This window comes from Acanthopagrus latus, chromosome 10 (genome assembly GCF_904848185.1).
Source record: "Acanthopagrus latus isolate v.2019 chromosome 10, fAcaLat1.1, whole genome shotgun sequence".
Taxonomy (NCBI): domain Eukaryota; kingdom Metazoa; phylum Chordata; class Actinopteri; order Spariformes; family Sparidae; genus Acanthopagrus; species Acanthopagrus latus.
The window spans coordinates 20298777-21166089 of record NC_051048.1 but is presented as its reverse complement, the minus strand read 5'-3'; the positions used below and the strand labels follow the sequence as shown (position 1 = coordinate 21166089).

At 43.5% G+C, this 867313-nt stretch overlaps 21 protein-coding genes, 5 long non-coding RNA genes and 1 other non-coding gene across 67 annotated transcripts in view; 18 read left to right on the top strand and 9 right to left on the bottom strand.

Annotated features, from left to right (window-relative positions):
• Positions 1-1872, bottom strand: part of plin2 (perilipin 2) — a 3320-nt gene extending 1448 nt beyond the window's left edge. The window contains exons 1-5 of the mRNA XM_037111346.1: positions 1761-1872; positions 1493-1539; positions 994-1189; positions 615-697; positions 199-484 (exon numbers count right to left, since the gene is read on the bottom strand). Coding sequence (XP_036967241.1) covers positions 199-484; positions 615-697; positions 994-1189; positions 1493-1522 — 595 coding nt within the window. The 5' untranslated portion in view covers positions 1523-1539; positions 1761-1872. The remainder of the gene's footprint in view (positions 1-198; positions 485-614; positions 698-993; positions 1190-1492; positions 1540-1760) is intronic.
• An 11295-nt stretch (positions 1873-13167) lies between these two features.
• adamtsl3 (ADAMTS-like 3) lies at positions 13168-99110 on the top strand. 5 transcript variants are annotated; one of them, XM_037112876.1, is made up of 26 exons: positions 13176-13887; positions 44814-44930; positions 72624-72751; positions 77373-77418; positions 77746-77982; positions 78239-78365; positions 79029-79103; positions 79873-80030; positions 81783-81894; positions 82078-82216; positions 82325-82375; positions 82464-82668; positions 84108-84255; positions 84339-84423; positions 87685-87998; positions 89630-89759; positions 92257-92467; positions 92559-92738; positions 92847-93000; positions 93123-94128; positions 94258-94385; positions 95435-95543; positions 95703-95907; positions 96223-96332; positions 96418-96638; positions 96827-99110. In XM_037112876.1, exons 1-26 carry the CDS (start codon positions 13831-13833, stop codon positions 96931-96933), a joined length of 4560 nt encoding a protein of 1519 aa, XP_036968771.1. In that variant the 5' UTR covers positions 13176-13830; the 3' UTR covers positions 96934-99110. The 5 variants fall into 5 exon arrangements, 4 of the variants coding, with proteins under 4 accessions (XP_036968773.1, XP_036968771.1, XP_036968770.1 ...); XM_037112875.1 differs by having other exon boundaries at positions 13177-13887; positions 96824-99110; XM_037112877.1 differs by lacking the exons at positions 13176-13887; positions 44814-44930 and adding an exon at positions 69253-69358 and having other exon boundaries at positions 96824-99110.
• A 333-nt stretch (positions 99111-99443) lies between these two features.
• LOC119027416 (protein NLRC3-like) lies at positions 99444-104124 on the top strand. The gene is made up of 6 exons (XM_037112590.1): positions 99444-99855; positions 99978-101703; positions 101926-102009; positions 102146-102229; positions 102601-102678; positions 102765-104124. The coding sequence occupies exons 1-6, from the start codon at positions 99549-99551 to the stop codon at positions 103075-103077; spliced, it is 2592 nt and encodes an 863-aa protein (XP_036968485.1). The 5' UTR covers positions 99444-99548; the 3' UTR covers positions 103078-104124.
• Positions 103618-103691, bottom strand: trnai-aau. The gene has a single exon. It is a non-coding gene; the product is annotated as a tRNA-Ile (tRNA).
• A 107-nt stretch (positions 104125-104231) lies between the features above and the next one.
• On the top strand, positions 104232-109163 carry larp7 (La ribonucleoprotein 7, transcriptional regulator). 2 transcript variants are annotated; one of them, XM_037111873.1, is made up of 13 exons: positions 104232-104370; positions 104805-105019; positions 105128-105228; positions 105312-105395; positions 105580-105744; positions 105845-105947; positions 106037-106339; positions 106478-106631; positions 106750-106892; positions 107455-107564; positions 107756-107915; positions 108176-108267; positions 108657-109163. In XM_037111873.1, exons 2-13 carry the CDS (start codon positions 104815-104817, stop codon positions 108732-108734), a joined length of 1698 nt encoding a protein of 565 aa, XP_036967768.1. In that variant the 5' UTR covers positions 104232-104370; positions 104805-104814; the 3' UTR covers positions 108735-109163. The 2 variants fall into 2 exon arrangements, with proteins under 2 accessions (XP_036967768.1, XP_036967767.1); XM_037111872.1 differs by having other exon boundaries at positions 107452-107564.
• LOC119027063 lies at positions 108940-111012 on the bottom strand. Its single transcript, XR_005077295.1, has 2 exons — positions 110838-111012; positions 108940-110284 (listed from the first exon to the last, which is right to left on the bottom strand). It is a non-coding gene; the product is annotated as an uncharacterized LOC119027063 (long non-coding RNA).
• Positions 111013-111138: 126 nt separating this feature from the next.
• On the bottom strand, positions 111139-113711 carry LOC119027062. The gene is made up of 3 exons (XR_005077294.1): positions 113581-113711; positions 112433-112558; positions 111139-112261 (listed from the first exon to the last, which is right to left on the bottom strand). It is a non-coding gene; the product is annotated as an uncharacterized LOC119027062 (long non-coding RNA).
• An 82-nt stretch (positions 113712-113793) lies between these two features.
• LOC119027058 (collagen alpha-1(XXV) chain) lies at positions 113794-263738 on the top strand. Of its 9 annotated transcripts, none has more exons than XM_037111863.1 (38): positions 113801-114518; positions 114656-114725; positions 195313-195357; positions 199516-199523; positions 212288-212314; positions 214154-214180; positions 219916-219987; positions 220547-220663; positions 221774-221809; positions 228253-228279; positions 229829-229873; positions 231972-232016; positions 232569-232595; positions 235076-235120; positions 240216-240248; positions 241001-241036; positions 242900-242944; positions 244700-244762; positions 246036-246104; positions 246944-246988; positions 247509-247553; positions 248417-248494; positions 248837-248860; positions 250273-250317; positions 250398-250442; positions 250858-250938; positions 251041-251103; positions 251221-251271; positions 251713-251739; positions 252744-252824; positions 253172-253207; positions 253761-253814; positions 253910-253963; positions 254249-254275; positions 255084-255137; positions 257420-257497; positions 258957-258995; positions 259782-263738. In XM_037111863.1, the coding sequence occupies exons 1-38, from the start codon at positions 114222-114224 to the stop codon at positions 259782-259784; spliced, it is 2064 nt and encodes a 687-aa protein (XP_036967758.1). In that variant the 5' UTR covers positions 113801-114221; the 3' UTR covers positions 259785-263738. The 9 variants fall into 9 exon arrangements, with proteins under 9 accessions (XP_036967764.1, XP_036967761.1, XP_036967758.1 ...); XM_037111862.1 differs by lacking the exon at positions 257420-257497 and adding an exon at positions 256989-257075 and having other exon boundaries at positions 113803-114518; XM_037111864.1 differs by lacking the exons at positions 219916-219987; positions 257420-257497 and adding exons at positions 218883-218942; positions 256989-257075 and having other exon boundaries at positions 113807-114518.
• Positions 263739-264543: 805 nt separating this feature from the next.
• etnppl (ethanolamine-phosphate phospho-lyase) lies at positions 264544-273541 on the top strand. 2 transcript variants are annotated; one of them, XM_037111874.1, is made up of 13 exons: positions 264544-264926; positions 265523-265641; positions 265996-266155; positions 267840-267914; positions 268052-268145; positions 268964-269080; positions 269811-269893; positions 270217-270442; positions 271041-271195; positions 271573-271662; positions 272456-272586; positions 272743-272813; positions 272983-273541. In XM_037111874.1, exons 1-13 carry the CDS (start codon positions 264868-264870, stop codon positions 273082-273084), a joined length of 1482 nt encoding a protein of 493 aa, XP_036967769.1. In that variant the 5' UTR covers positions 264544-264867; the 3' UTR covers positions 273085-273541. The 2 variants fall into 2 exon arrangements, with proteins under 2 accessions (XP_036967769.1, XP_036967770.1); XM_037111875.1 differs by lacking the exon at positions 264544-264926 and adding an exon at positions 264970-265012.
• Positions 273542-275193: 1652 nt separating this feature from the next.
• LOC119027763 lies at positions 275194-277224 on the top strand. The gene is made up of 4 exons (XM_037113198.1): positions 275194-275205; positions 275642-275696; positions 275796-276629; positions 276916-277224. Exons 1-3 carry the CDS (start codon positions 275194-275196, stop codon positions 276626-276628), a joined length of 900 nt encoding a protein of 299 aa, XP_036969093.1. The 3' UTR covers position 276629; positions 276916-277224.
• Positions 277225-279713: 2489 nt separating this feature from the next.
• Positions 279714-281535, bottom strand: ostc (oligosaccharyltransferase complex subunit). Its single transcript, XM_037112868.1, has 4 exons — positions 281309-281535; positions 280783-280876; positions 280438-280635; positions 279714-280309 (listed from the first exon to the last, which is right to left on the bottom strand). The coding sequence occupies exons 1-4, from the start codon at positions 281445-281447 to the stop codon at positions 280291-280293; spliced, it is 450 nt and encodes a 149-aa protein (XP_036968763.1). The 5' UTR covers positions 281448-281535; the 3' UTR covers positions 279714-280290.
• Positions 281536-282387: 852 nt separating this feature from the next.
• Positions 282388-285490, bottom strand: rpl34 (ribosomal protein L34). Its single transcript, XM_037112869.1, has 5 exons — positions 285402-285490; positions 284871-284942; positions 284656-284755; positions 282741-282844; positions 282388-282517 (listed from the first exon to the last, which is right to left on the bottom strand). Exons 2-5 carry the CDS (start codon positions 284933-284935, stop codon positions 282433-282435), a joined length of 354 nt encoding a protein of 117 aa, XP_036968764.1. The 5' UTR covers positions 284936-284942; positions 285402-285490; the 3' UTR covers positions 282388-282432.
• LOC119027550 lies at positions 284664-286338 on the top strand. The gene is made up of 2 exons (XR_005077410.1): positions 284664-284792; positions 285345-286338. It is a non-coding gene; the product is annotated as an uncharacterized LOC119027550 (long non-coding RNA).
• Positions 286339-295183: 8845 nt separating this feature from the next.
• Positions 295184-334776, top strand: LOC119027344 (sodium/potassium/calcium exchanger 2-like). Of its 11 annotated transcripts, none has more exons than XM_037112467.1 (12): positions 295184-295433; positions 296577-297653; positions 313380-313427; positions 314365-314473; positions 317287-317301; positions 321858-321908; positions 325431-325529; positions 327189-327271; positions 332090-332224; positions 332350-332439; positions 332845-333011; positions 333394-334776. In XM_037112467.1, the coding sequence occupies exons 2-12, from the start codon at positions 296751-296753 to the stop codon at positions 333641-333643; spliced, it is 1950 nt and encodes a 649-aa protein (XP_036968362.1). In that variant the 5' UTR covers positions 295184-295433; positions 296577-296750; the 3' UTR covers positions 333644-334776. The 11 variants fall into 11 exon arrangements, with proteins under 11 accessions (XP_036968362.1, XP_036968361.1, XP_036968359.1 ...); XM_037112466.1 differs by having other exon boundaries at positions 296574-297653; XM_037112464.1 differs by lacking the exon at positions 295184-295433 and adding an exon at positions 295440-295638.
• Positions 334777-347102: 12326 nt separating this feature from the next.
• sepsecs (Sep (O-phosphoserine) tRNA:Sec (selenocysteine) tRNA synthase) lies at positions 347103-355482 on the top strand. Its single transcript, XM_037112474.1, has 12 exons — positions 347103-347241; positions 348203-348318; positions 348402-348556; positions 348829-348947; positions 349165-349323; positions 349506-349659; positions 349762-349864; positions 350062-350191; positions 350919-351010; positions 352785-352878; positions 353058-353148; positions 354895-355482. Exons 2-12 carry the CDS (start codon positions 348205-348207, stop codon positions 355139-355141), a joined length of 1458 nt encoding a protein of 485 aa, XP_036968369.1. The 5' UTR covers positions 347103-347241; positions 348203-348204; the 3' UTR covers positions 355142-355482.
• A 4001-nt stretch (positions 355483-359483) lies between these two features.
• On the top strand, positions 359484-366014 carry lgi2a (leucine-rich repeat LGI family, member 2a). Its single transcript, XM_037112533.1, has 8 exons — positions 359484-359913; positions 360170-360241; positions 361121-361192; positions 362203-362274; positions 362808-362879; positions 363067-363236; positions 363389-363553; positions 363647-366014. The coding sequence occupies exons 1-8, from the start codon at positions 359735-359737 to the stop codon at positions 364462-364464; spliced, it is 1620 nt and encodes a 539-aa protein (XP_036968428.1). The 5' UTR covers positions 359484-359734; the 3' UTR covers positions 364465-366014.
• An 826-nt stretch (positions 366015-366840) lies between these two features.
• On the bottom strand, positions 366841-372673 carry LOC119026809. The gene is made up of 2 exons (XR_005077246.1): positions 372535-372673; positions 366841-367897 (listed from the first exon to the last, which is right to left on the bottom strand). It is a non-coding gene; the product is annotated as an uncharacterized LOC119026809 (long non-coding RNA).
• LOC119026806 lies at positions 369426-391778 on the top strand. 3 transcript variants are annotated; one of them, XM_037111351.1, is made up of 12 exons: positions 369426-369569; positions 370518-372441; positions 372557-372690; positions 372781-373004; positions 373341-373470; positions 373546-373640; positions 373974-374629; positions 374736-374899; positions 388842-389065; positions 390278-390407; positions 390483-390577; positions 390911-391778. In XM_037111351.1, the coding sequence occupies exons 2-12, from the start codon at positions 370533-370535 to the stop codon at positions 391128-391130; spliced, it is 3981 nt and encodes a 1326-aa protein (XP_036967246.1). In that variant the 5' UTR covers positions 369426-369569; positions 370518-370532; the 3' UTR covers positions 391131-391778. The 3 variants fall into 3 exon arrangements, with proteins under 3 accessions (XP_036967246.1, XP_036967244.1, XP_036967245.1); XM_037111349.1 differs by lacking the exons at positions 388842-389065; positions 390278-390407; positions 390483-390577; positions 390911-391778 and adding exons at positions 374984-375207; positions 375659-375788; positions 375864-375958; positions 376291-377511 and having other exon boundaries at positions 369427-369569; XM_037111350.1 differs by lacking the exons at positions 388842-389065; positions 390278-390407; positions 390483-390577; positions 390911-391778 and adding exons at positions 374984-375207; positions 375659-375788; positions 375864-375958; positions 376291-377511 and having other exon boundaries at positions 369467-369569; positions 370522-372441.
• On the top strand, positions 378137-383910 carry LOC119026807 (probable serine/threonine-protein kinase ireA). The gene is made up of 7 exons (XM_037111352.1): positions 378137-378273; positions 379435-381361; positions 381495-381658; positions 381736-381959; positions 382419-382548; positions 382624-382718; positions 383052-383910. Exons 2-7 carry the CDS (start codon positions 379453-379455, stop codon positions 383269-383271), a joined length of 2742 nt encoding a protein of 913 aa, XP_036967247.1. The 5' UTR covers positions 378137-378273; positions 379435-379452; the 3' UTR covers positions 383272-383910.
• LOC119026808 (serine/threonine-protein kinase/endoribonuclease IRE1-like) lies at positions 384674-409879 on the top strand. 4 transcript variants are annotated; one of them, XM_037111354.1, is made up of 9 exons: positions 384674-384772; positions 385675-386026; positions 392495-392564; positions 394435-396277; positions 396371-396534; positions 396619-396842; positions 397676-397805; positions 397904-398004; positions 398292-398767. In XM_037111354.1, exons 4-9 carry the CDS (start codon positions 394453-394455, stop codon positions 398410-398412), a joined length of 2565 nt encoding a protein of 854 aa, XP_036967249.1. In that variant the 5' UTR covers positions 384674-384772; positions 385675-386026; positions 392495-392564; positions 394435-394452; the 3' UTR covers positions 398413-398767. The 4 variants fall into 4 exon arrangements, with proteins under 4 accessions (XP_036967249.1, XP_036967250.1, XP_036967248.1 ...); XM_037111355.1 differs by lacking the exons at positions 384674-384772; positions 385675-386026; positions 392495-392564; positions 397904-398004; positions 398292-398767 and adding exons at positions 392755-392846; positions 393754-393823; positions 409196-409296; positions 409584-409879; XM_037111353.1 differs by lacking the exons at positions 384674-384772; positions 385675-386026; positions 392495-392564 and adding exons at positions 392755-392846; positions 393754-393823.
• A 7586-nt stretch (positions 409880-417465) lies between these two features.
• On the top strand, positions 417466-423009 carry LOC119027851 (serine/threonine-protein kinase/endoribonuclease IRE1a-like). 2 transcript variants are annotated; one of them, XM_037113339.1, is made up of 6 exons: positions 417466-417754; positions 419425-420133; positions 420234-420328; positions 420406-420626; positions 421319-421439; positions 421508-423009. In XM_037113339.1, exons 2-6 carry the CDS (start codon positions 419443-419445, stop codon positions 421613-421615), a joined length of 1236 nt encoding a protein of 411 aa, XP_036969234.1. In that variant the 5' UTR covers positions 417466-417754; positions 419425-419442; the 3' UTR covers positions 421616-423009. The 2 variants fall into 2 exon arrangements, with proteins under 2 accessions (XP_036969234.1, XP_036969235.1); XM_037113340.1 differs by having other exon boundaries at positions 417470-417754; positions 421511-423009.
• A 1437-nt stretch (positions 423010-424446) lies between these two features.
• ccdc149a (coiled-coil domain containing 149a) lies at positions 424447-439043 on the top strand. Of its 3 annotated transcripts, XM_037112926.1 has the most exons (14): positions 424502-424641; positions 424797-424908; positions 425824-425985; positions 426137-426175; positions 427223-427330; positions 427437-427553; positions 428497-428669; positions 429936-430008; positions 430180-430264; positions 430939-431083; positions 432072-432148; positions 432966-432998; positions 436389-436493; positions 437824-439043. In XM_037112926.1, exons 3-14 carry the CDS (start codon positions 425926-425928, stop codon positions 438348-438350), a joined length of 1542 nt encoding a protein of 513 aa, XP_036968821.1. In that variant the 5' UTR covers positions 424502-424641; positions 424797-424908; positions 425824-425925; the 3' UTR covers positions 438351-439043. The 3 variants fall into 3 exon arrangements, with proteins under 3 accessions (XP_036968819.1, XP_036968820.1, XP_036968821.1); XM_037112924.1 differs by lacking the exon at positions 424797-424908 and having other exon boundaries at positions 424447-424641; XM_037112925.1 differs by lacking the exons at positions 424797-424908; positions 432966-432998 and having other exon boundaries at positions 424447-424641.
• LOC119027578 lies at positions 429171-429984 on the bottom strand. Its single transcript, XR_005077417.1, has 2 exons — positions 429911-429984; positions 429171-429714 (listed from the first exon to the last, which is right to left on the bottom strand). It is a non-coding gene; the product is annotated as an uncharacterized LOC119027578 (long non-coding RNA).
• A 5725-nt stretch (positions 439044-444768) lies between the features above and the next one.
• LOC119027552 (pre-mRNA-splicing factor ATP-dependent RNA helicase DHX15-like) lies at positions 444769-470207 on the top strand. 2 transcript variants are annotated; one of them, XM_037112873.1, is made up of 14 exons: positions 444769-444945; positions 446353-446689; positions 448724-448917; positions 449554-449713; positions 451046-451264; positions 454647-454814; positions 460848-460934; positions 461482-461631; positions 462104-462212; positions 465513-465704; positions 466708-466830; positions 466912-467102; positions 467920-468089; positions 469558-470207. In XM_037112873.1, the coding sequence occupies exons 1-14, from the start codon at positions 444938-444940 to the stop codon at positions 469673-469675; spliced, it is 2226 nt and encodes a 741-aa protein (XP_036968768.1). In that variant the 5' UTR covers positions 444769-444937; the 3' UTR covers positions 469676-470207. The 2 variants fall into 2 exon arrangements, with proteins under 2 accessions (XP_036968768.1, XP_036968767.1); XM_037112872.1 differs by lacking the exon at positions 444769-444945 and adding an exon at positions 444973-445123.
• A 5021-nt stretch (positions 470208-475228) lies between these two features.
• On the top strand, positions 475229-728942 carry ppargc1a (peroxisome proliferator-activated receptor gamma, coactivator 1 alpha). Of its 3 annotated transcripts, none has more exons than XM_037112327.1 (13): positions 475229-478121; positions 694602-694781; positions 709073-709267; positions 710242-710367; positions 711515-712871; positions 713771-713816; positions 714030-714103; positions 717902-719126; positions 721321-721413; positions 722394-722514; positions 724406-724527; positions 724825-724976; positions 727870-728942. In XM_037112327.1, exons 1-13 carry the CDS (start codon positions 478041-478043, stop codon positions 727971-727973), a joined length of 3876 nt encoding a protein of 1291 aa, XP_036968222.1. In that variant the 5' UTR covers positions 475229-478040; the 3' UTR covers positions 727974-728942. The 3 variants fall into 3 exon arrangements, with proteins under 3 accessions (XP_036968222.1, XP_036968224.1, XP_036968223.1); XM_037112329.1 differs by lacking the exon at positions 475229-478121 and adding an exon at positions 691686-691921 and having other exon boundaries at positions 711515-711896; XM_037112328.1 differs by lacking the exon at positions 475229-478121 and adding an exon at positions 691867-691921 and having other exon boundaries at positions 709076-709267; positions 711515-711896.
• Positions 728943-738710: 9768 nt separating this feature from the next.
• On the top strand, positions 738711-867071 carry adgra3 (adhesion G protein-coupled receptor A3). Of its 6 annotated transcripts, XM_037111935.1 has the most exons (28): positions 738711-738864; positions 739502-739590; positions 740351-740454; positions 757499-757575; positions 772634-772727; positions 772992-773132; positions 780606-780685; positions 780810-780919; positions 792105-792615; positions 801158-801298; positions 846589-846660; positions 851739-851810; positions 857614-857685; positions 857788-857859; positions 858065-858225; positions 858806-859019; positions 859179-859343; positions 859887-860088; positions 860241-860387; positions 860942-861100; positions 861629-861796; positions 861959-862160; positions 862313-862521; positions 862678-862802; positions 862924-863047; positions 863555-863700; positions 864471-864566; positions 865295-866741. In XM_037111935.1, exons 12-28 carry the CDS (start codon positions 851755-851757, stop codon positions 866739-866741), a joined length of 3765 nt encoding a protein of 1254 aa, XP_036967830.1. In that variant the 5' UTR covers positions 738711-738864; positions 739502-739590; positions 740351-740454; positions 757499-757575; positions 772634-772727; positions 772992-773132; positions 780606-780685; positions 780810-780919; positions 792105-792615; positions 801158-801298; positions 846589-846660; positions 851739-851754. The 6 variants fall into 6 exon arrangements, with proteins under 6 accessions (XP_036967830.1, XP_036967833.1, XP_036967832.1 ...); XM_037111938.1 differs by lacking the exon at positions 757499-757575; XM_037111937.1 differs by lacking the exon at positions 772992-773132.
• gba3 (glucosidase, beta, acid 3) lies at positions 830625-835843 on the bottom strand. Its single transcript, XM_037111940.1, has 5 exons — positions 835618-835843; positions 833943-834170; positions 833026-833828; positions 832401-832524; positions 830625-831387 (listed from the first exon to the last, which is right to left on the bottom strand). The coding sequence occupies exons 1-5, from the start codon at positions 835670-835672 to the stop codon at positions 831185-831187; spliced, it is 1413 nt and encodes a 470-aa protein (XP_036967835.1). The 5' UTR covers positions 835673-835843; the 3' UTR covers positions 830625-831184.
• Positions 867072-867313: the final 242 nt, after the last annotated feature.

Sequence of the window (867313 nt, the reverse complement as noted above, 5' to 3'; positions counted from 1 at the left end):
CTTATGTAAACTTTGATTCTCAGAGGAGAATAATCCGATAAGTTCTGTTAACAAACTCCAGCTGACTGTTAATCACTGATACAGCCTGTTACAGAACAAGATAATCTCCCTCGCCTTATTTCTTCTTTGTTTTTTATTTATTTAAACATGATTCATGAAACGTCACTCCACTACAGCGATGTTGGTGGTCCCACTCACCCAGCTCGTCCTCCGTCAGCGGCAGGTACTGGTCCACCAGACTCTCAGAGGTGCTGAGGGCCGAGTCCACTCCGCTGCTGACCAGCCGGGCCACTCTGCTCTCCAGCACCGTGCTGACACTCCCGCTCACAACAGCCCTGGTCCTCTCCACCCCGCCTTGCACCGCTCCCCTCGTCTTCTCCACGGCGCTGGTCAGAGTGTCTGAGACCGTGTCCTTGGCGCCGGACACCGTGCCCGTCATGACGTCTTTAGCGCTGGTTACCACATCCTTGGCACTGGAAACAATCTGGGCAGGGACAAACATCAGCCAAATGTTGGTGAGGAAACAGTGGTTGGGAAACACAGGACGGAGACACAGATCAGCCCACGCTGACGTTGTGTAATCTGTCTTGATGACCTCTGACCTGTGAACGTACCTGCTCAGACGGCTGGTGAAGAATGGGCAAGGTTCTCTCAATCTTGTCCAAACCCTTACAGGCCAGGTCATTGGCGAGGGCAACTGCAGGAAACAACGATGTCAAAGAATCAGTCAGAGATTTCTAAAGAATTGCATCAGGTATTTATAACTGGTACCTGGGTGATATCGAGTGAACAGAGAAACTGGGTGAAAGATCACGATGAGTAAGCGTCCTGACTTGCACTTCCTGTTTCACTGCAATCTGTGTGACTCAGTGGGTCAGCACAGAATCATCCTCACAGTTTCACTATGTTTGTGATGACCTTAAAACATTTACGCCACGTCTCCTTCATCAGGTAATCTATAACAACAATAATCAGACTGGAGAGGTTTCGTACTCTGAGGCTCCAGCTTGCCGATGATGGGCGACGCAGTGGTGAACACCGCAGACGTGATGTTTCGCACGCCAACCTCGGCGGCCTCACACACGGTCCTGATGTAAGGGTGGGTGTCCTTGGTGCTGGAGTACACGGTGGACACCAGGTCACAGGTGGAGCTGACCAGAGGGAGGCTGGTCACCCTCTCCACCACATTCTGTACGGAAACACAACCAGGACACAAAGCTTACAGAGACGCATATTCACAAACTGTACTGTACTGGAAACTGTCTGCTCACTCAAATAATAACTTTATATCAGTTCTCCAGTAAGTCCAGAGGAAACTGGACACTGATCCTTAGTTTTTAAGATTAATTGTATGGATTTTATGTTTTACATCTCTTACATCTAAACATGTAGAAGCACTTTTCTAGTGTTTGTTCTCCAGCTCATATTCACTTCCGGTTTCCACACATATTAACAAAATAAGATAAAAGTTTATTTGTTTTTTCACACTTACTTGATTTGGGATAACTGCAGCTGCTGCCATGTCGCCTGAAACAAAACCTGCGGGGAGAGGACACGAACATGAGACGCTTTCATTCTCAAAAGTACAAGGAAAGGAAACATTTCAGCTAGAAAACAAACAAAAAACATCGACATTAACGCAATAAAACCACACAGTCAGTGTGATACTTCCGTATCCTGTTAGCTACATGATAATAAGCAGCATAATGAAGGTTTAAATCAGCTGTCAGGTCGTTATAAGAGACTTTAAAGTTACTTACCGTCAGTCTCGAGTGTGTCCAGACTGTCACTGAGCTCACTGATACTACGTGAGGAGCGTCAGCAGCTGTATTTATATTCTATCATTATCGCGAGATGTAGCGCGGCGAGGTGACGTCAGCCTCTGTAATGAGATGTAGGGCAAAGGTGAGAGAGGTAGCAGAGTCAGTGAGGGGGAATTCCTCCGCGTGCAGCCGTCACGTGGACGAGCTGTCACAACATTTCACAGCAAGAGTCTCATTTGATTTTATTCTCCTCCTCGAAATATCTTGATGAGGATGATTCTCAGTCATCTACAAGAGAAGCTGAGGGCAACAGTGGACTGTCAACTATAACCTGAGTAAAAGTCTGAAAACTGGAGTTTTATTCTAATACTTTGGCCCCTGTACAAAAAGATAATCGTCTGCTTTATTAGTTCAGTTTGGAGCACACGGGACTTTTGGGCTCAGACAGGGATCATCATGAATCAGCAGTTTCATTAAAGACAAAAAAACCTCATGATTGACATAGTTGAGAGGAGAGATGATGAGGAGGAGGAGGAGGAGGAAGAGGAGGAGGAAGAGGATGAAGAGGAGGAGGAGGAAGAGGAGGAGGAGGAGGAAGAGGAGGAGGAAGAGGAGGAGGAGGAGGAGGAGGAGTAGGAGGAGGAAGAGGAGGAGGAGGAGGAAGAGGAGAGATGATGAGGAGGAGGAGGAGGAGGAAGAGGAGGAGGAGGAGGAGGAGGAGTAGGAGGAGGAAGAGGACTTCCCTGCTGGTCTAAATTAAAGGATAACTTAACTTTAACTCAACAAAGACGAGAGACTTCATTAATATTGGATGACGTAGATCTCCTTCTAATGAATCGGTATAAAAGACAAATTATATGAGATTGTTTCCATATTTTTCTGCAGGATGCAAATAAATAAATCCAGGAAATACACTCCCCCGACCATCTGTGTGTTATGGAGATGAGTCTGGTACAAAGACGAGCTGTTTTGGATCTTCATATTTGGATATTTCACCGGCGCTGGTGTTGAACACGAAGCTTTTTGACCACTTCATTTGGATTCATCGTTAAAATATTTCCTCGCCGTTCCTACAGTTGCTCTCATGATATTTATGAGAACCACTAGATTGATATTTTTGAAATGAAAGCACGAAATCTGACCAACCTAACCTAACACCCCGACTTAATACGTTTCTGATGACTTAATTTAAGGGCCTGAAGAGTGCGTCAGCGGCTCGGCCTCAGCCAGTAGCTCATCGGAGCCACATGTGTGACTCTGGTCCCAGTTTCAGAGCACTTACATATTTCTATGAGGAATCTTTGTGTGCGTGTTATTAAAAATGTAAATGAAGTGTTTATGCGGTTTCTTTGATGGTGCACATTTGGAGGCCATATGAGGAGACCCGGGCTCGGCGCAGGTTTCTCCAGTGGAGCCAGCTCACTGGGGTCCTGGGTTCTGTAGATAAACCCCCTCGGGCCCCATTTATCAGCCCTTGTATAACTCAAATAGACACCATATGAAAATGTTGGCTGCAGCAAACCACAGACTGTAATTCTCAACAAGATTCTGTTCAAAGGAAGTCAGAAGATTTTCAGGTTAATTCTGATTTATTTCAAAAGCGGCTGAAATAAATCAGTGTCCAGGCACCACGTTGTGCTGGACGTTGATCCGCTCGTATGATATCATCCACGTCATATCGTCTTTGAATTGGCCGTGTGTGATTTGGTGGCAGGCAAAGTCCAACCGGCTGATCAAGAATTATGAGTCATCAGGACGACATGCTGAAATCTGTAATAAAAATGAATCATGAGCTTAAAGGATTGTGGCGCGCTCAGCGTCTTTTCAACGTGGAAATGGGAACATGTTGTGTTTTATGGTCCAGTTAGAGCGAAGCCGCGATGCTGCGTGCATGAAAAACATCAGCTCCAGTGAAGACGTGCTAAATGTGTTCAGTGTTAGCGATGGTGATAGTGATGTCACTGGCTGCACCGACCATTCAGAGTCATTTTATGTGACTTCTAGAGGCAAAACTGGACGACTGAGGGCCCAGACACACCTGTCTGCAGACAGGTGAGGGTCCCACAGGTGACTTGTAGACTTGTAGACTTGTAGAAATAATTAATGAGGGAAATTAGCTTGATTAAAGGTTTATATCTAGTTTATAAGCATGATCTGATTCATCACCAATAAAATGTTTGTATCATCCCTTATGAACAAGCACACACTGCCAGTACATTATTAAACATCACTGTCACAACACTGTCTCACTATGACTGTGTTGTATCTACAGGTATGTAAAACTGATTGTCCTTCCTCCGGGGACGCACTCTTTGAGCTCAGTGGAATCAAACCACAGCAGTTTAGTGGAGCTGGACGTCCACATGCGTGGCTGAGCAGCACTCAGCTAACCACCGAGCGAAAACACAATTCCAAGTGACATCGGGGTCAGTTTAGTTCAGCGTCCTAACGTGACTCCTGTGAACCTCGTCTGATAATCTCGCAGCCTATCAGATGAACACACACCGTCCAAACGGCCTCGGGGCCGCAGTCAGCTTCACTTCTCCGTCTGACTTTGTTTCTGTTCTCTGGAAAACATCATTTCACAACACAAGAACTAAATGTTGGAATTCATTCTTTTGTTTTTGTGTCTGTGTGTGTGTTTTTTTTATGCAATCACAGACTGTTTCAGATGCCAAGTAACTGAGTGATGTGACACTGGAGACGAAAATACTGCGACTCCTTTTGTAAATGAGAACATAATGTGAAAGTTATAATTATTGACGGCATTCTAGTCTCTGTGGATAAGAAGATTTGGAACATTTAGTTTAAATTCAGGCACCAGGTTAATTGTTCATTAATACAACCTTAAAGTCTGCTGATATAATTCTAATGGATAATTCAAACAAACAGCATATTGTCCTCGCTGGTACCTGATGACCTGACCAGTCATCTGTGCCTGTTCATGATATTTACTTATGAGCACTGAACACCAGTATTTACAGATTTAGGCCACTAGATGACACCAAAGTAGACAAAGTTACTCATCACAGGCGTCACAACCTGTCGTCCTGGATGTTTGTGTTCAGGTGGGAAGTTATGGCCCCCACCTGGGTCACATGGGGCCCAAAATAATAACTGGAGCAAGACATTTGTTTTGGGTTTTTTTTATATTTAAAACAAATGCACGTCAAGAATGATTGTTGCACGGAACGCCTTGGTTTAAGTGAAGTGGCGTGCATCCAAAGGTCTGAAGGATCTGAAATGAGGTTTTAGGAGACAGGAAACAGGAAACAGAATAAATATGCAATTAGATTGGGGGATGTAGAGGGTGAGGCCCGATCCTAACACACCCTCGTCCTGCTGAAAGTCATATTCTGTGATGGTTTCACGAGCTGCAGTGATACTACGGGCACAGAGGTGGTGATGATCTGAGCCGGGTCTCTTCGTACAGACAGTCAAGATGAAAAGGCGGATCAGCCGTGAAGCCTCTGGCCTCCTGCTTCCCTCGGGGCTCTGCTGGTGTGCAGGTGTCAGCAGGGGTCACACAGTCTGGCAGGGCTGAAGAGGAGATCCTCGCACGGCATCCCTCTTTTGTGCCCTCCTGAGACAGGTAGGGCGGTGGGCAGCGTGCCAAGGCTCCTGGCTGGGTAACGGATACCTGTGGGCTACTGGGAAAGTGTCACACCTCCGGATCACACACAGTCGGAGGCGCTGCGTGAAGAAAGAGCAGCAGACAGAAGGGGAGAGTGGCTGTCCTTTCATGCTCTTTAGATCACGGGGGAGAGAGGCAGCGATGTGGCTTTGGAGAGGAGAGAGACAGTGACATGTCTTTGGTGCAGCGGTATGCTTTGGTTAACTTGACCCTCCAACGCTGCCGCTGCATTAATACATGTGCTGTCACACATCGTAGCCTGAGCGACGACCGCTCGACTGCTGGACTGTCCATCAAACCTGCTCTGGGGATTCAATTATGATGTGGGATCATGAGGAACAGTGATACTCAACAGAGAGATATTAAAGGGGCTGCACGACAGTTTGTAGTTATTTAAATGTATTTGTCACTATTATTGGCCATATGTGAGCAGATTTCAACGTGACCACCTTCTTCATCTCTCTCAGTTGGTCATGCAAGCCTGTGGAGGATTTGGTGAAGTTGTCTGAGGCTGCTGGAGTCGAGGACTTGGGCCGGACTTTCTGCAACAGTCCAAAGGAAATAACAAATATGAACAACTACATGCAAATTACGGTGGGACTGCAGCGAATCATGCTAACTCGCCATATGTCCGTTGTAGAGCTTTGAGAAACTAGCAAAATCCAGCCGCTTGGATTAGCTAACGCAGCTAACAGCAAGTAGCTGGCTAACCAAGCGAGTTGCCTCTTCAGCTGCAGTCGTATATAATAAAATAATGGAACAGTTTTATTTCAGCGCAGGTCAGTAATCTATGGGAGGCCTGTGCTTCCTGATAGGCTGACCTATAACATTTATTTGCAGTTAAATTTATCAGAAACCTGTGATAATGGATTATTTGGCCACTTGGGGGCAGAAACAACCTATCAACACCACACAGACTGTACATCTGCTCAGTCACAGTTACACGTCAAGCAGACGTGGAGCGAAGTTAGCACAGAGTTGTATTTGTGTTTCTGAGGACATGATGCATTGAAGTACATTTTATGAACTAATAATTAGCATAAAACAATGACACGATGATGAAATTCGAGGTTAGAAAAGCAAAGTGAGCTAGCTAAAAGTCACAGGAACTCCTGTTGTGTAGTTTCTATGTTTAATTTTATGGAGGCGATCCAAGATTAAACATGTCAGGTCAAGTCGTGCTAAGTTAATACTTCCTGTTTTGCAAATGTCTTTTAATTGCTGTTCCTGATGTTGTTGCAGACATCATAGTCGTCATCGCAGCTGTTGGCCACAAGGCACTCATTACCTTTCGTTGAGTCATGTTCGAGAAAACCTTTTTGGCCCTGTTTAGAATTAAAACCGTTTATTACATTTGCTTAATAACAAATAAAACGCTGGAAAAACATGATACGGTATAATTATTGCAGATATTAGCAGACCGACGTGGAAAAAAGGGACGTGAAATGAGCGGTGCTGCCGTCATGGAGAAATGTCTGGCTGTCACTTTGATGGAGTAGGGCTGGACTCGGCGTCGGCTGTTCTCGTCGTCAGACGGAATTTACACCAGAATTTCAACATCTGGGAACAAAAATAGCCACAAAAAGTTTTGTGGCCCCGCTGCTAAATTTGGCAGTATTATTCTTCCCAGCGTCACCTCGACCCCGGAGCCGGAGAGCTCGTGCACACGGGGAAATGAATTAGATTTTAACAAGACGCATGCCCTCTAGAAATAACCATTACTTCAGCCTTTAATAAACAGCAGACAATGTGTGTGCAGCAGGGCAGCAACCGCAGATTTACAGCGACACTATAGGCAAACGGACGAGAACAGGATCTTGTTAAGCGAGGCTCTGTGCACCTGTCCCATGTAATCCTCAAATAATGACTCCGGCTCATTAGCTAAGACATCCAAGTTAACCGTCCACGTGTCCCGCTGAGAGGATCAAGACAGAAAATGAGTCAACAACTTTAGAAGTTTAGAAGTGTGAGCAAATGTCCGACTCTCGCTCCAGCAGGACCACACCCCGGCCCCACTTCTACCTTGATGGTGCTTTTTTTAATTTTTGGGGTAATGATTTTCACAGGGAGGACGTGAAAACTCTCACATGACAGCGCTGGAAAAGCACCGCTGTGATCGCTGACCTCCGAGGCTCGGATATAATTGCTAAGCCAGTCAATGAGCGCATACTTTGAATGGGTCAGATGGGAGGTGAGAAAATGACCACAGAAGGCTCTTCCCCCTCGTGTTGGTCGGACACCATCCCACATGACCCCGCCATGTTTTGTTTTCACAGAGCCGTGCTGGGATTAGCAGGCCGGCTGTTTGTGCTGGCAAAGGGGCAGCGATTCACGGCTATATTTTCTGGGTGCTGTTGCTGACAACCAGACGGAGTCCTAGTAATTATGATATAATTGAGAATGATCTAAAACCGAGTGTCCGAGCCAGTGTTTACAGAAAACAGCTGCTTAAATAGGCACTTAGAAGGAATTAGAATAACATTTTTTATGTCCCAGCGTGAGTGTGTCTCTGTCTGTGTGCAAGTGTGCATATATGCGTGGGCTGGCTATTTGGGCACCTACACAGACAAACTCTTTGTTTTGGAAGTGTTCGCTTAAGTCTTCGGGGGCAGACAGGAGCCAAGAACAACGTGGGAAATGGGCCCTCGCTTCATTTCTGCTTTCTCTCCGGGCTTTTCCTTCGCAGCCTCTCTGTCAGATGGACGTTCAGCTGGCCTCCAGAACGGTACCTGAGGCGTGCAGGAGTTTGGAGAAACCGAGGGAACGACGCTCGGACACGAGAGGAGTCGTAATGGGAACCGAGTGGCAGCTGACAGCCGGGCCGAGCCGTCTGTCGTTCCCTTCTCCCTCTCTGTCTTCCTTTTCTTTCACACACGTGTTGTCAGCGGAGGACATGCACCCAAGCAGACCTCGACCCAGGTGGTCTCAGTGGGCAGCCAGTAGTACAAGATGTTGAAATCTGAAGAAACCGCACTGGCAGGAGCAGAATCCGCTGTGAGGTCCGGGCCCGCGATGTTACGTGACCTACACAGCTTGTCATCTCCACTCAGCAATTAGTTAATGCCATATTCCAGGAAATAAAGGAGATGAGTCATAAAAATGGTGATGTGCTGACACAATATCAAGCACACATGTTTATCGGCGTCCCTGAAAAGCCTCACGGAAACAACAAAACTAATTACAAAGTAATACCTCGCTGATGAGATTCAAATGGAACCCAAACTAGAGGAGAATGTAATAACTACGTATTTGGTCGAAATAAAACATTCGATTTTCAGATTTTCTAGATAACAAGTTTGCTGGTGAGATCACAGACGTTACATTACGATCTGGATGCAGCTGTGGAGGCGGCGGCACGATCGTTCCATCGAAAAGCTGCTCAGTGGCACATGAAGACAAAAAAGGCTATAAAATGACCCAGATCGTCTGCGCTGAGCGGCCCAGAGATGTGCCCGCTGACACTTCCACCGACCGAGCCGGCTAACTTCAGCTCAACACCAAAAAACTTCGACTGTAGTAGAATTCCTGCAATCGAGTGTCGCTCAGCTTCCTTTAATTAACATAGTTAAATATCAGATGGACACAAAGACACATAGCGAAACAGAGATTCATTTAATTGGAGTCAAAAGTTCACTGCTTCTGTTTCAGATTAGCCACAGCTCTGCGTCTGTAGCTCATGAAATAAACACCGAACAGGAACACAGAAGGTAAAAAACACAAGCTTGGACACTAACTTGTCTAAACTGATCCTGAGGGATGTTCAGTCGTCTTTGGCCTAAATAACACTGCTCAACTCTTCTGCCAGCGACCAGCCTGCAGGAGATTTTCTTTTCTCTGCTTCTTGATTATTTTCTTCTGATTTGAGCTGAGCTGCGGTAAGCGTGGAAAATCTGATGAGGCTACCTGAGAAACTGATTCCCAGGTTAACTTTGTCATTAGATGACAGGAAATCCTGGATTTGTGAAGGATGATGCCTTAATCTCCTTATGTGGAACTGAGTGCCAGTTATTCATAAGTGAATAGTTTAGAGAAATATATTAATATTCAACCAGCAGTGCTTTATTATTTGCAGTAAGCTTGGATTTGTATGTAATGAGATAGTTCCCTAAAGAAGGAAAGCAAAACGACGCCCTCGGGGCGCTCAGACGAGCTGACTGATCACCGCCAACACTGTGAAGAGTGTTGTGCCCACTGTCTACATTTCTGACTGGTGGTTTGTGGCATGATGCCCTCAGACAGCACGCACTGGACACGACATGCCTGATGGAACGCGATGCCTGCAGCCGAAACAGATCCGCGCTGACAGACAGGCAGGTTACCGAACCCTTAGCAGGCCTGGCATTCCCCCGGGACACTGTGGCCCGGCGGTGGCAAGAGCTTTCGTTTCCTCCGGAGTCTCCGGCATGAGCACACACACACACACACACACACAGATAGTGTGCCAAATTCCACAGAGCCGTAAAGGCAATCAGGGACAGATGAGAAAGGCAACCAAGTAGCGGTGAACCACATGCCGGGGGACTGGAAGCAATAACAAGGTGCCACAATAACACTCGGAGGAGTTTGTGTGCTTTGTGTAATTTGCTTATTTGCTGTCTTGCCCGGATCGTTTCCATTCTTACATGTGAACTCTAAAAATCAAGGTAAAGTACAGTCAGGATGTTGTTAGCTTAGCTTAGCATAAATACTGGAAACGGGAGTAGAAACAAACAGCACCTCGACACAGCACTGTGGGGGATTTCTGTAGGCTGTCCTGGATGTTAGATCCAACATGGCTCCCTCTGCAAAACAGCCTCTGGGTTTTGTTTAATTGAATATCGGATTATTGATGTTTTCTTTACATTTATGAACACCACCTCTGTGATTTTTGGAGCGCAAATGAAATCACTAGACGTAAAAAGCTAACTTTAGGCTATAAATAAACTACATTTATCACCAACACTGAACATCTAACCACGTTATAAGGCTCTTTACTATAAATTGATCAATTTACAAGTTAGAGTAAGAAAGATTTGCAAATAACTGAGCCTGTAAAGACGAACTAGTCAGTAAACGAGTCTCCGTGTTCGGCATGATGACAGTTAATGTTCAGTTTTATTTTATCCTTTGGAACCAAACGTGAAAAACTCCCAACCATCACCTGGCTGTGACTTCATATTTCACAGTATCTTGCTGAGAGAAAATGTTTTCCCTCCCTAAACCTTTTTCTCTAATCACGAAAGTCTCAGTTGCAAAACTGCTCTGAGGAATCAGTGAGCTGCCTCTTTCATGCAAAAACAAGCTAGCTGGTGTCCCATGAAGGGCATTTTCTCTCGCTGGTATCTGGCAAATTCCTGCCCTCTCTTTGAACACATGTGACAAGCAGCGCTTTGACTCTCAGGCCAAATATCACTGATCAAACAGCCATGTTTGGTGTCAGCCAGAGGGAGACAACTAGGTTACTCATATGGGGGGCACTGACCCGCCCCAGGTATGTTTAGCCAGGAAACCAACACATGTACTGTACATACTGCGGCCCTATTTTGCACTTGTGGAGTCATGCTTCTGTGCCTGTGTGTTCGAACATACAAACATGCAGTATAACGATGGCAGCCGCCTCCAGAAAATGTCTGAGTGCATGAAACGGACTCACTGAGCATCCAGCCCGTCGTTGCATTCAAACAAAAGATCTCAGCGAAAAGACTGTCATTAGCTCCTGCCTCAACCTCTTATTTGTCTTCACTTCGCAGAAACTTCCCCTAAGATCTGTTGAGCAAACAACTGACAGATGCTATTTAAGCTTTTAGAGTCCCTAAAAATACATTCGCGCTCAGGGCAGTGATTTTGCAACTCGGTGATCCCGCTGAACACGTCCATCAATAAGAGCAAGCAGCGTTTGTAACATGAGGACGTGGCTCAGCCAAGCACGGCCAGTCACACTGAATGTAAACTGTTCATGTCTTGAAGCATTATCTACTGCCTGCTCCGGCTTTGTGGGGTGTCTGCGGCGCTCTGAGGGTGTCGGAGGCGGTCAGAGTTCAACAAGAGGCTCCCGAGAGTCTTTCAGAGACTCTGGACTGTTCACAGGTACGCTGTTAGGAAAGATTTAACCTCCGAGGTGGAAAGGAGGCGATTTCAACCCCCACCTCGACCTTCAGGTAAAGATTTTTCTCCCTCTCCTGGGGAAATAAACATTTACATTCCTGCGCTCAGTGTGTTAATAGAGATTAAGCTGAATTCAAGCCTGCGTGTCAGGCAGCAATTCAGGTGGCTCATACCATACATACCTATACTATTGTGTGGCTCTCAAAGGGCATCCTCCTCAGGCCTCTGAGCTCGGCTGAGGACAGATGACGATTTGGAGGAACATTGTTATTAAGGTGGCCCTGGACTGCTTCAAAAGCCACAAGCAAGTCCTAAAGCCCGGCCACCGAGAGCGCAGCTTCAAAGAACTCAATGTCTCGGACTGTAATGAAGGTACGGGATCAAAAGGAAGAGGAGTCGCCGACCTCAGCTATCAATTATACTGTAATGCAGGATTCCTCTCTCACTGAGGTGGAAAATGTTGTGGTTCTGATTACAGTTTATTTCTAAATATGATTTAATCACCACAGAAAGGTTTCCAACCCTCAAAAGTGAAACACATCAGGTCAGGCCGGCGTCTGACCTTCTGCTGGACCCACATTAAGGAGGCATTCGTTTCTAGATACAGTGCAGAGCTCTGCTTAAGTTGCATGAAAAATACAATTCTCACAAACGCAGAGGGAACTGTAATTGTTATTGGAGCCGGAAAGGAATGACATGGGTCCCATCGAGGTAAATCAGAAACAACAGCAGATTTATCACATGCCAGCCGAGGCCCAGAGTGCGACCGCTTCATTCCATCCAGTTGATCTCAGTTCACAAGCAGCCGGCGCTCGATTCAGATAAAACTCCTCCTGACCTTAAATGGCACACGGCTGGCAGCGCTGGGCGTCTAACTCCAAAGACTAATGCATTTCATACTTGTGACTGAATCTAAAGCTGTGAAAAAAGTGGGCGAAATCCTCGACTGGTGTGCAGCCGACAACACATGGCCCACGTTCCAGCCGAGGCTGGAGGAGCTGCGGTCCACATGGTGCAGGGAGACGGGCCGTCCTGTGTTGTGGTGCAGCAGAACTCAGCTCTGTGACTGCGAGTAATCAACGAAGCAACGATGATTAAATCAGCGAGACAGGAAACCACAGCCAGCGATAGCTCCAGAGGATGAAATCTACTCTGACATGTTATTGGATATTCAGAGCGGTTATGACAAAGAGAGAAATTAATATGTTCTGTTGTTGTTCTTTCTAGCTGAGAGTTGGTCGAGAGGATTGTTGCCACGCTCGTGTCTGCACGACAAATCTGTAGCTGGACTGTTAGCGTAGCATGCAGCCTGAAAGCAGGTGAAAACAGCTAGCGTGGCGCTAAGATGTTTCTTTAATTCAGTTTATTTCGGAGGTGCTGGCTCGGCATGTTCATCTCGTTACCTTTGGAAAGAGCCAAGCTAAGCTAACTGGTTTCTGGCTGTAGCTGTGTCTTCACTGTAGGCTACATGCTAGCAACCTTTATTTAAGACACGTAAACGCTTTATTTACTGACGTATTTTACATCATAGACCAAAACATGAAAACATCCTCAGCTTGTGTTGAGCGCAGAGCTTAATATTAAACCCACTGACGAGCGGCGGGTCGTCAGTCGTATCATCTAACAGGTGTATTTTCCAAAAATGTCAAAATAATTCTTTATAGTTTCAACTGTGTGTTCAGTTCTGTAGATAAATGTGGTGTAAAATGGGATCAAACTTCACAAAACCATGTTTTTTTTAAAATATATTTGTGGACTTGAGTTGAGAATGATATGATATTGATGATATTGATGATATCGACACTCATATGAGCCCTTGTATGAAGTTTATTTTTACGATAATAACACTACAAGTGTTGCTGCAGACACACACTGGCTGTAGCATCATCACACACACACTCACACACACACCGAGCATCACTTGAGCTCCTCGTGTCTGTGCACCGGCTCAGCCAATCAGCGCGCAGCGGCTCGGGGCCGTGTGTCTTTAAGAGTGTAAGGTGGGTGAGTCCTGCTGCTCCTGACGCGCGCGCTGGTATGCAAACATAAATTTAGCAGCAACGTGTTTGCGGGGGAACAAAATATCTGGAAGCGGCCGTGAAGTGTCATGTCGTCTCCGGCGGTTCTTGGCTGACTTTAACCTTTTTCTCCCCCCCACCTCCTCCTCCTCCTCCTCCTCCTCCTCCTCCCCTCCTCCTCCTCTTCCTCCCCTCCACCCGTGTGAAGTGGAGCCGGAGAGCAGAGCCGAGCAGCGGAGAGGAGAGTGACTGGACGGACCGGGACCGACGGACCGGGAGCGCAGGGCACACAGCTGTCTGTCCACACTTTGAGAGTTTCCCAGCGCCGGAGATGACAGGAGGCTGCCGGTGGTGGACCGGGCTGCTGCTCGCCGCCGTCTGTGTGGAGGTAAGCTGCCGGTGCTGCCGGTGCTGGTGCTGCTGCGGGCTGGGTTCACTCTGACCCGGTCCATTCAGGACTCTGACAGAGCGAGAGAGGGAGAGGATGGCGCGTCACTGGGGTGGTGGAGCTGACGGACCCGCTGTCAGTTCACCAGAATAAACTCAGTCGCAGCTTGTTTTTATTTAATGTATGTAGAAAAACAAACGAGGCACCTCGTGCTTTTAATTTGAAATGTCGTGTGATGGGCTGAGTCCAGGTGTTCGGGTGGAAGTGACTTTTTATTGTTTTATTTCTGTTTTTTAAATTCAGGACTGACGTAATCCCACATGACTGGACACATTGTTAGTAAATATGTGTGTATAAAATACAAATTTTATCAGGAAACTGCCTGAAACAAACAAAACATTATATCATTTATATATATTAGTGATTATTTGGTGGCATTGATTGGACTTCCTCTTCCTGTGATGCTGCACAGCAACATGACAAAAATATCTTTATTATATAAGTGTGAATATACTCAAAATGTGCTGAGTAATCAAAGTGTGTTATGTAATTAAAGGTGCAGTATGTAGTCTTCACTGACAGATTTATTTGGGCCTAAGTTTGTTTTCGTGACCTGACAGGACGACACAATTTAATGCTGTTTGACTTTGTTTATACGTGGCGGACCCTGCCACCTTTTAGCTCCAGACAGGGTTCTGTGGACCTTATGTTCCTCAGAGAACAGCTTGTTTATTCAGTTTTGTATCTTGACCTTACCTGCTACTTACCTCACCTGCGTAGTGCCCCTTTAATATACGACAGCCTTGGAAAGCAGAGTCACAGCTTTGCCTTTTACCTCGCGATGTCAAACCTAAAACTTTAACAGAGACAGCACCGGTTGTCCTCTGAAAGGTCAAAGCTTATCTGTCCTGCGTTGGACAGAATTTCTAAAATCAGCAGAGTCAGCTGACAGAAATCACTACAGCAGCAGCCTGACATGTTATCTCCTCAGGGCCGCCGTGCTCATGCATCGTGCCTGCAGACGGAGCTGCACCAGAGCTGACACATGCCGCTTCAACAGAACAGCAGAAAAGCCGAGTTTTAAGTGGAGCCCAAAGCAGTTGTTTGGCCTGCAGACAGGTTTTAAGGTCTCAAACAGAGGGGCGGGATGCCACTGTCGGCATGTGTAAATGACCACGACAGGTGCTAATAGCACTTCAAGGTGATTTAGGCTTCAGACACCCTGGCTGCCATGTAGCCCAGCTGAGCACGTCCGCGCTGTAATCAGTAAATGTCTGTGACAGAGGAGCGCTTCAGGCTTTCCAGCTCTTTCCAGGCCACTGTCCAGTGCTGGCCGGGTTGTGTTACAGTTTAAATATTGGGGGGGAAAATCACGAAATGGCACAATAATGGTCTTACAATGTGTACGAGCGTCAGAGTGGAGCTGCTCAGATCTTTGATTATGTTTTCAGGATGATCTGACGAGTGTGAGTGATCGTCTGCTGTTTGGAACATCTTCGACTCTCCCACATTAACAGAAACCTCGTCTGCGGTCAAAGTGCGCTGTAATTGATCGCACTTAACTCTGTGAGCTGCTCAGCTCAGCGTCCAGAATGTGATACGCCTTAACATTAACATTGATTTCGGTGTTGCAACAACTGGCGGAGGTCTGATTGTTTTGTGTCTGTCGTGCAGCGAGACTGAGTAATGACTCTGTAAGTGGTCGTGAGAAGCTCTACCATCTGTGCAGGGAGTGACGGCGCAGCATGAGTCAGCGCTGGACATTTATCTGTCCACACTCTCCACCGCGACCCGGCGCTCTGCGTCAGAGACCCCGGGATCAACAAGTGCTGCCTCCCGGGGTCTCTGCTGTGCAGCGGCCTTCTCTTTTCATCCCCGCTCTCAGGTCAAAGTCTCTGCGTTTCCATTTAGCTGAAGAATGAGACTCTATATTTGTGCGTATGGCAAGTTGTGTGATTTGTGTGTGTGGGCCAAACGGCCTGTGGCTCCAACCCTAAATGGAATAGACCTTCCTTTGTGGGTGACATAATGACATACCTCGAGTGATTCTTGGAGGGTCTTGTTGCCCTCGCTCTATTCCCTTGATTTGTGCAGCAAAGTGGAACCTTCTAGAAGCTTTTCTTCTCCTTTTTGCTGGATGGGGATTTGAAGGTGGTGGCGTGACCTTAAAAGACACTCAAGCATCTCTCTGAGCACCGAGGTTAGTGCCTGTAAACACTGATTTGGCTCCAGCCAAGGCGACGGAGCAAAGCAAATCCTTTGTGTAAGCCCCAATTTTTGTTCTTTTCGGCGTTTGCCTGCCTGTGTCTCTCTTGATTTGCCTCCGGTGCTATTTTTTATGTGAAAGCTGAATGTTACTGCAGGCATTTATAAATGTATAATCTGTTTGAGATATGTGTAAGCTAACGTGAGGGAACGTGAGTGTCCTGCGTGAAACCAAAAGTCGCAGCCTACATCAAAACAACAGCAGCGTTATTCTTCTGACCATGACACAGAGAGTTTGAAAGACAGATATAAAACAAGTGTCTGCTCCCGTTTTCTTTGCCCAGCGCAGGTTAATCTGTCAGTCTTAATATCATTCCTGCAAACAAACCACAGCAAACAAACAGACCGTGACAATAATATCTCTGCTGGAAGTTCCTGGTAGACGACAGGGTTCATGTTTTCTGACACATGATGGATTCAAGTCAGCTGCCAGACTTCATCACAGTGCTCAGCTGCCACGCTCGCCTCCCTACATGCCTTCCTTTGTAATTACTCAGCTGGAATTCAAAAGGAAATCAGCCACAAAAGCAACAGATTTTGATGTTTATTAAAGGAAATGGTCCCTCTCAGATTGTGAATGCAGCGGGCAGAGCGTATTGAAGTGCTCAGGATGGGGAAGCTTCGGGGTCTAATGGCAGGATTAAGTGGGGTCACGGCGTGCAAACGGTCCCGAGCGATCGTCCGTCAACAACAACTTGTCTTCTCCGAAACATGCTCCTTGGCTTGATTGCCTCATCATAAAGACCACAAACTATCCAATTAGCTTTCACGAGTGCCTTTGTTGTGGAACGCAAGTGGAATGGGAAGTGAATTAATTCTGAGAGGGACCGGTCCCACTCGAGGAGTAAAGGAAAGGGCTCCGCAGAACATCTGGCCAGTGATGGATGGATGGAGCAAGTTTTTGGAGCGCATTAACAAAACCGAGTGTTTTCAGTTACGCTGCAAAGCCTTCATACTCATCTCATTGTTCCCATCTGGGCTTAATCTGCAGAGCGAGACTTCGGGTTGCTCGGTGTGGAAGTGCTGAAGTGTATGTGTGCAATATTATTCTCAATCCAAGGCCAAAATTCACTGGTACTCGTGTCTGCGCAAATTGCCAAGATGCCCGCAAACTGCTTTTTTTTTTTTCTTTGCTTTTCATGCAGAGCTCTTAGTGTTCCTGGCAGCAGCAGCAATGTTTCCTGCGTGTCCTACTCAGGTGTAGCGGGGATGCTGCTCTTCCAGCACTGGAAGTCAAGAGCGCAGGCAGTCGTCCTCAGAGCGCCGGGCCAAAAGGAAGTAGCTTCAAACCGTCCTCAGTGGGCCAATGAAGGAAAAGTCCTCGGAACAGAACAAGACATGGCAGCTTCTACTGGATGTCGAGTCCCAGAGATGGTTCAGTTTCAGCAGTATTTGTAATAAACCTAAAGCTACGCTGAGGTCTGGTGCTCGTCTCCCCAGAGATCTCACAAACGAGGCGTGGCTGAAGAAGGATATGTAAGATTAGACCTGGATAGCACTTATTTTTAGTTAAATTAATATTGAGACTTTTGTGAAATATGCTTATTTGTATTCTAAATGTGAAGCTAGAGGATGATCAGCTTAGCTTAGCATTAAGATATCAAGGAGAAATGGGCGTGGATTCAACAAACGTGTGAAAATGTGTTAATTAGGAAGGTTTAGAGAGGGTTGCTAGGCAGATTATTTACCTTTGGACAGAGCCAGACTAGCTGTTTCCCTGTGCTTCTAGCTTGTAGCTATGCTAAGCTAAATGTCTCCTGGCTCTTGCTGTATATTAAGACATACAGATATTGATGTTGAAATAGGGTGTTCCCTAAAATATTTCCCAAGAGGAGTTGGATGAGAAAATTGATACCACTCGAATGTTTGTATTCTAGCTAAATCTGAAGGTAGGAGATGTTAGCCTAGCTTAGCATTTAGATTTTGAGCGGAAACGGTTGTGGAATAAGCAAACGCGATACTATGCTAACTGTGTCCCGGCTCTGGGGTTCATAGTTAGCATGAAGACACGGATGAGGGTGGCATCCGTCCTCTCACGGGCAAGAGAGCACAAAAGGGTATTTCCAAATTGTCAAAGTTTCATCAACATCAGGAGCTGATTAACGAACCACGCCATGTGAAAATTGAAAAGCTGTGGAACGGGGGAATGTGGATTTTGCCGTTTCCCCTTCAGAATCTGGTGGAACTTGATAGTGTTGTTTTCCTTTCAATCATTTGATGCCAAGTTCTAATAACATGCTGTGACTGACTGCCTGAAGCGGCCTGTGCCAGCAAATGGCATAACTCTGCGGAGTCATGTTGCAGTGTTATGCCGGAGTGTATGCAAGAGTGCATGTTGTTCAGACTGCTAAGAATATCAAAAGGCATAATGAGCTTTTGTGGTTTCATGTTGCCCTGATGAAAGCGTGTATGTCCGATTGTGCCACACGCACTGTAATCTCTCTGGGTTTATATCAGGCTGCTGTCACGCATTGATAAAGATCTGCCAGCAGATGGCAACATTACAGCAGAAGGACTTTTAGTGTCCAGTTCAGCAGTGGTGGCCTCTGCAGCTCCCACGCCCATCACAGATACTCAGCTCCATTGTGATTGTGCAGGTGGCTGCCCTCCGTCCCCTCTCTGCTTCCTCTGGAGCCCCTTGTGAATGAACTTGTTCCTTCTCCGTGAGGTTTATTTGTCATTGGCGAGCATGAAAGCCGAGCCTCTGGCATCCTGTTCCTCTGATGAAAAATCTTGGGCTCCACTTGCAGCGAGCCCACGTCCCCTCCGTCAGCGTGATGGAGTTGTTTTATCCTGTTGTGTGTTCCTGGACGTCGGCTCCGACTTCATTTGCAGCAGCAGCAGCAGACGCGGCGCCCTGTGCATCATCTGGCCTGCACATTTTTCACACACACAGCCAATCTCGAAAAGCCCCAGAACCTTTGCAGTCGAGCTGCTCCAGCACATGCGCCTCAGTTCTGTCTGTTCTGTTCTGCCCCGGCCGTGACCTGAGATCCGTCCCAGGGTGGGATTGCAGCGGGAGTGCCGAGGAGTGGTGCTAACGAGAGGGGAGAGGGAGCACTCAGGGCCCCTCTTCTGATGCCTAATTAGAGGGAAGGGCAGGTAGGAGTTGTGTGTGTGTGTTGAAACAGTGCAAGGGAGGATCGTCAGGAGAGAGGAGGAAGCCAGATCGGGCACTACAGAGGGAAGGAAAGAGGAAAGCAAGAGGGAAGGAAGAGGGGAGGATGATGGATGCAGAAAGGTCAAGAATGGTTGAGAAAGACTCGACAGTGGTTATTCTTTAGCGCTTTAGTAATGGAGTCAAGTTAGAGGACTAGAGCAAAGCAGAAATACATCTTTTTTCAGTGACCCAGGTTGAATAAAATGCAGTAAAAATATGTCATAGACTTGGAGAGGCTTGCAGAGATGGAAGGTGAGCGACATGTGAGAGGATACAAAGGAAAAGTGGATTATTAATGGAGTGATATTGATGTGGATTTAAGAGCGAGCAGGCAAACGGGACACACACAGACACAAGGCTGTCTGTAGACATGGAAACAAAAAAAAAGGAGCAATATTGATGGAGTGAGAGTGGAGGAGTTGCATGAAGCATGCACGGAGAGCAAAAGGCTAAACAGAGGTAACGCAGAAACAAAAGCCACCGGTGAAAAAATCGGAAAGTAAAACCTAAATATTCAACCGCTCGTGGAGAAAAATGGAAATGCAGTAACTCCAGAGCTGCCGACTGGATGACAGGCATTAAAAAACAAATACAGGACCAGCTATCTCCCACACTCGCTCCTGTGGAAACGGGAAAACGGAGATTGCGTACGAGTGTGAGAGAGGTTATGTGTGAGGATGGAAACAGGGCCGACTGAGAGGCTGCTGTGCTGCTGCGCTGGATGTTTGCGAGGCTAATGATGCTCTCTGGTGTTCTCACATCTGTTTCCCCCCGCAGCCACATGTGCTTTGAGTAAACGCTGGGCTGCCACGACTAAACACCGGAGACACCGTTACAAATGATGTGCTGTTAGGGATTACCATGCGTACGGCCACAGGAGCAGACTGACGGTAGAGTAGGTGAGGTGTGTCCAGCGTGTGGATCCTCACGTGAATGTGCTTCAGTGTCGTTCAGTGGTATCAGATCCTGCTCCAGGCCCAGCAGTCCATCTGCACTCACACAAAATCACTTCGAACTGTCGATAAAGCAGTTTGTTTGGCTTTTCTCTGTCACACCGTCTCTAGTATAGCCAAGCTCAGCGCGGACTGGAGCTCTCGTTCCTGTCTTGTAAACATACAACCAGCCAGTTAGCTTAGCATAGCATAAAGACTGGGAAAAAGGGGGATACAGCGAGCCTGGTTCTGTCCAAAGATGAAAAACTGCCGACCAGCACCTCTGAGGCTGACGGATTAATGGGGCTTAAAGCAGTTTCCGACCAGCGCTATGCAAAAAATGTCAGAGAAATGTCATGTTGTTGTGTTTTGCTGGCAGAGTTGTGAGTGTGTGTGTGTGTGTGTGTGTGTGTGTGAGAGACGATTTCCTGGCCAGCAGCAGCGACTTCCTGCCGTCTTCGCTGGCGGCCTCAGTGTGACAGCAAGAAAGTGAATGTTGAACTGTTCCTTTTAAAGAATCACGACTCGAAGGATCCACAGGAAACGTCCTCCGTACGCAGGACCGATCCTCTCTGAGACGTCAGTGTTGTTGCTCTCCACCACAGGTGTGTGTGTGTAAATGTGTGTTTGTGGTCTTGTGACTGCTCTGTGTGCGGTGTGACCATTGGACCATTACTAGGCTGCTCACAGGGATTAGCTGGACCACGATGCCCTCTGTGAAATGCACTTGCACACACACTGACACACACACACTGACACACACACACACACTGACACACACACACACACTGACACACACAGTGACACAGCACAGATGCAGACTTACTGGCCTCCTGTGAAGAGGTTTGGGACCCCCCCATTTTGAAGAAGTCCCTCAAATCTGTGTGGTCTAGGAGTGTGTGTGTGTGTTTGTGTGTGTGTGTAAGTGTTATTCTAAGTGTGTTTATGTATTGTTTCTGAGTGTGTGTGTGTGTGTGTGTGTGTGTCAGGTAGGAGTTCAGCGAGCAGCATCTTGACTCTAGATGTCTGAACTGAGTGTGAACTTGAGCGTGAACTTCAAGCGACCTTTATTTAAACTTGTATGCGTTCAGACGGTCTGTGTGCAGCCTTGTTGTTTCGCGTGTTGTGCGATGATTGATGCCTGACCTCTGCGATAACTACCCGTCTGAGAAAAAAAACACCCCCGCGGGGTCGCTGTTGTTTTCGATCTCTCGGCCGGCTGATGGCCTTTGTCTCGCCGTGGTGTTGCATTTGAAGCGCCACTGTGGAATTCCGTGCGATGACATCACCCACGCCGGTGTCTCGCTGACCTCCGTAACGCGCCCTGCGTGTTTGAAACCGTGTAGTCCGAATCCTCTAAGCACCCTCCCCTCCCCTCCTCCTGCCTCCCCGATGACAGGTATGCAGCTTGAAAAGTATTTGGCAACCGTGACCTGGAAAAGTGCTCGTTTGACATTGAGCATGTCACTCATCCTTCATTCTCCCCCACACACACTCATCGTCCTTCTCATCAGCGGGACATAATGCGCTTTTAAATAAGGCCTTTTGTGTTATCAGTACAGCTTCTTCTCTCATCTCGGCGTGATTCGCTCCATAGCTGGAATAGTTGGGATTGTGGTGACCAGGTGGCCTGTGAAGCCACCTCGATGATATGACAGATACTGGGTACTCAGCTCGGTATGAAAGGTCCTGAAGCGTGTGTTTCAGATCATTTAAGCTCGACGCTGAGAGACAGGTGGACTGACAGACGGAGAGAGACGATGCAGGGCAGGTGAAGCCAGCCGGCGTTACTGCATGATGTCCTGCTCCGTGTTATTGACAAAGTCTCTCAACACAACCTGCAGCAGCCTGATCGATGACATCTGTCAGACTGTGATGCACTAAAGGGCTTCCTGAAATTAGTTACAGTTGTAAGTTACTTAAAGAATTAAGATTTAAGATATAGAAGTCATCTGTTTGAAGAATATTATACAATTCTTTGATTAAACCACAGAACAGCTAACTTAACTCCACCTCGGTCTGTTGGAACAGAACTTATTTATATTGATGAAATTAATTTAATTTAATGGGGGAAATTGTTGGAGTTGCCCTTTAATTTCCCACGTGTAGTTTATCCGTGCTAATTCAAAGTGGTTTCCAAGAGAAGATTGTTCCATCATGTTGTTTTGGTCAAAATAAGAAGTGAAAGCGGTGATTCTTACCCCCTGACCTGGAGAAATAAATCATTTGATAAACCTGCTGACATTTCACTTCTCTGCAGGGAAACATCTGTCTGTTCATCTGTCACACTCAATATTTCATACAGTGTTTCCTCCAGGTGCACGCTACATCATTTTAACATCACGCTACCCAAGTGGATTTTGATAAAACCTCAGGAAAATCATGTTGATAAAACGTGAAACACGGTGACATAATGCCTGCGGTGAACCCGGAGACGTCGAGCAGGATGGAATGAGGGAGCGGCTCGCTTGAATTATGACTGACACTGAGAAAAAAAGCAGAACTGTTTTGACTGACAAACAATGGCGGGCTGTGTGCGAGCGCAGAAAAAAGTGAGCAGGGGCCGTTTGTGTGTGTTTGTATGTGGGTGAAAGATGTGTGTGTGTGTGTGTGTGTCAGCGCGAGACAAGTGTGTTGGCTGACGCTGACTGGCAGGAGGGCGCAGCAGGAATGTGGCTGGCTGCAGCGCTCTGCGGGACAGGTACAAACTGCTCTATCATCGCATGAGAGAGTAATCGTTACGGGCAAATCATTACATGATCAGAGGGAACCAGAGCTCAGGCCAAATATGCACAACCCTTAAGATTTTTTCTGTCTTTTTTTTTTGGAGGGGAATGATTGAAAGAGAGATGGATCATGATGGGAGAGGAAGAATGTTTGATAGTCACAGGATGAGGGTTGTTTGACAGGAGGCGAGAGTGATGTGCCACTCATTACTGAGTAATGTGCTGTGAGGAAGTGACATCTGAGGGAAGCTTGTTTTGCAGGCGGAGGATAGTTAAAGGTCCGGTCTGTAGGATTTGGAGGGTGGTTAACTGCAAAGTCCTCCTTAGAGCCAGCGTTTGGTTTGTGGGTTGTGGGCTTCTGTAGAAGCATGGCGGACTCACTGGAAAAGGACCTGGAGCTCCCAGTCTGACATGATACCTGCATGGCTAACTGAGCTAGCTAGCTAAAGGCAGCTCCAGACACTGTGGTGATATGCTTTGACGGTGTGCCAGTATTCTTCCATATTGCACTTTTGAAGCGATAACATCATCCTTTCACATACCACCAACGTCAGAGATGCATTTTAAATATGATTTATTACACAACAAGTGTAATAGAGACATAAATGTCGAGTGCACATCCTTATTCAGTGGTTAAACGTCTACCCACAGGATATGATGACTAATGTTCTGATCTTATCGGAGCTGTGATGTTCTCAGGCTCGGTGAGAGGGAAGGAAAGGAAAGGTGTCACGATCTGGCCGATGAAACGAGAAGAGTTTGTTTATTTAGTGTGTTTGGGGATGAAAAAGAAGATCTTTCTCTTGTGATTAAAATGTCTTTAAAGTTGATAATGATCAAACAAACAAATCCAGGCAGTTTGTGCTGCACGTACTGCACGTTGTGTGATGACTGATCCTGAAAACAATCATATAATAAGTTAATAAATAATAACTGCTGGATTACTTGTGTGTTTTCGTCCTGCAGCGTTTCACTCAAACATCCACAAAAGGCTCCACAGACTGCAGAGGGAACACAAATGGGCCCATGTGTCCAGAAGAGGTGACAGAAAGCCTTCGTGATACAAACTGGATAATGTAACTGGAATAAATCCGTAAAAACTGGCTCCTTCATTTTCCCAGAGCGCACAACATGTTAATCAGCAGCCAAATTCGCGACAGTTGGTCGATCAATCAGTTAGCGTTTCGCCTGAGCACATTATAGTTCCACCTAAATGTGACTGGCAGCGAGCCTTTTAGTTTTTGCGTAACAGTTTTGGAATTTATTGCGTTCACCCAGAGCTAACAAAGTGCCAGCCTCTCACCTCATACTGAGTGATTCTCACTCCCCCGGTGTTAATATTACAATATGTGGCTGTAATTGCAGCGGCTTAATCTATGCTGACAACAAATATTTTTGCGGGGGAATATTTTCCTTCGAACCAGACTGAGCTTGCAGACCGCTAATTTCTGCAACAGATGTGGAATTGGGCAATGCTAACAAAACATTTAGGTTTACAAGACGGCTGCCCAAGTGTTGCAATAGACGTGGGAGGAGATTTACTTAACAGCATTAGCGACTTATAAAGTAAAAGCGGTGATTAAAAGACGCACAGCAGAGGTATTAAGTTATTGTTTGCGTGTACGCCAGCTGTTAAGTAACCTGATCTGCGGCCGTGTGCAGGTGTGCAGGCAGACACACCGCCTTGAGGATGTAGGTTCATGTTTAACAATGTGTGCCAAAACTGTCTCGCTTGTCTGTTTTAAAAAACTTTTATCAGTGCATCCATGTGTATCTGTAATGCAGCCTCAGGTGGTTCCTGCTCTGACATGCCACCATCCTTTGCTTCGCTCTGAAAGTAAATATGCACGTGTGAGCTTACATGTCTATCTTCTCAGTGTATTGTCTGTGTTTTTATCTACTCGACACGTTTGATTTATCTCTCTGCTTGCGCTTATTAAGAAAAGCCCGGTAAGCAGTGTTCAGATAGATTTACATCATAAATCCCTGTTTCATTTCCTCCCGTTAGTCTTTGTGCACTCGTAGCAGTTTCGGCTTCGCTGCAGAGTGTCGGCCTCGCATGCCCACTGGCTGACTCACTGAGCTCCTGCTGAGCCCTGCTCCTGGGGTCTGGGTTCATCCACAGCCTCTCCCTTTTCCTGACTCTAACCTACTTCAGTTTCAGGCTTCCTGCTCCTCTCAGGTCAAACTTAGACAGTGTGTAAGCAAAAAAAAAAAAAAAAAAAGGAGGCAGACTGATGACCAATGCATGCATGTGCACTGGGCATAGGTGTGTGTGTGTGTGTGTGTGTGTGTGTGTGTGTGTGTGTGTGTGTGTGCACGCCCTGCAGGGACCCCACCCTCTGGTCTAGGATGTGTCTTCCTCTGCAGAGTGAATGTGTGAAAGGGCAAACACATCATCAGAAAAGAGAACCACATTTTTACCACTTGATACCAACGACGTACTATTTGCTGGAATCATTTTGGGCCTGACAAACATTTGAAATTATTGATCCACAATCATAATAATGTTTTTAGGGTTAACTTTATTCTGTTCCTTCCTATAAGGTCTGTTAAAATGTTATGAATATGACCTTTAATTGATTTAATTATACAAGAATCTGATTGGAGCTGTGCCCTCTGAGTCCTTCGAGCTGGTTCTAAACAAAGTTTTCCAACTGTTGCGATAAATTTAGACGGACATTTCCCTGATTTATGTGATGATCCAGGGCATAGCATGGATTGCTTTTCTTTCCGCCGTACTAATCCAGGTGGTTGCACAGGCTTGGCCCCATTAGTTCCCAGATTTACCAGTGCAAATGAACCCGCTAATCACATAGACACATGCACAGGACAGAGGAACTCCCATCTGGGTTTGAGTTTGCGACTGCCAATCAATGTCCGATATGTCAGTCAGACTGTTAACGTCAAGAGGTTTTCACTCTGGATGAAAAGCTCCTGATCCGCACCGAACTTTCACAGTCTAGATATCTGCATGACGCAAGTGAATCAGGGCAGATCCACCACTTGTGTCTCATTAATGAAGTCACACCCAGCTGTTGTCATGATGCTGCTGTGTCCACGTCAACTTGCTGGCAGTAATTAACTTTCCGTCCCTCTCAGAGTAACAACTCTGGAACCTTCAGGCCACAAAAACTCAACAGAAGCAATGTTAAACATGCAGTAAACTTGCGATGTGTATATATGTCGCTGCACTCATAGAAGTGCAGTCCTGAAATAATAACAGGTTTTCCAGAGTAATGAGTTAGAAAAAAAGATTCAGAAACCAGAACCAGAAAATATCACATCTCACAGTGCCAGACTCAATCCACACTTTATTAATGTCTTTTTTCGTCATCAGATGGAAAACATTTTATTACTCGCAAATTTATTGAGCTCTTGATCCAAGAGAATGTGACCGCTGAATATGAGTTTTTAAATGAGTTTTCACGCCGTCAGTGGTTTATTACCATTTCTGTTGTTGATAGAAATGGACAAGAGTGGAGAGAGATGTCAAAGTTTAAAAGTACCCTGAAAAATCATTAGAAGAATGTACCTAAAGCCAGAATCGTTTTTTGGGTGACTTGAATGTTTTAGTCCCACAGAAGCAAAGGGTAAAAAAAAACCTAGCACAGATGCTAAAGACTTCTGTCATACAAGATAACATCAGTTTTGTACTAGTAGACTATTTTCTAGAGAGCTGTGGTGTAACGGATGTTAGCTAGGTAGCAGGTAGCTTATAGTTTTAGTCTAATTTAAGTAATTTTGATATTGTAAGTAAGTTCAAGCAAGTGAAATATAAAGATAAGAAGGTGAGACTCAACAATGAAAGACTGCGTCTATGGATAGCCTGCAGGAATGTAATGCTATCATTACTGACCCCTTGATAATATTAGGCTAACGTTAGCTTAGCTTTTCATGAATAGCGGCGCACTGACAAGGATTTTCTTCTTTTTCGCTTTTCAGTTGGAAACATTGGTAAATGTAGTCTGTAAATCTTATGTTAGCTTGCTAGCTAGTTTACATTTCATTTTAATACATTTTGCTGTTGTTCTAATGCTCCTAAAGTTGCTTTTATGTAGTTTTAGTTATGTTTTAGTCATGACAAAATGGTCGTCAGCGACTGCAGCTGCTGTCGATTAGTTGTCAGCTAATATTTTAATCGGCACCTGGTTTTATAACCATTATTTGGCTTCTTAAATATCATTATTTCCTGGTTCCTTCAGGCTGTGTGGACATTGAACAACGTCATCTTGTGCTTTGGGAAATACTGATCAGACTGATTTAGACCAAACAATGGGGAAATAATTGACGATGAATGAATGAAATCAATGATAAAAGTTGTTTGCTGCAGCTCTACGTAGAGGAAAGTATTCATTGCCCGGCATGTCTTCACTTCTCTGTCCTTTCCTTGACCCATAATTCCCTTCTTCCTGCCCACCTAACTCTTAAAGATTAACAGAGTGCTCACTACCTGTCCACCTGCTAGAGGCATCACATTTACGGGCACCAAGGGTAATCTCAGGGGTCCAGTTGGTTTTCTAATCCTTGGAAACAGAAATAGAGAAGCCGGGCCAAGGGCAGGCGGTTCAGTTCAGCGAGGATCTGTTATTGGAACTGCCATTGTTCAGCTTGGGAGGCCTCCTGTATCAATATCAGAATTTACTTTGCCAAATCAACTTATTTGGACTTTGGGATTTCTTGGCATTACTGAGACGTCCTTTCAAAAAAAAAAAAATCTAGGTACAGTCAGACAAAGAAACTTGTGGCAGTGAAGGTTTTACTCGAGGTCGTGCCCTCGTTCCAGAGCACACAGGGGTGTTTGGTAGCGGCACCAGATTGCTATAAAGCCGCACTCGAAGCTTTCATTGGTTTCACCTGACTTGAGATATACCCCCAGCATCTCTCCGTGTCACCTGGATATCTGTAGCCAATGTGAACCCCGCCGAATGTGAAGCCATCTCTGTTACACACGCCAACAACAATGGAAAGGGCTGCTTGGACCACATTTTGAAGGTTTTGGTTGCAGAAGCAATTTTGGGAGCTATCAGATTGAAACTCAAGATGCCAGAGCAAGTCAATTCTGTCAGGAATTTCTAAGAGGGGTGTGCGCCTTTTTGAAAGCAACTTTCTTAATGTAGGGGGAACAAAAAAAAAGACACCCTTTCATGGCCCGGGAATCTCTATCACAATGGAGCCGAGGATGCCACTGTTGGGGTTTCAGCGTCTCAGATGTCTCCAGTATTTATGTCTTTAAGTCTGAGGTTGTCTGTAACAAAGCTTTTCAGGTATTTAGGTGGCCTGAATGACTTCGATAAGAGGTTTCGTATTATATTTCCATTAGTAGATGAGTCATTATGTTGGGGTGTAATACTACTCCATTCATTTTAGAGGTACTGTTATCTCCTCTGTCATTGTGTGCAGTCCAAAACTTAATGGACCCTCTGATTTTCAGTTTTTAGGGTCTGGTAGCTACATCTTCCCGGTGCACATTCATACCGTACTATGTTAACTTGGCTGCCTGTGAGTAACAGAGGCTAAGCTAAATGATTTATGTGATATCCTCCCGTCTTTGTGTGTGCGAGCACTGTAAGTCGAGCATGATGTATCTCTCCAAATGTTCATATTCCTGCAGGATCGACAGATGCACCGCGCACTCATGTCATACCTGTTCCTCCCCGACGCTAAACCTCGGTTCAGTTCCTCTCAGCTTGTTTGGATTTTAGCGCTGCTGAGAGACAGCTTCCAACCACTTGGATGCTCTTAGGTTTCATGCCACAAGGGGTTTGCTCTTCACTCTGAAAGAATTACATTTCTTACACAAACTGAAGCCACAGCCAGGAAGTTTTAAGAGACGGATGCTTTAGCCAGCTAGCCTGGCAAGTATGGAGGTATAGTCAGTCTTTGGGGAGGACATACGTTCATATTACCCACGCAGTTTCTGTCTGCAGTGATAGTTCAGAAGAAAGGCATCAGTACTGTGAAACCAGTGCTTTTAAACTTCTGTCGTTCCCAAGTTTGACGACGTGGGAACGAGAGGTCGTGTCAGCTGCACCGAAGAACGAGCTGCTCATCAAGTTAACTTCTGAGATGCTGGACGAGGGGACAGTGGTTGGTGTCTCCCCTCCCGTCATGCTCTGTCATTACACTCATGATTACAGTATTAGCATTAGCACGGCATGTCGTTCCCTCTTTCTCACCCTGTTTCTTGTCACAAAGCTTTGAATATCTGTGGGCGATTCTCGACTACGCTCCTGGTGTGGTGCTTTGACGGGAATGATAAATGATATCCCGTCTTCATCTCAGTAACCTGCACGCTCATGCTCTGTCCCGTCAAAAGAGTAGTTAATTGCTGCCAAGCGGGTGATGCTCAGTAACATGATATGATATGGATACAACCAAAAAACGTCTTTTGATGATGCCAGAACAGCACAAGAGCCAGGTCAGTCTGCCCCAGGGTTGATAAGAACGGCTTCCCAAATCATGTTTTGTCAGTTTTTGACTCCCTTGGTTCTGAAAAGGGAAGGACGGGGAGAGAAAGTCCTCCAGTGACTTGTACTAAAGATGTGCCGGGCAGTGCCAAACCCGGCTCCCTGCTGAGATGACCCTGGGCACACGCTCCAGCTGAGCAAACACAGCCGCATTGCTGAGCACACACTCACGTTCAGGCTCAGCCAAATCCAATTATTTGCCTTGCCTTGAGTTTTTTCTTTTTCCCGTTTCATTTCAGTAGCGCGTATTCAGCCACCTTCCCTCAGTACATATGAGCTGCGCTGCCAGGCTGGACCAGGCTGACAAGCGCACCACTGTGGCTTCCCTCTCTTCTATATTTCCCTCGTGTGAACATTCCCCTGCTTGTCAGCTTTATTTCTCAGCCCCTTGCTTGTTTTTTTCTTCCCCAGAACTTATGGCGTGACAGTCGGTATCCATTTTGTTGAATAGGGGAACCACCAAAGTCAACATGGAGGGGTTGTGTGCCGCTCGATCACGGGCCGGTCGACACAGAGAGCGGACAAAGAACATTTTTGTCAGAACAGTTCAGCCCATGTGAACATGAGCGGATGCATTTTGACTTTCTGGCACAACTTTGACCTTCAGTTGTTGCCGTAGTTGAAGGAGTATTACCAGTAAGTGATGTGAGACAGGGTGAGCTGGGACGCCATCCCCCTTTTTTCCCCAAGATGACCTAAATGTGAATCCCTTTGTAACCTGACGTCACTTTTGGTTTATCTCCAAATAAAGTTGCAGCCATTGACATGGTGTCACCTGGTTGATAAGTTGATATGGTTTATTTTAGCAAGTGTTTGCTTATTTAGACATCAGCAATCAATTTGAGTTGGGATTTCTCACGAAGCTGACTAGCTAGCTGCAAATCTGTGGGTTCAAACACTTTATCGTTGTGACTTTTTACAGGTTGGTGTTGGAGAAGTTCAAATAATCTTCACCAGAAATAAAGATAAAGATCAAGTTTGTTGACACCTGTCCAGAGTAAACCCTCTCAACAATATATAACCTTCCCTGTATCGTGAGTATGTTTCTGGGTAAAACGGCCACCTGCTGCTCGATGCCATGCACATGAAACCGTGGCGTCGTCAGTGCGTCCTGTACGAGTGTCGGGTGCAACACTTATTTCAAGAATGCAGAGTAATTCTCCCCACATATTTGGAGGCCGTCGCTCTGACTGCACCACGGTTGGAACAAGTGAAGTGTTATCTTAGCTAACAGTAGTTTGTTTGGGAAAGAATGTCTTCAATAGTTTTTGGGTGAGAACAGTACAGTCACACCCTGACAGCTGAGTCTTTCCATTTCCGATGAACCGCCGTGCCCTGACTATATATTTAAACTGACCGTGGTAGACAGCAGGAGAAGCTACTTTTGGCTCGGCTGTTGCTTTGGAGCTAAATGATTTTCCTGAGATAACAGAGCGCTTGTCGGCCGGGCCCGCGGGGAACCCTGATGCAAAAACAAACATTTGATATGCTGTCTCTCACTGTCGCTGGGCCTGCATGGGAATGACCCGCCATGCTTGGAATACAATAAACAGACAGACGTTCCTGGAATTTGCACACACACGTGTACATGTCGGCAGAACATCTGAGGCAAATGTGCCAAAATCGAAAGAATGCAACACAGATATGACGGCATATCCTTACAGGAATATAACTACAGAGGCAGGACACACTGTCAGACAAACAGGGACCCCTGCAGTGGACTCACACATGGTGTCAGATAAATCTCCCATGGCGTGTTTAAGAGTTCAAATGGCGCCTCCGATCTGTCTCTTTAATACAAAGGGAATGTGGAGGACGAAATGTGCCAGCTCACCCGCCCTGCGCTCCCTCCTCTTCCCCCCTCAACCCTTCAAACGCCACTTTGGCTGCATCCCAGATGTCAGGGACGTCATTCATCAAACTGTTCCCTCGCGCCGGCAATTACACAGGCACGGCAGGGATGTTTGTCTTATTTTTCTTGACGTGCCGTCGTTGTCGCAGGTCTCGGCAATCATCCTCCAGTACCGGCGTCGAGTACTGAGGCTGGAGACGTTTGTTTTCTGCTTGAAATGCATTTCTTTTTTTGTCTTACATTATTATGGTATGACCTTCGCTGAGATATCTCTTGCTGAGCATCTCTCAGGGTTGTTTTCTGTCGGTCTCGGTGGATAATTGCGCCCTCTGGAATCTCTGCATATTGACAAGACAATGGACGGACGGCATTAAGCTGTCACATTATGTTTGACTGTGTCATCGTAGACCGGTTTGGAAGACATTGTTGTGTGCGTCTCAGATACGCTTCCCAAGAGTGATTGTCATATTTAGAGGACCCTAGACAAATCACTGGGTTTCCCCAGCTCGTCTGTCAGAGCGACGAGGATGTTGTGGTTCATTTGGCTGCAGGAGAATGTCAAGTCAAGTAGGGGATGTCTGGAAGCGCCTGCCAGACGGATACTTGCGCCCTTTTAAAAGTGAATCATGTTATTGTCAGCTTTTATTCTGGTACTAGAGGACAATCTGACTGTACATGCCCTGAATTCCTTCTCTAAATACGGATAACTTCCGAGACTGTCCATTAACAATCAACCGATCCTAAGTTACCTGCTGTTGCCAGGTTGGCGAGCTTGGCAATAATAAACACGGCGATGTCAGTCCCAGGATGTGTTCCCGTTACAGAACAGAAGAGATGAACCAACAAAGAGTGAGGGAACCACACAGGGTTGAAAACAAACTAACCCAACAAGGCGGATGTGAGACAGGTGTAGGAGAACAATCAGACTGAAAGGAGGGAAACAGAAAACTGGGGATGAGGAGAGATGGAAGTAGAAAGAGGATATAACTACAAGGTAAACAGGAAAAGCTGCAACCATCAGCATGAAATCAATATGAAACCATCCGCGGGAATGACAGAAGCCAACACTTAATATAATAAACTTAATTATAGGTTTACCGTCCTAAATGCAGCGTTCTTGTATCATTCTCAGACTACAGAGGATGTTGGCTTTTTAAAAACTCGATCACCAAACAGATTTCTCACAGACGATCCCTCCAGACCATAATTCTGATTGGCACGCTATAATTTATACACATTGCTCTTCGAGTTAAGTCTGCAACATTCATTTGGATCATCAGTTAAGGAGCACACACGTCTACTTGCTCCTGACTGCTGAGGGATGCCGCCACAGTCATGCTCTCGCTGTGAAGAGAAAAGCAAATGAATGTAAGTTTAGGTCGAAGTAACAGGCGGAAAACTTACTGGTCAACATCCAAGATTCTTTCCACTTTGTGCCCAGTGTGCAGCTGGCTTCTGGTCGAGCAAAAACAATTGAAGAATGGAGTGTGGATCGTGGAGCGGAGGGCCGGGTAGTTATAGATGCCACGCTACAGGCAGGGCAGCGTTTCATTATTTGCCTCGCTGCCAGCCAGATGAGATCAGGACTCGAGAATGCCACAGAATATGGAAATTAAGATTGTTCGATGGTCAGGCAGCTCCGCAAATTAGGGGCTTAATTTGGGAGCAGGAATGCAACAGCGTTTTCGGCGGCGACCGCAGACGACGCTCTGGAGAGGACCGGGGCTTTCGTGGCGCATGTTGATGTCCGCGAAAACAATTTAGGAAACTCAGCGAAACAAATCTGTTGGCCCTCGCTGTGGCATGAGAACGGGGTCCTCTCTCCATCTGAACTCCAGGAGTTGTGTGCAGTACCTTGCTGAACACCACCAGTGTTGAGTCTGTTTGGCCCTCGCTGATGTGTGGTCATGATTTAGGCCAGCAGCTTCCCAGTCTTGTTCTTTGTCTATTTCAAAGAAAACATTGATTACTGTGTTGGTCTTCTGGGAGGTCTGGCATGGTCGGCTCTGCACGCATTTCACGGAGGGATCCGAGTTTGACAGACTGCCACTGTCAATTCTGCAGGGCTTTCAACGGGATGTTATATTGAATGAATGGATAAAATTTGAGAAATGACCAGAGCGCAGAGTGCTTCTTGATTTTTGGCTCCCATAAAACAACCAAAATCAGCCAGACTCACCAAAATCCAGCATGTGCTGCACCACAGGTAAACACTCGGAGGAAATATTGAACAGACACACTTTCCTGACATGTTGGCAGTTTAATCCAAATGGCTGAAAGTCTTTTATTATATGGTTTTGATATTTTAGACCAGCGGTGCCTAAACTTTTCCCTTCGGAGGGCCGAAACTGAAACTTAATGGTGGCTGCAAACACGTGGCAGCACATTTCAACCAGTGACGGACAAGAAGTTGAAAAAAATAGTTATTAATTTGATGTATGAATAGTATTTGTATCTCAGTTTTGGCTTTTTTTTTCATATAATTGTGACTTTTTATTGGAATATTTTGCATTAACACAATATTTTTTTTAATTTTCATCTTTTATTTTCTTAAAGTGGCAGAAATGAACTTCCATACAAAAACCTATTGTATTTGTCAAGATGCAAAATGGTTCTAGGATCCTTAGTTGACTGACTTGATTATGAACATAATTATTAATTATTAGGTATTCTTCATATTTAAACAATATTCTCATTCAATTCAATGTTCTTTTATTCACTCGAAAACTGAACCTTGTTATCATTTTAGATTAACATTTGTGTTTATTTTCTGAAGCCTGACAGATTAAAATGCTCCGGGGTCAGTACGAACTTTAACGCCTACTCTTTCTGGAAGAGATGTTTATCCCTAAAAAGTCCAGTTTTGGTGCACAGAAACGATTCTGATCCTGTTTCACTGGACTTTTTATTTGATATCTTATTAAACTATTACACGACCGCAGAAGAAACGATTGAGCCAATTCAAATCTGTTTTAACGAGTTAACTGTTGTAACGAGTGAAATAACTTAACTCCTGAGTGGAAAGTGTAAAGGAGAAGCTCAGCGGCACTGCTGTAAAACCCCGTATAAACTTTTCTCATCCATCATCCAGTGACAGTCACCTTTATGTGTGAAATCACCCCGGTGTTTTGAATCAGTCGTGCAGCAGCCCACATGAGCTGCACGGTGAACCCGTTGGCCCGCTACGAGTGGAACATTGTGTTGTAATTGTGCCACCCAGCTGTCAGTTTTAATCCTTCTGCGAAGTGATATGATGAAGCAGGACAGATGTTTGTATTTGTCTCTGTGTGTCTGTGTGTGTGTGTGTGTGAGACTCTGAATTGAAATCCTCGTCTTAGTTGTGGCTCTCTGGGACGCACCGTGACACCATCCATCTTTGTAGCTGCTGCTGTCGGGGCGAGCGGCCTTGTGTTCACACACTCGCCGTCACACACAGACTTAATTGCTGATAGAAGACGGGCAGCCACGGTTACTTAACACCGCTGGAGGAGAGGCTGCAGACGGGCCAATCAATCGATCAGACTAATGAAAAGCTGTGAGGGAGAGCTGTCACACAGCTGCTGCAGACTCCGCTCCGTCCATGTCTGATGGTTGGACTGCGGCCAGCGTCGTGTTAATGTGATAGTATGCAGCGTTCACTCTCACTATGCAGCAGGAACGGTTCTCAGAGATGCTATCAGGGTTAGCTGCAGTGTGTGTGAGTGTGTGTATGGGCCGGATATTGGATTGAATGGAGATATTTCACACTGTGTCCACACTTATTTACACAAATAGTTTTTATACTCATAGATAATTAAGCTTCTATAAAGGAGCAGATGTAGGATGTGACCAGAATGTGTGTTTACTGAGTGTGAAGATACAACAGTGTCCAGAACAGGGATATTATATACATGTACACCTATTTTCTTTACTAAAAAAGGCAAACACAACCTGTCCCCTGTTGAGATATTTCACTCAAAACCCTCAAATGTGAACCTCATGGTGGCACAAACGGGCAAAGTCAGGGAAGCATCAGCATACATCATCACAAAAACATGAACATCTGTACAGAATTTTGTCTCAGTTCAACTGATTTGTTCAGATATTTCACTGGAGAAGAGACAGTTTCCACTTGCTAGTGGCTGCTGATGAAAAACGACGGTATTACCAAACCGTTTGGATTCATCCTTTGGGGACTTTTTAAGAAAATGTCATGACGATCCGTGTGATTGTTGTTGCCATCTCTGCAGCTTTGAGTGGAGCTGCATAACTCTCCTTAGTTGAATTTCATGTGCACAACAACTTGACTGATAAGGCGTTCCCTGAATACATGGATGAGGCTCAAAACTCTTTGTATGTATTGCAAGAGCGCTGCCCCCATGCAGAGTCAGTGTATTTAATCTGATCCTGATGGGTTTATTTTGCTCTAATTTCCACAGAAAACGTTGCCGTGCTTCTCTACGTCTCTAAAACTGGAGTACCAGCCAACATGGTGTCATGAGGCCACTTTTATCTGCCTCCTCGTTGTAATAGATTACATTTGTGAGCTCCTCTTGGTGGGAAACTACATGATGAATTTGGTCAATCTGCCTTTGAGCCCATAAGGTCAGTGAGACAGAGGAGGAGAAGATGGATGATTTCGGGAGAACTCGCTCTCTCTCATCCTGTAAAAACATGATCTGGTCATGATTGTCCACCCTCGCTCGCTTGAGTTTCACACTCTTACATAACCCTCCTGGCTGCGCCACATGTTGGATTCAGCTTTACCAAAGGGCCAAGGCCATCCATCTTGAGCAGAGGCAGTAGTCAGAGACACAAGTGGCTTTTTCTTGCCTTTAAGTGGGTGTGATGGAAGTTGAAAACTGGGTGGATGTCTAAAAGCAGAGTTATGTCAGTGCTGACTCCAGTTGAAGTCTCTAAGCTGCTTCTTTTTCTTACACTCATTGGATGAGAGCGAGCTTGGCCCGATGATGCCGGACCACAGGGGAATAATAAAAGAATTTGATGATTCAGGACCAAAATCCATCAGTGCCTCTCAGTTCTTTTGTATAATCACAGTGAACTACTGCATGTTCTCCATCTTCACTGCTGACTTTAAAATTGTTTTCTGGCTTCCTACTTAGAAGCAATGTGTCTTCTGGGCCGGAGTTCTTTCCTGATGAGCTTTTAGTCCAACGTTCAGTCCTGTGTTGGCACTTTGTCTCTCCATGATGCAGAAACTTGTCGCAGGAAGAAGTGTGTCAGGAAAGGACACGTGATGTGTCTGGATCTGGTCGGGCCTCCCAGCATCTGTGGGGACCCATGTGGGTCAGTGGTGTCGGTTCCTTCTGTCTCTTCTTATTGTGTAACACACGCAGTAGTTAGGTTATTTTTTACGTACTGCACCTTTACCTACTGCATGTGATAAAACCTTGAAATCGTAATCCCCAAAATAGGGGGCAGCATATCACTTGAATAACTGTCATCTGCTAATTGCAGACACTGTTAGCTGGCTAGCTCAGTTAGCTGCACAGCTAGTGGTTCAAACTGGGAGGCTGGTTATTGCAAGAGAGGACAGGCCGGGGCTAGCTGGTTAGCATATCCTAGCTCAACACGGCGTCAAAACGCTTTATTCTTCACAGTCTGTTGACAATTTTATAACATCGCCAGAGTAACCACTAACTGCTGCTAACTGTAGCTGCCATTAGCTAGTTAGCTCAGTTAGCTGTACAGCTAGTGGTCAGGGCTGGGAGATCAGTGTGGTATTACAGGAAAGGGCTACGTGGTTAGCATGCTAACTTAACATGGTGTCAGAACTCTGATGTTTTTTTCTCTTTAATTACTTTTTGAATGTTTGGAACTAAAATTCTTGCATATGTAACTTTTAAAGCTGTGTTAATTGGCATGTTTAGTCCACTCACACATTGCACACACATTATTGCCTTGTGATGTTGATACTGCTGAAGTGTTAGCCAGCAGCTGCCAGGTTTGTATGCAACCAGCAGACAGGACGCAACATCAGCGTTCATAGTGAGTCATGTCTCAGGTGACCAGATGAATGGAAGCTCAATCAAGATAAGACAGGAAATGATAAACTCTTACAGAATGCGGGCTGAAGTCCAGCCACAGTGACGCGTGGTGTGTGCAACCATTTACAACATACGTCACCCTCGCTTACGTCTGAGGCACGACTCGTGCGTCTTGAAGAACCTTTTACTGAGCCGACACTGATAACGGTGTCATGGTGGACCCCTCCAACACACCCTGCATCATCAACACTGCTTCTACTTGTTTTTTAAAAGCTTAAAAGACTACAGACAACATGCCACACAAATAAAAGCATAAAGCACAAGTAGGGGGAACATGGAAAAAGTTAGACTGGGTTCATTATGAAACAACACTCTGCTGTCCAGGAGGCCCGCGACCACTAAACCAGAACTACCTTTTCTGCACAGTCTGTTTTCTTTCACGAGTCCAAAAGGAGCCAAACAGGATCTTTTGTGTCTTCTGTATCGGATCACACCTTCACTGTGGAGCTCCTGCTGTACAGAATGATCCCATTCACTTTCCAATCAAGCATTTGAGTGATACTGCAGAGGGAGAGCCATGCAGACTCATCAGCACAGTGGCTGTGGTTTACAGTATTATGTGAAGAAAAAACAGTTTTGATTTTGCGGTCTTGCAGAGTGCTCTGGTGTTGGCGTTGTCGCAGCCTTTCATGCTGCTCTCTGAGCTGTCAGAAGTCTTTTGAGGCCCTCATTAAAAACCTCGACATTAAATATAATAGCAGTCGTTACCTGAGCGGGCAAACCGCACCGCGTCTGGTGCAGCGATTAATGTTAGCGGTGAAGCTATTTTTGCATTGAGATGTCTTCCTGCTGGCTAACTGGATACAAAAATGCTTCAGCGCTGGATTTCAGAGCGCCATCTGTTTCTATTGTAAGTCAGGAGAAGTCTGCGTCGGGGCGTCCCGCTGCATAATTAGCTCACCACGAAAGCAGAAACTCCACGATGAGCCCTTGTTGGCCCCACACATGGTCGGCAGGTGGACTAACCTGTCGACTTAGCAGGAAATATGCTACTAGCTAATGTTGCACACTTGGACCGGTCAAGCGCTCAAGTTGCAGTCAGCTTGTGGTCAGCTCCGGAGTAAAGGATGGTGATTTATTGTGAGGGCACAGCCGGTGTGAGCATTACAGTATTTGGTCTCTGTTTGTGTTGCAGGCTGATATTCTGCGGTCAGGAAGGGATTCTCACAAAAAACGCCAGTGTATAGTTGAAGAAAAATAGCTGGTGACAACTGTGGTATTAAATGATCGATGATGACCTCTTTGGATTTAGTTAATCTAATGCTTTATACAGAAAAACCACGAGATGCAGTCAGCGGATTCAACCCCGAAAGTCACTCACTTATAATCAGGGGGCCGTTTCTGGAACCATCTACTTTATTAGACCGTGCACAAACATGATGCATAAATCTGTGCTGGTCAATTAAATCTTAAATCTGGAAAATAAAATCAAGCTGCACTTATTCACTGTCTTGTCAAGGGTTCAGTAAGCAAGCTAGGAGGTGGTTAGCTTAACTTAAAAACTAAAAATAGTCAGTTTTTCACCTGCTGAAAGAGAAAGAGAGACAACTAGCTGTTTCCCCTTGTTTCAAGTGTTAATGTTACTTCATGCTGTCACTCTCATGGTGTGCAAGCTAGGAGAGAGTTAGCGTAGCATAAGAAGTCGAAAATGGTCGATTTTGATGTTTTAGGATAAAAAAAGAATTTAAGCTGCACTTGATCCTGCTTTTCATGCCGTTGAAAGATTACGTTAATAATCACACCATCACCTTACATCATGTATAAAGTATTTTTTTAATAAATATGGAGTAGAAAAAGTATCATACATATTTACAAAGTCTTAAATAGTCTGCATCATGTTACAGCTTTACATTTCACATTTACATTGTCGCTGATGTCGAGCGACCAACAGTCACACTGGCAGCATCGATGACAGCCGAGTCTGGGAGGTGCTGATGTCACGCCGACAACTTCCTGTCAGATGACGACCAAAACACCTGAAACAGAGAACAGTGAAAAACATAAGTTGTTAGAACGTATTCATCCAGTCGTTCTGTGGGATTCTGCTGGTGTTTATCGGTGGTGCTGAAGTCCAGACGGATTTACAATACAGACTTAAAGTTCATGACATGCGTCGCTCAGACTCACTTGCTTACGTCTGATGTGTAACTAATGTGAATATTGAAGAGCCGACGCTGACACTAACCTCTGAGACACACCCTGCACCATCAACACATCCTCAACTGTGCACAATTTGTCTCGTTTTTGCACAAAATTTGATGTAAATTTCCAAAACGTTCTTTATGCTACACATGTTACTTTGTAGAAATCTGAATTGTGGAGCATGAAAACCAAGAAACAACAAGTTGCAGCTCTCACCTCTTCGATCTCAGCTGCTAACTTGAAGACACGTGTGTTCTCCGAGTCGCCTCCTCTCTCGTGGCAGGTGTCAAGAACATCTCCATGTCCAGTCCTTCGTCCTTTTTTGTCCATCATCACCCTCCTCATCTGCAGCCTGCTCCTCACAAACGCCATCTCCGGAGGGTACCAGTCTTTGGAGCTCCTCTTCCTCACACTTTGATATGTTTGGCCTTCATCTCTGTGTCTGTGCCGACGCTGGACAGACGGGAGACTGCAGTGTTCAGGTGAAATGATCGATTCCACTGCCATGACTCTTAACAAACAGAAGTAAACCCGTCACATCGGCTCCTGCTGGTGTCTGTTGTGTAGACGGTGTCGCGCCGCCTGTCATGCAGTGCAGTGAGGAAACCGTGCTGGTGCAAGCTAAGCTCTCCACGGTCAAAGTCTTGGGTTTATTGAGGATAATGAGGCTATCAGCGCTCTTATCCTCTCCGTCTCAAGTTCACAACACCTGCGGAGGAGCCAGCAGCCAATCGAATTGTTTTGTACCACATTATCTTTCTGACGTCCGTATGATCGGTCGGTCATAACCGTATTTGGGTGTGATGACGCACGAAACGCGTCAATCTATTATTGTGCAATTATCTTGTCCTCATTAAAATTAAAGCATAAGAAATCCATAAAAGGACTTTTAGTGTTAAAAGTGTCCTCTGCAGAATACAGAGTCCCAGTGAGTGACTGGAAACGAGGATTTAGGTTTGTTGTTCGAAGCAAATTGTGTTAAAGGTTATTTGTTAATTTGAGCGTTGGACAGACTTTTGACAGAGCGTCCGTCCTCGATCAATCTAACCTTCTGTCTCTTCCGTTCACTTGACCCTTTTAACCGATCTGTATCTGTATGATGTTCCTGCGCCTGAATCATGTTTCAACAGAAAATACATCAAATTAAACAAGTAACGTGATCTTTTTCTCGAGGCCGCGTCAAAGAAGTGCTCATGCATCATTAGGAAGGTACCACGCATCGTTATGAGACATTAAACCGCGGGAGTAACAGAGCGTGAGCGCAAAGGGAAGTGATGACAGCGCCAGGAAAATCTTTCATATATCAAAGGTAGATTCTTCAGACTCCCCCCCCGAGGCTTCATTCCTTGTGCCGCTGAAGATGAGATGAGAAGCGGTGGGAGTTGAAGAGGGCGGCGAAACGGAGACGAGTCGAGCTCTTTGCCACTCAGGACACACTGCACATGGGAGACAGATATCAGGACATGTAAATCAATTTTGAGGGAACTCTGGCAGAGACGTTGAGGAGAAATCTTCAAAGGCGGTCCGAGGAAGAACATTAAGATAACTAAACAATCCATCAGGAACCAGAGACTGTGATGAAAGTGCTGCTGCAGTTGTGCTGAGTTTCCCAGAGGAAGTTAGTCATGAGCCGCTGCATGGCAGGTATCCCGTGCGAACGCCTGAGGTGAAGATTGTAACCATCAGTGTTTTCTTCCTCTTTTAAACCGACGGGTGTCTCGTTGCTCGAGGCGCGCCAAGACTCTGTCATGACCTTCGTGACTCGGCCGTTATCGGTCCTGAAAATCACGAAGTTGCAGTCGGGTCGGTCCGCTGCGAGCAAACATGGTATACCTTCAGAGCAGAAGTCGATGTGTGGGGGCCGACACGGTGGAAGCCCTCAGATGTGAAGAGGGGCACCCTTTTTTCTGACTTTATGAAAGACGAGCGGGGAAGGAGAGGAAAAGGCGGCCGCAATGTTTCCTCCTCCAAAATGTGTTAAGTGAAAGCTCACATAAATCCCCTTGAAAGTGGATTAGCAAAAATATCTTTCCCTCTAAGGTTTCATTCAGACAGGAGCCAGTCTCCAGAAAAAGGGGTGTCCTAATCTAAACATTGGACGGAATCATATTAATCAAAGGCAGCGGTGCGTGAAACACAAGTCCAGGTTCTGGCCCCGTGCAGCACGGCAGAAGTCACTCGCTTTTCACAGTTTCCACCCAAACAGTGGAAGCTGGCACCGCGTTATAGGAAAGCTCAATTATAATATCAGGTTGGTGTTATTACTGTTGATTATGTGCTTTTGAAGACCCGACTTGCCCCCGAGTTCACTTCCTCTCCTCTCCCCTGGCCGAGACGCGCTCTTTGAAATCTAACTCGCCTCGGAGGTTAATGAATCGGCGGTCTGGTTCCCTGTTTGACTTTCACCCCTGCCCTTTGTCACATCGACACACTCACACACACACGTCGGATCTGAGCCTCACATGTGTTGTTCTGGAGATCGTGGTGCCCTGCAAAAAAAAACAGAAGTGTGTGTTTTCTTGACCTCTGTCATGTTCATTTCAAATAAACTCAAACACTGCCTGAGTTAGTGCAGCACAGGGAATCTAACACACTCATTAGATCCCGCTGAGCAAAGAGACTCGATGGGGGGCGTAAACGTGGCTCAGAGGTCAAATAACAACCATGTCTCCTGAAAATGATGACAGTGATGGTCCAACATGAATTATTTCACTGTATGAGCCACAGTTAATGCTCTGCCATGTTATGAAGCTAGTTGCTAACTGCTAGTTGCTGCATTATTTTTAGTTTTTTAAATTTTTTGTTTGCAGGAAACAGGAAGTCCTCGAATCTCTCATATTTTGGGTGTAAAAGCCAAAATAATCCTCCTTGTTTTCGAGGTCTCAACGTTTGCATGTATTCACGGTCGTAGTTAAATACTGAAACAGTGAACGATGACTTGGAGCATGACACATTTCTATTTTCCTGTACTGTGTTCCTACAGTTTCTCTGCTGTCACTTCCTGTATTGAGGAGAAAAGTGATATATAATCATAATGATAATAATAATTGCAATTCATGAGGGGTTTTGTCGATAACATCAGCCTCCTTTCTACACGACAGCATACCCCAGGATTTAGACTGTCCTCGGAAATATTCAGTCCCGTGCCAGATCCTGATGGTTCAGTCCAGTGGGGGTGTGCAGGATGCTTGACATTGGCACTGGCCGGTCAGCTTGTTTGCTTTGGGAAACGAGTTTGAAAGATCCCCCTTTTTAAGACTCCAGCGAGGGAGAGTTTAACTGTCATGCACCATTAGCCTGTGGCTTACTCTGGTTTCAGCGTATCGCACGTCTGCTAAGGAAGATCGATGCAGACTTCAAAATGACAAGGAAATGGTTTGTCAGATTCGTCCAGTGCTAAGACATTAAAAGTGTGTGAGAAAATAACTTCTGTGGACGGGGGGGGAGATCTCTTGAGCCGATTCTCCGTTCAGCCCTGAGCACCGACATCTGCTCACTTAAGTGGTTTTCAGTACATCAGCAAAGCTTCTCTCAGTGTTCATACCCTCGACTTCTGTTTGTTTAGTTGTGCAATATTTAAATTTTCAGCATCACCAGCAGAGAGGACACGCTCGAGTGCAACATTAGTCATGTAAGCCGAGATCTCGTGTTGCAGTCGGGCTTCCTGTGATTCAGGTTCTTCATATCAGTTCTGTGGTTTCTGGTGCTGAATGCATTAAGTCTCTGTGGTATAAAGGTTAGAGGACGATCTCACGACCGCACGTTGTGTCGAATGTCCAGCAAAGTATTTTACAGTGATGGAATGTAACTAAGTACATCTACTTCTTCTTTGAGGTACTTGTACATTACTTGAGTATTTAAATGTTCTATTAGTTTATAATTCCACTCCACTACATATGATGGCAAACATTGTTCTTTATCACTAGTTACTTTGCAGACTGCATACTGCACGAAAGGCCAAAGTAGAGCATCTTTACATTTTATCGGATTAAAAAAAAGTGAATTTCATATCAGATGCTTTGAGACTCCAGGACTATTCTTGTGGGTGACGTTAACAGGATATCTTCATCATCTGTCAGTACTTTTTACAACACTGGTGTTTTACCAGGTATAAGATGATTTTTCACTCCACTCATCTAATTTGTGATTTATGGATATAATTGACTGATTTGCAAACATAAATTTGATCTTTTATTCATCTTTAATAAGATGAACCGGAGGTGGAACCACATGTGCAGAACCTCACCCAACAAAAATGTGCATGTACGTAATGATTGTGAGGCGTTCGCCCACATCTCACTGCAGGGACTTCTGTTGTTGCTGCAGTTGCTTCGCAGCACTTTTTCTTTTTTTTTCTTTTTTTTTTTTGCTCCACGACTAAGAATCTGCCCCCCTCCCAACAACGTGAAGAACCTCAAGTGCCCCCAGCCCACATCCCCTGCTCTGCTGCGCTCTGACTTGGCACAGGCCTGGGAGGCAGGCGGTTGACCCGGGTCATTACGGGGTGTTTATGACCTACGGAGAGCAGCTGAGGGCCCCTGCGCTGTGAATTTGTGCATCTTTGAGAATGCGGGCCCTGCTGTGCTGCTAATGGGCCCTATCCAAGATGCCCCTCGCCTCCCCGCCTGCCTCCCTGAAGCGCTGGGTTACTGCTGCTCTGGTATCAGATCTCTTCTGCCGCACATTCCTCCGGAGATTCCCCTCCTGCTCATGAGGGATGAGGCTGAGAGCACAAACCGAAAAGAAAAAAAACATGCGATGTTTGGAAAGTGATTGCAGTCTGACTACAGCTTACCTACATTTCCCACCATCGCCATTGCTCCAGAGTACAGTGGTGTAATACTATGGTCTGTTGGAAACACTATGGTACGATTAACAAAGAGCCTGTTGCATCATTTGGCTTGAGTAAAGTGTATCTTGTTCCTCTGGTTCCTTCCTTTCATTGTAATTCCCAGGTCCTCTTTTTAAATAGAAATCTGATGTCTAGCAGAGTAGAAACAAATCAAACCAGTGATTTCAAACATGGCTCCATACAATCAAATGCTTTGCAAAAATGTCCTTGTGATTGAAAATCTGTATAAATGTAATGAGTCAGCTCCACCCTGAGTTTACATCCGCATGTTTTTAAGCAGATGTGTCGCATTACAACAGCAGAGATGAATAAAGGGATATTTCAAAAGAAGTTTTTACCATCACTTTGGTGGTTTTAGTCTCCTTTGAACAACTGACATATACGGTCAACTTCTGGTAAAAACTTTAAAAAAGCTTTACACAGTCTTGTTTGCATCGACCTGCAGGACACCTCTGATGGGATCTTTCATTTGTTTTCCAGGTGGCTGTACGGGCAAACGATGGGGACGCCGTGTTCATCAGGGAATTCACTCTGATTCGACGCGACCACCTTCCAGAGGAGCCTCTCCATGATGTCAGCCAAAAACCAGAAGACCCTGTGAGTGCCCGACCAGAAAAACACTGCACGCGTTGGTTTTAATTTCAAACACGACCTTTAAAACCCCCCCGTTTTTTTTTCTACTTCACAGCTGAGATAAGAAATAAATTGAAATGTCAGATAAAACTAAATCACCCAATAAATCTGCCGCAGCACGTTGATGTAACACGCCACACTAGAGGAGTGAAGAGTCGGCCATGTTGCACCTGAGTAATGAATACGCATGAGTGATGATCGCGGGACACGAGGAGTGGAGGGCGGGCCGACCCGGCGTGATGTGAAACAGGGCAGCGCCTGCAAACACACACACCTAACGCTGCGTTCACACATGTGTCGGAGGGTGGAGCGGCTACATCACATTACTCCCATCTGTCGTCACCTTTGATGAGGCCGAAGCCGTTTCTCTTAATCCGATCTCTCACCCAGATGTTTTTTCTAATTGGCTGGGAAGGGAGGGAGGGCCGAGCTGCCGTTGCTCCATCTCGCCCATCTCATCATTCCTGCGTGATGCGACTGGTCCTGCTGCAATCTGAGAGGAATCTGGGGAAAATTGATCGCAGAGTTTTTGAGCGGTATCACGTCATCACGGACAGGAGCGCTGTCTCGAGGTGAATTCTTCCGTTTGTCTGTGAGGACGTTATGTAACGACCCGACTGCGCTCTGACCTCCTCCGTCAGGTGGAGCGCACCTCTCACAAGCCGCCACGCTTGATTAAATGACCCCTCGACCTCAGCATATTGAATATTCAGCTTCTCCCTTTGAACGCTGATCAAATGCGGTGACGTTTCCTTTGAAACGGATGATCTGCTTGAACTCGCCATCGCACTTTAAAGCAGGATCATGAGGGCTTATTTGAACATTCACATGTGCAGGAGAGCCTCATGGGTCAGCGGCGGGCAGAGAAACTCTTTTTTTTTATTATGAAGTGTAATATTCATGTTAACTGCTCTACCCAGTGTCTTAAAGTGATGTATATTTGACAGAGTTTTGATTTTTACATGCTCTTTAATATCCCAACGGGTGACTTAATGGAAAACCCATTTTAAAAGACTGAAGAATGTAAACGCAGTGGTACACGCTCACTGTGCTGTAGTTAGAAACCGCAAACAGCCATCTTTACAGCATTTGGATTTCATAATGTGACCAAGCAGCCGTGTGATTTATGATGCACTGACCTCAAGCAAATTTTTTGAATTTGCATCAGCAAATGATTTTCAGACCAAACATCACACAGACTATATTTATATTTCCACTCCCACATGCTGTGTTCATGCCAGCCGAGCCTCAGTCGCTCTTTATAGGTTTCATTAGACGGGATTTTGGTCGCAGTGTGTTTTCTGTCAACATCACAGGTGCAAATAAGGTGCCGTGGAAGTGAGAGACAACCTCCGTCCTGTTTACTGTAAATTAAAGCTGCTGTAAGCGGTACCTCCTTATTAAAACTAGGTGTGAAACTGCTCTGTGTTCCAGCTGAGTGTCCTTCACTCAGTCTCCATGCTCCTGTATAACTGGACTTCCTCACCAGACACCAGACGGTTACGGACTGGCAGTCGGACCTCCGCTACGTTAGTGCCTGTAGCCTTGTTAGCCTTGTAACTCAGTGTCTCTCCTCCCCCTTCACGTAGTAAAAGAGGGAAGACATTTTATAGTGTCCTGGTCACCTTTATCCAATCAGGACAGAGAACACCATGAAGATCTGGTTCTGCAATGACTGAAAAGAGAAAACTACCAATTGTAGTGCTGCTGGTGACGAGACGTCGTGCAAGTGTGTTGACGTAGAGAGGAGAGGAGGAAGTTAGCTTAAGCAACCGCTGAATCAACCTCCCTTAAGTGGCTGCCAGTCTGTTGTAAATAACGCTAGCTAATGTCGCTACTGCTAGCTAGCTAACGTTAAGGCGATGCCGTATGCTGGGCACAAACTGTAGAAATCAGCCATTTCTACATTTGTTTTCCCACAAACTGGCAACTAGCCGCCTCTTAATGTGGACGAAAAAACAAGAAAACAAAACAAACATTTTAGAACCATAATAATGTTTATAAGGAAAATAAATGCTTTTATTCTGCAAGCTCTGTAGATGTTTTCATTTAAAAATGATTATCAGTATGGCCCTTAGATGGAACGGGCATCATTAGCTACACACATGATGCTAACATGTCGTCCGATGGGGAGCCTGCAGACTCCCAGGAGCCGCTCTTCTGATTCCTTTCAGCACTCAGTCGATCTCGGCCTCTGTGCGCCCGTAGCGCTGTTCTATGTTGGATCTTGGTTCAATATTAAGCTTGATTCCGAGCCAAGACAAACGCAGCTTAATTAGCAAGCGACCCAGGAGGCAGATCTCAGACTCCAAAGTGTATTCCCTTTCTCTTGTTTAACTTTCATGAGTATGTGCCAGGGTCGGTTGGTGGGCAATAGGACTGACCTCCCCAGCACCCTTCACCCTATCCCTCACGAGGGCCACAGATGAATTGTTCTCTCTGAGAGACAGTGTTTTTCCTGGCAGCCCCAGCAGGAGCTACTTCGATGGAATAGAGCTGTCTTAGACGGCTAAGGCCTGACATACCTCCGTAAATTAACCCATATTTATTATGTGATGGCAAGCGTGTACTGCAGAGCTTCAACAATGTCAGCGCTCATAAACAAATATAAAGGAGGTTTATTGGGTTGAGAAGTTCCTGAATCAAAGTGCGCGGGGGGTCTGATGGCTCAAGTGTTGGCTGCTGAGAACATTTCTCTCTCTCTCTCTCTTTCCTCTGTAGTAAGACTGAATGAGAAGATAAACAGAAAAGGTGGCCATAAATCTCCCTCCGACTGTGCTCACTCACTGTTCGCCCATGAATGAATTCTTCCAGCATTCGAGAGCAACAACTAACTCAAAACCTGCAAAATGTTCTGACAAACCCTTTCCGAAGTTGTGTTAAACTGTCATCTGTAAGCGATTATCTCTGTAGAACTGAAACTTTGAACGTTTCTTGAAATCCAATCTGTTGAGAAGTTTCTGTTTCTGGAGGCGATGCACAGGTGGCAGCTACCGCTCAACCTCGGGGTGACGGACGGAGAACGGGGGGAATAAAAGGAGAACAGAGAGCGAGTGTTGTAAACTTCTAGTAATTGTCAGAACGTGAAATTGAGAGTAAGCCACTGGAAGGGAAAAAAAAGAGAAGAGGATGATGTTTCCTGCTCAGCTGGCGGCAGTCTAGACAGCAAAAATGATCATCCTGTCAACAGACAACTTTAAACTGGGTTACTGAAAGGTGATCCTTCATTTACCAGATGAGTGTGTGTGTGTGTGTGTGTGTGTGTGTTTCAGTTCAGTTTCTACTTGTATTCTGTGATGGTGAAGTTTCCCCACCAGCAGCACAGCTCCAGCCCCAGTAACTGCATTTACACAACCGTTTATTGTTACAGACGATACATTTTTAGAAAGTCAATCATTCAAACAGGTTTGTAGTGTTAGATTCAGTTTAAAGCTGCATTAGTTTCATTGTTTGGCTACAAGGGGGCAGCAGAACAAGCTGAACGCACAACATCTGACATGTTAGCAGTGAATGGAGAACAGGTGACACGATGAATCTAAGATTAATATTTAGTCTCTTTTGAGCTCTTAGCTTGATGAAAGCGGACTTTGTGAACCAAAAAGAATGAAAAACAATCGATTAGTTAAGCTAAAGGTGCAATATGTAAGAATTTTACTTGAAAACATTGAAAACTGAAACTGAACAGTTTTGACTTCAGGACTTCTACGTACTGTGCTGCAGGGATATCTACTGAAGTTAGCATGCTAACCAGCTAGCAATGCCCCGCCCTGGTGCCCTTTAGCTTCCTGTCCTGACTGCTAACTGCACAGCTAACTGTGCTATGTGACAGTTAGCGGTTACTCTGGTGATATATTCCTACATATTGCACCTTTAATGTAGGAACAGAGACTTTGTAAGTTTGCTTTGCTTCTTTAACCACCTCACACTGAGGATTTGGGAACACTGCTGCTGCTGCTGCTCACATGTTGTGTTATCCTCACCAGTAACAGCCTGGATATGGTGGGTTGCACCAGTGTCCTGTAATGACGGTCATTAGAGCCCCACTCTGCAGCAAAGACAGGAGGACACTTCCACTCTGCCTGTCGCCACATGTTTTGTGGAACAGCGTTAATGTCCTTCAGCCCTGTTGTTTTATTTTCACACCTCTTCTCCCTCTCACGTCTCATCTCTCCGTGGGACGCTGGATGTTTTGTTAGACGTGTCTTCCTCTCTGCCCTCTGCCTCGCTCTCCTCACCACATGCCAGGCAGTTCGGGCCTTAATGTTTTTACATGCTCAATTGCACCTCAGGCACTAACAGGCATTTCTCTTTTTTTTTTCTCTCCAAACAAAAACCTTCAGGGTGAATAAGTGCCGAGACGTTCCGCCCTCTGGCAGGGTGTCAGGGTTCGGGGTAACTGAGGTTGGGCGATTGGGGCCAAGGGCCAGCCGGGGTGACAGGCGGGGGGGCGCTCAGAGGCCGAGGCTGCAGCTCGGAGGGCGAGAGGCCCATCGCTCAGCTGCACGCTGCCTTGGCAGCTGTGTTTCCCATGCAGCGCCAGGTGGAAAGGGCAACAGTCTCGCACAATTAAACACTTCATTTGTCTTCATTAAAAGGATGGGCATGTTAGTTTTGGCAGGTAGAGAGGATGTTTAGGTTCAAGTTTTTTTCCCCATACGTGCTGTGCCCCCTGGGGTTAACACTACTTAAAGTTAAAGCTTCAGTGACTTACTTACTTCTAGGTGCTTAAAGGTGCTCTGAGGAGCTCCTGACCACTAGAAGAGCTGTCGAGCAGAGTTTTGGTCTTACAGAAGAACAGAGACGTACAAGCACAACTTAAAAGGTGCAATATTGAAATTTGTTGGTTGAAATCAGGGAAGACTTCACTAAGATTATAAACAGAACATGTCAGAACAACAATTTTGATGTTATGAAATCACACATGCTCAGATGGAAAGTGATGAAAAGTCTTGACAAGTGAAAACATTGCAGAATTATTGAGCTCTTGCAGTCGACCTACATTTCATCAGTAGATACTTTAGATTACTTAGATTACTTGCAGGAAGAGTAGAAACGCCACATTAGTTCTGTTAATGAAATCACAGGGTGTCTAACATTGTTTTAGCTCACATTTATTCACCGTCAGACTTCCCTGGACCGGTCCATGCTGTTGACTCGGTTGTTTGTTAGAAACACGGCCTCCATGTGAAGCTGCTCATGCTGTAGTTGGATAGAAAACAGCGAGTTAATAACCGTTTTCGTGCCGCCAGTTAGCCATGAATGCCAGTGTTTGTTCTTGTGTAGCCAGCTATCTGACTCTGCTGAGATCAGTTTGCGAGAGAGGCCAGGACAACACTTTTCTGGCACTGGAGACGATGTCCAAAATAAGAAAAGAAAAAGGCCTGAATGGGCGAGCGGTGAATTCGGAGACATTTGCCTTCCTGACTTGTGCGCTTTGGCTGGCTGACCGGTGTTTGGCACATGCGAGCGCTGTTTGGAGGCTCGCTCCAGGCGCTCTTGAAGAAAGTGCTGAGTGCTGGTGAATGTGGTGTGAAGCCACGTGGCTTTGGACGGGGGATCTTTCTCTCACCCCCGTGTTTGTTCCATCAACATATGTGTTCAGTAAAGCCTTGGCCCCTGCAGTGCCACATCGAATATCTCCCCCCCTCGGCTTGATGTGGTCTCACACCAGTGTGGCGCTGCTGGTACTGGAGCTGTGCTGCTGAGGTTATTCCACCAGGGACAAGACCTCACCACAACACCCACATAACAAACGTGGGTGTGTGTGAATCCACGCTGCCAGCAGTGTGTCTGTTGCTGGCTACCACTGCACACACACTCCCTTACCCTCGTGTAATCCCATGGTTTGTGTTTGCGTGCTGACATGTGCATGTGCAGTGCAGGAATCCATGTGTGTGTGATTTCTGCGACTTTAGCATTCAGCACTATCAGATGTCGCCTTACACATGCACAGCATCCAGTACTGTGTCTTTGATTAATGGATCTCCTCCCCCGTCCTCCCCTCACTGCTCTCTCCTCACCTATCTGCTCCGACCCGGCGTGTGAAGGCACGCATGCATTTTCTGGGCGAGTGATTGATTTGTAATTGTTTACATTTCAGGTCGCACTCCGCCGCAGCAGATGTTTGCCGGCGTGCATGTATGTGGGCATGCACAGGCATGCAGGAGCGTGTTGATGCCAAAAAAGTTTCATCCAGGAATTTTTCGATCGTCTTGGCTCTGAGTTTTGGCACTGCGTGTGCTAATTGCCTCCAAGTGGGGGCGATTTTTACCATTAAACCTTTTTTTTCTGCTTGTGTGTGTGTTTGGGCACGTGGGCAAGATCATTCAAGGCCTTTGCCATGAATGTGTTTTGATTCTAGTTGAATAAGAAGGTAATAAAATGAATTACATGTTGCAGCCAAACAATAACATCTCAATCTAACAAGTTCGTCTTCTGGATCTTTCCCCACCCACACTCTTTGACTTTGGAGCTGTTTGTAAAAAGAAAACAGAGACGTTGCTTTGAAATACAGATATTTTTTTGTAAGGGAAATTCTCCCTGTTGAAGTTTGATGAGTTTCATGTTGTCTTGACTTATAGACTTACATGTCAGGTAACAACAGGACAACAGGTGTTAGTCACGCCTTCTCACAGGGGACTGACTGTCTCCTCCTCACACCTTAGAGAGAAAGAAACTGTTTGCATTTTGCACATTCACTAGAACATTACCTCACCGAACAAAATTGCCCCTCATGTGACTTCCTGACAACAGTTTAGGCAAACGGCATCGACCATCATCTGAATTCCTGACATTTTCTAATCCAGACAGTGATTCCTAGATCTTAAAAATGTTTGAATTCCCACATTTTGTAGAAAAGTTAGTGTTTCCTCTCGTCCCCTTGACGACTAACTGCAGAGTGGCGATGTAAGCGTCTGTAGGAGGTGTTGGCTCAGGTAGCCTGCAGTATGTAGCCAGTATCCAGTGTAAGCAATCCAGAGTTACAGCAGTAATAAGCTGCTGATGAAGGATCCCTGCCACCCGTGCGGAGCAGAGTTTAGGTTAAGTCGTGGGCAAGGTGCAACCCGAAACGGTTCCCTTGTCTTTAATGTGGGCTGTAGTGGCTCGGTGTGGTGGTGGTCAGCATGTAGGGTGCAGTAACAGAACAAACATTTAACACGTCGCCCAGGTTTCCTACCCAGAAGAGTGTGTCCTGGTTTGCTCCAGCTAGTCTTGGCTGTCTGTGTCCTGTACAGCTGGGAGGTTTGTTGGAAGTAATTTAAATGTTAGACGGTAACCTCGCATGTTACAGCTCAGGTCCAGTTGTACGTCATATCTGAAGAAATGAACAATGGCTTGACAGAAAGAAAGACGTAAAACCAAAGATGGCACATTTCTTTGTTGCACAGATGATTTTTATAATAACTACAGAATGGATTTTGTGGTCCCATCCTCCTTTTTGATTGATATTTCTGTTTCAACCCAGCCCTGACCTGTAACTGTCAAACAGTAGAATCTGTGTTTTCAACATTCGTCCAACAAGCTGCATTTTTTTTTTAAGCTCATGCTGCCTCGTAATCAACAACAGTGTCCTTCACCTCGGGACGACTGCAACAAGTTTGTTTCCAAAAATGGAATTTAACTCATAAAACTGTTGTTAGTTTTGCGTGTCGCTTCACGGGCTGGCGCCGAACTCGACATCTCTGTTTGCTCGTCACGTTAAAAGATGGTTTTGATCTGCACAGTGACGACGTGGTGGTCTCCGTCTGCCGCATCACTGCAAAACTCCTGCAAGCACTCTGAGCGCAAACATGAGAAAATCAAGACCATGAACGTGTGTGTGTGTGTGTGTGTGTGTGTGTGTGCGCAGACCTACAGCACACACACACACACACACACACACACACACACACGTATGCATGATCACACCCTCGTGCATACACCCACACAGATAGTTTTCGCTTTAAGGGAGCCCTGGGAGAGAAAGTAATCTGTTCACAAACCACAAAATTGAATAATGACTCTGACACTCTTCCAAGCTGAAGAGTGAGCAGTGCATGCAACACAAGGAGGCGTACTTACAGCAAATCTTCAGACAGCACGGAGGTAAGCTTCGAATTAGCATAATTTAGACATCCCTCCGTGTTGTACACACACACAGACACACACACACAGACACACACAGATGGGGAACATGAACTCTAAAGCTTGTTACAACTCTGTAAAGTTTAGAAAGCTCCATTGATGTAGATATTCTTAAAGGGTAAGTCCACCAAATGTACACATTGAAGTGTGTTTACAGGCCCAGTACTGGTGAGATTGTTATGTGTTACAGCTGCGTATCATCAGCACAGCGACAGAAAGACGTGTCACAGGCAGAGTGAAGCAGATTGACCAGAAGCAGCAGAATAAAAGATCAGATAGGATCCAGAATTCACCTTTGAGGGACTGAAGGCTGAACAGTTGATATGCTAATGATTTTATTTCAAAGTGTACTCATTATTAAATCAAATTATCTTGGGGGCACTGCTGGTATTGTCATCTGCAGCATTCAAGCACCGCAAGAAAACACAATGTGGCTGTTTTATTTTGATTATTAACATGAAATTAACAAAAAATGCAAACAGCAGTTTGTATATATTTCTGTATGATTTGTTTGGAACAGTTAGATCAAATTGTTTCCCTGCTCTTAAATAACTTACTGAAACTTTACACTTCTGCTCATATTTAACAGAGGTTTACATCTGTATGGACATTCCTTACAAATGAATGATTGAAACCTCGCAGTAGGCTTGCCACCGTACCTGGAGACACATTTAACTTTTGGGGTGAAGAGAGTTTGGAGAGCTGAATGACAACAGACAGCTAGAAGCATCCCAAAATACACAAGGTGTCCTTTGAATACATTAAAACATGTAAATACAGCTTTTAAACTAGTTTCACTATTTTAACTAAGCAGAAAAAACACACTTTGTAAATAAACTGTTTCGTACTGGAGAAATGTTGCGTGGCAGTTTTTATGTTGCATTTTGTATCTTCCTCTTTATCTCATGACTGTTTGATGACCTCTCTTCTTTTTGTGAATCTGGTTTTGTGGATGAAGGCCTATTTGAAAGATTTTGAGAAAAATATATGATTTACTGCCAATTAGCTTGAGTTTGTGATTGCAGAACTAAAGCTGTGGCAACAAATCCAAAGTACATACTGACGTCTGCCAAACAAAGCATCCGCAGGAACGTTTTGGGGCAAACGGTTTAATGACGACCTGCACGGTAGCGCGGATGAGTCACGCATATGATGTGTTTGAGGGATATTCAGTGTCTCCTCGTCAGCAGTATGCCGTCGTTATGAACATTTTTGGCTCAAAGGAGGGAGACGGCTTGATTTCGATGACATGGCACTGCGGTCGTCCACGGATCATGCATGTTACCCTCTCTATTGTGCATCAGCTCCGATGTGGTCGTGGCTTAACTGGTCTTGCCCCTGAGTGCTGATGCAGGAGGTTTACGATTGCTCCTGGGCTGATTGTGAGCGCGAACCGTTCTCTGATTCGCATTTGAAACCACGGAGGCTTCCAGAAACGAGGCTTTTACTTTTCATCCGGCAACGTGGTATTAATTCTGATGATGCTTCCCAGATGCATGCACTGGACACTGACTCTGGAGAAGCTGATATGTTAAGTGCAGCGAAAGCAGTCGAGGCCCACGTGTGATGCCAAAGTGATTTTATAAGGATAAGGATTTAAGCATTGGTGTGTTTTATCTTAGTTTTAAAAACATTTTTTCATTCCCTGACTGGATTTATGAAAACTTTGGGCTCCATGCTTTTGCTTTCACCCATTTTCTTTTTCAAAATACTTTAATTAAAGGTGCACTGTGTTGTTTTGGGGAAGAAAGATCTTCATTGACTGATTTCTTCTTTTATGCCAAACAAACTAAATATATAACACTTTTTTGGTTTCATGACTGAATAAACAAACTGAACTGAACTGGACGACACAGTTTCATACTGTTTTCTGTGTTCTGTGGACCTTATTTTCCTCTGAGAACAGTTTGTTCATTCAGTTACGGAAAAGATTAATTTTGAAAAGATTGGATTGCCTCATAAATATTGTAAATATTAAAAGTAGTATTATAGAAAGTGTTTTCTTCCATTATAAAGCAGGTCTAGGTGTTACAGAATTACTGTGATACAGGTATCAAAATGCTCAGTGTCGGATTTTTGAAACTGTGCCTTTAAACAAACCATCAGGGCTTCTGTAAGCTTGTGATGTCACAACTATACAGCCACGCCCCCTCAGTGAGAAGTGCCTGCTCAGGCCTGTTAAAGCTGACCAATCAGAGCAGAGTCGGCCCAAAAAAGATGAGTCATTTGGACAGAGTGTGAATAGAGGTGCTGCAGCAATGGAGTGTATTGGATAAACCTGCACAGTAAACAAAAAAACCCTGAATGTGACTGCTATATGGGGCATTTGAAACTAAAAATCTAAAGTAGAAATAGATAAACGAACTGCAAAATACAGGAATGTGTCTATAAGTCCTGTGTCATGCAGCATCTGGTGCTTTAGGGGGATGTGCATCCCACCACAGCGTGCGTGCAAACTTTGTTTTTCCCTCATCACTTTCAGAATCCTGACCCAAATCACAATGAAAGGTGACCCAGTGGAGCATCGAAGCTTCCAGATTTATGGGCCCGGAGCGCACGATGAAGGTCCCGCGATGAAAACGTTGTCTGGAGGCCTCCGGCCGGGAGCCAGGGTGTTAGCTGACTAAAGACAACTATTCGGGTTACATCGTCCCTCAATGAAACGTCTGCATTGTGTTGTTCTACGGTGTGTCTGTAAAGATAGTCTGTCTGTGATTTATGGTATTAATCTTCGCATCGCAGCGGAGCCAAATGTGAATATCTGTGGTAACAATATAAAGCAATCAATCATCTGATCACTGAAGGAATCATTAATATTGCACAGAGAGCCTTCAGAGCTCATCTCCAGTTAGAAATGAAAAATATCACAACAGAAATAGAAGGAAAAAAAAAGGGGGGAAACATCTTTCACAGCTCATTCCCACTGACCCCTGTGATATTAAGCACAGTTTTATTTCCTCAACGTTAAGAATGTGCTGCACACTGTTAGCTTATGATTTGTGGCGCCTTGAGTGTTACAGGTTGAACCACAAGCAGCATTTCTCACAATCAGTTTTTTGTGAATGACCTCACTGGGATAATGATAGGGGATGAAGCGGAGCAGAGGAGCTTCTCCGCTGCTCCATCTTTCACTGGGCTGCCGTGGATGATGGAGTGATGGGTGGGAGGTGGAGGTGGGCTGAGGGAGAGGTTTTTAAGGGCTGGCGCTGTTTCGCCCTCAATTGCACGGCGGCAGGCTGCAATAGACGACAATTAGAGGGCGCAGAGTGAAGCTCTTCTAGATGAGCTCAGCCTGCGGCTCCTGTCTGGCAAATGCACCGGCGCTCTAACTGGGGGCCCCACTGGCTGCTTTTCTGGTTTCAGCTCTTGTTTGTGTGAGTCCTCACATCTCTGTTTGCAAGAATCTGATGACGATGGCACAGAAAAGTATCTGCTAATGATTGAAAGTGTGTGTGTGCAGTATGTGTGATGTACGGGTGTGTCAGAGCGGTCTACAGGGCGGGAGGGAGGATTTATTTTAACACTGGCTTATTTTGTGTCTGATGCCAGAACTTCCTCTGCCACACTTGAGAAGGCCGAGACCACCACAGGTCCTCCAGATGAGTCTCATCACTGTCTCTCTCTCCATATACGTGTGTCCGTATCATCGAGACAGCTCAGAGAGTGGTGCTCTTTTCTCTCCAGTGTTCATAGTAACCCTGCTCCTTCACTGCATTATTAATCAATATCTTTTTGGTCTCCCCTGCTCGGAAATCTCTCTTCTGCTCTCCTCCGACTCCAACCTCTCTGTAAAGGTCAAAGGTCTTAGTCAGCAGCAGATCTGGTTGTTTTCTCGCTCACAGACACTCTGGATCATGCACGTCAGAGAGGATACCTCTTGGAAACATGACAGGAAAGAGGACAGTAAGACGGCAGATGTGAGTAGAAGGGAGATGACATGAAGAAGAACAAATGAACTGAACAACAAAAGATGAATGGTGTAGACTTGAGAACAGCTTGTTTATTCAATCATGGGACTGATAAATCTGAGTGTGTATCATTACTCATTAATACTGATACTGAGCCTCAACAGGAGTTGTAGTTTTGTCTGTCGGACACAAGATGCTGCTCTTGAGCCGTGAAGGCTCCTCCGTCAAGTCATTCAGGTGTTGAGAGGTCGGCGGCGGCTTCGTCTTTCTCCCGATGACGAGGCTGTCACTCAGAATTGATTTGCATCGGCAGCAGCGGAGCATTTTCCTTGCATCATCCGCTGGGCATGCTTCTGTCTGCTGCTCTCCTGCTGTTCACTTTTACAGCCGCTGCCTGTGTAACACCTCTCCGGTAGGGAGTTCACTACAGTAGCATATTTAGACAGCTGTGAGCCCGAAAGCTCCTGAGAAAACAGGGTAGAGGGTTTTATGTGGGAGCGGTATGGGATGGGGGGGTGCACTGATCCATTGCAGCCCTCTTTCCTGTGCGGTTACTCCTCAGTCATGCATCTGAATGTTTCCTCTCCCTCTCTATCTCCGTCACCTGGCCGTCGCTTTGACTCCACGTACCGCAAACCTTCGAGGAGGACACACGAGGTTCTGTTTTCACCAGCGTGCACTCGGTGGTTATGTTTTGTAAACCATGAAAGAGGAACTTGATGTGATTTCCATGTTTCAGCAGAATTATAAAGGAGTAGCTCGAGGCGTGAGTTTTGCAATATAAGCGGACGTTCGTGTATTTAAAGGTATGATGTATTACTTGGCACCGTCGAGATATTACACATTTCTTGTTCTTTGTCTTTCTAACACACACAAACACATTACCCACAATACCATCAGATGGAGGTTTCCATGGCGGCAGCAGCCTATCATCATTGCAAGATTCCTGTAACTTGATCTCATTTCCTCGTGCAATCCCGACTTACAGACTTCAAGACGCGGAAAAAGACTTTTATATGCTGTCAACGCAGGCTGCATCTGAAAACTGCTCAGTGAGAATCAGTTTTTACACCTGCAGGAACTGATCTGTGGGCAGCAGAACAGCCAGAAAGTCTAAAAGATGCCAAAACTTCAAAAGTTTTTTTGACGCATGAAAATAAAGTGAAAGTGATCACAGAAGATTCTGGCAGCTGTGCCAGGCTCTCAGGTACAACGTTTGGTTTCCTATGAGTTTCATACAGAGCGGTGATGTCAGCTCTTTTCTTTTTTGACATCATATTGTGGTTGTGCCTCTTGGATTTATTGCTTTGGTTCACCATCACTGCTCCCATTAGCATCATTTTCTATAGCAGCAGGCAGCTTTTTCCAAAAGGATGCAGGATCCTCTGCACATTACATCCTCAATAGGACACCAGTTAGCAACAAGCTAGTAAAAGAAAGTCTTGGATTCTTGAACAAGACAAACATAATATGTGTCCCGTGGGTGATATTTCCTTGTTGAGCTACTAGTGATGATTCTGTATTTGATATTGACAGGTCTGGGGAACAGCAGGGTGGTGGCGGCCGTGTGTGAGTGCTGCTTTTCCATAGAGATCTGGGATCTGCTCGATGGGCTTCGACAGGCCGAGCTGAAACGCCATCCAGTAAATTTTCTGCTTGAGGGATGGAAAGAGAAAAGAAGACTTGATGGAGTGACAGTCTGAAAATGAGAGGGGTTTAAAGAGAGAAATTGTAGATGAAATGGAAGTGTGTTCGGCTCGAATGAGTCACGACGCTCTGCACTCGATCTTTTTCCACTCCGTCTTCGCTGCTCTTGTTTGGGACGTCTCTCAGTATCTGTCTCTCAGTCACTCCCATGTCTTTGCTGCTCACACTGTGTTAACAAAGACTACTAAAGACAGCCAAATTAAAACACGATTAGTTTTTGATATATCCCTTGAACTCCACACGCTCTGATGGATAAGTGTCGTCTTTGGCTTGCATCTTCTCAGCTGATTACAGAAGCACATGTGTGAGGAATGCTTGATTGTGGAGCCGCGCCGCGACAGGCTGACGGATCGTTTCCTCTCTCTAAATGTGGGCGCTGCACGACAAAGCCCGGTCGATGTGCTGAAGTGTGGCTGCTTGAAAGAGCTGTCAGCGCTCCCAGCACCGTGGCAAGTAATGGACAGAGGGGTGTAATGAATGAGAACGTACACTTATGTCGCCGATATGGAATCAAATAAGGGTCAGTAAGATTTGGTGCTTGTGAAACGAAGTTTGGAATTCATTTCAGAGCCTGCGGTCGGATATCAAGCTTCTAAAACCATCTTCACTGACTGTTTAGTTTTTTGTGTGTGTGCCTAAACAAACTAAACAATCTTTGTTTTGTGTTTGGCGGACCCTGCCACCTTTTCTAGCTTCAAACAGTGTTCATTATTGTGTTGGGCTCTGATCGAGACGATTGGCTGTGTTGGAGTAGAAAAAATAAGGTCCGAGCCAGTTTTCTCAGACGATGAACCGGTGAGTTTGATGTGAGAACAATAATAATCCTAAAAGCCAACATGTTTCAGCCTTCATCAGGAAATGAATGATTGCACGAGAAGTGTTTTGCTGAAAACTTAATTCCACAAGTGTAAAAGACTCAGTGAATTTCTGCGTTTCTCAGAGGGAATTGGAACAATGTGCTCGGAGGTGTCATCCATTTTCCTTTAATCGTTTCCATATTTGTAGGTCATGCGCAGGTCATAACAAGGAACTGCAGCACACGCGGCCCTTTGCTCTGCTCGCTATTGCATCATTATTTAACCAAGTGAAAAATGTCAGATTTCAGAGGACGCTCCACGGGTTAATGCCTCCTCTGACCACCTTTATCATATTACTATCACTTTCTCTGATCGTCTCCGAGCCAAAGACAACACACGATACATTTTCTGCAATGGAAAACACATGTTACTGATGTGACTCAATTTGGGGGTTAAAAACCGAAACCTTAGCCGTGCGTAGCGCACGCTGTACGGGAGATCAGACACGTCTGTTTGTGGCTTGAAAAGCTTCGACTCGCTCGGAGTGCAAATACTCCGCACTCGCACATCATGAATTATAAGCTGCTGAGACAAACCAGGTGCCGTTTTATTTGGAGTTGCTGCGTTTGTGTCTGAGGTCCAGAGGATTGCTTCTGAACTGTTGTGTCTCGTTTTGCAATTATGGAAGAGGTTAACAAGAGAGCCTGTTTCATGTCTGCAGCTCACAAACCTGTGTTCCAGCTTTGAACCTCACTCCTCTCGACTCTTATGTCATGGATGTTGTAATTAGTCAGGATGTTGGTTCTGTGTCTCTCGGCGTTGTGATATTAACCGTTTGCTTCAAGCAGATAATTGACAGATTTTCCATGTTTCTGAATATTGATCTGAGCTTTCCATTTGGTGCACATGCTAATATCCTTTCCTTCTTCTCCCTTCTGCTATCCTGACATGACCTTGGATCCTAATGGAGCCCTTTGACGCCAAGAATCTTTGGTTTCACAGGGTTTGATTATACCGCAAGTGGCTGCTATAAATTTTCATCTTAACACATGATTTCCAAGCTGCTCGGGGGCTCGTACTCATCAACAGTCAAAGAAAAGTTCTAACTACTGTGGAGCCAAGCAAACTTGGACCTCTTCTTAGGCTTCTCAAAGATTTTTAAGCTTAAATTATCATTTTTTTTTAACAAAGAAAGACGTAAGTTAACGTTCAGATTAAGGAGCCAGAGAGCTGCTTTATGATGCATGTGTCAAAAAATCTTTTCTGGCCCCGAATAAAGCTGCATGTACATGATGGCATTTAATGGCTATGTTGCATTGTGGGTAATGTAGGCACCAGGTTTTAAAAATGAAGAAGATTGCAGGGAATGAAGAAGGTGATTTCTCTGGCTCTGATGTATTAATTTTGTTTTTAAATTAGTCCATAAGTGTTGAAGAGGTCCAATTCTCGACCAAGACTGCTTTTCAAAAGCTGCCGCATACATCACCCACAATGCAACATAGCCACTGAGTGACATCACTGTAGGCAATCAATGAAATTGCATGCAGTTTCCTCTGGAGCCACAAAAGGCTTTAAACTACACTTAAAATTGGTGGATTTACCCTTTAAGAGACCGAAGCTGGCTGAACTATTCAATCGTGACCCCGCCTCTTGAAGTTTTAGTCGCTGTGAAAATCAGCAGACGCCCGATTCCTCAATGTCTTGTACTGCGAGTACGTTAGTACAACATCCTGAGTGTGAAATGATCCCCAGATGTATTTGTTTGATCTGGAAACGCGCCTAACAATAAATGAAGCGCTCTTAAGACGAGCACCCTCTTCTCTCTAGTGTCAGATGAAACAGAGCATGTTATTAATTACTGTGGATTACTGATACAGTAATTACAGTTCACAGGTTTTAACTGCCGCTGTCGCTGACTTGCAGCATTATGTCACCTGATAGAAGCGCCTTTATGAGGGAGCGGTTCTCCATCTAACATCAAACATTACCTCTCATCCCCCAAAGCAGTCCGTGAGCGTGCATGTTACTTTCCAGTAATGTATTTTGAAATGCAACGAGGAAACCAAAACAAATGAGTCACTCAGACAGGAAAGAGATGTGACAAGGCCAGGATGTGTGATGAATGTGAGCCTCTCCAGACGGAGCGCTGATCTGTCCTCTGGTCAGCTTCACAGGACGAGCAGAGAGAGGATGTACAGACGTGTTGTTCACCCGGGGAAGTTATGTTCTTACTTTTAGACTGTACACTTCATATTTCTTTGCTGTTCTGGTTGAGGGCAACAGTGGCACACGGGGACGTTGGTCGGGAGTTTGTTCCACCACTGAGGCACCAGAACAGAGAAAATTTGTGACTTCACTGTGCGAGTTTTGTTTGCTCTCAGCGATGGCAGAACCAGTCGGCCAGCTGATGTAGCCGAGCGAAGTGTTCGTGCTGTAGCGTGTGGTCTGACCAGTGTCTGGAGGTAGACGGGTTCAGTTCTGTTGACGGCCCTGAAGGCCAGAAACATCATCTTGAATCAGATGCGGGCCGCAACAAGAAGCCAGTGAAGGTCAGGGAGGAATTTGGATAGATAGAAAATGAAGCGTGCTGCAGCGTTCTTTATACACTGCAATGGGAGAAAAGAGAGGAACAGTTGGGTGTCATCTGCATATACCAACAAAATATATGTCCTCATTAGCTGCTGCCTGACTTTCTTTTACTAGCTTGTTGCTAACTGGTGTCCTATTGAGGATGTAATGTGCAGAGGATCCTGCATCCTTTTGGAAAAAGCTGCCTGCTGCTATAGAAAATGATGCTAATGGGAGCAGTGATGGTGAACCAAAGCAATAAAGCTGTAGCGCAAAAAAGTTTAAAGACATTAAAATTCTGCACATGGCAGAGAAAACTGAGCGGTCTGGTGATCATTCTTCGTGGGTTCATCATGGAGTTGGTCATGTCCTCCATCATTAATACATTAATAGAAGTTTTATTGATTTATTTTTTCATAAAATAAAGTGCAGTGTCAGAAAATGTGTGTAAACTTTTCTGAAAAGCTATTATATCCAGATGATATGGCACCACGGTCTCTATGTTGGAACACAGGGGATCAGTTAAGCTTGATGCTGGTCAGGAGTCCATAAAATAAACCGTGGTGCTTAGTGTCTGCCCAGATCTGGATGCAGGTCCCACGCTCCCCGTTTCCTTCCAGCCCACCTTGGCGGGCCAGTTTAGCCGACTCCAGCGGCTTTACACTGCTAATTTATATCCATCCCCTCCTGTCATACCCTCTTTAAAACGCCACAGTGGCAGTGGTTGGGTTAAGGAGAGAGGCATTCTGGGGGAAGGGGGAGTGTTGGTGTAGTGGGACCCTGGTGGAGTTAGCCTGTGCTATCACCAGAGAGCTGCTGAAACACATGAGCTCTCCTGGATGTGCTAATGGGAAAAAGCTTGGTGCGCAGAACGTATGAACGCAGTCTCAGGAAGCAGTAAATGTCAGTGCTGATTCTTAATTACGTGCCCGGTTCCTCCTCGGCACCGTGGGCCACCTGTGGAGTTTTAGAGGCTCGCTCAGAAGGGATCAGATTGTGGTTACTGGCTTATTCAAATGTCACTATAAAGAGTACACTTAATTATTATAAAATACTGTGTCTTGAGTACATTTTTAAACCTCCAGATGTGTCCTTGCTCATATTAATCTCTTCCTTATCATAAGTCATTTTTATATTGGTTTGCCAGGAGAATATCTCAACAACAGCTCAGCATGTGGCCATGAAGTTTTGTTCCCACGTTCATTAACGTTAGTCAGGATGAACTGTTGTAACCTTAACAATCCTCTGACCTCTTGTGTAGAAGTGTCATCAGGTCAACCATTCAGTTTGTCTGATGATTTTGGTATTAATTGCATTCCCATCAGCATCAGGTGTGGTTTGTGTTCAGTGCTAATTAGCAAGTGTTAGCATGCTAACATGCTAAACTACAATAAGATGGTGAACGACTCGTGTGTCACTGTGATCCTGTTATTATGCTGATGTTAGCATTTAGCACCACTCTGCTGAAAAGTGCAATATACAAGACAGATATAAATATCTGCTGACGTTAGCATGCTAACCAGCTAGCCCCTGCACATCCTGTCTTCTAATACTTTTAGCTAATTGCCTGAGGAGGTGATAGTCTCATATTATAGTTTGCTGTGTTTCACAAGCTGCAGAAACGTTACTTGTGTTGTAAACACCAACAAGCTCCAAACACTCAGTCCAGGCTGGCTGACTCGGCCAATATGGCCACTAACTGGGCGGCTAATCAAGCTACTTAGCTACGGCAGCTAGTAACTACAGCAATAGAAAGCTACAGAGTATGAGCAGCAGTTAGTGGTTACCTTGGTGATATGCTGCCCCCTGTTTGTTTGGTGGGACCTTCGACCTATGGTTAAGTCCTACATATTGCAGCTTTAAGTACCGTGTAGACTCAAAGAGCCGGCAGCGCGGCTGTGGAGTCTTGATAAGTCAGCAGATAGGTCTTAGTTCAAACAAACCTCCTCTTCAAATGGTAATCTGATTATAGTTTCATTTAATTGATTTACAATACGCTGACTCCATTCTTAACCTTTGTCCTTTTCATGAAGCAGATGTAAAAACAATTCACCATTTTAAATGTTGAATCTACCGTTGTGCAGCCATCCATCACAACCTCACCTGTTGTTCCGGGCCCATGCAAGCTGACAAGGCCTTATTATGCAGCTGCTGCTCTGAGAAACAAATCATTTTATTTTCATTCATGCTGTAAAAAGTACTGGGACCAATATCCAGGCAGAACAAATGTCTTCCTCTGCAGAGCTGCAGGGAGTTCCAGTCAGAAGGTCTGCTGGACCGTGTGCCAGCAGAGATGGGTCCGTTCGAGGCCAAATTGGCGTTCGTCTTTCCCCTGTGCACATTTTTTATCCCTAAAATGGCCTTGCATGCAGCACTGCTCTTCCTCCTACCTCAGCCATCATACAATATCCCCAGAAGGTGTGTTTATGGCTGCGTAAATCTGTCGTCTTCAGATTACCACCAAATACTGAAACCAAATATTGCTTGTATCACATGTAGACCCCAACAGTTCAATTGACCTTCTGTTATATCAAGTATTAGATTATAATAAATAATTGTGATCAGGTAGTTCATAAAAGGTAAAAGGAAGAAAATTATGACGCTGAAATCAAAGACGAGGAGGAAGAAAAGAAAATGTTAGGGAGGATTTTGAAGCTGCTGAATTTGAGCGACTGTTCTACAGTTTTGCCTCCCATCTGGCCTGAGTTGGATTTAGCTGATTCTCTGGGAATTACAGCTTTATTTTAATCCTACAGGTTTTTTTGTTTTTTTGTTTTTTTGATTGGGGGGGTGGGCGGGGGGGGACAGGGAAGTGTGGTTAATTTTCAGCTGCAGGTCGTAAAACCCCTGTCCTGGTAAAACATTTTACACTGCGGCCCAGAAAGCTTTTTAAACAATGACTTTGGTGTAAATCATGACTGGAGCACATACGTCGTCTGCGGGGGTGGTGGGAGGCGACCATTTATCCCGCCTGAGCCATTTAAGTCTCCTCGTGGGAGTTGAGGTCTCCGGCTCTCGAGTGTTACTTAACGTCAGTCCCCAGTAACTTAAACTTCATTTGTCTCTTTTTCTGGGAACTCGGTGGGCCTGTTAACTCGGGTCGTCACCTCCAGATATGGCAATCTTTTGATTTGACCCTCGAACATGTCAAGGTTGGGATGTTTTCTTTCAGTTTTTCAGCTCACAATGATATCAATATGTCAACAAGTTAAATACAGTCATTTCTGCTTACGAATGGACGAGTGCTGTAAATATAACATATGAAAATACCAGTTATTTTGTTTCACTAGAATTTATTATTTGTATGAAATAGCCTGACGAAAGAAAGATCTGTCAACAAGGCCGTCTTAATTTAGAGCTGCGGTACAACTTCCCACATCATGGTCTTTACTTGGAGGGTTATCTCTCCGTATTTTCCATTTGGACTGAGGAAATCATTAATGTGAGGTATGTCTGCGGGCAAGGCTGTTGAATACACGCTCTCTACATGTTGGACAGCAAAGTGAGTCGTCTCAACAGGAGACTTGGGAACAGTGTTTGAGGAGTCTTGATTTATGTAGCTTATGGTCAGCACAAGAATATAATGTGGTCCGTATAATCAGTTTCCCACTCTATTACTGTGATCTTGGGAAAATGTCAACATCACTGAAGTCTGATTGATCAAGAAACATAGCTGTGATCGATGCACCATATTCTTTTCTTCAGACATCATGCTCAGGGTGGCGAGCTCGAATAATGTTATACTGCTGTAACAAATGTAGAAATCTGACTAATCATCATCAGTTCAGTGTGATTGTGACCTTTTCGGCCGGCCTGTGAACACCTTGGGATCCTCCCGGAGGAGCTAGGAAGTGTCCAGGGAGAGGGCAGCCTGGGCGTTCCTGCTCAGACGGCTGCCCTCGTGACCCGGCCCCGGATAAGTGGAAGAAAATGGATGGATGGATGGATGAATGTGACCTTTTTAATAATAAAACCTATAAAAGACATTTGGGAAAACCCACAGCCGGAAGCAGTCAACTAGCAGTAATCATGCTAGCAGCGGTGCTATCTTGCTGTCTTATTTTGTGTGCACTTATTTTCACCTCCAGAGAAAGTGGTTTAAAATGATCTGGCTAAACTGTAAGCAGTGTTTTCAACCTGCCGGATCGTCTGAATGCTCCTTGCTCTTGCCCTGTTGGTCTCTGGCGAAGTGATTTCTCCGTGTTCACAGGTTCCAGAAATGACTTTGGGGAGTACGATGTTATCATAACCGATTGAAGCGCTGATGAGCGTCAGCCTGCAGACAATCAGTTCCCCTAATCTTGCATGCTTCCCTCATGCAACCTAATACCCGAGCCCGGACCTTGTGTGAAATAACAATGCAGTATAACATTTTTCCCTCAACTCATCGTCTTCGTGGATTATTGTTTGAACTGTGAGGAGACACCTCCAGCGGTGTTGTGGTAGAGATCTGGCTCCAAGTGAGTGTCAGTCAAACACATTAATTTCCTCCTCGGGTGTTTGGTTTTAAACTCTGGGCACATCATCGATGCCACAGTTTATTTTCTGTAGTCGTACATTTGCAAATATGAGAAGGATTTCTTCTGAAAGCAAATATCAGAAGGTTATGGATTAAGGGTGCGAGGGGGTATAATTTCTGTGTAAGCCTGTGAACAGGCACACGTCCACCTCCATCCCTGCTGGCACCGCAGAACACACCGGTCTGAAGTGAATAGTTGAGTTTGTGTGCTTGTGGATGTGCGTTTCAGATAATAACCCAATTCGCAGAATGTACAGACGTTCCCCAGTACCAAATTAAACAAGCCGAGCCTCATACTGTCGGCCGCAAGTTTAAAGGAACAGTTCCCCCAAAAATGAAAATCTCAGTCATTATCTGCTTGCCTGCCGTGTGGATGGAGAGTTTTGTAGAAGTCCACAAAACATTTCTGGAGCTTCACAGCAGATATGTGTTGCAGCATTGTCCTAAACAACCTAAATAAAGAGGGTTTGTTTTAAAAATGTAAAAAAAAAATAAAAATCAGAAGATAACGCACAAGATGGCTGTTAACTGCTTGATTCCAGAAGCCTCATGATTGAAAAGACAATATTGAAACCCTTGATGGGCGGTCAAACCTGTGCACCCACTTCAGACGGGTGCGAGCTAATGCTTTCATGCTACAGTAAAGATTTGGACTAAAGATTTGGGGCTATTCTAATCTGAGGAAGCAGTGTGGATGGATGCCTTTTTTTTCTTTTTTTTTTTTTTTTGCTTCTGAATCTCCAGAAATGTTTCCTGGACTGCGACGAGATAATGACTGACTTTTTTTATTTTTGGGAGAACTGTTCCTTTAAGACCTCAGGATGGATTTGCTGCGAATAAGCCAAGTGTGTGTGTTAGTGTGTGTGTGTGTGTGTGTGTGTGTGTGTGTGTGTGTGTGTGTGTGTGTGTGTGTGTGTGTGTGTGTGTGTGTGTGTGAGTGTCGAGACATCCGCTCCGATGTTGTGATTAGGGTTGCTGCCTATTTGCTCTGGAGTGCAAGGCATTCCTCGCAGCCTTAATTGATAGCAATTATGTGGTTTTTGATTTGGTGTTTGATTGGGAGGCGGATTTGAAGTCTTGATTTGAAGGGCACAGAGTTTTTATTGTCTTTGGAGCGTCTGGGCCGAAGTGCCTGAATGATAGCCTGCTACCTTGTAAGTCACATCGAGGGGCACCAGTGGGTTGGCACTCGCTTTGACTGCTCTATTTCTTTTCTATTTCGGTTTTTGTTTTCGTGTCTTGCAAACGTTGGAACTGGAAAGTTACTCAGTGTTTAGTATATCCCCCTCTGTGCCAAGAGCTGTCCATCTTACTGCTTGTTTTCCTCTATAACCAGAGGAATTGTCCCTCCAGGGGACACCTGGCTTGTTCCCCACCTCCACAGTGCAAATGTTCCCCGGCTTAAACTGCCAGATGTTATGAAAGGCTCCATTGAAGTAGACCTTTAGCTCATAAAGAAATAGAAAAAAAGTCACTTCTCATGGCTGAGAAGTCTATCCTGATAGCTTCAGTGACCAGACTATGTCATCTGATTTCCATGGGGCTCTCACATCAACTGCTTGTAAAGCAAAGAGCAGTCTGGAGCCGGACATGAAGTCATGTGCTACGTGTCTCAGTGCTGTTAAAGGGGCAATGTGCAGAACCTTACCTGAAACTTATCACCAGAACGAAAACACGAAGCAGTCCTGACATTGTGGTGTCTGTGGATTGTGTTGTAGAGACGGCTGATGACATCAGCATGGTAACGAGCTAGCCCCGGCCCGGCCTGGTCAAAAGCTTCTGTTCCAGCAATGTAAACACCGACACTGCCCTGATCTCCGAGCTCCCAGTCTGAGCTGCTAGCCGCCTCTGAATAGCTCAGTGCAGCCACAGTTAGAAGCAGTTAGCGGTAACTCTGGCGACACGCTGCCCCCCTAATTGTTCTGAGTATGAATTTGACAGGTGGCTTATTCTTCCATGTTGCACCTTGGAGATGTATGTTTGTATATCTGTGACACTGTCAAACTCACATCCAGAGCTGCTCAGCCAGCGATAAACATGCTCGCAGATTAGCTTGCTCTGTTTGACAGAGGTTTTTTGACATTTCCAAAACAGAGCACTGGCAGCAGCCGGAGCGAAGCCGTCCAGAGCTGAGGAGAAATGAGAAACAGTGGCGTGTGCGAAGTAAAACGAGAGCGAGGCGAGCGGGGAGGAAAAAAAGGAGGAACATACAGTAAGAGAGAGAAATATGAGATATCGGGCGAAGAAATGGAAAGAATCAAACGGGGAAGAAAATTGGTTTATTGTCTGTCTGCCATTATTCCTTCTCACACACACACGCGCACACACACACACACACACACACACACACTCTCACAGAGACGTGTGAAGCTGTGAAGCTGCAGCTGGCCCGGCTCCTTGTTTGAACTAGCACGTTTGATTGAGGCCCATTTATTGATTGGCCGGTGTGCCAGACCTGAAGGACTCGTGGGGCTCGGATCACCACCCGATTACTCCCCCCTCACACATCTCACACAAAAACACACACACTCCAAGTCCTCCCTCCCTCCCTCCCTCCTTCCCTCCCTCCCTCCTACCCTTCCCTCCCCTCCCCTTCCCCAAGTTACTCCTGGAGGAGGAACGGGAGCGAGTCAGAAGCGAGGAGACGGCAGGCAGACGGGACGCACCGAGTCACCCAGCTCGGAGGGCATCACACACACACAAACACACAGTCAGAGCCGGAGTGGTTGAAAAGGCATGGAGCTTCTGCTGACAGCTCTCCTCATCCTGGTACTGTAACCTTTATTTCCCTCCAGTTTTCTTGCTGGAACTTTGTTTAGTGATAATTTTGTATTTTAATCTTTAAGCTCATCATCACACAGAGTAATGTGTTCAGAAAGACTGTGTTCTGGTGGATGGATTTATGGGTGAAAGTGTGAGTGCATGTGCAGTTTGTTTGTTATGATGGAGTGAGTTTCCTCAGTAGGAATCTGCTCTTCAGATCCTTCAACAGAAGCTCTAACAAGTCACCTCACCTCCTCTGTGTTTCCGATCAAAGTCACAGAAGTAGACTCGTCATGCACGTCCCTGTCACTCCCTGTTACATCACCGTGACCGCCTCGCTCGCGGCACCACGGCGAGTACAGTGCCGTGCAGCGCCGAGCAGACGACAAGGGATTCAGCAGATGTGCAAATATCGTATGTCTTGGCGACTGAAAAGGCCATCGTATGTATATTGACATAGTCTGCAAAAAAAAAGGCACCAGAGTCGGGTTTCTTTCCCCTGTCGAGGAGTTTTCCATCTTGGAGGAAAATGTCCTTAGTCTCAGCTGCTGACAGGTGACTTAAATAGAATCTGTCCATCAGAATAACATATTAGATGGAGATCTCTGCTCTTTTATCATGTGCTCATTTCCTCTCTTGCACTTGATGCGAAAACACGAGATGGGTGACAGGCGAAGGGCCTCCGTGGTCACATGTTCGCTCTGTTTTTCTCATATTTAAAAGGGACAGGGAACAAAAATGTCTGAATGTGCAAGCTGTGTTGTGTAGATGGTAGAGCTGCAGCGATTCAGTGATTAGTTGTGTGATTAATCAGCAGCTGTTTTGATAATCAGTTTGAGTAATAAGTTCATAAGTTCAATAACCTCTTTAAACTTCACTATGAACACACTCAAAGTGAACAGGGCGCAGCATATCTCCAGAGTAACCGCTCGCTGCTGTTGGCTAGTTAGCTCAGTTAGCTATGCAGCTAGCGGTCCAGACTGGGAGCTCGGGACCAGGGGAGTGTATAGGAGGATTTTTTTGGATTGGGACTAACCAGTGCTAGCTGGTTAGCGTGCTAACTTCAGTAGACATCTCTGCAAAACAATACAGATATATCATGATTTCAGAATTGCTATCTCTGAATATTTTACTGATCATTTTAGTTCATTTTTGATTGAAATTTCAACAAAAAGTCTGAAAGGGGGAACTAAGCGTATGATGACAATATTTTTCACCATTTTATTGTGTTATATAGGACAAACAACTTCAGTCGACAGCTGAATTGATGATCAAAACGATGGTGAGCTGCAGCCCTCGTTAATGTTGCTGTTAAGGTGCAGATAAAACCCTGGAGGGATCAGAGCAGCGGAGGTGGGAGGTGGAGTGATGGAGTGGATATCCGAGCCTTTTGATTGTCCGATCCAAATCCCAGCAGGGCGGCAGTCCGTCTAGCGGAGCCTTGTATTCCTGAGCCTCCACTGAGAACAATAGCAGCACAGTGAGCCAATCAGCCTCCTCATCATGTCCGTCCCTTCATCCGCTTCCCCTCCTCTCTCCTCACCAGCCTCGTTATGCCTCTGGCTGCTTTGGCTTTGCAGCACACGGCTCCCACTCGTAATTGAGTGCAAAATTCACTGATTGCTTTTCAAAGGAGAATCAAGGTGGTGTGCTAACCGGCCCAGAGCGCAGCCCGTGTTTATTTACTGTGGATCCAAACATTGGAATAGTTGGCCCGTGCAGAAAGTAGCGCCGTTGCCGATGCGTTTGGCTGCGTGCGCCGTTGGCTGCGTGTTTAGGTCTCGCCGTTCCCCTCTGCTGTTCCTCAGGCGTCATCAGCACCGACAGCCATTTATATCAGTCCCCACGCACTTTTAATAATGCGAACCCAGCATACAACATGGCTGTTTTTGCTACTGTGACCCAAAGAAAATAATCATGGCTGTATTATTACCATGTATCTGCTTCCCTCTGCAGGGCCCATTCATCTTTTTAAGAAGGAAGCACAATGCCATGCTGTTAAGAAAAAGGGGCCAAAGAGGTCAAAACAACTTGGCATAGCCTGAGTTTTTCCTCGGCTGTGCATCTCAAATACAACGCTTGGACGTTCACTGTAAACTATTTGTCAGCTCAGCGGGCATAAATCTTTTTAAGAGCAGGTGCTGCACATAAAGTTCTCATAGTCCCTCCTTTATTCAGTGTGTGCAGGCTAAGTGGGGCTCGTTGTTGTGCCTCACATTTCATTCCTAATCTGCAGGATTTGGGGATTTTTAAGTCCCTGTCAAAAACTCAGCTGGATGTGCAAGCAAGTGTAAAGATCCCGTAGTGGGAGGCTGTCTGAAGCGCACAAAAGCGGCATTTCTGCCATCTTAAAAACACTCTTTCAAGGATCTCCAGCACCAGAGAAGCGGCCTAAGTGCTCAGGTTATTGTAGAAAATGATAATTTTCTCTGATATCCATCTGTTCCTATCCACAGCTTTAAAACCTCTGTTGAATGGCAGATTATTTTATTGAATGTGTTTGCACCTCAAGCCTTTTAAACCACATTCCTGATGCCAAAGGAGGTGAATGATTTGTCCCAGCATTTTTTTCATTAACCATTCATCCTCATTCATCCATTCTACAGGTAGAGAAGCAGTTTTATCTTTATGCCTCAGAGCAAAATCAAATCTGTACATCTCACATCATTCACTCAGTTCTGTAAAGGGCATGGAGAAGAGCTCAGCTGCACAAAAGTCTTTGAGAGGCAAAGAGGAGTTAAAAAAGTCAAAGATCTTTCGTTTTCTTGGCTGTCACACTACATCTGAGATGCACATTGTCCTTGCAGTCGCAAAATTCATCGTCTCATAATATTGATGTTGGATCCAGGGGTAATATCCCTGCCTCTGCCGCCAAATACAGCATGATGCAATTAACAGAGAGCGAGTCCTGAAGTTTAAGAGAGGACTTAACGTTTCATAATCTAAAGGATGACTCAGACGTCGGAAATATGCAAAGGGGCAAAAGTCGGGAGCTTTTGATTACTTCCCCTCGCCAGGCGCTCTCATCCTGTCACATGCACTTCTGTTTTGTTTTCAGCAGCTACTGGAATTTAGTTCAGCCTCTCAGCTCGCAGTTCTGGAGAGAGAATCTGCTCAAACGGAGAGAGCTGCGACTCACACGGCTGAGGAGTTTGCACACAGATTCCACTGCAAAAGGCAGATTAGAACATAACTCAGTTCTATCGTGGTAACGCTTCTAACAGTTACACATGTGTATAAACTCTTCACTTCCTTTTTTGTTGTTGTGTAGAGCTCACGGACGGCCCGATCGGAAGAGGACAGAGACACTCTGTGGGACGCCTGGGGCTCCTGGAGTGAATGCTCCCGGACGTGTGGAGGAGGCGCGTCGTACTCCCTCAGACGATGCCTCAGCTCCAAGTAAGGACGCTCTCAAACCAGTGTTTAATCAGATTTGTATTGTCAATGTAATTAAGTTTGAGCTCTGCAATTAATCCATCATTGACGATTATTGGGAAAGAAATCAAACCGTACCTGCTGAACACTGAAAATTTATCTCTAGTTCTCTTTTACCAGCTTAACTTATGATAAATACCAATATTTCTGTAATATGAACCAGAGACGTAAGAACACTGACATTACACACTGAAAGATGCTGCGTGAGAGATGCTTACATCACAGGAGGATTTACAGTTAATTGGATGTATGATTTCAAGTGAGAACCTCATCAAATGAACCTCAGATGAATGGAAACATCACATGGACACTTTGTTCAAACACTATCTATCAAAGTCCTGACTGGGGCTGGACTGGTTTCCATTAAAGTGCCACATCATTGCTGTAAGATTCAACAGAGAGGAGGAGGAGGAGGAGGAGGAGGAGGAGGAGGAGGAAGGAGGGTCTTTTTCTGTTGCTCACAGCCGTCCTGCCAAATAAATCCAGACAGCGTCCCTAATAGTGTGAGTAAATCTCACCAATCGCTTCATTCCCATGGGCCGTAATGGGAGCGCTCAAAATACACATGTGACTGTTAAATATCCCTGAGGGGTCCACTGAGATCACTCGCCCGTCCGCCTCCTAAAACTGTCTAGACGGCCACATGAGCCCAAATCTTGAATCCATCAGTGACAGTAGGGATCTGATCTTCAGTAATGGCCCGGATGTGTTTCTTCACAAATCAGAGCATAACAATGATTGTCCCTCGCCAAAGTACATGTCACCTTTAATAACTATCTGTGGGCTCTTCAAGCGGTGAACCCACATTGGTTGGATTCCCACTGCTCATCATCTCGGCTTAACTCTCAGGACGAACTGGGACTTGCACTTTGGACCTCTCGGTCCTTTCATCCTTGTGCCAAAGTCACCCGGTTGGTTAGGCTTCAAGCTAACCCAGTGGGCTTCAAGATAAAAGCTGGAGGCCAAGTGTACTGGGCAAAGTGGTCAATTACAAATGGATTTGAGGAACAAGAGGAAAAAAAGGAGACAGGAGTGAGAGGGTATGTTTTCCATAGAAATGTCACATTTATAGACTGGGAAATAGCTGCAGGGTGACTTCACTGCATTCCTCGATTTTACAGTTCCCCCAAATGTATTGCTCTCTCACCGAAGGTAGCCCGCGAGCTCCGCTGCCAAAGTCACCTCTGTTTCACTGTCGGGGAGCTCCAGCAGTGACAGAAGCAGCCAGTGAGATCATAAAACAAGGCAGCTGTCCGCGGACACACTGGGAAAACAGAGCAGATCATACCTGAGGTCGTGACCCAGATGTACTATATGGTGCTTCCAGGGTGCCATAACCGTGAATCTGTCTGCACTGGTACTGGAAAGCCCGGCGAAGACGCATAAGGCTGTCAAAACCTCACAGTGAAAGAACCAGACCCCCCGTGCGGTGCATTGTAAACACTGAGGTCAGCGGCTTTGTGGGGAGTTCATTTCATGATATCAGCAGCCGCCATTTCTCTCTGCCTGCCCAGACTTTTCTGGTCAGGCAGACCTCAGAATGCTACTGGCAGTAAAAGCAACTGACGTGTTAAGAGGTGTTTGGGGTTTCGAGCACCATGTGGGATGTTGGCAGTGTGTCTATATGTAGAGAGGTATACGCTCCTGGAATTCCAGGCGGGTGTGTTTACAAACTGGTGTGTCATTTGGCTGGAGCAGTAATGTATGAGGTTCTTGAGCAAATGGCAGCACCGTCTATCCCACCTCGGCCCACCTCGGCCCACCTCACCCTGCTGCTGCGTGGGAATGAGGGGAGCAGTAGCCTGGAACCGGGTGGCAGATCAAACAAGCGTCATTAAAAAGCACAGCACAAGGCCCCTTGTGTGTGTGTGTGTGTGTGTGTGTGTAAAAGGTCAGAGAGTTGGAGTGGTCTTGAGGGTGTTACAGGCCCATTTCCAGCCTGTCTTTCCAAAGACACACACACACACAACCTCCCGAAACGGCGCATGCAGCGTACAGACTAAACACAGATTGCCTGGCCCTCATTAGTCCCACCCGCGCACTTCACTTGATCACAATCTCCGTTATTAACAACAGCAAGTGTGGATGTATGGATTGGGTGTTATGGCAAGAGAAAGCACTGCTCTATCATTTATGAGGCTTGTGGTTGGCAGGCGCTTCAGATTTGAGTCTTTTTGGTCATTTCTTTTCATAAAAAGAGGCCACTGTCGCATTTAAAGGGTCACTGTCCGCCATCAGGAAGCACAGATGAGCAGTTGAGGACAACGGTGTAAGAGCTGCATAAAACGTCGCTCTTAAGGATGTTTTCACGTTTCAGCACGTCACTGATTTGTGGCGTTGGCAGGCGGTGACTTTAAATGACTGTGGCCTTTTGGAATCTCACCGATGGCGTGCCACAGTCGTGTTTAAAGTCTATATTTAAGTGGTGGTTAAAAGTGAAGGTTCTCCAAGACTACGACTAATTAAGTTGCTCTAATAAACTTTTGCCTGGCACCTTGATTATGTCTTCTACCTCACAGAACAGGAGACCACCCTCTGCGTGGCCTCTCTTCTTTATAATAATAATAATGTCTGCATAAAACCAGTCGTGAGAACGAACAACACAGTGATTTTATTTTGAAAGTCTTACCCCTGAAAGATCCAGCCATGCCTGTTTCCACACGAGTGCCTGCAGCCTTCTTAGGAAGCAGGAGTCGGCCATGGGGTCATTACAGGGTTGGACTGACAGACTACTAAACAAAGGGAAGAGGAAGAGTCTTTTCCTGCTGTTGCCTCTCAGACTGCTCTGAATTTTTAAACTGATCGCTCACAGCAAGAGAGCATTCTCATGTGCCCACTCGCCTCAAGTGTATCAATATTATGGCAAAGGTTATGGAGCCCTGGTTGCAATTACTTTCAATCAAGCGAGAGGAGTTGATGACATATATATGGACTCCATGAGCCAGACAAATTTTACTGCATATCCAATATTAAGAGAAGTTATTACAATGAATCTTTCATGGTTGCAGTGGATTTTCGTCCGTTTCTTCAGGATGCAGTTCCTGGCATGAGAGATGGTAGTTTGACTCTGTGTGCAGGCTTGTGTGTAGTTAATTGGTGAGTAAACTCTGTGTAGTTGTGTGTTTTGTGGATATCTGACAGAAGGCCGCGGGGTCGTACTCTGTGAGTTATGGCTTTTGCGCTCCAGGAATTCTGATATTCCAGCCCAGTCGTTTTTCCCCAACCTGTGATGACGCCATGATGAATCCTTCGTCCCGGCCCGACTTCTGCTTAGCCTCCATGCTGTAGCTTCCAAAGTCGAGAGGAAATGAAAAGGGAAATTCATTTTATTCCCTTCGCCTCTTTTTTTAGATTTAAAAAAAAAAAAAAAATTATGTCTAGTTTATATATTATTCGCCCCACTGATCCAGATCTGTGCTACCTGTCTCTCAACTCTCAGCCTTTGAAAGCCACTTGTTTGGGTTCAGGCCCCATGACCTGCTGTTTGGCTTGGCAGAGCGGACTGTCTGGATTCGTCACGGAGTCTAATGTTCTTGCCATGCCACACACTTCACATCCACTCCCTCCGCTCCCTGGAATATTATTCTAAAAATCCTAAAGCCCTCGTATATCCGTGAGTCTAAACTATGCGATGTTGCCTCCAATCATGATTCCAGATTAGCTAAGGGCTGATGACACTGGAATTCCTCCCGAGTTCCCAAACTCAAAGGGAATATCCTTTGATTAGTTTCCACTGGAGTCTCGGGTAATTGGTCTATCAAAGTCGCCATCGATGGTTTATCATCACTTGGCATCACAGTACAAAAGAATCCTAATTTTCAGTAAGTGGTTAGCACCATAATGTGTGCAGAGACGCTGCAGACTGTCACGCAGAGAGTCGTGATTCCGACTTCTCCGATCGGTTCAGCAGACGCAGACGAGAGCCTCAAACACTGTCTGCTTTACTGCTGTGTGTGCAGTGCTGTGGCTTCATAAGGCTTTTTAAAGACTGAGCAAGACAAATGAGCATTTGTATATTATTACAGCATTTTTGGTACCTATAGCCTTTTTCCTTTTTTTTTGATTCACATTCCTTTTGCAAGTAGGCGATGCTGGTTTGAAATGAAAATATCCACACAGAGGCAGAACTTCCACTGGGAACACTGGACATGTCCCGTCGCTCCTCAAGATCCCAGCAGACGTTTGTGCTCAGCAATAATTAGAAAATGTTGTGAATGAAAATGATGAACACCACTGGTTAGCCATTGTCATTGTGAGCGGGTTAGCACGGTCACATTGGTCTTTTAAGGACAGTAAATGCTAACTTCAATAGACAATACATTCAAATGTCAAAACTGTTATTTCTTCACATTCTGTTGATTTTTTTAATTCTTAAGCTTTAGAATACATTTTTTACATATTGTACCTTTTAAAGGACGACGGCACATTTACTTGATCGTGTCCACCACTTCTGAAACCAAACATTTAGGTCACATTGTGTGAATCAGGCTGAGAGTCAGTGGATGAAGATGATTGTTCTGCATCGTGGTTTGTTTGATCTCCCACCCCCCAAAGTTCACCCACATGTTAATTTTGTCTTCTGCAGGACCTGCGAGGGGCAGAATATCAAATATCGCACATGCAGTAATGTGGTAAGTTCAGCACACTCATCTATATGTAATGGATGTCAGAGGAGCTTTCAAGTGGTTTGTGTTGAAGTAAACCGAGAGAGAAAAGTGTGATTGAGAATTCGGTGTGGTGGAACCGTGAAAATATTACCAAGGTTTATGTTTAAGGAGTGTAATTCAGTGATCTAGAGCGCAGGAGTTTGAGAGAAAGTGAGAAGTTCATTTTGATTTTGACGTTCGGCATTCAGTCTCAACAATCTGTCCACCGAGAGTTGTGGGAACACTCGTCTTTCCACGACAGAGTGATTCTGTATGCTTGGCACCGACTCTGAATATTGTTGTTACCCTCAGGATTGCCCTCCAGATGCCGGGGATTTTCGTGCCCAGCAGTGTTCAGCTCATGCAGACGTGCGCTACCAGGGTCAGTACCACGAGTGGCTGCCTGTGTACAACGACCCGGACAACCCCTGCGCTCTCAAGTGCAAAGCCAAGGGCTCGGGCCTCGTGGTGGAGCTGGCCCCCAAGGTGCTGGATGGGACTCGCTGTTACACCGAGTCCTTGGACATGTGCATCAGTGGAGTCTGCCAGGTAACAGAAACAATCGCAAGAATTTTTATGTTTGGACACTTACACCATTGTGGAGTCCCGAGACAGTAAAGCGAGAAAATCAAAAAATGTGATTTTGATCCTTTTTTATTAAGAGAAATCTGAAAAATGTATCAGAGTGCAGTCTCATAAGGGTGCGTTGTGTTGGATTAAGTCGAACCAGAGGTTTTGTGTTACCAACAGAAATTGCGAAACAACGTTTTTATGTTGTTTGTCTCTCTCTGTGTCTCTTCTACAGATTGTGGGTTGCGATCATGAGCTGGGGAGCACAGCAAAGGAGGACAACTGTGGTGTCTGCAGTGGAGATGGCTCCTCCTGCAGACTGGTGCGGGGACACTACAAATCCCAGCATGCTTCAGGAAAAAGTAAAGAATATTTCCTGGGGCGGTTTTTGCTTTATTTCAGGACGCTGGGAGCTAATTATTCTGACACAACATGAATAGAATATGATGATCGACGTTGTGGAGGTGCATTATGGGAAATGTAGGACTCAGCTACCCATAGTTTACTGGTTCGAAGCCAGGATATCTCCATTTTTTTGTTTTAATTTGTCTCCCACAAGTCCTCGATGGAAGTGCAATACTGAAATCACTGGCGTGCCTCTTAACAAAAGCTTTTTGTGTTTTATTTGTCCAAATTGAATAATAACAGTCAGAATTACCACACGATGTTTTAATGACTGGATATGTTCTGAGCATGTTAAAAGACAAGAGGCTCACCTTCTCGTAAAGGAATCTCCATATGTTTGGTCTCACAAGTCCATAGTCATAAATTTGTTGTGTACACCTGTACACCTGTACACCTGTACCTGTACACATCTCTGCTCACCCAGGAGGGGAAGTAACACCGAGGTTCTGCTCCGGGTCACGGGCTTCTGTGTGTGCAGAGGTTCCTCTTCCCCTCCTCACAACGTATCTCGGTCACAGCTGAACGGCTGTATTGATCAGATGAACTTTGACTGCTATTTTCTGATCAGATACTTCATGCTGCTGTTTTCTCCGTCTGTCTGTCTGTTTGTCTCACTCAAGCCGAGGACACGGTTGTCGTCATCCCCTACAAGAGTCGCCATGTGCGTCTGGTCCTGAAAGGCCCGGATCACTTGTGTAAGTCCTGGTAGGTCCAGGGTGCCCTTCCATCCAAAACAGCTGAACATGATATTTGTAGTTGGCGGTGGTTTTTATCGCCAAACTAGTGCACATTAAACGCTGAGTATCCTGTTTTACAGCAGGTCATTTGATGATGTGTGATGCAAAAAGAATATTACTTTTTGTTAAATGTGTTAGTCGTGCTTGACCTATCTAATACACATCTTAACTAAATGATTAACCTTTTATTTCCTCCTCCGTAATTTATTACATTTTGAGCTCTCTCGTCAAGACCGTTTTTAAAAGGAGCTCTGAGAAGAATAACCAGCCGAGGTATTTATCTCTGCTCTTTGCTCTGGCTCTGAGAAGACTGACGGCTTCCAGCAAATATCGCTAATGTCAAAGTACTGGCATCGAACTCCCCACTGGATCAAATCAATAACAAATGTTCCATCTCTTTACCTTTCCTTTGCTCCGCGGTTAGTTTACAGATTGCTTCCTGAGTCCGGCCAAGAGCACGTCTTTTTCTAAATGGACAGATTTTTTCATTGAATATTTCCCGTGTCCTTTTTGGCTGAGGGCACTTAAATTGTAACCATCTGTCTGCAGACGATGACTGCAGGAGGCTACATACCCCTCCTGGTAGTGCTAAAATGAGTCTTGGTGACAAATGACTGTCATTCTTGAGGATCTTGACCAAGAGGAACTGAAGTCTCACTGTTTGAATCTGTTGTCTTGTCTGATTTGTCCATTTTGCTTGAGCTTTTCTGCTCTGTTTTTTCTTTAGACGTGGAGAGTAAGACTCTACAAGGGATAAAAGGTGAGCTGGACTTGGATAGATCAGGGCAGCACCACCTGGAGAACACCACCTTGGACTTCCAGAAACTTTCAGATAAGGAGGTCCTGAGAATCACTGGTCCACTTGGAGCTGACTTCACAGTCAAAGTAAGAGAAGAAGATACATCAGTTCGAGTGACCTGAATCTGCACATATCAAAACTGTTCTGTTAAAGGTGTAATATGGAAGAATTTCAGCTGTAAACATCCAAATATTAACAAAAACTGTGAAAAAATAAGAGTTTGATGTTGAGACATTTATGTTTGTGTTTGAAATACTAACTAAATGTAGCATGCTAACCAGCGAGCCACGGCCCGTCCTAGTCTGAAGCTTCTGTGCTAGCAGTGTTAACACCAACCGTGCTTCAACCTCCCAGTCCAGACCGCTAACTGCATGGCTGACTGGGCTAACTAGCCAACAACAGCTACAGTTAGAAGCAGTTAGTGGTCACTCTAGTGAAATGCTGCCCCCTGTTGACACAGGTTTAAATTTGACATGTTTTCAAAGTGACAAACCCGCAGAGAAGTCACAAAATCTTTGGTTTCCTTTGGCTCTTTGCAGCTCTCTAAGTTAGCTTCTATCAGCCTGCAACTAGCTGGTGAACAAAGTGGAGTACTCAGCTGCTGAAGAGCCAGATATTTACCTCAGGAGCTGGTAGAAACCAAAAGCAGAGCAAGAAGTAGAGTGAGATGATTTTCGTGAAGAAAAGTTACAGTACCTCTTTATCTTCGATCGTCTGAACAGCTGATGTCATTGGAGGATTTTTGCCATCTTTTCTGCAGCTCAACTCAAAACATAGTTTTGACAATGCAGAGCTCTGTCAATACTGCAACCAGCCAATCGAAGCTCAGATAAGGATTTTATTTACACAAACTCCTGGTGAACCTCCCGTGTCACCGAGGGTTCAAAGCAGATTTGATTTCGTACGCTTAGATTTCAAGATATCGGAGTGTGTAAATATAAAATGTGAATGACTTTTCTGTCCATTCGTTCTCTCTGAGGGGCGACATGTTGTTGAACCAGCGTGTCGTGGAGAGATAACAATAGTAGAGCTTACATTTGTCGTGCCAAATGCATTGATTGGTTTTATCAGTGATTTGTTTGGCTGCCGGACTTAAAGGCCCCCATATTGTAAGAAATGAGATTTCCATGTTCTCTCTGATTTTATCTTGGTGCCATATAAAAGTATCAAAAAACTCAATCCATGGAGAAAAGCACACAGCCCATATTAAACGACCCTAAACGAGCAGTTCTGCAATGCCATGACACAACTGCTACAACATCTTGTTCTGATTTTTTACATCGACAAACACACACACACACACACACACACACACACACACACACACACACACACACACACACTCAGAAATAGGGCCAGTGAGTGGACATTAAAAGTTCTGCAGGCCACGGACCGGGACACGCCTGTGAAAACTTCCCCCCTCGTAAACACAAGTTTAAGGATCTGACAATAAATAGAAATTTCGGGAGACAGAAATCTGAGAAGCTATAAATGCATAATTTTCTAATCTGTTACGAGGCAGACGGCCAATTCATATCGCAGCGCTGGAAAAGGGTTTGGACACATGGAAAATCATATTAAAAAGTTGCCAGACAGTCTTTCCACTGTAAACACATGAACGTGAATGAGTGGCAGTGGAGTTTGATTCATACGTGTTGTAGGCATAATCTGGCTTCTCTTAAATAGGCCTGAGGTGTGAGGTTAGGAGAAGAACGTTATGCTGTTATTAATTCTATATATAAGTTCTGCTAGAAGCTGAAATTTCTGGTCACTCGTATTCAAATTCCTCCAATGTCAAAGTCTACTATGATGTCAGTTGCACCGTTCTGTCTCTGTAGGTGCAGTTAGCCGGTGGAGCGGACAGTGTGGTCCAGTACATCTACTACCAGCCCATCATCCACCGCTGGAGGGAGACCGACTTCTTCCCTTGCTCCGTCACATGTGGTGGAGGTTAGCATGCCACTACGTACTCAACAGTAGTCAGAAGTATTACCAGCCATGTGATGGAAAGCTGTGATATTAACAACTTAAAATAAAATATTGCTAAAATGTGATAAATGCTTAATATTGCTTTAAGCTTTATTAAATGTGTTTCTGTATTTAATTGAAGTGTTTTTGCGTGTGTGTCTGTAGGGTACCAGCTAACCTCCGCGGAGTGCTTTGACCTCCGGAGCAGCCGTGTGGTCGTGGATCAGTATTGCCATTATTACCCAGAGAACATCAAACCTAAACCAAAACTCCAGGAGTGCAACATGGAGCCCTGTCTGGCCAGGTTAGACACCCGACCTCCACCGCACCATAACACAAGTATAACCACAGACATCCATGTTCGTGATCTTCCTATAGCAGTCTCTGTAATCCTACCGATTCTGTCTCTCAGTGACGGCTACAAGCAAATCATGCCGTACGACCTCTACCACCCCCTGCCTCGGTATGTACCCCCCACTGTGACAAGAAGCACAGCACATGTCCTCAAATCTCCGTCCGTGACTTAACGACGATCCTTTTTATGACGTCAGATGGGAGAGCAGTCCCTGGACCGCCTGCTCCACCTCCTGCGGCGGAGGCATCCAGAGTCGCTCAGTATCCTGTGTGGAGGAGGACATGCAGGGCGTCATCACTCCCACCGAGGAGTGGAAGTGTCTCTACTCCCCCAAGACGGCCATCCTGCAGCCCTGCAACACCTTCGACTGCCCCGTCTGGCTGGCACAGGAGTGGTCGCCCGTAGGTGACCTTTTTATTCTGCTTCTCAACATTTCTGTAATCATTCTGACTTGTTTATTGTTCCTACACAGTATAAAGACAGGATAAGGCCCAGGAAATTAAGTTTAAATACCACACTGAGCCTTAATTGATTAAAGTTTTTCTTTCGTGAGACGCTGTAAAGCATCATAAAATTAGAAAAGTTGAGAAAGTTCAGCTGAAAATGCCTGGCAGCCAAATATAAAAATAGTTTTCTCTTGGTGTTCTGTGGCTGTTTCAACCTGGGAAGTCAAATATTAACAAATGGTTCATTTGTCTTTTCAGTCTGAATAACCACAGTGGGTTTTAATTAGCCAATGGCACGAAAGTAAGCATGATTAATTGTCTCAGGGAGAAACAAAAATGTACTCGGCAGACAGTCTGAGCTGGGATTTCATCTCTTCAGGCATTTTCAACATGTCGGGAATAGTTGCAACCACTTAAAGGGTAACTCCACCAATTTTTCACGCAAGAGTATCTTTTCACACATCACTTACATTACCCACAATGCAATTTAGCCACTTTGTGACATCACTGGAGTGTTTTTTCACATATATGCAGTTCCCCAAGAGCTAAAAAACACGCTATAATGAGTCAAATTGGTGGAGTTACCCTTTAAGCTGAAATTCCTAAAGAGATGATAAAATCCCCTCCTGTGTTATTCAGAGTGGCACTGCTGCGCTCAGTTTGAGTTCTCTCCACCGCCCGTGCCCTCGAACCCACCGTCCAGAACCCACAGGGCTGCAACTAAGACTCAGCACCGCTCATATGGACTTCTTTAAAGGAGCACTACGTGGCTTTAAAGAAGACGTTATAATCAGAAGGGAAAGCTCTTCTTGTATTGCCTAAAGGAACTAAATAAACAAGCTGACCTCAAACACAGTTGCTGTTTTACTTTGATTAAATGTGGCGGACCCTGCCACCTTTCTAGCTTCAAGCAGTGTTCTGTGGACCTTATTTGTCTACAGAGTGCCCCTTTAGATGCTATCTTTTCACCTTTTAATCCAGATTATAAACATGGTGCGTCTGGATCAAACACTCCACTTATTTGCCACAGTTGCTGTAACATTAACCAGAAAGGGCCCCTACAACTTCCTTCTGGGGATTTTATTTTACCTCCCCAGTTATACAGGCACAAGCGGAGGCACAGGGAGTCAAATTTGTGGCCCCCTGAAAACCTGGGATCCTGTTTACCTAGCACATTCTTCCTTGTGAACTTGCCTTTAAATGCTTGTTTTGGCAGAAGAGACACAAAGTTCTCCCCTGCGCAGAGAGCTGCAGGGATTTTTGGAAGGTCTCTTTCTTTACTTCCCTGGCGTCCAGGGCTTTCTGAGGCTTTCTGTCAGACACAAGCAGAGATTCAGCGTGTTTGCCTGTCATTTTATCAGTAATGTATAGACTGTGTCTCCTGTCCCCACCAGTGCACTGTGACCTGTGGGCAGGGCCTGCGCTACAGGGTGGTGTTGTGCATCGATCACAGAGGACTCCACGCTGGAGGCTGCAACCCCACCACCAAACCCCACATCAAGGAGGAGTGCCTGGTGACTGTGCCCTGCTACAAGTCCATAGGTAGGTTACATGTCATGTTTTTACCACCAAAGTTGTTCTCATTTCAAGAATAAACTATAATTTCTCGTATGACTTTTGCCTAGATACGCTCCCAGTTGAGGCAAAACCTGTGTGGCATAAGCAGGCCATAGAGCTGGAGGAGGAGATCATCGTCACTGAGGAACCAACGTAAGCACCAGCCAACCCACACAAAGCATATCAGCAGGATCACAGTGATTTTAAAACATCTGTATTTGCTTCTTCCCTCTATTGAAAGCAGCAGGAGCTGCAATTCAACCTCTGAAATATATGATTCTGCTTATTAACTGCCGCTCTGCACTTACAACCACATACCCGCGATTTACTGCCAGAGGTGAACGTTCTGTTGAAACCATCACAGGTGTCGAGGTCACACACCACAAATGAGTTAGGTGGATGCAACGGCTGAGGCCATAAATGACGCTCAAGCTTCATGACCCAGGAAGAATCAGGGGAAATCTAATTCTTTAAATCCCCGTGCAGGGCGAAGGCAGCTGAAGTCAGATCCCAGATACACAGTTTCAACAAGAGTTTCCCCGTCCCAGAGCTTTGGATTTACCCGGAGGGGGAAATGAAGTAGACGGAGCTCGGTGCCTCCATGAAACCAACATAGTCTCGTGCTGTTGTTCGGGTCAGCAGCTGTTTGCAGCGTGCACGTCTCTTTGCACACCTGGCCACATATCTGTCAGACGTGGTGGCAGGACAGTTGTGTAAAGAAAAGGAAAGAAGCAATCAACCTTCCCGAAAGTTGGATGTTCAGTGTTGTTGCTTCAGTGAAGGCGTGTGTTGTCAGATCCAAGAAATGGATATGCTGTATGGGGTTATTCAAGGTAAAAGGGTGGCTAGCTAAAGGTGAAAAAGTAAAAACATCTTTTTGGAAACCAGAAGATAGTTCGGTCACTGGCCACCAGCATTACCTCAGCAAGCTTCAGATGTTCCAGATGTTCATGTCCCACATATCAATTGACTAATAAAGGCTGTCCTCTGAAGATGGACAATGTTTGGACTCGACCCAGCGTCTTGCATGACTTGCATTAGCGACCATGTTAGCCAGTTCAAAACATCTGTTACTTTGACTTATCTTTGGAACGGGAGAGAGGGAGAGAAACACCAAAACATGTGATTTCGCTCTATTGCAAAAGAAAAAAAAAACCCATGTATTTCCTCCAAAAGCACATAAATATCTGTGTATAATATGCAGTCGTTCACATGCCAACAACAATATCTGCCTACCATATGGGGCCAGGTTACGGATGTGAGAGGAGAGAGAGGGACATTCCTGCGTTAGACTTATTGCACCTCCACTGCCAGGCCTTATGCCTGCCCCGAGCCACCGCTGCGCAAATGCTTGAGAAATTAAACCCATATATGTTCCACAGCTTCGCCAAAGGTGCCTTTTTTTTCCATCTAGCCACCACCATGAGTCAATAAGATGGAAATTTAATTGATATGATTAACATGGGGGTTTAACGGATATCACAAAAAATGTGTTGTTTCCGTTCCACGAATGAAATCAAGATTGTTTTTGAGCCGACAGATGTGCGTTAACTGCGCATGAAGATAAACATTTCTGTGGGCTCATGTGTTGACTTTGTTGCCGGTGCTCCGAGGTCTAACTGCCGGTGATTCATTTGTTTGTCCAGCACACGATGAGTCCCCGAGCACTCGTAAAGAGCCAACTTTACCGTAATTATGAGCTCTTTATTGAGGCATCTTATAAAACTGCAGGGCGCCCTTGTGTTGTGGTCAAGCTGCTCCAACGAGGAAGAACGCGGCAGATTGGTGCAGGCGGCCATGTCGATGGATAGATACCTCTGCTCATCAGAGATGATGCATGCTGCAGGAAACTGAGAGGGCAACAAACTGGGGTATAGAAACAACATCTTTACCGATCATTTTTCACTGTTTATTTTAAACACCACATAAAGAGTGACCACTGAATGATCATAATGACAGTGTGAGCTGCAAAGCCACATTACAAGTGAATCTGACAGATTGTTTTTTTTTATGTTTTCTGATTGATCCAGCCACATTTTAAGGAAAAACAGGGATTTTATTTTGAAATGCGGCCCGATATCCCTCCAGAATATCTTCATCCAACATCTTTTCAGCTGCTGGTCAATCAGGAAGCGGTGAAATGATAATGATTTGAACAACTTGCAACATAGAACACAGTAGTATGAGATAATCCCAGCATCGAGCGTTCTACCCCGAGCATGGAAACAGTCGCCAGATGAATATTGTTTATGATGTTGTTTTCTGATGATAAATGATCTTGTTATTTTATGAAAAGGGCCTTTTGTTTGTTTGAGATAACGAGATAAATTAACCCGTTGTCACAAGAAACGGAGCTTTGTTGTCTCTCAAAACAATTTTAAAAAATGAATAAATAAATTGCTAACATGGCCGTTCTTGGCACTTGTTTATGATTCTGTTTTACATGCAAAACTAAATCTAAACGAGTACGTTTTATGACCACCTGTCACCTGACTAATCCCTTTTAAGTGCATCCGCTGGATGAAACGGCGGTGAGCTCAGCTGTGGACTGGACAGCTGCTGAACGGTGTAAACATCTGGGCGACCTCCGAGCGCTTTGTCGTCATGATCAGGTGCATCAGTGTGTGATGAGAACAGCGAGGCAGCACTGTGCCAGGAGAAGAAGGTTGCAGAGATCTGAGGAACTGCCTGTGAAGGTGCACTGTGAAGTTTTGGGGCCAAAACTTTAAACCAGAAGAGAAAAATCTTCACTAAACAAACTAAATAAATAAGCTGTCTTTGTTGTCATGACTGATGACGTGTCGCTGCGTAAACTTGCTTGTAGTAGAGAGAAATATGTCAGAACTGAGAGGACTGAGGGCCGCTTGAAGTTTTAAAGATTTAAGCTTTTCATCTCATCCAACAATTTCCATTCACATTCCCCAAAAAGATGAATTCTCAGTGACCACATCGATTAAATCTAAAGATCCAGGTCCAAACCTTTTTCTGACTCACACTTTCCAGTTCTGTTGTTTCCTCTGCACTCTCCCAAAGCCATTGGGGGGGTGACAGCTGAGTCTCTGGGCCTGAACTGTCACCGCACCTCGACAGGCTGTCAAGCATTCATAAACGTGATCTGAAAGCATTTCCTTCTCTGATCCATCCTTTAAGATGAGGAAGGATGTGCATGAAAACTGTTTATCCAAGAGTGGCCGATCTTAATGCTTCACAGCTGTTATATGAAATCAGTTAGACTGGATTTCATCAATACTCGAAGAGTAAATGACTAAAATCTGGATACAAGGATGTTGCACAAAAACCTTTGATTTGCTATCAAAATATTTTGCATAGGTATGTAAATTGTGCTAAATGGACAGCATATTTGTTTATATTTTTATGTGTGTGATTCATCATCATGCTGGCTCTCGCCTCCAGCTTCATCCCGGGTCGCTGGCAGACCTGCAGCAGGACATGTGGCGCCGGGATCCAGCAACGAACCGTCAAGTGCCAGGTGTTGCTGTCCTTCTCCCAGACTGTCGCTGACCTGCCCGATGACGAGTGCGAGGGGGTCAAACCCGCAACAAGTCAGCCCTGCTACCGCACTCCCTGCTCTGGTGTTTCAGGCAAAGAGAAGGAAAGTGAGAAGGAGGAGGAGGAGGAGGAGGAGGAGGAGACGACACCCGAGAGAGAGGAACTGCACGACTGGGAGTATGAGGGCTTCACAGAGTGTTCAGAGAGCTGTGGTGGAGGTACGGATCCTCAATTAACTCTTTAATTCTGAAGCTGTCATTTCCTAATGTAGGAGTCCACAGCTAAATGCTAACATGTGAACAGTGAGAACACTCTTATTCTGATGTTTAGCAGGTATTTTAACATCTTCACCTTCTTATTTTTGCACGTTAGCATGCTAACATTTGTTAATTTCACTAAAACCAACGTACGGCTGAGGCTGATGGGAACATTTTGACCTCACGATGGCAGAAGACAGATATTTATGTGTTGACAGTGACATGGCTGACTAGCTAGGCTTGGTAAACATCCCATCAAATGATATTTACTGCGTTGCAACCATACACAATGTTATTGACACGAGTCTTACAAACATTATGTTAGCTTTCTGGCTAATTCACTGGAGCCCCATGGGAGAGTCTTGTTCCATGTGTTGCCAGAGAGTTATTGCTCGTGAAAAACTTTATATTTTGATCGCAAAAAAGCATGAAAATATAAATTAATGCTCTTTAGTTTTTCTTTAGCAAGCGACCACAGTATAAGTGGGTTAATGCCCTGTGGAGGCGTCCATAATCAGGAATGAAAGGACTCCACAGAGGCAGATAATGGACATCTCATCATCTCTAAACTGCAATATTCATAGAGATAAATTAGTCTGGATGACAGTGGTGGACCACAATTGCCATTCACATACCCATTAATCTAAAGATATTAAAATTAAATTGATATTCCTTAGTTTGAATGCTGTGTAAACCCTGAAGGCTAACCCCAGTCCGCCAGCATCACTGGGTTTGTCCGTGAAAATGAGACATCCCAGCAGTAACCGCTGACCTTATGTCAGCGGATGACTAAAGCCATGCCAGTGTGGGCCTTGAAGTAGAAAGTAGTAAGTTATATGATATTACGCGATAATGGATGAATGTTTAACCCTTAAGGTCACACGCCGCTGACGCTCGGCAGCAGTGAATGCCGTGCCAGACGGAGACAGCTTTCCTAAACATCCTGCCAACATTCGTCAAGCCCCACTTTAATCTTCCCACCTCCACATCCAAGCCGGCATGCCTCGATTGTGAGTCTGTGCGTTAATGTGTAATTTAATTTCTGCACATGGGCGTAGGCTTTTGTCAAAGTCTGTGCGTGCGTCCACCCAAACCCAACAAACTCCCACTCTGGGATGATTACAGACCGGTATCAGATGTCACATACGCACCCTGAGGGCTGCGCTCCTGTGGACCATCACACCGCCGCGGCGTTTGAAGTGCCTGCCTCACTGTTATTGTCCCCAACATTGGAAGCAGGATCTGAGATTTATGTTACGTTGCTTTTAACATGACCTGACATCACACCCTCTGAGTTTATCCACAGTTCAGGCCCGAACTTAAACAGGGAGCTGCTCCGTTTTGATGTTCATTGTGCCTCATTAGATAGAACCACTGCCTGTTTTCATTGAGGGGCTGAATATCTCAGTTGCTTCATCGCTATATCTGCGTGATAGTCTAGCTCCATATGTATGTGAGGCTGAGAGATGCTTACATACAGTGTGTTTTGCATTTTTGCCTTCACTCTTAGAGGATATGGGACACAGAGTTTAATTGAACCCTGCACGAATACCTCACGGTTTTTGGGCGTCAATTGTGCTTTATAATCCCAGGTGTGCAGGAGGCCGTAGTCATCTGCCTCAACAAGCAGACCAGGGAGGCAGCGGACCAGAGCCTGTGTGTGAGCTCCCGACGGCCCCCGCAACTCCTCCAGGACTGCAAAACTCAGCCCTGCCCACCAAGGTACGGCACATCACACAAATCAGACCCTACATAACTATCATTTACTCATTGTTTAAGATAGTTTGTGCATAGGATTGATTAATAGATGCTGTAAAAAAAATGCAGAGAGAATGTGTTTTGGAATGGAAAAAGGGTTTGGCTGTTAATTACAAACAGGACTGAAATCTGGCTGCGGTCATTATTAGTTTGCCAAGACTGTAACAAAGCAAAATGTGCAATATATATATATATATATATATAGAGCCGGTTTCCCAGAGCCATGATGCATCTTTGTGTTCTACACCTGGAGCTGCTTAACTTTCAGACCATCAATAAAACCCACATGACACCAGTGGAATCATTAATCTCTTCTAATCACTGGTTGTGTACAAAAGAGATTCAAATCCCTCTAATCCACTACGTTATCCTTCTCAGTTTAAACCGCTTGGGCCAATTAAATCACCATTTATGCCATTTGAGTCCAAGTGATACTGAAGCAGGATGACAGAGACGGATGTTGTATCACTGAAAGCAGGAAATGAAGCCAGTGGGACATCATGTGGAACCTGGTCAGCATCAGACACAATGGGGATCAGATGTCAGTGGTAGCTATACCTGCGAGGCTCGGATGTGAAATTGTCCTCGGAAGATCTTTTAAAGATTAGTTTTCAGTGGTTCTGTCAGCACTGAAATGGAGAAGGCCTCCGCTGCTGCAGTTTGGGCTTCACTATCACTGGCTGGCTACTGATCATGAGACCCAGGAAAGATACGACTCAGGATGCAGTAAACTCACTATCAGCACTTTTCCTGATGATGATGAACTGTCAACAACAGATTAGCATTGAAATCAGCAGGAGGGGAGATGGTTAGCATGTAGCTGTTAGCAGCAGGAGAGTCCCACGCTTTGTCTGGCTTACGCAGCTAAGAGCTAACAGCTAATAAAGCTAAACACACAGCAGGACTGAGCAGGACTGCAGATGATAGTAACAAAGTAAAGAAACAACATTCTGATTTTAGAACGGTTTATATTCACATGGTTCAAATTGTTTTTCAGGACAGATTCCGGTGAGCCCTGTTTCTCTCAACGATCATACAGACAAATTTGCCACGACGTTGCCTGACTTTGTGATAACTCAAAAGGAAAACTTTACCCTATGGAGAGAGAAACAGACAGGATTTATCTCGTGGAACCAATGAAATATCAGGGATATTGGGTCCATTTGGAGTTAGCCAGAAGGGCCAAGAGATGACTAAATTGTTGTAACCGTCCACTGGGATGAAATATATCCCTGCTAAACAAAAATGTCAGGTTGAAATTACTGAAATGAGATCAGTGTTATTACAAGTAGGTTGTCACAGCATTTGGATTTAAGAATAATTGTAGATGAAGCCTATTGAAGGTTTAACTTTTCTAGTTTTTCCAGCAATCATCCGTTTGGGCTTCAGTCTTGAATGAAGTGGATGAACATCATCGGTATTTGCAGTTTCACATTTGAAATTCTAACTGTTCTCTGAGGACAGGGCAGACAAAATTCATCAAACTGAAATACCTGAATATTTAAACAGCGTAACGACATGTTGTTTCATATAACTGAGCCATGGCTAAACGGTGAGTGGATTTTGCGGTGGGCCACACGTTTCAAGTTAACACCGTGCACAGTGTCGGTGTTCCACCACTCACACTCTTGTCAGAAAACCCAGAGGCCTGCAGCCTGCCCTTGCCTGTTTTTCCAGGCCTTGAGTCTTGTTTTCAGGCACAACAAACGCTGTATTGGACTTGTTTCCTTTGGCCCTTTGCTCCCTCCCTGAGGCCTCCTCACCCTCCCGTATTAAGCTACACTCTTTGGATACAGTTCCCTCTGAAGGGAAACAGCCATAGGATTTGGCTTGTGAGCACAGTACCGATCCGAAACAAGCTTCATTCCCAATTCTCCTCAGTCCCTCGACCCTTGAGTAAATATGAATAGTTTTGAAATATCACCTAATCTGTCAAGCAAGAAATAAAGTTGCTGCCATCGTGGTCAAAGCCAAAGCTGTTAGATGTGTTTAAAGGCATAGCTTCTACACACACACACACACACACACACACACACATACAGCGTCACTTTCAAGATTGGATTAGAAATACTAAGCAAACTTGGATGCCGGATTAATCACTCTCTATGAAATTTTGTTGGATAACAAAATTAATATTGGTCCACGGAGGTCATTGGGAAAATTTGAGTGAAGAACTAGTGCCACAGGGATTTCTCAGATATCAGTAAATTCAGTGGGAGATCTGATGTTTCTCTGCCAGGATCCGGCCCCATGAATCACTCTTTTCGTTTTCGCTTGTATTCACTTTCATGAATTTACACATTCATAAGACTGCAACAGTGTCCTCTCATGGGATCAAGTGAAAACATCAAGCTCTGTGGCTGAACTGCAGACTGCACTGCTTTATAGATTGGATAATGGGATATGTATATATGTATACAAAAGACAAATCTTATTCTGATGATCAACATTGTGTTCACAGGTGGGAGGCTGGAGAGTGGAGTTCATGCTCTGCTACCTGTGGGGTTGGTCTGATGACCCGGACTGTGGCGTGTACCCACCGACCCTCTCGGGACAGCAACCACACTGAGGTTTTGAGGGATGAAGACTGTCAGAACCCCAAACCCAGTCCTGTCCAAGCCTGCAACCGCTTTGACTGCCCTCCTATGTGGGACACACATGACTGGGGGCAGGTAAAGGATCTCTCTTTGGAAGTTCAGTACCTGGCAAAGCAATTACGACTGACGACTGAAGCAAAGTACCTCTGTATGTTTGTTGCTGCAGTGCTCCCAGAGCTGTGGTGGAGGATTTCAAAGGAGGCAGGTCTTGTGCAAACAGCGGCTGGCGGATGGCAGCATCCTGGAGCTGCCTGACACCTTTTGCTCTTCCAAGAGTCCTTCCAACCAGCAGCCCTGTGCCAAGAAAGAGTGCCCACCTCAGTGGGCCACAACGGAGTGGTCACAGGTACAGGAAGCTTTCCTCAAGGCATCGATTGAGCTTTTTAAAGTCAAAGTATACAGGGTCTGCTCATTTCAATATCTATAATGTCTATAAATGTTGTTGTTTGTCCAGTGTTCAGTTACCTGTGGAAGTGGCATTCAGAGACTACAGGCGGTCTGCAGAAAACAAGGGGAAGATGGGACACACTGGAACGTAGACCCTGAGAACTGTTCCCTGATGGAACGGCCCACCAGGATCCGGCCATGCTCCCTCCGGATCTGTGAGAGTAAGGGACCCTCTGTTTAGCTCTGTTCTATCAGTCTGTGAGAGAGGAACTTATGTTGTGTCAGTTTACTTTGCTTGACAGAATAATCATGCCTTTCATCGATCCTGTCAATGTGATCACAGAGTCTGTCAAGGCGGATCCTACCATACTGGCCCAGAGGAAGGTGTATATCCAGTGGAGGAAGGGCAAGAAGTTACACTTGGTGGTGGGAGGTTACGCCTACCTTCTCCCCTGGACAACTGTGGTCCTTCGCTGCCCAACCCGCCACTTCCGCAAGGGCCACATCCGATGGTTGAAGGACGGAAAGCCCTTGGTCAGCCTTCCACACCTCTCCATAACGTCACTCGGATATGTGAAGATGCAGCAGGTTCGTGCGTCAGATGCAGGGATATACACATGCGTCGCAGGTCTGGCACAAGAACATTTTGTCCTGCAAATTATTGGGAGCAAGCAGAAGCTCTCGGTCCCAGAGTCATGGCGTCATGGTGCAGACGGACAACAAAAGGTTCGGCAGTCTGATCTGGCCTCATCAGGAGAAAGATTCCAGGAGCTTCCCATCTCCCTCAACCAATACGACAACATAGTTGAGCATTTGCTTGAACTCAAAGGTTCGCTCCAAGATGGAAAAGACATTTCTGATAAGCAACACTCCAGTGAAAAGAACAGATCAACCCTTGAAGATGACAGCTCAGAGCTTTCAAGCCTGCTCGTTCTCACCGCCGATGCCCACAGGCTGGATGAGATCACGCACAACCTCTCTGAAGGCCTCGGAGGACCATGGGGGGAACAGCTCATCGCTCAGCTGCTCAGCGAGCTCACCACGACTCAAGGTGAAACCAATGAGTCGACTCTTCATCCCCCGGGAAGTGCAGAGTCCTCCACGCAGGTTCCTCTCCTTTACAAACCGAACATCAAGGCTCACACATCCAGGCCAAGAAACCCGGTGATCATCCAGCGGTCCAGGAAGGTCGGAGCAGTGCCGTCAGCTGACATGATAGTTTATGTGGGAGTCCCGGTCCTGGTGCAGAAACCCACTTCTAGTCTGGAGCTGAGGTGTGAAGCACTGGGGAACCCTGAACCGTCCCGAACATGGACGAAGAATGGAAAAGAGTTGCACTACAACAGCAGGTAAGAACCACCCTCACATCTGATTATGTTTTGTGCAAAAAGAAAACAAAACTTCAGATTTTGTTGTTTAAAAGTAACTTGGAAATAATTGTTATAGAGTCAGTGGTTATGTGGTCTTTGTGTTGGCAGAGTAGGCCTGTTGCCCACCGGCTCACTGAGGATCCAGTCTCCAAGCAGAGTAGATGAGGGTCTGTACACCTGCACTGCAAGGAACCGTCATGGTTCTGCAGCTCTTTCGTCCTGGCTGCAGATTTCAGGTGAGCTCAACAAAGACAGAGTGTTGCTGCAACCATGTTTGAATGAATGGTGATCAGATATTGGAGCAGAAAGTCAGTTGTGTTGCTATACAGTTATTATTGCTTTAACATGTGCAATATTTAAAGGTTCCCTGCAAAGCGTTTGACCACTAGTGGCTCTGTGGAGCAGTACGTTTACCAGAAGGACCATCTGTATTCAAAATGAATGTACGAGCCTTAAAAATGGGATAGTTAAGTTCTGCACTGATCAAATACTGTAAACTGCGAGCGAGTGAGTCAGTATTAACTGAACGTCAAGTTGAGTTTGTCCTAATATACTGTCATGTAGTCCAGTTTAATGTATTATGTGTTGTTCTTTTGTGGTTCGGGCTCAGACATTCTGGGAAAGCATTCTTTTCAGCTGAGAAACACACACAGGCACAACCACAGGCACAGATATACAGTAAGCTTCTACATACCCAAGTGGCTCATCTGGCTGAGTCAGTGATGGGGAATGTCCGGAGCGTGCCGCAGCTCGGGTCGTCTCCGAGCTGCGCTGTCCTTCGTCTCCTCTGAGCTTGATCAGTCTCAACCTAGCTGCATTTTCATCAAAGCGTTTTTTTTTTTCCTGATGCTCCGGTGCTTTTCCCTCCCCATACGACAACAATTAGAGGTTCCAGGCAACGTTTCAAAGGAGATTAAGCGCGTGCACCCCATTCAGCTAATCTAAACAGACGGGGTAAAAGTGCTGAGAAACGTCCAATCTGCATTTCTTTATATTTTTCATTCAAACTCAGTTTAGGGTCACACCTAATGGATGCACTTCAGCAATCTTAAGAATTCAGCTCTAAGTGCTGTGAAGGACTTTTGTTGTGAAAGTGAACCAGGATTTTGGAATGTGCAGTTTCATTTCCAGTTGAGGTTCGTGAACGTTAAGATCACTGCGGTAAGTTTGCTTTAGCACATCAATAGACACTGAAACTTTAATCAATATTATATGATAGAGATTAAAAAGTCTTCTGACTTCTGCACTAAGATATCCTTTTTTTAAAAAAAAACTGTATTCGCAGGTGGCAAAGGAAGAAGCTGTGTCCAAGGTAACGGTATGGGAACAAATGGACCAGTTTGTAACAGCAGTCAGTCAGCTGAGCCGTGCCACGGACAAGCCTGCCCCCTCAGGTAGGCTGCTGTTACTACATGCCTGTCCAGTTAAAGTACCCAACAGCTTGGGGATCTGGGCTCTAACACCTTGGCCCCCCTCCCGAACACATACTCCCCCAAAACACCCTAAACTATATAGGTTATAGTCCAATTTTCCACACTCTGTGGTTGGATTAGGTGGCGAGTGGATCCTTGGTCATCGTGCTCAGCCAGTTGTGGGGGTGGATCCCAGTCCAGGAGTGTCCGCTGCATGAAGGGTCCTGAGGGCAGATGGAGAGAGGTGGGGAGCCAGCACTGCCTCGGCACAGGGAGGAGACCCTCGCAGACCAGGCAGTGCAACCAGCTGCCCTGTGCCAGGTGGGCTGTCAGCCACTGGGGACCGGTGAGTCTACTCAGGTGTACCTTTCCCTCTGTTTCTCAACTGCTGGATAAATGTCAGGTTTGTTTGTCTGTATTTTAGGGTTATTTCAGGGGGAAGCACCGAGCTGATGCTTCCTTATTTTTATTACAAGAGAAATTACTCATACAGTTAGGGAAGTCCTGCAGCATCTTTGTGGAATGTATCATGAGAATTTCCCCTTTTGGAAAATGATATTGTCTTTATAATGAATGCATAAAGTAGCCTCCGCTTTAAAATATAAACTAAATCCCTTATGATGAGGCAATAATAATAATAAAAGTTGATGAACTCTTTCAGTGCCACGGTCAGTGTGTGGGTCCCAGTGTGGCCACGCAGCACCGCCATGTTTACTGCCAGGACACAAATGCCACCAAAGTCTCTCATAAGATGTGCAGTGGACTCCAGAGGTAAATATGGAAATCATCATAGTATATTGTATGTCAACAATTGTTATACACTGCCAGTACCTTATTGTATAATATTGTAATGTAGGCCCAGCTCCGTGAAGAACTGCTCCACAGAGGCCTGCGCCCTTCACTGGCATGTAGGGCCGTGGACGCAGTGCACCGCCACCTGCGGACGCCACGGTTTCCAGTCGCGCCACGTGACCTGCGCGCACCGTCGAACCGGAAAGGCCGCACGGGAGCATCACTGCATGTGGAGGCCTCGCCCTCCCAGCTGGCAGCGATGCAACATCTTGTCCTGTGGCAGAGGTGAGACAAAGCGTCAGGTAATGGAGACGAGTGATGTCGTAGCTGTGGGTCTGGAAAGTGTTGCGTGGTGACACAACATGATGGTTAATTACTAAGGATAGTTTAACTGCACTCTGTATGTTGATGAAGCTGATGATTAGACTTACAGTGAGTATGTGTGGTAAACTATAAACTCTGTGTTGCAGCAGGAGAGTGTCAGGACAGCACGAGGTACTGTGAGAAGGTTCGACAGCTGGAGCTCTGTCCGCTGCCCCAGTTCAAGAGCCGCTGCTGTCACTCCTGCAGAAACACCTGAGGCCGGGACGCGAGTCGAGGGCCATCAACAAGCTGGACAGGTCAGGGAAGATCCTCCGACAGCCAGCAGAGACTTGAAAGCTCTACGCCCCATCCTTACACTCACACCTGTCTCCAGTGGTCAGTCTTGGATGGGGGTACCTGAGTGTGGAGGAACGTTTGTGGCTGTGATCAACTTAAAGATATCACGTGTGGGTTTGGGTTTGAAAGTTTTGAGAGGAGTTTCATGTCTGTAAATGAAGGCTTCAGTTTTACTTCTTTTTTTTTCTAAATCTGGAGTTCACTTCGACAACTCTCCTAAATTATGCAAAAAGCAGGATACGAGTAAGACTTGTTACTGTTGTGAGCAATAGAAACTTGTGGTGACCGACTGGTTTCATGAGGGGGAACTCGTACAGAAATGTGGCACTGTGTCCACATAGATTGTTTCTGGTGTGGTTTCAGGGGTTTCCTTAGAATAGTAATGGAACAACAGTGCTGCAACACCATTTTCTATTTCAGCACCATGATGCCATGTCCAAAACAGGATGCGTATTATCATGCAGCTTATTTTACAATACACAATAATGTAATTAATGCGCTTGTTTTTAAATGATTGACTTCGTACCCAGGGATTCTGGGTAGACCCCCGGCCTTTAATAACCACTGGAAAGTTGTGTGTTTGCATTTATTGCAATGGTCTCCAAAACAATGCTGTTAAATAGTGTTGATGCTAAATAAGCTTTTATTAATGAGGTATGAATAAACTGAAATACAGCGTCATGCTGTTCATAAATGGGTAACATGACAAAAGGCCTAATATTTTGATAAATGATATTCGGTATCAGCCACCAGGGAAATAAATCATAATCTGTGCTGTCATTTAGCACATGTTGACCGCAGCGATCGGTCAAGTCACTTCAAGAGAAGATGAATTAGGATCACAGGCGTTTAAAGGGGCACTACGTAGTTTTTGGAGAGGGAAGTCAAACTATTTAATATTTACACTATTAATGAGATTATTGATGAACTGAATGAACAAGCTGTTCTCAGAGGAAAGTCCCCAGAAGTGTTTGAAGCTAGAAAGGTGGCAGAATGAAACAGCATGATGTGTGTCAACAGGGTTTGATTTAGTCGTAAAATGAAGATCTTTGTTTGTCTTCCTCAAAACTACGTCTTGCTCCTTTAAAGTGGATTTTCTGGCTGAAGATGAAGATTAATCTTGCATGGGTTGCACTATGTAGGTGTATGACTGAAGCAAGTCAATTATTGAAATGAGACACTTATTTTGCACTCAACTCATCCAAGTCTGTGTTGAGAACATGGCTTGTAGAGTTTTTTTGTAAAGTTACATTGTTTTATGTTTTGTTATCTTGGTATTTCTTGTTGAAATGTCCCTTTAACCACTTTGTGACGCGACAGCACGTTTAAACGTGAGGTGAGCACGATAGTTCCTCGCTGAGCTGATGAAGCTCAGTTTATCCTGTCCGCCAAAAAATGTTTTTCTTTTAATGTGACATTTTCAGATAACAACAGACTTTCATTTGACAGTTCTTCTCTTCTTTGCAGTGTTCAGCCCGGTTCAGGTCGCTGGAGTTCTTCCCAAATTATAGGAAAATGTGTTCTGTACTGACGTTCAGTCCAGATTATCTGGTACTTATAAGGGATTCACAGATATAATTAGTATTAAACCTCCTGTAGTGTGAGCCGGGCTTCAGCTGAACTTAAAATATCTAAATATGACCTCTGTGTTATATTTACAAATTGGTTTCAATCATCTTAACTGTACGATATTCACATTTCTGTGCAAGATAGACGGTGTTTGGACTTTTTGACAGGTTTCACAATTCTTCATCACCAAGTGCAACACACAGTAAACGGACCTGAAGCAGGAGACTACTTGGCTTTACATTAAGTTGTGATGATTTGATTTCAGGAGAGGAAAAAAAATTAACATATTACTTACGCTCTTAAGTTATGTAGATATTTGTTTTGTCCTTATAATTATTTATTTTCGTGTGTGTTCTTGTGCATAGTTCTGTAAATAAATACAGTGGCGGGTTTTAAGTATTCATTTCCCTACAGGTTTCTCTGGTTATTTGATGTGCATGCAATGGGGACCCTCTGCTGGTGACTTGATGTGTTGCTCTCTGCTCGTTCCTGGTTAATCATTAAATAAAATCAAATACATTCCTTTTATAATCTGCTTGTTGTGCTTTTCTCTTTTGCTCTGAATAAAAAATATATATATAAAATTGGAAGAAAAAAAAAGTGGTTAAACTTGGAACAGTTTCTGCACAAACCATCACGCTGATCACACAGATTCATTTCATCCTGGACACTTTGCAATAAACGATCCTGCAGTGATGAATACTGTCACTGAAAACTGTTCTGCTATGAAACAGAAGATGATATTCAAGACTGTTGTGTCATGGCGACAACTGTGACTCAGCTAATTTTATTAAAGGGAAAGGCACTTCCTCTTTCTCTATTCACAACCTACAGTTTCACATTGCAGCTCAGCAGCAAACACAGGATCAAAATATGAGAGATGATTCACTTCACCACATTGTGACTCTAGCTGACAGCTGTTCGTAACCGGACTTCATCTTACGTGAGGACTGCTTCAGACCAGTTATGGTGGAAAAGGACTGTTGTAATTCTTGTTTGACAGCAATCAGGGTGCTGCGAGCTTCCCTCGTGGACGAACTAGAAGGAAGGATCGACTCTCTGCTGGAAATCCTAGTGAGTCGGGAGGTGTTCACTCGGGATGACCGCGAGGAGGTGTTGTGTCAGCTGGGGCCCCGGGCAAGAGTGAGACAGGTGTTGGACATTCTGGAGTGTAAAGGCGAGGAAGCAGCTCAGACATTTCTTTCTGTTAGCAGTCAACAAGAAACACAAACGCATTCGGAAAGAGGCGGTGAAGATCAGTCTCAGTTCAAAGGTATGCAGTCCAAACCACAAAGAAGTCGTTATGCCTTTCAAGATATTTGGAATGTTGTGAGTCAAACACTTGAAATGACATGAAGCTAACTGAAATAACTGAACTAATCTAATCTTTTGCAGAGTATGACAAACTCAAACAAAAGCACAGGGATGTCCTCCGGCGCCGAAGTGAAAGCATGCTCTTCTACAACACGCGACACGGAGAGAAAATCCTTTTTTCCGAACATTATGTCAACCTGTTGTTGGTGGACGGACACCAGGCCCTGGAGGTGAAGAGACACGAGATTCTGACATTTGGACAAAACCGACTGTCTTTTCAGCAGAAGTCGGTGGTGCACAGGAAAATTGCACCAGCTGAACTCTTTTCATGCAAAAATGGAAGCCGTCCAGTTAAGAAAGTTCTGGTGACAGGAGTGGCCGGTATCGGCAAAACCATCCTGGTGCAGAAGATGCTGTTTGATTTCGGGGGAAACCGGGACAATCTTGGATTTGACTTCATCATCCACATGACCTTCAGGGACTTGAATCTGATCGACAAGCCTACAAACCTCCGGGAGCTGGTCTTGCGTAAAAACAGGCACCTGGCGAAGGAGCTGGATAATATTTTAGCCAATGACGACAAACTGCTGATCATCTTGGACGGCTTCGACGAGTTCAGACACTACAGGAGCTGTGACGTAGACGTGTTCGTGTCCGAGCCAGATGAAGATGCAGAGGTGGTGGAGGTCTTTGGGAGTCTGATGCAGGGTGAACTGCTGCCCAATGCTTCTGTCATGCTCACAAGTCGACCTGCAGCTATCAACCACATCCCTGTTGGCTGCATCGACCGCTTCGTGCTCATTGCTGGCTTCTCCTTGACTGAAGTTCAAGACTTCTTCTTACGTTACTTCCAAGACAGAGCCGTCGCTGGCCGCATGTTCGCTGTTGTATCAGAGAATGAATTAATGCTGACACTCTGCTACATACCTGCATTCTGCTACATTGTGTGCTGCATCCTGAAGGAGAGCGAAGACCTCTGTGGAGAGAGCCCCAAGACCATGACTGACATTTACGTGCAGTATCTGGTGGCCTTGCTTCGCTCTCACACTCAGGCAAGAGCCGAAACACTTCTTCAACAGCAAAAAGCACCGGCTGTCCAGCAGCTGTCCGACGTCGTCCTGAGGCTGGGCCGACTCGCCTTCCAGAAGCTGATGGAGCATCAGACGCTGTTCTACAGCAGCGACCCTGATGTGGCGGCGTTAGAGGGATGCAGCCTCGTGAGCACCTTCCTCGACAAGACGGTGGCACAAGAGCCCGGCTGTGTTGAGGAGGTTTACTCGTTTGCACACCTCACTGTTCAAGAGTTCTTTGCTGCAGTTTATTGTGCAGTGACGGATCACCCTTTCCCTGATGCGCTTCAGCACAGCGACACAAGTCCAGGGGAGGGGTCCAACTACGGACATCTGGACCTTTTCAACCGTTTCCTCTCTGGAATCCTTTCTGAGCGCAATGCTCATCTTCTGTCGAGGCAGGTAGGGCTGCATTGCCATGAAGAAAAAGTAGACTCCTATCGCCAGAAGATCATCAGACAACTGACAATGCTCTGTGAAAATGGGGCTCATATCTTAAACCACTTACACTGTCTGTTTGAGCAACAGGACTCCTCTTTGGCACTTGCTGTACAACCGAAGACACTGCGAGTTAATGTTAGCGATGAAGCACTCTCCCAAATGGATTACAACACCATCAAATACTTCCTAAACCTCACCAGGGGCAAAATATCCGAGCTGGATCTGACAGGGACAGGAGTCAGCTACGAGGCACTTAGAGATATGCAGCCCCTGCTGCTCAGATGTGAGAGTCTCTGGTGAGTTTTAGGTCAAATTAGACATAAAAGTATCTATCACTTAATTTTCTTTGTTCTATCTTTGGTTTGTATGGTTATTTATCCTAACCTCTGCACTTCGACGTGAATATTAAGGCATATCGCTGTGCATGTAGTGTCACATATGAAGTCACAGCACCATCAGGTTGAGGATGTGAGTAAATAATGTGAGTCATGCTAAAACTCCACTATTTCATCTTGAAGGCTTGGAGAGAACAACCTCTCTATGGACGCAGTTCAGGTCATTGCTGATGTGCTGCAAGAGTCGGAGAGTATAACCTACCTCGGGTAAGATGACCGTCTCACAGGCAAGGTGTTATTTTTGTACGTATCAAAAAAGATCCCCTTTACTAAGAAGATGCCAAAAGTTTAATCATCAGTCATTTGAGAGGGTTCATTTCACGCTTTCTGTTCCTCATTTTAGACTTGGATGGACAGACATTGGCGACAATGAACTGCTGGCTCTTGCTAATGCCATACGGATGAAACCAAAGCTTCAGCAGTTGTGGTGAGAAACTTGTGATTGGAGTATTTCACCAATCACAAGTCACCTCGTACATTATGAGGAAATAAGGGCCTTTTCATGCACAGGATCATGCACAGAATGTGAAGAAACCACAGTGTTTACGTCACGTCAGACATCTCTTAAACACCAACACTCCTCTAGCTAACCGAGCTAACAGTAGCTACAGTCATGGCTGTATAACAAGAAGAGTTAGCAGCAGTTAGCAGCTATTTGGATTATATGCCCACCCTATTTTATGGTTGTATGAATTCTAGGTGGCCAGTTCTTACATATTGGATGAAATGAAATGAAATGAAAATACTATTCTACTATTATAACTGATCAGGATGACACAGTGCTGTGTGCTCTCACAGGATGGAGGGGAACCGAGTGACCCAGAGAGGTCTGCTGTCCCTCATGGACTTGACCCCAGATCCTCTGAATAAAGTTGTGTGAGTAAAATTCTCTTTTCAACAAGTACTTTTAATCCATATTTTAGCAATTTAATTTTACTTCTGTTGACTTTCTGTCCACACAGCGCTATTTGGAATGACCTGACTGACACAGAGTCCCAGTGCACCAAAGAAAGCATAACTGTGAACTTCACAGACGACAACACGTGGGAAGGGTGGGGGGCATGGGTCTTCAGAAGGTGTGAGGTCAGCAGCAATGAGAAGTTAGTGATGGTGCTCCACAAAGTGTGCAACATATCTGTTCACTGCTTAGAGGCCCAGTGGGCAAAGACCTTCTACAGGAAGCTGGCACAGCTCATCACCAGCAGGATCGAGTGCTGCACTGAGGACGACATGCGCAAGAAGCTCAAAAGGTTTGAGAGCGTTTTGAACCTCTGACAGAGAGAAATCTACACCAGCCTCAGGTTATAAGCTATGAAAGATGGGTCAAATGTCTGCTGGATGCTTTGTGTGAGACAAAGTGAACATAAAAGAGCTTTCATCCTTCACTGCAACATTATATGGGGGAATGACATACTGCCTCCATCATACTGTTAGTATGTCATAGTTTTGATACTGTTATTTTAGGTGCTGTTAACAATTATTATTGCTATTAACTGAACATATTTTTCTTGATGGATGTTGGACGCTGTTTGTATTAGGATTATTTATGTTTTTGTGTGGGGGAAAAGGTACATTTCAATAGACATTTTCTGAAAAGAAGCAAAACCAAACAAACAAAATCAACGATAACATTTCTTCTTGCCTGTGTACATCAAGACCTACAGCTTATAAAACATAAATACAGCTGATGAAAGCATCTGTGGGGCAAGTGTCAGTCCATGGTTTTAATCACTGGACAAAGTGGTGGCTGTAAATTATAACATGGGAGTAAAAGTGCACCAAAGGGAAAAAAGACACAACACAAAAGGTGCTTACTGGCCCGTACGGGGATCGAACCCGCGACCTTGGCGTTATTAGCACCACGCTCTAACCAACTGAGCTAACCGGCCAGATGGCACCCCAATATGGGGCAAATGCCTTCAAATACGTCAGTGTACACGACTTTATCTTGCGTTATTATGGGGTACAGTTCCCTCTCCGCTACTTACCGAAACACACAGATAACAAGAGAAAAAATAAAGGTCTCAGGATATACTAAACGTTGGCGAAATGCTGATGAAACTGCAAATGGCTGACAGGACTACTTGAACAGGTTGCGTACAGCCCGGATGTGGTGTTTTACTCCTCCAGATATAACCACAAACCGTTTCATATGAATGTTTACAATCAGTTTACAATTAAATATTTTAAACTTGTATCTACTGAGCTACTTTGTTATGTTGTCGTGATTTCTATTTCACATATCAATTGTATATTCTCTTCGTGTCGAGCATTGTATTCCGCTCTTATATATTTGACTTTTACAAAATACGACCTACTGTATGGTAAATTCTACACAATTGTCAATAAAATGTTGAAACGTGTATGAACTCGACGCATTTGTGAGCTTTATTTTGGAGTAATTTACCGGAAGTTGCTTGCATCGATTCTGGTGTGACGACATTAATCTGCGACATCTTCCTCAACGACCTGAAGCCGTTCGTATGAAGTTAGCAAGCAAGCTACTGTTTTCTGTTGTTATTGTGCATGTTGATCGGCAAACTGGACCGTTCTCTCGTCTCAAATCAGGTGAGTTTTTAATTAAAATGATTGTTGCAGTTCAATATTAAGTAAAAGGCCGGCGGGCTTTGAAAAACAGCAGGGACGACTGCTGAAATTTAAAAATGTTACTACCCGCGAATTCACCACTAACTTCAACAACTGTTTGCTAGCATTAATGCTTGCTAATCTTAGCATGCACTGATAACTTATTTAATTTGTGGTAAATGTGAAGTTTATTTGGTCACACTATTAAAGGGGCGTGTTCACCACTGACTATGATTATGTGTTATGTGATATGTCTTTAATTGAGCTAATAACTGAATTTGACTTAGTGTAAATTATAACCCTGTAACGCACTACACATAGTGTCAACTAACATGGCCTTTATGTGAGAATAAACGTGCGTGGAAGCAGTTATGAAGCTTATTTGTAAGTGTGCATGTTACTGACGTGTGTTGCAGTCTCAGCCACATGATGATTGACACGGAGAGGGGGGCCAGTGATGCTGGTACAGCAGAGGCCAGCAGTAAGATCAAGGAGATGGAAAAAAAGAAGAGGTCTCGAGTCAAACAGCTGCTGTGTGACGTGAAGAAGCAAGTGGAGTTCTGGTTCGGAGATGTCAACCTCCACAAGGACCGCTTTCTGAGAAAACTCATCGATGACTCTGAAGATGGATGTAAGGGGCTACCAATGACAGCAGTACACTACTACTTTCATACAGGTTTTGTCACCAAGATGTTGGATTTTGTCATGAAGATTTCTCTAACAGTGTTCTCTGTCTTAGATGTTGATATATCTGTGCTGGCGGACTTCAATCGAATGAAGAAGCTGACAACTGACACCAAGCTGATTGCGAGAGCACTGAGAAATTCATCTTTAGTTGAGGTACTGTGAGAGAGATTGTACATCGCCTCAACCTAATGTCAAATGAATTCAGTGGTCACAAATGTCTTCTTATGTTGTTTCAGGTTAACCTAGAGGGAAATAAATTAAGGCGTCAGCATCCAATTGGAGATGTGCCAGATAACGTCGACAGCCGCACAGTCTATGTGGTAAGAAGAGTTTTATCTTCTTACTTTCATTTGATTTTTCCTCAGAATTTGCAGTAAACACTGATTCATTATACCTCCCGTTGGGGTGACTCGCATACTAATTTTCTGGTTATTTTGACACTGTTTTTGCCAGATTTAAGAAATTAAAACCACAAAATAATCCATCTCTTTCTTGTTCTACAAGGAACTTTTGCCCAAGGATGTGACGCACAGCTGGATAGAGAGAGTGTTCTCAAAATGCGGGAATGTGGTTTATGTCAGCATCCCCAGATACAAGTCTACTAATGACTCCAAGGGTTTTGCCTTCGTAGAGTTTGAGAAAATAAAGGAAGCACAGAAAGCCATAGAGGTGATAACTTTTGAATATTTCTTTAGTGCTTTAAATGTATCGGATTATTTGGTCATGTTGAGTGAAGTAAACTTATTGAAAATATTAATATTTGAGACAGATGCTGAACAACCCCCCTGAAGATGCTCCCAGGAAGCCGGGGATTTTCCCCAAGACAAAAAGCAGAAAACCCATTCCTCTGCCAAGCGATAATCCACCATCAGGTACAAAATGCATTTATTTCAAATTGTTGCTACTCTATATCACCTATAAACATGATAATCCCTGACTAATGGCGAATCTGATACTGCAGGTGAAGAAGAGGAAAAGAAAAAACGAAAGAAGAAGAAAAAGAAGGAAGGCGCAACTGTGCAGGCTCCTGCTGAAGAAGCCAGTGAGCAGGTGATAGAAGCAGAACCGTCGGAGCAGAAGAGGAAGCGCTCAGCAGCGGTGGAGTTTGACCCGGAGGTCGACACCACTGAGAAGACACCTGGCAAAGTGTCAGAGAAAAAAAGGCGTCGGTCACATACGGCAGAGGGGTCCGAAAGTGATGTGCCATCTAAAATAAGGAAAACTAGTGAGAGTGGGCGAAAGGGAGAGGATGAAACAGAGACGAGTAAGTGCTCACAGTATCTGACTCTTCATAATCCACAAATAAGATAAATGAAAGCTCTTCTTTGTTTCAGTGAAACAATGAGCTAGCTACTTTTGTGTTAATTTTGTTCTAACTCCCCCCCCCCCTTTTTTTTTTTAGATCCACCTGCTCAAAGCGACACAGAGAGAGGTGTTGAGGATGGTAAAGAAAATGGAGATGATTCAACCATTAAAGCAAAGAGGAAGAGAAAAAAGAAACACAAGGAGAAACTGAAAATAGGGGAAGAGGTCATCCCACTGCGAGTTCTTTCAAAGTATGATCCTTTTTTCAACACACCACAACAGGAATGAATTAGTATCTGGAAAAAACATGTCTGAACTAAAATTAGTTTAACCCAATGACTGATGTCTCTCTTCCTCTTTCACATTAAGGATGGAGTGGCTTCAGTTGAAGGAGGAGTATATGACCTTGCAGAAGCGGAGTATGACGTCCCTGAAGAAGTGCATTAATAAGATTGATCACAGGGAGCACAAGATTAAAATGGAGACGGAAAATTATCCTCAAGAAGAAATCAGTGAGTTTTGTCTCCGCCAGTCCCAGAAATTTGAGTTCAGGGGGCCTTGCGACAGACTGTCCAGATTTAGAGAAGGAAAAGAATGGCTCATTGTACTCTTACTGACCGTCATGTCGCAAGTGAGGCTGTTCTGACATTCCCCAGTCCAGGAAACAAAACCGTATCATATGAATCCGAGTGTGGGTGCTGACATCTTCTGGTTTCCAAGTATAATGAAAGTCTTGTGTCCTGGAATTTTAGCAAAAATTCAGGTTCTCTTGGGGAAAAAAGTTAAATTTTTTAAAAAGTATTTCAGAAATTTACCATGACTGTAACATTTCAGTGCTGAGCTGTTGCATTTTAAATGCAGTTAAACCAGTTAAGATAACACTATGACTCCTAAAAGGTCAAATCAAACTTGATGATAGCACGTTGCTGTAATAATTGACATGTTTTGAGAAGCTAGAGGGGCTCACAGCTGTTGGTTAGAAAAGATAAGAAAGATTGTTTGGTTTCTGTGTTGTTGAATGAAGGAATATTTTTAATGTGTTTTGAATGTCTTTTGTTTTTACCCCTCTAGTAGAAATGAAGGAGAAAAGTGAGAAACCAGCCAACACAGGCCCTCAGTTCACCAGTGGTGTCATCATGAAGATTACAGACAACAAGCCGCTTCCAGCGAGGAAGTTCATCAAAGTACAGTAGAACTCTATTCTCATTATTCTGTGTATTAGATAGAAACCAAAAAAGCAGCACATGCTAGTAAGCCATGAAAGTAACACTAAGTTCCCTCTGTTCCATCTGTCACTGTTAAAAATCTGGCTCAGGTCAGGTGGTCATGATGATTTTTATGCGTGCTTGTTTTTTGAAACAAACTATTTGTGTAGGAGGCTCTGTGCAAAAAATCACCGGTGGCGTACATCGACATCTTGGATGGAGATGCTGAGGGTTACATCCGCTTTCACACCCCAGAGGACGCGAAAGTCGTCAGTGACGCTCGAGCAGAGCTACAGAAGGAGCACAGCTGGAAGCTTGAGATTCTCTCAGGTATGAATTCTTGTTTATTTCGATGCAGAAGTATCCGCTTTGCTTGTGTGCTGCTCTAAATCTCTCCAGCTGAGGAGAGGATGTGAACGACTGAGGTGGCACTTTCATTATTGATGATACTGGAAATAATTTATCGGTACAGGAACCATTAGTTTGTGTGATTTTCAGAAGGTTTCATAGTTACAATGTGGCCAGTGTAAAGGCTTAGTAATTGTTAAATGTAATTTGAGAAACTGATTTTTATTTAATGCCTTTCAAAGGTGATCACGAGCAAAGGTACTGGCAGAAAATCCTCGTAGACCGCCAAGTCAAGCTGAATCGTCCAAGGGAGAAGAAGCGGGGCACAGAGAAGGTGAGCTCACCCTTTAAATTTTTAATTAGAAAAATACAACTACATACATTTTTCTGTGCACAACAATCTATTATTGATCAGTTATTCTGTTCTGAATATGTAAACAAGAGGCTGTTATTTGGAGAAATCCTAGCAATGAGGCATGTGGAGTGTTTAATGTTCAGCAACTGTAATGTAGACTTCACATCCACACTGTGTAACATGGCATGAAAAGATCACATTTATTGGATGCATCATTTGTAAGCAGCCTTAACTGAGTCCAGTCCACTATTATATGTGACCATAGAATAATGTTGCATAAAAGAGTGCACACAGTGTACGTGCCACCACTAACATTAAAGCAGTTATTTACCATCACATCTAATGTCCCGTCTCTTGTCACACTTCAGCTCATATCCAAAGCCGAAAAGATCATCATCGCCCGGGCCAAGGAGGCCCATAAACACATCCGCTTCCAAGACGACTGACAGCGACGGAGAACTTATGTTCAACTGTGTGGACTCTGACTGAAGGGGGACCGTCTGTGTTCATTTGTACTCAGCTGGAAGAGAACTGAAAAGAAACATGTAAAGTGTAAAATAATTAGGAATGTCCCTTCGTTTTTCTTTTGCACTGGAGTCCCCGAGATAATCTGGAACGCTGCTATGCATTTAGACATTTTGGCGACAGTTTTTTTTTTTTTTTTTTTTTTTTAAATCGACAACCTTTTTAGTTTTTTAAAAAATGATTCTCTTTATGATGTAAATAAGATTGATTTCAAAGTTCTCCCAGTCAAGATGTGGACAAGTCATGGAATTTACCATTTGAGGGTATTTCCCTTTTTGTTGTTGTTGTTGTTGTTGTTGTTTTTTGTTTTTTTTGTTTTTTTTTTTTAAATAAAATGTCATTATTTGATAGTTGCTGGATTTATTGTGAAAATATCTTCTCACAGTAATAATGAGCAAAAACCTTCAATACTCACTCAAATTCAGTCATTGTCTACTCACCCTCATGCTGATGAAAAGTCAGGTAATATCGGAGTATCTTTCAAAATAATTGCAATATGATTTATTGATTTATTTATTTTTTGAATGTCAGTCAGCCTTGGTTGCAAACACACCATTCATACATTTAAGGATGCACAATATGTTTGGACAGGTCACATTTCACTGTCTGACCCAAACTGGATATAAATGGGGTTTTTTTTTTTAAATATAGTGGATTACATAACATTCAGAATTAGTTGTGCTCTGTATAGTATAAAAATAGCTGCCATTACATAAACTCCATTTATGGCTATTATTAGTGTGAATGTAGAAACTACCTGAGGTCACATGTGGCAGTAACAGCTGTCCTTGAGGAGTCATTTTGTGTCTGCTAGAAACCATGAGGCTGAGATGAAAGATGGCTCATCACATGGAGGAACCTGAGAGGTTGTTAGTACTGAGTGTTTTCTTATTGTTCTGATGCTGCTGCAGATATTATGGCGTAATGCAGTAAAAGGGGTTAGAGGAGCTTCATGATATGTGACATCACTGGGATCTGTGGCCTCGTCTGATCAAGAAGTTTTATTTCTAAATGACTGAAGCAGGCTGGTAGCAGTGTTACATAAGTGGAGGAGACATTTTTTGAAGGTACAAAGTCCTTAATGTGGCTCCTTATAAAAAAATCACGGAGCAGCAAGTGAGATTATGATTTTTTCACTGTGGTTTTTAATATGCGACAGCTGCATCATGCATTCTGCAACAGGACCCCATCTGTCACTAGCAGACATGTCCAAATAAGAAAAAACTTAACTCCCCTTCATGGAACTATTCTTGGTATCTTTGCTAAAACTATCATGATCTGACAGTAGAATCCGATACAGGTCAGCTGTCTGTGGCTCCACCCAGTGGCTGTAATGTGATTTGCCAGAATCCACCACTCTGGAGCAACACAGCCAATCAGAGCCGAGGGGGCGTGTCCGACAAATGTCAATCACTCTCGAGTATACCTTCTGGCAGCCCCTCCCTCCACTTGGCAGGTTCAAGCTCAAAGTCTGTAAACAGCGGTGGAGAACAACAACAACAACAGAGCAGAATCATGTCCCACCATCGTCCAGGTCCAAGAGAAGAAATAAGAAGCCTGAAGAAGAAAAGCAGAGTGAAAACAAAGAAGTGGACCGAGCCAGAGAGGAAACCAGGATAAATATCAGAGCATCATTTCAGAGGTGGAGGAGCTGCGGGTCTGTCAGGACTTTTCTGCTGGACAGGTAAGAACCTGCTGGATATATGTTTCACTCTGTGTGTTAACCACAAGGCTAAGATGGCGGTCACAGTAACACTGCAGTAACACATATCACCGTGAGATGTTGCAGTGGAGCTACGTAGCTTGTTGCTAAATCTAGCCTGTTAGCTTGTATGCTAACTCCGGTGTTTAGCTTTGTGTTTATGGCTGCTGGTTAGCTAAAGTGTCTTTAAGTGAGCGGGCAGTTATAATAACGTTAGTTTGTGTTCAGTAGCTCTGAAGTGGTTGAACTGGTTCAGAGAAATAAAGTTATTCATGCTTCAGAAAGGCAGCATGGTGGAAATGTCGCACCTGCTGATGATTACCTGGTAGCTCCGCCCACCGCCATGTGAGGAAGACTGTGTGTTACTCTGGATATCTGCAGTGATCTGCATGAGCCGCTCAACACTGTGATTTAGTTGTATTGATCAGAAACAGAACAACCAGGGCTTATTTTCTTGTTGTTGTTGTTGTTGTTATTTTGAATGCGCCATCTTGGTTATCTTCTAACTAACAGCTTCGTCTGTTACCATGGTTACAAGCCTGCTCGTGCACGGATTAGTGGATATACACTAAATCAAATACATGTCTGTGTTTGTCCACTAGATGGCGTCCAAAGCTTTAAAAACTGCCTACAGAGGGCCCACCAGGGCCACATCAGATTATTACAGTTTTTCTTTGGATTTAGTTGAAGCAGAACAGTTTTTTCAGTGTGGCGTGACATGACAGAGTCCAAACGTCACAACCATGATATGATGATGTGAATGAATGTTTATGACCAGGAAAGTGCATTCATTCAGCTATGTCCTTATCAATGGGATTGATATGAGGTGGCCAATTCTTACATATTGCACCTTTTAACAACAACAGAAATAAAACACATGTCTTGATTGGTCAAAAAGCCACAGGCCTTTATAATGGACCTCCCCTCCTCTCAAGAAAGTGTATTTCATATAGTATATTAGAATATAAGGAAAAGGAACAAAAAGAATAAAATAAACAGAAAATACAGCACCAATCAGCAGATGGTGACAGAAAAGGGAGAAAACGACATGTAGAAGACAAGAAAAAGGCCAGAATTGATTAAGTGTCAATTTTTAAAACACAGAAAACTATTGTTGATCTGTACTTTGGCAGTCAGTATTTGTAGACCAGCATATCAAAATGCTGTTTCATACAGAACCAGCAAAAAGCAGGTGAAGATGTTCAACCTGTATGGTTACTGACATGTGAAGAGATCACAGTAGTTTGCACTGGTCAGGTGATCTGATCTCACGGTGGTGGACTCAGGATGTCTGAGGGGGCTGGAAGAAAAGGGAAAATGCACCAGCTGTAGGCAGCCGGACACCAGCGCACAAACGGGCACTAGAGCACAGTAGAGGGTACTTTATCGTGTATCTACCCTAGAGGCATCCAAGAGGGCACTCTCGCAGCGTCTGGTGGAGATATCAGTCAAGCTGTGTTTTACCCGACGAGGCCTCATCATGTTTGTGAGCCTTCACCATCTCCAAATCTCTCCAATTCCTCCCTCATTATTCGAGGCATTATGAGTTTAGGTTAAGCGCTCCGAGCCTCCAGATTATGCACCAAAACAAAAACTTCAGAGCCTTGCTGTCACTGCCAAGTACTGAATTTATGTAAATGTGCCTCTGTGCAAAAATAGCATTTACATACCGCGAGCAGTACATTCCTGAGTACCTTTGTGGACATATTCTTCCACTGGATGTGACATTTGACAACATCCCTCCTCCTGAAAAATACATTTCCATTAGTGTATGTAGTTCAAACTGCTCCAAATTGCATGCCAGAGAAAATATAATGTCTGATTAGCATAATGGACTCAACCCACATGAGAGGCCAGACATGAACTTTAAGTTAAGGAATGTAGAACAGTTATAAATCACATTATTGAGAGAAATACCTGGTTACTGGGAAAAAATTGGTAAAAATGTGAGTGGAATCCACGTTGAGACCTCCCGTGTCAGTCATTCTGAGTGATTGGGATTGAAGATGTATTTTCACAGAGGGGCATTAAAATGCAAAAAGGCTGGAAAAGAGGAACCCAGGACTTAGAAGTCTGAGGAGCTTTATGGATATTTGAAGACCTTCCCCATTAAAATATTCTGACTGCATATGAGAGATGACTTCTCCATTCAGTGTCATCGGAATCACTCAGAAACACATTTTGGCATTTCGAGGAGCGGTGCGGAGGGATAGAGGCTGATATTGCTTTTCATTAAAGCTAGCTCCGGTTCAGGACAACAGTGTGCACATTAAATTCACATCGCAGCCTTCAGGCTTGATTCATTAACAGACAGAACACTTGTTGTATTGATTCTTATGAAAGACAGATGCCGGTGCCAAAGCCGGGGAAATACATTGGGTTATTATTATGCATTTCAGGCATGCTGCTCAGTACTGCTTGATGCAAAGAGTGAAAATATTGAGAGTAAACAACTTTCTGTTTTCATTTCCCCCCAGCCAGTATAATACAATGTGAATCACTGGTGGTTTGTGTGCCACTGTGCTGAGCAAATCCAAGAAACACACCAACATCTGATCAGAATTCAAGACATCAGACAGTAAAGAGAGGACACAGACAGTCTGTGCTGCTGGACTCTCTGGCTCCTCTCACCACTGGATGTCTATTGAGCACAATCAGTCAATCAGACGCGCTCTTTTCTCACATTTGGGCAGTTTAGTGAGTGCCAAACCACAAGCGGAGCGATTTTTTTCGTGCGTTTTTACGCAGCGCCCAGGCCAAAAACGATATATAAACGTTACCACGCATGGGCTGCATGAGATGTAAATCTTCAATCTCAAACGCCATAATAATCCCATGAATGATTAATCATCTTGAACGTGTCTTGTGCTCTCACAGTCAGCCACATTTTTCAGAAAATTCAACTAAAAAAATGCGTCTTTACGCAGCGTTTTCCTGGTGTTCTATATCTGGAAAACTGTCACGACTACAACACAACTGCAGCATAACTACAACAGCCTTCACATTGAAACAACACATTAATCCAGTGAATGATTCATCATCTTAAACGGGTCTTGTACACTCACAGTCAGCCACATTTTCATTAAATGAAACTAAAAAAATGCGTCTTTACGCAGCGCTCCGTTGTTCTATATCTGGAAAAACCGACCGTACAACAATAGAACTGCGCTTCGTGTCAGCTTATGGCAATTCTACTCGACTCCAAGAACTTAAAAGGAGCGGGGCAATAAATTATGTTAATCAGTCAAGACAGATTGGAGGCGTGTTGTTGGCGTAATGAGGGGGAGCATGCCTGCACCGTGGAAACGCTCCTGCCTCCGCTTCGTGCGCGCTGCCTGCCGTCTCCCCAGTCTCTCTTTCTACTTTATTGTGCGTAAGAGCAATTTCCTCCGCAGCCACACTTCTGTGCGAGGTTCGGTGCAACAAGTTTCGCAGGGAGCCGCAACACGCCGTCTGACAGGCTGACTTGTTTAGATTTTTTTTTTTTTTTTTCCGCGCTCCACTCATCTTTCTCTGGCGCTGTCACCACTAAATCACTGGACGTGAACGCCGCGTCGCAGGCACACACACGCTCTCTCTCACACATACACGCTCACTCACTAACTCACACACACACACACACAGAGGGAGAACATCACTGTGCCATAAATTCGTGACTGGGCGCCAGATGCAGTTTGCTCCCCATAGCGCGTGTAGTTGTAGTTAAATGGAGATCGCGGCGGCAAGAGGAGCGTCGGAGTGCGTGGAGAAAATGGAGAAAGAAGCGGCGCCTCAGAAGCGACAGTGTCACCGCACCACCGCGGTGAACGTTATCTCGTCTTTATGTTCGCTGGCGTCCGTCGCCTTCTGCATCCTGCTGAGCATCAACGCGGCTGATATCAAGAACCGGGTTGTGGATTTGGAGAGTGGGGACGGCGAGCACGGCTTCATCCGCGCTCCCGGCTACTCCATGGATGATTTTAATTCCCTGATCGAGCAGAGAGTGGACGAGCTGCTCTCTCAGGTGAGGCTGCACTCGCTCGCTTGAAGTTACTGTTGTGCGTTGCACACAGAACTGTCAGAGATCACCTCACACACTTTGGTTCCACTGACAGCAGCTTGTGCATATGAATGAAAAATGCATTTTATTTCACATTTCAGCGCTCCTATGAGAGTTTTGTCAAGATCCGGACTGCCAGACAAACGTCACCTGAATGCAACTGCCCCCCAGGTAAACCCGCGTCACCCCTGTGCACTGTGGACACGTGTCTGTCTGCCTGTTTGTGCTCAGATCAGAGCTGGTGTAAGAATGAATGGAAGCGGTCTGAACAGGTCCTTATTTTATTTCTTGGACACAGGTGAACTCGTGACAGTTTGCCTGGATGGTGTTGGTAGTTTGTGGAGAGGTCTGCCTGCTGTGAGGGATGCAGACAGCTGACTGGCCATCACACTTAACAGAAAGAAGGGCATTTAACAGCAGTCTATACATAGAGGTGCTGAGAGGTGGTTTGACTCGTGATGCTGCCGCCTGCTCACTCGTCCCCTCAGAAGGGAAACAAAAAGCCTCTTGAAATTCACTTTTCCCACCAGTAGATGGAAACATCGATTCCTCTCAGCGTGGGTCAGCGTTCTGAGCGTTCTGGGATGGAGTCAAGGTTGAGTTAGACGAGCATCAGTGTGGGAGAAGGTGCTCCAGGATGCTGCATGATTGGAGCTGTAACGTCTCGGTTGTTTCTTGTTTGACCAGTTAGTGCATGAATGGGAGAAAATCCTCGAAATGTGATCAGAAAAAGAACTCTGCAGGTGTTTTCTGACTATATGGAAACAACCAGTAGATCAGACAGCATCCACTTCTAATGTGAAGTTCAGATTAATCCTTGAGAATGTTTTATGACAACAGATGAAGGTTGTTAATCTTCGTTTATTGAATCTTGTAGCGTGATCTTCTGAATTCAGGTGCAGGTGAAAGGAAAAGCATATTGTGTCTGTAGAATGAAAACCACACGTCTCTGAATTGACCATTTAAATTAGACATAACCTGGAGGATTAAGTCTTAACTTTATCCTACCTGTGATGCTAAATGCACAGAGATTTTTACTTTTGCATTTTTGTTGACATTCAAATAGATGTTTTTTTTCTGGACAGTGAGGATATAATATATGATATATCTTTAGGATTCTAGCAGACTGTAGCTGAAACTAGTGATTATTTGCATCATAAATTAATCTGTCAATTAAAACCCCCCAAAAACTGTCTGAAACTCAAAGACTCTTCATTTACTCATGAATCATAGCTCACAGTAGACAAAGAGAAGCAGCCAAGTCTTACATTTAACCAGCTGGAACAGCACGATAACAAGTTATTTCACAGTTTTGCATTAAAAATGACTAAAACGATAAATCGATAATTGGAACAGTTGACAGGAAACGTCTTCTGATCGACTTATCGTTGCAGCTCTGGACCGAACGTATATCTGAAGCATTTGCTTGTAACGTTTTGTGCTTCTTTGTGCAATATTCTTCTAATGCCCTCAAAGATGTCTACAGGGCAGTGGTGGACTCAGGATGTTTGAGGGGCAGGGGCAAAAAACCAAAAGGGACCATTGTATGTATGTGGGGGGGCACCAGCATGCAGGGAGTCGTGGTGAGAGGGCACTTCACTGCGTTGTGTCCAGTGGAAGGGCACCTTGAAGGGCACTTCATCAACCATAGGGGCATCTTTCTATACCAGTGCTACAACTTCACTGGCAATCTTCATTGTCACGTTAGTAACTTTACTAAGTGCTCCGACTGTCACCACACTTGTTTCTGTCAGACGGCTGAACTGCTACAGTAGTTCGACTGCATGCTGCAGGGAAAACTGACACGTTTTCAGGACTTTTTCAAAGTTTGAGGAAGTCCACATCCCCAGTGAGGCCCAGCTGGGAATGTGATACAGCATGTGTGAACATACTGGAGGCGACCTCTCTGGTAGAGTCACAGTTGTGACACTGTGCAGGGTAGGCTTGTGGTTGGATCTCTGGATGGACAATCCAGGTGTCTGAAAGCATCTGTGCTGCAGGACGGAAGCGTCCTTGGGAAAGATGCTGAGTCCTTCTTAAAGCCAGGACTGTTCCGTCGTTCTCCCTGACCTCTGACCTCTCTGTCATACAGAAAGATTCCCCATACAGCTACAGTATAAATGATTATTACATCTGTCACAGTCAGATGTAGGTGGAAGAAGAAACAAGACTGGTGACAGTAATAATCCTCAATGAAGTGGTTTATCAAAAGCAAGTGACTCATCTGCTGAGTGGAAATGCTTGAATTACCGAGCCAGAAGTACTGGGAAGTATTAACCATAATGAGACTCTCACAATCACGATGCTCTCTGTTCTCAATCCCTATCATATGTCTGCCATTTATTTCTCCCACCACATTTCTGTAAAGGGCAGAAATAAAACAATGAAAACATTTCACATCAAATGAAGCGCAACGGCACTAAAACCAAGGCGGCACCGAGCTTCATCTTGGAAACTGGCACTCTTGGATTTAATTTTTTCTGCGGCGAGCGCTCACTCCATCGTTTTTTTTAACTATAGCTACTTAGAAAACACACATATCATCAGTGTGCTTTAAAGAATCTGTAGTGTTTCTAATAATATATGTTCCTGCAGTGGGAGTGTATTACATATGCATCTTTGTTAATGCTTTGGAGTGAGTGAAGTGTTTTCAGGCCAGATATCTTTGTAGCGTATGGATGCTGAATGGGTTCACTCAGTATTTATCCTCGCCTCTGTCGAGGAGACAGCCCCTGGCTCTGATGTGGCTCTTTTTCTTTGAGGGGAGGACTGTAATGTGCTTTTCACAGTCTTCACTTTATTGCTGTCAAAGAAGATGGAGTGGTTGCAAAGACAGAGCAATGGTCCGTAGCTTCAGGATGTTTTATAGGTTGCTTCTGAATCACAGGAAGTTTGTGCCATCTTTATCAGAGAAAGTCTGTCGTGAACTTGGAGTATATTTTATATATGCTGATGTAATTCTTGGTTAATGAAGGTGAAGTTATTTTTATGGGGCCATTTGTCATCCAAACAGTGTCTGGTATCGCTGTCATTTAGCACTCAGTTATTGGCTTCTGAGCGACTAAAAGCATTTTCACACTTTGGCTGTGATTGGATCGGAACCCGAGATTGCTTTAGCCACGATGGCGGCGTGGCTCAGGGGACGGCAGTGTTGGTCAGGTGGTCAGCCGCTCCGGTCCAGACTGGAATACCTCAACAGCTATTTGATTGATGGCCATGAGATTCTGTACAGACACTCACAGTCCTCGAAGAATTAATGCGTCTGACTTTAGCGATCCCCTGACTCTTCCTCTGGCACCACCACCAGGCTGACATTAATGTTGTTCATGTCAACTTTTGTTCCAAACACCATGAAATTCATTACACATATTCATGGTGCCCAGAGGATTAATCACTCTGACTTGAGTGATTGTCTGACATGACATGAGGTGGATATTTTTGGTTTATAGTAATACAGCTTGATATCTGCTGGATGGATTCATGGTCCTCAGAGGATTAATTCAACTTACTTTGTTCATCAGGTGGTCAGTAACACATGTCACTCCTTTTGCATAAAAGAGAAAAGACATTTTCTGGTATCCCTGCCCACTTCACCCAATCACAACAGAGAGCTCCAGAGAGAGGCGTTCACGAGGTGGCGCAGAGAGGAGGGAGGGGTTTGTTAACTTGCAAAATGGACATGAAGTAAGCTAAAGTGATGACAACACTTGAAGCAAATTTAAACCTGACATGTTTGACTGTTTGAATTAAAGGCGAATTAAACTCTTGGGTGTGGAATTAGAAAGAAATAGGCTGACAAAACCTCTGCAGCCCGATCCTCGTCTCTGCTTACAGCTCGCAGCTTGAGGCAACAGGAGCTGCTACTAGCAGTGGAAGTGCAATTTTAAATAGTGGAGTAGTCTTTTCACTCGGGACCCTGCGCCACATTTTCACATTGAAGCCTCGTCTAGACGGCACCCTGAGTTTAAAAAAGCTGCCTTTCCACCATACATTGGGTGTAAATAGTCTGGGGGTTTAGGGGGGAGAAAAGCAAACCATACCAAGCTGTTTTGAAGTCTGGGAAGTCACACCCGCACACTGTGCCACACTGTGAGGCGAGTCTCCGAATAATTGTTTCAGCATTGGTGGGCAGTCTTCATTTTCAATTTTTTTATGCACCCTCTCCTCCCCTGGGATCTGCATTCCAAGCAGGGCCTGTTGTTTAATGGGACTGTAATAAAATGTGCAGTCAGCAAGCGCTTTCCCTGTTACTCACCCATACGCCTGAAGCCCCCCTCTCCCCTACATCCCCCTTTTCCCCACTCCACAGCATTTCTTGACGCTTCAAAAAGCCCGGCAGCTGAACAGCGGCCAAAGTGCTCTTGAGAAAACAGAAATGGACAACTTGTAACACACTTTGTTTTTCCCCACCAAACACCCGCCGCTGGTTGTCGAGGGCAAAGGGGCAGCAGGGGGTCATCTCAGCTGGCTGTTGTGGCTGAAGATTTTCAAAATAAAACCAGAAGCAGCTGCAGCAATGTCTGTGTGGCTTGCTTTGTCAAGTCCAGATTTGGATCGCTTAAGAAAAATCAGAGCTACACAAACACCACAGCCCACAATCATCTCAAACTAATCACTCCTTTTCAACTCCTCGTGGCCAGGCTGGGTTCTCTCCCCCTTCAGGCCTCACAAAGTGTGTAATCCCAGTGGCCTGATACAATTACAGTTGTGCCAATCCCCTCAGATGTCCTCAACTCACTGGGCAACTGGTAATTAATCACTGACAGCTTTTGAATTTGGCCCTCTGTGTGGTTTGGTGCTGGGAGGTGGCCTAATGGCCATGTAATCACTGAGTGCTAGGTGAAGCTGAGCAGACTTCCAGGTAGCCGCCGTGACCAGCTGCTTTTGGTTAGGTGAGTCAGGTTAGGCTTCCTTTGTGAGCGAGTCGGGCTGGAGAGGAAGATGGAGCCTGAAGGCATCGGTGAATGGGCAATTATGATTTTGATTGCTGCTAAATTGCTTAACAGGCGATCTACATGTAAATCATGAGCTTAATGTACTCCACTCAGTGAATTACATCTTGCAGGAGTCGCTTTTTGCATGAAAAGCTCGACTCATTCAGCTCCGATTTTTACATCAGTCCCAATAAATTGCAACGTGACGTGATTTATCATGATGAATCATCAGAAGTGGCGCATTTGCCCTAATTTTCAGTTCTCACACATGGTTTATTATAAAGGGCAGGATGCTGGAAATAGCACAGATGGTCTCTTTATACCTTTGACACAGCAGTTTTTATGGGAGACGGCGCAGCATGCCAGCTGAAAGCACCAGTAATGACTGTGGCGTTTGAAAGGGTGGCACACTTCGCCTCCTTCTTTTTTTTCAGTAGAGATTAACCTGAGGGGACACTCACTGAATGGAGTGGAGATGACATGATTTTTATGTGAGCGATGTCACAACAGCACTCGGCCGGAGACTGAAGTACCTCAGGCTGGGAGGATAAAGACAGGCCTGAAAGAACGGAGGGGAATCGAAATGCTCGTGGCTAATGGTTCGTCTCACGTGTCCTTGAACATTTCCTGGCGCTGATCCTCAGTCGTCGTTTTGTGTGGAATAAAGTAGGAAGCTTGGAGATCCTGTCTTGGCTGCTGTCACGGTTACTGCTTGGAGTTGAATGAAGGGGTTTCCACAGCGGCACACCCCACAATTGAATAAAGTAATTGTCTCCCTCTTTTTTATTTGACATGAATTTGCTCCAAAAATAGACTTTATTTGTAATAAAATTGGTGTTTTCCGTTTCAGATTGGTTGCAGTTTCTGCGTCATCAATGCTTAAAGTTGGACAAATGAAATCCAAATTGTTGTAGCATGGTTTTATATCCTGATGTACTTTGTTCGCCAGCCGCCTTTTGTCAGTGGATGTTCACAGAAGCAGTTGAAGGGTTTTTCCTGTTGGATGTGCTGCTTGGTAGAGGGATTTTACCCGGCCACTTTTCCAGCTTCAAACATATTTCTGACCATATGCAGGAAAATAATTAAGAAGCATTAAGTTATCAGGTTTGGCGTCTGCACCTTCAAGGCGTCCTGTGGTCATGGCGGTGGTGCCACCTCCCCCGTCCTTCCACTGCCCTGTAACCTCCCGTGCAGGAGGGGGAATCACCACCACTGGTTCCCTTTTGATGCTCCCTCTCCCAGGATCCAGAGCTCCTCTGTCAGAGCTGGGTGGTAAATCCTCCATAAAAGGCGGCTCACAAACTCAGCGCCTCATCCTCTGGTTGCCCTCTGACACGGGATTGAAAGTTCCAGTCATCCTCCTACTGAAGTCTCCTTTGTGACGGCTTAAGTTCACCCTTTCCTTCCCAAGCCCACATACTCATCCCCGACCCACTGATATTCAAAGAGACTTTAACAGACAAGGGGGGCCTTTTCTAATGTGACACCCATGTGGAACAGCTGGTCTACTGTTCAATATGGTGATTTTTCCGTCACAGCCACTGCAGAGTAGGAGGATTTTTCTTCTGTGTACCGCTCGTAGCGCTATGGAGCTGTTCTTCTATGAGTGGGTCCCCTTTGGTTTATCCTGTGTAAGGACATTAGGATGCACATGCGGTTGGGTTCCACTTAACAATGGAGGTTGGAGGTAACACGCTGTAATATGCTGCTTTGTACCGACAAAAGCAGCAAAGAAGAAGCTGCTAGCTGCTAAACATGGATGTAAACAATGCAGAATTTAAAGGAGACCTATTATGATTTTTGGGTCATTGCCTCCTGCAGTGTTTCCTATAGGTTATTGTGCTTGTGAAAGATATTCCAAGTTAAACAGGTCTTTCCCACAGAAAACACTGCTCCTCAAACGCCTCGTCAGTATTCTCATATTTAATTCTGTGACTTTGTGATACGCTACGTATAATGCATGATGGATTCCTAGTGGCTGGTTTGGTTTGAGTTAGCACAGCTGCTCTGTTGTTCCTAGCGATGCTGGGTCAGGCCTGTGTGAGCTGACCAATCAGAGGAGACTGAGTATGCAGGAGGGGGGGCTTAAAGAGACAGGAGCTAAAACAATGAGACAATGAGAAAACTGATACATTTGTTAGCATTGAAGCATGTAAGCGTATTTTAATAATAACCCAAAATACAGTTATGAACGTGAAAATGAGCATTGTGTCAGCTGTGAGGGTGGCTGCATCTTAATTAACAGAAAGTGAAAGTTTTGATGTTATGACATCTATTGACTGTGTTGCAAGTACTGAAGTTAGCATGCTAACCAGCTAGCCCTGGTCTCATCCTGGTCTAAACCTCCTGTGCCAGTGGTGTACACTCCAACACTCCCCTGGTCCCTCTGCTAGCTGCACAGCTAACTGATGTGTTAGCAGTGACAGGCGGCACATTCTTACACAATGCTCTTTAAACATACTTAGTAAAAAAATGTGTGTAAATGAGGAAGAAAATGCATTTGTTAGACTTTGAGACTACACACAATGAGCTTTGGTGAGTAACAGTGATTGCAAACATAACTTTTGTTTGTTTGTCAGAAAACTCTGCAGAGTACCTTCTAACATATAGTATTTCTATTCACGTGCCCGTCTCACCGAGGGTCTCCAGAGGAAACTTTTGATTTATCGTCACTTGCTTCCTGTTGGTGAATCATTATTGGCGTGATGCTCGCGAAATGTCAAACACAAACTGCATTATACATGGGCTCGGATTTAGAATGCAGCTCGGCTCCCGCTGCCTGTCTCCGTGAAACGATTCTTATTTAATTTGTTTTGAATGTAAGAATGATTTTCCAGTGTCTGTCGTCAATTTGAAATCAGCAGTAAAGCACGGCGATGCCAGTGTTCGCCCGTGTCATGGAAATTCTGGGCTCCAGACAGGCAAAGAGAACTAGGAACCCCTGAGGAGCTCCCCACATGCTGTCCTGCCCCCCTCCCTCCCCACTGCCTGTGGCTTTGTGCCCCAGGCCTCCCGGCCCTAGCAGGCATGGAGGATGGGGGGTGAGGGGCACAGATGCTGCTACTCTGTGCTCCATCAGCCTAATAAGAACAGGCACTACAAATAAAACTAGCTGGTGTGCAAAAAACAGCATCGGGACGTGCCACGGCAGGAGGCTGTAATTTTGCCAGCGTGCGCCTGCATGCGAACGATGATGGTTAATACGGTCATGGGCATCCCTAAAAATATGTCTGTAATTTAATAAACAATGCACGGATGGCATTCGCTTACCCTGTTTATTTTATGTGTGCATGCATCATTTACTGTGAGTCCACAGACTTGAGGGCAGCGTTCACTGAGCGCTGTTCCATGTTATGTTCAGTTCTTGAGTCCAAAAACAGCTAACCTTGACACCGAGTCATTTGTCATTTTGGTCCTAAACCTACGAGGGACTGTATGAAAATTACTGGTGTGGGGTTTCAGAAATTCAAGGCAGTCGATCTCAGCAGTGATACTCCAGTATGAAATGGTGAAATTTAATGATTATTAACTTAAAGACAAAGAAAATGTAGATGATGTATCTCGATTTAAACAGTTATGATAGTCAGAGAACATTTTCACTATAGAAGTGAAAAAACACTCTGTTCTTTGCTCAACAGAATGCTCAGGTATATCTAACAATATAGCTTTTTTTGCAGAAACAGAAACATTGGTATCAGCATATATGTTGTCTGATATATGTAGATATGTAAATATTTATCCTTAAACTCCTTTTTTCCTCACATAGAAGGTTGAAATCGATGTAAGCAGTGAGCAAAAACAAAAGTGACACAATCCTTCCCTTTCCTTGATATCGCAAATAATGTTTGTACAGTCCTCAACTGTAAGTCTGTCACTAGATCAATTCTCTGTGACATTTCTGAATTCAAATAGCATTTGTTTTATTGTCTTTTCTTCAATTTCCATGGTTTAATGCAAGATATATCAATCGGCACCTAACGCTGCACTGGCAGCATTTATGTACGGTGGTTGCAAAGCGTTTATTAAAGCAAACATTTTGGAGTGCCCACTTTTCAATTTTCAAACCCTTTAGTCTCAGCAAAAACGAGCAAGCAATCCCTCAAGCTATCCAAAGTCAGCAGGGATTCAGATGATTTCTCAAGGCGGAAAAAGTTATGGAGGAAAGCAGGGTTTGCCCAGCGGCTGGCCAGATGTTGCAGGCTCCCAGACTCCCCTGGGGCGCCACCGAGAGGTTGGACTTAGAGAAAACGGTTGCCAAACACCATGAGACGTCCAGCATGTTTGTCAGTTAAGGGGACCCTCCTGTTATTTCCCCTCCTTTCACGCTCCATGTTTAGTTAAAGATACAAGAATGTGCTGCTTGAGATCTTGTCGGCTCGTCCGATGCCCCCCCACACTGCCACCACTCACCGGGGGACCTGAGCTCTGCCAGCCGGCTCCTCCTTGTCCTAAATGTGACATGAAATATGAGTCACGCTGCAGATCTGAGAAGGTAATAAACACACCGAGCAAACATTTAATCCCATGTGCACTAACAAACAGGCTGTCACACACCCGAGGATGCAACTGTGTCACAAAATATGCTCACTTGTCCGTTATTCCACTCACACATATTTTGGAGACACCAGGGCCGTGGAGGCATGCAGCCGTGTGTGACACTCTGCAGGCCCTCGCTGTAGATTCGTAACTTGATCTATTACCAGAGCAAAGGTTTTTGATGATGTCGTGGTTTGGTTAATTTAATTTTCTAAATCAGGACAGGAGAGGGCATGAAATAAAAAGGATTGAAGCTGCTCATTCTCAATTTTCTCAAAGAGCTGTGATGTTAAAAATGGTGTAGAATGCGGGTTTTTAATTACGGCTTACGCAACAGTATTTTTCCTCAATATCTGTAAGTACCTTCTTTTTTTCTTTTCCCTTTGGCACACAATTAATCTGGAACATGGAATTAAATAATATGGCTCTAATAAATACTACATTGCCTGAGGTAGTGGCAATTACACATACCTGTAAATGCATCTCATGCGTCCGTGTCAGCAGAGATGGATTGATACGCAGGGAGTTGCCTCATGGTCTGGTCGCAGCACAGACAGGGGCCCCTCCCCTTGTATCTGATGAAGAGGAGGGCAGAAACAGCTGTGTAAGCCACAGTTAAGGCCTGGAAAGCCAAGCGGTGAGACGGACAACCCTATGCACTTTAATTTAATTGAGCGGTCATTTGATATGGTACAAGCAGGCCAGACGGCTGGTTAAATTGTAATTTTCGACAGCTTGATAAATGGCGCTGATGCTCCGTATGACTGCCTGAAAATAGGTTTGTCTAATTTCTAGTCGTAGACGGTTCTAGTTTGGGACACAGTGGCGTGATGATGTGAATCGTCCTTGTCTGCATTCTTCATAGCATCTTCTTCTGTGGACCACTGTAGTGACAGTTACATTATGGTTTTTTGAGATTAAACGTGTTATTGTGGGATGGTACAAATTCTGGAAATAATTGCAAGCAAAACCCTTTCTTCAAACGGTGATCGTAGTACAATCATAGCTATGTAGGCACAGCAGACGTCTCTAGCTTTGTGATATTTGGTATCAGAAGGTTTGAGAGTGTTATGTCTTGTTTTAGTCTTTTAACCTTTTCAAATGTTAAAAAACAAACAAGAAAACAGTTTGTTTTAGCTGCATAATGTTTGCATTTGCATCTTTGAGTTAAAGTTCCCATGAAACGGCTGGTGCAGTGCTATCTGCTTTGACAAAGTTACTTGGTTACTGGCATCGCCAGGCTGAGTCACCAAATAGGACCCTTTACCCAGCTAACCAGCTAATGGCAGCTAATATTACATTAAGCAGAAGTTAGCGCTTGCTTTAGCAAAGCTACCAGTATCTGTAAAGCAGTAAACTCCATAACTCAGCTCAGTATTGTAACTGGTCTGTTGTCGTACTTGGAGGCCACATAGTCATGGTGGTCTGGTCTATACACGCCCCTGAGTGTAGGATGTCATCAACATTTTTAATTATTTTCCAATGTTACAAACTCTGAAATACCATAAAAAACACCCACAAAACTTCCTTGTTGGCTCAGTGAACACTCAGTCGATCCAGTGAAAGCTTATTATGCCAAATTCAAATAAGTGCGGTTGCCTTCAGTGTATGAAAAAACATAGTCACAAGAATTTTGACGAACGATTTAAAGGCAAGCGTGCTTTTCTCCCCCCCGTGCCAGCGCTCACCGCTGAAGACAGATTATCTCAGCTGATAATGCCATTCATCTGCATGCCTGCTGCTCACTCTGAGCTTGATGAGTTGTTTTTGTGCATCCGTCCGCGGGTGTCTGTTAGGTTTGAATGAATCCGGCACACTGAGCGGAAATGTTCAGAGATTGTTAATCAGAATACCTCATGCATATTTTATACATTTTCCTCGCAAACCTAAAAGGATAATGATCATTTATGCCGAGTGTGACATCCAAGTGATGCACAGACACAGAAGTTGCCTGGAAAGTGTTCTACTTTCCAGGACTTATATAAATGTGTTGATTTATATTCATATATTTTTTTGTGAAATAACCCAAATACCCTGTTGTGGTATTGTACAGATTGTTTTTCTCTGAGCTTATATGTGATAATGAATGTGCTCTAGTGCCTTCATTGAGATGTTTGAGAGGTTTGTGCATCTCTAGCACCACAGTGTCTATCTTATAATCAGCCTATAGCTCAGAGCTGAAAGTGGCTCATCATCCTTTCCCAGACCTCAGTGTGACAGCTTCAGTTAGCCTCTTTTGTCGAACAAAGACCCAAAGTCTCTTTTTTTTGCTGGAAAGTGCAATATATAACAGTTTCAGCTCAAAACTTAGTGGCAGTTATTAAACATGAAAACCTAGCTCCCTAACACGAACACCTTTTGAAAAATGACTGAAGTGATTGATTGTTGGCCTCCTTATTTTTATCACTCTAACAATCATTTAATCAGTGTAATTTTGCAGCTCTAGCGACTGTGAGGCTGTTTTATATTGCTGTACTTCTGGTGGTGGAGCAGGCCGTCCGTTTGTCACAGGGTTGATAGCTCCATTTGTTCATGTCGAAGTGTCCTTAAGCAAGACACGATACCCTGTGTTCCCTCTGTCTTTGTTTTTCATAATGTGTCTGTCAAATTGATGTAATGTAATCATGTAAACGCTCTGAGACAAATATATCACAATCAGTTGCCCTACATCTCACTGACTCTCCGCCAATCAACATGACGACCTGTGAGACTCCGTCTGGATCCAGGTTAATGAGCCACGTCCCACGAGCCATGCTGCTGTCTCATGAGATTCTCACAATGTACTTTGTTACTATAAAACAAGGCTGGCGTCTTAACGAGAGGGAAGTGCCGTTCATTTCTCACGGGGCGCCGCACTCACCACCTGCTGTGACAGCTGAAGGGCGCTCCAGGTATATAAATTCAACACATGCTGGGATTTGTTCGCATATACCTGACTGGAGGTGTTGAAACATCTCACGGTGTCCAAGTATATTTGGATGCTCTATTGTAGGCAGTATGCTGCCTATGTGAACGCACATAACTGACTTGGCTGCGGTTCATATTGTGATCTCGAGGGACTTCTGTGGCACCTGCTGATGGACAAAGATAAACTGAGTCGAGTGCCAAATCTGAGTGAACCAGCTGCTTAATTGGAGCCATCCCTGCTCCTTAAATCCTTAGCGCACTGTAAATGTTTATTGTCTCATAAGTACGCCCAGGTTTCCCAGGGTGCAACTGGACAGCAGTATTTATGTTCCTAGTTTGAAGCTGCAGCAGATTAAGACGGTCAAACCCACTCAGACTCGAGTCGGTGGGAAAAACTGACTGACGGTCTTTGCAAAAAGACACCACGCTGCTGGCTGACTTAATCTAGAGCAGTCAAGGTTATCGCCATCGCCAGAAACGGGTGATCTTTCCTTGTTAGCAGATACACTGGGGTGTCAGCGTGACTGATCTGAGGTGCGTCAGGTGGAGGGATTATCTCTCTTTAGGTGCTAAACAGCCAAAGATGAGTGGGGATCCATCACTGCGCCCTTGACCTTCAAAACAAATTAACTCCCCTGCGTTCTCCCTGTACTGCCTGCTGCTGTTGAGCATTAGAGTTTTTTTTAATAGCCATCGGAAAAAATTATGGAGAAGAGACATGACTTTACATGACGCACATTTCAGCTGATTGAATATGACACGAGCTGCCAGTAGTATGTACTTGCCACAGTAGTTTTGGTGCCCAGGGTGAGATGGGGACCAGATTAGTCTGTCTTTCCCTGAGTGCCAAATGCATGTGTAATATCAAATGAAGGAAAACAGGACATTTTGTAAATAGACTGACACCCAAATTGACGTGAATCGGATTTCAGCCTCAGCGGGCATTTGCTCTGCCTGCTTTTTTCCTTTCATTTAATATAATAAATGAGAAGGAAACTGTTGCACGCGTGTGGGTCTGCAGTCAAATCCCTGGTGTAATGCAGGCTCGATCGTTGACTTGTTATTCTTAACGCAGTCATGCATGCACGATTGGCTATCCCACCTCTGAACTTGGAGTGGCTTTGTGAGGTGGAGGTCAGTTGGCAGGAGCCGGCGAGAGCGTCTGCGTTACTGCAAATGTCAGGTCCCAATAACGTGAGGGTGTAAGTTTCGTCTGAGCGAGAACAGGGAATAACATGACATAACTCAATGTTTCTTTGGTTTAAATCAGTGGCACTGAGTCCCATAGGAGGTTAGGCACTCTTGCTTGTGAATGTCATAGCCATAAATCTACATCTCGCTGGCCCGAGATCCAGTTGCAGTTTAGGAGAATATGGCTGCATTGAATGAAGTTAATGAAACTACAGTTGACACAGAGTGGATATTAAAGGGATAGTTCACCCCAGATTAAAAAATGCATGTATTTTCTCTCACCTGTCAAGCCATATTTAGATCTAGGTTGTTTGGGTGGGAGTTGCAGACATCAGGAGATCTTAGCTGCAGAGTTGTCTGCCAGAAACGATGGGCTGGACCTAGTAGGTGACATAACATCAAAACTATTATTTCATCACATTTTCTTGATAAAGTTGCTTAAATATTGCACCTTTAATGAAAATAGAGTATTGCAAAAGCCTTTTTTTCATATGAATACTCTAAGATGAGCTCATCACCATCCTGCAAATTCTCTGGTACCACAAAGTGTTGGGTTCATGGTGACGTTGTGGCCTCGCGGTCGTGTTTGTTCTGGTGGTGGCAAGGCAGGACAAAATCAGTGGGCCGGATATGAAGCCACCTCTGAGAGGTGGCGCCTGAGGCAGGGCTCAGTGCTGACAGAGGTCAGGGCTGCACAGTTTTAGGTTGCACTGGTGCTCTGCAGCATCGGGCATCATGTTTGTATTAGCAGGCTTAGCTGAGTAGTTTTGCAGAAGGCTGCATACGCAGTCAGTCAGTATACACAGTGAGGTAGATGGAGATTAGTGATTGAATATTTTATAGTTATTTGTGGGAACATGCTGCCTTGTAAGAATAGCACGGTGAGAGTGGCACAGAGCCTGAGCAGCTAAGATGTGTCGCGAGTACAAAGGGGGAAACATTCGAGAGACTGTAAGAGAAGAGGAATGGATCCGTACCACATTTCTCTCTTTATACTTTGCAGACACGCTGCTCCAGGTACACTGCTCCCCTCTGGCCTGTTCTCAGATTAGCGTGTGCTCGCCAAAGTCAACATGAGAGGAAGTGGAGAAACGACTTCCCTCATTCGCACCAGGACTGCTAATGCCTCGCTAGATCTGGTGTCAGACCAGTCAGTTTGTATCATTTGTGTCTGACGTAAAACAAATTTCAATCTGACTCATCTGAGGAAAGAATGTATGCATTCTTTTATTTTATTCTATACTTCTGTGGGTTTTTTAGCCTTATGATTTCAAAATGTGCGTTTATGTAAGGCGGCTTTTAGGGAGAAAACCAGGACAGGACAGAATGATCAAATTGTATGATCGCTTAAATGTTTCCTGGGTTTGCCCTTTAATCTTAGCGTATTGGCAAGAGACTGCTGAGGAGATAATGAAAATATATAGAGTAGAAGTTAACTGTACATTATGGAATGGACTAAATCCAAGACACATTTATGGCACAGGATGCATATGTCTTTAAAATAGTTTTGGCTGCTTGTAAGAAAGCTATCTCCAGGAAGCAAACCATTGAGCCAAGGACAACTGGCCTGCACATGTTTAATGACATAAATTGCTCGTATCTGACCTTTAACTGAAAGGAAAGGTTTAACATTTTGGGAACAGATTGAGACATGGTCTGGCATTGATTTGTTGCTTTAACAACTGGTTGTTGTTTGGATTAAAGGTGTGTTATGTAGGAATTTTAGTTCAAAACATTCCAAAAATCATGAAAATTATCAACAGAATGTGAAGAAATAAACATTTCAACATTAAATCAAAGGCATCTTTGTACTGTGTTGAAGAGATATCTACAGGAGTTAGCATGCTAACCAGGTAGCCCTGGGTCCAGCTAACTGCCTGGCTAACTGAGCTAAAAGCTTAGTTGGGGATATGAACTCAGGGTGGACAATTCTGCAATTTCACATTGCACCTATGCTAGCTCATGGATGAATAAGGAGACTTGGGTTCGGCATCAGAGTCACGGCCCTGTTGACTTCTTTGAGAGTTGCTCAGTGCCAACAGAAGCCAGAAAAGTTAATCATCCACATGTGAAAATATCCAGATATTCCAGATAGCTACCACCCTCTGGGGCCCAGTGTGCATTTGCACAAGAGATTTCCACCAGCCAAGCGGTACACTTCCAGTTTAGACCTCTGCTAAGTTGAATGGGGCCAAAATGACTTTAAAAAGTATCAGGGGTTTATGTGAAACTGTTCAGAAAACTTGTCTGAGCTTTCAGAGTTTTACATCCATATTACCGAGGCCAAAACGGAAGGGTAATAAGTCTGAAAACGAGGCAAATTGCTTGTAAAACAGGTTACGCAAAAGTCACCAAAACATCATCGAGGCACCGCTTGCCACCTCTTGATGTCAAAATTGGGTCATGTTCTTGGCCCTTCCCAACCCACCCGTGTTTTAATTGCCATGTGCTAAAGAATTTCCCATGTGCGCACAAACCAGTCAAGTCTGGTGCGGCCTAATAATTGTTCACTCAAATCGCCTCTTTGTGCTGCTCTCTGCACCCAGACTGCCAGGATTTTTTCCCCCTTTCTGCACTCTCCAAATGAGATCTCCCCACGCTGGTGATGATGGCTCCGAACGAGCCACTGGAAAGTGTCTCTAATTGACAGGGGTTATCTGCTCAGAAATCCTTTCGCTCTCCCTTTGCTACCGTCAGCCACTGAATAAAAAGACATGCCATGGCTGTTTGATTCCAACCAGGAGCAAAGCTGTCGTCTAAAAAGCAATCCCTCCCCACCAGCGTGGCCCCTCCTCCGCTCCGTCCAGCCGCCTCTCCCGCCTGTTCAAAGGCTCTCTCCGGTTTCAGTGAGAGGCAGGGGGAAGCAAGCTGTTCGGGCTCTGCTACTATTGACTGGATATGTTGACTGGGCGAGAAGAAAAAGTGACCAAAATAAGCAGAAATGACAAACGCAGAAACAGAAACAGACCGGCGTGCAAAAAAAGAAAAACCCACTTTGTTGCAAGCGGAGCAGCCTGTGTGTGCACTGCTGATATGGATCCCCCATGAGAAGGTTCAGGTCACTGAATCCCTCCTCAAACAGCCCTCAGAAAGAGATTTATTTGGAGTTTTTTCTTCAAAGTTGGAGGGGAAAAAAAACAGGAAACAAACAGGGTTTTTGGCATGCTTTCTGCAAAAGGGGTTTCTGTGACGCTCCAGAATGATAGATTATATAAATGTCTTTGGAGGCCACATTAAATGGTTCATGAAAATAGCAAGCCTTCTGAGAGCTGACTGTGCCATCTCTGTGCAGCAGGCTTTGATGATGGGTTAAATGGTACGCTGTTCTATCTGCTTTGACAAAATATCTAAGTACTGAGGAGGCTTCATCCTGAGTAATTTTCCCTGTGTCAGTGTGTTCTCTCTGCAGCGAGCGCGGCGCTGTGCCGGCATGACTTTCAGTGATTGGTGTTGACTCCGATGACACGGTATTGCCTGACTGGGACTTTACCTGCACCCGCCGCATCCATTAGCAGCCTCTGAGACTCTAAACTGCTGCAGAGATGAAGCAGGCTGGGTTTTTACCCATTACTGATGCCTTAAAATATTGAATATGCCAGTTAGGTCTGCTAGCTTGTTTTGTTGTTGTGCGTGTGTGTGTGTGTGTGTGTGTGTGCATAGAAATTCAAGCTCAGGTTAGACAGGCCGCTGGCACAGCTCCTAGCTCTCACCAAGAAAGCAGCCCCCTGTCAGACTCCCAAAAACCCTGGGCTGGAGATGAAACAGAGAAGAGTGTGTGTGTGTGTGTGTGTGTGTGCGTGTGTGTGTGTGTGTGTGTGTGTGTGTGTGTGTGTGTGCGCCTTCGAGCCCTGTGCATCTCTGGCTTTCCTGCGCCTCATACTGACATTTCCAACCGGTGCTGGAGTAAATAAGGCGGCCGACCGCAGCAGGTGTGGGGAGCAGGACTGGGAGCAGGGGAGGTCTGCGTCCCTTCAACCCCCAGGCCGCAGTGAAGCCATCCTGGAGAAGTCAATATTTGCATTCTGTTTCAAAGACGGCCCTGTTTTTGTATCCCAAACCAGGCTGTACAGAAGCAAGCTTGTCCATTAGTCCCGGACATGTCAGGGATGTAACAGTGGCACTGGTGTCATATTCTGTGGAATTAGCACCAACATAAAAATCATAAAATCAGGACATGAAATCATGTGTTGTCCCTTCATTGTATTGCGGCTTAAACTCATTTTTGTCTCATGAAAAGATAAAGATAAAGCCAACTTTATTACTATAGAAATGATGGCCAAACTTTCAAATCGATTAAGAGTCTCTTTCTCAGTCTGTGAAGTCTGAACTGGACGCAGCGCTGTATGCACGCTCACTGAAGCCTCATGAGCTGTACCTCCAGTCCTGTCTAGTCGTCTGTCTTAAACAAATGTCAGCCCCCGGTTCTTAAAAAAAACACTCATTTTTTATATATTTTGATATCAAGACATTCACAGGAGACCAGACTGCTCTGGTGCCGGGGTCCATCCCTCCCTGTCTATTGGAAGTGTGTGGAAAAACACTTAGATAGCTTTGCTTTGATTTGCAGTGTGTACAGAGGGGTTTCCATCACAGCCTCTCTCATGTGGCCTGCTGCTCGTGCTCCTGTCTGCTTATTGAAACCATCCTCTCACAGGGAGACAAGACAGCATCCTGACTCTATCACAGACCAGCGCAGTGGATCTTTTACACACAGTTCACTCGGCTGCAGAGACAGGGGGGAGTTTTCTGTGAATTTACCAAAGGGGGCACGGATCAGCCTCGAGCAAAGAGACACCAGTAAGAAAGGATTACACGTCAGGGGTAAAAGATTACAGTATGTTGGAAAATGTTGCAGCACACGGATTCCCAAAGTAAACAGGCTCTCGAAAGCCATTACTCAATTATACAATTGTGAGCAGACCACATGAATCACAGGCAGACAAGCTTCGGTTAACACTTGGTGAGACACTGCGTGGTCCAGTGTAAAATGTGTACCACATTTTCACACACCTCCTCGCATGCGAAGCAAATCAGCCACACTCGAGCTTTAAGGTTCCACATTAGCGGGGAGCTCGCGGTAAACAAGCCGAGCAGCAGACTCTCCTGCGTTGCAGTCTTTTTTAGTGTCCTTTTATAGCCTCCTTCCTTCCTCCTCACACTCCGCAGTCTTCTGAGAGGCCGTGCCGGCACGCTGGGGAGTAAAGGAAGTCGGTATGCTTCATTAAGTGAATGCGGCACACCACGCATGTCACTGGAAACAACAGAGGCTCTGTTCAGGAGAGAAATGACACTTAGAAATAATAGTGAGTCAGAAGCTGCCCTGAAGGAATGGCTGATGGTTACGTGGCCTCCAGCTGTGGCTCGCAGATTTTTATTTTATATTAGCGAGCTGGAAATGTTGAAAAAAGCTCAGCGGCTTGAACATGAAGGAAATGAATTACTGCGCAGCATTTGCAGTTGTTGCTATGTTGTACCTGAGTTAACTTCATACAGTATGAGCTGTGTTTACTCTGCACTCAAATTTAAACACTTAAGCCCTTAAACCATTACATCTTTTCCTAATACTGTTAAAATATGGTTTGTCAGACACTCAGATTATATCAAGCAAATATTATTTTATAGGCATGCAGTTAATTTAAGTATCACATTAAAATTTTGGTCTACTGGGTCGCGTGTCAGCAAATATTTCAAGAGGAATACTAGATCTCCCTGAAGAACAGTTACGAACGTTAGCAATCATTAAAGTGCGGATTAGCGTGGCACATGTCCAATGTATCTATGAGGCTGCCAAGATGCAGGATTAACACCTTTTCCCTTTAAATTAGGTGGCGGCAGGGATTGATGTCCACTAAGCTGACACAAGCCCACGACTCACACTTGGAATGTAGTCCAGTTTTTAAAAAAGTGTCTTTTAAAACTCCAGGCAAATACTGGATGCTATAATTATCAGTGCTTGTGAAAGTGCACTGACTCTTGAATTTGTGCTTGAGGACTTTGTTCCTATTAAGTTTATCAGAGTGGTGCTGAAGTGTTTTAATTGATTGACATAATATTAATCTACCGCATTTTTTTATAGCATTTTAATTGTATAATGATCCCTGTGGAGTCTGCAGAGTGAAGCCAGTGCAGAAGTGCCTTAAACCTGCGTTCTCTCTAATGACCAGCAGGGGGGCGACTTGCTGTCGAACACCTTCCTGACAAATATTAAAACTTACATTGTTTACATCCACGTTTACTGGCTTGCATGAGTTTCTTCTTCACTGCCTTGTTGATGCAGTTTTTACACTTCTTGGCGTGTTGTTGTTGAGTGGAATATTGTTAAACCCATTGCAAGATCAGGTCAATCGTCATCTGCTGCCTTGCACACATGCAAACAAAGAAAACAGGATTTCACTTTCAGAAACATTTCTGCTTGTCATGAGTAGTAGTCAACAATCCCACAGGGTAACATGGGGCATGTATCAGGGAAAAAAAATAAAACATTTCTGCAGTGTATTATTGTAAATTGAATATTCTGAGGCTTTGGAAATTTGGTTTGTCAAAATAATCTATGCAAATGCAAAAACAGTTGCATTGCTAATTCACTGAACGCTTTCAGGAATATTACATTTTAAAACTGAACAGAAATAATGTCCAACTGTTCTGTCTGAACAGGACAGCTCTCCCTCCACACAGACTGAATGATAGGGTTAGCATGTGGACCAGACTGAATGAATCCCCACAGACAGGTGCATGTCTGCGGCACCTCCAGGGTGGCTGTGCCGGGGGGGGATTAGAGAAGGTGAGAGTGCTGGAGCTCTGCTGCGAGGCATGTCCTGACTGCTGCTGTTTAGCCAAGACAGCGCCAGAGAAACAGAAAACAGATGACGGAGAGAGGGGGGAGCCGAAGGGCTGGCTTGTGTGTTCCTTCTGTTCTGTTTCTGTGTTTACCCTCGAGGGTGTCCATAGGATATGGCTACCATATTGTGCATGATGTTACACATGTTGCAGCGTGGTGTGATCCCTCCATTTGTCCCGCTTTTCTGCTTATTGCATCATGACTCAGACTGGACACATGCTGTAAAATCCAATAAAGACTCATCACCATTTTTTTTTTGTCAGGACAACATACACAGAACAACCCCAGCTCGTGCTGCACTTATTTCTGTCCCTGTGAAACTAGAAATTGAAGTCTGTAAACCACCTTGAAGAATTTAGTCCTCAGTCTGTCCCGCGTTGATATTCTAGTCCATCTTCTACTTAAACAATCATACTTGTGCTCGCTCTGGAAACTTTGACAGTCCGCCCGCCTTGCAGCTGTGCAGTAGTCCATATCAAAGTGGCTTTGGCAAAGCCTGACAGCCTCAATTAGGACTTCTGTGCCACCTCAGCTTCTGCACTGGCTAACCTGGTTCCTGCTGTAATCTTGAAGGATCATGTTATGTTTTCTTGAAGGATTTTTCGAATGACTTTATGTCATGGTAATTTTTTTTTTGGCTGCTCCAAAGTAAAAGACCTTAATCTCCATATCCTTGGGGGTTCCACTCCGCTGGCTACAGGATACTGTCTGAGTGTTTTTTCTTTCACCATTATGAAACTGCACGGCGTGATAAATATCCAGGTTTGTGCTAACAGTGGCTTGTGAGTTTTGGCAAGTTGTGAAGATTTGGGCACAAAAGAGAGAAACTGGCTGGCAAAAAAGATCAGTCAGTCAGTCAGAAGTCAGATTCAGACACAAGTCTTACCATCAGTGTGTAAAACAACGACACAGAGAAGCTTGGTAGTACAGAATGTAAGGTAAAAGTAGCAATAAGATGGAATAGAATAACATAATTACCAAAGAATGAAGTCGTAACTAGTGAATAACATATAGAATAAAATATGCACACAAAAGGGAAAGTCAACATTTATTTCTTTAGAGAGACAGTAAGTAAGAGTAACATCAGAAGATGGAGGACTGCCTGCGATTCTGCAGATTTCCCCTAAAATGCTGTTCCCTTTCTTTGTGAACGTGCTGAAAATATTACGAGAGTAGCACTTCTTGTATGAACTGTTGGACTTAGACACTAATGAATGCAGGCCCAGCTTCCACCAACCTGAGGTCAACACACACTTGTGTACAGCACCGTGCCATCACATCAGCCACTCAGTCCTGACAAGATTTGCCAAAGCCTGGATATGCAAGCGCGTGTGTGTGTGTGTGTGCGTGTGTGTGTGCGTGTGTGTGTGTGTGTGTGTGTGTGTGTGTGTGTGTGTGTGTGCGCGGGCAGACAGGCAGACTCTGCTGTCTGGCATAGCCACGGGTCGGAGAGACAGACGGCTGAGCCATGTTTGATGACTCCCCGAGCTCATCTATCAATCGCCACCTTTCCAAGTCCTCAAGGCTCTTTGGAGATGCCACGGATACCGCGCACTGACGTCAGCGCTGACAAACAGAAGGGGAAGTTGGGAAATGGCTACTCACTTGTTTATGGTCCGGTGCGCTCAAAGTGGACAAGGCCTTTGACCTTAGAGAGCTCTCGTCAGAATTGTGAGGCAGGCGGCAGAACAACACTTGAGACTAAAATAGTAACGGGAGGGGAAACATGAGATTTCTGCCCATCTGTTGCGATGCCTCGGTCCCAGAGAGATGGTGCTGAGAGAAATCTTAACAATACTATTTACAGCATCTCCATTGTGATGCACTGTAAAGAGGATCCATTGTCGGTTAAATCTGGATCCTTTTAATCAGAAATGATAATGACATGGTAGCTACAATTCCTGTGATTTGCAAAAGAGATGGTTGACATATGAATGGGTCAAAGTAACTGGAAGGAGGCCACATGCTTTAGTGACCGCTCCAAAAAGGTTTGAAGAATGAGACACATGCCCAAGAATCTAACCTTTACATTTCTTGGAGCGTTGGTGAGGTGGCAGAGAGGTACGACATTAGTCTCCAGCTGGCTTTAAATCCCTAAAAACAACCCCGGTCAACCCTGCACACCGGGTAATTTCACTAAACACCAATGTCAAATTTGTACCTTTACGACTGCGTAGAATAAACCGACTCTCCGTACGTACATTTTGAATTGTTCTGGCCGGTGCACGCAATATATAGTTTCTCCAAATGGTCTTAGACAAGCAAACTTGTAAGAGATGCCAAGTGTTTCTGTCTCCGTCAAGAAATGCCAAGAGACATAAGTGTCATTGGTTATGTAGAAGATGAAGTGCTATTTAGTTTTTTTTGCCCGAAACCAAAATAGAGCGTTTGCCTCCTTTGAGCATATTTTCTTTTGTGTGTGCGGTACAAACCTTGGCCTCCAACACACTTTGTAAATCTTGTGGAAGCAGTTCATGTGCTGTGCCTTATAGCTGCAGGGACATGGACTCTCATCCTCCTCAGCAGGACTACACTTCCCCCCTCTTGCTCTTAAGTTACCAGCACCGTCGGGCCAAAACACACTCTTGTACCGTGGGATTGATGGGTGCCAATAGTTGCCCCTTCTTCTGGGAAACATTTCCTCGAATGAAGGCTTGTGGTGAAATGTTTACAATGTGGGAACTATTAGCAACCGTCAGGGAGGAACAACCCTGCGCAGTGTAATCAATACTTCTTTTGTTTGTTGAACCCGCACACTGAAACCCCATCGTCTTCAGCTTCCCCGGGTATATGGCCCATCATCATTTTTTGCAGTGAGGCAGCTGCTGATGCAGTGAAGTGTAATACTAGAGTTTTAAGAAGATGTAAATCAGCTTACTGATGGTGTCTCACTTTGCGCTGAGAACACGACTGTAACGCTGGAATGTACTAATCAGTTTCTTGTTACTAGCACCAGGCTAACCGGAAAGACTAACCGGAAGGACGGCTTCTTGGTCTTTAATTGCTAAGTAAGATCCCCAAAGGCCGACTTTGTGCAAATCCACCCTATGCAAGAGATGCCAGCAGGGAATATCGGTGATAATGAGAGAGATCAATGAGAAAACCTGCTGTGCAGAATGTGTTCGCATCTGCACCCTAAGTTGAGCGTTGGTATTTCTGTAGCCGTGCCCCTTTGCAACAGCTGTACATGTGTATAACATGTTCATTTCCGCGTGGGGACACATGCATGTCAGTCATGTGGTAAAGACCCACAAAACCCTGGATATGACGAAGTGAAGTGGGTCATTCAGCAACACCTGCTATTGGAATGTGAGGATCAACACTCAGGCCAGCAGCTGATTCCCCCTTTTCGCTCAAATCCCAAATGTATCGAGATGATTGATGAGTTGAACACATGCTGAGTAACTGTTTATCTCAGGCATCGTCTCACACCTCCTTGAAATTAGCCTCTCATGTACCTTTTGTTGTATTTTGCTCCAAGCTTCCTCTCAACTGCACGCAGTCCAGTCCAGTCCAGTCCAGTAGGCACCCGCAGTGAAAAAAGTGTCATGCACCTGTTCCCACTTTGGCTCCCTCCAAAGTCCACAACAACCGGGCTCGATGCCGAAACCATTGGGGCTGAGCTGAGATCAGTTTGCCAGTGACTCCCCTGTAGTTTTCTCTTCTCCCTACCAGATATCCCTCAGTGATGTGGGTATTTTCATCTTCCTTTCAGAACCGAGCTTGTTGAATTCCTCACATTCAATTTCACACTTTTAATTGCAATGGGGTCTTTTTTTTGCTAGGAATAACCTCAAAGGTGTGAAGGAAGCAATTTCATGGAAAGATAGACAGCGAGAGCGCACCTGCTGTAAGGTTTTCAGATGACTTCAAAGCAGGTAGATGGGTTACGTTTAATGAGGTAGTCATTGATTTATTCTTAGCAGGAAGGTTACCTGTGTAGTTGGAGCAGCACAATTACCCAAAATATGATTTCATCCAATAATTCACTTTCAGTAAAGTCATTGCGGCAAGGCCAAAAATCATGTCTGTGTGTAATTGGACTTTGTGGGTGTAAAATGCCACATGGCACATTGGGTTTCAACATTTGTTATCCAAGATTCATAAACGTACAAGACGTTTGTCTCATAGCCTTTTTATACACCTTGAAATTTAACAAGGATGACTTTCTTTCCAAGTCTTGTTGTATCAGCCCTCTTTGGATGGCCGAAAGACGGCCGGAGAGAAGCTGTTATTAAGTTTTCAGGAGGGGAGGGTGTAGTAATGTCTGCCAACTAGGCGTGGACAGCTGTGAACATGAGAGCCATAACAGTAGCTGTGTCCTCTTCCTTTTTTAGCAAACCTACTTTTTGATACTACAGTCATGCGGGTGTGTGTGGAGTGTGAGTTACAGCCAATATTTCGTAACATTTCACATGATCACCCGGGTCATCCAAGTTAAGCTGTGCTCTGATTGTGTTGGCTGTTAATGTGATAATTGTGTCGAAGGTGAGCTGCTCGGTGTGTTTTTATATAGAAAGCAATAAGTACATGACGCATTTTAAAGCTTTGTAGAAATATTTACTGCAGTGTGAGACTTATATTGATTAAGTGACACATTTGCTTCTTGAAGTTTTTTATAATATTTGTGGTTAAAATCACGTGTTGCAGAGTTTCACCACACATTGTACGTAACAAATATACATACACGCACATACCCACACAGGCCCCTGTGTGTCCACAGTATGGTCACTGACGGCGCCACAATTTCTATCTGTTGTATTTTATGATGTAAGATGTAAAAAATCTTTGCATTTTTTGTTTGTCTGCACTGATTTTGCACATCAGTGTGCTTGCAGATCTCCAGCAGTCCTACTGAAAACAGTTGTGTTACTTTTTTAGTGTCATAGTTTCACCAAGGTTACACGGGTCGTCAAATAACGACTCTTTGCGTAAATGGATCCGACCCGAGACCCAACCCAGTGCGCTGGTTAGTTGGCGACCTGGGGATGAGACTCGATCAACTCTCTTTCTCTAGAACTGCTGACTGTGCCTTTTAAAACCTGTAAAAGTCTGACCTGTAATAGAAAAAGAAGATGAGTTGAAGGGTTATTGACTGACATTGTTTTATTTATATAATTCAGCACACTTCACAGCTTCACCCTTCATAGCAGCAGTAATACCCTCTGAGTTACTTAACACTGTGCACTAATAATTGAAAACTGGTTGTGTGTCTGAACTGTGCGCTGGTGCCAAATCAATCTCCCAGCTGTTTACAACCCCTCGCAGCTGTCGACAGTTGGTTGGCAGGTATATGACCAGTGTTTTAAAGGGACAAAGCACATGTACCCCAAACACAAATAGATAAGTGCTTGTTTACCACTTGGCTCTAGACGCAACAAATGTATACCGACACAAGAGAATGCTGTCAACATGGGTCCTTATCCTGATCCAGCTCCCAAATCCTCCCATGAAATCCCCATGTTAAGCACACCACGCTCTGCAAATATTGATATTTCAGGAGAGGGGTTTTAATTTTTTCCTCTGGGAGCTCTAAGCACATTGTAAACAAAGTCAGATCAATCTGGCCGGTATGTTATAAACAAAGTCTCAGCCTTTCGTCATCATGACATAAGATAGACGCCGATGGCATTAGTCAGTCCTGTCTGTAAACACTGGCGCTCCAAGATTGGACAAAGCTACGCTCTGACTCTTGAACCGGCTTGGTGTTGTGCTTGGATTCAAGGTTGTATACCAAAGGCAACTGGAGAGAAAGTGCCCGCTGTCTATGACTGCACTGCACCCTTGAATACCTCCACCCTGTCTCAGAACACTACCTCATACTGTACACTGCTGCCAGCAAGCCCTGATCCTATACAGTGCATACGGCCTGAGGCTCTGCACATCTGACAAAATGCATCAGCAGAAACGCCTTCCTGTGAAACCACGTGTGTTGTTATTATGCTTTTAGACACTTAATTTATTTGCTAATTCCCAGTTACAGTTATAGTTGGACAGAACCAAGCTAACTGTATCCAGTGTTGATGCTAAGACAAGCTAACAAGCTGGTGGTTGTAGATATTCATATGTAATGACCAAATATGTGAGTTGTAATAATATTCTCATTGATCTTCATAAAAAGCAAACAAACACGCAAACAGCAATGGATGAGCATTTTCCCCAAAATGCACTATTAGGTTGCTAGGTCTCTATTAGCATTTAGCAGCTATATCATGATTGATTGACAGATATTTTTTTTGCATAGTAGTTATTGTTGGATACAAGTTATTTTATCTTTTATGAAAACGTACAAATCGAGTCTTAAAGATGCCTAAAAATGTCAAATAGCTCACCCTCCAACTTCTTTCAAGTCTTGGCCAAGAAAGTAAATCTAACATAGGTAGACAGTTATTCATAATTCAAGATCAATGGTGGGAATAACCTGTCCATCTTGATAAAATATCTTGAGGGCATTTTCGAGCCAATTAAAAAGAGATAAAGTTGATGCTGCTGCTAAACGTGCAGGTCACACTTACCTCGACACCATACTGATTATCTGCAATTGCGCACATAGTGGATTTCTTCAAGCACAAATGTTTAAGTAATTTTTTTTCTCCCATATTCCACTTGATCACATCTTAATAAACTTGTTTCATCTGGAAACATCAATGCAACTCTAGACGTCCCCTCCAGTGCTGGTCTTATTAATTTCAAGAGAAACACATTCTAGTATCACATTATCACGACATACTCAATGTGGTCTTTGTGTGGCATTTTAAAGCAGAGACAGTCGCGGTAAGGTCGGGCACCAGGCTGTAAGGTTAGAAATAGTGCCCCAGGGACAGCACTGAGTTAGAACTTGGCGTTGATCAGATGGAGCTCAGGTTACTACCAGCTGCCCACCCAGATTTGCTGGCAGGTTAAAGTGTCCAAAACCAAATCCCTGCCAACAGTGAGCTCAAGCCCTGAGGAGAGTATTGTGTCTCTGGCACAAGCCGATGTTCAGCTGCAGCAAAAGTCTTGACGGAGGGGAGCTGAGCTGAGCTGAGCTGAGCGATCGTACTTTGCCTAAGGTTAGGAAAGCCACAAATCAAAGGTACTCCGCCCATGGAAAGAGATGCCCCATAAAAATGCTGGAAAATGTGTGTATGTAAAATCAAATATAAACCATGATGGAGAGTGTTTTCAATAGATTACATCTTTAAAGACACACAAGGGATCTTGGAAATTTTGAAAACCATGTATTCGTTTCTGCATTGTATAATAATTTGTACAGTATGTGCTGTTTCATTGGTTCTCTTGTGTGCGTGCTTGTTGTGTTGGGTCTTTACCAAACACTTCAGTAGCTGCTGCTTTCACAAAAGATGTGTGGAAAGCTTTATTGAACATGGAGCGTAGTGGAGTTGTCGGGCAAACGCAGAGTCTGCCTGTACACTGGCATATTGACCCTGTGTGTGTGAAAACTAATAACTTCTGTGGGGAATAAACTTGGTAGACCAGGCAGCAAAACCTTTTGTGATTTTAGAATTCCAGGTCAAGGCTTGCATTCCCTTTGTAGTTAATAGAGCTTGAAATTAAACAGCAAACTGCAAGTGAACTGTTTTCTTGTTTCATGATCTTTTCCGCTCTCTTATGCATCTCCACTTCAGTTGCCTTCGCCTCCACTTGCAGCATGTCCTCCATAACCCCTGCGCCTCCTCTGTCCTTCATCACATCCGTTTAAGTCAGAGTCCATTAAGCACATTTCGATTTGATTTTGATTTTGGTCAATGGCCTCGTGATGGCCCTCTTGTTGGGCATTGCTCAGTTTGTAGTTTTAGCACCATGACAACGAGTTGGGGACCAGCGGGGATCGTGGGGTGGACTTTTGAAGCATCCATGCTCACTCGATGAAAGGCCAACATTGTCAGCATCCCAGAGATCCCTTTGTGTGTGGATGTGTTTGATGGGGGGGCCTTGTCATCCTCATGAGACAGCATGTTTGTTGACTCACGACGGGAGGCCTTTGTGAGGGCCTGTCACTACAAAAGGCAGTTTGCTCCGCTGCCAGCACTTTTGTCTTTTACAGTAGTTCAGTGCAGTTACCTCAAATGATGAGCCGTTGGAACTGTGATGTTTTTATTCATGCTAATGGCACGGCTCCATGGACAGCAATGTCAGCTGGTGGATTGGCGTACGCTTTTTGTTGAGACATTCACGGCCCTTGGTAACTAGGTGATCTTTTTCAGTTCTTTTGGTTCAAACAGCTGATAAACTAATGCCATCCCCATCAGTTCTGTATCTTTTAGTGCCAATTAGCAAGTAGTATGCTATCGTGCTAATCTAAGATAGTTAACAAAATACCTGTTTAGCATGTTGTCACTGTCTTGATGAGCAAATTAGCATGCTGATCCAAGTACACGACCTGACATCCCTGTGCTGGTGGTGTTCCCACAACATCAGAATTAATGAAAGAAGTTTCTGACACATTGTTAAGAAGGGTTCTATTTTAATCCAAATCCACCCCATCCTTTACCTAACCCTTACCAGGTGCTTCCGTTGTATAATTCTCACCAAATATTATTTTTGTTGCCTAAACCTGCCCAAACTGCATCAGAGGACTGACAATAAACAAACACTATAAGATCCACACAGACTCAAAGTCTTGTGCTCGCCACAGATTTCCTCTTTGAATCTTCACCTTCAACTCCACTTTCTCTTGTTTTTGTCCAGTCAAAGAAAAGCTGGTCCTGAGAAAAATACAGTTAAAAATAGACATTAAATTGCTATTGAGGCATATTGTCAGGCTGAAAGAGGACCCAACACTTTAAAGAGGTGTGACAACCGTTGTGAGCCCGTCTGTCTCAAATCCTGTCATCTGGAGATGCTGCTGAGAGTGAACAAGTGGCCACTGTGGAGTTGGGGTGGGGGGCTCTGCTGGAATCACTCGAAACTTTGGTGGAGTTATTTGTGTCTGCCCTGATCCACCGCATTTGCAGCCTGCAGTATCAAGTGTTGTGAGAGTGTGTATGTGTGTGTAAGGGGTGGATTTGATAGGGAAGTTGAGATTTGGTGTATGTCTTTGCAGGGGGAGTTGGTCCCCGTTGAGGTACGAGAGCAGCTGGTAACTCCACTCTCTGTTTGAAATGTCTGGCGCTGAACCCAGAGTCAGGAGTCCAGCCATTCATTCCCAGCGAGAGCAAACACAGCCAGGTCAATATCTGCCATCGTGGCCACTACAGTCTGTTGGCCCGCGGTTCTCAGAGGAGGGAGTTTTTGACTGTCTCGTTTGGCAGTACAGTATTTTGTGTTGAGACTACCCAAAGAGGGGCCTGTGGGCCAAATTTGGCTCTCAACAGAAGTTTTTGTTGGCGTTCTAACAAGCTGGGAAAAACTGATATGGTTTTCTTAGCAATTCTCAGTAATATCTGAGGTGTGTTTTGATTACCTCGGGCACATTAACAAGCATCCCGGAGACCAAGGAAAATATTCTGATTTTAGACCAATGGTCATATTCTAATTTGTGCATTTAGTCCTGCCTGTCAAAGTTGGTCATCCTGTTTTTTTTGTTTGTTTTTTTTTATGGAAACCTTGTTGCAAAGGTGTTATCTGAACAATTGTTGTTTGATTCAGCATTCAGCAAGAAAATGAGAGCTCAGGAAGTGGACCGTACTTTGTACCGGCTGCATCCGCTACACTGGCAGTCACATTAATCTCCATGATCAGTAAGAGTCTTCCCATCTGTCAGTGCGAGGCCTGCTGTGATTAATGATGAGGAAATTAGCCCCTGTTTGACTGAGTACACTGAAACTGCATGATTGACTCAGGGCAGGTCAGAAGGCCTTTAACTAGTTTGTCTTGTGTCACACGGTAAATGAGGCAATTAATGGAAGAGCCACATTACTTGTGCAGTTTAAATCTACCTGAATGAGACTCCTCTTTCAGGACATTTCTTAAGACTTGTGTGTCTCTGAATGTCAGGACAGTAAGGCAAAATGTTAACATATGTCATGTTTAATTTGGGCTACTGCAAGTGTGAGTATGAGTCCCAAGATCTTGGAGTTTGCGAGATGCTAACATTTCCTCGGCCCTCAGTTGACCTTAAAACAGGCAAAGAAATCCTGTCTTTCATGGTTCACTGAAAACATTCAAAGAAAAGGTCGTTTTGAAAGGAAAGTAAAGCAACAAGCCACCACCACTTCCCGCCATCACCCCTCAGGCCAAGTGTGGGGATTGACTGACAAGGTTTTCAGTTTCAGGCCCCTCAAAGCTGTCAACATAAGGCCTCAACTGCCAGTTGCTTACCACATGGTAAGCACAGACACATTTCTTCTTTGGACCGCAAACATTACCTTGCTGTTGTGACCCCCCTTTTGTTTCCCAAACCGCTGCTCTTATGGGACTCATCCCTGAATGTTTTAAATCTGACACGGGAGCAGTTGTCTCAGAGGATCCTTTCTCTTGGATAGTTCTGCGCCTACCACACAAGAGATGCCATCAAACAGCCATAAAATCTCCCCAGTGCTTCATCTTGCACTAACCACCCTGCTGCGGATCCGTAGCAGTTACCCAAACTCGCAGGACGAGGCCATTACTCACAACTGTCACGACTGAGCCCAGGTCACAAACATGTGTCAACTGAGCACGACACTCTGCCTGGCATCAGGATACCAGAGCTCCTGATCTTTTTCATCACTGCCCCCGCTGACACTTACGGCTACGGGTACCTCAGGAGAACGGCCCCGCTTGATTTATGGCGAGGTGATTCTGTTACATAGACTATGTTTGCAGCATGTATTTACTCTTCAAGTGCTGTTGCTGGATCCACATCAGAGGGTACAGTATTGGAATAGATCGGGGAGGATGCTTCAGCAGCTGAGTCAGCCAGTATTTACACCTGTTATTTAGTGCCATATTAAAATCTTAATCCTCCGCACCATCATTACACAACATACCAAAATAAATCTGTGCATAGTTTGTTGATCCTCTCGCCCGAAGGACAAATGCCAATACAGATGGAGAGATTTGTACATTACACACATAAATTAAGCCACTCAAATATCTCCTTGACTTAAGCGCAATCATTTCTGCTTTTAGACGTATGTTCCTTTCTTCCACAATAGCGCTTTTATTACCGCCATCTTCTATTGGTGACATGTACTGGACAGATGGTGAGAGCGAAGGTTCCCATGTGCCAACCCAGATGTGGTTATGCCAGCGACGGACAAGTGGGATGTGCTATATTTCATGGTTTAGGTGCCATGTCTGAACTGACAGCTGACCCAGCCGTCTTGTTTAGTGTGTGTTGTGACCACACGTCTGGAGCACAGGCAGCTCCAACCATATATTCTGTGACTGACAGGCGGTTGTTATCACCAGCACAAAGATGGTCATTCACTCAGTTTCACCTGTGATGTATGGTCTCTGTGTGCCCCTTCATTTATCTATAGCTAGCAGTACACTTTGTATAGCATAGTTGCACCATGAAAGGACACTTACTTAGCACCTTCTCATATTTATAACATTTTATAAAACCATTTTGAAAGACGCAGAATAAAAGTAACTCTTTTCCTTAAAAAAATATCATGATTGGAAACCAATGATTTTAAAGTGTGCAACTGGTTGGTTGTTATCACGGTGCATTAATGCAGCAACCCCATTGAATGGACTCCCAGTACTGTAGAGCAGTTAATTGATTTACAGTTCACAAGGTAAATGACTGATCAGTTAATTGGGAAAACAGATTAATCAATAATGATAATAATTAATAATTGATTAATTATAACTATTTTCCTGCGGCTTTATGGTTTACAATATGATTATCCAACTCTGTTTCGACCAGATTTGTTATTTATTATTTCATTAGGCTTTCCCACATCCTCAGTAGTGAACTTTCTCATACAAGCTTGCTCTGATTCTGGCAACATGTTTTCCATCTAAAGTAAGAAACCCACAATGTTGTGATATGTTGTAATTTGGGCTGGTCAAAATGTCAACTTTGATAACAGACTGAGATGTAGAGCGCAGACATGAGAAAAACTTGGCCAAACTCTCCCTGCAGCTTTATCCCTGTGTTTCATTGACACCAGTTAACTAAGCCAACTGCAATGAAACAGGAAACATTGGCAAGTAGACCTTATCAACCTCCCACCCTGTATGACTAATACCTGGAAATAAACGTCTTTAAATTCCCAAATTGCGTCTGCTCAACTTGACTTTTGAGTTAACTGTTTGCATTATGACATATTGAGGTGTCCTCTGAGACTGAGCTTGAATAAGTGCTGCCTTGTGCGCCAGAAAAACTGATAAATCAAAAAGGGAAATCGTTTGCAATCCCTCCACAAACACGCACACCATCCAATTTCCTCAGCCGGCGTACTAACAGAGAGCGCAGTATTTCCTCTCTATTTTTCTCAATATTTATTGAAAATCTCAGCATGACTGGATTTCATTTTGTTTAGGAACCCTAATGCATACAGCTGCAGCCTCCGAGAAGATAGATGGATTGTGCTGGGTGACAAGATGCAGAGTTTCTGTGCATCGCTGCGTGGAAATGATTCGTTCCAGGGTCGTGACTCCTTCTTTTGAATTTCACTTGCCACCATAATTCATGCTACTTATTAGCGGCCACCATGTCTGCAGCAGCTATTGCCATTAAGGAATTGTATAATGAAGCTAGGTTTATTTCACCGGCTTCACCAGGATGTTTCACCATCGTTTTGGGATACAATATGTCTAATTTTCTATGTAGAGGAAAGCGGAACACAGTATCAGCCAAGTGTGTCATCGAATGCTCTGTGCTAATGGAACAGCTTTCCACAGAGTTGGTTGCAGTGTGTCTCAGTATGATTAACTTTGATAATTATGACATTACAGCACAAAACCCAATATCTGCCACCCAAATGAAATACAGCAGAATCATTTATTCTGTTTGCCCTCAGTGATTATTAAGCTAGTTAAATTATACTGTGTCATATATAAATGTCAATGATTTAAAGGTAGCTTAACATTTGAATTACATGCTTGTTGGCTTGTTCTTTCACTCGGAGTTGGATGAGAAGCAATTTCTATTGTGTCTGTTCAGGAGACGGCCTAGCTAGCTGCCCAGCTTCTCTGTAATAGCTTCAAAGTGGCCTCATTTAGCAACACAACACTTTTTAGGGACACAAATGGACACAGTTTGGCTCAGTGGTGCATAAAGCCCAAAAAGCGTGACTTCCTGGGTATGAAAAAATGCAGGTCTTCCGTGTTGACGTCCTTTTTATTATTTGGTCTACATCTACACCGCTGAGGCTAAATAATCCACTATGTTCCCCAGCTGGTAGTCGCTAACATAGGTGGGGGTTGATGAGTTAGTAGTTTTAGGTCTAGACACCCAAAGAAATGAGCTGAAAGAGGCCAGAAAGTGCTGCAGAACTGACCAGAACAATAATTCTTCCTGGTTTCATCACCTCTGACACATTACACATCGTAGTAATATAAGTCGTTTGTCCCACTGTTAATACCAGATTACTGATCTACAGCTGTTTTTGATATAATAAGAGAACATTTATAAGCAATTTGTCTACTGCTTGAAATAAATTCTTAAGTGATGAATCTGTTCCTGATCAGAAAGATGGTCTGTACTAATATAACGCACCACAAAAACAGATCCACTCGTCCACCGGGAGCTAATTTGCAAGAAATAAGAGACAGACTTGGAATGCTGGCTGTAAACTTTGCTTTCTTATAAAACTAAAAAGAGTCAACATTCTGTCGTGCTCTTGATTTACAAGATGAAGCGAGCCACTTGCCAAGGTTCCCATGAAGACATTTGTTTATTTTGACAAAACCAGAAGGCACCAACAGGAGAGCTGCATGAGTGGATGCTTGACACGTGCGATAGAAAGATAATAAACAGTCATCACTGGGTTTCGTGAAAAAGCATTCCCCTTGCAGAGGCAGTCGGCCATCCAGTCGTTTCAAGTGTTTCTCAGAACATAGCAGGGAAACTGTTTTATCTGTGGTAGAAATGTTGTCTGAAGATGTATCTGGTATTAATATTTTGAAAAAGTTGATGCATTTGGTATAATTCATCATGTAAACGTGCACTGGAGGTACAGCACTTCCCTTTACTTGAAGCAGTCTCCGGATGGAAATATCTGTGCCGCTGTGCCTCAGTTCAATAGAAAGGACAAACTTAAAAGACTCATCCTCACCAACCAAGACATCAGCCAACATCTGGTGGCCTCACTCCCCCCTCCATTGATGAGTAAAGGACTTTTAGCCATGTGTTGTGGGAAACCAGCGTCTTGCAGCATCTTATTGTGACTAAAATACATGAAATCCAGCTGGATGAAAATAAAGCTTGAAATTGGAGTTATGTAAAAACACCATGTGATCTTTTTAGGTCAAATTACAAAGGAATATTGGAAAACTATTCATCGTTTAGACCCAAAAATGTGAAAACGTTGTAATTAAAGAAACACAATATGGGGTTAAAAGGCCACACCAGTCACTTCTTGTGGTTCCAAAACCATTGTAAAGATGTCAAACCTCAAGTAGAAACATATCAGTTACTTGACACACGTTGTTTATAATACATAGTGCGACCATGCAGCTACAATACAAATGTGAAAAGTAATCATACTGCACAGCTCATAAAAGTTGTAGAAGTACCCTTCGGCATTTAACAGAGACAATGGATGGTGTGCTCTCTCATCCAGAACACTGACAATGGTGGAGTGGGTAACCTGATCTGCACTGTTGGGGCTCCTGTATAAAACAACAACAGAATGGCTAAAAAAAAAAAAATGCAACATGATCTTTGCTTCCAGAGCTTATTCTTCAGTTTACTGTGCAGTGACTTTGTTTGATGGTGAAACGTGACGTGTGGATGAAGAGTGGAGGCGTCATCGAGGATGCTTAGAGCCACTCTGTGTTAATGGTGGAAGCATCTCCATCAAGCAAGTCTAACTGTGAGTCCTGTTTATATTACTGAATTAGGAATGTGCTAATCCAACACTAATTAATTTAGTAACTGCTGACACAGTGACTATAACTCTCCCAGAGACTGCTTAGCCGTCCTCAGGTTTCTTCTGTCCAGCATCGACGTTTGTGGAAACCACTTCTCTCCCCCGTGTACACGCAGTTTCACTTCCTGGAACATGTTTATGCTTTCTCCCTCCCCGCTCATTACTTCTCCTGCACGCGCTTCCTGAGGTTTCTGCCTCATCCGAGATGCATGGGGCCTTTGTCTGCGCTGCGCAGATGAAAGGTCCGCGGTGAAGCGGCAAAACCGCGCGGAAACAAAAGGATTCTTTCTCTTGTGCTCACACATTGGAGCAATCTCAAAGACAGCTGTTCCCCTCCCGGGTGTCCCAAACTCTCTGGCTTGATCCCTCCCTCTTTATCCCATCTACCCCAGCTTCTTGCTGATTTATGAAAATATCAAAAGGGAAAGGAAAGGGCCCACCAAAGTGGTACACAGAAGAGGAGAGCCTCTCCTCCTGTTTACCCCGTCCTTGGCCGTCCAGATGCCCCCTCCGGGTCAGATAACTGGGATTCTGGGCCAGAGGATGCACTCCTGTCACAAGTTCCCCGACTGATCAGGGCAGATGACTTTTCAGCGCCTGCAGATTTAACCCCATGGTGGGCGGATCTGTGCGTAATGAAGGGATGTAAATCACCGTAGTGTACTGCCACTGCGGCTGCAGCATGTGGGTTTGTGCTTAAAGGCAGAGGGCACTCCAATTACTGGCTCTGTCACCAAAGCATGATGAAAGTCCTCTTAGCGTGGAGAGCTTGTTGCTCAAACATGCGACTCAGACACTCTAAACCCGCGTGATAAGACTCGGCCCAAGGAAGGGCTGTGAATTTATTTGAAAGGCGGAATGGATTTTCATTCATCAGTTTTTATTATATGTTATCACTTCTTCAGCCGCTGCAGATGGGAAGGAGGCTGACAGCCACGATCAAATCCAATCGTGGTGCTGAAAAGTGTCATAATTAACTCCAGAGAGACGAGTGTGTCTGTGCTAAACGGGGTCACTAAACTGCATCCCAGTGAATTGTGTAGGAATGGATTTTCATATTTAAAGCAGGTTGATGTCCGATGGGATCGCTGCACATTCAGGAATTCCCATTGCACTCAATTGAATTAGACTGAAGGACAAATTCAAGCGTGTTGTAAGTTATGTCATGAATTTGCACGGGTCTGTTTTTGAACTGAGCGTTCAGAGACCAAAGACTCTTCAAAATATGAAATATTACAACCTTGGCAAGCTCCAGACAGCACTAACAAGCTTATGTAGTACGATGACGGTGCTTAAAATCCAGCTCTGTCTACCTTTGTGCATGTGTTTTCTGCATCAGTTGGATTCCTGGATCCCACGCCTCGCATGAGTGAGACAAAGAAGCCGGAAAAATTCAGGTCAAAGTCGGGCTTTGACCTCGCAGTCCACCACCAGAGCTCCGATCTAAATGGAGACAGAGTGCAGGGCCACTTGCACCCTGGAGCTTGGAAAAACAGCCTCTTTAGCAAACCCAGAGCGTGGCAGGTTTACTAGTCATAAACACAAGAAAATATTAGGAATCCAAACATGGGATTTACGGTACTTCTTAAAGGCATCTGGCACAGTTGAACTTTATGTGCAATGTGTAAACACTTATGTAAAGCATAAGTACCTCTGCAGTTAGTTGCTCAGTGCTAAATTGAAAGGTGCATGTTTTTTCATTCACGGTATCTGCCCGTCGACAGCATAACTCATCTGAACCCCAACCATAGATCCAGACACAGGGCTGGAAAGGCCTGACATCTGATCTCTTTCTATAGAAAGTAGATTAAACACCCGTATATCTTTCTTGACTGTATTAAACCTTTAAAGTCATGAATGAGTGCTCAGAGCCTTGCACAAACGACTGTTTAATGTTAAACACGGTTCACTGAAAGCCACTGACGAGACTTTTACAATTTATTGGTAGAAGGGAGCTGCACGTTCAGGGAACATGAGGCCCAATACATGAAGACACTGAGAGGAACTTTTAGTACGAACTCTGAAACCAAGCTGTTGCTATGTGGACGACTTCCTGTTCATTATATGAACTCAAGCACTGATGATTGACATTGAATATGGGAGTCTGACAAAATGAATTCAAATCATCATCTCTGTCGTAGGAGATTCACAGATGCTAGGAAAGCTGACACATCTCTACTACTTTAAGCACTCGCAGACTGTTTTGTAAACATCAGTTTTGATACCACTTGCCAAAATCACAATGCCAATCTCTAACATCTAACTGGCATACCCAAGTCTTTACGTCTCCATTCTTGTGCACAGAATAGCATTTCTACAGTGGTGTGCATAGATCAGAGTGCAGACAGCTGGCTTCTGCACACAGCTATAGATTCATGAAAGCACAGCAGTGTGCGGATCGATCAGCTTGCTCAGCCCGGCGGAAAAAAAACTGCAGTCATCTGAGGAAATACTCGAGCTGATCATGAATCGCGAGCATGCTTGTTGGAACAAAACGTGCAGACAAAATAATCAGTGTTAAATAAGGCAGAATAAGTTGTAAATTGGGCAGAAATGCACAACATGAGCAAATGTTCAAGGAGTGTAAAATTTGAACAGTCAGAAAGCGGATGTAAGCGAGGACGTGCACGGCGCTCTCGCATTCACACTGGGAGTCAGGTAATGAGCAGAAAGAGTCAAGTCGATCAGCCCGGCAGCAGAATATGTAGCAGCAGGGATGAGCTGAGAGGAAACTGGTGCTCTGAGCTGAAAAGAGAATATTTTACTCCTGAAAACACTGTCTGCCCTCCAACAGGAACGTCTGCCCCTCATCAGATGGGACTGTGGGATCGTATGTGTTTAGTCAATATCCCGTGTATTTATGCATGCTGTCAACAGCGGAGCAACAAGGTCTCACCAGCAGGTCAAAAAAAAAGTGTCAACAAATCCATCTGGGTAGTGTTTTCAGTCAGGGCCCCCCCTTCACTTACCCACTGGTTCCCAAGTGTTTGCATATGCATACTGTAGCAACGAGCGGAGCAGATATTTAACTTGGACCGTTCGTAGTCCTTATCTGTTATGACAGCGTGCAGAAAATGTCATAAATTGAAGGAAAAGAAGAAAAACAAGCAGTGGACAATGGCCAACAGATGAAGTCATGTTTTTTCCATTAGCTTTGGTGAATCCTCTCTGTCTCTCTCTGGAAATGGATCTGAGAGGATATAGTTTTGACTCTGGAGTGTTTTTAGACCGGTCGCTTCAAATATCATCTGGTAGGACGCCGGTGTGTTCCGGACAGCTGAAGAATGCCGCGTATATGTTTAACTGACAGTTTGTTGCGCTCTCGCCGGGGCCCGATATCAAGAAGTCGACTTTCAAGTGATGTCAAAGTTGCTTTGCTGTGAAACAAAAAAGTTTACTCGGGAAAACACACTAACTCTCTCTCTCCCTGTGTCTCTCTCTCTTTGTCTCTTTTGGCTGGAAAACCGACCGCTCGTCTTGGATTGCCTTGAATGACTTCAGGTATGTCAGATCACTTAATACCACCGCTACAGTATCTGATGAGATTACCTCCTTTACCCACACTCCCGTCTTTCATATGGTAGTTCAGTAAAGTCTTACAGTATGTCTCTGCAGTGATTGGACGTTGCTAAGTAACGTGATTACCACCAAAGTAGCACGTCTTTAAAATAAGTTTTGAATCATTGCCAAAGTTTAGTTTATTTATTTCATCTGCAAAAAACAAACAAGCAAAACTTATGATACTTAAGTACCTTTAACATTTTAACACAATATCTGTTAAATCTGATGTAAGTGTGTTCACTTGTATCGTTTGTGTGGTGTCAAGCCTTTCGTGGCTCCAAGGGAAGCTGCATGTAATCTGAAAAATTACCTCCAGTGATGTCACTCGATGGCTTAGTTGCATCCTGGGTAATGTAGGCATGTAATGAAGACTGTTCAGCTGTATCTCTTTTGATCATCTGTTTATAAACTGTCAATAATGAGTCCAACAGTGTTACAGGAGCTCAGTGCAGACCAACTTTAAAAACCTACATTACCCACAATTCAAATTAGCCACTCAGTGACATCACTGGTGGGAGTTTATCAGATTACATGCAGCTTCTGGAGCCACAAAAGATGTTATATTACTTTTTCCACACATGCAGTCATACACTCTGTTTTACATTGTGTAAAATTGGTGGACTTACCTTTTAAGAACAGGAAAATTATCTTTGACACATCAGAATATTTGCAGTAATATCTCAAGTGATTTTCTCACCACTGGCTTTTACTTCAATATGATATTTTAACATGAAATCTTTACATTTGATCAGTAATGACTTTTCAATCACATACATAAATTGACTTTGTGCAGACGTTGTGGTGTAAATTTGAAAATGTCACAGTCATTAGTGAATGTTAACAAAAGGCTTAGCTAGTATCTTTCATGTAGATTCATATGTAATGCAAATAAACGCATCCATTCACATCAAAGGCCACGAAGTTCCTCATGAGGACACTAAGTACAGTGAGGCTTTGAAGTGGTCAGAATACCACAGACCTTCATGTTATTTCTCCTGTCAGTGTTAAATACCCAGACCCTCTCAGTCCCTGTGTTTTCACTGCAGCGATGAAGAGACTTAGTCCCCCTTTAAGCTCTCCACATTGCATAACTGGCAATTTGCACCCCGCTTTTTAAACAGAGAACAAACTAGACGAGGCATGGTGTGCAACCAAACTCTCAGTTTGCATCCCCCCACAGTGCAGGAATGTTTTCTTAAATAAAAGAGCCGATTTATGCAATAACACAGACATGGCAAGCAGAAGGAGAGTTTCAGTTATATTGGATTCCCCTCAAACTTTGCACATATTTCACTTTGCAATGCAATAAGGACCTGTATTTCTAATTTAGCTCTACAGGGAAGGGAGAAGGGGGAAATAAGAAATCTTGGCTGCAAAGTCAAGTTGAGAAACACCAGAATGGATAATGACAACATTTGAGGGAGGGTTTGCTTTAATGCTGACGGGAGAGACTAAAGGATCAATTCAAAAGACGTGTAATCCTGCCTGACTTTATTGCTGAGTTCTGGCAGCCGTCTGAGGCAACAAACAGCACCAACCAGCACCAGTCAAAACATAATCTCATCAATCTGCTTGATATAGTCATTACAGTGTGGAGTACAGTACAGCATCTGATCTCTGCTTAGGGTGTGTTTTTTTCTGTGATATGCCCTTTTTTACTGTGAACTATCCTGAATATCATGCTGAATGTCTGCTCAGGAGAAGCTTGTTTATGGGTCCTTTCCATACATATAAAATATTCTAAGTGGAACTACAAGTTTGTGTGCTGCACATGTCCAAACAATGCTATATTAGTGTTTGGTTGGAGAAGTCAGCGGGCGGACGGAGGTATGTGCAGAGACAAAGTGCTGCACAGAGCAGTTAAAGACTGGTGTTCTTACCAAATCCCCATCCTCTCCATCCTTCTTTCCACTCACTCGCCATCTTGCCTCTTCCCTCATGTAACCTCTCTTCACCTCGTGTTGCCGGCTCCTCAGACCTCCCTTCCTCACGCCGCGCCACATCATCTGTCCTACAATGTCTCCTCTGTCTCTCTTCCTGTATCCCTGCCTGACCTTTGCGTCCAGAATTTCCCCCTCTTGATTACTTGTACACCTTACTTCTCCCGGTTTCTTCCAAGACCTCTCCCTGCCTCATTCCTGGCCCCCTTCCTTATCTCGCTCACTATAAATAATGCCACCTGTTGGGCATCGGCACTCATTGCAGTCACGTAACCGCAAATGAGGGTGCCCTGTATCGGGCTAGGCAAGTCATACCACTGGCACAGAGAGCTATGCCTGGCACTCACTGACTAATGCATTTGCTGCTGAGGCCACAGGGAGAATAGCTGGAGCAACGAGGCCAAGGTTAAAACAACCTCTGATTCTCTGCACAGAGGGGATTTCAGATAGAAACTTAAGAGGGTTTACAGTGATGATGATTGCCTCTATATTTTGAACTGACGTGATCTCAGAGGGTTTAAAATGCAGGTATGTACAGTATGTTGTAAGTATGATAGAGCTGCAATCCAATATTCTTCGAGGAGTCCAGAGTAGTGGCGATGCTCGGTTGTGGAATTGGGTAATCGATACTTGTTTCGCACTTTAAAGCCGAGGCCACGGCACAAGGTCAAGAGGGTTGAGCACTTGAAAGCACGCTCAGTGGGACGTGATCAGGGGCGTGGGCGACGAGTTCGGAGGTCGACTCTCTCAAATAGCCTCGGTGACTACAACAAGCCATCGGCTCCTTTGGCTTTGAAATGGGAGGCGGCGCTGGCTGCTCTCCCACGCCGGGCCAGCTTTCAGCATGCCACCGCCCCGCCATCAAACACAGTTGTTGTGTCAGGTGTCTTCCTGGGAGCGGTTATTTTTAAGATGATGAAGGAGGGATCCATTTGATGATCATGTTTGACGATCATACGTTGTATTTGATGTGCAATCAGTAAATCGGCAGGACAGTGACGGGCATGAATACCGATGTTGTGATTCCATCCAACATTCAACTATGTGCACATGATGTTTTCTTGATGGGTAACTTTATAGATTTGGGACTGATCCCCTGGTCCACATGCAGACATGGGGAATCAAACCAGCAGCCTTCTGATAACAAGACGCTGGCTCTACCCCTTAGCCACAGCCGTCTTGGATGTCTGCATTAAATTGTCTAAAAACGCCTAGAAAGAGGAAGGAACTGGCCGAATGAGACAACAAATACAAGAGTATTATTCGCAGTAGTGGTTGTTTAACAATGAAGACAAGGACTCGCATGATAATACACAACTTAAGTCTGATTTGAATCATTTCTGACGGCACAGATTTAATCGGAAGAGAAAGATCTTCATTTCTTTATACCTAAACAAACTCTATGACAAACTCTTTGTTTTCATGACTGAATAAACAAACTGATCTTAAAGGACAACACGGTTTCATTCTGTTCTACTTTGAAGCTAGAAAGGTGGCAGGGTCTGCCACATGTCAACAAACAGCGTCCTGGGACCTTATTTCCCCCTGAGAACAGCTTGTTTATTCCGTTATGGAAAAATAAATAGTTTGCATTTCTACCTTATTAATATTGTCAACAATCTAAATTCTGAGTTTGAATTTCTTCTCCAGAACTACACTACTTTGTGCACACTACTTTAAATTTAATGCATTTTGTATGTCATGTAACCACATAATACCATCAACAATATTGATAATAATCAATTAAAAGTGCTCCAGTATCAGAATCAGCAGATATCCTAATTATCAGAGTATCAGAGTTGGAGTGGAAGTGAAAAACGTGGATCTCTAATCATTTCTACAAACTAGGTGACAGTAACTGTGACAGATGGGACTGTGGTGGCTGGTAAATCATTAGCGGTACTAGCTAGGAGGAAGCTCTCTGCCTGGTTAATTAGCTCCTGCTGCCTGTCCATGAAGTGCAGAATGCCATCCAACTCCAAAGGACAGAAAATCACCATTTTCTCATGACATCTGTCTTGAGGGCACTTTTGTTCATCTGCTAATTACTGTGTGCTGCGTCTGCAAAGGAACAAAACTGCTTCCCTCTCTCCTTCAAAGGGACACACCATGTCAGCCCGTCCTGTATGCCAAATCAATTAGTCATCAAAAGTCCCTTGGAGAGGAACAGTTAACCTTTATGTCCATCAATGTTTCATTAGATCCCCCGCTCGCCACCGCTGCGTTCTCTCCCTCGCTAGAATAAAAACGGGCCTTGTGGCAGTTAATGTAAATAAAAACATAAATGCGGTCGTTAGTATTCTCTCTGTCCTCACGCGGATGTGTTGCACTGGAAGCAGTTCAGAGGGAAAAAGACGGCTTGATGAGCGTCTCTGAGCTACTTGCTCTCATGGATTATTCAGAGAAAAAGAGGTCGCGCTGCGGCTGATTGTTTACATGCCACCGGATCACGTACAGTAACCAGCCCTCCCACCACACTGCTGCTCTGCCTCGCTCCTGATAAGTCAGGCGAGATGTTATCCTGCACTGACATGAATTCACATTAATGATTTTGTAAAGGCCAAACACATCGGTGCTGTAACAGAGGAGAGAGAAGCTACATGTCAGCAGGACTCACATCCCAGTGCTTCATTTATTTACTTTTTCCAACTCATCACTTTGCTGTTATACACATTTTAGAAGTTCTCATGAGAGTGAAGATTTCATGTAAACTAGCTGAGGAATAAAAGGAAAAAAGGAGCTTTCTTTATTTTAAAGATTAAAGGATAAAGATTACTTACATTTTTTAAACACAGGAGAGTAAACATTTCAGATCAGCCTCCCGGAGCCTCCGTAGAGTTCCATCCTGCATCTGAACAGTGCACCACAACACGTGCTTCCTCTCGGCCTGCGGTCCACCATCACAATTAAGTTTGGGCCCTCCTGCTCAGAGGCACGACGTCATTGTTTTTAAGTCTTTCTATTAGTCTTCGGTTAATTGATTGATTGTTCAGTGTCTAGAATGTAAAAGTTCCGTCCATGATACCATCGCATTTAAATTCACACTGAGAAAGATGATCGATCCTCGTGTTTGTAGAAACTGAGTGTGCTTGGTAAATTAACTGATTTAATTGATCAATTGTCGTCATTTAAATCGGGTAATTGGTTAATAAGTTGAGTCACTAATCGCTTTATTTACTGTTTTGAACACAGTCCAGATTCTGTTTAAAATGTTACAGCCTTTGTAAGATGCTTACTTAATGATACATACACAATTAGAAAAGACATCGAAGCTGGCAGTCTACAGCTGTGTAAAGCTACTTAATGACTCCAAACATTAAGCTGGAGCACATTAACAAAGCTGTCACCTCCCGTTGCCAAGATGCCTCTTTTTCCTCCTGATCTCTTAATTGGATCCTGAGTAGAGTGACGGCTAGGTGGGAACTCCTGCTGCTCGCATTTCCTCCCGTCTCACATCACCCAAACTGCAGTGTCTGCCTGGCTGCTGTGGCCCTGTCCCACTCCATTAGGAGAGCACTGACAGCAGGCACAAGTGACCGCTCCAAAGAGGAGGAACGGGAGGACTGTCTTCTTCTTCGTCTTCTGTCTCGCTGAGACTTGTCGGGGTAGATGGCAGGCAGTCAGACTGCAGCTGGCCGTGCCTCGGCTCATCTAATCACAACCCTGCTCTCTCAGCTTCGGCGCAGCCATGTCCTTATTTCCTATAGGGGTTTTCTCCATGCCTGAAACCACTTATAGTTGACATATGACGGGGTAATATGGGTGAAGTTGGAGTCATTAATTCTGGCATTGTCAGCACCCACATAACAAGCTAAGCCGATTGAAACCAGCGGAGAAACGGCGGCTGCCAGGTCTTGCACATCGCTGAAGAGAAGCTGTTGAGCGTTTGAGTTCCTCCTGTGAGAGCTTTTAGTCTCGTACGAGTCGTGTTGTTTCTACGTGAAGTGCACTCACAGCAACGTCTCTCAGCATTAATAGAGGACGAACAGGTTGCTGTGTGCATTAGTTGTGACAATTGAAACATATAATTAATTCACAGTTTCATGTTAGTACCACCTCAGCTCGCCCAGTAGCTGCTTCGCTGTAGTTATCTCCTTTTTGTAGAATAAATTAGCGTTACAAATAGTGTTAAGTAGTACGAAGTATGCACAGTGAATGTACGGAAGCACAGCCTCTACAAGAATACGACTTATTTACTTATTATTTTTGTTGTGTTGCTGCAATTCAAACAGCAGATCATTAGTGTTCACAAGCACACTAATAGTGCAGACATGACAGTACTCAGAACTGGATACAGAGCAGATTCCATGTCATTCATTGGACTGGCAGTTTGGAACACAAAGACACAAAGATGAGTGCAGTATACATTTTAATAGTGTCCTCGTAAACCACAGCAGTGATACTGAGGAGAGCAAAACCGTCAGTGTGTCGTGTTTGTAGTCAGAGAGTTGGAGCGATGATAATTGTAGATTTGGAAAGTTGGACAGTTTTTTTTAGGTGTGAGGAGTTTGTGGTTGATGTGTTTGGCTTGTGAAGCCAGTCCAGTGGAGCCATTTTGTGCCAACAGGTCAAGACTTTGACTTTGTTATGATGTCAAGGACTGATTATGACATTCAGCATTTGAAAATGGAAGTTTGGTATGTGAACAGTATTTATCCACTGACGTGTAGCTGAGGTCGGCCTGCATCATGATCAGGACTCACAGTGAGGATGTGTAACGATTCTGTGTGAACAGTCACTGATTTTATTTGCAGGCTTTCATAAATCATACACATCTGATGATCCAGATGAGCTGACTGGAGAAGGCAGTTGTTTTTTTTCCCATGTCCCTTTTGGCGCTCCATAACTTAAAGATCATCGGGGAAAACAACCCAGCGATGTTTGCTGAGTTTTCTTGACACATGTCGACTGTTGTGCCTATCAGAGTCTTCCTCCACGATGCCCTGCTGAACTCGACTGATCATTTTTTGGTCTTAAAGGAGAAAAAGCTGGAGTAAAAATGCTCGGCGGGCTCTTTCCCTTCCTCTTTATCTTGGTTTTGGGCCTGCTCTGACTCATTAGCAGCAACACAGTTTGCCAGGCAGGGGCAGTCATGCAGACAGGAGAAGGTTCAAACTGATGGGCTTTGTCACCTCGCATTAATCCTGCCGAAGATGATTAGAAAGAATCGGCCGCCCAAATTCCTGATGATTGGAAGGCTTGTCTTGATCAGAGAAGCCACTGTGGATGCTTTCCCTTTCATTTTATGTTGCTACTGAAGCGTCTTCCCAACAAAACAAATGTATAGCAAAAGATGAAATATCCTTGGCAACAACACAAGAGGCAGGAAAACAACAGTGGTCCAGAGCGAGACAAGATTAATGAATAGGACCTTTCAATGAAGCGCCAGTGTCACAGAGTAATGATAGCGCTTTGACAACGATCCAAAGACAAGCTTTGATATATTTCACTGTTACGTAAGTGTACGATAGGAAGCCAGTGCTCTTGAACCAAAACCCCACCGGGAAATCTAGTAAATGAATTGTCTTCAAATAAAGTCAAACCTGGAATAATTCTGCTGGTTTGTAAATGGTAAAACATTTTCCGTGACAGATCCACCGCTCCACGTCAAGCTCGCTGTTCAGTTTGCACAAGGGCACGGTTCTGTTCCTGTCACCAGCAGAACACACGGCGTTCCCTTCCACCGCTCGGTCCCTGCACTTCAAACCTACAAAATAAATTCACCTACACAAAATTGGACCCACACATGACGGAGTTCATTTTTCACTGTCAGCAAATCGGCCCCCACCAGAGCAAAGCCCCATCAATTTTTAAAGTCAGATTTTTATGCGGCCTGCTCACGAAAAACAAGGTTTGTCGAAGGATAATTGTTTGCTACCAGTGCCGGCCCGTCAGCAGGTTTTGACAGTTTGTTCTTTTTTTTTTTTTTTTCCAAACCAGTCCTCAGTAGTTTGAGGGACGTTGCATCCGGCGGGGGGGTCCACGCTCGATGGATGTGCTCCGACTGATATTTGAGTAAATACTGATGTTTTGTCATCAGAGTCAAAGCCGTCTTCACCTCTTGTGGTCAATTAATGGAATTTTAAGTAAACTGCTCATTAGGAGGAGCTGTCACGGTTCTGCTAGCAGCGAGACGCTCTGACATTAATTGTCTCCTCAGAATAGTGTTTTGGTGGAACGTCCCCTTCTGGGTGACTTGTAAATTATTCTCACAGTGTAATGAAGCTCAACACAGATTCACATCTTGTGAAGCCCTTACCCAGACTCTAACTCCTGCATGCTGCATTTCATAGCTTGCAGGTTTGCTGTTCCTGTAAACTTTCGAGGTTTTTTGTCGCGTAAAATGAGGAGTAATCTTTTTGTTTCCTTGTTCAGAGGAGCAGATATGTAAATCAGTGAGAGTGTGAACTGCAGCAGTGTTTACACAGAGAGCTCAGAGAAGATAAAGGGACAAATACAGGGTGCTCAAAACAGTGACTGAAAAATCGTGAATCATCAGCAGCCTCTCATTTGGGGTTCATGAACGCGGTATGGTGTATGATCAGTGGTGGGGAGCCGGTTCAGTGTGGTGCCATCAAGGACCCGTCTGCTCTTATTTGAAGCCACCCCAAGTGATTCATTAAATGATATTGGTGACCCAGGAAGGTTTCGGGAAGGAACCCAAAAACCACAGGCATTCCCACCACCCATTCCCACCATCCGTTCCCGCTTGGAGATGAGAAAGCAGGCACTTTTTGCTGGAGACATGCTTGAGTGGCTTTCCCAACTTCATTTTCTCCCCGTGTGCTAAAATCCTGCTGTAATTCAGTGTGAAAGTTACAGCTTCCCACAGACATATATCCAAAGAAATCAAAAGCCAAAGATCCGTCTAATGACTCTAATAAGATGGTGAAAATGATGATTTGTCTTCTATCCAGGGATCAGTTTGTCCTTTTCATGTACCTTTAGAAGTAAATGCTGCATCAGACCATGAGAAGCACCACCAGCAAAGTGGCAAAGCTGCTACCAGACCCAGACTCTAATCTCGCTGTAACCCAATCCCTGCACGGGGTTTTTTGTGTACAAACGAGCCCTCTCACTCACTTCAGCCCCGGAGCTTGTGGTCTGCATTCCGCCTGTCGTAGACACAAGCTGTCTAAATAAATGCTTGCCGTTGCCTCTTTATTCTGGTGGCAGCTTGTGTTCGGGGGGCCCGCGGCGCTTTCATGCCAACATCCATGCAGCACACATGCTCGTGAACATCCGCAGACCAAAACAGTGGCGTGCTACGAGGCTAACGCACGCAGCACACAGCACACAGCAGACACCAGCTGGGGACCTGTTAACAGCCAAATAGCATTGGTCTGTCAGTGAACAGCTTGGCGCTGGTGCTGCCTGTTCGTTCTTGTTTCGAGCTGCATCGCCCGCAGCCGTCCGGGGCTTTCAGTTGGCACTCAAGGCTGGTATCACATGTGCTAAGTGTCAGTGCCAGACACTATAGCCTTGTGCATTCTGCTCTGGCTATACAATTAGCCTTGAGGCCCAGTCCTCCAAGCCTGCAGACAGCATCTGCTGGGCTCCACAGGGGTTAAAATGGTCCCCACTGTCTGCTGATGAAGAATTCCCTTTTAGTTTGTTGAACAGGATTTATTTTAAGGTTAGTCAAGTGTGTGAACCTGTTTGGTCTTTTAAATTGAGGCTCAGATGCCGCTGGGTCAAAGAGCGAGGCTTTATTTCAAAACTGCACTTTTGTTTCTGAGCCCACTTGTTGATATTTTGCGTCGTACTTGTAATAACCTCCTCCTTCACACTTTCTTGTGTGGTCTCCTCTCCTAACATCCCAGATACTCCACCCCGCCTCCAAATGCCAAAACTTGTCAAAGAAGCAAAAGACTTGTGACAGCAAAGCATTTAATTTCATCAGCAGTGATTATACTGTATTCAAGAAGAGAAGAGGCCGTTCATCCCTCTCATAATGAAATAATGACGCAAACTGAGCCATCCGAGAGACACTGGATATGATTTTCAACAGATGTTCCGCTTTAAAAGTAAAGCTGATGATAATTTTCGTCAAACGTATCTGTAAGGATTCAGGAAACTGGCTCGCAATTATTGATTAATGAAGCCACTCACTGCAATTGCAGGATGCAAAATCATATTCCTGATAAGGTCAGAGGAAAGTCTGCCCCGACACGTGACAAGTGAAAAATGACAAAAGCATGTGCAGCCTCAGGACAGATTGTTTAGTCCCAGCCATGGATGCATGAAATCTAAGGGTTTATCGTTTAATAAAATGCTCCTAAAGCAGCCTTAAGTCTCTGTGAGAGTGACAACAGGATTTAACATGTTCTTTGTGAGGGATATCATGGTTTCTCTATAAACCTTTACTGACTTGTATCCCTCAATACTGCAGTTAGCTCTCCAGCGGCCCATGAAATCTTTGAAATCTCCTCTTGAAAATGACAGAAAAATTAAGGAACCTCTTGTGTTTGGCTGCGACTCTTACTGACTGACTTAGCGTTTGTAATGATCTAATCATGTGGATGGATCTGAGACAGTTTGGACTTACTCTGCTTGAATGATCAATGTCTTTTACATTCTTGGTTGGCAGAGAGTCGTCACACGGAGGATAGGACTTTCTGTGTGTGTAATTCTTTTTAGAAAAGGCTGCAAAAAGAGCTCCACAAAGTTTCTTAACTTGGAATCTTCCCCATTCCCCCTCCTGTGTCGAACTACGAGAAGAGCCAAAGTTTTGGTGAATCAAAAGCACAAATTGTCCCAGTTCCATCTCTTGTCATCGAGTCTCATTAAAGGTTTGGTTTTTTGAGACCACAAGCATCTGGATTTAAAAATAGGACCCTTAATTGCCTTGTTGTATCCCCATTTGGTTTGTTTGTTTATTTCATGTAGGCTGTGCATCATGCAAAGCATTTTCTCAAGCGGCTTTTGTTCATTACGCTTGTTTGCACATTGTTGCACTTCGATGCAAATACCTTGATGAATCAAGCCCAGATGTCGGCGCCGGAATGCCAGAGGTAGTCCTTGGCGAGCGGGGCTCTGGCCACCCCTCAGCTCAAATAAATACAGTCAACTCTGAGCATGTCAATTATTTCTGCCTCTGCAGCCAGAGTCAACAGCCAAGCAGCGCACACTGTCCAGCAATTACACACCTCAAAATTAATTTTATTATAAATCTTGACAGGGAAAATAAAATGGTAATGGTGCTGAGTTTTAAATGTGGCTTCTAATGACTTGTACCAGCAGCCGCTTCAGAATGTGTCCCACCCCCAGACAGCAACGTTTCAGCAAGCAGCTTCAGAAGGCGCCAATTAAAATTCAGCAAATATCTTTTATGGCAATCATGGCTGTGAAGTCACCACACGGTCCAGCTAGCTGCAGTGATACTGTCAAGAAGGAGACGGAAACTTGGATCTGTCTTTTCTCGCCCTCTCACACGCACATAAACGTCTAATATCTTTGGCGTCGGTCGCAGAACCCAACGGGTGACAATGTGGGAGCGCTGGGTAATGACATCGAGCACAAATTTGAGAGTTTTTTTCAGATATGAGTCGTGACTTGTTTCACTTTGTAGTAAAAAGGGTGATTTGTTTTACCCAGCGTTTTGCTGTGTGGGAAATGTTGATAATGGAAAAGAACCAAAGCAGAATTGAGTTTGACGCACAAACTCAATTGATTTTCAGTAATTCCTTGGAGATGTGATTCCAAATGTGTTGGCTGCCGTGCTTTTCCTCTGGTTCCTCAGGCCAAAAGGTTCACATGTATATGTGACTAAATACGCTGAAGTTACCTTTTGTTCGTCAGCTTCTTTCCCTGATTGTGCGTTCAGACACTAGAAAAGTGGAGTCATACAATTCAGAAAGCCGCAAACTGTGACTGTTTGTCCTCCATCTTGGAAAGAAGTTTCCAGCCAGTGCTTGGTGGAAATCCCAAAGCTGATCAGCTCTTGCTTGACTGCATCACTGAAATGTTTTACTCAAGTTGAAACATTTTGAACTCCATTGAATGCTTCATCCGTGGTTATTTGCTGGAGCAGAGCTCTTTTTCGCATCTTCCAACGATTTTGTATGCACTTCTTAGTCTTTAGATCTGTGATTTGGATGTTGTCGCCCAGAGAAGAGCCTGCTTTGCAAACCATATTGGAGGAGGGATTTTGGCTGCCTGCTGCTGCCGCCTCCCCGTGCATATCTTTTTTATGCATCAGCAGTCTGATTTAAAAAGGGTCAAAGATTGCTTGCCTCTTATGTCAAACACATTTCCCCAATCCTGCTTGCCTGTCTGATCTCAGCTGCTTTTTGTTCAGGTCAGCATTTCTTCTTGAAGAAATCTGTATGAAAATGCTCCTGACTGTTTCCACAAATACAGACTCCTGTCGAATATGAATGCAGGAGGAGTACTGACCTTACAGCAGCATCCAGCACGTGGATGTATTGTGGTTACATGCATCAAACATGTGAATATAACAAGTCCATTTTTCTACGGCCTTTTTAAATCCCCTTCTGTTTTAACACTTCTCCCTTTTTCTGAGTTGAATGGCACATGAGCCTCGTTGACTAAATGTGATAGTAATTACTGCAGTCTGTCCAGGAGTCGCTCAGGTCACCACAGAGTGATTTGAGGGTTACATACCCAGCCTGGCTCCTTGCTGCTGATGTCAATCAGGTTAACAATAGCCCACTTATTTAGTAATTGTAGAAAGTGTAACCTGAAAACAAAGCCAGGTCAGCCTCCACCGAGTGAGAATTACCAGATACTCAAAGGAAGAAAATGTGACAAAGAGGCATGCATGCTGTTTGACAAAGTACAAGGTAGAAAGCTATTTTTTCCTCCATTATACAACACAGGGCTGCAGAACAAAATGGAAGTTCAAGACCTCCTTCATGCTACACAAAGAACATATATGCAGTTATAAATGTACAGAAATGCATCAGGTTGTATGTAAACAAGATGGTGATGATAATGCGATGAGTGCACCAGCCCCATCTGAGATGTTGTGGTGGAGACAGGTCTCTGTGGGCACAACGGTATCTGATTTCATCAGTCACATCTTGTCCATTTCCTTTTCCTGCGACTAGACATTAGCCAGCTGGCTTAGCGCGGCTCTTATACCAGCTCTCTTCCTCTCTCGGGTGTCAGGTTGGTCAGGTTGGATGGTCCAAGCACGCCGTGGGCCGTGATGGTCTCAATGGCCCTGTAGCGTTCGCTGTAAACTCATAGACTTTCCTTACATTTGAAGGACAGTGTCGATGTCATTTCATTCCTCTGTCTGCATGAGATTTTCTGAATTAACTGCTTCGTAATTAATTTGTAATATGATTAAACTTCTAACTATATGCCCCTTTAAGGTGAGGACATTATGGTCAAGTGATCAGCTAACTAAGATGGATGGATAAACCGACACTGGTATGATGTGCATGTCTGTCATCTAGTCTTTGGTTCTGTGTTCTTGTGTAGGTTATTGAGAGTAAAGAAAAGCCAACTGCAGTGTTGAGTATGAATGATACAGTGGGACATTATTGAAACAACAGTAAAACAAGACAAAAGCACAAGAAAACTACATTGTACCATATTAAGTCGTCGGTACAGCTTGAATTTACAAGAGTGAACAACATTAGTTATTATAACCTTGTTACAATTTAATGTTCTGCTTGAAACACTTGGGTCCTGGCATGCATGAGGATGCCACTTTGGCATGCACCCACCCAAACACTGTTGCAGACCAAGAATAGACCCTCAACCCCCCAATCCACAGGACTCAAAGGGACTGCCATGATAACCTAGCGCCCGACACTGCTGACACCACCGTTGTAGGCCAAGTACATCCCCCATCGGCAGTGACTCTACCTGATGGCAGCTCAAGGTGTCAACCTGGCCGCCAGCTTCACCGAATCCCATACGATCAGGCATTCGTGGGACTAACTGTGGACTGGTGGTGTCCTGTGTTGTCTGGCAACAGGCTCTTTGGGTGCTTTGTGAGGTGGGGGCCTCTGTGTCCCGGGTCTCCAGTGGTATTCACGTAAATGCTAAGGCCCAAGGTTTTCCAGCAGAACATTGCATTGTAAGAAGATTATCAACGTTATTCACTTCACCTGTCAGTGGTTTTAATGTTGTATCTGAACTAATATCTTATATCTTAGACCATCTTCCACTTTGGAATTTATGTCGAATTCAGTCTTCTTATGCCATGTGGTTTGATGATTCCTGTATTAAGTGTAGAATGGAACCTTTCTCAAACAAATTTGGTCCCAGTTTGTGGACTGATATATACTTGTTTCCTCCTACTTGTGTCCATGCGATGCATGGTTTCTCAAGATGATTACCTTAACAATCTGAGAACTACCCTGAACTTGAAGCTGACACTCGTGCAGCGACTGGGCTGGGGACTGAGTGCTAAAGGCCAATCTGCACTCCTGCAGACCTGCCTGTCGATAATTTCCCATTCCCCCTCTCACTTTCCAAAGCAAACACATGTCTGCTCTCCAATTATCTGCTACAGTTCCTTGAGTGTTATTGGTGCCTACAATTATTCAGTGCACTACAGAATCCGCTACACAGCCTCACAGCACAATAACATTTATCTTTACTGCAATTATCACGTTGGAGCAGTGAGCAAATTAAGTTCTTTTGCACTGTTGGCCAATTAACCTTGTTTGGGTTGAGCTGTCAGGTTCCAAATGTGTTTGCAGAACCTTTAATAGATGCTTTGAAGGAATGAATTAGCTCGCGCATGCAGAAACCTCTGCTTTTGTTCAAAACATTTCATGTTAAATTCAAAAGACGTTCGGTCTGGTCTTATTACTGCGCTGCTCTTGTGGTATTAAAGTGATAAACTGCTCCATAACAAGCTACACAGTGTGTACCAAAATGAGATGGTTGGACAGAAAGTGTCTTTGAAAAACTGCTCTTTGATGCTGATTGGAAGAACAACATTGTGGGGCTTTTTGCTAGATTGTAAAAACGTGCCAACACAGTCAGTGGTATGTGGGAGTCGGGTACTTATTCAACTTGTTTGCCTCTTAGCGGCGGTTTGCTAAGGATGAAGCTGAGTTAGTACTCTGCTGCTCCCAGTTCAGTAAAAGCAAAGTGGATGGTGGACATTAAAGCGCATTCCTCTATTTGTGAGGGTGATTTGGATTATATGTATGTTCAGTGGATCTGATAAATGCATTTTATTTGTGGTGACATTTCTGTTGATCTGATATGTTTGGCTTTTTCTTTTAAAGGTCTTCATATTAAATTACATATTTTGTCTTCCAGTGTTTTACATTACTAATTTTAATGGATGTCGTGTCATTTGCCTTCAATAACTGACTGCATTTCAAAGTAATCTGATCCGACTCTGAAGGTTTGAGGGGCAGGTGAAGGGAAATCAGTGGTGTAGCTTTTCAGGAAAAAGGAAAAGTAGGAGGCAACAGGAGGTTGTAATTAGCAAATTAGTTTGCTTTTCATGGGGAACTGGTCATTAATGTGGTGCTTTATCAGAGCTGTTTCCTCCGTCTGCTGTCTGTTCTGTGCTCGGTCCAGATTTATAGCCTTGCTGCTCTTTTTCTCTTCGCTTCACTTTCTTGCCCTCGTTTTAGTCAGACCCAGACACAAAGACAAAGTCGGCCACATTATTGTGGTGTTGGCGACATCACCATGGCACGCTTTGGTTAATCATCCAGTTTGGTGGTTTCAGACCAATTACAGTTAAAAGAACAGGGGGTGGGGAGGCCTGTAATTAAAGGTTATTTTATTATTGAGTCATCTGCTGATTATTATTTCTGATTAAAATGCTCATTGCCTTCAGTGTCTTTGAGCAAGTTGCTGAGCCTCAAATTGCTCCTGATGAGCAGTTGGCACCTTGCATGGCAGCCTCTGCCGTCAGTGTAAGACTGTAAAAGAATTTGTTGATAAATGCTGTAAATGTAAATGTTCTTTTGTCCAAATCCCAAAGATTCTTCATTTACTGTCTTAAAGGACAAAGACAAGCAGAGAAATCTCTACATTTAAGAAGCTGCGAACATCAAACGGTGAACATTTTTGTTTAAGAAAATCAGCCTTTCCTCTCTCTCTCCTTCCTCCCCTCTGCTCACCCATCCTTTGCGTCAGCATGCGGCGTCTTCCTCGCAGCAGAAGGTCCTACTCATCCTCTCTGGCTAATCATCATCCCCTCTGACCCCCTTGTTTACCCGTCCTCTTCTATTCCTGGGGGCTGACACGGATCGGTAATGATTTTTCCCCTCTTGAGGCCGCTCCTCTCAAATCCCCTCATCTCCTGTTTGTTGTGGGCGGCGGGTCTCGGGGAGCGCTCAAGCTGTTCTATCACATATGGTAAACAAACAAACAATTACTGCCCCGATGACCATTTACATAACACTGATAACACTTTCAATATGTTGCCTCTTCCTCATTTGAAGTATCTGGTGCACGGAGGCCTCAGCTGAAAAGGGCTCCTCTGGATGCCGGACTAGAGTTTTATTTTATGTAAAAAGGGAACGCAATAATTTGAAACATACGAATGAACAAAGACAACTATGTTCTCTTCGAGTGCACTTCCCAATCACCACCGCTGAAGACGTTGCCTCATTTCCTCTTATTTTTCCGTATTAGTAAGCTCGATGAAAGGCAGGGCTGCTACTCCAAATGTGAGAGAACGTCTTTGGTGGTTTTCCCTCGCTGTAATCGATACACGTGGACACATGCCCGGATTTAATCAAGCCTGCAATATCAGTGTTAATGCAACAACACTAATTAGCTTCCTGTGCAGTAGACGGAACAGGTTTAATCTTCGCTGGCGATCAACATTCGCCAGACATTATTCAAGCACTAAGCTAATGTGCAGTTACATGAGAGAGTAACTGACAACGGTGTCTGTCTGGTTTCTGTTTGAGTTTTTAATCTTTATTTAAAACATGTGAAGTGGGCGCTGCTGTGCTGCTAACAGACGGATGCAGGTTTCTTCATGGTGTTTGCTGCTGATTTGCTTCGTCATATTTACTTCACCAAACTGTCCTCGCCTTGCTTATGCTCATGCTTGATAAATGTCAATACTGGCGGAGGCTGTCAGCACTGCCGGCTCTTCTTGCCAGTCGTTTTTCAGCTTCTCGGCGGTAGCAAGGGTCAGAAATTATTAATATGCTTGAAATGACGGTCTTATTGATGTCTGGCATGTAAGGCTCCGGTCTGCGGTGTGTGGTCATTGATAAATGGACATCAATGTTACAGTTTTATCCAAAGTGCTTCATAATGTGCCTCTCATTCACCCATTCACACTCTGATGGCAGGAAATGTCTTCGAGGTGGCCGTCAGGAACTCCTCAGCCTTTCGATGAGTGCTAACCCTGTGACGAGCTCACGTCCGGCTTCACCTCCTGTGTCGGAGTCTGCTGGCTGCCAGAAGTTGTTTGTGCATCATACTGAATTTTCTTCTGCATGTTTTCCCATTTTGGTGACGTCTTTTCAGACTGCTGCACTGTAATCAAGTCTCTCGTCGATGGTAATGTTTAACTTCGGCTTTATGGAAGTAAACATAAATGTTCTTCTTCCTAACTGACTGATTTTAGCAATCACAGGTAAATCATAATCTGCTGCTACAACAGGTGGATTGCTGTGTTCAGATCTGCTCAGCTCAGTTTATAAGATCTCGTAATTGGAGTTTGCATGCAGGTGACATGACAGTCCTTCAGATTAAGGTTTGCAGATAACAGATACCTCCTGATGCCCTCTGAGATAGTTGGATGTGTTGAAAAACAACAAGTCAGTACACAGTGATAGTTTATTATTGCCACCAGGAGCACGTAGATCAGCTGCCTTCACCTCAACTGATGTGGCTTGTTCAAGGCCAATACGGATTATTAATAATCAAGGAAACCGATAACTGATAATTGTAACTGATTTACAGGCAAACTAAAAATCTTAGTGTAAAGTTGAGAATAACCTGTGATGGCATTTAACTAACTGCCCTTGTGTACTTGAGGTACTCTACTTGAGTACTTTGATAACTTAGTTACCTTCAGGCTATTAAATGCTAATTGGCTGTTACTTACAACATCAGACATTGGTTGAGTTGGTGATCAATAACAGAGAGGACACTGCATCACAGCCAAAGTACTGCATGTTTATGTGTATTTATTTTATTGGCAGTAAGACACAAAAAACTTGACAAACCGAGAGCTGTAAAAATCTGAATATTGCCCCCGATAATTGGATTAGTGTATCACCTGCATCTCAAAAAGAGACGGGTTGCCACAGAACAGCAGTCAACACTAGTCATTATACTGGGCAGAGGAGGAGAATGAAAAACCTTCATCTTGATTGTGCTCCAGAGAGGACATTCATAGCTGCTCCACTGCTGTCAGAGCTATAATGTATAACCTTGGTCTAATGTCATCTTAAGTTTTGGTCTCCTTTGTTGGATTGGAGAGGATGGATGATTTGGCGTGTTATTACCTCGGCCGGGAAAGATCACGCCTTATCTCTCCACAGGCTAAGACGAAATACAGCAATTACCCTGGAGAATTGAAATGTCAAGGCAGGTTTAGCATTTCAGGCAATAGAAATTGGATTTCAGACATACTTGCAAACTTTGATAAAGTAAGATGTTGAAGTCTGAGTTATCCAGTGAAAACGCGGCGCGTAGCTGTCGTAGCATGTTTGTAATTCTCTGTGGTTGTCGCAAACTAGCTCAGTTTCCTGTAGGTTGATTCAACTTAAATAACCTAATCTATAACTTTCTTTTAATTAGTAATCAAACCTTTGGTTATTATTGGTGAAAGGACTCAGAGAATGGGGGATTAATTAATTTCTGAGGGCTTTGGTTTTAATAGAACACTTTTACTTGCTATTTTATTAGGTCAGCTGTAATTACCTTAGTAGCTGTAGCAAGTAATTCCATTAAATTTTTGCCACGGTTCAGGGGCTGTGTTTGAGAAAAAAAGATACCCTCAGAAGTCAGACAAGAGCAAACTTATCTTTTTCATTTAGGCAGTGTCGTGTCCTGAGAGGTGGGGAGCTCGTCGTCGGTGAGGCCCGAGAAAATGAACACGACCACCACGTGAGCTCCTGGCCCGTCTGAAGGTTTGCACTCTCTCCCCTCTGCGTCCGAGAGACTTTGAATACAAGTGGAAAAGCCCGTTTGCTTACATGCAGCTGTCACCACCTGCCAAAGAACTCAGAAAAGCAGAGCTGCGAAGTCAAAACAGCTCGTGACCTTGTCTGAAGCGTCTAACCTCTCTTCAGGTCTCTGGTGTTCTGCGTTTTGCGCCATGGGAAGCACCTGTCTCCCCGGGTTCCCATAAATACCCTCAGGACGTCACCCACTGCTGTTCAATTACCCTTAAAGGAGCTTTTAAAAGTTGTCCAGAAGCAGGAAGCCGGGAGCGGTTTCTGTCATATTTGGCATATGCTGAACCATTAGTGGACAAGACGGGAACAAAGCAGTTTCAAGGAGGAGAATGTAGAGGGTAGAAGGAAATGTGTCTGCTATGGTAAATGTCAGCCGTCTGACATCTGCTTTCATGAATGCTTTATCAGGCGGCTCGACGACCGAAAACAAAGGACGTTCAGGAAAATGACGAGTTAAATTAAGTCGTATGTAAAAGTTATCCCCAATGAAATCATTCTCTACTTTGTGTCAGATTCCTAAATGTTACAATTCATACTTTGTCCGATGAATTGGCCTTCAAAGAACAAGAAGAGCCTTCCCGAGAGGCAGCCACTGTGCAGTGATAAAAGACAGATCCGCTTACATCCTCCCCTGTCTCTCCGCGCCGACTCCACCACCACCACCGTCTGACGTTGAGTGAAGACAGGTTGCAAAGGTTGGAGACTCGTGTAGAGACTCTAGAATTCCCACACCCTTCTTCTGCCCGCGCTTCTTTTTCCTTTGCATCATACGCTTGGCACCAGTGCAACCCAAAAGCAAAGGCCCATGATCTAACTCCAGCTACCCACTCCACAAATCACACAACAACAACGGGGTGAAGGGGCTTTTCATTCCGGGGGTGTACTCTTAACCCTCTGCGGTAAAGTTTCACATGCGTAATGTCTTCTGGCAACGTCACGCTCATGTCCTGCGTCTTGTTCTGTGACAGGATAACAACTGAGCTGTTTATTGATTGTACAACAACACTGAACAATTGCACTATTGTGTGCTTTTGAAATCGCTTTACAGTTCCTCCGCTGCAAAGGGAGCGATGGGCAAACATTGGAGGAGTTTCGGGTGAATTCATCCACATGTCAGAGAAATCATGGGGCTGAGTTTCCATTAAACATCTCAACGTCTGTCTGACATTTTGGACAATACTCTTTACTTGCCGGGTTGCCAACAGTTAGATGAGAAGACTGATACAACTCTCATGAAAACACAAGAGTGAGATTCTCGTCAAACTCTCTGCAGTTAAGCAAAATATCACTTTTGACAGTTTTGCTTCAAGGTGAAACACGACATGGAATTATTTTTTTGTCCGTCACGAAACATAAAATGCAACATTCAAAGCCACAGTAATGTGACAAACGTTTGGCAGTGGTGGCTGCTTCTGTCAACGTTTGTGCATTTCAGTCTCACACAGAACAGTGAAGTAAACCTTGGCAAACCCCACCGACGGCCACTTATTAGCCTGGTCCGAGCCCGGTCCTGCCCATAAAGGCCCATTCAATCAAAAGTTATGTGGAAACCATTGTTGCAGGATTATTGTAGTGTGGCTGTAAATTGTGTGTAAGGCTCATTATCAAAGGGGCCTCCCTGGCAGAGCTTTGGCACAGGGGAGCCCGACGAGCCGGGGTCTCACCATCTGTAACTGCGGTATGGGGGAAAAAATACTTGTGCTTCCACTGTGGACATGCATTAGAGAACTTTTCTCTTGGGCTGAGGCCAAAGCTCAGCAAAGTTTCCCAAGCTTTATTGGAAATGGTAAAACCTTTTGAATATGGTGGATCAAGCTGCAGGGAGGAGTGAAACTACCAGTTATGGAGCAGAACGAGGCATATGGTGGATCAGCAGTAGTGAGAATTCAAGACTAGTTTCCCCACAAGCTCAGAAAAGTGTGATGTGTAGTGTGTATCTGATGCATGAGTCTGCTGCACTGATACTGTACTGTGTAACAACACACACACACACACAGTTTAAGTTATAAAGTGTGCAATATGTCAGAATTATAAATAACAGTTGTGTGAATGTTTCGGGCCGGACTTTCTGTGACAGTCAGGATGCATGGCTAACTGAGCCAACATGCAAACTGCTGCTACAGTCGTGGATGTGTGGAGTACTGTTAGCAGTTGATATGCTGACCCCTACTTGATGGAGTATGAATTCACGAAGTGGCCAGTTCTTACATATTGCACCTTTAATTCAGTCGTTTCAGCAGTGGCGGTAAGAGACGTGAGATGCGATGATGTAATCGTCTCCTCCGTGTCATCGTCACATCTTGTGTTTTGAAAAGGAACAAAACAAATGACAGTTTATCGAAATGGTTTTCACAGAGCGGGCCTTTTTTATTAATAGTTCAGTGTTGCTATATTTATATGTGCTGTAGCAGCAGTAATGGATTCCGGGCACAGCGGCAGCATGGGAGACCATGGAGCTACCTCTCATGTTTGCTAATGCTGGCTGCAGGTGAAAAGGCCAATCACAGACTGTCTGCTCGAGTGCTGCTATCTGAATATTTCACCAGAAGTTTTCAAACTGCATCAGAGGACCCTGGAGCCTACACGTTTTCCAACCCATCTGTTGTGATAATTAGTTGATGAGAACAATGAGCATATAAGACTTTGAATCACGGAGACGTTTATGTGAGTTTAAGGTAAGGGCCATGAAACCTGACAAGAGCGTTCAAAGAGCTGACAAGACTGCAGAGACGAGTTTACGGACTTGAAAGCAGTGTGTTGACTACCTGCAGTGAATGGCACGATTAGGCAGCGAGACAAAAATAAGATGTGGCTGTCACATTAGGACGGCTCCAAGCCGTGTGGTTATTCAAGCTGCCCGAATCAATGCGGCTGTATTTTAGGCTCCAAGCCAATCGCCTCGGTTTAATCCGGTGAATTGTTGCACTCAGAGTAATCACGCTGAGGATATTAAGGTGTCTGTCTTCCCTTCAGGTTGTAAAAATAAAGCATGCTAATCCAACTATTTTCTCATCAAATTACCACAGCAGGATTGCAAAACAGAGCTAATACAGCATAAAGAAACAGATAAATTAATGTGACAGATGTGTTTCCAAGATTATTTCTCCACATTGCAAATTTACTTTTATAGGAATAATCTGACATTTTGGGGAAATACGCTTATGAGCTTTAGGCTCGGAGAGACGACTGAAAAATGTTCTCTATGGCTCTGACCAGCAGTTTAGCTGGTTAGCTTAGCATAAACAGGTGGAACAGCTAGCATAGCTCTGTCAGTGGGTAATGAAATTCAGCTACAAGCATGTTATGTACAGTATTTTATCTTCTTTACTACCTTTAATGACATAATTCTGTATGCCAAACATCTTCAAGTTCAGCTAGATTAAAATCTTCATCACCTGTTACTAATTATGCCTGTCTGTAAATGTTCAGTGTTTGTGTAATACATGACAAGCATAGCACGCACAAAATGATCCGCCGAAATGACTGTTGAGTGTTCGGGCGCTCCTCCAGTGATGATTGATACATTAGAGCTTGTGGAAAGTTCGGCCTGCCATGGTAGGTGTTGTATGTAAAACATCACAGGCAGTTAACCAAGCAGCACATGACAGCACCGCTCATGCACAAGCCGTCGCTGTGCATGACTGTGGGAACCGGGCGTGTTTGGATGGAAGATAGATGCAGCATTTTGTCCTCTCGGAGGCCGATAGATCTCAGAGGGAATCGTCAGGGATGGCTTGGTGCTGAATGCGGACCAGAACATCTTCACATGCAGGCTTCTAAGAATTGAACCTCTCTTTTAGGAGTACAGTAACACATTGCCTCGCCTTTCATCGGCTTCCCACAAGTGCAAAACAGCGACAAGTTCTCATGGAACATACGCAGCAATAAACAGCATAACATGGCGGTTGTAATGCGAACAGCATGCTGCCACTCGGACGAGTAATTGACTTCAGCAGACCTACAATCAGTGCCCTGTTTGCAGAAATAAAACCCACTCCTTTCCCGAAAGACAGTCCAAAATGAGGAAGAAGTTTGGCTCTTCTGTATTTGTGCTTAAATCAACTTAAAGGTATGATACATAAGAACTGGGCACCTTTTGAGTTCATAGTTAGAAATGAATAGGATAGCAGCATCTCACCAAGAATAATTGCCGCTAACTGTATTCTGCATATACGTCCTTGAATGTAGCTACTGTTAGCCTGTTGGCTCAGTTAGCCATGCAGCTAGCCTGACTACCAGGGGAGTGTTGGCGTTTACACTAGCTAGCAGAGAAGATTTGGACCGGTTTACAGGTCTGAAGCAATAAATAGAGGCAGCATATCACAGGAGTAACAGCTAACTGCTGCTAGCTGTATTCTGTTTCATGACCGGAGCTACAGTTAGCTTGTTAGCTCAGTAAGATGTGTAGCTAGTTGGAGAGTGTTTGTTGTTTGTCAAAGAGGATTTCAGGCCTGGGGCTAGCTGGTTAGCCTGCTCACATCAGTAGATCTCCTCCACCAAATACATGGACATCTTTGACACCATGTAAACACTGTTATTTGTTCCCAATCTGTTTTACTCAGTGTTCCATGTTTTAGACTAACATTCATACATACTGCACCTTTTAAAGGTTGGATGAGTCCAACAACACTAGTTTTTGTCTGTTCTTTTTTAAATGTTTAAACAGAAGTCAGAACAAACCGTAGGCTGAGGGATTCCCTCGCTGCACAGAGAGGCATCGTAAAGGATAGTCTGTGTATCACAGCATCTCAGAAGATGTCACGCTTCGTTAAGATGCTCAAAGCAGACGGCTGTTCAGTTTGTTCGTATGGAAAGAGCGTGCATGTCACGTGTGTGGTCTGGCTGATGTTCCAGTGGTCCTCTACTGTAAATAAGCGACCGTACGCATATACGCTGCTGTCCAATCCTGTTTTCGTTAGCGTCTCCAAATTGGAACTGCAGGCGACTCAAAGGACATGCCAGTTATGGTACTTGTCACTTTATTTGGTCAGAAAACCAAATCTGATCTCCACCCAAAAAAAAAAAGTTTCTTTCTCAAAGGCCAGAAGTTTCCTCAATGTCATCATCTCTGGCCCGGTTCTGCCTTTTAATGAAGCAACCAGAAGGCTTTGTAGTTTGATTAAACAGAGACTTGGTGAACGGTGACAGCAACATACATGTTCACATGCTCTGCAGACATGAGAGGCTTATTTGGATGAGAAATAACGATCCAGAGCATTAAAACTGCAGCATTTGAGCAGATTGAGTAGAAAAACGGCTTGCTGTCGTGTGTGTCTCCTCGTTCTGTTTGTGGCGGCTCGTAATGCCATGAAGGTAATCCATAACAGAATGACTTCTTGGATCCTTGTGAAGCTCCAAATAAGAATAGATTTTATCACCGCCCCATCCAGGAACTCAATAGCCGCATTGTATGCTGGAGGATTTCTACTTTGGCTGGGACTGGAACAAATGGGTGGCCTGAAAATAGCATCCAGGTTGTGCTCATAAGCCATTTAACCAAAAGATCCTCCGCCGCACTGCTGGTTCTGTTCACTGTTTATCTAATAACGATCTCGAGTCCTTTCTTGTCGGCCATGGTTATTAGTTTGTTTGCCATTTACTGGTACAGCCCACCTCCTCAAGTCCCTTTTGTAAATACCTCTCATACTGAGCTAGGGGTATTTGGTCTGGTGTGTAATTTCCGTGCTGCCAAGGTTAAGCGAGCAGGGCTAATTGAATCTTGCATGTCTTCTTATGATTTATGGTGGAACAGAATAGATTCAGAGGCTTCATCTCCTATAATCTCTCTCATTACAGGAGATGTAAGAGGAGATGATTGTCCAGCTTAATTTGAAACGTCTGCAGATCTCTCATAACCTCTTTGATTCAGCGCTGGCTTTCATTTGCAAGCGGCCTATCGTGCATTATGGCTGCCAGCTGGACCGCGTGCCAAATAAGGTGCGCCCTCTCCTAAACTTTAACTCTGTTTAATTCACAAGCTCATTAAAAACGCTGCAGTTTACCAGAGTGGCTGCAGTTGTTTCAGGGTGAAACGCAACCGTGAAGGAAAACCGCAAGGGTGGAGATCAAATAATGTGAAAATGGGCTTTTCTCATAGTAGCCGACTTTCCATGTCCTGATGTACACCTACAGTAGTTCATAACACACACTGACTCCTTCCCTTCATCCGGCTGCGTCCTGCACTCTGACGCTTTTTGTCCTCTCTGTACTGAAGTCTCATTTGTGGATGCGAGTTCGCCTCTTAATTACCGCGCAGACTCCCTTCCAGGACTCGTGAGTCACTTTCCATGTTTACCGAGGTTCACCTTGCTCATGTTATGTGCCGTCCAAACATCCTGTTTTACTGGAAATGTGTTAATATGGAAGTTCAACATTTGGAAGTGGTGTTTCATGTGATCATTAACTGTTCGTCTAACAACAGTGTAACTGTGGCTTGTCCCTTATTCATGCAAAAATGTCCTTGAAGGATTAACTTGACATTTTGGGAAATTGGCTTATTTGCTTTAGTGCCGAGTTAGATGAGAAGGTTGATACAACTCTCATATTAGTCAGGTAAATTTACAGCTACAGCCAGCAGCCAGGTTGCTCATAACCCTTTCACACTGGACAAAAACCCCACTGACACCCACCAAAATGTAGCTTTTCTCTCCAGTGGGATCAAACACTCCCAAGTTAAATGACTCTGCAGTAGTCACAGATGTTCAGCAGCGTCAGCACCGACACGCTTGTTGACGCCGTCTCTGTCCAAGCAGCACTTGAAAGATAACATGACAGAGGAGATTAAAAACAGCATATACACACTTATTTTGGTATCAAGATGTTTGTGCATCGCAGTTTGACTTTAGCTGCCATCTTATTTGTAAGACTTTTCTATTAGTGCCTTATTCTGCAGGATCATATTCTACAACTACTAACCAGTTAAAGTTAGTTTTCCTTTAATAACCTGCAAATTATCGCTTGTTGATAGTGAGTAAAGGGAGTTGTTGTACATGAATTGAACATGTTTTGCTCAGTATGGGTCTTAAACACTGTAGAGAACAGTGATTTGAAGAAATACTGTTCCAATAAATCTAAATTGAGTCTTAATGATAAGCTAAGCTGCTCATGCTACAGCACTCAAACATGAAAGTAGCACTGACCTTCTCACGTAACAAATTCCTGTATCTCCTACAATGCTGGCCTCTTGCTGTAATGTGGAGGGAGGCGAATATCACCGACACAAAGACTCAGTTGTGTAGAAATACATTATTCAGGTAGAAGTCGGCCGAGTGCTCGCTCTTTGTCAGCAGCAGCGCGCTTTGTGGTCTCACCTGCGAGCGGCCCAGTAAACCCACAGTCCTTTATCAGACTCCTGAGGAGGTCCACTGGAGCAGTCGGGGGTCAAATGCTTCGCTCGGGGGAAAATTAGTTAGCGAGGGAGGGGAAAGTGTTGGTCGTTTGCTTTCTCCACACATACTGTATTTTCACAGTCGATCTGGGGATTTGAACCGACAGCCCTCTGGCCACAAACCTGCATTTTATCACATTTCTCCAAAACTCCTGTAAAATCTGAGGACCATTAACTGAAATATTTATAAAAAGCGCTACATGCATTTAAAACATATATAACAGTAAATGTATGTAAAGAGGGAGAGTGTTTATTCTGAGGCAGCTGATGCCGCGGCTCAGAGCCGAGGAGTTGGCCTCGTTTGCAGCTTCTTTACTGAAAGTCCTTCAGGATCAAACCATAATAAGAACAATGTGTACTGATGAACAGGGGCCCCACCACCGGCTTTACTGTGGCCCTCCAACCACCTGAAACTACAGGTCAGGATTATAAATTGTCCCAGGAGGACGAGCCCCACTCCTCCCCCCGCCGTGACCTTTGACTTGGTCAGTTTGACTGACACCCGGGCAGGAAACATGATGCAGAGGTACTTTGTGCCTGAACGCTGTCAAAACACTCTTTGTTGTCTTTTCTGTGGAACATCAAGGGATCGGGAAAAATCTCCTCCGGTTATTTCTCATGTGGCGTTGTGTTACCGTGTCTGGCGTCTCAGACCTCCAGCCTGAAGTGTCACATTATGGCATCACTTGGATATCTAACAATCTTATTTAGTAACCAAATATTTTTGTTAGTACAATTACGCTAATGCCTTTCCTCATACTACGTTAAGCTTCCCACGTGTTCTGATCATACTGTCATGGTGACATGTGCCCTGATGTTTGATGTTTCCTGTTCTGCTTTGTTTCTTGCTGAGACTCGAGTCACATATCTGCCTATTAAAGGCACAATGAGACTGCAGTCTGACCTCACTGAGTGTGTGAGTGTGATTTTATTAGGAGAGAGATTTAAATCAAGTCTTTTAGAATGCACTATGTAAGAACTGGCAACCTGTCAGATTCATACTTAAAACAAATAGTGTGCAGCTCATCACCAGAGTCACTGCTAACTGCTGCTAACTGTAGCTACAGCTAGCTCAGTTAGCCGTGCAGCTAGTGGTAGAAGAGTAATGGTGTTTACACTGGGGCTAGCTGGTTAGGATGCTAACTTCAGATGATAATTTGCATACTTATTTTTTATTAACATTTTTATAAAAAACGTTTTAGAAAGATTACATGTTTTCAACTAAAGTTCTTATATTGCACCTCTAAAGATTAAATATCTAACATTTCTGAATCAAAATATCTAGAAACAACTCGACATATTGTTTAAGTTGTGTACTTAGGTTATCCTCAATGTTACCAATATACTTTAAACCCAGAGAAACACCTGATTTTATTGAAAAGCTATGTTTACGTTTCATTTGGTCGCCCAATTTCCAGGAGTGAGGAAGGAAGCTGGTGAACCAGACTGAACAAAAACTCTGAATGAAGACAACAACCCCCACAATCCTGAGGGACTGGATGAACAGTCAACACAAGGAGGCGGGACTTTAGCCAGTGGGCGATTATCTTGGGTTCAGCATGAAACAGGGCCAAACATCTAGCTTGATTCTGTCAAACTGTACCATGTTACATCTGGAGTCTGTTCAGGCATGTGCTACCCGGCTACTTCTTGTCCTGGTGCAGTGACCCTCTGAAGTCTTGCTGTCCTCTTACTTCTGCTATGCTAGGCTAACAGATATTCATTAAAGTCAATAGCGATGCCTTTTACATTTTGGAGGGGTTGGGAGATGGATTTTTTTTTTAGCAGCTGCAGGCTGTACCTTTTTTAAAAAAAGCATATTTCCCCTCATGTAGAGCTTTTCCTTTTAACAGCAGCAATTTTGAAAAATAGGGAGACTTTGATAGCTGGAGCTCTGACAGTATGTGTGTGGGATATTGTGAACATTTCCATCTAACAATTAGGTGTATAAATGTTTCCTCTGAAACAAGGTAAGAGGACTGAATTAACTTTTATTCCTGTTTATAAGGCTCCCCTGACTATATGCAGAAAATTGCTTTTACACTGTGTGCTGCAGTAAAAGTGAACAAGGTGTATACAGAACTTGTTGTGGGCTGTGACTCAGATCCGGAGGAAAGTCCTGCTCTGGACTGTGATTGCTTTGTGAAAAGATTGCGCTCATTAAGCTGAATTAATGGCTCACAAAAGTAAGTGAAGGTACAGCGGTTTGTGTATGTGTGTGGCAAAGAAGGAAAGATTGAGTGAGGTTAGAAAAACGGGAGCCTTGTTCATTTGCAGGGTTTTTGGCTTCGACTACCAACTCATTTCCACTCAGAATTGTGCTCTAGCTGCATGTTTTGAGCTCCTAATGTGTCTATTTTCCATAGCCCATAGTGGCAAGATTATCATATTTTGTGGTCTGTAATAATTCCTAATAAGTGTGTTTAATTCTGACTGTGTTGGTTTGGGAACGTCTTCTGGAAACGGGAGGACAGATGCCTTGCAGAGGGGTTTCCTGGGCTGGGAAAAAGCAACTTGGAGCTGGCCGACAGCCCGACGATGACACTTTATTTTGGTTTGCACACAGGACTCACGAAGGGCCGTGAGACACTTACAGCATTCAGTATTCTCACAGAGCTCATCTGCGCTGTTTGGGAGTTTATTCAGGGAATTCAGGGAAGTCATGAAATTCTGTCAGGGTTGTCTCCTTCAGTCTCCCTCAGGGATCCATGAAACAAAATATCTGATGCATTTTAAACATGTGCACGCAGATGTACACAGAGGAGAAAGCCCACTTATCCTGCAGGCGCTTTCACCAACCGTGCATGTCATACAGGTTCGTGAGAGTCAGGCGATTAGCTGTTTTGATATCCAGATGCTGCTTCTGGAAACCGGACACCTTCCTGTCCTCCTGAAGCTTCAGCCTCCATGTCAGCATGTCAGCAGTCTCAGGCCTCGCCGCCCTCTTACACTGAAGTCTATGGTGAGACATAACACCATAGCTGATATGACTGACTGCACCATTATTCTATGATTGGCTGCAGTGCCGATGTTAAAATTGGATTGTACTTTTCACATTCTGTGCCCAGCAGAGGGCTAAATTGGCACTCGTCTTTCGTGCGGGCAGTTTTGAGAGTTCAGCGGAGCATTTTCATTTTGATGAAACTCTCGAGTTTCAGATTTTAATTGCAGCGGTCCCTCTCGTTCTTTCATCTGAGCGGATAAAAAGTTCCCTTTGCTGTCATTTAATGTTCAATGTACATTGCCGGAGCGCAACAACCGTAACATCTGCCCCGACTGGGGAGTTTTATATGAACAGTGAATTCAACAACTTCACGCAGCGGACTCAGAAAACACTCTGCTCCAGACTTTCCACTTTGCTCTTAAATCTTTCATCCCTCTATTCTACTAAGAGATCACCCTCCCAGCTTCTCTTCCGCCTGCTCCTCATCACAGCCTCTCTATCATACATTTTCCTCTGCTGCTGACAAGATAGGGTATCTATGACATAAGAGCCTGTACCCGTCACGCTTGCGTGCTCCAACTGTTGCAGGAATAATCCAACACGGGCCATGCAATGCTCAAGTAAACACCAGCCTCAGACCACCGAGGCTGGCTGATAAGTTGAAAGATAGTGAAAGTGAAGCCCTTGGGAGCTGCAGGATAAAATACAGCAGAGCAGAGAAAAACAATATTGCACTCATGAGCTTAGAGGGCTGATCAGAGGAGAAGGAAACCTCAGTGAAACCGCAGGGTGGCCAATGTGACACGCCATACAGTGTGAGTCTAGATTAAAGGTCAGTCGGTATCTGGACACGCAGATGTTTTGTTGTTGTATTGTGAGATATCCATCTTTTTCTGCCTCCATCCTGATACCATGGAGATGGAATTCAGACACTTACATGTGAAGGATGAAAAGTTTGTAACGATGTTGGTGCACAGAGATATCTGAGGTCGTCTTCACCCGAGAGCACCGGAGAGTGAAGCTGAGACAAAATACTGCACCGACAGAAATCCCTCAACCAGACAACTCGCCAAAAAACAAAACTTTTCTTATTTTGGCAGTTGATTGAGAAGATAGGTTGCAGGACCTTTAAAACTTGAGTAGCAGAATGCATTTTCTGGAAAGCCTCTTCCAGCACCTGAAAATGAGTTCCAGTCATTGTGTTGGAGTGAAGACGAATAAAGCAGAACATTGTTGTGTTGCTTGATACCACAAGAGTCAGAAGTCTATTGTTCCGTTAGTCTTCTGCTGTACTGATGTGAGATATAAGTGTGTTGTTGTTGTTTTTTGACTCACTGAAGATTTGATGTACTTAAAGGTGGTGAAGGCTTGTTTTTATGAAAGACGGCCGATTGTTGTCTCAGTCTGTCAAACATACTTTGTGTTGGTTTTTGGCCCGAATGGAACTCAACTAACTCTCTCCAGAATCACCTTCCCCACCTTTGGACGGGAGGGGAAAGGATCTTGAACAACACAGAATAACTTACATAATATTTATATTGGAGACATCAGCATGTAAACATTACATAACACCAGCAGAGTACATGAAGAAATGTAATAATGCATGGTATTAGTGCTGCGTGGTCCCAAAGATCTACCAGATTGTTTTATTAGTTGCACCCACTGTATTAGTGGACAGTTAATGCCAGTCTATTAAAATAGCAGCGGAGCGTAATAACATTTTTGACTTGAGCACAGTTGGCTTTTCTCCAGTGACTTCATCTCGGCTGCTGAACTGCGCTGACTGTCCTTGAGCGGTCCGGCGGCCCTGTGGTCAACATTATACTGCCCCGCGTCTCTGAATCCATCCACACACGCACCGCAGACACATACGCACACCGCACATACTGGCTCACACGCCGCCGGTGACGGGGAGGTCAGCCAGCAGCCATGTCACCCGTTAGCAGCAGGTATAGGATTACACATGATTTCAACGTGACATCCAATAGCCGCAGAAGTCTTAAACACAGATAAAGTATTTCATTTGAACTCGAACAAGAGAGGGATCATTTGATGCTAATCATGCGCTGTATGTGCCATTGGCCTCCTGGAATCCCGGCTGACAATTTCTTCCAGCGCGCAGAAATGCTTTTACAACTATTTCTGCAACTCAAGCGCCCGAGTGCGCACACAGAAGACGGCATAGGTCAATGTGACACGACGCATGTCGCCATCAGTATCCTTGGTGCAACATTCACCAAACACACCCTCGGCAGGCTTTGAAAGCATCTCTCGGCTGATGCCCAGGATCAGCTCATTTTGCCATGTGTCCATCTGTCCTCACTTTGTGTTCTTCTGGATGCCAGCGAGTCAGTTTTCAAACAGGATAAATCAGGATTCTGCCATCCTGAAAGATCAAATCATCGTGTAGTAACTACTAAATTTAGCACCAGAGGTGTGGCGCTAGGTGACAAGAGTGCACTACTATTGGTGCAAATGCATGAACATGCCCAGTTAAAGGTGCATTATGTTAGAATTAGGGAGCAGCTTATCACCAGTGCTGCTAACTGCTGCTAGCTGTAGCTGCAGTCAGCTAGTTAGCAGAGGTAGCTGTGCAGCTAGCAGCTAGACTGGGAGTCTGGGGACTGGGTGAGTGTTGGCGTTAACACCACTTGCAGAGGAGCTTTGGAGAGGGGCGGGCTGGGGCTAGCTGGTTAGCATGCTTACTTCAGTGCATAATGCAGTGTTGGTTGATGTGTTTTTAGCTAAAAGTCTTACAAATTGCTCCTTTAGTTTGAATATTTATGACTTATTCGTCCCAGATAAGTTGGAATCTGACCTGGTATCAGACATTAAGTGTAGAAATAGCCAATCTTCTCACTGATAGTCTCATTTTATGTAGGTCAGGCAGAGAAATCAGCATTAAATTGAGAGCATTTCATAAATATTATTTTTCGAGCGGGTAGGTTTATTTGCTGGCCTCTACATCTCAGTATTTCAAGGTCCAATTAGGGATATTGATTGACAACCTTGTCTACCAGAGTACTCAGGTCAGAAGCTTAAATCAGTCACTGACTGCAGCTAATCAATGTTTGCTAGGTTGGGCTGAGGTTGCTTATCCTCTGCATGCACATGCTGAGTGGATTAATTAACTCTCAGCCTTGGTAATAGTCCTGCCTGCACAAATCATATTCCACACAGCGCGCCTGTGTTAAGCCCTTTAGCTATTACTCGCTCATGTTTCTGTTCCTCCCTCCATCAACATGCTTCCAGCACCTAGCGGTTCTCTTGGAGCACAGGTGGAAGACGATATAGTTCAATGCAAGGTGACCAGACTCTTGGCTTCAGGTGGCCAGTTTGTCATGACAATTGAATTATGTTTCATTTGTCTGCAGGGTTCTTAAGCCACTGTGAGACAATGCCAAGATATAACTTGGTTAACACTCAAAAGAAACCATTAATTTCCACAGTGGATTAAACACTTCAGCCTGGCCAAGCCAAACTGGGCTCATCCTAGTGTTTCCCTTTGTCATTTTCAAGACATGAAATTGTTGGATTATTGTAGATAAGATGATAAAGACACCCAAACACTCCCTCGCCTGCGAACGCAGGTTGTGTTAGAAGGAATGTCCTCGGCCTGCAGCGAGGGTTTCTGATAGAGCCATCAGGATGGCCGCCTGTGCCAATTTAACTCGCAGCATAAAGTGATGGGACTGAGCCAATCGATTGGCTTATTACTGACCTCCCCTCATCAGGGAGTGTGTTCTGCTTCCATCACAACCGCAGTCAGTACTGCGGGGAGGATAATTGCAGTGTGTTGCGCGCAGGGTGGGTCTCAAGTATCCCAGCACTCAGCCTGTTGCCAGAGGAAAACACATTGATCTCCGAAGGTGATGAAAAGGCTCTCTCAAAGGCCCTGCTTCCTCCTCAGGAGCGTTCCAGCCTTGACACTGAACCGGAGCAAAAGCGTAGATGATCCACGCATGCCTGCCAACCATACTCGTATTCATGTCGTTTGTCTTCTGCGTGTGAGCGTGTGTGTTCGACAAAGAACTAGAGAAGAGCTGCTTGTCTTGTAATGATTTTAAACAGTGTGCCATGTGTTTATAAGTGAGTGTGTGTCTTTGTTAAGTCGTGATGTGTAAAACTACTGCAGGACTGTAACTACTCGATCAATGCCGAGACTCTCAGGTGCAGAAACAGTTACTTTGTCTGCAATTAGTGAAACAGCGGGCCTGTCTGTTTTACTGTGGTGGAGCCGGAAGAGAAAGGTGCATTTTAAATACCAGTTTCAATCTGCCTGATGCAGTGTTAATGGAGCCTGCAGCGACAGTCGGATCCCTCACATCCTGTAATGGATTGACTCGCGGTTTAATGAACTGATAACTGGCATCTGGACAAGCACGGCGTCAGGACCCGACCAACACACACAGGCACAGAACTGCCGTATCCATCAGCGATGGGCGGAGAAATGAATTCATCTCAAGCCGATAACGTCCTCTGACCACTACTGAGTGTCCACGCGGCAGAAAGAAGTATGCATCATTAACTTTTTTTTAATCAGTCGCTGCTCTCTGCGTCATAATGAATGCCGCCTCATGTAATTACTTTCAGATTCCCGTTGGGTGATGTCTTGGGACTATCTGACATTTACAAGTGCCCTTTTGGTACAGTGGATTAGTTTCAGCTTTAACATAATGATAACAACTCTGGCACGGACTCTCGGGTATATCAGAACTTGGTGTTTTCACGATGTCTTGTAATTGAAAACTGCAGCACTGAGTTTCCTGAGGGTTGGTGGAGCAGGCGTCACTGTTCATTACCCCTCATGACTGTTTGGTAGATTTAATTCAGTCCCTAATCAGCGAGATGTCTTGCTTTACTGGCCGTTGTATAAATCAAACTGTAAATTTCCAGCTATCAAATCATACTCTCTTGAGTAGCAAAGTAAACACATGTCGATCTTCATACAACAATGCGTTTTTTATAGGGAAAGACAAAGATGTTCTTTAAGAAAGCAGTGTGTTCATGAAAAAAATGAACTCTTAAACTGGGTAGATGCAGTGTGCGTGTGTGTGTGTGTGTGTGTGTGTGTGTGTGTGTGTGTGTGTGCACTGAGATATTATGTGGTGACAAAATAAGTGCACCGAAAGAGTACAACGGGTAAATGTAAAAGTCAGACACAATGGCCTCTTTTCTGGGCAACAGATTAGATGTAATTGCGAAGAATTATTTAGGAAATGGCTATAATCATCATATTTATTCAGGAAACGGTGGCATTGGAGCAAAGTGCAGTTGGAAATAAGGATAATGAAGACATATGCCACAGAATCAGGGAATAATGTGCAATATCCTTTCGAACACTGTTGTTCTCGGTCAAGTTGGGATTCAAGTGTGGGTCTTGGGGAAGTTAAAATAGGCCCCCCGAATTCCTCAGCAGATCTTGGTGTTTATATCGTGTTGCCAAACGCCCTCCAGAGTACATTATGACTTAAAGACATTTTGATTTAGCGCTATAGGCTAGTAGCTTAGCACTCTTTAAACGGGTTCCGGAGCTCTTATACGAGTCGGTATTACAATCCACAACCTGCAAGAAAAATAATCCAAACAGCATGGCTCCTATTTAAAGGCTGTTAAAGAACCGCTGCCGTTAAACAAGGTTGATAATATGGTTGCTCTTTGAAATGGCTTAACGTTACATGCTAACCATGCTGCAGTCTGCTCCTCGTATCGGATTCCAGGAATGTGGAGACTTTGCTTCTAATTTCCAGGAGTTGAACTTCCGACGGCACAATGTGAAGCTGACTTCACATACAGTAGTATATCATATGTTTGCATTGTAAATCCTACCAGAGGTGAAGTTTCAGGTCCTTTTGTGTGAATTTAGACAACCTGCAGTTGACCTCTTCCAAAGTTGTGACAGCTTTTAAATAGATTGTGTTCATTTCGTATGGCAAATAAGCACATACAGCCTAACAGGGTCGAGTGAACTAACTTTAGAGCAGCGGAACCCATCGGTCATGCTTCTAACATTTGGAGAGCGATATGGTAATTTAAGTACCAGCATTTAAGGTCCTGGAGACTTCCACGGGCCGGACAACTTGTCATTTGAAAAGAAGCTCTTTGTTCCGCTTGCTGTCTTCTCATCTCTCCTAAATTGAAAAGGTTTGAGGAAGTTAAGGGATTAGTAAAAGTAGTTAAGGAGGTCAGCCGGAGTACCACAAGGACTTCCTCACCGGAGCCAGGTTGGTGGGTCACAAGTTCAAGGGACTTTCCTATTTCTCTCAACAATACCCATGACAGATGAGCTCAAGAGGAGCTTGAATCTGGCGGAGACACAGTCCAGATCTTCATCTCATTGTGCCGTTATCTGCCGACTGTGTTAGACTTCTTAAAGTTGGGCATTCTCGCTGGAGACACAGAGATGCAGTTTAACATAAAGCTGAACTCTTTTGAGTTTGAAATCTCAGACTGGGAGCAGTTTGATTAACTGTTCATGTACTAATGAGGAAAATCAGGAGCACAAAACCTTTTAGTGTGTATTGAGGATAATAAATCCATTGTGATGCTGTCAAACCAAGAAGACTTTTATCCCCAGGATGTACGTCTGCAGTTCCTTGGGGGTACGTGGAAATATCCACTGAAACACCTGAACACCAAGTGTTATTCAAGAGTTATCTTGAAGCGAGCTGGTACCTCAGAACACCACACTCAATATCTTCCCTCTTCTGATTTAGTCCAGAAGTAATGATAATGGATAAACAGTTCAGATAGTCATCTATTGGTAATTGATGAGCAGTTGTTGAGGAAGACCTACATGAGTTTGACAAAACAATGTTGTGAACCACTGAACCTCCTTATGACCTGTCAGCATTTAAAAGTAATGTCCACTCTGTCCGTCAGGTTTAACGGTGCAGTTATGTTTCTCAAGGAGAATAAGATTGATAACATAATATTTATCCTATATTTTCTAATTTTCCAATGAAAAGGTGCACATATTCCATAGTTATTGTGCTAAGGAAGCTTTCTGTATTAACTGTTGCAACAATACACTTGAACCTCGTGGAGGAAGAGACCAGTGACATTCATGGATGAGACTGATTGTAAAATTGTGGTTCAATTTCCATTTTTTCCCTTGGACAGTGGACCCAGTGTTCCATGAATTAGCATTATATGTATTGATTTATTCACTGTCATGCATAGTAATAAGGAACTTGGATCAAAGTTGTTGTCCTCTGTGCCAGACGTTTCCACAAAAATGTACTTGTAAAGTAACAAATGATTGTACAGTAGAGAGCCAGCTTTTGTGCAGCTTTAGCTGCGCTGACCTGGATACTCGAGTGTTGCCAGGTTTAATAAACTCATCCATCCATGTTGTGGGATTAAATGGACTATATTAAAATCTGTTTTGACTAAATCTTCTTAAATCCTTGGAACGCTCGTAAAGACATTGATCATCTGAGTTTCTTGAGAAATACTTGGAATATTTTCGGCAACCGAACTCCGAGCTCCAAGTTCTGAGCCCAGGTCGGGCGCCACCTTGATAAAAGCCCGGCGCACCAATGAGCCACAACATTAAAATCTCTGACAGGTGAATTTATTAACATTCATCATCTTGTTATGATGTTCTGCTGGAGTCCTGGCATTCATGTGGATGAAACTTCGACACGCACCATCCACCCAAACCCAAAAGTACAACCCCTGGTCAGTTATCTGCTTGTACGGCACCAAAACAAAAGTTTAGTTAGTCACCCTTGTCATATTACAGTTATTAATCTTATGTATCCATTAAAGTTATTATAAATATGTTGTGTCTTTTTTTGAAAACATTTAAAACCAATGCGCATTCTGGTAAAGACCCCCACGACAGGAGGCTGTGTAGTTCTGACATCGTTTGTCCACAGGGGGCGCCAGAATCAACAACAAAATGAAAGTTGCTGCTTTAAGAATGTTTTAAATGAGTTTTACAAGGTTTTTCAACTTTTTGCCCGCACAATAGGAAAACGGACATTTCTATTACATCATGATGTAACCTGACAATAATGACAAAACCGTCAAACAGGATCCGTTTCAAACTGCCAACTGAGAGCAAAGTCTGATTATAAAGCAATAAACAAAAGAAAAGTTCACTGAGGCCTTTTAAGAGCCAAATCTTTCAAGGATATTTTTGGTTTTTGGTGCACCTTACACCCTTGGCGTGAAATTCACCGCAACCGAACCAAACAACCGTCAGTCTCTGATAATGTTGGCATCGGGCAGTGTTGTTCTGCTATGACATTTCTCCCAAACACGCATGATGGATGTATTTTTATGACTCATATATAAACAGTTAGGGCGGCATTTGGCACTTTTTCGTATCCATGAAATAGGCTGGTTGTTTGTAATTTAGCATGACAAGGGAGGTGAAATAGTTTGGAGACGAACTGTGGAAAATGTGTAACGAATCGAACATGAAATCTTTCTATGTCTTGCACAAAGGACTTGATCTAAAAAAGCAGGTGTTTGTTGCACGGCCATTAGAAAGTGCTCGGTGTAATCTCAGTGATGGACACACTGCAGCACTGTATCCCTTTTTATACACAAGTACATACAGCGGCTTTCTGATTAGACAGATTTGTCTTTCCAACTGATAACATTTCAACATGGGACAAAGTGAACTGTATGATTTTACATCTCACTTGCAGAAAATATCTGAATTTATCCACTTTACTCAGAAAGGTGCAAGTGGGTTTGCTCAGAAGTCTCCAGCCAAGTCTCCTCAGACCTGATTTACTGTGGAGGTTGGAGCTGGTACCCAGATTGCTATTTTTGGCACAACGCTTTCATTCTGAGGAATAGCTGTGCTACTTTGTGAGCAATGCATTGAGTGGTCTGATTATGTATATCAACCTCTGAAACAATGCTGGTATTGTAAATGAGTCGGGCCGCGGCTGGTTCACTTAAACCTGATTGATTTGGAGGGAAAAGAGAAATAGAAGCAGAGGTGCAGCTCCGTTAACGGTTCTGGGCCAATCAATATTTTATGGATGATGGGCAGTGGTAAAATCCAGTTTTGTCTCAAATGCATGAAGTATAAACACAAAGTTTATTATGTCAAGCAATGCGTAACCTTGAAATAGCGTTGTAATGAACAACATGCGTAAAAGTATTCAAAAACAATACAGCCATGGCTTGAAAACAGCATGTTTCCCAACACTGCCAATTACATTTTGTTCTTCCAAATGGCATTCAAATGACTGCAGCTAGCAGTCTCATGTTGTTTGACGAGATCTGTAATGACAGAAAGCAAATAAGTGGTGAGACTTGAAAGCTTTGTGCTGATGCTTTCATGCTGCTCTTACAGCTAACTTGGTGCCATTCACATTGCAGTCTGTTACCGTCATACAAACAGATACGACGACGGCGTTTGAAAAGTTGTGTGGCTTGTTGTATTACGTTTGTGTGTGATTTCTGACAATATCCCAAAAGCCCTATATGTACACTTAAAACATGTTATGTTACCTGGAAAATTAAAAAAGTCCACATCAACAGAAGCTCCTCTCTCCCACAGAAAACACTGCTCCTGAAACGCCTCATCAGAACAGACATCACATCATACACATGCATAGTTTATGGCTAGCAGCTAGACTGGCACGTAGGAATTGATTTAGCACAGTTGGTCTGGTGTTGGCTCAGGCGTGTGTGAGTCGACCAATCAGAGCGTGACTTGGTATTTGGGTATTGTTCATCATCTTGATTTAGCCTATTAGCATGCTGTGATTAGCTTATTAGTACTGAACACAAAGTTAAGCTGAGGCTGATGGGAATGCTGTAGGTGTTGCAGGTATTTGGACAGATGATAATTTTGACCTGATGGTGGCACTAGAGGAGGAGTTGAGGGATCACCGATGTTGTTACAGCTTCACCCTGAGGTGTTGTGTAGAGGACAGTCACCAACAGATCTCCAAAGTCTGTTGGACTCATCCCACGGCATCGCTGTCTGTAGAAAGTGTCATGAGAGTCCATTCAGTTACTGTTGTGTAATTCAATCTGGACTAAGTGAGGGGGCAACAGACCTACCAACATTGCCACCAACATTGACAGAGAGCATTTGTTTTCATGCCCTCCCTCTCTGGTCCCGCATTGTAAAGTTTCTTTCTGCTGCTTCCTTTCCAAAATCCCAAATCCACCAAATAACCCATGAAGAAACACAATACACAGCACCACAGGGTTCATTTTGTTATGTCTGACCAAAAACTCTGTCTGACCAAACATCTGAATGAACATCGAGTTCACTTTGATTTATTTCGCGTTCAGACTTGAGAGCTGCTGAAAAGATTTCAACAGATTGTTCGTCGTCGTTGACCCTCATCATGAAATCCACTGCCGCATTTCGTTTTTTTTCTGAAGTCGCTGTTCCATGACCGTACCCGAGATGCTGTGAGAAAATAAGAATGATGTTTTCCAGCTTAAGATTTCTCGTCATTCCGTTTATGACCAGAGGCTTTACAATCGCTGGTCCCTTTATTGTCTTAATTGATTTAAAACATGTGTAAACCCGTTTTGACTGGTCCTGATGGACTTTGTCAAGTTACTCTTTCACTTCACTTATTTACTTTAAATGTCATGGCATTTCTGTTCTCATGTGGCTGTTATAACTGTGCTGTGCGTGAATCTCTTCTTACATACTGTGATCAGAATGAGAAGACGAATCTTGTGAATCTTGAAGATATCTGAAAATAATGGAGGCTATTTGTCTGGATCACCAGCTCCCATGTGGGGAGTGTTTTCTCAGCAGCTGTCAAAAATATACCACCAAAATCATTCGGATGTCGAATCGTAGCACAGAAATATTCCTCTCCGAGGTGTCAGGTGTCATTTCAAAGTGAGTAATAATGAAGTGGCTGCCAAGTGCAGTAAACTCCCTTCTGTTTCTTTTAAAAGCTTTGAAAAACAAACGTATGGAGAAACCAGGGTTGATGTGAGCCGTAGTAAAGTGAGAGTCAAACTCCACCTGTGGTTACATACTTTAAACTGTGCCTGGACCCTTCACTGGCAACGCCTGACATTATCCTGGAAAACGTCCAGACGGAGCAGAGTTGGAGGCTGAAGTGGAGCCAAACAGTGGGATCAAATTAGGGACTAAGCATCATACAAAGAGTTGTGCAACGTAATCCCTCATTTTGCACCGCAGCAACACATCTGGAGCGCCCTAAATCAGTCATACGCTACATAAAAAGACATTGCTTTTTTTATTTTTTTCAGTTTACTCCGTGCTTTGTTCCTTGTGTTCCTCTTCCTTATGGAGGGATGTATTCACAGAGTGTAGGAAGACTGAAGGGAAGTTGATGAGACGACATGCTGAAACACAAAGAGACTCATCCGGACCGGCTGTGGGTTGGAGGTCAGACCAGGTTTTGTTATTTGGTGATTACATGGTTGTTTTGTATTCTCAGTCCAGTTTTTTTAGCCCATGCTGGAAAGAAGCGAGCGTCACAGAGTCATCACTGGAAGCAACTTTTGACACCCAGGCAATTAATGTCTAGCTGTACGCTTTGTTCAGAAACTGTCGCCGAGCCCATTACATGACTGTAATCATCTCGAGTCTCTGACGTGACGACAGAAACCCTCGTCTTCGGCGGTCTGTGGGGTCAAAAGAGTTTTCAGAGAGATTTGCATAATAAGTCTTCGCATCATTGTTGCTGCCTGAAATGAGATCTGGGTATTTTTCTGCGATGCAAAACCAGACAGAGGAGATTGTTCCTCTCGGTAACGTTGACTTCCAATGTTTCTGATCCCGAAAGCTCAAAAAGAGCGGAAAGAGCGACTTCTCACAGAGTTCTCGTACTGTGGAGCCATCAGAGCTCTATGTTTAATTTCCTTTGACTACATTTTTGCCAGAGAGTAAACAAAAATGCCTGAAAATGTGTTTCCAGCTGCCGGGAAAAGACTACACATACTGTATAGCTGCAGTGAAGAGGTCATTTTGGGGAAGATGCTCCCAATTTCCAAACCGAGAACTGCCTTCGCACAATACGACCCTGTCAGGCCTCCAACATGTAAAGGCTGACAAAGCGTGTAATTGTTTTACTCCTCCAGCTGAGCTTTCACAGATTGATAGTGTTGACAGGGAAATGGCAAACAGGAAAACACTGTCTCGATAAACAAATTACAAGCCAGGGCATCCATGCTGAAAGGAAAATGAGAAAAAGAGGGAAAAGAAAACAGGGATGTCAGCATGAAGAGCGTTTTTGCGGCGAGACGGTGTGCGTTTCCTTTTTTCCACCTCGGCTTGTGCATAAACACAGAGCCGCAATGCTTCTTAAACCCGGAGATCTTCAGGTGTTTGTTGTCCAAAGGCAACACTTTTCATCGGCTCGTCCTCACCCGCTGCAGGGGGGCTCCACTCGGAGAATATGAGACATTTACGCAAACAAAAAGACAATCAAATTACTGTAGGTATTACATTTTTTTTTTTTTTTTTCCAGGACCTCCGGGAAAGAGAGGAAGAAGAGGCCGCAATGGAGAACCTGGTATGTTCATTGTTTGTGTGTGTGTGTGTGTGTGTGTGTGTGTGTGTGCGTGTGTGTGCGTGTGTGTGTGTGTGTGTGTGTGTGTGTGTGCATAATATCACTGAAGTCTCAATCCAGGAACGTTCGAGGAATAATTCACACTGCACTTACAATCACATAAAAGTACACGGTATATCTCTGGAGGCCAAAATAGGTTATAGATGTGTAATTTGTGGCCGGGTGGTTTTCGGTGTTCGCTGGGATTGTTTCAGCTTCAGTCGCTATAGAAACACTAGATGTTCACAGTAAAACTGGGGGACAGTGCGGCTCTGGAAAGACAAAGTGATGCCCAAACTTGCAGAAGCCCCAACATCTGAATTCTGCGCTCCGTTGCTGATCCCAGACATGATGTAGTCAGATTCGGCGTATATATAATAGCTTGCTTATCCTCCAGAAATTCAGCAACAAGTCGTCGTAATGCTTTAAGAATCTCCTTTCCCTCCTCCCACACACTTTTATACCGAGCTGACTCAACAAAGTCGGCCGAGGCGAGGCACCTACGAGTGGGACGTGTTGTGCGGCGACACTCTCGCAGGGTGTGGTTGCAAACTGAATCTGCAGCGAGAACGTGTTCTTGGCACGTAGCTGCTGTCCACACTCGCCTCACCTGATAGTGGAAGTGATATCAGGCTCTGGAGCGCGCCGTCGTTCCCGTGCCGCAGAGCACAGTGCAGCGAAGCGAGGCCCACGCTTGGAACCAAAGTTTAAAAAAAAAAGAAAGAAATTAGAGAGACGGGGCAGAGCGAGGTCCCAATCTGAGGCGAGGTAGAGTAATAAGGGAGCGGTTTGGTTTCACAGGCTGAGAAACAAACAGAGCGACTGTGAGGGGAGAAAAAACACAGACGCTTCTTCTTAAAGTCACAGGAATCAAAGCTGATGATACAACTGTGTTACAGCCCAGAGTCCCCAAAAGATGGAGCGCTTTGGAAAACTCGAAGAAAACAGAATATTGTCAATCATCTTTTTTTTTGAACTCATGTTAGATTTATTCTGAGTTTGATGGCAGCAACACATTTCAAACACGTTGTGACAAGTTTATCGGTATCATGAAAGAAGCATCGACAAGAAGCTCAGTTCACAAGTAAGGATGAGGCGAAACACATGATTACATAAGAATATTCCTAAACAAACCAAGTGTTTTAATGTGTCTAAACCTGATCAGAGCATCAGCACGGCGTCGTGACACGAGAGAACGAGAACACTGAACCTAAACAAGCGTCAAGTTTCAACATAAAAACAACACTTGAACACATCTGTGGTTCTGCACAATCGTACTTAGCTAACATTTATTCTGACTTTATTTGATTGGGTTTTGTATTTGAGTTTCAAAGATTCTTTAACTCTCTGCACTTTTTGGCCAAATTCATTTGGAGTCCTTGTTGTTCTGCAATCTGAGACGTGGATCAGTCCGTTGTGGCGCTCTGCCTTTTCTCATTTACGTAACACCAAACTATGACGTGAAAGCCGAAGGAAGATGAAAAAAGGAATGGCAGAAAAATCAAATGACAGACAACAGTTCAATGTTCTGGTTTGCTGCAGATCTGAAACACCGCCAGCCTTTGTTTATCCAGTGCTTAACTTTCCAATAAACATCCACCGTGCCAGCGTATTTCAAATGGCACCATTGTGCAAAGACCTTTTATTTATTTTTTTCCCTTTCTTTCTGCTCAGCCGGAGCGAATGTGGACGGCTTCCTCTTGACAAATCAATTGGAAACAAGCGAGCAATCATATCCGCTCACAGTGTCTGCTCTGGAGTGGCACAGCGGTCTGCTAAGGGCAGACAATAGGGAACAATTGGGATGACAGGCCCCTCCATTCTTTATAATAGCCCAAATTACTGGAATAAATAGGCTGAAGTATGTTAAATCAGGCAAATCTGGCTGGAGCTGGTCTACCTGCGTCAGGGCCTCACATCATGGACTGTTTTACTGATGCCACAAGCTTTTTTTATCCGTGTGTTGCTGGTGATGTGCGGCGTCCACAAAAGGCTTTACAAACCCAATCATTTAGAAATCCTCGTACAGTCAAAGTCATTTAAAATGCTGGCCCTCGTTTAAATGCTCCAAAGCCATTCTGCTTATTAGCGAGCAATCACGGCTCAGTCATTTCTGCTACATTAACTCTGTGGATACGTTGGCAGGCTTCAGCAAGTGTACACAATATTCTTTGTGAAAGTCACAGAAGCATTCAAAACAAATAAATATGATGGCACCAGCGCTGCATTATGCTCCGATGTCAAACTCTGTGTACCCTCTTCCACGGGAGAAAAAACTGAAGACAAATTTCGGAGACGTTATTTATACGACTGAAGAATGCAGTCCTTGACGGGCACAGGCGGGCGGCATTCTGCACTGTAAGCCTTCTGCAAATCCAATTTCCCTCTTTTAAGTTCTCAACACTGGTGGATGTTGAAGGGAAGCATATTTAATTCATGATTCGCTTTAACCAAAAGTAACTAAGCCGCAGTGAGTTTTCCACAAATTCATGCTGAGGTGTTCTGTAGTTTACTCCTTCCAGCAGAGAAGCTTCAGCCCAGACTTGGCTGCGACTGACAGAGAGAACAAACAGGAAAGAGACACAGTGATATTTACCTATGCATTAAAAAATGAATGGATCGCTTCATTAGGATCCCTTGTTTGTTTACCGGTAACATATGGAAAGGAAAAGTGTGGCACGACAGTTTAGGATGAAGACGTTTCTTGTCGCAGTGAAAGCCACACACTCGAACTGTTCTAGCAGGTGGTCGATGCTGGAAAGTGTAAGAAGTTTCCTCCCATATTTTCCTGACGTGAATAATCTGTAATTTTCTCACCCGAAAACCTGCGTTTACAAAAGGAGGAATTGATGCTCAAACTGTGCCGGATGAGCAAATTTAAGCTTTCAGTGGTGCATCAATGACAAGTGTGAGCGAACGCCTGACTCTCCTTGTGAGTTTGAAAGCCTCTCTGCAGCTCCGGCGTGCTGTGAGCATTCACACGGTGTATTTAGTCGCCTTTACAATCTCTGGTGACTCTGGTGAGCAGAAAAGAAGCAGGACGGTGACAAACAATGACCGGAGGTGCCAGCGTGAGAACAGAGAAGTGACTGAATAAGACTGGAGCTTTGAGGGCAGATAATCTAACATTATGTCACTGACTATTTAATATAGCATAGATTATATTCCAGGAAATAATGTTTCTGGTCTAACCAAGGCCATAAAATGTAGAAATCTGAAGGCTTTTACCTTTGAGGTGGCTATTATGTGCTCTGCAGCGTATTGCACGTTTTCTTTTTTCTTTTTTTTTTCCTATCACAGAATGTCTTTGATTTTCCATAATTGCTTAAACTTAGCGCTGAGCCATTCGACACAGTGGGACATGTCAGAAAACACACAGCGGAGCAGGTTTATTAAAAGCTAAGTGGTCTACTGTAACTCAACGATCCATAAAACAACGCTACAGAAGTGCAGCCCGGCGAGCCTGAAACACACCGCTCCTTAAACGCTCCAGCTGCTGGAGCCATTTGCACTTTCCTCCGGTCATGAAGAAGAACAGTTCAAGGACACAGGACTTGTAAAGAAAAAAAGTGATCCGTTTCGCCTTTTTCTTTTTTTTTTTCAGGATTAAAGCAGCTGGGTACCTTTTTAATAAGAACATAAAGACCTGAAATGATTTGCAGGGTTCTGGGGAGCCCTGCAATGCGTTGGCACACAGGCCTGTGAGCAGCAGTAATTGGCGAAAAGACATGTGTCACCTCACAAAAGTGTGGGGGGAGTTTTTAACAAGCGCGCAACCCCTTGTAGCAGTGAAATTAGAGCCACTTACAAATGTAGAATATGATCACTGGGCCTGGCGGTCGTTGTTCGCTGAGCTGCACGGAAAATAGATAGGAATGTCGTATCAGAATCGAGGAAGTTCATCTGAGTTATATCGATGGAGAGTTTCTGTCTAACATCATGGAAGAGAAGCATCTTCATGAAACTTTCCTTCCTAGAGAAATAATACGCATCAAGAGTCCAATTTCCCGTCTTGGTGATTTGGATGTGTGGTTTCAGTGGAACATTGATGATCTGAGTCTGTTTGATCGCTGATTGAAAACACACTAACCAAGTTTTTTTTCCCTTTCCTTTCTCTCTCAGGACCTCCTGTAAGTATGCCTGCTTCACGTCTTCTCCAACTGTGAAGGTAAAACCTCAGTGAAACAGTAAAACGATTCAGTTCAGCTCATATTTACTGCTTGACATCAAGACACAGCGAGCAAAAAGCTTCATATTAAAGTACAGCCAGTAGCTGGTTAGCTTAGCTTAGCATAAACACCAGGAAATATTTGGCTTTGTCCAAAGGTAATTAGTGAGCTTAAGAGGCCTTGGTAGGCGCACTGTGGACGAAGCCAGCCATCCTCAGTCCTCATGCTAAGCTAAGCTAAGAGGCTGTTTTTGTTATATGTTCTACCCTTGAAATGGAACTCGTGAGCTCGTGGTTACAACATGTGGCGTCGTGTCCACCATGTACTTCGAGTGGTGAAGTTTTGAGAGCAGCAATACTGGGAAAACTTGTCTTGAAGCCACCGAGGCTAACAATTTAGCAAGCTAACAAGTGAGCGGCTGACATATTGTAGGAAATGCAGACGCATAAAAACAAGTTATTAATCCACTCGCACAATGTAGTGTCACGTATATCTTCTTACAAACTGCACGTTCTTTGGCTTCTTGTGCCAACTCCAAACTATACGTCAGAAGTTATCTCTGTGCTTTTTCATCTGCAACTTAGTTAAACAGGAGAAGCAGTCGCCCTCTGATTTATTTGTTGTATGAATCTCTTTTCCTGCATTGAGCTCGGAGCTTTAGCTGCTGACAGTTTTCACACTTCAGTTTTCACTTCAGGCGCTTCGAGCAGTGAGTGTAAAAAACAGCCACACGACATAATGTAGCGTGTGGCTAGCTAAGGTCACTAACGGTTATCTATCTGTCTAAAGGATCAAAAACACCAATACACAACCAGAGGGTAAACCATTGACAGTATCTACAAAGCAAACCGTGAGAAGAATATCATATGAAGCAAAAGACTGAAGAGTGAATATGTTTGTATGTATATTAGACTTAATGTACAAGACATCTGATTATGACAAATTTGCTCCCAGAAGTCTCAGCTGTGCCTCACGGTCCGACTCTATTATTAAAGTAATCTCTCCGTCCCAGCGTTCCCCTAATAGCGACCCCTCTCCCTGTCATTTGGGCAGTCTGGTCTGTAATAGCCTTGCTACCAGCCTCCATCCCTGCCAGCTCCCTGTACCCGAACAGATTATCTCACCTCATTACACTGCTGGGTGATCACAGATTCACTCCCCCGAACAGATGGAAACCTTCAGAGTTTTTTCCCCGAAGATGAAGACAACCCCGTACATATATAAGCACCGGGGTTTGTGACAGTTCACTGTATAGCCGGGTCAAGCGGGGCGCTGCAGTTGTGTGCTCTGGTAAAATTATTTATAGTCCAGAGGCAAGTGTGATTGAATAGGTATAATAGCGTGTGCCGACTGAGCCGTAAAAGTTGTAAGTTAATCCTCAGCGCCTTCTCAGACACTCGCTCCTGGAGCTCTGGGATGTAAGTGAGTGCAGGTGGTCTCACTTCTCGGCCTCTCCCGCCAGGCCTTACATATGACAAATAAAATCCTACTGCGAGATGTCTCAGGAGCCGACTGAAGCCCGAGAAGTGTTGTCCCTGAAATGTACGATTTGTGAGCAGGCGTATGGGACGATTGGACTTCGGGGAATGTTCCTTTGGGGTGTGACATCGTAAATCCAGTCCACACACAGGCGGTACCTGACAATGTTCCAGTTGTGGCCAGCAAATCACTCTCTGATGAAGTCATTAAGGTAGCAGAAGGTGCTGTTAAGGTTTTACTGTAGGCAAAGCAGCTAAATCCAATCCGAACTCCATGCTGCAGCGGACAAAAGAAAGACTATAATTTACAGTACAGACCCAAAAAACTGACGTCTGAATGACTGCATTTCTAAAAACAGACGAGTCTTCAAAAAATGCAATGATCTGACAATGACTCACCCGACGGTCACCAAATCTGTTTCCAAAATGAAAAAAAAAAAAAGAATAAAAAAGCGACAGTAGTAAGTGATGTCATGTGGTTTCTCTCGGTATGCCCACCCGGGGACGGCAGGGACACGTCGCTATGAATATTCAGCAGCTCCCTCCATAACTCCGGGAACACTGCGTAAATTGTACACAGGCCTCTGAGCCAAACAAGCCGACCGCTGCTGAAGCCATCACAGATCCCCGTGACTTAACCGTGACTCAGCCGCTGATGAACAGACGAGGACCTGCGGTCGCTGAGACGGACGAAGGAAACGTCTCCTCGATCAGAACTCATCAGGAAAGATCCACACTGGCGGCTTGTGATACGCGTTCAGACGTGGAAAAGTGCTTTGCTTTGTTTTCATTTCCCTTCTTTCTGCACCACTGAGGCTTTCTTGTCAGTTTGGTATGGGATCAGGGGTCAGCTGTCGAGTGGCGTTTAGCTGGATATCTCTTCTCTACGGAAGCCCAGAGAGGCACGTGACAAGAACTTTTGGTGATCAGTTTTCTAAGTTTGATCTGAGTGATTCTCTCTCCTGAGTTTATCACATCAAGTGTTGTGACGTCAGGTGAATCCACTTTGTTTTTCTGTGTGGAGGTTTCATGCTGTCATCTGTAAGTGATCAGATCAGACTTTTGGGTCCAGGCATCACTAACACAGCTGCATGAGTTTCTACGCCAGCGACGTAGGCAGCAGTTGCTCCTCACTCTGGTGACGTGGCTGTCCAACACCTCTGGGTGGCGCTGTCCAGAGATGGAGCAGACATTTAGTTATTTCAGGCTGACTCCAGACTCAGTTGTTCTCTGTCTTGTCTTCCATGCCGCTCTGCTGGTAGCAGCCGTCTCTCTCTCTGGATTTGACGTTGCCGTTGTGTGACGCGATACGACGCAGCCGGAGCGTCCAGATCAGGGAACTTGGAAAAATGATCCTGCCAGAACTTTTTCCCTTTATTCACCTGTTCTTAAGTAACAAACTCATAGAGCAGATTCAACCTAGAGAAACTATCACCAGACTGTTTTTTTCTTTCATCCGTCTCTGTCCTCCACACAGATTGGAAAGTTATGAAGATAGATGTGTATTTGATTTTGAGCTTTTACAGCATTATATGCAGACTGTTCTGCCTCGTCGTGCCCCTGAACCCAGACAAATATTTTGTACTGAACATAAAAGTTAGTGAAGTCCATGAAATGACAGCCGAGGCAGAAAATCATGTCTTTGCTTTCCATTTTGTATCGTCTGCCCTCGTCTTTCTGCGGCTCTCAGAGGGCGGTCCGTGTCAAAACATCAACCCCGAGCACCCGCCGCTGTGTGTGCACACCATTTAGCAGCAATCAAGCATAAAACACCATCCCTGAGGCTGCACGCGAGCACCCACCAACACCACCCGCCGACTGGACGTTTTTAGCGCAGACCGTGTGCCATACTAAATAAAAATTATACAGTCAGAGAGAGAAACTAGCTCGCTTTGAAATCTGGTCAGAAGGAAAGGGGGAAATATTTGAAAATGATACGATGTTGGAAATATCAAACCAACTTCAGCCCGCTGAGCATGCCTCTGCTGCACCACACCGGAGTCTGGAGCCAGGAGAGTCATCGTACAGCACATGAGCCCCTCGCAGGAGTTCAGCCATGTTAGCACAGAGGTAAATAACACTGGCTGCATCTGCATCTGGATTTGACAAGTCGTCCACCTCCCTGCGTCATCGGCTGAGATTCCAGCGACGCAGGTTGAGGATGATCTGTCACAACGTATGAATTATGCAGCCGCGTTCCAGGGATTAGAGGCAACGTCGGGGTGAAGCAGAGGAGCCCGGGCGCCCTCAACCCTTCATCCTTCATCTGTTATGCGCCGCAGCTCCACACCTGTTAATAAAACATATTGGAGCTGGACTTTGATCACTTTTGCCCGACAGAAGTGGAGAAGGTGCCAGGGTATCCAAAGGAAGACTCTGGTTGGAGTTGAAGGAGAGTCTCACCTGCTCAGATGTTAATTTACAGCATTTGCTTCTGTTGCGTGCTGCGAGTTAGAGACAGAAAAAGCCCATTAACACATCAGAGTCCGTGTGAAGCTGTGCCCTCCGTCTGCGTTTCACATCAGACACACGGAGGATCTGGCTCCGGCCCACCGAGAGCTGCAACTGGATCTATCTGACATGACAGCGTTTATTTGGGCTCACGAGGGCGGCGTGGCTGAGGAGGCCGACTGTCACTGGATGTGACAACATTAAGAGTTTGACCTTTTAGATGTCAGTGCTCACGCTGTGCCCATCAGCAGCCCTCGTCTGTCAGGGACTGAGGAGAAGAAGCTGACGGTGAGGTCCACTCGCAGTGATTTGGAGCAGTCAACAGCGCACTTAAGTCCGAAGTCTCACAGGGGAAACAGGAGAATTAGCACAGTATGAAAAAAGCGCGAAAAAACTTTTTGATTGAAAGGAATTTTCCTCCTGCTCATCACATCAAATGATGAGAAATGTAGACCTGCCACATTGTGGTTCTAATCGAATCAGCAGAAGAAGTGAAAGAAATACTTTTCCAACTGGAACATTGTCCCTTTTTCAACATTTCATATCCACAACAAGAATCCTGCGGGTCAGAAATTTGCTTACGTATTGCGCAGGAAAAAATGTTGGCTCCGATGTTTGGCTTTTTATGCCTGCAATTTGGTCGAAGCTGTTTAAATGTTTCCCCTCCTCAGGAATGACGGGACCGCCCCCCCACGTTAAAACACGTGAATCTTCTCCATATTTGATTTGCGTCTCGACACTGTGCACACACGATCTCTCACTTCTCAGCAGTCGCATCATCACTTTCAGTCCTCCCTCCCCCGTCCAGGCCGTCCCTGCTCCCACGAGAACATCCAACACATACCGACGCACACACTCACAAACACGTACGCGCACATTAAAGTCATTTTATGCTGGCTAATTGTGATACACTGTGGATATGGGAACCAGATGCCATTCCCAAGTCAGTTTTCCAGTGTGGTTTTCCTATCCCTGCCTAACCTCTGCGTCCAGATTCCCCCGACGAGCACCAGCCACTTGTGGTCGTCCGTTCCTGCCCATTCTGCTCTGATTACTCACATCCCTGTCCTCCATTAGTGTCCCGCCTCGAAAAAGAAAGTGCCCCGGGGGCCCATGGTAATATGATTGAGCGTTCCCATGCAGAACTAACAGATGGAGGTGTACGTACGGATATATGCTTTTACTTGATGTCTTTAAGTCTGTTCCAGGTTTGTGCACGCTGGAAATTGAGAAGATTTCACTTCCAATGGTGTCCACATGCTTTCAGCTGCTAATGGCTAAATGCGGCCAATATTTCCACTCTGACGTTAAAGCGATTGATTATATTTGTGCATCCAGACGGGACGTTTCACCTTTGCTGAGCGGCGAGTTTCTGGGAAATGCCTGTGAGAGAATGAATGCAGCATTATTTTTCTTCCACAGAGCAAAAAGAATCGCACCTGAAAACACCTTATTGCTATTATGTGCTTTATGTGTTAATTAGCAGGCTTTAAATGTGTTGGTACGCAACTTCGCTTCCTTTGGACGGAGCCAGGCTAGCTGTTTCCCCTTTCTGCTAGGCTAAGCTAAGCTAGCTAGCCGCCTCGGGGAAAACGGAAAAAGCATGTTTTTGCCAAAACGGTGATTATTCCTTTAAGTCGGCCAGGTTAAACTCAGACTGTTATGATGTCAAGAACTTCTTTCATTTTCAATGTATGGCAAACCTGATGCATAACTCTGCTGTGTGAAGTGCGTTAGTCCGGGTTTAGTCCTCTCAGAACCTTTACTTTGGCCCTCATCCCACTTTTGTGGTGAGCAGCACTCCTCACCTGCCCCCACTCTCCGCTTACTCATTCCCTGTCAACACTCGGTGCCCGGAGGATTGCTTTGCTTAACTTCCTGTGTACACACATGTTTATTAATATTGTGTAGCTGTGTGAGAAAACCGTGTGCCCGTAAAGAAGAGGTTGTAAAAGCGGTAGTTGTTGGCCCGCGCTCTCAGAGATGCCAGTGCTCCAGGGTGAGCTGATTGGATCCATGTGGCCGGCAGCTCGGGCTACAGAGACTGCTGCCAGCCCTGTTGGCCCGGCTTCTGCAACCAGCTTCATTTGATGGATTGATTTCCTGGACCTCCATATTTTTAACAGGTCGCTGTGATGAAAACGAACACAGCCGGGTCCAGACAGAGGTTACGATGCACATCTCCTCTTCATGACTTTTTTCATCTTACTGGATTAGCCGGATTGTTTCACAGGATCGTACCAGCAGCTTCCAGCCAAACCCACCAGAAACACTTTGCTCATGTCAACAAGAGCTGAAGCTATGGACCGGAGCCAGCCCCTCACCTCATGTTGCACAGACAGGCGAGCACCGTCGAGCTTTCATCCATCATGTTTTGAGTAAATTATAGGAGAGTAGGGAGGTGAACAATGGATATCCAGTGTCTGGACCTCTATGTGAGATGATGTGAAATTAGGCTGACAGAAGTCTGAAGTTGTGAGTTGGTGTGAACCTGCTTTGTTGCTGACAGGCCACTTAAAGCAGGACATTATCCTGTGAATAGCAACAAAAGCACATATATTTTATATTTCAGTAGCTTCAAACAGATTTAATCACATAATTGCATCTTTATTCTTGTTACCTGATCGCCCGATATAACCACAGCTGACGAGCAGCACTGCAGGGTGAGAAACACCTGTGAGATCTGCACACAAACATTGGATTTGGTTCCTACTAGAATAAGTTTAAATACGTTTCTCATGCTGTCCACCGCTGCAGCTCCGTATTCACCCTCTGTTTCAGATCTCCTCTGATTGGTCAGCTCACACATGCCTGACCCAGCGACGCTAACAACGACGGAGCAGCTGTGGTGCTAAACCGACTCTTACATGCCAAAGCAGCCACGAGGCATAAATTACACAAGTGTGTGACATGGTGACGTAGTGTGATGTCACAAAGTCACGTAATTAAAGGCGGGACTCCTGACGAGGCGTTTGAGGAGCAGTGTTTTTAACTGATCTGTTATTTTTAATGGTATCGGCTGTGAGAAGCAGGTAAATATCGTTTATCCACAGGAGCTGAAAGAAATCCATGAAAGACTGAACACGAAACTAAATGCCAGATTGAAGAAGAGTAAAGATAATCTACCACCTTGTCTAATCCCATTAACAAAAAGAGTCACGTACTGTGCGTACCTCATTTAAACTGAGCAATCGGAGAGGAAACTAATATATAAGCACCTCAGATAGATATTTAACTACCCTTTTACGAGTTCTTAAAACTGTTTTTCATAATTGATCTGCCGAAAGCCGCCAAGGCTTCTGAGAAGCAGCATGAATAATTCACTCGGCATTAAATATGAAACTATATCATCTACTTTACAGTTGGAACTCGATGTGTTTGAGGGTTTAGGGGCCTACAGGAGCACAATCAGGACGGGATGAAATCTGCATTCTGATGCACCTTCGGTTTAATCGAACGCAGACCGACACAGAAGACGTGAACATCTAGATGTACGATATTTTCACGTCGTGGTGATCAGCTCTGCAGGCGCCACATGTGAAGTGTGCCTCGCTGCCAGGATCACTTTATTCAACATCACTGGCTCTTTCCATGTAATATGAAGTGAAGGAACTTACATTGTCAGATTTGAATGGCGATGTTCATGTTGCTTGCGGGTTTGGCCTCGGCTCCCTTTGCCATTTTATATTTCCCTGCAGACCTCTCCATATTTCTCCCCCGCTCCGTTTTAAAGGTGGCAGAGGTTTCCACTTTTCCTTCTCATGCCAGCAGCTCGTTCAGGCCATCGCAGGAGACAGTGGTCATGGTTTGGCTTAGAGCGAGGAGCTACACATGTATCCGGATAGCGAAAGGCTTAATCCTGATCCAGTGGTCCACCATAAACTCGACAATATCATGCACACAGGATGTTCTGTTACAAATCATCTCATGATGGAAGCTTGACGTGAAGTTTGCCCAGCGCTAAGCAGCAGAAGATGTGAGGCTTACCCTCAACGTGAAATGTGTCATTCTCAATCAGTGGCTGTAGTCATTCTGCTTTGGGGCAGTTGCATTCTGTTCATCAGTGCACGTATGAAGGACATATTTATTATTCATGAAGTCACTGACAAGGGCTTATTAAAGTAGTTTTCTAGGTTGTAATTGTTCCTGCTCCTACTCCAACTGTTTAATACTTAACAATGAAAGAATATAAACCAGAATATAAACATGTTTAACGACAACATCTTCGTGGTTCCTACTGAAATCTGTTCTTTTAAACCAGCTCACTGGTTCGCTTGTGTTACACAATATCAAAACTTTCTCTTTACAGTAAACATGAGGCTACTGCCTCTAGCCGCTTAGCTTAGCTTAGCATGAAGACTAGAAACAGCGGGCATCTCTGCATTTCAACATATACGTCAATTACCTGCATTCATATATGACCTGCTGTGTGTTACATGCAGATTAGAATGGACATGTTGGAGCTTATCTGGGACACTACCGATCATGGATGTGTCAGTTTTAAGTCTCCACTGGATGCGTTACAACCTCACACTGACAAAGGTTTAGGGTTAATGTTATTTCCCTCATTTCCTGTCCTTATGCTAAGCTAACTTAACCAGCTACTTGAAATAGCATCACACCCAACATTTAAAGTCTGTAAGTTAGTCTTTTCATCCAACTCTCTGCCCAATTTTTCAAAAAATATCAAACTTTTCCTCAAAAGAACATTTTGCAAAGTTTGCAGTTTGTCAGATATGCATTTATTAATCCCTTTTCTTCGTATTATAAATGTTCTGAAAGCACTACACAGGGTTAATCGTGTTCAAGAGAGTGGATTTTGATCAAACAGAAGCAGCCTGATGAGCCGTGGAGCACCTGCTGGAGGCCTGCTTTTGAAAGAGAGCCAGAGCAGAAGCAGTAAAAAGATGTGAAAAGCACACACAGGTGCTGATTAGAAATCTTCCTTGGGGCACATTAAAGAAACCAAAAAGCTGCAGAGGCTGCTTGACAAATAGACACCTGCTGCAGTTCTACTGTAGTACAGTCCGCTCCTTTGAAACAGTCTTTGCAGGAGAGCTTTTTAATAGTTTAATAGTAGCACCGGCTCAAACCTCCTGGAACAGCTCCAGTGGGCGCTGCCTGTCCAAGTGATGTGCAAATGATGGGCCGTATAATGAGCAGGTGCAGATTGTGTAGCCAAATCATTTCCACATGCTTTTACCACCAGAAAAATGAACACGCTTTATTGGGTAAGAAATGGTTAGGTGTGTCAGAAGCAGTGCTGCACTTGTTAAATGGACGTCGACCAGGAAAGGCTGCTGGGTCAACCAACCGAATCTTATTGTGATGATCGGATGATCAGCGGCTGCTCGTGAAAAATAAAAAACGTCACGAGTCATATGAAGCCTAAATGACAGAAAGCATTACTTTACTTTTTTACTCTGCCTCTAATTGGCTGTGGCATTTTACCATTTACTAATCACTGAACCCTAACCAACCACCTAGCTAATCAGAGGGACGATGAGCGGGTCTTCTGCACGTTTTCCAGACGATTGGGGTTTCAAATTATTGGCGATAAGAATAATGGGCAGTTCACCCTCCAGTGGATAAGTGTGCAGTACTGTAGGGGTTGTGTAGAAATGCCTGAACACAAAGTGTGTGAAAAGTACTGTAGTTAAAAATAGTTAGCCCAAACTGCTGGATAAATGATTCAAAAAGATCACGTTATATCATGATTCTCTTAAAATAGATAGCAGTAATCGATAGAGAATAGTCAGTGAAAATTACAGGAATTGATAGTTAAAGAAAATAGCTGACAAGGTTGACGTTAGCTAAAAGTATTTGAATAAACATTAGCAATAGCTAGCTAGAAGTGATGGCTAGCTTAGGTGATTGAAATAGCCAGCTGAAGCCATGGATATGTTAAAACTGTAAAAGTAGGTATAATCAATACAGAGTTACTTAGCTAAAAGTAACAGACAGTTGAAGTGATTAGCTGATAAATGCTTATCATTCGCTAAGAGTAATGAACAGGCGTGATGGTTGAAATAGCTAGCTAGAGTAATTAGAGTTAGTTAGCTGACAGCAGTTGAAGTAGGCCTAGTTAACTAGCTGATATGGCTAAAGTCACCGTAGTTAGCCAATAGTAGGTGGCTGATACAGCTAGCTAAAGAAATGGACACATTGGAATAGATATATTAGTTAGCCAAAAGGGACAAGCAGTAACTGTTGGTCTGGTTAGCTCATAAATGGCTAATCATTAGCTAAAACTAATAGATAAACAGTTTCAACAGTTAGCTAAAGTAATATGTAGGTTAACATACATAGCTATACGTAATAAAGAGACAACAGATTATAGGCTAGCTAGCTAAAGTAAGTGGTTGAAATATTTAGAGAAATGGATATCTTACAATAGATTGCTACAAGTAATCAATAAACAGAGTTAAATAGCTGAAAGTGACAGACAGTAACAGTTAAAGTAGTTAACTAGCTGATGTGGTTATTATTAGTGAAACATAAAGGATGAACACTAAAAGCTAATTGCCGTGGGTAATGCTTGAAATAATTGTTGGTTTTGAGGAATGGGTATTTGTTTGGATATGTGGTTGAACATCAGAACGCTCTTTAAAGATCCTTATTAGGCTTCTTCCCTCACAAACAAAATATAGACATGGCCTGTTAGGGAAGCACAGCATGGATTTGATCAAGTTTCATGAGGTTCCTGCACTTATCGTGAAACAATCTGGATTTATTGAAATGCCAAATCATATAAAGAGTTTTCATTTCTTTCCACAAACTCACGGTGCCCGGTCGTTTAGCCCTGTAATCTGGTGTGCCAACTATTTGTATCTCTCACTGCCAGATTTAATACATTAAGCAGGCTTGTGCAAAAAGCTGCAGAGGGTGTATTTGTGGATTTCTTTATTGCAGCCATTCATGTGTTTGCAGTAACAGCTTGTCAATAGGTTTGCATTGTCCAAAGGCAATTTTCCTCCACAACAAAATGCCTGCACTGATTTACTTTAGCTGCCTTCCATTCTAAGGAACAAGCTGCCCCTCTGGAATGCCTCTACATCATTATAGAACTAAAACTCACATTTGATTCCAATACATTGCCTCTGTTATTGCCTCCACGGGGAGCTGCAATTGGAAACGCTGTTTTCATAATGGCACATTTTGTGTTTACAAGTATTGCGGCTCTTTGAACAGCCAGTAAGCAGCAGGTCTGGCCTGCTTAGATATGTGTGTGTGTGTGTGTGTGTGTGTGTGTGTGTGTGTGTGTGTGTGTGTGTGTGTGTGTGCGTTAAAGCTGCGTTTCCCATCAGCGTTTGTCGCGGCTTGTTGAAGCGAACACGCTCGCTTCATATTGTAATGAATGGGGCGACGGCGCGCTGCACAAGCTCGCTGCACAGGTTCACAACCTCCTGGCCGAAGCACATTGGACCGAGTGCTGCAGATCCAGCCGGGAACACATAAACGAAAAAGCTACGGATAGTTAACTATGCATCAGGAATAATGTCCATAGGCACAGAGCAGGTTACAACTCACTTCCCCCCCGAGCAGTGTGGTAGGAATTGGCAGAGGAAAGCTGCTGGACGACCTCTGGAGCGTTTCAGTTTCAGACTGCGCTCTGTGTGCCAGTGCAGGGGAAGCTTGTCTGTGTCTGCGAGACGGCTATTCTGGGCCACTGGTCCATGGACTCACAGCAGCCGCCTCCAAACATGCGTTCTGTACTAATGTCATCAATCTATGGATCAGTGTCAGCGTTCTTCTCTCTGTGCATCCGATATCTTTGGAAACAAACCGTGTTTGACCAGTGTTAGCCTGGCAAAGTAACCGCTGAAGAGAAATTACCGTAGTTGTGTTGGTGACAGCTGAACAGCGTGTTCCTTCTCACCCGGGGACACGTGTGATCAATGAGAATGTAAGAAAAGACGTGTCAAACCTGCGAGGATTTGTATCTATTTTCATGTATTAACTTCATCACAGAGTAGGAAAAAAAAAACTACTGTGATCTGACAAAATGTGTTTAACAGAGAGGTTGTGCAATACAGATTAGCATCAGTCTTTCTCAGTTCCTGCTCTGCTGCTAAGCGGGTGGTCAGTTCGTCACTCCTCTGACGCTGACCTAACAGTGATGTAGCATTTACCAAAAGCACAACCTCAGAGGGAGAGCCGACATCCTTCAGCTGGAATGGTAAAAATAGTGTTTTTAAGCTCATTAGGCTCCAGCACACGGATGCACACCTCATTGTCAAACCCTCGACTCATGATCCTCTACCGAGCCCACCCAGGAGCCCCCGCCTGCCGACTGACAGAAGTTGGACCCAAAAACTGCCTCACAGAAAAACAGCTTTTAAAGAAGGCAGGGGGGATAAAAAGAAGAAAAGACACATTTTAACAACATGCTTGCCAATACTTAGTTGCAGATTGCTGGATTTGATCCTGTAAGTAAACATGGACTTGATTTGGGCCTGTTTTTGGTTTTAATTGTATGCTTGTAGAGGCCCTGCTGTCTGCAGTGCAACAGGCCCCAGGTCTGTGACGCTGAGATGTCAAAACCGTGGCCGAAGTTTGTTTTTACTGAAAACTAAATTAGTTAATCTTTTGATTTGGCCTTCACCCTCTAAGTTCATGATCTCCGTTGAATTTGTTTATTAGCTAACATGACTGGTCACCTTGGTTTTACAGTTCTTGTGTATCTTATCAATGTGCCAGAAGACGACAGATAACGGGCATGGATCATAATATGTAATTTTCATACTATTTGTGTTGTGAAAAAGTTTGACAATCCTTTTCTTGTGTGTTTTATAGGGCCCTCCAGGTCCGAAGGGTGAAAAGGTGAGTACATCAATATTTAGTTTGACACATACTTTGGTATACTGTTGATCTTCCAAGTACATTTTGGTAACCTTCTCCCAAACATTATTGGAAACAGTCTTATTTGCTTTCTTCACAAGACATGTCACAATTCTCACACTGTCTCTGTAAGATAGAGGCAGCAGCGAGTTAGCTTAGCTTAGCACAAAGACTGGACGCAGTGGGAAACGGCTAGCGAAGGTGTGAGAGGGTAACAAAATCTGTCTTGTTTTACTCTCTTCCAAGTCTTTATGCTAAGCTAAGCTAAGCTCATCATTACTACCAAACTCCTGTCAGTCTTCTCATAAAACTCCCAATATGTGGAACTATCCTTTAGGAAAGATGAAATGTCTCTAACATCCATCCCATCATAAATTTCTGCCGGCCAGACATTAAAAAGAAGAATCTGTTTTTCCTCTACTTGAAGTTAATTTGTCCACCCGGAGTGTCATTTTGCATTTGCGGCAATAATTCACATGCGAGCCATCCTCCTGACCTTAAGTCTGGGAATCTGAATATTTAAATTCTCCTGTTGTTCACAAATCCACAGCGCCGAGCATTAATGACTGAAAAAGCCTGAGTCGAAGCCCTTAAATGCCTCGCTGAGCGCTCCTCCATAAAACAGCAGTGAAGCATACGAAAGAACCGCACTGTCTCTTAATGCGTCTGCAGGACTCAGGGACAAATGTGTGGAAGACTGAAACCATCAGCTCCCTCCATTCACACAAAAGTCGTCCTAGAATTCACATGAAAATGAAAACTTAACTGTTTTACTCTAAAATGCTGCTGAGAGAGATCTGTTCAGTTTCTCAGGCCGGCGATGCATCGATTAAGTATTTATTCATTTTCTATATTTCATGAAATACGACACACAGAATAAAAAAATCCCTTGATGATGCTGAATAACTGCTGGTCAGATGCGTGTTCCTGCCTCTCATGTGAACCAACTCGTCTGTAGTTTAATGAAATAGAAAACAACTGTGTGCATTCCTCCCACCCAGGATGAACACAGCGAGCATCAGTGCAGCCATTCAGAAGTGTTTTCCCATTAAATCCGGCTTTGGAACGACTGCCCGATGAAAAATTACAGAAATACCGAGAGCTGTTTTATTTGAAACAGCTCAGGCGTTACATTGAAGTTTGTTTGAGCAAAATTCCCGTCCATGTGTGATAAGTTGTTGGGCTCGTTTTACCGCTGTGGCTCTAAATGTACCTCCGCCAGCAGGAGAGCGCGGCGCGTCGGCCACGTTCAGTCATCCGACTCTCAGGCAGATTAAGGTTAATACCCATTGTCCAACATTCGGTCGTCCTTCAGTTGTTTTAAACAAAAGTGTACTTTTGGTTCAGTTTCACCCTAATGTGATGAACCCGCAGTGTTCCACACGCAGGTTGATTTCAAAACCAAACGTTTCTCTCCGTGGGGAACGAGCCCCCGTCCACAGAGGTCTACCCCCAGAAAAAGGCAGAAAGCCAAAGATCTCTGGGGCATAAAATCTGGCCTGGCAAGGCAGTTCGCCCACACTCAGCCTCCCTCCTCCTCCTCCTCCTCCTCCTCCTCACCAAACCCACCAAACCTCACACCACCGCTCCCTCTCTCATACCCAATTCATGTCAGTCCATGTTATCATAAGTGATTTTATTCCTAACCGCAAGGAATAGTTGAGGGTTCCTGTATTATTTTTCTTTATCAATGTGTTCTGAGTTATGCCTCAGTGATTTCAGTGTGAGTCTCAGCTTGTTATTAGCACTGTACTTGTGCGTGTGTGTGTGTGTGTGTGTGTCCGACCCTTGCATTTCAAATTCTTTCTCTCCCCTCTGCAGGGGGATCAAGGCGACCAGGGACCACGGGTATGTGGTTTACTCCGACTTTTTTGTGATTAGCTGATGAATGTGACTGTGTGCGTCTCCCCCAGCAGAATTGTGGGCAAAAGGTTTGAGATGCATGAAATTCCGGGGATAGTGTTCTTCCCATCCGGCCAAACACAACAAGCACTTCAGCACTGCTTATTTCTACATCGAGATCGGGCAGACGAACGTGCAAGATACCTTGGAAAGCGCAGCGTGGTGTATTTTTTTTCACCTCTCATCTCCGAATTGAGCTCGAGCACCAGCTTTTGCACATCAGCAGAAGATATCTGCTCAATCTCAGCTGTAATCAAAAGCCAACTAGCTCCGTCTATAATTACTCCTGATTCACTTCAATCCTCGACGTGACATGGCGCATTCAGAGCTTTAATCATTTCCAGCTCTGTAGTTTGACATTTCTATAAAAGTGCTGCTTCTAAATGATGATGATGTGAGTGCTTTTCCGTGCTTGACAGACTCTGAAATGAATTACTCTATCTCCACCTAGCAGCCAGCGTGCCCTCATTTTTCTCGAATAGTGGTTAAAAAATGAGTCCTCTTTGGGAACTGTGACTGCACAGGTTTGTTTAAAGTAGACTGCATTTGCACACACAATCATCACGTCCTCTGCGTTGGCTGTCGTCATCAAGGAGAGATTGTGTGCAGTCGACGCCACCTTAAACGCCGGTAATTGATTTCCATGAGGGCAGAGAGCACGTGGAGGTCAGAGCATAAGGACAGGAGAACACAACAACGCAGAGGTTTGTCTTGCCACCAGAACACCAGCCATCTCCCAAGTGGATCTGATCCCAGACCTGTATTGGCGCCCTCCCAGACGTTAGTATTTTGCCAATTAAGTATGTCAGCCGTCCTCCGGGCACGTCAAAGCACTGCCTTTTCTTATGATTTGGAAGTCGATACAAATGACCTTCGCTGTGAAATTCGATTAGTGGTCTCAAAGAGATACATCTTACATTTCTCTTAGTCAAGTTCACAGAGGTTGTGGCTCTTTATACATTTCCAGCTGTGTGATATCCTCAGTTAATTTTTAATGATATCAAAAGTATTTGATAGTTGTGATAGTGGAGGAGCTGCAGACAGGAACAAGTGAAATATCTTTGCTCTCCAGCTGAGCTGACTGGAGTAAATTATTGCAGTTTGCATAGAATTTCTTGGCGTTTGCTTATAATTTGTTCCCTTTCAAGCCTCGGAAATGGAGTCATCTGTCTCTATCAGTTCAGTGATTTACGCCCTGCAAACAGCGGTGCGGCTGACAGAGTTGTACCAGCGACCGGCCGGGCCCTATTTGTCTTGCAGAGTAAATAAATTAACCGTCCACTTCAAGATAGCGTTTCATTAACTTCCAGTTAGGGCAAAGTCGTCCGCTAAAAGGGACAAATTAACACGCACTCGCAGTCACACATGAAGGACTGCGGTGGCATGACAGCAGTGTAGGTCACTCACAGACAATCACATTACCTCCCTGCAACAGCGTATTGACGTGGCACATTAGATTAGAAGGTAAAGTAGTGGAACAGCAAACGAAAGACATGAAGGCGAAGTGTTGGCAGACCTTCACTTTAGTTATCTTGTTGGAAATTAAGCTCATTTCATTCTCAGTGTTGAACCTGTAGATAGAAGACGCATGTACACAGAGCATGTGGAGAATATAAAGGACAACACAGCGTCACACAGCTGCACTTTGTTTATATTTGGCGGACCCTGCCACCCAAGTCTCTCCTCCAGAACCACATAGTGCCCCTTTAAAGGACAGAGTTTGCATGTCTGTATTCTATATTCCCCTCAGCGTTTGTGGCTATAGATGGTGTGAGAGTTGCCACATGGCCGGCAGAACTTCCCTCACAGACACTCACACACTTCCCCGGCCTGCTGCCCACATGTCGGGGTCGGCCATTTGTCGGCCCCCTCAGGTCAGAGGCCACAGAGGTTAACCAAGCAACAAATAATAAATTGGCCGGTTCTGACAAACAAATGTGTGGCCGCCATTCGAGCTCCACTGGTGGGATATAATTAACAGGAGCTAACTGGCTAAAAGTATCATCCGAGGGAAGCTGTGTGGTCTTTTTGACGGATGGTTCTGGCTGCAGGTGTCGTTCCTGAGGTCGGTCACAGGAAAAATTCTAGAGATTTCACAAAGAATCTGCTCTTGTTTGTCCAGTGCTTTGCTCCTCAACTCTTGGGGTTTGGCCAATTTGCAATGTTCTTCCAAAATAAAGAGGCTGTGATTATGTAATTTCCAGGATTTGATTTATTTATTTTTTGTTCAGCCATGAGCAAAAAGAAGTGTGTTACAGTCTTCTGTGTGCACATGAAATCAGAAGCCTTCGAACGACATTCAGTTGAGATAGATTCGATGCACCGGATGGATGCCAGATCTGCGGCTTCAAATGAATGTATTATTCCTCTCTTAAATGTATTAAAGCCATCTGTGAACAGTATTGGTAATCCACTCCACATATAGATATTCAGAGAATGCCACAGCCTGTACTTGCTCGGGATGCTTCGTGTGTTTGGTGTGGTCGAGGAGATGCTGTTTCTGGCCCGTGTCCTGTGACGGCTGTTGCTGATTGTCCTCATATCTGGCTTTTTGTTTACTACAGCTGAACTGGTCTTGCTCCAGGCGAACACATAGCGAGAGAGACCCTCACCAAATAACCAACATCCGTTTTGGAGGGGAAAAGCAAAACAAAGCAATCTGTGGATGGTTAGGATTCTCTGTCAACCGCCATGTCATTATCGTTCTCACACATAGACATCAGCAGGGAGGAGGTGCAGGGCGAGCGCTCACCCACACCTAGTTAAGCTTCTCTGCTTTTTTATCTCCTGCAGAGAAAGTTCAGTCTGCTGGTTTCTGGTCAGACAATGCATTTTTTTGTTTTTTTGTGAGTGAGGTTGACAACATGCTGCGGAGCTTCTCTCCAGTGTCTCCAGCGATTGTTAAACAGGAAACAGCTTGAAACATGCACCACTCTGTATGTTCATGCCTAGATTATTTGCATTGTCCATTCCTGCGCAGATCCAATCCACCTCTCTTTTTCCTTTTTTTGAGGCTGTAAATAACTTGAGGAATAGTTGCGCTTCAGTCCCAGTTACATACAGCACAGCTATTGTCTGCAGCGTAAGAGTATCCGTTGCTCTGTTCTGCTGCAGGGTTGAATTAAACCGGCCTGCCTTGAAAGCCATATTCTTAATGAGCCATGCTTTTTGAATTATCTTTGGGAAACCAGAGGGATGGCACCAAAGCCATGTTTGGAAAGGCTAGATTTTATCTTCAGCTTGAACACGGAGGAAGATGGATCTCTTACAGGGCATGTTTATGCTGCTGCGCCAGTCTTTGAGAAATGCTTTATGTTTTTACAGAGGAGCAAAAACCTGCAGCAGGAAACAAGAGAGCATGCAGTCACTGTCACCAGCTGCTGGTTATGGAAGAAGCTTTTGCAGTGCTGTATGTAGTCACGTAAGCTAGTTAGCCAGATGCACTGACAGAATGTGGCTTACGTTAGCAGCAAAAACCTGCAGCAAGGAAACGAGAGAACGTGCTGTCGCTTTGTGAGTCACTCGGTTAGCTTGAACTCCAACACCATCAAAGATTTGCCTCCAGATAGTGGGAGAATACAACACAATTCAGCAATAGTTAGCCAGACATGCTAACAGAATGTGGCTCACGTTAGCAGACACATCCATTCCTCACACTCTTTTAGAAAGGCTGGAAAAAAGACTCTACACATGAATACATTGGCTCATCGAGGAAACATGCCGTGTCCGTCTTAGTTTTAGCTGGGGGGTTTGGGATGGTCCATTCATGTTTTATTTGACACTGTACAGAGAAAATGACGGTAAAAGACTTGTCACTATCAAGGACCTTGTTTGATGGGCAAGCAACAAAGTGCTATGAAATAAATATGTCTAAGTAGGGACAAAGGAGGATTAATGACAGTGAATGCAACTTAATGGATTGCATTTATTTGAGTGTAGCATTTAAAAACATGTTTAGTCGATGATATGTTGATGTTTTCTGGCTCCAGATTAAAGTTAGCATCCAACTATAAACCCTTGTCTTCTTTTAACAAGAACAAGGCTCAACGCTTTCTTCTTTCATTCAGCTTTCATGAGCAGATCACATCTGTCACGACCATCGCTGAGGAGGGAATTCGAGACCATTTGATTGAATTTCCAGCGAATACACAATCCCTTGATCGTCGCCAAAACTCTATGAACAATACGGAGTCTCAATTTACCAGCATTTTGTAGCTCACAGTCTGCTTTATGATAATCATCTCAACGAACGCTCCGTCTGTATATTTGGAGGAAAACAACAGGAAATGGTTACTAGGCTGTGACAGTGTTGCATAGGATGGTCGCAGCGCCGCTGTGCACACAGTCTCATGGCGGAAAGTAAACTTAGACTTGTTTAAATGATGAACGTGCGAGATAAAGTGTTTGTTTGGGTCTGGATTGAAACGTCATGTCCTCAACTAAGTTTGACATTTAAATCGATGTTGGCATTGAAGAAATGCCCTCAAATTTATCAAACATCTCACATGTTGAACAGCTTCTTTCACAAATGTTGTATGAGTGTGCAGACGTAGGATGCTCATCTCCTTCCTCCTTTAAATGTTGTTGTTCACCCAGTGTTTGAATGTCATGCGTGTGTTGTGCCATGTTCTGCTGTTTGTCCCTTTAGGGATTGCCTGGTCTCCCTACGCTGGCTGCTTTGCACAGCAATCAGATCCTGACTGTCAAGGTTTGTCGGTGGTGGTGCCGCCGAGCTGCTCAGTCCGACCCCTCCGCAGCAGCACACACCGGGAGTCAATGAATCACTGTCGGCTGCTTTTTGCTTAAAGCCTGATGATGGACTGGGCACAGGGAAGAAACCCATCTAATTAATCTCAGCCAGTCAATCATTACCCTCTTCCCCCCTACCAGTCGTTCACCCGAGATCCTCAGATGAGCGCTACATGCCAGGTTTCCCCATTGAAAGCATAGGTGGCCTTCTGAACTCCTGTAATATGTAGCTGACTGGAGGAAACCTCCTGAAACCGAGACATGGTCTGGCTCGTGTCCATTGATGCTAAAATAAATGGAAAGAATTCCAAGAGGGACATGATGATGAACCGAAGTGGCAAAATGTTTAGCTAAAGCTCATGCCCATGGTTCACCACAAATCCTTCAGGATGGTTTCAGCGATGGATGAAGCCACTTAATACCAATGGACACGAGCAGAATAATGCATGCATTGAAAAGGAACAAGGTTTGGAATCGACCTCGACTCAGAAGGTCAAGCACGCCGGCTTCGGTGTGTGCAGCTCCCGGGCTCCGACTGAGCAGCAGGCGCAGTGAAGATGATGACAGCGCTTTCACAGAGGAGGAGAAATTCCCATTTTTCAGGGGACCGTGAGCCCGCCGTGGCGCCCTCGCACCCCTTAGGTGGTAATTATGGGCCCTGGTTCACCCCCCCAAAAAAATGAAAAGAAAAAAAAAGCCCAGACTTCCGAGGCAAACCACCTCTTAGCTGGAAAAGTGTGGATTTGTGGATTTCTCCCCCCGTCTGTGAAGGCGCTGCACCAGGGTTGGTGAACACAGGCCTTTCTAACAAACTCTGTTTCTTTTTGCATTTGCCTTCCTCTTCCTCCTCCTCCTCCTTCTGGGACCTTCATCCTCCTTCAACCTTCTCTCACCTCTGACCTACGACCTCTTGACCTCACACACCTGCTCAGATGGTCTTCCCTAAGATCAATCATGGCTTTCTTTCCGCTGACCAGCAGCTCATTAAGCGGCGTCTCATTAAGGTAGTGGCTGTGTCCTCGCTCTTCTCTCTGTCCATCGTGTCAAGTCTCACCCAGTCACTTCTCTCTGGGCGCTCTACAGTTTGCATGCAAGCCTTCAGGCAGACCTGTCATAAGTACTCTCATACTGTTTCTGTTATTGTTATTAAGGTAACATGAATTACTGTCCTGGCACTACTTAGAGCTCTTTCCCTGCAAGATAGATTGCAGAAGGTTTTCTTAGAGTTTCTTGTAATCCAGTATAATAATGGACCACACATTTTCAGTGTATTTTCGCCCTGATTGCTGTAATATGCCTAATGCATTTCATCTTATTAAGCCCACTGAGGAATGCATGCGTTTTAGGGGAATTACTGTTTCAACTGTAAATCAGATACATTAGGACTCGGTCCTCTGTACGTAGCTGTAGCCATTAGACCCAGACTCTCGTCCATGTTATGAGTAGAGACGGCCCATTCTGCTACTCTCTCTTCATTATCATTTAACTACAGTGGCTCCAGCCTCCGTGGATCCAACAACATCACAGATTAATGATGTTTAAATCTGCTATTTCATCACACAGGGAGATCAAGGGCAAGCAGGACCGCCTGGGCCTCCGGGGCCGCCAGGCCCTCCTGGGCCAAGGGGGCCTCCAGGGGACACAGGGAAGGATGGGCCCAGAGGTGTACCTGGTCTACCAGTGAGTGTTGATTTCCACCTTCCATCTGAGGACGTATGGTACAGCTCAACAAAGATTTTCTGTGCATTTTCCCTTTAAAAATCACTGAATTGTGTCCATTAAGACTAAAACAAGTTGAGCTCCTTCCTCTGACTCGGTGCCGGGAGGGTTGATCCCAACGAAAACCTCCGTAATGAAGACAAGACAAGCTACGCTGCAGTTCATTGCCCTAATGTCTGTAGCTAAACATGAATACTGTCCCAGGAGAACGCTTCACTGTATGGATTTACGACCGTTTGGTTGTTTTTCATTATAACGTAACATTTTCCACGTCTGTAAGCCTGTCACTGGCATCACGCTAATTTATGTGAACTCTGCCTGTGAGAGAAAGAAGAAACAGAAAAGGCCTGTCAATTATGTTCAGCCATAAAACCTTCCGAGGGGCTCCGGCTGATCTTTATTGTCTTGGCAGAGTTCACAGTGGGAGTGCAAAAATATCAAGTGTTGTTTATCTGCTTCCCTCCAAGTTTTTTTTTTTGATGATTATTGTTCTCAGTTCTTCCAGTTTCAGTTGCGATAGTCGTAGCGCAAATTTTTCGGGGGAAATGAAGTTCCTCCTGCTGGGGCGCTTTTATTTCTCTCGTGATTTACTCCTCCTGCCGTGAATCACTCAGGAGGAGGGTGGCAAGAACGATCCTGTAAACGTCACAAAGAGGCAGAAATGGAATAATGTTGGAGCGTGGCTTTGGCGCAGAAAAACCTGGACACGGGGCATATGTCTATTTTGTACCGTGAGAACCGCAGGGAGCCAGGCCTGAACCGAAAGCAGAGACTTGAACAAGGTTGTTGGCCAGAGACGAGGAAGGGTACAGGTGCCACAGCCTGATAAAAGCCTCCCAGCCAACTTGGTACACGAGAACAATGCTGAGCTCTACTTGGCAGCCTGGTTCTGTGCACCACAGAGGCCAAGGGCGAGGAGAAATGGAGAATTCAGCTATAATGTGGAGAATGCTGTGTTCCACCTGAATGTTTGACTCATTTGGATCATTTTCTGGAATGATTCACCAAACGTCTCAAAGAAAACAAAGCCCACTGTTCCTCCTTTAACTTACTGTTTTGTATTTGCTCTAGGGTGATCCGGGGCAGCCTGGAGAGACGGGACTCATGGTAAGCACGAACGTCTCTTATGAAGGAACTTGTATGCTGAGTTGCATTTCACAGCGCTTCAAGAAAAAGTTGGACATTTTGGGAAAAGCACTTTCTTTCTTTCTTTCTTTCTTTCTTTCTTTCTTTCTTTCTTTCTTTCTTTCTTTCTTTCTTTCTTTCTTTCTCAGAGTAATTTGGGATGATTTATACCATTTCTCATACTATGGGGTGAATGTGAAAATATAATTGCTGGCTCCTTAGCGAAGCCTTCTCTGTGGATCGCCACTCTGTCTTGGTGGAGAAGCTTGTGTGGTCTGGAGGGTCTGGAGATCCAGAGAGTACCACACCTAGAGGGACAACAAGCTTAGCTGAGAGAAGGAAGAGTCGGCCAAAGTGAAAGTGTGATGACAGTGATGAAAAGACTGCAGGAAGTTGGCGCAGCAGGCCAAGAAGGAGTCCAACACACCATGTTTTTATGGTTTGGTTTCCGTCCAGATGAAGCAAATGATATATATCTTGTTAATTAGTGAACTTCAGAGGTGCTGGTGGGCAGATTCTGTTACCTCTGGACAGAACTTGTTTCCACCCTCAGTGAAGCCAAGCGAGCTGTTGGAGGTAGCGTCATATTTACCGTACAGAGGCAAGAATTGTATCGGTCCTCTCATCTAACTCGGCTTGTTTTCCTTTTTTTCATTAAATGAATTAACTTTTGTTATGCAGAAGAAAAAGGTTCAGTAAGTTTCTGAATGAATGATTCTTTGACTTTGGATTTCATTTAGATGTGTGCTAGCGGTGTAGCTAACGTTAACGTTTCTAATGCTTGCTCGCTAACGTTGTGGCAGCACGCTGTCGTTGATGCTGACGAAACACAGATGCCACGTTTACAGACGGGGTTATATGATTGCCTGACAAAAACTTTTCAGAACACAGAAGCAGAACTCTGTGGACCCGGGAAACATTTTAAAATGATGAACTCAGACTCACAATACTGCTTCTAAGGTAAAGAGATACTTTAACTCTGCACCTTGTTAAAGCTATGTAAGTGTGGTATTGGCCTTCTCTGCATGATGCCAGTGTTAAACTCATAAAGTTGCTTTAACAGTGTTCTAATTTGGTAAAAATATGTCTTGTAATTTCCTTTTCCTGGTTGCATTTAATTTGCTAACCAACCAAATGTGGTTCACTATCACAAATACACTATTTCAATTCCGTTTAGTGTCAGAGTTTGTTAGTTTTAATCTTTTGTTTTTCACTAATAAAGCAATCACAGAGCGATGCTGCCATTTTATAATGTTCTTTTAAACCTACGTCTAATTTACGGCACAATCATATGGTGGTTTATGAGTTCTATGGTGAATATTAATGGCACATTTTATGATTGCCTACAAAAACGTTTGTCCTCTCTTACAAAACCTCTGATACAGTAGGCCGAGCTGTTCCAGCTAACAGCAACTGGATACTGCTTGTGGTGTTCAGCAAATAAAGCTTTTGATTAAAGTTTCCTCATAAAAGCTGCATCGAACAGGTCGCGCCAAATTCCAGAGAGAGCAGGGACGGAAAAACGTGACATGCGAAAACAGTCGGTGATGTCAGCGTTGTGCAGGGGAGGGCGAGCAGGGCTGACAGAGGAGCTGCTATCAGGCTTCATCTCTGCTTCCATCTCCTCGGACCTCTGCCAGGCTGGACTGGAAAGAAATGGCACGTTAACTAGAGAGGAAGACGAGTTTCAAGCAAAAACGGTGAATAACTTCTAGGTCAGTTAACGCGCCAGCCTGTGTGTTTTTACATCGCTTTCTCCATTATACCCTCCATGTGCTCGTAGCTGTGTAAGCAGCACAGTTTCATTTCCAAATTGACAATGTCATGAATGTTATCGTTTCAGTAGATCTCCCAGCATTCCCAGGTGTGTTCCCATAAGTCTCCCATGCTTACACAACAGCAGCAGGAGCAGCGCTCTGAAAGATGAATGGTGAATCCCACTCGTAACGAGCTCAGAGGCCCGGCGCAGCGCATGGAATAAAAAAATAAGCATGGCTCGCTGTAATTCTTGAAATAAGGCGTACTATTTCACGAGTGCAAACACAGCGTGACACTAATGTACTTTTAACAAGGAATAATGTCATCATTTGGAAATCAATCCCCCCCGTAAAGCAGCGTGAGATGAGCACGTCCCGGAGGTTAAAGAAGACGGGACGCGGACGCTGACTCGCTGAAGTCTCAGAGCTTCTGTTTACGGCCAACAAATGGAGTGTTTGTAACTCTGCAGAGGAACAAAAGAAAGCGGAGATAAGGTAATGGATTAGAGAGGAGGGCTGCTTTAAATGGTCATTTAAGCTGTTAAACTTCTGGAGAGGGAAGAAAAAGAAGTTTTCCATCCAGAACGACAGCAACAGTCCACACCCTTGATTGGCCTTTTTGAAAATCAATATGAATTAGATGTGAATTAGCGAGCAGACTGATGGGCTCCACTCGGTGCAGCGAGCTGAGAAGGATTTAGATCAGAGGTGGGGATCTGGAGGTCGCTCCTTCACTAACTTTTGCTTCTTCAGCGGTGCTCGAGGAACTCACGCCCACTTGACACAGCTCAGCGTTTTTTTTGATGTCCATGCTATTGTTAAAGAGGCAAAAGTGGATTCCAGAGTTTTCCAGCAGCCTTCCAGGACATGTGGTGCTGGTTAGAAGGATTAGGCTCTGGTGGAGCAACAAGGAGGAGATGAGGAGGAGGAGGAGGAGGAGAGGAGGGGGAGGAGGAGGAGGAGAGGAGGAGGAGGAGGAGGAGGAGGAGAGGAGGGGAGGAGGAGGAGGAGGAGGAGGAGAGGAGGGGAGGAGGAGGAGGAGGAGAGGAGGGGGAGGAGGAGGAGAGGGGGAGGAGAGGAGGTGGAGGAGGAGGAGGAGGGGGAGGTGGGAAGAAGAGGAAGAAGAAGAAAAAAAAGGAAATATTTTCAGGACTGCGCTCAGAATCATCAGAGCCATGAGGTCTCTCCGGAGTAAATTACGGGGGTCCTCGGCTCTGTAAAGGTGCTCGCAGGGTTTGATTTTGCTTCAGAAAGACTAAATATGGAAACCAGCGGTGTAATTGTATGCACAGTTCCATCATAACTGAGAAACCTCCTCCATCTGCTTTCTGGTGTTATGCCGCAGAAGTTCGCTGCTCCCAGTTTACATCCTACTCGTAACTACCCACAATGCCCCAGTGACTCACCTTTTTAGACATTTTTTTTTTCCATGCATGTCGGGATCTAATTGACTTAATGTGCCCGTATGATGAGGACATACCTTGTAATATTTTGGTGTCCTTGACTAAGTTTTCCTTTTAATGTGAAGCCAAACATGAGGAGCAAAGATGTGAGGAAACGGCTTCAGACATGCTCGGTGGGCTCCAACAATGTTGTGGCAAATGTCGACATCAATAGGCAAAGATTTATTTTCTTTTTTTTTTCTGTGGAACAAATCTGTTTGTCCTTAGACGAAGTTCTTAGGATGTTTTCTTCTTTCTTTTTTCATCCTTGGTCTTATCGTCATACTTTGAGGCTGCACACCTTCAGACAAACACAAATACTGAGGTCATTATGTCATTTTTACTGAACAGGAACTGCAGATGGAAAGTAGCTACTCTTCCAGACTTCTCATCTGAGATTAGAGCTCAAGTGATTAATTACTTAATCAATCGGAAATTGATGTTTCCCCCCAAAAAACCTCCGTCCACTCTCCATCGTCAGTTTCTCCAATGTGAGGATTTTCTGCTCTTCTCTGTCTCTTTTTTGGGTTTTGGACTGTTGTTCAGATATTTTATAAAAACTAAGCAGTCAATCAAGACAATAATAGAGATTAGTAGATTAATTGCTCATTAGAATAATTGACATTTGCAGCAGCAGTAAGGCTTTTCAAACTGCTTTCATTCATTAACTGTTGAGAGGAAAAAAATAATTTTCCACATATTCAACTCAAGTTTTTTTCTAAATATTCACCCAGTTTGAGTTTGACGCTTGTTACATCTACAGTGAGAAGAACCACAAGTTATTTTTATAAAATGTGAATTTAAAATGTTAATGTGAGTCCAAACTATCCTCACCGAACAGCCAGAAGAACCTTTTTGACGAGTCACCGAACTCTTGGAAATGTTCTGTCAATCTTCTGCTTTTGGTGTTTGTGTTGCTGTTCAAAACATTTATTGTAGAATATGATTAAGGTGAAGAATAACTTTATTAACTAACTTAACTTTAAACTTGAAATTAGAGGGTGCTAGAGTTGCCTGAACTGTGTAGTTTGTGACATTTTCTTGCTAGCTGTTGGTTTGTTTTCAGTGGCATTAGCAGTAAAGCTAGTGTGATTGAAAGACCTAACACAGTGAAAGTCATGTACACATTTTAAATAAAGCAAACATGTCCACAATCTTTACAGCGATGGTGCTCAGCGCTATGTTATGCTAACCGAATCGCTACATCGGCCAAACTTAAGACAATAAGACCCACGCTGTCGAATACGTAATGTCCCTTTACAGCTGAAAGTACCTGAACTAAACGTCAGAAACTGCATCAGACTGGAGCCCTTAGACTTCAATCCAGAGCTCCAACATGTAGCTTTGATCAGCCGAAGTGTTCCTCTTGTGTGGAAATACACATGAAGGAAGTTCCTCGAGTGGCTGAGGGCTCGACTGCAGACTGACTGAGGGAACCGGCCTCATTGTCTGTCGTTTCCGAGACGTGAATGAAAGCACCGAACATTCAGAGCTTTGTATGTGTGCTCGGATGCTCGACATCAAAAGGAATCCTGTGCATGTTGCACGGATGCAGATTCTTTTTATTTCATGATGCTCTGAGGATGATAAGCTGAGGGTGAAACTCTGAGGATGTGCCACCACGGTGAAAACTTTCATTTGACATAATTCCTTCTAAATGAAGATGGTTGGATTTTAATTCTATGCCCAAAAAGTTGAAGGAGAAGGAGCCAGGACCTCCTCAAGGGCTCTTGACTTTGTGAAAAAGCTCCTTTTCAGCCAGTAGCTCCTGAGTGCTCTCAGATGTAGCCAAGGTAATTAGCGCTCAGGCGAGTGGCACATGCTCTCACATACCTGGAGGGCCATAAAGATGTTTACCAAACCTACTGCGGATAGCTAACAAAGGCTTTTAAAGGCAGGCAGGCAGGAGGAAAACCTTTTTCTTGGTTGGCTGGGATAATGAAAGTTGTTCATTGAGGTTTTTGTTATAAGCGCAGATGGAATGCACTATAAACGAGCTGCAACTGTGTGGGCCATTTCTGTAAATGTGAGAACTTGTTGCTGCAGGGGATTTAACAGGCTAGTTTTTGTTAACGGGAAAGTTTGGAGCATCAGTTACTTGGTGATCGCCTTGTTTCATCAACAGAAACTAAACAGGATGTGGAAAGATGGAGCTTGTTCTCAGAAAATTGGTCATTATTAGGATTCTTTTGTCGCCGAGCCAGGCAGCTGTTGGTGCTTTGGCCACGAGGCGTAAGTTGGCAACCGGCAAACTAACAGGCTTCTGCACGAAGATCTGCTCTGACATTAAAACACGTAGACCTGAATGTGTCCTCGTTGGCCGCGTTCGAAAACAGGCACACAAACCTTTTACTCATCGGCGGGGGGGACAAAGTCTCAAGTTTTGCCAATTAACATGAATACAGCTTTGGAAAGTTGTTGTTGCAGAGGGCCTGTGGGGCATAAGATCTGCCTGGCCTCCACCCAGCTGTGAGCCACCAGCCAAATCGCAGCATTTACCGTAGATCCTGGGCTGACACGTTGGCCGACACGAGGTGTCATAACAGCCAAGAGTAAAGGTGTTGATGAACTGCTGTGGGTGCTGCAATAGTTTAGTGAGGCCAACATGGAAGGAGCGAACTCTCGGCGTGCTCTCTCTTATTTTAGCCGGCCGGCGGTCTTGCTGTTTTTAGGCATGTTTCTGGTCGGAGGAGGTCGAGGATCCAACATGGCCTCCGGTTTCACTGCGGTAAACAGCAGGTTGAAAATAGAATCTGTCCTCCCGGACTCGTCTATCACTGAGTCAAATCTCAGTTCGGGATGTGGCGCCTTCTCTCGCCCCGTCTAACTTATTAGCTTTGGCCCGTTTAGGTAACGAAGCTCTCTGTGTGCTGGACTGTGGAGCTAAAATGTAGAGCAGCCAAACAAGACAGTCACTGAGACGAATAGAGAAAAAGATCAACATGAAAGATAAGAACATAAAAGTTTGTCTTATTCATTGGCTCATTAGTGATTCATGTTAATGGAGAAGAAGGCTCAGAGAGAGTGGGTTTCCTTTTTCTTGTGGAAGGATAAAACAAGGGATTGATTGTGATTCGGTTCTGCCTGAAGGGTTTGTCCGAGCACGAATCTTGCCAGCCTCTCTGCTGTGACCGTGTTGGCTGTGGAAATGATATTATTTCATCTGACATGGACTCCTTTTGTTCCGCCGCCCTCTCTCACACTCTGCCTCTCTTCTCATTCACAGGGGCCTGAGGGGCCAGAAGGGCCGAAGGTAAGTCCCGAAAATCACTTTCTTGTTCCACTGACTATCAAATTTTTCTGTTTGATGGAATAAAATGAGGTTCTCTGAGTCAGTTATCTCCTTAATGACATCAGAAACTCACCGGCGAGGTGCTTTCTCTGCCCCGCTCTGCTGTAATACTGGGTGTTGAATATGTTTACCTGGAGATTAGTGATACAGGGCCACAGTCGGGGCAAGCAAATAGACAAGAGGAGGGCAACATGAGGAGGGAAAGAGGGGAAAAAAAGGGTGACAGAGGAGGAGAGAGAGAACAGAGAACCTGGAGCTGAGTGCTGCGATACAGGCTGCCGGTCCCTGGCGGCGCTGATGTGGAGAACAGATGTAAACCATATCCAGCCATCAGGTAGCTGCCAGTGTTTGTTCAGTGTAACCCAATCAGACACTTCCTGTCTGCGCTGTCATCTGTCGGCAAGGCCTCCCGTCGGCGTAGGAAGGGGGGGAGGGGTGTGTGTGTGTGTGTGTGTGTGTGAGGGGTCAATGATGACACACCGCCGTGTTAATGACTCATAAGCCAGGCCCCGAGGCTCCTCAATTAGATCTGCTGCTGGTGTCTGTAGCAGAGTTATCTAAGTTTCATCACCTTGGTGGCTGATAAAAAGTCGAGCGTGAATCGTATATTTGAGCTGAAGTAGTAATAATACATTTTATTAGCCCTCCCGCGCTGATGTGATCCACTTTCAATCCTCCGTCATCCCAAGATCTATTCTGGATGTATTAGAAATGACCCCACATGATCACAAACACCCACGTTTGTCATTGTTTTTCATTTTCTCAGAGTCCGTGCGTCACTGTTTCACAAATCTCTGATACATTTAGAAGTGTGACCATGGCAACAGTCAGTCACTTTTATTACAAAGGAGCACAAATAGCCAACATAAGCAAACCGCTGCGCCGGAGAGTGGGAGTTCATTAAAACACGCCCGGTGCAGCCTCGGAGTCTAAATCATCTACATGTGAACATCCTGTAATCTTTTTGTTTTTTAAACTCTCCCCTCTCTCAGTGCGAAGCTCCACAGATCATGTTCTCAGCCCCCAGTCTCGCCCTTCTGCCGGTTTCGTCCATAACTTTTTTTTGCGGATCTTAAAATATGTCATGCAATATTTATTCTGGCCTGGTTTTCGTGAGATCAGAACAAACGGGGGCGAACAGAACATGCTGAAGTGTGGAGGGGAACAATAGAACTTCTGCAGGCTCGGCCTTTGATCTGACTGAAGTTTTGTTTGTGATTAAATTAGCAGAACCTTTTGAGAACTATAACTCAGGGCTGTGTGGTGCGTTCACTGTCTGTGCTCTGAATGAATAACAAAACAAAAAGTCCATTAACACCACGTCAGTTGTCTGAGGAATCGATCCATCATATGGTTCCAACTTTCCAGCTTTGGAGAGATATAAAAGAAATGAGGTGTTCAATTAAAGCTTCATCCTCAGCAGTATTCAGTGTATGTTGTATAAAGGACAGTGGAAAGTACATGACTTTCAGAGTAATGACGCTCAAAGGCCTCTTTGTTTATTTCTCAGGGTTCTCTCGGACCTCCAGGCCTCCCAGGTGTTGACGGACTGAAGGTAAGATTACTCATGTAAAGAGATTCACAGACAACAGTTCTGATGGATGATCGATGAGCGTGGGACACATTTCTGGATCCGTCTGTCTGAGTGATACCACACTGTACATTTTAAAAGCTGTTTCCCCCCAAAAAGCAGACTATTACATTTAAGTTGTACAAGCTCACAAGTTTCTTTGAAGGTAAAGTCACTTTGTCAAATGACACAGTGTGATTTTCACCCAGGAAAATGGGAGATGACCAAATCAGTTCAGAGGGAAAAAAGTCTGTCGCTGAATTGTTTTAGTTAAAATGAGCTGCCTTCTAAATGCATCCTCAACATGATCCCTATCTTCAAAAGTCTCCCAATAATATACTTAGAGTTTTCATATTAGAAATGTTCTGCCCTGCATTCTGACGGTTTCAAACCCACGATCCTGTTTGAGAGAAATCCCCCGGGCTGCGTCTTCAAGTCGTACCCGCAGAGTGCCGTCTTCTCGAGCTGCCTGTGAATCTGCTCGCACTCTCGCCTCATTTCTGCGTTTCATTCTCAAAGCGGATAAAGAAAGATACAGTGCAGGTGCTGCACAATGGGGGGAAATGGAGACACATTTATTCCAGTGAGGAGGATGAATGGGGAGATGAGTCGAGAGGCGCCATCTTTCAAATCTCAAGAATGCGTTTTGCAAAGATATAAGCAGAGAGGCACGCACAGCTGTAATAGGAACCAGAGTGAAGAAGCTCCATCTCGGAGTGAAAGCCATACTCACTCCGGAGACAGCGAACGCTGAAGGCCTAATTCCATACTTGTGTAAGGAGCGGCGTTTGCCAGCACCCATGAAATAGAACTCCAATGCTGTGCAATGCAGTTATAAAACAGAATCCGTTACGGTACGTAACCTTCGCTCGTGCAGAAAGTTTGAGTTTGAAGCAGTGAAGCTGCTCGGCCAGCAGGTTGACTGGCAGATGACGTATTGATCTGATATTCACTCAGAGAGGACGAGCACTGATGTCAAGTCGATCAGCCCCAGATTAGGAGTTGTTAATTACACTTCATCATCATTATGGCAATGACTCCCATGTGTGTGCTGATAGATGAGACGAGGCTCCAGCTGCAGGGAAACTCCCAGTACACACTGATTACCCCACAATGATTAAAGGGGCGCTACGTAGTTTTGTAGAAAAAAAATGTAAACTCACAATTTAGATAATTACAATATCAATGAGGTAATAAAACAAATGCAAAAAATTAATAATGTTAAACAAGCTCATCTGCGGTGGCAGGGTCCGCCAAATACAAATAGAGCAAAACAGTGAAGTTGTGTTGTCCGTTTATTCTTTTAGTTTGAGCAGGATCTTTCTATTCTGATGAGAATCTCTTCCCCAAAACTACATACTGCTCCTTTAATCAAAACAAAGCATTGTGGGGAAAAAAAACATTTAGAAACCAAGAATGAAAACAGGCAAAGTTTGTGACCAAAATGAAGTTAAAGTTGATGAAACAACTCAGTTTTACTCACACGATGGTCGTAACGAGCCGCCCACTGTCGCGTATTTGAATTTGGTAGATGATTTTATTTTGCGTCCTGCTGCATTGATGAGCATCATCCAGTGAGCAGGCGCTGATCCTCTTTCTTAAAAGGCTAATGATGTGGTAGGCCTGCACAGATCAGCAGCGTAATTGTTTCTGGCATCAGATGAACTGAAGCTGGTCGAGCAGCACTTCAGCCTCACAGTAACGGCGGGCTGGCCTTCATCAGCCGGACTCGCCTTTCTTCTGCTGCTCATGCCCAGAACCACACCAGAGATAATTTAGCTTTTAATCAGCCCCTTTATCCTCTCCGCTTTCAGATTTAGTCTGCGGTTTCATTATTTGATTTTTTGAGTAGTTTTCTTTGGAATCTACTCAGTTGTAGCTCGAAACATGTGGAGAATCAGTTCCTTCTGTACTCCAGTAATCTGCTGCTCCAGTATTAATAACACCTGTGCAGCAGCGAGAGGTTATCTCCATCTGACCTGACGTCAGAGTTCACATGGTGAGACAGCACACTGAATGCAGCCACTGTGTGTGTGTGTGTGTGTGTGTGTGTGTGTGTGTGTGTGTGTTATGCTGTCCATAGGGGGATGTTGGCATCCCAGGATTGGACGGTATCCCTGGAGTCAAGGTCTGGTGTGCACATATTCTGTGTGCTCTTATTCTTATAATGCCGTCCAGATCATTTATTTTTTGTTGTTTGAAGTCATTTTTAATTTTTCATCCCTTTTTTCCCCTTTTTTACCCCCGGACACTTTTTTTTTTGCCATTTTCCGTATGCCATATTGTGTTTCACTCTCCTTTACGATACACACATGCATCTTTTCATTCGTCCTTGTTGACTGTGATGTTTTCATATTTGCCGGATATCCAGATAAGTGTGTCCTACAAATAGGCTTGAGTTGAAAATTTGATTGAAATGTGAAGCGAAGCCACATTATAATTTGGATTTTGGTCTGTTAATGTGGACGACTTTCAGTGATGACTGAGCAAGTTTTAAAAAGTTGATTCTCGACGGGTCTGTCTGGGGAAAAAGCAGCCATAACACAAGAGACTTTCCATAATCTGACATGAATTTAACCCCTGATACGATCTGACCCTCGGTGGCTGCAGTAATTCCCCAGCTGGACCCGACTCCCCCCGAGCTTTTCTGTCGTTAACACTCTGCTTTCTCTCCCAACAGGGTGAAATGGGAGAGCGAGGTGAAAAGGTAAAGCTCTAATTCAGATCTCCGAACATTATTGTTAGCATCAGTCTTGATATCCCGCCATGTGTCTGCTTTTATTTCACACAACTCGCAGCTTTTACTTTCCAAAGGTGACTCCCCTGTGAGATTCTGGCCATCAGTGAGTCAGTGATTCAGTGAGTCACAGAAAAATGAACCCAATTTCTCCAACAAGGCCAAAAAAACGGAGCCCACACAATAGCCTCAGTGAGGAAAAGCAGCCGTATTCTCTCCATTCCCTAATTCTACCCGGTGCCTTTATTCACGGTTGTTGGACAGTGGCGGGTGGGAGGTGTGAACGCCGGCTGAGTCGAGAGCGAGACGGGCCGGGGAGGGAGGTGGTGACTCAGTGTTCTTCATCGACCACAGTACTGGCCTTCAGGCGGTGGTTCTCAATGCTGCGCCAAGTTTTTTCTTCAAATCAAAGATTTTTCTTCCCAAAAACACCTGATTTACCACATATGGGCACACAGCCAATCTCCTAGCAACCAGCCCTCGAAGCCTCCTGGGTGTGCTGAGGAGAATTAGCAGGATGCAAATGATGGCTCGACAGAAAACTGCATCTAGAGGAGAGTGCTTTGGCGCGAGCTCAGGAAAGTTAGAACTGAGCGGACCGGCAGTTTGTTTCTGTGAGAGGCTGTTTGGTTCTTCTGGCTCTGCTTTAGTCCTGCTGACGATCCGATCCAAACAGTTTGGCTCTCAGCCCCTGAACCCTTTCACAAGTACTGTACTTCACTAGGACTTTGAGGTACTTGTACTTTGAATTTTCTGCTACTTCATCCATTTGCAAATGTATTTGTACGTATATGTATTTGATGACTTTAGTTACTAGTTGTAACTGTACTTGACATCTGCATGTTCTATCAGAGCCAAAGAAACACATTTTTAATATCAGTTTTATCTGTAACCTGATAAAAAGACAAAGATTCTGATGATCAGAAAAATGCTGAATCAATAACGCCAATGTCAAGTATGCAGTTTATACATACATACATGCACATATGTGTTTAATGTACTTGTACTTCTGATACTTTAAAGTAATAAAATTGTACATTTGATTTTAGATACTTCAAGACTTTCACTTTCACCAAACTAATATTTTAATACGATATATTTATTTTTACTCAACACGACTTTTGGCGACTTTCTACAACACTGCCTGTTTCATCAGAAGAGTTTCTTGAGCATAAAGACCCAAAAAATAAAGATCTATTATTTTATGGTAAACAGCGAGAATTGGAGAAAAATCAGACAACAATAACAATAGTGGAGGCAGAATACGTTTAATATCTCACGTCTGATCTTTCTAATCACGTCGAGCCCCTTCTGATAGATCCTGCAATCCCCAGGTTGGGGAGTCGCAGCTTTAAATTACTCAAAGTTTTTCTTTTTGTGAGAGCCAGATCTGTTAATATTGACTGCTGTTTTTGGCTCCTATAACTCGAAGAGCCAGCAGCCAAATTCAAGGAAGTTTTTCTTTTTTGAAGTCCTGGCCGAGCGCTCGTAGTCATTCTTTCTTCTAACTGATGAGCGACAGCGTATCTAAACAGATGGATGCGTGATGTCAAACATTGTGTCCAGTATTGTAAGTTCTTTTTTAATATTCTCCACAAGGACACAAGCTTTTTATTTACAATCCTTGAAACTGCGGTTCATTGTGTGACTCACAAGCTATTAGGCTATCATTCACTTAATATATAATCATGTGGATTTATCTGAAGTGAAATGATGATGAGCTCCGAGCCAAAGACAGCCGTAGAATTCACTCCAACGCGAGAAGCCAAATACGCTAACATAAATTGTTGTTTTTGGCTTTGGGTGGCGACTGGAGAGCCAGCCGGCAGAATCAAGACAACAACGCTGACCTCTCGCAGAAAGAAAGTGATTGTTTGAGACGCCTGTTACAGTAGGTCCATTTTATTGAAGCTCTGACATCATGAGGACGCTCCGCAAGGACAAAACCCCAGACGCAGGTAGTCGGGATATATTAATAGAATCTATTGTCACCCTGGAGAGCTCTCAATCATGTTTTATCTATAACAGAGGCGTCCAGGAGGGCACTTCTCAAGCATTTCTTTCTTTTGTTCAAACATGGGGGCACCGGTGCAACTAGCCATCCACAGAGAGAGCCGGCTAGCAAGGCTAAAAACACAACTCGATCTGTTTCATACAGCCTGGGTGGAAAAGTTGTGTATCTACCTCAGCAGTGGCCCTACAGAGTGGATCACGTCATCTGTAGTCGCTCCTATTTGAACCATGTGTGATGACTCAGTTAGTGGATGTAACATGTACAGTAATGGGACGGTGCTCTGGGCATCATGGTGTTTTACAAGGCGGTCAGTCACAGAAATTGTGTGTCATGCCTGTGCAAACAGTCTTGTTGTGTAGATTTTAGATTCCCAGCATTAACACATTCTTACAATCAGCAGATTGAATGTGATCTCCTCTGTGTGGTTTCTTCACAGGGCGACATGGGCGACGAAGGGCCGAAAGGTGATTTTGGAGAGAAGGTACGTAAATTCTGCTCCGCCTTTCAGCCTTTTTGGAACTCGCAGGGAGAAGCAGCAGGGTGTTGCCGCGGCCGTAAAACATGAGAAAAGAAAAGTTAATGTCGGCCATCTGAGAGGAGATCTGTGCAGAGCAGCAGACGCGGCGGAGGTCAAGTGCCATCAGCTGCAGTCGAGGCTGCACAGCAGCAATCAGCCTGGAACTTGATGCCTCCGTCGTGCTTAATGTGGACTTAATTGCTATGCTGACGCTACATTTTCTGGTTGGGTGGCTCCTGCATTAATTTGGGACCATTTATCATGAAGACAGCTTGTCAAGTTGGGATCCATTTCCAAGAAAAGGCAGAGAGAGAAATCATGTTTCTGTCCAAAAGGCTTTTTGTTGTTCTGGAAACGTCTTTTTTTGTTTTGTGTTTTTAGCAGTCTGACATCATGTCCAGAGGCAGATTAGGCATCATATCCAGGACTTCGCGCCGCCTTTGCTGTTATTATTTTGTGAAAGCAGCATTTATAAAAAACAGTTCACAGCCTTATTTGTGCTGGGTGACCTCCGTGATAGATTTTGGGCCTCCTTTGCAGATACAAAACAATTATGGATTGGAGTAAAAGCTTCTTTTTCCAAAAATGATGATTCAGCATCTCATCAGCCCGTACAAAAGTGGCTCACACTTCTGGGAAAAGATAAAGCTTCTTCCCAGAGTTGCCAAAAAAATGTTAAGATGTTTGCTTAGAAGAGACAGCAGGCGCAAAACACACTGGAGATGCTGGAATTACTGAGTTAGGTATAAAAACAAAACATAACTGATGGACCGGCATCGAAGTGGGAGCAGTGTACTCAAAATGTCACTGCCAATTTATTGCTGTTCAGCAGAGAACAACTTTGATAACTTCTCACTTTATGGGTCCTCTGGTTTTTTAAAAGACTGCCGAGCGCGGCTGCCAAGAAAGACACTGTTTGAGGGAAACAGATGCAGGATATCATCTGTGGAAAATGAGTGAAAGAAAAAAGAAAGTGGAGGGCGATAAAAGTTTGCAGCTCGAGCACCGCTTTGATCTGGCCTACCTTAAACGCAGTAAAAACGGGGGGAAAATGGATTCTGGCTGCAGGAGGGAAGAAAGAAAAAGTGGAATTGAGTACCGAGGGAATTCAGACTCCTGTAGCCAGTCACCTGCCATTCACTGTTCAAGAGCACATGCATGTATTTCTCAATAAAAGGAGACAGAAAGTAATGTAAAGACCTGGAAATAGTGAGGATTTTTGCATCAGTGTGGACAGGATTACCTCATCTTGTCAGGATGGAAAAGTGTTATAACACATTGTGCATATGGCAGAGATCATAGTTTTTCAATCAAGATATTACAACTCAATATACAGCCTGATGAGTTTAACATGTGTCAGACACATCAAGGGGCTGATTGATTTTTCAGAAAAGGTCTCATCGTGCATATATACATTCACACTGAGCCGCCTGTCATCACAGCTACACGTCTGATCAATTGCTCTTCCCTGAGATTATTGTTTCAGTGGTGGAAGAGGAAACCAGAGAGTGGAGGGGACAGAGCACGAGGAGGGAGAACATCTTTAGTCGTCCACGCCGGAGATGCCAAAGTTAACAGTGCACAGCACGCACTGCGGGGGAAAATGTGGTAACGCGGGGTGAGAGGTGAGGCGGCGAAAGCTTCGGTATGGCGAGCAGAGAGACCTCAGGGAGTGCAGACGGGGGAGGGAGAAACGGCAGCGCGAAGCGTGGCGTGATACAAAGGGAGATTGTTTTGATGGCGGGCGGACCTGCGGAGTGTGAAAGAGACTCAATGACAGGACGTGCTCGCTCGCTCTCAGATGCAAATTGAAATCCGTCCACATCCTGAAAGACACAATCTGCTGCTCTCTGGATCACTGTGCATTAATTGGATGTTCTGAGGATTTGGGTTCTGTGGTACAGGAAGTACTGAGACCCATTACTAATGCAATACCACAGAATGTACCAACAAGTCCGGATCTTAAGATCACATCAGCAAAATGTAGTCTTTTCAATGTGAGCATCACCTTTATTCAGCCTTTATTTGTTTTAAAAAATCAAACGTTTAACAGCATTTAACACGTCTGTCCCTTGAGACTGGTTAAGACAGCTCACCAGTTACAGTTGGATTAGGAATAAAACAGGACAGGAAGGGAAAACACCAACTGTAACCCAACACACGTCATAATGTCAAAACTGTCACATCCTCACACTCTCTTGATCATTTGAGTTGTTTTTTGAATGTTTTCAGCTAAAAATCTGAGATATTGCTCAACAGTTTCTCGGCTGGGACTAGTTACCTTCCTGGAGTCTCCACCGGTTGCCTGTCCAACTTAGTCTTTACACTTTTACACATTTCTTTTTTATAGGATTTAATTTAATAAGTAATAACCTGTTAATTCGTAAGCTTTGCAAATGCTTTATGAATTTGCACGACTCCCGTGGAATCCTCTGTAAGGCCCTGCATCACTGACACAGTCAACTATTGATTTTAGTTCATATTGATCATTATGTTGAGATTGGCATCTTGTGAGAGCTGGCCATGATGTTGCTTTGAATGATGAAATGCATGTGGTGAAGACGCAGTAAGTAACACGTATAATAAGTCTGAGCGGCGTCAGCAGAGTAAATGTTCTCGTCTTTATGCAACACATTACCTGCTGTGTTGCTTTCACAAGCCATCATCAACCGTAGAGAGAAATGTTCCTAACAGCCTCTGCATGTCCATCACTGGCCTCATTTAAAACAAATCATTACCACAGTTAAAAGCTTTAGTTCTAAACCATTTACCTCAGACGCATTCTGCCTGAGTATTTAACTAGCTGTGAAATTAACTGTGACTCTTCTTGTTGAGAAAGCCGGGCCTCAGAGATAGGAAAAAGGGTTGAAAAGTAAACTCTCTGCTTGGTTTCGGGGAACTTCCAGGCTGTGAGCGCTCGCTTGGCCCTGGCCCGTGTGGCACAGTGGTGGGTATAATTTCTGAATCCTAAGATCCGGTCCAAGCTCTTGTGAACTGGCCGCGTTTCAGCCGTTGGCAGGGCCGGTCTGCCCTGGGAGCCAATCATGATCTGTGTTGCCTCACATATATTCTAACTCAGTGACTGAGGTCGATATTCAGCTGAGGCCGCTGAATTTGGTCATCTGCGCTAATGACCGTAATATGAAGTAGGAGTCGTGTTCTGAGGGCTGCGCTGACATTTAATGGTCGCATTTGTCACAACTCTGTCTCGGCTTCGTCGCTCGCTGATTAATGCTCTGCGTCTCCTGGCAAACAGCGGGAAAACAGCCTGATTGACTAAGTATACGTTCTGAGATCTTCGTGTGATTATCTTTAAATGGCATTATGCAGTGACAGTTTCTTGGTGCCTATAATGAAGTGGGGCTGCGGTGACAGCTCTCCGTCCCGCTCCGCTCTGCGGTTAAATCACAAGCTGTAGACTCACCATGGTAATTGGCCCAATTGGGACATTTCAGCACTCCAGTGCCACACCTCAGATCACCTCCCAGCTCCACCGCTTTTTCCATCTCACAGTACTTCGTTTGGAGGATTTAACTCGTGAAAAGTCTCACTCTGGTCCCGGGTTTGGCGTTAGTAGCGCTAGATCCGTCGTCAGTGGGGTTCATCAGTTCAGCAGCGGGGGAGTGAAGTGTTAATTACTTTGTGTAGCATCATCTGATGCTTGTTTTTCTCATGGGTCATGGTGGCTTTTTGATTAAAAGATTAAAAGAAAGTCGTTTTCGCAGTATTAGCTCCTGATAGCCTCATCCCGCTGAGATTAATAATGTGAAAAACAGGTAATTATACTGATATATATAGTCCATAGCTTGATTATGGGCTTTACGGGGTGAGATCGTCTGTAGTTTCTTTTTATGAAAGATGTCACGATGAAGTGCAGATGTGAGGCGTTCTCACGTACCCATCCCTGCCAGAGAGCAACAGGTGGAAACCAGCTCCCACTTTGATGTTTGTTTTGTTCAAGCAATTATTCAATCAGGACACAAAGCAGTCAGAATAATGGGCCTCTGCATAAAGTTGACTTTTTTTATTGTCTTTTTTAGGTCAACCACAACATGATATCCATGTAGTTTCTTAAGTATTTGACCAAAAACATTTTCACTTCATCATATAAAATCATGTGCAGGCCTTTCATTTGTCTTCTATAACGTACTATGAGGAGCCAGTTTAATGTACCGTCTGTCCCCTTAATAAAATATATATACATACGCATATAAAAATTGGAACGATACGCTTCAAGATGGGGATAGAGGCACCCTTCGGTATGCAACAAAGCCCGGCTGTAAACAGTAACACATTTTATTGTCTGCAAAAAAAAAAATTGCTGCAATTAAACATGCCTTGTGTGCTATGCATCTTAATGACTCCCATAAAAGGCTGAGGGCGAGAGGCATTCCTGCAGCAACTTCTAAACGCAAGGCGTATGTGTGGAGAAACCACAGCGTCCACACCAGAGCTAAAGACCCGGTCTCCTTCTCCCCGGTCCCTTTTCCCACCAACCGCCCATAATTACGCTTATTGGCCCCTCGTTTTATGTATGTTTTTACTGTACACTGCAGACGTAAAGTAGGAAAGGGCCTGTGTTCTGGAAAAATGTGATATAAGTAGCTCTGTCTGCTTCTAGTTCGATACTGTGTCCAGAGAGATGCAGTGATAAAGGGTTTAAATGGTTTGCCGTTAGTACAGTTTATCCATCAACCCCCTGTCTTGCATATCGTGTTAGACTTCACATCATCACCAGTATGCAGCTGCAGCCTGACAGAGGAAAAATAATGAAATGACTCGCAGCATTGTGGTGACTCAAACTTCACTGAGGAGGTACATTCAGCCTGAACACTGCTTACAGACAGACAATCCTCTTTCTAATCGGATTTTTACCCAAACAGCAGCTGCTAAGTAATGTCCTGCATTGTCTGGTGTAAAATAGGTTTCTTCTGTATTTTTTCCAGATGTAATTGCACATCGTTTCAGACAGAAAGCCCCACTGAGTCTGTAACTTCTGCCCAGTTTTCCCTCTTGTTCCTTCCTGATGTTTTTTTGTTTTTCTTCACTTTTCTCTCAGGGAGATGCCGGCTCCTCTGCTGCAGGCATCAAGGTGAGAGCTAAGCTAATGTTCGTGGTGCGTGTCCACAGGTGCTATCATTTGAGGCGAGGGCACATGATGCTTCCTAGCTTTGCAGAACAGGCCACACCCACTGACAACCACGCAATCACTCACTGGCTGCACCCGATTGGATGAGCACCACCGGATTTCAAACTGAACCATCATGGTGGCTCATTTGGAAGCTATATATCACAAAAATGTCTCATCCTGTGGACGTGTGCCATGAACTGTTTCTCAGCTGTGTTGAGTTAATAATGACAATAACATTTACATTTACAATTACAGTATGACACCTGTTAGTTTAAGCTAATGTTAGCCTAATGGAGGAGAACTGAACTGAGGAAGAACTTCAGGAGTAACCCCACCAATTTTATACATCAAAGTGTATCTAAAGATGCATTGTGGGTAATGTAGGCACTGGGATATGAAAAGCAGTCCACTAACATTACACTATAACACTGTAGAACCAGAGCGATCACATTTTCACTCAACAAACTCTTTCTCCGTTTACAAAATTGGTGCCTACATGACCCACAATGCAACTGAGTGACATCACTGGAGCAACAAAAGGTTTCATCCTGCTTTTTTTCACATATGCAGCAGTACTCACCAAACGACACTTAAATGTGTGAAACCGGAGCGGTTACTCCATAACACACACTAAACACAGTAATATATTCATGAATAGCTGGTGCAGCTCATCTCAGATGTGGAGCAGCTGAAACTCTTTGCATGTGTTACAGGGCGAACCTGGAGAGCCTGGACGAAGCGGACACAAGGTAATACCTGTTCACACACTCGACACGGGGCAGACAGAAGTAGCTGTAGCAGTGATGGTAGAACAGGTTATAACAAAACTATTTTATTATCCTATATAGATGTTAGTTATTGTTTATAATGGTTTCTGTATTAATAAGTTATGAGGCAAATAAATATTCAGTAGCTGGCTGAAGCTGGAGAATGTAGATCAGATCAGATTGTTAGAGTTTGGATCAGATGAACCTAAATGTTTTGGACGGTTGGACATGTGGAGGGCTCACTGAGCAGAACCCGGCCTGAACCTCAGCACTTCACTGTGCTCCAACTCATTTTACATTTACTTTGGCTTGACACTTGTTTTGGGCCGCTGTAAGGTCGCAGATATCATACGAACACACTGGATACAGTAAATCAGCTGGGTGTTTCATCTCCGTTTTATTGTAACCTGTAAGTGTCAGTTCAGAGTGTAAAAACCCATCAGGACGTCCCATTAGTTTGCTCTGCATCAGTCCAGCTACACAGGCTTTTTATTGTGAGCAGTGTTTGTTGGTATGACCTCTCTCTCCGAGCCTTGTTTCTATTCCAGTGTTCAACACGTCGCCTCGGCCGACGAAGGAAATCGAAAGAATATTGCTAAAGAAACATTTGCTGATGAGACGCTACTTAAACAAGCATGCAGCAGAAGAGGAGCTATTTTGCTGCAAAATAAAAGCCATTACTTGTCGCCTGACCAGACTGCTGCCAAGATTACACCAGCTCCATCTAATTACACTTTTTAATCCCAAGTGCTGCACCCCATTAATTTCCCCTCTCTTCTTCTCTGTTTGGACAGACTGGTTCCAGGCAGGCAGAAGGGCTTTTAGCAAATGTCTTTTTTCTGCTGTGCTGCAAAGAAAAACGTAGCTCGTGGCCGCACTAATGTTTTTAACTGCTTTATCTTATCTGTCATTTTACAGCCACTCTGCTTGTGCTGACACACTAAACCAGTTGTATTTCTCATCGAAATAGGCGTTCACGAGATTGAGTTGTCGTTCCCCCCATTAAATATCACCGTTGGATGGCAATCAGTTGTTGGTGAAGGAGTCGTCCACGAGAAAGACTTTTATTCATTAGTTTTACAATGCTTTCATTAGCCACAATGGAAATTTACAGCCCTCTCTCTGATCCCCAGAGTGCCATTCCAGTTGATCATTCTCGTGCGGTGCTAATCATTTCTTTTCATATGCCATAAATACAATGGTCTTAATAGAGCGTTAAATTATCCAGAGTCAGAGATTTTGTTTTGAAAGTCTCGCAGAGGCGTCACGAGGGACTCGACCTCTGATTTTTCCACCGTTGAATCAAAATGACTGCGCGTTACTCAAACTTGCATGTAATGGAAGTCTGCAGTTCTCAACTTGACAATGACCCGACCTTGGTAAACGGAGAAAAAAGCCAACTCGGGGCTTCCAGCGCTGCCAAGCTCTAACGACCTTGAAGCCACGGCAGCGCTCTCAAACGGCTTTCGCAACTTTAATCCAAAGTATCTGACAGTTGTTTCTTCCAGAAACCAGAACTTTTCACACCTGCCCAAACCAATAAAATCATAAAGAAAATAGGCCTCCGCTGCACTCTGTGAAGGGTTGAGTGTTATAACAAGCACTAATCACGCCGTCAAGCCATGGCTGCATGTGTTGGTTTGAAAGTGCATGTGCAGTGCCTTCTGCTAGTGCTTACTGCGAGCAAGTGACAGTCAACATACGGACAGAAGGACAGCAGCTCAGATATCCAGGGAAAACACACATAGAAAATAAAGTGTTGATAGAACCCCGAAGAGCCTCCGAGTGAGGCTCGACTCAGCTTAGCTTGGCTCGGCTGTAACATGTCACACTCTTCCTGTGTAGGGAGAGCCAGGACTTCCAGGGCTGCCTGGACTCCCAGGGATAAAGGTAAATGCTTCGCTGTTTTTGTCACCAGTCATTCCCCGGTGTTGTCCCTGTCCATCCCCTCCAGCCCATCTGTAGCAGCGTGCAGAGCAAAGCTCGGCCGCCTCGTGCGTGACACATTGAGGTCTCACGATCTTGCTTTTCCTCGCTTTACTTACCTCCATCTGCTCGAGCGGCAGAGGCGCAGCAGTACCTGTTCACTCTCAGGAGCTCAGGCAAACTGATGAGGTCAAATAAGTCAACGCTTTTTGGTTCTTAACCTGCCAGAACTCGTCAAGAAAACTGTCTCATTACGGTTTGTGACTAGCGTAGAGGTCTCTGTTTTAATGAGTTGGGAGAAAGCATCCCTGGCAACAACCTCCTCCTGGAAGTGGCATCAAGAGACTCGAGGCAAAATGTGTCAAAACTGCAGCTTGTTAATGAGAGGAAGTTTGATTTGTGCTTTTAGTTAAAGGTGCACTGTGGAGTTTTGGAGAAGAACTTTAAATCAGAAGAGGAAGATCTTCATTGACTGAATCAACAAGCTGACCTTAAAGGACGACACAGTTTCATCGTGTTTTACTTTGTTTATTTGTGGCGGACCCTGCCACCTTACATAGCTTCAAACAGTGTTCTGAGGACCTTATTTTCCTCTGATCAGCTTGTTTATTCAGTTATGAAAAATCTTTGTATTATGACCTTATTGATACTTTCGAATTGTGAGTTTGAATTTCTTCTCAAAAACCTCGTAGTGCCGCTTTAAGGTGCTTTATTTTTTACTGAATCATAAAGCGCGAGCAGCAGATGGTGAACTCGGCGCACACAAAGGCAGATTATAATTCACTGCCATCTTTATGCCTCGAGAATAACGACCGCCTCGATGTATCTCAGGATCATTAGCTTGAAATATAACATGTGAATGCAAGGAATGCTCACAGGGCATGACGAGATGATGCTTGTTTCTGCTTCAGGTTTGGTTTGTCTCCTCTTGTGTGCTTGTAATGGGCTGACCTTGTAAAAATTCTTTCATTTTACATTTTATATACTCCTGTTTTTACTTAAGAGGCCTGAACGCTTGATGGATTCTAACAATATTTTGCTAACGTGGCACCGGCAGGTTCTGAGCTCAGCTTGCACTTTGTTCCGCTCTGCATTCTTGGCTGTTTTATCCAATCAAAGTCTGAACGCTTGAGAAGGCGAGTGTCCATTACCTCTCCGAAGGCTTCCAGCGCATTGAAACTTACCATAGGTGGGAACTCTGGGTGCAGATGGTGAAGAAATACACTCCAACCAAGTTTCTTTCGCAATCAAATGTGATAAATCAAATTGAATATCGCACCTCATACTGGAAGCTCGCTCCTCGTGAGTGAAAGTGCAAATGCAAAAAAAAGTTGAAGCCTCTTCAGAAGTGGCAGAGAAGCTGGTTTTTGCACACACTTAAGCAGAAAGCCTCGGCGTGCTCAGACGAGTTCCTAACAAGGTCAGTCGTAACGTCTATTAAGGCTCATAAGAGGGAGTCATTAATGGACGTGAAACCAGGGGATGAATTAACAAGCCGCAGATGATTTATGTCTGCGTGTGTGTGTGTGTGATTTATGCATGTCCCTGAGTGTGTGTTTGTGAGCATGCCTGTCGTTTTGAATATGTCCAGCCATGCATCTTGTGTATGTGTTTATCGCTCATTAGCAGCGGGTGGACGCAGCGCTACATCAAGAATCCCGTGTGGAAAATTGAGTAATGTTTGCTGATTCTTTCTTTCTTTTCTTGTTTATTTGTTAGGGTGAGCCTGGATTCCTCGGTCCCCAGGGAGAGCCGGGGCTTCCAGGACTCCCAGGAACTAAGGTGAGGTGACTTCAGCCCTCACACTGTTTGACACAATTTGTGGAAGTTTTTCATGGCAGGCTTTGTCAGATTTTCATCACATCCACAGTGTTCATCGTCACAGATGCTTCCTCTGGGTTCATGGTGCTGTTATCCATTTGTATCACTTACAGCGGCACTGATTCCTCTTTGTTTTAGAGAGATGCCAATATTAATATTAATTAGATAATAATGCAAACTCAGAAATATTTATCTTTTCCATGAATGAATGAACAAGCTGTTCTCAGAGGAAAATAACCCCCCCAGCAGACTGGTTGAAGCTAGAAGAGTGTCGGGGTCCGCCAAATTTAAACAAAGTCATAAAAACAAAGAAAACAGTCTATGAAGATTATTCTCTTTCCAGCCAACAACTCTGTTAAACCTCTGTTTCTTTACAATACCACCTGGAAGTGGTCAGAAGGAGCTTCTCCTCGCCTCTCCCGTTGGGTCGAGACATTATCACACCGGCGAGCCAGCAGTGATATCTCAGACTAGCTGGCGTTAGCGTTTGCATTTTGCATCAGGCTGTTTGCAGTGCATCGATAGCCAAGATATATAAGTGTATAAGTCAGCTGAAAGAAGGAGCGCTGCAGCACTTATTTCATCTGATGCTTTTTCCTTGTGTCTGCCTTCAGGGTCTGACAGGTTTATTTTCGAGTCCGTGCCATTAAGTTATCATTAGTGAGCGATTATTTGGAGAGAAAACCTGAAACCTAAACGACTCAACGCAGCTGAATAATGCCTGTGTCCCACTTGGCTTGAAGTCTCAGCAGTGAGTAGCAGGGAGTCTGAGCTCTGGGTTATACCACATCGCCCTCTACTGGCTGACTGCAGTCACTCCACGTCATCAGTCAATGCACACTCACGCATCACTACTGAGAATTTGCATGTTGCTGTGAATGCTGAACTGTAGGACACAGACGTCTGCTGCAGGTGAAGGTTTTGTGCTTTTCTTCAGAGTTGCATTTACACCTTGTCGAGGGTTCAAGCAGATCGTGCTGAGTCAGCATAGATATCTACGATTCACCATGTAAATCTGTTGAGTAAGCAGAACACATCAGGGTAGCGGACGTCCTCCGTGTCAAACCTGTTTAATGTCTGAGGGGAAGTGAAGTTCATACCTGATGTTTGCAGAGATGCATCACTCACAGCGACAGAAGATGGAGAAACTGAGCCTTCGTCACTCGTTCTCACACATTTATTTCAAACAGTTTGCAGGAGAACAGCATTAACTGACCTTTCTTCTGTCTGTCAGGGTGAGAGAGGCGACCACGGCCCCCCAGGAAAGGGTGAACGAGGAGAACTTGGACCCATTGGCCCAAAGGTGAGTTATATAAAGGTGCAATATGTAAGAAGTGGCCACCTGTTGAGTTTGAACACACAGGAGGTAGAATCAGCAGAGTCACCTCGACATCAGGATAACTGTAGCTGCTGTCTCAGCTGTTGCAAACATGCTCTTAAAGGAGCATTATGTACACATTTTTACATAATGTATGTTTTTTTGTACATATTGCACCTTTAAGAGCTTGTCTGCACACACACAGATGATTTGAATTAAACGAGCTGGATCACTCAGCAGGGTGTCACTGCTTGTTCACTGAAGTCTTCTGCTGCCATCTAGAGTCTCGCTCATTCAGGCACATGTCATGAAGAGGAGAGTGCATCCTCAGAGCGAGGCTTCATTCAGTGCATCAAATATTCAGTGATGTTAACAAAGAGAGCCGGCTGAACCACCGCAGCCTTGTAATAAGTTGACGGCTCTCCCAGGAGAGTATGTAAAGTAAACTGGATTTAAATGAGTTGACCACTGTTTATGTCTGGCAGGTGGCTGACGCTCCAGTCTAAACTCAGACGAGCCACAGATCTGTGAACTCTGCTTTATCAACGCCAGAGTTCAAATAAACACTTCCTGCACTGCTCGGCAGTTATGTCACATTAAAAGCTGCGTGTTTTAGTGCCGCTGACTGTGTCGCTCCCTCAGGAGGAGCTCGTGATATTTCCTCTGAGAAATATAAATGCATTGAATTTTTTATGAAGGATCTGCTTGAACCCATTAAGATGGTTTGCTTTATTTTCTTTTTCAATTTGTGTTTACGTCTCAAGTACTTCGCAATTATTTTTGTAGTGTCCCTCAAATCATGACTGTTTTTGTACTGATGGCAGGGCTCACAAGGAGAGGCCGGTGCACCTGGTTCTAAAGGGTCAAAGGTGAGAGTGGCAGTTATGTTTTCTTTTAAATCTGGAGAACATGGCGTCTTAATTAGCTGTTAATGAGATTTTGCAGGTGATCCAGATCTTGGATTTCCTCCATTTGAGGTTTTCTGTTGTTTTAGTCACAGTTTCCCCCCGGGGATTAATAAAGTATTCTGAATCTGAATTCTGTGAGTAAAACACTGAGGCTGTGTGAAACTACATCGCTGCAGACATGAGAGAAGAATTCAGTGCTGGTGGAGCTTTGAATCATTGTCACACTGATTATTATTGGTGTTGTTGAATTTTTACTGCAGGTTCATTCAGTTTATTTAAATAGCCGTCCTTTAAAATAAAACAGATGATGAAAAGTGAGTTACTTTCCAGCAGTACTGTTATACTTTATTGTCATGCAGCAGAGCTTGTTAAACCACAATAATCAGGTACATGTGGAATTATACTGTATGTAAAATTACCTGAGGCCATTATCATGTTGTGATATCAGTAAAAGGTAACTCTGTTTGTCTTCTCTCGTCAGGGGGAGACTGGAGATAAAGGAGACTTGGGATCTGTCGGCCCGAGGGTAAGCAGTTATATTAACTTCGATTAACGCCTCAAATATCCCCATTCTCGACAGATTTCTAAATGCTGCATGCTGAGAAACATTCAGATCTTTGATTCCCCATGACACGCTGCACTGCTGGCTCTTATTGTTAGTGTAACAAACTTCTGACCACCACCAGGGGGCAGCAGTCAGACCTCAGCAGCTGTAGGAAAGGAGGCACGATGACGATGATTTGTGTTTCCTTTCTCAGATGTTACTCATTGAATCGGGTTTACAGTATGAAAGACAAGGCAGGATGATTGTGCTGTGTATTTATATTTTGTATTATTTTTATTTATTTATTTATTTATTTATTTATTATATTATATTATATTGATATATAAGGTGACTAAATCCTGCAAAAACGTGCCAGTTATCAGCTGTGACCTTTTCCATAATGACTAACAACTCATCAGAATAGAATAAATGATTAAGAGTCAAGGTTTATTTTTATATCCAAGGTTAGTTGTGTTTCCTCTTGACATCCTCTCAGCAGCCCTGCAGATCTGGGCCGGCCTGTAATGTACATGACTTCTGCAGATATATCTGCTTTTAACCCTCCAGTCAAACTCCCTTTGTTCAGTTCCAGTTCCACACGTCTTTTCATTTCAAAATCCCAATTCTTTAGATCGTGTTGCCATGCTAAAGAGAAGCTGAAGGTAGTTCCTTTCCTTCAAATCTCTCAGCCAGCTGCTCTCAGTTATTTCTCTGAAGAGAGTTTCTGACTTGTAGAAATGTATAATGCTCCTGGACAGGTGAGTTCAATTCTTGTGTTTTCCTTCTGTCAGCTGGACCAACACCACATGTTTAAAATGTGTTTTCTGAATGTGGATAATGTGCAGGGGCCCCCCGGGCAGAAAGGAGACCAGGGAGCCACTGAAATCATCGACTACAACGGAAACATTCAGGAGGCTTTACAGGTCAGAGTGGTGACTTAACTCACCTTTGGCATTACCTTCACCTGCCTATACAAGAGGCCCAGCGACACCTCACACTCACATGTTACGTACAAGATAAGGATGTTAATGGTGCTGTGGTTTGACTTAATTCTGGTTTAAAAATATGAAATGTCTTCCTTAAATTAACGGTGTTCAGGGTTCGTCCTCTACAGATGCAAGGCTAACATCTGTCATCACTCTGTAATTAATACCTAATTATGAGGGTGTGTCGAAATGTGCTGACACAAAGGTTTCCTCTCTGTGTGACCTCTGCAATCTTATCTCTCACCTCCTCCCTGTTTCCACTCCTTTGGCCCACTGCAGAAGATTACCACTATTACAGTAACGGTAATTCGGCTCTGTGTATTCTGTGTACTCTTGTGTCGTCTGCACAAGTGATTCATCTTCGTCCTCGCATGGGCCCGACCCAGTCCCCACCTCCTCGGTTCCCCCCCCACCTTGTTGTATTTGTGCTCCATCAGCCGGCCACATGTTTGCTTAACAGCGAATGAGACCGTGTTCAGTGCTGCGTTGATGCTTCTGTGTGACTGACGGGCTGCCTGAGTTGTTGGTCGTCTCCTGAATGTCAGTAAAACATCTCTTTTTAAAGCAACATTCTGTAGAAACTGGCCCAGTGAGATGTAATACAGGTGCTAATTACATACCAAACTCATTACGTCATCACAGTGTTAAGTCTTGGACTTCACTGTTGAAGCTGCGGTGCTGCTGCCGTGTCACTGAAGTTACAGTGTGCAGAAACAAGTGACGGAGGGCAGAGACACCATTCATCCTACGACACGACACTGTGCCATCCACATACATTTGAAGCTGTTATTTTAAGGTCAGAAAGTTACATAATGTTGCTTTAAACCACCTCTGAGAAGGGGTTTTCCAAAACTCACCCAGTTATACCATGTTCATATTATTACTCAAGTAAAAGTCTTAAAGTACCTGAAGTAAAAGTCATTTTCATCTGTGTCTGAAGTTTCTCTGTGGAAGTGAGACGTTTTCATACCAGACTGATTGAAGCAACAATATATATTATATATGTAGGTTGTCATGGTAGATGATCGGCATGTTTAGCATCATATATACTGAACTGAACCACTTAACATTTTTAAAGGTGTGATGTGTAAGAATTTTAGTTTCAAACATTGAAAAAATGAACAGAATTGGAAGAAATGATACGTTTGACAGTGTGTATTGTACCACCAACTGCAAGGCTAACTGAGCTAACTACTAGCAGCTACAGTTAGCTACAGTTAGCTGCAGTTAGCGGTTACTCTGGTGATATGCCGCCCCCATATTTGCTTATGCAGGGGTATGAATTTGGGTGGTGGCCAATTCTTACATATTGCACCTTTAAAGTTTTCTTCTGTTCGCTGTGTGTTTCATCTCAGGCTGCCACTCTGGTTGCAGCATTCCAGAAGAAAACATTAAATCTTTAAGTTGAACTTGTTTGAAACTGATGGTTTGAGTCCAACATGATCTTTATCATAATATGCACCACTCGTCTCTTAAAATGAGAATGTTATTATTCTGTAGGGGACATTTTTAGACTGTGGCATGTGTCTTTCAGTTGAACATCATGATTCATAACAGATTGCTAACGTTTATGTGCTGTTTGCGAGTCATGTCATTGTGATGGTCAGCTCAGTTTATTTAATCCACACATTTGTATTGAGTTGGTTAATCCCACTCAAAAGTGATTTTAGAGTGAGTAGAAATCTTATAATCTCCTGGATCTTTCTTGTGTTCAGGGTCCTCCTGGACCTCAAGGGCCGATGGGACCGCAGGGCACTAAGGTAAACATTTTGAAATGTTTGATTGTTCATTTACATGGTCAGAGTTGACTTTGGTCTGATGTCTTCTTCTCTTCTCTCAGGGGGATCGTGGTATGCCTGGTCTCCCTGGACTCGACGGTGAAAGAGTAAGTCCATCATCATGCTAAAAACATCTGCAACTGTACTTGTTCCAAAAATTCACATAAGCAAAAACAACTTTCATCCAACAGCAGTGTGACGCTGCTTGTTGCAGTCCAGCGCCTCATGAACCTCATGCAGTTTGTTCATGGAGCCTCCAGAAAGCTGGAAGACGCAATTCTTACTCTGTTATACTTATTTTTCACCTGCCTTTCACGCCCTTCACCACGGTGTTTTAGCTGATAGTTTTCATTTGAAGCTGTTCTGATTTGATGCATTCATATAATTTGCTAAAGAGTCAGCAGGTCAGTGGGTTTTCAGAGAGGGAGTATCTTACTGCGTATGCAGGTGATGCTGCCTTGTGAGTCTCTTCTGTAAGGTTGTGATTTCACCACTGAACAGTTTTTGTCCCTCCACTTTAAGGGCTACAAGGGTTCCAAAGGAGACATGGGAATGCCTGGAGCTTCAGGAGAGAAAGGGACCACTGGTTTACCTGGCCTTCCTGTAAGAATCCACTTGAATAATTTCTTTAATATTTGTTGATGACGCTTCAGGCATCTTTTCAGATATAAGCCACAAATGTTTCATGAATCTTTTGTTGCTCAGGGTGTCAACGGGTTCAAAGGGGACAAGGGAGATTCAGGTCTACCAGGTCCTCAGGGTCCCTCAGTAAGTCACATGAAATATCCTGACTCAAGATGCCGGTCACTCCAAACGTTGACACCGATAATGTGAACTGCAGTTGAAACACTTGTAGTTATACAAGATCTGTTTGATTTGTTGCAGATCAGCGGTCCTCCAGGACCACCAGGGCCCCATGGACCCCCAGGACCCATGGTGAGCGCTTCTAAAACCTCATGTCCCAAAACCTAATTAATTTCATGATATAAACGTCACACCATTCATGACCGGATGCACACAATATTGACTCTGAACAACTGATTGTAATGTAATGAGGCGCCGCATAATGTGGCAACACTCAACACTTTTCTGCTGCCTCCAGCAAACAAGTCCAACCCGTTTATAGTCTCTTATTGTGATGGTGTCAGAATTAATCACACTTTGACACAAAGCGTTTACAGCGCTGTGTGAAGCTGTGGTGCACGTTCACAAAAGGAATCCAAGCTGTGGTTCAGCACTACCTGTAATGACTGTGATTTGGACAAACAGGGGAGGAAGGAAAGATTAAAAAAAAACTGGTTAAATTGTAAAAATGAAGCTACAAAGGTAGTTCATCATGAGACCTGCCACAAATGAATATTGTTTTCATGTTTTCAGGGCCCCCATGGTTTCCCTGGACCCAAGGTGAGTCTCAGTAATGCTTTACATGCATGAAAACACTTAACATTCAGTGTTTTTGATTGTCTTTACTCGAACACAGGCAATTTTATACAGTTATTTTGTAAATGTAGTAAACATTGTTGTTTAAAGAGTTAACGTTATTTGAAACCTTCCAGTTAAATATTTGCATATACAGCTGTGAAAGTGAAACATTTCAGTGTTAATCTTAAATCACAACAACCTTGAGACGAGTGTTAAGACGCCAATTATTAGACGTTGATGCATCTTTGCTTTTCCTCGTGCTGAACTGGCATCATTGCTGTAACAAGTGCTCCTCGTGAAGTTTTAATCAGTCTTCAGATGGGATTTTTCCATCGCAGCGGCATCTGAGCACCGTTTGGTTTAACAACCAGCACGTGCTCAGGAGTAATGAGGGACGATTACAGCAGCTTACTTTGGTTTACAGACACAAAGCAGCGGTGAAGTCTGGAAGTCTGTTTATTACGAGACACAAAAGGGCTTGATGGCATGTTGGAGGGATGTCAGGAGGAAGTGGTACTGCTATTTTTAGACTTCCACTTACTCCGTTTTGGAGACTAATATTGTACTTTTTGCTCAGTCACGGTGAGCAGATGAAGATAGTTAGTTCACAATCAACTGTCTTCCCTCAGAAATGCCCAGTTCACCTTTTAGTACTGTTAGAAACCAACAAAAACAAACTACATTTTAAAAGTATCCATCTGTAAAAATCCCACCTTCTCCCCGGCGTCGCTGCTGCCCAGCCTGCAGGCAGGCTCGTCTGCAGACCGGCAGCATGTTCAGATGATTGGTTGGGTTTATTAAAGGCCTGCAGCGGTCACAGTTTTATTATTAGCAGTTTTATTTATTTGTCGGAGCTCTGAATTATTGATTGCGGTCAGGATGATTTTCGATAAATATAACAGAATAAAAAGTCTAAATCTACTAACCCTAACGTTGATACTTTGGTCATATTTGTTCACTTCCCTGCTTCTTTAACTTTTTTCCAGGGGGAACCCGGTTTGCACGGTGTGAAGGGCATTCGAGGGGAACCAGGACACAAAGGGGACCGCGGACCACTGGGTCTCCCCGTGAGTACAGCCGTGCATCATGGGATATCTCCAGCCACGAAGCCCTGTCCTTTATTTCCTCAGACATTTATAGAAATTCTCTCATTTTCTGTTTAGACCTGTTTACACATTTTGAGTGTGTGCGTTGTGTGTGCGTCTGTGTGTGTGCGCGTGCGTGTGTCTATACGGCCTTCTCCATCTTCTGTCCTCATTTCCATGTGCCCCGGCTGACTATTTTTGCGAGCTCCCTGTAACACACAGTGTAATTTAGTTGTTGTAAACCCTGCCATCAACCTGTCCTAATAACAGTGTTCATCTGGTACTAATCCCGCCTTGTTCATGTCACTCATACCTCCATAACCACACAGGGAGCCTCCGGCTTGGACGGCAAGCCCGGAATTAGGGTGAGTGTCATGTGACCAAGAGGCTTCACCACCCAACTTCTGCCTACTTCTCTCCCTCCATGCAGTCTCCCTTCTTCCCTCAAATATTTTACCACCATCATCCCATCTTATTGTATTTCACTGTGACTCAAGAGAAACGTATACAAGCTTTTGTTGGATGTTCACATCTTATTAGTGTCATGAGTTGAATTAAGCCACGCTGCGTTGACGTTCTCAGGATAGCGACCATGCAGAGCGCTGTGTCAGCAGGCTTTTTTTTTTTTTTTTCAAGGCTCTCGTTTTGTCCCGTGTTGCATTAACTCAGCATTAACACACACTCATACATTAACTGTGTCAGCAGTGTTGTAAACGTCCTTTGTGGCCTATGCACGTGAACTAGCAGCAGCTCTGTGTGCTGGCTGTAGGTCAGACCAGATGGGAGTCCAAAGGTGGATGCTAAACATGAATTATTATTTCTTTTCTGCTTTCTATCTGTTGTCAGTTGTGTCTTATTTTGAATAACGTGCAGTAGTCCAGTGATATAAACTCACCATGACTCTGCTACTCTCTGCAGGGCATGGATGGGCCTCCAGGCCTCGCTGGTCCAGCTGGGCCGAAGGGCGACATAGTGAGTCGACATTTAATTGTTTTTCACAGCTGATGTTTTAACTTGTGTCTACTGCACAAACCACGTGACTGCAACTGTGATTCCTCCGTTGTCAGGGTGAGAAAGGAGCACAAGGCGAGCCCGGCCCAAGAGGACCGTATGGACTACCAGTGAGTATGATGAGGATGATGTTACGTTCATGTTAGCAGGCTCCATTCTAACGTTAGCTACTGATGCTCTCTGTTAGCAGAGTGGAAAGAGGAACTGAAATGAGGCACCAGAGAGATGTCATGTTACAATCTGCTCATAAAAGGCCAAGAAAAAAGTGATTAACACGTGTGAATTAATACAAATTCCTTCATAGTGCCCCTTCTTAAACTGAATATGGTCTCTAATCATTTTTGTTTCTAACATATTGAAAATGTTTTGATCTGACTGATGTTCTGTCCTTGCAGGGAGCTGCTGGAACACCAGGCCTGGATGTAAGTCTTTGTTTTCTCAGTTTTCTCTCTCTCTTAGAATCAGCTGCTGTCTTCCACTATGGGAGTAGTTGGCTAAAAAGCTTTTAAATATAGAAGAAAAGTCATGAAAGGGATGAAAAAGATAATTATTCCTATTTAATATGCAGCTCGATGGGACACCGCTCTGTACGCACAAAGAAACCAAACTCTCGTGCACAACTTATTGTTTGTAATGGCTCAGTTCATCATTTTATTTTAACTTTTTTCCAAATAATATAAGTAACATTATGCAATACAGGCCTGTCTCGTTAATCATCAAATACAACCAAGACGTAACTGTAACAGAAATACATTCTGTAGAGCTGAAGTCAGAGTGATTTACTACAATCCAGCTGATTCAAGATACAAAAAACAGCAGAAATGACTGATTGTATAATCTCAGCATTAGTCCTGATACTTCTGCACGTCATACTGAGTTTACCTGAGTTAATCAGTGACAGCTGAGTTTTTTGTCCCAGTTCAAGCTTTTGACCCAAACCTTGTGTCAATAAGATGTTTGCTTCTCTCATAGAGTTTTTCTATATTTAAAAGCTAATGACATGTTGGTAAAATACAATATTTATAGACAAACAAAGCAGCGGTGAGATTTTCTTCTTGTTGCTCTTCTTGTCTCCACTTTCTCTTGCTTCCTCTCAGTTTACCTGACTTTTCACCCTCTCAGCATTCATTCTTTTTTTCAAACCCTGATGTGTTTTCTTCAGCTCTGTCAGAACACAGTCTCGTGTCTTTGCACAGCGGCTAGTATTTAAGTGGAGCTGTGCTTTTGCAGGGGTTGCCGGGCTTAAAGGGGGAGACAGGCGACGTTGGGGAAAGAGGCGAAAAGGTAGATGTAGAGAGGAAACTATGGCGTGTCAACCCTTTAACCTAACAGACGACTGATGTCAATGGACAGTGATAGGAAATATAACGTGGACGTGTTTTGTGTCGCTACTTTCTAATCGTTTTCTTCTCAGTTTAACATCACTGGGTAAAGATAGAGTATATGGTTGTTGGAAGGAATAGAGTGGTTGAAATGAATTTTATCTTAATTTAAGTGTTTTTTGTAGCATTTTTCTACTTTCTCAAAGAATATACTCAATTAGTTTTAAATAAATAACAGAGGAACAACTCGTCTGCATAAAATACCATCCTCAGTCCACTCAGTCCAGCTTTTGTTCTCCACTTTTAAATGATTTTCCATCTCATTTCTTCAAATCACAAGTCAGATCTCACTGCGAGGCATCGAGTGAGTGATTCTCGACATCTTAGACCGAACAAGTCCATTGACAACAGGCTCTTAGAAATCACGTTCCTTCTGTTTCTGTTGTTTCCATGCATGAACATAAACCTGAGACAGTTCCCCTCCACACGTCCCTGAGCCTGTTGATAACTCCTCCCTGCTTGTCTTTACAGTAGTTAATAGCTTTCAGCAGTAAATCTGTATGTTTCCACACTTACTAACACTTCCAGTGTGTTTCTTAGGTGTTTTCTGTTATTGAGAAACTGTATCCCATTCCTCGGTACATCAGTGTCTGTATTCACCAACACAGAACAGATCCTAGTGCTGTTTCTTCTCTCTTGGCAACGACTGTCAACAGTGAATGTGAATCTGTTATGAACAGGCCTTTTAATTGTGAGTTATGAGTACTAATGAGTTTCTGAAACACTTGCATGCACTCACACACTCACACATGTGAAAAAGGTTGTGGGAAAAGTTTCTGTAGTATTTTTTCTCACTTGCCTCTCAGGGCTTCCGTAGACTTTATATAACCATATGAATAATATTTAGAATCATGACTTTGGAGCTGTTTTATTGTTGATTTGTTAATTCCTTGTTGACATTAGAAGTCGGGGTACATTCAGACCGAATCGTGTGGTGCGGCGTCACGTCACGGTTTGGTGCTTTAACTGTAACCAGCGCTGCTACGCTGTCATGCTGCCAGCACGCTGGTTCTACCTGCGAGCGATTGTCCACGACGGATTAAGAATAACAGTAAACGACCAGGATGTGAGGCAGACGGTTCAAGTTGGTTTGAGTCTGAGGCGCAAAACCAGACCTTCTACAAATACTGATCTGCGGTGGTGCCACTGCCACCGTAGATTAATCACGCCGGTCCTACAGTGATCATCAGCATCCACGCATGTAATTTAAACTGGTGCACAGTCTGCTCACCCGCTTACGCTGCAACGTGACATGGATGTGAGCCTCTCCAACGGCTGAGTCAGCTTTTGTTTTTGGAACTGGCTGCAGCCGACGCCTCCGCGGTCAGAACCGGCTGCCGTCGTTAGAATGAACGGGAAGACCTGCGTTCTCGCCACGCGTCCTGATTTGGTCTGAATGCAGCCCGACTCAAACATGAATGGATACAGTTTGACCGTTTTCCAGTGTGTCGTAGATTTAATTCTGTCCCTCTGGAGGTTTTTCCCTGCTACTCTTTCTCATCCTTCGTGCCCTTGACACCCCTTTTGGTAGTGAGCTCTGTTTTGACTCCTTCCTCCTGTACTATTCCCCCTTTTTTGTCCTCCTCCTGTCCCGAGGAATGTTTTCAGACTCCTCTCCTATCTAACATTGACCATGTCTCTTTCTCCTTTGTGGGTCGCAGCCTCACTTTTTAATCACTCCCCTCCTAATAGCAGTGCTGTCCCAAATGTTCAAAAAAATGATGTTAACTTTACCAAATCATTGTATCCACAGGGGGAGAAGGGAAAGAAGGGCAAAAAAGGGCCTAAGGGCGAGAAAGGAGAACAGGGTGCCCCTGGATTAGATGCACCCTGCCCATTGGTATGTCCCAACTGTGAGCTGGAAGTCACCTCCCAGCCGTGTAGAGCAGTCGTCCCAGGCGAGGACGAGCGCCCTGTGGCTAAACAGATACCCAGCTTCCACCAGACCACAGCAGCCTGAATCACAGGATCTCTTACTCTCCTTCAACTCTGCAGTCCAGGCACAAAAACACGCCATTAACGGCTGAAAAACATGTAATTTTGGCTGGATCGTGGTATCAGCCAGCTCACAGGGCCGCTCCTCCTTCGTCCCCGCCCCTTGCGTCCGTCGTAGCGGACGGACACGGGGGTTAAGGGTCGTCCACCTCTCTCCCAGTAACACTCCTAGGTCATCTTTGCAAACAGGGTTTCCGGGGATTTAAGGGTGAAAAGGGGGAACCAGGGCAGCCAGGTCTGGACGGGCTGGATGCCCCATGCCAATTGGTACAGTATTTCTCTTCTTCCTCCACCTCTTACCCATGCATGCCGCTCACCTTCAGCCATCACTGAGCCAGCCGTGCATGACCCGAGAGCCTGAGAACCATCAACACCTTATTTTAATCGCAACTACATTTTCCATTTATGAACACATCACGCACCAACATATTTACTTTACTAACTTCCTGACAGCAAGCAGCCTCTTCTAGATAATACATCACAGGTGAAACATACAAATAAACGTAGTGATCATTGATATAATCGATGCTTAAATCTCTCCCTCTAACTGAATCCTTCCATTTTCTTGATTAAAACTGAGAGCAAGATTAAATCCTGCGTCCTTCCAGCTGATTCCTCCATGGACCCAGTTACCTTTTTAACCTGACGCTAACACTTTACTGATGCCCCTCGCTACCAGCACACGGACCCCTCCTCCACTCTGTTAACTCCCCCCTTTCCCCCTTTGTACCAATTGGGCCAGACCGTGACACAAAGAGGAAGTCAACAGACGAAACTGGTTGCTGCTCCACAACTATTCAAGACGAGAACCTGATTGTATTTTTTGTGTTGTTTTCATGTTTTCTATGATGCTGTTTGCTTCTGAAACAGTGCAGTGAGGTTCTAACGCTGGCGGGAAGACGTGTTAGGCTGTGCGACTAACTCTGGATGCTTTGTGTAGAAGATTGAATCAGAAAACATTCATGTATCACACATGTCATCTCATTGAATCACATCGACATTCATGCACTGAAAGCTCAATATCTTTACTTTGAGAACAACTCTGTTATAGTGTGGTGAATCTCAAACTTTGGGGGCAACTATAGTAAAATCAGAGAGTGGGATCATCAACGTATCGATGTGCATGAGCTACTTTATCATTTGCTGTGTATATTACGTGCATGAATGAGACTCCTGCAGCTCTCACAATCATTGTGAATTTATGAAAACACAGTCAGGAACAAGGTGTTTCAGTGTAAGTTTGATTGAAATCTGATCATTGGCTTCATATTCACAGTTTGTTTTATCTCCAGGACGGTGCAGGTTAAGAGCATGTACAGTAATCACTACAGTTAAATATAGTTTGTAATTAAACCACCTTTAAAAAAACAATAGACATGGTTTAATTCATGTGGTTAAAGGTGCATCATGTAACTTTTTTGCAGGCCTCTAGCAGCTTGCAAGACGAACTTTAAATCCATATATTTATATTTGTATCTTGTATTTAGAGTTATGCAGGGATGAGACGACATTATGACTAGTATTGTTGCAAAAAGTGACATCCTGCACCTTTAAGTGAAGCTTTCTGATCACTCCTGACTTGGTTCTGTTATTTGGGATTATTCATGTCATGAAGATCCAAAGCACTGCATTGTGTTGTGTGTTGTTATGTTGTTACTTGAACAACAAGCGTCCCTGTTTCAGTCCTCATGGTTGTTGTTCTTCCCTGCTGCTCTCCTCTCGACAGGGCCCGGATGGATTACCGATGCCTGGTTGCTGGCAGAAGGTAAGACGAGTGTCTAACTGAGCGCTGTGAGTTCAGTGTCGCAGCTACAGATGCACAGAGGGAACAAAATATGAAAACACATATCCAACACAGAAACGTACCAATCCCCCTTTTTTCAGTTCTGATTATTATTATTGAGATTATTATAATTTATAGTGTTTTTAAGTTTTTAAAAGGGCAAGAATTGTGCAAAAATGCATAAAATGTGTATGTAGTCCCGTCCAGGTTGGACTGAATGTATCTGTAATGTGATTGCATCGTTTTTCTTTAACTTTCTTTAACCAGAATACAGTTACCTTTTTATTGTATCCTGATCGCATAATCCCGTTATTATATGTATTAGTCACTCCCTCAGCCTGGTGGTGATACGGTTGACCACTCACATCAAGGTATATAGTAGAGAAGGCAAACATCTCTACGGCTGATATCTCCAAAACTCACTCCGAAACAATCAAGAGGGATAAAAAGCACCTTTATTTTAATATGAACTGCCCCTTTAAAGCTACAGCGCAGTGATTATATCCTTAATTTGCATTTATATTTGTAAAAGGGAGTCAGAACTGTTGTTTTGGGTCGTGATTCAGTTACTCTGGACAATATTTTGTTCCCTCCATGTCAGTTGTCTTCATGTTGGTTTCAGCTGCTCTGTGTTTGCATGTTTCCTGTTCAGTAAGTCGTAACACGTGTGCTGAACCAGACTGTACATCTCAAGCTGTCAAACAACGTGAAACAATGTGAAACACGTCCATCCTCATGTTTTTCTCTCTCCTGTGTTTTTTCTTGCAGTGATCGCTCTAACCTGAAACGCATGGAGTTTGTAAATAATGCTTCTTTTATGGTATTTATAGTTTTTTTTAATGGATGAAAAAAAAAAGTCTAAAAGAAAAGAAGTCTATGTGTACGATGATACAAAAAAAAAAAAAGAGATAACCGTCCCCAAGCTGCTTCTACTCACATCACCGTGTGGAAAACAAAAAAAACAAAACGTGTGTGTGCCGCTCTCTCACATCCACATCGTGGTGGAGTTCAGATCCTCGGCTGGCGGCAGAACTTGTCTCTGCAGTCTCTGCATGGCTCAGACTGGAGCGTCGCAGCCCCGGCCAGATTCACAGGAGGAGGAGGAGGAGGAGGAGGAGGAGGAGGAGGAGGAGGATCTGGACTGGCTCTCTAACACCAAAACGCTAGGTGTTCTGTGTTGTCTCGTCTCAACAAGCTCACCACCCCATTCATGCGGCGCCATTTTCTAAAAGACTAAAAAAAAGCAAAAGAAAAAAGACCGTGCCGAACAGGACATTGCACCCCTGACCCTGCAAAAGCATGAGTAGTGTACTGAAACTATATTTATATGTATTGTACATACATGTCACTGTTTTGTGGTTGCGTCATGGCTTCTGCAGAAAAGAAAAACAACACTAACATGAATCAAACGACAGCCAGAATCCAGAGCTCTGAATTAGTAATTGTTTTTGCTTTCCTTTAATCTTCCCAAGGGAGTCACACCGTGGCTGGTAGCCTGAAACCCCCCAGAGAGTAAAGCTGTTGGTTATTGTTGCTTTATTTTGGTGTTGCCTTGCAAGAGGGTATGATATCAGCGGGTGGTCACTTGTTGCACTCATGCTGCTGAGCATCATCATCATCATCATCATCATCATCATCATCATCATGGTCAAGTGCGGCGCCCCCGACCCACCAACAGCCACACGTCTCCCCGGACACGAGAGGGAGAAGCTGAATGAGAACGAATGAGGCTCAGGTGGATCGGAGGAGGGACAGGCCTGCTCGGGGATCCCACGCCTCCGACCTTCCCTCTGAGCACGGGACGGGATTCTGCAGGAGAGTCTCCACGAGCTCCGTCACCTGGAGCCTCCGCCTCTCCTGACAGGCTCCGCCTCCTGCAGGTCTACTGAGAGTGTAAACAGAATGCAGTCATGTTTTTATTATTTTTATTATTTTATTTCCTTCTTTATTTTGTTTTTGCCGGGATTCTTTAACATTGTTTATATTTTGTGTATAATAGCCTTTGGTGCCTCAAGCTTTTATTCATTCCTTTATCAGAAATGTACAACTTTATATCATCTTTTGAATTATTGGAATGCTGTTTGTTTCAGATGGGTAAGCTTCGAAGAAAAAGACACACATTGCGCACTGTTTTTCACATGAAGTGTTTGGGGGTTTTTTTTCCAGGATGATGAAATAGCACGTAGCATCCATCACGACTGTGATGCTGCTCGTGGTTTTTGAAGAAGCTCATTGTCGGCGCAGCGTTGTCACAAATATGCTACTTGTTCGTCCTGGACACCTGGTGCAGGATGTTTATTGTACAGTGTTGTCAGTTCACTGCATGTTCACACTTTATTACTCATGGATTTCTTAAATATTGAAGCTAAGCATTGGTTTGAGCGAGTGTATCAGATGCTGAACATCCAGTTTTACAGATTAAAGGGGCACCGTGTAGTTCTGGAGAAGAAATTCAAACGCAGAGTTTAAATGTTTATGATATTAGTGAGGTTATTTTACAAACTCAGAAATATTTATGTTTGGCATAACTGAGTAAACAAGCCAGTCAGAAGACTGTGTGATGCTAGAAAGATGGCAGGGTCCGCCACATATAAACAAAGTATAAATTGAGTTGTTCTTTGAGGTCAGTTTGTTTGTTCAGTTTATTCAGTCATGGAAGGAAAAGACAGTTTGTTTACTTAGTTTGTTTAAGAATAAAAATGTAAAATGTCTTCCCCAAAAACTCCACAGTGCTCCTTTAAGGCCGACTGCGTTAAACAGTTGCATTACACTGCTTTTTTTTTTTTTTTTTACACCTCGTTTCTCGTCTTAAACATCCAGAAAACGTGTTACAGTGCAACAAAAGCTCAAGTTGACTAACACAGTCTGATACGGCCAGTTATGTCACATTCCATATCAGATGGAGCAAAAGAAAGTGGAGCAGCAGGTCGCCGTAGTTTATTCACATCCTCACGTTTCTTATATTCAGATTGCCTTTTCAGACGGAGTCGGTGCTCTGCGAGGCGATACTTCTTTTTCTTTAACGTTAGAAATATGCATGAATGATTGATGTGAAAAACCAACATTTTGTTGTGATGTAGCAGCAACCACAGGCGGACGGAAGACGACTCGTTCCCGCGCGGTTTCTGTCCGATTGTACAGCTCATCTCACCGTTCTAAAGAAATGGATGCACATCTGTATAGATTATATTGGTGCTATCTGATAGCAGGTCAACAGCAGCTCAGTTGATGCGCTCTACCAGTGGCAAGAACTACACAACAGGTTTCTTTATTGTTGTTGGGTTTTTATTAATATTTTTTTTTATGTATGTAACAATTTAAAGGGTTTTTTGTGCGTACATTTGTGTATTTGTCTCAGTATTTTAAGTGGTACATTATTTATTTTTCTATGATTTTCTTAAATGAAGGCATTGTGGTTCTAAACAGCATTCCTTTCACTCGTCTTTCGATGTCAGTTTCCGCTGCGTCGCTGTTGGTTTTAATGAAGAATTCTGCCGTCGTGGGGAAAAAAAAAAAAGTTATGCAAAAAGCCGACGCAGTGTGAGGGGAAGGTGGACATTCACAAACTACAGACCGCTCGGTGCGTTTCTCTCTGTGCATTTACTTCAGCTCATAGGCCTTACAACGGAACACATCTGCTTTTTTATTTAATTTTGTGTGTTGGAAAAAGGCGAACTATGACAACAAAGTACTGATGGCCTGAATGTTGACGGGCCCAGCCAATGCAACTGCGTAACAGTCAAACATCACAGCTTTGTATCACGCTCTCTCTACTCTCTCTTCTCTCTGTCGCTCTCTCTTTACATTGAATGTAGTTTGATATATGTATAGTGGATTATTAATGTACTGTTTAAAAAAAAAAAAAGTGTGCTCATTTGACAAGAAGTGCAATTTATACTTTGGTTGATGTGCGTAGCATCAAACGCGGCTGGTGGTGGTTTCTATATCTCCGTGTGCTCAGTCGTGCTGCCCTGTGTACCACTACCTGGAAACAACATGCGTGTTTACCACCACACAAAGAAAAACACATGTACACAGCTTTCATTCAAAATATCAACTTCTGATTGGTTTCCTCAAATACGTCCCTCCCTCCACTCATGTTGTCACGTTATTTCCATTACTTATATTCACTAAATAGTTTTGTTCTTTTTTATTTTGTGTTTTGATTTCCAGCCTTTGTTACAGCGTTTGTTTTCACAGACTGCTGTATCTTTAGCATGAGCAGCTAATTTTTTAAAATCGATTTATCTTTTTTTTTATTGGACTGTTTTTATTTTCTGTTTGTTTGTTGTGTTTAATTGTTCAAGTGTCACATTTTGTGTATTCTGCTGTTAGCAGAAGTGCCAAAACATTTATTCCATATCAGTATTATCAGAGCTGATGAGGGGGCTCACTGATGGCGCCACGCTGAAGAGCTCTGAGTCCAGTTTTCCTCCAGCATGCACCCTCGAGCCACACCGCACTGTCAGATTAAAAGTGCTGGTGTTGGATATTTGACAAACTCACTCTCAGACTCTCTGATCAGAACTCGGACACTCCCACACAGTCTGTTCCCTCTGATGCACCACAGCCTTACTGGAATATGACTATTTTTTGCCACATACTCTCAAGTACCGTTTGACATTTTCTTTGAAGACCCTCGTGTACACACACTACTTTTATTTCAAGGTGACATTTCATATGACTGTACTGTTGGAGCCAAATAAACACAGTCTTTCAAATACATCTGACAGCAGTCGAGCCTTCATTGGTCGTCCTCGATGTCTCCAGTGTCTCACCTCACTGAATATTATGGACTTTTGTTGTAACAGCAGCAGCTATTAAACAAAGTATATTTACACGCACTTAAAGGTTCCATATTATGTATTATATTGTATGTGGCGGACCCTGCCACCTTTCTAGCTTCAGACAGGGTTCTGGGGACCCTATTTTCCTCTGAGAACATTTTGTTTATCTGCTTTAAAAAAGACAAATATATCTGAGTTTGTAAATATTAAAATTTGAAGGGAGTTTAAGGGAACTTGATGTTTCTTGTCTCACATGACTATCACACAGAGTGTCTGGAAACTGATTATCTACACGGTCAGACATTTATTCTCTCAGCCTGACTTGTACTGGGTCCACTATGTGTAACCTGTTAATGAACACACAGACTCTACACAGGCCAAGAGTAGTATGACCAGATATCATCCTTTGTTTATGTAGTATTTATTGGGCTAAGCTTGTCAAATGTAACTTACTACGTCTGAAAAACACCATCCAGTGAAATGACAGATGTTAATGCAGAGCTCAGTGACAGAACAGGTGCAGCTCCACTGTGTCTGGATACATCAGGTGGCCAGAAGAATCACATCTCAATGATTAAAATACCTAATTTACCCCTCAGAGATTAAGAAAGCTGCCTCTTTATTCTGAGGTTTTCTTTATTTTTTATATAATTATCTTGTGTGGCCTGTCCTCCATCTTCCAGGCCACCAGGTGGAGTGGAGGTGGTGTGACTGGGGGGTTCTTGGGACAGAGAGTGTGCAGCCTGTAAAGCCGACCGAGGCGATGTGATTGCGGTTCATGGCTTTATAAATAAGATGTGATTCGATCTACCTGTTGACGTCACCTTCAGGTGATGGCACACAGACTGCTCTTAACACAAGCACGCAGGAGTTCAGTCAGTCGTCCATTTCTCTCCGAGCAGCTGTTTCCCACAGCTGGCTGTGTGTGACGCGCCGGATAGGTGGCAGCACGAGAGAGCCGCGCGAGCTGAGCTGCCACTGGGTGCGCGCGCGCGTGTCTCGAGCCGGGTTTGTTGAGCTCGTGCAGGTGAAGCCGGTGTGTCAGTCAGCAGGAGAGCAGCGGCAGGATGTCCGCGGAAATACTGGAGAAGAAGAAGACGCTGGACCTGAGGAGGAAGCACATCGGGTGAGATAAAGGGACATTCTGGAGGTTTTTTTTTTTTTTTTTTTAATAAAGTAGCAGCTGTTATCTGTCTGGAGACGCGGAGCATGGTGGGTAGAACACATTTATTAACCGAAAGTTCGACACAACAAACCAAGTATCATTTTTGTGAACACATTTATTATTATTATTATTATTATTATTATTATTATTATTTATTAATGAGTTTTAATGGCGAGTTTTGTAGCTAAGAAGTGCAACTGAACTCACTTTTGACTTGATATACTTGAAGACACATGCAGCACTTTGTCTGCAGCAGGCTGCTGTGCAGAACAGCCTGAATGTCTTGATCATTATCACTGAACAATACTGCTAACCCGCAGTTAAAGGTGCACTATGTAGTTTTTGAGGAAGACATTTTAAGATGACTGTTCTACTTTGTCTAAATGTGGCGGACCCTGCCACCTGTATACCTTCAAACAGTGTTCTGACCCTCGTGTCCTCTGAGAGCAGCTTGATTATTCAGTTTATATTATTACCTCATCAATATTGAAAAATATTAAAGTTCTGACTGTGAATTTCTTCTCCAAAACCACGCACTAACATTAGCTCCTCTGCAGGCCGTCCTGTAAGATCTTCTTCAGCCATGACCCGATCAAGATCGTGCGTGCCAGAGGCCAGTACATGTACGATGAGAAAGGCCAGCGCTACCTGGACTGCATCAACAACGTGGCTCACGGTAAACACACATCAGTTACTTCTTACATGTACGTCTATGGCTGCCGTACAGATACGGAAGTTCGAGGTGTTGTTTTTGAGAACTTTACAAACTGCTCTACGATGTTGGCATCAGTGATTCAATGACAGTAACACTGCAGGCATTTCAGGCAGACAGAAATGTGGAAAGAGATGACTCCTGCGTTAGCTCATTCAACACTCTTTAATTTCAGCATATGGCCTCCAATTATGCGCCTTTAATATCAGTTGTCATGGTATGTTTTGACCTCAAATTGCAGTCAGATGACTTTGTTTTCGTCCTGAACGTGAGGACCAGTTCTAATCCTGCGTGCATCCCTTTGCTTCCGTTCCTCAGTGGGCCACTGCCACCCGGACGTGGTGAAGGCAGGAGCTCAGCAGATGGAACTGCTCAACACCAACTCACGTTTTTTGCACGACAACCTCGTACTGTACGCCCAGAGGCTGCAGGCCACGCTTCCCGACAAGCTTTCCGTGTGCTACTTTGTCAACTCTGGGTATGTGTGCGTGTTTCAGTGAGAGATGCACGCAGGATTGGAATCATAACGTGTGTCTTATCGTGTTGAATTAGTTGAACTGTAGCCTGAGGTGGGTTGGATCAAAGGGTGGAGTCCAGACATGTATGACTGTTAGTGTGGGTTAGGGTTAGTGTTAGTGTGCTCAGGGGAAAACAACATACATTTCTGAAGAGAGACAGAACACTATATTCACTGTGGATGACTCACCTTTGAAAAGCCTCCTGTTGCAACACTGCAACAATATGAGTCTACTTAACGGCTGCACAATATAGTTATTTTGACAGATATTAAAATTACTAAATGATTCACAATACGTGGGAATGATCATTTTTGCACCACAAGCTTCATTCTCACTGAAAGACCTATTAAAGCAGCACTAAAATACTTAAGTAAACACTGTTTTGTGTCACATCTTTTACCTTTACACCAAACACTGCAGCGTCTCAGTGTGTCGTGACTTCCAGTGAAGAGTAATGCAGCAGTGTACAGTACATGTCAAGCTTTGGACGTTAAACTGGACCAGTCTTCCTTTGGTTACTTATTTACACCACTTGCTTGAGTGCGAGCAGGGATTATTGATATCCGGGGTAATTATGTTGTAGATAATGATCCATATACACTCAGTACCAGACTGAGTTTGTATCAGTCACAGGGAAATAAATGCAGTGAGAGAAGTTGTAAAGGTGACAATACAGACAAGTTATCAGTGCAAAGAATTCCTACGGTCTGTAGAGTCAGTGTGAAAGTGTTCGTGCAATCAGACAGCACAGGAAAGACAAGAGGGAAAATATATATGAGCCCCCTGATTCTACTTCAAGGCAACAACATGTTATGTTATATTGAACTTCCAACTTTGTGGCAAGGCCTCTGTCTTATGCAACATGACAATGCCCCTGTGAACTAGAAAAAAAATGATTTTTTCCGAGTTTGGTGCGGAAAGAGACGCCCAGAAATGATCCGGGTCAGGGTTAGAGAGCAGAACCCTGCAGCCAGGCAAGTGAGTAAAGAGCTGAGATATCGATGTAGTGACCAATATACAAAGGATTTTTGCAGGAGTCCCTCAAATGTGGCTGTCAAACACTTGTGGTAACAATATGAAACAGAGGCAGGATACTTGGCATTTTAACAATAAACTGTATTTGCCTCAGATGACATCAGTGCGCTGAATCAATACAAAAAACAAATCTTTTCTGCACTATAATCTGTTAAATCAAAGTTTTTTACAGCTGCACATATCGTCTTTATTTACACCTGTGATGGGCCGATATGGGTCACTCGATATATCAGTCAGGCTCTTGTGTGGAAGCTGTTATAGCACCTTAATAATCCCCATGATCTGCAGTAAATTATTTAACAATCACACAGGGTGTGTAGCGTTTGTGTGCACATACTGTCCATGTGGTCAGAGGGTCAGATGTGATTTCATACACACAGCAAAGTAAAGAAAAGTAGATTTAGTAGAGGAAGAGCTTGAGATCTTCATGCATAATTAAGCTTTATCTCTAATTACCTGTATTAGTGAATATATGTCATCTCATATGTCCTCATGATGGGAAGTAAAACATCAGACAGTGAGTGACGTGCAGGCGATATCCACGGCTTCACCTGTGTGTTTTGTGGTGACTGAGTAACTCAAAGTGACCCTTGCCCCTCTGACTTTCAGCTCCGAGGCCAACGACCTGGCGCTTCGTCTGGCGCTGCAGTACACGAGCCACAAAGACATCATCACGCTGGAAAAGTACGTGTTTACTCCCGCCTGGCAGCTGTTAGAAAACAGCCGGTGCACATGTTCATTTAACTCAGAAATTATTAGGTTTTTTTAAGACCAGAAGTCAGAATAAGGAGAAACGAGGCCTGTGTTTGCTTTGTTTGCAGTGCGTACCACGGCCATGTCTCATCGCTCATTGACATCAGCCCCTATAAGTTCCACCAGCTGTCAGATGCTGAGCAGAACCAATTTGTCCATGTGGTGAGTGCTTTTTCCCCCCCGTCGGCCTGCATGCACACTATTAAACCGCCATGTCTCAAGCTGCACTACTGGGCTTTGGCAGGCTACCGAGGATTCACTCTCCAGTACATGAAGGTGTGTGTGTGGATAAGAAAACAAGAGACAGAAGCAGGGCAAGCTGGACCTGAAGTGTTTCTGAAAAAGAGACATCATGGTCTAAACAAGTCACAGATAACTCAAACTGACTGTAAATCACACACATCATGGTGAGACGCTTCCAGAGACGTGACACTGGTTTTGGAACTCTGCGCTCTGCTTAGAGAAGCGTCTTTGGAATGAGGCAGAACAGGAAAGTTACAAAGAGCTACAGAACAAGCTCCCATTAACACCCATTCACACCTGGGCCCACCTAGCCCTAAAAACCCATAAGAAGGCCGGTTTTGTCAAAGACTCACACATGGCCATAACAACTCTTTAAGGACACTCCCACACAGAGTTTAAAAGCCTGCAGCTCCCCTCCAGTTAATATGAACTGGAGAAGCCTCTTGGATGAGAAGTGAAACGTCTTCAAGTCACTGAAACACGTCCAGTTACCTGCGACATGGCACATAGTATTACCATGACCTGGACACCACTGGAAACATGGTTACAGGTTACATGTTAGGTGACTTTCATGATAACATGTCATCATTTGCACAGCTTGGGTTGAGTTTCTGAGGCACAGGCGCAATCACAGCAGTTCATATATGATAATGAACCTGTATGTTGTCATATATTTAAGTATTTAAGTAAATGCAGCATTATTTTTTTTTGTGTGATTATCTTGTCACCCTTTACAGGCTCCGAGTCCAGATGTGTACAGAGGCAAATACAGAGCAGACCACCCCAACCCTGCCAAGGCGTATGCAGATGAAGTCAAAGATATAATAGACAGAGTCCATGAAAAAGGAGGCAAGGTATGGGTTGATTTTGGTTCGTTTGTGTCATGTTAACTGGAAGTGAGATCGACCTTGTGCTGCCTCAGTAACCTGTCAAAACACGCTGTTTAAAAATATGACATATGATGCATTTTTATTCATTAAACTCTTCAGCATTACATATCAGGACCAGTTCTGCCTGCAGGATAGAAAACAGATGTTGACTGTGTCCTTCTCACTCATCCTGCAGTTACTACAGCCAGTGCTTCTCATCTCCTTTACTGAGCTGATAGATTTATCTATATTGAATGTGTCGGGTGTCTGAATTTCACCAAATTTGACACTGCGCCTCCTTGGGTCCTCAGCCACAAACCTGCCAAGTGTGAAGTAGATTGGATGAACTCTTTAGCGTGTAAGCGTTGGCAAATAATCAGATGTGTAAACCTCAACAGAAGACATGTCCACACTCACAGTGATGAGAGGGAGTGGAACTCAATCTCAGAGATGGTACACAATTATTTTTGCAGTCCAGAGAAAGACAAAATTGACAAAAGGAGCACCAACCCACTTTATTTTTTAGTCCTTATGTATGTGGTTGAATGTTGCAGCGACCTACATTAACACTCATCTCTGTATTTCCAAGTATTACGTGACCGCACTGCAAACTTGAAAGTGGCACACTTATGAAAGAGGGAGATCAACGGGTCAAAGATGTCACAGCTCTGGTTTTAGATTAATAGACCTGATTTTTTTTATTTTTCTTATACAGATCGCCGCTTTCACTGCTGAGTCACTGCAGAGTTGTGGCGGGCAGGTCATTCCACCGGCAGGATACTTCCAGCAAGTGGCAGAGTATGTATCCAAACGAAATAAGAGATTCACTCACGTTCATACTTCTCACAATCATCTCCTGACACCAAATAAGAAGAGCGGCCATTCTGGCATGATTTCTTCCACTGCAAGAAATAGTTATGTTATGTTACCTATTTGAAGCAGCTGCAGCAGAATGCAGATTTGATGATTAATACATGTAACTGCTTTGTTTGTGTTCTTTTCCAGAGGCGCTAGTCTATAGACAAACCTGTCAAACATGTCGCGTCTCATGTATTATTGCATTTATGTGGGTGTATGCCTAATCAAGAGAAAGAGCAACGAACTAGGGTTTACCTCTGCAGACATGTTCGCCGGGCAGGAGGTGTGTTCATCGCCGATGAAGTCCAAGTGGGCTTCGGGCGTGTGGGCACCCACTTCTGGGCGTTCCAGCTTCAGGGAGCGGACTTTGTGCCTGACATCGTCACCATGGGAAAGCCTATTGGCAACGGCCACCCCATGTCCTGTGTGGTCACGACCAAAGAGGTGGCAGAGGCCTTTGCTTTATCAGGAATGGAGTATTTCAATACAGTAAGAGCAGTAATTTCCTTTTGTACCACCCATAAATATGCAACTATGTGGTTAATATAAAATATCAAGTACCTCTTAACTAATAAAATCTACAAAACACTGCAGAGGCAGAGAGCAGAGAGGACCGATCCAAAATCTCCTCCTCTGCGTTCAGCTCACGTCTGAAATTTATCAAGCGTATCGACACAGCTGCTGTCCACATTATGGGAAAAGTACATTCCATCCCAGTGTTTTTTTCACTGACGGCTTTCCTCAGATGGCAGTTATTTCCTGTGAAAGTAAAAAAAAAAAAAAAATGGGATACTAAAACAAATTTAAGAGTTCTGTCTTTCATATTAAATTGATTTTCAGGCAGTTAGCAGCAGTTTGGATACTTCTCGTCATATACTGAAACGTTGAGTGTGTTTTAAGCAGTTATTTGTCTTTTAATCTATAAACAAAAAACCCACCGCTGGCTGTGTAACAGTGTGTGTCTGCTATGTACTCAGTGCTTCGGATCCGTCTGTCATCCTGATGATCGGCGGCTGATCTCCGAGGCGGTGTGTGAACCCAGCCTCGGTGTAATCTTTCCTCTGTGTGTGGGTTTTGAATTTCTCAGTTTGGCGGTAACCCAGTGTCGTGTGCCATCGGTCTGGCTGTACTAGACGTGATTGTGAAAGAGGATCTCCAGGGAAATGCGCTACGTGTGGGCCAATACCTGACCGATCTGCTGGAGAAGCAGAAAGAGAAGCATCCACTGATCGGTGATATCAGGTGAGAGCACACACACTTTGAAATAACAGAATATTCGTCATGTTTGTATAAACGCTGGACCAACATGTGAATCAGTGACTGAGTCTTGGTATCACGTACCCGTGGTCGTCAGTTAAACATTGTTGGAGATGCTGTGATATATTGAACTTGGAATTGTTGCTGCCAATATTTTCCAACACTGCTACAGGAATCTTGAAACCTCTCACTATTGTAAAGACTTTAAACGGTAGCTTTCATTTGGTGTATTATTACCAAGATCCAGAACATGTCTTGGATCAAGAGGAGCAGTATGTGTTTAACTCCTCTGAGGCGTGAGCAGAGGTGTGTGGGATCCTTTGCGTCAGAGATGATTCACTCAGTGGTGTCACGTCCTGCAGGGGTCGCGGCCTCTTTGTTGGCGTGGAGCTGGTGAAGGACAGGTTGAAGCTCACGCCTGCAACAGCTGAAGCCCAAGAAGTCATATATAAGTAAGTGTAAGATCTCAGATGAGTGTTTTCTGTCGCATTAGTCAAACATTTACAGCATTTAAAGGAGGAATTCTGGCCATATTTCACTAATTACACCTTTAAAACGAGGAGCTTTGATGATACTCCTCTGCAGCCATGCTTCAACAAAGTATCACTATTAAGTAAATCAACAAGTTCCAGCAGTGTCATGACAGCCCTCTCATGTCACACAGACGGCTTATCAACTGACGGTGAGATAATGAAGTCGAACATTTAATCTGCAGCACATACACTTCTGTGTGTAATGTTTTACAGGCTGCCGTTCACAATATCTAGTCATGATATCTCATCATTCATGTAGGCGTTAAAGCTTTGGAAATCATTATGCTGCACATCACACCATTTAAGACATAAAACAGTCTGAGTTCACCCCTAAAGAACTTGACACTGACGTATCAGTGGATCACCTCCTCCTGGTCTTCACGGGTGGAAAGATGTTAAAATACAAACCTGACACTCGGCCTACATGATGCATGATTGGAATTCCATGTTTTATTCATGTCTCAACGATTTTAAAAAAAGAGACTGACTTTTATTGCAGATTTTTTAGACAGACGTTTTGTAGGAAGAGGAAAAACAAAGGTCTAATTAAAATAACTGAATAAGGCAACATTCATTTTAGTGTGGCTGCTGCAGTGCACTGTGACTCACGTAGCACCTGTTGTGAGTTTACCAAATGTCTTCTGTGAAAAGGCGTTTTATGACTGAACTGCAACGTGATACACAGTGCAGAATCATTGCTGTTTTGTCCCAGGCTAAAGGAACAGTACATCCTCCTCAGTGCTGACGGACCTCATCGCAATGTGCTCAAATTTAAGCCGCCGCTGTGCTTCACCACGGAGGACGCTGACCTGGTGGTGGAGAAGATCGACCACATCCTCACAGGTGCGTATCGCCTCCCCAGTCCTTTTCTCTCTGTGGTGTTGAAACATGCATCACTCTTCTGCCTTGTGCATTATTTAAAAGGATCAAGGTGTGTAATGGAAGCCTACTGTCACTGAAAGAGCTCTCAGCCATGTGTGTTACTGTATCTGTTCCCAGAACTTGAGGAAGCCTTAGGCTTGAAGTTGCACAACACACTGAATGCAGAGAACGACAGCATCAAAAGAAAGGTAAGCGTGACTCTGCTCCTTATTTTAATCTTTGCCTGCCACTGAATCCTCTCAAGCTTACCTGTATTAGATCGGATCACTCGTCTTAAGAAGGCAGATATAAGATAGAAAAGATTTAAACTTCTTTGATTTTAATTTTAATTTTAAACATTCTCTCGTCAATTTCCAGCTGCCAGCAGAAGAAAATGGCCACCAGTATCACAGTGGGTTGATTGTGAGCAGAGGGAGCAGTCCAGGAGTTCCTCAGCAAACCAAACGCCACAAGAGATAACGAACAGAGTCAGAGCTGTAAAACAACAACACTTTATCAGCAGGAGGTTAAAAGTGGAGTGCCTTAGCATTGAACCTAATGAGACATGTCATGATTATGATGATAATAATGATGTACTGTGTATCTGTGAGACTGCAGTATCTGCTCAGGTATTGTGTTTTTAATCACATGTAGGAATCAAGCCACTTGTTTTCATAACGAGCCTATGAAGCTTTCACTTCGGTGCAGAAAACCTCCTTATTCCTATATCCCTTTAATTTAAATGCATGCCAACATCTACTTGACCATGATTTTCAGGGAATCATGATTTTAATAAATAAGTGTTTTGCCAAAACGAGCAATGTTTGAGATGCAGTCGATCATAACCATGGCTCGCTGTTGGTGAACGTGTGGAGCACAATTACACATTGTGTGCTGAAGCTATTTGCATGAAATAAAAAATACTGTATAAAAAATAGTGTATGTGATATTTGTTAGTTGATCCATGAGGATAATTCCGACCTCTTCCAAGCATCATAGTAGCATGTAGAATATACATGATGGCCAAAACTGACTCCAGTCGACCTCACACACACACACACGTGGACGCTGTTTGACAAGTCAGCAGTGATTTACCAACGTTGCCCTTCCTAACAGACTGGACAACAACTGAGTCTGTCACGTGCATGTGAGAGTGCTGAGTCACTCTGTAGGCTCTGGGTTTTTCATTTCACTTCAGTGATGAGCTGACAGTAGTAGGTACTGCACCTCGAAGGCTCCTGCTCTTTGGTTACTTCTGATTTGTACATCTGTTTACATCCTGGTTGCAGTATGCCTTGATTTATAATAAATACAAAGGGGGCACTAATAAAACTGTTTATTAAGGTGTGAATTTATTATTGAACTGTTGCTGTTGCTCCCAGACGGGAGACGTTGGAGCAGGTTGTGGCCAGGATGTGATGGATCCTCAGTGGCGTTTCCTAAGATTGGATGACAGCAGTGTGGACCTGTGCAAGCCTCTAGACGGAGGTTAAACTTCTTCACACCCTCTTCTTGGCCCTTTTTTAAAAAATGCTTTTGTTGATGCTGGAAGCAAAGTAGATGTGACTGTTCAACAGAGCCGCTTGTTCAACCTGCCGTCTGTATGCAGACTCATCACCGTCCTGACTTGCTGGTGCAGCAGGTTGTGTGATGTCAGAGTCTGAGCGGGTTCGGAGTGTGAATGTCGACTGGAATCCACCTGGAGGTCATCAGATGGATCAACAGGTCCTGAACCTCCCTCACCATACAGAAGGCTTCACATCTGCCCCCTGCAGCTAGTTCACACACATACACACTCACAGCCACCCAAAGTATGTGTGTAGGTTTTGCTCAGATCAAAATCAGGGACACTGCATATTGTTACTGTACATTTATTTTACACATTGTATGTCTTCTTTTTTATTTTTTATAATTTATTCTAATTTTTTTTAGCAAACAGTGCACAGGTGCACTGTGTAATAATCAGAAGCTAAAGAAACTTCATTGACTGACTTTTTTATGCCTAAACAAATGAAATAAACTCTTTGTTGTCATGGCTGAATAAACAAACTGACCTTAAAACTGGAGTCTGTAACTATTTTTTGTTAAATTTGCTAAAATCATCATCATGATCTGACAGTAGAATCAGATACAGATCAGCTGTCTGTGGCTCCACCCAGTGGCTGTGATTTGATCTGCAAGCAGCCACCGTTACCTGATGAACGCAACCAATCAGAGCCAAGGGGCGTGTCTGACAAGTGTCAGTCATACCCATGCAGTGGTACTGGGCAGCGCTCCTCCCCCGCGCAGGCGCAGTGTCTGCTCTCACCTGGCGGGTACTTACAGCTCAAACTGTAAACAATGGCGGAGAAGCAACAGAGCAGAATCATGTCCCACCATCGTCCAGGTCCAAGAGAAGAAATAAGAAGCCTGAAGAAGAAAAGCAGAGTGAAAACAAAGAAGTGGACCGAGCCAGAGAGGAAACCAGGATAAATATCAGAGCATCATTTCAGAGGTGGAGGAGCTGCGGGTCTGTCAGGACTTTTCTGCTGGACAGGTAAGAACCTGCTGGATATATGTTTCACTCTGTGTGTTAACCACAAGGCTAAGATGGCGGTTACAGTAACACTGCAGTAACACATATCGTTACAGGACAGTAACTTTGGAAGACACACCACTTAATTTGGCTCATTTGTGCGAGTGAAGCCTCGTATCTAGTGCGGCAGGGATGGCACACGTTTGTAGGCTAACCCGGAAGTTAGCGTTGACCTGTTCCCATTTTTCAACTAGAAACATTTGCTCTTACAGTTTACACTTTACAAAATACAGTGTGTGAATGCTGACAGCTTAAGTGATTTCAGAAAAACTGCAGAATATACTGGAAAATACTCGCCTGAAATGCTTAAGAAAGAAAGAATGAACGGTCAGGATGTTGCAGAAAAAGATGAATTTTTCAAAAGCTGAATAGTAAACCGCTGAATGGGCTTAAAAAGCTGAACATATAGTTTTGTCCTGTGTGCTGCAGAATAAATGAACCTCTGATTCTGTGTGTTTGCAGGAGTGGAATCTGAGTAAAGAGCAGAAGAGTCGCAGCAGCCAGATTCAGTGTGACGGCCAGAGGAGACGACCAGGACACAAGAATCTGCATTCAAGTCTTGGACCTGCAGGCCTACGAGCAAGCACGATGAAGCCTGAGTAGAAGCATCAGTGAGTCCAAACGCAGCTAGAAGCAGCACATAGAGGAGCTCTTCAACAGCAGCGTGTGAAGCATGTGGCAGGAGATAAAGACTCTGACCGGCTACAAGGACAGCTACACAGCCACCAGCTCGACCGACAGATTGCTGCTGACACACATCTGGTTCTACCAGGGAAGGTCAGCGCCATTCAGCTGGACCAACCTCAGGTCAGATCCATCCTGCACAGAGTCGATGTGAGGAAAGCAGCTGGTCCAGACAGAGTCACCGCCAGGATCCTCAAAGCCTGTGCAGACCAGCTAGCAGAGGTTTTCACCACCATCTTCAACCTCTCACTACTACAATCTGCAGTTCTCACCTGCCTGAAGTCAGCCACCATCATCCCAGCCCCAAAGGAGGGTACAGTGACCTGCCTTGATGACTATCACCCAGTTGCTCTCACCCCCATAATCACCAAATGCTGTGAGAGACTCATCCTCTCTCACATTGAATCTGCCATCCCTGCTGACCTGGACCAACACCAGTTTGCCTATCGAGCCAACAGGTCGGCAGAGGATGCTGTCAACACTATGCTCCACACCTGGACCAGCCCAGCATGTACGTGCTGTTTGTGGACTTCAGCTCAGCATTTAACACCGTCATCACCTGTTCTCCCACCTGCTCTCTGGGAGGAGCTACAGCTCGATCAGATCCGAGACAAACAGACTGAAGAACAGTTTGTTCCCACAGGCAGTGAAATAACAACATCTGTAATGTTCTCTGATGATTATAAAGGTGTTCAGTGTTGGTACCTGCTGAGGTGTGTGTTGTACTCACTGATCATGGGAGTTCTCCCAGATGTTGACAGATGAGGTGAAGTTTCAAAGTTTTATTGACATTATGTTTTATCTTGTTCTCCAGCTTGTTTCCCACTTCACATACAGAACAACCCTTGACCCTGTTCTCTCTCTCCTCTGACTCCAGCTGCTGGCTCTCTGCAGATGAATCAGACCCGGACCATCAGGACCGGATCCTCCCCTGCTCTTCTCCCTGCAACCCTCCATCCCTTCAGGACCTGCACAGCTACGGGGCTCTGAGGCGTGCAGGCAGGATTGTGGCCGACCCGTCCCATCCCGGTCACTGTCCCCTCTGGCAGGAGGCCTCAGTCCATCAGGGCCAAAACCTCCCGCCACATGAACACTTTCTTCCTGCGGCAGTTCATTAACAGGTCCAGGGACCCTGACCCACACTGACGCTCACACTTGCACACAGGTTTCTTAATCTATTTTGCACATTTCTGTACAGCTCTGCCATCTTTATTAATCAGTCATCCCACACTCTGTTTGTTAATCTTGTATATATAAAAGTCACTGTTTGTTGATTATTGTCTTCAATGCACCTTATTCACTAAGATAAATTCCTTGTTGGTGTAAAACCCTTCTTGGTAATAAATCTGATTCTGATTCTGTTTCTCATTCTGATGAAGTCATCAGGTTTAGACCAGCTCAGTCTGGAAAGTGTCAGGAGATGACTTTTGTTGTGAATTATGAAATTAACAAAGCTTGAAAGATGAAGTTCATCTAGCGTTAACTTGAAGATGTCATCCTGCTGTGATGACTCACAACATCATAAACACTTTGTCTCACACTTCAATAAAAGAATAGTTGTTGATGGTTCATTTTCCCATAATGCCCTGCTTCTCTAAGAAACCCTGGGGAGGGGACATGAGCCCCCCTCTTTTTTCTGTCTTTCTTAGTTTGGTAGTTGTTAGTTATGTGTTTGTTGGTAGATGTTTAGTAGTTTGTTGGTAGTTTGTCATTTTTTGGTAGTTCAGTGGTAGTTTGTAGTTTGCTTTGTAGTCTTGAAGCTACAGTTTGGGTTTGATTCTTCAGGTTTGCATTATCACTCTTGAGCAGCAAAAAAAGTACCAAACGGTGCAACGTGGCAAAACGGCCTGTCTGGGGTGGGATAAGGGATGACCTTCATTTGGGGTTTGATGTATTTGTAGTTTGGGCCTAGTTCTCTCAGAGGCCCAGGTCAGATGTTGAAAAGAAAATTTTGATTGGTTTTCTTTGTCAGTAAGAGATCATTTTGCTGATGGTTCATTTTGCCATAACCCTCTGCTTCCATCTGTGGGAAACCTCGGGAGGAGACGCGGTCCCCTCCCAGGTCCTTCTCAGATTGAGGCGGGAGTCGATCCTGTAACCTCAGTTACAGGAAGCAGGGAACAGACCCACCGCACTACGAATCCTCCGGGCACTGGAGCCTTTTCTCCGGGCGCATTTCACTTCGTAATTCAAACTTCACTGAGTTTTATAAGAGTCAAACCCAGACTCAAGCAAGACTCGAACCCATGACCTCAGACCTGCCAACCCTGGAGTTATCCCACTGAGCTTACTGGGACAGCAGCTGATGAGTCTCTCAGAGGTTTTCACTCCTTCTTCTGAGCAGCAACTCTATAAAGAGTCAGGCTGTTCTCTGAGTGCGTTTAACTTTTCATTTATAAATGTTGGACTTTCAAAAGTCACTGAATCTCATGAGATCAAACTGACCTGTAGTGTATCCACCTGAGCTGCTGGACCAGACAGGTGGACACCAGTCTTCAAAACTCAAGCAAGGTTTGAACCCACAACCTTCAGTCTTCAAAGCAGCTCTTTATCTTCCTGAGCTAATGAGCTGGTGATGAAGTTCTCTTTCTGAGAGGATTTCACTCTTTGTTTTGGACATCAGGTTTAAAAGTCACCTAAAACACCCAGGGTTTAAATCCACAACTCAGTGAGTATTATAAGGATGGAACCTGCAACCTCAGCTTGTTCAGAAGAGGCCTTTATCAGCCTGAGCTACTGGATGTGATTGTCGCTCTTTGTTTCTTTCCGCTGTCACTTTTTTTAACTGAACCCACAACCTCAAAACTTCGAACCCTAGTTTCACCCTACTGAGGTCCTGCCTTTGACACTTGACTGACTCAAGGATCAAACTCACAATCTCAGAGCTTCATGACACACTGAGCTACCTGGACATCAGGTGTCTGGACCTGAACTGTAGTTTGTGTTCAGACCGTCTCAGTTTGTCCGTCTGTGTCTCCATCAGGTCGTTGTCCAGCCCAAACATCAGTTCAACAGCAGCTTGTTGTATCAGGACGTCATCCTGCTGATCTGGGATCTGGCTCTGTATTCCTGCACCCTCACCTCACCAAGGTCTGAGAAGCATTAACTTATATCAGGGGCTTTGAGGGCAGGTCTGCAGCGCAGCAGAGAGGAAGAAAAACTGACCTGGGAGCTGTGTTCATTCAAATATTCTGGCCACTGTCTTCCAAAAACTCCAGACTGCAGCTTTATAGGACAGCACAATTTAATACTGTTTTATTTTGTTTATATGTGGCGGACCCTGCCGCCTTTCCAGTTTCTAACAGTGTTCTGGGGACCTTGTTTTCCTCTGAGATCATCTTGTTTATTCAGTAGATAAATATTTCAGAAATTGTGTTATTACCTCATTAATATTGTTACATTATTTAATTCTAAGTTGTTGGTTTTTTTTTTATTTCTACTTCAAAACAACATAATGCCCCTTTAAAATCCCAACAAGAAACATGAATACTCCCGAGCAGAGCCAAGTTATAACTATAGGTATTGACGGGCTATTTTGATGCAAGTTGATGTGCTTTTGTGGACGGTGTGCTGTCCTTGAGAACTCGTTTATGTGAAATTCAAACCTTGAAATGTGTTACTCACTTAGAAATAATCACAGCACCCAGAACTTCTCCGTATCTATGAAGTATATAAGTGTGAAGCGCTCATTGCTGTCTACTGCCTCATACATCTATGCTGCCACCTTCAGGAGGGCAGATTGCAATGCTTACGTCCTGTTCTCAACATAGATATTAATGTTGGTGTTAATCTACTCAACACATTTTAGGTAGAAAATTAAACACACTTGTAAATCATGGACAACTGCAAGGAGCTCTGAAAAGAAGATTTATTTCCCACCCTTGTACAAAAATGCAACTGTGACGAGTTCAAGGCGATTTTAAATGATTTCTTTACAAAAACAAACAACTTAAACATTATTCGGACCCCCTGCTGTGACCAAATGAGTGGCTTCATTCAGCAACTTCCTGTTTTCTTGTCCTCCTCCAGAGATATTTCCCCTGCTGTGCGTTACATCTAACTTATTTTAGTGTGATTAAATTACTCAAGTGTGCTGAAGATGGACCAGGCTATTGGTTACTGACAAAATAGGAGATGACGCGTCTTCAACAGTGATCTACTTGTTCATCATCACTTTGTTGGGACATTTAGAGAGAAGGAGAGGAAAAGGGAAGTCACTGAACACCAATGAGACAATGCCAGTGAGAGACTGTCAGTGCAGCTGCGTCTAATTTCTCTAGCAAAGGTCAGTGCTTTCAGTCATGAATGATGGTGATTATATCAAAAGATCAATTTATGGATAATTTTAGTTGAACTGCCTGCTGGGGTTCCCACACATTTGACGTCCTCTGTCCTTCTGAATCATTTTCAGTGTGCTCTTTTTGTCTTTAGCCCATGAGGTACCCTCTGAAAAGACAACAGATTCATTAGATGAGACACTGTGAACTACTGACTGTTAAATATTGAGCCAGGCAAACTTCATGGGACTTGTGCTGAAGTTCAAATAAATATTACACATTAAGACTTGGACTTACGGCAGCTTCATGCGCATGAACACTCTGGCCATGAAGAAGCTGAGGAGGACGCTGACAAAGCCGATGAAGAGCAACAAGAAGCGGTTGAGTTTGGGGATGTTTGGGGCGTTGGAGCGGTCCAGGATTATAAAGCCCAGGCCTCCCATCGTGAAGAGGAAACTGGAAGCCAGTCCCTCCATAATGTACTGCCCATTTACTCTGGAAAACAAACACACTTATATTAGTTATGCATTTCTCAGTGAGGTTTAAAATTTTACCAATACTATCTGAGGTGACCATCACAAACAGGCTGCTCGCTTTAACATGTAGTTTGTAGAGATGCTCTTGAACTTAAGCCTGACATACCTGTATGCCAAAAAGGCCACTGGCCGCTGGTGTCCATGCTCGTCAGTCATTGAACCCACACTTGGGGGCTCGACAATAACATCATAGATGATGCCTGTGATGTGGCAGAAGATTGAGAAGAAATCAATCAGAATACGAGAGAGCTTTTACAAAGTCTGAGCAACTTTGAGCTTATCAATCAACAAACTGATCATGTTTAACATTCCATCCACTACTAATGTTACTGATGAATAACAACCGATTCTGAGTGTCACCTAACTGAAACCAAGATCCACTCAGCTTCTGTCTTGTGCTAGCTAAAGCCAACTTAGCATCAAGTAGCCGCTATGCTAACCGCCAACACACTAGCGTTAACGTCAAGCACGCTGATGTACAGATGCAGCCAAAGCCTACAACATCTGACATGATTCCAGCCACACACGGGTGAGCTTTATCTCTAAACAACATGCCGATACAGCCTCGGTCCGACGCTGACAAGCTAGCAGTTTCGCATCTAGCTTAGCTTAGCCGCAGCGGATCCATTTACCTCCTGTGATGAGAAAGTAGGACACAATAACGACCGCATACACGGTCATAGCCGACGGCATGTGCAGCCATGACGGTTTCTTCAGCTTTATATTTGGACATTCCAGCACAACAAACGGTATACTGTATAATGTCTCCATGGTGTGTGAAGAAATGTCCGTTCTCTGCAGTACCGCTGCTGACGCTGGCTGAGACCCGTCTGAGAAGCGACTTTGTTGACGTGTCCCGGAAGTACATACTTTTCTTTCTTCTTTTAATTTATTTATATGATTTTATTTATGATGGTGAGAGGTGCCATTTTAAGCAAAACATATTTGCTGGTACTAAAATAAACTTAAATCAAATAAGCGGTTTTTTTTTTTGTTTTTGTTTTTACAATTTCTTTGGGGAAAAAAAAAAATTGGACGTGACGTGTTCTTAAAGAGACAGTAACAGAAACGCTCGGGGGAACTTATCACTGATGTTACTGTGAGGCCGGATCAATATTATTTTATTCGACTATTGTTATTAATCTATGCTCTATTGTTTTAAGTATGGCCGCTATCAAATTATCACTTGTGACCGCAACATTTTTTTTCTAATGATGTATTTTCACTTATTCGGTCCAGTAGAATACATTTAAACGTGTTATATAGTAAAGCAAACATTCCTATACTTTATAGATTCCCTCTTCATGTTATCTTGCTTCAGTGTGGACACAAATGAAATGTCTCCATTACATCAAAACGGCAGATTTTTCTAATTCACATCAAGGCAGTCTTGCATCAGAGCATAAATTATACTGTTATGGTACTGTACTGTACATCTGGTGTCTGAATATAAGGGACATGGCACAAATGCCAGGAAAGTGGTACCCTGATACTCACTTAAAAGAATACACAAGGCATCTTTGGCATTTGTTCTCTTGAAATATTACAGAATCTGTAGAAATGTAAGATTAACTGAAAACAATAACTCCAGGCAAAATATAAGTGATCCAATGAATTGTTATTTATCAGTTACATGGCTTTCAAAGACTCAACCTTGTCACACATCCTGTCCCTCTAAATACACCAAAGGATTGCAAATCACAACAGGAAATGGATTTGTTTGTCATTTTTTATTGTGGCAATACAAATACACATTTTACTTAGATTTCTGGCTCTGTGCCTGTGCCTTGAGCACCTTGACGACGATCTTCTGCTCCTCAATCAAGAAAGCACGCTTGATCCTGAGAATAAAAGCAGAGAGAGAATTTAGGCAAAATGTTTCAGCCCTTCAACTCAGTGTCATCATTGACTTGTTCCTTATACACTCAATCATCAATCAATTAAATGTTCAGGTAACTTGTGAATAGCAGAAGTAGGCACTTTGTCACCATTATCATCAGGGCAAAGCTAGCATCGTTCGTTTCTCACCAATAAAGAACAGATTAAAGGAAATGCTTCCATTACCTGTCACGCACACACTTGGCGCACATGGAGCCTCCGTAGGCCCTGCTGACGTGCTTCTTGGTCTTGGAAAGCCTCATCAGAACCTGAGGTCTAACAGCCCGGATCTACAAGACAGAACAGGACCATAATGAGACCACAGGCAAGAGGAACCAACTTGGAAAGAATTAACACCACAACCAATGGAAAGTTATCTAAACAAGTTTAAATATAGTGGGACAATCAAGACAACCAAACTCTGAAGGCTGCTAAGAAACATTTACGGTCATCCCAAAAGATGATGAGAGCAGGCTGCTCTGGAACCAAAGGTGAAAATTTGAAAAACACACCAGGTCTTTAATGTGCAATTTCATTTTACCAACCTATACACATTTTTAAACACACTTACACACATTTGTAAAGCCCACAGAGGCAATGTGATTGTGATTTTGGGCTATATAAATAAAGTGATGAGATACAGATACACTTCTAAATCGTATTTTAACTTATCAAGCCAGTGTTGGGCGTGCAACTCTGAGAACTCTAATCCCTTGAGTGTTAATTTGGCAATAAAAGGAAAGACCTGTCCACAGGTCCAAAAGATTAATCAACACTACAAGATCAGACAACAAGGTCACATGTGGGCAAATTTGCAGTTCTGCACAGATTTTAAGTTTCTGTTTGCGAGGCCTTCCTCTACAACAAACTGTTCAGGGGATTGAAACAATTAAGACACCTTTGTTTTTAAGTGTACTAGTGTAATAGTTGTGTTGGAATATGATAATTTGGACAAAAATGCATTTAACACTATCATTCAGATAATCAACTATGCCTATAAATCTACAAGTGGCACTAAAACATACTTCACTTGACCTTACATTTAATTTAAGAATATTGTGCAAACCCAGATGAGAGTGTAAACTGAAGGTACTGAACACATTTCCACACATCCAATTTATTTATTTTTTGTGGTGACAGGGAGAACAATCTGTACCATTGTAAGAAATCCATGAAGGACTATTAGTTAGCAAGATGGAGAACTTTATTAGGTCATTCATGTGAGGATATTCACAATCAGCCCGACTAGGCTAAATTCATTATTATTATTTATTATTTTCTTTCATGATCCGCAGCATCTCCCCTTAGTGTCCGATCCCTATGGCTGAGTTTCAACAGTTACCCTTAAATATTACACCAGTCCTTTTTAAATGCATTCACACAGCTGTTAGATGCATTCTTTGCAATATATGTTGTGATGCTGAAGCATCTTCATAGAAATCTAAAAAGAGCAAGTAAACTAGTCACAACAAACATCAACTTTTAAATGAGACGTTAAGATGCATGCTCATCCAGACGATGGGTTAACATCGCTTGGCCTGCGTTGATGCACAGCAGCACAACCCAAAAACAAAAAATGGGAGGCTTACTCATTCATTCACTTACTCAAAGTGACATGTTTTCATTTTTCAAGTTCAGTGAAATGATTTCATATAGCATCATGCAATTACTTACATTATGATGATCTAAAGCAATGCATCCAGTAAAAGACTTGTGTCAATGACCGATTTACAACCTCAAGAGTGGTCGTGCAAATTTTTAAATTACTAATATTCTGTAGGTTAGTTTCTTTAAAGTTGTTTCATATGTTGTTAACTATCAGTATGTCTTTAGACATGTTTACAAAGGAAGTTGAGTCTCTTTATGTACAACAAGGTAAAGGGTCTGTGTTGATGCTGTTGTGGCATAGGGTCATCCATCCTATCAATTTAGTGCCGATTCCCATCCATCCATCCATCCAACTTGCAAATTCGAAGTTAACCTCAGGATTTCTGGGAGGAACATGATGAGGATGTACCTCTGACAGATATCTTGTTGGGGCATGTACAGCATGCTTGGAAAAAGCTAGGAGCATTCACCAGAATACAATAGCTTTACTTACACCACGCAGTCTTCCTGGGCAGATGCCACATGCCGACTTGGGAGCTTTGCCGACCTTCTTGGTGTACAGGTACACAATACGGTTACCAGGTGTCCGTGACCTGCAGACCAACACGAGAGAAACATAATCGTAAACAGGTATTCATACATGAAGTGGCACTAGTGTGTGTTTCCAGGCAGGCAATGTCACTGAGACGCTGTGGGACGTTCACTTACAGTCTGGTTTTGTTGGAGGCAGTGTTGTAGGACAACCTACGACGGTAAGTCAGCCGCTGCACCATCTTGAAGCTGGAAAAAACAGAAGTATACACATATTATTGGACATGATGCTGTGATGCTAACCCTGCTAACCGCGCTAACGCTGCTGCCCCCCAACATGCTAGCGACACCGGCTAACTCTTACATTCACGTTCCAAAACATTGGAAACGTTGAATTAATTAATCGACAATGTACCATACTGATGGTGAATCTTATATGTAGCCTAACTCCGTAAGAAAATACATATTCAGCATGGTTGTTAGCCGCGGGTATCACATTTAGTTCACTTCAGAAAGCGGCCATCGGGACGGCATCTTTAAATTGTCATGGAAAATAGACAAAATAATACAATTGTCACATATTTAGAGACGTTAAGCTGTTTTAAGTGTTCTTTCTATTTGAAATCGATGTTATTATCCTTTTAAACGCAGGATTACATTGGATTATCAAGTTATAATGTTTCAGAGGAAAGCAGAGAGCCGCCATACCTGCTGTCTGCGTAACCGGAAGAGGAAGGAGCAAGGCGGGTGTTACAGGTTAAAGTTTCCCCATGCCGGCTGTTTCATGACTGCTCCCTGCTGGTGGCTCGTCTTTACTACACAGTTCTTCTTCTTCTATTGGCTTTTATTGGCGGTTGGCAACCAGCTTTTGGGATTTTTGAATAACAGCTTTTAACTGTTATTCCCTATAGTCTATATCCTATACCTGTGTCCTTTAAGTATTTCATTAAAACACCCCTTTTTTGATGTCCTCCCTAATAAATTCCTTAAAGTCAATTCCGGCTTTTCTTTTGTCAGCATTTGGATCACTTCCTGTCGTTCATCCCTGTACTTACTACACTCCAGCAATACATGCTGGACTGTTTCCGGCTGTGTACACTGTGAACAAAGACCTGTTGGATGTTTCCCTATTTTACTGAGTGTATGTTTGAGTCCTGTGTATCCTATTCTGCCCCTATTCTTGGATACTGTAAAGATGTCTTCCTGTGTTCACACTATCCCAGCTTTCCTGCCAGATTGTGTACATGTTTAGACTGATAATAGATTTGATTTCTTCCCTGTTTAATGGTATTTCTATGTTTATTGTGTTTGATTTTAGTGCTTGTTTGGGGCAATATATCTGCTTCTTCATTTCTTTCAACTCCTACGTGGGCAGGTACCCAGAGGAAAGAAACATCCACACCTGTATTGTGTAGTCTGTATATTTGATTTGGTATTTCCAGTAAAATATCTTGCCTGCACGAATTCTCTGATTGAATGCTTGAAAGTGTTGAGATACTATCTGTTACTATTGTTACTTTGTATTGACTACTATTATCCACCCACTGTGTATATTATCCCCATCATTTCAACTGTATACACTGAGAGATGATCCAATGTCCTGTTTTTAATGCCTATATTAAATTTTGGAATGAAAACTGCTGTTCCAGTACGTCCTGTTTCATTTGATCCATCTGTGAAGACGAAAAATTCATCAGGGTATTATTGATGTATATAGTTTTGTACTATTGTCCATGTCAGATTTTTTTGGCATTGTTTTTGGTTGTTTCCAATAATAATTTATGTTTAATTCTGTTACTCTTATTTTTTGTGCCATTTCTTTGCCAAACCACCCAAAACTTCTAGCTTTAATTTCCCTGTGTTCCCAACACTCCTGCAGGATAACCCTTGTTGGATGCAATGCCCCATGTCCTTCCGAACTGACCCAATATGCCAGCATGATCTGGTCCCTTCTAATTCCCAGCGGCATTTTGCCCACTTCTACCTGAAGTGCAGATATTGGAGATGTTTTAAACGCTCCTGTGCATGTACTGGCTTGTGATTGTTCCCTGTCCAGTTTCTTTTGAAATTAACATTTCGAGGTAAACGCTGTTTTACACAAATATGGTGAGATTGTTAAATGAATGTTAACATAGATGGCATTTAACCAAAATCCCTTAAATAATAATAATAATAATAATAATAATAATAATAATATAATTTCTCACCTGTAAATTGGCACGCACATTCATCAGCCTGTGTTTTCTCAGTTTGATATTGAAGTCTTTTATTTTGTCTGATGTATGTTACATCCTAATTTCACCTGCTGTGATTCATGTATTTTCCAACCTACCAAAACATCAAAAGTTCATATTTTTGCCAACTCATTATTATGCCTAATATCTCTGTTATAGAACAAAGAACAATGTCAGGTTTTCCTGTTAAATTTGCAAGAGTGATGTTTCATCAGAGGCTCCTCCCCATTATATCAGCAACAGTCAGTCAGAGTAGAACACCAACAGACACACCACTCTTGCTAATTGTTAATATTTCCAGTAAAACCCTTCAAGTCTTGTTTTAACATGTCCCTGTGGGAAAAGTACAAGTGTAACCGTAAATGTTAACGCCTTCTATTTATATTCTCCAGTTGTGCTTTTGAACATGCATGCCTATTGACATAGCTGGCACACCTAAAATAACAGAGCTCTAATTAATTTATTGAGCTGTACCTGTGTTTTACCTGCTTGACAGGTCTAATTTTTTGGCATGAAGAACGCATCCTGACAGCTCGTAATATTACTGTCCACAACCCTCAACAGGAAACTCATTTTAAACATTGAAAATAGCAGGGTGTGTTGAACATGATGCATGGGTTGTCCAGGAGATGGCAGCAGTGTTGTGCCACTTGTGTTGTGAGTGGTTTGTCTCAAGGTAAAATTGTTGAGGAAGAAATAATGCACGCATCCATGGAAATAATAATGCAAATACTGTGCAGCTGGAAAAAACAAAAATAATTCCCAGGTCTTGTGGAGTAAACATTTTAAAGGTGCAGTCTGTAAGAATTTTAGTCAAAGCATTCAAATATTATGATAATATAGCATGCTAACCAGCTAGCGCCTAGCCACTCTGAACTATAGGAGGTGATGATCTGACAGCAGACAAGTCCGGACCTTCAGTCCAGGCGGTCAGCTTGGAAGCTACGGAAGCTACAGTCGGCAGCAGTTAGTGGTTACCTCTATTCTTCTGGTGTATAAAGTCAACAGGGGGTCAAGTTTTCCTTTGAAAATGCTCATTTCATCACAAGTCCTCTTAAAGTGGCAACAGATAACTTTACCTCCTCAGTGTTTCCCAGTGGTATCATTGTTAGCGCTGCTGCTGCAAAGACAACTGGATCTTTTTCTGTTTTCCTCAGAGATGCAAATAAGGACAACACGGGCAACACGCAAGTTTATTCAGTCATTCAGTCTATAATAGAAATCATAATGATAATGATATAATGGAATTGCACTGTTGGACTCACAGGAGTCACGTTGGGTTTATAGGGGACCAATGTAAACACTGATGGTTGCATACTTTATATCTTTTACATTGTGCAGTAAACATTTACTTCACAATGACACACTGCAGCAGAAATCTTCTCTACTGCCAGTGGCAAAATTAAAAGTCTCCATCATGGCATGGAACATTTCATTGCAAAACAAAAAGTACCTGCCATGCACGCACAGATCCAAGTAACATATCTGCAGCATACACACCGTCGCTCTTAAAACGAGAGAAATAGCTCAAAATGGCTCCCTATCAAAGAGGTGCTGTGTCACAGACAGACATTTGCCAAGCTCAGCCAACAGATGGTGAGCTTGGCAACCTTTTAGATGAAGCATTTGGCAAAGGCAAAGTTCAGCGACAACACAAGACTCGGTACAGTGTGTTGGCACATGACGCATCCGTTTTAAGGGCATGAAACTCACTGTCGGGTTTCAGCTCAACTTAGTCAGAACTACCTGGGGGGTGGATCTGTGTCTAAGAGTGAAAAGTTCACTCACGCTCTTTTATTATCTGTGATTCATCAGTAAACCTAGAAATGATGCTCCTTAATGAAGTCTACTATTCTTACAATAAACATGTCATCTTTTACAATTAGTCCAAAGACTTGGGCCAGTTTCAAATAATACTGAAATCTCTTGCTACGTCAGAGACAACACACACCGTCATTGTTCTGTGGTTGGAAACTTTTTTTCATTGCTGCCGACCTCTGGACGTCTGAGCTTGTTCAACATGGTCTGTGATGGGGATTGATTTGATTGAGTCCAGATGTAACGCGACCTGGGATTAACCCGTTCTTCACGAGAATCAAGGTCCTTTACAAAGGATGCCAAAGAGGATTGTGGGCGACTCCAAGAGACGCCGAGGAGCACACAGACGTCCAAATAATTGGTAACGTCTGCAGGCAGCCTGTCTTAATCTGATCAGAAGTAATTATTCTACAAGACATCTCAGTGGCATATTTAATTATGATTTTAACCCAACAAAACACCAACAGATTCTTGATGTTAGGTCATTTTAGATAAAGTTTATTTACTGTAATTCCATCTGACACCACCAGCCCCTCCATCTCAGTCAGTCCTGCCTCATCAAAGATGAACCATATCACCTTAAGTGCACTTGATTACGCAAGCCTGCCCGACCCCCCTCCCCACATCTCCTTGGGCCTTCTGTGTAATCTGCTGAGATTTAAACCTGCTGCTCCTGTTTAATAAATCCACTGCGATTAAAATAGGATTACAGCTCTGCTTTCGCCTTCCTAATGACATCAGAGCATGAAACATTTTTTGACTCTCTTTTTTTTTTTTTTCAGCTGTCGGGTTTTTGCCCAGGCTCACCCTTCTCTCCCTCCCTCCTCCCTCCCGCTCGTCTTGTCCAGACAGACAGCGGTTGATTTTTCAACTTCTTTCTCCTGCCCCACAGCAAAACCTCATCCCCGCAGCCCGGCAGGTCAGCCCATCTGTGGGCCTGTTGACATAAGGATTAACCTTCTAATGCAGCACACATCCTGTATCAATGCTGTCTTCCGCCACATCAGGCTTCTCCATGACAGATAACAACCAAAGAAAATATGCCCTGGTGTCAGGTTGTTGGTGCTGTGTGCGTGATCCTTGAAACCTTCACGTGACATTGCCTTCATCAATATAATCAATATGACTCTTTTGTCCTCGTTGTCCTTCCTTAGTGCTGTCATACAGTGGTTAAATGCTTCCAAGGTCAGCGGAGGCAAAAATGATTGGATTTCGACAAACTAAGCTCACGACCCCAGCAGAGAAATTGACTTAGGGAAGTGTAATTTTAAAGGGGCACTACGTTGTTTTGGAGGGGAAAATTCAAACTCAGCATCTTAACATGAACAATATTAATGAGGTAATAATACAAACTCAGAAACAAGCTGTCCTCAGAGGAAGATAAGGTCATCAGAACACTGTTTGAAGCTAGAGAGGTGGCAGGGTCCGCCACATATAAACAAAGTAAAACAGTATGACACCATGTTGTCATGTAAGGTCAGTTTTTTTTATTTAGTTTATTCAGTTCCGAAAACCAAGAGAGTGACTGTTTAGTTTGTTTTGTTCTTTTTCTCCTCTGATTATAATTTCTTTCCCAAAACTACATTTAGTTTAAAACACAATGTAGCTTAAAAGTCAAATGTTAAACGTTAATGGCAGATATTGTAATTGTTACTGTGAGCCACGGTTTTAATATGAATGGTGACCTTACTATCTAATTTTTTTTTAAAAACTGTAAATCTATATTAAAAATGATATTTGGACTAATTGTGCAGGTTAGAACACACTCAGACGTATCCGGGCCAAAATAAACTTACCCTTTCACTACTGTAGATCAATTGTATATTACGGTCCTTGAACTATGCATTAGTTAACAGGTAACAAGGGCTTATAAGGCTCATTAACATACTTTTGTGTTAATAAGAACGTATAAGTGTGTATTATAACATCATAAAAATGTTTTGTTGTTAAGAGATATTTATGAGCGCTCATGAGAAACTTGTTAACAGTTTGTAGACAGATTAAGAACATAAATCAGAGCCTTGTGACTGTCTTATGATTGTTAATAATAGCATTACAAACACATTTATATATCATTATTATTATTATTATCAGGACACGTTAACTATCACTTATTAGGAAGAGTATTAGTGGTACCACATTTGGTGAGAGCTTCATGGTCGTCAGAGGATCAATCCAAATGACTCGATAGTGATAGTCAGACACTTTCTCCAGTGCCAACAGGACATTTTTTGTTTATCACGGAAAAGTCTGAACAAAGACCGGCTGGCTGGCCATGAAACATGGTAAACGTTCATGATCCCCTGAGGATGAACTGTACGACACACGGCCCGCCCACATCAGGGTCTCACTTTCACACTCTCCGCTCACATCTAATCGGCTCCAGCACTTACTGATCAGACCGGCCGGTGGATTATTAATTCGTTAATCTCTTTAGAGCTACTACTGCTAAAATGAAAATGCCCGTCCAGCCCTCGACCCCCAGCTAAAATGGTCCCTCCCACGTTATATTAAACAATCTTGCTTTTGTGTAACTCTGAGACAGACCATTTGTCTTTTAAAGACGTTTACTCAGCCATTTTGAGAGCCTCATTGATTCCCTATTTACTACCTGAGCATCCCGGTGGTGCTTGTGCCCCTTTCGTTTTGCTGACCACATTTTCCTGAGGGGCAGGTGGTCTGTCCAAGCCTCTTTGTGCAGACTTGTGGTGGTGGTGGTGGTGGTGGGGAGGGGAGTTGCTAATATGAGGCTTTAAACATCTAATCCGGAGCAAGTCTCTTAGAAAAAGCTTATCTTGGGTCTCTCCAATTTCACTACTTTCCTCGTCTACAGGACCAGATAGCTGTTGGCGTCAGGTATTCATAAAAATCATTTGTCTAATTTGTCTAATTCTATACCTTGTTTCAGTCGATTGTCCTTCCCTCTTCACCGGAAAAACTTGCATGGTTATCATCACTCTATCTACCCCCCACTGCCCCTGCCCCATTGCTGACAAATCCATACAACTATGTGGGACACAAAGGCTCGGATTTAGCTGCCGGGCCAAAGCGAGGGTGGGCCGGGTGGGGGTGGGGGGTTGGGGGGGCGTGCAGGGCCCGGATGGAAATTTCTGTTGTTTTTGTGTGAGCACAGATTTCAGACAAATCAAAACAACTGCCACCATCACCCCTCCAGACCCCCTTCCTCCCCACAACAACCCACATGACCCGTGACCAGTCATCACTTTTATGCTGGAAATGCAGCCAGATCAGGAGCGGCGGTGCGCTGGCGTGGAGGGGAGGCTGCGCGTGCACCGGCCAGCCATTGTTGAAAAAGAGCTGACGGCCTGAATGGGATCTCATTTGATAGGCAAAAATATTGACGGATCTGATTTGAAGAGCTCAGAGTTCGCTTTGTGATGACGCTGTGTACAAGTGCTCGTAACGCTGCTGTGACAGAGCTTCCCAATGAACTCTAACTTTGATTTGAGCATTATTTTCTGTTACTGCAATAACACATGAAGGCCTGTTGTGTCGGGATTTCATCTTCAGTCCTCTTTATCTAAACGTAATTTGCTTAAACTGTAAAAGGATGATTCAGGATTAGTGGGAATGATCATTCGATACGATGATGTGACATTTGTGGAGGTCTGTACCAAACAAAGAAGATTTACAGGCTACATCACTGCAGAAGTACTTCATTACAATGCTGTGTGTTTCGAATAATCTGTTTGGTTGATCAAACATAAAAAAACACAAAAAAACATCATTGAATGTCTTGTATCTTGTATCTTTGTACAAGCTGCTGCATCCAGAACCAAAAGAAGACGTTCTGCATCTGTTGTCTCTGGGTGAGTAAAGCTTCCATATGAAGTGGACTGACTGCGTGTGTTAACCCGATGATGTCGCCTACATACAGTATACGTTCATTCATTCATTCCCTTCATCATAATCAGCTTGACAGAACTGCCGCCGGTTTGTTCTTGTGGGAAAACTTGTTCGCTGAGGATACCCAGCGGTGATGGATGTAGTGACGTCTGATGACAGCCAACGTTTCAGGGCTTCTGGCGTAACCAGCAGATATGTTGAACATCCAGGACAATACTCTTCTGATGAGCGACCACATGAGAACAGAACTGGAGGTAAGAGAATCTGAATGCAGATATATTTTTCATGAAGTTAATGAAAAGCTCAGTAAACACTCTGTCTTTTCTCCCCCCACATATTAAGCTAGCTGTTTCTAGACTTTATGCTATGTTATGTACACACAAAATGTCCCTCTCAGTGCACTGTGAGTCATTTCTGCCACAAGGGCGCTCTGGATCAAAACCATCAGAACAGACGGCGCTTGATGCCATTGTGAAGGAGCGTAAAGGAACATGACAGCTGTCGTCTTCATTGTTAACAACCACTGTTTCCAGTAAAACTCTGACGTTGTGTTCAGGGACCAGGTAATGTGCTAAAGTTTTAGTCATGCTGCCCGACGTGCTCCCTCGCTCTCTGACGCCTCATCCTGTGTTTCCTGTGTTTCCACAGTAAGAGCAGCTTCAGCATTTACAGGCGACCTTGAATAAAATTACACATTTGTCTGTGTGTGCAACATCTGAAATAATGTACGTACACAACTTAAAATATACAACGTAAGGCAGAAATGTTACATGTCGTATCTTTAAGGAACTTTTTGATAATAAATACGGAGGCATCAGATATCAGATGGCGCTCTGATATCTGATGTCTGAGTGCCACCAAATCAGCAAATTTAACTCGAAACCACAACTGATAGCCATCAGATAACGTCTGATTATTGATAACCTGAGGTAAGTTAATGCTGCCGTCCTCTGTGTTTCCTGTTAGGTAACAAGAGGCAGCTACAGTGGGGAGGAGACGAGAGCGGAGGAGAGGGGCCAATCAATGAGGTCACTGAATCATGATTTATTATACAGCACCAGGCCATTAGTGTCACACATACTTTGCCACACTGTGTAGAGATTGCATGTCCGGGTCCATCCAACAGAGTTTGGCCTGTCGACTGATGCTAAGTGGTTGGCTTTCTCTGACACGAGGGGGAAACGTGGCGACCCGCAGGGCTGTAGGGATGATGACTATGTCACATGAATGCATGGTTGGCATAATCAAACTGAAGCGAGCTGACACATGAAACACGCGCCATCTTCTAATGTTTACACTCCCATTTTGTAAAGGAGCCATAATGTTTCTTCTTGTTCATACGGCTGAATATTTGAGCTTCACTGCTGAAGCTGTAAAGATTGTAGGGAGACACCGCAGAGATGTAGTCATACACACAACCCTCCCCAACCCACAACATGATACCTTCATGTTTGTGTTTGTATGGAAGAAATAAAAGATATAAGTCATGAATTATAGAAGTGCAAGTTGACAGCTTTTCTTATGTTCATACAGACCAGGCCGGCCCGTTTCCTGTCTTTAAAGTCTAACGCCACCAATTCTCCAGAGGAAGCTGCCTGTAATCTGGTGAACTGCTTCCAGTGATGTCACTCAGTGGCTACGTTGCATTGTGGGTAATGTAGGCACTAAGTTTTATAAGGAAGATGATATCTCTGGTGCTGCTGTGTCCAGTTTGATCATTTGTTTTAAAACCATCCTTCAGTGAGATGAAGTGCCTGACTGGAGGTGATTCATCAGATTACATGCAGCTTCCTCTGGAGCCACAAAAGGATATTTAATATTTTTTCCCATCCCCAGTGGTGCTCCTGAAGACCTGTGACCATCAAGGACAATTCTTTCCGATGACAACTGCTCAGCGGCACATGAAGCCGAAATGGCTCGACTGTCCGGCTAAAAGTTTACCCAGATCTTCCGTTTCAGGAGCACAAAAGACTTCCTCCGACTGAGCAGGCGATCCTCCAGTCTAGAGCCTGAGAGATAGATCCAAATTTCACTGGAGCGAATGGCTCAAATTACGACACTTCTTTCACAATGTAAGCTAACAGAGGAAAAGTATTTTTTGGGCGCATCACATGATGGTGTCATTACAGGGCCTGGCCACTGAAAGTTGGCTTCAAAGCCTGGCGCTCATGCTGGGGGGCTTGGCGAACACATTCATGTGTAAAATTGGTGGCGTGACCCTTTAAGCTGACCCTTTGAACACAGACCTACAGATCTGAAACTCCTGCCGAGTAAAGAGACTATGCAGATGAAAAAAATAAATAAATCACAATAATAACAACAAGTGCTTGAAAATGGAAGTGTGCAGATGCACCGTGTGTGTGAGCAGCGTGCTGCACCACAGCGTCACCTCCCAGAGGGGGATCCGCCTCCTGCATATAACCTTGAAATGACCTCAGGCGTGCACATAAATCAGCCACATCCACCTGTTCCGTCGTCATCATCATGAAAAAAAAAAGAAAAAGAGGAGAAAAGGAGAGTGTGTGGAGGCTGCCTGTGCGGTGTAACCACGGCAACTCCTCCCTCAAAACGCAACATCACCAAACCCCCACCGCGGCAGCCCGGCAGGCACCGACACGCTGTCTGCCGCTTACCTGGCTTTATTAATAACCCAAGCGGCTCACGTGGGCAGCCCGGCCCGGCCCAGCCCAGTCCAGCACAGTATTCTGCTACACTAGCACCGGGGGGTTTTTTCTCCTCCTCCTCCTCCTCCTCCTCCTCCTCTCATCATCCGAGACGGGAGGGATGCTGCCGCCGCTGCAGCTGCTGTGAGGGAGAAGAGGTGAGCGCAGTTGGAAAAGCATTTTTTCTCTCCCCCCACCCTCACCCACCCGCCCCGACTCTCCCTCCAAAGCTCCTCCTCTGTCGTCGGAGAGAGGAGACCGGTCACATTTTGCTCAATGAGAGCAAGAGGGCACCGGAGAGGATTTCCTAATTTCACCGCGCTGCTGAGCCGTGCGGCTGGTTTTCTCTCGCCTCTGTTGAAGGTAAGCAGGACGCCGTCTGCAGCCTCCCGGCGCGTCATGCGCCCTCACCAGCGGGGGAGAACAACTCGTGTTGGGCTGTTTTGGTCGGGGTGATGCTGGTTAGCTGTGTGTTGTGTGATGATCCCGCTGAAAGGGCGATACTGAAGGGCAGACAGGGGGAAGAGTTGACAGTCGAGCAGGACAGGATGTGTTTTTCTCTGCGTTCACCTGAGCGGCGGCGTCACCGCTGACCGTTTTCACGGACTGCGGCCAAGTGGTGTCCGTGAAACCCGCCGGCCTCCTCATTTGCTGATGTTTTCCCAGGTGATGACAGCAGGTTTCCGATTTTACACCTGTCAAGTTTGTGACAAATCAAAAATCCTCGCTGATAAAGCAGCAGAATGTAAGTTTGTGTGCCTGGCTGCCTCAGCTGGGTGGTTTGATTTGAACCGGGATCACTTGAAATTGTGGGAAAATAAAGCTAATGTAAGTCTGCTGAGGCCACAGCGGACAAGACGCACTCTGTCTTCCACAGCATGTTTCAACTTAATTACAGAGATGTGCACTGAGAGAATGGGATGATTTCAAAACTCAGTTTGTTTCTCACACGCCTGCTCAACAATGTAATGAAGAATTTCCTGTTTCATTTCAATTTTCTGTGCATCCACAAGGAGCTATTTTTGGGAAGGGGTCACGAGTAGATTAGTCCGGATTTGTCGGTGACTTTTTCCACAGCGGCAAACGATTATTGGTTAATCCGGCTATTACATCTATTTGTTACATTTTGTATTTTTAATTCATTTAAAGACGGGTGTGGAGAATGAAAGTGAAGCATCTATCTGTGTCTGTGCTACTGAAGCCGACAGAGCAGCGTCTTTACTTCTGTCATAATTTGTTGAGTCTCTCCTGCTTCAATAATTAATTAATCTCTTCCTCGTTCTTTTGACGTTGTCCAGCAGAGGCTAATATGAAGACATCATTTGGCAAACCAGACCCTGGAAAGCTCCTACGATCTCTTCAACTCATTTGAAACTGAAGACAACGCCATGCATTGTCTCCGGTAAAACCTGCTCCCCACCCTCCCCTCTTCCTACCTAGCCTTTGAGAGTGAGGACACCACGAGCCGTGCGAACATGGGTCCAGATCAACCCTGCGTGCATTCACTAGAGCGAAGGCCCGTGTTGGGCGCTGCCTGCAAGCGACAGACCCACCGGTGTCTGCGGAAAAAGCTGAGGCCAGTACGGATCTTATGGTTCGTCTTCAGCCTGGTGGCCGTAAGTGCCGTCTCCTTCAGTGCCTTGACCTGGAGCTCAAGGGGCCTCAGTGAGCCAGTGCTCCCCCAAGAGAGACTCCACCAGTCGGCCCCCCACAGGACTCTGCTTTTCACCCCACCTCAGAAGGACCCGAATGTGTCAGCCGACATGCCAATAGCCATGAAATCTACAGCAGATGGCAACGAGAGCCACGGGGAGTACCCGAGAGACCTTTTCAGCCTGGAGGAGAGGCGCCAAGGAGCGGTGGTCCTGCACATGTTCGGCATGATCTACATGTTCATTGCCTTAGCCATCGTGTGTGACGAGTTCTTCGTCCCAGCGCTGACGGTCATCACGGAGAAGCTGACCATTTCGGATGACGTAGCCGGCGCCACCTTCATGGCGGCAGGCGGCTCAGCCCCGGAGCTCTTCACCTCCATCATCGGCGTCTTCATCTCACACAGCAACGTGGGCATCGGGACCATCGTCGGCTCGGCCGTCTTCAACATCCTCTTCGTGATCGGGATGTGCGCCATCTTCTCCAAGGAGATCCTCAACCTCACGTGGTGGCCGCTCTTCCGCGACGTCTCCTTCTACATCCTGGATCTGATCCTGCTCATTATCTTCTTCCTGGATAACATCATCTCCGTGTGGGAAAGTGCCACGCTGCTCTCAGGCTACGCCGCCTACGTGATCTTCATGAAGTTCAACAGTACAGTTGAGCACTTCGTCAAAGATTGCATGAGCAAGAACCAAGTGGTAGAAGTAGAAGTGCAGCCCAAGGTGAGTTGGTTTCTTGACCTGCATTATTGTTCTCCCACCTCCCCTTCACCACCATCTCTCCTGAAAGTACCAGATGTCAGACTATGAGGTGTGCTGTAATGAGTTTTGGTGTGTTTGCTAATAGAAATGACCTTCAGGGTCTCCTCTGGCATGAGAACACCAGGCTTACTATGACAAACGCTTCAATTAGTGAGGACGTGCTTTTACTTGTTCACATCTATTTTTTTATGTTCTCATCAACGACCATTTTCAAAGATCATTCAATACATAAAAACTGATGCCGAACATGCAGTAGCCTTTGTTTTAAGAGATTCAGCCGATGTCACTCATGTTCATGACGAGTAAACAAAGAGAAGCTGGATGGGTGTGAAGTCGGGCCACCGTCAACAACTAAACTGATCATATTGCATCGATGTGCATCAAGCCAGTTCTGCACAGGACTGCTGTACAGTGTTCCACTGTTGGATTAATAAAACAGACCCAAATGTGTAATTCTGGGTTAAGCTCTACAAATTGTGTCCCGGTCTGAGAAACAAATCCCTTGGAATATCTCAGGAGCTATTTCTTTTTTTACACAGTTGAAGATTTCCTGCATCAATATTGCTTAAAATGTCGCTCAAACACAAAACCACACGCAGCGTGATGAGGTGAACCACGTACAGGAAGTGGCTTCAGGGCGGCTGTGGTAGTCCTGGTCGTTCTGTCTGAGCAGTCATTCAGAGCCGTATTTAACTTTTTGCTCAATTGCAGAAACACTGATTAGACAAGAGCAGCTGAAATCATTACGTTACTCCGCATATGATTCTGTCCCTCAATGACACTTGAGGGCAAAAGACACTGCAGTGCAATTTGATACTGGTGTAGAGATTATCCCGGGAGGATTTAGATTTCTTTTGTTACATGAAATGGAAATGAAATTTTGAGAAAGTTGCATTGTAAAGCTTTAATTAAATCTGGATTTATTCTAAGTACATAAAGGATATTTAAACTGCAGGTTACACAATATTTTTTTTTTGGGGAGGGGGGGGGGGGGGACTCTCAAGGAAGCAGCCAACATCTCCATTTGGTATGCAGCGTGTTAGCTTAGCCACGATGCTAAAATTAAAGCCTCTGTCTTTATTAAAAGAGGAGCAGGCATGAAAATAGGTCCTATTCCCGCCATGCTTAATTCATCAAGGGCTCATGAGGAAGAAAAGAGTGAGAACTGAAGTGCACCGGCTGAGTGCCAGAGAAGACTCAGGTGACCTTGAGCCGCAATGGATTGTGGGTACTTTGGCCAACAGAACCATATGCATGTGTGTGTGAGTGTGTGTGTGGAAAAACAACTTTTGATGGAGGGGGGGAATAGTGCGAGACGGATGAGTCGATCAAACCCCGACATCATGTCTCATCTCCTGTGACGCTGGCAGCAGATTAAGCCTCTCCTCTCTCCTGCTCCTCTCAGCGCCCTGCTTATTGTTTCACCACATATAGGTTCCCAGTTAACCTCCTTTTATGGCGTGGTCTGAGTCTATGGGGTTAATAGAACTAGTAAAGGCAAAAATATTATTAGAATATAATCATCTAAACACCCTTTTTTTTCTAATCAAGCTTTGACACTTTGGGGACGTGCGTATTTCAAGACCCAAGACATGTTATTTTGGGATTTAATTGGCAATTTAGCAGGCGTGCGTGTGTGTGTGTGTGTGTGGGTGTAAGTTCATACATGACTAAAGACAAGGATGAGCAAGTGATCTCAGAACAGAGCTTCTGGGTTTTTGGGGCTTTTTTGCCGCTCTACATTTACGCGACACTCTCTACTATGAGCTGATGCCTCTGTCATGACTGAGCTCCAAGGTGTCCTTAATCCTGTCCAGGAGTAAAGTATTGCATTGTAAGGACAATAGGATGTCATTTGACGCCACGCCCTTGAACTCACCACTTGATTAAAATGGGCTTCCCTGAGATTATTTCACGCATTATGATATTGGGATGTCCCCGACGTGTCTCGCATTGCTGCCACAGACAGAAACGCAGGCCGGTCAGCCGCTGTGTGGTGTCACCATAAAGAAGGTGCGCAGGTCGCTTGGTCGGCAGTGTACGCTAAAAATACCACGTAAATTTAGATCCTGAGAGTAACACGGACAGAAGTGTGATGTTCTGCATTTAGAAGTCATCAGTCATTTTTCCACTGTCAGCGACCGCTGCCTTTCATCTCATTACATAACCGCTTGTACTACTCTCTCTGTCTTTTTTAAATTTTTCAGATCAAGAGATTCTTTCGCGCATCTTGTTTATTCTGCTCCCGACGATGTAAAAATAGATGGCTTTGTTTCTGTTATTGTCTCAAAAGTAATGCCTTAGCTCGCAGGCAGAGTGTTAAATGGTGAGGGCAGCTCGGCTTGCTTTTTCCGATCGTTTGACAGATCGGAGGTGTCAGGGACGAGGCGCGACATTATCAATACGACGCAAACAGAACTGTCACATCTCAGTGTGGAAGCTGGGTCTATTTAAAGCCATTGTTTTATGGCAGTTCAGTGGTCACCCTCATCAAATGTAATCTGCAATAATCTCACAATCCAGTTAACACAACAATGAATGCTCCATAATTCCCCTGCACTTAAACCGACTTGGAATTACAGAGGAGCAGGAGAGACGAGGCATTTCCTCTCAGCACGTCGTGTTCGAGGCAGATGGATGGAAGTTCAGGGGATCACATAGTTTGGGGAGTGGTGACATGTGCCTGCACGAATGCCCCTGCAGTTTTCAAATCCTCATGAAATCCATTATCGCAGTGACTGCTGACCACTGGTGATGACAGTTTGACGCAAAGTTGCAGTCGGCTCAGCTCCCAGCCAATAAATCATTAGGTTGGGAGGCGGAACATGAACTCTGGTTGCACCGCCAAATAAACACCCTCAAACCATTCTCAGAACTGAGGAATTCTTTTTTCTACTTATTGTCACTGTCCTGTCAACATTAATTGTTGTTTTGCAGAGACAGGTTGTGAACACCAGACTGAATAAATGTCACTTTAAGTTGAAGTTGACGACCAGGTGGTTCGTTTCACAAAACCTTCTGGAAAGATGCAGCTGGAAAAGTGTTTGGTAGTGGTAGTTCCCCACAGGGCGATTATATTTGTAATGCATGTGTGAAATAACACGGGTGCCGTGGACCATATTCACACGGCGGCCATTTTCCTCTGACATCACAATCAGGGTGGGAAGCTCAACTGTCGTGATGCCATTTTCCAGGTTTCAGGTAGTATAGACGTAGAAAGTCTGTTTCATTTCACTTCTTCCTGATAGATCGGCAACTAAAAAGACAATATCTCCGCCATAGTTCAAGGTAAACAAATTATTTGATTGAGCTTCTGTCAGACAACAGCGAACATTAACACTCAGCCACCTGCAGCAAACATTACTGTCTGGGAAGTGTTACATTATACAGTATGAACAGGGTAAATTCATTCTGAAATATCAACCTGCATGTTATTTAAGCCTGGACGTGAAATGCACTGTAAGCTAATAATCAAACAGTAATGTTAGCAAGGAAGTGGTTGAATGCTAATGTTAGCTAATAGTTATCAAACAAGTGGTTTATCTTGAAAAGTCGCGGACTGGACCAAACCAACACGATGTGAGCAGCAGGGTCAGCTTCTCTGCTGATTCGTCACTATAACCTCCGTCATGTACACGCAGTCATTCGATCGCCTGTACGTAGAAAACATTGATAACAGCAGCTTCAGCTCATATTTGGTGATGATTATCAAGTAACTTTCATAAACTCATGTAATCCAGTTGATCCCAGTTGCACGGCATGTGGTTTTATTCGTCCATCTTTGACCCGAACAGATGTTGGAAGGATGTATTTACCTACTATCTCCGGCCTGATTGGAGCCTAATACCTTTGTTTACCTAATGAGTGCTTAGCTGCTGGTTAATCTCACAACAAGGGCACTCTGCCTCCGCCGGGCGAGCGAGGTGGCCACCTCTGCCACCTCGACTCCCCCGAGACGAGACGAGACCCTGCAGGCTGCCTGGATTTCACTGGCTGTCATCTGCTTCTCACAACTCTTAGCTACGTGCCCGTCACATCTACTGACACGTCTGGGATGACGCTGACAAACACTAGTTTAGATGAGTTATTATTTTAAAAAATCTGATTTAAAACAGATGTAAGAAGAGAGGGCTTTAAGGCAATATCCCTGCACCAAATACTACCTCTGTGAGGCTTAAAATATGAGGCTGTAGTCATCTGTTTTTGTTGTGTGTGCAGTATATATAGTGTGCCGCTGTTATCTTGTCACATCTGTCAAGTCAGCCCTCCCACCCGGGTGACTTCACTGTCGCACATCTTGGCCCTGTGAGCTACGAGGCTCCATAGGTCAAAGATGGCGTCATTTTACTGTATCGCTCCCCTTATTTGTGGCACGTTCTCTCACAGTTAAGCTGCTTAGTCTGCCGTTGGGGTCGGTGACTTAACGGGACAGAGTCGCTGCCCAAAGGTCTGATTACTGAACGCTTCACTCGGTGACGCGGTACGTGCCGAGCGGCCGAAGCTGGTCATACATGCACGAGGCCTTTTCCCTGCGGCATCTGAACGCATCTCACACCCACACACTCGGTAAATCCTCATTGCACAGATCGTGGAGACACAGTTCAAGGTCACATAAGAGCTCGAGGCTACTAGTTTGCCTCACAAGCTTGGGGAGATTACGGCAACGCAAGATGGAGGAATATGAATATGAACAGCTCGAGAGACGGGGCCGCATTGATTTCGTTATGGATTCATCTGCTGATTATTTTCAGGATTAATCTATAGAATAAAATAATCTCTGACATGTACAATTTGAAAGATGCCCATCACAGTTCAAAGTGATGTCTTCAGATTGCTTCTCTTGTCCAGTGAACAGTCCAAAACCAAAATGTTCTTCATAAATGACAAAGAAATTATGCAAATCCTCACATTTCAGAAGCTGGAACCAGCAAATGTTTGTCTTTTCTGCTTGAGAAATGACCAAAACAGACAATCAAAATAAATGGAAACTAGTGTTCTTTAGATCGATTAAGCTTTAGTTGTTGCTGCTTCGGGCATTTTTCACTGGAAAGCAACGGATGAGTGTGTACTCCAGTTGGCTCTGCAGGCCGACACTGATGTCCAACTGATCATTTTGCCCAATCCTTTTCTTTTTTTTTGTCTGTTTGCAAAAAAAAAAAAAACAGACCAGTAAGCCGAGCCGATCAATGCTGGCATCTTCACCACACTCCACGGTGAAGACAGAAATGTTGCATTTCACCATTCAGATCTGTACCACCTTCTTTTTATAGCCGTCGCGACAGACTCGACCCTTTCAAAACCTCTTTCAAAGATGTCAGATGTATTAGGATCAGCAGTGATGGCTTGCTCAGTCTGTCCCTGGCATTAGTAGGGTCATCATACGTGCGTCCCCCCCTCCTCAGGACCACCTCCCCAGGCCCGGCCCAGGCTTATCTTGTTATCTTGTGGCCTCTCTCATTGTTTGGCTGATGGACTGACTGGCTGCTTTTGAAAACAGCGGCTGGGGCAGATCAGATTAGCCAGCACTTTGTGCACCGTGGTCTCATGAAAGACGGGGGAGTGACGAACCCCTCTTCTGCTTGTTATGACACACCAGAAGTCAAAGTTTGTCTGTCGGGATGATGAAGTCACTGTCTGTCATTTAGAAGGACGAGCGTGGCCACGTCTGACAACACATCACAATCACAGAGCAGTTGCGTATCATCTTACAATGTGTAATCAAGCTATATTTCATTATATACATGTTTTTTTTTAGTTTTTTTTTACATGAAGCAGTGTGATGGATACGTTTAAGAAAGTGAATCAGACAAGAGAAAGAAGTCTCTACGTGCACTTGATGAACAGAGTGGACTCTCAGTTAGATTCTGCATCCCAACACATTGTTAGACGCCCGCTATCGTCAATGTTGGATAAGCCAACGTGTATCGAGGCAGATGTTGGTTCTGCTCGGATGGAAGGTGCGACCTCTGATGTATTACCGGGCTATAAATAGCGTCACGGAGGCGAGATCTTCCATCAGGATGCGCTTCAAAGATCAGGTTCTGTGCAGGGAGCAGACTGCGTTTCCTCCCTGTGCATGTGGACGCTCGGGCACCGGCGCTGATGTTGTGCACCGCCTGTATTGTCACACATAAAACACGACGTCGCATGCTGCGAGGTTTTTATTTTTTTATTTTTTATTGCATCCAGTCGAATCCCAGTGTAACGCCACCTCACACACCATGATATCAGGCTGCACAGAACGGACCTCGTCACCAGCTCTGTATTTTAGTCGTGTGACGTGTTCATGGGATTATCTCCCATTATGACGGATGTCAGCCTAATTTTCTGCAAAATCCAGATGTGCCCTGCTGAACTCCAACCAAATTATAAACTACATCTGCTTCAGATCGCTTCGTTCAGCCTGGATTTTGCGGTAGTAAAAACAGCTGTCAAATTCATTTCTAGGAAACTCTTGAAATATTCATTTTTAATTACAGTGAAAGTCTGGTTTGTACAATACTCAGAAATATTAACCTTATTTTTATTTTATTCTTGGGCACGTACGTGTTGACGCTGCTGTGACTGAGCTTGAGTGGATTTTCTCTCTGCAGTATCATTCGCAGCACACACGCCCTGGTCCTCTTTTCTGAATGTGTCTTTCCATGAAAGCAGTGAATATTCATGTTTGTGTCCTTCAACAGAAAGTTGTAGAAGTGACCTTCGTTCAGACTGAATGAAAAAATAGGTGGAAGTCGATAACATACCCGTGTGTGTTCCGTGGAGGCCCAAGGTCATTAAAATAGAAATATTATTTGACTAAAAATACAGAATGCAGAAAGTAGAAGAGAAATAGTTGCAGTGATGGTTTTGAATATAAACATAAGGAAGAATTTTCTTATATCTGTGCTCGCTGGTGTGATTTTAAGGTCATACACACCGCTGCAAACACACACCTACCCACAGAGAGAAACAGAGTTGTCTTGGCGCTCGAGCTCAGCCAGCGACAACGGAGTCCAATAATTTAAAAATAGAAAGCCTGCGACTTTGATCTCACCATGACGATGAGGAGTCCAAGTTTTATCATCTGCTCCAGCTGTGGCTCCTTGTCTGAGGAGGGGGAGGGGAGCGCAGAGCGCTAGCGTTGAGCCAGTAATTAGGTTTTCGGAGGTTTTTTACCTGCCGTCTGGGCCGTCGGACCAGCAGTCAATAAAGATAAAGGCTTCATTCAGAATGCAGCGACGGGCCAATCAGAGCGCAGTGTGCCGGGTCTTCTTCCGCAGTCTCTCCTTCTGTTGTCAACAATTATTCCGCTTTTGTCCAATCCAATTTAATTGCGCTCAGTGGTGATAATTGTGGAAGTGAAGCTCTCATTTGCATCGCAGGTGCTGATGGCTGCCTCATGTCGCCCTGGATTGGTTATTGTAGTATTTGGCTTCCCCCTTCCACTCTTACCGGAGCGGACAGCGTGGCTCTTCACTGCCTCCTCACCGCTGTTAACGGCTTGAAGGTCACGCTGTCACTTATTACAGAGTCCCTGTAATTATCAGAACAACAGTGTAGTCTGCTTTAAGAATAATTAAAACACTGGAGTTTATTTATTAAGTAAAGCCATTGTTAGTTGATCCACTTCAGAGGTTCAGAGAAAAAAAAGGAAAAACATCTGGACTTGCTCCTGATGCCAGTGGACCTTTTTCACACTGCCGCCATTTTCCTCTGACATCACACTGAGGGTGGGAAGCTTGAACGCTGGTTTGAATACCCATCAGCTAACGTTAGCCTTCGGCCAGCTCGTGGCTAACATCACCATTTGATTACATCCATAGATCCCAGGTTTGAAAACCCACCTAGTGAAGCTAAGCTAGCTGGTTTTCTGCTCCCATGCAGTCACACTGAGCCCAGTGTGGCTCGTGGTGCAGCACCATGGACAGCACCGTCTGCTCCACCACCTTTAAGTTATAGTGCTGGATTTCTTCTCTCTCAGTCTCACCTTCAATCCTTCTTCTTCTGGTGCTTCTTTTGTAAAATTCAGTCATGTCAATACCTGTAATACCTGTAATACCATGTGCTCAGCCGTTCTAAGACACTACCTGCCATAGACATGAAACGCCAGATCGTTCTAAATAAGCCCAGATCCCCTCTAACGCTCACCTGAGTGTTTATCTCGATGCAGCCCGGACAGCCTGAATCACTCTGCCTACAGCTTCGACTGCTGCCATTTCTATTTCATCGGTCCGTCGATTGAGCCACTGGCTAATCTTAGGTGCTTCGACTAGCAAATATTCAGATCATCAATATATGTGCTGTCAGAGTCTCAGGTATACATCTCTATTTTTGTTATAATCACTGGAGCAGATGACAAGATGTGACCTTCGTCAGCTGAAGGTCACGGCACATGTGCGTCCAGATTTAGTCGTGCCGGCCTGCACGAAATTCTGAAGAACTTGAAACGAGAGAATGCTGCTTTTTTTTTGTTTTGGTTTGTTTTTTTTTTGTTTTTTTTTTTCCGAGGGAGAGCCTGAAGGTGAAACGTTGAGGCTTGCAAGAAACTGAAAGCCGTATCGATCATGGGCTATTTTTGAAAGCGGGGTCGAATTAGCTAATGTAACTGCACTGTAAAAGCATCATGTGAAGGGCACCAAGATCCCTATCTCATGGGCGTATGAAATGACACACACAACCACAGAGAGATGGAAACCGTGCATATGGTTGGCGTTGGCTGAGGGACTAGTCGGCCTTACATACTTAACTCCTTCCTCGGGGGGATTTTTGACCCTCAACATCAGCCTGGCTAAGCTGCGGCAGCTGAACATTACATCAGCTCCGACAGTCGCAGTCCATGTAATACCCGTATTTTGTGAAATCCAGGGAGTGCTGCTGCATCGATCTCACCGTTGCGGAGGGACCTGACACCACGCAGATAGAGAATTTTAAACCGAATTCAAGAAGGTAAACTCTTAAAATGGAAGTGATTGCAATCAGACAGTCTCTAATGAGCTAATTAGAAAACGCTCTGGGGCTCGGCGAATCTGCTGAAAGCCTCTCCTCCTCTGTTCTCGTCTAAGAGGGTTACCACTTATGTCCATCAGCGACGGGCGAGTGATGCATGAGGCTGCCCCTCAGCCCCCCGTCCCCACTCAGAGCCCACCAAGGTGACCTGAGAGGGCTCCATCAGCATATAACGCCGTCCGTGCCAACCTGACTGACCGGCAGGAAGCTTCCTCTGCACGCTTGCTCTCTGTGATAAGGCTCTTTTCTTTTGTGGCTGCTAAAGTGCTGATAAAGCAGCAAAACAACAAAGTCAGTCAGGATTACGTCATTGAGGTGTTATAAAGTTAAAGCTGCTGCATTGACACATAAATATCTGATGAATATATGATGTGTGCTTTTCTTGAATATTTGAATATAATAAAATTAAAATTGAGCTTAGCACGAAGTCTCCCCAAACTGTGAAATGAATAGATCCTGAAAACAGGATTTAGTAGTTTATCCAGATACTGACATCACACTCCTCTCCATCAGTTTTGCAAATGTGAATTCTAAACAAATCCAGAGTAACTGATCGAAAACTAAACATCAAAACTGAACAAATGCAGCTAAAAAAGTGAAAGTGCACTTACGTATATTTAAAAAAAAAACAATTCAATTAATGCAAAAATATTGTTAAAGTACCTTGTTTTAATATGAAAATTGAAATTGCATTGCTCACTCTGGCTAACTGAGCTAACTAGCTTACAGCGGCTACAGTTAGCAGCAGTTAGCGGTTACTCTGGTGATGTTCTGTCCCCTGTTAGTTTGGACTTTGAAGTGGCTAACTCCTACATGTTGCCCCTTCTAAGAAACATGTTGAGGACAAAGTGTGGTCATTTTGTTGTGGCTGTCCTACAGAGAACAGAGTGATAGACTAATATATTGTTGTTTACTGGGATTTATCGACCTGCCTTATCCATTACAGTAAGACCATAATAAAAACAGATCTGTAGGACTTAATGTAACATTGAACCTGAATATCCAGTCTGAGCTCCCTGTTTCCATCTGTACTGACACAGAATCAGCTGTCTACAGTATGCTCACCAGGATGCATCCACACAGGGGCTGCAGGTAACGATTATCTACAGTATTAATTGATTGGTAGTTTAGTCTATAAAATGTCAGCTGTGAAAAGAAGCTCATCAGAATTCCTGAGACCCCGAAGTGACGTCTCGGTTTGACATTTATCCCAAAGATATGAATGATTAAAGCAATTTATCGATTGTTAAATGGTTGCTGATGAATTTTCTCTTGATTGATTAATTGGTTTATTGACTAAGTGTTGCAGCTTCATTGCACATTATGTTAGAGAGCAGTCAGAACTATCCCAGGTCGGAGACTGAGTGCGTCTACTCTCCCATTCCCTTGAACTCCTGATCCTGTTACGTCTGAGGTCTGGTTCACTAATGATATTGACAACGATCTCAGTAAACAGTAGTTTCAGAGCACGGTGTCTGTAGTATCATAGATTCTGTCTGCATGAAGTTATCCACAAAACACAATATATAACTTTATCAAAAGCGCTCCGGGCGTGAATCTGGGGCAGAGAGCGCTGCGGCAGCAGCACGGCCGACATACTGCAGAATATAAATATCAACTCCTGGAAGAAACTTTTTGTTCATCGTTTGCTGGAATCACAACAACAAGAAGCAGCGTTCAGCCTTTTATTCTTCACAGCGTCGGCAGATCAAAAGCGGCTCTGATCCGTCAGGGAACGACAAACTACACATTTGATCAGGCTCGCAGGAGGTCGTTACTGCTCCTCTTGTGTTGACTCAGCTAAAACATTATGACGATGAATGTAATCTGGTGAGTGCATCATTTCTGGAGCACCAATATTAACTCAAGAGTCAGAAACACAGGAGAAAAGACGACTTTACGATACACTACAAAGCACGAGGAGCGCTCATAGGGATAAAACTAAATGGACCAGCTCCTGATCGAACCCGGCTTTGTGTGATCACGTTCACTTCGCAAAAATGACACAGCAGTTTTTATTCCCCTATTTGTCTCCCAAAAGCCTGACTCTGATTGGTTGGTTGGGGGGGGGGGGAGTAAGAGGAAGCAATTTTGGCTTAGTCCTGGTGAGCATTGCCTTGTGGGAAATCAACGTCGTGGCAGATCCTGTAATTAGTTCTGCTTGTTAGAAAAATGAAGGGGTTACTAATTAGCAAGTGGATGGCTTCTTGACTTGTTGTGCATCTTTTCCCTCCTTTCCTTGAAGATCATCATTATCGTCTCCAGGCAAAACGGGAAAGAGGGAGAGAGAGAGAGAGAGAGAGAGAGAGAGAGAGAGAGAGAGAGAGAGGGAGGGAGAGAGGGAGGGAGAGAGAGATGGTGCTCAGTCGTGCTGCTCAACAGTTTAGCTCTAACGCGATGAATCTAGATGGACAAATCTCGAAGGGCGCTCTGTCATGCTCTGACAGACAGGCTGCCTACTGTAAGCATGTGTAGGCAAACGCCCGGAGCTGTGCAAGATTTCCCTTTTCAGGTTTGCTTAACAAGCTGCAGGCAGTCTGGTTCCAGCATATCTTTACAGACTCACAGATGCTTTTATTTATAACACATCCACATCTCCTACAGTTTCCATACTTGTCTGATGTCAGATCTCCTGTAAGGTTCAATAGTTCAACATTCTGATCACCAAATATGCTCATTAGTTCTCTCGCTGAGAGTCAATAGAGAACTCTTGTTCTGCTTTCCTTCATGGGAAAAATACGTATGGACGCTGACAACGGTGATGCTTCATTTTTTTTGATTTGTCACTAGTTGCACATGTGATGTCTGTCAGATTAAGAGATCATTTTGCAAGTCAGGAAAGTTAAAGGAAAGGTAGTGAAGTATCATTTGGTTTTGTGTAAAACCAGCGAGTGGACTACACCGTCTCACACTGTTGACCATATTCACACAGCGGCCATTTTCCTCTGACATCATGCTCGGGGTGTGAAGCTCGACTGTGGTACCGCTGTGTGTTGCAGATTGTATAAACAACAGGAATCTGACAGATCGCTTCCACACTTCAACCCATATCTTGGAAACATTCATGTAAGCCTGGAAGTGAAACACACGATGTAATCGAACTGTAAGTGGTTGAAGCTAATGGGTTTTCAAATATGTTGTATTATCTGAGAATAAGGCTCAAATTCTCTCCAGGTTTTCATTGACCAGTAACTTTTTAGTTGCTACTCAACAACAGAAGCAGCATAAAAATGATCCCTGCATCCACCCAGAGCACGATGTCAGAGGAACATGGCTGCCCAGCTACAACAAAAATGTGAAAAATGGTGAATATCACTGCAACATGAGCTTATATATGGAACTGGCTCTACAAGGTTTCAGTCATGAGTTCACTGTTAGAGTCAGTTCTTTCTGGAAATTAAAATAAATTTAAGTCAGAACAACCACAGTGTTAAACAACTTCATTGGGAATCATCTGCAATCCAGTCTAGTTTGGAATTTTCTTGTCCAGCTTTCTCACTGTATTCTGAGGAACCCGACGCGTTTACGTGACGAGGTTTGGAGAGTTCACTGATTTCTGTGGCAGTTACGGAAGGCGGTGTGTTGTAACGACAGTAGAAGCGAATGTGGCGGTGAGAAGCAGGCTCCCTGATGACGGCGCTCCCCGCTCTCACATCATCTGCATTTAGATATTTCAGATTTAATTCCCTGCAAACTCTCAGAAACCCGAGCAGCTCTGAGCGGGAAATGAAGTGGATATTAATATGTAAAGTGGCTCATGAGATTTTATAAAATGTAATGCTGATTACTGCTATCATGATTCATTGTATATCTAAAGGTATAATAAGGGGTAAATTAAGGATTTAAAGGATGAAGCACAGCTATGATGGACTCAATCACACTGCGCCACTGGAGACCTGGAGAGTGTTGGGGGAAAAAAAAGAAGAAGCTATTATTCTCCTGTGTAATTTGGCTTGGATGTCAACGTATAAAGGAAATGCAAATCAAAAATCATCCAGAAATAGACCCAGTTTGTGCTCTCGCCCTGCAAACGAGAAGACCTATAATCCGCCCGTGATGCTGGAGAGTCAGGACTCGCAGCTTTGCTCTCAGCGTTTCCACCAATGTGCTCAGATTCCCCCGAAAGCCCCCGCCATCCCTTTGAGCTGTGGGCAATTTGAGCGATATAAGCGGAAGTATTTTTGCGTGATGTCACACTCCTCATCGATAATTCTCCTTAACAGCGGCGGTACATGCATGCGGCCGCGGAGGGGACATTTATCTCCCTCCGCTGATCCGCTTCCAAGAACGATCCTGATGTGACATTACGTAAGAACTGGGAGGCAGAGCTGCCGGTATTAGAGAACACACAAACTCCAGAGAACATACTAATCTCCCTATGTGATTATTAGTCATAATATTTAACGCTGGCTTAATGAGCGACCCACGGCGTAATCTCTATCTGGCACATTCACCTGTTCCCTCCTAACCCTCCCGACTTGCCTTTGAGGAGGGCGATAGGGAGTGGAACAGAATAATCATACCGTCAGTGTGCAGGGAATCACCCTGACGGCACAAAACGGGGGAAAAAATTAGGTTATAGTTGAATAGCACGGTGGAGAATCTCAGGATTAACTAATCTCCTGCTTATTTTTTCATTTTTATGCAAATGTTTGATTCCAGCACCCTCATTTCTGCAATTATTCTGTAGCTATACACAGGGAAACCTAATATATGTTAAATTATGAGCTGATAATCAGAAACAGTGGGACACAGTGGGAACTGACATTCACAATGACTGCAGTGACGGACCTTTCTGAATTTAAACTAGTTCCCGTTTAACAGTTCTTTCAAGTTTTCATTTCATTTGATTTAGTACATTCCTAATCGTACTCTAATTAACAGAAGGAGACTTAGAAAGGAAGATTTAATTTCCTTTCATTATGTAGTTTTGGAGAACAAATTCAAACCCAAGAATTTACAATATGCATGAGGTGATAACATAAACTCATAAATTAAATAAGCAAGTTAATAATAAATAACACTGTGTGAAGATAGAAAGGTGGCAGGGTCCGCCAAATATCACTAGTTAAACAGTATAAATCTGTGTTGTCCTTTAAGGTCAGTTTGTTTATTCAGTCTTTCAGACTTTAAAAAGTCAGTCAATGTAGATAAAAGTTCCTCCCAAAAACTACACACTGCCCCTTTAATCCAGAAATCTGTTCAGGCGAACACCCACAGAAGTTTTCACCCCTTTAACCGGAGTTAACACTCCTCCGTCCCGATAAAGAGAATCGGTATTCAAAGCGATGCAGCGTCACTTAGCATGTTTGTGTGCTCTGCATTTCTTTATCACTCACAAGATCAAACTGGATAATCGTCTGCGTTTAATTCTGCCATTGTGTGCTTTATCAACACGCACCAGTTCCCTTCCACATTTCAAATTTCCACATTTCTGACTGAAAACTCTGTGTAGGCTGCAAAAAAACAAAGCCTTGATAAGCAACGATCCAAACAAAAGCTCTGTGTTTGTTCCATGGCAGTTGGAGGCCTTGAGCGACTGTTATTTCACACACATGCACGCACGTTTTTTTTTTTTTAGAGATGAAGTGAGCGAGCGCAGTTCAGTCAGGCAGTCGGTGAAAGGCTTTTGTTTCAAAAATAGACTGTGTTACAGTAGCGCACATGCCAAATAGCCCTGCTGAGAATGATAGCGGAGAACGGAGTGATTGTTAAAAGACTGGAGTCACTTTGGCTCGATCTGGCACACGCCCGCTCTCAAACGCCAAAGTTATCACATTAAAACTGGCAGCGTTTAACAAAGTTTTAAGGCAAAGTTTTTAGAGATTTAAGCCCTCAGGGTTGTTGACTTAGTTTGACATTTTGGTGGGGAAATTTAATTATTTGTTTTCTTGGTTAAGAGCTGGATAAGAAGATTGACGCCGCTCTCATTTTGGTCCGTTAAACAGCCGGTCGACTGTTGGCTTCACTAGCACAAAGGCTGGAAACAGGAGGAAACTGTCCAGACACGAAGCAGAAATCACATGAAGACGACAGACTGCTCTTTAAAACGAGACACATGAAGTTAACAGACATTACAGACGGAGAGGGTTTCATCCAGACCATGTGCATTATGAATTTCATGCATCGCTTCTGCTTTGCTACCTTCTGCTACCTTTGGACAGAGCCAGGCGTGCATATTTCTTTTTGCTATGCTAAGCTAACCAGCTGCAGGCTGTAGCATCGTATTAAACATACAGCAGGTGTCATGGTGGTATCAGACTTCCTCATCTAGCTCTTGGCAGGAATATAAATAAGTCTGTTTCCCAAAACTATTATTGTTATTTTCCATTCTTGCCTCTGCACGATTACTCTACTCCACTTTTACAGCGTGAACCAAGATATGGCAGAAACTCTGATATGAGTTGATGCCCCTCGACTCAAATGAGGGGAATTGAAATGAATTTTTTTTTTCGTGGAAACTCGAGCAGACACTCTCGTCTCGCTCGGCTTGTGACTGACACAGCAGCGGGGGGGAATCTGTCCCTCAAGTCTTGTCCACTTACATCACAGTCAGTCACCGCCATCACTGTAACGTCTCTCTCTCTATCGTCTCCTCATCTCGTCCGTGTGGTTGTGTGCGGCATGCTTCACATCTATGTCCTGTTTTTCTCTTTCTCTTCTTCTCCCCCCTTTTTACTTCTTCTTCTCTCTGTGTTGGATGAGAAGGCGAGTCCTGGGGCGCCGGAGGATGACGGCAAGTTGTCGGTAGGTCCTGTCTGATTGACACTCTTCCTGTCTGCTTCCGTGTTTGTCCCCGTTTCTGTGTAGACGTAGTAGAGTAACTTGTGTTTTCTCCCACCATACTGTGAACGAGACATGTACGCTGTTATCTCCAGCCCTCAGCCTCCCCGTGTGCAGAGAGTAGCTCCGTCTGTTCTCCCAAGCCTTCCGCTTACATCTTGTACACGGCATGCAAAAGACGATCGAGGAAGGAGCATGTGTTTAGAAAAACCTATGACTCTGTTTAATGCCTGTGTACCTCCAAAAAAAAAAAAGCACACCCGAGTGCTCAGTTTTCATCCAGGATGCACAGGAAGAAGATAAAACGGAGCAGCAGAAGGAGAATCTTCAGGTTCACAGCGAGACGCCACATCTTACACGAGCCCTGCCAGTCTCCCTCGCCTCCCGCTCACACCCATATGGGCCTGTGAATTAGCACCTGACACCTCCTGCGCCTACGCGTCACCTGTGGGCAGCCAAAAGGGGGACACTCTCAGAACAGCTGCCGCCTGCAACGGTGCCTGATTTCCCACAGTTCTCGAGTTCACCCTCAACTGCTGGAGTGACCTTGGCGAGGGTTGTTTCAGGAGAAGGAACTAAGATGCCACTTAAAGCGTGAACGCCTGTCTCAACCCGCGGGGCTGATATTTTTAAGAAGCCGAGGCACTTTATGATAGTTTTACTGGGTTGCAGGTCCCGCTTAGGGGTTTTATGCAAAAGAGGATTAGGGAACCGTATTCCAAACAGCTTGGATTAGAAATGGCTCTAGTAAAGTGCTTACAATTGATAGACTGATGTTTATATCAGTATATATGCTTCATAAAAACCTGTTGTTGGACCAAAGTCGTATATTCTTTGCTTGCAAGAAAGGGTCGTCCCCATGCTGCAAGATTTGATTGACAGCTTGTTTCTCCTCTCACAGGCTAGGCCTCGGCTCCAGAGGGGGGGTAGTTCTGCCTCCCTGCACAACAGCTTGATGAGGAACAGCATTTTCCAGCTGATGATTCACACGTTGGACCCTTTAAGTGAAGGTAAGACAATCAGTAGATGGAAACACAACTCTTCAGCACTTCTACTGTCCATAATCGTCTGTTTTCAGGTCGGTCTCTCCTCAAACTTGTCTTCGTCCTTGTCTTTTTCTCCTTAAATGACCTAAATCCAGTTTTCATATGTCTCTGAAATGTGAGTTAAGACATTTACTGCAAGAAAAACTGCTGAGTATTATGAGGACATAAAAGATGTTCATGTCCTGAACAGTCTTGGCTCATGAATAACTGCACCAACCGTTTGGATTGTGTTTTTGGCAACATTTTGTGATTCAGATCGAAGAAAAGAATATCAGCGTTCGTCTATACACAAGTGCTCCACATCACGTACATCTTCCAGTCCAGCACCTCCACAATAAACACTTAGAAATACTTCTTTAGCCCTGATGATGCCGAGACTGAATTGATCCCTTTTCAAAGAATCGTCTGTGCGAGACAAGGTGAGCTCGGTGCTGTGTCAGAGCACAGCTGAGGTGGAAGATCATTTTCCTTTAATCCAAGATGAAGGCCTATTAGCTTAGCTAAAGGAAATGTAAAACGGCAGTGTCAGTGCTCGGCGCAGGGGATGAATATGTTAATACGCCGGGGGAGGTGCAGTGTCATCCTATTCTCAACCCGCCACGAAAAGACGAAGGGGAAGAAAAAAAAAAATCATGTTAATGGGGAGAAAACAGGAAACAGGGGTTTGGGGAGGGTTTGAAGAATCTGTCAGCAGAGTGTCTTCTTTTTAAGTCTTGTGAAAGGTCTTTGAATTGGATGTGGAAGCAGCATCTCGTGGCGTGATGAATCCTAATCCGTACCCAAAAAAGAAAAAAAAAAGCAGAGCGTTGGAAGTAATTCCTTTTTTATTCCCTTTTCAGTTTTTATAGAAAGAGTGATCACATGGGGGTGTCACAGAGCCATTTATAGGCATAAAACAATGACCAGGCTTCTGTGTGGATGCGATCATCACATAAGCAGACGTCTGCTCTGTAGCGAGGAGGCATTTCAGGCTTTCTCCGAAATGACTGTACATTCCTTGAAAGCCGAAACGTGGAGTGAGTCAGCCCAGAAAAGATTAATAAGCTGCGCCGAGACGGACCTTAAAGTGCCCATTAACATGCATCAACTCAATGAATCCGAGGCGTCCCGTATTCATCTTTCCATCTGAGTGATTAAAATGTAAATCATAGCCTGCTGGGGAAATGAAAGTCTGTGTGGCCAGTCGTATATCCACAAGAGACGGTTATACGTTCTCAACCCAGCCGCTCCGTCTTCAGCTGTTTCTCATTTGGGGCACCGAACATGCACTGATGATGGCAGACTGACATATTTACTGATGGTCTGCAGATTAATAGAGTTCAAAAAGCTAAAGTGTTTTTTGTTTGCACTCAGGTCAGAATCGCTGCCATGAATCTACGAATTCATGTCAACATGTATTAACGGATATTTACGTTTCTTATTAGTGGATTTAAAATGTTCAAACAGGCACAATTCTGCTCGAGTACGAACATGTCGGCAGAAAGTGTGCGAGGATGTCATTCCAGATTTGACTGATGAGTCTTCTGGCAAGTGACTGATTGGAAATGAATGCACTGAAACAACAACTACAGTGTGACACGACTTGAGGACTGAATAAATTGCCACCGAGAACAAAAACAACACCTTGGGCTCCGGTTTGATTTGAATATATTATTAAGAAAATGTCCATCTTAACACGCTGGAAGTTTTCACAGGCCCCAGTAAACATGTAACAGTGACATCGGTCGGTTCGTATTAACATCAACTCTTCACATGCCTCATTTGTTTTAGTGCGTTAAATAATATCATTGATCCGTTACCGTAAGGGCCCGATAAAGGTGCAGAGACGAGTCTTCCATGCACATTTACTGATATCATTAATGCAAAGGAGCATTTTGTTGGCGAGCTGGTAGCGTCGCGGGAGGCGAAGAGGTGCACTCATCAGAGACGGAGGCTGTGCTGCGTGTCCTTGTGTGCTCTCAGGCTTTAAGTGTAGCTCAGCGGGGCCGAGGGGGAGCTGGCAGGACTCCATCCATACATTTTTCATAGATATTTCTCAAAATAAAAGTCGTCTGCACTTCCGTGCCAAAGGAAAGTCTGAGGTTGCTTTGCTGGTGCTGGGAACAGGCTACGTTTCTGCTGTGAGACTTTCAGAGTGGGGGTAGTTAGAGGTGTGTGTGTTTGTTTGTATGTGTTTGTAGGTGTGTGTGTTTGTATGTGTGACTCATGTTTTTTTTTTTTTTAATGGCTTTGAAATGATGACTGTTCACTCCTGTATCGCTCTCTTCCTCCTACAGTATTTGATCTGCACTGTGGTCGACCAAACACATTTTAAATGACAGTGTTATTCTCGCTACATCGTCTTTACACTTTGTCGAGATTACAAACAGACTTCAGTTCAAGACACCATGAAGTCCAGGAACAACAGGAACAACCTGGGTTAATGTTTGTCGGTGGCTCTCGTAAAAGAAGAGTTTGACATCATGGGAAATTCACCTTTTCGCTTTCTTGCCGAGAGACTGATAACTGACACCGCTCTCATGTTTATCTGTTAAATATGAAGCTAGAGTTCGTTATCTGGCTCTGGGCAAGAAAGCAAGACAGCGTCCCAAAATAACAAATGATGTAACGTTCAAGTCTCTGTGTTACTTTACTAGCACGATATAACGGGAGATTCTCATCTGGGAATACTACCTATCAATGATTTAATGTGGGCTTATCGCACTAAATATCACCTGGATTTATCTTTTCTCTGTTTCTGTCTTCCTATCTCTCTCTTTCCTCTACTGTCCCCTCAGAATTTGCTGACTCTGGTGAGTTAATCCTCTAATTTCTGTATCCCCCTCCTCCTCCTCCTCCTCCGAAAAAAAATTCTGTTTGTTCTCATTCCAACAGCCCGGAGACAGCTTTCTTGCCCGACGTGTCTCCTAAACATTCCCCCTAAGTGCTGCTGTAGTGTATGTCAGTTCTGTACTGTCCATCCCTGCAGACTCTCTTCTTCAAATATCTCATTCTCTTCTGTGGATGTATTCTCCCTGGAAACCCCTCTGTAACCATCTCTGCATTGTTTTCCCCATTGTCCCTAATCCTCTCTCTCCTCTTATGACCTCCTTTTTAGTTCTAGCTTTGTTTTGTTGCTCCATGTGAGACAGGCAGAAGCCCAAAAGGAGCTTTGATTTGGGTTTTCCTGTCCGTCTTGTCCTCCAGCTCCTTGTATGTGAAGGTCCTTTTTAACCCCGCAGACATTTTTAGCTGAGCATCCCAGAGGTGTCGGAGGAAGGCGGAGCACGACATCCTCGGTCTCTCCACTTGACAACGTTGTGCTTAGTTCACGGTTTTGTGTACTGGGCAGATGGAGAAAAGCTGCCAGATGCTTTCTCGGTCCCCCTCACATGCCCTCTGTCAGAGTTCAGAGTCAATAAGAGCTTGACAGAGCGATTAATGGCAGTGGGCTAAAATTAGTTTCCCGCTACAGCCTTTTACAATTAGCTGTTCCCACCAAACTATTATGGATTTCAGTATTCACTTGCTTTTTGAGAGACACAGAATATTCAGCTTCCAAAATTATGTTCAAGAACAACAGCTCTCTTGTACCTTATGTTATCGTGAATGTGCTACAGTTTAATAATAGACCTTTAATCCTGCATTTTTCTTTTTGGACAGAACATCGTAACAGTCTGGTACAGTAAGTTCCAGGCACAAGTGCCCGCATCTCTTTTTTCCATCAGTGTGGAGCTACAAACAATATCACTTAGGAGTGGCATCAAATATTGAACTACAGAGAGGGATGGGGAGGGATGAGGGCAGAGTGGCTCTCACTCCGCTGCCTGAGCTCTCAGTGGATGGCTGAAACAAGCCTCCCAAAACAGCACTCAGAATTCAGGCTGCGTGCATGCCTTCAGCTCAAACCCTTCAATAAGATTTATCACCCCGAGATCTGAACTCCAGTGGAGAGCTTGTGCATAATCCATAGCTGACGTTGTCCTCACTATGGAAGAATATGGGCGCTAGCATAGAACCGCAGTCCATATGGAAGTGGTGAATTCACACATTCACAACGAAAAGCCTCACTAAATTGGAACAATCCAACCGTGTTTTCATCACGGCTCTGCGATGATGCAGGCCGCGGCTGATGCTTGCGTGCAGATCATTATCTCACTGAGATGGACTGGAAACATCGCTCACAACGCCGATGTGGCCTTGGACATCTTTGTTGATGTTAGGCCATTTTTATTGAGCAGACGTCGTACCAGAGTCCTCCACAGGCCGAGCACAGAGAGGACAAGGTCGTTTGGCTAACAGCACCAGTGTTGGCAGGACAGAACGCTTATTGGGTGAACTGGTGACACAGAGGAGGACGTGGCGCACGGTTTGATTTGAAGGTGTCGAGGCAGACATGTAAGGAAAGGGCAGCAAACGAGGTTTATGTGTTCACTCAGTTTGTGAGGGTGTTATTCACACCTCAACAGGACTTAATGGATGAACAGAAGAGTAAACAATAGTAGGAGAGGAAGTGTAAAGTACGAGTTATCTCTGCTATGACTTTCCACTATGTGACCAGCCATTTAGTGTGAGAAGGAAATCCATTCAACCAGGCAACCCCCCTGCCAGCCCGACTGTCTGTGTGGTGACCCAGGGCCCCATTGATCACATGGTTCAATAATGCACTCACTGTAACTGACCTCCCGCCCCCTGTGCAACGGAAAGATATTTTCCGTTTATGCAGATATATATTATACTGACATTCTGCTGGTTTATTCTTTATGATTTTACCGAGAAATGACATCGCCTTTAACGCAGAGGAATATACTCTTTGGCAATGTAGTTAAACATCAACGAAGTACATGCTTACTTTTGATGTACAGAAAAATAGGTGATGTGCAGGCATATTCAGTTCAGTTTTGGTTATGTTTAGGCACCAAAATGACCTGTTCAGGTTAAGAATAGAGAGAACTCTGCCACCATAACTAGACTTCCAGGTAGGTAAGGTTTAGGTACATAAACCTATATTCTATTTGGTTAGGTTCAGGTATAAATCCAGTTGTTTAGTTTAAGCACAAACAAGTAGGAGGCCAGGTTTAGGTAACAAAAACTACTTGGTTAGGTTTGGAGAAAGATAACAACAACTAAAACTAGTTGTTTTAGGTTTAAATCAAAAAATGTGTGTTAGGGTTAGGGTTAGAAAATAACCCCAACCATGGTTTAAATAAATACATTATTTACATGTAGATAACATTACAGGAGCTAATAACAGTCAGCAGAGAACACAGCATGAGGTTGGAACAGACTGCTGTATCTTTAAATGATCACAGGGACGACCCCTTCATTTTGTTTTGATAGATAGTCATAACTGCGGTTTGTTATGTCACAGTGACCAGCCAACCACCACCTATCAACCCATCATCCCTGCAACACCAACACACACGCACACACACACATGCACACACATGTCACCCCCCCCCCCCCCGTGCCCTCTGAGCTCACCCTGCGCTGGGTGGGTGAAAGAATCAATGTTAAAAGCCTTTTTGCTTCAGCACAGACTGTGAATTTCCCTGACACCCCAACCCCCAGCAGACAGAGCCGGCATACACAAACACACACACGCACACACGCACACACACGCACGCACGCACACACACACACACACACACACACACACACACACACTTTAGCAGACAGCTCACCAGAGGTTTAGAGGTCACACCACAAGGACAAGAGGGCCCCTGGTAAACAACAACAAGCCTCCCTGTCTCTCTGGTTGCAGAGGGCAAACAGACAACTGTGCGGCCAAGTGATTGTGCAGTGGGTTAATTGCCCTCAGGCCAGCCTGAGTTAGAGGCAGGCCTCACAGTGATACTGCGCTTCAAACCTAAACCGCCTAATCATATGGGATTGAGGCACTTGTCTGGGAGTGCAGCAGCTGAGCAGGACGCTCTGCAGTGGGATGTGTTTTCATCTCGTTGGATTGTGTTTTTCAGGGCTGCCAAGTCTCACATTTGGCGTGAGATCCGCACCATAATCCTGTCACATGTGAGCGGGGTGGTCGCCCACTGTTGGTGAGCGTTGGATAGTAGTGAGAGTGCGTGTGGGTTATACAGGACTGTACACCTGCTACTGTGTGTACAGAAACCAGAGGTCTGTGCTTGTGAACTACTACCACCACTTTCAAATATAGGACAATAAAATATGATGAGAAGTGGAAACGTCTTTAAGATATTTCAGTTCTTCATGGCATGTTTTCAGTATGAGGCGCGGTAGTTTCACATGAAGCTTGTTGTTTGTTCCAAGCACGATGTGCTTAATGCAACGATAAAACCTCTGGGTCATCATCATCATTAGTCATCCTGATGATCTGGTCTGACAGCAGCTAGAAACAGGAGAACGCAGGTAAACAGGAAGTTACCAACAACTTTTATCCCTTTTAGCTTCAGCTTTATAAAGCTAAGTGGAAAAATACACAGTATGAATATGTATATTTTTTTTGCTTGCCTTTTGAAGTAGGCATTTATTTTGTACTTCTGTACACATGAGAAAACACTGTCAGTTTGGATTATTTCGCTGTAGATGTCAGGACACTGCAACAGAATCATGTGTGCAGCAGCTCTGCTCGTATCTGGCCAAAGAACTATTGATGGAGAAAATTGGACCGAGCGGGGCTAAACACCACACGGCTCCCAAAACTTGGAGCTAATTTCCGAGCCGGGGTGCAGCGTGGGAGGCAGAGCCCTGTAGCCACGGGTCGTCTTCTGTTCCGCTGCTTCACATTCAGGTTCGAATTCCCAGCTAATTCATCATGCAGATGTGCTGACCGTCTATTTGCCGTTGCACCAAGAACTGCTACAGTAAGGGAATCAAATTAATTGTTCAGGGGCTCATTGTGGAAATAAAACGCTGAGTCATGAAGCCTTTGAATAAGCTTGCGTGCAGAGGAGAGGAGGACTCATCTTTTTGTTGCATGTTGACCCAGTAAATTCTCTTCTGACTTTCCTGTTCTCTTTGTTTTTAATATATCTCTGTCTGAACCTCTTATTGTTTCTTCAAGTCTATCGACTGCTCCCTCCCCCTTCCTTAAAATCTTGAATCTCCTCTCTAATAGCCCTCTAACCTGTGCCATTAGCGGGCCCTTTAGCAGATGAGTTACTGTAAGACTTTAATGTATTTTGTTTTTAAGTCTTTGCCGTTTTGTTTTGCACTTATGCAGTGATGACTCTGAGAGACTTCCTGTATGTCGCTCCGTGTGCCCGTGTGTGTGTGTTTGTACAGTATGTGATGTAGACCCAGCGGACCTGTCTTGTTCTGTCATGTTCACTCTTTTCCTTTTCTCTGTGTGTCCGTTGCCTTACCCTTGTCTTTTGCTGTGATGTTGTAGAGCTTGGGACTTATGGGAAACTAAAATATTATCACTCAATGACTGAGGAAGGTAAGCCTGAAAGTTTTCACTTGATTCTTTGAGTCAGCTTCTGTCATCCGTCTTGTTTTTTTCTTTTTTTTAATCTCTCTCCATCTTGACACGGCATCCCCGACCTCATCTTTTTGTTTGCTTGTGACATACAGTTTGCACAATTTTTGGCTTTTCAGTTCGACAACCTCTCTGAGATTTCACTGACATAAGTGCAAATCATGGTAGACGTGCCATTTTTTTCTAATTTACTTTATTTAATTGTCATTTTTTATTTTTGGCTTATTTCTTTTTGTATTTCTTCCCACAAAATATGTACATACATATTGTGTGTTACTGTGTGTAGTGTTTCTATGGATTAACAATATATATATATATATATTTTGCTTATATTTGATTCTGTGAGAAACCATTTCTTCCTCTCTGGATACTTCAAAGATGAAGTATAAGGCATTTATATTTATTATGCAGGCTGGTAAAACCCACACACACATATGCAGAGCATACCATCCCATGCCCCACACTCAGAAAACACAAGGCACAAGGTCTTCCTTTTCCTTTTCTCTTTTCTTTGGCCCTGTTACCCATCTGCGTCGCTGAGAAGTACATCATCCATGCCTCAGCGCTCACTCAGAGTCTCCACCCGCACCAGCAGCGGATGCAGACGCACAAGATGTTTCGTTGTTGAACTCCACAAACCGGAGTGACTCATTCAGCGGGTGGTTTCGTAACGGGCAGGGCTGACAGGGGAAACGAGCGGCTGTGTAACATCATCTTGGGAAGGGCTGGTTATTCTGAAAGACTCTGCAGTTGCTTCATCATGATGCAAACTGGGTGGTTCTGACGATGTGTGCGCCTCAAACGGACCTCCCAGGAAAGATTCTTTTCCTCACTTCGCAGACGGATTAGACGACCGTTTAAGTCAAGAAAGTTTTTAATTTTGACGCTTTTGTGGAAGCAAAAGGAATTTGCCTTTTGCTCACATTGAAGGAGCTTTACGGTTTCTTCTTTGTTTGTCCTGGGAGATAAGGCAGAATGAAGCTCCAATATATTAGCAGTGAATTTGAAGAGAATGAGTTAAAGGGGTTTATATGTAAGAATTTCTGTTGAAGTAATAAAAAAGAAACAACTAAAATTATCAACAGAATGTGAATTAATGACAGTTTTGACAGTATGAGATTGCAGAGGTATCTACTTAGGTTAGCGTGCTAACCAGCGAGCCGCAAAGCTCCTGCACTCGCGGTGAAAACTCCCCTTGTCCTTGAGCTCCTAGTCCAAACCGGTAGCTGCATGGCTAAGTGAGCTAGCTATGGTCATCCACAGTTAGCAGCATTTAGTGGTAACTCCCATGACATGCTATGTTTTGAATGGGCTCTAAATTTGACACGTGGACAATTCTTACGAGTTAAAAGTAGACTGTCTGTTCATAAGTTTTCATAAGTTAAATCCATGCATGATGGAGAAAAAATAGTTGCCAAACTCATGCTAAAGCTAACTAGCTTTGAATTCAGTGTTATTAATCTACTTTTTAAATCAGACAGACATGTCTTGCAAAACAGAGTTGAACGCTGTAATTCTTTTAGCCACAGACTGTAAATAATATAAAATAAGTTTTATTATCTGACAGCAGTGTGCAGCGTCTGCATTTAGGATGAAAGTAAGTTCTGTGGCAGTTATTTTTTTGTATAATCAGCTGAAAAATGCAGAAAAAGGAAAGCGTCTGTAGCACCTGCCTTTCTAGATCTTTGTGGAAACACTCTCCCAGCTTGTAGTGACATATCATACCAGGCTTATTTTCTTGACATTTAAGAATTTCCTTAGAATACCTACAGCAGCACAGCCCCACCCTGCTGCTTGTACATGCCGACCTGAGCGGAGACAGTGATCGCACATCCTCACAAATCTCTCAGTGCCACACACAACCCACTGATAACTACCGCCCAAGGTGAGTGATGTCAAGGCAGTGGAATGTGTGACGTCGTCTTGCGAAAATGTACAGTATGTGTGTGTGTGTGTGTGTGTGTGTGTGTGTGTGTGTGTGTGTGTGTGTGTGTGTGTGCGTGTCTGAAAGGAAGCGAGGTGGGGAGGGGCGGTGCCAAACAGTGGAAAAGGCAAAGTGAGAGAACGGCGGTGTTTGCCAATGACAGAGGAGTGTGAAAAACAGGGGGGGAAATGCGGAGTGAGGCAGAGGAGGAAGGCCGGCGGTGACTTGGGGTGGTTAATGATTTTGCCAGAAGGTCACAGACAGCGTTGGCATGGTTGGGTGGAGTAGGTAACAACGCGTCACTGTGTCAAGCACTGACAAATCAGCCGTGCGCCCTTAAAATGAAACAGAAAAAAAAATCGTTTGCATTGATTGCAGCGGGCTGATTGGGAGTCGCATGCATGCAAAACCTGACACGCACAGGAAGCCTGCGAAATGAGATATGGATACAGCAGCACGGAGGTTAATGATGCACAAGAGGTTTTACAGCAAAGGAACACGATAGATGAGACAAAATATCTCACAACACAGTGGCTTATGGCTGCTGACTCTGCCCAGCCTGCATAGCCACCAAATATTAAAAACTAATTTGTACAACATGGGAACATTAAAACCTGCACTGCTTTTATGCATTTGTACTCATATATCTTCTGTGTTGTTGTGTGTGTGTGTGTGTGTGTGTGTCGTTGGGGGATTTCAAGCTGTGGGGATTTCGCTGAAAGTCATTGTTCCGCCAGCCATCAACATTGGCGGGCAGGATTGCCTTCCTGGAGCCTTTATTTGTAATTTCACGAGGCCGTGCTGCTTATGTAAGCCACAAGGTCATGTTGTTCAATTGATGACTGGCGTCAGATCAGTCCACTGCGTCACAGCATCGCATTTTTCAGTACGAGCGGAGTTATTCAATCAATAAGTGTTATCAGCAAATAACTCTCTCGTCAGTATCAGTGATTTTTAAATAGGCTGTTGATTAAATTCTCTCATTAGCAGATGTCTCTTCCAGGCGACGTTTCTTGTGTTTCTCTGAGGATATTCACTCAGCTGCTGTCCCTAAAAACAAAAGAAAGAGCTACGATTACAGTGAAATCAGCTCCTTCCTGAGACAGTCACTTTAATGTCTTTATACATGTATTAACCTTAATACATCTGTTATTGTGCCGTGATGCTGCTCAGCCTTTTCGTTTGCTTTTAGTTCCCTGCTGACATCTCTTGTGAGTTTCTGACCTGAAATGAGAACTGAACGAGAACAGGAGTGGATCTGACCTCCAGAAGGCAGATCTCTTCACAAGAGATTCCCTCCCTGCCGCCTTTGCCTCCACCAAGGACCAGGACATTGCAGGATCATCAGTATATGATATGCTACGTCATATTGACCCTCGATGTTGTTGGAGCGGCAGTTTTGTGTAAAGCCACCCCCCCCGTGCGAACTGTGCTTCTGAAATGTGACCCATCTGGGGTCAGAGGTGACAGCGGAGGAGCTCTTACTGGGAAGAGGCCGAGAGGGTTTGAAGACGCGGCTCTCTGTTCTGCGTTTAACCACTGTGGCCATTCTGTTGCAGGTAAATTTCGAGAGAAGGCATCCATCCTTCACAAGATCGCTAAAAAGAAATGCCAAGTGGAGGACAGTGAGAAGGCCAATGGAGTAGCAAGCCGCTCAGGTAAAAAGCTCTTTGATGCTCCTGAGATGTGACAAACCAATTATGGTTTCTGGCTGTTGAGTTACATCTCTGTGTTAAATATGAACTGTAGCTTAGCATAATAGCTGGAAAAATGGGGAAACAGTGTGTCACTGTGCCTCGAAAACAAATCCCCCCACACACAACCCTCCTGCAAACCCACAATGAGCTTAGCATCAAGACAAAACAAACAATATAATACAGATACAGAGTTATTTAATGACCTTAGAGATGCTGTTAGGAGGATTTAACATTCTGACATTAGATGAGAAGATTGCACCACACGTCTCTTCACTGATTACGATGCAATCACGAGCAGCTGGTTAGCTTAGCTTAGCATAAAGTTGGAAAAATGGGGAAAAAAAGTCTGCCTGGATGACACAATGTGCCCACCAGCCCCACACTGCATTATTAATGTATACAAAAAGAGTAAAAACAACATGTTGAGGTTTTGCACAGATTAAAGAAGCACAAAGACGAGTACAGCTTCAAGTTTAGCCCAGAAATATGAGACAGAGGTTTTATCATCTAGCTGTTGACAAGAAAACAAAAAAAAAACGTATGTATTCCCAAAATGTCAAACTATTAATTTGATTTATTACTAATTCATTATCCACAAACATCAGCTTGCTGCCGCTAAAGGCATGGCCCAGATTAATATTCCTCGTATTAGTCATAAGGATCGCCCACTGAACTAGTTAATGAGCATCACATCCGACGTTAAACAAGCATGACATTATCAAGAACCGCCAAATTGATCGCAAGCGTTGTCTTCAAGCAGTATTCAAATCAGTCGTAGCCAGCGCCGAGTGTGATTCATGTGTGTTTTTCACTTCAAAGAGCGCCGGACCAGAGGACCAACAGGAGACACTTTCATGGCCACAGTGCCGTCAGAGCAGCAGAATCAAAGCGAGGCATAGACGTTCATCAACAAGGCAAAATTATGCTAACAGCGCCGCATTAACATATTAGCATCTTAATCAAAAGGCATGACTGGTCATCTTTGCAGAGTACTCTACTTTACAGGCCTCACATGTCAGTCCGTAGTGGAAGAGGACTCACTGTCAGTGTAGATAAGTGTATGATCAGATTTATATCCCGTCTTTATCTGAAATATCGCAGCATCCCGGCGAGGGAGCGAGGTCGTGTGGTGGACGACGGTGGTTTCACATTACCCATCTAAGAATCGCTCTAATTGTCACAACCACACTCGGATTAAAGCAATTTCCACCGCAATTATGGTTTTATCATCTGATTACATGGCTCTTGGCTCTTTGTGTTTTAATAAGGGCTGTTAAGTGAGTCTGGTCGCAAATGAAATGGAGTCGAATCAGCCAGTGGAATATGATGAGGGATGACGAGCGCGGCCTCAGTCCTGCACATGCATGTTTGTACACGTGGAGATATTTAAATGAACCGCGGTCAACTTGAAGAGCGTGTCTCCGATTGAGACTCTCATTCAGGTTCACGTCACTTTCATAATGGTTCATAACGGCTGGGAGTTTACATTTCCACCCGAGACGTAATGTCGTAAAAGGTTGAACTGCTCCACGGTGCTGAGGTGCTGTCAGTCTGAGGCGTCGACAGCTTTCCTTCCTCTAAAAGCTTTTCACTCTAATTATTCTTCAAACCTTCCCGCAGATAAGAACCTTCCAAACAGCTCCAGCGTGGAAGTGGAAGTGACACCACCCATGAACGGCACGGCGGGCCAAGAGGGGGAGACGGTAAGAATCCACAGCACACAAACACAGAAGAAGCTGCAGTTCCTCCACTCGCCGACAAACTGGGTCGTGTTGTGACGCAGCTGAGTGACAGATATCAAAGTTAGAGAGACATTTATGAATATTTTATGCCTTTCATCTGTGTCTGTGTTCCACCTTGAGCGTGATTGATGCAAAGGTTGCACTGACTATGGCACAGGTCACTACTGCTGGTAATTTCCCAGCATGCACTCGGACGAGTTCCTCCATCTTTAGCCAGACCTGCCAAAGACCCGCCTCCTCCCACTGAGTTCTGTAATCACACTCCTCACTCACCTGCTGCTGCCCGCCGCTGGTGCTCGAAAAACGAACACAATCGCACACGAGCCTCAACACACACACACACACACACACACACACACACACACACACACACACACACACACACACACACGTCGTCTTTGGCGTACGGCCGGGCACAGAGCCTCAGAACGGCACCGGCAGCAGCCGTACTGGCGTGAGGGATGGCTGTAGGGCGCAGCGACCCGCCGGGCCAGCAGACGGTCCTGGGGCAGGAGGGCAGCGAATCAAAGTCGCACACTAAGAAGGAAGCAGGCGGAGGAGGAGGCCGCCATCCTGCTGGATTCTCACCTGTTTTATAGCCGTGACAGAGAATAACCCCGAGACAGACCGAACACTGCTACCACTTCATCACACAGCAGAAACTTAAACCCACGACTCGATCTAAGAGGCGGAAATGTTTAGTTTTGGTGTAAAATACTTGTAGACTTATTGCTCAGATTGTTCACTTATAATCCGTAGATATCCAGAAATACAACAGAAGAAGACTGAAGCGATTTAGGATAACAAGTGATGATTATTTCCATATCAGTTCATCTGCCAATTATCTTTAGGATTAATCTATTAATCTGTGACTCATTGAAATGCTGAAAAAAAAAGGAATCTCATCACAATTCCCGAGATAGTTTTGTTTAACCAACAGCTGAAAACCCAAACACTCATTTATAATCACGACGGAGAAGAAAGCAACTGTTTTGCATTTATGAAGCTGGAACCAGCAAATATTCAACATCTTGGCTTGTAAAGCATCTGAAACAAACAACCAGTCATCAAAATAATTGTCAAATATCACTGAATCGATGAATCGACTAACTAATGCAGCTGACTACTTGAGGAGCTAACAGAAGTGTGTAGATATATTTAAAGGCTGTAACAGGATGGAAGTCGGCCATTGAAATCTTGAGGATCGAACTTTAAAGAAGCCACATGTTTCCTTATTTTGGCATCAAAACAATTTTTCTCTCATGTTCTCATCGTTTTCATATCTGCGCTCTTCATGTGCACGTATTCCTAATAATCTTCATCACGAGGCCTGAAACAATAGGCTGTACTCTGGGTTAATCTGATGCAGTATACCTTTATACGAGCCACTAATATATTAATCTATTTTTTTTCCAACTGAAGGATTTGTAAAAGGCTTTGCTGACACACTGTGATAAGACCCGTAGCTTTGCATACGTAGATCTCCACAAAACTATAGGGATTTATTCTTGCACTTATCCCCATTTAAGTCACAGTCCAGGCTTCGAAAAGCAATGCTGGTAGGAGGACCTGAACCCAGTTCTTAAAAAAATAAAATAACGAATCCTTCTGCAATAAATAGATGTAGTAGAGTTGTGACATACAGCAGGCCTGCTGGCTGAGGTCCAGGCTGTACAGCCAGGCGTGGAAGCAAACAGCAGGCTCTCAGAATAGACTGCACAAGAAACGGCTAAAGATGAGCAACATGACCATGTGTGTATTGATCTGTCTCACTGCAGCGAGTTGTTTTCAGATTGATCTCTCACTCCCGGGTTAATAATAGTCTTTACTGATGAAACTGTCATCGCCGGCCTGGAGCTGAAAATATTGTGCATTTAAAGAGCAGCAGCAGTGCAGCCTACCTAAGACTGAACGCACAGCTCTCTGAGGCCAAGGCAGACAAACTCAGAGGCGGAAGACAGATGAACTTTTTTCTGAACTTTTCACTGAATCTGGAGGAGCTGGATGTTTACTGGCATGCCTGAGCCTCATACGCTGCTATTTTTAGAGCTCTGTCCCACAGTGCACCTGCCCGTGTCAGCCTGGGTGTAGCTGGAAACAGCTCACACCTTCAGATGACGCCGGGGGCCTCCGTCATGCTAATTGTTCAATTCCTCCCGGACGCCTGTGTAACCAAGATTTGGGAATAAGGAGATAGTTAAGGTCAAATTAAAAAGTGCTGCAAGATTCCCTGCATTCCTTTTCTGTTGTTAAACCCCTTTGAGAGCTGTGGCGACAGAAATGATCATACACTGTAATATTTCCCCTAAAACAGCAGAAGTTAAAGGCAATACAGAAAGAGCGCGGTGAACATTCATCTGGTTCTAATTTTATATTGCGTCTTGTAAAGATGGATGGTGGGGTATGACTCACAGCGAATTGTCTTTCTGCACAAATGTATTCAGGGTTTTCCACTTTCAGCGACACATTTTGAATATTTATGAGAAAGCGTAACGCTCCTGTAATCACGTCTTTAGATAACATACTGGGAAACTATGGAAAATCATAACCGGCGGTAATTCATGACTCATCCTACCTCCTCTATCACAACTACAACGATTTCAGGAGAAAAGAAAAACGTGTGTCATGGGTTTCTCATGGGATTCTGGGTGGAACTGACGTTCTGTTTGCTTTTCTTTTTTTTAGCTAATTAGCATGAGCTTTTCAAGTCCAGATGGAGCTCCCAAATCCAAAAGATCCAGACAGCAGATGCTGATATTTATGCCATGACACTTTTAATATTCAACAACTACTTAACTACTAAAAGAAATGAGTGTGGACCCTGAAGAAAGGCGGTGAGAAAATGTGCAGACAAAAAGATCTCTTCATTCATTCTCCTCATTTCTAAAGAGTTTCGGGCATGTTCAGGAAAAGATTTCTGTCCACGCCGTGCTCTAAAATCTTTGATCGACAAATGCATCAGGATGCAGGCTTCACAGCGGCTTTGCTTACAGAAAGTGTGGGACCACATAAAAAAAAGTGTATGCCTTGCCTCACACCAGGTGTCAGCACACACGCTTCCCTCAGGAAAGGAAAAAAAGTAGCAAATGTCACGCCTCCCCTCGCAGCTCTGTGGTGCCTGGTAAAAGTCAGTGCCTTTAAGCTCGGAGTTGGCGGTGTTGCCAACTGAGGCACCACAGGGCAGGAAAGGCCCCCAAGGGGATGGCATTTGGAAACCATCTCAGAGAAGGGAGCACCGGCTCTATGGGATACTTTTGCAGAGAAAGCAAGTAAAGCAGATCATAAATAGACGAGTGACAGGCTCATAGTGCGCAGTGTCAGCCAGAAATAGTCACCTACATGCAGTCAACATATCCACGAAAGAGCTGAGGGGCAAACTGTGATGCAACATAATGCCACGGTTTCTGTTAGAACATGAGAGGAGGCGCTTCCGTTTGCCGCTCACGACTTCGTGTCTATAAAAAGCAGTGGTTAAGAACTGATCTTCTGGAAGCCTCAGGTTTTTGGTTTTAGGCCTTTTAAACAGAAAACAATGCAGCCATCTGGATATGGAGAGGAGGAGAAATCAGAATGCCGAGCGTAAGTGATGCAAGCGCTGCCTTTTGTTTGGCAGCTCTGATTACCAAGGTTACCAGGCAATACTCAACAGCAGTAGCTGTCACAGCAGGATAGGCTCCATATGATTCATGATTTGAGCAATAGCCAGCTTTAAAGATTCCTGCTTCGCTCTCTGAGCGGGCCTAACTAATGTGATTGAGGCTGTTGAGACTTAAATGCTTTTCTTGACAAAATGATTGTTCACTGAGCAACAGCTGTTATCGACATCTGCCTCGCTGTATGTCTTCTGTCCCTGTCGCTGCCTTTTGCACCTTTTTGCTGCTTGTAGTTTCACACCTTGGCCAACGATAGTCTCAAAAGGACAAATTCTAGTTCATCAGTGAGTTCTGCTCAGGTCTGCATGTGTGGACCTGTTGTCTGCAGGTCCCCACGGCTCTGTAGCATCTCGTATAATTGGAAACAAAGGGACCCGAGACATCTTTCCACTCTCAGAAGGGTTTGTTGTTGTACCATTAAAGTTTACAAGTACCAGAATGTTTAATTGAGGGTCTGCTTTTGCACAAGTAAGCACAAAAGCTGAACAGGTAAGCATGTGTCATCTTCAGACAGTGACAGCTTGTTTGATGCTGATCTGCACAGGGGTGACAGTCTTTGGCTCACTTGGCATTCCAGTGGCAGGTCCAATCAGACCCCGGGGTTCTGCCGGTGCAGCCAGCATCAGCAGGCAGCAGTGATGAGCGACTGATGACTGGAGAGGCCGAGCCCTTCAGGCTCGCTGCAATCTCCCAAATCACAGTCATCACACTCCTCTGTCTTATGGTCACTGCAGAGCAAAGGCACATGCACATCAAGGTCCTGCCATCAGTTTTCTGCAGACCTCTGTGCTGTCACTTCCCTCTTGAAGCGCTTGTGTTGCGAGAGTGCTGCCTGTCTCTCTGGGTAGTTGCCATGGAGAGGTGTGTCCCAATGAGACAGGTTATCAAGCTAACGGAGACACTTGGACTGTCATGAATTTTTCCCTTCATTACTTTTGGAACATGCAGATAGTGTGACTCAACTCAGTGTGCTGTTTGCCTCGTATTCATCCTACTAAACATCAAGCGTTAAACACTAAAAGGCATGTGGACAAACAAGCATGTAAAAGCGTATGATCCATTCTGACGAATGTTTTCCAGCCCTCACCTCCCTGCCGTCTTTCTGTTTTTCTGCGTCTCCTCTCAGGCTGAAGACGAGGAGGAGGAGGACCAGCCTCTGAGCCTGTCCTGGCCCGAGTCCAACCGCAAGAGATTCACCTACCTCTTAATCATCCCCATCGTTCTGCCCCTGTGGCTCACGCTGCCCGACGTCAGGAAAACGGTGTGTGAGCCTGAGCTCATCCCACTCACAACAATTCAAAACAAGAATGTCATCACTTCTTTCTCTGTATTGACTCCGTGTTCGTGATATTCACACTTTGCTCTCTCTTATTCTCGGTCTTTCAGTCCTCAAAGAAGTTCTTCCCCATCACCTTCCTGGGTGCCATCTGCTGGATCGCGTGTTTCTCCTACCTGATGGTGTGGTGGGCTCACCAGGTATATATACATTTTAACAAAGGTTCCTTCCCTCCCTGCGATGTGACTCTGTAAAAATAATGAAGAGTCGTGTGATCACGACAGCAGCCTCCAGAACATTATACAATCCTAACATATGCATAATCCCTGTCAACAGAACCAACACAACAAAGGCAAGGCACACTCGTCTTTTCTCTCCATTTCTCATCCTTGACATTTAGAATAAAACCATATTCTGTCATCCGCCCACTCATAAATAATTACAGCTGTCTCATTCAAAACAAAGAGATTGTCAGAGCTGGAGTTTTGTCACCTGCATCACCTCCCGAGCATCACGAGGAAATTAAAAATAGCCGGAACAAAAGATTAGGTTTTATTTACCCCTGAGCTTAGTTTCCTTTTTCTTTTTTTTTTCTTTTTTTGCAGGTTGGAGAGACCATTGGGATTACAGAGGAGATTATGGGCCTGACTATATTAGCAGCTGGAACCTCCATCCCTGACCTCATCACCAGTGTTATTGTGGCACGCAAGGGGCTGGGTGATATGGCTGTATCCAGCTCCGTGGGCTCCAACATCTTCGACATTACTGTTGGGTACGCTGTCCGAGCATGACTGGAGTCCTGTGCAGGGTCACTGCTGTTTCTATATATGTATTTTTTTCATATTAGGGAACTGAGAAAGTGCTGAGAAGGGTCTATTCTGAGAGCGAGACCAGTATCGTTCGAGCAGCAAAATGGTCGTAGATCCTACGCTAAAAAAAAAAATCTGTCAATAAAGATTTTCTTAAAAAAACAAAAAAACTACGAAATGTGATGAAAGACAAATAGTTTCTAATTACATGAAGCATAAACTGCTGAATGACTGTGTCCATGTGTATTAGACACCGACAGCCTTACTGCTGTCTTCCCAAAATACTAAAGTGTGTGTCCTTGTTCACTTCCAGCCGCTCACTCGCTTGTGTCTCTGTGTCCGCAGCCTGCCGTTCCCCTGGCTCATGTGGTCCTTATTCAGAGGCATGCAACCGGTGCAAGTCAGCTCCAACGGCCTTTTCTGTGCCATCGTGCTCCTCTTCCTCATGCTCCTCTTCGTCATCATCTCCATCGCCGCCTGCAAGTGGCGCATGAGCAAGCTGCTGGGCTTCATCATGTTCCTGCTGTACTTCGTCTTCCTGGTGCTGAGCGTCATGCTGGAGGACAAGGTCATCTCCTGTCCGGTGTCCGTCTGAGGACCTTTCGAGGGCCTACTTCCTCTCCCTCGTCACTACCACAATCACCGCCGACACAGCCATCCTTATGTCTGCCATCGCTCTCACCGACCCTTGTGATCCTTTACCCCAGGAATAACCGATGAATAAGGAGGACTGGACCAGAGAGGAATATTAAAAAAAATATGGAATCTCCTTATATTTTCAGTAAGCAGGTGGTGGCGGGGAGGGGTTACACCAACAAGGGAACAAAACTTTGGCTTGGCTGGTTTAGCGTAGGCCTAACCTGAGTGGATTTTTATTTATTTTCATGATTTAATTGGCAGGTGGGGAGGGGGTTGAGGGGGGTTGTACCAGCCAAATATAAAAAGCATTATGCATGCCATTAGTGTCACTAGATGAGCTGGAGTCAAGACTGCACCTGGTAGGTTGAGGAGAACGACCTCCTGTGAACTTTGGAGGGAACGATTCACCGTATGAAACTCTCAGTAATAAATGCAGTGGCTGAGCTGAAATTGTTTGAACACACACATGCACACACACATACACACACGTTCAAAAGACTGAGACTCCGTCGCCAAGAGTGAGTTTGAGGACGAGGAGAATGGCCGACTGTGTGGATGAAGATTTTGTGTTTCCTGTCAGAAGGTACCGAGCGAACACAGACTCTCTGCTCCTGAGCAGCGAGCGATGAAACGTCTCAGCCAGGCGGGCGAACTTCTTCTTTGTTACTTCTTATTTGCAAATTCATCATGTGCTCAGTCTGAGCGACGAGTTTAAAGCTTCCCCCCCTTCCCTGCCGGACGTCATCTTCCAACACTGAATTTCTCCTCAGAGGATTTCTCTCTTTTTCTTTTTCTTTTTTTCTGGATTCATTTTCATGAGATATATAGACGTAGCATTAGATGTTCTGTAGCAGTATTAGTTAACGTAGAGTCATCTTGACAATCTGCTCCTCTGTTTTTTTGTTTCTGTTTTTTGCCACTGAACGCCACGTTCTGATTGTACAGAACTTTTCATGCTTCACACGCACCGACTGACAAAAGCAAGAAAGGAAAAAAAAAAGCCTAACTGAAGTTTAGCCTCTCAAAATATATGCTAGCCTTCGATATCTTTCACTGGTTGGAAAAAAAAAAAAAAAAAAAAAAAAAAAAGGCATGAGGACTTTAGGCTCATTAAAGTTCAATGATGAAGTCAATGTCAAAATAATACATTTGAAGAGAACTCAACAGTGTTTAAGCGTCATGGTTGATTTTAGATTAGTCAATGTGTAGTGCTTTGTTCACAGTAGAACTGGGCTCAACTCACCGGCTAGTCAAACTCCCGGGTTCGTAGTTTCAAGGAGTCAACTGCATGTAAAAATAGACACTTGGAGGTGAATAATACCAACCGACATGTGAGAAGTTGTATACCAAAATGTATACTTTTTCAAACATGTTTCATAACTTCTTAATGCAAACCACTGCTCAGTCTCTATGTAGAAAAATGTCAACCTGTATGGTCAACGATATCTATCAAACTTGTGCAATTTCTTTTCTAATCAAAGGTGCTTTTGTGTGCATGTGTGCAATCTGCATTTAAAGTCATCACACAATGACCATTCCTTATATTTACCTATGACTAGAAGACGTTATACTACCAGTATTTTGCGACTAACTGCAAAATAAATATACACCAGTCTGTGTTTTATACTGGAAATAGAGACCATTAATCACAATCTCTCTTTAAGCTACATAGAATGTGGAAAATCACAGATTAAACAGCAATATACCGTGTGTGTCGTCGTTGAGACCCCCACCCACACCCCCATGCGTCTGTCCCCCCGCTGTCCTTCTGTCCCACGTGCTCCGAAAAAACCCTGCGAGATAGAAAATAATAAATAAATAAATAAATAAATGTAAAAAGCGGGGCGACCACTTCTCCGCAAGCCGCCCTCTTCCTGTTAGAGCTGGCCAGAAACACCCGCTTTTACCTCAACACAGCCTCTGTACAGCAGCTTCGTAGGAATTAACTGTAAAATAATCGTAAATAGATTCTCTGAGTGTGTGAGGAGAAATGCATGCGAGGACATTTGGGCTGGATACCCACCGACTGTACAGCTGAGCTTAGACCAACTATATATGTTCACTTTTATGCATCCGCTCAGACAGGAACACCAAGAACTCATTGGTTTTACTTTGTAAATACAAACACCTTTTCTTTTTTCTTTTTTTGCGAGAACCAAACGGTTAACACGTGTACTTTACTCACTTTTATTTATCTTCTTTTTGTATTAGTGGATGGAAAAGGACAAGGATGTGTGGCCGTTTAGTGTCATAGTATTACTGAGCAAAGAAACACAGCACCAGAGCATTTATTTTTAGACTACTCAACATCCCATTAGCACACTTTACACTGTAAGCATGTCTGCTGAGCTTCTGGAAGGAGAACGGAGGGCATTAAACACCGCGCGGCTTCCTCGACTTCGACAACAGTGGGATTTAGCGATGCTGACGCCGTGTTTTTCTGACATTTGGCAGAAGGTTGCAAACGCACGGGGAGAAGAAAAGCACGATCCCTGCATCAACCCAACTCATGTGTTGAAGTGTTACGGTACATGTGGTGCTCCCTCATACAGTCCGTGTGCTGGAACACTTCCCCAGCCACGATTCAAAGAGTCGGTTACCTGTATGATGACGCCGCGATCAGACCGCCCACGAGTTGATGACACGATCACACCTCTAGTTTCTACTCCACCCTCCTTTGATATTTTGGGAAACGCAGTTCTTTGAGATTAGATGATGAGACGGATGCCACTTTTGTATCAGTGCAGGTACATTATTAAACAAGAGCTAACAAACAGGAGACTAGCTAGCCTGGCTCTGTCCAGAGGTAACAACATTAGCTGAGCAGCAACTGTCAAGCTGCAGTTGCAGGTTTGCGCCCTTTCCAGGCTTTGTGCTGAGTTTAGCAAGTTACCTGCGATAGCTTCATTTTCAGCGGAGTGACATCAATCTTCTCTTCTAATTCTCTGCAAAAGAAACAAATAAAAAAGTATTAGTGTGTTTCCACAAAATGTCTAACTACTGCTTAAACAAAAAGAGGATGTCGGCTTCAGTTTGGTGGAATTTCCCTCCACTACTGTACGGTCACGTGTGCAACATTTCTTTTCCCAGTGGCTCCAAATTTCTCATGGTGTTTTGTGTGAGAGGGGAAAAGAACAAATAGGGGAAAAAAATAAAATAAAATCCAAAGGGCGAACCGGGTAAAAGCACGCCAGCTTGGCAGTGGCTGCGGTTTCCAGGGTGGAAGTTGACCACTGATGAACATTTCTTGCACTGTAAATGTTTTATTTTCTTGGTGTTAATGTAAGATTTATTTAAGGTGTACATATATACAGAAACAAATTAACCATATAATCTATATGTGTACAAGAAATATGTCTCTTTATGTAAAAACACAAAGTATATAATAAAACAAATAAAGATGATAATTCAAATATGCAACAATGTGTTGTGCTGCTTTTAAATCGCTGTATCAAAATGTATTTTACGGGACATTTAGGTGTTTATTAACCTATCGATCAGCAGCTTTAACTTGTCATTTGTTCATATATTTAGTCAAATTTAATTAGATATGTTTAAAGTAAAATGATATTCAAAAATAAAAGAGTAGATGCAGAAGTTGGAAAGCTAAATATCTGAAGTACTCGTGTCCATGTACTGCAGCAGTGAATATGAGAGACCATAACTGTCAGTAATGACACAGAATAATTTGCATGTCAATTAAAAAAGATTAATTCATTAATTAACTGCGACAGTCAATAAGCCCACACATACATAGCTCAGTTCAGATTATTTCAGACATGTTTTAAATGAATATTAAGATATTAATATGTCTTCAGTGTGTCTCTGTATGCACACCTGGCCTACACACTTCTTTACTAAGCTTCTGTGCTTTTAATCTTCCATAAGAATCACTTCCTGCAGGTGTCGAGTGAGCGCGCCCCATTGTTCAGTCGACCTAAGCTGCTTTTGGTTTCCCTTTTGTCTGTCCCTGTCTGCTCGTTCAGCAAAATCAAGTTGACTTCTACAATCAGGCTTTCCCCAGAACTCAGCTGCAGAGAAAAACAACCTGCTGAACATCAGTTTTTTAAAAGGAGGCCGGCCTCAGTGGGCGAACAGCTCTGTGTTCAGGGGCAGTGATCAGCTGTTCTTCACCTCTCCTGCAGCACCTTCCTCCAGGACTGAAGGCGAGCTGTGGAATAGGGCGCCCTCTGGTGATCACACCCTGACACAAACTATGACGCAATCATGACTCTGATGCAGTCCAGATAGTCCACCCACCTACAACTGTCCACCAGCTGCGCTTTCTACTGAATAACCTTTGTCTTTCCTTGGAAGTGTGTCTCACAGTTTTCCAAGTACCACCACATTATGTACTCTTACTTCCCCCTAATTGACTGAAGATAAATGCGACATGAGTCAAGCTTCTGTGCCCTCATTTTCTCTTTCATGTTGGATCCTGCCGGCAGAATTTAAATGTCGAGATCTGTTGTGTTTCCACAAAATTTGCTGTTATTAGCTTGTAGTGAGAGATAAGGAGGTGGTTTCCAGGCAGCTAGGAGGAAAGAAAAGGGGCACATTCTCAACATGCACAAACACGGAGGCCAACAGGAGGCACCTGGGCACCCTAAGGGTCCCTGTGGTGCGATGTTAAAACCAGTGCATCCCATCAGGGCTCAGACATAACATACATTTAATCTTGATCTTTAATTAAGAGGCGCTATTAGATCCGGACCAAAAGGGCAAGTTGCATGCGGGTGAGATTGCAAGATGTTTGATTTTCTGAACTTGATAAGACATGCACGAGATTTCTCAAGGCAGGGTAACAAAACATTAATGGTGGTAAATATGCCAAGGTAATTTTATTTGTGGTGTTCATGGAGAAATCTCCTGGTGCTTTCTCCTACCTGGACTTCAGGAAGGCCTCTCTCATAGTTCTGTGTAATCACCCCACAAAAGGTACAAGCTACAGGAGGAACCAGTTTATCTACATGTTCCTCCAGGACTTTCCAGACCCGCAAAAATGATCCACAACCACATCTCTGATAATTCCTCAGAAGCGTGTGTCATTTTCCCCAGAATTCCCGCACTTTCCACGGTAACCTTTCACTGGAAACTGTTCCTGAACATGTCTATCCGCAGCCTCTGCTGCCGTGAGTCAAGACGAATCATCAGCGAGTTAATTTGATTAGTTAAGTAACTTCCAGCTTCAGTGTGTAAAAGGATAAATCACCAGCACTGGAGGTTAAATCACTGCCGCTGACAGCACTTGTTGGAACACGGTGGCTCTACGGGCTGCTGTCTGGTTGCTGTAGTCGGGTTTCATTTTAAAAATTCTGGATAGCATTCTCACTTTTTCTGGATAACGTTTGGTTTGGAAGACATGACAGTCTGGTAAGTCCCATGAAGTCAGACAGACAAAGGAAGCTGTGTGTGTTGCGTGGCTGGGAGTCAAAGGTCGGTTGTTTTGGGGCCAAATATGCGTTTAAACTTACAGTATGTACAATTACTGAAGAGTAAATTAACGGCCAGATACATTTGTGAGAATATTTCCAAGAAGAAATAATAATAATAATAATAATAATAATTATTATTATTACAATAATAACATTTTTTTTTAATTAAAGGTGACTTTATAGTGAATTTAACTTTATTTGAAATTTTAATTAAATGCTTTATAAACCATTTATAAGCAACTGTAAAGACTTATGAACATCAGTCTTTGTAACTGCCATCTAAATGTTTTATTACAGTATTTATTCGGATTTATATTTTTTTTCATCAAACAACTGTTTAAAAAATGTTTTTTTCAAAGCATTTTGCTGTTTATTGACTATTAAATGAAGTTTAAATAATTATAAATCTAACATTTCTTCATGGTTGATATTTATGATAAAGTGTTTATGGTTATAAAAAGAGGATGAAATGAGATGATGAATAATTAAATGTGTGAACTGTGATTTAAATGACTGTAATGCTTCTGAAAGGTGTGACTGAGCTTCAGTTGTGACGTCTGTGCTTTTATATTTGATCTGTGCAGGATTTTCCAAATATTAACGACTGTATGTGCTTTATTGTATTAAATTATTAATTCTAAATAATTTCAGAAAGTATTATTTCTTGGTAGAGACAATAGTACGCACAAACATCCTTTATTCAGTCTCTTACGTGCAGAGCTGTAAACTGAGATCATCGTGCAGCTTTATTTTCTGATTGTTTGTTGAATCTTCTGTGGCTTTGCTGATAGTTTTTAATTTTTTTTTTTTGAATTTTGATTCCTAATTTAGGTTTCAGTCATGTTAGTGTAGCAGCAGCAGTCACAGGTGTGCTGGCACTCCAACAAGATAATAAACTCATTTTTATATGATTTGAAGACATCAAATAGAAGATAAAGATGCTATAAATGAATAAAACATAACAAGTACAAAAAGAAAAATAAAGCCTGGAACTGGACTCTGACTTTTCTGTATATAAATGACTTTAATTAATTTTTAATGTAAGTGTTTAAAAGTGTTAAACTCTTTGGATGTACACGTGGTAGCTAACTTGCCTTTAGGACTGTACGATACGTGATAAACTGACACACCCAGAAAAAACTGGGTCATCTCTAAAGATGTTACATCCAGAAAACGCCCGTTTTTATTCATCACGAACCGCCGATGTAACTGTGAGATTGTGCTGTTTCTGTCCGCTCAGCTGGATTTACCTGGCTGAATTAAATCTAAACAGTTTAATGATAATTGTAAACTCATTCTACATTCATACTGTGGCACCGTGATACCAGTGAATTATGCAGCACACACACACACTTAGAGACTTGTTGTTTGCAGGCTCACCGACGACGTCACTTCAAATAAAAGCCAATTCAGGTGAATTTGGGAGGAAAGGTGAGAAGCACAAGAGCTGAAAGTATTTGCTTGTTTTATAACGGGCAACTGGATTTCAGGATAATATTGTGTAACGTCACGCCGGCCTAACGTGAACAAAAATAAATATCAAATCACCGACGCTGGGAGGCGAGATCACCGGCGATTCATTCGGGCTGATTCACCGAGCCGACTGCGAAGAAATCAAAATTCCATTAAAATTTGTGAGTCAAGGCCGTGCTGGCAGAGCCGGTGGGGATTTTCCCTGCTCCAGCTTACATTTTTAAAACGGTCCAGCTCACTTTCTAAGTCACTTGCCAGCAGTTAATGAACTCCGCATGCTTCCGAGGGCAAGGTTAGCAGCACCGAGGGCGTCCTGTTCAGCAAGTCAGCTTACTATCGGCCAGACTTTGCTCAGTGACTTCATCTGTTCGCTCTTACAGGGTGTGCTTGCATTTGACTCAGCAAAAAAAAAAAAAAGAAAAAGAAAGAAAAAAAGGAAAATGTCAGAGGAGGCTCCCGGCCAAATCCTGCACACTCACTTGATCCTGTTACGAGCACGGCAGCAGTGAGGCAGACTTTGGCTGCAGAATGAGAGAACAGATTCAAAATATCTCAGACGCAGACGAGTCATCACCAAAAGTGCCCTGTTTGGCTGTTTTTGGGGGATTCATGTGGGAAGCTGTTTTCATGACTCCTTTAAAAAGAAGTGGTCTCAGTGGACTGGAGGCCGGTGGGTGACTCATGAGAGGGTCTGTGTTGATCTGAGTTGTAACTGCTGCACATGTGGCTCCGTGATTCAGCTGGTGAATCGTCTGAGAAAGGGTTTTTGGTTTACAACGCAGAGAAAATGATGTACAACAATAGCCTTTCAAGTTGAGGTGCACTAATATGTCATTATGACATCTGTGACCGAGCGCGCCAAGTCACACCGAATAACCAACCATCAGGCGAGGCCGAACCTGCGGCTGCTTCTGAGATGAACAGCTGGCAGGACTAAACTTCAACTTTCAGGATCGAAAGAGAGCTGAAACAAACTGATTTATTAGCCTGTGAGATTGTATTAACGTTTGTCTTCATTGCATCACTTCACACTGACCAGTTCCTGTATGAGTATCAGCTACGATACAGGACTGATACTTACAGGCTAATTCCTAAAATTAGAAATGAAACATTCTTAATCGTACAAATTCAAAGTTGACTTGTTAGAAATAAAATGCACCTTTGTTGAATTTGGCTCATGTGCAGCAGCTGTTGTCTGATCTGAGCTCTGCGTTCATCGAGTCGAGCTTCTGTTACACTTTGTGTCAGTGTTAACCATTTTCTCTGAGGCTGTGGTTGTGCGTTGTGTGTTGGTTTGTGTGTATTTCCTTGTTGGGTTGTGTGTTTTATGTGTATTTTCTTGAGTAGTTGTGTGTTTTGTGCTGTTTTGTGTGAATTTCTTGTTGGGATGTGTGTACTGAGCCGTTCCCTGTATATGTTCTTGATGTGTTGTGTGTTCTGAGCTGTTCTGTGTGAATTCTTGAGTTGTGTGTATCTTGTTTCTGCGTTGTGTGTATTTGTTGTTGTGATGTGTGTTTTGAGCCATTCTGTGTGTATTTCCTTGTTAGGTTGTGTGTTTTATGTGTATTTTCTTGAGTAGTTGTGTGTTTTGTGCCGTTTTGTGTGTATTTTGTTTCTGGATTATGTGTTTTGTGCCATGTTGTGTATTTCCTTGTTAGGTTGTGTGTTTTATGTGTATTTTCTTGAGTAGTTGTATGTTTTGTGCCGTTTTGTGTGTATTTTAATGCTGTGTTGTGTATTTAGAGCAGTTTTGTGTGTATTTTTGTTGGGATGTGTGTATTGAGCCATTTCCTGTGTATTTCCTTGATGTGTTGTGTGTTTTAAGCTGTTTTGTGTGTATTTCCTTGTTAGGTTGTTTATTTTGTGCTGTTTTGTGTGTATTTCCTATTCTGAGTTGTTTGTATTTTGTTTCTGGGTTGTGTGTTTTGTACCATGTTGTGTGTTTTAATGTTGGGATGTGTTTTGAGCCATTTTGTGTGTATTTCCTTGTAAGGTTGTGTGTTCTATGTGTATTCTCTTGAGCAGTTGTATGTTTTGTGCCATTGTGTTGGTATTTTAATGTTTTGTGTAGATTTCCTAATTTGAGTTTGTGTATTTTGTTTCTGGGTTGTTTGGTTTGTGCCATCTTGTGTGTATTTTTGTTGGTATGTGTGTGTTGAGCCATTTCTTGTGTATTTTTTTCTTTGGTTGTGTGTTCTGAGCTGTTTTGTGTATATTCACTTTTTGAATTGTGTGTATTTTGTTTCTGGGTTGTGTGTTTTGTGCCATTTTGTGTGTTTCATTGTCGGTCTTGTTTGTTTTGTGTGTTTTCTTGTTGAGTTTGGTGTATTTGCATCATAAAGACCCACTAAACTACAGGCAGTGTAGACTATAAATAGTGTGTGTGTGTGTGTGTGTGTGTGTGTGTGTGTGTGTGTGTGTGTGTGTGTGTGTGTGTGTGGCATTAGTCCAACTTTTATATTGTCTCTATAAAAATATCAACTATAACAGTGAACATATTACAAAGCTCATAGTTGTTATTCTAATATAGCAGAAAAAATATATATTTAAATATGTATAGATATTTTTTCAGTTATTTATAAAAGATGGAAATGAAAAGGGAAAAGGTTGACATGTTTACAAATGTGATATCTTTGATTTATGTTTGTGATGACACACCTGGGTAACTGCCCTCCAGCAGGTCACCAGCGCCTGAATACAGAGGATTCCCTTCACAGTCACAGCTGTGTTTACAGTGTGTCTCTGAGCTCCTCACATTGACTCATGATTTACATTTTATTTTGGTTCCTAAATCTCCATTTTACCTTTCAGACCATGTCTCAAAAGGTCCGTGCTCTCTGTTTCATCTGGCAAAACCTCAAATGTATATTTAGTGTTATGGTAACGTTACGTGAAAATAAAAGATGACGCACAATAAATGACAATTCTTCACACTGGTTGGAACCTACAAGTTGTGTTTACAATGCTGTAACCATGATAAACACATGCTTGCTGTACGTAATGGAAAAGTTAACCCTGTCACGTCCTGTAATTGTCTTTTTACTTTAACATGTTTGCTCTGTGGGAGTCGACAGGTGTGTCCAGCGCCGACACCTTAGGAAGTGAGTCATCAGTGCCAAAGGTGCCACAGTGCAGTTAACGTTGGGATCGTCTGATTGTCTGAAGAGGAGGAATAATCTCTTGTTCAGCAGCTTTGATTCAAACATGTGATATATATACTTAACATACGGTGACAGTTTGATCAGGTCTAACTTTGAACTTGTAATACACAAATATACAAAAGTATGGATGCTAAAGTAGTGGAGTATACAAGAAAAGGACAACTTGAATACTCATGTAAAGTACAAGTACTCCAGTGACTGAGTTCAGGGTCATGAACGATGTTTCCTGTCCTGGACGGCCACCACATTCTGCGTCTAGACAGCCTTTGAATCATTGTGTGATTCATTAATGAAGCAGATCCTGCAGTCCTGATTTATTTTGTGTGCGGGTCAGCAAGTCAGATTTCTGGTAAACTTTCTGGGCCCACTTTGACTTGGTGGACGACACCCATTTAGTCATGTGTGTGGACAGAAGCTGCTTTGTGGAGTCAAGAAGGGAGTCAGACAATCAGACAATCCAACACGTTCAGGATTGTACCTTGTAGAGTATCAACACACATCTGTAGACGTTTTTATACCTTTTACAAACAAAGTTGTTGCATATTTTACAACAGACTTACTTTTGGGGAGGTTCATCAGTCCTGACACGTCTCTCTCCTCAGAGGGATGTCCCCGGCTAAATTAGGCCAATGGGATTCCTCGTCGGCGCCCAAAGGTGCAGGAAGCCGCTCCAGAGCTCCCCGGCCAACCCAGAAACACACCTACTGCGTTGTAAACCGCCGCAGTCATCCGCTGACACTGCCTGGCGCACAAGTGGGCGGCGAAACGCACACTTATCTCGTCCTGCCTCAGCCTACTTCTTGTACTGTGCTGTCGCCTGATGGCAGGACACATGGACCCCGGACAGGCAGCGGGAGGCGGCAGGTCTCCTGTCACACGCTTCAACAGGTAGGATGGACCTGCAGGGCGACGGCAAGCGGGAAGGAACGAGCATTCCGGCCGCTCTCTAAAATGGATCCTCTTCGCTTTTTTTTTTTTTTTTCCTTTTTGCGTAATTGCAGTTTTGATGCGTTCTTCTCCTCGTTGACGGGGCCTGTTTTCAAAACATGGCGCTTTGTTGACCGTAGAGAACCTAAGATCGTATTAATTAATATCACAGCGTTTGTTTCTGAAGTTACTTTAAACTGGAATCATCTTGAATTACGCACAAACCTGATGGATCAACGTGCGTCTGTAGCGTGTGTCCAGGATCTCCAGCAGTGTGTTGGGATGTCATCCCAGCAGTCCTGGATGAGGATGAACCCTCGGCCTGAAACTTTAAAAAAAAAAAAAAAACATGGACTCTCCCTCCCGAGCTCCGTGTGAACAGGGGTTCGGGAAGGAAGGCAAGATGTTGGCATAGCTGTTGAATTGAATGCCCTGCTATGCCATCAAATTGCCATCTTTCTGTCCCCTTTGCAGCAACTTCTCCATGGATCCAAAAACTGTACCTGGAATCTCCCACAAAGTCTTCAGTCTTGTGCTTCTTTGCGACGTATTAGGTTAAATATTTACATAAAGTTTGGACATGTTGAATCCTGTGCAGGTGATGTGAATGTAATTAACTGTGTACAGCAGGGAGAGGTCATAAGGAAGAGCACTATTTGTCTATAATTACAAACTGTTTTATATATTTTTTTGAATAATCTGTGTGTGTCTCGAAAATAATACTATTTACAGTGTTCCACCTTATTCCCTATTTCCTGATACAGTGCAAGACAGTGACTGTAACACTCGTTCAGTCTTTTCTTGCTGTTACGGTTGCATTTAAAGTCTTTCATCCATATTGTTTTTGACAGTTTTCAGCCATATCGTCCCGTCAATTCCTGTCAGTGAAGTTTAAATCGGTGTGTAGTGATGACAAGATAAGAGGAAAAACAACAACTTCAGGAGGCTGAAGGATTAAAATCTTTTATTATCTTGAAGAATAAGAACCTGTATAAAATACTCTGTAGCTAAGTTTTGGTATATTAACATTATGGTTACATTTGCTCTAGGATTGGATCTAAGATCATTTTAAGGTACAGGCACTCTGCAGGATGAGAGGAACATTAGAAACTACTCTGGTAATCTTCCAGAGGGGAAATTAAACACACAGATAATTCTGTATAGTGTATAAAATTCAAGTAAGAAGAGAATACAATAGAAACTACAGCAATTAAACTCAGATTACAGGCAGCAGCAGGACACGTACAGGACCTGCAGCCAGTGTTGAATGAGCTGAATCCATCCTGAGCAAACACAGCCGGAGATTAGAAGGAGCAAGTCACGGGAGGATAATGGCAGAATGACAGTGAGCCACAGGTGGCTTCTGGTACATTATACAGTAAACTTTATACATATGTGTTTGTGTGGAATTTAGTGATATACTATAACAATGTTAAGTACAATTGAGTTGCTACAAGACTTTTTTCTTTTTATGCTGCTTTGCACTCCACTGCATGTTAGAGAGAGACGTAGTTTTTACTACACTACATTCATCATAAAGATATTTATTTCTAAAACATTATACATTATCTACCCAGCGGTGTATTAAATATTGATGTGTTGATGTGCGCACACACACACACACACACACACACACACACACACACACACACACACACACACACCTGTAATATTAACCCAGTTATATGATATACATGTATGAAACAACGTGCACCCCTAAAGAAGTCAGTCTGCAAACATTTTCCCTTTAAGTCTCAATGCTGTAAGAACATTTTTGTACCTTGGTACTAAAACTTTGAATTGTATACACACCTGCACACCTGCGCTGCACCTTCGCCCCTTAAAGGCCAAACTATTGAAGTTATTATTGCTGCTCCCTGTACTATCAACCCTACATGTAATGTTTTTTTAATATTGCAAAAAATTCTAATAAATGTGTCTGTTTTCTGAATTTATTCCCAAAAGCTTCATTATTTAAAAGTACGTCCAGGTATGTGAATGTCCAAATAAATACCACTGACAGTTGTTTCAGAATATAAACTATTTAAGCTGTGTATGGTTTTCTGTCAGTCCTCTTCAGAAATCACTTTTAAATAAATGTTTTAAAAACATGTAAATATTTTTGATGGTTGATTTCATGTATTTATTTCTTTACTCAGTTATTCATGTCTGCCACCAGCTTCTGGTGAAAAATACCAAATATATTATCTTTAAAAAAAAATATTCAAAGTTAAATTAAGAGTTAGAAAATATTGTATTAATTTCATAAAATTTTAATTGAAGTTTAAATGATTTATTTAAAATATAATATATATAACTATATAACATTTTCTCTAAAACTGTCCAATGAGCGGTTTGTTCACGGTCGTGTTTTGATCACATGATCAGCTCTCCTCGGTCATGTGACCGCGTGACGTCACGTGTTCGCTGCTCGTCTGCTCCCATGCTGCTTCCTGCTCCTCCTGCTGCTCCTCCTGCTGCTCCTCCTGCTCCTCCTGCTGCTGTCAGCTCGGTAGTCTGGAGGTAGTTTGGCCCTGTGGCACGCGGGGATCTGTGAGGTAAGAAGATATGACACCTCAGCTCGTGACAGCTCGTAGTGCTCAGGTGAAAACATTAGCCTAGTTTAGCTTAGCTGCTAGCAGCCTTGCTGCCAAGGCAGGTAAGTCGGGCCAAACGTCTAAAGCTAGCTCGATCATCCAAACAATGCTCGGTTTCTAACTTCTGTGGCTGTGAAGGAGTCGTTAACACTGATTTAACACGACGTGTTGTTCCTCTACGTGTGTTTATTGCTGTGTTGTCAGATCCAGCTGCTCAGTAAAGTGAGAAGGTGAACAGAACCGGTCTTGGCAGGTCAGAGAGAAACACTGATCACCAGGGAATATTGCATCAGTGAGATCGGAGCTTACAGGAGTGTCCTGGCCAAGATCTCAAAACCACATGTGATATCAAATATACAGGTTACCAAACTCGCAATGAAAAGGTGGATGTAGATTTCCTCACAAATGCTGCTATGCTTCAGAAAATTTTTGACAGTTTCTCAAGAAATCTTGAGAGCTTTTCACCATTTTGTCGTGTCATTTTATTTAGAAATGTCGCACTAGACAAGTTTTACTCCAGCAGTTTGTTGCTGGACTTTGATGAAGTCATGAATCAGTCCAGAGTTAAACTTCCTCATCATTCAAATTTCACTCCCAAAGTTTCTGACGCAAATGTTCTGTCACACATTTAAAGCCACACTAAAGTAACTTTCAGTGACAGATTTAAAAAGTCACAGGAGACATTATACAACACAGAACTAATTAAATAACAAATTGATTGGTCAGTGTGGTTTTTCTGTGACTTTTGAAACCACAGTCGGCACATTTTGACTCCCTAAACTGTGTGCCAGTATTATATTTTACAACTGAGACAGAGCCTGACTGATATTGGATTATCTAGGCTGATGATATCAATATAAGAAGTAACATGTCGAGGTTTTAAAAATCCCCAATGTTCACATGAAGCTGTTACGCTCGACAGAGATGAACAGTGAAAACTTCAGCCTGAGCGAGAAGATCGTGTCCTCCTCCTACGTCCGACAGGGGAGCCAGGCGCGTCGCAGCCATGAGCAGCTCATCAGACACTTACTGGAGCAGGTAACGAAGTGTACAGCCGCCTTCAACCTCACCTGAACGTCACTGCCGAGTCATTCACTTCTCACGTTGTGTGTACGTTCCAGGGTAAGTGTCCAGAGGAGGGATGGAGCGAGAGCACCGTAGAGCTCTTCCTGAATGAGCTGGCTGTGATGGACAGCAACAACTTCCTCGGCAACTGCGGTGTGGGAGAGAGGGAAGGCCGGGTGGCGTCTAGCCTCGTGGCAAGACGACATTACAGGTTCAGTTTGACATCAACTTTACCGTGTGTGAATGGAGTCTCTATCATAACATCGGAGACTGACTCATGCTGTATTTGTGAGGCTGATATTGATACTTGAAAGGTAAAAACATCAGCTGTTGAAAAGCATGAAAGTTGACCTTGGAAACAATACTTTAAACCAAAAGAAATCTCCTTTTTAGCTTTTAAAAACTGACCAATGTATATAAATTAATAAATGTTGAGGAAGATTTTAGATTGTCCCTGTTGTGACATTCTGCCGTTGTTTGTAGGCTGATCCATGGAATCGGTCGGTCCGGTGACATTGCTGCTATTCAGCCCAAAGCTGCAGGATCCAGTCTGCTTAACAAGCTGACCAACTCAGTTGCACTGGACATCTTAAAGCTCTCAGGTATGTATATTTTAGGCAAACTAAGTCAGATGAGTTATTTAAAACATTTTTGGAAAGCTCCCTCAGAGCTACAGAAGACATAACATAGATGTTTTCACGTAGTGAGGAATGAAACAGATTTTTGTGTGTAAGAAAAAAGTGTATTGCTCCTTTAATTCGGGTGTAAATGGGGCGTAAACATACACAGTCAGCATGCTTTGTTTCCTCTGGGTAACAGGTGTCCGGAGTGTGGCGAGCTGCTTCGTAGTTCCCATGGCGACAGGGATGAGCTTGACTCTGTGCTTCCTGACGCTCCGTCACCGGAGACCAAAGGCCCGCTACATCATTTGGCCTCGCATTGACCAGAAGTCCTGTTTCAAAGCCATGATCACAGCAGGTGTTAATGTGTTTCCCATCTGCTGTCATCCTTACATCCTGCTCACAGGCGACACTGGTGCCAGAGATGTGGCAGCAGATATTATCATTTGTTTTTAGTGCGAAAAAGTTTTTCTGTGCCACGTTAGGTGTCTTTGTTGAGTAGAAACACGTACGATCGCTCATATCCGACTGTTTTCTCAGGCTTTGAACCGGTGGTGGTGGAGAATGTTCTTGAGGGCGATGAGTTGCGGACAGACTTGGAGGCAGTTGAGCGCAAGATCGAGGAGCTCGGAGCCGATAACGTCCTGTGTGTTCATTCAACAACGTCCTGCTTCGCCCCGCGGGTCCCCGACCGGTAAAATACGCTTTTAATTACCCCATCAGGCACTTCTGTAGATGATTTTGAAATGCCAGTAAAGTTTAACCACTAATTATGATGAACTGTCTTGTCTCGCAGGCTTGAGGAGCTGGCCACCATGTGTGCCAAATATAACATTCCCCACATCGTTAACAATGCATACGGAGTGCAGTCGTCCAAGTGCATGCACCTCATACAACAGGTATGTGGCAGTCGTCCCGGATCCATGTGCCGTTTGTAGAATACTTGCACTTGTCTTCACTTGTGGAGTAATTGCATGTTGAGGCTTGAACTGAAGCTCAACTCTGATGATAAATGTATGATGTAGAAGTGTTTACTGTCATTTGTTCTTTGCCCAGAGTGGTTAATTACACGTTTAATCGGACTGTGTGTCATCAGGGAGCTCGTGTGGGAAGAATCGATGCCTTTGTACAGAGCTTGGACAAGAACTTCATGGTTCCAGTAGGTGGCGCCATAATAGCAGGTTTTGATGAGCCTTTCATACAGGAGATAAGCAAGATGTATCCAGGTGAGCGATGATACCACTGTGGTACTTGATATTGTGGAAGTCATTGATAAGATAATAGATGAGTGGATTTCATACATTTGCCACCATTAAAACATGCGGAAATTTGAGAAATAAGACACAATTAATGGAGTAAATTAATGACAAGAAAGTTATTAAAAAGAGATGAAGACTGCTTCTTTTGCTTACTCTTCTTCTTAATAAGAAAGATTTATTTTCATTACTGTGTATGAATACAGCTCATTTTTTATCCAGTTTCTCTTAAGCTGCGGATGAAAACTGTTATTTTAATGTGAGGAATGTTTTAAAATAATGCTCCAAAATGCTCTCTCATGTCCTCTTGTTAATGCTGAAATAAATGAATAAGCTATTATATTATGTAAACAGAGAGCAGCGGGGAAAAGACTCGGCTTGTTTTAGGTATAGTCTTAAAAAAAGGATGATCTAAAGGTAAAGGCTGTGTATTTGTATTCACAGTGTGTCAGTCCATGTCTCAGTGCCTTCAAACTTAACATGCTCTCGCCCTCACTCACAGCTACACAGCTTCAGTTTTTAGTGTTGTAGTTCTTAGTGGGACTCAAACAGTGATAGAAAACTACATGAGATGCTTCACGTTCACAGCCACTGCTGCTTAGAAGTGTTTTGGCCTATTATTAGCTGCGCACACATCAGATTTTGTCTGGTTTCTGTAGCTGCTTAACAGAGTCACTCCTCAACCTTCTTTGTCCAGGTCGAGCATCGGCTTCGCCTTCGCTTGACGTCCTCATTACCCTTCTCACTCTGGGAGCAAGCGGCTACAAGAAACTGCTGTCTGAAAGAAAGGTGAGCGCATGCGAACACCACCTTTATGAGGCTGACTGTTTTGATATATGTGTGTGAAAAACACTGCAGCAATGTCGGTGTGAATATGTTTCTGTATGTGATCTGTCGACATCTTTCCCCCGAAGAAGGGAGGAAAAAAAAGAGCCACAGCTTACATAAGTTGTATTGAATTGCTGCAGATCACATGTTATGACTGTGTGTGTGTGTGTGTGTGTACCTGCATTCTGAGGACTGAGACTGGAGCGAGCATTGAGCTTTGCGGAGGGGAGGAGTATGCTATAGCAAGATAAAATTGATCCAGAAGTTTCAGAAAACATCCCCTGGTGGCTCGCTGCTTTAAAGCAGAGTTGCTCACAATGCAGCATCCCCCTCTTCTCTTCAAACGGCAGGCACTGCAGCATCCTCACACCTCCCAAGTGCTCCTCCACAAATGCACTGTAAACGTTCCGGATTGTTTCTGTTCCTAAAAGATTCACAAATAAGTGACTCCTACTCCTACATTATCACACGCCAGACACAAACATTTATGTAACACCCAAAATGCCATTAGCGTAAAAAACGACTCCGTAGCAGAAACACATACCTAGGAAATACCTCCGGACTCTCGCGTGACCCGACGCCATCAGCATTCATCGATTTCTCCTGGTCCACACTATGCATAATTAATGTACAGGACCAGTTTTCCATATTGTCTGCAAAACTGAGTGATTTCCTCACATCCCCCACACCCACCCTGTTGTTGGGGGGGTCTAAAGCTATAAATAATTCAGACATTTCATCTGTTGAGATTCATTTACAGCCTCACGTCACCATTTCAGAAAACTGTCTCGATTCTGAAAAGAACCAACCGATGATGTGTGCTTTTTGGTGAGGATGGGGTTTAGTCATCTCTCACACACACACACACACACACACACACACACACACACACACTTATTGTCTGCAGAGCCGTTGCCATGCACTCTCTCCACCACTTGCCGCTCCCCCCTTTCTCCTCACCAGGGATGATAAAGTCATCCATTGTTATTAGAGAACAAGGAACACTTGGAGACACTTGACATCATTGAACGGCTATTCGTGTTTTCACTCATGACAGAGAAAATATTTTCCCTCTCGATGCTTTCAAATTGGGAAAGTATGAGTCAGCAAGCGTACGCTCATATACACGCACACACACACTTGCATTGTTGCAGTGAGCAGATCCTTTAACGTGCGATGCTTCACTGCGGAGCCAACAACAAAAACCCTGCGAGTTGTTGTTGCGCTGCTTCTCCACCTGGCCTGGGCTCCACCCTAACATCTGTGTCCGCAGCTCCATCAGTCTTCCACACACTGCTTTGAGACCTCAAACTAAACACACTTTGTCAGCGTACTTTAAACATGTGGATGTTAGACTCTCAGGATAAAAGCATCTGTTTCCGCCTCTCCTGCCTCGCTAATTGATCCCAGAGGTGAGTGTGGAACGCGAGTAAAAATCCTTGCCAGAGAGGAAGTGGACACCTTGCCTGTGCTGAAGCTTGGAGGGAAACACAGACAGGCAGGCAGGCAGGCAGGCAGGGGAAGAGTAAAGGGGGAGGGTTTCGGACATGGACCGGCCTGCCTTGCGGACAGATCTGCTTGTTTAGCAATAAACCCAAGGCTGCTGTTGCTAAAATAAGGCTGTGGCAGAGATTGAAAGGAGCATTGTGCTGCTATTTTTAGCTCCTTCGTGTGGCCCCTGCTCCCCTCTCGTTCTTCTCTCCATGCCTCTTCTCTGTGTGTGCGTATCCTGCAGGAGATTTATTCGTTCCTGGCTCAGGAGCTGAGGAGTCTGGCCTCTGCTCACGGGGAGAGATTGCTCCACACCCCACATAACCCCATTTCACTGGGTAAGCTCAATGAACTGGCTCCAGACCGTTTTGTCTGTGTGTTTTGGTTTATTTTTGAGGGAATTAAGTGATGAAAGCTTCAATTCTGACATTCTAATCAGTAGATTTTCCTTCATTATTAATATTTAATGTCATCATTTTGTTTTTTTTGTGTTGCGTGTGGCATCTTTCTCCTGCAGCCATGTCTCTGGACGGTCTCCAGGCCGAGAGCGACAAAGCAGTGACTCACCTTGGCTCCATGTTGTTCACGCGGCAGGTGTCCGGAGCCAGGTACGAGAACTTTCAAAGGGCGTGGCCGCAATCTGGCCCAGAATAGGAAACATGGGGAGAAAAAGGGAAAAACAAGAGGGCGTGGCGGTGTTGGTGTATTGAGGAGTGTCTGTGCATCATGACAGGCAAAAATGGGTTTGTCCACGTCCTCAAACACTGAGGGGGATGAGCCGCGTGTTGCCAAACAAAATGGCCAGTTGGAATCAGCAATCAGCCAGATGGATCTGCTGAATATGGTGCAGCTGAAGCTACTTTAGTTGATTAGACTGCCCGTCCTGTCAGGGGCCGCCTCCCAGTCTAATGGGATGGTTTCCATTATGATCCGCAGAGCGACGTCTCCACAGCCGGCACACACGGTGACGCAGCACTGACAGCCATGTCCTTGCTCGCACTGCTGGTGTTTTTTTCACAGCAGGGAGGCGGATTTGTGAATTCTTCTTTGTTGCCTTCTGCCTCAGTCACTCGTGGCTGCCAGAATACAGAATCTCAAGTTGGGGGGCTGCTTTTGTTTCTCTTTATATCCCTCCAATAGTTTGTGACCAAGCATGGGAGCCCATGTAAATATTTTAAATATCCCGGATGAATGATTTATTCGGGTCATTCTGTCCTGCTTGTTTTGTGTTTGAGTTTCTAATGCACTCGTGGCTCAATTGCATTAAAGAGCATAAAATAAACACACACACTTCCTTCCTTCCTCCCTTGATTTCTATCAAGTCAACATGTCTCCGTGGTCAGAGTGCAGAGCTGACTCACATCTTCTGTGCTTGTATGTCAGTAGCATGCTGAATGAGATGCGCTGACTTCTAAGGTGTATATACTCCAGTGGCACATATTAATTCTTTTAATTTATAGCAGCATAACATTTAATGAATAAAGTATTTTCAGTGCTAACCATGAATACTGTATGAACACGCTGGCTTTTTTTCCACATCAACAATGAGCCAATCTCTCTAATCAGCACAGCAGATTAATAGAGATGTATATCTTATTAGAATGCGTTTCCCTTCCATAATGGTCTGTCATACACAGAGAATAATAGCAGGCCAGTAATTGATTTCAAATTAAAGTGAGTCTAAACTCTGCTGACGGTGGTGCAGCCCTGCCACATTTCAAAGGCATATGTATTGCTTACAGTTTTGCAGGGTTTCACACTTTGAAACCGGCTGCAGCTCAGAGGTTTAGCACTTTCTCTCATCACATATCCACCTCTGGAAATACACAAGGTTGCATTATTTTGACAGTGCAGTGCTGCCGTGTGTCTCTCATTTCTGCTTAAAGTTACTTAGTTTGCATCCAGCATGGAAGTTTGGGTTTTGTTTTATGGCTTTTTATCATTAGACATCATTGGATATCTTGTTTTCAGGTATTTAGATGAATATTTCCAGTATCAGCAGCAGTATGGTCAGGTTCAGGCGATAAAACCACTTTGTTAGATTGAATAAATAAAAATGTTTTGTTAGGTTTAAGAGCAGATCATTGTCTGGATTTAAATTAATAAGTCAGCGTTCACTCCTGGTTTTACATTGGACAGGAGCAGCAACGATCACCTCAAATGAAAATGACTGAGGTTAAAAATGAATAGACACTTATTGAAGTCAGGGTATCGGTCTCTGTACGGGTAGAGTTTGGTTGTGATACTGGATAAAAAATACAAATGGTTTTACTTACATCTTAGGTAATAGTAAATAGTAGTTGTTTCTTGTCATGTTGAATACTTATCGTTGCTTGTTTTTCACACGTTTCCAGAGTAATACCGCTGGGCAAGGAGCAGACCATCAGCGGACACACGTTCCGCGGCTTTATGTCGCACTCGGAGGAATACCCCTGTCCTTACCTCAATGCTGCCTCGGCTGTGGGAATCACGCGTGAGGATGTGACACTGTGCATCAAAAGGCTCGACAAGTGCCTGAAGACCCTGAAGAAAGAGGGAAATGCTGCGAAATGTAGTCCGCCAGAATATCCGTCGTGCCAGGAGGACACTGCTGGAGAATGACTGAGCAGGACACCAAACACTTAGATTGAGCCCTCTCCTGACGGATTTCAACTGTGTGTGTACTTGCTGATGGACTATCAATTCAGACATTGATTTGAACTCTGCATACAACAGCTAATAATGAAACTGTGCAGGTGTTCATTACAAACTAATATGACAAGAGCTGATTTCAGTACCTTCCTCTGTGAAAGTTTGCTAATAAGTAGACACTCAAACAAAAGCTGCATAGAAATGATTCTCAGGAGCAGATGGTTGTTCACCACTGATCTGCATTGCCTGTATATACTGAAAACACTGTTCTGTATGATTGATTTTTAATAGATTATATTAGATTGACCTTTTCCAGGCCTTTTTTCTTCATGAATCCTCAAAAACACATCTGTTTTCTGATACTGTCCACTGCTGCAGCACTGTTTCTCACTCTGCCTGAAACACTCTGTTTTAGCTCCTGTCACTTTAAGTCTCCTCTGATTGGTCAGCTCACACACGCCTGAGCCAGCACTGCTAACAACAACAGAGCAGCTTCACAAAATGTCTCGTTACACACCAAACTGAGCTCCAGGCATAATGAAATAGTGAAATGGTGACATAGTGTGATGTCACAGAATTAAAGGCGGGGCTTCTGACGAGGCGTTTCAGGAGCAGTGGTTTCTGTGGGAGAGAGGAGCTTCTGTTGGTGCCGCTTCAATGTTCCAGATCTTTGACATGCACTAAAACCTCTACAGGGAAGATATTGAATCCAATATTCTATAAATTAGTGAGTGTTTCAGTCTGAAAACAATGCCAGAGTTCTGTTTTGGGAATACATTAGGATCCTCCGCTCACTGATACATGAAGCGATATAGCTTTATAATGTAATATGTTGTGCAGTGTGTTGTAATGTGATACAAAAGCCTTTGAGCCATTAACTCCATTTAAACCCAGTCTATTGAACTAGCTCATCGACTTTCAGGCTCTGGAGCAGATCGCAGGGAACAGACACCGAGTGAAGTACAAACAGAAATAACTCCGGAGTGTAGTAAACAAAGTTATGTCCGCTGATGCGTGTTACATTAAAGATTTAATACACATGTAGCAAACTGTAATTTACTGTAACAAAATGTATGAGGAATATGCAGAACTTCAAGGGATTTGATGTGTAATCACACAAGTCTCCTCGGTGACGTCTTACTTTTGTCTTATTCCCTCTGCTCTCCCATCACAGTCATTAGGAAGCAGAGCTGGTTTTGCCCCGAGGCACAAAAATAGACTCCCACTAAAGCCTCACTGACTGATGACTAATCTATATTTCGATACTGCACTGTCCAAGTTCTTCCTGCGCCCTCCCCTTCATCTGCTGCGGATTATCAAGGTTGATTGCTCTTTGAAAAGCTTGAAGCATGTGAAGTAGATGCTGCTGCGCACTCCACAGATCGAACACTCACGTCCGGATGAGAACTGCAAGCACCAGCTCTCATAGTTTGCTGCACATGGCGCTCGGCCCAGGTGTGCTCGGGTAAAGCGATGTACACGTCGTGGTTACGAACGCGATTTGTAATGCAGGTCTGACGCACGTGTAGCAGCAGCACTAGCAAATCCGCCCAGCAGCGTTTGAAAGTGGGCTGGAGTCAGACAGATAAGGCTGCTGTGTCAGCACACTTTCACTGTTCCCCAGCCGTACTGAGCCATTAACAACATATAGTGGAAAAACACTGTGTGGTGTGACAGCGCCGGTACAGTGCAGCACTCTGAAAAGCAGAAGGCGGCAGTCAGCTGTGTGTGCAGTTCAGCTGTAGGTGATTGTGGATGTGGGACGGTATGCTGGGCTCACATGAACGCAGCTGGTTACTTCACAGGGATCCATGGCTGTATGGCTCCAAAATGGTAAAATGATACTCAACCAAATCACTGGATTAAATGTTGATGTTGCACAGCATTACAAATAATAGTTTTTTGGTAATTGGATTATATGGTTATGGCATAACTCGTGTTATCCCAGCATGATCTGATGATTTGATTCGTTCCACACAGTGTGTTTCCTGAAAAGCCTTTAGCCTTCCCATGATTTGACTGTATACTGCAGCAGGGTACTGACTCAAAACACCTCAGAGGTTTGCAAGAACTACTCGAAGACCAAACAAGATCATGGAGTCCATATTTATGGGGCACTTGAAAAACTAAGAGAGCCAGAACAAGAAGCTTTGTGAAATTCAGTCAAAGCATGCTGGGATGACATGAGGTGTCGGGTTTTACACAGACTTGTTGCAGAAAACATCATGTGTTGGTCTTAATATACCTGTTTTTGTCATCACTAACACAATGTCCAGACCTCTTCCTGAAAATATCCAGTGGTGTCACACTTAGAAATGTTGAAACATATAACCGTGGTTCATTGTACATCAGATATTTCGTAACCAAGCCGTCTCCACATACAGATTCAAAAATGTCTTCCAGTATTTTATCACATGGTGAAGAAACTCATCACAGAAATACACAATATCCTCAAACTGAGCAAAGCTTTTCCTGCTCCGTCTCTTCTCTGTCCGTCACGAGTTTCCCCATCTTTCGCTGATGTTGCAGAGACGCTGTGGGGATCGAGAGACAGTCAGACTCACTTTTCTGTGCTGGCCCGTTTGAAAGCACCCCCCCTCCCTATTGATCAACTCTGCTGCAGTGTGTAAATCAGAAAAAGGGGGCTGCCACAGGGAAACTCGAACAGGGCATCTGTCTATTTCTTCTAAGCAATCTAGTTATCAGTGTGATGGTTGCAAGAACGGAAGCAGCTCAGGTAAACTGAACTTGAGGAGATGGTTCTGGGGAGAACAGGCCACATATGACCCAAGTAAGACAGCTTATCTGTTAGGATTTAAGTGTTTTCCCAAATACCCTCCTCACTAAAATAGACAGCCTTTAAAAATATTCCTCCTGCATCTGCACTCCACACACTCGATCATAAGTCTAAGTACCCCAGGGATGTTGCTGGATGACAAACAGCCCTTCGCTCGTGGCTCTCAGCAGCTGCCAGCGAGGGTTCAGTGATGATGGAGAACCGGAGCCTCACAAACAGAACCTGAGATTAACAGACCTTTAGTTCACCAGGAGGTTCACGAGATACCAGACTGGCACCAGTAAGGATGCTGCACCTGGCTGGTGCACAGGGACCAACCTGTTGCCAGCCTCAGCTTCAATGTTATGCAACGGTATCGACCTAGTCCTGTATTTATCTCACAGCAAACTGTTCAGGTAACCTTTAGAGCAGCTGATGGTTAAACATGTGTCGCAGCAGGAGCAGCCAATCAGGTGCAAAGAAGCAAACAATGCCAGCTTTGTTCTTGTTTGCACTCTTGATGGATGCAAACAAATGAAATCATGTGAGAGTATAAAATGAAGTTCCAGCGAGTTGGATGAAATTGTTTGAATCAGAATGTTATTGTTGTGTCAGTGATCTATGAATTTTGTTTTCAGCCGACCGGTGTGTGAATTGTCGATCTTTCTTTTTAAGAAATGCATGTTGCATTCATGAGTTTGTGGTGTCTTGTAAGCCCACGTGTGCTGAGTACAGCTCTACACAATTCAATAATAAAATGTAATTTATTCATGCATTGGAATCAAATCAAAACAGAAGCTTTAAAGTACAACAGAGTGCTATTATTGTATTTCAGTATTACAATCAGATTGAAGAGGCCTGTGGGCTTCTGTTAAATGTGTTCAGTCTGAAACTTTTCTTTTATTCTGAAGTTTTATCAGAAGGAACATGGAGGATTTTTAACTGAAGTCCAGAACTCCTTGTGCATATACTGCAAGCACACCGTGTGTATCTGACTGTAAGCACTCTGACAGCCACTGTACAGCTGAGCTCAGAGGCGCTGTCCATGGTGCTGCAGCTATGCGCCTCACAGAGCCTCAGTATGGAGGAGGGGTCCTGCTCAGCCGGTGAATGTCAGTGTAAATGTTCCCATGTAACAGTGCCGGTATCACCTCACACAGAGAGATCTCACTGTGAACGCCAGAATTCAGCGGCATGTGTGTGTGTGTGTGTGTGTGTGTGTGTGTCCACTTATGTCATACGGCAGCAACACAATGCATATGTGTGTGTGTGTGTGTGTGTGTGTGTGTGTGTGTGTGTGTGTGTGTGTGTGTGTGTGTGTGTGTGTGTAGCTGACGTCACTGGACATGTATTCATGGAATCTAAATAATGCAAGATTGACATGTCTCGGTTTGTCTGCTCATTATAATGGAACCAAAGTCCCATAAATGTCTAATATGTTTTAAAAATCGTGATATTTACGCGCTTTGATCAACTGCACGTGAGACGTTCAGGTACCAGATCCTGCGGCAGCCTCTGAACGCCTCCTTTGGTTTTGTTCTTGGTTTCTTCTTCTTCTTCTTCTTTTTTTTAAATCGGTGTATGGTGCGTGGCTGTTTAACCAAGCGCCCTCCGACTGGAGCTCTGACTTAATAAATAATTAAAGTGGACGGAGCGGAGCTGCAGCTGATTTGCTGATGTCAGGGAGCCAGTGCAGCATTTCATGGTGCAGGGTGTAAACGCGCGGTGCCATCTGCCTCGATCGGTGCTCCTCAGCAAACCTCACACATGCGAGCCCGGCAAGAAAGATGCTGCCAACTCTCAAGATCTGGGCATTGTTCTGCGTGTCGCTGTGCTGCCTGTCTCAGCCGGGTCATTTGAAGAAGGCTTTCCGATGCCCTTCAACATGCAGCTGCTCCAGGGAGTCGATCATTTGCGTCGGGTCCTCCTATGTCCCGAGGATCACCCCCTACGACATCAGCTCTCTGTGAGTAGCTTCTGTATATGACGGTTTTCTCTCACCAAGCGACAGATGTGTAGACAATTCATGCATGTGCAACAATGTGGGCTCATTAAGTTTGATTCCACTCTGTGTTTTATAACGCACAGCATCGTAATGAGAGCTGGTGTTTGCAAGGCGATGCAGTCCTGACTCCTCTCCTCCTCCTCCCGTTAATCACTTCTCAGCATGTCATTTTGCTTTGCAGGGCTCCACGTTCATCTCTCTGCTTCTCTTCTTGCAGGAGTATCGTCAATGGGACTTTCTCCGAGGTCAAGGAGGCAATGTTCGCTCACATGCCATCTCTCCAGCTACTGTAAGAGCACTTCAGCTGCATGTTATTGCATCTTTATTAAAAGGCTTGATGAGTTTGGGCCCTCATTGAGCCAAGGGCTCCTGATGGGACAGAGCAATGCAAGCAGATAGATTCAAAAACTTATCTCAGATATGTCTTTCATGACTGCGTGTTACAGTTCAGACAGAAATATCAAACTAACTATTAATTAAGGAAGGGGTTTATCCTCCTGAGGCACATGTCTGTCCAGTAACCAACTTCCTTTACACAGAAAAGCTTTTTGGTCCACGTCAAAGCAATAAGGAGTTAAAAGAGCTGGACACCTGGAAATAAATGATGGGAATCTGTAGTGTTGAGCTTCCAGTGCAGTCCCGTACCATAACGTACCTCCCAGGGTCCATCAGTGTTTCACTGTGACGCCAGCCTAAACAAAGGCGTGGCAGATACAGAGCAGAGCCGTAACATGCCTGATGATCTCAAGTGATCAGGGTTCGTTTACAGGGTTGTGCAGTGAAATGACTCATGGAGCCTCCTCGTGCTACACAAACACTCACATGAGAATGTAATAAAACAGAATATACAGTTTCTCATGCACATATGCACCTACAGAGTACCCAGCTAGATGCATATTGTGGTGAGGCTGCAGCTCATTCTAACCATAAAACTGAATAATTTCACATACAGTTTGTTTGGTAATGTGTACAACTGCGTCCTTGAATGGTGACAAAGACCATCAAATATGGTGATATTATAACATGTGTCATGTTTGGGCTCAGAGCATTAAGCTGTATTTAACTCACTGAGTGGACTTTATTTGCTAAATAACAATCTTACAAAGCCTAAAGTGGTACGTCGTGTTAGCAGCCAGCATCTGATAATGTCTCTTATTATTCATTCCAGGCTTTTGAATTCCAATTCTCTCACAACTGTAAGGGATGATGCATTCTCAGGCCTTCCACATCTGGAGTATCTGTAAGTTCCTCTATTGTTTCACTGCTACAAAGGCATTCAGTGAATTAGTGTAATTGCTCATCGCTTTGGCCACACAACATTTCTGCACCCTTAATTTAATCAGCTGTAACTGGATTAAATGGCACAATTCAACCCCACATAATAAAACAGTCTTTCAGGGTTGCTGTTATGCACACGAGGTCCTGTGGTTGGATGTGAGTGGTTGAGGCAGGAACGTATCGACCGTACGCCCTCCAGTGGTTCAATGTGTGCATGAACAGAATCGCCTCATTTGTCAACAACATAATTTGTACAGTTTATTACAATCTTTAAGGCTGACTGGGTTAAAATTTGCCATATCTTTTTTAATGAAAAGTAAGTTGCTCTAACAAAAAGATTTGATCTAACGTTAAAGGTGCTTTATGTAGTTTGGGGGAAGGAATTTTAATCAACAGAGAAAGATCTTAATTGACTGATTTTTATGTTAAATGAACAAATTAAATGAAACTCTCTCCATTTTCATGACTGGACAAACAAACTGACCTTCATACTGTTTTACTCTGTTTATATGTGGCGGACCCTGCCACCTGTCTAGCTTCAGACAGTGTTCTGGGGACCTTGTTTACCTCTGAGAACAGCTTGTTTATTCAGATATGGAAAAGATTAATATTATTGAGTTTGTATTATTACCTCATTAATACTGTAAACATTATAATCCAAGTTGAACTCCACAGTGCCTCTTTAACCTCAAATAACTGAGCCAGTTAAACGTCTAATAGTTGTTGCAGCTGTTCATTAAACAAATATATATGTATGTGCATAAAATTTACAAAAATATCTGCACTTCATTTTTGTTGAAATTGCACAAAATGATGCAGAATCTAAAATAGAAGTTGTGACTTGATGTTGATGGCAGAAACAGGTGCTGATTGTGATCTTGGTATGTGTATGTACTATATATCTTGAAGTAGGATTACTTTAGCTACTTATAATATTATTCATGTGTAAATAACATGCTTTTTCTTCCACAGGTTCATTGAGAGTAATAAGATAGAGACCACGTCCAAATATGCCTTCAGAGGACTCAGGGACTTGACTCACTTGTAGGTTCCAATCTTTAAAATCATTTCCAGACAAAGACTATTGAAACATTTATTTGGTGACATTTATTTGCTGAAAGTCATTTTGATTTTGAAGTGTGTATGATGTTTAATAGTTAACTGTTTTATGAAGGATTAAAGGAACAGTTGGCCCAAAAGTGAAGCAGATGTGGACTTGTTTTACAATGAGAAAAAAAACTACAACATAAACTGGCTCCATGCAGCACTGTAATTAAAGTCTTCAGAAGCCTGGAAATCCAACATTGATTTGAGAATCCTGAAAAATTACTCATGATAATTAATAACATTTTTGTGTGAACTATTCCTTTAAGGGCAACAGTGTTGAACATTGATGGAAATATACAGCATATAAAAATGATATTCAGTTTCTGTTTTAGAGTCGTCCAAACATTATTTTCCTTCTGCACAACATGTGTATCTTGTGTTGCGGTTGTCCTGTAGTGGGATTATGGTATTCCTAATTGTGCTATTTCCTGTTTTGATTCTCTGCTGTTCTGCTGTTCTCTGCTTTCTAGGTCTTTGGCAAACAACAACATAAAAGCTTTGCCCAGGGACCTCTTCATTGACTTGGATTCACTCATAGAGCTGTAAGTTCGTCACTCACTTACAAGTGCTAGAAAAATTGTGTAACGTCCTCTGATTTGTTCTTCATGATCTGTGTCAAGAATTTACTTTAACACGTTAAGAGGGAAGAAATATCTTCTCATCATTTTTTGTCCTCCGGCTCGTCTTCTTCGGCTCTCTGTAATGACATACAGCACCTCTCCTCTGCAGGGACTTGCGAGGCAATGCCTTTGAGTGTGACTGCCGCGCCAAGTGGCTGATGACGTGGCTGAAGAACACCAATGCCACGGTGTCGGATGTCGTGTGTGCCGGACCGGAGGACCTGAAGGACAAGAGACTCAATGATATGACCAGTCTGCACAACGAATGCATCTCAACGGGTGAGAAAAAACCCTGAGCCAGCTGTCCTCGTCTCTGGTCTAGCTAGGATCAGTGTCGGGTGACTCAGGTCATCCAGAGAAGTGTGGAGAAAAGGCAAATCTGGAGTTTTTAGTTGTCAAAATATTTCACTTAAGAATGTGTCTCTCCACAGATTTCGTCCTCCATCAGTCCGTAGCATCTGAGTCTCTCTCTGTAGACACATTCAGCTATAAGAACGATGTCTATGTGACCATTGCTGCCCCCAGCACTGACAACTGCATGGTTTTCCAATGGGACCACATAGAAATGAACTTCAGGACGTATGATAACATCACAGGTATGACAACATCTCAACAAAGTGCCCTCAGGGTACCCCGGTTGAGTTTTTTACTCATGCTGGCCTTTTTCTATCTTTTCCCCTTCCTTCCAGGTCAGTCCATCGTGGGCTGCAAGTCAGTTGTCATCCAGGACCAGGTGTTTGTCATCGTGGCTCAGCTCTTTGGTGGTTCCCACATCTACAAGTTCGATGAGGACCAAAGCAGGTTCAGCAAGTTCCAGGACATCGAGGTGTCCAAGATCTCCAAGCCCAATGACATCGAGGCATTCCAGATTGGTTCTGACTGGTTCTTTGTGATTGCTGACAGCTCAAAAGCGGGTCTGTCCACCCTATACAAGTGGAACGATAAGGGCTTTTATTCCTACCAGTCGCTGCACGAGTGGTACCGCGATACAGATGCAGAGTTCTTGGACTTGGATGGGAAGGCCCACCTTATCTTGGCAAGCCGCTCACAGGTGCCCGTGATCTACCAGTGGAGCCGGAGCAACCAGAAGTTTGTCCTGCAGGGCGAGATCCCCAACATGGAGGACGTTGTAGCTGTAAAGCACTTCCGGATCAAGGAGGAGCTCTACCTGGCTATGACACGTTATATCGGTGACTCCAAAGTTCTACGCTGGGGTGCCAAACAATTTGCAGAGATCCAGGCTTTGCCCTCTCGAGGCTCCATGATTCTCCAGCCGTTCCTTTTCAAAGAACGTTACTACCTGGCCCTGGGAAGCGACTACACCTTCTCGCAGATCTACCTGTGGGATAATGAAGAGAAACTCTTTGAGCGCTTCAAGGAGGTGTACATCCAGGCGCCGCGCTCCTTCACTGTGGTTTCCACTGACCGCAGGGACTTCATCTTCACCTCGAGCTTCAAGGGAAACACGCAGATCTTTGAGCACATCATCATTGACTTGAGCTTGTGAGGGGCTGTGCCTTATTGCCTGTCCTGCAATCGAACGTCTTCCACTCAAAAGATATATTTGTGAAGAGAACAGACTTAATGAACTGACAAATATCAATTCCTACATAGTTTTCTGTCACAAATAAGAGCCGGGTCAAGTAGTGTTTGGAATCCCGTCAGTTTCTCAATGGCCTTGTCCTGTTATCTGTTCTCATGGCCTCTCAGACTTTCAGAGATACGACCATTTCACAAAGAACGAGAGGGACAGTCAAGAGGGTGGACACTCGTACAAGGCAGCTGGTTATTCTCCTGATAATCCAGCCGACACTCCTGGGGTTGGAAAGATTTGAAATACAATTTGATCTATTTGGATGTCTACATTTCGGTTTAATCTCCCCCGTGCTAATGGTTTTATACCCCAAAAATATACACCAGGACCTGAGAGAAGGATCATTGTACTACTGAGGGTGAAGCAGGTGTGGTTGCCACTTACCTCATGTCCTCTTACCCTGTGGTAATGTACAGTATGTTGCCTTATCAGCACTGGGGTTCTGTGTTCTGATGGGCCCACAGTGCCTCCCTCTGGCCGTGATAATCTATCACACCCCTTTGCTTTTTCCATACAGGGAATGTCTTGAAAGCACAAACCTTTAATGATCTTAGCTGAGACCCCAGCTCTTAGAGAGAGGTTGTTAAGTGGGAAAAGTTACTGTAGGTGCTATAAATTATGTTGCGTACAGTAAAAGAAAAAAAAAAAAAAACGAGAACGTGTTTTGTTGTTTTTGGAGGTGAAATATTCAGGACTGGATATAGCTAATGCCTTTTTAGAAAAACACATATGAATGGAAAAAAAAAAATCCCCATTTAGGTAGGAAACTTTTCAGAGGAAATATAAGTTGCCAAGCAGATAGAAGCTCTTTTTATCCATTCAGTGGGAATGACCTGTGTTTAGGTGATGTCAGGGAATTGAACCTACTAACGAGTTTGAAAAAAGAACCACTGTTGTTGGACTACTGATATTTAACTTTTATTTTTAGGCTACAACTTTGAAAAAAAAAAAAAAAAATACAGGCTCCTCACAGCAGAAGTCAGCGGACACCAATAAAGTTGATGGAAACAATTTGTTCATGTAAATATATCCACTCGAGTTGAGAGGCTTTTTCAGTCTGTCTTTTTGTTCTTTGAAAATACTGAATGTTGACTTACAAACTATGACATGTACATAAAACGAGGACTGCAATGCCACTACCTGTCTGTCACACAGAAGTCTGAACTGATCTTTGCACTTACTTTGAAAAAAAATAATGTTACTGCAGCTTGCAAGAGCATGACATTCAAAAAAGGGTGTTTGCCAACTTCTTTTTAATGAACCTAATAAACAAGAAGTCTAAAAGTGCTTCTACTCATAAAGTGAATGGTATTGCAAAGAAAAAAAAACATAATGGAATATGCAAGCTTTACAACATGCAGATTCTTTTGTATGATTTTTGTTTTAAGCATATTGAATGTTACTCTCAAAGTATACTGTACATTTAGTCAGCTGAGTATCAAAATAAATGTGTAAAAGTATGATTGTAAGATGTGTTTTATCATTCAGTGATCATTAGCATTAGAGCTCTGGCTCTATCAGTCACAGTTCATCTTCTCTAAGAAGTGTTAATTAGTTTGTGACGGGGAAATCTCACAATATAATGACTCATTAACAAAGAACACTGGGGTCTAAAAGCTGATATTTGTATGATGATTCATATGAATATGTTAGACTGATAAGAGACAAACCTTTTGCTTTAGTTTATCACAGTGAGTCGAGAACACGGTGCTCAGATTTTTTTTCTTGGTGGGCCAAAACTGAAGCTTAATGAACTAACTCATCACAGGGATATCTTTACTTTCATTCTGCAGCAGGGTGCAAACCCAAACAACACAGCCCAGAAAAACTTCACACCCCTGCACTATGTCTCACTCTACAATGCACCACTTTGAACACCTACACTGTAAAAAGCAATGTATAGAATTTACCCAATAAATTTGAGGTAACAATTTCCATCTACTTTTTTTTGGGTAGATTTAATTCCACAGTGTCAGTAGAAAATAACTGAAATAAAAAGCTATGAAATACTAAAATAAATTGGGTTATATTTACCTCACATTTCAACAACTACTTACTCATTAAAATTGGGTAAAATTAACTCTTGATTGCTGAGTAGGTATTACCTATGTATTATAAGTATTATATATCTAAGTATTACTATTCAAAATTAATTCATATGAGTCACTAAGAATTACTTATTCAGAGAAGGTAAAATTTACCCCTAATAATTACTATTCAAAAATAATTATTATCAGTTAGTAACCATTACTCACACCATTCCACCACCCAAAAATGACATTCACATGATGATCATCACAATGTTTTTAATCAATTATCAAAAACACAGAATAAAGTGCAATAAACAGCCTCACAGTGCTTCTCAAGGTATAAACATGTTTCAAATCTCACTGAAGTAACAACTTCATGTTTCTTGATGACAAATGCATCTTCCCACATCCAGCTTGATCAAAAAGAAAAAGTGACAAGATCAGAGGATAGAAGAGAAGTGGAAATGAATGGAGAAGTATCAGGAGAGCAGATCTCCAAGGGATGTCCAGTAACAACAAGATTTTCTTGTATCCAAACTCGTGCCTCTTTAGCTTTACAACTTAACACCAAATCTGCAGTACAAGTGCATTTATACAACAACCACAATACAATACAACAACAAACAACAAATAACTAAACTGCCTCAAATACAGACAACACTTTCAAGAGGTGACTTATATTATATTTTAAAAGTCAAAAGCCCACACATAAAGTCTGCCATGTTCCTGTGCATATACTCTATCAAACATTTAGATGAGAATAGAACAGGTGAACACCAACATATTTAAAACAAACTGAGGGTATTGACAAAGCCAGCCACTTTCTATTGGTGTTCCTTCTCTGTCAATCTGGGGAAATCAGGCAGCAAGGGAGTGGGCTGAGGCTGCACAACATACAACTTGTGTGTGTGTGTGTTAGTGTGTGTGTGTGTGGTAGGGAGGAGAGCAGCAGTGAAGAAAACTAAAATCACACTCCATCACAACTCTGTGTACAGATCCTCTTGGAACAAGAAGGGGAATGTCTATTGCATGAGCTTACTTTTGAGGCTGTGGACCTTCTTCTGTAGTTTCGCTGCGTCAAGCTCCAAAAAAAGTTTTTGAAATGTTTCAAACGTGTTCTTCAGCTGCTGTGGATATTCGAGGTTGAGGGCATATATCAGTCCCATCAGCAGAACACATGCCTTCGTTCGACTTCCACATTCTTCCATCACGGTGTTTCCCTCAATCACAACAGACACATCTGATGGATCCTCCTCAGCCATGACACTGTGCTGCACAATCACCTTCATTGTTTTGTCTGTATGGTCCTCACATTCCTACATGTTAAAAAGAAAGAAAGAAAAAGCATACACATTTTAATGTACATGTGTTATTGAAGATGATGTTCCAATACTTTTCAGTTTATCTTGCAGAGTAGAGGAGAGAAGAGGTGAGTGGACAGAAGATGAAAGGAGAAGGGGAAAAGAGGAGATACTAGAAGAGAGCCGAGTAGAGCTGAGAAGGAGAGGGGAGAGCAGAGGAAACTTTCACAGCCACAGTGAGCCGCATACAGCAGAGAGCTGCACTAGACTCACTCAGAGTGACAGGAAAATATTACTATTTCCTCAGGCCATTAGACTCCTGAACCAGATTATTAACATGCCCTAAAACAAAACATAATGATTGTTCACGAGTCCCAAAACACGAGTCCGAGTCGAGTCTGAAGTCTTTTGAGCACGAGTCCAAGTTAAGTCTGAAGTCTCTGTGTGAGACTCGAGTCCGAGTCGCAAACTCGAGTCTCCATCTCTGCCAGGATGCTAACTGTTACCCATTTGAGTGAGAGTAGGGGCCCAGGTTGAATGTTGTGTTTCCAAACTGCAACGAAAAAACCCCCAGACTCTAACTGTAATAACAGAGACTTACCGTGCGTGCACACGGCGCGAGGCAAGTTTTTCGCACGATAAGATTAAAGTCAAAGTGAAGACGCGAATGGAATAAACACGCATATTTTGGCCACTCGCCGAAGTTCAAAATATTGAACTCGAGCACAAACAAATATTCCAGCGGGCAAACTCGCGCGAGGCGAATATTTTACTCGCGTCTGGTGTAAACGCACACCTGTCAGGTACACAACATGCCGGTAACGCTGACCATGTTGTCTATAAACGGACCGCTGCATAGACCGACTCTAGCTGTGCTAGCGGAGTAAACAAACAACTACATGAGTGAGTAATTCCAGACGTTGGCGACATGTTGGTGTGTGAAAGAGGTAAAACAATACAACAGGTCCATAGCTTACCTTCCTTTTTGCAGTCCGGTCCGTGAGCGCAGCGGCGGATGGCGGCGAGCAGCGGCAATGAGAGGAAGTTAACGGTCCAAGTCCCGCTCAGTTTGGCGCATGCGCAGTTCGGAACACGGGACTCAGCTTCTGGGTCTATTTTACCCTATTTCTCTATGCAATAGTTTTTACTCTTAACAAAGAGGTAGTAAGTGTATAATTTACCCGTTACTTTATAATTCCTTGGCTGACAACAGTAATCAAGTACATTTGATACGATTTACATAGATAATATTTACCGCTCCCCAAAATCGCTCCTTACTTTGAAGGAGCAGTCAGTTGCGTAGAGGACACTATTATTTCTTTACATGTAGCTCTGTGTACTGTGCAGATCTGCAGTTCTGTGCACAAACTTTAGTCCCCAAACTACTAAACCAGCTTTGCTTAAAGACAAGTGACTGGACCCTACACTCTTCCATTAGTGGGTCAAATATATAGAAGATAGAAGATATTGCAAGAAAACATCACCAGGTCATTTTTGACCCACCAAAGGGTTAAAAAAAAAGTAGAAGGGGAGAGTCCTCCCACATCCTGTAAAAGCCCAGCCCATCATCTAACGGTCTTTTCCTTTCTCAGGACAGAATGAGAAGCAGGAAGAAACACAGATAAAACCCAGCGTGTTAAGTTTTGTTCGACAGAGTTCATACTACGGTACACACTACTTAAACTTTGTAAGTTCATTTTCCTACGATTCTCTTAACACTCAACCTCAAATTATACTGTAAATCAGAGAAGGGAAGTTGTGAAGAACTTCCAGATGTGAATGCTCCCTGTTGAGAAGCGGAAGCCAGATGTGCGTTGCTGACTTAGAAAACTTTGAATAATGTCCAGAACATCTAAGAACTGTGAAATAATGAAGGTTTGTTGAAAAGCTGGACAAACTGAACTAGCGGCTTTATTTTTTGGAAATCTGAAGACAATGAAACTTCCTAAAAGTTGGGTGAGAATGAAGCATTAAAAAATAGAATATAAGCTGTAAGCCAAACTGCAGTGCTGCTTGAATTTGTATGGAAAAGCAGCTGATGGAGTTTGAATTGTCATTTGTCTGCTTGAGCAGCGATTGTGGAAATGAGGGCGAGTTGAAGTCGAGGTTTTTAGAGTTTTTTGAGCTCCTCCCCTCTCTGGCTGTCAACACTCCACCGCATACACACCAATGAAAAAATCTGAAAGTGGCTGAAAATGATCAATGTTTGAACTGCGACACACAATATTTCACCTTGTACCTGCGACCACCAAAGTCTTTTAATGGAAAGTCCACAGCTCTGATTATTCAAAGTTTAACTCCTGTTGCAGACCTGAAGGAGGAAGTTTAAATTCTAAAGGTCAGTTAGCATAAGGTGCGGCACTCAACAAACAAAACAAAAACGTTGTTAATGCTGTCAGCAATTCTAGTAGTTTGGACAAGTGTAGTCGTTAGATGAGTTTTCAAGGTGTAGAAGTGATTTTGCATTACTTCTGGTACTTTATATAATATATATAATTTTGTGGAATGGCTTCTGATGGATTTGTACCCCACCTCAATACAATGTTTTTAATATAATTTAATTTTGAATTTCTCAAAATGTACATGTATTCTTATATAATGAAACAGTAATATTCTAATCGTTTCTTTTTCACAGATAGACTGAAAAACAATGAATATCATCAGACACCTCCAACTGCCAGCGTTCCCAACAGAAACACATCGTGTAATACAGTGTGTATTTGACAACAACCTCGAGGAGCTAAAAGAATTACTAAAGAAGAACGACATTAATGAGATTTACTCATGCACAGTGTGTAAAGACTACGTAACCCCACTGACTGCTGCGGTTGTAACTCACAACTGGGATATCTTTACTTTCCTTTTGCAGCAGGGTGCAGACCCAGACAATGCTTCAGCACTGGAATTGACACCTCTGCATTATGTCTCACTATCCCAAGCACCAATTGATTTTGTGGAGAAACTGCTTGAAGCACGAGCTAATCCACATGGATGTAATCTACAGCCATACACACCACTGCAAGCTGCTGCCATCAAAGACAGGGAGGATGTTGTGAAAGTGCTCATCTCTGCTGGTGCAGCAGTGACATTACTTGTCACTCATCCTCAACATGTGACTCACAATGAAAAAATAAGTCAGATGATTCACAAGCTCGCATCAAAAGGAGATAAATCATACTCAGAAATCAGATATTTCCTTGATGTGGAAATTGCTGTGCAAAGTAAAACACCTGAACAGGTGTTTCAAACTTTTGACAGTCACATGCTGCTGGAGGATCCTCAGACCCATCGGACCATTATTGAAGTTCTTTTTAATGTAACTGGGCCAGATGAAGAGAAATACCGCCATGGAAGTATTAAATGGCTGAAGGACCCTGGAAATCTGAACACCTACATTGAAGGAGCAGTCAGACGCTTTCCACACATTCCCAAGGAATATGTACGTGACACTATAATTACTTTACATGCAGTTCTGTGTACTGTGGAGGAAATACCAAATGAACAAGCACAAGCTTTAGTCCCCAAACTACTGGACAGGCTTCGCTTAAAAAACAAACCTGAAGTATGTGGACCTGTTCTGCGAACACTGTATGTGATAACACAGAAAACAGAAGACACAGCTGGCTGGGATCTGAACTTCACTGAGAAGTTTTGTAAAGCAGTTGCTCCTTTTGTGCAAGACAAACACTTAATGAGCAGAAGAGTCTTTGCATACGGCATATTTGGAAACCTGCTGTCATGTAAACATGCTGGTAACATCTTATCATCAGTGGGAGTAACGTCAGTTCCTGAAGACATACTGATGTCGGCAGAGATGAAGATGCTACAAGATCTAAAAGAAGTCCTCAGACGACTGAACAATCATTTCAGCAAACCAAACATGGAAGCTGAAGACAGTACAGCCTCACCTGGGCCGAGGAAAAAGAAGAACAAGAAGAATGAAAAATCAGACAGGGAAGAAGACCCAAATGACAAGTGTTTGAGTGATGCAACTGATCCAACATCAGTTCCTGTTGTGGAATCAACTTCAAATGTTCAGCCACTCCACTCCAACACCACTGTGTCATCACATACACACACATGGCTACAAATCAGCAAGAGGTGGAGAGAACAATTACAGAAGCTCATTAGCACTGATGAAAGCAGAGTAAGCAGAGTTGGGAGCATGATTTATGTGAATGATAAAGAGTTCTGCATAGCGAAGGGCAGTGATGGTACTGACGTCTTCTTGGGGCTGAGAGATGATGGCACTGAGGTCGCTATCAAGAGAATGACTAAAAGTAACTATCAAACGCTGAGGAATGAGGAGGGATTTCTACGACTTCCAGAACTTGATCATCCATCTATTGTACGATGTATTGACTTTGCAGAGGATGAGAACTTTGGATATCTTGGTCTTCAGCTATGTGAATATAACCTGGAAGAATGCATCAGAAACAATGATGCTGGTCTGCTGAAAGAGAAACTTGTCTATGAGGTTCTGGAGAGTTTACAAGTGCTTCACTGTCAAAATCCTCCAATTGTTCACCGTGATCTCAAACCACAGAATGTTTTGATTGGTAAGAAAAGTTCAAAATGTATTGGAGTAATTAAATTAAATCAGAATAATTCAGAATAACAGCAAAAATATTCAAAATGTATAGTTATTTTACCTTTTTGTGATTTGTCCTGCAGATGTTAATGGGAGGGCAAGATTAGCAGATTTTGGCATCAGCAGACGGTTACTCAGTGCAGGAAGAGGCTGGATGGCCAGGGAGACTTTAACAGACGAAGGTGACATACGACACAAGCGGAGCACAGATATACAGGTCAGTTTAGTTTTACTGTGACACAAACTACATTGAAGAGTGACTGAAAAATACCTCTTTCATTGCTCAAATGATCTGTTCATTTTTTAGGTGGCAGGGATGCTGATTTATTACATCCTCTCTGGAGGACACCATCCTTTCGGTGACAAGCTTCATAAATGTGAGTACAACATTGATGAAGGTTTGTACTCGTTGGACCATGTTGAAGATGTGGTGGCAAAGGACCTCATCGAGTGGATGATCAGTAAAGAACCAGAGAACAGACCTACAGTGGAGGAATGCTTGAGTCATCCCTTCTTCTGGAAACCTGAGAGGTAGCATCAGTTTCATTGTCAGCTTTTATTTCTGTGTATAGCAGCTCGCAATGTGTTAACACGAGTCGATGCCCACGAGTGGCTCAGTGAGGCTGCTCTCACTGATGCTAACATGCTGTTACTCTGAAGGTAACTTCTCCAAACTACTGAACAAATTGAGAATTTGAATTAATGATGGCACTGAAGAACATTTCAGGGGTCATTAAGGTCGTTAATGGTGGACCAACAGACCAACAGACCAACAGTGTCGTCTGTGCTAACGTGGCTAGTAAAACTCCTCGCATTGTCTCTTTTTCTATTTCACTAAACGAGCTTCTGGAACATTTTATTTTTCAGGAGACTTGAATACTTGAGAAGGATCGGAAACATCAAGGAGGTGGAAAAGTGGAAAGATGCCGACCAGGAATTAATTTCTTCGTTGGAGAAATGTGTCGGGGATGGATCGTTCAAACAGTGGAAAACTGAGGTGACAACTGTACAACAAGTGGAACTTCTCTATTCCTTAATTCCACTTACTGACTAGTTGTTTTTGGTGCTGCAGTTGGCAGAGTTGGTGAAGAAGATGGATCCCAAAAACAGATACGATGACAGCACACTGGCATTCCTGCGCTTCATACGAAACCTCCACGAGCACTAGTAAGTCAAACTGAGTTACAGATGATGAAGGGCCTTAAAGGTGTTATTGATAACATTCAGTCAGAAATGTGTCATTCCATCTCCCCACTTCCACTGCCTTCATGTTACAGTACTGCTGCTGTTTGGATCATCTGCCCCCTCATGTGGTTGCTGCTGTTGGTGTCTGTTGCTAAAGTCAATGTTAACACAAACTTTTCCTGATTCCTGGAACGACTTCATCCTTTCTCTCTTACTGACCTCCATCACACTGATCTCCACAGCCACACCAGCTTTTGACAGCTCCTTTACTGTTTATCTAATTGTTGTGCAATTGAATTTTCCATCTGTTTGCAGTCCCGAGGACGCGGCCGATGTTGATCTGATGTCGATGTTTCCAGATCTCTTCGGGTGTGTTTATCTGTTTGCCAACAGCAGAGGGTGGAACTCACGGGCGCCTCTGAAGGAAATGTTTGGAACAATGTTCTCCAGAGTTGTAAAGCCATCCACAGAGAAGAAAGTTGGTGACCTGTTGACAGACAAATGGCAACCAATCAGCAAGAGATGGAGAGTAAAATTACAGAAGCTGGTCAGCACTGATAGAAGCAGAGCAACCAGAATTAGGAGCATGATTTATGTGAATGATGTGGAATTCCGCATCGCGAAGGGCAGTGACGGCACTGAAGTCTTCTTGGGGCTGAGAGATGATGGCGCTGAGGTCGCTATCAAGAGAATGACTAAAAGCAACTATCAGGAGATGAATATTGAGAAGGAATTTCTGCGACTTCAAATTCTGTTCATTGTACGATACCTTTACTTTGCAGAGGATGAGTACTTTGGATATCTTGGTCTTCAGCTTTGTGAATACACCCTGGAAGAATACATAAAAAACAATGTTGCTGGTCTGCTGAAAGAGAAACTTGTCTATCAGGTTCTGGAGAGTTTAAATGCGCTTCATTCACATGATCAACCAATTCTCCACCGTGATCTCAAACCACAGAATGTTTTGATTGGTAAGGAACAGTTTAAAATATTAAAAAAATCACAATAATATTTGAATTTAAAAGTATCAAACATGATTTTAATGTCTCAGTTTGTCTTCTTTGATTTGTCCTGCAGATGTCACCGGGAGGGTGAGATTGGCAGATTTTGGCATCAGTAGACAGTTATCCACAGGACAAACAACTTGTCGCACAGGCAGAGCAGGAACTAAATGCTGGATGGCCAGGGAGACTTTAACAGGAGAAACTGCCATAAGATACAAGCGGAGCACTGACATACAGGTCAGTTTTACTGCTATGTAAACTCAGTTGATGACTTGGAGAAAATACTTCATATGTTGCAAAACTGTTCTCTTAATTCTCAAGGTGGCAGGAATGCTGATTTATTACATCCTCTCTGGAGGACACCATCCTTTTGGCGACAAACCTCATAAATGTGAGAACAACATTGATGAAGGTTTGTACTCGTTGGACCATGTTGAAGATGTGGTGGCAAAGGACCTCATCGAGTGGATGATCCACAAGGAACCCAAAAAGAGACCTACAGTGGAGCAATGCTTGAGTCATCCCTTCTTCTGGAAACCTGAGAGGTAGCATCAGTTTCATTGTCACCTTTTATTTCTGTGTATAGCAGCTCGCAATGTGTTAACACGAGTTGATGACCATGAGTGGCTCAGTGAGGCTGCTCTCACTGATGCTAACATGCTGATGCTAACAAGGTATATTATTTATCATGGTCACCATCTAAGTCTTGTATGATAGCATGCTAATAATGTAGATGCTAATTGGTACCAAACACAACCAGACATAACTTGGTTGATGGGAATTAGTTTTGTATGTTTGGTCAGAAACCAAACTACTGGACAAATTGAGCATTTGACTTAATGATGACACTGAAGAACATTTCAGGGGTCATTAAGGTCGTTAATGGTGGACCAACAGACCAACAGTGTCGTCTGTGCTAACATGGCTAGTAAAACTCCTCGCATTGTCTCTTTTTCTATTTCACTAAATGAGCATCCTAAACATTTTATTTTTCAGGAGACTTGAATACTTGAGAAGGATCGGAAACATCAAGGAGGTGGAAAAGTGGAAAGATGCCGACCAGGAATTAATTTCTTCGTTGGAGAAATGTGTCGGGGATGGATCGTTCAAACAGTGGAAAACTGAGGTGACAACTGTACAACAAGTGGAACTTCTCTATTCCTTAATTCCACTTACTGACTAGTTGTTTTTGGTGCTGCAGTTGGCAGAGTTGGTGAAGAAGATGGATCCCAAAAACAGATACGATGACAGCACACTGGCATTCCTGCGCTTCATACGAAACCTCCACGAGCACTAGTAAGTCAAACTGAGTTACAGATGATGAAGGGCCTTAAAGGTGTTATTGATAACATTCAGTCAGAAATGTGTCATTCCATCTCCCCACTTCCACTGCCTTCATGTTACAGTACTGCTGCTGTTTGGATCATCTGCCCCCTCATGTGGTTGCTGCTGTTGGTGTCTGTTGCTAAAGTCAATGTTAACACAAACTTTTCCTGATTCCTGGAACGACTTCATCCTTTCTCTCTTACTGACCTCCATCACACTGATCTCCACAGCCTCATCAGCTTTTTCTCCTTTATTGTTTATTTAATTGTCATGCATTTCATTTTTTTTCCATCTGTTTGCAGTCCCGAGGACGCGGCCGACGTTGATCTGATGTCGATGTTTCCAGATCTCTTCGGGTGTGTTTATCTGTTTGCCAACAGCAGAGGGTGGAATTTAAGGTCACCTGTGAAGGAAATGTTTGGACCGATGTTCTCCAGAGTTGTAAAGCCATCCACAGAGGAGGATCATGTCGGCAGGCCAGTTCAAGAATCTCAGCTTCTGTCTGGGGCAATTCCAAAGTGACAATACTTTGAGTGAGCAGGGTCTTTACTGTAGAAAAGAAACAGTCCTGCCACAACTGAGTTGATGTGATTGAACTGCATTAATGCAACAGACCTGATGCTGGGTGGTTGTAAATCAGCACCTGAATTTCTACGTTTGCTTATTTTGCCACTGATCTGGAGCTTCAGAGTCAACTGTATAGTACAAAGTCAAGTCTACAAGCCTCTGGATGTTTCCACATTAACTAAATGCAACCTTTCTTTTTGGCCTATCACTGAAAAAAAACTCTTCAGGTATATAAATGAGTCCTGATGTATTTCTACATCAACTCCAACAGCAGGAGCTTGACCCTGGTCTGTTATTGACACGGCTGAGGTTAAAGACCTGTACTTAAAACAAATAGAGAACATGTGAGTTGAAATTCTTTGCTTATGTGAGGAGGGCGTCAAAAATGTAAGAATAAATCTGAAGTGCTTCCTCTCATTAAGTGAACACTGTAATTAAAACAATGTGATAGAATATAAAAGCTTTACAACATGCAGGTTGTTTTTAAAGAGATAGTTTTTGGAAGGATTCTCTGCATTATAAGGTTTTCTGTTGGTTATAAAAATGAGTGTGTGATCATGTTTGTTTTAGGATGAAGGCTCAGTAAGATCACATCTAACCTCCATATTATAATGTGTTTCTTTTTATATGGTGTAATATCACAATATGATGTGGGAATTATCTTACTTTCCTCACAAAGGACAGTGGAATCTTTATTTTCCACCAAATGTTAGTGGAGTTTTTACAGACAGATGATACATGTGTGGTCATATAGAGAGTACTAATATTATACTGATAGTTTTCTTAAATGGTCTTTTTGTTGTGTTGTATGAAAGAAAACAAACCAAAACACATTGATAATAAAGTGGATGGTAGAGTTTTTTCCTATTTGTCTTTTATTATCTTTCTCTCTTTTATTTTGACAGTGACAGGCTTTGTGCCCTTATTGTGTTAAAACTGCAATTGAATATAATCTGGATTTGAAGGAGTGACCTGATCATCTTCCTGCTTTTGTAAAGAGAAAAAAACGTAATGGTATATGCAAGCTTTACAACATGAAAAAATAAGTCAGATGATTCACAACTTTGCATCAAAAGGAAAAGAATTATTCTCTGAAATCAGATATTTCCTTGATGTGGTAACTGATGTGCAAAGTAAAACACCTGAACTGTTCAAAACACAGACAGTCACATGCTGCTGGAGGATCCTCAGACCCATCTGACCATGATCAAAATACTTTTTACTGTGACTGGGTCAGATGGAGAGAAATGCCGCCAGGGAACTATCAAATGACTGAAGGATGCTGGAAATCTGAACACCTACATTGAAGGAGCAGTCAGATGCATAGAGGACACTATTATTTCTTTACATGCAGTTCTGTATACTCTGCAAGAAATACTAAGTGAACAAGCACAAACTTTAGTCCCCAAACTACTAGACCAGCTCTGCTTAAAGACAAGTGACTGGACCCTACACTCTTCCATTAGTGGGTCAAATATATAGAAGATAGAAGATATTGCAAGAAAACATCACCAGGTCATTTTTGACCCACCAAAGGGTTAAAAAAAAAGAGTAGAAGGGGAGAGTCCTCCCACATCCTGTAAAAGCCCAGCCCATCATCTAACGGGTCTTTTCCTTTCTTGGGACAGAATGAGAAGCAGGAAGAAACACAGATAAAACTCAGCGTGTTAAGTTTTGTTCGACAGAGTTCATACTACGGTACACACTACTTAAACTTTGTAAGTTCATTTTCCTACAATTCTCTTAACACTCAGCCTCAAATTATACTGTAAATCAGAGAAAAAGTTCTCCCTGTTGAGAAGCTGAAGCCAGATGTGCGTTGCTGACTTAGAGAACTTTGAATAATGTCCAGAACATCTAAAAACTGTGAAATAATGAAGGTTTGTTGAAAAGCTAAGGACAAAGTGAATTAGCGGCTTTAGTATTTGGAAATCTCATCTGAAGACAATGAAACTTCCTAATAGTTGGGTGAGAATGAAGCATTAAAAAATAGAATATAAGCTGTAAGCCAAACTGCAGTGCTGCTGAATTTGTGTGGAAAAGCAGCTGATGGAGTTTGAATTGTCATTTGTCTGCTTGAGCGGCGACACGTAGTTGAAGTCGAGGTTTTTAGAGTTTTTTGAGCTCCTCCCCTCTCTGGCTGTCAGCACTCCACCACATACACACCAATGAAAAAAAATTGAAAGTATTTGACATTCCATCATCTGCCTGAGTGGGAAAAAATGGCAGACAAACGTTGATTATCTCTGAAATTATGAATGATATCGATAAGTAAAATAGACGCGGTGAATTTCCAATTGAGGTGAATATTTTGGTGTTTTAATGGAGAGAATACATTGAAAAACATGGAAGGAGATAGAGGTCAAAATAACAGACGACTATTCACGACCAATAATCAGTGAGCTCACCTTAAACAAGCACAGTCATGTAGACCTACTCTCCAGTTTCCACTCTTGGGGTTACTTGATATCATCAGAAGGAAAGTTTATATGAAAACAATATTTCACCTTGTACGTACAACCACCAAAGTCTTTTAATGGAAAGTCCACAGCTCTGATTATTCAAAGTTTAACTCCTGTTGCAGACCTGAAGGAGGAAGTTTAAACTCCAAAGGTCAGTGAGATAAAGGTGCGGCACTCTGTTACAAACATGTTGTTAATGCTGTCAGCAGTTCTAGTAGTTTGGACAAGTGTAGTCGTTAGATGAGTTTTCAAGGTGTAGAAGTGATTTTGCATTTCTTCTGGTACTTATATGTAGTTTTGTGGAATGGCTTCTGATGGATCTGTACCCCACCTCAATACAATGTTTGTAAGATTTAAAGGGAATATGATATGATTCATACATAACGTAACAGTAATATTATGACCTTTTTTTCACAGATACACTGAAGAAAAGAAATGAACATCAACCCACAGTTCCAACCGTCAGCACCCCCACCAGAAACACACTATATAATACAGTGTGTATTTGACAATAACCTCAAGAGGCTAAAGAGATTACTAAAGAAGAACAACATTAATGACATTTACCCGTGCACAGAGTGTAACGACTGCATAAGCCCACTGACTGCTGCTGTTGTAACTCACAACTGGGATATTTTTACTTTCCTTTTGCAGCAGGGTGCAGACCCAGACAATGCTTCAGCGCAAGGCCTCACACCTCTGCATTATGTCTCAATGCACGATGCACCAATTGATTTTGTGGAAACACTGCTTGAAGCAAGAGCTTATCCAGATGGATGTTATCTACATCCATACACACCACTGCACACTGCTGCCATCAACAACCGACATGATGTTGCAAAAGTGCTCATCTCTGCTGGTGCAGCAGTGACATTACTTGTCACTCATCCTCAACATATGACCGACAATGTGAAAATAAGTCAGATGATTCACAAGCTCGCATCAAAAGGAGATAAATTATGCTCAGTAATCAGATATTTCCTTGATGTGGAAATTGCTGTGCAAAGTAAAACACCTGAACAGGTGTTTCAAACTTTTGACAGTCACATGCTGTTGGAGGATCCTCAGAGCCATCGGACCATTATTGAAGTTCTTTTTACTGAACCTGGGCCAGATGGAGAGAAATACCGCCATGGAAGTATTAAATGGCTGAAGGACCCTGGAAATCTGAACACCTACATTGAAGGAGCAGTAAGACGCATTCCAAACATTCGCAAGGAATATGTACATGACACAATAATTACTTTACATGCAGTTCTGTGTACTGTGGAGGAAATACCAAATGAACAAGCACAAGCTTTAGTCCCCAAACTACTGGACAGGCTTCGCTTAAAAGAGAGACCTGATGTGTGTGAAACTGTTCTGGAAACACTGTATGTGATAACACAGAAAACAAAAGACACAGCTGGCTGGGATCTGAACTTCACTGAGAAGTTATGTAAAGCAGTTGCTCCTTTTGTAAAGGTCCATCATCGCTCAGAGATCAGGGTCTTCACATATGGTGTATTTGCAAACTTACTTTCAGTTGAACATGTGGGTGACATCTTTACATCAGTGGGGATAACTGCAGTGCCTGAGGACATACTGATGTCTGCAGAAATGACCAACAATGACAAGCTGAAAGAAGTTCTCAGACGACTGAACAGTTATTTCAGCAAACCAAACCAGGAATGTGAGGACGGTACAGCCTCACCTGGGCCGAGGACAAAGAAGACCAACAAGAAGAAGAATGAAAAATCAGACAGGGAGAAGCAACAAGAGCAAGAAGACCAAAATTATGAAGTGTCCACTGCTAGAAGTGATCCGACAACTTCAAATGTTCAGCCACTCCACTCCAACACCACTGTGTCATCAGATACACACACATGGCTACAAATCAGCAAGAGGTGGAGAGAAAAATTACAGAAGCTCATTAGCACTGATGGAAGAAAAGTAAGCAGAGTTGGGAGCATGATTTATGTGAATGATAAAGAGTTCTGCATAGCAGAGGGCAGTGATGGTACTGAAGTCTTCTTGGGGCTGAGAGATGATGGCACTGAGGTCGCTATCAAGAGAATGAAAAAAAGTAACTATCAAACGCTGAGGAATGAGGAGGGATTTCTACGACTTCCAGAACTTGATCATCCATCTATTGTACGATACGTCGACTTTGCAGAGGATGAGAACTTTGGATATCTTGGTCTTCAGCTTTGTGAAGACACCCTGGAAGAATGCATCAGAAACAATGATGCTGGTCTGCTGAAAGAGAAACTTGTCTATCAGGTTCTGGAGAGTTTACAAGTGCTTCACTGTCAAAATCCTCCAATTGTCCACCGTGATCTCAAACCACAGAATGTTTTGATTGGTAAGAAAAGTTCAAAATGTATTGGAGTAATTAAATTAAATCAGAATTCAGAATGAAAACAACAGTATTCAAAATGTAAAATGATTATTATTATATTGTTATTATTATACCTTATTTGTGATTTGTTCCATAGATGTTAATGGGAGGGCGAGATTAGCAGATTTTGGCATCAGCAGACGGTTACTCAAAGGCCAAACAACTTATTGCACAGGCAGTGCAGGAACAAGATGCTGGAAGGCCAGGGAGACTTTAACAGACGAAGCTGACATACGATACAAGTCAAACACTGATGTACAGGTCAGTTTCACTGAGACACAAACTGCATTGATGAGTGACTCTTCTTTCATTGCTCAAATCATCTGTTCAATTTTTAGGTGGCAGGAATGCTGATTTATTACATCCTCTCTGGAGGACACCATCCTTTCGGTGACAAGCTTCATAAATGTGAGTACAACATTGATGAAGGTTTGTACTCGTTGGACCATGTTGAAGATGTGGTGGCAAAGGACCTCATCGAGTGGATGATCCACAAGGAACCCAAAAAGAGACCTACAGTGGAGCAATGCTTGAGTCATCCCTTCTTCTGGAAACCTGAGAGGTAGCATCAGTTTCATTGTCACCTTTTATTTCTGTGTATAGCAGCTCGCAATGTGTTAACACGAGTCGATGACCATGAGTGGCTCAGTGAGGCTGCTCTCACTGATGCTAACATGCTGATGCTAACAAGGTATATTATTTATCATGGTCACCATCTAAGTCTTGTATGATAGCATGCTAATAATGTAGATGCTAATTGGTACCAAACACAACCAGACATAACTTGGTTGATGGGAATTAGTTTTGTATGTTTGGTCAGAAACCAAACTACTGGACAAATTGAGCATTTGACTTAATGATGACAGTGAAGAACATTTCAGGGGTCATTAAGGTCGTTAATGGTGGACCAACAGACCAACAGACCAACAGTGTCGTCTGTGCTAACATGGCTAGTAAAACTCCTCGCATTGTCTCTTTTTCTATTTCACTAAACGAGCATCTGAAACATTTTATTTTTCAGGAGACTTGAATACTTGAGAAGGATCGGAAACATCAAGGAGGTGGAAAAGTGGAAAGATGCCGACCAGGAATTAATTTCTTCGTTGGAGAAATGTGTCGGGGATGGATCGTTCAAACAGTGGAAAACTGAGGTGACAACTGTACAACAAGTGGAACTTCTCTATTCCTTAATTCCACTTACTGACTAGTTGTTTTTGGTGCTGCAGTTGGCAGAGTTGGTGAAGAAGATGGATCCCAAAAACAGATACGATGACAGCACACTGGCATTCCTGCGCTTCATACGAAACCTCCACGAGCACTAGTAAGTCAAACTGAGTTACAGATGATGAAGGGCCTTAAAGGTGTTATTGATAACATTCAGTCAGAAATGTGTCATTCCATCTCCCCACTTCCACTGCCTTCATGTTACAGTACTGCTGCTGTTTGGATCATCTGCCCCCTCATGTGGTTGCTGCTGTTGGTGTCTGTTGCTAAAGTCAATGTTAACACAAACTTTTCCTGATTCCTGGAACGACTTCATCCTTTCTCTCTTACTGACCTCCATCACACTGATCTCCACAGCCACACCAGCTTTTGACAGCTCCTTTACTGTTTATCTAATTGTTGTGCAATTGAATTTTCCATCTGTTTGCAGTCCCGAGGACGCGGCCGACGTTGATCTGATGTCGATGTTTCCAGATCTCTTCGGGTGTGTTTATCTGTTTGCCAACAGCAGAGGGTGGAATTTAAGGTCACCTGTGAAGGAAATGTTTGGACCGATGTTCTCCAGAGTTGTAAAGCCATCCACAGAGGAGGATCATGTCGGCAGGCCAGTTCAAGAATCTCAACTTCTGTCTGTCACAGTTCCAAAGTGACAATACTTTGAGTGAGCAGGGTCTTTACTGTAGAAAAGAAAAAGTCCTGCCACAACTGAGTTGATGTGATTGAACTGCATTAATGCAACAGACCTGATGCTGGGTGGTTGTAAATCAGCGCCTGAATTTCTACGTTTGCTTATTTTGCCACTGATCTGGAGCTTCAGAGTCAACTGTATAGTACAACGACAAGTCTACAAGCCTCTGGATGTTTCCACATTAACTAAATGCAACCTTTCTTTTTGTGCTTTAACTGAAAAAACTCTTCTGGTATATAAATGAGTCCTGATGTAGTTCTACATCAACTCCAACAGCAGGAGCTTGACCCTGGTCTGTTACTGCTGTATGAAAGAAAACAAACCAAAACACACTGATAATAAAGTGGGTGATAGAGTTTTTTTTTCCTATTTGTCTTTATTATCTTTCTCTCTTTTATTTTGACAGTGCCAGGCTTTGTGCCCTTATTGTGTTAAAACTGCAGTAAATTGAATATAATCTGGATTTGAAGGAGTGACCTGATCATCTTCCTGCTTTTGTAAACATAATGGAATATGCAAGCTTCACTACATGCAGATTCTTTAGTATGATTTTTGTTTTAAGCATATTGAATGTTACTCTCAAAGTATACTGTACATTTAGTCAGCTGAGTATCAAAATAAATGTGTAAAAGTATGATTGTAAGATGTGTTTTATCATTCAGTGATCATTAGCATTAGAGCTCTGGCTCTATCAGTCACAGTTCATCTGTTCCTCTCTAAGAAGTGTTAATTACTTTGTTATGGGGAAATCTCACAATATAATGACACATTAACAAAGAACATTAGGATCTAAAAGCTGATATTTGTATGATGATGATTCAAATGAACTTGTTAAACTGCTAAGAGATAAACATTTTGCTTTAGTTAATCACAACAAGTTGAGTGTTGAACGGGTGCCCGAACTTTTTTCCTGGTGGGCCAAAACTGAAGCTTAATGAACTAAAAACAAACAGACATATATGAATAATTTCCCTTTTTTGGAAAATCAACTGCCCGTCATACTTTACTACCAACATACACACAATACTGCTTTATACACTATCACCACAGGAACAGGTCTACATTACAGTTAGAGTAACACAATATGTCTTTGTATAATGAAATCGCTCTCTTCAGTATAAGACAGCTGATACCATTTCAAGTCAACAGGCCATCAGAGCATGTGTGTGTGTGTGTGTGTGTGTGTGTGTGTGTGTGTGTGTGTGTGTGTGTGTGTGTGTGGTGTCACTGCTGTAGCCGAGAGACACATCTGTGACTCATAAACTTATCTAAGAGACTAATGTTCAGGAAATAAAAGAGTAAAAGGGGCAAGTCCACTCACATCCTGTGGAGGCCCAACCCACCTTGTCAAACAGGTCTTTTCCTGTCACGTGACAGAGTCAGAAGCAGGAAGAACAAAAGCACAGCTTGTCAAGTTTCGATCGCCGTAATTCATACTACGGTGGACACACTACTTCGACATTGTAAGTTCATTTTCCTACATTTTTCTTAACACTCACCTTCACATTATATTGTGATTATATGTGTTTTGCTAGAAATTTCTGTATCAGACTGAAACCTTTAGCCTGACCAACTTTGGCCCGTTGGCCACACATCGGGCCGCCCTGCTCTACAAGAATGACACCATTGGTTTTTATATCGGCTCCATATAAATCTCACTGTCACCATGCTAGTTTATCTGCCACCAGGCACCACATTTCCTGGAAGAATGGAGGCTGACTGACAGTCGGTCTGGCAGTCTGGTGCAAATTCTTTGCAACAGCCATGCAAACAATAATACCACAAGTCTGTTTCCATTTGAATACATTTCAGCTCCTTGTTTTGTTTTTATAAGAGCACCTTTACAGATCTGGTCTCTGTGCTCACATCTACTTTGATCCTAGAAACCTTGACAATGTTGTTCAGCATTTCCTTTTTTGGAAAATCAACTGCCAGTCATACTTTACTACCAACATACACACAATACTGCTTTATACACTATCACCACAGGAACAGGTCAACATTACAGTTAGAGTTGTAATATGTCTTTGTATAATGAAATCGCTCTCTTCAGTATAAGAAAGCTGATATCATTTCAAGTCAACAGGCCATCAGAGCGTCACAGCAAGAGTTTTATTTTATTTCATTTTTTTTGTGTGTGTGTGTGCGTGTGTGTGTGCGCGCATGTGTGTGGTGTCACTGCTGTAGCCGAGAGACACATCTGTGACTCATAAACTTATCTACTGCCTCTACATAATCCTGGTTTTCAGCTCTCGTCAGTGCCAGATTGTCCTGTCTCATCCGATGACTCTCCAGATAAAACTTCAAGTATAGTATTTTGTGTTTTCTTCATGTGTTTGTGTTTCTCTGCTTGGCTCATGTGCAGGTTTCTCCGGCATCTCTCTGCTCAGCAGTCAGCACATCTGCCTTCACCTGCTCACCCTCAGCCTGTCCAGGTATTCTTTAAGGCTGGATCCAGTGCTGAAACCCTTCACCAATGAGACACTCTTTGTAGATCCTATGTAGACTATGGTGACTGAATAGTCAGAGACTAATGTTCAGGAAATAAAAGAGTAAAAGGGGAAAGTCCACTCACATCCTGTGGAGGCCCAACCCACCTTGTCAAACAGGTATTTTCCTGTCACGTGACAGAGTCAGAAGCAGGAAGAACAAAAGCACAGCTTGTCAAGTTTCGATCGCCGTAATTCATACTACAGTGGACACACTACTTCGACATTGTAAGTTCATTTTCCTACAATTCTCTTAACACTCACCATCAAATTATATAGTGAAATAATCAGTGTTCTCACTTTAAAGAAACACAGTCATGTCAACTCTCCTTCAGTTTCCACTCTTGTGGTTATTTGATGTCATCAGAATGAAAGTTTACATGAAAACACAATATTTCACCTTGTACCTACAACCACCAAAGTCTATTAATGAAAAGTCCACAGCTCTGATTAGTCAAAGCTTAATTCCTGTTGCAGACCTGAAGGAGGAAGTTTAAATTCTAAAGGTCAGTTAGCATAAGGTGCGGCACTCTGTAACAAACAGTTAATGCTGTCAGCAATTCTAATAGTTAGATGAGTTTTCAAGGTAGTCTGGTACAGGGAATGGCTATTGATGGATTTGTAACCCACCTAAATACAATGTTTTTAAATATGATTGAATTAGAATTTCTCAAAGAAATGTATATGTATTCTTATATAATGTAACATTAATATTCTAACCTTTTCTTTTTCACAGTTACGCTGAAGAAAAGAAATGAATATCATCAGACACCTCCAAGTGACAGCAACCCCAACAGAAACACATCGTCTAATACAGTGTGTAATTGACAATAACCTCAAGAAGCTAAAAAGATTATTGAAGGAGAACAACATTAATGACATTTACTCATGCACAGAGTGGAATGACTACGTAACCCCACTGACTGCTGCTGTTGTAACTCACAACAGGGATATTTTTACTTTCCTTTTGCAGCAGGGTGCAAACCCAAACTGTATTTCCCAGAAAAACTTAACACCTCTGCATTATGTCTCAATATACCAAGCACCACTTTTTTTTGTTGAGAAACTGCTTGAAGCAAGAGCTAATCCAGATGGATGTAATGGACAGGCATTCACACCACTGCAAGCTGCTGCCATCAACGACAGAGAGGATGTTGTGAAAGTGCTCATCTCTGCTGGTGCACTGGTGACACAGTTACTAATCACTCATCCTCAACATGTGACTCACAATGAAAAAATAAGTCAGATGATTCACAAACTCGCATCAAAAGGAGATAAATTCTGCTCAGTAATCAGATATTTCCTGGATGTGGCAATTGCTGTGCAAAGTAAAACACCTGAACAAGTGTTCAAAATGTTTGACAGTCACATGCTGTTGGAGGATCCTCAGACCCATCGGACCATTATTGAAGTTCTTTTTACTGTAACTGGGCGAAATGTTGAAAAATACCACCAGGGAAGTATTAAATGGCTGAAGGACCCTGGAAATCTGAACACCTACATCGAAGGAGCAGTCAGACGCTTTCCACACATTCCCAAGGAACATGTAAATCATGCAATTATTACTTTATATGCTGTTCTGTGTACTGTGGAGGAAATACCAAATGAACAAGCACAAGCTTTAGTCCCCAAACTACTGGACACCCTTTGCTTAAAAGAGAGACCTGATGTGTGTGAAACTGTTCTGCAAACACTGTATATGATAACACAGAAAACAAAAGGCACAGCTGGCTGGGATCTGAACTTCACTGAGAAGTTTTGTAAAGCAGTCGCTCCTTTTGTGCAAAACAAATACTTAATGAACATAAGAGTCTTTGCATACGGCATATTTGGAAACTTGCTGTCATGTAAACATGCTGGTAACATCTTATCATCAGTGGGAGTAACGTCAGTTCCTGAAGACATACTGATGTCGGCAGATATGAAGATGCTACAAGATCTAAAAGAAGTCCTCAGACGACTGAACAATCATTTCAGCAAACCAAACATGGAAGCTGAAGACAGTACAGCCTCACCTGGGCCGAGGAAAAAGAAGAAGAAGAAGAAGAAAAAGAAGAACAAGAAGAATGGAAAATCAGACAGGGAAGAAGACCCAAATGACAAGTGTTTGAGTGATGCAACTGATCCAACATCAGTTCCTGTTGTGGAATCAACCTCAAATGTTCAGCCACTCCACTCCAACACCACTGTGTCATCACATACACACACATGGCTACAAATCAGCAAGAGGTGGAGAGAACAATTACAGAAGCTGGTCAGCACTGATGAAAGCAGAGTAACCAGAATTAGGAGCATGATATATGTGAAAGATGAAGAGTTCCGCATAGCGAAGGGCAGTGACGGCACTGAAGTCTTCTTGGGGCTGAGAGATGATGGCACTGAGGTCGCTATCAAGAGAATGACTAAAAGCAACTATCAAACGCTGAGGAATGAGGAGGGATTTCTACGACTTCCAGAACTTGATCATCCATCTATTGTACGATACGTCGACTTTGCAGAGGATGAGAACTTTGGATATCTTGGTCTTCAGCTTTGTGAAGACACCCTGGAAGAATGCATCAGAAACAGTGATGCTGGTCTGCTGAAAGAGAAACTTGTCTATCAGGTTCTGGAGAGTTTACAAGTGCTTCACTGTCAAAATCCTCCAATTGTCCACCGTGATCTCAAACCACAGAATGTTTTGATTGGTAAGGAAAAGTTCAAAATGTATTGGAGCAATTTAATCAAATCAGAAATTCAGAATGAAAACAACAGTATTCAAAATGTATAACTATTATACCTTATTTGTGATTTGTTCCATAGATGTTAATGGGAGGGCGAGATTAGCAGATTTTGGCATCAGCAGACGGTTACTCAAAGGCCAAACAACTTATTGCACAGGCAGTGCAGGAACAAGATGCTGGAAGGCCAGGGAGACTTTAACAGACGAAGCTGACATACGATACAAGTCAAACACTGATGTACAGGTCAGTTTCACTGAGACACAAACTGCATTGATGAGTGACTCTTCTTTCATTGCTCAAATGATCTGTTCAATTTTTAGGTGGCAGGGATGCTGATTTATTACATCCTCTCTGGAGGACACCATCCTTTCGGTGACAAAGCTCATAAATGTGAGAACAACATTGATGAAGGTTTGTACACGTTGGACCATGTTGAAGATGTGGTGGCAAAGGACCTCATCGAGTGGATGATCCACAAGGAACCCAAAAAGAGACCTACAGTGGAGCAATGCTTGAGTCATCCCTTCTTCTGGAAACCTGAGAGGTAGCATCAGTTTCATTGTCACCTTTTATTTCGGTGTACTGACAAGAGTCGATGACCATGAGTGGCTCAGTGAGGCTGCTCTCAGTGATGCTAACTGTCATGACTCCTGTTTGTGTTGTCCTTGTATCTGGTTTTTGGTTTTTGGGTTTTGATTCATGTCCTTTTTTCTATGTCTTGTTGTGTTATGTGTTTTGTTTTTTCTTGTCTTGTGTCTCATGTTTTGATTTTTCCATGCCTCACGTGTCCTTTAAGTTCTCCTATGTTCTCCCCTCTGGCTCCCTCTGTCTGTTGTCTTGTTCCCTCCTGGTCTGTTCCTCTGTGCTCCTCCCCCTCATTATCACACCTGGCTTCCTTCCTCCTCTCTTTCCTCACCTGTTCCTCGTCATGTCATTAGTGTCTGTGTATTTAGTCTCTGTGTTCCCCTCACTCCTTGCCCGGTCATTGTTTTCTGTTTGTTCCTGCTCCTTGTTTCTGTTCCTGTTCTGTTTGGTAGGTTTTGGATTTATTTTGCATTTTTTTCCATGTTTGAGTTGAACTTTGATTTTTTTCCTTTGTACTTTGTCTGGCCTTTAAGTTGTTATTTTGCCATGCTGTTTTTGGTTGTTACTTTGTTTCTCATCCCCGTGTGTCTGCTTTTAGTTTTTGTAACAGCTTTTCAATAAAGCTCGCCTTTTGTTTCCCTGATCTTGCCTCCGGTAACTGCGTTTGGGTCCACCTCCCCTTCCATAGTCTTCCCTTTTTACCCCCAACTATCAAACGCTGAGGAATGAGGAGGGATTTCTACGACTTCCAGAACTTGATCATCCATCTATTGTACGATACGTCGACTTTGATGCTCAGTCAATGCTATGTGATGCTAACATGCTGATGCTAACAAGGTATATTATTTACCATGGTCACCATCTTAGTCTTGCATGATAGCATGCTAATAGTGTAGATACTAACTGGTACCAAACTCAACCAGACATAACTTGGTTGATGGGAATTAGTTTTGTATGTATTTGGTCAGAAACCAAACTACTGGACAAATTGAGCATTTGACTTAATGATGACACTGAAGAACATTTCAGGGGTCATTAAGGTCGTTAATGGTGGACCAACAGACCAACAGACCAACAGTGTCGTCTGTGCTAACATGGCTAGTAAAACTCCTCGCATTGTCTCTTTTTCTATTTCACTAAACGAGCATCTTAAACACATTTTATTTTTCAGGAGACTTGAATACTTGAGAAAGATCGGAAACATCAAGGAGGTGGAAAAGTGGAAAGATGCCGACCAGGAATTAATTTCTTCGTTGGAGAAATGTGTCTGGGATGGATCGTTCAAACAGTGGAAAACTGAGGTGACAACTGTACAACAAGTGGAACTTCTCTATTCCTTAATTCCACTTACTGACTAGTTGTTTTTGGTGCTGCAGTTGGCAGAGTTGGTGAAGAAGATGGATCCCAAAAACAGATACGATGACAGCACACTGGCATTCCTGCGCTTCATACGAAACCTCCACGAGCACTAGTAAGTCAAACTGAGTTACAGATGATGAAGGGCCTTAAAGGTGTTATTGATAACATTCAGTCAGAAATGTGTCATTCCATCTCCCCACTTCCACTGCCTTCATGTTACAGTACTGCTGCTGTTTGGATCATCTGCCCCCTCATGTGGTTGCTGCTGTTGGTGTCTGTTGCTAAAGTCAATGTTAACACAAACTTTACCTGATTCCTGGAACGACTTCATCCTTTCTCTCTTACTGACCTCCATCACACTGATCTCCACAGCCACACCAGCTTTTGACAGCTCCTTTACTGTTTATCTAATTGTTGTGCAATTGAATTTTCCATCTGTTTGCAGTCCCGAGGACGTGGCCGACGTTGATCTGATGTCGATGTTTCCAGATCTCTTCGGGTGTGTTTATCTGTTTGCCAACAGCAGAGGGTGGAATTTAAGGTCACCTGTGAAGGAAATGTTTGGACCGATGTTCTCCAGAGTTGTAAAGCCATCCACAGAGGAGGATCATGTCGGCAGGCCAGTTCAAGAATCTCAACTTCTGTCTGGGGCAATTCCAAAGTGACAATACTTTGAGTGAGCAGGGTCTTTACTGTAGAAAAGAAACAGTCCTGCCACAACTGAGTTGATGTGATTGAACTGCATTAATGCAACAGACCTGATGCTGGGTGGTTGTAAATCAGCACCTGAATTTCTACATTTGCTTATTTTGCCACTGATCTGGAGCTTCAGAGTCAACTGTATAGTACAAAGACAAGTCTACAAGCCTCTGGATGTTTCCACATTAACTAAATGCAACCTTTCTTTTTGTGCTATCATGAGTCCTGATGTATTTCTACATCAACTCCAACAGCAGGAGCTTGACCCTGGTCTGTTACTGCTGTATAAAAGAAAACAAACCAAAACACATTGATAATAAAGTGGGTGATAGAGTTTTTTTTTCCTATTTATCTTTATTATCTTTCTCTCTTTTATTTTGACAGTGCCAGGCTTTGTGCCCTTATTGTGTTAAAACTGCAGTAAATTGAATATAATCTGGATTTGAAGGAGTGACCTGATCATCTTCCTGCTTTTGTAAACATAATGGAATATGCAAGCTTTACAACATGCAGATTCTTTAGTATGATTTTGTTTTAAGCATATTGAATGTTACTCTCAAAGTATACTGTACATTTAGTCAGCTGAGTATCAAAATAAATGTGTAAAAGTATGATTGTAAGATGTGTTTTATCATTCAGTGATCATTAGCATTAGAGCTCTGGCTCTATCAGTCACAGTTCATCTGTTCCTCTCTAAGAAGTGTTAATTAGTTTGTGACGGGGAAGAACACTGGGGTCTAAAAGATGATATTTGCATGATGATAATTCAAATGTTAAACTGACAAGAGACAAACTTTTTGCTTTAGTTAATCACAACAAGTTGAGTGTTGAACGGCTGCCCAAACTTTTTTCCTGGTGGGCCAAAACTGAAGCTTAATGAACTAAAAACAAACACAAATATATGAATAATTTCCCTTTTTTGGAAAATCAACTGCCCGTCATACTTTACTACCAACATACACACAATACTGCTTTATACACTATCACCACAGGAACAGGTCTACATTACAGTTAGAGTTACACAATATGTCTTTGTATAATGAAATCGCTCTCTTCAGTATAAGACAGCTGATACCATTTCAAGTCAACAGGCCATCAGAGCATGTGTGTGTGTGTGTGTGTGTGTGTGTGTGTGGTGTCACTGATGTAGCCGAGAGACACATCTGTGACTCATAAACTTATCTCCTCTCTACATAATCCTGGTTGGTTTTCACTTCCCGTCAGTGCCAGATTGTCCTGTCTCATCCGATGACTCTCCAGATAAAACTTCAAGTATAGTATCTTGTGTTTTCTTCATGTGTTTGTGTTTCTCTGCTTGGCTCATGTGCAGGTTTCTCTGGCATCTCTCTGCTCAGCAGTCAGCACATCTGCCTTCACCTGCTCACCCTCAGCCTGTCCAGGTATTCTTTAAGGCTGGATCCAGTGCTGAAACCCTTCACCAATGAGACACTCTTTGTAGATCCTATGTAGACTATGGTGACTGAATAGTCAGAGACTAATGTTCAGGAAATAAAAGAGTAAAAGGGGAAAGTCCTCCCACATCCTGTGGAGGCCCAACCCACCTTATCAAACAGGTCTTTTCCTGTCTCATGACAGAGTCAGAAGCAGGAAGAACAAAAGCACAGCTTGTCAAGTTTCCATCGCCGTAATTCATACTACAGTGGACACACTACTTCGACATTGTAAGTTCATTTTCCTACATTTTTCTTAACACTCACCTTCACATTATATTGTGATTATATGTGTTTTGCTAGAAATTTCTGTATCAGACTGAAACCTTTAGCCTGACCAACTTTGGCCCGTTGGCCACACATCGGGCCGCCCTGCTCTACAAGAATGACACCATTGGTTTTTATATCGGCTCCATATAAATCTCACTGTCACCATGCTAGTTTATCTGCCACCAGGCACCACATTTCCTGGAAGAATGGAGGCTGACTGACAGTCGGTCTGGCAGTCTGGTGCAAATTCTTTGCAACAGCCATGCAAACAATAATACCACAAGTCTGTTTCCATTTTAATACATTTCAGCTCCTTGTTTTGTTTTTATAAGAGCACCTTTACAGATCTGGTCTCTGTGCTCACATCTACTTTTATCCTAGAAACCTTGACAATGTTGTTCAGCATTTCCTTTTTTTGAAAATCAACTGCCAGTCATACTTTACTACCAACATACACACAATACTGCTTCATACACTATCACCACAGGAACAGGTCAACATTACAGTTAGAGTTGTAATATGTCTTTGTATAATGAAATCGCTCTCTTCAGTATAAGAAAGCTGATATCATTTCAAGTCAACAGGCCATCAGAGCGTCACAGCAAGAGTTTTATTTTATTTCATTTTTTTTTGTGTGTGTGTGTGTGTGCGTGTGTGTGTGCGCGCGTGTGTGTGGTGTCACTGCTGTAGCCGAGAGACACATCCGTGACTCATAAACTTATCTACTGCCTCTACATAATCCTGGTTTTCACCTCTCGTCAGTGCCAGATTGTCCTGTCTCATCCGATGACTCTCCAGATAAAACTTCAAGTATAGTATCTTGTGTTTTCTTCATGTGTTTGTGTTTCTCTGCTTGGCTCATGTGCAGGTTTCTCTGGCATCTCTCTGCTCAGCAGTCAGCACATCTGCCTTCACCTGCTCACCCTCAGCCTGTCCAGGTATTCTTTAAGGCTGGATCCAGTGCTGAAACCCTTCACCAATAAGACACTCTTTGTAGATCGTATGTAAACTATGGTGACTGAATAGTCAGTGACTAATGTTCAGGAAATAAAAGAGTAAACAGTGTTCTCACCTTAAACAAGCACAGTCATGTAGACCTACTCTCCTTCAGTTTCCACTCTTGTGGTTATTTGATGTCATGAAAATGAAAGTTTACATGAAAACACAATATTTCACCTTGTACGTACAACCACCAAAGTCTATTAATGGAAAGTCCACAGCTCTGATTATTCAAAGTTTAATTCTTGTTGCAGACCTGAAGGAGGAAGTTTAAACTCCAAAGGTCAGTGAGATAAAGGTGCGGCACTCTGTTACAAACATGTAGTTAATGCTGTCAGCAGTTCTAGTAGTTTGGACAAGTGTAGTCGTTAGATGAGTTTTCAAGGTGTAGAAGTGATTTTGCATTTCTTCTGGTACTTATATGTAGTTTTGTGGAATGGCTTCTGATGGATCTGTACCCCACCTCAATACAATGTTTGTAAGATTTAAAGGGAATATGATATGATTCATACATAACGTAACAGTAATATTATGACCTTTTTTTCCACAGATACACTGAAGAAAAGAAATGAACATCAACCCACAGTTCCAACCGTCAGCACCCCCACCAGAAACACACTATATAATACAGTGTGTATTTGACAATAACCTCAAGAGGCTAAAGAGATTACTAAAGGAAAACAACATTAATGACATTTACCCGTGCACAGAGTGTAACGACTGCATAAGCCCACTGACTGCTGCTGTTGTAACTCACAACTGGGACATTTTTACTTTCCTTTTGCAGCAGGGTGCAGACCCAGACAATGATTCGGAACAAGGCCTCACACCTCTGCATTATGTCTCAATGCATGATGCACCAATTGATTTTGTGGAAACACTGCTTCAGGCGAAAGCAAATCCAGATGGATGGAATATTCGTGGACTACAGCCATTCACGCCGCTGCAAACTGCTGCCATCAGTGGCAGGGATGATGTCATGAAAAAGCTCAGCTCTGCTGGTGCACTGGTGACACTCTTACCTGACACAGATCCTGAACATGTTACTTACAATGAAATAATATGTCAGATGGTTCACAAGCTCGCATCAGAAGGAGATGAATTATCCTGCAAAATTAGCTACTTCCTGGATCTGGAAACTGCAATGCGAAGAAAAACACCTGAAGAAGTGTTAACAACATTTGACTGCCACATGTTGGATGTGAATCCTCAGACCCATCTGGCCATTATTGAAATGCTCTTTAATTTTACTGGGCAAGGTAAAGAAAAATACAGCAAGGGAAGTGTCAAATGGCTGAAGGACACTGAAAATGTCAACACCTACGTTACAGGTGCAGTCAGTCGTCTTCCAAACATCCGAAAGACTGAATTAAAGAGATCAATTGATTGTTTGCATGCAGTTTTCTGTACAATGGAAGAGATACCAAATGAGCAAGCAGTAGCTGTGATCCCCAAACTGCTGGACAACCTTTGCTCATTGGTGAAACCCGATATATGTCAAGCTGTTCTGCAAACTCTGTATGTGATAACACAGAAAACAAAAGGCACAGATGGCTGGGATCGAAGCTTTGTTGAGAAGTTATGCATAAAAATTGCTCCTTTTGTACAGGACAATCACCCCTCAGAGATCAGAGTCTTCACATATGGTGTATTTGCAAACTTACTTTCAGTTGAACATGTGGGTGACATCTTTACATCAGTGGGGATAACTGCAGTGCCTGAGGACATACTGACGTCTGCAGAAATGACCAACAATGACAAGCTGAAAGAAGTTCTCAGACGACTGAACAGTTATTTCAGCAAACCAAACCAGGAATGTGAGGACGGTACAGCCTCACCTGGGTCCAAGAAAAAGATGGAAAAGCAACAAGAACAAGAAGTGTTGACAGACCGATGGCGACCAACCAGCATGAGATGGAAGGAAAAATTACAGAAGCTGGTCAGCACTGACAGAAGCAGAGCAACCAGAATTAGGAGCATGATTTATGTGAATGATGCGGAGTTCCGCATAGCGAAAGGCAGTGACGGCACTGAAGTCTTCTTGGGGCTGAGAGATGATGGCACTGAGGTCGCTATCAAGAGAATGACTAAAAGCAACTATCAGGAGCTGAAGACTGAAGAGGGATTTCTACGACTTCCAGAACTTCAAATTTCGTCCATTGTACGATACCTTTACTTTGCAGAGGATGAGAACTTTGGATATCTTTGTCTTCAGCTTTGCGAAGACACCCTGGAAGAATATGTCACAAAAGAGTTGAGTTTAGATAAAGACGACAATAAGAACGTTAATAATAAGAAACTTGTCAAACAGGTTCTGAAGAGTTTAAAGGCGCTTCATTGTCATAATCCACCAATTTTACATCGTGATCTCAAACCACAGAATGTTTTGATTGGTAAGAAATTATTAAATATAAAAAAAACAACAATATTTGAATTTAATTATGAACTATAATTTTAATGTCCGTCTTCTTTGATTTGTCCTGCAGATGTCACCGGGAGGGCGAGATTGGCAGATTTTGGCATCAGTAGACAGTTATCCACAGGACAAACAACTTGTCGCACAGGCAGAGCAGGAACTAAATGCTGGATGGCCAGGGAGACTTTAACAGGAGAAACTGCCATAAGATACAAGCGGAGCACTGACATACAGGTCAGTTTTACTGCTATGTAAACTCAGTTGATGACTTGGAGAAAATACTTCATATGTTGCAAAACTGTTATCTTAATTCTCAAGGTGGCAGGGATGTTGATTTATTACATCCTCTCTGGAGGACACCATCCTTTCGGTGACATTCCCTTTGAATGTGAGTACAACATTCATAAAGGTTCGTACACGTTGGACCATGTTGAAGATGTGGTGGCAAAGGACCTCATCGAGTGGATGATCAGTAAAGAACCAGAGAACAGACCTACAGTGGAGGAATGCTTGAGTCATCCCTTCTTCTGGACCACTGAGAGGTAAAGAAGAAAACCTGGGGCGCCGCATAGCTCAGTTGGTAGCGCGCGCGACCCATGTGCCGAAGGCTCTGCAGCGGACCCGGGTTCGACTCCTGGCCCGGGTCCCTTTGCTGCATGTCACTCCCCATCTCTTACCCTGCTTCCTGTCCAAACTCTTCAGCTACTTTGTCAATAAAGGCCAAAAAAATACTAAAAAAAAGAAGAAAACCTGAATGATTGATAGATTTATGAATTAATTTTCCTGTTTCTTATTTTCATTTAATTTTTAGCACTCATCTGGTTGGTCTCAAATTTTGGTCAAGGGTGAAATATTATCCCTTGAAGACCACTTCACCTGGAACACCCTCCAAACACTGTTGCAGACCACGTACATCACTTGTGCTTATTGGAGATGGTGTTTGTTAAAGGCCTCTAAAAAGCAGATATAACAACTAAACGATAATAATCGAGAAGTGGGCTATACACATTATAGGAACTTTTACATTTTACTCTTTGGTGTACCCTACTCATTTCTGTCCTTTACATATCAAGCTGGGAGTGCAGCAAAGCGCTGCCCACTTCCTTTCAGCTCTAAGTTGACCGGTTGTGCAGTTCAGACAGAGCACACTGCAGTGCAGACCTCCACACCCAGCTAATGCTTTATAGAGCACCCACGTGCCGGACAGTGTGTGTAAAAATCCATGCCATGCCTAGTTAGGGGTTATGAAATATGTTTTGACAACCACTGTTTTGTCAGTTTCAATCTCTAACGCCATTTTCAATGAGTATTATACTTTAAGGTCTCTTCTCTTTATTTTGCTATTCAAATATCCCAAAAAAAAACTGTTTTTCAGGAGAGTTGAATACTTGAGAAGGACTGGCAACAGGGAGGAGGTGGCAAAGTATTCAAATGCTGCCCCGGAACTGATTGCTGCAATGGAACAATGCGCCAGGGATGGATCCTTCAGACAGTGGAAAAGGAAGGTGACTGCAATATAACAACTGTCTCTTCTGTAATTGTTATTTCTGCTTTATGTTATGTTTTACGTATGACTCATTCTTAATAATATTTTCCTTTGCAGTTTCCACCAGAGTTGGCCCAGAAGATGGAGGGCAAGAACAAAGCCTATCCTGACCACATACTGGGATTACTGCGCTTCATCCGAAACCTTCATGAGCACTAGTGGGTCAAAAGTGATGCAGGGCCTTAAAATGTCACTAAAGTTCTTCATAATTTATAAACACTGAAGAGAGCTATGTGGTTCAGTCATTTTAAACGACAAAGAAGTACATCTTTAAGACACGTCTTAATAATGTCTATTACATTCCACTACATGTTGATACTATCCACCTATATATCCACCTGGACCATGAGGTCAGAGGTGTCTTTCACAAACTGTCTGTCAAACATTTCTGTATAATGTTTTTAATACATTAATACTGTAACAACATGTTCCTTCTCCTTTGCAGTGCCAAGGAGGCAGCCCAAGTTGATTTGATGTCAGTGTTTCCAGATCTCTTTGGATGTGTTTGGAAGTTTGCTAAGACACGAGGGTGGAATTCGGAGACCCCCTTGAAGGAATTGTGTTGAAGAGAAGACATCACCCCCAACGTTTTGATGTGGTCTACAGAGCAATTCACACTCCTCAAGGCTCAGCAGTCTCCAGCCAGTGACTTGAAGTGAAGTTAACTTAAAAACAACTACAGACTCGATCAGTGTTTTTATACCTTTTCAGGCCTTGGAATTATTCCAGACTCTCTTATAATATTGACAGAGAAATGACACTGACTGAGTCACACATATTGTCTGCCTCTTCCCTATGTGCTTATAGGCGGTGTCAGAGGCATTGCTGTTTAAGTTTTCACTATGTTAGTGCCCATATGTACATGCTAAGACCAAATCTCCCCTGGTACACCTTTGTGTTGTATTAAATTCATATACTGAACAATTGTGTCAGAGTTGATTTTTTTATTCATCCAATTTAAGGCAAGAAGTTTTCCACATAAACCTTATCAACATACACATTTTGTTTTCATTTTTTGCATTTTGCATTTTGGAAGTTATTTTCAGAATATAAAACAAGTTTAAACTCGAGGGCCTAAATAATTATGTTTAATATGACTTTAAGATGTGTTAGATTAAGATAATTTCTCCTCTTGCAGTGCACCCAACATATATAATTTATTCTATTACATATTTGTTATTTCATGATGGGTCCTTGGGTTTGGCATTCTATGCCAACTCACCCAAAATCCAGAACTTTTTCCACCTCACTCCATGGATTTTGAAAAAAATCATATTGAACATCCATTCAATTGCAAAATCCTGTTTTTAAGTTTTCACCCATGAGCTAAACTGAAGCATTTTTGTGATTCTCTGTATGTGTGTTCTTAACCTCATGCATTACACATTTGTCACTGGATTTTCCTGAACATCCAAGTGACATTCTGGGAATTTGACAACATCCATTCATTTAAATAGCCATTTGGTTTTAAATAGAATGAAGAATCTGTCAAAAATTCAGAACTTAAAAAGTATTTGGAGTTCAGTTATATGATTTTATACATTCCATGAATCTAATAGAAGGCTCACCATGATTTTTTTTCCAGAAAATCCATGGCATAAATTTGGGGGCCCTAGGTGAGCTGGCATGGAAGGACCCAATAGCAAATTAGGAATTAAGCCCAAGGTCGTTAAAGTTTAAAAAATCGTAAAAGCTTAAATGAGGATAATTAGAGCAGGATTAGTTAACATATTCTCACTGTGATATGCGCTAACTTTGTGTGTTTATTTTGAAGGAGAAATTCAATTTCCGTTTCAGGGGGTATTCAGGTAATATATTTCTGAATGAAGCAGGCTCGCTACTGTTTCATATCTAAAATTTCAAATCTATATGTTAACTGTTTCTCACAGTAGTGTTTCAAACCATCATTTTATTTTCAACTCGGTACTAGAATTCATATCATCGTTTTTTGTGCAACTGGTGATTGACATACTTACAAAGTTCAATCTAAAGGAATTGTATATACCTATGTGATTTTTACAATATACTCTTTTTTATGTTTTTGGGGAAAATGTGTTTAAATGTATGGTCTGTGGCTAGAACATCCATGTTATTGCACTTGTCCTCAGCAAGAGGTCACAATATTGACCATCCCAAAAAACTTTCAAAAAGTACTGCAATTGCGAAAACATATAAATTAAATGAAAAAGACGGGGAATAGATATCAAAAAAAAAAATGCATGAAATGAACGTATATACAAACAATATTTTCCATAAAAATCTGCCTATCAAAGTTGTGTCCTCAGTTTCTGTCAACTCTGTCAGATATTTTCATAAGCCTCATTAAATCAGGAAATAGCTAGGTCAGCTATGTACCTGAGGACCCCTTTTCATCTACCTGCCTGTGGTGAATGCAACACTACCACACATGCTCCAGTATGTTTTACATTTTTGGATATTTTAGACAAAAAATGTCAATATTCCTATGATCACAGCTGGATCGTGTCAATACCATCTTTCTGTTGAGATACTTTTTAACAATCAGAGTGGATTGAATTTAAGCATTTTAGTGAGGTTATTGGAACAGCTAGCAACTGAGGAAAAACTAGATAGCTGCAGTGTACAATATATGTTTTGGCGGGAAAATACATGCCCTTACGTGTGGTAAGTGGTCATTCGGAAAACAATAGGGCCCAAGCAATATACTGTTGCATACAAGATCATGCAATAAGAAATCAAATACAATACCAAATCAGATTCATAACATACTTATTAGACACCCCCTCACTACCAAATAATACTGAAGACACCACACTTCATGCTTCCATATATATATTATGTGTAATATCAAATAAACAGCAATGACAGAAGATTTGTGTCATTATCTAGACATATGGAATGACACACTGTTGAGTAAAACTATGTTGTAAGGCTGTATTTTTAATTATCAGCATTGTTACAAATGTCAGTGAGTTTCTGAGGTGACTTAACATTAGAACAGAACCTTTAGGTTAATTGATATTTTTGTTTGTTTTGTAATTCATATATTCTAAGATAAACTTTTTGTCAGCAGAGTTGAATACTTGATAAAGACTGGCAACAGGGAGGAGGCATCAAACTGCCAAAATGCTGACCTGGAACTGATTTGTTCAATTGAACAGTAAGCCAGAGATGGATCCTTCAGACAGTGGAAAAAGGGTTGCACTAGTGAGTGAAACTCAGCTAAGAGGTCATATTGTGCTAATTTCCAGGTTCATACTTTTATTTGGGGGTCCTAGTAAAATTGGTTTACATACCTTAAACCATAATTTTCAAAAAACACATAATTTTTCTCATGTGGTGCATCACTACAGCATCCCTTTTCACACTTGTCACTTGTGAGTGAGGCATCTCACCTCTGGTCAGGCAGGATGTAGCCAATCAGAGGCAGAGTAGGCCGGGTCATGCCGAACAAGGTAGTGTGATCTAAAATGAAAAAGAGTTTTCAAACTAAAAACAAGCCTAGTTTTTCTGTTAAATGTAGGAAGTCAAAAAGAAAACATGGCACTTAATTTGAGTACATTTGACAAAACTATTTGAAAACAAATCCTGTTTAGTCGCTGGTTCTAAATATTTCACTGGACAGCAGCCCTAATCAGCACTTGGAGTTATAATTCAACTATATGTCATAATCAGCTATTAAAGCCAACTGCCAGAAACTGAGAATGTTATCTGTCAGACCTTATCTTTGATGGCCCTGTCAGTGCAGTATGCATGATTTAAATTAGATTCCTGATCCGTCAACTACATTCCCTTGAATTATTATTACGATCACAAACAGTTCAAAAGAAGAAGATGCATAACAAATGAAAGCTAAAACACAATGCAGGAGTCATTAAGTCTACTAGCACAAGATGTTATACTTTGGTTATTGGTGTCATTCACCCATATATGCTAGTTTTCAATACTTTGCAATGAAAGGTTCCTTTTCCTTTGCAGTGCCAAAGATGCAGAGAAAGTTAAAGTGATGGAGCTGTTTCCTGATCTCTTCGGATGTGTTTACAAGTTTGCCAAGAGCCAAGGTTGGAATTCAGAGATCCCCCTGAAGGAAATGTTTCAGAGAGAAGACATCGTCACAAGGTTCACAATGCTGTCCACACACGAGGAGCACCTGGGTGTCCCAGTGCAAGAGTCTCAACCAAGCACAACCAGTCCTGGTGTCAAAGAACAACATTAGTCGTAGTGTCCCAATCCAAGCCCAGAGCAAGGCCTCAGCAGCACTGCACAAAGATGGTCCAAGAGGCCTTTTCACACCTGATATCATAATCGCTAAAAGGAAATGTTACGAATAATATTCATGGTGTCTCTTTTCTCTTGAAGTGTCCCAATAAGACCTGGCAGTGAACCAGCATGAACAATACCAGGACCCTGAAACTGAAGCAGCTCAGTGGAATTCAGTCATGATTCATTTTATTATTCACACCTGTGCTTTTACTTACTGTGACACGTCAAAATGTTTCCTGTCAAATAAGCCTGTAAAGTTTTGCATATGTGTTGAACATAGTAACTATTTTCAAAAGGCTGACAGTAACAGTAAGGAGGACTTTCTCCTCACTTGTTATGGTATAGAAGTTGTACTTTTTAAGATTTTATACTTTTACATGAGAATCATCATAATCAGGAACTCTTCTTATTTTATTTTGCTACATTTACCTAACACTTTTAGTTGTATCTTACATATTAAGGATCATATAAAAGCCATGTCATATGAACAAAAACATAATGCTTTGTTTGAGCTGGACCAGCCAACCATGTGGGTTGCAAACTTATAGTTCTTTTTTCTGCTTGGTGCATCAATATTACCTGAAAATAACCATAATAACCATAATACAATTGTGTGTGTATTTTTCCATCATTTAACTAAACTATGTGAGTCTTTTTACTTTGCAATTCCTGTTTGTCACAAATATCTGAATGGATCTTTATGCCTGCATTGAAAAAATAAAATGTTCTTTTACAGAAATGTTTTAATCTCAGAAAGTGAAGGGACCACGTTCATTAATTGAATAGTATTGAAAATATATATGTATTATTACAACTTACAACTTTTACAACTACCAATAAATATTAGAGCTTTCCAGAATCCTGATTATTTCTTGAGTTTGTTTTGATTACAGTGAATGTTGCTTTAAAAATACATAATGAGTAAGAGTGCAGCAATTAATGTCTGAAAATATGATTGGAAGATATGTTATGTCATGTTATGATATGTTATGTTATGTTATGCTATGTTAGGTTATGTTGGGGTTATGGCTGATGTAATATGGTGCAACATTAACTGAACATCAAGTCTCCCTTCACAGGATAAATTACTTTCCATACTTTCTTTGTTGCAGACAAAATATTCATGATATTGTGTAGAGAGAGCATTAACTTGAGTAACCTCTCTTAAGGAGCTTGTGTTATCTTTACCCTGCACATTTGTAGTGCACTGAAACTTCCTCCTCATTTCTGGGGAATGACTTGATCTTACTAACTGTGAACAAGAAGAGAGAGTGAGAGACAAGTTAGACAGACAGAAAAAAACAGGGTTAGGAGAGATACAGTGGAGACTGACTCACTTTTGGAGCCAGCCTCAAGTGGCCATTTGAGGGACTGCATTGGCTTCATTTCTCAGCTTTCGAGGTTGTTGCTTGGTATATTTTATAAATAAAGTTTCTGATGTATTTTATTCTCTGTAAATGTTCCTTGGATTCCTGTGTGCAACACTAGAGGGAGCTCACATACCACCACAGTTTGAGAACAGCAGTACTAGACAGTTATTAACAGCTCATGATAATTATTTGAGGTGTTGCAGTTTCAATCAAACCGAGCCTACCCAGGCAAACACTGGGATTACTTATTATTAATTATTGTGCCCTTCAGCAGATGGCTGTCAAAAATATGTAAGATGGATGTTAAAAAATGTTTCAGTGTTCAAATGTTTCAATGTTACAATGCCATTCACAAACGTTGAGGATCCCTGGGTCGCCCAGTGGAACCCAGTGGAAGGTGAAGTTGAATGAAAAATGATTCAGGACTTCAGAGTTTTAGAAAAAGCGAGCAAGAAAAAGCACAATGACTTCTGATGTAAAAGTCTGTATGACTTAAATTGACTGGTCTCTAAAAGCAGGAGAAAAGAGGTACTAGACCTCATTGGCTAAGACCATTGGTGTCTAGTATAGTCAAAATGTGTAAGCCAAAAAAACAAGTGTATAAATGAAACTATATTTTTCTATCTCCTCTAGTTCCATGCTCTGTAGACTCTGGTGCTCATTCGCTGTGAAATGAAGAATTAAGGACAAGAAGACTTCTCTATATATTTGTTTTAATTGTATTATTATTGTCAAGTTATTGTACCACAGTTTCCTGTCTGACTGTCAGACATGAGTAAAACCTGTTCAGCAGCTTTGCAATGCAAGTTTGAAAGGCTTCGCTGTCAATTAAACAAGAGTCAGTCAGTCCAACACAAGGATGGCGAAAGCTTCAGCTCGATTCGTACTGTCATTACTTCAGTGTTGTAAGTATATTTCACAACATTTTCACATCAGTCGATGACAGAATTTTCTATAATTTTCTATAAATAACGTGTTCACTTACAATGTAGGACTAATCTTTCAGAATGGTGAAAAAATCTGAGCCAGGTACGCAAGTTGTTACATGAGATCCCCAAACTGAAGTACATCAGAGGGACACAATTTTCCAGTTGAGCAGCTCTTCCTGTTTTCTGTTTTTGATCAGGATTATTCTTGTTTATACACTTTCTTCATTATCAGAGAGGATGATCAGTTTGTATCATCATTACCTTCAGAATGTTTTACTTACAGATGAGACTTTTTACTCTTGTACTTCCTTGTTAAGATTTCCTTATATGAACATTGAATTCAGGTTGACAGCGGGAATGAAGAAGTTCTACATTGTTGTTAGTATCGGTCAGGGTGTGGCACATATACGTCTGTCATTAACAATGATCTAAACTTTGACATACAAATGCTTCACTTGTTCAACAGTGAAGATTCTGAGGACATTTGATTTAATTGAGGAGGATCAAATGTTGAGTAGCATATTCCCAAGTAAGTCCAGTTACTTTAATGCGGAGCAAAAGAAAGAAAAGAGATAGAACAACATATTTTCAAGTCATCTAAAATCATGATATCATACTCTTTCAATCTAAACCCTGTATGTGTCCAAATAATGAATTTGGTCAACAGTGAAGGTTAACATGTACATTTAATGGTGAGTGATCTAATGTAATATCTGTAACATACTGACAATTAACACTTGAAAACCTTAGCAGAAATGTTCCTTTTCCATAAAGTCGTAACCAGGGCCCACTGTGAACAGGTGGTTTATTTACTTCAGTAGAAGGTGAGTGGCTTTATCAGTCTTTAATATTAGATAATTGAGATGATCAGGGATAAAACACAATGATAGATTAATGTGAGTTCAACCTGTGCCACATTTGAATTACACAACACATCCTAAATTCTTCGCAGCTTGTCTGAAGTTTAAAATGGCTCGAAATGTTGTAACAGTAATATTATGTCTTTGTCTTTTTTACAGTTTACCGAAGAAGAGTTTCCACGCCCTCACACCACAAAATCAGCAAGAGATGGAAGGAAAAATTTGAGAAACTGGTTCGCATTGATGGAAGCAGAGTGACCAGAGTTGGGAGCATGATTTATATGAATGATGCAGAATTCCGCATCGGGAAGGGCAGTGATGGTACTGAAGTCTTCTTGGGGCTGAGAGATGATGGCACTGAGGTCGCTATCAAGAGAATGACTAAAAGCAACTATCAAACTCTGATGAATGAGTTGGGATTTCTACGACTCCCAGAATTTGATCATCCATCTATTGTACGATACATTGACTTTGCAGAGGATGAGAACTTTGGATATCTTGGTCTTCAGCTTTGTGAATACACTTTGGAAGAATGCATCAGAAACAGTGATGCTGGTCTGCTGAAAGAGAAACTTGTCTATCAGGTTCTGAAGAGTTTACAAGTGCTTCACTGTCAAAATCCTCCAATTGTCCACCGTGATCTCAAACCACAGAATGTTTTGATTGGTAAGAAAAGTTCAAATATTCAAAATATAGCAACAACATTTGAATTTATAATTATGAAACATAATTGTAATATCTGAGGTTGTCTTCCTGATTTGTCCTGCAGATGTCATTGGGAGGGCAAGATTAGCTGATTTCGGCAGCAGTAAACGGTTACCTAAAGATGACAACACACGATACATACTTACTGATATACAGGTCAGTTTTACTGCTATGTTAACCGAATTAATGACTTGGAGAAAATACTGCTTGTAACTGTTTTCTTAATTCTCAAGATGGCAGGGATGCTGATTTATTATATCCTCTCTGGAGGACACCATCCTTTCGGTGAAATACCATGTGAAATTAAGGACAACCAGATTACAGATTTGATGGCAAAGGACCTCATCGAGTGGATGATCCACAAGGAACCCAAAAAGAGACCTACAGTGGAAAAATGCTTGAGTCATCCCTTCTTCTGGAAACCTGAGAGGTAAACCTGGATGTTAGATAGATTGATCGATGAATTAAATTCCTGCTTTCTATTTTTGTTTCATTTTTTTGGCACAATTTTGGTCAAGAGTGCAATATTATTATTAATATTATATATTATCCACCATATTATTATATATATCCACCAAAGCAATTTAATGAATGGAATAGGATGATATCTACTTTTATCTGGGCAAATCAAAGACCATGGATTAGATATCAGACACTACAGCTGCCCAAAGATAAAGGTGGTAGGGCTCTGCCCTGTTTGGAAGATTATTACAGTGCGGCACAGCTTCGCTTCCAGGTCGGTTGGTGTGATCTGGAGTGTGAAGCAAAATGGAAGGAGTTAGAACAAAATATTAATGTGAACCTCTCCCATCTGTGTTGGGAGACAAATCCCTCTTGAAAAAGTACTGTCATGACTCCTGTTTCTGTTTGTTCTTGTGTCTGGTTTTTGGTTTCTTGTATATGATTCACATCTTTGTATCATGTCTTGTGTTATGTTTTTTCCATGCCTTGTGTCTCATGTTTTGATTTTTCCATGCCCTCATGTGACCTTTAAGTTTCTCCTATGTTCTCCCCTCTGGCTCCCTCTGTCTGTTGTCTTGTTCCCTCCTGGTCTGTTCCTCTGTGCTCCTCCCCCTCATTATCACACCTGGCTTCCTTCCTCCTCTCTCTCCTCACCTGTTCCTCGTCATGTCATTAGTGTCTGTGTATTTAGTCTCTGTGTTCCCCTCACTCTTTGCCTGGTCATTGTTTTCTGTTTTCTGTTTGTCCCCGCTCCTGTCCCGTTTGGTATGTTTTTGGTTTTGAGTTTTCCATGTTTGAGTTGAATTTAGATTTTTTGATTTGTACTTTGTCTGGCTGTTTTCTTTCGTTGCTACTTTGACTTGCTGGTTTTGCTTTGCTACTTTGTCTCATTCTTGTTTGCTCTTTTGCCCTGTTTTGTCAGCTTTTGTTTTTTGTAATCAGCTTTTTTTTAATAAAGCTCGCCATTTGTTTGTTCCCTTTATCCTCGCCTCCCGTGTGTAACTGCGTTTGGGTCCACCTCCCCTTTCTATAGTCTTTCCCCTTTAAAACCTCAACCTGACAAGTACCTGCTGGGAGACAAACAAAAGTAATTGGATTGCAACCCTTCTGAACAGATGGGACAAAATCCTCAAAGACTCTAGGTATGACAGATATGCACGACTATTACGCTGGGTAGCATTTGATACAGATTTCACACCGGCCGAGCTGGACAGCAGGTTTACACAATGGACAAAACTGGGTATTACCTCATATTGCAAAATCTCTACTAATGCTGGTCTAGTTTCCTTTGTGTATCTCAGGGAAAAGCACAATTTGGAGAAACAGGATCTCTTCAGATATTTCCAGTTGAGAGATGAGGGGAGTGAGGAATGGATTGATATTTGTCAATACTTACAAAGGAAATTCAAGCAGAAGACTGATTTCAAGGATTTATTCAGCTCTACAGGAGGACAGAAGTCTTTCCACGATGTACATTAAATCAAGATGGGGAAAAAGAAGATAACACACAGTTTACTGAAGATGATTGGCTAAATATCTGTAGGACATTGTCCACCACCTCCAGCTCAGATTTATGGAGGGAATTCATCTGGAAAAGCACTGTAAGATTTTTTTAGATCTCTGAGAAAGTTTACAGACCAATGATCCAGATCAAGGACGATGTTGGAGAAGGTGTGGCAACATGTCAGCTGGCCACTTTCACATATTCTGGGAATCTCCCATTATTTCATCTTATTGGGAAGCTATTACATCAGCAATCAAATCAATGATCATTTTGCAGCTTGATCTTAGTTTCAGAGTCATATACTTAGGCAACATACCAACTGAAATAAATATACCTACTGATACCTACTGCAGCTAGTAGTGGCAAGTAGTAAAAAGGCAATAACTAGGAAATGAATAATTGAAGAAATTCACAACATGGAAAGGTTAACATTTTCCCTAAGACACAATACTGAAAAAGGTGATCAATATTGGAAGAAATGGAGGGACTGCATAGATAAGAGGTGAGCTTACCACTAAATGTATATTCTGTGTGGAATTGTGCTTTTTACTGGTGACCTTGGGGACTGTACGAAGGAAGGTATTTTGTGTCACTGTGGACTCTAATGGAGAACTGTGAGTCCCGTAAAGACCCTGGATCAGACCCTTCTGCCTGTTTTCTGCCAGCCCTTTGTTTTGTACAAAACCTGTCATTGTGTTTTGCTGTAGATAACCCTGTCTGATGTACCTGTTCTGTGTGAATAGTTACATGTCAGTGTTTTTGTTTGTTTTTCATTTAAAAAGTTTTTTGTTTTTTTTTAAAAAGAGCGCAATATTATACTAAAATTCAATATTAAGAGCGCCCACATGCTAAACAATGTGCATGTTCAGTCATGTAGGCAGATTTGTTTAAAAATCCCTGTTATGTCTTGTTAGGGTTATAAAATATGGTTTGACAACTGCTGGTTTTTCAAATTCAATCTACAAGACAATTTTCAATCATTATTGTATGATACTTTTTAAATTCTCTTTATTTTACAATTCAAATATCAAAATTGAACTGTTTTTCAGGAGAGTTGAATACTTGAGACGGACTGGCAACAGGGAGGAGGTGGCAAAGTATTCAAATGCTGCGCCGGAAACAATTTCTTCAATGGAACGATTTGCTGGGGATGGATCCTTCAGACAGTGGAAAAGGAAGGTGACTGCAATATAACAACTGTCTCTTCTGTAATTGTTATTTCTGCTTTATGTTATGTTTTACGTATGACTCATTCTTAATAATATTTTCCTTTGCAGTTTCCACCAGAGTTGGTCCAGAAGATGGAGGGCAAGAACAAAGCCTATCCTGACCACATACTGGGATTACTGCGCTTCATCCGAAACCTTCATGAGCACTAGTGAGTCAAAAGTGATGCAGGGCCTTAAAATGTCACTAAAGTTCTTCATAATTTATAAACACTGAAGAGAGCTATGTGGTTCAGTCATTTTAAACGACAAAGAAGTACATCTTTAAGACACGTCTTAATAATGTCTATTACATTCCACTACATGTTGATACTATCCACCTATATATCCACCTGGACCATGAGGTCAGAGGTGTCTTTCACAAACTGTCTGTCAAACATTTCTGTATAATGTTTTTAATACATTAATACTGTAACAACATGTTCCTTCTCCTTTGCAGTGCCAAGGAGGCAGCCCAAGTTGATTTGATGTCAGTGTTTCCAGATCTCTTTGGATGTGTTTGGAAGTTTGCTAAGACACGAGGGTGGAATTCGGAGACCCCCTTGAAGGAATTGTGTTGAAGAGAAGACATCACCCCCAACGTTTTGATGTGGTCTACAGAGCAATTCACACTCCTCAAGGCTCAGCAGTCTCCAGCCAGTGACTTGAAGTGAAGTTAACTTAAAAACAACTACAGACTCGATCAGTGTTTTTATACCTTTTCAGGCCTTGGAATTACACCTTTGTGTTGTATTAAATTCATATACTGAACAATTGTGTCAGAGTTGATTTTTTTATTCATCCAATTTAAGGCAAGAAGTTTTCCACATAAACCTTATCAACATACACATTTTGTTTTCATTTTTTGCATTTTGCATTTTGGAAGTTATTTTCAGAATATAAAACAAGTTTAAACTCGAGGGCCTAAATAATTATGTTTAATATGACTTTAAGATGTGTTAGATTAAGATAATTTCTCCTCTTGCAGTGCACCCAACATATATAATTTATTCTATTACATATTTGTTATTTCATGATGGGTCCTTGGGTTTGGCATTCTATGCCAACTCACCCAAAATCCAGAACTTTTTCCACCTCACTCCATGGATTTTGAAAAAAATCATATTGAACATCCATTCAATTGCAAAATCCTGTTTTTAAGTTTTCACCCATGAGCTAAACTGAAGCATTTTTGTGATTCTCTGTATGTGTGTTCTTAACCTCATGCATTACACTGGATTGTCACTGGATTTTCCTGAACATCCAAGTGACATTCTGGGAATTTGACAACATCCATTCATTTAAATAGCCATTTGGTTTTAAATAGAATGAAGAATCTGTCAAAAATTCAGAACTTAAAAAGTATTTGGAGTTCAGTTATATGATTTTATACATTCCATGAATCTAATAGAAGGCTCACCATGATTTTTTTTCCAGAAAATCCATGGCATAAATTTGGGGGCCCTAGGTGAGCTGGCATGGAAGGACCCAATAGCAAATTAGGAATTAAGCCCAAGGTCGTTAAAGTTTAAAAAATCGTAAAAGCTTAAATGAGGATAATTAGAGCAGGATTAGTTAACATATTCTCACTGTGATATGCGCTAACTTTGTGTGTTTATTTTGAAGGAGAAATTCAATTTCCGTTTCAGGGGGTATTCAGGTAATATATTTCTGAATGAAGCAGGCTCGCTACTGTTTCATATCTAAAATTTCAAATCTATATGTTAACTGTTTCTCACAGTAGTGTTTCAAACCATCATTTTATTTTCAACTCGGTACTAGAATTCATATCATCGTTTTTTGTGCAACTGGTGATTGACATACTTACAAAGTTCAATCTAAAGGAATTGTATATACCTATGTGATTTTTACAATATACTCTTTTTTATGTTTTTGGGGAAAATGTGTTTAAATGTATGGTCTGTGGCTAGAACATCCATGTTATTGCACTTGTCCTCAGCAAGAGGTCACAATATTGACCATCCCAAAAAACTTTCAAAAAGTACTGCAATTGCGAAAACATATAAATTAAATGAAAAAGACGGGGAATAGATATCAAAAAAAAAAATGCATGAAATGAACGTATATACAAACAATATTTTCCATAAAAATCTGCCTATCAAAGTTGTGTCCTCAGTTTCTGTCAACTCTGTCAGATATTTTCATAAGCCTCATTAAATCAGGAAATAGCTAGGTCAGCTATGTACCTGAGGACCCCTTTTCATCTACCTGCCTGTGGTGAATGCAACACTACCACACATGCTCCAGTATGTTTTACATTTTTGGATATTTTAGACAAAAAATGTCAATATTCCTATGATCACAGCTGGATCGTGTCAATACCATCTTTCTGTTGAGATACTTTTTAACAATCAGAGTGGATTGAATTTAAGCATTTTAGTGAGGTTATTGGAACAGCTAGCAACTGAGGAAAAACTAGATAGCTGCAGTGTACAATATATGTTTTGGCGGGAAAATACATGCCCTTACGTGTGGTAAGTGGTCATTCGGAAAACAATAGGGCCCAAGCAATATACTGTTGCATACAAGATCATGCAATAAGAAATCAAATACAATACCAAATCAGATTCATAACATACTTATTAGACACCCCCTCACTACCAAATAATACTGAAGACACCACACTTCATGCTTCCATATATATATTATGTGTAATATCAAATAAACAGCAATGACAGAAGATTTGTGTCATTATCTAGACATATGGAATGACACACTGTTGAGTAAAACTATGTTGTAAGGCTGTATTTTTAATTATCAGCATTGTTACAAATGTCAGTGAGTTTCTGAGGTGACTTAACATTAGAACAGAACCTTTAGGTTAATTGATATTTTTGTTTGTTTTGTAATTCATATATTCTAAGATAAACTTTTTGTCAGCAGAGTTGAATACTTGATAAAGACTGGCAACAGGGAGGAGGCATCAAACTGCCAAAATGCTGACCTGGAACTGATTTGTTCAATTGAACAGTAAGCCAGAGATGGATCCTTCAGACAGTGGAAAAAGGGTTGCACTAGTGAGTGAAACTCAGCTAAGAGGTCATATTGTGCTAATTTCCAGGTTCATACTTTTATTTGGGGGTCCTAGTAAAATTGGTTTACATACCTTAAACCATAATTTTCAAAAAACACATAATTTTTCTCATGTGGTGCATCACTGCAGCATCCCTTTTCACACTGTCACTTGTGAGTGAGGCATCTCACCTCTGGTCAGGCAGGATGTAGCCAATCAGAGGCAGAGTAGGCCGGGTCATGCCGAACAAGGTAGTGTGATCTAAAATGAAAAAGAGTTTTCAAACTAAAAACAAGCCTAGTTTTTCTGTTAAATGTAGGAAGTCAAAAAGAAAACATGGCACTTAATTTGAGTACATTTGACAAAACTATTTGAAAACAAATCCTGTTTAGTCGCTGGTTCTAAATATTTCACTGGACAGCAGCCCTAATCAGCACTTGGAGTTATAATTCAACTATATGTCATAATCAGCTATTAAAGCCAACCGCCAGAAACTGAGAATGTTATCTGTCAGACCTTATCTTTGATGGCCCTGTCAGTGCAGTATGCATGATTTAAATTAGATTCCTGATCCGTCAGCTACATTCCCTTGAATTATTATTACGATCACAAACAGTTCAAAAGAAGAAGATGCATAACAAATGAAAGCTAAAACACAATGCAGGAGTCATTAAGTCTACTAGCACAAGATGTTATACTTTGGTTATTGGTGTCATTCACCCATATATGCTAGTTTTCAATACTTTGCAATGAAAGGTTCCTTTTCCTTTGCAGTGCCAAAGATGCAGAGAAAGTTAAAGTGATGGAGCTGTTTCCTGATCTCTTCGGATGCGTTTACAAGTTTGCCAAGAGCCAAGGTTGGAATTCAGAGATCCCCCTGAAGGAAATGTTTCAGAGAGAAGACATCGTCACAAGGTTCACAATGCTGTCCACACACGAGGAGCACCTGGGTGTCCCAGTGCAAGAGTCTCAACCAAGCACAACCAGTCCTGGTGTCAAAGAACAACATTAGTCGTAGTGTCCCAATCCAAGCCCAGAGCAAGGCCTCAGCAGCACTGCACAAAGATGGTCCAAGAGGCCTTTTCACACCTGATATCATAATCGCTAAAAGGAAATGTTACGAATAATATTCATGGTGTCTCTTTTCTCTTGAAGTGTCCCAATAAGACCTGGCAGTGAACCAGCATGAACAATACCAGGACCCTGAAACTGAAGCAGCTCAGTGGAATTCAGTCATGATTCATTTTATTATTCACACCTGTGCTTTTACTTACTGTGACACGTCAAAATGTTTCCTGTCAAATAAGCCTGTAAAGTTTTGCATATGTGTATTTTCAAAAGGCTGACAGTAACAGTAAGTAGATTAGAAAGATCAAATAAAAGTACAATTCAAAGGACTTTCTCCTCACTTGTTATGGTTAGAAGTTGTACTTTTTTTTTTTTTTTTTTAAAGATTTTGTACGTTTACATGAGAATCATCATAATCAGGAACTCTTCTTATTTTATTTTGCTACATTTACCTAACACTTCTAGTTGTATCTTACATATTAAGGATCATATAAAAGGGATGTCATATGAACAAAAACATAATGCTTTGTTTGAGTTGGACCAGCCAACCATGTGGGTTGCAAAACTTATAGTTCTTTTCACTGCTTGGTGCATCAATATTACCTGAAAAGAACCTGAAGATGACAATAGTTAAGGTTTCCTATAATTTTACAAGTGTGTGTGTATTTATCCATCATTTAACTAAACTATGTGAGTCATTTTACTTTCTTGATTATCCTATCTCGTTAACCGTTCTGCCATAGTCTCTCACATGTGCTGCCATTTCAGAAAGATTGTAAGAGTAATAAAGAGGTTTGGTTCTGTTCTTTGAAAACACTGAATTCTGACTTACAACCTACAAAATGTACATAAAACAAAGACTGCAATTCCTGTTTGTCACAAATATCTAAATGGGTCTTTGTGCCCGCGTTGAATAAATAAAATGTTCTTTTACAGAAATGTTTTAAACTCAGAAGGTGAAGGGACCTTGTTCATTAATTGAATAGTACTGAAAATATATATATGTATTATTACAACTTGAATAAACATTAGAGCTTTCCAGAATCCCGATTATTTCTTGAGTTTGTTTTTTTACCCCTGTGCAGGAGGTACTCGACCAGCTCTCTGTTTAAAGGGTTAGATCCCTAAACCTACAGAACGGTTGCCAAAAAGTGGGAACTTGAATAGGGATTTTTAGCTGGTAATAAGGAGACTCGCCTAGCTTCTAACTCCCTGAATCCGAGGTTCTTCCCTGCTTCCTCTGGTTTGGCACCTGACATGAATAGACCTTGAGTCAGATACGGCCACCAGCCACGCCCGTTAACGGCAGCTCTAAATGATCTGTGCACTTGGTATGGTGCTAGGATGGATTTTGAGTGCTTTTGGTAAACCCTAAGGGAATGTTTCAATTTGGTTGGCTAGAGTAACCTTTAAGAACCTTTAAGATATTATGTACACTTAACAACTGACTTTTACTTCCATCAAAGAGATATGAAATCAGTGTCCACTACTTTAACTTTAACTATATTATGTTGGTACTATAGACTTTAGCAAGGGCGAAGCATACAGCTCAACATTCATTTCAATTACAATCAATCAATCATTTATTCAAAAATATTTAAAAAATCTAAAGCTGGTAATACTAGATCAAATTAAGAGCTGAGGTCGGTTAAATTACTTGATCTGATCCGAGACGAAGAGGGTTTGGTCGATCCATGGCTTGACTCTCCCTTCCTGCTGAAATCTCCCAAACTTGAGATAAATCACCAACCCTGGCCGAAGGTTTCAAAAATCCCTCGAAGTTGAGACTCTCTCCCAGCAGAGTGAACAAAAGTATTCCAATGCTAAATTATAATCCACAGCTTGTTGGAAAAATGGTTAATCCGATTTATGATCTTATTCCCTTGGTTTGTTGCTGCTGAAGATTTCTTGCAATCCTTTTTGCGATGTCCAGGCTGTTAACGTAATCCGTCTCAGGTGTTGTCTCAGGGCTGGAGCGGGTGGAAGAACGGATTCTAGCCTGTGCTCCTCTCGTCTTATACCCTCTTGCTTCCAATACCAGCTTGGTTGTGTGCCCTTATTTTTGAACATCCCTCCATCCACTGGCTAATCACTCCTCGATTAAGATTTCATAATACCTTAACATGCGCTGGTCAAGGTCTGTGTCCGTGCCCAACGCGTGATCAGGTTCTGACACATCCTCTAGGCCTCATGTTGATCTGACCAGTTCTTTAACATTTCCTCATGTCCTCAGCTCAACACATTTTTACTGATTATCATTAGCTTTATAAACTCTTAATTCATTGGTTTTAATCACATTTTACACTTTTTCACCACATACACAGCCAAGTTCAACTCTGCTACTTCCTTCTTTTTCCTTAACAACCACCTTTGCCCTACTTTGCTTTATCTCAATGCTTTAACATTCAACAACAACCTTCATTACATTACTACCTTCTAATACATTGATTTCAAACACAATCACCTTCATTACATTACTAACCTCTAGTACATTGATTTCAAACATAATCACACATTGCACATTGTTCTACTTTGCAATGCCAGTATTCAACTGTCATTCTGATTATTAGAGACAGAGTGACAAACTTTAAGTGCAGTTCCTTAATTTACCCAGGCACACTGCACCACTCCCTTTCTCACGTCCTCTCCCAATGTCTCACTTGAATGATTTTATCAATGATTATAATACCTTCTCTTTAAAAGGGGCGGCTGTAGCTCAGCGGGTAGAGCATGTGAACCCCACATTGCTCATCAGTGAGGGCCCTGCGATGAACTGGCGACCTGAGACAAGGCTGGGATTGGTTCCAGCAGCAACACCCCGTGACCCCATGGAAAGGGATAAGCGGTTACGGACAATGACATGACATGACATGACATGACATGACATGACCTTCTCTTTAACATGAATTTATGGCAAACATTTTGCAGCAGGCCAAGCTTTAAAATGTTGCAGAATCATTTCAGGACTATGTATGATGTCTGGTGTCTGGCAGGAGTGTAGGTGGTGTGTGTGTGTGTGTGTGTGGGAGTGGGTGTGTGTGCAGCTGTAAGTGCAACATTAATTGAACATCAAGTCTCCCTTCACAGGATACATTACTTTCCTTGCTTTCTTTGTTGCAAACAAAATATTCATAATATTGTGTAGACAGAGCATTAACTTGATTCATTTCTGGGGAATGACTTGATCTTACTAACTGTGAACAGGAAGAGAGAGTGAGTTAGACAAACAGAAAAAAAGATGGAGATGCAGTGGAGACTGACTCACTTTTGGAGCCAGCCTCAAGTGGCCATTCGAGGGACTGCATTGGCTTCATTTCTCAGCTCTCAAGGTTGCCGCTTGGTATATTTTATAAATAAAGTTTCTGATGTATTTTATTCTCTATAAATGTTCCTTGGATTTTTGTGCGTACTACTAGAAGGAGCTCACATACCACCACAGTTTGAGAACAGAAGTACGAGACAGTTTTTAACAACTCATTATAATTTTTTGAGGTGTTGCATCTTCCATCAAACCGAGCCTACCCAGGCAAACAAACCAGTGAGTGATACAGTATAATCATTTACAAACCCTGAAACAATAATTACACATTGTCAATTTTTTTTTTTAAGAGGGTTTGTGTGGTTCAGTGTTTTTACAAAGCTGCTAACAACTTAGCCAGTTAACTCTGATGCAGTGTTTATTTTCAATTATCCAATTACATGATTGTGCCCTTCAGCAGATGGCTGTCAAAGATATGTAAGATGGATGTTAAGAAATGTTTCAGTGTTCAAATGTTTTCAGTGTTACAATGCCATTCACAAACTTTGAGGATTCTGAGTCGCCCAGTGGAACCGAGTGGAAGTGAAGATAAATGAAAAGAGGATTCAGGACTTCAGAGTTTTAGAAGCAGTCAGCAAGAAAAAGCATAACTTCTGATATAAAAGTCTCAAATAGATTAGTTAATTTGTTAACAATGTGTAACCCATGCCTCATGTCTCAAGTCTTTACTTGGCTAGTGAAGTACAATTAATGGACTTTCTCCTTACTTTAGTATATGTGTATATGTTGTTATTGCACGCACAATGTTATTATGTGTCCTCAGATATTGGAATAGGGCATGACAGCATTCAGTCTGTCCTCGAGTAACCTCCACGGAAGAAGCCTGGCAGGTGTGTCCACTTCTAGTTATTAATTTACACAGATTCTGGTAAGATCCATGCCATAAAAGAACCAATCTTATATAAGGCTGCTTGGTCAGCCTTAAACTGTATGACATAAATTGATTGAAACATTTTAGCTTGTTTTTTCAACAAGGCAACAAACTCTTTTTACCACTATACTAATAAATGGTCGGAACATATGACAGCATAACAACCGCTAGTTCCATTTTAATGTGCTTACTCATCAACAATCAGTCCAACCTGTTCAGCAGCTCAGCAGTGCGCATGTGACAGGTGTGGCTGTAACCGGCGAATCGGTCGGTCAGACAAAAAGACGGAGAAAGCTTCAGTACGATTCACGCTCACAGCGCACACCATACTTCAGTGTTGTAAGTATATTCTAAAATATTCTTTTATCAATAAAAGACAGAATTTTCAATAGATAATGTATCCACTTACAATATAGGATTAATCTTTCCAGGTACACTAGTTTTTACTTGTCCTGATGAAGAGCTTGATGGTTATAACACACAGGCACATCTCATCTCCCTCTTGAGTGCCTCAGACTTTTTCAATAATTCTGAACAAATAAGATCCCCAAACAATTTTCCAGTTGAGCAGCACTTCTTGCATTCTGTTTTTGATCAAGACTATTCTTGTTTATGACACTTTCTTCATTATCAGTGAGGATGATCAGTTCATATCATCACTACTTTCAGAACGTTTTACTTACAGATGAGAGTTTTTACTTTTGTACTTCCTTCTTAAACTGAAGATTTCCTACATGAACGGTGAATTCAGGTTGACAGCGTGAATGAGGAAGTTCTGAATCGTAGTTGTTAGTATCGGTCAGGGTGTGGCACATATACTTCTGTCATTAACAATGATCTAAACTTTGACATGCAAATATCTCACTTGGTCAACAGTGAAGATTCTGCCGATATTTGATTTAATAGAGGAGTAACATATTTCCAAGTGGGTCCAGTTATTTTAATGCAGAACAAAAGAAAGAAACTAGACAATTTCCACCGGGAAATCACGCGAGTGAGCTGTGCGCTTTGCCCCGCGACGAAAAAACTATAAAAGCTAAAGCAAAAGTTGAATATCATGTTGATAAGTTGAACTTGTATCTACATTTTAAAGTTTGAATGGTGTGTCTAGGCCAAAGTATGCCAGAGATGTCAACTTTTGAAATCTTTTTTTCCATCTTTTCACCTGGTCTCATTCATTTTGTGTGTGTTTGTGTGCATGTCATTGTGTGTGTGTGTGTGAGTGTGTGTCTGTGTGTGTGTGTGTGTGTGTGTCTGTCACTCTCTCTGTTGGCCCAGCTGATCTCGGTTGCCACGGGGATGGTTGTCACTCAGCCGTAGCAACAGTGACTGAGAAAGCTGATTTCTGAGTGGTTTCAGCCTCACATCTAGGATGTCAAACTAGTGCTATATATTCAAAATCATACATGATATCGGCAAAATGTTTTCATGAGCAAGCCAGAAAGGCCTTAAAGAACACACTCATAAAATTTTGTGGTCCTAGTGTCAGAAATGTGGTAATAGGAGCAAGTTAAATAAGGGTGCAGTTTCGAAAATCCTCTTCCCAATTTACATTGGAGTGAATGGAGCAGGTGAGAGCTACTCTGGTCAGTCAGAGGCAGATAATTAAAAAACTGTAAATCCAACCGATAACGCAGACTCATTGTGAGAAAGAAGACAAGTGTGGCCACAACTTTGGAAAATATCACTGTTTTGAGCGTAATTTGTGGCCAAGATCGTCACAAAAAGACAACGTTTCTGAGTTTGTTTTTTTTTTAGAATTGATAAAGTGGTAACTAGGGCACACTGTGAACAGGTGGTTTATCTATTTCAGTAGAAGGTGAGTGGCTTTATCAGTCTTTAATATTAGAAAATTGATTAGATTACTAATAAAATGCAATGATAGATTAATGTGAATTCAACCTGTGCCACATTTGAATACACATCCTAAATTCTTTGCAGCTTGTCTGAAGTTTAAAATGGCTCGAAATGTTATAATAGTAATATTATGTCTTTGTCTTTTTTTACAGTTACCCCGAAGAAGAGAAATGTGCATCTTAGAACTACTGCAAATTTGCTTTCCCAAAATGACAGTTAAATTATTAATGTACAACAAAATTAAGCTAAATCAAGAAGACCAATGTGATGAAGTGTCCACTGCTGCAAGTGATCAGACAGCAGTGGAGTCAAGCTCAGCTTTAATGCCATCTCACCGCAATACTTCACAGAAATGGCGACCAATAAGCAAGAGATGGAGAGAAAAAATAGAGAAGCTGATTAGCACTGATGGAAGCAGAATGACCAGAGTTGGGAGCATGATTTATGTGAATGATAAAGAGTTCCGCATCGCGAAGGGCAGTGATGGTACTGACGTCTTCTTGGGGCTGAGAGATGATGGCGCTGAGGTCGCTATCAAGAGAATGACTAAAAGCAATTATCAAACTCTGATGAATGAGTTGGGATTTCTACGACTTCCTGAACTTGATCATCCATTTATTTTACGATATATTGACTTTGCAGAGGATGAGAACTTTGAATATCTTGGTCTTCAGCTTTGTGAATACACCCTGGAAGAATATATCACAAAAGAGTTGAGTTTAGATAAAGATGAAGATAAGAAAGATAAAAGAGAGGTGGAAAAGAAACTTGTCAAACAGGTTCTCCAGGGCTTAAAGGTGCTTCACTCTCACAACCCTCCAATTCTCCACTGTGATCTCAAACTACTGAATGTTTTGATTGGTGAGAGCAGTTCAAATATTAAAAAATAACAATATTTGAATTAATATATATGAAAAATGATTTTAATGTCTGAGTTTGTCTTCTTTGATTTGTCCTGCAGATGTTACCGGGAGGGTGAGATTAGCTGATTTTGGCAGTAGCAGACAGTTACCTGAAGACGCCAACATACTATATGAGTGTAGCACTGATATACAGGTCAGATTTACTGCTATGTCAACTGAATCAATGACTTGGAGAAAATACTGCTTGTAACTGTTCTCTTAATTCTCAAGGTGGCGGGGATGCTGATTTATCATATCCTTTCTGGAGGACACCATCCTTTTGGCGACAAACCATGTGATGCTAAGGACATTCATAAAGGTTTGTACACGTTGGACCATGTTGAAGATGTGGTGGCAAAGGACCTCATCAAGTGGATGATCAGTAAAGAACCAGAGAACAGACCCACAGTGGAACAATGCTTGAAGCATCCATACTTCTGGGCCACTAAAAGGTAAAGAAGATAGATAGATGAATTAAATTTCTGTTTTTGTTATTGGCATATAAACTATTGTTTGGTAAGTCTGTGATCACGAGTGAAATATTATACTTTGGATACCACCTGACTTGGATCACCCATCCAAACACCACTGGAGACCAAGTAGATCCATGATGCCCCACCAGGAACACACAACATCAGAAATGGCCCAAGGAATGTGAAAAAAGTGCTTGAGGCATGACCTGGCCTCCAGATATATTACTAAACAATAATAATAGACAAGTTGCGCTGCCATCAGTGCATGACGTGGGCTGGTACGCAGTAGAGGAAATTTTACATTTTGCCCATTGCCGTTCCTGGACTCATTTCTGTCCTCTCCACATCAAGCTAGGGACACAGAAGATGTGGAAGTGCAGCAAAGTGCTGTTTACTTCCTTTCAGCTCCCATGTTACCCAGTTGTGCAGTTCGGACAGAGCACACTGCAGTGAGGACCTCCACGCCCAGCTAATGCTTTATAGAGCACGTGCCAAACAGTGTGCATGTTCAGTCATGTGGGCTGGTTTCTGTAAAAATCCTTTTCATGTCTAGTTAGAGGTTATGAAATATGTTTTGACAACTGTTTTGTTGTCAGTGAATATTGTACCATACTTTTTAAGGTTCTCTTTATTTTAGCAACTCAAATATCCAAAATCTAACTGTTTTTCAGGAAAGTTGAATACTTGATAAAGACTGGAAAAAGGGAGGAGGCATCAAACTGCCGAAATGCTGACCCAGAACTCATTTGCTCAATGGAACAATATGGATCCTTCAGACAGTGGAAAAATAAGGTGACGGGAACAGGAAAACTGTCACTTCTGTAAGTCCTATTTCTTATGTCTAATTATATTTTCCTTAGCAGTTCCCAGCAGAGTTGGTCCAGAAAGTGGAGAAATGGGCAAAGAAACCCTACCCTGACCACATACTGGGATTACTGCGCTTCATCCGAAATGCTCACGAGCACTAGTAAGTCATGCAGGGCCTAAAAATTACTTAAATTAAATTAGATTAAAAACCTTTATTTGACAGTAGAGAGACCCGAAAGGGAGAAAGATCCAACTGGGGTCCACTGCGTTCCTGGCTCTAACAACTCGACTACCTGTGCACCCGACTATAGTTACACTTTATAAGCACTAGAAAAATAATTATACACTGAAGAGAGCTATATGGTTTGGTTGTTTTAAAAGTCAACAAAGCATAGCTTTAAGACACATCTTAATAATTTCTATTACATTCCACTACATGTCAGAGGTGTCTTTCACAAACCGTGTCTGCCAAACATTTCTATGACAGGTTTTTAATACTTTGTAATAATATGTTCCTTTTCCTTTGCAGTGCCAAGGAGGCAGATCAAGTTGATTTAATGTCAACGTTTCCTGATCTCTTTGGAAACGTTTTCATATTTGCCAAGGCACGGGGGTGGAATTCAGAGCCCCCCTTGAAAGAAATGTTTTAAAGAGACGAAATCGAAACTATTACATACGCAAGAACTACTATGGAATAAGGCTGAATATCTGGATATGAACATTCAAGATATTAACATCGAAAAAGAAACAATATCGCCCCGCACGTACAGCTCTGGCAGTCACAACAAACGTGATATTTATAATTGCCCATGAATGCACCGCTAAGGCCAGCCAACGACAAACCTCATTTCACGCATGCTGTGGATCAACAGCTAAAGCTACCTAATGACAAACATACGAGGGTGGGAGTGAGGATGACGGACTCGCACAAACAACAAACAAAATTTAGCGATGTATTCAGATCATTGGGGAAAGACGTGAAATGTATTATTTGTGTAAATGCTGAAGGCATTCTATATATATCGTGTGTCAATAATAAACAATATTTAACCCCACATTTGCATAAAGTAAGCATATTTATTGACTGACTTAGCTGATCCTGAAAACTTAAAAAATGTCCCTTTAAGGTACGTCTTTAACAGATAATAAATGTGCGATTCATTACTGATTAATCACGAGCGATTAATTGTTATTAAATATTTTGATTGACAGCCCTAATGAAAACATTAGACAATCTGACTCTATTAAGGCCTTTAAATCTAAATTCAAAATGTGTGTTTCTGACCTAACCTTTAATTAATCCCTGGCTTCAGTTGATAGCTTCTTCAGTGGGTCAGTCTCAGTCTTAATGAGTTAACTATAGTATTAGAATTCACATTGTCCTGCCAATGAGAAACAATTAATGTTTATTCTGATAAACATGCCATTTCTCAACTTCTTTTTCTTTTCTTTTTTTTCCCCACGAGCTGCAAGCTTTGCCACTCTCTCAGGAGGATAAAGCTCTCTATAGCTTTATCCTCCTTCTCCCCCTCCTCCTCTTTTTCCTCCTCCTCCTCCTCCTCCTCCTCTTTCTCCTCCTCCTCCTATCTTTTCATTCAGACTCCCCTCTGATGGACCATGGGCCCCTGCGAGCATCCCTCTCTCCTGGCTCTGACTGCCCATCACTTTGACAGATCATACCTCTACTGGATCATTGCTCTCCGTTGCTTTACTATGTATATATCTTAATATATCAAAAATCTATATTTCTGTAAAATGTGATACCTCTCTGATCTTTTCTGTTTTACTGCTAATTATCTTGTGTGGCCTGCCCTGTTCCAGGTCACTCACATTGGAGAGGAGGTTGTGTGCACCACTTGGCAATGCTTTTGCCTGCTGAGTCATCCTCTGGATCCACGCACTTTACACATATTATATAATTTGTATCAGATATACTGTCAATGTAATTTGTAAATTGTGATTGTGTTGTTCTGTTCTGTACATACGACATCTATTGCATGTCTGTCCGTCCTGGAAGAGGGATCCCTCCCCTGTGGCTCTTCCTGAGGTTTCTTCCATTTCTTTTTTTTTCCTGTTAAAAGGTTTTTTTTTCTCAATATGTGAAGTTTTTCCTCACTCGGATCGAGGGTCTAAGGACAGAGGATGTCGCTCACTGTACAGCAGGGGTCACCAACACGGTGCCCGCGTGCACCAGGTAGCCCCCAGGGACCACATGAGTAGCCCTCAGGCCTGTTCTAAAACTGAAAATTGAATATTGATATTATCTGTTTCCCACCTTGTTAAGTCATTGTTGATAATTATTGTGAGAAATCATTAACGTGATCAGTGTCTTCACATAGATGAGTATCATTAATCATTAATCATTAATAATCATTTATAACTAAACTGAGCAAATTTGTTATTTCAGAAGAGTGTGTCAAACTAGTAGCCCTTCGTATGACTCAGTACCCATGAAGTAGCTCTCAGTTTTAAAAAGGTTGGTGACCCCTGCTGTACAGATTGCAGAGCCCACTGAGGCAATGTGACTGTGATTTTTGGCTATATAATTAAAATTGATTTGATTTGGTTTGGTTTGATTTGATTTGACATTAACGGGGCCCCTAGGTGAGTTTGCATAAAATTACTCTAGAGCAAAATAAGAATTAAGGCCATGGTTGATAAAGTTTAAAATCGTAAATTAAGTGAGGATAAATAGAGCATTTTTTACAAAAGTAAGTTAAAATATGCTCACTGTTACAGATGTTTCAACTTTCCACTTTTAATTCAATTCAATTTCCGTTTCAGCGGGGCGTTCAGGTGCTTTATTTTTATATTTATTTATTTCATATATATTTTAAAAGAAGCAGACTGTCTGCTGTTTCATATATAATTCAAATCTATATGTGTATTTTTGCTCACAATAGTGTTTCTAAACGATCATTTTATTTTCAATTTTGTACCGGAAGTCGTATGATCTGTACCGGAAGTCATATCCGTTTTCATTGCGCGCGACGTGACAGCAGAGCCGGGAAAAAAAAAGTGACGTTGCAGAAGATAAACAAACGGAGGAGGAGAGGCAGCTCGGGCGGAGGCAGACAGGCGCCCCGTATCCTGACGTTTAGTGAAGATAAAAATAAAAATAAATATATTTGGGATAATGCAGTCTGCCAAGAGGAGTGAGAGTGACTGGCAGGGGCTCGTCAGCGAGGTAAGACAGCGACGGAGACCGTCAACAGCTGTTGCGGAGTCGGACTGATTTGTACAGAAGCTCCCTGTCTGTCCATATGGAACGAGCTGTTAGCTTATTAACATTACACAGAAAACATTTACGTCTTCAGCTAAAGGCTAATCACTGATCGACAGGGTTAGCATGACACCTTGACGGGCCGACAGCATCCGGCTCCGGGTGTCTCTTTCGGGGGATGCAGTAACGGTCCTGCCCACCTCTGAACGCGCGTGGTGCCGTACAGACCAGGTAAAACCCACCTGTGGGTATGCTAGCAGTGTTATACTAGCATACGTTCATTTAATGCTAATAAGTAAAAGTCGACCTGTGTGGGTTTATTATAAACAGACAGATGCATTTTGCAGGTGAAAACGCAATGTAAACCAATATCCCGACGCAGTTAGCATAAATTTAAGTAGTAAAACAAATAGAATGCGTTTATATTTAGATATATTACGTTGATGTATAGGTATTAAAATGCAAACATCAGTAGCTTTGTAATGCTGATTGAGACATCACACCTGGTCAAGGCAGGACTCATTAATCTGGTTACTCAAAATCAAAATAAAACTCGCTTATTTAGAGTTCTTGCAGCTTTCAGGGACTGTTCGTGTAGCCATGATTAAGAAGGGACGCCCACTAATAACTGGCAGCTATTTTGTTATTTAAATAATTATTTTGGTCTTTTTTTTTTTAAAGAAAAGTAATGGAAATGGGTAATAATTAATCATTAGTACTGACAGTCAATTAAGTGAGAGAATAGTCATCAGATGCAGTTTTGCATAAGGGATCAGTGTGGTTGTGCTTCAAACCATACAGTCTTTATTACACACTACTCCTGCACATTCAGCTCCATGGCAGCTGCTGCTGTTTAATTTGGTTATGAGCTGGTCTGACCGCTATCAAGCTGTGTCTTATCTACACTTTAAACACTTGGCTCAGGTGTGTGTTCATCCACCTGTAGGGAACGGGTCAGTTACAGCTCAGTAATTTGATCCATCTCCATCTGAGGTTCAGGACTGTAGGAGGTTACAAAGCAAAGAGCAAGGTGTTATGATTAATGGATATTATGTACAGGCCTTTTTATTCAAATGTATCCCACAATAATATGACTGATTATGTCACTGCCTGCCGTTCTGTCCTTGTGTTTGCCATTTGTTGTAGTTCCTGGTGTGTAAACGCAAGCTGGAGAGTAAGAAGGAAGCCCTGCTCATTCTGTCCAAGGAGCTGGATACGTGTCAGCAGGAGAGAGACCAGTACAAGCTGATGGCCAACCAGCTGAGGGAGCGTCACCAGGGACTCAAGAAAAAGTACAGGGAACTTATTGTGAGTGGCTCAAAGTTTCAAGGTGATGTTATGTGTCCACATGCACAGAATTTGTCTCTTATTAGTACCATCCGATGCCGCAGTCAGTACATAATGTAACATGATAATTATATTAGATGATTTTTGTTGTGTGCCTCTTTTTATCTTACAGGACGGTGACCCTTCTTTGCCGCCAGAGAAACGCAATCAAGTAAGTTGTCGTTGTTGATTTTGAGGGCTGTCTTACTGCTTGCCTTCATTATGTTAGAGCGTAATTATTATGGCACGGTTGATTCAAGCTGCTCTCTCCCCTTCTGTGTTGATTTTGAAAAATTAGGATGACCTGAGAACAAATCAAATACAGGACCTCACGGTCAAACAAAGACAGACACTTAACTGCTGCTTTTAGACTTTCTATTGGACAAGACATGTTTCCTATACCAGATAATTATAGTTTGGATAAATGATACGGTGGGTGTGTCTTGTAGTCATCCTGTAGGACTCTGTCTCGTGGTGCTTTCAAGGGCGCGCCAACAGCCTCATATGAAGAGTTGGCTGCTGCATTGCATTATATAAAGAGTCTTGCTTTTTAGAGGACAAACAACAAATCAGTGCTGCGAGGAAAATGCAAATTACATCGCTTTTTTTATACATACATTTGTACATTGGTTGAAGAAAAAGGTCATTGGTGAATTAAAATCTGCATTGAAATAAAAATTCTGCATGTGATTTTTAAAAGGAATGACTGAGAGGGTGTTTTTTTTTAGGTGTGATTGGGAATATTTAGAATGTTATTTTCTTAAAGCTCATATATCTGCTAATATTTATTATTATATTATATTATTAAAAACTGCATTTTACACTTTTTGTAAGGTTTCACATAATAAGTATACTTAAATATTTAAAAACTGGTAATCTGAGCTGAGACGAGCTACGAGTGTAATATGAGTGAGAAATCAGACATAATCGTGTGTGTTGCTGCCCAACATAATCCTTCCTTGTGATCTTTTGATCCTGAAAATTGATTTAGTTCAGTGTTTGTTGATGCACGATGCATTCAAAAGCTGTAAATAAAAACAGTCGTTCAATGTATGTCATGAATTATTCCTGTTAGTGGAGGAATAAGTGAATAAGTCATATCGGGGATCATGATGGGTCAAGTGACCTGTCACCTGCTGCTTTGCAATTTTAGACCGTGTTGCTTCTCTGTGTTTTTCTCCTTCACTTTATTCACTCGTCTCCTCCACCTTCTCCTCAGGTGAACCTGGCTCAGCTGTTGAGAGACTCGAGAGAACGAGCGAAACAGCTTTCCGAGGAGGTGAAGGAGCTGACTCAGAGGCTTGCGGAGGCCCAGGGGGATAACAAGGTGAAACTTAAAAGCAATTTAACGTGACCCTCTCCCTCAGTCCAGTGTGTGAGTACATGTGCTTTAGAGAAGCAGCGAATTGTACGTGTTTCTTTTTTTACCACAGCTGCTGAGGATGACCATTACTCGACAGAGGTTGGGGGATGAGGAGGTGGGGGCACGCCATTTCCCCGCCCACGAACGGGAGGATCTAGTTAGACAGCTGGAGAGAGCGAGCCTACAGGTTGACATATTTCATTTCTGTATTTTTTATTTTATTTTTTTTTAATTTAAAAAACAACAATTAACAAAGAACAAAAACACCTCCACCATTTAGATATAATCTAATGCACACGCACATCCTCAAATACATCAACATTTAATTGTCAAGATCCAATGATGAAAGGCTGAACTGTTACAGCTCGCTCTGTTCGACTGCACTGACTTTTCCAAGGGCCCAGAAACCCTCTCTGGAAGTAAGAAACCTTAATGTATCAGAGCGACAGTGGACCAAAGTTAGTGCCTCAGCCCTGGTATCAAATCTGAAGAGAGACAGACATTTCTTGAAGTGGGGGGAGGACTGGCCATTGACAAGGCTAGGGAGCGTGTGTGTCTTGCTTTTGTGCTGTTGTGTTGAACAGTTTGTGAAGCATCCAGCTTTTAGAATTTTTTAGCTTCTTCTTGTTCTGTTAGAATCAGCTTTAGTGGCCCAACGTGTGAAATCATACAAGGAATTTGAAAAGGGACTAATGATACTGAAAGAAATCAGTAGTAGATTTCTTTAAAAATGTCCTCAGTAGATCACAACACCATTCATTCACATTTTGCATTGTGATTCACGGCCATGCCTCATTTCTGGAACTATTCTCGCATCATGCCTGTTGTCATGCGCCACAGTGTTTGCAGTTTTTGGAGACATTGCTGGTGTTGTTTTGCAGTTTAATTATTTTGATGAAACATACTTTTCCCTCCTTTAAACCAGCTGCTGCGGTGCTCTTGAACGAGGTACCCTAATTTCTAGCTGCTCTGGTGGAGCCACTCACTCATCTGAAAACAGTAGATGTGTTGCTGATTGCTGAAAACAGTGTAGGCATTCTCAGCACACTTTACTCTAGTAAACAAAGCATTTAAATATATTTCAGTTGCTTCTCTTACGAATGTTTTTTGCCTTGTTACCTTTTTGCTAGATGGAGGAAATGGAGCACAACATGAAGGCTCTGACAGACGAGCTGCAGGATGTGAAGTCGGAGCGGAATGTGTTCAGGGACAAGGCCTACCGAGTGAACGTGGAGCTCAACCACATCTTGGGAAACCGTGAGGCACGCATCATCGATGTGGATGCCCTCTGCATGGAGAACAGGTAAGTGGAGCTGAAGGAGGAGCTATCTACCTCCTCATAGCACCTCCTCAGTTGTCACATTGTTTTAAGCCTGATACACGTCTAGTTTTTTAAAATTTGTATTTTACATTTTTGACAAAAAAAAAACTATTTGAACCAAACAAACCTTCAGGTCGCGCATTGATTTTATTCTCGTTATATCATTGAGCTGATAGTAATACAGCAATATGTCGGTGTGTTATGGAGCCATTCTATACTTTGTAATATAAAGCCAACATAACAAATCTTTCTTATGTTAATATATTGTATCACAGGAAAGCTGAAACATGCATTAATTATAAGTAATTAATTCAATTAACTAATTTAACTAATGAATAGAGCTACTTTACTGCTGTTTTACTGACTTAATATTTGTCAAAACAAAAACACAGAGGCTGATCATTTATTTTTTTCCCCCACTACTTTAAATGGTCATGGTGGTGATATGTATGCGGTGGCAACCTGCTAAGAAAAGAACAGTAACAAGGTACAAGGTAATTTAATTGTTGTCATACACAGGGTTGCATTAGGATATGGAACTTCATAAACTCCTTGATGCTACACAAATTACAGGACATATATGCAGTTATTTATATAAAAGTAGACATTAAGATTTGAATTTGTGTTGGGATAATTGTAGCAACAAGTTGGTGATGATGATGTGCTCAGCATCTTCACATCAAAAGTTTGACATCAGAGAAAGACTTTGACTGTCTGAACACAAAGCATCCTTAGCTCCTTATCCAGCTGTGGTCCTGCGCTCTGTCAGCTCAGAACACGGTCCAACCACTGAGTACAACAGCTCCATCCGAGATGTTGTGGTGGAGACAGGTCAAACAGTCTCTGATTTTATGTTGTTATGCCAGTCTGAGTCCCATCTTGTCCAGTTCCTTTTTCCTGTGACCTGACATCAACCAGGAGCAGCCTCAAACCGAGCTGAATTAGCATGACTCTTATTCCGACTCTCTTCCTCCCTGCTCTTAATCCAAAATACCTGCTTTCGTCTCCAGTGCTGATGATAGTATTTCTGCCATAGGCGATACATGTTTTAGCAACAAGGCTGAAAAAAAGCCACAGAGTGTAGCACAAAGATCAGGCAGTTTAAAATACATACAAGATATTATGTTGATGTCCTTTCCAAGTTTGTTATTCAAATATTCAATTTTTTTCAGAGTTTCAACTAATAGTTTCAACTATTAGTCTCTGTTACTGCATGTACATACCTGACTGTGATCTTTGTGACTGCAGGTATTTGCATGAGCGGTTCAGCCAAGTACAAGAGGAGGTGAACCTGCTGAAATCGAACATCATGAAGTACAAGGTAGGAAAGACAGAAGGAATGCCTCTGTTAAACTGGAGATCTACAGCTGCTTTTTCATTATATTAATTGATTTTTTAAATTTTTTTTTAAATCTCTATTCTCTTGCATGTGCACTAAATGTTAAAGCGGTTGCATAGCGAGCTTTATTCTCTTGTTTTTCCCTCTGCACAGACGGCTCTCGAGAGGAGGAAGAACTCCAGCACATACGGGAAATCAAACAGCAGTCCACTCACTGGAGTCCTCTCAGCCAAACAAGGTGAAAACACAAACTGTTCAGCTCTCTCTGAATTCTCTTTAAACAGATACTGGACTGTTGGAAGAGATAATGTACCCTCTGTTTTAGAGCATGTAGAGTAGTTTTTGATACCTTAAACTCTGCAGCTGATTCTCCTCTCAGTATAACATATTGGTTTCTTTCTTTGTTTCTGGCCGCACCTCATTGCATTATTTAATAACTCCCGTGTTTTGCCGATCCTTCAAGCCACCGCCCGGACACCAGCTGGGTTACTAATTGTATTCTGAGCGGTGGAGAGCACCACTGGCAGGGAAATGAGCCTGCCATGATGACTGACAGCTGCTGGCAGAAGCAGCACAGTGGGCTCCGAAGTTAAAGTTAGGAGAGTGTCACCTAGCAGACAGCTGTTTCCGACGTTCCATCTCTGTCTTGCACTTGTCGTGCTGTTTTACCCATCTCTTGTTTTATTACTGCTTATCTGTCTATTATGTATATTCTAAGTTCTGTGAAAGTTTTATTGGGGCAGTATTGGCAGGTTTTAGGTTAGTACCCAGGATATCATGGTAAACGGGGTCATTTTTTTCATCGATGGCATCATTAACACTTGTGGCTTCAAGTAAAACTGGCTTTCTCCCTCCTTTTTATTCTCTTCTCTTCCTCTTTCTTCTTCCTCATTCTCTACTCCTCCCTTTTAGTCCAGGAGTTGCTCCTGGAAGAGCAGGGCTGCAGCCTGCCAGCCACGCCTCAGTCCATCTCCGACCTCAAGTCCCTTGCTACGGCTCTGCTGGAGACCATCCATGAGAAGAACCTGGTCATCCAGCACCAGAGGCACACCAACAGGTAACGCTTCTTCTTTTCACTTCACCTGCCTGACACACTAGCTTAGGGTTTAGTGGCATTTGGCGGTGAGGTTGCAGAATGCGCCCAGCTGAACACCCTTTGCCTCACTCGCCCCTGCAAGCTACCATTTGATTGGTCCATTCTGGACCACTGTAGAAACATGCTGGTGCCACACGGCTGACCACTTGGACAAGGATCTGTTCCTTTTGTACATATAAACACGTAATAAATTAATGGAGGCCCAACAAGTCTTAGATTCATATGATTTTACACAAATAAAAACACAGTTATGAATATTACAGTCCATTTTTGCCTCTATATTCTCTTAAATCCTGCACAATGGACCTCTGATTTGATCTAAGACTAGTTCTGATCAGAGTTTAGCAAAATTAGGTTTTAAAATTTTGAAATGCAGATTTAAAATTAAGCAAAACTAAAGTTGAGATTAATCAATGGAGATGCTTGCTTGCCCAAATATTAATAAATAAAACAAACACGCAATAAATCTGTTCGCTCTCGGGACTACTAAATATTACAGGGAGAAAAACCTGTTGACTTTTAGTTAATCTGTATTATTTTACAAAAAACACTACACCGTTTGCTAGCAAGCTAAAATGTACTTGGCCTACTCATGATGGTGGAGAAGTTCTAATTTCTCCTCCTTCGAGAAAAACTTATATAATAATACGGCCAAATAATAAAGGATAAAAAAAAAGCAGAGACAGTCCCCATCCACCTCCATCCATTTAAGAAGGCAACATTATAAAAGTTAAGCCTCCTCATGTTTTGTCATTTTATGATTTTATGTTTGCAATTCAATCGGTTCCAAAAATGTATCCTTGTTGGTGCAACCAGGCCATAATGTTTGCTTGCCTGTTCTGAGAGTCCCTCTCCACCTGCAAGGCAAACACTAAACTGTGAAACATGAACACACACAAATGCTATTTACGGTTCCCACGTCACCTGACCCACCACTCTTGGCCTGCAGGATCCTCGGAAACAGGGTTGCGGATTTGGAGAGGAAGCTGAAGACGCTGGAGGTTTCAGGACTGTGGAGTCTTCCAGGTGGGTCTAAAGAACGAGTGTTGAATCTTTCACAAAAATCTAAAATATTTAAAGTTTTCTGCAGTCGTGAAACCACCACTCCATGATCTCCTCTCAGATCAAACACCGTCCAGTTATGAAACAGATACAGATTAATGATAATAATTTGACAGCAATTCCGTCTTTCATGCATAATAATAGGTAAACACTTCTCACGGCTATAAATCATTGTGGTTTTGTGTAGATATTAGTCATGTTTGTCATCATCTTATGTGTATTTATGCATACTTTTTTAAAAAATGTTTGTCTGTATTCCAGCTAGCAAAATGTTGTTGGTAAGAATTAGAGCTGCTGTTTTTATCGTTAACTGGCTTTAAAGCTGTTGGACATGACGAGGAACTTAATTCTACCTGACTGTGCAGAAACTCATTAGTCTCAACCTCTGTGTGTATCCACTCTTGCAAAGACTGTGTCACTATTTGTGCGTCAGCTTTGAACTGGTGGGTACCTGCAACTGTGCCACACCATAAGTAAACATGACCATGTGACTGGGTGTGTGTGTGAGAGAGAGATTACATAATGTAATTCACAGTTCGTCGTGATAGTCGTGATAAGCTGCGCAATTTCTGAGCTTTTTAGAAAATTGAGATGAAAATTTTTGCTCACACTGTGTTTTATTGTTTATGTTTTTATAAGTAAAGAAAAAAAATGTTTTCTCTAAATGTTTTTGCTTGCAATATTTAATGTATTTCCCTTCTTCTTTCTTATTTAATCAAAATCCATTAATAAGGTTTTATGTTTATAACAGTGTGTCTCTCTCTCTCTGGCTGCATCTCAGGCTTGACCTACCGCGTATCCGTGGGAATTGGGAGTATGTATTCCTTCTGCCCCACTTAGCCCATCCGTGCCCTCCACTATGTCATGCCAGGACAAATCTGGGCAGACGCCCAGAAAGCGTGTCACCTCATGCCCACCGTTTACAATGTGTCAACTCCATTGACCACCCGCTCATGTGTCTGTTCACGATAGCATTGACTCATGCCTGAATAATACAGACTCATCCCTCTCGTCTAAGTGGATCGGTCTTGAATTTTACAAAAGTGCCGCGAGGACAGCATGTTTTAAGGGTAGGAGAGACATTTCAAGATTGCACACCATTGTCTTCTGGTTTAAAATGCGCTCAGAATCTCACCAGCAACAATTTGAATCATAAATAATGTGAGAAAATGACATGTTGCAGAGTGTGTTGTCAGACAAAAGAGAATTTGAATTGATAACCATATTGAGTATTCCCATTTATATCTGGGAATTTAACAAATTAATGCTATTTTATTTGGAAATGAGAGTTAAATTAATGTTAAAGTGTGCTCTCAAAGATCCCAATATACAATCTCTTGATCATTTTTTCAGTTAATTGTTGATCTTTAAAATGTCAGACAATTTTAAAATGTGACATGATGGTGTCCTCAAGTATACACAACACATTTTATCATGCCTACCACAATAAAAGAGTAAAGAAACCAGAAAACATTCCGATTTAGGAAGCTGGAATTAGATAATTTTGTCACTGGAACTCCACCAAGTACTTCAAACTAAAAACACATTTCCATACACTGTATAATTGAATTTAGGCTACATTTAGCCAACTGTGCTTCAAACAAACCTCATCCAATAAGAATGTAAACATTTAACAATCTACTAAATGTACACTGATTTGCCAGGAGACAATCGAGTCCACCAAGAAAATAGTTCCCCGCGTTCCCCACTGGAGGGAGATGTTGTGCTGCGTATGAACCCGACAGAGAGGTGGAGGGGCTGCGGCTGAATGGAGGTGCCCTGTCATGAGACCGTCATTCTCACCGCTATAAAACTGACAAGCATCCATTACTGAAAATGATTGCCCACATTACAAACACATTTAGGGGAATGTGCCGTTATTAGGGAATTTGTAGGCGAGGGGCCCAGAGTGCCTGACGACCACGCTGTCCACCACAGTTGGGGAGACAGAAATATAGAGAGAGATGTGAGCGTCTGTGGCCTCGATGTGATTCAAAGTTGTGCTGACGGATATTAAAGGCAAACAGGATGGGATGGAGGGCCTTGCCTTCCTACCTGAGGCCCGGAGAACACTAGAGGTGACTACGTTTTATGAGAGAGAGCCAAAAACAATAACGATGCCTTCGATGCAGTGAGTCCGGTAAAGTTTTGATTGATAGATTGACAGTCTCGTTGTTCACCGCACCCCCCACGCTGAGTGAGTGCAAGCCGAAATGTAACACGGCAGGTGAAAGCCTGTCAGTGTGCAGCAGATACTGAGAAGACAGAGGTGGATCCAGAGTGCAGAATATAACTGTGTTTTGGTCCATTGACAGACTCTTGTCAGTTAAGAGGAGGAATTTCCTTGTCGCCCCAGAGCTAGACAGTGTATATGATCCGGGTTGTTGGAGTATCATATATTGTAGAAAAGTCATGTGTTTGCCTATACAAGACGAGGAGGAGATGGTTAGACGGCTAGACAGACAGCTGCCAGTCGGCTTCACAGGAAGTTGGTGGAGCCTCCTGCCTCCTCCTGGGTGCTGGAGACACACTGCTGTGCTCAGTCTGAGTTTGTGCTTCAAATCAGTAACCACCAGTAAAGATAAAGTCCAGTTCTCAAAACTTGAAGACTGCGCCAGGATGAAGTAGCAGATTCTTAAAACTACTGGTTTGCTATCCGAGCTTAAGGAAGAGAAATTATAATATATCAATACACTAGTTTGATCATCAGTTGATCAGTCTCTAATCTTTTAAGCAAAAATAGATGCATTTCTTTGATTCTAGCTTCCAAAAAAGTGAACATGATCTTGTTTCTTTCCTCCTCTGTGACATTGAACTGAAAATGTCTGGGTTGTGGACAAAACAAGACATTTGAGGATGATTTCTTGGGCTTTTGGAAACACTGATTGGTCTATAAATGGTCAGAAAAGGTGAAAAATATCAAACAACTAATCGATAAATTAAGATAATGATCAGACAGATTAATCAACAATTAAATAAACTGTTGCAGCCGTAGTTGCAGTATGAACCTGTTGCTGATACTCAATTGAAGTCAGTAACTAAATATCATTGGCTATTTGAAATGATTATCTTACAATTCAAGAGAAAAAGAAACTAGACTACTTCCATGTTAGCATCTCTGTGACACTGTGCCGGTGTTATCGTACATCATGCTCATTGCCAACATCAGCATGCTAACATACATGCATAATGTTTAGCGTCATTAATTCACCATCTTTGTTTAGAGTTGTTAGCATGTTAACATTGGTTAATTAGCACTAAACATAAAGCAATGCTAGGGCTAATAAAAATGTCATTAGTTTTGCAATTATTTGGTCACAAATCAAAGAAATTTGCAAACTGAAATAATGACCGGGGATTATAATTTATCCTGAGGGGGCATGATTGTTCATACCGAATTTCACAGCATTCCGTGCAGAAGTTACTGAGACATTTCAGTCAGAACTACTGAGCTCATTTTGGCACTCAAGGAAAAGTCAGAGGGTCATTCGGATCCTTTGAGATAGCAATTTTTAAATTGTTCCGTCTGGACCAAAGTGGCGGACAGTCCTGAGAGCCAAGCCTCTAAAGACCAAAACTAACAAGGCTCGATACTAAACAATCAAACATAAAGATTGATACCACTGCCTCCGTAAAAGAAGTCGATCCAAACGGCCCACCCCACCCTCTCACTCACTGCTCCCACATCAGTGTCAGCACTGAGCATCCATAACAATATGGACTGTATTCATAACAATATGGTCTCCGTTCACCATTCATGATTCTCACGCATCGTGTCACCCAGCCATCCATTTTCTCATTCTTCTGTTTGTTTTTGTGCCTCACACTTGAATGGTCAGAGAAAGAGGCCTATTCACAGGGTTTCTGTGAAGGCTGATGTGCACACTTAAAGGGCTTGAGTGTATGCATGTGTCTATGTGAATACCGTTTTGTGTGTGTATTTGTGATGTCTGGTTTTTCGTGCACGGTCTCCTATGAGTAGCATATGGTGTCAGCCTAAGAGGCGTGCAGCCATCACTAATGAAGACAGATGACAGGGAAATGAAGCCACTTCCTGTGAGCACTGCAATGCATACGTGCGTGATGTTTGTATGCACGATACATGTGCTCGGATGAGCTCCATCCAGTCCTGAGATGCTCAGACCTGCAGAACTCTTCATACCGCTTACTTTGTGTTGTCTCTGCGGTGTTTGTGGTCTTATAGGGACACGAGAAAACATCACACTGAATGAAAACCTCCAACCGGAGCTTCATCCAACACGTGCCACGTCTCACCCAAAGATGCAGCCCACAGTGCAGCTGCCCAAAGGTGAGTGTGTCATCATGTGCAACTGGCTTCTCCAGCCATTGATAAGTGCGCCCACAGCTAACGGCATAAACACTGCAATTAGCCACTGCGTGCTAAACACTCCTTGCTATCTTCCGTGCTTAACCCAAGTCCTTTCCCTTCCCGCCTTCACTCCTCTCTGCCTCTCATTGGTGCAAGCTGCCCAAATGCCATGGCATTTTGGAAATGTGAAGCAAATTCTCGCCCGCTGACATTCAGAAACTTCTGCCGTGTTCTCTTTGAAAGGAGGTGGGGGATGGGGGCCATAAATATGGATGCCAGTTCAAGTAATGTTGCTTTCTTCCTGCATGTTTGTGTGTGTGTGTGTGTGTGTGTGTGTGTGTGTGTGTGTGTGTGTGTTTTGGAAAAGGTGGCTGGGACTCTATGTGCAGTCTTTAACCTTTTTGCCTGCACAGCCACAAATATGGGTCAGTAATCCCCAAAGTGAGAGCATATTTTGGCGAAGGAGCAGAACTAAGCTGTTGCTGTTGCCGAGATGCGGGGCGTCACACTTGTCTTGCGTCCCCTTGTCTGGGGCACTGCTGCTATATTTAGCCTGTTGCCATGGAAGCACTTCAGTCACATAAGTAATTGAAATAACTTTCTAGTGGTCCAACTCCAAAAGGGGAAAGTTCTCCTTGTGTTTTTTTCAGCTTATTTAAATTTTTCTCACATAAAAAAGACAGCCCTCATGGAGAAACGGACCGACTGGCATGACATCATAGTCCTTATTCTGTCAGCATATAGAGATATTATAGAGAGATTTATATTGTCTCTTCATCTGGTTTTCATTATAGTGTCTTAATGCAGCACCACATGTATGAACAAGGTTTGAACGTTGCTGTCTGCCCTGACAATCAACAAATCTTTTTTCTACTAAGTCGGGCTTTCACAGGGCTTTTTAAAGGAAAGATTCACGCAAAAGATTCAAACAAAACATTTCTGAACAACTGAAGTAGACGGGGACGTAATAAACAACCGGAAAAAGCTCAAACAAGTCAATGATGATGATCATTTTATGACATTTTATAGACTAATGATCAATTAATTAATTGAAAAAAGAAGCCTTAGGTTCATCAATCATGAACATACTTGTTTGAGCCCAAAAGAGGTGTTGAAGCAGTTGTAGCTGTTGGTATTAAAGTTGCATTTGTTGTTGCCATCTAACACCAGCAGCCAGCAGCAGCCATCTTACTGCAAACCTCCGTCAGAGGAACAGAAAAGGGCAAAAGTACTTGTTTTCTGATGTAGCTATGGCTTCAGATCAAGTGAGTAATTAAAATGACCAGTTGTCTCCTCTTCCCTCTCCCAGTTGTGTCACACGACAGAAGTTCACATGAATCATTGTGGGAATGCCACACCGCTGGCAGCGACCTTGGCACAGATGGCGTCAGCAGGGAAGACGCACCTGCACTGCTCAACAGCCTGGAGCCTCTGGTGGGGTTGGAGACGAATGGGATTGACAGGAAAGGGGGGGAAATCGTGACCCTGACGGAAGATGGAGCCACCTTGGAGCTGGAGGAGGGGCGGAGTCCCGTGGAAGAGGAGGGGCATGAGGTCGAGGGGGTTGAAGATGAAGACCTGGGTTCAACGGTGGAGGAGGGCGAGGAGGCAGCTCTGGCGCTGGGTGTCCCATCCACTGACTCGGACCTTCCATGGTTTCAAATAAAACAAGCCTCTGTGGATCATTCAGAGGTGGATCATCAGTCCTGTGAATCCGGGGACGATGGGTCTAATAGTGTTCCTGAAGAAGTCTCAATATCAGTGCCAGAGGACAAGGCCACAGAGGTGACGAGTACAGAGGACTGGGACATTCACTGTCAGTCTGTGCCATCATAGTGAAAACCTGGCATGACCTGACATCACTGAAAGTTTATCCAAATCCTTGTTCTCTCTTGCCTTTATTGATAATTGCATCAAAAATCCCTAGTTGCCACATATTCCCACGACATAGCCAGCGTTCACCAGCTCGCTTTACACCTCTGTTCAGTCAATATAACAGAACACTTTTCCAGCCACCGTTGACAGAGCTGGAGGTGCACTTTATATCTAGACAGGCTTGTTGCTGTGCAGGAACAGACACTCTTGAAATCAATGGAGCTGCAAACTTCATGCCCTACAGGAAAGATTTAGCTAGGAAAATAACAAATATGGCAGCCTCAACTCCGGTGCCCCACTTTCACTTCCTCCTTTCCCCTGCGATGAGGTAATCCCAATTGTTTGCTTTCTTCTTCTTCCTAAGGGACGCCATTAAATTGAGTCTGGCATTTTGTTGTTACTCTCACAGGAGGTCCTGATTGGCTTACCAGGACTCGTAATGAATGTTTTGTACGTATGTGTAAATTAATAATGTTAATATGAGAGATTCTATTGATGTTTATTCATCAGTATGAGTGAATGTTACCAGTCAGTTGGCTTTAATTTTTCCTCATTCAGACGTTGATATTCAGATGAGATGACATGTGCCTTATACGTATTGTGCCGTATATTCATATTTATGAATATAAATGCATAAACCAGTGCAATATAACATGTCTTGTTGTCTTTTCCAAACCCAAAAAAAACACAACACAAACAAATAGTCTAGTGATTCCAAACTAGGGTGTACTGTAGAGAAGTTCAACTAATTGAAAAAACAGACAGTAAAATAGTAAAATATGTAGCTGAAAATGTATGATTACTAATTAAAGTAGCAAAAATAATGGATTAATGGTTGATCTAGCTAACTAAAAGTTCCAGCTGTTGCCACTCCATCATGTAGCGCAAATGCAAACTTGACCACACTTTGTGCGATTGTATGACAACATGACGAACAACATCCACCTAAAATAACTCTTTGGTTTGATGGGTAATGTGGGGCTTGGTGTCTGTCTGACAGAGAACGGTACTGCAGGGAACCACTGGTCTAGTGGCACTGAGAGCTTTTGATTGATATTAGGATCAGCTCAGTCCTTAAGATAGAAACCACACATGCAGGAATTTGATCTGATCAAAACTTCAACTCTGACGCAGAGGCTGACTTTGTGAACTTGGTGTAATATTTGTTTGAGCTTTCACACACAAATTAGGTTTGTTTGATGGCGGCGTTCTGAAGCAGAAAATGAGCCCATATCCGTAGAAAATCGCTCCGTCTAATTTCTAAGCGTTCACAAGGTTGGTCTCTCATTAATTCTAAAGGCAGCAGCCTCAGTCTTTTGATTGTTTTACAGATTAGAGCAGCTTAACTTGATTCTCTTCTTTCCAGCCTTGGGAGAGAATTGTTCCTACATCACAAATCTACATTGACGTGTCTAAAATCCTAAAAAAAATATTGAAATTCTATTTTTAGTCGAATTAGCATCTGAATTTTTCAGATATATTTTGGATGTCTGTGTACAAGCTTATTTTGTATTATATATCACTGTTGTTGGTTTTGTTTCTCAGCTCATTGTAATATATATGCTAACACATGCACAAACAATATACATCAGTATGATTCTATAACTTAAAAGCCAAAGATAAAGGCATCAAAATAAAATGGATGCGCAGATACGCCCGTTTTGTCGCCCGCCGTGTATAGAGAATCAGTGGTGAGGCCCAGTCTTCCTGCACGCAGGTGACAGCTGGCCTCTCCAGGCAAACGCAGCGTCAAAGCCAGAATCCATGAACTGCTTATTCTGCAGAAGGCCACTTGCTATTTTTAATCTCTGACACAAAATAGAGGCGAGGAGAGAGGAGGAATCTGAGCTGGGAAAAGACATGGTGTGTACCCAGAGTCGGCCCCGTGCCAGGCAGCTGATCTGGCACACTGGAGCAGGCCCTTTTTTCCAAGGAGTTTGTTAAGTTTATAAACCAGATGGAATGTGAACTAATGAAATTGCAAGAGGATGCCAGCTTGCCATCGGGTTCCTCATGAAAACACAGCACTGAGAAGCTCTGTCTGATGCAGGGAAGATGTGACTGTTGAAGGAGCGAGTCATATAAGCTTGTATCGCTCGACCATCAGCCATCACTGTAAGCTTTCCCTACAAGGCGTCACTTTGCTTTTAAACTGCCAAATCAAAAATAAATAAATGGCTGAATAGACAAATGAATATGCCATGTATTTCATCGAGAAATATTACCAATAAATCCATGCATTATTTAAAGGTTTTAAATACAATTTTAAATCTGAAGAGTCAGACCTTCATTGACTAATTTCTCTTCATTCTTTGTTTTCATGAGTGAATAAACTGAATGCATAAACTGACCTTAAAGGACAACACGGATTCATACTGTTGAGTATCAGTCGGGCTGTACCAGTGTTTTACATTAGTGAATTCCCTCTATCACTACTGGATGGCGGATTCAGCTTACACAGTGATTTCAAGCTCCGGCTGCAGAGAGGAAATGCTGTAGTGGTGTATTGGTGGTTTACTTAATCAAGAACTACATGAGTGAAGCTCATATAACCACGTAAAACAACCAGCAGGAACATTCTCTGTGGGCTTTTATACTTGCGAAAGATTCATCCGAGACGTTGCCCCTCTGACCCATTACCTGTCAGGAATTCATTGGCCAGTATTTGGTCTTGTCACACAGCTGAAAGATTCAGGCTGCCTCTGCAGACCCCAGAGAGCAACAGAGGATTGCTAAGAGCTGTTGTAGCCAATCATCACCAGCACTACAGATAAAATGAGGCTACGGTAGCAGCAACTAGCTCATGCCAAAACTAATCTTAGCCTCTTATCTGTGACAGCGACATCCCGTACTAGAGGGCAAGTAAAAAAAATTGCTTGGATTGGCCCTGTGCTGCCTAAATCACACAGGTGTGTGTTTGCCTCTGTGATTATAAGAGAAATCAAGGGAGGAATAATTTGTATGTGTGTGCACACCTGTCCTGTGACATTTGCAGCTTTGTACCTACCTACCATATCATACTGTATATACCACTAATCTTATGACAGTATCAACTTGCTTTGTTCTGATGCCCCCCCAATTTATCCTACTCTGGAGCCTGGGTAGTGAGAGAGACCAGCCAGGTCACAGCAATGAACACTGGCTCTAATAAGTGTGACCAGGGAGGGTTTGACACTCCCATCATCTCTGGGTCCCCCAAAGGTTTGAGGGATGGGGGTGGACAGGGGCATGTGGAGCCAGCAGTTTCCAGGCCAGCCACTCAGCAGGGTTAATTACTATACCAACCAGATGCCCCTTCCAGTGATGGTCAGCGCCCTTATGATCCATGCTTCATTCGCTCACCTTGCTTTTTTACGCTTACCTGGGTTTTATCATGAGGCACCTCGGAGACACTGGTGGAGCCCTGTAGGTTTGCTCCCCGGCTGCTCGTTTTGAGGAGTGTAACTTTCTGCTCTGTTGCTGACAAGACTGTTATTATCTGAGATAATAGAGGGAAGAAGAAAAAAAGCAGGCAAAATATGTCAGTCATCTTTTCTCCTGCTTGTTTCACGCAGAGTTAATAATCCTAACGTGTCGCGGATACGATATGCGTATCTGCATCATTTGCTCAGTTTGCACATTGAAATGAAATAAAGAGTAACATTGCTGGGAAATGTGCTCATTGTCCACACGCACAGAGTCAAGTGACAAGGCTGATATGCTGGTCTCATATTTGCAGGCCTACTCGAAATATAAAGCTTCAATGTAAAACCTGACACAGCTCGCCAGGCTAAAAGTAACATCAGATGTTATTGGTGAACATATTTCCTCATGGGGCAACTGCATGAGAAATGTTGACAGATTTTGGAAATCCATCAGAACTGCTATCAGCCTTCATATTAATATACAAGTTTCCGTGATAACAGGAGACTGCTTCCCTGCTGCTGCCCATGGTTCTTCATCCCCTGTGACCTACCTCAGTATTTTCCAGCTCTCCTGGAGGCGAAGCTGAAACTGACTGCAACAACAACAACAACAACAACATGGCTCCCAAGGCCTTGCTGGGAAGCAAGGCCGGCAAAGTGGCAGGATGTTGGAGGAGCGCGAGCTTGTGGACGGCAGATAAGCAGAAAGGCCACGCCGAGGGGTCAGCACGTAGCCACGACGTACAGTCAGATCTCCATTAAGATAGGAGATGGTGGGCCAGTGTGATAAGAGCCGACAGGACCGAGTGATGTGATATCAGTGATGGGGCACCAGCAGCAGATGACACTGGACCCGACCAGTAGGGGAATCGGGGTCAAGCCAAAGTTGTCCTGGACATTGGTATAATGAGGTAGTCCTCAATTATCTTGATTGAAATGTCAATAAGGTGTTATCACATTTTACAGAGTGGTAAAGTACTCCTTCTTGATGCAGCTTGGTTAATTTTTTTATTAATCCCTTCATTATATAATCTTTAACAGAACGTAAGTAGATATCAATGAAGAGATTTATTTAGGAATCTATGTGAGAGTGTCTTAGATCATTGTGGTGTAACATTTACTCTCACGATTATTTAGTAGAATAAAACGCTGTAATATCAGTCCGTTCAACATAATAAATGAGCAGGACCCGTTCACTGCAGCAGCACGACATTTTTCTCTTTTCTCCAGATCACAAGTTTTTTTTATTTATGTCATTATCACACAATAACAAATGTTTTGGGTCATTTTCTCAAGTTCTCAAGAAAACGAGCTCCGTTTCTGTCATCATCATGAGATCACAGTGTGATCAGGATGGGGGACAAACAAAAACACATGAAGATATTCTTCATAAAACTGAGCCCAGAGGCCCCTGAACACTCAGTTCAGTTAGTTGTCAATGCTCCAGTAACAAAGCCATAATAAGGAAATCCCCTCCATCATATTTTCTATTCTGGACAGACGTAAGCTATCAGCATTTTTATTCTATTTTGTGTCCGGTTCTTTAAAACCTGGGAGCTGCAATTTGAGTTCATGTAGCAATAATTCTAAATGATTAGTCCCCAGTATTGTCCACGCTCTTACCGCCAGCTCTGCAGCCATGTTTGCCAGACCTATTTCATACACAATTGGCCTGCTACTTAATAGCCTGTGAAAGAGAGATGGACAGAACGGTGGAAAATCTGCAGTATTTTAAATTATCCTTGAATATTAGAGCATTATGACTTTGTTGTAACGTTGACTTCTCCTTAACCATCACCATCAATCCCGCAGCTATAAGCAATGAGCCATTTGCCATTATGCAGCTTGTTAGCAATGTCCAGGCTGTGTAATTACCTGTGTCAATGGCAATGATTGTCTTCACTGACAGATTATTCATCACTTTATAATTGTAGAGGTTGAAAGAAGGATTTCTAGCTCTTCTAACTGAGCCTAGAAGTACACATTTTTCATGCTCATCACTTTTTCTGGTCACACCCTGCAGACTGGATGAAAGCGTTTATGCATGTCTGCAAACTAAAGTCCTGATAAAAGAAGAAGGAAAAAAGAGAAATACTTCCTGCTCATTCTGGGTGGAAAATTAAAATGCATCCAGCCTGATGTGAGAACAGGAAGATAAACTAAGGAATATATATATATATATATATATATATATATATATATATATATATATATATATATATATATATATATATATATAAATCAGGATTTCAGGACTTATTTCCATATAACTTGTCTAATATTGCTGTTCATATTCATAGTGTATTAATATACACTATAATAACACCAGTTGAACCGAGGAGTTGGTTTATGTGTAGACTAACTGACCCATATCTATTGAGGTGATGGGTGATGGTATTGATCGGGCTAACAGCCAGTTTGATAACAGTAGAACTGGACGCCAGTGTGCATCCTGGTGGAGGAGGCCAGGAAGAAGCTTCCAAATTAAAGAGAAGGAATGATGAGAGAGAGCGGCAACTTCATTCAACATTTTTAAAATTAAATAATAAAGACATGTGATGTAATTTTTTGTAACTTTAGCTGCTATGGTTGCTTATATGGCAGATGGATAAATGCACATATAAGCAGCATATTTGAAGAACGATCGCTTGTTTTTTTCAGAAACGCAGAATCGTAATATTTTACCTAGATCTGATATTATACAGGCTCAGGTGCAGCAGCTGCTCCTCAGCATGGCACTGACATGACTCCATGATGCCTCTATTAATCTATAAATAAATAATAATAATCGATAAATGATCGACCGATCTTCATCAATGCATTGACTTCCATGACTCGTGCTCACCTGGCCGCGCTGCAGTGAGCGTGCGTGGAGCTGTGGTGGTCTGAGGGGGCGAGGCAGCTCTCGTGCCCGTGTGCGTGCGCGTTGTTTGGCGGGCACGCCGTCATCCCGACCCGTCAGAGAGGCAGCGGACCTCCCGCATCCTCCTCCCCCGCATCCCGCAACCACCGCATTGTATCCGCAGGCTTTCGTGGACAGCACCATGCGCGGGGCTCAGTAACGCCGGGACATTTTCCACCCAACGTGCCCGCAGGTCTCACTGTAATTCGCGGCTCTTTCGACTCATTTTGTGAAGGATAATAATGATGAGGTAAGAGCTTCCGGTCGCCATTTTGCCGGCGTTTAGCGGTTTGGGGATAATCTACATGGAATAATTAGCTGCTAAAAAACCCCGCTGTTTGGACGTATGCCGGCGGCGAGATGTTTAAGCGACATCGTTTAGATTTGGGTGAAGATGTTTCTTCGAGCAGGAAGAGATCCTCTGACGGGTATGCGACGCTAGCGTTACATAAAAGCGCTTCGCTGCTGCAGTGTTTTGCTGGCTGCAGGCTGCTTTGTTGTTATCCCGTTGCTAACTAGCCGCGCTAATGTTAGCTTCGTTTTCTCTTAAGCTTAGCTTGAAATTTAGCACCCATGGGGTTGAAAATGTATCGTTCTAATAATGACAGCATACACGCCCAGCTGCATAGGGTTATTGTTAAACTATGGGGTCATGAAATTGCTATCTAGCAAAGTGCTAAGCTAGCTAAGCTAGCAAACAGCCTGATCTGGTCCTCACGTGGCTAGTTCCATCCTAGCCAGTTCTGGGTTAAGTGTTGCGTCTTACATAGAAAGGTCATACATTTCATGACACAAAGTCAGCATGTATTGACGAACCCAAGGTTGTAATGGCATCTGGCTTTGTGAAACTGATGAAGGAAGGTAGCTTTGGAGCTGCACTCAGGACCCCTAGCTCGGCTAATGTTAGCCGCTTATCGTAAATGAGATGCTCTGTCAGATGTCACTGACAATCTTAGACTCCCGAGTTTGACTTTCGCTGTGTAGTAAAGCCCTCTGTAGGAATATTAAAATATCGTGAGTGAGCATATGGGTCCAAACAAGAGCTCAGATGCCTGTCGAGGTTGGGGGACCTTTGCTGAAGCGCCTCTGCACACCATCACTTGTCAAAGTCACCGAGTACAAGCTCAGGGTCACTACCCTGCATTTGACACAGCTTTGACCTCACGGGAGGAGAAATCTGATTAACAACTGCAGCAGCGTATCTTGGATTATGTGAAGGATAAATTCTGTTACATCTGTATGTTAAGATTATAGAGCCAAGCATCAGTTAATGTGCACAATGCAGTTTCCCCCAGTCAAGGACATGAAGGCTAGAGAGGGGTGCATCCAGACAAGCTGTCTGGTTCTGTCGCACTGTGAATAAATCTGAGTAAAAATTAATATTAAAATGTGAATAAATGATGTGTTGTAATGCCAGAAGTTAATTTCCATTGCCAGATCATCAAGGTAATAGTGTAAATTTTAGCCTTAATTTATGCAGAGATGGCCTTTTTTTTTGGTCCTGTTTCTGACATCTCAGTAATGCCACATTTGGTCATTTCTAGTCTTTGTGATTGTGGTAATGCTTGAATGCATATGTGTAGGGGGCATTTTGGGGTTATACTTCATCTCTGTGGTGAGCTAATTAACCCTAACCTCATGCATCTCCCTCTTGCAGGCGTGACCGGGACAGAGACCGTGATGAGCGGCCGAGGGACAGGGACCGTGACCGTGACCGCGATCGAGACCGTGACCGTGACAGGGACAGGGATGTGAAGTTGTCCGGGGTGCCCACTTTCCCAGCTGCAGGCAGTGGCAGCTTCCTTAAGCAAACCCCTATTCAGCAGCAGATCAACCCCTTCACCAACCTGCCCCACACGCCACGCTATTACGAGATCCTGAAGAAGCGGCTGCAGCTGCCTGTCTGGGAGTACAGAGAGAGCTTCACTGACATCCTGATGCGTAACCAGTCGTTTGTACTGGTGGGAGAGACTGGCTCTGGGAAGACCACACAGGTAAGCCAGAATTAGGCCTGTCACGATAACAAAATTTGCTTTTACGATAAATTGTCCCAGAAATTATTGCGATAAACAACAATATTGTTGTTTTGAGGCCATTTTTCAACTAATATAATGATAATGGCTTAATAATGCAAGTACACCTTTTCAAAGATCAGTAAACTTTTATTTCTAAAGAATATTTAACATTGGAATTGGAATGTGAAGAAGACATTTTAAATATCCTTAATAAATAAACAAAACAACCAGAAACAATAAATAAAAAGGACTCTCAGTCTCTGTTAGCAAAAATTGCACTTGAATTACACACAACCAAAAACAATAATCCTAATCCTTTAGTATTGGTTCTTTCATATGGTACAGTTGTGGAATTGCTGTCTGTGAAATGCCGGCTTTTCGACGGTATTAAAGGGCTGCGTCTCTGTAGCGATGCAGCAAACTACACTGTCTGTGAGTGCGCATCATTTTGCACTGTCCTGTTTGTATTTTGTTTGTCGACTAAACGCTCCAGTGATTGTGGACTGTTGGGAAGACGGAGACGGCCCCTCTCTGTAGCTTTTAGTTGTAGTTCTTTTTCCCAGCTGGGAAAACTGCATCAGATGATTAGCTTTAGCGTTACCTCTGGCTTGCTACTCCTCACGGGGCTCTCATGCTGCACTCCGTGTCATGTCAGGGGCCCCGTCTCCCCACACAGAGACAGAGAGTGACTGACAGGAGGGTTCACGTGAGAGACACGAGGAAAACAAACAAGCACGCAAATGGAAATTATTTTTATATTGTTATATTATTTATTGTACGATTAATTGATTTATTGATTATTGTGACAGGCCTAGCCAGAATGTTAAGTGTTTTGTATTACCAGCACATAAATACACAGTTGAGTTGTAATTTTCCCCCTAAACTGACTGAAACGTGTCATGTCAAATTTAAATGTGAAATTTGGTAATATAATTGGTATAATAAAGCCAAACAAAAACAGGGTGCAATGAACAGATGCTGCATTTTAAACAGTTTCTCTGAGGAGCTGTTTCACAGTGTGTGGTTGTTAAGTTCGTTTTAAGTTCTTGAAAGCGTCGGGTTGTCTGTTTTTTAAAATTTGCAAGTGAGAAGATTAGAGTAAATCGCTGGTTGAGCCTTTGCCTCCTCCTGAGGGGAATATCAACTATCTTCCAACACTTCTTAAATTAAGTGGTGCAGTCTTGTCAATGCTTTCTGCCTTGATGACGCTAGAAAACATTTGTATTCTAGACATTCACTTGGAATTTATGGACTCGACAGACAAATGTAGCATACACATCATTGAAGCGACGTTTGTGAATCCTGAAGGATGGTCATCCGTGGCTACGATTGTCTTGTTGAAGGAAAATAGTCAGTGAATCACTTAGTTAATACTCTGTCTTGAAAATTCAGAGTGTTTAATGTTTTTAGTAAATCGAAACAGATGATAGTAAGATTTGAGTCAGACTGACTTAGCAGTAGGATTGCTTGAATGACTCTCACACTTTTCAGGGACTATGTGTTGAATAATCCGCATTCACTTCATGGAAATGTAGCTTAAATTACTGTCACATACAAATGAGGTTGCACACAGATATTAATTATAGCACAGTTCCACCAAACAAGTCCTGATTATTAGGGTCAGGTCCTGTAAGTACTAATACGAGGTTTTAATACTGCCTGTGAAATGTTTATATCTTTGAAACCTGTCACTGGGATTTCTTTTGTTCCTCTGATTGGATGACATTTAGTCTGCCCTTTAGAGATGATTCAAATCTTACCACTCATCCAAACCTCAAGCTTAATAGAGTGGAAGTAAGACTCTCTTCCTTCGGGCCTCTCTAAACAAGCTGCTTCTGTTTTTAAAGCTCTAAGCAAGAACGTACCGTGAGTGCAAATGTGGACAGGTATTACTTTCATCGATATGTTTTCTGCAGGACCTAAAAAAGCAATTCGGAGTTGTAATACTATGTGACCTGCCTTGCGTTCATCCCTGCAGTTCAAACATAACCTGGCTTGTCTGACATCTTCCAGATCCCTCAGTGGTGCGTGGACATGGTGAGGTCAACGCCGGGGCCGAAGAGAGCGGTGGCCTGCACCCAGCCCAGGAGGGTAGCAGCCATGAGTGTCGCCCAGAGGGTTGCTGATGAGATGGATGTCATGCTGGGCCAAGAGGTGGGCTACTCCATCAGGTTTGAGGACTGCAGCTCTGCCAAGACAGTACTCAAGTAAGAAAGTTGGTTGAAAATATTCACCTTGGTTCTCTTTCTCTGTTTTTTGACAGCTGGTGACAATTTCTGGTTTCTTTGTCAGTGAAAGTTTTGTGCCTTGGACAGCTTTGGAAAGACCGGCATTTTCTGACATTTTATAGAGCAACAAATCTCGAGAAAATAATCATTGAGTAAATAGACAATAAAGATAATCCTTGGTTGCAGCTCTACCCAGTGACAACCCCTTCTCTCACACACTCCTGCAGTGGCTGATGAAACAGCAAAAAATGCAAAAGGTCCGCTGTAGAGCTAATGTTTGGTTCACACAGTGAACTCTCTCCCTGTGTTGATATAAAGAGCTCATTCTAAGGCAATATATAGCCCCTGGAATCCTATACACTGGACCTTTTTAAAATGTCTTATACTTGACTGACACAGGATACATTACAGGATAGGTTTGACGTTTTTCATATTCACCATCATTTTATCCTCGCCCTTTATGTCTTTATGTTCTACAACCGAGTGCTTTGAAGAGGGGGATTTCTCCTCAGGGCCATGACATGCTCATTACATACATTTTAAGCAGGGTTTTGTTCCGATAGTGCCATTGCGCTGTACATGAGGATAAAGTCTGCATGTCTTCTGTTCACACAGGTACATGACAGATGGAATGTTGCTGCGGGAGGCCATGAATGATCCTCTGCTCGAGCGCTATGGTGTCATCATCCTGGACGAGGCACACGAACGCACATTAGCTACGGATATTCTCATGGGGGTCCTGAAGGAGGTGGTCCGCCAGAGACCTGACCTGAAGGTAAAAACAGTTCAAAATATGCCAAGTTTTTCCACTATGGTTTTACTTACAGGATGCGATATCAGCACTGATACCAGGTGGATCCATTTTAAAAGTAGTGTAATTTCCTTACATGTTTATAGGACTATTTATGCAGCACCTACATTCACTGTTTATTCTGGAAAGTCAAGTCTACCTCAATTTTATTTTGTCATATCTCTAAGCCTGGTGTTGAAAGCACCCTTGACAGTAGTGTGATTTGTTCCCACAAACATGTCCCACTTAATGCCGACAAAACACTGTTAAAGCCCTAAATATTACTCCCCCTGAGGATATATTCAGTGACAGCCAGTGTTAATGTCCCTCTTCTGTCACTCCTCCCCTTTGTCACATTTTTTCCTGACAGTGTCCCCATGTCTGACAGCCGTGAATCTGTTAAGGAAAAGAGAAACTGTGCTTTTGGGCTCAGAAATGCACATCTATTCTGCACCACAGCCCTAGTGGAGATTGCTCCCCGAGTCAGAGTCATTTAAAGCCAGTCAGCTGGGGGGTGGGCAACAGCAATGTATCGGCACGGATGGGAGGCAGGCAGAAGTTTTATAGGCAGAGTGTGCCAGACATCATTCTCATAAAGCAGATGGATAATGACTAGTTGTTTGTCAGCGTGGAATCAAAGGTTAGATTGTTGTTCGCGGACTGTTAAATGAGGTCTAGGGTTATTGGGAATGATCATCCACCCCACACCCCTCCATCTCCTTCATCCCCTATCCCCTACCAAATTTGAAAGTTTAATTTGCCTTGATTAAGAGCAATTACGATGTCTCGCAGAGCGTAAAGCGAAATGCCGAGACACTGGCCCCTGAAAATGTTTGAGATTGAAAATGGGAGACGTGTTTCCCATCAGAATCCTAATGCGCTCTATCTAATGGCTCTGGAGAGAACATTGTGTACCCAACATCAGGAACAAGGACTGTCATAGCTCCGTGTAGGTCAGTGACTTGCAGTGCAATGCCAAGTTCTGCACTATGGACACCATCTTGGGCTTGTGCCAGCGCCCTCGTCCTAAATTCTGATTCAGAGCATTCTCCAGCCTGTATAGCTTTTTTCACTTGACGTCTATTCTGTATTTAGTAGCACCCTTATCCAATTAGCATGTGTCCTTATCCCCAATTATCATCAAGCCATATAAAATGTTAACTCATTCTACACTTGAGTGCTCACGCCCATAATAAGCACAGTCATTTACACTCTGCTGTCTTTACTCCTAGTTTTATCTTCCCTTTCACCTCATTCTATGAATACATTGTCCCTCACAGACTTTGCTCGTCCATTCCCGTGCCCTTCTCTGTCCAGGTGATTGTCATGAGCGCCACGCTCGATGCCGGGAAGTTCCAGGTGTACTTTGACAGCTGCCCACTGCTCACCATCCCTGGACGCACGCATCCCGTGGAGATTTTCTACACGCCAGAACCAGAGCGGGACTACCTGGAGGCGGCCATCCGCACTGTGATCCAGATCCACATGTGTGAGGTGGATGAAGGGGACGTTTTGCTCTTTCTCACTGGACAAGAGGTACATTTTTTTTAATGCAGGACTTTGAGCTGTAAGAATGTATTTGTAGACGGTAATATTGCTTCTTTAACTTAAAATTCTTCATCAAGACTTCAAAATGTCATAACATTAGCCTAGCACAATTATCTAGTCCAAGCTGAGCTTTTCAAATCGCATTCTGTCAGACAAAACACAGCCGATTTACTGTTATATAAAACAGAGAAAAGCAGTAAATCCTCACACAAGATCTAAACGATTAAGCAATTATCAAAGTAGTTTTCTGTCAGTCTCTAATTGGTTGACTACTTGTTTCTAGATAGATTTTTATAATGATGATTTTGTCCAAACAAGGCAACAAGCACATTCATCTAATTACAAAGATGAGTTGCTCACATGCACTGTATCATGAGCACACACTCACACAGGCACTCCTCCGCACAGGAAGTGATTAATCCTCAGACTGATAGATGTTAATGCATGTGAGCGTGCCTGTTTGGGTACCACCAGGATTTTTCACAGCGAAGGCAAGAGAAAAAAAAAAAAAAAAACTAGGAGTGACCCAGATTCTGCCCTTCCCACGAATCTCTGAAATTAAGTCATTTATTATTTTTTTCCCTCCCTGCAAATGTTGTCCACTGATGTGTAATGGAGGGCAGGGTTCATGCCCAAAATGATGAATTTGGTCACAGCAGGGTGGACACACACATACCACCCTGCACACATGCACACGCACACACACGCACGCACACCACACACACACAGAAAAGCAGCAACAAATGTTGTAATGTCCTGATCATTGGACAGGAGAAGCCTGTCAGAGCCAACAGTGCTGGTATGATTATTCTCTCAGCACTCTGACAAAATGCTGCTGGAGACCATGTGATTGCCTGTGGTCGTAAAGGCGAAAGTGACGGTGTAAATACAACACAAACTGCTCTGGAGATTAAAAAGACATGTTGGATTTTTTTGTTGTACGATAACAATTATTCATCTACACAAGGAATCTTTTGAAAGCTCTCATGTAGTTGTGTCTTTCTGACTTCCTCAGCCACAAACCCGGGTTGTTTATTAGCTGTAATTATTTGTCACTCAGCAGTGGTTTGACTGTGGCGGTCCACCTACGTCAGTTTTCATTTGCCGAAGCGGGATCAATATGCGGCTTGCTGCAAAGGGGATGAAGCCATTGGAGGGGCATGGTGTTTGAAGTGGTCTCCACCGAGGGCTGATAATTGATTTTAGACTTAGCTGTATCCCAGCTACTTGGATGGCCAGAAACACTGATAGTCTCTCCTACAAATGTGTAGAAAAGTCTTGGATTTTTTGCAGGCAATGTGTACAACATTTTTTGCGGTTTGATGTAATTTGTTGATTTATATTCCTTCACCCTACACCACCGCCTTGCACTGTGATAAACTAAGGCATTACTGAGAGCACTCCCACAGTGAGTTCATTATCACCCCTTCCTAATTGGGTTAAAGAAGTTAATGTGTGGTAGGTCTGGCAGAGATGGGTGTTCAAAGGGTGCTGCAGCGCATCCCTCGAGCGCTTCTTAACCTCTTCAGTCTCCCAGCAACTTTGATGTAGACTAATGATTGGGAGTCAGATCCACGGCAAAGAAACAGACTCTTTTTATCTGGCTGTTTTAATTTATATCAGACGAAAGCAAAATGCACAGGAACCTCTTCCCCTCTGTTAGGTTTTTTTTTTCTGTGAGATATTTTGCTTCCACAAACAAATGGAACTGAAGCACCAGCGCCAAACAAGAAAGTCGAAACTTATCACAGCTGTTGAGCAAAGATAAGTCCTAATATTTAAGCTTCCCCCTCAGCAGCTAACATCAAAACACGGGTATTGGCAGGGGGGTTGTTTGCTAGTCAAGAGGAGTGCCTAAATGTGTCGGTTATTAGCTTGGCTGTAGATTGTTGCTTCTGGGGTCGCAGGGAGAGCTGGTGGACAGGTTCCTGACACTGGCCAACTGCCCCTACACATGCACACACACACACACTCTGTCTTGATGTCCCTAGGGGATAGACAGCCAGCTTGCTTCCAGCACTTTGGCAAAGAGGTCCATTTTTTTCTCCATGGCAGCTGCTGCATCCAGAGGCTTGATAGGCTATTAATACCAGGGCTAATTTTACCAATCCATTCAGATTTACCGTTTTCCACTTGTCAGTGTGTTGATTAAGAGGCACATGGCCATCAGCAGGGTTTGACTTAATGCGATGAACAAGGGGACAAACAGGGCTAATAACACACTTGCAGTCCAGAAGGAACACGGTAAGCATCACCGTGGTGCTTTCTCATGTCAAGGCAAGTGATTCAGGCTTCACACGGTGGTGCAAATTCAGTCACTTCAGGTCATGATTAAACTAATTTAAGCACAGTGTGCTTTTCAGAAATGGATACAAAGATTTTTTTTTGGGTTGTTTTGTCTGCCAACTAAATAGTAAGAGTGCATGAAGAGCCCTGGTGTTGCCCGTCGTGTATCTGAAAGCAAAGGTAAGATAATTTAGGGAATTAGAGTTTCTGTGCATCTGCTTCTGTCTTTGCTGCATTGCTCCCATGGGCCTGCAGGTGGTGCAACAGTATAGGCTGTAACGTGACACATGTAGTAACCGCTGCTTCATGAGGATTAAATGATTGTTGTTAGCAAAACAAAGGAAATGGTTCTAAACAGCGGGGAGTTGCCTAGAAAAGAAAAGCTCTTACACTGATAAAGGCCATACCAGAAATGATCATCAGCGTTTGTGCATCAGGGAAGGTAAAATAACACGAGTCTTTCTATGTTAATGAGTTACAAGCATGGGGTGCTTACGGAATATGTATGCATATTTAGTACATTTAATGGTGTGTTCCACTAGGCCCTTCGAGAATAAGCACTAGGCCTGTGCTCACCATCATGCTTTCTTATTCCTGGCGCTACTCAGGTCTTCTGCATGTCTGCCAGCCCACCGGCTCTAGAACGTTCAGCTTCACTAAACTGATCTGCCATGATTTGCCGCTGGTTATGCATCAGTGCTGCAGTCTCATCTCACATTCCCCTCTACAATACTGCACTGTGGAATAATGAACCCTGTTTGAGTCTGTCTGGCTCTGTGTGCTTCCTTCTGAGCGTGCGCGTCCATGTTTTCCATGATTGCTGCGTTTGACAACAGAGCCACAGGGAGCTCGGCAAAGCATACTGCAGTCCAGGTTTAATTTCCTCCGTCAGATGGAGCGATAGTTAGAACAAATGTACTGTAGCAGGGAACCACGGTTTCCCCCGGCCACCTCTCCTCGCCCTCCCCCGTCATCCAGATTCGCTGCCATTGTTTTTCCAGGTGTTTTTCACAGTCTGTTTGATTTTGCTGTTTTGCATTCTCAGGCGACACCTGGATTAATTGTTGTCTCTCCAACCTTTCAGGAAATTGACGAAGCCTGCAAGCGGATCAAGAGGGAGGTCGAAGACTTGGGGCCTGAAGTCGGTGACATCAAAATCATCCCACTGTACTCCACGTTGCCTCCACAGCAGCAGCAGAGGATCTTTGAGCCACCCCCACCCAATAAACCAAATGGTGCCATCGGAAGGAAGGTATGACTGCCCTGTTGTTACAAAAACACTTGGGAGGTGGGGGGATAAGGCGGGTAAAGGTGGAGGGCTGTAAGGTTGGGACTTAAACTTTTTTCCCCTTTCTCAGCTTTAGCGCAGAACTGACTCACACAACATATGCTGCTTTTGTCAGCATGCGATTCTCAGCTCTAAATTATAACTGGGGTATTACTCAAGCCCTCTGAGCCTGAGGAAAGTACTGCATTCTCAGTCATTTTTATCTTTCCACTACATTTGCACAGGCCCTGCTGCTGCTCAGAGAGGAGGCCTAGGACCATGTGAGAAGGTGCATGTTTATATGAGCTGATTAAAAACAAGACAAGTCATCCTCCTCCTCAGTCACTTAATCTCTGAGGAGTGGATGATCTTCTTATTGATACAGACATAGAGACAATTCCTCTCTTTTGTGTGACAGTTTCTATTCAGACGGGCTCATCTCCAGAGTAGCAGCACCACCTGCGCTGCCACGCTGTTGGCCAGGGATCTGACAGAATATCAGAATATCATCACTGCCATGAATGAGCAAACATTCACCCCCAGCATCTGATAGGGGGCGATGTTGATGAATGACTCATTGCTACAACCCCTCTAATTGAGGCAGATCGGGCTGACATATGAGCAGCAAAAAAATATTTACGAGCTGTCAAAGTTGAATACGTTCCGATTTTTGAAATGCTCAATTCATGCTGGAGTTTTTGGAATATGGCTTTCCTCTCAATGTGAATTAATCAGAATTCTAATAAGACAGGCAAGGAAAATAAGGATCAAGTGTGTTATCAAGTTTTACATTTACAGCGAGGCATAGGCTGAGGGTTCCCCACAAGGTTTTGGATCAAACATTACAGCACCATCTTTCTTTACTGTCTCGAGTTTTATGGTTTCATCTCTTCCAGCTCTCTGTTTGAATGGGGTGCGTGTGTGCGTGTGCGTGTGCTCGTGCGTGCGTGTGTGTGTGTGTGTGTGTGTGTGTGTGTGTTGCACGGGCTTAAGAGGCCCAGCATTCTTAGTAGTTTGATCAGCCAGTGTTGGATAAGATCTTTTTCAAAAGTTCAAATATCATTCCTAGTGTTTGCCTCGGCTGTTCAAAGGGATTTTGATATGAAACAGGGCCATGGTTGCAGAGGGACAGCTTTAAATATTGCATGTCTCTTGCGGTGCTACCTGCATGGACCTGTACATATAGATATACTGGTCTGACTGGCAGGGGGCTTGCTGAATAAGATTGGTTCCTCTGCTCTGTGAACATCTTGCAGGAACTCCCATAGGTTAATGCAGGAAATAAAGTGAATATAGTGACACTGTGACCTCTGAACTATCAAACTAGCAACCAGTTTCAGGTTTAGAACATTGCAGTCAATGCCCCTTTTTTTTCCCGTAAGATCAATTTATCAGGTGCTCGTTGAGTTGGTGGAGTTGTCATCTAAAGTCGCGGTGCTTGAATTGAGTGTGCTTCTCCTCCATGACTGACTTAAGCGACCCATAAAGTGAAAAATGCAGAGATGTCATCCAAGCCAGCCCAAGAGGAAGTAGTGAAAAAGAATTAAGGTTTGCCATGTCTGCTGCTACGCATGCTAATGACAGCATTAGGCACCCCTCAATTAACATAAAGCAGTAGCTCGTCATTGCTCCATTTCTCCAGGAGAGCCACTGATTTTCTATTTTTGAACAGTTTAATCATCTAGAGCCAACGCAGCAATTGACTAATTACAAACAAAGATTATAATCTCACTTTGCTTTCCAGCTTCTCAAAGATTGTTTCTAGCAAACGAGCTGTGATGAGTGTTAGGTTTGCTTTTAGCATTGTCACGTTCGGAGCATTCCCTCAAATGTCACTCTTGATTGCTCCTCGTATCCATTTCAATGAGCTTTGAATGTGGGTGCGCCGATGCTGCTCGAGGCACGTTCTCCTTTTCCCAAGTCAGGGAGGGAGGCTTTATTTGTCAACACGGCTGTGTTCCCCCAGCAGGGAATGTGAAAGATGGCCCGTGTTAGCCATAGTACTTGCTCTCCTGCAGGTAATAACCCAGAAATAACATGCAGAGATGATGCTCTAATGATATTACTGATGAAGAAGCCAGGATTATCCAGTGCAGCAACAGACTGGAAGGAGCCAGCCTATGTTCAGTGTAATGGCCCTAGCCCGGATAATCCTTCAGAATCAATGCAGTCAATGAGGCCACCCATATGATCATGAAATGTGAGAAGGTGTCATGTGTGGCATCTGCTGGAGCACCGACTGTGTCCCAACACGCAGGACAGACCTCACTGAGTCCATTTTTTAACTGGACTTTGAAGCATTCCATGCCTTTCATTCCTTGCTGGGCCGTTGGTCCCTGGCATATAGTGTCTGTCATGAGACGCTGTCTGATAGCCTGGTCTCTTTTTTTGGCCAGCCACTTTAATTTCAAACTGCCACAGTGTGGCTAATTGGTTTCTTAAAGATGTGATTTCTCTGTACCTTTGGGCCACTGACGGCCCTCTTCCACTGCAGGTTACCTGGGGCTTCCCATAAACTAAACTTTTAGGAACCTTGGTGTTCGACTTTTCCTTGAGTTTTTTGCTGTATGTTACAATCTTTGTTATACTGGATATATGAGATCAAAAAGGAAAGTCTGGAAAGTAATTTTTATGTGCTGTGTGTAGGAGACTGAAGAAGGTGTGAGACCAGTTGTGTTTATCGCTCTCATTTTATGTGAAAATGGTGTCCATCCCGTCAAAACACTCCATAGTTTTACCATATTTCTCTAATCTTGTTTCCTCTTCAAATGTATTTCTTTGTACTCTTGTGCCATATGTTGTTTTTCAGTTTCTGCCAGACACTGAGAAAACAATCGGTTCACTAACCACACACTTAATGTTAGCTTACATCGAAACATGTCCTCAAGCACTCTCCATTTCTGTCCTGGTACAGCTGATGATAATCGTTGTGTTTGTAGTTGTCATTTTCCTCTGATGTGGCATCACATCTGCTCGACCTGTCATGATTGACAGCATTGTCGGCAGCACCTGAAAGTACATGGAACTTGTATTTGGAGATTTTACAGATTTAGATTTGGGAATATTAGAAAATTGATTGAGATCAGTGGTGTGAAAGCAGAAGGTACAGTAATGGCTACATTTAACATTACATTTCATTAAATAATAGAGATGGGCTCTGAGTGTTCTTGTACCGTTTGAACCAAGCTAAGGATGCACTGACACAATTCTTTTTCTTTCCCAACACTGATTCCCATACCTGAACTTTCTATATCAGCCAATACCGAGTACTGAGCTGATATCTGTGTGTGGAAAAACACATTTTTGTGTGTTTTGGAAGTTACATGAGTTGCTAGGTGTTTATGGATATTAGCAACTTTTGCAGTAAATAAATTGTTCAGTTGCATGAAGGGGTAAAGAACACTTCTGCTGAGTAGCAGGGTCCCATTTCTAATAAATAATGTGGTATTGAATCGGTGCGTAGACTCGTGAACTCGCTGGTATGATTCCAGCATTTTAGGCAGTATCGAGTGCGTTTCTGATACTGGTATGGGAACAACCCTAAACATTGGCTGTTCTTGGTGTAACCGCAAGCTGGCTGTTGTTTAGACAGCCCGTATAATTTTCAGTTGTCTATCAAAATTAGGCAACTCAAATTTGTCATGGAGTGCTCACGTCAATCAGATCTAGACAGCCATTCATCCAAGAAATACATGAATAACAACCAAACCATTTGCCAGATATTGCTGTCTGATCAGTTTCATGCGGGGGTTTATTGCCATCTCTTCATTCCTCGCCTTGAATACCAAGGGGGACGTGTCTTTCGACAGGTGAATTACCCGAGGTCGAGGGCTGAAGGAGTGGGGGAAAGGCCCTCCCTGGCATTAATAACTAAACAGGCAGGCATTCTCAGGCTGGAGAGAAATCCTTGCTTAAAAGGTGGGATTTATAAGTCTGTAAGGCTCACAGCTTGAAGACAGCTGAAGAGGCACAGCTACAAAGGAACTGTGTCAAGTGTGCAAAATTGGTTCTGTGGACCTGTATCAGCAAAGACTACAGAGAACCGTTTGGTTTTGTGCTTTGCATTTTTTCACAAGGACTACCAAGAAAGCAGACGGCTACCACCAAACGACTGCTTAGGTCAGCCCACAGCTTGTTCCTGTCGCGGTAGATGTTGAACAAATGAGCAAGGGAAAGATTCTGTAGCGTGGAGAGGCATTTTTCCCAACACCCACCTTTATATTAAGCTGTAACACTGGAGTGGCAGTTGCCAGTGGAGTGGGCTTTGACCTTGCCACCGCAGTCTCAAGTGCTATGATGATTCTAAAGGGGTTCTCTGTCCAGTGTGTTTCAGCTGTTATGTAAGGGGGACTCATCCTAGCGGTGGTCAAGGTTCGCGTGAGAGCAGCTGCAAATCTGTCTCCCTCTCCTCCGCGCTTCCCTCCTCCCTCTGTTTGTGTATATGCTGACAGCAAGAGACCCGTAGGGCTACGTGACTCATTTGGTTTATTTATTTCTTTATTTATTTACTCTGAATCAGCTGTCATTGCTCATAGACAGCCTCGCTATAGGGGATAATTGTAATAGGAAAGATCCAAGACTGGGAGACTGTGCATGTTCTCACTTTCTCCACTTAGTGTGCTTTTCTTTTCACTTGTTTTTTCCTCTGCACGCACAAGGACAGTAAATGATGACACCTAGCCTGATGTTTAAATCATCTCCCATACCACCCTGGTGTGAGAGTGGTCCCATAAACCTGCTGTTTTATCACCGCTCTCACCTTCCTCAATTATTACATGATCATAACTGCATTAGCGTGTGTTATTTTAAATATTTCCTTGTGGCCATACGAGTAAACAAACAATGAAAATGTTACACAACCCATGCAACTTAAATGGGCTGTCATTATTAGCTTCTTGCCACATCCAGCGCAGACCTTCTGCACTCCATAACTGCTGCCCTCGATTCCAATAAATGAAGAAAAGTAAATACAGGGATTTCGTGTGGTTGCATTTCACAATAATGTCTACTTCAGTGATGAGACAAAGGAAATGGGAGTTACAGGCATGTAACTGCAGCACCCCTGTCACTCTGTATTACCAAGTGAATGGGAGAATGTACACACAGAGTGAATGTAATGCAGACTTGTGCAGTGTTGTTGGCCTCTGGTTGTGTTTGAGGCCCAGCTCAGGAGCCGCTTGCATTGCGTAGCACACAGCAGGAGCCAATCAGCGACAATGAGCCCTTTACAGTTGGCATGACCACAGATAGCAGTGTTCCAAATTCCTCGAGACGTAGTGTTCATGTAAAATCTCTACAAAAGCCCTTATTTTGTGGGGAAGAGCAGCTGCAAGGATGAAAGCAGTGACAGTTGCGGAGCTCTCGATGTGTTAGGCCAGAGAAGCTGACATTTCAACAAAACCAGCGACTTGGTGAGGACAGTCGGACAGAAACCCAAACTTCCAGCCCACACATACACACAACACAAAAAGGGAGGAGGAACTGCATTAGGATGGGACGCTGCGCACCGAGCCAGCTCATGGAACTTGGTTGCAGAAGCTGTTGTGGTACTCCCCTGTTGGGTTGCATTAGATGCTGTGTGTTCAGTGCACTAAAGTGACAGCTCTACAAGCTTCTACAGTCAACCGGCTCACATCAGGGAATAGTTCTAAAGCAAAGCTGATATCTGCACTTGTTTGTCTCTCCTCATACTAATGCTCAAGAATTCCTAGGATTTCTGAACTGCTCCACTGTAGGAAATCACTATACTTTTTGATAGTACAAAGACCCCTTTGAATACTTGAATGAGTGAGAAGATTTTGTTCTGCTTAATGCTCAATTTTCTTGTATTTCAATCTTATTCCCTGAAATGTCCAAGTTGTTGAACTCTCTGTATTTGCTAAATAACTAATGACCACATGTTTAATTTTAGAAATTTTGATGCAAAGTTCTGAAGCTGTTGAGTTTAAGGATTCATTACTCCCTCCAAACACCCAACATGCATCATTTCTTAACCCCTGTCTGTTCTCGTTTCCACAGGTTGTCGTGTCGACAAACATTGCCGAGACGTCCCTGACCATCGACGGCGTGGTGTTTGTAATTGATCCCGGATTTGCCAAGCAAAAGGTTAGCTTCCTCCGTCTCCTGACCCCCCTCCATCTTCCCCCAATGCTCTGTATCTGCTGCGATCATCTGCGTCTGTTGCCTGAGAATCCCCAGATAAACACAGCGGTGCACACCTGACAGCGGCAAAGATGGAAAAGCCGGTTATTTATTCCTCTGACATTTCACCAGCCTGGAGCCAAGTCATACACATGGCTCAAAAATAGATTTTATATGCACTATGGTGGATTGTGTGTGTTTGTGTGTTATTGTACATATTTTGTTAGCTACTTGTATATATAATAGATCGTGGGTGGTATACTGCTCGGCAATATAACGACTGTTTAAGATATATTGATATATTGTCAGGCGAGATTTGGTTTTAGACAATTGACCCCGTTCTTCTGTAAAACCTTGCATAGCGCCGCTACCCTTTCTTTAAATCAAGCTGTTAATTATTCTACAGTGCAACGTTGGTTTGTATGTTGCACATGCTAACACTTAACTTCTGTGTTGAGTTTTGAGCTTCGCTTTTTTTTTTTTAACCTTTGGTTTTGCCTTTACCTATCAGGTGTATAACCCCCGTATCAGAGTGGAATCCCTTTTGGTTACAGCCATCAGCAAGGCCTCAGCCCAGCAGCGGGCAGGTCGTGCCGGCCGGACGTGCCCAGGAAAGTGTTTCCGCCTTTACACTGAGAAGGCTTACAAGACAGAAATGCAGGTGAGAAACAAGGCTGTCTGAAAATGGTTAGAAATTATATGAGGTGTTCAGTTCTCACATTCTTCAATGCCACAAGCACTTTGTATTCCCCCAAAGCAGCCCTCTAGCTGGATAAGCTCTCTATTATGCAATATTTGCTCCTTGAACTCCATGATTCCCAGTTCAGCTGAATTACAATTCCAAGAGCTTGGTGCTAAACCACACTGCTTCTGCCCCTTCTCATAACCTGTGCTAACGAAACAGCCACCTTGTGACAAATGAACCTGCAGAGGCTCAGTTCTCCACTTTAGCAGGCTAATTCTTCACGTCACGCTGAGTGGCAAAGGGAATTTTTAAACAAGTTAAATAGCCCTTCAAATGCCCTAGACTCCCGGCCTCTGTTCAAGTTGACACATGAGTGATGCATGAGGAGATAATAAGCACCCTGACTAATTCATTTTGAATTGTTCCTTGGGTTTCTTAACTGGCACAGGACAACACATATCCAGAGATTCTGAGGTCTAATCTGGGCTCTGTGGTGCTGCAGCTGAAGAAACTGGGTATCGATGACTTGGTGCACTTCGACTTCATGGACCCACCAGGTCAGTATGAAATAAAAATGATACACATTTGGCTCATGACGACACGCTGCTTTCGTTTATGCTCACTGTTTTTTTTTGTTGTTCCTTTACTTTGCATTTAATCCCATAAAAAATCCTCCTCCTCCTTCTCCTTCTCCTGGAAAAGTACCTGGTTAACAAATGTTTCCTGTAGTTTTAAACAGATCTCGATTTTTGATCAGTGCCATCTGAATCAGTATAAATGCAGTTACAAAGCGCTATAAAAATCTACATCCAGTTGAACTGTGGTTGTTTCATGTGTAATATCAAATCTGGGTTGCCTGTGTCGCTTGGGAAAAACGACAAAGCAAAGATAAAGTGATCCTGGCAGATATCAAATGCTGCATACCGAGTGTTCGGAGATTTGAGTGTAAGTGCTCTGACAGACATGGGCTACACAGCAGTGTTATGCAGTTTTTATGAGCAGTCTGCTTTAAGTTTAGATTATTGCTGTTCAAAGTGAGAGAGTGAAAAGAGAGATGATCAGTCAATTTGTGCTGGATCTAGGCCAAAGTTATGGCGTTCACCAGGAGAGTGCGTGTTCCTACGGCGTCCCGAGGAGACCACCCCTCCTTTCCCTATACTTAACCTCCCCCTCGTCTCCCCCCTTTCTCACCATAATATAGTTTTCATCTCACCTCTGAGATTAAACCCATCTCTCCCCGTCCGCTGTGGCAAACGCCATTTTGAGAATGAAATTGGTTACATCAATAGCAGCGCTATCACCTTAGCTATTGCCTTCCCTTTATATTCCTCCAGCGGAACGTGACTGACCTCCACCCACCACCCCCACATTTCTCACAAAACGCAAGGGTAAGCGTCAACATATGGGATTGGCCTTGTCTGCTAAGTCTAACTGGGAACAGTGGGGTGAAGGGAAAGGGGAGGATTATCTTTTTATTTATTTGATCCACTCATGGCAAAAGGTTTCTCCTAACTAGCTCCTGAGCATGCCGGAGCTACTTCAGCACAATAAATGAAGTCTGTTTTTAGTCTGTGAGAGTTCCTGGCCGTCTAGTTACAGCGGATCAATTCTGATACGCTGTGTCAAAGGCCCACCTCAGAGTAAATGGGCAGGCCAGAAATGTGTCTCTGAGGATTCAAGAAAAAGAGGATGAAATAATGAGTTTAGGGATGCTAAGGGTTTTTTTTTTTTGACTGCTTTATTAATCTGTTTTCGGTATTGTTCAAATCCTAAATGAGTAGATAGGTGAACATTCTTGTAGTTGTCACAATCAAATCCTCCCTGCTGTGAGGCTGCAGGGTTCATTGTGGTGCAAGGCCAACATCCCCTTTTCCATTGTTGTTCCTTGATGTTTAAATCTTCAAGTCCAATGAATTTAAGTGTAGGTATTGTCTCCCTGATCATCAGCATTAATCACCACTGAAAGCTTGTGGCTTTTTCCATTTGAGCTTGTCCACACCTCAGCGGGAGCCTTGATTTTCCTTCTACTGTGAAATGCTCAAATATCTAGTTCATTTCTCTCTTTGCCCACCTCGCTCTGCACTCACTAAACACAGGAGCGGCAAAAGCCAGCCAACCAAATAGAAAATCCAGAAGAAATCAGTAGCGATTTACACAAGGACTTGGCTGGGTGGGATTCATTTGCCTGGTGACATTTCCAAAGAAGTACCTTTCAAAGCCAATGTGGTTTAATGTACCTTTAGCCTTTCGTCTCATTGATTTGGCCCTTGGTTAATATATCGGATTCCTGTGTGTTGAGGCAGTCAATACTTACTTTCTGATGAGCCGCATTGTGTATAGACTGAATTTCCACACTGGTTCATCATGCTAGCAGGACTTGGAAATCAGATTTTCACCTTTTATTTAGCCCCACACAAGCCACCGGTGTGGTAAGTAATGTGGTCACATTCACTTTGTGTTTTTTTTTTCTTTCTTAAAAGTAGCTTTGATGCCCCAAATCAATATTTGTTAATCATAAAAAAATGCCTCCTTGCTGTTTGAAATTGAATTTTTTTGGGAGCACTTGAGAGAACTGAAAGAGAACGAGCAGCGCAGCGAGCGCTTGAAGCTAATTTTCAGTTAACATGCAACTGGTCATTAGGCTCCAGCTCTCGGGAGCCAAAGGTCAATAATTGCATCTGGAGGAAAAATCTTTTAACCAAACGGTGGAAGCCTTTTGTGTTGAAGCATTAAGTAGAAAGTTCCCCTGTAATTGCATTCGTTGTTAAGGATTGCCTGAGCGGAGGATGAAAAATGAGCTCTGCCATGATTACCTCTCCACTAAGTTGCTGTCTAGCGTAACTCTGGCCATCACACACTGAGAGTCTGCTCATTTTGATTGACCTCATGCTCGCTGCCACAAAATCTCCAAACAGCCTCCCTTTGTTTGAGTGTCTGTCCTTTCTTAACTTGGATGTGCCTTCTGACAAAGGTCTGAGTAAAGGATTTGTGCTGGAACTCTATTGTTTAATCAGCTTTTTTCTTCTCGGTTCTCCTCCCAGACTATTCTGTTAAATTTGATTGATCAGGTTGCAGATCTTCCCCTCTGAGCCAACAACCAAGTTTATATTCAGCAGTAAAATCTGAACTACATGACATAGAATTAAGGTTTCCCTTATGTTCCTCGGCTGAAAATCGTCAATGCAACTATTATATTTTAAGATCAAGTTTAAATGTTCCCCAGCGTAGTGACTTGTATATGAGTTTTGTTTATACTGTCATACATGTTTGACATTTAATAAAAACAGACAAGCAGGACACTGGGCTAAAATTATAAGTGCTCAACCAGCCAAATGTAACTGTAAAAACAAGTCTGTCAGACTTTCCTGGGAAATGTATTATTTAGTGTGATTGTGAAGGTCAACCAGGTCGCACAAACCGCAACAGCTGCAACTAACAATTTTTAGGTGACTGATGAATCTGCTGATTATTTCTTGATTGTTGCCCATTGACTTCTTCAAATGTCTTGTTTTATTTGAACCAACATATTTTCACATATGACAGAAAAGCAGCATGTCTTTGAACTGAGAATGGTTGTTAAGAAAAATTACATAAAACAGTTGTTTATTAAAATAGGTAATTTTTCTGTCGAGTGTTTGTCCATTTTAGCTTAATGGAAACATGCAGTACAAGAGCATTAATCACTCCTGACACACAGGTGTGTGAAATTGTTCCAGTTTGTTCTTCTGAAGTTTTGCTTTGATGAAAAAAAAGAGAGACTGTTTTGCAAATTGTTCCATCTCTCTCATCTCGGTGTGTTTTGCCCATGGGCCTGGAACATTGTTAATGGCCCGCCTCTTCCATTCTGTCTCCTCCAGCCCCAGAGACCCTGATGCGAGCCCTGGAGTTGCTGAACTACCTGGCGGCGCTCAATGACGACGGTGACCTGACGGAGCTGGGCTCCATGATGGCAGAGTTCCCCCTGGACCCCCAACTGGCCAAGATGGTCATCGCCAGCTGTGAATTCAACTGTTCAAACGAGATCCTCTCCATCACTGCCATGTTGTCAGGTAATGCTCAGGGCAGGCCTACTGTGTGGGTCAGAGCTGCTCCTCTTTCTCCTATTTCCCGCACTCATGGACAGAAATGACCAATGAGCTCAAGGAAATCTACACAGCAGCTTCTTTATCTTCTAATGTGTTTGCAATTTGAGGAGTTTTAGGTATTGTTTAACATATTGCATGCCCTCATTAACACGTGTTAGACCCCAGAAGTGGAAATCTACTTAGAATAAACGTAACGTGTGCTTACTGAACTTAACTACAAGAGAAGCAGAGGATAAAGTAAGGGGTGTCAGCTATTATTTGTGTGGAAGGGGGAAAATACATGCCTGTACAAAATGTATAGGTGTAGCTGGAGCAGCACCAGCGTGCTACAGCAGTAATTGCACTTTAGGCTTGCCAAAGCAGAATGCTGCTCATTGAGATGAATCTTGGCGCCTTTGAAGGGAGTGCGAGGGGTCTTTGAGAGCGGGGAAATGGATTTAACTAGCTGTTTGGACGTGGTGTGCACTTAAAGCAGGTGTTTCAGGATGGCAGGTTTTTGCTGAGTTCATTAGAGTAAGCAGCGAAAAGTACACCTGAGAACGGTGCCGCCACAGCAGCCGACCACGACGCTCAATAAAGGCCGCTTATACCCATTAAAGCCGCAATCGAGCAGGTTTGACGTTAAGCAACTCGGAGAAAGTTCCCAGAGGAGAGACAGCAGATTCCTCTGGGTCAACTCCACTGTTTTATCTTCCTCCAGTATCAGGGCTGTACGATAGGATGCTTGTGTGGACGGGGCGTCATCTGTTTGCTTTATCTCGTTTAAAGCCATGCTGTAGCGCATGAAGACGGAGTAACCCATCCTTCTGTCGTCCTTTCCTTTCCCACCATAAACGCTCCACAATACAGTATGCCCTGTGAAGTTCTCTGTGCCTCTCTTTGAGCTGAGGCCTTGATCCTCTCTGTGGGATTTGCTTAACTTATCCCTATGGGCGGCTGTGTTGGGGCCTATACCAACCTTGTTTAGTCCCACAGTGCTTCGTCCGACCCACGGAGGCTAAGAAGGTGGCTGACGAGTCCAAGATGCGCTTTGCCCACATCGACGGGGACCACATGACACTGCTCAACGTCTACCACGCCTTTAAACAAAGTGAGCTGCCCTTCACATCACACTGAAGAGTTTCACTCTGTTTTCTTGGCCGTAACCATGAATATCACTTGTCTCACACAGACCATGAGTCCACTCAGTGGTGCTATGATAATTTCGTCAACTACCGCTCACTGATGTCGGCAGACAACGTCCGCCAGCAGCTGTCCAGGATCATGGACCGCTTCAGCCTGCCGCGGCGGAGCACTGAGTTCAACAGCCGAGATTACTACACCAACATCCGCCGAGCGCTGGTCACTGGCTTCTTCATGCAGGTCCGTCACATCCCTATGTCACTCAGAGTCATATTGTATTTGTATTTGTACATTTTGAACTCTCATTACTTTGTTTTTAATCTCATACATCATTAAATGCTAAACCTTTTTTTTTCTGCTGTTTGTTCACAGTCTTAAAATCCAGCTCCACTGCTCGTCTAATGCTCAGTGACATTTGCCTTTGTTGAGTTTGATCAGTTTAAAGAGTAGTATTATTATGCATAACCTAGCACTGACTAAAAAAGCAGCTGAGATAACCACATTTCAAGTACACACACACACACACACACACACACACACACAGGTCTGCTTTGTTTTTAAATGCATAAAAAGAAATCAAGTCAATTTGCTCCTCGCTCAAGGAAACAAATGGCATTTTGCAAGAAGCCATTTCCAGGGCTACCTGAAACAAGCGACCTGACAAGTTGAATTATGGTGTTAATATTTAAATATTTGTCAACATTAACCTTTATCTCGGAGACAAATTTGCACCTCATGTTAGGGCTTTCACAGCATTTGTGATCATGTCTTTGTTGGGAATGGCCTTTATTGAGACTGATTGCCTTAGTTAATCACAACAACCTCTGCAGCTTCACCTCGTACTTATGATGTAGGGAAAAATGTCTCCTAGTAACAAACAGCTTTGTCTTGGCATCATGTTGCTTTTCTATCAGATAGTAGTAACTTACTTATTAAGTTTACATGGTTCTATAGAGGTAAATTACACACAGAAATTAAATTAAGCAACAAAACAGAGTGTGTATGTGTTAGTTTGTTCTGTTTGTCTGACCCTCTTCTCTCTCCGTGATGTAAAAAGGTCGCTCACCTGGAGCGCACGGGCCATTACCTGACTGCGAAGGACAACCAGGTCGTACAGCTGCACCCCTCCACTGTGCTGGACCACAAGCCAGAGTGGGTGCTTTACAACGAGTTTGTGCTCACCACCAAGAATTACATCCGAACGTGCACCGACATCAAGCCAGAGTGGTAAGTTTCAGTCGTAGCTACGTTTTTAATATCTTTTCAAGGTGATTGTCAGATAAAAATGAAAAAGTCCAACACTTGAAAAAAATGAGTTGCTTGTATTACACACACAGTAATTTGCGTTTTGCAAGAAGCTCTCAATAAATTAATAAAAACACATGCGCATGAAGTTATTTTTGAAATGACAGAAAACTTGATGGAAAATAATGAATTTCTCTGACATGAACACCTCAGTGTTTGTGTCTGTTCTTTCAGTTCTGGTTACTTTGTTTCTTTTCTATTTTCCAAAATAGCTTCCAAGATCTATTCCTCTTTTGTATTGTATGTGTCCTTTTGTGTTTCTGTGTGCATCTGCACATCTGTTAAACTTGTTGTGAGAGGAAGTCTTACAATGTGTCTGATACATTTTAGTCTTCTGAAATGGGGTACAAATCCCACACTGCTGACTCAGTATGAATATAAATATCTTAATGGTGCAACACACACCGGCAGCGTGTGACACACGTCAACACCCACACCTGTTGTTCTGCACCGACGGCATCTTGATGCACATTGTTATGTCAGGATGCAGCATTATGTTTGAGCGCGAGCAGCCGCATCAGTCTTCTGTCTGGGTCCACACAGGAAACATTTAGTGTTGGCCGCCTGTATTGAGCCTGCCGGACATTGTGCTCATGTGGTGTGAGTCTTGCAATGAATATCATTTTTGCAATGCAATTATTTTTTGTTTTCTATGCACTGAAGGTTTCTGGATATACTTAATAGCATCTCAATACTTTGTAGCCAATTCCAGGAGTGGCACTGTAGCCAAGTGGTCGTCGCTGGTCTTGTTGATATTAGCAGCGTAGCAAAATGTCCAAGAAAAGGAAATGAACAAAAAAATATCACTAATCAGGCTGGCATCTACTGATTGTTTTAATTTTATACTAACCTGCTGAAAACCTTAATTTCCCAGAGCCCAAAGTTAAGTCTTCAAATAGATTATTTCATCCAACCAAGTCCAAAAACAGCACATCCTTCCATTAAATAAGCAGCAACCAGAGTTGGATGATTTAGCTTCAGAAATGACTGAAATGATTGATTTGTGGCAGCTAAGTTTCTTTTGATGACCAGTTGATTAAAGGAGCATTATGTAGTCGTAGAGAAGAAATTCAAACTCAGAATTTTAATAATCAAAGAGCCGGGCAAAAAATAAGTTCAGCTTGTTCATTCAGTTTATTCAGACATGAAAATAGTTTTTAATTTAGTTTGTTAAGGCAGAAACAATCAACAGTCAACAAAATTCTTTCTCTTCTGATTAGAATTTCTTCCCCAGAACTACACAGTGCACCTTGCATCTTGTAAAATCAGGTATCGAATTCGTCGAGCTTGTGCTGGTCGTCACCCTGTGAATATGGAAGAACAGCGTTCTCCCACAAGTAAACACTGCAGACAATTTTCGTGACTAATGTTTACTTGCTTTCTTTCCTAGGCTGGTGAAAATTGCCCCGCAGTACTACGAGATGAGTAACTTCCCCCAGTGTGAAGCAAAGAGACAGCTGGAGCGTATCATTGCAAAACTCTCATCCAAGGAATACACTCAGTTCTAAGAAGGTCTGCATGTGCTGCGACGGCATCCTCACTATCTGTACAAAGGAAAATCTGAGCTCATCTGAGAAGTCTTACAACCTCATTTTTTAATTCTATTTTTGTCTCCCTGCGTGTTACATATTTTCATGACTGATGAATTGTGTTCCGTTACCTTCGAGGGTCCACCTTGTGTCACTTTTTTTTTTTTCTTGAGCCAAGATTGTTACGCACTTCTAAAAAAATGTACTGTAACTGACTGGTTATGAGGCATTAAGTCTTAACTAATTTCTGTTTAAAAGCATGATGTTTTATATGAATGTCAACATTCATCTTGAAGGCGTCCAAACCAAGTGGAAGCCCTGGATTCTTGGCTTCCTCCGCTGCTGAAACGGCATTAGTCCGTCTCGCGAGCTTTCGATCAAATGTAATTTATACTGTATTTTGATGCAGGCATAATGTTTTGTTCTTTCGTCATGGAGATGCTAAGAGAAGCACTCTGGTCACATTTCCTGTCACTGTTCAACTTAATAAAAATGACTTTGTAATAAAACATTTTCCCGGTGTCAGCATTGAAATAACAGGATAATCTGTGCATAAAACTTTTCACTTAACCCTCACACACACACACACACACACACACACGCACGTACTGTGCAATCACGTTATGACCTGCCAAATCCAGCTCGTTTCCTGGCTCTTCAGGGAAGTTAAATCTTCTTACTGGGATATTGATAGCTTCAGAAACAGTTGGAGTGAGGGGGAATGTTAATTACAAATGTTTCGGAACAAGATCAGTGTGAAATCCCTGCTGTGCTGGAGCCTGTTCTGGCTGTACTGCTTTGTGTCTGCGCCTCTCTAACGTGGAAGGTAAAGCCTGCAGTCGGGAGAAGCACTGCAGCAATGAATAAGAACCACCAGAATAATGGTCAGTGACATAACGGGAATGTGTGTTTAGGTTTACTACAGTCAAACCACGCCTGTCTTATCAGATTAAACTAAAAAAGAAAAGCAACGTCCAGCACTCGACTCGCAAGAATTCTTAAGCAGCAAGAAAGTTGGATGAGTTCTGACAAACTCCCTCCTCTCATTCTGTGGGTCAACAACTTAAACGAGAGCTGCCTGCGAGTGGCAGAGCGTGAATTCTACAAAGAGTTTGATTAGTAGCACTCTGAGGTGTGTGTGTGTGTGTGTGTGTGTGTGTGTGTGTGTGTGTGTGTGTGTGTGTGTGTGTGTGTGTGTGTGTGTGTGTGTGTGTGTGTGTGTGTCACTGAGCTGAGGTCAGAAGGCTGGGAGCGTCCTGGTCCTCCAAACCTATAGACTGATTACTGCTACTCAGCAGCCGGCAGCTCAGAGAGTTTGCGTGTGTTGTGAACATTTTATCATTTAGAGAAGCTGAAACTTCTCTGAGCTGCGTTTCACCTGCTTCACCGGTAACAGTCAGTTTGCTGGTCATGAGTGCTGCAACACAGCAGGTATATTTACTCATACTGCAGTTAAGTATAAACACAAGGTACTTTTACTTTACTTGAGTATTTCCATGTTATCCAACTTAATACTTTCGAGGCTGCAAACATGATGACTTTATAAATGATGGTGCATCGCTGTAGATTAAACTACCAAACAGCATGACATGCACATGCACGTTAACACAGCTGTGATATTAATCTGAATACATCCGATATAATAACGGAGTACTTTCACATTGTGGTTTTAATACCTTTACTTAATTAAAGGACCTGAATTCCTCTTCCAGCACTGCTGCACAGCCTGTGAGAACAAACTGATGGATTGCCTCAAGTGATGTCATCAGAGTCAGTGTGTATGGAGCTGAAGACTACAAGTTTGAAAAATGAAAAAATAAATGAATAAAAACTGTGGGTGACCTGACCAGACCTCTGCAGCCGGCGCTTCCTCTCGGCTCTCGGCTACGTTAGCATCTACCAGCACAACACGTCTGAATGTGAGCTGAATGCTGGGAAATGTGGGCACTTTTTTTGACGAGGAAGAAGGAATGAATAATAGATTATACAAGACAATTTTGCTTTTTCGACATTGATTATGATCATGATATTGTTGTTTACTTCATGTCAGACTGTGTTACAGGAGGGCAAAATCAGTAAGTGTCTGCACTGAAAGAAGTAAATAGGGAAAAAGAAATCCCAAATGGTGGAGTGACACGTCCTTTTGTCTTGCTTTGTCCGCAAAACACATAAAAACACTTTTCAGTTTACCAGCAGCGTCTGTCAGATGTGGGACATTTCTGCTTGAATTTTTTTCCTTTTTCTGTTTAATTATTGATCGACCAGTCCATGAATCAGTTTATACCTCAGCTCTGCTCCAGGTGGACAGACTATTCTGTGAGGAGAAGTTAGAAACATGGAAAAAAAAGCAGTGTTATTCTGAGAGATATACCTCGTCCGGGCACAATGACAAATGCAAATCAAAGACCCCATTTTATTTCTCCCCGTGTCTCTCACATCACCCTTTAAAAAGCAATTTATTTAACTGCCTCTAATCCAGATTTCTCTCTGTTCAGGTGCACTGTGGCCTTTGTGATAGCGTAACCTCGCATTCCTCTGTTCTGCATCTCAACTTTACATCAATTGTAAGGGAATATACATAACGTTGACCTGAGGATAGAGGCAGAAATGAGCCAGTAAGCATTTTTCACAATCTCTGTAGTGTCTGGAAGTAGGCAGGCAGAGATACCAGACCTGCTAAGGGAGTTTTAAATTAAGCCTGCAGATTGTGTAATATGCTAAGTCAGGACATTAGCATGTGTGCTTTAATATTTTTTGGACTGTTGGGAGACGAGTTTTTAAGTGGATGGCCTTTTGCTTGGGAACGTACACAGAACCACAGAACGGTGCCAGAGAGATTAGTCTCCCTCCAAAGTGAAGCCAATAGAAAACCCATTAGTTTGAGCTGATCTGGAAATTATATGGAATTGATCCCGAGGTAAGGACAGTTTTTCATGCTCAATACTTCCCATTGATTCACTCCGCCATAATTACAAATGAAAATCATTATGTCTCCAAGTTGTATTTTGTTAGTGTCTGATGTGAGGCGTGCGAGACCGACCGCAGAGTCCGACTTCTTATGTTTTTATATCGGAATTATTATTAGAAATTGAACTCTGACAGAGTCGGAATGAGATTCGTAGTTTCCCCTTTTTTTAGCCATTGGAGCTGAAAAGTTACCGGAGGTCAAGGATGCTCTGTACATTTCCCCACACAGCTGATCGTAGCACAGTCATCCTGGCCCCCTGCGCTGATGCTAGGGGGCCACTTTATACTGCTATTTGACAGTAACTCACCAAAAGTAGCAAACACAAACAAACACAAGACAGGTATTGTTCAGCGCGTTTCCAAACAGTGTGAATCACCACCTCGCCACAGCTCAATCTTCCACCACCCACAGAGTCCTGGATGGTGCCTCATCATCATTTGAGACTGAGGGGCAGGGAAGTTTATTGCAGAACACCTCAGCGTTTCAGGAAATCCATCCCCGCGCCCGGTCTTCCTCCTCCCATCCCACGCCGCGCGCCCCCCGCCACCCCCCCCCCCCCCATCTACCACCAACGCCCGCCACCAATCGGAGCCGAGACAGGTGTCTTATCTCCATCACACAGCACAAGCACAGCCAATCTTCCAGGAAGATGGCGACTGGAATGTGACAAATCCATCTGTCCTGGTTTGAATTTGTATGCTAATTTGAAGTAATAGCCCCTCTGGTGACAGTGCAAGGGAACAATTCAATCATGCCATCTATGACAGTTGCTTTCCAGCCTTCTCTGTGATATGGGAGTATATGCACGTACCGCCGGGTTAGGCTTGATAAATTGGTTATGTAGGGGAGATGTGGCATGTAGACTGCATGTTTAAAATGGGCTGCCAGTTTGAAATGAATCTACTACTGAAGACACCTGTGCAGAAATGTGCAGCCACTACCTGTTAGAAGAGGGGGGGGGGCACAATATTTGATTTGACCTCATTTATTTCTCTCGCAACGCTGCCGGATCAGCGGCTGTCCCTGAACTTTCACCCAATTTGACTGGCGCAGCCTTCATGAGATACGTGTGAACGATAGAAATATCCCCACATAAAATCACACTAACACAATTGCTACATTGTCACACTGAATTATCTCGCGCTGTTGATTTGATTCCGTGGAAAGCTTTCATGTGTCACTGGGCAGAAGAAGAAGAAGAAGAAGAAGAAGAAGAAGAAGAAGAAGAAGAAGAAGAAGAAGAAGAAGAAGAGCCGGATCAGAGGGAGCCGACATGCACAAGTATCCGATCAAGCTGCATTCAGAAAGAAGCCGGCTACACAGAATTGTGATTTCTCTTGTGTCCCGCACATTCCCCTGCAGTGTGCAAATGTATGGCGCGCTATAATCTTTAAATTAATCTACAGCACAGGACAGATTATGGTCGATGGTGACAGATAAGGCTGAAGAACAAACCGCTCTTCATTTTGCTTGCATCACTCTTTTTCTTTACCTCTGGATCAGGGCCTGCTTCCTCTCCAGGCGCTCAGCTGGTTCACCACCGGCTCTCCCCGTCGATGCACAACAATCACTCAGACCTGCAACTGTCACAGAAGTCACTGCAAAATCCCTTATTTTTGTTGCTACTCAAAGGCATTTTAATGTGTTTTTACTCCACAATTTGCAGCATTGACACGCTAACGAGCCTCGTGAGAATTCATTAGAGGAAACGTGTAGGCTGTGTTATGACCAAATGGCCACGGGGGACATTCACTGTCATTCCTTTGCCTTTCTATACTCTCACCACTGCAGTGAATTCTTGACTGTTTCTCCAGGAGAAAAAAAGAAAGAAAGAAAATGCACAGCGCTTTGCCAATTGACCACACTTCAAACGGGTGCAGATCATGCGTGGCAAACGCATCTGATCAAACAAGGAGGCCGGCAAAGAAAACTGATGAACAAAAGGCCCGTCTGACTGCACGGGTCCCACATCACAATAAATAGTGTGCTAAAAGACAGCTCGCCAAATGAGCCCTGCTAGCAGTCCTCCACCAAGAGCTCGCAGCGAACTGAAAGATGTTCTGTGCTCAGCATGGCTGCACGTGGATAACAAATTCTGTAGTACAAGATTGTACAGGTTTTGTTCTGCAGGAGGAAGGTTGTCTACTAGGAATATAAATGAACTTTAAAGGAGCACTATGTAGCTTTGGGTAAGACATTTGAATCAGAAGAACTGAATAACAAACTCTCCTCTCTGACCTTAAAGGACAACAAAATTCAATCTGTTTTACTTTGTTGACATGTGGCGGACCCTGCCACCTTCCACAATCCAAGCAGTGTTCTGGGGACCTGATTTTCCTCTGAGAACAGCTTGTTTATTCAGTTATGGTAAAAAAGTTATGCCGATTATTTCACTGTATTTCTGCCTCAGTCCCCCATATTTCCTCAATGAGAATCATCCGACGCCTGTGTTTTTTTATTATTGCAAGGTCCCTCAGAAGCAGAAAACTCTCCGCTAACAACACTTGTGCAGAAATTTGAGACTTTCTTTAATCACAAAAAGACAATCTGGGAGCAGCGGATGGATTCAGACATGCAGTAAACAGAGGAGGACCTCTCCACTAGTTTCTCCTTCAAATTAAGAGTCTTCCTCCAGATGGGACACCACTGTCCTCATCAAATGTGGACATGCAGCTCCTTCCTTAACAGCGTCAGTCGTTCTGGGCTCCGCAGTGCCGCTGCTTTGTTTCCTGTCTCAGCAGCGAGTGGACTGCTTTCACCTGGCGGCTCAGATGTAAATCAGCCTCTTGAAGGCTACACGGCTACAATAAAACCAGCAGGGCTTGCTTTCGAATCTGCAGTAAAAACTTGTGAAGGCAACACTGTGAGGGACAAAGGCACAATTGACCAGCTGTGCTTTCAAAACAAAAGTGGTCAGCGGACTTTTCAGCCTGCGTTGGCATCTAAATGTGATCATTATGTGTGATCTAACTGACATTTATCAGTCACTAACTTGTTTGCTTTCTGTACTTGGCACTGTTCTGTGGCACTGGCAGCTGATTCAGGAATATCCTGGCCTCTGGCTGTATGTATCTCAGGTGCAGTGGGCTGTGTTATATTTTGTGCTGTGTAAATAATGCAGGTGAGAGCAGGAATTCAGGGTATGATCAGAAGTTTTAGCGTAAAGAAATATAGGTTGAACTCTTGTGCCTTAATTTCAGTATTTCATCTGCCTCCATGTGTCGATCATCCGGCCCTGCAGCTCATCAGGAGCCCGGCTGGTTTTCAACCTCCCCAAGTTCTCCTCTGCATCCACCATGGCTGCTCGAAGTACAATTCAAGCTGCTGGTACTTAAAGGATAAGTTCACCCAAAAATGAAAATTCCGTTGTTATCTGCTCACCTTCATGCTGATGGGAAGCCAGGTGAAGTTTCATAGTCTGCAAAACATTTCTAAGCATTGCAGCATTCTCCTCTCAAGCTAAAATGGCTAGCGTCCTGTCTGAAATGGGTGCACATGGGTGTCGAGGGTCCGTGGTTGCTGTGAAGCTTCACAAATGTTTTGTGGTCTACAAAACCTCCCAGGATTTTTCATTGAGTTGATAATGACGTATGAGATTTTTATTTTGTGTTGAACCTTTTCCTTAAGTGCTGCGAATGGCTCGGGCTCATCCTACATCAGAGGGCCTCGTCAAAGAACGCTCTGCTACTTCACAATCCAAATGACGTCCAGACAGCAGAAACTTGAGACATCTTCCACCAGAGACTGAAAACTCATCTGTTCAGTCCAGAAACCTCCTTCGCAGCCTCTTATTGTTTCTAAATGTAGCAGCTCAGCATGTTGATGAAGCTGATGTACTTCATCCGCACGGCTGAATGCACATATTGTAAGTCGCCCGGGATAAAGGCGTCAGCTAAATAAACGTAATGTAATCTTAATTAAATGCCATGTACACTCACACAGGTGCTCTCACTTGCTCGGTCTGATTAGACCTCGTTTCAGGTCGAAGCCAGGCGGAGCCACGGGGAGATGTCATGATGTCACCTGCCTCTCTGTATTAAAAGTACAAATGATAAAGGTGTTGCCCTGCAGTAACAGGTGCGACAGAACTAACAGGAGCGCGAGGAAGACGTCAATCAAAAACAGTGTATGTGCCCACACAGTCCTGAGAAGACGCCTGATCAAACACCTGTGTGGGAGAAAACGCCGCTTCTTCTACGTTTTTTTAAAAAATACTGGCTGTAGATCTGTCAGAGCTGGAAGTAATATCTGTAACACTGGCTCCAATCCAAACTGAAGTTCCACTCAAAGTGTATCGTCAGGAAAATCAAGAATTAACACAGACGTAATAACATAACTGTTTAATTTGGAGGCTTAGGGAGGCTGTCAAAGTTTATCTTATCACTTCTGTGAATTCAAATCTACAGGCAGACTTACTTTAGTCCAAGTCAGTCGAGCACAGACTGCTGGCTACTTTTTCGGTGCTGGTGACATGTATTGCACGAGACGATGTAGTTTCACACAAAACTAGATGATATTTTACTTTATTTACAACAAACTGTGACTTTTCTTGACATGAAAAATCACTGTGAAAAAAACCTCATTAACAGAAGGACCTGTGTGGTCCATCAGGCAGCCCGGATCAGGCTATGAACCGCACATATGATGTTTGTAGATTTAAAAGATTTTTTTTTAAAGTCAAGGGAGCTGAAATTAGTTTGATTGAAGTGAAACACCATCTGGTTTTGTGTTGTGTTTGTGTCAGTGAACTACATCGTCTCACTCAACACACCTCACAGTGGTTTATTTTCTTAGTTTTATGACAAATGGCGACATGATTGATTTTAAAATGTATCCTGACATTAGGTCCTGTGGAATCCACTGGAAGAAGTCCCACAATGCATTGCTGCATTTAGGCCGCTAATTGCAGGTGAAAGACAATTAGCTAGCTGCTAGCTCATTAGCCGTGGTCACCAAGGAGACCCACAGGTGGCGGGAGGTGAGAGGACTCACTGTCGCATCTTTGTTAGTTAAAGTGTTCCTCGTCATGTCTTCTGTGGCTCCTGACAGCGACAGGCGGTCCGCGGACCACACTTTGGGTACCACCGCCGTCAAAAGCATCCCGCTCCTGGTTTTTTTTTCTTTTTTTTTTTGGAGAGGGGGAGAAGAAGCGCCCACGTGACGGAGGAGAAGCAGCAGCCTGCTCACCGCCGCTGGTTTCTCGGCTGATAGCTGCCACGGCGCCGGACGGACGGAGGAGCGAAGCGGGGCAGAGAGACGCACACAGACGGAGAGACTCGCCGAGGGAAGACGTGCCAAGACGAGAAATAATCTCCGTTTGCGACGCCAGAACTCCGCAGACTCCTCCAGACGACACGGCTGGCACGCACGCACACCATGGACGGTTATGCCCGGACCGAAGACGAGCTGTTCTCCCCGTGCCTCCTCAACCTCACCTGGGAGAGTTGCTACGAGCAGGTAAGAACCCTGAGAGGACACAACCAGCTCCACTCTGCGTCTTTCATGAGCGTTTTCTGTGAGAGAGTAGTCCAGTAAGTTGTGAGTGAGTCAGCACATCAGGTGAGCGCAGGTAGCAACTTCAATTCAACTTTAACTAATCAGCGAGGGTCCCCCCTCCTCCTCCTCTTCTTCCTCTTCCTCCATAAACTCCGGCTGCTTGACATTACAGTTGTAATTAAATGGAGAAAGCAGCCGGCTCCGCAGCGCCCCAGTGTCTCCAAACTACTTTTCTGAAAGGTTGCCTTCCCGAACTTCCACATCTCTGTGCGCAGGGCTCAAACATCCTGCAGATCAATAATGAATTAACTTGGTAGACAAAAAAACAACAACAAAAAATTCTGCTCATAAACAAGAGGCAAACTCAAACTTTGCATTCCTTTTGAAGTAACTGATGCGTCACGTTCAGCACCATGTGGAGGCAGAGATCAGAAGACCCATGGGTTGCCAGATTGGTGCTCAGAATCAAGTAAGGCAGCCTGGTGCTGGTCTGAGCTGGTACCTTGAGGACCGGATCGATGCTGTGCACTGTGATCCTGGAGTGTTTGGGCCTGGTCTCTCACAGCAAGAGCAGCAGCACCGGTGTCTGTTTGGAGATAATTACCTAATTCCTCCCTCTTCCCTGGAGCTTAATCAGTTCTGCCTTTAAAATACACTTATCGTTGCCGTATGAAATCCCTCTTAATTCTCACATTCTAATTTGCGCGAGGAATGTGTGAGGCTAAAGTCATCTGCCACAAGAATGCCAATGAAATCGTTCTCTATGAATGCTAAGAGGGCTCCCAGCTATTTAGCAATTTATGCTCCATGATTGATGCCAAAATATTTGTACAGTGATTTTTATGGTAATTTACTTGAATGCGACCATGAGAGCTCAGGATATATATACAGGATATTTATTCCTCTGTTATCAGAATCCAGGTTGCAACACAGTGACGGAGGACATTTAAACAATAAATCTCCCGTGGTTTAGTGGGCTACCATTTTGAATTACAAGTAATCACAAATTAAAGAGGATTAGGCTCTTAAAGCCAGCGCTGGTGATTGGTTCTGCTGAGAGTCGTATTGTAACAGTTATTTAGCCACGGGGAAACAAAAAGCCACCGCAAACATGATTCAGGATTGCAAAGTCATTGTGACTGGCATTTCAAATGTGCAACAATTAAGCCTCCGCGTCTGCTGCTAAATGGATTTTTGGCACATCAGTCGGGAGCCGCACATTTACGAACTTAAGACACTTAAATCCACAATGAAGAATCGACAAAGTGGCGTAGATTGTAGCCAGATACGCTCCCGTCCCCTGTGTTCAACTTCAACACTGAGGGGTTTAAATAGAAAAGTAGATTTTTGTACTGCATCCTTCTGAAATGTGTGAGTCCAATGATTTTCATTTACTTCATCTCTCAAGTCACCCGTCTTCTCAAGTCGTGAGTATTAGCCCCCTTTTTTTTTTCAGTAAGCTGTCACTGCAAATGAAATATCTTCGGGGTTTTGGAGTGCTGGTCGAACAAAAAGAGCAATTTAAATTCAATAAAACTCCAATGTGCGAACAACAAAGTGGGTGCAAGTTGCTGAAAATGTTCAAAGAATAAATATGAAGACTTGAGCAGAGGTTTCTGGAAGCTGTGGCGACCATATTTAACTTTTTCTGACACTTTGTGGACTGAATGATTAATCAGTTAACAGACGACATAAACGTTGGATTAATTGGCACTAAACACGATTGATGGGCAGAGGCGGCGGTGGCTTCTTCATTTCTGCTCTCCCTACAAAGAAAGAAAATGTGAAGCGTCTGAATGCAGGTCATGTGCTCGGCCAGCATGTTGTTAGCCATGCACATATCCTCCCTTGCCCTCTCCGAGTCCTACGGCGGGTGGGTAAATAAATAAATAAGGAAGTAAAGGGAAATGTTGACACAGCCTGTCCTTGTGGCCAGATTATCCACTCATGCTTGAGCGCTGGGTAAAGGCCTTGCATTATTCAGCCTAAGACACGGAGAGGGGGGAACTGTGGAAAAGCTGGGTCTTGCCGCAGGAGTTTGTGTGTGAATGTGTGTGTGTGTGTGTGTGTTTTGGGGGTAAGCGCCTCCACTTTTGAAAGAGCAGGCATGGGGATAGCTGAAACTCACTGGGTGGGGAAGATGAAGTCTGCACTTAATTATCAAATGAACTCATTGCCTCCCACTTTACTCGTCTTTCTTTTTCCACTCTCCGCATCGCTCACCACTCGCTCCCTCCTCGTCTGGCTTCTTGAGGGGCTGCTGTCCGTGGTGCTGAAAGTTTCATCACACATTTTGTGCATGTCTTTTGAGAATTCCAGGCTCCAATCCTCGCTCGCCGCTCTTCAAAAGCAATGTATTCCGTTTGTCTGGACAAAAAGCGTGCCAGCACTTGGCAGTCCAGCTCAAAAGAGTGAAGCCCTATCATTCAAGACGTTTTGAAAAAGCTGCAGGTAACACAGCGTGCTCTCCGAAGCAGTAAGGACTAATGCATATTTTTTTTTTTTTATGTGTCTGCTTCTGCCTACAGCATGTTTCATCACAGCAAGGCTCAAGTTACGCTACCACTCGCTCAGTGGCTGGGTTAAATGAAAGCTCCTTTGTGTGCGCTCTTATGTACAGTATTTGATCCGTGCAAGTCACTTCTTCTGCTTAATGAGTCAGTAGCCTGAATGGTTTTAGTTGAGGCACACTTTACAGCAAGAGAGGGATAAAATATGAAGTTTTCTGGCGTATGTGACTTGTGTCCATGTTCACACTGCAGGCTGAGGTGGACGATGAGCTCCATGTTGATGGACAAGAGAGTGAAAAGTTAAATTTTTGGTGCATTTGCACAACTATTCATTGGACATTTAGTCCTTTCTGTGCTCTCCTTCTGAAATTTAATTGAAAAGGAATAAAGAAAGTGTCATTATACATGAAAAATCACCAGCGTTTTTACTGCTGCTCAGACAAAAGAAGTCTTCTGATATTTGATACACAGGAATTATTGACAGGTTGGAGGAACCTAATCATCGATTGAAGCTCTAATCTCACACACCAGTACAGAGACTTTTCCATTGTGCCAGTTCGGTGCCGCCACTGGTGCCACTTCAAACACAGTCGTCCGTGAGTGGGAAGCCAGTGAGGAATCCTGATGTGTGTCTTCATTCACAAAGCTTCTGGTGCAGCGCCGAGACATATCTAGCATAATTCAGTTTACTGTTCATATTAGTCATAATATTTGGTGAGGCTTTTGTTGAGTTGACCCAACTGACCAGTGACGACCATGAAACCCTGAGACTGAATATCATCCCACAAGTGCTATGAAGTGGCACAAGTGAGTATGACCTGAATAGTTTTAGTTTTTTAACAGCTACCAACAACATCTGGTAAAGTCTATTCCACCTTAACTGAGACCAAGTCATTTCTAAGACCTGAGTGTATTGAGACTGAGGCACTGATGAAATAAATCTGAAAGATCCGCATTCACAAAAATATATTGCTTATAAAAAGTACGGTACCTAGCAAACAATTATTCACTACAGTGATATGAGAGTCCAGAAGCCGAGTAAAAAGTAAAAGATGAGACCTTAAATTCTCAAGACCGAGACTGATCTCGAGTGCTACAACACTAGTATGAGGTGAACTGGCCGTTCAAAATCAGGATTTAACAGGACAGATGCAAGAAAAACTTGAGGGGGAACTTGAGAACATCTTTATTACCAGTTCCAGGTTCCAGAAACTCACTTATTGTTTGTCATGGTTTGAATCTACGATCTGCTCCGTGTACCTAGAACTATTCCCACCTCTTACAACTACCCCCAGAGGAGTTCATCCAATTTCTCAGTTTTGGCACATCATTTTTTTATTTATTTTTTTTATTTCATCAACAAGTGTGTGCCTGATGAACACCTTGCTTTTGATAGCAATCCACAGGAGTCGGGCCTGTCGGCAGTTTTAATGAGAAGCGTGTTGTTCCCTTGCAGCATATTGCCAAGATATGGATGGGTAATTATCTAATCAAGACTTTGTGAAAGTGCTGCCACTTACTCACCACTGACCTGCTAACCATCTGTCAGAGTTTCTGCTGCAAGTTGTTAACATACTCCTAAATTGAACATATAGCTACATTTTGGCACGTGTAGGACTTTGGTTGAAGGTTTACATGGATACTGATGCTTGATGATAAGTACACAGATTTATAAAGGATGAATGAGAAGTGAGTAAAATTTAAAAAGAGGACGCTTTTGAAGTTTTTGAGGGCTTGCTGGTGCTTAGTGGGGATGACGATACTTTTCTATCATCCATTTATGAATTTAAGAGACACAGTTTTTAGATAATTCAAACCGTAACATCATGGCAACATATATATATACTATGGTGGCAGGGCCAGAGTGTGATGCTGTCCTTGGTTGCAGCTCTCCACGGTCATTTTTAAAGGTTTAGCAGTGCAGAGGGAGGAGGTGGGCAGGGCGCCTCGGCTGAGACTCCAGCAGGGTTGTTGACCACACACATAATCATAAATGTTACCAACGCGCACTTTATTTCAACTCCAAAGGGAGATGTGAACCACCAGAGGGAGCAACAAGCTTTGATTTCCCATGGAGCTTTAAAATTAGTCACGTCATTAGTTAAATCTAATGTAAGGATTTTCAGCAGGAGAAGCCTTTATACTGCGCCGCCACGGCCGAATGCATGCTGCACGTTAGCTGAGAGGGAGTGCAGGTAGTGTAAAAATAGGTGCCTTTTGATGGAATGTCTTTCAGCTTTCAGTCTTTATCACATCCCTGTGAGGAGCTTGTTTCAAAGATAGATTAATGTAATAGCAATATTAGTTTCCCGAGATATTAATCTTGTTTTCCAGCCCTCTCGCTCCGTGCTGTCTGAATCAACCTCATAGCAGAGGGGAGCGCAGGCACTCCAGACTGCATTCTTTGATTATGTGTGGGAAAATGTCTTCCTCACCATTGACAAGCTGTTGATACCTTGCAAAATCTGAGATGAAAGGAAATGCAGCTTAGACTGTGAAAAATCCTCGCCTTCTCACCGGGAGGTAAAAGTACTCTCACAAACATTGAATTGTACATCTGAAGTGTTATCAATTCCACCTGAAACGAAGGGCCCCGGTGGCAGAGCCGAACCCTCGTGCTTTTGATCGCACCAGCGGTGCCTGTAAACAAGTATTTTCCCATCTTCCTCTGTCTGTCTCTCCGTTTCCCTCCCTACTCTCTCTCTCTCTCGCTCTCTCTCTTCCTCCCCCACCAAGGTGTCTAGAGGGGGAGGTTCCTTTGATTATCTGCGCTGTGGATTAATTGCTTTTCTTAACCTCTGCACAGACGTGCTCCTACACCGCCCCGGAGCCCGCCGCACGCGCCCAGATGGACCCCTGCCAGGAGAAAAACAACTCACACCATGGTTCTACCTCCCCACCTTCTCTCAATTACTGACCTTCATCCTTTCATTTCGCCTTGGATGTTATCATCGGCATTATCAGTGTATTCACTTTGTTTGTTTAGCTAGTTACTTGGCGCACTGCAGCGTTCTTGGCTGTATTTTAAGGCAGACTGAGCATGTGTGAGAGGTGTATTAATTTCTGGGAAGAGTTGCATCAGTGGATGAGATGAGTGTGTGTTGTTAGGTAAATGTATTGTGTGTCACAAAGTGTCTACGGATCACCAAGTGAGCTTTTTATGCAGGAATATTGCGTTGCCTTTTTTTGTAACTGTCCTCATTCCATGATTAGGTAGATTTTGGCCTTGAAGTTGTGCTGGCCAAGCAATTTCAGTCACGTTTTCTTTCCTTCTTTTTTTTTTTTCCCAGCACTGAGTGCTCTTTTCCATCATACTTTGCCTTTGAGCCGCGCATGTGCATCACTTCTCTGAAAAGGTCCTGGCCCCTGCCTCCAAACTCTGTCGTAAAGCAGAGGACTGCCTCCATCAGACCTTGGCCTTTTTTTTTTCCTGTAGGACATCCTGAAAGCACATCCAGGGGCCCTCTCAATGATTTATGCACTATATCTCCCATGCAGAACATCCACAGCACCTTCACAGTTTTAACAACACTGTGCTAAAATGTTCTCAAGAGTTTGATTGCCACAGGAGGGAAGAAAAAGTTTTTTAATACATTTTATTTTATTTCTCTTGTTGGTGGTGACGGAGAGTTCAACATTAAGACATGAAGTTTGTTTCTTAGCCTAGAGTTGTTGGCAGAAAAGTGTTGGAATATAACCTTTTCTAGTCTCTGGCTTCGTAATCCATAACTACTGACTTTTTGGTCTTGGGTTCCCTCCAGTTCATCTTTTTTTTTTTTTTTTATCTCTATAAGAGTATCCAGACAAACTTCTCACAACTTTTTCTCGTAACTGTTTATGACATTACTGTAAGTGGCTTTAGGGTTTTTTTTTTTCAAGTGTAGCCTGTAATTGGTAATTGGTTCAGGTGTTTTGATATGGAGAGCACTGTGGGGCTCCAGTCTAACGGAGATGAGACAGCCCACACATACGCGCTCATGCACACACTCGGATACACAAATGCAAAATCTGCATGTGAGACATGAGCAGACGCATAATGTGCACAGTGAGTCACTCATTCACTCACTAACAGGCTAGACTCCCTGGACTGTACGGTACAGTGTGGTGTTGCTGATTTTCCCCATCAGCAGAAAGCCGGGATGAGCTGAGCTAATTGAGCTGGGAGGCCCGGCGGGGGAACAGGGCCCCTTCACGCACCGGCTCGTCACTTCCTTTCTTTATCCATCCACCACTGTGTCTCCAGTCCCACATCTCCAAACCACTCTGTGCTGCACAAAAGAAGAAATGCATGAGCCAAATTTCCAATAAATCCAGATGCACGTTGATGTGATCTAAAATAGGATTTAACCACATTGGCAATTCCACGCTTTACGGTAAATTATCGCAGTGCTTTTTTGACGCCTATAGTTCACGTCTGAGTTGTTTTCTGTATTAAATAATCCTCAGCGCAATTACTAAACCGTAAGCGTTCACATACACGCCCAAGCCAACAGTTCCTGAGTTGTGTGCTTCACCCAAACAGAATTACTATCCCAAATGGACAAACTGCATTGTCTGTATCACAGCAGACGAGCCGACAACAAAAGCAGATTACCTGTTCTATTTGAGGGATATTAAGATGTTACATGCCATTCGATGGGCCCTGGGAGGCCCGTCATAAAAGCCACGGCAAGCTGTTGAGACGGAGACTCTGAGTTGTTTCCATCTTTTAGCTGCACTCGGGGACTGATTATGGTCAAGCAAACGGCCTTTACCTGGAAAGTCACTTTCACTTTCTCGTCCACCATTTGTTAGTATGGCTAATGTCTCATTAAGTCTCTCAGAGGGGAAGTGATGTGCTCTTTGGGTGAAGGTTAGGCTCTCAGCTTATCATGAGACAAAAGAGAGACTGATTATGGCAGCACAGGCGTGCCTCAGCCTGTGTCTTTCACAACAAGTCCTATTTGTGTTACTGCCGGAGCTGCTTCATTACCCATAATCTATTAGCCCTCCTTCCACCTCCCCCAAATAAAAGTTAAAACATTTGGGCTAAATGATGAATGCTTGATCACTTTTGCGTAGTGTTCTGTGGAAAGGAGTGGACGGAGAGGAGGTGGGGGGTAAATTTTACATTATCAAGGAGATAATTACAAAGCAATCATAAGCTGTTTCCGGTAAAGTGGTAAACAAGCCAAGGGCTTGTGCTCTTTTCCCAAGAATAATTAAAAGTCGCTTTGCATTCTATGCATCAGTGTCCTTTCCTCCACTCAGTGGCCAGCTCCTGGCATAATAAAGCTGGCTGGATTTTACCATAGGGGAGGGGTCCTTCTCTCAGAAGTGATTAGGCATTTTGTGAACATTTTTTTCTGTCTCATTTCTTATCATAAATCTATAGAAAACTCATCATGTTGAATTTGTAGCTTGCTGTTTTCTGCTTTTCCCTTTTCATCTGTTGTGTTCCTGGTGCCAACGATCATTCTGAACAGCTGCGAACTGCTGTGTCACAAAGCGGGAAGGTTTCCAAATACTGACAACTACTCCGTCCATGGCTCTGCCTTTTAATGTCCCAGTAACAAGTTCATTCATTGATTGTTCTAGTCTTGAGAGAATGGGGAACTGGTGGCAGAGGTGTGGGAATATTAGATGAGAAGACCCTCCATTTGGCTGAATTCTCAACCCTTAAAATCAACCTATACTTGAAGTGACAATAAAAAGGAATATTCATGCTGCATGCATGCAGCATGGGCACAGAACATTAAAACTACTCGACAGACATCGTTATTGCCTCTTGCCCCAGATAAACCCGTTTAACGCAGCTGAAAGGGCTCAGGAGAGAGCACCAACTAAGATCAATTTCTTTGCACGTTATCAAGCACCCTCCTCAGTTTCCGAGCCGTGTCTATAACTTACGATGCCTGCAGGCTGTGTCACATCACAGCGCTGACATGTAGTCGTTACTCCACTTCTAACAACACTAGAATCAGTCAATTATCCATGGAATCGATCAACATAACCCAACTGCCACTCATTTAAAAGAGCCAATCAATCTGTGCAGGGCTTTTTCTCAATTTTTTTTCTTGCCGTTGTACAAGCGTTTGTGTGTGTGTATGTTAGGCGCCATGGGTCGGCCCATGATGGATCTACTCAAGTGACATCTCGTCTTCTGATTTATGGTTGTTTATCGCCTGAAGTTGACCCCTCATCTAGGCTGCCGCCACTTCCCATGATGCCTGTAAAGCCGCACATTGAGTTGCATGATTGCCTTGCCGGTCAAGGTGTCATCCGTGGAAATCGCACATGTAGAATCTGTGTTAAGAAGCACCTAAACTTTTAAACATTTGCACTACAGAGCTCTTAACTTTGCCTCTGTTACTCCGGTGTGGTTGGTGTGTGCCGGCTGCGCTCACCAACTCCTCAGTGACTTCATTACTAAATGAAGCGACCCATAATTCCACATTGCTGCCGTGATAAATGCTGTAGCGGCAGTCTGCGAGGCAGGAAGGGTGGGGGGACACCGCGTCCTCCCTACCTGATGACATGCAAGGTTTATCACGTTGAGCAGAGACATGGTCACCTTACCGCAGGCCTCATTGTGACAGCCGGCAAGTCACTCGAGAGCACCATTGGAAATCAATAAGCCCCTGCTCTTTAATTGTTAGAAAAAAGCTTCCCTGTTTACAGCATCACATCATCAGTCAGGACAGCCTGACTTTCATTTATTTTTGCCTTTTCCCCTCTTCCTCCTTGTCTTTTCCGTCTCCTCCTCTGTGGGATGTGCTAGCTTGCTGATTGTTGAGTAGATTACGTGACGGGAGCTGGCTGGATTGTATTTTAGGGGACCTGTTTGATATGTATACAGAAAGCTTTTCTGATTAACTTCAGGGTGCTTAAGGCATTTGAGTGTCTTATCTAAGTGAATGTTTGCCTCCGTGCGAGCTTCTCCTCTGTTGCCTCGTATTAACAGAGGACATGTGCTCGCTTCTGTCCTCTGTTGACTTCAAGATGCAACTGCTCGACTGTGCGTGCAGTGTGCTGAGGAGAGAGACGGGTGATTTCCATTGTACTTCGACTGATGGGCCTTTTTCATGGCTGATACTAATTATTAGAAATAAAGAAGACTGAAAACCAACATTTGGGATTGATTATTGTTGTATTCATCCTGTCATTCCTGGGTCAGTTCTTTAAAGGGTTCTTTACTCCACTGACTTTACACATTAAAATGTTTTTACAGCTCTGGGGGAGAAGTATTGCATATGTGAGAAAAAGAGGTATAAAGCCTTTTGTGGCTCCTGAGGAAGCTGCATGTAATCTGGTAAGTGATGTCCCTCAGTGGCTACGTTGCATTGTGGGTAGTGAAGGCGCCTGGTTTTGAAAAGGTTTGATGAATGTGTGGAATAAAAAAAGGTGATACCTCTGGTTCTATTGTATCCACTTGTATGAAAATATAGAAGTGGCTCTAGCATTCATCAACGCTTCTATAGAAGTTTTACTTTCAAGGATTTCATGACAGACAAACGCATTGAAGGAAGCCAGGAAACACTTTATGTCACAGTGATTCGTCTTTTTCTCTGTTAAAGGTTTGGACCACTAATAGCAATATGGATTAATTGCTTTTACATTTAGGTCCCTGTTTTGTTTGTGTCACACACATCCTTGAGTATGCTGAGAAAAGGTTTTGTGAGATATACTGACTGTAAACATGCAAGAAATCTATACAGGGCGCCTTTTTTAATAATGTTGAAATCTGTCTGATTTGTCCTGTGACACATTAAGGGTTCAGATTTATTAATGAAAAAATGTATCATAGAACTGACAAATTCAGCCAAATGGACAAGTTCTTTCTTTGACACACAGGTCAACGCAGGTAACTGTAGGGTACTCATGCTTTTCTTATTAGAAGCTCAAAGCCAGGAGGTACCCTGTTTCCATGCTCTTTACTCCATCTGTGTCTCCACAAGCTTCTTCTGTTAGTGTGTTACCTGGGGAGGACCACGGCTCCAAAACTCTGATTAGGCCCTCTCTGGCTAATTAACTGTTCGGGCCACAGTTGGCCATTTGCAGCGTTTAATGGAGGGACGATGCCGCAGCTGTCCTTCGTCTGTCATTCATCTGATTTGTGCCCTTTATGCCACAATTTGTGCCATAAAATTTATAAATAGCCAAAGCTAGCATAGCATTTATCGCTCTCATTAAAGTGACAGAGAATATGGTGCATACTCCGTCTTCATGTAAGCAGCATCGCAGGCTGTATTTTAATTATGAGAGAGAGAGGGGGAGAGTGTAGAAAGCTTTTGTCCTAGTAGTAGAAATTCCTGGTGATTCCTAGAGAGAGGACCCAATTATGACAGTGTTGTGGTACTTTAAAATGCCGCAAGCGGGGCTGAACGCTGTTAATTTTCCTCTGTCCTCCCTCCTCTCTGTTGCTCCCCGGCTATTCAGGGCAACAGGCTGCTTAATTATTTATACCTATCTGTTATGGCATGAAAATCGGGAGGACACTAACATGCATACAACAGAAGGAATCTAATATTCCCCCCTTGAGTGTCGAGTTCAGACTTTAACTCTCTCCAAATCCTTCACTCCGGCTGGTAGCAGTGGTCGGGTAAGGCAGCTGAATCCTTAACAGATGGCATATTTTGTGTTGTACCTGCTTTCACCTACGCATCAACATGCTTAATAAAGACACACTAAAACTACAGTGTATACACTTACTTGCTTACCCACCCACTTGCTCACACAAACCCCAGGCGCTATAGTATCATTCCAGCTGTGGTGTGTTCATCAGGCCCACTCTGCCCTCGCGTGTGCATAGAAACAGTTCAATCTTTTATTTTCTAGAGTAGTGCTGCTCGATAATTTTTGAAGTTGTTGTTGTTGTTTTTTCTTCAGGTCATCTTTTACATTCGACCTGCGTGAAATTTTTGCAAAAACATGTTTGTAGAACACACATTTCTGTGCTGCTGTGCACATGTGCATGCATAAATAAATGTAATCCAGGCAGTGTGCTGTTTTGGGGCAAATCTTCCAACTAGTGCAAGACCTTTTTCTTCCCTGGATGTGTATTTCCACTATTGTGCTGTTGTCTGTGTCTGTGAATAGCCTGCACTTTTTCTTTTTCTCCAGAGGGAAAGTGGATAGTGCATGTGAACGGATCACTTCTGATTAGTGGGGGCGCTTTAAAAAGACGCCTGTAGTGTTTTTCTCCAGAAACAAACAGTGGTGTGGCCTCCCCAGGGAAGACTGCCATTTCCTCAGCACAGCACAGCCCCCGAGAGAAGTTGTTTTATCTCCCAAGCACTGTTAACTTTGGGCCTTAAACTGTGTGCCTGCAGATGCCTTGTTTTTCACATCACAAGATGATGATATCACGCAGGATGGAGACAACGGTTTTATTTTTTAAAGACGGTCGGATTCAGCTTCATCGAGTCGACACAGACAATGGCTTTTTTTAATTTTGTAACAGCCTCACAACATAAACTCACTGTCATTCAATTCCACTGCAAATTTACATATAAAGTGTCTGATAAGCACATTTGTGTGTTGCTGATGCACGTTTGCGCCATTCTTGGCAAAGCATAAAGGTTGGAAGGAATTTGACTTTGTTTTGAAGACATTTGAATCATATGGCATTTGTGTGAAAAGAGGCAGAGTGAGGAAAGATAGGGGAGAGGTAGGTGAATAGCAAGGGAGGAGGGGAGCAGCGGCAGGCGACTGATTTGCCTCCGTTCTGTCGAGAGGATTTACGGTGCGAGTGTGTTGAGCCATCAATCAATTGTGGCGCACTCCAAGGACAACTTTGTCTCTTTATGCAATTTGTAAGGCTGTCCAGTCAAATTGATTCCTTAACCAGGAGCCGTCCAGCTCCCAGAGAAGAGTAAAACCCCCCTGAAAAGAACATCAACCTGTGTTTGCTGTAAACCAGACAATAAATGATAGGAGTGTTGACTATTGATGGCCAAAATCCAACTGCAAAATAAAGCGGGTGACATTAAAACAAGATTAAAAGTGATCGCAGGAGTGATTTATTAGATGCGATTAAACGGAACAACTGGGGATTGATGCTGTCAAGTCCCTGTGATGGATGATTCTGGTATTATGATTGTTTTACTCTCAGTTCTTCATGGATTCTATCTGAGAACACGAGTAAATCATTTTTACAACTAAAAATGAACATTAAAAGCCAAATTCAATAAAGCCCACATAGGAGATTTGGAAAACTGAAATCAACATGTAAGATTTCGCCAGCTGACCACCAATCATTATATTTGGTAGTAAAACCAATTCTGATATTGATAGACACAATTATCCCTCAAATGTGTTTATCAAACATGCGACAAAGATACAAATATAATGGATTTGGATGTTTTGACAACAGAGCTGGACAATAAACTTTTCCCTCCTTTCAATGCGCTGGAACAGTAAACTTCACGAGGAATTGAGTCATGATAAATTACCCCCAGCATCTTTTCTTCATTATAGTCTCAGATAAACAAAAAGGTTTCATATCGACACGTATCTGACAACATATATGGCGATATGATTTATCTTTGATCGGCCAACATCGGTTAGTGATATCGGCTTATGTCCGTCAGGCTGAACTTTTATCTGCACTGCATTGCACTGGCTGTCCTGTCAAACCGACAAAGGCATTCATTAAACCTTTGTCTTTTCACTGTGGTTGACATTTGTGGTTTTAAGTTAAATGTCTCAACAGCTTTTATTTATACTGATTGATCCTGTGACTTTGCATTCAGCACCATCACTGGTTTAAAAACCTTGATCTGTGCTAACATGTAGTTTACGACGTTCCCATCAGCCTCGTCTGTACTTTTGTATTTAGAACTTTGTATTTGTATTTGGCATAACCAAACTCAGTCACTAATATTTGATATATAAGCCGCGTGATGGAAATCATACCACCTAAAAAATGGAAGGATGGTGCTGAGGAAACCCCATCCCATCCTTTCCTGCTGAGCACGCAGTCGGTCCTCTTTCATGTCAACTCTGTGGTGATTTGGGACGTTTAGCGGACAATAGGAGAGTGATTACTGAAACAGGCTGTACGCTTGAATAATTGATGCCGGAAATCGTGCTCAGCTTTTCGGAGTTCATAATGAATTCCCCGTATCCTTTACCCCAGCACACACAAACACACACACACACCCCAAAATATTCAATTTGTGTGTAAACACCTAGGATCGACTGCTCTGAATCACTTGCCTCGGTGCAACGATCACATTAATGTGGAAATAATAAAGAAATTCCAACATTAATGGCATATGATGAATTACACTGCTGAGTAAATGTCTTAGCATTGCTTTTAATATGGTCTTTAAGATTTTAGATTAGCATCCCCTCATTTTTCTGCTGTGAAAATCAAATTCAAAGGAACATTTTCTTTCCATTCCGCTGACTGAAATGACTAGAAACATAAATATAGAAACAAATTGAGTCAAAGATTATCTAATGGAGCGTGCGTCAGTGCAGCTTTATATAAGAGTATTGCTCAATGGCCACAGTTCTTTAACTATTGAAGCCGTTTTATTTACAGGATCGCACAGGTTTAGAGCTGCTGCAGTGCACTTTATCATTCATTTAAGACATGAAAACATTCTGCCACCAGTGAGCTTCTGACAGCTGGCGCAAGGCACACATGATAGAATGGCTGAATTTGTGACAACAAATAGCCCGAAAATATAGTTCATTTCAGTTTGATCAGGAAAAAAAAGCATTCCATCTGTGAGCTGTCTGCCAAACAGCACCATGACATGTCAGCCTTGCTGCACATTTTGTGTGTGATAAGACAAATCAGGCGGGAGGGAGATCCAATATTAACAACAGTGGCTTATTTCACAAAAGAGATCTTTTTGGATGTGACATCCCTGGCAGCCCGAGCAAGATGTGAAATATCAGTGGAACAGTATCTTTGGCCGTGGACCAAGGTTGCTGGAGCAAGATCATCAGCTGTCCTTTTAAATTGTGAAATAGTGACCAAAAAAGAAATCATTCTGTGAATTGAAGATGTCATCTGTGACAAATATATTGTAACAGTGTAGCTTTATTAGACAGTAGACCAACTTCTTCTTTTTCTTCTGGTGAAAGGTCAAGACACGAGTTGCCACAACTCTACCTTTTTATCAGTTAAGATATTTTCACACCATGAAGGACAAAGTTGCAGCATGGCCGTTTGTAGCCGGCCTGTAAAAAGAGTGAGGCCAAAATGTACCAAGATCATGAAAGGCCTCCGAACCGATCGAGGGTATGAAGTGTTATTGCTGCTGCACACCTGAAACTACTCAAGGTAGACATGCCGCCTAAAGCCGCTGCTACAATCTGAACAGCTGGTAATCAGACTGATTCGCATCTTCCCCCCTTCAGCCCGACTTTGTGTTACTGTTTCTGATTTCTTGTTTGGAGGGATGTTTTCTTTTGGCCTTACTAGTGCAGGAAGTGAGATGTCTGCTACTGCCGTCATTTGCACTTGTCATGGAAGTTGCAATAGCAGTTGAGATAATCGGTTAACGCTTTTTCACATTGAATATTATTTCTGCAAGTCGATTTGCAACAAATTGTAGAGTTGTGTACGTGTCATTCATATTTGTCGTCATTTTCTGTCACTATTTGTTTTGAATGTAGCCAGCTAGCTATGGTAGAACATGGCGTGTCCATTCTTACACCCATTTCACACTGGACAGAAACCCCACTAACATCTGCCTATTGTCTTCACAGTCAGCATTTACTCTCGTGTCAAATGACTCGTTAATTTCATCTTTTACCGAGACTGAAGTAAAAGATATTAAAATTGTTCAGTGCTGCGCATGTGAAACTCGCAGAGATATGAACGAAGAGAGATGCCACACTCTTTAGCAGCTGTGGAGAAAATGACGTGTCTACTTTTTGTTTTAAAATAAATGTTAACGTTTACTGGACTAAGCTGATGGGTGTGATCTGTCTTTCCGGTGCAATTACAATGACGATCTTGGCAAGAGAAAAATCTCCTTGCAATGTGAAATCAGTCAATCGCCTTTTTTTCTGAGGATGCTGTGAATCCTTCACAGCTTGCCATGTCTTCAACTGGCCCCATGGCGACTAAACGGCTCCCTGTTGTGGAGAATGTGTTTGTTAGTGAATGTAAGAGTTTGTGAGCGATACTCAAGCCCGGTCCATGTAGATAATTTAGTCCTGGGTATGCGAAAGACGCATTGCATCTGGGTAGACGGGAGAGTTTAGTTTAAAGTAGGATGCAAACCAGTGGATGGAGAGGTTTTAAAACATGTTGTGCTCTGCTGTGTTAAAATGCCCAGGACATGTTGCACACTATTATTCTGTAATTGGCCTCTGCGGACAGATTGGATTAGTGACTGCCTGTGTGACCTCTAACCTTTCTTGAACCAACTTCTTCTAAACTCTTTCCAGGGCCAGGGGAGTTCACAGGGAACAAATGAACAATTCATGGACCCAGCTGTGCTCAGATTTCAGTCAACAGCTCCCTGCTCCACCCCCCAGGTGCAAAATGACAAAAAACAAGAGATTGTGATAAAAGGAAGCTCCATCCAGACAGTTGGGAGCAGAGGTGCCATTCCACCCCATCTCCGTTTCAAGGCTGGAGACTTAGCTAAAGTGTGATGTCCAACTGCTCCTCTCAGAACAGCTTTTTGTGGTTCCTGTTTGAAGCGCTGGACATCACAGCCAGCGCTGCCACTTCTGGCTCCATTAAAAAGTTGGTCTTTGTTCAATTCTCTCTCTGGCTGCTTATTTGACATTCTGCTCACCTGTGCGTGTGCCAAGTGAGACATTGTGCTGCTATTGATTGGCTAAGACCCGGTCAGTCAGGATGAGTGTGTGCCCGCCAGGTTATCAGTGACATCACTCCTTGGAAAAGCAGCATTTGCCTCTGCTTTCCCTTATCGATAGTTTGGGGAGTGCATTAAGAGTTGCTGCTCAGCCTGATTTATTGAGACGCGCCAGCGCCTTTCTGCGCAGCCAAAGGGCACCGGGTAACAATCCAGTCTCACTTCCTTTCCCGGCAAACAGTGTTTATTTACTCACTCTCAGGGAGGCAATGAAGGCAGCTCTGACAGACAAACAATCTTATGATGCAGCCTTCATGTCAGGACTGGATTTTTTTTTTCTCTCTCTCTCCTTCCTCGCCATCCTTCCTCCCTCCAGAATGTCTCAGTCAGTTGTCAGTCCTTTTTCCCTAGCCATGGGCCCTGTTGACACAGGAATCCGTCACTCCTCACACTGGGGAGAATGGGACATGTTGGCGGCCATTACTATTCATGAGGCAGTGTGATCCACTCTGTCACCCGTTGTCAGCAAGAGGTGTCTGTCTGCACCGCCGCTCCCCTTACTCTCTTTATCAGCCAGGGGTGGCTAATGAGAAGCACCAGGTTAATACCACCACTAGAACAGCAATGGCTTTAAACCTCTTAATTCATTTAGACACTGCTAATTGAAACCCATGTGAACTACACTCTGGACACCATCCATTTTCCTGCAAGCTACCACTGAAACGGGAGTGTGTGTGTGTGTGCGCGAGCGATTTGATCAAATTTTTGAAACTGATGCCAGGATTTACTCACCTTGAGCCAGACCGTTTCCCTGTTTGAATTGCATCTTTTCTTTTCAGAGCAATTTCTAGCCCTGCACATTATAGCTACTATGTCAAAATTAAGTCGTGCCGAGAAATGTCAGGAGACAACCACAACCAAATATACTTAGGAACAGCGGTGACATGCAACACCGAAAATAACCAGCTTTGGATAGTCAAAAACATCTTAGTCCCATTACAGCGAGTAAAAACAGCAGCCATAACTAATACTAGACAACCTCCTGGATGAGGCAAAGTGTAAATTAAAAATTCACCCTGCAGTTGTCAGACATAACTTCGTCATCCTGCACTTGAGTGTTTAATCAGCATGCAGTGAACACTGTGGGCTCGTGGACTAAAACCAGGAGTTCTTACTCTCCCTCCTTCCACCTCCTTCAGCCTTCATGCATATTTATCCTTGCAGCATTTGTCAATGCTGCTGAAAATGAATATTGACAACAGTGAAAGGGCGTTTTCTATCCCACCACGCAGCCAACTTTGCACACCTGGCACTCTGAGGCCTTTCCTTTTCCTGCTGTGTGAGATAGCTGAGGACAAGGCATGCAGACTTCTTTTTTTCCTGCCATCTTTGATCTATCTTTATGCTACTCTGAAGGGCTGTGCCCTAATGATGGGAGATCATTCTCCCTTTCTTAGATGCAGCTGTAAATATTCAAATGAGCCATCATCAGTCGATGGTGTGAGCGATAACGGGTCCATCTTTTACCTGCCCCTTCTTGTGTGCGACAGCAGGATATATTTAGTTGACTGCATCGTCGTCCCCAAAAGCGCTTGATTTGCCGGCATAAATTTCAGCAGACACACATCCTTCCCGGCGCCTGCAGAGGCAAATGCTTATTCATTTACCCGTTTGTCATTTCAATAGTTATTTTATGGTGGTGCTGTATTAATTGAACTGCTTCTACTGCACAACAATTCAAGGCCCAGTGAATCTATTACAAAGGGAGTGTGCCGGAAACATCGCTGAACGGGCTCACAAATCAGCCTAAGCTGAGAGGGGAACCTCACAATAATGTAACACAATCGCACTAATCTTTCATTTACAATGTGCTCCTTCCTCAGCCATGCAAGGAAAATGTCTTAAAAGCCCGAAGTGGCTGCTGTGGAAAAAGCAGATTGGTTGCACGGGAGTTTCACTAGAATACTGTGAGCTTGGAGTAGTTGTTGGGCTTCATAGGACAAAAATATCCCTCGCTGTATGTTAAAGAAAATTACACAAGATGTAGTTTCTGCAGCTCATTATTTTAATTGTCACTTTGCAGGATTGCTTTAGAGTTTTAGTTGGGTATCCGGTTAAAAGTCGGAAATGTGAAATTTCTGTAAGAAAGGCCTTATTTTGTCTTATAATCCTCACAAGTTATAAGTCAAAGGAAAGAACTGACTGCAGTCAGGGTGTGTGTCTTAGATTATAGTATGAGCTAAGCTTACATGTAGGTATATGTACATGTTATATATGTACTTTAAATTGAGAGATTCAACAACACAGTTAAGTCTTTCACTCTTCAGTATCATGATTATTTAAGTTTGTGCATCAAAATTAGGTATATTTGTCTTCATTTTCCTATTTTAGATTGTTTGTTTATGATATTTAGTGCAAAACCAGAATGTATATTTGAGGTGATCCTGCCACGGCTACTTCATATCTGTGTATGTGATTTGTAAAATATCAACATTTCACAGCCAGAGTGCCACAACTAATTTTTTTTTTTCTCAAACCTGTTTTTATTGTATTCCCAGCAGGTAGTAGTTAACAAGAAGTGTTTCAAACCTTCATTCAGGCTCGAAATAAATATAAAACAGAACAAAGGTTGAAGGATGAAGATATAAAGTCTGTGAGTCACTACTGAACTTTAAAGCCTCTGTAAGTGATATTCTTTTTAATTATAATAAGTGTTAAATAGCTCTATAATCCAACAGTCATCACCGTCATGGAGGGTTTCTGGTCAGTAAGCCGTGTCTCTGTGAAGACATTTTCTGGTTTCCCTGCCCACTTTATCCACACAGGACAGAGGAGTCCATAAAGAGACGGTCCGGTCTGCTTGTGAACATGCAGATAGCAGATCCATGAGGATCATGTGTGCCGATGTGTCTGCTGCTTACTGCTGTGTGTGCGTGTGGTGATGTGGAGGGGATTGATACCTGGAGAGGACAGGAAGACTTGATATTTTGGGCAACTGTAGGCAGAATAATAAGCTGTGAACACAGAATTAATATTTTTACCTAATGCAACTGACGCGGGGAGTGTGTTAATGAAAGTCCTTTTAAGCTGGTTTGGTCACATCCTGACTGAATATCTGTGTAAATGCTAAACTATGTTCATTAAGCACAGTAGTTGTTACCTGTACCTGCCTGTTTGCCGTTTGATGCTATAGTGGACACAACTGCTCCAAATAAAGTATTTTGAATATTATTGAATTGTATTGAAACAGTTGACAGTCAAATAGTCAAATGTCGAGCGTTTTTCTGGTTGCAGTATGCAGGGTTTGGGGATAATTCTCTCTGGCTGTCACTACAAGTGAACACTTTCATATTCACGTAGTTATTTGATCCAGTGTTAACACAAACGTTAATTGTATCTCACAGCCATAATTACAACTTCTCTAAACTTATCTTTGTAGATCCAAAGCAACACATTCTGTGCCTGCTCTGTCGACTTGAAGACTTTGAGGGACTGACTTATTTTTGAAGCCTTTAGTGTGACAAAACTGATGTGCTCATATCCCCAATCGCTCAAATACTGTCAGGGTCCACATCGTCAGTCTGCTGCCTGCTATCAGCGGCATTGCTCTGCTGTGTAACTTCACATCACATACTCAACTCATAGATGTTTCCAGCTTTGAGACACTTCTGCTCAACTAAAAAATCATCTGAGCAACACAAATTTATCTTACCATGGATTGTAGTTTAACTGTGTTTTGATTTTTCGTTTTCTTAATAAAGCTGGTGGGAGGAAAAAAAAAAAAAAAAGACGGCAGCCTCTTGCTCGCTTTGTCACTTTAATTCATCTGTTATCTTCTGAAAGACTTAATAATACTTCTGTGACTCAGCACTCCGTTCTCTAAAACAAACAACATGCTCCAGAGCTGATGGGGACATCCAATTTAACTGCCATCTTAATGGAATCTATAATAAGCGCAGGGGCACAATAATGGCAAAGCGCTGCATCTTCCGATAACATAGCAAGCATCAAAACCCCTGTGATCACCAAACAAGTCCAAGTTTTTCCCCCTCGGAGGAGCAAAGAAACAAAATGTCCAGATGTCATTGTCAAGTTGCTGGTAACATATTCTCCGTGGGCTCCTCACAGGGGGCTGCCTCAGCTCCTCAGCGGCCCTCATGCCATATAGAGGTAATCTGCAGTCTGCAGCACAGGGACTTCTCTGCATTTCCTCTCTGAAAATCCTCCCCTGACTTTCATTTCACGGGGCACCTCTTCCCTCATGCGGTCATGGCGGAGGACTCGAATCACAGGACTTTCATATAAGCACCGGGACTTTCATGTTACACTTGTGATCCAAGAAAAGAGAAGAGAAGTCATGTGGATGGTGTTTCACAAAGACACATTTGTGTCGGTGTTTGTCATCTGAATTGTGCCTACTTTGACGTGCAGGCATGACATGAAAATGATAAAGCAAACAGCGAGCCTGTGAAGCTGGAGTCCCCTACGGGAGCTACAGGGGCCACAGATGGCTTGATGAGGTTGTAGAAAGAATCTCTCTTGGATCTGCTGTAGGTCAAAGGTGGAATAAAGCCAAATGAGCACATGAAGCTCGAAGAGTTCAACGTTTGTTTTTTTTCCAAAGCTAAGAAAAAGATGGCTGTAATAATCAGGCAGACTGGGAAGACAAAGTCCCGACGCACGTGACAGCCCGATATAACGATAGTGACTTTGGCCCGTCTACAAATATTCAAATGAGATTACATGAAAGCCAGAGGAGTGACAGACGAATGGACACAAATCGGGTTTCATTTGTTTACTCTTCTGCAATTGTGCAAGCCCCCCCCCCCCCGCTCCTGGCTCCAGAGGTAATGATTGTGGTGGGACCAGATTAAAGGCTGTAGTCAGCTGTTTAGTGGGTCTCTGCTAACAGAGATTAGCAGCAGCTGCTTGGCGACAGACTTGGTGGGAGCGCAAAAAAAAAAAAATCTCGGCAGAGGGTTTCATTGTCTCAGACCACAACCACCTTGATGAGTAAGAATCCCGACAACAGGAGGCAGTATGAGCATGGAGGACTGACAGGCTTTGTTTTTTCCTTCAAGCCACATCAAAACTCAGTCACCAGCTTGTAGTCTTCTTCACCCCCCTTCTTGGTGGCGTACGCATGGCGAGTCGTTGCAGATGTTGCCCGTAATGATGCAGACGGCACACACAGTCATACAGAATGGAAGCAGAGCTAGCTGAAATTAGTAAAAATTACTTTCTCATTACCTCCCTCATTGCTCCTGTAAGTAGTCTGAGTTTCCGCACGATTAGGAGAACGAGCTGTGGAGCACCAGGCCTTCACACACACACACACACACACACACACACACACACACACACACACACACACACACACACACACACACACACACACACACACACACACACACACACACTCTCAGAGGGAAAAAAAGTAAGCTAGGTTAGCTCTACTTCAAATATTTCTACAACCCACCCAAACACTCATCACCTCATGTCACCTCTCCTCTACTCGCTGAACAAGCACCGTGTTGGAGGCAGGAGACCGTCAGACGACATGCAGCTGCGTCATGCTTCACACTTGGCCCTAACCTTCCCCACTTTCTTCCTGCTTGTAACTTTAATGTGTCAACAACTCAGCCGTCAACCTTTCCCGGGCCTGACGGGAGCTAATTATTGCATGAGCTTCAATGAGTGCTGTGTGCCCATTTGTCCTTGTCTGAATACAATCAGACTCTCCATTGGCTTGGTTCTACAAAGCCCGGGGCCAAATAAATTAGAATAAACTCACATGGTGAAATTACCTGTTGAGCTCACAGGTTATTATGAGTGATACACACAGGCCACTGTTGCAGCCTTGAATGGTACCTTAAAAGGCTTTAATACTGAGATGGAGAGTGGAGACTGATGGATATGGAGTAGTTTTTTTTGCTCTTTTCTTGTGTCATTTACAGGCACATGTGTATGGATGTAGGCACTCAGAGCGAATGAGAATCACTGATTTGCAATAGAAACATGCGCCGCGAGAAGCACCCGGGATGAAATTTCTGATTGTGTGCCTGTTCTACAAGCTGCCAAAGCTGGAAGACTAAAAAGGGTGCAGTTGGCATGGCTGAGTAATGGATCACTCGAGACGGTCCGGAACAGTGGTGTGCCAGGATCGCTTTACACGAAACCCAGGAACAGAGAAAATGCAATGTCCGCACAAAGCATTGCAACAGGAAACCCGGAAACTGTTCGCTTGTGAACCACAGAAAAAAAACTCTGTTCGCTCCTTTTTATAGGAATGATCGCCTTATTCTATTTTTTTCTCTTTGTTCCGAGTACGAGTGAAGTGTGCAAGGTGTGCTGTGTAAATCTAGGACATGGCGATACGCCCAGGAAGGTGTTGATAATGTAATGAGCCTCTCTGTGCAGAAGAAGATATGAATTAGAGAGTGAAAAAGTGTCCATCTATATTTGCGATGTGCAGCGTGTTCCAGAGCCAGAATCTGCAATTTGTTCAGTTCATGTTCTTTAGCTCCGTTATTCATCACTGCATGCAGAAAATGCAAAAACACAGGTATAATCTAAATCCTATTAGTGAAAGTATCTGGCTTATTTAAAGTCTAAATAAAGCAGATATACGCAGTCGTCCCTTAGGAGATTTGCAGTGTAATCACACTGCCCTGGATTGTTTTTGAAGACTTTGACGTGTCAGAAGCTGTGAAACTGGTCTGTTTTTAGAAGCAGGGAACAATATAACACCCACAAAATTAGCCCTGTTCTCCAGCCAAAAGCTTGACTGTGACTATGTGCAGGATACACGTGTTTTTAGCACCTTTCCCTGGCTGCAGGACCTCATACAGTGTCAGATGTGTCATTCCCCCGTTTTCTTCCAACTGTGTGGTATTTCTTTCCGCTGCGCCTGCTGCCGTGTAAAGCATCACCCAAAAATAACTGCTCCACTGGAATGCTGGAATAGGAAGGAATTGTGTTCATCCAGTTAAAATTATCTCCAGTCGCTCTCTGGGAACCCACGCACTTCATCCCAAAATACTCCTGCCTTGCGTCACGGCTGGACCTTTACATAGCTTTAGAGGGGGGAAACTGATGCCAGCTCCAGCAAGCGCGTGAAGCTCCTGCAGCCCGTGCCAAGGTCTCATGGTGTGGAAACGGTGCCAGCTGACTCCCCTCCATGTAAATGAAAAGTGTTTTGTTTTTTTTTTTGTTTGTGTGTGTGTTGTTGTTTTTTGCGGGTCACGAGGTCGAGTCAGCTGAACCGGATCGCTAAGACGGCTGTTTCCCTCACCATCAAACTGAGCATGTTCTCTTGATAAAGCTCGCCGGGTTGGGGCAGTCGTGTCGGTGCTGTGTCACAGGATGGTGCTGATGTGATGGTGCGTGTACCAGCAAATGTTTCATTTTAGTTGGAAACGCAGAGTCAAGAAGTACATGCTTTTTGGTAGCAGTCAGTCGCCTCCATGGATCATTGAAATCTGTAAAAAAGTCTGCTCATTGTTCCACACACCACTACCTACTGTACATCCAGTTGTTAAGTTGTAAATCTGCATTGTTAAGCTGCTGCTAATGAAATAAACGAGGAGTTAGTCTCAGCTCTTCAACTTGTAAATAAGCCTCAATTTACACAATGTTTAGAGAGACCACAGGGTCTGCCAACTGAGAAGTGTTCACAAATTCAATTCTCTCTCTGTTTTTATTGTGGTCTGTGAGCTTCTGTAAAGCCTGTTAGTGATTAACCTTGACCTGTGTCTCAAACTGTGCTGTGTTGGTGCCTTGAATTTGAGGGAATTTGGCATATAAAGTCATTTCAAAGTCCTTGAATTTGATGTTTAAGAAGCTGTGGAACCCTCCTCCTACTGAAACTGACCTCGGCAGAACTTTTGATTTACGGTTTATCCAAGGTCTCTTATTTGTCTTATTTGTAGGTGAAAGGTGAAAGATCAGTCTTTGTGTCAATGTTTCAATTATTGCACGCCTTATTCTATTGATATTATAACAAGTACAGATGGTGCAGCTGAACAAAGTGGTACCACTATAAATTCTTTTGTTTGTAGTCTGGCTTCTTCACATCCACCCTCTGTGGTATTCACCCTGCTAATTTTGTTTTCTTATGAAAAGCCAGAGCCGTTAATCTTAGTCTAGCTGAAGGAGCCTGTGAGGCCCAAACAGACCTGGGAACAGCTATCAGGCTTCTGCTCTGGCGGCTGGCTTCAAGCGTTGACCAGTAAATGATGGTCATTTTTTAATTTGCTATAGTCTTTCATTGGGCTCGCCGTGGGGGTTTTGTTGAACGACTGATGATTTAAGACCATCTTTGATTACCCACTCGCTCCCCTAGCATTCACTACGTCCATTCACCTCGGCCTAATTAATTTGGTATAGATCAGATTCCTCTTTCTTTTTTTGCAATTAATGTAGCTCTAAAATCAGAATTAGATGTTGTTCCAAATTGTTCTCAGTGGAATGATACGCTCGGATACTCACAGTGGGTGTTTGACTAGGCATTATCTTTACAGTTAATGGCAGCCGTACAATCACAGTGAAAGAAGACAATTATATTGTATGTTATCTAATCAAGATGGAAAAACAGTGGAGAGGAGGGACTTGGAGATTATTGAGGAGCAGTGATTAAATAAACTGCACACATAACAACATAAATGGGGCTTTTGATTCCACTACTGCTGTAGGAATCTATTTGGCACAAGTACTGTGTGTCAGCGCGCTGCTACCCTGAAACTGATCACATCTCAGTGACGGCTGGACTGACATTTCAGCGGTGCTTTCGGGCATCACAAAACAAATTCTCACTCCTCTAAAGGTTTGGTCACCCTAATGAATCTGTGAATGGGCCTACAAGCTATTGATACTCAAATAATCTTAACCTGCAGGATTACTCTATCCTGTCTAAATGGCGAGTTATGTCAGCATTAATCTGCATTATGAGGTCACTCAAACAAGGTTGACATTTTGCCTGCCTGGATCGCCTCCCTGTCGCTTTGTGTTTGTGATACCAGCCTATGTAAATAAGGGAGCTCTGCTCTTCTGTTCCGCCTTGCATCAGAATTTGTTTAGGATTAGAAATCTCATTTTGCCCCGAGCCCTGCTTGCTTTAGATCAGTCAGCTCATCTGCAGATCTCGGAGCAGATAAACACCGCCGTTCTCCGGGCCTCAGCGCTTTTTACATTCTGCAATTTGCAGAGAACCAGTATGCTCTGTTCCTGTCACATCACAGGCCGAATGGGGGAGCGAGTGGGGGTGAAGGGGGGTGAGGAGGCGTTTCCACACCTGCAGGTCGTGACAAGTGTGCAAGGCATGGCAGAAAGAGTAAGCGCTTCGGGGGTTATCTACCTAATTTCAAACCCATTCTGGGAGGAAAGCCTGGGCGCTATTCCCATCTTTACCGAAAGATTTAGAGCGAGTCAGTTGACAGGGCAAAAAGGCAAGGACAGCCTTTGTGTGGGAGATGAGTGACAAAATGAGTCATGGCCATCAGTTGGGTTATGGAGTGTGATGAGGAACAAAGAGACTGTAGGCCTGTCAAAGAGGAAAGCTATTAGACCAGATCTCACTGTAGCTATCCTCACCACTGTACCTGGATTTCAGATTAAGTGGTGGCACATTCTTATTTTCAACAATATATTGAATTATTTCAAAGGGAAAACATGTTCTAAAATCTGAAATGGGGTGAAAACTTGAGGAGCAGGATGTTAAAGATAAGGTTGAGTGACGTCTCATGCGGCTTTTGTTTTGTCACACTTCTCGGGTGCTGTCGTGTTCGGCTCCCCGACACTGTGCCAGGCCCGCGCTGCTATTTCTGGGCTCCAAATATGGACGTTACATAATTTTTCGTTCTGCGGAACAAGTTGCACAGGTTGCGCCCGAGCCCTTCACCTTGCCACCATGCAGAAACTGAACTGGAAGGGGCCCGGGCAGAGCACTGAATGTACTCACTTTGTACGGCATGCCAATCTGTTGGGGTTGAGTCAGAATGGCCACCCACGAACAACTTCCTGCGTATCAACGCAAGCTGGCCGCTTGCTGTGAGACGTCAGACGCTAATCTAGCATAACGGGGACTGAAAATGAAGCAGACCAGAGACTGCCGAGGTATTAGCATTTGAGCGTAGCGTGCAGGAGGAAAAGCTTTTTACCAGCCCACTGCACCCATATGGCATTAGCACATAAAATGCCACTGTTGACATTTTGGAGGCTCGGTGCCTCTGTAAGTGCAGGGCATCGATATTAGAGTCATTAGGGAGGGTACTTGATCCCATATTGATGGTGAAACAGTCAACTGCCACCTAGCCAAAAGATTCTGAGGTTCTGGCTTTGCTTCTGCAGTGTCTAGGCTGATTTTCCATAGTGGGGGATTGATGTGGTGCTTATTAGGACCGAGTGATCCTGAGCTATGAGCAATTTAATGACAAGCCAAGATAGCCAGCGCAGGATCCACCTACCCTCAAATACCTCATTTTACTTTACTTAGAAGAATTCTCATATTTATGTGGATTTTAAATGTGGCCACTGCAGGATTACACCTCTGCAATCATTACTTTACCTCTTAGCTATTTGATACATGTCATCCGGTTGCAAATCCTACTCTTGATAGAAGCAACAAATTAAAGCTGCTTAAAGGTCAGTTAAAGGTGACAGGCACTCATCAGCTGCTCCCGGGGTCTTAGAAGGTATGCTCTGTATTGATTTTAGTTTTCCAGTGCAAAAATGGAACATTTCTTCTATGAGGTTTTGGTCTCAGGCCTCAGGAGCCTTGATTTAAGTCTGGACTGTCTAATACATATATTGTGGTGATTTCCAACTCATATTCTCATGTTCAGCTACACGTCTTGTTATGAAAATAACTTACAAGATTATTAAAAATAAAATCTTCTCTCCAGACCTGCCACAGCTCCTAACAGCCATACATCTTGATTGTAGAAAGGTTGTTTACCCATAAGTGAGTTTCTAGCAAACACTGCATTCCCTGGAGGCCTCATGTACCTTAAATCAACTTGTGGCTCTTGGTTCTAGATAACAAGACTCAAGCTCAGTAGCTTTTTAACCCCCCTCCCAAAAAACAGCTGACTGAAGGCTAAACCACACCATGTTCATATTTGACCCTCTGTTTGTTTTTATGTCCCCAGTTTATCTTACAGTTTTTCTCATTTTGCAGCCAAGTGGAACATAAAATCCCCAAAGGCTGCATTGCAGAAATCCCTTACTATCCATATGTTTTGAACTTGAACAGTGTGACACACTTTCATTTTGTCTACTAAGCTTGTCATCCTGCCAATGCTGCCAAGAGTTCAAATTCAAGTGATGCGTGTGGATTGGATGGATAGAGGCCTTTGTAGCGCTCGCACAGGTCTGACTGTACAGGTCAGGCAACCAATTGATTGGTAACTGTATTCACTAATGTGTGAGTAGATGTGTGAAGCTCTTATGCTAACACATCACTGTGATGATGAAGATTATTAATATGATTCACTTTCAGATGATCTTTAAATCAAATTATATTCAGCTGATGTATCAGCATGAATTAAAACACCTCTTTTCCCCCACCTGTGATGTAATGTACATTTTATTGACAGTGTAATTTGTAGTAATTAGTTTGCTGCACAACAATTAGCCAACGCAACGGGAAACTGGACTGTGTCTAATAGTGTAACTAACCTCGAGTCTCCGCTGTGAAAAAATTACATTTACACGCCTACAATTAGACCACTTATTCTGTTATGATATTATGTTCCACATAATAAAACCAGCACACTGACCAGGCACCATGACTATTGTAACTGTAACATGACAAGCTGATCTGAGTGCTGTACATTATATTATAAAGCCTGTCAGATATTTGCCATGATGTCGGCCTTTGTTCGCTCCTCCAGCTGCAGTGAAAATTTACCCAGGCACCAGCGTCCGTTCTTATAGATTCTGTCAAAACATTTTTTTTCTTTTTTATGAACAATAGCACGTTGTTGTTGTTTAGTTTGGATTATCAGCTGCATCTAGATGGAAGACATCTACATATTTGTATACCTTGCACCATGGGTTGATTGATTATCAACCAGGCAACTATTAGGTCTGATTTTCAGCATTTTTCAGATTTTTAAAAATGTGCCACTTCAGCTTTGATGCAGCTTTTAATCTGCGAGGTGAATAAAATGATCAAACGGAGGCTGTGGGGTAAAAAAATACAATATTTGCCTCCAAAATACAGTAGAAAATGGAAATGCCACCACTGAACCCCAGTGACTGATTCTGTTTATTGACTGGAGGATGTCTGTTGGCTTCACCACTGGAGAATACTGTTGACAGCATGGTGCAGTGCAGCCATACCTGACCATACACACCTTTTACCTTTTGCCTCGCCTCACCTAAATGATCTCCTGATAAGAAATAACACAGCTGATGATTAATTGTAGGCATGGTGCGCGTGGACTGATATACTCCCTCCTCACATCCATCTTTAGCCCCGCTGCACCCCCTCCCACTCTCATCCTCCTTCACGTGACCACTTGGCTCTGAGGATAGTTTTCAGAGAGACATAAAAGCTAGTCAGCTGTAAAGCTAAATGAAAGTCGTTTGCTCTCCACATAGTCTACTAATGTAACACGCAGCTTTAGGGACTATTGGTCTTTCTGTAGTTATAAAGTAACTCATTCTTAAAGGCGGTGTTTTATAATTGAAAGTGATGGAAGGGAACAGAATTAGAATGGGCATAATTTAATGATTGAGTGTTCATTTCTTTCTTTTTCTCTTTCTCTCCTTCCCCCCTCTGTCTTCTCTCTCTTCCTTTTTTATTATTATTTTTTTTTTACCCGTACCCAGTGCTGAATCTGTGCTCAGATAAATGGTGACAGTAATTTAGTTTTCCATTTGTGTATCACTCTTCATTCAGCGTGTTTTTTTGGTGGTTGTTGGCAGCGTTTGTCAGTGTGCATTGTTTGTTTCGCTCAATTGATTAAAAAAAGATGTTGTCTCATGCATTGTGACGGAGTATTTCCTCCAGAGATTGCAGAGTTATTACAGAGCGGCGGCCTGGACACCCGTTGATGTATTGTGCTGGGCTTTGGGACAAGGCGAGGTGAGGAGGAGGAGGAGAAGCGGAGCAGGGAGAGGGTGGGAGGGCGTGCTCGGTTAGGAGTTAAAGACGGAAAGAAAAACAAGTCGCTCTCAGCCGCACCAACTTCATCACACACCTCTCAGAATGACAGCGACTAGGACTCTATGTCTTTTGCCATGTTCCATCCCCTCAATCATCTTTCCATCAAACACCCCCCTCACTGGTGTTCAGACACACACACGCATACACACACATTACCTTACTAACAGGTTGTCATAGCACTGCCGCATGGTTGTCAGTGTCAAGGAATCTCCACATGTCTGGGGCGAGAGCGCGGAGAGGATAGTTTATGTTGTCAGTGACAACACCTTGTCTGAGTCCTCCCTGGATGTGAGACCGAACAATATTGCAGGAGCAGAAAGTCGCTCCACAGCCCAGGTGGGATGATAATCAGTGTGATCAAATGCCTGAAATGAGTCTGAGAACATTCTTGGTAACCTCGAGAAGCAATGTGCCAATCCAATTACAGGAGCGCATCAGTACGCTGCTTTTTATTCACATGCTGTCTCTTTTCTTCTGTACCTCCAGCCCAACTTGTATAATGCAAAAAATGTGAACGTATATGATATAACAATTAATCCTAACGCTGCATTGTGCAGTTTTGGAAAAGAAATTCAAATTCGTAAGAATACAAAATCAGAAATATGTATTTGATATATTTTCCCGAAAAAATGTTTGCAGCTAGAAAGGTGGCTTCTTAGTAGGGTCCTTCAAATATAATTAAGTTGTTTGTTTGCAGTTTGTTTAGTTTTGAAAAATATATGAATGAAGCTTTCTCTGCTGAATAAAATTGCTTCTTTAACTATAGAATAGTTAGAGATCCTCTGTCAGTACTGGACAATGCTGCCTGCTATTCAAAGGTCCTACAGTGTTTTGTGTGAATTTCAAAAAAGCCAAACCCTCCAGTGATTTGCTGCCATCCTTATTCGTGTGTGCAAGATGGTGATTTTAGCTTTCTCTTTGGATTTAATTGAAAATCTACTTTTTACCCCCTCTGGACTTGGCTGAATATAAAGGCATTTTCAGGATCAACATTACATGTATTCAGCCTTTCAGAGAGCCACGCTCTCAGATTCAACTCTCATAAAGCCGATTGTGCCAGAATGCAGGTGCACAGGAGGAGGCAGGAAATGCAGGTCAGTGGGCAGGAGAGCTTGAAGTGCATTTGTTTCACTGGCACTGTTCTCTGCTTCTGTGACTGTGTTGCAACAGCGACTGTGTTTACTGCAGCCTAGTTTCTCCTACATATCCTTATGTTGGCGCAACATGAAAGATTTTGGGGGCTGTGTCGGGAAACTACAGTTTTGGAAAAAGTTGCACATAGATTCACCTATTTATCTAGAGTACTAAATTGAAGTAATCTTTGATAAGGAGCTTAGAAACATATATCAAATATAGACGGCAAAATATTCTGTGTGACTCACAATCTGGCAATCCAGGCTTAAAATTTGAAACTTCAACAATATACTCATTAAAAATGTACAATCTAAATAATTTAGGATTTCTTGAATTATGATTCATATTTGTAATTACCCAATCATCAAAATAGGCTGCAATTAATCTTCATTTCATCAATTACCATCATTTCAGCTCTACGTATTTGATAACAATTTAGGGCTACAAGTCTGACATGTTGTCGGTGTGCAAGACATCACAACACTGACACAAATGGGCTCACCAGGCACTTTTTGATTTGGACAGTTATGTCTCGATCAATCTTTGAAAATAGATCAAGAATAAGCAGGTTTTTTACCTTTCACTGCCATTGTTAGACGGAGTGATCATTCACTAGACCCAGCAGTCATTCGTTGTTGATTTTTCCTCTTCAAAAAGAGCCGCTGCTTCATCCCCCAGCGCAGCATTTCATGTTTCCCCGATTGTCTCATGTTATATGTGAAATCGCCTTATTGCTGTCAAAACATCTCAGAGCACAAAAATCATCTACATTTAGATTTGTTGTTTGTTCCTGCATCTCATACATTTTAAAGTGTGGTTTGAATAAATGACAACTCCTTCACAGACTGATGTAATACCTTCTGCTCAACTTTTTTTTTTTTTTTTTTTTAATAACATGAAGCAGTTTCAAAACATGGGGGATGAATTTTTGCAGAACCATTCAATTTACATTATTTTAACATTCCACTCTGATGAAATGAACCCGACGGAGAAAATGTGTTGCTCCTGCTCTGTGGCGGCGTGTGAGGACAGGCTCGGGCAATCAGGAAATTGAATCTCACATGTGCATGACAATGGGAAGTGTCCAGGTGACCTCTAATTGAACAGCCATCCATTCACCCCTGCCAGCTTGTCTTTAGCAATAACTGATGCAGGTTTCATTTAACTCCGCCCCGGCACCTCCCTCCCGCGCCTGTATCAGCAGCAGATGTTTGATCGGAGATAAGCACGCAGGTCAATGTCGACCTCATCACAACGGACCTAGTTTCACCCATCATGCCAATAACTGCCAGGCGATGGGTCCTCCCCGTTGCTGCGCTCTGATTGACAGCTCTCCACTGACAAGGTTTATGGGGGTCAGGACCTTCCACTCTGTCACCTCTAATTGGAGCACCGGGCCATTAGCTGGTGGACCTGGACCTTGGCTGGCAGGTCCGGACAGTTATCCTCCTCCGTGTGAAAGACAAAGGAACCCCTCTGATGAATTATCCACATCGTTGCCGTGGTCCTCCTGTGAAGACGAGCCAACTGTTTTTCTGAGTGATCAGCATCTACTCAGTAAGCACAGGTGTGTGTTCAATCAATTATTGAGAGAAAAATACCTCGCATGGGCAGTTAAGAGGGCAAATATCCAAGTATGTCAAGGCTAGCCTTGATAAAGCAGAACCACTCATCCCTAAACAAACAAATGAGATGGAGTGATCGACCTTCAGGCTGTGTTACTCTGTTAACCTGTCCTGCTGGGAGTTAAACCTCCACTGTGATTCCTCAGCCCCCTCCCCTGCTATGCTGGTGATTCCATGCTTTGCGCGTCCCCTCACATGCGTACACCACAGGTGAGCTGACCATATTTGCATAAGTCGGGGTAACTGTGTAAGTGTGCGACCCCTGCCAAGCAGAGGTGAGAAGAGATCCCGTAAACCATTAAGTGACGGGAATGTACAGTATGCAAGAGACCAGCTCCCCGTCTGCAGGAGTATAAATATTTCCTATATGGCAGATTGTGACTTTGTGCAGGATTACAGCTAAATCTTATAATTAGCATGAAAGGCCAGCGGGGGAGAGAGAGAGGGAGAGAATATGAATGGACGAGGGGGACTGACCTCCGCTATCTCCCCAAGGCATGCCTATTGCTTATCTGGCTCCATGGCAGCAATGTTTATGTATAACTTAAGGCAAGTGCGTAGATGTGCGATGCAGAAGCTCCTGTGTGACCGTTCAGTGTCTGAATTGGTTTTTGATTATGGAGCAAGCTGGAGGAAGCTTTCAGAGAAGACTTCGCTGACCACTCAACAGCTTCAAAACATTGACCAGTAATGTTTCCGGACCTCGTCAAACTGTTTCTATCCAGTTCTCTTTCTAGACAGCTTAACAACCATTAACACCTGGGTTCACCTCTCCCTAGCAACCCACATGAAGGCTGGTTGGGTCAACAACCCACAAGTGGCCCTAACGATGCTTACACGTGTCCTTAAGGACTCTGTAAGATGCTCCCACACAGAGGTAAAAGCCTGCAAACTCCCCTCCACTCTGAAGCAGCTTCTTGGATGAGAGGCGAAACGTCTTCAAGAAAATGAAACAACAGCTCCAGTTGCCTACGATACAGCACGTAGAATTACCCTGACCTGGATGACTGAGAACCTTCATCAGAAAAGATCTGTAATGTTCTGAGATTGCACTCATTGGACATCCAGCCCTATACATTTTGATTTATTACCAAAAACACTGCACATCTGAACTACAAGTGGCTACTTTTGGTTGCCTTAGAGATTTTCATTGGTCAGATATTAATGTACATTGTACATCAGCGATTGTATTAGGATTCTGGTTGGCCTCTTATTTTGAAAGGTATGAGAGATTCACTGTAAAAATATAGATAATGCTACAAATTAATCTGGACTGTTGATGAGTATCTGCTGTTGAGATATCTCCAAAACTCTTCAACTCAAACCAAAAAAAATATCTAGCTGGATAAATAGCTAGGAGGGAAAATATGTACTGATTGTGTGTTGAGCTGTCCCTTTAATGCTAAACAGAATTTTATTTACTTGGCCATTATGCATCCTGCTCTGAAGTCTTTGGCCGCAAACATTTCATTTTCACTTTTATTTAACTGACGTAATACTTGTTTTGCTTGTGTAATCCCAGGCTGGAACTTCCACCCAGAGCGCTATTGGTCTTCCTGGTTTGACAGCAGCAGTTTCACTGTGTTAGTCATTGTAGTTGTTACAGAAGGGAACACTCAGTCCCTGCAGCCACTGAGACAATTAGGCGGGAGCTGTCCTACCCATGCAGACTGTTTATGAAAATCAACTTTGATCGCTTTGTGTTAATTGACAGGATGCTAATTTAGCTGTTGATTTGAGGTTGGTTCACAGCAGTCATTTGAGGGGATACGCGACTACAAATATCCCAGCCGAACAAAGATTCCTGGGTTTGATGTAGCTTCCTGTCATGTCACCTTTGGAGTCACTCACTGTTTCACTTAGATGTCCTGATATTTTTTATGTTTGCCCAAGTGTTGGGGCTCTGTCTGCCATTTTCTCTCAGCTTCATAGCTTTTCTTTTTGTATACACTCAGGGAGCTACTATTTGACTAGATAATAACAAAACATAACAGGTAGTTTCTTGTTGTGAGTTGCCTCACTATGAAGGTAGAGTTTCCGTTATTTTCGGTCTTTTTCAATTGTTATTTCAAATCCTGCAAAGGGCAATAACAACTTTTAATTTGAAATTTGCTTAGTTTGATAAATATTTATGTGCTTGTGTTTGGTCATATCAAAGTTTGGCAGAGTTACGATAAACCTGAGGTGAAAATTAGCCGTGTAATCACAAATGGATTATGCAAATTAAAGATCAATTGCATTTCCACGTTTTTTCCAGAAAATACAGAGACTTTGTTTCCGAAAAAAGCCTTTTGGCCATCAAGGTGAGTTTGCTGAGAGCCAGTGGGGTTCCTCATCTCCCTCCAGCGGGTAACAAGCTTATTTTCCATACGTAGCCAGGTGCATGTTTTAAGATAGAGCCTTAACAGCGTGGCGTGGCGGTGAATTCCAATTGAGCCGAGCCCAGGTACAATAACGCCGTTATGAATGCAACCCGTGATGTTGATGGCATCCATATCACACTCAGAGGGACGGGGAAAAAAGAGCCTGACATCTGTTTCAAGCACACTCCAGCCTTTACATCTCCCCACAAAGTCATGGGTTGGGAGGCGCACGTCTGGCTTTCCTAGATTAAAATGTGTCAACAAGCTTAACTGCTGGCTTTGAAACTTGCCTCTCTCCCTTTGTAATTCCCCTGATGGTTGGTGAATTTCCATTTTCTTAAGCATATGGTTAACACAATGATACACGCAGCCCTTTACATGATAGCGCTGGCCTTTCTCCAAAGCGTAACCTCAATGTAGATGGCAGATTTAATGAAAATAACACCTGATAAATGTTTTCAATTTTGATTCATCTCGCAGCATAGGTTACTTTTGTTTACCACAATGGAGCACTGCAGTACAATACCTCTGCTGCTATTCAGGGAAATATTAAGTGATGTTCATTTCCATGTGCATGATAATCCCACACAGTGGTCCTGAAGAAAGAAGCGTTGTTTGCCATCAAGCCAGTGCTTTGGCTACCTCATCCTGTTGGACTTGGACTTTTTTTTTTTTTTTTCTTCTTTTTTTTTTGGTTTAGTTATGGGGATTACTCTTTTGGACGAGCTTTAAAGACTACAGTGGGAAGAGGAGAGGGAGAGGCAGCTGGGCTTAAGGATAGGATAAAACAGGGTGGGGGGGTGAAGCAGTGTATAAAAGATGGAGAAACAGAGAGACGGAGGTGTTGAGTTGCACAGGAAACGTTCCCTTTCTCTGTTGCCTTCTCCTCTTTTCATGGCTGAAGGTCAGGATAAATAATCGATAGCATTTAAAAGAGCTCCCTGGTCCCTGGTCTATTGTGCCTGAGACTTGGTCCCCACTGACAATTAAAGGCCCCTGAGTCATTAATGTTCAAGTAGCCTGGAAACCCCTCAGCATTGTTTCTTCTCAATGAGAGGAAATCCAATGCAGCTTGAGGTTCGCCACAGTCGGGTCATGACATTGACAGGGGAGCCTGGATGATTTGCTGCCACACTGACACCATTCACACATAAAAAGCTAAAGAGAGGACGCCACCTCCTCAGACAGGTCCCACCTCGCCACTTTACTTTACAGTTATTTTTAAAACGGGAGAGAAAGCAACTGCAAGAAGAAGAAGAAGAAGAAGCAGGAGTGAAAGTGGGAGAGGCAGAGACGGAGGGAGCAAAAAACAAAATGTGAAGGCTGGCTCCTTTTCAGTGGGCTGTGTCACTATCAATAGTGACACCTTGAACAATTCAGTCAGTGATATTGAAAGTGCTGTGTGTCAGCAACCCTGCATGTGACACTCCCAGAAGGCACCGGCTCCCCCGGTGGCAGGTCACACTATAAAAAGAACAATCAGAGTGGCCTGATGGAACTAATTTCATCTGGCCTTTAATGTTCCCGTCCCTCCCTTCTTTCACTCACATCCCCGGCCTGCACACACTCACATGTGCACATATTTGTGCCTCCTTGTCTTTCCTCCCACTCCCTCTCATGCTCCCCCTCTTGTCTCCATGTGTCTGTGTTTCTCTCCTGTCTGTCTCACCTCTGCGTACCCTCCTCTCTCGCTCCGTCTCATCTCCTCGCTCCTCTGTTCTCGTCAGGCTTTCCTTACCTTTTGCTTTGCAGTCACGTTTCATCTCTGTGCATGACTCATTCTGCTCAATAAGCTCCAAAGTAAGCAGATTTGTCCATTCTCTCTCTCTCTCTCTCTCTCTCTCTCTCTCTCTCTCTCTCTCTCTCTCTCTCTCTCTCTCTCTCTCTCTCTCTCTCTCTCTCTCTCTCTCTCTCTCTCTCTCTCTCTCTCTCTCTCTCTCTCTCTCTCTCTCTCTCTCTCTCTCTCTCTTCTCCCCCTCCTCCCTAAGAAGGCTATTGTGATTCACGGAGGAAACCCTTCAGAGCAAATATTCTCCGGGCATTTCATGTATAAACATGCCTGACTTTCTATCACCGGGGGGAGGAGGGAAAAAATGAAAATGCAAAAAAGCTTTGTGTAACGCAGTGATTCAATACGTAACAACCAACAAATGTTTTGATGCATTGGTCTGAGCCGTTCGGTCGAGTTAATGCCAAGTGTGATAAATAGATTAGTCTCTAGATGGTGGCCTCAAACGAGTTTCTTCCAATGCTTAAGGCTGAGTTGTCATTCCAGCTAATTTGTTGGGATTTTGCCTGCCAAGAGTCCAACTGGTGATGAAAGGAGTCAGCCCCTTTAGCATTTAGACAGAAATAAACAAATTCATACTCTCTATTAATATATATGTATTTTAACTGGATGTGAAATCCTCCCTCCGAATGCCATTGTCAGGATTAAGGGTCAGAAAATGCAATCTGAGTTGAATTAAGAAACGCAACCTTGGTGTCATACGCACAGAGAGCACACTCTCAAAAAAAAAAGAGCATTAGCATTCTTTCATTTGCATAACGTTCCTATATATAAATCAAGTGTTGTGGAGGGCTTTTGGAGTGACTCAGAGATGTACAGAAACGCATCAGAACGAGTGGGTTGTTTCAAAGCAAAGGGGGTTGCAGCTGCAGTAATCATCCAGCAACATGGCAGACGGGCAACACGAAAATATTTTTGCACCTTTTTTCTTCCATCTTTCATCAGCTGCCCGGCTCCTAAATTATAAGAGCAAATCATTAGGAGTGTTGACAATACAATAGAACATGACTCTGGCACCGCTCAGCAGAAAGTGCCTCACTAAGCAATGCAAACAACAACTTCAATTATGTTTTTTATTTTTTATTTATTCTCCCCCTCCTCTTCTGTCACACAGCCATTTATTGCCTCAGATGATGTACAGTATGCTGCACGGGGACATACATATGGAACGGCTTGAGGACTTTAGATTAAAATTGATTTTCCTCCCCTTGGGAAGTGGAAAAAGTCAAAAATTGTTACTTGCACATTTATGAAACAGATTTAGTCTGTTGACATTGAAGGCTATTTGATAAGTAATTAAATAGCCTTTACCCAAGACAAGGTGACAGGTAACTCTTTGTCATTCCCCCCTGTGTAGACTCACTCTGTAATGATGATATACAGTGCAGAGCTTGTTGTTTTGTGTCTGATACTATAAAGGGAATAGATCATATTTTGTGGTTGCAGCTGAGGATTGCATTAGTATTTGTCAGCTGTGGTCATTTGTGCCAATTATCGAAGAGTTTCAGGCTGAGAATGTGACAGAGAAGAACAGAAAATATATGCAGTCTGTCAATTAATATACAGTATGCATCGCAGGCCATAAAGTGTTTATGTCTGTGAGCGGTGGAGGCAGTGTGCAGCGAAACACTTGGCGGCGGTAGTACCCTCCGGCTGGCAGGGTCCTCTGATTAATGAGTTATCCCAGCCTCGTAGCCTCGGACGGGCAAGAGGCCACACATCTGTGTGTCACTCAGGTCTGACACCTTCTCCCAGCCCGGCTGCCAGCCGCTCACCAAGGGATTTTCCAGATGTTCCAAGGTTTTCTGTACGCGGTGCAGAGGCCACTGTCGCCGAATCACTATCCTGACATTGCGTCTGTGACACCGGAGTCTGTTGAATAACTTTGCTGCAAAGTTCAGAGTGCATCAAAGCATTATGCATTATGAAATTATTATTTATTTTTTTGTTCCAGATGTTGATTTGGCTCGCAGGTGTGTGTGATGAAGGCAGCTGACTTTGTGTTGTTGGCTTCCTCGGTTTGGTTGCTTACAGGGTAGAGAAAGATGTAATTTCAGCTTTTTTCCCCTGCACAGCCTCTCTGTCTACAAGCAGCTGGACCCGAGTTCAAAATAGGACCTGTGGGTATCAAGTATCAATAGCCTATGATAAAAGTTCAGCAAGCAAAGCTGATATATTGTTGCCGTCCCCAAAGGGAGGATAATTTATAAAACCTTGTCCTCGGCTACCTTTTGTGCACATAGTCGCTTTTACACTGGAGCCGCCGCTTCCAAGCAGCTACTGTATGTTGATGCCGTTTTTATAATCTCAGTTTTCCCTTATTTCCCACAAATAAAGGAGGGGAAAAACTCATAATGGAATTCAGCCAAGGCATTGGATTATAAATGAGGTCTGCGCCAGGCTTCATAACGTTATTTAGATTCCTGTGTACAGAGACTCGTGTTCCAACTCCCATCAGCACTGCGACAGAATCAAATGTGAATATAAGCTGATATAGGGAAATTGGTTTGTAATGTGCTGATGCTTTGGAGACCCTGTGCAGAGGCAAAAAAAGAGAAAAGCAGCAGTTCTTTGGCACATGCAGAGTGATGTTTTAATTACTTGAATTGGAATGATAACAACCACCCCTCCCATCCCAGAATGAAACAAATTAAAAGGGTTACACTGAAAGTCACCTCATCTTTTTTTTTTTTTTTTTTCTCTCAAGGAAAGCCTCATTTGGTTGTCATACCATGTAGCATATCTGCCTCTGTTTTATTTGTTCATAATTCACTTCCAGTGTTTGAAATTTCTGCTTGTTTCATATGGCATTTACTAACATGGGGCCGGGCGGCGTCAGTTCCTCAGTGCCACGACTGTGATAAAACTCAAACACACAAAAGACTGATTAGAAAAGACGGAGTGTGAGTAATGTGTGTATTCAGTCTGTTTGCAGACGGAAGACCTCGTAGCATGTCCTGGTGCACGTCTCTCACCAGGCTACATAATGAATGTGTCGACGCCAAAATGCCCCCAAAAAACTTGACTGTTCATTACCCAGCCTTTTAAGATTTTCCATTTGATGTTCAAAATGTTGCTGTGCTTTGATCATATGCCGTCTAAGAACAGATGTCAGTTGCTTTTTCAATTTTCTGCAAGTTGTAGACATAAGTTATCAGTGGAAGTAAACAAACGGGTTTGTTTGCAAATTTTGACTGCTTTTGCAAGACTGAGCATCATGGGGCTTTGTCTCTCTTTGTTACTTGTCCAAAGATTTCACATGGAATTAGATGTCCGATACAGAAGCGACTCAGGCACTGCAGTAACACACAGCTGATGATGCTGCTGCTGCTGATAAACCATGGTATTATGATTAGAGGTGGCTCCAGCACACCCAGAAACAATCTTGCTGAGTTTATAATTAATGACTCTGAAATTCTGCAAAAAACACTTTCTTGCAGACAGTCAGATGAGAAGATTGATACAACTCATGTCCATACGGTGAAAAACCAAAGTGTTTTTAAATGACAGTTTGGGGTTTTTAATGGGTGCTTCTGTGCCAGACTGTTTCCTGGCTGGGACCAGACAACCAGTGGAGTCTCCAGGAAGATACTGGGCCTGGCCAAGAAACAGTCTGGCACATAAACTTCTGTATGTGCAATACAATTTGTTGCTTTTATGCATCAATGTTTTGCATGGATTAAACAGAAAAAATATTAAGTTATTAATCAGTGGACAGCTAGGCTGCTGCTTCCAGTCTTTGTGCTAAAATAAGCTAAGATGAGTGAACTGGCAACTGGGATATTCATGTTTACTTTACATAAATGTGAATGATGTTTCTCTACTATCCATATTTTGGCAATAAAGTAAATAAATATACTCCCCAAAACTCTCTCTTTAATCATATGTGGTGGTGGCTGTAGATGGAGTTACTTCATGTTCATGTTGGGTCATAGAGGAGAACAGAGGGGCATAGAGGATTACCAGAAGTTTATGTTATTTGAGGCTATTGTGGGAAAATGAGACAGTCTTTCATCCTGGAGCACAAAAGGACTCTTAACTTCAGCACTTTGGCAGCGTGGCTTTTTTCTTCAAGAAGCTAAGAACATCGAAGCGGAGGGAAAGCAGTGTGACATGTCTTGAGCTGTTGTGCAGAGATGCAAGACATGTCGTTTTTTCCACCTTACTTGCTACAAGGTTAACTTCGGGGAATTTTGATGGAGGCAAACATCGCCTGTTTTGGCAGCCAGACGTAGTGCACCTCAGAGCCTGGTCTCAAGAAAACAAGTGGCGCTACCCAGCTGTTCCAACCCAATTCACATGCTCAACTGCATAACATGCAAACTGAATAGGCTAGATGTCTAATCCATCCATTAAATATAATTGAGACTGAAACGCTGCATTAGAGCCAGTCTGTAGGATTGAGCTCAGAGACCAAAATTGCAGGGATTAGAAAAATCTCAAATATATGTATATACTCATATTTTTCCGCAGCAAGAAAATACTGCAGAAAGTCCCTTAGTGGAGCATCTAAAATTACCTTGTCAATCGTGTACCAGCTGCAGACTAGTTTTCTGCTCGTCTCACTGGCACATGAAGAAAAAGGGATGTAAAAGGGTCAAAACAAGCTCTGTTTGGATGGCTTTCAGGGCCATGTGTCTAATGGACGGTTTTTAATGAGAAGAGGCTATGGCGCCTGATTTAGAACTGCAGTGACAGCCAGTCAGAGGAAAAAAGCCCCCCCCCTCCCACAAACACCCAAAACTGCACCACCATCATTTGTTGTCATGATGCAGACAACGCTCCAACTAAAATAGCAGCAGAAAAACTGCACACAAAGTCGAAGTCCCTTCCATTTCTCTTTTTCTAAAGTTGTCAGCTTTCTGTCAATGGTGTGCTTAAGACTTAAACTTACAAGCTTGGCAAATGTAAATATGAGCCTCCAGTTGGCAGTGAGCTTTGAGGATAACAAAACAACAATTTGTCAGAACAGTACCTTCCCTGTGTGCTTTTTTAATGTGGCAAAATTAGCACAGCAGAGGGAAAGCATGCTCAAAATTCAAGGCAATGCGCCGAATGATCACACAGTAAAGTGAAGAAATGAGATGGTGTAAAGATAAATCATATTATGGATCTCAAGGGTAATACACATTGCAAATGGACAGCCTACTTTGATACTTATATTCCCCAGGAAACGCAGTCCTAATGTTGTACTGGGGAGAAAATGTGAAATGTCCAAATACATTTGCTTCATCTAGCCAACTCAGTTGTGCCAGCACAGCTGCCATACTTAAAGGCATATAATTGTATTCCTGTATTGCTATAGAACAAGTAGTACATACTAATACTGAGAGCAGACAAATGTTAATCATGACACGTACTTAAATCAGTTGAATATTACAAGACCTGTAGAAGAAATCACAGACTTTAACACTGATAGCTGTTGCAAATGACTCAAGTGAATTTGCACCAATCATATCTTTTGCTGAGGGGGACTGACGGAATCATCAGCCCAAACTGTGATCTCATCAGATGGGGTCGCAAGCGTGAAAAAGCAGTGGGACCACCTCACCTATTTACCCAGAAGCGGTCTGTCTTCTTTAACTCATCATATATTTCAATCACAAGAGGCAGCTTTTAGGAATTTTATGTCCCACGCTGCAGCAGAACGCTTGACCCTCATCAGCGCAGTCAAGCCTCCTGTCCTCATCAGAAAGCAGCTACATCCAGCGGCCTCTTGATGATGATCGCACAAATTGTATTCATCAACAGGAGAAATGCACAAGAGTCGGCAGCTCTCCAGCGTGTGGCCAGAAGTCTTTTAAAGTTCAACTAAACATTTCATCGGTGGCTGCAATTTCACATCTGATGGAAAAACAATTATTTTTACATCTTGCACATGTGTCATGCATATCTCTTTGTTAACAAAACAACGTGGCATGGTTTGTGCACGGCCCAGGACAGGAACTCTCTGATTGGGATTTAAGCCACCCATAGCAACAGAGCATCAGTGACATCGGTGGAGTGAGACGTCTGCACGGAGCCCAAAGGATACTGACAGACGACGCCCATCCCCGCTGCTCCGTTCACCTTGCTGCCATCTGACAAAATAAACAGAAGATCCACCAGATTACAGGCTATGAGATTCCTCAAGTCATCATGAAGAGCAGCCTAAAGTCGGCCAGCAAATTCTTGTGTGCAAATGAGAGAATATTTGAGCTACATAACTGCTTTAAAACATAATTAAAAGTGAAAAGAACTAATGATTGTTTTTGGGCCAAGATGAACGCGGTTGTGCTCGTTTCATGTATTATTGGATGTGCTGGTGCACCTGAATGACAAAGTTAGGGGCACCAGTGCCACCAATGTAAAAATTTAGTGAGGAGAAAAAATAAAGACCACAGTGTCTATATTAGGACATGCTTACCAGCGCTTTATAATAACATGGTAGTCAGACTACTTGCAAAAGTGAAGGGGACATAATGGGGATCTACTTTTCTATTTAGCACAAACATGCCACCCTGTTAGACGATCAGGTTCCCAGATGATCATTATTACAAGTCCAAACCCCCTCGGCCTGGCATACTCATGCACACACACACTTACATACCCACCCTGGATAAATACGCCATGGGTAATTATAGCGGGGAAGCGTGTCTTAGTGGAGCTGTCAGAACTGTAATTGCTAGAGGGATGGTGGGCTATCGAGAAGCGAATCGCGCTGCAAGTGCAACACTGGCAGTGGCGAGTGACTTTGATTATAAGGAAAGGGGTGAGAGATGGAGGTTATCACCCAACGCCTTCTCATATCTTGCATGTTATGAACAAGGCTGTCTATTTAACACAAGATAAGCAGAATGCTTTAGAAAAGTGGCGCAGTAAATACTCACATACATTACCTTGACTGTGAAGTGACTGCCCTTTTTTTTCCCCTCCACATGGCTTTCTCTCACTCTCTTTTCCAGAGGATGGTCATGCCAGAGTATTTAGTCTGGAGGGATATTACAGTGCACTTGTCTGGGCTTAGAAAGTACCTGTATCACATCAAACATGAGGCGAAAAACACCTCTCATCTTGTTAGAAGAAATTGCCACGGGTAAATGTGTGCACTAGTGTGCTCACTCAGCTTTGCCGTCATGAATTGGCCATTTCTGTGCCAGAAGCTTTGGGGGGAGAAGGAAAAGAGAAAAGGATTGAACTGGAGCCAAAAATGGGATTTTAATTTCTTAGAAATTCCCATCTGTTTGTGTATGTGTGCACGGGGGGAGTGGGAGGACGGAGGGAAGAGGAGAGTAAAGGATGAGAGAACAGGAAAAAAAAAAAGAATAGTATATACCCAGGGTGAAGGAGAGAGCCGAAATCATGACTTTCAAATGAACAGCGAGCTTCTTCTCAGGGAGATTGCTTGTGAAAATTACAAGTCATAATGTCATCAGGAAATCAATGGGGACTATAAAGGTAATCATAACAGTACAGTGTGTGCGAGCTGGGGCCAAATTGCCACTCTGTTTGCCACTTTCCCCTCAGCAGATAATTGCACTGGACAACCTGAATCAAGTCCGTTCATGCCGAAACACTTTACATACATCCCTCCATGCCATGAAGCTAATTGCATTTCAAAAAGTTATTGTGCCACAACACCAAATATTGATTGAATGCTAAACACGCAATCTGCGAGCGTACGCATGTAAGCAAATAGCTAATTCAGCTTCAATCACCACAGTGAGGAGTGTTCTGGGGTCGGCTAACCTCTGCTGTCACAATCCGGTTTGAATCAAGACATGAAAGTCGCTCCATGGTTATCTTTAAAATCCGTCAAAGTATCTCAATTGTGAGCTTTTGTGAGGATAAAATGAACTTAATTGAAAGTGGCATACAATTGGACAGCATTAATCTAGCGTGAAATTTGTCTTCAGCTATCCTGGGCAGGGGCGAGCACCAACTTTACCGCATTATCTTCAGAGTGATTGGAGGATTTGTAATTGGTTATGATCATTATGGCACGAGGTGGCTGGTCACCACCGGCCGAACGTCACAGAGCTCCTCGAGACGGGCAGATTCCACCACACTGAATGAAAGGTTTAATAATTTGGTACATTAATCAGTCAAAACATAACTTGTCTTACAAAACACTCAAACTCATTAGCAACGTGTTTTATGTGAATTCACATTTAAAAGGAGACCAAAGTAGATGTGATTACTATTAACACCGATGTAATTTCTGCAATATTGGCCTAGTCGAGAGTATCTGGCTATGACTTGTGTTATTCTACTTTATTGTGTTATTAAAAGACTTTCCAACGCCTCGATATGTTTGAGTTAATTAATTGCGTTTTCAGAAAATCATCCAGTGCCACAGAACAGAAACATCCTGTCTTGTCTCGTCTTGATCTACGTTTAACAGAAACGAGTTTGATAACACACTGAAATAACAGAAAGCCTTTTGTTCAAGGATGTCAACTTGTTAACTGTGTCCAAATTATTTTGACATGCCCTTGACATTCTCCGATTATGTTTCATGTGCTTATAATCATATGTTATCTGCAAAATGTTTATTGCATTCCTTGGTAACTTTTTTTTTTTTTTGCTGTATTTTCTGACATTGTGAATAGATCTTTACATGCAGGACATGATGTGATGTTTGAGCCACAGTCTTTAGTTAGTGTCCTAAAATTAATGCAGTGTCCAGAGTTCCCAGGTCTGTGGAATAGAGATGAAGGAAAAGAAAAGGATTGAGGAAAATAGGATTCAAAACCGGCCCGGGAGACAATTGATAGACTATGAAAAAGTCTAGATGAGATATAAAACTTGCTCTAATATATGTTTTCTTTAAACTTGAAGCTAATTTTAATCGGTTTGTTTTATTAACACAAACATTTTTATGCACACTGCAGGTTTTTAGCCTGTGGAACGTTACCCTGTCGCTACAGTTGCTCCTCCCCTCCCAAAAGCATCGTTGCTGGTTGATGTAAAATGCATCACAACCTGTGTGCCAACATTGGCATGTCTTCAAAAACACTGCAAAGTAAAGAGATAATTATTAGGTGTCGATAGACTTAATTAACATTGTCTGAACTTGTTTGGCAGGGGCTTGAATGTGATGGATGTTAGTTTATTTGTAAAAAAAAATTTCATCACTCATACTGTTTGTTGCCTGCAATTTGCAGTAGTTAAGATCATGTGTGGTCAGATAGTGTCAGACTCATCCGTTCACATATTTTTGAGGCATTAAAAGCCCGACTTTGTAAAATCTTCAAATGTCGTGTGAAGTGTTGTTGACCAAAGAGTGCATTAGTCTTGTTTGTGTCTTCAGAGGTGTGTAGGACTGAAACTAGCATTTGAAAATCTGCACGCATGTATGAAATTCAAATTGTCCCAAAAGTAATTTCCATCAAATAGAGGATCTCAGATGGTTAGCGTTTGCTTGTGAGCTACCTCCTGCTGTGCGTTTAGTATTTCATCAGAGATAACTTAGTCTGTTTACTCAGGCAGCGCCGCTTTCTTTCTGCCACATGCCATCTTATTACTGAAGACACTTGTAGCAGCTCTCAACAAACATCATATTGTCACACATGGGCGCCAATAATTGTGAACGCCACAAAGCATGGGCGTGCTGTTGAGGCAGGGCCCTCGCGAAATCGCAGCTGCCACCGCCACCCGCCTCCCGCCATGTGGAAGAAGGATTCTGTTTGCACGGAGAGAGATGAAGGGGCGCCTCGCTGTCACGGAAACCTAACCATCTCTGATTGCATTCTTCAAATGGTGTGTTTTCATATGCTGTTGTTTTGAACAGATGTGTTGTTTGTAACAGATAAGAGCTAAAGCGTGATGTGTACATGCATTATACCCTGCCTTTTAATGTTCTCTCTCCGAATCTTTCTCCATCCTGCCCTCCCTTCTCGAGCTCTCTCTACCACAACAGGTATCACGCGCCGCTCTCTGTTTATGTTGTTACGGCGGCTTGTGAGCCGGAGCCTTTGAAATGGAAACTTCAGATGCTCTCTTTCCTCCAGACTTCCTTGGAGTAGACTTTTTGTTGAATCTCGTGGTCTCATTCTCGTTTCATGATAATCAAGTAATACACAAGACAGTTCCTCTGCGATTCCCTCTGTGGAGCTACAGCACATAATCTAATGCACAGACCCTAATGGTACTATAAATATTACGCGTTCAACAAAGCCGGGCCACTGTGTAATCTACCCATGAGGGATTCATCGGTTTCTTGACTGATGGATCGCGTTGGAAGGTAAACAGGAACAGAAATGATAGTCTGGTGTACAGTTTCTCTTCTGAAAAAGCGCCCGTCTTCCCTCCGTGCACGCCACTCTTCATTTCCTTCCCCATTCAACTACCAGGGGGCAACAGACGGCATTCAATCATCACAGGACCTGATAGCTGTAAATTGTATTCACGCGCCAAAAACGCATAATCAACAGCGGTACTTTCTTATTCATAATCTTCTCTGTGACTCCTTTCGCCTAATGCATTCACATTCAGGTTCCTAGAGAGGCAGGGGGAAGGAGGAAGCAGTGTGATTACAGACGATGCTTTGAGCACTTGCACAAATGCAGTAATCCCCCCTCTCTCCTCCCAGTTGTCTTTATTTTTCCCCTGTTTGGTCAGTGTTTATTATTAATGGTTTTTGCCATACCCTATCGTTTCTCAGTATAGATCCTTCTGCTCCCCGTTTCTCTTACTGCCTGTGTTAGCTCACCACACTGGTTTGCATGTACAGTTTATGATTAGGCTGCGTGTTTGTGAGGCATGCCATGTTTGGAGTCATCTTTTTTTATTGTGGCTGTTGCTTCAGCGCAGTTCACCTGGCCGGATGAGGAAAATGTTAAATTCATGAGGCTGTGTGCAGAAGTCTTTTTCGACAAATGGCCGTTGTGGCAACATTGGAATTCAGATAGCGAAGGCTGCACGTGGACATGCATGACACCCTGCTGGGAGACATTAGAGGGCTCCTCTTGGCCACAACAAACATTTTGGAATATGTCAGAGCAGGATTTCTGTGTTTATGTGAAATTGAGTGCACTAACCGGGTCACAGTAGACCTATAAAAAAAACGACTTGATTATGCATGCTGCTGTGCATCCCAATTATGCATAACACTGCACAATTTTGTTCCTGATGCAAACTATTTGAGAAATATACATATTGTAAGCCTTTGCATGTTTTCCATTTCACTGGTGATTATGAGTGTTCATGCAGCTTTTTTCTCAGAATCTAGGAATTTCCATTGAAGCCTATTTAAACACTGATGCTTTCTAATAAATGAAAATCATACAAAACAGCATACAAAACAAAACTAAAATATGTCTACAGCCACTATTGTGTTTGATGTAACAATTCACATCACCTCATAATTCACCCTCAGCAGCTTCACTCTGTCCATAATTTATGCAGATGCACCTACAGTTATACCCATAGTATAATAGTATATGATAATCAATAGTTGGCAACGCTGTTCTCTTCTGCATGCTGCTCTTATTGTGTTTCTTTCAATTCTGATATTTGCATTTTCCTAGCCTTGTCAAATAGCTAGCCGGCTAACTTTGTTTAAACCTTCTTAGGCTGAACACAGCTAAGTTACGGACATGTAATGCACATACAAAAAGTATTTTATGCCAATTTCGTTGCCCAAACATACTGGCTGACCAGGGTTTCCATCCCTAGAGCCAGAAAAAGCCAGACACTCGAATGAAGCCGGAAGTTCCAAAAAGAATAGTGACAAAATCAAAGCTAGTCCTTCCTGACACGGGCTGCAGAGCTGCTCTCTACTGGGATTTAAGAGAAAAAGGTCCTTTGCTGTAGCTGAGAGAAAAAGCTAACTCTGAGTCTGTCCTGCAGTCTTTACAGCTTTCTGTAAAGTCCCTAATCAGAGTCGTGAGTCGGACTGTCCCCATCACAGACCAATCCCACCCTACTCCTCTTTGTGCCCTCTGCTCTGCTGTCCTCTTGACCTCTCATCTTTCTGATAGCTTTCACCTCATTTCTTCCTCCTCCTCTACTTGAGCGCATTCTGGTTTTTATAGTCCTTTTCCCTCTTCTCCTCGATTTCCTCCTTGGAGAGGTCATCTCTTAGCTCTTTGCCAGGCATTCACTCCTGAGATTACCTCTTCATTTACACACCCACCCACCCACACACACACACACCCACACACCCACCCCCACTCTCAAACCCACCCACTGACACACACACACACACACACACACACACACACACACACACACACACACACACACACACACACACACACACACACACACATAGACACTCACTGCTACCATTCCCAGGGCTCCAGCAGGCATTGTGTCCTTCAAACCAGCATCTCGTATTTCAGCTTTACTCAATCATCCCTGCTGTACACCACGTGCTTTAATACTGACCATGCTTTGAGGTTGATAATATCAGCGCTGCTCCATCCTTCATCACAATAACCTCAAAAATGCTTTGATTCTAATTTGTCTCGGGGGGCGGAAGTAACAAATTATATCTGCTCTTGTTTCTGTAACAAAGTTTTCTTTTGTGCGTACCTCATGCATCATTCATCATCACCAAAAGTCGCTCATTTTACTTTTACTTTAGTATTTCAAGTTGTAGTTGCTACGGAGAAGACACAAACGTTACATGAGAAAAAGTTATAATGAACTGAATGACAGTGGAACAGTAGAAAGCAGCCAATCAGCAGCTGCAGCGGAGACGTAGCTGCCTGTTTATCTGTGGCTGCAGGAGGGCAAAGCTCCAGAGAAGTGACACCAAACTACTTTGATGCAAGTCTTACCTTTTACAGCCATCTTTGCAACACCCCCGGGCAGTTATTTCAGGTTAAAAAAAACCCTATTTAAATGAATTGGGAGAGCAATAACATCACTTTCGACTCTACATGTGTAAAATCACCAGTCAAATCTGATTAAAAACAAAACAATAAAGGGGGCAGGATGTGTGTCCAATGACTGCAAATCCTGGCGTTAAAGACTTTTCTGTTTAAAATGCTTTGGATGGTTTGTCTCCATTTTGACTAGTCGCGACAAATTGACACCAATTAATCTGAGCGTAGCTGGCGGGCCAGCTGAGGCTCTGATTTGCCCAAATGTTGTGAATGCATTGCTCATGTATCCAGGCATGCTTAGGTATTTAATTAATGCATCTTAATAATCTAATTCAGCTTATTTATAGTTGCTATCAGTTGTATGCACGGGCTACAAAATGCCTCTACTGTAAAAGTAGAAAAGAGAATGTTTAAATTTGTTTTTGTAGTCTAAAGGTGATTTCTAATATAAATTGTCAGTTGTATACCATAATATAACATTTTGTTCTTTACATTAGAGTTGTAATGATTACTGAGAGGACATTTTAACTGACCTACTTTGAACCTATACCCATTCACATTTCAACACAGGTAATTTTACTTGTACTTGCGTGCACATTATCTCAGGTAACATCCCTGTACAGATTTGGCAGGAGGGTTCGACTGCAGTTTGGTTGAAAGACTTTATGACACTGTATCAGTTTCCCCGTGTGTGCACCTGGCTGGAGATACACTCAGGTCAATATATCATGCCTCATGAGATAGGTCAGAGCTTGTTTTTTATCTCTGCAGTGTAGCTAAGAGCAGATTGTGCTGCAGTATATATTTATGTGTGAGAATTGTGCAAGAGCTGTCATTCGTGTGTATCACACCAGACTGCAGTTACAAAGGAACCGTTTTTAAGATTTAATGTGCGCTTGTGATGGACGAGTTCACCAAGACTGGATAGGTGACCTCAGAACCAGCTGTTTTCCTCTCATTGTACAACACAAGCACAAAGTGGAATGGCAGTAATTACTGTCCCAGCATCACCTCATTGAGCTATACTGCACAGTGTAGAACACATTGCTAATGTAATCACACTACGCTACACACTCTTATGGGCCCGGCTTAATGTTGAGTGTGTGTCATTTGAGAGCCCGCTGTCACAGTAAGAGGTTCCGGCTGGTTTATAAAGGCACATGTTTATTGTATCATGCATTAGGGCCATTAGCCCCAGAGCTGCCTGAACCCAGTTGGTTTCTCAGGGTCATTCCTCAATGTGAAGCTGAACTGCATGACATGACCAAAATTGACCCTCCTCAAAATACACCAGAGCTAATGTACGTCTCTGTAATTGACATCAATACCTGGGAGCGAGCCGGCAGCAGATAAAATGCGGTCAGCACCTATCAGAGGGGCTATTTCTGTCCTCATGTCTCACGTTTGTTTCGTGTTTACATGCGCCTCCGTCAGACGTGGAAAGAGAGGGGTTCTGGATCTGTCAGCTCATCACTTTGTCCCAGTAGTTAACCTGTAATCATGTAGAAATAGCTTGAGGTTAGATGTTTGTTCAAGATCTCCATGGTGCTTTGTTCGTTCATAATCAATGGCGTTTCCCTCTTGACTAATCTGAAAACGCAGTCGAAAGAAAAGCGAGTTGTCCCAGCAGGGAATTGAAAGCTCTAGAGGATGCAGCGAGAGGCCCAAGTTGCTGATGCACTACAATATTAATGCTTATGGAGCCCATCAACTCTAATTACGCCTGCCTTGCTCCATCCTACCAAGAGTAACACTGAATATTAATGTTAAGGAACGCTTAACGGCGACGTCACTTCATCAGTGAAATAACATCATTAACAGTTGTGCGTTTCTGAATAGTGATTGATCCTGGGGTTTGGCCAGGCTCAAGGTTAGCTGAATGCGCAGGTTTCGAGATACCTCTTTGGGTCGTCTATTAGATCAGGCTGAGGGGGTTTCGCTGTCTTGGAGGTGTGCAGCCATCATCCCAGTTCTTTCTCCTGATGGGCCAAATTTAATCAGTACTTGTATGTTTTCCTTAATTTATCCACACACAGAGGAGGCAGCATGCCATTATCATGCAGGGAAACATTTGTTGTCGCTTGATTACGCTAATGGGAAAGCACACACGAATATGAAATGTTGAACGTTATTGAAATTAGGCTTAATTGCTGATGGCATCTCAGGTTAATTTGTATTCCCCTGGTATGAAATGTGTCTGTGTGGCGTTTGTTTTTGTGTGTCGAGCTGCGTCTAAGTGACTGTAGTTGAACAGTATGCTGTCAGTGAATTCACTGAGGTTTGTTTGTACTCTTCAAAAAGAAAAAAAAGGAAAAAAGGAGGACGGTTGTGTGGCGATGGTGGCATAGATAACTGAATATCATTAATGATAAATACAGTGTTCCCCTTATGAATCCTCTTGTTCAGGCCCTTCAGTCCGCCATGATGCTGGGTCATCAGGGTACACTGAAAGGTAGGCGGAGTCAGAAGGAAGCACGTTCGGCTGCTTCACCGGGGGATAGTGATTAAAAAGCACTTCAGTGCAGAGACTCTCACAATCCAGATGAGGTTTTTCCCGCTCCGAAGACCTTTTTAACCAGCTAAAACAAAAGAAAAAGCTGTCTGAACATTTCAAGTAGCTTCTTGATCACTCCGCCAGACTGTTTTGCTTTTGTCTCTTTACTTCTTAATTATTGATGTTGATGTGATTCAGTGCCCGCCAAGTTCTCCATTAAACCCATGTTTCTTAATTTTGGAGGTGAAAAAAAACAAAGATAAAAGACATGCAGTTTATTCCCAGCATTCCCTGTGCTCTGCTGACGTGCTGTGGAGGAAATTAATTTGAAATACATCTAATTAAATACATCAGTTGTTCCCACACATAAACTTTCCTTCCTTGTCAACCCATTTCAGCATTTTTAGAAAATCTTTTGTGATCTATTAGCTAGTGGACAATGTGCCGTCACTCTGCCTCTCCTGTTTACTGTCAGTCACACCTGCTCTGCAGAGAGCGAGGCTGTCTGGCACGACACACCTGTTCAGATGTTTTGATTTGGTGCGACTGCTCTGTCCCATCGTCACTACGGTGGCACTAAATGATGCCACCAGTGCTTACAGTGTGTCTTGAATATTTGGGCTTTATTTTTGTACAGTGGGAGGAATTGATGAGTTGTCCATCTTTATATACAGTATATCAATGGTCTTAAACCACAATATGAATGGTTATTAGATGCATTTTTGCCTAACTGGCTTTTTTTATTTTTTCTTGGACCAGATAGTCACCTAATGCATCTTGGGCCAGTTGGATAGCTAACTGTAAACAATGTCCAATTCTCGCTCTCCCTGCTGTGTTTCAGTCCACCAAGCACTGAGGGAAATATCTGGCTTGTTAACGGCTAAATGCTCCACAGTATCCTCTGGCTAGTTGCTAACTTTGTTTGTCTGTAGTTTGGTGCTGTGAATGTAGTGTAAAGTGGGTTTTTTTTTTAGCTCAAAACTGCTGCCTTACGTCAGTGAAAAGACTGAATGTTAACTGTTAAATTGTAATAAACCAGAACGTCAAGATGAAAGACTCTAAAACTGTCTGTGGAGCTGAGGAGAACTACAGCCTTTTAATAACTACAAGTTATGTACTCAATTGATCTGTTGTCTATAAAAACATTTTGATTTGAGCTGCTTTTATATGCAGATTCTGAATACAGAACTTGTAGCTTTCAAGTGTGTGTTACATATTGTGGTATTGCTATTTTCACTTAAGTAAATGATCTAAATGTGTGTCCTTAGACAGAAGAACAGCAACAAGATGGGAAACCACATGTACCCTATAACATAATAATAATTTAGTCCACATTAAAGCTTTTGTTTACATGTATTTATGCCCCCCATGCAGTGTGGCACTGGCAGCCCATCATCAATTCATAAAATACAGTGATCCACTGCAATTATGCAGGAAATGTAGGTCTGGGCAGTCATGCAGAAGAGAAGGCAGGGCTGAAATGGGCAGAAGGGGAGAATTTAGCCTATCTGTGGCAATTATCTAATGTGGAACAGGTCAGGAAGATGATAATGGCTAAAAGTTCTCATGCAGAACAGATTCATAAATGTGTGAATCAATGTGGCACGAGGTACCTCAGCCGCCTCGTGTTGAGATTAGAATGGTGGTCAGCACAAAGAGCGAACACGCAACAATTTTTACATGGCTGCCTTTGATGAAATCGGTTGGTAATTCTTATAAATCATCAAAGATATTGTTGAAGTCAGAGTTATTACTCTTAGTTGTGCTCTCTGAAGTGAAAACGCACTGCTTCCAGTAGCAGTCATAGATGAATTATATTGTGTTGCTCAGTAATACAGTGATATGATGCTCTGCTTTATAAAAGCAATTTCTCCCTGATTTCCCCACAGGGATGCAGAGATGGAACAACTTCTTTATCACCTCTCCCTCTTCTCTTCTTCTTCTTCGCTGTTCTTTTATTTTAGTTTGGAATGTTTTTGGACCCTCAAACATGGAGCATGCATCACGTGTTCGCAGAGCACACTTCACAGTTGAAGTTGACTTTTATTTTATGCTGACCCAACTCTCGTGTGATAATAGAAATTCTGGGCTATCTTGTTGAACCTCCCGTCTCCTCTTCTGTGGTCCCAGCTGAGTGCCTTCATCATCTCAGGGAAGGCCTCTGAAAGGATGTTTACACATTGACACTGTGTACATAGTCCTCGGTGCTCCTCTTTTCAAAGGATTCTTTTTCCCAGCTTGTGCTGGGGTTTGGCCTGCAAGGGCAGGCAGATAGGCGTATGGGCAGTGACCCGTCTGCTTTTCTGAAAAGTCCAGACTTCACTCAGCTGAAGCCGCAGGGAAGGCGACAGAGGGATGGACTCAGTGTTGGGGATGCTAAGTTCAAGCTTTAATTCTTAAATCTTTGTGGATGTCTCTCAGCATGTAGCTGTGAACAGAAAGAGGGGATATATGGAAAAAAAAGCAAGCGAAGGAGAGAGAAAATCACTTTCTTTGGCATGGACCGACGCGTTCAGAACACCTGCTGGATTTGTCCACCCTGTCTAGTCCAAAGGACCGCAGGACAACCCCAGAATAATTCATTTTACACCTCCTTCATTGTGGCCTGCTCCTCTCCTGTGATCCTATTCTCCTTTTTTAGGAAACATCTTGTTAGCTGCGCCTGACTGGCAGGAGGATCACTTCGAGAGCCGACTAAACACACGTAAATCTGTCAGCACCTCACGATGCCCTGCTGGTGGGCAGCCGCTGTCACATCTTGCCAGAACTATAACTGTATGTTAGAATTACAGTTGTAAGCCTGATTTTTATCTTCCTGATTATAGATTTTCTTTTTTTTTTTTTCAACCTTTCCTCGTGGAAAAAAATAAGCTGTCATTTCCAGTGGAATGTAGAAAATAAGGTGATGTGTGTAATGGCTGAAGTTCTGTTTTGAGTCGTGATAAAGATGGGACTGCAGACGAAAATAGCAAAGTACAGTTGGAGTTTAGGAACGGAGGGAGGGGGTTAGGGAGGCTGGGTTGAGAGAGAGAAAGTAAGGACTGAAAGCTCAACAATAACACATAATCTGCAACTCTGACACTTTTTTTGTGTCTCCCTTACTGGGAGACAGCTGCTCTACCTAGCTATTCCCTGGTGGTTTTGATGGATTCTTCCCCTCAGAAGAGGCAGTGACTCCTTGGCTTTAACGCAGCGTGCAGCAAGCCGAGGCCCAGCAGCGTTTACACAGGAATGAGTCTGGGAGATATACCATTGAAGGTAGAACACATTCAGCAGACCTAGAAAAAAAAGATATACTGTGTAACTCAGCTGAGTTTGATTTAATACAACATGGATGGTGAAAAATATTCAAATTCATCTGAAATGCTGAACAAATTTAAATTAAGCAGATAGTCAGTGTGTTTGAGGTACAGTGAGTAAAATGTAGGAAACTGAGCCGGGAATGTCCCTGTGTGAGCTGCGTTGACCCTCACCGTCCGCAGGAATACATCCCAACATTCACACTTCAAGAGAAAAGCTCCAACACATCAGTGATTTTATGCAAACACCCAGAGACAAAATTAGACTTTGAACGACTCTGAACCTGTCTGCCTTATTTTGACGGCTGTTTCTCTCGTCTGTCAGCTGTTTGGCAACTTTTCAGCAAACAACACTTCTTTTTTTTTTTTTTCTTTTGGGGATCCATCAGATTTGGAAAAAGGGAAAATCGTGAATTATTTAGACCACCTTTGCAATAACGTAGTGGAATTTGTGTAATTCAAAGCAAGACAGTGAGGCAAACAACAGTATTCCTCCAGAAGAACTCCCAGGTATTTGTTAAATAATGTATGCTACAGCATAAGACAGGCAGCTGCTGATACACAGGGACTGAGACTTGAGATTACAGTGGACCATATGACCTTTCCTTTCATGAAAAATTAAGTGGTCTGATATTGAGCAGATGAGGCTTTATTTAGCGCAAACCTCCTGTGAGGACAGATAAACAGTTGCCATCAACTTGTCTCGTTTATCCTTAAGATCTGAAGACGTTTCTGAAGACTTTATTCAAACTGTTTTGTAGTTAATAACATTTAAGTCATCAGAAATAAGATTTTTATATCATATTGCTGATGATGGTAAATTTCTTGACTGCTGCCTTATCCCTCTTTTATTTTGTCGAATGCTGATGCATTATAAAGGTTTCCATGTGCCACTGCGCTTTCAGTCTCCACTGAGAACTTGTCCACAGATGTATAATACAAAAAAGGGAGGTTGGTGAGTAAACAGTCTGCCAGTGCTAGCCTGTAGGTGCCAATCTGCTTTTGCAGTTTGATGTTGGAAAACCTAAGACGCTCTCCAATGCATCAGAATCCTGTATCACCACTCCCGATCCAGGATTCGCTCGGCATACTGCATGCTTGTTTTTCAAAGCACATAACACCTTTAAAAATTCCAAACTTCCCCAACTAGTTCTGCTGCTCAGGCAGGTGTAAAATCAGCAGCGCTTTGATGTCATGAAAAAGTTAGTCCCTGTGCATGCCGTCATTTTCCTTTGCCAAATGAGTCACAGATGAAAAATACCATATTATACAGCAGGGCCGTCAAGCTGTCACTTAGGTAATGAAGTTGGTCCAAACCATTTGTCTTATTTTGTCACGCTTTTTCCCCATTAGTCATACCGCGCTAACCATTAGCTCCTCGGGAACCCCCTTCACCCAAGGACACTTAGGCTCTCACTCCATGTGCGACTGAGGCCGGCTGATGCACCGCGGAAGATGGCACGGTCGGAGGAAGAGGGGGGATGGTGGGAGTGAGACTGACACCAAGGGAAGAAAAGAGCGGCGGCAAAGCCTGCTGGAAAGACTACAACTCTGTCCAACAGCAGCTTCAGAGAAAATAGACAGGGGATGATTAATGTGTCAGAATGTACCGTTTAAAAGCAAATGTTTATATTGCCAAGTCATTTCAGTACTGCATGACACTGGGGTTCTAGATTCAAACCAGTGAAGCAGGATTTACATGTGGACATGAAGTGAAGAATAAAGGGAAAAGGATGGAGTGTGAACATACTGGATAAAGACTGCTTCAGGCAACAGAGGAGAGGATAACAGCCTATACTGACAGGAACTGAGGATGCAGGAAGATAAGTGCAGATACTCTGAACTAGAGTATAGTGTATATGTAATACAGAGAGAGCACAAAGAGAGTTTAATTTGGAAAAAGTGAAAAGCTGTGAGAAAGGGACATATATTGGCTTGACCAGTACAGGATTTCTGGAGTTCTATCTTCAGGGTACAGTTGTGTTTGTCCTACGACAGGGTTATTACTCAGCCAAGTGTGGTAAACACTAACTGCTTTATGAAAGCCAGAGGCAGGGCCACACAAAGTGCAGTAAAAGTAAAGTGCTTTTGTTGTCTTATAGCATGTTTTACAGCATATCCATATTGAGGTATTGATGGTGCATAGCATCCTTTTCATTGAGAGGACTTTTTTAAAGCCCTTGTGAGGAATAGGACTCCGGGGAGAGGCTGTTCTTTTTCTGTTTTGTGAAGTTTAATGTTGCGGCAGGAAGCGTTCAGTGCATGCTCTAAGCGCGGCATCGGAGGTGCTGTGCAGCTTAGAGCATGGGACAAGCAATGTTCAACTCCCATTGGAGCGATTCATAATGAGAAGGTTTGAGAGTTGAAGACCATGTCCCATATGGCTTATATTTAGAAACTTGGTGAAGCTGAAAAAGGAAAAGGTTGTGCAAGCACAGTATATCGGTGTGTTTATATGGACACATATCTATCACACCAATTCACCAGGTGTGTGTTTAACTGCAGGTGTGTGTGTGATTAAATAATGCCTAATGGTTCTAAGTGAACTGCGTCCTGAGAGCTGGATGAGGGCCACATGCACTGTTAGCCGCTGATCCGACAGATGCCAGGGGGCAAGCTCAAGGGAGGGGACTAATTACCGGACAGCTGCCCAGCAGACCCTTACCCTGCCCTGGGGACAGCCGTCTATCTCACTCCCCTGTCCTCCAACCCTGGACCCCGAGACCTGGCACCAACGTTGCCAATTCCAGTCAACCTCTGGGAGTTATGATTGTTTGCCCCCCAACTGTCAATCGGTTAACAAACTTCATTTCATAGACAGTTGGGTTGTCATGATACTAGAATTATAAACGTCGATACTAATACTAGAATAGCATTCAGTAGAGCACATACCTCTGTCAAGACCCAACAGTCCCCCTTAAGACAGACTCCCTAATCTCGCGATGTTAAAGGTGATATTACCAACGTTTTCATGTAGCCGAATCATTTTTACAGAATAATACATGTATGGAGCTCAGGGGAAACGTGCAGGATATAAATGGCTTTTTCCTTAAAGAGCATTTTTATGATTGTGAATTAATAATTTTATGTGTTACATCAGATCCAAGAGTCTTGGTAGTTGGCACAAAAATTAAAGAATGGCTAATTTCTACCTACAGCATACTGCACCGTCTAACTTTAGTAATGGTAGAGCAGGTAACGTTAACTTAGCAACGTTAGCTAGTGTTAGCAATATTAAATTGACTTGAATAACAGCGGTGTTCTGGCGTGAATGCAGTGTAAGGCAGCAGATGGGATGCCACATTTTAAAGAAAGTGAAAACTATATTCTGGATCCACGCCAAGTTGTCAAGTTTGAAGAATGAACAGGCCAAACACATGGAACACAGTATATCCTCCTTAATGCTGGTTGGTTTTCTGCCTCGACATCTGCATCAGCCGCCAGTTTAGAGTTTGACGACTGTTAATTCCCAACATGGATATGAATATTACATAGTTGGTGCCATAGCAGACTAATAATAGCTCAATTGATGCTTTGAGTAGACTGTGTCCTTCACCCTTCACTGGGATGGGTAAGAAAGGTATTTATAAGAAAATTGAGGTCACCACTGAGAGGAGGGCTGGCTGTAGGCCCAAAAAATATAGAGTGTTGGAGAGGTTCAGGCAGACTCATTTTGTTGGAATTGAGGGGCCACCGAGCAGACTGCTCATCTTGCTGTTGGCATAAGCGTGAGAAGAGGAGCTAAAGGTTGAAATTATGCACCCAGAAAGCATTTGGCTCGGGTGAGGAAAAAGTGCAATGCAATAATTAAGCGGCACAATAAAAATGATTAGAACTGCTTTTGACATTCTCATTGCGAATAACTTGCGTTTAATTGCAATCACAAATTTTAAATGCCAGTTTTATGTTCCATGGCTATAAGCTGTTTAAAGTTCAATAGCTATACTCTTTAAATCTCCTTCCAATTTCGGCTCGGAGGCAGAATGAGGGAATGGTTACAGAGAGAATAGGAGAGAAAAGTATGGGAAATTAGTGTCCAAAAAAGAGAAAGCGAAGTAGAGAGAGAAAGAGAGAACGTATTTCACCATTAAGTGCTGGACAGTGTGGCTTCCTGCCCTGGAGGAGGACCTGTGTGGCTCAGCTCGAGGCTAGTTAGCTATTCAGCCACAGCATCTGTTGCAGGCTAATGGATGTTATAACCTCATAAACGTCACGAAATTGGACATTATCCCTTAATTAAAAGAACAGAGATGCATTACAATGATTAGAGTGGCACTTCAGTGGATCTGCCACGCGCTCCAATAATGTTTCTAGAGGACACACAGCTCCTGAGCAAGGTGTTGGCGTGGGAGGGGGGCGTGTAATATTTTTAATGAGCCAATTGCTGTTATGAGCCACAAACTTTTGAGAGTTGCAGGAGGAATCCCTCAAGTTTTAAACTGCATGCCAAAACTTCCTCTGAGACATGCTGTTGACCTTTACCCCATGCCTGTAGCTTCACGCTCATTCTTGTTTCCTCTTTCCTTTCTCATTTTTATTTGCATTTCAGGAGCTTCTGATGATGATTTGAGTGTCTTCGCAGTGATTATGTGCACAGCGTTGGCTCCGGAGAAACAGCTGTGCTATAAACCAGATATAAAAACAAAGCTTGATGCTTGTGTTCCACAGCACCTGGGCCATCAGTGCCCAATAAATACCAACAGCCAATCAATCCCGCTGCCTTCCCTGTGAAGGAGCTTAATGAAACCTTGGGTGGAAACCAGAGGGTCTGGACAGTACAGCCTCACTCTGGCCTTTACTCACAGACAAGTCGAGGCCGACGCGGCTGTTGAAATTCTTGGAGTGAGTCTTTATATGTGTCGTAAAGGTCACAGGATGCCTGCGCTCTTGCATCTGTCATCGCTCGTCAAGATGCATGTGCATGAAAATGTCACATTGTCTGAGGAAGGTGTATGTCGCCCAGGTGTGCGGTGACCTCCTCTGTAAACCTTGGTATCGCTTGATGTCACGCCCATTTCAAGTTTCCCCGAGCTTACTGTAAATGCCTCCCTCTATTATCAGGTTTATGGACAGGACGCATTGTGCAAACTTGCGAAAAGCACAGCCTTAATGTATCACCGAGTGCATTTGGTTGAACCAATTACATGCTAACATTCACGAGACATGTCACTGATATTGCCACATCTATGCGAGAGCAATCTCAGTGCCACTCTTGGCTCTGCATGAATCCATGTGAAAAGTAATTGTAGGTTTCTCATTTATGTATAAGGCAGTCTGTCTTCTCTATGATCTATTCTGTATCGAGACAGACACAATAATATAACACCGAGGCTGGCCTGATAAAGAGTCTATTTTTGCTCAAAGCTCCTTCCACCGAATGAAAATGAATGTAGGCATGTTGCAGTGGTAATGTATCAACATAAAATATTGAAATAGCCCAACCAAGGGCAAACTGCATGTAATTGAAACTCTCTCTGTACTGAGAACAAGGAACCGGTGTCCCCACATCTGAGATTTGGCAGAAGGGCTTTCAGAAGGCATTTGTTTCAGGTTTCTCCTCTTCTCTACCTCCCCTCCCCAGAGTTAATTGCCTTTGTGAGAAATTTGTATCGCAAGTGTTTGGTTTCTGCTGCCATATTATTTATAACCCTTATTTTCTGACAAGAAGGGTACTTTTTTCCCCTTTCGCAGCAGCTAAGATGATTGATTTGTCCCGTTTAACCTTGATAAGGGAGGAAATAGAAAAACAAATTGCAGTATTGACACTGTGCTGTGATGGCATGTCGTTCGCTCAGGTGACCTGGAGGTGAGTCAGAGGTGACTCTGAAGAGGAAGAGTGGCAGCGGCGAATGACTGCACTATCTATCTTCTCTCTCCTCTTCCTTAAATTTGTTTGATATCTTTGCCTCTAATGATTCCACTTGTGCTAAAGCCAGCTGTGACAATGCTCAGCTTTTTGGTAGTTCCCTCACATTCAGACTGTGTCACACAGCTTTAGCGAAATGAGGTGTGGAATAGAAGTCAATCTTTTAAAATGTGTTTTGCATTACTGGCAAGATTTCGTCAATGCAAGGTGATTCATTATTTAAGGATTATTGTGTGTATTGTAGAGATTTAGGCATAGCTTTTAAGGTATCACTGCCAGCAAAAACATCATTATTAGAACCTCTACACACACCTTCAGCTTGTCATCTCTGGCAGCTTTTGCTCATTGCTGTCATGTAATCTTATACTCTGCATGCGGCGATGAATCAACGTCCCTGCTTCTGTCTGTCCCATGCTCCTCTGACGGCTGCTTTGTCCTCTTCGTGAAGAGCACCATGGGCTGGTCACCCTCTCCAGAGTCCCTACATCTGGCAGCACCATTAATCTTCCACAGCAGCTGTGCCCCTGTACCTGTCTCTCTTTGTGTAAGGGAGATGGAAAGTCATTTTTAGTCATTATCTTTCCCCTGGCATATGCTCATTTCGCTTATCGCACTTAACCTGCACTTTGACGCTGAGGCTCAACTGTTCTTTTGGATTCACTCGTACAGTAGCTGACCAGCATGATGTCCGGCATTAACGTTTCATTGTTGCAGAGGTGACTGTTCAGTTTTACTGAAGTTGTAGAAGTTATTCACCTCATGCAGAGGATGTTTGTGAATTAATGCTTGAGAGAGAGAGAGAGACTTCTGTTCAGTCCTCAGGGGGGCAGCAGGCCTTTTGGAATCCAGAGGAGATGGACAGCTGACAGACCAGAACAGGGTCAAAGCCTGAGAGGTGGCAGACTGCCCTCTACATAGTATCAGGTTCGACAGGGTGTTGCAGTTGGAAGATAAACACATGCAAACTAAAGTAGCCCGTCTTGTTGTACTGCCCCTTTGATGTGCACTCATCTATCTCTGGGCAGACTGTGTGTTAGCCACTAATTAAGTGCTGACACTAAGGACTGAGATATACAGTGTTTGTGAAGTTTCACAAAGACTCAGACGTTTGATGAAGCCGGGTTGAGAAATGATTAAAACTGGGATAAATGGTGGCTGGAATTATGCTAGCTCTTGTTGGCAGCTTACCCCGACAGTTTTAACAGCGAATTGAATCGACTTCAGAGATTTTACAACCTCGTTGCTCGAAGAAGGTGCAGACTCAAATCTTTAAGGTCTTCATCCAAGTTCTTACTGCCCTTCTCCATGTTGCCAATCTGCCTTTGTGTGTTCTTGTGCTTGTACTGTACGCTTATGCATGTGGGTCTCAAAGGGGCGTGGACAGGACGCACAATCCATCACAAAATCCAGGGGGATCATCTGTAATCAATGTACAAAGTTTAGGTGGCAGCCCACCTCCTGGCCTCTGCCCGGCTGGCTGCAGTCGGGGGCTCACGCGGCCAGGGGGATTGCCCGGGTTGAGTTAGCTTGGTCGGCAGCTAATTAGATCAGGGAATGGAAAGGTTCCCGTGGCTCCCTCTCACAGGCTGAAGGGTTATTGACATGGCCACAACAGCAATATCTGCTAATGTCAATCCAATCTTACTAGCTTCAAACATGAACACAGTGATACCCTGGCAGTCTTGCATTGATGTAGCTGAACTGTGAAGTCCTTTCATCCCAGGACACATTTCTTTGGGAAAAATGCAAACTTGGAATGATATTTTGCAGGGAAGGATGCTTCTTTTTAATCAGTTGCACCACTGAACTTAAATGAAGGCTCATTTTACTGCTAAGCTTGAAACATAAGGAAGGTTATTTTGAGCCACATTAGCAGCGTGATTCTGCTTGTTGATCGGTCAGTTCAAAGCATTTATTGTCATTAAAAACAAGATTCCCTAAAATTAAATTCTTTCTTTGCCTTCGACTCTGAAGAAATCTAATGTATGAAAAGTGAAAAATAGAAATTACAAGCATATGATAACGAAATCTGGCACAATTTAAAGATGAACATTGAACATGATGTACATAATGCAATAATAAAGTATTAGAAACACACTATTTCATGAATTCCATTTAGATTTCATTGGACCCCAGAGGATGAACCCTGTGACACTGGCCGTCCCCTGACTTTTCTCTCTCGTATCATCAGCTGGTCAAAACTTCCATCCATCCAGTCTCTTTACATTTACAGCATAGAAAGACAGAAATTTGCGGAACAAACCTTTATTGATGAATCCTCTCAACCATGGTGATCCCGACTTTTGATCTAGAACCACAGTCAAGAAAGTTTGTCCGGTAGTTTAAAGTTAGAGTGTCCTCAGCTTCAAACATCGCTCCCCTGCATTAAGAACACCTGAGCGAAACTGTCAACCCTCAGCCTCACTTGCTCTCTCTCTCACTCTTGGCACTGAGGAGGCACCAGTAGATTCAACAATTATGTTCCTCACAGACATGTTGTTATTTCACTTTTGAAATACTGATGCTATCACGGACTTGAATGCCGCGTGTGGAAGTTGGCTAACGGTCTCAATACGATCATGAATTGGATTTATGATGTTGCCACATACCACTGAGACAGCTGGTCAGAGAGGTTTGATATTTTTCAGTGGAGACAACAGTAGATGTGAAAAAGGCATCTTTTTAAACTGTTCTCAAAGTTGGGAATTGTATTTTCTTTCTTCAAATAATCAAGAAAATGGGATTAGGTAGATGCAGAACTCAACAGAATATACATCAAAAATATATTTGTTTTTTATAAACACTTTGATGCAAAAATATGATAAATTTTGTCTTTTAAAGGTGTAGTTAGTGATTCAGGAGAAGATAGTAGACTGTTGTGTCTGATGCTTTAGGCTGGAAGCCAAGCAGTCACTTACTCCACCGCAACAAACCTGTTTTTGACATCTGCAAAACAAGCAACTAGAAAGCACAGAGGCCATGTGATCCTTGTCACCCAGTTTGGAAACCATTGTCTTAGCAAAACTTCCATCTGGGATTCAAGAAGCACTTTCGCAGAACAAGTTCCCTCGAACACCTGCATGCTGTTTGAGCTCCTCAGCACTTGAAGCTGTTGTGTAGTACACCGACACCAGATTGCCTATCTTGATTAGGAGCAAATGGCGGCTGTGTACTACGCCTCTGTGTCATCTGATAAACAAAGCGCTGGTCACCATAGTGATGAGGTCAGAGGGTTCACCCCAGGCGCCTGTGGGAAGCCCAGCCACCAGGAGTCTGGAGGTTACGCAGCCATCGCCTGCTCTGTCAGCCGATGCCACCTGATAGCGTCTAATGAGAAAAACACGACAGGGCTGTCTCCATTCACTTCGCTCCCAAGCCGTTGGACAAGCGTGCAATCTGATCATGTCGTCTGACCAGTCTGATACTGATGCTCCCTTTACTTGAGTCAGAGCAGCCCATTATCAGATGGCAGCTTCCGATGGTTTTTATAGCCGCTTTCCTTGACACGGGCAGTTGCTCCTGATGCATTCAATGAGCATATTGTAATAATGTAATCAAAAAAATCACTCAAAATGCAATACGGATTAGTTATGATAATACCTACTGATTGCAAGTGAGATGTGGTCATTTCTTTCCCTTGTGGTGTTTTTGTTTTGTGATATTTTGATTATTTTTGTGCAGTCAAACTAAATTTGTCAGCTATCAGATGAAAACAGGATGCTAATATGTATCATGTTTTTCTCCTCTACAATATCCCTCATCTTTTCACTTTCCAATATAAAACAAATTATGGCCAAATTATGTTCTAGTAGCCTGCAGCACTAATACTCCTTGTATTATTTTATTATTATTACATACAGTTTGTGATAGTGTTAGAAAACATTTTAGCAGAAAACAACAGTGTTTCCTGTGAAGACAACAATAAGAAACATGATAACTAAAATGATAACATATATTTTTTTACTAATTATTTGCTATCAGGTATTGACTCATTATCACAGTAAGATATTATTGCATTACTTTCCCACTTGTATTGTTTATATAATTTATTCAGAATTTGTGCCCTTCATACAACTTGGTTGGATAACATGACAAGTAATCTTGCATGTTATGGTTATTTAGATATTTGGATTTGCAACGCTTAAAATTCTGCATTTGTATTGTTGAACTTTGATGAGACACGTAACATCTTCTCTGTCTGAGCCAAAACACCACACAAAGGAAGTCTCTTTCATGACGGTACAAAACAGGTCAGCCTTCCACTCTTCTGCTCACACGTCCACTTGATGAACAGAAGCTTGGGAACTCATCATCCCTATCAATCCCCTTCCTTCCTCAAGGTTCCCATTATAATCAAACCCCTGAAACAGATCAAGGCCCGACCAGACTTGTTTTCTCCCTTCAAGTCGATAAATCAGACGTGCCTTCTCGGCCAGTGGTCGCTTGGAGGCAGCGGCGTGGTGTGGCGTGTCCTGCAGACCGTTCAGCCAGAATGCAGTGCCTGAGCCGTGAAGTGTAGAAAGCGACACAGTCGAGGAGCTGGATCTCCGCCTCACAACGAGGGGAGAGAAAGCTGCTGTAAACATACTCGCCTGGTGAAGGACAAGAATAGGGCTGGAGAGTGATATAAAAAAAAAACTGAACACTGAGCCACAAGATAGCAGAGGGGATTCAGGAAAGAGTGGACTGTACTCACTTGTCAGGCTACTGCAGCCAGATTTGAGAATTAACACAAGTTCAACAGCAGGAGTGCACCAGAAAACTACTGTTTACCTGAACGCTGTCAAAAGGACAGAGTTTGTTTTTTTTTTTTCCATCCAGTGACTTCAGTGGTGTCAAAACTGCCAAGAGGTGAGGCTGTTACACAGCATGCATTTGTTTTGTGTGTGCTCAATCTCCCCATAAGCACAAATACAGATGAAGTTTTTATGAGCTCGCCGAGTGAGAGGCACCCATTGTCTCTGTGTGGGGCTGATTCAAAATGGCCGCCCTCAGCACTCAAATTGATCATAATTGTATTCCCAAACTCTTGCTCAGCGGGGCATTACATTTTGTGTTATTGACTTTAAAAACACATTCAGCGATTCTACTTGCAATTTCATTACACCGCTGTCAATTACCACTCTGTGAACAAAGCATGCCCGCAAATAAAATGTATGAGGTAATTTTCCAAATGCCACTTAGGAGGTACCGCCATCTGAGCGATGGGCATGCTTAATTTGTGCACTTGCTTACTGCAAATCTGGTTATGCACAGGCAGCCGTGCACATTTCATTACAAAAACACAGGAGACCTGGGGTGATTGCCCCTGTGTTCTCACATCAATACATAAACTGCCGGCCAGGCCCAGGTAATTAAGCATTATAAACATAAAAAAAAAGAAAATTCTTTATGCCTTTTTTTGTGTTCAAAGGGTGAGTGCGGGATTTATGAATCATAAATCATGCTAACAAGAACAATTACCTTGCACATCCCCTTCCTCGCTTCTGTTAAAGTGTTTGTTGGTCTCTCCTCTCCAGGGTGTCCTCTCCACTGCCTTAAATGGGAAATAAACGGTGCCGCAGTGGCTAATTTGGCAACCTCAGTGTCACTGCTTTTCTATTGGCTCCGCTATGGTTAAACCTCTGTCCTCTTTTTAAAAGAAGAAAACTGGAGCATGATGGGACTGTCGCACGGTCTGTGTGTATACTGTGTATATCCCTTATATTCTTGCAGAGGTATTTACTCGTACCGTCTGTCGGTTAAAGTGAAGAGGTCATATGTGTGTTGATGACAGGGTTAGAGGGCGTTGAGTTGCTGGGGGTCACTGATAAGCGCTTCTGAGACATCGATGGAAGAAATAACCATCCCCACCCTCACCCTCCACCCCCAGCATCACCACCTCCACTATTTTTCCCCTCTACAGCCAATTACAGTGAGGAAAAAAAGAAACTGGGAGACATGTATGCTACAGGCTTAGCACCTCTGAGGGGCATACAGTGGAACGTGACTTACAGCTGTAAATTCACTGGCCGCCGCTGAGTTTGAAGAGTAGAGATTACTATGGTTTGTGTGTCCATGTGTATACCCGGTCTTCACATTTGATGACTTTGAAGGATATCCTGTTTGTCCGTGTGCAATCTTCATAAAGGAGAGCGGAGCGACAAGGGCTTTCTGTTTTCCGAGCCCGGCAAAAAGTGCTGAAATGGGCTGTATTGATCGCCAGCGAGGGGAGTCAAAACAATCACCATGAATTAAACTGCTCAAGGTCTTAGGCAAAGGGGATTAACAAAATTATCTGGCCTCTATTCTGGCCATTTATTGTCAGTGCCGGTGTTGACAAAAGCCTGGAAAGGCAGCGAAAGCAGTTGCGGCTGAGGCGGAGGGGTAATGAGGGAAGCGTTCTTGATGAGAAACTAACAACAATGTAAACACAGCAGATAAGTGCTTTCTTGGCCCGGCAGTATTGATCATGAATAGGCTTGATGCTCAACTTTACACGGTGAATTGTATTTTCCTGCTGGGTTTTGATAGCCAGCTGTTAACACACTGTGCAATTACTGGCAGAGAAGGCTGCTTTTTTTGGTTCTGTTTGTTGTGATGAGAGGAGGGAGGCTACGGTTAAATGTGTAGCCTCATTACAAAATGCGTGTAAGTGGATGTGAAGCGCAATTAAAAAGTGAAACAAAGCCTTTGTTTCAAATCATCAGCAATGAAACCCGAAATTATCATTAGCGCCACGGGTGTGTTTGGTTGCAGGATGTTCTTGAATCAAATGGTTTTGCCTCTGCCTTTGGTGATGTGGCCTTTTTTCCCCTCCTTCTCTCCTCTTACCCGTGGACTTGACTTGCAGCTAATTAATTTGCAAATTTTATTCTCAATAAAGTGCTTACAAAAAGATAATTGTGACTTTATTAACAGTTTCTTGGGCAGCAGATGGTGTTCTGCAGGCCTGCCATGTTGAATTAGTGATGACGCTGTCGTTTTATGTGCTCTCTACTGTGGCAACCCATAAAACTCCTAATTAAGGCTACAAATTAATACTACTTCCTCCCAACATTATACCCAGCCATTTCACTCTAAATTTGTGTAAACAAATGCAAATATACAGGTAAGTCCCCCATTAGCATGCGCCTTTTCTCTGTTTACAGTAGCTGCATTTATGTAAGGAATCCCGGTTATTACAATCATTTGTTCTATATTAAGAGCAATTAAATGCCTATTAAGGATGCCAAAGCATTTGTTGGCTTGTTTGTGCTCAGCATTTACAAGACATGCGGTTCCTTGGAGCCAAATCTCAGTAAACTCCATCGACTTAATCCCTCCGATGTTTTATTAAAAACAAATTATGTCCGACTTCACCGCCGGTAATCCAGCGCATCAAGTATTGGTAACCGCCTGAAGGGGAAGTGCTTGCATTTTAATTAAGAGCCCAAGTAACGAGGCAGCAAAGTGTGCGGATTAGTGTGTTTACTCGGGAAGAGCAGGAGACAAAAAAGATCTTCATTTCATTTTTTAATCTGGTCTTGGATCAGCTCCAAGCGTACAGTGACTTGACATATTTCAGGAATGGAGACATGATCTTATTTGGCAGAGAACAGAGACCTGCAAGGTGTTGGAACATCTACTAAATCTGTGCCCAGGTCTTTTTTTTTTTTAAATGACATTTCCCATTCAGTCTGCCTCATTTCTGTTTACTTCATTAGATTTGTTTGTTAAAGCATAAACATGTTTTTCAGAGTAATGATGTTTTGTAGAACTCCTGAGACTTGACAACTCTAAAGAAAGACTTCTCCAGCTTTCTTTTCCTGACACTTCTGTCGTACTTTATGCACTTGCAAACTTGTGACACTGGTGTCAGGTGGGATCTGAAACTGAATTGGAGCTTTTTTTTCTCGATAGCTTCTCCTTGATCTACTGTGGTTTGGATTCCTTGTCACTTTTGTCAAAATATCTGCCAAACAAGTAAATATAAATGTGTGTTGAAATTTCTAAATAGCTAAATGCTTTGAACTGCGATGGCAGAGCTCAGTGTGCATTCGTTCTCTGCACTCCATTTTGATAAACCTTTAAACAAGATCCACTTACTAGCTTTCAACCACATCTCACCGTCTGGGTGAATGAAGTTTTCATAGTTGGTTCAGTTGTTGCACATCAAAAATTAACGATCATGTTCAGTTTTATTTTTTTTTTGCTTTGGTGTTGAATTTTTCGTTAAATTGATTCTGGAGGCCCCAGTTGACAAAAGCAGTGTGAGCACCACCCACTCCTGTCATAACAGTCTCTCTGTTTGAAGCGAGTAAAAGAAAGACACAACTTGTTTTTCAAACAATTTTTCTTAAAAAAATAAAAATAAATGTGTTTGCAGGATGCATCAGTATGGGGTCATGAATGTACCTGTGGCTATAAGTTTGATAACATGAATAACTGTAATATGATGATGCTAAATTCTGTTTTCGTGTTGCTTATTCAGTAAGGCTACATGTGAACCTACAGCTGGCAGTTTTGATTGGTTCGTCAACATTTCCAATAATGTTATTTCTTTATGATAATAAGCCAATAGCAAAATATAGCTTGGTAGCAATGCCAACATAAAAAGTTCAGTAGCAAGACGTTGATGTTTTTCTGTTGTCTGGCATTACAGAAGTACCCACTGGCTTTCTAGGGAGCCCAAAAGCCATTTGAACGTGAATTATTAGTGTCAATCAAATGCAACAGTTAGTAATTTGACATTCGGGCTAACAAACAGAAGCAGACCAGAAATGCCGAACAAGTAACATCGTATTTGAATGCAGTCATAAATGATAAACTTAAAAATAAAACAAGACAACAAGTAAACAACTGAATATTATATAATATATAATATGTACCCACGGTGATAAAACAGCGCTCACTGTGTATCACCTGGAAAAATTCACTCTTCTTAAGGAAGATATCCTCAACGGTGAATACCAGGCCATGTTGGAGAAATTTTTATAGATAATATTTAGCACACCTGAGGCTCAACAGGTGTGTAGGAGAAGACAGACGGCCGACAAAATCAGGAAGAAGACTCCCGCGCACTGGCCACTTAATTTGCAATAAGGTTTATTGACAACAACATTTTGGTACTCAGACCATCATCAGGTTATCAAGATAACATGGTATTATATCCTGATAGATGATGCTCTGACATCCCATTCCCCCTGAAGGCAACGTGAAGCTGCCATGCAGAAATCTGACAGGAACACTGAAAAGTTGTTTTGCAGTGAAATGAAACACCATCTCGTCTTGCTGTATTGGTCGCATACCTTGCTCACAAATGTTGCAGACCACGTTCTTGCAAGTAGATGCAAGTTTCAACGCTTGTGAGTTTCTGGTGTAAAACACTGATTAACACAAGGAACATCTCTCTGTTTAAAATAATTTAGCCATGATTGTCTACCTCATGGCCTCAACTTCTATATATATAATGCATATTTCGTCCATTTTATATGTATTTATACTCAAAACAATTGACTGAAATAGTTTCAAATGAAGTGGCACAGTTGGGACTTTACACCACACTGTATATCAAACTGGTAATGTGGTGCCAAGGGGCTGTAAGGGTGGCATTCACCTATAAAGCAATATAAAGCTATCACTGTATGCTGTTAATGTTTTGTTGTTGTCTTTATGTTTTTTTTGGCACAGACACAACAGAAACTTCTATTTAGAGTCAAGGTGGGATCAGAAAGCTGCGGAGATTGGCAGATTCTACCCTTGAGTAGCTCTGCGTACATACTGTAATTGACATACTCAGACATAATCCCTTGTGGGACTTCCACACTGTTCCCAGACTTCAGTGGGAGATTGCTGCTTCTTGAAGAAGTCATGACCACTGTTTGATCAAAGGGGCTCTGCTCCCAACGCCCACTGCTTTCTGCCAGTGCTTGATCTGGATCGATGCAGGGGTTAGTGTACAAAATCCCCAGCTTCCTCGAGCTCTGCAAACCCACTTTTGCCATACAGAAAAGGGAAGTCATGTTAAGTTCATGTGCGCACTTGTATTTCTTGGCCGTGTGGAGCTTTTCAGAGTGTTTGTCTTGCTGCAGCACCCTTAGCAGAAAATCACCACCAGTCACCCAGAGGAATGTAAGGTCTTTTATAGCAGAGCAAGGCTCTATTTCAAATGCAGATTGTTTACATCAGCTGACTGTTAATAAAGTATATTATCCTAATGAATCAATCATGTGCCTTCATGAACGCAGCAGTTTGTTTCTCCTCCTGCTGCGGGATGTTTGATACCACTCTATATGGGCTTCTGCCTGCAATTACAAACCAAAAGAGTTCTAACAGCCGTTTTTATTGTTTGTCTTAACTTTCCTAATAGCAGGCACAAAGCCAGGCTTTGAGTTCATATAAATGCTCCTATTACCGTTAAAAATCTGTCTTTAGCCCAAGAACGCCAAACCAGCTCAGCTCGTTCCTTTATCAGCTTACAACCAGAGTTCTCTGGGTGCTTATAAATCCAGTGAATATTGTTCATTGTGACTTTCCCGTCTTACCAAACAAGAATAACAAGAAAAGACCCATAATTACAGAATTTACTGCAGTTTGAGAACTTCGCCCAAAAACTTTTCTGCTCCCATTAATGGAAAATATGGTAATTAGTTTTTCATATTCCCTCATACATTGGAGGTTGATATAACTTATTCATGACAGCGAAAACAAGAATTGCTGTTGTCTGTCCATTTTCTTTTAGCAGCGCTGGATGGAAGCAGGGGCTCAGCTGATTCAAGCAGCAATTGAGCGTTTGCCTGTGTCTCCCCCATGTTTTTTTTTTTTTTTTTTTTTGTGCGGTACCCACCGGATATGAATCAACAGCGTCATTAAGCGGGGCACAGTTTCATCAAAGCGGGAGTCAAGCTGAAAAGATTCCGAGGGGAGCGTAATCAGTTTGAGGGACGAAGGTTTATTTATTCCAAGCAAAATGAAATTACTCTGCTTCTTGAGTGACATTTATGTGTGTGCTACCTGCAGTGCTGACATGTTTACAAAGCGACTAAAATAAAGCATGCCCTGGTTTGTTCGGATGATATTTAGACACACTGCACATCCTCTGACCTTAAAAGATCAGCCTGACAGTGTTCCCTTATTTTTCTTATTGTCAACGAAGGCCATGAGAAGACCAAAACTAATGATACATTTATATCCTCTGTGTTTCTAAAGCCTGAAAGTGTTTATCCTCTCTGCCACAGACCTCCAGATCCACATCCGCTACTGATGCACTGGAGGAGATGACTTTTTGATATAATAAGAAAATTACAAAAGCATAAACACCTTAGAGGAAAAAATGTGGAAAAAAATGGAAACTAGAGTCTGCACACTGGATAAGGCTCTCATGAACATTTATTACCTCTGCTGAAAACGTCACATGGAGGTGATAAATGTTCATGGAAGCATTATCTAGTTTAATGAACATGCAGTGAGTCACACACGAGACAGCTGAAGGTGTACTTAAATATTATACATTTGCTTATGATAGTTTTCCTGGCGCTCTTAATTTAAAGATGGATTTATACTGACTTCTGCATGAATTTATGACATTACGCACCATATTGACATTTTAACTAAATATATCATATCGCATTCACATTACATGTTTATGACCTGACTGTCATATTGGGAGGTGGCGGTGGTGGTCACTGTTTTTAACGTTTGTAATAGGACTTTTACAACATCGGATTTTCACTATACGCTTATTATTATCAGTCTCTAACTTGCTTAACATGTTTATATCGCTTTCAGCAAATAAATTACACTCAGAATGCAAGTGTGGGGAAGCTGAGAGTCAGTCTGTCACTATATCCATACAGAAGTGTGCAAAAGAACAGTTACACTTGATGAATCATGACAAGGCAAACAGGGGAAGCTTTAAACTAAAGATCCAGTCAGACTAAGATCTGCTCTGGAATATCCACAAGATATTATTATAATATAATTATCAATATTTCATTTCTTTGGACCCCAGTTATTGTCAGTACCATTATATTATGACACCCCTTTCCTATACAGTAACTGTGAAACCAACACTTTTTGAGGGAAGTCAGAAAGCTGGCCATGTTTGGGGCAACCAAAAAGGTATTTTACGCAGAAACATGATGTTTTCCTAACCCTAGTTAAGTGTTTTGTGCCTAAACCAAACTAAAATATAAGCACAGCAATTCAATACCATATAAAAAAAAAAAAACTCTATATGGTATGATAACTGCTGTGTATACTCCTGCAAACCCAGGTCATTTGTCATGTCAACAGCAGATTCATAAATTGAGCCAAAGAAAATGTAAAAAAAACCCAACAAGAAATCCACCACTTTGCGAAAATTACTGTTTTTTTAAAAAAAAGATGAACACTATTTATTTCTGACCAGTTTTGAAAGATTTATAATTTCGGTTGGCGTGCTGGAGTGCTTGGAGAGACGGACTCAGGCATTTTTAGTCTACTTCTGGGATTTGTTGACACTAAAAAATTAAGACCAGCTTTATCCATTAAAGACACACACACACTGACATCTATGCCCGTGATCCAGTATATAAATTTATATAGTATTTGGTTTCGTTAATCGGCTTCTGCTCTCACATCCGCTTCTACTACCTTGATGTCACAGCTCCAAGTAAATTGTCTCATGTTTTTAACAGACAATTGCTCATTATCTACCACTCCCCGATCCAATTCTTGGGGATTATTCCTCAATTAAAGGTTATTCCGCCTCTTACTTGAGGTGATGTGGCCCTGGTTTGAACTTACCCGGGAGCCAGAGGATAAGTGAATGACCCCAGAGAGAGAAAGAAGAACAAATCCCTCTGTTTGGCCTCCTCAGCATAAAAAATTACTATTTCATGAAGTGTGGAAAAACACCCAGGCAGCCATTCTATAAATTACACTTAAATATAATGGCTTTGTTAGCACTGAAGAAGCAGCACTGGTAGCATTCCTATTACTGTGAGACTATATGGGTGAATATAGGGTCTTCCTTACTAATGAAGAGGTGGATAGGAGTTGGACGCGGGCGACGTAGCACAGCGAACAATGTGCCATTGTCGCTGCTAAGGCTGGGCTGTCACACGCTGCTCTGATCATTACTTACCCACAGACGTCCAATGTCACGCACAATATCCCCGGGTTTGCCCTTCATAGGTTGTTGTGCATCCTCCAATCGCTCCAGCTTGCTTAATGATAACAGGCAGCAATTACACTCACATGCCTGCACACTGGCACACACACACAAACAAGCTTGCGCGCAGTACTGTACTGCAGGAAAACAAACACATTCCCCACCCGCCTGCTCGCCTTCTCCCTTGGCCTTTTTTGTTTAGGAAGGAAGATAAATATCCCTGTAATAGAAAAAGCCTGCCCCTGATGCATTTTCAACAGTCCACTGCTTCAATACATGTATTTACTTACGAGTCTGAATTTATTCTCTGTCCGCTGCAGCCCGATTTGTTTTGAATGGTAAATGAAAAGATCTCTGGCGCTATTGTGGCAATATTTCTACGCCTTGCCTCACCAGCGCACTTACCAATGAACTTTTTGCGTGCGAACTGGGAGGGGGGAGGTTGTACAGTAGGGGCGGGTGGTTTGTGTGTCCTGCTAGCGCACCACCATGAAAAGACCAGTTTATAAATTGCAGCCCCGTCAGAATGAAAGACCCCTACAATACGATCCAGCGCTGAGGGGAGGGGATTAGAAGAGAGGCCAGGATATTATTCACACAGGGTGTACGAGTTGACACTGTACTGCAGGAGTCCACAAAGTACTGGAAATATCGGCAGTATGCAAAGCCATCTTCTGAGCCGCGGTTAGATTTCATGGGACCGTAGGCATATGATGTCAGCGTATGGATATCAGGGGACACGACTGAGCTGGTGCGCTGGTAGGGTGGCACGCTTATTGAGATCATGATTATAGCTGTGTCTAAACTCCGGTCCCTTTGTGACAGAGCCATTAGCAGGCTGTCACACTCTTCAGCGCGTCCTATGTATGTGACCGCTAATGCTAATACACTGACTGCAGCTCACATTCCCATACTAGATTATACCCAACACTGTGGCGTTGACCCTGGACACTCGGATACTTCTGGAGGGAAAAGCAACTAGCATGAAATCTTGCCATTATTTACTTGTGATTTTTTGCCTTATTCGTCATGGCTCAGGTATTTGCCTGCCCACCATTTCTCCACATGCTTGCTCGTACTCTACATCACCGGTTTATACAGGCAGGGCTGAGCCACACCGGGCTACAAAGTCACATTGCCAAATTGATTGCCCATTTAAAAGGATTGTGGCTTTTACAAGGTTTGGCCTCCTTCAGTTGAGTGCAAATCGAGTGCCACTATATTAAGTGGTAAGACCAGAGTGCTGATAGATTACCTTTGGCCACTCTGTTTAATTGTTGGACTTTGTTGGCAAACCCGTTAAAAGAAAAAGGAGGAGGGGAAAAAAAAAGGACAGAGCTAAATCGAGAATGTTAAATATTGAAGTGGTTGCCGGAGGGCTAATGAAATTAACAATGCAAGTAAACAGCCTCCTGCAAGTGCCAGTGCCACATCCTCCTCCGCCTCCTCCTCTGCCTCACTCTGTCCCTCTCCTTCATTGGCTTATCGTGAAGAGAGCTTCAGGGGCTGAGTCTGAGTCTGGGGTGCAAGTGTGTGTTTGTGTGTGTGTGTTTGTGTGTGTGTGCTCACAGGTACCCATGCATGGAGGGTTTAGGGAGGGTGATCCAAGGTCAGAAACCCCAGTATTAACACCACCTCCATCCCACCAGACCAGATCTCCACCATGCTGCATCAGCTCTATAATATCGTCGACCGTAATCCGCTTCCCTGCCTTTACCTCTGGCCAAACAGCACAACTGAGCTTCAAGGCTTCATAACAAAGCCGAAATGATGTTTTTATCTCTTTCATTTGCCTCCCCCTTACTGAGATGTTCTTTCATTTCATTGAGAAAGAGGCACAATAATGAGGCTAGCTATGAAACCAAGTTGCACTATTTTGGCGCCTAACTCTGATCATTTCTCCTAATCACTTTGTTGTAGTGAAGAGATGAAGCACAGCCCTGTTTTCTTATCTTTTATTAAGCCTGTGATTGAGCTGTGGGAGAGCGTTGACAATTGTCTTTCAACTTGAAACGGCTCAGTGTGACGCAATCATGTCAGCGCAGGTTTATTGCTGCTGTTTTCTCAAATGGACGTGTTGTTAGCTGCTGGGCAGCTAACGGGGGGCTTGGCTCTGCTTCATTTGTTTATTTAGAAAAAATGATAATTTTTAGTATAACACAGGCCACACACAAAAACACACACACCTGGAACAGATCTGCAGTAAAGCCCCCTGGAAGCCAGGAGAAGGAGCTTATCCTTATTACACGTTCTTCCTGAAGGCAGCCCGGACAGCTGGCACATGTACTGTACAGTGCACGCTGACACACATACGCACAGTACACACACAGACACACACGAGTCTACATGCACACACACATTCATCCTCGCAGTGTATGCATACTCACGGGTGTGTCCACTTAATGTAGATCAAGACAGAAACCACAGCGCACACACACACACACACACGTCAGAGCCAGGTCACCACATGGTGAACTGGTTCAGTTGGTGGGTTGTTGTCTTCGGAAGCCCCCCAGCGGAGCGTGGGTGTGAGGGGTCCCCTCTGTCCTGAAGAGGACGGGCTCAGAGCAGATGTGCATCTCAGGAGCTCGTTTTTAAATCCTGTTTGACTGCTGCGCCCGTGAAAAGAGAGAAGCTTAACAAATCAATTCCTGACGGATTAATCTGCTTTCAGATTCTTTTGTCATTCTCACTTCTTGTCTTTGGTAACACTTTACATTAAGATGCAGAAAACCCTCCAGAGTTACGAGTGAATAACAATAAACCAGGAACCAGGAAGTGTTGATTAATCATAACAAGCTAACAAGTAGTTCTGAAATTACTTGTCACAACAAGGGCTGTGTAGTAAGTAATAGGTCACTAGAACAGACGGCCCAGTCGCCTTGCATTTCAAATCTTATCATTTTGCAAACCTGTCAAAAATGACAGTAGTCTGACCAGCTTAATGTATTTTAAGTATCAGTAGTAAAAGTTCTGGTTCTGCAGTAAAATGTCCCCTGTGACTGATACATAATTCTGTATGACATTTTAGATCATTAACACAGCTGAATCACTATTAACAAGCAGTATTTTCTTTTACTATTGTAGCTGCTTGAGAGGGAGCTAATTTGAACTGCTTTTATATATAATTCAGTAATTTAGTGCTACCAAGGATGAATTAATGAAAAAGAGAATACAAAATAATCTTCATAAGGGAATTAGTCTTAATTTGAGAAATAAATACTAACTCAACCTGTCAAATAAATACAGTCGGGGAAAGAAAGTACAGTCTTTGCATCTGAGATGAGTAGAAGCAGAAAGGAGCATAAAAAGGAAAAACAACCACACCTCCTTTTGGGTGAAAACAGCTAGTAGCACGATTTCTAAAAGTCACTGTGTTGCGTTCTCCACATCAACAATAAAAAACGCTACCACAGATTACGATTTACGAAAGAAGAGATCTGTGGCCTCAGGCCGCCCTAAGAAACGATGAAAATGGTATAAACTGTGTGACCCGGCCAGTCGTTACAGGTTAGATAATGATGTTGATGAGTAAAAGACATGTGCCGAATGTGCCTGTACATCGAAGCAAATCAGAAAACAGTCTTTGTGATGTTGTAACTACAGTATTTACTGTGAAAAAATATTGCCCCACCACAAAATGCCAGTTTATAGAATGGAGTTTGGTTTAACAGTCTGTCCACGCGTACAACTGCCAGGAGCACCTTAGTAATTCACATGAATTGAGCTGACCCACCTTCTAATAATGGACCTTATGAACAGCAAAGAAGTAATGTAGGAAGTTCGGCTAAAATTAGAGATTAATTACTGTATGTACACAACCACACAGCTGGTTAGTGTTCTAGCACAGTGCCAACAAAAACAATGAAACTTCTATCGGACATTAACATGTTTGGTTATTTCAGCAATGGTAGTAATCGGGATTTCTGACAGATGTCAACAGGAAAACAAATCTTTTAAAAAGTGATTTAAGGAAAGCACAACTAAAAAGCACACAATGATGATTACAGCCTTCAGTCTCTGTGGAGAGGTCTGCATCAGCTGCTGTTTTTCCTGCCTGTCCTCAAGAAACCTATCATTATCTATTATGTAGACAATAACATTGTCAATTATCTTTCATTTAGAGTTATTCCAGACCAACTTGTTGTTTGTTCATTAATTAGAGTTATTTAGTCATTCCTTGGTACCCACTTAAAAATGTGTGCACCATTTTGCAAAGTGTTACCCTTGTCTTTATCTCCGGCCTGTAGAGTCTGACTTACTCTGACAGATTTAGAACTGTACATTCTTTTTTTCTTCACACTTAAGGACATTAAATTCACACTTGGGGACATTAAATTTATCACTTTGCCGCCTCAATTAGCAGCTACCAAACATGGTGGCTTTTTACCGACCCGCTGTTGTTGCTTGAGCACAGGGCCCAGCTGATGTTTGCTAAAGAGGTAAACAGCATTTCAGCCGAAGTGTTTCTTTGACGCCAGCCTGTTTTAGCATCTTTCACCACCACTGGTGGCAACCATCTTCGCAGGCTGGGATCCAAGCCCCCTCCAGAGAGTGCACTCTTTTCTCCAACATGAGCATGGGGATTTGGTTTCACTAACAAAGCCGTTTTCACAGTTTGTTGTGGTGCACATGAATATTCATGCACTATTGCTTGGCACAGTGTCTCCTCATGAAAAACACAATGATTGTTACTTTTTCCTTTTTTCTTCTACCTGTTTTATTCCATTGTGTCAGTGGCAGTGGTTGGCTGGTGGCTAGGTGCTTGATGAGGATGACAGAGGTAGGATTTTTTTTTTTGTGTAATGCTACTTTTTGCATTCAAATGTCTAAGTCTGTGTTGTGAAGGGAAACTATTTGCAATCCTCTCTATGAATTTTTACCACAGAAATGGTTGATTGAACAGCTGATCGAGTCATTTTCACAGGCAAAGCTTTGTGCGTAAAGATCTATTCATTCTTCTTTTACCTCCACTTATTATATTACTTAAGTGATCTTCTTAAGGTTATTACTACTACTACTTATATAAAATATGAGAGAGAAGCATATAAAAATGATTTTTAATGTACAATTTGTATTGATTCTTGCTTTGAGACTATAAGTTGAACATAATGTTTCATTACCTGTGTTTAGAGCACAAAACATTTAACAAAGCTACAAATGGCAAAAGTTGTTAAGTAAGTAGAAAATAGATTAATGGCTCAAGAGTGCCTTCATAAAACTACTTCATTTACTTGTATGTGTTACTTAAAACCAGTTAACACCTGCGGGTTGGAAAAATCCTGAATGATCCCTCACAAAAGATGTGTAACAGAGGCAGGATATTTTACAGTTACACAGTAAACTTCATTGTCTAAAATGACTTGGGTGCACTGAAACAGTAAACTGAATAATTCTGAATTGCCCCGAGCACCTTTCTCTGCATTATAATCTTTAAAATTTTTAAAAAAAAAAATAGGATTTTATATTGGGAAATATTGTACTGATATATCTGAGATGGGCTGTTATCTAATAAAGACCATGTTGTACAGCAGAGATAATAGACGTACAATACCTATTTATTGTTTTTTTTTAATTTGAAGAAGTGTGCTTCTTACAAACACTGATTGCAGACAGAGAGCGAAAACCTTGAATCCTCCTCTGATGAACGTTAAAACGATACGTGTTTGTCAGGTGCATCTTGAGGCAGCCTCGGGTACGAACCTCGCCTGTCCGCTATTTTCATTCTTTTGAAAGCCGCTGAGCTTGCTGCTTGAAGGTAGTGATTGATTTTTCAGCTCCTGCTGTGTGTGTTGCTCCCCATGTCACACTATCTGTCTTTGTAGAATTTATTTTTGAACTGAGAATGGCCAGGAAAGGCGACACACCCTGAAGCCATGGCCTTGTGTGTTTAACCACTCCATAAATGAATAATGAACAAATGACAGTTGTGTGCAGCTTTTCAATTTGCTCCCTTCTGTTACACGACATTGCTGTTGGCTATTTGTGTTTAGGGCATCTTCAGGCTGTAGTATGAACTAGATAATAACAATAACACCGGTGTAACTATTAGAGGTACTTAACTTCTGGACACAACTGACCGATTCTGATGTACTCACATTTTCATATAATGTAATTTCCTCATAGGGATGTACTCTTAAGTCAGTCCTTGGTGTTGTTAACGTAAAGAAACTGGACTTACTGTTGAATTTAAACCCGCATTTTCCATTTGTAGATATTTTGCAACATTATAATGTTAAGGTTAATTTAAGGTTGTTTACTTTTCCACTAATTTGTATTTCTTTGCGACCGTGTTTGGTACCAAGACTGAATAGGCGTGAAGGCTTTTTAGACTTAAGATCACACCAAAATATATCATTTTGACTGGCTGAAAGACTTCACGCTGATGTTTCCTCTATTTTATTAACACCCTGGAACCCCCCCCCTTTCTCACTCACCTCTTCTGCTAGCTATCTAGCTCTGCATTACCTTCAGCTGTTTTTAGTCGGGGATTAACATAGCATTAACAGCTTACAACGTTTTCCTCTGTTGGTCTCTCACTCTTTGTTTTTCTTCCCCCCCTTCTCCCCAAACCTTTTACTTTTCAGAGTTAAAATAGAGGATTTGATTTTCATGCAAAATCAGAGAGAAGCCAAAATGAAGATGCCAGTTACATTAACAGATATTCCACAGGGGGCTGGAGGCGAAGCGCGCTGCTTTGACTGAGAAACAGTGAGGCACTGCACGGCGCCCCCAGAGGACCAGCCTAGTGTCTGATGTTGATTTAGCTGTAGAACTCTGGTTATTCCTGCACGCCACCGAATCCAGTTATAACTGTGTTGAATTAATTTGGCAGGCCTCTGTAGAGAACCGGAGCGACAGAGGGAATGAAAAAAAAGTTTTATTTAGATTGAGGTAGAAGAGAGGAGAGTAGTGGGCCTACATGCCACCTGCCTTTTATCAAATCACATTTTTAGTAATCCAGAGTGTAGTCCTGTCCTGCCTGCGGCAGAGCACAGCAACCTGGATTTGAAACTCGTCCACTGCATGTTAATGAGAAACTAATTAGCATTTTCTGATTACATGTGCGCTGGAATCTTCCCTTATTTGCGTACTGTAGTTAATAACACCAGCACTGATGCTAATGCGTTTTATGATATTTGCAAAAGACAGGGGCAGGTCCAGTGCTTTTGCTTTTGCAGTTTACTTTCATTGCATGTTTGCAGTTCCTGTACTGAATGTGCACCTGCTGTTATTTTAAGATACTTTTTTTTTTTTTCTTCTTCTTATAAACATTTTTGGAGCGGGCAGGTACGCAGCCAAAGATCGCAGCAGATTTGATCAGAGCCTGTTGGGAGAGGCATGTGTTGCTGTCACACGCTGTAGTTAGTTACTATACATGAGCTTTACTGTTCTACACAATAAAGAGTTGGATTATTTTTGCTCCCTAGCGTTCACTTTATTTGGTACAATTTATGCCTGAGGCAGTTTAGTTTTTCCCATCCGTCCTGTCCTTTAAGGTTGCTTGCGTGTGCGTATGCTTTTTACAGCCTGTTTGCGTCAGTGAACTCCAACATAAGCTGTGTTTAATTGCTCTTGATGCACAGTGGGTGGAGATCCCTCGAGCCAGGCCTGTATGCATGGCCGCCCATAGAAGACATCTGCCCCATCAACCACCTCAGTGCCACCAAACGCACCCCCTCCCCTCCATCTTCAGCCACACAGAGAGCTCCTGTGGACCATCATTATATGTGTAAAGGTTCCCCACAGAATCACTCTTCATCGCCTCCGTCACACTCGCGTTAAACACTTGAATTCCACAAATTGGACTTTTTGTAGTGTTTTGTAGGGAATCACCAGGAGTAATTAATAGTGTTGAATTGTTAATTGTGTGTCAACCACATTCTGTCCATCACCAAAACTCTGCCTTTTGGTTTTTTTAAATAACATTTTCCCTTTCTTCATGTGTGTGACAATGAGTAGGCAGCTTTTATGGTGATAAATATGCCATATCTCTGATTTGTACCTGTGGTGTACAGGTACAATTCATACATAAATTGCATCACAAGCCGTTGTGATGTAAGGTTGTAGTCTCTGGCAGTGGTGGGCCTCTTCTGGAAACCTCCCGTGACTTCCGCAGCAGGGGTCAGAGGTCAGTAACTCTCATAGTCCTCGACAAGCTGCAGCTGATTGCCCTTGTTTCCCCCGAGGAAGGCTGAATGCCACAAACACGGCTCCCCATGAGAAAACAAATTGGCCGCCCAATGACTCCTGTCATTTTGAACACTCCTTAAAAGCCCGAATCACTGGCTGAACCTTTATGGACACCAAGTTCCTGCTCCCTGAGCTGGAGGGCGATTCCTGTAGTGCATTGGGAAAATGAATTGAGATGCATTTATCATTCAGGATTGAGTGGAGGGTTGTCAGATATGCAGCAGGAAAGACTGTGTGTGTGTGTGTGTGTGTCTGTGTGTCTGTGTGTAAGATTTTGAAAACATGGCATGAAATGAAACATCTGTCTTTCTCCCTGCGTTGCTCCAGGGCCTAAGGAGACATTTATAGCAAGCCGCAAAGCAACGGTTTCGTTTGTCATGTAAGTTACCATAACCACAGGATAAAGTCATTACTTCAGGGTGCCCAACCACCCTCCCCACCCCCCTCTTGTCAAAAGCTACACAATGTCCCTGTAAGCACAGTGGTACTTTATGGCATATACAGGAAATAAAGTGCAATCATCACACCGGCAACGCAGCCGACAGGAATAGGTTCCAGATTCATTATGACAAGATGAAGCCGCATGCTTTTTTCCTCCCCTCCTACGTCTTCGTGCTCAAATGGTAAGTCAATTTGTTGGCTTTGTCAATCCCAGGGGACCTTTTTGAATGTGTCACATCAGCGTTAATTGCCGTAGACATATGAAACAGCAGCCCCCTCCTTGCTGCTCCGGCGCTCGACAGCCCCCTCCCCGGCGGCAATGACACTAAGTGCACCCCTGTGTTCCTCTCTGCGCCACTCCTCTGAGGGTGTATTCTAAACAGGCTTTGACAAGGCGACTTATGTTATAGACTATGATGATCGCTTCCTTCCAGACTTAACAAGAAAGACATTTTGTCAGTAAACAAAGTGGAGGAAAAAAAAGTCTCCTTGAATTATCTGATCCTGTGGAGTCCGGAATATTACAGGGGAATTGAAAGATGGACAGTTTCCTTGGCGATGGCACAAAGGTCAAGAGAAGTTTTCAGTCTCAGGAAAACGGCCTAAAGTGAACGGATGTGTGGAGGCACAAGCCTGAGGCCTGGGACATGTGAGAGAGTGGTTTTTGGGTTGGCAGGGAAAGAATCATGTAGCCAAGCCATCATCACAAGACAGAGGACTTTCTTCACCTTTTAATTAAACATGGAGGAAACAGAGTGGCGCCAGAGGCCCAGTGCCCTTAATCAAGCACTGTAAGGTCAATGGAAAATGCAGGACCACTGCTAAAATGGAGTCTGTCTAGATGGTAGACAAAGTGAGAATGAATGAGTAAGGGAGGAATGTACAGGGCTTTTAAGAGCTCAGATTACTGTGGGTCGCTCGTAGAAACGGCTGTATCCAGCACACAGCAGGGACAGTGTGAAGAAAACCAAGATGCAGAGGAACGAGTTGAATGTGTGAGTAAAAACTGTCAAAGTCAAAAAGTGTCCAGAGGTAAAGAGAGGCTCCCCAAAAGGCCATATCAGGAAAAAAAAAATAATATGGTAGCATGAAGAGTAAATGCAGGGAACGGTCTATTCATCGATTGCTTGTGTAGAAAGGCCCGACATCCACCATGAGCCCTGTGCTGATAGGGCCAAGCGCTGAGCTTGTAGAGACAGCAGAAGAGATTGCACTCTGATGAAAAAAGGGTGAACTATCCTGCCATAAAACATAAAGAGATGGTATCTGGCGTGGTGTACAGGAATAGGCCAACGGTGCCGGCCGGTGTGTGACTGTATGTATGTGTTTGGGAGGGGTGCGCTGTGATTTATTACCATTGCAGGGCTCAGCAACAAGTCAGCTGTTAGTGTTTTGACCAGGTGGCCAGGGACAAAAAGGGCATTCCCCCTCCAGAATAGGCTAGGATTCAAACTGCGTTCATGTGTACGTGTTTGTGCTCGTGCGTATGCAAATCTGTCTAATTTAGCTGTCTCCACAAGGACACGCGGAATCAAGCTGCTCTTTCGCAGCCTTCAGCGACAATTGCACCACAGTGCTGTGCATACGTAGGGAACGGCATGCGGCGGCCATTTCCTCTAAATGTGTCAACAGGATGCTGCTCTCACACTGTGCCTCCCAGAAGATTGATAATGAACGATTGGCTCATTAACAGAGACTATTAGCCATGTCCACATGTGCAGTCCCATGAGTGGGTAGAACACTCGCTGAATGGACACACTACAATATGAAGACTAATTGCCTTTGAAGACAGAGTCTGTATTTTCTCCTCTAATTCTCCTAGGACCCACAGGCAGGCCTTAAGTTGGCAATAATTGCTGCAATTTTCAGTGTCATTTACTCCTTTCCAGAGTGACACGAGCATTCCAGGACTTGTTCTCTCACGGCATGTCGGGCTGCCACTTCCCTGTCTTTTAAGCCTTGATCTGGGACCTCAGCACTAGGCTGCTGCTCAACTTTGAAATCCATAAGACATCAAAAAAGTTGGCAGGGCAATCTCGTTTGACAGTTTTCAAACAGAGGGACACACAAGATAAAGTGATCCATGGCAGCTCAACCATATCTTAATAAAAGCTCTGGTCACCTTTTGGGTTTTTGCTCACTGTGTATTTCAACAGTTGGCAAGGAAAGGAAAGACACAAAATGTCAATTCTCCAACACAAATTTCCGTCCACACATCATTTTAATTGCATATCAACTTCTTCCAACGTGTCGCATAACCTTTACATCAATCTTGCATCAAATTTTACCTGAAAAATCCTCCATCACCTTGGTCTTACTGACCTTTCCAAGGAAACCAAGCCTTTGTTGTGTTTGTGCCAAGCTTGCGTGCATTCGACCTCTGACTCAGCTGACCCCCAGGAGTCAGATACTGAAATGCTGACAGACGAGCAGCACAGGGAGATTAGAAGGAAAAACAGAGGGGGGAAAAAAAGATCTCTCTGCTACAGGCTTTGTTTGTGGGTAGCTGGTATTGCCATAACAACATATGGCGACCAAGCTGTAGATTCACTGAGCTCGAATGTGCATTTGGTTGGTCAATATTCCCTCAAATGACATTGGCAGGTTTATTGTGTGAGGAATTAACCAATTTGTAGAGCTGAAAATCAGGCTGTTGAGCAGTTGTTTGCTGTAATGTATCAGTAAAGAACCAGTCTGAGAGGTTTGAACAGGTGCTCTGTGCTGGAATGTGTCATTCTGGACTAGGCTGCAGGAAGATGGAGCTTCTTCATTACCATCACACATGCACATAATTTCAAATTTGGGGAAGATTTACATGGTATCTTTCTGTGTGGATTCCAAGCAGGGATGAGGTAAACTTACTGGTTCAGTGTGGCAGCAATAGAAAGCATAAATATAAGTAATAAAATAGGAAATCTCAGATTGAATCCCCAAAGAAGCTGTCGTGAGTTTTGGATGCAGATTCCAGGCAACAGAAAACGGTGATTAACCTTGTGGGTAAAAAAAAAAATATTTTTTTGAGCTTTTTTGCCTCTTTGTTGGGCCGGGTAACATGTTTCACACTTTCTTTATGACTTCCCCTCCGATGTCAGAAATGCTTTGCTGTTTTTGGTGATTTCTGTAACTTTCTGAAACCGACAATCTTGAACCCATGCCTTCGTCAATATCTTACAGGCAATTTTGCAACATTATGTATATCAAGCTTTGAGAAATGCATGTAGCCTGGCATTGCCTGACGAAGGCTTAGTCCACATGTATTTTTGGAACCAGGGTTTTTCAAAGAAAATATCTTCATCCTGTTTTTGCCTACTGGAATTTCAAATCATATACTCTAACACATTTGCCAGCGATGCTACATGATGTGCCATTGTTTCATAAAATTTCAGTTTCTGCCACCCTCTCAATTCATTATTGATTCCCAAGGATAGATCTGCAGACAAAACAGGGCCTTGAAGCAATCAGAGACAGGAAACGCTGAGTGAGACATGCAAGTTGGGCAGTTCTTGATCGAATTAGATCAAATTATTTAAATTTTTCCTGCCCAAAAATACATGAAGATTACATGGTAGGCTTTAGAATCTGTACAGTGAACGCCATCCTCCATCCTTAGACCCTCGATTCAACTGAAGATTCGAGATGATGGACCGATTTTAAGTTGGAAAAAAATAATGGCCCAGGCCAGGAACAACCTTGTTTTGCAGCCAAATAGTACTCTAAAGCTTGGTGTCCTGCGGACTGGATGCAGTCAGATAAACCAACAACCAATCACAGCAAACCCACCCTATATCAGATAAACAGATGTGACTGGCCTGATACAGATCAGATCGATTGAAGTCTGTCCGAATGGGGAGGGTGGGGCGGCATCTGCATCTGCCAGAACAAATGAGCTCCGCAGTCTGGTCCCAGGCTACAGCGTAAATGGTTTTGGAATCCACAAGTTGTCATTGGATCTGGACAGAGAAAACCTGGATCATATCATTCCTAGATATCACAAATCTTAGAATGGTGGTTATGGATGACTGTTCTTGAACAAAGCCCCAAACCTCCCTCCCTCCCTCCCCCATCCATGGTCCCAAGACAGTAAAGTATGGAAACAGGAGCTTGAGCTTGCATCTCTGTTTTACCCAGTGTGACAGGTATGATAAATAACAAGTCATGTCTTACCTGTATGATACCAGGTCTTTGGAGAAAAAGGGCATTTCCCTCCGTTCTTGTCTGGAAATGACTGAGAGTTAGAAAAGGCAACCCTGATTTTCTGTCCAAATTCCCGGTGACGGTTCGGACACATGAAAAGACATCTTGCTGCGTGAGAGCAGGAGTGAGACGAGACCTTGTCGTCCCGAAGCCCCCCTGTGGTAATTTATGACGTCCGTTCGGGGCCTGTCATTACCTCTCCACCAACGCTTTCTTCCCCCGTCCATGAAGAGAGATGGCGAGATAATTAATGCGTTTGTGAGTCCTCGCACTTCCCTGACACACTTGACTCCGTTTAATAAATGATGTCCCATATTTTCCCATTCATTATAATGTCATTAAGACATATTAATTCCCCCTGCTGCTTTAACCTTTTAGCCCGCGTTACCACAGTAGCCCCTCTCCACGGCTAGCCCCAGTTCCTTGTTCTGCACCCCTCACATGTTGTACCACTTAAATTACACGGCCCTCCATGGGCTGTTATGCAATATGCCCATTTAGAAATAAACGAGGACAACACTCGGGCTGCGGACGCGAGCACTCGCACAGAAAGCAAGTGTTTTCACATGTGTTACAGAGTGCATGAAAGTCAAACTTCAGAGAACGTGTTAAGTGCTTTCAGCCCGCAGGTACAAGGAGAGACTCCTTGACAAGAAAAAAGTCAGCGACAGTCTGTTGACCCAATTTGAAGCCCACGCTTTCATGGAGCAGATGTAAGAGACTCTTTTTAAACATGAAAAATGTACAGTGTTAAGACGCCTTTGGCTATACTGGGTCTGTTGGATATGAAGAACACGCAGATTTGTGATTCATTATCCTGGACAAGGATGAGTCTATGGAAAAAAGGAGTCCATTTATTACCACTTATACATTCAGTGCAGTCAGTCTGGTTGGACATGCAGTAGAGCAGATCTGTTCATTTCCTTGCCGTGATAAATGCCCTTTTTGGATTTTCTTTTGGATTGCCGTCATATGGAGGGAAATCATACCCCGCACCTCAGCCCAGTGCCCTGCCAAGCGTACGGCAGCACCTTGCACACACTCGCAGCAGCACGGGAGTGTGGAAAATCCAAAAGGGGTGGGGCGGCTTGAAAGGGAGTGCGCGAGCGTGTGTAGCTAGCTTATGCCCTTGAATTGGCCTGGGACCACCAACGCTTGACTCGTTTAACTGCTCATTTATAACAGGTGGGCAGCATTAAACACTGCAGGTCCAAAGTCTGATCTCCCATTCCCTATTCATGCCTTAATCATAGCCGACTAAAAACCTAATCTGTCTCCAGATCAGTGGCCAGGGACCCATTTTATCTAGCCCCGCTAAACATATTGTGCAGAAGCCCATTTGCTGTAAATTGCAGCTATTAATCGTCAAGTCAAACAGGCACCTGCATTGTATTTGTGCAAAGGAATTAATGGAAAGTTCACCCGGTATTGTTATGAAGCCCTCACTGATAAAGGAACCGGTGCAGTACATTTAAAAAAAAAATCGTTTGGCCATTATTTCTCACGATAAACAATTATTAACACATTTTGGATTCTGTGTATGGCCATATAGGCTAAATTGCGGTTCTGTCCATACCCTCAGAATCCCCGACGCCTTCAGTCTCCACCACGTTCAAAGACTGTATATGAACTCTGACAAGTTCAGTTCGACTTTGGCCTGAGAGTGCCATTCACCAGCCGGCCCAGTGCAAGATATTAGATTTTTTCCATCGCTGTTATGAGGGGAAAAAAACCTGCTCTTGGACACCTTCAATTAGAATCCAGCCATAATAGTTCTCCAACTCATAACTCACTCTGTGTTAGATATAGTGCCAAATCTCATTTTACACTGTCTGATGGAGTACTGCGGGATTTAAATATCGTTTTTCCCTTGTGTTCTGGCACTACCTCAGCTTCCTCCGAAGGCACTAACATGAATTTTCATCTGCAGTCTTTGCCCTAAATAGACACTCTGTACTCCTGCCTTGTTGTTTTTTTCTTTTTAGTTCCCTATATCATAGTATCATAGTAACTATGTCCTTGATGCAGCTTGAGAGTAAAGACCTTCCTATGGTATCACATTCTGTGTGAGTTCTTAATGGTTGAAATAGACACATTATTAAATCCACCTTTGCATGAAATGTTGGAGAAAACATGGGTTGTACAAACCAAACTCCTATCATTCCTATTAAAGTGAAAATTAACCAGTGAATAAGTTGAAATTATTATAGTCATCTTTAATTTCCGTTATATGAAGTCTGACAAAATGAAATTACAAGGATCCACAAGTTTAAAGTTTTCTAGGACAGACCTGTAACCCGAATCACCAAAAGAAGTTACCTAAAAGAAATGAGCTTACAGACTCAATTCTATGAAGCACCACTTTAAAAGTAAATTTGTAGTGTATGTGAAGTATACCAACGGGTCAACAGGCATACTTGAAACAAGTGGGCCAATTAAGCTCCAGAAATAATAAGATGGTATGTTAGAGTAAAATAAGTTAGTCAACTTCTGAAGTAGTCTTTAAACTCACAAGTTTATTACGTATTCGAGGACACTCATTACGTATTAGCTTTTCTAAAATGTTTAAACTGTCTTATATAGCCATCATATAAGAGGACTGAGTCTGTTTTGTCCTAGAAATGGGAGAAGAGTTTTTTCTTCCTTGACAAGAAATGCGCTTCATGTTTCTTGCAATGCTTTTCACTCAGGCTTTTGACAAAATGGCTCCCCTTGTGACCTAGTTTCAATAGACCTCCTCATCAGACTTTAGACACTTCTCTCACATCAAAACACCTCCAGAATTTTTGCAGTGAAAGCACACCCCCACTCGACTGTCTGGTGTTTCTTATTTTGGCATTCTCTGGTTATTTTTCTTTTTGTGGGAAATCTGCACACAATGGCGAGACATGATTTCAAATCTGTCTCTTGCTTACTCAGAAATAACTCCATATGTCAGTTGCATTGTTTGGATCGCCAAGGTGGCATTTGGATCCCCCTGTTTTTGGCGGTGTGCAGTGAATTTACTTCAGCCAGATTTCAGAGAGTAGTTGTATATCACCCAGTATCAGTTTGGCAGAGGTGTCTCCCTGCATTTTATGCCTCGCTGTCCATAAGGGGATATGACGCAGTATTTGGTTCGGCCCCCCCTTTGTAATTTATCCGAGGCGAACTCGTGCCATACATCACTGCATGTATTATTCATGGCTAATATGTTCCCCGTAAATGACAGTAAATATACCAGTGGGTGTGAAGAATGGTTTGGCAAACTGCCTCACACTTGCCACCATCACCCCCCCGCCTCGCTCGTTAGATTGTGCCGTTTTGTGGCTGTTGCCTGGCAGACAGCTGGACAATCCCAGGATTTTCTGTCACTCAACAGACGCCTCAGTGTTTTTGTGCCCAAAGCGCATTAACCCTAGCGTGACTTCTTCCCCCCCCCACTTCTATTCTTTGTAACAGTGATTGTAGCATCTAACTGCATGTGGTGCATTCTCACATTACAAGTGACTCAGGCATGAGCAAGCTGCGGCTCCTTTTGGTACAAAGGCGTTGCGCCACCTTCACCCTGAAGGTTCCCTGTGTGTGGTTGTACTCACATGTGCATGTGCTCACATGCTGCATCCAATTTCAGAGGATCCTTGACATTATCACGCAGCCAATAAAAGACCACCTGTTCCAGTGTGCTAATCTAATCTGGCCTTGCACAGACTTGACGGTATTTCTTCCAGTGTCACGTTCCGCCGGGGCCCCCTCTGCCACTCCATGGCAAACGGCAGGCCGAGTTGTTAACAGAGCACCCCTGACACACAATGTGACAATTTCACGCCCAGCCCCTAATCCAGCTGACATGGCTATCGACGCTGCTTTAATTGCCCTGTAAGTTTTTGCGTTTTTTGAACATGTTGAGGAATAGAAAGCACCGTCAAATCTGTTCCTGCGCCTCTGCTTGTCTGTCAGGCTGCCTGTCACCTTGTTATGATTAATGTATTCCCGGGCATGCACGTTTTTTATTCTGGGAAAACACACCTTTCTCCAGACGAGAAGGCTGCTGTGAAGTCCTATCACGTTTTTCTCGTGCCGAGAAGCACGATATTGCACATGGCAAATACATATTTCAGAAACAACTACTTAAATTCATCTTTCAGGGTGTTGAATCAGCTTGTCTCAGTTTAATTCAGTTTTCTCTCGGGGCACTTTTGGAGTGGAGTTGAAGTGTACCAAATTGAGATATAGATTTTTCTGTCTCTTTGAGCTAGAAATAAGATCACTTGAAGAGTTTGTGAGAGGCGGGTTAGGGATCATATGTGTTAAGTTGGAGATTGAATTTGTCCACCTTTTGCACAGTCAAACATGCACTTACAACTCGACAAATACAACACACAAATAAAACATTAATACGATGATATCTCTCCTCTCTTCAGAACATACTTATCATCTTGGATCTGATGCTGAATCTTAAGATAGATTTAAGATATGTAAAAGGCAGGTAAATCCACTCTATTGCAAAGGCATACAATATATATTCAGCTGATTGAAGAAAAAACATAAATGTTAAACCACGTATTGAATGATAAATGTTGCTGCAGATGCAATCTACAGAAGCAATCCTTTTTTTCTGATGCTGCCGTGCTGCAAAGTGCACATTTCTGTACGGCAACCAACAGCCACATTGTTACAGGTAAGTATGATCACAAGGTGGCAAATATTGTATGTGTTAGATCATTTCAGTGGCATTCATTTCACATCCGCTCAGGGGAAAAAAAAAACAAAAAAACACCCATTTGAAATGAAGGCCGTGTGGAGCGAAACAAGAAACAGAACCTCAGATGGCTTCACCAATCTCATTCTCACTGGGGGTCTTACAGGGGCGACTAGCTACTCCTCCCAGAGCCTGCTAGCAGATCAATACCAGGAATCAGGCCATTACGCTCCTTTGAAAGCGCTACGTGCTCAATCGATATGTTATTATTTTTCATCTGCTGGCTGTATTTAATACCCTCATTATTATTTCCCCTCACTGAACAGGGAGGAAGCTATTCCAGTCCCAACTTGAATCATTTCTTTTGGCTGTCTGGGATTGGTCCTCATTTACATGGCGGTATGTGTAGCGGTACGCTGCCCGTGCATATTTATGTGAGTTTTGTTTGGAGTCCTTTAGGATTGCTTGTAGGTTGTTAGGGATATTGTGTGGTCTTTTTAGATCTAAGTGAATATTTTACTTCCTATGTGAATAAGTCCTGAAGAACTGGAGGATTATGGGATGAGGGACCAAGCTCTGAGGAGTGAGTGTAGTTCACTTATTTTCATGAATTGCGTTTGTGATATGCATTATTGGTTTTCTCATTTGCTTTAAGCCAAACATCGTGATCGTCCTTGACTGGTGAAGATGACTGACAGCTCTGACCAGAGGTTAACAGAGGAAATGAGATTCAACATAAATGGCCCTTTAGTGTTCGATGTTTAATTCAGTGCATAATGTTTAATGTCCTCTTAGACTTATCATGTTTGCAAGGGCAATATGGAATCATGATATACGAGTTACGCTCCATGTTTTTCTTTAATCTTTATGGCAAATCTCAGCAAGATCAAATGTGCATTAACTCTCCTGCAATAAAGGACTTGATATATGCCAAAGCCGCCATGAACCAGGTGTGATCCGAAGCTCATGCATGACACACGCTGTGTCCAAAATGTATGGAGTGAATTAAGTGGTAATACTCATTTTAATATAAATGAGCTCTCTCATAATGATGTGAAGGTTCCCTCAACGCAGCGGGAGAATGGCGTGGGGAGAGAGAACGGAAGGGCCCAGTTAGCAAACGACAGTTTGGTGATAAATCATCTGTAATTAAACACTTTGGAAATATACGGACCACAGCAGAGGGCGGGGGTGGTGGGGTGGGGGGCTGTTCGACAGTAGGTGGGTGGCATGGTTGCCCATCCTGGTGGTCTGTTAATGAATGCAGGGGGGATGATTGGAGGAGTTTGCTGTTGAAACTGATCAGATAGCCTGGAGCTAAGCCTTCGCGTTCATTAATCAGAGGCTCGTTCTGATAGATCTCTCCTGTTTCACCTATTAAAACCTCTTTTCTATATGTTTAAAATTTCGCTGTATCCAAGCGCAGGCCTTTACAGCGTTTCTCACTCCTGGTGAAAGATTAATTGCTCTTGATCAAAGTCGTCAAGCAGAAGCCGCACCGTGCGTAATAGACTCGGAGGAGAATGGCTTTTTTTTTTATATGGGGGTGGAGGCAGCTCCGGGCTCCTATTATCTTGTCTTTCTTGTTCCTGGTGCAGGAAATTTAATTCTTTACCATGCTTTTTACTTTCTGCTGGTTTGGAGAACAAGCCTTCAATGTCAAACAGCAGTGCGGACGAAGGCTGAACATGGAGCGCTATCACAAAGTAGCAATTGAAGTGGAGGCCATAGACTGGCTTATTGGGAAGGAGTATAAATCAGAGAGGACAAGTGACAGAGATTAATGCCAGCCAAGCCCACGCAATAACCCTTCCATCCCACTCCAGCCTCACCCTACAACAACTTCCTGATAAAGCCACCAATGTGACACTACACAAGGTGCAATAATAGAAATGCATTACTCAAAAGCCCTTTGAGACATGTAGATAGGAGAGAGGTGCCAAAGGGAGAGATGTAGAAGACTACCTGGGCAAAATAATATTTTTATGTCCTTCATAGGACAAATGGTGTTCCCTCAGACAGCAAGAATGAGTTTAGAGGGTTTATGGCCCCTATCACAGTCACTTTCCGAGCGGATGTTCATTATGTGGTCATATTTATGATGTCCCTTAGTAGAGGCCAATTTATGTGATATATTTTTAAGTATCTGAGGTAGTTATGCTTTGGCTGAATTAACTATGAGAAATGGACAGCCGTGCTGTATAACTCTCCTCATTTTAACCATTTGTTAATTTTAGTCTTTACTTAGGGTTGTTTATTTGGACCTTAAACGGCGAGTATTCAGTAGATGTAATCTTTAACCATATGTGCACACACTTCAGTGTTTCTTCATTTGTTACACAGCGCTGCAGCCTTTCAAATTGCAATTGAGCTTTACTGACTGTAAGTACTCACCACTTTTCTGCCACCTGCCTCTTATTTTCCTGTAGGATATTTTCTGTGATTATCATATTCCCGTCTTCTTGTGCTGGATTTAGACAAATGCCCTGAGAATGCCTGCGCAATTGTTTACTGCCGAGTAAAAATGTAATATGTAGGCAAGATACTCTCTTTCCTCTCTCTAGTCTCACAGCTTTTGGGGGTTTTGCTTCAAAGTCCCCTCAGCTTTGTATTTTTTTTTTTGTATCATTCCCATGAATCTCTCCTGGTCGTAATCTGATTTTGCGGCTGATTTATTTGCAGCAGGAAAGGAGAGGAAGTGAGTGGAAGCTTTTCACAGAGTAGCCTGGCAGCAGGCGCCGCCACTGGGCAGCGCGCAATCAGCTCAAAAATGAAGTGCCATGCACTCTCTCCGTGCTCAACACACACAAACAAACACACACGCGCGCGCAAACTCTTCCCCAATGAAATAAGACAATACTACAATTTGATCCAGCAAACCTCTCAGCTTACCTTCTCTTTCAACTCTCTTCCCATTCTCTTTTATTTACAGGGGCTGTCTCGCCCCCTGACAATCCAGATCCATCCATTATGTTCTTCCACTCTTTAATTTGGTGGGCAAATTTAATTTCCAAATGAATACCGTGCTGTTTTAATGCAAGGCACAGAAGATAAATGTGCTTTTGTACTCTGCGTGTTTGATTGCTGACTTTGAAGAGGCAGTCTCTTTGTGTTGAGAGAGTGACCCAGTCTGTTCGGGCTGCGGCGAGATGTGGAGTATCTTGGGTGCTGCTGCTCACAATCTTACCTGGTTGAATGAGAGACAGCTTTTCCCTCTACTTCAGCAGCTTCTATACCTTGTGCATCCTGTGCATTTCTGAATCATGTCCATAAGCATGAGGATAGTTTTTGTAATTGTGAGAATTGTTCAAGCAGTCTAATGCATCAAAAGGGTAAGTGCAGGGCAGCATAGTTTTATTAAAATTCAGATATGAGGGATGTTTCAACCCCCTAAAAGTTGTCAGTAAAATATAAAACATTCAAAAAGAACAGTGAATAATACATTGTAAGGTTAAAGAGGCGCTGTGCAGTTTTGCGGAGGAAATTCAGACTTAACCTAAACCTAAACTGACGTTCATCTGATCCACTTAATCAACCTTATACATTTACTTATACTTATACATGGACGGTGGCTGCCTGTATTCCGTTTCTGAACCAAAATCCACTTAAATCACACAAACTGGATCTTCAGTGTAGCATTTACTCTGCGGTATTTAACTGTTTTGTCTCCTAATGTGCCCTTTATTATTTCATGCCATTATCCGTCATTAAATGGAAGATGTATCAGTGTCCCTTCTAGAGTCATTTGTATTTGAATCAGACTGTCATGTTCACATTTATAGACGTATTTGTCAAGTACCACAGGAGTAGCATGTACCTTTATTTGGTTACTGGTTTAGACAGGATTTTTTTTTTCTCCCTTTTGAATTATCTGGGCCCGTTGCCACCTTGCCAGAGAGATTAATTTATCTTGTTTGATGAACTGCTATTGTTGATAGAGCGGAGAGTGGAAATGGTTTAAAAAATCTCCAAGGTGTAACTTTCTAAGAGTGTTCTAACAAAGCGAGGCAAACAGAGACATGCGGGAGGCCCAGCGCACTCTGATCATGTCAGCGTCGGCAGGATTGTGAAAAGGCATTAATTGGAGAGCATCAGGTTATCAGGCTGAGGAAGAAATCTTCACAGAAGTAATCAAACCTTGATGAATTAAAGGAATGTGCTAAGCCCTCGTGTCCGGCGGTGATAGAACTGACCCTCAAGCTTAGCTGATAGCTTTCTTCTGATAAAGAATTAAACAAAAAAACAACACAAATCCAGGCTTTATCAGCATCAGCATATTAAGCATCGTCGAAAGAGGATAAAAATGCAGATGGTGCCAAAAATGGAACAGGAAACTTAAGTGGAATGAAAATGTAATCACTCAAACACTCAAAAGGTTTTGGAGAGGATGCTTATGTGGCCCACATGCTGGTCTTCTTTGGTAAATTGCGTTTGTCAGACTTTAAACATCTTGGTGGTTGATTTGATGGCTTGATTGACTCGATTTAAAACAGTGCAATCTGTGATGATGGGAATCGACAATATTTTTGGCAAATGCATCCCACTGGTGGAGAAAAGGTTTGCATCTAATTTGTCTGTGTGCTGATGCTGATTGATGGCACACTTCAAATGCATCGTGTTGTTAAGTTAATACAGCCGGCTTGATGGACATCCTCATCTAAAGTGAGCTGAAATTCAGAGTAATAAATGTCAAGGTTTTGTTTTTGGGATGTTCCTCCTCTTGGCCAGTTTCCCTGCACTGTGATATAAATCACTGTGAACTGTTGGTACAGGTGGGGACGGGAGCCATATGCTTCCTAGGTGCCACAAATGCACCTCTTTTTACATTTTCACCCTTTTCTTTGAATTGATAATGGCTCGTTCCACCGCTTTGCAGCTCTGATTGCTGCTTACTTCATTATTAGCCTAGCAGGGATTATATCCGCCATGTGTCCAGCAATTAGCCTGAGATCACAGGACATTTTTTATTTTATGAGCAGCAGATCAACAGAATGGCATAATGTGTGTGAAGGATGCCACCTCTCTTTACAGAGGCTCCTCATCCAAGCAGAGGGAGTTGTTAGTGCAACGACAAAAAAATGATCCTTTATTGGCTTCTCACCCCTGAACAATGCCAATGTGATACGCTGTATCTGTTCTGCTCAATCGATTTAAATCAAATTGTCCTTTGTAAAGTCTGAGACTCTCCTAGGATGGCACTGCTCAATCAGCCGAGTATTCTTTAAAACCTGGCAGGGGTTTTTTCTAAAACTTTGTGAGATCATTTGTGGGTTTTTGTGTTACACTGCTGTCCGTCAGCTGTAAGCTAGAGGGCAACGACAGGCATCGAGTGTGTGTGTATGTGTCCTGTGTTTAAATCCACTTCAGCTCCTCAGCAAAACTCTGTACTAACCATTGAGTCCAGTTCTCTCTCTTTTGTTTTCACCCTCTCTTCTGTATGTACATAGAATACAGTACATTTCCCCTCCAGCTCCAGTCGCCAGTCAACACAGTAGCATAAACACCAGACATGATGTCGGTCACCACCGCAGATCGCTGCTGCAGTCAGGTTGATAATCATGAGTGAAGATAACAAAAGTTAGGAAACTCCCACCACAATCACAAATATTTCACTGAAAGGTAATTTGAGTACGTATGCAAATGGAACTGACTATGTCTTCTGTTTTCTTTGTTTTGGCTGTGAAACCACTGGCAGCATAAATAAGGAGTCAGATGTGGTTTTGCCACAGTTAAATCAGAAGCGATCATCAGAGAGGAACTGGCGTATGGAGCAGCCATGTTGGTCGTTCTGACAGACTCTGATAAGCAGCCTGTTTTATGGTTTTCAGACTTCAGGACTTGGTTATTGGCCATGTTAACAGTACAACAGGTTTGGCCCGGGCAAGTGGCTTTTTGTCTTCACCCGGGCACCCGTGTTAACAGAAGCCTGACTTTAATTGGCTACAGAATCTAATTATCAAGGTTCACAGGTCGCGGTTTACAAGGAGAAAAGACCAGGTTTTATGGTTTACATTCTCATTTATTGTGTATTTTAACCTTTCCTTATTGCACATATTCAATAATTCATTCAATCCTTTCTTGTAGTTTTCCTCAAGTATACAATTCAAGTTGCACAAACACAGAAATGCCAACCCAACAGCACACCCATATCTGTTTTTGCATCTTTAATGTGTTAGGAAACCTTGGGATTTGCATATTGTTTCTCCTATTCCTCGTCTTTTTTGGGGGGGCAGTGCTAATGCCAGAGAGTTTTGAAAGCATGTCTTCTCACCGCATGTGTCAGAACATGAAGAACAGTGGTGAAGGACATCAGGCTGCCAGAATCTCTCCATCCAGTCTACCTATCTGCAGTGCCACAATCATTGGATGCAGCATTTCATTTCAAAACAAAATGCCTACATTTAATTTAAAGCTCTTTCGGCAGGGAGATGATGTGCCAGCACACATGCTCTCTGTCGATGTCAGATCTTGTGATGTTTGCATTTCTTTCTCCTGGTTCCTTCACTGGGATGTAAGGCTTCAGCTTTGTCCTATGAGGGCTGGAAAAGGTTGGCGGGAGGAAGTGGAGGAGTTAGCGAGTGGATGCTGGCATTCTTGCTGCGCAGGCCTGATATCATTAAGGACTCTCCATGCGTTCTGCCTTTACTGAGCTCAAAGGGCATGTTAGCCCCAGGTTCATCAGCTTGCTATTGTGTAGCACCGGCTCAGAAAAGGCTGCGCGAGTGGCTCTGAACAGCTGAGGAGGAGGAGGGTGTGCGGGGGGAGGAAGTAGGGGACACGGCGCAGGCTGCGTTTCCCATTTACCAGCAGGGAGGGGGGTACACAAACAATTGAGTCTGCTTTCCCACACATGTGCATGCAAACCTTTCTCCTGCACTGCCCTATTCTCTCGTTTCTGCTCTGTCTCACACTCTCCCTTGCAGTTTAACACTCAGTATATTTCTGTCACCCACTCAATATCTCTCTCGTTCTCACTCCCCCTGTTTTCCCCCTGCCTCTGCTTCCTCTGTTTACCTCTTCTAAACAACACCCCCCTTCCCTCCCTTACATTTCTTTGCCGTGCCGTCTCCCTGCCTCTTGCGCCGTGTCTTCGTCCCCTGATTAGATTTGGCCCCGGCGCTATCTCATTTGGCCCCGTCTGTGGCAGTGGCTCGCCGAGTATCTGGGGAAGGCTCTTCGTCTGCGTCGCGGCAGCCGTAACCACGTTAGCTGTGCTTAGGATGTCACCGATGGTTTGCCTTACAGACGCGCATCCGCCCGGGACCACTCTCAGTCCCATAACAGTCTAATGGCAGCAACAACAACATAACTGCATACAGACTGATACACAATTATGAACATGAACGCAAACACCCACATAGAGGGTATTCTGGGTTTTTACTTCTTATGTTTTACCTCTGTGTATCTAGAATATGTGCATATATGAGTGGATGTGACTGATTATTACAACTGCTATATGATGACAGATAAAGTTAAATGCATCTATTTGATTTTTAATTCTCAGGGTTTGTTGTACAACATCATACGACGCGCCACAAAAAGGTTATGTCATGAGGAATAAATAGCTATACTATCATCCTGATGTGCCATCAAGCAACAAAGAGTTTAGTTTCATTATCAATAAATCTGTCAACTTTCTTTTATTAGTCATCTGAAATATGGTGAAAATGATCATCACAGATTCAAAGAGCCCAAAAATATCAGAGATGTTATGCTGCTTGTTTTGTCTGACTAACAGTCCAAATCTAGAATATAGAAAATGTATAAAACTCCAAAGCTTCAGTGAGGGAGAGTTTGGCATTACTCTTGGTGAATAACTTTATAATAACCTATCGATTAGGGAATAATAAAGTCCCCCTCCCCCTGTTTTTCTTCCTGTTCGTACAGCTTCACTGTTCAGAAGGATGTATGTCCAGAGTTTGACATTTGAAGGCTGTTTTCATATTCATTACTTTCACATTAATTCTTCTGTGATCATTGGAAATGATTTCTTAAAAAATAATAATTTCTTTGTTGATTTGATTTATTGCCTAATTTCAGCACTATGTCAGACTTATTTATGTGTGTTCATGAGGGAAGCATTGTGTTCTGCATGTGAGATCGAGGTGGAATCATCACGAGCGCGTCTTGTCTGGTCTTTGGTCTCGAGATTCTGTCAGTAATTAAAGCACCACCTCAGGTAGCGTTCTGCTGATTTGATGAGGGTTGCCAAACATGAAGAGAATGGGCTTGATACAGCAAAAAAGACCATTATATCACCAGCTTATTGCACTATTGTGCATTCCTCCTATGGGAGCTGGGCTTGTGTTTTTTTTTACCCCTTTATCACACACTCCCTGCTATCTCCCTTCCCTTTTCTCTTACATGCTCCTTCGCTCCCTTTCCTTCTGTTATACCCCCTTCACAACCTCAGCAATAGAGCCTGTCAGCGCTTTTCACACTCTTAGTTGTCCCTTTGTTTTCTCTCAGTTACTGCACTTTCTATTTCTTTTTCTATAGCGCAGCTGAAATGTGTACTAACCTTACAACCGTTAGCTGGAGCTAGTCTTGGCAGAAGTACAGTGTGAGGAGAGTGTTTTGTTTGTGTTGCTGCTGAACTATAGCCTGCATTTTAACGCAAGGAAGACAACAACCCAAAATGTTTCAACTTCATTGAGTCAGCGGGCACTCTATGTTCCCAAATCTGTATAATTAAATATGACTCACCGGCCGAAAAACAAGATTACATATTTGTAGACAAAGTGACCATTTCAGCTCACTTTAGTGTGCTTTCCTCACTATTCTCCTCCTAAATTACGTCCAGCCTTCAGTTTTAAGCCCTCGCAGCAGACTTTTTACTGTCCTCTCCTTATTCTCCATCACTTGCCTTTAACTATCTCGCCTGCTCTTTCACTCCCCCTCCCATGTCAACTACACCTCTGCCAAACCCATCATTTCAGCTTCCTCCTCCTTCTCTCCTCCCTCTCCTGCGCTCCGTTCCCTGCTAGCTGTGTTTTGCCTTCCTAATGCTCTCTTCTCTTCTGGTCCAGTTTTCTGTTTCCTCTGTCCGCTCTCTCTCCATCTCTCTCTCTCTTTGCCTGGCTCGCTCCTTCTATCTGTGGTGGTGTGCATGTCTCTGCTCTGGCTTCTGTGGATATTAAGCTGTAACAGGCAATGCACTGCGTTGGTCTCTGATGTATGTATGACCTGCTTTCCGCCAGACCCAATCTCCAGCAGCCAGCCTGCCTGCCTGCCTGCCTGCCTGCCTTTTTCTGGGTTAGCCCCTGCCAAGAGTAGCAGCAGTCTTAGGTTGCGTCCTGCAGCCAGCCTCATGTTGTCAGCAGGGACATGACCCTGGACTGACAGGGTCACACCACCACAGCTTTTATCTAGGTTTTCATAACCCTGCATACATGTGGCATTTATGCAAGAACAGTGTTTGACGATACCATTTGTATTTGCTTTATGACAGTACAATGAAGCAGACAGCAATGCAAATTATTTGCTTACGAGGAGAGCGAAAGTACATAAAAATGTTTATCATCTCTCTTTGAAGCACTCCCTCTCTTCAGTCTCTAATTGTTCCTTTTTCTATCGCCCCCTCTCTCGCTTCCTTTGTCATATATCCTCTAATCTCGTATTTGCAAAAAAACTGGGGGAAAAAAAAGCCTCTTTTCCTGTCCCCAGCACTTTCTGTTGTTGCTGACATGCATCTGTTCAAATTAGCAGCCTCTATGCAGTCCTCAGAGCAACCAACCACTTTGTAGTGTACAGAATGTGATGAAGACTGAAGCTGGTACTAGGGCGCCATGTACAACACATACACGGCCACACACACACACACACACACACACACACACTCCACGGTCGGTTCATTATTTTGGGCTGAATACATCATTGCCGTTAGCTTATCTGTGGGTGCAAAAGGTCCGTCTCCTCGCAATGACCTGCTCTCACTTGCTCAGAGCGAGACGAGCTGCAGGAGGTTCTGTGACCTACTCCTGCAGTCTGACGGTAGGGGGCGCACTATCAGGACGCCCTGCAGCTACCCCAGCAGAGGGTCATCTGGTATACCACGAATCCCTCGGGATCTTGTGTTGAGTTCTTTCTCGCCGTCTCCCTGTCAGGGCGGCTGGAACGTGCCCACGATTTCACCTCCCTGTTGTTGCTCCCGCCATCCCACCCGGCTTGCATTGTTGTGCTAGAGAAAACAGCGTGATCACCTGGGGCGATGCACAGCTTTGTTGATCAATGAGACACACAGGACTTTTCAGAAGAGGAATAAACTAAAAACCATGGTGTGCTGGGAATTAGGGGCTGTGCTTCATTATTTTTCATGGGTATTATAGAAGCCTATAGAGTACGTGCTGCTAGAAAGTTACATCGATCAACAGTGACAGTGCAGTACCATGACGAATTCATCCTCATGAGTGTTGGTAAGCAAAAGTTATAGTGAGTAAATCTGCAGCAAGCAGCTGATGTTTCTACCTCGCACCTACAGAACCAGCTGTCCTCCAACTCCACCTGCAGTAGGTGTCAACAAGCACCCCAACACAACATGTTCGTTATTTTCATTTTCTTTTATCGAGCGACCAGCCGCCCACTGGTGGCAAACCAAGAGGCACCTGGTCCCTGTAGTCTCTCAGTCCAGGGGGAGCCTGAACACATGTTCCTCATGCTGCTTTGAATTTACATTTGTTTCATCCATATGCAACAGTCACATAACTCCTTGTGAATGAGATGACAGGTGACTTTGCTTCCCCATAGTAGTTGACCACAAGCAATTTAGATTTTTTTCTTGCTTTGTTCAAAATTTAAAATGAAATCGACATTCACTGTCACTAGATGTGATGCTAGAGCCCCAGCATCCCAGACTGAAACAAATGCATTCATTATTCACTCAAACTGTTTGAAAAAAACAGATCAAACTGTAAAAAGATTTAGCTGATGTTTTCATAAACTTGATGTAGTGTACTCTTTAGCTTTGAGAGTTTCTTAGCAGGTTGCTGTTGAAATCAGATGCGAAGAGAACAAGGAACCTAAAAAAAAAAGAGGGAGGGTCGTCATGTCACCAAATCTTGCTTTGGTGCCAGACTGTGGTCCCTTCTATTTTGAAGTCAAGTCATCAAAGAAACTTCAGAACAACCTTGCTTCTGTTTTAAGTTCCTTGGTGGAGGACAGGAAGACTCACATGCACTCTGCTACATCTTTACATAGAAACAAGCTGTTGTCTGATATTACTAGCCTTAAATGAATGTAAGAATTGTCAGCCACATTGTCCACTGGGCTGCTGGAACCGATAATGTCTCTGCATCTCGAGCTCCTTGCATGCCAATCCTGGAATCAGCACCTGGCAGCAGCATTAATGTGCATCTCAGATGCTCATCTGGCAGTCACAACACGCCTCCACCGTGTTTTTCATATGACAGTTGTGACTCATAGCTCCAGTGACCTCTTTCCCCGGGGGGTAGCTAACATGATCTGTTCATCCCGACGCGCTCCTGATGGATTTCTTGCAAACTTGCTCAGCAGGCACAGGTGGGTGGTGGGGATGAGCGGGGGTGGTCCAAACAAGATGCTCCCGAGGGCCTCGCCTGGATGGAGGAGGACCGAGGCGCTTCATAACAAACCCAGAGTGCCGTGAACGAGATAGAAGCAACACATCAGTGTTATTTATGGTGTACAGGAAGATCATTACAGCCACTTCAATCTTAGCCTGATGGATGTCTTTAAGTGCCTCCTCTCTTGATCTTTAATGGTACCTTGTAATCAATGGAATACCTGACCCCCACTGCCCCCCTCAACTTAATCCTCCTGCCATCTTATTTTTTTTAAAGAGGGGGGTCCACGTGGATTGAGTTTTAAAAGGAGGTAATTAAACCAGTGGCAGCTGAGAACTTATTATGCCGGTGAAAGAGGAGCTGCCTATATGTTGGCCCGCTGATCGTTCAGAAGTTATCTTTAATCCCCCATAACATTAAAGGCTGGCCATTCATCAAGTCACAGGGCAGCTTTGTGCACTGAAAGGCTCCTGTCGCTGCTTTTTTTCTTTTTTTTTTTTTTCCCCGGAACATAATTGAAATTTTTCCCCCCTCTTTCAGCGGCGCTCTCCGGAGCACTTCACCTCAAATGCGAAAACAAACTGGTGTCAATAAATTAAGGCAACATCTCAGGATACAGTAAATTAACTGTTGCTGCGGGGCCCTATTTCAAACTCTTTCCTCTGCCCTTTCCAAAATAAAATGGTGAATATCAAAGCTCGCTGTTTTTTTGTGTGCATGTGTGTGAATTGTGGGCCCAGTAGACACATTCATCCGACTCATCGTAATTATAATTTTGTAATTAAAACAGCGGTCAAGTTGGGAGATCATGCAGAGGTTGCTGCTGCTGTTTAGCTGTATTTCTGCTGGCACACAATCATAGCCGAAGTGCCAACGGCCACTAAAAGGATGTTTTCATGCTTTAAATTAGAATATTCATAAACTGCGCAAATGGGTGGGATTGAAGAGTATTGTGCTCTCTAATACGAAGATAAAGGGCATCGTTTATTGCTGTCTTTTTGTTGTTAAGCTTTAACAAAACCGAAAACAGTCCATGATAACCGTTTGAATTGTTTGGAGACCTTGATGACTAAAAAAGTGGCAGCTTTCTGCCCCTGGAGGTTTTCCCCTTTTTTTCTTTTGTTCTAAATTAATGTCTTAGCTTTCACATAAGCATCTTCCAGTTTTTGCTCATTGAACAGACTTTTCAGGGTTGGGTATTTTATGACCTGGCAGCCCACCATCTCCCTTTACGCATGCAGCGCAGTGTTACCATTATCACTGTTATTTATTCACATGAGAATGCTAATGTGGGAGACGGATCTGGTTCAGACGAGGTCTGATAGAGCATGACTACCCTGAAGCTATATCTCCAGTCAGATGGGGATTGGGAATAGGGTGTTCTGCCATGTTCCCTTTTGTAGTGAGTAACAAATGTTTCTGCTGCTGATGTGGTAAAAGCTTTCCCTCCTTTGTCACCTTCGCTCTTGGTTGAGCCCTGGCATCCCAGCGCTCCATCACGATACAGTTTGGCCTGGGAACCGGTGACCCATGTTATTGGCTGGCAAGGCTTCTTCTCTTGAATGGGGGTGGGCTCTTTTCCAGCCTCTAATCCGGCAGCCTTTTCTGTGTTTATCAGTGGCTCGTGATGAAAAAGACCCACAGGTACCGGCGAACTGTAGGTGTCGTTGAAGAGAGAGCTTGATGTATTGTGAAAGCTGCCTCTTCCTCTCAGTCTTCTTTGTATTCCCACCACTTGCCAAAAAGTTTTAGACAACATGCTCTTTCACTCTTCATCAAAGCGGAGCTGGGCCAGAGAGGAGAAGAGAGAGGGAGGGAGGGAGAGTGTGACTGGACGTGAAAGAGAGACAGAGTGTAAGTGAGAGAAGTTTGGCGGCTGAACGGCCATGAAATACAGCCCTCCAACGGTTATTGCTGCAGTAAAGGCAGATACATAAAATACAAAACAGAGACTGGCGTGTCTATTTATGGACCAGATTATCGGTGCATTAATCAGGCCCGCTATTTGGCACAGGCTGTACCTACCCCCAGAAGCCTGGGTTACCAAAGGCGGAGGCTGCTTTATGGGCTGCGTCAGATCGATGGGTGATTCACTCACTCGCCAGCAACAGTCAGATTATGAATAAACTTTTCTGAAACCACTAAACTCCCGAAACAGCTGGGATTGACTTGTTACCCCTGTTTAGTGTTTGTGAATTATTTAAAGGATAATCCTTGTTCATTATTCTTGTCATGGCCATCTTTTCTGTCTGATTGTGCTCACTGAAATCAGTGCTGAGATCTGGGAACACCAGGGGCACCGTAGTGACAGAAATAGGGCAACCAACTGTCCAAGGCACCGTCACGTGGTGGGCACTAAAGAAGCCTGGAATAAAAAAAAGTTTGTTTGTCTCCTCAACTTTTAAATTTGTGTTAAATTATTCATAAAGTATTATTGGTGGCTGAATAATCAGCTCGAAACACTATTGTTTGTGTTTAAAACAATATTGGAGCCACTTGGGGGCCAAAAAAGTGCACATGGTTTAGTTTACTCCTCCAATTGGGTCAAAAAAAAAATAAATGCAGCTTGCTAGCGCTGTAATACATCGCTCCAGTGGAGTCTTAGTCAGTCTTTCTTTATTTATTGTGAAATAGTCTTCTCTTCTCAGTGCAGAGGCATTTTTGCGAGATATTTCAACTCCACAAACCCTTAACAACTAGAAAAGAAATAATCCATACCGTTCACCTCCAACACAACCACCAAATAAGCTTTTTTTTTTGAGAATGAAAGATGAAAAAGCCTCTAAAATACATCACCTACCCGCTTTAACTGGTAAGAACCAGAGAAAAAATCGTGTTCCCCAAAATAATGTTTTTTTTTTTTTGTTTTTTTTTGTCCTCCAAAAATTCCAGTTTTCAAACACATTTCTGATTTTGATCTTTTCAGGCCTCTAAAAAGAAAGTCAAGTCAAAGGTCACTTCTTGGTTGAACTGATCAGAAGTTTGGGAATTATTTATCTAAACTACTTTAAGGTAAAACTAAAAGTGCCTCAGAAATGTTTGGAATAAATCCTCTTTACAGGAAACCAACATGCCGCCCAACTATGGTAAGAGTGACGGGTCAGAGTTGAACCAGGAGGAGAATTGTGATAGATCGCTGCTTAATCGATTGTTCTTTGCCGTTATTTCTGTGCTTAAGCAAGAATTAAGAGCAAAGGCCACAACTATGGAAATAAGCTCAGAGCTGTAATAAACTAACTAATTCAAGAGGTTTGTTGCAAATAATAGAAGGTGTGAGTTAATGGGCCTTAAGCATTGAAGGGTTAATTTGCTTCCCCAACCAGCTCTGAAGCCTCGTCCATTATGTGTCATTGTTTAGGCTCTGTCAGTCTCCGTCTCTCTCTCTCTCTCCCAGCCTCTATAATATTATCTCTCTCAGTGAAGGCTTTAGGCTCTATCTCTGCTAATTAGAATTTAATGGACCAAAAGTGATTGGTGTACTTCCAGAAATAAAGTGGGCTATTCATATGTAAAGCAAACAAACAGTACTCGGTATAGAAGTATTGTTTGGGTGCGTCTCTTGCCAGAGTCACAATGACGCAGAGACCAGGGATTATACCAGGCTAAGAAGCATATTTAAATGCATGAGTTTTTTTTCTCTTCTTTTATCGCACTTATTAGGAGCAAACACATAATCTCTGCAATTGAATGTCCTGTAATTTTTCTTCAGCATATATTTTACTTCCTGCCGTGTTTGCTTGACTTTGCTCTTTTTTTCCGTTCTTTTTTCTTTCCCGCGGCCCCTGAGTGGGTGCCCATTCCACAGACCCTGAGTAATCATCATTATAAAATGATAAGAACCGTAGCCTGACTGCTCCCTGTGGAATGAGGCATTAGAGGCATTTGTTCTTTAGGTCCTGCCCACACAGTGGTCTCACTGTCTCACGCGCTCATTAACACCGTCTTTCTCACTCTCATTTTTATTTGTCTCTCCTCTTTTCGCTCTCTGCAGTTTGTCTAATTTTCTCCCCGTGACTCTCGCAGTGTTCCTCTCCGCCTCGGTAGCATCCGCTGACTGCTCCCCCCCCCTCCGTGTTTCACATACTGGCATAACTGATGGCTCTAATTTGTGTACTTTAAAGGGCCAATTCATAGAGGGTACTTAGGCTCGATAAGGAAATTGAAATGAATGACGGCGGCCTTATCAAAACCCTCTCCCTCCCTTCCACTCCTCCCTGGGCAAGTGAGAGGTTTCATTGCATTAGAAGAACACTATCACAGCGAGAATATAAATGCAAATCTAAATGCCTTGACGCTATTGAAGGGCCCCTCTTTATAGAATCAATAATCATATGCAGACTTGGGGCAGAGAGACGGAGAATTACTATGGGGAATTGATATACACGCCGTTGTTTACATGTTGCTATAAAGGAGGGTGGGGGTGCACACACAGGGACCGGAGAACAAGGCTGCTTACACACTGTGGCAGCAAAAGATGCACATGAAGACAATTTTGTAAAAAGGGTTTGCAGAAAATACAGATTGTCGCTTGCTTTAATTCAACCATTAACAAGATACAGCTGGGTTGTTCTCAGAGTGTAAATGATGCTGTCCAATTTTCCATTAGCTTGAGTACATGCAGCAAGATACACTCACTGTAAAGTGTCATGTTTATGATGCATCGGCATTCTGTATTCTCTACACTGCAAAAAATAAATAAATAAATAAAAAACTTCCGTCACAAAATATCAAACGATATCCTGTCGTCTGGAGGAAAAAAGAAAATCTTAGAATTCAGACGAAGACGAAATACATTCTGGCTGTGTAAACATCGGATCTTCAGAAATACAAGATAAAGGTGCTTGGCACTGATAGTTTTTCACTTATTTGAGCAAAAAGGAGTAAATATATCTAAACGAGACCAGGAGAAGGTTCTGAAATGTTAAATAAGACTTCAGCTGATGCAGTAATAAAGACAGAGAATAAAATGAATGTTTCTATAATAGATGTTGGACTTTCTGGGTTGTATGATTAAGTCTCACCTGTACCTGAAGCAACACAACACAACATAGCCACTTGCATCTTTTACTTTTAACACAGACTATGTTCCAGTGTTGTGTGAGTTCACATGTGTAGTTTTTGGTTGTATAGTGAAGACACTTCCCTGAGCTAAGTGATGAGAGGACCAGACTGCACTAATCAGATGAAATAAAGACATTTGCAGTGTTGGTGTCTTGACTATTTTGGTCTGAACCTCGAAAAGAGGAAAGCCATCCAGCTTTCTCTTAATAAGTGTTTGGGACATTAGTATGGCAACAGTGTTATCACTTTGCAGACATATTTCTCATCAGCTCTAAATTAAAGATAGATTATCTCCGAAATTTCTTACAAAGACAGATCAAGATCAGCTACCTTGAAACAAATTTAATAACCTCATGCAAATGATGCTTGACAAAATTATTTATCCTGAAAAGACGTTCTATTATTTCAAACAACGCTATCACGAAATTCATAAATGTGCGATGTTTGTATAGATACAGACATGAGCAAACAGCCGGCGTCTCCTTTCTGCAATCAAATAAATCTGCTTAATGTCCTGTGATATCTCTAAATTTAGCAAAGCATTGTCAGAGCATACAGGTCTCGGCACGTATCTTTATACAGCAGTGTCTAGTGAAGTGCAACGGCATGTTTTGACGCCCCGGCCCGGCTCAGCACGGCCCAGTGCCCAGTAATCACTCCGCTATTGGAGGGCTGGCATCAGCGGCTGCGCCCTCCTCACCCCCACCCACAGCCCAAACAACAGTCAGAGAGCTCTTGACAAATTGGTGCGAGTTAGCCACTCCTCAGTTCATTGCACAGCCCTGAATGCTAGCGAAACAACAACAAAATATAAAGGCACATAAAAGAAAGAGAGAGCATAGTCAGTTTCTGCCTCTGCCGGCTGTCTCCTCTCCTGCTCTTTTCTTTTTTTTTTCTTCTTTCACTCTCTTGTTCTTGATCCCCCTAACCCTCAACGCTTTCTCTCTCTACCTCACACACGCACACAGTCCTCAGAAGAAGTGTTTGTGCTACATCTCGGCTCGCTCACTGTGTCATGTTCAGAAATCAATCAGGGGTTAAGCTCACACCTTCTAACGAGCTCCTCTCAGAGGTACGCCTCAGCCATGCGCTCGGGGCAGCCTGAGCCAGAGGTACAAACGCCCGGGAAACACAGCGCTGCATGGAGGAGAGAGAGGGCCGACTGGAGAAATGAGAGGGCAGGCTTGAAGTCTGATGGATATGGAAACGGAGAGGGTTTGTTCAGGCAGAACAAAAAGGAAGGAGGGATGGAGACAGATGGAAAAGAGGGAGACAGGGGTGAGGGTATTAGTCAAGGTGCTGGGCCTCCCGCCTCCATCACGCAGCACACAGGTGTGTGGTTCACCAGCCCCTCATTAGCTATGCACCTGGGCCCTAATGGTGGAAGGTGTCAAGATGAACTGGGGCAGCATGGGTGCAGAGAACACCTTCATCCAGCAAAAGACAAATGCATTTGCTGACTTTTCCTCATGCAGAACCAAAACCCACCCTGCGATATGAAGTGCATCGAGCAGCAGCCATTTTGTTTCGGAAAAAAAAAAAAAAAAACCTCTCCACACCAAGAAAGTGAGGAGAGCTGCTTCTCTTACCCGGGGTTTATTTCCTTGTAATTCGTTTTATCGTTGTTGTTCTGCACCTCAGCCCAGCTGTTCTCATCGAGACTAGCAATTAATGTAATTTATTCTTTTGTGAGTTTAATGGCCTTAGGTGAGACCGAGACACAACAACAGCAGAATGAAAAATGCTGGCTGCTTGACAAAGGGGTTTTTCCGGGCTGGGGCTGAGGCCCCCGCGCAAAGAGTTTCTTTGACAAATACCGAGACCTGGGAGCCGTCGTCGCACAGTTGGAAAGAAGTTCTCCCAGCAAACAGTCACCAGCCTCGTTCTTCCACTAAAGTAAGATGGGAAGGATTAAAGGTGAAACACAGGTAACGCTTGAGACAGCAGAGTATAAGTCTGCTGTTTTCTTCCGCCTGGCCCTCCCTTCCTTTCCACTTTAGGCTCCTCTTGCTTGCTTCCTCTGTCTCTTTCATTTTTATTTTTAACTGTAGATGAGTGACTAAAGCTGTCAACGTTTAGACCGGGTTTAAACTTTGACAGACAAAGAAAATCACTCCCTTCATACTCTCTTATCCCTTCAACCGTTTCTCACTCGGCACCGCAGCGTTAGCCCTCTATTTCAAAAAGTTGTTTTATTCAACGCTTGTGCGCTTCTTTGAGCAGTGTAACTATAGGTGTCAAGTGAATAATATTGATATCGACAGCCTGATACTGCGTACAGCATGTGGTGTAACTAAACTGTATAATTATTGACAGTGTATGGCTGCTCGCTGTCACGTGATCATGGAATCACTGTCACGCTCTTCAAAGCAGTTGTGTTAGAGTAATTGCTGCCTGGATGATCGTGGCTCTGTCACCCTGAAAAGGACCCGTCTTATCACCAAGAAATGCATCATGGGATGAAAGTGATTGCTCTGAATTGTAAGTGATTAGAGTTTGTCTAGACGTTCCTGGGAGTGATTGGATTGATTTGATGCCAGGGAGCGGATCGGACACTGGCACAGAATCACTTTTAACTCTTTGTTCTTGTCGGGGGGGGAAAAGAGAAACACTGATGTGTTCGTGGTACCTTACACTCTAGTGATTGTTCTGCTTTTGTCACAAGAAAGTCAACAAATTATTATTATTGTTATTATCATTATTAGTAATATAAGTAGTAGTAACAACCAGTTAATCTGTGTTTGTCCTCCAAAGCCTGCGCAGTGACGCAAAGAAAAAACATGGACACATCACAAAACGGTTTACAAATGAATTTATTTACAAACACATCATAGCATTTATAAGGTGACAGCAGAAACCTCCTGAGTGTTTTTCTCCTGTGACCAGTGGTTAAATTATCCAGAGCTACTTGGGCGTGTCAGGAGACAGACCTGAGGCCTGTGCAAAGACCGAACAAGGATTTCTGTGGCCTGTTGCTTCATCGTCTTTTGGGTTGATGTAAACCTTAGTCACTGAGATCTGATAGGATTTTTTTTTGTAAACAGAATGTGCACATAGACGTAGATAGTATCCTCTGTCTTTTCTTACTGAAACACTTTTTACACCGGGTTTCATTTTTATAGACACACACCATCTCTGCACTTGACTTGCAGGTGATTGCAGCCTCCTTGTGTTTGCTTAAGGAGCACTAAATCTGTCCATAGCCAGGTTGCCTGTACTTCCTCTCAAGCCAAGTCACTCTTACAGCCAGAATAGAGGCATCTGTAAACCTTTGCCAATTTTTTTGCCCTTTTGCAGTGTAGTGTTGTTCCAGTTGTTCCACCTTTGTCACGCATCATTCATGCTTCAGAGTTATAAATTAAATGGAGCTAATTACTTTTGCTTTTGAGTAAAATGTATGTAGTAATTCATTGACATTTTTTAAGTTGGTTTCCCAGCTGTGATGTTTTTGTAAAGAAAAGATGAAGCAGTTGTTTTTTTTGGTCTATTTTATTGGTCTTGAGGAGCTCTCTGATGAATGGCTGCATCACTCATAACATTGTTGTTGTTTGCTAAAGGTCCTACATCCACTACAGACCGGACAAAGTGCCCTTGGCATGTCCGAATTAATGGTTCAAGTGTCCAGGAGATTGTGTCTGGAAAGGAGGAGAGACTGCTGCCAAGTGGCTCCCATCCAGCAGCTTGAAGATGTTGGGTGTCATAAAGTGTACTATACTTTAAGTTGAAGCACCTCAAAACAGGTCGTTTAACTATTGCAATTAACATTAAAACGATCCCGTTCCACTTCTGACAGCAAGTTGAGAAATGAATTAGAATGTAGCTGACATCCTTTTATAGGTTAAAAGGGATAATTCACCTGATGCACACATCAGAGGACTCTATTAGGCTACTTTTAAATCCATTCATCTGTTTGGGGATGACTCATTTCCCTTCCTGTGCAGCCATAACTCTACCTACTTGCCAATCAAGCACATGTTCCACTTTACTAGACGTGTGCCTCTCATATAACCATCTATTACCTTCTACCATCCATCCAGAGGAAAGAAAGAAAACTGGCGCTGTGTCATTCTTTCAAATGTCCTCATCAGGTTTGTCAAATTGCTTTTTAGTTCGAGGGAGTGATTACAGAACAATCTGTAAAACAAGGCAAATTCTGCAATGGGAGGGAGACACACAGGATGTTTTCTTCCACTTAGCTCATTTGTCATGCATGGAACAAAAGCAGAGAGGGGTTTCAAGGACAAGGTTTTAGACACGTCTGCTCTATTGATTGGTTAACGAGCCTGCATTCAGACCACTTCCACATCGAGGGGCGAGCGGCACACAGACACAATGGAGCATATTTCCCCTGCTCACAATGCGGGCATGCAGCGGTCGGCTGCCTGCTGAGGAAACGGGCCCACACTCAGGCCCTCTGCCAGGGGGGCCGCTGCCAGGGGAGAGGATGGAGAAAGGGAGAAGGAGGTGTGGAAGAAGGACGGACGCATGAGAGAGAGCAAAGAGAGGGGAGAGAGGAGGAAAGTTAAAGGGAGAGGGATGCATGCAGAGTAGTGGAGAGAAATGGTTATAAAGAGAAAGAAAGTGTGTTGAATGGATACAAGTATTTTTAAACAGGGAGGACTGCAGGGTGTTAGAGGACTGGAATTGGATGAAGAAGGACTGAGCTACATTGAAGGTAGTGGAATGTGAAAAAGAGGTGAGGGGACAGGGAAGGATTGATGAAGCAGAATTAAGACAGGACAAGAAGAGGAGGCTAAAGGTTCAGGAACAGAGTTCAGATATGATCATTTGTTTGCACAGACAGAAATAAGAGTGTAGTAATGTAACAAAGCTGAAGGTTTAGAGATGATAAGGGCGATAAAGGAAACTCAGAGCTGGAGTAAATGAATGAGGTGAAAATGTACAAAGCGATGCAGGAGATTCTAGGTTTTAGGTGAGTGGAAAGTGTTTTATTAGCTTGTTAAAAGTTGAAATTTTGAGTTTGAATTTCGTCTTTGAGACTACACAGTGCCCCTTTAAATGGTCTGATAACAGGAGGATAATTTCCATGGTAGTCTTTACGCTTCTTACAGTACAGAGGCAAAACTGGTAAAGTAGCCCCTCTGAATGTATTGATTATATCTATTATAACACTGAATCATCATTACTGTAGCATTAACATATGGTGGCATTTAAATATTTCAGGTGGTGAAAGTAAATCTAATTTCAACTCATTTTGTCTGATAATCTAGTGGACGTTACAAGCTGGTCATTTGTTTTGTATTTAATCTCAAGAAACTCCAAACTTGAGCTGCTGAATAAATGTCGTGGAGTAAAAAGTACAATATGTCCTGCGGAAATGTGGAAAAGTTGCATAAAATGAAAGGGCCTCAAAATTCCTTGTGACTGAAAGAAAGCAAAGGTAAAAAATGAATTGAAATATTTTGCACACTGCACAACCTCTCCCCTCTCCCTCCGTCTGTCTGTTCCCATCCTACCCACACTTACCTACTGTCCTCAAGTCTTTAAAAATACAGTCCGTCTTGTGTGCTTGCCTTCATTCCATGTGACACAGGGCTGATTCTAGCTCTGGATGGTTAGCTGCACTGTGTCCTCCCTAGGCTTGTCCAAACTGTCTGCCTCCCTGCCTGCCTGTCTGTCCATCTGTCTGCCTGGGTCTCAACTTGTCCTGCCTGTCTTCCTCTGTATGTATCATCGTCTTTTTTTCTTCAGCTTCGCCTTTATCGGCCTGTCTCTGTCTATTTTTCTCCCTCCTGAACGTCTGTTTTTATTGTCTGTCACTAGCTGTCCTGCCTCGTCCCTTTGACTTTCTCTGATTGTTCTTTTTCTTGATTCGTTTCGGCTTGGAACCAGGACCAATTCCCATCAGCACTGCTTTCTGTCATATGAGGTGAAAAGTGACAAAATGTTTTATTAAAGTGCACCAAACTAGTAGCTGGCACATTTTTCTTCCACTACCTATAGATGGCCAGTGTCTGAAACATCATGAATGAACATTTGAATGAAACACAGTTGGACGCAGGTGAAAAATAAGATCTAGAAAAATGCCAAACAGGTATATGTTGCCGACAGAGGGGTGAAAGAGAGACAACCCAGGTGACACCTCAGGACTTGATTTGCTGTCCCCTCTCCCTCCTGCGCTGCTGGCTCCCTCTGTGCTTTAGTCCTGGAGAACAGGTCATGAGCTCAACTCAACACTCTGCGGCTGACCGCTCGTCTTGTGTCTGGCAGTTTTGTGCGCCTGTGTACGGACCACACAGCGAGCTTCTCGGCGCCCCCACCCTGCTCCCGTACTCAGATCTCATTTTCGTGGGCCGTAAAACATTGAGTTGTTAAATTTCTTTATGCGTCCTGCTCCCCTCGCGCCCCAAGGGCTCCCGGTGCGTTTTAAATTGAATGATTGCCTGCAGCTCTCGGATTGTTTAACCTCTGCAGTGGCTCTGTAGGACCGTATTTTTAGAAGTTTCGCTCACGTTTTCCCCACCTGAGGTAACACGATGAGGAAAAAAAAAATGAACGATGGTCATTTCTGGGGAGGTCCTCCGTTGCGGTGGGCCGTGCTCGACGTCCTGCACTTATGTGTGTGTGTTGTGTGCGCATACCTACAGTGAGGAATGAAAGAAAATGCCTGGAGCCATGCGTGCGTTAGAGACAGTGCGAGTGTGCATGTGACAATGACTACCGTTTTCCTTATTTATGACCCTCACCTCCGTCCAGGCTGCCGATTTGTCGGAGGAGCGGAGGGAGGGGAGGCGAGCGGGGAAAGAGGGAGGGAGGGGGGGCAAAAAAGCAATCGGGCGATTCCGAGGTGAGCGCTGTTCCGGGCCCGTTAGCTTTTATGGCCCACTAAAGAAGAAGAGAGAGAATGAACATCCTTCCTGTCTTGATTGACTTCTCCTCCTCCGCTTACCCGGCTCCTTCCACAAGCTCCTTTTCTCAACTCTCTTAAGTAGCTATAATGGACATTCCTGTATCTACCCTGGAAGCATTTCGTCAGGCTGTAGGAAACCAGCAAAAATAAGTACGACAAATGACCTGCCATAATCATACCTGCTCTATGAGGTTATTATTGTAGATTTAAACAGCTCTACTTTGATGTCACACATGGGGGAGACGGCCTCACGGGCCTTATCGGGGGAGCCAGATATGTAATAAAGGGCAAGTAAGTGGTAATTACACACTGATAACTTTGGCAAGGACACAAAGAGGTTTTGATGTGAAGTTGTAAATGTGACATGGCGGTCGTGTCCTGCAGTGGAGGCAGCTCCTTCCCAGTCTCCAGGCTTGTAAACCCCCCGCAACCCTCTGCTTTGTTTGGTCACACTTTTACTTGCCTCCTCATTAAGTCTTATTAGTCCTATTATAGTGCCTCTGAAGTGATGAGGATCGTTATAGTGGAAAATGTGACTTTGATCCTGTTTTTTCCACATACAACTCTGTTTATTTGAGTCCCACGCGGCTCGTGTTGTTGTGGGTATTTTATGCGCAGTATGCACATCTCTCTGCCACTGTTTATTTCTATTTGTCGGCAGTTTTTGACAGTGTCACGTGGGTTTGTGGCTTATATGAGTTTACTATGCCCTCCATTCCTACAGTATGCAATATATGAGAGTGCAAGGGGAGAGAGTCGGGGCCACGCTTGTGATTCAATGCGCACACCCCCGTGGACCAAGGCTTTGGGGAGAGCATGTGCTGATGAAAAAGTAATGTACTGTGTCTGCAAGGTACTACTTGCTTTTCCCTCTCGCTTCTTCGACTCCAAAACCTCTTCTCCCATACCAACCTGGGACCTCTTTAGCTAAAAACAGCTCACCAAAATGCTTTCCTGTCGGTTTGTCTTTGTCTCCTTGGCTTTCTCACTATATTTCTGAGGGAGAAGCCTGTTTAAGATCTGATGAGGAATAAAGTATTTATACTTTAAAAAAAAACTTGTCTGAGTTAGCGTTATGCTTTCACAGCTGTGGGACAGACTCATCAGACATTTATCCCTAAGAATATAAATCAAACGAACAAATCAGATGTATGTTTTCATGTAATTGGCAGGTGAGTTTGAAGCAACATTTTTAAATCTTGCAAAACAACAAAAGTTAATTAGTTGCATTAACTTTTTGGGCCAAACCGACTGGACTGAATATGCCAGATTATGCATGGCTGTAGCAAACAGTAGTAGAAGAAGATGTCGCAAACCAGAAACAAAAATCTGTGAGGGAATTTGGAAATGAATCTTGGAATGGGAATCTTATGGGAATATAAAGGAAGACTCTGGTAACGTGCAAAGCTTCCTCTCCTTTGTCTCTCTCTGAGCTGAAGCATCTGATGAGTCATGTGAAGTAAATGTGTTTGTCAGAACTTATTTGAAAATACTCTTTTGACATAATCAAAAGGTACCTCATGTGAACACATAAACTTTTTATGTAATAAAGCCTCGCTGGGTTTTTACTAGACTGCAGTTTAAAAGGTTAATAAGCAGTTAGGGCTCTTTTAATAATCCATCAAGACTGCACAATAACCTCTGTCTGTGCCAGTCAGAGATTGTTCTTCCCAAACTGGCAACCCAAAAGTTTTACTGATTCCTGAATGAAAAAAGTAACTCACTCTCTAATTTTCTCTATTTCTCTCTCTCTGTCCGGCTGCCTCATTTATCTGGATCCACACGCTAGAATAATCGACGGCTCTAATTTGTGTGCTTTAAGGGGTCAATTCATGGGAGGGCCTTCTGGCTAAATTGAAAAAGTGAAATGAATGGCGACAGCCTCATCAGCACTGTTTGTCTTTCACTTACACTCTTACACAGACTTCCTCTAAGAGCCCCGGTGAAGAGAAACAGTAGCCACACCTGAGAGTGTCACAAGTGAGTCACTTAAAGCAGCGGCAGCGGTGTGATTGATGTGCTCTGTGTGTTTATGTGTGTGTTGGAGGAGGGGGAGTGGAGGGAGGGAAGGCAGAGGGCGGACGAGGGATTGATATCGCACAAGAGAGCGGTGGACCAGGTGAAGGAGGAGAGGAGGAGTGGGTGGTAGCAAGGGACTTGTCCCGCAGCAAGTTAAATCTATCTTCCTCACTTCTTCTTCGACCACGGCCCCTCTGTCCTTGGATGCTGAGTGCTGACTCGGCAGGGTTTGTCTTTGTCCCATTCCAAAAAGCACCAAGACTGCAACCTTATTACAAAAGTTTACCCAAGGACTTCACAAGAAACTTTTTTATTCAGACTGTCCGCTAAAAAAACAGTGAAAAATAAACAGCGGCAGATCCAAACTACAGTCAGAACAAATATATATCTTTAAATGTTTTGATGGGAGATGATGAAGCGGAAGACGACCCAGCTGAACGTGATGGTGTTAACATACTAGTGAGTCTTCAGTGGTTGTAATGGGTGAGAATCGTGCCGCTGCAGTATTTATGTTCCGCTCTCTCCATTTAATATCACCATCAGTTAATCTGCATTGTTCTGTAAACATGATCCTTTGCCAACATTCGCCCAGCAAACCATTTCGATTCACTTCCCCAAGTCGCTTGCCAATTTCCTTAAGCATACAACAGTGTGGAGCCGTCTTGAATTCATATGCCTCGCGATGTATATTCAGCGCCGCGCTTTCTCCGCGGGGAGCCAAAGCCCATTTGCTGGCCGGGCTCGTTTGGCAGTCATGGCTCCGACACATACAGAACAGCACATTAGCATAAAATCGGGCACATGCGTGTGGCAAAGCCAGCCAAAAGAGACATAATTGCTATTGACAGAATTAACAAACACATTAAATCCCCACATTAATTAGAAAGTCAAATGTAAAAACTGTCAGGAGTGGCAGACAGCTGTCATCCATCATCCCTCTCATTGGAGTTTCATGGTAATTCATTTTCCGATGGTTAATTTGCTTAATTTTTGCAGCGGACTTAAAGCACAGCATGTTTTAATCACGGTTGCTCCGTACAAAGTGGTCACTCACAACCACTGCAACCGTGGAGCAAATTATGGTTGTGTGGTCAGGTCTTGTGATGACCAACCAAATGAGCCTGTCGAGGCTGTTTAGCCCGCAGACATCTGATTGATCAATTATATCTCCTTTTTAAATGGACGATTGGTTGAATAATTAGGGATAAAAGAGACATCATTGCCAAAACAAATGCATTTCTGTTTGAATCAATAGTGAAGATCAAATGGAATTAATACAAGATCAAGTCATTTATTGCTCTGTTCTTTCAGATGTCGCATTTAGTCCCTCAGATAACAAATATAAAATGTTTTTTTCAGGTTATTCCTCAAAGGGAAGCAGTGTAGTGTTTTTTTTTCCACGTCTGAATAAACAAGCTGCTGTTAGAGGAGAATAAAGTCTCCAGAACACTGCTGGAATCTGGAGAGATGGCAGTCAATCTTTCTCTTCTGAATTAAATTTTCACCATGCACCTTTAAATATGTGTTCCTTTTTGAATGTAATTTATTGACATTGTTTTTCTTGTTTTCTCTTTTCTATGTTCCTGTTTGGCCGGGGGACTTGGACATCGTAACACCTTAACGTCTCAGGTAGTTTCATTTTAAATGTTTCTGTTGTTGTGCTTGCACTGTCACACTGTTTTATTCCTAAAAAAACAAAGACAAATCTTTTATAAATCCATGCATAAAATGTACAGTCTAACTGAAGCTAAACTCAGAAAAACACACACATACTTTACCTTGATTATGTTTTTGCACATTGAGGTCCACACACACTTACAATGAGCTGTGATGCAGGAGTGAGAGGTCCTTGTAGTTTCTTTCAGTGTTGCTTCTTATTATTGCTCCTTTTTAAACCACCGACTCCAAACACTCTCCTACACCACCGAGTGAACAGGGCTGCGTCACAAGGTAAGTCCCAGCTGGAAGACTGACCGATACAGTGTGTACAGTGGGAGGGCATGTGTGTGTCCATGCTCCCATGTAAGTGTGTGCTTTACAGTGTGTATGTGTAGGTTAGTGGTCGCTTGGGTGCTCCTGTCCTGGAGGTGTCCCCTGAGCTCGACGTCAAACATTGCAAGACAGCTGGTCACCTACAACAACATGGCCAATTGATCCTCTACATGTGTACCTGTGCTCACTCTGCTTCTTCTACTCTTCCTCTCCCCAGTCTCTCTCCTCCTAACCATACACGGCGTGCCTTCGTCTCTGTGTAGTCAGAGGAATGGCAGTCAGAGCATTGATCCCTTTGTACACAGAGTGTCGCGCCGGGCATGCTAGCACACTCCTCCTGTCAAGGAGGTTAAGATCACATGTTAGTCGGGACTGAACCCCCGGTGCAGGCCTCCATAGAGGAACACGTGCACGGCGACAGGCCTGACCTCTGACAACATGCCTGTTAGCCCTACAGAGAGCTGAGCTTTCAATCATCTGATTGTTCTGTTTGATGATAAAAATATACCTCGCAGTGTTCACAGTGCAGACAAGTAGAAGTGTTGCCATAACAATGTCCCTTCTCTGCTTTACTGATGTGCAGGAGTTGAATGTTTACCTGTCTAGGCTTTGTTTTTTACAAAGCTGTTTCCACACAGCAACATGGTAATGGCAGCAGTGAAATGAAACCATTTTATCGACCAGATAGCAGCCGAAATGTCAAAAAAGAGGCTCTGGGTGGTGGAGACATGATGAGTATTTGAGCTCCTAATCAAACTGGATTGACCAAATGGACAAGGTGTAGAAACGGTGTTATTACATTGTGCAAATATTCCTCTGTTCGTCCCCGTCCACATTAAACCCCGGGCGTGATTGATTCAGCCCTGTGTAAAATTCCTATTGGTCGCTGCCAATGATAAAGTGACCGTATTTCTCATTTGAGGACTCCCCAGACATTCGCCCTTTGAGAGAAAAGGTGAAAAAAAATCTCAATCTCTTCCCCTCTCAGACTAACCCTCCCCGTTTCATCCTCGCTCTCTCTTTACATGTCCAATCGTTTATCTATCTGCCGCCAAATTCATTTCAATTAGAGCCCGTGCCAGCTTGCTCCCTCTCCTTATCGATTGCTCCCCCCGGCAACTTTGGGCACGAACGCTTCAAGACTGACGCTGCTATCTTGCACGCTCACACACGAGTGGCACGTGTGTGTGTGTGTGTGTGTGTGTGTGTGCGCTACGGGCTTCACCCTGGTCTCAGACACAGCGGGCACCTTCGCCACTGCGATCAACAATAAATATGAGCAGTGGCAAACAATTACCCCCTTAACGAGGGATTAATTGTGTCAAGATGGAGTGAGGTCAGCACAGAGGTCGGTTAACGCCGTACATTCCTAATGTGTTTATTTTCATTAGTTAGGAGCATTAGTCTTTCCCCTAGTAGCACCACTGTCCATTGATTTCCCTCCCTTTGTTTTTGTATGAGCGTGTGTGAGCCTCTGTGTATGTATTACTGCGCATGCAAGTGTGCACACTGCTCAAAGTAATATTATGAGTGCCTGAGCATAGCGCCGGCTATTGACTCTCCTCAGATCAATATTATAAATGCCTTTAACGGTGGCAGTTAAACTCATTTGTCATTTATTGGTGGTGGCAGCGGGGAGGGTGACAGTCCTGAGAGAAGCGACAAATGTATCAATCTATCGCAGCGCTAACTTCCCTCGCCAGGCCTCTAAGTGTGTCATCATCCAGGAGCCGTAACTTGAGGCAAAGCTCTGTCATGTTCGCCGACGACAAGTGATTAGGTGGGACAGTGTTGTGGCGGGGCGGGGGAAATGAAAGGACTGGTCATTTGTTTCTGGGTGGTAAAAGTGAGGCGGCACATACACAGAGCTGCCACGAACCTGTCGCCTGCAGCTGATGGAGACATGCCGTCTGCATGTTTACATTTGATTTGTGTACGAGTGTGAGAGAGAGAGGCTGCATGGTACTAAATTGAATCACTTTCTGGTTGCCGCAGTTGATATTGTTTAGGTTGTGTCATTGACACTGTTGTAAAGCTTCAGTGAGAGAGGATGGATGCTGCCCTCCAGGCCTGTAATGCATTGCATGCTGGGTAGTTCGCTGCTATTGTTTGATGTGATGGAAACGGAGGCCGTGCAGGACAGAACTTGAGGTTTTTTTTTCTGTTATACTTTGAGCCTTTTAACTTTAATTTACCTAAATAGATTCTGGGGCAGTAAAAGGCTTTCATTCAGTCTAATGTGAGTTAATTTAGTTCCAGCTGTCATAAAAAAAAAAAAAAACATTTAGAAGGTCTCCCTTCTACTTTACTGTAGATATGTAGTACATATTTTCTGACATTAATTGTATTGTTTTATTTTACATAACTGAATAAACAAGCTGTTCTTGCAGGACAAGCAGGTCCCCAGAACTCTGTTTGAAGCTAGAGTTGTTTATTTAGTTTGATTAGTCATAAAAAAGAGCAATGAAGATCTTTCTCCTCTCATTAAAATGTCTTCCCCCTCACTACATCGTGCACATTCTGGTTACAGCTGATTTGGAATAATGGTTAGGAAATCAAGAATTCACCTCACAATGAGAAAGGTAAAAGCAAAGCTACCTGTGGCTACTTATTAAACTGGGCTCATGGTTGTTGGTGCTATCTGTACACACATGACAACATACTACATGATGAAATATGCTGTGTGTAAATGCCTGGTGTATCATGTATACACTGATAAGGTAAACCAATAATTCATGAATCAGCTCACAGCATGAAGTGGCTGCTGGCGGAATGGCAGTTAGCAGTGGCAAACTGAAGAATATAACTGAAGGGGGAGCTGGAAATGCAGCGGTGAGCAAAGAGCTTTAACAAAACCCAAATCAAAATGCTCCTTTTTGGTTATTCCTCGCCCCCCTGGTGTGGTTATCGGGAAGCATAGCGCATGAAAATAGTGCTTTTTTGTATGTCAGAGCATCCTTTTATTCAACAAACAAAGCAAATTCAAACTCATGCCTGCTTACAAGCTTCATTATAGTATTCGAGTATTGCAAGCAAACCAAATCCTGCCACTTCACTTTAAAACTAATCGCCCTGAAATGTAGGAGATTGATGCACAAACACCGTTATGCGTTTGAAATGGTTGGTGGGTGAGTTAAAACACTCACTGTTTGAGGTTCGTGGGTTAAAAATACAAAGCCATCGGTACGGCTCTTTATAAAGACATGACAAATTGTGTGCAGTCACATGCCATCATGCCGATAAACCCAAGAAATGATAATGATTATGACATGTACTAGTGTTGTTTCTCACATTGCCTTCCATTCACACTCTTGTCACTCTTCTGCAGCTATAAGGAACCTGACCTCTCTACTGTGCAACAAGCCCCAGGCACCTAAATCACTCTCCATCTACGCTCGCTTGTGTGTGTGTGTGTGCCTGTGTGTGTCAAATGCATGCAAGTTTGTGTGTCACTTCGTCAGATTGTAAACATTTTATTTCTTACCAAAGAGCATTGGCATTGCAACTTTTTCCTCCGTGTCAGATTGTTGTGTGCGCATATGTACATGTGTGTACCTATGAGCGCAAAATGTCATCTCCAGGGATCTTTCTTCTCATCACTCTCCCCTCTTCCTCCCCCTCTTGGCACTCCCTTTATTTTCCCCTAAAGCTGTAGCTAGCTATTTATAGTGTAGAAGACGGGAGAGACCATCAAAGCTGGTTCCATATATCAAAGCCGATCCGATCTTCTCCACTCCTCTCTCTCCACCATGTCCTCCTTCCCAGCTCTGCCGTTCTAAAACAGGAAGGCAGGGAAAACCCCAGAAGAAATCCTGCTCCCCCTGCCCACCAGAGACCTACTGGTGGGAAAAAAAAAACTCTGGAGGGCTGGAGGAGGGTGGGAAGAGTGTGGGAATGTGCGAGAGAGAGTGTGAAAAGTGAGCGAGTGGGTTTCTGTGTTTACGCATGCATGTGCGCATATTTAAGTCTTTCTGTGCTGTTTATGAACATGCATGTGCTGGCTCTTGGGTATCGGCGGCCCAGGGGTTTGATGTGTTGATGCGACACAACGCTCATTGTCGCCGCAGCAGCTAATGAAATTACAATGAGGTTTGGGAGGCCCACAGTGGGCAGGCCCGCAAGGCTCCAGCGCCTGAATCCATATTAAACGTACTGTTTCCCCTCCAGCACGCACCGCCTCCTCTGTCCTCGTCCTCATACAAACACATAGCGGGGGAAAAAACAAGACTTGCGCTCCGCAGAGACAAGGCATCTAATGTTGAGAATCTAATGTGGCTCTAATAGGAGTGCAGCCTGAGTTCATTCACAGATGTTGTTGAGGTGACTGTGTGTTGTGCTGAATGCTTGGGTTTCTTTTTCGGCATCTTTTTACCTGCTGCTGTTGACATTGTGAGATCCAAACCATGTTGTCCACAGCCGATTCCTCCGAGAGCTTGAAATGTGCTGTGTTCGAAATCACACTCTGACCTACTCTATCAGGATATATCACATTATCTTTCAGTATTCAGATCTTGATTATATCTATTGTGTGATATTTTCTATTCTACCGTATATTTTACAGTATCATTTTAAGTCAAACTACAAATAAAAGGTAAAGAGATGTGGTAAAGGGCATTCCACGTGGTTCACTTTTGGTTTTCAAATAAAAATGATTTGGTGAAATCTGAATCAAAGATGGACAGAGTTATGTTGGCTGCTGTTGTCGATAAAAAGAGGCTGCTGAGTTGAAACGATTAAGAGTGAAAAGAGCCGTGAGGAGAAGGAAAATCTGTCTCTGGTTCACTTCATAAGATCACATACAGAGTTGCACTTAACTGTAATAATGGTAAATACACAGAATAGATGCAGTAGAAATGTTGATGAAGTCGTTGAACCCTAACCCTGAGTCTCAGGGCCTTGCATACTTAGTTATTTCCATACTTGGATCCCTCAGAACATAGTGTTCTGAATCATAGGAACCCGGGTTCATTAGACCCTGGGAATTGGACCCTGATAACAAAGGGCCTTGGACACGTAGAAACCTGAGGACACTGGACTGTGGGAGCATAAGAATTTAGGAAAGCAATGGACCGTAGGAACCTAGGAAACTGACAACATCACCCTGAGACATAAGAACCTGGGAACATCAGACCTCAGGAACTTAGGACCCTGAGAACATTGGACCCTGACACGAAGAGCCCTGGAAACATAGGTGGATATTTGTCAGAATATTAGTGCGTATGCATCTCACTCCTATACATTTACATATTCTGTTAATTAAAAAATCATAACATTGGATGTTCAGTTGCTTGCCAGGCATTGAGATGCCATGGTCGTAGTTCAGACTGGCCTTAAATTGCCAACAAATGCAATTGCTGTACAGTTAGTTGTTATTCACCTCGTTGTCGTCATCACACTCTCATTATTATTCCTGATATTGAAACCAATATGCACCTCTGGTCTCAAGTTATTAAATGCTGGATAGCAGCACTCCCTATTGGCCTGAAACGGAGGATGCTAACAGTACAGGTCGTTTTAGGGTTAGCAGAATTCCATATACAAAAACCATTATTTTTTTCTCTTGGTGTGCACAAATATGCCTAGAATATGATGTACTGTGTGTGTGTGTGTGTAATACCCGTGTGTGAATAAGAATGTGTGTGTTTGGCTTATGTACTGTGCAGCACACTACAGTAATTACACTGTCTGTTTATCTCATTCTATAGCTGTACCTGTCTTTGTTGTACCTCAGCTTCCGGAGCGTGCCAGAAATGCCATAATGCCTTCTGTCTTCTAACAGAGAGAGATATACTCCCTCACAGCAGAAACATGTATGTGTGTTTCTAAGGCTGGAGTTGTTATTGTTGAATAGGTAAATGTGTGTGCTGAATGTCTTCTAGACCACAAATGTGGCTTTTGGCTTGAGTTTGGGTATACGCTTACTTTGTGCCTAGGAAATAAATAAACCCCATTTCACATGATAAACACAAAAGTTTACTGCGACCAAACTTGTCTTTTTTGGGGAAGTGCATGAATGAATGATTCTAATTCAGTTTTCTCTTGCAGATCACATCTAGATTGTAATTCTGCTTTTTAAGCTTGTCTCCAGAGATTGACCGATTTCAGTTGCTTCAGAAGTCCCTGCACATGCAAATAAAAAAAGAAAAAGAAGAGCAATGTGATGCGAATTTTAGGAGTTGGAGTGTCTCAGGCAGACGTTTATGGACTGTGGAAAATGTGCTCTAAAATCAGATTTTTGAAAGAGCTAAAGAGACAATGATAGGTAAACACAGCAGGAGGAAGGGATGAAAACAGACGTGACATGCACGCACGCACGCGCGCGCGCACACACACACACAAAGCTGTATTTGCTTGGTTTAGCTGCTAGTTACAGCCTGCGTGATTAGGTAGATATCCCTGTAGTATTGTTCTTCTTTAGGGCTGCATGTGTGTGCTTGGGTGATTTTGTTTCTGACATCCATTTTTTTGTGTCTTCTGGGGTCCTAATATCCGTGCAAGAGGCAAAAATCTGTCAAAGTAGAAAGTCTTATTTTTAGATGCAGGGCCAGTTGCTGTTATTGTTAGGGCTAGGATTAATTAACAGGTTTAAGGTAGAAGAAAAAAACTGCAAGTCAGTACCTGAATGTCCTGTACAACATTAGGATCTCTTGTGTGTGCGCCACCGTCTGCAAAAGAAAGCGGCATCATGGACCCTGGATGCAATTAGGAGCCTGTCAAGCTGGTGTCAAAGGTGCACACAAACCCACCCATGCAAGCCCCCCCTAATGCACCCACACGCAAACAACACATGCACACGAGTGCACCTGACTCCTGCAGACTGATGACAATGTGCGCCCTCTGAATTGTGTGTGTGTGGGAGGTGTATATGCGTGTCTAGGCATGTGCACGCACAGCCTCACACATGTTGAAATATGGCTCCCATATTTCACTGCACCCACAGCATTTGTAAATGCCAACTGCTTCCCTGCATCCCCCACCCCATCCCTCCACTGCGATTGGACCATCCCACTGAGGCTTTGGCTTTTAACAAATTGAAGGAATAATCCACCAGGAATGGGGGGCTGACATGTGGGGGGAGCGCCGCGAAATGGCTGCACCACAGAAGCCCCCCTGCTGCCAAATATCAGGAAGATATTGTAAACAGAGACAGATGCTTCGGTAAACTACACAAAACAGAGGTCATTTTTTCCGTGCACAGATTTTCCTTTTTTTGAGCCAGCTAGAAGCTTTGAATTGCCCAAATTGAGACAGCAGCTATTTGTAGGGTTTTGAAGGTTTTATGTTGTGTGTATGTATGCGAGGAGGGGTTTGTGTCTGCTGGTGGCACCTATAAAAGTGCTTTTATCACAAAAGGGTGATGACAGACAAAGATCAGAGTGGTCGTCCCCCCCCCCCCACACACACACACACACACACACACACACACACACAGCAGAGGTACCCCTCTACCTTCATCTTCCTCTCTCTCTCTCTCTCTCTTTCCACGCCACACTCTCTCAATCCCGTGAATTGTCACAGTAAATGGCTATCTCGGAGTAAATTTATAACTGCCACTTCAGCTGACAATCAAATGCTATCACTACATTCTCACTGTCTATCACTTTGGCCCCTGCGAGCAGGACAGAGGGAGGGGCGAGGGGGAGGAGAGGGGCGTGATCGGGGGGCAAAGGAGGTCTGAGAGGAGGCGAGGCCGGTGTAGCCAATCTAACTGTACCCGATCGATGGGAGCTTCTAAGGAGCTCTCTTCTCTCCCCCCCTCCACCTGCCCCACCTCATTATTCCGACGCACTCATTCTCTTTCTTCCCTCTTGTCGTTTTCTTTACAGCAGTTTTCTCCATCCTTCACAATCTTTTCCCTCCTTCCTCGTCTGAGACTGCCCTCCCATTTTTCCATTTCTATCTATTCCCCTGCTTCCCTTGTCCCTCTTCCCTCCCGCCCCCCTCGCAGTCTCTCCCTGTGTGGGCTGGCCCATGTCAAGGCCTCTGTCTCTCGCCCTCGTTTGACATGCCGCTCATAATGGTCAGATGGGGGAATACCACTCTCTGCATGTCTCTCTCCATCTTCTCTCTCCTCTATTCTTCTGCTCACCCTCTCCCCTGTCAGAATGTCATGCAGTTGCAAAATGGAGAAAATCAATTGAACGTGAGCTCTCTGAAGGCTGTCTGTACTGTAAAGATACAGCAAGCAGATTTTTCAAGCACAGACGGGCGTATACATTCAGATGGGTCTCTGTGTGTCCGTTTGTGTGTGCATGTATGGGAAGGGAGGGAGAGGAAAAAGGGGAGGGTTACTGACAGACTCAAGCTGGGGACGTTTGTCGCCGCTCGTCACTTTTCCCGTCAGCCAGCGGACATGACAGCCAAGGCGGGTGAGAGGCGAGTGGCGGGCTCTTAGGACCCGAGCAGGAATGAGCACAGAGTGACAGATGGCTCCTTCATGCTCAGGCCATCATGATGGGACTGGGAGTAGAGCGAGTACAGCGATGGACAAAGAAGAATGGCGGAAAGAGGGAGGAAGAGATGTCTTGTGACAGTATCAAAACCCACCAGACATGGTAGACACTCCTCGCCAGTCTGTCTGTCAGCTTTTCCTCACAGGCTCTGCCACCGGCTCAATGCCGGCAGCACCAGCTAACACTTAGCACAGGTAAAAAGGGTCTGATAGACGTTAACGAAAGCATACTGACAGAACTGATACGACCTTTTGATTTCTGAAAGTGAATGCTTTATTTTGCATTTCAACAATGGTTCATTTGTGCGGTAGTAAAACTAAAGTTAAAACCTTGGAAATGTAATCATCCACTCATATTTTGAAGTGATGATTGCACAGTAACACTTACTCATGCTGTTTTTATTCCACAATCAGCGCATACTGGATACACTGGTTTTTAAATGTGAGTGAATACACTAAAAATAGCAGTTGACTCCTTTCCCAGTCCCAGGGGGTGAGATTGCCTTCCTGCCTTTTTCATTTTTCTTTTCCTGACATGTCACTCACCAATGAACTGGAATACTGGGGACAGTAGAAAGCAGCATGGAGGCCAGTGACAAAGTTACAGCGGTCACTTTTTAACAACTTTAACTTCAGTCTCTCTTCTAATCTCAACTGAACTATGTTGAGGGGAAACTTTTTACACTACAGTAAACTGCAACTTCGACGTCTGTCATAGCAGAGCACCAGAAAAGGGCAAAAATTAGCATGTGCCCCCGGGTGTCCTGTTTCCAGTCCTGCTGCTTGGAGCTGGAGCCGATACATTTCTGTCAAGAGTCTTTTGATCTGGTTGAAGAATGTAGATTGTAACTTTTCCTACTGAAGATAAAACCCAGGCGTGAATGGGTGTAAGTAGGTTATTTTCCTGTGTGACTTTTCAGTGTCATGCTACTTCCACTGGTTGCCATTGCTTTTTTGGTATTTACCCAATCAAACATCTCTTGCTGCATTATCCACCATTGTGCTTGTGTCAGTATATTTCAAGAATCATCATTTCACCAAAATATGTCTACATTCAGTGCTGTTGGCCTGTTTTTTTAATAGTTGGTTGTCAGGTGAGTGAGACTTCAAAGTCACAAATACATCATGAATCAGCGTTAACAGGTGTTGCCTACCAACGGTTTGAAAGGTGAAACACACTTCACCTGGAAAGGTCCCTCAAAATTGCTTTGGGCCTGATTGAAAGATTAAAAGTAGTTGAGACAAAGACCGTAAATGGACAGTGACAGTTGCCTTTGAGGATCATTCACCCTCTCTATCACTCCCAATTATGAGTGGAGGAGGACGAAAGGAAAGGACATGTTCTTAAACTGGGCATCAAGCCACATGTTTGAGCCGTTGGCAGGAGTGAGGGCTGTCGGTGACGTTGCACACTTACATCTACAGTACATTTATACCCCACCCCGTGATTCCGCTGCTAGCATGCTCCCGGTAAACGTAGAAAGACCTTCCGGTTGTATTTAGTACAAAGAGCTGTTCAATGTCAATTTGTTAAACAGGTTTTTATATGCATCTGAGAAGAAGAAAAGGTTTGTCTCTTTACATTTAGAGAAACAGATGGGAGGCAAATATCTGACGTGATCATGAATAGAGTAATATAAGCAGTAAAAGTAGCTGATTTCCTGACTGAGTTACAGTAATCAAGTGAATTAGCTCCTTAACAGGATTTTATCAAACCTGGTAATGGCAATCTGAAGAGGCATTTTAATTCTGGGTGGCCCAAAAAGGCTTTAATCCCAAAAAAAACACCATCAAGGAAGAGAAACACATTTTGAACACTACCAGGCAAAAAGGCAAGAATTTAAGATGAAAGATACACCATGAAAGCCTCTTTTCTATTTTGATTCAGGTCACTGAAGGCGAAGCAAAAACAAAACAGACACACACAACCTTGTAAGACAAATAGGTTTTGTCATCCCCACAGAAGGCTCCCTTTTCGTCAAAGACCCAGAGGCTGCGGCTACGATGAATTGTGACACAGCCTAATTCCTTTGGAATTGCAGTACAGTCGATAAAGGAGCAAACGGTCTGGCAATGACCTCCAGGATAGTGTTATTGACCTATTTTGCATACACACTGGGTGCGAGAATGGACAGGCGCTTTATTTGTGCCGTTATTTATTGGCCCGCAACATGACTGTAATGCCTGTCCAGGGACTCGGCTGGAGTGCAGTTATAGATTATCATGATTGCTAGTTATTAGTGTGTGTGTGTGTGCGTGTGTGTGCCTCACACACACACAGCGGATGACGGAGATTATTCAGAGCCTCTCTGTTTGAATAAAGAAGACAGAGGCAGTCTTGTGCAAATTGTAATTGAAATAGTTTAACGCCAGTCCAACTTAACTTCAAGGACAAAACTGGCCCGGCTGAAGTCGACTGCTAATATGTAGATATTATGTGTATGTGTGCGCTGTGTCCTTACTGTCTCAAGACATACTTACCGAGTGAAAAGTGGCAAATATTTACCTTGACATTCAGTTATTAGTGTGAATCAATATTTTGCAAAAGCTAGATGGGACTGTAATCTAAACGCATACACAGCTCTTTTCTTTTTTTCCCTCTCAGAGAAACACAAGACGAGGGACGGAGAGCCATTTCTTCAGCTACATGTCACAGTGCCAGACACTTAAGCCATGCACTTGTTGTCAGCCGCGCTGGGGTGAACCCTCTCTTTTCACATAGCAAAAAGACAAGGGCCACCCCTTTTCATCTCATCCCTTTTTCATTGCCTTCTTTCAGCTCTGAATCAGCATCAGTGTCGCACTTAAGAACACTTCTTGGCACAGGCTCAAGGTCCTTTTCGCCTCCATCGTCCATGGAAAGTCGCCTCTGTAGTGTGGCCATGTAATTTACGTTGACAGTGGTATTGACTATATTTAACAGACTGATGAATGGCAAAAATAAATAAGACTTCCAGGAGAGCCCTGTGGCCCGCCACAACAATACATTACAATTAGTCCTTCAGAAAATGAAAAGGCTAAAGCCATCCACAAGCAATTAGCTGGAACCTTCAAAGGAAAAAAGCCAAAACGCGGCTCAAGAATATTACAAAAGGTGTTGCTGTGCACACGTTTGCTCAGTTTGTTGGATTTCTCTAGGTTTGAAAAGGTAACGTCTCTAACATCTCAAATGAATCTAAATGTTTCGAAACTATTTGCAACATTAAGTAAAGTTAAAATGGTAATTTGCTCCCTTTTCAACTCTGTTCTTTTCCCTTCTTCCATCTAAGTTTTTTCAGGTACATGGTATCTCCGTGGGATTAATTGCTCATTTAGCAACTCTTTTCCATATTTCACGGTTGAGAGAATATCCAAATTAGCTTTGCCATCAGAGTTCACTTCTTCCACTGGGGCTTGAATGACCACAGTGGAGGACAGCGCATCGAGCCAATCAGGCACTTGTAACTCATCTGCTGGGTGGGACAACAGCAGAAGACATCGTCCACTTCTTGGCTCTCTGTTGGTGGGTTGCATTGGAATGCACTGTGTTGCGGGAGGATGAGGCAGATTCATTGAGACCGGGGCATTCAGGCCCTTGTTATTATGGCGACCATTTATTTCTTTGTAAATTAGACTTTGCCTGAAAGCGTCACAGGGTACCAAATGGACCCAGTCGATGCTGGTCTGGTGGACTGTGGGAAGGGCAACAGGGTGGTAGGGCTGCAACTGAGCGGCAGTTATTATTCAGATATGGACGGCACAGTGGCGGGTGTGCTGGAATCGACCTAATGGGGTGGGAAGGCGCAGTCGATGGCTTTCTCTGACGCTCGGCTGAGCTGATATCGCTCCTGCTTTTCTCTTCTTTCAACCCCACCCCCTCCCCCCCAACCTGCTATCCATCCACACTGACGTATTCTGATGACTCGTGTCATTAAAGCTAACGTCCGCTGAGGAGGTAATTAGCCAAAGTATGGCATTAATCAGTGGCTAGAGCCCCTCGCGCCTGCCGGGGTGTCTGGGACGTGCTTTTTGCAGCCACGCTGGCCTCCTGCGGCCCCCTGTTCCACACATGGTGGGCATTAACCTTCGGAGGCTTGGTCATTTGTCTATGACGAGCTCATGCTCTCTCGTTCACAAGCTTTTTGTCTGTATTTCTGCTACTGAATGGACCCTCTAAATGCCAGAGCAGCATGGTCATCTGTAGTTGGCGTGCTCGAGCATGGAGAAAGGTCACAGAAGAATGTAGTAGAGAATATATTTGAGGAGTTTTCAGCAGCTGTTTTTGACAAACTACCAAAAATGATTACTGTTTTGAGCCGTAAAAATGTGCCATCTCTCACCTGTTGCAGCATGAAGTGGATTATATGAAACCTTGTAGGCCTACGTACGGAGTGGCTCGTGTGTTCAAGAAACAAATGCCTTCCTTGACTTCCTTGTGATTTTGAAGCCCTCTGTTAGAGCAACTAAATGAAGTCTGTTTAGTGTTGACCGATGGGTCATTTCTCTGTCCTCCTGCTCATCAGTGTCCTCCCAGGCAAACAAATCACCGCTGCTTTGCCAAAACAAAATGGCCTCCATCAGTGCGCGCACAGTGACATCTCCATCTGCTGTCAGACAAACCATTAAAAGTGCAGGGCAAAATTTCAGCCCTGTCAGTGCATATAAAGTCTCTCATTTCTCTCCATCAGCACAGTCTACCAGTTCTGCACAGCAGAGATAGACTCAATCTAAAAACGGACTCCCATACTGAACATTTTGATTTCATTACCACCCGCCACTGAATATTCATATACTTTTTTTTAACTGCTGTGTCAAGTCACACCTGGAACCAGCAGGGCGTCATACATTATTCATTAGTGGAAGGCAATGGGGTGTGGTCTAATAGAGTTTACTGGGGTGCCGACAAGCCCGGTCTCCACTTCCTGATTCATTAATGATGCATCTTCTCCCACCAGTGGTGTCGAGCAAACCTCCTGCCCATGCGACAAGGCCCTAGGGTCCTGGAGGAACCGCTCGGCTCTCCTCATTTAATTGTTCTTGTGCTGACCCGACCAGGAGATAAGCGCAAAGAACACGAGGCAGGGAGGGAATACTACCAGCCCTGGATTTCGCTTTTCTAACCCCAGCCAGTCCAAATCCATCGCCCGCCTGGGAGTGGTGCACTGAAGGTGATGTCTGTCCAGATAAACAAGCCATGTGCACAGTCACAGGCACAACATCTAAGCTCAGGTCTGAGTGAGAATGCATAAAAATGCAAGAGAAAAATAAGGCAGCAATGTAAAAATAAAAATGCAGCACACAGGCAGGGCTTAGGAATTACCTGGCCTGTGATTCACTTTGAACAGCTATCTGCTGACATAAATCAAACGCAGCTCCAGACTTTCAGATGCATGGCTCCATTCATAAATAACTAATCAAAGCCCAAAGATTTTACAGTCAGTGACCAAGTTGCAAAATTGAATTTGACTTTAAGATATTACATCGGGACACTAAATCAATGAAAGACATGAGAGTACTGTAACTGGCAGGAGAGAGTTTTAACATCGCAACCTGACCGAACATGAGATAATCTAAGAGCTGTCACTTGATATAAAACAAAATGTTCTCACCCATCGCTGGAGTTAGACAAGGAAACAGTATGTAGTTGATGACAGAAGCAACACGAGTAAATAACAGGTGATCAGCCAGCTGTTCAGCTGCTTAATACCTGGAATTATTCCCAGCAGTACAGCATGTACAGAGCAATTGATATGATTTGGGCGACTCCAAACTTTCTCAGTGAATTAGCACCTTCTATTTCTTTTCTTTTTATGTCTGGCAGGCAGCGATCTTAAACTTTCCAACTCATTATGGTTAACTATGCTATAATTCTGTTTTAGGTGCAGACACTTTAATTGGCTGAGGCATGTGAGGCATGACACATTTTTCTCAGAAAATGCCTCGGCTCAGATTTTGTCACCTATTTGCCCGTTGCCCCCGTCACATTCTACTATGTCCTGCCACTGGAAAGAGCTTTTCCCCCAGGCCTAGATGGCAGAAGAGCCCAGTGTAATATGTTACCATGTAACCCACATTGCTTGTCTACCCTTGATGGTCATGTGACACCAGTAACATCTGACACACGCAATGGTCCCAGACACAATATTGAAAGCGCCGTGTCAGAGCGTGACCAAGGATCACCTACCGTCGTATGTCATGAGCTCTCGACCTTTTCACCCCCGGGTGACTGTCCATTAATCCTATGGGTATTAAAAGATTTGTCCAGGGTCCCATTCTCATGTCATGCCAGACTACCACAGCTGACTGGTGATGCCGAAGTGCATTGACTGCATTTCCTCTTCAGATAGATACTGATCGATTCAAGTTAGGATTCCCACACTTGACTCACTTCTTCATGTGTGTTTAGTGGGAATAAGATGGAGGACTTGTTCAATTTAAAGACAAAGCAACATTTTGTGGTGGCGACATGATGACTGAGTTTTCCACAGTAGGTTAATACAGTGTCAAGGGAATTTTACTATCTTCCTCTATCTCACCACTGAGAAGGACATGGAAGAGGACATTTTGGTCGGATAACCATTATCTGTTATCCAGATATCTGCTGGCTACACCAGAAGCCTGAAACATGAACCATGTCCCCCAGTGGCTAAGCTGTAACACAATATCAATGGATTCCAAGACTGCCTTGCCCTGACCAAATTTTGTCGCTCCGTTGTTGGCTGAGAAATCTGCTTTCAGAGCCCCCAACCAGAACCAGTCAAAAGTCCTGACCCAAACAGGCCGGATGCTGTGATCCTGCTTGCACAATGATCATGTCAAATTCTACTCCTGGTTCTGTTGCTTGAAGGTAAAACAGAATTTTGCTTTTCTTTGACAATAAATCAGCAGTCTATGGTATAACGATTATCTTGCAGCATGTGAAAAAAGGTGATGTACATCTTCTTAATGCATTTGCCTGACCTCTCCCTGACAGTCCGGAGTGATTGTCTTTTACTCTTCCATCTGCCCTTCGTACCTCTTTCCTATCTAAGATGGAAGTGCAGAGGCATGTGTAGGTACCCGAGGGGACCTTGATGCTAACTTTGTGCCCGCCCTCTGCACCCTCTGAGACTGGGCTTTGTTTGAGTGGCGGCTGGCTACTCAATCAAACTCTGACCTTTTCTTTCCTCAGACATGAAGTGTGCCAAATGCACAAGTTTCTCTCTCTCTATAAGCCACAGTGTTTGTATTGTACGCCATATCACATATTCACTCCTTTTGAGTGCAGACCTGCTGTGTCTATACAGAGGAAGAAGACTAAAAAATGGCTTTCAATTATTGTGGTATTGTGTGAGACAGGAGGACCGTCTCTGCACTTTTGACAGCAGGCTTTTTTTTTTTCTGCCACAACTATAGAGACCCAGTGAAAGAAATGAATAGATGAATGGATAGAGGGGGAGGGGGAAATATTGATCATGTTTTATGAGCTCGCCAGTCTGACTTGTGCGGCGATGGCGAGGAGCTGCCACTTGTGTTTTTGTCCCAAGATCCTCCATCACAACACTCATGTCCAAGGTAACAATCAATCTATCAATAAAAAGCAAAACAAACAAAAGGCAGAAAATGATGCATCACCCTAATGCCCCCCTACTGGCCCTCCCCCCCATTCGGTCGTCGCAAACAAAAACAATGACAACCGAATAGATTTGAGCAAGCGCACGTAGCCCCTACTGCAAACAGGGTTGGGGGGCGTTGGCGCTAAACACAATTCAGCCTTATCGCGTCTCGTAGGCTTCCCTCCCTGAAATGATTGTTTCACTCAAATAAACAGATTGAATATATCATGCATCCTTGGCGTAGATAGAAATAAATCTTTCAAATCTGCTTTCTCTTTTTTTTTTTTCAACAAAGCAATTTCTTAGCCTGTGTCCCTCTGACTGAGGAGGCCGTCTCTCATAAATTCACTCCGGCAAGTGCATAAATCTCCCTTAGAGATAACATCAGGTGTGGATTGACGAGAGCTAGAGAGCAGCAGGGACACAGTAAAGTCTATGCATGTTTGCACTGCAGGCATGAGTCTGTCCGGGTGTGTACACATTTGCTAAGCACCTGAGACTATTTGCGGCGTGTGTGCATTTTGTAGCGCGGTTTTATAGGTGCATCTGCTGTCTGTCGTTTATTTTCTACATTATACACGTGTTTGCGGGCTGTGTGGGCAGTTTATATGATTGATTTTAATGGGTGATTATCCACCTGCCACAATGCAAATGATCCTGTCCCGATTTCTTAGTGGCCAGCTCGGCCTTCATCTGCGCTCACGTTTCGCTTTGGTTTGGAGTCCATTTGTCCCTGATGATACATTCAACTATATTCAACTTTGTCCAGGATTGTCCTGCCCCCATTTCTCTTTTAATCCCCATCATCTCTCCCACACTCTCGTCCTCATCCTTTTGTCTCTCCTTTTCCCTTCTCTCCCTCCAGCGTGCTCGTCCTTCCCCGCCTCCCTTCCCCTTGTCCCTTTTTTCCCTCTTTCGTTCTCACTCTCTGCCACTATGCAGCCCCGCGGTTACTTTCTGACTTGTGTGCAGTTTAATAATCATTAGGACCGAGCCCCTAATGAATAAAGTCACTCGGACTAATTGCTCGCAGTGTTTCAAGATACGAGAGAGCGCGGAAGGCAATGAGAAAAAATGAGAATGTGGACGTTTAATAGCTTGTTGGCGGAATTTTAAAGAGGTAATTAGTAGCACTTACAGTAGGATGACCACACACCGCTTGTTTGTTTTTTTGCGGGACAAGATGAATCTTTTGGTTGATAGAGCGAGACGGCGCTGGGCTTCTGAAAAAGAGTGTGGCTGAAAACAGAGAGGAATCATTTCAAGACTTTTTCTTGCTTTGAAGTGCAAATTTGACTGTGTTAAGCATGACACCCACTTGTAGATACAGTTTGTGTATCCGAGGCAACAAAAACACATTTGTGGTTTAATAAAGTGAATCTTTAAAAGGCATTACTGTGATGGAAGCATTTAAATAACAACCTCTAACACTACTGTTGTCTGGTTCCTTTGAGTGTGATTGGTGCAAAAACCCTTATGCTAATTTAATTTACATCTTAACCAAATTCATGTGGTTGTTACAGGCCTTAGTCAGGTACACACACGCACACACACACACACATCAATGCTGAGTAAAACTAAGAATTGAAAGTTTGTCCCCACAACAGAAAATTGTAAGCGCTGTGAGGTGAGGACCCTGTCACTCTGGATCAAATATATTAGTAGCCACCTAAGTGCAGGTGGACAGGTGTAGCTTAGCCCCGGGGCAACACAGTGTCCTGGGGAGACTGCATGCTAGCAGAGCAGTGTGTGTGTGTGTGTACGATTGTGTGTTTGTGTTGTTTTTTGTTTTTTTTTTGCTCCAGACATTCTCAACGGAGAACAGAGGTGTATTGATTTTCTGCACTAGCCATAGAAAGGAGCCAGATATTGGCATTAAACCCTTTTGACATGTTGCTCCCAATGAACACCACATTGAACACTTGATGTGACACACGAGCAAAGGACTTAAGCGCAAGCAGCAGTCTGGGTATCATCAGACATGTGCTGTAAAAGCACATTGTACAAGTGTGTGTATTGTCTGTGTGTAACTGTATGTGTGACTTAGTGAGGACTGGAGGTTTTTAACCAACAGAGTGAGGATGTTTTTGGAAAGTGAGTTGGCTTGTCCTGGCAACAACAAAGGGCCGTTTTAGGGTTTTAGGGTTCAAGTTAGAATTATGTTAGGTAAGGGTTAGGCATGTAGTTGTGATGGTTAAGCTTCAGGTGAAGGGGTTAGGGAATGCAGTAAGATCTCACAAGTATAGTGCTGTGTGTGTGTGTGTGTGTGTGTAACCCTGAGCTCAACACAAACACATCCACTGCTCGAATTCAGCCAAAGACAAAAATCCCCCCGACTTTAGCTGAAATATCCACACCCGAACATTTTTATTTATCACACCTGCACATTGTGCACAGGCATACCTCCACACCCGATAAGCTAGGCATGCAAAATGAGCTGCCTCTTCATGCTAAAACATGGCCCAAAGCGCTCTCTCTCTCTCTCTCTCTCTCTCTCTCTCTCTCTCTCTCTCTCTCTCTCTCTCTCTCTGTCTCTCTCTCTCTCTCTCTCTCTCTCTCTCTCTCTCTCTCTCTCTCTCTCTCTCTCTCTCCATTCATCTCTTTCAACTATCAAGGCGTTACCAATTGGAGGAAACTGATGTTTCTTCTTGCTTCACATCCTGGCAAAATTTCTTGGCCCTTTGATGTTTCCTCCTCAAGTGGCGCCCAGTATGCCTTCTCCAGGAACGGCCATCATGACAAATACGCACAGATTTCAAGTCACTTTGTTCCCTAGCAACGGAAGACGGTATTGTCCCTCCCCATCTCCGTGCAGGCGTCCTCGGTATCACTAACGCCGTAATGCCGCCCTTGTGAAGATTGCTTCCGAGCTTGACAAGGCGTAGGAGTGGGGGAGGTGGGGTTACCTCTGGGTTTGAGTGTCCATCAGGAAGATGATGGGTCAGGACGATGGAGTGAGGGGGTTGGGGTTATGGCTAGTAGTTGATGGCCATTTGGCTTTCACTTAAGCAACTGGGTTATGTCAAGAGACACAGTATTACTCCCATTGACTACCCCTTCCTCCTCTCCACTTTACTGTTTTGTTTTTCTTTTGCAAAAGCCACATTTTCCATCAACCTCTTAGGTCTTGTGCAATCAGTTTTAGATTTATTTTAGTTATAAAAACTACTCTCTGCCATCTAAAACAGCATTGACTTCAGTTGTATTGACTTGGCAGCATAGATTTCACAAACAGAGAGCCAACCTCCACCAAGAACAACACTGCATGAAATAAAGCATTAAGACCTCACATACACAAAAACAGCTACACACTTGGGCAGGTGCTCCGTAAAAACCAACAGAACGCTTATTTCTCTAACCTGTTTCTTATTTTCACTCTTTCCATAGCCTGGTTTCTGCCCTGGAAAAAAACAGCATAATGCCATATGTATGAGCATCAGGGCAAGTGTTGTTATTTGTTCAACCCCTATGGTGGAGTCTCCATTCGAGGAGACTCCCTGCAATGGATAGCTGCCATACTTTAGCCCCAGGAGCAAGGCTGTGCAACATAGAGACAGACCTGTCATAGCTGTTTTCCAACCTGTGCAGTTCAGAGCCGGGTTCCCCGCCTGCCGCTCTGCGTGGGGCCCCACTATAATTTGGTGAGAGCCAGATGTCAAGGGAGGCGGACCACCACAAATACAGATGGGCGTTTGTATTTCAGATGGCGAGTAATTACAGATTAAGGATTTGTATAAGTGTATTGATCTAGTACAAGTGGTTTGTGTGCATTTAGTAGGGGAGGAGAGGATGATGTATGCAACCCACTATGGATTTGTTCACACACGAGCCATGAAGCAGGTGGTGACAAAACAACCGCCGCAAATGACAAAATGATCCCTCATATAGGTCCAGTGTTCTCTCCTGTCACTCTGCTTTCAGTCATGTGGCTGGCCCTGCATGTTCGGGCCGGCTTAGCATGCACAAAGATCAAGGCCAGAGGAGCAAGCTTGCCTCCTCAGTTATGCCAGACCCTCGGTGTCCTCTTGCCAGCACATTCAAGGCACATTGTGATCTTACCTGTCAAACACGCTCTTTGCGTCTTAAAATTGATGTTTGAGGGATTATTGCAGGTGGTACATGTGTTATTCATATAGATGTTGATTGTTTGTTTTTTCTTATATCTTGCACAGATGGTATGCCCTGCCCAAAAAGGCTTGCAAGACATCATCTGATGTTTTCTCCAAGTTTCAGAAATTTTAGGTAGCCAATTTAAGAGATGATAATTAAACAACCATTCCAGTATATCTGGATCAGTGCGCCAAAACATTTTTGGATTTTGAACAGCCATAATGTCTCCTCGGTGTTGTAGAAAGACCCAAAAAGTCATACTACCATGTTAGAATATCACTTTGGTAAGCATGGAAGTCTCCTACACCAACAGTACCCATCTGATATTTCATGTATTTAAGACAAAAGTGCAGGTAAAAGTAAATTATACACCTATCCTGGATGATTATCAAATCGGATATTCAACATTTTGTGGATTATCAAAATCACTCAATCAAATTTCTTCTGATGTAGGTGCAGTCTGAAAGAAAATGTGTAATTGATGTAATCAAATAAATGTAGTGGGGTAGAAAATATAATATTCGCCTCCAAAATATAGTGTAGTGGAAGTATAAAGTAGCAGAGAGTACTTGAGTAAATGTACTTAGTTACATCCCATCTTCTCCTAATTCATATCATTGATTGATCAGCCAACTTCAAGGTCTCTAACATAGGGTTGAGTGCGATATTAGTGCTTGAATTGTCGACCATAATGATACTATTTTCTGATTCGACAGCGTGCGGGTTTGTTCTGTATCAATTCTGCTATTGGACGGGACATGGAGCGACAGGAGGGTAGCCTTCACACACGTTGATATAAAAACTATCTTCAGACAAACTGCTACTAAGTGGTTTTCATCTCAGAGAGAAAAAAAGAAAAAGAAACAGGGACAATATTGATGAATCATCTGTAAGAGATCTTGGCAGTTAACTGAGGTGGTGAGCCAGAGGGTGAAACAGCGTGTGATTGGTTGCAACAACTTCAGGCCATAAAATGTGATCTTGTTTGAGCAGTTGTATGGCTTTAATTCCATTGCCCTGAACACCAGTTGATGAATTGAGCTGGTTCCCTTAGAGACAAGTGGCGGTAAAAAAGAGCGTTTCTAATGTTTTCCCGGTGTAAGGAGGCCCGCCTGTGAGGAGCCTCGAAATAAAAAACAACCCTCCCTTTGTTGATATCAATTACCAGGTGACTGTTAATCAATTGCAGTGACAGCATAATGATTTGTTGTCAAATGTTTGAGGAATGAGCAATGGCGACCTGAGTTGATTTTCTTCTTTTCTTTCTTCCTTCCTTTTGGGTTCCGGTTGACATTTCCCTCTCAAGACAAAGACACGGTGAGGTAAACAGTCTCCTTTTTGGGTTGGTTTCATCTCCATTTGGATCCCCCCCTGTTGTTGGGCGACTCTTTCTTTTTAAGTAACAGAGGAGAAGCTGATTGTTCTTTTGCTCTGTAATTTTCTACTGATGGGCTCTGCCAGCTCCGTCTGCAGCCACAAAAGCCCGCTTGACAACTCGACAATTACCGCCACTCAATTGGGATAGAAATGCTGCTGCTGGTGCTTGTTGTTGTTGTTGCATTGCTTTTCCAGCCTCTCCGAACCGCACAACATTAAATGCTTCATCATGAATGCAGATCCAGATGCAATTCTGCACACTTTTTCTAAAAATTGCCTCATGCTGCTGTGATTGATTGGTTCATCGAGGCACAATAATCATTGGGATGAAAGGCAGCTCAGAAAATCATCTTTGTAGACTGTAACAAAGACCTGAAGTAGGAAAAATCTCCTGTTGCTGATATGTTTGCTGAGTGGTTTCCCTTAATTTCCTGTTCCCTGACACACTGATAAAGAGTCTTATTTTATGCTTAGTTAGTTTTGATTAAGAATTAATGGGGCTTTCAAACGTTGTTTCGTGATAAGGTAAAATAACAGTTGATCAGGACACCGCCGCACATATCACAAGTGCTAGTAAGAGTCCAGCTTGTCTGTCACAGCCAAGTAAACAATTTGATTGTCATTATCATTCCAAAACACACATGTATTACTTCTGAAAGTGCTGTACCAGTGGTTTCCCATGATAGACCTCAAGTTTTGACTGGTCCTCCTCCCTCGTACTGTTCCATTATGCTGCTGTCTCCAGAGCAGGAGCATAGTTCTATTTGGAGCCCGGCAAAGCTCTCTGCTAATGCCCCCAGGGATGCAGCATCATATCTGGCCAGGAGCGATGCAGAGACGTCTAGTGGTGGAGGCTTTGTGGCTTGCCTTTTACCAGCACATCTGGCTCCAGAAGATTAGTGTGCTACTGGACCCCCGGAAAATACACATCACGTGTACTTAAAGGAACACAAAAACAACAAGCCTTGGAAATGCTTTCCGGAGCAGCTTCGCCTGGGTATGAATACAGCTCTGCCATAAATAGATTTGGGTTACGTTGGAAAATGAATGCAAATCTAAATGTAAATATACAGAAATTAGATTTCGCAGAGAACAGGGAGTTAATCAAGTGGAAGTTGCTCTTAAAACATGCCACCCGTCGCCCGGCGTTCCTCTATCGTTTCACTTGCCCTCTAATGTCTCTCAGCACTTTAGGCTTTTAATGTGCATCTTTGAAAAATGCTCGTCTGACCAGCACATCCATTTTTCCTTTCCTCCTTAATGACAATTGTGTATTTATCTGTCCCTGGTTTGCTGCGGCGTTAGTAAATAATACACTCTAGAATGATGAACAATCCATCGTCGGACGTGTTACGGCAGCCTCGTAATGAACTGAAGTCATTTGTGTGGCAGTAATTACACACTCCTCTGATTAAAGATGGCTGTGCTGGATAGTATTTGGGTAATTATTCCCTTTTGCTCGATGTGATAAGCTCATAATGTCCAGTCAGGGGGGGTTGAGGGGATGGGAAGGAAGTTAATGACATGCTAAGGCTGGTTGGAGTGAATATCCAGTCGCTTTTTCTCAATCACTCACTCCCTTGGCCTCTGTCGCCCCTGCAGCACGAGTGACTATCTTTATGTGTAGTGTCCCAGCATGTCGGCACTAGCCAGGCTAAAGTAATTGCCACCGAAATGGCCTGGTCGCACTGAGCCCTCGTTATATGAATGCTAATGACAGCTAGCCTCAGCTCTTCGGGGTTACCACGAACACGTGACTGCCCCACCAACAATGCTAATTAAAGTCAGTTTTTTTCTCTCTTCTTCCTCTAATTCCATGCTCCATGGTTGACCTAATCCCTCTCCTTATCCCTACTTGCTGTTTGTAATTAAGACTTGCCTCCCTCATCTCTCTATTTAGTCACTCTGTCAGCTCTGCCTTCTCTCTCCTCAGCCAAGGGCCTGTCTCTCTTCCAGCAGCACATACCTTGATCTTCTCTCCAGAGTGGCATCCTCTCATCTTTCCAGAGGTTCTATTTTCCTCAGCCCAGCCACACCCCCTGCAACTGCCTTCATCCATCACATGCGCACACACACACACAAACATCCATCCGGTACAACAGCATGACCCCAAAGACACAGTCGAGGCACGAGGGAGTTTAGAACTACTGATGTTAGTGATCAGTCAGCTTCATTTCAAATTTTTCTGGCATCAAGGCCTCCAAGGGCTGAGCAGAGCTGGCATGTCAGCTGCCATACCCACTTCAACGTTCACCCCAAACATCCGAATGCACCAGGTTTCATATCCCCCCACCACAGAGGTCACTGTGCTGTTGTTAGCGTGTTCCATGTCGAGTTTGTCATATCCGTGCCCCGTACGGCGTTTGAGCTCAGGGTTAGCCTGTTGACAATGAAGAATCTTACTCAGCCAGGCGCGAAATGAGAGAAAGAAGGTAACGGCTGTTCCCCCGACCACCATACAGTCCTCGCACCACAACCTCAGTCCTAACATTTATGAAACCCCTGCCACAGAGAGGGGAGAAAAGCTGTGGGACAGTTAAGTCCCCTCAAGGCAGCGTGTCCAGTGATAGAACAAGTCAAACAGAATTAGAACAAGGTTAACGTGAGGTGCTTAACCCCGACCCCCCACCAGAAAACATTACTGTAGGTGCAGGTCCACCTCTGCCACAGATGAAGACATCCTCAAGGTTAGTTTTACGTTTTAATAGATAGAATACATACTGTTTTAGCAGGGCTAGACACGACAGACTTCATTTTTGCTCATAAGTGTCTCTTAAACGCAGCAGTTGTTTTTAGTATTGGAATGCTGAACTGAGCGAATTGTTTGTCTGCTTCTGGCTTATGAAGTTGTGCTTTACCTGCACAATCCAGACCTGTACCAGAGCCACTGAAACACACACAAAAAAATGGTTCAAATGCAGTTTCATATGGTTGCCCTTTAAGACTTGGAACAGTGACAACCTGTGCCGTTTTAACTCAAAAAACAAACTACAAAAGAAAGAAAAAAGCCAGAGTAAAGACCGAGACAGAGACAGAATCCTGCCAACAGACCAGAGCCCAGTGCCCACAGAGGGGTGCTGTGGGGCGCCATCTCAGACAGAGAGCGGCGCAGGGAAAAGCAAGAAGAAAGCAAAGCGGATGGGCAGTGAGAGGTGGCCCCGGTTTATCGGCTGCGGCAGGCTTGGCACAGCTTCCCAACGCTCTGGGGGAGCCCAGTGCTACCGTTTTAATGAATGTAAACGAGGACGGAGGGGACTTCCGTTAATGCTTAGCAGCGCTTTGGAAGATGCCAGGAACAGGGGCTCCGCAAGCCATGGCGGACCTGGCAGCGGCCGTGGCACATGCCCAGGAGAGAGGCGCCAGGAGCCGTTTGTTTGACAAGGCCCAGAGATGGAGCTCATGCTAAGAACAGAGGGGCTTTGTAGTCGGGGCCAGATATGCTGGAGCACAGGCGGGCACACGCACTCACACATATGGAGAGAAACACAAGCACACATTTGTTACACACATTTGACGGACTAACAAGCTCACAGTGCAGATGATACACACACTTTATTGTGTATTTGGGAATTATCACATGAGCATGTCGACTTTGTTGTGGAGTTGCATGAACTACTTGTATGAGTCATATCACATGCAACGAGAGAAGAGATCATAAACAAACTCCACAGACAAGCATTCACACACACACACACACACACACACACACACACACACACACACAAACACAAACCTCTCCAGGCTGTGGTCATTTTCCTGTCATGATTTAAACAGTTGTTCCAAGGCCTCTTCCAGCCACCCATCCACCACCGCTCCTCCAGACCCTTCCCCCGGTCCCCCCCCCCCTCTCTCTCTCTCATCTCGCCGAGAACGAAAGTGACATTTTTGAGCCTGCATCCCTCAACTCGCACTCTGCCGCGCTCCGGCTTGACAGCGGCACATTCAAGGCAGTGTCAGGCTGAAATTATACTGTCTGTGAAGCTCAGTAACGAGGCAAGGCATACACACACACACACACACACACTCGCCGGAGAACAAGCACACCCTGGAGCTGTGAGAGTCAACCTTCGCCTTTGAAGAGTGATGAGGAGTAGTGGGAAGAATCAAGTGGATGAATGAAAAGGTTGTTTGTTTTTATGCCGCAGTTTATAGAGTCTGTTTCATCTGATATTTGAAGATTGCTGGTTCAATACAAACGCGCGCCGTCTTTTAATATACTACAAGAGCAATTTCCCTTCAGTGCTAACACTTTGATTAAAACATAAGATTGGGATGTGATTCTGATATTGTGTCACACAAAACATAACTATCACTTCAAAGGCAAAGATCCTGAAAACAGGTGTACTAACACGGCTCAGTGTGTGCCTGTGACACATGCAGACTCCCAGAGAACAGCTCTGCTAACTATGTAAATGAGCCAGAGGATGACATCACAGTTAGCGAAAGGTCAAAATACTCCACTGAGCCTCCAGCTTCACATCACTGACAGCTGACACTGAGACGACCCTCCAACAGCAGGAGCACTGTCAGTGTGGTGGCTGCACGTTGCTGACTGTCACTCTCAGCCGCGGCACTGTTGCTCGTGCAACTGGGATATGTTGTCAAAGGTTGTGTTCATAACTCAAACCACCCGCTTGACCTCAATTTGATGGGGGACAGTTTGGAATATCTAAAGATGATGGTGATATTAGCATAATGTGTATAAAAATGTGACTGCAGTATGCAAATGGTAAAAAAGAGAGAATCTGTAGAGGAAAGTAAAAAGTGGGAAAGTAGGACTTCTCTCTCATATGACAGAGTAGCAGAATCATCCCAAGGAGGTGTTGCCATGTGGCTCTTCCTTATCTGGCTGTGAATGTGCTGTTGAGTCATTCCTTTCTACTCTGACTCAAATCATGTGCTACATACTGCAGGCTAACCTTAATGGAAGATTCTTACCCAATCCTCTACCCATGACGAGCGCACTCCTGGCCAAGCTGCAACTGCTACTGACACAACTCGTGACACAGCCCGAGAGGAGCCAAATGTAGGCACAGAGAGGCAGATAGGAGCAGCGAGAGGAGGGAGGGGTGGCTGGATGCCATGTCTTTTAGCCTTTCTAAAAACAAAAAGGCAAGGCAGTTGCGTATTTCTGCCGCCATGGAAACGTACCTTGTGACAGCACCTGCCCCCCTGCATAAGCTGCCCCAGCCGTGACCTGCGGCATTCCACGTCAAACCCGAAGCAGCGAAGGGAACAAGTTAGATTAAACAATGGCGGAGAGAGACGGGAACATGAGAGAGATTACGCACCCTGGGATGAGGCTAGAGTTACAGTCAGCTGGATAGGGGTTAGGGGGTTTGTGGTGGTGGTCGGCTTGGGAAAGGGAGCTATGCATGGACTTCTACAAGAGATGAAGTGTCATGGGTGAGGTAAATGGGGGACACTTGAGTCTAAAGTTTCCATGGCTGAGTCAGTCAGCTGATGCAAAGGACATGTTAATGTTCAACACTGAAATCCGCACACTGTTAAAACTGTTACTAGGGCCGTCACTCGAGGGGAAGTAATTATGTTCCTGTACAGGTTTAAACATAACAAGAGGTGGCAAGGGGCAACTACCTGTGCATGTGCCTGTCTGCTTCAACGTGCACACGTGTATATCTTTGCCTGTAGCCAGCCTGATGTTTGATTGCATTTACTTGATGCTTTAGTGTGAAATGGGTTAGACTGATAAATCATTTTGTCTTTGAAATCCACAGTGATGTCTTAAAATTGCCTCTTTTGTCCAACCAACAGTCTCAAATCCAAAGACTCCTCATTCACTGTCAGAAATAACAAAGAAAAGCAGCAAATCCTCACATTCAGTAACCTGCAATTGTTTGACTGAGACAATGGATTGATTATCGAACCAGCCGACCAATTAATAAATGAATCAACTAATAGTAGCGGCTCTAATGCAAAATAAAACCTGTCTGTGTTGCTATGCTGCATTTTTGCTTAGTATAATCAGTCAGCCCAAGACTCATGAATTGACTGAATGTAAATTAGGTCAAAGATGTATGTGCCCCCTCCCCTCAGAACCTGCTCTAGAAACAGTTCAAGTTCTACTTTCCAGAGAGCGGGTGGAGTTTCAGTCCCATGACTGAGCTGCCAGTGTGGAATGGGAGAGCCAGCTAACACTGGTTGAGTTTCTCCCAACTGCCGCCCCTCTCTGACTCGCTCACACATGTGCCTGTGCTTGTGGGGGGTATCAGCTCTGCTCCGCTCGACATGAAGGCACGCAGCATCGGCCCTCCTCCCTCCTCCTCTCCCCACAAACACACACATACGCAGACGTCACCCCTCTCTGCTTTCTCATGATATGCCCTACTCTGCCGCTGCAAAGCGAGACCATGAATGGGATGGAAAAGTGGGGCCCCACACAAGTGTGTTCGCCCCATGACGTATTCGGCAGGAGGACACTTGAATGGGACTTGAATGGGAGAGTGTCTAAGGACTGAAACTACATGACAAAGGAAGATAATGTTATATCTTAGTCTGAAGTTTCCTATTTCTCAATACAGCCTAGACGCACTTGGAGCGTTTACATTTTGCCTAACCGAGGAAAATTCTAGTGCTTTTAATTATTCAGCATAACCCTAGTAAACCCTCTGTGTGTTTCAGACAATGCTGTAATTGATTGCAACTTTCAAATGCTCATAAGTTAGTGTCAAACCAATGCTCGATGAGAAAGAAAGCCAACGTGCTCAATAAGTGCGTCCCTGGGATCGACATTGAGATGCAGCGCACTCCATTGCTTTTGACAGAGCGTTCCCGAGTAGCTGCAGAAGTCGACAGAGTTGGATCTGGAGAAGCTTCACTGTTAGCGTTGGGGATCTGCCCTTGCCCTTGGTGGACGTGTGTTTAAGACAGGCGGGCAGCTGTTGGCACCGGCTGGAGGAGCTGCTTTAGAGGCAGGGGTCCATCTCGTAAATGGAGCCGTGCGGTTCTGATGGATAAGCACATCAGTTCCCCTCCTGCAGGGTCAAACAAATGGAGGGTAGCACAGAGGCTGTATCACTCATGATGAAGGGAGCAAAGGGAGGGAGGGGTGAAAAGGACTAGAACAAGGGGAAAAACCTTTTTCCTTGGTTTTATTAGAAGTGATGAGTTCTTCAAAGATTTCAAGAAAAAACTTAAAAAAACTTTTGGTGACCAAAAGACAGACTATAAAGGGTCAAAAGATTAAAACATGCATGTATTGTGACCAGAAATGTATGAAAGACGCTAATCCTTGAACACATTGTTGTTTTAAAAAGCCATATTTATCCTAACACCTTAAAATAGTCACCACTGCACGGCTAGATGTCTCGCTGAAAGCCACTGACGTCACATGTGCACTCATCAATGATTGTTGTTGGATTATCACTGTGAATCATTGGCACAAGTGAACTTTGCGTTCTGTGAATAAACACTCTCAATGAACAGTATAGGCTGTAAAATAGTATCAGGATTTTAATGTATGCTTCTGAAGTCTTTTTTCACTGCAGTTGAATATTAACCTGTGTTTGGCAAAGTGCAGTCCAGGTGTGTAAAGTAAAACTACACAGAAACACAGAATATGACATGTTAAACTGTGTCTGTGCCAAATATGTCAAACATTTCTGCAGCATTTACAGTAGCTGTAAACTGAATAACTAAGTCTACTGACAGAAAAAAAGCTTTGCATATGTTAACAATAGAGGATGTATATTGTGCTACCCTGTCAGTAAATCAGTATGAGTCATCTGCCTGGGAGAAGCCAAAATGAAATTCTAGAAACAGTTGTTTAAAAAAAAAAAAAAAAAAAAGGATTAAATATTTCAATAAATCAAAATATTTTGAGGGAAACAGTCTATTTAAAAAATGGTTACATGGGATTAAATTGACAAATTCAAAAGCTATTTGAGCAAAAGTAAAAGTGAAATTTCACTCTCATATATCAGCAGCACTATGTTGCAACATCAAGATTATGAATAGTTTGGCATGATAAATGTTCGTAGCTGACGTAGTTTTCACTGATTTTTTATGACTGAAAAATGAGATGTACTTGATTTGCAACAGCAGCTGAGCTGTAATCAAATCATGTTTGAATTTCAGTCAGAATTCATCTTTTTTTTTTTTTTTTAGAAAACCAAACGTCCTGCATGATTTTAATGTTGTGGGTTCAGCTCTCTGAGTTTACAGTGAGATGCTGATGAAGAGAAGACATCCTTCCCCTCCTGCCCATCCCCCCACTCAACCGCTTCATTTAGCCCTCCGTTTGTCCATCCCCATATTCTAACCAGCCAGTAATTCATGTTGCATCATCGGGCTCCTGTCCATATAAATCAACAGCCCCATTCATGAAACATATCTTTTTGATAAGGCTGCCTCTTCATCAAGGTCTTTTGACGCTCTGTTACTAACCATATTGATTCGTCCTCGGATTATTTTCAGCCACATGGGCGTTTCTATTTTCTTCCCCTCCCTTTTTTTTTTTTTTTTTTTGAAACCATGACAGAAATGGATCTATGGTAATCATATTCCATCTGTGACACTGCGCCTGGTCCATTACTATACACTATCCTTGCTTAACCCGGAGAATTTCAGTCTCTCCCTCCCTCTCTCTCCAATCGTACCTTAATTGTGCTGTTAGGGAAGCAGAATCTAATTCCGAAAAAAGCATCTACACGCTCACCCTCCCTACTATCTCTCTTTCCATTCTCCAGCCGAACACACACACACACACACACACACACACACACACACACACACACACACACACACACACACACACACACACACACACACACACACACACACAAACTTTGGTCGACGGCAACTCCTAGAAAGCAAACAGGCCTTTGGCTGGAGGAGCCAGATAGGAGCTGGTTGGCTCCCACCAATCCTTTATCTGAGCCAGCGCTGCACATCAATAACACAAACACCATCACCCCCCCATTCCTCCTCCTTCCCCTTCCTCCATCCTCCATCCTCTGTCACCAAACACCCTCCTACTCTTCCTCCTCCTCCTTTCCCTCCAGCTTGTACTCCTCCACTTTTAATCTTTCAAAACAAAACGGCCAAGCCCCCTAAGAGAAACTGCATCAAGCTGAGAAAGTGATAAAGCAGTTATTTTTTTTCTTATTTGTAAGAGGTGCGGTCGGCCCGGTGGAATTATTTCCACATTTCAGTGTGCCTTTTTTTTAGGTCTCTTCATGGGCTTATGCTAATAACCTGTTGATCTGTGCTTCTGCTCTGTGTGGCTTCTGTCAACTCCGACTCCACGGCACAGAACTGGGCGGACAGGCATAAACAAGCAGCCTGAACATCAGTCACACCAATGTGTTTTAGATGCCGTCGTGTTACTCAGGAGAGTGCTTTTGTTGTTATGTGTGGGATTCTCTCTTTGATTGTACTTTTTTGTGTCCAGCGCTGCCTTTTATGATGATGAAGAACGTAGTCACTTTTCATCCTTCAAAATCGAGGAGAGATAACAGCACGTATTCCCCCACGAAATCGTCTGGATGGAGCTCTAATTGCATTCAGGTTGTTTGATCCATGTATCCTGTATCGAGTGAAACTCTTTGTTACATGCTAGATAGTAACACTCTGAGGATTTTGTACACACAAACAAACACACGCACAGATAAATCCCTGTTTGTCTCTGTACGTTTCTTTATCTTCACTTATTGGGCTCCTCTAAAGAGTTTTAGCAAACAGCACTGACGTCCTGCTGACCCGCAGATAGAACAATCAATTTCCCACTAACCTAAATTTCTCAAAACACATTTGTACTCTTTTCTTTTGGACTCTAAAGTGATATTATCTTAAAATGGCATATGCCCGTGCCTGTTCGCGTAGCCTTTGGGTGTTTGCCTTAGGGGGGGATAAACACTACAAGACTTCCTGCAGACTCCTTGCACTTAGAAAAAAATCATGCCCCAGCCAAATGTGCAGGAATTCTTTGAGAATGCCACTGAGCAAATACATGGAATTCCCCTCAAAATTGCGTTGCATAGATTGAGCATAAAATAAATATGTGTGCACTCCATGCTAGACCTTAAAACCAGGCAACATGCCACTTATGGACTCAAGGTCTCGCTCTAACTCTACTGAATCAATAGTGCAGACAAAATGGCACACTAATCAACATTCCATTATTGCTATTTGCATATTTGATCCAGGATTTGTTCAATGGATTATACATATTACCTGCATGATGTTTAATTGCCTTTTTAATAGACTCTGTGATTAAACAAGGAAGTCGCGGCAGGCTGAGGGAAGAAACGAAATGGGTGTGGGTAAAAAAAAAAAAACGAGTGCAGAAAAATCTTATTAGAACAAGTTGCTTGCATCTTCCGGAAAAGCGTTTGAAGGTGCCGGAATGAAATAAAGCAGAGATCCGTCTTGTGATAGAGGCAGCAGTGGCTGTTCAAAATTCATTCATTTGCCTGGTATTTGTTTAAGGAGATTGAAGAGGAGGCTGCTTGTTCCAGTCACCGCAGAGTTTTATATCTTATCATGTTTTGACAGATGAGGGGCGTGAGGCAATAGAATGCAGACATGCAGAGTATTGTTGCATTGTGGGTGGGTGTGCAGATGAAAGTTTGTCTTGTCTTAAATGCAAAGTTTCTCAGAATGATTTGGATCACATGGGGTGAGAGCACATGGCTACATGGAGGCTCACCTGTAAATAGAGTGCAAAGCCACCTTCAGTCATACGGAAATACAATGTGTAAAATGACTCATCATGCAAAGATGCTTTAAAACTGTCCAAACTGCCTACCTGACTTTGGGGGGGTTTGAATCCTTAATCCCAGTGAAAGAGCAAGAAGTACACTGGAAGCTCACAGCCTTCGAAGCATTAAGACAGAAACCCAACGCAGGAGGCTAAGCACTGACAATGGGCTCTCTTAAAACACAAACAATGGGCTCTCTAATGTTCAGTAGCGTTGGTGCCAAGCTGTGGGTAACCCAAGTGGAGCACTGCAGGGTTTCAAAGCAGGAGAGCAAGTGTAACAGTGTCTTATATCAGGGCCACAGTGCATTTGAGGCTGTGTGTATATATATATGATCACATAGCTCGATATGATATGCATTCTTAGATTTCAGAGGACATTCAGTCCTCATACACTTGCAAATGCTAAATTGCTATGGCATAAACTGCGTGAACTCTTTCACTTCATTCAATAATAAAGGCGAGAAGGTTACCAAGCCATTGACCGCAGTGTTAGAATGATATTTTTTATAAGGAAACATGGCATTTCTACATTTGTAAAACTGTAAGCGTGACACCACGTTTGTGCTGACAAAAGATAAGAGATATTCTTGAGTGAAAGTCCGGAGCTGTACAGACGTGTTTGTGGAAATCCAAACAGTATATTAAGCTGAAACATGATGTTTCCTTATGAGCTTATGAGGTGGAGTGATATTCAACAGTTTATATTCTTGAAAAAGATGTGAAGCTGTCCTCCTTTGAGAAGAGATGAATTATCCAAGCACCCACACCCTTATGTAGAATGGCTCAATTGGCTCCTTTACTGGTGTATGTAACTCGGAGGTCCATTAAGAGACCCAGCATTACCAAAGGACTGCTAAACTTAACCTTGGAGAGGATGCTGTTGTGTTTCATTGTGAGTGTGTGTGTGGTATTGTGTTTAGTTTGGTGTATTTGTTCTTTTTCTCTTTCTGCTGATTTTAACTTGGGTGTTTTTGTGTACGTGTGTTCATAACTAAAAGGTCTCACAGCAGTCAAAAATATTAATTGACTGTCAATAAAAAGAAACATGTGCACCACAGAAGTCTATGCAGTCCGCTCCTATTCATGTACACGGGTGTTAATGGCGGAGTCTGCAGGCCAGACATACACACATGGTCATACTGTACATAGTGCACACACTGGAACATGTCAAAAGCACATTGGTACATTTTGATTATATGATCACACATTGTGATCCATCATGTAAGGGAAACGAGGGACACATTTTTTAAAAAAAGTCTGTGAGGTCACCCTCTCCTACAGTTAGCAGCCAGTCACCTGCTCTCATTAATAAGGAAATTAATGTTGCATTCCGTTTCAATTAACCTTCCTCGGCTACAGGAGCAAGACTGGGAGGGAGGCCCAGGCACCCGCCGAGGTCAAGGTAATTGAATCAGAGGTACGATGATGACAAGGCCAAGGAGTTGTTGCCATGGCGTTGGGGGCATGTGTTAACCCGTCATCAGGGTAGAGGTTGAGACTGCTGCGTGTCAGGTTGTGTTGTTGCATCTCAGCGATGTGACAGTCATCAGCAGTGACATCGGGCTTCGTGACTATCAGGTGGCAAATTAGGCGACTGACAGGCTTGACTGTTCGTCACAGTCAATCTACAGCTACATGCATGAAATGTTTAGTAACACATAAACTGTAAAAATATAAACTATAGTCATCGGAAATCTGGTTCTGGTTTGGTATGTTTGCATCTTATAAATAGAGGGAATAGAACTAAATTAGTCAGGAAGGGATACGTTTCCAATTACTAAGCAGATCCAAGGAATTACACCCATATTGGATGATTTGGATTACCATGTACATCCAGTGCCCACCCTCAGTGCCAGTGCAGGCGGTAGTGTGCACTGTAAGTAGTGATTCTGACTTTGATGCACCATTTAACATTTATATTAACATGAACCTATATTACCCTGTTTCCAAACCATAACCATTTCTTTAAGATATAAGATGTATTCATTCTGCATTAAAATGCCTGAGACCTTTGTTATATATTTTCTTGAGTCTCGTACTTCTATTATCTCAAATGTTCCCAACAATGTTCATGCCCAGAGAAATCCACAGTTTGACTCGAGGTAATGGTGCTTTTAATCTGCCCCAAAGAGAGTACACTGTCCACAAGCTAATGTTAGTAGTGTGTGTGTGTGTGTGTGTGTGTATGTGTGTATGTGTGTGGAGGAGACAAAAATGCGCTGACTTTATCAACTTTTCACCAAATCCACGCTCTTCCTGCCTTTAGTCTTTTAGTGTGAGGGTTGGATGCAAGCTGTGGTGCATCTAGCTGCTTTGTACACCCCCCAGTCCACCCTCAGCTCCTCCAGATGTGCACTACAAGGATGTTAAAATTCATGTATTCAAAAGACAGTGATGTCAAGTTGGTTTCATCGTCTGATGGCGTGATGCTGACAGCCTTTTACTCAACAAAGTAATAGTGTGTTTGCGTTGTGTATTTTTTTTTATGCTCCCCCTCTTTTTGTTGCTGTAAGATTTTCCCTCCTTTATTCATTTCTCATGTTTCTCCCCCTCCTCTGTGTCTCTACGATGATGGTTGTCTGCTCCTCGAATGCGCTGCTGAGCATTGGCCAACAGTAAAACACACCTGGGTGTGTCCAACCATCTGATGAATGACCCTGCGGCTGGCGGTCGGATCGATACGAAGAATGTGTGTTTGTGCGTGCACGCGCCAGAACATGTTGGGGGGTGGGAGAGGTGCGGGCACATTCTGCTGAGCTGGAAATCCCATTAAATCCCTGCTACCACACACACACACACACACACACACACACACACACACACACACACACACACACAGACTTGCTTTAACACACTACATCCTCCGCTAATACACATTAGTAAACACACCCACTATCTATGTCTTTACTGACACACACCGGCCCACACAGAGCACGTTTCACAACTGTGTACCTCCACACGCAACGCGCAGACTCTACCTTTGTTGAGAGAGGTCGGCTATAACTCACTGCTCTCCTGTACTGTAGCAACTAGAGCGATGCAAAGCTCCTGCTCTCCTCTCACTCCCTCAACACAACCAGGCAGAACCTTCAGATCTTCTCCTTTTTGTCAGGGAAATGTCAAAATGCCTGTAACGGCGGTACTCAAGCAGCGCAATATGTTTGTTTGTATGTGTTGTGGCGAAGTGATATGGATACTATGACTCACAGCTCTGCAGGCGCTCAGCAGGTCTTTTTGGCAACATGTAACTGTGTGTGTTTGTGTGTGGTGTATGTGTGTGTCTGTGTGTGTTGTGTAAGCAGCCACCTTGCCGCCCTTATGCCTGAGCTGAGAGTGTGCAGCATTGGCATTCGAAATAATCTCTTTCTATCTGTCTCTGTGTGCTTATCCCTCCCTCACTTGATCCCTCCTTTCCATCCTTGTCTCTCTTTCTGCCTAACACCTTCAATCCACCTGTTTCCCTCCATCCTTCTTTTGTGTACCGCGCTCTTTTGTCGATCTCGCTTCATCTGTCATCTCTCCCCTCTTTCATTCCTCTCGCCATCCAGGGGCCCCTAGCGTGACATTCTATCTCTGACACATCATGCATGTCCTGCTCCGATGATGCCAGCGCACTGACAGATCAGCCACAATGTGTGTCATGTGGCTAGAGGAGGGAGGTAGGGAAGAGGGGTGGAGGGGCGGGAGACAGACGGAGGATGATCACCCACTCCCCCCCCCACGACAACTGGCCAGCGAACCACAAAGAGTTGTGTCCACACTTTCAGACCTGGCCTTTCGCTGTGACTCGAGCATTGTTGAATGTGGATATCACACAGGTTTTGTGTTTGTGTGCATTTTCTGTGAGATGAGAATGCATATATCAAGACTGAATTACACAACAATGGCTGATAAATAGCAAAACATGACATCCATGGGGAGTTTGGGTGGGACACGCAGGACGATAAACATCTCAGCTTGGATAATGGGTCCATATATTTTGCTTTTTTTTTTTTACTGTTTATTGCTGCCTCTCATTTTCCGTGGTAATCACCCTTGTCACTCCCATCACTATTTCCATAAGGCTGCACACACATACCCTACATAAAAAATGCCTCAAAGTAACTCTTCCCTAAATCCCACAGGTCTCTAAAAATAGAGGAAATATGCATACCAAAGCTATATATCTGTTTGATGCAAAGACTATATAATTGTAGAACAAGACTATATGTTTTAAAGGTATGCAATGTTCCTCACTCCACTCTTGAAGAAGGTTATCAGACTTGCACTCTTTTTGCATGCCAAAAATGTGAAATATATGAGGTAAATTTTAATAGCAATATAATATTTTTCTGGTTTTGTGTTGGAAAAGAACTGATGGTGACCAAGATCAAAGGTCCAGATCCTTTAAAACATGTAATCTGCCTTGAGCAAGTCTTTACAGATAGATTTACTTATTGCTAAAGTAACAGTGAACTACTGCCTCCCACTGAAAGCTCCGGACTGAGGACATATGCTTCCTCTGAGAGAAACAAAGACCAGTTACAGTACCAAGTTCCCTGATAGCTTCTTTTTGAAAGTAGCCACTAACCAAACTGATGCTAAGTTAGAGGTCCTATTTGCTGATTCAGCAGCGGGATGCCAGGACCCAAACCTGACAAGGAACAACTGTAAGGCATTACATCAGGGCACTGTTCCTTGAGCTGCTCCAGACCTGATGATGGCACCAGATGAAATGTCAGGAGTCAACAAAATGTCAGTCATCCTGAGGAAAAATGCTAAAATTCATTGCAGTCTGATCAGTAATCCAAATACTGTAATTAGTCTCTGTTGCTAACCAGGTAAACCTGTATGGTCACATGCAGCAGGAGGATAGTGTAATATACTGTATTTCTTGTATTGCCACTTTCTGTAATATACAGTGACTATACAGTGACTGCCCCTTCCTCTGTATGAACAAGAATTACTTAATTAATGAATTCATGCACATGTGCATCATGTGCCAAAGCACACATGCATAGATAAGCTCATACATGCATACGGGCAAGAAATAATACATAATGCATATAATGCCGGAGCTTATTTATCATGTCACTGGCCCATTGCCTCGGCCCCGTCTCTGACCTCTTGATCTGTCTCCAGGTCACACTAGCACTTAAATGCTTGTTAGTCAAAGCAATCCTATCAGTTATGTCACGCAAGGATGAGGGGCTTAAAGATTCCCCTCCCCTCACCCACCCCCACCCTTCCCTGAGCCACCTAGCTTTGTGTAGTCTGGCGAATCCCCTGTAGTATTTCCAGGACATACGAGACACTTTCATACTACAGCTAACCTAGATCTGGTCAGACCAGCTGTGCTCCTGCTATTACGGTGCACCTGTAGAGTCTAGCTTGTAGTCCCCTGCTATGCTCCCCTCTTCAATTGCTCTTTCATTCTTGCCCTCAGCTATCGAGTGTTGTATAACCTAAATTAGCTTAGCCGAGCTCCCACAGTAACAGCAGAAACACTAATGGTCTACATTTCCAGGGAAAAAAGATCAAGCCGTGCCAGGTTTGAGCTGGGCTCTACCTCTTGCTGCCAGGGTTTCCTGCCACATTATACTGTACTTGTAAGTTACGAGGCCAAATTAGGTTTTCTTGTTTTAGGGTCTTATTTATTTTACCCCTCTTTACACATCTCGTTAATAATTTTGCTACTATTATGGGTGTGACCATCTTGTAATATAAAAATGTTGCCAGAGTATTATTATTAACTGCTGAATGCACAGGTGCTATTTGTATATAATGACAAAAAATTGGATGCAGAGAGTAAATATTTCCAGTGACTGTATCTCTAGAAAGCAAAGCTACGTTGAGCTGCAGTGCCACTTAAAGCTTATGAAATGTTAATCGCATATGTTAACAGCTACTGCAGCTACTGGTGAGAACAGCTTTAAGCTGAGATCAAAAGTTCTTGATGTGGGAACAGTAGGTGATTAAACAAACCTGAATATCCCACATGTTCAGACATCATCTGGGATATCCTTGCATCACAGCATACCTATAATAAGAAGCACCTTACATCTTATTTGATGTTTGTGTGGCCTTTGTAATGGGCCTCAAGTGACTGAACACTCTGTGTATATTTAAAAGACGCTATGTTTCAGAGACACACTTGTACCACCTCCAACTCTGCCCCCACCTTCCTCTTCAAAACTACACAGTGCACAACTTGAACCGCTCGAGCCTTGAAATGCAGATCCAAAACTTCATCCCTTTTTTCCAATCCTGCACTTTGACCGTGGCCTAAAGTGACTTTGTTTCTCCTTCTTCCCCCCCACAGAAGGAGTTCTGTCCTCTCTCACTATCTGTCTCACTCACTCTCTTCCCCTGGAGCTTGTTCAGTAGTAGCCCGGACCCTTTCGCTCTTTTTTAAGCCGACTGGATTTGTGCCTCCATAATGAACTCAGTCAGTGCAAGAGAATGAGCAGGATTAATCCAGCCAACGGCAACGAAGGGATTTGATGATGTCATCCGTATGAATGAACCAGTTAGCGGATTATTCCCTCCGAGGTGGAAGCGATCCAAATAACTGAATGTGAACGCCGGGGCAAAGGGTGGAAGAGTTGGAGAAGGGATATTGAAAAGGCAAATGTGGATGGCGCTCTGGAAACTGAAGGGTGGATAAGATGAAGAGAAAGACCAGGAAGGATAAGATAGTGAGGCAGGACAGAGGAGAAGATAGAGACACCGAGTGAATAAGTGAGGCTGAAAATGATTGATGGATGAACCAAGGGAGGCAAAAGAAAGGACAAATCAGTGGAAGAAGATATAGGTTGGTTTCAAACCTCTGTCTTTCCGTCTGTCAGGACAAATGGCATCGTGAGAGGTTGGTCTGGGCAGACAGTGCTTAGTGGGAGGTGTCAGCTTTGAGCTATGGGAGCGCCTGAGGAATCTGTACCGGAGGCCCCAGCTGTGGCAATCACTGCTCAGTGGGCCGCTGGGCCAGAGCAATCAGGCCACCAGCAAGCCATCAGCTGAGCTCTCTCCCTTCTGTGTGCGTCACCCACCTCTCCCGTCATCCCGATCGCAGACATGTAGTCCTACAACTGTGCAACATGGCAGGTGAATTACACACCTGGCATCAAAATGCACCTGTAGTAAACACAGTAAAAATGCAACTCGGTTAAAATAACAAAATCATCCTTTCAAATGGGAGTTGTTCCAGAAAGTCAAATGAAAATGATTTGCCTTGCTTGTCATTGGAATACACTGCAGCTGAAATATTAAATAGGATGAAGGTTGAGTGGGGCTGTCTTAGCTACAGTACATACAATATGTATACACACAAGCTGTCATTATGAAAGTGCGGAAGCATGCAAACAAATGTTTGTGCAAACACTCACAGACAGAGCTACAAGAACAGGACACTGCTGTGCCCAAAAGCACCATATGATTTATCACACATGTAACATCACAGGCACATGCAGTAATGGGCCCTCTTGAGACCAGATGTATACCTTCTGAAGAACCATAGTGGGGTAGTATCTGATCATTGATGCTACTAAAGATACTCTTGTCATATGCCATAGGGCTGCAGGCTGTCTGTTAAACATGAATATGTGGCACTATATCCTTTTATGAATCATATTTTGGTAATCCAAAGCAAAAAAGTACGCTTCCATTGAAATCAATAGGTAGAGTTCGGTAGAGAAATGGCTTGACAAGCAGCCCAATGTCACAGGTTCACCTCTGTGATCGAAAAACCAAGTACTGATTCTGGAGTGGTGCTAGTGCTGCTCCTGGCTTTGGACATGAGTCGTCCTGAGTCGACCATTGTTGCTCCACTGGTAAGTCAGAATGTGCTACATTGGCTCTGTTACTTTAAAATAGACCAGCACAGTGCTGGTGCCACTCTGAAACCAGGCAAAACACAAAGAACAGGTTCCAGAGTAGGCACTGGCTCTGAACCAGCACCTGAACCGCCTTGGTTAAAAAGATGTATTCCTGTCCAGGCTGACCAGGCACTAGAATACATACATTTGGCATTATTTGCGGTGGGAAACCAGTGAGGGATTGTGTTCCTATTGCTGCTGTGGTCACTCCATAAGGTTGTCTGGGTAGGCATCTGGATAGCATTTAGAAATAGCATGTACCTTTTGTGTGTGTCGGTGGAATGTGTCTTGGATGAAGTACACGGCTCCCTACATGCTTCCCAGTGGAACAGTCCTCTGCATCAGTTTAAAATTCAGAGAGAAAAAGCTGCACTTAAATTCACCACCGGGTAGTCCATTTAAACGCGTGCTAAAACTCTAAAAGAAAGATCTAAAAGACAGACTGATATACAGATGCATATTAAGAATGCTTTCCTGCTCTTTCCCTATCTCCTCTCTCTCCCTGCCTCCTCTACCCCTTCATAAAGGTCCTAATGAGTTGTCGGCGGAGCTGAGGCAAGACATCCGTAATGTGCCATGAAATATGTAAGCCAGGCCTTTTGGAAAGTGTCTGTTTCATGCCCCCCCTCCTCCATCTCTCTCTCACTCGGAGAAGGAGAGGAGGTTCCTCTCATCTGATTAATGTGCACGACAATGGCAGCAGGGGCAGGTAAGGGGGCGCGGCACAGCCCAATGTATGAATCCATCCCGACACTCTTCCTTTCCCCCTAATTAGATTATTGGACTGATGAGGTAGCACCAAAGATTAAGTCCTTCATCAGTTCTTAGAAGGGAGGGAGGGAGAAGAGGGGGGAGGTTCACCATCCACTCTTCGTCCTCTCTGCATCAATCCGCCCACTCATTCCCTCGATGCCTCTCAGCCACTGTAAATCTGCAAAGCAATAGAAAGTGACCAGTGAGAAAGTGCAGGGTTCCAGTCATGACTGTGGTCTTTATTAATCCGCCATACCCCGAGCGCTGATCACAGCTGTGTCCTGAGTGAAGAATCATAGTTTCCAGGAGTAAAATCAATATGAACGTCTCTGTCTTTATTTATTATCAGTGTATGTATGTGTGGATTATTTTAACCCTCTTATGCAAAAGAGTGTACAAGAGACTTTCAACAATGTGGGGGGGGCGCAACACCTTGCACATAAGGGTCCAGCTCTCTTCTGCACTTGCCCTGCATCTACCCCATGGCCTTAATTTATGGGTTAGACCTTTCTGGTTCTTTTTATATACGCCCCATATTCATTCACCTTCTGCAAACGGACATAAATCCCCCTCCCTCCCCCCCCTTAGGGCTCTGGTATTTTAAGGCCTTGTTTTCAAAGTTGGAATGGCGAGCTCGGGGCCAAGCCGGGGAGCCAGCTCCTGCACTTTCATGTTTTATGACTCCAGGGTATTTCCTTTGCTGTGTCTCGGCAACTGCTGAGCGGTTTTAATGTTTATGATCGGTATTCATATGATCGGAGACAATGTGCAGAAGCTTGAAATGATATCTATATCAGATCGGCGTATGTAGGAGGGATAACAGGTATCAGCGCTGTATCATGCAATGTACCGAATCCAGCATGTGTCAACGATTTGTCCTTAGCCTTAACTTTTCCAGTTCCCAAGCAGGCTTATAAAGTACTACTGGATATGTGGTGGAAATTTGGCTTTGCAGCTCACTGAGTGGCAGAATGTACAAATGTGTGCACCAGCTCAGTACAAGCGAGACTCTGACCAATCAGTTGATTGTGGGCCCAGCTGTTGTGGCTGGGGTAACTTCAGTTGAGGAAATGGAGAGTTTAGAGTTATCAACTGCTGCGTTTACCCTCACAGGCTTCAAAGCCTCCTGCATGCACGTGAATGTTCTGCCGTAACAATGAGACTAAATTTGCAGCAGTATACATATCATTGCTCATGTGCATAAAAGAGCACGTGAAAGAAGTGGCAATGAGTTTGCCCTCTTGCCTATTTTCCATGTGCCACTGACTTTGGCCAGCACCCCTTCGCCTAAAATATCACTAGAATTATGACTCATGATGTGTCCTCTGAAAATAAGACCCTTGATGTGTCGTCACCCCTCTCCCTTGATTGCAGTGTCACCATTTTATGAGAGTCTCTATTTTCATAGAATGTCGCAGTTGGCGTGCAGTTGCCAGCAAGAGCCCAGATGACAGGTCAGGAGATGTCCTTGGCTAACGTGGCTGAAACAAAGTGTCTTGCCAAATCATACATAAAGATACTGTACTTCATTTGAACGAGAAGAATCCTTTTCTGAATATTTATCACAGAGTATTTTGGGTGTACTGTCATCAATTTTTTAGCACATACCCTTATAACCAGCATTATTTGAAATGGCAACGATGACGTCATGATCCACAGTGAGCCATGCAACAGTCTTCAGATTGTTTTGAAATCCAGCAGTGACAAGAATTTATGTCTCTATGAGGCTGCAACTTATTTATGACCACTGTCAGCATTGGTACATTTTGCCTGTGCTTGTGCTCATACTCGTCATCTGAAAGTGAAGCTTTGAAGGAATTTTTCTTGAGTGATTTCCAGAGTGTCTGTTTGCGTTTGTATGTGTGTGAATGTGTCCAGTCTCTGTTTGCAGGTTCAGAACTTAACTACAAAGAGGAGGCACTAACTTGCGGACAGTGTTCTGAAAAAATGTCTGAAGTGATTGTTGGATGAGTGTCTGCGTGCATGTGTTGTCTCCTATGATGTCCGTCGCTGTAATAGCTATCCTTCACAATAGATACCAATCCACAGTACTCATTTTAGAGTGTTTTTCTCCTCGTAAACTGGCTTTGTGCCAGAGATCGATTGGCTTAGCAGTGTGCTAATTTGTCTGTACCACCATTAGTGCTCATTTCCAGGGTGCGTGGCACCACTGAAGAAAAATAATATTTCGGCTTGTGGGAAGTTTGAGTCTCTCTCTTTCACTCTGTCCTCACAGTCATTCCATAAATAATTTCTGCCAGTTCTGAGTTCTTAAAGTCTAAAATACAGCAAATGTTAGCAGTTTTATGGACGGAAAAGCAGCTTACATGAAAAACGTGTCTTTGAAAAATGTAATTTAAAGTATAGTAAAACAGTCTAGAAATTGTATAGAGTTTGGGGAAGTAAGCATTAGCATTGTTATCAACTTCCAGTATTTGCTCATTCATGTCACTTGCTGCAGCCGCGGTAGATGTAATGTGTTTGTCTGTGTGAGTGTGTGTGTGTGTGTGTGTGTGTGTGTGTGTGTGTGTGTCTAACTATTTTTGTAGGCTATTAGGCCAGAGGGGATGGTAGTTTTGTAACAACTGGAGCTTCCCTGGAAGGATTCCAGGAGTGTGTGTTTATTTGTGTGTGTGTGTGTGTGTGTGTGTGCACATGCGTGGCTGTTCCTGTGCCTGCACTGTGCCGAGTGCGAGGTTGATTAAAGACCTTGCCTGCTCTTTTTGCTCCTTTTTCTGCATTGATAACATTCCATCTGTGGCAAGCATGCAGCGAGCAGTTTACATAAATATCGTTAGCAACCTAAACTGTGGGGTGATAGCATACAGTTTCAAAGGCCTTGTCCAGATGCTTGAAGTGTGTGTGTGTGTGTGTGTGTGTAGGGGGGTGGGGGGAACATCTTGGATGTGATCACACAAGGCTGTAAGTTATTACGTGGTGACAATGTTACAACACCTCTGTCCCCTGCAGCAGGCAGCACGGTGTCCCGATATAGCCAGGGTCAAGTAAACCCATGCTTGTGGCTCATCATGGCCGAGCTGAAATAGTACATCGGCACTATTTGTCTCACAGGACAGAACGTGCTGTATTCGATTAAAGAAACAGTCAGGAAAGAAAAAGGGCAAGTTGGGATACACAAAGTGAACAAACATACAGCATATTTAACTAAGCTCTTTAATCATTTAACTCCCAACCCTATGGATTTATGTTTGATTATAATGATGCATGATTCATAGCCTTCACTTTTATTTATCTTTAATTACTTTGGTGTAAGGCTCTAAATACTCCTATACACAATGCTTCAGCCTGTAAGAGGTGGAGATCAGGGGATGTAACACATTCAGAGCGCTTCATTGTTACAATTGGTACCAAAGCACTGCACCATAGTTGCTGACTCCATCTAAAAAAATGACCCAGAATGCAAAAGGGAACTGATCTAATTCAATGAGGTATGACCTTTAGCTTCAGCTCGGCATTAGCTGTGAACACAAAAAACATTTTAAGCAAGGTTATTGGAGGTTTTCTACCAAAATGCTACTTCTGAGTCATAGTTTACTTCTCTTGTTGCTCTGGAGAAAATAAAAACTCGGCATTTCTATCTTTTGTACCGATGATTCACCTCAGAAAGTTTCAGGGCCATCAAAGCTTTGAAAGTGCTCCAGCAGCCAAGGACCAAACAACTAATGTGTCCTTACCTTTGACCCTAAATAACCTCTGCAAGTACCCTGCCACATAACGTCCACGTGGTTTATATTCCACTTTGCATTCCACCGTGACGTGCACCACCTGCAGACTCATTTTTTTTAAAGAGGGAATTAGTTTCATGCAAATCCAAATCAGCTTTTTATGTCAGTCATTCATTCATCGGCCCTGACTGTGTGTTTTGTAATGTAAGCGCACAACATGAAACGTGTGAAAGAGAGAAAGAGAGCCCTCTCCCCTCTAGCTGTGTCTCTTGGGGAAACATGCTGCCTAGATCCATGGTGAAAATAAAGGAGTGCAGGGAGTGTTTTTTCCATTTGCCCCCCCTCCCAATCTACTTCCGTCTCCCATTCTCCCCAGGGTTTCAATTACTGTCTCCCTTCACCTCTCATTAGCACGAGCAGGCCGCTCATTCTTAATGCTCACGCACACACAGATGCACAAACACACACACACAGAGTGGAACACCCATTTCAACTCAAATAGAGTATAGTCAAGTGTACCACACACACACACACACACACACACACACACACACTGCCATTTCTCATATGTTCCATGTTGAGCTCTGTAAACACAGTGCTGCAGTTTCCCCCTGTGTCTGTACAGTAACTTGTGTGAAAGGTGTTTCTGATAAACACCAGTTCCCTTCCATCATTCATATTCATCATTTTCTATCAGATTCAGAGCACCTTACCTGGAACCACAGAGCATCTTGCATGATTGATGGAGTTAATTATCGCAGGCTGATGTTTCACTTTCTTTCTCAAGGCAGATGAAGTTTCAGCAAAGTGGTGAAAGTTCTGTTGTTGCCATCAAACATAGAATGATGTCAGCATCACCTGATGTATTTTCTCAGCATTTCCTATTTTATTATTTAAAGGTGCACTATGTAAGAAGTGGCCATCTGTCAAATATGTACTCTCAACGAATATTTGGTAGCATATCACCAGAGCACCTGCTAACTGTACTGTCAATACAAAGTTACATTCACCGGCATTTAGCAGATGCTTTTGTCCCAAGCGACTTACAGTGATTTATACATACATTCATACACTGATGGCGGTGGCTGCCATGCAAGGTGCCGACCAGCACATCAGGAGCAGTTTTGGGTTCCGTATCTTGGCCAGGGACAGTTTTACGTGCAGAATCGAACCATCGACCTTCCGATAACAAGACACTGGCTCTACCCCTGAGCCACAGCCACCCAAAGTCACTGCTTTGACTGACACAATTGAACAGGGATGTGGTCGAAACTCAGTTTAACACATCCTCGTCGCAGTAACAAAACCCTGCATTGTGATCTAAAGCTTGACATTTGTGGTAAATACATTGAATATAACATCCTTTAGACCTTTATGTTTACATCTGTGCTACCATAAAGGATCCCTCACCCCAGCCACACACAGCTGTCAGTGGTCCCGCATCCCCACATCACTCTGGTGGACAAGGAGAAGGGGGCCTGGTTGAGACATCTGAGTTAGCCAGCAGGCTAATTCTGCTAATACAGATTAGCTCCCTTGGGAACTGCTGTATTGATTGGACAACAAAGGCTTGGAGAAAAACGCTCCAACATTCAATTATCCACACCGATAGACATAATGCCATTCTACTCCTCCCTCCTTTCCTCCATCCCCCCTTTCCCCTGTCTCTCTACTTATCCCTATTTCTTTACTGGAAGAATCAGTGAGGTCGGAGGAGGGGAGCAGACAAACAAGCAGGTGTGTGTGTGTGTGTGTGTGTGTGTGTGTGTGTGTGTGTGTGTTATCTGATTGTGATCCTATCTTTGAGTGAGAGTGGGGGGGTGTTTGGGTGTTTTCGGTCGTCAGCTCTCTCTCTCGCTGTCTGTCTGCATTGCTCACTTTTTTATTCAAATTCCCATTGTTTGTTTATATCAACATTTACAGATGTGATTTCTAATGTGCAGGGGAAATTGTGTTAATTCCACCGCTATGCATCAAGTAATGATAAGGATATAATGTCAACATGTGACATATGCAGTCCTCTGAATGGCCTGATTTCCCTGGAGGATACAGTTGTAATGGGTCATCTGTGTGTATGTATGCGCATACAGATATGTTAAGTGGCTGGAAGAGGGAATGCCGTGTCTGTGTGTTTTTGCATGTTGGTTGCATTGGAATCAGTCAAATGTGACAGGGTGTGGCCGATACATCCAATTAAGAACATTTCAAGTATTTTTAATGAACACTCTCCCACTATTTTTCCACCTAAATGATAATACAATCTAAATTTCTCACCTGTTTCCAGCTGATGTGTGTGTGTGTGTGTGTGTGTGTGTGTGTGTGTGCATCCGCGATGCGTCAAAATCAACTGAGCATGTTTGCATTGCCGTGGCTCTGCACCCTCTTTACACAGTCACAGCACTGGCCCTCTCTCATTAGCTCCCACCGTTAAAGCTAACTCTGATTGCCTCCGGTCAGAGCTGTGCGCCATTCAGCTCCTATTTCTTGGGATGGGAGGCTGAGAGGCAAGGCTTCTCATTTCCCGCAGCCAATGACACGTGAAGGCGGCGCAGGTAACAGATGCATCCGAAGAGTATGTATAAGCACACGCACCCACGCAAACACACACACACACACATGCGCCAACGCTTGTGTCACACGCGCACACACCCGGGTCATCACCATTAGACGAGCATGGCGGTGCTTGAGTGAGTGAAGTAAACGACTCATGATCTGAGAGAATTATTAGCTAATGGCTGGAGCATGTGGGCAGAGTGATCTCTCGGAGGACGAGACAAAAAAAGGAGAAAAAGAGGAAGAGATGGGCAGGAGTGAAACAGCAAGGCAACAAGAGGAGCATAATCAAAAGAATACTTGCACACTTGGATCGGCATCATTGGGTTATAGTCATGTCTGTCACCTAATGTCAGACTTGATTGGTGAGCTAAAGGTCTCCCTTCTCTGAAATGTCAAGGCTTATGAACAGGTGAGAAAATATTCTTGTAATTTTTTTTATGGCTCGTGCCTAATTTATTTCCCATTACAGAAAATGTTAACAAAGCATTAATGAGCTGCTGACTACATCATCCTAACTTAAAAGAACTCTGTCAGGGGAACATCAGGTCCCACTTTGTATGCTGTTGGAGTCTTCTGAGCTATAATGTGCTGCGCAGCAACATTTCCTTCGAAAATAACTTTTACTCAACACCTGATTTTTTTTTTTCGCAGCTTCAGTTTTAATATATTTCATGGTTTGTACGCAATCTTAATTGCTTGGCAACATAGCAAAATAAGTAGAGTAAGGTTTTCAGGGATTCTTGCACAAAGGAAGTGTCTGACGAGGCACAAAACACTTTTTTTGTTTTTAGACACGCTTGGCTCGTCTTGAGGGATCGTGATGTCGGTCAGCTGGTCCGCTGGATGGTCAGTCCACCACTTTCCAGACTGAAATATCTAAATCTGTAAAGTAGCTTTGTTCAGCGCTGCTCTTTGGGGATGCCTGCTTTGTATGTTTTAGATGTTCCCCTGCCTCAACAGCAGAGCTTGATGATGGGATAGTCACTTGAATCAGGTGTGTTGAGGCAGGGAAACATCTAAAACACGCAGGACAGGTGTGCCCAAGGACCAGGACAGGGATCAGAACTGAGGAACACCGTGGTCTCCTGAGGATGAGGGCTCCTGACTGGTGATCCCACAGCATTTCACCCAGTGCCACATGAAGTGCAATGTATTCACTTTTCAGTAAATATCTCAACATCTACTAACATGGATGGACACAACTTTTGGCAAACACAGTCATGTTTCCGATCATTTTTCATCTTGCGCCACCTTGACATTCTATTTTATTTGGTTTTGAGTATAGACATTCCAAACTGATCCTGATGTATCTGGGAACGTTGGTTGGACAAGAGTTTACATTTTAAATAACATACAGACTACCTTGCTTAGAGATTGAAACTCACTCTTGGCTTTCCGTGCAGGCTGAAGTCCTGTTTTTCCACAGTTTCAAGAAAAAGCTTAGTTGCTGGTCTCTTTCTGACTCGATTGATTTTGTTGATACAGTTTACAGGTTTTCTTCACCGTCCACCTCATCCAAACTCGACCCCCTGCATCACTCAGCCTTGATGTGACTCATTTTAGCTTTAGGACCCATTATTGATTTAATACAGCATGTGGGGTGGTACAATCTACACGGTTATTTTAGGGAAGTTTCCTAGTTTTTCTTAGTTGCAAAACAGTCATAATCTCAGGTTTCAGTTCAAAGTTCCTTCTGTCTGATCAGAGCAGAGCAAAACAAGCTCGTTCTACTTTGTTCTGTGGTCCTGGAATGATCTGCAGGCCAAGTTTAAACTTGAGACTCAACTGTTTTTAAATGGAATTAAATGCAGAATAATGGAATAATCACCAACAGCCGCAGTTGCTTCACACCTAAATTCTGTTGCTCTCCCCATGCGCTGTATAATGAAATGTACTGTTATACTCACTGCTGCTATTATGATTTGATTTGATGTCTTTGTTGTCTTGTCATGTCCTTCGTGCTGCTATTGTGACCCTGTCTCGGCTAGCTCTCATTTGTAAAAAGAGATTTTAATCTCAGTGTGACTTGACTGGTATTGGGGCCGATACTTATTATCATTTCAGATGAATTTTTAGCCACCACTAACTGTCACTTTCACCAGCTCTCATGACAAATGTCAGTGAAGGCAGGTCATATCAGCCATCACTACTTAGTGTTAATTCTGTGATTGATTTGATGAAGGGCCAAGTTTTAACTTGTCTGTTGGTTGGGTAAAGTGCCCCCTGTAAACTCTGTGCTCGTCCAAAGATTATTTGTGAGGGAAGAAGCTCACTCTTATTTGCAAATATTGTTCCAACAACTCCAACAGAGTGATACTGGCAAAACACGTGTCACTTTCAGGAATTAGAACGTCTCAATGTGTATATGAGTCTTTTAACCAGGACCTACGATGTAAGGTGTGTTAGATTAAGCTGGATCTGTTATTGTTAATACATACTGTTATTACATATTTTAAACACATATTCGATTTAGGCATCCTTAGTTTTGAGTCAACTGTCTGACCAGATGTTGGATGGATTGCCATGAAACTGGACACACGTCCAAACTTCTCCCTCAGGATGAATTGTAAGAACTTAATTTAACCCCTTAGCTCTCCATCTTGTGCTGCTATCAGTAAAAGGATTATATTAATATTAATTTGGTGGATATAGTAGACTTCATACATGCTCAATACCAGCATGTCTGGATTAGCATCAGCTCAAATCAATATTTTGCCTGAGCTTCTGCTTGCAGAGCTGCTCCTGGGCTCTGCAGACTTTCTCAGTCTTGCTACTTTCTTTCACCTGTTGAATTGTATGAGATATTTTCTGAAAACATTTTGAACTGTGTGGGTGTTCAAACCCCCTTTGCACTCACTGACAGCAAAATGTATTAACCCATGCCAAATATACACAATGTGCTCACCCCTTTTGATTCAACAGAAATACCTTTCATGCTCAGTTTTGTTCTCATGGTGACTCAACAGGCTGCTCAAGTGGAATCACTCAAAGTTGCTTCGACTAATCCCATTTTCATAATCATTCTTGTGGCCCTTCACTCTTGTCTTGAGCCAAAAAAAAAACTATTGCCACTAGACAGACGTGTCAGTCCAGCACGAAAAGACGGTACGGTATCACACTAACGCATCACCCCTTTCACAGCCACCCAAAAGTAATTTCAGGGTTAGGGCAAAGGAGCCAAGTTGTCCAAATGAAAAGGGCCTCGATGAAGAGAGGAGGCCATTTTCCCGAGAAGCCGAATTGACTGTTGCAAACAAGAGGCATGACCGAGATGAAATTGGCTCACCTGAATCCATTCCTGGGAGGGAGGGGGGAATGGAGAGATGAGAAGGAGGGTGAAAGCGTGACAGAGACTGGCAGAGAGAGACGCAAGAAGACAAATGAGACCATGAAAGAGAAAAAGGATCGGGTGTGGGTGCAGGTGCGGGTTCAGGGCCAGCAGAGAGGAATAGAGATGACAGGAGAGTAAGAGAGAGGAAGAGGTGATATTATATAGATAGAGGATGGAAGACTGAACTTTCCCTCCGTGTCATTCATGGTCTTATCTTAACCATAGGAGTTATAAAACCTTCAGCGAGAGTAATATCCATTTTACCATAATCTTTACGCAAGAAGCCCTCCATCATCAATAATAAAAGCTCATCCCAGAAATCAAAATGAAATATTTACAACTCATCTGCTGTGTATACTCTGTCACTGGGTTAAATCTATTCATACACATTTAGATAGTAATATTACTCATATCAATTCAAAGGATTATGTTTGAGAAATGTTAGCTTATTGAGATTTGTAATAATAGGCGATGGTTTGATTTATAACTGTGTGTACCGAACCCCAAATTCATTTTGTAGATGCAGCCATTGTGTGTCTCTTTCCAATCACATCCAGTCTGGAAAACTGCATATTTAAACAGATATTAGCCTTGATATGAGCAGAGATAAAAGCTGACACAAGTATGATGCAACTTCTTCCTCCATCGCACGATCATAATTGCACATCATGTTTCTCAAATGAATTTCCTAATCCGGAGTCTTTCCTCAGCCACTTGGAAACTCTGTGAAAGTTTTTGCTCGGCCAGTATCAGACTTTTATAGCCAAGCATAATTGGGACCATAAACCTGGTCTGAGCCTCATTCAATAATGATTCCCTGCTTCGCATACCTGCTGGCCTTTAGCAGAATATTACTTATTAAGCACTCCAAAATCTAGCGGAAGTATTATCCGTAAGGTCAAGCGTGGAGAATCTCTCAGAGAGGCAAGGCTTTATGAGCTCGGCTCCTCTCACATCTCTACGCATTGCAGATGGCATGCTAATGGACGCTGGTTGCCATTTTTAGGCTGTTGTCCCTTTCAAGATGCTGGTGATAAAATGCAAATGTGCACATTCTCTTTTAAGTTATTGTAATCAGTGCTCAGTATCACTTATTAATTTACTTGTTCAGGTTCAATTATAATTCCAAATATTGTTTCTAGTATGTACACTGCCTAAACCTGCATTCCTTCCCATGGCTGGTAACTGGGCAACTCCACTGGTTTCAAAAAGTTTTGTAAGCTTATGAGAAATTGATCATCCTTCTCACTTGGTTTTTCTACTTCAGTAAACAGCTTCCAAATGAGTTTTTGGCCTCAGTTTTTCAAATCAGATCCAATCAGGATATCCTCCCTAGCTCCACCCTCTTGTCCAAATATGGTCACCTCTGGCTTCCAAAAAACCAAGATGGCAATGGATTTAATGCCAGACTGTTAGTCCACAAATCAGTGGATGACGTCATGGTGGCTTAAGAAATATTCAAATCCAAGATGCTGTTTTTTTAATAACTTCACAATGACATCAAATGACAGGAGAATGAAAGTCTGTGAAACTGAGCAGTTCTTGTCTCCATGTCATGTTGGAGCAATGCACATGGAAAGTTTTGGAAGTGTCAGTCACCACCACGCCTCAGAGAACGGATAAATATCGTATCAGATGTCCGCCAAATCACGCATGTGTGATACTCGACACTTCAGGACCCCACAGTTTTTCAGGTGGCCTGAAATCCATTGACGCTTGTCAAACCACACAAATCTCTTACTGGCCTTATGGTGTGAACCTAACTATATCTGTGATCAGTCAAGGCCCCTACTTTCTCAAATTGTCTTGTGTCACTATGAGCAGATCACCGTGCCCACTGTAGTGGAAATAAAATCAATGAATCCATCAGAAAAAGCCAACATATTTTTCTCCCTGTATGCTCATCTCAGACTCAAAAACTATTTTTTAGACTGAATGTGTGATCCTCCTCCCCAGGAGGTGCGTGGTCAGCTGGCTCTGGGGTCACTGAGGTCAGTGACAGCCAAATGGAGGTTGAAATCGTTGTGAATTGAACGTATCGATGCTTCGCTTCGCGTGAGGAGACTCCCATTAATGTTTAACCACCAAAGTGTAGGCAAGCTTGTATTTTTAAAAATCATCACGGCAACTGAAGTGTCTCTCAGCAAGGCACTGCATTCCTTACAACTTGAGGAATGCTGTTTTCTACTGAACACTAACTTTTTGAGTCCCTTTATAAAAAAAAAAAAAAAAAAACTCCCTTTGAGGATGAAAAAGTGAAACTCAAACTTGCAACTGTAATACTACCTTCATGAATTAACAATTCCAGGTCTGCTCTTTGTTTAAATCCAATTCTTCTCAGTCTGTTTGATATCCCTGATGCATTGTATTTGTTTGATTCAGGAGTGCACACACACACTCTCAGATCCAATTCACTAAAGAATTGCTTGAGATAAACCATCCCCGGTGTAAGCAAGGTTTCATGTTCAGAGGGTAATGCATGTTGGCCCGCCTCGTAACTGTTATACTATTTCCCTGATTGCCTCATGCTCCAAACATAGTCATTTGACATTGTTGTGTTGTATCCCCGTCTCAAAGCAGGGTGACGGTGGATTTGCTTGATTTCTTTAAGACAAGAGTTCAATCATCCCTGCAATCCCGCAGTGTCACATCAGATTTTATCACACAGGATATTCAAGGGTATGCTGTGTGATTATCCCCTGACAATACAGATAAAAGCTCTCTCGCTCTCTCTCTCTCTGTTTCCCAAACACATTGCTCAAAGACACACACACACACACACACACACACACACACCATCACACACTGTCTCGAAGGCTCCCATGTGCTTGTGTACACACACACACATGCACAATGAAAACCAAACCTTTAACAGTGAACAAACCATCCCCCCGCTGGGTCAACAGCAAACACTGCCCATGGAGGAGGAATTGTTTCAATGCGGGACCTGTAGTGCGCCATTGTGAGCCAAGGCCACCATCATCAGAGAGACAGAGGAGAGAATCATCTCTGAAAGAATGCCACAGATCACTTCCCCTCCCTCGGCCTTCCTCTCCCAGGAGACCGGCAAAGAACAAGGAGAATCCATCCGATCGAATGTCACGCAAATACACAGCCCCCACGTCCAGCAGTCCTCTGATTGCTGTTGGTATACCCTGGTTATTGACCCGTGCTGTGTGTGATGCGTGAGTTTCTCTGAGACTGTGTATGTTTCCGTGTGTGTGTGTGTGTGTGTGTGTGTGTGTGTGTGTGTGTATTGTTTGTATCAGAGACGGATTGGAAGGCCATCATGCGCTGAGCTGACCCTATCTCCAAGGCTCGGAGGCTGCATGGAGAGATCAGAGCGAAAGCCAAGCCCACTGTCTCCTACTGTGATGGAGGAAGGATCTGTGTGTGTGTGTGTGTGTGTGTGTGTGTGTGTGTGTGTGTGTGTGTGTGTGTTTAGAGACAAGATGACACAGCCCAGAGCCCCTCTGCAGCCGAATCCAAAAGATAAGAGAGAAAGAGAGATGGGCAGCTCCACAGATGGTGGAGGGCTCTGGTGAAACTGTTGGTGTGTTTATACGTGTGACGGATGACACTTGGTCACATGTATATGCATATTTAAGCACATAAATCTTGACAGAAAGTTAAAGTCAAATGCAAAACAGGGCGTCTAGTAACTTCAGGCTGACTTTAAAGCAAGGTGATTTAACAGTTATTTAAATAATTTATAGCCTGTGGCCGGCTTTATTGTATGTTTTTCTTACTGTCATCAAATCCCATGAATAGACCAAAACCACCAGTGCATTTGTCGGTCTCTCAGTGCTTTCTGACTTTTCCACGCTGTCTGTGGCACCCAGTCCACAGAATGTTTTCCCTGCTGGACACAGAAATCCTTGACAGGCAGGTATAGTTTCATAAAAATAAATAAATAAATGCAAAGTTATTTCCTAGGGCAGTGTCATTTTAATAAGTATATTATAAAATGTACATACATCAAATGTATGTGCATGTATATGATAAATTGTGCATATGTCAAATGTATGTGAATCCAAATATTAATGTATATCTGACCTGCAAGTGGGGTGCATCAGTTTGGTCAACAGTACTTTTTTTTTTTTTGTTGAAACGGTCAGTCAGAGCGACGTGTGCAGAATTGAGGATGTGGATGTTTTCATTCTGCATGGCAAGTTATTTACTGAGATACAGCTGTAATAATTGTGATAAAAATAGTGTGATCCTACTTTACAGGTTATTTTCAGTGAACTTACAGAAATAAAGCTCCTGTCAATCACCACAGCAGATTCCACGTCAGCAGAAATGTATGTCATCAGGATGTGTGAGTGGTTAGGCAAAACAAAGCTAATTACCCCAACTCACGCCAAAACACAATGCCAGGCTGAGTAAATGAAGTAAAACTAAAAGGCAATGCAGTCTGAAAATCAGGCTAATTGCACCTTTAACTGCTCAGGCAACATTTGCCACTTGAATTCATTCACTGTTGGTCTTTTCACACCAAACAGTTTCATTTTACACAAATATTTACAGCTGCACGGCAACTAAACCCTCTTCACTTGTGCACTGACAGCGACCATACACATATAAGTGTATTTTATCTGTTAAGCAAAATGTAAACACACAAACATTTTGCAGTGAAAAGTGACTGGCACCCCGGGCAACAGCTGCTGTCGGCCCGAGGCTCCCCTCACAGCGCTGTCTAATCCTTATGCAGGTTAATCCAACTCTGACCTCCTCTAGTCCTCACTGACCGATCATATCTCCACCTCTTCCTCTCCCCCCACATACACTCTGCTCATACAGTCATTTTCAGCCATACTTGTCTCCCATCACTCGCAATCTCTTTCTCACCCTCCTCCCTCTATCCCTTATATATATCCCTTATCTCTCTCTCTCTCTCTCTCTCTCTCTCTCTCTCTCTCTCTGTCTCTCTCTCTCTCTCTCTCTCTCTCTCTCTCTCTCTCTCTCTCTCTCTCTCTCTCTCTGTCTCTCTCTCTTCTACTTTTGACCCCACCTTGCTGTCCCTCTTCCTTTCCCCACCTCAGAGTTGCCTTAAGGAGATTTCAAAGCCCATTCGGCAGCAGTTCTAACTGCCAAACTGATGGCCAGATAAAGTCCCCATTTACCTTGTCCTCAGTTTCCCATTAAAGCCCATTTTTCGGGACCGTAACTTTAGAGGAAATAGGAAGGAGCGTGGAGAAAAAAGGAATCAGCCACTCGGCCCCCCCTTAAGCCCTTTCTGCTGTTTACTTGCAGCAGCATGAAGACAGAAGGGAAGTTTTTAGAGGAGGGGAGGAAGGGACGCAAGAAGTAGAAATGGGACTGGAAAAGGTGACTTGGAAGTGTCAGTGGCCCCGTCCCCATAGGAAGGCATTGCAGTGCGTAGCTGCACCCTCGGGCAAGGTAGCTTCATTGGCAGCAGAGATGGATGATCCGGAACACTGTACACTGTGTGCGTATAGAAGTTACAGTCATTTCACCTGCACAAGGGCATAAGGCACTCTAAGTAGCTCAATTAAAATGTATATTTTCCTCATTTACTGCCCTCCTGGGTGAGCTGGAGAGATGACAGTAGGGTTTTCTAAAGGTTGCACGGGCCGCTGTGCATGAGGGCATCTTGGCAGGTGAGCGCATTTAAAGGGGCATATTTTAGGGCAAAGGCAGTGGGTTGGTTGCTCGTTGGCACAGATATATAACAATGCAATGGTGCGTGCCACATGTGGTCCCCAGAGAGGCCGGGCACGGTGCCAGCCCAAGTTGGCACTGTCACCTTCAATGACTTGGGCATCGCTGCCACCACGGGGGGGATTTTTTTTTTAACAACTTTTTTTTTTCCACGTAGGGGATTTGCATTAAACTAATTAGGTGAAACAGTTCATTATTTTTGCCAATAATGAATCAGGATGTACATTTACCTTTTAAATCTGGATTGTGGTAACTTTGTTAATTCTCACTGCACCTTAACCATATTTTAATTAACCCACACAGACAAGCAGGTGTACATGGATCATTATGCATCCTGTAATGTAAGACCCAAAACTACCTTGTTTGTTGTACACCTTGACGTAATTAGAATTCATTGCACAGTATGAATAATGGCATTAAATCATTGCCTGAAGCGGTCTTCAAATGAAGTCTTTTTTGAAAACATTCTTTTCAGTGTTTACATGAGCCCAAGCTTACAGCTAATCCATCTCCCTAACCTGTTGCTGTCTGTCCGGCATCCTGATAACCATATGTGAGCTTTTACACCCCATGTCTTTATAAACAGACCCAAGCACGACACACTCGCTGTCAAAAAAGACACAGGCGGAGCAGCTGGGGGAGCTCATAAATAGTTCCACCGAAGCCACAAGGTCTCATGTCGAAAAACTCCCTATGATCAGCTGGCATTTGCTAGTTTTACAGTTAAGGCATTTAGCAGATGCTTTTGTCAAAAGCGATTTATAATAAGTACATTTGTCACAAGGAAGAAACCACAACATATCACTGTTAAAAAAGTAAAAAATAAAATATATTTTCCTCATCATAATAAGTGCTGTTTCCCAGGAGTTCAGCTAATATTAGTTCTTACCACCAGACCACCAGACTTTGTGCGGGCTTACATGAGTGCTCTCTGTGACAAATTTCATGATTAATCAAAAATCAGGATGTCAATAAAATGTCCAAAAATTGTGAGTTCAAAAAGACATCTACAAATTGCTTCCTTCGTCCAACCTACTGTCCAAAACCTGAAGACTCTTTATTCACTCAAAGAAAGTCAAAGAAAAACAGCAAATCTTTACATTTTAGAAGATGGAACCAGCTTGACATTATTGCTTGGAAAAATTAATGAAATTACTTATTTATTGTTAAACTAACTGGCCATTTTCTTTCCAACAACTTATCGCTGTACCTCTGTTGTCCGGCAGGTTTGGAGACTGGACTAGACTTAACTATTTGGCTGCAGTGCAGTCGTCAATCAAGCCTTCAATCTGTGACCCGAAGCCTGAAAACGAGTGGCAAATTAGATTCAAGGCCTCTGTAGTTACATTCTTATCCTGAATGTAAACTCATTTCTTGTCTATAATGACCCAAAATGGAACTTTTTGTTATCAAGTATACTGATAATGTAAAACATTGTAGAAGCCAATATTGTATTATAATTTCCTTGTGAAATTAAAAATAAGAGAATTAAGATGATGAAAACAGATGAGACCTGCTTTTACTCCAAATACTTAAACAGCTGAGGTATTGGTTGTATCAAAGGTGCTGCAGCTCTTTACATGGAAGATGTCTCATGTTGTGTGTACTCAGTTAGCATCCAGGTTGGACAAAGACTTTCAAAAAGAATATCCCTGAGAACTGTGTGCGTATGTGTGCTAGTTTTTCTGTGAAATCAAAGCCTTCTTGCTCTGTCTGCTCAAGGTCCTCATGCCTCATTATTCAGTGAGATTGTTATTAATGGCCAGGTGTGAACAAAAAAAAAGAAAAAATCCAGTTCCCCAAAATAATAAAATCCACCCTTCCTTCACTCCTTCTTTCTTTTTCCTTTCCCTCACCTCACCTCATGTATGCACGTATGTAGTCATACCCACAAGTATAAATCTTGGCTGGGTCCCTTGGTATCAAAGGAGGACTATATTTGTCCCCTTGGGCTGTTTTTCTGTGCTGTGCAGCAATCAAGGGCCAGAGAACTGGCTGTTAGTCCAGGATTAAAGCCAGCCCTCTCCACATCCATCAGGGGATAAGGCTACACACAGCCCTGCTACTCAGGGGAAGACTGACTCTAGCTCTGTCTTCGGACCCAGATTGATCCTCCGCCAGCAATTTTATAGATTGTGGGCAGTGGAGGACCGGCTTTTTGAAGAAATGCTACCCCCGCTTCTCGTTTCGTCCAAGAACAGAGAAAGATTTCCTCTCAGAGGTGTAAGCCATTTGCAAGTCTGGAGGGGTTAGGTGAAGGAGTCAGAAAGCAGGATGACGTCTTGTTTATGAGGCATTAGGAGACTTGAGTGAATGAGAGGTCCATAATGGATCAGCAGAGATTCTGCCAATGATATGTTTGTCAAGGAGATCTTTTTTAAAGAAATACATCCACTTCAACTAAAATATTCATAAGGGAAACATTCCTTGCACCTGGTCATCCCATATATGTGATTTATTTTTTTTTCATCATTTACCGTCTTTCTCCAGGCTCTCGCTCTGGGAAAGAGGGATTACCGCTTGTTGTCACTGAGCGCCCCTCACTAACCTGAAACAAGCTTGCTTTATGATAGACCTCCCCTTTTTTCCTTCCTTCTCTGCATACTGCCACATTGCCCCTTTCAAATGGAGGGCAAGCCGAGGAGATAGCCTGGCCTTATCTTATCCTCATTCCCTCTCTCCCTCTGACAAGATGAGGAAAGAACACAGGGTTGTAATGGGGGAGGGAGTGGAGCGTCTGATGCCTTAACACTGTCCTATAGTAGCTGAGGCTCAGTGCGTGCACTGGTTGCGTGTAAGCACTGCTAATTGCAAACTGGGTTGAGCGTCTGATGCATTATGCATTGTGTGCATAGATAGCTGGAGCCTTTAGATATAGGAGCCTTGTACATAAACTTGCACGCGCATGGTGCATCATGACCATTCCATGTAACATCTCCCCCACATGCAAGAACCTGCTTCAGTTGAGGATCTACGCCTCAGGGTGCTCAAAGCTGCTCCCCTTTCTGTTATCCCACTCTTCTCCTGACTTTCTTGTGATACATGATTGATCTATGTGCTGCCGGACTCAGGTTGGCTGTTTTTATGCGAAGCATTTCTCAGAGAAGACTTGTGCTTTAAATGATTTATGGCTGCGTGCTCTTCAGTGTGGGTATCTGTGTGCATTTCTGTGTTCTGGCATGACTGCATGCGTGTTAACTGGCATGTTTGCAGCACTTTTGCATCATGAAACATCTCAAATATATAACAACAAAACAACACAAACACAAAAAGCTTGAGGACCACAGATTTCTCCTGGAAACAAAAATGCAAACAATGTGGACAGAAGTAGCATAATGGAGACAACACAGATTTGATATTCATCACCATGAGATTAAACATCCATAGCTGTAGTGGAGGGCTTGAAAAGGAGAGAAGGAATACATGGATCTCCCCAAGGCTCAATTGTAGGCCTAATCACAAACCACACAATCACAGAATAATAATTGGACTTTCCCCTCGGCTTGACAAGCAATGTCCGCCAAACATAAGGTTCAGAGAGCTGCTTCGATATAGTGCAAAGGTCCTGATCCACATAGAACTCTCCCATCCATTAAAAACCTTGTCAAAGACCACTTGGTTCCCAGCAGAGATAGCCAAAGTAGGGCATGATTCTCACTTATACTGACCACCCGCTTCTTGACAATCTGCCAGAGAGAGAGTGAGAGACCCTTTAATGTAGCCCCCCAAGCCCTGTGAATGAGGTCAGTCCATTTCCGAGGTGTGTATTCTGTATGTGCGCACGTGAGGAGCGACAGAGGGAGGAGTGTATGTGGGAGGGTTCCCCTGTAAGTGCCAATTAGCAGCTAAAGGTATAAGCATCAGTCACAGGAGAACAGGTGGAGTGCTTTTGGTAATGCCTCTGTTAGATTTGTGAGTCACATCTCCAGCATTTCATCAGTGAATTCTGAGCTTATGAGAATCCATAACTATTTGATGATCTTTTTTAAGATTATTTTTATGGCATTTCAGCTTTATTGGGCAGCAGAGCGAAGCAATAGCAAATAAGGGAGAGTCAGGGAATGGCTTACTGCAGAGACTGATTGCTAGGTTTTAACTTAAGATGCCAAACTCAGACTTATAACTGCACTATATTAGCCTTATTATCCATTGTGGCATGAAGCTCTCCTGCAGTGATGATGTTTTTTCTTGAGCCTCCATTCCTTTTGTGTTCTTTCAAACTACATTACTTTAGCATATCCGTTCTCTTCCTGTCCTGACATGCTATGAGCATTCAATCCTTCATGCCACCGCCACACTTCTGTCGTGTTTTGACACTCCGCTCACTCAGCAGGAGAGGAATAGCCACTCCCTCTCTCTTTCTCATATGTTTCTTTGTTCCTCCTCTCCTTGCTTCTTCTCGCTCTGCTCCCTCCATCTCTCCCTGTCGCCGCGAATCTAACACCTGCAAACATAGACAGCTCAAAATGCACCACAAATAGGCAGTTTTGGTACTGTATCTGTTGGTGTGTGAGAGGAAGAGGGGGAGAGGAAGAAGCCAGGGATGAAAAGTAGAGAACACTATGATCAAGTAGACACTAAAGACACGGACACACACACATACACAAGTACATTCCAAGTAAATGTCAGCCTCTTTGATATTCTGATGGTTCACCCTGATTTCTCTAAGCAGATGATGCGTGGCCACTGCAAATGAGAATATGTAGCGAATACGCAGTGTTTTCTCTTGGATGTCCTGCTATGAGGGAGTACAGAGCCGGTGTGGCCGCCGAGCAGGCAGACCTGCAGGGCTTGCATGGAGTTTAAAAAGGAAACACTTGTGCCGACAGAAGGTGTGAATGTTTAAAGGTGCACAGTGTAAGTGAGAAACACAGACTTGTAAACATAACGATTAAATTCCTCTTTCTTCTCCCTTTGCACATTGTATCAGCAGGCTTTTATTGTTTAACGCTCAAAACATACCGATGTTTACTGTGCGCATGAATAATTCAAATAGCGCCGCGACAGTCAGACATAACATTATGACCCTTTGTTTTCAAATTTGAGCGCAGTCATTAAAAGTTAATATTCATTGTTATTACATATTCTGTGGTCTTCAGTGATTTGATGTCAAGTTATTTATTAATTTAGCTGTTTGCTGAGACCTCCGGTGTCGACATGTTGAAACAGCATTTCATTGAAGATACAAGAAGTGAACTTTGAAGCAGCTGTGGAGATTGTTTGCTACTCTGTCAATGCTCCAAGTCAAACTTTAAACACCACAGACGGGGAATAGGGCCACACAAAAAAAGTTGGGGGGACTTCTTTTGTCACAATTCTGATTGATGACTCCTTAATTCGACTTGATATCAAGTAACGTTGTAGTGTGTATGAGTAATTAGACCCTAATAAAGTGGATCTGCGTGTTATCTACCAGGCATCTTATCAAGATGAAGTCTTGTCTTCAAGTGAAGAATCAGGTTAGTTTATTCTGAGTGAACATTTTTCGAGTCCCAGTGAGCATGTTCAGAAAGAGATTATTGTATGAGGGGAGAGAGAAAGAAAAGAATCGCAGCAGGCAGCTGATAATGCAGTTGGAACTTCAGCTTCCCTTTGCCCTGGTAGACGCTGCCAGACTGCTCTCTGCATCCCCCGTATCCCCGTCCCCTGCCAAAGTGTCACATCACTCACTCCGTATGTTGCCAAATATTTGTGTGCGCGTGTGTGAGCACATGGGGTGTGTGTGTGTTGGGGGGGGGAGGTATTAATTCCACCACTGTGAGACGGTCCTTTCGCTGCTTTTTCTTTCTCCCTCTTTCCCCACCTCTCATCTCCGTCTGGCCCGACTCTGCTGAGCTCAAGTGAGCCAAAGTTCAGCTGAAGGGCAAACTGACTTTACAGTAGTAGGCAGGAGAGTCATGTGTCTCACAGGGGCCGGCGGTCTACGCTCCTAATTGACCCCCCTCTTCTTGCACACACACACATACGCACTCAGTGATTTTTTTTTTTTTTTTTTTATCTGATTCCATTCCACCAAAGCTGGTGTTGACAGCACAGAGCGCTTTATGGGAACAGCACGTCCATTCTTTCTAACGCCTCCTAATCACTGGCACTCCTCCTCTCTGCTAAACCTGAGAGGGGAGAAATGAGGAGAGACAGAGGGAGAGAATTAAGGAGTATGGAATGAGATAAAAAGGAGGAAAAAGGCAAGGGCTGAGTGGCAGGGAATACCTGCAAAGGAGGGACGGGAGATTGCAGGAGACAGAGGAGATAAAGAGCAAAGGAAATGAACATGTCCTATTTGTTTTTGGTTTTATTTTTGGACGGGGGGCGGGGGGCACTATGGAGTGATATTTTGGTGGGGGATAGCGTGGTGATCAAGACCCTGTCTGTTTCTGTTATCTACCCCCTCCTCTGCCTACCCAGTTCCCCATTCTGAAGCCAAGAGGTAAAGCCAAACCACCAGTCAATCTAAGCAGATACAATAGCTGCAGGCCAAAACAATGCACAGAGGAAAACAAAAAAAAGAGCAGTGTAAGTAGGCAGAGATTGGGACAATGCGCGAGGGAGGCTGCTGTGAATTGCAAATGTGGTTTGGATGCTGATATGCACGTGCATCACTCAGACACACACACACACACACACACAAGATGATGACACAGGAAAGAGCTGCAGCTAAGCTGTGTGTATCAAGGTAGCTACATGTGATCACGCTTTGTGTCACCCAACACAAAAACAAAGACACACACACTTATCTCCCACGTCCCCTGAATAAACAATGTATGTTCACACATGTCAACAAATGTGATAATTGAGTTATCATTTAAAGGAATCAAACTACTGTCATATTTGTATGTAAATATGACGCTCTAGCTAGCAGCCAATTGGCTCAGCACAGTGCCTGGCAGAAACTAGTCTGGCTCTGTCTGAATAACACGACGGTAAATGTGCATATAGTATATTCTTTCAAATTAAGAACAAAAAGTGCAATACTGTATGTAAGAGCTGGCCACCAGTTGAATTCATACTCCAAACAAACGGATGGCACCTTATCACCATTAACTGCTGTTCAATGTATCTGCTGTTTGCTAGTTAGCTCAGTTAGCCATGCAGCTACCGGACAGGGAGCTCAGGAGCTTTGGACTGCCGGCAGGAGGCGGGGGGGTCCAGCACCAACGTCCAGAGGCCTGAGCTGTACTATCTATCACCTCTTGAAGTACACTGGCACAACAGGCTGTTTTTTTTTCAAAGTTTTAAGCTTCTTGCATAGACAAGTATCATACAGTGATGTGTTTTTGCACTATGCATCATAATTTTAATGTGACCTGAGACAAAGATGCTCCTGATTTTATTTTTCAGAACATTCCTACCACCTCAACTTAGTGACAGATTCATTAGGCCCTATACATGCACACTGATCTCATGCTGGTGCCGTTGCTTGCAGTACAATGGTTTGCCATCACTAATCTGGCATTAGAAGCCAGGCAGCATATTTTGCAGTCCTGCAACGCAGCTTATGTTCTCTCGACAGGGAGTCGTAGGGTTCTGGCTGTGCTTCCTCTTTATTTCTCTGTATCTTTCTCTCGCTCTCCCTCTTCCTCTCTGAATCACACCAAAACAAACCAAGGCCAAAAATACTGCAGTCTTGCATTGTTCCTCCAACTAATTACAAGGCAGTGCATGCTCAACCTTCATTTATTAGCGACAAAAATAACACCAAGATAGAGAATCACAGCACTCATTTGGAAAACATGGTGAGACAAAAGGGAGTTAATTAGGACATGAGAAAAAAGAAATGGAGAAATTGTGAATGAAACAAAAGGCACTCATCAGAACTATCCCTTCTCTTGACTGTGCGGCATGAAAAGGGCATGTCAGCGAACGAAGGGTTGTGGGAAATGATTTCAGCATTTTGACAGTTTTGACTGGATGATCGTCCTTTGCTAAATAGGAGGGTTGTTTTTTTTTTTTTTCATGGCTCATGATTTTCAAAGAATGACAACATGAAAAGTGAGCACATCATTAATGAAGCCTGTATTAACAAGAAAACGGCAGACAAGAATCTCATCTTCTCCTCCCCAACAAGCAGCAGTTAATTTGACTGGCTATCTCCCCAATTTTATCTCCATTTGCTTGTATCTTCACTCATTTCTATACGTCTCATAATTGATTAGTTGGACTAATGGTACACGGGTCTGTGTTTTCAGATGTTAATCTGAATGAAGCCGAACAGATAATTCATAACGCCACGTGGATTTGCACGTGAAAATTATGCGTGTTGAGCTTTAAACAAAAAAAAAAAAAAAAGAAGCCTGCATATAAATGTGAGCTAAAGTGCCAGCGTGTTTGCTAGTGTGACCATTCCCTGTATCAATTATTCAAACTGACAAATGGCCACAGGCCGCCTGGTGTTTTGGCCAATTACAAACGGGCATACTGCGGGGCTAAACAGGGCCAGTTTTCGCCTGGGGCATTTCTCCTGACGCCTCTCACCCAGTGTGACAAGTCAGGACCCAAAACAGAGTCATCGCCACAGGTGGGGCTTGCCGCCTGAAGTCGACCAAAACAAACAATCCCCAAATGTCAAAAGTAGTGTGTGTGTTCGTGCATGTGTGTGCCGCACATATGAAAAAAAAAAAGCCTTGATTTCTGTGTGTGTGTGTCACGCTGTGGTGCTGAGAAAACTATGGGCCATTTCCAGGTGATTTAGTTTGTGTGTGTGAGCTTCCACCATGCTGGCGTTCTGACAGACAGAAGAATTGCTTTCTCTTTTTTTCCTTTCATGGCTGATATTTTCTCCACATCATGACATTTTCACATACCTCAAGGCCTGTATTTATGTTACAGAGCAGATGCTTTGTATGGGTAACAAGACATAGGCTCATTGACATTCTAATACAAATAACAAAACACAACTGGGCTAAAGGCTCAAGTTTCATCCAGGAGAGGGAAGAAAACAGGCTTTTTTTCTTGAGCAGATAGTCCTGGTCTAATCTGATTGGCTGGTCACGTTTGAAGCTGTTGTAAAATGTCCAATAAACGTGCACCTTTGACCGCATAATAGATGATTTAAATATTAATGCACTAACCAGAAATCATCTCTTATGCCAGTACTATAAGTATATAGCTCTGCGGGACAATAACAGTTCATTCAAACATTACAGATCAAAAATAAAAGGTAATGTTCTTTTTATATTACATCATATTACCTTTGTTACTTTTGTTTTATAGGAGCTGTAAGCCGCAAGAGGCCACGCATGAAATTTATTTAAGGACCGCTGTGGCTTATTGCTCGATTTTGATGTAAACTCTTTACCAAGCTAGGGGAAAAAAATAAATAAAAAAATCAATTTTCTCTTGCAGCGTCTTCACTCCGCATTAAGCACCCCTTTCCAGCCCACCAGCTCTGGTCAGGTTCCGCAGTTGGCCTCTTCTATCCATAACGCATGGATTTGCAAATGAGGGAGGAGCGGGGGGGGGGATCACTGATCTCATTTGCATAAAGACCCCTTCTGTGTGGTGTCATTCTCATCACCTCGGACCTATGAGAGGAAGCTGGGGAGAGACGAGGATGGTGAGGGAGGGGGGGAGCGTGCGTGAGGAATGGAGGGATGGGAAGACGAAAGAGAGGAATCCATCAGTCGTTCTGTGAGGCGTGGGAGTGGGAAAGCGCGGCATGTCATGAATCACCTCACATTCGGCATCACAATGGAGTGATGGAGTCCAAAACAGCTGGCCCTATGATCAGTATTGATTTTTCTGTCCTCTTCCCAGTGTGTGTGTGTGTGTGTGTGTGTGTGTGTTTGAGAGTGTGTCAAGGTTTGTGCAAGATGAAATTTCTGATGTGTGTGTGTGTGTGTAGTCAGAGAGAGAGAGAGAGATAAGTGAGAGAGTGGGCGGGGTAGAGCGAGTGTGAATGATTTTCTTCCCTCTTACGTCTAGTGCTGTGTGATTGTGTAATTGGCTGGTATTACTCCACCTCCGTTTGTATGAGTGCGCTGTACGTATGTGTGTTCATCACTCCACTATGATGTTTGCATAAGCGCGGGACCGGTGACGTCTGTGGGAGGTCAGTCCTCAGAGCCAAACAGCCTGTTAGCCAATAGCTTAGATGGACTGAGGCCACTGTGGACTTTTACCACGGGGAGGCTCGACCCCTGACCGCCCGCTGCCTGGCACACATGACTATGCATAAAAGAGGGTAACAACTCCCAAACTTTGACTGCATGCCCTACATAAAGCTTTACCATTTGTCTGTTTTTCTTTAGGTCTGATTGGACTTTGGAGAAATGTCTATTAATCTAACATCTATTCATGGTTTATGGATATTTAAGCTCTGTTATGTCATGCAGTGAATCAAATAAGCAGCACTTATGTGTTTTAATTTTTAAAATCTCTTGCTAAATTTCTTCTTATCATTTTACTATTGCATGGTTGCTCACTGTGGGTAAAAGCACTGTAAATGATAAATGGCTAATTGCTAATTCCCCTCTCAGTCCACTCAATGGCCTTCAACAGAGCCCATTGACTCCACTAGTCTCAGTCTGCTGGCTGGTGGAAAGACAATCCCTTCCTGACACAGTCACAAACACACACACAGACACACACAGACGTGTGGTAATGAGTAACCTCTGGTGGTCAAGGGGTCAAGAACCTTGTGTGTGGGGAAGATAAACTCAACATGAGGGTTAATGACTGTTGGACTGTTGGAGAGGAAAGGCAACAGAGAAGTACACATGCAACTGTCTGTCATGTAGCAGTGTGTGTTTCTTGCCTTCACAGCTGTTTAAGAAAACAACTTTGCCTTCCTCTTTTTGGCTCATGATAAAACAATAAACTAGACTAATTTATCATGATCCTCTGCGAGTGAGAGTAGCACAAATAGAGTTAAGTCTCTTCTTTTTTTACGAGACGCGCACATAAACAAACCCTTTTGTCAGGCCCCTGGAACACAACAGGGCCGGTGTAAAGAATAGCTGTCTTAATTATGGCCGAGGTGGGATGTGAAGTGTGTGTTTTGGCCAGGACAGATCAGGGTGTTTTTTCAGGAAGCAGAGAGAGAACGGGGGGAGTTGTGGGATGTGGGGGGGGGGACCAGGTGAAGTGAACATCAGCGCAAAGCCCAGAAATAAGACTGAGACCACCTGCCCTCCCTCAGGCGACAGATGAACCAGCATCGCAAGGAAAACGTCTCTCCTGCGCTCAGAAAACAGTCCCAGATTCTGGCGGCATCCTCCTGCTCTTCCTTGGCGCTGCAGAATTATCAGTGTGATGCCGATGTGAAATTCTGCCCTTAAAAGTTCAAGCATATAAAGCATATATAATAGGATTACACTGGGTAGGTTCTTAAATCATTCTCCATGCCCAAGCAGGAGGGTATACTGTACATTCCCTTAATACATCAAACAGAAGAATGTGTATTCTTTGGGACTACAAAGAGAACAATGCTATCCCTGCCACATCTAATAATAGCTCAATTACCATATCCTTCAGGGCTGTATCTATGGGGAGACGGGTGCTGGCGTGTGCAGTGAGATATAGCATGAAGCATTGCTGAGCGTCATTTGAAAAGCAGTCTGAATAACACCAGTACAAACAGACCTGCGATAGTTAAGCAGTCCCAAGCCGCAAACACCACGAGCGCATTCCCTTTCCGGCCTCCTCACAGGGTTTGTGTGTCGTGTTTTTGTGACAATGGCTGTGCTGTTAACCCAGACCGCCTGACTAAAGGTTGAAACCAACGCCGTCGAGGCGGGAAAAAAAAAAAAAAGCCATTGATGTGACCGCCACCATGTTAGAGCTCGGTCCGGGTTGAGACAGGAAAGACGGAGAGCACAGACAGAGCACCACTGTTTGTGAGTCGTGTCAACTTGGATTTGATGAGTTTGTCTTTGTTTTGCTCTCTCGGAGCAAACTGTGCGGCATTTATCGGATAAAATGGGCTCAATCTGAGCTTATCTCCACGGCCGCTGAACAGCTTTGTCACATTTCAAGATGCCCCGTCCTGATGGAGTACTTTTCTCACCCGCTCCTCCACTTTTTTTTTTTCGCCTTCTTCAAACAAATCAATACCCCCATAGTTTAGCCTTTCATAGGAAAGATTACAGAGAAATGGCTATTAAGGGCTTAGCCTCTATCACTTCTCCCATCTCAAAGCCACTTAAAGACTCTGGCAGTCTTGGGTTGGGATCCGGGACCCGGTGCCCCGTCACACTGCAAGGGTAGTGAGAGAACCGGAGGATCACACTGACTTCAGAGATGCGCTTCGTACTGCGTGTGCCGGACCGACTTCGCCTCAGGCAAAGAACTTTGATGGGACAAATTCGTAGACGACAACAAGGACAGACAAAAACTGACAAGGGCAAGAAAAGAAAAGATATATTACAAAAATTGGCTTTTTACTGTTATTGAAGTTTTTTTTTACTGAGTCACCACACGCTTTTCAATCCACGGAGATTGACCACTCCTTCAAAATGGCTTCCTCCTCTATCAGGCTCGGGGTGTGTGTGACTGGAATGAACAGTAGGTTGTCTGTGCCTAAGCAACCAGGGAATCAAAATAGCCACCACAATCAGTGCAAATATGAAGGGCAGGTTCACTGCTGGTCTTTAAAAGGCAGCACCCGAGATGATTGGAACAAACCGGCTCCCCGTGCGTTCAGCTTCTGAAGTGCTACAGAACAACCACTAAAGAGCCACAGTGGCACTAATGCTGAATGTTACTCCGTCTTCATGCTGAGTTTTATTTTATTTTTCAACACACAGCAATAGCCTCTGAGAGTTACTCATGCATTGGCAGCGCATGCTGTTGCTCACACAATTAGCTCTCCGCAAAACGGCTACATCAGCTCTCGTTTTCTTGCAAAGTGATGAGAGAGAACATGAATAGCATATAATTAGGGATGTTGGCATTGCTTCCTTGTCCTCTAACTCTGTTTGTTCTATAGTCTTCGTTTTCACGAGCCTGAAAACCACAACGTTCATTTGAACAAAAAGAACAAGATTTGTGTTGTTTTGGAATAAATTGGCGGGGCTTATTTGCTCAGTTTTTCTGGCACTTGTGATTGGAATAGCATTGTGCTCTCTCTCTCTCTCTCTCTCTCTCTCTCTGTCTCTCTCTCTCTCTCCCTCCTCTTACTCTCTCTCTCACTTACACACTTAATCCTCATGATTTAAAGTGCAGCAAATAGGTTTTTCTCCCTCTTTTTCTCATTTTCTCACATAGAAAATGTGTTGTCAGAAATGAAGCATAAATGATCACCACCAGAAAGCAGTGAGGGGTAAAATGAAGCTACTGAACCACACTCATGGGCGGGATTAGCATGCAGTCAATCATTCACTGATATAGTCCAATGAGCACTCCTCAATCAATAAATGGCCCTGCTCCCTGCAGGTGAAAACTTTCAGGCCTGCCACGTCACATGACCTCAGCACTCATTTAAACCACTAACCCGCAGTGGAACCAGCACTTTGAACATTAATGTGGGATTATTTATGCTCAAAAGAAGGTTCAAGAGTTTGGCCCAGGCATCACAGATTGACTTATTCTTATTTTGAAATTATAAGAAATAAATGCACACATTGTTTTTCAAGTAAACCTTGGCATGTGCTGTTTGTTTTGTCTGTGACTGTTTAGCAGCATGGCTGAGGCTGCGTGTTTGCTATACCCATTTCATAAATGTGGGCGTACTGTGTTAAGTACATCAATTAAAAGTGTGTGAATACTCTAGGTCGGCCTGATGGACCGCCACTGACGCGTGTGCTACCTTTAGGTGACGTTGTACTTGTTGATCGTCCTTTTGAAGTCTGTTATCTTATCAAGCTTGATTGAAGTGGTCACCACTCTTCTGCATCGTCCAAAACAGCATAAAACAGGAATTTCTTCACACCAGGCACTAAGAACCTGTGGAGGAACTCGGTGCATTTCCACAGCAGGGCTCAGGGTCTAAATTAAGCCCTGTGGGCCTACAGGAACCTCGGGGTGAGATGTTTCTGTTTGGTCAGGAGCTTGAAGCATTTTATTTAAGGCAATGGTGATTCATTGAAGATCTAAAGGAATCACTTAGTAAAGTTACCCTTTATGGCTTATTGTACTTTTTTTGCAGAGTTAGATAAGAAGGTTGATACCACTCTTGTGTTTTTGTGGTAAATATAAAGCTACAGCCGGCTAGCTTACACTGGAAAACAGGAGGAGCCATCTTTATAACACTTTGGGTTTGCTACCTTTCTTGGTAATCACATGCTAATCAGCTCATTGTCTTTCCTATCTGGTCATTGGCGTTTTAGATAAGTATACACATGGAAGGTTTCTGCAGACGCGTGAGATTTAAAGGCATGAATATACCGACACTGTGACATGAATACAATAGCCGGCTGAAACCAAACCCCTGCTATGATTATTTCTCCAGTGATATTCGGACTCCCAAGCTGAAACCATACCATTTTAATCCAGCTCTCTCAGATGGCAATATAGAGCAAGTCTATGGAAAATTGCGCCCTAGAGCAGTACACCATATGAGAGTTATGGCACCCGCATTTAAGATTGGTGTTTGAGGTGCGGGTGGGGGAGAGCTTTATGGGTAGTTTCACAGAGAAAGTGAAAGAATATCTTACGTTGGGCAGTTTTTAGGGCAATATCACAGAGTGGTTGTTGCAAGCTGGGCATGAGTGGTTGTGATCCATGACATTGCCAGATTTAACACTTTTTTCCAGGATGCTTAGGAGAGAGCAAGCAAGAGACTTTTCATGACTCAGTGGGGCGACTTGACTGTAAATCTCACCTGCACGGATATTTAAATGCTACATTTCAACATACTTTCAGAGAGTTATTGTTCTACCAGGCAAAATCAAGTTGGTTAGCTGTTTTCAGTCTTGGCTCTCTCACTCCATATCCCCCTCCCTGGCTGCCTGTGGCTCTCTCAGGCCGGGGGTAGCCAGGAACACGGGTGCTGTGATATGGACAGCTGGTCGCTCCATCTCTCAGGGCCCCAGAAGGTGTGAAATCTGGGATACCTTTCATAGCACATTACCCTCATTTTGGCAAAAAGAGAGAGACAGCACAAAGCCAGGAGAGCAAAACAGAAGGGAGGCAGTTATTTATACTGGAGTGAAATCTCTTACTTCTTTAAAAGGACCCTGGATCAGGGATCCTGTCATCGATAGCCCCGCATTGAGTAGTTTTCTTAATTGACCGAGGGAAAGGAGAGCTAATATTTGTCATTTTGACATGTCCATTATGGCAGTGGAGCCTTGTCCACTGGAGCTTCAGATGTGTCAATAGATGAGAATGAATTGCAAGTGATAGTGAGCTGACAAACATCTGAGGGCCCAGTGTCTGGTGATAGGCTCATTTTGAAATACTATTTAGTGCAGTGGATGTTGAAGGTACAAGGTCTGTTTGGAAATGGCAACTGAATTTTTTTAAAAGCTGCTGTCTGCAAACTCCTGGACATTAAAGTGAGTAAGTCACCTCATGTCAAAGATGACAGGAAGGTGAAGTTATTTACTGGGTCACTATGCTTTGAAGGCTAGTTGAGAATGGCATTTGTTCAACATTGAGTTCAACAAGCGCCCGGGTCATGTTCTATTTTAAAAGTACTTTTTAAGTTTATTGACTGTCATAGTTTCGTTGCGTTGACAAATCTAGACACTGTAAGATGCGATCCCTGCTGCCATTTTACGAAAAACATGATAGCATGATGATATCTCTTTTGGATGTTCACACTTCACTTTTCATAATGATAGAATTGGCCTCTTGTGTTTTGCAAACCAAGATCAGATCCTTGTTTCAACATGGTTGCCACTGCAAGTGTGTCAGCCTCCCGCTGAGAAAGAGAAATATATGGTTTCATACACCCGAGCCAGTGGAGAGGGAAAATACAATCCCATCTTGAGCAAATAGATGAAGATGACTTACCCCTCCGCCCCACCCCCATCTCCCTCTCAGAGCTTGGTCATTACAAAAAAAGATATCAGACAACGTTGGTGGCAGAGAATGCCAAAAGAGGAAAGAAAAAAGGACCAAAGTTTGCTGATGTGTGAAAGCAGATAAAGTCAGGAGTAGCGTCGCAACTTTCTCTTATCTGATGGCGGACCTTTCTAAATGTATCGGGAGCCTCCCCGGCTCAGTGGCCGTCCGGCTCTGGAGAAACTGCACAAAGATTCTCCCGTCGATACGGTCAGTCCTCATTCGATTAGCGCAGCCCTCGGCCTCCTCCTGTATCTGGATTAGTGGCCGGACCGGAGCGGGTGTCGCACATGTACCAGGGCTTCTGCGTGTTCCATCCCCCGCTTGTCAGTATGCGTGGGACAACGTGGATCAGTGTTTATTGAATCATTTTCCAAATAGGGGAAACGATAATTACAAGAAGTGGCGGCTCTGCACATTATGCAAGTGCTGTGCCATGACTTTGGAGCCAAACGGGCCTTCTTATTAAAGGCGGCTGGGCCAGCGAAGCTCCTAATCTATTTCCAGGATTTCCGAAGCTTCAGCAATCCAGGGATTAGACGTTTTCTCACAGATTTAGACCCCTCCCCTCCACCCCCACCTCCTCTTCTCCTCTTCTCCTCCACCCTTTCTGCTCAGGGCCCCCCTCTCTCTTTCTCTTTGCTCTCTCTCTCTCTCTCTCTCTTGCTCTCTCACTCTCGTAGTGTTGGCGTCTGCAGTTTGTCAACTTGAACCCTTTCTATTCTAATACATTCACACACACATGTGCACACACATAGACAGACAGACACACACACACACACACACACACATACACACAACGACAGATATATCCTTCAAATAAGGAACACACACACACTCTCACATGCCTGTTCGGTTCGTGTGTGGAGTCATGTGCGCACGTGAATATGGACTTGGCGATAGCGGTATCACAGAATGCTAACCTGGCTCCTGACGTGGGCGCATGTTGCTAAACGACGTGCACATATTGTGAAACACAGCATGCATGCTCACTGGGTGACACGCTTCTGTGGCCAGTTTGAATTGTTGACCTGCCACCTGCCATATAGTGTGCAAGCATATATATATATGTTCTTTACATCCCGCTAACAACACATGCACATTCAACCCACAAATGTGTTTCGTAGAGCAGCGAGACTCCAGGAAGTCGTTGCATCACGCCAAGATTGTACCATACACAAGCTTTTCATAAAACAATATAAACAGATTTGCACTGTTTTCTGTACAGATTAAATAAACAAGATAAAAGAGAGTCAGACTAACTGTTTCCCCGTTTCCAGTCTCTATGCTAAGCTAAGCTAACTGGCTGCTGGCTGTAGTTTGAGATTTACTGCACTGGCATGCAGGACATTGTTCTCCTCATCTAACACTCAGCACGACAAGTGTATTTCTCAAAATGTCAAACTTTTCCTTTAAGAGAGTCAAATGTTTTAGCTGTTCTCATTCACAAGATAGTCGTTTAATATCAAACACTTGGAAGGTTAAAAAAAGAAAAAACAGTTTTGCTCTGTAAAGGTTAGAAAACAAGTGACTGAAATGCCTTGGGCTATTCAAAGATGGAGAATACATGTGATTATTATGTTATCAGTCTACTGCTTTGGTATATTCCTTTGTATGTTCACATTGTGTTGGTCTTTGTCTGCACCAATTTTCTGTCTAACCATTGGTGTTCATCTGACAATGCACAGAGGTGGAGAAAGTACTCAGATCTTCAATTTAGATAAAAATGGAAATACTCTGCTTTGAGTAAAAGTCCTTTATTTTTAGAAAAAAGTGCTTTAAGTTTAAAAAAAAGAGTAAAAGTAAGCATTAGGCATACTCGTACTGTAAAGTAAAACATACAATTTTTTCCCTCTAAGTTGTAGTGAAGTAGAAATATGAATGAACGTAAAATGGAAGTTATGGAAAGTGAAGAACAAGTATGTGAAAACTGTACTTAGTCACAGTTACTTCCAAAACTGGCATTTAGAAGTAAATAAGAGAATAACTTCCCCAAAAAGTTTACAGAAAGATCATTCAAGAAGAAGAAGAAGAACAGCAACACTGCTGTAGAACATAGTTTATGAGGCAGACAGCTGTACTCGGAGCAGAGAGGTCAAACTCGAGGGGTCAGAGAATGTGAAACACGGGGGACAACCAGCCCTGTGTCGGTCTCTGAGGCAGGATGGAGGTTTAGCCCCAGTTGTAATCACCTGCGCCCACGCTGTGGTCCGGATGTCACTGTGGGACAGGTGAATATACATACAAACAAAGACATAAAAATGAGCACACGCAGGCACACATGCACGTAAATGTCTGACAAAGATAGATACATGCACACTGTCAGGCATGTCTGCTGGCACACAAGTGCGACGTGTTTGTCAGAGCTGATGTCAAACAATGTAAATCAGTGCGATTGCTGTCACATTAACATGCATGAGTCGTCACCATAGACATATCTCTCTTTAATGGGATCACGCACTGCTTTTGTCTTTTCCTTGGCACCTTCCACACTTCCTCTCCTGGTCACTATATGACATTTACACGGACAAAACTCGTCATCTGGCACTCAGCAAGTCGAGATGCTGAGCAGATGAGATTTTCAGTGCAGCAGATTTCCTTTTTTTACACTCGGGGGTCTTGAGTCGCCGCTGTCAGCAGGGTCAGGGTGTTCAAAGCGCTCTCACGCCTCACAGGCTGGAGGAGGTGGGGCTGCAGAGATGGACATTTCCACCACCTACTGCTCTCAAAGCTAATCATGGAACAGCCAAACCATGCAGCTTGAGTCCCAGTTTCGGTGGAGCTTTGTGGACTCAAGTGAAAGAGACATCGGCTGCTTTAAATGTTCTGCTTAAGTTGACATATTCATGTTGCAGGCTATAAAGAGGTTGGATGTTTCTAAATGGAGAGGTTACACAGTATATTAAAACTGAGAGTCGAAAACAAAAAAAATTTGAATTAAGATGAGAAAATGTGGGAAATACGGGAAATTGAGCTGCAGCTGTAAGCCTCGGGCTGATGAGCTTATCTTGGTTTCGAACCGTTTTAATTCAACAGTCGAAGCAAACAAAAAGAATATTTGATAAAAATTGCAGAGGTAGTCCGACCACTTAAAAAGGGAACGCTTTGGCACAGTCAGACTTCATATAACAAGCCACTCCTGGGATGCAAACTGAATGTGACCAGATGAGACAGTTATACACACTCTCCCCCTTCGCAGAGTCCAACCCCCTGCACGGCGCTCAGGTGGGACGTGGCCTCGGACGAGACATGTCATGACTCGCCTGATGGGATCCACGGAGCGGAATAACCAGGTCCGACAAACAGTCCCCCACCTCCGCCTGCCAGTTTTTCCTGCCTCCCCCTTTCCTGTTCTCCCAGGCAGCCCAGACTTGACCAGCCATGGGACGCTGGGGAGGGACCGGGGTGGGGGAAGTTTGGATTAGACCTGATCCCTTCAGCTTTCAGCACGAGCCGGAGGAAGGCTGGAAAAAGAGGCATTCTATCAGCGAATTAAACTAAGATTCATCCAGGGCTTATGTGATTAAAAGGGGAAGAGGACAGCATCAATTAACAAAATCCCTCCCCAACATTTTCGCCAATATTTGTTTGAGGACGTGCTGTCTGCGATGTAAGCCCCTTTTGATGCCATGCACAAATATTTGGAGTTTATTTCACTGGGGCCTCTCATAGAAAATGAGCCCGTGGCTTCTAATGGGCATGGGAATTTGAAAGAACACGTTACTTGTGCATGTTGAGAAACTGACATGTTTACGCCAAGATTATACCGACTAGAAATAGCAACAAAACAGGAATATATTGTGTCAGTGAACTTGACAATGCTGTTTTCTGAGCATTTGCTTCAAAAGAGAATCCTGTCTTATATTCTTTAACGCAGAAGACCTTGCCTCTGTGTGTCACCTCAATATGACCCCTGCTGAAATGTCACAGCGAGCGGGCTGAGCCATCACAGAGAAAGGATTTTACAACACCTTTGTGTACTGTGTGTCGCCATCTCATTAGCCCTACAATATGGTGATCTGACATCCCAGAGGGCTCTCACCGCTCCCTGAGACGTTTGTAATCTCAGTTGACACCGCTCCCCCGTTCATTGTTTCTGGCACCATTGTTCACCCGCCACATCATCGACTAGATAAACCCCGGACATGCCGGTTACAATTGTCTCCTCCTGATTAGCAGAGCCCTCAAACGCACAAATAGCTTGCACACAAGCATTAATAAAAACACACTCACAAGTCAAACAAGTGGCGGCTCATAACCGTGGCCTTATTGCTGTACAAGTGCATCCTTAAAAGTTGCTTCTTCCACTATTAAGCCTAATTAATGAGCCTGGTGTGGAGGGGCGATAACCGCTAAACAGCGATTATCGGCCAGCGTGACACTCAATAAAGAGTCACTCTGCACACAAAAGCCCTGGCCGCAGTCGACGGCTAGTGGCAGAGAGGAAAAGAAAAAGACGAGAGGAAAGAGGGAGGAAGCGCAGGAGGAGGAGCAGTTAAGGAAGAAGTTGAAAATGAGTGATGGAGGCAGGCAGTTGTTAAAACAGACGTGGTCGGGGTGATGCCGGGAAGGGAACGGGGAGGGGGAAAAGCAGGGTTGAGAAGAGAAAAGGGTCCTTTATCCCTGATCCCCAGAGTGTGGACTAGAGTGTGAGCAGCCAGATCAGAGGGCTCTGCAAGCCATCAGGGTGTTCACGCTAGTGTGGCTGCAAAGCACAGCCTTCTAAGACACATGGAAGTGGCCCCTGGGTACATGCTGGAAATAAGATGTTACAAACAGGTTTTGGGTATGGCTGTGAAAGCCCAGAGCTCCAGCCGGTGACGACTTTGTCAATCTATCTTGTTTGCTGACACGCCCCAGCCTCTGTTTCTTCCACTGTGTATTAAAGTACAGACAGTTTCTATTTAATGGTTCTGTTTTTATGTCTTTTTTTTGTGTCTCCTGCACCCGCCGCTTGTAACTGGGCTACATTTTCAGAGACAAATCCCAACGCGACTGCAGCAATTCCAAATTCATTTGGGTTCGATCAGTCTGTCCATTTGCTGCAGTGGAGGAGGTGTCAATACTGTCTGTTTTTCGGTGGCGCCTTTTTGAAGGTCTTCGCTGTGACAGAGGTGGATAAACACAGCAACAAGAAATAAAACGGAATCCTGTTAAAAAATGTCATTTTCACCTAAAGGTCACTGCTGTGATCTGATTCAGATCTGTTTGATCTGTTAATTAAAATGATAACACACAAGCTTCTTTCGTATAATTAATGCTTGTTGCACCACATTATATGATTGAGATCTCACTGTGTGTCAATTTCAAGATTTTTACAAATGTAGGAATATTCCTCCACAGGAAGTGCATATTTATGACAAAAAAAAGGCAAATGTTTCCAATAATCGTGAAGAGGCTGAATACTGGATCTGATAAATGACTTTTGAACCTTAGGCACATTTATATAAAATACTTCAAGACTTTAACCCAAGTAATATTTCAGCACATTAGCTTTGCTGATGTAAGGTAAGACTTTTAGATATTTTTCACACTGCTGGTTATTGGAAACAGTCCTACACAGCTGCTGTTATCTGTGGAGTATCTGCTGCAGTTGCATTGTCTTGACAGAAAAAATTCAACTGCACAGTTTTAACATCATAAAAGAAAATAAAAGAAAAACCTGCTTGATCTATTTATATAGCGTAGGTTTACACTGCTACTGTCAACATGGTCACTTGTAGGCACCAAATGAAAGTTCTGTCATTTGCGGTGCCTTCACAAGTCTCGGCAGATCATCTCCTGCTTGTTTGTGGAGGATGTGGGAGCTGCTGTCAGTTCACTGATGTCAAAGAACTGGCAACACTGTTCTAAAGTAATTACTGGCAGATGCTGCGCCCCAACACAGCGGCGATGGCTGCTCATTACCAAGAGAGGTTCCAGAAAGCATGAATAACAAGTCTCCTTGGCTATCATCAACCAAGACAACAAGTATACACACAGTGAAGCTTGATGTTCTGGATTCACTACCTTGTTTATACTGGGAAGTGTGATTCAGCCTGAGTGAGAAATGCTGTTTACATTGTTACTATTATTGTCCACATGAATACAACTGGATGTGGACAACCAAAATATTAATTCTTACAAGGCTTTTCCATGTAAAAGTCATGTGATCGAGCATGAAGCTGCTGGCTCAAGATTTCAACACCTTTTATACTGTTCTGGCATCTTAGGACAGGAAACTTTTGGGAAACGAGGAGTCAATCCCTGTGTGTGGGCATTGACTTCAGAAGTATCTGCATTGCTGTGGACGTGGCATTAAGCTACCTAATGTGGGAAAAGCGAGGGCAGGGGTGAGACTACAAATGAGCTTGATGATAGAGACTAGTTTGCACATGAGAGGGTCATTAGGAAAAGAGGAGGTTCGTCCCTTGCAGGATGTCGCACTCCATCAACAAGCTGAGGTGTCGCCTGGCCCAGGCTTTCATTTTTCACAGGAGCTTCTCAAATCACATTCATCCCGTGAAGGTGTTTGCCTGAGACATATGGACCTTTCATCACCCTCAGTCCCTCTGTTTTAGAGGGTTTTCCACAGCTCAGCGTGAGCCCACCTTGAAATCAGATTGAGGAAGGAGGAAGCTGTTGTTTGGACGTACACTGTTCCTTTCTACGCTGCTCTAATATAATAAACAGAGACGCGCTGGAGTAACCGGCTGCATGTTCGTGTGTGTGTGGCTTCACTGGAACACACATGCAGCCATGTTTGATCAGTGAACTGAGAAGAGTGAGCTGGGTTATTATGAATGAAATAAAACGTGTTCTTTCAAGTTGAGAAAATCGAGCCTGTAACGCTAACAAAAAAGACTTGCTCATCTATTATTTAAAAAGAACATCTAGATGACATTTGCTGGTTATGGGTCTGTGCGCTTGGGGTGTTTGCGAGTGTCTGCTGGTGGGGTGCAGGGGGTTGCTGTCGAACAAGCCCAAAGCCTCATGGCCCCCGGAATCGTTTCCCAGTTTGCGATTACGTGTTCATCACAATCCAAAGCGGCGCTAACTTGCACGTGATGTGCTCCTTGACTCCGGGTTGCCAGTTCGGCAGATACTTCCAGCCTCGCCACGCCAGGCGAAGCCAGCTTCCCTAGGCTTCATATTTATTAGCCCTGATGTGTGTGAGCTGGCGTGCAGCACGAGCAGCCGAGCGAAAGCGCAGCGGACGCAAACCATGCTTGACGTGGCCATCTCATGTGGAAGGCGAGAGTAAATAAGATTCCAGCAGGGAGGAAAATGCACAATCATTGCCTGGGAACTGGGGCCTCCCATCATGAGATTCATGCAAACCTAAGCAGGCTCCTGCTTAGACTCTTCACTGAGGCTGAGTTAAAGTCCTCACCCAGTTAACCATTCTTTAGTGGTTAAGAATTGACTTGAGGAATGTGTCTGCTTTCCTGCAGCAGCTAGCTTAGGCTAGACCTACGTACGTAAGCTTACACCACCGCAGGTTGCGCTTGAGAAATCCACCACTTTTCCTCCCCCTCCATTTCTAAATGTCAATCTCCACAATATCCTCCCCGCACAGAAATGCTGCCCTTCAGCATGACTGAATTCTCTCAGGGAGACATGTGAACAGACACAAGGAAATTCACTGCTATCAATAGAAAAAGTGTCCTGTGTTATTACAACACTGTGTGCACTCAAGTACAGGCTATAACTTAATCTTCGTGAGGAAATGGTGTTTGGGGCCTGGGAAAGAAAGGTAATTTGCAAGTCAGAATAGTCGCTTTAATAGGGGACTTGAAACGAGGTTACTTGATATCGAACGAGTCTAGAAATCTGGTTTCCCAGCTATCTTGAATGAAGACCATGCATTACTTAAAATAGCCAGCAGAAGGGCCAATCATAATACTTTATTTTGAGAATGTAATTTTCTCATGCCTTGCCAGTAATTAACCTCCACACAATAAGGTATTGGAAGCACCACAGACACAATTCCAGCCCCACAGTTTGTTTAAAAGACTAGGCTATATGATAGGCTGTGTGTGACAGGGGAATGGAGGGAGAAGGAAAAAAGGAGCCAAGATTCGACTTTATCTTCTGCAGGGAGCCTTTTCTTTTGCATTCTCTGCCTGGTTTTATTCAAAACTGCTGTTTCTTCACTTCTGCTGAATTGGGTTTTGTTCCTGGCTAATTCCAGCCCGTCTCAGTCCAGGGCTCGTGGGAACTGCCGCGATCGCTTACAATCACTTCAGTCAAACACCTGGGAGATAATTGACTGGGCTTCGGTCAAACTTGTTTTTTTTTTTTTTTTTTTTTTTTCCCCCCCCTCTCTCTCTCTTCCCTGAGTCTTCACAATGGAGACAAAGAGCATAGGCACAAAAAAAAGATCAGAATCACTAAATCCATTCCCAGACAAGGCACTGTATAGATGGTCCGGGAGCCAAATTGCCTTGCCCCAGTCTGGGCCAAGTAAATGTGAAAATGGTTGAAGAACTGTTGTGGCTTGAGCTTGGCAGTCCCCAAGGAGATGTAGTGTTGGAGAACATAACAGTGCAAAACAAATGTATTTATTTATTTTTTATACCTCAACAAATGTTTCCAGACCTCAATTCCCAAACCCAGACTAGGTAACATAGCATAATTGTATACAAGGATTTGTCATTTGTGCAAAAAATAAAAAATAAATGTTTGCAGGGTGATGTTAAAGCTGGCCACGATGCAAGAACATTTAAGATTTGCCCTTTTTTAAGCATTTGAAAGTGTAGTTTTAAGTTTCCTCCCAGCCACACTCTCATCCATCCACCCATCATCTGTAACTAGGGTCGTTGGGGGAGCTGGAGCCAGTCCTAGTTATTGTTGCATGTGGCAGGGTCCGCCAGTCTCATGCCCGGATTGTTAAATACAAATCGTAATCTAATACAAATCAGGTCGCAGGAGTCTGACCCAAGCACTGGCATTTGACAACTTCAGAATGACAATCACACAATCAACTATAGTTTGATAGTTTGTTACCACTGCTGATGAAATTTTATCTGGCATTACTCATAATGTTTTAAAAGTTAGAGTTTTTAGAAGTTAAAGTGACGGGCGACCAAGTGGAAAGCACCGTTACCTTGATCAAAGTAAGGGACTGCTCTGGATTTGAACGCTGTTGGAAACAATTGGGCTAGTGTATGTACACAACCTCAGAAAAATAAAAATAAAAAGTTGGTGTTTGCCTTCACTACACCATTACCTTTTAGTTTTGGCTCACCAAGGGTAATGGTTAGAGTAGCCCTGGTCTAATCACTTTTCAGACATTATGATACAGAAATATTGCATATTGTATCTTGAAATTGTCAGTTTTAATGTTAGCAGTTAAAGAGGTTGAAGAGCTGAAAGCAGGTGATGTTGTGTTGCCTCACAGGGCTGTAATATACACTCTCAAAATGCCCAACAACCACCAAAATATTGATGAGACACACAGGAACCAATACGATGCCTTCCAAAATAATGATCTGCAAATGATCACATAATCTAGCAATAACTTGGGAAAAAGGTTAAAATAAATAAATAAATAAAAGAAATATTGTAAAATTGCAGGAAGTGAGTTTGAGCTCATGCCTCAGTTGTGAGAGGAGTTAAGTTGGTGGCCGTTTGAACATCAACAGTATCTCCTTGAATATCTGTAGCATCGGTGCTTGTTGGCCACTTCAGTTCTCCCGCAGCACGATCACGCTCACTGCCCCCAGATTTGATGGCACACATTTCTATTCAAGAAAGGGGAACTAACTAATCATTTTTGAATTAGTGTGTGGCAGCAGCAGGAGCAGCCATTAAAGTCACACTGCTATTAGTCATTATACAGTTTCTACACTTTACAGTTTCACTGTTAAACATAATCATGTCCCCGTCTCATTATCCACGGGAAGTGTTTATTATGAAACAGTTCTGCTGTGTGTTCTTATCGGTGAATGCAACTTAGTGGATTCATGTTATTGACTCGCTAATCTTATTCAAGGTCATGATCCACCATAAATAAAATCCATAAAAAAAAACCCTTGTAAACAACAATGTACTGAGTTGACTTCTTATCTTACACTTTGGCAGCACAGTTGTTCTCATACATATAGAAAATGATTTATCTTCCATACCATGTGGCCACCTCCTGATGAGAAATCACATTTTAGCATGGAGGTGGTTATACCCTTGGCCTGCTCACTGTAGCTGCCTGCGGAGCAGAGGGTAAACTGAGGGTAATTATTATTAGGGTATGGAAATGTTGACAGCTTTACATAGCCGAGTCTGCCTCACTCGCAAAATGACTCACAGGAACACACAGTGACATAGTAACTCACACCTGTTTGTGTGGGAGGCTCTCCAGCATGGACTCGAGTCTCTGGAGTGAATTCACTTTGTTTCCGGGGAGGGATCTGTCCTTACACAACATCGCCTCTGAGCTCCCAGTCCGGACCACTAGCTGCACGGCTAACTGAGCTAACTAGCTAATTGCACTTACATATAGTCACAGTTAGTTTGTTAGTTGAGTATGAGTTTGACAGGTTGCCAATCATTACATATTGCAACTCTTTATGAAGCTGGAATCGGAGAGTTTAGACTTTTTATGTATATGAGTTGCCTAACTTATCTAACTTGACTGCTGCTTTTGTAACGTATTCATTGATAATGCATGTGCAGACCAAAAAACTAAACCATTCACCGCTGAGAGCCGTATGCTGATCAGGTTAAAGAGCTAACAGACCCGACTGCTTTATCCCGGAAACCAACACGTGAGTTAAACCCCGCAAAGATCATGTCATTGTCATATATGTATGTCATGTTGAGTCATTCTTTAGACAGCAGTGCAAATCCGGGAGCATTCATACCGTATGTGTGTTCCAGGTTTAGATCTGACAAGAAAGGGGGAAAAAAAAACAGTTGTTGCTATGGGATGGGACAAGGCGAGCTATTCTGTCCATCCCTTTGAGCAATCATCAAAGTCTTAAAGAGTCTGCACATGTGATCTCTCCGAGTTGTAACCTACTCGGGTTGCAGCTGAAAGCATGCGTCGATGGCTTGCATCTTAGCGCTTCTCCTTGAACCACCCGTGCTATAAGAACTTCATACACGAGTGTCATGACAGGCGCCATTACTGGATGTCTCCCGCCTGCACTGCACTTGTTCCCGACATAATGCGACACAAATAACATGAATAAGCGTCGGAGTCATGCATGTGGAGATACTTTAATATCACCGCAGGGGCGTTTGCTCCAAAATATTATGCTGGATTATTCTGTGATTTCCGTACAGCTCATTTTCTAGTCTCTATTAGGAAGACTGATGTCTCGAAATCAGAATTGATACCTCAAAGATGATTATCTGCAACACTGTAGATGGAACATTAACAGATTTTCTTTCTATTATCAGGCAGGAGCAAGATTAAATCATGCCATCTCCCAGTTCCATATCTATCTCAGTGCTGCGGACTACAGCCTGGCTGTTCTCATATAGGGCTTTTTGGCTGCCGGAGGACTTTTTTCACAATTCTGGCCCACTACGCTCGGGTGGGCCTTGATGAAGCCAAAAGTACCTGCTTTAATTGCTGTGTTTTATAGACTGTACACAAGGCTACCCTCGCTAAATACAGCATGCTTAGATTAATGGGAGCGTTCAGCGTTAGTGCATTTTTAATGAGGACTGGAGGCTGCCAGACTACTTTTCTATATGATGAGGCACACTTTCCCCTTCGTTTGTGACACTGGCACGATGCGTTGTGGCGCCCCAGTGCCCGCCAGCTGGTATCCAGTGTGAAGCCAGAAGAAAAGCCGGTGTGCCGAGTAAAGTACATCCCACCCAGAGATGACAAGCAAACAAACAAGGCTCTCTGTTCGGTACTTTCTTCTTTTTTATTTTTTTATTTTTAAAGGCGAGCAGAGCAGCTTGAAATGTCTGTAAAATGTAAAATACCCACATTCGCTGACACACCCACCCACACAAGTCTACACACACACAGAAAGCGCACTGTGGGTCGAGCACGGTTTGGTGTTTTTTCCACACAAAAGAGCACACCTGTTGTCGCTGCATACACACACACACACACACATACATACACACAAATATGCAGAGCTTATCAAAGAAAAACAAGAGTTTACAGCCTGATATGTTACAGGATACAGGGTGTGACCCTGATTTACATTTGCATGTGGAGTGCAATGGAGTACAGAGAGCGGAGAAACGGCAGTCAGCAGAGGAGATAACCCCAAACATTCACTCTAAATTTATGCCAGGATCCTATTCCCTCTCACTGAATTAATGCTTTAATCTCTCCCTCTTTGTTGCATGTGTACTTGGGCTCAGGCTGTGTGTGTGTGTTTGTGTGTGTGTGTGTTGGGAGGTTGGGGGTGGGGGATTATATTTCTCAGCAGCCACTGTTTTAGTAGTTCTTTTCAGAATGAAAGAATTTACCGGCGAAGTCCAGAGAAGCCTAAGAAATTGCACCTTTTGCCATTTCAGTCTTTTCCCTCTATTCAAAGTCACACCAATAGTCCCCATCAGTTCTGCTGTCTTTGCATTTCTCCTCCACAAAGAAATAGCTAGTATTCTTTAATGGAAGATTACCTTCAAATGCAAGCTTAAGAGATTATGTGCTTTCATATATGTCTTTGAGGTCCATTATTCTATGTCATTTCTTGAACATTCAGTCCTCTCCCGTACTTCCCCGTCCCCCCCGTCTCTTTTGGTTGTTCTCTCATTTATCAGTGCATCTTTAATTCACCACTTTATCCATTCAAATAAAACTCACCTGCTCATATTACGCGCTGAAAGTTTCTCTATGTCAAATCTGTGACTTATCGCACGCCATCTTTGATCCCGCGGCTCACTCTGCATGCACTACCACCAACATGTCTGCTGACGGACCGTATTCATAATTTATTACGGTCTAAAATGAAAAATCAAATGTATGCGGGGGAATATTCATTTTTTCCCACGTCGTCCTGCCAGCTGACTCCTCGCTTTATGAATTATTTTGACTATTGGTAATGATGTCCTGTGTTGGTAGGCCATTACAGGAGAGGAACTTAATTCGCCCATTGTTAATTAATTGCTTCATTCTTAGCGGGAGTAATAAAAATGCTATTAAGCAAAATACCTCTATCATTAACCTAACTTTGTTAATATGGGTATCAGTGGGGCTCAATAAACAAAAGCTGTAGTGCCTACTGCCACACAGGGGTAATTAAAAATGCACTGTCATTAATTATACTGGATGGAAGATTGTCCAATAAGTTTGAGTCTTGTTGACTATTCCCTTCAGAAGCAAGAGCTCCATCAGGCGCTCGGCGAGAACAGAGAGTTTTTATCAGGCTCGGACTTCCTGCTGTTTATCTGCACTGTGCGATAAACCAAATATATCCTGTTGTTGCACAAATTTAAGTACTTTCTGTACTTTCGAGTGGAATTTTTCTGCAATAACGCATTCGCTTTTATAATTATACAGCCCACAGTTGGGTGATTTATTGTCGAGTCATAACGCTGCAGAGCACACATGTTCCGTCTCACATTCCACCACATGAAAGACGGGAATTACGCAAACCTCTATAAATCATGTTTGGTTAAGAAACCATAAAGCAATTGTCAGGTTAAATATGTGCTATCGCAGCTTCTACAAACACGCTGGTTTAGATAAAACCCGGCGATAACTGACCCAACACCTTTTGGAAGTTGGTGGAAGTTTTTCTTTGCAGAGTACTTTTCCTTGGGGTCATGACACGTAAAGACGGTAGTGTAAGAGTAGAGGGATGAGCAGCAGCATCAATAAAACAAAAAAAAATCCCACAGGTACAAAACCATGACTAACAGTAAGAATCTATTCTTGTGGGAAACTGCAGTAAAATGATAAGTAAGGTCAAGCTCACAAAGCCGTCTTTAAACTGAATTGCCAAAAGAACTTCTGTGTTGCATCAGTAAATTGACAAGTTGCTGAGCAACACTGTCAGTGAAGATATTAGCTTTGGAGATATTCTCGTTTGTTTGTTCACCAGACAGCTCTGACAGCATTCACTCGCGGCAGGAACGGGCCTCGAGATTAACATTGCCGGCTTCATGTACATCCCGGCTCGTTGTTTTCTTCCTCCTCTCTATCTCCTTCATCCATTTTTTTTTCTCCCCAATTCCTTCGTTTTCCTCCCTGTCTCCATCTTGTCACATTTCTGCAAAAAAAAAAAAAAAAAAAAAAACTGGCGGCACAGGCGTGAAATTGATGTGATGAAAAACAACTGGGATATCTCTATGAGCCATTTGCTTTGCCGTTATGGCCACCCTCTCTCTCCTCAGCGTGGCTCTGCGCTTTCTGTTGCGATTGGGGGCGTACTGCAAATTAGCCAGCAGCTATCTGAGGTTACCAGCCAAGTGCATCGCTGACCTCGCTCCCTGCCAAGCTCACGTCTCCTGGAAGCAGCTCCACGCTCAGCTTCAGCCCAAACTTTGTTCCAGTGACGCTGAGCTGCTTTCTTTGACATCTTCTCAGAAACATGTATGATCCATAGTAGTCATTTTTCTTCGGGCACATCTTTAATATCCCTGAGTCAATTGAATTTATAGAGAGGAGGCGGCGCATACTTAATGTTGCTTCTTAAGTTAATACAATTCAAAATTGCATTTAGGCTGACAAATGGCTGCAGAAACTCTAAGTAACTATGAAATAATAATAAATAGGTGCGCGCCTACGTGCTCATCCTGAAGCCTGGTGCTGAATTTCTTTTTTTTAATACCGACTTCCCTAACAACTGAGGAAATATAAGGTGCAAGGGCAAATAAGGAAACTCTCCCCTCAGTTGTGTTCATCCTAACATTTCCCACATGAGCCATGAAATCAGGCTCTGACTTATCCCAGAGCTTCACGTTTACAAGGAGAGATAAGGGCAGTTCAGACCTATTGTTGCAGCCGGTATGACCCTAAACATGAAAGGGCATCTTGGCCATCTCCCATTGTGCGCAGCTACAGTATATATTGAGCTGCATAAACCCGTCCTTTTGTGTGGACTGAAAAGAGAGGAGCCTCTTAATTAAACCAGCGAGAAAGCAAGTGACTTCCTACGTGCATAAATGAATACCGGAGAAAGTAACGGTGTCATCCTGGATGTGGATAAATGAATAAGTTGCTGAATGCAAGCGGCAGTAAGTGGGTTAGCATGTAAATAAATGAATAAGTTAGCAAATTAGTGTTTAAGTGTGTTAGCATGTAAATAAATGAATAAGTGAGTGAATTACAATGCGAGGGAGTTTGCGGGGTGAATAAAGACATTAAGGAAGCGAGAGTGTCAGCAGTGCAGAGGAAGTTATCGCTCTGAAAAACTGCCTTCCAGGACACAGTTGCTCTTGTTGCGGGGCGGCGCAGCGACTGCATCTGGCTCGTGCATGTCATATTTCCTCATGTACAGATGACATGCCAATTACCTCTTAATTACATGCGTCATCTGGACCAAAGTGCCCAATGCCAGCGCTGATTAATCCTGTTTATTGTGGCGGCGATGACAGTCCCGGTGGAGACAGAGCACCACAAAAAACACAGAGCAAGGCATTATGGGAGGGACTTGGAGAAGGCTGCAGGGGACAGGATAGCCAGGGCAAGGGTTGACAGTAGATTTCTACAACTGATGATCAGGTATGCTGCTAAAAATAAGTGATGGAAACCATTTCCAGAGAGTGGAAATGGCTTGAGGCAGGACAACATTTGGACTGGAAAAAAAAAAAAGAAAAAAAAAGCTGATGTTGCCTACTCACGAGGAAAAGCCAACATTATTGCTCAGCACAATCTGCGATCTGCTTACACAAACTTTCATGTTGATGGATGTCTGCCAAGTCATTTGAATATCATGTCCAGTTAAAATCACGATTTTACACACATCAGAACCAATTACTTTCTGTCATCTTCACATCCGCATCTCATTATCTCTTCCAATTTAATATCGCTAACAAGGGAAGAGAGTGCATTTGCAACACAATTTTATTTCCAAAACGTGATAGTCAGGAGGGGGGCAATGAGGTCACATTAGCAGTGGAAGGACCTGGGTGTGTGTGTGTGTGTGTGCGTGCGTGTGTGTGTCTGTGTGAAAATCTAAACCTTCCTGTAAATGAATACGTAGCACATGTGAGCCAGATACCCATCGTAAGCAGGAAGATTTCAGAGCGTGACCGGAATATGCAGGGGAGGGTGAGGTGGTAACCATTAGATCAACACTGTGATAGTGGACCGTGGTCGGGCCGGCGCTGGGAGGCCGGCGGGGACCGGGGTCAGTCCCTGCCAAGCGGACAGCGAGGCGGTTTATCTTCAGATGAGGGATGGAACGGCTTCGGAGCGTGGCGAGGCCGATGCTGCAGCCTCCCATCGGTCTGACCCTTTGTTTAAATCTGCACTTCCTGTCCCCAATCACTCCTCCTTGTACTTAGCTTCCATCTTCCTTCCCCCTCCTTCCATATCTGCCTCTAATTCATGCCCCGTCTTTGTCCAAATCTTTCTATCACTCACAGCGGCTCACTCCCTCTTGCTTTTGTTACTCCCTGTCACACTCTCTTTCACCATTAGCTCCATCTCCATCCATCTGCTCCTTTTGTCTCTTTGCTCTTTTTCACGAGGATGCCTTGGCAAAAAATGGGTATTGACTGTGCCTCCTCTCTTTCTGCTCCGCTTTCCTTTTCTTTTTTTTTTTCTTTTTTTTCCATCACCGTGTACTCCAGCAGTACATGTTCCTTTTAGGAGGTGATGTGAAGAGTAGTAGAAATGCACCCTGTAAGGGGAAAAAAAGGTGATGATACAATCAGTTTTATTGTGCCGTAAGGATTTTTTCAGGCTTGTGGTTATACACCCCGTATGCAGGCTGTATGAAAGAATTGCAATTCACATGCATTTTCCCCCTCTCTCATTCCCCTTTTCCTTCTCTTTTCATTGCTCAAAATAATTAGGCTGCAGTCTGGACTCAGGGGTGTAACGTTTCTGCTCACGTTTCCATGATACAAGAGTCGAAGTGAGAGAGAGACAGAGAGGGAGAGAGAGAGGAAACTGGTTGTGCTGCTCCAGAAATTTCTACCTGTGTGTCACCCACCTCCACCTCCACCCCTCCCTCCTCCCCTGATGCTGTTTTAACGTGGCGTTCCACAAGGCACGATGCACTCCAGCTGACCTAATTCTTCCCTGGCACTCTTCCAGTGCTAAGAGTACATAAGGACTGCGCTGTCAAGGTATTCAGCCCTGCCTCTCTATTATTTCAGAAATCAAGCAACATCTGTTGTGCTCTGGGCCCTCCTCGTGATTCACAGGAGGTGTTTGCAGTTTGCAGAAAGATGCACCTAAATTTGCCTGTAGCCAGCGATGAGATCTCATTAATGTATTTTTCACATTGCCGAGTTCATTTTGACGCCTGCTGCTGTTTTAGTCGAAACAGGAATTTTGTTAGAGACATGCAGTGCACCATCCGAACAGGATCTGGTAAGCATGAGCATGTCAGAAAAGAAGTAATTCCTTTAATGCCTGTTTATTACCTAGCTGCTGCACACATCAGTGCTTTTACAGGCCATGGCTTTTGACTCACTGACTTTAAAGTTTATATTAAACTTCAAAAAGTGCCTTGCTGGATATTCAGCATGACAACAAGCACTATTTTCATGTGCCCTTTCAGTAGAAAAAGATTTAACTGCATCTCCTCCACACAAGCGCATCTCATTTCCTCTAGTTACATCGCCGGGCATGTGGCATCTGTTGGAATTTTACAGCAATTTCAAAGTTTGGCTTTGTAGCATTTTAAGCACGCAGGGAGCACGCAAGTCTTGTTTATGTATGTGTGTGTGCAACCCAAACCCTCATGGTCCATAAATTTTAATATTCCTTGTGAGTGCTATACCCAAGCAAAACACAAAGTGCCTCACGAGTCCCTGCCCAGAGCGCTAGTTTAGCACAGCTCCCCCCACCAAGACGCATTACACACCAGGCCTGTGCTCACAGCTCACCCTCTTTCTGCCACCGCTTTCCGCATGCATCTTGCATGACTCGCTGGTGATTTTAAACAAGCCCAATAACAGCCCGACAACAAGCGGCTCCGACGGGAGACTCCGACTCTCCATGTGACCGTGATATAATTCATCTGCGGTGAGGTGGTGGGGGGGGGCAAGGCTGCCGCTTTTCCCCGTCTCCTCCCAGACGGAGCTGGAGCAGGGGAGGAGAGGGTGGAACCGTCCTGTGTTGCACCCCAGGCTCCTTTTTGTGTTTACCTGCCCCTGCGTGGGACTGATGCTATTTTCGGTTCCAAGGCTCCAGCCATGGCTAACTGGCCCTTGCCTCTTCATGCCATTTGCCTTAATAATATGGGCCGGACTCTCTGCGGGGCGAGTAGCCGCCATCCTGAGAGTGGCTAAATGACACAGTGGAGTTCATTGATGGAAAGGATTACACGCTTACACGCAGGGCGGCGAGGCGACGGGTTCTCTGAAGGGCACTACAAAGAGAGGCGATGTAAAATCTTCACAGGGGGAGAAGGCACGAGCTGACTGTGTGTCAGAGGGCGAGCGTCGGCATAATTTGTGGCATCACACTGTTTATCTTGTTGCTGTAATGCACGAGTTCGGAGCTCACAGATGCCGGGCGAATGTATGGACCTTTTTAGATATATTTCTGTGGCACTGAAAATGAAATGAATAAAAATAATTCAGACCAGTTTTATTATGTCATAAGAGCTGATTACAGGATACTTTTAAAGCCGTCCTGTGTGACCATTTGACACCCCATTAGAACCTTATCATGTGTATCCATTTACACTTCCTGCAGACAGTTTTGTATGCCGTTACATCCTGTGTTATTGTCGAGCATTTGACTGTTGTGAAATGTGACCGCTTCCTTCAGTGTCCCCTAATAAGGAGAAAACAATATGACTTGTCAAGGGGGGAGAAATCACCCAAGCACCAAAGATCTGAAAGCACATCAACTGACAAGCAGGAGAACAAAGCGTAAGCTGTCTCTTAACAGTCTCCAACAATACACGGATAGCTGCGGCTCTCTGTTTTACCTCTGCCCTCAATTAATTCCTATGAATCCAGCCACCATGTATTAAAATGGCCAGATGCTAGGATGGATTCTGTTGGGAGCAATGACATGCAACAAAGTGATATGAATCATCCCGCCGCCTCCCCCCCTCCCCCGCTCGCTGTGCTGCGCCACACTCTCAGAGGGCCAGTGACACAATTTATGGAAAAAGGAAAACAAGATGCAGCCACTTGAGTATAGATGGACTGTCAGAAACGACACTGTTTAAAAAAAAAAAAAAAAAAAAAAGACTGTCAGACTCTATTAGAATTAAACACATGGCTACAATTTCCACTACAGAATCAATACAGCTCTTTAACAGAAAGGTTCATATCCGATTCAATCTGTAGCCAGGAATGCAAATGGGAGACTCCGTACCATTAGTCAGGCCACGTTGAATATTCAAACAAAGATAATTATCTGTGGATTAGCCCCATTTTGGCTTGGAGAGCTCCACTTGTCAGCTGACTCTGAGGAGGAAATTGTTTAATCATACAGACCTTTTGCTTTCTGAGAACCGCCAGCAGCACGACCCCGAATCCAGTCTCATTGTAGCTCGTCCTCGTGTGGAACCGGGGCGTGTTCTGTGTGCGCACAGAAAAGTTGTCACATTGCATTATTTTTGAGTTGAGAGCCAAAAGTTAGCAATTAACCAACAGTCGCTTTTAATTAACTTTGCTTTTAATGGTTCCTTTTGAAGTATATTTGTCTGCGGAGGCTACAGTCCGCTGGTCGCTGCACTGAAAGCCTCGGAGACGTTTCAAGAAGGTTTTCAGGTCCATCGAATGACAACATGCATGCATCAATGGGTGTGAACAACTTTTCACACTCCATCCTATAGATTCAGTCCCCTTGAGACGTGATATCTATAAGAGTTGTAAAATGGGAGAGAAGTGTGAAAGCAAGTCCCGAGGTCATTCTCTGGAGAAGGGATCGGACATGCAGTGGTGTTGGGTCTCGTAGCCGGTGCTGCTGTAGCCCAAATATCTCCTCGACATATCCGTCATTCTGCTTCCGTCCGTTCCCGTCTCCCCCAACACTTACCTGTTCATTAGCAGCCCCCAGTGCAGCTGAAACGAAAGCTGTGGCATTTCAAAGACTACCTGTGTTTGAGTAGCGCTGCAGAACCCTCCTCCTCCTCCTCCCCATCTCTTTTGAAATGATTCAGATATCTACAAATCTCTGCCGCTGCATACATAAATATCCAGCCTCTAGCAAGAATGTGCATGTAGAAAAAAAAGAATCAAAGGCCATTCAAGAAAGGAAATCGTAACATTATATCTATATTTAGCTTCCGTTGTCTTAATTGGCATGAAGAGTACAATCAGATAAGCCTTTTGACTGTGACTCACATGCTGCTTCAGGAGAGGGAGAAATATCATTTACCAGCATGTATCTCCTGCCGGGACGGCTTTCTTTCTTTCTCGTTTTCTTTTTTTTTTGGCAGGTCCGTGTTCATTATGGTGCCATTATTCAAGTTGTGATGAATCTATCCGACCAGCAGCTACTGTACCTGCAGTTACCTACATCTGTTGAACACCGTGTAGAGCTGGAGAGGTTATTCCTGCTCCACTTTTTTCATAAGTTAAATCCCTGTCGCCGGAGCGTTTCATCCCTGCTGCAGTCACAAACGCCAGCAACCATCCAGCTCCATGTCACTCCCATGTTGCCCCCTATATTACGGTCTCCGTGGTTCTGGTCCATCTGGGCTCTGTGAGGTCACTGCACACACCACCTGCTCCCATCGGCTTTCACCACGGCTTGTGGGTAGCTTCTCTGGGCACGCGTGAGGAGCAGATGTATAGATTTAGTGGTACAAACGCCCTCAGATACCCACAAGCGTAACACGGACACACACATAATGTCTAACAGCACATGTAGGGCTCACACACACACACACACACACACACACACACACACACACACACACGATCTGCACATTTGCATTTCCGCTCCCAGCTCCTTTTTACAGGTTTCTGTGCAATTTTGTGTTTAATGAGACTTACTGTATGTGGTTCACTAATTTAGGTAGACAATTGCTCCCTGCATGCTCAGGTGGACTTAATAGGCTTTACAGGACTAAAAAATTGGATTGGGGTTAGCATGTTCCATGGAGCGAGTTTCTTATTACAGAAATGTCAGACGTTAACTTCCTGGAAAGAATATCTAAACAGAAAACAGCTGATATCATCTTTATTTTACAAGGACTATTAACTTAAAGAGGCACGCATTAACTTAAATTCAACCTCAGAATTTTAACACTTCAGGTTTGTTTATTCAGTTTATTCAGTCGTGAAAACAAAGAGAGTTCGTTCATTTAGTTTGTTGAGGCGTAAACAAATCAGACAATGAAGATCCGTCTCTTCTGATTTTAAAGATCTTCCCCAAAATTCTCTGCAGTGCACCTTTTTAAAGATCTCAGCCAGCGAAGTTTTAGAAGGACATAATTAATCATTGTATCACCCAGACAATGACTAACATGATCGTTCTCATACAGACTTCATCACAGGAAGACAGTAACACTGTGGATGGAATGAGTGAGCCAGCCTGCCGGTCCACCCAACAGAAAAAGCACTTTGTTTGAAATGTCCACAAAGCTTTTGTTTTTATTTCACAGAGGTAGTGTTGCCTATACACGTCCTGTTGACACTGTATACACGGTTGATACTGCCACCTGTCCTTTTTATTGCCTCTGAATGGACAAAGAAATACGTTACAAAAGGCTGAATTACCGCCTGTGATACTCTAGACGCCAAACAAAGACATTTGAGGTTACTCTCCTGTCTGGAGTTAATTCAGGAACGGCCACAAACAATGTCAACTGATGATTTAGTCAAGGAGAGGTAACTGAGTTAGACACAAATGACCGCTTTTCTGTATTCTTGGCCAGTTCTCCATTTTTCTCTGGAGAGACATTGTGTGATTATTCTTCTAATTTATGGTGTGGGATTTCAGCTTATGGTCCAGAGAGCTGCAGAGATGTTTCACAGGAGTTTTTTCCTGGGCAGCTGGAGAAGATCAGGGATCACTGCTCACTGCTCAGAGGGCAACACTGGCCCTGAGTGTTGCATATACAATCTTTACATTTAATAATTCAAGACTAAAACATCAAACTCACACTCATTTAGTCCAGATTCGCTACGCGTGACGTCCACACTGCAAAAAATGACAGCGATTGATCGTCTCAGGTCGCTTCTTGGACATTTTTCAACAAACATGACAGCAGCAACTAGAGCAGAAGAATGTGTGTGAGCAGAGCAGCTGGATTCAGTTTGAGGATCAGGCTGTGCGGCTGCGTCTCAACCAACACGCACCGTTTCTCGGCAGCATTTTGAATTAATACACAGCCTGCTGTGTATGGAGACAGATTGCGCCTGACTCGCTTTTTAAGATGGACATTTTTTGCAGTGCACGGAGAGGATTTTACTATGTGCGCAGCCAGACCCCGCCTGCTCACCGCGCGTCACTGGCGAGTAGTGTGGACGCGGAGTCACTCCCCTGCCTACTTTTAATAGCTTTGTCATGTGATGGAAAGCAGTTGTAAGACAGGTGCCCTCGGTTCATTCTCGGCGAGGGGCAGCAGTTGCCTGTGTGCGAGCGAGTGGGAAGCGTGTGTGGATTTCTTTTTTACTTGATTTTTTTCTTTCTTTTTTTTTCTTTTTTTTTTTTCTTTCCCGGACCGTCATTCAGTGGCTGGATGGCGTGGGACAGGTGTAACCAGGACTCGGTGTGGAGAGAATTAGAGGTGAGCGCATCTTTAAAAAAAAATAAATAAATAAAAAAAATCCGACTTCTTTCAGCTTTGTATCCTTCTGGACTTTCTTTTTTTTTTCTCTCCCTGGAACGATGGACAACAGTGAGCCAGTGATTTGCACATACTCTGTCTTCTCCTTCTGCTCTGCTGCTGGTGCTGGTGCTGGTGCTGGTTCTGGTGCTGGTTCTGGTTCTGGTGGCATGCCGGTGTAGTGCGCGTCTGGACACGTTTTGAGGATGCGGGGGATATACAACACGGGAATATATGACAAGTGGAGGGGAATGTGCGGAATCTTCCTTTTCACCTCAGTTAAAGATGTAGTTGTAGTGCGTGCTCAGGCTCGGGGACCATCGCTCGTCTCGTAGGATCTCGAGCGGGATTTCTGTTTTCCTCCAGCAGCCGCGGACTGCACGCGCTCCGGTGCCCGAGAAGGTTTTCACGGCGAAATGACTGAACTGTCTCTGGGTCAGGTATTTTCCGCTGACGATAACAATCCCTCTGATGTGCTGTGTCGGGCTGCCGCATGTTCCTTTTTTTTCAGAGCTGAGAGCAAAGGTTGTGCACACTGACGGAGCCGCTATCTGCCGTTGCGCAGGGGCATCATAATAATCACGGTGCCGGGCTCGTCTGTGTGCCAGCATCCCGGCCGGGGCAGCGCCTGCACCGGCTGGACAGCGACCTCGCATCCAGCCAGAAGCTGAAATTAAATGTCGTTTCATCTGCGTATTTCTTTTTTTTTTCCTGCCTCTTCCTGCAATTAATTCTCTCTTTTTCGCTCCCGTCGTCGGTTGAACGCAGTTGTCTCCGCGCTTCGATTAAAGCACGTCAAAAGGATACTTGTTCGCCCCCCCGTCCCCCTCATCTACCCACTCCGTCAAGTCTACCTGGCTGTACTCAGTCTGCATGCAGGAGCTGAGTGATGCTTCTCACAGTAACTACATGATGTGACCGCAGTCTGGCTGCATGTGTGTGCGTATCCAGAGCTGCGTGATGAGAATATGAGAAGGAAAACTGCCCTCACTCAGTAAAAGTAAGAATCTTCTATTTCCGACCGATTCACTGGCTCGCTTTTCATTCAGCCGCGCTCCTTGTTTTTGCACTTGAATGTGTCAGCTCAGCCAGGTGAGGCTTCAGGAGAGCGTCTCTCCTCGCCGTTTGGAAAGCGTTTAATCTGTCAGCGTCAGCCGCGTTCTCTCGGAGCTCCCGTTCACTCCAAGAAATGCACGCACGTAGATTCAATAAAAAGCTGAGAGAACTGTCATCCCGGACCTCAGTCATTCCTCTAATAATCTCCCCCTCGCAGGTGCTTTTATGTGCGATGCGTGCGTAAATCAGTGGAGCGCCGTGCCGGAGCGCCCTGATTGTCTGTCTGGCGGCGCTATTTCATTAGTTCACCCAAGAAGTCCATAAGATAATTGGGCATAGGACGTCCAGCCTCTGCCACAGTGTTTTCTTTTCCTTTTTTATTTTCGTCCCGTGCCTTGTCAGGCTGGATCATCGCGGGGGAAGCCTGAGACGCAGTGAATCTGTCCCCTTTGCTTCGCTGCTGCGGTGGTAACATAACGGATTTGTCTCATCACAGTCTAAGTCATGGTGTATTCGTGTTGGTGCGGATCCGCGGACAGATGAACTGTGACACCGGTGTCTGGGCGGTTTTTCCTACTTGGCACAGCATCCGTCTCCCAGCTTTGCCCTGAGCCGAACCCGACTGTCATCCCTCTGCACTCTGCGGGCCAAATACCTCCCGGCTTCGCCTGGGGATATCTATCATATATCTCTCATAAGACCGTCCTTTAGCGTTCATACGCGTTGTCAACAGAATTAGGAGCGTGTAGCCTGTTAGACACGAGGCTCTTCTCTCAGGCTGGGGTTTGAATGTGCACAGTAACAGAGTGTAAACAGCCTCGACTCTGGTGCGTTCTGCCTTTTTAATGATCTCTGACTGTAGATCTCAAAGTTTGCATGGAGCACAGCACACAGATGGTTTCCTGCTCGGGGGTTTGCATACTTAACTGAGAACATAATCCATAATAATGTGTACAGTTCTGCTGGGTACGAGCAATTAATAGCTGAGCAACATCAAGGAATTGTTGTTCCACGCATGGTAAATGTCTGTTGTGCTTAACTTGTTGCCTAAAACACCTTTTCACATCAACAAATCCCTGTTTATTTCCAGTCCAGAGCCCCTCACTGCACGCAGCCGGAGCAGAGCTGATGATTTGTGCAGGAGAGGAAGCAGGAACAGCTGCCACATACAGTACACACATTGGCTAGATTACATAAAAGTGGCTGGTGAATAACAAAATGTCAACAGGCAGCGTTTAGCAGCACGGGAGGCCAGCGCCGATCTGATGGTGGGAGGACGTGGTGTGCTGCAGGGTGGAAGCTGGGCAGAAAAAACCTGCCTAAAAAAAAAAAAACTTGAATCATTGAATATGGGAATTTCAAACTTATTCTGTCGGTGGGGTGAGAAGCCTGAATGGCTCTTTGTGTCGTGCAGATGTGTGAGGACTCGTTTGACTCCTGTCCAGATTTTTGATTCTGCCATTGTTTTTCAAACTTGGCACAAAGACTTCAGAGTCTGATTTGCATATGAAAGATTTGTGATTGGTTTTTTTTTGTTTGTTTTTTTTCATGTCTGACCATCTTTGTTGTTTTTCTTTTCCTCCAGTGTGCTGCCTTGGTTGGTGAAGACCAGCCCCTCTGCCCAGACCTCCCTGAACTCGACCTCTCAGAGCTGGACGTCAGCGACTTGGATGCAGACAGCTTCCTGGGTGGCCTCAAATGGTACAGTGACCAATCGGAGATCATTTCTGCTCAGTATGGCAACGAGGCATCCAATCTCTTTGAGGTAAGTGACGCTTACGTTGTCTAGCATTCATTACCTTCATCAGTATCTGTTCTTTCCTGCATGTTTGCGAACGTCTCGGTGCTGCGGAACATCTTTGCATCCACAGTGATTTGATTCTGAGCTCTCCCAGGGGTCAGGGGAGTGAGCTGGAATAATAACTTGCCCTCGCAACACATCACACTATCACACTCTTGAAGGGGAGCCAATCAAAATGTACAACTGTTACCAGTTTACAAACATGCTTTTACATTGCTCCGAAGTACAAAAGGTGAGATAACGTGAAGAACGATAAGCCCCGCAGGACCTTTGTCCCCTTGTTTGGATCCTGGCCGCCACGGTAGGCTCGCTTATCAAAACTTGGAGCATTTATTTGTGCCCAGAGTCAGTAATGCGGCACACATCTGAAAGGTACACTCAGGTAGTAAACTGTGGACACGGCGCCCGTATTGCAAAACGCTTCTCAAAGGTTGGAGTGTAAAACTTTAATCTTTGCCTGCCTCCCCCCTCTCTCTCCCCTCGTCTTTCTCTTTGTCTCCTCCTACCCTGCCTCCCTCCGTCTGACTCTCTCTTTCTCTTCTCACCCAGTGACAAACGAAGTCCACAGAGGGTGATGATCTGGCCAGGGCCATAAAGCCATCGGTCTTGGGACTGACTTCCAGTCCCCAGTTCATTATAAGCCTTTATCAGTGCCAGAGATAGACAAGAAAGACTGAGATTGGATGCTTTAGCCTCGCCTCAGGAGGAAAAACCCTGTCTGAGGGTGCGTGTGTGCCCATGGCCCTGTCATGTAGTCACGTTTTCAGGATCTGTGTGTGTGTGTGTGTGTGTGTGTGTGTGCGTGTGCCTCCTCACTGGTCATGCAGGCAACAGTTGATAACAGACTAAATTCTTTCCACGTTTGACCTCCTCCCCACCGCCACCTTTTTCAGAGTCTCTTTATATCACCACACATTCTACCTCTGTAGACCACCCCAACACACACACACGTACATGTGGGGGGGGCTTTAAGTTTAGCCGGTGTGACCGTGGCTCCTCTGTCATCTGAGAGTGATATGGCTCACAGCCACCGAGTGGCTCTGGGGATGGATAAAAATACCAATGACAGTGTATGCATGTGCTTGTGTGTGTGTGTGTGTGTGTGCGTGTGTGTGTGTGTGTGTGTGTGTAATTTTAAAACACAATGGAACTCAGCAGCCACTGAGGACCCTGATGAGGGAACGAGCTCTGAACAAGAAGCCATGTATGACTGCCAGTGTTGTGTTTGTGTGCCTGCACGGGCACATGCTCCTGCACACCAGCACACGTGTTCACATCCTCACAAATACTGTACAGTGAGCGTTCACACACTCAACAAGCCAGCAGCTATTGTATTATGCTGAGGATATGGAAAGGCTTTTAATCAAGTAGTGAAAACTGGGGTAGCAAAGCAAGTAATGCATTTCCCTGACCAGGGATTTTTTTTCTTTTTTTTTCCATCTTTGGAAAGTTTCAAGTCACCATATGAAGTGCTCGGTTCATCATACGGCAGGATCCAGCTAATCCTACTTAATCTGACAGGGGAAAGTTTGCCGCTCGGCAAGGATCAGAAGCCGGGGCTGCAGCTGCACTTCCTGCGCCCCCCTGATTGGCCTCTACACAGGGCAGAGAAGCATCCAATCAAAAGCTGAAGATTAGAGAACATGTTAATTAATGTTAACTGGGCAGACTTAAAGCCTGCACGTGTATTCTTTGTTTTCATACATTTTCCTTTCCTCTTAACAAATCACTGTATGTTTAAAGAGAAATTAGGTAGCAGATTACCGAGTAACGTGTAACAGCTGCATGCAGCTGTCACACCGAGGCCTCTCTCTCAGAAATTCCCATCAAACATGATGCTCTCTGGAAGTTTGAACCAGCTTTCATTAGTTCAAGTACGTCAACTGTTGAAATGATTTGCAGCTCAGATAGAAAGACAAGCACCTACTGTTTCTCTTGCTCTGAGGCTTTTATTCAGGTCGCAGCTCCATGTGACAGACGGTGGCAAATGAGTAAACAGAGTCTGACTTGGTTATCCAGTGCAGCAGGGACCAGAAACATGGTCGTCACATCAGAGAAAGTCTTATTTGACAATTAAGGGGACAACAGAATGTGTTTACACTCTGTATAAGCAGTGTAAGTGTGTGTCTGAATGTGAACAAGCCCATGTTTCTGTCTGTTTATGTGTGTTCTGTTCCGTACGCAGCATACGGTCTTAGATCACAAGCTGTCCCCTGGCTGGCCTTTTGCTCCCTTCCCTGCCACCGTCCCAACTGTCCCTGACACGAAATGTGGAGAATGATACACCGCAACCCCCCTCTTGTAACACACACACACACACGCGCGCGCGCGCATAACAGCTATTGCTCCTGGCTCGGTGTGTTTGACACCTCTTCAAAACGGGCCGACCGTGAAAGTCCACAGTCTATTTTGGGCCGCAGTTGTTAAGGGGTGGTTACTCCAATAAGTTCCCAATGTACTGCCAGAGACAATGGCACAGAAGCGTGACCCAATGTCTTTTTAACTGCAGGCCTCCGCTTAGATTTCATGTCCGAGCTCCAACCGCTTGATTGACGGAAACGCGGCTCGTTCCAATGCGGACGTCCCGGTGGCAGTCGCGCTGGGATGCGACACGACCACATCACACAGATGAAGGCATTTCCAGTTGCTGTAGGTTCTAGCCAGCCTACAAGAATATGGAGGAAAATTGGCACTGAGAGTACCTACTGACATGAAATCGCTGCTCCTGTTTTGTGATACACTGGTGATAGTGGGACAGGTGGGATGATGGGACGTGCAGAGATAAACAGAACAGGCCAAGACAGACATGGCGACAGATGGAGACGAACATATAGACCAGATGAGGCTTGAATTTCGTGGATTGGAAGTAAAAGGTTGTGGGCTTTGCAGGTTGTAAAATAAGATCCAAAGGCTTAAAGCATTACTCAGATATTGTGTAGGGACATGCTGTAAGTAAAGGACACACATGTGAGCCGCGTCAGTCATTACGATCTCTTTATATAGCTCCAGCAGGATGTGGTGCGATGGCGTCAGACTTTACGAGGCATTTTCCTGCTTTGTCTCGCTCATTTTTGGACAGATGCTCGGGCGCTTATTCTTAAGCGAAGGCAGATCAGATCGATCAGGTCATCTTTAGCCCGCTTTGATAAAACATGCTGCGATTAAATGTTTCCCCACTCCTTCACTGCAAGCACGTGCAAACATAGATCAGTCCGCACACTTGTTGGCAATAGATGCTCGTGCACAAAGTCACAGACCCTTTGAGAGGGGTTGTCACGCCCCCACACACACACACACACACAGCAGAGACCCTTATTGTCCCTGTTCCCACTCCCTGCTGAATGCCGGTTGCGTTTATTTTGCAAATTTATGCTGACATTTGAGAGTACACCACCCGCACCAGTTCACCGCTCTAGCAAAGGGTGTATGGATTATCATATTCCACTGTATAATATGATTTTCTCAAGTGAGTCTTATTAGAATACACCATACTTTCCTCATCTCGAGTTCCCCTCAGTTTTCACTGTGCTGATACATTGTTTGCACTGTCTGATGGAAGAAATCCTCCATCACTGTCGAACTGAAGGCAAGCGGCGCTCTGCGCTCAGACCCGCAGCTATGCTGTTTCAAGATACACAAATGAGAGGGGAGCGCAGACAACTCGGCGCAGACGTATAGTAGAGAGATGCAGACTTAGGCTGTCCAAGCCTGTGTCATCTTGGAGCGTCTGTCAGATCCACTCCACAACAAGAGCTCTCAGCCCGCCGCCCTGCAACACTGTGGGCTCCGCTCTCTGCCATCCCTCCCCTCCCTCTGTCTTTTTCACTCCCAAGGCAAAGCATTTGTTCCTGGCTGATGGGAGAGTCAAAGCAGCAGTGGCTAAACAAATATATTCTGGCCTCCAACAATCGCTTCTGGAAGGAGGAAGGGAAAAAAATAAAGGAACAGGGAGTAAGGGGGGTGGATATGGCCAAAAAAGAAAGTCCCCGTAGGGAATGTTTGGAAAAAGAGCAAGGGAACATCCTTTGGTCTGCTGGTGGCTGCTTGGCTGCCTCTCTCTCTCACACACACACACACACACACTCAGCACAACTCAGGCTCCCAGTGGGCCGCTGCTGCTGATTGAGGCATGGTTTGGTGTTCCTGCCCCAGCTGATCCCCGGCCCCCGGTGGATAGCCCATCTCTCTCATCACACCAGAGCCGCCGACGTGTGCACGTGCATGTGTGTGTCTTTGTGTAATTGAGACACCCTATACAAAGATCAGATAGTGGTCTTTCCTGGCTAGACACAACACTTTCATTGCTTTTTGTTTTGTGTGTGTGTGTGTGTTCGTGCATGTGTGTATTGGGTGGGAATGACTATTTTTAGTACCTGGGGTAATCTCCACTAAGAGCCTTTCAGGGCTGTTTCACTTAAACCTGGCCAAAACACTAAGCCAATAATCCACCCCCCCCCCACCCGCCACCCCCTACCCGACTCATACTCTCACACACACAGCAACATGTTGCAACGATGCCATGCGATAAGGCCAACCTCCCTTGTATTATTTAATAGTGTACACTTTGGAGCAGGGACGGTAAAAACAGTGTATTCCTAGAATGCTTTTATACTCTCTCCCCTCATGCAACCACCAAAAAAAAACCCCCAAAAAACAGAGAAAGTCCAAGGATGTGTTTGCACAGAGATGAAATGACTTGATCAAAGAGTGACAGGGAGAGGGGTACAAAGGAAAGAGTGAAAGCGATAGGCAGCAGTGAGAAATCGGTGTGAATAACAGACGAAAAGGGGAAACCTCGACAGAGAGGGTGAGAACGGGGGGAAGCGGATGGAGAGAGGCCTTCAATCAGCGAGCGCCGTGATTCATGGTGAAGCACTATCAGTCTTGGGCGATAGGCTGCTTCCCCTCTCCAGGAAAGGCCAATCGATCCCAGGTGTGTGTGTGTGTGTGCGCGTGCGTGTGTGTGTTCGGTGCCAGCAAGTGGCAGTCGTCTTGGCCAGCCCTTCTGCTCTGGTAGTCTGCCATATTCTGTCAATCCCTGAGTGTGTGTAACACCGCTTCCAGAGAAGAATAAGAGACATCACGGGAGCAGCCTGGCAAATATTCAAGCAACTAAAAAAGAAGTGTGGCTGAAATGTGTTTGATTGTATCTTTAACCACACTGACCACAAGTAGAGCTGCAGTGATTTGTTGGTTGATTAGTCGGTCAAATTTCCTTGTTTTTGATAATCGTTTATTCATATCAGTAATTTCTTAAGATGAAATATTTGATAATCATCCTTAATAAATGGTAAATTAATAGTTGAACTTAATAAAACTTAAATTGATAGTTAACTCTTAAAAACATTTAAATGCTTCATGAGCCGTTCATTGATCAATTGTAAAGTATTATAAACATCAGTTTTCTTGTCTTTCATGATGGTAAGCGAGGAGTCTTTGTGTTTTTGACTGCTCTTTGGACAAAAGAGGTATATTGAAGTTGTTACTTTGGGCTCTGGGAAAGTGTGATTAGCATTTTTTTTCAGCATCTTAAAGGCTCAACAATTTATCAAGAAAGTAAGTGGCAAGTTATTTTATAATTGAAATAATGGTTAGTTGCAGCCCTCGTCAGAAGCCTGTTCTGTTGCACCTGTAGCCTATCAGCACGGTTAAAGGTTTACAGCAATGGGGGAGCAAAAACCAGATCTGTTGATGTTAATCTGGTCTTTGAGTTAGCGCTGACTAGCTCTGTTAGTCTTCATAACATAGCAGAAACCACCATAGTCTAGTCAAGTTAAAAGATTTGACTTTTTGAGGCACAGGAGTCGTGATAATTCTCTTTTGGAGCAAAAAACATTTAAGAACATGTAAGTGCCTTTTTTGAGTGTTTTATTTTTAAAAGTTTCATAATCCAGATAAATGCCCTGCGCACTGCCATCTCGTACTGTACATGTGAAGGACTCATTTCCCCTCGTCGTTTTTTTTTTAAGACTGTCGTCCATACAAGAAAAAAAATTCCCTATTCTAACTAAGCTTTATGATGTGCACTGCATGCTTAGAGCTCCAGCTTATTTCCCCCCTGAAGCATTTAAGTCTGCACAGGCCTCAAATAGTTCAAGAGGCTCTCTGAGGCTCTGCTGATGCATGAGTGACTGGATGCTTGGATGACTCACTTGCTGCCCAATCAGTAGCTCCCGAGTCCAAACTGAAAGCAGAGGCTTTTACAGACATTTGGTCACTGCAGATAGAAAACATTCCCTCCACTCTACTTTCTGGGAAACAAAAACTTGCTTGTATGAATATAATATTTGGTACTGAGGATGACCGGAAAAAAGCCCCACTTAAGGAATTGGCGATTGAGATGAGGCCCAATCTTGATTTACTGTTGCACATATTTAGAACACATAATTAGCTGCCAACACAGCTTATCAGGTGAATTGTAAAATGTGTTTTGTGGGTTAGGGTTAGGAATGTAAAGTGGTGTTTCCAGGATAAATCCACTGTATTTGCCATGACAGTGCTGTTGATCTCAGGAAGTCAACAGCGTGAAAATTGTCTGCTTGTTAATCAAGCTCTTTCCAGAGACTATTTTCAGGCCATACAGCGGCCAGCCAAAGCTCTGTTCATATGGCTGTGGGCTGTGTTGTATAATAACTTGATGGGAAGATTGGGAGGGGATTTCGAGTATTGGGCGCTTGTCATCAAGTGGTCAGCGACCATTGATCATTCTGCACTTGGCAGACATATTACAGTGGTCTGCTCAGCAAGGATGTAAGCTATCCAAACTAAAGGTAACACGATCAGTATTCCATGGAGAATAGATCCTAGATTAAGATGAAACACAACTCAATATTCCATGTTGATGCTACAAAGAGAGACTCTGAGGGCTTTTATGCCCCACTCATCCTCTCTCATAGTATCCCTGAATCACGTCAACAAGTTGGGATCATATTGACTGCAGTGCACAATTCCTTTGATGTGTTTCCATTTCTTTTTTTGTAAAGATCCCCGCATCGTTACCACTCACACAACATGCAAAAGGCTTGTGAAGTCCTCAGCGTTTGACCACCGCTGCTACACGTGCAGCCCATACTCATACGGCACTTGAAAGTGCGCAAGACAGAGAACCGTTCAGATAACGCTCTCACAAAGTCACGACACGGATAAGAGGCGTGCACACACTGCAGCGGCAGCCTCCCTACCTGGATCCAAGAGCGACAAGGCGCCCGCGCGCACAGAAGTCAAGGTAAAAGATAATGCGTTTATTTAGTAATCAGCAAATAGCTTTTATGCAGTGGGTAAGTGGTGAAGCCTGTGAGGCCTTGATAAGATCGTTTGCTTTCAGGTGTTTCCCTGTCGCACCTCGTATGCCATTGAGTGCAAATTGAATAGGGTGACCTTTTTTGCCGCAGAATCAAATTGACTGCATTTCCCCCAAAAGATTCTGCCATTTCAATTACCATAAATTTGTGATATTGCCCCCCCCCACACACACACACACACACACACAGACACACACAACACATGCACGCAGAGATGTAGAATAGGACAATGACACAGAAACACAGCTTTTGTCTAAAACACTGAAGACCACTGTATCTCGTCCACTGTACCTTGGCTCTCCTTGTGCTGGCATCTTTCCGAGGAAGACATTACTGTGACAAATGAAACGCCACAAACCCTCGATGGGCTTGGCAGGGCCTGAAAGGTCAGGAGCTGCGCTCGTGTGCAGGTGTAAGCGCACGTGTGTGTGTGTGTGTGTGTGTGTGTGTGTGTGTGTGTGTGCACGATGTTGTCAGTGTGTAAAGGTGGTGTCAGCAGTGGATAATAACACTGAGTCCTCAGTGCAAAAAAACAAGAAGTTCTGGTCCATTCCGCTCCCTCGCAAAGCTATGTAAATGTCAAAACCAAAGTGACCAACCTTCTGTGTGTGTTTGTAATTGTTTCATGGATAGCTACGCTTGACTGCTGATGGCAGGCTTACACACCAGCCAGGAAATGTGGCCATGTGTCCATTTAGAGAGATGGACATTGGAAACAGTCTCCTCTCTCTGCACTTGATCTGTTCCCCCTCCCTGTGTTCCTCTAGTGCGTTATCAACAGTGTAACAGTATGTTCAAAGGCCCCCCTTGCTTAGTGGTGCACATTCAGAGCTGCCGACTTAAGCAAATAGCTATTTGAATGCCATTAGGCGAAAAAAGCAGAGGGAAGCACCATTCTTCATCCCATCTCTGCATCTAGCTGAATATTTCTTATTTGAGGCTCCAAATGTCTGTTATCCCCCGCCTCCTGCTGTGACCGTCAAAGCAAGTCAAAGTCAGAGCAATCACAGCAATCAGTGCTTCCCCGTGCCAAGCCGATTGGGAAGTAGCTGCCAAAACAAAAGAGTGGGTGTCCAATCATTACGATGGTGTGTGATTCTGTGGTGTTAGCAAACGGTTGCTTGGACCATCTGTTGGACGGCTGGAGTAGGAAAACAACAGCAGCTCGGGGCAGGACTGTAGATGGGGAGGCTCCACCAGGACACACCAAACCCCCCCTGCGATCCCATTGCTTGTTTGGATAGCTGCGTGAGACTGGTGTGAGTTGATGTGAACACAAGCGTGCATGCATTTTATGGCGGGTTTGGATGGACGTTATTAGATTATTTTTGGTGGTGCATTGTTGGATTGTGTCGTCTCTCCAGCTGTTCGATCTGCATATATTCCTCTGTGTGCCTTTGCAGAAAGTTGCACAAGTGATGATTTATGACCCGAAGGTAGACAGAAAGAGCCCGGTGTGTCTGAAGGCATGTGGCAGCTGATCTCAGCAGATGTGTGACAGAGTTCAGGTGGTTAGTTTTAGCAGCAGCTGGGTTACCGGTCAAAGGATTTTTCCAGAAAGAACGATACTGCTAACATCCCTTGGGTAGGTGTCTGAATCGGATCTGGCCCGTGTCAGGATGTGTAACAGTGGTTCTCTTTCTGTCTTTGGCTCGCTCTCTCTCACACACTGATATCTCCTCTTCTCGCTTTCTCTTTTCCTCTCTCTTTCCCTCATCAGCTCATCTGATAGTGCTCTAACGGTCTCAAATGGTTCCCAGGAGATACATCATCTCTTGCACGCACACACACATCCTGATCCCCATTGATGGCTCCGATGTCTCCTCATTGATAACTCACATAGCCTTCCAAACTGAGATGGACATGTGGCATGTAAACGGTCAGCTTCTGCAGCAGCACTCCGTCTTCATTCATCGAGCTGTTATTTCTGTTGAAATGGAGGCAAGAAATGGTGAATTCCTGCCAGAGTGAAGGGATTATTGCAAGGCCAGTTGTGGTATTACGGCTAAGTAGGATGGAGAAGGCTACAAATCTGCCGTCTTGTTGTTTGGACTGGACAATCTTGTCTGCATTTAGCAACTTAGAGCTCAACCCATCAAGTTAAATCTAAATATGTTCTGAACCCGGAGCAGTGAGAATAGAGCAGAGACATGGGGCTAAGCTTTCCTTTTGAGCAGAGCTGCAACTAATTGCCAACTATTTTTATATTCAATTAATCGTCTGTCAAGCAACAAATGTAAAATAGAGGTTGAATTTTTGAACAGAAGAAAAATATCTTCTTTGACAGATTTTTTTATGCCTTAACAAACACAATCAGCTAAATTTCTTTGTTTCCATGACTGAACAAAAGTGTTTTACTTTGTTGATACTTGGCGGACCCTGCCACCTTCCTCGCTTCAGACAGTGTTGTGAGGACCTTATCTTCCTCTGAGAACAGCTTGTTTATTCAGTTATGGAAAACATATTTCAGAGCTTTTATTATCACATCATTACAAGTGTAAATGATAATATTCAGAGTTCTGTCCTCTAGTGCCCCTTTAAATGTAGGGATTTGCTGTGTTTCTTTGTCATTAATGATAATAACGGAAGAGTCTTTGTGTTTTGGAATTTTGGTTGGAAAAATAGGCAATTTGAAGACACCAGTACTGTGATTTTTTTTTTTTTTTAAGACATCAACCTTCTTCATATAGTCCATAGGATAATTTTAGGAAATTCAGATTCAGAATAACAAGATGCTCTGTTGACTCTGACAGGAGCCTTCAGCTGGCTGCCGTGTGTTACAGAGCCTACGCAGCCCCGACCACAATTGAGGTTTAACATTTAGTTTTATGATTTGGAACACTGTCAGACTGTGTCAGCGCCGCCTTACACACACACACACACACACACACACACACACACAGAGGGACTTAACAGTGTTATGTATGGTTTCATCGCTCCGTATAGGCCATAATCACCCTCTCTCCATCTCAGTAAGCTCATGCTAAATGACCAGACGTCTCTGGCGGCTGCCATGATTTGTCTCTTCGCCGAGCGTCGTGCTGTACCTTACCCTCCCTGCCTCTCTTTCCTCCCTCCTTCTCTGCTCCCATATGTTGTGCCTGTGTGACCGGCCCGACGTGTCAGGCCTGACTAACGCCTTAACGGCGAGGCTGACGTTGATTTATTTCCTCTGAAATCTGGGGGCCGGGGGTAATAACACAGAATGACATTATTTGTTTATCAAATCCAAGGCTGCTTTTCTTGGCAGAGTCGAGATGTGACGACTTGATACGACCCCCCTCGCTCGCCACACACACATAGACCCCCCGCAAATTTTGATTGTGCCATGATTAGAAGGTCTGGCGAGTCGCTTAACCTCATCCAAGGGGATGTTTTTGAAATCTGACAGAGCAGAGAGCAGAGGGGGAAAGAAAAAAAAAAGATTGAGTTGAAGCAATGCAATTAAATTGTCAAGGCACAGCTTTAACCCCGCCATGCAATTTGGGCGCCAATTTATTAAGAATGTTTTCTGTCTGAACTAACTGGATGCCATTCCTCTATCTGCAGAGAGAGCGAAGGAAAGAGTGAGCAGAAGAAGACAGTGGGAATAAACAGTACTTTAAATACCAGATGACCCATTTAATGGGAGATATTTTATCTTCCCACATCCAGAGTGTCTGCCACATGTTCTGCCTCTCACTTGAAGATAACAGCGGGGCTGTTGAAACTGCATCTTGGTGTTATTCAGTGATCACTTCTGTCATCCTGGCACTTCCACAACACATTTGGTTCCTTTTAACATGTAAATGATGCATTGCCCCCAAAAGCTCGTTAAAATTTGATCCCTGGCAAATTTGCTCAGGAGCTTGGAATCTTCAAGAAGCAATTAGCAGATTTAATTTGGCTATTTGCCCCAGTGTTGAGAAGTGTGTGTTTGTTTAAAACAGCACCTTCACCTTCCGTTATCAGCTGCATGAATAGTATCTCCTGGAACACAATGCTGTGCTGTGGAACTCAATAAAAGAGTTAAAGGCAAGGACAACCTCAAAGACAGCGTGCCTGATAACAAAAGGGCCTCACCTAATAATGAATAACTGGAGTTGGCTTTGTTTTTTCCATCGGGGGGAAGCTGGGGTGAAGGAGGGAGGAGAGGAGCTCTGCCAGCACTTGCCAGCATGTTTTATGGCTAATTGAAGCATTTGGAATAAAACAGCCACAAAATGGCACCCTTTAGAATTGGAACGGGGTTAATATATTGTGATCCCACAATTAGCCCAGGATTGTTAAGATCTCTTTAATTCGGTGAGGTCCATTAAGCGGGATGGGCGAGAAAGTGCTCCCACTGAGACAGTTTTTCTCCTCTCTCTTTGTTCCTCCTGCCCTCTTTTCCTCTCAGCAGCTGCTGTAGTAATCAATATAAGTGGACATGTCCGTCAGCAGGTTGCCAGGTTATCCTGGCGTCACCCCCTTTGGGTGCCATAGCTCCTGACGTCCGCCCACACGGAGACTTTGTTTATAGATATACAAGGGGCAAGTGAGCCATTGGTGGTAGATTGACTTTGGTGCTGAGACTCTGCAAGGTGTGGTCCTTAAAGCTGGCATTGAAAAGCTCGCCCTCCTGGACAGGAGTATTAGATCATGCTCTCTCCAGGGTACAAATGATCACTGAGGTTTGCTCTTTACCCCAGATTCTCAAATCCCCACTTGGCCTATGAGTGCCTCCACTAGAGCTGCAGGAGCGGCTGCAGCTTGATCGTCACGACTCAGGGTTTTTACAAGTGTCTCTTTCAGAATATAAGAGTCCCTTCTAGGTTATCTTGGGGGATACAGTGTGCCTGTGGGAGTTTGCCAATTGGTGGAGGTTTTTGAAACAGGATTGAAATTTCTAAATTTGAGTCTGCCACAGCCTCAGAAATTCCCCAATCCTTTCCAAACCATGACATAATGAAGCTTTCACAGCCCTCTCAACTTTTAATCTAACTAGTGTCACAGAGCGGCGTAGACGGCAATTTCTACAGAATGTATAGGTCTGAACTTACTCAAGGAAGGTGGATAAAGCCCCACCTAAATACACCACTTCTCAGTTAGTTGGTGATGTTGGACCTAAACAGATGGCTGGCTCATTAAAGACTCATTTGTGATAATCTAAAATGATCCCCCTCTCAATTTGTCATGCGAGGGTGTATGTTTGGGCTAAGAAAAGGCTCTGGATTTATCAGCGGTTAATACCTACCCGCTTAGTGCTCAGGTAATAACTTGCGGTGCTGGAAAATGGTGAACATTTCAGTAGCGGAGGCTTCCAGCACGGTGGATTTGAAGCTCCTTGCAAGTAATTAAACAGCATGCCACCTCATACAGAGCAATTTCCTGCAAGGCATTTGCTTGCCAATGCGACATGGCCCCAGTCTACGTCGTGTTATCTCTGTGAAATATGTCCCCTTTATCATTTTTTAATAATGACTGAGTGCTCATGTTGTTCAGAGAAACTCTCCTCAATGAACATCAGATTAACGTTTTCCTCACTGTTAGCTAGCTAACTGAACGTCCAGGATATCTGTGTCATCTATAAATGAGAATTGGAGGAGAGGAAAGCATTAAAATGGCCGCTATCTCATTGGAAAATCCAAACCTGCTCCCAACGTGCCTTCCGTGGTGGGTGTGTAATTGTGTAAAATCAGTGGGGTACACAGAAACAAGTGGGTGGGTGAATTTTGTGCATGTGGGAATCTGAGTTTCCTGAGGTATGGTGCTGGTATCTAAGAGGTTGGTGGCCCCCCTTGGCATAATGATGGCCACACACCGTCGCCGAGCGATGATAATCCTGCCATGTGCATAAAGGGATTTGTTCTTGTTGGGCTGGCCACAGAACATCCCGGGGTGACGACGCTGTTTATCTTTCCGCTGTCTTAAAGTCCCCTGGGCTTTTATGGGCCTGGAACTTACAGTTCCTGTTGTCACTTGTCACTGCACAAAGGCACAGCCATGCAACACACCAACACACACACATGCACACACACCCCTTTCTCAAGCAAGCTGCATCCCTCTCTCTCTCTCTCTCTCTCTCTCTCTCTCTCTCTCTCTCTCTCTCTCTCTCTCTCTCTCTCTCTCTCTCTCTCTCAGTACGTATCAGTAGACAACTCTTGGCCTCTGTTTTTGTCTCCACATACATGCATAGTTATTACGTCTCGTGAATCTCCCATGTCGATACCTCACTTTTCTTTTCTCCTTCGCTATATATTCGTCCCTCCGTCTCTCAACGTCTCACACAGTTATAATCTCTACCATAAAACAGCCAGCTGCAGCAAGCTCACAACTCCTGGTACATCAAAGAGGAGCTGGGTGGCAACAACAAGCTTTATTTTTCACAAAATGTTGATGGTAACTTCCCGCCCGTTGTGCACATCAGCTGTCATGCCAACATTTTGAATATATCACATTTGTTTAGCATTAGCAGGCGGTAATTCGCCTTATCTTTGGATTGCTCGCAAACATCTTGTCGGCAAGCGGATCGTCTCTCAATTCCGTGGGGGCAGATTGAGGAGAGTCAACTCCCGCTCATTGTTTCCTTTACCCCCGCAAACCCCTCCATACCACGACGCACCCCGACCCCTTCCTGTCTTCCCTAGATAGTTGCTACTTGTCAGCCCTGGTAATGGGTTTCTTGGGGGAGATATTATTTTGGTCCAGTAAGCTGCGTGCTTAAAATATGAGTGACAGGCTTGACTCACTTGCACAGGGAGAGAATTTTGTTTTAAAAAAGGCTGCCAGAATAGAGCCAGCTCTGCTACTGCACAAAAAAAAAAAAAAAATCTTCCCACTCTATTAACAATGAAAGGGCTGCATGCAGCCACCCACCACCTTTACTTCTCTGCAAGAAAAAAAAAAGATGCAACTTCTCCTGACTAAAATGTCCTATTTTTTTCTGTCCCTCTGTTTTTCCATGTCTGTCTTCCCCCTTTTCCCCCTCCTAAGAAGATAGATGAAGAAAATGAGGCCAACTTGCTGGCAGTGCTTACAGAGACCCTGGACAGCATCCCGGTGGATGAGGACGGATTGCCTTCGTTTGAGGCCCTGGCAGATGGGGACGTGACCAATGCCAGTGACCGGAGCTGTCCCTCCTCCCCTGACGGCTCGCCACGCACCCCAGAGCCTGAGGAGCCTTCTCTGGTAAGACAGACAGCTCTCACTCCCATCATCACCACTGCAGGGTCTTAACATATGTCATTCCTTAGACATGACCTCCAACCCTGTTGCTTTTCTGCCAATCCATGGCAGACACCAGATAAGACTCTTTAACAACTCTGGGCACCCAAAGTGGCCGTTTGTGTGTTAGACTTCTGTATTTGGCAGCGACCGATCCGCAGTCTGCCACATTTGCCACAATGTGTTCACTGTATGTGTAGCGAGTGCAATCAGAGATGCAGATGCAGGGAGGAGGGAAGTAAATGGAATGGATCAGTGTGTTCGCTGCTCAGTGCTAATTACATAACAGTGCTATTGTGGTGGCAATTCAATGATACGAACACTGTGGTGGGGCCAGCTACGTTTGACACAGTGCCACAGGCCCTGAAATCAAGCCGGCACGTAATGAAAGTAAGGGAAAAAAGAAATCCATCTCATCTCGTCTTCTCTCAGTGGGTGTCAACTAATCCCCCTGTGCCCGAGTCATCTTTTTTGGCAAAAAGACAGGCCTCTCAATGAGAAGTCAGCTTACCTTTGTGCTGTTATTTTTGCACGTAACCATACCATCTGGGCTTTTCTCTAGCTTAAAGGCTTTGACCTAAAATGTTATGTTATGTTCAGTTATAGTCCATTTTATTCCATGCCGGTTCCTTCCAAATGACCTTTAGCCACATGCCCGAGACTGTTTATTCAATCACATTAGAGAAGCCTGGCTGTGTGTACACAGAAAACACCTGCACAGGAGGAAGAAGACTTGTCCTGTCACATGCTTAAAAAATCTCCAATCTGCTAAATATGCTCGTGATTTTATCTTTTCTGACTGCAGCATCGGTCTCTTTTGGCTTTACAGTTACAAAGCACAGGGTGTCTAATTGAAAGAAACAGTTAATTTGCACAACCCACACTCACTTCCCTCCTCCTTTTCCACTGTCCCCTGTTCGGTTTGGGTCCATTCGCAGCTGAAGAAGCTCCTTCTGGCACCCGCAAACTCCCAGCTCAGCTATAATCAATACACAGGTGGCAAGGCACAGAACCATGCAGCCAGCAGCAACCACCGGATCAGACCACCACCTGCCGTCGTCAAGGTAGGGACACACACACACACACACACACACACACACACACACACACACACACACACACAATACAAGCACTGCCTTGCTGCCTATTTCACTCCAGTTCGCACATTTTTTTGTTCGTGTTTGTTTATCTCTCTCACTCTGTTCGTGCTCTTCGTCTTGTTTCTCGCTTGCTCTCCCTCCCTCTCACACTTTTCTTGTTTTGGTGGCCGCCTTTAGAAGATGTTAGACTACTGCTCTAGTCTACTATCCCAGGGGGCCATCTCGTAATGAAAACAGGCTGATTGCTGTTGGGCTTTCCAGGCGAGGCATCGGCACCGTTGTCTCATTAGCTCCACCACTTATCCGCCTTGGTATGGTGCCTGTTGAAAAAAAAAAATAAAAAAATAGCGTCAGGCACTCTCGCGGCGAGATTGATGCCTTGAGATGACAAGATCAAAATATCTGTCTTGATGTTCTCATTAGATGATTCTCAAAAGGACTTTTTGAGGGGTGGGGTGGATTGAGATAAAATGTAGTCATTGTAAGTATGATACGTGTATGAGCCTGAATAGAATTGGAGTGTCAGTAATCTGTTCATGTGTAGTATGATATATACAGCTCATAGCACTTGATCATTTGCTCTTGTTTGAGGAAAATGTCTGAAATCTCTATTTGTCTTGCTTTCCCTAGAGCTTAAAATCCTCTGAATGTAAAAAGCATCTGAATGTGATCATATTGTATTGTAAACACACACACACACACACACACAGATCTGTGTGCGTTGTGCGTACTATGTTTGCACATGGAGTGCGTCAACCTTCCTCACAGATTCTATTTTCATACTGTGCCTTTGAGTCATCCATTTCTGGAGCACAGCGAATGAGGACTCCCGGAGGACATGGTGCGCGTACAGAGTAGCACGATGGCGCTAGGAGGGCCACGCAATTAAGATGATGGGCGGACCGCACTCCCAACATCGCCTCCTAGATAGTTCGGCAACTGCTGTGCTCAGGCTGTCTGAGTCTTTCGGTCTCCCTCTGTCTACTGTTATTTTTGTGCCCAATAAAGCCCATCTCCCACAACTGGATCAGCTTGACTAAACTAAAAACACCAAGCAAAACTTTTTATTCAAGCAAACACAATCATTTTCTCTCTGTCTCTCTCTCCACAGACGGAGAGCCCCTGGAATGGCAAAGCAAGAGGGGGCTCCAGCCAACAGAACCGCCCGGTGAGGCGGCCTTGCACTGAGCTGCTGAAATACCTAACAGCCACTGATGACATCCTGCTCCACACCAAAGCCAGTGAAGCCAAGAGCACCTGGGGGGGTGCCGGTAGCAGAGACAAGAGTGGCCTGGGTCTTGGCGCGTCTTCCTCCTCCTCTTCGCCGTCCTCGTCATCCACCTCCTCGTTCTCCTCCCTCTCTTCCACGTCTTCCTCTTCCTCAACCACCTCCAAGAAGAAGTCAGCTGTACCATCTCAACAGCAGCAGCAGCAGCAGCAGCAGCAGCAGCAGCAGCAGCAGCAGCAGCCGCCGCAGCAGCATCACCAGCGAGGTGAGAGCCGGGCTGCAGGCGAGTGTAGTGTGGCTGGTGTTGGGGCTGGGAAGTGGCAGCGTTGCAGTCACGATGACGGGTTTGAGGAGTCGGAGGGTGCCTCTATCCCTGTCGGCCACAGAACCTCCACCTGCGGCCATGCCCGCCCCAAACTGGAGCACGGGCCGCCCAGTGAAGAAGGAAGGCCGCCAGGCGATGTGGGCCGCCTGGCCGCCGCTAGGTTTATTAGGTATATGCATTCTTATTCCCTCCCTCCCCGAGAGGTGAGTCACAGCTGTGAGCATTGCCGAGAGGCTGCGGGCGCCACTCAGGCTAGTGAGGGCTTTGGCAGGCAAGGCCATAGTAATAGTAACGGTGCCAGCCGTGCACCACGTAGGCACATCACAGTGACTATTAGGAAAAGAGATGAGAAGCCGGGGCACCCCTTACTTAGCCAGCTGCTCACCTCCAAACAGAGGCCTGCTCAGTATCGAGCCCATTCACTCCCACCTAAGATCAGCCCTTTACCAAGCACTCTGAGCAAATCAGCAGGTAAGAGGTCTGAGAGCCCTGCCCAGGCTGTTTCAAAGGGGGAGGAGGAAGAGTTGGGAGGGACCACTGATTGTAAAACCCAGGCAGTAAGTGAGGTCGAAGAGCCTGACTCAGGGTCCCTGTTGTCACCTCTCGCCTTCGACCTAGAGAGCTGGGTTAGCCAGCCAGACTCAGGGCTAGACCTGGGCTTCGGACTAGAGCTGGGGTGGCTAAACCATGGGGAGGATGTTGACCATGATGATGATGATGGTGTTGATGATGATGATGATGATGACCATGTCACGGGCAGCCCTGCAGCGGTGCTCTCACAAGGCCCAGCAAGCCCACTCTTCCCAGATACTAGAAATGCAGAGCCCGCCCCTCCCTTCATCATACAAGGGCAAGGGCACCCACACAGGCAGGCACTCAGCGAGCACCCCGGCGACCAGGGCCACCTGTTGTTAGGTAATCATGACTGCATCCCCCCCACTGGCCTTATCTCTGCTCTCTTTTCTCCCTCTCCTGCTCTAACCACTTCCCAGTTTGACTTCACAACTAACACCTATTCTAATCCGAATCTAACAGTCATTCTGAGGGCATAAAAAACAATGACAAGCCTGCTAGCCAATGCTTTTTGCTAGTCCCAGAGGCATTCTTTTAAATTTTGAATAGAGTTTTTAAAAAAAGGAGGGGGTGGGAAAAGGGGCGAGCCTTGTCTTGCTACTGTACGCCTTGAATTCATAAAGTCGACCCTTGGACCATCTTTGGCTGATTGAGCTGAGTGTGCTGAATATGTACATTTAGACTCCGAACCCGGGCGTTGCTCTTTAGTGTTGTGCTACTAAAGCCACGTTCCCTTAGCTGGAGCACAAGTCGGCCAGAGCCTCGGGCAACTGCACAAGCTTCCTTGACTCTCCTTTCTTCCTTCTTTTTCTCCCCTCCTCTGCTGTTGGTGCATGCGACTATGACTTTATTGTCCAGGGAGGGGCTCACCCACTGTCATGTGTCTTGTTTGTGGCATCGTCTCGCTATGTCTTTATTCCATTTTCGATCTATTTGTTGTCTTGAGCGGGGTATGTCTGTGTCTAGACACCTGTGAAATACGCACCATCACTTCATCCTGCCTCACAGAGTGAACAGTCTATCCTAAGAGAATAAATTCTAAAAACGGGGTCAATCTAAAACAGATATGGTTTGCACTATAGCGTCCATTGAAAGACTTTAATGGGTGTTTTCTTTTAGTAATAATTGCATTAATGAGCCAATTTGAGATTAATTGTTGCAGAATGTGGACCTGTTCTCTTCTGCTCCTCTGAGTGTTATACCTAGATCAATAATTACCCATGCTCCTTTGTGTTCTGCAGCCAAACCAACCACCTTGCCACTTCCTTTGACCCCAGAGTCTCCAAAGTAAGTGTGAGAAGTTTTTCCACATTATTCCAGGCAGAAAGCAACAACAAACTACAGAAAAGAACAAACAAAGCCAAAGAAAATCATATAGACTAGAATCCAAAATTGAGGCATTTTTGTAACTCATTTCCATTTCTTAGATCACAAAAGCATTCAATAATCTTACTTTCACCTGAGGGGTAAAATCTTGCATTGTCTTTTTTTGTCTTGCAGTGACCACAAGGGATCACCGTTTGAGAACAAAACCATTGAACGCACATTAAGTGTGGAGATTGCTGGAACCCCAGGTAAGATCCCATTTCTGATTATTCAAAAGGCACGTTTGTTATCTTTTTAAAATCAAAGATTAGCCAGTGTAAATTTTCCCCTCCCTGTCGTAGCTAGTAACGGGTTAACTCTCGCTCCAACGTCTTGATCGTCCCATCACAGTTCAGAGTTCAAGGTGAAGGCATAGAAGAACATTTTTATGTGCCCGAGTATTGATTAGGCTTTCCAATCTCTTCAGGGTTTATTAGCACCCCCTCCCCTGTTACTGAAGAGTTAATATGCCTTTCCTCATCCTCTATCAGATCCTAATGCTCTCTGACTGACAGCTTACTTAGCCAGACATCATAGGAAAATTGAAATGGCGGTATTGTTGCTTTAATTGGTTTTGCAGTGTAATTCGGTTTTGCCCGTATGATCTGTGCCTTCCTTTCCTTTGGTCCCTAGACATGCAAGCAATTAGATCAGCTGACCTGTGTGTAATTTTCCAATGTTAAAGGTGTACTATGTAGTTTCGGGGAAGAAATTGTAATCAGGAGAGAAAGATGTGCATAGAGTGATTTAAACTAAATAAACTCTCTTCATTTTTTTCCCCCTCTGAGAACAGCTTGTTTTTTTCAGTAATGGAAAACATAAATATTTCTGAGTGTAAATATTAAAATCCTGAGTTTGAGTTTCATCTCAAAAACAACGAAATCCCCCTTAAGGCTTGCATGCAGAGGCCCATGTGTGGGGCCTTTTCAGCATCATTACTGACATCATCCTTTTGTGATACTGAGTCATAATTAACTACATCAGATGAAAGCTATAGGCAAAAGGTAATGAGAAGGCAAAAATGAAGAAGATGTCAGTGAAAGATGCAATATTACACTCTCTTTCTCTGTCTTCCTCTATGCAAATGATGTCAGTAATTACCCCCTTCTACCCCAGATTAATCATCTAAGGTCAATAAAAACAAAATGGCTGCCCTTTAGCCTCTCACAATGTGCTCTGGCCCCTTCAGGTATTCATTTACCAGCACGGGAAATGGTCCTCATGCATGCCTTCTACTGAGCTCTCATGGGGGATGGAAATCTGTGGCACATCAGACCACGAGAGGTCTCTCTCTGTCACCCTGACCTTGGTCGAAGTGCTATTTAACCCTTTTGTGTAGTTAAGCTCTCAGGGTCAAAGGGGATGCCTGTTGAGACCTAAAGAAGGGAAGAGCAGGGCTGCTTAAGCTCTGGGGCAATCGAGCACAGTTAATATTTCTTCCTGTTTTACTGCACGTGGGCGAGTCTATTGACCCGTGGCCAAATCTCTGCGTCCGTTCTGTTCCACCGCATTCATTTTGCAAGCGCAGGTCAAATAAAGCCCTTCACCTGACTTCACCGCAAAATTTAGGATTGAATATTAGTGGGGAAGTCATTAGTCCACGTTACTGAGCCCCTTCCCTGCTTTGGGGATTAGCTTTTGAGTCTCGTGCTGCATGAGACCGATGGATATAGATCCCAGTAAGTTGAGGTGAAAGCTTTTAGGTCTGGCGTTACATGTCCTCAGCAGATTTGGAGTTACATTCCACTACAGCAGAGATTATCACAGTGCTGCTGATAACCAGATGGAAGTTGTCCAGGTAGGCGGTTTGACCTGGCACGTTAAAGGCATGTCAGTAACTTTCCATGAATCGCTGCCAGTAACATATTATTTTATTGTCGTGAGTTGTAGTAGTAATGGTTACTCAGTTAACAGACACCTGTATATCTTGCACTGAGCCGCTGGACTGAATCAACTAATATAAATGAATAGCTAAAAGAACAACACCACAACAACAGTCGGCATTTTTACCTTGAATTTCTTCTGCAGTACTACTGAGTGCCATTTAATTCTAAAGAAAAGCAGCTACTGCGGCTGTTGGCTGCATGTTTTCAGGTAACAGTCAGAGCTACGATCGGCAGCGAGCCCCCCTGGGATCTGATTGTTCTGGCCTAATCTCTGCCAAGCTAATAGATTTACCCTGTGCTGCCGTGTTGTCTTTAATTACTGTATCTCATGACACTGGGGTGGTCTGTGTGTTGCTATTTGCATGGCTTACTGCCGGATCAACTCTTTAAGCACCGACTTGTTATTCGCTCTGAGGTCTCTGAAAAAAAAAAAAGATTATAAAACCCTCCGCTTTCTCTCCATCTCGCTCACTTGCTCAATCGTTTTCTCTCCGGTGGCCACATGATTGGTGTTTGTGTCTGCGGATCATCCATCACCAGCGAGTTTGACTGAGAGGCACATATTTATCTAATTCTGATTTATTTCACCCCCATCGCTAATGGCTCCTAGTTTATGACCCCACGCACACATTGTTTTGGACAGATGGCGTTTCATTGGTGGAAACAGAAGTTCCTCAGGCTTTGTATAGCAGCCACCCTCCCTCCCTCCGTTCTCCTTCTCATAGCTCATTTCATTGGCGTAATGCATATATGTGTTTATGTCTGCACTGCATCACTATCAGAACTGAGAGACGGAAGAGCGGAGGCTTGAAGTCCTACTTCCAGACACATCCAGATAATAAGTGGGATGATAAGATGGATCAGGCATTCCAAACACAGCAAGTGGTTTCATACACTTGCATATTTATGTATCAGACTCCCACACTCCCTTTGCCAAGCTGTCTTCCCTGTGCACACTCTAACACTGATACTAATAGGTGTCATTTGGTGCAATTCACCAGCAAGGGAAGAATGATGTGCATTATAAGAAAAGCAAAGAAGAGGGGAGAGCGTAGGTGTTTCAAAGTGCCTGAGTTTGACTCCAGTGAGAGACTGTTAGTGACAAGTGTGTGTGTGTGTGTGTGTGTGTGTGTGTGTGTGTGTGTGTGGGCACATTTGTTCTGCGCGAGACAGAAACAGGATAGGAGAGATGGAAAGTGAGAAATAGAGATTGATCCAGGGAAGATGGCAGACAGGAAGAGGGAGAAAAAAAGGCGGAGAATGCAAGACTAAAGGAGAGGAGGAAAGCGAGAATGAGAGTAATGGCGGCGGCTGTTTGTGTGAGTGCATTAACAATGCTATAAAGTGGGCTCATCTCAGGACTTCCCATATAACTGCCATCTGTCTGGTTGTAAATCTGTAGGAGGCGGGGGAGAGGATGGGGTTAGGGTGGGGGTGGTAGTTGGTGGGGGGGGCATAAGCAGTAGGGACATGCCATCTGAGAAGACTGACAACCCATTCGCCAAGTACTTCCTGTGCTTCCATGACATGGCAGACATCTCGCCCTGGCAACATTAAGAGCAGCGACATGTCCTCCTGCAGCAAAAAAAGAAAGATGGTGGTGGATAATCTTGAAACATGTGCACCATCGTGTCGTTTTTTTCCCTCTCAGACGGATAAAAAAAGGTCTTGGTTTTTATTCGGATGAATTGGCTGCTGTCCAGTGCAGACATTTACGTGAGGCAGGCAGAGATATGATACATGTACTTTAATTTTTTTCATCAGATGCATTACGTTTGTCCTCTACGGGGTTTGATGTTGTGTTTTTTTTCATGAAAAGGAATCCTTCCAAGGTCAGAGAGGAAGGGGGTGGCAAGTCATCCGTATTACAGCACCACCATATTAAGTTACACCAAGCATTACATTAATCTGTCAAGATTGCAATAAAATAGAGATCAGGATTAGGCCAAGTGAAAGTGAATATTTTAATCAGGCATGTATCTGTGTCCACTGTCCATAAACCGACCGGGGGTTTATAGATGAGTGAGGGGAGGAGGGAGAGGGGGATATTTGGGGAGGTTTGCATTATGATTCCATTTCAGTTTTATCACCCCCACCAACCTCTTGCTTCTCCCCCTGCAGGTCTGACACCACCTACCACGCCCCCACACAAAGCCAGTCAAGAGAATCCTTTCAAAGCATCGCTCAAAACCAAGTTGTCTTCATGTTCCTCCTCAGCCTTGGCATGCAAAAGAGCCAGGCTGGGCGAGTTGGGCCCCGGCGCTCTGGCCCCGGCCTCAGGTGCCTCAGGCGGGGGCCCCACAAGGAAGGGTCCCGAACAGACTGAGCTTTATGCCCAGCTGAGCAAAGCGTCCACCGCCCTCCCTTACTCCGTCACCCAACACACAGTGGGGGGTGGCCTTGAGGAGCATCGCGGCACTGGGAACAATAAGCGGGCGGCATCCCGTGGCTACAGTGACCATGACTATTGCCAGGCATCAGCCAGCACTAAGAAGGATGGCGGCACAGCCACTGTTACCATGACTACAGCAGCGGTGAAGGCTACCTCAGGTGCCACTGCTGCTTCCGTGCCTACTGCAGGCAAAGTGGAGGACAGGCATGTCGAATGTAAGGACTCAGCCATGCCACTGTCCTCTTCATCACCTTCATCTACTTGTTCTCCATTATCAGCTTCATCTGGTCCTCTGGCTAAGCAGCAGAATTTCACCTCTGTGGATGGAAAAGCAGCCTGGGTCCAGGAGTTGGGGAAGCAGACCCTTACTCAAACCACCCAGAACCCAGAGGCCACTACTGACGGGGACCAACATCATCTTTCTGCCACCAGCCGAAAGCTCCTCTGTGACAAGGAGATCAGAGAAGAACTCAATAAGCACTTTGGCCACCCCTTACATGCCCTTTACAGCCAGGGTGGCCAGGAGAAAGAACCAGGCAGCAAGGCAAACAAGGCTGCAGCCCCTAAGTCCCCTGTGGAGGAGGATGGCTACTACTCCCAGAGGCTGCCTGGCTCCAGCTACCTGCACCCAGGCTTCCTGCCCTTCCACGAAGAGCTCGAGCTGGATGAGGGCCGTGAGAGTCGCTTCCTCTACCCGTGGGAGGGCACCCCCCTGGACCTACTTTTTGACTGCCCCCCCTGCTCTCCCTCCTGTTCCCCACCATCCAGCTGTTCCCCTTCACGAGGCTCCATCTCCCCACCGTCCTCCCTCCTCCTTTCGCCCAGTAGGCCTTTCTGCTGGACCAGCAGCGGCTCCCGCTCCCGCTCTCGTTCCCACTCCGGCTCCCGCAGCTCCTCCTCGCACTACCGGAGGCGCTCTCTCTCCAGCTCACCTGACAGACGCCCCTCCTCCTGGTAAGTCATCTCTTTCTCCCACACACACACACACACACGCACACTCTTGGCTTACCCCGGTGTTGCTCCCCACCCATACAGTTTAAACAGAGCTTGGACCTGGCAGGGGATCTAGATGAGGTGTGTAAAACAGGCCTGATCAGACGTCAGACCCTGGTGTCACACAGGACTGGAGACTCTTAGCATGGGTTCTTGACATCCTGCTAGTTTTAGCCTTGCCTGGACCAAACTTACCAGACTGTTTATTCAGTTTCTGTAGCCACATTACTGATGATTATTTATCAAAAATCTCAGTGTAAATATTAAAGGTGAAGGTACTAAGAGGCATCCCTACAATATTTTCGCAATATAATTGCATTTATTAAGTGATTTTTAAGATATCTGAAATTGCAAAGATATATATCATTTCATGATAAAGCCCACAATTGTTGCGATATTATTTAAAGGTGCACTATGTAAACAAACTCAATAAACAAAATCACGCTGTTTTCATGACTGAAGAAACTGAATTTAAAAAATGATTTTAAAGGACAACACAATTTCATACTGTTTAACTTTGTTTATATGTGGCGGACCCTGCCACCTTTCTAGCTTCAAACAGTGTGACTTTATTTTCCTCTGAAAACATCTTTTTTGCTCAGTTATGGAAAAAATAACCTACATATCTGAGTTTGTATCATGACCTCATTAATATTGAAAGTATAAAAATTCTGAGTTCAAAGTTCTTCTGCAAATCTACTCAGTGCCCCTTTTAAAGTCCTGTCACCCAGCCCAGCAATCTAACCAAACTGTCTGCAGTTGTTTAACTAACTGAATTCTGCCTGTCAGAACAGGTGGCCCCTCAGTTCCAACGAACTGACAAGGGGGAGAAAAAGGGTTGGTTCAGTGATGCGATCTCCCTAAAACAACACACTGAACAAAAAAAAAGAAGAACCAGGACAGGAAACGTGCCAGAGGCACTGGACTTTTGAACAGTATGAGTTTTAATCTCTAGGCAGGGAGTTTCATTTGAGTGTCTTCCTCACGCTCACCCCCTTCCTCGGTCGCTCCCTCACAAGCTCCTGTTTTGTGTTTGATGCCGGGGCTATTGTTTTAAGCAGAAGCTGTTGTTTTTACTGAGTGGCAAACCCTCCTCTTTTACATCCCCAGAGATGAAAGCCAAATCCAGGCTGTGGGAATGTAGTCTCAAAAAGCCCTCTCAAAAGAGACGCGTATCATCATAGATCTGTGTGAGAACTACATTTCCCATGCTTCCCTTTGATCAGAGCCGAGGGGTTTTCTGTTGGCTTTTTTTTTCCCTTTTTGGTAGAAGAAGAGATCCAAAGACGAGATACTGAGGAGGATGTGAGGAAATTCAGTTTGTCAGTAGTAGTTCATTGAGTGGCTGGGACTCCACTGCAGTGACTCAGTTTGTTTGCCTGATTACTTAAAGGTCAGTTTACTCCACGGAGCCAATAGAATCACTTTATTCTGTTCGGGCCCTTGTTCTTCACTCTCCACCAACTTGCTCACAAATTATACAGTAATAGTCTCAAGGCATTCGATCAGAATCTGACACTGACAAGCTTTCTGAAAGCGGCAGGACAAGAAGCTCGTTATATTTTCATGCACGAAAAGATAAATAGCAGCAAGGAAATAAAAAATGTTTCAAGTTTCACAGAGTATGATCCTCGATGTTTCCAAACTGGCATTCCTTTGCTTCTCTGAGCTTCCCAAACTTCTCTCCCTCCATAATTCAAGCATTCCTTTTTCAGCAACATTTCAATAATTAAGCATCAGAAGCTTACAGTGTGCAGAGGTACAAGCTCCACTGTCAGGCCACCGGGGCATACAGTATCGACCATTTCCCTCATACAACATAGATAGCAGGTGCATGTATATGCTGGCTCAGGTGTGTATGAAGGTTCTGTTGAGAATTGTGCATACTTTCTGTGGTCAAGGGTTAAAGTAGGATGAGGCTGAGGGAATTCTTTTATCTGGAATTAACCCAGTTTCTAACATCTAAATGGGCCTGGTGAATATCAAAGAAGTTCATTTGGTTCCCCAAGAAGAAAAAAAAAGAAGAAAAGAGCTTTTAGAGGACAACAGTAACTTATAGGCATTAAGTGTTAGATGAGCAAGATTCTGAAGTGCTGCTAAAAAAATATTTTCATATTTCAACATTTCCTGTTTTTTTTTTTCTTTTTTCCCACAGGTCCCGTCACAGCACAGACCCAAGCACTTTTCGTTCCAGGACTCACAAGAGCCCCCACCCTCAGTCTCGATCTCCTCTCAGCCGCAGGCCAAGGTGATTTTTTTTAAAATGAATTATTTAACCTGCAATTTTGTATGTCATTAACCTTTGTTTAGTCGCATACTTCAGGTTGGGACACATGTTTATTCTTAGCAACTGCCTGGGAGAATTAAAAAGGCCTTTCAACTTTATGCACGGAAGGCTGGCTGAAATATAAAGTAGTGTAACTTTTTTTCCTGTCACCACTCAGACGAAGTTTGATCTCTCTGTGCTTCCCTTTCCACATCGAGATCGAAGCTTTTCCACGGTCCACACAGGGACCCCGTGACAAACATTCAGGGCGAATATGTTTAATTGATCATGTTTTATTGGACTAGTGACAAAAGAATCCCAAATCATACTGTGCACACTCATACTTCACTCATGGTTTGATGCTCCCAGCTGTATAATGACACTTTTTCAACTTGGTGCCTCTGTAGTTTTCCATAAGCCACTGCAGAGGGGACCGTTTCATATGCAGAGAAGTACTGACATAGTGCAGAAAGATAGAGGGGGAGGGAGGGAGGGAGGGAGACTGACTGACACCATCTCAGTGCTCCGAGCTGATTTGGCACCCACGGGCCTAATGACACCAGACAAGCCCGAGAGTCGCTCATCAGTCGAAAACTTAACGGACACGTCTTACGCCAGTCTGGGGTGGGGGGAGAAAGTTGCACTTTTCCTTCTTGATGAAGCCCTAACTAAGCAGAAAGTAATGACATGTGAAGTTGTGCTGACAGTTGCAGCTGCCTGGCTCCCCAACCGCGCCGCTCGCCGGCACTCCCGCGGGTCCATCCTGCGGGCTCCGTAATCATAGCGACGGCAAAGAGACGTCTTATTAACATGTCTCTTTCCTTTCCTTTGCAACCATCAGAGGTGAGAAAACAGTAGTCCTTGGCGACGACTGGGAGTTGTTCTTCACAGGCGTCAACAGGAAGGGTGAATTTAAAGGACGAGCCAGGACGCTGATGTCATACATATCCTTTCCTCCACAGGTATGACAGCTACGAGGAGTACCAGCACGAGAGGCTGAAGAGGGAGGAGTACCGCCGGGACTACGAGAAGCGGGAGTTTGAGAGGGCCGAGCAGAGAGAGAGGCAAAAGCAAAAAGCAATAGTGAGTCGACTGACAAAAAAATGCCATCTAATTTCCTCTTCTTCTTTCAATGCTTGACTTTACTCCTGCTGACGCTGATAAGAGAACATATGCAATCACTGTTGTGGCACATGTACAAATCCTGCAAACACGCAGAAACCTCCCACAGACACACTCACATTACTGAGGATGAGACAGCCTGCAGCCTAGTGTGCCATGTGCCACAGTGTCTCCCCACTGAAAGAATACATACAAAGTGAGTTCCTGAATGATTCAGGCGACAGGCCCTTCCTCTTTATCTCCGGGTTGTGTATTTTTAACGTCTCTGTCGTCTGGAAACACTGTCGCCTCTTATTAATCACACCATGGGGGTAAAATGCAAAAATAGTGGAAAACGGCAACTAGGAGAGCAAGATGGCGGAAAGGGCAAAAAAGGAAACGGACACTGATTCTCTTGAGCTCTTTTCCTTTTTCTGTATCCGTTTCAAAATTCCGCCTGATGCAGTGAATATCACATGTCTGCCATATCTCCGCTCTCCATGTCTCAGTGTGAAATTACTCAGGTTTCCAGCGGGGTAACGCTACTACCACCCGTTGATAAAGCAGCACATTAAGTGATGCAGGAATGCAAACCTGGCTTGGCACGCATACATTTTCAGAGATGGAGAGACAAACAATTACGAGCAGTGCAGCTCGAGCTGTCAAACAAGGTTTGGGAGGCCAGGGACGTGAGAGTGTCTCCTTCTGTCTGCCTGTATGTGTGTCTGTCTCTCACTCTCTGTTTTTGCCTCATTCTTTCTCACTCACTCACACACACACACACACACACACACACACACACAGGCAGCCCTCCGGGTGCCATCAAGAAAAGGCCGGCTATTTATCAGTTGTCAGCAACTAAAGTCCTAATTCAGCAAATACTTTTTTTGTCTCTAACAATATGTGAGCATTAAAAGGAGTGGACAAAGCATAAAAAACAGTCATCTGTAGTTAATTTGTAATTATTATTTCTTTCAGCTACTTTATATAAGTCTAACGGGGCAAAGGTAAACTTTAAGTTTAGTGCCCGGCCACTGATTTACATACATGTCCCCATACCCTCCAGACAGCACTCAACATTTGAACAGGCCTCAGCGGACTTGGCCCAGTAATGGCAAGTAAATGAATGAATAAATAAATAATACAAGTGATACTCTGTAGCCCCGGGCTTGTGCTGTATTATATGATTAGCAGATGCAATTAAATTACTCAAAAGCTGTAATTGCAGCCTGGTGCAGTATGTTCCTAAATTATTCCACTATGACCCCCGCGTCCTCTGAGGTTCAAGGAAATCCATGTTTTTCTGCCCTGTGGCTCACCTCTTAATGCTCCCTCTCTCTTGGCAATGAATACACTTACAATATTAACAGACCTCTCATTTAGCAGCCATGCTTAGTTTGCTGTGTACTGAGAATTTGACTCCCATGTTGGGAAAGAAACAGGCGTGTTTTTTTTTTTGTTTTTTTTTTTCTGATCCATGGCTGAGTCACCCCTCGCAGCTTTATTTTTAGAAAAGAAGAAGCAGCCCCAAACTTAAGACATGGCATCATTTGATAAAAATCACTCTGCCTCTGGTTGATGAGTTGCAGAGAGAAAAAGGAATTGTAGTGCCAAGGAAGACTGAGGGCACTCTATCTGCAACTCTATCAGATAACGGGGAAGCAAGGCGAACCAATCACAGAGGAACACAACAGGCAGGCAGGCGAGAGGGACAAAAAGAAACCGGGGCTTAAAGTCAGCTGCAGTATCCACAGGAGTGATCAAGACCAATTCATTAGGGCTCTGTGAAGAGAGAGGGAGGGAGGGGAAAAGGAAAAACATACCCCCCCTTTTAATCTCCTTCCTTCGCTCTGTCTTTCCTCTTAACGAGCAGGAGGAGAGACGGGTGGTGTACGTGGGGCGACTGAGGTCCGACTGCACCCGGACAGAGTTGAAGCGCCGCTTTGAAGTCTTTGGCGAAATTGAAGAATGTGCAGTGAACTTGAGGGACGATGGGTAAGGCCTCAGGACTTTCTGTGCATGTGTCTAATATTAGTGTAGCAGCACTGCTGTAACTGTTGATCTTAAAGCAAAGGCAAGTCTTGAAGGTCTTAGACAAAGACAGAGCTTTTTGCAGTCTCAGAGTGTCTCCCAATCCATCTAGTTGTGGGCCTACAGAGCCCCAAAGATACACTTTTATTGATTCTCTTTTGCATATAAATAGCGTGATCGTCATCTAAGACAAGGCCCCATGTTCAGTTATTATTGCCCCCACAGCTCCACTCTGACGTATCATTTTCTATTCTTGACCAGGGACAATTTTGGCTTCATCACATACCGCTACACTTGCGACGCCTTCACCGCCCTTGAGAACGGACACACCTTACGCAGGTCAAACGAGCCTCAGTTCGAGCTGTGCTTTGGCGGGCAAAAGCAGTTCTGCAAATCACATTACACAGACTTGGGTAAGTGCAGCTTTGTTCTCTCCATCAGCCCCCTGCAGTCATGCAGTATATTTGTGTAGCTGCGAGGTCTGTCAAAAAAAAGAGGAAAAAAACGGGGGGGAGGGTGATCAGACAGAAAAAGTGATGTTTCCAGATCAAAAGAGAGCCATCGCCGTGCTTGTAGGCATTGATGTCCACCAGGCATTTGTGGCTCAATAGGGCAAAGAGAGTTCAGAGGTCAGCCTGTGAACGTACAACAAGAATAAGGCTCCATTTCCCTCCTGCTAGCAGCTGTAGCATCTTAAAGAAAACGAGGCGCACTCACTCATTACTCACGTGGATGCTTGTTTCTACTTTGTCGAAAATGAAACGCTAGACAAGATAGCACTTAAAAGCAGCTGTGCAGCTGCTGTGTACAAGATGAGTTTTCATCCGCCGCTGGATATGTGTTTGCGTGGGTGTGGGAATCACTTTTAAGAGCATGGAGAAGAGGAGAGATGAAATTACAAGGGAGAAGAAAGGGAAAAAAAATAGGAAGAGGTGAGGAAGAGGAAGGTGGGAGCAAGGTGAAGCAACCCCTCCTCCCTCTAGAGCCAGGTTCCATCTGTTGCCAGCTGTTGTTGGCACTGAGAGGAGGTAGAGTTTTGATGTGGCACATAGAGGCCGGTCATTTACATAAGAGGGAGGCTCCACAGTGGGAGCGTACCTACTTATGCCTACTTATTCGTACTCGGCACCGTTGTTGGGAGTCAGGGGGTTGTTGCTATAGCAGAATTCATCTAACGTAAGTGATTCCTCAGAGCAAACATGCATGTGTGAAGCTGATGTAAGTACATGGCTTCTACATTGATCAGAGGCATAAATCTCAGACAGGATTGTGTACTCACACGGATGCAGCCGAGGGTTGAATGACGCATGTGATAAATAATGCAAGATATGAATGAAATCGAGGCTTTTTCCTCTGATGCCCCACTTCATGACGTGACGGGAAGGAGAGGACTTTCTTCTCTTCCGTTAGTTGCATTTGTTTAGACAATTGAGCAGCCATGTTGAAAATTAAAGGACCAATGCGTAGCGCTGTTATGCGTGGCAGCATCTTGCCTCACCCTGCCGTACTGACCCCTTCGCTTCGCACACATAAAAGGCTTGTTCAAAGGGAACAAAAATACAATGATACAAATCAGAGACCAGTGAAAACATAGTTATGAATATTTGATCCCATATTTTTTTATTAATAGTTGTTCATAAATCCTACACGCTGGACCTTTAAAGCGAACGGACTCCATTATGTCGAGTGCTGCACATCAACAAAAGCTAATCTCCTCCGTTCTATGATGACATCTAAGATGGTTATTGACTCTTGCATGCTCAGCCAGTTTTTATTTACCAGCAGAATGTGAGGTCAAGAATGTATAATGTGCCACTGCAGGAGGGTCAACAGGTCAGCGGAGAGAAAAGGAGCACTTTCCTCAATAAATGAAGCAGTTACTATACATTTTCAAAGCACATGCTTGAAGCCATCAGCTTTTAAAGAGAGGACATGATGAGAAATTGACACACAGAGAAACAGTTGCTAATCCCGAAGCCTTGAGGATAGACATTATGCCGAGATTGACTAATCAGTCTACTGAAATGGAAAGGCCTTCATTCGACTGCCTCTTTGTCAGGAACAGGCTATTTTGGTCTGATAGCACAGGGTTAAGAGATTGAGAGGACGGGAGAATCTTATAATAGTGTGGTATCCAAACCTCGTCCCCGTCTTCTCAATCTTGCGGGCGCTCGCTTCTTATTTTTTTTCTCTTTTTTTTGTTTTCGGAGACACTGTCCATTAGTTTTAAGTAGAGCACCGGGGTATTTTTCATCCCTCAAGGTGCGCAGTGTGACACAATCCAGCCCTTGGCCATTGCATTAGATCACGACTGGCGTCTTCCAGCTGCCATGGTCATACCCATTTCTCAAAGCTCTCCGAGTGTGCTGCTGGGCCCTTTGGGGGCCCCATTTGTGAAGCTGTCTGTTGGCAGAGATAAGATACTCTTTATGTATTATCAGGCTGATCAGGAAAAATAGGACACATGAGAGATGGACAGACAGAAGGATTTGCTTTCACGCGTGTTGCTTCCGAGTAAAAAAAAAAAAACGGGTCTTTTTTATGGACTCAGTATTTTTGGAAGGTTTTGTCGTGTTATTCATGGTTTTACGGAAAAAACTAGACTAAATAATGAAAACAAAAGATGGGAAACAAATTGTTTTCTTTCACAGGAAGATGAACGTATGAAAACATGTCATGCTCAACAGAATAATAAGAACAGATAGGTGACAATTTAAAGAAGCACCAGGAGAAAGAATTTTGATATTTACAATATTAATGAGGTAATAACACAAACTCAGATGTATTTATTTTTTTCCATAACTGAATAAACAAGCTGTTCTCAGAGGAAGATAAGGTCCCCAGAACACTGTTGGTAGCTAGAAAGGTGGCAGGGTCCGCCACATAAAAACAAAGTGACTCATAATGAAATGAGTGTTTGTTTATTTAGTTTGCTTAGACATGGTAAAACGCTCGTGGAAGATCTTTCTCTGTTAATAAAAATCCGTTCCTCAAACCGACATAGTGCACCTTTACAGGAGAAACCAGCACAGACCTCCCAGCAGTGTTCACTTTTCATCGTTTTCATTCTCATCAAACCTTTCACTGAGTCCTCATGTCCTGTTTAAAAGCATCTGCCTTTTTCTTTTTTTCCTCCTTTAATTTGTCACCCACCTATCAAACATTAACACCGAGCCGTGCATGACTTATAGCGATACTGGCTGAAGGCAGAACGTTCTGCGAAGTGAGCCTCTTGTTTTATGTGAAATTTCAAAGAAATCCTGCTCAGCTCAGCACTGACCACAATCCTTTTATTGCCGCTTCCAGACTCCCATTCGGACGACTTTGATCCAGCCTCCACAAAAAGCAAGTATGACTCCATGGATTTTGACAGCTTGCTGAGGGAGGCCCAGCGCAGCCTGAGAAGGTAACCAGTTCAGTGGCACCTGCTGTCTGTCACACAGAGGGACTCCTGATACCTCACTGTTGTTTCTCGCTCCTTTGACGACGAGACTACCAGAAGTTTTACACTCTATGTCATAGAGTATATAAGAATAAGTCTATAGACCTATATCAATATAAATGAATATATCAAAAATAAAGTTTACATGAACATAGCTGCTGAAGAGCTGGGAAGAGACAATGCATTTTGGGAAAGCCAGTGAACCCTCAGAACCTGGTGCACAGGTTTGATGCACTCTACTGCTGTACAACCATCGATGAAAGAAGAAAAGAACAAACTTTCGTGATTTCTTTTTCTTTTTATTTCTCCAAGCACTACAAGGCCCACAATTCTTTGGGAGTGAAAACATGCAGCTTGTTCAGCCAGATTTGTTTTTCTTTTGCTGTTGATTTTCTTTTCTTTCTTTTTTTTCCCTCAAATCTGGTGTTTGGATCTAGTGTTACATTACAAACCAGAGTATAGGGAATTGTATCTTGGAGGTAAAAATTCTCAAGGTAACATTGTTGTCTACATTTTAAGAAGAAATGTAGCCGTGTATTTACAAATACTATAAAAAGGAATATTTTTATTTTATGTACATATCGGATAAAGTTCTTTATTTGTTACAGCTATGCACTGTAAAATGCAGCCTTTTTTAAAAATGAGGAGAAAATTTCTTAATTCAGAATGTCGATCTGTAGTCATTACAATACTGTAAAACATATTGTACACCTACATGATGTTTAGAAGACATGATATGATTGTAAAAAAAAAAAACAGAAAAAAGATGTGTCCGATTGCTCATTTTGAGGGAGCATGTGAACAAACGTCCTTTTTTAAGTTATTTTGTCGGGGGAAAAAAAAAAAAGTCACCCATGTATAGTTTTATCTGTTTATAAAGTTTCTCAATCAGTGTTTTTGCTTATACAACCAGTGTAAAATGCATTTTTAACGTGTTTTTCATGATTGTAAAAAAAAAAGGTACCCCATTTTTTTAATAATTATTTCTGAAGCAATCAGTGTATGTATGTGTGTATATGTATATATATGTGTGTGTGTATATATATATATATATATATATATATATATATATATATATATATATATATATATATATATATATATATATATATATATATATATATATATATATATATATATATATATATATATATATATATATATATATATATATATATATATATAAAAACTCAGTTTGATTTCATTGCTTTGTATGGTTCTGGTTTTGATTACCTTCAGTGAAAGAGAATACAGCATTCAAATCATTTCAATCAGTCCAAACACATATTTATCTATTTATTTTAATATTTGAATCAAGAATATTTATGGGCTCCATTTTCACGTGGCGTACCTCATGAGATTTATTTACTGTTTATGTTGTCCTTCGATTTATGTTATTTAACTTGCAATCACTAGACAGGGTGTACAATAAATGCTTTGGTGGGGATAATATATTACCTTCTATGCCTTTCCAAAACAATCAAAACATTCAGCTAATCACTCCAGCAGTCAGCCCTCCTTCATCATTTTAGTGATTTCTGTCTCCACCATCAGTCACATCTGCAGCGCGTCGCTGTCTTTTTTCTTTCCACACAGAAGCAGAAACATGAAGCAATAAAATGATTTAGCAGGAATTTTGTTGTTTCCACTGTAAACACTTGTTATCATCGCTCCACTCACGCTTGATTATGTGAATGCCAAACAAAAGTTTACAATTTCCTTTTCCTGAATTTTTTAAAGATCTTGTATTTGATGTACTATATATATAAATATATATATAAATATATATATATATATAAAATGATGATACTACTAATATTATTCACAATAATTACAAGATGATTAATAATAATAACAATGATAATAATATAAATGAAAGAAAAAACTATATAAAAAGCAATAAATTATTTTTCAGAGTTGTATTTTAGCTCCTATTGTTGTGTGATTTTTGGACTTGACCCATTACCCAGTCGCTGGTAGCTACGATGACCCCATTCCAGTAATCTCGTCATTTCATCATCGTGACATCTCCTCGTGCGGTAAACACTTGATCGTCACCTGCTCTCACGTGCTGCTCTTCCCTTTAAGATGTAATTGAGTCTATGTGATTGTAATGCACGCATTACTTTGTGACATCTGTGCAAACGTGACTCTTAACTCCGCCCTGTGTGTAGAAGAAAAAAAGAAAAAAAAAATGTGTCGAGTTGAAACCTGTTTGTTGTGTAGTGCATGGCTATTCCAGGATGACAGTCGGTCCGGCGCATACCACTTTGGATATCTGCCTCTCAGCTGTCTTAACTGGCAGATTTTAAATGACATTCTATAAGCCTAGAGAAAACTACTCAACATTGTATCGCATGCCGCACCACTTTCCATCACCAACCCCTCCACCGCGCCCCCCTCCTCTCCCGCTCACAGTCCAGATATCACAGCGCCGTCGACATGACATAAAAGGTAACCTTGCGGTTTCTGGTTCAATTAATATCCCGTTTCGAGCGCCAGCCAAGTAATGAGAGAGCCGGCTTCCATCACAGGAAGGAAAAAAAAAAATCTTTTTTGTATGAAAGCTTTGCTGATCACAGGCTCCCTTTCATGGAGTTTGACTGTGGAGACAAGAAGCGGCTAATTTTCATGATGCAAAGAGGCTAAAATTGGTTGAAAAGAAGGAATAAAAAAAAAAAAAGAAAAAAAACCCTTTACCTGTGTTTTAACATTGTTTTACTTTCTTGCTGTCTGTATAGCGTTTGGGTAATGGTGTCGTGTCCCATTTGATAGATGTGGCTTTAATCATTGTAATAAAAAAAAAAAAAGCTTTGTAAATTGCCTAGAGTAGCAATATATTATAATACCTTATGGTTCAAATTTCAACTGTGGCGGACTTTTTAATAATGTGACCTACTGAGGACTTTGCCACTGCTTAAACGTTTGTTGGGTAATCATGTTTCTTTTGGAAGGACAATATGTGTACGAGCAAATGTATGTATGTATGCGTGATTTTGGGCAGGTGTGTGTTTGTTTCTGGAGGTCTGTGTGTGTGTGTGTGTGTGTGTGTGTGTGTGTGTGTGTGTGATTGAGGGGGAGGGAGGGAGGGTCGGGGGTTTCGCTGTGGGTTGTTACCTGTTTGTGTCCTATCCACGTTGCCTTCTGCCAAGTCCTTACCAATGCCTTTGTGGTTCTACCTATTGTACGACTTTCTTGTGAATTTCATTTTTTATGTGCAATTCTCATCAGCCTCACCATGCCAATAAAGGGAAATGTGTTTGAAAAAAAAAAAAGAAAAAAAAAAAAAGAAAACCTTTCTTTCTTTTCGTGGCTCCCCTATTATCTCCCTTTCCCTGTGATGAATGTCCCTTCATCAAGCGCTGTTGTACCACTTTCAGTCAGCGCCGCGGAATGATTATGATTTGTGCTCTCTCTGATTACTATCAAGGAGACATCCTTGAAGTTTTTAAGAAGGGAGATTTAAAAGTTGCGAAAAAAAACAATGCTTGCTGTAAATGTGGCTCCCAAATAAATTCATCATCCCTCCCCCTCCTGCGCTTATATATCAAAGTGTTGAATGAAAGCTGACTGACGCGGGGGGAATGACACGAGCCCGTCCTCAGCACATCTGTCTCCCTCTGAAGTTTCTCCCCTAATAAAGAAACTCGGCTTAATTCAGAGCAACTTCCCTCTTTGATATTCAGATCACCTGGGAGAGAACACTGTAGTCTTTGTCTGTGTCCACAACTTGACTCCACACCATGAGTCTGCAAGTTAATTAAAAAGTTGGGGCGAACAATTTCATTAACACGATGGAGAGCTATAGTGGGTTGATGGTGTGCTTGATATTCAATGGGGCCTCATTATGATTAAAACAACCCCCTCCCCCTTTTCTTTAACACACATCTTAGCCTGGGAGCTGGGATCACACCGGGAGCTTCCACTGTGTCCTTTTTTTTTACCCGTGCAAAGAGAAATATGGGAAGAATGTGCATTAAACTTTCAGGTTGGGGGTCTGATTGTGTTTTTTATTAAGGCGGCTGTTTAGCCCCGGAGAAGAGAGCGGCTGGCTTTCATTTCGGCTTGGCCGCCGCATTACAGCGGGAGGTCTCCTTCTGCTTGCCCTTTCCACAGAATGAAACTGTCCCTGGAAATCTCTCTGCTCCCTCTCTCCTTTTTTTCTCTCCCAACTCTCTCTTTCCATCACGATAGGATGGCTTCTCTTTTTTTCTTTTATCTGTTATGTGTCTTTTTTATTATTAACCAGTAGATAAGCAGCTATCTCTACTCCAGTTGGAAGTAAGTGGTAGCCTTGGAGATAATGGGGTTTGATGGGGCTGGGCTCTCTGTGGGACAAACACTGAGATGTTTGCCGCTGAGTTGTGTAGCCCTGTATTTTATTTGGCATCTAGCTGCGGCCGCCGTGTCGGATGCTGTTGAAAAACCAGAAAATGGCACTCGCTATTCAGCCTTTGTTTCCAGCTATGTGACAAGAATGTGTAAATGGTTCGCATTTTGTGGCCAAAGCAGTGGAGAGCGGCTTAAAAAATGAAAACCCAGCACATTTTGGCAGCTCTTTTATGAGGATCCTTCGACTGCCTGTCTGAGTATCATGTAAGCAGGTTAGGGTGTGGAAAAAGGAGTCTTCGATAATAAGATTAGACTACCTGAGACTAGTTAATTAAAGCCTGTGGGGTGGAACATGAGCCATCCTACCGGCAATTTACCATCAAGAACTCTCTTTTTTTAATTGTCAGCCTAGCACGAGATACATGAAGAGGACAAATTTCCCTTCTGTATCAATAGAGAGCAACTGACACTGAAGCAACAACATTTATCTTGATTCCACCACAATAATTAAAGTTAGGTGACACTGATTATCTCTGACTTGAAGGCTGGCAGGGAGAATAAAAGCAAGATTATAGTGTGCCCAAGACGCAGGATTAGGGAGCTGCTGGCGATGACAAAATAACATGAAAGCAGCGAGGCCAGGATGTCGCCCAGTCCCTGCCTCCAGTGTCTCCTCTGACTCCTCTTCACTGCCGTCCTTCTCTCCGTCCCTCTTGCAACCTATCATTATTGTAAGAGATTTCGTATAAGATGAGTGTGTAATACTAATCTGTTGCCAGGCAGAGTTCCTGGAGTGCTCCAGTGAAGCGAGACCTTGCCAGAACTGGAGGCAGAGGAAGCGAAATCTTGAAACGTCATGATATCATGACCGCCGTAGCCGCGAGCAAGAGGAAGTTATTCCAATCAGATTACATGTTCAAGCCGCGGATGATTGGTTTAGTCACATGGGCGGTGGAGTTCTCTTCCAGTGGTCACATGACTCGCTGGCTCTCATTTGATCGTAAGGAAAATAAACATTTCCCTCAGCGGTTTTTGGACCCGTTGTCTTGGACGAGGCTGTGCATTCGGTCCTAATCGTCTCCGAGAGTCCTCTTTTCATGAATCAGAACAGAATGAACCACTAGACGTTAGCTGGCGTCCATTTATCTAAACGCTTCTTTGTTAGCGCCATTTTTTTTTCTCCCGACAAGCCTTCCGTCACATGCCACCTTATGGGAGAAGATAATGACCATGCTATTAAAATCGCAATCTCCCTATTCGGCATTCTAGTTTCAGCAGTTTCTGCTGTTAAAGAGTAATGAGGAACAGAAGGACAGTATTCTTCTTCCCCCCAAACTATCAACTTTGGGGACTGAATGTATTCTTCGCTAGATAATTAATGGCTACAGACAAATGGTGGTTGATTGAGCGACTCATCCCTCTATTTTCAATCACCATCTGCTGTGTGTTGCTGGCAAAAAACAATGTTAATTACCTCAAGTGTGCCCAAGACGTGGGGTATTAATTAGAACAACGAAAAAGGGAAACCTAAAAGATTCCAGTGTTTCAGTATCTGTAATGTGTGTGTGTGTGTGTGTGTGTTCATTTAGATGTTGTTGATGGATTAGCATATTAATCAGATCCAGAAGGCAATCATTTGGTAATTTGGCCTTTTGATCACTTCCTAACACACCCATGTTGCCTTGACGCACCTACCTTTACCTGCCTCCTGTGCCTCGAGGCCACGGCAGGCCTTTAAGAATGCTGGGGCTGGCAACTCTCCGCCACACAGAAGGGACGTCAGCAGAAAGACGAATCTCCACTGTGACCGCAGGGACAGCCAGCTGACAGAGAGCGTTAGGGCTCCGGATTCAGACGGCCGGGCTTTTTCTGTGCGAGCGTCACCTGACCGAAAAAGGAAGACGGAGAGAGGGAAGAGACGAAGCGGGACTGACTCGACGTGACAGGGCTGCGACGGCGCTCTTTGGGCCAAAGCTGTGATGGCACCCTGCAGACACTCCACCCCCTCGCTCCCACACTCCAAGTGTGCAGGTGGTGAGAGAGGATGCCGATAGGCCCGGCGGCGACGCTAACGAGCCGACGTGGAGAGCAACATGTAAATGTGACGATGTGAGCAGCATATCATCGGTTATTATTTGGCAATCATGGGGTAGCATCAATAACAATTAGTATAATTTCCTTGACTTCAGTACTTAATGACTTCATTCAGAAAACTGACAAATCAAATATGCTTATTTCCTTCATACAAATGGGTCATTTACAGTCTGTTAGAGCCTGGAAAAAGAACAATACAAAGTAGAATAAGACCTGAATTACAAAATGAGTTTTCCTTCTTAAATTCTTCACCCATACATAATGTTTTAGGTCAGTGTTTTTCTCTTAAAGTGAAGCAGTGTCTGAGTTGTGAGTTTATTAATCGAAGACTTATTTCCTCTTTTTGTCACAGTTAAAAAAAATATTCCAACAAGTAACAAAAGAAAGGAAAGGAAAGAATTACAGAGAAACACAAACCTGAGGACAAACCAGAAATACATGAGGAACACATCAGGAACACAGGGAACCTGCACAGGAGACGCGTGGACAGAAACAGACGGTCCAACAAAGAGTGAGGGAACAGGCTTAAAACACAGGGGAAAGGGGCGGGACAACAGACAAAGACAGAAGGGGAAACTAAAACCCAAACCATGACCTTTTGGAGACATTTATATCTAATTCTTATATGTTTGAGAGGCCTGAGGAGGTCACACAATACAGTATATATTACAGAAAAAAAAACTAAGGATGATGAGAAAAATTCCAGAAGGAAACAATTTTCTTATTTTTCCCACTGGAGAAAAACCATTTGAGTTCAGCTCGCGACTGTTCTCGGCAGTCCCAACCCCCGGGTTGGAAACCACTTCTTCAGAGAGGATAATGCTAGCCGGCTAGTTTTTATTCTTGTTATTTAAACTGTCCCATACTAGTTGGATCTAGGCTTCATAATGGCTCCATTCAAGCATTCTTGACAAGATGGCTCAGAGAGAAAGAAAAGCTGAGTGCTCTCTCCCGCGCTGCGTATTCTCTCTCTCCGTCCCTCTCTCTCTATCTGCTCCATGTATTTTTTGCAGAGTGGTCCTGGTGGATTGTGGAGTTGTGTCTAAATCCAGTTCCCAGCTACTTAGCCCCCCCACCCGACCCACTCACTCCGCCACAAGGGCCGACGTGAGCGCCTCTCCCTCTCCCTCAGACCCCGGCTTGAACCCATGTATCACACAGCGAGCCATCACAATACAGTAGAATGGGCACATGGACAGTTATTGTTTGTTTGCACTATTTATGTCAATGTACAGTCTGCGGCAAATGGCTCCGTAATGCAATCATTCATTCTTGCCATCCTGCGCTCCCGTCCATTAGGCTAATGATATTCCGTGACCGTCCTGGACTCGCTGGCTGTTGAAATCACAAATGTGAGAAGTACAAGAAAGTAGGCAGACCACTGTTTAATTGAAGGGCCATGATCAAATTCCAGTGTCTGGACACATCTGCCCTGTAGTGCCCTCGTCCAACAGACAGACTCAGTGAGGCTGGTGTAAAGCTGTTCTTCTGATCGGACCAACAGCCCGAGTGTAGAAAGTGGATAACAACAGAAGATCAATAAAGTATCAAAAGAAGAGGTTTGATGCTGTCCGTGCTCCTTATCGTTTCACGGCACAGATACAGCTCCAGTGGCTTTAACTCTTCATTTAAAGGCCTCCTCAGCCTCTCGGAGAAACGGTCCATCTGAAAAATAATGACCACGTTCACCAGTCACAACAGCAGCAGAACAAGGTTCATTTGTTCAGCAGTAGAAAGCGGGAAGAAAGGTCTTTCTGTCAGTGAACAAGATTAAGAGTCTACATCCATGCTGGCAGCTGTGTGATGCTGCACACACAGCACACGGGTGCTTTGAGCTAAATGCTAACATTACCATGCTAACATGCTCACAATGACAACACCAGCATGCTGATGTTTATAGAACAGAAGAGTCCAAAACCCACAGACACTTCACACCATCGTGAAGGAGAAAGAAAAGCAAATTATTTCATTTTGCTTGAAAAATGACGAAAACAGTTAATTCTGCTGCAAAAACTGTTGCCAGTTATTTTTCTTTCAGTTGACTGATGGACTTATCGCCCCGCCTCGGTGCCCCCATGTTCAAAAAAACACCATGAAAGCTTCCTCTTGGATCCTCTGTGGTAGATCAAATGTGTTAAAGTGCCCTCTGGGGATCCGATCTGATCAAATAGTCAACCGTTCTCAGTTTCGCTAAAATGCATCCCGACTTTCTGCGCCCCACCCAATACATCCGGTGCCCTTTTTATCTTTTTCGCCCTTCCATCTCAAACATCCCGAGTCCGCCACTGCTAGCAAGGCTAATCTTGTAACCTATATTCGGCCGCTGAGGACTGAAAGTTTTTTTATGTTTTTTTTTTTGATACATTTGGAATTGGTGTTAAAGGAGAACAAGAGCAAATGTCACAGAGTATCCATGGCTGAGTTAAAATGACCACAGTGTGCTGAGTCGCTTTGATTTTTGGATCCTCTGATTCTCTCCTCTGATACATAAATAGCATGAAATCAAGTCGATGTCCCATCAAATTAATTACTCATTATCACCATATATCCTTTTAATCCTAATTCTGTGGGCACCATTACGGCTGAAATGCCAGTGTTATCCCAAAGCATTACAGACACATTTTGTAATGGAACTTTCCTCTGTTTGGACTGTCAAAAATCTCAGCCCAAATCGTCCTGACTAAAGTGCATTAAAATGCGCGGACAGTCGAGCTATAATTACCGGGCAAAAATACCCCATGCCTTAATCCACATGGTAATAACGCAATTAAAGTGGTGTTTCTTGGACTTGGTAATCTTCTGTGACAAGGCTTACAATTCAATTAACCCCGTTTTAACACTTTGTTTCAACTTCCTGTGAGGCTAATTTGCTTTAAACTTACTTCACTTGCTATAATTATGCCTTAAGAAATGTCCAATTTCAGATTTATCAGTTGTTTATGTCAGTGAAACACTGATTTTCAGTGGATGGGATCTGCTCTTATCCAGCGGGACGCCTGAAAGAGAATTTCTTAAGTCTGCCTCCTAACAGAATGATAGCTTTGTCATTTATTATAATGCTGGGCTGGCTTTATTGATCGCTGCTGATGTGTAAGACTTGTTGCGCTCATACAAATTGAACTGAACTCCAGCGCTGAATATGGAAAACAATACTCAATCACCTCTAACACCAGGAGAGACATATATTTGGAATAATAAATACTCTTATTCTTATTTCTCCGACTCCCCGCTCTGTAAAGTTGGATGCATCCACGATGATACAATTTCTGATAATCTCATAGTACAACTAGAGCTGCGCTCCTCCTGACATCTACCAAAGCCAGCCATGGATCTAACCCATTTAATCACTCCTTTCTTGTTCTCTTTCTAAGCTCATGCTGGCTGTGACATATTGAGCCGGCAAACTTTCCATGTTCTCTGAGAGAAGGTCATTGGGCCAGGCCCAATCTAGCCTCTGAAACTGAGCCAAGATTTCCACTGCTGTCGTTCAGATTAGTATTAGACGTGAGCGCCTTTCCTAAGCAAATCAGACAGTGTGAAGGACAGAACCATTCTTCCATTCAAGCACGCCTGCTTCTTGTTAAACAGAGACAGGGCAATAAGTTGTAGGACAAAGGGAAGTTTGTGGGAAGTCTTCACATTTCATGAATGCTTATTTTTAAATGTGACAAGCTGGTTAGTCATTTCAGAAGAGACGCAATTGTATTCGCTGACGAGAACTATGTGAGATATCTGGACAGAATGTTTCTCAGTATGTGAAACGTGTCAAAAAATGGACAATAATCTTTTTTTAATTTTTACAGAAAGCTTTTAGTGTCTAATCATTTAAATGAATTCTTCTCAGCTCGTTTTAAGAAAAGCTTTTTTTTTTATTATTATTAAAACATGCTTTAACTAAAATCAAAACAGAAGTAGACCCGCATGTAGGAATCCGTCGGGATGACACGGGAGCAGCCAGGCACACGCTCCGATGAATGCTGACACATGATACAAGGACAAGGGGATCTAACGCTCGCTGCTAAAGGACAAGGCAGGACACACAGTGTACGGTCCAGATATGTGAGTGCAGCACAGCGTGTCCGCACCGCGCTGTGAATCTGACACCATTTGGATATAAAACGCGACATACTGTAATTCAAGAGTTTTGTTGCGAGCGCGAAACAAATGTGGTGGGTGAATTGGTATCGACTCAGCTCTGTAGCACTTGGAAGGACAAACTTGCACCTGGACTCAATCAGCGTTGATTGGAGAGTGGCAACATGCCCACGCGCACACACACACACAGCCCAGCTGATAGGACACACTATGATAAGCTCTTCCAGGCTTGTAACTAATGCCTTCCCTTTATAATTTCATATTTAACAAATATCCAGAAGCGTGATATGTGTTATCGGTCGAAAGCTGGACACCCTCTCCACGATCGTGACCCTTGAGTAAGTTTGCCGTTCATGTGATTTAGCGTCACGCAGGCACAGACGCTGTTTCTGCACATTTCTCTGAAAACCTTGTTTTAGTAATTGAAGTCCCCCTGTTGTTTGTTTGGTTTTGAATTACTGCTTCCCCTGATTTCACTGAGGGGTTCAATTCAAAGTTTTTGCTTTTAATATTTTCCAAACCCTCCCCATGTGTTTGCTCTTGCATTATTATACCCTCAGTCTGTAAATGCTAAGCAGGACAAACATTTGGGTTGCAGTGTTCCAGCGAGGCAGGTTGGTCTTAGCTTCGTTTGGTAAACAGGAGTCAAGATTTCTATATTGTCACCATGAAAGCACAATGAGATCAAGGTTGGAGCAATTCATATTTATAGCATCAACATTTTTTTTTATATATATATTTATCTTCCTGAACTAAAAACTTTAAGCAACAATTATCCTCACGCCTCCCTTGCTCGTGTGCCTGCTTGTTACTCCTTCTTTAGATGCCTTGTCTGCCGACTTGTTGGCATGCCGACCGGATGGCTCAGTTTTGGGATTATGTCAACGCCTTCAGCAGATGCTATTGCATTACATAAAGAGATATGCCATGCTGGAGAGCTTCCACTCACTCCTAATGTGTGCATTCTGGCCACAGGCAACGACTTCACATCCAGTCCTATCACTGACATGGCAACCAAGGATTCTGGGAGCGTTCCCAAAGCAGCATTGCATCACTTGTCAAAGGTAAATTCTGACTGAGTTACTTGAAGTTGTAATAAGCGATCTGTGACAACTGGAGGCAGAAAGACTCCAAAACAAACTCCGAGCTTTGATATACATCGGCTTATCAGGTGCTTGGGGCTAACATGTTAACAAGAAGACTTCTTGAATGTTCTTATTACGTGTCAAATTTAAGTTAAAGCTCCGTTATCCATTAGCCATTGCGTGCTTGTACTTCAGATCCAAGTGAGAATCTGACTGTCAACCCAGCCTTCTGTATCTCAGAACAACTTCCAACTCACTGGTAATGTATCCAGGGCCTTTTTCCAATGAGTGGATATCAATACTGAGTCTTTATATGCACGTCAAAAAGCCCAGGATGCAAACTAGTGATTACCATCCCTGTTTGAACACAGGGAGCTCAGCTTTTAAAAGGCTGAAATGCTGCAAACAATAGTCTGGACCACTAGAAGCACGGCTAATCGAGTTTACCTACTTATAGCAGCTGCAGCTAGCAGTCTCCAGAATGTAACCTCACATTACTCGGTGTCATGATTATCTTTCTCCATTTTGCGTTAGTAAGACATTAGTCTTGTTGCTTGTGTGAGGCACGTATACAACGTGTGTTTTGAATCTGAACAGTTCATTACTAATTTTATTCAGTAGTTAATATTTAGAAAAAAAAACTAATGTACTAATTTATGTACAGGCCAAAAATTTCAAAATGTTCTCGTGCGTTGTATTTCATGACACATGGCCTCTGAATAAAATCAATTTTGTGCAGGTCTGATATCCCAGTGGAGGCGCAGCGGGCTGTGTGCCGGCAGAGAGGAACAGGGCGGAGCGGCTATTTTTACCTGAGGCCCAGGAGTGAGCTCCACACAGAAGGTGAAGCGGGAGGAGAGTGGAATTTGGGCAACGTTTGGGAATGTGAATTGGGTAACGTTAATCATCTGGACAGCAGAGACATTAACTGTGCATGAAGCTCGGTCTCTGGACATTGCATGTACTGTTCGAATCCTGACAGAGGGCGTGGACTTTTGTGTGTGTGTGTGATAGAGAATCGGAGGCAGAGAGAGGAAGGGCACAGTGTACTTCTGTGTGAGAGAGGAGAGGACATGCTGTAGTGTGTCTGTGTGTGTCGGGACAGTGTGCCTTGTGCTGCGGTGATATACACTGCCCTGACTTACTCTTGTAGACGAAGTGCACTTTGCTCAAAGCCACACACCCCCAAAGGAATAGACTGTGTTTTCCAACTCACTTTTCGGGTTGGGAAAACACACTGATGAAAAAGGATGAGGCTATAGCGGCACACTCAGTCTTCGCGGCAGCCCCCCGTCACACACTAACATCATTACAATTTCAACTCCAGTGCCTCCTAACAAAACTCTGCATATTTACAGTGGGTGTGTGTATGTGCGTGTGTCTCCACTATTGTCTTGTTAAAATTTTTACAATGGCTGCTGAGCGCCTTTCGCATACTGAATGCAATACCGCGCCTTAATATGCCCTAGTATAATGCTTACAGATTTGGAGAGTGCTGATACGGCACATTTCGCAGCGGAAGCATCTGAGTCACACGAAAGCGGAGCGTTCACCCCTGAGAGAGCGAGGGGGCTCACCTTTTGTTATTATTTTCGGAGGCGCCGATTCGTGCTGACCTACTTTGGGAGCAGGGATTGTTGAGGCGCGGAGCACCAATGCAAATGAAATCTGTTGCTTCCCGCCTGTTGGATTTCAAGGATTTCCAAGCACATGATGCAACTGGGAAAACATGACTAGATGTCACATACTTGCCGCAGCTTCATGGATACTGTCGTCTTTTCATCTGCTGTTTCGAAGCTTATCTGGACTCGCAATTATTCTATATTTTCGGCGCCGGTTGTTTTCCTGGAGAGATTATTGAATCGGCGGCCTTACATCAGTTTGAATTCTTGACAGCAGCCTCCTCGGTTTACCTACAAAACCTTACATAAACCTGTTCAGCATTGCAAATGACAGTGATCACACTGTGACTCTAGTGCGACACTCCACCTGCTTGACAGGTAGCTGTCAAAAGTACCTGTCATTCTGTCAGCCACACAGCCCAGCCACTGCCTCTGACTCCATGTTTTTTTACAAGGCATTCTCGCGTCTTCCGGCTCAGGAAGACGAGGATGGTGTTGCTCGTCAAAATGACAGAATTTTTAAGAGAGAGTGCCATCATGTAGTGCCGAAGAGACTGTGACCAAGAACTATCAATATGAGAGAAAAAAAGACTTGAAAGACCCTATACTTATAAGGCTGTGTTGGGTTTTCATCCAACTAACTACGGTGCATTTTATGATTTCACACTACAGCACACTGGGATCCTGCAAGGGGAAAAGTATGTAAAACTTAAAGTTCAAGTGGGTTTGTCCCCACAGTATGTATAACACGGACTGCTCGCACTTTTAAACCTTTTTATATACATGCAAATGCTCTTCCTTTTGAAGAAGTGACAGCAGCCACATGCAAAAGTAGTTGTAGCTTGACAATGTCTTTCATTACACACTCTAAATGTAGACACACGGTTAGCGAGTGGCCATTTCCCGGTAAGAAGGAGAATCAGAACCCAGAGTGCCGCCGCCGTCCCCTGCAGGGGATGGAGTGCTCTAAATGTGGTGTGGCCTTTGTAGCCACGTGTGAAATATGATTTGGTGAAGGATGTCATTTGAAGGGGCCCGGTTCTGCAGTTATGACAGCCCCCGAGCACTCTCTTACACAGTCTCACTGTCTCTCTCCGCCGCCTCTGTATCGCTGCATCTCCGCGCTATCTTATCTATCCTTCACACATTCTCTCACACCTCTTTCTCTCGCTCACTCCTCGCCTCCCAGTGGCTCTTTTTATTGGGCTGCTTTAAAGCCAGATGTTCCTGCGCTGCGAGGACGAGCAGGGAGACGCGGGGATGGTGGCGGAGACAGGGGGAGGGGCAGCAGAATGACTTGTAGCTTCAGAGCGGCTCATTCCCCGCACAATAGAATTTCTCTCCATCCGTTCTCCCTATCTTTTTACTCACCGTCTACATTTTATTTCTCCAGGATCTCGCTCAGATCATACAGCCCCCCCCCCCCCAAAAAAAAACACTCCCACATACACAAACTTGCTTCCTCTACCTCTTCTCTGCCTGTCATGCAATGCAAGCGACCTAGTTTTAAGTTGAACCAACCATTTGATTTGGGAAATGAGGCTGTAGCTGTGATTCAGACTGTCTTCAATACCGCCGCAACGCACGCAGGAGATAAGAGGTGTGATCTCAGTGGCCTGGCCCTGTTTTCAAACCCAGATAATACATTCTCAAAATCAGATTCCCACACCGGCACGCTGGCCCCTGTAATTGTCTGCACTTGAGCTGCAGTGGATTTCTCCCAAAGTGAACTTTTGCACAGCGTAGGGGAATGAATAATTCTATTCTTATAACACAAAACTGTCTCAGACACAATGTCCTCCTTTTTTTTTATCCACCCGAATTTCTAAGTTGGAAATGTCAATTTGCCCAGTCCTTTCTCTCTCCTCGGCTATAATCAACGACAGCTCCCATTTTTGCAGATTATACAGACATCGGTGTAAGGAGAGGAATAAAAATTGCCGCCATGCTGAGTTTACGCCTGACAAACAACATCCACGCGGAGATCTGACACTGCAATTTGCACTTACACACAGAGGCAAATCCTAGCCTTATTCAGATACATTTCCAGTACAGGCCTATTTTGCAAATCAATCATGCAGCACAAAATAGTGGCGCCGAGACTTATATTTTCCGACTGCCCAGAGTCGGAAAGCAGCAACAAAAAGCTGAGATGTGGCAGGGTGTTTATGGAGAATATGAATGAAGGTAGCATGCAGCTTTTATGCCTCCTAATAAGCCCCCAAGGCTGGGGAACATTACGACTCTACAGTTTTACAACCACTGATGGTCTGCTCAGAGATGTACATTGTGCCTCTCCTGGGTGTGTGTGTGTGTGTGTGTGTGTGTGTGTGTGAGTTGGGTGGTGGATCAGACCCATAGCTGTCTACTAAAACGATCCCCATGAATATCTGGCCATGAATCAGGCTGCCAGACTTCCTCGCACATGATACTCCTCACAAATGATATGCTTGATATACAGAAAAGTGTGTGTGTGTGTGTGTGTGTGTGTGTGTGAAGGGGGGGTGTGTATGAACGCTTTTGGGGTTCATCACTGCAAATGGATTGGGATCTGACAGGCATTTCAATGAGCTGCTGGGATGGCGTGATGAAATCATTACCCCTCACTAAAATTGCGTTCACATTACAGAGATGTCTCGCAATTGGCGCGTGTGTGCACCTTAATCGCGTCACGTCCGTGTGTCGCGTGGCCTTTTTTTTTTTTCTTGTTGTCGTGGGTGTTTGCGTGTGTTGCGTGAGCGTGCGTGTGTGCGTGCCCGGCATGGCGAGGGTGCAGTCCATCAGCGAACCAACGAAGGGGAACTGACGCAAGTGCATGTGAGAAGGTGGAGAAGTGATTTCTCCGACACAGATCTGAGATGAGGTTTGCAGCCATAACCAGGCGGCGCTGTAGGAGCTAATTCAAAGTTATTGACATGTGCTTCCTCGGTATCTCGTGCTTGCATCTGTGTATGAGCGTGTTGCTCGGCTTCCACGTTTTACAGCTGTTTATTTTTCATATCCGTCCCTCAAATTGCAACACAAAATATTTGTGTACTGCAACTCTACATGAAATTAAACTGTCCCACTCACTTCTACGTCTGTACAACACCGTCTCTGACTGCTCTGGGTGATGGGTGGTCAAGGATTTAAGGGTTCTGTGGTTGCTACTGTAGGTTGTGTTGCTTTGTTTGTGGTGAAATTGCCTCTCAGTCAGCAACGCACTGTTAAATGCGTGACTCAGCAGGTTGTATATTTTCCTCCTGTTTTAATTAGAGGTGAAATCACACATCACTTTGCTGAGCTGTTGAGTTTGAAGATCCATAGTTAACGATAATGTTGTTCATTCTGTTTTGCTCTCAAAGCTCAGTGGTCACATCATCTTTCAAATGCACTTCAGCACATAAAATAGGCGAATGTTGTAACATAATCAGCACTCGTAGCACTTGGTTCACCACTGATTCACTGACTATCTGCAGGTCAGAACATTCAGTCTGCTTCTAGTCCAACAGAACTCTTTGCACATTTATTTATTAATACAAGGCTGAGAAGTTCACAGCTGGAGACTGTTTGGACTCTTTTACATCATGGACCACAGAGTTTCAACATTTGTAAGTGTCACACCACTAGATATTGTTAATGAGTGTAGTAATGATCACTGAACATGTTGACAGGCTTCGGCTGGTGTGTCGACCTCAAGATGGTCTCTAGTTTTTACTTGATTTTATTGTCAGAGAGCAAAATACTGATTCCGTCGTGATGGTGATACAGTTGAAAGCCTTTTAGTTTCAAGATTTATTTGTACTGAAAAGTATTTTAAAGCTCTAAATCTTTCCAATCCTTCACGCATCAGCACTGCAAGGATGGAAAGTGGTTGCAAATAATTATCGACGGACGATCATCCTGCCCTCATCATGTCCGTCATGTGAAAGCCAGGAGAACTGCTTGTAAATGTTCCTAAAAAGACTATTTTGTGTGCACAACATTTACATTAAAACGGTCTGGGATGAAGTGTGTCCTCATCAGTCTCCATGCAGCTCTTGTTCTAGAAATCCTGACGCTGTGGGCTTGTTTCACTAAGACAAGGCTAAATAGACAGTTTGCTCTGTCAAACCATCTCATACCAGCCTCAAATTTAACATTTCTATTAGGACAGAAGTGTAAGGACAGCTTTATCTTGGGTATATTGATGAAGTGAGCAGACTGAGGAGACGAAGCAACAAAGCAGGCATTAGAAATACCGAGTCCTGGACTCGGAAAAATCCTTATCTAAACAGCTTTGTATAGCTGGCACACTTCAAAGATGCAGAATACATTAGTTTTAGGGGGTGTTATTCAAATTTGTTGATCCCTTTTGGCCCTTCATAAGCATATTAATAGTATTTTGTCACACAAATGGCTTCTGGTCATTGAGGCATAATCAAACAATGAATTGCAGTGTGCCACCATAAACGGTTTAAAGCCAGGACAAAACAATGTAATATTTATGTGTTAGAGCCATTGTTCTGCATTGCTTTATACTATGTGCCTGGTTTTTACTGTGTCTGGCTTACAAATGAATAACTGAGGCTGTTAATGACGGGCCTCAGTCCTTACTTTGTGAGATATGCATTCTGTTTCACAGAATGAAAATATGGTGTCACTTTGCCCATTAGCTTTATATAAGAGTTCCAGGAGCTGTGATAACAAGAACTATCTTCTGTTTTCTTTTTTTCCCCTTCAAAGTAAATACTTTGATGTTTTTTAAAACTCACTGAATGTGAACCACTTTGATTTTAGGTACAAAACCCGCCTGCAGTACGATTAGCCGCGGCGAGGCGTATCTCCCAGGATATCTGCTAAATCGGCACCCAGCAATTTTCCGCAAAGATTACACACAACGCATGCTATGCTATCAGTTAAATCTGTGCAATTAGAACCTGAGCATTGCCTCTTTGCTGGATTCCAGAAGTGAATCCATTATGTATGCATTTTAATGTTGGGTAGTGCTAATTTGCAATAGTTTCATTAAAAAGGCAACAATAGATTAACCGCACAGAGAGATCAATTTCTTAAAGCATCCATTTGCAGTGCTTAGAAAAACTGGAGGGTGTTATTATTGCTCTTTGTGTGTGTGTCTGTGTGTGTATTCACATTTGTGTGCATACTTTTGTGCGTACAATGCAAGCAAGGTGTTTAAAACTACCATCTATTAGGCAGCTCGCGCGGTGTGTTCGCAAAATGTTTTCTGTTTCTTTGTTCTGCTTTCGGCTTGTTGCTGAGCCTCCGGTGCTGCAATGAACAGACGATCCGAGAAATTTAACCTTGCAAATGACACAGGTGCAGGTGCATTTTGAAAGATTCAATAAGAATGCATACACAGAGTGCAGATCAATACTCAACTCAACTTCATTTATACAGAAGCTTTCGTACAAATATGCAGGGCAAAGTGCCTCGCCAAGCGAGATGAAAACAGCACCGACAGAAAAAAAAGGTTGAAAAATGCCACAAGAACGTACAGAGGGTGGAATAATAATAGTAATAATAAAAACCAGAAGAACGCTGAGAATGCTGTGTGTGCATTCTTGCTCATCAAAAACATTCTGCGAGACTTAAACATTCAGCCCAGTCTCACGGCAAACAGTCTAATAGACCCGCCCGAAGAAGAAGAATCCCAGTTTAACAGAGAAACCCTGATCTCAGTGCTGTGGAAAAGCAGAGTTAAACATTCAGTTGTATTATTAAGCAGGCAGGTTTTGTTACTGACTGATCTAGTCAAAAGAATATTTCCCCAGTGGCGAGGGAAGACAGATACCAAGCGGAGGAACTTTGACACGACACTGGACTAGCAGTGTAAACTTTTAGCGCTCTTATTCCAGCGTTATCGGACGATAACGACCGGGGAAAACAACGTCTCGTCATGTTGCGGTCGCACAAATGCAGACAGAAAAGGCACCAATCTATACGCAGATGGTGCCATTTTTCTATAATTGTTATACTCAGCAAAAGCAAAAGAAAGCTGCCTATTTCCATTTTTAAACCGTGTTATATTTGCTCTCTGTCTGGTCTGGTATGCAGCCGGCAGCTTTTTAAGGTAGACCAAACAAGAGAGCATTGCAGCAGACGAGCCTAGAGGTTTATAAAAGCACGCTCCAGTTTTTCTTGCTCGGCCTGAGAGAGAAAACGGTTTAACCTTTGCAATGTTTCTAAGATGATAAAATGACACTTGGGTAACATTTCTAATGTGAGCTTTAAAACTGAGGTCAGGATCAGAGATGACCCCCCAAGCTTTTTTTTTTTTTGACCTGATCCTTGAGAATGAGAGGTTAATGACTGAAGGTGGAGGGAAAATTGCTCTCTGTGGGCTACAGGGTCACTAGGCTGCTCTATATATTTAGCTTTGTTTAGAGCATTTGATGTTGCAAGGACCGGTACATTCAGCTGTCAGTGTTTATCCCCTGACTGCAGTCCAACACAGACACTTATTGTATATTTCCACTAATGTATGAACACTCAGACACAGTCACATTTCACTGGTAATGCTTCCCAGAACATACCGGCCGATATAATCGATGGCTTTCTAAAAATATTTAGACTACGGAGGATCAATGCGCGAGATCATTCCCATTCTGCTCCGATATGTATACACAAATAGACCATTGATGGTATTGAGTGCCCTCAGGCCTCTGCAGCCGTGTTGCCTCGCTGTCGAGGAGATGCTGCTGCCAGAATCAGAGCGTGTAGCCACTACTACTATATCTGGCTCCTCTTCCCTCGTGCACGCAGAGCTTTTTACATTTCATAATGCAAGGTTGAGCTTGTCTCGCTGAATATAAAACCTCAGGCTTAGAATAATGCCTGTGAAAGGCGGCGCGTGCCCTGTCAGAGACACTTTCCTTTGCAGTGTGATTATGTTGGGAGATTTCTCCTCCGCCGCAACTTTCAACAGAGGATGTATTTTTCACTTTCTCGCCCAGATGTTGCCGAGTCGTTTGCATTAGGCTTTCTTGTGAAGCTATCTGATCGCTATCCGACTGTAGCTGCACGTAGGGACGGTAAAGAAGTCTGGAAGTGACAACTGTTGTGTGTTGGTAGCACAGCAAATGACCTGATTTTCCACTTCTATACTCGGCTGCTCTCCTCCCTTCTCACAAGCAGTGCTTTCTTTCTTTTTCTTTTTTTTGTCTGGTAAATGAATCATTTCAGTCAAACGTTTCAGTTAATCCGATAAATTCTCAATCAGGTTCAATAAATAACGCGTGCTCGTTTCATTTGTTTGTTTCGTATGGCTTTCACAGGGTCATGATGTGTTGAGAGGGGTCTACTCAACTGTGTGTGTGTGAGAGTGTGTGTGTGTGTGTTTCTGTTGTTGTTCTGCGTGTGATCTGGGGAAGATCAGCTGCTCAGTCAGGGAAAGTGAGAACAGGTTTGCATTATTATGTCCTGGCCACTGTGGAGAAGTGGGAGAATGAATAACTGACATTAAATCTACCGCACTCCTCCGTGACTGTTTGTGTGCCCATAAATAAATCGCTGTCAGCAGTAACTGAGGAATCTTCTGTTATTATTTTGCTCGATTTGGATCTCTCACCCTTCACTTACCTGGGCAGGTGGTGGGTTCCAGCAGTCGCTGGCTGTAAACAGATGCAGGAGGGAGGCTGAGGAGGTGGATGAAGCTAAATCTTCTGCGGTGTAGCAGCACAGATGCACTGTTGGGCATTTGTGTTGTGCACTTACAATAGACTGAGAGCCAAATTGTTTATCCTCTGCAGGCTTCCCTGTTGTTCGAGAAATAGGTCACGGTCACATATGATTTAACAGTGTGTGGAACGTGACAATAAAACTTCCACACCCGCCCGAACTGGACTTTTATATTCATTTTTTCATGAAGTGAGTTACCACAAACTCATCTTCACTGCTTGATGACTCAATTGTGTCTCATATTGCACATTTTTCACAATGGGTAGATGAATAAATGTTTCAGGCTCAAGTTTGTTATCAGATGCGAGAAAAAAAACACACACACCACCACAGAGCCCACATTACTACGTCTCCGCTCACCGACTGGTCACATTTGAATGAACTTGGATGTTTTTCTACCTCAGAGTAGTTTGAACCACTTTTTCTAAGTTGCTTCAGTTGAACGAGGGTAGCTTTGCTGTAATTTGGCGACTCCAGCGTGAAGAAACTGGCAGCTTTCAAACTGGCTTCCCCAAATACTGATGGTGACACACTTTTATAGGAAGGCTAACTTTCTGTCTGTTTCCCCTCTCTGTGTTTTCTTCTCTTGGCCTCTTTGGTTGTATAAGCCTTCACCGAGAGTGCTGGAGTGGGTAGCTTTCCTTGTTCCACCATTGCCAGTAAACAGGAGGATCTTGCTGTCACAGGCAAACAGAACCGCCTCTTCTTGGAGTTCTCTGTCCTGATTGGATAAAGTGAGCAGGGACATTGGTTACTGACCAAAAACAGTGACTCCTGTTGGATTATAGAGCTACTAATAAGCTAACACATAAACGCATATCTCACAGCAGCTTTAAGTATTGCTTCAATATAAATATGTATTCAGTAAGTCCTACAAAAGTCCCGTCTCTGCCATGCATACACACACAACTGCATCATTACTACCCGCATCACACCCACAATATATGATATATTAAATAACATGTGAACAGAACAGTGTCTTTGTGAGTGTTTGTGCCGAGCTGGCTAGCGTGCATTCCTCAGCAGAGATAAACAGACACATAATTGGTAACGTTTTAATCGAGCTCGGAGCGGCTGCAGCCTGAAGCTGTCGGCTTATCACTGCAGAGGTTAACTGACATGGGCACCGGCGTTTTCAGTGGCATTAGAGGGAAACTTCAGAGTCCCTGTGTTGTTACAGTGCACTGGACACAATACTGTATGTCAGCCTCTGCTAATCTCAGGCAGTGTAGCATCATTATTATTATTATTATTATTATTATTATTATTCGGGTAACTCCTCACTGCACTGAGCTCCGACCGATGCAGCAGTTAGTTCGGCGGAGTTGTTCTGCTCGTGCAACGCTCTGGATCAAATCTGAGCGAGCTTGACACGAGGCTTTTCCCGAGCTCACGAACCCCCTCGGCAGAGATGCATTTGAATGAACAGACACTGGAAATAAACACTCTAAATTCAAATAAATCTAAATACCGATGCAGGAGGGAGGCTGAGGAGGTGGATGAAGTTAAATCTCCTGTAGTGTAGCGCACATGCACTGCTGGGCATTTGTGTTGTGCGCTCACAAGTAGACTGAGAAACCAAATTGTCTATCCTCCACCGGCCTCCTCGTTGTTGGAAAAATAGGTCACGGTCACATATGATTTAACAGTGTGCGGAACATGTGACTATAAAACTTCCATGCCTGCCCGAGCTGGGACAGGACCCCATTGATCTCCCTCATCTTCATCATCTCAGCTTCATCCCATCGCCCGTGTCCCCCTGACGGGATTTGTCCAGCAGCGTTACTCAAATGTGCTCTCATCAGCAGGTTGGGAACTTAAAGATCACGTCTGTTGACAGGGGATATATGGAGGGTATTACAGGATGGAATTAACCAGCTCCACAACACTGCTCGTGACTTCGCTCGCTATCAGCGAGCGTTGCTGTGGCTGAGCCGTCCTTCCTATGGAGCTCCTTAAGCCAACAGGCAGTTTGGGCAGAGGAGCATTTTCCATTCCTTGCTGCCCTCCTGACCCCCTTCTTCTCCCATCCTGCCTCCTACAGGGAATGCTGCTGTTACTAAGCAACAAGCAGGGAGGGGCTAGAGCCATCATGGAGGGCAGCTGCCTTTTGTCTGGTTATCATGAACGCTATATTCATGATGTAAATATGCTTTAAGCCCATAAAGTCTTAAGCTTTAGGAGTCTCAGTCTAGAAATAATGTGTTTCTGTAAATTCCCTGTTTCATATTTGTATAATATTGTTAGGAGATAACACTAGTCAAGCATTTCTTTGGTGGAGGGTTATCCCAAAGTGCATGTTATTGTGAGAAAAGCATTAAATAAAAATTATGTTTTGGCACAGTCCATTGCTCCATTTGCTTCCCCCATTAAATTCACTCAAATTCACTCATGTAGGACAAGATTTCTAATTGCCGTATTTAATGTGTTAATGATTTAATTATTCTTTTAATTAATTTGTTACGACTAAATGATTGACTTAATTCAAGGGCTCTTGGCTTGTCTTTGGGGAGGGCGGGGGCAGAGGGCTCTGCAGATGACTTACTGATGCTTTTCCTTATGAAATATCTGAGAAAGAAAACGGGAGAGTGAGAGGGAGTGATGCAACAAATGCATGCACATATTTTCTCAGGCAAAATTAATAGTCCCCGTACTTTTCTTCGTAAGACAGAGTTTTTCGTAGTAAGTTTGCAAAACTGTCCTGTTTATTACAAGACTGTCATAGAAAGCGACACTATTTTCCCTCCCCAGTGAGAAATGACTGTGGGCCTAATCTGAAGTAAACAGACTGGCGCGGCCTCGTGGGGGGAGGGCGTTGTGGCTTCTCACGCACATCAACTGCCCGGGCTCAGCATCAAAGGGATCACCATTTTTAATTGAAATGCTTTTTAATGTATAATGTTGTTCATTTATTTAATTTAGATCCAATGGCCACGGAAAAGGAATTGAGCTGGAAAGGTCAGACAAAATATAAGCATTCCAGAGCGCACCGGCTCGATTAGTTTTTCAAACAAATCTACCTCCGCAGACTATGAAAATGTGGCGTGAACTTTTTTTGGCGGCTGCAAATTGCCTCAAAGTTTTATTGATGATAGAGTAAAAACCTCAGTTGATGGATAAAGAGGCTGCTGTTCAGTATGCGGGGGATACAGTGTTCTGTTGAAGGGATGCTTTTATCTCCCTCCTTGCAGCCGAGACCCTACATTTTCTTTATATGTGCCATGTGCAGCTTGTCAGCAGATGTAAATCATTGTTTTACCGTCAATCCGCAACACTTACGGACTCATCCTTTAGAACAACGGTGCGTGTCATTTGCATGGTATACGATGCACGTTCATTACTATGATCACGCTGCATTTTCTATGTGGCGGTGTGAGGGTCAAAAAAGTAAAGATCATAAATTTAGCATGTTTTATGTGCGTATCACCTCCTTAAAGAAGTAGTTGGTGAGAGGTAACAAGCTCATCTGATTTCTTTCCAAGAGTGAGATGAGAAGATCAATATCAATATCAAGTCTTTATGGTAATTATCAGTGGCAGACTCAGGATGTTTGAGGGGCACCAGCGCCCAGAAGGTCAAAAAAATAAATAGAAAATGGGAACAGCTTGCCAGGCTCTCTCCAAATATGCGAAATATGCTCACCAGAAGCTGAGATGTTCACCAGTTAACATGTCCTGTCTTGTTTTTTTTTAAATCCAAACAGAAACAGCTGCATAAAGGTTTGAATTTGTGTTTGCAGGAGGGAGTTGGATGGTTATAGAAGAAGTTATTATACCTACTGTCATTACTGTTTGTGCATGGATTAAACCAACCACACATGGTTTTCATTTGGGCTTTAGAGGTGCTGTAATGGATGTTTTTTAACCTCTATTTCTTGATGCTAGGCTAGGCTAATTATTATCTCCCATGACTGATATCAAGCTTATTCAACCCCTTCAGAGACAGCAAAGTGTTTCTCCATCAGCAATGACTTCTTGAAGGAACTCTTCCCTCTTCTTTATGATATGGTTTTAAACTTCAAGTCTCTTTAGTTCAGTGTTCTCCAAGTATATATCTACATAGAGTTCCTTGTTAGTTTAGATGAAAAGCCTCTTAATCGTAAGATCGCTAGCAAATCAGTACCTGCACACTTAGCTGCAACCCGAGACCATGCAAATGTGCCTCATATTTCTGTTTTTCTCCCAACCTAGTGAGCCTTCCTGCATGCTGTAGCTAACTCGCTTGATGGAGAGGCACAGGATGTAATCTGGGATTAATTACTGGAATTCACTGCACCGCACCGCGCCTCTCTTCTCCTGGCGGCTCTGAGGCATCTGGTGGTGTCCGGGCTAATCTGGATGACAGTGGATTTGTGATGGCAGCTGTAGGATGCAGGTATCACTTAGTATACGCGTCGCCATTCTGAACCCGGGAACGTGCGCGCACGGAGCTTTGTGGGATAATTGTCGCAGCTATTGTATGTTGGCAATGTGTGCAGGTGTATGTCTGCGTGTGTGGTTTGTATTCATGCAAACACGTTTTTGGTCAGGCAGGAGAGTAGGTGAGTAAGTAGCAGCAAGTGGGAAAAAAAAGCCTGACAGGAGGCCCACGCAGGCTGTCGAGCCACGGGTGTTTACAGTTAAAATATTTGCCTGTCTTGGGGATCTGAGAAGCGCGAGATAAGGCAGAGACAGGCCCTGTCATGAACAGAACTGTCTGTCTCCCTCCCACCCAAGTCCTCTTTATTAAAAGAACATTGATTTCTCTTAGCCTTTGATAATCCCCCCCACCGGAGTCTAATCAAAACACATCAAATGTTTGCCACCAAGGACAACCACGTCAAAAAAATTCCTCGCTGGCTGGCTGCCTTGTTTTCCAGCGCTGCTTTACTGCGGCGCGTGTCGTGCGATGTGAGGGACAGTGTGAAAAAGTATTTTTTGTTGTTGTTGTTTGGATAGCCTAAAGTGACAAATCAGCAATCTTGTGTTTAAACTCACCTATTATTTATTTAGTTTTTTAAGTAATTGCATCAGTACAAAAAGTTCCTTTTAGCTGCCTTCAGTCTGCTGCTTTCTGCCTCACCCAGCAGAGCTCCTCGCCTTAAGACACACTACCTGTTTATATGTGTGTGTGAGCTTGTGCACTTCCTACCACCACAGGTTTTATTATTTCGCCACGTTCCCATGGTGACAGGGTGGTCCACATCAGGAGCGCGGGGTGGGTTAGAGCCGTAGCCTAAGCAGACATCTGGGCTTGTCTCCCAGTTGCCGGGTTGGGCCCCTCCTGGGCCTGGCGATGAGCGAAATTATTTTTAATGGATCTTCATAAAACCATCTGTATGAGCGCACCTGCACACTGGAAGGCTATCGACAAAATGATTATGACCGCGGGACCCAGAAATTGCTCTAAAATGTGTAATCATTTTGTTTGCTGTATCCACTGCCTCCCTTCTCTTTCATGTATCTGTATTCTTTGGGCCCGGTTCAACAAAGCAAGGTTATTTTCCTCCTCTTAGGTCTATGGCTCGAACGATTTCCATTTAGATTTGAGGCACTGTTTTTAACATATAGCAGGTCCCTGCTCTGCATTCAGGGATGCTTTATATTAAAATGTCATGCAAATGGGTTGCCTGACCTGGCCAGAGGTGCATTGTCTGCAATAAATAAAGGTTAATTGTGGATGTTAATTCCCACAGATTGTGGATATAATGAAGCTGAGTTGCCATCCAAGTTCTATAATGTGCCGCTATTTTTCAAACAGCATTGACAGTGGTTGGCAGGCATTTTGGCGGCCTGATGAATTCTCCGATGCAAAGTGTGAATTCGGTTGAACAAAAAAAAAAAAAATAGACTTTGTCCAGTTTTTTGTTAACACTGGCACTATGAAAATAAGCCATTACAATGTCTCTGATTTGCAATCATTTCCTTTTCATCTTCTACCCAAATCATAGATCAGTCTACCACTGTGTCCCTTTTATATCATAATTTCAAATGCTGAGGGGACCCAATACAATCTTTGCTGACAGGTTCAACTGTTCCTACCACACATTCCCCTGTTACTTCTCATCAAATTTGATTTGTATGAAGATATAGCTGATGTTTTATTTATTTCTGCCCTGTGAGACAACCCGCAGGTACCCTCTGGGTGTCATGATTTATACGTACGGAACAAAAAAACGATGGGAAAAAAATAGAAGAAGACAGCCACTGTCCTTGCACCTGCTGGCGTTAATGAAATTCAATGAGATGAAATTTAGCACAACCTCTATTGGGGTTGGCCGTATCATTTTGAAGTGCTTCATTACAGCAGTGGTGGTGGCCTGTGGGATATCTTCATTTGGGACGTGGCATGCCTCATTCATCACTATAAGATAAAGAACCAAAGGCCACGGTGTCTGCCACACCGCTGCAAACTTTTTGTTTTATTTAGTCACACTAGTTGCATCACTTCTTGAACTTCCGAACAAGGATTTCAGAATCAGTCAAAACAGTGTGTGTGCAGCTGTGTGTTACAAACAATATTTCAGGGCGCCCCGGTGGCTCAGGGGTTTGAGTCCGACCTCGCCTCATGTCGTCCTTCCTTTCCTCTCTTGTCATTTCCGGTCTCTCTTCGGCTGCACTGTCCAATAAACCCGTGAGAAAACAAACAAAAATAACAATAATGCAGCATTACAGCTGTGTGTGCTGACTCCCATGGGTCCCTTTAGAAGACTCGTGCAGGTGTGTGTGTGTCTGCTCGTGTGTGTGTGTGTGTGTATGTGTTTGTGCGCGCGCTCATGTGTGTGTCAGATCTATGAATGCCCCGCCAGACTATTACTCTTTAGAGCCAGATGTTCCTCTGATTGGAGGATGAGGAAGCAGCGACGAAGAGGAGACAACCGAGTAATGAGGTTCGATGAATCAGTCACCCCGTTCTACTCGCTCACTTTACAGTGCCGTTTGCCACTCCACTACTTTGTTCCTCTAACTCCACTGTGCCTCTTATCTCCCTCCCAGATTTGTCTGTTTTCTCGCTTTTCTCCCCTCCTGCATGCTCTCTCTGTCTCCATCTTCTTCCACTCAGTGTGTCTCTGTCTCCTCTCCCACCCCCTCCATCCCCCCTGCCTCTTACTGATGTGGAGGCAGATGCTTTGGGCCCCCAGAAGGAGAGCGTCTCTGATATAAAAAGGCCTAATGAATGGGAGCCGCCTGTTTGTGTGCCTGCCGCCAAGTGGTGCAGCTGCACAGGCGCTGGATGGCACAAACAAAAGCCTCCCCCGTCCCCTTCTGCAAAATTTGCTGCAGAAGCCGGGATGTGGCACGTGCGCGGCCTCAGATTGAGGCAAATGAGTTAATCCATAACAAGGCCGAACACAAAAACAAACAAGTGGGCTTTACTCGTTTGTAACTGCGGTCCAAAGGGCTTTGTCCCAGCGTAAGGTGAAGTAATGGATGAGACAAAGCCACTAGATTATTTCCACAACCTCAGAGTGTGCGCGCTGTAACCTCACGCTGGGGTAACGTCTCTGTGTGTTCAGTAGCTATTTTCGGTTAATTACTCCTAATGAATTTGTGTATCCTTATTGTCCTCTAGAGCACTGAAGAGTGGTCTCCTGTCAGAGGGTGGAAAAAAAACCCAAAAGCCATTTTGTCAGTCTCTAATCAATCTCCCAGGTTTTGATTGATGTCTGTCTGGGCTTCTTTCTCTCCTTTTTTTCTGTGTGGCAGGGGAAGTATTGTTATTTTCCCCCTTTTGTTTATTTCATTATCTTAAAGCTTTGTTGGGGGTGTAATGGAAGCTTAGAGGAACAGGTGATGGGGCTAATTAGTCATTAGCGAAGAGATTAGGGTCCCAAATGACAAGTGCATGCTTTACAAGGTCATAATTTGATTAAAGTCGCTGCCAGTTGATGGGAGAAGCTACTGTGAGATGATTAACTTGTCCCCCCCATTCTTCTGTCTCTTCCTCTCCACATGCCACCAGGATGATCTCTAATTTTATCACATATATAAGCGAGTATGTGTTTGTCAGTTCATGTATGACAGGCTGATGTACCATAGACAGGGCCCCAACTAATAGACTGCATTATGATGAGCTGGACAGTCTGCACTATGAACACCAGTTAATATATGTGAGATTGTTTCTGTAAATGTACTGTGTTCACACAGCTGGCACAGCTGGACCGGGACGATATCTCTACTACACTTAGAAATGTCCAAACTGCTATTTCTTTCAATTCTGTGGGTAAAATTTGCTGCGGAAACTGTCAAGACACATGGCTACACGTGGCAAAATCAATGTTTTTATATTTTTGTGTAATTGTAGTGAACAGGTAATAATGGATTCTTTTGTGAGCTTCAGAGAACAATTAAGGCCTCCTGGTTCAAGTCTTTATGCTAAGCTAAGCTAATCATCTCCTGGCTTTATAACTAACGGACAGATATAAGTCCTGGTATGAGTAAGACAGTAAATATATTCATATTAAACTGTGACGACCATGAGCCTCAGTGTCTGCAGTTACTTATTTAAGTGGAAATAGTTGTTGCGTGTCATTCACCATCTCTGTTTCTCCCCTTTAGTTGTTAGCTTTGTACTGTTACTGTCTTTGGTGTCAAATGTCTCAAAGTTTTTTTTTTTTCCTCTCACAGACACCAGTCACAACAAATAGCGTTGAATCATTTGATGCCCCACTGGACGCAATGTACGGACAGAAGAAGCTGTCAAGGTACAGTAACTGTGGTTCAGTTGGAGAGTGAGTGTGGTAAAAAAAAAAAAAAAAGGCCCTGTTCCAAAGTGTGTCAGTGTTGGGATAATCGAATAATCAACATGACGGCCAGCATCGAGATATACAGCTGTCCGCAGTGCATCTGATGCAGTGGAGGCCGGTGTTTACACTGAAAACAATAAGGTTCTCTGACGCGCACAGTAAGCCGCCGGTGTGCTGTGCCCTTAACAGTCATGCCTTTGATGGTGCTTTTCTTTGACATGTGGATGAAGTTGACTGCAAATAATACTGCAAGCCTGGGTGCAGTTGCATGCATCGAAGCAAATGGCTTTTGAATTTGCTCGTGAAAGAATGTGACATCATCAATTATACTTGGGTCATGGGGTCAGAGCAGCCTCGAGGCACTGTATCCTCCTCCAGAGAGATGCCTTCAATCGTTTTTAAGCTTTCAGGCAACAAGCGACCGCAATCCTCCCTCAGCTGAAGACGCGCTGAACACCTTTTTTGTGATATATTATAGAAGTACCAGAAAGAAGACTGTGACACGTGTGATCAGTTGGCGGGTGAACAGATGAGATCTTAGGAAAGGTTTCCTCCTCACTTCTGTTTTATGCAAACCTTTACTGTCAATAGGTAGACCATGCTTGACTGGCATACACTGGAGAAACTGTGCATATTTTCAAAGTGTGCAGTTCTTCGCCCTTCATGCATGTGCCCTGCCCTTCACCTTTCCCCCGAACCACCTTCTCTCTCCATTGTTTACTAGTTGCTGTTCTCCATGATCAAATATTGATAGAGGTCAGTGGCAGAGTAAAGTCACCCCATCTCAATTTTTAATGTATAATATAGCACCACAAATGGTGTTCCCTCTACTTTAATGCTTTCCAAGGCAAATACTTCCCTACCGGTCCCATTGGTTCAGGATTCAGTTTATAAATATGTTCCCCTCAGGTCCATTGAAAACCACACCGCAGCTTCATATGTAGTGAACCATGCCACCAGTGAATTAGAAATACACTCAAACCTCCTTCAAAAATCGAAGAGAGTCAACACATTTCCACCGCGCATCCTAAGTGGCCTTTTGGAGAAAGTAATAACCTTGAATAATCTTTGAAAAGAATGAAAAAACTGGAGCGGGGCACAAATGGGCGAAGGAGGCTCAGAGAGGCAGGTCGGTGGTGGTGGTGGTGGTGAAGTGGCCAAGTGTCAAAGAAGCCATGAGTGAGATATTGAGTCCATCTCATTTATGTTTAATACCCACATGGATGAGGAGTCAAATTGGAGATGTGGGGGTCTGTTCAGGCAGGTCACTGAGCATCGCAGACCGCAAGAAAAAACATGGACAGAGAGACAGAGTGTGTGCATGTTGACTTTATGTTTGGTTGCATGTGTGAGTAAACAGGTTCATCTGCCCTCTGCTAAGTTGTGTATCTTTGTATCTTCACGTCCTCTCCCATCGCTGCCCATATCATCGCAATTCCTCCGATTTCTACAACAATACGAGACAGAGGTGTATTTTTAGGATCGCACCAGTGAAGGGATCTATTTATCTGCTTTTGTCGCTCCTTTTTCTCTCTCTATCCTCTGGCATGGCCTCGTTTATTCTGCCGCCCCCTTGGTGAAGAAGCAATGGCTCCTTGAGGGTGTTAGTCGCCACAGCTTTAACAAATGAGAGTATCTGGAATGAGCTGCGGGGCCGGAGCCACTCCGACAGATGTAGCTTAAGCATTTTAATACCCCGCCACATTTCCCTTGCACATGCTAGACACATGCAAACCCATATGTTCAAACATTCATACCATCTCAAAGATCCTCAAAACACTTAATTACCAGGTAAGCACATTTATATTGGATGAGTCTGGATTATGGGCTGCATCCACCAGGGTTTACAAACAACATATGATTAGAGAAAACACGTTTTCTTTTGGAGGCATTTCAAGCCTGTTTTTTATGGCGACGGTGGAGAAAAGAGAGGAAATGAAGGAGAAATAGATGCAACAAAGATCCCCTGCTGGAATCATACTGAGGGCATGATTCATGCTTTGCGTCTCAACCCCTAAGCCAATCACGTGCCCCCTAAACTATGATTATGACTGGCTCGGTTAAGGCAGCAAAAAATAACCCCTCCATACATCTTATGAGGCGTGTAAAGATACGTGGCTTTAAATGATCATTTTTCTGGTTTGGCTTTTACACAAATGATTTTAGTCATCTCACTAGGTTTTTCTAATTATGTCTACTCCTCCCTAAAAATGTTGGTCTTTTACATTACTGGGAACCACAGATAATTTCTTATTCACAGTCAAAGTTATAACACACATGTCGTATCACATTCCCGTTACATGTGTGTTCACTGACTTTCATGTCAAGAGGCGAATGTATGAGTGGTAGCAGGATGACTAGGCTCGACCGGACAAGACAGCGTTTGAACATTTGTTTGTGGGAAACCAGTGGATGTATTTAATGAGAAGTCAGGACTTCAGGCAGGATGTTAATGCAAGACGCCTGACAAACTAGAGGCTACTGATTGAGACGCCATTTTAACGTTTGCTAGCATGGATATTTCTGACGAGATGTTGGGAAATTAGAGAGATGATAAACCGGAAACCACTTTTCAAGAGAGCATCATAAGATTTGTAAGAATGAAACCACTGGATATTTTTGACCTGAAGTCAGGACATTAGGCGAGATGCTAAATGCAAGATGGCTGACCAACCAGAAACCACTGATCTAGATGGAATTTCAGCATTTGTTAGCATTAACCCGCTGGATATTTTTGATGAGGTGTCGGGGCATAAGGCAAGATGACTGCCAAGCCAGAGACCACTGTTAAAGACTGCTTTCCAAAATGTGTATCATGAAACCACAGAGTGTTATTGACGAGACGACAGGACATCTGGTGAGATGATATGGATGCTGGATGTTTAGTTTTTTAAGGGCCTAAACCAAACCAGACTATAAGCTCATATTGTCAGAACATAACACTGAAAATTGAACCTCAATAAACGTAAATTAGCATCATAAAGAAATGTATAGGTTCAACTTATCCCTTCACAGAAATGCACATTGCCAACAAATATGTCGACCACTGTGTTCTCACTTCTCACTTCTCTCTCAGTGAACTCAGTCTTACCTTTGAAAGACTCTGAGTATCAATGTGAAGAGATCATCGAGGGGACTCAGGTCTCCCGTGGCTTTCTGAAGGCAATACAACAATTGCTTATTTTAGACGCAGCTTGCCTCTAAAGCACAACGCGGGGTCACTTTACATGCAGGCCCGAGCTATGAAACTCTATCCAGCACTCATGAAATAAGAATGCAGTTAAGTGAATTGACATTCTCTGGCCTCTTTTGCCTGAAAGTGGCCTTTCAAACGGTTAGTGATTCTGCCCTGACATGGTGCGCTGCAGAGGGGAAGGGTTAAACGCAGCACATTCGCGTGGAGCTCTTAGACATGGGTCGCCAGGCACCGAATGCAGTACAAACATCTCTCCTGGTTCATACATGCTTCAGTGCTTTTTTTTCTTCGAAGTGTGTTTTTTTTTAATCTAGATAAGCTGCATTGGAAAGGCAATACCTGGCAGAAAGATGGTGTTATTGGCACTAACAAATGTCTTTTGTGTTTTATTTACTTGAGGAGCATAATGAAGGTGCTTAGGGAGTTTCTTTCAATAAGCCTACAACAGTAAATTTGGGATGGCAGGTAAGATGTATATACTTGAGGTAGGAAGCAACTTTCTTCACCATCTTCTATGGTGTTTAAGAAGTTACTTAATCTGTTAAATTGACACTTGATGAGCTCTTTTCTAATCTGCTGCTAAATGCTTCATTAAACAAAAAAGACGGCACAATGCAAAACAAGCTGATGAGCGTTGCCAATGAAGTGAGAGAATCAGTTTTTTGTTGTTTGCTACAAAAACAACATAATGTGATAAAAGGTTTAAGCCGACGGAACAAACCCCTTGGATTTGGAGCTGCAGAGAAATCATGTAATGCTGGAAGATTTGGGTCCTTGTGCTGAGAAATAAACAAAGAGGCGCGCTGAAAGATGACAAGGAAATGAAGAAAGAACAACTGAAATAGTTAGACACTCCCAATTTCAACCATTTCTCGTGAGAAAATAGAATCGGAAAAAACAGCCTCTATTTCTATCTATCGGACCAGGCAAAGGCACATCAACTATTTTCTCTCCCCTCTCCCCATCGTCACTGAAAGCAATCATTTTAGAATTGATTTTCATGGCTCAGAGAGAAATAATGGGAATTCTTTCTAATGTAGAAATGTATGTGTTCCTTTTGGTTAACCAGAATAGACCATATTTCAAGCTTGTCAGTTAGGGGAGTAAAAATACCTTTCATATTTTGCTCAACTTTTTCTCTCCTCCTATCCCCACTGTCTAAAGTGACAACTCATCATCTCTAAAAATCAATCATATGATTCCATATTCTTCAGGCCTCTGAAATGATGGAGGAAGTTTGGGTCTTTTTAACACCTCGGGTCCACATTTGTCTATGTTCTGAGGAGATAAAATGGCACGCCAACCACCAAATCATTCTTCACTGTGGTGACAGGGAGCGGGGAATGACAATTGCCTTAACATGCCCCAGTTAGCACCAACCCAGTCTATTCTCATTCACTCACTCATTCACTCACACACTTGCTATGCAGCTGAAGTGAAATCTACATGTCCGTCCACGGAACCCGCTGAAGCTCCTCTGTCCAATTTGAAAAGCTCTCGTCCTCGTGCCCTCCTCCATTCTCTGGCAATTGTGCCGGCCCTTTTCACCCACTACAGCTCACAAAAACAGAGTCAATCCAAAAGCAGCAGCTCCTCTCCCCTGGATGAGCCCGAATCCATTTACCTAGGGTTTATCCATCAGCAGCTGTCGAGTGCGTAACACCCTGCCCAGGTGCCATTACTGTACCATTACATACCAGATTCCCCCAGTTTATTACCACTATAGGAGCGTGTCAGCTATTATTAATGATCGCTCAACCCCTGCCGATGAAACAGACTATTGATTGACAGAGAAGGTGAGGAGGTTGAGGATTGCCCAGACATTAGCTGTATTTTTTTTTTTTTTCCCCCCCTTCATTTTAAGACTCTGTAGCTCCTCGGCAGCGTTTTGCAAACTGGGACAACGTGTGCTCTGTAACTTACACACTTGCTGCTATTTCAAAAGTAGATTTTCAGTCGAGATTCAGGTCAGCAGCGTCTAACGCACTGCTCCTCCAACGTCTGAAAAATAAGGCTGTACAGATGTGGAAGCAGATCGGAAAAACTTGATGTAGTGGAACTGTAAAAGTGGTACATTTGAGCAGATATGTACATAGCCGCCACTCGAGCTGCCAGTCATTTCATCTGTTGCAGTAAAAGTGTTCAATAAACTACTGATCTTCATTCAGGCCGTTTCAGTGATTTAGTGTTGATCTTCTATAAACTTGTCAGTCTTGCAGGAGACCAAAAGTGCCAAAATCAAAGCAGCAGAAGCTGAGATATCCTAATTTTTATACTGTCTTCAGTCTGAAAACCAAGGTGGACACCTGCAGGAACTGTGTGTTGTACATACAAGCACTGCGACATGTCCACAGATAGAAGTTGTTCAGTACTGCTTGTATATAACCTAACTGCCAGAAGTAGGTTGGCAATGTACAATTTCCTTTTCAGATATGTTACTCATGTTGTAACTTAACATTTCTTTAGGTTAAACTTTGTGAGGTTTTTCCAACTTTCAGAGTTGGAAATCAGTCAGCTGAACTTTTCTGACAACCTCATTCAAAGGGAACACACTGTTAGTCTAAATGATAGGCCAAGCCCACAACAAAATGGATCCTACATCTCCCATAAAGCAGCTCAAATGTACTGTACTGTACATGTACTGAGTCCTCTTTGCCTCCTCTTCCTCCATGCCCTGTGTGAAACTCTGGTTAATTGTTTATTTGTTGCTGTTTTCACAAGATGGATATTCGTGACATATTAGCTAAAATTCATGTTTGGAGTGTTGCTTTAATTTTACACTTCACACCAGAAGGTCTTGATTGAGCTGTATATGTGTTTATGCTAACGTCAGACTTTGATTAATGTCAATCTAAAAGCAAAGGGAGGAATAAAGATGGTTTGAAATGATACCAAGCTGCGATGACACTTGCACAATAAACCAAGATGTCAAAAGCAATTAGTGTCGGACATGATGCGAGAGGAGAGGAAAAGCTCATCCTAACTCATAAGCCTTTTCATCAGTGCCATGCTTTGTTAAATTATCATCAGCCAATGTCAGGAGCAATCTGCGAGTGGCCACTCCCGAGTCTTGATGGGCGAAAAAGTCTATTGGTCCTTGTGTTGACCAACGGAATATCAATGAGCACTTAACTACCCAAAGTGGATGGAAGAGAAGAAGGGAGTAAATGGGATACAGAGATGAGCAAAGAAAATGCCCAGGAGGTTTCTGTGGAGAGCGTTTGCATTTCCTTTTTGTGTGACAGAGAAGAGCAATGACTGAAAAAGTAAACAGACTTTGTCTCGCAGCAGCAAGAGAAGTTTGGTGACAACCCTGGCCTTTATCTGACAAGCCACCGCAAAAAAAAAAAAAAAATCCTTTTCGATAAGGTATAGAGGTAGTTATTAAATTGTAAAAGCAGGAGAAAAGCATCGCGCTGAGAACAGCAAAGAGGGAAAAGTACTATTTCTCCATTAAAAGGACAGAGATGGAGAATGTGCCGTTTCTGTCCTGTTGTCTCTGTTTTCCTTATTTGCTGTTGTGGAGGATCAATGATAGTGTACAGGCGTAACCTGGCAAGGTTATTTCCTCAGTATTACTGTCTTATCAAACTGTGTGAAAACTTGTTGGTAATGTCTGCAAGCTCAGCCGAGCAGCGGGCTTATGAATGCTGACTACTGTGATTGCTCGTCTGTCGAGAGGTCATCTCGCAACATAGGGAACATTTGGTCCTTGAATAGAAGACATCTTTTGCAGGCAAAATTGTCGACAGCAACTTTAGAGGATGCACAGCAATGTGAAAAACAGAAATATTACCACCGCTGTTAAAAGTGTCCCTACAGAGGCTTTTTTTTTTCCTTAAATACCAGCTACATGCAATCATGAACAGATTAGTGAGCAGCCTTCTCTGCCATTTACTAAATAATAAGTAACTACAGGCAAGTTTAAGTTCTTAAATTGAATGTGCAGACATTTCTTAAGAAAAATGTTTAATTTACATAAACAAATCCATCAAGTTAAAAGGAGAGACAAAAATAGAAATGGAACTTTGATCAAATTAGATTCTGGGGAACTATAATCCCAAAGAATCTGGACCTCAAACAGAGCTTTGAGTCTCTGAAAATTCAAATAGAACAAGACCCAAATACAGTCCATGGAAAAATTCTACTGTGATATTTCATATTTCATTGGATTATATGGATACTACATGCAGTATGGCTACACAGTATTGATAGATACTAAATTAAGATAGCAAAGTTAAATTTCATTCAAAATGTATTGGCGTTTGCATTACAGTTTGGAAGTACATAAACATAATTTCTGCAGGTTGGTGTGTGTGTGTTTCTGTGGGTGGTATCATGTGTGTATTTTAAGTTCAAAGAATATAATCCCTTTATAAACAGAGTTTTGCTTTTATCTGATATTTTGACCCTGCGGTTGTTGACTTATGAAAAATAAATGTATGAGGAGGAGAGTTCCTGCAGCACCTTTTATAAAGGCTAATCCTGATGAATGAGCAAGCACGGTGATGAATGTCTGCTCTACATCAAGCTCAGGCAGAGTGACGCTCAGGCAAAACACAAGACCTCAGTCCTTTGAAAAGCATTTCTCGCTGATTATTGAAAACACTGCAGCAGCCTGCCAAGAGGTACAGGGTGCTTGGCTGCTGTGCTGACATGAAGGGGTACTATCGCTCTCCACTGGGGCCGTGTCGAGGCTTCCTGTAGTTTTACTTAAACATACATCTTTGCCCTGACAGGCTTTTTGTTGTGCCAAGGCCTCCATGCGGGAATATTCTGGCAGCCTGATCTGAATTTCAAATCTGAATCAATTATTAATTTATGACTAATACTGGCTAATTGTGGCTTTTTTTTATTCTCTGTCACACTAAGGAAGTGTGAAAGGATGACAAAGGAACAGCATTCGACTTCTGTAAGGGTGAAGATGACGATTTTAAATGACTCTCCTGAGCGTAGTTTTCATTCTGTCCATCTCAGTTTGACTTGCATTTGGAAATTATTTGCCTCAGCGTCTCAGGCCTTGGCTTTCGGTCCTGACAGTGAGCCCTAATTTAACACTCATGTTCATCAGCTGATCTCAAGTCTTGACATTTTCCCCAGGAAGTAGAACAGGTGTTTTACTAATAGCCTGTCATTCAACAGTTGGCTTCAGTGGCATCAGCCTCTCATGGAGGTAAATGCCACTCGCCATGCTCGGTGTTTTCGGGTTACTTCTTGTCTTCAGCGCATCCAACTGTGCTGTAAACTATGAAAATGTAAGACCCTGTAGCTGAGATCACACACCACTAAAACATTAGTTTCATGTCTGCTGATTCTAGATGCGACTCTTAAGGGTTTGACTGTGTATGAATAGATTCAGTGAATTGTTTTGTCTTTTCTTTTGGTCCATGGCAATTAAAATTTGAAATTGCTCCCATGATTTGAACGCTTCAAGCTGTTGAGGCGGAGTCATTTTAAAGAGTGTGTCATTTAAAATGCTGGAGTCACATTTGAACTGCGTGGCAGATGTTTGAACGGCATGCTCCGGCCCGAATGGAAGGATGAAAGCAGTTGTTTTTTGGAGGAGTGCCATTCAGGACCCTGTTGGGATGCATTAACAGGAGGAAGTCTGTAAAAGTGTGTGAACCGAATGCAGTTGGACACAGTTAGTTGAAATCAAAGAGTTCAGACAGTTGCACTTTTGACTGTCTTGTCATTCAACATCGGTAGTCGCACAGCTTCAGGGCCCACATTAATACTGATTTTGAAAAAAAACTGGGACAGCATTTGGGAGACTACTCATGTGTTAAACACTTAAAATACATTCTTCTTTTTCTTACTTTTCAGGAAGTTGTTGGTGCATGTGTTGACAGCCCTCATTGGTAAGCAGATGGCTGAAGGAGATGCAGAGTGATGCTTCACCAGGCCTGGGCGAGGGCTGCAGGGAGGTGTTGGTACAGGAGCACTTGTGTTGCACAGGGGAAATGCAGGGCAAGACTCTGTGGACCACAGCCATTACTTTATAACTAATGAGGAAAGAGGTGGCCATCTCCCCGTGGCATGTGTGCCCTGTGTGGATGGAATCATTGGCCGTGTAAGGTAATGACACAGCCGGACCGTGGCCTTAGGCAGTCCCATTGTGCTCTTGTGGTCACAGTCCAGGAAACAAGTGTATCTGAGACAAACATAAAAAGGGAGCAAGTTCCTGTCTGCAACCTTTTGACTGCTGAGTTTCCAGAAAATGGATGACTTAGTAACTGGACAAAGTCCTTCAACTGACAACTTTGGCCTGCCCTTCAGGATGCATGCTGACCAGACTGTATATACACATAATGTATGTCTGGAGGTATAGGCGGCGTGTGTGCTCGTGTGCGGTTGCATGCCGCCTCCGTGCGTCAAACAGCTCTATTTGAGGTGGCAGGCACAGGTGCACTAACGGCATGGCAGGCTCCAGCAGGTTATTGGCCGACAGATGGAGCGGAAGGCGGGGTGTGCTGGGGGGACAGGGGCGACTGTAGGGTGGAGGGGTGGGAGTTGGAGGAGATGGGGGAGGGGGGCATGGCCACTGTTGGGTGGGGATCTGCCAGGAGTGGCAACTGGCACCGTCTAAGCTTTTTATACAGTCTGCACGACCTGTGCTTTGTCACACCCGACACAAACCTGGTCTGTCTGTCAGAAGATGGGCTAAATATTTGTTAAAATACAATTTCATCTGGTAGAAAAATACATGAAGAGCACCTGAATAATTGACAGGGGACATGATTATTTTTAATTTTAGAAAAAAATTAGGCTTGCAAAATTATTTTTTAAATACATTTCAACAAATGCGAATGAGCGTTTCTTGAACTTCTTCCCTCTACTGTCCCTGGAAGCCTGTACTCTACTCTGTAAACCCACCGTCACTTTGATACTGACTTCATACAACAGAGCAACAAGCAGACACAGCGCTTGGAGCAGATTACCAGGAGAAACATTACTTTGAAGACGTTATCATGATGCATCATCACCATTTAAGAATATGAAGTCACACTATTACCATTTGCTTCACTGACAGTGTTCTGCATGACTGGCAATGTTAGGTCCCCTGGTCGACAATTAATCACGTCTTTGCCAATCACAGCAGTGGCAGCTGGCTGAGCCACAAAACCCTGCAATATGACAGCATTGTGCCTTCAAATGAAAAATAAAAATATGATCATTAATATTAATACAGAAAAGAGTAGAACTGGGGTGTGGGAAAACAGGGATGTCGGAGGTTGGGCAAATCAGCTCTTATCGAGTTTAATACTATGGCCCCTCTGTAGGGCTCATATTTTCCATTAATCTGCACCGCATGAATACTAATAGCCCTGGTGGCTTAATGGCCCTGCCCAAATCCCTGTATTTGATTTCCACTCCTCAAAGTGACCTTTTCCCCATGCTAATGGGCTTACCTGTGCTAGATCATGTTGGAGCATGAGAAGGGATGGGTCGACTCGGCCATTTCAGCCTGTTCCGTTTAAAGGCGACGTCCCATATTTTAGCCCGACACTCAGGTGATCAGACGGACAAACACACACACAGACAGTCACACAAACACAGGTCTGACACTGAGTCACAGAGCGGCCCACCTTTTCATCTCATTTAGCAGTATATTATGAAAAGCCAGGAAGCAGCCAAGCCATAATGACCTGCTATATTCCATTTCTGGCAAGCCGGCCAGGAGAGACGTCGGGCAGCTATCGCTCCCTTAGTTGGAAATTATCACCGTGTCAAGAAAGGTTTCAGTTCATTTCAAGTTTTGCAAACACAACAAATACTTCAAAAAGACTCTCCAAAACATATGATTAATCCTTAATAGATGTCCATAAGCTTTAGCGTAATGGTAATGAGATAATAAATCCTCTTTTTCGATCCTATTTCTTTATGTTTATGGTCTTTTTGCAGACTGCTCCTCGTAGAGTTTTATGGTATATTTCGGCTCGATGCTTCCCACAGGCAGCCCTGATGGACACTGTTTATCGCCGGGTTTTAATAAATAGCTCACGATGCGTCGCACTTTGTTTCTTGTTGTGTTTGTGTTTGCCACTGATATACTGCTGTTCTTTGCATATTCAATTAGTTGATTTATTTGTGAAGCACACAAACAGACATGCGATGCCTTACAAGGTTATGCGCAAACAAGCTCTAGATGCACTTTACAATGCTAATTAGCCTTTTCTCTTCTATAACCTATACTATAGGAGTTGCACTTTTGACCCACATCATAATTGATATAGTATCTGCTCCAGTTCTCTGTCGATGCATGGATCATGAGCAGAATGTATATATGTTGTGGGCTGCAAAATGATGAATGTGTTGGACAGTTCACTCAAAACAATTATTAAAACACTGACGTTTTAGTATTTAAGGTGCACTATGTAGTTTAGGGGAAAACATTTGAATCAGAAGACAAAGATCTTTTATTGAATGTATTTTTTTATGCTTTAACAAAATACAAACTCTCTACGTTTTCATGAATAAGCAAACGGACCCTAATGTTGCCCCTTCAAATCATGTTATATAATTAAAATGTGTTGATTTTGTTGGTCCGCATGGATGTCAACAATAACCCACTGACACCACAAACGTAACACCGTCTTCAGTCATTCTGTACACGAATAATTGAGCCACAGCTTTAAGAATGAAGTTGGATGTCACCTACTTTATCTTTGTGTAGTTAAGTGACTATATACAGCCAGTTTGTCAGTTTACTCTATCCTCTAAGACTCCAGAGACAATAAAACTGCCTCCCAGCCATTACTGGTGTGGGCTAGATGGGATTATCCGCAGATTAAGGTTGGCAGTTAGCGGATGATGGGAGGAGGGTGGGAGGAAAGGGGACTGTTGCGGGTTTGGGGGGGGGATGAAGGCAAACAGGGCTCTCGGGGTCCAGATAAGATTGGACAGGTCAGCTCCAGTTAGGTGCTGGGGTGAAAGCCCAGGGGGAAGAGGCCTGTCGCCACTGATAGATGTTTGTCGAGAGGTATAGTGACCTGCACTGGCAAACACACAGCGGGCTGTCTCAGATAAATTGGCCTAAAAGTTGCAGAAATAAAGAGCTTCAGGAGTTAAACTCAACTGGTGTGAGCCATTTAAAAAGGCATATGAGTCGCAATTTGGGTATGTCAGTTTTATCAGTTTTGACAAGACTATATTTTTAGGTTTTACATAAATCATACATCTACAAGTGATGCAGTATCAAAGATGCTCATTCAGCTTGTCAGTCCTTTGATTGTGTTCAATCCTCAGTGTTAATATAAAGGAGAACTGCAGCCATGTCATCTTCAATTTTAATTTCACTTCTGAGTGGCTCCTCGCTGAGAATGTGTGTAGGAAGTTTCATAATGACTTTAGGGTAGAAATGTTTTAATCGCAGTCAAACTCAGTTTTTCCCAACTACTCGACAAAAAAACACAGCATGATCTACATCTCCGACTATTTTTAATGGCCTTTTAAATGCAAAAACCTAGACTACATCCAATCAAGGAGTACACGGCAGACATCTGCAAGATAGGAAGACAATAAAAACCACAATGATAGAATAAAAAGTAGGAGTCGTTTCACATATTTAATCATAATCTTGAGTTTCTAGCGGGGAATTCCAAGTCAGAGTAGTCCAAACATGACTGCCAGACTGCAGCCGCCCCTCTGTGGTCCCATGTTTGAAAAGGCCGCTCAACTGGTACCCCTCTTGTTTTTTCCCCCTTGCCCCTCGAACATCCTGAGTCCACCACTGTTAGGTGCGCTGGTTGTGTATGCCAGCTTCTCAAGCCTTGTACAATATGTTCCATCACATCCTCGACCTTGTGTGTTTGATACTTACATTCATTTAAATAAGGCGTCAGGCTGATAGTGAAGAGAAGGAAATGTCTGACTGGGCAACACACTCGCTGGGGACCACACCAAAGAATTCAAGTCCAGAGTCAGGGCTGATTTTCTTTGTCTTGAAAACAGAGGACCACAGCTGTACCAACACTGAGCATGGCCAGAAGTAAATGAAGCTATCTGAGATCTCAAAGCCAATCACAGTGCAGTCACATGTCCTGGTCTGCTAATCTGTCAGAAACACTAACTCTTGAGTAGTTCCAACCATTACGAACAGCATTTCCTTCCCCCTATTCTTTTATTGACCTCTTCACCCGTCTCGGAGCTGTGGGACTCCTCGGAGGCCTGTCATCAAAAACCTACTCCTGGCCTCTGCCTCTCATTGTCACATCGCAGAGTTGTGCAGGTGTCAGGACCCCGGGGCTCTGTCAGTGACAGAGCTACGCGAGTCCCTGCAGTCCCCACGGGCTTCACAGCGGGTGAAAGGGGTCAGAAATCGTCCAGCGCACCACTCCCCTCCTCTCCAAATGGATCCCCGTTAGGGTCTCTCCAGGGATCCTTCATTTCCTTCCCTGGTAATAGAATGTAAGTAGGAGGTTGGATGGATGGCCTACGTCGCTGACAGGATGGGATGTGGCGTATTTATGATGCTAGTAGAAAATCACGGGCCTTTACAATCCGGCTATCATCCAAAGATCCCTGCATTTATGCGTAGTACGCAGTGGGATGTAAAGATATATGGCAGAGTCAAACTGATTTGCTCATTTAATATTAAAGCATTCTTCTCCGTTATTGTGCGCTGTACAAATCAGATGATATCCTTTATGGTGGATGTCTCTAGTTCTTGGTGAAGCTGTGCCCCACGAAGGAAGAGGTACAGTATGTGTGTCCCGGTGCACATCTCAGTTTCTTTCTTGTGTATTTCCACATGTATGACTTGGTTTTAGAGATTATGATTTCCTGCCCCAGGCATTTTTTTCCATTTAATTTGAGTTGGTCTTTACAGCACCCCAAGCTGTCCAAGGCACCATATTTGATTTTATTATAGCCAAAAATACTAAAAGAAAAAGTGTAAAGATGAGCCTAGTCTGAGCCTTTGAGACAAACATGACATGAGAATGAATAGTGTGAAATGGGGAGTCACTCAAGCATACTTGCCAACCTTGAGCCCTTCAGAATAGTGAGGGTTTGAAACTACAGTGACGTTCTGGGGCGTCCTACCCCACAAAGACGTGAGATTCAAAGACTGGGGTTCCTGCATTCTGGGGTCAAGTAACAAAATAACAGATGAAATGCAACATCATCCTTGTGTCAAATGATTTTGATTAGACTTTTTTTGGCCCCATCTCCTGAGAGAGTGTGTGGATGCTGCTGCCTTATGTTTGTCAGCCTTGTTATAGACCCTCTCCTCTAAAGATTTAATTAATAAATGGGAATTCATCACTGCAGGTGATCTGAATTCTGTTCAAATATTCTCACTCCTATCCATTTCTCTGTCTCTCAATGACTGAGGAGGATGAGAGGTAACAGGTTGTGATAACTAAAAGGAGAAAAGGTGTGAAAAATTCTCATAAATCAGGAGAAATATGGGAGAACAGTAATCCCCCGAGGAAACCGGGAGAGGGCTAAGAAAACGAAATCAGGGGAGGATTGTGACCGACTGGCTGTGAGACAAACCGGGAGTTAGCCAAGGTAGCTCGACAGCTAACAAGTACATCTACTAACATGTTTATCATCGGCTGATGACTTTTGGTAGCAGAACCTGCTTTACAGTGTTATCTGATAAACTTTGCCAGTTGTGTGTTTGACAATGTTGTTTGATTTAATTTGACCTGATGAAGATCTGGGTTAGTGTGATGGAAATGTCATTACAGTCAGTTTAAGCGATTGATGGGTAACAATCTTTTCTGAATTACCTTCTACTAGAAAAAAATATCAGATCTCTCTTACTGGTATAATCTCAAGTTTTAAATCTATACAATTTATACTTTGCAGGCTCTGCAGCTGTCCCGAGTCCATCTCAGCCCATCACCCGGGGTTTGATCAGCCCAGGACCTGATCTGAGGCACAGCCCAAGGCACGAGGCAGGGTCAGTACACCCCCTAACATTAACAGCAAAGCCCTGAGGCCTACACCCGACATCATCTTCATCCACTCCTTCTCCACGGCTCGCCTCCCTCTTTTCTTCCCCGTCTTGCTCTTTGTCTGCTCCACCTTTCACTGCATTTCTGAGTTTCTCTGTCCTTCTTTCTGCATACCCTACTTTTTCCCTTTCTTTTATGTTGCCCCCCCAACACACACACACACACACACACACACACACACCTTTCACTCTCACTTTCTCCCCTCCAAGGCCAGTCTTCATCACAGCCCCTCTCACAGCCCACTCATCCATAGGGCCCATCCATCACCATCATGCAGAGAGAAGAAAGAGGGAGGGGAGAAGACATATGAGCGGAGAAGAAAGGAAAAGAGATGCACAACATCCACAAAGGTGAAAAGTCAGATGTTGACATCAGACAGGGAGATGCTGTGAGTGGGGAAACAAATGGAGATCATTGCAGAGAAGGAGAGGAGAGAATAGGAAGGGATGTGGAACTGGGACACCAGGTGAAAAGGGTATAGAGGGGTAAAGATGCACTTTTGGCAAGGCAAAAAGGAAATCAGAAGAATTCTCACTCAATTTTGATGTATCAAGCTGGTGATGTCAGTCTGTTCAGGATTCGAAATCTTAAAAATAAGACATAGTTTTTTCTTTAAAAAAATCAATAACCAGTGTTGAAGACTTGCTTTGTCTCCTTGTTTGCACTCGGGGGGAGGGGGGCCTGACCTTTTGACAGGGAGCTCCCTCTTTTGTCGAACACGCCACAGGCAAGGCACAGCCGAATCAGCCCAACACCGCCAGTGATAAAGATGTTACATACACTGGCAGACGCTTTCTGAAAGACGTCCGGTTATTTTAAAGCGCTCCTACCTTGAGACAAAAATGCAAGCAAGTCGGTCGATGGGCAAAAAAAAAAAAAAGAAAGAAAAGAAAAACAACACAAAAAATGTCTGGGAAGAGAGAGAAAGTCGGTTGAGGTGGAATCAAAGCCAGGCAACGGGTCCCAGCACCATCCTTCAGCGATGCCTGGAGGCCTAAATGTCTGGCTGACAATGTCTATATCCGTCAGTCAGAAAATAATGGGCTTTAGAAATCGACCCCTGCGCCTTGAAACCTCAATCAGCAGAGACGGAATTTATGCAATCTGACAAAAATTGATCAGTAATAGAGTAGTCAGCCTTGATTTTTGAATCTGAGCGTTGTATGTGCTGCATGTATACATCTCGTCATGCCCCGATGTTTCATTTTGCCTGTGTAACCTACATATTACTGCTCTCAGTATTTAGGGCAAGCTACAGATTTTGATACCTTGATAACATGACTTAAAGGTCAGATGTTTTTGCATGTAGTCAAATCATTTTTTTCAAATTAATACGTCCACAGAGCTTGTAGAGCTGTGCAGTAAAAACAACAGTACATAACTTTTAAGAAATCTTACAATGTGTTCCAGCTTCTAACAAGATTTCAGAGCCACAGTATGATGCTGTTGGTATTGTGTGATACCTGTGATCATCAGCGTCATCTCTATATACCGTTGTTGTGCTTCTCATCTGACCCTTGAAGTGGTTGTCAGTTTTCTGAAGCTGTGTTGGGGATGTTAACATTAGCTACCACTTGAGAGGGCAGGTGACTCGTGTGAACTGAAGGCAGTGGCAGAGGGAGATGGAACGGCACGTTTAGCGGCTGAATGTTGTCAACAACACCTTTAAATCATGACGCCTCATATGTTCATCTCCCAGTGGTCATAAAAATCTGTCAATAACACAAAGCTATCTTGAAAATATGATGAATTACAGTGTAATCAGTATGTTTATTAAAAATGCCACATGCCTTTTGGTCTGTGGCTGCCTCTCTATCTCTCTTTTTTTTTGCCTCTCTGTTTTCAATCTCTTCTTCTTTTCAGCGCCACAAATATAATTAATGGCGGAGCGCAAGGAAGCATGTTACTGGTTTATGGATTTTTGATGGTAATCTTCTGGATTAATTATGTGATATATGTGCCTTGTTAAGGTAATCGGGCTCGGGTAAATACAATGCATGAACTTTGATAGCGAACTGGCAGGCGTTTCTCCCCTGCCTCCCTAAATCAATTTGCGCCGTTCCCCGAGTCATTCCTGCATCGCTTCACACAGAGATACTGCCAGGTATGAAGGTTGCACGTTTACTGCGACGGCCAAAAAGAGGGTCAAATGATTACAGTGATTACAATGATAATGGCATGGTAAAACCCGTGCAATCACTCATCAGCTGTATTATAATAGGCACCTCGCACACCAGTGTGTTTAGATGCATTTATACTGTAAATTCACAGTTTCATCAACATGGAAATTGGATCCAGGGGTGGGATAGATATCATGCACGTGTGGAACAACCAATTCATTTGGATGAAAATGGGCTGAAGTGCGTGTGTGTGTGTGCGTGCGCGAGTATTTGCATATGTGTATGTAAGCCAGCAGATGAGCACACAAATGGCATCTGTGTGTTTTCTGCCTCTGAGGTGAGCTGGTATGTAATGGGAGGCGAGCAAGCTGGCAGAGATAGTAAAGAATGCATCGCGACTGTGGACACACCAACCAGCGTCGGCAGACAGTCAATCTTCTTCGCTGCATCACTGAAAATGCCACTCAGCTACCAAGGTTGTTTAGCAAGTAAACAAGCCTCTGGCCACCGTGCATCCAAAGGCGTATATTTCCCAAGGAATAATGGCCAGACAGAGGGGGAGAAGGTGAATCGGGCATCCTGCCGATCTCCCACATAGCCAGCTGATGGGTTTCGCCCATCTTTTCTCACATTTCTCACACCTACACACACACACACACACACAAATAGATATATGCACTCATACCGACTCGTCTCTACACACACAGGTCATGGTGAGGAGGAAAAGCAAGGAGATATTTTTTGATTCCTCCCTTCCTCCAGGGTCCCTGTTGACAGCTTTGATTTGAGTGCTGTGGTGGCAGAGGTACTCCCAGGGCCTCATCTGTACCAGTAAATCACTAAACCACGCGTGTGTGTGTGTGTGCGGGTGTCTGCAAGCATGCACAAGACAGGACATTTAACAGTGTGGCTGAACATGTGTGTTAATGGTTTAGACTTGGTCAGTTTTGGCTCGGTGTGTCAGTGCTTTGCATAATTTTCGTCTGTGTTATCTTGAAAGAAAGAGAAACGCAAAGCTTCCAGGAACTGATCAGTGACGATGAGTACATTTTTTTTTGCATGTGCATTCACATTTTCACACGTATGCAGATTTCACAGAATTTGCACAGGTCCCACGATAAAAATGATTTACTCCCTCCCTTTTAACCAAATTAAGCAAGGACAAAAGTGACACAGTAACACGTCGTCATCTAATAGCATCGCAGTGATGTAGATAAACAAAATGGATTGAACTGACAAAGCTTATTTAGGCCAAAGCAAGCTCTTGCTGATGACTGAACATGGCTGCGTGGTCTTTCTCAACTGGGTGCGACAGGCTCATAAATAAAACCAACGCGGATTCAGTTGTGCTTGGTGTTGTTGTTTCTTTGAAATTTGCTCACACTGTTATACTGTTAGGCTTTAATTCTTATTTTTTTTAATTACTATGGATATATTCGACCCTGAAAGAAACAGAAAAGTGAAAGCGCTGGAGTGCTTTTTGCATGTACCCAAATCTTATGCATCAGATCTCGTGTCGTGTCCCCTCACCCACAAACCGTCAACAGGCACATTCTGTGTTGCATGTCTCCTCAGCCACACAGCATTGTAGCATTGTTAGCGATGGACCTTGTTTCTCTCCCTTGTTCTTTCTCTTTGGTCTGGTAGTCAGTTATTGGGACTTCTGGGGTTGAAAACAGTCCTAGCTCAGACACACACACACAGACGCACACACACAAGACGCATCCACTGCCCCAGTGGATCTCAAGGCCATTCACACAGCCACTGGGCGTGCTAGAGACTCCGATATGGCCTAGTGGTGTGAGCCACACGTGGCTAGCACCATTGTCCCATATTAATACACTATCGACCCACCCAGACATGCTTTGTCAATGGAAGGTGCCGCCGCACCAGATTTTCTCTGGGCTGTATTGATGCAGGGGCACCAGAGGAAAGCAGTAATGGATACATAGTCGGCAATAAGAACCCCAGCCAAGCTTGGAGAACAGACGAAGAGGGTATTTTTGTTTTTTTCTCGCCCCATAATCTTTGAGCAGCTCAAGGGTCCTATAGAAAGCATCCGTGCAGCCCTGTTCTCAGGCCAGAAGACACAGCCCGGGATGTCCGCAGAGGTTTAGGGTTTCTATTTCAGTTTCTGGGCATGATGGATTATTTCTAGCGTCTCCTCCTCCTGTCGCCAGCCATGCATCTCAGCCGCCATACCGATTTGGCAAATATGAATGTATATGTTTATGGGTTCAGATATAAAAATGGGTGGGGGCGAGCGGAGGTTTATCTCAGCACTTTGCCTTCCCCTGACGCCTCCTCTATCTGTAAATATCTCCAGACAGCCATGTCAGGGATTTATGTGAAGGTGACAATGCCAGAACTAGCTGTCCAACTGTTTCAGTCAGCTCCATATCAGAGCTGTGTGGAAATAAATGAAATGGATAACACACAAACTCTGAAAAGAATACATATTGTCACAATAGAAAGACACATAGTGGGTATTGCCTTTTGAAGCATGTTGGCCGAACGCTGTACACTACATATTAAATCAGTGTGACAATATCATAAGGAAAGCTGTACTGATCACTAAAAATCATACAGTTATTATTATGTAAAATGAATCATTACAGGATTTTCATAAATTGTAATCTGCAGGATTTGTATCCATGGACATGAATTTTACGTTCAGGACTGTCACACCAGAATCCAGGATTCACATCTAGTCTGTGGTCAGTTTTCAGCTACAAAAGCAGTCATTTCATAGTCATGAAATATTTAAATAGTCACATTTACATTAAATATCAGTGTTACAATAACTGCAATGACAATTTCATCAAAAACCTGAACAGAATTATTGTGCCGTTTGTGCTGGCTGTGTGTGCTTGGTGTTGTGTTTTTGCCTGTGTGTTTTTCGAGGTTGGCCACAGTTTTCAAGGAGTGCTGGAGCTCCTGCCTCACACACCTGCCGACTCTGCTGTGAGCTTTTCTACCACGCCAGCTAAACCACAGCCCGATCCAGCACCAACTACCGCTGTCCACCACTCGAGCTGGTAAAATAAATTCCTTTTAACCTTTTCCGTGTCTTGTAGCCCTGCTACAATCACCCCCAAATCATTACAATTGTCCCTAAATTCTACACCTCCTCTTGGCTCTGAAGCTTTTTTAGCCTTGTTTATCTCCTGTTTTGGTTTTACACCACGCGGATTCAGCTCTCACATCAGCAGGCAGCCATTTTTAGCCAAAAAGCTCTGAAAAACCAACCATACACCAACTCCTTGACAGACAAAGTTGGCATCAAGCTGCCAGATGCCAGCATGTTAAAGTCACACATGAGTCATGAGTGGGTGGAGACCAAAATGGAGCGGAAGAAGCGTGAATACTGGCCAGAAACATGTCTCCAACTGAGATGCTAATTTTGTACTGGATGTGTTATATGGAAATATTTGCAAGCACGCTCACTTTAATAACGCTGTACCTTTGCTATTGAAACATGCAATATGAAGGCAATATAACACATACTGTAGAAATGTCAGTATGGTACATACACATTTGTATGTATATGTATCCATGGTTTGCAGAAATGCATACCAACATGATATTCTCGTCACTCAGGTCTGTCCAGTAGCTTTTCCCCATTTGTTTCTTCCTTCGTCACAATGAATGTCCGTTTTATGGACTTCAAGGGAAACACAGGAGGAGAAATGAGAACAACAGCTTAGCAGGTTAGCATGCAGCTCGGACAGACAATCAGCCATGTTTCCCAACAGTTACAAGTATCAGAAAGTGGCTTAATGCATACACAAGCAAAGACACAGCTGTCTGGAGTATGACAATCCCTCGCAGTTACACGGTGTGTAGCACACTGACAAAGAAAGGTCAGCCGTTCTGCCAGGTTAGGGCTCTGTAACGGAGTCACAGTCTCTGGGGATGCAGGGTGATGTCCCATGAGAGCTGACCTAAAAGCTTCAGGTGGCCTGCATTCCCCACCTGCTTTTTCTTGCTGCTGGAGGATAGATCACTAGATGGATGGATGGGTGAACAGATAGAGGGACACAGCGGAAAGAGCCGACAATTTCATTTCCCATCTGCCACGTTAGTGCAGCATCAGCAAGCGTTTCATTCCCTAACCTATTTTGGTCTGTATTCAAACTTTCTCTTTTTTGCGCCGGGTATCTCCCATATCAGCATGTTTCAATCAGTGTAAGCAGAGGTTAGGTAGGTTTTCAGATCGGGCAGTTGGCGCTTGGCCCCCATGCGGCGTCACCCACCAGACCTTTCTCTTAATCTGAAAGGCCGAGTGATGAGTCAGCATGTGGAGTGTGAGGTGCTGGAGTGAGAGGTCTGGCTTATCAGGGTGTCAGACAGCAGCTGGAGCCTCCATGCTGAGAGGGACCCTCACTGGCATCAGGGGAAAGGATTGGTATCATTAAAACATCCGAGGATTGGGTGACATCACTGGTTCGGCTGATAAACCAGCTGAGGCCAACTGTGGAGATGTGATAAATGTCCCATATAACAACTCTAGAGCAAAGAGGTACTCTTTAAAGATTGTAGGTGGGAAATGGTATGGAGGAAATGTTGTTTTCACCATGCAAAACAGTCGAGAGGAAGCTGGCTGTGTACAAAAAGAATCAAAAAGTCCTGGTTGTACACCTGTACCAGGAGGACGCAGGTCCCAGGAGAACTCTCCTTCTCCACACAGCTGAAATGAATCCAATCACTTTAATGCAATAATTTCCAGCACGGAAGCATCATTACCGTAAAGCCAGATTGATACACTGTCCAGGCAAAATGGTGGAGATACAAGGGGAATAAAGTCACACAAACAGACAGCTCATTAATTTCCCCCGCCTGTGCTCGGGCCTAGCGACCTGAGTTTTTCACGCGGCGCAGGGAAATTTACTGCTTTGACAGACTAACCAAGCGCGTTCCTCCTAATTTGTATCAGCTCAGATTTGTTTTTGTTTTGGCGTCATCTTTATTTTTTATTGCAAATTACAGAGTGCCCCGAGTAATCTGGTGGGTCGGCTGAATGCTAATGAGCTTCGCACAGGACTTGCTGTTCTGGGAATACAAGCCGGATGTTTATGATTATTGGAACTTTTCCTCTCCGTCAATGTTTCCTTCTCTTTTTTTTTTTCTTTCTCTCTCTCCCCCTTGTCCTCTCTTCCTCTGATGAGCTTCCTGATCATCATAAATCTTGAGACAGTAGTGTCCCCTGAGCAGAGCTACTGATCTTGTAATCTACTGTACCTCCCATGCAACCAGTTTTTAGTGTAAAAGGGGGAATGCTTCAATGGAGAGTGTCAAAGAAAGGTCAGGATGTTTCCAGTGGAAATAAATCTGCCACAAAAATAGCAAAAGGATATTAAATGTATTTTGCTGCACAATATAGTTGACTAGGGCTAAATAACAATCCACCGTGTCCTTGCAATGCTGTCAGGTTGTGATGAAAGGCTATTGGCTAGTTGTACATGATTGTACTTTGAAATTACTTCTTATCTGAATGGGATTTGTTGTGTAAAGTGACTTCAGTGTATCCTCTCCTGTGCAGTGGATGTAACAGCGACTATCTTCCGAGGAACACTAATGTCATTAAAACAATAGATCAATTTTAAGTGGTGGGGACTAATCAAATTATTCCAAACTGATTCAATTTAGATAAACTTTTTACTTGTTTTTAGTAACATTTTTTTTTTCTTTTATCTGAAATAGCCAAGAAATGTCTACTGCCACACTGACGGTCAGAATGTGCACAGAAACACTGGTTAAGGATAAAGTTCTGACATCTACAGGTGAGCTTGAATATGGTACTACATATGTAGAGTGTACATTGTTTTTAGCAGGTCGATCACTTTCCATAACTTAAGAATACTATAAAATGATGTAATTAATTCCGGTTTTTCTACCTGACTGCAGCAGAGAGCCGCAGAGTTGACCTCCGTTGTCCTACTGACGGCCAACTGAAGCTGGAGGAGAAAGAAGAGAGGAGAAGGGAAAAGAAGAGGGAGAGAGAACCGGAGTCTCTGGTGAGGGCTGATTTCACCTGAATTTACACATCACACAGTCACCACGGCTGATGCCTTGACTGCACTTTGTTTGAATCATTTGGGAGGGTGTAAATACACAAAGGTGAAGCTGTTTTGAGATATTTCAAACTTCCTACATATTATATCTTTAAATAATGACTCCTTAACTGCAGAGTAACAATTGATCCCATTCACTGGTGGAAATTTGAGCTGTAAGTAAGTGATATGTTTGTCACAAAAAGGTTGTCTGAGTTTGTATATTGATCTCTTTATTAACAATGTTGTAGCCTGTATGTCTTTGAAAAAGCAGCAAGCCTAATTAGGAGAGGACACCAAACTTGCAAGCTAATATTATATTTTTGCAAAGCACTATGTGCCAGTAAGTTAGCTTTAGCTCCCACAGGCTCTGTTTTTCACAGAAGACATTTTGACATGTAACAGTAGGAAAAGCAAAGGTGTAAATAACACAATTAACGATGGCTGAATTTCATTTTGCTGCTCCAATTTCAGGATCCTGGTATTGTTCATGCTGGCTCACTGTCATACTGTCATGGCTTACTGGGACATTTGGATTTAATGGAACCATTGTTAATGTTATTAGTAACACCTTTACTTTTCCTAATATGATGAGTTAGAATGTCTGCTGTAAAAAAAAGGAGGGGGTCTATCCTGCAAAGCAGTGCACTTGCAAGAGCATAGCTTTCCCTCCATAATGTACTGTAAGTATACGCTGTTGCTGTTTTCTGATATGTATCAATTGTTAATCTCAGCAGTACAGTGCTAAATCTTCTGTCTCATCCTTGACTTTTTTTTTTCCTTTTTTTCCTTGTCTTTACTCCACAGAAAGATAGGCATGAGACTTAATTTCAAATCCTCCCTGGGGCTTGTCACAGCCAATAATACTATATTTGTTGTGTTCACACAGTGAAAAAAAGTATAGCTTATCACACGCTCTGTGACATCACCGAACGAAGCAGGTGACAGATTCGTCTGCGAGATTAGGCATTTCCGAAATGTTAATCTGTGGAAAAACAAACACAGAGTCGCCCGGTTTGTCATGTGGTGAAGGAATCAGGCTGCAAGGGAGCCAGAGTTTGTTTGAATGAGATATAAAAAATCCTCGTGCTATTTTACATGACAGGCACGCATGTGTAAATGTGCACGTATGTATGTGTGTGTGTGTCATTGCACTTGCACACGTCATTGTCATGCATAGGGATGTGACTGATGACTTTCATTAACGGGAGTGAACAAGGATTAGGCCCCCTTCAGTGTTGCCTGCTTTCACCTTTACTTTCCTCTAATGATTTTCTCCCTATATCCTTTCCTCAAGGTTGACCCTGTCACTCCAGTGGCCTGCAGTTCTGTCTTTCGCTTCCTTCCTTTGTCACGCGCTCGCTCCAGCACACTACTTTCTTAACTCTCACTTACGCCTGCACAGACGTACGCAGGCACTACGCAGACACATTCAGCAGGGATCCAAATAAGGCCTGCTGTGTGTGTGTGTGTGTGTGTGTGTTTTGTTAGGTAAACAAAGCCTGGCTCCTTTTTATTATCAATGAAGCATAACCAAATCAATTTATAAACAGCCTTATCTGCTCACAGGAACGCGGGTAGCCCAGGAGCGATTAACTCCAACAGCCGTTAACTCTTTGCATACAAAACTACCATGGCTAAGCTATTTAAGCGATAGGGAAAGGTGGGATGGAGTAGAGAGGGGGGTTGAGGACTGAACTTCATTTGTCCTCTCAAGTGTATGTGCATACATGTGCATGATTATGTCTATGTGAACATTCTCCTCTGATGGCGTTAATGCAAAGAGGTATATGCTGACGGAGGGAGAGAGAGAGAGAGAGGAAGGGAGGAAGAGTGAGCAAGAGTGGAGGATGGGTTGGAGGGGAGGGGAGTGAATTTCGACATGTCATTTCTGAAATTGAGTTTTGATAACTGACAATTTGTTCAGCTAGTGAAATGTCAAGAGTCCAAAAAGATTGATGAAGTGCATAATAGATGTCTCAGATTGACTCTCCGCTGTGGGCTTGAGTCCCACGCACGCATCAGACCACCGAAACGATACAGAAATTAGATCTCGCGTGTGCATACGCACAAAGACACACGGACAAACACACACAAACAGACACGCACACACTTGACTGCTGGAGAGCACCTCTGATATGGAGAACCGGTCCACGTCAATTTAGTTGGGGGTAGATGTGATTTCTGCCTGAACATGGAAGTGTCATTCAAATGATGGTGGTCACCGGCTGGGGGCTTGTAGATTTATTAGGACGCTGAGCTGTTGTAATGGTGCATGTAGCTATTTAAATGAGATCATATTAAGGTAAGCTGTTTTTTTTTTTATTTTTATTTATTTTTTTTACCACTGGAGTGTTCATTCACCCAAACACTGATGTTACAGTTGCATACCTGTGCAGAAGTCAGAGCAATGGGAGACTTTTTCAGTGAGTTTCCCTCCGACTGACAGTGCAGACGGTTCCTGTATCAACACACAGACTCGGTGTGTGTACTGTGTGTCTGTGTACTGTACCTGTGACAGCTCAGACACACTGATCTCCAAACTTATAGGAACTCCTGTGGTTTTCTCTTCTCTGCTTTTCACTCCCGGTTCCTGTCTGTGCATCATGAAGTGATGGGATACAAGTTGGAATCACCACATTCTTCTGCTCATGTTGAAACACATGCATCAATCTACTGAACATAGCTTTAGCTCCCCTATACACTGAATCTATTTAGCAACATCTGTGTCTTGCTATAGACAGTGTGGATATTGTCAATAGTGTCTGCTTATAGCAAGACATTTCTTACTGCAGCAATCTGGATAAGCCCTGCATCCAGGATATGGTTACATGTCTGTACAGTGGAAGGAAGTGGAGATGTCCAGTCAGCATTGCAAGGGTCTGTCTCTACTGTCTTTGAGAGGAACAGTGGTGTGTCATCTGCATACGGATAGTTATGTAGTTTACATGTTAAAACAATGGATGACTGAAGTTACCTCATACTTGATGCAAACCATTCCAGAGAGCACATGAGCTGTACCTGAGACTACCTTTCATGAGGGAACCGTTCCAAAGCGTGCACTGGTAGAGTACACCTGTGTGCACATTAATCAAACAAACTGGACTTTGTACGCAGATCCAGCCTGGCTGCTCGATGTGAAAGCACCTTGAGATAATGAGCTTAACACTGAGCACTACAAGAGTGGAACCATCTCAGTTTTACATTAAAGAGCGTACGGATATTCAGACTTGTGGTTTCTGAAATCCTCAAACAGATCCAAAGTAGACCTTTAATAATTAACACAGTATTCCATCAAATTGTGTGAAAGACCAGTTGGTCCCCTTGCAGATCAGCAATGAAATCTTTGATTGAATAAAATGCAAAAGTTTGCTCGGTATGTGGGAGCAGCAGTTTGAATGCCATTTAATCTGTTTTATATTGTAGATTGTATGTAATGGAGGCAGATAACTCAAAGCACTTTGACAGAGACTCCAGTTGTTCACACTCTCATTCTACTTTAAAGTCAAATGAGATTTTAAGGCACATCACAAATTCAACTGATTTATGTTTTGCATTGTTCAGACGTGAAATATTTTTTTATTTATCCCTCGCCCTAAACCCCGTCTCTTTGTTTGTATGGTAAAAACCTCACATCATATTAAAAGTCTCTCATGCTTGTGCAGAGATGCATTAAAATATGTGTTGGACGGATGCTGCTCAGAATAAGCATATAATGAAGTGTCTCATGAGTGTCTCTCTTCATGGTTTACGACTGTCCACATCATCTCTCAAAATAATCCGTAATTGATAATTCAGGCAGACAGTCGCTATTTAACTGTACTGAAATGCGACTGTCGGAGGACTACAGTGGATTTACAAAAGCTGGTAGGGAAGCAAAAGAGGTGCTGCAGGAGGTTTTACCTGTGTAGCGTCCCTGAGCTCATGGGAACGAGCCAAGACATTTCTCTTCTGTATTTGTATAGCTCAAGGGTGTGACTCACAAAGGTCATGCGTGTCATTAAAATTAAGGCATCAATAGATGAGATATTTTCACAAAGGTGACACTCTCCCGTTCCCGCTTAATTAGCCTCATTTTTATAGCGAGCAGGTCACTTAAAAGTCAATTCCAGTGATCACGCCAATGAATCTTTACACCAGGTGATATAAACCTGCGACGCTTTGGGTACGAATCCCCCAATGCACAACATGGCTAGCCTCAGTAATACCTGAGTGCAGGAAGAGGTCCAGCTTTTCCTGTTATCTTTGGTTGTCCTCTGCGAGTTGTGTGGATGCAGCGCTGCAATAAGCCTTAAGGATATTGGGAGCCATCCAGGAAATATATCTGACATAACAAAGGAGTTCTGAAGAGCGAAAGCAAACGGCCTTGACGGCTTTTAACTTTATTTAGTCATTTTTTTTACACTAGTTATAGAGTCGTACTATATGAACACAGGCCGTTTAGATCTTAGTCTGTTATGGCACATGGTTTAAACTGAATATTATAATGTCAGCATAAGACAAACACCAGGTTCAGGCTCAAGTATCCATTTGAACCTTTAACTTAAAGGAGAAATAGTCGGTCCTTTGTCGAGAAAGGCATCAAAACTCAATTTTTAATGGTTTTAACGAGATAAGTAAATGATAGTAGAACTACATAACGCACTTGGTTAAGCTTTCTCTTCTGTGACGAACCAATATGTTTGCACCAGCTCTGCAGTCACTGCTTCTCAAGTGTGTAATATCTAAACTTAATTCTGCTCAAAGCAAAAGCAACATGTTACCAATTTCACCTGATTTCCACAGATGAACCAGATGAAACAGAGCAGCTGGATGTTTGATCTACTGCAGTGGCTCCCAACCTTTTGTGCTGATGACCTTTTTAAAGGAATAGTTTTAGTACTTTTTTTTTTTTTTTTTTTTTTTTGCAAATAAGCATATAGTCATTTCCCCCCAAAAAGTTAAACGATTCATTGAATAGGAAGCTAAAGGTGACGCCGTCCATGGCTATGGCTTCTTTCAAACTACAGTCAAATCTGATCTGCTGTTTAAATTGGATCTTTAAGAAAGAATTTTAGCAGAGTCATTTGCAAATGATGTGAGTGAAAATGTGTGTCCAGACATCGGCAACGTATTTAAGAAGCATGAGAAATTAAGATCCATCTTCTGGCCCTCCAAACCAACCTTTCAAACCAGGCTCGGATCTTCTCACATTTCATGTGTTGCTGTCCGGACTTTTCTAAAATCAGTCCGGATACGATCAGGATATGCCATAAAAAACAGGTTGTGACTGGAATTCACAACAAAGAAGCAAAGAATGCCATTCTGCATTGGCAGAAACGGATTAATTTGTAAACCTGGTGATCCTCAAGAAACTCCTTAAATTAAGACGTTCTGACCACGAGGTTTGACACCACTGATCCAGGCTGCCAAACCTTGTCTTGTTACTTGCACCAGACTGATGTAAGCCAAAAGACATGTAGTTTGACTACCATTATAGAAAAGTCTCTTACATTCACTGTTAAAGCATTGCACAAGTTCTCCTTTTAATTCGAATATAGGCCAGTAAGAACTGAGCTCTCAGTGTAGCCCCCAATTTGTTCTACTGTATGCAGAGTGTATCTCCTGCGTAAACACACTATTAGAGCTTAGAGCACAGGGGCTTGTGCAGCTCCTCTTATCTGCCAAGGATGCCTCTGATGGCTCCTGATTGAAATGCCAGCTCTGAAGTTCTGTGCTCAGCCACACGTGTAAACGCCGCAACAGAATGTAACTTATTCCCTCAAAGCGCTTGTTTTCTCTCCCCAGGCAACTGGAGATTACTTAGTTCAAATTCTGGACGGGTGCTTTTTGAAGAAAGCCGTTTTCAGGGAGATGCGCATGAAAAATTGGCAAGCAAGCATTAATATGTATAATTAATTTTGTTGTTATCCACATATTTGAGCAACGGAGGGAGAGGAGCAGACTGAATTCTGAGCCTGTGCTCATAGGAACCCAGGGACAGCATGTGGATCATTTTTAACATTTACATTCCAATTCAATTTGCTCAACTGGAATTATCTGGCTCCCCTTCTTGGTGGAGATTAATTCAGTTTCCTTGTTGTTCATTTCTAAGTTTAATAACATAACCCAAAGGTATTTCTATTTTCAGTGAACACAGAAAATTTTGTGAGACGTCTCTGCATTCGCTGTTAATTTTGTCTCCTTGTAGATTTCAAATTTTTGCCGTCCCTATACATGAATATATTAAGAGATCCCCGCTCTGAGATTATCAATATGTTCACATCTCGGCCGGCAGCTAGAACTTGACAAGATAATCAGCCTCTGTAGCAGGAAAAATGATGTTCTCTGCGTTCATTATCACAGTTCTTTAAGTGTTCGTGTATATAAACGCTCCCATACCGTAGACACACACAGACACAAAAACATAGACATGCTCACAAGAGGAGGAAAAATTACCAGTAACAGCGAGTGCATCTGCTCTTTCTTGTCTTCTCAATCAGGATCAATTTGACACCTGCTCGTTGCACCGTGTTACCACAAAGGAATTCACAGACACGCGCACAGACCCGGTCTCCAGGTGTCTGGAGGCCTCAAACGCCAGCCGCCGTTTGTTTCATAGGTGGCATGAAGCGTGCCGGGGTCTCTGGTCCCTTCTCTGCCACCCCCTCATCAGGATAATTAAGCTTTCTCAGCCTGCTGCACACAAATGGGGAGTTTCGCCAGCCCCTCCAAGTTGTAGAGATAGTTTGCAAATTGCCTCTGATTCGCCACCTGATTGTGCTATGATTATGTTGTCACTGGATGCTGTGATTATGATGGCCCATAATTGCTGGTGTGCATTAGCTGCTGCACAACGCCCCCCCGATCACTCTGTCTACCTGTCTATGTATCTATCGACCTTCTTTCTGTCTATAAGTCTTTTTTTTCCCTTCTCTCTGTCACCGCTCTGCCTCAGTTTCTTTCTTTTCCTTCGCTAATTCAGACGAGCACACAGTGCAGTATTGAGGTGCAGTCTGTGAGGGCTACTGGAGAGCAAAGTTTTCACACTCGCAGCTGAGAAAACCAAACTCGCTCACATGCAGCATCTTCCCAGGACACCTGGGTTGTTTAGCAATTCAGCCAAAGTGTGTGTGTGTGTGTGTGTGTGTGTGTGTGTGTGTTGTTGGGATGAGATGGCAGTGGTGATGGTTGTGGGGGTATTGTTTTACAAGATGTACAAACAGACTTGTCCAACATGCATGCATAAGACTCCTCATGGCACAGGATTCTCATTTTCATGAATGGCATCAAGTCACCTGCGGCAAGCCAGCAGCATGTAGCGCGTCTTGGCGCAGGGACGGCATTTGTTTGGGTGGTAAAACAGAGAAGTGTTTATTTGGGCTTGTTGGACTGACAGTGTCCCCTGTCAAAGCGACGCTTCAGCTGTCAGCATTTGAACAAATGGGGACTAATTTGCATCTCATTAATCCCACCTCTCCTCCAAGCTCCTCTTGAAGAATTCCACCTTCCCTCTCCTCCTCCTCCTCCTCCCTGAATTCCCTCGCCGTTTCATGCCACGTTAGTGTCTTAAGCCAAGCTCATTAAAAGGCAGCACTTTTCTTGAAGTCCAGAATCGCTCTAGCCGTTCTCACTGAATGACTGATAGACATGTGTTTTCGCTCTTTTCAGGTCTGGAGTGCTTGATTAAAAAGGCATGACTTGGACCCTTGATGAGCATATGGATTAAAAGTGCTCAGTGATTGCCTGGCCATTCCCCCTACTTTAATTGAAAGCCTAATGTGCACCCACCGCATATTAATTAAAACCAGAGGTTATAGGCCCTTGGGGTGCACCATTTAGGTCCCTCATTAAAAATTAATAACCTCAATTAATTATTATTATCGTGTTGTGAATCACGTCAGCAAATAAATAAGACAATGGGGCTGTCCCCACAACAGAATGACTTTTAGGTGGGAGGGGGTAAAAACAATCCAGACCACTTTGTATTCAACATGTCCGGATGAATTGGGAAATTAATCCAGTTCACAGTGTGGAAAAGCAAATCATTTCCTGTGATGCACTCACGTGAGGGCTTTGGCACCACAGTCAGGTACTTCAGGTACCTGCAAATGATAAACTCTTTATGCTCCATGCAGCGTCAGATTAAAGGGACAAATTACTTTTTTCAGGCCCTCCTATATGGACATTCTGTCTTATAATATATTACTATTAATATAATAGTCTTATAAGAAAAGTATAGCTAACATTGTGTATGTTTAATAATGAATAAATGCATGTATAAACATTGAAATAAAGTTTTAGCCTAACACTGTTTTATATCTTTATATATGTATATTTTTTACTGTTAAATATTTATGTAAATAAGTACACAAAACATATCTTTCTGAGCCCCTTAGTGGCATTAAGGCCTGAGGTATGTGCCCAGGATGCCTTCACCTGGATCCTGCCCAGGCAATATATCATGCAGCAGCGCTCCACCTTAGATATAACTTCTGTGCTTGAAAGTCACGTTCTCATTAAAACATTTACTACTTTTAATAATCATCCCAACAGGAGGCGTACCAAACTCAATTAAACGGATTTATAGATATTAGATTTGATTTTTTCTTTATGAACAAGATACTTTTAAATTTAACTGTACACGTCACTGCAGACTGGAGTGAAATTAACCACCATCAATGAACGGTCTAAGTTCTTTAACTAACTAACCAAGAAATTACACACAATCTTAGACATGTATGTACTTCAGTCCTTATAATGGCCACTTTGAGATTCATCTCATAGGGGGAAAGTGTCAAAGTTGTAATCGTGAAGGTTTATCTCCTGATTAATTTGGTGATACAGTGTGTGGTTTGATACTACAGGCCCCAGAATTCACTCACTGAACTACCACTTTGTCAGACGATGGAAGAGAAAGTATCAGTTTACTGTGCAGCCAGACGGACTAACATTGTTTTAATAAAGCAGTTAGTCAATAACTGCCATTTTACAATAATCCCATGAGCAACTACAATCTGATTTCATGGTTTGTACTGTGTCAGGAGTTTTCCACACAGCTGCAGGACGCTGAGTGACTGAGGAGTCGAACAGCTCGCTGCTGCCGCCTCTTCTCGTTCCCTCAACTGTCTCGCAACAATTTACAGGAATCATACGTCAAAAAGTTACTGGTATCAATCACAGTTAACGTTCATACATGTGACAAATACATTGCATGTCCAGTGGCTTCTACACAATAAATACCACCATCACTTTATTAAAGTGAAGCAGCGGCGGAGGGATGCTCTGTTTGCATGAGCAGTCACTTTATACAGCTCTGACACAACAAAGTGAGGCTGATATTAATTAATGATGTGCGATTACATGAATACATCATTTCAATGCAGTGCTGGAATGGCAGACTCTGCCGCTAACAATGAGGACTACTATATAGTGAGATAATTACTGACTGTAATGGCTGATGCCTAAGACATGCAGACGATAAATTGGAGCAAAAGTGGGGTATGATTTCATGAAAATCTTATGGATTATAACTTTTAATGCCTTAAGAGGCTGTTTAAATTGACAGCCAGTCGGGACAGTGATTCATAGTGTGACTGCAGCTCTGCCAGTGTGTTCAATGTTTACTGAAATCTAAAATGTTATGTTTTCATTTTATCTTTCAATGCCTTCTGGGAGGTTGTTCAGGAGTCAGACTTTCCTTTTCACGGCCATGTGCGTGGATGTGTTTGTTGAAACGAAGCTGTAAACTTTCCCCAGACTCTTGAAACTAATTTGTTTATCTGTTATAAGTTATACTTGAAGATCAAGGCGAGCAAAGATCTGCCTGTTTGGGGGTGGTTATACTCTCTATCCCTTTGTACATAACAGAAATGTGTATGCGTTTTGTTTGGTACACAGTCATTTTAAATGTGTCAGTGTCAGGCATCAGACACACAGTGACAATCACTTGCATGTGTTCTGACAAAGTGACCGGGTGGAACCTGACCGCAACATGACTGCATCTTTCAAAAAGACACCTTACATTACCAAAACTGTACCACAAGGAACAATCTGAGTTTAGAGGAGATGCTCATTTCCAGGTGCATAACATGCTTAGTGCAGACTTTTGCCTCAACTTTCAAGGATCTTTTACATGCACAAGAACTTATATAAAACACTGAAGGAAGGAAAACTTGCAGTAGGTCTTCTTTAACACTGTTGCTTTCAAATGGCCTACATACATAAATGAGATGATCAGTGAGAAGACTGGCTTTTTCTCTTTAGTTATAGTTATTCTAAATGTCTCTCACCAGGTCAAATTCTGATTTATCACAGACGGATAAGTTCTAAAATTAAAACCTGCTTTGACTGGAGGAATCTCACAGCCTGATGAAAGAAGCCAGTCAGGTACCTTAGCCAGGTATTAAGGGACTTAAAACAAACTTTACTTTGTCAGTTAGCCAGAAGTAGACACTTTGCCTCATCACTAACCTGCAAACAGCTGTGTTTCAAAAGAAAACTCTCTTTAAGAAACGTGTGCACATGCTAGCAAGATCGAGATCTTTAGACAAACTACCGCTTTTGTCCACAGGGGCCGCCAGAATCAAAAAATAGAAGTTCCTTGCAGCAGCTTTAAATTTGCAAAGACTGCATTGTAATTCTGAGAACCAACTCAAATGGATCGATTTTCCCATATCACTGAGCATTGATATTTTATTAATGTAGTCTGTGGATTTATGTCGGAGTGAGCCTTCTTTTTTAATTCTGTGGGAATTGTGTTGGAGCTTGCCGGAAAGAGCCTCTTTTCACCCCAGTTATTTTATTCCTTGCCACCTGAGCGTAACCTATGGCGGGGCGCCTAGATGATTTCCATGCATATATATTTGATTAATGACATGCCAGCATCACTGTCAAGTCCAATGCCATTCAGCACTGCCAGTTACAAAAGAGTGCTATCACCTTGCAACAGATAATAGAACAGAGGGAAAGAGGGAGGCTGCTAGCGATTCGTGCCTCATACAGTGATTTCTGCATTGTTTTTTTATAGTTGTTAATTTCCCCTTTGAAGTGAGTAATGATCACCTTCCTTCGCGGCATTATCATCATCATACCTGTCAGCCTTTTTGCAGCCTAAGATGTTCAGAATGAGCAAACACAAAGCATCTGTTTACATTGTTTTTGTCTCCAGATCAAAGACGCCTCTGACTGCAAACAAGTTCAGCAGATGACACAGGGTGCCAAATGTTTCCTCCACATCAGATGGCTTCTCCTGCGATCCATATTGCATTCTAGGCCAAACCTCCCAAACACCATCACAAGTATTTCCCCTGAGGGCCCTCCCTCTCCATTCATAGTCGAGAAACATCCCCCGGCCGAGGGCGCACCGCATGAAGTTAAACGATTTTGAAGAATTCCAATCATAACATCGGAGTTTTGTGCAACAGCAATCCAAGAAACAAGACAGAAGAATGGGCAGGAACGGGACGGGGGAAAAAAAAAAAAACACAGGATATGATGGAGGGAATCGAGGAGAAGATACAAATAACGGCACAAAGGCGGAGCTGCTGTTGGATTCCTCATAAGAATTATTCAAGGAGAAATGGCACCTGGCCTGGGGGAAATCAGCGCTGCCCTCAGCCGGATTACTCCTGGCACAATCCGGACACAGTCTTGTTTGATGTCCCCCACCCATCCGTCTTGTATGTAGTCTTTTATCTCACTCTAAAGTAATATAGTCTTCACTGCAATTCAATAATGGCCCAGCCGAGCCTGTCAGGCTGCGTTTGCCCGTTATCTCACAAAGGCCTGTCCACTCCAGCAACGAGCCACCCGATATTTGTGTGTGTGTGTGTGTAAGTGATTTCATCCACAAGGGAGGGGACTTCATGCTTGTGTCTGTGTGTGTGTGTGTGTGTGTGTGTGTGTGTGTGTGTGTGTGTGTGTGTGTGTAAGAGAGAGAGAGCGGGAGACGGGAAGAGAGATGCCGAATCAATTGATGTGTGTCTGCACCATGTGGCAGACAGAGGGGGAAGTGGGGAGACAGACGGTCTATTTATCCCTCAGTGTGTTTGTATGTGTGTTTTGACCGGTTATCCTACTTGAGATCTAAATTAAGAAATGGCGTGGGTGATGGGGCAGATGCTGTGGCCGGCACCTGTGTGTGTGCGTGTGTGTGTGTGTGTGTCAGCTTGTCCCAGCACAAGTGAAGGGTTTTAACTCATTTCCTAATTGGATGAGAGGGGCAGATACGGCCCAGTCTGACCCGGGTCTTGCAAGCAGGACAGTGGGAACCGAAGTAATTTACCCAGAGAGTGACAGCCATGCTGATGCGTTCAGGTTCCTAAGCTGGAATCTGGACAACAGCGGGTCAGCTCTTCTGCATATCCCAAATTATATGGATGTTAGATGGAAGGATTTACAGACGCTGAGAATAAAAAAAAAAAAGAGAGAGAGACTAGAGGAATATCATGCTCAGACTGATAGGTAAGGACGTGTCGTTTACGGAAGATAGATGGAGGGAAGGGCTGATGGATAAATCACAAATACACCAAATATATGTATATCTACACAGCACTACATCTCTGCATAATGTTCGAGGCTATTTTCAGTTCATGTCGGGCTGTAAATGCATCTGCATAAGCAAGCGACTTTCATTTACCTCACAGTCACGGGGCATCATGTCCCACAGCTCATTCAGCGCATGCTAATATATGGCTGCACAGGCCTCCCCATCATAATCACCCATAACACTAAAATGAGACGCATGACAGTAAATAGCAGTCAAGCCTTACAAAGACTATTTGGCATGGGAATGATTTTTGTTGCGAGCAAACACTTCAGATGCCAATAAATCAGACGGATTTTTGATATATTAAGCTGCTTCTTTTATTGTCATGCCTCAGTGCAGTCTATGCATGCAAATAAAGAGATATACTCACTGTACATATGGACAAGGAGAGAGAGAGAGGGAGAGGGAGGGGGGAAGGAGAGAGAGATGCTGTCCCAGGGAGTCAGATTGCAAATGGTGAGTGATTTGTTTTTTCAATCAAAAAAAAAGGAGAATTTGATTTAGGAGCTGTAAGTGAACAAAGCACCTTTTTTTCAATGCATAGCCAAACAAACAAGTAAGAACACGCACAACATTCCTCTCAGCCATGTTCTCTGTAATATATCTTAGCACCGTCTACATTCTCATGCACAATGCAGCGCCCCAACACCAAAGCATAACAGCTTTATTTGTCATACGGATGGTCAATTTAGTCGAGGTCTCCCGCTGCCTTAATGTTGTCTCCTAAAACATGTCAGCATTATTAAACATGCTGAACACGGAGCAGCCATATGTGCACAGTGTGACACGCGTGGTGAGGGTTTGCACGTAGAACTCACATGTGCTAGCATCTGCATGGAGGAACGCGACGGAAACACCCCGCTGATGCAGGGGGCTCTGAGGGGTCAGCTAGACTTAATTGCACTGAGGGAACATGTGTGCTAGTCCAAGCTGGTGGAGCCACTCTGCGAGGGGGGCCGGCCATCTGCCACCCTGTACCTCTACAGCCTAAGGACCAATTTAGGTTTAGTAAAGGAAGCGACAACACTGTCAAAGGACACCATTTCAGCACGTGGCTGATCCTCGGAGCCTGCAGTGCTCGGGCAGGCAACAGGGGAAATTACTCTCTGGATCCAGAATGCATATTGCAACTTAATATTAAGTGAGATTTACCAACTGGCCAGTGTTCACCTGCATTCAGATATGCATATGTTTTTGCAGTTAAGCTGTAAGGCTGAGATGGAATATAATGTGGATACAGTTAATTGCATAGATAAACTTCTCCTGCTCTCTGGTTTGGCCGGGATATTCATATCCCTGTACTCAGTACAGCCCTCGCTCATTAGAAAAACAGCCATGTGAGTTGACTATGAAAGCAGCATAATGCGACCCATATTTACATTTCTTGTTAGGCAGAGACCTCCAGTGGCTGTAGCAGTTATTACAGCTGCAAAGGAGGAGGTCAGGAGAAGTGGTCTAAAGAGCGAAACGTCCGTGGTGATGTGTCAGGGATGGATGTTTGTTCTAAATAAGCAAATCTCCTCTCCAATTCTCCAGGCTTGAACTTGTACTGTTGTTTTTTATTCATTGCAAACAACATGTGAAAGCCTTAGTGATTCTGATTAAAGCTACCTGAGGTTTCTTTGCAAACAAGCATGTTAAAACGTAACTGCCACCAACTGTTGCTGAGTACAACAGCCTGAAACAGGCAGAAGGAACGTTTGTTGTGTCGCCTCACACTCGTGCATACGAACAAATCTAGAGCACAGCAAGTCACTCGCAAACCCCGCAGGGTACAGCAGCCTCTGAAAACCTGCTGTGATGTTTAGTGTACTGCAGGCTGGGTCAGTACAACATGACATCACTGACGGGTGTGGTTACAGGTGCAACCGAGGACACCCAACCACCACCTCAGTGATGCTGCTCATAAATTGGTAACAGGCATGAGTATCTGCGATCTCACATAGCTTATAGGGTAGAGATTATGGTATGTGTCATGTGTTTTGAGGGTCACCGCACAAAGAATAGAACGGTCCTAAACTTTGCTGTCTATGTCCCTGGCTGGCGTTTGTCATTCTGCATAAGTCGGTTACTAAAATAACCATCAGCAAACTAAAAATAAGTGGTCCGGACATGAGCAGACACAGCTATGCGGACTGATAATAAGGGGTGCAAGTTGCCAAGTGTCAATGCCACCGTTGCCTGTGAAAGCTTGCATTCTGACTGCGTGTCTTTGTATCTATTTTTACACTGCACCCTATTCATTAAGGCTGATGACTGATAGGGTACTTTGTTGGCAGCCAGCGTCCATAGCGTGATGCAATGACCTTGGGTCTAGACCGCGGAGACGGGGCTCTAAATAAAGAGCAGGTTGCCACTGAGTCGGAGCGCCTGCTACGCGGGCCTGAAGTAACAGCGTTAAAAGCAGTGGCAACAAACACATCAAGTACACAAACACTTTACAGGTGTTCATGTGGAGAGGTGGCATGTGTGATTGATGTGAGTTAAACTGCTTTGACTTTAAAAAACTCACCAAAGTGCTGTGGTAGCATGCTGTCATTAGCACAAACAGGAAAACAACTGCCAAGCGAAACACTGATTGGTGACTGAACTTCCGAGAGGACAACAAGACACGTGTACATGAAGGTTAAATAGCCCTCACCACAGTTCGATCACAACACATATTTATATTTAATGTCAAACAGTGACATCTGGTGGCTTCATTAATTATGACATGAGCAAAAGAGGAAGTCAGGTGGTGTAAAGAGTCTGCATATGGAGAAGGAAGGCTGGATGGACGGAGCAAACACACGCAGATATTAACCCAGAAGACCACTACGTGTCTGACTAACTGACTTATTTGAAAAAACACTACGAACATCAGCTGACCGATCTCAAAACATGATATATTTCTAAATCTTACGAATTGGTTTTGTTGCCTAAATCAAACTGTGAATGCTGTGTTGGGCCTCGGCAGAAGTATTTAATACTGAATTTTTGTTTTGAATACTGAAAGTAGCTCCCTCCTCCATGGCCTCGGTCACTCCCAGCCCTCCTTCTGATGTCTCCTATTGGAAGCCAGCCCCGTTCCAGGTCTTCATGCGGTGTTTACACCAGCTGCAGTGTTCTGAAATACTCTTTATCTGGTTATTATAACATTATAAGCTTGCTGGTAAATGCTCTGAAAGCCACTTCAACTCTGGCTTAACTCAACTTTGTGAACTTTTTGGGGTGATTTTATGTCCAGTAATCAGGTACACCATCTTGCACGACTGCACACAATGGACTCAGAGAGACGGGAGTTCTAACCAATGGGACCCTTTGTGTTAATGTCTGTTTTGAACTGGGAGGTAAGACTCTGAATGAAGGCCTTCACTTATATCACATCACTGCCCTCCTGCTTCTCCATTTCCACTCATATTTCCCTGACGGTCCATAAAGAGACAGCCATTTGAGAGGGTGCATTGATTTCTGGGCATATCTGGTGATAAAATGCGCTTCTCCGCCCGCAGCTCCTTTAACTACCCAATTTGAAGGCCCCTGATTTGGCAGGGCCATGCAGGAACTGTAAATAGAGCTGTGAATCAGAAGAGAGTAGGCAGGAAGTGGGAAAAGTGTCTTTATTAAAGACACATACAGACAGTAGGGGCACAGATCAAGCCAAAGAGGGTTCCCCTTACGGATTTCAAGCCTTAGTGCTGTTGGGGGAAAGATAAAATATCCACAAAGAGATAAATACTAGGGAGTAGACCGTCGTGAGGTAATCAGCTACATGTAAGCTCATTCATACCCTTCCAAGCAGAGCTGTTCCTCTGCGAATACTTGGCGTATTTCTCCAATATAACTAAAAGTTTGCCATTTCAGTTTAAAATTTGCCCTTCACCTTGTGTTTGCGTCAAATTTCTGCCACGTTGAAGGCGGCCTTATTGAGCTGCAGATGAGAAAAAAAGGGTGTTACTTCAGAAACACTCCCCAAGCCCGCGTCCCTCTCTGGCCATTAATGAAGCATTGTCCCGGCCGCACCACTTTATCATGATCTATGAATCTCTGATTTTGATGCAATAGAAAACCAATCACTTGCAGCGAGTCTCCAGGCAAAGCATTAGTCATCATGTCTTTGACACCACCTCAGAATTGGGTCATTCTTTTAAATTAAAAGTCCTCATTTGTAAATATACACTTGCAGACAAAAAAAGAGACACACTCCCCTTTTATTTTGATGTATGAAAGAATAAAGCAACAGTGCTCAGGTGAATTAATGTCTGCCCACAATGCTGGGACTGCACCTGTGCAAGGAAAGCAAAGGGGGGAGATGCAGAAGATTGAGTGCTTTTGGTTGAATATGGCATTTGTAAATGTGTATACTTTATTAGGATTATTTGTCTGAGCCAGTGCATCCCATTCACCACGTCAAAGCATACATGAATAGCCAGCGACGGTGAGATGCCAATGAGATGCCAATATATATCCTCTCTCTTCATTCTTCTTTATCTTATTTTTTATTAAAGCACTCCCCTGAACGTTATTCAGGTATATATCTTTGTTCTCAGCTGGAGAGGCTTAAGTCAAGAAACTTAATCTGTGTTGCTCAATAGAGAGCTTCTGCTGTCTGATGGAGTCTGGCGGTTATTGAACACCTGGGGTGTATTCAATAAACCTAAAGTTTGTTCCTGCTTTAGTTCAATAAATGAGCACTCCATATCAATTTGCCCATGAGATGTATGTGTCACATAACTGACTGTGAATTGCCACATGCTCATGCAATGATGTCTTAAAGATGAATGCACTTTCTTTTGGACTTCATCCAAAGAACTGCATTCATGCCGAGCCTGAAGGAGTTTTACAGTAGTCAGTTGCATTAAAATGATATCATTAAAGGTGCAATATGTAAGAATCGGCCATCTGTTCAGCGCATACTAAAAAAAATAGGTGGCAACATATCACCAGAGCGGCTGCTAATTGCTGCTAACTGTAGCTGCCGTTAGTTGGTCAGCTCCAATAAGAGGCATCGAGGGGTGAAGAGTGAGGGCTCAGAGCACCAGGAGACTGTTGGTGTTCATAGTGGTCGCACAGGAGCCTTGGACCAGGACGGGCATGTGCTAGCTGGTTAGCATGCTACCTTCAGTAGATATCGCTGCATCATAAATTACAATTCATAGTGTCAAAACTGCATTTCTTCACATTCTGATGATAGTTCTAGATTTGTGGGCTGTGCTTTAAGAAAGAAAAAAGAATTGACCATGCATTTTGATTTACCAATGGGCTCTGCTGCTTCCAGTGCTCTGCTGCTGTCGACCTGATTGGTTTAAGTTTACCTGTGATAGACGGTGTTTGACAGATGGTTCATCTAATCACCTGACAAGTGTTTTTTTAGATGGATGTGTAATGACACAAATAATCTATTCAGTTGTCAGCGGACAATGATTTTTCTGCAGATTAACTTTCATTTTATTGCGTTTTGTTGTGAAAACTAAATCTAAACCTCTGAGCTGTCACCTTTCGACATCTAGTCCAATTCATCTTGACACCTGGTTCTGAAACTCATCCGTGGTCCCAGACCCATTGAGGGACTAATCTGGTTATTTCTCCCCGATCGATGTTGCTGTGCCTCCTTGGCACACCTATCATTAAGGCTGTCTCATCAAGTGAGAGGAAAAGCACCAAACCTTGGGAGAAGCGCTCAGGGCTTTGCTGCCAATGAGCTTGGCTAGCGTTCCTAAGACGGCCACAAGTTCAGCCTTGTCTGAGCTTATTGTCCCGGGGGTGAGCCAACAGTCACCACGCAGTCACAATGGGAATATCACACTCACACCCAGGGGTGGAAAGGGAAAAGATCATTTCTTCCCGCTGACAATTATTCCATACTGGCAAGGCACTTTGCTCGATCCAATAGGGCCGCTCCAGGAAAGCTGTGAGTGAGTGTAACAGTGATATTTGTAGAGCTCATTATTGGCATGCAGGGTGGCTGGAATGAGTCTCTGAGTGGAAATGAGGAAGTGCGAAAGAAAGGGGAGGACGGCAGAGGCAGACGTTTACGGTGCCGCCGTACAGTATGAGGGAGTTGGGGAGTTAGCGGCGGAATGCTAATCGGCCTCTGGGGCGCTGAGCCGCAGCAAATCAACTCCTCGGAGTGGATCATGGCCCGGGCTGACATTAGACCCCCCCAACACACACACACATTCTCATCTTACTACTCACAAGGCAAGACGTGGTGGTGAAGGAGACCGGGAAGGAGTGAGGGGAAGTGAGCGGAGGACAATGTGTGATTATGACTGTGTGTGAGAGTATGTGTGACAGAGTTCCAGAGAGAGAGTGTACAGAGGTAAGAGAGCCAGGCATGGATGCAGAAAAAAAGGACTAATACAAACAGAAAAAGGCAGTCCAGGAGAGATTAAGGAGAAAAAAAGTTATGGAAAATGTTTTGGACATCTTTCCAATGACCGACTACAACCCCGGCTGACCGTTCACTGAGCGCTGGACTCTCTTCATTGGCCGACTGTTTCTATTCTGGCCAAGCTGTCTGTTTTTGCATGGCACATACGCAGTATGAAGTAAGAACTGTGGCACATTTACCACCTGAAATTAGTAGTGAAATGACAAGTAGATAATTGAGCTAATGTTAGCTCCGTGAATGGGTTGGAAGACCCCATTTCCGGCTGTCATTTTAAAATAAGAACCCCTTAAAAGGGTCTTATAAATCCACTTCATGTCTACATCCATGAAAGGCAGCAGCTGATGATCCATGTAGAAGACATGTTAACTGTGACAGTGTGGTGCAAGTCAGTCCTCGTCCTAATTAGCTGCTTTGCTCATCTTCACTTCTTCGATAAGCATGTGGTTAGATTTCTGCTTCATTACTCATGACAGTAACGGCATCAAGCTCATGTCAGGTTTGGATCTAAGCCTGTCCAGTTCAGGTCAGGCTCGGTTACAACCCTTTGGATGTCTGGTTCTCTGAAAAAAGTGGCCAGATCTGTATTTATTTTCGGATGTGCTCTGTTAGAGCTTTGTCAAGCTGGTCAGCCAGGGTTTATTTGAGCACAAGAGAAGCCAAACAGAAGCGGTTAGCTTTATTTTCTTGTTTTGTGCTAAAGCTCTCACAGGCTAAAATGCTTAAACTGCATCTCTGGCTGCTTGCGACGCGGCACACTCCAGACCTCAACACATGAAATTGACCTTGCGTTGATTGAAGGATCTGCATTCGCATACTTGCGCTGATCATGTTTCTGACATTTTAGAGCACCACGTGCACAACTTCATCATGTGGAGAAATCCCAACCTTGTCGGGCTGCTGTGCCAAGTCACGGTCGCTAAGCTACGATTGGACAATTGTTGAGGGGCAGGGTTGAGCCAGCAGTCAATTATCTAATGGCTTTCTCCATTATTGTCGTGTACCTGGAGTCCAATTTTATTCTCAAATAAAGGACTGTGGGGCGTGCACTCACCAAAGTGGTTTATTTTTGTAGGCAAAGGAAAAGCAGTTAGAGAAACGGACAAGGGGACACGGGAACAAAACCACTGGGTCAGGGATTGGATCCAAGGTTGGTAGGAAGATAATCGGGGCTCTCGAGACTTCTTTGTGAACCATTTGATCATCTCGGAGCATTAGTATTTATATTTTGAATGCACTGTCCATTTGATGTTAAATGCTCACTGAATGCTACCAGTGCTCATAGCTGAATTTTTTCATACAGAAAGATGATCCCTCCCAAAAGAGCAAATCCACGTTGTTTTGGAGGACGAGCAACAGCTTGACCAATCAGAGTGAGTGCAGCGCTGGGACTTTCTGGCCGCCGTGACACTGTCCACCCATAAAGGCACCTGGAGAAGGAAAGGTAGGAACACCTGTAGTTTCTAAAACACACACATGAATGTAGCACACAGTGTAGCCAACAATCAAAGACAATGACACACAAACAAATTACTTTTAGGAGACGTGCTTGCCTCAGCATGCTGAGCCCACAGCATCCCTTCTCACCTGGGAGCTGTGTTGGACCACTGAGGTGTGGTAAGATACTACACGCTCCAGGGCATCCGTGACCTTTGAGTTATGGCCGTCAGAAACTGTATGTGTTTGTGTGTGTGAGCGGGGGAGAGAGGAAGGGACAGAGACAAAGGGGCAGAAAGACGATGGGAGGAACAGACGGCGTATGTGCTTTTTGTGATTCTACTGACAATGTAGTACAGCAAATGACTTTTCCTCTAACTAGCATGAGAGTCAGTTTTTGTTTATAGCTGCATCCACAGTACGGCTGCCCTTACCTGTACAGAGGCTCGGTGCCCTTTTCTGAACCATTATCATATTCGTACACCGTGTACTGTTCCCATTTACATCCAGGCCTCTGAGGAATACGCAATTGTGGTGGCTGAGCATCTCTTTGTAGCATTCAAGTACTTTACAAGTGGGGTTACTTTAAGAACAATGACAGAAGGGCATTATTACATTGAACATGCAGAGAGTCTCTTGGAACAGCTCTGTTCTCCACGCAGCAACCAAATGATGTAGTCTTTGAAAAAGGGCCATGCTGGTTTAATACACCACAGATCTTTTCTTAGTCATTTCTTCTCCTTTTTATTGGGAAAAATAACATTTTCCAACCGATACTTAACTGTTAATGTTCAAATGTCCAGTTGTTTTCTGAGGACTTGAAGATTTTCTCATCCATGTTGGCTTAAAAGCTGAGGTGCAAAGTTTTTTTTGTTCGTTTTGTTTTTTGTTTTACTTGGAATCTACACTTGCATTCAACTGTCTTTGTTTATAACACATGTTCAGGCTCCTCCAGGTTTTATGAGCCGTGCAATATCGATTTAAAGAAATTCAGGCATTTGGTTTTTATTCATAACGGATGAATCTTTTTCTGCTGTTTTTACCGTCATGTGGACTGATATTAATGAAAGAAAAAACTACCTTCACGTGTCATCAGTGGAAGAGTTAGCCACCTGCATAGCTCCGTCAGGATGCAGTGAGGGACGATTAACCCGTCTAATTAGTGTCATTCATTCTGTGTCTGGCTTGACTGGGATGATGTTGTTGTGATCTCAGATATTAACGTGATCATCTGAAGTTGTAATAAAGACATTTACTTGCACCTACTTTAGCAGAAACAAGCATTTGCTTGACGTCGAATAACAGGTCCATGGATTTTTTACACCTTTAATGTCACACTTTTTTTTGACACATTTACTTACTTGTGGATTGTGTGGATTCACCTCAACAGGAAAAGAAGTAATATCTTTCTTCCCAGTCTTCAGTTTGTTGTGAGTACTCGAACAAGGTAAATAAATTTCTTCTGCGCAGTGTCATCAGTATGACTTTGACTACTCGGGAAACATGAATCTGTCTTATTCCTTTGATTTTCTCTTTGGTGTTAAGAGGCACTGTAGTAAGACTCCACAGGCTCCCTGAAAATAGTTTATGTTTTGTTACTCCCACGTACACAAGAGCAGCGACTGTCTCCCATAAGATAGAGAGCAATCTTATATCTCTGCAAGCCTGCTTCATTTAAAATATGGTAAAGCCTTCTGCTTTGCGTCTGAGAGATGCTCTCCGTCTCGTGTGTGTGTGTGTGTGTGTGTGTGTGTGTGTGTGTGTGTGTGTGCTCCTAAGACTCAGGGATGATGCATAGACTCTGACACTTTGACAGATGAACAGATTTAGAGCGCTCGAAGGACCCAGCCTGTTCAATAAAGGCAGGAGCGAGTGTGCGAGCACGTTAGTGTGTTTGTGTGTGTGTGTGTTTGTGTGTGTGTGTGTGTGTGTGTGTGTGACTGCTTGTTTATATGTGACTGCTAAGGTTTGCTAAATGTACAGTTCACGATGCTTTTATTTATCTTCATTGATGCATAGGGTTGTGTAATAGGTAGGGATATACAGGCTTGTCACTCACATTTAATGCCATGATTGGGCCGAAGGAAACGTTCTTGTGTGCTGTCACAAGCTGTTGGAGAATGTTTAGAGAGCAACTTCACATCATTACAACCAGGATTCCCAAACGCCCAGTCGTCGCTGCCATGTATATGACCTCATTGCACCACAGAAACCTCTCAAGAAAACCCAGGAAATCCAGGAACTCAAGAACTTGACCTGCCTTTCAGCCAACTCGCTATCCCGAGGAACCATGTTGGACGATTCAACACTTTCTGATTTACATCCTATGCTGTGTTGTTCTCAGTCATCCAGGTCATGGTAATTCTAGGCGCTGCATCGTAGGCAACTCGACTTGTTTCAATTTCTTGAAGACGTTTCGCCTCCCCTCCGAGAGGCCTCAGTTCTAACTAACAGGAACAGGCTTTGCAGTCTTCAGTGTCAACGCCAGAAGCACGGTGCCCTTAACGAAGCAAGGCGGAGAGTAAGTTCTCATTCCCTGGATTCCCGTTTCAGCAGCGTCCCAGAAGAAGGCTCTCTGCTCTGTTCACGGGAATGAACACTGCCTGAGCGAGTCAATAGTATCAAGCCGGAATTCTCCGCTTCTGAAACTCTGCCAGAGGGATATGAAAGCGAGTGAAGGAGGAAACAAAACAGCGTTGCAGTCACAGAGACGTGTCCAGTGGAATTCAACAGTTAAACTGGTGATTGACGCACAAATCAGCAGGGCATGGTTCAACTCGGAGCAGTCAACAGTGCCAGTGACAGCCGAACAAGTAGATATTTGGGCCTCAACCTAACCAAAGCATCATTTCATGTTAACTACTAGACCTGTTCAGCTGGTCGGCTTTAGCGTTGCACACAGACCAGAAGGGTGTGACACAGCAGCATCAGTGTTTGACAGTCTGGGATGAAAACGTGTTGGACTTTAATGCAAGAGTCAGGAGTTTGTGTCCTGTCACATACTCACCTTCAGGTCACCTTATTATTAACTATAACCAAAATCCTTTCCATCCTTAAACATGGGTCCTATTTACCCGGCTTCCTGTTGTGGCCCGTATCTGACTCAAGACGATGGTTCTGGCCTTCAGGGCCGTCAACGGAACCACACCTGTCTACCTCCAGTCACTGGTCAGACCTCACGCTCCAGCACAAGCACTTTACTCTACAACATCAGCTGGCCGACTGGTACCGCCATCGATGAGAGCAAACAAAGCTCGCTCAGCAAAGTCACCACTTCTCTGTTCTGGAACGAACTCCCGACCAATGTCAGGACAGCGGAATCACTCACCATCTTCCTGAAAAAAGATTCAAGACTCATTTGTTCAGACTTCACCTCGACCCTGCATAGCCTGAACTCCTGCCCTCTTTTTAACTTTATCGACACTGACATGTTGTGGCTTCTTTCTTGTAACAAATTAACTTATTTTAAGTTGCTTTGGACAAAAGCGTCTTCTAAATGTCCTACATGTAAACAAAACTTAACCATAAATTGAGCGTTTTGAAAACCTTTGTAAGCATATTTACTGCATTGACAAATATAAAATTTTTTGTTTATGGACCAAATGAGCTACCCCCAAAAAAGTTCCGCTCCTGAGCGGACGATAAATTCCATGTCATACAGAAGCTGTAATTTTTTAACTTTTCTGAATGACTTTGCCTAATCTTCACAGTTTTAGTATGCAGTGGAAACATTTTTGTTCTAGGTTTAGTTATTGGCCTCAGGGACTGTTTGTTGAAAGTGCACCATTAGTGACATATTTCCATGTATTTGCGCACAGGTGGATTTGAGTGGGTCATTATGTGTCGTGTGCATGAGCGCTCATGTGTACAGAACCTTTTCCAAGGGTGTGTGCAGGTGTAAGTCACTCAGCTCTTCACTGAGCATGTTTCAGTGGTTTGGTGTGTTTGGTTTTGGGCCCTAGGCTTGATGTTCTGTTCTCGCCTTTGTCGAGCTGTAGGAAAAGGATGGTCTCTGGTTCAACTTTCTGAAAACTCATGAATATTACCTCATGAAACCTGACAAGTCCAAAAGTATAACTGAAATCAAACTGCAGCCTCAGTGTAGCTGACTGCAGCTCTAGACGTAGATAGTTAATTAGTGTCTACCCACAGACCAGACTTGCCAGGCTCCAAATTCCCAAATCCTAACAAAGGTGACACAGTGACCCAGCACACACACACACATGCCGAAAGAGGAATTATTAAAAAAAAAAGAAAGCACTCGCATCAATGAGTCGTCATACTCCCTTTTCTCCCCCGGCTATCGTGCTTCAGTCCCCGTGCCCTCATCCGGACACAATGTTCTCCTGTCGAAAACTGCCGAACACAGACAAAACGCGCACTTTGTCTGCCTAAGCAAATAATTACTCCGATTAATTAGCCATGCTGTGGATAGCTGGAGGCAAACATTCCATTAAAAAGAGCTAAAACACAGCAGAAAATAGCTGTAGCGTCACCACTGGAGGGTGCTACTCCAGTGACCTTCCCTGACAAGGCCTCGGAAGGTGGATGATGTATAGGAGGAGCTGAATTTGGACATGAGGCACTTTACATCCTCTTTCATTTGACTTGTTGCTTCCTCTACTTCTGAATAGAACAGCTGTGATTACAATGGGCTAGATTTCAGCACTTATGATGGATTTGAATTATAAAACTTATGGAGAACACACTGTGACGTGAAGGAGTTTTACACATCTTTTCTCCTGCTGGAAATGTCCTCTCAGCTCCTTGTTGACCCAAACTTGATGTCAGTTCTTCCTGTAAACCATTAAATGTGTGAAGGTCTTATTCTGTTTCCTCTGAAATATTTTTGTGGCACATGAGAATAGAATTTAGAGTTTGTTCCCAAATTGTTCTTAAGGGGTCAAGACTGTTTTCAGGGGACTCTAGCGTCACTTCTCTCTCATCCGCTAGTGCAGTGGTCGAAAGAGTGAGAAAACTGTAAAAAGTCCTGGGTGGTCGGGTTGGCTGGTGGCTTGAATGGGTCAAACTGTGGACATTCCTGCTGGGGAACAGGATTCACATCCCAGTGGTGACCAAGAGTTATTTGTTTTTTTATTTATTTTTTTACATAAGTAATTAACCGATATAAATGATGTAGCTTACATCAGTTACGTAACGTTTCCCTGTATTATAGCTACTCCCAGTTTGTCTGATGGTTGAGAATGTATTCAGAGCATATTGCCTGGTCCAAAGAGAACACTTCAGTTATTTACCCAGTAGATTTGTAGCATATAAACACACAGGTTTTAGAGTTTGTCTACACCATTACCACCACATGCCTTCTGTCCTTTAGCGACAGGCAGGGATGCTTTGTGTATGTTAATGTGCATAAATCTGTGAGTGAATGTGCATGTGTAGCATCTGCAGCGTGTACAGTTATGTCTCATTTTGTGTGTCCACTTTTATTTTTTTGTGTGTAAAAAGTTAAAAGACTAATCTCTCCCAATCTTTTTACCTGCCCTTGTGGTTTTTCCGCTGCCGTCTGGCACCATTACCCACCGAGTGACTAATGAGTCTTACAAATGTGTATTATTTGCATCAAAAGACGGGGGACAGATTTCAGAGGCGCGACGCACCGATACCTCAGCAATCAGAGGCAGTTACAGGTCGGGCCTGTTGATCTGCCAGCAGAAAGGAGGGAGGAGGGAAAAAAGAACGGTGATGATATTCGTTTCTAGCAGCATCACTTATATAAGAAAGTTTTCTCCTTGTGTGCACATTGATGCTCTACCTGCCTTTGTTGTAGCCTGCAACAGCATAGAGTATGGATCTGCAAGATGTGTATCATGCTCCTCATGTTTCAAGCATCTGTGTGCACATGACGTGCATTTCACGTGTTTGCATTTGTGGTAAACACTCCCCGTTCTCTGCCCTGCTTTCCCCTCATTTGTTGTCCTCTAAATATTTGATATTGGCATCGAGATCCAAACATTTTATAAGATACATTTTTCATCAAATACTGACCCCAGTGGTGCTGCACTGGTCTGAATCGTGGCCCTAACACAGCACCATTCCTGCACAAAGAATATTCCCATTGAGGCAGGCTCTTTTGGAACTGAACACTACCACTCCCCCTAGTGGACATTACAAGATCATCAGTCTGTTTCACCAATCTGACATGTACATTTCTGCCGCTGTGTAGGCCTGCTTTGTAGCGTGCAGTGACGGACTCTTTAGTCCTAAATGTATGTGTGCATGTGTACATAAAGAGTTGGACAGGTGTCTGGATATTTTACCTTACTTTTTGTCCTTTTTCAACAAGTCTTTACTTCTTCAGTGTGTCTGCGTACATGACCATGTTACTGTGCTGCACGTCTGGATGAGTCTACTTCCTGCTCTGCACAGAGGTTCCTCACAAATTATACTTTCTTCTTTTGTGCGTGCAGAAATTGGAAAAGCGGTCCCATTTGAGCGTGTGACTGAAGTAATTTCTGTTTTCAAATGAGCTTTCTCTTGTGTTTCATTTTGCACGTTTTCTAACTGCTTTGTTACCGCCTCATTTTCTTATTATTGTTTGCTAAAATGGCTCCGACATTTCCACATGCAATACGGTGCAATCTGTCCCCTCGATTTCACTTTTTACAAAATCGCTGATTGTCCAGGAGCAATGAGAATTCCATCTGCATCTTCTGCCGAAGTGCTGATATTTTGGTCTTCCCACATACAGTATTCAGAAGATAGTGATGGACTTTAATGGTAATGGAGTTCATGTGTCAATTATTCTGATGGTGGACACACATGGTCGGATCCATCCTCGGGGGGTCAAATACCTTCATTTGATGAAATCAAATATCTGGGAGTCCAGTGGGAGCATATCACCTCATGGTGCTACACCACGGGTGGTTGGGTAATGTAACCAAATATATTCGCTACAGTGAGATGCTTGGCAACACTCGCCATGGTCGTGGCAAAGGTAATTTAGAGCTCTAACAGGTATGACAGAGCAAGGTGTGTGTGTAAGTATGTGTGTATTACCAAAGGAAAGGTTAGACCCCCCCCTCACATAATGAACCATGGGACAACACATGGGTTTCTATAGGTCACCTATTGCATGTAATCCAAGCACAGGTGTGCACTTCTCTTATCGTCCTGTGGATCTCTGATTTTAAAGACAAACATACCTAACATGACGGACTGAAAGCCAGCTCATGCTGAGCTCTCAACGTTTGGATTGGGCCGGTGGGGCAAAACCAAGGATAGAATTACTCCGATGTGAAGGGACCTTGTGAAAGGTAGATAGGACGGGATCCCTGTCCCCTCTCGCTTTCCTTCCCCCCCTCCTCTCGATCCATTAGATGGAGCGCTTCTCTCACCCGCAGGAAGCAGCAGAGGCCGTCTCGATAGCATCCGCCATCTATTTTATTTTTTCTTATTCTTATTTTTCAATTTGGTGGCTGGGGAAAGGTCAGGATTAGTTATCGACGTGGCTGTGTCTAAGCCAGAGACAGGGAACCACAGCCGCTGCCATGGGTCCCCTAAAGCCATTTTCCTCAGTCCCAGCAGTAGGCTAATCTGTGTTTAGGTGTGTGAGTGCATGTGCACATGACTGTGGAAGCACCTGTGTCTGTGTATGTGCAATGCCCCATGTGCAGTTGTGTATGTGCCTGTGAGTAAATACATTTGTATGCGCCCATGTGTTTGTACATGTGTGCATGTGTATATATTTTTCTCGACATTATGTTCTTTGCAGGATAAGTCCTCACGTTGTGTACAATGTATATTACATGTATTTGCACAGAAATGGAGGAAAGCCACCCGGCGTCTCACTCGTGAACTTAGCATTCCAAACACATCTCCGTTCAAGTGGTTCTCAAATGCTGTTGTGTACAATTTCAATCAGCCTGTCAACTCACTCACTGGCTTTGGTCTGAGGTTCCTTAAGTAGCAGAGTCTAGTCCACCAAACTGATTGCATTCCAGCCTCCTGTAGCATCCTACTTTTCTCCTTTCACCATCTTCCATCCATTCCCAAACTGGCGGTGATTCCCACTGTGAGAAGTCGCTGTCTCACAGTCCCAGACCTGTGAAATGATGATAGAGGAGCACGAGCCCCTTACCCATCAGTCTTTATCGCTCGCTTCTGCCCTCCCCCGCTTCCACCACCACCGCCTCCCGTATGCTAGACTGAGCTCTGGCTGTGGTCACTCTGACGGTGACGGATGTTCCTGGTCGGACAGGGCTGGAGACCCCCCCAAAGTCATCTCAGTGCTGGCCTCAACCTGCTGGTCTGGTCCCTCAGCAAGGCCTCCACAGGTTAGAGGTCAGAGAGTGATGGAAGGAGAGGAGGGACAGTAGAGGCAGAAGAGCGATAGAGAAGAGTGTAAGTAAGAGAAAGTTTACTAAATCCTCCTTCAGTGTTCTGAACAGGCTTTGTTCCCTCTGTCTTCCTCTTCCCTAGCAGAGTTTAAGCTGCTGGAGTGGTGTGATTTGTTTCATGTCATCAATTTATTTTGAGTAGTGCATTGCATTATTTAGATGATGCTTATCCCACCCTCAAAATCATTATCTTGTCCAGACTGGCACAGAATAGCATCCGTATCTCTTGTGCTCATCAAGGCATCTCATTTATTAACCAAAAGGAATTCTGAGGAGAGGAAGATATGCAAGAATGATTAGATGCTCAAAAATTTGATGCTATCTGTCAGCAATTGGTTTTCCTTAATCTCTCTGTAGCCGCTAGATCTTTAAAAGACATTAGCCGCATACTGTAAGAAATAAATCAAACAAATGGATTAGCAGAGCTAAATAGTTGTCAGGAGCCTCACAAGGCCTTATGAAGACAGATCTGCCTCTTATGGAGGCAATCAGGTATGGAACTTATCATAACAGAAATTAGGAGTGAGACCCATTTTTTATTCCACAACCCCAGGCTATATTTCCATAAAAACTAATGGCCAAGTATATTATTCAACTATACTGACTTATGTGCTGGCTCCCCTGTATTTTAAATACACACACACACACACAGATATATGTCTGTGTGTGTGTGTGTGTATGTGTGTGTGTATAAAATGTTAAAATTGTCAAGATTTATGTGGTGCTGCATTTGGAGATAAGGTGGAGTGGGGTTATATGAACAGTATGTCATTAATGTGCAATGCCCTTCCAACCTCTTGGCACAGGAAAAGAGAAAGCACCGGGAAATGGGGGAGTGGTATTCGATGTTCGCTGTGTATGAATAGATTGTATATTTCATACCAGCTGTCTTGTCTCTCCGTGCGGTCAGCTGATAGATGTACACGGTGTGTCAACTGTAGTCTCTACATGTAATATAGGACATGTTCGCCATTTAGCGCATTAGACCTTACTGAAACTTAAGTCCATCGACCATCTGCTCTTTTTGACGTAGGGTAATGGTTCAGTTAGGGTAACGCCCCCTCGCCCCTCCAGTTCAACTTAAGGTAAGCTCTTGGGGATACAGATGAGGTAAACATTGCTGATTAGAAACTTTTAAATGAACTTTTCCTAAAACTTGGTGCTAATGATGTTGTACTCCTCGTTAAAGCTGCATTGATGCAACCTTGGCCACACACCAAAGTGCAACCTTGACATACTGACATGTTACTGCCTCAAAGGAACAGTTCGCTCCAAATCTAAAATCTACTGAACTACACCCACCAACCACATCACTGCACGACATGACATGCCTGTTTTGAGAGACAAAGTGTTTGAGCTTGTGACAGCAGAGGAGGTGAGGTCCGTTCGATATTGTCGTATTCAACATCAGAATTAATGTTGTTCCAGGACCATCACTGCAAATGATCCAATCACTCTGCTTTTGTGTCATAGCTTTGTCACTGGTGTTGGTGTAGTAATTGGAACATCATAATTAACCATTTGTAAGTGCAAGAAAGTGATAAAGTCTGATTGTAAAACAAGCAGTTGTGGCTTCAGCGGTTCAGTATAGGACTCTTACCCAGGAGAGTGTGGTTCACAACGAAAATACTGGGTTAGGTTTGGGTAACAAATGTGCTTGGGTAGGTTCTGGACCTATTTTAACCCAAACCACGGGTCAAAAAAGACTCTTTTACAACATTTTACATGTGTTACATAGGATAACGTCTGCCATATGCATATATTGCTGGTCCCTGAAGCTGTGACATTATAAAAAACATGTTTGGTTAGTTTTAATGGAGCAACATTAACTATGATGTTCAACGAACAACACCAACAAGGAAATATCAGATCAGGCCAGGTTGTAATCATCAGTGGCATCCAACTGGCTGAGCTGTTAGATAACATAGTTGGCTACTCTCTTGTAAATGAGTACAATAACTTGTCTATTGCCAGTTTAAAAGTTAGAAGTGGTGGCTAAAACTATGAAAAAAAAACAGAAATTTCCTTGAAAGAGGTTTAGAAATGCTTGACTGCTCTTGCATTTGTGTCTGTGTTCCTGCATGAGTGTCCCAGTAAAGGATAAAGGACATTTTAGACTCTTCTCATAATGTATAGTGACCTCTGGGTGGAGAGTGAGAGTTGGTGCGTGCTGCACAAACATCCTGATATGTATAGGTGACCTATTCTACATGTAACTCTAGCTCAGGTGTCCATTTCCCCTATCTCGCCACGCATCTGTAACTGGAAGTCAGGCGCGCTTCTTCCACATTCCCCCCCGACCCCTGTGCTACCGCCGAACACGCCAATGATTGTTTTTGAGAGTTAAACTGCAAAAGGTAGACAGTTGGCACGTGAAAATGTCATCACTGTAAAACTCCCCCCACTTGGAAATGGGAAAGTAGAGGAGGCGGGGGACGCAGCAAGCCAAAAGGCCATTAAAATCTGCGATCATTTATTTCCACTCCCTCGTCTAATCCATCTCTCTGGGGAATGGTTCTGTCCTTATCCACCCAAGGCTACCAATCTATTCTCCTGTCTGTCTCCATGCATCAGAATGAACCTGTGAAACAGTCAGACATGCTCTCTTTTCTCTTTTACCCCTTCCTCTTCTTCTGTCTCTGTCTCTCGCCGGCTCGACCCCTTTTCTGATTTGTTTCTTTTTATCTCTCCCCCTACTCTCTCCCCCTCTGATTGCTCCTGTGTCTCTCTGTTCTCACCTTCCTCTCCCCCAGCGCCTGTTCCTTCCTCCCCTCTCTTCCTCTCTCCATTTCACTGTGTCAGAGACGTCTACACGAATCCAATTCAAATCATATCCAGAAAAGAGAGAGCAACAACAAGACTTTGTCAATGGCAATTTAATCCACGGTGAGCAAGGTGTATGTAATGCTGTGCATGTTCCAGGAAGCTGTCTGATTGCATTTGGATTTGTGCAGATCTGGTTGCTGCTCACTTGCAGAGAGAGGAAAAATTACACAGAGAGAGACGGCTGACTCATTTTTCACAATGTACTTTAATTTCTCTTCTTTGATTTTTATGGTATTTGTGCAGATTTCTTTCAGAGAGGATGTTTATTTAAGTTTTGATGGATTTGTTTTGCTCGAAAAATGGGTGTACATTTGTGCGCGGCGGGGGGGAGAGCCTTCCCTCCCTCCCTAACCTTGTATTTTGGGAAGATTAGAATGAGGGGTCTGAAGCATGCAGCTCATCATTCACGGCCTCACTAGTCATGAAAAGCAAGAGAATAAAAGTAGTGCCTCAAACCAAGGTCCAATTCCCCATCAGGCCAGATCCCCAAGGTTAGCCACACCATTGCGCTGTCACGTCAAGAAATAAAAAACTCCCATCCACCTCCCCGCCTGACACAAACGTCTTCTGCTAATGGCCGCCACAAAGTCCCACTAAACATCGAGTGAATATTTATAGACCATTAATAACCTATGTGTAAACCGCTAGTGTCACCAACCGGGTGAGGCAGATGATGGGGAATCATGGTCAGGGCATTAATATTGGCTCAGACTTCCCCAAAGGTAGATAAATGGGCCTTGGTATCTCGAACTGGTGTGCACATGGGATTGGCTGCCAGGGATCCCAGACGGAGAGGTCTGTGATCTGAGCTCGTCCAAATTTCGGTGACATAATTGGTGTAATCGTGTGATGAATTGCAGCCATTTAGTGGTGTTTTTTTTTCCCCCGCTATCTGCAAGCTTCAGCAATTTTCCTTATGAAGGTATATAAGGCTGAGTTCATCGGGCATCTTCTTATAGTCGAGTTGGGAGAAGACCGGGGCGATGTTAAATATGTACAATTGGGCAAGTAATTAGATTAATAAGGCCTAAATGAGCTCCAGGCCAGGAACTGAAACCCAAAATCCCTCATCCTTTGAGAGTCTGGAGTGAAGCACATTACAGTATCTGTTCAAAGTTTAAATGGAGCCTGAAAAAAGTTTCTACGCTGTGGTTCCTCCACTCGTTTCTTCCCCCCCGACAGACTTAAATTCCCCCCTGCTCATCTCTCTGTTCACCAGACTAAGAAAGAGATGTTCAGCAGAAGTAATAATGAAGCAAAACTTGTGAGGCTCTGCGAGGAGAAAAAAAAATGAGATAAGAAAAAGCCCTTTAGGATTACTTAACTCTATTCAGTCTATGGCAGCACAGGTTTCAAGTCGGATTTTCGTTGATTTGGGAAGTTACAGCATGATATAGATTCCTTTCTTTCCTGAAGCTTCTATTGATTAAAATGTATGGAGCCACTATGCTGAATGCACAAACTCAGTTAGAGAGCGATCCAAAGGAAAGCCCGGGAGGCTGCAGAATTTCCTTCTCTGTGCTATAGTACAAGGCAATAGGGAACAAGTCACGAACATGACTACGGCCTGGATTAGGCCTCTTTCAGACCAAGGTGACTCGATGATAAGCGCGGGGTTGTGTGACGGTGTGTGAGGAAACAACTCAGTGTCATTGTTTGGTCCTTGAATCTGGTTTCCAGCTCCTGTCTTGGGAGCAGCAACTCTTCTAGAGAGTCTCTCTGCATCCACAACAGCTTCCATGTAGGTATTACAGCAGCAGGCTACATTTATAAAGCCATCATATATGTTTTATATATTTTATATATACGTGTAGTGTAAACTGCTTTAACAGCAATACTGTCATCGCTTCAGTCTGATCACCATCTTATGTGATTAGCCATCGCAGCTTCTTTTCTGGCAATCACTTCAGTCACCACCACAGCCTATACATGCAACCAACACTTTCACAACAGCATTGCTGGAATGAATGGCGAACCTACTACCTAACAGAGGCTGACACAGACAGCTGTGGACATTCAAGATACTTTTGCTCATGCACTGGAAAAGATCGACCCTGAAAGGCCCCCAAAGCATATTATTTTAAGGTTGAACCCAGCACAGAACATGCTTATATTTAGATATGTCCACCATGTTCATTATCACATTTTAGCTTGTTAGCATGCTGGGCTTATTGGCACTAAACACAAAGTACAGCTAAGGTAATAGTTTTGCAGGTATTTAGTGGTAAGCAAAGTATTGATTAAGTAGATATATTTGGACATTTTGATGGTGCTTGATGAAAGGTCAGGGGAACATCTGTACAAAATTTAGTAGAAATCGATCCAGTAGTGGTTGAGACATTTCACTCCAAGACCACGAATGTCTTAGATCTTACAAAGCCGTAAAAGATAAACGACAACTTTGTTTAAAAGTATGACCAAACTCATTGGGATTCGTCCTCAAAATGTCCTGACAACCAAACCAGTAGCTGTCGAGACGTTTCAGTGCAGACAGAAGTGGAGGAGGGACGGACCAGAAAGCCGTCCCTCGAGCCGCACTGCAGGCACGGCTACCGAACAAATCATGTTTGCCTCAGATTTGGCATATTTCCCTTCATGCCTTTCACTCTTTAAGATTTAGTCGTTTTTAATTTGAATCAGGTTCTGTGTGCCAATTTCATTTCATTCTCTTTCACAGGCTAAAATGAACACCAGGGCATCCAACTTACAAATGTCAATCATGTCAGCAAATGCTACCACCCCCATTCAGGATTAGCATTCCTCCATCCACAAATGCGAATGTTTGTCAACATGACTGACAGCAGCTCTTCTGATGGGGCTAATTCAAAAATGCTCGCTATTGAATTAGGCGAACTATCATTATATCACCAAAGGTGGGAGTATAATGAACCTTTTCACCTCCATTAAACCTGAAAATTGGTTGTAGAGGCTTTTATTCTCCAAACATCATAACTTAACTAGAACTTTTTGTAGCAGGGGAGAGGATTTTTATGTGGCTTTATATATTTTATATGGATCGCACACTTTAATTTCAGTTATTTCTACTCTCCTGATTTGATGGTGCAAGTTGAAATTGGGGTTATACTGTGGTCACATATATGAGCCCAGCATGAATTGTCTTTTGAAGATATATATATTTGTTCCGCCCCCGCTTGAAGGCTGCCTCTGCCCTATAGTGGAGTACAATGGGACAAATAGAGCTTTAGCCAGCATTAGAAACATGAAAGTACTGTAGGAGGGCCACTGCTCCTTGGGGGTCCAAGATTTCCTTCATGAATGCAAAACAATATAGCTCAGGCGTGTGTGTGGGTGTGGGTGTGTGTGTGTGTGTGTGTGTGTGTTAAGTGAAGTGGGGAGGGGGTGCTATAATCAAAGGCACCTCGTACTTCACCTCGTTTCCCTTCGCTTTTCCTCCTTCTTCTTCTTCTCTGACCTGACATGGATTAATTACAGCCCCGCACAATTTACACCCTGCTGGAACTGTGGCACAGAATAAAGAATGGTTGAAATGTGAGCCCAGTGACAGGGCGTTAGAATGCTGAATTGCTTTGTGCTGCACGTGCTGCACCTCTATTGCCTTTTTGCAGTGGCCGTGTTTACGAGGCCCGACTCAGGGGTGAGCTCCCGGGCCTTAAAGTGACAAAATGCCCTCGCTTAGATCGAGACAGCCACAATGTTTTATGGACTACACAGGATCTGTTCCATTTTTGTCTTTCGCACGCTGCGTCTTGATCATATCATCCTTATCTGGAAATTACAGAATGCCTCTTAGGGTCTGTCGCTGCTGTAACGCCGTGCAACTTGTTTCTGAAATCCAACGGGGGGCCGACAGCACATGTGTGACATACCCGTGCAAAATTTCTGCTTATAAAATCCGTAATACGAGGCATGCTTATTGGGAGGGCAGCATTAGTAGACACCTCAGCTAGAGTCGGCCTGGCGCTGCCAAGGAGGTGTCAGCAACAACTGGCGAGGCAGACGCCCTGCCAGCCCGGCTGGCCGCCCTGCCTATGAATGGTGCTTTTGTCAAAGGTGGCAAAGAGGACACTTGAGAGGGCCGCAATTAACACCACCTAAAATTAGAACGCATGACCCCGTGCATCTGCTCCTTGAATAAAAGCCCTCCTCCATTTTCTTTTATGAATACATTTCATACATTTGAAAAAGCAATCATTTTGACAGCTTCGCGCACAGAATCTGAGACCGTTACCCAGTCCGCTCAGGTTAACTGGGTGGGAGCAGCAGAGACGAGGGAAGCCATCTTGGCTCAAAGTGACCGGTGGATCAATGCACTAAAAGGCAGAGCCAAAGGTCGGGCTGCTCAGTGGCAGCTCAGGGATTCACTGTGACAGCCAACAGGACGGGAGAGAGCCTCCACCTTCACATGACCACACACTCTTTAGCTACATACTTAGACTACAGACATCGCTCTTAACAAGCCGCTACTCCTTTAAGTCTGTAAGCTACAAGTCTTTTTCTTTTTCATCTTACTAGATTCTGAAAATGTTTGTTAGACATTTAACACATTTACTTAAAATTTTCCGTCAATTTCTGTCCATCTATTGGTGACCAAAGGGCGATGAATCCCCTTGAATTTAGAAGACACCCTCAGAAAATATAAACATATTTTCCTCTCTTCTGAATACTCATCTCCCCACAAAGGCTACGTTGGCTCAAGCAGAGCAGTTAACTGGTCTGGACACCTGCTTTGAATACAACTACTTCTATTGAGTGGCATACTTGGCAGACCACACCCGAGTCCGCGGCTTTTACAGCGGGCAAACTGACAAAGGAACATCCTGTCCACAAGATGCAAACCTTCAACTCTCGGTATTACGTTTGGCACGGTCAGCTGTAATCTTTAACGTGATTTGTTGCTATACATTTCAACCCTCCTCCGACACGACACCCTATCATAATTTCCACCTCCATCATTTGTGTCTCTCTCTTTCTTCCTCTCTCCATCAGCCCTTTCCTCATTTTCCTCCTTTCGCGGACTATAATATCAAACTGTCGCACAAATCCAACTGAATTACAGATTTTCCGTGGGGTGTCTTGGTGCGTCTGGCAGCGAGATGCAGCCATAGCAGGAAATAAACAGGATGCCCACCAATTTGAAAAGAGGGACGTTCCCCTGCTGTGCATTCAAATTGGTCCCACGCAATTTGACAGGCCACTGTCGCGTACGTCTGTGGGATTAAAAAGGCCCCGAGATGCTGCTTATTCTTGTCCGCTTGTTCGCAGGATATTTCTAACACTGTCACTAAACTACAGTCGTAGCAGCTACAGAACTTCTGTGAGGATTGAACGCACTGACCCCTAAATCGTCCCCTCTTCTCCATCACTGTTGCTCCAAAACAATCAAGTTGGGAATCTATCACTTGGATTGTCCATACTGCTTGACAGCCACACTGGTGAAGTTGGATAATGTTGAAATATTTAATGTGGAGCTGAGGCCCTTTTTGGTTTATTTCCCCGGTAATGTGAAGGGTGAGCTTTCGTTGTGTCCTTAGTGATCAGTGTTACAATAAGTCTGGTGTTCTGTATTTTCTTTAGTTAAACTGGCTGAAAACCATCAAAAAGCATTACTCTCACACAATCTGCTGCTCATTCCTCCAGTTGCGAATAATGCTGCACAAACACAGAATCACCCCTGCTTCCATGCAGCCTATATTTTCGCCTGGGATTGCTGGACGCCAAACAGGCAAGAAAAATGACCAGCGTGCTCTCCTTACTCCCCTGAGAAGTGAGTCCTACACACGGGGATGTGGCTATTACTTATCATCATCAAAAAGTGCTTGTTTGGTGATAATAAGGGCCCGGGATAGAAATCTCAGCTAAAGGAAGGGAGGGGACTACCTGAAGTAACAACGGAGGAATCCTTCCTCTGCTGAGCCAAGCATTTTCTGCCTCGCTGTAAAACGGAGGGCCAGCTCTAAGACCCGGCTTAGCCCAGAAAATAGAGGGAGATAGGAAAAACTGTTATTAGCCACGGTAAGAGGAGCGAAATAAGATAAAGAATAACAGACAACAACTTCAAATGTGCTTACTGTGCAGGAGACAATCGTCAGGGAATACGGGAGGAGGTTATAATAAAGCATTAAGTCTTGTTTTTATCTAATATTCTTGTGTCTGCAAAGGTAAACATGAAAGTAATATCGCTTCCAACAGGAAAGCTGTCAATTTGTGAGGACTAAAAGGCTTTTGAGTGAACAAGCGTCAGTGTGCATCACTGTGCGTTCCATCCCGAAGCACGGCCACGTCGCTAATAGCAACATTCAGCCCAAAGGAAAAGTCGCAGCTCATGAATTTCCATCTTTGCAGTGGGTCAGGAGGAGCGCGCACCCTGGGGGAAAGCAGGACAGCTCACAATTCACCATGAAACATAACTCATGTCGCGCTACGTGGGGAGAAAGTTCACGCAATACATAAATTCGGGGTCATGTGTTACAGTTCCAGCAGGGGTCACGCTCGATAATAGCCCAATTGCTATGCAGGGCTAGCGGGCCTTATCTGTAAAAGTTCTCTGCAGCGCGGCGAGCATCTCCTCGCCTCCCTCTGCAGGCACTTCACGTCCCTTGTTTGTTTTATCTATCACCATTCAGCTATTTGAGTTTGACACTAGGTTCATGACCACTTCAATTCACCTCCTGGTATCTGATGATTCCGTCGCTCACACTCCTCTAATGTATTCTGAAGAGAGGGGGGATACGTGTTGGGGAGAAGGAACACGTCCCATCTGATTGCGAGGTCTTCCCTGATGAATCGTGCTGCAATGGGCATCTCGGCTTTATCAAAGGATGCTTTCCATCTCACGAGTGTGATTAATCAGAGAGGGAGTTTATTGTTAGCACGAAAAGTCACTGCAGATCACTGGAAGACTCATAAAATCAACTATTTATTCACTGTGCTGATGAGATGAGACCTCGGCATAATGGGGTGATGTGCCAAAGCAAATTTGTACCAACTTCATCTTCCTTTTCTTTTTTTCTATTTTTTTAAGCTTTGTTTCTATTATTTTGTTGAAGTTGGAAGGGAAGGATCAGTTTGTAACAAAAGAAGACAGATTCCCCTTCAAAAAACCTGAACAGAAAAGGACAATGGAGACAGAATAAGACTCTTAGATTTGTGTTGACAGAAACAACCGCCTTGCCACAAGCATTTCTCCGTTCCTGTGCCGATTTCTCCACTGGTCACAAGCGGTAAAGCTATACCTGTAGGACAGAGGGGGGAGAGAGGGGAAGAAAAATTGAGAGAATGAAATAAATATCTATTTAAAAATAGCCTCTCAGCATGGCAAGGAGAGATTTGAAGATATTATCCTCAAAGGCTGCTGTGAGTGAGGCCGGGAGAAGGGAAGGCTGTCTTCAGTGAAATATGAAAGGCACATACTCCCTGACAGCCTATGGCTTTTCCTGATACTGCCAACACCAGCCCACTGGAGTGATCCATAGACTCTTTGTGGAGACTTGTGATATAAATGCTGAGGGCTAGATGTTGAAGATCCTCAGCTTGCTGCCACCACCGCCGCCCTGCCCTCTCTCGTCATCCTTTGCCATCGCCTTGCCTGCCGCATGGGGGGAATTTGTTATGTTCCCTCCCGTACGCCTGCCTCGGAAATATCAGGACGACGGACAGGGGGCAAGTCGACTGACTTGTCCTTGTCCCTTTTCAATTTGACAAGGCAAGCAGCCTTGGGGACTTTCCAGTCTATTTTCAAATTGACCATTTATAATCAGTTTTCTAAAGGAGAAAGAGAATGGGTGGAGGACTCGAGCCGGCCCTGTGTTGTTGTGGAAGGTATAGCGCTGGGGGTTGGGAGATGATAATACAGCAGCGTGTTGTCAGATGTGTCAGCAGGTAAGATGAATGAAGAATAGGGTGTGGGTGCATAAAAGGGAATGCACGGTGGGGAATTGACCTCTATTCAAAAAAGAAAAGGAGGAGGGGGGAAAGGGAAGAAATCTATATCCTCAAGCAAATAAACATATACAGCCTGTCTTTGAAATATGCACCACCTCTCAGTGAACCCAAATCGGAGGGAAAAGTTGTGCCTACGGTGGCTAAAACCTTCCAGAAAGAAGCGGCACCCGTTGTCCATTTTCTGACACAAATGTGGCTGCATATATCAGCACCTGCAAGGTCAGGCCGACTCGGGCGTGGCAAGCGTGGCGAGGGCCCCAGCCCGGGAGGCGTTACAGCATTCTGTCACACTGCTTGCTCCAGCGGCACCACACGATGACATTTCCACAAGATGGCTCTTCTGAATTATGCGGCCCAGCGGAAGGGTAAGAAGGGAAAGGGGGAAAAAAAGCTCATTTTCTGGGTGTCTGCTTCCGACCTGAAACCGCCACTTGTTTTCATCAGCGCCTTTTGCCGCTTATGCAAAACGCCGTGCAGGGTAATGGGGGAACAATCAAGCAGGCCTGCTGCTTCTGTTCTCCATTCCGCCGCCGCCTCTCTCTCTTTGGGCTGGAACGACACGGTGTCACCTCTACACTGGCCCCCATCCTCCCCAAATTAATCCCAATTTGGCCATCAAGCACGGGGCCGTCAGAGGGGGCAGGCGGCAAGTAATTGACATTCTCAGGTGCATGAGTTTTGTTTATGTAGTAACGCTGAGCCAAGGCCTTTCGCCGTGGATGACAGCAGACCCGGTTTGCATACACCACTTGATTCGGGTGCCCTGCATGAGTGACTGCTCAGCAGCCCGTGGCCCCGTGGCATTTCAGCAGAGGACATTTCAGTAAAGATCGCCTCAGGTGTCAAGCGGCTTGGAGGGTGCGAGCGGCAGCGGGAGGTCGTTTGTCCAGTGCATCGATTTCAGCATGACCTCATTGCTCTCTCTAACTATTGATCCGTCCCCCCAAGACCCCGATACAATGCCCATGCCACACTGGGGAATTAGAGCTCAGGCGTCAATGTGGGCTAGCCTTAAACAAAAGAATGGCAAATTTTCAATAGGACGTCACACATCACTATATGAAATAGGCGTTGCGCTGGCCACTTACCTCCGAGGTCATTCCAACGAGTCCATTTTGGTTATTGGGATTCCATGAATGTGGTGCGTGGGGAGTTTATAAAATTGAGAGCATGCTGGGAGCAGGGAATGTCCGTAAGTCATTACAGGTGGTGGTTCTGTGTGTGTGTGTGTGTGTGTTTGCTGAAGTGGGGGTGTTGGCGCTCGCACATGGAATACCCTTTCCTAAATGCTTTCCTAGGCAGATCTCCCATGCCTTTTAGCATGTCACCCAGGGCCATGAATCACCATTACAGCACCTACATTTTTACCTGAGCACCTCTAAGGCTTTTTCATTAGGGTAAAAGGGACCCCAGGCAGCCATGGACAGGGCTGCTGAGGGGGTTGGCTGTGCTTGTGAGAGGGAGGGTCAGGAATTTGGGTTGGGTGGGTTAATTACAATAACAATGGGGGCGGCCAAAAAAAAAAGAACCCACGCCGTGGCAGGGCTGAGCTGCTCTCATTTGTTTCAATAAGCTAAATTGATTCCTATGTCCTCTGGTGCCATTTGCATCGCATCCATTTAGTGCGCACCTCCCATCCCGCTCTCCTCCCAACCTTCGCCACCTTCTCCTCCCCCTCCATTCACTTCACGTGCGGAGGGCAAGACAGCATCAATGTGGACGCATTGATCTTCCCGGATGGCATGAGAACACTCATACGTACGTCCACACGTGTCCGTATGTTACACCTGTGCATGGACGTGCATTTGTGTACATACACGGACAAATACACAGCTTTGACATTCAGGATTCCAGACGTCTTCAGATAAAAACCACACCCGATTGCTTGATGTTTGCTTTTCTCAGATCGTCTGATGAGACTGTTCTGTGTGTGCAAATTGTATCAACCACAGCTGTTCAAAAAGAAATCCATGCCCATCTGTCCGAGGGCAGCAGCAGCACAGTCGGGTCACTTCAAACCAGCTTCATGCTTTTTGAAGTGTTATAAAATAGCCCTAACAGGAGGATTTGTCATTTTGAAGCAATGATCTCAAATAACTATTTCTTCGGCCCGTCCTTTGAAAGCAGGGGGGAAAGTATGTAAACCTACTTAATTTTCATCAAGTTAGATACTCAACAGCGCAAAAGCAGACCACATTACAATGAAAGAACATTATCATAACATAGTGAACACGAAAGCAAGGTGAGCCGTGCAGCATCGTCTTTACTCTTCTCACTTAGTGATTGTCACTTGTTTGCTCTCATCGTATAAGTGCATGTGCCTTATTTCTTGTCAAACATATTTAATTACAGTTGATATAAAACAGTCAACTAAAAAGAAGCATTTTGGTGATGTGTGTAGACACTTTCTCCTTGTTCCAATGGCAGATCCTTTTTGTTGTTGTTGTTGTTACAATCAAGAAACATTTGAATTCATTTCATTTTTCTTATTTTTTTGTACCTGTCAAAAATCTGTCCATTGTGCTTAAAGTTGCTGTAAGCATTATTCTCTCAGTGTTAAATAGGCCTGCAATCCAACAGTAATCACTGTTTCAGAGTGTTTGCTCAGTAACCCATGCTTTCCTCTCTTACTAATGCAGTAAAAGAGAAAAGACATTTTTTTGTATCCCTGCCAACTTTATCCAATCAGGACAAAGAACTCCATAAAGAGGCGGTCCTGTCTGCTCAGGGGAACACACAAAGTGTTGACGGCTTAAACTGCCAGACACGGCCAGCGTTGAAAAACACAGAAGGAGGAGGCAAAGAGAGCTGCTTCACAGAACAGAAAGGACACTTACAGCAGCTTTAACACTTCATTGTGCCCACTGAAAAGTCTGGAATCTCTGTGGCATCACTAACATAAAAGCTTTCTTGTTTGTTTATTGTTCAACGTGAAACAGATTCATTCAGCTTCCGTTCCACTTAACGTTCCACACCTTAGTCTCATTCCGAGACGCAGTAAAGCTACGTGTCTATTCTTCCAATCTGCTGGTGAATTTTAAACACACAACGTTTTCTTTTTTTTTTTTTTTTGCTAATGCCATCCGACCGCCTCACTCCAACTTTCTCCTCAGTTGCCACGCTGCCCATGTGACAACTGATCCGTCTCACCAACACTGTTGTCCTTGCTTGGCTGCTGTGCTGAATAGCCCCTGTATTGCTCTCAGGCACGGTCAGTGAATGCAGCGCTGCCCACTGGCCTCTAACCCAGCCCTCAGTTGGGGTGGTATCCATTTCGCCTCCCTCGCTGCCTGCCTACCTGCCACGGACCCCCCCTATGGTACAACACACTGTCTGGTGTTAACACACATACACACTCCCATCCCACACTGCCATCATCTGTCACCGTCAGGGCAGATAGCAGCGGCCGTCAGGCAGATGAGTGACGACTGGGCCTCTTACCTGAGCGACTGCATGACAATGGGCCTGTGGGCCCAGATAGAGAGACAAAAACTGCAAGTCTGCCACACACAAGACACAGCACACCGGCTGATCCTTATTGTCTGCTGTACAATTAGCTGTCAAGCAACGGCACATAGAGATGTGCTATACAATGCACCCAACTTAGTAACACATAATTGAATACAGTGCGGAAGTCATGGTGACAAACTTTTCACCCGCCATTATTAGAGCAATATTCTGACACTCGGTTTGATCACACATGCAGAGAAGACAAAACACTGCACTGATCCACACTCGCTGAATTCAGGGTATTGTATATAACAGGGAACAAAAGGAGCGGCATAATAATGTACCTAATCCAGTCATTATTGCAGTTTCAGCATTATATCTTTCACCTCCTCCTCAAACATCACAACACTCCAGAGGGCTTATTCCTCACTTATAACTTATATACATTGCAGAGTGAAATTGCGACTAAAGGTATCTCAACCGCCTCCTCAAATCAGTAATAAGCAAATCCTATTAAATCCCTTTTAATTGGGCCTCATTCAGGCAAATCCTGACTGCTTGTGAACAATATAAAAATATAGATTCTAATGACTTCAGGGAGGTGGAAAGAGCTCGCATATTAGACTCATCAATACTTCTTTTTCCCTCCCTATCCTGGCACGCTTGTGCATGCTGCGAGCGTGGGATGCTCGCAGGCCGGGAGGAGCGGCTGCACTCGCCTCCTAAACCTCGCCGGTTTACACAAGCAGATGTTGTGCCCGAGCTCGCGCTCACACAAAAGCGCAGTCGCTCAAACGTACACGCTCAGAGTACGCCACAAGATTTATAACAATAAAAGTCTCCCCGAAAGGCATTGAAACGCTGCGACCATTTTGCGAGCAGCCCTGAACTCTGGCTGATCTGCTATTTGTTACCTCGAGCACTTGGCAAAACAAAAACGGCTACAGCCCAAACACTTGAAAGGGCTTATTGCTCATGTTGCCCACAAGTTAGCGCCGTCTGGCTGAAACAAACCATTGCGTTTAAGCTCGCAAGACAACAGGCCGAAAATACTTTGATCCAATTTGAAACACGGGCTTATTTGCTCAAGTATAAATGCTTAAATTGGTAATACCAGCAGGTAATTATTAAATTCCCTCAACCTGCCCCCTGCAGAACGTTTGTATTGCCTCTGGAAGCACTGTGAGCACAACAATTGAGTCACAGGTTTGGGCACCAAAGTACGATGATTATGGTAATCCAACAATGCCAAAGCTCCATTGTATGTCACAGATTTTTGTTGCAAACTCATGACCTTATTAACCTTCTTAATCCTCAACTGGGCTCTCATGATAAGGGGCTTACACGCACACACACGCGAGCACACGTGCCCAAACACTTTTACTTTGATGCCCGGCAAACACTTCTGAAGCCACATCCACCTGTTTTATCCTGCACACCTGAGGTTCTCTGCATAACATCGGCAGAGGCCCTTGAGTCATCCGAGACAATTAACGCTCTCCCTTAGATCAACAGTGGGGGGAAAAGAAAAAAAACCCCAACCCTCCCAGTGTAGGCACATGAGAAAGCAGGTCTGATTGGTATTAAGTGGTGAGATTAAAAAGCCATCTCATAAGTCAGGTCAGCTGGTGTTCATTTGAATGCATTACCAGGGTCCGAGGCTAGATAATTCTCTCATTAGCGCCACTCAAACCCTGAGTGACAACACGGGTGAGAAGGGAGCATGTCGTACAACACTTAGAGTTAATTAGTCCGCGCGCACTGTTGCTCTGCGCCCTATGCGTCCGCTCTCTCTTGAAATGGCCCTGAACCTAAAGCGTTTGCAGTTAATCAAAGATGAGCTGCGCCGTTTTCCAAAGGAAGCGCGAGATGTTTCAGGGAAATACCTGAAAACAAACCGCCTTTTTAAAAAAAAATTTGTGCTGTAACCAAGCTGCATTTCTTGACGAGCCAACAGCTGTGTGCAAGAATATCAATAACCCCCGGGGTAAATCAGCAGCAGACCTTTACACAAGTACTATTCTTATGGGTGACTTTCACTTTTACCAGAAGTAATATTTACTTTTGCTCAAGTATGACTTTTGGGTACTTTTTTTACAACACTGGGTATCATAAGACACACAGCAGAGCTTCATCTCTCTTACCTCCCACATAGTAATCTCTATAAACAGATTCCTGCATATGAATGCAGAATCTGTAGAGTGGAGGAGAGATTTTGGTAACTATGCCCTGAAACATTATCTGTTAATTTACTGTTGCCTCCTGAAGTTAAATCCTGATCAGACGATAGCTGATGGGGTTCCACAAAGGAACGCCCCCGAGCTCTCTCCAACACTTACAAGCTCTAAATGTTTTGGTTTTACTCGTGTTAGCTAGCGTGTTGCAAGGGGACAACAAGGCACGCAGTAGCTAAGTGGGGGATGGCGGGCTAATTATGTCACATTAGGAATGACCTACTTCCGTTTGAAATTAGTATGCTGCCGCTCCATGACATGGAGTGATGGAGAGAGACGCGACACAGACAGACACTGACGAGTTCAGGGAAACTACGGCACAATTATTTGTGTTATTCTAAAGCAAAACTAAAAGTGAGCATAACTGATATGTGGGTAATAATCCCCCACTGTGCACAACCTGGCTTATATTTATGGTCATAGTGAAGGGGCACCCCCAGAAATTTTGCATGGAGGGAGCCACTGAAAATCTCAGGGTGGCCATCCATATGCATTTCCTCTTTTCACTTAATATTCATTATTGATTTACTGTAAATAAATGGTACCTAATGTTAAATATCAGATACAAGCACATTATCCATAAATCACTGAGAAAGATGATGCATATGCTCTCGCAAGTGGGGCTGCCGGTGGGTCGGCCAACAGCTCTATCAGGGGGGCCGCTGTCTCAGAGACAGTTACTGTAGCGGGAACTATCACAGAAGCAGTTTGGAGTGTCTGACAGGTGTTTATATGTCCGTCTTTCGTTCTCTCTGTCTGTCCGTCTGTTGCAGACAGATTTTTGTCAAGGTGATAGCATCTCAAGTGTGCAAGATGCAGTTATGAAACTTGACAGGTGTGTAGTTGAGATCAAAATGAAGGCTGAGTTCAAAGATGGCTGTGGTCTGACCCATGAGCACTACTGAGAAGTCATGGTGACGGACATCGCAGCTGGTGTGATCCCATCGCAAGACGGTCTCTAGCTACTTTTGCCGACAGCAGTCCAAAGTACAAAAATAAGAACCAGGTTGCACGAATCCGAACCACCCATTTCATTTTTGATTAAAGTGGAACATCAGACGAAAGGTAAATGTGGAATGAAGATATGCTGCAAGTCGCCCCCTGAATTGCCTTCATTATTTCAGCCAGATAAGACCTACAGGTAACCATTGTCTGTCTAAAGTTTCAGGGGAAAGTTAGAGCAGATGGATTTTTCACTCCTCTTTGTTGATGACATTGTGTTTGCATATTGGGAGCACGAGGTTATATCCACGTCATTAGTCTCTCTGCTTGGATCCGGGCCTGATAACTACGCCGTCGCCATCACAGCCACATTCACTTCAGTTCTAAAGGTTCCATAAATTGTCTCTCTCCCGTCCTCACTTAGGTTCACTCCACTTCTACCACTGTTCCCATGAGACACGGCGCTCGGCTCATTGGCCACCACACACACGCGCACGGAGGGGGGTTCTCTCTTGCCGCCACCGCTGGGCTTACCCACCACGCACACAGACCCTGAATACCAATCTCTGCATGTGCCCCCCCATCACCACCCCCAACCGAGCGCACAGGGTTAGCTGAATATTCTAGGAGCTTTCAATTTTTCAGGCAGGTCTGCGAACCCCCTCCCATCACGCGGCGCCATCACACTCAAGGGAGTCAGAATTTCAACAGTCGTTAGCAGGGTCATCTGCAGTCCCTCAGGGAGGGACTTAAAAGAAAAAGATTTGAATTGCCTTTCTCTCTTTTTATTCTCTTTTCGTCTCCCCGCTTTAGTTCTCTGTATGGGTCTGTCATAATTCCACTTCCTGTCTTCAAGGCCTAGCAATATTCATCCCCTTCAATCTTGTCTCCGCCGCCAAATTCATCAATCAAAGACGAGGTCTTTCAAAGCGCTTTTTATAGCGCCGATGTCACGCTTCTTACGCCACTGTCAAAAGTGGTGACAGAGCTCCAAACCGCTGGTTATGCCACGGTAAGGCGTTTATCCACTTGTATAATGTACTATAGTGCTCATACAGGATCAAATACGGGATGTGAGGAAAATGGCTTCCAGCTGAAAGAGAAAGAGAGAAGGAGGGGGGCTGTGAGGAAGATGGAGAGGAGGGAGAAATGAGAAAACATTTCTTCTTCTAACTCTTTTGCACTAATATGAATTCCCAGTGAAATGTCTGGCGAAGTAGGTCAATGGGATTTAGAAAGTTTGTGCTGTTTTTTTTTTTTTTCTCTTCTTCCTCCCTCTCTCCACATACTCTCTTGTCAATGGAAAATGAGCAATGCGATTAGGAGAGGGGAAGATGATGAGCTACGGAGAGTGAGTGAATAAGAGCAAGAGAAAGAAAGAAAGAAAACCCCGACAGGCTGAGTGGTGGTTTGGGGCCTCTCTCGGGTCCCTCACCAGCTGACTGAGACACCCAGACAAAGAGGGGGAGAGGAGAGGAGAGGGAAGAGAGAGATTTGTATCTGCGCTCTAGAGGAAGGGAGTGGCTGATGTCTCTCATCTTGATATTGAAGCAACAATCTAATTATACGATTTCTCCAGGGAATATGCATATGAGGGTAATCAGTAAATAGAAAAAGGTAATTATTTGCCAGAAGTCATACCCTTTGCACCTGTAAGCACTGCACCGATACACAAGATTGTGCCTCCTCCTATAATTCACAATAAAGATAGTTTATCAGCAGCTAAATTATCTAGTTAATTCATAATAAGTAAATGAATTTCCCAGTTATTGAATATTTCATAGTGCCTGTCAAAACATAATGAGTAAAGTTTGGTCCAATACAAATGGGCCCCTCTTGGTAATTTGCCAGAATGTTCCTCGGGGTAAATCTCCGCCAGTGAATGTGATTGAATGTTACAATTAAACGTACTAATTCATTGTCAAAAGCAACTTATCTATACACATGATATATTTGGCGCTTAATTGGAAAGCACATTTAGAAATGGCTCCTTCGGTGACTTTCTACATCACAGGCTAATCAGAATAAATTCCGCCCGCTGTAATGAATTGAAGTTGAACATTCGTAGTTGGGCTATTGAAGAGACTTGAGGAGTGAATTATTTAAATGCTAATTAATGTTTTAAGCTTTTTCCCAACCTGCAATAGGCACATATCATTCCTCGGTTCTCCCCCCCGCAAATGGCTAATTTCAACATTCACTAAGTGGAGGGTAACTTCTCGCTCATATTTCATTCAATCAATTCAGCAGCGGTGGTGGTTCTTTCACCCATGCAGCCAGTGATGGAGGAAGATGGAGTCCATCAATACTGGGAGACAGTCAGTGGAATTACTAATCAAGTCTTTGCCGGGAATCCAGTTTCATATTGGCTGCATTCATGAATCATGGGAAACCTGATTCTCTTCTTCAGTCATGACTTTGTGTCTGACACAGGTAAGTGAATCTCAATTGTAAATATTCAGTTTCTTACTAACATGTTGTTTGATTCTGTCTCCGTCTGACATGCTGCATATCTGCTCAGTAAACGCTGGAGTGTTTTGCGGTGCGTCTCCATCATCCTGCGTCCTGCTCACTGCCGCAAGCACTAGATGAACTCCATTAACGTTGAGTTGTGGTTCAACTCTGCGTTCAAAGCAGCCTGCAAAAGAAGTTCTAATGCGAGCGGCAGTGGCATTATTCATGTTTCCACAATAGCTTGTTATTCATCATAAGACAAAGGAGAATCTCACTCGGCTTGACATAGATGGAGGAGGGCCACGAGGGTATTACTCACATCTGTTGAAAACAGTATGCACAGCCAACTGGATGTCACGATACACCATGCTTATTAATGCAAACAAAGTCTCCCAACACAGAATATAAATGACACCTCCTCCACGTTCAGAGCATAAATATTAATTGTGGTAAATCTGTGATGTATTGTGGTTAGGGAGCTGTTTTAGTTGTTTATTGTTAAACCAACAGGATGCATTTTATTAATCAAAACACATCATGTCGGGGGGAGCAGTACAGGACACGCTCAGCCGATGAATTCAAAACTGTAGTTATCTTTAAATCCACAAGGTGGCACTGCAGGCTTACAAACAGACGCCATCAAACTGCTCATCCAGCTCTCCAGCATTCTGATAACTGGTAACAGCAGATAGGACGCTGGCTTTAGTTGAGGTTTCTTTCAACTTGACCTTAAAATGACCCGCTGTAGCCATTTTCTTTCAGACGCACTCATGTCAAACCCTGCGTGGCTCTCTCTGCCTTGCAAATCCAAAGTGCATTGTTCAGCACTCCATATAAATAATCCTACCTTAACCACAGCATGCACAAAGAATCAACAGAAGGCTTTTCGCCTTGTTCCCTCCTTTCTTCCTTTAAGTAGAGAGTTTGCGCAGCTGTCCGCGGAACACAAATGGCATTGCGCTCTCTTCCTGTGGCAGGACATCTGTTGCTTTCAGCTGGCATCTCGTCCGAGTTTACTGGAGTGTGTTTTATGCAGCCCGACAGCATTATAATAACTGAGCTGATTTTCTGATGGGCTCTTTCCAGTGTGATAGCTGAGGTGGTACAGGAGTTTTGTGTCAAATATGAAAAGGATGACCAACTGGACTGCATAATGTGTGATTTATTTTCCCTACAGTATCAGGGGAGGCTTCCACCTCCCAGTCAACCTGAAACTTCAGACTACAATGCAAAGTATCAAACAGACACACTCACCTGACTCTCACAGGTACATTTAAGAAGACTGCCAAACTGAATTACTTCATGACTAAACACATAAGATGCATAACAATGCTGTTTCCCAAGATGGTAACACCCTTAATACTTCATTTAATCATTGACAAATACATTCAGCCCTGTGAAGTGTCTGCAGCAGCTGTCTTGGCTGTCTCAGAGAGGGACTCTCCCTTCTTCATAAACCTCCTTGTACAGATTGACTGGGTACTGGGCAGAACAGAATACTAATTTGCATTCCATTGAATCGACTTAACGCTCCTTGTCCTCACGTCCCCTGCTGAAGTCAGAATTTCTATAAAGGCAGCCAAGTAAGCCTATTTGTTGGACTTTCTCCCTGAACATTTTCAAAAGTGGAATTAAATTAAATGCTTTAAATTTCTGATCTACACTGAGCGAGAGCCGCTTGTTTATTAAGAATGTATAACAGTCTTTTTATCTGGATCGACCTCCTTTGTATTTGATGACCGTCTTTGCGTACTCCCGTCCAGACTGGTACATGGTTCGGCTTAGCTTTGCGTCCCCGAAATCCACGTGGAACAATCCAAAGCGAACGCTGAATCCATCGGCCCATTCAAAGTTGTCCAGCAGCGACCACGCAAAATATCCACGGACGTTGACGCCATCTTCTTGTATTGCTATATAGAAACACAGAGTTAATTTTGTAGATTCAATTTTGTATTTTACCTCAAACTTGTACTTAAATAACAGTCAATTGTGGTAAGTTACAATCCATCACTGATTTGTATTTTTACAGCAAATGTATATGTTCCAATTATTGGTTAACAGTTTTATTACTAAAAATCAGTGTCAGCCCTGAATCGGTCGACCCTTTGAGAGCACAGTCACCTAGTTTCATGCCCAACAACTTCAAGTATCTTGGCAAGACATGTATTAACTCTGTTCTCATTGACAATCATCTTATCTCGTGCCAGCTCCAATTACAGTGTTCAATTATTATACAGTATGTGTATGTAACCTAGCCAAATGGCCTAAAATGGTGTTTTCTCTTTCTCCTTTATCTCCCTATGAATGATTGTTCTGCCATCTCACAGAAAACCATAAATCCTCCTGCTCCTCAATTTTGGTAGACAATATTTCTGGCAATAAAAAATACACAGATTGGCCAGATGGTGGTGCCAAAACAACCAAATTCACTCACAGGATAATGTTCTAAGTCTTACGGCCTGAAAATAAAATATAATAAATAATTTAATTAAATAATGTTCTTTGTTTTTGAAGTATTTACTGATGTACATAAATACTCCCACCCCCATAATCATCAAAATGATCACAACCTGAGCCAAGGATTCTCAAAATAAGACTTTGCCTGAAGTGCACAGATGGCGGGTTTTATCAGTGATTTGCAGCAAAACCGAAATATTATTTAAAACTAATTGATGGTGTTCTAACAAATCTTTGTATCTGACAAATTTACACCCAACTGCAAGACAGGTGAAGGTGTAACAGACCATATGTGATCCTCCTGAATAGGATTGATTCTACCAAGGAAAATTTGGAAGGCAGCTATTCATTAGCATCTGCACAACTGATTTTACAAGTTATGTAGAGAGTTTGTAAAATGCTGAATAAAGGTAATAATTTCACACGTCTGCTAATTGCTATATATTTATTTCAAGTGCAGATTTACCTTTAGCCACTTCCAAGATGGTTTCCTTGTAATACTCGGAGCGCTGGGCATCCTCAATTTGCAGTGGCCCCACCTGCGAGAAGCCATTCTCAGTAATGTAGACTGCTGGGTTGCTGAAAGTGTCCTGGAAAGTCACAGGGCAAATATTATTGTCAAACAAGGCATCTCAGCTGTCAGGGCTTTTCAGGGAGAGACAGATCGGTCTGCGCCGTACCGTTTAGCTGCATTTCAACGGTGCCAAGCTCAAACTAATGGCCTGTGACAAGTCACAACAGCAGGAAATTGCAATTGCAAACACTTTCAGCAAAGTAACTGTTTCATTCAATGTGACAGCACTAATGAAGCATCAATGTGTTTCTGGAGGTGTTAAAGGGAGATTACAGCATACAAAATCAATAGCAAGACACTAAACAAATGTCACAGTGTTCTCCTTGTTTGGTTGAAGGTGATTTGTCTTCCTGTTGGTCAATTCAACTAGATGCCAAGACGGAAAAAGAAAAATGACTTCACATTTCAGCAGATTGAATTCCCAGTCAAACTAAACGATGTGTTTGAGGCACTTTTCAGTGATGAAAACATGACATAGAAAATTACCCAGAAGATGAGTCACCGGTTAGAGTTTTACCTTGATGTACTTGAGCAGTTTCCTTAAGCCGTGGGGAACTACAGCGAGCCAGGAAACACCACAGAGAGGCCAGGAAGGATCCAAAACTTCTTCTGCATCACGGTCGCTCTTCATACTCATCTTTCCACAACTTCCTCCTCCTGGCTTCACCTTACGAGACGTGTAGTAGTTCAACGCAAAGAAGTCAGCTGTGCCCAAAATGGCAGGCTCATCCTTTGAGAAACAGGGCAGTCGTGAGCTGCCTCTGAACCCCAGCTTCTCACTTTGAGCGTCGATGGCAGATCTCATTACTTCTGGATAATCTCCAGTCACAAACACTGGCCACGCAAACCACCCTAGTGTAAATGCAAGGCAGCGCTCAGTGGCAGAGATATCCTCTGTGCAGCCTGCTGTTGATGGCTCCAGCCAGTCACTGTTGATGGCCAGAGACACAGCACCTTCCTGCTTTGTCCTATAGGAGGAGTTGTAGCTGTGCCAGGCCATGGCGTGGGCACGCAGCATGTTATGGCCCACCATGTAGGCAGCAACCCCCGGTTCTTTTAATCCCGGGGCATGGATGCCATCTTCATGGCCCAGCTTGGCGCACACATAGGGCTCATTAATGGTGATCCAAAGCTTGACGCGGTCACCAAATGTTTGGAAGCAAAACTTTGCATAGCTGTCAAAGATGGCCGCTATTTCTGGTGATTTCCAGCCACCTTGATCTTGGAGAGCTTGAGGCAGGTCAAAGTGGTACAGTGTGACCATGGGTGATACATTACAGGCCAGCAAATCATCAATCACCTTGTTGTAATACTGCACACCTGTAGGGCAGATAGACAGAGCTACTCTGTCAATAGGGTAATAGGGTAAAGCAGCAACACAGTGTATTCAATTTTGTTGTCTTAGATATACAGGTAGGGTATGTATGGGAATACCTTTTTGATTGACGTGCCGTGTGGTCCCATCCGGCAGGAGACGGGCCCAGGAGAGGGACAGGCGATAGTGCGTCAGTCCGAGCTGCTGGATACACTCCAGATCCTGCTCCCACAGTTCGTAGCTGTTACAGCCCACATCTCCATGCTGCTCCCCAAACACTCTGCCGCCTTTCTCGTGACAAAATGTGTCCCAGATACTCGGTCCCTTGCCGTCTGCCTGCCAGCCACCTCAATGCGCACAAATAGGTTGTTTCATTTCATAAAAGTTTGGAAGATGGTGACATAAAAAAAAAAAAAAAAATGACAGTAGTGTTTCTAGGGGGGCTTAAAGTGTGTCTGTGGACTTCGCTGAATTCATTATGGCTGTATCTTCTGTCTTATCTCCAGTAGGGGCCGTTTAAATTCTGCTGTATTTTGTCTTCTATTATAAATGTTGTAACTGTCTGTTGATTTTTGTCAGTTTTGAACAGAGGTGACCTGTGAGCCAGCTCAATCCAACAGTAATCAATCAATATCATTCCTATAGTAAAAGCTAAAGATCTATATGTAAAGAAATAACAATAATAATTTGTGCTTTGTATCTTGGTGTCTGCCATCTTCAGGGAGAGGACACAATAATAAGACTACCTGTGCAGTTTAAAGGTGTAATACGTAAGAATTGGCCATTTTGAATTTATACTCCCATGGGGGCAGCACATCACCTGAGTAACTGCTGATTGCTGCTTACTGTATTCTGTATACACATGGATGACTGTAGCTACTATTAGCTTGTTAGCTCAATTAGCTGTGCAGGTAGCCGCACTACCAGGGTAATGTTGGCGTCTAGCAAAGAAGCTTCACCAGGCTAGTTGGTTAGCATGTGCAGATGTTTTTGACATAAAGTCTGTTACTTCTTAGTTAATTTGAACTAAAATTGTTCCGCATTGCACCTTTAGTGTCAATTAAATACAAAGCTTCTGCAAAGAATGAAGCCCTTTCTGAGCCGGTCATGTTAGTGTTTCAGAAAGTTTTTTTTTTTTTGTTAGAAAGTATTCACTCACTGGCTAGTTTATCTGGTACACCTTGCTAGTACCAGGTTGGACCCGCTTTTGCCTTCAGAACTGCCTTAATTCTTCGTGGCATACTTTCAACAAGGTGTTGGAAACATTCCTCAGAGATTTTGGTCCATATTGACATGATAGCATCAGGCAGTTGCTGCAGATTTGTCAGCTGGATCACATCCCAGAGGTGCTCTATTGGATTGAGATCTGGTGACTGTGGAGGCCACAGGACAGCTTTGTGACATGGTGCTGATTATCTGTTTATGTTAACAAGCAACTGAACAGGTAAAATATACAGGAACAGGTACTAGGTAAACCTAATAAAGTGGCCTATGGGTGTTTATGGATTGTGTTATAACAATGCAGTAGTTACAATAAAATATCAGCATAAAGTAGACTTTATGTCATACTGAATGCACGATAACCACTTACTACAGAGCATTTCTTTGATGAAGTTTATTCAAACAACAATGTTCTGGGCTCAACGAAAGCAATACTGGTGCTGTTACTAATTTAACTTAAGTCTGTGTGGCAGTGATATGTATTACACTAGACTGCACCATGTTGGTGAGATATGTGTCCACTTCACCTTCTATAATCAGCAGTTCATTCATGTCGTCGTTTTGTTTACATACCTTCTATTTGATAAGCTGCAGTTCCCGCTCCCCACGCAAAGTCACACGGGAACATGTTTCAGGAAGTTGAATCAGCGCGGTTCTGATGTCTTACTGTCTAGTGTTTATCTAATATATATGTTTCATAGAGATGTTATATTCACAGTGTAGATTATCGTATCGTCTAACAACGCTATCTTAACTATCCCACAACCAGGAAAGACTCCGAGATGTGACGTTCAGGTGGCGTGACGGTTGTCACGTAAATCGCGACACAAACCACGGAAAACTCAAAACACAATGACCTAACATGCTTTCACCTCGCATCTCTTTGGTCCTGTTGCACACCTTGAATACTGTGGGTAAATTCGCTTAATAAAAATCGTTTAAAAATTTACATTAGTCTAATAGTAGTCTTAGTCTTTCGGTTTTCGCCTAAAAGTTTTCCTCACGATTACGGATCTACAAATTTACAAAGGAGTACTTGAATGCAGCACGAGAGCGCGCAGTCCATCAAGTTTGGACTGTGTGTCCGGACAGCTTTTACTTTGTGAGTTTTTGGGTGTTATTTTTCTGTACATGTTTCGATTTAACAATTTATCAAAAAATAGAAATGTTTATAATGAATCCTTACAAAACATTTTTAAAAATACCACTTGGAAATGTGTTTAAATTAGCTATTTGGTCTTGCTAACACAACAAATGATGTCAAATTAGCTTAGTTATATAGCAACAAAATAAATAAAACAAATATGTAACAAAGTATAATCGTAATTAAGAGCCCATATACTATTCCATTCCAAAATGTTCCCCTGACCTTTTCAATCCTTTAAATAACCATTAAATAACCTCTCATAGGCTGTGATGATCAGACTGAAAGGAGTGAGATGGGAATATGTTTTTGTATCATCCATTACATCAATGCGATGTCCTGTATGCAGACAAAAAAGGTCAGAGGTTGCAAGTCAAAGAACACAAAGCCTGGCAGGTCCTGAAAACAAATATGCTAGTGAAGGTGAAAGCATGACAGCCTGAGGGCATAATGTTCCCTGACCTGTGATCACCTCAGTGCAAATCCTCTGATCCACTTTTCTATAGAATGAAGTGAGTCACTCTCCCTGATCATAACAAAGAAAACGGATTGTTGCCAAAGGGCAAACAAATCCTCATCAGCTAAATAAATGCCTTCTTCCTCATATAGCTACAAGATATGATTGGATTTATGCTCCTTGTGCAGATTAATCTTTCATGGTTATTATGTGCACAGCGAACTAGAGGAGCAGGGGTGGATCGAAGTGACAATGGAAAAGGACAAAGTACAAAACCACTATAAAGTGGAAGTCCTGTGTTCAAAATTCCAGTTGTAAGTAAGAGAAATACTGAGAATCTTAAAAGAAAAAAAGCAGACTACTAATGAAACATTAGAGAATTGCATTTGCTGCATTTTGCTATAGAAGCTGGTCAAAGAGGAGCTAAAATGTAACTCTTCTATAGACATTATTATCTACTGTCTGTGTGATAAACGTAAGCCAAGTGGAGTAAAAAAAAAAAACATTGAAAATGTGATGTAGACAAGTAACTTCAAAGTGTATTTTTTATTCATCAGCTACCTGAATACACCATTAAAGTGCTGGGGTTTTATTTTGAAAGGCAGGCCGGATATGGTAGGAACTCCATGATGGGACTTGACCGTCAGTGGGTCCTGGCCGGGGCAGGACCAGGGGAAGAGGACTTCTCAATGGACAGACAACTGGCGTTTGAATACTTTCCAAAAGACGCAGTGGAGCAAAAAAAAAAAAAAAAAATTAAAAAAGACGTCGGATACTCTTCTTTAAGTTTGAGGAGCTTTTAACTTTGTTGTTTTTCGAGCACTAGCAGCTCAGCTAGCTGAGGAGGTGTTGTCGTATCGCTTTTGTGTGTGTGTGTGTTTTTTTTCCTCCCGGAGTAATTTCCTGTTGGTGGCTGGGAGAGAAGAGGCTGGGAAAGTTTACTCGCTCTTGTTTGGTTCGGCGCACAGTCCAAAGTTCTGAGGGGGGAAAAAGTGGGTGTAATTTAAAGAAAAAAAAAGCCTGGCCCTGTTTCCTGAAGTTATTAGTACGTGTGGATAACCTGGAACAACCGCAGCCGCCTCCAGTGGGAAAAAAAAGAGACGGCACCGTGAACTGGACCCCACGCCAGGGCCAACAAAGAAACCCTCCCAACAACTGGACAAGTTCCCCAACAACCGGTGAGCACACTCGGCACGTCAGACCAGTGGAGTTGGCGGACGTGAACACCACGCCGGGATGGAAAGGGAATCATTATAAATGAGTCGTTTGGCAGACAAAGAAGGAGAACACCTCTTCCCCGAGCGAAGGGAAAGCCCTGCGAGAAATGGAGGAGGAAGCCTCACTTGAGCCAAACAAGATACTGGCTCAGGTCTCATTCGGGTCTGTAACGGGGTCTGGATTTCAGTGCTAACTACTCGTCTTGAATCGAAACATTGTCCCCTCGGCGTGTGAGAAAATGAGGCTGGATCTGTGGCAGTTGTTTGTGATCCTGCTGCTGAGCGGCGGCGGCTCCTCGGTGCCATCATCGTCTGATTGCAAATTATATGATGAACGGCCGAAAAGCGGTGGGAAGAGCCCGGCGGGGTCCGACAGGAAGGTGGTGTGCAGCAACATGGAGCTCCATCAGGTGTTACCCCCGGACTCCTTCCCCAACAGGACCGTCACACTGTGAGTAACCTGATTGAAACACATTATGTCTCTTAAATCAGTTTCACACTAAAGTTTCAACCTTTTTAGTTTCATTTCTAGGCTTCAACACTGATCCACCTCTGTTTAAGTCTGTGTGTGGACTACATGCCCGTGTTGTGTACTTATAAACACTTTATTTGGTGCTACAGTTTTACCAAAAGGACAAGTATGTACTTGTATAAGTTGTGTGATTAACTTCAGTAATGTACTTTATCAACAACAAGGTGTCTTGACAAGCGTTCATTCTGTCAGCCATACATCACTCGCCAGAAGCAGCACACTATGATGGTGTAAATGTAAACCCATATGCAACAGTAACCGCCTGTCTTCCTCCAGTGTACTGCAGTGATTCACACACAGGAAGACGCACTAAATCAGTGCTCACACGAGACATCCTATCATGTCCCCAAGGCTTTTTTAAATAGATACGAGAGCTCGCTGGCTGTTGAGTTAATCCCTGTGGTGTTTTTTACACACCGGCTGACGTATGCACTCTATGACAGGGTTAGAATTAGTCTGTGAAGAGCTTCGGTACTCCTCAGCACGACTTCAGGGTTTGTACAAAGTTTAGAACACGCTTGACTTCAAATAGACTAACTATAGTAAAGATAATCTGGTGTTTCATCCACACAATCACTAAATATTTGAAGTAAAATGCTCCCTTCATCATATGTGAGGCCTTCTGACATCGAGAGAATGAAATGATCATGATCAAAATATGTAATCAATTCCATTTATAGTGACAATAGACACATTGAGTCTAAAGTTATTTTTGTTTTACGTACAATGAAAGTGCTTGAAAAATGCAAAACTTTACTTCATCCCCAGAGCCTGAAGTTTTGCACGTCTACCTACAGCCATTACTTTGGTTCTTTGTGGCTTATTAAGCGCCAGCATTCAGCTGAATAAATGTTAACTTCTTTACCCAAAGGCAGCATTCGTTCTTGATTGTCCTCCAGCTCAACCATCGGCATTATTGATATGGTCATTGTGTGGCCGCCCTGGCAACACATAAAGGATGAAAAGCACCCACACATACCGAGAAACTGATTGAGCACAGCACAGAGTTCCTTTACAGACCTGTCCATGACCTCATCGACTGAAGTCATTAAATGCTTCTACAGATCTGACTCACAAAAAGACACACTTTCACATACGAGAAGACCAGTCCAGTGCACTTGTGCTTTGTGGTGGTGGTGGTGGTGAGCGATGGGGGGAAATATGAGAAGACCAGGGCAGGATGCAGGACTAGAAAGCAAATAATAGACTCCAGGGAGGGGAAGAAAGCGAGGGAATGGGTGGTATGAGTGAGTGAGCATGTTTTAACCTGTTTACCACAAAACACGATACTTTGAAGCCCTCTCCAAAGCTGTAGCTCTTTGGATTTTTAAATCTACTCTCCATACATACTGATTTGAAGTCATTCCAGGATATTATTTAAGTACATTTGCAGAGAACTATGAGCAGTAAGTCCAGTTTTTTTTCCTCCTTTCTCAGAATTACACTGCCATAGCATGGAAAAGCAGGCGCATGGACGTGTTGGTTTTAAAAACTGTAGAAATTCACCAACATTTTTGTCTGTGATACCATGTTTCTTCGGGGGCGTCGTTAAAGCTTGGAGACTTGACAACCGTCTTATCAGTTACTGGAACTGAATAACTTCAAATTAGGCCAGCGTGGTGCATCCTGGGTGGAGCTGAACACCTGCCAACCGCTCAGTGTCAGTGAAACAGATTAAATGCCTCTGTTTAAGACTGAATTTCCTTTAAGGCATCAACTTCCTCCTCACTGGCATTCCATACTGTCAGTTTTTTTTCATCGAGCAGCTAGTTGAATTGCATCTCCATGCACTTCCAAATTAGCTTGAACACTTGCATGTTGTGATGGTGCAGGAGCTGATGTAGAAGCTTCCCACAGATGCAAATGCACCACATGGGCAAAGTCTTGAATAAGTCAGTCTGACTAATCAACTGCAGAAGCTTCACTCCTGATTCCCATTCCCCTCTTCTTCATGATCTGGAGTTATTCTAATGCCCCTTCAAATATTTATACAATTTGAAATGCTGATCTCTGTCGGCTGCAGCCTGCTCTAAAGACATATTGTAAGCCTTCCATCTAGTCCTGATATTTGCTCTATGTTTATATCTTCAGTGAGCTTGGAGTCTGTCATCCTGCTGCAACAGTGATGGATAGGAGGTTGAGCCGGGCTCCTCATGATTTAGCGTTGAGCCTAAGCACTGTAACATGGAGGATGGCCTCTAAAGAACAAGAAAGGTTTAATTAGAGAGCACAGCAAGAAGGCAGTGCAACTTTCAGGAATTCCTTCCAGTCTCCACTTTTGTATTTCTGGACATTTGTTGTCATCCATCATAGGAAAACAACCAAACTGTGCTCAAGTAGAACTCTCTCTACAGTTCCCTGTGGACACAAGAGGCTATGAAACTGCAATTTATGTTGACTGCACAGTTTTTGTGTGTTAATTTATGACTTGTGAAATCGGCAAGCCCTCTCAGTAGGTGTGTCAGTACTGTTTTACGGCTCTCTCGTGGTGGGATCGACTGTGGCCGAGACACAGCTGGTCTGGACTGCAGTGAACCAAAGCAGGGGTCTCAGCTTCCTACGTGAAACCTTTCTCAAACTTGAAGACTTCCAGCAATTATTTGTCCTTGTTAAGCCAAAACCGTTTCCACCCTGTTTTCGCCTTTCACACGTGATGTGATCGTATAAAATTGTGGGTGTCATTTTAATACAAACTCTTGTGGCTTGAGAGGCAGTAACTGTTTTGCAGAGCATTTAAGTGTGTAATGCTTCAACGTTATTATTGACTTTGATTTCAAGAAGGACAAGTCTGTAGATTTTATTAACTGTGGTGGTTCGAGCATTTTAACAGCTCTGTGATTTCTGGAAAGAGATGTTGACAGTTTGCAACTTTCAGAGTCTTTGTTCTCCAAGATATGCTTATCAAACAGATCTGGATCTAAATGTCATGTGCATCTAACTAGTGTCAGCCAACCAACATTTTCCATCCAAACATCATTACAAAAATAAATAAAACCAAATGCCTGACCTGATGTTTTCATCTCCATGCTTTAAGGATAATGCTGTTTTGCTAATGTAATGGCTGGTGGCAGTATAGTTCCCTGTTGACATGGATGTTTTTCAGTTTGTATGTTGAAGCACCTTGTCGTGTGTCTTAAAGAGCTTGTCTGAAACAGCTTCATAAGCTTGGTGTTTTTAAACACCCACTGCATTCTTAAAACTTGTCCCCCTTCCTTTGTGTTGAACATTTCCTGTTTACCTCATCAGTGGTCTGGGTTTTAATGAGTCAATATTTAAGCCTGGCATTTCAGAGAACATCACAAAAGAAAGAGATTCAAACCACAAGCTCACTTCTTTCAGAAATGTCTCAACTTGCCTCAAGGCTATGGTGAACTTATTCAACCACTGGGATAATTGTTTTACTCCACGGCAGAAGAATTACCCCAGATACTCTCACGTGATGGGACTTACTTTTACCTCATCCTTAATTTTAACTACTCCTGTCTGTACATGAGCAGTTAAAGGAGCTCAGGAGCTATTATATTGCCAGACTTTAATAATTGCTGGTTTGAGTTTAGCCCGAGAGAGAATGCATGCAGCGCTGCTCTGAATGCCTCTCTGTAGAGGAAAAATGAGCGACGCATTCCCCGCATTTGTGCTCTACCAATGATGCCGCATGCCGAAGTAATCCGAGAGGAAATGACACAAATGTGTTTACAGCTGGCCTGTTCTCCCATGTCAGTGTAGGCCTCGGTTAAAATACGAGGCCTTGACTTCAATGATTGCCTCACATGGAAGGATAAATCAGGTTGTGTGAGTCGTCTGTATGGGTGTGTACGTGACCATTTATTTCTGTGTACCTCTTTCAATGTCAGCCTACATTATGCACGCAAGCAGGAACCGACTATATTTAAGCTTTCTGTACTCGCACGGCTCATATTTCTTTGCAGGTCTTTTTTAGTGTAATCGGGATCCATTCACAGGAGCACCTGGGTTGCACAGAGCAAACAAGCGCACCTGGTTTTGGCCTCGAAAGAGCAGCACAGGATTAATGTCAGGAAGAAAGCAGGGATTTCCTCCCTCGCTGCAGGAAAAGCGCCCTCGGTTTGACGACACTTCGGAGTGCAGTAAACTGTCTTGTTTCACAGCAGTGCAAACTGAAAAATTCTCATCTGGTTTTCTTGAGACTTCACTTCCTTCAGGTCAGGCATGTGGAGAAGTTTCCCTTTGGATTTCAGATATTAAAGAAATCCTGTAGACACATCAGTTTGGAATGCGCGATGAGTCCTTATGTCAATCATCTTTTCGTTTAATCCTCACAACATTAAAAAGCCACTATTTTATGCTGCGAGGCCTTTTGAAGTGCCTTTGTAACTAGACCACAGGTGCCTGCTGTCATGCATGTCTTAAGAGGATTTGTTTTTGTTGCTTTCAAGGCAAACCATTGCTCCAAAGGAATGCCCCTGTGCTTTTCATAGTAGTTCTGTAGTGTTTGCAGAAGAAAGCAAAATCCCAAAGGCGAGGCACTGACAGCTGCACATTTAGTCAGTTCACAGCCGTTCATTTCATAGTCCTGTTGGGCTTTGACTTTGCCAGGTTGCCCCAAGTCTCATTTAATCCCAGACAAGCACTTCAGTTTAGTGTGCAGACATGAGCTAAGGCTGTGTAACGCCTTCTCATCTGTGTAAATTTTACTGCTCATCTGCTTTTATCCTAGTGTTTGCATGGTGGATCATTTTTCCATTCAGGCAGAAAACTATACGGTGAATACCTTCCTCTAATGGCTTGGCCCGTTGGGTGCTGAAAGAGGATATTGCAAGTACAACTTACAAGAATGCAGGGGTAAAAAGACCTTGTATGACAAGCGCCCCCTTTTAGCTTGCTCCAATGCAAGAGAATCCCTTTAAATGACTTGAAATTACCTCAGCCACATGTGAAAGAAAAATCCTACTACCCTTTGGTGTCCGTTCTCAAAATGAATCCAAATACTGCAGGAAAAATCTTCATACTTGGATCGTTTGTGGAACAAGAAAGTGCTGGATAACCGCAAGAATTACCTTGGCACGTCGCAGCACCTCAGCCATTGGACCAGTTCCCTTTTCCACCTGAGATGAGGCCCACTTTTCCATCCACTATATTCAGAGGAAGTCACTCTAGAAGGGTTTTTATGAGCTCAACTGCAGCCTGAAACTTATTTGAAAACCCGTTGAAGGGTTACAGCCTTCCGCTCTTGGGAGTCCTTTGTTTAAAAGCCTCCTGAGCATAAAGAAAGTGTTGAGAGAGCATCGGTTAGCTTTGTCCTTAAAACACTATTTGCCCGTGAGGGGGCTGTCTAGTGACTGGCCATTTGTAGTCCCTCTCTGGATTATCTGCCCACGGCCAGATACCAATGCTTTCACAGGTGTAAGTAAAAAAGGACTCAGGACTACCTTCAATAGTCTCGTATTTACTCACTCTGAGGACAAGATGAAATCTAGGCCAATGTATTTTATATTACTCCCTGACTCCGAGTAGAAATTCTGGTTTCAGCGACAGCTTTTTCCATAAATGTTGTTTAGATTTATAGCTTTGGTATCTCAGGGGACAGGATGTGAGATTTGGTCGGATCCCCCTGCAGCTTGTTCTGGGCTTGAGTTCAAGCAGGTTTTATCTATGCATCAAGATAAGGGAGACTCCCCTCCTCCATCGTCTCAGGCCTAGCCCGAAGAAATTCCATGGACACTTCAACTGCCTGGAGACCTCAGACGACGTCCAGAGACAGACAGTGAGGAAGCAGACAGTCTAGTTCCAGACGTCCTGAGGCCAGTGACAATGCTGGTGGTTAAATCGCTATAATCACCATGCAGATTTGAGGTTTTGAGCGTGTGCCTTGCTCATATAGTCAGCACTGGTATTTCTTTCTCACGGATGCAAGTGCGAAGAAGAATTTTGCAGCCGAAGCAGTTTCCAACATACCAAGGTCACAATGCTGTCAGGAGGAAGAGGGAAGGAAGGAGGGTCAAGCAAGCAAAGAAGGGAAGGACGGAAAGAGGGCAAGAAAAAGGGCTCATGACTCTCAGCGGAACTCTATTTCACAGATTTATTTTGACAACCCGTAGAGTCACAAGGCTAGAAATGTGTATTTATGCAGCCAGTTTCAACTGATTACCAAGAAAGATAGATGATTTCATCATCTATTTTTTCACTTGTGGTTACATTGTCAGTCTTATTTCTGCATTAGTTGTACGCCTGTAAATTGGCTTGCAATGACAAATAAAAAGAGTGATTGACAGTCTCAGATTAAAGATGATCAACATAGTGGAGAGAAGGTCATGTGACTCGTGTGGTATCTGTTTGGCAGCACATCCTCTGTTGTTCTTCCTGAAGTTTCGGCCGTTTTCGGGGGGAAGTTTTGATTTTATCCGAACCGAGGGTTGTCTGCTTGAGGCAAATTTGTGTTGTTAGACCTCTAAATAAAAACGACTGCAAACTGGCATCAAACTGAAATAGTTGCTTCCTTAATTTCTGGTGCCAGCAGCCTCAGCCAAACCTAATGAGCTTCCCCAAACTGCAGTTCTATAGTTTTGTAAGGTGTTTTTGTGCACTATTATATTGATTGAGAACCACATTCCTAAATTCACACAGGGCTCGAGGTAAATCCATCCAATTGGTATTCTAACTATTTTTCAATATAAGTGAGGCTTTTGTGACCACAATCTTGGGAGGCCCAGCATCTCTGCCTAGATCATCACATCATGTGTACACAGGCAGTGATAGAATTTGCAGCCTTGTACATCACCATGTTTTAACATCTGCCATTTCAGTATTCGGAGGCCTGCAAAACACAGGAACTGTTTGTGTGCGCGCTCTCTCTGAGCGGCAGAGAGCCAAGCAGCAAATCTCCAATGAGTCTCCACTGTCCAACCCTGTAATAAAACAACCCCTCAACACCCCATAATGACTCCAATCTGGCCCCGCGTTGTGGGTGCCACTAGCATGTATGTCACCCTCCACATCCCCCCCTTGTTGGCCAGAAACATACGCCTAACCACAAGTCCCTGCTTGGGTTTTCTGCTGGGAGTTAACAGTGCTATTGATTTCCCAGACCCTTTTGGGAGTAGTTTGGGCAAAAGACTGGGGCTCTCAGGGACTTGGGCACAGAAAGTGGAGCTTGGTTTTACAGCTTATTATGCAGAGAATCGGCCTGTGCTATGAGCAGGGAATAAACTGGATAATAAAATCTGGTTTATTACCAGGGAGGAAGCGATCAAGATCTCACACTTGGACTTGAAGGTTTTCTCATGCTCAGTTTTATTTTTGTGGTGATAAAGTTTAGAATGATGACAGATTTTCTCATAACAGGATGTGTATTTGCTGCTTGTATTGTTCCTGTTCTGTAGACATTGGGTTTTTGTTTGGTTGTCCTATGAAATACTGAATGACGTGATGTAAGCCCAACTAGAGATTTTCAGTCAGTTTGCCTCATCAAAAACATGGATTTCTTGTTGTTGGTACATTAACTTTGTTACAGGAAAGAAACACATCTGCAAGTGTATCACCAGTGAGTCATACTGCTCTGCTGCTACAGATCAGATTATGATGTCTACCTGTTAAAGTTAAACAGGGTTCACAGAAACGTCACTCTTCATCTTATTTTGGCTACCTGTCTCAAGAGCTCTGCCAGATGCTGCCAGATCATCATGAAAGAATATACTCGGCTGAAGTTCACATTGTTTTCCTTCTGATCTCTTCCTGGCGGCGGGAAACAATCTGTGAATGGAAGCAAAGAGTGGCTAGAAGACAAAGAGTGAGACTTAATATTGTTATCCGTCAACAAGTAGCAGCGTGGCACCGTTCCACTTGTTGGACAAGGCACTACATCCTTTTGAATCCACTCTCACAATTTAATTAACACACAGTCCTTTGGGTGCTGTGGATCGTTTCCTCTCCTATCCTAACTACTGCTATATGGCAAACAGTAATTTTGGTGTTCATGTTAAATTGGACTTTGCATGATAAATTAACAGAAACACACAAGCTGCCATCAATAACACAGTATCTTGGAAATAAAATGTCACACACAGCTGGTTTTGTTGCAGTAAAAGACATTAGACTGTATTTTATATTAAGAGAACAGAAATGATCCATTATGTTATGGTCTTTTTTTCTTACGATTTTAAGTGCTGTGGTTCCTTTTTCATTTCTTTGTGTTTATGCATATTTTTTCTCTCCACAGAATTTTGAACAACAATAAGATTCAGGAACTCAGGAATGGATCCTTCTTTGGATTGTCTACTTTGGAAAAATTGTAAGTATTTATGCATTGAGTACATTTATGCATGAGAATGAATGGGGTGGGACAAAATATTAACAAAATATCAACATGACAGTGCAGTGAATAATTACACTGCTTTTTTTAATGGTATCTTTCTAAGTTACACAGAAATCTCGATGATTGTATTGCAATGTATCTAGTATTGCATCATAACTATATTGTGATAGCGCCAGTAACGTGTCCCAAGAATCATTTTAGGAACTCTGTAATTCCTAGAAGAATTAATAAGTCAGTCAAACTTACTTTGGCAGTTGAAATTTCTGCTTGAATTAAGACTAACATCTTTATGATTAATCTTAGCTTTTTAAAAAACAATGTTTACATCTCACAAAGTGGACATTAAAGCTCTATGCTTCCATGAAATATTACCTATGATATTCACAATGGTGGGGCCTCCCGATATTTCACATCATATGTATCTTTACGAGTGCATTAGCAGGAACCCTCCATCATACAGCACAAGTGAAGTTGTATAATCGGAGGTTTGTAAAACTCACATTGGCCTCATGCCAGTGGAACATCCAGGTCATAGAAAATGGGTAGGCGTCCGCACAGCACTTAGCCTCAGTCAAGACTATCAGTCAGTGGTGGGAGACTGGAGATGGTACTAGAAAAGGCTAATTATAGGTACAGCCCCAAGGGCTGGTTGTTGTCTGCCTGGTGACATACTCTCAACATACAGCTGCTGAAGTATTCTGGGGATGTGGCCCCTTTTAGAGAAGTAACATATATACAACCTCATTGCTTCTCCAAGATACGGTAACACAAGTGTATAACACAAGCTGTCTGTACTTAATCTTGGAGGAGAACATTTTTGAGGGAAGAAACTGTGGCAAAGTCGTGAGAGGGAGGGGGAAATTAGATCTCGGTGGTGCAGACGTTTATTGGTATAGTCATGCATGTTCTCTGAGATTCTGAGTTGTCATCCATGTCATGTGACTCTGACTTTGGAGATTGGAATGTCATCACCCGTGTTCTCTTCCTACAGAGATTTCAAGAAAATGGCTCTGTGCCTGCACATACGGGCCGTGGGTGATTTATCACTCCGGAATGGCTTCATGCAGATAAAATAACCAGACCATTAATGGCTGTGCTTTTACCCAAGGCTGCACTAACACATTACTGCATTGATTTGGAATTCTAAGGGCATGTTTTCCCTGTTGTGCTTCCAGGTCTGGTTTAAAAGACCAGGAATACAGACGTATATGAGGCATTTAGCCTTGTCTGATACAACTGATCATTAATGCCCACTGATTTTAATCTTCTTAGATTTAGATTATTAGTTTTCCTGTTTTCTGGGGCTTCTGGGGCTGTATTTGTGTTTTTGCAAGACACTAGAGACTTTTTTTGTCAATTTCGGCATGCACCATTGTTGAACAAATACAGCATGTCACTCTACAACTGTCATCTGCTTGGCCCCTGCTGATACAGTTCACAGCTAGACTTCAAATTTTGATTTTGTGCATTAACATTATACACCACCTGCAGTGTTGCTTTCCTTTTCATCTTTGGTCATAATATGTTCTGAGAAAGTGTCCAGCAGGACTCCCATTTCATGAGACTTTTATATGCCTTGATTGTTTATAGATTTGCAGGAGATTTCCTTGTGGGCTTTTGAATTGGGTCAGATGTTAGTTTTTTGAGGTCAGGGCTAGAGGATATACAGGAGACTGTGTACTGAATGTGTAAAAGGAAAAAAAAAGCTTTGATCTTTCTCCACCAAGAAAGCCTTTAAGGCACTTATGTGCTTTGTCTGTGAATGGCCAGTCGACTTGGTTGTAAAGTCTGCTCTGGCTGCCGTTGCATCAATCCACAGGCAAGTTTACCTTCAAAAGCAGCCCCCATTGTGCCTCACAGACCCCACCCCACTCTTGTCCACTCTCGACCAGTGAAGCGAGATTGCTAGATGGCTTGCTTGCTTTTGTCATTGTAATGAGGCCAAGCCAAGGCCAGAGGTGTCAGCGGTACGATTCCCAAACACACTCTGCATGCTGAAGCCTCTCCCTCTCTGAAATGTTCCTCTACCCCACACCCCCACCGCCCAAAACTCTCAAGTCTGTTTGAATGCGCCGAAGTTCTCCATCTTGCCTTCCACCCCTCCTTCCTCCCGCCTTCACAGCTTCTTTTTTCCCCCCTTAGTCCACAAAGAAAATCTCCCTCATTTGGACTGCCTGTATGCAGTCGTGAAGACTGAGACAGCAGCTGGCTGTGAGTGCCAGAGAGGGGTAGAGAATCGATTACGCCTATCCGGCACTCTGCGTGAAATTGCAAAGTAACTGTGGAGACCGCTGTGTTTTGTCAGGGCCAAAGGTGCCCCTGCTTGGAAATAAGCCACACAGAATCCCCATTATCACTCTCCTCATAGAAATAGGAGCCAAGCTAGGCGACTGTCACATGCTAATTCCTTACTAAATCCGCTGCCGTGGAGGAATGCTTATTGTGGAAAACAGAGCAAGGATAACAGCTCTAGTGTGCAGTGTTTCCTGAAGAATTCATTGTTGTCTATTCAGAAATTGCACAATACATGTGGAAGTAAGTATGTAAGCAAGTTAAGCATAAATATAAAGTTAGTTATAAATTTATATTGCAACGCTGCTTTTACTTAGTGCACCTTTTGAAGGGAAGACACTGTCAACCAGTGAGATTAAAGCCAGACTATTCATCTTTTGTACAGATGAAAAGTTTAAGTCATAAGCAATTAAGTCCCCTTGTTCAATTCAGTACATTCAATATATTGTTGCTACAAAATTACTTTTGTCAAATCAATCACATTGTAATCTATTGCATACTAAATAGGTAAAGTTAACCTGTTGTTGCCCTGAAACACAGCCACAACCATTGTTTCCACAAACCACAATTAAGATGTAATAGAAAATGCTACAGTACACAGGTAGCACAAGGAGAGAAGTGTTTTAAAAGTAGTAACCTATCTGCTCAAGTTTGCTTATATGAGATACCAAAAGCTAGTGGCCATACGTATATGAATCTGTGCACAGAAGGTAAATAGTTTCACTATGAGCTTGATTTCTTTCAGTCAGTTTGTGCAGTTGAGAAGAAAAGTGTTTTTTTATGAGTTCTCTGCTATTATCTATTTACAAGGAGGCTTGTTCAATAACCTCAGTTATTCTCTGCGCTGAGGTAATGTCAGTGTGATTCCAGGAACCCTTTACATATAAACAGTATATAACCTTCTGCCATAATATGATGCCAAAAACATACTTTAAAAAGAACTACAATTAATCTCTACTCCATGTCGTGTGAGTTTTAATATTGTTATAAATGACACCTTTGGAAGCAAGTTCGTGTGCCACTAAAATGGCAGCAGCTGCAAAACCACCCTTTGGTTTGGGGCCAGCTCGAGAACAGTTCTGGAACGCACCGAGAAATATCCAGCCAGCTATTTCAATTTGAGCAAGTCGAGTAAAACCTGGCATTTTTTTCTCCCTCTGCAAATAGATTTAAAAGGTGCCAGGTCATGTGTGGTCAGCGGTCTTTGGAATCTGAAGTGCAGCTATGGATGGTTAAGCATGGACTGATTCACTCTGACTCCCCATATTTTATCCACTAGTATTAGGATATCAGAGCTACAGTGGTGTTTTTTAGTAATAAGTAATAGTGGTTACTCAGGGCAATTTTACAGGTTCACCAGTGTGACTGATAGCTGAACTGTGAGGCCCACCTGCAGATATCTTTCTCCAAGGTTCTTTAGATATTCCTCTTACTATTGGAATTTTACAGAAGTTACTTTTATTAAAATGGCATAAAACCTTGCATACAGTGTGTATGGATGTGCATAATTCTCATGTTTAATGAACATGCATGAGCATACATGTCAGAATATCAGCAGTATTGACAGTCTTAGTCATTGTTCTCTGTAATTTGTTGCTTGCATATCTGAGCTTTTCTCCTGATTGATTAGTCGGACTCAGGAGATGCTTTTTGTCAACCTGAACAGTTGCACATCCAGGTAAAGTTTACATAAAAATGAATTGGCTTCAGCAACGAACAAATTGGACTCAACATGGCAGTTTTCACAACCAATAGACGCTCCTAAAACTGGTTGTAAGATTTTATTTGAGTTCTTTGTGCTGCCTTCTCATTTTTCTTTCAACACCCCTGCACAGAGAAGCCAAGTCTGCTAGCTAACATCAAAAGCTTTCACAAGCATAAGATTTTTTTTTTGTGTCTATGACTTATCTATGGCCACCTACCCACCGTCAGATGACAGGTCCTCGACATCAAACGGGCAGAGTTACCCAGAGGCCCTTTGTGTGGGTTCAGGTGGCGACTAGAAAGCCTCCTGAACCTCCGCTGTAATGAGTGACTCGGCAGTGCCAGTGCAGGTGAGCGCTGCAGGAATTCTGTGACCGCAAGCCTTTGAACCTCAGGAGAGGGAGGTCTGAGAGCGTGTCTGTGTGTGGGGCGTGTGGGAGCTGCAGAGCACCTTGACGGTCAGATTGTCAGTGACAACAGCTGTGTGGTGATGATCGCTGGGTGAGGTTGGTGGGAGGGGTTGTTGCCATTGGATAGAAAAACGAAATGCATGTGCACTGTACTGTTTTCCGTGTGTTGTAACCACGTTGTTACGAGTGTTGATGCATTTGTGCCTGTAATATTTCATAACTCTCACCTATAATGTCAACAAAATGCTCACATGTAGAATTTGCAGCAGTCACATTAAAGTGCTTTGATATCAAATAAGCATATATTTACAAAAATCAATGAAGTTGATGAGGTAAAACTTTAAAGGTGCACTGCGTAGTTTTGGGGCAGAAATTTGAATCAGCAGAGACAGAATTGAGTTTATTGTTATTGCTTCAATACTATTGTGAATATGAGTTCAAATTTTCTCTCCAAAACTACATAGAGCCCCTTTTAAATATATCGTCTTTGTACTGTTTTAAACTGAGTGAATGTCAAAAAGGATTAGCATTTTATCCCTCTCTGTTTCATGTATGGCACAGTATCCCAATTCCTTTTTGGAATCGGGGTTGTGTTTTGTTGCTGGTTAAAGTGCTCACAACCTAAAATTCTCGCTTTTTCTTCCACAGGGACCTGCGGAGTAACATGATCAGTCATATTGAACCAGGCGCTTTCCTCGGATTGCCAGCACTCAGAAAACTGTGAGTAGGGGTGGTGGAGCTCCTGCACCACACTGTCTCTTTCATGTGGTTTCTGCACGTGTGTGTGTGTGTGTGTGTGTGTGTGTGTGTGTGTGTGTGTGTGTGTGTGTCTCCTCTACAATCACACATTCAACCCCTGTGGGATTTATCTGAGCTAGTCTTTGATTTGTAACCCAAAATTTCTAAGTTCAAGGGTTTTTCTTTTTTTTTTTCTTTTTTTTTTTTTGAAAGGAAGTTCAGAGTGCTTGCTTCAATTATTTGCCAGCCATCGCCTTTGTTCGAGGATTTGTTGTTGTTTTGAATTGCTGTTGAATCCATTTTCATTTGACATATAATGTTTTAGAACTAATTGTGTTTTTGTGGTCTTTTACTAATTTCTTAACAGCCTGGGGAGTGTCATTTAAACAGCATTAAGTCAAGAGGCTGCTTCACAGCTTAAAGCAGTGACTGACCGTATATTGTGTTTAAAGCAGCTGTTGCTTTGTATCCGTCCGTGCAATGTGCCGTGCGTGTTGTAGCAGGTCTAGAGTGTATCCAGTGTCCATAAGGGAGCACGGTCAGACAGCAGTCTATTTCGCCTGCCTTGTTTTGTCTGGCCCACTGCCAGAGACCTCTGCAGACAGCATGAGGCCTTATATGCTTTCACACACTGAAAAAAGAGGAGCTATATTAAAGCGTGTGTGGTGTCTGTGGATATCATGCGTTGATAATTTTTGATATGCAGAGGATACATAAAGCTAGAGTCCGTCTGGCATATGGGTTGTGTGAGTGGGGGAGGCCAGAAACTGTGCGTCGGTATATGGTCGTGAGTTTCACTTTGCTCGTGTGTGTGCATAAGGGAGAGCAAGAACTCGGCGTGAATTGGAATCATCCGACAGTACCCATCCGCTGCCAACACAAACTTGAGCTTGGCTGCTGCTGCGGAGCAATATGAGTGAGACAGGAAGGCAGTCAGCGCCTTGGCTCAGACCTGGCCTCGTACTCCCTCCTCTCGTCCTCGATGCATATTCATGCCACTCTCAGATGGATCCATGCTTGCCTATATGTCTTCTGCATATCAAAATCTTTATCCCACACACAAGCTAATCATACAGGCTTCCCCTATCATCACAGCAGAGTGATCCGCAGCCTCACGTGGTTTGTTCCACAGTACAGTTTGGTTTTGCCCGAGGGCAACAAGGTTTAATTGGCCCCGCCACCCGACTGAGTTAATTTCCAAGGGTAGTTGTCACTCACTCAACTGTGAAAGGGAGGGAGCGCTGAAAAGAGACGGCGAGCAAAGGAGAAGATGAGGTGGTGCTGGACCCTGGGAATGTAAACACAGGAGCTGTACATCAAGGGTTGGCATCCTCCACTACACATCCACCCAAGTTTTTTTCCCCCCAGTCTTTGGAAAATGGGAGTGAAGTTAATTTGCAGCAAGAAGTACTTAAAAAAATAGACTTTTAGTAGTATTTACATCACATTTATTTTACATACCTTTGGCATCACTTTGCGCTTATCTTTGACTTTACTCTTGCCAGACTTTGATTGCCCTCCAACTGTGTGTATTTCCCCCCCAGAATCACCTGATTAGATTACTTCTCGTTTCAAGACGTGCCATTTGGAGGGCATAATTACTTTATGTGTCTTGTCACAAAACGGTGAGGAAGACATTTAAAAGGAAGAGTGTGGAAGTTAGAATAATATGTGTTGTACATATGGGCCATTATTCTTAATGAGGCATCCAAAGTAGTTGTTGTGGGCTAAGTTTGCGTGTCAGATTGTCATGATGCCTTGGGAAATATGCGTTTGGGAGAGTGGCTGAAAAACACTTCAGCTTCTTCTGTGCCGTGCCTACTGTGGCTTTGTGCACGGGCTTAGTTGCTTCTTCTGTTTTCAACATTGTTCAGTGAAGTGAAAACATGATACAAGTTTTTTTTTTTTTTTTAACGCTCATTTTTTTCCCTCCTTTTCAGTAGCACACATCTAGCCAAACAATCTCCACTGCAAATCTTTTGCTCGGCGCCAACCCCACACTCAAACACAATGAATGAAACCATGTGATCTCATCAAATAGTCTCATATGCAGCTCTGAGAAAAATTGGACTTTCCCACAGTCGCTCACATCCCAAAGCATGTAAACACAGATAGTGTGGGCAAAATGACTGAAGCATGATGCCGCCTGATCGAGTACAGGGCATTTGTCTAGCGTAGCAGTGGTGCGTCATCAGGAAAAATTGAACACTGAACTATAATTCAAACGTAATAGGATTTTATGGCAAGCCTACCGTAACCTCTGGTATCAACCATAAATCCAGCTCTTCTCAGTGCTTAACTAGGTGTTGAGCAAGGCTTTAACACCATGTCATTTTTGTTTTCATCAAAGGTTTTCCCCTATGACATTTAATGTTGACGGTGTGATCTAAGATGCAAATGAACAAAGAAAATTTTATTTCAAAAACAATATTTCAAATCACATTTTTTGTTTCTATCTACTTTTGACTAGTGCTACAACTAATGATTGTTTCCATCGCCGATTATTTTCATTATTTATCCATTGATCATCCAGTCTATAAAATGCCCAAACAACACTCCAAAACCCTCTTAATTTAAGATCAATAATGACAAAAAGCGGCAAAACCCTCTCATTTAAGATGCTGAAACCAGCAAAAGTTTGACATTTATTAAAAAAATAAATAAAAGTGACTTGACTCGTCGACTTTAATGTAGTCCTTTTCAGCCTTGTCAAAGACATTAGTTTTCAGTGGTCAACATTGTGATGGAGGTTGCAAACTGAGAAAACCAGACAATTTTAAATATGTCCCCTCGTTGGGAAATGGACCTGGCAACTTTGAGTCATCGTAAATGTAAAGCAAATCCATGGTAAAAAACTGATTCATAGAAACACTAAAACACTCTCCACGTTGAACTAAAACCTGGTCCACAGATGAGAAGACTGGCACATAAAGAAGTCTCCACTTGCACCTTTACAACAGGACTAACATCTGATCTCAAAATAGTCAGCTGGTCCTACTTGTCTGGGTTTCTTTATTCGTGCTGGGAGTTGGGGTGTAGGGTGAACCGTTGTTTACACCCTCGGGGGGGCGGGGGAGAAAAGACTATCGCTTACTTCACTTTAAACACAGCTCACACACTTTTCCCACACACTTTTACACTTAGAAATGTGTGCAAACACGGTATATAACGCCCAGGCCACATGGATGTCTCCGACTGAGCCCTTTGTATTCCACATTCCACCAGCAGCTGAACAGTTCCTCCTCGAGAGCCTAATCACATCGGGCTATTTTTGCCTCTACTCCTGGTATCATCAGCAACTGAAGCACTGCACCGAAACAGTCCTGCAAGCTGTTAATGTGCTACATGCCTGTGGTTGAAAGACACATGTGGGATCAGTCTTTGGTAATGAATACTAGTCGACTAGTAAAAGCAGATGGAGAGTGGAGAGTTTAGTGAGTAATAGGTGCATAGCCAGACAAGGAAAATCTGTGTTATGTGGTTTAAATGCAAACTTCTGAATATATTTTTTAGGCTATAACGATTCCTAAAAGTGAGTTAAACGAAATAACAGTGTTCACCAGCTTGTCCCGAGTCCTCTTCATGTAGCTGTAACTCTAGTATTTGAATCTAGGCGATAAAGGGAGATGAAAGTTGGCCTTGAGCTGCAGGAGCCCCCTCCCTCCACCCCTTCACTTCTACTGTGTTATCCTTCCCCTGACACACAATGCTAGCACCAAATTGGCAATCCTGCAAAAGGCAGCTTTTCCTTCTCTTCCAAGTGGAACTAATAACCTCACACAGTAAATTCCCCAGCTGGTACCTTAAGGACCAACACCAATAATTACATAAATGCTCGGATGTGAGTGTATGCCTGACAGTCATTTTCCAGGTATGACTTTGTGTCAGTATCACATTCCTCGAGCACCCCGGGATACAGTTTATCTGGTGGGTTGAGGTAATGATCTGTCTTTTTCTCCCAGGCTCTTGTTTCTTTACTTGGCACCTCTCAATGATTGGATCATTCACAGTGGAATATGTTTTACAGCTATTGTGAAGGTGCTGTGACTACTTTGAACCTTGGGTTGCTTCAAATGTTATCTCTCTGGGAATGAGTCTAAAGTGGGATTGTTGGATAAAAAACAAGTTTTTCAACTTATCAAAGCTGTTTGCCTCAGCAGTTTTAAAGCTGCAAGAATAAATAGTCTGAGAAAATGCTTTATTTTATCTGCTGTATTTTCACAGTTGCTATATACTCATTGTGCTCATTGAAAATGCTTGACTTTGAACATTATCTACTGTTTCATTTACACGTACACTCATGTAAACTAAAAATCTTCTAATAATCAAAACAAAATTATCCTGTTGTCATGTTTGTCTCCTGTCGTCAAATTAGAAATCAATTAAATAATCAACATTAAGACATACTGGCAGAGTTGATATGAACAGCAAAAAACAAAAGCTCTACAAACACAGATGTTGTTTCACTGCTTCAAATAGCAACGTGTATTGAAAAAGATGGTGGTCATAGTGACAAACTCATAGAGGATTATCACCTAACTCTGCAGGTTCTCTCAACTCAACAGAACATTTTGGCACCTTTTTAGCCAATTGTTTTGGTTCTGTGGGGCCACAAATGTATTGTTTCCGCCCATGCTCTGGTGAACTCGGCTTCCAGATGCAGCTGTTTTCAGCAAAAAGAAAAAGACGCCATAGACAATGACCAACGACCTAAAGGCGAGCAGGCAGCATTAGCCCCAAGGTAGTGATGATGACCAAAAACCGAGCTAAAGCAAAATAACAAGATCGTGTTTATCTGCTAGCAACAAGAGTGATGACTCTACCTGATCTACTCTCTTTTGTCTTGATAGGCAACTCTTTACCAACTGATTGATGATAGGATTTCTGTGTTAATATCTCAGTGTTGTTCTGTTGCCTCCAAATTGTTAAAAAAAATGATATTGCTTAAAGAACAGAAATACACAGGTGGACGTTAGAATACAAAACTCGAGGCATGAATACATATTGATTTGTTAACTGCTGCCTAATTCTTGTGTACATGTTTCTTAATTTATAGAAAATAAATAAAAATGCTACAGTTCCTTCTAAGATTGTTTCATCTGATTAGTTGCTGAAAGTCTAAAGTAGTAGAAATAAAATTATCCAATATTTTAACTAACTACTGTGTCTGAGGATGGTGCACTGGAGTTTACCTGGGGCCACCAGTGAACGTAACCTCTTTGCAGCTGTTGTACTTTCTAAATATTTAGGTATTAGGTATTTTCAATGTTGGTCCTGGGCTCGTCTATGATAGCCCCTGAAAGGCGTCAAGAGTCTCAGACACTTCCATCTGATGTTTGCCAGAGACATCATGTCAGGTCACATCCAGAGGAGAAACACACACTTTTGGCATGTTTGACATTAATCATAGGCGATTAATCATCTCCCAGAGTGAGTTGCCTTTGATGTGTAGATCCCCCCCGAGGCCCACACAGACTTTATCTGAAATCACCTTCAAAGTTGTAAATCTGTCAGTGAAATTTTGGGGGTTTTTGCTTCAACCCGTCTCTGTTGAACTTGGCTCTTTGTTTTAAAAAAAAAAAAAAAAAAAAGCAAAGTAAACATTTCTTAGGTTCTCATGTTTTTTCTCAGGATGCGATCTGATTCTCAGGGCTTGTCTTGCTGGAAAACATTCCCACCCAGCTTTAATGTGTTTTGCTAATTGATGGTCTGCAAGGGTGTTTCAGCTGTCATGTTGTTATTTCTAAAATGTGGTAGAATTAAATCAGATTTTTGTGTGTTACAGAGACTTGTCCAATAACAGCATCGGCTGTCTTAATGTAGACATCTTCAAGGGCCTCACCAGTCTGATCAGACTGTAAGTCATCAGTATTTTTCATGAAAATATAGAGACATTTACATAATCATATCTTCGTAACAGATTGGGGTAATTCCTTTGTGTCCATGTGTTCTTTTCCAGAAACCTTTCAGGAAACACGTTCTCTTCATTGGCTCAGGGGACCTTTGACAGCTTGTTGTCTCTGAAGTTCTTGTAAGTATGAAAAGGAGCATGATGTCGTGCACTGCAATCACATGCAAGCATCAGTGTCAGCACGTTAATGAAATGAAAATTTGTGATTTCAAAACAGTTTTTTACATTGACAGTAAAAATAAATGTTACTTAATATCTGGTAGTTCCCCACCACTGAACCCGTCTTCCTCCCTGTTTCTGTATGTTTTGTTTTAATTTTTTTCAGGGATTTTCAGACACCTAACTTGCTGTGTGACTGCAACCTTCAGTGGCTGCGGCGTTGGCTCAGCGAGAGGAACCCTGCGGGCAAGAACACCAAGTGCTCCTACCCCCAGTCTCTCCAGGGCCAGTCCATTACCTCCATCAGCCCAGAGCTCTTCACCTGTGGTAGGGACAGCCTGATTTAACGTGGCACATGCACTCTGTCTACAATTTAGTTTGAACACCCTAACATCAAATCCTTCAATATTTTGGTGACACCACCTGATGTGTCATGTGACATTTTTAAAGGTTGAGAGTCATATTGAGTTGTGACACAGATTTTAGAGTCAAAATGGGGCACCGTCTCTTTAATTCCTCTGTTTTGGTATCGCTGAGGCGGCTGGTGTTTGGGGAACAGGGGCTTGTGCAATGACACCGGAGATAAGAGAAGGGCTGCCCAGGCCAGTGCTGTCTTTGTTTGTACTTGCTCATGTCTTATCAGTTTGGCACCTATCACAGCGAAGGATTATGAAATACATGGCACAGATCTAGCAGGAGCTGTGGCCTGATGTGAATGACAAGTAGCACACATGTACCCAGAATCCAAGACGCAACAAGTGCCAAGATTGAAACAAAAAGGCTCCGTGTCCAGAGTTATTGAATGTATAGTCTATCTGTAAGGAATATAAACCATGTAAACATATATTTGTCTGTGACAAATGAATACCTGACCTTCTTCCTGAAATCTGATGTCTGCTCTCTGCAGATGCTCCACTCGAGCTGCCCTCCTTCCAGCTGACTCCATCCCAGCAACAGGTCGTCTTTCAGGGGGACAGCTTGCCATTCCAGTGTCAGGCCTCCTTCGTGGCCGAGGACATGCAGGTGCTGTGGTACCAAGACGGCCGCATGGTGAAGCCTGACGCCGCCCAAGGCATCGTCATTGAAAGACGCATGGTGCAGGACTGCTCTCTCATTGCCAGGTATGATTCATGATCAAATCTGTCTCAAAATCTCATCAGAATTAAATAAAAAAATAAAAAACAACTTTTAGCTTTATAACAGTTTAACTTTGCTCTAGGATAAATACTGCTATCTGTCCAGCTCTTTTTGCCTGATTTCACCTTGTTGTTTGTCATCAGCGCGTTGACCATCTCAAACATTCAGCCTGGTTTTACTGGGGACTGGGAGTGCCGGGTCAGAACTAGCAGGGGCAACACAACCAGGACTGTCCACATCGTGGTCTTGGAGACTTCTGCCAAGTATTGTGTCCCTGAACGCGTCACGAACAACAAGGGAGAGTTCAAGTGAGTGCACAAAATCTGACTCATTTCTACATGATGCCTTAAGAACTGGGTGCTGCTCTCACCTATATTTTATGTTAGGTTTGATGTTGGCATCTCTCGATGTAATGAAGGAGCTGTGTTCACACTTGGTTCCAATTATTTCACACTTTCAACTGTTTAATTGGCTTAAAATGGCTTTTGGGGCTTTTTCATGAACTAAATTACACCAGCAAGCAAAAAGGTTTATTCATAGATATTAATAATAGGTTTTTGTTATTTAACCAAATTGAACACTTGGATGCATACAGGGATCCATTCTCAAATGTCAATATATTTGAACCATTATGTTTCAAGTGTGACACGTAGCGCTGTGGCCCCCCCTTGTGGTTAATCATGTGAATTACTCCACGGCCTCTGCCATAGTAATTACATTACTGTGTTGCTATTGATGTCACACACATCATGACTCACATGACACAAAGTCGGGTGGAAGTAAGGACACGGCATGCATCAGTTAATGAGGACTGGAAGCAGCAGGACTGAGATCTGTTTGGCTCCTTCCAGGTGGCCGCGCACCGTGGCAGGGATCAGAGCGCACCTCCCCTGCAACAGACTGCCCTCCAGCGCAGGTACATACTCGGGCAGCTCCGGCGAGGAGCAGCGGGCGTGGCGCTACTGCAATCGCAAAGGGGTGTGGACGGATGACGACTACTCGCGCTGCCAGTTCCAGAAAGATGTCACGCGGTTTCTATACGTCATCAACCAGGTCTGTATCTGGTTTTCTGCCCTCTAACCCCAGTCACCGACTTTTCTTCCTCAGCATTTTTATATCAATTCAAACATCAAATGTGTTATTCTGCTTTGACCAAATTTGAGTTAAACACAGACTGATTCTCTCTTTCCTTATCTTTCCAATAGATGCCTTTGAATGAGACCAGCGTGGTAGCCAGGGCTCAGCGCCTGTTGTCCTGCACCAACGACGCTGCCAACTTCTCAGACAAGATGGACATCATCTTTGTAGCTGAGATGATTGAAAAGATTGGCAAATTTGTCGAGAGATTTAATGTAAGTACTGCTATTAATTGATCACATTACCAAACACAGAAAAGAAGCACTTTTTACAAGCTTACCCTCACAGTGGAATCGAATGCATGTGTTGCTCCTTTCAAGGACAAATAGATTAATGCTCAACAGCTGTTTGTTGACATGTTGTTTAATGAGAAAGGATGTCTCGTCACGACTTTGGGTGCAGCTGTCGGCCAACAGAAGGAACGTTTTCAAAGTAAAGGAGCTCCTAGCTTGTTGCAAGTGCTGATGGCGAGGAGCACTATAGATTCAAAGCATATAAAAGTTGTTCGGTAGTTGGGCGAAGGCATACTTGAAATGTGCTTCTAATTGTCGCTTAACTACAAGTCAAGTGTTTCCCTCAAGAATGTGTTAAGTGCTGTAGTGATACAAACAAGTTTCTGGCGGAAGATATTCACTTCTTATGTTTCCACTCAAGTAATTTAGAATAAGAGCTGTTGATCTACGGCTGAATGTCTTTCTTTGGCTCTCAGAAGCTCTAATGACAACTTCTCAGTGTTTTCACTCATGTCTGAATGTTCCTTGTCTTCCAGTTGGGTGAGGTGATGGTAAGCATGGCCAGTAACTTGATGCTGGCAGATGAGAGGGTGCTCTGGATGGCTCAGCGCGAAGCCATGGCCTGTTCGCGCATCATCGCCTGCCTTCAGAAGATTTCTGGCTACCGTCTGGCCACAGCACAGCCCTTCTCCCTGGTTAGTCACTTTAACAACACAAGGGGCCCTATTTTATACAGCGTCTGTTTGTCCAAGACCTACTGCTTTGAATTTGTTTTCCTTGTGCGATTAAATTGGAGGCCCTATGTGATTTTCCCTGTACAATTTCAGTTTTGCATGGTTGGTACGAAAGTATTGAGAGTTTTGAAAATGCCTAATTTTGACCTTTTCAGAAACGTATGCTTAACTTTGAATTTACTCAACAAAGTTTTATCTACACTCACTAAATCAGCTTTATAAAAGAGCTGTTCATAAAATATGCAATGAAACGATCCTGTCATCACATTTGTTGGTTGTCTCCTGACGTCTCACACCAGATGGGACTGCATTTGTCCATTCTGTTCCACTTTGGTGTAAATCCAGCATCATTAGGGCGACAATCTTCTCTCATAATGTTGGAGTTCTCTATATACGATGATTTTAGTGTTTTTTTTAGCGCTTGAATGAGCTGAACTCTGTTTTTAGGATGAATAGAGTCATGCTTCACTATTCCTGCTGTCCTCCCAGACATCCCCCAACATAGCACTGGAGATTCACACTGTCAGGGCCAGCGACTGGAACGGCATGACCTGCAGGTTGTTCCAGAGGCTCAGTCCCGACCGCACACCTGGACAGGACCGCCAACTCACCTTCAAATGCAACACAACCAACTCCTCTTCCAGCATCTCTTACAAGGTCAGCTCCTACCAAAGACAATAACAGTTTTGTGAGCAGGTTGTTTTTCTGCACTGAAACAAAATCCCTAAAATGTGTACCGACCAAAACTATAGATCTATTGTAAAAACTATGAAATGGTTGGATTTTTTTTAAACTTCATAATACCCTTTGTCCCTATAGAACATCATTGCTTCCCTGGAGTTTCCTCAGTCACTCTTTACCCAGGCTGCACTCCCCGGGCAGGCAGACGACGCAGTCTACAAGCTCCATCTACTGGGCTTCCGCAACGGCAAGTTTTTTCCCTCCACCGGCAACTCGTCCCAACTGGCTGATGGTGGAAAGAGGAGGAGTGTGGCCACCCCTGTCATCATGGCCAAGATAGGTGAGTTGCAATATTTTGATATAGAGTAATGTATTCATTATATGTTTGGGGTTTTTTTTTTGTTTAATTAATTGGAGAGAAGAAATCTGAAAAAAATCAGCAAATGGAAGAAATGGACTCAATCAAATCTACATCTGTCTGTTTCCCATCAGATGGCATGTCCCGGCACATCCTCAGGACGCCGGTGAACATCACCCTGTGGCAGTTTGCCCGCGGCTCAGACCCGGTGTCCGCCTCCTGGAACTTCAGCCTGGTTGGAGGCCATGGAGGATGGCAGAGCGATGGCTGCCGCATCATGAACCATAATGACAGCGTCACCACCATATCCTGCAACTCTCTGGGCAACTATGGCCTGCTGATGGTAGGTTTCATCATTCCTCGTTTTGTTTGTATGAAATGAAGTGGGAATTCTAACTATGGTGTGCAGGGCGCTTTGCTACTGGCACTTTGAGTGGTTTCTAATTATTATAACTGTGACTCCTCAAACTGAGGATTAATCACCTCATCTGCCCTGCAGGACCTCAGCAGTGTGGAGTATTTCACTCCCAGCATTCAGCCCCTGCACCCAGTCATCTACGCCACCATCATCATTCTGCTACTCTGCCTGCTCACAATCATCATCAGCTATATTTACCACCACAGGTAACTATATGACTGCCTTATTTTTCTTGTTTTAAGTCACTATGTTTAATTGGTGTCCATCAGCAATAATGGACTTCTCCCCCATTTACATTTTTTTGACTTGTTGTTCCCATGTTTCCAGGTCTGTCCGTGTGAGTCGCAAATCCTGGCACATGTTGGTCAACCTCTGCTTCCACATCTCCCTCACCTGCGGGGTCTTTGTAGGTGGCATAAATCAGACGCGCTATGCCAGCGTTTGCCAGGCGGTAAGCACACGGTGCCCACACGCCTCCAACACTGTGCTGCTGTGAATGAAAATGAAAAAAAGAAAAAGAATGAGAATGTTGCCTTTGGTTGATTTCACTCTGCTCATAAAACTTTTGGAAACCGTCAAAGAAAATACACAGAAGTACGGTAGATTGTTTCCGTGGCTGGAGGCAATGCAGCATCATGGCGTGTTGTACTAATGCATTTCTCATTGCACAAAGTACCGGGACAAAAGATTTTGGCGGAGAAGTTTTTGTTTATTTATTTCATCCCCCCTGGCCTAAAAATTCATTTCACAGGGTGATCGTTCAACTCCGGCTGATGCTGACACACTCGATACCAAATTACTTAAGGATCATCGTGCCATTTGAACTCCTCTATGTACTGAAGTCCATCATTTTTACTTTTATCCGAGAGTAAACAGGGGCAGTCTATCATTCTGACAGAGGAGATTGATTGCATTTCTTTGCTAACTGTCATATATAAAATGATGCTATCTCCTCTAGGTGGGCATCTTGCTGCACTACTCAACTCTGGCTACAGCTCTGTGGGTGGGTGTGACTGCACGCAACATTTACAAACAGGTGACGCGCAAAGCCAAGCGCTATGAAGAGCTGGACGAACCTCCGCCACCACCGCGACCCATGCTGAGGTATGATACCACTTGTCCTGCATAAAGGCGTTTGCATTTTCTGAGCTGGACGAGGCAACTTTACGTGTCAGCACTCCAAATAGCAGTTTTAGATTGATGCTTGAATACTAACATGTGCATGCTGTGAAGCTTAATGTCTAAACTAAATGTAGTTTAGAAAAAAAGAGCATAATGTAGTGGAGTGGAAGTTTAAAGTGGCAGAAAGTAAAAACACAATTACCTCATAATTGTACTTAATTACTTGGTTACATTCAGTCACTGTTTATTCCAAATTCTCTGATTACTAATTATCCATATTGTCCCTGGAAACAACTGCAATGGTTGGTCCCTGTTAATATCAGGCACTGTCGAGAATGTGAGAGTTGTTAATTACAGCTTTCTTACAGTCCCAGCTTGCTGCTAAATCCTATTCTCGCCTTCGGTGAATTGGTATCATGCTGGATTTCTAGACATAGGAGTCTGACACAAAAGTCCACACTCATGTCGTCTCTTTAAATCTTGTCCCAGCAATACTTACTTCACTGTAAAGGTTCTGCCTCTGCAGAACAAATACAGGAAATTTTTTTTCATGTTTTTTTGGAGGAACTTTGGAGGAACATGAACATGAGCTCACTGTTGTTATAAGTGGTCATGTTTCCTCCACACTGCCACATGGTGTCAGTGTGGAGGCCTGAAATACTGTTGGACCTCTGTGCCCATCTCACGCCAGCTTGTCATCCCACAAACACAAAGAATCAAGCAGAACTACGTCTCTGTGCTTTTCCCAAAAGGTTCTACTTAATCGGCGGAGGGATACCCATCATTGTCTGCGGCATCACTGCAGCAGCCAACATCAGAAACTACGGCAGCCGGACCAATGCACCATAGTAAGTAGTGCTTGTTTTGGAAGCAATTAGAGTCCCCATCCCCGAGGATGTGCTCATGGTAATGCTGTGATATTTTATCTGGACAACAGTGTTTAATAAAAGAGCATCCAGGCCCCAGAGATCTTCTACGCTCCGTCCTCAGGAGGAGTTGGCTTTAGTTATCGACCAGCCAGGCTACATTGCTTTAGTAAATAATGGATGTTTTTATGAGGGTAGGAAAAGTTTATTCCCTGAAGTTGTGATTATAGAGGCCTATTAATGGTGTGCGCATCCAAGCAACAAGCAACTGCTGCCAGTTTACAGCGAGCTCCCCCCACCACCACCACCACCACCACCACCACCACCCTCTCTACAGTGGCAGCTGTTTAGATTGTGCAACGTGGCTGACTAATTGAGAAATCTGGACCCGTATCTGTCTGAAGTCTTTGGAGTTTAATTAATTTCTTGCGAGCAAGATGAATCCAGCCTGTGTTACTAAATGTAATGGGACAGTTACTGTAAAAATGTTGAAGTTTTTCAAAGAGTCATTTTAACTTTTGTGAGGTAAATGGTGAAGGTGACAGGATTAAGATGAGGAGACGTGGTACGGTTTTAATTACTATTGTTGGCAATTTTCCTTTTAGAAAGAGCAAAATAATTGAAGTGATTGCTGAAAGAGTGAAGAAAAGCCACATCTACTGTGTTACTGTACATGAAATGTAAGACTGATCTTGTCTTTCTCTCTGTAGTTGCTGGATGGCATGGGAGCCCAGTATTGGTGCATTTTATGGCCCAGTGGGATTCATCATCTTCGTGGACTGCATGTACTTCCTCAGCATTCTACTCCAGTTGCGGCGCCACCCTGAGCGCCGTTACGAGTTCAAGGAGCCCACCGAAGAGCAGCAGCATCTCTCTTCAGCCCACATTGAGGCCAGGGCTGATGGTCCCAGCAGCCAGTGCCACCCCCTCACACTGCAGCTCCAGCCTCACGAGGCATCCTCCTCCATGCTGTCTGCTCCCCACGCTGTGCCCCTGTCGGCCCTGGAGAATGAGCACACCTTTGCAGCTCAGCTGATGGGTGCAGCAGGGGCACTGGGGCTATATGCGGCCCTCTGGGTGTTCGGGGCCATGGCTGTGTCACAGGACCACCCCTTCGACTTAGCTTTCACTTGCCTGTTTGGGGTGGCCGCACTGGCATTGGGGGCGTTCATGGTGGCACATCACTGTGTCAACAGGCAGGATATGAGACGCTATTGGTCCCAGGCTTGTTGCTCTGGGAGACGAGCCTACTCTGCACAGGAGGATGTCCTTCTGCCTCAGCCGGGCGTGGCAATGACATCCACAGCAGGATCTGCTGACAAAGCAGACGGAGAGTCAACAAAGTGTGGCCACAGCAGTGCAGACTCTTCCTACACAAATAAGAGCGGGCCAAGCATGCGCAACTCCACCCACGGCAGCAAGCTGACCAATCTGCACGCAGAGGCAGCTCAATGCAAGCCTGCGTCAGCACCGGCGACAGCCAACGGTGCAGCCATTTTGGACAACAGCCTGACTGAACACTCAGTAGACAATGAAATTAAAATGCACGTGGCACCGGTTGAGGTCCAGTTCCGCCCGATGAACAACATCAACAATCCAACAGCTGCCCCCAACGGACACGCAAGCAGGCATCACAAAAACAGAGCGCGAGCGCACAGGGCGAGTCGGCTGACAGTGTTGCGAGAGTACGCCTACGACGTCCCCACCAGCGTGGACGGCAGCGTGCAGAGTGCACCCCACAGGCGGCACCACCACTATGATGTAGCGGCACGCAACAGCAGGCGGGCGGCTTACATGGCCTACAGAGAGCGCCATCAGAGCCAGTTACAGCAGGACAGCAGCGACAGCGCAAGCTTGCCGCGCCGCTCCCGCTACGCAGATAAAGGAGGTGGCAGCAGCGTTGGGAACGGATCAGTGGTGACTGTAGAAACTGAACGGGTCACTGCTGCTGCCACGCTGAGCTCGGGTAATGACTCTGGTCCTGTTAAGCAGCCCAGCACCACAGAACTAGAGAGCCAACCCAAGTCATATGGGCTCAACCTGGTTACTCAGAATGGTGGCACACTTAAAGAAAATGGACAAACAATGCCTTTAATCAGCCCAGAGAGTGCAGCCAGTGTAAAGACCGGCTTGTGGAAACATGAAACTACTGTGTAGCGACAGTTTCCGTCCCAAAGACTGCATCGTGACACGTGAGTCTCGCCTTGAAACTGTGAAATGTCTTTTTTTTTTGTCTGTTTTACAATTGTACTTTTAAAAAAAAATGTAGAATTGAATCATTTCTGCCACTGAACTGTCGTTGTAGATAGGTTTTTTCGTAAATGGTCTATTTTTATAACTTTTAATCCAAACCAGTTTTATTCCATTTAAGACTTGTGTACAAAAAACTGCATGGTCTGAGCTGTGGCCCCGTGCGTCCCCTCACCCCGGGGATTGTTTCCATTCACTAGTTTGTCCCAACAGTAATAAAAACTAAAGTTTGTCTAATTGAGTGTTTTGTGTTTTTCTTATAACTCCCTCCATCTCCTCATAGGTGCAGCTGGTGCAAAGGTGCTGTTTTGTTTCCAAGAATTACTCTTGCTGACAATATATGACAAGCTGGTAATTGGGTTTTTCACTGACCTTCAGGTGGCCTCGGGTTCCTTTCTCCACATCGGGGCAGCACTTTAATTGCAACTGGCTGTGTCTTTGGGCTCTATAGGTGTTTTCTCCCTGCCTGCTGGCAGATT

Coding starts and splice junctions, on each gene's coding strand:
- LOC119027552 (XM_037112872.1), top strand. CDS start 445,056: ATGTTTAAGCGACATCGTTTAGATTTGGGTGAAGATGTTTCTTCGAGC. Junction 445,124..446,352: donor AGGAAGAGATCCTCTGACGG/GTATGCGACGCT, acceptor TCCCTCTTGCAG/GCGTGACCGGGACAGAGACC. Junction 466,831..466,911: donor CTACCACGCCTTTAAACAAA/GTGAGCTGCCCT, acceptor TGTCTCACACAG/ACCATGAGTCCACTCAGTGG.
- LOC119027416 (XM_037112590.1), top strand. CDS start 99,549: ATGGTGGAAAAGGACTGTTGTAATTCTTGTTTGACAGCAATCAGGGTG. Junction 102,010..102,145: donor GAGAGTATAACCTACCTCGG/GTAAGATGACCG, acceptor TCCTCATTTTAG/ACTTGGATGGACAGACATTG. Junction 102,230..102,600: donor CCAAAGCTTCAGCAGTTGTG/GTGAGAAACTTG, acceptor GTGCTCTCACAG/GATGGAGGGGAACCGAGTGA.
- ccdc149a (XM_037112924.1), top strand. CDS start 424,591: ATGCAGTCTGCCAAGAGGAGTGAGAGTGACTGGCAGGGGCTCGTCAGC. Junction 424,642..425,823: donor GGCAGGGGCTCGTCAGCGAG/GTAAGACAGCGA, acceptor CATTTGTTGTAG/TTCCTGGTGTGTAAACGCAA. Junction 428,670..429,935: donor GCCCTCTGCATGGAGAACAG/GTAAGTGGAGCT, acceptor TTGTGACTGCAG/GTATTTGCATGAGCGGTTCA.
- gba3 (XM_037111940.1), bottom strand. CDS start 835,672: ATGTTCCCGTGTGACTTTGCGTGGGGAGCGGGAACTGCAGCTTATCAA. Junction 832,525..833,025: donor AACTGCTCAAGTACATCAAG/GTAAAACTCTAA, acceptor GTGACTTTCCAG/GACACTTTCAGCAACCCAGC. Junction 831,388..832,400: donor CATCTTGGAAGTGGCTAAAG/GTAAATCTGCAC, acceptor GTTTCTATATAG/CAATACAAGAAGATGGCGTC.
- rpl34 (XM_037112869.1), bottom strand. CDS start 284,935: ATGGTGCAGCGGCTGACTTACCGTCGTAGGTTGTCCTACAACACTGCC. Junction 284,756..284,870: donor GCCTCCAACAAAACCAGACT/GTAAGTGAACGT, acceptor GTTGGTCTGCAG/GTCACGGACACCTGGTAACC. Junction 282,518..282,740: donor GCCAAGTGTGTGCGTGACAG/GTAATGGAAGCA, acceptor TTTTATTCTCAG/GATCAAGCGTGCTTTCTTGA.
- etnppl (XM_037111874.1), top strand. CDS start 264,868: ATGTCCGCGGAAATACTGGAGAAGAAGAAGACGCTGGACCTGAGGAGG. Junction 266,156..267,839: donor TGCTACTTTGTCAACTCTGG/GTATGTGTGCGT, acceptor TCTGACTTTCAG/CTCCGAGGCCAACGACCTGG. Junction 272,814..272,982: donor ACGACAGCATCAAAAGAAAG/GTAAGCGTGACT, acceptor GTCAATTTCCAG/CTGCCAGCAGAAGAAAATGG.
- LOC119027344 (XM_037112467.1), top strand. CDS start 296,751: ATGGGTCCAGATCAACCCTGCGTGCATTCACTAGAGCGAAGGCCCGTG. Junction 297,654..313,379: donor AAGTAGAAGTGCAGCCCAAG/GTGAGTTGGTTT, acceptor CTCTCTGTGTTG/GATGAGAAGGCGAGTCCTGG. Junction 333,012..333,393: donor ATCTTCGACATTACTGTTGG/GTACGCTGTCCG, acceptor CTGTGTCCGCAG/CCTGCCGTTCCCCTGGCTCA.
- ppargc1a (XM_037112327.1), top strand. CDS start 478,041: ATGGACGGTTATGCCCGGACCGAAGACGAGCTGTTCTCCCCGTGCCTC. Junction 712,872..713,770: donor CCAGGGCCACCTGTTGTTAG/GTAATCATGACT, acceptor TGTGTTCTGCAG/CCAAACCAACCACCTTGCCA. Junction 714,104..717,901: donor GGAGATTGCTGGAACCCCAG/GTAAGATCCCAT, acceptor CTCCCCCTGCAG/GTCTGACACCACCTACCACG.
- LOC119027058 (XM_037111862.1), top strand. CDS start 114,222: ATGGAGATCGCGGCGGCAAGAGGAGCGTCGGAGTGCGTGGAGAAAATG. Junction 242,945..244,699: donor CTGGACTCCCAGGGATAAAG/GTAAATGCTTCG, acceptor TTTATTTGTTAG/GGTGAGCCTGGATTCCTCGG. Junction 246,105..246,943: donor TTGGACCCATTGGCCCAAAG/GTGAGTTATATA, acceptor TACTGATGGCAG/GGCTCACAAGGAGAGGCCGG.
- LOC119026808 (XM_037111355.1), top strand. CDS start 394,453: ATGAACATCAACCCACAGTTCCAACCGTCAGCACCCCCACCAGAAACA. Junction 396,535..396,618: donor AGCGGAGCACTGACATACAG/GTCAGTTTTACT, acceptor TTAATTCTCAAG/GTGGCAGGGATGTTGATTTA. Junction 397,806..409,195: donor TCAGACAGTGGAAAAGGAAG/GTGACTGCAATA, acceptor TTTCCTTTGCAG/TTTCCACCAGAGTTGGTCCA.
- adgra3 (XM_037111933.1), top strand. CDS start 838,102: ATGAGGCTGGATCTGTGGCAGTTGTTTGTGATCCTGCTGCTGAGCGGC. Junction 851,811..857,613: donor TTGCCAGCACTCAGAAAACT/GTGAGTAGGGGT, acceptor TGTGTGTTACAG/AGACTTGTCCAATAACAGCA. Junction 862,522..862,677: donor GCAACTATGGCCTGCTGATG/GTAGGTTTCATC, acceptor TCTGCCCTGCAG/GACCTCAGCAGTGTGGAGTA.
- LOC119027851 (XM_037113339.1), top strand. CDS start 419,443: ATGTGCATCTTAGAACTACTGCAAATTTGCTTTCCCAAAATGACAGTT. Junction 420,134..420,233: donor ACTACTGAATGTTTTGATTG/GTGAGAGCAGTT, acceptor TTTGTCCTGCAG/ATGTTACCGGGAGGGTGAGA. Junction 420,329..420,405: donor AGTGTAGCACTGATATACAG/GTCAGATTTACT, acceptor TTAATTCTCAAG/GTGGCGGGGATGCTGATTTA.
- LOC119027763 (XM_037113198.1), top strand. Junction 275,697..275,795: donor CAGCCAGATTCAGTGTGACG/GCCAGAGGAGAC, acceptor AGCATCAGTGAG/TCCAAACGCAGCTAGAAGCA.
- larp7 (XM_037111872.1), top strand. CDS start 104,815: ATGATGATTGACACGGAGAGGGGGGCCAGTGATGCTGGTACAGCAGAG. Junction 106,340..106,477: donor AGAGGATGAAACAGAGACGA/GTAAGTGCTCAC, acceptor TTTTTTTTTTAG/ATCCACCTGCTCAAAGCGAC. Junction 106,893..107,451: donor TTATCCTCAAGAAGAAATCA/GTGAGTTTTGTC, acceptor TTACCCCTCTAG/TAGAAATGAAGGAGAAAAGT.
- LOC119026806 (XM_037111351.1), top strand. CDS start 370,533: ATGAATATCATCAGACACCTCCAACTGCCAGCGTTCCCAACAGAAACA. Junction 373,641..373,973: donor CGAAACCTCCACGAGCACTA/GTAAGTCAAACT, acceptor ATCTGTTTGCAG/TCCCGAGGACGCGGCCGATG. Junction 374,630..374,735: donor ACCACAGAATGTTTTGATTG/GTAAGGAACAGT, acceptor TTTGTCCTGCAG/ATGTCACCGGGAGGGTGAGA.
- lgi2a (XM_037112533.1), top strand. CDS start 359,735: ATGCTGCCAACTCTCAAGATCTGGGCATTGTTCTGCGTGTCGCTGTGC. Junction 362,880..363,066: donor TTGGATTCACTCATAGAGCT/GTAAGTTCGTCA, acceptor TCTCCTCTGCAG/GGACTTGCGAGGCAATGCCT. Junction 363,554..363,646: donor GACGTATGATAACATCACAG/GTATGACAACAT, acceptor CCTTCCTTCCAG/GTCAGTCCATCGTGGGCTGC.
- LOC119026807 (XM_037111352.1), top strand. CDS start 379,453: ATGAACATCAACCCACAGTTCCAACCGTCAGCACCCCCACCAGAAACA. Junction 381,659..381,735: donor AGTCAAACACTGATGTACAG/GTCAGTTTCACT, acceptor TTCAATTTTTAG/GTGGCAGGAATGCTGATTTA. Junction 382,549..382,623: donor TCAAACAGTGGAAAACTGAG/GTGACAACTGTA, acceptor TTGGTGCTGCAG/TTGGCAGAGTTGGTGAAGAA.
- adamtsl3 (XM_037112875.1), top strand. CDS start 13,831: ATGACAGGAGGCTGCCGGTGGTGGACCGGGCTGCTGCTCGCCGCCGTC. Junction 89,760..92,256: donor ACTCAGCCCTGCCCACCAAG/GTACGGCACATC, acceptor TTGTGTTCACAG/GTGGGAGGCTGGAGAGTGGA. Junction 93,001..93,122: donor CTCCCTCCGGATCTGTGAGA/GTAAGGGACCCT, acceptor ATGTGATCACAG/AGTCTGTCAAGGCGGATCCT.
- sepsecs (XM_037112474.1), top strand. CDS start 348,205: ATGAACAGTGAAAACTTCAGCCTGAGCGAGAAGATCGTGTCCTCCTCC. Junction 348,948..349,164: donor GGACATCTTAAAGCTCTCAG/GTATGTATATTT, acceptor TCTGGGTAACAG/GTGTCCGGAGTGTGGCGAGC. Junction 351,011..352,784: donor AACTGCTGTCTGAAAGAAAG/GTGAGCGCATGC, acceptor CGTATCCTGCAG/GAGATTTATTCGTTCCTGGC.
- ostc (XM_037112868.1), bottom strand. CDS start 281,447: ATGGAGACATTATACAGTATACCGTTTGTTGTGCTGGAATGTCCAAAT. Junction 280,877..281,308: donor CTACTTTCTCATCACAGGAG/GTAAATGGATCC, acceptor GCCACATCACAG/GCATCATCTATGATGTTATT. Junction 280,636..280,782: donor GTGGCCTTTTTGGCATACAG/GTATGTCAGGCT, acceptor TTTGTTTTCCAG/AGTAAATGGGCAGTACATTA.